Source organism: Acomys minous (assembly GCF_964271855.1).
Source record: "Acomys minous genome assembly, chromosome: 10".
Classification (NCBI taxonomy): Eukaryota; Metazoa; Chordata; class Mammalia; order Rodentia; family Muridae; genus Acomys; species Acomys minous.
The window spans coordinates 31232756-32286530 of record NC_140491.1 but is presented as its reverse complement, the minus strand read 5'-3'; the positions used below and the strand labels follow the sequence as shown (position 1 = coordinate 32286530).

The 1053775-nt window shown below is 50.2% G+C and overlaps 13 protein-coding genes and 8 long non-coding RNA genes across 43 annotated transcripts; 7 read left to right on the top strand and 14 right to left on the bottom strand.

The window, feature by feature from the left end:
• Positions 1 to 3282: 3282 nt before the first annotated feature.
• AFAP1 (actin filament associated protein 1) lies at positions 3283 to 118682 on the top strand. Of its 4 annotated transcripts, XM_084797468.1 has the most exons (18): positions 3298 to 3430; positions 15913 to 16042; positions 44796 to 44924; positions 45271 to 45365; positions 54958 to 55066; positions 57922 to 58133; positions 60612 to 60791; positions 73461 to 73562; positions 74246 to 74327; positions 79690 to 79839; positions 86105 to 86316; positions 91906 to 92051; positions 98748 to 98865; positions 104249 to 104363; positions 108141 to 108305; positions 109800 to 109990; positions 112077 to 112241; positions 114543 to 118682. In XM_084797468.1, exons 3-18 carry the CDS (start codon positions 44798 to 44800, stop codon positions 114567 to 114569), a joined length of 2196 nt encoding a protein of 731 aa, XP_084653594.1. In that variant the 5' UTR covers positions 3298 to 3430; positions 15913 to 16042; positions 44796 to 44797; the 3' UTR covers positions 114570 to 118682. The 4 variants fall into 4 exon arrangements, with proteins under 4 accessions (XP_084653593.1, XP_084653594.1, XP_084653592.1 ...); XM_084797467.1 differs by lacking the exon at positions 15913 to 16042 and having other exon boundaries at positions 3283 to 3430; XM_084797466.1 differs by lacking the exons at positions 3298 to 3430; positions 15913 to 16042 and adding an exon at positions 41568 to 41626.
• A 10500-nt stretch (positions 118683 to 129182) lies between these two features.
• On the bottom strand, positions 129183 to 567861 carry SORCS2 (sortilin related VPS10 domain containing receptor 2). Of its 4 annotated transcripts, none has more exons than XM_084797455.1 (27): positions 567619 to 567861; positions 347148 to 347215; positions 265285 to 265384; positions 191445 to 191609; positions 185202 to 185275; positions 182064 to 182128; positions 179426 to 179544; positions 175438 to 175527; positions 169473 to 169652; positions 164109 to 164255; positions 161517 to 161619; positions 160195 to 160271; positions 157088 to 157179; positions 156107 to 156214; positions 152000 to 152120; positions 150781 to 150914; positions 149865 to 149993; positions 148020 to 148191; positions 143747 to 143933; positions 141410 to 141543; positions 140198 to 140321; positions 138805 to 138917; positions 137786 to 137911; positions 136432 to 136531; positions 135839 to 135941; positions 133392 to 133498; positions 129183 to 131418 (listed from the first exon to the last, which is right to left on the bottom strand). In XM_084797455.1, exons 1-27 carry the CDS (start codon positions 567625 to 567627, stop codon positions 131354 to 131356), a joined length of 3012 nt encoding a protein of 1003 aa, XP_084653581.1. In that variant the 5' UTR covers positions 567628 to 567861; the 3' UTR covers positions 129183 to 131353. The 4 variants fall into 4 exon arrangements, with proteins under 4 accessions (XP_084653581.1, XP_084653582.1, XP_084653579.1 ...); XM_084797456.1 differs by having other exon boundaries at positions 567653 to 567860; XM_084797453.1 differs by lacking the exon at positions 567619 to 567861 and adding an exon at positions 504421 to 505178.
• LOC311606284 lies at positions 243240 to 244839 on the bottom strand. Its single transcript, XR_014782286.1, has 2 exons — positions 244694 to 244839; positions 243240 to 243519 (listed from the first exon to the last, which is right to left on the bottom strand). It is a non-coding gene; the product is annotated as an uncharacterized lncRNA (long non-coding RNA).
• Positions 244539 to 265275, top strand: LOC311606283. The gene is made up of 3 exons (XR_014782285.1): positions 244539 to 244750; positions 246796 to 246916; positions 264859 to 265275. It is a non-coding gene; the product is annotated as an uncharacterized lncRNA (long non-coding RNA).
• PSAPL1 (prosaposin like 1) lies at positions 325189 to 327833 on the top strand. The gene has a single exon (XM_084797416.1). The coding sequence runs from the start codon at positions 325248 to 325250 to the stop codon at positions 326820 to 326822; it is 1575 nt and encodes a 524-aa protein (XP_084653542.1). The 5' UTR covers positions 325189 to 325247; the 3' UTR covers positions 326823 to 327833.
• On the bottom strand, positions 516293 to 519210 carry LOC311606282. The gene is made up of 3 exons (XR_014782284.1): positions 519107 to 519210; positions 517015 to 517234; positions 516293 to 516428 (listed from the first exon to the last, which is right to left on the bottom strand). It is a non-coding gene; the product is annotated as an uncharacterized lncRNA (long non-coding RNA).
• A 3784-nt stretch (positions 567862 to 571645) lies between the features above and the next one.
• GRPEL1 (GrpE like 1, mitochondrial) lies at positions 571646 to 577805 on the top strand. Its single transcript, XM_084797482.1, has 4 exons — positions 571646 to 571768; positions 575553 to 575715; positions 576712 to 576793; positions 577155 to 577805. Exons 1-4 carry the CDS (start codon positions 571707 to 571709, stop codon positions 577499 to 577501), a joined length of 654 nt encoding a protein of 217 aa, XP_084653608.1. The 5' UTR covers positions 571646 to 571706; the 3' UTR covers positions 577502 to 577805.
• Positions 577806 to 579838: 2033 nt separating this feature from the next.
• Positions 579839 to 590004, bottom strand: TADA2B (transcriptional adaptor 2B). Its single transcript, XM_084797478.1, has 2 exons — positions 589560 to 590004; positions 579839 to 583117 (listed from the first exon to the last, which is right to left on the bottom strand). The coding sequence occupies exons 1-2, from the start codon at positions 589827 to 589829 to the stop codon at positions 582125 to 582127; spliced, it is 1263 nt and encodes a 420-aa protein (XP_084653604.1). The 5' UTR covers positions 589830 to 590004; the 3' UTR covers positions 579839 to 582124.
• Positions 590005 to 590208: 204 nt separating this feature from the next.
• CFAP184 (cilia and flagella associated protein 184) lies at positions 590209 to 593104 on the top strand. Its single transcript, XM_084797477.1, has one exon. The coding sequence runs from the start codon at positions 590333 to 590335 to the stop codon at positions 592337 to 592339; it is 2007 nt and encodes a 668-aa protein (XP_084653603.1). The 5' UTR covers positions 590209 to 590332; the 3' UTR covers positions 592340 to 593104.
• A 4231-nt stretch (positions 593105 to 597335) lies between these two features.
• On the bottom strand, positions 597336 to 698121 carry TBC1D14 (TBC1 domain family member 14). 6 transcript variants are annotated; one of them, XM_084797471.1, is made up of 15 exons: positions 697957 to 698121; positions 691454 to 691508; positions 676379 to 677117; positions 649896 to 650016; positions 630517 to 630635; positions 628153 to 628235; positions 625605 to 625722; positions 624317 to 624423; positions 619554 to 619634; positions 617716 to 617810; positions 613725 to 613796; positions 612946 to 613074; positions 610382 to 610491; positions 601565 to 601823; positions 597336 to 599790 (listed from the first exon to the last, which is right to left on the bottom strand). In XM_084797471.1, the coding sequence occupies exons 2-15, from the start codon at positions 691494 to 691496 to the stop codon at positions 599725 to 599727; spliced, it is 2142 nt and encodes a 713-aa protein (XP_084653597.1). In that variant the 5' UTR covers positions 691497 to 691508; positions 697957 to 698121; the 3' UTR covers positions 597336 to 599724. The 6 variants fall into 6 exon arrangements, with proteins under 6 accessions (XP_084653597.1, XP_084653599.1, XP_084653598.1 ...); XM_084797473.1 differs by lacking the exons at positions 691454 to 691508; positions 697957 to 698121 and adding an exon at positions 689199 to 689250; XM_084797472.1 differs by lacking the exons at positions 691454 to 691508; positions 697957 to 698121 and adding an exon at positions 688526 to 688652.
• A 10962-nt stretch (positions 698122 to 709083) lies between these two features.
• KIAA0232 lies at positions 709084 to 782827 on the bottom strand. Of its 7 annotated transcripts, none has more exons than XM_084797439.1 (10): positions 782678 to 782827; positions 754723 to 755218; positions 739620 to 739754; positions 728453 to 728519; positions 727551 to 727632; positions 722236 to 725527; positions 720956 to 721024; positions 716927 to 717035; positions 713073 to 713170; positions 709084 to 711363 (listed from the first exon to the last, which is right to left on the bottom strand). In XM_084797439.1, exons 2-10 carry the CDS (start codon positions 754951 to 754953, stop codon positions 711184 to 711186), a joined length of 4263 nt encoding a protein of 1420 aa, XP_084653565.1. In that variant the 5' UTR covers positions 754954 to 755218; positions 782678 to 782827; the 3' UTR covers positions 709084 to 711183. The 7 variants fall into 7 exon arrangements, with proteins under 7 accessions (XP_084653565.1, XP_084653566.1, XP_084653567.1 ...); XM_084797440.1 differs by lacking the exon at positions 782678 to 782827 and adding an exon at positions 782275 to 782369; XM_084797441.1 differs by lacking the exon at positions 782678 to 782827 and adding an exon at positions 781980 to 781999.
• A 5441-nt stretch (positions 782828 to 788268) lies between these two features.
• On the bottom strand, positions 788269 to 794061 carry LOC311606278. Its single transcript, XR_014782280.1, has 3 exons — positions 793964 to 794061; positions 790327 to 790563; positions 788269 to 789015 (listed from the first exon to the last, which is right to left on the bottom strand). It is a non-coding gene; the product is annotated as an uncharacterized lncRNA (long non-coding RNA).
• Positions 794062 to 796255: 2194 nt separating this feature from the next.
• Positions 796256 to 810810, bottom strand: LOC311606277. Of its 2 annotated transcripts, none has more exons than XR_014782278.1 (4): positions 810493 to 810810; positions 805946 to 806072; positions 800483 to 800635; positions 796256 to 799502 (listed from the first exon to the last, which is right to left on the bottom strand). It is a non-coding gene; the product is annotated as an uncharacterized lncRNA (long non-coding RNA). The 2 variants fall into 2 exon arrangements; XR_014782279.1 differs by having other exon boundaries at positions 796257 to 799668; positions 810493 to 810808.
• Positions 810811 to 811469: 659 nt separating this feature from the next.
• LOC311606279 lies at positions 811470 to 825231 on the bottom strand. Its single transcript, XR_014782281.1, has 3 exons — positions 824963 to 825231; positions 817495 to 817617; positions 811470 to 815179 (listed from the first exon to the last, which is right to left on the bottom strand). It is a non-coding gene; the product is annotated as an uncharacterized lncRNA (long non-coding RNA).
• A 5841-nt stretch (positions 825232 to 831072) lies between these two features.
• Positions 831073 to 832119, bottom strand: BLOC1S4 (biogenesis of lysosomal organelles complex 1 subunit 4). The gene has a single exon (XM_084799719.1). The coding sequence runs from the start codon at positions 832078 to 832080 to the stop codon at positions 831433 to 831435; it is 648 nt and encodes a 215-aa protein (XP_084655845.1). The 5' UTR covers positions 832081 to 832119; the 3' UTR covers positions 831073 to 831432.
• An 8196-nt stretch (positions 832120 to 840315) lies between these two features.
• LOC311606281 lies at positions 840316 to 850143 on the bottom strand. Its single transcript, XR_014782283.1, has 4 exons — positions 850050 to 850143; positions 847001 to 847082; positions 840621 to 840867; positions 840316 to 840444 (listed from the first exon to the last, which is right to left on the bottom strand). It is a non-coding gene; the product is annotated as an uncharacterized lncRNA (long non-coding RNA).
• Positions 850144 to 855841: 5698 nt separating this feature from the next.
• Positions 855842 to 857709, bottom strand: LOC311606197 (MORF4 family-associated protein 1-like). Its single transcript, XM_084797298.1, has 2 exons — positions 857150 to 857709; positions 855842 to 856889 (listed from the first exon to the last, which is right to left on the bottom strand). Exon 1 carries the CDS (start codon positions 857535 to 857537, stop codon positions 857160 to 857162), a length of 378 nt encoding a protein of 125 aa, XP_084653424.1. The 5' UTR covers positions 857538 to 857709; the 3' UTR covers positions 855842 to 856889; positions 857150 to 857159.
• Positions 857710 to 866619: 8910 nt separating this feature from the next.
• On the bottom strand, positions 866620 to 890656 carry MAN2B2 (mannosidase alpha class 2B member 2). Its single transcript, XM_084797297.1, has 19 exons — positions 890444 to 890656; positions 889661 to 889807; positions 887158 to 887263; positions 883536 to 883708; positions 882766 to 882881; positions 880120 to 880297; positions 879083 to 879281; positions 877233 to 877423; positions 876286 to 876427; positions 874837 to 874970; positions 874149 to 874423; positions 873179 to 873370; positions 872529 to 872781; positions 872090 to 872200; positions 871783 to 871996; positions 870029 to 870145; positions 868864 to 868976; positions 867743 to 867857; positions 866620 to 866894 (listed from the first exon to the last, which is right to left on the bottom strand). Exons 1-19 carry the CDS (start codon positions 890588 to 890590, stop codon positions 866800 to 866802), a joined length of 3018 nt encoding a protein of 1005 aa, XP_084653423.1. The 5' UTR covers positions 890591 to 890656; the 3' UTR covers positions 866620 to 866799.
• Positions 890657 to 893748: 3092 nt separating this feature from the next.
• On the top strand, positions 893749 to 904780 carry LOC311607997. 3 transcript variants are annotated; one of them, XR_014782810.1, is made up of 5 exons: positions 893749 to 894032; positions 894720 to 894799; positions 895296 to 895535; positions 903187 to 903672; positions 904718 to 904780. It is a non-coding gene; the product is annotated as an uncharacterized lncRNA (long non-coding RNA). The 3 variants fall into 3 exon arrangements; XR_014782812.1 differs by lacking the exon at positions 904718 to 904780 and having other exon boundaries at positions 903187 to 903800; XR_014782811.1 differs by lacking the exons at positions 894720 to 894799; positions 904718 to 904780 and having other exon boundaries at positions 893749 to 893868; positions 903187 to 903800.
• A 23934-nt stretch (positions 904781 to 928714) lies between these two features.
• Positions 928715 to 1014909, top strand: PPP2R2C (protein phosphatase 2 regulatory subunit Bgamma). Of its 2 annotated transcripts, none has more exons than XM_084797479.1 (9): positions 928715 to 929055; positions 983049 to 983146; positions 985953 to 986118; positions 988474 to 988586; positions 989942 to 990119; positions 998205 to 998369; positions 1005600 to 1005769; positions 1008107 to 1008198; positions 1012153 to 1014909. In XM_084797479.1, the coding sequence occupies exons 1-9, from the start codon at positions 928986 to 928988 to the stop codon at positions 1012442 to 1012444; spliced, it is 1344 nt and encodes a 447-aa protein (XP_084653605.1). In that variant the 5' UTR covers positions 928715 to 928985; the 3' UTR covers positions 1012445 to 1014909. The 2 variants fall into 2 exon arrangements, with proteins under 2 accessions (XP_084653605.1, XP_084653606.1); XM_084797480.1 differs by having other exon boundaries at positions 929000 to 929132.
• Positions 1014910 to 1024067: 9158 nt separating this feature from the next.
• On the bottom strand, positions 1024068 to 1049438 carry WFS1 (wolframin ER transmembrane glycoprotein). 2 transcript variants are annotated; one of them, XM_084799823.1, is made up of 8 exons: positions 1049301 to 1049438; positions 1042087 to 1042323; positions 1035084 to 1035166; positions 1033390 to 1033534; positions 1031980 to 1032150; positions 1031405 to 1031485; positions 1029733 to 1029884; positions 1024068 to 1026615 (listed from the first exon to the last, which is right to left on the bottom strand). In XM_084799823.1, the coding sequence occupies exons 2-8, from the start codon at positions 1042316 to 1042318 to the stop codon at positions 1024810 to 1024812; spliced, it is 2670 nt and encodes an 889-aa protein (XP_084655949.1). In that variant the 5' UTR covers positions 1042319 to 1042323; positions 1049301 to 1049438; the 3' UTR covers positions 1024068 to 1024809. The 2 variants fall into 2 exon arrangements, with proteins under 2 accessions (XP_084655949.1, XP_084655950.1); XM_084799824.1 differs by having other exon boundaries at positions 1042087 to 1042319; positions 1049301 to 1049423.
• Between the last annotated feature and the right edge of the window lie 4337 nt (positions 1049439 to 1053775).

Sequence of the window (1053775 nt, the reverse complement as noted above, 5' to 3'; positions counted from 1 at the left end):
CCTAACCACTGAGCCATCTCTCCAGCTCCTGGGGGAATCACTAAACTTAAAAAAAAAAAATCGGACTGTGTAAATGAACACAACACACATATTGCTTGAGTTAGACAAACAGCCATTTGTTCCTGGGAGCACTGAAGCATGATGTCATGGCTTTGCCAGTATTCACAGGAGCCCTGTTGGATTTGGAGGGGGTGTGTCATCTGAAATGTGTTAGATAATACGCACATTGCATTCAAATTTGAAAAGAATCAGAACCTACAAAGCTATCTTCAAGAAACTAAGCTAGGATGGCTCAGCAGTTAAGAGCACTGGCTGTTCTTCCAGAGGTCCCGAGTTCGATTCCCAGCAACCACATGGTGGCTCACAACCATCTGTAACGGAATCTGATGCCCTCTTCTGCCATGCAGGTGTACATGCAGATAGAGCACTCGTATACACAAAATAAATGAGTCCTGGGGCGGAAGTGGGAAAGAGAGAGAGAAACTAAGCTGGGCATGACAGCTCACACCTCTAGCATCTCTAATCCTGGCTCTCGGCAGGCTGGGGCAGGAAGATTGGGAGTTCAGGGTTATCCCTGATAAATACAGAGTTCAAAGCCAGTTTTAGGTACACTTGAGAAGCTGTTTCGAATACAAAACACACCACCACCACCAACAACAACAGAAATTGTGACCTAGCATACAAGAGGTTGAGATAGGAAGATTAGGAATTCCGTGCCAGTCATCATTCACACACCCCCTGTCTCTGTATGTGTATGTGTGTATATATATAAACACACACACACACACACACACACACACACACACACACAAACACACACACACACACCAAACAGCAGAAATAACAGTGTTGCAGCTTAGGGGAGTCATGAGGCTCCAGTTGGGACAGAGGCACTCTAAGCCCTGCCCTCCGTTCCTGGCACTCTCCTCTTCTCTTACCTTTCAGGCAGTGGTCAAAGTCAGCAACACAGACTGATGCTTATGGTGGCCATCGTTTGGGGTGGGTGGTGGGGACCAGCCATAAGTGAACCCCTAGTCATCACAAGTATCTGTGCATCTGTCAGGAAGCACAGCTCACCCGCCAAATGGATGTGAGACAGAGGTAGGACGGAGCGCTTAACTGAAATCATCGTGGTCCTCAGAGAAGCCATGGCACGTGCATGGGGTGGGCTGCAGAGGCCTCCTGGTCCCTTCCTCAGGTTCTGAAGGACGAAGGCTGAGCACGAAAGGGAGATGACCTGAGCCCAGAGCCAGGACAGAGATCAATGCCCTCCCTCTCCAGCTCAGTGCAGCAAAGACCCAGAGTCAGTGCAGAGGGCTCAAAATAAATAAGTAAAGGTACTTTGCACGAGTGGGCTGTGATTCACTTTAGAAGGAAATGGCTGTGGTTATGTTTGGAGCCTGGAGCTGCTGCCCACAGCTACATACTATTGCTGTGGAGCGAACTGGCCAGAAATCTATGCAGATGCCAACTCTATCTGTCATTTTTAGAAAAAGCCAACTCTAAAACTTGGGCTGCATTGCAGCGCATGACATTCTGGAGGACTCCTTTATAGCCAATCCCTTTCTGAACTCCAGCCTGAATTAGCCATTCTCCTGTCAGCTCACACAAAACAGGCCTGAGGCCACTGGAGGACACCTCTGGATGAAAGGGTGGATAGAGTGACGCAGGCTGGAGTGACTGGGCTTTAGACATTCCTGTTCTAAATGTTCCAGGCCGTATTAGCCTCCCCTCCCCTCTCCTCTTCCTTGACTCTTTTTTCTCCCTCTCTGGCTTTCCCCAAACACAGCTGCCCCTATTCTTGAGCATAGCAATTCAGCATTCTGCTTATTTATTCCAGCTCAGGCTTTTAGAGCAGGATGGTGTTCCCAAGGGTCTGGGTTATTTTTCTGTTGCTGTGATAAAATACCCACGCAAAAACAAATTTAGGAAAGAAAAGCTTATTTTCGCCCACAACTGGACTGCTCAGCCCATCACTATGAGGAAGTCCCAATGTCAGGAGCAGGAGACAGCTGGCCACATCACACCTACCATCAAGAAGCAGAGGCAATGGACACCTGTGCTCAGCAGACCAGGCCCCAGGCCCAGTGAATGATGCTACCCACTTTTAGTGTCTGTCTTCTCACCTCAACCAAATATAGGTAATTGCTCTGTACAGGCAGGCCCAGAGATGAGCTAATCCTTCATAGGCTGTCCCATCAAGTCAACACTTAGCACCACCACCAATCAAACCCACCTCCCAGGATAGCTTGTCTTCTTCTCTCATAAGGGGTCATATGGAAAGGCCTCAGTGCCTGGGCAAGCAGATCACTTGTTGGCTCCGGGAGTCGGACAGGAGGCCTGAAGCTCTCGGCGTGGACTCCAGTGTGCACAGAGGCCGCTCATCGAGAAGCGGCGGAAGTAAGCAAGCAGTTGTGATTTTTGAGCAGTCCAACTGGGGTCTGGTGTAGGCGGCTTCTGGGTGGACTGGATCCTCAAGTGATCATGTATATGGGTGGGGGCTCCTGGTGAAGGAATCTGTGCCAAGAGAAGGAAGCTGACTTCCAGCCCTGGTCTCTCTGCCTTGTGTCAGAGACAGAGGGGAAATCCTGGAGGGGAGGAGGGGGAAGGTTGCGAGGTAGAGGGAAATCTATGAATGTTATAGACATACCTTCCAGAAGAGTCCTCTAAGGCGTGGGCGGATTTTAAAATAATTGAGACGTGGATAATGAAGATCGAAGGTAGAGAGGGGTCATGCCTGGTGGGGATTGAAAACAGAACAAAACCAAAAAGGCAAAGCTCTAAGAAGGAAAGGGACGAGATCAATACTGGGCTCCTGAAGTGCGACAAAGAAACGGTCCTGCTTGGCACAGTTCCTAAAGGGAGCTTTTTCATTCTTTCCACTCTTCGCTGTGTTTGTTGAGTGACAAGCCAGACAAGGCTATGAGGACCGTAATTCAAATGGCAGGAGAGCTTGCTCCTTGAGACTCAGTTTCCCTTTCTGTCAAGCAGGCCTGTCTCTGGATCTCAGAGCTTTAGAAGCCAGTATTTTAGGTTTGGGATGATACTGAGCACAGCTGAGCAGAGTTCACTTGGGCGCTGACCCCGGAGGCGAAACCAGGTCAACGCAGGGTCCCGGACCCGCTGCCCCGCCCAGCCTCTCTTTGTTCCTCCCGGTCCCGCCCCCTCCACGCAGCTTCTTCGCTATTGGCTAGAGGGCGGGTTCTAGCTGCTCCAGGGGCGGAGTTCTGTCGACGGGCGGGGCCCTGGCGCGCCTGCGCAGAGTCCTCGGGCCACAGCTCCAACTGGCAGTGTCTCTGTGCCTGGCCCTGACTGCGAGAAGGCTGAGCAGCGCAGGGCCCCGCCCCGGGCTCCATTGTTGAGGTTGCGGGCGCTCCGCGGGCTGCGCTCCTCTCGGCCATCCTGCGGGCAAGAGCCATTGGATACTGAGGTGAGGCGGCTGCGGCGGCTGCGGCGGCTTGGAACCCGGGAGCGGGGGCCAGGTGTTCCACAGTGTCCCCCGGCAAGGTCCCTAGGCAGGGTGCCCTGGGCCAGGCAGGGTCCCCAGACAGAGGTGGCCAGGGTCTCCACGGCCGGCTAGGGTCCCTGAGGCCCTTTAGGGTGCTAGGCAGGGCTGACCAGGGACTCCTGGCAGGGCAGTGTCTCCGGACAGGGCAGGGTCCCTATTCAGGTCTGGACAGTGTCTCCAGGATTAAGTTGGATGCCTGGACAGGTCAGAGTCCCCAGGGCCAGGTAGGTTCCCCCGAGGCCCTGCAGGGTTCTCAGACAAGACTTGGCAGAGCCCAGAGCCGGAGGGCAGGGATGGGTTTGCAGGAACTGTACGAAAATCCCGGCATAGGTGACCCAAAGGGCAGACCACATCTTAGGACACACAGGACAGTCGTTAAGACTGAACTGTGGTCCCCCGCTCGCAGTCGGCGGAAGCCGGTCAGAGCGTGCGCTGCCGGGGTTAGTGCCCTCCGCCTTGTGCTTTGGAGGGACAGAAACCTCGAGGGGACCGGCACCGATGGACCGAACACTAACGAGTCCGTGCGCCCTTGGCATTGTCTCGCCGCCGGGTGGCACCCAGGGCTCTGCGCCTCCAGGTCCTGGTCACCCTACGGATGGGCTCTTTCTACACACACACACACACACACACACACACACACACACACACACACACACACACACACACACACACCCTTGGGTGTAGCTAGTTGACTGTCACTGAGAGGGACTTGGGGGATCCTTCTGGGAGGCCGCCTTCCTGGTCCCCTATGTGATGTGGATGGCTCCGGAGGTAACTACGTGGACCCAGTGTGTGGGGAAGCTTAAAGGTGGGAAGGCTGTTTCTGTCTCTGTATTGGTACGATTTTGTGTGCCACCAAGGGTGACAGCGTGGACACACACGCGTGGGATCCTGGCTCCCCTCGAGAGAGAGTGTGTGTGTGTGTGGGGGGTTCTGCCCTGTGCCCCATGGCTTGTCGACTTTAGGCTTTGCCCTCTTTGAGCCGGCCCCGCGACTTGGATGTACATTGAGCACGGGTCTTGTGGTTAAATGAGCGAAGCCCTGGGTGTGCTGGGGGCAGCTGGCCTAAGGTGGACCGAGTGCCACCGGCTCTTCGAAGTATTGGTATTGTCCTTGCTTAGTGAGCTGAAGCGCAGAGGGGGGTGGCGGGCTCTGGAATAGCCTGCCTACTGGTGTGCCCCTCACCCTGCGGGTCTTTGGGGAGAGTGGGGCTGTCATTGTCCTGGGAGCTTCGAGTCCCAGCCACCGACTCCAACCCTAGGCCTGGTGCTGATGGGAAGGAGTAGAGTCTTCTCTGCCCTCTGCTTCTTGATTTCTTCCGTTGGGAAGGAAAAAAAAATATCTGGAAAGACAGAGTTGACTTTGTAGCTCCCAGCCAGCGCCTGGCAAGTGAAGGAAACTCTCCCAAGAACTTGGCCGGCTGCAGAATGCGTTTGAATCAAGAAAATCCACACCCAGGGAATCAAGCCAAAGCAGTTAGAGTTGGAGATCAGATTTATGAAGGCGGCCCTGGGGTGAGGTCCAGTGAGGGGACCTGATGCTGCCCCTCAGGCTGGGCCCTCCTCGGCTGCTAAGTAAAGTGGAAGCCATTCATTCGTTACTGCTTCTTTGAGCATTTTAAAATTCACTTGTCATGTCTCAGGGATGGTGTGTGTGTGTGTGTGTGTGTGTGTGTGTGTGTGTGTGTGTGTGTGTATGTGCCATGTGTTGTAGGACAGGGGGGTTTTGTGTGTGTGTGTGTGTGTGTGTGTGTGTGTGTGTGTGTGTTGTATGAAATCAGGACAGGGGGGTTTTGTGTGTGGGTGGGGGGGAGGTCAGGCTGCAATTGGAGCAAGGAGTTTCAAAATGCAACCTACAGTTTGTCCTAAAAGAGAGCCTGCGTCTGACAGCAGGGATGCCCTACAGAACCAAGCTGGGAGCCATCCTCGTCCTGCTTTAAGATCCACATTTAATCTCTGCCCTTCCACCATCTCAGCTCTGGCAAGCCTCTGCCTTGTCTCTCTGAGTCTTCTTGTGTTAGTCCTATCCTTCAGGACTTACCTTATAAACTTCAGGGGCATAGTGAGTTTGGGCCCAAAGTAGTTCCCTATCATGGCTTGAAAAAATGCTCTGATAGACACAGAGCCAGTCCGTACCCAGAACAGGCAGGAGGTGGGGCCGAAGGAGAGGCCTTTGTCTACACCACGAACCCAGGTATTTCCGTGTTGTTTTAAAGCCTTGACTCTCCAAAGTCATTAATTTTCCCCCCTGTCTGAACGGGGTTTGTTTTATGGTGTAGAGCACTTGAACAGAGTTTATTGAGTCTAATTTTGGCCCTGAAGTTGATTTACTGTCTGTTCCTGGGTAGTTTCTTCTCTAGGTTTTAGCCTTCTCACCTTTGAGGGTCTTAAACTAGACAATTTTAAAGAACATTCTTGGCCCTAAACCCTTCATTCTTTTAACCAAATATAGCAAGGGAAGTTGGCCTACGGCAAAGGTATAAATGAAGATATTTGAAAAATGCAGTCTAAAGAGCAAGTTGCTTCCTTGCTTTTTGGTTTCTTTTCACAAAGGTTGCGCAAAGCCTGAGAGATGGTTCATCGAGGGTGCTGGCTGCTCTTGCAGGGAACCTGGGTTTGAGTCCCTACACCCACATGGCCCAGATCCAGGGCATCTGACGCCATCTCTGGCCTCAGTAGGCACCGCTTGCATGTGGGACACAGACACATGGAGGCAAAACCCAGAAACGTTAAGTAAAAATAAACAAAAGCAGTTAAATTTTTTAAAGTTTGGGTAGATAATCAGTGCGTAGGACAAATGTCTGTGGTAGAAGCTTGCACTTTTGGTGTCGTCTTGTACGCTTTTATAAAAATTAGAGTTAAAATTTGTTTTGGGAGCTTTTAAAAGATTTACTCTCTCTCTCTCTCTCTCTCTCTCTCTCTCTCTCTCTCTCTCTCTCTCTCTCTGTGTGTGTGTGTGTGTGTGTACATACACACATGATGGAATGATTTTGGAGATCAGAAAAGGGCATTGGAGCCCCTGGATCTGGAGTTGCAGGCAGATGCGAGCAAGCCCCTTGATGTAGGTGCTGAGACCCAAAGGGCCAGAGCAGCAAGCATCCTTGACCATGAGCTGTCTCTCTCAGCCCTTTGCAGCACTCTTACCCACAAAGCATCACTCCAGCCCTTCTCGAACCCTTTATAATTGTGCTCTGTTTGCATCTCCACTGTGTCACATTCCTTCCTTGATGAAGTCATTGGGTACAGATCTGTTTTCAAGAGCATCTGTCGGTCTGTTGTCACACGGAGCCTGCCAATTGTGTGCATTCCCCGGTCGCAGCCTATAGCCAGGATTTTATTTGGGAGACTGCGAAACGAATGGAATTTTGAGAGCCTCCTGAGTATGGTGTCCTGGGCTCTGTCTAAATATTGAAAGCCTCGTTTGAGCTTAGTGCGTGTAAAAAGGGATGTCACACATTAAGGGGTTGGTAGAGAAGTTCAGTCCCGAGGAGCAGAAATCGACCCTCTGGTGCTGGTCCGTGCGTCTTTGTGGTGAAGTGGGAATTCAGTGGGCAGAGTTTCTTCTGGCCGGGTGTCCGTCTGCAGAAAGGACACAGTTCTCTCTGCTATTTAGATAATGACAGGGATTGAAAATAGAGGGTGGAAATTCTGTCTAGGGGTGATGCTCCTCACTGCAACGTTTACTCAGGATATACCTCCCCCCTTTTAATTTGAATTTCTTTCCCTCTGTTCAGTACTCCACGTGATTTTCTGTGTTGGGGAAGTTTACTTTATGAGGCACCTTTAAAACTCTACTGGATTTTTCTCTGTGATTTTATTCCCTTTCTGTCTTTCTTTCCTTTCCTCTTTCTTTCTTTCTTTTGTTCTTTCTATATTTTACTTGAACTCCAGCTTGCTCAGGTTCATTGCAATGGGTATTTTTCATTTGTAGCTGCCTTGATTTCAGTCCAGATGAAGCAACAGGGGTCTCTGTGGTAAGACTGCCCAGGGACAGGGGTAGATCTCAACAGTTTCGGTATTGTCCCCTTTCCCGTGTTCACCCACCACTGCACAAGTCAGGTTGGTTAGGTGCCATCTGTCTGCACAGTGTCTTGGAGATTACTGTGGCCACCATGAGAGTTTTCAGCCATGATGTCACTTTCCTTATTCTGGAGTTTGATACCTCTGTAAGTCACCATGTGGTCCTCACATAACAGCGAAGGGGTGATTTTTCACAGACTGTCTGTCTACGTCTATGGTGTCACTACCATCCAGGGTTTCCCAGGACGCCTTTTCCACTCTCAGGTTCCTATGTCTGTTATTGCAATTGGGCGCAGAACCTTCCTGTGTGTTGACAGGATGGAGCTATCAGTGGCGTTAAAGGTTGCTTCCTATAGTTCCCCAGGAGGGGACTTGACTTAGGGTTTGGCTTTTTAAGTCAGGTTCTCTCAGCTTAAGAGCTGTGATATCTGCACAGATGCATTAGTTCTCAGTAATATGATGATGATGGTGGTGGTGGTGGTGATGATGCAATTACAAATATAAAGGCTTTACTTTAAAGTTAAAAAATACTATATTGCCGAAGTTATAAAACAATGCTGCATTAAGGATTGAGTTTCTTTGCTTTTCTATGCACATGCAGTGTCCTGCATGTGGTTTCAGGGCACTTAACTTAGCATTGTTTTACATCCTGAATGATCAGTATAGTTTGATGGGCATTTTGGGGGGAATCAACACATGTGAATTCCAGTTTTATATGGTTTATATGAAAACGAGTGTGACTGAGAGAGAGAGAGAGAGAGAGAGACAGAGACAGAGACAGAGAGACAGAGGTGGGGGGGGGGGCTGAGCTCCTGATGGTTTCTGTAACATTCAGAGCCACAAGCAACTCCCTTTAATAACTGGTTTCTTTCTTCATGGTTTGGCTCCTGAAGGCCCTGACTGGAGACTGGGGAAGGCAAAGGTCAGGGCAGTCAGAGATCAAGGCCAGGAAAGCAGCAACTCGTTGCAACTCAGTATCCCACTATGGGGGAACAAGTGTTGGGGAGAGCCCAGCTCTTGCAGCAGGAGGTTTCTTGGATCTTCTTGTCCCTCGCCATTTTGGAAGCTATGCGTGTCTCAGGCCCAGCTGTCAGTCCGGCCCCCATCCCCTCATTAACTCCTACTGAATATTTTGTTGCTCTAATGTTGCAACAGGAGAACACAGAGACTCATAAATTCAGCAGTGGGCCCCTCAAAGAATGTCTGTTTAAAACTACAAATATTAATATGCACCATCCTATGTGGCATTGTCAGACATACAGAATTCCTGTGGTGTGGGAAAGCGCAGTGCTGTGACCAGTGATTCAGCTAGGAAGAGCGAAGCTCAGTCCAGCAGGAGAGCAGACACAGCTTGAGTTCCCTATGGGGGTTTTGATGCTTGAATTTCCTGTAACGCTGCTATTGCTGGACTTAGAAGGTAAAGGAAAGGCAGTGCATTGTGGGAAACTTAAATTTTGTAGTGTTCTGGGAAAATTAGAAAATCTTGAAATCGGTGACTGTAATCAAACTGGCATCTGTTGTTATGGATGGGATATGGCCATCCCACTCTTCTTTTGTGGTGTGGTGTGTGTGTGTGTGTGTGTGTGTGTGTGTGTGTGTGTGTGTGTGTGACTGAACTCAGGACAGTGATGGTGTACACCTTAAATCCCAGCAACTAAGGACCACCATATACTCTGAAAGGTCCTTCTTTCCTTCTTTCCTTCCTTCCTTCCTTCCTTCCTTTCTTTTCTTTGCTGCCATGTGTGACCCTCAGACAAAGCTGTATGATATCCCATATGCATGTTGCTTCTCTACCAAGGGAAAGTTCCAAAGTCAATTTGAAGGCTGATGTGTAAAATTGACCACCAAGATTATTGAGGAAGAGCCAGTTTGCCATGTAATGTGACAGTCACAGTTTCCAGAGTTTGGGCCTGAGTGTTTCTGGCGGGTCAGTCATTCTACTCACCGAAGTCACCTGGTCCTCTTATTGCAACATCCTGTGAGGGTGCTTTATTACTCTTCATTCATGGACACCAACACTTGAAGCAAATTGTCAGGGATACGAAGGTTCCATTGTATTTGTATGTATGAGCGCATGTGTAGTATGTGTGTAGTGTGTGTTTGTATCTGAGTGTGTGTGTGTGTGTGTATCTGTGTGTGTGCATGAACGTGCACACAGAAGACAACTTTCAGGAATTCAGGAGTTGTTATGCCCTTTCCACATTGGGATGTAAGGACCAAATTCAGGATGTTGGCTCTTGTGGCAAACTCTTTACTTGGGAGGCAGAGGCAGGATGTCATGAGTTCCAGGCCAGCCTAGGCTACATTGGGAGTCTGAAGCCAGGTTGCATAGGGGAGACCCCACTTCAAAAACAAAGACATATTGTTCTGACTCTCTGTGGAAGTTTGCTGTGGGGGGGACAGGTCAGCTGCATGCAATTTGTTTTGGAGCACAGAAGTGGCCTGCTGAGATCAGAGTTTTGCCAAGAAGTCCTTAGAGATTCTGCTGGTGGAAGAAATACCCAGGTGGGGAATTTGAGACGTTGCCTTCTCGAGGTTTAGATGGAGGAGCCCTTGTTTCTCAGCTGAGTCAGCTCAGCTGTCAGTCACATACCAAGCGTTAGCACATCCACTGTTTCAAGGTCGAAGGGAAGCCCATAAATAAAGCCGGGGTCTCCTTAGTGGGAACCACTTTGTCTCTGGCCAAGGGAACACTTGGGAGGACCACCGAGTGTAAGACCAAGCACGGGCCTGCCTGTCATATGGGCACTTTTGATTGTTTCTCATTTAAGAACAGTTTTCTGTCCACTCCCATCCCCCTATGGCAAAGGACAGCTCTATTCTGAAAGGAATCAACCAGAACCCGGCCTGGGGTGTGGCTCAGCAGTGGAGTGCTTGCCAAGGGTGCAGGATGCCCTGGGTTTCACCCTCACCTTGTAAGAAAAAAAAAAAAAACAATAAAAAGAACCCAGAACCTCTCATTTTAAGATAGAACCCAAGCCTGCTGGACTTAGGAGTGCCCTGAACTCTGTGCGGACGTTTTGCGTGTGGGTGTGTGTTTCCTGGGAGAGGCTTTACAGCTTTCCACGTCTTCAAAGTGGCTGGGCTCCCTAAAGTTTAGGAATGCACACTTAGTACAGCCCTGTTTGTCAGTCAAGTCTCAGATTTTGTTTAAACATTAAAATACCCATTTTAAACACAGTTACACAAGCGCACAGTTTTAAGAGTCAAAAGTTCTTCAAAGCTTGAAACAAAAACATAGCAATCAACCCTATCCTTCTCCACTCCAGCTCTGCTCCCTGGGGGCCATCGCTCTGAATGTTTTACCAGAGAAAGGGAGAGAGGGAGGAGGGAGGAAGGGAGAGAGAGGGGGGGAGGGGAGAGGGAGAGAGAGAGAGGGAGGGAGGGAGGGAGAGAGGAAAGGAGACGAGGAAAAGAGGGGAGGAGTAAAAGTGGGAGAGCTGAAGGAGGAAAGCAGGAAGTGGGAACAGGGAGAGAGAGAGAGAGAGAGAGAGAGAGAGAGAGAGAGAGAGAGAGCTCTGAGAGAGTTTGACTGTGGAAGGGGAGGATTGGGGTCACCCACTCTGCCCCCAACTTCTTTGCCCTCCATCCTAAGAACAGTCTTGTGCTACTAGTTCTATGGAGTAAGACTTGGTTCTTGTCTTGGCTCTTGGTTCAGTATGCCTGAATCGTATGGTCCTCTAAACGATGGAAGTGATAGGAGCATCTTCCCTTCTAATATCCTGCCTCAGAGCCCAGACATCACCCAAGCAATAGGATTGTATAACAGTGAGATGAGCCATGGCTTCAGGCCAGGGCTGGCTGCCAGGAGCTTTGGGGGCAGGATGGGGGTGGAGACTCTCAGCCCCACCCCCAGCCTCTGGGGAGCATGGGGGCCAGAGATTGAGCTAATGAGCTATGGCTAGTGTTGTAAGCTGTCAAGCCTCCATGCTGGAAGCTTCAGGAGGCCACAAACAATGGGCTTACTGAGCTCACCTGATGGAGATGTCTGAGGTAACAGGGAGGCAGCTGTGCCCAGGGAGCCCTCGAAAACCATGTTCTCCTTTTGGGGGAGATTTTCTAACTTTTTCTCTAGATGCTTGTATGAAATTTGAGAGGGGAAGATATGTGATTATATCTATCTATATCTATCTATCTATCTATCTATCTATCTATCTATCTATCTATCATCTATCTATCTCATACATTTGCACACTCATATACTCTCACATACACAAATGCACACACAAATGCACACACAAATGCACACACACACACACACACACACACACACACACACACACACACACACACACCCCATCCTGGCTTCAAGGATGTAGTGAGATTTTTTTTAAAAAGCTACTTCATTTTCTAATTTGCATGTCAATGTATGAATTCTTAAATTTTTATGTGTCAGCCTTAGCATTGTCACCTCTTCAGTGTAGCTCCTTCTGTGACCTTTGTGGTTGGCACAAAGGTTTCTGTGAAGTTTATGACCTGGAAGGGATCTAGTTGATGTGTATGTAGAGAGATAGGGATTCAGAACTGCTTGAAAGAGAACATAGTGTTCTGTGGGGCTGGAGAGATGGTTCAACGCTTAAGAGCACTTGCTGCTCTTGCAGAGAACCTGGGTTCAGGTCTCTGCACCCCTATGGCGGCTCACAACCATCTCTAACTATAATATTTGGGGACCCGTTCTAGACTCTGCCAGCACCAGGCATGCACATGATGCACAGAAAAACGATGCAGGCAGTTTTAATACTTTTCTGCGGCTGTGCTAAGGCCCTTAACCAGGGCCACTTATAGAAGAAAGGCTTGTCTGGGCTCAAGGTTCCAGAAGGATAAAAGACCATTATAGTTGGGAAGCATGGCAGTAAGTGGCAGGCACGGTGGCCGGGGCAGCAGGCTGAGACCTCTTCCCCTCAACTGCAAGTAAAGCGTGAACTGGAAGTGGCATGAGGCTTTAATCTTAAAGCCCGACCTAGTGACATACTTCCTTCCACAAGGCTATTCAGGTTAATGCACGCAAACAGTGTCACCAACTGGGGACCAAATGTTCAAATGCCCAAGCCTATTGCAGGGGACATTTCTCACTCAAAATATTACACAGGCAAAACTCCCATACATATAATATTAAAAAAAATAATAAAAGAATATAGACACTATCACAGTGGGATTGTGAGAAGATGATTATGTAACTGAGAGTGACCTGGGTCTGCAACGGACTTTCTTTCTTTTTTCTTGAGCTGGCTCTTGTAAAGGCCAGGTTGGCCTCCAAGTCATTATGCAGCCCACGCTGGCTTTGATTCCTGGTATTCCTGGTGTCTCTACTTCCCAAGTGGGTGGGGGGGGGTGTTGTGGGTTGCACCACCTTGCCAGACTGACTTTTCATTTATTTCTGATTCCAACTTTTTTAAATCATAGACACTTATCGTAGATCAGCCTTTGTGTGTTATCGGATAATAAAAGGATTGGTGTGTTATTCACTTATGGGTACATTATTTTTAATCCTTTTGTTGTTGTTGTTGTTTTAGGCATTACTGAAAGGAGGGGACTGGGACTTGTGCCTTCCCTCATGCTCATGATGAATCTTGTCACAAGGGCGATGGTTTCACTTGTAGATGGTGCCTCAGCTAATGGAGGGTTAGATTGAGGTAGGGAGGGGTTTCTGATGAGGTCAGTTCCCTGACAGGAAGAGACACCAGAGGGCATTTTCTGCCTCTGTCCTCGACATATGAGAAAGGTGGCATCTGCAAGGGCAGAAAAGTGGCCTTGCCTGGAGTCAGGTCTTGGACATCCCAGCTTTCAGGCGACTGAGAAATATCTTTCTGTTGCTAAGCCACCCAGGGTGTGAGATTTTGCTGTGGCAGCTGGCAGATGAGTATAGACAGGGCTCTGGAATATTGATAGTGCCCTAAAAATAGATACAGCTCTACATTCCTTTGTCTATAAAGATGGCGGAGTGAAACCAGGCCGGCTGTGTCTGATGGCTTCTTCGTCTTCCGTTTTCCCATTGATGATCCACAGCCAAGTCATATGTGGCGTGATTTTTTTTTTTGTGCCTCTAGCATCCTCATCTTTTTCAATGTTAAGGTGCAGGGTGGAGTCTCTCACCTGCTTTATAATCTGGGTGCAGACTCCAAGTTAGCATTCAGCTTCTTAGTCACTGTCATCAACTTTGCAACCAAGCCAGTAGCTTCAGCCTGTTTCTCAAGCCCAGCCCGAGAGCAGCACTTAGTAGCTTGTTCTTTTCAGTGTCCCTGCCTTGGCATGTGCTGCTTCTGCCCTTTCATCCTCTTCCACTGTTCAAGCCCCTAAGAGTCATCTTTCAGCATTGCTCTCTGCTGTCCAAGTCAGAGCTGTCTCTGAGACACCCTTTCATCTTCAACCGTGCCTCTATTGACAGCACTTACCCCGGGCCTTGACCAGTGAGTGCAGCGCTTGGGCCTGTTAGGCGGTGTTAGGTTTTGAAGTTGTGATAAAGCATCGACTCTCATGTCAAATGCCTTGACGCTAAGCCATGCAGTAGCATTTGCAAGGGTGCTCCAGAACTCTTGCTGCCTCCTTTTGGATGCATCAGGAGGCTGGGGTCCACCGAGCATCATGGAGGAGCATGTTCATTCATAGTGTTAGCGTGGAGTCGTGCCGTCTCCCTGGCCCGTTCCTGGGAAGCTCATTCCTATTAGTCTGGAATGGCAAGCTGTGCTGTGCTGTTCCTAGTTCTCATGGGTTTCCATGGCTATGTTTGTGGACCAAGTTTCTAGGGACGAAACTGTTATATCAAAGGATGCACACAGGTGCAGTGTTGATTGGCGTGGCTGGCTTCCCCTTATCAAGTTCTATCTTATTCCTAGAATGTGTGATGGCCTGCTTTCTATTCCTTGGCCAGATGTTAGATTCTTTGCCACGTCACAGGCAGGTGGAAAAATTAGACGATGCAATAATTTGCTGCGTCTCCTAGTGTTAGATGAGGAATGACTTCAGAATTTGCCTGCCTCTTGCATGCTGTTGTGAAGTGGATGCATTGCTGTGCTGGGTCAGGAACGGTTGAGTTTAGTTCCTCTCCTAGAGTTTTTATTTATTTATTTACTTATTTATTTATTTATTTATTACATGTGCATGCGCGAGTGCGTGCGTGCGTGCGTGCGTGTGTGTGTGTGCGTGCGTGCATGTAGAGATCAGAGGTCAGCCCCAGATGTTTCTCAGGAGTCATCCAATTTGTTTTCCGAGACAAGGCCTCTCATTGAACCTGGAGCTCACTGTATTGGCCAGCCTGTCTGACCTTCAAGCCCCAGGGTCCTCCCGTTTCCACCCCCAAGCACTGGGATTGTAAGAACTGGGCATCACCTGGCCCTTTAAGTGGGTGCTGGGGATGGAGCTGTGTCCTCCTCTTTGCACAGCAAGCACTGTACTGACTGAACTGTTTCCCAGCTCCTCTTCTGGAGAACATTAAAAAAACAAACAAACAAACAAAACAAAACAAACATTAGGTACAGACCTGAAAATTCACTTTTGATGACTAGAGAGTGCGGTTGCAGGGGGAGCAGTGCCTGGGACTCCCACCTCTGACAAGCCTTTCTGAAACATGGGGTTTTGCCTGCACTGGTGTCCTGTGTGCTGCTTGCCCTGCTGGCTTCATGTGGCAGCCTTTGTATGAAAGGCATGACATCAGTTTTTGCCACTAAGTATTTTTAGCAGCCAGAGCCTCCTCCGTGGGTCACTTTTGTGCTGTGGTTTCTAGCGGAGGATATTGCCAGCAACTCTCCTGTCCAAACCACATGCCCACTTCAAGATGTTCCTGATTTTGTATATTGCCAAAGGTAGGTAAAGCTAGCTATGAGGAAGCTCTGCCGTAGGTAGGGTAGGTAGGACAGGTGATGCCAGTCAAGGGACCCAGGACTGGTATTGTGAAGGCTGCTGTCCCTCCAACCGTCTCTTTCCATGCTTAAGAAAAAAAATTAAAAAAAAAAACCTAAAAGTCAAACAAGCATTTGGCTGTTTTGTTTGCTATTCTCTGCTGATTGTGTGGACAGAAAATGAAGAAGCTTTTATGTCTCTAGTTTAGACCTTGGCTGCATACTCACTCTGCGTTGTTCTCGAGGCCAGTCCTCCAATCTACCTGAGGCAGGGGACATTTATCCTGATAGCAGCTGAGGCAGTGTACCCTTGTGGTTAAAGGAAGTCCCCAGCCCCGTGGTCAGCAAGTGACAGAGTAGACCAAACACAGAAGGGTAGAAGCGCATAGGTCCTGACCCCAGATGGACGCTCTCACCCTTTCAGGTGGAGCCTGGACTGGCTGTGGGGTAGCCCGCATTTGGAGGCAGGCTGGAGGGAAACATGCGCATCACCCTGAGCAGTTGATAATTGTGCGCTGTTCACTGCCTCCTTCTGACCTTTTCTTCTAAGACGTGGACACTGAGCCATTCTATCTTGAGAGAGCGCGAAGCACCTGAACGGTCAGGGTTCAGCTGGACACTGTGTGATGCAGAGATACGACCACCCTGCAGCAGCTTATAGTGATGACTTCTGTGGGAAGGTGAGCCCCAGAAAACAGACGTGCTTGGTAAGGGAATGCAAGGAAAGATACAGCCTCGAAGGAGAAAACGTGCCAATAACATACCGAATAGAGAGTTAGTTTGTACATTATATAAAGAACTTCCAAAATTCAACAGTGAAACAAACCAAAACCACAGAGAGGTGGTTCACCAGAGAGGATGTGCAGGTAACCAATAAGCACACAGGATGCCCCATTATGGGTTGGGGTTGTGTCTCAGTGGGAGAGTCCTTCTTTAGTATGTGTGAGGTGCCGGGTTTAAAACTACAGGAAAACCAAAACAACTACAATGATACAACAGCAACAAAGCCCTCCACAGTTAGAGAGCATTAAAATGAAAAAATAGTAACAGTAAATGCTGTGGGAAGTTGTGTGAATGGCGCAGGTGGGAAAGGAAAATGGAGCAGTCCTCCAGTCTCTTAGCTCTCGAAGGCAGGGGTTGTGTGAATGGGCAATTGCCCTTGAGGGCATTTATCCCAGAGAAAAGAAGGTATGGCTGTTCAAGACCTGTTCATGTACGTACACAGTAGTTTTATTCTGGAAGCATCCAGGATGACATTTAAGGGAGACGGTGCGACAAAGCAACCACGGTTTGTGTACATGGTAGATGGGAGATGAGTTGAGCTCTCCTGTCTTCCAAGTCAGGAGGCTCTCTAAAGATGATTTAGTTCGGTGTGTGTGTGTGTGTGTGTGTGTGTGTGTGTGTGTGTGTGTGTGTGTAGATGTTGTCTGAGGAGGCAGAGCTGTCCGATCCCCTGGATCTGGAGTTAGAGATGGTTGTGAGCTTCCTGACATGGGTACTGGGAACTGAACTCAGGTCCCCTGTCAGAGTGGCATGTACCGTTCCCCTTCAAGCCATCTCTCCAGCACCGGAAGCCGCAGCATTCCTTTCTCCATTTTTACGTCTGTGTTTGACTGGACTTTGTGTTACCTTCCCGTAAATACACCTTCTTAGGGACGCATGTGGCTGCTACAGTTGACATCACTGCCTCTCCATCTCAGCAAATAACTCCCACACTCCTCTCCTCACTGCCTTGGAACGATCTGTCCAAGATACAAATGAAGGAACCTTGGAAAATGGCCTGTGCACTTTCCCAAATACAGTTGGGAACTTATAAATTGCTTTCTGTTAGGAAGCTGGAAGATGTGAAAGGTTTCTGTTTGCAGCCCTAAGGTCAGGGAAGACTCCCAGCCCCGCAGGATCGTGTGGCACATGGCAAAAGTATTAGCTCCAGTGTGAAAAGAGCTTCATGTTCTGCTTCTACTAAAGGGGTGGGTATTGGAAAACTCACTGGATTTTTGTGAGTTCGATGTTTTTATTTTTAAGGTTATTTTATTTTTAAGCGTGTGTGTGTGTGTGTGTGTGTGTGTGTGTGTGTGTGTGTGTGTGTAGGAGCATTGCATGTGAGTGCAATGCCTTCAGAGGCAAGAAGAGGGTATCAGGTCCTCCTGGAGTTGGACTTCCAACCAGTTGTGTGGCATTGGATGTGGGTTCTGGGCATTGAACCTGGGAGGGTCTTCTACAAAAGCAGGAAGTGCTCTTAACTGTGAGCCATTTCTTCACCCCTTCTTTTCTTTTTTTCTCTTCTCTTCTTTCCTTCCTTCCTTTCTTCCTTCCTTCCTTTCCTCCTCCTCCCCTCCTCTTCCTCCTCCTTCTTCCATAAAACTGGAGCTAATGAAGCAGTGTGTCCTGGGAGGCCATAGGGAGAGCAGGTGAGCTACACTGTGGCACCGTAGCTATGCAGCCTGTAAGGCATTGCATCTATGGGGAATACAGCTGTGTAAACAACTTTTCTGGAACTTCAAGGAAGCACATCTGTAATTCTGCCCGAAGACCTGAAAGATACAACGTGGTCATAGCTGTGACCCCTGGGTAAGATCCAGCCTGAGATACCCCACTTAGTTTTTCATGGCAGGCTGCACTAACCTGGGGCGCCTGCCCAACTGTGGGAAGGAGGCACAGGCTCCTGCCTGCATGTGGTGGGGTGCCTCCAATGGGAAGGGACAAGAGTGCACATCATGCCCTGCAGAAAAAAGCCTTCGGATCTTCCTGCTCTCCAGATAGTCCACACTCCTAGGAGGGAGGGCAGGAGTGAGGAGTCAATTTCTGGTAACCTGCCAAATCTTTCCTCAGCCGGTCTGTTCACAGAGTGACCCGCATGACAAGTAGAAGACTATGAGACAGATGGACCGTGTCAGTTTAGTGCTTTATGGCTTCTGTGGCCTCAGAGCAGTCAGTGACAGGGCTGCCAGCTTGCTAGCTTTCCGGGGAATGCTGGGTCAGCTAAGAGGCTGACAGAGAAAGAAGCACAGGTCATTTCTCCTCACTATGCTGAGAGTGACTGCTGGCAGCAGGGGGTTGGGTGGGGTGGCATCCAGGGGGACACCAGAGCCCTCTCTTCTTATATTTAATACACATCTTGGCCAATTCAGGCCTCATCCATTACAGTCCCTGACAGCAAAGGGCTTCTAGAAAGATCAGTGATGCAGGAGAAATTGCAAGGTTTGCAAGAAATGAAAGCTTGAGTCACTATTTGTGTAATGCGTGTAGGTGTGAAACACCTTAAATGTTCCCTCAGCTGGCGTGTGTGTGTGTGTGTGTGTGTGTGTGTGTGTGTGTGTGTGTGTGTGTGTTTCCTCTTCCCTTTCCATCTTTTAAGAATGGAGAATGGGGCCCTTACTATTAGTTTACTGGTATTCTTTCAATAGCTTCTCCATCCTGAGGTGGATTCTACAGCTGCTGTACCCTCAGTGTTCCTCAGCTGTGCCCTCTCTTTTAGTCTCAAGGGCTCACACCTGAGCCAGTGGTGACACCAAGGGAGAAGAACTAGCTAGCAGAGCTGGCCTCTTGTGCCGCTGTGTCCTCCATCTCCACCCCTTCTAAAATGGAGTATCTGAACCGTTGGTGTGCTTTGAGGTGTGTGTGGGTAGGCAGTGTACTTTCACTATGGTTCAGACATGAATTTCCTCTCAGAATTCCCCGGGCTCAGGCTTCAAGTCCACAGGCTTCTGGCAGGGAGCAACAGAGGAAGTGTTTTGTGTAGAAGCCTACACCCAAATCTCTCTTCACCTGCGAGTTTATTTGGTTTGGACTAGAATAAATCAGAGATCCCTGTTTCTTTATCCTAAAGCAGAGAGCAAACGTTCTTCTGTACTGTAGTCCTGGGGTGGAGGCTGCCTTGTCTGAGCCCGTTTTCTAGTGCTTAGAATCCTCATGAGTATGTTGAGCTGAGCCAAGTGTGTGAGTGAGGGTGCTGAGGGCTTGCAAGCCTGGCTGCATCTGGGGGTTCTGAGGAACGCATCCAAAGCCCACTTCCTCCAACTAGGCCACACCCCCTAATATCTATCAAGTAAAGCCACTCCCTAATGACCAAGCATTCAGATCTATGAGCCCATGGGGGTCGCTCTTATTCAAACCACCATAGCCATGATTCCTGGAACCAAGGGAGTCAACTGACTGTGGCATCCTCAGCTACCTTGCGTATATGCGTCTCTGCACCCCGCAGACTGTGTTCTTTAGGTGCTGACCTGCACCAGTGCCTCTCAGGCAACTCCACCCTTGCAGTCTGTTAACTCTCTCATCAGCCTCTTTCTCTTTCTATTCCTCCTTAGCCTCCTGTTCTTGAACAGGGACTATTGTTCTTGTCACTGCTGAGTCCCCTGCACCTACCAATGGCCAGCATATGTTAGATGCTCGCTACACGTCTAGAGGGATATAGGAAAAGCCTCCAGTTGTGCTGTGAAATCTACAGTGACAGAATGTTACGGGATTTGGGAAGCATAGGCCTTTCCACAGGTGCCGTGTGACCTGCTCAATGCCTGTGGTGTGGGTGGGAAGGCCTGAGCCTGGCCTCTCCCTCCTTCATTAGAAGTAGTAAAGCATTGTGACACAGGCTCCAAGTCAGAGGCTGCTGCCTCACTTTTGGGTTTGGCTCTGTCTGGAAGCCAGGCTGTTCCTTTTATTACGTGGGCACGTATGCTCAGCAGGGAAGGGAGAGGCTGTGCATGTGATATTCAAGTCTCCTACGTGACAGTCAAGGCTCCTTTTGTTCTTTATTTTTTTTAAAGGTTTACTTCTATTTATATTTTGTGTATGAGTTTTTGCCTGCACGTATGTACACAACATGTGTCTGGTGCCTATGAAGGCTAGAGGAACTCTCTGGAACTGGAGTTATAGATGGTTGTGAGCCACCATGTAGGTGCTTAGAACCAACCAAAGTCCTCTGTATTAACAGCAAGTATGGGCTGGGTGTGGTGGCTCACACCTTTAATCCCATCACTCTGAGGCAGAGGCAGGCAGATCTTTGTGAGTTCGAGGTCAGCCTGGTCTACAAAGCAAGTCCAGGAGATCCAGTGCTACACAGAGAAACCCTGTAGTGAAATCAAATCAAAACAGAACAAGCAAAAAGAACAGCAAGTACTCTTAACTGCTGAGCCATCTTTCTAGCCCTCCCCCTACTCCTTTAAAAGATTTACTTATATTTCATGCGTATGAGTCTTTGCCTGCATGTATGTGCACTCACCATGTGTGTACCTGTTGCCTATGTATCCTGGCTAGTTGACCACAAGCTCAAGTCATTTGGGGAGAGAGCCTCCCTGTTGGAACAGTAGCTCTATAAGGTTTGTCTACACACAAGTCTGCAGTACATTTTCTTGATTGATGATTGATGTGGGTAGCCCCTGCTCACTGGGGGCAGTGCTATCTATCCCTGGCCTGGTAGGCTTGGGTGATGTAAGAAGGAAGGCTAAGCAAAGCCAACAAGCAGCACTCCTCCATGGCCTCTCTATCAGCTTCTGCCTCTAGGTTTCTGCCCTGACTTCCCCTGGATAACGGACCATAAGCTGTAAGATGAAATAAACCCTTCCACCACCAGCCCCCCACCCCCCAAGTTGATTTTGGCTATGGTGTTTTGTAATAGCAACAGAAATCCTAACTGAGACATAAACTGGTACCAGGAGTGGGGTATTGATGTGACAGACCTGATCATGTTTTGGGAGGATTGTGGAAGAGCTTGGGAATGTTCCAGAGCTAGAAAAGACACCAAACGTTAAGCTCAACAAGCTGTTGTGGGGGTGGGAAGATAAGAATGCTGGGAACCGCACAGACAATGGAGGCCTACCTACCTTGTGACGTTTCAGAGGGAAGCAAAGATGCTTTCACAAATTTCATGTAATAATTTGAATTAAGCAGCACTAAAGTGAAAACTCTGCTGGTCAGCCAGGGCTGAAGAACAGCTGTGGTCAAGAAGAAAGCGGCATCACCAAGGGAAAATCTTCTTTGGAGTGCTCCCTTAGAGTCAGCACACAGGAGCTGTGGCCCACTGGTTGTACCTCATGCTGGCAGCCAAGCCTGGCTGTGGAAAAGTCACCCCGATGGTTCTGGTCTTCAAGGCATGAAGAGGTTATGGGGAGCTGAGGCTTGGCGCTGTGGTAGGCTGCAGTCCATAAAGAGAGGCCAGGAGAGGCCGCTGGTGAAAGCACAAGCCAGCGAGCAGCACTGCTCTTGACCTCTGCTCTAGCTCTTGCCTCTAGGTTCTTGCCCTGACTTCCTGCTCTGACTTCCCTTTATGTTGGACTGTGATCAGGACATGTAAATGGAAATAATCCCTTTCTTTCCCAAGTTGCTTTTGGTCATTGTCACTCTGTTTTATCACAGCAGTAGAAATCCTAACTAAGACACTACGGAAGCCCGAGGAGGGTATCCGGTCTCCTGGAACTGGACTTACAGGTGGCTGTGAGTCCCCGATGTGGGTGCTGGGAACTGAACCTGGGTCCTCGGAAAGAGCAGCAAGTGTTCTTTAGCATTGAGCCATTTTTTTTTCCCAGCCCTTTCTCTCTTTTTGACCTGAGACTGCTGTCTGTCTCCCTCAGGAAAGGACAAAGGAAGGGCTAACCTGAGCTTTGCATTTTCTGCATTTTCTTCCTGGACTTGGCAGCCCACCTTAGGGCAAGGTCATCTTCAGCGAGCCAGAGGCAGGTGGTTGGCGGTCTGTTGAGCTGTTGTGGTATGCGCTTGAACTAAGGCACCTGGGGTCAGTTAAGAGCGGGTTTGGCGGGTACGGTTGAACAGCGTGTGATCTGGAAAAGAGGGACACACTGTTGCAGCTTACACCCAGTGCATCTGAAGTGAGGTCACTGAGTCTTTTCCTGGTAGATTTTTTTGAGGATGCCAGCCCTCTATTTCTCTGGGTTGCGCTAAGGAAATCGAACGCCACCTTGTGACGTTGGGATGCTCTTTGACCTTTGCTGGGAGCATGTGCACAGGCTAGCTGGAATCTTCCATGGCGTAAAGCCTCTTCTTGCTTCACAGTGCGACAAGTTTGGGTGACACTGGACACTGTGGGAAATACAACAATAACAACTTTAAGATACTTGTGAAAATTAATCAGCTTTTAATACACCATTCTGCAGAAAGAAATGCCAGCTGAGAGAAAAGGGCAAAAAATGGCCAGTGTGCTGATAAGGCGGAAGTACTGACTCTTCCCCCACAGGCAGGACTTGCTCCATCCCCAAATTCCACATCCTGTTGGCTTAGGATGCAGCCTGGTCTTATGAATAACGCAGGGCACAGGATTTCTCTCTTCTCCGAATCTGGGCTCAGCCAGTTGGCAGATGACCTGTAACTTTCCCATCTCACAGACCTGAGACATGCCCCTCTCACCAGCCAGGCTGGGAGGGAGCCAGCTCCTCCTGCTTGTCTGTGTTGGGGAGCTCTAAGCACACCCCACATTGAAAATGCACTGTATCTGTCTATTTCTTACCACATCAAAACCAGCAGAAAAAGATTCCTCTTTTACTGACAGCTCCTTTCTGAGTGCTGCTCGGAGGGTGAGGCAGTGGCTCGGAAGTGGGTGTTGGAGTCACTCAGGCCTCTCACGGACCCCCATGCCTGGCTACGTGCACGGTCGCATGCTGCTTTCCTTCGCCTGGGAGAATACCCTCATCTCATCTCACCCCGGTTGCTATTAATGGCAGTGGTGATTTCTTACAGGCTTTTAAAACCCAAGATTTTTATCTTCTGCCCTGAGGAAGTCCGTGAGAAGGGCAGCACAGGCCTCCTTCACCTCCTTTCTGCATGCTTTTCCCATGGCTCACAGCAGCTGCCAGAAGCTGTCCTGAGGGAGCTTGGAATAGGGCTTAACTTTGGCCTGAAGTCCTAGAGCCCCAGCTTTTGAGAGCCAAGTGTGGTATTGCTGTAAGCCGGTGGCTCTCAACCTTCCTAACGCTGCGACCATTAATATTGTTCTCCGTCTTGTGGTGACTCCCAACCAGAAAACTATTCTCATTGCTAGTTCATAACTGTAATTTTGCTACTGTTATGAACCGTAATATGAATATCTGATATGTAGGACATGTGATATGCAACCCTTGTGAATGGGTTGTTCAAGCTCCAAAAGGCTCTCGACCCACAGGTTGAGAACTGCTGCTGTAAGCAGTGATCCTGTGCGGTTGGGATTGTAGCTGAGGGATCCAACCCTCCTCAGCCCTCCCAGAGTGTGTGAGCCTCATAGAGGCAGGCTCTGTGCCATTTGCACTTGCTGTAGTGCCTGGCTTGGTCCCTCCAAGGTGAACGAGTCATCAGTGTGTGCTGTCTTAGGATCCAGCTGTTGCACTCACTCTAGAAAAAACAAAGACCACAACTGAGTTAAAGGAATTTTTACATGGGACTTGTTTTTGGGGGGCGTGGGCTCGGGGGCGGGGAGCCAACCTCTTTCAATAAGTTGACCTGTTTGTCCCTTGCAATTCAATTTCAGCCCAACAGAGCGGCTGTGTGCCCAGAGGGCTTTGGGACGTGAGCCTGTGACAGATGAACCTAATTTGTTGTTGTGTTGTGCGTGTGCTTCCCTTCTGTAGTTTTATTAGACCTTCTTTCCAAGTGGAGTAGACGGTTCTATAAAAGTCACACTGTCTTTTTGAAAAGTGTGACATGAATTTTATGGGATGATCTCTCAAAAGATGACCTGCCAGCAGCTGACCATGGTGTGTGCTCCAGGCTCCCGGCCTTGGATTCCTCCTGCCTTGGCAGTACATGGGATAGAAGGCTCTTAGGGCCGTGAATGAAGTGGTTCTGTTCTGTGGGCTGTGGTTCTAGGGCATTATTCTGAGTCTAGGTTTGCCGTTTCTTCCAACATTTAGGAGCAACACTGGCGTGCGGTGAGGGCGTGGAGGAAGGAGGTGGCTCTCCCTCTGCCGGGAAGCCGCTGGGTCTCCCGGGTCCTGTCTTTGTTGTGCTTTCTTAGGAGAGGTGTTCCAAGGGTCAAAAAGATAATGTCTGTGGCAGTGCTTTGTACTTTTCATTCTGGAAAATTCCAAACCTGCTTGTGCCTTTTGAAGCCTTTTTTAGGTGCAGCCAAGCCCCACACAGTGATGTTTGAAGTGGTTTAATGTCATTCTGTGCCGTGAGAACTTTTTCCTGCTGTGATTAGTTTTGCTGTCCAGGTAAAGGAGCCAGAGGACTGGGAGAGTTAAGCACCTTGCCCAAGGCCACAGAAAACAATTATGTATTCATTTATTTGACATTTTTGAGACAAGGTTTGGCCTCCAACTTGCTATGAAGCTAAGGCTGGTCTTGAACTCCTGATCTTCCTGCCTAACCATCTACCTCCCAAGCTCTGGGATTGCAGGCAGGTGCCACCACACCTGCCCTTCCATTTTATTTGTAATGGACCCATGGCAATTATAGGTGCAAGTGTAACAAAGTGACACTGCAGCACGTGTGTATAATAATCAGATCTGTGTGGCCAGCTAGTCTGTCACCAGGGACATACCATTTCTTTGTGTTGGGAACATTCAAATGCTAGGTTGATTGTTACAAATGCTGGAGTCCCAGAGCCTGCAAAGGGAAGTTCTGGGGTTCAGACCCATGTTTCTGGCCTCAGCTGCCTCAACCACTGAAACAGCCTCCTCCTCACCTACCCTCTTGGATGCTCTGAGCCACGGCAGGCCCTGGAGCCCCGGGACCCATTGGCTTCACCCACTCTCCAGTCTCCTGTGTCTCCAAGCTCTGACCTGGTAATTGGCACATAGTCAGCACCAATGAAAGGTTATGGGAGCGACTTCTCTTATTGACAACTCTTGTCCCTGAGCAGAATTCATACCTGTCCGTTTCTTCACTTGACCCTTGCAGCCATGAGACAGGCAGTGTTCCCCTCCCTCTCACGGAGAAGAAGATTATCTCTGAGCATGGATTCATGGCTGAAACTCTTGGGGCTTCCAGACTCCAGCGGCACCCACCTTTCCCCTGAACTTTAAGGCTTTCCTGTTTTCTCACTCAGGTCATCAGGAAGAAGTGCAGGTGAAAGGGGTTTGCGCCTTAGATGTAGTGAGGTGGGGAAGGAAGAAGAATCGTGCTGACAACGGGACTTGTTGTCGTGCCCACCCTAGGTCCCACCAGTGGAGGTCCCATCACTGAAGGTTCCTCCCCATGGCACCCTAGACTTTTTCCTCTGTGACAGTTCACTGGTCACCTCTGACTTTGTACCTCTTGTCTTCTGTCCCCCGCGACTCTTTGGCTTCTTTTCTGGAGTTCTTCTTTTGCCTTTTTCCTATCTGCATTTCTCTGATGTCTTTTTTTTTTTTAAATGTAAGGAGTTTAATCTTTTTCCTATACAAAAAGAAAAAAAAATCTAAGAATTGGCTTACCATTTCTGAGTTATTAAGGAAGATCATACATACGCAGGAAGGCTAAGAATAGATGAGGTAAGGAAGACAGGGCCCCTATGCACAAGCTGACATGATGCCAGGGGTCAAGCAGTATAGAGGCCTCACAGCAGCGGACCCCCCTCCAGGCCAGGCCTATGTGTGAGGTGCGCTGCTGGCTGTATCTGGAAACCTGGTCTGGGGATGGTGCCTGATCTGCCTGGAGGGAGGGGTTCCCAGGGCCTCTGCTGGCTGTGTAGACATGTAGTTTTTGCCCATACTTGCCTTCCTTTGGGAGTCTGAGGTTTTGGTGCATGTTGTGCAGAGGGCACCAGTGTGAACTGCACCCCATGATAACCCTGAGCTCTGAGTCACTGTGGGACCTGCTGAAATATCTTATGTGTGCTATCATAGCTCTTTGCTGGAGGGTCTTAAGTGTGTCTTGTATGATTCCCTTGGGAGAAGGTTCTAGAAGCTCACTCCTGGTTTCCTGAGCATATCCTGTTCCTACCCTCTGCTGATTTTGCATTGAGTCTCTTCATTGTAAAGAATTATAGCCTGGGTGATCTGAGCGTCTGTGTTCACTAGAGGTATATCTGTGGATCACTGTCCTGGGTGGCCTTAGGGACCCTGACAAAGACATTTCTCCCTCTGTGTACACCTGCTAACACATTTGCTCCTCACTGGGATGTTATGCTGTCTCCTCAGGATGTATTTACATTTTTTAAAAACTGAAATATACAAAGAGCCATCGAATCTTCCATAGTTACAGCTATGGCTCAGGAAATGGTAGTTGGGAGACAGAGATGCTTGAAGACTGTCAGGGCTGTTTCAAGGAGAGAAGCTACCGTAAGCGGAGTCTTTGGAGGCAGGGGATGAAGGGATCATCTCCAGGATGTGAAGGCAGGAGGAAGCAGCTGGGGCCAAGGTATCTGTGGTCCATGCCATGGGCCTGCCAGAGCCTGAGTGTGCATCTGTGTCTAGGAAACTGTTCTCAACAGTGTTCCCTGTGGACCAGCGTGGCTCAGCCTTGACCCCAGAGAACTGGTGGCTTTGGGAGAGTGTCACCATGCAGTGCTCAGCATGGCTCTTTGGGGCAGCCCGTCCTTCCTTGTGGAAGAGTCTGGATGGCACAGCCTTGCCAGCCACCAACAATAATTACTTCTGGAAACTGTAGGGAAATAGGACTGAGCATCTGCAGCCACGTGAGTGATGGTGGGAAGGGGTCCTGGCATGGAGCCTCATCTTTCTGCATTGTTCCAGGGCTGTAGGAAGTGTCCGGAGGATTGTGGAAGTCAGCAAGCAGAGAACAGGTCATGTTTGGATCTTCTTAACTTAGGTGTGTGTTGTTATCTCTAAATGCATAGAAAGGCTGCTGAGGAAAACCCAGCATGCTGTTCACATCGGCTGCCTCTGAGGAGTGGATAGAGTATAGGGAATGGCAGTTTCACTGTATGCTTTCACATTTTTATTATTGCTATGGTATTTCATATTCATTACTTTTAAATTTTATTTTTTTATTTGTGCCTTATTTTATGCATATGGGTGTGTTGGAGGAGAAAGTTTATTTTAGAGAAAAGGGAGAGTGGAATCAGAGGTAGAGCTACCTGGGATGGTCCAGAGTGAACATGGCCAGACTGAGCTGGGCCATGTGAGGAGATGGGGGAGGGGAGAAGAGAGGGGACCTGTTGACCAAGAAGGCTGACCTGGGCTGAGAGGCTGGCCAAGAGACCGGCAGGGTTAAAGGTGAGACAAAGGGCCAGGTAACCAAAATGGCTGGATTATATAGGGAAGGGAAGGGCAGCTGGAGGAAGGGCTAGAAAGTTCAGGGTAGGGGGCATATGCTAGCTATACCATGTAGCACATAGAGACTGAAGGATGCTGGGAGAACCTGGTGCCCAGCACCCACTTTGATATGTTAAACCTCAGCAGTTTGTCTCAGGTTTGAATTCTAACAATGGGAGTTTTTCCTGTGGGTATGTTGGTGTGTGCCTGGTGCCCTTATGGGCCAAAAGAAGATGTTGGATCCCCAGGAAATGGAGTTAAAGGGAATCTTGAACCATCATGTGGATGCTGGGAATTGAACCTTGGTCCTCTCGTAGAGAAATCATGTCTCTTATCATTGAGCCATCGCTCTAGCCCCTGGTGTTAGTTACTTTTCTATTTGGTTAACATCTGTAAGTAAAGGAATATTTGCATTTGAATGTTTTCCAGAAGTTCCTAACAGGTGTTCGTAGACGACTTCCTTTCTCTATGGGCCTCAGTTTTCTCATCCGTATATGGGGAGTGAAATGCAGCACGGTCACAGATCGCGGTGAGAATGAAGGAGGATGCGGTGCTGAGCCTGGCACCCCGAGGGCCAGCAGACACGATTATTTCAGTGTCATCAGCGGGACAGAGCGCTGGCTGGTCTCTGCAACTTCAAGACCCTGCTTCATGTAGTAGTGTGTCTGCAACGGCTAATCCTGGTGGTCATTTCTACACATTTGGGATGAGGGACCCTGTGGCCATTGTCTGTGAGGCATTTTCTGAATTGCTAATTGCTGTGGGAGGGTCCAGCCCACTGTGAGTGGTGCCCCGCTGGAGCTGGTGGGCCTGGGGTGTGTAAGAAAACAGGCTGAGTGAGCGCCAGGGCAAGTCAGTAAGCTGTGTTCCTCTGTGGTCTCTGCTCCAGTTTCTCTCTTGAGCTCCTGCTCTGGCCTCCCCCATGATGGCTTATGATCTGTGAGCTGAAGTGGACTCTTCCTCACCTAGTTTCATTTGGTCATGGTGTTTATCACAGCAACAAAAAGCAACTGGACAGTGTCCCTAGGCTTGCTTTTGGAAGGGACCTGAATCCCCCTACAGTGTGATGGGGTAGGTGTTTGGGGGGATTTGCCTTTGCTGTAGATTTGAGCCTCTTTTGGGCCTGACATCTTGGGCAGTGTATCAAATTCTCTGTTCCTTGTGTCCCCTGTCTGTAAGATGAGCTCGGTAGCACACTTACGATGCTGTGGCGGATTCTAGGATGCGAGACAACATAAGATCTTACTGGATGTGACAGGGCAGACCAAGCCAGACAGAGCCAGCAAGTGTCTATCTGCCAAACAAAGGGCCCGTCTGTCTTTGTGGGGAGCAAGTTGCTTCTGTCTCTTTGGCTGTCATAGGAATGAATGCAAGGCGGCTTTGTGGCATCCACTGCAGGCCTTGGCTCCCCTCTCCGGGATTTGGCAGTTGTCACGTACTGCCATCACAGCAGAGCCAAGTGTAGGCACAGCTTGCCTTGATTTACATTTTTGGGTGTTGGTGCTATTTATAAACAATTAAGAAAAGATGCGGAAGCGTGTTTATGGCAAGCTGGCAAAGTCAGCCAAACACGGAGAAATCTGTTAGTGCAGTCTGCTCGTGTGCAAGTACAAAGCACTTAAATAAACATGCACACTTGCCTGCATTTAAAGTTTCCTCCTTAAAAAAAAAAATGACATTCTGTCATTGGCCAGATGGTTTTCAGAGCCTTATCCAAAAAGGGCAGGAGCATGCCTATCAGACATTGGAAACCTGAGCTGTCTTAAAACAGTAACTGTGATCTCTCCCCAACCCTTCTGGCCACTTATGGGGGAGCACAAGATGGAGGGGAGAAAGGTGTCACCTTACAAAGACTTCAGGGAGTGATCTTCCCAATGTCTTTTCTCTGGACGTGCAGCAATGAGGGGGGCACTGTGCTGTGGGCCCCAGATGCAGAAAGGAAACCCACCAGCTAGAAATGAGCACGTGTCTTGGGTCTCAAGAAGGAAGTTATTTTCAGGGCCCTTCAGTCCCAATGTTCTTGTTCATTTTATCAAGAGATAAAACACAGAAGGAGTTTTGGAAATGACAATTTTAGAAAACAGGAAATTAATCAATAGAGAGTATCAGTGTGGCTGTTTATTCTCGGTCTAGCATGGAGGTGCGTTAGGCTTCCATCTTGGGCTCAACTTGAATGTATTCGCCACCACTGTATGGGCAACAGTTACTGGTGGCCTTAGAAAGGCGGATGCAGCCCTTGTTCTATCTCATGACAGGGTGCACCAATTTTAAATTTGCATGAGGGGGAAGCAGATGGTGTGGTGAGTAAGCAGTCAGATGTCGGACCATTGATAGCTCTTTGCTTCCATGCATCGCCCTGGGAATTGGGACCAAGAGCCCGCTGAGAACTGATTATCATCTGTCCCCAACCAGCTGGCTTGTCTTTCATGCCTGGCTCAGAAAGATTGGCCTTTTTACAGTCGGCAAAGATGTGTTGTTGATTATCTTGGAATCATGAGAATTTTGCTTATTCTACCGCACACTTTAGAATTAAGGCTGGTGGGTTTGTTTGTTTGTTTGTTTTGTTTTGTTGTTGTTGTTTTTTGTTTTTTGTTTTTTGTTTTTTCGAGACAGGGTCTCTCTGTGTTAGGCTTGGCTGTCCTGGACCTGGGCTTTCTTTTTATGTATATAAGTAAGTTGAGATATTATTTATGATCAGCCGAGTAGTTTGTTAGTTAAAAAATTTTGTGTTTGTGCACACGTGCGTATGTGCTCGCAGGTGCCTATGGAAGCCAGGAGGAGTACTAGATCCCCTGTATCTGCAGTTACAGGTACTTATGGGCCAGCTGATATGGGTGCTGGGAACTAAACTTGGGTCCCTCTGCAAGAGAAGCAGGTGCTCTTAACCACGGGGTTATGCCTCCATGCCCAGCCAAGTGGTTTTTGACTAGGACGAAAAGGTGGCTTCTGTTGCAGCATCTCCAGGATGCTCGGGCAAGAGAGGCAGGAGAAAGATGGTGCCTGCACGATTCTGAGCTCTATGGACATTAGTGTCTGTTTATGTTGAGAATTCAAAATGTGCATCTTTATAGGTGCAGCCTCTCTTGACTGAAAGTGCTTAGGGCCACAGTGCCTCAGATTGTAGTAGTTTGGTTTTGGATTTTGAAATATTTGCCTTGACTTCACTGGCCAATCTCCACAGTGGAGTTGCCCAAAGTTGGAACATTTAGGGCCTGGGAACATTTCCGATCTCAGAGTCCCAGCCTCCGTTGCCCCAGTTGTATCTAGGAAAATGACAGAACTTGGAGGAACATTCTTGCTCATCCAGTCCAGCCACCCAGGGGCTCATGGGGAGGCCACGCTTGAGACGCTGCCTGCCTGGAATGACTCAGCTCTCCCTGTGCCCAGAGTCTGTCCTGGCTGGCATGGTCTTCTCACCTCTTTCCCACCTCTGTCACACACCGGCGGCATCCTGGCACATGGCTCCAGAAAGGAGCTTTTCTGCAGCCCTGAGACTGCGGGTGACACAGAGAGGCACCGCCTGTGGGTGAACAAAGGAGAGCTGGAAGTCATGGTTCCAGTGGTGACCAGGTCTGAGTGTTCTGGTGGAGAGTACAGGTGCTGGTACCCACGAGTTGATACCAACAGGCATTTAGAGAATGTGGCGTGGTGGAAGGCCTCCTAGCTTTATTATTAAGTTTTACTTTACACCCCACTGGGCTCACTCTGCACGGGCATCCTTACTGGTCAGTCAGAGTACCTTGTGAGCTGGCTTCCAGCATGCTTCCTCAGCAGTGGGAGGCAAACTGCATTCCTCTCAGAAACTATTCCTGGTTTAAAGAGAATACTTTCACTATCAAGGGGGAGGGCATTGCTAAGGTCCGGGATGGAGTCCCAGCTAGGGAGCTGACTGCCGCAAGGCTTAATAACCAGGCAGAGCTGTCCATGGATGAAAGCATTAGGGAGCAGAGACTCGAACTCCTCACAGTGCTGCTCTTGGCTTTTGATCCAAGCTGCCCCATAGTCCTTCTCTCTGCCTGGGACTCCTGCTTCTCCTGGCTTGCTGTACCACAGGCCCCCTCAGCCGTTCCTTTGCTTCAGCGACTCCTTGCACCAATGCCAGGCTACGGCAGCTGGAAGGGAAACCACAGCTCCCCTGTTCCCCAGATTTTCAGTTGTTCTCAGAGGCTGGGCTCTGGCCCTTGTTGGTTGAAGGTCTTGTTTCAGAAGCCATTTGTGTGGGATATGTACACTTGGTGCTTTTTAGGCTGGCACGGTTAGGGTCAAGTATAGGGGCCAGTGGCAGTTGGCGACAGCTGTCTTCTCCATGTGGAGACTGCCTCTGTGTTGCAGTCCTCACCACCCCCTCTCCAGCCTGGTCGTTTCCTCGCATCTGCACATTCCATCTTTATTTGGTGTCCTTGACCATTTTAACATTCAGCCTCAGGCTCCGAAAAAGAATGGCCATTTTGGGCAGAAAAGACTATTTGCCAACAAACACTTTCTATGGTGGGCAAGATGGGTGCATTCTGGGCGTGTGACTGACTTATCTCACGCCTCTGTGGGACTTCAGGTTTTTGTGGCTTAGTGATAATGGGTGTCGCTGAGAATGTTATTCTCGTAGGATTTTTTTTTTCCAGTGTCACTTTGTTAGAGACAGCCAAGCTTCCAGCCGAATAGGTCTGTGGGGCTCTGGCTACTGGCTGGTCTAAGGGAGGCATGTGAGCGTGAAGACCATTCCAACCTTTGGAAGTGAAAACACATCTGGGCTTTTTGCCGTGCTAGGAGGCAATCACGGGGGTAATGATGAATTTTTGAGCTCGGCTCCCCCAAGCACACATCTTTTGCTTTCCCTGAAGAGCCCAGCCTCTCAGTTGGCCACTACCAATCCGCTAATGTTTCAGGCTATTTGAAATCTACCCACCTTGCTTCAAGGCTGTCTCACCCACCCACCACCCCAGCTACCTGCTCCTTAGCCCACCTTCTGCTGCCTGTTCTTGGATCCTATGAGGTTCCAGATGGGTGAAATTCAGAAGAGGCAGAGGCTGATAAAGATTAAGTCTTGGGCTATAGGACGAAGACCTTTTTTGATGTCTGCCCTCCTTGGAGAAAGATAATCTCTGTTCTCATCCTGTTTCCAGCAGGAAAATTCCTGCTTGCTGTAGTGCATTTTCTGTGACTGCTTGACTAGTGAGGTGCCATTCCCCATTCAGACGCAAGTTATCAGGCGCTGTGGGTGAGCCTGTTGCAGTGGGATCTTGCTCAGCTCTGCGTTGACCCTCATGGACTGCGGGGTCCAGGGAAGGCACATACACACACTGTGGAAATCCTGTGAGGGCGTTAGGGAGGGGCCTCCCAGCAGCAAAGCTGGACTCATGCCTTCCAGGGCTGATAGGCTCACATCTTCTCAGCATGCTCCCCCCTCCATCCCAGCATTAGAGTACTCTACAGGTATCATTGAAAGTCTCCATTTATGTGTATTTTAGTGTCTTGAAATTGAGACCATATGAGGGACACACTGGGGGGGGGGAGGATATATCCTTAAACAACTCTCTCTCTCTCTCTCTCTCTCTCTCTCTCTCTCTCTCTCTCTCTCTCTCTCTCTCTCCTCTGTCCTCATATCGCTAACACTGTCAGTGTTATCCTCTGTGGAGTTTTTCTTAGCTCACATTATTGTGGCTCAAAGTTGGTGATCAGGTGGCCTCAAATTCCTAGCAAATGCCATCATAAGAATGTGGAGGATAATTTGGGTGAGACAGGAAGCCAGGGAAAGACCAGGGAGAGGTCAGAAATGACCTTCTACTGCGTTCCGCTTCATACAGGTCCCAGCTCCTCTTTACACAGCCATGCAGGGGATAGATAGAGCTCCCAACACACGGACCCCTGGGGCCACCCTTAGAGCAGAAGGTAGAGCCTCCTTAGGGTTTCATGGGCCGGGGGAAAAGGATGAGCTTCATGCGGATCACCCCTGGCCAGGAGAATAAGATGGCACATGAAGAGGGCTGGTGGGTTCCCCTCTTTGTTTATTTTGAAAAAACCCAGACATTTGGAAAGGTCTCAAAGGAGTACAAAGGGTCTCTGTGTGCCCTTCATGCAGTGTCCCCAAACAGTGTCCCCTTTCTCTGTGTGTGTATTTTCTTAGCTGTTTGAGTGTGGAGCCACAGTGCAGAGGTGGGAGGAAAAGAGGACATTTTCAAGAGTGATGAGAGAGAGAGAGAGAGAGAGAGAGAGAGAGAGAGAGAGAGAGAGAGAGAGAGAGAATATGATGGACAGCTTAGGGCAGTGGTGAGGGAGTCAGGAACACCTAGGGACAGCTGTTTCTGGGTAGATAATGGTCATTATAATGTCTGCTTTGCCTGCTTTGCCTCTGTCACTTCCACCTTCCTGCTCTGAGTAACCAGGAGCTATCTCACTTGAAGGCCCTGTTTTTCCTACAGTTTCTAATCCCTTTCAAGTCTTATTTCTGTAGTTCTTAATCACTGCTGGAGGCTGCCCAGCTTGTCTTGGCCCTGTGGTTAATCATTGCCACCAGCATTTCACAGAGTTTTGCCCAGGTCCTCCACAGAAGGCCGTTGGAAACAGAAGCTGAATCCATGGCAGGGCTCCAAACATCTGGGAAGTACCATGGTGTAGATGGTATTGAACATGTGTGTGTTGCGCATACACACACACACACACACACACACACACACACACACACACACACACATATATCAGGAACATATATATTAGGATATATTAGGTATATATATGTATATATACGCATATATATATTTCTGATATTTCTAACACTGTCGAGCCTGGATGCTTTATGACGTTTCCTTACTGTCTTGACAGCCATTGTCCTTCTCAACACAATTCATTACTGTTATTTGCTTGGAGGAACAGCTCCTGTGAAAATCACACGGGAGGTTCGGAGGGGCAGCAAAAACAATGATTTGCTGAGCACTGACTGGCAGCCATGGAGCAGGGAGGGTCCATGTTATCTGCCATGTTATCTTTCCAACCACTTTTTGGGGTGGAGAGAGACCCTTGATAAACTTCTTTTGTGTAGAAGATTATACTGTGTGTGTGTTTGTGTGTGTGTGTGTATTGTGTATATATATACTGATTATACTGATAATGAAGTTAGTAGTTGCCAGGATTTGTTGAGGGCTTATTTGTGTCCAAGACTGTAGCAAGCTCTCCACATAGGACATTAAAAATAAAAACAATAACATTTGCAGTCAAGCGTCTGTCCACCCTGGCTTTGCAGAGCACACTCAAGGCCAAATCCGAAGAGCTGTAAGCCGAACTTCCAGGGCCCTGGGTTTCACATCCCAGAGGAACCGGGCTCTTACCCATCCTGCGAGTGCGGCAGCTCCAGTCGCTGAAGCGCAGCCTGTGAGACAAGCCTCGCCTCTAATTTGCTTCCATTAACACCCTGGCATATGTTACCAAGAGCAAGGTGCCCACCGCCCTGCCTCCTGTTCCCACATGCTCGGGGGGGGGGGGGCGGGAGGGGGGAACCATCTGCTTGGGGATCCAGGAGGAGAGACAGATGCCAGCCTTTCAGCCTCTGCTCCCGGGAGAGCCATGGCCCTTCCTCCTTGGAGCTTCAAGGCTGCCTCAGGCCTGGTGCCTGGAGCCCCTGGGCTTTTCATTCTAGCTGACAGAAGAGACTTAGTGACACAGTCCCTGGCCTCAGTGCCTTCTCATAACCGGATGAGAGGAGCCAGGAGCCAGAAGCCCAGCTGCAGGCTCTGTGGACAGCTGGACTTCAGGAGTCAGTGAGGAGAAGGCCGCTGACGTTTATAAGGGATGGACTTCCTGTAAAGGCCTTGGTGCCAGCTCTCTGAGAAAGCCACCATACTCAGCGCTGGCCAGGCTCCCCAGTACCACCTGGGCTGTGTTTCCCTTTGCTTCTGTGCTACCTTCCCAGTGCTTCCACAGTGTTAGAAAAGTGTGCTGTGTCTCGGGTTTCAGGCTCTCTTTTTTTGGAGTTTATTTCTCTGAACTCAGAGCACATGCAGGAAAACTTTGATGTTATGTCGGCTCTTTCCCTGGTTTGCAACTAACCCAGCTGTCCTGGGGCTGGTGGAATATTCCATTGGGTGGGCGTGGACTGAAAAGGGAAGTGGCCCTCTCTGTAAGGCCCCTTCTCTCCCGGCAACAGGTCTGCCCCTCTTAAGCGCCATGCTGCCTGCCCCTCCTTGGCCCTTCCTACAGTGGAAGTGTGACTGAGCCTGCACAGAGCTCCTAAGGCAGCTGGTGTCTTCCCAACAGGATCTGACATTATTTTCCTGATAGAAAGGGGGCTGCCAGGGCCACTGTGCTCACCCGCCCTGTCCCGACCGGGATATAGAGTGTGAGTGGTCTTTTATGCCTTTGTTGACCTTTGTACCCTTAAACATGCCTCAGACGATCATGGGACAGTGCAAAGAGGTGCGAAGAAGTGCGGACTCGGCTGGGGTGCTAGAGAAAGCCCATGTGTCCTGCCGTCTCTTGTGGTGTGACTGGCAGACCATGCTTCCCTTTCGTGTGTGTTATGGAAGGGGTCTGTGACATGATGCTGAGGCCTTTGTGGGTCACAATTGTGCCTTCTTTCCCTCCGCCATTTGGGGAGTGTGTGACCTTTACCCACCTATTCTGTGACTGCCAGGCTATGCTTTCATCCTGTCTGGCTAGGGTGAGTGCAGTATAGAATGTGTCAGAAAATAGTTGGGGGAGTTTCAGGTGACAAAGGCTTGTTCAGCCGGAATCCTTCTGTCTCAGGATTCTAGAAGGTTCTGCTTCCACTGTTTCCCTCAGATCCTAGGTTGTAGTTTTTGTATATTTTGATTTTTTGAGACAGGGTTTCTCTGTACAGCCTTGGCTGTCCTGGGTAAATTATATTTTTATTCATTTATTTTATGGTATGTGAGTGGGAGGGTTGTGTGTGTCACGTATGTATGTGGAAGTCAACACAACTTTCAGGAGTTAGTTTTCTCCCTCTGCATTTGGGTCCTGGGTGTGGAACCTAGGTTATTAAGCTTGGTGACAGATGCCGTTATTCACTGAGCCAATTCACCAGTCCCCAAAATTGTAGCTCTAAGAACTTAATTAGGGCAGGCTCTTTATTTAATAAAGCAGTGGAGAGTCACATGATCAGGTTGGAACTAGCTAGCTGTCTGGATGTCCCCCTTGGAGGTGGCAGAGGGTCTGTGGAAACTGCCAGCCAGGGTCCCTCCAGCATAGAGCCTGCTGTCCCAGTGGTCAGGTGGCACCAGCTGTAGTGTGGGTTTAGTGCAAGGGCTGTAGCACCATCTGACAGGGTGCACGATTGTTCAGTTGAGTCTCCCGAGTGGCTTTTTGGGTGATTGTTCCTCTCTTTAGAGGTGGTCCTGGGGCCATTGTGCCCATCTGCCCTGGGCCTGCAGGAATATAGAGTGGCAGTAGTTCTTTATGCCGCTGTTGAGCCTTGTGCCCTTGAAACATGTCTTTTACCTAGGCTTTTGTGTCTGCATGGTTACAACCACAGCGTGGTAGAGTGGTGCATACCTCCTGGTCGTCCCAGTGCCTTAGAAGCCTCATCACCGTGACAGACGCCTGTCTATGGGATTTGAGAGGATCACGAAGGATGCACCTGACCTCTGTGGCACACACCATGCCCAAGGCTAGACAAGTTACTCCCCTCTCCAGATGCTGTGCCCTGTGGGCCAATGCTTTGTGCATCCATCCCTGACAGCATCCCTGCCCTGGCCAGCTGCACTTCATCAGGCTCTTGGAATCTTTGGATGAAGACAGAACTGGTTTGACCTGATGGCCCCTGTTCTAGCTGTGTGAGCTGTTCGCCCTTCTAAACTTCATTTTCCTCACCAACAAGATGAGGATGTAAGCTTACTGTTGTTTTATTTGGCTCCATCCACTTCTTTGTGTTTGGGTGTTTTCTCACTCCCTTGGCTCGGAAGAACCCCAGTCCCGAATCCATGCGCTGAATGGTGGCAGGTAGGGGCCCTTGCTTCCTTGGAAGCCACCCAAGCTCCCCATCCTTGCTCCCGTTTATTTATTGCTGCCAGCCAGTAGACTTCCCTTTAAAACTATATGTAGGCAGGTCTCTTATTGCCAGATAAAATAATAGTGTTTCCTGTTTAACCTGATCACCCTGACCTGTTGGGTTTCTCCAGAACTCTACTACCATAGCTCACAGAGCCCCAGTTTGTGAATTCAGCTCTACCCCCAGCAGTGGTGTCCCCTGGCCAACCTCCCTGAGCCCTGATCTGGACCAGTCCTGATTGGCTTTGTGGCTGGGTGCAATTGCTGGCTCAGGATTTTGTTTGAGTATGGATGGGTGATCCCTTCATATAGCTCTTTTTATATAGCAGGGCTTTATGCATGCGTGCTTTATTTCTTTTTATTGCTGAGTGTTATTTCAGACTGAACAGAGTGTAACATATTTATCCCTGGCCTTGTTAATGGTCCTTTAGTTTGGGCTTAGGTTTTTGGGTATTTTGAATAAAGTAACCAACATTGTTGTGTGAGCATGTACAGTAATGTGTCTTGTGTAAATCCTTGGGCACTAGTTTCTGGGCACGTAGTAGGGTCGTCTTTAACTTTAGGATGCTGTCACACTGTCCGATGAGGGTTAAGGGTGGGATAAAGTTCCATGTCCCCTCTCGCTGGGGAAATGTGTTTCTGCCATGACAGTTTGGTTTGTGCATCTGTGATGAACAAATGCAGAATCTCCCTGCACATTCAGTGGCCATTTTTTACCTTTCATGGCGAAATGTCCTAACTCTTGGCCTGCTCGTTACCAGGCTATTTGCTCCGTTCTTGCTGCTCAGTGTTCTGGCGGAAACACCTTGTCAGACACATCTATTCTGCGTATTCTCTCATTTTTAAAAGTAATCTCTTTCCAAAATTCTGTTTTTTAAACATATAATGGTACGTTTGGTGTTCTTGGAAACCTGAGGCTACTACTATGACATCTTTTCCTAGGTGTTTTATGCTTCCCTCTTTAGTCTTTGCTGAGTTTGTGTTTTAGTGTGCTCACTTGTGGAGGCTTTGCTACAGTTGACAGGGGTCATTAGAGGAGAGCTGGACTCCCCGACATGCTATGGTCCACGCTGCCTGTTACCTCTGGCCAGTCTTTCCGGGATTCTGCCTCATGAGCTTGTAACTGATGCACCCCCATCTAGCCCAGGCTCACTGCCTGGTCTGTTATGTTCTGTCGTTGCTAAGACTGGAAAGATGGGGGCTCAGGACCCACTAGCTAGCATCTATGCTAGATCAGACGGGGCCTGATTTCACATAGAAGTAGGAATGAGGCTGCCTGGGAGCCTTGGCTGATTTGGGGGGATTTGATGATAGGAAGTTCTTGGTGCATTTAGGTGACCCACAGTGTAAACCCTTTATGGTAAACAACTTAATTCTTGGTTTTTTTTTTTGTTTTTTTGGTTTGTTTGTTTGTTTGTTTGTTTGTTTCCCAAGACTGGGTTTCTCTGTGTAGCCTTGGCTGTCCTGGAATCACTTTGTAGACCAGGCTGGCCTTGAACTCACAGCTATCCGCCTGCCTCTTTCTCCTGAGTGCTGGGATTAAAGGCGTGCGCCTCCATACCCGGCTAACAACTTAATTCTTATGATGATCATAACTTCATTTTTTTCTGAGTTCAAAGTTTTTTCATTAAAGTGGAGTTTTCCTGAAAGTAATAACTACGTTTTATTTGCATAAACAAATAGTGTAACGATGAATCCAACTGTAACAATGCTAGCCAAAGATGACACAAGCCGCTCTGTGTCTAAAAAGCCAGGGAAACTGGGCTGTTGCCAGGGTGCGCACACGCTGCTATCCCCAATAACTGCAGGGCTCGCAGCCATAGCCCTTGAAGTAGACTGTCCTGCTATGTGCATCTGGGTTTGATTAACAGACCCTGGTGAAATGAATATGGTAGAGAACGATCAAGGTTGAGACTGAACCTCAACCTCCATGTGCTCATAAACCCACACGTATGTGCCCACACACGTGTGCCACATATATGCAAACATATAGACACATGAAAATGGAAAAAGAAAAAAACAGCAAAGCACCCACCTCCCCACCCCGACCCTCAGGTTACTGTCAGTAGCCATCTCTTCCCCTCACGGGGCTGTGCCTACCGCCATCCCAACCTTTTACCACCCCAGCTCAGCCTCAGTGCTCCTTCTGGAATTACCTTTTCAAAATGGGGAGAAATCAAGACCATTTTCCCAAAACCATTTGCCACTCCTGCTCCTGGTGCTACGGTTCCCTGTGTTATGCACGGCTCTGGATTGTGGGAGCCTGGACATCCAGGATTGGGTCTTATTGGTCTTTAAATTTTGAATACAACCTCATGAACATAGCGTTTGACAGCTAGTTAATTAAATTGACATGAATTAAACTGGACAGCCGTAAGCGAGGTGGGGTTACCAGGAGGGGAGACCCAGCCAATTGTTAGAGGATCTGTTCACACAGTGGCTTGCTAAGGAGAGACTCAGGTTGGGTTCCCACTTGTGTCTGGGCTGAGGGTCTTATCTACAGTCTCTGGACTCTTCCTAGCAAGCAGCTGGGCGGCTGACTATCCAGATTCCAACATCATAAAGTCACCCAGCCTCTCAGATGGCCATCTCAGTCATTAAAGGCCATCAGGTGCTGTCCTGCTGAGGGAAAGCTCGGCTGCTGTTCCCCGGAAGTCAGGGGCCAACAGTTAAGCAGCCTCCTTAGATTATCTGCTGAGGCCTGGGGGAAATGTTTGGAAGAATCTGCTGGAGGAGTCTGAACAGTAACCCTATAAGGGAAAATATGCATGGCCGCACTTGGGTGGCGGCTGCTTGGCTTTCCTGCTGCTGGAGTTGCTGGGTCCCTTCAGCCCACGCCTGAGAGTGCACTCCAGCAGATGAGGCCCTTGCCAGGTGTGGGAACTGCCCAAGGGGCCCTGTCTGAGCTGGCCTCCTGCTGGCCTCCTCTTCAGTTCTAAAGATGTCACAGAAGACGCCGTTACTATTCAGGGACAACATTTTCCCCCCTCTGGAGTCTTCTCTTTAAGACACACCTCAGGGATCCTACCTGTAATGGAGACCAGGAATTCACTGGTGCATTGACTTCGCGCCACACAGAGCGGAGGTCTATCAGGGGTCATGCTAGAAATTCCTGCAGAGATGCATGCTGGGTGGTTCCGGGTGAGGGGAAGAGACAGGCCGAGAGCCCTTTGGCACAGTGTCAAGTAGAATGGAGTGAGGGTATTCTGGGGGGATTTTTTGTGGGGAGTTTAGTAATTCTTGTGTCCTTGACCCCAGCCCGTGTTCCGTGATTCTATCCAGCAGAGAGTGTTGGGTGGCAGGGCTGGCAGGGCGGACAGATGAGGGGCGCCCTGTGCAGAGATTTCCTCCTTGGCCTGATGCCAGTTTGTAATCTCACTTCTGCCACCTGTTGATAGGATGCTACCATCACGAAGGTCCAGTGAGAAAAGAGCATGAAAACTGCTCAGGCAGTAATTATGGGGCTGTTGGTTAGTGTGTGGCCGGTCCTCAGACCAGGGTCCAGCAGGGAGAGTGAGCTGCAGCCTTGAGCCATGTTTGCTTTCCGTCGTTTAAGAGAAACACTCTCTCACTGGGCGTGGTGGCGCACGCCTTTAATTCCAGAACTGGGGAGGCAGAGGCAGATGGGTCTCTGTGAGTTTGAGGCCAACCTGGTTTACAAAGGAAGTCCAGGACAGCCAGGGCTACACAAAGAAACCCTGTCTTTAAAACCCCAAAATCCAAAGCCGAGAGAGAGAGAGAGAGAGAGAGAGAGAGAGAGAGAGAGAGAGAGAGAGAACAAAACAAAACACCCTCAGCTGAAGAGTTAGTTGCCCTGATCAGATTGGCCCTTGGCAGTGTCCATGAGGCATTTCCTTAATTGCTAACTGAGGTGGGAGGGCCCAGCTTACTGTGGGAGGTGCCATATCTAAGAAGGTGCCCCCTGGCTCTGTAAGGAAGGTAGCTGGGTAAGCTAAAGAGAGTGAGCCAGTAAGCAACATTTCTCCATGGTCTCTGCTTCAGGTCTTGCCTTGGCTTCCCTTGGTGATGGGCTAGAAGGATGAATACGAACAAGATGAAATAAGCCCCCCCCCTCCCCAACTTCCTTATGGTCGTGTGTTTATCACAACAGCAGAAAGCAAGCTAGGACTGGAGCAAAGCTCATGGCAGGTTGGTCTTGAAGGGTTTGATTGTGCTAGCCCTCCTGTGTTGTGGCCATGGTGTGTGTGTGTGTGGGGGGTCCTAGAATGCTATCGCCAAGGAGTCCGTGCCTCTTACACGGAGAGCTGAATCTAGGGTCACAGTATGAAGGGAGGATTGGAAGGGCACCTCCTCAGCCTGCTGTGACTCCTGGTTGGGCTCCTATCTCTACCTCAGTGGCTTTGGCCAGGACTCTCTCCCACTCATAGATGCTGAGGCAGAGCCTGTCTCAGGGCTGAAGCGTGGTGGCTGCAGCAAGCACAGGCGCTCCCACTCCCCTGTCCCTCCAGAGCCATTCCCTTTCCCTGAGCACCAGGCAGGCCTTGTGGTCTGCAGGCATGCCGGTGTTTGTGTTCTGAGAGAGGCCTTCTCCAAGTTTGCCCAGCAATCACCTCAGTTACTCTCCCTTCCCACTGCCATGCATAGGTGGCTTCTCCAGGTGACTGTGGGATGCTTGCTTCACCAGCCCTGTCTCCCTTCACGCTAAGCCCTGACTTTTGCCCCTGTAAAGTGCTGTGCCCCCTACGCCCTGGTGTCTTATAGACAACTCAGACATAGCAAGTACTTACTATGAACCAAGCAAGATGCCAGGTGCCCTCATAGTGACGTTGGTAGCACGAGTTGCCTTTTCTGTAAGAGCTGTCAGTAATGTCCTATGCCATTCCTCCAGTGACATTCCAGGGCTTTCCGTGTGGTCTGTCCTTCAGGTTTCCAGAGGCAAGCAAAGAGCAAGCCTTTTCTCATCAGTTGATGAGGCTTTACCAGCTCTGCCATGTACTGGCCTATAGCTAGCAGTTTGAAGATATTTGATAATTTACTAAATAACAGTCAACATTACACATTAACACATATTAGAAAGGCTTATGAAAAATATTTTTTATATAATTTATTTACTTTTTACTTTGTGTGCATTATTGTGAAGGTGTCAGATCCCTTGGAACTGGAGTTACAGACAGTTGTGAACTGCCATGTGGGCACTGGGAATTGAACCCGGGTCCTTTGAAAGAGCAGGCAGTGCTCTTAACCACTGAGCCATTCCTCTAGCCCCTGAAAAATATTTTCATTACCAAAACAACACAAGTAGAAGGAGACATTACTTGCTTCTTTTACTGGCATGTTTGATATCAGGCCCAGTGAAGACAGCTGGGTTCTCTTCTACATTCAGACTAAGGAGAAAATGTCTTTTTTTTCCCCCCTCTAGACAAGGTTTTTCTGTGTAGCCTTGACTGTCCTGAACTCGCTTTGTAGACCAGGCTGGCCTCAAACTCAGTGATCTGCCTGCCTCTGCCTCCCAAGTGCTGGGATTAAAGGCATGTGCCACCATTGCCTGGCTAGGGGAAAATGTCTTTTTTTTTTTTTTAATGTACATTGGTGTTTTGCTGTCATGTATTTCTGTGTAAGGGTGTCAGATCTTGGAGTTACAGACAGTTGTGAGCTGCCATGTGGTTGCTGGGAATTGAACCCGGGTTCTTTGGAAGAGCAGTCAGTGCTCTTAACCACTGAGCCATCTCTCCAGCCCATAGGAGAAGGTGTCTTAATGGTGACCATGCCCTCACTTGCATAGATAGCTGAAAAGGAGGGGTTTCTAGTGGCTTTTACAGAAAATGGTGACCACTCTCTTTGCACTGTAAGTTTGGCGACTGGTATTGATGACGCTGTCTGGCTCCAGAGCCCAGGAGACAATGTTAGGTCTATTACCACCTGAGTTGTACAGGTCTTTCACTGTGGACAGGTGACATCGTGTGGCACCCCAAAGCAATGTTTTTCAGAGTTGCCTTGGACACTATTGGGCTCACAGTGGCTGACACAGACTCCAAAGTTCTTAATGGAACCTCAAAAAAGTCACTGGGGGAGAAAACCCTATCAGCTATTTCCTTAGAAGTGATGAGTCCACTTAGCTTATTTGTGAGAGGTGGCTGTGAAATGCTGACTATGCAGGCCTGGGGTGTGGCTCTGTGCATGCCTAGCACACAGGAAGCTCCAGCTAGTGGCTGAGACAAAAATAAAGCATGAATGAATAGTTGTAGCTGGCCCATTGTTCATTCAAGTCAGGCAACACAGGTGGCCCAGGTTCTGGGACTCAAATGCTGCCCTCTGCAGAAGGGCTTCCAGAGGTACAGCATGGGAAAGAGCCAGTCTCAAGGGTTGAGACATTGATAAAAACAGTGATTTTTACTACCTGAGTAATGTCAAGGATGTATCAAGGGCACTCTTCAGGGAGAGTGGCTCTCAGCTATGAAGAACACCATGCTACCTGTGAGGCTAGGTGCCAGTGCTTGAGGCTAGGTGCCAATACTTGAGGCTAGGTGCCAGTGCTTGAGGCTAGGTGCCAATACTTGAGGCTAGGTGCCAGTGCTTGAGGTTAGGTGCCAGTGCTGGAGGCTAGGTGTCAGTGCTTGAGGCTAAGTCCCAGTACTTAAGACTAAGTGCCAATACTTGTGGCTTGGTGCTAGTCCTTGACATGGGCATGCATGGAGTTTCACCCTTGGATTTATTTGCCCCATCGTGGCAGCAGCAGGAAGATAGGGGCTCACTGTTGTGAAACTACTGTAAACTTGCCAACCTTGCAAAGGGTTTTGGACTGCCCTAGAGCCCACATCATCAGTTAAAAGTTGCAGATACAACCCTGTGTTCCAGCATTCTGTAAAATGTCAAAGTCTGCCATCATTTTAGCAGGAAAGACATGAGGGGAGGTCACCACCTGTGCCCAAATCTCTGCTGCCCTGACACCTAGCATCCTTGCTGTAGTATGTTTGGTACCCCTGTCATCCCGGTGATAGACACAGAGGAGCAGGTTGGGGCTGAGCTTTGGAACCCGTGTGCTGATGGTTATTTGGAAACTGGTCTCTTTCTGGACACTGAACTCAGCATCACGCACTGGCATGGAGTGATGTCTACTTTGGGGCCTCTCCAGTTGTTGCTGGCTTTGGCTCTGACTCTTCTCCAGTTGAGCTCTGGCTGCCTCAAAGTAAAGTGTGTTGGGAAGATCTCGAATCTGCAGTGGGCCAGAGTAGCAAGCTCGCTTCTCGTGTTAGAGTGTAGGATACTTCATCCAAGGACCAGACCGAGCCTCTGGAGTGAAGCTCACACTCAAACCCTCAGCCTGACATCCCCTTCCTCCTCTCTCCTTTCTTTGCAGCAATGGAAGAGTTAATAGTTGAACTCCGCCTCTTTCTGGAGCTCCTGGACCATGAGTACCTCACATCAACTGTCAGAGAGAAAAAGGCAGTGCTCACCAACATCCTGCTGCGGATGCAGTCATCCAAGGGTGAGTCTCACTGGCCACTGGGCATCCTTGGTCCAGATTCCTAGGCTTCCAAACCCTCTTTAATTCCACCTTGTTTCTAAACTGTATTCATTCGTTCTCTTCCCATATATCCTCTGACACTATCCACTCCATGATTTCTTCCCTCAGCTCTCCCAACCCTTCCTCGCTGTTTGGCCTCACTACCTTCACAGTTAAGTGGAGAGCCATGATGACCCCTACCCCCATTCAGGATTCCTGTAAAGGATCAGAGAGAATAGATGTTTGCACTATTGTCTAGAGGGCTCAAGAAAGGCCACTTGCTGGTCTCCTCCGCACCCAGATCTGTGCTTTCGGTTGATCCCTACAGGCTTTGAAGTGAAGGACCATGCTCAGAAGACAGAGGCCAACAGCCTGCCGGCACCTCCCCAGATGCCTCTGCCGGAGATCCCTCAGCCATGGCTGGTGAGTTGACATCCACCCGCTATCCGCAGCGCTGCCACTGGAGGAGGCCTGGGCAGCTCATGTGTCTGTCAGGCCTGTGATGGAAGCCAGAAGCTCGGCTGGCAGGAGGTGCTCCTTGCAGTGTGTTCCTGGGGCCTGAGGTGGCTGCTAACACAAGGAGCTCCTGTTTCTGTGTGGTACCCTGGAAACACAGGTTCTTGGCAATCTGTTAAGCCAGGTGAAGGGAAATCAGAAGACTCAGCAGGCGGCATCATGTCCAAGGAGCTTGAGGACTCGACTCTCTTTCTGGGTGACCTCTGATGTTCATTGCTGTGTTCCAGGGCAATATTTTTTTTTCTCAATAGAGAAAAATGTACACGTTCCAAAAATGTACATTTCAGTTGAATTCATGCATGTCAATGTGTTCAGGGCTCTCTTTTCGCTATATTTCCCAAACTGGAGGTGCCCTCCTGCGCCTCTGCCATCTCCCTTCAGGTCTTTCTTTATCTCCACATTCCACAGCTTGCTTAATCAGGAGAATTTGGCTTTCATTAAAATGAGGGCGAAGTGACTACTTCGCTGCGCTCTTTCTGCATTTGCGCTGTCAGATATGCGGTCATCGGATTCTTTCTGCCGGGGTCTGAGCCGGAAGAGGCAGGATTGTGCCTTATCTGTCTCCACAGCCCTGCTTCTTCCTCACGGTGTGGCTCTTGCCCACGGGGTCCCTTGCCCAGCACTGTACCTTTCTCTGGCCTTGCTTTCTTCTGTTTGTGCAGACATCAGAAAAGCTTAATTTATGATTGTGCAGAGTGAGATGTTAAAGGCAATAATGAATACTAGTAATAAGACAGTAGTCATAGCAACGTGCTGTTGGTTGGTTGTTTATAGCACTTTCCACATAATGCTTTTGATTGACCATAGACAACTAAGACTATACAGAATATGGTAACCACAGATTGGGGAGGGGGGCAGCTGTTATTTTATGTAGTCCTCAGGGTGTGTTTTTAAAAAAGATTTATTTATTAATTATTTATACAGTATTCTGCCCACATGTATGCCTGCCCCCACCACAAGAAGGCACCAGATCTTATTACAGATGGTTGTGAGCCACCATATGGTTGCTGGGAATTGAACTTGGGACCTTTGGAAGAGCAGACAGTGCTCTTAACCTCTGAGCCATCTCTCCAGGCCATGGTGTGGTTTTAAAATAACGGTAAACATTTTGTAGCAGTGGTTCTCAAGCTGTGGGTCAGGACCGTCAGAAAACACAGATAATTACATTACAATTCATACCACTCGCAAAATTTCAGTTACGAAGCAAAGGCAACAATGTTATGGTTGAGGATCACCGCAACACAAGGAGCTGCATTAGGAGGCTGAGAACCACTGCTTTACAGCACGTGAGGATGTGGCTACCAATCTTTGGAAAAAGGTCTTGAGGATGTGTGGTTTACTGAAGGTTACTTGATAAGCAGGGAAAGTGGAAATTGTTGTCTGGCATGGCCTACAGGTGGTGGGAGCCTGACAGGCTTGGACCTGTTCTTAGACTCCTGCACAGACTTGTGCCATGGGGAGGGTGTGGAGGTCAGAGGACAACACACAGGAGTCAGTTTTCTCCTTCCAGGATGTGGGACTCACGTCATCAGGCTTGAGGGCATTGTTTTCATCTGGAAGCCATCTTACCAACCAGAAGCTTTTTTTTTTTTTTTTTTTTGAGACAAGGTTTCTCTATGTTATCTTGCCTATCCTGGACTCGCTTTGTAGACCAGGCTGGCCTCGAACTCACAGTGATCCACCTGCCTCTGCCTCCCAAGTGCTGGGATTAAACGTGTGTGCCACCACTGCCCGGCCAGAAGCTTATTTTTGATTATTGCTTTCTTTTCCCTCCTGTTGTAGAAAAGTTTCATTATTATTGTTGCTGTTGCTGTTGTTATTTTGTTTGGTATTTTTAGCTACATGAAAGTATATTCTAAAAGTATTTCATCCAACAATGTCAGTACTTTTTTACTGGTAAATTGTTTTTCCTGAAATATGAGCTGGATGAAAATCAGTGTTCCACTATTTCCTGGTTTAAATCTTTTGCTCTAGACTAGTCTTGAACCTGTGATGTTCTGTGGCAGACGAACGTGCGGTGCTTTCTATTCCATTGTCACATGTTGTGTCTTGGGAGTGTCTCAGGATCAACGTGGAGAAATGAACACCTAGAAACAGGCAGGAGAGTGGCAGTGGTTCTAGGGGTTGTGCGGCTTTCCTGTGCAGCCTCCAGCTGGTCTCTCCTGGACTGCACGTCCTGCTGGGCCACCCTGAGGAGTCCTTGGGATGTCAGTTTCAAAATTATTCCTCACTGATGGGTTAACACTTGGTACCATTGCATTTCTGTGGACTTCCCCTCTAATCCAGTTCACCCTGTGACAGGTTGGTCGGCACTTTTAAAGAACAGTCTGCAGGCCGTGAGCGTTTAACATTGTGTGGTCACCAGTCTGGTCATTTTGCAGAGGGATTAGAGGATATCTGTGCCAACACATGGCAGTTCAGCACTGGCCAAGGCACTCTAGTATGTTTTTATGAGAGTTTTGGGGGGTTAGTGGGGAGACAGCTCTCTGTCTCTGTTCCTCTGTCTCTGTCTCTGTCTGTCTCTGTTTCTCTGTCTCTCTGTCTGTCTCTGACTGTCTCTGTCTATATCTGTCTGTCTCTGTCTCTCTGTCTGTCTCTGTCTCTGTCTCTGTCTCTGTCTCTGTCTCTCTCTCTCTGTCTGTCTGTCTGTCTCTCTCTCTCTCTCTCTCTCTCTCTCTCTCTCTCTCTCTCTCTCTCTCTCTCCCAGGCTGACTTGGAATTAATTGTATATGCCAGGCTGGGCTGCTATTTCTAATCCTCCTGCCTCCTCCCAGTGCTGGCATCACAAACATACTCCACCATGCCTGTCTTTCTTAGGGTTGTCAGTGAAAACTGAGTTTGTCAAATGAGCTAGCCAGTCAGTAAACTCAACTCAGTCTGCCCTTGGGCTGGCTTTTTGGCCAGGCACCATTGATCCTGACAGACTGACTTTGTGCTGAGTTTGCTTCTTGTAAGGAGGGAATGGGAAGACCATAGTAGGCAGAGGGGCTCCCAGATGAAGGCACAAACCCACAGAACGAGCCAGACGTGCCCAGAACCATGCAGTACCCGTGAGTGGTAGATCCTGAGATTTGGGTGGGTAATGCCCAGAGGAGACCACAGTAATGGGCGGGCGGGCTGACGGCGGGAGCTGTGAGTTTATTATGAGAAAATATGGTGTCTGTCCTAGTTTGCTTTCTGTTGTGGTGATAAACACCATGGCCAACTTAGTGGGGGGCGGGTTTCTCTGGCTTATGTGTCCTGCTCACTGAGGGGAAAAACACAAAAATCACAGCACAGCGTCTGTGACTTACACCAGCTGCAATTATTTCCCATGTTCACAAACTGATATTGTGTTCTGGTTTTTGCCTTTTTGTGGCTTGTAACACCAAATACCGCCTTCTGTCTGTTGCTATAAATACTTGCTGCTGTGATAAAATGACCACGTTGCTTTTCGTGAAGACTCTGGAAGACTTTGGAATTTTTGGCTGGAAAGCCATTGGATGCTCAGAGCGTAATGGGCTATTCTTGCAGGGGTGGTGGTGGAGGTGGGCGGGTGCGGGGCCTAGAAGGTGGGAGAGTTAGGAGGACAGTGTTCCAGCTGTGTTTCAGAGACAAGCAAGGACTTGATCAGGAATTGGGCCAGGGGCACGGGGAGTGATATGGTGACTTAGAATTTGTGTGTGCCAGTCCTGCTGGAGCTGAAGAAGGCACATGGGTGACCTTGACTCTATCGTGACTGACTGAAATCCGGAAGTGAAGTCAAATGAAAACCCTTTCTTCTTGATGTTGTTGTTTTTCATGATATTTTACTCCAGCAACAGAAATGAAACTTACTACTACTTAAGAAGATTATTATTTTTTAAATTGTTTGTTCCCTTTGGCATACCCTAAATACATCAGCTTTCTGCAGTTGGTATCTCTTGTCAGTTTTTAAGTAACTTAAAATTAAAGCATTTGAAGATGGCTTATGTTTCCTTCCTTCCTTCCTTCCTTCCTTCCTTCCTTCCTTCCTTCCTTCCTTCCTTTTCAGACAGCCTCACACCAGGCTGGCCTCAAACTTACAGAAATCTGCCTGCCTCTGCCTCCCCCATGCGGGGATTAAAAGTGTGTGCTGCCACTGCTTACTACTGCCAGCCAAGGCTCAGCTTTGTTACATAGATGCTGCTCTCAGAAACCAAGGGAATGTCCGCTGGCTCTCAAATTATCTCCAAGTAAACATGCCTGTCGCCCAGGGCGGGCTGTGTGAACTGGACACTCCACTGTGGGTGCTCACCAACAGCTGGTGTAGGTGCTCCTGGGAGATTGGGGGGTGTGGCCTGAGGATAGGGCCCCCCCATGCCCTCAGGGGGACTACAGACCCAAGCAAGCATATGTGTAATACAACCAGTTCTGTGAAGAGCTGGGCTTTCTGTGCAGCTCTTGAGCTAGTTGTACTTGGTTTGCAGTGAGTGCTGAGCAGTTGGAAGGGCAGGCACTCCGCTAGACATGGATTCCCCACATGCTGGGGTGTGCCACCCACACCCTGCTTTCTTAGCCATCCCTAAGTGTGCACTTGGTTGCCATTAGTGACATCCACGCTTTGTGACCTTCCCTCCATCTGTTTCATCTTCCCAGATCGCCTCTGTCCCCACTAAGCACCACCCATCCTCGGCTCCTCACCCATCTATTGACAGCCACCATTCTGTGCCCTGTAAAATAACAAAGCTTTGAATCAGTCTTTCTGACTGAGCCTGGGGCCTTTCACATTACCCTCCCCAAACTGCCCCCTCAATCCTTGTGGCACCCTTATATTATCTGACAGATGGTATTATGGGATGCTTTGTGTTGATGTGTTGAACTTAGGCACTGGAAGTCACAGAGTCAGACCCAGAGCTACTGACTCTCTGTGTAGCTACATGAGACCATTTAGTGGATATGAACCCCATGCTCCCTTTCATCTCTTCTCTTCCAAGAATCCCAGCATGTTGTCTCCATGTTGCCTAGTGTTTCTCTTGCTTTTACTCCAGAATTCTAGGCATGCAGCTGGATTCCACTCCTGCAGTCCCCTCTGCTTTCCCACACAGGTGTTGGCCCAAGGGCTCTGCTTCTTCACTGTTGCAGGTTAAGGCTGAGGAAGCATAAGAAAATGTGTGCTGGCTCTTGCTGGAGTCACTGTTGCGTGGGAAGCTGATCGGAGAGCAGTTGGGTGGAATGGTCAACTCTAAGGACTGTCTCACAAGACTGGGTGCTCACTTGGAAGTCTTGGTGTTAGGATGGAAACATACATTGATTGATTGATTGATTGATTGTTGGGGACAATAGGCCATATGGCCAATGTTCAGCCATCTTGTCAGAGCCTACACCTTTAAGTTTCTGTTTTTCCCAGAGGTTGCCGTTCACCAGAAACTAGCTGACCCTGTTATGGTTCAGCAGTTAGACTAGACAAAGTTAGAGCGAGATATTCTGTGTGGCAAAACATCATGACCCTGCCTGGAATTCCTTGTGTTTTGGGATAGCCTACAGCTGGGTTGCTATAGCAATGTGCTTCCCTGCCTTCTGCCTTATAAACACTGCTGTCTGATTAATAAAATTTGAGAGCTTGATCAACGTTTAGACTTGCTCTCTTTCTTTGTGTCTTGTATTTTATCTTATCATACACATGAATCTCCTCCCAAGCTTTAGTCGAACCCCAGCAGGTCGGGACAAGTCCGTCCAGTGGTCTGAGTCATGCTCTACTGACTGAGATCAATTGACTGATTGCAATTTTTTAGGATGGAAACATACACTTATTGGTTGATTGATTGTACTTTTCTAACTGTTTAAAATTTTTTTAGTGTTATGTACATTGGTTTTTGGTTTTTGTTATTTTTGTCTGCAAGTATTTCTGTGTGAGGGTGTCAGATCCCCTGGAACAGGAGTTACAGACAGTTGTGACCTGCTGTGTGGTTGCTGGGAATTGAACCCAAGTCCTCTGGAAGAGTAGTTAGTGTTCTTAATCACTGAGCCATCCCTCCAGCCCTTTCTAACCCATTTTTAAAATCCCTACATTCTAATCCCCTTGGCCAGGGAAACTCAGATTATGACATGCACTCTGTGCTGCCAAGCATATGCATTGCTGGTGTGGGGCAGCTCTAGGGAGAACTCTGACTTGATTTTATTTGATTTTCTGGGACCAGGAAAGCAACATGGATGCATCCCTGCAATGTGTGGAATTGGGGTCAGAACATGTTTTCTCAGCTACAGTCTGTTTTGGGGCTTCTCTGGTGTTTCTCATAAGAAGACCCACCTGATGTATGAGCTTATGTTATAGGCAGGGGAGCAGTGGTGGTGGGGTGAGCAGAGCTCCAGCTCCGAGGTGAGTGTGTGGGGGTAATGGTGTTAGGTAAGATGGGGGGTAAGTCTCCTTGGGAAGCTGGGGTCTGGATGTGGTGGTATGGACTCTGAAGTCTCAGTCTGATTACTCAGTGTCCCCCACTCCCCAGCCCTTCTCCACTCAATATCACAACGATGATAGTGAGACTCATACCCACCTGTAACTCCAGCTAGAAGGGCCCATTGCCCTGGTCTGCCCGCTGCAGGCACTGGCATTTATGGCATATATAGGTGGACACACACACACACACACACACACACACACACACACACACACACACGGAATAAAAAATGAAATATATATTTTTTGAAGTGATAAGTATTAAAAATGTACTCTATTCAGACACACGTAAGAAAGACAACTTTGTGTTAACAGTTTTGGTGAGCAGCTATCTTAAGCAGAGACACTCAGGCCTGCCATGGTCTTTCATTGATCGGTGCTGACTGGGGGTTTTCAAGTCAGTGATGCCAGGCTGCACTGCTGTTTAAACTTCTTGTTTAAAATTGATTGATTTCTTTCTTTCTTGTTTTTTTTTTTTTTCAAGACAGGGTCTCTGTGTAGCCTTGCCTGTCCTGGACTCACTTTGTAGACCAGGCTGGCCTCCAACTCACAGTGATCCACCTGCCTCTGCCTCTCAAGTGCTGGGATTAAAGGCGTGCGCCACCATGCCCAGCTGTTTCTACTTATCATTATTGTTGGTGTGTGAGTGCCACAGTGTGCATGGGGAGACCAGAGGACAGATTCTCCCCTGCCTCTGAGGCTTCTGGGGAATCATACTCAGGCTGTCAGACTTACACAGTGTACTGGTTAGGTTGTTGTTGTTGTTGTTACCTTGGCACAGCTGTGGTCATCTGGGAAGAGGGAACCTCCATTGAGAAAATGCCTCCATAAGATCAGCCTATAGGCAAGTCTGTAAGGGCATTTTCTTTATTGATTGATGTGGAAGGTTCTGGCCCACTGTTGTGTTACCCCTGTGCAAGCAGTTCTGGGAAGTATAAGACAGCAAACTGAGCAAGGCCTGAGGAGTAAGCCAGGAAGCAGCTTTCCTCCAGGGCCTGTGCATCAGCTGCTGCCTCCAGGTTCCGGCTCTGACTTTTCTTCCTGGTGAACTGTAGGCTGCCAGTTGAAGTAAGCAACCCCGCTAAGCGGCTGCTGGCCATGGTGTTTATCTTGCTACAGCAGGCAAACCGAGAAGTGCTTTCACCTGCCGGGCCACCGTACTAGCCAGCGTTCTTCTTCTGATGGTTGTTTATGTTTTTCCAGAAACTTGCTGAACTTATTGAGCTTGTTTTTTTCTCACTGGCCCAAAGAACCTTCCTGTGTGTTTCTAGAGGTAGAATTGTGAGGTCTAAAGTGTGTCTCTGAAGGCTGTGTCCTTGACTGTGTCTGTTCACCACCCTCCCCCTCTCCCCGCCCTCCTTGCCCTCCCTACCCCAGCCAGTATCCGCTGGTCTTTTTCACCTCTTCCCTATGCACACTCCCTGGAGGGAGGCCTGACCTGAATACATACAGACATCAGTTTGACTCAGCTCTTTGGAACAATTCAAGGTATGAGCAGCCAGTTTCACCACACTCAGAGGAAGGTGGAATGAATCCCCGTCTTCTCGTGCACAAAACACAGTGACTCAAACACCTCCCCAAGGCAGCCCCCGGATTCCAGGCTGGATGGCTAGCTTCTCCCAGTGCCAAGCCCAGTATGACAGGTCCCTTCTTAGGACAGTCCCCTAAAGAGGCCAGGACGGCCTTAGATGAGCCAGCCTGGGCCCTGGGACAGCTCTGGAGTATATCCCCTCCAGCGAGTGACAGCTGCCTACAAAGGTGGTCCTTTACCTTGCAGATAGATGGCAGGGTGGTGGCCCTCCAGGGAACAAAGTAGGGGCAGGAGGGAATGGAAGCTGTGTTCTGCAGGGAACAGGCCTGGGCAGTTGGGTAATAGCATCAGCTAGCTGATCTGGGACTCAATCCTCCCACCAGCTGCAGGAGGAGGAAGTAGGGTGGGTGTACAGTGGCCATTAGTCATTCACAGAGGACTTTTTGGACTCAGAGTTAGTGGAAAGTGATGGAGTCACATTCTGGAGGGGTTGCATAAGAATAAAAACAAAGCCCACGATGTTGGAGCTGGATGGAGCTTGTCACTTCTACTCTGTCTCTTCCGCTTATTTACAGAACATAGAGTGTGAATTAGCTGCACATAGGAGGAGGGGATTTTAAAAGCGGTTTTTAGTAGATTCCAGGGTGTCTGAAAACCCAACCATGGCAGGAGCAAGTCTGATTCTGAGCAGCTTGCTTTAGATTCTGGGCCTTGTTCTCTGCATCTGTGCAGTGTGAGGCTACCTGCTCGCCACCCTGCCGGGTTCCCATCCAGGCTCACTGCTGGGACCTGTGAGCATTGAAGCTGTGATGCATTGCCAGGCAGGGAGGGAGCAGGGGCCCTGGTACATCACACCTCCTTCCACTTGTCCTTTTCTCGTGCCAGAAGAGCCAGGAAGGGCAAGGACCACCAGGGTCCCACGGATGTCAGAGAAGAGGCTGGCATGGATTAGTCTTGAGGAAAGTTTGGGAAGAGGGGATCTGAGCTGCATCCTGCAGGCTGGTAGGATCTGGTTTGGGCTGAGTCTAAGGGACCCCTGTGACTCTGGTGGTTGTAGCGCAGATGGTGGCACAGCCTGTGTTGGTAGGGAATTGTGATGGATGGCCTAAGTAAAGAGCAGACACGGCCTCCAAAGAGTGGTGGGCCAGGAGCAGTTCTTGGAGCTGCACTGCTTTATCCCCATTGCCCAGGACTGCAAGGATACCTGGGAATGGGTACACACTTCCTCTATTCTTCAGCCATAGAGTGTCCAGGGGGCATAATGAGGATGATGAGGACCATCCAGGCTCTGCCTCAGCAGGAGGGGGGCTCAGAGGGCAGGTATGAGTCATCCCCAGATGGATCTGGGGACAGGCTTTTGATGGCTCGCAGTGCACGCCAATAGTAGGACATCAGGTAGGATGTCCTCATGGGAAGGTGGGACTCCCCTTAGGTACTGGGAAGAGTTGAGTGTTCTATGACCAGGAAGGCTGAGGCTGGGGCTTGGACATGAGCAGGGAAAGTGGTGTAGGCCCTGGTGACCTTGAATCTCCAGTGGCCACTCTAATCCAGCATGGTTTTCCTTCTACCCTCAGCCTCCTGACAGTGGGCCTCCACCCTTACCCACGTCCTCTCTTCCGGAGGGTTACTATGAGGAAGCCGTGCCACTGAGTCCTGGAAAAGCTCCGGAGTACATCACCTCAAGTGAGTGGCAACAGACTGTCCGGGTGGTCCCTTCATTCACAGGAGTGGTGGCTTGCCAAGGCACTGGGCGTGGAGGAGGCAGGGCCCGAACACCACCACAGAAATGTAGGGGCAATGGCTCTGGGACCTAAGGAAGGACATGAATACGGGGAGGGGGGGGCGGCGCTGGGGAAAGGAAGACCCTCAGGGTCCCTTCTTCCAGCTTCCGGTGAGTCCGGTCAGAGGTGTCTTGTGCCAGACCTGGGTGTGGGCAGATGAAGTGGGTCCCTGAGGTCGGGAGAGAAGTGGTTGTGGGCCCATCCATATGTGCCCCATCCTGTTTCTTCTTGGTCTTCACCGAGCACACCACCCTGCAGGTCGAGGTTTCTGCCAGGCGGTCTGTTGGGTGTAGGCTTTTCCTCTGTGGTGGAGAGGGCAGATTTTACTGGACAATTTCTGCCGAAGTCATGGTCCTCCAGCTCCTGGTGCTGACCTCAGTAATCGTCCTTTTAAACCCGATGCACACTGATACCTTCTCTAACTACCCCCTGGGATTCAGAGTTCATTACTGATGCTGTCCTGTCCTCCCTCCGAGTGTCAGGCACTGTGGCCTCTCAGCAGGATGCTGCTTTAAGCTGTGGTATCCTGTGTTTCTGTGCTCAGCTCTAAAACTCTTTTCATTGAGAGTATAAAAGGTGTCAATGTGGGGCACCTGCCATCAAATCTGATGACCCTTGAGTGTGATCCCCACGACCCATGTGGTGGAAAGAGAGGATGAACTCCCCAAGTTGTCCTCTGCCTCCACATGTGTACCATAGCACATTGTTTCTCTGCAAAATACTTGGTTAAGACTTTTAAGCACTCTGTCCTAGTGCAAGGTGCCTTTGTAACAGGCTCCAAGGGCAGAGTAGAGCCCAGGCTAACGGCGTTGTCTTCCACCGCCTGCCCTGTGCTGCTCGCTGGCTTTCACACCGTTGCCAACACCAAGTGGCCACACGCTCTGGAAACTGTGGTGTTTCCCAGATGCATTTGTTTCCAGCACCCTTCTTAGACTTCTGGCTGGCTGCCTGCGGCTTCTCCAGGGGCTGGATGTCAATCTCGTTCTCCCAGGGTCTGGCACAGCTGGCTCTTAGGTCCCTGTCTGTGACTGTGTGAGCCTCTGTGGTGTGCTCCCGCCATCATGTTCGGGTCAGAGGCCATGTCATCTCTGCCTTGCCCTGTGGTGTCCTCCACACGGTCACTGGGGCTTTGGGGCCCTTGAAGTGAATGTGAAAATGGGGCAATTCAAGGCTTAGTTCCTTAAAAAAAAATTTTTTTTTTTTTAATAAAAATGAAGGTTGAATTGTTCAGACATTGGGAGCAGTCACATGCTGGTGTGTAGGAGGGGAGAGGGGAAAGAGAGGCTGCTGGTCTGGGGAGCCAGGTGGAGCCTGGCCTGTCAGTTATTCTCTCTCCGTAGTGTGTAACTCAAACCCTCATTTCTGCATCCTCAGCACTTGTCAGAGCATCTGGTCTCTCACCCTCAGCATAGTCTCAGCCCTCCACTCTCAGGCCTGATACTGCTCCCTCAGGTGCAGTGTCTGTCACCTCCGCTCCCCGGTGCCCCAGGCCTGAATGTGCCACCATCCCTCTGAAGGATCTCTCTGCGCCTGTGGTTGAATCCGTGTGACCACTCTTGCTTCTCTTGACTGTGCACCTGCCACATACCTCCCACCCCTTGTTAGGTGCTGGGGTTAAGCTGTCACATGCAACAAGATGGTCTCCCCTCCCCAGGCTCACAGTTTGAAATGAAAAGCTGGCCTTTGTGCATGGTGAGGAGTCTGTTAGGCCCTGCGTGGCGTCACAAGGGCCTTTGACCCAGTGTGCTGTGTTGTCCTGCTCAGGCTGCTGCCACAAATCACCCTTAGGCCCCAAAGCTCGAATGCTGAAATGCTTGGGAAATGCTGGAATTTTCGGCTCATCTTGCCAGTGGTTTATCTTACAGGTGGCCTAACTCAGAGGTGTTCCCTCTGGTCATGCCCTCAGTCCTGTCTTGACAGTGAGCTTTCTCTCTTTCTCCCTTCTTCCCCTGTCTTTTCCTTTTGTCTTTCCCTCTCACCACTCCCATTTGGGTTAGGATGCTACACTTAAAAAATGGTCCTAGCCATATTGGTAACAGATTTCATCAGATGCAGCCATGTTAGCTGGAGGACCTCGGCACATGAGTACCAGGGAATCACTCTTGAGCCCATGACACTGTCCAGAGGAAGTCATACTCCTACTGCTAAAACATGAGCACACGTTACCACAGCAGCAAGGAAGAAGATGGGGGCCACTTGTGGTATGTGCAGAGAGCCCCGGGGAAGAAAGAGCAGGGTATGTGTGGAGAAACTGTAACCTGAGAGCTCTTGTGTCTTTGAGTGAGATTTGTTCTGTCAGAAAGATGGGACAAATCCTGCTACGGATCCAAGGTGACCCAGTGGGGAGAGGTGGCCTCTAGTGGATTCCAAGCATTCTAAAGGGTCTGTGGCAGTGTCGGCAGGAAGATTGGGGGTGGGGTATTTAATCAAGGCCAGATAAAGAGGTACATGGGACTCTGAGTGGACAAGGTTCCTGAGTGGCCAATCTAGGCGGAGTGCAGCTAATGCTGCCATGGGGGTGACGTCATGCTGTCTATGTGAAAGACTCTAGAGATTTTTAAAATAAATCTCAGTGTTTTAGTTGTTGCATTTGAAACATTTTGTTGAGTTCCCACTGCCCAAGTCTTGTTGTTTTCATCCTCAGGGACAGGGCGGGAAGACGTTCCTCACTGAAGCCCACTGTGGTTGGAAATGCGGCCAGGTGAAATGACTTGGGAGGTCGGCGGCCTCTCATGTCTGCCCTTTTCTCCTTCACAGATTATGACTCCGAGGCCATGAGCAGTTCCTATGAGTCATATGATGAAGAAGAGGAGGATGGAAAAGGGAAGAAAACCAGGCACCAGTGGCCCTCAGAGGAGGCCTCCATGGACCTGGTGAAAGACGCCAAGATCTGTGCCTTCCTGCTGCGCAAGAAACGCTTTGGCCAGTGGACCAAGCTGCTCTGCGTCATCAAGGACACCAAGCTGCTGGTAAGAGGCCCTGTGGGGCTGCACCACCCTTGGCAGTCTGAAGTACAGGATGGCAGCTGGTACATGCAGATGCTACCAGGACCTTGTTGAGAGCCAGGGTCCCTGCCCGGCCCAGCCAGGCTGGCACGATTTCAGGGATGGCTCACGGCTCCCCACACCCAAATCCTTCTACCCCGCTGGGCCTGTGGCTTGTGTCAGTGGAAACGAGCAGTGTTGAAACTTGCCAGAAACTGCAAGATAGACTTTCTCATTTGTAGTGAGTCAGTAAATTCCTCCCAGCCAGGTCACTGCGGAGGCCTGGAGCCTGTGGGGGGCCCTAGGGGAGGGGAGAGGGTAAGGACATTCTTTTGGGAAGCCAGAAGCTTTCCAAGTGTTTTTTTGTTTTGTTTTGTTTTGTTTTGTTTTGTTTTGTTGTTTAGGTAGAACAGGAAGGTGGGTTCAGTCCAGTAGCAGTGTGTAGAGGAGTCTGAGCTCGGGGCCACACATGCTGTCCCCTTGGAGGCTCTAAGAAGGAGAAGCAGCCTTGGCGACTGCATTCTTGCCCCACCCCCTCTTCCGTTAGAAACCATGGCTGGTCACTGGGTCAGGAGCTTTACTGTATGTTTTTTGCCTTTTGTCTTCCAAATTAACCCCAGGAAACAATTACTCAAAAGTGAGTCAGTAAAGCAGAAAATCTGAGTTTCTGTTTCCTCACATTTAGTGGAGCAGATAACACTGTGAGAGAGGCCGTGGTCCCCAGTGAATTATGGGTATCTTACTTGCGTAGGCTCTTAGGACATTGGATGTACTTCATTTTTTGTTCAGCCTTTTAAAACAAAGTGCATATTTTTTCCACATGTGTGGCCTGAATTTCTTCCAAATACAGAATATGCCAAAAATGATGCCATTGGGGATTTTAAAGCATGAAAAATATTAACATAGCCCTTATTTATAATCTGATGCAATAGCTGCAAGATGGCAATATGCTATATAAAATGTTTTTTAAAATGCATTTGAGTCTCCTGTAAAAGAGCAGCTTGTTTCCCAATGCAGGCAGCCTTGGGGCTGATACAGAGTCAGCAGTTTGGGGCCCAGGTCCCTCGTCCCTTTCCCACACCCATTTGTTCTCTCCCCTGCTTTTTTTTCTGCAGTTTAACCTCTGAGATCCCTCTCTCTGTCCTATGATGGTAATGGCTTCCATAGAGACGAGCTTAATTGTTGAAAAATAAATAGAAAATGAGGGTAACACTATGCAAGGCAAAATGCAAGATGAAACTTGGTAGCTCAGGTTAGCCTCAGACTCTTGATGTAGTTCAGGCTAGATTTGAGCTCTCAATCCTCCCTCGTCCATCTCCTGAATGACGGCATTATAGGTAAGAGCTACCACATTTGGCTCAAAGTAGTGGCTTTGTTGTTGCTGCTGATGCCAGGCATGGTGGTGGTGCTGCTGGTGCTGGTGGTGCTGGTGGCAGTAGTGTGTGTGTGTGTGTGTGTGTGTGTGTGTCTGTGTATGTGTGTATTACTTTCCTTCAGAAATAACCCATGAGTCAACTACTCAGATGAGAAAATGCATGCTTTTTCTTCTTTGAGCATCTTGCCTGGCCTCCCGTGGTTATCAGTGCTACCTACTTTATTGACCCCATACCTAGGCCTTTATTTCCATGCCGAGGCAATTCTGCACCCACCCAGACACTGCCTCCCCCCACCCCCACCCCCGACTGAGAGTACCACTTCTCTAGCTGATGGGTAGCACTGGGAGAATTGCCTTCATTGAAGGAACCCTGAAGTCAACTCACCTTTCTTCCCCAGGGTGCCTGAATCTAGTGCTGAGAGAGTCAAGGTCAGTCAGTCAGCCTCATGGGCAGATCCAGGGGGCCTTCCAGCTCCAGAGCCTGTGGGCTCCCTATGTTTTTCACTTAAGCTGAGTTCTGCCTGCTCTCCCTTTCTCCGGCTCTTAGTGCCAGTCTTGGAAGAGTCCTGTTTGGAGGCAGCCCAGCCTTGCCTCTCCCAGGATCTCCAGACAGTACGGGAGTCACAGATGGTTGTGAACCAACTGAGGTGGGTGCTGAGGACGGTTCTCTACAAGAGCGGTGTGCGTTCTTAAGTGCTGAGCCATCTCTCCAGCTCCAAGCATCTTCATTAGTACACTGTCTGCCCACAGTAGGTCTACACACTTCCATCAGATCTAATTGTCCTTTTATATATCTCATATTCACATAAAGGTAGGTGTAATTTTATGAAGATGCTCCAGTGGAACACAGGCTTGATTAGTGTCTTCTCAGTCATGTCCTGGGCACTCCATAGACTTCAGCTGAACACACCTGTGTGTGCCAGATGTAGGAGAGTGAATAGGCAGCAGACTCTGGAATCGTCACATCTGTTAGCTGGCTGCTAAGCCATCCCCTCTGTCCCAACACCTCCTGAAGCCTGGCCAGCACTGCAGGCTGTTTCTGGTGGCATGTCCTCAAGGCATTAATTAGTCTGTTGTGTTCCATGCAGTGCTATAAAAGTTCCAAGGACCAGCAGCCTCAGATGGAGCTGCCCCTGCAAGGCTGCAGCATCACGTACATCCCGAGGGACAGCAAGAAGAAGAAACACGAGCTGAAGATCACCCAGCAAGGCACAGACCCTCTGGTTCTCGCAGTCCAGAGCAAGGAGCAGGCTGAGCAGTGGCTGAAGGTAGGCCATCTGCCTTGGCTCCGAGCCGCCTTCACTTCCAGACCTCTTCCTGGTGCCCTCGTTCATTTGACTCATAATTCATCGAAAGCCTGGATAGATAGATTAATCCAGCAGTTTTGTCTTTTTTAATAAATTAAGTTACATTTTAATTTTGCCCCCCCATACATACATGCACCTGCGCGCGCGCGCGCGCGCGCACACACACACACACACACACACATGCATACACACCTGGCATGGCAGGCATGTGGAGATCAGAGGACAACTTGTGAAAACTGATTTTTTAAAAATGTGTTTACCTTCATGTGATGTGCATTGGCATTTTTGTTTTGTTTGCCTGCATACATGTCTGTGTGAGTGTCAAATCTCTCATGTGTGAGCTGCCGTTGGAGTGCTGAGATTTGAACTCAGGTCCCCTAGAAGAGCAGTCAAGGACCTTAACTGCTAAGGCATCTCCAGCAGAAAACTGATTCTTTATCCCCCACCCACTGTGCGGCTCTCCAGGATCAAACCTAAGTAGTTAGGCTTGGTAGTGAATGCTTTTTTCCCACTGAGCCTTCCCTTTGTTAGTGCTGCTTGTTTGGAAGGTTGGTTGTGAGTCTCAGCCTTGAACAGGAAACTCTCCCTCCAGCCTTGTCTTATTTTTGACAGTGAACACTCATTGGTAGAATCTCCACTCACCTAACTCCCCTGTGCAGGAAGCTGTCTGTCCCAAGAGGCTGTCCATCTGTCTTCTTGTTTTTTTTTTTTTTTTTTTTTTCAATATTGCTTTGACCCAACCTCCATCCCCGGAAACACTATTTCAATGGGAGGTCTTCTACTTCGTCTGCGGGCAGGGTGTGTGGGGGGGGCAGGGGGGTACTCTGCCACTGTCTTGTAATTTTGCTTTTTCCGCTCAGGCGGCCCTGCTGAGATGCCCCAACTGGGGTGGCTTAAACAGCAGCAATTACTTCTGAGCTCTGGAGGCTGGAAAGTGTAGTCAAGGTGCCTGCGCATTTGGTCTCTGGTGAGAATGTGCTCATGTGGTATCTGTGATGCAGGCGCCAATGGGCATTAATTTCAACCACGAGGCCTCCACTCCATCACCCACCACAGCCCAAACGCTGTGCCTCAATAGTGATGCTGTATTGGCGCTTAGGGGTCCAGAGTTTTAAGCCCTAGAATTTCTACTGTTTCTTTTTCAATCTAGAAATGTCTCGTTTACAGTTTTAGATTTCTCTTAAAATGCTGGTCTGGCTTTTACCTCTGGATGACATGGGCATGGTGGCTCTGACCCTGGTTTTTGCTGGAGCTTGGAACCCCCTTATCTGTTGTGTCTGTTCTATCCCCTTGCTGGTCATGGTGTTTGGAAAGGAAATACATTGAGATAACTCTTATAGCAATATTGGGCATAGATCACATAACCCTAACCCTCTCCTTTACAACAAATACAATCCCATGGTTCCTTTGGGTTTGCACGCTCCATGGCCCTTGGAAGAGATTCCGTAACCACAGCTGCTCCTCCTGCCTTTAGGAAGAAGCTGTGCGCATCTAATTATCTTCCCAAGGTTTGAGTTCTTCACGGCCTGTGGTGAGGACAGGGCTGCAAGGCGGTGCTCTCTTCTTGGGCATCTATGATCGTGTTGCTTGTGACATGCAGTTTATGGGCCACTTTTTCTCACCATTGTAACCAAATAACCTGATGAAAGTGACCTAAGGAAGGAAAGAAGGGCTCACAGTTTGAAGTTACCATCCGTCACATCATGGTGGCGAAAGCGTGGTGACAGGCGTCCGGTGTGTCCGTAGGCAGGAAGCAGAGCCAAGTGTGGGTGTTCAACTTTCTTTCTCCTGTGTATTCAGCCAGGCCTTCAGCCCACTCTAGAGGGTGAGTCTTCCCTCTTCAGCTAACCCTCTCTGGAAAAATCCCCAAGCACACATGCCCAAACCAGGCAAGGGGACAGCAAAGATGCACTATCTCACACCGTAACCCAGGAACAGTGCACCTCCACTCCCTGTGGCTCCCAGGAGCACACAGTCAGACTCCAGGCCCATGATGAGGCTTTGTCAGCTGTCCTGGGAATCACACAGAGGTGGCCTGTTTCACTCTGTCAGCAGTGCCTGTGGCTTGCCTGAAATTTGTGACACTGAGGTTGAGGAGAGCTCCTCCCCCCCCCCCCCCAGGTTTCCCCTTTTGCAAGCCTCAGGCTCAGGAATGTCTCTTGAGAGTTTGTGTAGCCTTCCAGGCCGAGAGCTTCACAATGCTGCAGGCCAGGAGCGCCAGAGCCTTCAGGGTTTACAGAGGCTCCTCCATCTCATTGACTCATGTTGCATCTGCATGCGTGCATGCATGTGTACGCATGTGTGTGTGCACATGTGTGTGTATGAGAGAGAGACAGAGACAGAGACCAGAGAGAGACAGAGACAGAGACAGAGACAGAGACAGAGACAGAGACAGAGACAGAGACAGAGACGCTTGCAACATGTGCACGTGGAGGCCGCAGAGGACAAGCCCAGACCCCATTCCCCAGGCACCCTCCGCTTTTCTTTTCTGCGACAGGGCCTCCCACTTGTAACTGGCCCGGAACTCACAGAGCCGGTTAGCCTGGCTGGCCAGTGAGCCCCAGGGATTCACTTCACTGCCTCCCCAGCTCTGGAGTCATAAGCACACAGTGCTGCACCCAGCTTTTGTTAATGTGGGTCCTCACACTCCTCACCACAGGTGCTCATGGTCTCCTAATCTCCTGCCACTACAGCGGTTTCATCTGAGGTCACGTGCTGCAAGGACCTTCAGGGACCCATCAGGGTCGGCTTTCTGCTTTGACTGGAGCTTTGCTCTTGTTTGAATGATGGGCAGCTGGCACTTTTCTCTTATCCTCCATCCTGTGATTTTTTTTGTAACTTTCTTTTTTTTTTTAATTTGATTTTTGAGACAAGGTGTCTACGTGCAGCCCTGGCTGTCTTGGACTCACCTTGTAGACCAAACTGGCCTCAAATTCACAGAATTGCCTGTCTCTGCCTCCCTAGTGCTGGGATTAAAGGCATATGCCACCATTCCCGGCAACTAAAGTGTTTTTTTTAATTTTTATTTTTAAAAAAACTTTTAATTGATTTTTTTTGTGAATTTCACATCATGCACCCTAATTCTGCTCATCTCCCACTCCCTCCCCTCCTACAATCTTAGCTGGTCCATCCCCTAAAGGAGAAAGAACAGTTGTGGAGTAAGCAACTTCCCTGGTGACTGTTTCTTTCTCTGGGTTCCTCTCCTGGCTGGCTGGATACTTTCCATGATGGGTGCCCTCTGTTCCCTAAGGAAAGCCGGGTGAGATGCCCTGGTCCTTGTTTGGTCCCGCTCGCCCTCTGTTCTGCAGTGTTAGGTCCTCAGCACGCCAAGCGCTAACTGCTTCACATCTGACATGACATCACCCTGAGTCCTCGAGCATCTGGCTAACAGACCAGCGAAGCAATGTGCTTCCAAGATGCTGATGGAGTGAAATAACCTCACATCCAACTTACAAACTGAGCTACTTACAAACTGAGGCACTTAGCTAATTATAGCGTGATGACTCCACTCATGAATGGCAGTTAATTGGAAGAATTTTAATTTTAGTGTATTTCTTACAAGGGAAATAAATAATACAAGGCGGAAAATCTTTTTTTTTTCTGAGGAGTTTGAATTGATTACTCTATTTAATGTTTGCGTTGTTATTTCTTCAGTACCAGCACACAAGAAGCCCTAGAAATGAGAATCGAATGATTGAGTGTCACTCAGGCCTAGTGAGGTGTCTGTATTACCTCCTCAAATGCAGGGAACATTGTGGAAGAGGGGTGAGGAGACTGCAAGATGGAGAGGGAGGATGGAGGGGCTCACAAAGCTGTGTGGCTCCTAGAGGATTTGTAGTTAAGATCTCCCAGGGGGGAGGCTGCGATGCCCCATGCATTTTCTGAGGATCTATGGGCAGTTAATGGTTACCCAAGGAGAAAGGGGCATTTTTCTCTAGTGGTGTACCACTGATACCACGCCTGTGCTCTTGTATTACTTATGTTTCTGGTGCCAACTCGGATGAAAATCATTAGGTCTCAAGAAAAAACAGACATGGAAGTAGAAGGGGCAAGTTAGGAAATGAGTGGGCAGCAGGAGAGGGAGAGAGGCAGCAGGGGGAGAGAGGGAGAGGAGGCTGCAGGGGGAGAGAGGGAGAGGAGGCAGCAGGGGGAGAGAGGGAGAGGAGGCAGCAGGGGGAGAGAGGGAGAGGAGGCAGCAGGGGGAGAGAGGGAGAGGAGGCAGCAGGGGGAGAGAGGGAGAGGAGGCAGCAGGGGGAGAGAGGGAGAGGAGGCAGCAGGGGGAGAGAGGGAGAGGAGGCTGCAGGGGGAGAGAGGGAGAGGAGGCAGCAGGGGGAGAGAGGGAGAGGAGGCAGCAGGGGGAGAGAGGGAGAGGAGGCAGCAGGGGGAGAGAGGGAGAGGAGGCAGCAGGGGGAGAGAGGGAGAGGAGGCAGCAGGGGGAGAGAGGGAGAGGAGGCTGCAGGGGGAGAGAGTGAGAGGAGGCAGCAGGGGGAGAGGAGGCAGCAGGGTGAGTATGGCAAAAATTAGATGCATGAGTGACAGCTCACTAAGAAATCTATTGTGCATAATTAACATTAACATATGCTAATAAAACAATGAAAGCTGGTTACAAAAGGGTTTCAGTCATAGGTTCATAGCTGCCATAGCCTAGCAGAGCCCAAGATAGTTTAGTTTCTTCCGAGTCCACAGCTGGATCAGTTACCTTATCAGATGTTGGGGGGATGGTCTGATGTATTTTGGTGCTAATTAGTGCTTACTGTCTCTGAGACCAACCTTTTACTTAATAAAAAGCCATCCCACCTTGGGCAGGACAAAGGAGATAGGTGGGGTTAGGAGAGAGAGGGATTCTGGGAAGAAGAAGAACCGCCACCAGGAGAGAGGAGAGAGAGCTGAGGGGAAGAGAGGAAGGCCGCCATGGGTTAGCTGGAGGAGAAGCACATGGCCGGCGTGGGTGGAGAATCCAGCCCAGGTGAAGAACATGAACAAATATATGGGATTATGGACGGGAGGTAGCTTGATTAAAGGGATTAGAAGCAGATGGCATGGGATTGAGGCAGGGATCCCATGCCTGCCCCACTGTGGGAGGTAGATTAGAAGATTGAGATCTGCCTGCCCCAGGTTAACTAAGGCTATTTTAAAATATAACAAGTGTCTGTGTCTTGACTGATTACTAGCCGGGCCTACAGATAATACAGATGATTTTAAAAAACAATAATCAGAACCATGATTTTAATGATGGTGGTTATGGTGGTGGTGGTGGTGGTGGTGGTGGTGCGCGTGCGTGCGTGCGTGCGTGCGTGCGTGCGTGCGTGCGTGTGTGTGTGTGTGTGTGTGTTCATATGCTGTGGTGTTCATGTGGAAGGTCAGAGGACAGCAGTCATTTCTGTTCTTCCACGATGGGATTCTGGGATTAAACCCAGCTTGTCAGACTTGTGCAGCGTGTCCCTTTACCTGCTGATCCACGGAGCTGGTGGAAGTTTCCATGGGATTCTGGGATTAAACCAAGTTTGTCAGGCTTGTGCAGCGGGTCCCTTTTACCTGCTGAACCACGGAGCTGGTGGAAGTTTTAAAAAACAAGATTCTGAAAAATTCAGAATGGTTGGGAACCTAAAGGTCTGTATAGTTTTTTGTTTGTTTGCAGTTTTCTCTTTTTCTAAGGTCCCAAATGCTGCCCTATGCCGATAGGAGCGGCATGCCTCCCTGCTTAGCTTGCTCTTCTCAGGGAACTTCTGTTTTAGTGTCTAGAACTCCTTCCTGATTCTCCTGCCAAGAAGGAGATGACGGGAAGCAGAGTTGGGTCTGTACCGGGTCTCTTCATCCGTGCTCAGATGTGAGCCTCCGTCCTGCGTCATTTCCTCTTACGTCAAAGACGTCTGTGTTTTGGGTCTCTTCATTCACGCTCAGATGTGAGCCTCCATCCTGTGACACTTCCTCTTACATCAGAGAAGTTGGTGTTTTGTCTTGTTTATATGGGAGGGGCTGGAACGATGGCTCAGTGGTTAAGCACACATGCTGCTCTTGCGAGTTCAGATGGAGGCACTTATGCGAGAGGACGCACCGCTGCCTGTAACTCCAGCTCCAGGGGGATACGACACCTGTGGCCTCCACGGCCATCTGCCCTCCTGTGCATGCACACACACTGCATACACAATGCACACAATTAAACATAAAGTAAGGGTTTTTTTAGTCAAGCAGGAACAATTTGAAATTCCACTTCCTATAGTGCAGGCCTTCTGGAAATGGGCTTCCAGGTAGTGTGTATGCCACCATCTTCCTCTGCTCCCTGAGAAGCCAGCCCTGTCCACAGCCGTTGTTCCCAGGTTTGGTGTCACTGTCACTGCAAAGCCTAAAGCGGCTTTCTTCTTAGGCTTTCAGCAGGTGACCCTGTGGTATTGGTGTGAAGGGAAGCCTTCCTGGTCTTTGTCTATCCTCTGTGTTTCATTGGCTTGGAAGCAGTTGGGCCAGCTCGTCACCTCTGGCTGCGGCTCCTCAGTGCCTGCCTCCCGTGTCGGAAGCGTCTGGCCCAGCGTGCCATCATACTCACTTCCATCTTGGACTCGAGTTTCCGTTCTGTCACTTTCCCATTTTTCTCTATTATCATGTCTGTCTGAAACTCCATCTGGCTGTGTCACCCTCCACTGCATTGGCTGTTTCAGCATAGCTGTCATAGCTGATTTAGTGTCTGGTCATTCCGGTACTAGGGTCATCTCTAGATTTGTTTCTGATGTTGCCCCAGGAGTCTGCATAGGCTTTGGAATATGTGGAAGGAAACCGCAGAGAGGTCCTCTGTCATTTCTCCAGAGCCAGATGTGTCCCTGACAGCTCCCCTTTTTTGGGCACTATAGACTTGTGGCCATGTTGCTTTGTTTCACACTGCTCTTGCCTTCAGAACGAGTGCTGGGTTTTCGCAGGGGCACGGCAGGGGACTGGAGAGCTGGCAGCAGGCCTGAGGTCTCTCATGCGCTTTGGACAAGTGGCCAGCTTTCTGGAGCAGCCTGCAGGTCTTTTTAGATCTAGCCTGCCAGACTCTCTGCCTTAGGCTCAGCCTCAGCTTGTGACTTTGGTGTTCCTTTGATCCTGGAAGCCGGAACCTTCCTGATGCTCACTGGCGTCTGAACTTCCTTGGCAAAGCAGATAGCTTCACTGAATGATGTGCCCTACATCTCAGGACTCTGGCTACTTCCTTCCGGCCTGCCTTTCCTCTTTATCCTCTCAGGAGAGATGGGAGGCCTGAGGGTGAGAACTGGCTCCTGCAAGCCCTTGGTCACCTACATTTGGTTGGGCCACCATCACCACCACCACCTATTCCAGCCAGGAGGAGCCATTTTCCTCCAAGGCCCCTTCATCTGTAGGGTTTCCTTCACTGTGGCTTCTCAGCATGCCCATGCTCAGATGACTTTGAAAAGTGCTATGACTGTGTTTTTGGTTTGAGGTTTTTCGGTTTCTCTAGCTTGTTTTGTGTTGTCAGGGCAAGGGTGGTGGTTGGTTTTATATGCTGTTCTGTGTGGTACTGATGAAATACTGTGTGTCCTCTTCATTGTCTCGGCAGAATTTCTTGGTTTTTGTCAGTTATGTAATAAATAAACTTTTGGATCAGCTGATTTCTTTTTACAATATGACTTACTTTCCATTTTATTTGTTTATTATTTTAGTTTTTAAAATTATTCCTCTTCCTCCTCCTCCTCTTCCTTCTTCTTCTTCTTCTTCTTCTTCTTCTTCTTCTTCTTCTTCTTCTTCTTCTTCTTCTTCTTCTTCAAATACAATGTCTTAGCAAGTAACCCTGGGGCCCCAGGAACATACCTTAGGATCCAAGGCTTCTTTCTACCTGGGCATTGAGTCCATGGCCTCCCAGTGGGTAGGGGCACTCGCCCACTGAGTGAGCTTGTCACTGTGAGTTCCTATGGAAATGCTTTTCCATTGTCATTTTATAAACCAAGGCAAGTATCTCACCACCCAAGCCTGCTGTTATCAAGGCTCGTTCAAGGTTTATGACCCAGGCGTAGACATTTAGAAATAGTTAACAGGACAATTATAAATCCTTCAGTCAGAACTGACTTGCCTTTGCAAAGTAGGATAAGCACACGGCAGCATTTGAGCAGCATGCGACACTGTTCACCCTTCTGCAGGAAGCCTGAGCAGACCATGTGTCCTGTCTGCCTGTTGCAGCCATCATCCACAGCCCTTGCCAGAAGTGTGTGTGTGTGTGTGTGTGTGTGTCTGTGTGTGTATGTACGTGCATGTGCATGTCTATCCACATGAATGTCCATGTGTGTACAGAAGTTGCAGACACGAGCTTCTGTGCAGAGGTCAAACACAAGACATGAGCCAGCGTTCCCAGAAGCTGAATGATCAGGTTTCCATAAAAATGTGCAGAGCCTGTGTTTTTGGGGTGGAGGGCTTGAGTTAAAAGCAAACAAAAATACCACAGAGTATTTTGCTGTGTGGAGGAGTTGTGCTTTTCCAATTCAAGTCCCATTCTTATAAGTACACTTTGACCTTCTCATACCACCCTTTACCTGGACATATACTTAAAAGGTCACCAAGCACCTTGAATGGCAGGGCCTTCGTTTTTCATTTTGCAATGGACCTTGCAGGGGCTTTTGGGAGATGCCCAAAGGACAGTGAAGCAGTGAAGCAGCCTCACTGGTGGGAACCCCATGAGAAAAAGACCAGCTGTGTTCACCTTCCCTTAGGGTGCTTTCTCTGTGGCCTGACCAGGTTGGTCTTGAGACTAGGTAAAGACAGTCTTACAAGGCCAAGCTGCCTCCTGTGCACTTGGGCTGGCCCAGGGGGATGTCTAGGTCTCTCTGGGTTGCTGCATGCCCATCCCTGCACTGAGAGACACGTGGTTCGGTTCCCCGGGGGACCTGAGTTCTAGGTGAGAGAGAAATGAGTCATGGGAGAAGCAGGTATGACATTGAATATTGTGAGTGTGTGAGGTGGACCCATGGGAGCCTGGGAAGAGTTGTCACAAGCCAGCTCTGGTGGCCAAGTAGCATCTTCCTCCTCCAGAAAGCATGGCCTGGTCTGGAAAAAAGAGGTTGAGGTGTGAAGATGCCAGTTGTCTTCTTTCTCTATACTTTTGTTATTTTTGACATCAGGGTAAAGGACTAGTGGACTTTTCCATATGGCTTTTACTTAATGCAGTCTCTTTTATTTTTTTATTTTTTAAAAAATTTATTTATTGCATACACAATGTTCTGCCTCCATATACACCTGCACATCAGAAGAGGGCATCAGATCACATTATAGATGGTTGTGAGCCACCATGTGGTTGCTGGGAATTGAACTCAGGACCCCTGGAAGAGCAGACAGTGCTCTTAACCGCTAAGCCATCTCTCCAGCCCCCAGTGCAGTCTCTTTTCTTTCCATGTTTTTTTTTTTAATTGGTTCAATTAAAAAAATTATAGAAAATATCAGGTCCAGTTTGTATTAATTTCATGTTTTCCCTTTTAATAAGACCTTCAGATGTTCTCACTGCTGGCCATAGGCACGCATACCTTTAATGGCACACACCTCTGCACTTAGAAGGCAGAGGCAAGTGCGTCTCTGTGAGTTCGAGGCCAGCTTGGTCTACATAGTAAGTTTGGGGACAGCCAGAGCTACATAGTGAGGCCCTGTCTCAAAACAAAACAGAAAATTGTTGCTATGAGCGACAGATGCTGTGAGCTTGTTCTCATGCACCAATACCTGGTTGCCTCTGGGCAGATGTTAAAGTATCCAGACCTTAGGGGGCGTGTCAGCTACTGTGACAAAGTTCCTGTTTGAAACACTTTGAAGGAGGGCAAGTTTGCCATGGTTCATTCCATGGTTAGGTGGCCCCATTGCTCTCAGGCTTATGGCAGGGTCAAAGGTCACAGCAGAAGCCAGTGGTGGAAGAAGCTCCTTTTGCTTTGGTACAGTTAGGAAGAGAGTAGTGGGTAGAGGGAAGGGTCACAACAGCCCCTTCAAGTTAGTGACCCAGTTTCCTCCTACTAGGCGCCACCTCCTAAGGTTTCACCATTCCCTAATCAAGTCCTAGGTGATGACCAAGCTTCAGCAGATGGCCTCTGGAGACATTTAAGACTCAGCCTGTATGGAGCAGGTGGCTGGAGCAGGATGCCTGGAAGAGGGAGATGAGGCTGCTTTCTGGAGGATGAGCTGTGCTGAGTCAAGAGAATGCATGTGTCCTGAGGGGACAGCACACAGAGTGACACAGGCACATAAACTTACACAGACAGACACACATACGTAGACAGGAAAACACAGAGTCAGAGCAGCACACTTACAAAGACAGACAGACAGACAGACAGACAGACAGACACACACACACACACACAGACAGAGAGAGAGAGAGAGAGAGAGAGAGAGAGAGAGAGAGAGAGAGGAGAGAGCCTTACAGACAGACAGAAACACATATGTGTACAAAGACAGGCAGACACACACATAGCCATCCATCCATCCAGACACACATACACATGCATACACAGATAGGCAGACACATATGCATATGTACAGCACCTGCCTCCGCCAGGGCTGGCAGGAATAGGTGAAACCATGCTACCACAAGGTTCTCCCATGGGCAGGGAAAAACAAAGACAACGGAGGACAATAAAGCTTTTCCAGACCACACCTTTGCAGCCACTGTCTGGAGGGCAGGCTTTGGTGAGAATGAAAAACTCATCAAATTCAGGGGTTGTTTGTGTAATTGTAGCCAAACTTCCTTAGTTAAAGCTACAATTACAGGCTGAGGTTACTGGGGGTCTGGTACAGGAGAAGTGCTGGCTGGGATGCTTCTCGGAGGCTGCCCACCACAGGGGTGCCCACCACAGCCTTTCCCAGTACCATTGGGTGCTGCTTTGTGGGAGTTAGCTAAAGAGAGTAAGGCTTTGTAAGAGGTTCAGCATTGCTCAGATGGTGAGTGGAGGAGCAGGACTTGAACAAGGGAGCTCAGAACTTTCCCCTTCCAGTCTATTCCTTCCCCAGAGAAAGGACAGTCTTGTCCATAGTGCAAATGCTCTTGTTACTTGAAGATTTAGTTAGTGCCTGCGGCAGGAGAAGAAAGGAGAACCTGAGGACTTAGCATTAGTAGGAGTGAGGGAGGTTGATCTTTCTCCCTCTTGCTGTCTGGGGAAGGCAAGGTTTCAGGGTGTGGAGTGTCCCCCTCACACAGGCTTTTACCTCAGAATTTGTGGAAGGAATGCCTTGCAGCAAGGTTTTCGAGCCTTGTAGGCTCTTCCCATCTCTGTGTGCATTGTTATTTTCCCTTGGGAAAGCTGAGTGGCAAAGTGGCTGGAACAGGCCCAAGTTCTGCTGAGCCTTGGGTCAAATCTGGTTCATAGATTCTTAGCTGCTGTGTCCTATACACAAAGGGCATGGATGCTCTTCTCTGAGGTCTGCGCTCCCCTGATCCTGCTGCCTTTCCAAACCTCCCCATGCCGAAGCTGCTTTTCAGCACAAATTTGGAAGACCAGAAACATCTAGAACATAACATTTGTGTTCTTTGGAGAAGGAGGTGGTGGCTCAGGCTCAAAACGGTTCATTATTCTGCCAAGGTGAAAGGCAGGCAGCAGAGGCCTGGCTGTGGAGTCCCTCTCTCCTCGTGCTGCAGTCCTTCCATCTCTCCTTTAAAAATTTTATTTATTTATTTATTATGTATACAGTGTTCTGTCTGCCTGTGTTTCTGGACACCAGAAGAGGGCACCAGATCTCATTACAGGTGGTTGTGAGCCACCATGTGGTTGCTGGGAATTGAACTTGGGACCTTTGGAAGATCAGCCAGTGCTCTTAACCTCTGAGCCATCTCTCCAGCCCCCATCTCTCCTTTCACTGACCAAGTTTAGTCTCCTTCCCAGACCCGAGGGGGTCATGCAACTGAGCTCCTACACCTGCCATCCATACCCTATGGTTGTCCTCTCCTCTTCAGACACTCAGCACTCTGGGGTTTCCTTAAACACTTGCCACCTACTGCAGGGCCTTTGAATACCTGTCCCCTCTGCCTAGAAGCCTTTCTGTCAGTTGCCATGGCCAGATTTGTGTGGCACTCAGCTCACAGCCTGGGACAGCACCCACTCCTCTTGTTCTACTGTAGCTGACACCTTTCTGTGAAAGGACCATGCTTTATTCTTGTAGCTCTTCCATTTGTCAGCCATCATCTTTCTAAAAAAAATATTTTGATTTTTAATTATGTGTATGTGTATTTGGATGCAAGCACTTGAGGAGGCCAAAAGAGGGAGCCAAATCCCCTGCAGCTGTAATTACAGGTCATTGTGAGCCACCGTCCTGGTGCAGGGAACCAAACTAAGGTCCTCTTCAGGAGCAGTACATATTCCTTAACTGCCGAGAACCTCTCCAGTCCCTCGGTCTTTTGATAACCGTTATTGCTTCTGATGACGTCTCAGTGATGTGGGAGAGAACCTCAGAGAGAACCTGGAGTGCTCTGCTTTTCCTGGTTAGTGCCAGGACTGTACAGACGATTTGGAGAGCAAATGAGTGAATCAACAAACAAGCTCACACCCATGCGATTTAAGCACTGGATACTGTTGATCCCTCTAGTTTCCCCTCCACACTGTAGGCCCCCTGTCTGTAGGACTCAACCCAGCACCTGGGAACCCCTGCCTCTGGGCAGGCTCAGACTGTGTCTCACTCCCACAGGTGATCAAAGAGGCCTACAGTGGCTGCAGTGGCCCTGTGGATCCGGAGTCTTCTCCACCACCCAGTGCCAGTGCCCCCGTGAACAAGACAGAACTGGAGAAGGTAAGGGATGCCAGCTTTCATGCAGCTCTTTTCTTTGTTAGTGTTTTTTAAAAATTTTCTGTGCATACAGTTAATTGTATATGTTTATGGGAACTTGGTGAGACATTTCATTTCAATACTTGTATGCAATGTATTGGTTAGCCAGGGTATCCTTCATGTCTGCCACCTCAAAGCCTGATCTTTTCATTTGTGAGCCACCATGTGGTTGCTGCAACTTGAACTCAGGACCTCTAGGAGAGCAGGCAGTACTCTTAACCACTGAGCCATCTCTCCAGCCCTCCCATCCTTTCATTTATAATTGCTAGTTTTAATAACATTTTATGGCATGCTGTGAGAGCTACAGCACTTCAGTGGGCACACCTGTCCATTTTCGGTGCCTGCTTTGGGCTGAGCTCCAAGGAGTCATCTCATAGACTCCGTGGCCTGTTTTATTGCCAGCAGTGGATGAAGATGTGGACCCAAAGGAGTGAATGGCTTGGTCCACTTGTGGCTGTTGAGTGCTGTCTGAATGCGGTGTGCCCTCTTGCAGCACTCAGCAGCTCTGTGCCGGCGTGCTGCCTGCAGAGTGCTGAGAACGCTGTCCAGGTGTCCTTTGACTTTTGAGATGACATTTCACTTTCCACCATGCCTCCCCAGGCCTGTATGAGCACTGTGGAAATAACGTGATCCTTGTGTCCTTATAGAAACTATCTTCAGAAAGGCCCAGCTCTGATGGAGAAGGTGCCGTGGAAAATGGAGTCACTACGTGTAATGGAAAAGAACAAGGTGAGAGTCTAACACACATGCCAAGACGACCTGAGCTCAAAGAGCCGGTTGCAGTGAGAGGTGGGGCTGTGTGTGAAGCCTCTGTGCTTCAGCCGTGCAGGTGCCACCACCCCCTGTTCTCCGGGAACACAAGGAAGGTCACTTGATTTGCACCAGCCCAGAACCTTCCTCTCCTCCCACCTGAATTAAATTATTGTTAAACCATAAAAGATACATATGCCACAGAATTTATAATTTTCAACCACTTTAAAGTGTTCTGTAGACATCATACACACACACACAGACATGCACACACACACACAGACACGCATGCACACACACAGACACACACACAGCACTGTGTAGCCATCACCTGCATCCATGTGGAAATTTCTGTCTTCACAAATCAAAACCTTGTTTCCATAAAACTCAACTCCGTCACCCCTTCCTTAGCCATGGCAATCAGCAATCTACTCTCTATCATGTGGACTCCACACACTGAGGGCCTTTATGTGAATGGAACCCTGTGGCACTTGCTCGTTTGCCACTGGCTTACTTCACCCAGTCTGATGTCTTCAAGGTTCGTCCATGTTGTGGTCTGTGTCAGCCTTTCCCTCCTTTTTAAGACTGAATAATACTCCATCGTATGGAATGCTGACCATTCATCTACCACTGGTACTTGTGTTGCTTCTGACCTTTGGCCATTGAGAGCAGAACTGCTGTGAACACGGATATGCAGGGATTTAATCTCTTGTTTTTAAGCTTGACTTTATAGCAAAACAGATGACGTTCAGTAACACCCACCAACTTTGACTTAACAGTTCTGTGAACTTTAATGTATACCTACAGCAAGTAGCCATCAGCACAATCATGAGAGAGAGAGAGAGAGAGAGAGAGAGAGAGAGAGAGAGAGAGAGAGAGAGAGAGAGAGAGAGAGAGAGAGAGAGAGGAGAGAGGAGAGAGGAGAGAGAAAGGAGAGTATGAGAGCTCATTTCTGTCACCCCAGTGTTCCTTCACACTCTTCTCTGTCACCTTTGTCCCATGTGACTCCATGTCCCCCAGGGAACCTATCCAGAATGGGCTTGCAAGATCATGCATTCTCATGGGACCGCTGTCCCTGTCTGGCGTGCAGTCTTCACCTGGTATTGCACAGATGTGTGGTGGTAGGCAGCTGTGGCCTCTCCAGTGGGTGAGCAGTTTAACACGCCCATTGTCTGTTCATCTCCCTGGTAGGATGTCACCTCAGATCCTGTGGCCATGTTGCTATGGGGTTGTTATTGACCTTTTGGAGGCTCTGCATACTCTTCCTGTGAGTTGTTTGTAAAATGTCTGCTTCCCATAGACTGTCCCCCATTGTGTGCCTGGCCATTTTATTCCTGAGTGTGTACTGTAGTGAGGAGTGTGGCTTGAGGGCATGTGGAGAGAGCTAGGGCTCTGTGGACCCCAGACCTTGCTCAGGGTGCCTGGGCCCTCATCTGTGTGGCTCACGTGGAATGAGTGCTCCTACCTGGGAATGAACCATGCGCCGCGCCCGCAGTTGTCCCAGGGCTGAGAATCCAGGAACCCAGACACCGCGGCAGTTCACGCCGGAAGGTCACACCGTCTGTTTCTTCTCTGTGGTTTTCCAACACAGTCTGGTCTGACTGTAATTTTTGTCCTGCCCTTTGGAAGCTACCACCAGTCTGCATGTTATATATAGTGAAGACCTCAGAGCCGGAAGCTGTCTTTAACGTCTGCTCTGAGGTGGGACACCCTGCAGTTTCCAGGCTCCTGCTCCACTATTGCTTTAGCTCCTTCCTTTCTTTTTGACTGTTTGTGTTTTTATTTTTTTTGCTGCAAAATGGTCCCTTCATCCAGGCTGACCTCAACTTCATGGACTCAAGCTGTTGTCCAGCCTCAGCCACCTGAGCTGGGGACCTCAGTGGTGCCACAAGCCAGGTTCCTGTTTCAATGACGAGGTGCAACAGACATGATTGACAGCTCAGCTTTCTTGCTGTATGTCCCCCAGCCCCCATGAGCCTGCATGACTAGGGTCCATGGAATAATGTGCCTGTTGGATGATCATGTAGGCTTTGTATCTGTCCCTAGGACTCTCCTGTTTATTATTTATGTGTGAGTGTATACACACATGTGTGCAGGTACCCATGGAAGCCAGAAAATGGTGTTGGATTTCTGGAGTTAGAGGTACATGCTGATGTCAGTGAGTGATGACGTCAGTGCTGGGATCTGAACTCAGATCCTCCATAGGCGAAGTACATGTTCTTAACCGCCAGGCTGTCTCTGCGGCTCCTCCTGTTCTGTTTGACAAGAACAGCCTTGTGTGTTTGGGGAGGAGCAGGAGACCTTGCTCACACATTTTCCTTTTGTCAGACATGGTGCTTTACGTATTATAGTTGCTCATCAAAGATCACAAAGTAGCTCCATGGTCCAGATGCACCATGAGCTCCTCTTACCCTTGTTCTCCATCCTTACTGTTCTCTACTTGCGATGGAGAGATGTGAGCTGAGCTCTCTTTAGCTTGACCCTCTGTGATGGGCTTGTGGTGGACACAGAGGAACTCTGAGCGTCTCCATTCTGCCTGCATGCTGTGGCCTCACCGGAGAAGGCAGTAATCAAAGCTCTGCTCTGAGACACTCGTTTCTTCTTTCAAGATGAACCCCCGTGTAGACATTGGGAAGTCAGTGACCATCCTATAGCAGATGTGGGGAAAGATGACGGACGTCCTAGACTGTGCTGTGTGCCTTTGAGACATCGTCCTCAATGTGAGGTGCCTGTGGGTGGACTTGTTGAGCCAGAGGTCTGATGACATCACCTCTCCCACCCCTACTTCCCCTAGACTAGACAGAAAACCATTTCATTTCCATCCCTGTAGGAGAAAGCGGGCAGCCTAGGTTTGTGACGTTCATACACTGAACTATGTTACATTCCTTTTCTGCATCTGACACCAGGGCATTGGTCTTGGCCATCTATGCTCTCTGAACCCTTCCATTGTTCTGCCTGTAACCTCACTGACTTGAGAGTTCTCTATTGACTTTTGAACTTGATACTGTGCTAAATCCTGCTCCTTTCCCACTGAATAGACTCCAAATGTCCTTGATCGCTTTTCTGTCATGTCCCTACATAGGGACCTTTCTTCCAAGGATGGCCTAGGGTATGGTTACTCTTTGCCTTAGGGGTTGGAGTCCAGCAAGCCCTTTGCTGGCAGGAGCTGGTCCCCATTAGGCTGAGTCTGAATGCCACCCTCACTGAGTCCTGCTGCCAGAGTTTATGTGGTGGTGTTACCTCATGGCAGAGCCTTGAGGAGAGTGTCTCCAGTCACTGCCCTTCCAGCTCACCTGGGAATGGGGGCAATGATGCTCACTCTGCAGGTGCCTGATAAGCCTCTGACAGAGTCAGACACTGTCACTTCCACCCACTGTGTCTGGTTTGGTAGAAATGACCCAGCTCTCTGGCCCTGGGCTTTTATCTGGTGGAGGGGGAAGAGCTGGTTCTTTCCTGCAAGGCTTTGGATGGGTTCTCACTACTCAATAAGTAGATGTGTGTCTAGGAGCATGGAAAAGGGGGTGCACAGCCGTTCCCAGGGGTATTTTCCCCAAGATCTCAGTAGGCCTTAATCTTATTTAACTAAAAATAAGTCAAAATGTCTGTGTTGTAAAGACACGTGTTACAGGCTGGGATGTAAACGGCAGAGGCTCAAGATCAAGGCCATAGGCATGGCTGGTCCCTGGGGGCCTTTCTTCCTGGCTTGTGTCCTCACATGTTCTGTGCACACACAGTCCATAAAAAGGCATCACTTTTTAGATCGATCATTCCCACCATGTGGCCCCATTTAACCTTTATTAGGACGCCTGTCTCCAAATGCAGTCACTCCTGGGGTCAGAATCGCGAGGCCAGGCCAGGCCCGTTCAGTACAGAATGCTATGTTTGCCCTCAAGTTCTCCATGGCCTCATCTTCTAGTTACAGAATCACAGCTCCTTCCTCAGATGCTGCTCCTTCTTTTACGCCAGAGCAGAGGCAGGAATTCCCCAGATCTTATCGGGGTAGGCAGGGTGGAAGTAGGAACAGGGATTGTTTCCGCCTCTTCACCAGAGAGGATGAGAGAGGGGGGTGCTTGTCTCTGAAATGCTTCCATGTGGTGTGCTGGGCCTCAGTTGTCCCCGCGAAAGGAGAAAGGAGCCTGGATGCTCACTGCATTCTAAAAGGGGTTGTGTTGCCTGAACAGTCAACACAAAAAGAGCTGGGCTAGCGGTATGTAGCCAGTGGGGTGATGCTGAGGCAGAACCTGCACCTCAGTGGGGCCGTGTCCCAGCGGAGGAGAGCCTTGGGAGAGGGCTTTGGCCTCTGGCTCTAGCACATGGCTCTCTCACAGGACTGAGATGGCTGGCCAGCCCTCGCCCAGAGCTGCTCTTGAGTGGAAGGGTCAGGTCCCTCAGCTCCCAGTGTGTCCTTACACATCCATCCTGGCTTCTCTGAGTCCCAGCCCAAGCCTGAGTAGGAGCAGATACAGGACACCAGTTGTCAGTCAACTCCCTTCCCGACCCCCACCCCATGACACGGTGTGGAGAGATGAGGACAGCCCTATGTCAGAACTTGGAACCATTTCCACCCTGCGTGGGCTTGATACCAAGAGGTTGTACGGGGTGAGTTCAGGATCTCCAGGATCTTCTGGTTTTTCAGGGGAAGTAAAAACTTCTTTTTGTAGAAAATGTTCCTAGATTTATATGTTGATAGTTCATTCCTAGCCATCACTGTCCTGGCCAAATGGGAGACGACGGCTTGAAAAGTATTGGCTGCTGTTCTGAGAGCTCTGCGCAGCAAAGCTCAGAGTAGTGTCCAAAATGGACAAGACAGACCCCTACTGAGGACCCATTTTTTTCCCTTCCTTCCTTGTCAGTCTGTCAGATGTGGCAGTGGCACGAGCTGCCCTTGTTCCTTGGGCCCCTCTATCTTGCCCACATTGGTGATATGTGCCAACTTATCTTCCTGCCTGGGAGTTGCCCCCTCTGAGACAGACAGAGCTCGTTCTTTATGTATGAGCAGTCAGCAAAAGCCCACCCTGGGCAGGCTCCGTCAGACCACTCCACTGTTCTCCTAGTGACTTATATCTCCGTAGGGTTCTGGCCATCATATGCCATCCTTTGTTGCCGAGAGCATGTCATGTATGTCTGGTAATGCACACGTGCCTGTATGCACATGTGTACATTACCTGATCCTCCCTGGAGTGCATGCTTCTGCCACCCCAACATCTGGACCCCCAGCTAGCTCATCATAGGTGCTTCCTGTGAACGGTAACAGTTTGGGGAGGAAGAAATGGCCTGATGATTAATGCTGTGATTTTTCCCCTTTGACATGAATGATTAAGACACACTTTTGTGTTGACAGTGAAGAGGAAGAAAACCCCCAAGTCAGAGGCCAAGGGAACTGTGTCCAAGGTCACCGGGAAGAAAATCACCAAGATCATTGGTCTGGGAAAGAAGAAGCCATCCACAGATGAGCAGACATCATCAGCGGAGGAGGACGTGCCCACCTGTGGTAAGACCCTCTGTGTGCTAGCAGATGGTCCCTGGATGCGCTCTGGGGCCATCTGAGTTGTGGAAAGTGGTTTCTGCTTTAGTCTAGAAGAGTCTTCAGGGCCTTGTGATGTTCTCCATGGCTCATTCAAGATAGAAACCAATGCTGTCTGTTGGATGACAACACCTTGCCCAGGTCCACTCCAGTGTTTCCAGACTAGAACACAGGCACAAGACAGGCCAAAGCTCTAGAACTGAGTCTCCTTCAAGCCATACCTTGGATTTAAATTGCAGATCCAGAGACAGCTGGACATCTCACAGTCACAGTGTTGTCTTCTGGTGTGTGTGTGTGTGTGTGTGTGTGTGTGTGTGTGTGTGTGTGTGTAGCTGTTTTGTCAGCGATTGGGTAAAGCATGTGGTCTGTAGCAGCCACCAAGCCAGCCTTGTACACCGTGGTGTCTGGCCTAGGGGGCTAAATAGAGGAACCAAACAAGGAAATGAAGCAGAGGAATCATGTGTATCAGTCAGCTACGACCTGAAGCAAAGCGGCGGAGGGTGCTAGCATAGCATCTAAGTCAGGCTGTGGTCAGGCTGATGGGTACAGCCTCCATGAGAGTGGAAGTGACATCATACTGTCATGATCCCAGTAGCCACACTTAGGAGAACTGTGTCGCTCTTTCACTTCATAAGTGGAAAGAAGTGTTGGCCTTTTGACTTTGTTTCATTTTGTAGCCCTGGAGATGTCCTAGGCTAGTTAGTGTTCTACCACCTGACCCTTTCCTTCCTTAAAAAAAAAAACCTCAAGATTGGAGCCTGGCATGGGGGTACATGCCTGCAATCCTAGTACTGGGGAGGCAGAAACATAGAAGTTTGCTGCCAATGAGGCCAGCCTGGGCTATGTGGTGAGTACTAACCAGCCGGGGCTACATAGCAAGACCCTGTATCAGAACAAAACAAAAGCAGGAATGGGCTGTAGTTGTCCTTGCGTATTGCTGTTACAAGGCCTGCTTCCTGTCAGTGTGAACGCATGATTCCTTCACTCAAAGGTATTCTGTTTACAATCCCCTCTGACCCCTTGAGCACCCTTCCTTGGGGGCTGAATCAAGAAAGAATCCTAGCCTCTGTAGGTACCAGGAGCCAGGTGCACCCCAGATCCTTGGACAGTCTCCCATCAAGTGGCTGTTGGGGACAGGAGGACAGAATCCGGCCAGCTGGCAATGCTGGTTTCCCTATCATGGTCCTTTCCATGAGGAGAGAACTTGGCTGCATAACAGCCAGAGACAAAGTGGGGGAGGGCTTGGGGACAGTGCCACACTGCTCCTGTCCAGCCTTTATCTTCCTGGAGCTCTTGGGGACATTGTCTTTTTCCCTGCTTTTGTCATCAGCCCTTGTCCTTCTTCTTGCTTCTGTCCTTGCCCCCTCCCTTCCCAACTGCTGTAGGTCAATGGGGCAAATAGAAATAGAAATTACTTTTTTTTGTTGTTTTTAAGACAAGGTCTCACCGTGTAGACCAGGCTAACCTTGAACTCACAGAGATCTGCCTGCCTCTGTCTCAGAGTGCTGGGATTAAAGGGCTAGTGAGAGATAGAGATGCTTTTTAGGAGGAATGGCTGTGCATTCACAAGGCAGGCGAGTCAGAGGCCTACTCTCTTGGCACTGTTGCTGTCACACAGTGGCTTGTCTCCATGCTGCTCATTTTCCTGAGAGTGTGGGTGACCCTGAGAGCAGGAGCCTGAGGCATCTGCCACACACAGCTCTGCCCTCTGTCCACACAACTCTAAAAGTGCCACCACAGCTCTTCGCCAGGGATGAGGAGAACCGTCTCTAGGGGGACAGGGAACAATGGCCATTTCAACCCCTCAGTGCAGCTGCAGGGATCTCGGCAGAGGAAAGGAGCTGGATTCAGGCCCGAGGGACTGACCCCCCCCTCCCCGCCCCCTTCCCTCTCCACGCCAAGCTGAGCTCCTGCAGCTGCCGGGAGACTGCGCTGAGCAAATGGGCCAGAAGGGCAGAGCAGCTGAGCAGGCAGAAAAGGTCTCCCTGGAGGTACTGAGCTGAGCTTGGTGCCTGTCTGTGCATTGCAGTCTGATTATGCTGGATGGGGTGCTGTGGTTTCCTGGGGGTGCTCTTGCAGGGCTTTCAGGGCTGGGGAGCAGACCTGCAGAGGCAGCTAGGCTGTTTCACGTGCTGTCTCCATCTTCCTGAGAGGCCTTTGAGGGATGCATTAGTGTTGGGCTAGGCAGCTTTTTCTGCAGCCCTCCAGGTAATATACTCAAGAGACGTACCCAGACTCCACAGCCATGGTGGCTTTCATCTGGCCTTCCGAGGACTGACAAAGCCCCAGGGCTCTTGTTACTCTATAAGCGAAGCTGTGCACCCTGGAAACGCACCCTCCGTCCAGCTCTCCTCCTTTCTGTCCTCTCGCCCATCCGCCCTACACAGACACCTTACACTAGTCACGCCATCCTGGGCACAAGCATAAAGACCTCCTCTTGCTCCCCACCTGGGAGCTCAGGCTTGTCCAAACCTCCCATGGCATTACTAGATTATGGCGCTGCGCTGCTGTGTCCCCATCACCCAGCACATTATGGCAAAGCCACTCATTGCTTTGGGGATTCAGGCTGCTTGTCTGGGACGTGGGCTCCAGCACAGTTCCTTGGTTTCTGTGAGAGTGGGAGGTGAACTGAGCTGGGTTGCTGTCACTATCCATTGCTCGTCTGCCATGCTGTAAAGTCAACAAAACACACCCACACATCAGCCCTGCCCAGGCTCTTCGGGTGAAAAACATACAATCTCAGGCCTGTAAACTTAACTTTGCAATTCTAACAAAACTTCATTTATTCTTGCCTTTCTGTAGCATTTGGAGTGGAAAGAATCTTAAAATATTAACTGATATTACCCAGTTTTTAAAAGATGTGTTAGCACATTACTGTAAGTGAGATAAAAAAAAAAACACAAAATACAAAACAAAACAAAACAAAAAAACAAGCTGGGCAGTGGTGGCACACACTTTTAATCCCAGCACTTGGAAGGCAGAGGCAGGCGGATCTCTGTGAGTTAAAGGCCAGCCTGGTCTACAAAGCGAGCTCCAGGACAGCCAATGCTGTTACGTAGAGAAACCCTGTCTCAAAACAAAACAAAACAAAAACAGAAAAATCAAAGAACAAAACCCTCATATAACTGTTCCCTGAAGACCCCAGTCTCTGCACCAGTCTGGAGTCCAGGCCTTCAGGTCCTGGCTGCACTTTGGTGCCCTCTGGTGGCGGATGGCTGCTTCAGCTCAGAAAGCTGGCTGATCCCCCTCAGCAAGGCAAAGGGTCTTGGTGTTGGTACCAAGAGTGGGACTCACCCTTTGAATCTAGGTCCCTGCCTGGGCTGCTCTGCCTTCCTGCCTGGCCTCGCTCATCTCAGTATTTCCTCCCCCAAGAAGATGAAAACTTAGGAACCCCCTTCTTGAGAAAGTGGGGAACCATGGAGGCCAGGGGACAAACAGAACCATGGACATGTCTGTGGGCTTCGTGTTGTTTATATGAGCAGGAAACTCTCTCTCTCCCTCTCTCTCTCTGAAACTTAAATCTCAAGAATGTATTAAAATATGGTAATGCCCCATGAAGTCATGCTCTAAATTAAGGGAGGACCTGTCTCATGCAATCACTCATCTGTGGCTGAAATGTTGGGAAAGCTACAGCATCTGGTGACTGTGGCCAGACTCCATCTGGAGAGAGAGCACTGCAGAGCCGGGGTGCTATTGGTGGACGGTGTCCTGAGACAGCTGTGTGCATGTGGTGAAGCAGCTCCCCACTGTGAGCCCTAAATCAGAGTCATGGGCAATTCAGGGGTATTGCTGCTAGGCTCCCCAGACCTGTGTTAGTCTCTCGCTGTTCTCACTACTGACATAATGCCTGCTAGCTGAAGCTGCCTGCCTGCCTTAGTGTCTGAAGCTATCTGCCTGGCCTGGTGTCTGAGGCTATCTGCCTGGCCTGGTGTCTGAGGCTATCTTCCTGGCCTGGTGTCTGAGGCTGTCTTCCTGGTCTGGTGTCTGAGATTATCTGCTGGCTTTAGTGTCTGAGGCTATCTGTCCAGGATGGTGACTGAGACTATCTGCCTGGCTCTAGCCCCTGGGTTATTGTTTCAGGCCGGTGTCTGAGGCTCTCCACAGTGTGGTCACTGGAGGTCCTGTGATACCTTCTAATTCTTGCCCAGGCCCAGCCCAGGGTAGTTCAGCAGCTGGCTTTGCAGACGTGCATGGGACGTGTTCTTTCCCTGTCTGGTAGGTCCGTGAAGCCCCTGATGTTCAGTGGTTGGTTCTTTTTTTTTCAAGGCAGGGTCTCATGTGTCATGCAGGCTCATCTTGGACACTTACACTCCGTTCCCAGTCCCAAGAACTGAAAATATATGTGTGTGCTACCACACTGGTTAGTTTCTTTGTTTCTGTTTTATTGTTACTGCTGAGACAGGATCTTGAACTCATGATTCCCTTGCCCCTCCTTGCTGCATGCTGGGATCACAGGCGTGTGCATCCACTCCCTATCGAGGGTGGCTCTTTAACAGCAGTTAGACAGTCCGTGTATGTGTGAGCCCGGCCTATGGAGTATATCAAGTTACTCGAGGGCTTCCTGCCATCCTGTTTGTGCACTTGTGCTCAGAAAACACTTAGGCTCTGTTGACACAGGTGACGTCTACCCAGAGGTCCAGCATTGGAGTCTTTGGCGTGATTGATTGCTGTAGATGGCGTTCAGGATAGAGTGAACGGTTCCAGTAAGATGTTCATCTGACCGCAGCTTAAAGCAGCACTTTCCCTTTTCTTTTAAAGTAATACTAAATCAGAACGGTTTCATCTGCACATTAAAAGCCTTTTGAAAAGAACGACATCACTTAACTGCAGTGTTCTAGAGGGTGAAGAGCAGGCGCGGCCTGTAGCTCTCCTGGGAATATTCTTCCTTACCTGTCTCTGATTTTGGCCTTTTGTGGGACACCCCACATCTGAGAGTGCTTTCTCCTTCCTAGGTGGCCCTTGGAGAAAAAAAAAAGTTTAAAAGCTGCCTGAACACAAGAGAGGGGGTGAGTCCCCTGCTCTGGAGCCCACAGGCTTCTGTCTTTGTGTCTGTAGCTTCAAAGATTCCTTACCTAGTGTGGCCAGTGGCAGTCTGTGTTTGGCAAGAGATGCACTTTAGGGTGTGGGGGTCCAGGAGACCTCCATCCAGATGAGGACTCACATTTTGCTGAGGGTAGTCATTGAGACTATCTTGAAAATATGCATCAGAGACGTATGAAACTTCATCCGGGCACTGAACGTGTGAGCGTGCATGTGCAGGAATTGGCCGAGGCTGAGTAACACCCAGCATCTTCATCACCGTTCTTTTCACCTGCTGCTCACCCTTCCCCACCATCTCATCCTTTCTTAATCTCTGCGTGCTAGTGTCTGTAGTGTGGGACAGTTGGAGGCCATAGTGGCCACAGCTGTCACAGTCACCGCGTCACCACGGAACCTCCTGCCTTGGTACTTCTAGAAAAACGCACTTTGTGTTTACGACAGCCCCAAATTGTCATTTTCCTGTGCTTGATGATTCCTTTCTCCCTTAGGGAATAATTCTCCCTGTAATTCTGTCACATGTGACATCACAGCTCTATATGACACACCAGGAACAACCCCCTTCCCCCCCCCCACCCCCAGGCCCTGAGCTAGGCAGTCAGGGTTCATCTGGGTTAGTCTCCCCATGAGATGAAGTCCTGGCTTCCACATGCGGGGATGGAACATAGAGACCAGGAGGCGGCCCTGGGCCTGTGGGTGGGGAGCTCATACCAGCCACGTTCCGTCACTGCTGGAACACATCCGGCTGGGAGCTTACCACTCCCCAGCCCTCCCACTTCCTGGAGAATTTTCATCTTCAGATACGTTTATTTCTCTGTCTTCACAGGGTTTGCAGCTAGATCTTTCTGCATGCGATTTCTCATCCGTTACATGCAGGCAGTTGGTTGTCTGTCCCTGCTAGCCATCCCACATCCACTGTCACCGTCTTGGGGTGCTTTCCACGTTCCCACATAAACACTACACTGCTGACACTGGTTCTTACACCAGGAAATGGGTTCTGCACCCATGAAGAGCCTCCAGGGCCTGCTGAAGGCTAACTGCGTAATAGTGACTCTTCTCTCCTTATGAGCATTTGAAACCTGGACGTGAGCACATGTTTCATGCATGGCACTTCCCAAGGGACAAGGACATGGGTAGGTCCCACTGGCACCTTGGTTTCCTCAGCAGGCTGAGCTGTGGCATCCTCTCCTTGTAGGTTACCTAAATGTGCTCTCCAACAGCCGCTGGCGAGAGCGCTGGTGTAGAGTGAAGGACAGCAAGCTCGTTCTGCACAAGGACAGGGCTGACCTGAAGACACACATCGTCTCCATCCCTCTCCGTGGCTGCGAGGTGATCCCGGGCTTGGATTCCAAGCATCCGCTGACTTTCCGGCTACTTCGAAACGGACAGGAGGTGGCTGTGCTAGAGGTATGGGGATCCCTGGGGCCACTGTCTGGAGGGATGGGCACAGGATCTGTCAACACCATGATCAGGTCCTCTACAGAAGACCCAAGCTCCCCGCGGAGTCTGATTTTGATCTGGCCCCTTCCTTCTCTTGGCAGACTCTGTTTTGTGTTGTCTTCTGGGTTTCTCTTTTGGACAGTCGGGAACTGCACAGGCTTCCTAGAGCATCATGCGTGACAACTTTGCTTGCCACAGTTAAATGCCCAGCTCCAAACAAGGGGTCACTTTCTCAAAGTGCCCAGGCAAGAACTTGTTGAAAAATCTCCATTAAAATACTCTTCTAAGCATAGGCTACTGGGGCACGTGGGAACTGTTTCCTTTGCTTGTCCATTGGAAAGCTCTCTACCCATTTTCCAATTGAAAAGGCATTTTAGAGCCCCTGGCACCCTGTGGCAGGGTCAGTGAGCTGGACCACATGGGAACCAGGAACATTTTGGGCTTTGTGTGTGCTATGTGTCTCTTATTGTCTACTGGGCTGCTTTATAGGATAATTCACCAATCTTCCATCTTGTTCTTTTTTACCTGCCATTAATCCAGACTTAGTTTCTCTCTCTCTCTCTCTCTCTCTCTCTCTCTCTCTCTCTCTCTCTCTCTCTCTCTCTCTCTCTCTCTCTCTCTCTCTCTCTCTCTCTCTCTCTCTCTCTCTGTCCCTTTTATCCTTATTATGATTAAGGCACACATGCACACCATACATTCCCCGATGTGAAAGCTGTGTTTTCCAGGGTACATGCCAGTGACTTCATGCCATGAGGTTAGCAGAAGTGAGGCTATGTTAGGCATGGTACAGTGGGCTGACATGTATGCTGCCTGCCAGATGCAGAGTCAAATCTTCAATGGCTGTAGTGTGGGTGTGGGGCTCTGAGCAGGGCCAAGGTGTCCAGGCCAGCAGTCAATGAGATCTTGAATTTCAATATGTGAGTGCTTATTTCCAGAGTTGTTTTCACAGTAGGGTTTAGTTTAGTTTAGTTTTAGTTTGACAAGGAAGGACCTTACCTTCTCCCTACAGGGTTCACTGGCCCAGGTAGTCTCAGGGACGAGGAAGATGACTGCGCCCCCTTGTGGCTGCTGTGCAATAACACATGGCCCAGAAGATCTGGCTTAGTCCAGTTCTGGGATGTTGTGTCCACCCTTAGCTCACCACTACTATAACCTGACAGCAGCCAAGTCTATTTTTTTTTCTCTTGGCCTCTTACCTGCCTGTAAAAGCCAGCGGTAAGTGGAGTCAGTGTCCTTTGCAAATCTTGGTGTGGATGATAGTTAAAACCTTGCAGGAAGCTGTCCTGGCAGCAGATAGATCCAGGGCTTAAGGAGAGCTTTGGCAGCAGATGCCACAGGCCCCAGGGAAGAGGCAGCAGGGGCAGGCACACCACGATAAAAGCTGGACATGGCCAGGAGCCCAGGGTCGGGTAGGTGGAAGCTACTTGTGTGGGCGTGTTTAGTACTGAGTCCATGAAGAACAGAAAGTTCCACAGCGTCAAGAACAGCCACAGCCCTAGCAGGTGTTCAGTCCTCCACCCTGGGGGGAAGTGGCCTCATCCTCCTGAAGGATAGCAAGGGTTTGAAGTTGAACTGGCATCTTCCCAAATCATCGACTGTTTCTACAGAACTGAAGTGACTTAGAGCTCACACTCAGGGCTGAAGTGACTTAGAGCTCACACTCAGGGCTGAAGTGACTTAGAGCTCACATTCAGGGCTGAAGTGACTGAGAGCTCACACTCAGGGCTGAAGTGACTTAGAGCTCACACTCAGGGCTGAAGTGACTGAGAGCTCACACTCAGGGCTGAAGTGACTTAGAGCTCACACTCAGGGCTGAAGTGACTGAGAGCTCACACTCAGGGCTGAAGTGACTGAGAGCTCACACACAGGGCTGAAGTGACTGAGAGCTCACACTCAGGGCTGAAGTGACTTAGAGCTCACACTCAGGGCTGAAGTGGCTTAGAGTTCACACACAGGGCTGAAGTGGCTTTAGAGCTCACACTCAGGGCTGAAGTGACTGAGAGCTCACACACAGGGCTGAAGTGACTGAGAGCTCACACTCAGGGCTGAAGTGACTGAGAGCTCACACACAGGGCTGAAGTGACTTAGAGCTCACACACAGGGCTGAAGTGACTGAGAGCTCACACACAGGGCTGAAGTGACTGAGAGCTCACACACAGGGCTGAAGTGGCTTAGAGTTCACACTCAGGGCTGAAGTGGCTTAGAGTTCACACTCAGGGCTGAAGTGACTTAGAGCTCACACTCAGGGCTGAAGTGACTTAGAGCTCACACACAGGGCTGAAGTGGCTTAGAGCTCACACTCAGGGCTGAAGTGACTTAGAGCTCACACTCAGGGCTGAAGTGACTTAGAGCTCACACTCAGGGCTGAAGTGACTTAGAGCCCACACACAGGGCTGAAGTGACTTATAGCTCACACTCAGGGCTGAAGTGACTTAGAGCTCACACTCAGGGCTGAAGTGACTTAGAGCTCACACTCAGGGCTGAAGTGACTTAGAGCTCACACTCAGGGCTGAAGTGACTTAGAGCTCACACTCAGGGCTGAAGTGACTTAGAGCTCACACACAGGGCTGAAGTGACTTAGAGCTCACACTCAGGGCTGAAGTGACTTAGAGCTCACACTCAGGGTTGAAGTGACTTAGAGCTCACACTCAGGGCTGAAGTGACTTAGAGCTCACACACAGGGCTGAAGTGACTTAGAGCCCACACACAGGGCTGAAGTGACTTATAGCTCACACTCAGGGCTGAAGTGACTGAGAGCTCACACTCAGGGCTGAAGTGACTTAGAGCTCACACTCAGGGCTGAAGTGACTTAGAGCTCACACTCAGGGCTGAAGTGACTTAGAGCTCACACTCAGGGCTGAAGTGACTTAGAGCTCACACACAGGGCTGAAGTGACTTAGAGCTCACACTCAGGGCTGAAGTAGCTTAGAGCCCACACACAGGGCTGATGTGGCTTAGAGCTCACACACAGGGAATGGGAGTTAATGCCATGCTCTCTCATGAGGCCTAGGTCTCAATCTGAATTGTCCAACTATGCCAGCACGGCCCCCGTGCCTGGCGCATCTCTGAAAGCCTGTTCCCATTTATCCTCCAAGCCTCTCAGCCCCTCCATCCATTCATGCTGCTCACACTTCCTGGAGCTCAGGCCTTTTTAGAAAACCGTCCGTCTGGGGTGTACCGTCCCTCCTGACACCCTTAGCAGGAGCTGGATGGAAGTGATGTCACTGTCTGGTGTGTCCTGAGGGGAGGGGCTTGCTATTGTTGTGTCTCACTCACTCGACAGTGTGTTAGTTACTTTTCTATTGCCATGATAAAATACCACGACCAACACAACTTATAGAAGAAAGAGGTTGTTTGGCCTGAGGGTTCCAAAGTGACAAAGGCCATCATGTGGGGGAGGGATGGCAGCAAGCAGCAGACATAGCCGCCAGAGCAGAAAACTGTCCTGTACTCTGTCTGCATGAGGCAGAGAAAGCAAACCGGAAGTTTGTGAGGCTCTTTCCACGCCCCCCCCCCCCAAAGCCTATCCCCAGTGACATTCTTCCTCCAGTCAGGCTCCACCACTAACTCCTTCCCCCTGCCCCCCACCCCCACCCCTGCACAACACCAACAGGGGGTAAAGTGCTCAAGTGCCTGAGACTACGGAGGGGGGGCACAGGGGGGAGCACTTCTCGTTTAAATCACCACAGATACCTTGGGCCTCTTCCCAGTTGAAGGTCACTACATGCCCCCCGCCCCCTGCCTCCCACCTCATCATGTGGACAGACCCTTTGAGACTGTCGATGCTAGCATTGGAGACTGGCCCGCAGCAGTCTGTGGTGATGCTGGTGCCCGCAGCAGTCTGTGGTGATGCTGGTGCCCGCAGCAGTCTGTGGTGATGCTGGTGCCCGCAGCAGTCTGTGGTGATGCTGGTGCCCGCAGCAGTCTGTGGTGATGCTGGTGCCCGCAGCAGTCTGTGGTGATGCTGGTGCCCGCAGCAGTCTGTGGTGATGCTGGTGCCTGCAGCAGTCTGTGGTGATGCCGCTGGCTGAGTGGTGACTCTCATTCCTTGATTCTGTCTACTGGAATTAGCCCCTACATTTCAGCAATTATCCAGTTACCTGTGTATGTAGGATTTCTGGGGGCCTTAGCCCGCCTGTAAACCTTTACTTGCTGTGTGCCACCAGTGTTTGAACACTCTGGTTTGATTCTCAGCACCCACATTTCAGCTAACAACCACCTGTAACTGCATTCCCAGTCTCCTTGGGCACGAGGGACACATATGGTTTGTGTGCATGCTCGCAGTCGGAACATCCAAACACATAAAAGACATAAAATCAGGGGAGGGGAATAGGGTGAAAGTGGGAGGGAGAGAGGAACGGGAGGATACAAGTGATAGGATAACAATTGAGTTGTAATCTGAATATATTAATAAAATAAAATAAAATTTAAAATACATAAAATCTAAAAAAGAAAAGGCAGTAAATGCTTCCGTAAAGTAGCTGTAGAGACACAGGTTAGACTTCACTGTGAAGCTGGTGGCTCGTTTCATGTGTCTGTGCTGCTGAGGATGGACCCACAACCCATAATAGGCCTGCACGCTGAGCCACATCCCCAGCTCCAGTGGAACATTGTTTGGGGTTAAGACAACAGACCCAGAAGAGAATTTCTATTCTTAACCTAAATGCTCACAACAGTTCACTTTAATGGGGCACACCTGGGTTGTGCCTCCAGTGAGAGGTGCCATGGTCCCTATGCTGTGCTCCCTGAGCCCCCACAGAGACCCAGACTTCCACACAGGCAGCCGCTGCTTCCTGCCAAGGGGTCTTCCTCTGCCTGGGCCAAACGACCACCAACCCATTTATGCACCCTCTGAAAAGTTCCCAGAATTCCGAAGGTCACACAAATCGCAGAAACCATCTGCAGCTGACAAAACCACGCCTCTGCTAGAGCACGAGGCAAATCATGGCCAGCTGCCGTGCACCGTCCAAAGCAGCCCCACATCCCCACACCTGGGACTAAAATGAACGCGCATTCTTATAACATTTCTGTGTTTTTTAAAGAAACCAAAATTCCAGAATTCTCAAGAATGTCACTACACAGTGGGCTCGACGACAAGTTGCCTTTTTGCTTTTCAAAGTAGTGTCTGAATTAGAGAAACAAGCTCACCGTCACACACCACACCAGTGAAGGACGCGCTGAGCCAGGGCACCTGGGGGCCCTGGGGTAGAGCGCCCAGGTGCTCTCCAAGCCAGCCCCTCAGCACCGTATGTGAACAACTTGCTTTGGCTCAGATTTAATCACTCTTGTGAATACCTATGTCTTCCGCTCTGGAGCCCTCTCCCAGATAAAGGGGAGGCATCTCGGTGGCTCAGATTTTAAGTTCCTTTGCATATTTTTCCTGTAGCCCCTGGCTCTCCAGCCTGCCATGAACACAAAGCTAATCCTCTCCCCCAGGCAGCGAGCGTGGCTCCTTTCTCATGCCACACTCGGGGCTCTACGTTTTCTTTTTCCCTTCTCATCACGCGTCTTTGTCTTTGGCTGAGTGAGTCACGCTTTCTTCTTCCCCACGGGCAGGCTTCGTCCTCTGAAGACATGGGCAGATGGATTGGCATCTTACTGGCTGAGACGGGGTCATCCACAGACCCGGGAGCCCTGCACTACGACTACATAGATGTGGAGATGTCCGCAAATGTCATTCAGGCGGCCAAACAGACCTTCTGGTGAGACTCGCACGCGGTCTGGGGAAAGCCGGAACTCGGCCACGGTCTTCTTCTTCTACTGTTGGGCAGCAGGTGCTGGGTGAACACGCAGGCCAGAAGCACACCCAAGGACTTTTCCTTGGTGGGGTGCTGGGCCCCGATGACCCTGATGTTGGTCATTTCAGCTGTCTGGGGTTTCTGCTAGGGTGGGCTGGGCAAACTTTTCTGAAGATGGTTGTACTGGCTCGTGGGCAGCTACAGCTGCCTAGCTCTCTGCCCTTGCAGCCAGAGACAGTAAGGGATCGCGGCCTGTTTTATTTGCACCAACAGGTAGTGTTCCTGACTTTGTTCTGTGGGCAGCTGTCGCCAGCACCTCCCTCCCCCCCCCCTTATGACAGGGACTTTCTGGAAAGCAGAAAAGATTCCGTATGTTGCCGAAACAAGGCCTGAAATCTCAAAGCTGGCAGTGCAGTGCTTTCTAAATTTAAGTCATGACAAATAATCTTTCTTTGGGCAAAAGCATATTTTGAGCCAGAATGCTTCCTGAACAGCGTCATAAGGAGGGGGTGGCTGCAGCAGTTCCTGTGGGGTGCACAGCCCCTGGGGGCCACTCAGCACTATCAGCTGTCCCACAAGGTGAAGGGTTTTTCCCACAGTCGTGGCACTGTTGTTCAGGCTGTGGTGGTGAGCAGGCCTCTCCACGGCACCGTGTCCCGGCGTGCGTTCCCCTCACACACAGAGGAAGCAGGGAATGCTGCATGGCCTTGGACTCTGGTGTTTCAAGTGCTACAGTGAGCCCCACATGGCCCAGGGGTGCAGAGCCATGGGGCAGGCAGAAGGAGGACTTCCAGGCTGTGGGTTGCCAATGGACCTGGCTGCCAGTCCAGACCTCCTTTTTTTTTTTTTTTTTAACCTTGGAAGACAACCAGTGGGCTAAGGATGTAGCTGAGTTGGTACAGTACTCGCCTCAATGTATGCAAGGCCCGGGGTTCAACCCCCAGCACCGCATAAACTGGTGCATGTTTCTAATCCAAGCATATGGGAGGTGGAGCAGGAGGATCACAAGTTCAGGGTCATCTTTGTTGTCTTACATAGTGAGTTCAAGACTATCCTGGATTATATGAGACCACATCTCAAAAAAAAAAAAAAAATAGGACAATTGGTAGACTTTGGTCCTTTCAGATATACATTATTTTAGAATGGGCACATTGCCCCTGTTACTCTAGGAGAGCAATTAGCAAATTCCGAGCTGGTAAAGGAGGCTCACACAGAAGGTGCTTCCCACATTTGTACCAGCATTGTGAGGTCAATGGCTCCCCAGCTGACTGGGCCCACTCTGATGTGCACAGTGGCGATGATGACAGTATGAGGCCCATCCTTCGGGCAGTGTCAGCCTGTGGCCTCCGAGTCAGGACACAGGGAGTCCAATAAGCAGTCGCTAAGAGACTGCCACTCATTGAATTTTGGTGTAGCATCGGAGACTGTGCACCTGGGAAGTTGTGGGCATGTTCTCCCTCCTCCCAGCCTCACATCCCTGTAAGGCTTCTTTTTCCCTTATTTGTCACCCAAGTAGCAGAGTGTGGCCAGTGGGCACACAAGCAAGAGTAGAAGTCCAGTTACCAATCTCAGAGAGACATTTACAGACCTGAAAATTGATCAATAATGCCTTCTTTGTTTACTTATGTTAGAAAAGCTTCATAAACACACACACACACACATACAAGCACACACACAGACATATGTGTATATGTATATATACACATAAATACATATATACACAAATATGTTGACTGTGGTAAAAGTCTGATAGACTCATGGTTATTGTTTTTAAATTACTTTTTTGTTTGTTTTTAAATGAGTACATTTCTCACATTTTAAATTTAGTGGGCAGGAGCTCTTGACAGGAGAGCTGGAACCAGTCATGTGTCCCTAACACTAGTATGTCTGAACAGTGCATCCTGGCCCAGTAGTGGCATGCCAACATGCACCCAGCCACTTGGGGCAATCCCTGTGGTGGACCTCTTTGGTTTTTACATTTAAAAAATATTTTTCATGCAATATATTTTGATTGTTTTCGTTCCTCTTCCCCTACTCTTCCCAGATCCTCCCCACTTACTTACTTTCTCTTTCCCTCAAAACAAACAAACAAACAAACAAACCCAAATGCCCTCCAAAACAAAAACAAAGAGACTCCAACCCAAAACAACAACAAAAAACAAAACACCAAACCATAACCAAAAAGCACACATGGGAAAAACAACAACAACACTGGGATCTTTTTTTTTTTTTTCTCTTTTTTTTCTTTTTTGTTGACAGCTACTCCTTGGCATGGGCCCAAGTCTAAAGTGTGGTTCATATGCCTGGTGACATTCATTTGGAGAAAATGAATTTTCCCTTTCCCAGCAGGTGTCAGTTGCAAATAGATTCTTTGGCGGGGGTGTATTGTGGTTGAGATGGGTTCTCTCTGTTTCTCTCTGGCTGCCCTGGAACTCATTGTGTAGACCAGGATGGTGAGATCCACCTGCCTCCATCTCCCGCGTGTTGAAATGAAAGGCATCACCACACCTGACACGAACAGCTCCCCTTCTCCATGCTGGGAGTTTGTCTGTTTTGAGCCTGTGCAGGTCTTGTCGTGCATGCTGCCACAGTCTCTGTGAGCTCTTATGTGTATCAGTTCTGTTGTGTCGGGAAAACACAGGTTTCCTCGGAGCCACCAACCACCTCTGGCTCTTACAGTCTTTCTGCCTTTTCTTCCCCAGAAATTCCTGAACCATTTAGGACTGAGTACTCCAAAGTCTCTTGCTCTCTACACATTTGTCCAGGTGCAGATCTCTGTGTTACTGCTTACCAACTGCTGTAAGCAGCAGCCTCTCTAAGAAGGTTGAGCAATGCTCTGATCTGTGGGTCTAACAGTATGCCATTAGGAATCATTTTATTGCTCTTGTCTAGTAGTAGGTTTTCCTTTAGGGCCTATTTAGTCTCAAGTTTTAACCACTTTAGAAGTGTTATGTATGAATTCCATCTCATGGAGTGAGCCTTAACACTAGGTAAAGAATGGTTGGTTACTATCAGAACAGTTGCGCCACAGGAGCACCAGCACACCTTGCAGAAAGATTGCTGTTGCAGGTTAATAGGGTTTATAGCTGGGTTATATTAATGATTATTTTTCTCCTCCTGTGCTGTGTATAATACCTTCCAGCACTATGAACACTAATCAATAGCAGTAAAACTTCTCCTCAGGCACTGGCTCTTACTATTAGGTTGTGTAGGTAACCAATAACACTGGCAATAGCCTGTAGTATTGGGGTGGCTCTAGGACCCCTTTGGTCAATGACTCAATAAGATGTAACCCATTCCTGAACTGGGGATTTTACTTTGTGGTATAAAAGCCTTCATACTGTGACGTCCCCACGGCTTGATATATTGACAGTTGCTAGCTCTACTTATGTGGAAGTTACTAAAATCCCCCAAACAAAATACACTCAATGTTGACTATAACCAGCACACAGATTACCACATTCAGGAGAAACCCTGAATGAAGCTATTTGCCTCCACACACAGCTCAGCTGTTCCTTTATAGCCGAGCAGAATTTTAATCTAAACCAAATGTGGGGTGGTCACATCTTGGAGAAAGGAATGCAGGTCACTGTATCAAACACTCTTCATTTTAAAAAAGCACATGCCATAAACAGCCTCGGAATCTTTTTTTTTTTTAACTCATTAAAATCTTTTTAGGGATGTCAGCTAGCAGTAAAGTTAATTTTCATGTTTTAGCTTTCTAGCCAAACATTCCCATAAAACTTAACAGAGAGGAGACTGAGCAAGGAAACAGCTTTCAAAATATGGTAGCTTGCCAAGTGATTGATAGCCTGGGATTAAGTTAATTTTTCGCTTTTTATAACTTGGCGGCTGCATGGCGAATCTTTGCCAAATGATTATGAGAATTATCAGCAACTGTGTCTGACTGAAGGAAAGAAGGTAATACAGTTCTGAAGAGACAGGAAACAGAAAGAAAAAAATAGAAACTACGGGGCTCTCCCTGGAGATGGGCACGCAGCAGTGTGTGTGGTGCTGGACACTGGGGCATGTCCTGAGGCTGACCGAAGACTGTGGGTCACATGACAGAAGGACAGTGCCCTGTCACTTCCTGTGGACCCCACACAAGGGTTGCCTGTTGTAGGCCCAGCAGAGAGTGGTGGTGGAAATGATGCTTCTTCCGCCTGACTAGAGAAGGACAGAGTCGGGAGAGCCACCTTCCAGCCACCACCTTTAGGTCCCTGCATTTATACGTAGTGATTCCTGGGATGTCCTTATGTTTTTAGATCCAGACTCATTTCCACTTACACACGTGGCTGAAAAAGGGCACTAGAGGGCAGTGGGGGGCCCCTGCTTACTTTTGGCTCTTTACTGGCCTGTGCCCCTCTCTGTAAATGTGTTGGGGTGTTCTGGACAGTGGAGAAGGCCTCTGCCAACAAGGACATGTGTGTGTCATGTTTCTTTGAGCATCCCCATTGAAGGAATCAGAAATGTACCCAGCTCTGTTGACTGTCCTTGACTCTTCCTGCGGTCTGTGCGTAAGTGTGAGTACTGGGCAGGGAGCCAGAACCCGATGCTGCAAAGTAAGTATGAGGCCCCTGCTGTGAGGAGGAGAAAGGGCTGTGTGTGCACGCACGCCGTGCTGAGTGTTCAGCCGTGGCTGTGCTCAGCACCAGCAGGTGCAGGCACACGTGGCGTCCTGCCATTCTTCCATTTATTATGTCACATAACCTTTCCCCAGACAGTCTTCAACTGAGTCTTTTAGTCAGTGCCTTAAACGTGCGTGTGGAACATGCAGGAACTCCTAAGGGGCTAGCGAATATTTTCTTCTTGCATTTTATTCTTCCTGTGCACGTAACTTTCTTACACTTGGTTTGACGTAGATTAAGTAACAAGAAGTTGTTGCATCTGCCAGAGGAGCTGTGCTTGCCAGCTTCTTCCAGCAGGGGGCAGCAGTGCACCGCAAAACTGTGGCCATTAGCCTGTGCAGAGCCACACAGGTATTGCCCCAAGCTACTTTATCCAGAGAAACAAAGTTGGGGGTGGAGCGTGGTGGGGGGAGTGGGGAAAAGTGTATTTGTTGATTAACTTTAGATGATTTTAGTTTCCCCAGGTAGGAGCAAATGCTATCTTGGTTATTTCTTCCTGGGTTTTCACAGTTGTTCCTCAAACAAGCGCCACTTCCTGAGACACCAGCCCATCATCTTTCCTCATTGTGCTCTGGAGAATGGGGTGGCAGAACACTCCAGAAGCTTGTGCTCTAGTGGGGAGAGGCAGATGAGGAGTGGGTGCAGAATAGGCTGGGAGAACCCACCGGCGTGGAGCTCTTGGATAGGAGTGGCAGAAGGCGAGCTATGGGAGACAGGGGCTGCCACTTCCTCCCTGAGAGCAGTGCTCTCCCCGGATCTAGCACCTTCCTTGGGCATATGCCTTCTCTAGGTACAATGACCTCCTTGGATGCAACACTTTTCCTGGCTATAGTGCGCTCCCAGGGTGAACTCCTTCCAGACTATGATCAGGTAGCTGTTTCTTAGCCACTAGCACCCCCATCCTCAAATCTGTCAGGCTTTCCAGAGACTCTGGGCAGCTCATTGTGATGGGCAAAGGTGGCCTGTCTCTCATCATTGGGAAATTCCAAGGTTTTAGAGGCTCTGGCCGAGGACAGGAACCAAGACTCAAGCGTGTATCTCATGCCTACCACAGCAGCACAGGCTTCTAAAGGCTTAGCATGGCTACCCATGGGGCCATCAGAGACCTGGGACCAGCTGAAGGTGTGTATGTGACTGCCCCGGTTCAGTGAGTGCTTGTTGGACAGCCAGTGACATTCGGAAGAAGGCCAAGTAGCAGTGTAGGCCATGCTGTCCCCTGCCTTTGGAAGTGGTCAGCTCTAAAGACAGAATGAAACTGGCTTGTGGTCATCAGGAAGCAGTGGGGAAACGGGGTGAATGGTGATGGAGCCCGTGCAGAACCCAGGGAATCAGACTCTGGAGACTAGACTCACAGGTGCAGATCTAACTTTATTGTTCACCGTAAAGACTTTTAAATAATGAAGGGCCAATCAAACCATCCCATGCTGGCCTCAAGCACCAATAGCAACCAATTAGGTTGGTGTAGCTATGAGGAAATGGGGCGGGGGGGGGGGGGCAAGGTCACCTTAGGAGACGTCCATAAAGAAGGAAGTCACCACCCTAGCCTTGGATCCATTTTGAGACTTCACTCATGCTAGGAGTCCCTAGTAGATCAACGCTGTGTGCAGCAGATCAGGACCATTCGAGGAGTCTTAGGAGCCGCGGATGCTTCACTTGTCATTGTCTGTGGGCTTCCAAAAGGCCGATCTCGACACTCCTCACACTGGCTGACAGCTGTGAGAGGCCCAGCCCCTCAGAAAGAGCTACTGTGCCTTCCCTGGGTATATGCTCCCCAGGCCATGGTGAAAATAGTGGTTGTTGTCCGGCCCCTCCATTTGTTGGTGTTTCTGTGCGTTCCCACATATGGTGTCCATCGTCTATGCTGGGGCCTGTCTTTGCTCTGGGTGAAGACTGGCCTTAGCCTCTTGAAGATGACATGTGGGACAGCCTAAGGGTCCTAAGGGTTTGGCCCCTGAGCCTCACAGGCCTTTGGTTGCATCAAGGTTCACAAGGCTCTGCTGATGAACTGATGTGTTCATGTCTTTTGTCTCAGCTTTATGAACAGGCGGGCAGTGTCTACCAGCCCTTACCTCGGGAGCATCTCCAATGGCTATGCCCACCCCAGCGGGACAGCACTACACTACGATGATGTTCCCTGTGTCAACGGCTCGGTGAGTGTCCTTCGACAGCCAATGGTCAATTTTGTTAGGAGACAAATCGCTAGTAAAGTGTGTCCCTGGGGTGCCTAGCTTCCATCCTGGTGAGACTGAGAATTATACCACTGCTCCCTCAAACCCTGGTCTCTGACATGAACTAGGGGTCACGTGACCCCCTAGTAGACAGCCTGTGTACTCCTGTCACCAACATCACATACATCTCAGCACCCAGGATACTGGCTAGAAGGTAGTGGATTAAGTTAGAAAAACTAGATCGAGCCGAAAGAATATTCAGTCTTACAAGTTGAGTAACTCAGACAACACCATGTAAATCACCCTGACTAGTTATGCCCAATACCACTACAGCCACCATCAGTAGGAAACAGCGCCATGGAGTGGCTGCCTTGTTGCACACTCGGATGGCTCCTGGCATGGCCAGGGTGGAACATTCAGGTGTGAACGTGGGACACTTTGTGGTAGCTTTATTGCCAAGCAGCCTCTAGGTGTGTGGGTCTGACCTTCGTTTTTAGTTTTTCTCTTTCGTCCAGTATTTCCAGATCATTGGGCTCTGCTGAGGTCTCTCTTATTTGGCTGATGGCTGTGCCCATGCACCTTCTGTGGCCAGGCCTGTGCCTGCCTATGCAGGGAGCAGGTGTGGGAGAGCAGGTGTGGGAGGCCTTGTGCTTCTTAAGAGCTCTGCAACCTTGGTTGATGTTTTAGACTTTTGTCCTTGTCGTTCCTGTCTTCCTTCTTTGGCCGATATTCTGATGTCAGGAGCCAACCTCTTTCATGCATTGGAAGGCCTCCCCGTGTGGTGCCCTCTGTCCTTTGCCCTGTAGCCCTGTGGACAGATCTAGGAACTATGTCTGGTGAGAGCTGAGGGCAGGGCTCTCAGCCCAGCCTTTGTGTTGTTGTGCTCCCCATCCCCCCTGTACACCTCCCCAGTTCTGGCCATTACACCATTTTCAAGGTGAGGTGTGGTCTCCCTGTGCTGTACAGCCACCAGCATCACTGCACCGGGCCTGCTTCTGTGCTCCAGCAGCTAGGTTCCTCTCGAGGCTGAGCATCCTCTTGCAGCCTGTGGCCTCAGCAGTCTACACAAACACACACACACACACACACACACACACACACACACACACACACACACACACACACACACACACACACACACACACACCCCAAACACACAAGTAGGAGGTAAACAAGATGCTGCAGGCACTTGATGAGTCATAGCATGCTCACATGTGCCAGTCACCTGAACAGTCCATACACCATGCTGGTCAGATTTCCTCACTACCTGCCTCTCCCCTGGTTCACCATGGTTTGATGTGTGTTTGGAAATAAACAGCTCTGCGCTGAAGGAACCTCCCTACGTGCATGCTTGGGGGCCTTAGGAGCAGAGACATAACGCTCTGCGTGCATGTGTCCTGCCCTTTCGTTTATTTGGAGCTTCTTGCGCAGGCTTCCAGAGCCTCTTTCCTGTGTGCAGGCCTCTGTTAGTTACCACGTGACCACCTTTTGGAGGCTTCATTTCCAGGTTCCATAAAGTCTACACTTTTAATGCCCAGAGTGTCAGAACTGTTTTTCCCTACAGAAGTTCAGTTCATTCTGCACCCCCTTTGATTTTTTTTACAAGAGAGGGCTCTGCATACACATGCTTTTATTCTAGAAACTTCTGTGGGATGTCTGTCGCTGTTTACTAAGTATTCCACGTAACTTGGTCCTTGCTATTTTCGGAAAACGAGAGTCAAATATAGACCATTGTATATGTGGGTGGCTGTCACTGTGAAGCGCTCCACTCTGGCTTTTCTATGTTGTTTTATGGTTGCCCGTTTGTCCCCAGCCTCACAAAAATAGACAACACCGATGTGGCTGCCGAAGATAACAGCCATCCCCGCCCCCCCCCCCCCCCCCCGCACCGCACCCCACCCTGGGATTTTTAGGCCGTTCCTATTTTTATAACAAAGGGCTGTAATTATAGTCTGGCAGGAAAGGAGTGCTGCAAAGAGAACATAATGAACAGGCTGAAATGGGCAGAATATATGAATTAATATTTCCTTTTATAATGCAGGGCAATTTGCAAAGACCTTTAAAGCCTGCAGGCAGTGGTTAATAGTTTGAGGTTTCTTTATACTTTCCTGACAGTGCACTGGAACTCCGTGTCTCGTGACGTGGCCTTGAACTGTTAACTCTTTGCTCAGGTTGTCCGCTAGCGCAAAGCCATTATTCCACTCGAGGCTGAGGCGCCCTGCATTCTGTGATGACTTGGCTTTTGTCTTCAGCAGACTCTTTGGGCTGTGGCACTCTCTTCAGGTGCTCAAGTGTGGAACTTAGGCTGTGTTGACCTTGAAGGTGAATTTGTCGGCCACAGGGGCAGCATACGATGAGCCCAGGGTGTCCCTGAGCCCACTGGTATTCCTCTATCAGAGCCCGAAGCTCTCTGACAGCACAGTGTGTGGTCATGAGCTCAACTTTGTCCAGCTCTGCCGCTCCCTTGTTGTGTGAACTGCCTTTGCCTCAGTTTCCCCTGCTTGCTAAGCAGACTCTATGATAAGGAAGCCAGCGTGTCCAGAGCTCAGCAGATGCCATGGCCCTTGGTCATGATCTCATAGACCTTCCTGTGCAACGCAGAGCTCTAGGCTCTACCAAGCTCCCCTGACCTCACTTCCTGTTCACCAAGGAACTTCCAAACTCCAGGTCTCTGGAGTTAGTAATGCCAGTTCAGCACTCTTCCTTATGAACACAACTGTCATAATCCAATGACTCTGGGAACAACTTAAGGACAGAGAGACCTTTCTATGACTCCAGAGGCAAAGGGCCTCTTATGGAGTCAGCCCACGGCTGAGATGCACCTGCCGTGTGTGTGTGTGTGTGTGTGTGTGTGTGTGTGTGTGTGTGTGTGTGTGTGTCATGCAGAGTGTTGGGGCCTGCTAACATCTCACTATGCTGATCTTCTCTGTCCTCATCCGGCCACTAACGACCAGGCTGTATGTGTTGCAGTGGGACGTGGATGGCGGCTTTCCTGGCTGTGGGAACAGAGGCCTGGCGGAGGAGGTGCTTTATGATAACGCGGGCCTCTACGATAACTTGCCATCGCCGACAATCTTTGCTCGCTCCTCTCCTGCCGACCGGAGGGCGTCCCGGCCACCCGCCGACAGGCTGTCCTCTAACCACTACAAATCCCCCACCTCCTGCAGCCCGCCCTGCTCCCCATCTCTCACTAACACCTCTTCTGTGGGGAGGGCGTCTCTCGGGCTACACTCCCAGGTACAGATCGCGTTCCCAAACTCCCTGCGGACATTACCAGTGGACCTGTAGCAACTGTGTGCTCACCACCTAACACATGCCAAAGTCAGGCCATCTTAAGCCATAGTCTAGTTCACAGTTAGCCATGGAGGCATAGGAGAGACTTTTGTGACAAGCTTCCAGGCTGACTTGCCTCCCCCGACCCCCAACTCCTGGGGAATTCTCCAGTACATTTTGACAAATATGTCAAAGATTATGAAAAGAGTCCATGCCACTTTCCAGAAGATTCTGGAATGGCAGGTTTCTCTAGTATATTCTGCCATGGGTTTAAGAGAGCAAGGATCGTCCCCAGGGAGTGATTCTTTCTTATCTATAAACATGGCCAACACCATGTTAAGAGCCAGAGTGTTGTCAGGGAGAGAGTGGCATGTGTCTTGCACCCGTGTGACAGGAGGGCTCTGAATCTGCGTGGCAGATAGGCTTGAGGCTGAGCTCTTGTTTGACCACTCCCTGTGGCATGCATCAACATTTCAGAGCAGACACAAGCAGCCTTTATGAGTTTTAACCTAAGCATTCATGTGCTCTGCCTGGAGTCCTGGTAATTTAAGACCACTCTGAGAGCCAGGTCTGGTGGCGCATTCCTTTAATCCCAGCACTTGGGAGGCAGAGGCAGGCAGATCACTATGAGTTCAAGGCTAGCCTGGTCTACAAAATGAGTCCAGGACAGCCAAGGCTACACAGAGAAACCCTGTCTCTAAAAACAAAAACAAAAACAAAAAGACCATTCTGAGAGCGTAAAGCAAGAGGCCTGGCTTTTTGCATTCTGCTCCATTCTTTGGGAAGTTTTGAGAAAATAACGGATCCCAGGCAAGGTCCTAGGCTTCCAAGTAGTGGTGCCTCGCTGCTGCACCTTGGGACGCAGAAGGCATGCTGGCAAGTATTAGGTACAGTTATTCAGCTGCCATCCCTGGAGAGTCTGAGGGGTATGGACTGCTTGCAGGGTGACCAGGGTGAGCACAGTGACCTCTACCAGTTTCACGAGGATCCCCGCCCAGATCTGGCCAGCGTGTCCTACCTGTGTAGTTATCCATTTGCTGATAGCATAGTATCATTGGTTAGCTTAGTAACCCTGCCACCTGCGCATTTGGACGGTCCCTTTGCTGGTGAGGAATGACGTGGTGCACAGTTCAGTGCTGCCACTGTTACTCACGCTAGTTTCTATTTCAAACAGGAAACAGCCCCAGGCTAAATTCATGTCACATCCTCATATGCCTATTCTTTTGGGAGCCTGCTGGTTGCCATCTTGTACATGGCCATGCAGTGTCATTTAGGAGTCCTGTGGGAAGTGCCAGCAGCTTTACATTTTTAAGGGACTGAACAGAGGTTCAGAAACTTGAACTGCTGGCTCAGGGTCTGCTAAATGACAAGCCAGAATTGCAGCTAGGTCCATATGCAGTCCCACACTGGGCCCCCAACAGGAGAGGCAGGCAGTGGGAGGTGTATGGGGGAGAATTACAGGGCCTGGGTGTCAAGTCCCCTTTATATCATGCTTACTGCCTGGTATGCAGTGTTACCTGTCAGATATAAAGCTTTGGCTTGCAAAAGCCGGGTGAGCAAGGGCCTGTTGAATTTTTTTTTTTAAGCCTATAGCTGGTCAAGGCTTGTTTTCCATATGTTTATGCTATTCCTATATATGTGTCTTTTGCATCCTTCCTTGGGCCCATCTGATCTGAAAGGCGGTTATTTACCTCCTTATTGTATCGTTCACTTAAGGGCAGGGACCTTCCCCTAGAAGCAGCCCAGTGAGGGGAAAGTGACGACCTACACAGGTTCACAGGTTCTCAGAGGTTGTTGCTGCATGCGTGCGTGGCCACTCAGAGCTACTTTCTTATCAGCACGGTGGGAACATAGCATCCCTCACATTGCAGACTTCCTGACTGTCCTGGCTGTCCAGCCTTCAGTTCTGGAAGCTTCCCAGCTGTCAAAGGGATGTCACAGAAGCCCAGTGGCTAGAAACCAAGTTTGTTTCCTTGGCCCTCTGAGTGTGGCAGGAGGCTGTACTTAAGGGGCAAAGACTAAAAGAAATAACTTTAGGCAAAAGGGTGCTTTTATTTGATTATTTTTTAACTTTCTCTGCGTGTTTCAACAGTTGAAGAGCAAAAAGTCTCCGGTGTCATCAAATGGGGTTCCCATAAAGGGGAAGGCTCCCAGCGGCCAGCAAAAAAAAGCCGATTCTGCAGGTGGTGTGAAACGGACAGCATCAAGTGAGTTTCCCTCCGACCCCTTGCTCTCTGCTTTGGTGCAGTTTGCTGACTTCAGGCTGGCTGAGCCACTCCTGCTAGCAGATGCTGGCCTTGGGGGAGGGGGCAATGTGCTGGGAGGTGGGACAGTGTGCATCCTTGTTCCCTGGCCCCCTCCCGACTTCACCGGCCAGCATCTCTAACCCAGCCTCTGTGACTGTTGCTTAGCTTCTTGGTGTGGCATCCTACCGTGTGACACTGGGCCTTTGGTCCAGGAGTCTCCAGTTTGTGTCCCTAGAACACCGTCAACAGGTCGTGTACACTCTGAATGCAGGCCCTTCCTCTGTCAGATGTGTGGATGGCCGGTGCTATGGTTGATGCACTAGAAAGGGTGATGGTGTTGGACACCCAGAGCAAAGCCCCCAAATGCTCAAGGGTTCAGGAGGCCCTTGCTACTGGTGTGCAAGTCACAGTCTACAGCCAGCGCCTTCCACTCCTGCTGGTCTCCGACAGCTATGTTGTCAGTGTGGGCACCCGTGCACCCCGTTATGCAAATGAAGAATGAGCCCCAAGGTAGTGGCGGAGAGCCAGAGGTCTCACAGCAGGCTGGCCACTGAGCTAGAGCCTGGGCCGGGCCTTCAGACTGCAGAGCCAGCTGTATAGAGCAGGCAGAGAGAGACACAGCCTGCCTGGGAGCTCAGCAGCTCTCTTCCATCTGCAGCTAGGTCTGCGTGTGCTGCGTGTGCTGGCTTCTTGAACTTGTGCTTGCTTGCCCTGCCCTCACTGCATGGGATCATCCAGCATTCAGCCTGCCTGCCCATGGGGCTGTTCACTCAGGACACTCACTTGTTGCTAGGGATGCAGTGACAAGGTCTTGCCGGCTTAGAAAAGCAGGCATCAGGACTGCATGGAGCTCTGTAGGCTCTGCAGCTCCTCCATCAGTCCCAGTTGAGCAGGCCAGTGTCCGTGACAAACCATAACAAGCTGCTTCTTCTTGGGATTCCTACCTGAGCATGCAAATCTGCCGCTGTGCGGTTGGTGGACCAGCCTCCATTGGCAGTGTAGATAAGGCTAGCTCCCTTCACCTGGGAGAAAAGGCCTTGAACCTACATGCGACTGTAACCCGTTTTAGAGTCGGAGTAGACAAGGGCACAGAAAGGCTGTTTTTTGTTTTGTTTTCCCATGATCAAAGCATGGATGAGCCTTGGGACTTCTGCAACACTTGGCTGCTTCAGCCCTGGGAGCTCTGTCTATGCCTCTGCTTTCAAACCTGCGTTTCAAATAAGGAGGCAGGTCAGGAGCCTGTCAGGCCGAGGCTCCTCATTGTCACCGGCTTCCCCTGGCCCCCTGATGCCTTGGGTGTGCTTCCACTCTTGTTCTTCATGTTGCTCATTCAGGGAGATGCAGGAGCCAGAGGGACGAGACAGCCTAAAATGCCTTGTTAAGCAAGATCTGGATCCCACGCGGGCTCCTTCAGTCTGGCGTGTCTCGCGGCCCTCTGCCCGCTTTATTTTATGGATGATTTATCCCAGTATCTGGCGGGACCTTCTGTAGGGAATCTTTTATTAACTTTGGTGACATCTAATGGAAACAAAAGAGAAAAATAATTGCATCCCATGCTTTCCCGGAGTTCAGCTGATCGCATTACAGTTGTATAGAGTTTATTGCATGGGGACCAAATGGCGGGGGAAATTTATGAGCTGTCATTTGTAGGTTTTTGGGGGGACATATTGGTGTAGACAGTAGAGTTCACACAGTTTGGCATGGAATTTTCTGGAAGTACCTTGGTTTCACGAGGTGGGGTGCTTGGTTATTCTTGGGGCTGAGGATCAGCCAGTGTCATTCTGTGGGGGTCTTTTTGGTGAGGGAGAGAATGCTGACATCTCCACGAATATGCTACACTATTGAAGAAATGCCAGCAGAGCCAGTTCAGGTCAGGGGCTGCATGAGCAAGCCTCTGACGGGCCAGTCATCTGTGATTGTCATGGGGGCTGCCTGTGCGTGTCCACTCCATCCCAGGCATCTTAACACATAGTTAGCTGTGTCAGCAACGTGCATCTATCTACTTTTAAACACTCACACAAAAGTCCTCGCCCCCTCCACGGCTTCTACTCTGAAACAGGCTGATGTGCAGAGGGGCAGGCAGGATGCAGCCAGCCACTTGTGGAGCTGGCAGGTGGTGCAGTGACCAGAGGTGATGTGAGAAGCCTCACAGCAGTGAGCCTTGGCCAGTCTTGCCAGCATCTCCAGTCCCTCAGCATCTTTTCCAGAGAGGCTTTTCCAAAATGCCTATCTGGCTGCTTTAAGTTCCTGCCTTGACTTCTCCATAAGAACACACTGTAGCCCAAAACCATAAGCCAGGCTGAAGAGACTGGTTCAGTACTGTGTGGCCTGCTGGAGAGACTGTGGGGCCTGGTTCAATACTGTGTGACCTGCTGTGCACTGGTGGCCTGGACTCTGGGTTTCTGCCAAAGCATCTACTTATTCACTCACTCACTGTTCATTTGTTCATTCATTAAATTTAACAACTACTTATATAGGACTCATTTGAGGAGTGCTTTGTAAATATTAACTGAATTTGTATAGCTCCCTGTGAATGACCTCTTCTTATGCCCATTTCACAGAAGGGGAAACTGAGGCACTGGTCTGTTCTAGGCCACAGACCTCCAAGACTGTCCTCTAAACAGTGGGTCTCCAAGCACCATGTGCTGCCTTTCTGTCTTTCCATTCACCAGAGAAGCCCTCCCTGTCTGCTTCTTCCAGGCCAGGAGACACACCTCCCTCTAGGCAGGGCAAGGCTAAGAACAGAAGTGGGAGTGAGGAGAGGCGTTGTACATAGAGAGGACTGCATAGCCCTAGGGGTTTATTTTCTGTGTGTAAGTGTTCTGCTTGCATGTACAGCTGGGCACCATGTGTGTGCTTGGTAGCCAAGCAGGGCAGAAGAGGGTATTGGATCCCCTGGAACTGAAGTGACAGATGACTGAGCTGCTATACGAGTGCTGGGACTCGAACTCCAGTTCTAGAAGAGCAGACAGTGCTCTTAACCACTGAGCCATCCCACCAGCCTCGCTGTTTTGACAGTAACAGATTGCTGTTCTAGTTTCATTTCTTTTGCTGTAACAAATACCCCGACCATAGCCATTCAGGGAAGAGCGTTTCTTTAGCTTACAGCTACAGGTTCCAGTGTGCTGTTTGGGGGAAAGTCAAGGCAGGAGTGGAAAGCAGCCGGTCACTGCACATGCACTGCTAAGAGCAGAGAGCAGCGACCCGTGGTTAGCTTCGTGAAGTCTAGTACTCAGCCAGATGTCTCCTCTTGGACACATTCCAGGGCCCAGCTCGTGATATGGCACCACTCACATTTAGGGTGGAAAAACTCACGGTGTAATTAATAATCAAGATGCTCCCTTGAGGACATGGCCACAGGCCAAGCTGATGCAGATAATTCCCCCATTAAGGCCCTTCCCAGAAGGTTCTAGATTGTATCAAGTCAGCAGTTAAAACTGTCCGGTCCACTGCCTTGCTAGGCTCCAGAATATTCATCAGCCATATTGACCGTTATTTGAAAGCTGATGCCTTGAAGGGAGGAACATGGACTGGACTCTGCAGTGTTCTGTCTCCACTTACAAACATGCAGATCAAAATATTAAGAGGACTGGAGGCTAGCGAGTCCCTGCTCCCATCCTCCCCTTCCTCTTACGACTAGCCGGGGAGCAGCTCTGTGGTACCCAGCAGAGCGCAGAGCCACAGGCACTGGCAGCCCCACCCCTCTGGTTGAGCTAACTCCTGGTGCTCCTTATTCAGATGCTGACCAGTACAAATACGGTAAGAACCGGGTGGAAGCAGATGCCAAGCGGTTACAATCCAAAGAGGAGGAGCTGCTGAAGAGGAAAGAGGCCCTGAGGAACAGGCTGGCACAGCTCCGGAAAGAGAGGAAGGACCTGAGGGCCGCCATCGAAGTGAATGCAGGTAGGGGGATTGGCTCTGACGGGCCGTGCACCTGTGTACTTTGGAGTTCTAGGTGCCATTCAGACCCGTGAGTCATGGCTGCCTCTTTAGCCTTGTCTTTTGGGGTGCCGGCCTTGGGAGGGGAGTCCAGAGCAGTGCAGGGTTGCACATTGAGTGGTGCCACTATAGGCAGAAGCTGTGACCTGACCCCCCAGTTGCACAGTGAGACTCCAGCAATTTCAGCCTCAGTTGCTGACAGCCAAGGAGGTTGGCAGATTTTCTTCCTTGCCTGAGGTGACTCAGTGGGGCTTCTGTGGAGGAAGGCTGCCAACGGAGCTCGGAGGCTTCGTCCTAGGTCAAAGCAGCTCTCTATTTGCCAAGGGCCTAGGGAGATCAAGGATGTACCCAGGTTTGGGGAATCAGAGGAAAGGACTATATTAGTGACCCCAAAAGAGGGGCAGTGAGCAAAGACAGCAGTCTGGGTAGTGGTGTCTAGAGACTGGTGGTACCCAGGCACAGGCTGGTGCCTTCCTCCTGCCAGACCTCCTGATCTGGGATGGAAACGAACACCTCCCTCCGATCCTAGCTAGCACCTCCACTGAGGCAAGGATGGCCGACTTTTCAGATTTATCTTCTGTTAGCTGAGGAGAAGAGGAGCTGTACAGCAGCAGATGGGGGAGCCCAGAGGAGACATGGCTTCCAAAAGGCTTCAGTGCATGCTGAGGCTGGTGTGCATGTCCATCACAGTTAACCAGAACTGAACTGTCTGAATTATGGGAAGTGATGGGGCAGTTGGGTGGAGGGGTGGGGAGGTGGGGGGTGAGGGGGGTGGTGGTCAGAGAGCAAGGAGGAAGGTGAAGGTGGGCCCATTAGCATAACCTGTGGGAGTGCAGTCAATATCAAGCTTCCTGGGAGGGATGGAAAGCCGAGCCTATGACACAGAGGGAGCATGGTGCATAATGAATAGCCTGTCTACCCTACCTGTGTCAAGTCACAGGGCAGAGATGCAGAAAGGCCCAGCTCTGTCCCTCAGAGTCCAGGCTCCCTGTGTCTGTGGTTTGCCTTACCTCATTGACTCGTTTTCCTTCTTGTCTATCTCTGTGCATTTCCTGCCCGTGTTAGTCATCACACCAAATTTCAAAGAAATGACTTAACTGGCAAGCCTTGGAGAAAGATGCCAAGTCCTACAAAGATACTGGCAATGTCTTTTGACCATGGCAGCATCCACAGGAGTCCACAAGTAACTGGTAGAATTTGAGACCTCTCCTTATTTAACTTCCTAGTCAGTGTTCCCTTTGGACACGGTGCCCATTAAGTGAGTGTCATGAGGCTCTTGAGCTTGTGAGTAGGACCAGCCTTGACTCCTGGCCCTGATCTCACATAGCAGCAGGTGTTAGGAAAGGGCCTGCCTGGGCTTTGGGGGACCAGCTGGGCTGAAGCACTGTGGACAAGACCTGGCAGAGGTCAGCTAGGTTGGCCCCCTCTGTGAGGTGACCACGTGTCCCGGGATTTTAGGCAGGAAGACCCAGGCGGCCCTGGAGGACAAGCTGAAGAGGCTGGAGGAAGAGTGCAAGCAGAGGGAGGCGGAGCGAGTCAGCCTGGAGCTGGAGCTGACTGAGGTCAAGGAGAGCCTGAAGAAGGCCTTGGCTGGTGGCGTCACCCTGGGACTGGCCATTGAGCCCAAGTCAGGGACATCAAGCCCACAGGTAAGTGTCCTGAAGGCACAACACAGAGAAGTGCCCCATATTTTCTCAGGTAGCTCGCTCACAAACATGGGTGGTTTCAGACTAATGTCCCCACTGCTCTCTCTAATGTTCACTGGGATAGTTAAAGGCCATGGTTGAGCCCGTGTCTCTCCTCTGTGTGGTCAGGTGACAGAAGGCCAGCTCTTCTACCTTTTCACCTGAGCTGACTTGATATCAGTTTGCTAGGCAGGAACTTGCTCTCATGGCACACTTGACAGTGCCACTAGCTATCTGTAGTGACTGTAACATGATCTATGCCCCAAATCAGGCATGATGGAGTCACCCGTCAAGTCTGAGCTCTTACTTTTAGCCATGGCTCCTCCTCATCATCTGACTCAGCCATTGAAACTTGTTATTGGCCCCATCTGTCCCCTGGCCAGGAGTAAGCATGGCCTTCAGAGGCTCAGGACTGCGTGGCCATGCTCTACTGCCTCCTGTGTCTCCTGAGTGACCTCTCTATGCACTGTGGTTGTCATCACCCCCTGGCATTGGTGGCAGCACTGTATAATTGTAGCCAGACCATGTCCTCAGAAGTGTGGCTTGTTAGGCGGCCCTTCTGCAGCAGATAGCTCTTGCCTGGCCACCCCCAAAGACATGGGTCTTTATTCTGGCTTTGCAGTAGTGACCACACCCACCCAGAGTTGATGCTGCCTCTAAAGATGCCCAGGGGAAAGATCAATGCTGTCAAAACACTGAGCTGTTTGCACCCCAGCCAGGAACCCTCACAGGGGTTCTGGGACAGATGTGCTAAAACAACATGCTGTGCGTCCAAGTGTGTTTCTGGTGTTCTGTGTTATGTGATGGCAGTGGGGTCTCCACGGTGCCATGCTTTCTCAAAGGACTGTTCATAGTCCTATGTAGGAGAGCCAGCAAGCCAAACCAGGCCCAAGGCAGCTGAGGAGATAAGTTTGTTCATTTTAAGCTTTCCAGAAATTTCTCTCCAGCATCTGCAAAGTGAGAGTGGTCAAAGACCTAGTGTCACTTGGGGCCACTCATCCTCCCTGGACCACCAAGCTAATGTTGCCTGGTATGGGCAGCTTCTGCTACCAGGCCTGGCCCTTTCAGTAGCAGGCAGCTCCAGGAAACATTTGCAAACTTTAGGAAGCACCATGCTGGTGGACAGGCGGGAGGTAGCGTAGGAGTGTGTGGACTCTCAGTCCCACCTCCTGGTTTTCCATTCCTTGGCCTCAGCTTTTCTTTCTTAAGTACATTGCCTGAAAGTGCTCCGAGGATCAGGACCTACCTGTGGTTTTGCCCATTTCCAAACCTATTTCTTTTTTGTTGTTGTTGTTGTTTTTAATAATTTATTCAGATTATATCCCGACTGTTATCCCCTCACTTGTATCTTCCCATTCCCCTTCCCTCCCTCTTTTACCCTATTTCCCTCCCGTAGGCCTGTGACACAAGGGGACCTCCTCCCCCACCATATGATCACAGCCTATCAGGTCTCATCCAGATAGCCCCTTCCTCTGAGTGCCACCAGGCCTCCCCACCACGGGAAAGTGGTCAAACAGGGGCACCAGAGTTCATGTCAGAGGCAGTCTCCACTCTCTACACAACTGTGGAGAACGCGCTGTCCATTGGCTAGATCTGAATAGGGGTTCTAGGTTTATTGCTTGCATTGTCCTTGGTTGGTACGGCAGTTTGTGCAGGCCCCCCTGGGTCCAGATCCACCAGCCTTGATGGTCTTGTAGGGTTCCAGGACCCCCTCATCCTTCTGCCTCCCCATTTTCCCCTACCTCTCTCACCTCTCTTACTAGCAAGTCCCAGAACCTGTCCCAATCCCCTGCTGAGTAAAGACTCTCAGAAGACATCCATGTTGGGCTAGTGTGCAATTATAAGTGAGTATACACCATGTGTGGCTTTCTGGGTCTGTGTTAACTCACTCAGGATGATCTTTTCTAGTTCCATCCATTTGCCTGCAAATTTCAGGATTTCTTTGTTTTTAATAGCTGAGTAGTACTTCTTCTTTACGAAACTATTTCTCCCTGAGAAATGCCAGTCGCTGATAACCTCCGCTCACACGGGGCTTAACTCTTGTTAACAGTCTCCTGTGTTTCGGCATCGGACTCTGGAAAACTCTCCCATCTCCAGCTGTGATACAAGCGATGCTGAGGGGCCCCTGCCCGTGAACAGCGCAGCCGTCCTGAAGAAGAGCCAGCCGTCCTCGGGCAGCTCCCCTTGCCGTGGCCACGTGCTGCAGAAGGCCAAGGTGAGCCTCCCAGCTGGGCCAGATTCGGGGTTTCTGAGCTCAGAGTGAACCCCACTGCACTTGGCACTCGGCTTCCTGCCAGAGGCTCTGAGGAAGCTCTCTTCCAGCTCCTCCATACACCCTCAGGGACTGGGGTTCAAAGACAGCCATTAAACCTCAACTCTCAGAGCTCCAGGTAACTTCAGAGGTGGGCCAGACCCCATGGCCTGGGCTTGCCCTCCTTTGGGCAGCACAAACTGGCCTGAGTGACCCAGTGTCCTTTCTAACACTTACGGGCTGTGATTCTTCAAAGAAGAAAGAATGAAAAAAGCCAGAAAAGCATTTTTTCCCCCAGACTGTCCCTAACACCCTGGCCATCAACCCAGGGTCCCTCCCCTCCATGCAGTGAGGAAGAGGAGCCACCAACAACTTTTGCCATAATTAAATCCTAGGGATTCTCAAAGCATAACTTCCAGATAATCTCTCCCATGGCAATGGAAGCACCTGTAGGTGGAACTGAGCTGGCCTGGGGATGGGGCGTGAGTCCAGGTGGTGTCTCTCAGTTCTGAAGATGAAGTGCACTGAGGCTGCACCCTGCATGCCAGCGCTGTCTCAAGGCCTCCTAGCGCTGAATGTTTCCTTCAGCAGCACAAGGCCCCTTCCTCAGGAGCTAGAAGCACATTGCTTTCAGCGGGACAGACTGGCTGCAGGGCAAGGACTCTGCTGTGCTCTTAAGGTGTCGGGTGTGGTGCTAGGGGTTGTGTTTGCCCAGCCTCTCGGTGCGTGTGCTTCCCTAGCCAGCATAAGTGTGCTCGCTTATGCACTGCAAGGCTTCATGAGAGTTGGGGATGAAGGTTACTGAGTTGGCATCCCAGTGGCTTTCCTGCCCACCCCTCAGGCTTTTTTTATTTTTCTTTCTTGAGACAGGGTTTCTCTGTGTAGCCTTTACTGTCCTAGACTCACTTTGTAGACCAGGCTGGCCTCGAACTCACAGTGATCCTCCTGTCTCTGCCTCCCGAGTGCTGGGATTAAAAGTGTGCACCACCACCGCCCGGCTCCCTTAGGCCTTCCTAGTCTATAGTCAACCTCTCCTTTGTAGAGGATCCATTTTGCCCTAGCCAATGTTAGAATGGAGCTGTGCGATTCCCTTCCTGTGTCAGAGAAGAGGGGTGAGACACCAAGTCATGCCATGAGAGAAAAGCTCCCTTGTCCTCTTCTGATAGTGAACAAGAGGGCTGTGACTGCCGGTGTGAGACAGCCACTGTCAGATGGTTCCCATACAGCTCAGGAAGGCTTCTGGTCCCAATTGCAGCTGGTACACAGACAGGGGGTTTACAGGGGTTCTTGTCACTGTAGCTGATCTCTGACACAGCCTCAACAGTGGACTTGTGCAGGATGGTCCTAGTGTCAAAGGGGCCCCCACTGGACATGAGGTTGGGGACATATTGACTAGGCTAAAAATTTGCTCGACATTTCTAGAATCAGACATTCAAGTGTACTTAATAGCTGATGGCACAGCCCTGGCAGAAATAAGACCCCAATGGAACAGTTGGTGGGAACACTTGATGGGGGTGGGAGTGGTGTCAGGAGGGTGGCATGCCACAGCCCTAGGTTGGTGGCTTGGCTCTGCAGAGGAGAATGCCTGGCCGGGTTCCCCAGGCACCTTCCTGATGGCTGAGAGGAGCACAGCTGAGGGCAGTGTACACACAGGGCCTGCTGCCACCGCTGGCAACTGCTGTGTCCACTCCACCCACGCAACCACCACACTCTCCAACATTCACTCTCTTAGTGGTAACATAAGCAAAACCAACCTGATCTATCGGCCATTTCCACACATGTATCTTGTCAGCATCCCCCTCCGGAACTTCATCGTCCTAGGCTCTGTCCCCAAAACACCAACATCACCCCTTCTTTCCTTTCCCCGGGTACCCACCATGATACTTTTTGTCTCCATGATCTTGACTGCCTTGGGCTTCCACCAGAATAGACTCAGACGATGCGTGGTCCTTATACGATATCCTGGAGACCCATGATGCACCAGGAGCCAGCTCTTTCCCTTCCTCGTTCAGCCTGATGAGTGTCCTGTGTCTGGGGAGGGGGGGGGGCACATTTACCTACTTGCTCCTGTTGGGTATCTCTGGCTGGCTACATGGAAGTGGAGGTGCTTGACAATTCTTTTATTCAGGGACCCCCTGCATTCTGTTGCCCGTGGCTGAGCCCTGACACTGTGTGGGTCCCAAATGCTCCTGGGCCATAGAGGCTTGTGGCAGCTTATGATAGCCAGGACCAAAGTGCCTGCATTCACACACCTCTCTTTCCCAGGAGTGGGAGCTGAAGAACGGAACATAGAGGGAGCCCAGCCACGCCCAGCCACGCCCAGACAGAGACTGCGCACTGCCACCAGCCTCACGTGCTACACGTGCGCCTCCCCAAGTGGCCTGAGCATGACTCTTCAGAAGTTTGGACTGAGTCTGACGCTGACCCTCGGCCGGCTTACGTGCACGCTTTCTACTGTATGACGGTGCCCTTTAGGAAAGTTTACGTTAAAACTTTGGTGTCCAAATCTCCTTGTTCAAAAGCAGAAACAGAAGGGGGTGAAGGGTTGTTCCGAAGCACCCTCTGACAGATGGGGCAGTCACAGTTCTGAGGACCTCAGCTCAACCCCAGCCTGCAGCCCACGGACATGTGCCCCTGTGAGACAGGGTGGCCCGAGCCTTCCCTATGTCCGGCCAGAGCTGCGTACCTCGCCCTGTTTGCCAGAGGGTCCTACACTGTAGCAGCAGCATGGACTCCTTGTGTCTCTGCAGCCCTCCCCCTGCCCTACCCCCACCCCTGCCTGTCCCCTTGTCACTGGAGGTAAAGCCATGAGGAATAGTGCTGTGAAGCAATTTTTAAGGTTTGGTTTTGGTTTTGGATAGACATTTTGTCACCAGGATGGAAAAGTTGTCATTCTTTTTACCAATGTTTTTCATTTGTTGGCTTTTAAAGAAAATGTCCCATTTTATTGTGTGCTATGCTTGGATCTTAGGGACTTTCCAGAGGCCCTGTTTCCCATTTTATGCTGTATTTTGAGAGGCGGGACAGAGCTTCAGTCCTTGGCTTGCATGTGCAGCTTTGCCCTGACCTGAGACCCCAGCCTCGCCCACTGCCGAGCAGGAGCTCCTCAGCTGAGGAAACACACTGGCCACCATGTGCCTGTGGATCTAACAGCTGGCTCTAGACCCTGTAGTCTAACCTGGACCATCTTTGAATAGAGACACTCCTTCCAGGGCACCCCCCTCCAGTTTACAGTCGAAGCCACAGATCATGGATCCTGATTGTGTGGGCCTCCTCACTGCTCTCCTGTTTGCCTCTACGCATTCTCATATAGTTCAGATGTTCAGAATGTGATGCCTACAGCTCTTGGGTGGGGCTTGCCTCTGCCCTAGGGGTCTGAGAGTCAAACTGGCTTTTTGGGCTTCCGGGGTACTGCCCAGACCTTTCCACTATGGGAGATGCGGGCAGTGAAGAGGACGTTGGCCATTTCTGTGGACTTCTGCAGGGCCCGTTATACACGGGCAATGGGCATGGTCCCCAGACTGAGAACGTGGTGATGCTGTGCCAAAGGCAAGCCTTCTCATCACAGCCCAGAATGTTCTTAGCATACACAGGAGGAAAGTCTCCTAAGCTTTAGGGCCTACTTTGGGCAGCCTTCATGGTCAGAGTCAATACTGTGTGCTTTCAGCCCTGTAGCAGCTGCCTCAGAGTCACCAAAGAGCAGCAAGGTGCTCACCAGTGTACAGGGACATCACATCAGATATGGGAAGCTTCTCCGCTGGAGGCCGCTCACCCCTAAGCTAGCTCAGTGTAGGCCACTTGCCAGCTGTTTTATGGTGCTTCTCTCTAGTGCCTTCCTCTTCACACCAGCATCTGTGTGAGCTAGTTTCTGCAAGAAAACTGTGTAGGACCGGGAAGAGGGATGTAGCATCCACACACACCAGCAGAAATTGAGGGAGCTCCTTGGGTCATCACGGGGAGCTGTGACTGTTTCATATCACATGACATTAGTGCTTTGAAAAAGGATTGAGTTTAATGTGCCATAGACTTTTGCTGCCTTTGGTCTCAGAGCATCACTTTTGGCCACTCTGATGGTAGCCTGCTTTGCCAGAAAAGCTGTTCCAGGCTTTAACTGTTACCAAAACAAGGAGAAAAATGTTGAACTTAACAGCCAGTCCTGGCCAGTATGGAGGGACGTCTGTAATGGAGCAGGGATATTAGTGAGGCATCGTGGCCAGCAAATAAGCCTCAGATAAGTTTGTCCTGGTGAAGACACAGCAGGCTCCCGGCTCCTGGTGTTCATATTTCGTGCTGAGAAACCTAGGCTTCTAATCTATTCAGCCATGACAGAGCCCATACGTTCCACAGAGCCATGTAAAGCAGGTCCCAGGGAAGGCAAGGCTCCCGACACAGGGCTCTGCTGTTCTGTGCTCCCACTAATATTCTTAGATTTGGTCAGAAAGTTAGTTTAAAGATTTGTTTCAAAAATAAGTTATTTATTTGTATATGTTCAATAAATATAGTTTTAATTTATATATGTACATATTGGATACCCATGAGATATCCTGTCAGGATTCTCAGTGTTCTAATTCTATGGCCCTCCCAAAGACACAGCATGTCCCCAGCCATCAACGACACAGGTTTGCAGAGGGTCAAGCCAGCTCCTTTTTGTGATCGTTTGGGACCTCTGGACCATGAGAGGTGCCCACTTTTTAGGGCCTCTCTTTATCTGAGACCACAGTGTTTCTCGGGGTCTACTTTTGTTACATTTTGGCAAGATGTCATCAGCTTTCACAATCCCCTCTACTCTTCTGTTGGTTCACTAACTAACCCTATGCATACAAATATCATGCTTGTCTTGCAGGGGTGGGGGAGCTTGCTGTGCTCCCTGGTTTGGGCATAAGTGTGGACTCTCACGTCACACAATCTCATGTCCCAGTGGACTTTCAGGGGTGAATTGGGTCAATCAGGTCCTCCCAGGGGCCAGAATGACCTGTCAGCTGGCTGTGGGCCCATTGCACACAGAATCTTCCAGAGTGCTTGCTGCTTTCCTGCCTCACACGTCAGCGTCCTGTCTCCTGCCTGCACATGCCTTGATACTGCCTCACCAGCTGTCCACTCATCTGTCCATTTGCCTGATTCGCTTTTGGCTGTTTGCCACCAAGCCCATGATGATGGGCCAGAGAATTGGCACTTGTAGAAAATCTGCTTTGAAAAGTAATGTCCCATGGCCCGAGGCTATCAAGGACAGCTTCCACTGCGTGGAGCCTGCGTTCCTCCAGTTAGAATTCAAACAGCAGCAGGGGTGTCCCTGGCCTCTCCTCCCAAAGACAAGGGACAAGACTCCTCTGTAGTTGACATTCACCCCGAGCTCTGCGTTCTTGAGCCAAGCGACTCCCCCATTTACACTCACCCTCACCAGCAGACAGGACGCCCCCAAGGTCCACTCTATGGATATGGCAACATCAAAATGATTGACTGTTGTCTTTCTCTTCATCTTTTTTCTCCTAAAGTAATTTTAAACCAGAAGCATTTCAAATCCTTGACATAGTTTTTAAAGTAATTGAATGTCTGGGTCCTGTTCCCACTGACTTACCACTAACCACACCAGAGAGCTGGGTTTCTACTGTGAAATAAACTGACAATAACAAGGAAACACCTGGTGCCTTCTGCACACAGCTCAGCCCCAGGAAGAGGCAGAAGCAGCGTGTGGCTGTGTCACTGGCGTGGAAAGCCCACCTATCAGTTTTGAGGGACACCCTTTGCCAGGAGCTGGGGACACACCACTGTGGTATTTGGAAACCTGGGCTTCCCACACACCAGTTTGGATTATCCTTTCAAAATGGTGTCTTCAGTTCATAATTCTTAGGGACCAAAGGTGTTTTTAATATGATAACGTTTTAATTGATTTTCTAACAAAGGTTTACTTTACATTTCAACACCAATTTTTACACTTTAGATATTCCAAATGAATTGCTCGTGGCTCTAAGTTGTAAAATGTTTTCACGTTATGAATGTAATTATTTCCTTATTGTATTTTTTAGAGAAACTAAAGTCATATTTAAAATAATCTTGGAAAGACACAGGCAAATAAAAAGTTTTTTTTAATTAACTATGTTAGTAGCCCATTTGAAATGACTGTAAATATATTTTGATTGTGCAGCTCAATGTATTTAATTCAGAAAGTAAAAATTTTTATGCAGAGACTTGCAATTAAAAAAAATCTTAGTTTTCAGCCCATTCCCCCCATTTTGTAGTCATTTCACCTGACTTTTCTGCTTTACAAACTGATTTTTCTACTGTTGTAACTGTGTACCCATCGACTGGCGCCCATTGGCGGAACTTGTTTGTGTATTAATAAAACTGTGCTGTGTGGCCCAGCCTCATGTCCTCCTGACAGTGGCTCACCGTGCAGGCCAAGACGTCCATAGTTGCCTGAGTCATCACTTCCTCTTACTGGACAGGTGGGAAGGGCTGGACTTCATCTGTGCACAGGGAGGACCGCTTGCAAGAAACATCCTTCGAGGAGTCTTGGAGAAATTTTTGAGTGGTTTTGTTCTGTGGGCCTGAGTATTTAACTCAGTAGACACAGTCACGGCCTCCTCACCTCCTGGCTCCGTGCTAAGTGCTGGAAAAAGAATGAGGCTCCTGGATGCCCGCTCTCAGGGGGTCTTCAGGGCACAGATGCACTCTTCCAGTGGGCGATGCACAGAGGTTTGGGGTATCTTAGCTGAGACAACTAGCTTTGAAGCCGTTGGTAGAGTTTTGAGAGGTGTGGGGGTTATTTGAGCTAGGCAGTGGCATTCAGTAGAGATGCTGGCTGCTTGCAGCTGATCGTGGGACAAGGAGACAGGCAGTGAAGAGCACTGAGGTGGGCTGTGACAGATACTGTCAAGCAGAGAGGACGCTTCAAGGCATCTCAGGGCTTCCACGGGTGCATGCCAGCTGATGGCTGGCTGGTGGAACAGGCAGCAGAGCAGATGTGAGAGCCCGCCCAGGGAGGGCCTGCCTGCTTGGGGGGTAGGGGGTGGGGTGGAGGACAGACGCCATGGTGGAGATGCCCAGGGGAAAGTACCATGATGCTCACAGGCAGGATCTGAGTCTGACAAAGGGATCAAGAGTCACTGGGTCCGTACCTGGGGACTGTGGTGAGGGATGTGGTGGGTGTTCAGAGACATGGGTGATCCCAGAGGCCCAACAACCGTGGCTTGGGTGTTGGGCCATGGGTAAAGCCCAGCCATTTATCACAGGTGAGGGAGAGTCGCACTGAATTGGATCTGGAGATGGGACCCCAGGCTCCTGGGCATCTATGAGGACACAGAGCTTACTCTTCAGGGTAATTCAGTTTTGGGGTAGGAGGAGGGCTGGAGCTATTCATGCCAGCTCTGAGATGGAAGGGCCCCCCCTCCCTTGTCCAGGGTTGGCCCCTGAGTCAAATATCACTGAGCCAGTTTTAAGTGGTGCGTCTGGTTTTGGAGTCCTGGTGAGCTGCCAGGCAATGAAGGGTCTCTTCACTGTCATTTAAACAGGGAGAGGATGACCGAGTGCTTGGCCACAGAGACCCCCAGGGGGCTCATGCTTTGGGTTATGGTCTGTAACACAATGGAATGGAGCCTATTAGAAGCACAGCAGGAGCCTCCATGGGAAGTGGGGTGGGGGGAGGAGAGGCCATTATCTGACGTCTGTGACTCAACTCGGGATATATGTGTGACAGAGACATCAATTTTATGAGGCTGTTAAAAAAAAAACAACAAAAAAAACCAACCTCTCTCTCCTCATGGGAAGGGACCAGGTAGTCAAAAGCTCAGGTGGGAGGCACAGCTGGGATAAAGATTTAGTATGAGGGGACAAGCGTGCATTCCTCCTGAGCTGGAGGTGGGAGTCTAAGCTGTTCAGGAGCACAGAGAGTGCCCCACAAGAACCCTTCAACCCCCCCCCCCAAGAAGTACCAGGCGGAGCAGAGCTGGCTGCCTCTTTGCTGGGGTGCCAGCCTCCCCTCTAGAAGTCTGGCTGGCCTCTCTTCAGGACCATCCTGTCTCTAGAAATTCAGAGTAAATGTTCATGTGCTGACTAACCAGTCCAGGACCTGTGCCCTACTGCTGCTAGGGGATGTTTGTCTCAGCATTCTGCCAGATGTGATGCTGACTGCTACACACAAGACATACTGCTGGTCGAGCCTCTGAGGAGCAATTTGGGCAGCTAGTAAGACAGATATGCCCAATCCCAGTGCTGTGTCAGGAAACCCCACAAAGGGAGATTAAAGGCACATGAAGCTACCAGAGTAGCTGACAGAGTTCAGCTCAGGAAACCACCCCAAATCTGCCCATAGACGAGGCTCCTATCCCCTTTGCTACCAACCTTTGGCTTGCCTTAAGAGTGTCTCCGGGCCAAGTTCAGATCACACCCTGCAGGAGTCCTGCTATACCTGTTATATACCTCCCCACCAGCCTCAAGATGGCAGCCTGTCCCTGCAGGGAGTTTACAGAGTGCACAGTGGTTGCAGATGAGACCTGGTCCTGCAGTGCAGGGGCCACAATGGGACTTGAAGGCTCAGCCTCTGGCCTCAGTTGCTTAAGAGACCTCTGCAGGGGGCATTGTCATGCTGAGATGACAACCCTGTGAGGCTGAGGAACCAACAAGCCCCAGCAGGTTGCCACAGAGCCTTGAAGGCAGAGCCTTGAAGGTGGCCTCTCTCCCCTAAGCCCCTGCAAATGTTTCCTTATGTGCCTTGGCTTCCTTCCTGTGCTCATGCAGATAGCTCACAGAGTAGCATGGTGCTCCCACAACCCTCCCTGCTCCCTGCTCCCCACCAGTGGCTCTTGAGTTGCTCTTAGCTGGCAAGAGGGCCCCTGAGGGTGCTCACTTACTTGTTTTCTCAACAGTGCTATAGTCATATTTTCTATCTTTAAAAAACCAGGAGTTTTTTAAAGCTTTTTCCTTTATAAGCATGTCACCCTGGACAGAAACCTTCCCATCGGCACTCCACAGAGCTTTTGTCCCAGCATCCCCGCTGCTCTGTTCTCAGTCACATCTATGTGATGGAGCAGAAACAGGGGAATCTTGGGAGTCAGGAGGATGAGGAATTGGGGTAGAGATTATGTTAGATAATTGAAGATTGTACCTTCCTAAGGAACTTAGCTAATGAAGAACTCAGGGGTCAGGGGAATGTGATTAGAAACATAAAAAACACATTTTTTTTTGCATTAAATCTGTGCACTAGCCATCCTCCCTTTTTCTCTAGGCTGACCCACAACTTTGCAAGGTCATAAAATTAACCGCACCACTTTCACAACTCGGAGTCTCCAGAGCTCTTACTATGAAGTGAGGATTTGTTTCTCACGCTGGTCCCTGCCGTGACCATGCCAAACAGGCACCTGCTGTGGTCATGGGTGGCCATGAGCATTCTCAGATCTGGCTGGCACTGCAGCTCAGGGTCCCCCTTCCATTGTGGAGTGGCTTGAACATCTGCTTCAGGGCTCCTGCCCAGAATGGCCTACAGGGCTGTGAGATGTACCATGTGCTGGAAATGATGCATGGCCAAGTCTGAAGCTGTCATTATGGCTAGGCTGTTCATTGCCTCATCACTGCCCTCCTGGCAGGCACAACTCAATACTCCCTCCTGGGCTCAACACTGCCAAAAATCTGGGGAAGTCATTATCAGGGCTGAACGTGTGGACCATAGTGACACCAGCTGCAGGCTGCCTGTGCTGCTGTTAGCCCAGTGGTGAGCCAGCAAGTCCTGGACTGGGACAAGTGCCATGGGCATGCTGGGTCTGGGCACGCTAGGCCTGGGATGCCTGTGACAAACAGTCTCACCCATACTGTGACAGGGAACATCACCACCAAGTTTCACTGAGCATAAGCATGCTTGGCTGATGCTCCTGCACCCTGGGCTACCTCCATGGTTAATAATCCTGGTATGAGGCAGAGGAACCATAGGTGCCTCTCAGAGGGGAGGAGCAACCTCCCAGCTCTCACATTTGGGGCTTGGCTGGCACAGTCAGCCATGTGATGCCCCACTGAGTGCCTACAGATGCCCCCACACAGAATCTCCTTTCCCTGTGAATCCTGTCTCTCAGCAAGTCACCAGGTACTCACTGCTGGTGGCCCATCCAAGAGCCAGGAGTGCAGTTAGAGGCAGGAAGGAGGCCTTGGGCACCTGAGCCCTGGGTACCACCTGGGTTAGAAGTGCAAGGGTCTAAGCAAGGGTGGCCATGAGGGAGCTGGAAGGGTTGTGAGAGGCCAAGTGGAGAAGGGGTGTGCTGTTGGGAGGTGGTCACCTGTGATAATAGAGGGGAGGAAGGTTGGGGACAGGAGACTGGACTAGGTTGTCCAGTGGGTTTAAATACTGATCACGACTGGTGTGTTATGTTTCTACCTGCCCCGCTCATACAGTGACTTGGTCCTGTGCACTTGACTGTTTTCTGTGACAGTCAGGCACCATAGCCCAGGTGTCTAGAGACACTGTTCTCTCATCCTGGAAGAAGGACCATTGTGCCTGGCTTTCCTACAGTCCCCTTGGGAGCAGATGCTGGTATCGCCCCCCTCACAAGCGGTGTCCATAATAAGCATGCTTGCCGTCACACCTCCAGATCTGGCATCTTCTGGAGGCCACACAGCATAAGCTGTAGAAACAATGGCCCTGGGACCAAGACCAGGCACTTCTTGGGTATCTGAGAAGCTTTTAAATAGTCTTGCAGCCTTCCTGACAGGCCCTGCTGGCCCTGCTGGTCAAGTCACCTGCTAGATGCTCAGCCCTCAGCTCCCATCCAGCTCAAACAGAAACACAGACTTTGATCTAGAAAAAAAAAAAACCCTACTGTACTGTACCAAAGGGAATGTCTACAGTGTGGAGAATGTGACAGAGAGCAGTGTTCGCTGGGAATTGAACTCAGGTCCTCTGGAAGAACAGTCAGGGCTCTTAACCACTGAGCCATCTCTCTGGCTTCTGACAGGTGTAGTGTGTGCATCTGAGCATGTGCCAGGCCTCCACATATCTTATTTCTACTGAAGTACCCATTATGGGGACACATTGTGGTGGGCCAAATTTTTTGAGCTGTTTGTGGTGTGTGTGTGTGTGTGTGTGTGTGTGTGTGTGTGTGTGTGTGTGTGTGTGTGATGTTGTGTGGTGTGTAGTGTGGTTGGTGTGGTGTGGGTGGTGGTGTATGTATAGTGTGGTATGTGTCTTGTGGTGTATGTAGTATGCCTGTTGTTTGGTATGTGGAAGTTTTGGGATGGTGTGGACGTGTTGCAGTATATGTGTGTGTTGTACGTTGATATGTGATATTTGTTACGGTGTGTATGTTGTGATATGGTGTGAGTATTGCAGTATGTGTGTGTGTGTTATATTGTATTCTGGTGTGTGGTGTTTGGTATAGTGTGTATGGTTGTGTGTTGTATTCTGGTGTGTGGTATTTGCTACTGTGTATACGGTGTGTGTGTAGGATGCCTGTGGTGTGATGCAAGGACAGATCAGTTTGCTGATGTCAAGGGCTGGTCTTAATGCCTTTCTCTCTCTGAGGGCCCAGCATCTCCAGGTCTGTTTTTCTCTATTCTCTCTTCCTTGCTACTTGCTTTGGTTTCTGCCCCATTGTGCCCTGGGCACCTACTTAGGTTTTCACTTTCCCTAGCATAAACATGACATAAAGTTTCCATGACATAAACAGGCTGAGGAAAAGGAATATTTTATATTCTCTAGATTATGGGCAAATCATTCACTATGAGTGCTTATTATGCTTGCTCATAGATTATAAATTTGAGAAAGAGGTTAAACACTCCAAAATATTTTAAAGGCTCTTATACAGACAAGATAAGATTAATAATTCTTTAGGGTCATAGGCTATTAAAGAGGCCTATCCATGAGGACAAACAGTCTGAACATGGCCATTAATAAGGAAGAAGAGAATACAGGTACCCATGGCCATGTTGGTAATATCTCCTGAGAACATCCTGGAGAGGTCTCATGAAATTCTTGGTTCTTTTTTAAACATAAAAATGTTATGTGAATATGTCTTGTTTTAATCCCAGGTATGGGACATGGGGCTGCTTGAGATTGGCCACAGCAGCTGACTATGATTTGTCTCATGCTCTGGCAGGGGCATGATTTTTCCAGCTAAGGCATTTAAATGGAGAACCCAGAGAGCTGAAGCTGCTGATGCTCCTCCGGCTGTTGCTCCTGTTGCTGGCTGCTATTTTCTCCTGCTGCTGTCACTGTTTGCTGTTTGTTATTTGCTGGATTGCTGGTTGGAGATATCCTGACGTGAAGATCTAACTTTCCCCAAGGAGCTCCATGCCCCTAACCAGCAGGAAGTAGTCTGAAGAAATCAACACCCCCTCTCCCCTCTATCCTTCTTTCTCTCCTACGTAATATGGGGGGGGTTGGAAGGGTTTGGGGTACAGAAAGGTGGAAGGAAAAAGAACCCAATAAAGTAGCCAAAGCCCGGCTGCAGAGGAGGAGGCAAAGATCTGGGAGATGCTCTGATATATCCCCCTCTGCCTACAGACAGATCATCAGTAGCTCTTCATCCCGTGGGCCTAAAGAAAAGAACACCTGATATGTTTCTGCACACAGTCCTGGTCTAGATATAAACCAGAGGATAAAACAGTGGGAAATGTCAACCACAGGTAGGAAATCCCCAGAGCTGTTAGTGGGTCCTGCCATGGATCGAGAGGTAGACGGACCAGTTTCTTACTGGGTGAAGCCAGATAGGCAGTGATGAGTCCCTGTGTTTCCTAAGTACTTGCATTTCCTTCAGGAAAGCCTCTAGAGGCAGCAGAGGGGTGCAGATACAGCAGGGGTGTTGGGGGGGGGTCAAGAGTACAAGAAGAAGTTAGGGCTCTGGGGATCTCAAGTCAAGCTGCTGAGCTCTGAGCATCTGGGGGTGAGTCTAGGTCCTATGGTTAAGCAGAGTACAGTATCTAGTTCCACTACTGCAATGCTGCTTTCTTACCTCAGATACCATGTGCTTGGCCTGGTCCATACAGCCAGGGCATCTGTGGAGGTCCAAGGATATTGTTATCCTGGTGGTAAAGCATGTCCTTTCAGATGTCCACTCGTACTGTGGATCCTGATGATCCTTGGGACTATGATTACTTTTCCGCCCAATTAGATAACCTCTGCCCCACCAAGGGTGGCTTTAGGTCTCTCCTTGTTGATGACCCACCCTCACTTTGGTGATGTAATAGGGAAGGTGGACGCCAGTAGCCAGCTTCTGTTGGGAAATGGACAGAGTAGATGGCAAGGTGCAATGGCCCAGCCAGACGCAGCACAGATCTGAAACCTTGCTGGCTGAGTTTGAAGGGACGCATGAGCTGCATGTAAGCTGTTTCAGCTGGGTGATACTAGACTCCAGACCATGTTTCAGGGCTGAAATTTGCATACCCAGGCATTATCTCCCCCAAGGCCTCCAGCTTGCTCACCTGGGGACCAGATATAAATGTCATGGGCTCCAGAAGTAAGCCTGGATGGGAGTGTCAACCCTGCCTGTCAGCTTTGGCTGACATTAGGTTCAGCTGGTAGAAGTTCAGAAGGAAGCCCAGGCTATCAGGGCTATCTGTTTCTATGATAGTGAGTTTTTCTGGTTGCAACTGTGCTGCGGCTCGTGCTTCTCAAGATCAGAACGTATGTGATGCTAATGGTTCCCCAGGGGTTTCTGCAAATGGCTGACACTTGAGGAATTTTCTGAATTCATAGATGGGTGGGTCTTAGAATGAAGCATACAAATCTTGGCTTCTAGAAGACTTCTCATGGCATCAATCCTTGACCATTTGTACCATGGGCCGAGGACCCCCCCCCCCTGTCTCCTTTTGCATTTGGCTCTGTCTCCAGTCCTGTGAATGTAGCTGAGTTATGGACCACTGGAAATGTCTTCACCTTGGGTAACAGGATCAGCAGAACAGCAGCTCAGAGGGTGTTGTAGGTGGGGCTTCTGAGTCCCTTGCAACTTGTGTGATTTATGGCAAATCAAGTGTCTTGAGAACTGGTGACATCAAATGTCTTGGATACCTATAAGGCTACAGGGACCTGGGCCCAAGTCCCTGTGGTCAGGGACAGAATGGCAGTCTGACCCTGTTGAAGACTAAAAGAGGAAAGCAGGAGATGGCACGTACTGAGCCTTGAGCAGGTGTGGAGTACTGAGTCCAGCCTCCTCCTGAGGCTAACCGGACTGTACTAGCTGCTCCCTGGTGACAGACTGGACCTGCCCATCCAGGTGGACTAGGGTCTAGGGTAAGGAGAGGGCAACCCTAACCCCAAACTTCTCTCTCTTCCATCAAACGGCACATGGGATAAACTGGTTCCAAGATTACCCCACAATTGCCACTTGGCTGCCTTCTCAAATACTGGACCGAGTTAGAATCTAAGATACTCAAACAAGAAAACCCGACTTTATTTTGTCAGGAGGCATGGCCCCAATATTCCCTGAGGTTTTTCCTTTGCAGGAAATGGTGGGAGAATTTGGACCCATTTACACACACACACACACACACACACACACACACACACACACAACCTTCTTGTTAGCACAGCCTGAAGATAAGAGAATGGTACTGGTCTCTAAGCAGTTGGTCACCCCAAGTCTAGCCACGGACTTAAGTTACACACTGGTAATAGCAGATATTTTTATCAGCTTGATCTTTCTTGATCATAGGTGCTCAGTGTCACTAATCTATAAGCATATGCAATTTAAAGGGCTCTAAACTTTAGAATCTAAAGAAAACCTTGTCAAACCCTGCTCCCAATGCATGACCCAATGGGTAAAACTCACCTGGACAAATCTATACCGGCTATAAGGAAGACAGGTGCTTTGAGTCGAAAACAGTTGCCTCTGTATTCTACAGTGAGTCTTCTGTGCAGGGTAAACTGATGGGTTTGGTTTTGTAGAGGGAAAATGGCCTTTGTGTCTCCATTAAATTGCCATAGACTGTTGGGGCTCACTGGAAACTGCCTCTGGAAATGGAATCTTGATTTCCTACTTCAGACCCAAGCATGTTTTGGTTCAGTGTCCTTCAAAACCACATTTTCTGGATCAGGATGGCCCTCCAGAGATAAAGACAGGGATAAAGAACCATAAACAGGGGGCTGGAGTGGTGGCTCAGAGGTTAAGAGCACTGACTGCCCTTCCAGAGGTCCTGAGTTCAATTCCCAGAAACCACATGGTGGCTCACGGCCATTTATAATGAGGATCTGGTGCCCTCTTCTGGTGTGCAGGCATACATGCAGACAGCACTGTATACATAATAATAAATAAATCTTAAAAAAAAAAAACCATAAACAGCCAAGGAGTAGAGTCATTGTAAATATTATTTATCTCATGGGATAAAACCCTATCTGTATCTGCTACTTACACTCCCTCCAAACCAGAAGCACAGTTACGGCAGATCACCTAGGTACTGCATGAAGATTGTCTTGTGTTTTAGATAGGATTGACCTGGGAACTTGCGATGCTTCATGGTTGTTTAATATGATTTTATTACATATGCAGTTTGGATTCTACCACGTTTTTACTAAGAGCAAGTTGTTAGCCATCTTCTAAGCCAGATAACTGACAGGACACTGGCTGTGTCAACTTGCAAAAGATTGTCACAGATGGGCTTGTTGAGTGCTAATCTGTTAATGCTATTGCATTTCAAAAGATGGCTGGTATTTTTCCCCCCCAGAGTAGAAAAAAAGGCTGGAAGGCTTAAGCAATAAAGGTCTGAGAATGGTATATAATGTATGTAGAATGACAAAGCTCAAGGCTCTGCTTAAATCAATCAAGTTATTGGGCTACATTCTGTAACAATTACAAGGACTGGCTTTAAAAAACAAAAACAGATGTCTAACCCAGGCTTATTTAAAATTTTGGGTTTTGCTCAAGTTTTATCCAAGTATTTCACAGCAATAGGCTGGTGTAACCGATAACCATCCTTGGAGCCTATAGTAATGCTGTGGTCATAGGGACTAAAAGGGGGAATGTCCCCCCTCACCTCCTCTGTCCAAGGTCAGCTAGGTCTCAGGGGACATTGAGGCATATCTGCGGGGAGCCAGTCACCTGTTCTCTTGTTCAGGGAGGACATGGAATCCTCTCTCTTGGGCTGACACCTGCCTAGGCGCTGCCTCCTGAACCGAGCAGTCATTGCTCTCTGATCACGACAACATTTGATGTGCATCTCTGAGAGGTGAGGAGTGACAAGAGTTAGAGGGACACAGACAAACAAGTGAATCAAAAGCAGGCAGGCTGTTGGGGAAGGCAGCTTCTGGCTCCCAGAATCCATTGTGAGAAGAAACAGTGGGAAAACCTGAGAGACAGGTTTCTGAACAAGACCAATAAGGAAAGAGGAGTACCAAGGGGCCCTAGAAAACACCCAAGTCAGTGTCTGTTTAGGGACTCCCAGCCTTAGCCCTCCCCTCACAAGGGAATATATTTCCTTTCTCCACAGTCACAAGGGAATGTACTTCCTCTCTCCACAGCATGCTCTTGTGTCTTTCCCAGGTGCTCAGCTCTCTGTCTGGGCTAGGGGATGAACTCAGAAATCCCCCAGACGGACACTATCCCTGGTGCATGGTGTGTGGTATGGTATACGTGCAGTGAGAGCTGTGCTACATGTGGTGCAGAGTATATACAGATAGGCGCTAACCACGCCTTCACACTAAGGTAGATGTGGACCGTGTTTGTTTGGTATGTGTTGTGTTGTGTTGTGGTATGTGGGGTGGCGTGTATGTGATAAGGTGTGTGAGGGGGTGGTGTGTGTGTGTGGCGTGGTATGTGTGGTTTGTGTATGCACAGGTAAGCATGAATGATATCTTAACACTGAGGTAGGACAGGGCCTATTGGTTTGGTATATGTCGGGTGTGTGTTTTAATATGTGTGGTGTGAGGTGTGTGTACACTTAAAACATAAAGCAGATCTTCACACTAAGGCACAGACAGACCGTGCTGACTTAATCTTTGTTAAAAGCATCACAAATGATTTATTGTTTGTTTGTTTGTTTTTTAAAGAAAGGAAAAACAAAGAATTCATCACCTCTGCTATGCCCACATGCCAGGTACGCACAAGGTCGGGTGGAGGGTGGCGTGAGCCCCTGAGTTGGCAGCATCTGGGCTCTTACCCCTGGCTGTACAACACATGGCACCTCAGCTGGAAAGCAGGGAAACCCTGTGCCTGCATAGCTGCCTGCAGTTCTGGAGATGAGACAGGGGAGGCTCTTGGGTCTATGCACTCCAAACGTTCTAAATAGAAATAGTAACATCAAATCCAAATCGCTAGGGAAAGCCTACCCGAGTGTCCTTGAGAGCGACACGGAGTGCTCACAGAAGGCTAAGACCTACAGCTGGTACCCCAGGCACTGGTGAGCTAAAGTGGAGGGCGGTGTCCAGGGGTTCCGTGCTAACCTTGGACCTGGTGGGGACTGTGTGGTGTGTAAGCATCTCCTTCTGTGTGACGCTGGGAAACAGTGGTGTGGGACACTAACGGGGAAAGGTCCCTGCTTAGGTTTCTTTTGAGAAAGCAAGAAGGTGTGAAGGGCAAAAGTCTTAGAGTGTCATGGCCTTCACTGACACTAGGTTCCCGTTTGCAGCCCCTCACAAGGAGGACGGCCTGCAGTCACCTCTGGAGGGACCCCTGAGCCCCAGAGAGTGGCAGGAAGTGAGAGATGTTGGGGTGCAGTTGGGACAAGCCCACAGATCAGTTTTGTGCCCCCACACAGCTGCCTTGGTCTGTGCGGTCCTGTCTGTGATATAAGCGCCTGGACACCCAGCCCATGCCCTAACAGGGACGGAGGGCTGGAGCCGTCCTGCGTGAGGCTCTGTCCTAGACCTCTTCTCCTACACAAGCCACATTTCTACCCCAGGGAGAACTGGTGGGTGCACCAAGTAGCAGCAGTGGGTGTGTAGATACCCAGGCCTGGCTCCAAACGAGCCTGGGCTCTGGTGGGGCAGCAAGAGTCTAGAGATGGGAGGAGGGAAGAGGAGGGGGGCGGGGAAGGGAAGGGAGTAGTGACTTCGGTTTCAAGGCAAAAGGTGAATTGTGCCAGCTCACAGTGTCGACCTGTGCTGGGTCCCTGACTCGGCAGTGGAACAGCGACAGGTGACTGCAGGGGGGCCCACCTCTGCTGCTTTCTTTCTAAGACCCTGAAAAGGTCACCAGTCTCTGGGTCCTCTACTTTATTTTACCAGGTAATTCTGCCCTCCCACACCTCTTCTGGTTGGTTCTATATAGGTCCCTCAAATCATGAGGCTTCAGAGCCTGATGTATCAGAGCCTGATGTTCCTTTCTGGGGCCTGTAGACTCTTGTAGAGTCCAAACCTGGCCAGAGGCAGAGTCATCCACCTAGAAGCCGTGGAAGAGCGCATCCTGCTGGTTGTAGCAGGAACTGCATGTAAGGGTCCCTTCCTTTCTTGCCCCCTACGCCATAGCCCTGACAGAAAACCAGAGAGATCTTTGCTCTTCTAGGCCCAGCTCTGGGAATCCTGGAAAAAAAAAGGGGGGGGGGGCTTCTGAGAGTGGGATTCTGACAGAACTTACATGGCTTCTATTGCCTGGCCTTGAAAACAGAAAGCCAAAAGAAGGAGCCCCTAACTCACATAGCTCTACCTGGGCAAGTATTTATACTTCAGTGGAGAGAGTGGCTGCCTGGAAGGTAACGCTGGGTAGGTAGGGCCTATTGAATTCCTGGCTCTGGGGTCCTCTACCCGGACAGGGACTGTGGTGCTGGGGCCGAGCAGATCTACAAGTCTTGAGTTGGGAGTGGCTGCAGGCTTACCCCAGGAACAAGCTAGTCTAGCCCCAGGCAGGAGAAGCCAGGCCTGGACTGCAGTGGCAAGTTGGAGTGGCCAGGGCAGCGCGTTCAGATCTAAGGACTGTGATGCCTCAGAGTCAAGGATGTGGACTTCGTGTGGCACCACAGGCCTGTGTCCAAGTGGGTCATGAGTCGGCTGCCCCAGGATCCCATGGGCCAGCTGGGGCTGTCAGGGAGAGGTGTCTGTCCTCTGAGTGGGGACAGCTAGAGGAGATGGCCTTTCCACAGGTCTCAGAGGGGGACATCATTCCAGCTGCGCTTGTGGTCCTGCGCCCTCTATGGAGGAAGCAGGAGGAGAGTGTCCTGGCCAGCTGGTGCCATCAGCCCACCAGGTAGCTATGCATCTCACGAGAGTTGATGCTCAGGACCACACCTGAGTGGTTGCCTAGGGAACAGAAGAGTGCAGCCCATTAGTGAGGGTGGTGGGAAACAGACCACACAGGAACACAGGTGGCCTTAGCAGCACATGGGGACAACATGCAATGGGCATCGTGAGGTCCCCTCAGCCAGTGCTAGGTGCAGGATGGGGGTGGGGTCTCGAGTGTCCTAGGTGGTGACAGGAGGGAAGTGCCTGGTGTCACCACAAGCAGTGGTCCAGGGGACGGTGTAGTTAGGCACTCACTGACCTGCGTGAGGGCTACCCCTGGCATCGGCAGCAGGGGGGTATAGGAAAGGTTAAGGCTCTGCCCCGTCTTGTCAAAGAACACTGTGGTGTGAAATACAGACCAGGAGGCAAGAAAGGAGATAGGGGGGCGAGAGGAGGAGAAAGGGAACACAATGTTTGTCAGAGACAGGTTAATAGATGTCCCTCTGTAGGCTGCATGCTAAGAACAGGGGATGTTTTCCTCAGAGTCTGTCTCCCTGTCTTACTGTGTGAACAAAACAAATGGCGCTAGCCAGGCAGTGGGAGCCAGCATTTGACTACTGGGCCTGTATCTAACTATTCATGTGACTCTCCATAAGGGCTTCTACCTCACTGGCCCTAGCTAATCTGTGACATCAGTCACCAGGGCACCACAGAGAAGGACTGCCATAAGTAATGCCTGGTGCATGCCAAGGTCCCCATGAACAGTGTTCTGATACTGTTGCTAGGAACTTCACAGCATGTTGCTGTGGGATAGCGTGCCCCTGTTGTCCTGAGACCCCATGCACTCCTGGAGAAGGCTATGATTTCATTGCATGAGAGCAGCGCCTGGCTATCTGGGCAGTGCTCAGCGCTGCAAGGCACAGGGCTATGTGCACAGGACTGGCTCCCTCCAGCTCTTTCTTGTCATGAGTAATTCAAAGGCTGAGTTCCAGCTTCCCGTCAGCAAGCACGGCAGCACCAGCGGCTCCCCGTGACCCAAGTTCTGAGGTCTGTGAGGACCTTCCACGTGCTTAGTAAGTCGCTGGTGGTGGTTCAGTCCCAGAGGCTGCAGATATGTCCTCTGATAAATGCTTCTTGGTTGGCAGATGTGAGAAGCTACTGGAAGGGGTCGGGGAAGCTACCCATAGCCTGGAGGATACAGGCTTTGGGGTCACACTGACTTGGTTGTGATCCGAGGTCAGGCACCAACAAGTAGTTGTGTCACCCTGGGTGATGCAAGACCTTGCTGGTTCACTAATTCTCAAGGTGGGAGCCATCACAGCTCTGAGGAGCAACAGACTGGCATACATGTGGTATTTAAGGAGATGGCTGTACCATCACAGCTAAACTGACAAAGCCTTGCTGTGTGCCATACTCCTGTTAGACATCCCAGCAGAATGCTCACAGCCACTGAGGGTGAGTAGACTGTGGTGCCCACTACCACCAAAGGGGTATGAGTAGGGCCTGTGTGGGACGGAGATTCAGGGCAGTAGGGCTCTGGTTAAGCCTAGACACTCTTCCAGCTAAGGAGCCACGGAGTGAAGAGAATGACATACGGATATTGCTGGGGGTGAGGAGGGCCACCACAGCCAAGGTGGCAGGCATGGCCCTCTCCTTGTGCGCATGGCAGGAACGAAACCTCACCTTAGTGAAAATCCTGCATAAACTGTGAAGAGCCATTCTGGAGGTCCATGCACATGATGCTTACGAATTCTGCACTTGCAATAAACAGCTAACGGGGACTGTGAGGGAGGGTGGGAAGCTCCCCTCGTGTGAGGGAGCTTTCTGCCTCTCTGTAGGCTGTGCAAGTTGACAAACCATTTCAAGGAGCAGTGCCTTCAGCCTGCAGCCTCTGACGTCATCCAGTACAGACCTGCGGCCTTATCTTTGCTGTGCCAGGACTCATGGCCCAGAGAGACTGTCTTGTAGGGCTGGGCTGGTCCGTGTCCCCTGGGCTCTGATGGAAACTTCTGTGGTGAAGACAGACAGGGTCACCACGCCCTGGTTCTTACCTTGCATGGCGTTCTGGGCGTCCTCACTGTGGCTCACGGGACTTGTCATCTCCTGTTCCTTCTCATTGTGCATCTGGGCGTACACTGTCCTGCCTGGGCGTTTCCTGCTGGCCGGAGATACGGCTGAGCTCTGAATGAGCCCTTGGTCCCAAGTCACTTGTGGGGGCAAGGTGTAGACAGTACCATGCCCCAGGGAGTCCACCCTTTAACATGTTCCCTCCACCCTCCATTCTGTGACTTGGCTTTCTAGTCCAGGCCCCAGGGGAAGCAGAGAGGGAGACAGAGTACAGTCTGCCCTCTAGGACTAGGCACATTGCACATAGCCCTTTGTGTTGAGAATAGCCCCCGCTAACTCTAACTAAAGCCAGAAAGGTCCTAGGCCCATTCAGAGACAAGGCTTCAGAGACACCCCCTGGGGGTCTCCACCAGGAGGGGATACTCAAGTGATGGACTTAGATGTTGGGGGTGGCCCTACCTATCATTATAGAGTCCTGAGTGACCAGTGGCCATCTTGCCAGCCCTGCAAGGGGCACAGAGTCAGGGAGAAGTAGACCTTTTGCTAGTAGTGAGACGGAGAACATTTGTTTGTTTGTTGTTTTTGGAGACAGGGTTTCTCTCTGCAGCCTTGGCTATCCTGGACTCGCTTTGTAGACCAGGCTGGCCTTGAACTCACAGCGATCCGCCTGCCTCTGCCTCCCTAGTGCTGGGATTACAGAGATGCTCCACCCCCACCTGGCTGCTGAGGCAGATCTTAAAGCCCAGAAGGATGAAAGGACAGATGAACAGAGTCAGGGCACTCTGTAGTCTCCCTCCCTCTACTGACTGCTCAGGATTCCTCTGCCATGCTCAGCCTTCCTCCCACCTCACCACCCCCTCCAGGGGTGGCTTGGATCTTGTGGGAGGGGCATTTGGCCCCTGTCTGAGCTCTCTGTTTCTATAGCAACATATCCCTCCCCTCCAACCTCAAAGCCTGGGCTGGTTCAGAAAGATGGCTTTGGCCCTGGGGATGTTGGGTCAGCCTCACACTGGCCTCTACCCCTCTTGGCACGTGGCAGGCAGTGTCCTGTCTTTTGGGCCACCTGTACCACATGCGGCATGCTGGGGTCAGGGTGTGGAAGCACCACTGGACCCTTGGGAAGTCGAGGGTGGGGCTGACACATCATCCACAGGCACCAGCTTCATCTACCCTAGGCGAGCATGCTGCCCTCTAACTAATCACCCACAGCCCTGTATGTCCCACAGGATGGGACCAAGTCCAGAGGAGCACCCACACTCATACTGACATCCACCCATGCAGATATCCGGAAGTCTCCCTCTGCTTGACCATGGGTGTCACTCCTGGACCCAGGGCTTTGTCCTGTCACTTACCCCTCCACCCAGGGCTCATGTGGCACCATCCTGGAGCTAAGCAAGGCAGGAATACTGCCTAGCTGGCTTCTTTTTCTTCCTCCCCCTCCTCAGTCTCCTCTCTTGCATCCCCTCTTATAGAACAATGACACTATGTCTCTGAGGGAGAAACACCTTCATCTGAGGTGGGCCCATGGCAAGGCAGCATCTGGCGAGATCTCTGAGGTATGTTCAGCACTAGGCCACCTGAAGGCCTGCTTGCCACATAGACAGGTCCCGGCCGTGCGGTCTGAAGGATGCTAGGGGGCAGAAGTGACTGGGGTCTTGTTACACTGGCTAATAGTGAAAGTGTTCCAAGGGTGTCCCTGCTGGAAAGTTACAAATAGCAGGCATGGGACCTTGAATCCAGGTGGGTTTCACAGTGGGGTTTGCTAGTTGTCTGCCTCCAGGCAGCACCACCATGTTTATCGCCAGCCTCCTTGTAGTTGTGTCTGTAGAATGGCCTGTGCCTTTCCATAGCCACCACCCCAGAGCTGCCTCCGAGTGGAGCCTATAAACAGGGCTCTGAGCTCTGCCAGCACTCAGCCCCACTCCGCACACTGACATAGCAGATGAGGGACATAGCTGTCTCCATCACTCCTGGAGCTATCCCATGATCACTGTGAGGACAGGCCACTGAGGGAAGAGAGCATTGAAGCTCTGTATAGGAGGTACATGGTCTACCAGCATGCTCTACCCTCCATAGTCGCTGGTGCTGTTAGGTCACTGGGAGCCCCTGGGGCAGCCACAGTTGCGGTGTGAGAAGCCACGAGGCAGAGATACAAGTCAATCCTGCCCCACCAGCCTTGGACTTGGTACTGTGTCTCCCTGGGCCTCGCATCCTTATCTGTAGGGCAAACAGAATCCCCCTCTGGGGAGGGGGAGTGAAGAAGATGCTCTGAGCCTGTGCAGAAGACCAGGCTGAGCAGAAGGGAGCCTGCGAATTTCCTGGTCACCAGTACAGGGAACACTCACACCACTTGCTCCCGTGGCCTGTGGAAGCCACCACCTCTGAGGCCATGAGCTGCTTGCCACATGTCAAGGCTGCCAGGAGGCCTTACCTTTTGAACTTGTAGAGGATGAATGCTCCCACTGCAAAGAGCCCGATGACAAAGAGGACCACCACAGCCCAGTAGCCACCACTGCCAGCTGGCCTCTGAGGACCTACAAGGTAGAGGCGCAAGAGGAGAAGCTGCAGGCTGGTTGTCCCCAGACTGGGCCTGGATGAGCCTACTTCATGTTGTCCATCAGGCCTGGCCCATGTGGTTGATTATACAGCAGGTTGTGAAGGTTAAGAACATGGCACATGGCCTTGGAGGATTGGCCTCCCATCCTGACAAAGTCCTACTATAAGTAGGGTTCATTTTGGCTGGCTTTCCTTCAGAGGGGAACAGCATCCCTCTTCTGTACTCATTTTGAGTGCCTTGGAAGGTTCCTGATGGTTGTTGTGGCTGTTTCCATACAGGCCATGCCAGATGGTGAGACTCGGGGCTGGCTGTGTAGGGGTTGGTGCATCTATCCAGAGATGCCCCAGCCAGAAGGGCCACTGGCAGTTAAATAAAGGCCTGCTCGAATCCTATAGTCACGTTCAATATCCATTGGCCTGTGCCCATGCCCACCCTGCCCCAGGGAGGACCCAAGCCATGTCCGTCACCTGCATCCGTGTCTCTCAGGTCCACCAGGATACGCAGCCCTCCTCGAAGGATAAAACTGATCCTATGAGAACTCAGTGCCTGCTGCACAGCTGCCAGTCTCTGAAAGCAAAGAAGGCAGGAGAGTCCTGGGGCCAGGAGTCCTGGAGAGTCCCTTGGTGCTGAGAAGGGATACTGTCTGATGCTCCGTGTTCTCATCAGGGAAAGGCCTGAGAGCCCAGCAGCTGGCTTCACTAGGAGTCACTGACGGCGCAGGCAGCCCTGCCATCTGCAAGCTCTCGTTCCAGTGCAGAACAGACAGAAGACCCAGGTTTCCGTGTGTGGGGGTGGAAGGCTTGGAGTACTCCAGGAGCCCCCACCCTGACCACGGTCAGTGAGGCTTCCCAGAAGTGAAAGGTCACAAAAATGAGGCAGGGCAGGGTACCCCACCTATGAGGGGAGTCCTGGGGTACGGGTGCTGGATTAGGGGATTCTGTGGGGGAGCACAATGCCATGCTCAAGATCTTTGTAACATGGCCAACAGGTGAGGCTCACAGTACACCTCAGAGCCCGCCCAGGCCTCATCATCCTTATGTCATCCCTACAGTCACTTGTCCAGAGTCCAGTATGGGGACTCAGTTGTTCCCTCTGACATGCATTTCCACGTGGCTATGTCTCTGGGATTCTGACCTTAGCTAAGTCCACTGGGTCAGAGCCAGAAGCTATGACAGACAGAACCCCAGCCTTTGGAGGAGAGAAGGCTTTGCCTCCATTTGCACTCTGGATACTCATATAGGTGCAGAGTAAACAGGCTCCTATACATGGGGGGTGGTCAGCCTGTGACCTCTTGATGCCTGGCTAGCTAAACCGCTGTCCCTATGAACTTATCTTCACCTTCAGAGTGAAGCCTGTTGTTCCAAAGACTACTTGATACTCGGCATTTGGGGGCCTCTCAGATGACAGTCTCCAAGGTGGCCACTGTCAAGGCACCTCATGGAGGATGTACTAGGATTCCTAAGATGAATTCTGGTTTTCCCTGTAGCCTGAGGCTCCGGGGTTTCCCACTGTGTGTACCAGTACTCCTGGTAGTGAGGCTGAGGTCACATGGCAACTCCAGACAATGCTGTGAGAGAGTGGAGACCATCCACACAAGCTGGTCTGGCCTCCTCCTGCTAGAAGCTGCCTATCTCACTAACCTTGGATGCTGTCTAGTGTGGAGTCACAGGCAGATGGTGGTACCTTGGGTCAGACAGCATTACAGTAAGAAGTAAACCTTTAAGTCATGTTCCACAGAGATGTGGTTGTCAGGAGTGACCCCACCTGGGCCCTCAGCCACCCAGACCTATTGTGCATGGAGGAAAGGGCCAGTGGACATACCTTGTCACTTGTGAGGCTCCTCTTCCTTGTGGGCCTGGGAGGAGGCAGAAGTACATACAGGTCTGCTATGGTGGGCAGTCCTGGCTTTACCACAGTCACTAGCAGCTCCTCTGGGATGCTGGTCTCCTGTGAGGACAGGTAGAACACTTGGGTCCTTTTCTTTTCCCCACCCTTTGCCACAGGCTAAATTCCCAGCAAGATCTGCTCTCCCTTCCTGGCCTAGGTATGTCCTGGTCCCCTGTTCTGATCTACATGCCTAACCCTTAGCACCTTGTGGGTTCTGGATATGACCTTAATGCCACTCCATCTGCCCAGGCCTGTCTTTGCAAGCATTTCCTCATCCTGAGCCTAGAGCAGTCTATTGTGCCCTGTTCTTGAGGTGGCATGAGGCCATGCTGACTCCTTCTGTCTGCTCCTTCCTGCTCCCCAGCTCTAACCATACACCTGTACAGCCCCTAGCTTGCCAAGTGCAGATCCTAGGCAGCTCCCTGCCTCCTGAGAGTCCTACACCATATACTGGGAGCTAAACTCCTGCCCATCCTTTAATACTCATAGTTTCATCAGCACATTCACAGGATGAAGAAAGTGTGGTTAGAGTAGGTTTCTGTCTGTGGTAGTTTTAGATGGAGCTAGAGGGCTAGCCTTTGTCTTTCTGGGGGTATGGGGACTTAGGTATCCCATTGCCCACTACAATGCATGGCCTTTGTGATCATCCATGTTTCCTTCTCTTTCTCAGGAGAAAGATAGAGTATAGAACATACACACACACACACACACACACACACACACACACACACACACACACACACGGGAACTGGTGGTGGCCTTAAAAGCTCTCACCCACCAGAGGAAGGGAACTTACAGTGTTTTGGCTGTTTATAAAAGTGTCCATCCCTTTGAGATGTCTAGCAATAACCCACCACTTCCCAAGCAGCCCCCAGCCTTGTCCTACCCTCATTCCTCAGCCCACAAACCACACCATGGTTCAGGATAGAATTGAAGCCCAAGCCACAGGGTACCTTGGAGAGAAGCCGAGTGACAACCAGCCCCACATCCTCTCTCCATTCAGGTGTGTTGGGGTTAAAGGTATCCAGGTCCCTGGAGAACTGCAGAGGCACCACCTGGAACTGATCTGAAAGAGGAGAGAGTGGATCCTGTGAGGTCTAGAGTATGGCTGAGACCCTGTTCAAGGCAGCACATGCCAGAAGGTCCAGATAGCCCCACCTCTATCCCTATGGCCCTGGTTCTGTGTTTGGAAGATAAGAACCCTCCTCTTGTGTACCTCAGAGCCTGACATATGCTGATGACAACAGTGGCCATCAAGTTGTGAGGGGGCATAGCACTGTATGCATCCACTCCATGAGATCTGCTCCTCAAAACACAGGAGTGCATGTCCTCTGATGTCATCTACTTCCTCAAGGACCCATGGACTTCAACTCAAATGGTCACCCCATCAGATTAAGAGTCCTCATGAGGGGGCTGGAGAGATGGCACAGTGGTTAAGAGCACTGACTGCTCTTACAGAGGACCTGGGCTCAATTCCCAGCACCCACAAGGCAGCTCACAACTGTCTATAACTCCAACTGACACCCTCACAAAGACACATATGCAGGCAAAACACCAATGCATAAAATAAAAATAAATTATATTTAAAAAAAAGAGTCCTCATAAGATCAGAGGCCACATCTCATTCCATTCCTCAGGGCCTTCAGCTCTGTTCTAGAGACACAGGAGCCCTAGCACCAAACTCTCACCCTCACTGGCTTCCCCTTTCTCTCTTACAGAGTGGGAAACAGCTCTGTTGGGCAGAGGGATGAGGGGGATGGTGTTTTGTGAACTGTGACCCAACATCCTATGATGTGGGCAGTCCCAGGTCCACAGTGAAGGGAGGACCAGCTCAAGGCAGCCTCATCCCTCAGCCTGCAGGCCCCTAACGCGATTGATGGCTATGGTTCACGGTAGAGGACATTCCTAAGATGAATGAGCTTCAGGTGTGTTGAAGGGGTAACGTGCACTGGGAGAACCCCTCCTCCTCCAGACGCATGTACTAAGTAAGGTCTGACAGTCTCAGAGAGCTCAGATAAGTGATCACCATCCCCAGGTCCTCTTATGGACCATCCTTAGAGTAGTGGATGTGAGCAGAGAGGGCCATAGAGGTGGCAACACAGAAGCTCACTTGCTCTTGTTAAATCTCTGAGCAATAGGCTCACTAGTCTCATGAGGCACTTCACTTTATAGAGGGAGGAAACTGGGGCCAGAGAGTATGGGACACTTCAGTAAGGCCACATAGCCAGTCACAGAACCAGAATTCACCTGGACTCCTCTCTGCAACCTAGGGCCGCCCAGGAGTGAAGGGGCCTTCCACAGCTGTGCACTCGTGCTGGCCTGTGTAGGGAGCCGGGGACAACTCACCCAGCACACGGACGACCTTGGAGTCCTGCAGCACTGAGTTCCCACAAGCAGCCTGCACTGTCACACGCACGTCTCCAGCGTCCGTAAACCTCGTTGTCACTGAGTTGTCCAAGGAAAGGAGAGGCTGTGGGCACAAGCAGGGTCAGGTCTCTCTGGCAGGATGGAGCATGATAGGCCCTTGGTCTACTGTCAGGGGCACACTGGGGTCCTGGTTCTCATCAACAAGTGGGTAGCTGCAGGCATGTGCACTGGAAGTGTCCAGGGGGTGTAGGGGGAGGGACTAGAATGCTCTGGCTCTAAGCTGGACTGGGAACATGCCCTGCCTCCATAGCATGGCACATCCTTCTAGACTCTAGAATTTAGAGGCTGCCTGTGGCCTCCTATAGAGCCTTTTGGTTGTCTGCTAGGCAGCCACAGGCCAGACTTTGTGTCCCATCTCAGCTCTGTTCACTGTCCTGACCACAGTTACGCCCCAGCAGGAGCTTAGACTCCACCCAGTGGCAGGAGGAAGCCACCCTCATCACGGATGGGTGGTGACATCACCTGGGCTACAGGTCAGGCCATGCCATATATATATAAATGGTGAGATGGGGCTTGGGGGCATACAGGTGGCAAGGCTACAACAGAACCTCAAACCCAGAGTCCTGATTTTTCTAGAAGCCTCCCATCCGAAGCGGCATGACCCTGTACTTGAAGCCCCTCCCTTCTCTTAGCCCTCTGTATCAGGGCTCCTGTGGAGGCACAGGGCTACTGCATCCTGAGTGAGTAAAGAATGGCCCTCCATAGGTCTCAGGGATGGACAGTCTTGACCCCTCATCACATGCTTTGCTACTTTATCATGTCTCCAGTTCAAGAACTGCTCATGGCTTTCCATGGACCACAGTGTATAACACAGCTCACAGAGTGAGCCCAAGTTCAATACCACTCCTCTGAAGAAAGCCTCCCCCAAGCCCTCCTTTGACACATGTCACACCCAAACTTCCCGTCCACTACTCTATCCCATGTCTTTCACAGGACTGTCCAGGAGCTTTTCAGATGGACCCCACACAGATGCTCAGGGTGGGCATTGAGTGAAGGAAACCTAGGGCTAGTCCCTTTCAATGGTCCTACACTGTATCTTGATGGCGGGTTCCAGGGACAAAGCACTGCCCCACCTGACACACCAGATAGCAACCTATGGGAGCGGGGGCTGAGAAGGGGTGTAGGGCGCACCTGCAAGCTGTGGCCGATCCACCAGTAGAAGACAGTGAGGTTGGGGTTCAGTGGTAACAGTACGGCTGTGAGGTTCACCTCCTGGTTGATGCCAATGACAGGGACTACCTCAAGGTAGAGGGCCTGCAAGGGAGCTGAAGAGTCCCCAAAAGTTCAGGGTTAAGGGACAGAAAGGCACAGGACTTTTCAGTGGCTACTTGTTAGTCTCTGCCCCCATCAAATTCATTGATACCATCACCGCCATCACATCACTACCGTCACCACCATGGTCATCACCACCACCACAACCATCATCACCACCACTACCAAACCATCACTACTCAGTACATCCCATCATCACCATCACCACCACAATCACCATCAGCATCCCTATATCCATCCACCCCCACATCCATTACCACCACCACTATCATCATCATCATCATCATCATCATCATCATCATCATCATCAATCACTATGACCACTCACCACGACCTATCATAGTTATCACTACTCACCCTCCCCATCCTCACCAACAATGCTAAGGTTTGGATCTAAACTGTCTCTGCAGGTTCATATTCGAAATGCTTGTTCCCTGGATAATAGTCGTGTCTGTCCCCTAACAGAAATCCCTGTTTCACTATGGTATACTCCCTCGCCATGAACTCCATTGTGCTGCCCCACCGTCATGCAACCCCCTGTAATTCTCAAACAAAGTAAACCTCTCCCCACTCGCTCACGTTCTTCCTGTCAGGTATTGTGGTCCCAGAGAAGCAAAGGTCACAAACACAGTAAACCGGTAGCAGGTACGTGGGGTTGCTTCTTTCACTAAATCTGGCTGTGCAGGTTGAAGTCATTGGTACTGTTTTATGGAAAGCATCTGGGAAAGCAGTACTGGCTTTTCAGGCATGCAGGAGGCAAGAATTATAGGGTCACAGACGCTTGCACTCAGATTATAAAGGAAGTTTGTTAAGCCAGGCAATGTGTGCACGGTGGGGTCAAATTCCCTGCAGGGAGACCTTGACAGGCCAATTCATGAAGCCTCCAGGGTGAGGCCTAGGATTGATGGGAGACCCCAGCATAGGATGCAGGAACATGGGGTGTCTGCAGGCAGTGAATGGAGCCTGTGTGAGAGAATGCTGACATGGGAAGGATGTGGGCACGGCCGTCCAAGCCCACGATGCCCCCACATGCTGCGGGTTCTACACAGAGCTATGGGACTCCATGCTGCGCTTCAGGCTTGTTTTGATCAAATCTTTTCTTGCTGTTCCCCTTTCTTCTGTTTTTAGGGGGGGGGAATGCTCACTGTAGAGAGGAAGGACCACTAAGAGGTTTCTGTGGGGTCTGAATGGAGCCTCTGGGCTTAGACTTTTAAACAGCATTGGAACTTTTAAGACCATGGTGATCCATAAAGTGATACTGAATGCATTTTACATTAGAGATGTACACTGTGAGCTTCTGGGGGCCAGAGCTAGAATATTATGGGTCAAATCTAAGATGTCCCACCCCTTAGGTTCGTGGTTTTAGTTTGGTTTCCTATCTGGAGACATTCTTTAGGGAGGCTGTGGAACCTGTGTAGAGGTGGGACTAGCTACTGGAAGCAGACCACCAGAAGCCGACCTTCCAGGGTTAACACACATTCTCTGCTTCCTGAACTACTGTGACGTGAGGAGCCCCTGAGCCCTATATGCTGCTATTGCTATGAATGATGTCACGCCTTCCTCCCTTTGGTAGACACAAGCCCCATGACACCGAGAGCCAAAATAAATCGTTCTCTCTTAAGGAGCTTCTGTCAGGCATTACAATCACAGCGGCTCAAAAATAGCTAATTCAGTCACCACCAGTATTACTACCATCGTCACTATCATCACCACACTCATTACCACTATGGCTCCCATCATCATCACCACCATCGCCGTTATCACCACCACCATCATCATCATTACAATCATCCCCAACATCATTGCCACCGCTGCTGTAACCACTACCATCATCAACACAACTGTAACATCACCACCACCAATATTACAACCATTATCACCACCATTACCATCACCATCATTGCCAGCACCACTTTCATTACCTCCATCACTGCCATCATCATCCCCACCTACGGCGTCACCTCCACCATTACTAGCATCGTTAACTATCCCTTGCATCACCATGACTGCAGCCACTATCACCACCCTCACCATTACTTCTGTGAAGACCATTGGGACCAGGTCTGAGGTCAGCCCACCTACCTTTCTGTTCATGGCCTCAGTGTCCCGAGGACCTGTAGCAACCCTACAAGACTCCCTGTGCTTCCCCCAAAGCCCTGGCTCTCTGTTTCACAAGAGAAGGAGTAGCGGACTTACAGTTGACCTGGACAAAGAGCACAGCCTCGTCATGGCCTGCCATGTTCTCGGCCCTGACAGATACTCGGTAGATGCCAGGGTTCTCATAGTGGTGTCGGATGGGCTCGCCCGTCAGCGTGAGGTTCACGTACATGGCCTTGAAGCCATCCCCAAGATCCACCTGATATTTAGTGGTCAGGACATCACCCTGTAGGGAGATACCACAGGGTCACTCAGGAGTGCCTCTCGGGCACGCCTCTCTTTCCCTCAGATGGAGGCTCCGTGAAGACACAGAGAGTAGGTTGTCTCTGCTGTTAGGGCTTCAGCCTGCAGTGGGCTGAGCTGGGAGACAGCTCATGGGACCAAAGCCGGGGTCTCCTTTAGAACAGAACACCCATGGGTGATTTCAGAGAGGTACTTTAAAGGCTGTGTGGGGTCCAGGGGGAACCCCGAGCCTGAGGCAGGCCATGGAACTGGGAAGGAAAGTGGAGTGTCACATGCAGGTGGAGGATGTTTAGCATGAGGTCTCTTCAGGGAAACATAACAAAGAAAACCCAGTCTCTCAACATGCCAGGAATGAGGCTCAGCTGCGTGGAGCGGGCAAGGAGGAGCACAAGCTGCTGGCTGACTCTGAGCTGGAGTTCCTGCATCCCTATCCAAGTTTCTCTCCCCTGTCTGCCTGTGTTCCCAGCCCTCTTCCCCTCCAGCCTGGTCACCCCAAACTTGCCATCAGCAGTTTTCCTAGCCCATACCCTCCAGACCTCAAAAGCCAAGGGCACTTGTATGTAAATGATGTTCATTTAATTTTCTTTGTTTGTTTTTGAGACAGGGCTTCTCTGTCTGTCCTGGCTGTCCTGGCATTCACTCTGTGGACCAGGCTGGCCTCGAATTCACAAAGACCTGCCTGCCTCTGCCTCCCTTCCAAGAGCTGGGATTAAAGATACATGTCACCCATAGGTAGTCTTCATGTGGGTCCCCTAGTAAGGGGAGTGGGGGCTGTTTCTGACAAAGACTTTCTTGTATGTTTTTTGACCACCTCCCCCTGGGGCTGCCTTGCCAGGCCATTGTGGTACAGGATGCGCTCAGTCCTAATGAGACTTAATGTGCTGGGATGGGTAGGTGGGAGGGAGCTCCCCTTTTCTGAGAGGGAGGGGGGAGTTTATGGGGACCAGAGATGGAGGGTGGGACCAGGAAGAGAGGACTATAGGGGATATGATTGGGATATGAAGTGAATAAACAAATTTAAATTTAAAAAAAGATCTGTGCCATGACTGCCTGGGTTTATTTAATTTTCTCTATGGATATGCTATGCTGGCCTGAATGGAGTCACCCAAAATCCATGTCTGTAGGGACCCTCTGAAATGGACATTTAAAATAAGCCTTCAGATTCAGGTCATTGAGAGGGGGTCACATGGGGCACGGAGTGCAAGAAACCACAGGGTAGGAGACTTGAAGAGAAAACCATGGTGATTTGGGCACCAGGAGCGGGCTGTGGGGACACAGAGGTAGGCCCTGGAAAGTGTGTTCTTGAGCCAAGGGGCTCCCAGAATGCCCGGAAGCTGCCTGAGGCTTTTATAAGGCAGTCCCAGAACCCCGCATAGATGGTGCTTCGTGTGTCCATTTTACAGGTTGCAAGACTGAGGCTTTCCGGCACCCAGGCTCTGAAGGTGGGCTCTCTGCCCATGGCTCTCCTGGCAGGGCTAGGTGAGGAGCAAGGGGAACGTCCACACCCAATTCAACCCTATGAAGGGAAGAGTTCTGGGTAGCACTTAGAAGTAGGTGTCTGGCTCTGGGTTTAAAGCCCCCATCCTTCAGAGCGCATGCGCTCCTGTACATCTCCCTGTGAGCTTATGTGCAGCCCGCTATGTCCACTGTCTCCTCATGTTTCTTTCCCATTTAAAAAACTGCAGAGCCTGGGGGTTCTTGCACAGCTGCCTTCCTGTCTGTAGCTGCCTTCATCTTCTCAGCAGTTTTCCTGGCTCCAAATCTAGATGTCATTGACATATCAAGGTGTCATCTTGTGGCCTGGAGCCTCATTTGTGCTGAGGATCCCCAGCCTCTGCTTCTGGGCTAGCTTTGATGTGGGTTCTAAAAGTTTACACTGTTCCATTCCTAACGCAGGTGTGTGGTCTATTTTGGGTTGTCTGAAGTCTGTGGCGGTGGGGGGAGGGCAGTTGCTGGATGGAGAGACAGCATCCCCACCAGTCTGTTCTGCACCTGTCAAGCACAGGCAGGTGTCTATGGGTCTGTCCCTGGCCTCCCTCCCCCAATGCTGTGAATTCTTAGATACTCAGAAAACCCAGGCTCCTCGCAGCCAGCCCTGTTTTCACATCCAGTGATGTGTAAGAGTAGGATGTATGTAGTGAAGGAGTGCACATGGTGCCTATAAGTATGTATGAGTGTGTACGGGAGCCAGTGTCACAATGTAAGTGTGTAGACGCCCACCCTCAGTCCCATGTTCTTACCCCCTTCCCTCCCAGGCGCAGGTTGCCCAGTAACCTCTATGTCAAGGCCTCTTTGTGTTGCTCCCCTCAACTCTGCCCATTCCAGCCTGAGCCTGACAAACAGCCCAGCAAGGGTCCCAAAGATGCTCTGTGTCCTCTTGTCCTCCAGACCCAGCAGAGGCTCCTACCTGCAGATGTGCTGTAGTTTCTAGTATCAAACTCTAGGGGGCAGCATATGGCCATCTTTCCAAGATATCTAGCCAGGAATTTGAGAGCCTTTCCCTGAGTCTGTCTGAGAGTCCAGGGAGGCCCCAGGCTGACCAGGGCCTCTGTCCTCCCATTGTCCCAACACAGACAGAGATACACAGCCCTGAGGCAGGGCTGTCTGATGGCTCAAATTCTTAGGGCTGTATCAGTCAGCAAGAGGACCTGGGAGGGAGGGGTGTGTGTGTGTTTGTGTGTGTGTGTGTGTGTGTGTGTGTGTGTGTGTGTGTGTGTGTGTGTGAGTGATTGGAGGGCTGGGGGCCACAGACTTGTTTGCTTGAGAGTCCAGAGGTCTCCAGAGGACACAAGGACATCTATGACTCTTTTTATCACATAGCATTGAGAGAGTGACTTCACTGCCCATGCCTCAGTTTCTGCATCTATAATATAAGCTGCTTGGGTGCACAGTGCAAGATTGCAATTCCAACAGGAAGTGCCTGTCACGATGCCTGATGCGCAGGTGCTTAGTGTGGCTGGTCTGAGCCCTCCATAGCCTCAGTTTCCCTGTTTTCAGGGGACCAGGTCTGTACTTCTAAAGCCAGACACCTTTTAAAGGATGCTGAGTACAGCATGCACGGTCATGTTAGCTGAGGATCTGAACTCCTGTTGACATGTGAATGGAGACTGCCATAAATCCTGGGGGAGAACGGGCTCTCCCACTGCCTTTAAGTTTTCGGAATGTTTTCTCAATGGCCATTTTTAAGTATCTTGCAGGGACCATCGGCTGCTTTCTGTCAAGAGAGACACAGGGATGTGTCTCATAAACTATTAAGTTTACAGGAACCAAAGGGAGACAGAGAAGTTAACAGTTCCCTTGGGGAAAAGGATTTTGGGTGATATTTGTGTCCATGGTGTTTATATATATAAATGTGTTTCCTAAGTATACTACAATGAGCATATATTATTTTTAAAATCAGAAGAAAATGTAACACTTGTTCTGAAGTAAAAATAGAATGAGTGGGAGACTGGGTGGAGAAAAATATATATTTGTGTGTGCATATATATAAACTTGTATTTATATCTATCCCCATATACGCACAGAAAGAGTTCTCTCCGGATTGTGATTATAAGCTGTTAAAAAAAAAACTTCATGCTTTTGTTTGGATTCCAGATCAACTAAATCAATAACATAATTAGAGGTTCAAAGTTGCTCTAGTATTGGCCTGGGGGTGTGGCTCAGTAGAAAAATGCTTCTCTGGTTTGCCCAAGGCCCTGGGTTCGATCCTCAGCATTAGGAGAAAGAAATCAATAAAATAAGTTTAGTGCCACCTATGGGGGTGAATTAGTTTTATATCAATGTGTGATAAACACAAGATCACACATACACGCGCATTCATACACGCGTGCACTCACATATTCATACACGTGTGATGTGGAGTGCATTTCCTGCTGACTTCTGACACAGACTTGTTCTTGTTCTGTTTCATCTCAAATGCTCGTCTGAACCAAGAGGCCAACTTTGGTCCTGTGGTCCCACCCTCAGGGGCAGGCTGGCCTCTGTGGCCATACTCCAATCCATCCGGAGTCTCACCCTCGGGTGCCTGGCTGGAACTGCCCTTCCAGTGATAGTCCGGGGTGATGCTCACCTGTTCCTGTCGCACCATAAAAAGCACATCTTCTCTTGGCCGTACAGCCACTGCCTCTCCACGGATGCTCACCTGCAGACCCCGGGGTGCTGTGAGGGGGCACTGCAGCTGCACTGGGCTCTGCTGCAGGTCCACACCACCTTCACACACATTGGACACCACCTTCCGGTACCTGGGTGGATGAGGGAGGTTCAGATCCAGAGCAGACAGTGGTTTGGTGGGTAGGGACGGTCTCCTCTCCCGAGGTAACTCACGGCTCCAACCTCTACAGCCCCACTTACTGCCTGTGCCCCATGATTCCTCATAGTTGCTTCTGCCCGTTTTATAGCTGAGAGCAGTAATAATAAATGTTGCTGTTTGTTTGTTTTGATTTGTTTTTTGGCTAAGGGGCGATAGAAGGAGACAGTCTAGATTCAAGGTCTTGCTGAGAGCTTGCTGGAGGACAGAGTGGTTGAGATGGGCCTGGGCCATGGCTTCTGGGTGGCCATAAGCATGTTACTCTTCTTGAGATGGAGTCACCCATCCACTACCCATATGTCCATCCACTCATCCAACAGGGGCACAGGGGTCACTTTGGCAGCCCTACCAGGGTTTGGCAGGCAGCGATTCTTATCTGAAGTGTCAGCCAGAACCTGTATCAAATGACTATAGCTGGGCGGTGGTGGCGCACACCTTTAATTCCAGCACTTGGGAGGCAGAGGCAGGTGGATCCTTGTGAGTTCAAGGCCAGCCTGGTCTACAATGCGAGTCCAGGACAGCCAAGGCTACACAGAGAAACCCTGTCTTGGAAAACAAAACAAAACTCCAAACAAACAAACAAACAAACAAAAAAGAGTAGATGACTATACAAAGATGGGTTTTTGTGGGGACAGAAGAATGGGTAGATAGATTGATGAAGGATGGGTGGATGAAAGGGTGGGTGGATATATGGATGGATGGATGCATGGGTAAATGGGTAGGGGTTGGATAACTGATAGATGTCAGGCTACATACTGCCAAGGCTAAAGCGTTCAGTTCCTGGCCCTCTGGTTCTTCCAGCTTTCCATGGTAAGTAATAAGGAATCCCTTACAAAGAATTAGGGAATGCACCCATTGCACAGAGCCTGTCAGCTCACAGACGCTATGTGTTTGCTATTTCTACATGAAGTCCATACATTATTAGCAGTGTGTTCAGCCCCACCCCCTTGCAGGAGGGAGAAGGGTCTGCCTGCTACTCTCCTCCTCCCCCCCCCCCCCCCCCCCGGTCTAGTGACCAGAACAGCAGATTGTAGGGAGACCCACAGCGTATCATGAACTAAGGCCCAGAATATGCTGGTGGCTGAGATTTCAGCTACAGAGGAGGAAAGACTGGGGGTAGTAGATGGGAGAGTGATCTCCCGACACTTCCACTTGGAAGTTTGGTTTAAGCAGAGCCCCCCCCCCCTCAGGCTTCAGCAACCTCTGCTACCAAGCCAGCATGGCTGTGGAAGGCTCGAGAGGACCAGAGAAGGATGAGGCTGCTCTAGGGACTCAGTCCCACAGAAGTTGGAAACCTTGGAACCTTTTCTGGCCCCTCTGTTCTCTATGCTGTGCCAACACAAGGTAGCTATCTCCGGACACTACCCTCAAGAGCTCAATGGGACCTGTGGGCCACTGTGTCATTCTGGTGCCTTGTTGTGGCCTGAGCACCAGGACCATGGCCTTCCCGTCTAAGCTGTGGGCTGCCAAGAAACACAACATAGGGTGTGCTGGGGCTCTGCTCCTGGAGCTGTGGGTGAGGGATGGATGGATGTGGGGGGGGGCGGAGGAGGGGGCGGTGGACAGGTAGATGGATGGGTCCCTGGCTGCCTGGCTGGGTGTACTCACCCAAGGCTACTGGTATAGGTCTGGCCCAGGACACAGTCTTCAGGAGGGGACAAGGGGTTGAACCAGAAGTTGGCGGAGCACTTGCTGGCAGTGGACTCTGAGGAATATGAGCGCTCAAAGCCGTAGTCACTAGGAAGGGAAAGCTGCGTTAAAAGGGGAGATTAGAGGGGCTGGCGAGATGACTCAGTGGTTAAGAGCACTGTCTGCTCTTCCGGAGGACCTGGGTTCAATTCCCAGCACACACATGGAGGCTCACAACTGTTTGTAGCTCCAAGAGCTAACACCCTCACACAGACATACATGCAGGCTAAACACCAATGCACATAAAATAAAAATAAATAAATTATTATTTTTTTAAACGTGAGATTGGAGGTGACAGCTATGGTGGAGAAGCTTACACCACAGGTCTGGATGTGGCCACCTGTGGGGACATGGCAAATCCATAAGTTTGTTCCAGAGGAGAACAGGTGGAACATACTAGCTCTATTTCAGAACGAGGAGGATGAAAATGAAGTGGAGCCTGGAAGCCTTCCCGTGGGGAGTAAGTGACTCTCAAAGGAAGCCAGGGATGGAGAGAGAAGCAAGGAGTGGCCGTGCCGCCAGGGTCAGCTGCCCTGGGAAGGGCACAGCAGGCCTGAATGTGGGGCACAGGGTAGAGAGGGTGAGGCAGATTGAGGGTGGAGGCTTTGCAAACTACATTGTCATAGGACAGTGAGCTTTTGAGTGGAATAAATTCCTAGAGGGAAGAGAGGGCGTAGGTGAGTGTAGCTTGCTCCCATGATGCCCTAAGGCAGAGGAGGCAGTGTGTGTCTGGAGAATAGGACTTGAAAGACACTGTGGTCTCCACCCTGGCTCTGGGACAAGGCCATCATGATATAGAGATACTGGAGCAGCCATGGGGAGGGGTAGTACCGACCAGAGGAAGTCAGAGTCCCGGCACTTGCACACACGTGATGTGAGTGCCGATGTGAAGCTCTTCCCCTTGACACACCAGGACGTAGGTTTTCTCTTCCGGAAACTTCTCTGCTGGCCCATGATGCAGCGATCACCCTGTAGCAAGAACACCAGGGTAAGGAACCAACGGAGGGTGGTGACAGCTGTCACTGGCTTGTCCTGGTGCTTCTGCCCTGGTGGCGGCTAGGGAGGGGGCATTTGTCTCTTTGACAAACAGGGAAATTGTGGTCCAAAAGAACTTGACATGACAGTCAACTGGCCCAGCTTCCCTCATCTTAAGCATTATGACTGGCCTTTGATGGTCATGGAACAGCTGGGCCAACAGGGGCCAGATCTGTGAAGATCTGGGGATCCTCATGGGGTCCATGTGGACACACAGTACATTTCTCAGGCTGTGTTTGGAGCCAACACTGTCCTGATCCCAATAACAGGGCCACCTGGTAGTGATGGGGCAGGACTGGCAGGGACTCTGTGTAGCCATACTGAGTTGAGTTCTAGAACCTTCTCTTGACCCATCTGAGCACTTTTTTGCAAACGAATTTCTGCAGAGGGGGTACTGAGTCACTAGCCAGATCATCTTCCGTGTGCAAAATTTCAGTGTCAGGTCAGATTTTCACTTACAGAGATATCTGGCCCCTGGCTGACTTCGGCTACTGTTCCAGCTGTGTCAGAGTCCCTGACCCCAGGTGTATCCTCTTAGGAATTTCCATCTTCCTTGGCTACAAATCTCTACTTGCAATTCTGTCTCCCCTGGTCTCTAGTAACACCCTCCCGGCTGACCATGGCTTCAGCAGGTGCCACCAAACCACACCAGCGGTCCACTCACAGTCCCCAGGTACCTACTGAAGTGCCAGCTTCTCTTGTACCACCCTTCAGGAGCTCATGTTCAGCCCAAGGTGTGAGGGTTAGACATTGATGATGAATTATGGCGTAGGATGGTCCTAGACCCTGAGGTCATCTAGTCTTTGCCCATTTCCCTACAAGCAGAACCGTCTCAGATCTTATCATGGAGACCTGGCTGAGGGTGGGGCTCAGGCCCTGCAGGCTCTAGGGTCATTAAGAGCTGCAGATCAGAGCAGCTACAGGCACAAGGAAGGCCCACAAAATCGTTGGTTGGGAAGAGGCCTGGAGGCAGGCATCTGTGAGACTTCCTGGAGGAAAGGGACTTGTGCCTGGCCTACCTGGAGGTCAGTGAGGTCCCAGGAGCTATAGTCATCCTCACCACACTGCCTGGGGAAGGAGGGACGGAAGTCCACCTTGACCAGCTCCCAGTCGGAGCGGAAGCTGATGTGACCAAAGACCCTGATGGGAGAAAGAAGGAAAGCCATTTTAAATTGACATTTCCCTGATAATGCAGACATGTCCCCCACTAAGGTTCTCGGTACCATCAACTGTGATGCCTCTCCTGCCCCTCAGGATCCAATGATGTGGCATGCCCTCTTCTGGCACTTGGCCCGATGTTATCACCCTCAGAATGATGGCTGTCTGTGGCTTACTGATTGCACTAACGTAGGGCATCCATCTGACCCATGCAATCCCCTTCCTGCCAGGAGCAGGCTCTCAGGCGGGCAGGCTCCCTGCCTTCTTGGCTTCCACAGAACCTTCTATAGTCTGCACACTAGGCCTTGCACTTGCCCTATGTGGGCAGGAGCCATGTCCAGTGTTAGCTGGCATCTCACTGCCTTTCTGCTGGCCTCCCACTGCCTGCCATGTGGGATTGGGTCCAGGTTGTTTACCCCAGGCAGGGCTGGCACTCCAGAGAGATAACAAGTCATTGTAAGGCTTGGACAGTGGGATGAAAGGGTCAGCATCACAGTGAAGTGCATCCTGCTGAACAGAGGGAGGGATGGAGGGAGGCCAAACACACAGGAAACACAGTGATGCATGGAGGCTAAGCACGCTCAGCTCGGTGACCTGAGACCAGCATCCCTGGCTTCTACTCCTGCCATCCAACTGCTCTGCACGCCATGAGTGTCCTTGTCTCAGGGAACCTGCCACTCCTCTTGTCATGGTCCCATTGTCACCTTGGCAGACAGCTGAAGAGGGGGTTCCCACATCGCTGTTCTCTTTAGGGCTCAGCACATCCTGTGAGGAATGAATGCTGATCATCTTAGATTTCAGAAGGGAAACAGACTAAGGAAGGGACCCACCCTGGATGGTACCCTGTACCTGGGGCTGGCAGCTCACACTTGTGAGGCTTGGCCTGGGACACATAATAAATTAGCCTGAGTGTTGACAGCCCAGCAACATCTTATATGGGAACATCCCAAACTCTGCATTCTGAGCTCAAAGCAGAGGAGCAGGCTGGTCCTGCTATTCTCCTCTGTATATGTCAGTTCTGGTCTGTAAAAAAAAAAGCCCAGACCTCAGCTCCCACTGTGAGCATCTCTCGTCTAGTTGAGTGGTCCTAACAGAAGAGGCCAAAGGGTCACCAGCTGCTTGGTAAAGAGCAGGAAACGTGGGCCGTGCCATGGACTGGACTGCTGGCTCCGCCCTAGCCCCAGGTACAGCCTGCAGCCCTGCTAGGCTGAGCTCCTCATAGTACAGCCCAGGCCTGGGACCCTCTGCCCTGTGCTATGCTGAGGGAGGCAACTACGGGCAGTGTTGTGAACAATGTCCCGACAAGGTGACTGCAGATGTGACCTTTGGGTGGATGAAGATAAAGGTGCCATATGGGCGGGGCCCTGTTGTAGGCTTGGACAGAAAAGCTTCTCATTCTGGCAGCCCATGTCCCCTCCGAGGCACGTGAATGATCTCTGTGTCCACTGAAATTGGAAGCTGTTTGAAGACGCAGCTTTGTGAAAGGCACCGTAGGAACCTTATGGAGCTGCTTAAAAACTTAAAACGTGAAACGTGCCTGCCTGTGAACTTTGCCGCTCTCCCTGGATGAAATGCCATCTGCAGGGATGAAAGCTGCATCTGGGACCATACCGGGATCTGAAGATCTTGGCTGCACAAAGCACTAATGTCCCAAAGCAGCTACAAAAAAGCAGACTACCAGATGAAGTGAGGGAAACGGAGGAGACGGAAGGGGCTCAGGGCGGAAGGTGCCCCCTTGGTGGGGCCTGGCTGGGGAAGCTGAGGCTTGGGAACCATGCCAGCTTGCTAGAGCTCTGAGAGGGCTCTGTCAGGGATGTCGCCTTTGTTGCCAGGCCCTCTTGTTGCTTTGCAGGCACAGCCCTGCAAACAGTTCAACCTCCTTGCAAAGAGGCCAAGGGACCAGGCTGCAGTCAGGCCAGGGGAGCCAGACTTCTTCACCTGCTTCTTTTGACAAATACAAAGCGCCACACCCCTGACCGTCCCTCTTGTCTTAAAGCACAGCCTGAGCCTCCCGAGGGCCTAGGCAGGTCACAGCATCATGGAGGACCTGACCCCGAACAACCTGCCTGCTACTTCTCAGGCAGCCAGGTAGAGGGAGGTATGGACTGGCTCAGCCTGCCATGCCTGGTGCTTGGCTCTTCCAGGATGTACACAGTGCCTGTGTACTGCAATAGAGTCTACCTTGGCTTTTCAATGGCCATGCAGGAAGTAGGCTAGGAGGCCAGAGCCACAGTGGGCTTTCTTACTGCAGCCTGACTCAGGTGAGCAACTCCAACTGCTCCTGGGAGGTCATGGACATTCTGTAGAGATTTCAGGGGGGTGCTCTGGACTCTCCATGGAACACTGGAGTGTCCTGTGGGGTTCCATAGGAGTCATGGATGCTCCATGGGGCTCCGTGGACACTTCATGACTTTATGAATGCCCCCTGAGGCCCTGGATTGGGAGAAGCATGCAGGCCATGTCATCTCCCCAGCTTTCTTCCTGGTAGTCACTGACCAGCATGGGCAGCAGATGCACCTGGACCAACAGTCTCTGGTCCCTGGTAGGAGTCACCTAGCCTGGCCACCTCTGACAGTCCCCCTTAGCATGTGGGAGGTTGCCACCGCATCCTTGTCACCTGTAGGTCTGCCGTGGCTTCACTGAAATCTTGTTTACTGAACTTCAACCACTCATCAGGTGCTACCCATCCAGGCACATTAGTTGACACAGACTGAGGGCACCCCCTCCTTGTGGGGGAGGCCTCAGGAGGGTCTAGCAAGCAAAGGCACACATGTGCAGAGCCCAGACAGACACAAGGCTCTTGAAGGGGTGAGGAGCAAGGCCACCTTCCTGGGAGGCAGGAGGAATGCATAGCTTTGTGACCCCCTCACTTCACAAGCCTGAGGGTGCAAAGCTTGTTTTCGGTCCTCCCTTCCCACCCCACCTTCCATTCACTCCCAGGAGGCTGCCCCCACCCCTGGGCCTAACAGGAGCTCATCTTCAGGTGTCCTGAAAGCCGCTCAATCTGACGGCCTGTGCAGTCCTCATCCACCCTGGCAGGGAGCTGAGAGATACAAAGGCAGACTCTCTCCTAGCTCACCTTCAGAGGCCCCTAAAGCCAGTCCACGCTTTACAGCTAGCTCTCCTGAGGCCTCAGTGTCAGCATACAATAGGTGCTCAATAAGTGCACTTTAAGCACAAAATAGGGTAGAAGCTTTCTGGAAGGGGCCCTCTCCACACCCCGGTGGCCTGGCCTCATATCTCTGCTGTGCTCAGTTGCTACCTGCTCTGTGGGGACAGGCTGGCACACACGGCTGTGACCTCACTGGACTTGGGGAGACTCATGATTCTCCAGTAGGGGTGAATATCAAGTAGGGATGGTGATAGTCGCGTTCTCTCAGGGCTTCTCCACATGGACACCTGTGAGAGCATCCAGTGAGCTCACAGAAGACACAGGTGGGGATATCCAACTGCTAAGAGCTTCCCCTGGCCCTTCATGCCCACACCACAGACAGCAAGATTACACCTGCCAGGATGCCAGGGCCCACTCTAGGTTGAGTGTTGTGAGGTCACCTTGTCTGACCAGTTTTTGAGATAGGAGCAGCCTACCTGCCTTATGGGACCCGCATCAAACATGGCTCCCACTGCACAACCCTGTCAGGCCTCAGGACCTCAGCTGAGCCACATGACCAAGTACTATCCTCACTACCAGGTGGAAAGGGAACAGTGTGCACTGGCAAGGGGCCTGGCCTATGAAGCTTTGTTCCACTCCTAGCCAGTCAGTACCCTGGGTAAGGATGGAGTGTCCCCACCTGCTGGCCTGGGCTAAAGGAGGAGTCACTGGCCCGAGACAAGCATCAGGAGGCAGCAGGGGCCCAGTCAATGTGAGGCCACCTCAGAGCTCAGAGACCACGGCCAGCCAGCCTGGGGGCGGCTCTGACCTTTGTCCTCCTCCCACCTTCCCGTCCCATGCCCCACTACACACTCACGTCATAACCAGCGTCTCGTCCCCTGGTTCACTCAGTAGACCATCCACGAACACTGAGGTGCTGGTGAAGTTGTGTGTACTCCAAGTGTGGCCCTCATCCACGCTGAACCTACAAAAGATCACCAGTGTCCACAGGGCGGCATGACCTTAGTCCTTTTTATGACTCACTATGCCCAGGCCTGACTCCTATCCAACAGAGGTGATCCCTGGGACCACCTCAACACCTAGGCCACAGCTGGACCACAGCTTCCTTTTTTCAGACGAGACCACAGCAGATACCTACTAGCACCAGTAGGCATCCTCGACTAATTAGTAATGTGATGGACTGGTGCCTTAGACATATTGCTGGGAGATCACACAGGCACTGCTCCCTAGGAGCAGCAGGGGCATCTGAGCCTTAGAAACATCCAGTAATAGCATGATGCGGGGCATGAGCCTTAGCTTAGGGTTCCTCTGTCAGTGTGGCATGTCCAATATCACAGTGATGTTACCTCCCTGGATATGCATCTCTTTTTCAGACTAAAGTAACACTGGCTCCCTGGCAGTTTCCTAGCTCTGCCTCCTAAATGCCAACGTTACCCTGCCCTCAATTTGTCAATGGGTCCTTTAGCTATCTGAAGCTTTGGTTGAGCTAACTCTTACCTGGGCACTCATTGGCTTCCTTGTCTGTACAGCCTGGCCACATTCCTCTACAAACATGTTTTTTCCCCTGATACTTAGGATGTCTCCCTGGATTCTTCAACCCTAAGCCCCTCTTGTTGGCATCTTCACTGTTCTTGTGCTACAGGCTGATGGCAGCCTCTAACCTTGACTAGGCTACGTCTTCTTTGTCCATCCTGAGGGTAATATGGTCCATCTCTGGGGGCACCTCAGGGAGGAGGATTGGGAGGAGTGGGTCACCCAGTGTTAGGCTCCCAGGGAACTGCTCTGGTGTGCTCTGTGCCCTCTGCCCACATGCCCAGTCTCTGGTCCATGATCTCACTTGAGGATCTTCAGAGGGATGGAGGTGTCCTTAATCGCAGCGATGACACCACCATGGTCCAGGTATAGTACATGGTGCTCTTCCTCGAAGACCTGTGAGGTGACACACACACTCGGGTGAGACCCCCCCACCCCACAAGGCCAGCGAAGCCTGATCAGGGAGAGATGCCAGCTCTCTAACAGCCTCATATACACCCCTGAATTCGCATATGAGGGATGAGTGGGGCTTGAGGGATGGTAGCAATTTCTCTATGCTGAGGGAGAGAGGAAACTATGGTGTGTACTCTCACTATCCTGCCCAGCAAATGGCCCAGCAACAAGGAAAGCCCAGTGTATTCAGAGCTGAGTTCAGGATAAGCCCCAGGCCTATGTGGGGTGCAGTGACAGAGCCTGGATCTTTGATACCTCTAACACCAGGTAGATGTGGCCACCACCTCTGGCTTCCTGTAGTCCCAGCCTTACTGATATATCATCTTCCCTTCCAGCCGGGGGGCTGCTAGGAGGCAGATGATTTTGAGCCCTCTGAGACCATATCAGTGAACGAATGGCTACCGTTAGATGAATTAATGAATGGATGCTTTGAGGATAAACGAATGAATGAATGCCCACTGAAGGTTTGGGGGAGGGGCAAGGTATCTTGATAGGGTCCACCTAGGAAGGACAACTCTGTTGGTCACAGCCATATGCCAATATCCTGGAGCAAGTGCCATCTTAACAGACAGGAAGCTGGGCTTACAGCGGTAAGATTTGCCAAGGCCTCACAGCTAGGAGCGGTGGAGCCAGATGTGGCCCTCACTCACTCCAGGATACGTCAGCGGACTGGCACACATGTGGTACAGAGCATGTCTCCAGACACTGTGAGAGAGGGCCCTGGCCCCAGGGCCACATCATCCCTCTTCTTCCAGCTAGTGGCTGCCATCCTTTCTGCTATGGGTACTGGAGGTGCCTGGGCTCAGGAGACTAGAGAAGAGCCCTGGGTCCTAATTGTTAGCTAATTGTCACCCAAGACCTCAGTGGGCTGGCCCCTGTGAACCCTTCCATCTGCAGCAAGGTGACCTGGGCCACAGAAGAAGGGAGGAGCTCTGTGGAGCATGCTCGAGCCCTGCCATGGTCCAAGCTAGATAAGGCAAGAGAAAGGGCTGAGCTATTGTTTCCGGATGGGTGTGACTCCTCCTCCCCCACCAGCCCCTGGCTGGAGTGGAAAAGGTCCTGCCTGACTCCAGGAAACTAGGCCCAACAGAAAGCTGGTTGGAGAGAAGGTCAGGGAAATTGCCAAGGAAGCTTCTGACAGTTTCCACACTGTGGCTCTCTGCACCTTCAGCAGCCCCTGATGTGCAGGGCTGGAAGGAGACCCAGACCTATCCCTGGCTTAGCCTTTTCTCTGCTCCCCTCAGAGTCCTAGCAGGGGCTTAGAATGCTGTTGGTGAGATCGCCGGTCACTCCAGGAAGCTCGGGGCCTTTTGCTATCTAGGTTTTGGGACATCTTGCTCTGCAGACGAGGCTGGCTTTGAACCTGCAGCAGAAACTCCTTCCCCTGCTTCCCAGATGCTGTGGTTACAGGTGAGCATCACCAGGCCTGGCTGGGGGCTTCCTGGCTTACAGCTTGTGGAGCTTCACAGGAGAGCTTATGCCACTTGGCCCTCTGGCCCATCTCTATCCGTCAATGCCTCTCTGGTCAGGGAGGAGGCACCGCAGCAGCCCCAAGTGCCCTACTGGTCTGGAGCTATTGATAGCTCGGTCTTCCAGCAACACAGTTTTCCTCCCCAACCACAGCTGCCTACAACCACTATATGTATCTACTTCTCCCTGACACACACATGCATGTGCGTGCACACACGTATGCACATAGGTGCTGCCCCATCAGGTGCCTCACCTGTGAGCCCTGCTGTCCTCTGGCAGGAAACCTTACCCTGTAACACTGGTCCCGAGGATTCCAAGTTAAACCTAAGCAAACTGCTTCACAAAAGTGGCCCCTCAAATGTCTATAAAGTGAGGAAGCCCTCCGGCGCTACCATAAATGAAGGTGGACGGACGGCGACCTTTAAGAACCTCAGAGCGGCTTCGCTGGCTTCAGTGAAATAGAAATATTTAATGCAATAAATCTCTTCTGCCCTTTGCAGATGCCTTGCTTGTTGCATCTTATTAAAAAAGCAGCAGCCTTACACCTTGATGCAGGTGAGCTCTGTAGGCGGGATGGGTGTTTGATGCCTCTGGGGGGGTGTGGGGGGGATGTGACTAGGATGGCCAGGCATGGGGGAGATGACCTGGGAACAATGCAGGTGACTGTCTGCAAGCAGTTGGACACTGATGCTCTCTAGCGCTTGTAGCCGGATCACCCCTCTATAAAGCTGACAGACCAACTCAGCTAGAACCCCACCCACCTAAGAGAGGCAGCCTGTGTCTGTTTCACAGGGCCCTCCTGAGAGATGTGTGGGGTGGAAACCTGCAGCTTCCATGTGTCATGGGCTCTGTGGGGCCTGCCAGCCCTCCTCTTGGTATCCTCACTGTTCATGTGCTACAGGCTGATGGCAGCCTCTAACCAGTGGCTCTGACATGCATGTGCAGCTGTGAGTGGGAGCTACACGGAGTCTTGCTGTTGGAGGGATGGGACCCAAAGGCGAGCTTTCCTCATTTCCTTTCCTTCCTTTGTCATCTTGGGCCACACACCTTTGTCATAGCAATACACGAGATCCTAAATTTGCCCTTCTCTCGTCATCTTCATTCATTTACGTATCTACTGTCTCTACCTCTTGCCCTGAAGGAGCTCAAAGCTGAGGAGGAGGTGGCCATGTGGTCTTCTGTCCTCTTTCTTAGGGACACGCCTGCCTGTGCAGTACTTTTAGGATCTATAATCCCCAGCAGAAGCCACAAAGCACTGAGCAGATGGTCGTCCCCACCATCCCCACCTGGCCCCCTCCTGCCCTGCCTGGCCCCTCTCCCTGGACAGGTGCTAGTCCTCAGCAGAGGCCTCAGGCTGCTCCTGAAGTTGTGAGGCGGGTAGTCAGGTGTACACACCTGGCTCCGGAGTCTAGAGTGTCTCAGCAAAAGAAGGGATACAGAATAGAGTCCTGAGGGATTGAAGAATACCAGGAACCTTTGTCACCTTACCTGCCGCCAGGTGTGCCCGCAGTCAGATGTGATGTACATTTCTTCTTTATACTCCACCAGCTGTGAGCCCAGGTTACCTGACCCAATTAAAAAAAAAAAGCCGAGATGCTCTAAGACCCAGCAGAGCCCCTGATCAAAGTCTGAAAGTCCCCAGAAAAGGAAAGTGTGCCAAGGCCTATATTTCTACCATGGCCATCTACAGCAGGCCCCTGTCTGCTTTGCTTTTCAGACAGTGGCCCTGGTGACTATAAGGCTTGAGCTGGTCCCCTCTGGGCAGAAAGAGCTCAACCCAGATCCGAGATGGACAGGCTCAAGTGCTTCCATGTGCCCATGGGTGCTACTTGAGGGTAGAATGTGTGATGCTGGTCAGGGTCAGGCAGAAGGACAAGAGCCAGCTGGGGCAGTATGGGCTTGTGGTCCCTGAGAGATGAGAGGGCTGCATATGTGTTTGGGGACAGTGCCTTGGAGGCTGAGTGAAGGGAGAGGCCAGAGTGAATCTGGGCAAAAGGCAAACATAGAGCAGATGCACATTCGGTTGCTGTGGAAGGCACAGTTGTGATGTGGGGGAGATGAAGCAGGCAGCAGGGCCTGAGCCCTAGCCTGGGTCATCTCCAAGTAGACAGCATCCCATCCAAGATGTAGGCTAGCCCAGCCCAGAGCAGCTATCCTATGTGGGCTGCTGCAGAAGGGATGGGGACTTCCAGTGAGGACCATAGCCCTGTAGGCTCACAGCACAGGATACATATGGGTTTGCTAACTGGATCTAGTTTCCCCAGAATCTCACCATGACCTGAGCAAGGAATGTCCTGATAAGCCAGCTGGTTGCATCAGGATAGACCGTTATCCACCTGCCTGCCCACCTCTCCACCACCTATCCATTCAACTCCCACTCTATCTACAAATCTATCTATCTATCTATCTATCTATCTATCTATCTATCTATCTATCCATCCATCCACTCATCCACCCACCATTTTACCTGTCATCCACTCAGTCACCCAGTCATCCATTCATTCACCCATCCACTTACCTATCCACCCACCCGACCACCCACTCATCTATCCATCCATCCAGTTATTTATCTTCTCATTTATCCATCCACCCATCCATTTGCCCATCTATCCATGAACTTACCCACCCATCTAGCCCTCCCTCCACCGATCCCACATTCATTCTTAGGATTTCCAGGGGGAGTCAAGTCTCCTTAGAGGAGATGACACTACCTCTAATGGACAGGGCATGGCCCCAGGCTCATGGCCTCCAGTTCCCATCCATGAGACAGGGCTCCCCTGAGGCTGCAAAGGCCTGCTGTAGCCACCCACCTGCACCCATGATGAGGCCAGGGGCAGTGTCCTTGGTGTGCACTGTGCCTGACACGTAGGGGTTGTCTGCCCATCGCAGGTGCAGGTGCAGGTGGCAGTCCGGCTGGGGAGGAAAGAAGGAAGAATGGTCAGCACGTAGGAAAACCAGTCTGCGGCCAGAGCTGTGCTGTAGCCTTTGTCAGCGGAAGCTGGGTAGGGGTTTCTTGAAAGCATGGTGGGGCAGCTGTGCTCAACTGGCTGCTGGGTGATGGGTGCACAGTATGAAGATGGCTTGAACAGGAGCTTCCTGGAGCCTAGTGAACCAAGGGATGGAGTAGGGACCAGCCAGGCAAACTGCTGGAGAACAGAGACTTGAGGTCTGAGAGAGAGAGGGCCTCCCAAGTGGCTGTATCTTCTTCAAGGCAGGGGCCATGTGGCTTGGAGTCCCTTCAGGATTGTCCTCCTTACATGGCCACCACATGGATAGCTGGGGCAAAGAAGGAGTGTGATTCTTGGGATCTGGGCAACCCCAGCTTTTGTTCATTTAGTCATCCACCCACCCATCCATCCATCCATGCATGCATGCATGCATTCCTCTATCCAAATCCTTTACTGAGCGCTTAAGCTTGAGGCCCAATTTCTTGGCTTCCAACAGGCTTTTCCTAGCCTGACATGCCAGCCAGTCAGAGATGTAAGCCCTCTGAAGCTGCCTAGAGTCAGATCAGGCCATAGAGGCAAGCAGGACCCCTAAGGAGCTTATACAGCAAGCCCAAGTATCTGAGGGTAAGGTGGCTGGCAGGCGAATTATCCATTCTACCCTTCCCATATGCAGGAGCTGGCAGATCTTCTGCAGAATGGTCCAGCAAATCAAATCCTGGATTCCTAGATGGATGGAGAACAGCATCGCCCCAGCCTCAGCTCTAGCCTAGAAGAGTTTCTGACATACTGGTCCTTCTGGATGCATATGTTTTTGTGGGCTTCCATTAAAAACCCCAGGCATCAACAGATTCAAACCCATTTCCCAATTGAGATTCCTCTATCGACCAGGGTTAGGGAGATTGATCCAGCGGGTAAAGGTGTGTGCTGTGCAAGCATGGGGACCTGAGTTCGATCCCTGGTGTGTCCATCAAAGCTAGGCACAGCTGCGTGTATCTGAAGCCCTAGGGCAAGGGGTTAGTGGTGGAGACAGGCTGATCTTTGGGCTTTACTGGCCAGCCAGTCTAACTAGTTGCTGACCTCCATGTTTAGTGGAGGGACCCTGTCTCAAAAAATAAGTCCGGGAACAATAGAGGGGGACATCTCAATTAACCTCTGGTTTTGGCATGTGCTCACATGAATGTGCGCTCATATGCTAACACACACACACACACACACACACACACACACACAGAGATCTGATCAACTACTCCACTATATACATGCGTCTATTTCCTCATGGCTGGAAGGAGACATCCCCAGCCAAGCCAGTCAGAGAACTGGGAGCCAACGCATGACCAAAAGTAAGAGAATAAAGTTAGCAGAGAAATCCCGCCAGCCTGTCCCAGGCTCAGGGACAGTGTCAACACATGCGCTAAGACCGTGACTGAGACTCCAAGTGCTCCTGGGTGGTATGAATTTCCAGGACATTTGGCACTGCTGTTTGAACCTTGAGCCACATGTGGCTGAGAGAACAGCACTGTCAGGCATGAGGGCCTGGATTTGGTCACCTGTCAATCTGTGTCGTTCCACTCTGGATGGAGGCCACAGCCACTCAGGTAGGAACAAGGGCTTCAGACTGTTACTTGGTGTACCTATAGCCCATTGGCTCCCAGGCGCTTTGCTTTAGTCTCCAGAGCACTCTATGCCTGCCTGGGCCACTTGGCCACTTTCTCCTCCTCCCATCATCCTTGGGTCCCCTGGACACAAATCTCACAGAGGCTGCCTCCTCACTGAGCTGCGTAATTGCAGACAAGACCCTTCTCTTAGCTGAAAGTTGCTTTGGCAGATTAATGTGGCTTAGCTTCCCCAAAGATGACACAATAATTAGCCTTTCATAGCAGCTCTGGACCTAAGAGGGTTTTTTAATAAACGGCAGGTGATTCATTCCTCACGCAGTTGGGCAGGGATTGCAGGCCTTCCACATCTACAGTGGGGCCCGAAGAGGAGGCCTGAGAATGGAATGGAACAGAGATTCAGGACAGAGAGCACCCATCCCTGCCCAGGCAAAGCTGCTCCTTAGGGCAGCTCATAGTTGGCAGCTGCCTGGTGACTGGAAAAATGCTCTCTTCTGTGGCACCTGTCACTCTATATACTTCCCCTGTCATTCCCCAACTCTCAATAACATTCAGTAACACGCAGAAGCAGGCTTGGAAGACACTGTTCCTACTGTCCCTTGGACCTCTGCTAGCACAACAGGGTCACACCAGCACTATTCTGGTAGGGAACATGGGTATGGACAGCAGATGCTAACCTAAGCCAGTGACTCCCTAGCTTGGGACACGAGTGATGTCCATGTTTCCCTCTGTGTGTATCCCCAGGCCAAGCAGAAACGGGTGGCTCGTGTGTCTCGAGTATATCCCAGCAGTGGCATCTATGCCACTATCTTGGTGGCATGTGACAGGGTAGAGTACCTACCGGCTGGCAGTTGGTGGGCTTCCCATTCATATCAGTGCTGGGTGGTCTCAGGTAGTCCCAGTCTCGGCCCTTGTTGTAGGTTATGACCGTTGTCACCTTGCCATCCACTTTCTGGTTTGCTAAAAAGACTCCCTTCACTCCTCTGACCTGAGGAGACACAAGAAGGACCATAAAGCTCCACACAGATTACCCAGAGTGACAGCGACCAACCATCACACCCTACTGAGAATGCTGCATGTGGCTTTGCCTCCCTCTGGTTGCAGCCTGACACATGGAGACTGGTCCCAGGCTTAAATGGGAAAAGCTCTGGCTGCTTCAGGGTCTGGCTGATCTGTAGGATGCCATCAAATGCCAGAGAGGGCCCTGGTCCCCTGACCAGTACCTGATGAAGGGATTCCCCTCTCACCAGGCCCACTCTGGAGCTCAGGATCCCCTCACTCACTGTAACTATTGACCTTCAGGGTAGGTCCTGTGCCACAACAGATGCTTCTGGCTTTTCTTAGGGCCCCACAGCTCAATCCCCCAACAGTCCACCTGATGGTAATGAGAAGGAAGGACCCTGCTATCCTAGCACGCATTGAGAGGGCTCTACTCTACCTTCATGTCTCTCTTTCTCAAGGGGTCTTGTCTTACAAGGTTCCCAGGTGAGGTTTCAGCAGAGCTGGCCACAGAGTTGATTTGTAAGAAAGCCCAGAACCAGTCGTTCCATCACATTAAACCCAGTGGTGCCCTCACAGGAACAGCCTATTCTTCAAACCTCTTATTGACAAAGACTTAGAATGACATTCACTGGGCGTTTCTAGGGTGCTGAGACAGGGACAGGAATGCTCTCAAGCATTCCTTTTATCTAAGACTCACAGCAGAGCTATGCCTGCTTCTCCTTGTTTAGTATGGTGTTGCTGCTCAGTAAGCTCCTCAAGGGAGTAGGGCTCAGACAACTGTGACTTTTACTCAGAATTCTAGAGCCAGCGATTATAATTAGGCTGTAACAGTCAACAAGGTCATCGGTGCTTTCTTCACACAGGCACTGAGCTTAGCTTACATCATCTCATTTGAGCCTGAAAAGTTAGGGCAGTTAATTCTCAGTGTGCATGTCTGCCGTGTAGGTGGACAGTCCACCAGAGATGTGCTGCCACGGATGTAGGAATGGAGGGAGGAATAGGTGGACAGATGAGTGGATGGGCTGGATGGAGCACAGATGGAAAGATCTACGTGGGTGAATGGATAGGTGGATGGAAGGGTGGATCAATGGATAAATAAGTGGATAGTTGGATTGATGGAGAGGTGAGTGGGTTGGTGGGTGGCTGGGTAGGGGGATGGAAGACACTGTTGGATGGTTGGATGGATGGTTGGGTAGACAGGTAGATGAGCGGGTGGATGGGTTGATGTGTAGATGGGTGGTTGGATCATAGATGAATGGATGAGCAGATGGGATGAATGAGGATGGATGGGTGAGTGGATTATGGATAAATGGATAGATGGGTAAGTGGATGGTGGATGGGGTGGATACGTAGATGAATGGATGGAGAGATAGATGAATGAATGGGTGGGTTAGTAAGTAGGAGGGTGGTGTATCTACTTCCTGTAGATGCTGCAACATCACAGACATTGCTCCAAGCAACACACTTCCCATCTACTGCTGGGGTGGTCAGAGCTCTGGCCTGAGTCTCTGGTCTATTGTCGGAGTGTGCTCCTGTCTGGAGGCTTTAAGGAGAAATCTGTTCCTTCAGCACGGGCTTTGGTTCCTGTATCTCTTCCTTCATCTTCAAAGCCAGCAATGCAGAGATAGTTCCTGGCCACTGTCATAGCTGTCCTTTGTGGGACCATTCCTGCCTCTCTGTTCCACTTTCAAGGACCCCATACCTACCAGGGCTCTGTGGAGATGGTGTATAACACTGTCTATGGAGTAGGAGCCTCAAGCCTGCCTGGTGCCTTGACTTCCCTTTGCTAGGTGGTTCTGGGGATCACGAAGGGGCTGGCTGGCTGGGTGAGCACCATTCTGTTTAGCAAGTGCACTCTCTGACATCCACAGACACACATGGGGTTTTCACGTGAAATGTACTCACCCATCGAAAGGTCTCTGAGGCTCCCCTCTCATCACAACATCAGTATAAGTTAAAAAAAAATTTCTATCTGAATTTCATCAAGTCAAAGGCTGCAAATCGTATTGAATAGGTATAATATACAAATGGGCCTATGAAATGAGAGAGTGACCTACTTGCTTCCGAACCACAAAGTGGGGCCAAGCGTAGGGTGTTTGTGAAGGACACTCCAGTTTAAAAAAAAAAAAAAAGGAAGCCCCACTGTCAAGTGACTTGGCCACCCCACAAAGATCACTCCCTGGTGCCACAGATAGAAACAGCTGCTTGTGGCCAGGGATCAGCTCTTTGACTGTCTCCCCACCCCAGCTCTGCAGTTTTCTGAGTCTGTAGACCCTGGGTCCACGCCCTTCTGCTATGCTTCCCTCTGTCCCTGCAGTGGAGGCTACTGTGTTTCTGCTGTTTTGGGATCTCGGTGAAGGGAACAGTATTTGCCACAAGATACCCCAAGACCAAGTTCTCAGCACAAAGGACATGTATTTGCTTCCAAGGAAGAGAATAAGAGATTAAGACAGGAGATAGAGGATGAGGGAGAAGGGGAAAGGAACAGGGGAGGGGAGGAAAGGGACGTTTGCCCCAGAGGAATCTGGAGCAAGGAGATGGGTGTGGTCCATAGGCAAATGGCAGTTTATAAAGGTAAAAGGGGGAGCCCCATGTGGGGATGAGGTATTTAATTTTAACTGGATGTGTTAATCACGTGAACCGAAAGGGGTTTTTGGTTGCTGGGCTTCAATAATTTGACAAGCCAGACCTTGGCGGTCAGCCTCAGGAGGAAGAAGTGGCCAAATAAGAGAATAGGCCTTGGGGGCCAGCTTTAGGAATGTGATCTAATGGTCTGAAGCAAGGCAGAGGGAGTAGGGAAGGGCAAGGTGTGCCAGAGCCATCTTTGCCGTGCTGTGGCTGGCTAGCGTCCCTTTGTTCGGGGTCTCTCCTGCCCCTGTCATCAGAAGTTGCTGCAATGGACACTGTGCTCCTCCACAGAGTCAGCCTGGTGGGCACATCTCCAAAAGCGCTTCAGAGCATCTCGTGCGACATGCTGCGTGACCACATGGTCACCAAAGCCATGTGATTTGGCCTGTGATACTCTGTGACACCCTGAGGCCTCTCCCTAACTCTAACACAGCAACTCAGAAAAGTCCTGTCAAAAATTCAGTAGCCTCAGGGGTCCTCACAGACCAAGTGGATATGTTGCTGACTTCCTAGTGACCATGACAGTGACAGTGCTGGCCACATGCAGGAGATTCATATGCTAGATGCAAAGCCAAGCCCTTCTCACCCAATCATCCCTAGTCCCAGAGAGGTGGGCACTGGGAACACGGAGTTTTGCTGGACTGGGCCTTGTTCTTTTGTAAGAAAGATATCTTTGAATTCTTGCAGTGGCCCTAAAAGAGGGCGCTGTTACGGGCGCTGCTTCAGAAACCAAGCCCAGGGAGGTTAAGTAACCTGCCCCAGGACGACACAACACAGCACAGCAGACCCATACAGAACCTAGAGAGCAGCCCAATTGATGCAGCCCAGAGCTGAGCCGATCACTACTTCCTATGATCCCCACTTGATGAGGTCAGAGAAGATAAAACACTTTGGAGGCACCAGCTGGTAGGCAGTGGATGCCCTTTGCCCTTGGCTGTGAGAACCTCCTTCATGTCCTCCCGGCTCTCCCTGGTGGTCTCTGTCTGTGCATGGCTCACTGCTTCCTCACCTAGCTGACTCCTGCTCAGCCTCATCTCAACGCTGCACTCCTCCTCCAGAAGGCCCACCCTGACTCTGACATAGATTTGTCAAAAATCGGGCATTGCACTGTGTCCCAGTGACAGCGTGGGCTTAAGGACGCTGCTGGGAGTCATTGTCTTCATAGAGGACTGGAGGTGGACAGCATGTTGGGGAATCCTTGCCAGCGAGGGAGGGTGAAGCCCCAAGTGTGGCAGGCAGTATGTGTGTGGTGGGTATCTGTGGAAAGGATAGACAGCACCTCCCCATGTCAGAACAGTCCATGGGGGCCTTCCCATCCATCACTGATCAGCCTGGCTTGGGGCAACAGCCCTGTGTCCGAGGGCGCCAGTGCTCAAATGCTGCAGAAACATCCCGAGGACTAGGGAAGGGCTGCGGGATAGCACTGTCCCTCTGCAGCCCCAGATGGGAGGTAGCACTGACAAATGGGCTCTCCTCACAAGCAAACGATTACATTCATCATTTTGCTGGCGATAATGGTTCCACACTGCTGCTGACAGCTGGAGACACATTGAGGCTGCCTCCACCTGGGAGGTCCCCTCCCACTCACAGGGACAAAGCCCATTGTCTGCCGAGGGCTACCCTCTGAGCCAGACTCACCACCCAACAGAAGCACCAGTAGGTCTCCTGTGGCTGCCCCCACTGGCCTGGGCATCCCAAGGGCAGATGTGAGGGAAGAGTGTCTTAGAAGGTTGTTGGTAGTTGGGGAGTGGGCAGGTGTGTGTGTGTGTGTGTGTGTGTGTGTGTGTGTGTGTGTGTGTCCTGCCGAGCCTCAATGCCCTGACCTGCATATGGGCTAAGTCACTGCCCCTGACCATAGTGTCCACAAGAGAAAAGAGAGGATTGTGAACGGCCTGTCCAGGCCAGACCCATGTCAGGTGTCTAATGGACATTTTGTGGATTGGACCCGAGGCCCAGTGCACTCTCACCAGTGGAGAGCATGGTGTGAACCCCAGAAGCTTGGGTCAGTGCCTTGGCATGGGTGGGAGCCCCTGGAAACTTGTGTGGAGCCAGGTAAGGCCCAGATCCCTGCAGGGGTGAGGCAGGGTCTGTCATCTCAGGCAGGTAGGGGAAGAGGTCACATCGCAGCAGGTCAGGATGGACAGTGTATGTGGAGGGCTGAGCACTGGTAAAGAGGTGGTATGGATGTGACAAACTCCAGCTCTCAGGACAGAGAGAGGAAAGAGGAGTCGTGGGGCGGGAAAGGAACAGAGTAGAGAGCCCCTCCCAGCTTCAGGATAGCTGCTCAGACCACACGTGGCCGTGGCTGCCTTTGCACGGGGAAAGCCTTGCATGCTAAAAGACCGATCCCAATTCTGCAAGATGTCGGCCGCCAAGAATCTCCTGCTCGTTAGCAAACACTGTCTCAAGGAGCCTCATTAATAACCAGCCTTTCTCTCTGTCTTTAACCCCCTGTGCCCTTCAGCCTCAGGCTCTAAAGCCTGGAACATCTGGTGCTTTGCAGGTATCTGTAGCCCCTGAGCAAGTAGGGAAGGGGAAATACAAGGCAGCTGTTCCTACCCTGCCTGGTGCCTACCTCGAGGATGTCGATGACCACGTTTTCCTCAGCCTGCCTTGAGCTGCGCACGTTCTCCAGCACCAGTGAGTAGTGTACTCCGCGGAGGTCTGACTGGTACAGGTTGTAGGTGTCCACCTGGTTCCACTCCTGTACGGCCACGAACACCTGCTGCTCATCCGTGCTGATGATCTGCAGGTCCTGGAGACCGGAGAGCTGTCAGAGATGGTAGCCTGGGACATGGGCCCCACCTCCCCACTGTCCTGGACACAGGCTGATTGAGGTTGGCATCCTGGTGAGCCATGCTTAGCCCTGTGGTCTTGGACAAGTGGCTTCACCTCCATGGACCTCCATGCCACACCTCTAAAGTGGGAGTAATGTTTGGACCCCTCACAACAGGTTGAGGGGGTTGCCTAGGGATGCCTCCTTTTTCCTACCCTCACTGGACATTGTCTATCTCCCTACGATGATGAAGGGCTCCCCCAAGTACCCCATATGGTCAGAATGAGTGGCAGGTGCAGAGCTGGGCTCCCCACATCCTGGGAGTCAAGTGTCCCTTCATTTGTCAAGTACCTATTTATGAAACATTTGCCTGCTGCCTGAAACAGAGGACCCGCTGCCAGCCCTACCTCTGCCCTGAACTTCAGAAAGGAAGAACTTGTTTTAACTGTCAGAGTGTGGTGCCCCAGACAGCACCCTACAGACATGCTCCACTTGTCCACCGTCCTCTGCACCCAGCCTTCAGCCCCATGGGACAAAAAGTACTGGGAGAACAGCAGCCCAGGCAGTGGCTCCAGGCCTCAGTTTCCCCTTGTGCATCAGGCAGCTCTGTGGGAATCAGCACAGGCCTCCAGAATCTAAAAACAACTGTACAATTCAGAAAAAGAGCCCCGGCGTCTGAAAAGCAAAGCCGGGCTGACCTTGGCTCTGTGTTATCCCTTTGTCCAGGCCTGTGTGGACCACCAGGAATGTTGCGATCAGGGAAGCTGTGGCTAGGTATCAGTACATCACCGCCCCTCCCCCCCAGCTCACACCTAACAGGCTTCGCTCTGGATCCTCCCTGCCTTTGCCTTTCATTCCCTGAAGTTCCTCTCTCCAGTCCTCTGACAAGGGCTGCCAGGCTATAGGGACTGAAGATGGAGGCAGGTGTGTGCATCACATGAAGATATCCCCTTCTCCCTCCTGCCCTTTGGGGTGTGCTCACTTTGGGGAAGTGACTTTTATATGTGTCCTTTTGATAGGGGACCCACTGGACTCCTGAGTGCTGACACGTGGCTCTTCCCCCTCATTGCCAGACTGTTCCCTCTGCCATGTGCCCCAAAAGGGGCATTTCTGAGCTGGGCATGGACGGATGTTTCTGGAACCCAGCAGCCAGGAGGTCGCGTTAGGAGAATCATGAGTTCGAGGCCAGTCTGGGATATATCATATCGCACACTCTTCTTGAAAAAAATTTCAGAGGTGAGGTTTCACAGAAAAGGGGTTCAGTGTGTGAAGCACCTATCATGTACCCCACAGCTAGAAAACTCCACAGGCAAAGGATCTGGGCTCAGTGTCTACAGACGTAAGCCAGACACACAGAAATGCGTAAGTAAGAGAGGTGTGAAGTACACGGGACTGAGTGAGTCTTTTATGTGAAATGGGACTGCAGGCTGATGGAGATCTATGGTGTGCCAGGTCTATGGGAACCTACTGGTCAACACCCATGTGCCCACCTCAAGTCTCTGAGTGGTAGGCAGGAGGCAGGATGTGTTGCTTTGGGCCGGTGGCCATTTTGCAGTCCACCAGGGAGGTCATGCCCATCAGCTTGGCCATGGTAGATAAGCAGACCCAACAGGGCTGGGTGGAAAGTGAGGATCCTTCCCACAAGGCTTGGCAGGGCCAAGCTTCTGGGGGAGTAAGCACAGAGAGGCTGCACCGTGGGGTGCAGTAATTCAGGTGACAGACAGTCCTGATCGAACACCACTTCCATAAGCTGGTTAGATGCCCTGGGCAAATGCTTTCTATAAGCTATGAAGCAGCTTGGGACCATGCACAGCACCCCTCTAGAGAGACCTGGAATTAACACTTCACCGTGTTTATGTTCAGGCTCTCTCCTAAGCATGATTCACACACTCCCCGCGTCTGCTTTATAGCTTGCTCTGCACACTGCGTGGGTGTCTCTTCCTCTGCCATGAACATTATTTATAAACACCGCCTTTAATGACTGCATGATACGCATTTGTGGCCCAGCTGTATTTCACTGAGCCATGCCCCTGCTCCAGAGGACCAGAGGGGATATTTCCAAGCCTGGGACCCTCCCTACCTCTCTGTTTATTTCCTTCCCATAAATTCTAAGAAGGGAAATTGCCACATCAGAGACACAGGATGTTTCTAGAATCCTTCCTTGTTGGGTACTGTTAGCCTGCTGTCATGAAGTTCAGATTGGTTTCTTCCCCAGCAGGTTGCTTATGTCCCCTCCTGTGGGCATGTATTAAAAAGGGTCACACAAAAGCCTTGCTGACTAGTATGACAAATACTTTGCACCTTCATTAAATTCCATTTATGTTCCTCACTCTTTTCATTTTTAGAGAAGCAAGCAAAACCATCTCTTAACTACATTGTCAATAGATGCACAATGTAAACCTTCGCATGTGTTGGCATACGAGGCCTAGAAAGATCTGCAGAAGGAAAACACTAGTTTGTTAATATTTCTTATCAAGTGGGATTAGGAGTCTTCAAAAGATAGGTGCTTGTCCCTCTTGACTGCGAGAGGACCCCAATGATGGGCAGGCTAGCGTGGAAGCCCTAGAAAGTCAGCAGGGGCAGGGGCTCCTTCTGGTTCACCGTTTTACTGTCCCAAGACACGGTGCTTGTCTTCAGGGCTCAAGATGGGTGTTGGAGTTCCAGCATCACAGTAAATGTGAAGCAGCAGGAAGTGGGAAGTGGGGGAGAAGGCGCACAGGAAAATTTCATTAATTTCTCATCGGCAACCACAAAGGTGTATCCACATGTAGCTGCAGAGGAAGATGGGGAAGGCGGCCTTTTCCCTGGGAAGTTGGTCACGCAGCTAGACTAAAATGAAGGCCAGCATGTATACTGAAGATGCTCCGAGAACTTCTCCAGATCGTTGCCTTGAGACGAAGAGATGGAAGGAAGGAATGGGCAAGCAGGTAGATGTGGTATGTGTGTGAGTCATAGAGCTTACATGTTTGTGCATATGCTCACATACAAATGAAAATCTGCAAGTTATCATCATAAATGATGTTTAAATTATAACCTACTATGCATGTATGAAAAAGGTTTTTTTGAACATATTAATAACCATGATGGCAGAAATTTCTCATGGGCCTTCCCATGAAACCCCAGCAGAAATTTTACATAGATTTTTAAAGATGTTTACGTGTTTGTATGAATGTATGTCATGCTCATAAGTGCCCACGGGAGGCCAAAAGAGATCATCAGATCCCCTGGAGCCAGAGTTACAGGAGGCTGTGGGCTGCCTAACATAGGGCTGGGACTCCAACTCCAGCCCTCTGCAAAAGCAAGGAGTGCTCTTCATTGCTGAGCCCTCATCTCTCCACCTCCAGCACATGCTTTTATATGAAATTCACAAGGCACTCCCAAGAGCCAGCGCCTGCCTCCTGTTTTTCTAGTGCCTTGGCTACTCTGGCTCCCTGCCTTCTGGTAAGAAAGCTGCAGACTATCTAAGCAGGGAATCCCTCGTCTATGACAAGTTACATCTCTTATGCTCCTTTCCAAACTGCCTCTTCGTCTTTCTGACTTTATCATTTCATCAAAATGCATGTTTGCGTGTGCCTTTGTGTTTTTCACACTAGGGATTGGCTAACCTTTGAGATGTTCACATTCGTGTGTTCTGTGATTCTGGGGGGTAGGAAGCTACTATTTCTTAAACCAATCTCTCTGCCCCTTGCTCTCTTGTTCCTTTAGGATTCTCATAGTTTATGTGCTGCTTTGATGATGGTGTCAAAAGGTCATAATACTTGGTTACTTCCGCTGTCTTGTCCTCAAGTGCTCTGATTCTTCCTCTGCCTGCCTAAATCTGCTTCAGAGTCCTTCTGGTGGACTTTCCTTGCTTATTATTTTTCTTATTTCTTTCTAATTATGGTTCCAGGATTTCCTTTGGGGTATCCTTAACATTTCTTGTCTCTTTGCGGACATTTCTTTTGCGCATAGCGTCCTCCTGCAGTTCTCTGAGCATCTTGAGACAATCCTAGTAATGTTTGTCCAGCCGCCTGACCAGTTAGCCTTTCTTAGGCCTGGGTTCTACTCTGAGCAGATCGTGTTTTCTTATTTCTCTGTGTGCCTTGTGATTTTTGATGACTAAAACTTGGAAGTGTGTGTGTGTGTGTGTGTGTGTGTGTGTGTGTGTGTTTTGGATTTTTTTAAGGTCTTATTATTCATCCCATGCTGGCCTCAAATTCATGATCCCCCTGCCTCAGCCTCCTAATCCAACTGTTAGGATTATAGGCATGTCCCATCATGCCCACTTAATACTGGATATTAGAATGTATGACACAGTAACTGCAAATTCAACTGTTTTCTGCAGAAATGGCCCTGTGGCTTTTGCCTCCAATCACCAAAGGCTTTGTCTCCACTGAGAACCAGAATGACGTGTGAGGCATGGTGAGTTTATACCCCTCTCCCATATCTAAGTATGTTATGGCCTTTAAAAGACTACTTTTGGGCTGGAGAGATGGCTCAGAGGTTAAAAGCACTGACTGCTCTTCCAGAGGTCCTGAGTTCAATTCCCAGCAACCACATAGTGGCTCACAACCATCTATAATGTGATCTGATGTGCATTGTATACATAATAAATAAGCAAATCTTAAAAAAAAAAAAAAGACTACTTTCCAAAGAATAAAGGAGACAAAGAAAAGGAAGGCAGACATAGCCTGGCCCTTCTTCCACTGACCATGACCACTGACATCAGAGCACAGGCCACTGTGACTGGAGGAATAGGTCCATAGTGCCCACTCCGGCCACACAGGCTACCTGCCAGCTGCTCCAGGAAAGTGCACACATTTGCCTGCTGTGAGGCAAGGGCAGACATGGATACTGTTCCTAGGTCAAAAGCTTAAGCTGTCAAACTGGTCTTGCTGTAACATTTGATGCCTGGATGCTAGAACCTTATAACAGACCACAGAGTCCCAGTGGGTTGCTGACGGCACGCTCTTCTGTGCTCTGCCGAGCTGGGTGAGTAGGGGGTCATGGGCATCTGGTAGAGGGCTCAGGTGCTGGGAGGTCCTAGAGTTGTGCTCAACGCCACAGAAACTATGACTTCTGGCCATGGGCTCCTTGTTATCATCCCCGTGTGTAGTGGATGTAAACATGTTTTTGTTTTGATCCCAAGTGTGGGATGGGGAACAGACTTGTGAGAGAACAGGTGATGTTTATCCACTAGAAGACAAACCACCTCATGTGGGGGCTTGGTTTTTGCCAGCTGAAAGACATCTTAGCACAGACTCTGAGAGGATATATATATGAGCCCAAAATAGGAGGTGGGGCTTTTGGGATCTTGGTATCGTTTGGTTGTTCATCACTCCACTTTGGGTCATCCTGTGTTTTTGAAGAGATGTTGAAGAAAGACCTAATGGGTTTTCCCCCTTGGTTCAGAAGTGTCTAAGGTGCCTAGGTCCATAGCTCTCAAATAAGGATGTTCTGAGATGCTGTCCCTCTGCCACTCTACACACCCTTGGCTGTGCCCTCTGCCCCAGGTCCTTTGCACATGCTCTGTCTTCTGCCCTAACTGCTTCTTCTTGATCTCCCCAAAGTTGATTTATTCTTGTTCAGATTTTGTGTGTCCAGAGGACAGAGCTGGCACATCTGAGGCCTGGCTGGCTAGAACAGTGGATGGGCAGGCAGGGGCTGAGGAAGTGTGGCCACATCCATTCTTGGTTCCTGTCCCACTTGACCTTGAGACCCCGAACCCCAGTGTGTGAGGCCCCGCAGTCTGCACTGGGCACAGGGTGTGAATGGGTCACCTCACCTTAGGCAGGGCATACTTGGGCAGCTTCATCAGAACAAAGTCACTTCGGCGGTAGGAGACATAGTATTTGGTTCGGTTTGTTGCTGTTGCCTAAGGGAGAAATACAGCATCAAGTGACAGAACCGTCAGTAAAACCCCACTCTCAGTTTGAAAGCAGACTACTTAGACATGGTCAAAGGCCATGCCTTTTGCTTATAGCCATGGTGGTTCCTCTTGACTGGCAGCTTTACTGAACCCAGAGTCACCCAGGGGACAGGGCTGGTCTCAGAGTCATGTAGGGGATGATGCTGGACTGAGTCACCTAGGAGATTGTGAGGCCCACCTCACTTCTTGTCTGTGAAAGCATCTCCAGAAAAGACAAATGGAGCATGAAAGATCCACCCTGAATGTGTGACAAGAGTGGGTAGCAAGCCAGCTAGCACAGGTGTCTCTCTCTGAATCCTGGCTGCCATGGGGTGAGCTGCTTGGCCTTGCCAGGTCCTCCTCACCAGGATACACGACAATGTCTAAGACTGTGAGCAAAGCAACTCTACCTTCCTTCCAGTTATATCTGTCAGGTTCTCTGTCACAAACACAAGAAATTTAGTATGTCTTGTTCTACCTGAAAATGCCCCCTGTAGAGTGTTCTAACTCTGGGGAGTGTTTGCATGTCTCCCAGCAGCTAGAACCAGTCTCTCACCCCATCTCTCAGCATCCTGTCTCCTTGCAGCCTAGTTATGGGACAAGGTGGAGAAAGTTCCACTTGCCAGAACACTCTCTGAGAGAGCACTTCAGTGAGTCCATGGGTGGAGGCACAGACAGGCCAAAGACGAGTATGAATCTCCAAAAGTAACCATCCAGCCTTGTAGGCATGGAAACCAAAATAAGCCACATTCCCCAGGGCCCATCTACATGACCAACACCACCCCTGGTACTCCACCAGGGCAGCGCCTTGACCACAAAGCACTGTGGACATTTGTACCATACAGATGAGGAAACAGAGGTCCAGAGATTTCACTTTTTATCTCCTGCATTGAAGAGGAGACAGGAGGAAAGGCCTCTGCTCCCTTGGGTGGTCAAGGCTGAGATCACGAGAGATGAGAAGAACTTAGTGGTGGTAGCTTCTCATAGATGGCTCCCTGTTCTCTGTGTGTGCACACAGATAGGTATGAAGCCTCACGAATCTCCATGATGTGGGGGGGTCTGTCTGTCTGTCTGTCTTTCTGCCTCTCTCTCTCTCTCTCTCTCTCTCTCTCTCTCTCTCTCTCTCTCTCTCTCTCTCTCTCTCTCTGTGTGTGTGTGTGTGTGTGTGTATGTATGTGTAAGTGTGCACTGTGTGTATGGGGGTTGACTGTGTATGTGAGCATGTATGTATTTAGGTATGTTTGTAACAATGTGCGAGAGCATGTATGCATATGAGTGTGTTTGTGTGAGAGCATGTGTAAGTGCACTGTGTGTGGGTGTGTCTGTGTGTCCCACATGAGGCATTTATGGGGTTTCCACGTGAGTACATGTGTGTGAGAGCATGAGTCATGTGTGAGCCCACGTATACAGGTTTCTGTGCTTATACAGGCTGTCTGGTGTGACGATGGCTCACGGGCACTTCAAAATCCAGCTCTGAGAAAAGCTCAGAGCCCCCCGCCCCCCGAAGAGTGACACCAGCTTTCTGTGTCACCCCTGTAGAACTGATGTGACCTGGACACACAGGGGTCCTGAGAACTTGAAGAAAGGGCCTCATGTGGCCGGAAGACCTGGCACTCTTTCCCCTCAGCAGCAGGTACCCATTTGGACAGAAGACCTCTGTCAGGTGAGGGATGCTGTACCTGACAGAGTGTCCTGAAGAAGTCGATGGGACCATTCCCACAGCCCGGCTGATAGATGAGCTCAGGGCCAGAAGCAGAGGCAGACTTCACCTCTTCGCTTTCCCTGGGGAGGCCACTGGGGTGCCTTGGTGCAGGCTTAGTGTATGAAATCATGGCCACCCCCATTCCTGCTAGGAACTTATTGTGAAGGCCGCAGGGTCTTCCATGAGGCATGGGGGGGGGGGGGGAAACCCTTGTCTCCAAGGTCCTTCCTACCTGTGGGTGCTGGGAGCAGGGCCATGCACAGAGGTTTTGAGAGAAAGAGCTCTACCTTAGCCTCGTGAATGGATTAGGGACAGGTGCATCACATTGCACTGTCCTGATCAGCAAAATTGGGAGATATCAATAGCCCATGTAGCCCGTTTCATGCTATTCATTCCTCCCAGAGTAACCAGACTGTGGAGAGACTGACAGGCTAGAGAAGGTTGGGAAGGCTGGAGTCGCAGTGTCACCTGTGGGCCCAGAAGGGGCTGCCTGTCCATGTGAATGCTGTGGGTTCTGGGGAGAGACCATCAGCCTGTGACATCGAGCAAGCAGAGGCTCATGTGAAGCCAAGGAGTAGCATCTTCGCATCTGGTACCAGCATGGTCTGGTGGTAGGCTGCACTCCACAGCCATCTTCCTCTGTCATCTTCCATCACCTTCTCAAGGTGCAGCTTCGGAATGGTGGGGCCACCAGCATCCCAGCCCAGCCCCAGCTCTGTGGCCTTTCCTGCTCCAGGTAAATCCAGGAAAAGCTGCCATCCTTAGGCGTGTCATCCTGTGGGCCTCCCACCTATTCTTTATGGGGGTAATCTTGCATTTACTGTACCCAGACTGGCAAGGCTCTGGGTGTGCCCCAAGTATGGCTTGTCAGAGAGGTTCTGGAGTCTTCTGTTGACTCCTGAGTTAGCACCATTCTTCCTGAGCAGATCAAAGATATGGTGGTGGGACAAGGACATGCCAGATGCCAGACGTCCTTGTTGGATATGATGGTGTGTCACTTGGTCTGATGTGAACAAAGCAGGGAGAAGCATCTGGGCCCCACCTGACTACTTCTGCCCCAACAGGAGAACACCCAGTGAAGCGGGCAGGGTGCTACCTCCTCAGTGTGATGTTTGATAAGGCTATTGTGTTTTCTGAGGCTTGGATTTCTCTTCAGCAACAAAAACTACTGCAGAGAAGGCATGGGAACTGGTGGCTACCAAAAGGGACAGATGCAGGATCTCATAGGAACAAGTGCAGAGCAGGGACGACTTGGTGGTTGTGGTCATTAGTGATACAGCCCGGGCCAGTGGGGCTCAGGGCCTCCTTGCCAGGCTGGGAGAGGGGTCAGCACTACTGTGATGGCTCATGCCGAGGAAAGAGTGTCACAGAGACTGGGCCAGGAAGCAGTATGGGAACCTGGGGGATCTTCTAGAAACAGGAAACTGGAAGGTGGTGATGGTCAGTTGCCAACCTGCGTAAGGTTTATCTGGGTTGGTTGGGGCGGGAACACCAGCCTAAATGTAGGCAGCGCCGTTCTAAGGGCTGGAATCAAGGACTGAATTCAGAGGAGAAAGCGAGCTGGCTTCACTCACTGCTCTCAGACTGTGCGACTGAACGGCTGCATCACACACTTGCTGCCGTACCTTCCCTGATGTTATGGGCTGTATTCCTGGGATCGTAAAGCAGAAGAAACCTTTCACCTTTAGGGTGCTCTTGTCAGGTGCTTTGTCACAGCTTAGGAAAAATAAATAAGACAATGCACTCTACATTGTACAGAAGGCGAGGTAGCGTAGCAAGGGCCAGGGTTCCCACTCTAGAACTGGTCAAGAAACTTCCCAGCCAGTGTTCACTAGCATTTCCCAATTGGCCAGAGATGTATATTATGGGTACCACAGTGGTGTCCTGGTTACAGGGGTTCAATAGCTAGAGCAGCCAGGATAAGACCCAAAGCATGAAGGGAACACACACACACACACACACACACACACACACACACACACACACACAGAGATTTGTGTTTGTGGGCCCCAGATGGGGACCTATGAAGTTGCTGCAGCCACCACACAGATGCAGAGACATTGTACCCTGCTAAGTGGCATTTGGAAGTGAAGTGCTGTTTTATTGCCTCTTCGGATGGCAAAGGCTTATGTCCTGTCACCTTCCAGCACCTGGAGCGCTCACCTTCAGAAAGATGTACTCATCCTGCACGGTCAGGGAGCCACGGTCGATGGGGCCAGCGAAGGGTGCTGTGTGGGGCTGAGTCGAGCAGTTATGGATCAGGCAGGTGAAGTAGCGATAGCCTGCAGGAGAGAAGCAGCCAGGACGTACAGACTCCACAGAGGGCAGCAGAGACCCAGGAGCAGCGAGGCCTTCTGGGCTCTCACCACTTGGTAGCACCAGCACCTTGGCTTGGCCTAGAGCCTTACTTTTCAAAGGGCTTTACCCGCCATGATACCAGCCCAGTGGGGCTAGGGACCACTCAAGATTTCTTTAGTGCCCAGGGAGAAATTGCTGGCATGTTGGAGAGCCATTATCTAAAGGAAGGGATTACCAGACAGCTCTGGAACCTCCTGGGCCCCACTCAGGCCAAGCCCCACCCTCTTATAGACCTGGGCACCTTACTGGGCAGGAGTAGATGGCTCTAGGCACTCTTTCCCCTAACTCAAAGGCAAAGCTCCCATATTTCCTCCCATGCTCCAGTACAGCACACGGAACTTGGGTTTGGCCAGGAAGCTGCTGTCTCCAGCCTGAGCGGTGTTTCCAGCATCAGTGGAAACAGCCACACTGCGGACATTTCATTCTCTCAAGGCCTGCATCGCTCACTCACGTATTACTCAGTTATCTTCTCACTTACTCGGCCATTCATTCCCTCATCCACCCCCTCTTTTATACACTTGCTCATTCACTCTCTCTTTCCCTCATTCACTCATTAATTTCCTCATCCATTCTTCACTTGCTCATCTACTCAGTCACTCAGTCATTCGCTCATCCGCCCACTCATTTACATGCTTCCTCATTCATTCGCTCTTTCACTCACTCATTCATTCATTCATTCATTAACTTACTCATTCATTCATTCACCCACTCATCCACTCTTCACTCATTCATCTACTCATTCTTTACTCACTTGCTCATTCACCCACACCCTGTCTCGCTCATTCATTCACTTGCTCATTCATTCATTCATTCATTCACTTGCTCACTCGCTCGCTCTCACTCTCATTCTTGTACTGTTCACGAGGAAACTGCCTGAGGAAGGTCCTGAGCAGCGAATGACTGTCATGGAGGACAGGCTTTTGGGAACAGTCCTTGAGAACTGCTGCGCTGGAGAGAGGCAGATAGACAGATGAGCCCACTACAGTATGCTGAGGGCAGTGAGCACCCTTCTTTCCATCACATAGGCAGACCGCCTACAGAAGGGTGTACTCGGGGTGCCTGGCTTCATTTAACAGCTCTGCTGGGGACACTGAGAGCCAGTCAGCACTCAGCTTCAAGGAGCTCTCAGAGCAGGGGGAGTACACAGGAAAGCTGGGTGGTAGGGTGCTCTGCAGTCCTAAGGAGGGGCTGGTGGTGATAGGGAAAATCCCATGATGGATAAATGGGCACAGGCTGTCCCAGCTAGGTAATGGGAGTGTGGTGATCTTGGAGCACGGTCCTCTGGAGGATAGTGGGGACAGCAGGTCCCAATGGGGCCTCAGGACTTTGAATGGTCTGCAGCCAGGCTCTGCAGACTGTCTGAGCAGGGCTCTAGGCTCAGGGATGGTGAGTGAGGAAGTGAGGTCTTCAGGAGCTGAGGAGGGCCCCATTCATGATCCGAGTTGGTTCAGGGGCTCTTGACAAAGAGTTCAGGGTTCTGCACACAGGTCCTGCTCCCTCCAAGATGGAGGCTAAGTGAAGAAACCAAGCAGCCCTGACCCAGCCTGTGTCCTGACTCAGCCTATCTTTCCTCTGGGCATGGTGTGTCCTGACTCCCAGCCCGCCCCGCTGCCGCGTGGAGCCTGCTGGGAGTCACCTCTGTACATCCCTGCATGGGATGTGTGTCCTAAGACTTGGTGACCCAATGGCCCTCCTCTCTGACTTCTGCTCACTGCCTACCAAAACAGCAGCTGTGGTGACACTTGGTCCCACCCTTTGAGATATGGAGCCCGGGCTGAGAACCTGGAAATGGCACGCGCATCATTACCTGGCAGCAGCTGCCTGCACAGACAACTAACCTGTGCGGACCCATTGTTGGCCACATGCATCAACCCACTACCTTTCCCCCTTCCTGCTTTGCAGGTAGGAGGACCAAATTTTTCAGCCCAGGTCCCCCAGGGCCCCACCTGGCTGGTGCCTATGGACTGCGTAGGACTGCCAGGACACCGACCTCTGTCACTTTTACAACACAAGAGACTAATGTGCATATATAAGTGGGTGGACTTGCTCCATGTCAAGGCCTTGTGCTGTAAGTGGCAGGAAGTGAGTGGCTGGGGTGACCCAGCCCTGCCTGTGGGAGTGGAGCCACAGAGGCCTAGAACCATGTGTCAGCCCTCAGCCAGGCTGGGTGGGGCCATGAAGTAGAAAATACTCAATGCTCAGGCACTGGAACAAATTGCCCTTCTAATAGACTTTCCACAGAGCAGGGTTTCTCCACTTCAATTCATCCCCAGCGGGAAACAAGTGCGCTTCAAATTATGACACATCAGAACACTGTGAGGTCGGTGCACAGGGCTGGCCACTGAGGACGTACCAATAAACAAGGGTCAGGCTGAGCAGCGCCACTGGACAAGGAAGCTCAGAGACACCCACCCCTGCCCCTGCTCCCCCCCGCCACACTTACCTCCATTGAGGTCCTGTGCTTCCATATGGACCAAGTTGGGGTCAGTGTCCACCCCAGACACAGCCCTGGAAAAGAATTGCCCGAGGGTGGTATCAGCAAAGGGGTTTCTCAACCCTTCCCTGGGGCTTCCACTAACTACAAGGCCTCTCTGCCTCTGAGGCCAATCTTGTTCTGTGAGTTCAGAAGACATAGCCCTCTCCCACTAAACCTACAAGCTCCAACAGAAGCCTGGATGAAGCTGGATAAATCTGGATCAAGCTTGGTGAAGCTGGCACCCGCTTGTTGAGAGGACTGCTTATACGGTTCACTTCTTCCCCAGGGTCTCCCACCCCAGCTGAGGCACAGGCTGGGACCACTAGCCCAAATCTGAACAGAGGGAATCTCAGAGGAGAATGGAGACACACCTATGGTCACACAGCCCTAAAAGGCTCACTGGGATTCTGACTAGGATCCAGATCTGAGTGATGCCCTCTCCTTCATCTGGTGGCTATTTGGTCAAGTTGCCCACCACAGCGGGTCCAGGGAAAACCTCCTTCCACATTTGTCCCAAGCCCTCTATGTTGGCAGAGGGTCTGTGAGAGCAGTGTTCCTCCATATCACCCTTGCCAACCTGCATTGGACTCCTGAGATAACAGGCCAGAGACTGTGTGACTTGCCCCAGGACACAGGTGCTGGCCAGGGTGGCCTGAGGCTCCCAATAGGTCCACCCGACCCGGAAGTCATGCTTTTCCCAATGGCCATTCTCTCCTTCTGGTGAGGTCTGTGTCCTAGGACCCTAGTGAGAAGCCTGTGCTGTGGCTCTGGAAGGCAGCCAGGCACAGGACGTCCGGAGAGGTACCACAGCATCTCCAGGAGCCAGTGGGACCTATTCTGCCGGCACCATCCCAAGCCTTGAAGATGGAGATCGATAAGACATGGGCTGAGGGCTATGGGATCAGGGAGTTCAGGCTGGGACTATTCCAGGGGGCACATCCTCCTCTTCCAAACTCCAAGATGGGCTCATTTATATAGGAGAGAGAGAGAGAGAGAGAGAGAGAGAGAGAGAGAAGAAAGGAGGGAGCTGGAGACGATGGAGATAGAGATGGAGAGGGAAAGGGGAGAGAAGGCAAAAGAACACGTGTGTGCACGCACACGAGAAAGACAGATGTGGGGGGTGGCGGGGAGAGAGACCAAGACAGACAGAGACACAGAGACACAGAGACAGAGAGAACGCACATGGGCAGGAAGCACCTTTGCTGGTGCAGAAGCCATAGGGACCCAGGTAATAGCTGCATTCACTGATACACTGACAGGTCCTAGGAGCAGAGAGCATTCTAGGTGCCTTTTATATGGCCATTCACTTGCACTCACTCACCTATTCATTCATTTACTCGTTCACTCACTCCCTCATTTGCTCACTCCTAACAAGGCATCAGCAGCCAGTGTCTGCTTCTGTGGTTTTACTCCAAGGCTGCTGACTGCTGAGGGGAGGGGGGCAGGCGGCGGCGACAGTCCCAGAAACAGGCGCCTCACTGCACACCCCTCAGGGTCTCCTTAATGAGCTAGTGCTTTATGTAGCTTCAGCACTGCTAATGAGTCAGGCCTGAGATAAAGCAGAGGTCCTGGTGCTTTGTGCTGCAGATCCAAGGACAAAGCTGTCAAAACAGCATTATCTATTGCTCACAACAGGGGCCGTCCCTTGTCTGTCACCAGAAGGGATCCAACCAGCTGCACTGCCAAGCATCCCGTGAATCTCTCGCCTATCGGGCACATCCCGAGCCACAGGAGAAGCTTTTGGGCAGAGCCAGTCCGGTTTGTCCAATGTAATAGCAGCTTGAATGCTAGTTTTTTCTTCCCCACATGCCAGGGCTGGCTTCTCTCTAGCTAGAGTCTCCATGAGCCAGGCTGAGACACCCCTTAGCCTAACCTGGGACAGGTGGCAATGCTACAGTCTCCGTGAGGTCTTCATGTCCACGGAGCTCAGAAACCACACTTCCTGACCTTAGTCCCCACCGCCTGAGAGTGACTCAATGAGCAGTTTCTGCTCCCAGCAGAGGACATTAGTGTTGGGCCTGTGACTGACAGCAGCCTTCTGGTCTCAGGGAGGGTATCTGGTGTGTTGCTGTGGAGGGACAATCACTGCTTCCTCACAGGAGCGGAGGGCACAGATGTCAGGAACCAATGTCCACAATCAACAGGGAACAGACTTTTTGTAAGGACAGCATGGAGCCACAAGTGGGTGGGTAGGAAGAGCCTGTTTGTTTTTACCATGCATCCCACTGGTGACGGGACTGTGGCTTGTCTGGGAAAGCCAGTACAAAGTTTTACATCCATTTGCATTAAGGCTGATAGGACATGCAATTACATGGATGTGTGCGCAATACACACATGTCCAGAAAGGGAGTTGTGGTCACAGCCAGGTACAGTGTGGCCTCTGAGCCAGCTTCTCTGGTTTCCTGCTCCCTTTTACTGCACAGGACCCTAGGCAGACGCCTGTCCTCAATGGTCTTGCTCAAACAGTCAGCATGTGCTCCCCGAGCCTCAGAGATGCTTGACTGGGGTGGAAGGGGCTGGAATGTTGACTAAGTCCCTGAGGGACCCCCCAGAAGGTCATGCAAATGGGGATCCAGCACCCTCTGGCCTTTGTCTGGGACCTGAGGCCCATTCACCTTCATTCACCCTCTCCCCTGCTTCAGCCCACAAAGGCTGCTGGGCACGATGGGTTTTTGGATCCTAGCTGGACTGATCGTTGTGACATCATGGGCTAGAAGAATGAGACCCAGGGTACTGGTGGGGCAGGGAAGTGGCCCAAGCAGGCAGAGCCTGGGCAGCTGTGGAACAAGGAAGGCTGTGCATAGGGCACCTCTCAGGAGCAGGTGGGGGCTGGGTTGGGAAGGGGAAGTTGGGAGGAGGGCAGCCAGGAGCATTGAGCCACCCCAAGTGGTACTGTACCAGCATCTCTGTGTTTCCCAGTAGATACAGAGGACACAGCGAGGCTTGAACGACACAAAGCCACAGAGCCTGTCCACTAGGGAACAAGGCCCAAGGAGTGCTGAGCCCTGGACACCTCCAGGAACTCACAGAAGACCCTAGTGGTCCCCTGGGAGTAAGGAAGGGGTAAGGCTTGTGATAAAGGCTCCCAAGGGGCAGGGCTCTCACCAGAACACGTGGTCCTTGGTCACCCATTCCTGCAGAAGTGTCCACTTCTTCCCCAGGTCAGATGACACATACAGCTGCAGGGCAAACAAAAGAGAGACAGAGCTTTGGCAAGGAGGTCTCAGGAACAGTGGCGGGCACCAAGGCTCCCCCCAAGGATAGCACTCTGGTCCTGCAGGCACAAGGAAGGGAGCTGCAGGCCAACCACCAAGGGCTGAAGCCAAAGAGAGGCCTCCACACGTAGGTCTTCTCACACAGGCAGGCTGGCAGGTGAATTCTTGGGGGCACTCCAGCTGGACAAACAACAAAATCCAGAGGGTCCCCCAGGGGTAGGTTCCCTCTTCCTTTCTAGCCTGGGGTGGTGCATTTGGCCTGGCAGATTCTTTTCTTCCCCAGTCCTTCTCGGGATTTCCCTGAGTCCAGCTCTCTCTGTGGGACACTTCTGCACAGGCCCTTGTGACTTCATTGGACAAGGACTGCTGCTGTCTACAAGCAGCCAAGGAAGAGGTTATTGGTTGTGGGTGACAGCATAGCCACTGTGGGCCAAGACTTCAGTTTTGAGTAGAGTGGCTTCCTGTTGGGCAGGCCCTCTGTTATGGTGGGGTTGGGCAGTAGGAAGGCCCTGATAAAGGCAGACTGACTTCCTGTCTCCAGACAGTCCAATTTACAGCTGGCCAGCCTCAGAGGCCAGCCTTAGAATTGATAACCTAGGCATGCATTTGCTACATGACAGACACAGCGAATCCCAACACACACCTCCCTCGCTCTCCTATGTCCCTGGCCCTGCATTCTCATGTCTTCCTTGAATGGTTTTCATGCCAACCCGTCACAACTGAGAGAGCATGGATATGGCAAGAGTCTGTCACTACTGTCCTTGGGGCATCTTTCACTTGCATTATTTTATGGTTTTATGGGTGTCATCTCCAGGGCTGGCTTACTGTGGCAACTGTGCCTGTCTTCTCTTTCTGGAGACATGTGGGTACCGGAAACCCCTTTGGACCCACATGGTTCTCCACACTGAAGCCTTCATCTGACGTAAGTTCAGAGCTGTGTGGCACGCAGTTACTTGCAGCTGACTGCGGAAGGTGGACAGGAAGAGAATTCCTGTCTGTGCTCTGCCTCTGCCTTTCAGACAGCCAGTTTCCTCATTCACCAAGCACCAGCCTTGGCAGTGACATTCTGAAGGGGGAGCCTGTGATGCCAGCAGGCGTGGCTTCTGTCAGAGCCCTTTATTCATAGCTGTGCGACCATGTGTGTGCTCCAGGTCCTTTTAATCCTCAATTTCCCACGTTAAAACCCAGGACTCCACATTCCTGTATTAAAGGGGTGTGTGGTGGGATATCTCACAGCCCACAAAGTGCTAGTCTCCTGGGTAACATGCAATGGAAGCCCCTCAGCTCGGAAGAATGCACTGGAAATTGGGCCTGGGTTTGGGGCCCTTAGCTTCAGACTCAATTCCTTCCACTCCATTTCCGATCTCTGTATATACCCTTGGCTGCCTGGGGCACTCACCGGCCTGGCTCACCTTCTGCACCATTGCTGAATGGATCCTTGGCTGCCAGGTGTGCCCACGAGTTTTCTGAATGAATGAGCACGTTTGGCCGTGGGGCAAGGGCTAGCCAGAAAGGGCAGGAGAGTAAGTATGTCTGGCTTGTTGGGCTGAGTGGTCTCCATGGGATCCCTCACCTCTGCCTTCTGAGCAGAAGCTGAGGGAGTCAAGAGTCCAGGTTAGATGCATCGGCATGGCTGGATGCCAAAACAAGTTAACAGGTAGCTGGACACCTACTCTGGATCGCATGACAGGAAAGCACTGCCTTCCATTTGTATAAGAGATTTATACAAGGAAGGATACCTCCATAGGATGACTGCCAGTGAGGCATAGTGCTCCTGTGCCCTGTGAATTCCCTGGACTCGTGCCTGGCTTGACCTAAGGCTCAATAACTATCAAGGCACTTGGCTATCCATGGCTGTGATCTATATCAAATGCGGTCTCACTGAAAGCCCACACAGAAACACACACTCAGGCCTACACAGACACACACACACATACACACACATACACACATACACACAAACGCACACACACATATACACTCACAGATGCATCCATTAGATGGATCGTTTTTTCTATCTTTACAAGATGAGAGAGCTAAGGTAACGGCATCTCGCAGTGTGACACAGCATTTGCACATAGCGTCAATTCTCACTCCATAGGCCGGGGTTCACAGTATCATGTCAGTGGTAAAACAGTGCCCCTAGGGCAGGTGGGTGATCATCTCTGGCCCTCTCTCTGGGTCATATGAATGATGGGAGCCTGCCCCTTGCCACCTCATGACTCAGTTTATCCATCTGCAAATTGGTAGAGCAATGCTCACACCCATAGCCAGTCAGTCAAGAAGGCAAGTGTTTAGGGGCTCGGTGACAAAGTTTCCACATTAGTAGGTGGCATTATCGCTCTTACCACCATCAATGTGCTTGTGTTTATGATGCCCATCCCTGAGCTTTATGGAGCCTTACCAATTTATTCTCGTGGGAGGGGAGGGGGCTGTGATTTTACTATCTGCCGTAAATTGCTGCAGAAACAGAACACTTCTGCTTAATAAAAGATAAACATAGAAATAAACAAGAATGAACATCGGAGGGATGCCCTAGTTCTGGGAGCTAAAATCTGCATAGAGTGTGGAGGGTGGAGGGTGATAGATCAGCTTCAGAGGGTGTGTCTCAGGAGAGTGCTGGAATGTGCTTTAAAGCTTTGGTTACCCGAGAAAAGGAAAGGGGAGAAAGTACAGTCAAGGCAAGGCAAAGGTGACATCAACCAAAGGTGTACCCTAGGAGTGCACATCAGTGACCTTCATATGGGATCAGAAGGACAGCAGCTCTGCCCAGAGCTGTGGTGCAATCACTGTTGAAGGGTCCTCAGCTTTTCACTCTCCAGAATGCTCAGAATGCCTGAGCATGTTGTCCTCATAGGTGGGGACACTAATGCCTGCCATTGCGCTGACTCCCTTGCAGCTAGACTGCCAGGTCAGAGGAGGAATGAATTCATAGGGTTTGGAAAGCCAAAGCAAGGTGAGCTGTTTCCCTTCCCTCCTTGGAGGCACTGTTGTGAGCATGTCAGGCATGCTCAGCCCTGAGGTGCAGAGGCAAATGTACACTGCTTTTTACATAGGTGCTGGGATTTGAACTTAGATCCTCATGCTTGTGCAAAAATCACTTTTGCAGATTGAGACCTCTCAGCCCCAGAAGAGGTTCTTAACTGGAGGGGGTGGTAGGGGAGAGAAGCAATACAAAACAAAATGAATCTGACCTTATCTTAGGAGTAAGTGGCAACAGATCTGCCCGCCATAGCTCAAGCCCAGGGAGATGAGGCTGTGGGTGATGACAAAGCAGTCTCAAGAGAGCTTGGTAGCTAATGCCCTCTGGTCCCAGGAGCTTCAGGAGCTTGCTAAGACTTAGGAGGAATATATGTTGGGTGTCACACAGGAGCCAGGCCAGACTGCAGTAAGGTACCTCAGAGTGTGTCCCAGATCATGACATAAGGAGGAAGGAAAAGGGGGAGTCAGGATCCCCAAGTGAGTCAGAGCCTCTGTTAGAGCAAAGGCAGGCACCTGGGAAGAGGAAAGAGGTAGGAGAAGGATGCAGGAGAGGTGGAGAGCAGGGAGAAGGAGTCTAGGTCTGAGTGAAAAACTCAATCCTCTTCATACGTATTTGTGCCTACCCTGGTGGCTCTGGACTTGGTGTATGACTCTGTTTCGTCAAAGCTGAAACCAGTGACGTTTCTGCGTTTTGTCCCATCCATGTGGTGAGAAGAGTGTGCTTCCCAGATGACAGTCATGTGGAATCCTGCACCCTTGTAGCCAGGAACCACACCCAGGGATTCCAGCTAAGCTTGGCAGAGTCCCAGCTACCTGAAGACCCAGGTCCAATTCCCAGTGCACTGCTCTGAGCCAGAGGGCTTTGTAGTGTGTGCCTCTCAGCAGTGTCCAGACACCTGGCTGACAGCAGGCTTGTAGAGTCAGAGCTGGCCTGATCCCAATACACACCCGGCTTCTTGGGCATCCGAAAGCATTGACAGACCACCGAGCCCCCACAAAACTCAAGCCGCCAATCACTTACTAATTTCCCCCAAATCTCTCATTTCTTTTATAACAGCAATTAAACCTTTTCTCTCCCCTTTCTTTCCTTGTCATCACAGAAAAGAGCCAAGGAAAATAACCGAGGTTTCAGCTCCATTAATTTTTCAGGGCACCATAAATTAAAGAGCAATTGCAACACAGTCAATTTCTTCGGGAAAATAACTCGCCGTAGCCGCGCCTTGGTCTAATTACATGGAAGGCTAAGTAGTGCTATTAATACCCAGAAGGGTGTGCAGCCCTGAGGGAAAGGGATAGCAACAGACAGGCATCCATAAGCCAGGGACACTGGACAATATGTGCTAGACCCTGGCAAGGAGGCTGGGCTCTGGGGAAAGCGGGGCTTGGCCACCACCAGGGGTTCTACTCGGGGTTCTCTTACCTAGTTGATCCCTGTTAGTTGGAATTTGTCATTGATCTCCATGTTCATTCATCTAACCAACTGTTATCCATTCATATTATTATTATCCTTATTATCATCATCATCATCATCATCATATTATTATTATTATTATTATTATTATTATTATTATTATTATTATTATTATTATTAGCTTTTGGAGACAGGATTTCTCTGTGTAGCCTTGGTTGTCATGGAATAGCTTTGTAGACCAGGCTGGCCTCGAACTCACAGAGATTGACCTGCCTCTGCCTCCCCAAGTGCTGGGATTACAGGTGTGTGCCACTGCACCCAGCTTATCCATCCATTCTTTCATCTGTCTATCCATTTATTCTTTTCTATATTCACCCATGATCATGTCTAATCATCTACTTTTCCATCCATCCATCCATCCATCCATCCATCCATCCATCATCCATCTTTCCTATGTTTATATTCAATCCACTCAGCATATATTTTCAGAAAACATTTGAGACTAAAATGGTAAAATATAAATCCAACACAGCTACCTCCTTCCCAGAGCTCAGCCCTAGTGTGTATGGGCTGAAGACTGTGATCAAATACTAGCAAAACCACACGGCTGCACGTTAGCATCAAGATCGAGGTACAGGACCCTGGAAGAACATGAAAGGTGGGTCCACGCTGGTTGCTCTTCAGGTGCAGAGGTCTGAGAGGATGGACGTGCACCGGCCCTCACACCTGCTCCTGTCCCCGGGGATGATGAATAGCAGTTCCCATTGGTTACTGTTCTAGCCTCTGACTGGGTACAGCCAAAGCGGTAGGAGCAGAGACTGGCTGGCAGGAGGAAAGGGGTTGCTGCTCTTCTTCCTGTTCCTCTCCTTGATAGCCACAGTGTGACAGGCACTGCCTAGCTGTCACCAGGGCCAGAGTCCCTTTCCTGGGCCCTTTCTTTTGCCTGCTATATGGTATGGTGGCAGCACAGCCTTCCACTCCAAGGTAGGTATACGCTGATGCTTAGAGATAGTGACCATGCTGTTATATAGCCCCAAAGGGCTTTACAGGGGTGCTTTTCAGGATATGAGGAGTATCCAGGGGCCTGGAGTATAGTTACCTCTGTTTTCATGAAATACAGGGACGGAGGGAGGGTGCAGATCTGTACATTCATGGACATAGGTACAGCAAGAATACACATGTGTGTACACAGTGCGCGTTCTAAGGATGAGCAGAGACTTCACTAGGCTGTGCTGGAACATAGAGCAATGCAACTTCAACCCAAAGCACACCGTGGCCACCAGATCTCCCCAGAGTCTCAGGGACACTTGACTTCAGCCCAGAGATGCTAATTTTACACTTCTGGCCTTGAGGGCTGTGACAAGACACATTTCTGTCATTTAAGCCCTTCAGTTTGTGGTCACTGGCCACCATGGCTATAGGAAACTAACTTGTACCCTTCCACCTCAGCATCCACTAGCCTAAGGCAGAGGAGGAGAGGCAGAAGGAAAGGACCCAGAATGATGTAAGATCTCCTTACCTGGCTCACAGGCCTCTGTGTGCAAAGGGCTGCTCACTGCCACCTCCATACATTGTAACACACACCATTGATGGCCATGTGTGTGTCAATAAGGGCAATGCTGAAATTTATGCCTCCCAGTTCCACCAAGGCTCTGCCTCATCAGTTGGGGATTTGGAGTCCCCTGACAGGAGACACTCATCTCCTTGGGTCATGTGGCCTCACATCCCATGTCCTCTTACCTTGCTGTCCTTGGTGTAGGCAAGAACCTTGTCCTCTTCCTTCGGGTGGAAGAGGAGAGTCTCCACAAGGAAGGGGACAGGATACTTCTGGAAGGTGGTGCCCTCGTCAGTGCTGAGGAACAGGCTCTGTTCCCGGTCACCCAGGGACGAGCTCACCAGGATGATCTGGAAAAAAAAAAACCAAATGTGAGACTGAAATCGGGATCACTGCTAGGAAGAGCGTGCTCCCTCACTGCCAGCCCCACCCCACTCCTCTTTCATGCAGGTCTCTGGCAGGCACTGTGGCAGAGGTGAGCCTTGGCCAGGTCTCTGTTGGTTGCTGTTAAGGACAACGTAAAGGAGAGTAGGCTCTGAGGAGAGCTGAGACAGGTGTGGGTATCACCAAGGACGTCTGAATGAGGACCTCAGGGAGGCAACGTAGCACAGGTGGTGTATGGGATGTGGGTGACGGGAGTGGAGGTGTCTGCCTGCAGAAGAGGATGCTGACCTAGCTGGGTGGTAGCCTACAGCTCAGAAGGAGATGAGTGGGTGATGGAGGTGGAGGGCTACTGCAAGGTCACCGCAGCTGGCTGCCTAGTGCCTCCTGAAACGATGTAACCACACACTAATCCCCTGGGGAAAGCGTGTGTTGAGAGTGAACTATGCCCTAAGACCTACCTGGACATCATAAAGAAGAAGTCATCTCACCAAGAGAGCACCGCCCACAGGACCAACTAAGCAGAGCTCATAGGGACTCACAGAGACTGAAGCAACAATCATAAATCCTGCATGGCTCTGAGCAAGGGTCTCTGCATATACATTATGGTTCCATAGATGGTGCACTTTTGGGACTCCATAACAACAGGAGTAGGGGTACTTTTGACTCTTTTGCTTATGCTTGTGACCCTTTTCCTCCTAATGTGTCACTTCATCCAGCCTTGAAATGAGGGTTTGTGTCTAGTCGTACTATAATTTGTTATGCTATGTTCATTTAACTTCCCTGGGATGGATATATATACACATATATATTTTTTGAAAGGAAACAGAGAAGGAGTAGACCTAGGGAGGGAAGGGAGAACTGGGAGGAGAGAGGGAAGGGAAACCATGGTCAGGATGTAATGCATGTAAAGAATAAAAACTAAAATTAAAAAACAAACAAAGAAGAAGAAGAAAAAGAAGAAGAGGTCACCTGACACTGTGGTGGTGACCTGTCTGTCATCTGACTCATCTGTGCATGCAGGGACGTGAAGCAGAGAACTCCCAGCTGGCCCAAAGGCTTCAGCTTAGCTCGGTTCCCACGACTGATCCAGCCTACTCTGACTGCAGTCATCCTCTCTGCCCACCTGTTTACCCATATCCACCTGACATCCATTCATCCACCTGGCTGTGCCTCTGTATCTGGGCCTGCCCTTCACCTGACAGGCTCCACGGTGCTGCACTTCATTCTCGGAGTTTGACTGACCCTGAAGTTCAGATCAACTCTGACCCTGTGAGCTGACTTTCTCCATGGAGGAGTGCTTCTCACTAGCTTGCTCACCCTGGTTTCTTACAGCACCCAAGGCCACCTGCTCAGAGTTGGCACCACCCACGGAGACCTGAGATCTCCATCATCATATGTCAACAAAGGAAATTTCCCACAGGCCAATCTGGTGTGGGCATTTTCTCGATTGTGGTTCTTTCTTCTCAAATTGTAAACAAAACAAAACAAAATAAACAAAAAGCCAGGACATCTACATACAGAGATAGGCAGGATGATATATAGACAAAAACATGTCTACACACACACACACACACACACACACACACACACACACACACACACCCCTATATGCTATGCAACTGTTATCTGAGAGCTAATACTGATAAATAAGATTGGAATAAGGAACCAGTATTCACCTTGGGCAGGCAGCTCTCAAGGGAATCAGAACTAGTTGGCAATTGCAGCCAGCAGATTGAGGCCACTTGTGAATTAATACCATTCCGCCATGTAGGAAGATAGAAATGTGTTCGTCTGTCTTCCTGACATAGCACACTCAAAACAAGGACCTTACTTGGGAACATGGTCATTGGTGACAGGTGCGAGGACCTCAAGAGGAGGCCAACCTAGATTTAGGATAAGTCCAGCAGTAGTGTCCCAGTAAGAAGGAACAAGGTCACAGAGATGGTGACATTGGCTGCTGCACACGAGGCAGAGAAAGATGGCCCCCTGGACCTCCAGGAGTGGAATCCAGCACGCCCTCCCTTGGATGCCCAGCCCCCATGTCTCACTGCGAGGCATCTGAGGTGGCAGGAGGCCCACAGGCTGCCCGAGCACCCCGGGTCCTATGCAGCTCTGAAACTAGAGGATGAAGCCCCACAACTGCAGTGCTCTGTGTCTCCACACCGTGCTCAGCCTCATCAAGGCTTCCCAAGGAGAAGCCACCACAGTACCCAGCTGTGTGGTGGCGAGGACTCTCAGGGAGGCCTGCTGAGAGGCCTTCCCTGCGCCCTGGGAGGCTACTTGACATCCATCTTTCTAACTTCCCTTTATGCTGGCAAGTCCCCATGGACTCCAGCTCCTTTGAGCTGTTTGGACTTCCCTCTACTTCACGGAATAGTCAAGAAAGGTGACCAAGACCCTGATGCCATACTGTTGGTTACAGGAGGGCAACAGAGGTGAAAGGGGAAGTTGAGGAGCTCCTCACAAGCCAGCCCTTATTAGGGTCAGTGGGCCTGGGTCGGCTGGGATGCCACAGCCACTTTGCTCTGCAACCACTGAGGCAAAGCAGGGACGGCAGAGTGAGGACTGGCTTCTTGCCATGAACTCTCCAGTCCCAGTCCACTGTCTGCTTCTTAGTGGGAAGCTGGGACCACTGGCATCAACGAAGCCCTCAGTTCCAGTTTTCCATAGTCCCAGGAAGCAGTCCACCCTCATCGGCAGTGCCTTAAGTCCTCCTGGGTCTGGCCTTCCTGCCTTTCGTCTGTGCTGTGGCCTCTGGTGTAGTCCTGGTTGAGATGTAATCGCTCTCCTCATGTGTGTAGACTCAAGTCTTCAGGGGGGCCTCCCTCACCCGGTGCCAGCTGCACTCCATGGTGCAACTATGTTGCATTCAGCTCTAAAGGGACTCTAAAAGTGAATTCTCATCCTATCATCTCTGCTTGCTAGGCGTGGAAACTGAGGCCCGAGGAAGGGAAACAGACCTCAGGTTCACACCGGAGGGAGTCAAGGTCAAAGTCGAAGCAGATGACAGGCTCTGTGGGGTGTTATGGTGGGAGGGACACTCTCCTGGGCCTGAAGCTGGAGTGGGCTGACTGGGGACCAGCGTAGTAGGGGAGCATACAGCTTCCAGCAGGGTGTGGGACACTGGGACCAGCCTCTGTGTGGATGCTTCCTCGATGGCCTTTTAGACAAAGGTCAAGCTAATCTCAAGAAGATAATGATGGGCCCACAGGGACCAGTGGGCTGCACAGCGTGATTGTTCTGCCCACCATAATCCCATGCGCTTTCTTCCCAAGGAAACTTAATGAGCTCCCGGGGAACATTAATTAGTCTCCTCCAACACAAAGCCTGCTATCTCTGTTCAGGAAGGCCTAAGAAGGACTGTCTGTAACACGGACAAAGATATATCTTCTGAGATGAGCATGAAGGGGCGAAGGAGCAGGGTTAACCCAGGGAAAGGCTGCTGAGTGGCATGAAGAGAAAAGAGTAGGAAATCCTGTTGATGGATACTGTTCCCGGTGGGTGTCACAGTGACTGAGCTATCAGAAGCATGTGGCACTCTGCAATGGCTGGTGATGCACAAGTAAGCGTGAACGCATTACAGTAAAGAACACCCCAGGACATGGTAGAAGCCAGCTCGGCGGCCAGGTTTAAGTGGCGGTTTGCGATTTCACATTTTACTTAAATAAACTTATTTGTAGCGGTTCCAGATGGAAGACCGGAGACCGGCTGATTGCCACAATTAGGGCAATGTCAGCCATTTAGTATTATCCAAACACCACACCGGGCTCAAATGTCACTGGCTTCCTGGTTCTGTCCCAGGACCTCATAGCAGACACATGTGATCAGTCAGGTCTTCTGGTTTTCACTGGGGACAGTTTTAGGCTTCCACTGTTTAGATGACGTGGGAGTAGCGGGACATGCAGATTAGTTCCTGCAGAGGTCCCTCCTGGGAGTCCACCCAACCCCCACTGGTGAGTTTCCCACAGTTTGCCACTGCAGTGGCATTTGCTAGCAGATCACAGAAGGAGGCGCTGGCATCAGGACACTGTGGTGCCTGTGCCTTGGCTGGTGGGTGGCATTTGTCAGGCCCCTCAGCCATGGCTTGCTCTTCTGTCCTCTTTGGAGCAGGAGGAGTGCATCCTGCCTTCCTGAAAGCGAAGCAGCTGAGTAGCGACTAGAATTCTGCACTAAAACTGGCCTCTCCTCCCCTGCTATTTACTTAATCATTCAGTTATATCACCAGGGGACCATGAATATTTATTTTATACTTTGCATTGTAATTCATAAACTGTTTTGCTCAACGCATCCAGCTGTATGTAGCGCTTAGGGACTTTCAGCCCTTCCCTGCTTCCCCTTTCGCATATCCTTCGGTCCTTCCTTAGCTAGCCCAAACTATGTGTAGACACCTGGACAAGAAGAAAAAGACACAAGCCAAACAGACATCTTATGTTTGGCGCATCAAACACCTACTTGACATCCCTTTCTTCACCCAAATCCCAGATGCACACCTACTTTGGCCAATCCTTTCCCCTCATTAAGGCTCTTTCCCACGATGCATTCTGACACTGCAACTGCTTGCTAGGGGCCTCCTGGTTGAACTGGGGGCTCTGAGGCACTCCTATTGGGTACCTCTGGTGACCACTGGCACAGGTGTGGATGGGCTCGGCAATTGGGACAGAATGCATGCATGACTGAGGGGTGGCTGGCCCCACCTCCACCTGGACTCCCATGGGACCTTGAGTTTGTTTTTCTCTTAGGGAGAATAGTCTTATGAATATTCAAGAAGCCTGGGGGCCAACAGCCAGAAAGTCTCGTTCACTCCTTCTTCCTCACTGCTCCCAGAAACACATTAGTAAAGGTTCGTTCATTCATTCATTCATTCATTCATTTATTCATTCTTCAATGGCTGCTGAGCCATAAGCAAGATGGAGGCTTTTTGCAAGGAGGGGCACACGAGTGGGCTTGGCTGGATAGATTTGACTGGCAGACCAGGATAGTGAGGTGATGGGACAGGGCTCCGAAGACTGGGGTTCCCTCTCCAGCCTAGGCTCCTGTATCAGCCACCCCTACTCTGTGTTTCTGCAATAGGCTGAGACAGTAGGCACCTTGACTTTCTGGGCACATGCTGTTCCCTGCACAGATGCAGAAGAAGACGGAGATAGCCCAACTCTGCCACCAGTGACAGAGACACTGGCCTTGAGCTCTCACGGGATTCAGGACCATGTATGATCAAACCAAAATAGCTCCCTTCGAATGTTCTGAGTGCAAACTCCCAGGTAACAGAACCTCACCTGCAGGTGACCCCACATTAGCCAACCTATGGGTGGGGGGCAGGACCTTCCCCTGACATCTGTGGGGAGCTTCCTGTCCACAGAGGCTCTCTCCAGTGGCTGCCTCTTCCAGGAGACTTTCCTTGATTCAGAGTCAGTGGGGCTCTCTGACCCTTATCCAGAATCTCCCGCACTATGAGCCTTGTGCTCTCTCTAGGGAAGTCCTGCCCCCAGGCCCCACAGCCTGGCAAAGCAGGGTCTGTCTGCTATAGCCATATCCCAGCCTAGACAACTCCAACTGGCACTGAGTAGGTGCTGTGACTTCATTATTGAGTACAAGCTCTGGGCTTGGGCCACCACACCCTCAGGTGGGTCCAGTGCTCTGCCTAGGTGAGCACTGCCTGAGGTGAGTGCCAAGGACCCAGCAACATCACTGAGGTCTATTTTCAGCCTTAGGACTGGGAGAGTGAGCCAGGAAAGAAGGAGAGAGAGAAAGAGTGCTGACAAGCATGATAGTACCGGGGCAAAAAGCAAATCAATTAGCAGCTCGCGGGTGGAGGCAGATTGCACTTCCAAATTGAGAGGCAGACTCTATTTCCAATGGTGTATTTTTACTACTTACTATTCTGGGGGAGACATATGGTACCTGAGCTAGGTCCTGGGGGGCCGTGAGGCTGGGGTTCCTGAAATAAGAGGCAACGTGTTCAAACATGCTGTGGAAATATCTGACTCATTCATTTGACTGATGGCTGAGCGATTTAAAGCCCGAGCCCAAGGAAAAGCTAGTAAACTGCAGGGCCTGGCACAGGGTCAGGGCTATGGTACTGGGACTGGTATATGGAGCATTCACGGCATACCTGCCAAAAAAAAAAACCTGCAATTGCCCTCATTTCTCAGAGGGGATGCAGAGGCCAGAGAGGCCAAGGGCCTGGTGCGTGGAGCTCCACCCAACTAATGCTAACACCCATGCCCAAAGGCATGGTTGCACCTATAGGAGGGCAACTAGCAAGCATCAGGGGTCTTGACACAATAGATTCTGTCTGCTATGGTCCATGGGATACCAGTTTGAACCTCCTAGTCTGATGTTACCCTGTGACTGCTTCCCTTGGAGGCTTCCTGTGTCTTCCCTGCCCACCTGGCGCTGGATGTCACCTCCCTGGTCACTTTCTGCCATAAAGCTTTCAGTCCATCTCTTCCAAAAGACAATGCTAACACCCACCCTGCCCCAGTGACACACATCAGATTGCAAACTTACGCGGGGTTTACAGGAAACAAAAGAAAGTAAATGTCATCCTTGCTTGCCAGAGCCCTGCCTAGAAACCCCACAGACCTTCCTCTCTCTCCATTATGTATATATGTGTGATTGCATGCGTGTGTGTGTGTGTGTGTGTGTGTGTGTGTGTGTGTGTGTGTGTGTGTAGGGAGGTGGTCCTACCAGTCCAAGCCTCAAGACTGGTATGGGCTCTCAACTGAGCTCCCCACCCCCACCTGTAACTAGCCATCCAGATGGACGCAGCTGGAAATTCAGGAAACTTGCTTTTGATGGCTGGAGAGGCAGACAGTGGAGACAAACGCAGAGGCACCCTCCTCCCAGATCTCAAATTAGAACCTGCTGAGTCTCATCTGGACCCGAGTGAACTGTGAGTAATAAGAACCCTCCAGCCCAGCACCTTCTCTAGTTATCCAAGACATTCAGATGGAGACTGGCACCCTCGGGTAGGCTCTCTGGAATGGCAGGAGTGGTCACCTGGTTGGTCACCTCTGGGACTCAGTTTGCCTGAGATGCGGCCTTAGGTACACCAGAGGATGGGGCCGGTAGAAGTCAGGTGGGTTAGCTAAATGAGACCTCAGACAAAGGCAGCACCCTGGAGAGGGTGGGTGGGTGCTAATGTCTTGCAGTTGGGGTTCAGGGGCTTGGGTAGGGGACGAGTGACACGGGCCGCACATGTTCTGCCCATCTGGCAGGTACAGATGGTGTCGTTGTTCACAGAAGTATGGACACGAGACAGGATGCCTGCTTTGGGAAGATGTTCGGGGATCCCCTCAAGCCACTAAGCTTCCCGAGACATACCCCAGGAGAGGGAGATCCTGGGGGTAAGACTGGTAGGAAGCGGGCCTGGAGGCAGGCATCTGGGGACTACATGCCCACATTGCACCCCATCCCCTACCATCATGACACACTAGGCTAAACAGCCTTCACATGAGGTTAAGAGAAGGGTAATTGGTCTCCCATAGATCCTCTGGGTTGCCCAGGGTCTCAACAGTATCCCCAACATCGTTCCCAGGACCATCCAGCGCAGGGTGAAAAGACAGCTTGGAAAATGGATAGCAGTTTCCAACTGTCTATACTCTGGCCTATGACCTTTACTCCATCCTGTAACTAGTCATCCTAACGTGACCTTCACATTAGCCCATGACCTTCACTCAAGCCATCCTGTCTAATATGTACAGAAGCCACTGGGTCCCAATTATTAAACTCCTTTCCCATGCCTGCTGTGGTTTGGGATCAAGATCTGATGATGGAAAGATCTAGAACTGTATTACCAGTCAAATGCCAGAATCTGGTCCATTCCTTTCTTACTTTCTGAACAACGCACACTTCATCCAGACCTTCCCCTGTACACAGCCCTCCCAGTCTTTGGTCCTGATGTCTCTGACTTCTCATCTTTGCCCTACAAGATCCAGGATGTGGCTGTCCTGTGACAATCAGCTCTTCCAGCAGCGTGAGCCTGTTGTGAGGTAGGGAACTCATTCCTGTGTCAAGGTGACAAAATGGAAATATCTATTGGAGCAGGATGCAGATGACCCTGTTCACAGCAGGATTCCCAAGGGATTTGCGCTCCCATTGTGCAGAAAACAAGACAGCAGGATCAGAGCGCCCTCGACTCCCAGCTGTGAGCTGCTGTACTTTCTTAAACATTTACTAGGAACGCTGTAAAATGAGAATGCTTGGAGCAAAAAAGTACTTAGTGTTGGGGCTGGAGAGATGGCTCAGTGGTTAAGAACACTGATTGTTCTTCCAGAGGTCCTGAGTTCATTTCCCAGCAACCACATGGTGGCTCACAACCATCTATGATGTGATCTGATGCCCTCTTTTGCAGGTGTACATGCAGGTAGAGCACTGTATACATAATAATAAATAAACAAATCTTTAAAAAAAAATACTTGGTGAAAAAACCTGATGACCTGAGTTCTATCCCTGGGACTACAGTAAAAGCAAATAATGAACCAAGTTGTCCTGTGAGCTCTACATGTGCACTGTGGCACATATGTGCTCATCACCCTCTATAATAAACAAATTTATTAGGAACTCGCAGACTATAGTAAGACTGGATGGGTGGTTCTGCCTGTCCATCTAGAAGCAGGGACACAGTTGGTTCTTGGCAGGGCACCCCAAATGTCCTTATCTGGTATAATAGTTACATCTCTCTTGCTATAATAAATACCATAACCAAGGCAACTTTGAGAAGAAAGAGTTTATTTGGATTTATGGTCCCAGAGGGTTAGAGTCCATGATGGCAGAGTTAAGGTATGGCTGCAGGCACAGGAAGCTGAGGGCTCTCATCTTGAACCAGAAGCACAAAGCAGAGAAAGTGAACTAGAAATGCCACCAGTCTTTAAGCTCTCAGAGCCCTCCTCCAGGGACACACTTCCTCCAACAAGGTCACACCTCCTAAGCCTTCTCAAAGAGTGCCACCAATGGAGGACAAAGTATTCAAATGCCTGAGACTATGGGGTGGGGGTGGGGGGCTGGGGGGAGAAATCTCATTCAAGCCAGCAAACTTAGAGAGGGGTTCCTTCAGAACTTATGAATGGGGAAGGGGGAGAACCGGGCCCAGTGGTAATGATTGACAGGATGCAAGGCACTGGGTTTGTGGAGACACCACACACAGGACTACTGCTATTTATCTACACCAAGCCTGCATGGAGTGTTGAGATCACCATGGTGACCAGGAAAGCACAGCCCCATCCCCATGCCTGTCCTAGTTCTGTGCAGGATGCACTCATAAACACAAGCCCTAGTGTTTCATAGCAGTCCGGGTGGGAGACGCCCTTGTCTCTCTTCCAGATAAAGAAGCAGGAACCTGGAGGGGGAAGTGACTTGCCCAGGGCCACACAGCTATATGCTCCCAAATAGATGCACACAGAGATGGCTACGCTTGCTGTGACAGCCACCCTGCCTCTGTGTGAACACTTGCGCTGATGAGCACTCAGCGTTGATTTAGTAAAACAGCCACTCAAACACAATCACAGAATTGATTGTCAGCTAAGGGCTGGTTCAGCTTTAATTACTGACTTGACAATTGGTGAAATGCAAAAAAAAAAAAAAAAAAAAGTCCCTGCCCACATTTGTAAATTGAAAGGAAGAGGCACGCCTTTCCCTTGGCTAGCGGCTGCCTTGAAATCTGGCACCTGATCGATACCCATCGAAGAAGGCAGGCATATTTCAGGAGACATAAAAACGATGCACCGCCCACATTCCACATCCTTGATTTATGGGCGATCTTGTCAATAACATGACACTGGAGGCTGGGCCATTGTTGGGACCTCTTTTCTCCGAGGGGCTGTGCATGGAAGCCCTGGAGGGAATGTGGTTTAATTGCGTTTGTTTGCCTGTCTGAAGGCATTTCGCAGACAATGCAAAGAAGCCCATTCGCCTGGGCAGAGCGCGGAGGATGGGGAATTCTCTGGAGTGACTGTGTTTTGCAAGATTGTCTTTTATCAGGACAGTTGTGTTAACTGTGTAAGATTAGATCAGTGAACAATTTGTTCATTCATCTGCCCTAATTGAACAGCGGAAGGCAAGGGGATGCATGGCAGCACTGTCAGTGTTCTGGCTTTGCAGGGCTGGCTGCATCTAGCACTGGGGAAATGACAGGGGTCCCTAAGACTTTCTTGTCAAATATTTGCAATCAGAGGCTAAGATGTCATTGTCACTATTAGTCCAGGAGGCTAACGTGCTGCCTCAGCTCAAGCTAGAGGCCATTCTCGCCATTGTCCCTGGAGGTGGATGACAGAGGCCTCAGAGCCAATTGGCCTGCACATCCACTTAGGGACTGTTGATCCTCTGGTCAGAGAACCCAGTGAGGACAAAGCAGAATAGCCAACACTGCAGCTTCCTGTTGGCCCTCACTGCAGCTTCCTGTTGGCATTCACTACAGATTCCTGTTGGCCCTCACTCCAGCTTCCTGTTTGACCAACATTCCAGCTTCCTGTTGGCCCCCACTTCAGCTTCCTGTTTGGCCCCACTCCAGCTTCCTGTTGGCCCCCACTGCAGCTTTGTTTGGCCCCACTCCAGCTTCCTGTTGGCCCCCACTTCAGCTTCCTGTTTGGCCCACACTCCAGCTTCCTGTTGGCCCTCATTGCAGTTTCCTGTTTGGCCGATATTCTAGATTCCTATTTGGCCCTTACCTTGGTTTCTTCTTAGGCCCTGACTTCAGCTTCCTGTTAGCTCCTTACCACTCTGTTAGGCCCTTACCTCAGCTTCCTGGTTGACTCTTACTGCACCACAGAAAGCTTAAGCATGACGAGAATGGAAGGTTTAACTGACTTTCTGTATGTACCACTCTGCCCAGGCCTCATCAAGTGGGTGGGGTGTGGCCTCTCTGAGGCCCCTTATCAGTGGCTGGGTGTGATGTCTCTGAGTCCACTGAATATCAACAGTAGGCTATTGATGTCTCAAGGTACTAGATCAGCAGTGGCACATTCATGTCTGTATATTAATACCCAGTGGTGGGGTTTTAGTAACTATCAATCATGGGATGTTGGTGTCTGATTTCCAGAAATTGTGGTACTGGTGAGTACTGGTGTTTGTAGAAGAGATGGTATGACTTTTAATGTTATCATGTAGTCCTTGAACACGGCAGTGGTGGTGGCCGTGTGTTTTATCAGTTCTTCTTATTGGGAAGGGAATGGTGACATCATCGACATTCTCAAGGTGAGGGATTTTTCCAGGGCACTCAGGAGGGAGACCCCACAAGACAGGGGATCTGATCAAATAGTGGTGTGTCCTGATAGAAAGGGTACATCTTGTGCTGTACACAGACCCCTCCCAGTGTTAGCTTGGCCATGACCTCTCCCACAGGCATAAAACAGAGAGCGATGCAGGGCTTGGGTGAGAAGCAGAGAAGATAAGATAGGTCTTGCCCCTCCCAAACTCAGTAACATCTGGAGCTAGGTCACGCCTGCACTGGAGCTGACTGAGTGCAAGCTGGACCATGTGTTGGATGATGCTGAAATCATCATCTGTATCCCTGAGCTTTGATTGAACCTTAGTGATGGGAAGCTCCTTACCCTGCCTGAAAGTTTTTCTCCATCACAGTCTCATGCCAGCAGAGAACAAGCTCTGTGGCCAGCAGGCCTGAGCTGAACTCTAGCCATGTGCACATGGAATCAGTTCAGTGACCTCTGGGAGCCTCAACCCAACCCTAGGAAATCAAGATGACACTGGACAACAGCCTCTCTCTCATCTCTTCCTCTGTCTTGTTTCTTTTATCCCCTGAGCTTCAGAGGCTGTGGGAGGGAGGAGGTTTGCAGCCTGGAAAGGAACACACTGGCCCTTCTTTAATTCAGGCTGCTGTGGTCACCTCTCCCTTTGGGGGACCCCAGGGAAGAAGGCTTCAAGGCAGGGTGTACTACTCTTGACCAGACTATCATTTAAATCGATCCCAAACAGGCTAATTACAACTCCACAGGATTGCTATGACATCGGGAAGATAGGGTGCGTGGTGCTCAGGGCCAGCAGCCACACTAATGCACTGATGGCGAGGTGACAGGTGTAATTCACTGTCAGCACATGTCTGACCGAGTCACCAAGTCCACTCTAGGTCCCTCCTGAGAGGCAGCACCTCATGCTCCCCATCTTTTAGAGAAGTCAGTACCCTTCCTCGAGGGTGCCCAACTCTGTGACAGAAATGCCCAGAAAAAGCCTTGTCCCTGCCACACTCTTTGCCTTTGATCTGATTGATATTGATTGTGTGCCTCTGTAAGATTTTGTTCAGCAAAAGAGCTTTGCAATTTAGGAAAAACATGTTCTGCACGTTTGGATTAATCGTTGCTGCCCTAGTGCACATGTACACACACACACACACACACACACACACACACACACACGAGAGAGAGAGAGAGAGAGAGAGAGAGAGAGAGAGAGAGAGAGAGAGAGAGGATGGTGTCACAGATGACTGGAACAGATTCATGTCTCTGATTTACCACATGGATGCCAGTTCTTGCCTATGGTGGGTTTGGGTGGTAGACTGACTTCAAGGGCAACAGGAAGGGGAACTGGGAGGCCTGGAATCATCCAACACAAGGTTGACCTGGCTGCCTGGCCAGTTGGGCGATAAGAATGTATATGCTGAGAGAGACAGACCCCGCCATAGGCAAGGCAAGACCCCTGACTCTTCATTTGCAAACTCCCAGTTCTGGCCTCAGCTTAGGTTTTAAGCAAGGAAAAGAACTTCAATTGTTGCTTCATAGGCCTGCAGCAGGAGCCACATATTCCAGGGTATTCACAGGGCCATGCCAATGTTTGTAACTACACACAGGCCCAGGTGATAAATGCCACCTGCCACCTGATGAGGTGAATGGGGTCATAACATGGCACACTTGATGCGGGGTGCAGGGACAAGAAGAAGAGCAACACCAGCCTTTGCATGAGGGCACATGGCACAGCTTTCTGAGTTGCCTTTGGGGAGGTGGTTGCAGGAGCAGACAATAATGTCAGAAGATGGAGACCCCAAGATGTCAGAGAGCCACCAAGTAAAGATGTCATGAGGCAGCTTGGAATGTGAGGGGGCATTGGGGTTGGGCAGCCATGGGGGGTTAGGTGGTATCTGAAGTGGTAGAGAAATCACAATAGAGAGACAGAAGTCTGGGGAGGCAGGAGTTCCCCAGAAATACCTGGGGAGGGGTGGTGAGCGAGAAGGTGAGGCACAGCTGAGGGCGATGGTGACACCACTGAGGAAGCCCAGTCCCCTAGCCTTCAAAGATGAGGAAACTTCCAAAGACACAGAAACCAGCTTGGAGGAGCTGAAATCTGAGTTTAGTTTCAGAGCAAATGTCCTTCACTTCTCGCACACATTCAACTCCTATACATCCATCAGTGGCCAAGTGGAATGGACCTCCTTCATGGAACACCTCGCGCTCTTTGTTTATGTCCAGTTCCTGTCATGGCTCCCCATCAGTTCTCATGCCTCCACCTCAGAACTCTCTCCTCTTCTGGACATTAGTTTCAGAGCCTCCCTGGTGGGACGGTCCTCAGGGGCTGGATGGTACTCATTCCACTCCTGCTTGCCTAGAAGCTAGATACAGGAAGAGTTGTCTAAAGGCTAAAGGCCTGCTGCATGATTGTGAATGAGGGGGTGAGCATGTATGTGTGGGTGGAAGGAAATATCTAGCTAGCTAGCTATGTCTATACATATGAATAATCAATGAGTAGTGAATATACTGACAAGTGACACATAGATGATGGATGGACTGATTGATGAATATATACATTCATATATAAGTATTGTGTGTGTGTGTACAAGTAAATATTCATATGGGTTGAATAGGAATACAAATAGACAAGATAGGCAACTGGCTTTGATTTGATGGATCAATAGCAGAGGTAAATGATGAGTAGATGGACAGGTGGATGGTTAGATTGGATGGGTAGATAAATGGACAGTGAGTAGATGGATGGTGGATGGGTGCGTAGGTAAACACCTATGTGTTTGGGTGGGTGCATAGAAGGGTGGGTGGATAGAAACATGGGTGGGTAAGTGAATAAATGAGTGGATGGGTAAAGAGTGAATGGGGAGATGGATGGGTAGGTGGGGGAGTAAAGGGTGGATACTTGGGTGGATGGATACATGGCTGAGTGGAAAGGTGGGTAGGTGTATGAGCGGATGATGAATAGATGAGTAAATGGGTTTGGCGGGTGGAAGAATAGATGAGTGGATGAGTAAATGAATGAACAGACGGGTGAAAAGATGAATGGATACATGGTTGTATGGATGGGCAGAGGAGCAGAAGGACAAATGAGCGGATAAGCGGGTGGATAAGTGTGTGGGAGCGTAGATAGCAGAAGGGTGGGCGGATGGGTTGGAGAATGAGCAGTGGAAGAAGACAAGGTTTAGCATCAAAGAGTCCACGTTCTGCTGTGCCTCCTGCTCTAGCCACCATTGCAGGCGCTACTAGTCCTTGTCAGTGGACCTTGGTTTCTCACCTTTGCTGAGAGGTTCAGTGAGTTATACGAGGGCCTCAGGGAAAGCACGGGGAGTCTGCTTTGGGGAGCCTGGAGTGTTGTGAACCACCATGGAGTTTGCTTGCCAGAAATCGCATCCAAAGTGCACATTGAAGAAACATAATTTCCACATGGCTGGTTTTAAAACCAAGTAATTAAATGGTTTTACAGTCGGTTTTTAAAACAAGCTCTCTGAGTTATGAGCATAAAGCATGTCTCCATCACGTCCAGGATACTCTGACTTGAGATTTCTAGCACAGTGGGTTTTATAATTAGGTTGCATGGCAGCTCCATTGTGGCTACGGCCACTTTGCAGAACTCATTTTGTGGCCTGATGTGACATAATTAGCCCTAAAAGTTCCCAGGGAGGGGTTTACCTGGGGTTGTCTCATATGGAAGCTGGAGGGGAGCCAGAGCTGGGGCTGTGAGGAGGGCATCTGGGGAGACACTGCTCTCGACGTGGAGGAAGAAGGCCTGGGATGCTTCCAGATGGAAGCCAGTCTCTTTGTATGTGACTGGGGTGATGTGTCACCACCTCAGCCACTGAGCTCAGAGGCCATTGGTAGGCTGGACTCCATCCCCAAAGCATGTCTTCAGAGGGGAAGCAGGGCTCCCAGCCAATAGGACAGCCAGCTGGATGAAAATTTCCAGCAAATGAACAAAACTTAGAATAAATATATGCATGGTATTTGAGACACAGTAAGAATAGCCCATTGCTTGTGTGAAATTCAGTTTTAACTCTCAGTTCTTTCTAAACTTTTTTTTTTGTCATATCCATCAGATGCACACTGCACTTGAGTCTCTGAAACAGGTTCAGAACCCACAGGTCTCTTGTGGCCAGTGTGAGGCCAACCATGGCTCCTCATTACTTACGATAAGAGGCAGACATTGTGATAGGAGAGGTGTCAAGGGACTTGCCAGTCTCCAGGGAAAGAGAAGGGGGGTGGTTTCATGCCGACATCACTGTACATAGAGAGCCAGTTGGGAAAGTCGCTTTAACAGAAAGTGATTCTAGAGCGCGGACAAAGGGACACTGAGTGGGGATAGCAGGCTGTAGGACACATGTCACCCCCTCCCTCTCAGACATCCCAGGATGCAACAGCAGCCTGTAGTCTGGGGAGCAGTGATGACTTGGGCGTGGGTCAGGGCAGGGGCCTGGCCAGGGTCTCACTTGGCTTCAAGAATAGCTTCTCCCCAGGGCCCTTCCTTCTCACCTTCCAAAGCTGGAGCTGGGAACTTCAGGGACCTAGCGTCAGGACACTGTCCCAGCCTTGGCTTGTTTTGTGCCTCTCATCTGTGACTAGAGCAGACTGGTATGAGGAACGCACTTGACAGAACCTGGAAGCGTGGCCATACCGTGACCATGGGTGGTCACCCTGCCACACACACCGTGGCCATACCGTGGCCATGGGTGGTCACCCTGCTACACACACTGTGGCCATGGGTGGTCACCCTGCCACACACACCTCCTTTAGGCCAGGCTGGACTCCTAGTAAAGCTCTGATGGAAGCCGTGAGTGCACTGAGGACAAGGACCCTTGGTCCCATGTGTGCATCCTCCATACACATGAGGACACTGACAGCTTAGGCAGAGGCCTGTCCTGAAGGCAGCAGTGGGAGCTCACCTGGACATCGGGTGGAGATTTGGAGGCAAGGCATGCTGCCCTTCTCTGATGTCCCCATGTCCCCTCTCCATCCTCCCACACCCAAGCTTCCTTCCTTCCACTCTGTGGCCAACCACCATAAAGCCATCTTGGATTCCTGTCACATCCTGCCTGGGTGATCTCACCATTTCATGATTAAAACAACAACAACAAAAACCCACCAGTGTCCCTGTCTGTGGTGCTCATCTTGACCTCCTGCTCCTCCTCCTGTGTGATGAACAGGTCACCCATCATCCCTCAGCTTTCCATGCCATGCCCCATGGCAAAGCCAGGAGAGTCACTTTATGTGGCCTTAAGTTGAACTTCCTAAACACACCAAGCAATAGGCCCATGAATAGAGGCCAGGCAGGATCAAAGACAGGTCCAAAGTCCTTCCTCCTGCCACAGGGGTCTCCTGGAGCACAGATGTCCACTATGGGCTCAGGAAGCTGCTCCTAGAAGGTGCAGGGCACTATGTTTCAGTCCAAGGGCCACAGAGATTCCCTGACTTTAGCTCCACTTCTACTCGCAATTGCAGCCAGAGGTCACAAGGGATGTAGTGGACACAGCCATGTCAAATACAGGTGCTAAACTGACCTTTGCCCTGCCATCCTGTGCCATGGAAGACTGTGAATGGTTTTATTTTCTCCATAAATCCATTCAAACCATTTTTAGCTCTTGGCCACAGGGACATAGGGCCCGAAGAGCTGGACAGTAAGCAAAACCTTGGTGTGTCCCACGCCCAGGCCACTTCCAGAGGGGACTCTGGTGGTGGGTCCTGAGCTCACAGGACAAAGAGTCATGATGGGGCTTGAAGGAGAGTGTGCTCCACCATGTGACTCCTGCAGCCAACTCTATGGGGGGGGGGGTCAGCTTGAGGGCTGTTCAGTTCTATTGCTTGTAGTAGATGGCTCTGTGTTTCTCCTCTCTCTTCCCTACAGGCACGTGTGGTTGATGGCTGGCTATCCTTATGCACTTCTGGGAACTCAGGGAGTGAGGGAAGTCTCAGGGCCCAGTCTTGTGCTTTGTGGGAGTTGCCACTTGCTACCACTTTTCCTGTATTCCTTCTTCCCCACGTAAGGAGCTGCTACCCAACACGTCCCCATGGCTTCAGCTGCCAGGCTTGGAAGCAGGGCTGCCACACCCTTGCCTGGCAGTCCCTTAGATTCAGTCATTCCGGCTTCCTGGGTTTTAAGTCCTTTGAGAGGCTGACAGAAATGGATCTACTGACTGTGGCAGTAATCAGTAGACAGCCCTGCTACCGGGCTATTGTTTTTGAGGAGCCTGTGCACACTCTGCCCCCAGATGAAAAGATATGGGACCACAGCGAGAACAAAGGACTGAAGAGTATAGTCCTGTGCCCTCATCCTTTATCCCTTGCTGATGTCCTTTAATCGGCAATATGATGCAATGCACCTTGGGAAGGTATACACAGGGATGGGTGGCATGGAGGATGTGGCGTCTAAAAGTCACTAATCCACAGTTTCCCAGTCTAGTCCTCAGCTACCTTCCCTGAAAGAGAGTTGTCTCGGCACTGGTAAGAGTTCAAAACAAACAAAAAACAAAACCAGAAAACAAAGCAAAGCAAAGCAAAACAACAAAAACCTGCCTCTGACATCATGAGCTCTACTTAGCGTGTTTTTGTAATTAGCCTGGGCTGGAGGAGTTGGTCCAGAACAGGGGTTGGAGAGCTAATCACCATCTCACAACTACAAAACAGCAGCCTGCAGGTCACTGTGGTCAGGGACTCACCAGCATGCCAAGGAAGGAAGGGAAGGCCAGTGTGGGCTGCAGCAACACAATGCCAGAAACAGAGGCCAGGGTTCACTGGTGGCACTGGTTCACAGGACTGGAAGGACTCCATGTGACAGGGTGGGACGCTGAACTTAGATACACAGACATGGCTGCTATGAGGAGGATAAGCCACAAAGCCCATTCTGACCTCACCCGCCTCGTTTCCCACAGCATGTCTTGGGCTGCTTCTGTTCCTGCTCCTAAGAGCGCTCAACCACTGTTGCCGCCACTCTGCCCAATCCTGCCATGCTGTTATTTATACGCCAGGCTGTAGGCAAGGACACAGAGCAGGATGTGGTCCCTGTCATTCAGGAAGCTCAGCCTGGAAAGCTACAAAGACCAGGGAAGGCCATGAGGGAAGATGCTCCAGAGGTTAGGGGCATGGGAAGAGTTGGAGAGGGGAAGTCTGAATTGCAAGCCATCAGGGATGCTGCCTGGAGGAGATGACAGCGGATCTGAAACGCAGCCAAGACGGAGACCTTTCCCAGAGCAGAGGAGTGTGGCAGGCTGGGGTCCTGGCAGTGTGAAGGGAGGATCTCTGATGGTTCCAGACTTTCTCTCTGTCTCTTTCCTGCTTGTTATTCTTAAGAATTCAGAACGTGCTGAACTGCACTATCCCAAGCTAAGGGTACCAGGAAACCAAGCTTCCTCTATTCCAGCTGGCCAAGCACATCTCATAGGCCAGAGTGGGAACCCAGGCTTCCTGGGGTACTTGATAAGAGGCAGGGCAGTGAGGGTCACCATTTGGGACTCTATTTGCCCTGGGTAGCTTTCTATACCTGGGACCTGGCTGTAGTAGTAGTAACAATAATAATAATAATAATAATAATAATAATAATAATAATAATAATAATAATAATAATAATAATAATAATCAGCCTTGTGGAGGACTGGGGATGTAACTCAGTTGGTGGAGCACTTGTCTTGTTTGCACTAAGCCCTGGCTAGATCCCCAGTGATGCATAAACTAGGCATGGCGAGTCCTCCGCTCCTCAAGGCTAGTTTGGGCTACATAAGATCTTGTCTCAAAGCAAAAACACGCAAAATGTTTCGTGAGTTCAGGGCCATTTGGGCCTCTGAGCTGGAACATGGAGCCTATTCCAGGCAGAAATGTAAGTGTGGGGTCTTCATTACTTCCAATGAAGAAAAGGAAGATTCCATGTCTTTAGCCACAGAATCATAAGAGAAGGACATGCAAATATTCCCAGAGCAAGGAGTTTCAACAAGAGAGCGAGGGGGGGAGGGGTGGCTTCTAGAAAAGGCCATTGAAAAGGCACCTGTTGAGAGGCTTCACTTGGGAGGTACTGGGGCTGAGGTGGGGGAGGGGTGGGGAGATGTTGGGGGCGGAGCTGAGGAGGGTGTGAAAGGGGCAAAGCCAGTGGATTCTGGGTAGGGCAGGGACCTGGGTGACAGTTAGCTCAGGTCCTGGAGCAGGGCTGACTCCTAGTGGCTGACTCCTAGGACAGGACTTTTACCTGAGGGCACAAGGAGCTCCCACCTCTGCTTAGTTCCTGCCCTGTCCCTGCCCAGCCACTTCTAGGAGTGGATGGGGAAGTCCTACCTCAAGGTCCTGCAAACCAAGTCGCTGAGGTGACCCCCGCTGTCCTCAGGTTTGGACCATAGTCTCCTGAGGGGTAGATCTGTAATCCCTCACAGAATTCCATTGCTAGGGATTCCCCTTTCCCTGCCCCTGCCCCTAACTAAAAAGGAAGCACATGGCAAGGGGCTTCCCCAGGACTCACTTCACAGCTCCATGCCTCAGTTTCCCCCACTGGATATGAGTGTGAGAGCTGCTTTCCATCGGGTTAAGGGAGGGAACACTGTAGGCTCCGCAGTTTCTGACAGTCACAGTGGCTGCGCCGGGTCCATTCACTGGCCTCCCTCCTCTCTGTGCCCAGAATTCCCATGAGCGCTGTTCCTTACAGCACACCAGCTCTTGACCCCTCAGATGGAGGTCATTCAATGACTATGATTTGAGAAAACAAGACGCTGAGATCCACTTACACCCTCACTGCTCATTCCTGCAACTGGCAACAGCTCCCACAGGGTCTCCACAGCGCTTGCAGCAGGGGAGCGTACTTGTGGAGTGGTGGAGGAGGCCCGAGGCAGGAGAGAGAAGCAGGAGGGGTGGGGCAGCTGGGTGGTAGCAGGGAAGGTAAAGTAGGAGGGCTGGGGTGGGTGGATGTGTTTAAGAACATTGGGGCACTGGGATGGAGAGATGGCTCAGGGGTTAAGAGCACAGACTGCTCTTCCAAAGGTCATGAGTTCAATTCCCAGCAACCACATGTCGGCTCACAACCATCTATAACGAGATCTGAGATCTGTATACATAATAAATAAACAAATCTTTAAAAAAAACATTGGGGCAGGAGAGCTGGTACAGGAGGGCAGGCAGGTAAATGGCAGGAGGCTGGGGGCAGGTGGGCAGGAGCACTCTGCCTGCCTCACACAGGCTCCCAGGGTTTCATAGCAAATTAAGCATGTGGCCATCCTCAGACCCTCTGTAGACCTCTTTCCCTTGTTTGTCCTAGGTCCTTCTCCCATGGCACCTCTGGAGCTACTTATTAAACAGCTGCTTGCCCACAAATCTTGTCTTAGTTCTCGTTCTCCAGGACCCCATGCCAACCACAGGGAGCCCACACTAGTTAGAGCCAAGCTCACATGGCAAGCTTGAGGGCATGGCTAAGAACCGCTCCCTTACCCCGGGTAGGCAGACAGCAAGAAGGACTGAGTCCTGGGCTGAGGGTCAGGAACCCGGTTCTGATGGGCCACTTCTTTACCATGGGATCTGGGGAACTCGGGTTCCCCTTGGAGCCCGCCCCTAATCATGAGAGTGAATAAGGGTGTGCACTGGGGAGGTCCCAGCTGCCTAACCCCACCCCCACTCCACCCCCCACAGTCTAGACTCAGAGCCCTGGCGGGATCTCACATCCACCACAACCGGGTGTGACTGTTGGAGTGACTCTGCTCCCCTCCGAGCCCTGATTTGTCTCTGAGTGGGATGTTGATACTGGGGATACAGCGACTGTGGGGATTACCTTGGAACATCAAGTTCCAGGACACAAGACAATTTCCAAAGACCATCTGAATACAAGAAGGGACAGAGAGAAAAAGCTGTCAGCAATATGTGCGTTATCTAGATCAAAGCTTCAAATGCAGGTCATGACCCCATTTGGGGCTGAATAATTGAACATGATTTGTAAAGACTTGGCAACACCATGAGACTTCTGAACCAGGCCACAGCCAAAGACTAACTTCACAGTCAAATGTGTCACAAACTCCCTGTGTCCCTGGCAGCGCTGGCCCATGTGCTATCATGTGTCTTCACTGCAGCCTTGGTTCTGAACACACAACATACACACTTTGCACTATGTGTGCCTACACACCACACGATGCCAGTAGAGCCTCCTGAAGCACCTGGCTTGCACTCAAGATCATCACTGCAGAAAAAGAGTTTAACTGCAGAAAAAGAGACTTCTAGCATTTTCCCATCACCATTGCTCAGCAGGTATCACCAGGTATCTTTGGATTGTATCTTGTTATCATGTCAGACAAGCAAGCACCATCATGCCAGTGTGTGAGCTTGCTTTATTCTTTAACATGGTAAAACTGTGTGTGTGTGTGTTTGTGAATTGTTTTAAAATTAATTTCCTTATGACTCATCACCATTGAGTGTTTATTTTAAGTACCTAGCTACCCTCATATCAGGCTCAGAGCAACAGAAGTGACTGACCAAGGACTGAAAACTTCCAGACCACAAGAACCAGTCAACCTTTCTTCCTTATAAGTTGTATATATCAGGTATTTTGTTATAGTACTAAAATGCTGACCAACAACAAGGAAGGAAATAGGTAAATAGAAAATGTGAACACAGACATAAAAAATAAGATATTAACATAAAACCTATACATTACCAGTCATCAGCAACATGCTTGAAGATTCTAACCTCCTGGTAAGCTACAAAGACCGCTAGACTCCTTTTTAAGAATCCTTCTATAAGGGGCTGGAGAGATGGCTTAGAGGTTGAGAGCACTGGCTGATCTTCCAGAGGACCTCAGGCTTAGTTCCCAGCACCCACATGGCTGTACACAACCATGTGTAACTCCAGTTCCAGAGACTCTGACACTGTCATACGACCTCCACGGGCACTGCATGCATGTGGCACACATACATACATGCAGGCAAAACACCCATATGCACAAAATACAAATAAGTCTTTAAAAAAAACTAGCTATACACACTTAGAAAAGAACTTAAAGTATAAGGACAAATGAATTTAAAGCAATAAAGAAATTTCTAACTGGCACAAATGGATGAAAGCAAGCCACTGTGTCTATGTAAGTGTCAGATTTTAAAGGTGAGCTCATTGCTGGGCAAAGGCATGTATAGAAGTTTCACAGGAAAGTGTAGCTGTGTAGTTGAGTGCTCTGGTCTCTTTCTTCTTTGTGTATGCATATGTGTATGAGGGTGCACATGTGTGCATGTATATGTGTATGCATGGGGGTGTTATGTGTGTATGAGGTGTTATGTATATGTGTGGATGTGCAAGCCAAGGAGCAACCTCAGGAACTATTCCTTATCCAGACTTTTTATATAAATGAACTCCCTCACTGGCATGCAACTTGTTAATCAGTCTAGGTTGGCTGGCTAGCAAGCACTAGGACCTGTCTCTGCCTCTCCAGCACTGGCATTACAAGTAAGTGGGTAAGGCTTCACAGCCTTTTTTTTTTTTTTTAATTTGGGTTCTGAGGAAATGGATTAAGTCAGTGAACAAATGGAACCATCTCTACACCCTTAAGATTCAAAAGCTTGTGGTGGTTACTGTTAATTATCTATTTGAGAGAACCTAGAGTTGACCTTAAATTGGACTGCAGAGCATGCTGGGAGTGGGAGAATACCTTGATTATACTAATAGAAGTGTGAAGACCCTCCCCTTCCCCTGGCTATGGGCCTGGACACTGTGTGTGTGTGTGTGTGTGTGTGTGTGTGTGTGTGTGTGTGTAAAGGGAGCTGAGCAGCAGCACTCTCAGCTCCCTGACTGCAGATATGATGTGATAAGCTACCTTGAGCTCCTGCCGCTATGACTTCCCAGCACAATGTGGGCCGAAATAAACACTTTGTCTCTTCAGTGGCTTTTATCAGGTTGCTCTGTCACAGTGACAGGAAAAGAAACTAAGGCAATGTTTCCAAAATATGTCAGGCCTGACACAGTGCCTCAGCAGGTAAAGGTACTCACATTATCATGTGCACTCACGCGCACATGTGCACACATACACACACACACACAAATATCATAAAATAAAATATAATTAAAGACATTAAAAGTTGGCAGAACTACCTGTTTAAAAAAATTGGAGAATCTACAACTGACTATAGAAATGTTACTTCTCTCAGAAATCCACAGTCAGTCAGATAGAAATCTCTAAAGGTGTGAATGACTATTAAGATTCCCAACACTGTGATAAAATACCATGACCAAAAGCAACTTGGGGAGGAAAGGGCTCATTTCATCATACACCATACAGTCCCTCAAAATGAAAGGCAGAGCAGGAACTCAGAGCAGAAACTGTAGGCAGGGCACAGAATCAGAGACCATGGAGGAGAGCGGCTTGCTGGATCACCACCTTGGATGGTCACCCACAGTAAGCTGAACCGTCCTCCCACAGCCATCGCCAATCAAGAAAATGCCTCACAGGCCAGTCTGGTGTAGCTTCCCAAATGGCTGTAGCTTATGTCAAGTTAAACCTAGTGGGGAGAGGAGGCGGTCTTCCATAGACCAGACCACTGGAAAAATATTCTGGACAGAATTCTAAGCACCATGTCACAAACTAGGTTCTATTGGTGTCCAAGGGCACGTGCCAGCCCCTTGTCTGATCACTTGTGCCGCAGTCTGAATAGCAGATTCTAAAGGTGTGCACGTCTCCCTCTCAACTGCTGGAGCCCATGCACATGTGACCTCTCACAGTCCAAGGGCCTTGGCAGATGGGACTGAGTTAGGGATTGTGATGGCAGTCGATTTGGATCATCTCAGGAGGCCCAGGGTCATCAAAGGTCCTTAAGAGAAGGATCAGAGAGAGGGACTTCAGAGACTGGAAAGGGTGCAGGATGGACTTTCCACTGTGGCCTCAGATGGGAGTGTGCCATGTGGACACCTTGGCTTTGGCCAGTGAAACCGTTTTGGATGCTGTGATGGCTAATCCTGGTTGTCAGCTTGACTACATCTGGAATTAACTAAAAGGCAAAAATGGACGGCATGCCTGTAAGGATTTTCCTAATTAGTGATGGATGTGGGAGAGCCCAGCCCATCATGGGTGGTGCCTACCTCTGGACTGGTGGTCCTGGGCTCTATAAGAAAGCAAGCTGAGCAAGCCATGAGTAGCAAGGCAGTCAGTGGCACCACTCCATAGCCTCTGCCATCAGCTCTTGCCCCCAGGTTCCTGCCTTGTTTGAGCTCCTGTCCTGATTTCCTTTGATGATAAACAGTGTTGTGGAAGTGTAAGCCCAATAAACCCTTTTTTCCTACGTTTCTTTGGTCATGGTGTTACACCACAGCAAGAGACATCCTGACGAAGGCAGACACCTAATTTCCAGGGCTGTGTTGTCCCAAGGCCCTAGTCTGCAGCCAGTGGTTAATGCAGCTGTATAAGTTAGTACAGCCCTCACATAGAGAAACATTGAGCATTTGGGCAGTTAGAAAACCCACGACTTATCCCTCAGTGTGGCGAGGAAGCCCCGGCTACCTTGATCAGCCTACGTCCCCCATCACATCGCATCTTATAGTCCCTTTGTTATAGAACTCGGGCAGGCATCCCTGCCTCAGGCTGTACCACTCACCAAGGAAGATGTCAGAATGGACCTGGATGTGCAGGAGAGGCAAGCAATTTAAAAGGCAGCCCAGACACAGAGGGCAGGGGCAGCAAAGGAGCAGGATGCTCAGGCTGAGCTGGCCTTAGGGCTGGGTGAGCCAGTGCTCTGAAGGCTCTGGCTCAACTCTCACACCTAGTGCTTCTGCAAACATCCATCTCCCCAATACTAGCATTCAGAGCAGGGTGACTGCTAGGGTGTAGGGCGGTTCCTTCTGCCCCACCTGGAGCGGTGAACAGAGGGGCAGAGACATGCCCTGCACTCAAGCGGACCATGGCCACTGAGTGGACCCTGGGCCAACCAGGGTTCTCAACCTCTTGGGGTGACCATGAGGACTGCTCTAGGGGAGATAAGGCTGAGTTGTTTTCTGCCTGGTCAGCCTTTGGCCTCTGAGGAAGGATGCCGAGAAGCTTCATTCATGCACCTTGACCTGTCTCTCCTGTTGCTTTCCTCGGTGTGTGTGTGGGGGGGGGCACCATTTCCCTCTCACCCCTTCCAGAAGCTTTGGTACTGTAGCTTTAAAACCAGCACAAAAGCCAAGGCAAAGAAAGTCCCTCCTCACTCACAGAGGCTCCTAGCTAACACGGGAGCTCATATTAACGTCTCCAGAGGATATGGCCATTTTCTGCTCCTTACTCCTCAGCATGTCTCCACATCACTGCCCTCTGACTCTGTCCCCGTGTCCCCATAGACACTGCCATGTTGAATGCGGATTTCCCACTCTACTTGTGGAAGTCTGAGGACGTCAGATATACTAGGGGCCTGAAACCACCCATTCCATGAAAAAATGAGAGCAACACTGGCGAGGAGGAAGACCTGCATGCCGGGGTGCAGCCGCATTGGGAGGCAAAGTGTTTGCTGGCCTCTTTTGCCACGCTCTCCTCTGCCCAGCCCCACTCCCGCCCCCCAACAATGGCCTGCTTGAGCCTGTACCTACCCAGCCATCCAGAGCTGCCACACGTGGAGTAAAAACATGGTCACAATATATAGGCAAGAGGGAACTGACTGTTTCCTCAGTGGCTTGGGTGCAGAACTCCCTATCGCCACCTTGATTAGGCTACTTTAGTTGAGTAGGAAGCCAGCCTGAGCCCTTTGGGGCCCTTTCTGTTCAGGAGCACACAGGTCTCTGAGGATGTGGCCAGCAGTGCAGGGCAACCCTGAGCCACCCCCCCAACCCCCTGCCAGAGCCACAGCATAACCCACTGGCCACAGACTACAGCAGCAATTCCTACAGCCTTGTTTGAATGACAGCCCAGCTCTTCCCTGAGCTTTGTGTACCTAGAAAAGCAGCAGTTCAGTCCCCATCCATACTCCAGAACCATCTCCCCTGTGCAATGCAGTCCATGGTGCACTCTGTCTACCTGCATCACAGCCAGCCCCACCATCAAGCCTTATTCTATCCCATTGACGTCGAATGGGATAGACGTCACATTATCTGAGCAGGATGCTCAGGCTGAGCTGGCCTTAGGGCTGGGTGAGCCAGTGCTCTGAAGGCTGAAGCATTATCACACCGGCCTGTCTGGATCCACCCCCTCCCACCTGACCAAGCTTGGCTTAGGGCCCCCTGCTCTATAGGTCAGACACACATGGGAACAGGAGGAGCGCCATGACGAGGTGTTACCCCTCGGAGGAGGTGGGTAACAGCAGAACAGCAGGGCGCCAATGTGTTTCAGCTCCCGTGCCTGCATCTGTGCACATCACCCCCATAAAGAGAGACTCTTTCTGCCTGGTCCCTCAGCCACTAAGGGAACCGACAGCTCCACCCTATGGCGATGGCTCCTTTGCGTGGCCACGGCCCCACCCGTGCCCATCACAGCAGCCTTTCCCCATCTCAACAGCTTCTTCCCGTTACAATAGTCCCTCCAACCACAGCAGCTACTTCTCCTCCTACTGCAATAGCCCCACCCCTCCCCTCCTTCTTGGAGCAGCCCTGTCCTGTACTACAGTAGTATCTGTATGCAGCCTCTCTTTAGACATGGATTTATGCTTTTGTTGGAGGAAGCCAGCAGTCCCCAGACACCACCTCACAGTTGACTTGGTCAGAACGCCACTTAGCTATTTCCAGATTCAAAGCTCAGAACTTTACAGCCTCAACGTCCCCTGGGCTTCCAGGAAACCCTGCCAACCTGACATGATAGCTCCCTGGGTGTCTGGGGGGACGGTCTTCTCAGGGGGGACTTTGCTTGGGTCAATTATCCGGCCCCAAACTCTACTTCCAGCAAAGCTAAGTGGCGTAGGTGCAAGAGCTTCTGCTACCTGCTCTGTAAACCTCAAGACTCCATGATGTCCCCAGGGAGAGACATAATCCTTGTCCGGCATCCTGCCCAGCTGTGAGGCACGTTCCCAAAGAATGCAGACTCCTGCACTGTCTTTGAAAAAAAAAATGGCATTAAGAGAAATTAACAAGCCTGTGCAAAGGGGGTGGAAATGGGCATCATCACAATGGAAGAGGAGATTTGAAAGAACAGTTTCTTCCAGCCCAATTTAACTGGTAATTGGGTATCTTTTGGAGCCTGCTAATTAAACAGCATTTTCCCTGAGTCAAAGAACCGAGTTCTGGCACCCGAAGGGCACTTTGCAGACACAATCTGACACGCAGGTCTAGCAAGTCCCTATAAAAAGCAACATGAGTCAAAAACGCTGTCTGCGCTCCAACTGGGGGTGAAGTCGTCTCTGCAGAGGAGAGGAGCCGCGTCCCTCTGCGGACCACCTTGCCTCCGCAACCCATCGACAAGCATTGTTATGTCTCTCCCAGAATGCCTGGCCGGTTTCTGAGCTGTCTTTATTGTAGACCTCCACACAAGGCTCACAATGTGGCTGTTCTTTACGTCTTTGGAGACGAGCAGACACGGGATCAAAGATACGACATGCAAGAGGGATTCTGCTTCACGCCAATTAAAACGCTCGCTCGCTCGTTCACAGGGATACAGACAACTACCCACCACATTCCTGCCGTGAGGAGGCAGAGGGGAGAGGTGGAGCTGATGCTGGGTCATAAAGCTCACCAAAGGCAGACATTCCCCACCCCCCTGCTCCACTCCCCCCACATGTTGTCTACTGTAGGTCACCTGTTGCCAGATGCCTGCTTGCTAAAGCTTCATTTACTGTTGCATCAATGATGGGTCAAACAGAACCTACACTCCACTGTGAGATGATGGCGTCATAGAAGCATGGCAGTATGTCAGTGTTGGATACAGGGGACTGCCAGGCTGCGAGAGGGCTATGCGTGGCCTCGGGAGATGCATTTTCAATACTGGCCCTGTTCCTGGTGCAGAGGTCCTAGGCCTCTTAGTGCCTCTGGTATGCTAACGGGATGACTGGGGCCCCAGAGAGAAACTAGCCCAGAAAGACCAGGCAGGTGGGACAGTGAGGATTTTTAGCCCTACGCATCCACAGAATGGAGACGAGACTAATGACTACCTTCCCAATAGCCAGTGGTTTATGCAGCTGGGTTTCCCCTCAACTTCCTCCACCACAGGTCTCTGAGAGCATTGGGGTTGGGGAACTCACAGGGGCCTGGGAGCCTAGGGCCTGCTTCTAGGCCACTAGACTCACATTTGGCCTCTGCATAGCCACATTCATGTTGCTGAGCAGTGTCCCAGTGTCACACACTCACACACCCAGTGTGTGTGTGTGTGTGTGTGTGTGTGTGTGTGTGTGTGTGTGTGTGAGTGATACGTTTCCCTGAGAAGCAAACTCTCCTGTAGTTTATGCCAAGTAGTGGACCCTCAGGACTCCAGCTCCATCAGCCCTTAGCACAAGTGAGGTCCTTGGTCTGCTCCTGGTCCATGGGGTGAGGTTTTCTGGTCTCGCCAGCCTGAGCCTTCCGCTCTGTGCTGGGACCTTAACCCTAGGCAGTGTTTTCACAGCTAGTGTGGGTATTGGGGGATGGTCTAATGTATTTTGATACTAATTAGTACTTGCTGTCTGACACTTAATAAAAAGTCATCCCACCTGGTCAGGGCAAAAAAGATAGGCGGGCCTAGGAGAGAGAGAAGAATTTGGGAAAGAAAAAAGACCACCCTGAGAAAGAGAGAGACCTGAGGGGAAGAGAGGAAGGCCACCATGGGTTAGCTGGAGGAGAAGCACATGGCAGCGTGGATGGAGAATCCGGCCCAGATGAAGAACATTAGCAAGTATTTGGGATTATGGATGGGAGGTAGCTTGATAGAAGTTATTAGAAGCAGATGGCATGGGATTGAGGCAGGGATCCCATGCCTGCCCCACAATGGGAGGTAGTTTAGAGGATTGATATCTGCCCTGCCCCAGGTTGACTAAGGCTATTTTAAAATACAACAAGTGTCTGTGTCTTAATTGATCGCTAGCCGGACCTACAGGTAATACAGATAATTTTAAAAACAATAGTGGCAGTGTTGGGAGACACTTTGGATGTCAGAGCACTATGAGTAAGACCAGAGTGTGCCGCGTGGAGTCCCCTGTAGTCCTCAAGGTGCTCAGGGAGGTTGCCATGATGGTTGTGCTGATTTTTTTTTCAGATGCAGGAAACAAGGCTGCTATGAAGCAGGTGTTGGCTCAGGACACACACTCGGATGCTTGAGCCTCTGTCTGTGGGGGCTGAGTGCAGAGGAAAGCCCTTTGATACCCTATACCGGGGGTCTCGTCAATATCATGGGCCTAGTTCCTAGCATTTACCTCTGCAGCAGCAGCACCCAACTTGGCCCTGGGGAAGGGTCCTTCATGGGGACACGGCATTGTTTAGAGCCCAGACTGAAGGACACGGGGACTCCAGAGGTTCCATGGACTGTCATGGTCCTGAGAAGGCTGCGGGCCACCTCCACCCAGGTATATCCTAGACCAAATGTAGCATGGCCTCACAGCCTCATGGCTCTGCCCTGGGGTTCTGTGATCAGAGTGTCCCCCTATTCTCTTTGGAATCTATTTTTCCCTGGTGAGCAGAGAAGTTTTCTATTAATGGAGGCTAAACAAAGGAAGGAGGGAGGGAGGGGCACAGGAGCCACAGCTTATTCAGAGTCTATGACTTTGGTCATAGATGCAGAGACCGCCCAGGTAGCTGTTCCCTGGAGAGGGCATATCTTGTTGATATTTAATTTCAGCGTCTTCTCCAAAGCCGGTGAGCAAGGTCAGGTGAGGGGAAGAGTCCACTGAGGACTTCAAGAAACATCATGCAAAGTCCTCCCTCAGCCGGACTGGCTACCCGTGGGTTGGCGCATGCGGACTCTGGGCTCTGGGAAAAGAATCTCCCCTTGCCCTGAAAAATGTACCTCACTTGTTCCACCCCAACCCAAGGCCATATGCAGATGTGGTGAGCAATGGGGCTTTGACGATGGTGTGCCGGAACACAGCAAGATGCATAACGACTCTCCTCACGTCAGAGCTGCAGCCGCTTAGAGGCACACAGCTGGGGTCTGCACTTGGCTCTTCACGACCCATTGCCTCTACCCCCTGGCTCTGCTGAACTGGAGACCGGGGACGTTTCAGTGCAGGACACAGGGGCCTTCATTTCTGAGTCACCAGACCTAGCCCAGGTCCTAGCAGACAGGCAGCTGGAGAAATACTGAGCAGAACCAGCTTCACGAGGCCCCAAGTCGAGCGTGCCAACACATCCCTGCATGCTCACTTGGCCTCCGTTCGTCAGAACAGCAACCCTTATGAGCAGGGGCTTCCCCCACAGGCACCTTTGGCAACAGAGCTTCACCGAGACGGGCAGAGAGAGGGATTGCTGGGGTTGACAAGTCACACCATAATGACAGTATGATTCATTTAAAATTGAGCAATTCCCTGTGAAATAAGTTCCAGCTGCTCAGCTGCCATGCGCCTCAGCTAATTGGCAAATGGAACCTTTGCCGATAACTGCCAACATCTGTCCCAGCTGCTCATTGCCCACCTGGGGCCAGCCCTGTCACACAGGCATGGCCAGCACTTGATCCACTTGTGGCTGTGCTGTGATCAGCAGCCATGTCACTGGGAGCTGAGTCCTGGTGTGACGATAGCAAAACCCCTGGGAGGAAGGGTCCCAGGAGATCAGAACATCTGGGTTCTTCTAGTTCTGTCTGGACAGAGTCCACGTGCTCTGACTCCTATAAGTTGTGGTGCATGAAGCTTCCAGGCCCTGCAGAAGACTGTTTTTGTTTGTTTGTTTTTTTAATGAGGGTGCCATGTCTCCCACTATACCTGTTCTTCTGCAGTTAACTTCCAATCCTGGCTTCGGGGCTGATCTTATTAACCTATTTTGCAGCAGGGAGGAGGTCCTGAGGCTCCTAGGGCCAGTCATAGGAGGCTTACCTCCCACCTGAGTCCTGAGTGTGTGTGTTCAGAAATCTTCCGCGATGAGCCCCACCACTGTGTTGGAAGACACCTAAGTCTCATGTAGAGGCTACCAATGGCCTGTCACTGTCTCAGGGGAGCCACAATAAACCTTTGCCATGGGCCAGTGTCACTGCCAACCGCATGGGTGTCCAGCTTGGAGTGGCCACCCCGGAGGAACCTCCATGTGTTGGCAACTCCAGCTGGCATCTGACAGTGACCGTTCGAGAGATGGCAACCGAGGGCCCAGCCATGGAGTCTCAGTCCCCACGTGGCTTGAAGCATGGCTGGCAGCTGGCGATCTGGTGACGTGGCAGCAAACTGCACGAGCAGCCCCCCGTGGGTCTGGATCTTCAAGTCTGGTGACCGTCAGAATTTACTCCCACCGTGGACCAGGTTCAGCTCAGTCAGTGGTGTGTGTCATTTGCTCATGCCATTGGCCAGGCCTCCCTAAGTGAGGACACTCTACAGAGAGCGGGCTGGTTTTGCTGAAAGTTGACCCTGCACCTCCCTCCCACCTCCCGTTACAGACTGTGTCCTCAGTGGGCAGCAAAGACAACACCAGGATCCAGGCTGTCCAGCCCTCTGCTCTCGGTACCACCCAAACCCCTCTGTTGTTGAATAGGAAACTGCAGATAAGCTGCTGTGGTCCTGGTCTCTACCATGCCGCCACCCCCACCCCTCCATATTAGCAGCCAGAGTGGGGAACCCCTGAGGAGAGGCAGGAAGCACTCACCTTTTTCCCTTTCCTAGATGCCAGGCTCAGGTACCTAAGGTCCTGCTCTCAGATCCCACGCTATGGGGCTAGTTCAAGCCCTACTTGGCCTCTGACTGCAGATATACCAAGGCATGCTGGTACTACCCGCACTTTTTTTTTTTTTAATTTAGAATAATTATGAGAGTGGCAGATGAAGGGTAAGGGTAACTAGTCTGTGAGACCTTCAGAAATAAAGACCAGGATGTGAACAATGGGCCCAGGAAAAGGGTAAAGGTGAGATTCTGAAAGAGGCTTGTCTCTCTGTTGTCAGCGCAGGGGTAGGGATACAGGCGGCGGTGGGGATGGGGGGGGGGGCAGTGAGGGTGTCAGAGGTTGGGAGTTTCCAGCTCAGGCTGGGAAGCTGCTTTTTTTCCAGACTGTTCTGCCAGTTGAAAGGGGGATTTTTTTTTTTCTCTTTCTTATCTGCTGCCTGCTGGGATGTCGTGTTGGTCGACTGAAACGGCCTGGCATAGTATGATGCTTTGAGCAGGTCCTGAAATAGTGGCGTTCATGAGAGCACCGGGACTCATAATCCCGGATAAACACAGACAGGGCAGAGTTGGGCAACAGCGTGTCCATGAAAAACCCATTCAGCTGAGGGGGGGGGGGGCAGGGCTACCGGGTCAGAGCGCTGAGATATTCACTTGTGCAGCTTTAGAAAGTTCTCCAGACAGCCACAGCGGGGTTGTGCGTGTGGGAGGGATGACACACTGGGGAAGGACTGGGTTTCCTTCAAAGCTCCCTTGACCATCTTTAATCCTCCTGGCCTAAATTCCAAAGAACGGGAGAGGCTCCCTAGGGCCCAAGTCAGGATAACCAGCCTAGCAGAACCCAAGGTAGGGTTCCTTCTACCCTTCCAGACCCAGAACTCAGGTCTCCCAGTCAGTCGGCCCCAAGTCAGGGCTGGGTGGGGACCTTGCCTGTGAGGCTCGAGTCTACAAGGACAGTGCCATGGGCAGTGGTGGGTGGTGGAGGTGGGGCATGAAATGTGGATGAAGGAGCGGGAGTGAGGTTTGGACCCAACTCCAGTTTCTTCCTATGTGAAGTGGCCCCGTGATCTCCCTTCTCAGCTGAGCTCACATATGAGGAGCCCAATATGCACCGAGCCTCCTGTGGGGGGGGGGCGGTTCCCCTAACAACACCACAGTGCTTCCTGCGGAACCACAGCCATGGCCTGGCTTAAAGCTGCCGGCAACTGGCTAAGAAAACTGGTCCTCACTCGAGCACAGAGCGTATGGGTTTTCTATGGCTTCTAGAGCAGACACAGCAAACCGGGCCTCACGCAGAAGCTTATCATGTCAGGACTTTGGATGGCAGAGGCCGACTCAGGCAAAAGCTATGACTGGAGACTCTAAAGAGAGGATTCCTTAGTGTAGTTAGGATTTCTATTGCTGTGATGAAATACCGTGACCAGAAGCAACTTGGGAGGAGCAGGCTTATTTTAACTTATACTTCGACATCACAGACCATCCTCAAGGGAAGTCAGGACAGGAACTCAAAGGCGGTAGGAACCCAGAGGCAGGAACTGAAGCAGGGCCCATAGAGAAATGTTGCTTACTGGCTTGCTCTCATGGCTTGCTAAGCTTTTTCTTTCTTTCTTTCTTTCTCTTTCTTTCTTAAGATTTATTTATTTACTATGTATATAGTGGTCTGCCTGCATGTAATCCTGAAGGCCAGAAGAGGGCATTAGATCACATTATAGATGGTTGTGAGCCACCATGTGGTTGCTGAGAATTGAACTCAGGACCTCAAGAAGGGGAGACAGTGTTCTTAACCTCTGAGCCATCTTTCCAGTCCCAGTGTTTTATTTTTTTTTAAAACACAATCTAGGACCACCTACCCAGGTGTGGCACTACCCACAATAGACTGGACCCTCCCACATCAATCATCAATTAAGAAAATGTCCCCACAGACTTGACTACAGGACAATCTCAGAGGCATTTTCTGTTTAGATTTCCTCTTCCTAGATACATCTACATTTGTGTCAAGCTGACAAGAACTAGCCAGCATACCCTTGAGCCTGGTGCTCCAGCTCCTGGCAATCCTTGAGTCTGAGCCTCTCGCCACCCAAAAAAACAAAAACAAACAAACAAAAAAAAAAGCAGGGGCTCAAAGCCATATTCATATTCTCTCTCTCTCTCTCTCTCTCTCTCTCTCTCTCTCTCTCTCTCTCTCTTCCTCTCTCCCTCCCCCCTCTCTCTTCCTATCTCTCTACCCCCTTATCTCTCAGTAGCCAGGAGCCTGTGATTAGAGTGACATGGGGTGACCCAGGACTGTCTTGCTGCATGGGACACATGTACAGCTTCCAGGGATGAAGACCACAGACTCCTGGGAGGGCCATGCTGCTGCCTACCACCACAGGCGCCTCTGTAGATACCACATAAGCATGAAATAAAATGCACCGGTGACTAGTGGCCAGTCTGAGGCTCTCCATCAGCTCCTAGACACATGGTGAGGAGGCACACAAGCAGTGGCATGGGCTGCCTTTCCCTGTGGACAGAATGAGGCAAAGAACTCAACTAAGAGCTGGGCCATGGCAGCAGGAGGATTGCACTTGCAATAGGGGATATTGCAGTGCAAAGCACCCACACCTGCAAGCGCATGCAATGAGCCAGCTGTGCTGGAGGACAGGGCATCCTGCACAGGACACTTAGAATGGTGGATCAGGGAGGTCTCTGGGAGACCTCAGGACTGGGGTCCCTTCCCCATCAACCATGTGTCTGTGTTGCTTGCACATAGGCCTCGGTTTTCACATCACCAAGATGTGGCCTTTCCCTCCCTTGTACCGCATGCATATCATAAAGATCAGCCTGACCGAGCCAGCAAAGACATCTCAGACACCCATGCCCGCCCCAGCTCTGGGAAGACCTCAGGCCATAGCTTGATCTCCTCCTGGAGGCCTTTCTGTCCCGTGTGTCCCTAGGAGAGGACCTTTTCTTCCCTAGCTCTCTGTCACATGCTGTTCTTTCTTAGTTAGCAAATAGGAGCCTGAATAGGTTCTATGGAAGTGGGTCATGAATATGCATGACCCTGCTAGTAATCAAACACCCTTCCTCCCAGAGAGTGGAGCCCTGTGCAGCTTTCTGCCTCATATTTAAATTCAAATTAGTCATTATTTAATGTTGGGACAAATCGAAGAAGAAGGTCATGTTTTCTGTGGTACGCTTCTTAATCGCCGAGGCCTAAGCTGGGCAGGGTAGATGAACCCGGTCACACACTGTCTGCCTCTTCTATTCTGGCCAGCTTTTTCATGTAGGCACTTAGAAACGGCCACGAACAGCCAGCACATTTTATTGTACAATGCCTTCCCCCTCTTCTTTTCCTGTCTCCATCCTTCCACAAGCAGAAGCCCATGCTTTCCAATCAGTCACACACACACACACACACACACACACACACACACACACACACACACACACACCCCTCTCTCTCTCTCTCTCCCTCTCCCCCAGATTTGTGCTCTAGATACCTGACAGATGCAGATGCCTGCCACTGCCCAGCTGTGTTACCTTCCACAAATCACTCAGCCTCTCTGAGCTCTAGTCTCTTCCTTAGTAAACCTGAGACAATAATGGTTGCCACTGCACGTGGCATCAGAATAGCACCTTGTAGTAGGCACCTGACTAACCTCAGTGACTGTAACCACCATGGATCCTGCCACCAGAAGTACTGATGCAGCTGACCACCCAGCACTCCCTGTCACCCGAAGCAGAACTCTGCACTCCACCCTCACAGCCCTTTAGTGACACAGTTCTCCCATGGGCCATGGGTGATGGCTTAACAGGTACCATGTGCCAACTTCTGTCATGGGGCACAGCTATCCCTGATGGGCCTTCACCCTACCGCTCTGTCCCCTGGATCCATGCTGCTTGTCTACAGTGACGGCCATGCACCCTCAAGGATCACTGGATGCCCACGTCCTCTGAGGACCCAGCAGGGCTCTGAGCAGGAATGCTATGGGCCAGGAGAGGAACGCAACACAAGCAAACAGACCCAAAGAGTTGCGCCCACCCACACGAGTGCCAAGAATAGTAATTGTGCTGCACTGAGCCTTTGAGAGAGTGACAGAGGAACCTATTCTCTGGTCCCTCCTCTCCTCCACCAGCCCCTTCCTCCGTCTTGGCCACCTTGCTCTGTGACAGCCAGGCCCAGCTTCCAAGGAGGATGCAGGATACCCTGACAATACTTTGTGACCCAGTGGCTCTGTGTGCACATCAGTGGTAAAGGTCACGGTGCCCATGCCTTAACTGCAGCCCCCAGAATCAATGCACCACACCAACGGGGAAGGGCAGCCCTCTGCACTGCAGTCTGTAGGTTCCAGCAGCAGGCACCACGGGGCGACCTTGCTCGATACATGTTCTTCAGGTCGGCACCGGTTTCTAGTCTAAGCCCCTCAGCTTCAAATTCACTTTATATGGTCTGTAAGAAAGGCTCTAGGAGCCAGGAGTGGTGGCGCACGCCTTTAATCCCAGCACTCGGGAGGCAGAGGCAGGCGGATCACTCTGAGTTCGAGGCCAGCCTGGTCTACAGAGCAATTCCAGGACAGCAAGACTACACAGAGAGATCCTGCCTGGAAAAAACAAAACAAAAAACCAAAAAAGAAAGCCCCTAGGGTCTTCCTGAAACATGCAAGGGAGGAAGGGACCTTGCTTTGGCATAGGTACCAAGACGTGGTGTATTTCTACTTAAGAGGAAGGGGTTACCGGCTAGGATCCACATTAAGATGTAGCCTCCCTCTCACAAGTAACAGAGCTGCAGCCTTTCAGACACTGAGGCCAGGGGCCCAAAGGTATTCCAGCTGGAGGCATTCTAGTGTGGCACTGGGGACATGGGCCTTGCTGTGTCCTGACCCCAGAGGCCTCGCCAACAGGTTCTCTCATGCAGAGGTGCTGTAATATCACCAACCTCTCCCTGGGAAGCAGGGACAAAGGACACTGGCTGTCAGACAGATGGGAAAACTTCAGAGGCCCCAAATCCCCCAGGACTCTTCTTCACGGTTAGAGAAATGAGCTTTAAGGCACAATAAAGTGTGCCCAGCATTAAGGAGAGCAATTTATCTTTTGTTGTTCAGTGCTACTAGGATGACAAATAAGCTTCAGAAAACCCTCCCTGAGGCGGGTTAGAGCAGGTGTGGGATGCTCTAAAATGATGTTTAAGCCTCAGCTCGTGGGTAGGGTGGTTTTCCTTGATGTGGTGGCTCACCCCGTGCGTAGCCTTGGCTGCCTCCCACCCAGAAGTCCCCCTCCACCCAGAAGCCCACTCTGTCCCACCCTCTACCCTCTGTAGTGACAGGGCTGAGCCTGGTGAAGGCCACTGTCGCTGGCAGCAGGATGGGAAAAACAGCGGCTGGACAGAGCTTCCCAAAGGGCCAGCTCATGTTGTCAAAATGACAGAAGACGGAGGTGCTCCTGGGAGCCCGGCCTACAGCTGAGCCCATCCTCCTTGAGAGGGAGGCAAGATGCTATAGGCCTAGAAGGGAGACTTTAGGTAGTTGGGTCTCCATGGAAACTGTGGGCCATGCTGCAGCTGCACCTGGGACCACCTTGGCCCGCTGGATGCTCCTCTCTAAAACCAAGCATCTGCCTGTATCAGTTGCTGGCCAGATGCTTCCCAGCCAGGAGAGCCAAGTCCTATAGCTCACAAACCCCTTATATTAGGTCTCTGGTTTGTGTTGTCTCACTGTGTGCCCAGAATGGAGTTGGCAGATGGGTGGGTATCATGCCCCCCCCCAAGTATCAGAAGAGGGGATCCAGGCCCGGCTAAGAACACAGCATCACTTAGCAGACAGCCGGTGAGACTATGTCCCAGTGCCAGGTCTGGGAAGGCAAGTATCTCCTAAAGGTGCCCCTTCCCCTCTCAATAAAGATGGTAGCAGGCTAGAAGCTCTATGCCCAAGGGTGGCAGTGTTAGGAACAAGTGAGTTTGAACCCAACATGCCAGAGGGGCTCAGGTCCTGGGACAGGCACCCTTCCTGCTTGAAGGTGGTTGCTTCTCATTGTGATCCCGCTCATGACAGCAAGCAAGCTGTGTCCCTCTTATTTGGACATTAATCCCACCCATCAAGGCCTGGCCCCGGCTTCATTCACTGCCAATCAGCTTCTTCAAGTGCCAATGTTCAAATGTATCACAGGAGAATTCCACAGTGAGGACACAGTTCAGTCCATAACAACACTCCAAAGTGCCAACCAGGACTCAGACTGACATACACACACCCGGCAGCATCACTCACAGTGACCCATGGATGGAAAACACCCAAAGAGCCACCTAGAAACTCAAAACAACTGTACTTCAAAATGTGGCTTTCCCCCACAATGGAATATTAACCAGTTATGAAAAGGAAGACCATCCTGACACTTGCTGTGATGGGGGTAACCCTCAAAGCATCGTCTATAAAATTCACTCCTTGTCTGGCCTCACTTATGTGGCCTATGCAGAATCAGCCAATCCAAAGAATACAGCCTGGGGTTGATTTCTAGGTGGCAACTCTAAGCTGACAGTAGGTGCCTGTGGGGTGACACCAATATTCTGAACTACCTCAAGATGAACCAAGACTGTGACAGTACTGATGTTGAACAGTGCATGGTCGTGTTGACCCTACACTAACTGAGCATGGCCACTTTCTTTCCACCAAGAAGAAATGCATGCTGACTAATGACATCACAGGGAAGAGTCCAGGAAGGAATGGTGCTGCCCTTGGCCATTTTTCTTTGGGTTTGTGTTTTGTTGTAAGGGATTAGGAGACTGCCATGAGTGTGTGCCTGCCTGTTGTTGTAACAAATCTCTCAGTAAGTCCACCATCGTTAGCATTTGCATGGCTCTGTACAGTGAATGAATGCTTTACCTGCCTCTGAGAACCATCCTGGCACTGACCATTTTCTCCCAGCCACCTGTGGACAGGACTGACCACTATATCTCAAACAGATGTAGACAGGACTGACCACTGTGAATTCTCACTCCTTTACTTCTGGTGTTTTGGGGGATGTTTCGTCAGTGTAGGGTACTGACATGGGAGAAATGACTGGTTGTGGGTAGGAGAAGGGCAGGCCCCTCCTCACACAGTAGACAAAGCTCATGATAACTTTCTTATCTGAGTTATTATCGGTGTGTTCTTCCCCCACACACCCCAAGGTTTAGTTAGGAAAGTTTTGAGGTGCAGAAGTATGCACTATCCCAGGGCCAAAAGTAATGCCCCTTGCCATGGCTGCTGAAGGCCTTAAGTCTCCACCATGCACCTCTACAGCCAAGAGCACATAAGCCCAAGGGAAATATCCCCCCAGAGCCATATGGAATGTTATGGGCTCCCCCCTAAACCCGTATCATCACAGCAAAACAATGTCCCAGCCATTTCTATTCATTCACGCAGAGCCAGGACACACACAGCCCTTTCTCCTTGTGGTACTCGCATCCCAACTCACAGACCACACACCAGTTGAACAGCGTCGCCCCTGGTGCTGCAGCCACTTGCTTAGTTTGCAGCGCCGGAGGCAGCACTATGAGGCTGGTGCCACCTGTCGTCTGTGCTCAGCTGGGCAGTGGGCGGACTTGTGTCGCTTTGGAGGGCTCACAAGCGGAAGGGGCATAGTGACCAGTACAGTGCAAAGACTATCTGAGTGGGATTCCTTCCGGCTGAGGCCTGGGTTGGGAGGGGGAACAGAACCCAGATCTCACACATGCAGCACAGGGGCAGCCTGGCCTCTTACAGCCAGGGTGGCAGAGACACAACTCACCACCCAGGAATCCCTGGGCTTGGTTCTGTTTCTGTCAGAGACTGACTTTAGGTTTATCTATCCCCTCCACTCTCCAGACCACAGATTTCCCTCCTATCAGAGAAAAAGTTCTTGCTGGAGGCTGTCAGGACCCTGTCTGAACCTGTGCCCACAGAGGGGCTAAGTACAGACTTCATACACAGAAGTACCATCTTACTCCTCTGGTTCCCAAGCATGCCCAGTGGCAGGCAGGACCTGCATGTAGACTCCTATAATGGACCCTATGAGTTTTCATTCTTCCGGTGTCTCCTCTCTCCCTTCCTCATGCCAATCGCTACACTCCCAGCCTCTTTACTCCCCTCCCATATTAACCCTTTTACTTTGATGAAACTGCTATTGAGTAATGGATGCTGCTAGGCAGCTCAGCACCCATTCTGGCCTTACATCCCCACTACTCTGTCCTAGACCTTGGAGCACATCTCAGCCACCCACCGTATGGGCTAAATTTAGGTATAAGGTGGAGTTCATGAAGGACCCATTCGCCACCTACTGGAATGCACAGGCTCTGGATGCCCAGCTGTGTTAAGGGCACACACTTCATGACATGTCCAAGACTTGCATCATCACATCACAAGAAGGAGACCATGGCCTTTGTCATCAGATATCCATCTTTGCATGACTGTGCTGTGTGACCTTGGGTAGCATGCACACCCACTCTGAGCTCCACTTTCAACATCTGTACAATGGGGCTAGTACCTACACTCAAGCTTCTTTGAGACACTGAAATTAAGATCTATGAACAGACCAGTGTGTTCAGAACTGTGTATATCCTGGAAAACAGCAGGCAACTACAAAAATGACCAAGTCCTCATTATCTCATTCAGTGATTATGTTTTTTCATTCTGTGTTATGTGTGGGCATTTTACTTGCATGTATGTCTGTGCACCAAGTGCATGCAGTGCCCACAGAGTTCAGAAGAGAGCACCTGATCTCCCTAGAACTGAAGTTACAGATGGTGGTGAGAGCTGGGTGCTAGGAATTGAACCTAGGTTCACTAAAAGAGCAACCAGTGTTCTTAACTGCGGAGCCAACCCTCTGGCCCCTCAAAGACCATTTGAAGTCATTAAAATGATGCATACCAAGCATTCACACTGAGGTGGGGAAATGAGGGAAATTCTACTAAACACCCCACAAACACAGGAAAGAAATGAACACACGGAGCTGTTAAGAGGTGGTGCATTTGCAGCTGACTAATGCTACCTCCTAGCTTTCATGTCAAATACAAAGAACAAACATTGCAGAAGTGGGCTTAGGACTCCATCCCAGGCAGTTCTGAGCAGCAGGCGTAGAGGCCCCCATGCCCTCTCCCCACTCCCCACCCCACCAGCCTGATACTGCTCTTACACAGCCAGCAGCTGCCAGCAGCTTTCCAGGAAATGCCCCAGAGAGCTCCAGTGAGAGTCCTTCCTCCTCTCTGCCCTCCTGCTCTCTGCTCGTACAGTACCCTGGACAGCACCCAGACTACAGTCCCCCAGGGAGCTTGCAGGCTCTCCAGGCTATGGACACATTGTTGCTCTTGCAACAGGGAGCCCTCCACTCAGATGCCACACTAGCCACATTGATGAAGGACATCTCACTTTTCCTTCAGGGTGGACCTACTGTGGAGCATAATCTAAAAGGGATGGCGATGGCGAATCCTACCGTCAACAGGACTGTATCTGGAGACACTAAGGAGATCTACCTATGGGCATATCTGAGAGGGTGTTTGCATGGAGGCGTCAGCAAGTGGAAAAGCCCATCCTGACCGTGGGTGGCAGCATTCCATGGCTTAGTCCCAGACTGAATAAAAAGAAGAAATTGATTTAAGGACCGGTGTTCATCTGTCTGCTTCCCGATTCCACAGAGAGGTGAGCCAGCAGCCTCATTCTTCTGCTGCTGCAGCTCTAAGAGGCTCCTGTCATGAGGTATTCCCTACCATGGTTGCCTGCACCCTCAATCTGTGAGCTTACATGACCCCTCCCTTCCTTCAGTCACTTCCTGTCAGGTGTTTGGTCACAGCAATGAGAAAGGTGACCGATACTGATATCAGTATTTTGTCTCAGCACTCAGTTCTAAAAATAGCTGTGACGTGTGTAATAAGAGGACCAGAAACCCACCTGGGTGTGTCCCTTCATCCTCTCCAACCTGTTGTCATCACTGCTGCCACTGTCACCTTCATGTTTGCCAGTGTGCAAAGTAAAAAGCACATCTGGTTGTTTGATTTGCCTCCCCAGCCCATTCCCGCCCCTGAAACCCTCCCCCAAGCCCTGTGAGAAACTCTGAGATTAAATCTTCCACTGGTTCTATCTTACAGATGGGGAGAGTATTGTGTCTGGCTAATGCCATGAGGCTAGGTAGAGCTGGGGCCTGGCCCAGGCCTAGAGCAGAACCCAAGGACCCAGCCTGTGTTCCAACACCGGACACTGACTGCCCTCAGCTCTGACGACCACAGTCACAAGGAAGCTTAGTCGGGTGACAGAAACAAACAGACAGCAAGATGGATGAACTGAGAGTGACTGAGCTGTGGGCAAGCCAGCCACAGCTCACAGCACAGCCAGCAGCTGCTAGCAGCTTTCCAGGAAACGCCCCCGGAGAGCTACGGTTGAGAGCCCTTCCCCTCTCTGCCCTCCTGCCCTCCTGCCCTCTGCCTGACCACTTGAGCGCTAATGCTGGCAGTGGTGTGGCTATGAGGCCCCCTGTCCTCGCTCCCTTCTGCTGTCCCTGCTCACGCCTTTCTGCTCTGACCGATGTTAGGGTTTCAGTTCCCTCTCCACCTCCCCAGCCACCTTTGTGCCGACACGGACCCCTGAGAACAGAAAACAGACTCAGTGAGGCTGCTGGGAGTCTGGACCTCTTCCAGGCCACACAACTGTGGAAGCTTAAAGCCTATCTTCATTTCCAGTTCCCTGGAAATCCCAGAGGACTCTGCTCCCAGATGGTGAGCTGTGCAAGAGCTGAAGGCTGTTATCCTGTCACACACACACACACACACACACACACACACACACTCTCTCTCTCTCTCTCTCTCTCTCTCTCTCTCTCTCTCTCTCTCACCCATGCATACATCCTGAGGCCATGCAGCTCTGTTAAACATCTTTCCAGCTAGGCTCTGCAGCACTTACTTGGGTAGCTCCTTGCCCTTCCTGTAGCTCTTCTGATACTAGCTCTGGACCCATGTGCCCCACTGCCTCATCACAGCTCTTCTCCATACCTCACACATGTGTCCCTTCTCACATAAACCTATCTGTAAACACAAGGCCTTGGGGTTTTTTTTCTCCCCAACTCTTGTTCTTCCCTCAACACCCGGCACAAATGCCCCCCTTTTTGTAATAAGATGCCTCCAGGGGTGAACTGACTGTGTTTTAGTCACACAGGGTGTGCCTGGCAGGCTTCCGGAGGTGGCTGCCATCTGACTTCCCTCTCATGGCTTCCCCTTGCAAAATGCAGGCAGCACAGGGCACTGTCTTACACATTCAAGTGCATTTTATGGGGTCGTCCATGGTGAAGGCTGTCAGCAAGCCCGTGCTTTCTGAATGAAGCTGCTGATTGTTTGAGCCTATTTTGGACTTTCTTGTGGTGACTATCTATCCCTCCTGCCGCTCACGGGCCAGGAAATGCGGCTTTTATTTGATGGGATGCCATTTGAGCTGAGCCAGCGACTGGAGTTGAAAGAGGAAACCACAGGTACCGACCCCAGCTCTGGCACCTTCACCCCTGTGTTTGACAAGGAGCACCCAGACCCTACAGCCCCACGCCTTCGTCACACACAGCTGTGCTCAGCCACTCGAATCTCGCTTACTCTCCGAGATGTGGTTTCCCCACCCCCAAACACGGGACAGCCAGTCATCAATCCACAAACCAACAGAGCTTTCCAAAACACTAATTTCTTAATTATGAACTCGGATTGTTCATTTGTCAAATTACTGAAGGGAGAAAGACGCTTCCTCAGCTCACTGTGAACATGTGATAGCCAGACCCGAACCTCTGACTGAGGACCCACTGGTTTTTCTGCACCCAGCGTCACTTCTAATGTGTCTGTGTAGAACAGGGATTGCCCAGCCACACGTCACCATAAACGTGGGAGTGTGGCCAAGGAGCTAAATCTCTTAATCTAGAAACCAGGGAGATAGCTTAACGCATACAAGTGCTTGCCACCAAGCCCAACGAGTTGAGTTTGAATTCCCAGAACCCAGGTAAACGCCAGTAATGGCAGCACATGCCTGTAATTGGAGTGCTCTTATGAGGAGATAGGAGATGGAGACAGGACCATGCCCAGAAGGCCACAGGCCAGCTGGCCTTGACAGAACAGCGGCGATACAGCCAAGAGACCCTGACTTGAAGACAGAAGGCAAGGACTCACACCTGAAGTTATCCTCTGACCGCCAAGCACTTTTGGAACAACTTGGACACGGGCACCTACTTTTTTCATGGGTGATGGAATCTCAACACAGGCCGAGCAATTTTCAACGAAACCCGATCAGCTACAAGGACACGCACACAAATGTAAAATACACTGTGGATTTCAAAGGCAGCTTAGGAAAAGAGTGGAGACAGATGCAATAGTTTTCACAGCTGTGTGCTGACATGGCTGTTTTAGACATTGCAGGATACACAGAATACACCACACAGACGGCCGCTCCTGTGGCTATTTATACTGTACCCATGGCAGACAGGACATGTGGACTGACCACGCTTGCCTGCTCTGTCCAGGGAACTGTACTGGTGTCATGCACGATGGGCAAGGTGGATGGACGAACATCTCCCAGAAACTCCGTTGGGGAGAGGCTGGGCCGGGGCTGGGCTCACATGTCAGGTCCCACTTCCAGCCCTTGGACTTCGCCATGCATCCTCAAGTAGAGACTGTTCCCGGGCTCTAAATACATCCTGCTATCCCTTCGTTGATGTCAAGGCCTCAGGGCGGGATGCCTAGGAGTCCAGGAAGGCAATGTCCCCATGGGAGAAGAGGACAGTGTGAAGAGGGGTGGAACCTCATAGACAGGAAACTTCTTCTGAGATAAGGCATCTTGGGAGCACCTCACGTTTCAAATGGTTAGGGCTCCTTTATGGGACTCCCAAAAGCCCCTATGGGATTTTACAGATTTCTACACTGCCACCTTTTGTTTTTCCTTCTCCTATTTTCCTTCCTTTTCCCCCTCCGTCCCTTCTTCTCCTTTCCTTATTACTCTCTCTCCCCCCTAAGTCATGATGCTACCACTGTCCTGCCCTGATCTTCAAACACCTCCTTGCACCCAAGATGACAGGCACTATCATGACATCAAGGCAAGCATGGGGGAGCAAAGCTGGACTCATTAACCTACGATGTGGCTATACACACACCGCTACCATCCAGGGGACAAGGAAATGCTGGACTCTGGTTCCTGGGCAACTGCCTTCCAGTCAGTTCTCTGAGATGGGACAGATAGTCATCACTATCCTCTGGCACCATTCACTAGGAAGAGCCCCTGGGACATCGAAGGAGCATAGAATAGTGGCCACATGGGGCCACTTCAGGAGCCAGTGATCATGTGCAGATGGTTTCCCAAGTGACAGTGTCACTGGGGAGAATAAAGCAACACAGAAAGGACCAGGAAGGAGAGCTGACACCATGTACAGAGACGCATTCTGTGACGATGGCATTGTGCAACAGAAAGAGGCCACACAGGGGTCCCAGTAGAGATGGGACCCAGGCCTGGGCAGGAACAGATCTGATGGGAAAATCTGCTCTGGTCCAGGGAGAACAAGGAACCTGTAGAGTAGCTGCAGAGAATGCTGGGCCAAGGTGGAGGAACGCTGTCAATCCTGTGGGTGAAGCAACCGGGGCTCAGATAGTGCTCAGGGGTTCGGTGGTCAGGGTCAGATGACACCCACCAGCGCTGGGTTTACCTGGAGGAGGCTGAGCTGAGCAGCCAGTCAAGGGTGCTGATATCTGCTTCTCTTTGGTTCCTAGTAGGAAGGCTGACCTTGCCCTTCCTCCATCTAAATTCCTTAATGTTGATGATTAACAGATCCCTGAACTCTACTTTGGCCCCTATTTGACCTGAATGTCAGGGAGAGGTTGACTCTTCTTCTACTGAGGAACCCAGGGGCACTGAACGTGCTCTGCTTGTCACATGACATCCGAGGGGCTGGTCGCTATGACCTGTCTACCCGTTCAAGGGAAGGGACATACTTGGAAAAGTTAACTTGCTAAGGACCGCAGCTTTCAGTGGCAGGCTCCTGAAGCGTGGGGATACAGGTGAAGAGCTCCCGATCTCGTGAGGGCAGGTGGGGCCTCAGAAACCAGGGCTGTTGAAGATGACAGGCTCTCAATGCAGACCCAAGGTGGCTGCTGTCACTCTAGCATGCTATTCACACATGCCTTGGAAGGATGAGCATCATCTCTCGGAGGGATGTGGGCTAGGGAGGGAGCGACTGAATGTGGCTGCCGGGAGCCATTTCTGATGCCAAGATCAGCGCTGCTCAGCCAGGCTCTCCTCGAGGCAGGGCTTCAAATCTCGGAAACAAGAAATTCTTGGCTTCTTTAAAAATCTTCCCAACAAAGAGACTCGGTGTGTTTACGGTTTGTTATTCATTGGGAACGTTTAAAGCATACGAGTTAATCAGTGCGGGGCTCGGTAAAGCCACTGGCCTGGCATTGATAATGGGGAGCCAGGATTTAGAAGGTGATGTCAGCAGCCCGCTCCATCCCCCGAGAGGCTGCGGGTCTGTGTGCAGGACACGTTTCATCTTCAAGGCCATTATCATCAAACATGCAAAAAGCCAACACAGACCCAGACTCGTTCCCGAGGGTGAGAAGACAAAGGCGGTGAAAATCTTCATCTCGCTCATCTCAAGCAAGTACTATTTACATTACATTTTCAACGGCAAACATGAGGTTTCACATGAGAACGTTTGGGTTAACATGCTTTACTACATGTTCTGTGCCTCCTTTTATACATTTGCAAGGAGCAGTTTGTGTGACTAGACCGTGGACGTCACACATATGTAGGAGTGGAGGCAGGGATAAGCCTTCTGCAACTTCCAGCAATGGGCAAGTGACAAAATGGACTTTCCAAGCCCCCCACCCCCACCTCTCTGAGCATTGCCTATTTTCCCAGGCCTGCCTACCAAGGCCTCCCTGTACTCAGGAAAAGTATAGATCATTTCCAGGCTGTGGTTATGTAGGGATCTCCTACTATTAGGATATGGCTGGCCTGCATAAGAAAGTACCACTGGTGGTCATCCCTGTTGATGAGTGGACTTCGACATAGCCCTCCAGCCCTGGAGGTTGGTGGCCAGTTGAGCAGGAACCTGTGATGACAAGACTTACTAGCCCAGAGGTGTGAGATATGACCGAGCTACCTATGTGCCCCACCCCCGCTCCCTCAGCTCCCGTTCTCCCAGTCCCTGCTTTAATGGGCCCATAAGTTAAGGCTTCTAAAGTGTATAGACAGCAGGCAGCTTTGCCCCCAGCTTCCTTGACATTCTCCCAGTCACTAGAAACCCAAGAGAAGGGAGTTCCTTGCATGTTCTATCAATAACAACTTCAACCAAGCAGTCAGCCCCAGTGGCAGTGCCTGTCTGCAGGGACAGGTGCCCGTGCCGTCTCCTGCAGCTGTGGTTGAGCCTTCTCCTGTTGGGAGTGGCTTGGAGCTCCTGACCCTGTCTTAAAGCAGAGATGGAGAAGCAAATGCCTACTCTCTGGCCAGCCACTTGCAGATGGACCACTCTGTCTCTAAAAGATGCACCCACAAGCACATAGAAAGGAGGCTCCCAGCTGCTGAAAGGACTGTCTGGACTGAGTTGACAGTGTTTCTCTGCCTTAACACACTCATCTTCTGTAATCACATGGCACCTAGTCCACTGGCCCAAGCAGCAATCTACAAAGAGAGTAGGGGTCTTAAGAAAAGCAAAACGACCCTTAGAGAGCCATTAATATTGTCCACAGAGGGGAGAAAAGTGTTCTGTGTGGCACACATATATCTCAGTTAGTGTTATACACATAGAGTGCATGTGTGTATTTGTGTATACAGCACCTCCACATATGTGTGCACAGACACATAGTGTGAGTGTGGCTCGGAGCATGAAGCACAGGAAATCCTGTAGAGCTGAGCCATGTAACACTGGCTCCTCAGGTGAAGTGGAGTATCCCATCTCACCCTGAGGCCTTCCCCCTGTGGCAGTGGCAGCCACCATCGCTGTCCCCCAGAATCTGCTTCCTAGAATGCCGCCTCTCCTCACCAGCAACCACTACTCCCATGAGTTCCTGAGGTCAAGACATGTTAATGCCTGATGGCACACACATGCTCCTGTTTCAGTGTTATACACTGAGGCACAGGGACTGTGTGTTCATCCTGACTTGGGTGATGCTGGTAAGAATTTTGAGCCTGCGCTGCACCCTTATTCATAGCCACCCAGGCCCAACCATAAGCATGGGGCGGGGGGAAGGGAGAAGCATGGGGCAGGACCCACATTACATTTTCTTCACAGACATTTCATGCTTTTGCTGTCCCTGAGCTCAATACATCATATATCAGAGACCTCTCTCGGTGGCAAGGAGACCAGCGAGGCCATGGTCTAGGGGAGTGGGTGGGTGTTACAGTACATTCAAGGTCCTCTCCCTGACACCTGGTGGCAGCAGAGTGGGCTTAGGGGACACCGAGGAGTAGCTCTGCAGCAGGGACTCTGCTGAGAGCAGCACCCACGTGACAGAGATAGAGGAGGAGACAGAGTTCCCTAGAGAGGAGCAGGAGCCTGAGGAGCAATGGCGAGCAGGTAGAAAGGGTGAGTCTGAGCAAGCCGCAGGCACAGTGGGTGACTGGGGCCAGGAGGGTGCAGGCAAGAGGGCTCGGGTGGTCAGCTCACAGGCCCCTGGCTACATTCTTCAGGGCAGTGGTTCTCAACTTGTGGATTGTGACCTTTATTGGGGGGTCAAACAACCCTTACACAGAAGTCCCATACCAGCTATCCTGCATATCAGCTATTTACATAACGATTCATAAGTAGCAAAATTACAGTTAAAAAGTAACAATGGAAATAATTTTATGGTTGGGAAGATCACCATAACATGAGGAACTATATTAAAGGGCCGCAGCATTAGGAAGATTGAGAAGCACTTTTCTAGGGGTTTATATACTCCAGGAAGCCTAAATGCCATAGCTCTCAATGCCAAGCTGGCAGTTACCCCTTCTTGCACAGCAGACCCTTGGGGGGAGCCATCTGACATGAGGCAGATGTGATGAAGTGGCTCCTTCTTGGTGATTCTTGGACACAGTCACTCTTTCTTCCAGATGCTGACAGATTTAGAAAGGCAGCTGGATCCAGCTGGCACCCTGGTCACATCATGTCATCACAACAGGAAAAATGGAGTGAGGAATACATCATCCCTGTATCCCAGCCCAGTCCTTGTTGGGCAAGGAACTAAGGCATCCATGAAGAAGAGCAGTCAAGACACACCACACACACACACACACACACACACACACACACACACACACACACACACACAGGACCATGCCTTCTGACCTGGGATTTCCCTGTAGGACCATAAGGACACTCTAGAAACGTGAGCAGCATTACAGGACCCTTTGGCTGAGCAGCCAAGGCTATGGATACCAGGACATCACAGATGTGGGCCTCATCAAGAAACATGAGGCCCGTGGGACAGTGGGGCCTGCCGGATTCACAGCCTGTGAGGCAAGCTCTGAGCCACAGCGGCTTCCTGCCTCCAAGAACTACTCCCTCACAGCTCTCTAGATCATTCTGCAGATTCCAGGAATGCTCACAGCACCTGGAAGTTCTGTTGTTTTTTTCTTTTTCTTTTGTTTTGTTTTGTTTGGATCCGGGGCACTGAGATGCTTAGAGCACTGTGAGTGGGCAAGTTGCCCCCACTCCGACATGGTGTGAAGTTAAGCACGTCATCACACATGTGGATCTTGGGTTCTAACTCTATTTTCCTGTAACCGGAACTGAAGCACTTTAGAGGAACGGCGGATTCTGGACTTGGCAGGCAGTTGACACAGTGAGCCTGGAGCATGGTGTGGTGCCAGCGAGTGCAGAAGTGCTCAAAGCCAGAATAAGGCTCATAACGACAGGCATCTGTTCACAGGGACCCGGAGCCAGCTGACAGAGCTCCCTGCAACAAGCGCCGGGATGATTTAAACAATAAAATAAATAAAGCATTATTGGATTACAGCTGAGGATGAAATAAATATTCATGAACCCGCCCTCATGTAAACAGCTGATTGAAAGAGTAAATAATCAAGGAAGAGAGATGAGGCTGTCTCCATATAGGCTGTACAGGCCATGTCCCACCGAGAGAGCCTTCCCTATGCCCCTACACAGGGGCTGTGCACGGTGACTTCCTTACAGGGGTCCCTTCATACGTGGTAGCCAAAGAAGTTACAAGGGAGACATTTACAGTGGAGAAACATGGCAGACACCTGCTTAGGCAGGAGATGAAGGTCAGAATCATCAGAGATACACCCTGAAGACAGTGGCATTTAAGCTACCAAGAGACCTCAGTGAGGGACACTGGAAGACACCCCTGACCCACACTCTAGAGGGTCAGGCATCAAGAAGGGAAAGTTAAAACCTGCAGTGCCCTAGGAGAGCCTCAAAAGACAGAGCGTGGACACAGTGCAGTGTCCAAGAGTGAAGAGGGGCACCCCAGCAAAGCCAGGGCATCTAATTGAAGCTTAGCCTCAGGGGGCCCCTTTCTGTACTGCTGTCATTATTATTCTATAAACGTAAAACTGATGGCAAGAGTTAAACCTCTGAAAGAGGCCCATGGCAGAGTGGGAAGATGGCTCAGTGGTTAACAGCACTTGCTGTGCAAGCATGAAGACCTGACTTTGAATCCCTAGCATCCATATAGAAAGTTGCGAGTGGCCACATGCCTGTAATCCCAGCACTGGTTTGGGGGTCAGAGAGATGAGTATCATGGGGCCCTGCTGGTCACTAGCATAGGAAAAAAATAGTGAGCACCAGGTTCAGCGAGACACCTTCTCTTAAGGAAATAATGTAGGAGAACACCCATCATTCTCCTGGTCCCCATAGACACCCATGCATATGTGCACCTGCACATACACACACATACACACAACACACACACACAGAGAGGGGGGCACACACGCATATCACATCACATACAACAGACACAAAATGAACCAAACAATATGTATGAGAAACAATATGGGTGATGGAGTCAGCGTACCCGAGCCTGACTCTCAGTCCAGGCCCTTTTCAGCTGGGATGAGGAGGAAGCCCCCTTGAAGCAGCCACTTATCCCCTGACAATCCCACGCCACAGCAGAGGCAAGGCAGGCCACAGGACCACCTCCAGCCAGATCCACTGAGTGAGAACAACATATGCTGCATGCTGACCAGTGAGGTGAGGACTGAAGCGCTTCTTGCAAGTTGGGCGGTGTATGTCCCACTCCACCCCCAAGAGGTACAGTGATGTGTGGAAATATTGAGCCACGTGAGTCACTCCAGATCTGACCTGTTGGGGGTACCACTGTCATCTTCTTCCCTTATCAGCAGGGTGATTGCAGAGAGAAGAATGATATGTGTCTCCCCGTAAAAGCTCAGCTCTAGCAGTAAAGACCTCCACTGTCCTGGACACATCATCTCTACTGCCACTATCTTCACCACTACCTCCTCATTAGATCCTCCAAAGTCACCTTACTGTCTCATCAGGACCACTGTACCAGCATCCTTATAGCATCCTGTCTCCTTCAGCATCTCCATCTTGATATCATCCTGTTCTACTCTCCCCTCCCCTCCCCTCTACTTCCCCCTTCTCCTCTCCCATCCTATCCTCTTTCTCTTCCTCTCTTCTCTTCAGAACAGGCTTTTGCTATGTGGCACGGGCTTGCCTTGAACTTGTAAACTTCCAGACTTAGTCCCGTGAGGGTTACCTTCTTCTGATGACAGTGGCAAAGAAGCCTGGGGCCTTTGTTCCTCTCCCCTCAGTACATCCAGGAAGTCAGGGATTCAAGCCTTAAGGGTGGGCTGGGAAACAGTCTGAAAACAGTTGTTTATTTAAAAAAAAAAATCTTGTCACATTGATCCACCATCAGAGGAGCAATTCAACTTGAGCCAGCAGAGTCTCCACCTCATACAAAAACACCAGAGGCTGTTCGGCTCCCTTGAGCACTTGGGGGAGGGTGAGTTCATCTACAAATCCTGTTGCCTCTGTGGGCGGGAGCCAAGAACTGTTCCAAGGGTCATGGAGAATAGAAAGATGTGAGCTATTAATGCAGGTAACTGGGTCTGTTGATCCCCAAGGGAAGTAAGCCACAGGCCAGAAGCTGGGAGCCTGTTTCATGTCTGGAATAAAATGAATGCTCATAAGAGCCTTTGTACCAGAGGCCACTATGCAGGTCCTCCCGCTGCGAAGGGGGATCTGAGAACATGCCTGTTACCAGGGAAAGCGTGCAAATGGGCTGGGTTCAAATGCAGCCAACAGCCCCTTCCTAGGCTATCAGTTCAGACAAGCCCTGCCCATGCTGAGCCTAGCTTCCCACCCAACACGTGTGTGAGATGCTGCCTCCTAGGACTTCTGGCACACTGTCAGCAAACAGTGCATCCAGTCCTCTAGAACACGATCCTTGTGTAGATAGAGCTCTATGTAAAAATGATGTCATGAGGATGGACCCCAGCCCATTGCATAAGAAAGAGATTTGGATATGACATATACAAGACAGTGCCTTATGTACATGGAGTCATAGAGTGGTCAGCAGGGGACAGGGAGGAGCTGGGGACTGGCCAGGTGGGCTCCTCCTGTGCACCACAGGGTTATGGGTCAAGAAGCAGGCAGGATAAGATTCACTGCAGAATGACCTCAGGGTGTGACCGTGAATGATAGCTAAAGGCAGGTCTGCAACCTCACAGCCCTCAGCAAAGCCGCCTTTCCAGGAAGCAGGTGGATGCTGTGATTGGCTGGGATCCCCCAGCCAGTTACTCCCAGTTTGGTTTTCAAACATCCAAGGCGAGGAGGCAAAGGAGAAACTGTCATCAAATAAATTAGTCTGACATTTTCTGTTACAGAGTAATTTCTAGCAAGTACCATTTCCCCCGGAATTAGGTTGTTTACATTCTTTGCCAAATTGTTCCCACTTAGGTTGCTTAGTGATAGCAGGGCCCTCCCTATTCATAACAGTTAAGTGAGTGGCTCGACCTGCTCAGATTCTAGAACAGAATGCGCATCAGACAAACAAGCACAATGCTCAGCTTCCAGGTTGGGGGTGGGGGTGGGGCAGCTCTGTGCAACACCCTCCGCATCCCCATCAATGGGGATATGTAAATGCTCTCAGGAGTGGGGTTGGGTGGGACTTTCTGCTCTCTACCTCAGAGTTCTGCTATCTTTTCTTTTCATTCAGCCCTGGTGACCCTTCTCCAACCAAGGGATGAGAAGACCCACATAGCCAAGCATCACCCAGCTGACTCCTGTCTAGGGGAGACAATAGGATGAATGGAGGGAGAGTAGGGCCCATGAGCCTACCCCCAGCCACCATCATTGTGGAGGGAAAGACATTCCCTATGGCGTGCTGTTCCTAAGGTCAGGGCCAGGAGATTCTTGATCCGAGTGGGTTTTTGTGTGGCTGGAGTTCACTCATATTTCCAGAGCGGTTGTATATGTAGTAGATAGTAACCCACACCTCAGGTTTCTGTCTGCCCAGAGTCTCAGAACATGACCTCATTTGAGAACAGAACCTTTGCAGCTGTGGTCACAGAAGATGACGTCACCCTGGCATGGGCTGGGGCCTAACCCCAGGAACCGCATCCTGCAGCAGACAGGAGATGTCAGCACAGACACATAGATGAAGATGGGGCGAGCTCACAGAGCTGTAGCCATAATCCGGAGACCATGGCCTGGGACAGCCTAGGGTCACTGGTGGAGGCAAGAGGCTCCTCTCAGAGCCAGGGATGTGACTTGCTTCTCTTCTCAGACTTTGGGCCTCCTTGAGAGTGGCAGTCAGTGGTCGGCATTTAGGGACCCGTAGGTCTGGTTTTGCTATAGCAGGCGAGAACACGAATGTAGACTAGATGATTAAACACCACAATATGAAACAGCACAAAACAAAACAGAATGGGAGGCAGAGAGCAAGCAACCCACTCAGTCTGGAGTGTGTGCTATCAGTCTCTCTATAGAAGGAGCTTGCCAGTCCCTACTGCCATGTGAACCCAACCCCTAACAACACTACAACCTTCAAAGCCGGCTACCTAGGCTCACCTCAAGCTATTCTCTTACTCACCTGCCAAGCTGCCACCATAGTCACCTCAAGCCATAGTCTGGATATCTGTTTCCTGCCCCACTTCCTATTCATAGCTTATCCTCCACTCTCAGAGGAACTTTCTCTCCTGACTCCCCACACCCTGGATCAGGACCATTGCTAGTCTGTTCAGGAGCCTCTTGACTGTTTTTTTTCCCAACATTATACTAGGAGCAATTTGCTATAGATAGTAGTGATGACTACTTAAAATCATTAGTTAATTGTAACTATTAATTATTCCGATATTTCTAATGCCTCGCCACAGTAAGTTGTCAAGTCTATGGGGTAGGGGCCCCACCAGCATCCACCATGGGTATCTCATTCAAATCAACATGATCTCCAGAGATAATACTAGATTGATGGATGGAAGACTGTTAGAAGGATAAAAGAATAAATAGATGAATGGATGGATAGATGGATGGATGGATGAACAGATAAACAAATGGATGAATACACAGATGGTCAAAGAGATGAAAGAATAAGGAATGGATAGACAGATGGATGGACAGATGAGTAGATGGATGAATTCCCAAGATGGCTTGGTCTCTAATCACTACCCCATGTCTGCACTTGCTCCATGAGGGTCTGCACTTTAGATCCAATAGTCCCCTGGTGTATCTGCTCATAGCAGCCTTGTGTGCTGACAGGGTAAACAAAGTCATGAGGCCTCCTGGGCTTGAGATTGGGACATGTAGATGGATGAGACCCAGTTGCTGGCTTCAGTGTCCTGAGGTTTTGGCCTAGAGACAATAGTCAAGGATGTAGAGCAACAAGGCTTGGGCTCAAGGCTAGCCCATCACTCATGAACTATTTTATGCTCATGTAGAAGTCCCTGCTCTGATTTCTCACAGTCAGCATCCAGAGGCCCATATCTCCACCTCGTGTGGTATTCCTCAGCTGTGCAACTCCTAGGGCCTCTGCTCATCTTGACTACAGCCACATTAAGGGTTTCATTATGCCACCAAAACAGATGCAAACCCAAGAAAGGGAAATGTTACATTAAAATGGCTCTCTTTCCATGTGGGCTTACAGATGACCTTGTGAGAGTGCGCGCACTGGCAACTGAGCTGCCCTGCTTTGGTCGTCTTGGCCAAGAAGCAAACAAGGTCTCGGGCACAGAGAACAGCCTCCCCTCAGAGGGACACTGTTACCTCTTCCATAGGGGTCGAGTCCGGGGGTGGGGGGCGGATCTCAGACCCTGAGAGAGGAAAGATGTAGCCCTGCTCCCAACCCCCACCTTCCCTCTTTTCACCTAGCACTCGTCTCCAGCAAACAGCTACTCATCACCCGCTTCCGGGTAGAAATCAATTCTCCTCCCCTTCCCCCACAGTGTGTCACTCTTCCGAGGAACTGAGTAAATAAGGAGCAGCTTCAGGAAGCCTGCACACAGCCTCCCTGCCTGCTGCCAAGAGGATGGGGATGAGTGAGACAGAGCAAACAGATCGATAGAGGTAATTACCAGCCGCTTCCCGGGCTCAGCCACCCACATTTTTCCTAGGCTCCTAAGCCACAAGGACTAGAGCATATATTCTGCTTATTGCTTGTCCCAGAATTCCCACCATGGCCTCTGCAGCACCCTCTGGGCCTCACCGATGGAATACATAAAGGGCAGTTTAGGGTGGTGGGGAGTGAATTTCGAGCTCCATACTGTCTGTACCTTGCCCTGTGCAGCACGGCTCAGGGTGTGACATCACATCCCACCAGCGGTGGCTGGGATAGTACTGGTACGTGGTCACTGTGCTGGGCTATGTCTCTCGGGGAACCTGTGGTGCTCTTGTTACCCAAGCTACTGGCAGGAGAAAGGCACTGGGTGGGACGGGCCCTCACTAGGTCTTACAGTGGGGAGGGGCATTCAAACCAAGGCCTCTTCATACTCAAGTCACCTCTGCAACTGGTTTCTTAACTACAGCCAGGCTGTGGCTTATGGGTCCAGAAGACTCTGATAGGGCCTGTGATTGTCCAACCAGGATCCTTTCTGGTCCTCTCTTCTCCAAGCCTTCTATGTATCCTGATGGGCTCCCATCTGTCTAAGGCAGCCCTAGGGAGGTCCTCCTGATCTCTCAGCTGGGAGGCCTGTGCCCTGACTCTAGGTATATCCTGTCCCTGTCAACCCTCAAGAGGCCCATCAGTCCCCTACTGTAGCTCGGAATGGTTGGGAAAGAGGTGGTAACTGGCTTTTCACAGCCTCATTACAGCTCTGGTCTCTGCCTGAGTCAGGGCCTGGTACATTGGGTTTGGGGACCCATGAGTCTTAGAGGGTCATAGCCTGGGATTCAAGGCCCAGGTATATCTCAGTGGGAGGCAATGCGGTGCTGGAACATCAGTGACACTGTGAGCAATGCTGCGGCTGCTTGGGACCCAGGTGCACAGCTCCCCCATCAGTGTGTTGAAGTTTCTTACAGAGGAGCAGGGGGTTCAATGTGAGCAAAGGGGCCCAGGGGCACTGGGACATGATTCTGGGGGAGTGAGTGTCAGGTCAAATGCAGAGAACAGGGCAGCACAAAGGCCAGAAAAAGCCTGCAACTGGGCAACTCAGAGGGGCTTGGGAAGCTGAGCCATGGGCCTGAGTGGCCATCTACAGGGGTAAGCTAAGCCCTGCTTTACCCCCATAGCAATCCCAGTGAGCGGCCTAGGGCCAGAAAGATGGAGTATGAGGGCAGGTATATGAATCTCCTGGACCAGATGAGAGGTCTATTGAGGAAGGCTCTGCATCATTATAGTCACAGCAGTTAGCGTTAAAATGGGTTGCAGGACCTGGGCTCCAAGTGCTCAAGTCAAGCAAATTTGAGTGGAGGTTCTATCACAAAAAGACACCGGCTCACCTCTCTCCCACGGAAGTGCTTGTGATCAAGGTGGGCAGCTGGCAAGTGTGTGGGGGGTGATAGAAGACAGGACCCCAAAGTGGCTTTGGGGATATGATGAGCTCCTTCTTGCAAAACATACCCCTCTGTCCTGTTTATGGGTCCAACTGGTCTCAGTCCATTTCCTGTCTTCTCTATGTCTTTAGAAAGTCACCCCATCACTCTGGGTCTGATCATCCTCATTTGAAAATAGAGTTGGAACATGAGGATTATTCATGAGCTCAGAGAACTCACAGACACTAAACATGAGATGCGAAGAACTCACAGGCCTGGAACATTCACAGGAACAGGCTCCTCACACGTGTGGAGCACTCACAGGTGTGGACCATTAGCAGTCAAAGACTACTTTGCAGATACGGAGTACTCATGGGCACAGAACTCTCACAGGGATGGAGGACTTCATATGCAGAACATGCACAGACATAGAACACACCCAAGAATGGAGCACTAAGGACCACAGAGCATTTAGGGGCAAGGAGTAGTCACAGACTTCTTACAGCGCTCACAGGCATGGGACACTAATGGGCAGAGTATAGAGCATTCAGACCACGTTTGCAGGACTCCTCCACACGCTGTGCTCCAATACCCATTCACCAATAATACAACACCTAGGGGCTCATTCACCCCTCTCCATGGACCTTGTGCATCCCAATCTGGTATTGTTTCTACGGCTTTTAAATTTATTTATTTTTATTTTATGTGCATTGGTGTTTTACCTGCATGTATGTCTGTGTGAGAGTGTCAGATCTTGGAATTACAGACAATTGTGAGCTGTCATGTGGGTGCTGGGAACTGAAGCTAGGTCCTCTGGGAAAGTAGTCAGTGCTCTTTAACCACTGAGCCATCTCCCCAGTCCCTCCTTAAAGCAGAAGGCTCCACGTGGTTCATATGCAGGAAGGAGAGTTTTTCTTTCCTGAGACAGGGTTTCTGCATAGCCTTGGCTGTCCTGAGCTCACTTTGTAGCCCAGGCTGGCCTCAAAACTCACAGCAATCTACCTGCCTCTGCTTCCCTGAGTGCTGGGAGTAAAGGTGTGTACCACCACGCCCAGCGGAAGACTTTTCAAAAGTGCTTGATTGTACAAGGCAGTTGGCCAATATTCACTGGATGAGCACATGATGATCATTATGATAATAAAATCTAGCCCACGGCCGTTAATTCAATTCTCAGTCTCCATGTTCTGTTATTAATCTCCGGCTACTTAATAAGTGTGATAAAGAGAATGAGTCTCTGCGTTGCTAGGACACTTCACAGTTCGCAAAGCACATGGCAGCTATCATGGTCCTTTCTTATTGTTACATCATTTGGATATCACAAGATCCAGAAGTGAGGGTTGTGACCCCACCCCCGGTTTAGAGACAGAGTAAGCAAGGCTCAGGTATAAGGAGTCATTTGACACCTCACTGCTCAGTTGATGGATTTAAGATCTTTGTAAGGGAAGGGAAGAGGCGAGGAGGTCACTTTCTAGTCCTCTGTTCTGTGTCCCCATGGGAAGCCTCTGTAGCTTTCCTACAGCTGCCTTGGACTGCTGTGTAATTTTAGCATATCTGTCTCCCCACTAAACAGGCAGTGGGTCAGTGGTACCCTGGTGTAGTGAATGAGTGGATGGATGGATGGATGGATGGATGGACGGACGGATGGGTTGATGTATGTATGAGGGCTTGACAGATAAACAGATGAATGGATGGGTAATGGATACATGGACAATTGGACGGCTGTCTGTCTGTCTGTATGTATGTATAAATGGATAGATGGACACACCACTAAACGTTTGGGCAAATCTCTTGCATCCCAAGGCCCGGGCATCAGAGTCCCTCATCTTTTCATAGCATCTTGGCCATTCCTGACTTTCACATCAATGCCCACTTCCCTCACAGAATGAGGACATGGGCTGGGTTCCCAAGCCTGGATACCTGCATGGGTGGATGAGGAAAAAGAAGCATCTCTCAATTGGGTGCACAGATAAGCAACTGGCTGGTGTCTTTCCTGCTCATAGGGCTGGTGTGGGGCATCCAGGCATTCCACTCTTGGTCCCTGTAGGTTCCTGTCAGAGCTAAGGTTTGAGTGTCATTGGAAAAGGCCCTTCTAGGAAGTTCTATCTGAATTTTGCCCGCTCTAAGTCATCCACAGGCAATTTCAGAGAGATTGCACCTAACCTCTCCCTGGGAAAGTGGCCATTAAAATGAGACAGTTTAACAGCGCCACGTGCTCAGGGCTGCGGGTTCTCGAATGGTCCGTCTCGTGCAATCACCATCACTTTCAAATGGCGAGCGCTCAGCCTGAAGGGAGCTTTTGGAGGTCATTCATTTATTTCAGATCTGAACCCACTTTCCACGATTGGCCAGAGCAATGACACCTCAAAGAAGATTGTTGCACTTTTCTTCTGTGCCAAGTGGAGGCCTGGCCTGAGCTGCAGATCCAGACCCAGACCATGCCTTCAAGGATGGCTGCACACTCACACCTGAATAGTAGCACTCCGTCCCATCCACTGGCAGCCTTAGCTTCTAGAGCATCCAGAGCAATGTCCCTTCCCACCACTCACCTTGAGCCGCAGCATTTACTGGCATGGTCTGGCTAGGCAGCTGTTTTCCACTCCCCTCTGCGTAGCTGGCTCTCAGGAGCTGGCTCACGCAGCGGCTGTGTCGGGGAAATAGCCTTGCTTTGGGCTCCTGCACTCTGAGAGTTTCAAAGCTAGCATTTATGTTATTTTGCACAAGCCTGAACATCTTGCCAGGCCCCAAAAGTATCTTGAGCATGAGGATATCTTTTCATCTCTCTCCCTTCAAATACTCTGAACATCTGACCTCAACCACTTCAAACGTGGCTGCTGTGGGCAGTGAGATGGCTCAAGGGATAAAGGCACTTACTGCATAAGCCTGGCAGCCTGGGTTGGACCTGGAACCCAAGCAAAAATAGGAGAAGAGAACTGACTTCCAGAGTTAGTCTCTGATCTCCACATACATGACATATAGCACATATGGCCAGAAACATTTAATGCATGTGTGTATGTGTGCACATGTATGCACACACACTTTTTTAAAAAACTAAGTAGTTTCTGAGGGCTGGGGACTGAATATCTTAATAGTTCATTAGCTAGCACCAGTGCCAGCTCATGGGGAAAGTGTTCTTGATTAGGATAGAAGCTGAGAGAGAGCCAAAGGGGAGTCACCATGGAGAGGACACAGTGGGGTCCTAATCATAACTCCTGCACTGAAACCACAAGGCCACCCATCAGTTGACAAACAACTTCTTTACTTTATAAGCTTATCAGGCCCACAATAGTCAACTTCCAGCCACTGGGCGTGTCTGAAGGAGATGTTGTTTTCTCCCTCATCCCATCTTCCCTTGGCCCTTCCTTCTCCAGGATGCTGCTCTTTTGCAAAGTCAAGGCCAAGATCTACAATTACAGTATGGTCACCTGGTCATGTGTAATCCTCCAATCATGTCACCGAGCTTACACATGCTTTTCAAGCTATGACTTTCCCAGGGGCTAATACAAAGATGGCAGTGGTACCTTTTGGCGTCCCTGGCCTGGGATTCCCCTCTCCATCTGTCTCTTTGTTCTCCACTCCCAAACATTACAGTCTTATTTATACAATCTAGGATTTTCCTTCCCAGGAAGGAAACAGATACCAGTTTCCCATTCATCCAGTTGCATGTGGGATCCATCTAGCCCTTATCCCAGCTGTAAATGCTGCTGCCTTGCTGACATGAAGCCTCACTTGTCCCTCTGAAGCAAACATTTTCAAGATATCTTCCCTTAAAAAACCATCCCTGGGCAAGTAATTTATAATATTCTGCTATTTATGGATGAATTTAGTCTAACATACTAGGAAAGTTTAGTTGGGTATAAAATCCTGAGCTCAGCCCTTTCTGTGTCTATCTGCTAGTGCTCAAGTGCATTTTATTATTTTCAAGTTCAATACTGAAAATATATTTTTGTCTTTGATAGATAACTATGTCTTTTTTAGTTTTTTTAAGAAAGAAAAACCACAAGTTATTTGTTCCTCATAATTAAAGGAAAACATCAGAACACAAAGAGCAACCTGACAAGGGCAATGTCTCCTGCCCGCCCCCCCCAAATGCTGCATCCAACACTCCATCCAGAGATATAGGGGCTCCCAGGTTGGTGCTTGGTCATCTTTCTATCCAGCACCTGCATCCTCACTATCGTCCTGTCCTCAAGAGATCCGCCCAGGACCTCCCTCAACTCATCCTCCACATCTCACCACTTTCCTCACATGTCCTGCTCCCAAGCATCCAGTGACTCAATGTGGTCTTTCAATTTTCCCTGTTGTAGGAAGGCTCCTGAGCCCATGCCTCCCCCTCAGCTGTTTTATATCTCTATCCCATTCCCACCCAACCCCTCTTTCTGCCCCTGATCCCATAACTCCAGAATTCCTGCCTTTGAGATTGTATAAACAATGGCTTTAGGGAGGGAGAGAGAGAGGGAGGAAGAGAGAGAGGGAGGGAGGGAGGGAGGGAGAGAGGGAGGGAGGGAGGGAGAGGGGGGAGGGAGGCAGTCTAGCAAGTGTATCTGAGACAGAACTTCCAAGTGCCCTGAAGCAGGTGCACCAAAGGGAGAGGCCACTGCTGGGTGGCACTGTGGAGCCCCTCAGGTGGACAGAATGTCTCTTCACATAGGGAGTGGAGGGAGCAACAGGGGTGTGCTTTTGTTTCCTGCAGCTATCTGGTGGGTATTTTGGACTCACAATCAATGTGGTGTGTGTGTGTGTGTGTGTGTGTGTGTGTGTGTGTGTGTGTGTGTATGTGTGTGAACATGTGCACAAGTATGTGTGTGAAGGAGCTAGGGAGCAGCAGCTGGTGCAAATACATAAGAGAAACCAGGATTCTCCCTGGGAAGAGCCCAGGTATAATAGGGTCACAGAGCAGCTAGCATTGCCATTTAGCTCACTAAATGTGCCAGACACACCATCCTATGGTATCTACCTTCTAGGCCATGGCCAGAAAACTCGCTTGTCAGCGCTGAGGTAAAAAACCCCAGAGACCTGTGGCAAGGAGCCCCGGGGACTCACCCACCCTATATACAGTTTGTGTCCCCCAAGCTAGAGGTATTTACCTTTCTGTCAGTAAGGGAGACACTGCACCTTATTAAAAGTACAGCAGGACACAGAGGATGGCTAATGGCTAATTTATATGGGACAAATAGCTATTTAATTGCTGTCTAATTACGTGACAATTAGAATTCATGCTGTAGCCGTGTCCTTGAGTTCCTATTTATGACCCACATGGAGAGCAGTTTTTCTGTGCCTGTAGCCATTACAGACACCACAATGTACAGAGCCAGAGGCACAGTGACGAGGCATAATTAGCCGTGTAACTGCTCTCTTATAACCCAGTAATTACGTGGTGGTATTATCTGTGTATTATAATTTATTCATACACCCAATCCTTCGTGAACCAGTCTCCTTTCATGAACAGGTCTGGTCCAGCCGATGCCGATCAATTATTTAGAGTAACAAAAGACCGTGTAATGGGGAGCCAGGCCAACAGGCTGTTGTTACTGTTCAGGTACAAAGGCCCTGAGGTGAGGCAGCTGTGAGCATTGAACACCAAGTTCCTGACAGCTGAGCAGACCCAGCTCTGCAGCAGGCAACAAGCAAGCATAGCTTGCGCAGAACCATTTCCCCTGGACTGCAGGGGTCAAGGCTCCTATGCATGTTTGAGCGCTGAGTGGCCCTCTCTCCAGCACTCAGGCACAAGCCTATGTGAAGACTGCATGTTCTCTATTTTCCTTCCAGGCTGGGACTGTTTTCAGTACCAGGACCTTTGACTGGGCCTGTCCAACATGTCCAGTAACACAAAGGCATGCAGAAGTTCATTGGACCAAACTGGAAGAAAAATTCCAGGCAAATACAAGATTCCTCAGGGAGAACTGGAGGCAGATGCCCTGTGACCCAAAGAGGCAACAGCAAAGCCGTCTTGCTCAATTGCTTCAGACATATTCTGTTCAGCAGTTCTAGCATATTCTTCCACGGAGGGCAGCAAATGGCCAAGGTACCAAGTGAAAAGTCTAGGAGCATAGAGGCCCTCCCTAGACAAACACTGGCCAGGAAGGACCAAGGCAAGCCACCGAGCCCACCTTAGAGCTGAAACTGTCTAAACAGAAAGCAGAGTTTGCAGCCAGTTCACAGCCCTGCAACAGGTAGGGAGAAAGTGACTCCGGCCTGCAGCAGCCATGGCCCCTGTTATAGGAACACAGAAGACACACTTGAAACTTCATTCTGTAGATGCACGGGGTAATGAACTCATGCTGACTTAAGTCCACCAGGGCTATGGCGATTTAGTAGGGCAACAGGTCCTTTCCCACAGCACTTTGTCACCAGTGTTGTCTCTTGTTACCCCCACTTTCTAGAGAAACCAGCTTTCTTCAGCTGCACACCCTTCCTCCATTTTCAGAGCCACAGCAGCATCTAAAGTCTCTAAACCCCTAACCCCTTCCCCTTTAAGGATTCCATGGTAACACCGGGGTGCTTGGACGATCCAGGGGAGGTAGCATCCTTGTCTCATGGTCCTCTACTTGATCTCATCCTAAGAGTCTAGGCTAGCACATAAGGTGACAATCAGGGGCTCTGGGGATCAGGCATCAGGGACATCACCCAGGCTCTCCAGTGTATAGAAATATCACCAAGATGAGCTTCCTAGTGGTCTGTGTCATCCATCCACAGCATACACAGTCCTGGAGGCCCAGGAGCCCAAGAGTATGGCTATTAGACAAGAAAGGTAGTCAGATGGCTTCAACTCTGCCTTTATCTTCTACAGCCCCATCAGACTGATAGACAGGGACATGGGGTCACTGAGTGCTCACTCACTATGTATCTGGTGACACCATCCCATCCTTTAACCAGGGATTCTGATCACAGATTACCTGTAGGGAAAGAATTCCCTTTGTTTCAGAAAAGAATGGGACAATTGTTATATTCTGGATGGAGGAGGCACGGGATGAACTGATGCCCACAGCAGAAGCCCAAACACTGGCCTGAAATAAACAGCCACAAGTGGGTGCTGCACTCTTACATTAAATCTCACTGGGGACTTTTTAAAACCTGTTTGTTCGCTGCACATTTACTTGTTCAAGGCATCTTATGGGCGCAGAGCTGGGTGCTAGAGGAAATGAATGGCAAAAGAGACTTAGCTCCTATTGTGAGTGCTTCCCCTGGGCACCAGAGAGGGGCACAGCTCTGACGCTAGGCTGTGTACACGGAAAGGCAGAAGGGTCCATGTTGAGGTCTTGAACTTTTGTGGTGTTAGGGGAGAGAGGTGAGTTTGAGAGAGCAGCTAGAGAGCGGGGTTGAAGGGGTATGGGGACAGGGACAGGCTGGGGGGGGGGGTAGAGGGACCTGAGCAAGGGCTCTGTTAGCGGGCTGACTTCTGCAGTGGGCACAACTGGCAGTCCCACAGGCTGAGAAGGGAGGGTGAACAGGCCCAACCTGGAAAACATGGACCTCAAAGCCAGACCAAGAGCTCTGAGCCTGTGGCAGAGATGAGGAATGTTCCAGGCCGGGCTGGGATGTGCAAGCAGAGGGAGTGCCAGGGTGACCCAGAGAAGGCAGCTGAGGTCATGGGGGCAGGGAGGGGCAGGATGTGGGATGCTGGGAGCCACAGACCCTTTGCCTCTGTGTGGACGTGGTTTCATATAACAAAGGCCTGGCCTTGACAGACAGACAGGGGTCAGATTTGGCTTAGCATCCATGGGGTGGAGTGGCTGGGAAAGCAGACAGGAGGTGATAAACAGTGGAGGCTGGAACCCCTCCCCCAACTATCCAGGGTGCTCTCACCTGCCTGGGGATTCCCGGTGTAGAACCCATTTGCAAATGTGAGCTATTTTTAACCAAGTAGAAATCCTTTAAGCTTCATAAGAGGCCCCAATGCACAAGGGATAAAAACATTATTTGCCACTGTTTTCTATAGATGTGGAAAAGGATGAAATTGGGACTGCAGCAAACACGGCTTATCAGATGATATGTCGTCAAGTCCTGCTTCTGGTTTAACAGAAGCTGAGCAGATGTCTTATGGGATTAGGTATCAGCCATGAAAACGAGGATCAGCAGAGGGAGCAGGGATCAGCACAGGATTAGGGATCAGCATGGAATAAGGATCAGCATGGGAATGAAGATCAGCAGAGGGAACGGGGATCAGTGTGGGAATAATGATTGTCATAGGGAACAGGGATCAGCATGGGAATGAGGACCAGCTGAGGGATAGGCAATGGGAGCAAGGATCAGCATAGGGAATAAGGATCAGCTGTAGGATTATAGATCACCCATGAGAGTGAGGATTAGCATGGGGAGCAAGGATGAGCTGTGCAAATAGGGATCAGCCCTGGCAATGAAGATATCCCACGGGCTCTTTCAGGAATCTTCATCTTCACTGAGGCAAGGTGGAAAAATGCCCCCAGTCGTGGCTATGCAGGCTAAAGCTGCTGGTCTTCCAGGCTGTGCATGGTCACTTTGCACACATAGGTCCTCTCAGCTGCCTCTCGCCACAAGAGAAGTAACCCTGTCACCTCCTCTTTTCCCAAAAGGACAGAGCTGGTTTTTATTTACTGGATGCCAAGTCAGCAGGGACTCCCATGATAGAGATACGTAGGATTAAAGTGAGGAAGGGGTAGGAGGTAAGGATGCTCACCTGAGGACCAGGGAGCCACCCTGGGCTAGGGCCCCCTCTTTGAGCACCCAGAGTGACACTCAGGCCTGGAAGAAATGGCTGGAAAGGAGAGAGGCTGCCATGCTACTCAAGACTGCTTTGATTTCCCTCAGCCTGGTGGCGAAGGCCAAGTTCTGAGCCACTACTAAACCGGTGACCTCCTATCCCTATTGTCACGATGGAGAGGGAGACAGGGATGGGGAGGGAGGAGGACCTAGCAGGCCGCAGTGCACTGAAAGCATGTTCCTTCCTGGCCCTGTCACATGCTGAACCCCGACCCCAGATCATGGCATCTGGAGAGTGAGCCTTTGCAAAGCAACTTGGCCATGGGAGTCCAGCCACCATCAAGGGGACCAGAGTTCTTCCTTATCAGAAGAGGACTAAAGCTGGACATCCATTTTCCTATGTGAAGGCACAAAAGATGGGCTCTAAACCCTGAGAGGGCTGTCCCCAGAAACTACCCATGACGGTACAGGATTTTGGATGTGTAGTCTCTAGGACAGGAAGAAACAGGCATTGCCGTTTAATTCAGTGAACCTATGGTACTCAACAGCTCAAGTTAACCTCTGTCCCTGATGACAGTGTCACAAGGTCTTCAGTATACAGGGTGATGTGAAAGTGGCCAGGCTCCAAACATAGAGCATCCCTGGCTTACAATGCCAAGCCATCTGAGGCTATGGAGAAAGAAAGGTTTGGGCTCCCGAGACACTTGAATGCAGATCCACTCCACTCCTAACCCTTGCTGGCCAGGAACCTTCATGGCTATCAGTCCTCCATGAGCCTGACAGCATCCTTGAGATGCTGATTTGCCTGTAGGTGACCCTCTGTCTTTCCTGTATCCTCCTCTTACTCCATGTAGTCCCGAGAAACACAAATACAAGTTAAAAAACAAAAAACCAAACACTTCACTCACCTGAGCCCCCACCACACAGGAGGTTCTCTTAGCCTTGGGGTACTCGGAAAAGAGGAGCAGGCTACACTGCACATGGGTGGCTGTCCTGACACCTGGGGCCTCTTGCATTCCCTTTTCATTCCGGTCACCTTTGCTTTGGGGCATGAGATTCTACGAATCTTCAGAGAAGATGAAATCGACTCTTATCTGCCTTGAATCAGCTTCAGAGATGAAAAGCCATAGAGGCATCTCTGAGAAGCATGGGCCCTTGGCCTCTCTCCTTCTATCCCTCCCTCCTTCTCTTTCCCTTTATCCCCCCTCCCTCCCTCCCTCTCCCCCCCCCCTCTGGTGGTATCCTAATGGCTTCTAGGGGGAATAATTTCCTATGCATTAGGCTGGCATTGCAAAGGGCTCACACTATTTTTAAAACAAAATCTTTGCATATAGTCAGGCCCCATTGAGTCAGTGTTCCCTGAGAAGTGACTGGCCACAGGGGGCACACTGGGCCTTGCCATTTGGCAGGGGAGACTGATGGAGTCCTCTACGGGGCCTTGTGCTTCTGTCACCAGCCTCCTACCATTCAAGCTTGCAGAAAGAATCTGCAAGCTTATACTTTCTTATGAAGCATTGGCCAGGGGCCAATAGGATGATCCAGTTTTGTTTGGAGAGTTGGGATGCTCAGATCCATGCTAGCCCTGTTCCCTACAGCAGGGGATTTACACTGGGGTTCCTGTTTCCTTTTTGGTTCTGATGCTGGGCAGAACTCGGGATCAAATGGGGAAGAGGCTAAAGAGGCTTGTCCCAGACTGATACCCCCAGGGAACACATGCTGAAAACAGGCCCAGCAGCGAGCATACACACGTCCTCCATCTCCCAGACACAGTAAGTGGTGGACTCTCTAAGCCCAATCCTGGGGCCTACAAGTTCCTCCAAGGTACCCCATTTCAGGGATTGGCAATCTCCTTTGAGAGGGCATCACTTGAACAGGGGACAACTTAACTATGTCCCTGCCCACTGAGGTCAGACGCACAGTTGGTAATGGATGGACTTTGGCTGAGTGAGTGGATGGACAGATGGATAGACAAAAGGATGGATGAATGGACTGATGGGTGGATAGATGCCTCTTGCTGCCTCTTGTTGTCCCTGTAGTCCTACACTCTTAACCAAAGGGCTTTTATAAAAACCACATCAAGTGCAAGATCTGTTCATTCTGCCACGCAGAAGTTTCCAGAGTCTGTGATGGTGCTTGTTTTTGAGCTTGAACTCCAAGGTTCTCAAACTCTGACTGTACAAGATAAGGCACTGTGAGACCCTCAGTTTCTATGGTCTTGCTGGAGATGTTCCCATAGAGAGGGGTCCAGTCCCCCACCCCATGATTGGGACAGTCCTGGACCCATGGGATGAGGAGTGGTGGGAAGTCCATGCATGGCTCAGGAACGGTAACAAAAGAGTTGGCAGAGAGGCGCCTGCGTGGGCTGACCAGGGAGCCCTGGAGACAGAGATCTGCTCCATCTGCTCCCCCCATGGGACTATCTCAGTCATGGTGGGATGGCTTATGGTAAGTGTGAGAGGAGAGAGCTGTCATGACAGCAATGGTCGGGGAGCCCCAGAGAAGATTCTGCCAAATCTGAGAAATCCCCCAAACAAAAGGAGTACTTGACTTTTCTAATTTTTTGGGGGGACTAGTGGGAAGTTTTACAGTATGTGATTTAGTTGGGGCTAGCCTGTGTGACAGAGGAGCATGGAGGAGCCGGGTACTGGGTAGAACCACTAATTAACAGCTGTTAACACTACAGCATTGCATGGCCTTTTAATTTTCTGTCAGAGGGGGTGGGGAGCAGGAGAAGGCGTGGCCTGATTTCTTCAGGATATGACTTCTGGCCTCATAGAGATGCCAGCGCCTAAAAGAGCCAGGCCCACGGTCTGCAGGGCTTATGACAGCCTCAGGTGCAGACAAAGCTGGACACCTTGGTCCTCGGAACAATGGTCAGTATTGCTGTTGCTCAGATCTGCAGCCAGCAGACTGAGGCTCACAGAGTTCAGTGATAAAGGTTGCCAGCTGGGGTCCCCCCCTTGCACATGGCAATGCCCGTCTTCTCTCACACTCCTCCTCCTCCAGCCTAGGGCGGATTGAAGCAGGCACTGCCAGATCATCAGACCCACTCCCCCTATGAGCAGATCTTGGCGGAGAGCATCACTAAGAATGACCTTGATTTGCCGATGTGCAGTAACACTGAGGCCTGGGAGCACTCCCAGGCACCCATGCCGCCATAGCAGAAATGGAAGCTGCCAGGGCCTGCCCATCTCCTGCCCCAGAGAATATTATTCCACCTGCTCTTTATGTCCGGTTCTCCCCCAGTGAATGAAGCACACAACTTGAGGGCTGCTCCAGACCCACCTTTCAACACACACACACACACACACACACACACACACACACACACACACACACACACAAACACAGCTTCTCATGCTCCCGGGATATGGCGAGGCATACTGGGTATGAGTAGTTGTGGCTGCCACGCTATGTGCAAGTCTGCTGTGACAGAGGCTGTCCTCTATACCAAGAAAGGACCCTGGTACCATGTGCCAGCTCTGCCAAAGCCCAGTCTAACCCTGAGTATGAAGTTAAATGTTCATCTCAAATCATCTCTGGTCCACAGGGAGTCACTGGCCCTGCTGGTGGGAAATAGAGAGAATGGGTGAAGTTTCAGCCTGGTGTCAGCCCTAGTGAGACTCTGAAAAGATGCACAGTCACGTCCCGCCCCCCCCCCCCAGTCCCTTCTGAGTTACACACACTGACTCAGAGGATTAAAGCAACCTGGGGGCCCATGGGTGTCCACTAGCTGCTGTCAGTGCCCATAGTACTGAGGCCTTCAGCTGCCAGTCCCAGGCACTGCACTACAAAGCCATACACCATCCTGTATGATACACAGCAGATGCAAGGAGGAGAGATAGTCTTGTGAACCACACGCAACATCCATAAGCCAAAGCTGAGGGCTAGGAAGCACAGACTATGGGATCCAAGTCCCTGCAAAGTCCTTGTTGTCCCCATCCCTCAGGCCTTTTTTCCTCGTGGCACATTCTTGATCAGACGTTAAGCCCAGGGCAGAAAGTAGAACCCTCAGGCGGGACAACCTCAAAGCAGCCATCACAGACACCGTAGCTAGGCATGTACAGCCTGGGAAGGATGAAGGACACACTTCCGGGACATCTGGGCGGGATTGGAGCGGCTGGAGGAGCTGAGCTGCCTCAGGTATTCTCCAAGGACAGAAGTGGGCCTGCACTGTCACAGTGATGGAGCATGAGCCCATTGTAGTGCACACACACACACACACAGAGAGAGAGAGAGAGAGAGAGAGAGAGAGAGAGAGAGAGAGAGAGAGAGAGAGAGAGAGAGCGAACTCTGGTCCACACTGGAGCAGAGAGGCTGGGAGAACCTGAATTACCATGATGGGCTTCGTGAACTGGGCAGGGAAGGGGCCTGTGCTGAGGTGGAGCAGAACCAAGGCCAGGGAGGGGCTCAGCATAGAAGACAGCCTGGCAAAGAAGACAGCAGCCTGGGGAAGGGCAGCAGGCAGCTAGCTCCATATACCTGGTCCAGCAAGAGCCGGGGCCAACAGCAGGACACAGTCCAAAAGGCTCCAGAGGAGTTTAGAGGCAGGGGCCGAGGGCAGTGGCAGAGCTGATGATTAAGAGAGCCAGAGACTTCCTTGTGACGTGGTCCCAGGGGACCCACAGAGCCGGGATTCACAGTAGCTGCCAGTGGCTAATGTAGAGTTGTGGGTCTGGACCTTTGCACAGGTCACCTCCTGCTGTTTGGGTTCCTATGGGGATAAGGTCTGATGGGGCACCTGAGGCGGAGGTAGTCTTGACCAACTTGTGTGGAAGGTTTTTTTTTGTTTGTTTGTTTTTTTAATAACCCATCTGAGCCTCTCCATTCCCCCTGTAAATCCTAAGACTGCAGGAGCCCTCACCCTGGGGGTCTGCCAGGACATGTGTGCAAGGTTTCACACAATGGCCTGCTTGGCGATGGAGTTCTATGGGACACGTACCTCCCCTGCCACCACTGGCTGTCCTGCAAAATACACGTGCTGGCTCTTGGCGATATGGGCAGCTTCCCAGATGCAGGGCTGCGGTTTGAGCCATTTCTCCCTAACCTTGCAAGACAGGCAGGTGGCTTCTCGTGAGCCTTGGGGGAGGCAGGGGCATGAGTGGAGAAAGATGGATGTGCTCTGGCCCCAAGCCACAGGGAGGGCCCTCAGTCGGGTGGGCAGAAAGGCAGGAATCAGGATTCTCCTGGACCATCTATTCAACAGGCATTTTCTTGGTGACAGTGTATATGTGAGACTAATTTAGCATTCAATCCAACACAGATACTTTGTATAAGATGACAATCCATATAAATGTTTAATACAAAACATGATACTTAAAAGCAGTTTCTCACTAGGCAACCCCTCCAGATCAGACCTTCACACCTCTCCATAGTGTAGCACTCTTGGGGCCCGTTCAGAAATGTGTTTGCCACCTAAAGCCAGTGTGGGAACCACAGCAGATTGGAGGGGAAAGGCACAGGCCAGAGTTACGTCTGAAGTGGCAGAACGCCATGCCTGGGGCCCACTCTGATTATACTGCAGGCAAGACAAAAATCAAAGCGAGCTCATTCCAAAGATGGCTCACAAAGCCATCTTCTAAGAAACCATAAAGAGCTGCACAGCCTGTAATTGTTACTAAATGGTCTCCTAATCGGATTCCCACTTACCAGCAAAGCTACCCATTACCCAACAACTGGGAGTGGCTCACACAGGTGTCCTGCAGGAGAAGGCCTTACCATCCCACATCACAGTTACCTCCCCCCCGGGTGGGGGGGGGCCAGATCCCCTCTTTTTAATCCTCTTACAAGCATGTTGCATGGGCTCCAGGTTCTCAGGCCCCACTGGACTGCCAAAGGTTCTAGAAGGTTATACTTATCCTTGCAGCTTCCTAGACCCAGCAGAGGATGGGGTCACAGTAGGTCATCCTTGGGCAAAGCATTCTGTCCCCAGCACGAGGCTTCAGCCCAGGGTATAATCAGACCTTCGCCTAGGTCCATGAGCAGACCACCTGGAGGCTGAGAAGGAGGAGCATGGAGACTCAGCTGCCTCCTGCAGAGGACACAGATGGCTGAGGTGTGCCTACCAAGTTGGGATTGCCTATGTGAGGCATCAGGGAGGGTTCTAGGAAGAGGCAGGGAAAGCTAAAACCAACCCACCCTCCTCCTCCTCTCTACCTACCAAAGTCCTGAGGCCTTGGTGCCCTGGTCCTCCGCAGTAGCCCTCCCGCCTCTGTTCCCATTCTGTCCAGAAGGAAGCTTCACAGTAGCAGAAGAAAGAGAGAGGGAAATACAAAGCCAGATGAGGATGACCTGCTTTAAGCAGGCAAGATAGCATCCTTTCAAGAGCGGGGGTGGGGTGGGGGTGGGGTTGGAGTTAAGAGCACTGGCTGCTCTTGCAGAAGACCTGAGTTCAGTTGTAAGCACTCATGTGGTTGCTCCAAACCATCTATAGCTCCGGTTCCAAAGGATCTGATGTCCTCTGCTGGCCTCCATGGGTACCAGGCATATACACATGGTACACACACATACACACAGGCAAAATCTCATACATATAGACAATAAAAACAAAAACAAAACCCCTAAATTAAAAGAAAGAGCAAGCAGTGGCGTTCCACTGCAGCTCAGTGAGGGCTCTGCAGCTCCTGTCCCACCTGCCTGACCTGCAGTGGGACCTGCTTCGTCTGGCTCCACTTTCCCTCTGAAGCCCTGGACCTATGCCTGTACTACAGCCACCAGAATGCATCGTGCCCTCAGCAGGAATATCATCCTGTGTTTCCATGCCCTCTGTGGGCTGATTGAACACAGGCCCCAGGCTCTAACAGGGCTGCCCCTCTGGGGCTGGCCCTCAGCACAATTGCTGCTTCCCCTCCCCTTGCCCATCAAACAACAAAGCCACAGCTATGTGATTACCAGGTTACCTTCTAAATGATATTTCTTTAGATTTTTTTTTAGAACCTGAAACATCCAGTGGCCTGCAGGTAGCAACAGGAGTATGAACTCCTTACTCCTTGATCCTGTGAGTCTGCTAACACGAAGCTCACAAGCACTAGGCTTAACCTAGAGAGAAAGAATGTTTGTGACTAGCCCCAGGAGGCCAGAGTTGACAACAAAGTGTGTGTGTGTGTGTGTGTGTGTGTGTGTGTGTGTGTGTGCATGTATGTGTGTATGTGTGTGTGTATGTATGTGTATGTATATGTGTGTGTATGTGTGTGTATGTATGTGTGTATGTGTGTATGTGTGTATGTATGTGTATATATGTGTGTGTGTATGTGTGTGTGTGTGTGTGTATGTGTGTATGTGTGTATGTGTGTGTGTTGGGGTGGGGACAGCATGGCAGGGATGGGATGGGGAAGGCACCACCCTGCATGTAGTCTTCATGCCCCTCCCCCTCTCCCTGTAAAAGCTAGCTCACCTATGTGCTTCCCAACATGAGGAGCTGAGCATGAGAACACCCTTGTCTCCTCAAGGCAAGACCTCAAATACACTCCATTTCTGTGTCACCTCGGCTTGCGAGCACTGGCCTTCAAGCTGTGAGCAGCTGGGCCTGTGCCCAGTAATAAGCTGCTGGGATTTCTCTTTGCCACCATCCAAGAACCTCTGGGGCCTGGGTGCTGCTCTTGTGGGGAGCTTATACAGGGCTCACTCAAGTCTGTGTGAAATGGGGGTGACACCCTGTTTTCCTGCGGAGAAACCAAGGCCCAGAGAAGTGAACCAGGATTTGAACTCTCCTCTGTCTGAGTCCCCTCCTGTGCATGCTCTCTGAACTGCTTCTCTAGATCGAGTCTAGCATGCAGACTCCTCTCCCAACTTCATGCTGGGGTCTCCAGCTGCACCAAGGTAGAGCCACACATCTACAGGGGTCTTCCCTCTTTTACACCTAGACAGGGAGCAAGAACGGGACACACAGACCAAGACGCAGCAAGCAACGCTCTGACACGGTGCCAAATCAGCCCCAGGGAGATGATGCCCTCGAGATGGGCCTGCGAGCCGCCTCCAGGACTCTGAGCCAGATGGACCGGTTTCAGCCCCTAGCCCTGCTGATGCTCCTCCATGCCTGCCTGCTGGATGCTGCCTCCAGGACAGGAGAAAACGGATGTGCCCTAGATAAGCACATAGGCCCTCCTCCAAGGGCCCAGCTGATGGCTTCAAATACACTCATTAAAATTAACCACAGCAACAAGAGCTCAGCGGCAAAGACCTCACACCAGACCACCGTCCCGAAGCAGGAGGGGACCAGTGGTGCAGGCAGCCATGGAGAGCCAGAGGCCCAAGGGCTGGCCACCCTGGCCTGGCATGCACACACGTACCTTTCTCTTGTTGGCCGGACAGATATAGAAGTTGTCTATGACAGTGGTGACACCAGGCTGGAGAGTAAGCTTGGTGTAGGTTGTCCCAAAATCTGAGGACCTATGGGAACAGAGAGAGACAACTGTCAGCACATTCTCCAGGGGTCGGCTTCCCAGCACCATGCTGTGCCAGCATTGGCAGAGATGATATTTTTTAAGATGCTGTCCTTTTCATCCTTCCAGGGGGAGTATGCTCCCCCTAAGTACAGGTAGGAGGCCACGTTCTCTTGCAGCAGGTTTGCTAAGGTCTAAGCCCAGGTCAGAAGTGAGGACTAGTTGAGGACAGAATTTGTTTCAAGACAAGTTCCTCAGTATAGCCCTGGCTGTCCTGGAGCTCACTCTGCAGACCAGGCTGGCCTTGAACTCAAGAGTGCCATCTGCCTCTGCCTCTGCCTCCGAAGTGCTGGGGTTAAAGGCATGCACCACCACTGGCCCTCTCGGAAGTCAGGATGTCTTGATCCTTCCATCTCTATAATGCTTCACAAAATCCTAAAGATCAATCCCGTTTTGATGATCTCAAGATGAGCAGTAGGCACCAGGAAGACAGCACCCTGCATGAGGGACCACTCAACGGACAAGCAGCAGACGTAGGGATCAAATGCTGGTCCATCTGATGGATCAGCATGGCCCCTGGCTGAGCTGAGGCCTCTTTGCTCTCATCTCCTCAGCCACTGCTTTCTCTGAATGCTCGGCTCCTCCAGGAGCATTCAGGCTCAGGCCGACCCCTGCTGTGAGCATAGGACCACAGGATCTGTGCCACCGGGAGCTGGCCCAGTGAGCTCACCATGGAGGAACAAGTCACCACAACTCTACATCACCTCCATTAAGTCTGTCCTGGCCCCTTTCCTCATTCTTAAAATGAAGAGATTCAGGTGGAAAGTCCCAATATTTCCTGGAGCACTGAAGCCCTCAGGACACCAAAAACAAGAGGGAGAGACATGCTAAGGTCTGTGCTGTGATCTATTGCAACAACAGACCATGGAACTACAGTGCACGGAAGTGTAAGTCACAATGGCTTCCTATGGTGACTCAGTAAAACACATCAAAACTTGGGCTGGAGAGATGGCTCGGCAGGTAGGAGCACTGGTTGCTCCCCTAGAAGACCTGCATTTGGTTCCTAGCTCCCATATGTAACAATAGCTCCAGGGGATCCAAAGCCTCAGCCCTCCTTGGGCACCTGTACTCATGTGCACACACCCACATACAGATACACACATGAAAACAAGTTTAAAATAATAAAAATAGGGGCTGGAGAGATGGCTCAGTGGTCAAGATCACTGGCTGCTCTTCCAAAATACCTGGGTTCAATTCACAGCGCCCACAGGGCAGCTCACAACTGTCTGTAATTCCAGTTCCAGGGGATCTGACACCCTCACACAGACATACATGGAATCAGATTACCAACACACATACATTTTTTTAAATAATAAAAATACATGTGCAGGAATGAAAACTATGCCAAGCACACTTGGGGAGTCTGGCTGTGGTCAATGTTTCTGCCTAAGACCTCAGCAGCACGTGGAGCCTGGGTTTGAACACTGGCTGTGATGCTGCCTGCCATCTGTACCTGCTGTGTGGCCTCAGCAGCATCTTCCCATCTCTGGGCCTGCAGAGGGGCTTGGGGAAGCCAAAGCCTCTTACTCTAGGGCTGGAGTGAGGCCATGAAACCTTAGTGTAAACACTTCACCACAGGAGAGTTTGCCCCTTCCTCAGTCCCTGTGAGCAGACTGTTCCTGCAGAGCTAGCTCCTTCCTGGAGCTTCCGGTGAAGCAGTTCCAGGAACATGGCCATGTTTATTATCACTGGGCTTGGTGGCCATAGGCCCTCAAGGTCCTTTGTAAACCTCAGGGCCACAAGGTCCCTCAGACCAAGACAAGAGACAGCCCACTCCCCGCCTTCTGATTCTCAGGAATGCTGGGCAGGGGTAGGGTCCCTGGGGACCGTGTCAGTCTGGCTTCTTCAGGCCTCCCTGGAAGGACTGGAGCAAGAGAACAAAGATGACACCATGAGCCCGCCGTCTAATCAGGACACATTTGCTCTCCAAACCGCAGAGAATTGATTTTCATTGCTAAGGGGGAAGTGAGAGGCCCCATTAGCAGAAATCGATCCTCACTGCTTAGAGCCCCGTAGAAACAATGGTTGTTTATAAGCTCAGTGCCCCGTAGCCTAATGCCACTGGATCTTCCCCGGCTGCCCTCTCCAAGACCTGATCCAGTGCCCCGGCTCCTCACCCCACCCCCTCCCTCCTGATAGCCACTGCCTCAGACCCCATCCAATCACCCCCAAATCTTCCCCATCCTCTTCACTGTAGGAGCTGTTTCCAGCGTGAATTCAAGGGCACCTGTGGGTGTGGGATAGCCATGGGGAGCAGTACCTAATGACTACCCCTGCAGGCCAGGATACCTGTCAATGGAGGGAGATAGGAAGATGGTAAGGAAGGTAGCAAAACACAACCACATCAGAAGAGGAATAGCAGTGCCGGGACCCGGGGGGACCCAGGGGTAGTGGAATTATTGGGTCATAGACATGTGTGGACAAAGTGACACATGCACAGAGACCTGAAAGAAGAGGGGAAAGGTTGTGCCTTTGAGGGAAAGGCACCTGCCCCTGGTTGACCAGTATCTTTGAAAATACATCAGCCAAGAACATGAGAGAAATGTAAATCTCACAGATGTCATCAGAATAAGATGAGGTCACATTGGATACAGAGGTAACTGCTGGAGGGCTGCAGCCCCCAGGAGCTGTAGGGAATGGAAACAGATTCTCCACCAGTCCTGTCCCCAAATGATTTAGTCCCAAGATCCACCTTTTCTCCAGGATGGGACTTCCAGAACAGTAGAGGGATCAGTTTCAGTTTCTTAACATCATACAGCAGCCAGAAGACACAGATGTGGCATTCCAAAGTGAGAGGGGAGTACAGACAGACACACACACATAGGGCAGAGAAAAAGAGGGGGGGTGGGGACAGACAGACAAATGGGGAGGCAATGGGGGAGAGACAGAAACAAACTGAGACAGGCAGACACAGAGACAGACAGACAGACAAATGAGGAAGCAATGGGAGTGAGACAGAAAGGCACAGAGAGACAGAAAGACACACAGATGGCAATGAAGGAGAGACAAAGACAGAAACAGACTTGAGACAGAAAGAGAAGACACCGGTTGAGACAGATAGAGGAGGGGACAGACAGACAGAAAAGGCAGAGACATACAGGTACACTGAGACACAGAGGTAGAGGAGGGAGTAGAAGAGTCAGACAAAAAAAAAAAAAAAAAAAGAGGTAGGTGAGGGGGATACGAGGAGGCAGCACAGCACCTGAAGGTCCAAGGGACCCTGGAAAATGCTGAGGGAATGTTAACAAGGACACCCACAGTATCCGGGCGCCCCTCAGACCTTGCACTTCACCTTACCCAGTCTGAACTGTTGACTCTCCCAATCCTCACATTCCATCCACCTTCTCCCTGCCCCTGGCCAGGCCCTTTCCTGTCCACGTGCCTTGAGGTGTTCCTGGGCTGGGTAAAGGCTTAGAGTGCAGCAGGCAGCCTTCCTCCAGAGGATGTGGGTCTCCTGAGGCTGATGTCACAAACTCTCATGGCACATGGTAGACTCAGAAAGTGCAGAGAAGTCAGAAATGGGGATCCTGGGACTTAAACAGAGGGGTTGGTCTCCTCTGGAAGCTGAGAGACAGCCTATTGGCTTTGCCTGGTCCACCCTCTAGGGCAGTGGTTCTCAATCTGTGGGTCGCGACCCCGTTGGGGGCTGAACGACCTTTTTGCAGGGGTCGCGTAAGATCATTAGAAGATACATATATTTACATTATGATTCATAACAGTAGAAAAAGTATAGGGATGAAGTAGCAACAAAATAACTTTATGGCTGGGGGTCACTACAACATGAACAACTGTATGTATTACAGGGCTGCAGCACTGCCCTAAAGGTTCCTTGCAATGTTAGGCTGTGGCCATCTTTCAAGCCCATTCGTCAAGCCTATGCGTCTTTCCTGATATCAACCTCCTCTGGACAAAATTCCTCCTCTCCTGGTCCCCATGATTACAAGGCCAAGAGTCACCCTCAGGAGTGCTCACCCCCACATGTCACGTCCCTTCCACAAGCAAGGGAACATTTGTACAGGTTCCAGGATTAGGATGTGACAGTATGAGCAACACCATCCTGTTGTCACAAGGTGAGCATCTGAGCTGGGGAATGTGTAGGAGTCTGACGGGACCAGGACACGGAGTCTGATGGGCTGGAGTGGGCTCTGGGGAACCGCTGGGTCTGGGGCAACAAGAGTGCGACAGAGGAGGGGTACAGAGGGCTGGACCTGCTTTACAAGGCAACGCTGGCCACTGGAGCCCACAGCACTTGGAATGCCTGGTCCATCTGGCTGACAGGCAGAAAAAAAAATTGTAAAACGCTGACTTCAAAGGCTCAGGGCCCAGAAAGAATGTAAAATACCTCATTGTCAGTTTTATGTAGATTACATATTGACATACTAATATTCTGGATATATTGAGTTAATTAAAATCATTACTAAAATTAATATCACCTGCTCCTAGTTTTAGTTAATAGACTTCGTTTTATTGCAGTTTCCAGATAACTATGGAACCATGTGGTAAGCTCGGTTTGCCCACCCCCCTGGCTCCACACACAGGCCCTCTCTGCCACTACCCTAAGAGGATAGATATGTTTGTCCCAAGGATGAGCCAACACACACATCATCGTCACAGGGCCGGGCCCATAGTTCTGATGAGGACCTGCTGGCCTAACAGCTGTGACATGACAGGCATCCAGCACTGTGGCATCAAGCAGAATGGGGTCCCCCCCACATTGCCCTAAGTACTCTCTAGGCTCTAGCCATGGTGGCACTGATTTTTTCATTGTTGCCAGTTTTGCATCTTCTAGAATGAGGTGTGGCTACAGTCCCTCAGCAGGAGCCTTCCTTTTTCTCTCACCCAGATGCTTAGGTTTCCTCCACATTGTTGTCACTCTTGTCCTTCTTCTTTGTACTGGGACCACCAGAGCCTTGCACAACTCTCATGGCCACTACTCATGACATGCTTGGTCTGGACTTCAGGCCTGGACATAAGTAAGGTCAGGAGTGCCTTTGAGGGAGGGGCAGAGTCTGTAAGAGCAGAGGCCTCACCTGGAAAGCTCTGTCCCAGTGGGCCAGCTGAGTGGCCATATGACATCTACTTGCAAGGTGCCTGGTTGCAGCACGCACTACACAAGGTTTGTCATTGCCACTATGTTGTGTCAGGAGGATTGCTGTGGCTACAGTTGGAATCGGGAGTTCAGACTGTGGCGGGCAGGGCCAGTCCTCAGGAGAGACAGTTGGAGGGTGACTTGAACTGGACAAGAGATTGGGGTATGGGAAGAGACTGGGGCAACACAGGTGACCTGGAAACCAAGTGACACTACTCAGGAAGGTGCCTCTCAGGCAGGCCAAGGTTGAGCTGGGAGTCAGAACAGCCCTTGCTGGGGTCAGGGCCTAGATGGAGGTGGGATCCAGTTGAGAGTGACACCAGGCTCTGTGCCACCTCCTTCTGTCCCTTCTCTCACCTTCTTCTCACCAATCCTGGGAAGGAATCCCACCCTGGGCTCAGCTGCTGGGGCTCCAGGCTGCTGACTCAGCAGATGGTATCACGCTCCTTTTCTGAGACACACAGGCCTGGAGTCAGCAGCCTTTGTGGTTCCCATCATTGCAAAAGTTGTGACCTTAACCAGCAGGTACCCCACACCTTTCAGTCACTGTCATCTGGTCCTAGCCCTGGGCCCCTAGCAAAGGCACAAGTTGAATGAGTCTTCATAAAGTGGGTTAAGGGGGAACTGGGCCTGGATGTGCCTTCCCAGTGGGCAGTTCTATGCATGGTCATCTTTGTCAATCCCGTGGGCACCTGCTTATCAAGCAAACAGACACACCCAACAATGGTGACACATGTACCAGGGAAATTCACTCCAAGGAGCTCAAGGGGCCAATGGTGGTGACTCGGGCCGGGTGGCCCCGACTTCTTTCACTGTCTCAGAAGACAAGGCATGAGCACCTGTTCTTTGGGACACTCTAGGCACAGGGCTGCTGGAGTAGGGGTCACCTAAGAGATGAGGACCCTGACCCTCTAAAGGGCAGGAGGCGTCACCCCAGAAAAAGCTGGCCTGGCCCAGGCTTGGCCCATGCGGGACCACTTTGTCAGTTGGTCCTTAGTGTCAGGAAGTGGAGAAAAAGAGACTGGAAGGAGACAGGGATTGTCATGTTTTCCCAGGAAGAGAACACAGCAGCTTCACTTGGTCTCTCACCACAGTAGCTTTAAGCCTCCCCAAACACCAAAACATCTAAACCAAACCCCAACAGAGTCTGTGAAGCCCAAGGTGACTTCAGATTTACTGTGTAGCAGAGGCTGGCCTTGAACTCTTGACCCTAAACCTAACCCTAACGCCGTATTTTTCAAAGCTACACAAATTGCAGGATTCAAGAAACCCAGGCCATTCTAGCTCTGGGAAGGGGGTGGGGGTGGGGCCCACGCGAAGCAAGTGGGTATGAGGAAGAATGAGGGTGGGCGGGCGAGTGGGAAGATGGGTTAGGCTCTCCTGGCAGCCTCAGAACCACCTTGGACTGGGGGCTTCAACATCAGCAATCAAACTTTCGCAGCTCCAGATTCCAAGTCCAGGCCTCGAGGCCTCTAGGAAGACATGTTCTGCTCCCAGCCCAGCTCCTGGGGGCTCCAGGCTGCCTTGTTTTGTGGCTGTATCATCCTCATACCTACCTATCTGTCTTCACATGAGATCTGAGCCCTAAGTCCAGAGCTACATAAAGATTCTGAGTTGGTAAGGAGATAGGTAGGTAGGTAGATGATAGATAGATAGATAGATAGATAGATAGATAGATAGATACATAGATAGATAGATAGATAGATAGATAGATGATAGATAGATAGATACATAGATAGATAGATAGATAGATAGATGATAGATAGATAGATAGATAGATAGATAGATAGATAGATAGATACATAGATAGATAGATACATAGATAGATAGATAGATAGATAGATAGATAGATAGATAGAGGGGTTCCAGGCAGACATGGGGTTTGGGGTGTATTTATTCAACTCACATAGGCAATTGTAGTTATTGAGCACTGACTGTTTACACAGGTGATTCCCATGGTACCTGACTCTTGTATATAGCTTTCACTTTTCACTGATGACACAGGGGCAGGCAGAAAGTGGGTAGCAAGGGAATTCCTAACAGGTCTGAGGTTTCCCTAACACCCAGGCAGCCATTGATGCTGGAGGGAAATGTACAAGTCACAGGAAATCCCAGGTGCTGAGGAATGGGGAGCCCCTTGCTGGGACCACTGAAGGGCCCAGGGCACATGCAGGTGCAGGGTAGTGTTGCCTCTGAGAGGACAGCTGTTGAGGAACACTTGGAGACAGCCCAGGGCTGGGGTGACTGGAGCTCTTCCAATCCCTTCCCCATGCTGGCTGGAAGCAGTCAGGGGTCAGCAATGTACAGAATGCTTTAGCTGCCATCCGGGCAGAGACACTTAGCATGGGCACAAAGGGCACAGCAAGAGTGGCACCGGGCTGGGCTCGGCCTCTGCTTCAGACCAGAGTGGGCTGGATAAAGGGAGGAGAGGGATGCCACAGCCCGTCCATTTGGAGCCCAACTTATCTGCTTGCTGGAACTGGGACCCTGAATGCAGGCAAAGAGAGGGAGTGACATTTATGGCCTCAGACAAGCCCGGGAACTAGAGGACAGCTTGGCCCAGTGTCTAGCAAGCAGTCTGGGCAGGTCAGTGGCGGAGCATGCTACCCAGCACTGGGTCTAAGACTATCTCCTCCCAAAGGCTGCCAGGTCCAGTCACAGTGAAGTCACCAAGATTATCTAAAGGTCTACCAGCCAAGCACACAGCTGACAACCAATGTTTGTCAGATACCTTTGGTGGGGCTTTGAGTGCCAGGCCTAGAGGCTATGTGACCTTAGGCTAGCAGGTTTCCCTCTCTGGGTAAGCTTGCCGTGCAAAAGTGGGTTTATGTCCATGTACCAACCTTGACACTACGTGGGTCTGGTTCCTAAGGAAGGGTGGGCAGCAGGAAAGAGAGAGCAGGGAGGGGACACTAGTACTCACAAAATATCTCCCTCTCCACAACAAGGCCCGCCCTTGGGTGATTTCCTTGCTTTCAGTAGCCAAACTGACCAACTGTTTTTTTTCTCTTTTTTCCTGCAGTGCTGAGTGAGACCATTCTAATCTTCTTTCATTCAAATTAAAAATTAAAAACCCAGAGTCTAAAACCGGGCAAGTAGACACACGGAAGGCAAGCACAGTTGGAAAATTGCTATTTGCGAATCGGCTGCTTAATTGCTGAGTGTTTGCACACATTCTCTTTTTACAAATGATTTCATTAAGCCATTTTCATATTCTATAATTATTTCACTGGTGGGGCGCATTCTCCCCCTCCTCCCATCATGAGCCCCTGTGTTCACACTCCGCTCCCATCGCTAACCTGGAAAGCATGCACAGGTAGGAGAAAGACACTCTTCCACCAGGCAGGTGTCCCTTGGCCCTCCCAATGAGGCCACCTGAAAGTTCTGTCCCAGGGCAGGGCCTGCACTTGTGTGGGACACAGAGTCTTCGTGTGTGGGCAGGACAGACACTCACATCAGCCCAGAAGCAGCATCCGAGGGAAGCCAATGCTGCCCAGGGTCATCTCATTGCCACCCAACAGACTGCCCTCCGCCTGTCGCTGCAGACCCTATGACTGCGTGCACTTCAGGCCCCATGAAAATCAGGATTCTGCACTTGACAGCCTGCAGGACACCTCCAGTTGACCCCTAAACACTCTGGAGACAAGCACCAACACTCGCACTTTGTATATTAGGGAAACTGAGGCCAAGTAAGGGAGCTATGAGGACCTGCCACCAAGACTGAAACCTGGTCTCAAGCAGAGGTGATGTGTGTTGGAAACATGGGTCTCAGAGAAGCCTGTTCTGAGATTTAGTCATAGTCCAGGGGACAGGAAGTCTCCTGTGACATTAGGAACAGGTGCTATGCTGACTGTCACACAGACCGGGCTGCTCTAGGGCCTGGAAGTTCTACAGGACCTGACAAGAGGGAGCTTTGATTCCCACTACCCTGATTTCCTACTCGCCTCTCCCAGGATTGGTCAGGGACAGGGAGTCATCACTATACGGGACATCTAAAGAGCAATGGTGTCGTTCAGGAAAATTCTGGAATGTGGCTTGAGAGTTTGAGTGTGAAACAAGGAGCAAGGTGTCGACCAATAAGGTAGGCTGCAGGAAGGGATGAAGGAAGGATGTGGTCAGCAAGGTCACCAAACAGATGTTTGTTTGTTTGTTTGTTTGTTTGTTTGTTTTTCTGCTCACGATTGACCTATGGCCCCACAGACCCAATCCTAAAATGAAAATATTGTAAGTATAAATTCACGCATACTCCAGCCTGCTGAATACCTGGACATATGAGTAAGAGACTGAGCCCAGTCTATTTCCAGTGTGCTCATCACACTCCCATTAACTTTCAGTGGCAAAATCATCTACATAGCTCACGCTACAAGGAACCATTGGCTATTTTTTTTTTATAACTCACTGAGTACATGGATTCAGAAAATACTGGCAGCCCAGCCCTACAGCCTGGATGTTTTCCTCTCCGTGCTGCCCAGCGTTGTCAGAGAGGCTCCTACATATGGCCAGCCTGAAAAAGATCAAAGCTTGCAGTGTGGTTTCTACTGAATGCCTCTGGCTTTTGCGAGATCATGAAATAAAAACAAAACCAAAACAACAGCAACAAAAAAAAGTCCACTGGACTCTACTGATGTGAAGGGCATTTGTAACTCGAGGGACAGAACAGAGCTTCTCTACCTGACCCCCATGCCTGCTGTACAGACTGAAGGTAACTACAGAGGCATCCGATGATGTTGGAACATGGCTGTGGCTGGCCATGAGCAGATGAGGAAACTGAGGCATGGGGAGACTGATGGCTCAAAATATAGCAACCTCAGGACTCTTAACTTGAGACTGAGACATGGCGTGGCTTCCCTAGACACCCCTTCCAGAACCTTCCCGATGCCATTTCTCACTCCAGAAGTATCTGCTGAGCCATCCTGGTAGCTGTTCATGTACCAGCAACTGATGAGTGACCACCTTGCCATCGGGGCAACACGCCATTGCCTGGGAGAGTTGCAGCGGGCTCAAGGCTCCTCCTTACCCAACATAGACCCTAAGGCAGCTCAGTTAGAACTGATATGGGCTAGAGAGAGGATGTAGGGGACCCTAGAGGCTTCCGTGTTCTTAGGTCAGAATTCCCAAGGGATACATTCCATCTGACTAGACTTTCTACATAAGGCGTTGGCCTCTGCCACATCTGCAATGGCCCTGAGTGCTGAATGCTGTGAGATTTTCTGGCAGACAGTTCTGGAATGAGGTGGGCTGTGCTGACCAACCCCACAGCCTCCTCTAAACCCCTGCCTGTAATCCAACCAGCAACCTGGAATAGAAATGTGGTCTTGAACTTGGCCCAGACAATCTGGCTCCAGGCCCTGGCACCTCCTTTACTCTGCAAATTCAATCCTTTGTATGAAACCCTTCCACAGACTTCCTGAGCATGCCTATGGTGAGGCTTTGTGTTGGAGCAGTGGCCAAAAAGGTATTCGGTGTCCATGGGTATGACTTCACATTGTGGGAAAAATCTCAGTGCCTGGCACCACCCAGGCCCCTCCTCCTCCATGCAGCCCCCAGGCCTCCTCACAGACAGTTACAAAAGGGGTTAAACTTGTCTGGGAAGGAGCCTAGAGGACCCTCTCCTCTGTATAGTGAAGTCAACTGCCATTCTGCCAGACATGTGGTTGCCTACATGGCCACACATGCACAAGGCTGAGAGAACAATGAAATAGTGTCAAAGAGTGGGTCCCCAGGGTCTCAAGGAAGGTGGGGGTTGGGTCTCAATGAAGCAGGGAAGCCTAGGGGAAATGCAAGGGTCTCTCAATCACTCCAGGAAGGAATTACAGGCTTGCCAGGACCTAGAGAAAGTGTGGGTATTTCCTTGGGCCCAAGGAAGGTATTACCTGAGTGAACAGAAAAGCCTCAGGTGTATGGGGGACCTGGGACTTGGGGACCTGGCAGAAGAGCCACAGAAGCGGGGAGAAAGGGGATGCATCAGGAATATGGGTGGCCATTTCTCAGGGGTTCCAATGAGGATGATACTAGGGCCTTAGAAGGCAAGCTAGCTGCTGCAGGAAAGCAGGCAGGACAGGCTGCAAGGACACATGAAAGCACAGTAGGTGGAGCTTCAAAGGCACCCACATGCTGAGACCTTTCAGACAGCGGTCCCCCTCCCTGACCCCCCTTCTGTGTCTGAGGACTGACAGGGTGCTCTTCTTATGCAGAAGAGGAGGCAAATCAGAGGTGACATCTCTTGTTTGGTCACCAAGGATGAAGTTCGACTCTGGGGAAAAGGAGTCCTGAGCTCCACCCCCATGGTGCCCCACAGGTTTTAAATGGCATGGGTGGGACTTTTCCACAGGCTCTGTCCCACCTGAAAGCCCTCAAGGCCCCTGTGCCTGGCACAGACACTACCACTGCTGCTCACTGGGCACACAGGCTGTCATCCTGCAGTGGTGTTCCCACTTCCACAGATGCCTTTGCCAACCTCAGCTGGGCAGGCCTCCAGGAACCCAGGCTGTGCCCGAGCCACCTTCCAGGCCACGGAAGTAGGCAAAGCCTCTAATACCAAAGCGTCTAATACCAAATACTAGCTGTTGTAGATTCTCAAATGAGGGGTGGGGGGTGGGGGGGTGAGGGGAGGCAGTCAGTGACCCTAATAATGACCTCAGCAGCTCTTGTGGCTAGGTATGGACGACCTCCATTGATCCTGACCTGGTAGGCTGGGAAATATACAGCACTTATCCCTCCAAGTTTGACAGGGAGGGCCACACCAGGGCATCCTAGGAATGGCCAGGCTTACCTGACAAAGGCCAGCAAGCAATCACCTTTCTGAAGAGGAAGGCAACATGAAAGAGACAAGTGGGCCTGTTCCCTGGGCTCTATAGAAAGCTAGTTAAGCCTGGGCCTATGGGCAAACCAGAAGACAAGCCGGCAAGCACCGTTGCCCTGTGGTTTCTGCTTCAAGTTCCTGCCTTGACTTTCCTTGGTGTTGAACTGTGAGCTGTAAGCTGAAATAACCCCTTTTCTCCCCTAAGCTGCTTTTGGTCATGGTGTTTGTCACAGCAACAGAGTAAAACTCAAACAGCTCTTCCCAGGGAGGAACCACAGAGCAGAAACTGGATCGCACAGAGGGTTGGCGGGTCCCTGTGGGTGTCCAGGTAGATGGTCACCACTTGTAAAGGCCCGAGGTGGGATTACACACTCAAGTTGCCTCTTCTGGGCACACGCCCCTGGCAGCATCACCCTCTGGGTTCTGGGCAGCTACACTAGGTATACTCCGTGTTTTAACGTCAGCTGGTCTGCTAAGAATAGGAGGCCACATGTCCTTCTAGGAGAGGTCAGTCAGGAAGACACTAAACAGCAGGCCTGTGGGCAGCTAGGCAGGGCATGGTAGATGTCCGTCCTAAGGTGAACAGTAGGGCTGCCCTCAGACAGGGTGCTGAATACGCAACAGAGGCAGCTTTGCCTATCCTCTGGGCCCCAAAGGAAGGGAAGAGCCTGGGTGGCAATGCCTTTAAAAAGAAACAAACCGCCATGGAAACCCACTTCCTGGGCCAGCAGCAGACTGTCCTCCAACATGGAACCCACACTAGCTCGGAGAATAAACAGCCTTCAGAGATCAGAGGCGGCACAGTTACAGTTCATTATGATAAATCCACCGTCAAGGGTAGACAGAGATAAGCAGGATTATGCCCGTCATGGCAATTAAAATTTTAAAAAGGGAGCGTTCTGAGAGATGTAATTCCATGGTCCCTGAAGCCACAGTGGTGTTGCCTGCCAGGGCTTGTGGCTTGGAAGGGCAGCATTGCAGTTAGGGGCTACACGCATTCCCCCATGAAAGCGGCTCTGAGCTGCTCTCCTGCCAGGGCCTGCCTGAGATCAAAACCAGAGTGTGTTCCACTGTAACCCTGGGCCAGTCATAGGGTGGGAGGCTCGGTTGTGCCACCCTTCATCCTGGAGCCATGTAGACCGCATCCTACAATACCACCCTCTCTTACGGTCACTGCCAGGCTGCCTCACCGTCACTCTGGGAGCGTCATGTTTTCCCATGTGGAAAATGGCATCAGTGTCCAAGACCCCTGGGAGCATTGGCCAAGAGTAGACTTGAAGGCTGAGGTCCCGCTTGAGGGAGAATGCTGGCCTCGCATCTGTCCAGAGCCCAACAACAGCAACAAAAGAGTAAGCCCGCAAGTGTTCTGTGAACACAGCATGCTCACCCCGACTGCACAGTAATTCTACTCCTGCCTCTTTCTCTCATTCCTGCCCTGCGCAGAGCCTGTTGGCAACTTGGATATGGGGAACTGAACTTAGCTTTTTCTGGAAGAGCAGTGCACACCCTCTTAACCACCAAGCTGCCTCTCCAGCCCCAGTTGTCTTATTTTAAACATAAAGTCAAGCAGAAGTTTTTCCAGCAAACAGACTAGGAGATGAAGGAGTAGCCAGATTACTTCAAAGAAAGGGAAACCATGCTTGAGTCAGCCCCACTTCTCTGGGTCGCTGACCTCCTAATGGTTTTATGATACTCTTCTCTCCTTGGACGACTGCCACAGAAGAAATGGAGGTGGCACGCATCAGTGGCACTGCTGCTGAGCGCCAGGCTGGCTGCCCTTCTTCCTAGCTGCTTTCTGAGCACCAGGACCCCCAACTCTGTGTGGAGAAGCAGGAGACTTGGCTATGAGTCTGAACTTCTGCTTCCGGTCCTGGTTTTGCAAACACATCTTCCCAAATCAGCCCGTCTGGCTCCCCACCAGGTACATCGAGAGCCTCGGACGCAGCCTAGGGGCCATCTGCTTACTTCTGACGGTCCTGTCCAGAAAGACCACCGCCTTAACCACTTCAGAATGCCTCAAGACCACAGCCCCACTGACTCCCTGCCTGGGCCCATGTGACGTTAGTAGGGCAGAGCTGAGAGACAGCGCGGCCTAGGACAGGCCAGGAACTTGCTTTGTGTCTGCTGTGAGTAGAAGGTTCCCCCACCCCACCCCACCCCACCCCACCCCACCCTACCCCCTGCAAGTGCACAGCCCCAGCCAGGTTCAGACCAAACATCATGCTCGCTGCACAGCCCACACCCGCCGGGGGAGACCAGGGTGACTGCTCCTGCCATGTAATTACAGTGGGAATTAGGAAACCACCAATCCTGCTGCCGGGTGCATAATTAATTTGGGAAATTTAATTGTGCCTTAGTGGGGGAGGATTTCCCCAGTGGAGACAGACTTAGAAAGGGGAACAGAGATGGTAAAAACACCTACACCCGCCTTCAGTCTGGAGACGCACAGAGGCCGAGCACTTGGTGCTAGACGGCTTTTCCCCACCTTATCCATGGGGAAACTGAGGACACATGAGCTTCTGCTGCCTTGCTTACAGCCCGGTTTGAAAATATCAGGCCAGAAGCAAAGTGGCCCCAGGCAGGACACACGAGGAGGCTTGATTTTCATTCTGGCTGTCAGCAGCAGCCTGTCGTCATTGTCATCATCGTCCTCGTCTTCATCGTCGTCGTCATCCTGGCGTGGGTCACCTCAGCTCAGAAGCACCCTCTTTCAGGTGCTTCTTTCTACCTAGGCTGATGCCCCAGGGAAGCCTTGGTGCCCATGGAGGTACAGGTACTAGAGTTCTTGTGTTTCCTACGAATATTCCTTTCTCCTTCCCAGTGTCACTTCAAGTTGGAGGCAAGCCCCGAGCCCAGTGTCTCAGAAGGCTCTCCCGGGATACACGCTGTGGAAGCCAGGTGTCCTCTCAGTGCATTTCTCCCCAGCTTCTGTGTGGCATCCACCACCATCCATCTCAAGTTTGGGCTCCAGAAAAAGGAGACGACTTGTATGTGTCAGAAGGTGGGAGAGAGGAGGGGTGAGTTAGCCGGAGGAACAGACGCAGGTAGGTGGGGCTCAAGGCTGCTGGGGCCTTTCCTAAGGGGTACAGAATACACCCCGGGGGTCAGGGATGTTTGGGCTTCCAGCCTTCCCTCCAACTCTAGGGTCTGCAGACTTGAGATGATGTGACTGAGAAAGGCCCACATAGGCTTGTATATCTGCATAGTTTGGGAAGGATTAGGCGGTGTGGCCTTGTTGGAGGAGGTGTGTCTCTCAGGGTGGCCCTTGAGGTTTCAAAAGCCCACGCCATTCCATTCCCAGAGTGTTCTCTCTATCCGCCCCCCAATCTTCCTCCCTCCCTCTCCATTTCTGCCCCCTCTCCATCTCCATCTCCCCCTCTCTCCACTCCTTCTCCCTCCCCACCTCTCTCTCTCCCTCTCCCCTTCTCTCTGCCTCTTTTCCTCCCCTCCCTCTCCCTCTCCCCACCTCTCTCTCTCTCTCTCTCTCTCTCTCTCTCTCTCTCTCTCTCTCTCTGCCTCCCGCTTATGGATCAGGATGTAAGAGCTGAGCTACTGCTCCAGGGCCATGCCTGCCTGCCTGCTGCCATCTCTCCCACCATGATGACCGTGACTCTAAACCGGAATTGTTAAGACTTACTCCCACCCTACTCTGTCCCCCCTTTCCTGCCTCTGCATCCCCTCCTGAGTGCTCTGCCCTGGCCTCAGCTTCGGAACCCTCTGGGAGAGCCACCCACACATAGAAAGCCACCTGAACTTAACTGCACAAGGTCTCTTCTGGCTCCTCTCAGCATCTGTACCTCTAGGGCATCACATTAACTTGTAAGAACATGGCTTGAGGGAACCCAGGGCTCTCTACCACCCCCAGTTCCTGGCAGACCCTACACCAGGTGGTGTCTTGCAGGGTGTAACTCTGCTATGTCTCTGGCTCTACACTTGGCCCACAGCAGTTTCCTCATGTGACCCCAAAGCTCAGTGGCTCACCCATGCAGTGGCCCAGCCACCAACGAGTGGTGATGGGGTATGTTCTATGCACATCTTGGAGCTGGGGGCCTGGCAGTTCTGTACATTGGTCCCCAGCCTTGTGACAGTAGGTTACTTCCCAAAAGTCCCTCAAGCCCTGGCCACAGCAGAGGGTGTAGCCAACCCCAATTTATCCAAGTAGTATTGTTTATCATCTTAATATTCAAAGCCCTTTCTCTGAGCCTCCCTCTCATTTTCTAAAGAGGAGAATGGTAACACAGCAGCCAAGGCAAAAGCCATACACACACACACACACACACACACACACACACACACACACACACGTTCTGCATGTCACCGCTATCCCCAGCCTTCATGGGTAAAAGGGCTGGGAGGAAGCCCCAGTCTTCCCCTTGATGACTCCATTTTGTTTGGCTCTCCAGCTAGGCCAGTTCCTGGAGCAAGACAGTCACACTAGTGTGTGCTCAGTACCCAGCTCTGTACAGTGGGGATGTGATAGCGCCTGCCCTTTGAACTTGGGAAAAGATGAAAACTGCAGTATGTGTGGCAGTGTGTGACAAGACAGGCGCTTGGCATGAGTCAGGGACAGGGCTTTGAGCTGATGAAGGAATCCCTTGGGAGTGACAGTACAATTCATCAGACCCCTGTCTCAGGTCCTGGCTGTCACTTCATCTCTGCTGGCCCATCTGAGGAGCTGAGATGCTCCTGGGAGGAGACTGACCTAAAGAGGACAGGACTATCAGTGCAGCTTTTCTGGAGAAGTGTGTAAGGCTGGTGTGGTGGTTTCAATGAAAAAATGGCCCCCAAAGGCTCATAAGGAGGGGCACTATTAGGAGGTGTGGCCTTGTTGGAGAAAGTGTGTCCCTGGGGGTGGGCTTTGAGGCTTCAAATGCTTAAGCCAGGCCCAGCGGTTCGTTCTCTCTCTCTCTCTCTCTCTCTCTCTCTCTCTCTCTCTGTCTCTCTCTCTTTTGTTTCTTGCTGTTTGACCAGATGTAGAACTCTCAGCTCCTTCTCCAGCACCATATCTACCTGTGGGTCACATGATTCCCAGCATGCTGACAATAGACTAAACATCTGAGCTGTAAGCCAGCCCCAATCAAATGCTTTCCTTTTTAAGAATTTCTGCGGTCATGGTCTCTGCATTGGAAATGGAACATTGACTAAGACAGAAGTGTACCCAGGCAAGCATCCATCCTTACCCAAGATGCAGTTCACTTGGTCAGAACTTGTACTGCTCTGGGTAAGTTCCCAGACCTCCAAGAGCCTCCTACAAGGCCATAGCACCAAACCCTCTGGGGCTGTTAGAGGACAGAACAAGACCCTTCTTAGGACAGCACACGTCTCACAGGGGACACACAATATGGCTTCCACATTCTCTGTGTCCTTACATTTTCCAACAGCCTGAACATGGAAATGGGAAAATCAGAGGAAGATAGGATAGAGGAAAGATGGATGTGGTCCTGTCTTCATGCCCAAAGCCTCGGCTACTGATAATAACCACAGACAGTGGCCATCTCTCTACCACACTGACCCTGTGTCCTGGTAACTTGACATAGGCCAGGGTCATCTAGGAAAATGGAACTGCAGTTAAGAAAATGTCTCCATCAGCCTGGCCTGTAGACAAGTCTGTAAGCTATTATCTTGATTACTGTTAGATGTGAAAAGGTCCAGCTCACCTTGTGCCATGCCACCCCTGGACAGGTTGGTGGTCCTGGGCATGAGACTGGGCAAGCCATGGGGACCAAGCCAGTAAGCAACACTCTGCCCTGGCCTCTACTTCAGTTCCTGCCTCCAGGTTCCTGCCTGAATTCCCACCGTGACTTCCCTTCATGATGGGCTACAACCGTAAACTGAAAACAAACCCTTTCCTCCCTGGTTGCTCTTGGCCATGGTGTTTTTCACAGCAACACAAAAGCAGACAAATCTACTCAGTTTCCTCTGCTGCTGTGCTGTTGTCACTGTAAGCCCGTATCCCTCTGCTTCTTCTGCCATGCCAGGCAACTGTACACATTCTAAATCGCAGAGGGAACACTGGCTCTGTATGCAAAGCCTGCGGCCATCCCCCTGCGGAGCCGCTCTTTCCCCACTGATGGAGCTGAGCCATGCTCAAAGCCACGTGCCACCCACAGCCTGCAGGGGATCCTATCGTGCCCCCTGCTCCCTGCTCCACAGGGAAGGCTCATGGGATCCGGTGTGGACCCTCCCTACTCAACCCAGCTGCTTTCCGGAGCTGTGGCCTTTTCAGGTCCGGCCCATGAATAATGAATCTGTTATAAATTTAGCAAGCGTCCTTTCTCCCTGGGACTCGGCCTTTCTCTTTATTTTTATCATGCTGGGCTTGTAAGAAAATGAGCCCCTGGAAACACATATTTCCCTCTCTGATGTCCTGACAACCAGAATTAAGTTGCTAATTTTCTAGCTTCCGTGCAGAGAGCCACTGGCCGGCTGCCCTGAGCCAGGGACAGGGATGCAATGGGAGCCTTTTGGAAGCTTTCCGGAAAGTTCTATTCCTGGTGGGCTGGGGGCAGTGTGGAGAGAAAGGCTAAGCCTTGGCATAAACCCCACATGTCAGTCCTAGCTTCTCTACCTCGGGACGCATGGACACTGTGTGAAGCTGGAAGGGCATGGCCCTCCAGGTAAACTAAGGAAGGAGGTGACAACCTGGGCAGAAGCCCCATGGCAAACATCATCAGGACTTCACCTCCTCATCTTAGTTTGCAGGGAGGACAGGGTGCACAGAGAGGCAGCCACATTGGTACTATGTGGAAATGGCTTCAGTGACCTCCTTTCCCTTCTTGGGATACCGTTCACACAGTACCAAGAGAACCTTCTGGAAGCAAGATATGCATGCTCTCATGACAGCTCCATAGTCTCACCCCACCCTTGCCCGGTCTCCTTTGCAAGGCTTCAGAGTCGATCATTCGCCTGGGACTTCTGGGCCTCTCTGAATCTGGCTGCACCCTGTATGGCCAGCCTCACCCCTCCTTCACCTACGGGTCTCACTCTGGTCCTTACTTCTTGCACTGATGCCCACACACCGGCTCAGCCAGGCTCAGGCAGGTGCTATCTGGTGTTCTGGATAAGCTCACTGCCCTGAACTAGTTCACACCAGCTGTTGTGTCCCATACTGTGGCACTTACTTTAGGACTGAATTGTGGTGTTGGATGGCTGATGGCTCTCAGGAGCCCGGGGTCATCTTAATTGACTACCGTAGCCAGCTTGAGCCAGCAGCCTGGGGACTAGACCAGCACAGTGACATGAGTATGACTCAGTTCTGCCACTTGGCGGCTGCGAGACCTTGGGTATGCTATGCACCCTCTCTGAGCCTGGTGAGAGTGCTTAGGGCTGATGGAGAAGAGTGTGGTACTGGAAGGCTTAGTATTTTCACTGACTGTCAGCAAATGAGTTTCCTTCTCTATGGGAAAACGAAGGCCAGCCTAAGAGTTCCTACTTTATAGACCCACGGCTCTAAGAAGACCAGAGCCTTGCCTGTACTGCTGGCCCAAGCCAAGGAAAGGTATGGTCTTGGGCATGGGGAACGCCATTCACCTTAGCTAGCTAGGTCAGAAATCACACTCCAATGACTGGATGGGGAAGGAAGAAACAAAAGAGGGGGTAACGGCAGGGTCCTTTGTGGGGGCAGTATGGTGTAGGAGAACCCTGGAGGAAGTGATGACAAGCCCTGGACAGATCAGGAAGTGGAGAACATTAGCCTTCCCACCCACCTCTGAGCAGAATATGACTGTCCCCACGTGACCACTGAGGATATAGCCCCAAAGCAGTAAGAATGCGTATGCAGGGCCACACAGCCCTGCATGGAAGTGGGAACCATTTGCACCTGGCCTGCCTGATCCCAGAGTCCTCACTTTCTCACCTAGATCCCCCTGGTGGCAGGGAGGGTGTTTCCTCAGGAAAAGGGACAACACTGAACCCATGACCCGCTTTAGAAAAGGTCGTGGTGGGACCTGGAGTCACAGCTAGAGAGCCGACAGCTACAGGAAACAAAGGAGAAGTGGCTTTGCTGGCTCCATCCTGTCTATTTCCAGCATCACACAGCACAGGGCAGCTCTGCTTCAGAGTGTGGGGAGAAGCTGGCCTGAACCCAGGCCCCGTTGCAGATGTGAGAAATCACGGGTATGCCTTGCCCCAAGGGCACACACAAGAGAGGCAAGAGATGGAAGATGGTGACGCCTGAAGCCCAGTCATTTTGCTTCCATCAGTTAAATCCTTATGTCTGTGGGTATGTGCTGGAGCCTCTTCCCCAGTGTGGTGGTGGTGGTAGGAGACAGCCTCTGGCACAGCAACGGTGCACCCTTGCTCTGGGCTGCACGACTGGATGAATTTTTTTTTCTTTCTAAATTCCACGGAACTTGAGTCCTGGGACTCAGTGGGTCCCTCTTAGCAGCATACTGTCAGAAATGGCATGTGCACACTGCTTCCAGGTCAGGCCCCAAGTGTTCCCAGCTGGGATTCTCACCTTCTTTCCCCATACCTGTCTCCGGCAGGTGGCAATGACCATGGAAGGCTGTGCCCCAGATGGAAGGAACCTTGGTCCTTAAGTTCCTGGCTGCAGACAGATCCCAAAGGGAGCCTCACCCAGACCATGCAAGCGAAGAGGGAGCGTTCACAGCCTCTGAGCCAATGGAGCCTAGGCATATTTTCAACAGCAGCGTGGAGACCTTTCCCAAGGGCAGAGAGGTGGTGAACAGGCCTCCCTGGGCTCGGGCACTCAGTGCACAGTACTCAGTCCTTTCTATACCCTACCTCCTGCAAGTCTGGTTGTATGAAGAGAGCTTTTAAAAATAAAACATCCAGGTACATTACTGAGGCCAGGTTCCTTTGGGTTGCTTGTCAGGCCATGGTCCCCACAGCTGGGGAGGGGCTTGCTGGTTAATTATTTACAGAGCCACTGCCATTATGAAAAACAATACAGAGAGTCCCCGAAACATTAAAAATAGAACCACCAGTGATCAGCCATCCTATGAGCAGGAGGAAAAAGGAGCTGAAAGCCACATGCCGAAGAGCCCTCCTCACTGCAGTGCTGGTCACAGGGGTCAGGCACAGAACCTATGAAAGTGCCCACCAGGAATGAGTCGGTGAAAAAGAGGGAGATGCTTCTACAAGAGAGCACCACCCTGCCACAGAAAATAAGGAAACCCCATCATTTACAACAATATGGACGTACCTTGCTGACTTGGCTCTGAGGGCTAAACCATCACGCACAGAAAGCCAAGAGCCTTGGACCTTCACTGTAGTGCAGGATCTAAACAGCCAAGCCCAGAGAAACAAATATAACATGGCCACAGGGTTGAGTGGGGTCAGAGAGGCTGGCAGCAATTGATTCCTAGACCCTGGAAGCTGCAGGTTGTCATAAACTACTGGCCACCTGTTATGGTACTGTGCCCTCCCCGCTTCCCCTCTCTGAGTGGTCCATGCCTGCTGGAGTTTCCCCTAGAAGCATATGGGGGTTTCATATGCTGAATAGGAGAAGGCAGGGGAATGAGGCTTTGGCTCTTCCAAAAAATGGGAGCCAAACTCCTGGCTCTCCATGCCCTGTCTCAGTGCCCCCACAATGTGGGTGTGTCTATGTTCCCAAGAGGCCAGAGGCTGGAAAGGAATGGCTAGAGCTGCACTCAGCATGCCCTGCCCAAGTCAGGCACCATGCCTCTCTGCCCCTAGAATCCCACCCTTTCAATCTTCCTACAGCAAGAGAGCCACAGGGGAAGTGGTCTTGGTTTATATCCCAGGGAGATTGGAGAGAAAGAGGAAGAGAAAGAGGATGGGGAAGGACAGACAGCCAGGGCAGACGGACAGTCAGCTGGGGCAGAGGGACAGGAGAGACTGCTGGACTGAGGAAGGAACCGGGGCCCATGCCTATCAACAGGTGGGAATTAGGGCCAATCTGGGTGCTGCAGTACTCGCAGAGCACTCTGCCTGGCTGTCCCTCACCCCTGCCGGTCCTCTCCACTTCCTCCTTCCTGAAAGAGCTTTTCTGAGCTCTGATGCTGTTTCCTCCAGTGTTGATTCTGGGATGCCAGCACCAAATCTAGGAAGATGCTTTTTAAAGACAGTGGCCTGAGACAGGAGTATTGCTGAGAGGAACGCCATGATCTTGGGAACCCCATCAACTCCATCTTCCACAGAGAAAGAAGGCTGTCCACAAAGGCCTCTCCTTTAACCACACCCACAGCCCAGCAGAGAGACATCTGTCAGAACCCCCCTCCATCATTGGCCCACCAAGAATCACAGGTTTGGTCTTTCTCTCTTCCTATTTCTCTGAACAGTTATTTTATTAGTGCATGATTTCCCTAGCTAGAAGGCCAGGCCCTAGGACAACCCTAGCCTAGCATGGTACCATCCATGGGGGTAATGTTCATTAAATGATGAAGGGAAAGATGGATGGACGTAGGTATATGGATGGGTGTTTAATGGGTGGTGAGGTGAACAGACGTACGTGAAGATGGGTAGATGGACAGGTAGGTGAAGATGGGCGAGTGGGTGAGTGGATAGGTGTGTGCATGGTTGAATAATGGATGTGTGGGGTAGGTGGGTGGATGGGTATGTGCATGAGGAGGCAAATGACAGGTGGATAGATACATAAGTATGTGGCTGGCTGGCTGGCTGGAAGGATGGATGGATGGATGGATGGATCGATGGATGGGAATATGAATAGATGTTGCATGGACGGATACGTACATAGGTGGGTGATTAGGTAGGCCAATAAGTCCACAGGTGAATAGTAGAGATGTAGGTGGATAGACGGGTGTGTGAATGAATAGGTGGACAGATGGATGAACATGTGAATGGATGGATGAATGGACAGGTGGATGGATGAGTGGATGAGTAGATATTGGGTAGATGGGTGGATGGATGGATGGTTGGTGGATAGAGAAGAGGACGGGTAGAAAACCATGAATATGTGGATGAAGCTAGTGACCCTTTCCATAGCAAAATCAAGCAGGCCTCTCATGTGGCAATCAGTGGACTTACACACGTTGGCTCATTTACAGAGCAGCTTTCTAAGAGACAAGATTCAGCCCAGCAGTGGTGGCTCATACCTTTAATCCCAGCACTGGGAAGGCAGAGGTAGGCATATATCTTGAGTGTGAGGCCAGCATGGTCTACATAGCAAGTTCCTAGCCATGGCTACACAGAGAAACCCATCGCAAAAAACAAAAAATTAAAAATTAAACAAACAAACATGTAAATCAGTGCAAGGATGACATCTACATAACTCAGTAAGCAGGAATCCCAGGAAGCCATTGGGATTGCATGTGTTCATGAGGCAGAGACACTGTGTGTTTAGGGAGCAGTTGACTGCTATGTACCCCTGCCACTAACTATTCCTACCACCCCACAGAGCCTCAGTCTCTGAAGATGTAAATGAAGAAGGTTACAAGCAGCTGTTCCTGGAAGCTGGTTCTGGGCCTACAGGAGTAGTGTGGGTAAAGCAGCTACACCAGATGTGGCTCAAGGCAGGCACATGAGGCCACTTGCTTCTTCTCCCTCCCAGCCTGAGCTCTTCATTGCTGAGCCTAAGCCTGATACACAGGATTCCATCCATGCCTCAAGGCTGGGTTCTGATTCTCCTTGCTAGGTGGGCCTGGCCAGCAGGCGCACAGCTGTGGTACCTCTGGAGTCTCACTGAGCTTGTTTGGGCTGGAAATGAGTGATCCCTTAAGTGACAGAACTGAAGGACCTGGCAGGGATAGCAAACAGATCCATGAGCCTATCCTGGGACCACGGTAGACATCACTAAATGATTACTGTACACACTGCTATAAGATTATTTTAATTTTAACACACCTCTCATCATAGAGTTTAGACGGTAGAAGGGCCAAATTTTCTTGACCACAAAAACCTACCAACCACTTCCAGGCTACACCACCTGAGGCAGTGAGAAGGAAGAAAGCCTACAGCTCCCCCAGGAGCCAGCAGCTCTGTCTGGAATCCTGTTTCCTTTGTCCCTGAGTAGACTAGGGTAAGGCCTGATGTCTACAAAGGGAGGTTTTAATAGACTCACAGCAAAGCCAGCCTGGGAAATAACACCATTCACAGTGACCCCTAATTAAAACGCAGAGCGCACACAGCTGGAGCGCCTCAGCTCCTAGCTGCTGGGGCTTAATTGAGAGAAAGATGCAGAGAAGTATATGGCCGGGAAGCAGGGGTGCTGAGGGTGGGTTGGCGGGGGACCACAGAGGGCTTCTGAGCTCCACAGAGCAGGGCCACTCTAACACACTCTGTGGCTGATGGAAGCTGTTCTGCACGCCATATCCCTGGAGGGTGGTGGTCCCCAGGCGGAAGCCCATGGAAGCAAGTTGTAGAGTTTAGTTTCTACCAAGGAGACAAAGAAGAGAGACACTTTGAGGTTCAACCTTGGATTTCTCCATAGGTGGCAAACAGATGGGCGTCTACCATTATGTAGGAGGTGAGCCCCAGGGAGTGGAAGCCTGCTCATGAGATCTAGATCATTCCCTGCCAATCCCTGGAGGATTCCTGTGTGCCCTAGCCCCATCTAGGCTCTATTCTTTCCTGTGTGCAGTGTAGGCAGCCCCCCCAAACCCCTCTGCTCATTGTGGATGGAGTGAGAGAAATAGGCAAGGGAGGCAGAGGTTCACCTTATCTTACTGGTGGGCTCCACAGTGAGTGTAGTGAACTTTGGGCCTTATGTCCCCAAATGGGACACGCAGTAGCTCCCTGTGAAGACAAAGAAGGCATCTCAAGACCATGAACCAAGGGAGGAGGGCAGTGCATAGGCTTTAAGGCTCTGGAGCTGGTCCTCAAGGAAGCAGGAGTGAGGGGAGCTCTAAGGCCAAGGGAGAAGAGAGACTGCAGCATCAGCCCTTACCAGGGCTTAGCATGTGTCAGATAATGACTCCCACCCTCAATGTATTCACGCCCCAACTCACAGCTTCAGCTTGGACTTGTGCTTCATAGACTTGTGACTATGACAGAATACGTAAGGAAGCAACTAAAGGGAGGAGGGGCTTACTTTGGCTCACAGACTCAGAGGGCTCCATACTTGGCTGGCTCCACCTCTGATGAGGCAGACAGAACGTCGGGAGAGTGGAGGAGCATGAGGGAACAAAGATGCTCAGTTCAAAGCCAGGCGCTGTGCCGCACGCCTGTAATCCCAGTGCTCAGGGGCACAGGCAGGCGATCTCTGTGAGTTCCAGGCCAGCCTGGTCTACAAAGCAAATCCAGGACAGCCAGGGCTACACAGAGAAACCCTGTCTAGAAAAAGAAAATGCTCAGTTCATGGCAGTCAGGAAACAGAGAGAAGGGTAAGACAGGAAGAGGTTGGGTCAAGACATACCCTTCCAACACAGTGCCCATTAGTGGTTGACTCTTCCAGGCCGCACTCCTAAGAACCCATTCAGCTGTGAGCTGGTCAGTAGACTAGCCTACTGATAAAGACAGCACCCCCAGATCCAATCACCTCTCAGCAGTGCCACTGGCTGGGACCAGGTCTTCAGCACGTGAGCATTTGAAGAGACACTTCATGCACAACCTATTTAGAAAAGCCATGAAGTCAAGAGCTACAAATGTGAGACCATACTGACTATCTGAGTGACTCTACAGCCAATGATCAGTGTCCTTGAAACAAAAAAAAGGAGGAACCACAAAGGAATGGCCAGAGGAGACAGAGGAAAGGTAGGAGTGAGGGGACCGTAAGCCAAAAAGGTCTAGAGCCACCAAGATCCAGGGAGACAGAAACATCTTCCCTTATTATTATCAGAGGAGCCCATCCCAACCCACTTTTATTTCTAACTGCTTTTCTCTCTTTAGAAAGGAGAAAGAACGTGATTCTGACTTGACGCTTTCAAGTTAATGAACCTTTGTTCCGGTGGCCACAGGCTGGCAGTGGCAAGCTGAGCTCCACGTTCACCTAAGGGGAAAGGTCCTTGCTTCCATGCCAGTTCTGCATGGCAGCCCACACGCCTGTGTGAGCTCAAACAGCAGCCTCTGCCATCCCTCCTCCCTCCCTGATCCCTGCAGGTTAGACACAAGGGGCAGTGAGAGCAGGGCCACCTGGGAACCTGGAGTTCCTCCAGATGGGTGGGGCTTGCCTATGGCAGAGCATCCGAGAGCTGCATTGGTGCTGGGCTCCTCTAGCAGGGTGCTAGACAGTTCCATGGGAGAGCAAAGATTGTCTCAGAGACAATCCTAGGGCTGGGCTGAGAGCAGTGTTGATGAGCAGCATGGGATTGGTGCCCAGAGAAGGCTGCAGAGGGATCCCCAATGGGGTAAGGGCCACTAATGACTCAGGAAGTGACAGGGGAGACCTCTCCAGTCCAGGGACTTCAGGTTTGCGAAATTGGTCCTAGCACCTGTCTGTGTAGCTTCAATTTCCTTTCAATCCAGTGCTGCTACCCCCATCTCCATTTCTACCCCTGGCCTGATGGCACCAGGCTTACTCTGGACACTTTTCTCTTCTTTTCTTCTTCTTCTTTCTTTTTTCTTCTTTCTTCTTCTTCTTCTTCTTCCTCTTTTTTATTTAAATAATTTATTCAGATTACATCTCAATTGTTAGCCCCTCACTTGTATCTTCCTGTTCCCCTTCCCTAGGCCTATGACAGAATGGGACCTCCTCCCCTACCATATGATCACAGCCTATCAGGTCTCATCTGAGTAGCATTTTTCTCTTCTTAACCTGCGCTGCTGCCCTGATGTAGAAGCCACCTCTCATTGGGACTAGCCATGCCGTCAGCTAGCCATATGCACCACATGCATACAGGTGCACACAAAGCCAGAAATGGACATTGGAATCCCTTGAACTGGAATTACATGTGATTGTGAACCACCCAATGCCCACAGTTCCCAATGCTGGGAACTGAACCTGGGTCCTCTATAAGAACAGCAAGCACCTTTAACCCCTGAGCCATCTCCCCAGCCCTTCCCTCTGCTCTTGGCTGTGGGTGCAATTATATGCTTGACTTCCTGTCTTGACTTCCACACACCTATCAGCCAAGCAAATCCTTCTGCTTTAAAGATGCTCTTGTTAGGTACTTTACCACAGCAGCAGAAATGAAAGCAAGGCACCCTGTAAGAGGGTGAGAAGAGTGGGTGTGTCATCACACTCCACCACACACCTAGCCATTTAACACACATCCCTGTGTGAGCAGGTGCTGTGTTTTGTGGGCCTCAGCTATCTAAGGGCCTGGCCCTGGGGTGAAGGGCTCCCTACAACACAGCCTCCAGGAGATAAAAGAACTGGGAAAAACGGAGGTCATGGTGACGGGCTGGGGTGGTGACACAGATCATTTTTACAAGTCATAGAGAGATGAATGCAGTTTATTGTGCACACATCAGGACAAAGGAAACAACTCATGAATGAACAAATCCCATAGCCTAACAGTCTATCGCTAAGTGATGTCACAATCATCAGGAGACAAGACTCACCACAGTGGGGAGAGATGACACAAACAGGTGAAGTCTGAAGGTGCACAGCAAGCCACCGTGTCTTTGTCCACTGGTAGGGAAAGGACAGTGGATGCTGGCTCTGCAATAGTTGGTCCTCAACAGCGACAGAGGCTAACTGATTACAGCCTCAGTTGTGCTTAGCTATGCCAACCAGTGTGCCAGACACACAGAGGCCACCAGGCCAGAGACAGAAGACCCTGGCCCCTGGAAAGTCCTTTGTAGCTCGTGTAGCAAGTGTATGTAGCTTGTGTATGTTAGAATTCTGTTTCAGTCTGCCTATTTGTGATGTCACTGCCTACCTGCCATGGGGGTGTGGCACTGTCCAGTATATAAAAGGACAGACCTACCTCGCCCCTCTCTCACCTCTTCCACTCTCTTCCTCTTCCTCCAGAGAACCTCCCCCCCTTCTCTGGAGGTACCCCCTTCCCCTCCCCTTCTCCCCCATGCTCATTTAATGAACCTCATATAAGCTAATATCTGGTATCTGGTATCTGATTATCTGGCATCTTCTTATCATTTTCTTATATTAAACATAAAATTGGTGCCGTGACTCGGATATAAAATCCAAAGGGCCAAATTCCTTTCCCTAAGTACTTTTGCTGCTCTTCCACTTCCCACTGCCACCGGCTAACCTAGCCGTGCTTGCCCAGAGCCACCTGTGAGGAAGCCTTCCCGACCAGCTTTTCAAGACTGCCGCTCAAACTGTGATTCTAAGCTGAGGTAAATTTCTTTTGCTACACTTTAAAACTGGCTCTCCCTGTATGCACCATTCCATCTAAGGCTAGGTAAACTACCTGTAAATCTCAACCCCTACCCTACCCTACCCCTACCCTTCCTTTTCGGGCACGGGCTCCTCTTCTCGGGGTACCACACACAGCTCTTCCCCTGCTTGGGCTAGGTTTACCAAACGCTCCAAAACGCTTGTGCTGGTGGCCTACAGCTGCCACCGGTGATTTACCTTGATTCCCAGAAAGGGCCAATCACAGATCAATCCTGCCTAGGGTCAACTGCTGGGCCTCTAGGGGTTCCTGCGGATCCCCACCCGCCACCTTCAGTGGCCCAGATCACTGGGCTGGCCTTTCCGCTAGCCCAGCGCAGGTACACTCTCCATTGCTACTGCTATGGGGCACCAGCCAGCTGCTCAACCCCCCTACCCCACCTCCAGGCACATCTTGGGGAATCCTCTGGGTTTGGGTTACTCCTGGAACACTGCGCCCAGCCACCCTGAGTCACGGCAGCTTGATAACATTTTTAAATCTGCCCGCCACTGGTTGCTCACGCAATCCTTAAGGGCAAGCATGCAGCTAGCCGCCATCTTTAAGGACAACCACGTGACCATCGCAACCCTGGCCCCTTCCCCTTCCCCACAGTCTGCCAGAGACTCACTAGAGATGCATGTGAGCAGCCACTTCTCCCTAAGCCCCACACCTGCCCAAAGGTGGACCAGGGAAGGCCAGGGACTAAGTCAAATTCCTCCACTTGGTGACCAGCAACTGGCAGCTGTGCTAGCTCAGTAAACTGTGGGCTGACAGAGTCAAATAGGCCTGGTTCTCAGCTAAAAATAAAAATTGTCTCTGATTTCTTTTTCTGCTCTAACAAAAAAAAAAAATCATACGATTGTTTATTGGGTGTGATATTTGGACCATATATAAAACTTAACCTCTGTTTATTTCCTTTTAGATAAAGAAACCATTTTATTATACCCTGGTTTCAAGTGTTTCTTATTTCAAGATTATGTTTTTACCTTGATCCAAAATGTTTTTGTCTTTAATTTATGTCCTTACTAATTCCTAGGCAAGTAAATAAATGCTGTTCCTCCTGTCACCACATAACCTGGATTCAACTACAGGCTTTCCGCTAATGGGTTTGATATGGTTTTTTAAATTATGCTATAATGTTCTGCAGTATTAATATTCATTTGTTTACACTGTTAAAATTTAAATCACCATCTTAAAATGTTTAGCCTAGAATTCTAAATGTGATGTTATTGATCATACAAAAAAACTGTTCTGCTCTCTTTTTATGGACTGTGTTTATGTTTTTAATGCTCCAGCCGAACAGGGTTAAAGCCTAAAGTTTTAATAGTAAAATAAACTATAAACACAATTGTCTATCTAAATATTCTTAAGATGGACAAGAGTGTGGTCTCGCTGCCGTCTTAACTAAAAGGCTGAGGACGTTTCCTGAACCCCCATATAGGAGCTGTTTCTTCTCGCTAACCCACAACTAGGACTTTTTTCCCCCACCGGGTGAAACCACCATCACAGCTCTTTCTCTGCCTCCACTGCCGCCACTGCCACAAAATACTAGGACTGGGTAGGTAGGCTGTGACCCTGGGCCAGCCCTGCCACGGAGCTGCCCTCCTTTGGTCACTGATGAGTGCAGACAAGATGCTGTACAATCTGTGCCTGCTCTCTTTGAGCCACTATCCATTTTCGGGGACACCCTAACGGATTACCGGCTTCACTGCCCCATGAGAAACAGTCCACCTGCTGCTTCTCCAGGCTCCTCTGGGATGCCTTCTGAGAATTTCAAATTCCTGTGCCCACATTAAGGGCTTCTAAGCTTACACACCTCTGCAACCAATCTTAGATCCAAAACTAAGCTGTTTTAATTATTGCCAGCAATCAGGTAAAATGGAAGGAAGCTCCCAATATCCAAACTTTTTCTTCGTTCTCCCATGTTCAAGCCTCTCCTAGGGCAAAATGGAAGGAAGTTCTTCATGTTCAAAACTTTTCTTTGCTCTCCCAAGATTTTCAAGCATTGTCAGCACTGTCTCCTTTCCTTCTTTTTAAGCCTTTTCTCTTTGCTCTCCCAAGAGTTTCAAATGTATATCTAAAGGGAATTTTCTCTCTAACCTACTAACTTTGTCTTCTGCCCACATATATGTTCCAGTATCCTGCTAGACTTCCTACATCTAGGACATCATCAAAGCAGCTACCTACAAGTGCTCCAGTGCAACCTCAGAAATCGTCCAGCTGGACCTGCACTGTTCCTCCTAGCTGGACCTGCATTGCCCCTCCCAGGCACAGATGTTCTCAGACCCGGGACAACAAATACAACAGCCTTTTGACCCACTGTCCACCCTACTGCCAGCAGGAAGTAGTTAAGACGATTGTTTTGCTCTTATCCATTTACAAAAGGATGAAATGCTCCAGGCCTAGGACAAACAGCTCCAGGCTCTTCCAGCACTCCTCGCTCCCTATCTGCTGCAGGGCGTTGCTGACATGCCCTACCCTCCACTTTGAACTTTCAGGGCAGAGCTTTCCTTTCCCCTTCCCTATATAATCTGGACATTTTGTTGCTATTGCTTTTTCTCTCTTTCTCTCTACATGGCAGCCAAAAGCTGCTTCCAATGAACCTACATTTATATATTTTAACTTAGCTATATAAAAACAAACCAACGTTCCTCATTTTTTAAATTATAGGTAAAGGGAGGAATGTTAGAATTCTGCAAAAGTCTACCTACCTGTGATGTCATTGCCTACCTGCCATGGGGGCGTGGCCCTGCCCAGAGCCATATAAAAGGACAGACCTACCTCGCCCCTCCCTTTCTTACCTCTTATCTCCTCTCTCTCTCTCTCTCTCTCTCTCTCTCTCTCTCTCACACACACACACACACACACACACACACACACACACACACACCTCTTCCCCTCTCTTCCTCTCTCTGTCTCTGTGTTTCTCTGTCTATCTCTCTGTCTTGCTGTCTGTCTGTCTGTCTGTCTCTCTCTCTCTGTCTCTCTCCTTCTCCCCTTGCTCATTTAATAAACTTCATATCATCTGATATCTGGTATCTTATTATCTGATATCTTATCATTTTTTTATATTAAACATAAAAGTGTGCACTGAAGATTTTGGAGGCCAGTGTCTGCTAATGTGCCTGGTGCCTGGATTTTTATGGCCTTTCAGAGGTTTATCTCATCCTTGAAGATATTTTGGTCCCTGATTCCAATTGGTGTGGGCCACAAGCTCCTGGGGCCTTGCAGGTTACACTCAGGTGCTCAATTCTGATGTCAGCTCATTCTGAAGTTGGGGTGTTAAACAGGAGTGCTTCTGCCCTCCCCCCACCCCTTTTTAAAATTTTGTGTTGTGGTGTTCACTACAGTAGTGCCTTCCAGCTCAGGAGTCTCCCATCATCCCATAAAGAGTTCCGGAGAGACAGAGGCCTTCAGAGTGCGTGCCTTTGAGGTCTTTCCCTGTTTCTGTTTTTTCATCAGCCCTCCACACTGATGCAGCTCTTCCCACCTTCCCTTTACACTGTTGTCACTGCTGTCCCAATTGCAAAGAAACACAACCCATGGCGGGGATTTATTTGTTTTGTTTTGTGCTTTTCCTCACACCATGTTTTCTAGGGAGCAGCAGGAAAAACATACAAGTGCTTGGGAAGGTTGGGAGAATAACACTTGTAGACAGGGCAGAGGACTTTTAAGGCCACATGAGTTTGAATTCTGTTGCCTCCCAGCTATGGCTCTGACTCAATTGGGTTTCTGGGAAAAGTTCAAGAACTCACTCACCTCCAGGGGTGTGGCACTCCCCTAAAAAGGAAGCTGTATGGACAATGTTGCTAGCCTGAGACTCTTGGTTGGTACTAGCAAGGACGACGGTAGGCTGGAGGCTTGGATGCGACAGCACCTACTCTCCCACATGGAGGGACGAAGGTCCCAGACTACAGCAAAGCTGTTGACGGTGCCTTCCCATGTCTCCCAGCATCTGTCCTGTGGTGGTAGCAGAGTTGTTACTCCTGTGGCCCCACCACCCTTATCTCTGCCTTGATCGTCACACACTCTCCACTCTGTATGTCTCGGTGTCTCTTCTCTTCTAAGGGCATGAGTCATGGGGCCTCAGACTTCCAGTGAAGTGCATTTCAACTGCAAAGGCCTTGCTTTCCATGAGGCCAGGTCCTGCCAGCCTAGTGGCTATGACCTTGAAGGAGCTTTTTCAGCCCCCTCCACATGGCAATGAGGCAAGCTCTCATCGGAAGACAGAGCCTGGGTGGTAACTAGTGAACGAGGGAGAAGGCCCAATACAATACCCGGCTGTGACCATGAGACATGGCCGCTTGTGAGAACCACTCTTATCGGAACTCGATAGTCACTTGCTCTGGAATCTTCCTCTGGCCCACAATGACTCAAGACTTGTCCGTGTCACAGCTGAGACATTCCTGACCCCTGCTAGAGTGTGAGGGTGGGAGGAGCAGGAAAGACACTTTAGCTCACAGGCTTCCATGGGGACCAATGGGGACACCCATCCATGGGAGATGAGTGAGTCCCTAAGCCTCAAAGAAAGGGGCCTGGTCCTAGGACTGGGGACATGGACATCTAGTCTTGCTCTGCAGGCCTCTCCTGCCTCAACTCACCCCCCCCCCATTAACACACATGACACTGGGTGACCAAGAAGGGGACATTTGTTTATCATTGAGGCATCAAAGCTGTACTCTACAAAGTAAGTAACACTTGGGGTGGGGGAACCTTGTACTCCTCCTGATAACAGACTTGGCTTGGGGGACACGGGCTGGCAGCCATGGCAACAAAAATGCTCCTGAATGCCACCCACACCATTCCCACAATCCTGTTGCCATGTGCCGGTTCCAAGTGTTTTCCTTTCTTCTGACAGGGAGGCTACGGTTTGGCAGTGCGCAGCAGGCTTGGGCCAATTAAGGCCTGGATCACGCCCTATCACCCTGCATCAGGCACAATGGCTAAATGGCTGGCACATAGCCCTACATAGCTTGGTATCCTCAATTGGGGGGGGGGCATCCTGGGGTTCCTGCCCTGGTCCTTACAAGCCCCATGCTTTGAGTGTGGTCATCTGGCTCTGTGGTAGTGGAAGCCAGGGCCAGCTAGCAGGGTTTAGAATTTAATATGTCTGTGTCCAAACCCATTTTCAATGCCATCCCCAGGCCTGCCTGAGCCACTGTTATCATTGTCACCCTTTCTGCACAATGAGCCAGGAGCTGCTGACATCTGATCCCAAACTCTAGAACTGTATGACAGGTGACCCCATGTGGTAGAGCCAGCCCAAGGCACTGCCACACAAAGCCACAGTGAGTGCTGCCTTTCTTACCAGGACTTCCTGCCATAAATGGATGTGTCTGCCTCCCCCTCAGACAGCTCATTTAGGACCCTAGAACCCTCAGGCATGGCCCTGTTCCTCAGCCTGCCATTTGGCCCCGCCCCACCCCTCCACCCCCACCCCCGCCCCTGCTGAGTGGCTCACCTGCCCAGCCTTCGTGCTAGGATGCCCTCTGCCGTACTCCAATGTCCACTTGATTTCTCAAAAGAACACTGTGGGAAGAACTGGGTCCCCTGATCACATCTTCAATCCTGACCTCTGTACTTCTTCACCAAATAATGGTATGTCCCAATAATTGGACAGTGGGGTCCTATTTACAAACTTGATATTTACAAGTAGGATGCCCATCAGCACACAACGGGGGGCGGAGAAAGAAAGAACAGGAGCCACATGTGGCCTAGAGCCAGTCAGTTTCCACACAACATCCCATCCATTGTCAAGCCTACCCCTTTCCCATTCATTCCATCACTCAGTCATTCATCCAGTACTGGGTACCAAGCACTCGCTAGGACACATGCCTACTGAGCACAGCACAGGCTCTCTCAGGACCTATAGGCTTGGGAATGTGCAGGGACCACATAGAAGTTCCAGCCTCCCAGGGACAGCCATCAACCAACCAAAGTACATCAGCACCATGGCTGTGGAGAGCCCTAAGTAAGGCCAAGTTCCCAGGGATGGCAGAGGAGGCTTTGCTTCTTTAGTTGCTTGTTCTGAGACAGCTCTCTGTAGTCTGGGCCACCCTAGAAAACACTATGTAATCCTGAATTGCCTCAAACTGGTGGTGATCCTCCTGCATCAGGTTCTGGAATACAGGGATGACAGAGATAAGCTGCTATATGTGATTTTAAATTAAAGCAGTGGTAGAGCCATGCGCTGCTGTACTGGAAGCATCTGGGGCAGCCGCAGCAGGTGTGGTGACTTACCCACTATCCCAGACCAACACCAAACCCAGGAGCCCAACCTCCATCTGTCCCTAGTGTCCTCAAGCAGAATCTTCCCCTTCCCATCCCACCACAGAATGGCCTGCCACCAAGCAGTCTCAGAGTGTTGTTCATACCAGATGCACTGTCACTCCCTCTAGGGTGACAGTTCAGGGCCCTGGTGATCTGTCTTCTAACTACCTTGGGTTTTCAATGTCTTCCAGTGTTATTCCTCAGGATCCCCACAGTACAATGCTTAGGCTTCTGTCAGCTCTGAATGTTTGAACATGTTATTCTCTCCCTCATTGGACACTATGGGCTAAGCTGATGGTCAGGAGTGCCCCAGGTTGGCTCTCCCCAGCATGTAGCCCTTGATGCCCCCTCCTGTGTTGGTGCTATTCCTTCGGGCATCACGCTCCTCTCTAGGCTGGGTCTCTGTGGGACACACACCCTATTTCCCCACTCATCTCTTGACCAGCTGTGGACTCTTAGCCATGGCACCTGGCTATGACCCCACTTCTTACATTCCCTTAGTAGAATTTGTATTTTTAGTCATTGTGTGCATGTCACTAAGGGTAACCTTTCTTTCCATATCTTAATACCATGACAATTAATTCATAACTATTGTCCAGGCTGACAGCTGGTCGACCTCAAGGCTGGAGGAACACTCTTGCCAAGCTGTCCATCAAGGCTAGAGTGAAAACCATTCACACCACATGCCAGGGGCTCAGCACTGTGTTTGGTAAAGGGATCAAGGGCATTAATCTATAGTTGACAGAAGTGCTGGAATGTTTTCATGAGCATGTTGGCCCTACCCCCAGTGGGGGAATGGAGTGTGTGATGGAGCTACGGAAGTTTGACTTGACTTGGCCAAGCCTAGCCAGTTCCCATCAAAGCTGGCTCGGGAGTGTGGTGGCCTCACTGTGGGAGGCTAATGTTGACAGTAATGAGGTTCCCACACAGAACCAGTCTGCGCACAGCCCTGTTTAATGGTATGGCTTAATGGACCAGGCCACTACCCTAACACAAATTGGGCTGGGTAGGAAAGAACTCCTTTTCTCTTGGGTGAGTTCTCCTCCCTGCCCAGCCCTTCCTGAAGGATTATTCCAGAACGGGCTTGGTTTTAGCATGAGGCCAAGGTCCCTCGGTTCAGCTTCCTCTTGCCCTACCACACTTCCTCTCAGCAGCTGGGAGGACTATAGGTGCCCCAGCGCCCTCATAACCAGAGAAGACATGCCACCAGCTGTGTGGCCTCTCCTACTTTATGTTTTCCTGACCAGGTCACTAGGCTGCCACTTCCTTCTGGAAGCCTGGCCTGAGTCTCCCCACCCTGTAGGTGGGAAGGTGCTCCTTTTAGTCACCTCTTGTCTTGAAACACGCCCCAGAGGCCTGCTGTTCCCTGTGCTCTGTGACTGTAGCAGTGAGCCCAAGGTGCTGGGGAACAGGAGCCAGAGAGCCAGCAGCTACAGCCTGCCTGGCCCACTCCAGGTCAGCAACAACCACCATTTTAATTAAGCATGTTAGGGCCAAGAGGACAGTGGTGGCCCTCATGAGTTCATCAGCGGAGTTCTACCAGTGCTGGGACTTGATTGTAAAGATGAAAACTGGGGAACGCAGAGGCCCTAACCCCTCACTGCAAAACACTGCACCCTCACAAAAAGGGGAAAGTTGTGGAAATGCCTTTTGTGACAGGAAGTATGCTGCCTGTACTGTGGCCATGAAGTAGAGGGGAAAAACAGATAGAAAGACTCTACCTGATGCAGGGAATGGCCACCTGCCTCTTGCACCAAGCTCGTCACTCCCTGCCTCACTGCTCCCTCTCTGGGATAGAGTTTCACTTTGATTCTGTGCCTTACCAGCGTCCCTGCCCAAGATGCCTATAGCACCCACCTAGCTGAGGCTAAGGGAGGAGCAGTGAATGCTGGGAAGGCACTGAGTCCATATGATTTCACCACAAAGCATATGAGTGGATGAGAGCACGGACAGGTACATGGGTAGGTAAATGGGCATGTGGACAAATGGAAAATGAATAAATGGTGTGTGGACGATTGGGTAATTGAGTGGATTATGAGGAGCGAGGAGATGGATGGACAGACTGATGGGTGGTAAACAGACAGACGGATAGATAGGTAATATGTTGATGGTGGAAGACACGCGGATGAGTAGAAAATAAGATGGACAGTTGAATGGATGGATAAGTGAATGGATGAGTAAGTGGGTGGATGAATGGAAAGACAAACAGGAAGGTGGATGAATAAATGTCTGGGGGACAAGTGAATGATTAGAAGATTGACAGATGGCTAATATACAGGCTTATGGACGTAGGGCGGAGGGTGACTGGCTTGACGGGTGGATGAGTGTGTGAGGAAGGGATAAGTGAATGTATTTGCAGAACGGGAAGCGGAGGCTGGGTGAGGGCGGATGGATAGACAGCTGGGAGGGTAGATGAGTGGATGACGTGGGCAGTGTCAACTTGCTGTGTGACCCTGCTGTGGTGGTTTGAATTAGAATGTCCCCTATAGGAGCATATGTTTGGATTCTTAGTCACCAAAGAGTGGCACTATTTGAAGAGGTGTGGCTTTGGTGGACTAGGTGTGGCCATGTTGGAGGAAGTTTATCACCGAGGGTGGGCTTTGAGGCTTCAAGAGCCCATGCCAGGCCCAGTCTAGTGTTCTCTCTCTCTCTCTCTCTCTCTCTCTCTCTCTCTCTCTCTCTCTCTCTCTCTCTTTCTTTCTCTCTCTCTCCTCTCTCTTCTCTCTCCTCCTCTCTCTCTCCTCTCTCCCCCCCTCTCTCTGCCTGTGGAATAGAACTCTCCATTACCTCCCCAGCACCACGCCTGACTGCACGCACCACGCTCCCTGCAATGATGATAATGAATGAAACCCTGAAGCTGCAGGCGCACTCCCAAGTAAATGCTTTCTCTTGTAAGAACTGCCTTGGTCACGGTGTGTCTTCACAGCAATGGAACGGTGACTAAGACACCTTGCAATCCCACTGGGCCTATTTCCTCATTTAACTTAAGAGGAGTCATCCCTCCCTTGCTCACCTGGCTATGAAGGTGGGACCTATTTGCTCTATGACCTCAGTACATCTTGGTAACCTCTGACCCTCACTCCTTTTTCAAATGGCTGAATACCATGACCCACCAATAACAGTTGCCCCTCCCTTGTGACAGGCTCCCAGGGGACCCCTGGCTGTGCCTGTATCTTCCAGCAGACATGGGGTTGGGGGAAGGGTGCAGTGCCAGGAGGTCCTGTGGTGGGAAGGAGCTGAGTGCTTTGCAGGAATCTCAAGTCTCCGCTGAGACCTGGGGTACTTTGCAGACAGACAGGGACCCCACTGCAACCTGACACTGTTGGAATCTCTGGGTAGGCTTAAATCTCATTCATATCAGATCTCTTAAAGAGACAGTGTCAAGCCAGGACTGCGGAGACATGTGTGACTCACCAGTCTTGAGGCTGGAGGAGTGCGACGGAACACAGGTCTGAAAGCTGAATGGGTCTTGTTCAGTGGATCTAACACATCACTTCCCATTCTCCTGAACCCTCAGCTCAGAATCAGGCTATTCACTGAGGTCTCTCCCAGCAGCAAGCCCTGAGAGCGCCATTGCTGTGAGATTCACTCCTGAGCTTTGTGCCTACCATGCAGACCCTGGGTCTGACTCTCATTACCACCATCATCACCATCGCCCCCATCATTCTCTTCATCACTAACATCACCAGCATCACTTTCATCACCAGCATCAGCATCATCCACTGCCGCCACCACCACTTCATCACTATAATCGTCAACACCACCATTATTGTCACCATCATTGCCCTGCATGTAACACTCACTGTTGGACTCTACCCTTCTTCTCATTTACAGGCAACGCTCAATATACTGTCACAGCAACTCTTCAAAGGAGTGTTGGTTACTTCTTATCTCATGAATAAGTACATTGTAGTTCAGAGAAGTTGACTGACTTCTCCCAGGTCACACAGCGACTCTGTGGAAGAGCAAGGATTCCAACAGAGACAGCCGCAATATCATAGACGGGGCATTGAATTGGAAAGGTGACGTGCAGCGTACAGGCTCCAGCCCTGGCTGTCAGCGAACAGCCTGAGCTTTCTGCAATCCACTTACCTTACAACCCTGACTTGAGCTGCTGTCCCTGTGTGAGAGGCAGGGCTCAGGAGGACTGAGAACCTTAGCCCGTGATGGACACAGATGTTGGGGCATAGCTGTGTGTCCACACTGGTGAATCTACAGATCTAGGGGGGTCTGGGGACTGGGACAACCATGGGAAAGCTAGACTTAAAACTAGTCTTGTCCCACCTGCTGTGCTGGGGCCATCTCTGGACCCACAGAACAAACACCTGCATGGTGGGAGGCACCAGGGACAAGCCCCTGATGCCACAGCAGCACAGGACTTAAGAGAATGTGAGGCAAAGCCTCTACTTCAACAGTTGAGGTCACAGCTGGTGCTCTGTCCCCAGAGCATAGTCCTGGGTCCCGAACTTGGGTCATGGGGTACTCTGTCCCAGGCAGCCATGACAGATCCCATCTAGGTGGGGCAGCTCCAGAGGATTCTCCAAAGAGGGTTCTGGAGTTGGACAGCATTGACCTTTCTGTTCTTTAGAGGCCTCATCTGAGGGTGGCAGGAGCCCCAGTTGCCTTCCTGAGACATGGCCAGAGGACACAGCTGGGGACTCACCAGCCCCTGCAGCTGACAACCATGCTTCAATATGACTGCCTCCACCAGGTCTGCAGAGAGCATGCTAATGTCATTTCAAGTGCATGGCTGCTGCAAGGAGCTCGTTGCATTACCCTCTGTGAGTGGGACTGCGTACACTTTCTCCCCTTTCAGTGTTTCCTGTATCTTCTACAGTGAAGATGTGTGTTTATAGATGAACAAAATACAAACTTGAGAAGCACTTGCTCGTCTCGAGCACAGGGCCCCTGGGATGGCAGCCGCATTGAAATCAGCGGAAATGAGAAGACTCTAACTCCGAGCTCCCTGAGGATGCTGCCACCCCTCCCTCAGACAGGATGGCAGAGGGAAGTCTGTGTGCTGGTGCCTGGGGAGACGTCACACCTTTCCCTGGCATCCTGGGGGAGCCAGAATGCCGCCAACTTTACACTGCGCAAGGGAAGGCGAGACTGGCATCACTCTGCTGCTTAAAAAGAGAGAAATCCTGGGCGAATAGAGAGACTGAGCTTTGAAGGTAAATACTGAGATCCTGGTGATGGAAAGGCTATGAGTGGAAGAAAAGCCAAGTTCTACCTCTGGCCTTGCCCTGACACGAAGACACCCAAGCCCATTTACCAGGCCTCAGAGACCATAGTTGGGGTCCCATGGACCTGACACACATCGAGAAGCTAATGACGGCCACTTCCCTGGTACTGACCCAGGGCTGTGTGCCTTTCCCACTCTGTTTCTGTAGAGAGTGAGTAGCATGGTCGGACCTGACCTGGAACACTGGTCAGTCATGTGCCTGGCCCTCAGCCAGAAGTAAAGCTGCACGTGAGGCTGGACCACTGCCATCCCTCCACCTCCCACTTCCCTGTCCCAGGCTAGCTCACTGGCTAGCCTCTCTGTCTCTCTCAGCTTTTGCTTAGCTTTTAACCTCTCACCAACCTCAGAGAACATGGTCAGAGTACAATTTCAGGTACTCCTAAGAAAATGACACCCCACAGAGTGTGCCCCTCACTCCAGAGTAGCCCACACCACCCATCACACTGCTGGATTACCAATCCACCTGCATGACCCTCCTCTGACTCAAATCCTCCAACGGCTCCCTTGAGCTAAGACTCAAGCCACCTTGAGCCCTACCACCCCAAATCAATGGGTGTGCCCACCATCTTTCCAAACAGCCCCACTCCCTCAGAACATAAGCGTTTTGGTTGTAGCTTCTCTGATAGGGGGCGTTTCCTTCTAGGGAACATCCCAAGATGACTGTCATGAAGTTCCCACCTATCCCAGCCCACAGAGGCTTCTCCAACTTCCTCAGCCATGATGACTTCTCCATGGAGATTGGTCACCTTACAGAATTCTGATGCCAGTGGACAGTGAAGCTGTCTGCATCCATTTTTCTCATCTAGTCTGAAAAGTTCCAAACTGGGCAAACTTTTCCAGTTCACTGTGTCATCCCCAGTTCACTGAAATTCCCAAGCCTTGCTGATGAATGAGTTAACATTGGCTCAAAAACACTGAATAAGACATTAGACCCTCAGCCATGGCCCCATCCAGGCTCCCAGGTCTCCTGGGGGTGGGGATGCCTGCTGGAAGGTACCTCCTGCCTGTCTCCAGCCAGCACAGCATGGCTCCCCACGCTGCAGATTTCATGGCAGGCTGGTGAGCACGAGGCCCCCACAGAAAGATTAATCAGGCCATTTGTATGCACGCAGCGGTGCTCCAGGGCAGTGAATGAGAACAAGAGCATCTCCCCAGATCTGCCAAACTTTCCTTCTCACCATTTCTCAATTCAAGAAGCACAAATCACTGGCCTCATCCCCCAAAGTTAAACAACAAATTGCTTTGCCAATCTCCAACATGGGGCTCCAGCCGGGTCAAAGTCTAAGTCCAGCCCATGGAGCTCATCCCTGAAACCCTTGGTTCCAAGAGCTCCCCAGAGATCCCAACATACACATACACACACACACACACACACATGCACGCACACATACACACACACACACACACACACATGCATGCACACAACTCACACAGGAAGCACCTACTGTGTGTTGGTGCTTCTTCTGTCAATCCCTGCTCAAAATACATGATTTGAGCTCTAAAAGCCAAGTAACTGGTCCTTTACCCAACATCAGCTGCAGCCTACGTCCTGCATTCAAATCTCCATTCCTCCTATAAGCCTAATTCCTTTGAATGACCAGGCTGTGTGGTCCTTCCTAATGACCAAGGGACCAGGGCTTCGTGGCCCATGTTCCTACAATCTTTCATTCAGAAAGATGCTCAGCCATCATGTCAAGACTGAGTCATGAGGCTAGCTTCCTTGGCCAGCTGCTTGGCCACTATCTCTCAGTCCTGGGACATGTTCTGCCAATGATTCTGTTTCCTTATCTGTTTACTGGGTCACTGTCCCATTGCTATCCTCTAAGAACCACAGACCAACCTGGGCATGGTGGTGTACACCTTTAGTCGCAGCACTCGGGAGGCAGAGGCAGGAGGATCACTGTGAGTTCGAGGCCAGCCTGGTCTACAAAGTGAGTCCAGGACAGTCAAGGCTACACAGAGAAACCTTGTCTCAAAAAACCAACCAAACCAACCAATCAAGAGAACAGACCAAAAGCCAGCACTCTCAGCCCCATACCACTCAGAAACCCCCATCTTTCAATAATGATGCTTGTCTTCTGCCCATACTGTATGGGAAGCAAGAGGTCCTGGAATGTAGGTCATTTACTCAGGACATCTCTGAGGGGTTGTCATAAAGATGGTGTGATGGGCAGTTAGACCCAGTGAGTGCCCACCACTGCACTAATGACCCATTCTACTCAACGGCTGCTCCAGGCAGACACAGGCATCCACCATGGCCTTTAACCACTGAGTGCCCCTCCATATCAGATCTGACACTGGATACAAAGTCCCCAAGACCCACAAGAAGTGGATCTGAGAAGGTGGCAAAAGCAGGCGTATGGGTTTCAGGGACCTCTATAGTGCACAGGAAGACAGGATGCCAGAGTGTCATTGCCAACCCACTGCCCTCCAGGAAGAACGTAAGACAAAGGCTGGCACTCTTAGCCCCATACACAACCACTGAAGCCAGACTCTAGGTTACAACAGGTTTCGGCCCATTCTACAGGGGAAGAAACTGAGGCCAAAGAGTCATGGCCCAGGCCCCAGGTAAGTAGCTGAATGTAGGCTTGCCATTGGCTGCTCCATGCCGCCACCCACCCCCACCTGCAATGGCTGTTTTGCATTGGTGGCCTGGCTGGATTTCCAAACACCCTAGAAGACAGGCCTCTGGGGGTGTCTCTGAGTGTGTATCCAGAGAGGTTTAACTGAGGAGAGTCCAATTCTGAATGTGGGTGTGGGTAGTACCTTTCCATAGGCTGACATCCTATACTGACCAAAAAGGAGAAAGCACGCTAAGCACCAGCTAAGACCACCCTGTCTCTTGACTGCTGACACAGGGTGACCAGCTGTGTCACATTCCTGCCACCATGCCTTTGGACTGTATGTAGCCTCAGACTGTAGAGTCAAATCAACCCTTTTGTCCTCATTGCTTGTTAGGCATCTGACCACAGCAAAGAGAGAAGTCTGATGACGTCCTTCCATCTTAGTTCCTGGAGCCCAGAGGGTGCAGAGACAGATGCAAATGCTCTCCATGGGTGCCCCTGGCATCTATCTGTTTGTGTTCTGCCCTTCCTAGAAAGCTAACTTTTATTCCCCAGAGCTATGTTACCTGGATAGGTGAGTGTGCTGGGAACCCATCAGATTCCAGCTGTGTCCAACTGTCACAAGAGACAGGAAAAAAGGAGGCAGGCAGAGCAGCACTCCCAGAGGTTTCTCTGTTGTCCTGGGTGTGGGGAGCCCAGCCAGAACACATGGGCATGGTGCTCGATGCTGAGGCTATCAGAAGTCACAACACAGATTCAGAGGCACTGGACCTAAACACCCTGCCTGGGTTGGGGGTGGGGTTCGGGGCGGAACCCTTGGAGGATGGCCACCGGCCATGAGAACAGAGGACAGGCACCATGCCATGAGTGTGCTCCACAGCATCCCCAGCGAGGCCACGGTACGCAGTCACACTAGCATCCCATTTCCTCTTCCATCTCACCCTGTCACCACCATTCCTACTTTGAGACACCATGGCAGCCCCTAAGTTCCTGGGATATTGACCAAAGCCATTCAACCTTTCTCCTGCTAATCATATAGCATTTGCAGACATCACAAAGGGAAGGGTCTCTGCGACCAGTCTGGCAGCCGGAAAGTCAGCTGTGCTTTTGGCCACTATGAGGCGATGGGGGTGGGTCTGCATGAAGGAGCTGGAAAGGAAGGAGCCGGCTGTGGCGGAGGGGGTCAGTGGCCTCCTGGTCCTCCCCCAGGGACTCCTCCCTAGCCCTTTTCACATTCTGATAGGAAGCGAGTCCCTCTTGAAGGGAGGGCAAACTCGAGGCAGTAATTATTTTATTAAGACTGGGAAACGATGAATAATTCAATTTGGGGAGAGAATGGTGCCACTGATTGAATGTTGCTTCCTTGAGCCTGACATCGCCTCTTGCTAATTTCCTTTGACATTTCTGGCAGGGCATCCTGAGGATGGTCCTGGAATACTTGAGATGTGCCTTCATCTTGGGCATTTCTGACCCCTCCAGGCTGGAGGAGGCGGGGGAGGGGGGGGAGATCAAAGCCCTCGATGACAACGAGGTGCCTTCGCCAGCTTGCAACATGAAAAATTCAAACCTCAGGCTTGGCCGTGTGTGTTAAACACGCTGTTGTGGGGGTCGGAAGGCCACTGCAAGTTCATAGCAGAGTCGCAGAAGCATATGTGAAAATGCGAAGTGTTTCCCGGGTGACTATGGAAAACTGATCCCACGGGAAGGCAGTGTGTTACCAGCTCTGAACTTCCAAGACCCAGTGCACACAAGGCACCACCTAACTACTCTACAGATGAAAGGCCAGCAGCCCACAACTCCTCCCACAACGCTGGACACCACAAGAGGCCGGAGGTTGTGCATGGGAAGAGGTACCAGGGAGCCCGCCCAAGCGTCTTTCCACATATTAGAGGCATAGCAGGATCGTGGCCGCCAATAGGGGAAATGTCATGTGTCACTGCAAGTCTTTCAGATACCTAGGCTTCAGGTGGCACCCCAAGATTGGGAGGGAGATGGCACTCTCATGTCTGGACCTCAGATGTTTACTCCCAAGGGTACACTGGTCACCACTGGGATGGGTTCCCATAAATCTTGTCCCTTACGCTGGGGCTGGGGCCTAGCACGAGCACTGTGAGTCCCACCGAGTCCCGCTTCACAGTGGCTTAGCTTGGGGTGTGACCACCACGGGACAAGGGAAACACGGACTGGGTTGGAAGTCATTTAAGTGCGGTTCACTCTTTTCCTTGCTGTGTCAGTCAGCTCTGGGTTTCTCTAAGAGGTGCCTCGTGAGCAGCCTTATAGAGAGAAAGGGGTTGTGTAGCTCAGGTTTGGAGGCGTTGGTCCACGATCCGGGCTTCACTTCAAGGCCTCTCAAGGGAGTATGGTGAGAGGGAGAATGCCTCATGGTGGGAACAGGTGCCACAGTGAAGCAATTTACTGCTTGTTACAACAAAGAGATGAGGAAGAAGGGCCAGAAGCCCTTTCAGGGGTCCCTTTGACCTGAGGTCTTTCACTGGCCCCTGACACCTCGCACTGATTCATGGTTGAGAACCCAACCTATAACATAGCCTGAGTGGGGCTGCCAAAATCCCAGATATAGTCCCAGCCAGCAGTGTCTGTAAAGCCATCTCTATGATGCTGGTCAGCCACAGAGGCCACAGGTACCAGTCAGCCCATGCTGTGATGGACCCACCCAAGTCTAGCTGCAGGAGGACTTCCCTGAGTTTGAAGCTATACTAGACGGCGGGGATACTACTAGGCCATTCAGGGCTGTGTAAAAAAAGATGACTGAATAAATAAGTAATACATAAATAGAATTATAGGTGTTTGTCCAGTTTCTGCTCATTTCTGCTTCCCCTGACAGCCTTTCTCGGGGACCTAGCTGGGAGACATGGATGCTCCTGGTCCAGGTCGGGAGCAGTGGCTTGGTAAAGCCATCCGGAAGGTTGCAGATTCTTGGAAACCTGAATGACACAGACTTTAGGGCATGACCTAGGTCACATGACCAATCCCCCTATGGCCTTTGGGGCTACACAGGAAGAGGATATGGACATGACTGTAGCATGGAGCTAGGCTACCCACAGCCAGCTGTGGAAGGTCACTACAGACACTTTAGGGTCCATGGACCCCAGGGCATGGCAGTCATCATGGCCCACATGACCATATCCTTCCCCAAGGACATGCATGCCCACATGAACCCTGGCCACTGCCTCCAAGAAGTGGGAACAATAGGCAGATTTGGGCCCAGGGGTCCCGCTCAAACTATGGCACCAGCCAAGGACAAACTTCAAACCCCTACTCAGATCTAGCCAATGGACAAGACATCCTCCACAGTTGAGTGGAGAGTGGGGTATGACTTTCACATGTACTCTGGTGCCTCATATTTGACCATGTCCCCTGGAGGGGGAGACCTGGTGGCACCAGAGGAAGGATAGCAGGCTACCAAGAAGAGACTTGATACCCTATGAACATATACAGGGGGAGGAAGTCCCCCTCAGGCACAGTCAAAGGGGAGGGGAATAAGGAGAAAATGGGAGGGAGGGAAGAATGGGAGGATACAAGGGATGGGATAACCATTGAGATGTAACAAGAATAAATTAATTTTAAAAAAAAAAGAAAAAAGAAAAAGACGGTGGATTTGAAAGAGAATGCAGGAATCATGACAAGGGAGGGGTTGAAGGGAGGAAAGGGAAGAGGAAAATGTAAAATATACTCTAATCTCAAAAAATAAAAGTAATTTAAAAAAAAAAAAAGAAGAAGAAGTGGGGACAGGCAAGGGGAGGGGACAGGTAAAGGAGGGGGCAGGCCTGCTTCACAGGTAGAGGCAGACACTAAGCCTCTGGCAGCTGGCCCCCGTTCCCCTTGTGAATAGGAGGTTAACTGTATGCCACTGCGCTAAGCTTCTGAAGGGTGCGGAGCCAGGGAAGGAGAGAAGAGAGAGAGGAAGGAGGTAAAAAGGAAGAAGGGAGGAGAAAATCTCCCTGCTGTTACACAAGGGTGACCAGGTAGCTCAGGACTCAGAGGAGGAAGCCTTATGTGGGGCTCAGATACTTCAGGAAGGTTCCCTGAGGTGCAGTCCATCGGTAGTTCCCACACACTAACGCTTCCAGCTGGACGTGGAATGACCTGACTGCAACAGCAGAAAGCTGGGGTGTGGAGGACTGGCTCCCTCAGAAAGGAAGCCGTGAGGCCACCTGCGAGCAGGTCCTACAAGCCTGGGCAGCAGGGGGCAGTCTAAACACTTTAGAAACAGGCCACAGAGGCAGCAGAATTTGAGTACATGGGTCCAGAGACAGAGAGTAACAGTGTAAGGGGTGGGGGTAGACATAGCTGGCTTCGTGATGTTTCTCTTTCCAAGAATCTACAACACATGTGCGGGAACACACACATCTGTCTAAACTCAGGGGAGGTGGGGCTCCATGTGTTAGTTGAGTGTCTTTTTTTTTTTTTTTTTTTTTGGTTTTTCGACACAGAGTCTCTCTGTGTTAGCCTTGACTGTCCTGGACTTGCTTTGTAGACCAGGCTGGCCTCCAACTCACAGAGATCTGCCTGCCTCTGCCTCCCAAATGCTGGGATTAAAGGCATGCACCATCATGCCCCGGTAGTTGAGTGTCTTTCTAATCACAGGATTTTGCTGGTACAACTGCACCTCCCACCTCCAGTCAAAAGCCAACAAGAGCGGGTTCCTGTCCTCAGCCCACTTCAGACAGCCCCTGAGTATCTGAAGACCCCGATACTGAGATGTTCATGCTTTGAAGGCCATGTTGCCAATGTGTGAATGGGCTTTTCCATCTACGAAATGGGTCAACAGAGGCAATGCCTCAGGGCTCATCTAGAGCTGAGTGATCTCCAAAAAAAAAAAAAGAGTGATGAGAAAGCACAGGCTTATGCGAGCTGTATCTTGCCAACATGATGAATAAAGAAGAGGGTGAACCACAGTAAGGTTGGGTCCCATGGCCTGGAGCTTGGTGACATCCACCCCCAGCTAGGTGCACTGCCCTGCATGGGACTACCCTTTTGTCAGGCCTCATGGGGGCCTCAGAAGGGGCTCCCCCGGCAAAAGCCTCTGTCCTGCACCCTCCCCCACCCCAGGGCTGTCCAGCTGTTTCAGGCTCCCCTGCCAGTCTTCCAAAACAAAAACAGATCTCCTGGGAAGCATAGGAGAGAATGGAATGTTCCTGGCTTTTCTAAAAAGTTCTGTAGGCCCCAGGTGGAGGGAACAGCGGAGCCAATCCAGGCCCTCTACCCTGTCATCTGACTGCAATTATTGATCTTTGAGCTGGGAAAACCTGCATCCCAGGTCCCACAGATGCACTGACGGCCTGGCGGGCCAGGTTTATGGCTCTGTCCCACAGCAACTACAGAGAGCAGGGAGGGATTCTTGGAGGCTGCATGTCACTAAGCTCCTGCCAGTAGACCCTGGGCAAAGGTGACTCTGTCATCCCTCTGGGTACATTACCCTGGGACCTCAAGCCATGGCTACAGGAGTAGAAACTGGGGTATCTAGCAGACAGAAATCCAAGGTCTGAAAGCAGGCCAGCTAGCTTCAGAGTCTGAGTTCCTTCTGCCCTGACTAGGTACCACAGCCATGACTACTGCTGTGGCTCAAAGTCAGACTCTCAGCTTGCCGGAGGGAACCAGAGTGAGGGTAGAAGGCCCTGTCCTTTGCCAGTGATGGATGGGATGCGACTTGGGGTATGGGAACAACAACTCCTCCTCCTTCAGGTGGAACACCCACACTGTCTCCTAGGGTCCACAAAGTCACTGAGCTCTCCCCACAGTGATGACTGTCACACCTGTGTTTAGGATGTCTCCTCAGAGGTCACTTTCTGCTCCCAAACTCAGCACCTTGTCTTAGGACTTTGAGGGCATCCCTCAAATAAGGGGTACATGTGGACAGAGTGTCCAACGTGAGTCTGTTCAGGGACAGAGATGGTACCCATCATCTCCAGCCGATGAGGAAAGCTCCCTCACCCCTGTGACTGGGGTGTGTCCTCTCCAGCCTGGTTCTACCTCCCAGCTAAACCCTGCGTGCCAGGTCAGCACGTTTGTACCAGCCCCAGTGACTTCTTAGTACCCTTGAAGAAAGTCCTTGCTCTTCCAGACCCTGCTGGATGAAGAACGGAGAGTGTGGTTAGGGCAGTGAGGTTTGGGCTTGCTTCCTTAGGACTAGGCCTGCGGTCATTTGATTGCCCATTGGTGGACCCCAGGCAGAGGGGGATGCTTTCCTTGTCCCCTAGACTGTCCTGGAGAGCCAAGGCAACTTGACATACAGAGACCTTGAAGAGATCCCTTTGGGGATTCCCTTTGGGTAGGGTCTTCCTAGGTCTCAGTCCCATCATCACCCAACTACCACCAGCTCTGCCCTCAGTGCTCTACTCTCATCCTGGGCTAGACCATGTACCTGCCTTACAGCCTGCATAAGCAATCTCGAGGCGTCCTTTGGTGGTCTCAGGGGTCGTTTGCTGTGACAGCCAGAGGAGGCTCTTAAAAAGAAGGCTAAAGACGAGGCTGCAGCCATGGGTAGCAGAGAATGGAGATGCTGCTGGGGTTGGAGGCCCTCTGTACACTGGAGCCCATTGCTCACCTCAGCCTGGCTCACTGCACCAGATCCTCCCTATACCACCTGAAAGGGTGGAGCCACAGGCAGCCATACATCTCACCTCATGGGCAGCATGCTGGGGAGTTTGGATGCAGAAGCTCAGAAAGGACACCTTGGAAGAGCAGTGGGAGAGCTCTGAATGAATGGGGCATCCATAACAGCAAGCATCAGGGCTGTTCCCAGAGCCGGGGCAGATGCCCCCTTCCCAACATCCCTGTGTCACCTTGATCAGGGACACTTAGTTTCAGAATGAGGGGATTGGCCAGCTCCTCATGTGGGAGCTGTGTGTGGACTTTGGCTGACCCAGGAGAAGGCACAGGCTCTAAAGGAAGGCAGGGGACACAGGGCTAGCAGGAGGCTGGGATTAGCGTGGCCCGTGGTTGGCCAGCCTTGCCCAATAATTTGGATATTCAGGGTCCTCTCCACTGTCCCTTCTCTGCCTCTGCCCTCCATCCATCCATTCTTCAATCTGCTACCCACTCTCACTTCCTGTAAGGAAAATATAGCTGCACACCAAAACACACAGGGGAGGACGAAAGAAGAGAAGGAAAGCACGACAGAGAAAGACAGGGGGGGAAAGAGGAAAGGGCAAACAGAGGGCACAAGAGAAAGACAAGAAGGAAAGAGCTGTGAGGCAGGCAGGCTTCGGCTCTTGGTCTAGGAGTGTGCTCCAGACACCTGGCAAGCCAGTCTCACCCCTTGCCCTGCCCCAGGCCAGGGTGGAAGTTTAAATGGCCCATCTGGCCCATCCAGGGTGCTGTGCTTCCCAGGGAATTAAAACCTCAGCATTTCAAGGTGTGACCCTGACTAAAAGGTATGTGAGAAGAGTAAGGCACATGTGAGGGGCTGACTGAGGTCACATTCCAACTGAGAGAAAGGCTCCCAGCACCCCTGGCCCACTGCCTCCCTTGTTTCTGTCTCCCAGATAGCTTCTATAGCAAGGCCAAGGTGCCCAGTCATGGCTGTTCACAGACCTCTTCCAAGGCCAATACACGCACTCCACTTCCTTACCCCTCTATATTATAGCCTCATGTTTCTCCAGAGCTCCCAGCCATCTCTGGCTCCTCCCCACACCACCCCTAGACATCCCTGACCTCAGATCTCAACTGTCAACAGAGAGTGGGATCCCACACTTGTTCCTGGACCCAGCTCTCTGCTGAGGCCTTACAATGTGGGGGGAGGGCAGGGTCCAGGCTGTTGTCCGCATCATGCTAGTGTCCTGTCCTCACTTGCTGCCCTAGCCAGTGTGCTTCTTCTGTGGCGAGAGAAAGCTACCCTATGGTGCAAACCTGTGCTTACCCCTCCTTCCTTCCCACTGCCCACAGCGTGGCCCCATTCTCTGCTCCCCCATCCTCCTCCACACCACACCCTGAGCAGACACCTGCTCTTCCTTGGGTGATGCAATGACACCCAGGACATGTGTGCCTGCCTAGGTTCCTCCTCCTGACAGTCTTCTCCATAGCGCGGGTTAAACGTTTGGTGCTGTCTCAAATGCTTTCTCTCCTGTCCCAAATTTAAACCATCAATCAGCAAATCCAACTGCCAGCAGATTTGGAATTCAAGGTCACCACCCAGTCCTACTGCTGGCTGGCTGTTCCAGCTGCCACCCTTGCCTGGGGCCGATCCCCACACATGTCTTCTCAGATCATATCGCTGCTCTGCTCTCTGCAATGCCTGCCCTCCGACTCACTTTCCTCAAAGGTTCAGCCAGAGTCCTTAGTATGTTGTCTTTCTAATTCCAGTTCCCCCTGCTCCTTCCCCCACACACTCTGCTTCCTTGCCATGCCTGCATCGCCTGCCTCAGGACCTTTGTACATGTCAGCCTCCCTGCTTAGTACATAATCAGATTTCCTCCTGGCTTTCTCCCACGCCTTCTCCGGAGTCCTCACCCAAAAACTGCCAAGTCACCAAGGCCATTTCCGACCATACACAGGACTCTCCTGATCCCCTTGCAAAGTGTAGGATTTCTCTCTGCTCCCTTCCCACTCGCCTCCCCCCATCCACTATCACACTTACTAGGTTTGTTGCTTAATTTTCACTCCTTTCCCCTGGAGTAAAGTCTCAGGAGTTTGGATTGCCCTCTATCTAGTTAACTCAAGTATCCACAGCACCCAGAATAGCACTCGGTGCAGAATCGATACCCAGTAAATAACAGCTGAATGCACATAGGAGAACAGCCAAACACCACAAGGCCCAGCTTCAGCTCTAGGACCTGCATGGGAAGAGGGACCCTGCCCACTGGCTCAGCTCCTCCCTCCACCTGGGAGGTGCTGACCTACTTATCCTGGGGGAGATCTTTCTGTTTCCCCCAGTTCTTAGGGGCAAGGTGGGCCTGAAGGCTCCTCAGATCTGAGAGATCTGGAGCTGCCCAGAGGTAGCCTCTAAACACTGCAGAAGTCTGTGGGCGTGCTGGGAGGACTAGAGCTCCGAGGAAGACAGCATGGCTAGTACATAAAGATAATTCATCAGTATAATCAGTATTTGGAACCTGGGCTTGTCCCAGCCACATGGAAGGACAGAGAAAGACAGACAGACAGACAGACAGACAGACAGACAGACAGACAGACAGACAGACAGAGACATATAAGGGCTTGGGCTCCAGCCACCATGGGGCCACAAAGTCCTCCAGGTCCTAAGTCAGAGGCTGCTATAACCCCTACACTTTAACAGTCATGACAGCCTTCTGGGCCTTCAGAGTCTATGTGTGGCTCACAGGGCTGCCAATAGCAGAGGCTCAGGCCTGAAGTCTCTTTGTCTGTGCAGCCTAGGGAGCCACAGCACCAAATGTTCAGGAGGACCTGCAGGTAAAGAAGAGGCTTCTAAACACCCAGGCATTGTGATCCCGGGGGTGGGTGGGGTGGGTCTCAGCAACTTAGGGGCCTCTGAACAAGCTTTCTACCACAGTGCCTTGTCCCCAGGCTTCTCGGAACCAGGAGCAATCCAAGCCATAGCACATGACTAGGAGCAAGGAAAACCAAGGAAAACCAGAGCCCAGAACACAGCTGTCATGGGTTGATGTATGGCCCCAGAGTCCCCAAAGTATGCTGAAGTACACCCCCTGGCATCTGTGGCGTGGTCTCTTTGGACCTTAGGTCTTTACAGAAGAACATAGCTGAGGTTATTCTCCACTGGGGCTCTAAATCTATGACTTTTTGAGAAGGGGGAAACAAACACAGGAATAAAGATGAAAGCCTGTTTCTGACAGGTGCAAAGATGGGGTGGCCAGTCACAAGTTCAGCCAACATCTACAGAGGTCCCCCCGAGAGCCTGGACAGCTCCGACTCTGGCCTTGGAACTGGGAGGACGAGTTGTTCTTTTCTTAACCAAACCATACTTGGCTTCAGGTTGCAGTAACCAGCCAGGCAGCTGCAGGAACTCCTGTACCTTCCACTCCTGCTCCTGGCCCAGCAGCCCCTGATGGAGCCAGGTGTGCAAGGCTTTGGCTGGTGGGTTCCAGCCTCTGCTCTGTGGTTGGAAAGCCAGGAGGGGCGCAGAATCCAAGAGCCCTTAGTCTGGTGGTTCCAGTGGAGGGGTCAGAAGCCAGAGACAAAGCAAGACTCCAGAAGGAAAGAGGCTCATCATCTGCTGCTCTCACCAGTGACGAAGCCAGAACCAACTTGACCCTCAGCATGCTTCCCTTGCCCTTTATCCCTCAGGACCCAAGGGACCTACCTATGGGGGAGGGGCAAGGATCCTGTATGCTGGCCACCTTTGAGTAGGTAGACAGTAAGTAAGGCTCTGTAGAAACACAGGTCCAGCTCTGCCTGGGCTGAGAAGTAATGAGACTCCAACTGACTTGCTCACTAGAGGCTCTCAAAGGCCAAGGTCCCTCTGCTCCATTCAGCCTGCCCTTTGCTTGCCCAACTCCACTCCAGGTTCCTTGTCCTCCCCAACCCCACCTCACCACATCCCACAGGCTAAGTCATGGATGGGCACTTACAAAGGAAATCGGATGGTGGTCTCAGCCTCCCCTGACCCCCTACCTGGTGCTCTCTTCCAGACACCCCATGCTCCAGAGACATGCTAAAGAGTCTCACCCCTGCATTTGACTCCTCTGAGTCAGACTGACAGCTTGATGGTGAGCCAGCCTCTCTGTCCCCTCCTTGCTGCTCATAGGAATAGCATGTGACCCCCACCCCATCCCATACCCTATATCCCTACTACAGAACATATAGTGTCCCTCCTGAAGGCTTTCTCCAGGAAGTCCTATCTACCACTGACCCCTACATGGCCTCCTGCCATGTCCCCACTTTCACCCCCCACTTTCACAGGGCAGAGCCTGTTGTGTTTGCCCATCAGTACCCTGAGTCCAAGCATGCCGTCCCTGCTTCCTCCATCTTCCTCCCATTTAAGGCCTGCGAAATACATGTGAAATGAGTGACTGGTGAGTCTCTTCCTCCTGGCCCACCCATGGCTAGACAGTGGTGACCGAGTCTTGGGAAGGGGACAGGAGAGTCACCCAGACAGACCCAAGAAGAACAGAAGTGAGCAGAGAAGACAGCAGAGTACCACGATGCGTGACAGAGGTAGAGTGGGGCAGGGGGACCATGTGGTCTGGGACTCACATTGCGGAAGAAGATAGGCTGCACTAGGCAGGTAGCAGCACCATATACCCCCAGAGCAGAGTGGGAGTGCCAGGTGAGCAAGCTGCACAGGCCTTCTCCCTCCTTACCTCACTGCATGGAGGCCGATGGTGATGACACCAGGCAGTAAGAGGCTGAACAGAGCACACAGAGTGTGAGAGTCAGTGTATCTTGCCACATATGTAGCCACACTCAGCTTAGCTTGTCCTAGGATGCTCTTTACTCATCAAATGACAAGAAAGTTCCCACCTCCTCCCATGGAGATGAAGCAGTCAAGCCCCCTTCTGCTTCCTCCCTGGCCCAGCTTCCAGGTCGGGGAGTCATCCACAACATGGTCCCCAGCCACCTGCCTACATGCATCCACAACCAAACGAGAAAAATCTTTACTTGGGAACAAATGCTGCTCTAATAGCTCTGGGATTTCTAAAACCCTAAACAACAGCAACAGAGTGTTAAACTGCAGGGGGTAAGTGAGCATTTGTTCATCATCTCTGAAGGGCTGAAATCAGAGACACAAGGAGTGACAGGCACCAGCAGTGATGGGCGGTGACAGCAGGTGCAGCCATTTCAGAACAGCTCAGGAGGACTGGCACTCCGCAGAGAGGAGCCTTGGCACACACCCTATAGAAACCTGCAAGGCCCACATCCTGCTACCAAGAATGCTCAGAGTGCCAGGGGACCAGCAACCCCACGGCTGAAGTCAGAAATGTCAGCCCACAGTGGATAGACAGATTATGATAGGACCACACTGTGGGCATGACCCTGCAAGGGAACTAATGCAGACAGTGGTGAAGGCAGCCCAGACAGATATTATAATGTGGAGGGAAGAACATAGTGATATGTTTGGATGCATGGACATAGCACTGGAAATGAGTCCATGGTAGAAAACATTGACAAAGCTGAGCAACTGATGCAAGCAAGGCTCGTGCATCCTGACTTACAGAGGCATGTGTGTTGGCTGGCACTCAATGACCTGTCCACTTAAGATATGTGCACTTCCTGTGTATAAATTCCTCCTCAGAAGAATAAAGCCCACCGTCAACAGATACAGAATTCTAGGTAGTAGACTTTGCGTTTCACAGTGGAGTGGGCTAGTGCATCTGTAAATTTTAAAATGTATTTGGATTCAAAAATGAGAGTGAATAGATACATTAAAAATAATAAGAGCTAGGCTTCTCACGGTTAGGCAAGGGAGGACAGCTGGATTGCAGTCTGCTGCATGCAAGGAGGCATATGAGCAAATAGGATAAAAAATGGGTGCATGTGCAGGTGGATGGATGAATGGATAGATGGGTGGATAGATGGGTGGATGGATGGGTGGATGGATGGGTGGATGGATGGGTGGATGGATGGATGGGTGGATGGATGGGTGGATGGATGGGTGGATGGATGGGTGGATGGATGGATGGGTGGATGGATGGGTGAATGGATGGGTGGGTGGATGGGTGGGTGGATGGATGGGTGGGTGGATGGGTGGATGGATGGGTGGGTGGATGGATGGGTGGATGGATGGGTGAATGGATGGGTGGATGGGTGAATGGATGGGTGGATGGATGGATGGATGGGTGGATGGGTGGATGGATGGATGGATGAATAGATGGATGGATGGACGGGTGGGTGGATGGACAAATGGATGGATGGATGAGTGGATGGATGGATGGATGGATGGATGGATGGGTGGGTGGGTGGATGGACAGATGGATGGGTGGATGGACGGATGGGTGGATGGACGGATGGATGGATGGATGGATGGATGGATGGATGGATGGACGGATGGACGGATGGATGGATGGACGGATGGATGGATGGATGGATGGATGGATGAACACATGAGTGTTTGAGTGGGTAGATGGGATAATACATGGCTAGATGGGTTGGTGTATTAGGTGGATGGATGGATGAATGGAGATATAGGAGGATGGATGAATATGTCACATACGTTCACATGCACACAAGCACTTACTACTTTATGATCTCTGATTCCACAAGCACATATTTCCCCCTCCACCTTCATCCTTTTTCCTCACCAATAAGAAGTAGAATGTTGTTATTTTGTGTCATTGGGGGCTGGAAATGACAGTGGCATAGCAGGCTTACCTGGATTCCAGATATGGGTTCTAAACATTTTCCTTGAAGGAAAAGCAGAATTTAGGGCTGGCTGAGGAAAGAAAAAACCAAACTGAGCCTGTAGTGGTGTCATGGCTAGATATGAGGGGCTCAAGTGGACATGAGGACAAGTGGAAGAGACACAGGACAGCTCCATGTGCAGCACATGTCAAGACTGGAGCCACCTGGGCATCAAACCAACCAGCAATGGCAGTGAATTAATACTCACAAATAGTTCAAAAATCACAATAAACCAGATTTATGGACAGCAAAAATAAAATCAAAAGCCACAAGGAAAAAAGAAAAGATGGAGAAAGCAGAAGGGGTTGAGGAGAGGGGAGGAAGCTTTTCTTGTACATAAAAACACCAACCAGTTTCAAGTGCCTCTGGGTCTGATGCCCTAGAGGACCCAGGGCCGTGCAAAAGGATGCCACTCTAGGACCTTGCTGGACCAGTCAAGAAGTATCACCTTGCCTGACAAGGTAACCAACCTATGCCCCAGTGTGACAAAAAAACAAGGCCAGGCTACTAGGGCTCCAGGCAGACATGAGCAAGGCAGCGTGCACAGTGCATGTACTATGTGACTGGGGTAGGCCTGGGAGATAAGCTGCCTGAACAGGGCATCTCTGGCACCTGGAACGCCTGGACTTGGGTGTAGGGTGGATAACAGTGCTGTGTCAACACTGCAGCTCTTGGTTTTGATAAATGCACTGCGGTCATGAGAGAGAATGCCCTCATTCTTAGGAATGAGACACGGAAGAAATGGGCAAAAGGACACAATGCCTTCGCCCACAGCCTCCCACAGCAGTTGTGACACACTGCATGCAATTATTTATGTGCATGGACAGACAGGCATATAGATAGCATACAGATGATAGATGGGACAGATGGACAGATGGATGGATGGATGGATGTTTAGAAAAGACATACTGAAAACTGGATGAGCAAATGGATAGACAGATGGTACATGTGTGGATAACTGGATGGACAAATAGATACATAATTGGATGGATGGATGGATAGATGGAAAATGGGTAGGTAACTGGATGAATATATGAGTGGACAAGTAGATAAACAGGTAAACAGAGAATTGGCTAAATGGATAGAAGGATGGATGGATAGATGAATGCACAAGTGAATCAAGAGACAGATAATTGGATAGACGCATGAATGGACAGATGTATGCATGTATGTATGTATGATATATGTACATATGCATGCATTAATGTATCTGTGTAGAAAAATGGGTGTGTGGGTAGATGACAGATGAATAGAAAGATAATTAGGCAGATGAATGGATAGGTGGACAGATGGATAGATGAACAGGTGGATAGATGAGTGGATAGGTGGACAGATGGATAGATGAACAGGTGGATAGATGAGCGGATGGGTGGGCAGATGGATAGATGAACAGGTGGATAGATGAGTGGATAGATGGGCAGATGGATAGATGAACAGGTGGATAGATGAGTGGATGGGTGGACAGATGGATAGATGAACAGGTGGATAGATGAGTGGATGGGTGGACAGATGGATAGATGAACAGGTGGATAGATGAGTGGATAGATGGGCAGATGGATAGATGAACAGGTGGATAGATGAGTGGATAGATGGGCAGATGGATAGATGAACAGGTGGATAGATGAGTGGATAGATGGGCAGATGGATAGATGAACAGGTGGATAGATGAGTGGATGGGTGGACAGATGGATAGATGAACAGGTGGATAGATGAGTGGATGGGTGGGCAGATGGATAGATGAACAGGTGGATAGTTGAGTGGATGGGTGGGCAGATGGATAGATGAACAGGTGGATAGATGAGTGGATGGGTGGGCAGATGGATAGATGAACAGGTGGATAGATGAGTGGATGGGTGGGCAGATGGATAGATGAACAGGTGGATAGTTGAGTGGATGGGTGGGCAGATGGATAGATGAACAGGTGGATAGATGAGTGGATGGGTGGGCAGATGGATAGATGAACAGGTGGATAGATGAGTGGATGGGTGGACAGATGGATAGATGAACAGGTGGATAGATGAGTGGATGGGTGGACAGATGGATAGATGAACAGGTGGATAGATGAGTGGATGGGTGGACAGATGGATAGATGAACAGGTGGATAGATGAGTGGATGGGTGGACAGATGGATAGATGAACAGGTGGATAGATGAGTGGATGGGTGGACAGATGGATAGATGAACAGGTGGATAGATGAGTGGATGGGTGGACAGATGGATAGATGAACAGGTGGATAGATGAGTGGATGGGTGGGCAGATGGATGGGTGGGTGGATGGATGGATGGATGGATACATGGATGCATGGATGAATGGATGGATAAGAAGAAAATAAGGTATAGATAGAATAAACAGTATTCCTGGGAAGGCATGGGCATTCTCTGAACTATTTTTGCCACTGTCTTCTAAATCAGAGAGTGTATTAAAACCAAATATAACAGAGGCCTTAAGGCTAGAGTATTTCCTGAGCCCGCACTTACACTAGTGAGGTGATTTGAGTTGGTGTCCTTGACAGCCTGTGGATAGTGCTGCCCACCAGAGACCCTGAAGTACTGAGACTTTCAGCTAGTCCTCACCCATGACTCTGGGCAAGGGACAGTGCTCTGGTAAAACTCTTACATGAGACTTGCCAATTCTTGGCTGGAGAACCCACAGATGGGCTGGAGGCCTACACTCCCAGATAGAGCACAGAGATTCCATGCCCCACCCTTCTCTTCTTGTTGGCACCTTCTCCTGCTGATTCCTGAGCTGGGTCCTGAAGGATACACTGGTCATCACCAGCACAGAGCCTTCCTGGGTTCTGTGAACCTCCCTGAGAGCAACTGAGCTTGAAGAGGCCTATAAGAACTCCCAATACAGAGCTGGAGAGATGGCTCAGAGGTTAAGAGCACTGTCTGCTCTTCCAAAGGTCCTGAGTTCAATTCCCAGCAGCCACATGGTGGCTCACAACCATCTGTAATGAGATCTGGTGCCCTTTTCTGGTGTGCATGCATGCAAAAGCACTATGTATATATGAAAAATAAATTAATTTTTTTTTAAAAAAGAACTCCCGATACAGAGATGCAGGTGGAGAGGACTTAGCCAGTGTATAGTCTGAACCCCTAAGGCAGGATCTCATGGACCCTCAGGGGGTTGGCATCAAAACTGAGTCAAATGGTAGGTCACACATTTGGCAAACAGAGTTGATTGTAGGCTTAAAAAAAAATGCCTGAGCACCAAAAACAAAGTGAGTAGGTGTTCCATAAACAGCAACGGGGTAAGGTGCTGAGGGTGAGTCAGCCAGGCTTGCCCAGGCAGATCTAGATAAGAGCACTTTGTCTTGAGCCCCACCTCTGTGTACAGCTGGTCCTGCAGCTAAGAGAACCCAGCCTCCTCACTTCACCAAGCCTGTTTCCTCCCCTGGCCCAAAGGAAGCAGAGAGCTAAGCAGTCATTTAAAGGGCCCAGGGAACCTCATTCCACATTCTCTCTGTAGCTCAGCCCCCTAGAAGGAGGGCAACAGGAGGCACCATCTGCATTCTTTGCAAAGCTGTTGCAAAGGCAGCTGGGATACCTGCCCCACATAACTGGGAAGTGGATTCCCCTGGTCACCCAGAGCCCGAGAGTCTGAGGCACAGATACCCATGTATGGGACTCACACTGCTAAGGCATGCAGGGTTTCCACAGAGCCTCCAGGGTCCCTGCTCTGACCACTCCTGTGGGAGCAGTGAGCTGTGTGTCAACTATAACACGTGAGTCTGGTTCCAGAATCCTCCACCGAATCAACAGGATGAGGCTCTGGCCACCTGTGTGTTTGCCTGGCGCCAATGCTCTTGCCTAATGTCTATTTCCAAAACTACGGAAGATAACAAATGACCTAACAGCGAAACAGAACCCTTTTGTATATGCGAGCCTCAGCAAACATCATGTGCATCTGCCATGTGGCCTCTTCTATAGACGTCTCCAGAGGGAAAGGCTCTGAGTGCCAGCAGCCTTCACACAGGCATTGTGGGGTCAACAGCCCACTCAGCCCCTGAACAGTAGGCCTTAGGATCAGAGCCTGTACCAGGCACATAGCCATGAGGACCAGTTAGAAATAAGTCACAAGTCACCCTATATATTCAGTTCTTCCAACTCTGGTGTGACACAGAATAGAAAGCTTCATCCCCAAAGAAGCTAGACTTTGAAAATAGTCATTATTCTGGGGTGGGAGAGAAGGAGGTATTCCCTAAAGGTAGAAAGGCCAAGAGGGTAGAAGCTAGAGAGGACGGTGCCAGCACCCAGGCAGGTGGAGCTCTGAGTCAGGCTGAGGAGGAGCAGGAGGCGGGCACCTTGCTGAGCAGGCCAGGCAGGCCAGCAAGTTTTATAGCAACAGCCAAACAGAGGCAGCAGCCAGTGGAACTACAGGCATTATGCTGTGTGCTCTGATTCTCTTGTCTGGTCTCCTTGGGGCCACCACGGCCAGCCCCATCTCGGGCCCCCAGGAGTGTGCCAAGGGCTCAGGAGTATGGTGTCAGGACCTACAGGCAGCTACAAGGTGTCAGGCCGTGAGATACTGCCAGAGTGCTGTCTGGAACAAGCCCACAGCCAGGTCCCTGGCCTGCGGTGTGTGCCAGGATGTGGCTGCCGCTGCTGGTAATGGGATGAATCCAGATGCTACAGAGTCGGACATTTTGGCAACAGTCATGAAGACCTGTGAGTGGCTTCCGAGCCAGGAGTCTTCAGCTAAGTGCAAGTGGATGGTGAATAACTACAGCTCAGATGTCCTAGGAATGCTCAGCAGAACCTCAGGCACTGCCCTGGCTCCGGTGTGCACTGCGCTCACCCTCTGTGAGACACTACAGAGGCACCTAGCCACAGCCACTCCTGAGAGTCCGCTAACTCCAGAGGATGCAACTGAGGTGATAGCTCCATTCTTAGCCAACGGGGCCCTGAGTTTCCACCCACCACAGATGCCCGGGGGTGCCGTGTGCCACGACTGTGTCCAGCTGATCTCCCGGCTCCAGGACACTCTAGAGTCTAACTTGACCTTGGCAGAGGTAACTGTCCAGAATCAGTGTGAATCCCTGGGGTCTGGCCTGGCTGACCTCTGCAAGAACTACCTCCACCAGCAATTTGTCCCTGCTAAGCAAGCGCTGCAGGCTCTGCCCCCACAGGAGGTCTGCAGGAAGGGGGGCTTCTGTGAGGAACAGAGAGAGCCTGCCCACCGGCTGGCTCAAGTGGCCGCTGTGGACGGAGTCCCCTCTCTGGAGCTGGAATTGCCACGGAAGAACGAGATGCAGATGCAGTTGGGCCTGACCTGTGATGTGTGCTTGAATGTAATCCAGGAGATGGACAAGTGGCTCAAGACCAACAGCACAGAAGCCCTCATCACTCACACCCTGGAGCGAGTGTGCTCCATAATGCCCAGTTCTCTGGTCCAGCAGTGCGTCACCCTGGTGGACTCCTATAGCCCCAGCTTGGTGGAGCTTGTGAGCAGAGTCACCCCAGAGAAAGTGTGCGACACCATCAGGCTGTGTCATAACAAAAGGCAGGCAAGGTCCCTCTCCAAGGCTGAGGCAACCACGCCATCCCTGATGATGGATGAGGAAAACCAGGGCACCTTCTGCCAGGGATGCAAAAGGCTACTGGACGTGTCTTCCCAGAATCTGGACCGCAAGAGCACCAAGAGGGACATCCTGAATGCCTTCAAAGGTGGCTGCCGAATCCTGCCATTGACTTACCTGCTGCAGTGCCACCGTTTTGTCGCAGAGTATGAACCCGTGCTCCTAGATAGTCTCAAGTTCATGATGGACCCCACAGACCTGTGCAAGAAGATAGGAGCCTGTCACGGCCCCAAGGATCCACTGATAGGCACGGATCAGTGCGTCATGGGCCCCAGCTTTTGGTGCAAGAGCCAGGAGGCCGCCGAGATGTGCGATGCCTTGGAGCACTGCCAGCGCCTAGTGTGGAAAAAGCCAGGCAACAAAAACAACAAGCAGCCATGACTGTGGCCAACAGAACCCAAAGCCTGCCAGGACTGACCCCCACCCACCTGCAGGCTTCGGCCTCGCAAGAGGACCCTATGAGGTGGGTACTATCCTGTCCCCATGTCATAGATGGAAAAAAACTGAGGCTCTGATTAGGGAATTGCAGCAGAGCAGAGCTGACATCCAAAGCCATGCTCTCCTGATGCTCGGCAGCTTTCTCCCTGACTCTGCCCTTATCAAAGTCTTTTACAAGCAGAAGGTCCCTCTCCACCCCTGCCACAAGCGGGAAGTCCTCCTCACCCCTGCCCTAGTAAGCCACCCTCTCCTGCCATGCTGTGACGCTGATGGCCTGGAGAAATCTGTCCGTGGCCTCCCATGCAGGGTGAGCACCCAGCTCTGAGCCAAAGCAGTTGCAGGAGGGTCAGGTAGGTAAGGGTAGGGTAGAGGGGACTGTCATTAGTCAGGCCAATGGCCCTTATCAATAGTGATAGGTGGAGGTTGGGGATCCCAGTGGTTCAGCTGGGACATGAGTGGCTCTGGACTTCTCTGGGGGAGGGGCGGCCGGGTCATTGGCCACCATCCACAAGAGACATTGGGACTTTATAGGACTCCTGTCCATGTCTTGTCCCACCAAGAAGATTCTGTCTTCTCACACAGACTCCAGGCGCCCTCGTGCTAAGCGTTCTGAGGTGTACTTAAAATCAGGAGAATAAGGCCCATTGGGTGAGCCCTGGGGAAGGCCCCGAGGGGTGAAGAATGGCTGTAACAGGAGCAGCAGCTAGAGCTCCACCGTAGTGAGCAGGCCCTTTTATCGGCTGAGCCTCAGTTTTCCAATCTGTAGACTGGGAGGATCGTGCCTGCCTCATAGGGACGTTGAGACAATTCTAGCAGATAGCCTCAAGTTCCTTCACTTAGAGACTGGCACCCACTGACCTACCAGGATCAGGAAAACCTTTCTCGGGAATCGACAGAGTCTCTGGGGGAGTCTGACCAAGCAAGTGTTATATAAATCATGAAGCTTTCTGCAAATGATGTTTGCTGTTCTTATTCTAAGGGAAAAAGCATGGCCTCTGGGGCTGCAAAATCCCCCCCCCCCCTCGCAGCCTCCCATGGCCGTTCCTCCAGTGAGAAGCTTCCCTTGGTGGAACCGGCCTGTCTTAGGTACCCATGGTCTGCCTTTCATGTGTGCCCCTTTATTGACAACCCGTGGGAGTTATATCTGCCTAGGCCTCAAGTCCAGCATAAGATCTGCATGCAGTAGGTGCTCAAACATCTGTGACATGTGTCCCTGAGTTCCTGTGCAGAGTTCAGCATTGCCTCGGTGAGGGGTGAGACTGGCTTGGCCTGATTGGCCAGCAGTGTGAGTGGGTGCTCTCTCCCAAGGGCCACACCTGGGTTCTTAGGCAACTGTTTTGAGATGGGCCATCATCCAGGGACATGGATGCAATTAGCCAGAATTTTCTGAGTCCTGCCTGTGTGCTGGCACTGTCAGCTGAACAGGCCTGGGCCCACACCAGTTAGCCCTGAGCAAGATGGGGAAAGAGGGAGGTACAAACTGCCCACTGCGACCCATGCTCACACAGATGGGGCCTTGTGGATCAAGCTATACGTCAGGCCCCACAGCACAGCTTGAGGTCATTAGAGTCACCACTTGAAGCCCAAATATCTCCCCAGGAGCTCTGAGCAGAGTGGAGGCCCCTCCTCTGTCCTAGCAGTGAGCCCAAGGGACACTTGCTAACACTTGTATGTGACGTGCCACAGCTTTCCTGCCCTGACATATCCATAGAGACATCATCAGCTGTATAAGTCTGGCCTACCAGAGGTGGTAAGTGCCATGTCTTCTGTCTACAAACCCATTTCACTGTCTCCAACCCAGAGCTACAGTGGCGACAGGCAGAGTGGGGCCTCTCCTTATCCCTGACAACCCCCAGGCCTGGAACCAGCTGCTTCCTCAGACCCCTGATTGAATATGTCCCCATACAGCCATGGTCCATAGAACACACCTGACAAGAGCCCTATAGGCCCACTGCCCACTGTGGCTGGCAGGGCACAGGTTCCCCGTGCCCAGTCACAAGGACTCCACTTGACCCACACTCTCGAATCTTTACCCATCCTGCACCTTGTGGCTGATAGCAGAGGGCCAAGAGGAGGGGTGGGCACTAGGGGTCACAGCAGAAACTTCCATCAGACCCATGAATTCACCCAGTGGCTAGGAACGGCAGCTCAGCAGAGGTACAAGGACCAACAGGACAGTCTTGGATGCTGCTTGCTTCACAAGGTACCTTGAGAGGGCAGCTGTCCTCAGCATACCAACGGGTGGGACAGATTCTGCCTGTGAGTGTGGAAAGCAGGACGTGAAGCACACGACGGAGAAAGGAGGGGGGCAGGGCATGGCCTGCTTAAGATGGGAGCAGGGGCTCTGTCAGGCTGCTCAGGTAGACAGGTGCCAGAAACTTCTACCACACATGGGGGTCCATCAGATGCCACCGCCAGACCGAATCTAGGCAGGTAGCTCAGCTTGCAAACATTCAAGCTGTGCTTTGGGATCTGACTGGGACTCTGCTCGGGGCCGGGGGGGGGGGGGGGGTGGTCCACGGCTTCCAAATTTCCTGCATCGGAGTTTGAAAGGTCTAGGGTTAAAGGATTTGGCAACTGGCTCATTTGCTTAAAAACATCCCTCGGAACGGCAGGGACAGTAGCAAATATGGACCCAATGGAGATAGTTTTCTCCCATGCCACAACCCAAGAGGGATGTCCTTGTGAGAACAATGCACTGAGCCACTGCCAACCCCTTCATTGTCCCCCCACTGGAGCTGGACCATCAGGCTGTACCTGGGAGATCTTCACATGCCCCTATGCTAACGGCTCCAAAATGCAAGTCTAAAGTCCTTCCTTTTTCTTTGCAAGTAACTGAACCAGACTCCAGGCACTTCTAGAAAATCCAGAGAGCAGCCTGTGTGGCAAGTCCCTTCCAAAGCAGGGACAAGAGACAAGGGAACGCCCCACTGTTGCCTGCTTCCTCTACTCCTTGCTTTAGCTCATTTTCTACAATGGCATTATTCATATTTTCCTGCCAGAAAGTGGCATCTACATGCTTTGAAGACATGGAGCCCAAGGACACACACCTGACAGTCACGCTCCGGAAGGCTATTTGGGCAAAAAGGTCCCTTCCAGATCTGGGTGGGTAGGCACCCTGGACAACAAGGCCGCAGAGTCATTCCAGGCTCTGACCTATCTGTTCACCCACTTCCCGGTGCTAGCCAGCTCCCAGATTCCACTGTGTATACCCTAAGTCGGGGCGGGGGGGGGGGGGGAACCAGCAGGCCCTCACCTCAGGAGCCCCTTCAAGGATGGCATAGCGGAGGCAGCAGCCTTCTCGGCAGCCAGTGCTGAATGGCAACCAAACCACCATGCAGGGGCTCAGAGTGGGCAGTGAGACAGGCTCTCTGGAAACCACAGCACACCCTACTCCTCCTATGCCCCAGGGGAAGGACCCTTCTGTCCTTCCAAAGGACTGGAACCATGATTTGGGGGTTTCCTGTCCATCATTGAAAAGGTGGGAGCAAGCGGACTCATGTGGGAGCAAATGGGAGCAGTGTCAAATTTGGTTCTTTGGTGTGCCACAACCCAGCCCAAAAGGGATGTACTTGTGAGAACCCTGAGCCACTGCTGATCCTTCCAATGTCACCAACGGAGCTGGCACCTCAGGCGGCACCTGTGACAGTCTCATATGCCTCTCTGCTGAAGGCGCCATAAAGCCAGCCTAAAGTCGTCTACTGGCAGGAGCAAACATGCTCGTAGGTTGAGCTAGGCCCCTCCGCCAGCTCTTAACGAAGGGACATGGCCTGGGCATCTCAACACCCACATGCAACTGGGAAGCCTGTGAGGCCTCCACCAAAGTGGGAGGGACTAGACACACTTGCGCTTCTCACCTGGGAGGGTGGCGGACTCACAACTTAAGCCGCTTATATAGGACAATGGGCACAGTTTCAGAAACCAGGGGAAAGTCACATCACTTCTAAACCAGTTTCTCAGGGTGGCAATCCCTAGGCCAGAAGAGAGAAAGAGAGAGAGAGAGAGAGAGAGAGAGAGAGAGAGAGAGGGAGGGAGGGAGGGAGGGAGGGAGGGAGGGAGGGAAGGAGAGAGAGAGAGAGAGAGAGAGAGGGAGGGAAGGAGAGAGAGAGAGAGAGAGAGAGAGAGAGAGAGAGAGAGAGAGAGAGAGAGAAAACCAACAAGCGCAGAAAGAGAGAGTGGCCTTGTGATAGGCACCTGGACCTAGGGATTCCCATCACAAGAGGGAAGTCACTTGGAACACTACCTAAGACTACCCGGGCCAACCCGCCCCTTGGGGTTCTGGAGGCTGCTGTCATGTCATAGTAATCTAGGGTCAGGGGTTCGGGGGACACAGCCAACCTGAACACCTATTGGAGGCTAAGCTGGCCAAATGTAATGCTGGCATCTGAAGGGATGAAGCAAGCCCCGGGGAAGGGCCCACGCAGGCCTGGATTCCAGAAGCCACACCTAAACCAGAACATCTGGGTTCCCCAGTTCCCTGGGTGGGACCCAATGGGTGGAACAGGGTTCTTAAAGCTGCCTCCACACGGGACAGCTCCCATGCCGGATTCCCAGAAGCTTCTACAGAGATCTCATGGCCTTCATTCCCTCCAGCCCAGTACTGGTCTCAACACACGCCAAATGGGTGGCCCTCCACAGGTAACTGGGGGGTGTGCCCACAGTGACAATATGGCAGGAAGGCTCACAGGATCTTGAGAGTGGACTGCCTATCTCAGCGCCTGTGTGTGACAGCTATGTCCCCTGCCCTGTTGACCCCTGCTAAGACTCTTCTAGGTAAAGCCACACAATTACAGGAGTCCGGCGTGAGCTGCCATAGGTACCATGCCCAAGAGTTGCATACCAGCAAAGATAGCCACTCTTGTCACCAGCAGTGGTTGTAGCGAACACAGTGGGAGAGTTTAAGCAAGCCACTAGGTCTTTCCTAATGGCCCTGTCCTCTTTTGGCACAGAGGACTGTGCACATCCAGGCTCCATAGCTCTGAGATCAGGATTAACATCCAGGAAGGGCAAAGGCATGAAGTCAACAGAGCTCAGAGGACTTCTGGGGACAATGACTCCCAGGCCCAGATAAATGAGGCAGAGAAAGAACCCCGTAAGTCTCCCTGGCCAGACACTCCACTTCTTGGGGCTTTCTGCAGGGGACTGGGGAGCCAGAGACTCAGACTAACAGAATATTCCAAAGCCAGGCACCCAGAGAGAACAATGCCATTTCCCAGTTCAGTACCTCGGTGTCCATCACCACTCATGCGTGGCTGCTAAGGGACATACAAGGGTTAGGGAGGGTGGCAAGCCAGGAGATCAGAGCTCTGGAGAAAAGCTGGAAATGGTCCGTTTGCTCTGTGGGGACAGCCTTCCAACCACTGCGCACAGATCCGGAAGCTCCTATGAAATTCCAGGACTCCAGAGCCCTAAACAGCAGAGCACCACTGCACTCACAGAGCTGTGGAGGCAGGATGAAGGCAACACTTCTAACCCGTTCTGTATCTGGGAGCAGGCCTTGAGAGCTTGAAGCTGGCCACGGAAAGGGGATCCAGTGTTGACACTGGCCAATACTACACACTAAGGGTTCAGTTGGAGGATACTACTTTTCTAGGCAGCCTGGCTCTCATATGCTCACAAACACCCTACTGCTCCTAAGGCCCTGAGACATGAGAAAGCACCACACTCTGAGGGAATCATGGGATGGCCAGGCTTCCTGAGTGTTGTTGTCCCAAGCCAGGTGCTGAGTGAACGTGAAGACCAGGCCATCCAAACAGAATAGGCCACATCAGCATCTCGGATTGAAGATGAAACAAGTGTTCCAATGCTCTGCTCTCAACCAGTGGGGGGCTGGGAGGGGGAATCTCTATACATCTAGGAAAGAGTGGCACAGTCCCACAGGCTATACTGGGCCAGCAGTCCTGAAAGCACAGGGGTAGTAATGAGGGCTTGGGGTTCACTCAAGCATGCCACTTAACATGCAAGGCAGATGAACCACACACAAAGAAATAATGCCAACAATGGCATTTAAAAAGGAAAATGACATTAAAGCAATGTCAAAATAGTACAAAAATCTTAAGTATTGTACATAAATCCCAGGAGACCGTAAGAAACTCAGTGTAGAGAAAACAACATGGGTGACAGCATCTCACGAGAGAGATGCTTCAGGCAGTCTGTGAGCAGCTCTGGGGAGTCCGCTCTGCTGGATGCTGACGTGTTAGACAGGTTGGAGGGCTCAGGCCAAGAGCTGGGCTGGGGGCATGGATGGGGTTTGGAGGGGCAGGGGAGGCGGGCTGGCTAGCGTGAGAGAGGACCTGGCTTTGGATGACTAGCCAGAACAGGAGGTTGAGGGTCCTAGGGGATGTGTCCAAGAGCCACGTGGACCTTTGAGTGTGATGGAAGCCAGGGGTCAGTTCCAAGCTGGGCAGAATGAAGGGTTCTCCCTTTCTTTGGAAGGTGGCCTTAGGGATAAGATGGGATCATGGGGCTTTTGTCATGGCCGGGGCAGGTGTCCAGGTGGGACTTCCTGGGGCTGGACAGGAAGGTCCAAGCTCCAGAACAGAGAGCCACCAGCACAGGCTGATGGCCGAGATGTGGGACAGATGGGAATCTGCACATGCCAGAGGAAATGTGACCCAGCCCCAGATGTCAGAAGTGGAACCCAACAGAGAAGTGGCTATTGCTGACCCCAGTGCAGGTGGGGAGTCTCAGCACCAATGGGCGAAGACTTCCACGGGTCCCACAGCCAGTCCACACGGCACCCTGCTTTTCACATGGGTGAGCATACAGGGGCACCAGACTTGATCTCCTCCTCCAGCTCTTCACAAACATGTGTGCAGACTTCAGTCCACACAGGCTGGCTGGGTTCCCATGTCCCTCCCCTACAGGCAGCCATCCCTAGACAAATGATTGATGAAAGCATATAGAGAGGGGGTTTCCAGACCAAGGCAGGATTCCCAGCTTCACAGCGAATGTGTCACTTTACAGCCCAACATGGCACACAGGAAGGAAAAGGTCCAGGTCACTAGGTCTTCCTAGAGGGATGAAGGGGGTGCCAGTTCTAAGGCAAGTAGAGGGATAGAGAACAATGGGGAGACTGGTTCCCCAAGCCTGACAAAGGCCCACCTTGAATAGATGGACAACGCACTGTACACACAGTGGCGGGAAGGGGGGCAGGAGTAGCAGAAAGTGACATGGGTTTGACTGGACCTAACTACTATTTTGTGATGTGTCCTCTAAAATACATGTGTTGAGGGCATGATAGAGACCCCTGAGGGCATCAGTGGCTTTGTATGAAGAGCAACCCATTCATGCAGCTGTTCTGCCTTGACATGGAAGGCTGGTGTCAGGAGCCATTGTAGTACATGGCTCTTATTGGAGGAGCATGTGTTGGCCCTTCAGCCTCCAGAGCTCTGAGCTAAATAAACCTTTGTGCTTTGTAACTTACATAGTGTCAGGTACTTTGTTATAGCAGCAGAAAACATGCTGAGATGCTGCTGGTCAGTCTCGTCCTGCTCGCTACTTGACCAAAAAGGAGTAAGGGGTCAGGAGGGCAGCCAGAGATCAAGGTGTTCTCTGCTGCCTTCCTCTCCAACAAGTGACCTTCTGGATCCTGCTCTCTGGGTATAGGAAATAACTATGATTCCCTCAGTCTAGGGGGGAGGTCAAAGGGCAGGAAGGACAGGACATAGCAGCTATTTCCACAGGGGTTGGGAACATGGTGACAGGAAACGGTAGCAGAGGTTCTGGATCCCTTAGGGACCAAGACTGTGGCCCAGTCACTTGTAAGCCCCAGCACCTAGTGGAAAGCAATGTTTGGCTTGTCATTTTGGAGGTACATGCCACCTTACAGAGGGGTCCACAAGACCTGGAAACCTGATGCCTGGGCCCCATCACTGTAAGGAGCAGGTGTTTCTCAGAGAAAGATGAGGAATGGTGTCAGGAGCATTGAAGCCAGGCACAGGCCTATCCATTCTACATCCATTAACTGGACCCCAAACCAAGGCCAAAGAGCCATCCTCCTTCCATTGACTTGGGCTCAAGAGACAACTAACAGCTCCCCCAAGGGCACACAGCTAATAAGAAGTAGAGTCAGGACTCGGCCTCAAATCTTCAGTCTGAGAGCCCGGGCTCTGGCTGCCTAGAGGAGATGGAGAAGCCATGGGTGGACTCCCCGAAACATGTGTGATAAACTGGGCAGGTGGTATGAGGTGAGACTGTTCCCTCCGATTCCACAAGCCTACCGCTTTCCACAGGCCTCTAGCCAGCAGTCCCACTGGGGACCCAAGTAGAATTTTAAATCAAAATGCAGCACGGGTGAGGAAGGCGCTCAGCGGCGGACTCAGCCTGTGTAAGAGAGAACCAGGAACGGGGCCAGAGAAGACTCCTCCACAGAGGGAAACAAAGCCAAACAGGAGTGATGGCGGCCATCTGCTGGTGAAACATTTCAAAGTGCCATGTAGCCCCCTGCCGTCCTCGGGATGGTGGGCGCAGAGGCAGCAGGTGGCCTGTGAACTACTTAAGCTTCATGTGGCACCACACATACCACGCAGGCCTGGCAGGTGGTGAATCCTGAATTCCAACACCTTCCCTGTGGCGCCTCTGCTGGGAGTTTATCTGGTGAGCGGGTTCTAAGCTACAAGGCAATGAATGGGCTTAGCAGAGCGAGGAAGGGCGTGGGGGACGGGTCTACAGAAGATCAGAGCCGCTGTCCGAGGCATCTGCTGAGCTGAGCATCTGCTGCTTCCTGTGATCCATGACACCTGTCTCTGGTTAGCCAAGGGAGAACTTGAATTTCTCCAAGCCATTGACCTGTTTCATCAACAAAATCACAGCCTGGGGCACTTTTTCTAAGTTGATCTTGGGTATTAGGGTCAGAGCTTAGCCAGGCCTTGTGCATCAGAGGTCATGGGACCCTAAGAGACGGGGACTGTAACTGTGGCTCTGTGCAGACAGGAATGGTGGGCACTGAGGGAGAGATCTTTCTAGTGTTCTACAATCAGTCCATGGAGCATCCTACTGTATACCTGGGTCTACTGACCCTAATGTGCACAGTGCCGTTACGGCCAGGTTCTATCAGGGATAGCCGGGTGCTCACAGCAAGTCCATCCTGAGGTGCACAGTTTCTGATCCTCCCTTGTATTAAAGCAGACATGTGGCCAAGGCTGGGGCAAAGGAGCAAGGCCTCCCATGAGTTGTCCTTCCTGTGTTCTGCATGGTGGGATGAATGCTTTTCACCCTGCCAAGCAAGCCTGCCTTCAGCCAAGAGGCAGCCATGCCAGGAAGGAGGCAGGACCTGCAGTCATCTTCTTGTCTAACTGGCTCTTCAGTTTCCCCAGATCCCCAGATGCATCAACAACAGCCTTGACAAACCCACCACATGCTCAGGCACACCGTTATCCCAGCACCCCAAACCCCACCATGCAGAACATCCACACTCGGGCACATATCCTAAGCATACTCCAAGATGCAGGGTGATGTATGCTCGGGGGCGGGTGCCACAACCCTTTACATTTCACATCTTCACCTTAGTGAAAACTGAAAGGGACTCAGACGTCTAAAATCGAGAACTTGGTTAAATAAATAATGCCTTCTTTAGATCAGGGTATATTATACGGCCATTAAAAATAGCGGCTGTGAAAACACGCCGGAGCATAAGAAAATGTTTAATACATCATCCCTTCGGGATTCAACATTTATAAAACATGTATATATTTGCATCTTAAAAAGCCCAGAGAGAATATTCATCTCAGATATTAATAGTTTTAATCTCATGGGGTGGGACTAACATAGGGATTGGTTTTACGCCTCATCTATTTTATAGTTTTCAAAAGTTCTGTGATGATCATGAGTTATATTTAGCAGGGATTTTTTTTTTTGATGGAGAGTTTTCTAGAGAGAAATCTGTCAACACCCAAGCCAAGGTCATCCTAAATGATCATAGCCCAACCTGATGTCCTGTGCAAAGGAGCAGAGAGGCCTGGGTGCTGAAAGCCAGGTGACACCTCATAAGTGTTATTCAGCTCAGCAGATCCACTTCTGGTCTGAGATTCTGATGAAATAGGGAACACAGGAAGACCAGATCCTAGGAGGCAGAGGATCACGACCCAGGGAACATGTGGCAGGCTGTCACCCGGGCTGTGGAGAGCTAGAGGAAGCACGTGACCACTCAGAGTAAGATGTGGGACTGGGAAGGGCTTCTGGGGAGGAAACAGGCTGCAAGGAGGCCGCCCAGCCTAGCGGTAGGCGATGATAGTGGCAGAGCAACTCCAGACAGGAGGTCTCAATGTTCAAGGAGGGTTAGGGCTCAACACAGGCCCAAGACTCAGATCACCAGAACCCTCTCCACCAGGACTGTCTTCTAGTCCCAAAAGAGCATCTGTGATAGTCATTGTCATGTTACACTAGAAGGCGGGGCTTGTCTTCCTGGGTCAGTTGCTACACAGTAGGAGAGAAGCCATGGCCCTTGCAAACATCCAGGAAGGCAACTCCAAGCAAACATCGCCATGGCGTGTTTTTGACCTGCAGGCCAGCTTGCTCCTGAGAGCTTCTTTCAATACATGGAATGGCCACACCACAGGCTGATCACCTTTCTATGGTGGCCATTCCAGCCCACCAGACCTTGGTCAAATATTGAGATTCTGGAAGATGAGGGATGGAGGAAAGATAGGCAGTCCCAAGGCCAAGATGAAGCCCATGAAAATAAGTGAGGGGTCAGGTCCTACTAAGAGGCTATGCCACAGGCCTGGCCATCACCCGCAAGAGCCAGGGCTGCCCTCAGTATTTCACAGCAACGTAGTTTAGGGTAACTGAAGAATTGGGGGCTACATAGACTTGACAGAGGATGGCAGGAGGGCCATCAGGGAGGATAAGGAGGAACTGGGCTGGCCACTGCACAAGTAGAGTCATCCTTGGGGAGAAGACTGTTTTCTTCCAGGATGTCCTTCATGATGGCCACTCTCTCCAGTGGAGTGGTATGTCTGGAGCTTCCCTGCTTTTCTAAGTCTCATGACAGTGAGGACTATACCACACTGTCATGGGTGGTTTCTTCATCTGTATCCCTCTACACTTAAGAGTCTGGGGTGCCACTTACAGTTTACTCTAACTGAAGTCTAGATGAATAGAGGGCAGATAGTAGATGAATGGATGAATGATGAAGGGATGGGTGGGTGGCTGGGTGGATGATGGATGGATTCATGGATAGTTATATGTAGGTATATATGATGATGAAAAATTATAAATAGATTAGCTTAATGATGGATGAAGGATGAATAAATGATGAATGTAACGGATGATGGGTGGACGGATGGTGGATAGACTGTAGATATTGGGTAGTGAATAAACAGGTGGACAGATGGACAAGTGAAGTGTGTATGTATAGGCAGATGGATGGTTAGATGAATGGAAGATGATGAATAGATTAGACTAGTGATGTCTAGTCTACCTACCTAGCGGGTAGGTGGATGGATGGATGGATGACGGAGAATGAAAGATGAGTTAATGGTGAATGAAATGGATGATGGATGGATGGATGGATGGATGGTGGGTGAACTGGTAGATATCAGATGATGAATGAATAAGTAGAGTAAGCATGCATAGGTGGATGGATGGTTGGATAGATGGTGAGTGGGTAATGATAGATTAATGATGGGTGGGTACAGAACTAATAAATGATGGCTGAATGGGTAATGGGAATAGGTGGGTGAGGATGGAGGGGTAGATGGATATTTGATGATAATGAGTGGATGAATGGATAGACAAGTCAATGAATGATGGCTGAGTGAATGGATAGGCACATTGACAGAGAGTGGATAATGAATTGAGACTGTCATAGTGACTTCCTTGTTGCTGTGATGAAACACACTTAAAAAGCAACTTAAGGGAGAAAGGGCTTATTTTGGCTTACATTCCAGAGGGGCAGTGTCTCATAATGGTGGAGACGGCATTGCAACAGGCGAGGAAGGGCAGAAAACATGCAGGCCAATGGGGGGGGGGCATTTCACATTCAAACCACAGCAGATGGACGAATAGAGAACGACGGGTGATCCAACAGTTTGGTAATGGACGCATGGGTGATGGACAGCTAAACAAGCACGTGGGTGGATGGATAGCCGTATGGAAGGATGAATGAGGAAATAGATGGGCGAATGGGTGATAGATGGGTAGAGATATGAGAGAGGAGACGAATGGAGAGGTAAGAGGGATGGAGAAACAAAGGTAGAGGAAGAGGACAGATGGAAGGGAGGGAAGGAGGGAGGGAGGGAGGGAGGGAGGGAGGGAGGGAGGGAGGGGAGAGGCTTGTTTGAGTTTAACTCAGCTCCCTGTAGGAGCTGATGAGAAGCCATGTGCTGAGGCCACGAGGGAGACAGAAGGGATCTCTGACCCCTGGACAATTCACACGTGTTACAGACACTATCAGAACGTCGGTGCTTTAAGACCTAACTGCAGTGAGGTAAAAACACTCTTAGGAGAGGTAGCTTTGCAGGTATTGAGCATAGGGCCTGGGCCAGTGATGAGGAGACATTTTTAGAGGAGATGCATCTTGACAGTTGGGGTCCTGGGGATGGCTTGGTCCCCTCTCAAGGAGAGGATAGGGTTAGGAAAGACTTAAGCAATTTGGCAGTAGCAGAGGGATACACAAGTACATACGTAGGAAAGCCCCATAGAGGAAGGAGGCTTGCCTATGACCATGGGGAGGTACATGCCATCTGAGGAAGGCACTGAGTCACAGCCCTGAATATAAACACGCAAAGTCTAATGATGTCAAGGATATGCAGGGGAAAGCCACCCCACTGACAAGCTGGCAAGAGGAAGAGAAAAGACACCAGTCGGCCCTGCCCCCTGCCCTACACCTGCCTGGAGAGATAGCCACCCACCCCACCCCCACCCCTCTGAACGTGCCTCCCAGGCCTGCTGCTGCCCTGACTGGAATAGCAAACCCTCTAGGCATCCGAACCACCGTCCCATGATGGAGAGTGCACACACCAGAGAGGATCCACGGGAACCATGGGAAAACTACCAGAACGTAAATCAAATACCCAAAGCAGGATGATGCCGTTCATATCAATTTTTAAAACAAGCTCAGTCTTTGGATGTCTGATTACAGAGAGACACACACATTGTCTTGAACCAATATAAACTGTGATTTATATGTTGTTGCGTGTGTTTAAATTTCTGCTTTATAGGTAAGCTATAAAACAAACTGGAATGGTCCACCCCAAGCTCAAGATGGAGATTTCTTCCAGTAGACAGTGGGGGGGGGGGGCGGTGCGCAGCAGAAGGGCAAAGGGTGAGATTTAGCTGAATCTGTTGCTTTAAGGAAGCATTTTACAGCTACAGCTACATAGAGGCTGAGCTCGGTGAGGCTCTGCCAAGAGGAATAATGACACCCTGGATCCCACTACTTACCTGTGGTATACCTGCCCCCCAACCCCTGGCTCCAGGAATCACGGGGCATCAGACTAAGTACAATGGAGGCGGACTGGGAAGAGCTGATGGGGCATTTAGTGTGCACTAGCCCGCCTCTGCCGTCAGTCCCAGGGCTGGTGTCTTACCGTATTCTGCACTTTTCTCTATATGTCAAAGATTCCATAATTAAAGAGAAGCCAGGAGAAAGGGACTCCTCTCCACCCCCTAACAAAAAGGACAGATTCCAACCAAGCCATTCTGAGAGGCAGCCTGGATCGCCGCACTCCAAAGCTGCAGGGGCTGCTCCTGGCTGTCCCTTTGGCAGCCACCAAGGTCAGATATGCCTGCGGGATGATGCCACGGAGGTGGCCCTGGTACAGAGTCCTCTGGATGGTGGAAGTGTGCCCCTAATTCTAACTCACCTTGCTCAACAGCCATCCTCAGTGTAGCCTCCTGGAGGCTGTAACCCAGGGTGGAGGACAGGAGTCAGAAGGTATGTTGTGGTCAGCTTTCTCTCGGCTTAGAACGTGCCCGGCTTCCTTTCCTTGGTTGACAGCATCAGAACCCACTGTGCTCTCGGCTTCTCCTATTGTGACTTCATAAGCACAAGGAATCTCCGATGTCTCAGCAGTGTTCTCCTAAAATCACGCTCTCGCTATCAGCCATCCACTCAGCCACACACATGCATCTGCCCTTCTGTCTGCCCCTCTATCCACTCATCAATCCCCCTACACAGCTGTCATTTCATCCAGCGAGCCACGTACATACACGCACATGCACACACACACACGCATCTACATGCCATCTATTCACACGCCCCCTTCATTAGTTCACCCATCTGTCCACTGACCCGTGCATTCAAGCCCAACATGCATCATACATCCCAACCATGTGGACTTGACAGGTCTCTGTGCTCACAACTTGTGGTCTAGTAGTGGCGAAAGCAATATAAGCAAGAACACACAGAAACTTCAATGAGAGAGGTGACAACGAACCTTAATGGGGGTGGGGGGTGCGCTATACACTGAGTGGCAGGGGAGCTCCTTAGGGAAAGCTGTGTGCCGAACTGCATGAGGATAGAGTCAGAAGTGAGGGGCAGTGCTAAGTGCATGCCAGACAGGACACAGCACACACACAGACACCGAGATGGACAGAGTCCAGAGTGACCAGATACTACCAATGGGCTGCTTAGCATTGCAGAGGCTTCCAGGGGTGGGGCAGGGGGGAGGCTCAGAACCATCAGGAGGGTTTCCTATGGACAGGAGGCATCCGTGTGTTTCTAGCACTTGTTTAGAATGCAGCCTAAGATCCCACCTCAGAACTTGGCATCCAGATCTGCGTTTCACCTGGATTCTGAGTCCTGGACAGAGAAGCAAGGCTTAGCTAGGTTCTCTACTCCGGGCACATTCACTGGGGTAAAACAGCGCCCCCAGGTGGCCAACATTGGTTCTTGAAGGACCTGAGAGATATGAGTGCCAAGTATAAAGACCCGCAGTTATGTGGGAAGCCACTAGGAAAGCAAGGTTTAAAGGGCAGGAGACAAAAGGCTAAGAACATGAACCCCAGGCACAGAGACTGTGCAGGGCCTCCTGAAAGACTGGTCTTCAGTGTGTTTCAGGGGACAGATTTGTCCATAGGGCTGGCCCAATTTTAACACTCAGAACCACGAATCCTGAGACCCATTCCTGTTCCGACAGTCACTCACTGCTGACTGCCCCTGTGTCTTGCCTCTGGGTGGGGATGGGCATGAGGGGCTCTGGAAGCTAGGATCGCCCTAGCAACACTCTCTCAGAGGGTAGGGCAGGGTAAGGCAGGGTAGGGCAGGTGGCTGTCACAAAGCACTTCTCTATGAATTTCTCTTTATCTCACGTTACTGCTCTATTGCAGAGTAGATGCAAATATCACACAAACCCTCCAGAGACCAGGAGCACCAGTGTGGGCACAGGCGTGCGGGCAGAGGGTTGGTATGACAGGTGTGGGCCACGAGGAGGGACTGCGTCCATCAACAGCACCACAGTGTGTTTTTCAAGTCCCTGGGCTTTTCTGGGCAAGGGTGGGTGGTGGTACAATAGCCAGCTGGGGAAGGCAGCAGGGATCTGGTTGTGGATGAAGAGGGACAGAAAGAGTGTGTCTGGGGGACCAGTGGCCACTTAAGAAACCCAATACAGATGGCACCTCAGAGCTTAATAATGGGCCGTGCCATGGGCTGAGTGGTAGCTCTCTCAAAGAAATGTCCGTCCATGGCCTGAACCCCATGAATTGTGAGGGGTCTTTACAGAGATAGCTCAGTTAAGATACAAAATCCCACAGCATCTTCCCAGGCCCTAAGTCCAGCAGCCATCGCCTGAAAAAGGAGCACACAGCTAGACAGTCATGTGAAAAGAGGCAGGAAACAGAAGCAATAACTCAGTCAGAAAAGTGGCTGCTGCGCAAGCTGGAGAACGTGAATTCAATGCCCAGAACCCACACTTTAAAAAAAGCAGGCACTGGGGCTACACACTTCTAATCCTAGAGCTGGGGAGGTGAAGACAGGAGGTTCCCGGGGCTTGCTGATCTGCCAGCTTAGCCCACGCGGCCAGCTCCAGGCCAGGGAAGAGATCCTGCCTTAACACAATACAGCAACACTAAGCATGATGGTGGCACATGCCTTTAATCCTAGCACTTGGGAGGCCGAGGCAGGCAGATCACTGTGAGTTTGAAGCCAGCCTGGTCTACAAATCGAGTCCAGGACAGCCAAGGCTACATGGAGAAACCTTGTCTCAAAACAAACAAACAAACAAATAAAAACTATAGTAGCAGCAACAAAAGTGAATGGCTCCAAAAGAGCAGCATCGAAGGCTGATCTCTGGCTTCCAAGGGCATATGCGCATAGGTGCATATACACCTGCACAGTGCATACCTTTATGCATATGTACCTGTGCAGTGTGTACCCACATATATACATATGAACACACAGAGGCAAAGACTCAATGACTCAGCCACCAGGGGCTGGCAGGAACATGCTGGGCCTCTCAGTCTTCAGAGGAAGCACTGCCTTGCGGCACCATGGCCTGAGCCTTTGACTTCCAGGGCTATGAGAGTTCCTGGCTGTTGTTGTAAGTGCCCCAGCTGTGGTCATTTGTTCCAGTAGCACAGTAGCCACTATGCCCAGAGTTTTAAGGATGGACAGAGTGTACCAACAATGCCTTGAGTGAGGAGGTCTTGGCCAGACCCTGTGAGCCAAAGGAAAAAGAAAACAGGTGGCTTCGATTCCCTAGTGCTGGCCAGCACATCCTGTGGTGGGGGAGTCTCTCTCAACCTATTTTACTGTTCAAAGGACCCAAGACTGGCAGAGGATGCAGACAGAAGTTGCTGGTGACGGTCAAGGAAGCCGTGAGGGAGAGGCAGCTGACGTGAGGGCCATTAAACACAGAACAATTAAAAATGCATTCAGCTTCGATTTCCCAGAGCCATTTCCAGAATGTAAATACCAGACCTGTCATTAAAAATGTATTTATTGTGATTACACAAGAGAGTTCTTGGGAGGATCGGCACGTGTTCAATAAGTGTCTCTCTAATAACCCCATTTAATCTGTGTCCCCCAGACGTTGGCACCCGAACCGTCCATTCCATGGGCCTCAAATGCAGACAGCATGTAGGCACACCCAGGGAAGACCTCACACATGACCTCTCAGTGTCCCTTGGCCTGTCCCAGTGTGGGAGGAGCAGGACAAGAACATTCCAAAAGGAAAATGTGATCGGAACAACATGAAAACAGCTCCTCACCGGGAATCACGTGGACGCCGGTTTACTGACAAATTGGCCAAGTTTAGATAAACTGTCATGCTGGTGATGTGAGTACTAGACCCTCCCTCAGTGGGAGCTGCAGCGGCTCATCACCCCACTCACTCTCAGGCCACCAGAGCCATCCCAAGGAAGAATGAGAAGGGAAAGAGCAGGCCCCAAATTAGTTTGTTTTTCTTCTACAGCGCCATCACACGGACATGGCTCAGGCCTCCATGAATCAGCTCAAAGGCTCATAAGCAGACAGGAAAGCAATGGCTGTACCGTGCAGGCGGGACTTAGAGCAGTGTGCAAAATGGAAGCCTGGCTCGTGAGCAAAAGAGAAAGGAATGCGAAACTTCAGCTCAAGCCTCCTCAGACTGCTAAGTCTGTGCAAGCGCATCAGCACAGACGCCTAATGTAAACACGAAAGACACCGCGCTAGCAGAGGAGAGGGGAAGTTTCTGGGGATGACTAATGCTTGTGAATGCATTTTTAATCAAGCCGAGGAAACGTCTGGGTGGAGAGACAGTGATGAGAAAAGGGACGGGAGAAATTAAACTCCGTTGCTTCACTTTGGGGGGAAAAAATCCAAATTTAGACAACATACTGTTCTCGGGATGTTTTCTAAGCCACCTCCCTCTGTCTGGCTCACCACCTCCCTCTACTCCATTTTGCACCCCCTGTGACAGATTAGGAAACTGAGGCTCTGCGAAGGAAGTTTACCTGGCCCACAGCTCTAAGCGGGATGGGGGCGGGGTGGTTTGGCCTCTGGGGTTCCCCATCTGCTTCTGAAGAATCTAGAGCTTCTCCTTCAGGAGTCCTGACCCAGGTAGCCTTTCTCTGTCCCACACACCTCAGGAGATCCCTGTTAGGTTTCAGACCTGGGACTGAGGTGCCTAGTTAACATATCAAAGTGGACACTGGCCTTTAGGTTCTCCTGCAGCCCTCAGTGTCTTTGTACCTCTGGGCCTCTGGCACCTGGTCCCCTCTCTCCCTTGCCTGTCCTTCCCTTCTTCCCACACCTCAGAGCCCACTCTGGAATCTCCCAGATGCTCCTGTCTCTAACTACACTCTCTTTTATCTACAATAAACTTCCTCATCTACCATACCTGGGAAAAAATCATCTTTCCTTTCTTTTCTTTCTTTCTTTCTTTCTTTTCATTCAGTCCCAGAGTAAGACCTATACCCAGCAAGCACCTTGCAAATGCCAGACTGCTCCAGGGGAGCAGCTCGCTACCCAAACAGCAAATACCATTCCCAATAGCCCCACTATGGACTCCTTTAGCCAGGCCGAGATGCAACTGTAAGTGGAGGAAGCTATCATTCTGGACATTTCTAGGGAAGGTATCTGAGAGGGTAGGGTACAGAGCAGCCCGGTCGCTGGCGTCCAGAGTCTGGGGTAGCTGAGGATTTTTTTTTTTTTTTTTTTTTTTAGTGTACAAGAAGAATGTCAACTTCTTCCATTCGTGCGGCAGCAAAAGCAGACCATCCTCCTAGCAGGAAGGTGTCTGCCTCTTCATACTTTTGCCCTCCCAAGGTTGCTAGAATTTTTATGTTTATTCATCTGTGCATTTTTATATGTGTAGACATGTGCTATGGGGCATGTGTGGAAGTCAGGAAAATTTGCAGGATTCAGTTCTCTCCTTCTAATATGTAGGCTCCAGGGACTGAACCCAGGTTGCCAGGTTTGATAGCAAATGCGTTACCCACTGGGCCACCCCACTGGTCCTACCGCTGGAATTTAATGCCTGCTTTAATTCTGCAGCAGTGTTCTCTCTCTTCAAGTACTAGGGCAGCAAGATACATCAAGGGCTGATCTTCCACACAGGAACCCCTTTTCTCAGTATTGTCAGGAGATCATCAGTTCCTGGCTGAGGGAGCTGGCCCAGAAAGGCTGGGGAGGCAGAGACAAAAACCCAAGGGGCTCTAGTACTACAGTGACCTGGGCAGTTGGCCCCAGTTAACACCATCAAAACACACACACACACACACACACACACACACACACATACCTCCAGGCACCATCAGAACACATTCCCAATATGCACAGAGATATGACGAGTGAAGTGCCAAATCCCTCTGATATGAGCAAATCCAAAGCTAAAGAGACTCCCCACAGCAGGCAGGTGCAAGTGGCTTATCCTGCAAGTCATTGTGATAAAGCCAGGCACGGGGATGCAGGCCTGGTCCAGCACTCTGGAGACAGAGGCAGGAAATTGCATGATGAGTTTCCAGGCTAGCCTGGGATACAGACTGAGGCCCCTATCTCAAACAAACAAATGGTCCCAACTGGCAGGTGTTTTTCAAACCCAGATTGAAATGAATTAATCACTACTGGAAGAAAAAAAAAAAAAAAAGCACAGAGAAGGCAAAATGATCCCACACCAAAAATGACAAGACTGGGAAAATTCCCGTGGGAGGAAAGATACCACCCCAAAGCCGGAGAGGCCCTTATGCTCCAAGAAGAATTGAAGATGATAATGGCCAAAGTGGTCTCTGCAGCCTCCTCCTCCCTCCTCTCCTCTCTCCTCTCACACATCAAAGACGGGCTGATGTCCTTGGGCCCAATTCATGTTTCACATATAAAGAGATATCCCGCCTGGGTGGGTTATTTATTTACAGTTCTTTGGCTAAGCCGGAAAGAAAGCAAAATACCCCAACAATGAGGCCAGCCTGAGCTTTGGGGGGCTTGGGAGCAGCCTATAGAGCCCAGAGCAGAACCAGGGATATTGTGCAGTGACCTGGATTCACGCTGCCAGCCCTCCTCCTCCTCCGGGGAGGAGGCAAAAAGAGCCGGGAGAAAACAACAGACAGAAAAGAGGAGTGAGGAAAGAAGCCTTCCAAACAGTTGTCCATCTGCCAGCGCCCTTTGTCTCCCCTCCCTGGCCCTCTCATCTGCCCCCCCCCCCCCCCCCCCCGCCGACGCCACCCCCATGGACGTCCTAATCCGTTTTCAACATCTCCATTATGCTTTTCTAGCCATTGAAAATTGGTGGGGCCCACTAGTGGGCGGGGGCCGAGCCATGGGAGCACTCTTGGGACTCTGGCCCCAGCCAGGAGACTGCGAGATGCTGACACACAGGTATATGAAGAGAAAAGCCCAGCAAGCAGACTTACCGCCACAGAGAACTTTCCAGAACCTTCCCCATGTCGGCATGGTAGTACTTTGTCAGGATCAAGATGACCTGCAGTGTCAAGAGAAAGGAAAACATGGATATCAGCTCATCTCAAGGTTCTGAGAGAGGAAGACAGTGACGCTGTCCATCCCTGCGCTTGAGGGCCTCTCAAACCCCATTGCCTGATGACAGTGTATCACAGCACTCACTGAGTCTCGGGCCTTGCTTCTGCTTTGGAAACTCACTCCCTCTTTAGAAAGACCCTGGAGATGTTTCAACCCATGTGAGCCGCCAAGTAGCTGCCACTCTGTGGGAATCACTAAACCCAGTCTCAGATAATCCCAAACCGGGGCCAAATACTCAGCAAGGCTCTGGTCCCGGTATGCACACTGTGATGGTCAGCACTGTCTACTGGACAGGATGTAGAATCGCTTCGGAGATGAGCCTCTGGGCCTGTCTATCGGAGATTTTCTAGCTTGAGCTAACTGAGGTAGGAAGACTATGGAGTTGGTGGTACCATGCCACGGGCTGGGCCCTGGGCTAAATAAAAAGAAGAAGCTGAACCTAGCACCAGCAGTGCTCTCTCTCTCTCTCTCTCTCTCTCTCTCTCTCTCTCTCTCTCTCTCTCTCTCTCTCTCTGTTTTCTTACTGTGGATGCTAGGCCACCTGGCTGCCTCACGCTCCTACCAACATGACTTTCCCACCATGATTGGCTCTCAACCTTTGTGCTTCTTTTGTCAAGTATTTTGTCATGGCAGTGAAGAAAGTAAACAAAATAAGCTCCAAGTGTATCTGGCAAGCCTCTGAAGCCGGGGCCGTACAGCAGTGTGCCGGCACATCCCCTGCCACCCGTGGAAGTAGCTGCCCGCCCAGGCTGACCTAGAGAGAAGCCAGCCCCTGAGGCTGTGCTGTCATTCCTCGTCCTGGACTGCAGAGTGATGACAGGGGTTGGGAGGTGAGGGTGACAGCCAGAGGGGTCTATAAATCACCAGCCGACACTTTTATTTGTTAAACTACTCAACACACAGGGGGCCCATGACAAAGCAGCCGTGAAGAAAATACAACTGCTCAGAAAATACAAAGTAATGTGTTTTTAAAATCACTCAAATGATCTTCAAAACCCATGCATATAAGGAAAAGAGGAAGAAAGAAAGAAAGAAAGAAAGAAAGAAAGAAAGAAAGAAAGAAAGTCGGTCGGACAGCCCTCGGGAGACAGAGATTGATCTGCAATTACTATCCTAGCGGCTGGATTCTCATGTACATCAAATTCCATTTCATTCACTGCCAGTCCATATTACCAGCACCTAACAGTCCCGTTGTCATGGGAACCCTGGGAGGCGAACCTGGACACATTTGGTTCTGGTAGAAACCCTTAGCCTCCTTAATTTGGGGTTACCACACTGACCGTGTCCACCCTTCTGCTCCTCTCTCATCAAGAGCAGAAGTTTCCAGGCACCTGGTCCCAGGAAGCTGACTGATCAAGTATCTGTTTTTCCCTGATGATTAAAGCAGGGAGATGGAAGGAGAGGATGTCGGTGAGCTCGGACGACGGCATATAGCCGAGAGGCAGTGATGATTAAAGAGAAAAAGCAGAGCCTTGTCAATGAGTCCAGACTGGCTCTACCTCTCTCTGCACAAAGCGATTTTCTCCCGGTCAGCGCACGGCCTGCCCAAGTCAGAGATGATCCTCCAAACACAGAGGAGGCAGGCAGAGTGACAGGGCCTCGCTGGGCAGGAGACAAGTGTGGTCTTAACCTATTGATTTATATTTCATATAGTCTGCTATCCCACGGGGCTTCCGAGGAACTGGAGTGTGACAGCTGGAAGGGACCTCAAAGTCAGTTTTACCCACTTGTCCAGCATGAAATCATCACCCTGACCTGGTCCAGGAACCAGGCCACCAGGTGGGGCTCACCGTCCACCCTGGGATCCGGTCCTCTGAGGCTAAGAAGCTGAGAGATAGGCAGTCCCAGAGGAGCTCAAGCCTGAACACCTAGATCCTATTTCTGTGGATGGTGCCCCCACCCCCACCCCCAAGCACAACCTCCTCTCTGGGCCGCACCATACCCGGGCCAACCTGACCTCGGCAAAGCTCGTGCCTTGCCTGGCACACTGGGCCCCTATGTTACCAGTGGTGGCTTGAATGAGAACGGCCTTAATAGGCTCACGTATTTGAATGATGGTTCCCAGTAGGTGGGCTATTTAAGAAGGATTAGGAGGCGTGGCCTTGTTGGAGGAGGTATGTCACTGGAGGTGGGCTTTGAGGTCCCAAAAGCCCTGCCAGGGCCACACTTGTGCTTGCACACTCTCTGTTTCTGCATCCAGCCTGCAGATGGGGATGGGAGCTCTCAGCCTTTGCTCCAGGACCACGGCTGCCTCCCTGCTGTTACATTCCTGGCTATGATGGCCATGGATTAACCCCTCTGAAACTGCTTCCTCTTAGAAGTTGTCTTTGCTATGGTTTCTCTCCCCTGCAATAACTAAGAGAATGCCGCATGTCTTCGTCATTCCATTAGCCTTCTGACCTCTGTCTACCCCATGCTGCCCCAAGAAGGTTTCCAGACCCCTCTATTTTGTTCGAGGATCCTCATGTCTCCCCATACCACAAAGCTCATAGCTCAGTCCCATGTGTAAGTGTGAGACCTGGACAGTACTGGGCATAGTGCATGCCACGCAACAAACACACTGCTAGGGCCTAAGTAACAACAACAACAACAGCAGCAGCAACAGCAATAACAACAACAACAACAACAACAAAAAGCCAATACAATGATGCCAGACAGGGGTCTTCCTGACTCTGAATGTACACTCACAAGTCACCCCACATTCATGAAGAGGACACACCATTCAGTCCTTGTTTAGGGGGGACAGAGTCCCTGAGACAACATCCCCTTAACCCCCAATTGGAAGCTTGGGCTTCTCAGTCAGAGGCCTGGGTTATCTTGCTAGGGACCGCATCAAGGAGGCCACTGAGATGCTCTGGGGCTCGGGAAGCCAGACAGCAAGGAAGTCACCACCTAAGATCCCAACCCATCCCATGTCCCTGGTCTCCTAATCTATGATGACAAAGCAGTGGAGGGGACTCAGAGCCACAGGCATGGCTACACCCTGACAGGGGTGTAACCATGTTGCAGAGCTCACTCAACCCTTCACATGCAGAGGTCCTGAGATGGTCTGAATGGTTTGCCAAACCATACATGCTATGGGCCAAACTGGGCCTCCGTTCTGGGTCTTCTCAAGCGAGCGGGCTCCTTCCTGTCGTGCCAAAAGCTGTTTCACTAGCTTCTATCAGAAGTGGTTTCAAGGAGCTCAGAATTGCAACATGCTCTTCGCGGGTCCTGGCTACAGCTGAAACCTCCCAGGAACACGCTACAGCATGGGTGGGGTCCCCACAATTTTTGGACACTTTGATCTGCACAGAAAGAAGACAGGGATTTTGAAGCTTTCTTGCTTGAGGCTATCCACACCCCTGACCCACAGGAGCTTTGCCCACAGGGCAGGTATCACCAAGCAGGAAATAAAAGAAAGTCCCCAAAGCAGCAGTGGTCACTAGTCATCCTTTACTGTCAGGCTGTATCTTGTCTCGCTTCTGGTCTTCCTCTTAGGGATCGGCACCTATTTTGTGATTGACCCAAAGGTGTTGGGCTCCTATTCTGTTGCCTGCAAGCCAGGAAGAGGCCATCTGACCTTGACTGACACATCGCAGGAAGAGGCCACTACAACTGTTCCCTTTTTAATGCTGAGAACACCGAGGTACCAATCTAAGAGACCCACCCGGCATCCTACACAGCACAGATTTCATGCCTAAGCCTAAGGCTTTCCTGGGTCCACTGTTTATCACTATACCCAATTCTGATGACCTCACTTTCCCAGCACAGGACATAAAGATTCTAGTGGTCCTCCAAGGCACTGTCACTCTGAGGGCCAACGATGACATCCAGTTATGGAGGGCCCTGAGGCCACTGGACTGGACTGTGAACCCCATGAAGAACAGGGCCTGGCCAACATTACTAAGCTTGAGGGCATAAACCCACAGTAAACCCTTTGCACCTATCTTCTTACCTTCAGTGATGCTCGTTTGTGACTAACCTGACACTGGGACTCTGGGGCTTGCCAAGTGTGACTGTCACAGGTCAGCAAGTCCACGGAGACCTTGCTCACACTCTGCTAGCACCTGCTTGCCAGGCCAGCTATTCTCAGGATGTTGTGGGGGAGGAGCAACAGGCCATGGTGCTCATGGGAGCGTCTCAGTGTCCTGTGATGCTGATCCTGTCTTTGCTGGGCTCCAGGGTTTTGTCCCACCACAGTGCGAGTCAAGAAACCAGCACTTTGCAGAGCAGCCCTGAGATCTTAAGAGTGGCACATGGCCTCAGGTCTAGAAACCAGGGTAGCTCCTGCCTCTCACCAAGGTGCATGCTATCAGAACAGCCAGGAGAGAAGGGTTCAGAAGCAGTTCGCCTTCCCTTCCAGGAGCCAAGCATAATCAGAAAGGGTGGGGGGCGGGGAAGCCAACAAATTCTGAGGCTCAGTTCACTGTCAATCAACAGACACCACGTGGTAGCAGGAAGGCAGAGTCCCACAGGAAGAGAGGAAGACTAGGAAGGTCTTGCGGCTCTGGCCACCAAAATCAAGTGAGGAAAGTGAGAGGCCAGGGTCAGTATCCATTTACCATGGAGGCCCCAGCATTATCAGATCTCCCTACTCAAGCAGGATGGCCCATCCTCAGTGTGGTCTAGCCTGGGGCCTCATTACCCCTAGTCAGACCTTTCACCAGGCTTCTCAGATCTACTCGCCCGCGCAGGTGAAGGCCACACCTCTGACACTCACTTTTAGACGCTAGCCTGGTGTTCATGTTGCAGTCACCCACATGGGAGATCAGAGCTCTGTCTCCCTGGACGCCTGGTCCTCCCCCATCCTCATTGTCACTGCTTGGTCCCTGGTGGGCCTGTACTGTGATGCATTGACCCTCCTAGGAGGTACCAGAGGGGGAAGATGCTGGTTGGGGGATACAGGTCACGGGAAAACTTTTTCAAAGGCAGAAAGTAAGCAAATCCTTGTCACCTCTGCCCATGGGTGACGTGAACCCCACATAGCCCCATGAGCAGGTTGGGGGTAGCTGTTCTCACTACACAGATAGACAAAGTGGGAGAACAGTGATGAAACCACGTCCCTGAGGTCACACAGCAAGAACACTGCTGGGATTTGAGTGAGGAATGAGTGAAAGAGATGCTGGTGTTAACAGTGAAGGTAGAACCCCTTCAAGTAGTCACACAGCAAATATGCCTTCACACACCAGGCACAGGGACTCTGAAGGGAACAGCAGCTAGAGTCCACATCTGTGGTGCCTGCATTCCCAGGCCTCGGAATGACAACCCTGTCTCTGCATTTGGCTTCAAGATTCTAAGCAGGGAGCTGGTCACCACAACAGAGAGGAACAGTGGCCACACCCACAGGTCCTGATGCACAATATTCTGGAGAGGCTGTGGAACCCATTCCAAAAGGATGCTCTTGCAGCAAGTCATAAGCTCCTGGCTCCTGGGAAAGCAGGTGCTTCTGCAGGGCCGCCCGAGTCTCCATTCCCTCCACCATGTTCTAGAAAGGCCTTTGGCAGAGAGTTGCCTGGGGTTCCCCAAGGCTAATGCCTACTTCTTCTGTTCAGGCTACACAAGGCCTTCACTCAAGTCTCTAAAATTGGATAGGAATTCCTGCTCCATCAGGATGTCATCAAAAGGTTGCTGCCCTTCAGAGAGAATGGTTATGCAGAGATGTGACTCTTGTGACCTGCTGTCCCTGGGGAAGGGGCTGGAGATGGAAACACTACAGGAGATGACTTTGATTGAGCTAACCAGAAAGAGCACTCGCCCCCAAATCCCTAGCAAATCAGAAGCTCTGGGGCTACTAGGCTCTCAGGAGGCTCCTCAGGGCCAGAGGGAATTAGATATGGCCTCATTAAGCTTGCAGAGGACCTCAACCATGCTCTGCAGATGGCAGCATGTCGACTGTGCCAATAATAGCCACATCCGGGGACAAGGGAGCAAGAGCCTTAGCCCTAGAATGACCCCTTCCCTCCAGCATAAAGCAAGCTAGCCATCACTCTGGAGGCCCAAGGGTTGGAGGCCTCAGGGCAGCTCACATCTGTGAGGCAGCAGTGTGCCACTGACTCAGGTATCTGTAGAGACATGGACAGTGGTCTATCCTAAGTCAAAGACGCCCATCCCTGGTGCAGGCCATATACTTAGCTTCTCTGAGCCTCAGTGTCCCCATCCACCCAGGTGCGGCAGGAGAGCCCTCACCAGGAATGCCATTCTCAGCCAAGGAGACTATTCTTACAGCCGAATGGGCCTCTTGGGAGTATCTCACCTGCCACCCAGATGCAGAAGAAAACCTTGGATGAGCCACAGGCAGGATGAGTAGGACAGGCCCATTTACCAATAAGGTTCTTTTAAGGACCGTCCTCCATGCTATAGTGGGGACATTAGCACCCCCTGCTGCTGCACAGGGAACAACCAGAAGAGCTAAAGAAATCACAAACGGCGCTGGAGAGAATGGCTCAGAGGTTAAGAGCACTGACTGCTCTTCCAAAGGTCCTGAGTTCAATTCCCAGCAACCACACGGTGGCTCACAACTATCTATTATGAGATCTGGTGCCCTCTTCTGGCATGCAGGCACATATGCAGACAGAATACTATATAAATAATAAACAAATCTTTAAAAAAAAAAAGAAAAAAGAAATCACAAACCCATTTGTCTTCTGACCTGGCAACTCCACAGATGTCCCCCAACCTGAAACACAGATGACCTCGGCAACCCAGCCAAGGACTGGAAGGGGCCCACCCCTAGCCCTGGGCTTGGAGAAAGCAATCAAGGGGCACCCTGAGGGGGACTCACAGGTTGGGTGAGATAGGCATGAGTGGGAAGCCCCTGAAAACCATAGCACACTCTTCCAAGAAGCTCCTGAGGGCTGTGTGTGTTTCAGCCAGTCACTTCCAGAACTCATGGTGTTTTGAATGAGGGCTTCCCATCTTCCAAAGGAAGAAAATTAAATAAAACCACCAGGATGCCTCCTTCCAAGACGCCCCCATTTCTCCATCCTTGAGGCAGGCAAGCTTCAGATATAGGAGTTATTCTTTGCCTGGCCTAAGACTACCTGGTAACAATCTTGCTGCATGATTCTCGTGTGTGTGTGTGTGTGTGTGTGTGTGTGTGTGTGTGTGTGTTCGTGTGCTATAGATCACAGACAGAATCCCCCAGTGTATGGCCCTCCCACAGATGAGGCCAGCATTACCCTGCCCTCTGTTCTAAACATGACCTGTCTCTTTGGCCTACAAAACATGATTGACTCGACATTCTTTCCCACTAGCGGCACTCAGAGCCACAGCAGGGGAGACCGAGTCTGGATCAGTTGATACTCAATAAATGTTAGCTTCCTTTCTGCCCCGATGGCAGCCACATGAGAACTCAAATCCTGATGGTACAGCTGTGAAGCACACATCCGGGGAAGGAATAGAGGTCAGTCTAGCGAGGGTACACGGGGGAGTGGGGGGTGGGGGGTAGGAGCCCTGATGGTGGTGTTTGTCCTTCTTCGTGGCCCAAGAGGCTCAGCCGGGAACCTCTGGAAGAACCAGGCTTTCTGAACCTGAGCCTGCGGTGTGGGATGGACACATATTCTTTCTTTCTTTTTTTTTTTTTTTAATTCTCTCGTATATTGCACCCTGACTGCAGTTTCCCTTCTCTACCCTCCCCCAGCCTCTCTCCCCAAGCTCCCGTCTTCCCTAGATACACCCCACTCGTCCTCACCTCAGAAAAGAACAGGCCTCCCAGGGACATCAACCAAACACTGCATAGCAAGCTACAATAATACCAAGCACAGACCATCCATCATATTAAGGCTGGATGAGGCAGCACAGTAGGAGGAAAAGGTCCTTCAAGTAGGCAAAAGAGTCAGGACAGCGTCTGTTCCCACTGTTAGGATTCCCACAAGAACACCAAGACACTCAGCCATAACATACACGCAGAGGATCTAAGTCAGGCCCCTGATAGGCTCCCTGATCTCCACCAGCGCCCCTGAGACTCAGTCAGTTGATTCTGTGGGCCATGTTCTTGTGTTCTCGTGGTGGACACACTCTTAAGGCACACGACCAGCCCGTGGGTCAGTCTCATCATCACCACTTCCCAGGCTGGAAGCCAAGGCATCAGTGCAGGCTCCACCCCAGGCCCATCTGGAGACCACAGAGCTAGAGTCAGACCATGGTAACCAAGGACCATTGTCCTGGATTACGTGTGTGCACTCTTCCAGCCTGCCAAAAACTCTAGCCCATTTGAAACCCTCTCCTGTGTTCCCGAAGCTCAGACCCTCTCCTCCAAAAGGCAGGCACAAGCCTTTCTACCTACCTGCCCAAGATTCCTCCTTCCTCCTCTATGAGGAAATCAATTCCATGCAAGAGAAATCGACTGAACTTTCTTTTACCAGGGAGAAGGACCATGCTTAAGAGGGCGGGGGTCCAGCCACATTAGAAGGCCAGGCAGAGTGCTGGCTCACCACTCAGGAAACCTTGGTCAGGTCAACACAACACCTATGCCACCTATGCCACCTATGCCCAGGGTCTCGGTCTCTGGTGTTGTCTCCATCTGTTAGACTCTCCTTCTCATTATCACCCATGTCCCCCCGCTCAAAGCCCTGTGCCACGGTGCTTGTCTGAACCCTGGCTGGCAGCACCCACTGTGTGCTCCTGAGAAAAACACTCTGCTACCCAGCGGCGCAGCGAAGACAAAGAGAGTTCAGGATGTAGCACTGCATAGAGGGTACGTCACCGAGGCGGAGATGTTTAAGGTCGGCCTTGGGGTTAGGTCTAAGGGCTTGTGCCAGAACCAAGGCCAAAGTTAGGTTTGGTTCTGGGTTAAGCAGAGGCAAAAGTTAAAGCTAGAGTTAGGACAAGGGTAGGAATGAAGTTTCACATCTCGTTAGACTGCTTAGGACCAGAGCTCTGGTTAGAGATAGAGATAGGGTTAGGGTTAGGGTTAGGGTTAGGGTTAGGGTTAGGGTTAGGGTTAGGGTTAGGGTTAGGGTTAGGGTTAGGGTTGGGGGGGGGAGGAGAAAGAAGAGAAAGAGAAGAGACTGGAGAAGAGGAGAGGGGATGAAGTGGAGGGATCAGGGATCGTGAGGGAGGAGATGAGGAAGGAAGAAAGATGTGGGAGAGGTTGTCAGAGGCCTGCAAGCTCCTGCCCCTCTTCCTGTTGGAGGAATGGTGAGAAAAGAAAAAAAAAAAAAAAGCCTGTGGCCCCTCAGAGGCAGGCTCTCGCTGGCTGCCAAGGCCCAGAGGCAGCTCTCTGTGAAGGGCTTGAGTGAGGCTCCAGATAGCCCTAGGCTGAATAAAGCGCCATCACTGGGGACAGCCACAGAGGAGAGCACAGGCATTCTGCAGGGCTATTTTTGCAACTTGTTACTGTTTTCTTATTCTTCCAAAGTAACAGTTTTTAAGAGAGGACTTAAAAGATACACCAGTCAGGTAGAAAAATGAAAATGGCTTGAACACAGGACAGCCTTGTCTTCAAATGTCTTTTGCCTGCTAGGCGCCAGGAAACACCCTCCAATAGCTCCCCCCCCATCCCTCCCTCTTGAAGACCAAGCCCCATAGCTTATGTCTCCAGGAATCCAGAGCCCAGTGTCCCCTGGATGACAGGATGGGAGATGAAAAGAGGAAGGGAGGAGCAGGAAAAACAATGACCCCTGTGACCCCACGTGCTGGTGCCCACAGCCTTTCCTCTCTCAGAGAAGCCAGGAGCTGGTAGGAAGCAAGGGCCTTCGCCACCCCCTGCCCCTAGGTCTTAGGGGGCGCCGGATGCACAACTGAGCCAGGGATATGTCTGGCCCAGAATGGACATTTTGTATTTGTCATAACTTGCCTTGTGGATGCTTGACCTCTAGAGGAGTCGAAGGAGAGATGTTGAAGAGGCCCCTGCACCCTCTGCATAGCTGGCTGGGCCTCCAGGCAGGTGGTGCGGCCCAGACACCAGGTCCTAGCTCTGCTCGCTAACTGGACAGAACGTGGACATCGGGGGTGCATCTTCTTGCCACAAAGCCACGCAAGTCTCCTCACGCCTCCTCCTCATTGATGTCCTACTGAGGCTCCCTGCAGGGGCCGTCACCTCTCTTAAACCTCCCCAGCTTTCAACCCTGAGACATGTTGCCCCCATCTGTGTGAAGCCTCAGCATCCTACAATAACGTGACTTTATGTGCCCAAAATCACACAGCTCAAAGGTGGAGGTCCCGGCTTCTAGGCCAGACATCTCATCGACATGCAGCCTCTTTTGGCTGTCCTAAGAATTGCTGGGGGGGAAAGTACCCTTCGTCAGTTTAGAAAGTGGTGCTAGGCCAAGTGGCAACAATTTGAGTCCCTGCTCTGACCAGATTCATATCCTTGAAGTTCAGTCTCTGCAGAGTCACCTCCTCACACACACTGCACCATGAACCCTCACCCCCCAACCCCTGCACTAGACAGCAGCCTGTATGGGCAGGCAGCACTGGAGGCCCCACTCCTCAGTGGCCTTTGCCCGGAAGCTAGGCTAGGCTAGGCATCTGGGCCACACTGTCCCCTGGGCTCCTGTCATACTCTGTGATAATGCTCCGCCCCAGAGGTGGACCCAGCTGGGCCTCCGTCATCTTTGCAGAGATGGGTGCTAGCTCTGTTTTGAGAGGGTAGTGGGGCTGCGTTGCTGAGATGCAAGACCCGAGTCACTGTCAACATGGTTCAGAAAAGCAGGCCAGTATGACAAAAGTCACCCACATAGGTAAGGGTTATCCTGTCCAGCTGCTCAGGGTACAACAGCCCATGGCTAGGCTCCTGGGGACAGGGTCTCCCATCCCCGTATTTGTCACATGTATGATAAAGGTTTGGGGACTGGACAAGTGAGTGCTCACAAGCACCGCCCCCCAAGCGCAGGCACACAAACAATGCAACGGACAGATGCAGGCTCACCTGAATATGCGTACCTTTCCAAGTCTGAGATTCTTTTCTATCAAAACTTAAGCCTGCTCCCTCTGCCCAGCACCTCGCTATAGGCCAGGGCTCACTTCAGGACTCCTGTCTGGGATGACTTTGGGGACCTGTCCCTAGTCTGGCCAGGCCAAGTTAGTACAATATCCGCAGTCCTGCAGTTCCTAGGTGGGGCCGACAGAGTAGAGCCCCACACGGTCTATCGGCCCAGAACTTGAGCGTGCCCTTGGGTCTTTGTGTATGTCGCTTAAGACCTCAAGGTGAGATGGCCCTACATTGCCAGACAGGCATCCTTATCCAAGACAAAACGGTGGGTACATCCTAAGACAGGCAGAGGGAGTGATGTGTACAGCCGAGGAATACAGGAGTTGCTGTCATCGCTGTGTTCTCCAGCTTCCAGGCCCAAGCATGGAGGTGAGGCCAGAAGCTACACCCCTGCTGTTGTGCCACATCTGGAATCTCTGTTATGTCAGCCCAAGCAACTGACAGGGACTCCTCCTGCCTCTTCCACAGATGGGGACACCAAGGCTCAGCTTGCCAACCTGATGCTCCCAGAAACTCCTTCCGCCTGGCGGCTGATAACTCCAAATCTGGGTTCCCTTTCCACTGTCCCCAACCGCTACTCACAAGAACTGACCCCGGATGAAAGGGGAAGTGAGAGACCCTGCTTGTTTCTTCCACAGGCTCTGGGGGGTGCAGACAATGCTGGAGTCCAGCAGAGGCCACAGAGCTCAGCTAACTCAGAGCCTGGCCCTCTATCAGTCACCCACCTTTCACAGGCACAAAACCAGCACTTTAAAAAAAAAAAGAGCTGAGAATGAGCTGGGAAAGGGCCCCATAAATCAAAATCAGCCGGCAGAAAATAAATGTATGAGCGTTACTGATCTGTAGAAAATTGCATTTCTACATTGACTCTGTTTAAGGGATAATGTGTGTTTTAATGGGCGGGTCTCTGCAGGCTTTCCCATCCCAGCCATCCTTTGCAAATATTATTTACTCTCCATTTTTCATAACCTGATTGAATTTTAATTCACCCATCACTCTTTCTTAATAGTCACTGTAAGTAAAATTATTAATGAAATTACACGGTTCCTTTTTTTTTTCTCTCTCCCCTCCTTCTTTTTTTTTCTTTTGCCACTGCTGTTCAACATGACGCTCATGGACTCCTTACCTGAAAGAGCTGGTGTTTCTCAGATCTATTTCTGGCAGTGAGAGGTAATTGGACAAGCTGCGCTGCCATTTCTGCTCAGACGCTTCAGTGCTGGAAGTGCCTAGGGTATCTCCCACAGGTGGATGAGAGTTCCTGAGCCTACTTTGAAACCAGAAATTCCTTAACTGACTCTTAGGACACCTCCCCCCCACCCAAGATCCCACCAGACAGCCATATGCTCATTGCCTCTGAAATTCTCAATAGGAAACAAGCTGTCATGTCAGAACGGAGGTGCCTGGCACCAGGCGGCGGCGGCAGGCTGCGTTTGCTGGAGGAGGAAGTGGTAAGCAGCGAAGAAGGCTGGGAGAAATGTACGTTCGGTGAGATGAGATTTGGATACCAGCTGAAGCAGACGTCCCATTGCCCAGTCCAGGCTGAGCCTGCAAGGGCTGGGGAAGGAAGGGCTTCCGTTCCATTCTTTGGGCTGTTCTATGACTTCTTTGATAGTTCTTAGTTGCAGTCTTTCCTCTGGAGCCTAGGGACAACATTGCTATCCCAGATACCCATGCTGCGTGTAGCTGCAGGTCAGAGGCTATGCAGCACAGTGGTACGGGAAGCCCCGGGCAATGACTGTGCCTCTCCCAGTGATGTCTGGGAGAGGGAGGTAGAGGTGTCTGCTCCCGGGAAAAGCCTTCAAGGAGAAGGTTTAAATGGTGCTTCGATGGGTGGTGGGCTAGCTGTCCCTTGCGGCAGGGAACAGGGGAGTATGGGCACACAGAATTCCTGCAGGAAGGAATATTTCAGCTGTACTTATGCAAGGGGCCTGACTTCCTGGGAAAGGCTGGCCTCCGAGGCCTACAGGCTCAGGCACAGCCTACTTCTCTTGGGCCTCCTCCTCCTCCTGCTCTGTGTCCCTGTGTGTAACTAGCTGCCCTGGCAGTGGGATGCTCACACAGCTGGACAGTGAGTCAAAGTAGCCATCTGAAATACCTGCGGCAGAAGCGCCCACTATGGGTATCTTTGCGAGACTTTGACTGCAGTCTGGCCCTTGAAGGCCTCCCCTAGGCCCGCGTATTAAAGGCTTTGTCCCCAAGGTGGGCCTGTGGGAGGTAGAGGCTCCCTTAGGAAGAGGGGTCTTGAAGGGAATTATGGGAGCTTGGCCTTTTGCTCTTTGGCTTTTAATTCCTCCCATGAGGTGATCAGTTGTGCTCTCTCCCACCAAGACACCTCCACAGGTCAAAGCAACAGAGCCAACTGGCCGTAGACTGCAACTGCCAAAACCCTGAGCCAAAAATCAAGCTTTGCTGTTAGAAGTTGGCTCCTGGGTATAGTAGAATAGCAGAAAGGTGACTGCCGGGTTTTCTTCTTGGTTAAGCTGCTTGTATCTCTTAAATAAGAAAAACTCACATCATCACAAGAAAGGAAAAAGGGTGTGACTAGCCAGTCCACCAAAGAGATCAGCAAGACTCAACACTCGCAGTTGAAGCACCTTCAGAAAGCTCGATACCCCAAAAGCCCATTCACAGGGTACAGTACTCAATACTATCAGCTTAAGGGGGTCTAGAATCAGCCAGAAGACAAGCCTCTGGAAGTGCCTGTGAAGATTATTCCAAAGAGGTGTAACCAAGGAGGGAAGACCCAACCAATATGGGCAGCTACCATCCCACGGGATGAGATCCTGCATTGAATAAAAAGGAGAAAGCAAGCTGGCCACCAGCACTCATCTCTTTTCCTGCTTCCTCACTGTGGGCACTAGGTGACCAGCTACCTCAAGTCCTTGTCACCATGCTTTCCCAGGCACAACAAGCTGTACCCTCAAACCGTGAGCCCAAATAAACCCTTCCTTCTTTAGCTTTCGGGTACTTTGCCACAGCAGCAACAATAACAAAATAGCTCATACGCTGGAGAATGGCATCATTTAAACTAAACATCTTGAGCCGGAGGCAGGGCCCACAAACTCAGACAGCTGACCTCAGAGAAGCCAGGCCTGCACGGATGCACACCCTGCCTAGTACTGAGTATGTGAGGACAGACACCTGGTCCTTGCACAGCTGTGATTTCTGCAATCCCTGCAAGCTCACTTCCATCATGAGGATCGTCAGTGAGAAGGTCTTGAGTTCAGCTAATGCTCATGTTGCTTCCGGAAGACACTGTTGCCGAGAACCTTGGAGGTCTAAGAATCTTCCAGTGTTTCCTCAGTCGGGGCTTGGGGCAGCCGGATAGACAGAAGGGGCCGGCATATGGGCAGTGGAAGAAGACGCATCACGTTTGTGCTCTGAAGGCCTGAGACTTGATATTTTAAGGCGTTTTTTTTTTTTTAAAACAACATTTGGTGATTTCTAGAGCAGGTCTCTGCAGCTGTCTGCAATGTGTTTTCTAAGCATAGCGTGGCCTAGAGGAATGTAGCACTTGAGAGGGTTTTGGTGAAAATCCAACATATTTCTAGTGAGTCCCTTGCCTCTGCTTAGAAAAGGAATCCAGAGGCTTGGAAGGTTCTGCTTCCCCTGGCTACGTGGCTGTAGGCACAGGGCCAATCTCCCAGAGCCTTTGAGCAGTGTGCCTGTGAAGTAAGCAGCCGGGACATCCTTCCGCCCACGGTAGGAGGAGGGTTGAGAAGGTCGCTAATACCGCTTGCAACTTTCCTATGGATGGAGAAACTGCTGCTATACATCACAGCGTCACCAAGCAACCTTTTGGGTTGCTTAGCTTGGAAGCCAGTTTAGCTGGACCTGTATGTTTCTACCCATCAGCCCCTGTTGGGCCACATAGGCTGTATCTGCATCTTCTTCCGCACTAAACACACCTGCAATACCCCTGACCTCCCTCTGGGCTGCTCCAGTTCTTGATGAACATGTCATAAACTAATAAACCAGAAAGTAAATGACAGATGTGCCTCAAGAATACTGCATTTGTTTGTGCATTACTGGGTGTAAGACCTGGGGGCGTCGGCTCTACCACTGAGGCCCTGATCCCCAAAGCAGCAGTGCAGGAGATTCTTCTCCCAGCAAGGCTGAACCCTCAGCCTTCCCAGAACAGGACCCAGAAGCCAGCAGGACCTCATGACAACCACACATTTGGACTCAGGTGTTGAGAAATACGTAGTACGTACAAAACAAAGGAGCACGGGGTACAGAAATAGAGGGGTTCTGACCCAAAGCCTTTCTTAGTGACTGTCTCAAGCTGGTTCACTTGGGACTTGTTGGGGCTGTTCATGGTGGGCTGCACAGAGGTGGAGTGAGATCCCCTCTAACAGCCATAGGATGGGTACGACGGTCGGGATCTGGCTCCCAGCTGCTTGAGCAGCCAGATTGAGATGCGAGTACTAGCCTCAGGGAGTGGCTGAGATTGGTGAGGATGCTCTGGAAGACTTCATGAGAAGCCTGTGCCTGACGCAGGGAGGCGGGGACACCCAGAAAGGTGCACTCAACTCCCCAGAAGAACACAACGGCGATGGGCACCAGCCAGGGAGCAGAAGTCAAGGGGGACAATAGGTGGCTTTAAGTGGCCACATCCACCTCCTTTTCGTGGCCATGGTGAGCCACTTCCTTTGTCGTTTGTGCACTTCATGGAAGCACATCTGCAATGGACAATGATGACCCTGGCTACTGCAAGCCATTCATATCAATCTAGTTATAGCTAAAGCCCAGAGAAAATAGGCCCTTACGTTCTTAGTGAACACTGGACACGTGACAACTCCTGTAGGGAGGATGGAGGTTTCTGGGCAAAAAAACATTTTCTTTTCTGAAATCCACTTTACAAGCTCTCCCCGGGGGTGTACACAGTGCCTCTTTCTCCAAAGGAAGGTCTGCTGATGGTTCTGCAGGGGCCAAGCATGTGGCTGAATTGCATCTTAAGACTATCAACCCGAAGGCTCCCTGGATGGAGTAAGCTGTTTTATGGCAGGCACATCACATCAAAATCCCTGGCAAGCTTCTGGCTGTTGAGCCCCATTGCCAGCTGTAGAAGAGAGCCTTCCTCCAAGGGGGTGAGGGAGGGCCCCATCACCATCCCCTGGGGCTATAAACAGAGCCCTCTCCATCACTGTGACAAAAACAAAAACAAAAACAAACAAAAACTTGAATTAAGAGCCTTGTCTAAAATGACGACGATTGAAAGTTAATGACGGTGCAAATGTGGCAAAATTATTTCCACGTGCGTCATGATGTGGTAACGGCATTCGTCCTGGAACCAGTGATGGGCATCTCCTGAGATCTTGTGGTACACAGCGCCATGTGGCTTCCTTAGCATCAGAACCCTTGGCAGAGATCTGAGCTGTCACCACCATCATATCGCAGCTGGGGGGCTGCGAGGACACATCTGCTTGTCAGCATCCCAGGCTGGAGTCCGTGCTCACTGCACTGTTTATAATAGCAAGCCAGAGACCAGCCCAGTTGAAACACTTAACCACCACACAGTGTGTTGGGAGGTGTACATGGCACGCCTTCTCTTTTTCCATACGGACTCTAAGATGTCTGTTTACTTGTCTACTTCCTGATCTTTGCAGACACAGACCATGTTCCTTCCCACCCCTAGTGCAGAGCCAGTGTCCAGCAGACATCTGTAAGTACTTACTGAACTGGAATGTGGCACATGATCTCTTTATGGTAATTTTTAAAAAGTGAACTTGCATGGCTCCATAGAAACCAATACAGACATATGTATGTACACATCTCCATAGAGACCCCCTACAGAGGTGTGTGTGTACACACCTCCACAGGGACCCACAGAAGTGTACGTACATGCACACCTTCACAACCTCCATAGGAAACAACAGAGGTGTGTGTGTGTCTGTCTGTGTGCATGTGCATACCTCCACAGGGACCCACAGACACATGTGCATGCACACATCTGCAGGAGCCCAAAGAAGTATGTGTAAGTATGTGTGTGTGTTTATGTGTGTGTGTTTGTGTGTGTGTGTGTGTGTGTGTGTGTGTGTGTGTGTGTGTGTGCATACCTCCACAGGGACCCACAGACACATGTGCATGCACACATCTGCAGGAGCCCAAAGAAGTGTGTGTGTGTGTGTGTGTGTGTGTGTGTGTGTGTGTGTGTGTGTGTGTGTGTGTCCGTGTGCCCACAGACATTCGTGAGAAAAACACACAGGCAAGAATGGCATCTACATCTGCACGGTGAGCAACAGCTTCTGGCTGTTATGAGTCAGTTTCTCACTTGTCTGCGTATTTTTCCTTTTCTCCAACAAGCAAGCTATTTGCAACCTGGGCAAACATTGGGCAGCAGAAGAGGTCATGCCTGTGACAGCTGCGTGAAGATGCACCCCTGCTTTACACCAAGCACTGCTTCCTGGCCTTCCGGAGTCACCTGGCTTATGTGTTTATGTCACATGAGCTGACTAGAACCTTCTAAACTGTAAGCCTTCCACTAGTCTAATCTGTGGACCAGCCTTCTGTTTAGGATTATGAGCAGGGGCTACTTGCAGAGGCAGAAGCTGCCCACAGATGACAGGAGAGAGGCTGACAGGTCAGACGGCGGAGCTGTGGCCGGAACACACCTTCCTCTGCTCCATGGATGGTCCTGATAGCCTCCCCTCTCATATGCATGTCTGTGGAATTGTGGGCGGCCCTCCATATTTGAGGGTCTTGTTTGTTGTGTTTCCCCAGTTCTACTGGGTAGGCCCAGGCAGATTTTGGCAGCCAGCCCTGAATCCGAGGATTTTGCCTTCCACACTAGCTGCTCACAGCAGAGGCTGCCCTTGCAAGCTGGGTTTGTGTAAAAAGTGGCCTTGCTGTCCAGTGTTGGCAAGAGCAGGCTTTACTTCTTAAACTGCATAGCAGCACTCATCCCAGCTTAATGTAGTGAGATTTAGAGGCCATAATCTTTCACCCCACACAATGGGCAAAAATTGTGGAAGTTTCCTTGCTGGAGACAGAACAGAGCCCCCATAGAGTTGGCCTTAGTGCTTCTGGAACTTTCCATGTATCATACCAGATACTATTAGAGACACCAAAACCCCTAAGGCAATAGTTCTGCATCTTCACCTTCGGCCTCTGAGTGCAAAAGACCAAAAAGGCTCATTTAAATCTACTTTGCTTTGCACAGAACAGAGACTGGCACATCCTTGTGAACAGTGGGGCAGGCAGACCTCCCCTAACCCTGGGGACCTGACCAGGGTGGCAGGGAACCTCAGACATGCAGGGGTTGAGCAGATCACCTTGTGTGTCCTTCTGCTCTGGTCTCCATGGCATATCCTGCACATTCTGTCCCTGTCACTATACCGGAAGTTCCAGGGACACAGGCTGTACATTTCTCTGTGAAGAGCCAGGTGAAGACTTACATGGGACTAAGTCCCACTAAGAAGGTAAGCTCTTCTCCTACAGAGTCTGCCCAGCCCTGTAGTTACCTTGGGCCTGCAGGAGGTCCCCACTGTGTCTAGACTGGCCAATGCAGGCAGAGGCAGGATAATCGTGTGGCTGGGTAAACCTTCGGGAACCTGTGCCCATATCAGAGGAGTAACAGAGTCAAAAGCTACAAGGCTGTTCGGGGGAATGCCCAGCCCTCAGAGGCATGGCCTCAGAACAGGGAGGGGTAAAGTCTGGCTGTGGGACCCACAGAGGTGGTTTGGCCAAACATTTGTAACTGAGACATCACCCTAACCCATCTCAGACACCAGGGCCCCAGTGGCAGTCTACTACTGCAGTGGATAGCCACTATGGGAAGATGCAGACAGCCATGCTGAGCTGGCCTCATCCAGGAAGGGGTAGTGTTACTCAGATCTTCCCTCCATCCTACCCACCCACCCACCGTCTGGATAAGCCTGGAACACACCATGAGCCTTGTTGAGTGCACACTGCTCTTCTGCCATGTCTCATCTTGTGATGCTACCTGACAGTGTCTAAACAAATGACCAAATACTCCACTCTGTACAAGACTCCAAGTCCCTGCCCCACATCCCAGACAACTAGGAACTCAGAATGGACCCCAGAGTCAGGGATAAACTGGAACCAGCAAGCTTCTTGAGTCTGATGGACAGGAAATCGGCAACTTTGAGTTAGTCAAGATTCGCAGATGAGACATCAAATCATACAACACAATTTTAAAAATGAATAGAGTAGACCTACCACCACTGAAAACGTAGGTACTTGTCCCGAGTTTCTTTTGGACATGACAAGTAGCACTTAAGAGATTTGGGGCAGGGTGGGGGTGGGGGGTGGGGCACTGGGTGTGGCTCGCTGTGAAGAACCTGCATAGTGCCTCAGAGTCCTGGGCTGCATCTGCAGCACCACAAAAAGAAGAGGGGAAAAGGGAGGAGAGAAGGAGAGGGGAAGGGAAGAGAGGGGTAGGGAAGGGAAATATTTTAGTTCTCTTCTCTTCTGTCATGATAAAATACTGACCAAAAGCAACTTGGGGAGAAATGGTTTTACTTGGCTGCAGATTACGGTCCATTACTCCATCATCAAGGGATGTCAACACAGGAACTGAAGCAGAGACCACTGAGGAGCCCTGCTTACTGGCTTGCTCTCTCCAGCTTGCTCCGCTGACTTTCTTACACATCACAGGCCCACATGTCCAGGGTGCTAGTGCCTTCATCAATTGGGCCCTCCTTCATCAATTGTCAAGCAAGAGGATGCCCCACAGACAAACCTACAGGCCAGTCTAATTGGGGGGGGGGGAGAATAACAAGGCAATAAAAGGACCCCGTATTTGAGCACGACCGTTGCCAAAGAAAGCCTACAGTTGGCAAATGAGGCCAGGAAGATGTGCTCAGCGCTATCAGTCACTGGGGAAACGTGCATTGAACCACAATACAAACAATATGCTTACAAAAGTGCCTCAAATGTAAAAGTTGACAATACAGGGAGCTGACAAGGTTTGGGGAACCAGACCTCTCCTGACCCAGTGTTGGGAGCAAATGGTCCTAGAACCAATTTGGCATTCTTTTATGAAGATAAGCACATCCTTTCATACATGAGCGATCAACCTGGCTACTCATCCAAAAGAAACAGCAGTGGATGTCAACACAAAGACCAGTACAGAGTTCATGGCAGCTTGCACATGACAGGAAGGGATATAGAAACTTGCAAGGTCTCCTTCAGTCAGGGACAGGATGGAGAAACTGCACACGGGTGTGTCAGGAGACCACGCAATACCACAAAGGAGCAAACTCCTGCTATACACCATAGACTGCCTATGGGCAGCAGTCCTTAACCTATGGGTCAGGACCCTTTTGAGAGGGTCCAATGACCCTTTCACTGGGGTTGCATGTCAGATATCCTGCACATCAGATATTTCCACCACAGTTCATAATGGTAGCAAAATTAAAGTTATGAAGTAGCAACGAAAATAATTTTATGGTTTAAGGGTCACCACATGAGGAGCGGTATTAAAGTGTCACAGCATTAACAAGTTTGAGAATCACTGATCTATGGGTATCACAAGTTGAATATGAAGTGTCCTGCAGGTTCATGTGTTAAAGGTTCGCTTTCATCTGGTGGAGCTGTTTGAGGAGGATGCCTTAAGAGTTGTGACTTAGTTGGAGGAAGTGAAGTCATTAAAGGGTATGCGCTTAAACAAAATTCTAGGTCTCCAAGCCTTCCCTTGTATTTCTACTGTCTGGCCACCATGAGATGAGCACCTCTGCTTTAGCATGCCCTCTCACCATGATGCACGCGCTCCCACCATGACATATGCCCTCTCACCATGATGCACGCCCTCCCATCATGATGCATGCCCTCTCACCATGACATATGCCCTCCCACCATGATGCACTCCCTTTCATCATGATGCATGTCCCCTACCATAATGCATGTCCTCCCACCATGATGCATGTCCTCCCACCATGACGCATGTCCCCCCACCATGATGCATGCCCTTCCACCATGACACATGTCCCCCCACCATGATGCATGCCCTTCCACCATGATGCATGTCCCCTACCATAATGCATGCCCTCCCACCATGATGCACGTCCCCCCACCATGATGCATGCCCTCTCACCATGATGCACATTCTCCCACCATGATGCACATTCTTCCACCATGTTGTATGCCCTCCCATCATGATACTGTGCCTCCATGGGCTAAGCTCTGCTGAAGCCATGAGCCAGCTAAGATCTTTTCTCTTTAAAGGAGCATTTGCCACAGAAATAAAATGCAGACTAACATGCAGGACTGCAGTAAGTATGGAAGAAGCCTGGCTCATAAGAAGGCACACTGCATATCAGTCCCCACAACAGCATTCTGGGAAACGCAGCATGGTTGAATGATACAGAGCCAGAGGTTCCAGGAAGAGCAAGGTTCTGGGCTACTGTGGATGTTCTGGGGGGAGAATTGTACTGGCACTCATATTGCATCATCAAAACTTACCAAGAAATATAGTTTAAAAGGCATTTTTTAAAGCATATGCCAGTTATACCTCAGCAAACCTACACCAAGTAACAAGTACTTTTGTTGCACCAACCACTGATGTACAAACTTGTACATCAGCTTGACCCAATCTGGGAAAGCGTTGGCTTATACCCCCCAGCTCTCAGAGTGTTGCCATGGGGGAAAGAGGAGGCTGCAATGTGTCTTACAGGGCCCAGCTTGTCAACACCAGATCCACCCGTCCTCTGCACATCTGGCTTCTGGAGTATCTAGAGCAGAAGCAAACTGGCCTTGTCATACAACCAAGGTCTTCAACAACAGGTATCAATGTAGCCTTCATATCCAGGCCAGAGATCCCAATCTCTGTCTCCTCTGATGCCCTCTTAGCACAGGTTTCCCATAGTGCCCTCCTTCTGCCCTGTGCCACGTGCCAGCACTGGGCAGCTCAGTCCCCCACAAGCTCCACAGCCTACAGCCAGAGCTGAATCTGCCCTTCCAGGGTTCCCCAGCGTGCAGGCGCCCTATTTCTGTCATCCCGCCCAACCATCATGACAACTAAGCAAGGAGCTGTCAGGAGCACCAAGACACGTGGAAACTGACGCTTGATGAGGTGAAAACAACACAGCTTCCTCCGCAGGGCACAAGGCCCCGAAGTGATGACGCTCCATGTCGCATGCTCCCAGTCGCTGTGTAGGCGGCTACATGGCGGCTCGGTTCAACTGCAAATCATTAAAAATTCCCATCTCCGGAGCCCCAGGCATGCCATGGGGATCCACACCACAGACCATCTGTGAGCCCACACACAAGAGAAAGGACAATCTGGGCTCCGTCTCACCCCATGCTTTTCTTCATCTGATGATAAATGGATAAAGTGCCCGGCAAGACATCAGAATCTGAAGCACACGAGGAGGCGGAGTGCAAGACCTACATGTGAAATAATGAATTTATTATAATCCCTCCAAAGACAGTTGGCATGGGAAACTGACATCACCATGGAAACCAGGCAAGCGTGGTAAGTCCCCAGGAGGGCAAGGCAGAGCCACCTTAGCTCTGGGCTGCAGAGACTGACAAAGCTCCATGCTAGGTATGGCAACCCTTGGAGAACATGCCCTTGAATCCAAATGGCCAGAAGGGACATCACCTACCCAATATACGACCCAATCTGGGAAAGCGTTGGCTTATACCCCCCAGCTCTCAGAGTGTTGCCATGGGGGAAAGAGGAGGCTGCAATGTGTCTTACAGGGCCCAAAGATGGCAGCTTCCTGGATGTGCAGCCCTGAGGTTGGTGAGGTGGGATAAGCCATGGTTCCCTGGAAGACAAGAGGACACCTACTGACTGGGAAGCCAAGGAAGAAAACAGCCAAAGACAGCAGGGAGGCTTGAAGGGCTGGGATGTGTGAAGGAGGAACTAGCTGGAGAACAGAGGGGAGACATGGCAGTGTCCAGCCAGAAGAACCTGGTAAAGCAAACAGTCAGCCCACCTGAGAAACAGTTCCGAGCTGAAGGAGGACCAAGGGGAGCACCACAGCATGGTGTGGGAACAAAATGAAGGGTGCTGTGGTACCAGTACCCAGACACAGGCAGACAGATGCTCTTTCTCTGTCTCTCTGTCTCTCTGTCTCTGTGTGTCTCTCTCTCTGTGTCTCTCTTTCTCTGTCTCTCTCTCCTTCTCCCTCTCCCTCTCCCTCTAAGCTCAGGCAACATCTGCATATTGTTTTTCAGTAAGAATTTGGCTGCTGACAACCCTAATTGTAAATAAGTCTTCTGGAGTTAATTCTGCTCCTACCTTCTCTACTGTTCATTATTGAGAATTGTAATGACGAGGTTCCCAAGCAACCCAGCTGTCCCCCTGAATACACTTCTCCCCTACCCCCCAAGCAGAGCCATCTTGGCTCAAAGCAGGTCCCTGGGCCTAGTGTTGGAGGCCCCTGCTTGGGCTCCATTGGAGCCCAGGGGATGCCGCAGAGCGGAGCTGAGACCTGAGGTCAGGCTGCAGGTCAGAAAGACTTGAAAACATGGCTGAGCTGCTGTCAGAGCTGGTGACCTGTGACCTCTGAGGCTTGTCTACTTTGCACACAACCCTGGGAAGAGCCCAGGGACTGGGCCCCCTCAGTCAGATTGGAGGTCCTTGCTGGGACATCGGGAAGGCTGGCAAGAGGTGGGACATAGCAGGCTTGCCATAGGAGCACAGCTGGCAGTGCTGGCCCTGGGTGTGCTGAGCTTCTCTAAACTACAACACACACACACACACACACACACACACACACACACACACACACACACACGTGCACAGTTTACTGGAGGTTGTAGGGGGAAAGTGAGAAAGGCACAAAGAGGAAGGTCACTGCCCAAGCTCACACAGCTCCCATGTTCTCTGCTGCTGGAAGACAGGGACAAAGAACGGCAGGACAAGGAGCTGAGTCCTAGAGTAAGAGCCAGTGTGGAATTGTGGAGGCTTCTTTGTGGAGAGCATGAGGAGCAGGGGAAGAGGCAAAGGAGGAACCACTCTTCAAGGCAAAGCAGAGGGGTGGAGGCTGAGCAAGGGGCCGAAAGAGGGGGGGCTCCCAAGCCCTCCACGAGGTGAGGCTAGAGCCAGCTTACTCCCACCCACCTCTCCTACCTTGGGAAATTGTTAATGTGATCGCTGGTGCAGAAACAGCCCCTGGGGAGGTGCGTGAGCAGTATCTTGTGGTCTAGCTAGCCAATACCATTTTCAGTACTCTGGTTTCCTTGCCTAGGCAAACAGGCAGCTGTGAGGGGCAAGAGCTGACAGTCCCGGGCAGACCTGGCTCCTGTAATACTCTCCTGTCAACACATTTGTGCCTTTCAGACATAGTGGCTGCTTCCAGAGACAAGCTGGCCCTCAGGTGCAGCCTTTCTGGAGCCTGTACCCTCGGACCATGACCAGACTCAGGCTCTGTGTGCCCACCCCATCATCCTCATCACCACGGGGACCAGAGGACACAGATATTAAGCATTGGAGGGAGGGTCACAAACCCTGAGGGGAAGAAATGATCCAGGACTCTGTGCAGTGTGCCTCCTGGGCCTAGAGCCTAAGCCTGGGGCCTGGAAAGTTCCACACACAGGGGCAGGAGTGGGAAATCCACTGATGGGGAGCACAAGGCAGAGCAGGAGGGGCTGTTATGGGATGGATCTCCTGAGCTGGGACTTGGGGTCAGGGTTTGGGACCTTGCCAATGTCTCTATTATGCCTAGAGGTCTTTTTTTTTTAACCATCTCTTTTTGTTTTCCCACTCCCCCAAACTTATTCAAAAATAAACTGTGGATGCGAAGCATGCTTTCACCACTACTATAATGAGCAATTTCCCAGCGAGACTTAGCCAACACCAGCTCAGGAGCAGGCTGGCAGTGTTCCCTGTGCCAGTAGACACCGTTACTGCAAATGATCAGTCTTGGGGGAGGGGGTGAGGGGGAGCGCTCTGGGGACACACCCAGCACCACCGTCCTCTGCTGCACCCATGCACTGGGACTGCGGGTGTCCCTTGGGAAAGTTGCCACATGAGGCTTTCAACAACACAGAAGCCTAAACAAGAGTGTTCACAGAGGGATGTGAAGGCCAGAGAGGTCAAGCAACTTGCCCAAGGCTAAACCCTGGGAACTCACACCCAGGCTGTTAGGTCCATGCGCTATGCTTCTCTGTTATTAAGTTGCCTGGTCCTCTTATCTCTGAACAACGTCAAGGTTGTGGTGTCCCTCTAATGATGGCTTCACCTCAAGTCAGGTCGATGTCAAGTTCAACGGGATTGAGCCTTCCTTGCAGAAAAACTTGTACTTCCATTAACACAGCTGGGGTGATATCATTGCCATCGCCTGCCCCCCCCCCTTGGAGCCTGGCCTCTGAGAAGACGCTGGGCTGGCCTCACGCTGTTTCTTAAGTCCTGGTGAGGAAGCTCAACACACTGAAGTACTCCTGTCTCTGAATATGCGTCCGTGCCTCTGGCCAGGACAGGCCCCCATCAACCTCATGGACGCCCATGAACTTGCCCACATCCTCTCTCAGCAGAGGCTCGGCTGAAGGGTTGCCCGATAGGATGCTGAGAAGAAAGATAGTGAGACAATGGGGGAAAGAAACTCTGCCATATGACCAACTCCTGAACCCTTCCAGTGCACCTAGTCTGCCAGAAACACAGGAAAGGACAAACAGACAGGCCTCTGATGCAAGGGCTGCCTGATTCTTTTCAGGACAGACAACACATGAACACACACACACACACACACACACACACACACACACACACCTCTCTTGGTAAGGCATATTAATTGTACCAGGTAGGGGGCCTGGCTCTGCATGGGATGCACTTCCCATTTGCCTTACATCCTCAGAGGTCTGACTAGACTTTAATCACCAGGTGAAGCCTAGAAGGGGTTAATGCTGTCCACAAAGAGAAAATATGAGGTGAAAGTTAAGACATACGAGGCCAGGAAAACAAGGGGGGAAAGTCCCAGAAGGTTTCTGATTTTTCCTTTCCCATCTACAGATAACTGAAATCCAAGGAGGAGAAGGAGGGGCAGGGAGGGGTCCTGGGAACCTGCCTTCTCTCCCTGACCAGCTTCTGTGACTCTGACATAGAACTGTGTAGCTATGCTGCTGCTGCTTCTCCCACTGCCACCATGACAACCAGAACAAGGACAGAGAGTCCACATTCTGTACCTGGAGATGCCAAGCCACACTGACCAGCTTCTGGGCTTATTATACTGATGTTCAGTCTCAATGGTGGGGGGGGGTTGGAACCAGTTCTAGCAATGGTGACCCTGGTCTCTGCCCGGTGAGCCAGAAGCAAGGGTTGACTGACTTGATTTGACACTCTGCCTAAGGTGACTGGTCTCTTTTCCTGGGGTGTCTGAAATGTGTTGCTTTTCTCATTAGGGCAGCTCTGGTGGAAGGCACAACCACAAACCCAGGTGCTGGGCACAGCAGCCTGCCGCCTGCCACATGCAGGTTCTGGTAATGGCAGATGCACATGTGCCCAGCGCTGCAGGGTATGCAGGCAACTATTTCCCACATATTCCACATCTTGCCTTACACGCCAGTGCTGTCCAAGACACTTGTGTGAAATTTCTATGACTGGAGAGTCACTGACCCACCACACCAAAAATGGTATGTCTAATGGGACCTGGCCCAAAACACTGCCATGGACTAAGCATCCACCTCAGCCTGTAGCCCACCTATCTCAGTCTCCCAAGAACCCCTTGATCCCCCTTGACATGCCCCTCCCCCAGCTCCTTGCTGGGGTTCCCTCAGTCCTGTACAGTCTCTTGCTCCCATGCACATTGCATTCTACTCCAGCAGGGCCCCTCCCTCTCACGGGGACCACAACAGCCACTTGGTATGGTCATCGGGGACATCTGGGCTTCCCTTCTGCCTGCCATACTGCCCCAGAGCCATGGTTCCAAAAGATAAATCAAGCCAACCCTCTACCATGACCCAATGGTGCAATTACAGCTGGCAGAGCTCTAACCCTGGCTCCCACTGTACTCTGACCTTTGCTAGAACATGGGTCACAACTGTTTTAATGAATAATCACAGTGTAGCAATGGTAGTAATGGTAATAGAAGTTCTCTGATGGTAATGGGGATGGAGATGGTGGTGGGTGACAATGTTGATGGTAATGATGGTGATAGTGGCAATACTGATGGTGTTGATGGACTGGTACTGGTCATGATGTTGACAATGGTGTTATTGGTGGTGTTGGTATTGGTGATGGAGATGATGGTATTAGTGGTGGAAATGGTTGTGGTGACTGTAGAGGTGGTAATGATGGTAACAATGGTATTCATGGTCAAGTGGTAGTGCTGTTGACAATGGTATTGATGATAGCAGTGGTGATGGTGGTAATGATGGTGGTTAAAATGATGGGAAGGATAGGATGGGATTGCCGTTGATGGTAATGGTGGTCATAATGATAATGATGGTCATAATGTCTATAATGGTGTTAATGCTATTGATGGTGATGAATGGTGGTATGGATGGTTAATGGTGGTGGAGGTAGCAGAGGCGGTTATGGTGTTTATGGTGATGGCAGTGGTAGGTAATATTAATGGTGGTGGTGACAATGATAGTGTTGATGGTGATGTTAGTGGTGATGGTATTGATGGTGGTAGTGGTATTGACTGTAGTGGTAATTGTGTTGATAGTGGTGATGATGATGTTGATGGCACGGTGGTGACGGTGATCGAGTTTATAATGATATTGGTGGTGATGCTAATAATTGTGGTGATAGTATTGATGGTGGTGGCAATGGTGGTGTTAGTGATGCTATTTCGGGTGGTGGGATGGCAGAGGTGGTTAGCATTACAACAGCTCACCCTCTACTCTGGAAGAGGTCAGCCTCTGAGGTGAGGCCATGCTAGGAACTGTGGCTCCTCAGAGACATACCCTCTAGGACCCTATATCCAGGCTCCAGCCCAGAAATTGGTCAGTGGCTAGATATGTTGAGCCATTGTTCAGGAAATCCTATCAACAGATCAGCATTTTTGCATGAAAAGTTAAATTTGTCAGAGAAGGCTAGTGGTGACTTTTCTAAGACCTGAAACTGGAATGCCAGCTCCTCCTCTAGGGCAGTGAAATCTGCTTGGAAGAGGTCTAAAGAAATGGGAAAATGCGGAGTGAGGGTGCTAGACGGGGGCACTGTTTCCTAGCAAGCATCACAGCTCACCCATTATGATGCCACACTCTTAGTTTCCAGGCTGAGCTGGGCAATCAGAGGTGCTGTGGCTGCAGATGGACATTAGAGATACTGGCATCTTTGTCATGGTCCTGCCTTTGCACGCATGGCTCCCTCTGTCCCTCCATATTCCGTCCTCTTCGCTGAACCTATTTGTTACTTCTCTTTTCACTATGACCAAATATCTGACAAGAAGTATCTGAAGGGAAAGGGGTTGATTCTGTCTCCTGGCTCAGGAGGTACACTCCCCCACGGTGCGGAAGCAATAGCTGTGGGACCAGCTCCTATCTCTGGCAGCATGAGGCTGCGGACTCACATCTGGGCAGATATAGAAGCTTGAAGGGGGCAGGTACTGGCAGTCAGCTGTCTTCCTCCTTCTGGGTCCCAAGCCCAAGAGCTAGGGCCACCCACATTTAATCCTCTCTGGACACACACTCACAGGCATACCCAAAGATGCACCTCATGAATACCCTAGGTGATTCTTTTTTTTTTTTTTTTTTTTTTTTTTGAGACAGGGTTTCTCTGTGTAGCCTTGGCTGTCCTCGAACTCACAGAGATCCACCTGCTTCTGCCTCCTGAGTGCTGGGATTAAAGGCGTGCGCCACCACGCCCAGCACCCCTAAATGATTCTTAATCTATTCCTGGATAAGGAAAGGTGAGAGTAGCCCAGGTACCTGACTGCAGGTCCAAGTTCCTTTGGCACTGACACATCAGACAGATAAGAATGGGCCATGGGTTTCCCAAAACTGTCTCACCACCATGAAAAGATGCAGAGATCACTTCTGGCGAATCATGCAGGCCTCGCTCTCTTGCAGACTCTGTGACCCAGCATCTGCTTCGGTCCAGCACAGAAGCTAGCACTGTGGCACCAGCCTCCACCCATAAGGGTCTCTGCACATGGTCTTTGCACTCTGGTCCCTCAGCCACCGAGTGAAGCCCAGGCTGGTTAGAGCCCTACAGCTGCTGACTGGTGACAACGAGTCTCCCGTGGTGCTTTAGCCAGGCAAACGGGCTTGTGGGTTTTTACTTTATAAATAATTTCATTCGTAAAACAGGTGCCCAAGGATTATAATGACTGAAGCAGGAGCCACCACTCTTCCATCGTCCAGCCCATGTCAGGCAGTGGGACGGGAGGTGTGCGCCCTCCTTCAGCATGGCAGCAGGCCTGTCTACCATGCGTGCTCCGGAAGAGGCACTGCTAATTTGGGTAACAGCTGTAGGCGTTCACTTTGTAACAAGAGCATCTCTCTCCTGCTTGACAAGGGGTGACATTAATGGGGGCAGCAGTCACTGGAGACACGGACGCATTTTCAAAGCCATTATGCTGATGATACTTCCATGAGGAAACTTATAATCGATCATCGTTTTTAAAATCCACTTGGCATCCGTGTAGTACAATTAAGCCTAATGAAGTTACCTCCAAATTATGTATTTTGTTCACTAAATTATGAAGCTGCTGATGGAGAATGTGTGGGGAGGGCTGGGGGAGGGGCTGTGATAAGAGTTGGATTAAAAACTCTCAGGGCTGGGGGCTGCGGGGAGGAAGGCCTCCTAACTAGTATGCTCCCAGGGAGCTAGAATTGCAGAAGGACCCAGAATCTGAGAACAGAAGTCATGGAAATGAGACAGATCAAAAGCAAAACTGGCCAAGAATTGTGATCTCATCTTCCAGAGTCAGAAAGATTCAGGGAAGGTGTCAGAAGCAGACCAAAGGAGCCAGGAGGGTCCAGAGAGTCAGTACCCCCACCCTGAGTCAGCAAAACCCCCACATTCAGCCTCTACCAGCCAAGCACCCAGCTATCTAGGCAGGGAGCAGAAGAGGAGGCCATAGGCTTGACTTCTGAGTTGTTTAGGACTCACAGCTCATGAGTATATTAGGGCACGAGTGAACTCGCTCCGGGAACACAACGGGGAGACGTGCCTGACACTTGCAACTTCCAACCTCTACAGACACACATGAAGTCACAGGAAGGTCAAAACTGAGTGTCTTTGATGTTGTCCTGAAGACGTATGGATCATGAAGGTGACCCAGGATGGTATGGGCCTAACCAAATCTTGAGACAAGACCCACCAGAATGCAGTTCAGGACCAGTCGGGCGTCATGTCAGAAAGCATCAGACCTCCTCCCCACTGCTGTCCCTCTGCGATACCTTTCTGAGTCATCTGTGAGATCTACAAGATGGCCTGGGAGGCCTGTGAAGAAAGCCTGAACTGTCATTGTCAGGGTGGCCTTGTCTCCTGCCAGGCTTACAGCAGGCAGATCAGCGACACTTAATAGTCAATTAATGGTGAGAATATTAAAAAGATAATTACACACCTCACGATGAGTGTAGGGTGAAATAAAACACTGTGAGGAGTCATTAAAATGGCATGCCCACTGGAGCGGTGCCGTGGCTGTCGCAGGGCATGCTCTTACAACTGCAGCCACAATTGTATTCCACTACGGCTACTGTTAGTATTGCCCGGCCCCTCTCTAGGCAACATGCGCAGGAGCAGGTGTCTCTCTGCCCCAGATGGGAGCATCTTACCTACCACAGTACAAGCCTCTGGGGATGCCATCCTGACATGAGAGGAGTGGTCTCAGTAGAGGTTGCCCATTGGGGCCCATCTGTCTCCCTCAGGTTAAAGAGCTATTTATTTTTCATCCTGTCGACCTGATTTCTATCCCAGTTACATTAATATTTGCAGCCATAAATGGGGTATGCTCAGCAAGTAAATCCATTCCCGCAGAAAGAGGCTCCCACAGTGGCTGGCAGAGGTCAAAGCCAGAGGTGTTTCTGCCAGCCATAGGAATCCTCTGGCTCAGGCCTTTAGAAATACCACACAGCCTTCTAACATGGGAACACAGACAAGGAAGTGGACTGGGTATTTTTAGATCCCGTGACAGCCTCTGCTTCCACAAAGGCAATTAAACAAGCCAGGCAGCCTGAGCCTACGTCCTGAGTGGCTTGTCCTAAAAATAAATTACCATCTGTAGAGCTTGGAGTTTGTGGGTGTTGGAGACCTGCAGACACAGCTCACTGGACAAGCATCAAGAGACTCTTATGTGGGGCACCTGGAAGCTGAGCTGTATGCTCTTGACCTTTATTCTACCCCGAGGCCTGAACATGCTGTCATTGTTAATAACAATGGCCTTCTGGGTGCTCGCTATGCACCAGGCCCAGGTCTAGCTCAGCCAGTAGAGGCTCAGGGTGGGGTGGGAGGCTGCCATAACTTGAGGAGTGCATAAGCAATGGTGATGCTGCAATGCAGCCTTACAGAGGCCTGCAGTATGTGGATGGTCTCCCACCACATCATAGAGCATCTTGAATGACTATAGTCTTCAGGCCAAATGCTATCTCAATGGAAACCAGCCACAGGTCATTGGGAGCAAGAAGGCCTTTAGCACAGTGGGCAAGATGTAGGTGATATCATGTCCTATGCGACTGTACCTTCCAGGCCCTCTTCTCTTAGGACCCCCTCCCCATATTATGGCCAGGATCTGAGGAAGAATACTGTCTGTGTTCTTGAGACTGGTGTGTTCCTGGAAACCAGAGCCCCCATCCCATTCTGGAGAACAGAGTACACAGTGCTGTCTCAGGGGTGCAGGGAGAATTAAGGGAGGCTCTGTGGGCCTAGAAGACCCAAACCAGAGGAAGCTGTTGCAGGTTCAGATCTCCACTTGGTGCCTGCAGAAGAGCCATCTACCCAGGGGTGTCAGGGGACAAAAGCCTGGGACCATCTGGATTTTACACAATTGCACCATTCTCCAGCCATTGCTGGGGTACAAGTGAGAGGCTGAACCACACTGAAAAGAAAGCCCTGATTGAAACCCAAAAAGGGGGAATTAGAGTTGCTTCAAGTTATTATTTCTCCCCAGAGCTCAGATGTTTTCACAGAATCTTCTAAACAGCATAGGTCTTGTATAGGCTAAACCACCTTGAAAGAATGAAGCCATTGTTCTATCGCACCATCATCCCACCGTCATCCCACCGTCATCCCACTGTCATCCCACCATCATCCCACCGTCATCCCACCATCATCCTACCATCATCAGTGCACCAATCCATTATCATTCCATCACTGCACCAGCACACATCACTCCATCACTGCATCATCACTCTATCATGCCATCACCACTGCTATCGCTTTATTACTCCAACATCACTGTACATCACTCCATCGCTCATCATCACTCTGTCATCCTTGTGTCAGCACTGCATCAGCACTCCATCATCACTGATCACCACTGCGTTTTACCTCACCATCAGAGCATCATCATTCCATCACTCTACCATTATTTCATCATCCCTACATAATCACTCCATCACCGTTCCTTCACATCCTCACTCCATTGCTGCATCATCACCCTATTACACCATCATTCTATCATACCATCATCACTCCATGACTGCATCTGTACCCCATCACCACTCCAACATCACTCTATCATCACCCCATCATCACTCCATAACTTCTTCATAATTGCATCATCACTCCATCATCTCTGAATCCCCAATATATTGTTATTCTATCACTGTATCATAACTCTACCAAGCACTGTATCATCACACTATCATGCCATCATCACTCTATCACCACTGCATCATTACTCCATCACTGCATCATCACTCCATCACCACTGCATCATCATTCCATCACCACTGCATCATCACTCCATCACCACTGCATCATCACTCCATCACCACTGCATCATCACTCCATCACTGCATCATCACTCCATCACCACTGCATCATCACTCCATCACCACTGCATCATCACTCCATCACTGCATCATCACTCCATCACCACTGCATCATCACTCCATCATCACTGCATCATCACTCCATCACTGCATCATTACTCCATCACCATTGCATCATCACTCCATCACTGCATCATCACTCCATCACCACTGCATCACTAATCATCACTCCATCATCATTACATCATCACATCACTCTATTATCATTGCATTACCACTGCATTTTACTTCATCATCACTGCACCATCATCATCTTCACCACCACCACTGCATCTTTACCACATCACCCCATCATCACTGCATCACTCAATACATCAGGTAGCAGAAGCATTAGTGAGCAGCGTGTGTTAGGTTCCTCCTCAGAGCCAGGCATACTCCATCCCTTGGCAGGAATCTCAGCTCTGTGCTACTTGCTCAGTAGCCCAGGCTCACCAACATGTATTCCATTAGCTGAGGCGGTTTCTGTTAAACTCTGAGGACCAGGGAGCATGGTCCCTCTGCTCTCCCTTTATGAGGAAGAGCCTACTTTCCACCAAGGGCTCAGAAGCTAAAATCTGCCAATCTAGTTAGAGCTTATGTTAAGTGGGGTTTTGAAGTCCTGCTTGCTTCAAGTCACAGACATAGGAGACACACTGGGCTCCATGAGCTTCCCTACGGCCAGCCCTCCTTGCCACACCCATTCCTTGTCTGCCCACACACTGGTGCTTTAACATTGTTCAATACATTGGAAAGATGAGAAATAAAACGTGTGGCAAGGTGCTTGGCACATGTTGCACAGGGAGCAGCTGACCGGCAGTTGTTGCAGGATGAGCCTGGGCTGTGGGCAGGCTGGGGCTTCTGTAGAGATTCCAGATTATTCTCCATCAATACACTCACTCAGCAAAGCATTGTTATGTACTTGATCACTGTTAATCCCCAAAGACACAGCTTTGCAGGGGACACGTGGGCTCGCTGCCCTGTGACCTGGAGTTCTTCCAGGCCCAGAGAAGCCACTGTACACAAAGGTTTGCCCCATCCCTATGTGTAAGCCCTCAGTCTCAAAGTAGTAGCATCTGAAGGTGGGGCCTCTGAAAGGTAATTAAGTTTAGCTGTGGCCATGAGGACATAACCCACAGAGGAAGAGGAGAGGAGAGCTCTCTCTATGCCCACACCATGGGAAACCATGGGAGAATGCAGCAGGAATATGGTGGCCAGCAAGCTTGACAGCCCTCACCAACCCAGGAAGTCAGCCACCACCTTGAGCTTGAACATCCACCCTCCACAACTACGAAAGAGAATTTTCTGTTGTTTAAGCTGCCCGGTCTCTCATATTTTGATACAGTGGCCCAAGCCAGAAGGCGTAGAGACCAAGATGAAACTCAAAGCAACCAGTCAGCAAAGCACACACTGATATAGCAGAGAATGCCATGCTGTGGGGGAGGGGCGATTCGACGGAGCATGGGTCTCTTGGGTGAGTTTCCCCAAGGGCCATGGACAGGTCTTTTTTCAGGCTATCAGACGAGAAAGGTCCTCTCTGAAGAGGAACAAGACCTGAAGGATAGGAAGAAGCCAGTCCTGTCAGGATTGGAGACAGTGGTCCAGGCAGCAAGCGAAAAAGCAAAGCTCTGACTGAGGCAGCACACTTGAGATGCAAAGGCCAGAATGGGCTGGATCCAGCACTGGAGTGGGGGTGGGGCAGAAAGCAGGGTCCGGCAGGGGTGGAGCCTGCCTTCCCAATCCCAGTCAGACAGGAACGATAGATAGGAGTCAACAAACACTTGGTGTTCTGCTAAGGCTGTCTCCTGACCTCTTGGGCTGGCAGCAGGTGGCATTTCCCAGTCTCCCAAAGTTCAGTTTGATGGTCTACTGCTCTGTCCTTTCTGAGGCCTAGTGCCCAAGGTTACCATTCACTCCATCTTCCACTTCCTTGCTAACCTCCCGCTCTGACCACCCACTTGTGCGAATGATTGTCTCCAGAGTCCCAGGAATGTCAGCATCTCAAGGTAAAGGCAGCTGGGTCTCAGCCTCACCGCTGCAGTGGCCCCACCCATCAGTCCCAGGTCCCGGTTGGAGCAGGGATAACTGGGACTAGTATTCAGATTCAGGCTTGAGGCCTTTTGGTGAGCAGCCTCCTCTGGCGTGTATGAAATGTGTAAGTTTTGTCTCAAAGGGCTCTCTAAGATGGCCTCAAACTAGTGGATACAGAGCCAGGAGTGGGGCTGAGGACACCCGGGCACCAGAACCTGCAAATCACATGGGGTGGAAAGGCAGCTGGGGAGCGCATCAGTATGGGGACCTGCCTTAAGTTTCTCCCCTAAGTCCAGAATGCTTTCCGAGTCCAGAATTCTGCTAACAGAAAGAAACACCATTTCCAGGACCTGCCTACGGACTGGATCCTTCCTGTGCTGTCGGCAAAAATGTAGACTTTTTAAACCTCTAAGTGTTTTTTCTATCACTTTCTATTATTTGGGAACAAATAATGAGATTGAGATCCAGAAAGCATTGCTAAGAGCTGCGTCATTAAGGGATGCAAGAGGTGCCTGGCAACGCCCCTAGCACACAGGAAAAGGAATCAGTAGCTTGGCATGGACGAGGGCGAGCCTGGGCCGCACGCAACTGTAGAGTTGGGATTTCAGCCTGAGGTGCCAGCTGCTGCCCGCAGGGTTTTTCCTCCTCCTTCCCTCACCCTGCTGCTTTCTCAACTGGTACTGGGCAAGATCTGCCCTTTAATCTGTGCATGCTCCTTTCTGCTCTGGCTTGTAAAGCTCCTGAACACCCTCTGAGATCTTTATGGAGGTCACAGAACAGAGTCGGGTCTCCTTGCCCTTAATAGGCCAACGTGGCAAATGCATGCCGTACCTCGCTGCCGCTGCCATTGGGGCCTCAGTTGCTGCCTGTCCACCTGCTGAGTCAGGGCAGGGCAGCCTCTGTCTCCTGCTCTTGTGGGACTGTGAGGCTCCTCCCAAGAGCACCCTAATGCATCAGGGCACAAGGAGAGGAGAGCCGTGGTGAGAATACAATGAAACAGGGCTTCAATCATGCTAGGGATCAGGCAAAAAACTGGTGCCAGACATGGCTCCCCTGAGATAGTGGGGCTGGGGGTTGGGCGGGGGGGGGGGCCGCTATGGACCCTGGAAGCCACAGATCCCAGGAGTAAAATGAGCATAGCATGCTGGGTGGTATAGAGTGGGGTTGCATGAAGGAAGCAGAGGTTACTGTCACAGGCAAGCTGCAAGTGGCTTCACAGACTTTAAATATTTATCTGGGGAGAGGTTCAGGAAGGAGACCTTCCAGAAGAGGCTCACTGCCAATGAGACGCTCCATGCCCAACATCCTGACAAGGACATTTGGACTTGTGTCAGCCTCCCCAGAGCATGAGTAAGCCCATCCTGCTGGGCTCCACCTCCTCATCCCTTGCCAGGCTCCAGAGGTTCTGCCATCCCCAGGTCCTCCTGTACGCCCTTTCAGTAGCTCTGAGTAGGAGCCACTGTGGTAGTCCTGGAGGCACATGGCTATGTCCCTCTGTCCTTGAGATAGCTCAGCCTTGTGCCGGACCAGAGGTTGACATCCCGAGCCCCTGTAAATGCTCCTCTGGGAATGCTCATGCTGTCGAGGCTGTGAAACACATGATCCTCATAGCCAACCAGGGTCCTGCCTGCAGTTCTGCCAGGTCCCCAAGTTCCAGTTCACACTGTGGCTGCCAGGTAAGGTGCCATGGATACAACCTAGCACCCTGGCCCTGCTCAACTACACCTGTGGACACGCTATTTTGAAGGCCAGGCCTTTACAAGTCGGCAGCTACGTCCTTAGGTCCCTTGCTATTGGCCGATGTCCTCTCCATCCCCTTCCCAATAGGGCTACCATAGCAAGCGGCATTCTTCCGTGTTGGCAATGGCCTCTGCAATGGAGGAGAGTGACCACAGACTCAACAGACTAACCAACAGGCTGAGTGTGCTAGGCACTTTCTAAAACAGAAAAGGAGGTCACGTGGTGACCCTCATACTTGTCTTAGCCCACACAGGATCCAAGGAGCCACAGTCCTGAAGCTGAGAACCCACAGACTGTAAGTGTCCTGCACATTGGGATGATAAGGGCTTCCACTGTGCCCTAGTTTTATTTGTGTAATGAAACATGTCAGGCCCTGGACTAAAGAAGCTTGCCCTGCTGTTTCCACCCACAGCTCACCAAGACAGCCCCTCCTGCCATTCCCACTGAGGCAGCTGTGAGTCTCTGAAATGGCTCTAAGAATGTGCCATACTCACCTGGCCCTGCCTCACTGACGGACGCAACACTGAGCTCAAACCGGTCTGGAGTTAGCACAGACTTTCAGGGCCTCAGGCACACACTGCAAGACTCACCCTGTCTTCTCCCCCTGAATCTGGGCCCAGAAGAGCTCCCTGAAGCTCATGTCACATCCTAGCTCACAGCTGACGACCAACAGCAAGCTGCACAGGATAACATCAGAAGAGGAGCCAGGAGACTGAGGCAGTCCCAGCCCCATGTTTGGACCCATACTGTAGATCCAGCTATAGCCCCATATCATCTCCAAGGTCACGTAAAAACTGAACAGCTAAGTTACGGCACCATGTCATCCATGCACTCAAACTAGGATACCTCAGTAATGGGATGAGGAGAGAAAGGCCTGGGCCAGCTTTAGGAGGTACCCCACATCTGATGAGGCAGACAGAGTGGCACACACACTGAACATTGAAAACAACCATTGCTGAGAATCCAGAAAAAGGAGCAATGACCCCACCCCAGACACCATCACTGAATCCACAGCACCTTGCACATGACAAGTGTTCAGGCAGTATTAGGTGGATGGAAAGTTGTGTGGCTGGGTAGGCGGATGAGGAAGTGGCTAGCTATGGGGCTGTGGGGATGACTGGGGGTGGATGGAACAGTGGTTGAATAGGGCAGACGTGGATGCAGGGGATGGTGGGTGGAAGGGTGGGTTAGGGGGAGGATGACTGTGCATGGTAGAGGTGGGAAAGGAAAGAAGGGCTGCGGGAGAGTGGGTAGCTAGATAGATGGATTCATGGATGCATAGATGGGTGGATGAATAGATGGCTGTGTGGATGGGCTGGCAGATGGTGGGTGGATGGAGGATGGATGGATGACGCACGGGGGCGGGGATAAACGTGTGGGTAGTTAAGCAATGAGTGGATAAATGATTGGTTAAGTTAGCAGATGCTGTCAGGTAGATAAGGAACAGGTAAGTAGATAGGTAGACAGAAGACAGGTGACTAGGTAAGTAGGTAGGGAAGGATAGATGGGCCTTTCCGGCTGTTTGAGTTTCCTTTCTGTTGCTATGGTAACTTTAGGGGGGTTAAAAGGGTTTATTTCAACTTATGCTTCCAGGTCACAATCCATCCTTGGGGAAAGGCAGGGCAGGAACTCAACCAGAAACTTGAAGAACCGTGGAAGAACACTGCCTGCTTACTGACTCATTCTTGGGTTTGTGCTTAGCCACCTGCCCAAGGAATGCTTCTCACAGTGCTTAAACCCTTCTACGTCAACTAGTAAGGCAATGCCTCCCAGAATACCCCACACAGTCTGATCTGGGAAATTCCTCAACCGAGACTCCATTCTCAGGTGACCCTAGATGTGTCAAGTGACAGTTAAAGCTAAATCAGGACGTTGGCTCTTCAGAGAAACATGGACTGTCCCTCTCTGTGTGTCCCACAGATACTTACACAGTAAGTCCTGGTCAGAGTACTGTGACACAGAACCTATTTAAGAAGAGAGTCGGGGGACTGGAGAGATGGCTCAGAGGTTAAGAGCACTTGGCTGCTCTTCCAAAGATCCTGAATTCAATTCCCAGCAACCACATGGTGGCTCACAACCATCTATAGTGAGATCTGGTGCCCTCTTCTGGTGGGCAGGCACACATGCAGACAGAGCACTGTATACATAATAAATAATCTTGAAGCAGAGAGGAGGAGGAGGAGAGTCAGGTAGGCAGAAATGAAGGGAAAGGGATAATCAAGCCAGTCCGAAAGAATTGGGAGGGATGGGCAGAGAAAGGGCCGGGAACAGGGAGACAACAGAAGGAGCAAACCTGGGGAAGAAGAGGAAGGAGAGCCGAGAGAGAGGTGGTGCCAGCTCTAAGGGTCATGCTCAGGCGATGGATGATGGTCACCCCCAAGGCTGGCTTAGTACAGGCTCCATTTTGAGAATGCCTCTGAAGTGCAACATCTGGAGGATGTGTCAGCGAACCACAAACGAGCTGTTCTGTGCTCGCACAGGGTGGGGGAGGGGCAACTCAGCAGCAGAGCATTAGGGGCTTGGCTACGCAATGGGTCAGACACCATGAGGAGCTAAGAGCAGTGGGTACAATGTAATTCCAACAGGGCCAGGGGTCGGTCTGCATGTGGCTTAGAGTCACTTGCTCTTGGAGGAAGCCTGAGCACAGCGACACAGAACCCTGATTTGTAAACATCAGGTACGAACACACACATATATACATGCATATATGTACACATACACACATGCGTGCGCACACACAGGCGCATACTAGGAGATCACTCTAGCACCTCCCTAACCATGGTGCCAAAGACAGCATATCAAGGGTAGACATGTGCAGGGCACATGTTTGCAGCTTGCACAGAACACGCGGATAAGTGTGGTTGAAGGGGCCACGCCTGGGGTATGTTCCAAAGTGAGCCTGACTCTGCCAGGGAGCTCAGCCATTACAGCAGCAATTAATAGTCGGGAGTTATTCATAGCCTATTTAAAAGAGCAATTATGACTGGTGGTATTTTATTAGAAAGGCTGCCAAGAGGCCTTAGTAAAAGTCCTTTAATGCCTGCTCCTGGCTGTCCCTGCCACTGCCATGCAGGAAACCGTCACTCCCACACACCTGCTGCTTCCCTGCAGCATCCCAGCCTGCAGCAGAACCACACCCGAGCACCTCACCCGGAAACAGCCACCCAGCAGTCTCTGCACCTGGCCCTGGGCTGGGCACAGAACCTAACACAAAAGGTCAGATCTCCTGAGTGTGGCAGCTGATACTCCCGCCTACCCAGCCCAAGGGGGAGGAGTCAGTTTTCCGCCCAGAGTTACTCAATCTTCGTGTTAGTGTTAAAATGGTAGCCAGGCGGTGGTGGTGTGCACCTTTGATCCCAGCACTCAGGAGGCAGAGGCAGGTGGATTGCTGTCAGTTCGAGACCAGCCTGGTCTACAAAGCGAGTCCAGGACAGGATAGGCTAACACAGAGAAACCCTGTCTTGAAAAACCAAAAAATGAAAAAAATAAAATGGTGACCTTCAGCCCACTTGTGGTGCACATTTGTAGTTCCAGCAAGGAACGGTCATGATGGATCATACTGCAAACATGTTCTGTCCAGGAGAGGGCTTTCCCACAGCGGGGCAGCAGAAAAACACCTGTGCTAGAGACCTACTCAGGAACCCTTGCCAACAAGCCATACGGGTTTATTATTCGGACCTCAGTTTTCCCATCCACAGAGTGGAGGTGGCACAAGGTCGCGCTACAGAAGGAGCAGAATAAATGAACACACAAAGAAGATCGCCAGTAAAGGGCACAAAGCACCTTGTGAGAGAACACAATAAACAGACGCTAAGCATTCTTATTCTTCAAATGAGCTCTGTCTGAACATCAACTTCCTAATGCTTGCTAGAAAACATCAACTTCCTAATGCTTGCAGGAAAACCAGCAGGGAAGGAAGAATAAAGAATGGACAGAGTGACGGACAGGAGTCTGTGGAAAGCCATTGCCCCCAGGAAGCTCAGGAATTCCGACAGGCAGGCGGGTGACCCACCACACGCTCACATCAGCTTTCCCACTTCCTGGCTCCACCAAGGGACCATTCTTAATTAACTCCCTCTTCACTGCTAATCTTGGGAAATCATTAGATGTTTCAGGAAGCATCCCCCACCAGGCGTCACAGGCCCGGCTGGTGCTACTGCTCACTCGGAGCCATTCACGGGAAGCTGTCCTTTTGAACCAGCATGGTTTGAGGGTGTTAATCGCAAATCTATTAGCACAGACACTGTAATCATGAATTGAAATTTACATCATGTGTAATCTCGTTAATTGTGCAATCATACTAGATTTGACAGTTTTAATGCATTACTAAGGGAAATAGTCTAATGCATGACACTGAAGATCTTATCAAGGTTAATTTGCCTCAAAATATAGTTACTACAGAGTTTCTCCTCATTAAGATACCAGGGTTTAAAGCCAGACATCTCTAATCTAGAAGGCAACACACACACACACACACACACACACACACACACACACACACACTGGAAGTGGCACCCTCAGCCCTCAGGGGAATGAAGAAGCTGAACTAAAGGTAGTCTCTAGAAGACTTTCTAGAACTTTCTATTCTAGAAATCTAGGAACTTTCCAGCTCTGTTACATGAGTGTTATATGGTCTTGGGCACATATGCCATGCTCCCTGGACCTCAGGCCCCTTGTTTGCCAAGGGATATGAAAATCTCACTGGATAGAGAAAGACTGGCATGGGTTTACAGAAGGCCCACCAGAGTGCCTGGCAGGTGGGAGGTAGTTTTTATTCCAGTCTTATTCAGTTCTATTTGCAACAATGGGTGCAAATCAAACTTAGGGATTCCATCACAAACAGAACAAAGTGACCATGTGGAAAAGCAGGCGGGCCATGCTGACAAATCAAATCCAAACAGAAAGCAGAACTGGGACAGTCACAGGCACCTGTTTCACAGGATCTCACCTCCTACAGGGGCTCTACCTCAGACAAGTGATCTACTTCAGATAGGATCCACCTCAGATAGGATCCACCTCAGATAGGACCCACCCCAGACAGGACCCACCCCAGACAGGACCCACCCCAGACAGGACCCACCCCAGACAGGACCCACCCCAGACAGGACCCACCCCAGACAGGACCCACCCCAGACAGGACCCACCCCAGACAGGACCCACCCCAGACAGGACCCACCCCAGACAGGACCCACCTCAGACAGGACTCACCTCAAACAGGTGACCCACTTCAGACAAGTGACCCATTTCAGACAAGTGATCCACTTCAGACAAGTGATCCACCTCCTACAGATTCCCCACCTCAGACAGATGACTCCGAGGTTCCAAACATGGAGACCTGGAGGAACTGTTCTGATAACACCCCAGTGGGAAAGTCTGCGCCCCACTGGATGTGCACTTAGCTTTAAAATAATCAATGCTGGGCTGGTGCGATGTCTCAGCAGATAAAAGTGAGCGCTTCCAAGCTTGACAACCTAAGACCTACATGGTGACTTGAATTGACTCCAGAAAGTTGACCTCTGGCTTCCACGTGTGAGCAGAGTACAATAAACAACAAACAAACAAATAAAATCATCACAATTAATATATTATCTCTCATGACAGTTAGATCACATTTGACCACAAGACTCACTACATGGAAGAGAGGAGTTGTTCTGGCTGCTGGCCAGGAAAAAACTAAGTGGTTTTCACATGACCTCATGACAAGGGAAGGAGAGAATCCTTGGAAAGTCATAGCTGGTCTGGAAAGTCCAGCCTTGAGAGGATATGTCCAAGAAAAGAACATACCTTAAAACATAAAAGAAGAACAGAAAGATACAGTAAGTGCGAAAGCATGTGCACCTCATAGCACGGTCTCCAAATACAAAAAGTGAGTGAACAGAAGCCAAAGGGGAGGGGGGAACCTTGTCGACTAGCAGCTAACAACAATGACCAGAACAGCGAGACAGAAGATCAGTAAGAAAATAAAGCTGAGTGAGAGTATCAACCAACGAGACCTAACAGACACACAGAGTACTCTCCCAACAGCAGAACACTTTCTCCAAGTGCCCGTGGAACGTTCTCCCGGGCAGATCACGTGGTCTCAGACAATCTCAGAGTTAAATCACACACTCTGTGCTCTTGAGCCATGACAGAACTAAATTAGGAAATGGCAACAAAAGAAAATTAAGGAAACCCTCAAGCATTTCTAAATAACCCAGATATCAAGGAGGGGACACCAAAGAGCGAAATTATCTGCAGCTGGCCCAGTGTTGTTCGGGATGCAGCCGCAGCAGCCCTGAGAGGAGGATGTGCAACTTCACCGTGTGTGGAGGTCAGAGGACGATTTGAACTGGAGTCAGTTCAATCCACCACGGTGGCTCCTAGGGGTGGATCTTAGGGATGAACTTTAGCCACGAAGGCCTACCTCATGAAGCCACAGAAGAGGAGAAAACCCCAGAGTAGGAGGAGATAAATATCAAAGACGAGAAAGGAGATGAACAAAGACAAATCAATGAAACCAACAGCTGAGTATTGGAGATTATCAACCAACTCAGTGGCTTTTCCACTGTCTGGACAGAACTGAGGGAGAAAAAAAGCACCATATGTGGAGGGTGCAAGAGAGGGAAAGCCAGAGGTAAGAGAGGATGGATGGATGGATGGATGGGTGGGTGGATGGATGGATGGATGGGTGGGGAGATGCCCCAACTGAAGCCTGGGTGGGAAGAGTGCTGGAGAGCAGGCTGGGACTGTTGAATAGGGCCACTGGGGATCTTATGGGTTTGCTGACATTCCTAGAGAGCACCAAGCCACACTCTTAAGATTTTAAGAAGAAAAGGAACATCATGGTCATCCATTTTTAAGGTCACTGTAAGTCATGGATGGGAAACTGTGGACTCGTCTAAGATAAGCCTGCTAGCCAACAGCATTGATGGGGCTCTGCAGAGCATTGGAAGGGATGCCAGGAGACCCTGAGGCCCCCTTGCTGTGTGGTGTCAATCCCCCCCCAACCTCCAACCCCCGCCAACCGATGCAGCTTCTGGCCAAGCTCCGGCAGGCTCTCCCAACAGCACTCATAATTCTGTGTAAGGAGGCAGGCTGGCGCTCTCCCACTGCCCTGAAATCATGTCTAATCCATGTTTTCTGCGCTCAGTGTGGGTCTGTGAGCTCCACGCCACTCCATCTTCCTGTGCCACAACATTGTGAAGCTGTAAGTTCTCACATCAGGCACCGAGAAGCAATAAATACAGTGCTGTCAACCCTCAGGAGCCAGCTTCCACAGCCCCAGGGACTTGCTTTGAAAGCCAATCCCCAGTTGCAATATGGTGACATATATTTTTTTATTATTATTATTACAGTGAAAAATTCCTACCTATCCCTTTCCAATCCAAATCCCTGGAAGGAAACACACCGCAAACAACCAGAAACAAGGGCACAAAAAAGGCAGGTTCGCTCCACCCCCAACCTCAATGGGGAAGCTGACAGCTGCTTGGAGGGACCAAAAGAACTAGACCCGGGCTGTCATGACATCTACTTCCCTTGGTATCAGTGAGCCGTGGGTCTGGATGGCCCCCAGCACAAGCTTCCAAATTCTCCTCTGCGCCTGCCTGTTTCCTGAGCAGACCATATGTTGGCTGTGAGGATAAGCAATGAGGCTGTCTGCGGTGGTAGATGGAAACAGACTCCGAAAGTTTCTATTAGCTTTGCCAACTAGGCCTCATTTCCAAAATTAAACCTGCCCCCTCCATCCTGGCTTTTCCTCCTGATCTCCTGCCCCAGTTTGGAATGGGTTCAGTGGGTCAAAGTCACACAGAGTTCCACTCTCAAGTGCCCTTTCCTCTTCTAACCACTGAGATTTCCCCTGGTGCATGTATCTGCTTGGAACCCTCAGCTGCCAAAGGAAGGCCCTGTGGTGACTCTGCTCTGAAGACCCAGGTAACAAAAGCACAGGCCGGCTACTGGGACAGCCCATGGTCCCTGATTCTGTCAATCCTCCCTTCTACCAGTGGCCAACAACAGTCAAAGCCTGGGAAAGTTGGCTTGTTTTCTTTCATTTCTGGAAGGTTCCGTAGGGTAGCTGGGCAGGCCTGTTGGGGAGCCATGGCCCTTCATGTCTAAATGACTGCTTGGCATCTGAAAGGCGGCTGACGACCAGACTCTGCAGATGTTCATGTAGACTCAAATCCCATCTTTGTTCTGGGGGCAAGGAGGAAGGAGCAAAGGCCTGATTGTAAGTTTAGTCAAAATGACTAGGGACAAGTGTCCCTGCATTCATGTAGTCAGGCCAGGTAGGAAGTTCCAGAGTTCACAGCTGAGCTGCATCCATGCCCCATGTCCACATTCACATTAGGGTCTGGGAGTAAAACTCTGGATGCCTGTGACAGCATTAGGCTGCAAAGAATTGTTATATCCTCCTAACCACCAGCCCAGGACATGCCAGCACAGGACCTAGCGACTGCACACAGGGATCTCAGAATCTCAGTGAGGCTGGCGTGTCCGCCACACAAGCACTTCATAAGTTGGGAGACCTGAGTTCTGAGTACACATGCTATGTGTTTGCTCCATCCTTTCAAAGGTCCAGTGAGGGGTCACCTCCCCATTTGGCACAGCGCTTCCTCTTGACACCCCCCTCACCCCCCAAGGAGCCTCATTTCCAGACGGGGAAGCTGACGCAGGCTGGTTAAGAATCACATGAACAAGATAACTCAGGTGGAAAGTGACCTTAGCAATGCTGGGTTCTGAAATCTGGCACCTGCCCCACACAGTCTCCGCCTCAGTGGCTGTCCTATGCAGGCAGAAAAGCTAGGAACTAGTGGAAGAACCACACAGAGGCCCAAGTACACACTCGCTAGCTCCATGTGGGGAATACATACGCCACCTTGACATAGAGGAACTTGAGGCTCAGGTGTGTCACTTGCTTCAACTCAGCAACGTGACTCTCAGGCCGGAAGTGATCCCTCAGAGGCCTTTACAAAGGCCTAAGTGCCTCCTCCACCACCAGAGACTGACCCTGCAGCACACAGCTACATGTGCCCCAGGCTCTGTGTGCCTGAAGAAAGCCCTGGATGTAGAGGCCAGAGACCTGTCCATCCCAATCCAAAGGCAACAGAACAGCCTGTATGCCAAGGTGCAGCCAGGCAGGCTGAGCCTTGTCTCACGTCTCCTCAAGGGCATGACATGCACAGGCCCAGGACTATAGTGATAGAGTAGGGAACTGTCACTCTCTTCCCTTCCCCACAGCTCCCTTTTCAGACCCACATCCACCTGACATCCCTTGATCTGTGCATGCTGTTGGATGCTCAACAAAGGCAGAGACTTCACAGGCACCAAGGAAACGGGAGTCACCACCTCCAAGGTCCTCATTTCTTCCTTCATCCTTGGTAACTGTGATTTACAATGTGAGGCATCCAATTAGTATGTCTCCTGCCCGCAGCTGGAAAGGTTGACAATGGTTATAATTGACGTTCACATGAGCAGCCAGTTAGCCACTTGGACACTCTTTAAGGCAGATGGCTGTATACAACACTTCAGAGGGGATAACTCATTACCAGGGCTACAGAAACCCCATGGGAGAACCTCACTGCTTTCTTGGGCTTAGCAATAGGAGTACACAGCAGGCTGGGACCCAGGGTTCCTGCCAGGGGCACCCCTAATTTTCCTTTCAGACCTACTGTCTCCAAGGCCCTGCACATCAGCTCCTGGGCTCCCACCATCAAGGAATGAAAGAGGGCAGCTTCCTGCTGGGTGGACCAGGATTGCGTGCAGAGTATGCAAGCCATGTGGAAAATAGAGCATGGGTCCTGCTCCAAAGACCCCAAATGCAAAGACAGGAACATGGCTGCAAATCCACATGGTCACGGGGGCAGCAGAAGCCCACCCTCACTGAGGAGAAGGAAGCAGCTCCTGGAGGCTGGAACCCCAGGTTTTGGGCACAAGACACTTTAGAAAGATGACAACTTGGGGAAAGTCTTAGGAGATGGCTCCATCTCTAAAGTGCTTGCCTCACAAGCATAAGGACCTGAATTCAATCCCCAAAATCCATACTAAAAGGCCTGGCACAATGGCACATGCTTATAATCCCAGAAGGGAGAGATTGTGACAGGAGGACCCCTGGATCAGCCAGTTTAGCCTACCTCATGAGCTCTGAGTCAGTGAGAGGCTGTCTCTAAAACCAAAGTGGGTGGCACCTGAGGAATCTCTCTCTCTCTCTCTCTCTCTCTCTCTCTCTCTCTCTCTCTCTCTCTCTCTCTCTCTCTCTCTCACACACACACACACACACACACACACACAAATCATGCATACACATGCATGCAGTGTGTACATGTGCATGCACACACACAAGTAACCATTTGGCCCCACCCAGCTCCAGTCCCAATGCAAGTTTCTAGAGATTGTTATGAGTCTTCAAACCCACCTAGCCAGGCTCCGACTCCTTTCTAAGGTGACACAAAATGAGGCGCCACTTGCACAACCTCCGGTCAGCCCCTAAGAGCTGAATTTCCTCATTCCTAGGCCTAGCTTAGGACATGAGGGAGGTACTCTGTCCACAAAGGGATGGAGACAGCATGCCTTGTCTAACTGTAGAACCCCACTGTGCCCCACCAGGAGGAAGGAAGGGTTTGACCAATGGGGTATAGGCCCTTGAATAACAAACATGGCAATTTACTCAGAGAGACACTCCTGTAACACGAGGGGAGCAGAGCTTCCCAGAGTCTCCCCCTGCTTCGTAAAGTAGGACATGGACACAAGTTTGTCGCAGGTCAGGTGTGTGTAAAGCCACCTCCCTCCTGTGCCCTGAACGGCTGGAAGTGGCACTTGTTCTTCTGAAGGCTCAAGCCATCTGTGTACTCAGCCCAGAAAATCCCCAAGAAGCACTCAGTGTCAGGCCCACCTGGTACCCGTTTCCAAGTGAGCCCGCAGCACATGCTACCTGACCAGGTGACAGCTGGCTGTCCAGGATGATGATCCTTACAGCAGGTGACAGTTACCAGACATGCCCCCTGCCTGGGCCCTTGAAAGTTGACACTGCTGTATAATCCTCTCTCTACCCTGAAAGATAATCCTGTGTTTAGACCCTTCCTGCAGTGGAGGACACTGAGGCTCTGGGAGGTGCCACTGGCTTGTGAGTGACAGTTCCCAGAATCCCCACATGATACAGAATCTGGCTACAGAGCTCCCAGCCTCCCCACATGACACTGTCTCTGGTAGAGCTGTCTTCATTCTGGCCCACACAAGATAAAGCTTAGTGTGGTCAAAGAAGTGAAGGTTGAGCAAGCCTGGACTTGGGTCCTGGTCCCATTTTTTACTAGCAGTGCAGGCCTCCGGCATTATTACTGCCTCTTTCTTCCTGACTCAGTTTCCACATGCTCAAAAAGAGACACTGTCGTCTGAGTCTTGCAGGTAAAGCCTGGCAGAGCTGACAGAGTGAGCAGGAGCCCACGGGCCTAGATGGGGCATGCCATTGTGAGAAATAGCCATGACACTTGGCAGTCTTGGTTTGAGGCTGCCTCTTGGGTTTTACCGTTGCCTTCAGGAGACCCTCTCCAAGATGTCAACCAGCTCTGAAATGGTAAATATGTAAAGGTCTCAGCTGGTTCTTAACTCTGTCTCTTAGGTGTTGGGTGTTCCTGTGGTAGTGTGAATAGAAATGGCCCGCCTATGTTCATAGGGAGTGGCACTATTAGGAGGTGTGGCCTTGTTAATGGAAGTGTGGCACTGGGGCGGGGCGGGGCGGGGGGGGGGGGGGGGGAGAGGGGGGTTCGAGAATGGGTTTTGCAGTTTCAGAAGCTCAAGCCAGGTTCCGTGGCTCACTCTCTTCCTGCTGTGTATCCAGATGGATAACTCTCAGCTCCTCTTGCAGGACCATGTCTGCCTGCATAGCGCCATGTTTCCTGCCATGCTGATAATGGACACTAAACCTCTGAGCTCTAAGCCAAGCCCAACTAAATCCTTTGCTTTATAAGAGTTGCGATGCTCATGGCCTCTGTTTATAGCAATAAAACCCTAAGACAGTCCCCAAATCATGTGCTGAGCGGGATCCTTATCCCAGCATCTCAGAACATGGCTGTGCTTGGCGACAGGCTAGTTACAGAAGCGCTTAGGTCAAAAAGAGTCATTAGAACAGACCACATATGGCAGAGACATGGGAAGATGAGGGAAAATGTTGATGCTATTTACAAGCCAAGTACGCCAAGATGGCCAGCAACCACAGGAATGGGGAGGTGGGGACAGAGCCTCCCTGGGGCCTCAGGAAGAGCAGCCCTGTCATGCCTTCATCTTACGCTTTGGCTTGGGAAGTGTTAGAGAGCAAATTTAGTTGAAACCCCACACCTGGTGCTATAGCACAGCCATGGATAAATGCCACAGTCTCCTTTGAGGACATACTTGGGTCAGGAGTCTGTGTTCTTGCTTACATGCTTGGATATATGCAATGACCAGGCCAACCACCCCATGCTTCCCTCCCCTGGGAGACACCTGCCAACCATTCCATGTCTCCCTCACCCGGAGTGTACCTGCCAATTACACCTTAGCTCTCTCCAATTGATGGTACCTGTCTTCTCCCTCCCCTGGAGGACACCTGCCAATCATCCCATGCCTTCCTCCCTTGGAGGACACCTGCCAATCATCCCATGCCTTCCTCCCTTGGAGGACACCTGCCAATCATCCCATGCCTCCCTCCCCTGGAAGATACCTGAAAGTCACATTTTTTTGCTCCCTCTGCTGCAGGACCAGGTTGCCAACCCCCCACAGCCATACTTGAGGTATACCACAGCTGCATACGTTGTAACTCCATTGGAAGGCCCTCGAGAAGCAGAGGGAAGCCCAGGAGGCAGACATACAAGTGAGCCAGTGGAAGGGACAGGTGCCACCCCCCCAACTCTTGCAGAAATACCTATCAGGCTGGGAACCGTAGCTTCAAAATAGGCCGTGCGGGCCAGAGGAATTGTAACCAATTAAGGCGGCTGTCTGGTGTCCCACCACTTGGGATTAATTAAATAGTTCCCAACTGTGATCGAGACACTGCATAAAATATTTTTAGATTAATTTTTAAAGGATAAATGGGAACATTACCATTTTATGTGCTGGCTGGGGGATGGGGACAGGCGCCAGCAGAGGGAGCAGGAAGCACACTAAGTGAGCACTGGAGGGGGAGTCAGAGGCTCTCTTCTCACCCCCTCCAAGGCCTTATTCTGTTTCCCTACCCTTACAGAGGGACTTGGAACAGAATAATCTAGGAGCTCGGTTCATCATGGGGTATCTAGCCCAGGATGCCATTCATTCATTCATTCATTCATTCACCGGTCCATTCATTCATTCACTAGTGTCTTTCAGGTGCTGAGCCCTGTACTCTAACTGCACTCTACAGCTGTGGGGACCCAGTTCCCCAGAACCACCACCCAATGCCTCAGAGGCTGTAAGTCAGGTGAGCCCTGAGGTCAAAGGTCAGGGAAGGTCCTAGATAGGGCACAAGTGTGCAGAGATACAGGAACCTCCAGGGAGATGTGAGGAAACCCCAGAGCTGCTCATAGTGACTTTATGACCCCTAAGAAGGAGTGGGATCTTCCCTATACATGTTGGCTGAGGGTAGCTGGGCTTTCTGGGCTTCCTGGGCTTCCTGGGGACTTCACACTCCTGTGTGATCACAGCCTATGGCTTGCCCACCTCCCCAGCACTTGATCTCCCAGAGCTCTTCCAACAAAACAGGTCCCCTGTGCCTCGGGGCCTTTGCACAGCAGCCCTGCATCTGGCTGCTCCGTTCCCAGAAGCACCCAAGGTCTGCCAGCATAAGTCAAAAGGTCACTGTCTTGGGAATAACTCCCCTGACCGCCTTTGCATGTCCCTCACAACACTGACCATCCTAGCCACCAGAAAACCCCCTGCTGTCTCCCTGTACCACTGAACCACACTTCTCAGACTGGGGAACCATAATTCCTACCAGTGCCGTCGCCGGCTCTTACCCTCAGCCTAGCACAGAGCATGCATGCTCAGCGGTGAAGAGGCACAAGGGCCTGCTGGGTAACCAGGAAGCCCCTGGTTGTGGTTGGGGTCGGGTGAGGTGAGGTGAGGTGCCTCACCTCCCTTCGGGAGCTTCGGTGATTTTGCCCTCTGGGCCTTCAGGCTGGAGGAGGCATGATAGACTTCTAATGCTGAGAGCTGTATGGTGTCTCTGCTAAACCAGGGTTACTCACTAAACCCCCAGTGTATACGAGGTACTTGGATCCACGTCAGCTCTGCCAAGTCCGAGTGTCGCTACTGGATGGTGAAAGTGCCCAGTTTTCACATGAGAATGGAGATGGGGACGTCTGTGCCACTCATGATAACTCTGGGGTCACATGAGAACTGCACTCAGGCCCAGGTCTATTTGGCAGTCCCCGGCCCTCTGAGCCCTGAGCCCAACCTCACTAGCTCAGCTTTCAGAGCAACCTCAGGGCCCAGCCCACAACACTGCTCTTGGCCTTTCCACAAAGATCCCAGATTCTGGGAGGAAGAAGACAACTGCCTGCTCACTTGTCTTCTTTGACCTGGGTGGTGGAAGCCTTGCGTCTGGTGCCCGGGAAATGCCTAGAAGATGATGGGAGCTTGGAGGAAGGAGAACAGAATCTTGGCTCCCATGGAGCCTATGTCACCAAGACACCAGCATGCACTGTCACCTCCCAACAATAAAGACTGCATTCCCTGTATCTGTCAGGGACGCTGCCTGAGCATACAGGTCAGGAAATAGCCAGGCTAGAGGTAGAGGGCCTTCCTGTCCAGATTGGAGTTACTGTGCTTTCACCTAGTCCCCTCAGATGACTGGGAGATGGAGCCATGTAGTTACCTGGGACGTCGGGTGAAAAAGCGAGGCTGCCCTGGCCAGACCTACAGGTCACAGATCAGACATGAGTGTGTTGGCCAAGCCCCACCAGGAGGGGGCAGAGCTGAGTCATAAACAGTTAACATCCGAGTGCCCTGGCCTCTCAAAATATCCCACAGTGAGTCAGGTGCTCCTCCCAGGAGTTGAGGAGCTTTGGGGGGGCCTGGACTCCAGCCCCCACTTCCTTCTGGGATGCCTTAGGTGACAAGGCCAGAGGCAGGCTTCTCAGGAAGCCAGAGATGCTTGGGGCCCAGAGCTAAGGGTGACTGGGAACTACTGAAAGGCTGGGCCTCGGGGAGTGTCCAGGGAAAGCAGGAAGATCCAAGGCAAGAGGAAAGCATGGGGCAAGCCACAGAACAAAACAGAGGCAGCCCTCGAAGGCAGTGTTCTGCATTTGGGTCTGAAAGATCCTGAGTCAGTCCACTGGCATGTTTGTGTTCTCTGCAAAATGCTTAAGGTTTCAAAGCTCCCTTCCCCTAAAGATTCCCCTGAGTCCCAGACCACCTTCCCGTTTTCCTACACAAGTAGAAACCCAAAAAGAGACTGTCACAGTAAAGACCTTCAGGGCCTACAACCAGAGGAGCAAAAAGATGACAACCGTGGGCTGTGCCTGGACAAAAGGTACATGGCACGTCATGGAGTATAAAGTGCATCCGGCCACGGCCGTCTTGCTACTGTGGAAGCACGGATTTGAGGGGAGAGCTGGGTGCTTTCTGTGTGACTCTGTGGCTCCCCGCTGCCACCGAGACCAAGTTGAAAGCTTGGCTTGGCCCACTCTGTCCACCTCCTGAGCCTCTTCCCACCCCACCCCCGCATCCCTGCCTCGTCTCTGAGGCCCATGTGACCCAGGGAACAGGGCACACTGCTCTCTGCTGCCATCAAATCCCCAGCCCTCCAACGTGCCGCACCACTCTTCCTGCCAAGAACGTCCCTGGCCAACTCCTCCTCATCCTGCAAGGCCTGGCCAAATGTCGAATGTTGCCTCCTCCACAAAGCCTCCCCAGGACAGCCGTAAAATGAGTCCCTTCCTCCCTGGGCCCTGGGCACTTCCACCACCACGCCAGCATCACCCGGGCTGAAGCCAGAGCACTGCCCTCCTCCTCCTCCCCGTGTCTCCCAGGGCTACCTCCTCCTCTTCTCCATGTCCCCCAGGGCTCGTTCTCTCCCTCTCTGTAGCCCTTCCTGAACCAAGTACATCCAAATGTGCTATTCAAGTGTCCTGCGCATCCGAGAGCTGAGTCTAAACCTCAGCTGAAGGCTCCGCTGTGATACTTAGTCACCAACCCCCAGCTGCAGGTATTGACTTTGTAACATCTTAAGTACTAGCTGATTTAAAAAAAAAAAAAAACACAGTCATGGCTGGTCCTCAGAGTTCATGGCCACAATAGCTGGGAAGACTCTGGATGTGGGGCATGAGAGGTGACAGGGACCATAGAATGTGCTGGAACCTAGGGAAGCAGGAGAGAGGACTAGCCAGGGCCAAAGGCTAGAGACAAGACTATTAAGATGCTTCATGTTCTGTATCAGGGATGGAGGGAGGGATGGAGGGAGGGAGGGAGGAAGGGAGGGAGGGAGGGAGGGAGGGAGGAAGGGAAGAAAGCAGAGCTCAAACAAGGGAGCACAGATCCCCACTTAGGCCCACTTCTAGAAGATTAGCACCCCAAGAGAGTTTCCTGAAGCTGCCCCAGCTCCAAAGGTGAGGGGGTCTAAGGAGGCTTAGGAGCCAGTCCAAGCTCAGCCGCTCTGGTCTGAGAAAGGCACCCAGCTATGCATGGAGTCTGGCCAAAGGAGCAGAGGTGGAGGAGGGAGGTCAGGGGACACTCCTGTGAGCTGCCTGCCTTCGGAGGCTGCAGCTGGCTGCTCCCTGTGAGGTCCTGGCAGGGACCTGCAGCTCCTTTGGCCCTTCCCCCACCAGCTCCGCACTGAGAAGTGTTCTTCTGACCAAAAGAAACACAAACCACAAGATAAAACTTCATGTTTAAGGTATTTCATCCCTCAGTTCGCCCTGATTACTTTCAGATGGTTGAAAATGGCCAGTGTGGAGACTGCTTTTAGGAGACCTGGGTGCTGAGCTCCAGATGAGTGACAAGCCACCCAGAGCCAGGCCCTGGCCAGTCCCGTAGGTCAGGTAGAGGCCCTCTCTGCAAGACAAGTCTCCTCTTCATGAAACAGGTAGAACTTAGTCTCTCAGGCAAGTGCCTCTCACCCAAACACTACCAGGAAAAGAGTCTACGCCCCAGACCCTGAAGGACCTGGGCTACTCAGCGACCTCCCCCCCCCACCCTGGTCTTTAGAACCCAGTGTAATCTGTGCCAAAGTAACAACCACCTCAGAAGCTCTTCAGACCACAGGGCCAGGCAGGCATGGCCAGCTTCTTTCGGCTTCAGATGAAAGAAAGGCCGTGGGGCAGGAAGAACCCAGCTACCGAATTAATGCCATCCCCGAAGACAGACGTGGGCTCCCAGGTCTTGACTCAGATTCCCCTCCAAAACCCCCAACAAAAGCCAACTAGAGACAGGAGCCCTGCTGGAAAGGGATGTGGGCACAGCAGGACAGCTGTCCTGACCGCCAGCTTCATCCTCTTCCAACCGCCCTCTTCTAACACCCAAGTGTCTGTCCCCTGCCAGCAGCTGCATGTTAACTCAAAGCCTCAGCCAACAGGAGCACATTCCCCATTTTACTGATGGAAAACCAGAATCTGGTCCAAGGACTAATGTTAAAACGCAAGGCTGGGGCCTGGAGAGATGGCTCAGAGGTTAGGAGTGCCGCCTGCTCTTCCAAAGGTACTGACTTCAATTCCCAGCAACCACACGGTGGCTCACAACCATCTATAATGAGGTCTGATCCCTTCTTCTGACCTGCAGGTGTACATGGAGGCAGAGCACTGTATAATAATAATAATAAATAATAAATCTTAAAATAAAAACCTGAAAAGCTGGGGCTTGATTGAGTGTGAAGGTGAACCCTTCTGCCTCTCCAGCAGCTCTGTCCCTCTAGGCAACAATCCCTGAGCCACACCTAGCACAGGGCAGATGGCGTCATCTGAAGGCGACCTTGGGAGGTGGGCGTTGCGGTTGTACAAGTTGGGACATTTCTCCATCAACCTCTGTCTAGTTGAGACTGGTGATGTGCATTTTGCAGTACTACAGATGGGCTCTGTGGGGCTTGTATCTGTCCTTGGCATACACGTGGTGTGTGTAAGCCTTGCACCACTGCCTCCCCCACACTCTGTAGACCAGCCTTCTTGGTCACCTGGGACCTCGTTAGAAACGGTCTCTGGCTTCACCCTGACCCGCTGCATCAAAGCCAGAATTTTAACAAGGTCCCCAGAGGCTGTGGGTGGACTACCATGAGAACAAGTTACTGTGAGGGCTCACGGAGGCCCCTCTGCTCAACGCTTGGGTTAACTCCCACTTGCTCTCCTTTTCTCTCAGCCTGTGTCTGGGTTCCGCTGTCCCCTCAGCCAGGTTCTCCGAGAAGCACCCCCACCTCACCTGTTAGTCCTACCGGTCCCTACCTGTGTAAAGATCCATGCTGTGTGTTCAAACTAGCCTCTCATCTGCAGACACCTCCACCTTGCGGTGTCCCAGATCTAAGCTTCCCTGGTCCCCAGCCTCTGGAGTCTAAGAAATCAGGTCCCATCAAACCCTACCTAAAAAGCCATCTCTAGCCATGGCCAGGGACAGGACAGACTAGGTCACCTTCCTGTTTGAAAATCAAATCCAAAGAAAATAAGGCTCAGGCTCCCCCCGCAACATGGGCTCTGGCTGTCTTCCCATGTCATCCCCCAACCCTGCTCCCTACAGCCTGCACAGGCTCTCCCCTCCACAGATGCCTGAGTTTGCCTCTGTTACACTCCCCTGCCTGGAACCGGCCTCTGCATCTCCTTGCCCTCTGAGACTTGACCTTATCCTACTTCAGTCTGTCTCCCTCCCAGGAGCCTGAACCCAGGGGACAGAGACAGAACACCTTCAGGATCATCTCCTCCCCCCCCCCACCCACTGACCAAGAATGGCCCAGTGAATAAACATGGTGGGAGACACCTGGGGCTCCACCATTTGCTATGGACTTCTGGGAAGCCTCTAGAATGTTCTTTCCCTCTGTGTATCTGTTCCCTGGGCCAAACGAAACCTCCATAAAGGCAAACAGGGTTACCCATGATAGCAATCATCTGTGCCTCCAGTTTTGGCTTTACTGCTAAATTCTGATGTCATTTCTAGATTTGGGGCCAAGCAGGAGGAATGAGAAAACTAGGGACACGTCTTGGCTGTGGCTGCCATGATGTTTTCATTAGATAAAGATGTCTCTCTCTGCTGCTCCCTGAGTATTATGTGTGGTGTGCACAGCTCAGCCACACACCCTGCCTCTGGGAAAAATGTAGAGTCTCTAGGCCCAAAGTGCCCCCAGACTGCATACTGGACCACAAAGACAGAAGCACTAACTCGGTGACACTGTTTAGTCACTTCATACAGCAAAGCGGCTATGAAGACCTGCTCATGTTTAAAGGGCCAAGCTGGGCAGATGACTCCAAACTCTTCTCAGAGGCGGAAAGACCATCACCAGAGATAAAGAGAAAGCGAGTGCAGAGGAGAGAGGACAACATGGCCTCCAAAGCCAGAGGCTACAGTGATGTGTGGACAGGGCTAGAGTAAAAGTGGCCCTTGGATGCTGGAAAAGGCACGTGACTGCGCTATCTCCCAGAGCTGCATTGTGCACTAGCACGGGAGTTCCAACACTGGGTCTGGGGCTACTTGTTACAGCAGCCAGGCAGCACTCATACCATCAGTCTTCCACGGCAGGTGCTCTGACCTGGAAGTCTTTACAAAGGAAAACCCAACATCACCTAGGCCTCCAGGAAGGCTGTACTCCCAGGGGCTGTGGCATGGCTGGGCAGGACATGTGTACCTTTGTGGATAGGAAGTTTTTTCTGCCCTTTAGCTCTTGCCTGAAGCCACTACAAGCTCCTCTGACCTTAGGGTCTTCCCAGGTAGACTAATTGCTTCATCACCACCTGTGCAGGCAGGCTGATTGCTAGCCTTCTGAGCCCCAGGCCACCTGCAAAAGAGGGCAGAACTCCAGGCCCTCCGGGAACCCCTGTGCAGAAGCCGAACCTATGCCCCATGCTTTGACAGGGAGAGGACCCTGGGCTTCCTCACACAAGAAGTGACAGCCTATACTAGCCTTCCTTCCTGTATGCAATGTCCCTGTCTACCTGAGCCTGCGGCAACACACCTTACTGACCAGCTGCTATCAGGAAGAATAGTCTGTCCCCGGCCTCTCGGGCTCAGAACCTCAGCCGGCTAATGAGCCAAGGCCAGGGTGAGCCAAGCGCCTGCAGCTGCTAGTTGTGACTGCTCCATGTGACAACCAAGGAACACCTACCATGGGGACCTGAGCTGATCTGAGAACCCAGATCTGAGCTCCAGCTACACAAGAGTCCTGGGTGATGGCTTTAGCTCTCAGAGTCTCTGCCCTCTTCTGTGAGATCAGAGTGATGAGAGGGCCACCTCCCGGAGTGGCCAAGAGGGTGCAGTGGTGACACATGGCACCTCACACTCTGCAGTAGGGAAGAGAGCTGGCCGAGACATGGAACAGAGAGTTCCCGACCTCCAAGGGAACAACTGAAGCTACCGAGTGTCATCAACAGCTGCAGACATGTCACAGTGAGGACTCTACTCGCTGGAGCCCTCTTGGAAGGCTTCAAGAAAGAAGGCATGCAAGAGCAGAGCTGGGAGGAGCAGGCAGGCAGAGTGAGGAGAGATCTCAGGAACCGGAACTGCCAAGACACAGGCCTGGAAAGACACTGGATGGTCCCAGAACAAAGCAGCGAGCATAGGGCAGCGGGGGAGGGGGGAGGCGGGGGGGGGGGCGTGCGCTGCGGTGCATAAGAGAAGCAACTGTAAAAGGAAGAGGTCAAATGGGGCCTGACATGGATGTCAATCCTATACCTGGGTGGGGCGTGTCCCTGACATATATACCCCCAGTGCTCCAGAGTGCAAAGTTGCTTGGAAATAGAGTGGCAAGGTAGGATGAGACTGTACTCTACTGGACAGGCTTAAGTGGGAGCGACACAGATTTGCAACAAGAAGGTCACATGCCCTGGGAGCTGAAGTGGAGAAGAGCTGCCCCAAAACCTCATGGAAACTGGCCCGCCTACTCTTTAATCTCACACTTCTCCAGGGGCCACTGTGGGGCTGCTCTGTCCAGAGGACACAGGGAGCCGGGAAATAGAGGACAGCAGCAAAGCCCTTCACCCAGCTCAGAGCCACTGCCCATCAATAGGCCCTTCACGAGCAAGCGGAGGGTGTGCTGGCCTCATGCCAGACCCGCCCACACCAGCGACCCTGCCCTTCAACTTCCAGTGGACAGCACTTCCTGTCCAACACTGGGCCCACAGAAGCTCAGCTGGCCATTGGCCAGGGCCAGTATCCAGCCCCTCCAGGCCCTCTGGCGTCCCAGATTTGGAGGGTCATGTAAAGGTGACCAGGACATCATCCTGTTTTGAGGAGGCTGGCCCTATTGTAGGTTTTAGACCTCTGGTGGCCCCTGTACTGCCTGGCTATGAGGGCCTCAGAGCACTTGCCAGGGAAAATGAAGGTGGGTGGATATGGTTTAGTATAAATAAAACACACTAGATGAGGGTCCAGCAGTGGGGCCTGGATGGCCCTCACTGTTCTGTCAGCAGAAAGATGTCTTCTGAATACAAAGAGGCAGAGGGCGTCCACACAGAGGCCTTCTTGCTCTGCTGTCCTTGGGACTTCCATTATGCATCACCTGAGCAGAGGGCATGGTCTCTGTATGCTTTTGGTTCCAAAGACCCAGATTCTGCCTCCAGAGAGTCCCCACCACTGTCCTGGAAGCCAGAGCCCACCCTGACAGCAATGATTTCTGATGAGGACAAGAAATGGGGACAGAATCATCCACCATGAAGCCCAGGTCACCTAGAACACATAGACACTAATTTGGGGCCCGTCTTTGTGTCCCACAAAAATCTTATGCCTCATTTGCCGAGGAGAATGCCCATGGTGACCAGAGGGACCAGCAGGGCATGAGCGGCCCCAAGATGTCAGGTGCGGAAACATCGTTGAAGGATGAAACAGAGGTGGAGATGCACACCATCCCCAGGCGCCCCCCCCCCCCCCCCGACCATCAACCTGCACTCAGTCCTGGCACATCTAGGGGGACCCACTGGCCTGAATGGCCTGTCTATGTCCCCTCAGCACAGTCTGTGGGCCCCTGATGAGCCTCACTGCAAAAAAAGCTCATTTTACAGATGGGGACATTGAGGCAAAAGGAGGCGGAGGTATGCAGTTCTGCCCGCAGGTGTCAAATCCACCCACTTCTAAAGGGCCAGTGGCTAGAGGAGGAGGCAAAGATGACTCCTCCCCCACCTCCATTCCTCTACCTCCTGCACCTGCTCATCTTAAATGGGCTCAACACCTATGTCCACTCCAGAGTGGCTGGGAAGACCCAAGGGGAGGTCACACCAGCCTGTACTTGCCCTCTGCAGCTGGACGACAGTCCAGCCCTTTGCTCTGGCCACAGGACTCACTTTCCTGAGAGACTGTAGGATGGCTCTCCGTGGTCCTATTTCTAGAAAACAGCCTCTCTCCAAAGCAGCATCAAACCTGTAGGAGGGTGCCAGCCTCTGAGGACTTATGCCATGGCACTGCCACCCATAGGGAGACCTGGTACACTCTAAGAGAGTGACAGGCGTGCCCTTGCTTGATGACAAGGTGCTGCCCAGAATTTATTGTTCTCTTGTTTTAAAATTTTATGTATATATTTATTTATTATGTATACAGTACTCTGCCTGCATGTAGACCTCCAGGCCTTCAGAGCATCAGATCACATCATAGATGGTTGTGAGCCACCATGTGGTTGCTGGGAATTGAACTCAGGACCTCTGGAGGAACAGTCAATGCCCTGAACCTCTGAGCCACCTCTCCAGCCCCCCTATTGTTCTATGTTTTAACCTCAGTCTTGCTCCCCTCACTTTGAGTCTCCTAGAAACCAAACATAACTAGATACTTGAAGTAGGTGCTCACCTGCCCTGATGACCTGGGCGTGCATTCCAGCATTCCTACCAGACAGACTTGGGGCAGCCCCAGCCCCAAGGACCCACTCTTTCCTGCTTTCTACTGTAATGAAAACACACAGGAAACTGAGCACCAGGAGGAGAACCGCTTCCTTCTCAACAAGAGCTCCCAGGCACGGTGACTCAGAGCAACAGTCCCTCCTGACAGCTGGGCCTGTGGGGGTGGAGAGCAGTGGACGGCCCCTCCTCCTCCTCCTCCTGTTTTGTCTCATTTGAGCTACAGGAGAACCCGCTGAGAAAGGAGCTTTGGTGAGTGTTGAGCGGCTGCCCTCAAGGTTCAGCGTTTCCAATGCAGCCCCACCAGGCACCCTCCATCCACCGGACCGTCACTGAGAGGCACGGGTTAGGAAAAGAACAGAGCCCGGCACCAGCACCAGGGACTACACCGAGGCAGCCTGGCTTAGTGGAAAAGGAACAGGCTTTAGAGCCAGACTGCCTGGGTTTGAATCCCAGCCTGTCACCTGAGCTTCCGAGCATCGGGAACCTGCAACAACTAGGCGGCCCCTACTGGATATCCGCCATACAAGCGTGAGGGCATAGGTGGCAGAACCAGGTAGCCCAGGTGGTGCCCATGGAATCCTCAGTGTTATTCCCTGGCTCCCACCATGGACCATGTGGTGTACACTATGTCAGTACAGTCCTTTAAACAACAGCTGCGGCCAGAATGGTAGCCTAGCCTTGGTCTTAGAATGTGTTTTCCCACAGTCCCCAGTGATCCTGGGAGGCAAGAAAGACAGATTCTGGGGTGATGGGATGGCAGCGGGGGGTGGGGGTGGGTGGGTAGGGGTTAGGGGGAGGGGGCAAGGAAGGAAAAACAGCTGAGCGCCAGCAATCATCATCTCTCTCCTGACACAGCCTGACTGATGGACTGTGACCCACCCACCCCCAAGCTCCTGCCACTGCTGCAACCACTGAGCCACCACAGCCTCCTAACCCTGATGGGCCACACACTCAGACGGTGAGCCAGAACAAGCCCTTCTGTAAGTATGAGAAAAGTAACAAATACAGTCTTACGCTGTAGCTCAGGCTAGCCTCAGACTTGTGAAAGTCCTCCTCCCTTAGCCTCTTGGGTGGGATTGTAGGTGTGCACTACCATGCCTGCTGGCCTTTGGTTCTTTCTACCACAATGTGCACTGTATTAACTCCCTCACAACTCTTTATTTTAGTAATATATATGGAGATACGTATATATATGTGTGTGTGTGTGTGTATATATATATATATATATATATATATATATATATATATATATATCCATCTAAAGCCGTTTGTGAAGTAGGCAGTTATGAATACATAAGTGATAATCCACTTCACCACTAAGTGACATTTGCACAATAACACCGTTTATAAAAAGCCTTTCAGTGTTATAACACTGAAAGCAAGTCAGCTCAAGAGAGAACAGTAAAGGCAGGTAGTCCTTAAGGTCACAGCAGAGATAAAAAAAACAACAACAACATCTGTGGCCTCTGGGGGAGGCTTCAGGAGGCTGGCTGTCCTGATGGCCTTGTCTGGTCTGTGGCCTCCATGCTTCTGGCCTGCACTTCAGCCCTTCCTCTCAGCACATCCTGTGAGAGTCTCAACAGGTCCTGCCCATTGGAACTCAGGGCACCAGGATTCCCCAGGAGGGAAAAAATCAGAGACTGGGCTTAGAGGAGGTTGTACAGACCAGAAGGGTAGTGAACATGGACCAAAGGAAGTGTGGCAGGTCACTATCCCCCCAGGGGTCCCTGTCCCTGTTCTTGCTGTCCCGGAATCCTTTTTCTAAGTCAATCAGCAACATTCACCCAGTGGTCCCTGAAGAGCACTGGTGGAAGTGAGCGGTAGCCATCTCAAGCAGCTAAGGCCTGGTCAGGAAAGGGGAGTTCACCTCAGAGACAGCATCTCACTGGGATCCAGAGAAAGGGAAGGAACACAGGAAGGAGTGGGCCATATTGCACTGTTCTCATAAGGGAGGAGGAAGGGAAGGGAGGGAAGGAAGGATGGAGAGAGGGAGAGAGGGAGGGAGGAAGGGAAGGAGGGAAGGTGGGGAGGGAGGGAGGGAGGGGGAAGGAAGGAAGGTGGGAGGGAGAACGGAAGGAAAGATGGGAGTGAGGGAGGGAAGGAGGGAAAATGTGAGGGAGGGAGGGAGAGAAGGAGAGAGGGAGGGAAAGAAGGAAGGAGGGAAAGAAGGAGGGAGGGAGACAGGAAGGGAGGGAGGGAACTCTCTAGGTACAGTTGAAGAATAGAGTACTAGGCCAGTTCCTCTGTGTCTTCATAATCATCCCACTCTCAGGCCTAGGTGTCTGTCTGTCTGTCTATCTCCACTTCTAAGAACAGCACTGGATTTCCAAGAATTGGGCAGCTGGTTCTAGCCCAGCCCTTCTGATGGCTCTGTATGGCTCACAGCTTAAGAGTACTAGGCCTGCTTCAAGTAGAGTCAGAGCAAGCTGGTGGGCCTAACTTCTTTAGCTTTCCCAGACATCATACCAGGCCACCAGCCCTAGAGCCCCACAGCTGAAAACCCAGCAGTCCCTGCTGGCCCTGGCTTCAGGTCCATCTGCCATCATCACTCATGCTAGACTTTCTAGGGCGTGTAAATGTCCGCACCTTAGCCTTTGCTGAGCTCCTGTATTCCTCCATCATGTGGCGTGACAACAGTGTGTCCCCCCCCCACGCCTCCCTCCCTCCTTCCCTTCCTCTCTCTTTCCCCCACAGGACACATTCCTCACAAAGCTCCTACTTGGCCTCCAGATCTTAATGCCCATGAGAAGGTACCCACAGACCTTAGTGACCCCGGTGAGCTAAGTCACGCATGGCCTGGCCCGCCAATCAGAGTTCCTTCTACCCTGCCTCCTCCCAGCTTCCACCAACACCTGATGGTGACCCAGGGCCCAACCCTCGGGGGTCAGCAAAGCTTTGACCAATTCAATCAGTTGTGGCCCATCCACCTACTCACCCAACCACGTGAAAACAGTGGCGTGTGCAAAAGTGTGGATGTTTGTATTTCTCAGTCCCTGAGCGGCAGTCTGGTGAATGTCAGCTGTTGCTCCAGCCATCTGGCAACAGACTCGGAAAAGCTTCAGCCTCAAAATAAAATGTCAAATGTGACTCTTCCCAGGAGGTAGTATCAGAGGCCCCTCATCGTCCATCCATCCTACACAGCAGTAAAACGCCTTCTCTCCGAGGAGATTCATGGTCCATCTTTAAAACTACGCCTCTGCCTGGTGGCAGGCACACCCACCTTCTGTGCTGAGCCATGGTTTAGTGGGAACAAGAAAAGCCCCCCCTTATTAGAGCCACCACTATGTGTTGGAAAGTGCTCCCTGAAACTGAGTCTCCTGCAACCTCCAGAAAAACTCATTATTGGCTTAATTCTCACAGCTATGGCAGCAATCTATTTTTAACAAACGTATACATTTCCCCCATGACAACTGAGTGGCCAGATGCTGCCGCTCAACCATCTGAAGGGACAGGGACATTCAAGGGCTTAGCAAATCCTGTGGCACAGCAAGCATCTAGACCAAGAGTGGGCAGCCAGATACTGCACAAACTGACCACTGACCTCTTGTGCAAGGCCAGGCCACCATCTCTCTCCACACTTTTGTTTCCAAGAGAAGCTAGCCGGGCATGGTGGCGCACGCCTTTAATCCCAGCACCCGGGAGGCAGAGGCAGGCGGATTGCTGTGATTTCGAGGCCAGCCTGGTCTACAAAGCTAGTCTAGGACAGCCAGGGCTACACAGAGAAAACTTGCCTCGAAAAACCAGAGAGAGAGAGAGGAAAGAGAGAGAGAGAGAGAGAGAGAGAGAGAGAGAGAGAGAGAGAGAGAGAGAGAAGCTAGACTTAGGGCTGGGAAGACAGCTCAATGGGTAAAAGCATTTGAGATGCAAGCCTGACTACATGAGTTCAGTTCTCAGCATCCATGTAAAAAAAACTCTGTGTGCCTATAACTGCCTATAACCCCAACCCTGGGGAGGGAGCACAGAGGCTTATTGGCCATTAGTCTAGCTGAAAAAAAAAAAGCAAGCTCCAGGTTCACTGAGATACTGCTCATGGGGACAGATGGAGACTGATAGAGGACAGCACCCAACACCTTCCTCTGGCCTCCTCACATTCATAGGAGTGTGTACACCACACACAGGAGAGAATACCATCAGAGCTGCTTTGTAAATTCTGGAGCATGCCATGTAAGTCTGATGACACAAATCAGAGGGCCCAACCTGATCCTTAGGCTATAAAACCCCAAGCTAGCTCCACTTAGAAGAGACCTTGCCAGTGAAATGGGAGGAGTGTGGTCATTCCCAAGTGTGACACCACCCTTATCTAACTCTCCTGCACACAGCCAGTCAGCCAACAGCTCCAATGCACCTCTAACCAGCCAACCAGCAATGGGAACAGCCAGGTGACAAGCGTCGGAAACAACCTGTGGCTTTTCCACACATAACCAAGGAGCCAGCAAGGGAGGCAGAGACTACAGCAAGTGCACAGAGACACTGAATGCACAATCAAAGAAGTCTCCGGTGATGCACACTGTGCCAACATATTCCACAAAGGGGCAAGCCCCAAGTCACGAGTTGTTGGGCTCACACAGAGATATGGGGGGACAACAGAGCTGATCTGAGTTTCACTATAGTGGTGCTGGTATGACTATACACACTTGCTTTTATCAGCTGTCAGGGCCCTGTACCCCTAAAACTGCACACCTGCCAGGAGGTGCTGTGTTCGGTAGACGTGCTGGGAAAGAAGAGCGGTCCAGCCCTGAGAAGGGGCTCTTTTGGCAACAGCTTAGATCAGTGGTTCTCAACCTTCCTAGTGCTGCCATCTTCTATTACAGTTCTTCATGTGGTGATGAAGCCCCCAACCACAAAATTATTTTGTTGCTATTTCATAACTGTAATTTTTCCCACTGTTATGAGTCATAATATAAATACCTGATATGCAGGATGGTCTTAGGTGATCCCCATGAAAGGGTCACTTGATGCCTAAAGGGGTCGCGACCCATAGGTTGAGAATATCCCACTGCTAAGCAAGGCTTCATGATGTGCTGGACACTAGACTCAGGGTCGGTTCCTTTAACTCTCCTCACAACTCTAGCGGCATCTTCCTGGCAAAACAGGAGCCAAAGAGGGAAAGTGCATTCCCAATCTCAGCAGCAGCGAGCAGAAAGCCCAACGTGTCTGACTGCACGCACGCGCTCAGTGGACTCTAGCAGTCCTGAGGCAGACAGCCCTGTGCCCTGCAAAGGGCAGTACACCTGCAACCCACTAAGGTGGGGCATCAGAAGCATACTGCCAAGTGACCAGAGAGAGCCCTGCAGGGTCATGACCCCAGTCTCGTAGGCAGCAGCTCCTGTCCCCCCACTCCAGAGGTGGAGGACTACTCTCTTCTGTGTCCTTCCAACTAAAGAGTGTCCAGCACAGGTAGGAGGAGGACTCAGTGGGTGCTCGCATTCTGAAGCATGGCCCCCAGCGGTGTGCCTGGAACCCTTGGTGGTTTAGGCTAGCCTGGGCTCCAGGGCTCCATGCAGACTGAAGCTCAGCATGCTGAAACGTTAAGGATGGAGACAGAAAGGTCAGTTTCCTGTAAGCACTGAACCACGAGCAGATTCATGGCAGGAAGCCGGAGTGTTTTGTCTCTGGAAAGCAGGAATCATCCCAGACGGCCATGACCTTTCTTCAACAACAACACTGACTTAAATCCCCCCTGGGACAGCCGTGTGTGTGTGTGTGTGTGTGTGTGTGTGTGTGTGTGTGTGTGTGTGTGCGTGCGCGCGCGCCTTAAATTGGCTACAGGGCAGAGAAATTCTCTTTCACCCAAGTCATTTCTCAGATGTTCACATAGAGGGGATTTCCAGACACGTAGCCCACTCCATGAGCGTTCACCTATCACAGTTAAGAATTAAGAATCAGGTCTTCCTCTGACATGAACTCTGGTGTCCCATATATTTGACCACCTCCCCTTGGTGGGGAGGCCTGATGGCACTCAAAGAAAGAATAAGCAGCCTACCAAGATGAGACTTGATAGCCTATGACCATATAGTGAGGGAGGAAGTCCCCTTGGTCATAGACCAAGGGGAGGGGAATAGGGTGAAAGCAGGAGGGAGGGAAGAATGGGAGGATACAAATGATGGGATAACAATTGAGATATAATCTGAATAAATTAATTAAAAAGAAAAAGAAAAACAAGAACAAGGTCCTCTCCACAGCACACCTTCCCAAGAACCCCTTGGCATGACCACACATTGTCAGTGGGCTGAGCAACTCCGCTTCCTAGACACTCCACACTAAGTAGGGTTGCCCCATCCACCCAAAAGTGTTGGCTGTCTGGGAACACAGTTGAGAGTGGGGTGGGAAGGCAGGGAAAAGTTTGCAATAGTGAACTCTAACATCTGATTTGAGGGAGAGACCTAGCCCCTCTGTGCTTGTTTCTTCACTGCAAGTTGAAAGAATCATGATTTTTTTTTTCCCCTCATACAGGGTTGTGATGAATAGGAATACTTATCTGGGGAAACTTCTGGAGAAACTATTGTGCAGACAGGATGTCTAACAGCTGCTGTAATCAAGTCTCACTTCAGCTCTTCCCCGCCCCCCTGCCCCACAGCTGTGCGTCAGACAGCCCTGGTGCAACAGCAGGCAGTGCTGTGTAACAAAACATTTCAGAGGGCGGATCCCACAGCACACATCTACAGCCCCTCAGCTAGAGAGCCTGGGTGGAGTCCTGGATCTGCCAGGCCTGCTTCCTCCTGAGGCCTCTCACCTCGGCTTGTAGATGACATCATTTCGTGTTCTTTTCACATGACCTCTCCCTGTGTCTATAGCTTATTCTTCTTTTTATAAGGACACAAGTCATTTGGATTTGGGATCACACCAGTGACTTTATTCCAGTTAATCAACTTCCAGTTAATCAACTCCTCTCCAAACACAAGTTAAAGAGGGGCCACAGGTCACAGGGAGAAGAGGGACAAATTTTTAAGAGAGTAGAGGCTTTGAGGCCTAAGGAGGATGTGACTGACCAGGTTTGGGAGCAGAAGTTATGAGGTCTCTAGGGTGCTAGGCACAGGATGCTGGGAGCCATCACTGTGGACATCTCTAGAACATCACTCAGCAGCCACATTCCTCACACACCAGGGCATCCTCACCAAGCCCTGAGCAAGACTCGAGTCTGCGCTAAAACTCTTGTCACATTGATGTGGCCCACGCATAGCCAGCCTTCTATGTGCCTGCCTTATCCCCAGGTCTTTGTTTAGAAGTGTCTCCATGCCCCCTGCCCGGGAAGTGATGCCACAGACCTCAGGCATCTGGCACCCGATACTATCACTATTGCCTCTGGCAGCTCTGTCATGGTTGGGCTCCCAGCCCCTTCTCTCCCAGGCATATCCAGCCAGGTGATGTCTTTTTAATTTGTCTTTTGAGGGAAACAAAAGTCAGAGCAAAACTTGCAGGAGTTGGTTCTCGACTTCCTCCATGGATGTGAGTCCCAGGAATCAAACTCAGCTCTTCCAGTGCCTTTACCCACTCTGCCATCTTGCTGGTCCTGTGTCTTGAATAAGCAACTCGTGAGCTCCAGAGGCTCAGCTCAGGGCATGGGGACTCTCCAGCTCTCCTCTGGTTTCCTGGGAGCCTCAGGGGAAAGTGACAACCCCTGTAACATCCTGACCCTGTGAGCTAGGGGCTGGCACCTGCACCAAAAATGACTGAGAGCTGAGCAAGAACTCCGCCTCCTGGGCCACACTTGTCCCTTCTGTGTGAGAGGATATGCAGGCACCATCCTTTCCTGTCAGCCCTCAAAGCCAATAATAAGAGTTGACATTTGCTAAGACAAGTGCCTCATATTCCTCTTCTCATCTAATCCACACAAAGACGCTGGCAGGCTAGCTGCCTTGCTCGGGGCCACACTGCCAGTACTCTCAAGGACTCAGGAGCCAGCTCCCCTGAGCACGCACCAAGACTGCTCTAAGCCTTTGGCTCATGTCTGCGGGAGTATCCCATCCACACTGGCACTCGGGTACCCATCCAAAGCAACTCAGGTCTTTTGTGTCTTCCTGTAGCACAATGTCAGGGATACTAGAGATACTAGACAAGTATGTGCTATCCGGAGGGATGGATAAATGGATGGATGGATGGATGGATGAGGGATTAAAAGGAGGGAGAGAGGAGGGAAAAGAGAAGGAAGAATGGGGATGGAAGAGGGAGGAAAGGAAGGAAGGAAAGAGGGAAGGTGAATAGAAGACAGGAAGGGACAAAATGATGCATGGGACGATGGACGGGAATATGACTGGATGGAGGGATGTGCATGCAGGTGGATGGTGGCAATGGAGGGATGTCCTGTACTGATACTGGGTATCAGCTGCCCCTTTCCCACACTGGAGGGAACAAATATGCAAACACAGAGCATGCAGCAAGCCCATGGTGAGAGACACTGAACATTAAGAACTACAACAGGGGTAGACAGTGCGAAGGCATGCTCACCAACAGAAAGGACCACTTCTCCACAGAGATGGGCTGTAGGAGACATGGGGAGTCCGAGAAAGGGGCAAATCCAGCACCTCCTTGGCTTCCCCACCCTGAGCTCCTCTGGGTCAAGGACCCTTATAGCTCTGTCTGAGAGACAGACTGATGGGCAGAGGGCCAGCTCTCCTCAGGAAAGTCAAGCAGAGCCCAGAACTGGAGCACTAGAACACAGGCAGAACACCTACTGCGCCCCAGGCACCCTCAGACCGCCTGCAGTGGCCTTTACCATGGTCAGGCCTGGTGCTGTCCCTTGACAACCTCCTGCCATCACTGGGGCTGACGGAGGCTGCCCTGAACCCCAGCAGCTTACTCAAAGCCCTGGACCTCCCCCAATGGGGAGGAGGGCAAAGAATTGGAGCCATGGCGACAGCCACCCCTCCAACCCCATCCCCAGTTCCGGCTCCTGCTTCTCAGCCTGGCCTAGGTGCGGCCTCAGCAAGACCGATTCACACGTTCCCCCAGGGCCCTCTGTATGGAACGTATTTTCTTGTTCTTGTTTGTGAGTCAGGGCCTTACTCTGTAGCCCACGCTGGCGTCAAACTCATGACAATGCTCCTGCCTCCATCACTCTAGTGCTAGGATTATGGATGCATGCCATCATGTGTGTGCAGTCATGCAAGGATTTACCCTTTCATAAAAATTCATTAAGCGCTCACTCCTGCGTCTCGAAGCCTTCTAGCTTGTTCTCCAACTGCACAATGCTGCAGAGGTCGCCCTCCCCTCTTCTGGTCAAACCCAGCAAGACAAGGCCAGGGAGGGACTGGGACTCCCATTGCTGTGGACAATGTAGAGTTCTAAGTTTGCTTGATTTTGAGAAATATGAAATGGGTTTGGTTTCTAACTTGGTTGATCCATCTCTCCTGGTTATTTACCCAAAGGAATGAAGACCCATGACCCCATGAGACACACACAGGAAGGCTCATGGCAGCTGTATTTGTAACAGCCCAGGCCTGGCATTGGTGCAAATGCCTACTATGAGCACATGGGAAGACAGTTTTCCAAATGGAGAAATACAGGGGACACACGTTTATGTTTTCATATGATGGTGTACAGGAATAACAAGAGTGGCGCTTGGTGGCACAATCCAGACAAGGAGTGTGTGCTACACAGTCCTCCCAGGAGAGGTCAACAGGAAGTGGATTCCTGGGAGGATGAGGGGATGAGTGACAGGGAAAGAGGGGTTATGGAGTGTCACACGTGTTCTGTCGCAGTGACAGCTACGGGGCATGTGCTTTCGCCAACACCCAGCCCGCTGTATGCTGTATGAGCATGTGTAACCTATTGTATTTCCCAATACTTAAAGCAAACAAACAAACAACCTGCTCTTTTTCAAAGCTGCTTAAGGCAGTATGTTGCCCTGGAGGATGCAGGTGTGACCCTGAAATTCAACGAGCCGCACCCTGTTCACAGCAAGAAGCAGTTTACATTTCCCTCTGGGGTGACTGGCCAAGATTTCTTGATAAAAATCTCTTTGCAGCTTAATATCTCTCAAAACCACAGAGGGCAAACCCAGACACAAGGTCATGGCTCTGGAAAAGCTTCGGGCTCGGCTCCAGCTCTGCCTTGGGGCCTGACCTGGAGGACTGCACAGCAAGCTGAGCTGGTGTAGGGTTGTGGGGCAGGGGTGAGTACAGACCAAGCTGAGCTGGCGTAGGGTTGCGGGGCAGGGGTGAGTACAGCCCAGGGATTTCCAAGCCATCCTTACAGTAGAACCTTTTGCAAAAGCCAACTGATAAAATACATACAAACCCTGCTTCCCCATGTGTAAAGTGATCTAATCTCGATCTCTGTGTGTGAGGGCGTGTGGAACCTGAGACCTCATGCCTGCTAGGAATGCTCTCCACCATGTGAGCCAGTCCCCAAGCCTGTTCCCACTGTGTATAGACCAGAAATCCACTGCTAAAGTCAAGGCTGTGTGGATGGGAGGAGCGTGCATCCTGGGTCTGAGGGAGCATCTGAGTTTCCACCTTTGGTTCCCCCTTTTTGTCTGTGTGTGTTTTTTGTTTTTTGAGACAGGGTTTCTCTATGTAGCCTTGACTGTCCTGGACTCGCTTTGTAAACCAGGCTGGCCTCGAACTCACAGCGATCTGCCTGCCTCTGCCTCCCAAATGCTGGGATTAAAGGCATGAGCCACCACCCGCCCGGCATGTTCCCCAACTCTAAATTCCTTCTAAAGAAGACAGCCACAGGCTTGGGAGTTGAATCTGCCCCTCCCACCAAAACATTTCCTAATGCCACGATCCTCTGTAAGCCAGAGCATCCATAACCCCCCAAGTAATAGTTCCTGGTGCCGGTGATTGGGAGAGACTGGTTGTGTTTTGCAGGACCACAGCCTCCGTTGCTCTGTGAAAGTTTTCTCTCTTGCGTATGATCCTCGGCTCATCCAAAAGGATAGCCTCGTAGTTACTGCCTAGATGGACCAAAATGGACCAGGACAACACAGGGGGTCAGGCTGCCTCTGTCAGTCCTAGCAGTGTGCTGTACAAGGGCACAGACATGCCAAATCTGTTTTCCCAAAGCCTAGGAAATGACAGTGGTGCAACCACTGAGGGTCCCAATTCCTGGAGGGGGCCTCAGCCACAGGCTAGAGTCACAGGACTGTGGCAGGCTTGGCCACACTCACTGCTGCCTCCGCTGTCCTGAGACCCATGTGAAGCTAGGTCCCCCACCCATGCCCCACTAGCTTCCTACCAGGACACACTAGGAGGGGACCACGAGTCATTAGCCCCCTGTGAAGACATACTCTGCTACAGGGAGGACCACAGCTCCTGTGTGGTTAGCAGGTGCCCCAAAAGTTCTGCGTTGCTAAGAAACAAGACCAAAGTTATGAGTTCAATACTCCACTGCCACCACCCACACGTCCCCCAAGGCAGGGTGACCTGAGCGAACCATTTCACCTCTTGTGGGGATGTTTCTACACTCACATCCAAGAGTGAAAACATCTACAGAGCAGGGTCGATCACAGCGCTACCAAACATGACCCAGCCTCTCCCAAGCAATAGCATCAGAGACCATCCCAGGGCTGGGTTAGACACAGAAGCGCTAGGCTGCTAAGAAGGCTGGAGCTGTGAGGAGAAAGCCTGGGAGGGATCCCGCCACCATGAGGTCTGTAAGCACCAGCCTGTTCATGTGGGGTACAGACACATCAGGGGATCTGGCAGGGACTCAGGAAGATCCTGAGGACATAGATGAAAGGGCTTGGGGAAAGACCATAGCCCTGAACAGAACAGGACCCCATGCCATGGTTGCACCCACAGCATGCAGAAGTACTTACTCCAGGAAGGCAAAGATAGTTTCCAAACAAAGACAAGGTAAAAGACACCTCCCACTCACAACACCCCCCCACCCCCACCCCCACACACACACAGGCCCATGTACATATACACATGCTCTCATCCACACCAGCAGGCGTACATAATACTCCCACACACACGCGTACGAGTGCTGACACGCATACACTCTCATAAGCCCATACTGACACATTCACAGACACTGCCACGTACACTCCCTCACACACAGTCAGGCTGGCATGCACACACAAGCACACTCTCTCCTGCTCTCAGCTTCGTGGCTGCCCCGCCAAGCTGTCCTCCCTAGCTGTTTACAGAACAGTTGTCAGCACCCACCCTCAGCTGCTTCCCTCAGAGGGAAAGTGCCAGGAGAGGGCTAGAGGGCCGAGTCCAAGAAGTCCTTCCTGCAAAGCCTAGAAGGCATGGGGCTGAGCCTTGCTTCCCCATAGCCGAGGCAGGCCCATCAACCCCAGGCCTCAGTCTCCCAGTGCACTCAGGAGGAGAGACACTCCCGGGCATGGGTCCATGGGGGATGGCACGAGAGCCAGGCCGGAAACTGAGCGCAGCCACGGGCTGTCACTCCTTTTCTGGATGAATTTGTTATGGAATGAACTTCCAGACTGCTGGAAGTGAGAGAGAAGGGTCAAGCATGGGTCTTCCGGAATGCGCCCGCGGGACCATGAGCCGGCCTTCCCAAGCACAGCGCTGCCTTTGTCTAGCTCTGAAAGGCTCTGGAGAAGGGGAGGGGAAGGGAATGCTGGCGCTGTACGGCATATGTCTTCTTCAGAGAAGTCCAGCCCCTGCATCTCACCCAGGCCTGGAGGGTCCTTAGTCTTCATCAGCCTCAGTTTCCCCTCTACACAGAGAAAGCTCCAAGAACCAGATGTCTCAGGAAACAGAACCAAGCAGAGTCTTTTCAGGTCCACACACTGGAACACCGATGCTGTCTCGTCAAAGGTTGGTCCTGCTGCCCAGCACCAAGAGCATGGCTCCTATCGACAGCCCGCCTCAGAAGTCCCTGCGGTTCCTCCTGCAGTGTTTCCTGAGCCAGGGACGGTACCACCAGAAGGTCCACAGATGATGCCCTGGGAGAGAGCCCTGGGAAAGCACAGGGAACACCCAGCCCCACAGTGGTCGCCCTTTGTGAATGTAGAGCCACATGTCCCCAGTGTTTCCGTCCACGTTTCCTATCTACCTCCCAGGCACCATGTCCTGAGCCTGCTCTGTCTGACATCTGCAGTTGCAGTCCTTCACTGGGCCCTGACCTCTTGACCTCTGCCTAGGAAAGGCCACGTGACAGCCTCCAGGATCTTTTTGCCTGCTCTGTGCCTCCTCACGGGTCTTCCAGCCTTGTTCTCTCAGCTGCACCTATCTGAGGAGGAAGAAAAGCTCAGAGGGAAACTGCTGTCTGCGGAGCATAGCAGGATGTGTCCCGTTCCCACTCCTAGCCCAGCAGGTTGGGGATGAGGCCTGTCTTACATCCAGCACCCAGTGAGTGTCTGGGCTCTGACTACCGATAGGCGCTGCTGGCTGGGCTGAGACAAAAACAGGTTCTCTACCTGCAGCCTCCCTACTGTGTCTGGGGGTGGGGGGTGGGATTCTAAGATGAATGATGTCTGAAGTAGAAAGCAGATAAGGGACACAGAGAGACAGAGGGAAGGACAGAACCAGGAAAGATCCCTCTCCCCACACATCCACTGTGACCTTGACATCCGTGTCACAAGAGCACTGGAGGCTTTCCTGGCTATTTCTCAGTCGCTGCTTATGTTTTATTGTAGTTTGGTTTGGGGTGTGTGTGTGTGTGTGTGTGTGTGTGTGTGTGTGTGTGTGTGTGTGTGTGCACATACACACGTATGCATGAGTGCCTGTGTGTGTGTATGTGTGTCTGATATTAGTGTCTCTATGTGTGTGTTATGTGTATATAAGCATTTACCCATGAGTAAATTTGCAGAGGTCAAAAAAGGTCAGGGGTGCTGTTCAGTCACTTTTTGCCGTATTCCCTCAAGATGGGGCGATCTCTTGCTGAACCTGGAATTCACCTTTTGTCAGCTAGGCTGGCAGTCAACAAACGGCAGCAATCCTCCTGTCTCCACACAACACCCCCCCCACCTCACACTCGACAATGGGGTTATAGCTTTCTATACAGCCACACCTGCATTTTTTTAAAAATGTGTGTGCTTGGGATTTAAACTCAAGTAGACATAACAGGCCAGCAGCAAATGATCTTACCCCAAGCCATCTCCCCAGTCCTGACGCTTGGTTTTTAACAATCCTGTTCTGACACGGATGAGAACATAAAGGCAAAGAGAAAAACAAAATCAAAAACAGAAAATCGAGCTCTGCTTTGGCCGGTTGTCTCCAGCACTGAGACCTCACAGGTTCTCTCGGACACATGAGGAAAAAGGAGAACACATGAGTAGATGTATGGTGTGTCACCCTGGCATCAAGCTTTACTTATATTGGAATGGGGGCTGATGATACCCCAAGGCACACAGGTCTTGGAAGGGCTGGCTTTGGGGGTACCCAGCTATGGACTTTCCCCCCTTCTGCCTCTCAGGACGGATCTCAGGAATTTCACCGCCACTCCCTCAGCAGTGAGCTCTGGCCCAGCCTGAGCTCTGTCTGCTTTGAAAGGTATTTTCTCTCCTAGATTCGACACACCTTAAAGTGAGCACAGCCTGAATTCCGCTTCTCCAGGCCGGGGCGCTGCCTTGACCGCTGACAGAGCCCCTAAAATGCAGCACTATGAGCACACTCTTCCCAAAGGGGCTTGAGGAGTACTGAGGTCACCACCAGTGTCAGAAATTAATTCCATTCCAAAAGTCACATCAAAAGGGAGGTGGAGGTGGGGTGAAGATAGTGGCTAGCTTGAGAGCCTGTTTTTTTTTTTTAAAAAAAAAAAAAAAAGAAAGAAAGAAAGAAAAAAAATCTTTTTGTTTGTTTGTTTGTTTGTTTTTTGAGACAGGGTTTCTCTGTGTAGCCCTGGCTGTCCTGGACTCGCTTTGTAGACCAGGCTGACCTCGAACTCACAGTGATCTGCCTGCCTCTTCCTCCTGAGTGCTGGGATTAAAGATGTACGCCACCACGCCCGGCAAGAAGTTTTTTTTTAAGGCAAGTTGCTTGAGCTTGGCAGTGCACTGGGTCACATAGTGTAGACTAAAACAGAACAGGGAAGACAGGACAAGCACTGGCTGAGGGAATGGGGTGGGGCAGCATCTATGCTGATGGACACTCACCACTTACAGGTCAGGAAGCAACAGAGGGTGTAAGGGGGACGAGGAAGCGGCAGATTTCCAGGATTGCATCCTTTCCAGAAAAGGCGAGGCTGAGAGATGCTCAGACAGTACAGGGCTTGTGGTCCAAGCATGCTGAACCTTAGGGAGACCGTGGACAGCCGCAGCATGTACCTGCGATCCTGGTGTCAGGGCGGAGGAGGGAGGGTCCCTGGGACCACCCAGCCAGGGTGGCCAAACCAGTAAGTTTCAGATTTAGTGAGTGACTTTCCTTAAAACTTAAAGTGGAGAGTAATTAACAAAGGTATGTGAGGTCAACTCTGGCTTCCATATACACAGGCTTAGTTACAGACACAAAGAAGAAAGAGAAGAGCGGGGGGAGAAAAGGAGAAGTCACAGGCATGCAAATATGAGGACCTAAATTTGGATCATGAAACCCACCTAAAGCTAGACACAGTAGCCTGCATGTATCTATAACCCTGGCACACCAACAGGGAGATAGGACGCAGGCAGGGGAATCCCCGGGAGTACACAGTGGCAAACGACAAGAAACCCTGCCTCAAACAAAGCAGAAGGCAAAGACTGACCACACACACACACACACACACACACACAGGAAAAAGGGAAAACCAGAGAGCCAGAGAAAGCAGAGAACCCTTGGCTATCGCCATCCATTCATCACCACTGTCACCAGCAGGGGACAACCATGAGTCAAGCCAAGACCCCCAGTTCCTGACAAGGTTAAGAAGTCACCATCTTTCACTTAATGAAGCTGGGACTCCCTCGTTGCTGGGAATATTGGATTTCCCTCTGGAACCGACAATCCCTGCAGGGGCTGTCTTTCCCTGACCTTATGCCAGCTCCATTTTTAAAAGTCCTCTGGGGACACTCGTTTTGGAAAATCAAATTAGCTTTGCTGTTTATCACCCTGTCTGAGCTCTGGTGTGTTTGTGTGTCGTGGAACAGCCAGGAGCACCGGCCACGGTACAGCCAAAAGCACCTGCCACAGTAACACCCTTACCACCAACGGCACTGCAGGCACTTCACCACCACAGTAGCCCAGGGGCATGGAGACCCTCCCCAAGCAAAGAGAAGGCCCACAGAGATGATGTCTGTGCTACAATGGGGCCCTCCTGCAGCAGGAGGCACAAGCCGGGATTAGTCATGCCTGATCAGGGAGTTCGGAGGTGACGGTCAGATGGAACTGTTTCCTGACACTACGAAATGCTGTACAATATTCCTATTATAGCCCATCAAAGGAAACGGGGGGTGGGGGGGGAGACGAGGGACATAGTTATTGATCGCCCACTATGTGCTGGCATGGTTCTAGGAGCTGAGTATACAACAGAGAACAAAACTAGCAATATGAGCTTACATTGCTGGAGAAGGGAGACCAAAAAAAAAAAAAAAAATCAATCAGTAAGATACACAGCCCAATCCAGCTGTGAACATCACATAGGAAAAACAGAAGGAAACTGGGCCACAGAGCAGCCATGGTGGGCCTGGGTTGGCCGCCTTAAAAAGGAAGCTGATGGGGTGGAGAGAAAGCCAGGCAGACAATCTGACTGCTAAAAGAGCATTGATGAAATGGCAGGTGCCAAGACCTGTGGCAGAAATGCACGCGGCAAGCCCATGCCACAGAGCCTTGGTGATGATCCTGCTGGTTCTTAAGGGGTAGGTGACCACACACAGATTGGCTGTGTTTTCTCAGTATCTGCATCTGGCATCCTTGCAGGTGATGACCCACAAATAGGGTTACAAGACAGTGCCTGCTGTGCAGAGATCACAGGCGGGTGATGGAGATGCAGCCAGGCACGAGAAGCAGAGACTAGAACCGTGTCTCAAACTGAAAGGCTGAATGCAGTGTAGACAGTGCAGTGTCTACTGTGTCAACACAGTCAGGCTGCCTGCGGACCTTTTCACACAACTCAAGATCTATCTCTTAGGTGGCTAGGATCCTCCTTGTGGGTATCAGGAGCCCAGGAGGAAAGAGACTGGGGTAAACAGAACAGGCCTGGAGTCCTGCAAGGAAACCTTTTCCTTTCCTTTCCAGGTTTATCAGTGGGAACCCCATCCTCTGGGGTGTTTGCAAGCAGCCAGGCAGTCAGGAGCCAGTGACACTACTATAAATATGGGAGAGGATGCTCCATTCCACTTCCTCTTGTGGAAACACACACACACACACACACACACACACACACACACACACACACACACACAACACACATACACACACACACACACACACACACACACACACACACGGATCCTTCAGTGCTGAGAAGGAATCTCAGGATTCCACAAGCCCTGGGGAGGAGGTCCAGAGAACTCTTCTTACCATGTTCAGCAGGCGCCAGCCCTGCCCCCTAGATCTGGACTGTGGAGTATAAGAATTGGTTCCTAAGAACTGTGAATGACATTAACCCAGCTCACTCATTCCTCCACGCGCCCTCCCAGATACCCTGGCAGCCCTGTGCCCGTAACACTCCTCTCACCCTGAGAGCGTCTCAACACGTACTCCAGGACACAGGGGCTCTCCTCCTGTGACAGCTGTTGTGTTTCTGGCGCCTGGCACAGTTGCTACTGTATGGTGTAAACAAGTAGCCTGAGTGATGGGCACTGAATGCCAGCTCCGGGCTGTGTGATGGAATTGAGGAAAAGACCCAGTGACCCCTGACTCAGAGAGAAAAGGACTTAGTCCCACAGGTCACCTGACCCTTCAGGCAGGGGAGAGGCCAACTCAAGAGGGAAGCTGGAGTGAAGGAATAGAAGTCACCAAGGGTACAGGAAGGGTGTGGGGGAAGAGAGTCCCCACCTTGCATGGTGATCTTGCAGAAACCTCAGCTAAAGTCGACAATCTCGCTGCTGCAAAGTGAGATTGAACTAGCCTGGCAACAGGCTGGCTAGGGCATGAGATGCCCCACTGACCACAGTGATATTAATATTGACGATGTCAGGGAATGGACACCCAGAGCCTGGCACTGTACATCAATAGCCTGTGCCTGTTGCTTCATCTGCAAAGTGGACGTAGTACATCAATGCCAAAACATGCCCTGTGAGTCGGTGTGCGCACTGAGCTAGGATGGTGCTAATGATCCTCAAAGCTTCCAGGGCAGGGCCAGTGCTGCTTCCTGAAAGGCTTATCAGGGCACTAGGAAGCGTCGAGATACTGGAACAAAGAGCTCCCACAGCACAGGGCAAAATTCTCAGACTCTCAGCTACTTAGCCCTGTGTTCTCTAGAAGGATCCAGAGGGTCCTAGAAACCTACAAGAAGAACATTATGATGGGTGGATCTGGGCCCCAGGGTCCTGCTCAAACTATGGTACCAGCCAAGGACAATATGTGCAGTAAACTTCAAATCCCTACTCAGATCTAGCCAATGGATAGGACATTCTCCACAGTTGAGTAGAGAGTGGGGACTGACTTTCACACGAACTCTGGTGCCCCATATTTGACCACATCCCCTGGATGGGGAGGCCTGGTGGCACTCAGAGGAAGGATAGCAGGCTACCAAGAAGAGACTTGATACCCTATGAGCATGTACATACAGGGGGAGGAGGTCCCCCTCAGTTACAGTCACAGGGGAGGAGAGTAGGGGGAAAGCAGGAGGGGGGAATGGGAGGATACAAGGGATGTGATAACAATTTAGATGTAATATGAATAAATTAATAAAATATATATTTTTAAAACCTACTACCACCCACTTCTCCCTTCCTAGCCCCTCCTCCTCCTCCTCCTGTGGTAACATTTCCCTGGGTGGTCCCAAGACCCAATCAGTGCCCACTGATGGCTATCTTCCATTTTGTCTCCTAGTCCTTCCTTGGCCAGTGGAGGGCAGCCCATCCCCTCTGTCTTGACTCAGCAGCCCCCAACAAGAAAAACCTGTCTCACCAGGTCTGTCTCCAAACTTAGTGGGCCTATAACAGGCACTGGCCTCCCCCTACACACACACACACACACACACACACACACACACACACACACACACACACAAGCACCAGGCTGGAGGGAGATGGAGGTACCCAGCCTAGAGTTAGGGGGAGTATAAATGCTATAAGAGAGGTCCTGGTCTGTGTGAGCCCCGGAGTGAGGAGCATAGCAAGAACACACGCTGCCTGACAGACCCCATCCACCAGGATTGCACTGTGTTGGGATGGAGAAAGCACCAGGGTGGATGCAATTTTCACACCCAAGACCTGAGCAACTTCCACACACAGCTTCAAGAAGGAAAAACAGCAGGAGGCAGCCAGGTCAGACCCCAAGAACCCAAGCTGCATTACTTCTAGACTGGGCACCAAGATAGAACGTGTTGCCATCCTTGGTGTTAGAAGGAAGAAAAGGAGAAAAGGTGCCAGGCTGGATGGTTTCTTGGGTCAGTTTATGCCGGCCAATCTCTTGAGGCAGGACGCTTTGGAGGGGGGCTTTGTGAAGGCATCGCGAGCAGATAGGGGTCCAGCCCTTGGTCAATAGGTCACCAGTGCTCACAGTTTTCTCATGAGGACCCAGCTGAGGCTACTCGGAGACCCTCCTCAGAGCTCCAGTAGTGGCTTCTCCCATCTGCAGGCTAACAAGGTGGCTACCGCCAAGGACAACAGACAGTAAGAACAACTGTAAAGGCCTGTCTCGGCCCCCTGCTTTGTTAATTCCTGCACACTGTCTGCTTCTCTCCCCTACCTGTCCCAGCCACTCCAGGCTTTCTGTGCCCAGGCTGCCCCCCCCACACACACACACACACTGACTTCTAACTGGGCTCAGGCCTGGGTTAACGTGGCCTGAGCCAGGTTGTGACATTCAGTGGGCTCAAGGCCTTCTCCATCCTCTGTGATGGGGCCAGCTTGAGGCTAGAACCAGGGCAGCCAGTGCTCTCCCCTCATCCTTGTCCTGTCTTGGCTTTTGGGTCTGGCTCAAATCTAGGCTGCTAATGTGGTAGAGGGGGAAAAAAGCACCCAACATCTTCCAGAAACGTTCGCCCCTGCCCTCAATTTTAAAATGATCCTGACCCCTAAAATCATTCCAGAGTCCAGAGTAAGATCCCGGGAGAGACCAGGCCAACTCTCCCAAACATCCCACTCCCTCCTCCACTGGCCCAGCCCTCTTCATTCATGCCTCCTGGTCAGACACAGTGGGAGCTCTCACGCTGGCCCTCTCAGCACTACCGTTCCATCCTGAATGCCAAGGCCTTGCATGCTTACACACGGACGCCAGCCTGCACAAGCAGGAGCCATCCCCCTTGCCTCCTAGCCTGTGATACCCCTGAGCCCACTCTGGCCACACAACCTGAGAAGATGTATCTTGGCCCTGGGAGCCAGCTTAGGCCACAGGACCCAGAATTCCAGAGTTCTTAGAATTTACAAGGGCGATGTCAGCACCGAGTGGCTTGGTTTCTTGGCCCCACAAACTTTCTGGCCTTTAGAGAGGGTCATGACCAGAGGAAGAACGGAGGGAGGCCTCTGAAGTGGGGGAAGGGCAGGGTGTGACAGAATGAACACAAAGTAGCATTCAGACTGGGGACAAGGCTATGTTCTGCTGACAGACTGGCAGAGGGCTGGCTGCATGGGTCCCTTCTAGTTTGGCTCGGTGGCGAAGGTGACACACTGTGTGTAGAATCTTTGCTGTCACCACCTACCACAGAGCAGGGGCCTGCCAGAAGATGTGATCATCACAAGAAAATGGTGATGGTCCCCAGGCATGAGGTCAGCTAGTTGTAAGACAGGACAATGAGCATTAGCATCTCAAGAACTCAAGGACATGAGCAAATCCCCCGGGTGGGTGGGGGGGGGGCAGATGTTGGCTCCTGGACAAGGATGGTTGTGAGTCCCCTTCCTGAACCTCAGAGGCCAGACTAGGCAGGTGGACCTTACCTGGGAGACAATGGGAAGTAGAGACAACCAGGCCCCTCCTACCGCCAACAGTCAGAGATCATGAAGTTATGGAGAACCCCCTCCCATCACAGAGGGTCCCCAACCTCCTGGGGAGTTCTTTATGCATTCCCTTGGTGGCAGGGATTGGGGGTGGGTCAGTGTTTATAGTCCTTATCCCATGATTCTCAGGGGCTTGAGGAACTACAATTCCCATTTGATGGGAGGTGTCACTGGGGCTTAGAGAGATTTAGTCGCTGACCAAAGTCTATGTCTGTGGCTGTGCACTGGTCCTCCAGTGACATCAGCCACCACTGAGCCAGGTGTTCCTGATGAGGAGAGGCAGTAGAAAGAGAAGCGGGAGCCTTACAGAGTTCCAGGATTCTCTTGAGCCTAATGGGTCCCATTACAAGGGCCTTTGGAATAAAGCACAGCCTGTCACGCAGTTGCCCACTCTTGGCTCACGAGCCTCAGTCAAGAGTGAGCCGACCGGATAGAAGGCTCATCACTGAGATGCTGTTAGAGAAAAAGCCATTATCCACACCAAGGCTCATCTCTGATACACCATTAGAAAGAGAGAGAGAGAAAGAGAGAGAGACCATCGTCCAGATGAGGTTCATCACTGGCAAGTCATTAGAGAGGAAGAACATTGTCTGTTCAAGGGACAGGAGACTCTGGCTCCTAGGAGATGCCAGTGTGAGGATTTAAACAGATATTCTCCTGGGTAGCAAGAAGGCAGGACCTGGGAGAACCACTCCACAAGCCATAGGATCAGGGCCAGCCTGGCCACCAGCAGGTGTCACTGCAGCCAGGAAGAAGAGGCAGAACCTACAGGGCTGACACTGTGTCTCAACCTCAATGCTGGAAAGGGCATTTCTGCGGGCTCCCACATAAACCTGCAGAGGGCAGGGCCACACCAACCCCAGAGAAGCCCCTGGACACCGCCTCATCAGTGCTGGTCTGTCATTTTGAAAACTGTTCAAGTTGACTACCGTATGTTGTATGCCTTGTGTGTCCCCTTCTGACCAACCTGCACTATCCCCAGGCAGAGCAGGGCTGAGATGCCCATGATACAGGTAAGAAAACCAAAGCAATAGTCACTAATTGAGTCCTTTAGATGATAAAGATGCCGTCTCCAAGGCTCGCCATGCTCCCCCATGCTGGCACTGTGTTTACAGTGGTTCCAGATCCTTCTGTCCACTGTGGGAATGTTGGGAGTGGCATGTAGTGGGTTTGTGGCCCATGAGGCCAGCCTGACCCTTCCGACCCATAGAATCTGACCAGGGTCCCAACCCCTGGGTCACCCTGCACTGAGTGGCTCATGGCTCTGGGGCCCAGCTGACCCAGCCTGCCCTACAGGCCCCAACAGCCATCCCAGTCCCTCCTTCTCCACTGCCAAGGCAACATGGCTGCTGGCCAGGGGTTCTTCATTCCCAGACAAAGCCCTGAAGCAAACCACCCGGCTGGCTGCCTGAGCTCAGGTTGCTGCCTGCAGTGGGCCGGGCTGGGCATCTGATCATTCATGAAAATCAGGCCTCCGCCATGTTCCCGGCCTTCAGTGGGACTCCAGCTCACAATTGCCTCATTGTGTGGGTGGCCATGAGGATTGCTCTGTGGAAGAGAGGAGGGGAGGGGGAGAAGAGGGAAGGAGGGGGAGAAGAGGGAAGGAGGGGGAGAAGAAGGAGAAGGGGTGGGAGGAGCTGGGGTTAGAGGCAAACAGAAAAGAAAGAAGTGGGGGGAGAGAAGAGAAAGCAGGAGAGCAAGAGAGAAGGAAGAGGGAGATAGGAGGAGAGGGCAGGACAGAAGTGGAAGATGCAGAGGAGGAGGGTCATAGAGCAGGTACTGATGGGCTACTCCCGGGACTAGGGAGGGTACTCAGACAAAGATGCTCTGCGCTCAGTGCTAAGGCTACAGTGATGACCTGGAAACTTCCATCTCCCCTTCTCCCCAAAGGTGGGCTATGAGGATCACCCTCTCCATAGGAGGACAAAGTTCACAGGCACAGAGCATGGGGGCCAGCCTCTATCTCCCCATCTGAGAAGTGGGCATTGTCTATGCTCCTTAGAGAGATCAGCACAGTATCCTCAGACTCGGGCCTACCATCTTCAGATTCTGGCCACAGTTTTCATTCACTGATGTCTCAGTTTCCCTGCCTGAAAGTCAAAGGTGCTACCCATCCCTTCCTTCACGGTGGAAGAAGTGAGAAGCAGCTGACACACAGCAGGTATTTGAGCCATCTCCCATAGCCTCTCCCTTGCCTTTGACCCAATGAAGCCGTGTCCACCCAGGGCTAGCCTAATCCCAGGTGGGCTGAGCGCCAGGTCATGGCACCCAGCTGCTGTGGCAGATACTGACGTTCGCTCTTCTCAACAGCAGGCAGTGTTGACTGCTTTCTAGTCACACCCAGCAGAGAAATGAACAGACCAACCAACCACCAAAAACCAGCAAAGGAAGTAGTCCCAGGTACAGAAACAAAAAGGAGGGTAACAGGGCCCCCCTGGCCCCCCTTCCCCGAGGAAAGCTTCTGTGATGCTGTGACGCCCAGGCCCCACCCATGTATGTCACAGAATAAAACGCTCGCATACAGAGAACTGCAAAAACATCTGGCAGACCTGAGGACTTGGCCAGGAAGCAACAGGAGCCCAGGGACTCCACAGGACATTAGGACCACCATGGCCCACTTCCTATTACACAGGGACAGACAGGCTTACACTGTGCAAACAAGCACCACTTTCTGGGGTTTCCACCTAGAGGGCTGCAGATGGTGCAAGACAATAGACGATGAGGCAAGAACAAGCATCTCAGGATGGCTGGGCTATCACGTATCAGCACCCTGCTAACCCACCCAGACAGCTCCGCGCCTACAGGACAAATGCCTTAGCCTTGGCCCTTGTGTCTCATCTCAGCTATCTCTTGCGCCATGCTTCCTCCTTCCCTCCAGCTCCTGGCCATTATCCTGTTACCCAAGAGACACTGGGTACTCCCATCTGTCCCTCAACAGTCCTTTGCTCCAGGCATTTTTTTGTTTGCTTGTTTTGTTTTGTTTTTCAAGACAGGGTCTCTCTATGTAGTCTTGACTGTCCTGGACTGACTTTGTAGACCAGGCTGGCCTCGAACTCACAGTGATCTGCTTGCCTCTGCCTCCCGAGTGCTGGGATTAAAGGCATGCGCCACCACGCCCGGCCAGACTTCTTGTATAACAGTTCACCTCCTGCCAACAAAAGTTCTCCCTGCCCTCGTGAACCTCTCCTACCACAGCATAATACCATCCTTGGCTCCTGTTTCAACCCCAAATATTAGAGGGGTGTGTGTGTGTGTGTGTATGTGTGTGTGTGTGTGTGTGTGTGTGTGTGTGTGTGTGTGTGTCACATGCACATATATGTGCATCCAGAGCTTCTCAGCCACCTGGGAGAAGGTAGGGCACTGCACACACACACACACACACACACACACACACACACCACACACACACCTCAAGACAACAGGAATAGAAAGAAGAGCCAAGCCACAGTAACTGGGCTGTGCTGATGCACCTTTAGTAAATGGGAAAATCCCAGTGGGGCCATATTCCAAGAGTTGCCTGCTGGATGAGGAGTCAGCACTGTACAAGAAGCTAATGCTATAAGCTGTGGAAATGAGCCCATGTGAGTGAGCCCTGGTGCGTGCAAGGCCAGCTGTGCACCACCATGTGCTGCACACTGGCCACAACCTCCTGCCAAGAGGCTGCCTGATCCAGAATCCAAAGTGTTGGCCCATGCTTAGCATTTTCGGGGAGATATCTGCTGTCCCAGCCAAGTCAGCTGTCGACCAGGCCTACAGAAAGCAAGTGGTGTGTCTCATCTGGCTCCCTAATTTTCATCCCTCTGTCTGGGGCTCTCTTTGGGGCCACCTGCTGAGGACACTATCATCTCAGCTCACCTGGAGCTAAGGATAACTTCAGCAAAGCCAACACATTCTAGAGCAGCCATTGGGTGGGAATCCAGGCCACCACGACCAAGAGCTGCTTCTCCAGCGACTGTGGAAAGGCAAAGGCAATGCCTGTGACATCAAAGCCTAGAAAGGAATCAGTAGGGAAACAAAGGTGTGTGGTCAGAGAAAAACTTAAGTCACCACCGCGCAGGTCCCTGATTCCAGAAGAGTCAGAGCCAGAGAAGAAACTGAGCAGAGAACCCAGCTGTGGCTATCTGGGTAGAGCAGCTTCCTCCTTCCTCAGCACTGTTTTCCATTTTTAATTAATAAGTGTCTCTGAAAAGCTACGCAGCATGCTGCCAGACTTCATAGCAGGGCATGGGCTCCGTGCCAGAGTCATCTCCATCACCTTGGGAAAGGAAGAAGTTACAGATCCTACCTGCCACAGATGCGGGCCCTCACCCAGCTCTTCCAGCTCCAACAAGGCAGCTGGGTGTGACCTAGCAGCCTGCAGACATCAACAAAGACCCCCAACCCTGGCTTTGCTAGTTCCCAATGCCGCCTGGGCCCCGCTCTCCCTGCATGATGCTCAGATATCAGAGAGCAAACAGCCAGAGAGCTGCAAACTGCCTAAACCAGCGCCACCTTCTCCTTGTGTCCTGCTGGTGAGAGGTGGATGCCCCCTCCCCAGCCAGCCAGACCCTCTGGGAGCACATTGACTATGGGCGAGCCTGCCGCTTCGCTTTGGTAAGCAAGTCTGCATGGCATCCCTGTCTCAAGTCCTCTGATCTCCACAGGGCTCAGGCGGTGCCCTGACAGCAGCCTCGGGAGGGAAGATTCAAGCATGAAAGGGGGTGTCAGCTCACTTCTCTCCCCAAGGATTGGAATGGTTCCAGCGCACACCTCAATGCCAAGAGCCGAGATCAGGCCCCGCTTCACCCCAGCAAGGCAGAACTGTTCCTCAAGTTCTCCCCTGAGGAACGTCTCCTGTCCCCCAACCTTCAACCCCCAGATCTCAGGCAACCTGTACATCTGAGGGCTGCTTTCCCCACCCACACTGTGGAGGCAGCCAGGGTGATTGGCACGAATCTCTCAAGCGGGAACAAGCTGTGCTGTTCATATGTGGTGACCTTGAACAGCCTGTATGACTTTCCTCTGCACCTTCCTCCGGACTTTCTATCCTCCAAGACAGAATTCATTGCTGGGCTCCAGGGAAAGAGGACATAAGAACATGGGGCAGCCACAGGCAAGACTTTTTGACAGTCCTTGCCTGCCCTGCTCCGCTTACCTCCTTCAGAGACTCATTGGGCTGAGAGCCTCAGCACCTGGCTCTCAGTCAGTCCACAGGCCTCAGCTTACTGACCATGCTCACAGAGACACCACCACAGGATAGCCACAGGCCTAATCTCCACATGGAGACCAGGTGCTGACGCACAAGCAGGATGGGTCACCATTCCAGACATCCCACACAGAAACCAGGGATTTTCCAGTGAGGACAGACAGGCTGGCTTCACCTCTTGCTGTCAGCGTGGGTTCTCCTGGTGGCTTTCTGTCCTCTCTTACCCTGTCCTGACTCCTGAGCCAGGCTTCCGTATCAGCGCACGGAACAGCTGGCTTCACAACAGGCTCTTCAGCCACAGGCCTCCTACAGAAAGAGAACCTAGCCTCTGGTGCTGGATTTTAGTGAAGTCCTCTCACTGGCTGCGCAGGCTTCCCAGCCCATCTCCTACCTCACTTTCACTCGGCTCCACCACTCCTTGTGTCTCATTTGCCTCTGCACTGAGTGGCCAAGGTCTCTCTCAAGACCTTTGCATATGCTACATATTGGGGGGGGGAATACTTCTTCAAGTACCTCACCTCCTTAGCCTTCTCTGATTGGCCCCTTGGACCTCTTTTTCCCCTCTTCAGAGAAGCCTCCTCCAATCCCATTCAGGGTCTGCTCCTGTCCCTGTGGAATCTTTAATTACCTCTTAGAATAGTTAAATAGCCCATTAGTTCTCTTCCTGTCATGGTGCTCAGGCTCCTTCCTGGATCCTCAGTCTCTCCAGTTCTGCTTGGAGCCCAGTCAGGCCCTGCCTGCATCTGTGCAATGACTGAACAAACTGCCCCACGCAGTCAGCACAGCAACTTAGAGGGCAGCCCTGCCATCCACGCTTATGTCACATGTCTGCATAAACACATTTGCATGCACACACACACACACTGTGCATGTGTGCACGAGTCCATGAGTGCATGTGGTGTGGTGTAGTATGTGTGTGTGTGTGAGAGAGAGAAAGAGAGAGAGAGAGAGAGAGAGAGAGAGAGAGAGAGAGAGAGAGAGAGAGAGAGAGAGAGAGACTGGTGAGGGGCATGGAGTCCTATCACTGATCTGCTATGAATTAGTTAGTCCCTTCCCTCAGCAGGCCACGATTTCCCATCTGGCCAGTGGATAGATGAATGAGGCAGGGAGCCCTGTGGACACAGTGCCAGGGCAGCTCCCCACCTCCTACCTCACCCTGACAGGAGAGGCACTGCTCTGCAGGAGCTGCAGCCCAACAGACAGCAGAAGTGGATCCGGGGTGGGGGGGGGGGGGGATGACTACAGTGGCACTGGGCACAGCAGGGATGCGAGCAGCTGCCTACAAAGCCGCCAGCTTCCAGGCCCCCCAGCATCTCTTCACTTACCACAGCTATGCATTACGTGGTCCTTCTTGTCACCTCGGTTTACAGGCGACGATGCTCAGACCTTGCCCCCAATATTGTCTGTGTGCTTCTCCTCTGTCTACCCTAGTGGGGAGCAGGGGATGCAAGACATGGGGGTCTCCAACAAAGGGAAGTCACTGCTCGGATGAGCCTGACCTTGCCGTGTTACAGCCATCACCAACATTGGCTCTCATAACAGTAGTGCACAGTGAAGACAACAGGAGAAACCGGGCCTCACAGCAGGGGGATGTCTCCCCAAGGTCACATACTGGGCATGCACCATTCTCCTGAGCCCAGTCCCCCCACAACCTGGATATTCTGCAAGATCATGTTCAGAACATCAAATAAAGCATGGTGTTGTGGTCAGTTTTGTGTCAATTTGACACAAGCTGGAGTCATTGGACAGCAGGGAGCCTTGGTTGAGAAAAGTGCCTCCGTAAGATTGGGCTGTAGGCGAGGCTATAAGGCATTTTCTTAGTTTGTGATTGATGTGGGAGGGCCCAGGCCATTGCGGGTGGGCCCACTCCTGGCCTGGGGATCCTGAGTTCCATAAGAAAGCAGGCTGAGTGAGGCTGAGCAAACCACGAGAAGCAAGCCAGTAAGCAGCATCCCTCCATGGCCTCTGCATCAGCTCCTGCCTCCAGGTTCCAGCTCTATTTGAGTTCCTGCCCTGACTTCCCTCAGTGATGGAGTACAATAAGGAAGTGTAAACTAAATAAGCCCTTTCTTTCACAGCTTGTTTTTGGTCTTGGTGTTTCACTGTAGCAATAGTAACCCTAAGACACTTCAGTATTTCACAGAGTGGAGGTTCAGGCTCTTACAAAAACATTATGACTCAAAAAACCTGGAGATGGCATTGACTTTCTTGCTGTCTACCAGTGGGCTACCCAGGTTCTTGAGGACTACCCATGGTCTTTCAAAGCAGCCAGCAGCATACCACTAACATCCAGTGACCAAGCACCTACCCACTGTACCTAAGACCACTCGCATGCCACCAAGGCCCACCAAGTAGGTACAGGGACAAATGTGAGCACAGCCAGGCTCCAAGCTTGAAAGAGCAGCCCAAGACTGGGTGCAAAGCTCATTTGACTTCGAAATGTGTTCTCCATCAGTGTTCCCTAGCAGCACAAGGCTAACATTGCCACGGTGAGAGCCCTCTACACAGTGGGAGGAGAAGATGCTGTTTGCTTCTGTCTGCACACTGCCCTTCGCAGATGCCCATAGGAAAAGTAGCATTGTCCCTATGGAAGGACATCAGGCATTAGAAAGATTATTTCTGAGGGGCTAGGAGATGGTTAAACACACTTGCTGAGCAAGAAAAAGGACCCGAGTTCAAATCCTCAGTACCCATGTTTTTTTAAAAAGCGTGGCCATGCCCCCTGAAGCCCCAACACTGTGGGGGACATAGGAAGGGGAATCATCAGGGTTTGGTGGCCTCCAGTTTAGCTCTGGGTTCAGTGAGAAACCGTGTCTCAAGATAGAGTGATAGAGCAGGGCAGCTTCCCTCAGCATATGCACACCCCAGCACGCACGTGCACATGCACGCACACACACATATGTGTACATGCACAAAGTCCCAGCCCTCAGAAGAGACTCTGTCCTCCTTTTAAGCGGCGGTGTTGCCTAGGTGAAGCAGGTAAAGACCCAGCCCCACTGCCCTCTCTATTTGGGATGCGCAAATAGCTCTTGTTTGTTCTCCCAGGCTGCCTTCTGCAGCTCCGGCTTTTATCCTTGAAGTGCTGCTGATAAGAGAGTCTGAAAAATGCTAATACTGGAGGAACGTCCCTGCAGAGTTATAATGAAAAGCTTTACATAAATTGTGATATTTCACTCATGTCCCAGGTCTGTGAGGGCTTTATTAACTGCCGCCCCGTCTCTCTGGCAGTGGCTGCCGATCCACATTGCTGACTTCAACGCATCCAATTCATCAGACATTTATCACGTGCCCACTTGGTGTCCGGCACCGTTCCAGGCAGCGGGAGGCTTCATTCTGTCAATGAATATTTACTGAGCTTCCACTCGGTGCCAGGGAGACTGGCAGGTACATGAAACAGTGGGGTGAGCAGCAGGCCAGGTTTGGCCTGCGACGAACCAGGACAGGGTGTGGCGAGGTCAGAGCTATGTACACTGGGCATCAGGCTCCTTCCTAGAGAGGAGGAGGAGCAGGCCTTGCCAGTGAGGGGCTGCCCCATGTGAAGACCCAGGCAGGGGGTCCCTAATTGCACTCTTTCCACCACCACCAGCACCACCGTGCTTCCCTAATTGTGTGTTTTCCTTAGGAGAGAGACCTCTACATGTTACCCATATCTGAACAAACTGGATAGGTGTTTTTTTTTTTAAACCATCGTCCCTGCCCCTACTGTCTCCCAATCTAACCTCAATGGCACCCCCCAGAGGGGAGGAATGAGTTGGTTGGTGACTCCTTGGATATTACAACAACATGAAGGCCAAAGAGGGGAAAAAAAAAGATTCCAGAAGTAAGGAGGGCAACTATCTAGGCAACAGGATCTCAAGAAGGCCTCATACTGAGCACCCCATCCCTGTCCCCAACTCCTGTGGGACTGTAAAGAGATGGCGGCTTTAAAGGGGCCGTGAAGATTTAACGAGGTAGTGACAGGAGGGCCCAATCTGAGAGGACCATGATCTCAGAAGAAAGGAGCAGCATAGGTGGGCAGAGGACAGTCCCCCGACTCCAGCTCTGCCACCACCAGCCTTGCAGAAGCGGCGAGCATCTGCGGCACCGTGCATGTCAGTTGGGAGTGTGCATGCAGCCCACAGCCCTCACTCCCCTCTGTCGCTAAATGAAAGCAGGAGGCCACGTCCCAGCAGGGTGTCCCACTGTGAGCGCCCAGCATCCACAGAAGGTTCGAGTTCTCACGGCCCAGCTGGCCTCCTCTTTGGAGCTCATCTTGAGGACGTGGCAGACAAATTCGAGCCAATCCCTAGGGATTTCCACAAATTAGCCACTCATTAGCCCCAAGCTTTTGAGCCTTTCAGCACTGTAGAACCCCCAAGACTCTCTCTGAAACCATCAGATGAGGCCCCACCACAGGGACTGTTTTGCATAAAGGCCCCCTGCCGTCACGGTCCAGATTTGTGCCCCTGACAACCTGGCCTCCTTGCCACCAGATCCACCGAGGTGAGGTAAACTGTGAGAAGAGGCTGGAGATGCTTTTCTCCAAACAAGAAAACACCTTTTAAACTATCTTTTTAATTTCATTTATTTTTATTTTATATGCATTGGTGTTTTGCCTACATGTATGTCTGTGTGGTGTTGGATCCCCTGGAACTGCAGTTACAGATGGTTCTAAGCTACCATGTAGATGCTGGCCAGTGCTCTTAACCATTGAGCCATCTCTCCAGCCACCCCCGCCCCCAAAAAAACTATTTTTAAGCCAGCAGAAGGAGCAACCATACTGTCAGAGAACAAATCCCTTGTGCCCTCTGTTCTTTGAATCAGTCAGCAAAGTCCACAAATCCAGGCCCAAATCTTCCCTCTCGGTCAAATGTCACATTAAAGATTGTCAAAATAAGTATCAAAGTGTCTTTTTTTGGGGGGGGGGGAGCTGTGTGTGTACATGTATGTGCAAGTGTGTGTGCATGCATGTGGAGGTCAAAGGTTAACTTTGGGCTTTCATTCCTCAGAAGCTGCTTATCTTGGGGTTTTTTTTTTTGTTTTTTGTTTTTTGTTTTTTGTTTTTTGTTTTTTTGAGGCAGGCTCTCTGATTGGTTTGGAACTCACTAATTAGGCTAGGCTGGCTGGCTGGCCAGGGATCCCCCAGGGATCCCCCTGCCTCTGTCCCTCCAGTAGTGAGATTACACACACACACACAACACCACACCCAGGGTCAATCTCAGGTCAGTCCTCACACTTTCAAAACAATCACTTTACCTACCAAGGACAGTCACTGTAGTATCTTCTCTAAAAGATATTTTTAAGACAAAGTATTGGCAATAAACTTTTAAGACTGGGTTATCTTTCCAGAGGCATGAATGTGGGACATACACACCTACCCACTGCTGAATGACAAGGCCATGACCTAGAGTTCTGTATCTGCTATCCTTTCCCAGACTGCTGGAAACGGAATGGAGCAAAACAAAGGTCACTGCCTCTGGCCTGCTCCTGGAGTATGCAGCTCCAAGCTTCGGAGCCTGTCACTCAGACAGTGGGACTCAGGGGTAATGGCCTCCAAAGTGGTCTCAGCAGTGGCTGCAGCCTGAGCAGCGACTGTGCAGGAGGGCCAGGACTCAGCCCCTGGAAGCCTTGGACCCACTCAGATGCTCACCAGTCAGCAAGCTCTGGTGGTCCTGGCCTCAGATCTGCAACCAGAGATGTTACCTCTGCCCAGCAAGCCCGATTTATCCTCATCTGAATGAAGGCTCTTCTCTTCCATAAGCTTGCTCCAAGGGGAGCCTGAGTTCACTGACAAGCAAGCAGCAAGGCCACACCCCCACCCCAAGGCACCCAAGTCCTGCACTTAGCATAGGCAAAAAAGCCAACATAGCGCAGGAGCCAGAGACCCAGAAAAGAACGAGGAAGGCTCCTGGAGCCACAGCTGGAGAGTGTTGACCTGAGTGGCTCTTAGGCCTAGCCCCAGAATTCCCGTTGCTCCCAGCAAGTGCAACAAGGTCCCCATCACTCGTGTCAATTTCCTGTGGAGAGCAGTCCTTCCCGTCTCACCCATGAGGACACTGAGGGTCTCCTGGAGACCCATTGGGGAGTCTGGGACACTATATAAAATCACAGTGAGCGTTCCTGGTTGCCTACCAAAATCTGATGATGAGACCCTTGTAGCTGAGCGCGTGTGCACACACACACACTGATCTTAGGACATGGAGAAACCAGGTTGGTTCTGGCCAGGAAGTTGCTTCCTGGCCGCTAGCTAGCTTTCATTGTATAGGAAGGTGGTAGGACGAGCACACAGGCATATCCCAACAGGCAGGCAAGAGGGCAGAGGAAGAGAGGACCAGGTACCGTGACTCCAGAACCCCTAGGCCCACACCTGGCTGCCATCCACGTAAGACTAGTCCCTCACTCCCCTGTTAAGCAGCTCAGCATAGGGGTAAAAATGTCCCAGGTTTGTAAGAAGGAGAGGCCAGGAAACAAATGTGCCTGGTGGCCTGGTGTGGCTGACAGAGGCAGGAAAGGGCCTATTGAGGGCAAGTGAGCTCAGACCAAGAGGTGAGTGCTGGAAGCAGCAGCCACCGGACTCTCAAAGGCAGGGCGGGCATCGGGGCTCCCCGAAGAACTGCACGCTTGCCACACACTCACAGAGACTGAGAATGTTTACCAAAAGATTATGGCTTCCCATGGCAACAGCAGCCAGATGGTAGGAATGGGCTGTGCTATCACGAGAGTGACCTGGAGCCCTGATTCCACCCTAGGAGCTGACAGAAAAGCTTCGAGAAGGCACATCCGGCTTGTTCCGGGGTTGTTATCAGCGTGCCTTCTTTTATGTGGCTGGGCTTCAAAACTGCGGAGGTTCTGAACAGTTTGCATTTTGCCCAGTGATCTGCACGGCAAGGCTGTTATGCACTTCGCTAATGAAGCTCCGGGAGCAGCCTCCTGGGAAACGGAAGAGCGGCTTTAATTATTATTCCATCCTTAACATCATATATAGGGCCCTGGTCAGACACCTGCAGGGCAGACGGGGCCCACAGAGTCTGGGTGTCAGGCTTAAGGCTTCACACTGGCCTGCAGAGCACAGCTATAGAAGCTGGGCCCAGTCCATTTGAGAAAGAAAGGCAGGAAGTTTCAGCTGTGGGTGGGATCTAGCTGCGATGGTCTCCCGGTTGGAGAGTGCATGGTGAGCTGAAGGTCTTGATACCACAATGCAATGTGGAAAGTTAACAGGTTGGAATGTGCAGAAACAGACATTTCTTTCCAGTTTTTGTTTTCATCTTGTCCTATTAACTAACTGTGGATACAAATGTCACTCACAGGTTTTCAAAATGTTTCCTGTTCTCGGAATAAGCCAGCTCCGTGGGTGGTCTCTTTCAGCACCCGCCCCCTCCCATGTGCCTCTCTGGCTTCTAAGACCTGCACAGACGGGGCCCTTGGGAGTGGAGAAAACCATGACCTTAAACTGAAGTCTTGATTTCTGTAGACACCACCTACCAAGCAGGACTAGACCCCCAAACTGCATCTGAGACACTGTAACAGCTGAATTGAAACAGACTGTGTCTATTACCAGGATAGCTGATGCCCCCCCCCCCCGCCCCCTCCCCCCTTACCCTCTCCCACCTTGCACCACTCTCCCTCCCACCCCCACCCCCCACCCCCCCCACCCCCCCCACCCACCCCACCCCACCCCCCCCCACCCCCCACCCCCCGCTGCAGCCCTCAATTACCACTGGGGATCAGGGAGCTCTCCTGAGCAACTGCTCACCATTGTCTGTGCATATTTCTCTTTTTGCTTTAGCTGCTAGGAAGCTCTCCTATCTATGACTGGCCTTCAACATGACATGCACCAAGCCTGTCCCTACCAGTGTTCTCTGAATATTCTTCCTCCCACCCTTGCTTTATCTATACAGTTTCACATTTTTTTAAAAGCTTTCTTGATTCTTTTTTTTTAATTTGGTGAGGGAAAGCTTCGTTCACAGAACACACAGGGCCCTTGTAGCATCAGGATAGCATCTGCATCAGCATCAGCATCAGCATCCGCATCCGCATCCGCATGAGGATCACAGCTGGGAGTTCAGCCCTGTCTGAAGATGTGTGCAAGCATCACTAGGAGAACCAAGGAGGGAAAAGAAGAGGAGGGAGAGAGTGGGGGGAGAGAGGCGGGCACTGAGTGAGAACGAGACGTCTAGTCTTCAGGAGAGTGAAGGGCTGGTAAGGAAGCAATGCCTGGGTTGGGAAGAAACTGTAGAGATTGTAAAGACAGTCACCCTTGGCTGGGTCTGGGATAACAGCTCTCCCAGTCTGTGGCTGAGGAGGCATCAAGGGATGAGGGCCTAGCCACTCCCCACAAAATCAAGAGATGCAGAAGTAACCTTTTCCCAGCTCGGGACATCCCAGCAGCACTCCAGAGGTGGGCCACGCACTATGTGGCAAAGGGAGACTTATATGGCACAGTTCCATAGCAGCCAGAGAGCTGAGAGTCCCAGGATGAAAGGAGCTCAGACAAGAATCCGATTGGCTCACATAGAGCTAAGTGCCTTCCAATAACAGGCACGACCCTCTTATGCATGCTGCTCCTCCTCCCGGAACCAGGGTGTTGCCTGGCACTCCACATGTTCCAAACCTAGGGGCAGAAAACTACCTGGACACGCTTGATCTTGCCTTCCCCTAGCATGGGTTATGAAACCCAGACTTTTGACATGAAGTGTTTGCTCCACTGAAAGGGAGGGAGGGAGGGAGGGAGGGAGGACAGACATAGGTGTCAGCTCCTAACCAGAAGCACAACAAACGTCACAATGTCCCACACAAAGCTCCCTAGATTCACCATTGGAAAGAGTTTGCCATTGCTGGCTCAGAGAGCACGACACCCTACTTTGGCCCTGGTCACTCAGCAGTGTAGATTTCTAGGCTATGGGAGTCCAGAAGAAAGTCAAAGCCACACACAAGCAAGCAGGAGGAAGTGACAACAAGAAGTATGGCCACATCACCTTACAGGAAAGAAGGGCTCTCAACAGCACCCATGGTGACTCCAGGTAGCCTGGGACCCCTGGCACTGGCTAAGTAGCCCCTGACAACCAGATAATTCCAGCTACTGGCCGGAATCCAGCACGTGCCTGGCCTGTGACAGGCATTGGGCAACTGAGCAAATGGTTGACTGCTAGGTTTTATTTGTACGCATTTGGTGGGAAAGCACGCCAGGATCCAACCCATCTGCAGCATCCCTCCTCCTTATGGCTCCGCCCTCATGCATCTAATGATGACTCCAAGTTACCGAGAGATTAGTGATCTTATCCACTGCTATCTGTTTCTAGGACACCTGCTGAATCCCAGGGACACTGCCAGTCAAATGCTTACAAACCGCTGGTTCCCCTCCCCCTTCCAGCTGAAGAGACAGACTCCTGAGGGAAAAATCTCTAGGTTATAGAGTCCAGAACATATTGGCCTTGACAAAGCTCTTCCCTTGTCCCCAGAAACTTATACGATCCATTTTGGGAAGGTTCTCATTTTTTAAAAAATGAGAATTAAATGCAATATGCCTGCATTTGTAGATATGAGTGCACCACCACACCTGAGATCCCAGCAGCTAGGAGGCTGGGAGACAGGGAGATTGTTGTAAGTTTGAGGCCAACCTATGCTTAAAAAATGAAATCTTCAGGCAGTGGAGACGATGTGACCGTAAGGCAGGAAAGGGTGACAGTCCACATGAGGAAACAAGGTTAAGGAAATCCAGATCAATGGGAGGCAAGGAAGAGGCACTTCTAGTCAGAAATTGAGTGTGTGATGCCTCACACGGTCTGCTGTACCCAGAGCAGCTATGTGGAGGGCACCGGCCAGATCTTGGCTCCATGTCAGATACCCGGACACCATCCCCTTGGTAACCTCCTTTACTATAACAAGCTCACTCCCAAGACAAGTGCTCAGAGCACTACCGCATCTTATCTTTCTGAGCAGCTGGGGGATCGAGGCCCACCCCCTGAGCTCACTGGGCAGGGGGATGTGTGAGGTTCAGAGAGACAGGGACCCTGCCAGCCCAGGCACATAGTTTTCAAAGGAAGGAGTCGGCTTCACTCAGAGTAACGTCAAAGCCACAACCTTGAGCCTTTTGATAAACAGCCAGCTGTCTGTTCCCTGCCCGGCCCATGTAGAAAATCCTGAGTGACCCAGGGGCATCAGGATCAGCTAATAAGAAGGGACAGCTTACTGGGCTTACTGGGAGAACGGTCTACCCCAAGTCCAACATCCTCTCATGTGCTGGTTTCTGAGCTTCCTGGCACCGTGGCTTTGCTGCCCAACTAGCCACATGTCTCTGGTTCTGCCATGGGCACCCTGGCACGTGATAAGGAAAAGGGGAAGGGAGCTTTAGTGGAGAGCAAAACACCCCCTTCTCCGTGTGCGTAGACCCCAATCCCAGGGCTCCAGTCTAAAGACCATGGAAGCAGAGTGTGGTATTCGTAAAGAGCATCCCACTTCTAAGTCTCTCAGGGCCATCTACTCAGAGCTATGGAGGGCAATCTCATCAGGCTGCAGGTGACACTCCCAGAGGAAGGTTGGGGCTGTGGACAATGACAAACAGAGGAACAAACAGTTTAGACCGCCCGCTTGGGGCTCCTAGACTCTGACTCTTTTGACAAGGAAGTTTTATTATCAAAATAGCAACAATTGTGACAGAAATGGGGGTAGAAATGAGATAAATGAGCCTAAGACAAAATCTCATCCCCTCTCAGGGGAGCCTCTGTTCTTTCCTTCTGGTACTTTCCCTACACATGAACACACCACAGACAAAATCACAACTGGACAGAATGGGTGGGTCCTCATCGCCTGTTAAAATTAACATTCGTTGTGAGGGACAGCAGCTACAGGGCTGTCATCTCAGTACTAGGAAGATGGAAGCAAGGAAAGTGTTAGTTCAAGGGCTGCCTGAGAAAGGGGCTGGCGACCATTCACTGTTAGTGTTCCCTCGTGTGCTCTGCTGGCTTGCACAAGCACATGAATTCACCACCCTCCACTCACACTGGATTGACAAGAGCACTCAGCTTCCCCATGTGGGCCCTGGGACAGGAAGGCTGGCCTGCAGCTCTATATGCTATCTCTGTGCCAACACCTCCTTCCCTGCCAGCTTAACCACCCCACCCCACCCCCGCCGTGCAGTTTAGGCACTTTCAGATGAGAGATACCCACAGGTCCTTGCCATTGGTGTGAAGTCACTCATTTTGAATTCCTCTTATCCCCTCCTAGTTGCTGGGGGCGGGAGAGGAGGGCGCAGTCTCTGCAACCTCCCACTACTGCTCTCCAGTCAGAGGGCCACACACTCTTGAACCCGTGCAGGACACCCTTATGGCTGCCTCAACCAAGGTCACTGGCCTCCTTCCTGACCCCAAAAGTCCTTCCCCCCCCCCCCCCCGCAACCACCTCAAAAAAAAAAAAGCCCTGGCCCCAGCACCCCTGCCGTGCCTTGAACACTGCCACACCATCCCATCCTCTGCCTCTTCCTCTTCCTCCATCGTTAGTGGAGCATCATCTAAGTGGGCTCAAGTGCATGGTACTCAAGAAGTATCCAGCCCTCCTCTCCATCTACTTTCAAACGCTCAGCAGGTAGCCACCCCACACCACAATGCTTCCTTCTGGACAGAGCAGGTACCAGCCAGCATACCTGGCTCTCTGATCCCAGAGTGTTAAAGACCCCGATCATGCCCCACTTCCTTTTGGAAGCTTCTGGCTCTATATAGACCCTCACTCCACATGCTGGCCTTGAGTGTCCACGTCTGAATCTCTCCTCTTCTACTGCCAGACTCAGCCCTCCTGGGCAGCACCCATGTGCCGGAGGGAAGCAGTCCTCCAGCAGCAACGCTGACAACGAAGGCAGACGGGTAAGCAACCCAAGCTTCCTCACTCTCCAGGTAAAACATCACCAGTGACTGTCCCTTCCCCATGCTCTCCCTGAGTCTCCACAGGACCCGAATTCCAGCTGCCTGCTGGCTGAACACTGGGCTAGGTGGCCATCTACCTCTCTCCTACATTCAAATCCATGTCTTATCCCAGGGTCTGCTCTGGGGAAACAAGACCACCATAGGACTGGAGACAAGACCTCAGAAAGGATTCTTTTATGGGAATCCTGAGGTGGGGATGGGGGTGGGGGTGGGGGGGTGAGGGGGTGGGGGGGTGGGGGGGTGGGGGGAGGCTGAGTAGAGGAAAGCAGCCTCCTGTGTGGTGCTCTCCTCAACTGTTCACTGACAGTCCGGCCATGTCAGCTAAGGTATGGTTTCACAGTATACATTTACATCTGCTTTGCATGCTCTTAAATATTCATAAGGGATGCTGGGAATCTCATCAGAAGCTGGCAGCCAGATGTGATTTAAAACACAAAGCTCCCTCCACACCCTGAAAGTATGTGTCCTAGCAGCCAGTTAGGGCAAGTGGGTAGGGGTACAGATCACCTCGATCCTGGAGAAGGAAGTTCTGAGACTCCGAGCCCCATCTATGGCTCTCCACACACAGCAAGCTCCTGCCAACCCAGCTGCATTAGTCCAGGGCTCCCTGGGTGGGAAATTCCAGCCCTCGGGGTGAGCAGAAATGATTAGAGAGAAGGGTCTTGGAGAGCCCTGGCCTCGGTGGAAAACTGGAGCGGAAGCACTCTGGGAAGACTCTGGAAACTTTTGCAAGCTTCTACTTGAGGGTGCATTCCTCCCTGCCTCTGCGGGAGTTCGGCTTACGCCCTGAAGCACAAGATCTGATTGCCATTATCCCAAGCTGGGGGCCCCAGATGGCACGGCTTCTCTAAACGTCTATCAGCTGTAAGTCCCGAGCTCCATCTCAGGGCCAGCTCTCTACAAACATACAGAGGCTGGGCCTCCACGGTGGCCCCTGTGCATACGAGCCGAGGTGCCCCAGGCACTCCAGAACGTAAACTACAACTGCACACACTTACGCCAGGCCCTGTCTGCATGGCCCATTATTCTCACAGACAATTGATTCTGGGACCTGCGTTATTATCTCCTTTTATCGTGTCTGAAGTGAGACTGTGGCTTTTAATCAATGCCAGTCCTCAGTGGTAGTCAAATAATGGTGGCCTCAGGGCACATCTGAGAGTTTCAGTGAGGATGAAATCCAGTCTTTGCCGCAAGGCGAAACCATACACATCTTTTATTGCTGGCCTCCTTCCTCGCCTAGCTGGGACACCGTTGTCACTATGGCTGGTAATGAGATCAGAGGCCTTTCAACTGCACTTCAGAGGCCAGAATGAAGGGTCCATCTAAGTGACCTAGGACAACAGGGCCCATTTAAAGTTACCTAGTATGACTTCCATGATCCTCAAAGGCCTCTGACTCCCACAGCCTGTGTACATGTGCTCACGCACACTGCCACATGTTATGCATATTTTACAAGGCTTAAAAGGCCAGAGGGACAGACTCCCTCTGGCAGACACACACACACACACACACACACACACACACACACGCACGCACGCACACACACAAACACACACACACACACACACACACATTAATTAATTAACATACTTTTTATAAGTTGAAAGAAGACCAGAGACCTCCTTGCTGCCTCTGGACCAGGTTGAACCTTGACTGAACAACACCCAGAGCCACTCCCACCCCTGGACCTGTGCTGCAACCTCAGCCTCACCCAGGGTCCTCCCTTCCCTGGTCCTACAACACAAGCCCCTCCCTCCCCATTCTTTGCACATAGTCTCTTCTTAGCTCCTTCCACCCAAGTAGAAAAGCTCTTTCACTTCAAAGACCTCAGGCCACTCACTTGATGTAGCGGTCACCTATTCAGCTCCCATCACTTGCCAAAGCCTGTGCCCAGTCAGGGGAGACCATAGCCAAACCAGGCAGGCAGAGCCTTGCACTCAGAGGCATGAGCTCCAGAGAGGAGCCACAGACAGAGGCTGGATTAGGTACCTAGTGTCCCATTGGGAGTAACTGGCATGTGCAAACACCATTAGAAAGATGCATGAGAAGATGTCCTGGATGTCAACACACTAGAGTTGCCAGAGGACATCCTTGAGCAGGTGACATCACAGATGTGAAATGATGGGCGGAGAGAAGGCATTGGGGGTGTTTAAAAAAGGACATTTCCAGGCCTAGGAAACAGCAGGTGACCAGGCCAAGACTAGATGATGCCCCATCCACTCATGAAGCAGTGGAGAAGGGATGCCAAAGAGGCTAGGAGAGAAAAAGGAAAGATGTGATCAAAAGGCACGGGGACTCAATTCTCAAAGCCTTGTAAGTGGCTAAGACTCCCGACTTTCCTCTGAGAGCAGAGAAGCAATATCCCCAAAGCAGAAGGGGTTGGAGGAACAGCGTAGATGGAAAGATGTCCAGAAACCACCAGTTGAAGTCATGGAAATGTCCCATCCCTTCAGAAATGTCCTTTGCTTCTCTATGTATGAGCCAACCATCTAGCATGGACGGATAGATGGATAGACAGACAGACGGACAGATGGATGGACGGATGCTGGAGAGCACAAAGTTACTGCTACCCCTTTGGTGCATCCTGTGTCTAGAAAGGAGGCTGCTGAGACTTTAGACTTCCTTCTCCAGGGGCTCTGGGCTAAAACTCAGAAACAGAACCTCTCCTTCCCTGACGTCCTCCTAGTCGGGAGGCCCCGCTGCTCCTGTTACATCTGGTAGGCTCCTAGCTGAAAACGAGAGAACTATTTTGGTCCTCACCTCCTTGACAGTGGTTTCAAGGGAACTGCGGCTTTAGGAAGATTCCTTTGCCAGTAAAACGGCACATTTTAATTTTAGGTTAAGTGTTCTAAGCCACAATTTTCTCAGCAACCATTAGTTGCCAGACGTGTCTTTAAAAATACCCAACTCCTGGAGATGGAGGCAGAACCCTAGCTGAGGGGGTGGACCACCCCCATTCTGAGCAGGGCAGAGTCCTGCCCACACTTGAGAGGACCGTAGGCCTGCCTGTGCTGACATGTTTCTGGCATGCACACGCATGCTCAAAGGCCCTGCAGCCCGCACTTTTGGCCCTGCTGGTGGGTGGAGTCCTTGAGTGTGGCAGAAGTCTGAGTGTGATAAAGGCACCCTAGTCCCAAGGGCTGAGGACGGGGCAGCAGTGCACACAAGGCCTGAGAACCGCAGACTTGTCTTTCCCTCACAGCTCTGGAGCCTAGAGTCTCCACTCAGGATCTCTGGTAGAAGCCAAGGAGGAACACACCTGTGGGGAGGTGGAGGCAGGGGAATCACGATCTGACCTTCATGAGATTCTTCCTCAGAGGAGGAGGAGGAGGAGGAAGAGATAAATCAAGGGACCAGCACAGTAGTCTGTAGAACAAAGGCGTCAGGCCTTCGTGGCTTCAAACCTATCCTCAGCCTTTGGTTCGCTTTGGACTAGAGACCTGTGCTCTGGTCTATGCCTCACCCTAGCCTGTTCTGTCTTAGATCTCCCATCCCTCCTTCTCAGGTGACATCACTGAAAAGGTCTTTTAACTTAATTCCATCTGTAAAGATCACATATCTGGTCTTTTGGTTTGGTTTTGGTTTTTCAAGACAGGGTTTCTCTGTGGAGCCTTGACTGCCCTGGAACTCGCTCTGTAGACCAAGAGGGCCTCGAACTCGCAAAAATCCACCTGCCTCTGCTTCCCAACTGCTGAGATTAAAGGTGTGTGCCATCATCACCTGGCTTAAAGACCACATCTCAAACTTTCTCACACATAGGGGCACTCTGGCTCAGCAAGTCACTGCATCCCTAACCAAGATGATACCCAGCCCTGGCCTGCCTCATGGATGGGTGCCCGGCTGGTCCTCACACAGATAAACAGAAGCCTGTCTTCCTTCTTTCTGTCCAGACACTTGACTTCAGCCAACTCCCCTGTGACTCACAACTAAGTTCAGATCATCAAGGATAGGAATGAATTCCACTGTAGGCATCACCACTCCCTAGTCACAGGATGTTGAACTGTATCAAAGTGGAGAAATCAAATTGAGAGCCAGCGAGCAAGTGTCTGTACCCTCTGTTCTTTACTGGGTATGTGTTGTGACTCACTGTTTGAAGTTCCTGCCTTGATTTCCAAAGATGATGGTGGTTTATAATCTGGATTTGCAAACTGAAATAAATTCTATTTTCTACTATTAAAAAAAGACAAAGATAAATAGATGTCATTGCCCTAAGGATGGATAATGAGCCGGGTGTGGTGGCGCACGCCTTTACTCCCAGCACTCAGGAGGTAGAGGCAGGCAGATAGCTGTGGGTTTGAGGCTAGCCTGGTCTACAAAGCAAGTCTAGGACAGCTAAGATAACACAGAGAAACCCTGTCTCAGAAAAAAAAAAGAATGGGTAACAAAAAAAAAAAAATACACAAAATAGACTTTTTGGTCAGCCACAGCAAGGTAAGACAGTATGTCGTTTGCAGGAAAATACATTATTCCATTTGGTGGAATGAGAGGTCACCATGTTAAATGAAATAAGCCAGACTCAGACAGAAAGCACTACAAGTTTTTCTCTCACATGGAGAGCCTAGGTACTATATACACACATGTGCACATGTGTGTATACACACAAGGTATGTACAAGAGACACGGAAGGAGACTGGTGTGGGGTAGGAGAGGGTGATGAGGTGACTGTGGTCAAACTACACCATATAGTTGAGCAGAATGCCACGAGGAAACCCACCACTTTATGAAGGAATACACACTGACAAAGAAATGTGAGCTTTAAAAAGAAAGAAAAGAAAAAGCCCTTTAAACCACGAGCCAGGATCTACAGAGGGGCTTGCCGAGGGCTTAACCCAGCATCTATTTTTTCCTGTTTGCTTTCCCCATGGGTGCTTGGGGGACCCAATGGACCCAGTGCAATGGAATGACTACCAACCCCAGTCCTTGGGGCTCTGAGCTGTACCTAAGAAGAAGAAGGTAAGAGGAAGCTCCTTGTGGGGGCTCCATGGGTCTGCTTTAGTTAAGGCAAGGGTGGGGTGGGGGTTGGGGGACTCCAACTATAGCTGGCTCTCAGAATGGAGGCGGCTTCCCCCATGAAGGTTTCTCCAAAGACCCAAACAGGTGCTTTATACCAAAAACAAACAAAAAACCTGAAAACAAGCATCCGTAAATTTAGCACCCTGCTTCTAAGAATAAAGGGAGGGTGGACTGGTACCAAAGGAGGCAGCAGCCCAATAATAGCAACGGCTTTTGACGGCATCAGGAAGGGAAAACCCTCCCTGCTTCTCACAGACCCTGACTTTTCTCCTGGATAGACACTTCCCAGCTGAAGCAAGGCACCCACTCACAGCTTCTGTAAATATTTGGCGAGAACCCATCATCTCCTCTGTGGGACAGCAGAGTCCGTCAGGCCCTTCGGTGGCACTGAACCGGCCCCTGATCCACAACTGCAAACCTGCCTCTTGGGCCTCCTTCCCTCAGATCTCTGGAACACCCTTCAGCTGGCCACACTGCACAGGGGAAGTCTCAGCCTCAAGGCTGGTGACCAGGCTTGGAGTGAAGGACATGGGCAGCCTCGAAAGCTGGACTCTCCCCTTCTTTCCCTGCAGCAAGGGATGTCTGCTCACTTGTATTAGCTAACAACCTGGGAGACCCAAGATGGTTTCTACAGAGAAGAGCCTGATGTCTCCATGCCTGAACCCCACAGCTTCCCTGGCTTCCTTCAATCTTGAAATGTGACTCATACAGTTATATTCCTCTGTTTGTCTGTCCCCAACTGCCTGGGAGCTCCTAAGGGGCAGGGACATGGTGACCTTAGGACCATGCTAGACCTAGAATATACTAGTTCTTCAGGTTGTGGAAGGAGAATTATTCAGTGAATGAATGAATGAGTGAATGAATGAATGAGTGAGTGAAAGAGCAAGTGGATGTATGAGTGGGTGACTGAATGGGTGAAAGGCACTCTGTCAGCTTGATGACACCCTGGTCAACAGCAGGAAGGACCCAGGCCCAGATGGCCCCAGCAGGCTCCATGATAGACTGGCACCAGCATCTAGTGAGGTCCTGAGCACAGCCTTCATCTCAGTGACTCACAGTATATACGGTGGAGTCTCACCAGCCCCACAACTCCACCACAGAAGGGGCCTGTAGCCCTCATAGGAGCCACAGGCACCTGGAAGGCCAGGTTGGCAGAGCCTACAGGTTTAGGGGAAAACAGGGACCAGAAGAGACTCTCCAGCTGGACAGGACCTCGAGTCAGGAAGGCAACTGTGAACTCAGAACTGGAAAGATGGCTAGGGCCATGCCACAGTCACACACAGACTCTGAGCAGACCAGACAGTAGCTTCTTCACGGAGGTGAGTAATGCCCAGGCTGACAGCATCCTGGCTTCATGCCAGGGCCCAGCACCAGCACCCCAGAAGCTCTGGGACAAGGTCCTACCTACTCCTCCAGGCCAGCATGCTCCCAGGTGAGGACATGGGAAACAGGCGTGGGAAATGCTTTCCCCAGGCCCTGCCCCCAGTCATGAGCCATTTATTCCCTAGTACAGCACCCTGCAGGACGCCCAGCCAGCAGCAGTAGTCTCCAAAGAAGTGGGTCCATATGCTCTCTCTCTCTCTCTCCCTCTCTCTCTCTCTCTCTCTCTCTCTCTCTCTCTCTCTCTCTCTCTTTTCTCTCCCTCCCTCCCTCTCTCAACCTGTTATTTCGCCCAATTTCCCAAACAAGGAAACCACTGCTTGGTGAGTGCCACATGTCATCCCAGGTGTCTGGTGGTACTAAGCAGCCTCCTAAGAGTAGCAGGGAAATGACAAGCTTTGGGGTGAACTTCTGAGACCAAGCCAGATCTAGACCTCAGTGGAAGAAGGCAAAACTCACTGGACACGAGCAAGTTTCATGCTAGCTGCCTACAACTACTGGGAGTTCCCAGGAAGTTCCTGTTGGGGCCTAAGGCCAAAAAACCACCTTGTTCAGGCATGATTGGGTAAAGATAAGCAAATACTCCAAACCCTGGTTGAATGGTTCATAAAACTCAAAACACAGAGCCATTAAATCTTCATTAAGGAGTGTCACAGAAGTCACTACCCCAGTGGATGGAAGACTCAATGGTTGATGATGGGTGGGTGGATAAATGATGGATAGATGTATGGATGGACGATGGATAGATGGATTGGTGGATGGATGGTTGGATGACAGATGGATCAATGGATGGATGGATGGATGGATGGGTGGGTGGATGGGTGGATGGATGGGTGGGTGGATGGGTGGATGGATGGGTGGGTGGGTGGATGGGTGGGTGGATGGATGGGTGGATGGATGGATGGATGGATGGATGGATGGATGGGTGGATGGATGGGTAGATGGGTAGGTGGATGGGTGGATGGGTGGGTGGATGGGTGGATGGGTGGGTGGATGGGTGGGTGGGTGGATGGGTGGGTGGGTGGATGGGTGGGTGGGTGGATGGGTGGGTGGGTGGATGGGTGGGTGGATGGATGGGTGGGTGGATGGATGGGTGGGTGGATGGATGGATGGATGGATGGATGGATGGATGGATGGATGGGTGGGTGGATGGATGGGTAGATGGGTAGGTGGATGGGTGAATGGGTGGGTGGATGGGTGGATGGGTGGGTGGGTGGATGGGTGGGTGGGTGGATGGGTGGGTGGATGGATGGGTGGGTGGATGGATGGGTGGGTGGATGGATGGATGGATGGATGGATGGATGGGTGGGTGGATGGATGGGTAGATGGGTAGGTGGATGGGTGGATGGGTGGGTGGATGGGTGGGTGGATGGGTGGGTAGGTGAGTGGGTGGGTGGGTGGGTGGATGGATGGATGGATGGATGGATGGATGGATGGATGGGTGGATGGATGGGTAGATGGGTAGGTGGATGGGTGGATGGGTGGGTGGATGGGTAGGTGAGTGGGTGAGTGGGTGGGTGGTTAGATGAGAATAGGTTAATGGATGAGTGACTAGGTAGATAAAGGAATGAAACAGTGGACATAGGTGTATAAATAAAAATGAATGGATGAATGGATGGATGGGCGAATAGCTGGGGAGATATGTGGATAGAAGGATGAAAGGATGGATGATAGGTGAGTGGGTGAATGGACAGGTACACTGCTTCCATCTAGAACGAATCAGAAGATAGATGACAGATGAGGTAGTGACTTCCCTGACACTCTCAATGATGATTTCATGGCTGTGTGTTCTGAGTTTTATGTGTCAGCCAGCCAGGGTTTAGGGTATTGCTTGTTCTTGCCCAACTATGCCTGGAGAAGGTGAGGTTTTTGCCTTAGGCTGCAGAAGGTAGGTAGGTAGGTAGTAGGTAGGTAGATGATACATACATATATACAAACACACATACATACATATATACATACATACACATATAGATACAAAGATGTATAAATACATAGATAGATGACTAATGGATGACTCACTGATAGGTGGGGAGGTAGGTAGATGATGGATGGTACACAGCCAGATAGAAGAGATGATTGATAGATACCTAGATGACAGATGATGGATTGATTCACAGATAAATAAATAGATAGGTGATTGGTAGATAAATTGATAGATGACTGATTGACTATAGATAGACATATTGATAAATGATTGGCAGATGGATAGATGACTGGATGATTAGCAGGAGAGGGAAAGGAGGGAGAGCAGACAGCACCACAGCTCCCGCTGCAACTCTTTGCCCAGAAAGCTGCATGGATTCAAAAGCAAGATGAGACTCTAGAGTGCTTCCTGAAGGAAGCACCCTGTGAGATGCTCCCAGAAGGCTGTGCAAAGGCTGGCTTGGTGGAGCCGATAGAGCTGCCCAATCCTGCATTTCTGCTGGTTCTCTTAAAGTTTGCATCACCTGTTTCTGCTTTGCCTACACCATTTCTATAAAGCTAATTTCCCTGCATGCACCTCCTTCCCAAGGACCCCCATATCTTGCCCAAATCTATTTTGTATACACATAAAATGTATTTATCAATGTTGTTCTTTTTGCTGGAATGAAATGCAAATTGCGTTTCATACATAATGCAAATCCGCCAAATCCGCACAAATCAGATGGAAGCATCCTCGGCCTGTGCTCATAGCCAGCTTTACAAAACCAGAGACAGAGATGGGTACCCAAAGACCCTGAAAGAACCTTGGGACCTTTGCTGGGCCTTCTGGCACCTTCTCTGCCTCCAGGGAATGCATCAACACCAAGGCCAGTTCAAGGGTGTTCTCCCTTCTTTATTAATGCTCAGTCCTGGGCCCAGCAGTGTTCTGTGGAGCCTTGCTCCTCATCCACTGTAATTGAATAAGCAATTGCCTCTTCTTTAATAACTGAGTTTATTAAATGCAGAATATATACAGCTGATCACTCAAGGAACTAATTTGCAAGTCAGAGCTTTTGAGGGATGGTTTAAAGAAGGATCCATATGTTTCATAAACCCGGGGTGAGGTGGGGTGCAAGGAGAGGAAATAAATTTCCATGGCGTGATTTGCTCTGCATGAGTGCAACCCCAGTGTCTCAGCCATGCGGGCCATCCCTGGCAAAAATAAACATTTATTCAAGAAGCCACACAGCCTGCCCGGCCCAACAGCTAAGTATGACAGTCGTGGTGCCCCATGGGAGCTGCCTGAGACCCATTCTCCTCCTAAGCTCACCACAGAGGTGTCGCCAGCTCTCCCGGCCCCTGCAGATTGAATGAATGCTATAAAAAACTAGCATTCAAAAACAGAGTAGATACCTGCCAGCTGCATAAGACCGAAAGGGACAGAGCACAGAGGCTCCGCCCAGCCCAGCCCATCACAGCACCTGGCAATGGTAGAGGGATCCAGGCAGATGTAGTAAGACAGTGTCCCATATGTGATGGGGAGCCTGTGATCAAGTGATTTGGGGGATACTGTGTTAATGTCATTGAATCTATTCGATCGCAGGACCCATTGGAGCCTTTGAAGGTTGCTGTGCAAACTGAGGCACTCCCTAGCCTTGCTCACCACCTCTTTTCTCCAAATCCATCAAGAGAGTGCCAATCTGCTTCCAGAGACAGGCCTCTGAAAGGCTAGAAGGGGGATCCCTCAGGCTTAGGGGGAGCAGAAGCAAAGCCCGGTGTGGGATAGTAAACACTAGAATGTGACAGGAAGGATCTGGATTTTGACTCTGAACTCTGGGTTCTTTGCAAGCTGGTCCACTCCACAGACCATCTACTGGGGCTGAATACAGCCAGGGAGTCCATACCCCTGCAGCAGCTGGCACGCCCAGCGTCACCCTGAATCGGAAAGGGCACTCGGAAACCTAGGTGGACATGAGGTAGTGAATAACTGCCTTCCAGGCTTCCCTGCTGGAGGACCCTGCACACACTGAGCCACCCTCAGCACTACAAGATGGCCACCTCCACACCCACCTGGGGTCATAGCATATGGGGCAATAGGCTCAGGGATCAGCACCATGGAGCGCTCATCAGGGCTAAGTGAGGGAGAAAGAGCTGCCGAGTTCAGATGTGCATCAGTCTTGGGGGCTTTTGGGGTTGCACCCAGAGAAGGCAGGCATGGGAGGTCTAGGCCACCAGGTGCTCATAGCCCTGTTAGGAGTACATGACAGGAGAGTATCAGTCTTGAGGAAGTCCAGGCTGCTGTCCTTAAGGTGTTCGACAGACAAGTGACCTCTGCTGCTACCCAAGACGTGTGGAATCTGAGGCTGGATAGTTCTGTCCCCAGGAAGAGACTTCAGACCTCAGTGGGTTTAGCATCTCAGTATATCTACAGGTGGCACCACACCTCCCTGATTAATTGAGAGCACCATGTTGGTGGCAGAAGGACCCACCAGCATCTGGGAGGGTATTTATCAAAGCTCCCATCCACGTACTGTTTCATCTACCCACCCATCCAGGCATCCTTCAATCATTCTTCCACAAACACCTGCTCAAATCCACTGTGTGGGGCAGAGGGAGAAGCAAGGAGGTTTCCATCCTCTTCAGAGCTCTCCCCAGGTCACCCGTTCATCATTGAGATGCAAATTACTAACAATGCTGCAGCCCAAGTCTTGTCCATAGGGTTCCACTGATACCCCACAACATATCTGATGCTGGGAAGCAGTGGCTAGGGATGGCACCCTCGCTCGGCCAGTGAACACCCAAGGCCCATGTGGAGCATGGGCCACAAGTTGCCAGTGGTGATCAGAAAGATGAAGGAGACCCAACCAGGTGAGCCACAGCTGGAACAGAGCCAGTATGAGGAATCATCTGACAGGCTGCTCCAAGGGAGCCCTTTGCCGGCTCACCTACATCTCTGTGGTCATGTCAAGGCCTTGTCTGCTTTCAGGAAAGGTGCAGGCCACACCGGTGGCTACTATGACCTCCAGAAGGAAGTAGTTTCCTGGGCTCAGAGTTGGCTCAGCCACTGTTAGTTGGGTCACCCATGGCAAACTGCTTAACCTTTCTGTGCCTCAGTTTACCTACTCTTCAGGGAGTATGAGGGGCCAGTAAGTCAGTCTTTGCCTCTTTCCTTGAGCCCCTTATGACAACAGGCAAGAAAGAAGTCTCTAGAAGGGGTTGGCACCTGAATCTGTACTTGACTATAGAAGGTCAGCCTAAGGGAAGCTAGGGACTCAACAGTAGAATCACTTGCACCCCAAGAGGAAGACCCCAATCTCTCAACCTGGCTTCCCACATACCCCCCGCCCCTGCCACCGCCATAGTCGGGCTCTCAGCCTCATATTCTTCCCACAGATAGACCCTAAACTTCCCCATCATGGTGTTTGTCCTGAGGCCTCCAACTCCTGTACTCTTTCCAGACATCTCTGCAACTTCATTCCCTGTGATGCAAGATGCATGGGGTAAGGGAGCATCCCGCCCCCACATCCCCAGGAAGCCTCTCATCCTCCGAGATCCTAGGGGCTGACTCTTCCCCTGTCCGTGAATAACCCCACTATGTCTGAAGAAGAAGTTTGGGGTACCCATGCCTTATTCCCACCTCACCCTCAATTCCACACTAGAGGGCATACTCCATATCCAATTCAGCTTGAAGCCCTGTCTTAGAGAAACAGTACCACAGGATGGCGGAACAGTGAGGGAAGGGCTCCCAGCTCCAGCCCAGGGCTCAAGCAGAATGGCCACAGATGGATTTGATGTCGTACGTTCCCTCTGGGGGTTTTATTGACTTCAATGTGTTGTCAATATCCACCACAAAATAGCCCCATAAAATGCCTTCCAGAATCTCCCACAAATTCAAAAACAGGGAAACCCTGCCCCAGGTCCATGGTCCTCTGGAGCAGCCCTGGCTAAAACCAGAGGCCAGCACTTTAGCTGCCAGGCTTGCACACATCGCTCACTACCCCGCATCACACACCATCCAACAGGAACACAGCCTCCACTCTGTCATCCTGGGGCTGGTCCTTAGGACACATATCCATCCACACATAACATTGGCCACTTCCTCACTCCAACTGTAACCTGCCTAGAACCCAAATGAGCGAGTCGGCAGTTCGTGGTCTGCTGCCCAAAGCTCCTCACCACTGTCCCACATACAGGAGCACTGTGTCTTTATCATGTCATTGCTCGGCCAGGCCTGCAGGAGGCCGGGCTGCTGCATGACAGGCACAGGATGAAACGCTGACAGGAAGCAAAGAACGCTTTATTATTGGGGATGGCTGGCCTGTGGCCTTGATCTAGGGATGGCCATGTGTCGTGGGCTATATCACTCATAAGCTGACTAGCATCTCCTTGGTCCCCCCCCAAGGCCTCAAGGCCTGGGAAACCAGCCAGGTCTTAGCCTAGAGGGCTGACTCATGGCTGAGGCCTCTAAGGTCTGTGTCCAGAATGCTGACAGAGTGAGGTCCCATCACCAGTGAGGCTGAAACCCAGTGCTACCAAGGGGATTTTCCACACACCTGTTTCAAAATCTTCTGGCAGAGTGCTGCCTGTAAGCTGTGGACTTGCGTCTCTGATTTATAGAAGCCTCCTCTATGCAGGACACAGGTGAGGAAAGACATAGTACACCTGCAGTGGCCCTGGCTTGCACTTGGCATGTCACCAGCCATACCCATCTTGCCTTAGGTATCCCAACTAAAAAATGGTTCAGTCACTTGGGATGTCATGGACACACGGGATCTGCCTAGTACTTGGTCATCTGGGAAAATATTTACTGTCCAAAGTAAAAAAAAAAAAAAAATGTTCCATTCCTTCCTTGTTGTTATAAAAATATATAGTCTATGAAAAAGTTCATTCACGTGGCTCTTCAGAACCAGGGCTGGGGAGACAGCCCAGCGGGGAAAGTGCTTGCCACACAAGAATGAAGACCTGAGATTGACTATCAAGAAACTGGGTAAAAAGTCAGGCATGATGACAGTATGTAAACACAGTCCTGAGGGTGGACACAGATGGGTCCCTGGGCTCACTCACTAGCCAGCCTAACATAACTCATGAGCTTCAGGCTAGTGAGAGACCATGTCTCAAACAAGATGGACAGCTCCTGAGGAGCAACAGCTGGGGCTGACTTCCAGCCTCCGTGTACACACATGGCACCCACATTTCAAAAATCAGAAGGGGTGAGAAGCACACTCTTGACACGGGCCCTTGAATCAAAAGGTTGCTCTGAGCATATAAACCTGCAGCCCCTGGGCCCTGCCCTGTTCCATCCAGGCCTGTCACCCCACCTCTGTCTCCATGACTACCTAGTTTCTGCCCACACAGCTCCTCCCCAGGGTTTCATGCTCAGGGCCTTTGTTCCCTCAGCCAGGAAGGCTGCAGCCTTGCCCACTCTGGGCCTCCACCTCAGCTGTCCAGTTCCCTTACCTCCAGGAGAGCCAGCCTCCCATGCTGGAGGTGCCTCAGGGTGAAAAGGACAGGCTTCCTGCAGAGGATGCTGCTGCAAGGAAGATGGTACCTCAAAGCCTTACTGGTCCCCTCCATCTCATGAATAAAATGACTAGCATACTATACTAGCAAGGGCCAGGCCATAACATGTCAGAAAACACTGTTGGTACGGTAAGCCTTCTGTCACAGAGTGTGGCTGCCAACTGCCCACATCATGTCCTTCAGCCTTCAAACCTTTGTCCTTCTGCAACACCGCTCTAGGGTGACCATGTAACCAGTTCCGACCAATGATACATGAGCAAGCCACTGGGTAGAGACGTTGTTTCAAAGGCTTAGGCTCTCTGGAAGGGCTTATCCCTTCTTATTCTCCCCTACTTTCAGGGTGGAATGTAGGCATGGTGCCAGGAGGTATGGCAGCCATCTTGTAAGCATAAGGATATGAGCCACATGTTGGGAGAAGCACAGCAGAAGGTGTGTGGAACAGAAGCCGCCATGCTGCAGCCAAGTGAGCTGGTCCCAGATAACTTTCGGTGATAGGCAAGCACACCCCTGACACTCTTGTCCTGCTCACCACCAACCAGGTTAACAAGAGGCAGCCGGAAGCCAACAGGAAGCACAGGACCAAGGAACACACACTGACACAGAAGCAACAGAGAGAGTGACAGGGTTGCTCACCACATCCCAGGACTGTTTCTTCCAGTGTTACCAGATGTTGATTAAGGCATCCAGTGGACATCCAAGGTGAAGAGGGGGTCTCCCTCCCACACCACCATCGGCTCTGGTCTTCAGCCCAAATGATCTTCCCAAGCACACTGGTATAGCATTTAGTTCACAAGAAATATCTACATTCCCTGAAGCAGAACCCCATAACAGGTGCATGAGGCAACACACACACACATACACACACACACACACACACACACACACACACACACACACACACACACAGTATACGTGTGTGTTTAAATTTTGCCTAATTCCCAATAAGCTATTATGAGAATGCCTTACTGCCTTCAGAATTAAAGCTTTTCACATAGCAGAGGCCAAAGACTGAGCAAGCAAGAGACAGTGCTCTAAAGAAATCACTGGGGCCCCCTGGATCAGGCTGCACCTGACGCCACACACCCACCCCTGGAAACTCTGGCATCGCTTGGTCTCATGCTAGTGTGAGCCAGCAGTGGAAGTCTATCACATTAATGGGCCCTCCCTTCCCCCTTCCCCTCCCCCTCTCTTTCTCTCCTTTATTTAAGCTTTTAATTCAGCACTTGTTTACATTTTTAGACGAGATGATCATTTCAAGTAACAAATACCCATAGTTATAGGAAGCGAATGAATATGTAATGATCCTCATTATTCGTCTCCATTCACAGAAAGGTTTCTCTCTCAGATTTTAATTCCTCAGGAACTTGCCCTGTGTCTAGGCAATATATTTCCATTGTTGTGTTTGTTCGTCTGCCACTTGCATGTGTAACAGTTTAGCTGCCATGTGACACCCAGCCCCCCACCCCCTTCCCCCCCCACCTCCCCTACCCCCCCACCCCCCCCCACCCCCGCTAAATGGTGACTCTTCCCACCAGTGGCCACCATTGCTCTTGCTGACTTTGTTGCCTCTCTATCCTCTGGTCCCATTGAGAAGACAGGCAAGCTGTGACTAAGGTGTTAGTAGCCTTTGCTTTGTGAGGTTTCAAGAATGTTTTTTGTTTGTTTGAGGGGTTTTCATTTTGTTTTTTATTTGTTTGTTTGTTTTGTCTTGTTCTTGCCTACTCCTCCAGCTTCTGCCCATAGATTGATCCTGAACACTGGTGATCACTAACTCACAAGTGGCCTGTGGCTCCTTAGCCATCTTTCCAGGCATGCCCCCACCTAGCACGCAAAGGGAGCATCCCTTACATGTCTAAGCTTCCGTGGAGTTTCATAAATTGATTTACGTGACGTTTCCCCTTTAGAATTCCTGTTTATTTTTTTCTACGTTGTCCTATCGCAGGTTTTTCTACTCTTCGTCTCCCTTCCTCTCTTGTTAGAAAGCCTTTTCCTACCGCTCATCAGCAAAACGATATTCCCACCCAAGCCCACCTTGTGCGTTCTTGCTTACTTCAGTGCCTGTGAGCTTCACTGGGTTGGCCATTTGGCCATTCCCCATTCACTAGGTTGAAAACATTCTTCCTAAGAGTCTACCCCTCTCCACCCAAGGCTGTAGACAAGAGGAATCCTGTTTCACTTTTACTTCTGACCTTTTACTTTTCATCATCTTTTTATTCCTAGTTGCCTAGAATTTTATCTCATTTTGCAGATGAAGTAACTGAGGTCCAATGAGCTCTGTATTTCTCCAACCACTTAGCCTTCAGCTGTAGTGACAAGAGCTCTGTGCTTGCTCCTGCCCCAGCACGCGCTGGCTTTCCTGCAGGCCAAGCTAATCTGGTGTCCTGGTATTTGTCTGTCCTGAGTGGAAGCCTGGGTTTCCACCATTCCCCAGCAAAGCAGAGGGAACCCGCTATTCCCACTGTCTATGGCTCTGGACACTTGGAACCCTCACCATGAGCATCCTGGTACCCACTAAAACCATCCTTTCTTCCACTGATACAAACATGTACCATGTCTGCCTTTCAGCCCAGGAGACCTGCAGACTATCAAAGGACATCCGGAAGATGTCATTCCACAGAATCCAAGACACATTGCAGGGACATAAATCCTGGGAGGTCTCTATAGAAACAAGCAAGCATACCACTGTGTTTATTAAGACTCTCAATGCATTCCCTAGAATTAGCTAGCTCTTGAAACCCCACCAGGAGAGCTGAGAGTTCCTACTGTGAAGGACCAAGGATTCATAGGGTTTGGATCGAGAATACCACAGCCTACAGAGTGGTACAGAGACATGAAGCCCAGGTGACCAAATGCTCGCAGCCCTGTTTTGTAGAAGATGCATTCCATCTCACCTGCAGAGAGCACAGGCCTGTGTGCCCTGAGCCATGTGCAGAAGTTGATTTTTTTTAAAGCTGCTCTCACTAGAGAAGAGAAATCAGGGTCTCAGCATCTTTTATGTGTGGAACACACGCATCTCTATGGCAGCAGAGGAAACAACTCTCAGTTGTTTGGTCTTGTCACACATTCTGCTGCTCCTTCATTTCCTCAACTGTAAAGTGGGACCCATCTCCCAGCATATGTGTGTGAGACTTCAAGGTGATGATATGGCCAGCTCACAACAGCGGTTGACTCTGTAAAAGGTCACATGTGACAGCTGTAGCAGATAAGAAGGCTGCATCCCTTCCTTTGAGTACCGGCAACTCTGTGACCTGCCATAAGGTGGCATGGCAGTTTCTGTTTCCAGTGGGCCACCATGATGTTATATGGGCAGAGTTTCATGAAAAAAATGCTGCATAGGGACAGTAGACCCAGAAACTACAAGCTATTCAAGTCTTTAGAGGACTCAGCCCTAGCCACTGACCCCAACCAAGAAAAAGCCATGAAGGCAGGATAGCCAACCCACAGTTCCATGAATCATAATAGCAAATAGTTTCTTACATCATTGAGAATTGGGAATGTTTGTTACTGCAGGTGCCCTGACTGATACACACTACATACTCCCACACAGTGTGGCCAAAATGGAATGCAACACATGTGAAGGGCCCTTGATGCTTCCAGAGGCAACTGAGGACCACCCACTGTATCATGACTACTCCGGCCCCAAGTACCATCTCCCAGTGCTCTACCTCTGAACTGCCTTCATGTCTGGCCTAAGAGAAGCTGCCTCACTCACAAGGCCATGATAGGGGGATGTTCCTCTGCCACAGCTGCTACTCAAGGCTGCATGGTGTCTGACCAGAGCACAATTTGTATCATTATAATATTACAAGTCCCATGGAAATGTGCCTGGAGGAAGAAAAGTACAGATGGAGGGGGTGAGGGGAGGAGAGAGAGAGACAGACAGACAGAGACTAGCCTAGAGGCCAACCCAGTTCACATGATCAGTGAGCAACTACTTTTCCCATGCCGGATTCTTTTGAACATGGCTTCCTATCCTTGTGAGGAGTCATCAGGGAGAGGCCACTACCCTCTTTCTACAGATAAAGAATTAGAGGCCCAGAGAGGTTAAGAAACTTGCACAAACAGAGTACATAGCTGTCTTGTGTTGCTGTTTTGGAATCTGCATCTCCCTACTGTCTCACATCTCCCTGGACATCACCAGAACAGGGACCTAACCTGTCACTCCAGCTCACAGGTGGAGAGCACTCTCTCACTGGCCAGGGTCCACCCTGAACCATCCCCCGAGAACTTGAACAATCAGAAATGCCGCAGTTTATAGAGATGCTCTCTAGCTTGGGGAAGCTCTTTGGTGGGCGGCCACAGCAGGCTGACAAACTGGCCATGGCCAAACCTTGAGAATCTTTCCTGGTGCTCAGGCCTCCATGTCTGTGAGGGACGGAGCTCAGTCTCAGACAGGTGAGCCATCCTTGTTTCCGACATCCTTCCCAGGGAGCGCTTTCAATGGAAGAGCTAGCTTTCCCAGCATTTCAGGTGGGCTCCGGGTATCCAGACAGAGTCTCACCCTCCTAGGTAACAGTGGTTGGTGTGGCCTCAGTCTCAGGAAGTGGTGCCCCACCACCATCCAGTACTCCCACAATGGCCCTCCAGGGTCAAAGTCCACAGCCCAGCTCCTCCAGAGTAGCACAGCCAAACTGCCCCTGACTCCAGACTCAGCCTCCCTCTGCAGCCTCAGTCACACTTAGAACAGAGCCACCCACCAGCTCTCCCAACACCGTGCTCGTCACAAATGTGCCGAGAAAAGCACACATAGGAAGTGCCTGCTGAAGACTCACAAGTCTGTGTCTCTTAGCCTTGTTTTACAGGCCATACACAGTCCCCGAATTCACAGAGCAAGTGTGGAGATGAGTTTTGTGACGTTCAAAAGGAACGTTTGTGGCCATATAGCATATAGCATATAGATTTGTTTATTCATCTGATAATCTGCCCAAGGGTTGCACTGAAGACCGTAATGATTTCGTTCCTCAGGAACATTAGCGCCACGGGTAAATACGTCTGCTCTATGTGTGCATTTGGGTGTCCTTAACAGCCACAGCAAGCGTTACCGGGCAAAATCGAAACAGGGAGGCCATGGCACCTCCACTGTGACACGGCATGACCTCCGCTCAATTCGGCTACAGGATAAGTAGCACTGACAACAGGAACTTAGCAAGCAGGGCACCCCCTCCCCGTACCCCAACACTTCATCAGAGTCATCCCTGCACTGCCACAGGCTGACATCGGCCTAGCTTTGCAGATGGCTCTGCCCTAGGTGGGTCTAATGACCCCCTGAGCATCTATTTGGTGTAGGGCAAGTGCCAGGCTTCTGGGGTGCTGGGGAAAGAGGCATCTCCACTGGGGCAGAGCCTAGAAGGAGGAAGTATGCCTGTGGGGTGGGCAGCACCGGAGACAAAGAGTCCCGACCCTCACTACGACATCCTCTGGGCCCTCTGAGTGCTAGGTGTCCCAGCCTCAGGGACATGAGGACCCGGCCCTCAAAGGTCAGAGGAGGCACTTTTGAGGTTACCAGAGTATAGGCTGTGTCTGCCCTGCCCAGAGCCCACAGGTGCCTCCATGTCCACCAGCCTTCTGATGGGGACTGCAAGGCCTGACTCTCACACACAGTTTGGAGCCACTGGCAAGATTAGCTGTCATCGAAGCTACCAGTGAGGTGACACATGAAAAAAAAGGGCATGTCTTCTCAGAGTATGAAGGAGGGAGAGAGCCCAACAGTGGCACATGACAGTGGCCCCTGGATCCTGGCATCTATGGGATAGAGGCAGGAATGCAGGTTGCACCAAGGAAAGAGAGAGGTGTGGTAGAGAAGCATCCTGACTGATGAGGCTGAGCCTGAGAGTCCTATGCTGGGTCACTGAGTGCCTGGCTGTTGAAGGAGCTGGCACTTCCTCCTGGCGTCTATGCCCAGCTGTAGTTTCTGTCAGTATTTACCAAGGATGACAACCATATGGTGTGAAGTTACCGGTGAGCCGCAGAGCCTTTGAAATGCAGTCTCAGAAACTGTTACCTAGCCAGGAGTTTGGAACCAAACACAAACACACACAGACACAGACACACACACACCATCACTTCAACAGAACTCAGGTCACTGCTGTGACTCTGTTTACTTCACAGAAAGGAGACCCTGATGGGAAACTCTGGGGGCAAGGGTCAAACGGCAAACCAGAAGGGGGTTGTACCTCCAGGTCCCTGTAGGTTTCCAAGTGGGGTGAGGAAAAAGCCCAGCCTCCATGCCCTCCTCACAGTGGATAGACCTTATCAGGTTCTCCAGGGGACAGGACCCAGATCTCTGTGGCCATCTGCACCTGCCCACAGCTAGCTGCTGAGATCACAGGGCCCAAGCAGGCAGCCACCTGGGTTCCCATGGCTGCTTCCTCCCCTCCACTGGCTTCCCACCCAGTTGGCCAAGGAGGGGCAGAAAGCCGGCTGGCAGCCTGGCCCTAGCATCCTAGCTGTTCTGCCTCGCATCTTAAAGTGCCCAGTTCCCTTACCAACACTGCCACCCCCCCCACACACACACCCCACACCACTGCTGCTAAGAATAAAGCCTGCTGGGGCAGCCTGTGTTGAATCCACACGTCCCTAATTGCTCCAAAGGATTTCCTTGAGTGTTTAACAAGAGGGTGGGTAGTGGGTGGGCAGAGGAGGGAGGTGGTCCCAGTAACATCTCAGAGGGGGCCTGTAGAGCTCACAGCTCCCCAGTGGCTCAATGGGGCCCCTGAGGCTCAGAGCCAGGGATCTGAGGCCAGGCCCAACACCCACGGTGCCTTCTCCCTACTCTCCATCAGCCCTGGGAATGCGAGGCCCTGAAAGGACCTGGCAGGCCTCCTGTGCCACAATTAATTAACATGCAGTATGGCGGCCAGGAGAAAGGAGGGGGCTAAAGCCTCTATCAAGCATGGACAGTTAGTCCTGGAGAAGCACAGCACCACAGAAAGGAGCAGGCTGTCCTTGGGGAGCACGGGGCCTCTCTCTACTTTGGAGAGAGAATCAACACTCACCCCCAACTCCTTGATCACAAGGGCCTCCACGGCAGGGGCTTTAGGAGGCGAGCTGGAATGCCACAGGCCCCAAGTTGGGAAAGCGCCCACTCTGGATGCCAAGAGGAGGACCCAGCTCTCACAAGGCCCCTACCCATGTGTTTCGGTCGTCCAAGCTCTCGTTCCTGCTACAGGGACTCAAGTGGGAACAAGGGCAGGAGCAGGCAGCTCAGCACAGTAGGGAGCGTCAATTCCACGCTGCAAAGGATACATGTTTGCCTCCTAACCATGGACCTCAGCACACATCGGTTCCCACTAGAACCCCGCCCCCCTTTTTGGTCAGCCCTCCTTCAGTTCCAGAAAGGAGCATGGATCTGGCAATGGGATAGCAAGGTTCATGAGTGGGCTCTGCGGCCTTGCAGACACAGCAAGTGTCCTTTCCCCCATAGGAAGGCCTGGTGCTTAGCAGGCAATAAGAACCTGGACTCGGGACAGTGGCTGCCCCAGCAGGTAGGAGGGGCTCCCGGTGCCCCTGCTTGCTCCCGCTTTCCTTCTGGGAGCCTGGGACAAGCCATACCCCTTTCACTAAACCCCAGCCTCCCAGTATGCACCAAATCCAATTGTTGCCATTTCCCACCCCAGACAGACACTAATTCCACATTGGCAGGATGGACTCCATGTAGTGATGGAGCACACCGAGAGGGTACCACAGACTTCAAACAGCAGAAGATGCTAAGAGACACAGAAGATGCTTTTGAGGCCAAATACAAAAGGCAAACCACTGCCAGCGTAGCTCCGAGGATCCCATGGTGGCATCTTCAGAATCTCAGATACCCTGGGCTTCAGGGTGTCCCCTGTCCTACCAATGTTATCAGGTGCCAGCTCAGCCAAGTGTCTGTAACATGATTTGGGTCTGATGGAGCATGGACCTGCCTGCTGGGGTGACAAGAAAAAGTGTAGACATACACATGGCTAACTCTGATACAAGACCAACAGAACATCAGCTGGGGGCCTGGGAGAAGTAAAGATGGAAGAGGGGAGCACTCTACCAGAGCGAGTGGGGGGGGTGGTGCTTTATCCGCGTGCTGACTGGGTCAGAGCTAGGTCTCAAGAGTGAACAGACTCTAGAAACAGAACAGAGAACAGATATCTGTCTATAAAGACAGAAGCAGACAGGGAAGAGATGGAGGAGGGATGAACAGGACAGAAGGGCAGTCCGGCTGAAAACGCAGGGGTGGTTCAAGGTCTAGAGAGGAGCACCCAGTCAACCTTCCCCTAAGACCCAGCCACAGAAGTTAGATGGAACCAACATGGAAACTATAGTTAGGGTTGGGGTGCTCAAAAAAAAACCATTACCCCAAGATGGCAATGTGCTCGTCAAATAGAACAGCACTCCTGGGGCCCCGGACAGTGTCTCTGCACTCACGGGAGCCAGAGGCGCCATCAGTCCTCATCTGTCCCGCTGTGGCTGAGTATCGGGGTTCGGCACTGAGTAGAGCATCTACCTACAGCACAATGAGGGGGCATCTTTGAGCTTACGTGGCCATTGTCCACCTCATCCACTCCTCGTGTTGAAGAGGCATTTGGAATAAGAGCACGGCCAGCGTGCCCAGGAAACCCTGAAGCTCACAGTAGAACAGATGGCCAGTCTTGAGTCCACAGGGGACATACAGAACATCAAAGCCTGAGCAGATGCAGAAGCTGGGACCCTACAAAGCTGGGCATGCTCAGATTACCAGGCCCTGGTCCCTCCAACCTGAGGCAAGCTACCCACCTGCATGACTCAGGCAACAGTAAGGAGGAGACCTGGCACTGGCCCCCTAAGCCAGGGATTGTGGGTTCGAGTCCCACCCGGGGTAGTAGTGTTTTAGGCCCCTTTGAATACTTGAAAAATGAAATTAAGACCCCTGGGTTTGGAGGGTTTTATATCAAATTAAAAAAAAAAATTAGAAGGAGGAGGAGGAGGAGAAGGAGGAGGAGGAGGAAAAGGAGGAAGAAGAGGAGGAGGAGACCTGGGGTAGTCTGCTCTTACTGGCAAAGGAGAGCAGGGCAGGTATATGGGCTGAGCTGGGCCTCCCCAGCTACTGAGGCAAGCAAGCCATGATGTCTTGAGGCTTCTAGCTACCCTGGGACATCCTTTCAGGGGAGCATCAAGTCTGATGGATCCACCCCACCCAGGAAGGATGGAGCCCAGGGGCAGCAACAGAGGGAGCCATGGGACCATGCTGCTAAGTACCAGGCTTCAGGAAAAGCCAGTAAAAACAGCGGGTGCAGGTAAAGCTGGATTTCAAACAAGCAACCGATCCTTAAGAGTGGTTTTTGGGTAATGGTGTCCCATGCGATACTTGAATTTGAATTTCAAGTAAACAAGGAACCATTTTTTTTTTAACATCTAGCCCATGTGATATTTGAATTTTAAGTTCAAACAAGCAGAATAATTTCTTAGTTTAAGTCTGTCCCCAAGGCAATATCTATGATGTTTTTATTCCAAAAATTGCCCATTGTTTATCTGAAACCGAAGTCAGGGAAGCCTCCTGGACCGTATCTGGCAACTGTGTATCAAGGTGGGTATAAAATACCTTCCCCGTCAGCAACGACCCACAGAGACACTGCACACAGCAGCCCCGCCCAGGAACCCTGTGGCTGAGGTCACCGCTGCTCCTCCAGGGGGACATTTACAAGTTACACCTTCAAAACTCTAAGTAAACCACAAGTGAGAGGTGAAGGGCACATTAGAACCTTACCCTTCACTCAAACGTTTTCAGAACAGTCAGAATTCCACCTTCCAAAATAATAAATAAAATGTTTATGTACCAAAGAAAAAAAGAGGGGACAAAAAGGGTGGCCCTCAGGCTGCAGAATCAGCTGACCGGGACTAGGGAAGACAGCTTGGAGTGGCCAGACCTGTAGGCAGCATCCCGATTTCCAGCCATCACTGGTTCCGACCTCCATGATGATGAGGAGGAGGGGGGCGATGTCACAACATCAGGAGAGGAAAATCACTCTAATTACCCTCACTCCAGCGGCACTGAGCTCCCAGCAAATTAGAGTTTATCTTTCATTCCGACTGACACCGCGTTACGTATCAAACAAATTATGAGTCCCCAGGAAAGACTCGTCAAGGTAATTTGCGGGTGAAATATTTCTTGGAGAAGTGAAACCTGATTGGGGTGAGGGTGTTGGTGGGCTTCTTGCTCTCCTTCCTCCAGAGTTAGTGAAGCCTGGTACGGCCAGGGCCCAGGCCTGGGACTGCCACACCCTGGCTCCTTGAACGCAGGAAACTCTGTGGTACCTGAGGTGCACACAGATGCTTGGGCCTGCTGCTGCTGCTGCTGCTGCTGCTGCTGCTGCTATTGTTGATGGTGGTAGTTTATATGTTTTCTTTTTTAAACAAGGTCTCGTGTGGCCTCAAACTAGCTATGTAGCTAAGGATGACTTTGAATTTCCGACCCTCCTGCCTCCCCCCTTCCTATTTGCTGGCATTACGGGCACGCTCTGTCTGACCTGGTTTTATGTGGTACTGGGAATTGAACCCAGAGCCTCACAGATGCCAGACAAGTACTCTACTGGATGAAGTACATCCCACACGTTTACACTGTAGCTTTGGGGTAAGTATCCCACTACGGGAATAGAACCTTTACCACAGCCCAGAATGCAAGTTGGCCCCCCACAGCTAGAAGGCCACAGCTGAATGTGAAGCTCGTACCTATTGGGACGCTGGGTCCCTTCTTGTAGCACCAAAGCCCCCTGTCCTGCCCATACTGTGGAGGCCGCTTTGTGCCTGGCCCCACAGTGCCCACCTTCACCAAAGCAGTTTCGGGGAGTTGGGACTGGTAAGGCGGCTGCCACACCCTCAAGGATGAATCTGAGCTTTTCACTTCAAAAGACAAAGACATCAAAGGGCAGTCTCCCTGCTCCTTTGTCCTCCTCCTACCATGGGAACGGGCAAATGTTCTTTTGAGAGACTTCTCAGCGGAGGCTCTGATTTCTATCTCACAAGTGGCACGTGATTGCTCCCAGGGCCAAGGGCAGGTCTGCCCCAAGACCAACTCCCGGGAGACTCTCTCTACCCTGTACTATCTTCATGAAGCCCCTTGGGTATCTCAGGCTCTGCAGCCTAGGGATAGTGACTTTGACCCAGGGGAGGGGCAAAAGGTCTAGAAGACTGAGAGAGAACAGAACTCCTCCCAGAAGAAAAAGAAAAACAGGAAGAGATGCACAGGTCTCTAGGACGGCCATTGGCCAGGAGCCTGGGCAGTTCTGGGCAGGTAGGTGAGCATCACAGGCAAGGGACCTTGCAACCACTGTCTTGTCATGGGTCCCTCAGTGCTGGGCTCTGGCCTTTCTCTAGAGGTCAGAGCTACTACTGTGTCCTGTGCAGAGCCCCTGACAGTGAGGGCGAGCCACTGTGTGACTGTTCACCTTCACTGTCAACTTGGCAGGGTTTAGAGTCACCTAGGAGACAGGCTCTGGGGATGTCTGTGAGGGTGTGTCCAGAGCTTTAACTGAGGGAAGACCCACCCTGAATGTGGTGACACCATCCAATGGACTGGTGTCCTGGACTGAATCAAGAGGAGAAAGGGAGCCAGCACCAGCAGTCCTCTCTCTCTCTCTCTCTCTCTCTCTCTCTCTCTCTCTCTCTCTCTCTCTCTCTCTCTCTCTCTCTCTCTGCTTCCTACAGAGGAGCAGGGTTCAGGGCATGAGAACAAGAGAGAAGGGAGGGAGGGGGGAGGAGGGAGGGAGGGAGGGAAAGCAAGTTGGCTGGGCAAACACCACAGATCCTCAGTGAGCAAGAGAAGAACCCACAGATGGCAAGACGGTGATGGTGGTGACTAAGGATAGGGGCGCCTGTGTCCTGAACCTCCAAACAGCCTGCCAGAGAGGAGTGCCTTAGTACAGGGCCTCAGGTCAAGTCATATGGAGTATGGAGTCTCAGAGGGAAGCCAAGCAGGCTAGTGCCGAAAGTCACTCCCTGAAGCCTAGTTCTGAACAGAGGGAGAAGGGGTCAAATCCAGCCAGGCTCAGGAGGCAGCCCTCACACCTAGTTTAGCTATTTAATGACACAGACATGGACGAGGCTAGCACAAGCCCAGCTACTATGTCACCTGCCCCACTCCATGTGTGCACACACACACCCCATGGTACATCCCGCTGACGCCCAAGTACAACCCAGCTGCTCCATGCCAATGGCACCCCTCAGTGGCCACTACTGGCTCTGGCTCTTCCCTGACTTATCTCCTTGGCCAGGGCCTTGGCTTCCTGAGAGAATCATGGACAACACACCTGTGACTTTCCCTGGGTACACACAAACTGGGATCTAGGAAGGCAGCAGACGGTATCCAGGGCCCTTGTGTGGGCTCCATAGCAAGTCCCCTCTGCCACAACAGTTTCAGTCTCAGTCTCAGTCTCAGTGTCTCTCTCTCTCTCTCTCTCTCTCTCTCTTGTTTTGTTTTTTGAAACAGGGTCTCTCTGTGTAGCCTTGACTGTCCTGAACTCATTTTGTAGACCAGGCTGGCCTCAAACTCACAGAGATCCACCTGCCTCTGCCTCCCGAGTGCTGGGATTAAAGGCGTGCACCACCACCTGGCTCAACAGTCTCTTCTAATTATAGCTAATTGAGCCTTCTTAGGTCCCAGCACCCAAAACTTAATTAAAAAAAAAAACACTGCTTTTTCTTTCCTTCTTGGTTCATCTTGCTTATGGAAGAACAACACGACAACAGTTTCATCTTGCCCCTGCAAACAGGCTCGTCATTCCTTGTCCTTTTCTGCAGAGCCTGAGAAACGACGCTAAGTCTAGGAGGCCCCACCAGGATTTTAGTCTTGGCCCTGTAGGCTCAATTTTCTTAATCAATATATTTTATTACAACTTATTAACCAAGCGTACGTCACTTATAACCCGACTAACCAAACCAATAGGAAAAGAGGATTAAGGAACACAATAACAAAACCTTAAATTCCGAAGAGCGATTCTCCTGGCGTAACTCAGCAGGATTTCTTCTGCTGGAACCTGGAGTAACCAGAACACAGAACCTCAGCAGGAACCAGAGTCCCGAAGCCGTCCCTCGAGTGGGTCTCCCTAGGTGTGCCTCGAAGTGCAGCAATGAGCAGCCAAAACTATCCGAAGTCTCCAAAAAGCCCCGCCTTCAGTTTTCGGCTCATTTATATATCTCCTCCCAGAGTCTGTTCACGGGATCTTTTCAGCTGGCAACAATCAAGCTCCCGCATGAGGTAGTTGGTCTTCTAGTGGATTAACCTCACCTGTTCTCTCACATGACCGTTCCGATCCCACACTTGGGATCCTAAAAAAACAGGTTTATCTCTCCTTCATGGTCCCACTGCTCTCACTGGCTGGGTCTCTAGTGATGACAGAAACATATTGTTAAGCAAGGTGTGCCTGCAATCCCAGCCTAGGAAGACAGAGACGGTGTGGGGGATGGGGGTGGGGTGGGGGTGGGGAGGGAGGGTGAGGAAGAAAGCAAGGCCAGCCTGGGCTACAGAGGAGAGGTACATATTGTGAAAAGATGAGTCCAGCCTACAAGATGATATGAGTGCCTGCCTCTTGCGGTACATCCACCTGTGGTCCCATGGGGCAGTCTACACAGGATCTCAGCATCCTGAGGTCAGTCCCACTCTACAGATGGGAAAAGAGAGGTTCAAACAGTGAGCCATGGAGTCACACCCTCAACCGTCACTAGTGGCTTCCCCTAAGGTCAGTCCCACTCTACAGATGGGAAAAGAGAGGTTCAAACAGTGAGCCATGGAGTCACACCCTCAACCGTCACTAGTGGCTTCCCCTAGGGATGGTGATGAGCACAGCAAGGTTTGCCCATGCAGCCTGGGAATGGCTCTGCAGCACACACCTGCGGGCAGGTGTACGTGAAAACTAGCTAGCTAGGTAGATGAAACAGTAATGGTGCTGGTGCTGAGATTGGAACCAGGCCATGGGGAGCAGGGCCTTGGGCTCGTTGTTCCTGCCCTGACTGTGAGGTCAGGAACAGCTGCGGTCCTCCTGAGAGGAACAGCTATGGTGGGCAGAGGCCAGAAGCCTAGGGTGCCTCTTATAGAGAGATTTGCCATTGGCCCACAGGGCTGCTGGAAGAAAAAGCCCTTTTCCCAATCATAAAGGAAAACTGTTTGAAGCAGGAATCCCTTTGGACGGGAGGCCCTCTCCAGCATCGTGAAAGGCCATCTATTTTTATTGCAATCAATTCTGTTAAAGTTGGATTTACTAAAGAGAACGGTGGAAATCATCTTGTTATCTGCAGCTCAGCAGAAACTTCGCTTTCTATTTCTGTTCCCGGCTGGACTCGAAGCCCTGGACTCTTCTGTTGCCTCTGCCAGGAACTAAATATAGCCATCTGCAACTGTGTGTCACAGAGGCACAGGTCGTGATCTTACTGAGCCAGGCACACACACACTCTCTTGCCCTTCACAGATGAATCTGGCCCCCAGCCGAACTGAGCAAGTTCCCCAAGGCTAGGTCTCCGTCTAAAACACACTAGAAGCATCTTAGCCATGAGGAAAGTCAGCCTGGATTTTAGAGACTAAACCACAGTGACTGTTGGGCAGTAGTGGAAGCCAGGGGGAGGCCTGTCTGCTCACACCAGTACCCCTCACCTGAGCCATCTGTAGGGGGACACTCTCCCCAGCTCACAGCCCTGTTGCTAACAGACACTCCGTTAGCACCCATACCCGTCAACGCATGACCACCTCAGAATCTCTTCTGTACCTGATGGTTATCTGGAACGCTGGGCCCCAGGCCCTCTCTTTCCTCCCAGAATTCCCTGGTCTCTTTAGAGTAAGACCTTCTCTGGCCTCCTTATTGAAAATACTAACTTGATCCATGTCTACAAACTCCCAGCAAATGCAACTCTATCTGTGTCCACAAACTCCCTCCCTGGTTCATCTCCGTTGCACACGCGTGTGTGCACACTGACATGTAGATACACAAGTGTACGCGTGTGGCTGCACACATACGGCAGTGCACAGGTGCATGTGTGTGTTTACTGCCGCGTCTTGTTTAGAGCCTGCTTAGGGCAGGACCTTACCGGTTTTGCTTGCTGCCCCACCCTCAGGCCCTGGAGGGATGCCTCACACAGACAGGAGCCCAGGAAAGAATTCCGGATGTGTGATCACTCCTGTGGGCTCAGCAGTGCCTACGCCTGTCTGTAAACTCAATTATGGCAGTGACAACACAGCCTGTCACAAACTGTGGCTGTGGCATCCAGCCAGGGGCCTCTCAGCTCGGCAAGGCTCTGTTAAAGGCATAACAATTCCTCCTGAGAGCCCCAGGCCTGCCACTGAGGGCTCCTCGCCGCAGGTGCCACAGACACAGGTGGTAAAACCCACTCAATTTGCAACAGAAGCCAGGCCCTGAGGGCTGCCCACCTATCCCATGTTCATGGCATCCAGAGATGTCTTGGCAGGCACAGAGACCTCGGGGCTGGAAGGACCGGGCCTGGCCTTTGAGTGACATTAGTAAGAGCTGCACCTCTCCGAGTCTTCGATGCCTATTCTGGAAGCAAGCAAGGTCTTCACAGCTCCAGATTCAAGGTCTGTTCTGCAGGTTATATCAGAGCCTGGCCTCTCAGCAGGTCCATTTGTGCCCACCCACTGACTGCACACTAGACACACTTGAGCACTGCATCAAGAGCAATGGCCACAGAGGTGACTGTACAGAGCACTTCCCAGAGGCCAGCACAGGGCCACCATCCACGGAGTGAGTGACTCCCTCTTGCTCTGGATCTGGATCCCAAAGTGGCACTGAGGCTCAGAGAAGAGGGGTCACTGGAGGCCAGGAGGAGGCCAGCAGGACCTATATCTGTCTCACCACAGAGCCCAGCTCTCAGCCCTCAGGATTCACAGCCTGCTTTCCAGTCTAACCACCCCTGTCATGTCCCCACCACCTGCCTGGCCCAGAACAGCCACTTCCTCCACTGAGTGCATCCCTGACCTGGGACCACACAGGCTTACTTCAAGGACAGATCCCAGGGAACCCTTCATCAAGTGGTTAAAGGAGGTAGAAAGGGCCTGAACAAAGAGACTTCAGCCAACACTGCAGTGTCTGTGTGTACCAGCACAGGAGGCTGCCCAGACCAAAGGCTACCTGGACCTGCCCCAGCTCCAGCAGGCTCGCCTCACCACGGTTCTGCCACACCATTCCTACTGCCTCAGTGCTGGGTCTCCTCGCACCTGAAAGCATCACTCACTGCCTGGGGTAAGTGGACCATACCTGTTCCTAGCTGGGACAATGGTCAGGGAAGCCATGATTGCACAGATAAGCACTAAAGCCACGTTCCTGGGTGCAGCTAACCTACACTAGAGGATGCAAAGAGGTTCTGACACAGGATGGTCTCAGTGGTGGCCCCATAAGCAGGGGTCACCAGGACCCTGTCCATCCTGCACCATGGCCTTGGCTCTGCTGATGCCTATCAGTCTTCTGGGTGGATGTGAATTCAGCTGCTGGTGCACCCACCGCACCCGCAGCCCTCAGATGGAGTTCATGGTGGCTCACAGTGGCTCAGAACAGGAGGAGGAAGAGCAGGCAGTCAGCTCACAGCAGGGTACTCTCCCAGCAGAGGCACGGCAGCTGGTGCAGGCTGGGGGGTGAGGGGGGGAGTGTTACACATTATGCAAAGCCCCAGCACAGATCCAGATCCAAGCAAGCGGCTAAGTCTAAAGGTCATGGACCGTGATGCTTGGCAGAGAAGCAAATTAAGAGCTTGGATGGGAACCCTGGGGGGCTGTAGAGATGATGAAAAGAATGAATGGGCATCCTGGACTGCCCAGGCTGTGCCATAATGAGGCCACCTGCCACTCACTAACTAGACCACCAGGGCTTGGCCCCCCTAGAACCAGTAGCACCCAGAGAGGAGCCCAGAGGGACAGCCTTGCACTGGCTCAGACCACTGCAGCCTCCTCATGCTAAGGTAGCAGTGTCACCAGGGCATGCTCCCTCCCTCGCCCCACCTCCCTGCCATCACATGGCTCTCCCTGCCCCTTCTTCCCCATTAGTCTTTACTAGAGGCCAGACCTCACCCCCACAACCCACTATAAGTCATCTTAAAGGTACCCCAAGGCCCACATACTAGGACCCTCCAGCCTTCCTCTATGCTGAACCCCAGGACATGCGGGGTAATGACTCCGTTGATGCCTTCTCAAGCTACCATTGTGCCCTCAGCACCTGACTTAGTTTGAGCCCCTATTGCCGTTTGATGAAACACCATAACCAAAAGCAACTTGGGGAGGAAAAGGTTTATTTCAGTTCACATCTCTCAGGTTGTAGTCCATCAAAGGAAGTCAGAGCACAGACTCAAGGCAGGAACTGAAAGAGGCCATGGAGGAGTGCTGCTTACTGGCTTGCACTTCCTGGGTTACTCAGCCTTTCTCATACAACCCCAAGGACCACCTGCCTGGGGATGGCACCACCCACCGATGAGCTGAGCCCTCCCACACTAATCACTGATTAAGAAAACCACTACAGGGGGGCTGGAGAGATGGCTCAGAGGTTAAGAGCACTGACTGCTCTTCCAAAGGTCATGAGTTCAATTCCCAGCAACCACATGGTTGCTCACAACCATCTGTAATGGGATCTGATGCCCTCTTCTGGCCTACTGGTAAACATGCAGATAGGGCACTCATATAATAAATAAATATTAAAAGAAAGAAAGAAAGAAAGAAAGAAAGAAAGAAAGAAAGAAAGAAAGAAAGAAAGAAAGAAAACCACTACAGACTTGCCTGCAGGCCAATCATATAGAGGCATTGTCTCAGTTGAAAGTAGCTCTTCCCAAATGACTCTAGCTTGTGTGCCAAGTTGACATGAAACTAGCCAATGAAGACTCTAAAACCTGAGCGACCTTATGACTGAAGTCCTTGTTAGAAGACGGGACGGGGCACAGGCACCTCTAACAGCACTTGGGTTGTAGTGATGACGTAGATCCATAGGCCCTGTGAACTTGGCCTGGGCCAATGGCTCAGTTGCTAAAGCGCTGGCCTTGCAAGTGCGAGGGCCTGAGTTCCATCCCCAGAATAGAAGTAACAAAATGCCAAGCAGCAGTGTGGCACATGCTTGTAACCTTGGTGCTGGGGAAATGCAGATGGGAGGATGCCCGGGAGCCTTGTTATACACCCTGGTAACACCTGCAAGGATGACAAAAGTTTTCTACGCACAAATATAAAAAATATAAAAAAAAATAAAAAAAAATATAAAAAGTAAGGGTGTTGGGGCCAGAGGGATGGCTCAGCAGATGAGAGCACTGGCTGCTCCTTCAGAGGACTGCTTTGATTCCCAGCACCCACGAGGTGGCTCACAAGCATTAGTAACTCTAGCTCCAGGGGACCTTAACACTCTCTCAGGCCTCCTAAGGCACTGCACTCACATGGTATATAGACGTACATGTAGGCAAAACACTCATATGCATAAAAAGTTTAATGTAGACGTTATGTCTACCTACTCATCTATCTCCTAGCGGTCTCACTGAGATGCTGGGGTCTGTCTTATAGAAGCATGCAGACAACTGTTCCCACCTGAGTGACACAAGCATGACCATGAGACAGCATCTCGCACCACATCACAGTCAACCTTGTCCGTAGCTCTCAGACTATGCACCTGAATGATCAGCCATGCTCTGTACCCTCGAAGTAAGCAAAGAACTCCAGCCTAGTGGCCAGTGGGAGTCCAGGCTCCCAGCACCTGGAGAACCAGTCCCCTTCAACAGGGCTTTCTGGGCTGGAGGACAATCTTCCATTAAGTTCCTCCTGGAAATGCTCCTGGCCCTACACAGGAGATGGGGGCCGGGGGGAGGGAGGGAGGCTCCTTCTTCACCTGGAGGGGAGACTGGCACTTTGAACTTCCCAGGTGAGGGGTCCCTATCAGTGGAAGTAGCCACTTGTTGCCACATCCTGGACGGAGGTAACAGGGGAAACAGGAGAGGATCCCCTGCCTTCTCAGCCCAGAGAGCAGAAGGGAAATTCCCATGGGCAGACCTGAGCTAGGATCCAGGGAGGACACAAGGGACAAAACCATCGAAGAAACAGAGGCCAAGGACCTCAGAAGCAGACAAAGTATGAGACAGGGTGGACCTCCCACCGAGCATCCCAGAGCATTCTGTGCCTGTTTGGCCCTGACCTGAGCAGCAGGTAAATGTCCAGGCAGTGGCGGGGTGCTTCTCATTTTGAGAGGTATCCATAGGCCTTCTTGACTGGGTGGTAGGCCTGGGTCACACTGGCAATGTCCCTAGTGAGCAATCCTTGGCCCCAACTTTAGTGAATCTGTAACCACCACAGAAGTAGTGTGGCTAAAATGTAGCTAGCCCAAATCCCTGACCACAGAGCTACCACACAACCTGTGGCCAGCTTCCTGGCCCAAATGGTATAAGAGGTTCTCTAGAACTGGCTCAAGCCCATGTCCCTGCTTTCACTGTGACCTCTTACTGCTGACTCATGTGGGCAGTGTCACCACCCTGACACCTGGGTAGAAGCTTGGGATGGGAAGGGACTGATGGTCCCAGAATCAGCATGCTGTGGGGAGAAGGGAAGTGTGAGGCTCCAAGCCCCCACCCACACCCCCCTCATAGGCTCATATATTTAAATCTTTGGTCCCCAGTTGGCAGAACTGTTTTGGGAAGGATTAGGAGGTGTGGCCTTGTCGCGGGAGATGCCTCCAGCTTGTGAATTAGATGTGAGCCCTCAGCTACCAGCTCCAGCACCATGCCTGCGTGCCTCCTGCCATGTTTACCACCATGACAGTGTTGAGTCCAACCCTGGAAACTGTAAGCAAGCCTCCAATTCAATGCCTTCTAAGTTGCCTTGGTGATGGTGTCTCTTCACAGCAATAGAAAAGAAAGATGACAGGGAACTGTTGGGGGCTTGGCTTTCTCCCCCATATCCACAGACTGAAGCTAACTAACCCCAGGACTCCTGAGCAGAGGCCTTACAGGGGCCTTGAGGTAGTAGGTCACTGCGTAGGCCTATGTCCAGAGACTGGCATCTTCATAAGAGCTTAGGACACAGAACCAGAAAGGACCATGCTTTGAGGACCCAGCGAGACAATGTCATCTGGAAATCAAGCAGAGAGGCCTTGAGAGGAGCTACATCTGCCTCATCTTTATCTTGGACTTCAGCCTCAGTCTATCAACACAGAAAGGTGACAGTGAGGAAGGACAGGGCACATGAGGTTTGTTCCCAGACCCACAGCCTCCCTCCAGAGAAGGGTCCCAAGGCTTATCCTCCCTGACCATGTAGAAGACCCAAAATGCCCCTGCCACCACCCACTAAAATTGGCCCATCCCTTGCCCTTGTACCATCCCACCATGCAGTGTGAAGGGCACTTTTCCAGATATTCTGCAGGGGGGGGGGGGGAATTTGATACCTCTCACCTCTGTCCACACAGTAGGGTGCACAGCCACGGAGCATATAAGCACCAGGTCCTGGACATGCACAGAGGGTCTTTAGGACATCTTCAGTCTGAAGGTGGGGAGGGTGGGGGCAGGGGTGGACTCAGAGTTGGACCCAATCATGAAAGGGCCAAACATACAGCTAAGATCTGGTCGCCTCCAGGTGCTCAACTTCCTGAGCAAGTGTGGGCATGTGCAGAGTGAAGGCGATGCCCTTCACCTCAACCCAAGACCATGAACCGCCCCCTAGTTAGATCTCCGCTATCAGTGACAGGGCCAGCTGCGGGGGCAGGGGTGGGGATGAAACAGAAAAGAGCCACACCCAGACGTTTCTGGACGGCCTCCAAGCCATGGCCTGGAGAGTGGAGGTGCCCCTCTCCCCAAACGGAGGAACCCGGAACTCGGGGTCAGTGTGGCCAGTGGCAGCTCCACACTGCAACCTGCAGTGGTTCTGAGTCTCAAATAGAACAATGACTCGTGAGGACAGATGGCCCCTGGATTAGTGGGTCTCAGGGGAATGGGCCGCCACTGCATAAGGCATCTAGCAGGCTGTCTCTGGGTCTCCAGAAATGCCCGCGCCCTCCACCTGTTAGTAATAAATCCCCTTCATAAATTTCCACACCAGGCGACCCTCAGCGAGACTTAACCCTCGAGCGAACAGGCTGCTCTGGCTGGCGCCTGGGGAATGCTGCATGGCCCCATCATATCCTGCTCTGGTGCCGAGGGCAGGAACGATATGCAGAAGGCAAGGGGGGGGGGGTCAGGCCTGGGGCAGACTCTGGCTGTGACCTCAGGCTGGCCACAGGGCCCTGGGTCACACAGAGGTCAGGGATGCTGTCCTTTCCGAAGCCTTGAGCTAAGGAGGCTGTTTGTGGTTCAGACTCACCATAGCCACGCTTTCTCACTATGGCAGTGTTCAGGTGAAGCCCCAAAGCCTCTGGAGAGAGGACAGCACCGCCTCCTCCCCCCCCCCCCCCGAAGCTGGACAAGCATCTGATAATCAAAGTGACTCTTAATGGCTTCTAAGACTGGGGCCTAGGAGGTGTGCTTCTGTCACCCATCCACGGTTACAGCCCACGGTTTTGAGAACATCTGCAGAGCACCCCCCCCCCTGACAACACTGACTTCAGAGCACTTCATTGCCTCAGCCTTAGCTACTGACCCCCAACTTTCTTCAGGCTAAAGCAACCACCAATCAATTTCCTGTCTCCACAGGTTTCCCCACTGAAGTCATTTCATAAGGAGGAAACCAAAGAACATATGGCCTTCTGTGACTGACTCAGCATAAGGCTTCCGGGGTGCAGCCCCGTATAAGTACTAAGTGCTTATACGTTGTTCCTTCCCATGACAAAATAATAGTCTGCTGTGCAGATACACCACGTTTAGTTTATCCACACGTCCACAGCTGGACATTAGGGGTGCTGCCAGCTTTGGGCTATTAAAATATGGCAGAGAATTCATGTGCAAGTTCCAATGTAGGCATGAGCTTCATGCTCTGCTTCGGGGTGGGGGGGGCATTGCTAGATCATGGCACTGTCATGTTTTGTCTCCCCCAACGGGACACACTCCTTCCCACCTCTGGCTCTGAAATGCCCCCTCCCCAGACTGCTCAGGATCCTTTGGCTTGTTACTGCTAGCTTTTCTTCACACAGCGGTGACCGGGTTTATGTCCACTGTCTGTAGATCTGTGGTGGTGCTACCCAGAAAGATCCAGGCTTCCCTGAGGCAGGACAGGGCCTGGTCTGAGCAACCACCCCTTTGCCAGATGTTCAGAAGAGACTTGGGAAATGGAAGCTTAATGTCACTCACCCCCCGCCACCCCCCCACCCCCCCCACCCCCCGGTCCATGAGGTCTCCCCTTCCAAGAAGCCACTGGCCCTCTTCTGGACGATGCTGTCCTTCCTTGATGCATCTGCTTTTCCAAATTCAGCAAACTGTGGTACGTCTTCCTGTGTCCCTTAAGCCCACACCAGCTAAGCACAAACCCCTGGCATCTTTCAGCCACACACAGCACCCCTCATATTGCTAAGTCTGCTCGATGGCCAATGATTACTGGTCACTCTCCCATAACCCCAGCTACACTTTTTTTTTTTTTTTTGGTCTGTTTATATGTTCTGTTTTGTTTTGCTTTTTCAAGACAGGGCTCCTCTGCATAGCTCTGGCTGTCCCGAAACTCTCTCTCTGTAGACCAGACTGGCCTGGAACTCAAAATGCCACCTGCTCTGCCTCCCAAGTGCTGGGATTAAAGGTAGGGCACACCTTTAATTCACCTGGCCACCCAGCTACACTTGATCATCACAGACCTGGGATAAGAAGGCACCAAGCAAGGCAAGGTTAGCCACACAGAATGTCACTTGGGAATCCTGGTGCCTCTGGCCATGCTGCCAGGGGTGGAGGTTACATGCCCCACCCCTTTCCAGAGCTAAAGTGGTTCCCACGGAGTCCTTGGAGCAAGCCCCGCCCCCCACCCCCCCCAGGGGAGGGGGCGTGGCCAGCTCAGTCAACACAATTAGATGCTTAATCAAGTGCCTCCTCTGCCTGACACATCTGCCCACGTGAGTAACTGTGATTTATTAAGACCATTAAAGCTTTCTCTCCCCCCTCTCCCCTCCCCCATCCCTGACAAGCCACTGGAGCATTTCTTTGTTCAAAAAAAAAAAAAATTCTTGAAACAAAAAATTCTGTGTGGGTGCCACTTAATTAATCAGTTAGTTTCTACAGCAGTTTGGAAACAAGAAGAGCAACAAGGGTGTGCAGGAAGTGTCACTGGATCTCGATCTAGATCCCGCCACTGCTCAGAGGCCAGGCTTGTGGTGGGAAGGAACAGACATCAGAATGTCCGCGGCAGCCGCGCCATGCCACGCCAGGCAAAAACACCACCTGGCCCAAAGCTCCACACACAGAACTTTCCAGAACTGGGGAACCAGAAAGCAGCCCATCTACTTGCCTGAACCGCCCTACTCATTGAAATGAATGATGAGTAGGTATTTCCAGAGAAGTGGTTTGGAAACCCACCCTGCCTGCGGCACCACCCTGAGCCTGCTCAGGCCCCTCCCCGACTGACGCTCTGCCTCACACTCACTTTCTTATCTTCAGTCATTCCCCGAGGCCCTAATGGGTACCGGGCCTTGAATTAGGCACCGTGGTACAGAGCAGAACAGGGTGATGGGCAGATGTAGTGTTATATATAACTAACACGTGTCCTGCACAGGGAGAGCATGGGCTGTCACCCGCCATCCCTAAGCTTTGGTTTCCGCTTCAGGACTGCTCTTAGCACCAAGGTTGTGTCCTCAGCAGCGGGCATCTCCACAGCAGAGCTCCCTCCACCAACCAGGACATGATAAGCTGCAGGGCCTCCAACCCGCAGCCTCAACCCAGTTCAGACTGAGCCCCTCAGCAGTGGCAAGAGACAAGGGGCGAGACCAAGAACCAGTGACACTTCCCGCACACTCCTCCTATTTCCGAACTGCCATAGAAACGAAACAATTAATTAAGTGGCACCCACACAGATTTCTTTTCTCAAGAATGCTTTGCTGGAGGGAGCTCTGGCTGATCTCTAAACATTGCTGGAGAATTTGCTCTGAAGCCATCAGATGAGTCTCCAGTGGCTTACAGGGCCCGAGACACGCATTCTTTTTTGGTTGGTTGGTTGGTTGGTTGGTTGGTTGGTTTTGGTTTTTGTTTTTTGAGACAGGGTTTCTCTGTGTAGCCTTGGCTGGACTCAAACTCACAGCGATCTGCTTGCCTCTGCCTCCCCAAGTGCTGGGATTACAATTACAGGCATGAGCCACCACGTGACCTCATCGCCATGAGCAATCAGTCATCTCCTAAGGGCATGGACAAGAGCGATGCTGAAGAGCTTCAGGACCAGTAGAAGGGTTTGGGATGGTGGAGTCAGGGACAGGTCTACCATCCCCTTAGACAGTCCTCAATTCCTCAGGCCCACATGCCCACCCCACACAGGGTGAGAGTTGCGGGGATTCAACAGGGAACTGTCTTTAAATGCCTTTAGTCTCTGGAGAGACGAACTATTTTTGCTGGGCTGGAGTCAATATCTATAATTAATGTCTACGGAAAGTTAAACGCAAGGAAGGAAAAACTTCTCAGCCCACTAAACCTCAGGAGATTTTGTTGTGACAGAGACAGATGAACACATGTGTCCTTCCACAATTTTAGAATTTGTTAAATAACAATAAATTCACATTTGTGCAACATGGAATGACTTAGGGTAGGGCGTGGCGAGGCCTGACCAACAGCTTTCTGGGTAGTTTGGTCTCCTAACAGTGAAAGCAGGCTTGCCTCTGACACGAATTTCCTTTTCTGCTCTGAGGAAGAGGCAAGGAGAACCATTAAGGTCCACCCTCAGCACACAGATGGGGAACACCTGGCCACAGCAGGGCAGCTGGCCAGGCCCCTGTTAGGAGCATGAACACCCCCTCACCAGGGTTTCTGCAGCTGTCTAATACAATTCTTCGCTTAGCCAAGTCCTTGGGAATACAAACATCCAGGGCAAGACCTTGGCTTCTGGAGGCCGCTGGGTGGCTCACACACAGCCAAGGGCCTAATTTACACTCATGGAAGCCAGGCCTTGGAGGCTACCAGCAGCCTTACTTCCCTCTTCTATCTGTGGCAAAAGACGGCTTGACCCCTGTCCCTGTAATCTCAGCCAGATGTCCCCACTCCTATGCTCTCAACTGCACACCCCAAAGTACATTCATCCATAGAAAAATATCCCATTGTGTTTGGTGGCCCTTTGGGTCACAGTGCCCCTACCCAAGATGGGTTCTCTTCTGACTCACATTTAACAACTGGGTTCCTTCTCGTCCCTTTGTTTCTATGTTTGTCACCGAGTAACCCAAGCACACTAACAACAGACTCTGAACTGTTTGTGGCAGGTGCAGAGGCCACTCCCCTCCACAGCCCAGGAGCCACCTGCCATCCTAGATGCCACAGCAGCCCAAAGGCCTCAGTGGTGACAAGTAGGTGACACTGAGCCTCCAGCTGTACTTTGTGTTCTGTGAAGGCAGAGCATAGCCACAGGGGGAGGCTGCACAGAGAGGTGTCAAGGAGGCAGCCTAACCAATAGCTTTATCTCTTAGATGGGTCTAGAAAGAAGGCCCAGTGCATCCTGCTCTTCTACAGGGCTTGGCCTTGGCTCCTAGGGCCCACATTGCCTGCAACCCTAGCTTCAGAGGTTCTCACGCCCTCTTCTGGCCTCCATGGGCACACACACATATGGACACATACATGTATACAGGCACACACACATATGTAAATTAAAAATATAATCATTTTAAGCCCCTCTTCTCTGGTTCACCTTCCGTTTCTCCTCTATTGCCCTTACAGAGCCCTGTCCCCAGCCACGTGCTGAGTACCACAAAGCCCATGGCCGTGGTAGGACCTGGTCCTTACTTCTTGTGGTGGACACAGAATACAAAAGACAGCAAGGGTGCACCGTGCTGTCTCTAGAGCAGAGGACCTAACAATGGCAAGAGCAGTCAGGCCAGGGACTAGAAAAATGGAAGAAACAGCCGGTAGGTAGGGCATGGGCTTGCCAGAGGCAGGCAGTAGGAGGCTGCAGAAGGGTGAAGGTGGCATGGCCTTAGTGTGAAGGGTAGGCCCAGTCCTGAGTGAGCAGGACAGAAAGCCACTGGAGGATCTTGGGCTAACACGTGACATCAGAAACAAGGCCTCGGAGGGCAGCGACAGTGCTGATGGTGGGTCTCCTGAGCTGTATGAGGTGCCCACCCCCTTTGTCTTTGTACTGGAGGAGGATGACAGAGCCCCCCCAAACCCACACAGCCAAGTTGCAGAGCCAGGCATGAGTTCTCTAAGGAGGGGTCCTCAGGCACTGAGGATCTTGGCATGGGAGGCAGGATTGTCCACTGTCATCACAGGTCCGCTCTGAGGGATTGGAAGGTTATTGTGAGAAAAACTCCTGGGATGTTAGGAGCAGAGAGGTAACCAATGAAAGGAGAAGTCATAGGGTCAGAAACAGGGAACATACAGCAGCCAAGCAGATCCTACACACACATCGACACACACACACACACACATGAGTACATACACACACAAGTACACACACAGAAACACACAGCCACACATATACACACAAGTACACATGCATACACACAAACACATACAAGTACACACACAACCACACATACACACATACAAACACACATATACAAACACACATAAGTACATACACACACAGGTATACACACAAATACACACAAGTACATACACACACAACCACACATATACAAGCACACACACACATACACACAAACACATACAAGTACACACACACACCACACATATACACACAAGTACATACACACACAACCACACATATACAAACACACCCAAGCACACACACATACAAGTACACACACACACAAGTACACACACAGAAACAAGCACACATATACAAACACACACAAGCACACATGCATACACACAAACACATACAAGTACACACACAACCACACAGGTACACACACGGATACACACAAGCACATATATACAAAAACACACAAAAACACACACATACACACAAGCACACATATACAAACACACACACATACACCTACCTCTAGAAGAGCCAGCCCTGCCAACCACTGGCTCTGGCTCAATCTGGGTAACTTCTGGTGTCCCGGACTAGACAAGCACAAACAAGCCTGCACTGTTTTAACAGCCATTTTGTGTGGCCCATTGCAGCAGCCTCAAGCCACAGAGTTCACTCACACCCAAGCTTCAGGTGGACCCGCCGTGACCTGGGTGTTCCATGCGGTGGGAAGTGCCCCCCTCCAAAGCTGAGGAAACAACTCTCTTTAACCCCTGCTTTCTTCCATTTGCCAGCAGCCAAGGCCACTCGGCAGAGCTCGGCACCCACACCACCCTCCTGAGCTTCCTACGTAGACATGTCCACAGGCAGGGAGCCTGCCAGCTCCAGGCGTCCTCAAGTCCCCTACACAGGCAGCCATACCACAGCCTCCTCATCCTGCACAAGCCCAACCCCGTGCTGACCTCACCTTTTCTCAGGAAAGACCAGACACACTGGAATGTGCTGACTCAGCAAAGGGTGAGCCGTCCATGTCTAGGGTATCCCAGCAGGCACCCTGCAACCTCCAGGCACCTTGAAAACTCTTCAGGGCCTGTGAGTGTCCTGGTATTACTCCTTAGAGACCAACACACACACACACACACGGCAAGTGCCCACATGGCATTTGCTGAATGAATCTGTCTTCTGGCTGTCGCTGGCAGGCGGAGCCGTGGGCAGAGGCTGGCTCCCTTCTTGGCTTTCCACAAGGATCCCCATCTGGGGTTCACCTCCACTCCGACTTCCTATCAGCACTTCAGCAATCAGTAATGCCAGGCTGGAGGCTGGAGGCGCCCAAACAAAACCTCCCAGCTGGTTTCCTGGCGTAGGAAGCAACCCCACCTCCAGGCCTTGCTGAGGTGCACTCACTCACCCGCTCACCACTCGCCAAGGAAACCTCACAGCTCTGCTGGGGACTAGGAAGGAAATCCACCGGAGGGCTGCTGGGCAGTCCTGTCTCCTGAGACCCTGAACCATTGTTCCCAGGGGTAGCACAGCTTCTCTAGGTCCTTCTAGAAAGGTGCTGGCCTGGGAAGACCAGACCTGGTTGAGAGCATGTTCAATCTCAGAAGCTAAACCCTGCTAAGGCCTCCAACCTCCTAATGGGCCTTTCTCAGCTCTTCAATGGGCGCTCTGGCCAGGCTCCAGGACACCTTACAGCCTGTGCTCTCTAACCCTACATAGGGAGTCACAGCTTCTGTGGGTTCTGGGATGTTTTGGGGGTGTACCCAAAGCTGCTGAAATACATCACATTGTCACCGTTAAACAGAGGTGATGTCAAGGTCCTTGTCTCCAGCAACTGTCCCATGTCCCCAACACCTCCTGATAGGGCTGCCTTGCGTGACCAGGAAACAGAATTCGCTGCTGGCATGCATGTCATCTCAGTCACCTTCTGACCTGTCACCACAGAGAATCCACAGTGTATGCTGATCCAAAAGACAGGCTTCTTTTGTGTGTTAGTGGCCTCCACCTGGGCCAAGTGACTCCCGGATACTAGATTTGGGAACCACAAAGATCACACTGTAAAATACAGGTGTGAGGTGGTACTGCGGGGCCCCATGAGCCACCACTCCCAGCAGCAGCCACAGTCCAGGGCTGACACCTCTTGGCCCAGGGTGGTTGGGATGGGATGGTGTTGTCCTACATCAGTGATGACCTGCAGTGAAGAAGCCAGTAGCGGAGTAGGAGGTGGTTGCTGAGCCAGTTCTGACTCCTCCCCCTATCCACAAAACATCCAGCCCAGAGAGACCCTCTTGCTCCACTAGAGATGCCTGAGCACCCCCAGAATCCATGCTTGTGCTTTCAGGGTGGGTCTGTGAGTCCAGACTGCTCACCCAATATTTCAGCCTCCAGCCAACAAGAGGGACTCAAGGAAGGCCAGAGCTGCAGTTGTAGACTTCTTGACAAGCTTGGGAGATAGAGCCATCTTTAGCCTGACTCTCACAGAGTGACCTAGGAGAGCTCTGAGAAGGAGGTAAAACAGAGAGAGAGAGGCCAGACAGCTCAAAGGACCCGCACTAGTGCCTACATCAGTCTCCAGAGCCAGACGGGCCTGAAGCCAACACAGACGTGATTTAGTTCTGAGTGTCTGAGTGGACTCCAGTCCCTCACTTCAGCTAGCTGAGGCTGGGCTTCTGTGACCTGTGACCAAGAGTCCTGCTTTTGTGAACAACTTTACAGGGCACACAAGCAGAAAAGGAAGTGGGAGCACACACCCAACCCTCATGTAACTTGAAACCTAACTGGGAAGAATTGACCTGTCTGGGAGAAGAGGAAGACAGTACAGCATCCTCAGCAGCCACCGGCCACCCTGTACTTTGAACCCATCTTCAGTTTCCATAAGAATCACACACACCAGCCGGGCGTGGTGGCGCACGCCTTTAATCCCAGCACTCAGGAGGCAGAGGCAGGTGGATTGCTGTGAGTTCGAGGACAGCCTGGTCTACAAAGCAAGTCCAGGACAGCCAAGGCTACACAGAGAGACCCTGTCTCAAAAAAAAAAAAAAAAAAAAAAGACACACACATACACACACGGGTACACACATGCACCACCATGTGCACTGGGAACTCAGGTCACAGAAGGGGATCTACCCACCCAGATAACAGGACACTCTTGATAGAATTATGCAGACCAACACCAGAGAGCAATCTTTATCTACTTCCACTACCATAAAAAATTCCCTTTTCAATTTCTTCCAGAGGAGAGAGAATAAAGGGGATTAAAGATTAGGGGATTAGAGATGGAGTCTTAGCCACACATGGCCCCTTCTGGAAGTGGCCCCCACCCCAGCACACCTGCTGCCTTCTTAATGGCCACTGGGATGTGTCCATACTTGGTGGAATTTCACAAGAATAAACTGCGTCCTTTAAAGAGCAGCTTCAGCGAGTGTCAGGGGATGACCACAGGCCACATGTCCCTGCCTGGCCTGAAGATACGCCCTAGGTCCCTCCCTCTTTGCTCCCACCACTTTTAGAAGCTTCCAGCTTCCCCCAGGCAAAAGATTTGGAGATATTTTTCCTGCAGTAGAATAGGGGTTCAGTGTCAGAAATGTGAGATTTCTTGAACAGAGTCTGTGGCCATGACTCAACCCTGTTATTAGCCAGAAGAGTTCTGAGAAGTGCAGCTGGCCCCAGTCCAGTCAGGGTCCTGTGGTCACCACAGAGTTTGGACTCATTAAAGCCCCAGTAAAAGGCTCCATGGCCCTGGGCTCCTGAATGGAGGCCAACAGGTAAAGGAATAGGATGCAGCTCCGACCTTCTTCTTCTTCTTCTTCTTCTTCTTCTTCTTCTTCTTCTTCTTCTTCTTCTTCTTCTTTTAAGATTTATTTATTATTATTATGTATACAGTGTTTCACCTATAGGTCAGAAGAGGGCATCAGATCTCATTATAGATGGCTGTGAGCCACCATGTGGTTGCTGGGAATTGAACTCAGGACCTTTGGAAGAGCAGCCAGTGCTCTTAACCTCTGAGCCATCTCTCCAGCCCCTCCCCACCCCCACCGTCTTCGAAGGGAAACACTTCATATGCCTGTTTTACAAGGGGGGCATGGTCAGGGAGGCCAAGCACCATCTGCCTCATGCAAACATGCGTCATGGTCACAGGGGTCATCTGTGAGCCAGCATCAAGCCACCAACTGGGATATGGACCCCAGCAGACAGAAGGCATGTGGGTAAGTAGGGTGAGTGGGGCCTAGCCTGACACTGCTCCCGAAGGTCCTGTACCTTACCACAGTTCTATCTTGTCATCCTCTGAGGATTCCCCCACTCCCCTAGAATTCCTTACACTGTCACTGGGTGTCTTCCTCAGAGCCTCCTCCCTACAGCTCCTGCCCACCTGTGCCTAGGTCACCATGGGCCCCCTCCCACTGGGCAGTAACATCAGGCAGGCAGATACCAACCCAGCCATGTCAACCCCTCGCACGGGACATCCCTCACAGCTTCACAGATGAATCAGCTACTCAAAACACATGGCTAGCTCTGAAACACTGACTGTCTGGGTTGAAGTCAAATTAGGCTAAGCCCAGGCTTAGCAAAGGCTGGCAGACTGGCAGGCTCGGAGGGCTCACCTGGCACTCCCTGGTCATGCCCAACCGTGTGACCCCACAGGTTGAAGGGGAGCTCGGGAGACAAGAAAAACCAGATTGGGACCATCTCAGGACTCACAGACCAGCTCTGGAGGGGTGAGGCAGCCACCACACCTGGGGAGCCAGCCCTCCTTGGCTCCAGCATGAAGTGTCCATTCCACCACAGAGGCTCTTTCAGCAGAATAGGGTGGGTGGGCCAGTTGGCCTCCAGCGAATAGCAGAAGAGGTCCCAGCTTCCCAAAAAGAAAGGACCACAGGAGTCTAAGGACCCCAGCATGGGCCACACAGACAGTGGGACAGTCAGGAGCTCGGAGAAAGCCGAGAGGAGCAAGACGGACACGAGACCAAGTCCTCACAGACTGGAGGCCGGCGTGACAGGGTGGGTGAATAGGCAGCATGTGAATGCGTAGTGGTCGCTCAGCCCACCAGCTCTGGTCAGTCACACTGCCTGGGGGATAGGACAACGCTCCTGAGGTCAGCAGCTTTGCAGAGGCTGCACGGAGGACAGAGTGTGGTCTCAGGCAAAGGTTAGCAGCAGAGCCGCTGGGGCAGACAGGGTGCACTGTCCTTGCAAGGGTAGGTGTCCCCACGTGTCACCCTCTCCTGGCCCACAGACTGTGCACCTTGCTGCTGGCCAGTCTCAGAACCCTCTCCTGCTCCGTAGCGTCTCAGCCAGCACAGGCTCTCCAGCAGGCCCCACGACAAGACCAAGCAGGGAGGCTGCCAATGGGAGGAGACAGAGGCAAGTCCTGCAAGCGCCAGAGTGAAGGGAAATCCCCGGGAGGTGAAACCAGGCTCCCAGGGTGGAGGCAGAACACAGTCGTCACCCAGTCACCTGCTTCACAGCTACTGGGATACAGGTATCAACACGCATACAACACTGTTATGCTTAGCAGATGTCCTAGGCACAGAGCCACTTGGTGTCCATCAAACCCCATCCTGTTAGCAGCACTGAAGGAAGAACCTGCGTCATGGAGAACACGGGCAGCAGGGCTGAGGTGGGGACCAAGTGACCAGTGTTAGAGCTCACACACTAGGAGCTAAGAAGCCACATCCAAGTGGAAGCCTATGACTTCCTGCATACTAGTGAGTTCATTGCAGAGCCCTTGACCAACTTCCTATGTCCTCATGGGTGGCATCCCAGCTCATCTCTCTCTCTCTCTCTCTCTCTCACACACACACACACACACACACACACACACACACACACACACACACACACACGGTGAGACTGAATCAAGCCAGGCAGGATGCTTTGCTTCTCTGAGCTCAGTGAGGCCTTGAACCAAGTCTGACACAGGAGGAAAGAGTGGATCAGCCTTACCACTGCCCTTCCTGTCTGTCCACATTCAAAAGTCTCTTGGCAAACAGTAATCCCCACCACCCATAGGCCTCTGGAAACATGGCAGGAAGTGGGGCTTTCCCTTGCCCTGGAAAAGGGGGACAATGGGTCTACCTTGTCATGTCACATGGACAGACAGCATCAGGTCCCCACCAACACCAGCTCACTAGTCCAGGTGGCCAGGACCAAATGCTAAGCTGGAGCAGCCAGTCCAGACAGAGGCCACCTCAATGCCACAACTTCTCCTATACCAATGGCTGCCACCCAGTGCCTCGCCCAAGGAAGGAGCTGGCTGAGCCAGCACTAATCTTGAAGCTCAAGGGTTCTGCCCCTTATACCAGTCCTCCTCCACTGAGTGTAGGGTATCAGGTTCCCTGGTCACTGTCCCCCACCTCCAACAACAGGGAGAGAAATTCTGCCCTGCTCTTGAGAGGTAGCATTCCAGCAATAACTCAGATCAGGAAACTTGTGAAAACCTAGATGTCAATGAGGAAGGCTCTCTTCAGTAGCAGGCCCTAGAGATGAGTGCTTCCTGAGCAACCGAGGGCCTTTGTTTCACTTAAGTGGGCAAACTCCAGAACTGGGAAGAAAAAGAAACCACGTGGAACCCTGTTTTTTTGTTTGTTGTTGTTATTTTTGTTTGGTTTGGTTTGATTGGGTTTTTTTGTTTGTTTTAGTTTTTCGAGACAGGGTTTCTCGAGACAGGGTTTCTCTGTGTAGACTTGACTGTCCTGGATTCACTTTGTAGACCAGGCTGACCTCGAACTCACAGAGATCCTCCCGCCTCTGCCTCCTAAAAGCTAGGATTAAAGGCGTGCACCACCACTGCCCGGCTGGAACCCCGTTTTAAGAAGCCAGAAAAGTATGATTTCTGGCAACTGTATGGCCAGCCCTTTCCCTCATGGTCCAGGAGCAACAGTACCTTAGTGGATGGGGAAACTGAGGCACAGTGGTGTAGGGGAGAGAGCCCTTCCCCAGAGGTGGGTGCACAAGACACCCCCATCAAGGAGGCCACCGGGAACATCACAGCCCATCACATCAGCACATGTACATGGAGAGCGCCCCCTAACCCAGGCTACATGGTGGGGAAGGGTGACACACAGGACAGGGGGCAGCAAGAGAGGACAGCAAGCAGGAGGGGCCCAGCCACTACCTCCAAGAAGGGCAACTCTTCAGCCTTTTTACAAGTAGCTTATCAATGCCTGGACACAGATTGAAGCCAAGGTCCCGGACACATACAAAGGTCATCTGAGGGGCTCCTACCCAGAGGGGTCCCCAGATTTCTAAAGCTGGTGCCCCCTGAAGGCTGGCCTCCAAGGCTACATTCTGGAAGGGACTGAGGGTGACTGAGTAGGTAGGTAGGCAGTGGGATAGATAAGTGACTTAGCAAAGTGCTCTGGTGTGGAAGGTCTCCCTCTCCCCTGCTAACCCTGAGCCCCTGATCCTGCCACTTGCTCTTTCCAGAAAATTCTCCAGTGACTCCACATGCCCACAGTCTCTGGTTCCTGTCAACCCTCTTTGCCAAAGGCTAGGCAGCAGTGTCCCCTGGGTTTTCTGCTTGGCTCTGGAACAAGGGCTCTATTTAAAAGGCCCGACTTCCTTTGGAAGCAAGTGCTTTCTCCCCACTGAGTACCCTGGCTCCTGGCTGACCCAGTCAGGCAGGAAGGCCGAGGCTGGCCCAGCAATGGGTGCAGCCTGTGCTGTAGCCTGGCAGCACAGCCTCCAGCAGGAGTCGGGGAACTGCTGCCCCGTCAGCATGGCTTCTCTTGGGCAGGCGCATACAGCTCTCTTTCTTACTTGTTCTCCTTGCAGAGGTGTACCCTGGGCCTTGGAGCATAAGATAGAGATCCCTTTGTGCTTACAGGAGCTCAGTAGCTGGGCCTCTGAGTTGGGTCAGTGGTCTCTTGTCATATTGCACCATAAAGGCACCCAATGTTAACTAAGCATCTACCACGCACATGGACAGCCTCCACGGAGGCTCAGTTCTCCTTGACTCCCCTCCTTGGCCCAGCACCACACCAATCCAGTTTTCCACGACTCCCACCACTGACCCACAGCACACCAGCCCATTTTCTCTGCGTGTGTCTCTCTGACAGACCTTCCAGAGCCAAGACCCAGGCCCAGGAAACAGCTTCTTTATTTTCAGACTACAAAAACGGAGCAGCTCCTTCCAGTAGAAACAGGATGCAGGTCACAGCAGCAACATTAGGACCAGGGCCCCATCACCAGTGAGGACCGTAGGGGTTGTCCTACATCTCAAAACGGCGTTTACGCTGATCACAGCTTCAAAATCACGACAGCTCTCGTGCCTCTTGTCAGATGTTTTCAAACAGATTAGTCGTGTTTTGATAACTTCACAAAGAGTTGGCTTCCTTCATGCCTATCCATTTAAAAACAACTATAAAATCCACATTCCAGAAGAGTGTACACACACACACACACACACACTTTTCCAGAGGTGAAGTGGGTGGAGTCTATGGCACAGAGAGGCAGGAATATCCCCATGTCAGGATGAGGGGTCCAGCAAGCCAGGAAACTCCACACTGTGAGTGCTGGGCCTCCCCTCAGGGCCTGACTCTGAGGAGGGTAGGTACCCAGCAGCTAACTCAAATCATAGAGAGAAAGATTTGGAGTGCAGGACTCAAACACCCAGAAGCCCCTCTTGGCCATCAAATCAGACAACAAACTCCAACAGGGTTAAGCGGTATTGATGAGAATAAATTGAGAAAAACATAGGGATTTTTATTGAGTGCTTTATTTTTACGGAGTGAAAATTGAATTACTAAGCTGGTCAATGAGGAAGTCAATAGGGAAAAATGCCTAAAAGCTAGAAGAAAGAGAAGAGGACGTGAACTTGAAATGTAGCCGACAGCTTACATGATACTTGGAGAACACCATCACCTCAGGATGGCGATACCCACCCTTGGCTCAGCACCAATCCAGCCCAGTTCTCTGTCACACAGGTTATGGATGTGGGCTTGTTGGGGCTCACCAGAAGCCTCTGTCTTGAATCACAGAAGCACACTGGCTCCAGCAACAACCACACCATCCCTCTTTCTGATCACAGCCAGGCTATGGCGCTCTCAAGGTTCTCTGGGGATTGCGGCTGTACATCAACAGGTGTCAAAAGTCAAGACAGCACAGAAGGGACTTTGCTACCATTCAAATTTGTGCTCAGTCCAGGAATTAAACAGACTCATGGGCCTATTCTATTCTATTCTGTTCCCAAGCAAATACCCAAAGGCTCTGAAGCCAGGTCTAAGCAGGTTACTGTGGGTGTGCACTCATAGCTTCCATCACTACGGCCAAAGGTGGAAACAATTCAAACACCCACCGTCCAATAAATGGGAACAGAATGTGGGCCATCCATACAATGGAGTATTATATGGCCCCCAAAAGAGGACACTATTCCACATGCCACAACATGGGACAATTGTGGTGGACAGGAGGCCAACAAACCAATCAGAGAAGGCCGGATCCTGCAGCTAGCATCCCAGAACGGTGGGGACGGTTGCACAGCAACACAAATACCCTAACGCTGCTGAGCTGAGCATTTAAAAATAGGTACAGTGAAAATGTTATATAACCGCAACTCAAATCACAGTAAAGAAAAGCAAAAATATTTATTTTAAAAACTGTTTTACGCTTTTTACTTATGCTGCATATACGGGCGCATTTGCATGCATTCGCCCATGCTGTGGCGCGTGTGTGGGGGTCAGAGGTCAACTTGCAGGAATCAGTTCTCGCCTTCCACCACGTAGGTTCCATGGGTCACACTCAGATCGTTAGGCTTGGCAAGCGAGCACCCCTACCTGCTGAGCCATCTCACTGAACCCAAAATATTTCTTGCATTTTTTTTTAAAAGAGAGCGAGAGCTTGTGTTCAAGACTAATGAAATTCAAATCATGCCCGGGTCCTTAACAGCTGTGCCCTGCAAGCCTTGAAGACAACTGCACGCATATTGGTCCATAGCTGTAAATGATACGGTAGTATCATCTCTACAATGAGAGGACACGGGCCGCTTGAGTTGGCGGATACTAAGGGGCTGCAGTTACACATCTTATTGTTCCTAATTCAGAGCTCTAGGAAAACGGCTGAGTGCTATGGTAAGGTCAAATTGCATCAGAGGCGGGAGGCCACCTCTCCCTGAGCCCAGGCGATGGTATCTATACTGGCACTTCACAAAATAGGCAAGGGCAAGAAAACTCAAAAAGAACTCTTGGACTTAAGATTGACCTACACGGGAGCCCGTACTTGGCCTGGCTCTTTTATCTATGAGCATTAGGAAATGGCGTCCACGCCAGAGATGTGAGCTGCGCTCAAGTTGAGGCCAGCTCAACGTTGGAGCAAATCATCCGCTTCTGCAAGAAAATTAGTAAGGAAGGCGAGTGCTGTTATTTTAAGACCTTCATGCTGGTGTGAGGAGAAACTAATTAAATGATTGTAATTTTCTGTGCAAATAAGCAACCAACGGCTACAGACGTGCAAACTAGGAAGGGGCTTTTCCACCTTCAAAGGAAGAGGGCGCCTTTTATTTCTGATTTCTAACTTTGCAGGGCCTGCTCTCCCTCCGGTAGTCATAGCCAACGCTCAAATGATGAAAGGGCTTGATGACAATGAGGAGCAGTCTACGGACTGCAAAGCATCAGCGATCCCAGGGTGTCATGGAAAAGGCTAGTGTCTGCCGTCGCCATCACCAGCACCAGCACCAGCACCAGCACCAGCACCAGCACTCAGCACCCACGCAGGTTGGGAGCCAGGTTGCCTGCGTCTTCAGTTTCCAGCCCTGAGAAGCAGGTCCAGGAAGGCTGGCAATTGCGTGGGCCTGCTCTGCAGGGCATGTGCGTCCTCACCGTTGCGTGGCTTCTTTCACACCAGGAATCCAGATCACGCTCACACAAGACCCCGAGAGGGTTTCCCGGAGCCAAAGCAGCTATGAAAGGATCCAATACGATACAAGTATGGACCCTGATGAAGCCCACAGTGGCCAGGCCCAAAACCCACCTCACACACATAAATCGCTATCCAGATTTTACAAACTGCAAGTCCTGAGGGTCAGAGCATGGCCCTAGTCCCTGCACCTGCAGAAGGATTGGCCCAGAGTAGCAGTTTCAGCGACATCATTACATCTTCAATGCTCAAGCCTTCCTTGGTGGCCCACAGAGCACCCAAAGCCAGTGAGCAGAAGTGGGCTCCTGGCAAGGGCCAGTAAAGACCTCCCTTTGAAAGTGTGGATCCAGGAGGGCCCCAGCTAGAAGGCAGCCTGTAAGCTCGGGCACCCACGAAGGCACCCAGCTGGTTTTCCAGGAGCTCCTTCGCTCCTTTACCTCACCCCTGGCAAGTCCTAACCTGACTGGAAATCCATCGTGGTGGAGTAACGGCAACTCTGGAGAGGCCTGTGCAAGCCACAGACTGCACTCTAACCCTGCGGGCGTGCACAGACGAGCTAATTTATGACCTCTTTAGAATGCGCTCTGGAACCTTCCGCAGCTACAGACTAAAGAGCCCCTTCATTAAAGCAGGAGTGGGAGTGTGAAGTGTGTCAGGAACTTTGCTAAAGAGCTGTCCTGGCACCTTCGAGCCAGGCTTCCTGATGGCAAACGTCTCCCTCCTCTGCCCATGAGCTCTCCAGGCCCCTTAGCTCCTCTTTGGCCTCGATATCCTCGCTTTCCCAGTCTCCGCCTCAGACTGGCTGAGGCTCTTCTCCTTGTCCTTCAGACTGGCTCTATCTGCACCTCCTCCAGGAAGTCTCCCCAGACCCCCCCCCACCCCACCCACATGTTCACACAGCCCTGAAGATGCTCTGGGGCAGAATTCAGTTCCTACTCAGCATGTTACCAGGCAAGGTCTTTGCTTCGCTGGGCTCCATGCTGCAGCCCTGGCAGTTAACCCTGCCAGGTACACAAGAAACGCTCAGCAAATATTAGCTGAGTCCACAGCTCCTGGGGGGGGGGGGGGCTGGGGCCTGCACTGTTGCTAGAAAAGAAAGAACAAAGAAGTGACGTCCAAGGGCTTGGAAAACCACAGAGTGGAAGGAGGCATTGACAACAGGCTGGCCTGGCCCCACCCATGCTGGCCAGGCCCCACGCGGGTGCCCAAGCCGGACAACCAGCCTGATACAAGAGTTGTTATCCTTGCTTTACCGACTAAAAGCAGGCTCAGAGAGGTTCTGTCCTCACGCAAGTAGAAGAGCAGCGGCAAGGGAAGCCTGGCAGTGCCTAATGCTGGAACCCACACTGAAGCCATGGAGTGTTAAGGCCTCCACTGCATTATCGTTAAGAAGAGGGAGCTGTGGGTACCAGCACTGGACCTTGGCAAGCCCTCCCCAGTCCTGCTCACCGTATCTATAAATAAAGTATGAACAAATGAAATGTATGCACAAAGTCCATAGCAGGGTCTGTAGTGACTTGGAAATCATCTGGCACTGCTGCTCATGCTACAGACGGGGAAACTGAGACCCAAGAAAGCACGGGTACATGGGTAAACACTTGCAGCGGGGGCAGGCACTGGAGGGGTGGGTTTCTGACTGAGGGTGGAGAGGAGTGAAAGACCGGGGTTAACGGGGAGACAGGTGGACAGGGCAAGGTCTATGAAGTGAGAGGGTCAGCCTGGGACTCACCATGTGAGACTCACACTAGTGACTGTGTACTCTCAGCCTCCCACCCATGCAGATATTTGGTATGGATCCCACCACACCTAGCATCCCCTCCCCAGCTCTGCACACCTAGCCTCCCCTCCCCAGCTCTGCACACCTAGCCTCCCCCTCCCCAGCTCTGCACACCTAGCCTCCCCTACCCAGCTCTGCACACCTAGCCTCCCCTACCCAGCTCTGCACACCTAGCCTCCCCTCCCCAGCCCTGCACACCTAGCCTCCCCTCCCCAGCTCTGCACACCTAGCCTCCCCTACCCAGCTCTGCACACCTAGCCTCCCCTCCCCAGCTCTGCACACCTAGCCTCCCCTCCCCAGCCCTGCACACCTAGCCTCCCCTCCCCAGCTCTGCACACCTAGCCTCCCCTCCCCAGCCCTGCACACCTAGCCTCCCCTCCCCAGCTCTGCACACCTAGCCTCCCCTCCCCAGCCCTGCACACCTAGCCTCCCCTCCCCAGCTCTGCACACCTAGCCTCCCCTCCCCAGCCCTGCACACCTAGCCTCCCCTCCCCAGCTCTGCACACCTAGCCTCCCCTCCCCAGCCCTGCACACCTAGCCTCCCTCTCCCCAGCCCTGCACACCTAGCCTCCCTCTCCCCAGCCCTGCACACCTAGCCTCCCCTCCCCAGCCCTGCACACCTAGCCTCCCCCTCCCCAGCTCTGCACACCTAGCCTCCCCCTCCCCAGCCCTGCACACCTAGCCTCCCTCTCCCCAGCTCTGCACACCTAGCCTCCCCCTCCCCAGCCCTGCACACCTAGCCTCCCTCTCCCCAGCTCTGCACACCTAGCCTCCCCCTCCCCAGCTCTGCACACCTAGCCTCCCCCTCCCCAGCTCTGCACACCTAGCCTCCCCCTCCCCAGCCCTGCACACCTAGCCTCCCTCTCCCCAGCCCTGCACACCTAGCCTCCCCTCCCCAGCCCTGCACACCTAGCCTCCCTCTCCCCAGCTCTGCACACCTAGCCTCCCCCTCCCCAGCCCTGCACACCTAGCCTCCCTCTCCCCAGCCCTGCACACCTAGCCTCCCTCTCCCCAGCTCTGCACACCTAGCCTCCCCTCCCCAGCTCTGCACACCTAGCCTCCCCCTCCCCAGCTCTGCACACCTAGCCTCCCCCTCCCCAGCCCTGCACACCTAGCCTCCCCCTCCCTAGCTCTGCACACCTAGCCTCCCCCTACCCAGCTCTGCACACCTAGCCTCCCCCTGCACGGTGCTGACAGTCCTCAGCAAGGCCTGGAGAGACATTATCATCCATTCTCAAACAATTCTAACTCTCGGGGCTCAGTGTCCCTAGAAGTGCACCAGAGGCTCCCAAGCACAGCTCCTGTGGCCCTGCTGGCCACACACACAGAAGCTAAAGGCAAGAGCCTTCCATTCAGCCCAGTCTACCCTAGAGATTGTGAGCAAGCAACATGCACGCAGACACACACACACACACACACACACACACACACACACACACACGGCAGGTCTTCTGGATTCTTGGTTGCCTGGTAGAGAATTCAGCAGGCCAAGACCTTAGGGTCTATTGGAGGGCCTGAGAGAGTGGGGCTGGGGCCCATCCAGGATCCTGAGAAGCTTCAAGAACAGATCAGACCTGAGGTGCCCAGAGAAGGTCACACAATCTCAATCCATAGCGACATTGCACCTGTTGACCTTGGAAGGCTGTTCACCTCCAGCCAAAGGAGATGTCCGACAGGGAAGGTGGAATTTGGTGGTGCCATCAGAGCCAAGAGTTCCCCTCAGATCCCAGCCAGGAAAGAGCTCCTGGCTCAGGTGGCATGCGCTATAGGGGAAGGAGCCTGCAATCCCTTCAGCCCCAGATGCCCCGCCCATGCCTCGGCTGCATCCCACGCCTAGCTCTCTGACCTGGTCAATTGACTTCATTTTCCTCAGAATCCTGTAGAGTTGAAACGAGCTGCCCCATTCCCCTCCCAAACCCCACCTGTGCCTCTTCATCGTCCCCAGTTCAGTCTCCATGAACTGCAGCCAGTGGGGGTTCTCGGGGTGCTCCCACTGGACTTCAAGCGTTTGCGTGGGAGGATGCCATCCCATGGGCTGCAAAGCCTTCTCACTGGCCTGAATGTCAGCCTGAGCCCAAGTGAAATGAAGCATGTCTCCCCTGGCCTCAAGCGTGGCCCTCAGCCACCAGAGCCCCACCCCCACCCCACCCCACCCCCAGAAGAAAGTTATGCAGGATATAAATTGTCAGCCTCACACACAGATTCTGGAATGATCCCTCAGCACTTGTGATCCTTCCATATACACTCTACACAGCACAGGGCCCTGAGGTACCCTCAGCACAAAACAGGAGACACCCCCCCCCCCGCAGAGTATGCAACTGTGGTGTGCTCCCATAGACCATGTGTCACATTACACTGCACTTTGACTGTCACCTGTCCCATGGCACAGGCATCTCTGTCTTTCTCCTCACTCTTCATCCAGACAACAGACGTGAGGTCCTGACAGGCTTGCAGGCCAGTGGCAAGCTCCTGACAGCCCGTGTGACAGACACTCAGGATGAGCCACAGCATCCTTGGTCTCTGTCTCACTTGGGTGGCCGCTGGACACCTTGCTAGTGGCTGCAAGGACAATTGCTCGGTGCCTACAGGCTGCCAGTCTCAGCTCCCACGGGAAGCCAGACCTCTCTCTTCCAGCACCAGAACAAAGGGAGCCTGCCTCCCCGGAGCCCTGAGCTCAGGAACCTGCAATGCCAGGACCTACTGAGATACTTCTAACACCAGGGCATAAAACCTTTAACACCACAAAAGCTCGGCTGTAGGACACAGGGCCCTGAGTCAGCTTTGTGCCATCCACTTCAGATCTCAGAAGGTCTCGGTAGGTAGGAACTGAGCAGGAGCCTAGGAGCCAAGCACTAAAGAAAGTGAGAGGCTGGCACAGCAGGGGGCACCATTCCTCCTTACCCGGACACCTCCCTTACACCCACTCTCTCCAATACAGCCCAGGCACAACCTCCTAGACCAGGAGCCTCTTCCAAAAGAAGTACAGAGTGCCCCTAGCCCCACCTTTGTACTCCTTCTGTGGCCTTTCTGGCCACACCCAAGGCCAATGCCATGTTAACCTCTCCCTACACACCATGCTCTCATCTATGTAAGCATTTCATGTGGAAAATCTGATCCTTGTACAACCAACCAATGAACCAACCAGTCCCTCCCTCCCTCCGCCACCAGGCCCCCCACCCCACCCCCACCCCCGCGTCATGGTAAGTTCAGAGGCCCAGAGCATCTTCCCCATCTGTCCTAGGATCCAAGGCCAGAGGGCTGAGCCTGAGACAAACCCAGCAGGCTCCGAGGCCTAAACGTTCACCATCCCAGCTCTGCCGCCGGCTCTTCAGCCACACATTTGGAGACCACGGGCAAAGTTTACTCTTCTCCTCCCACCTCCTTTCTCTGGCTTCTCCTTGGTGTCTTCCTGTGGCACCTGTGACCTTCAAATTCCTACCTCAAAGGTCTCTCTCTCAGACTGTCCCTCCGGCTTGAACATTTCCACCTCTCCTCTACTCCTCCTGCTCCTCCTTTGATCCAGCCCTGCGGCCACCTCTTCCAGGCTGCCCTCCTGGATGACGCCCTTCTCATATGGGCTTGTTTATACCCGTCTCATCTCTCCCACCTGAGCTCCAGGTTTGCTATGCTCAGAGGATGACAAGTGAGACCTACCCCCTGCTTTTGGGGGGTGGAGGGGCAGAATTATGTCATCCCCTCCCCCCCCCCAAGATCCATAAATTGAAGTCCTAATCCAGGACCTCCAAACTTGAGTGGGCCTGGAGTAGGACTTCTAACAGTGGTTGTCAAGGTGGCCTTAACCCAAGGACACTGGTGTCCCAGTAGGAAGAGGCCCAGGTAGACCATGCTTCAAATAAGCCCAATCAACGTGCAACTTCCCGCCCCCCCCCCCACCAAAACCAGTACCTCACATTCCTACCAGGCCAACAAGAAACCGCCACCCTCAGGAGGGGCTCAGCACTGTGGTCTATTTCCCACCTTCGTATAATCTCTCTCCCTCTAAGGGCAGCGTCGGAGACGCAGAGGCCCTGTGTGCATAGCCCAATCCGGGTCCATCAAAGGGCAGCCCTGGTTGGTTTCCACGAAGCACTCATCTCACTTATAACAATGTGTTGCCACAGCTTAGACGTCAGCTGGAGAGGCCCTGTTTGAACTTCCAAGCAAGTCCCCTTGCCTATCTCCATGGGAGCAGGAAGAATCGAGCCTTTGCAGGGAAAACTCACATGTGTTCCCAGAGCTGCAGTGACTGAGACTGTCTGGGAACCAGCTTGAGCCCCGCCCACCCCTCACCCCATCCTTTAGCAGGATTCTGCTTTCCAATGCCGTTTCTGAGAGGCTGCGCCCCTCTGCCCGCTCCCCCCTCCTGCCCCCCCCCCCCCAGTGCTCTTATTTTGAAAAGCACCTGACATGATAAAGCAAATGCTCTAGTGTGGACCATATCTTCAAGAGGGCAGGGACAAGCAGCAGAAAGGCAACTTCACAAAGGCAGCACTGGCAGCATCCCTCAGAGTGCTCCTCTCTCTCACCCAAGCTTGCAGAGCTAGATGGTGCTTCGGGCAGGAGGTACAGCCAACTGCCAAGTGCTGGCTCTCATCTTTGTCCCCGTGGCTGCACCCTAAGCAGCGCGACCAAGACGCTTCGTGTGCCAAGAATGTGCTGTGCATAACCAGATCTGAGAGAACCGTGCTTAAAGGGACTGGTTTGCTGAGGCAGCTCTCGGTGACAGGCCTCACCCATATCTTTCCATTCCTGGGTTTTCTCAGGCAAGGGAAGCCTACGAGCACACCCCAAGCCATGGGGGATCAGGTTTTCTGGAGACAATCCCATCTTCCTTATGGTCCGGGCCCGAATGCAGTTAAGTAGGAAGGAGGGAGAAGGCTCAAGTCAGATTCCCGGGTAGTGATTCCATGCTGTCTCACACACATTCATCCTAAACTAGGTGTCAGCTAAGTGCCAGGCTGTGCCCTGGTGCCCCCACGCTACACCTGCCCCCATGTCATCCTGGCTGCAGAAGAGGCTCCCTCAGAGCTCCTTTCCAATTCTTTGGCCAGCCATTCTCCATCCTCAGGTCTTCAAGGAGGCTACTCTGGGGTTGAGCTGGACACCAGCCCATCCTAGAGGCAGCTGGCCCCCCTTCCTGTGTTCTTCCACGCTCATCTGGTGTCTCACCCCCTTCTCTCATACTCTCCTCCCATGAAGCTAAGTGACAAAGTGACAAGAGTAGGCTAGTTGGATTAACAACCTAAGCACTCCAGATCGATGGAGCTTATTCTCAGTGTGCCTCTGTCCCTTTCAGTTCTTGGTGCCTGGGCTGCCTTTCAGCCTATGGCATGGGGGACCCAGTTATCTTCAGGTACTAGCCAGCACCGGAAGACTGGGACCAGCGGCATACCTAGAGTCCAGGACTTGCTCAAGGTGCAGGTGAGAAGAGCAGAGGGCACCTCCACACCCTTCTTGGGAGGAGCCCCCCAAGGCACTCCGGTTAGCACCCTGACTGCCCCCTGCTGGCCAGTTGATTCACAGCACCAGCTCTGCCCTCTGAGGGCAGCTAGTCTCCCAGGAGATGCCTTTAACTTAGGGACCAGTGAAGTCACCTGCTTCGTGGATTGGGGGGGGAGGGGGGGCGGGGGCGCAGAGCGGTAGGACTGGGCTTTGGGCCAGCCAAGGCCACTTGGCTGTCCCTTCTCTGGCACAAATGGAAGCCTCTTAGCAGCCACGAAGAGTGCTAGGAGAGGAGACAGGGGTAAAAGTGTCTGCAGCCCCATTACCTCCACCTGACAAGCAAAAGAGGAGACCCGCCCACTCCACTCCCAGTGCATGCTGGGACTCTGACCCTATGTAGTCTCCTCAAAAGTTGGAAGACAAGGAGAAGAGGTGGAGTCGCCTACTGGGGGGGCGGGGAGGGGAAAGTGTGAGTGGACAGTGGTGCAGGTAGTGAGGAGGACTTCCTAGCTCCCTCTGCATGAAAACATACTTCCCTGGATAGCACAGACTTGCAAACCTGGAGCGCACACACCTGGGACTGCTCAGAGGAGACTGACTCTATCTAGCCTTTAGTCAGGAAGAACAAAGCCCCTGGGGTGCACTACCAAAAAAGGAACGGGGCTGGATCCTAGCTCTAGGAAGGTGAAAGATGCTGGAGGTCGCCAGCCAAAGGGAGAGGTATGGGAGAAAGGCAGAGAGTTGGCACTCTGCACTAAAGACCTAACAACGTTAAATAACGTTAAACACCCCGAGGTCCAGGCGGACCAAAGACAGCTGTGGGACACATGAGGAGAAGCAATTCTAGAATTAAGAGTCTTCGAACAGGACATGGAACCGACAGGGCTCCCCTGGACCTTAAAACCAATGTAGACCTGGTAGTAAAGGCTCCAGAGCCGGCAAGTCCAGAGGTGCACTCTGGAGCTGCAGGGTGCAGTGCGGTGTGTGGGCGACCCACCATCCGCACGGTACAGAACTGGGTGGACCTCAAAGACCTGGAGTTATCCCATGCTGCCCAGATCCTGAAGAATCTAGGGACCTCTCTGTAGCCCAGATCTCGAGGCCAGGTACGCTTGAGGTACCCAGATCTTCGTGAGTGTCCTCTGAGTGAGACCGAATCTCACAAATTAAAAGACCCTTCCAAAAGTAACCCATAGACAGAAGCCAGTAGGGGCGCCGCCGAGGTGACCCGCGTACCCCAAGTCACCAAGAATGCACAGCAGGAGTGACCGCCGGTAGTCCGGAAGCAGGGGGCTGTGGTGGTCTCCCTGGGTATCCCGAGGTGTCCGGGCAGGGACGGGGGTGGGGGTCGCGGAGGTCACTTACGCTGCTGTTCTCTCCTGTCCAGTGCACCATCGCCTGGTTGTGCGTCGCATCCCCCTTGAGCACGAACGACGTACTGATGAGAGAGACCTGCGCGCGCGAAGCCGCACCGGCCACCGGCGCCGCCCGCGCCCTGCGCCCCTTGCCCGGAGATGGGACGCCATCTGCGCTGGGACCCGGAGCAAGACCCGGACCGTGTCCCGGGGCGCCGAGCTCCGATCCTCGTGCCTGCGGATCCTTGCGATCGCGGGACTCCGGTCGTCCCGCAGACAGCAGCCGGGTGACCTGCACACCGGGACCCCGGCGCCCGGGCTGGGGGGAGCGCCCCACCGCCCCGCAGGCAGCCACCAGCACCAGCAGCAGCAGCAGCGGCGGCCACGAGCGTGGCCAGCACAGCGGCGGTGGAGCCCGGGAGCTCGAGGCCGGTGTAGTAGGGCCAGGACGCTTCGGGGCGGTAGGGGGTCCCCGGTGCGCCATGGTCGCCGGTAGGCTGCGGCGGGGCGGTGCAGGCGACACCGCGGCCGGGAGAGCGGGAGGGCGCTGGGAGCTCGAGCAGGAGCTCAGAGAAAGGAGCCGGGAGGGAGGGAGCGCGGGAGGAGGGGACTCAGAGCTGCCACGCAGCCAAGGGAGTACCGCCACCTGCCGGCTGCACGCGAGAGCCACGGCAGCTCTGGGCCCGGCCAGCCGGGCCAGGATGTCCCGAGCGCAGTCACACCTCCAAGACCCTTTCCTTCCCTCACAGTGACTCCCAGCCTCACCCTCAATCCTCCTCTTCCACCCTCTTTCCATCCTCCGTGCCTTTCTAGCGGCGTTTATAGAGCATCTATACTTGGCCAGCCGGAGTTCCAGGCACTTGGGGCACAACGGGGTGCAACAAAGGGAAACTGGCCACACCCAACTAGCCTGGTTAGAGGCCAAACAACTCCAGAGCAGCCTGTCTACAGAGGTGGGAAGAGCGCCTCCTCTGGGCAGGAAAGGGTCAAGGGGACGCCTGAGAGTCACGAAAACCAGAGAGACAGCTGAAGAAAATGCAGAAGCCTTGGGGTATCACCCCAAGACCAACTAAGTGCCCTAGACACTGATTTGGTCTCCCACCCCCAGGGGGAGCCGCTAAACTTAAGATTACACCTGTGTAGGGGTAACAAGGAGAGGACAGAGACGAGAGGTTGCAGCCAGACAGAGTAGGCCAGCACAGGATGAGACCCAGAACCCATTGAGATTTTGATTGAATGTCTATAAAAAGCAACCATTATTACCAGCACCTCTGCCATCCAGGGCACAAAGCTAGAGCCTCCCCCCCCCCCAAAAAAAAGGCCAGGAGTGCAGGTGAGCCTCGCCCTATCTGTCAGACCAAGGCCAGTCCTCTCAGGCTCAGGGGACAGATAGACATTAAAAGGCCCCACTGCCTGCTGGGCTCTTCACTCCCAAGAACCAAATAGTGCCGCCGAGATCAAAGTATCCGGCAAAGTCTGAACTTGGCTACCAAGGCTGAACTCCAGTGCCCTCTCCAGGAGTTCCTGTTCAGCACAGGCCACTTTGCCAGGGCTCCCCTATGCCGAGCTCTGAGCAGGACAGAGCTCCTGCCCTGTGTCTGAGAAGGCCTCCTGTGGAGTGGGGGTGGGTGGGGGGCTGCATCCTGATGTCAACAGTCCAACCTGAAAATTTTAAGAGCTAAATGAAGTCCAAAGCCAGGCAAGAAGGGAAGGTGCCCGGTTGTGGCAACATTTCGGTCTAGCAAAGAAAGGCTAAGGAAGCCTGCCAGTGTGGGGCTGAGGTGGGTGGGGAAGGAAGAGAGAGAATGCCACTTACTCCCATGATGCCTTTCCCAGCTTGAGGGGTAGGGGTGGGGGTGGGGGGTCAGTGCTCCAAGTCACAACTGTAAACCATCACTGCTGTCGTCTCCTCCAGTTTTGGGTAGGCTTGGCTTTGTTGTACTTTAATTATGTTGTTTTGGTTTGTTTGTTTGTTTTTGTTTTTTGAGACAGGGTTTCTCTGTGTAACAGCCCTGACTGTCCTGGACTCACTTTGCAGACTGGGCTGGCCTCCAGCTCACAGAGATCTGCCTGCCTCTGGCTCCCCAAGTGCTGGGACACAGGCCTCTGTGTCACCGCATCCGGCTATGCTTTAATTTTTCTTTAAAGCTTCTAAGTAATAAGAGAAAGTGTAAAACCACGACAGACTATTGAACGCCTACTATGTGTTGGGCATTTTCCTAGGGGCCTCTGTGCCTGGCAGGTTGCCATTGCAGGTTATCACGTGCCACCTCGTAGCCAGGATAGGTAGTGGGTAGAACTGTCCCCTTCCACAAATGAGGAAACACACTCAGAAGTTCAGTTATAGCCTGAAGATACCCACACTCCAACTCAGGTACTCTGATGTGAGATGGCATCCTTTTTACCACCACACCTCTTATCATCTGGGAATGGGGCTCTGGAACACTATACCACTCAGGCACTCGCCAGCCAGCCAGGGTGGAGATGGGAGCCGCCACTGGCCATCCCAGCCTGAGACTCAGGTCACAGAGACTTGGCCAAAGTCCCCTCCCCCAACCCCCAATGAATAGAAGAGACAGTCCAGGTCTGGCATACGGGTGTGATGCCCTGCCGGGGCTCTTTCTAGAACAGTCTACTGCCTCTGCTCCAGCGAGGCTACAGGGATTTGGAAGAGCATGCCTGGCTCATCTCTTCCATGATGAACCACTATTGAGAGCACTCCGTTTGCAGCCATGGCTGAACCCAGGGACCCTGATGAAGGAGAGGAGGCTCCCGCCCAGCAGGACGGACAGATGCTTAAAAAGCCCTATCTCAGCTACTAGCTGGCACCCGGAAGAAAGAAAAGTTGCTATGTGATAAAGGGCGAAGGAAGGGGGGGGGATGCCCCACTTACTTTGGGGCAGCATGGAACTGCCAACCGAAGAAGCAAGTGTCAAGAAGGAGCCAGCCACAGCCACCACAGGTGCTGTCCTGGCAGAGGGAAGAGCCCTTGAGTGGCGAGATCCCTCTGCTGTGGCCAGGAGTAGCTCAATTGGTATTCAGAGGCTGATGGAGTGCGGCTGGAGTGTCTGAAGCAGGGGAGCGAGATTATTGGCTTTTTTATGGCTGCCATCCTGGCCATGAGGACAGGCATGGAGGCCACTTAGGAGGCAACTCCTCCAAAGAGCTAGAGAGAGAGAGAGGATGTGGAGGCTGAACTGGAGGAAAACTGCCAGGATCTGTCACCTCATTTCCTGTCACATCCAACTTCCTTGCATTCACCTTCCTCAGAGACCTGCAGCAAAGGCTTGAGGGCACACAGATACAAAAGAGAGAGATGTAGGAAAGTGGAGGACATCCCAGAGAGCTGCCTGGCCATCTCTAGGCATCACATCTGATGTATCCAGCTAGAGGAAAGAGGAAGCAATGTATGCCAGGGTTAGCAGATGGTAGGGATGTGAGAAACTGATGAGGGTGCCGTTCACTAAGCCTTGCAGGAGCCTGGGGATCCAGGGACAGGTGACCACCCAAGGGAATCAGAGGAACACAATCCTCTTCAGGGCTATAATAAAGCTCCTGTTATTCAAAATACAGACATCCTCTCTGCCAGCTCTGCTTCCTGCTCCACACCCCAGAGAGGATCAAAGGTCAATCCTGCTCCTGGGACCTTACAGCCTCAACGTCGACACTAAGCATGTGCTCCAAAGGAAAAGTCTGGGCGCCAGTCCAGTGATGAGCTCAGGCTCTGATCCTGAATGTCCACAGTAAGCCAGCGGGGTTCCAGGTGGACTCACAAACCTCACATACCCTAGACGTCATAGAAAATGTGTCCCCTCAGGAAGCTCACATGGGACACAACAAGGGAGCCTGCTCAGGAAGCTCACACAGGACACAGCAAGGGAGCCTGATTATCCAGTGTCCTGCTTCCTTGGGTCTCGCACCTGCTCCTCTGATGCCTCACCTGTCAAACAGGCCCAGCCTGCCTTGACCTTGAGCTTCTCAAAGTGTGGTGCCTGGACCAGCATGTGCAGTGTTTTCAGGGAACTGGTGAGAATGTTGGCTCCTGGCCCCAGCCAGACCTAAAAAACCAAGAGATCCTTGGGGTGACCCAGGGCTTAAGATTTATCACATCCTCTAGTAGATCTCATACACCTCAAACTTGGAAGCCAGCCCTATTCCAGTGCCCCAGTTGGCATTTTAGACTGGCCTGGGGGAAAAAAAAAATCCAACACCTAGGTCGCTCCTAGCCTCGTGTTTTCTGAGATGAAAGCTCAGCATTTAGTCCTCTTAAGCTCCCAGGGTCCTTTGACTGTGCATCTGGTATAGACCACTGTCCTCATGATCACTTCCCCTCCCAGTCAGGGCTTTGCACATGCCAGGCAAGTCCCACCCCAACCCTGCATGATGGCATGGCTTTTGGTTTCTTTCTTTCTTTTCCTTTTAAAAAGTTTCATTTATCTATCTATCTATCTATCTATCTATCTATCTATCTATCTATCTATCTTGAGACAGAGTCTCACTATATAACCCTATCTGCCTGGAGCTCACTATGTAGGATGGCCTCAAGCTCACAGAGATCCACCTCGCTCTGATGCCAGAGGGCTAGAATCAAAAACATCTGGTCCCAGTGATGACTTTTCATAAACATCAGGGGAGGTGGGGGTGACAGTGTAGGCCTGATGTTCCACCTCCCTTCACTCGGAGTCCTGTCTGGTTAGAGGGTGGCCTCTTCAGTCTCCATGACCCCCCCATTGGGGGTCTCAGCTAGAGTCACCCCCTTATCCCCCCTGGAACTTAAGCTGTTGCAAGTGTCCGGCTTTTCTGAGACATACCGCTGCCCACAGTTTCTCTTCTCTCTACAAACCCTCTGTCCTCCTGCCCTGCTCTCCGCTCTCCCCACACCTGCTCCCCACCCTTGTTTCCCTCCATATTCCCTCTCCCATCCTGTTCTGTCTCTTCAACCACTTCCGGTGCCTGTCCTACTGCTCCTTCTGAGTGATAGCCAAGCATCCTCCCTTACGCCCTCCTTGTTACTTAGCGTCTTTGGGTCTGTGACTTGTAGTGTGGTTACCCTGTACTATATGGATCTGGAAAAGACCATCCCGAATGAGGTAACCCAGACCCAGAAAGACACACATGGTTTGTACTCACTTATAAACAGATATTTAGCCATACAATGTAGGCCTGGAACTCCAGCACTTAGGAATCTGGATAAGAGGTTCAAGGTCAACCAGGGCTCCATACACAATCACCCACAACCCCCTACACCCACAAAAAAAAGTAAAAAAGGAAGAGAAAGGAGGGAGAAAGAGGGAAGGAGGGAGGGAGGGAGGGAGTGATGGAGGGAGGGAGGGGAAAAGACAAATACAACAAAATTTTAAGGTAAAAATAAAGAACTTAGTAAGGCTAAAGGACTCAGGAGCTAGTAAGTATTAAAGGCCCAGAACACAGCATGACCCTAACTGAGAGGTAAGTAAGACCTAGCTGTGCCCTGACTTTCTGGTTACAAACCCTGTTCTTAGCCAGTCCTGTGATAACACTGTGTCACAGGGAGAGGAGGGGCACTGCCTTTTGTGCACTTAATCATTGCACTTGCCCATTACAAGTCACAGTTTTCTTAAATTGTCAAAGGTCCCTAGAGGTGATGTTTTAATCTTTATACATGTGACAAAGCTAAAACTGTGCATTGCCCAAAGCGGGGCCTTTCTCAGAGACAGGCAAGGAGCCAGGAGTATGTGGCACCTGAAACAAGAGATTCAACCGAGCAGAGGCCCCTAGGGCCCGCCCCCCATCTTCCGGCTGTCTCTGGAGCTAGGGAGTAGCAGAGGCATCTCCCAAGGACTCCTAAGGATAAAAGGCAATAGCTCTGAGCCAGGAAGATCAAGTGCGACATCTCCTTGTAAGGTTGTCAAGGGCAACAGAGCAAGGCAGCAGGGACAGTGGGTCAGATCCTTAACTGGGACCAGGAGCTAGCGTCTGATGCAGAACAGGCACCTCAGTGAGCCAAGAAAGAGAGGGGAGAGGGAAGAGAGGCAGAGTCTGCAGTTCTGTGGTTTGGTGCATTTTAAAGGGCTTGCTTTGTGGTGGAGACAGGGGCTCCCTGACTCTTGGGCCACTCCTCTCTGGACTAGCCAGCCCCAGGTGCTAAAGAGAGGCATGGTCCATGAACTGCAAAAAGAATGGGTTCGTTTCTTCCATCTGTTCATCAAGTGTTTACTGAGTACCTTGACTCCCTGAGTTGACATGGTGATAGCCAGTCAGGCCAGGAAGGATAAGAAGGCACAATCACAGTTGGAGCCTGGAAACAGGGAAAGGAGAGTACACACACACACACACACACACACACACACACACACACACACACACACCATTGTTTATCAGGGCATACCCCAGGTTGCCTAAGAAATGCCTACCAAGACAGCCTCTTAAACGGGTCCAGCCTCCAATCACTTACCAGGCAGATAACCGAGCCTCTGCACCAGTCTCCAAAGGCCATTTAGAAAATGGCAACTGCCATGTGTGCTGCTGAAATGGCCTCTCTAGAATAGTGAGATAGCCTTAGGGGTGTCCCACTGGCAGTCCTGTGAGGTGAAAACCAGGACAGTCCATTCTGATACCTGCCCTGCAGTCAGAGTGCACACTCATTTACAAGGTAAGCATTTACTGGGCCCCACTCCCTACCCATACCCCACACCCACATCCTGCCAACCTCTGAGGCTACCACCACCCTACCCTACCACCTCTCCCCTACCACGCCCTGTAAGCATCCTTCATCCCTCCCGTGCCTCCTCCAGTTCTCTCCAACTGTATTCTTTGGGTCTCTGTCTCCCCATCTTTCAGAAGAGAAGGTGGCTTCCCTTAGCCCCTGGGGCCCTCTCCAGACAGAAATTGCCGCTGACTCTCTGCCCCTCTGAAGAAGTCATGTGACTTTGCACACTAAGGACTGCAAGGTGCTGCAACTTAAAACCCTATTTGACTTTGCTTAATTCCATTGTTTTCTCCAACTTTTTGACCCTATAGCTCTTTATGTCTGTTTAACAGCTACAAGCACCCTGGAGAACACAGGCCATTATGGAAATATGTGCTGAATGTGGCGGGAGGAAGAGCAAGAATTTATTCTGCCTGAAGTGCTGGCACACCAGAAAAATACAAGTGTGCAGGTCTTAAGTGATGGATCGGGACCCAGTGGAAGCAAGACAACACACACACACACACACACACACACACACACACACAGGACTGGAGAGGGAAGCTCCAGGCTGTCCAGGAAGCAAAGCAGGTCCCTTGGTAGAGACCAGCCTCTGGGAAGACAGGCCCAGAGGCTTCAGATCTCCATACTAAGGTACCTACGCTTTATGCTGAAGCCAAGGAGAACTTTTTAGTGTTTTTAAGAGTAGCAATCACAGGCTGGAGAGATAGCTCAGCGGTTAAGAGCACTGACTTGTCTTCCAAAGGACCTGGGTTCAATTCCCAGTACCCACATGGCAGCTCACAACAGTCTGTAACTCCAAGACTCCAAGAGATGGCACCCTCACACAGACATATATACAGGTAGTGATCCCGTGGTCAGAGCTATTATTTGGAAAGTGAGCTCTGGCGCCCTCTAAAGCAGCAGTGCAGCTAGGTTAGGAGCAATGAGATGTGAGCTGGAGAAGAGGTACAGAGGGAATGGGAGGAAGAAGCCCCTGGACCCAAACCGTACAGCTGGGAGACCCTGTGGTGTTCGGGTGCATGACGCCCTTCCCTCTGGAGGGGGACCATGGGAAGGAGGTGCCAGTGTATCTCTGTCTGTGTAGCTTCTGAATGTCTGTGAGTCGTTCTGGAGGCATGATCCAGGAGCAGCCAGGTGGGGCTATCGTGCCAAACTAGCCTCGAACTTCAGTGTGTCTCCCAAGAGAGGTTCAATTTTGTCATTTCCGAAAGTCTGGTTTCAATGAAAAAATCAAGGGTCCCGCCTCTGTCTTTAGCTTTACCTTCTAGAACTCGTAGCTTTGAGGTTACCTATGACAGAAAAGAGAGAGCCGGCGAACTCCAAGATGTTCCAGAAGCTTGGGACCTGGGTGGGAGTCCCTCCCATCACAGAAGCCAGGGCCAGCATTGGGCGGGGGCTGAGACACAGAAGCAAGGGAGGCTGTGTAGGCACTGGTGTCACTGTGCCCAAGGGGGACCTTGGGAGCCCTTCAGGAACAGCCACAGGAGACTCATGACTGCCAGAAGTCAATGGGAGGACTAAGCTGGCAGTGCCCTAAGTTCCCCATGTGTCTAGGGACTCATGAGTGCTGGAAGTCAGTGGGAAGGCTAACAGGGAGCACTCAGAGGCCATCTGGGCACTTTGAGAGATGACTCAGGTTTAGTTCAAAGCTACTGTTTCCTGTGATCCAATTACCAGCCATTTAGAGAGAGCGCCCCCATCCTCCACTGAGCCTCTGCGTTCCCACACTGGCAGCCAGGAGCAGTTGGCAAGGTCCGAGCACACTGCAGCCTTGGCGCTCAGCACAAAGCTTACCCATCTAGATCTCTCTAGAGGACTCTTCCAGAGCCTCCACTTTCATAGGCATTTGGACAGCAGCCTCACGATGCTCTTGTTTGTAAGATTCATTTCAGAAATACCAGGTTTTGCTATCAATGTACTCAGCATGAAACTGATGTTGACTTAAACTGTTTTCAGGTTTAAGAGTTCTCATCATAAAATTTTGGTGGAAAATCATGGCTTGAACAGTTTCAGCTTGAGGTTGACTAAAACTCAGTTTTCTGCACAACTTTTTTTTAATGAAAACTAGTGGGCATGCACAAGCCTATGAGGCTAGGTAAGGCACCCCCAGTTCTGACACCCAGTTTTTGTTCACCACAACAGATACTTGGAGTTTGAGATGGATGGATGGATGGATGGATGGATGGATGGATGGATGGATAAGTAAGGAGTAAATGGGAAGGTGAGTGGGTAGATGGAGAACAAATGAGTAGAGCATCCATATGGATAGATAGCTGGACAAATGTATAGATAGATGCATAGAACAAGTATGTAAATGGGCAGATGGATAGCTATGGGGTAAGTGGATGGATGGCTAGGAGGATAGATGAGTATGTGGGCAGGTATATGGATGGATGGATGGATGGATGGATGGATGGATGGATGGATGGGTACGTGGGCAGGTATATGGATAGATGGATGGATGGGTACGTGGGCAGGTATATGGATGGATGGATGGATGGGTACGTGGGCAGGTATATGGATAGATGGATGGATGGGTACGTGGGCAGGTATATGGATGGATGGATGGATGGGTACGTGGGCAGGTATATGGATAGATGGATGGATGGGTACGTGGGCAGGTATATGGATAGATGGATGGATGGGTACGTGGGCAGGTATATGGATGGATGGATGGACGGGTACGTGGGCAGGTATATGGATGGATGGATGGACGGGTATGTGGGCAGGTATATGGATGGATGGATGGATGGATGGATGGATGGATGGATGGGTACGTGGGCAGGTATATGGATGGATGGATGGATGGGTACGTGGGCAGGTATATGGATAGATGGATGGATGGGTACGTGGGCAGGTATATGGATAGATGGATGGATGGGTACGTGGGCAGGTATATGGATGGATGGACGGGTGGGTACATGGGCAGGTATATGGATGGATGGATGGACGGGTACGTGGGCAGGTATATGGATGGATGGATGGATGGATGGATGGATGGATGGGTACGGTGGGCAGGTATATGGATGGATGGATGGATGAGTACGTGGGCAGGTTTATGGATGATGGATGGATGGATGGATGGATGGATGGATGGGTATGTGGGCAGGTATATGGATGGATGGATGGATGGGTACGTGGGCAGGTTTATGGATGGATGGATGGATGGATGGATGGATGGATGGATGGATGGGTATGTGGGCAGGTATATGGATGGATGGATGGATGGGTACGTGGGCAGGTATATGGATGGATGGATGCATGGATTATGAGTGAATAGGTGAATGGGTAGATAGATGAATAATGGGTAGGCAGAAGTGTGGAAGAATGAATAATAGATAGGTGGGTGGCTGGGTGGATGAGCAAGCGGGTAAGGATGAAAAGATGATGGGGGAATCAACAAGTAGGTAGCTATGCCACTGCTTCCTACTTCATCCTTCCTAAGGCCTCTCCTCCCTGCTCAGAACACTTCCTACTCAGAAACACGCCTCCGGGATGCAGCGCTCATACTTATGATCAACCTGAGGTTGGCGCGCATCCATCCTCCCAAGCTGCAGAGGATTGACGGAGACACTACCTCCATGCTCCAGAATCACAGGGCAGTGTTCCATGCTGAGAAGGCTTGCCTCCAAGAGCCTCAGTGCTTCGGGGAGCGCTCAGACCCACAGCGCTGAAGATGCACGCCAAGATCTAGAGCCGAGAGCAGCATGCCTGTGAAGTGGCACTGATGCTGGAAGTGATGGCCTGGGAGCTGAAATAGCATGGCCACTCACTGTTGTAGTGGAGCCTGCGGAGGACCCCAGCCAGCTCTGGGTTCTGGCTGACGCTATGGCTGAATAAGACACACAGCAAGCATGAAAGTTCCAGCATGAGGAACCAGCCAGGCAGACTGTGCGTGTCTATGTTCTGAATGTCCCCTCTGCATGCAAAACCCTTGGGAACTAGAGAAGGCCAACTGGGCTAGCCTGGTCTCTGAGCTACGCAGACACAGGGTACAAGGGCCAGCCTTAAAAATTAAGCATAGATAAGAAAAGACCCCAAGCACCACCGGCAACAGAGCAAAGAGAGAATGCCACAGTTAGCACAGACATCCATGAAGAGAGTCACCATGCATGGATGCCATGAGCCACCAAACCATGAGAAACGCAAAGGAACAGGGAATCTCCGTGGGGATGGGGTAGTTATCTGAAGGGCTCCATGTATTGGGCTTGGCAAGAGACAAGCCAACAAAAACACACATTGGTGTTGACAACCATAAATCAATACACTGAGTCTCAATAAAAACAGGAAAAACAACATTAAGTAATGAAACATAAATTTCCAAAATTGAGAAATAGAGTAATATGGAAAATTCACTGAAGTGCTTCAACAACAGATCTGAGAACAGAAAATCAGTGAAAATGAAGCAATAAAGACCAAGAACACAGCAGGGAAGACTGATCGTCCTCTGCTGCCTATGAAGCAGCATTCACACACGGACGCATAAGCAAGAGGAGTCCCAGACAGAGGGAGAGGAAGGTGCTAAAGGAATATTTAAAGGAAACATAGAAAAAATTTTCTAAAGCTGATGTAAACTTTTAAATATCTAAGAATTCTTACTACCCCCACACAGATAAAAGACATGAGTACTTAGGTACAACACAATCAAAGATGTGAAAGACACAGAAGACCATGAAAGAAGCAAGAAAAAAAAAACCCAGTTCATCATATGTTGAGGAACAATAATATAATTAACAGCCTCTCACGGAGATGAGGTGGTGGTGGAGACATGACGGAAAGACGTAGAATAGCTACTTAAAATGCCAAAACACCATTCCTATCAAATGAATGAAAGTGAGATCAAAAAAAGAAAAGAAAAGAAAGAAAAACAAAGTGTATTAAAGACACAATAAAAAACATTAATACAATCCCTTGCTGCTGTACATTCCTTGTTCCTTGTCTAAACAAACAAACAAACAAACAAACAAACGCTAAAAGCCACCAGACAGTAAGTGCAGTCCACAGGAAGAGACAGGAAGCACTAGCTGTAGTAAATGTGAATGTTGATGTGAAATACTCTCAAGTGCAGACTTCTCTAGAATTATTTTAAAGATATAGCACAGAGATGGGGGAGAAGAGAGCCACAACTTAAAAGTGCTTTTAGTTCACAATTTATTCAAGAAAATAACTCAGATATATAGTGTTCTAGTGAGAGTTGCTATTGCTGCAATGAAACACTATGACCAAAGCAGCCTGGGGAGTAAAGGGTTTATTTGGCTTACACTTCTATCCACATCACTGTTCATCATGTAAAGAGGCCAGGACAGGAACTCAAACAGAACAGGAACCTGGAGGCAGGAACAGATGCAGTTAGATGCAGTTAGAAAGAACAGAAAGCAGTTAGAAAGGAATAGGAAGAAAAGAGAGATATATACAAGGCCAGAAAAAAATGGTGACTATAAATACAGCATGATACAAACTGCATGCTAAATGTCAGTGGCCTAAAAAAAAAAAATCAAAAGCAGAGATTGTAGGACTAGAAAAATTAAGATATGAATAGGTACTATTTTTAAAAAGTCATGTCTTGTGTTCAAAGACACAAGTCTCTCAGAAGCAGCAGGCTAGAACTATAGTATGCCATGAAAGCAATCACCACAATAATTCTAATATTTAACAAAGTAAACTTTAAGACAAGAATATTACTAACTACAAAGAGGGTCATTTCCAGTAATCAATGGTTCAAACCATTAAGAAAATAGAAAAATTATGAACACATTTACTCCTAATACAACAACCTCAAGATATGTAAAGCAAAAACTAATGTAATTAGAAGGCACAGACCATTTTACAGAAATAGATCAGACTATCCTTCAATAACTCATTAGGCAATTAAGTAAGAAAAAACTCAGAAAGAAAACCAGAAGATTGACGCACCTTATCACTCAGCCCACACTAAGTGACCCATGGCTGCAGATACATTCTCCTCAAGCACACATGGGCCATCCTCTAGGAATATGAAGGTGTGAGAGCCTTGATGAATGTAAAAAGACTGAACTCATGAGAACCGTGGCCTCGGACAATGCTGCAGCTAGAATACACATGAAGGGTGAAAGGCTACAATTCCAAAGTCCAATGCCAGGCTTCTAAATAACTCCTAAGTCAAAAAAGAGAAGAAATTATAAGTGATTGTAAAATACTCACAATATATGAAAATTTACAGAGTTCTTAGGAAGAAATCCATACCTTTAAACACCTGCGTCAGACACAGAAAGCAGAAACACAGAGAAACCAATAAAACAAAAGGGAGTGTTTAAAAATATCATAAAATCGATAAACTTTTAGCCAGAGGAGAGAGAAAATTTTTAAATTCTATAACAGGAATAAAAGGGGAGACATCACTACCAGTCAAACAGAAATTAGGTGGATCATAAATGTTATAAAGAGAGGCAAGGGCAAGAGGGCAAGCTAGCAGTAGTATAACCAAGAGGCTGAGGCAGGAGGATTGAGGGTTTGAGATTAGTCTGAGCTGCATAGCAAGACACTAGAAAGATAATGGGGAGAAAAAGAAAGACACTTCTATAAATAATTTAATGTTCATGGACTAAACAACCTAAGACAAACAAGTGCATTTCTGGAGATAGTCAAGGTGTCCAAGTTGACAATTAAGAAAGAAGTTGGGGCTGGAAAGATGGCTCAGCAGTTAAGAGCACTGGGTGCTTTTCCAGGGGTCCTGAGTTCAATTCCCAGCAACCACATGGTGGCTCACAACCATCTGTAATATGATATGGTGCCCTCTTCTGGCCTGCAAGAGTATATGCAGGCAGAGTGTTGTATACATAATAATAAATAAATAAATTTTAAAAAAAGAAGTTGACAATTTTAAACCTTTCCACGATGGCAAGGCAGACTCACATGGCTTCCTTGACAGATTCTGGTAAACATCCAAGGAAGGACGAAAACCAACATCTGCAACTACTCAGGAAATAATGAAGAAAGTGTTCCCATCACCGCCTGATGGCAAAACCAAATGAACACATGGCAGGAAACCCAAAGAAGAAAACCCTTTGCTACATGAATGCAAAAATCCTTGAAAAAAATTACTGCAAACCCCATCAGAGTCCTTCCTCAGAAGGATTCTGTTGCCCAGTGAGAGTTAACCTGGAATACAGCTGTTCAGCTTTGGGCCATCAACCAATGAAGATGTTTGGGAAATCCAGTACCACTGATGACAAATATCTTTTCATTTAATCTACAAAGGTAACTTCCTCAGCCTGGTAAAGGGTGGCTGTAAAAACCTGCAGCTGGTAGCAAACTCAGTAGTGAAAAGAAAAAGTAGTATTAGCCCCTTGGATCAGAAACAGACACATGTGTCGTGTTCACAGACTAATCTATAAATTCAACCCAATCTCTACCAAAAAGTTTCGTTAGACTTTTTCATAGAAATCGGTTAGCTGGTCTTGAATTTGAAATGGGAAAACCCAAAACCTAGACTTGGAAAAACAAATCTTGAAAAGGAAGGCTGGAAGGCCAATGTAGGCTGGCTTCAGGGAATGCTCCCTCTCAAAGATCAGGACAGCAGGCTACCTGAAGGAGGGGTCTGAGGAAACCGATTTCTGGCAAAGGCCAAAACAACTCATTGGAGAAAGGACCAAATTGTATCTGACTCTACAGAAAACTCCTAAAACTTAAAATGATTAAAAAGGAAGAAGGAAGCTGAGCGGTGATTTCACACGCCTTTAGTCCCAACACTTGGGAGGCAGAGGCAGGTGGATGGCTGTGAGTTCGAGGCCAGCTTGGTCTAAAAACTGAGTCCAGACAGCCAGGGCTACACAGAGAAACCCTGTCTCGGGGGGGAGGGGGGGGAGGGAAGAAGGAGGAGGAGGAAGAGGGTACATAAAGAAAGGGGGAAGAGGGGGGAGGGAAGAGAGAAGAGAGGAAGGAGGAACAGTGTCTTAGGGTTTCGTTGCTGTGAAGAGACACCATGACCATGGCAACTCTCATAAAGGCAATTAATGGGGCTGCTTACAGTTTCCGAGGTCTAGTCCATTATCATCATGGTGGGAAGCAGGCAGACATGGTGCTGGAGAAGGAGCTGAGAGTTCTACATCTTGATCAGCAGGCAGCAGAAAGGGACTGTGTCACACTGGGTGTAGCCTGAGCATATAAGAAACCTCAAAGCCCTCCCTTAGTGACACACTTCTTCCAACAGGGCCACACCTCCTAATAGGGCCACTCCCTATGGGCCAAGCATTCACACACATGAGGCCATGGGTCATACCTATTCAAACCACCGCAGGAGGGAAGTGATTAATTAATTTCAGGCCGGCAAGATGGCCCGGTGAGCAAAGAAGCCACCCATTAAGCCTGACAACCTGAGTTCAATCCTTGGGGCCTATATGGTAGAAAAATAGAAACAACTTCTGCAAACACACACACACACACACACACACACACACACACAAAGACAGAAACACAGGCAAGTGTTGGCAACAGAACAAAGATGCTAACTTCCTTAGTCACTGCAAAATTCCCATATTCATCAAAGTAACTAGTAAAGACAGGACCTCAAGTCTGGGGCGCAGCTCAGTGATAAAGCACTCCTTTAAAGCACAAGGCCCTGGCTTTAAGGCCCAGCCCTGAGAAAACTAAATAAGGAAGATGTCATACATGGCCAATGCAATGTGTGGTGTGCAAGGGCACAACCACTTTGGGAACCACGTAGTTTCTAGAAAGTTCACATGGACGTCTCACAACACAGTCTGGTGGACCCTATTTAACTATCTGTAAAGTGGGGAGACATTAAAAGTACCTGATTAGAGGGATGTGATAAATTAGCCAGGCACAGTAGTACCATAGGTGAGGGTCCTAGCAGTCTTTCTGGAAGACAGGAAGTGCTATCAAACACACCTGAGGGTGGTTGCAGCCCAGCTCGACACAGTGAAGTACCGGGTAGCACCTAAAGGACCGCCGCCACAGCAGGAGCACACCTCACAAATATTTTTTTTTCCAAGTGAAAGCAAACCAGACAGAAAAATCACCACAGTGTATGATTCCATTTATTTGAGATTTACAGACATCGCAAGTAAAGCTGTATTGCCCAGGGCCGGAGTAGGAACAGTGGCTGCTTGCAAATGAGATAGGGGTAGGATGCCAGGTCGTCTAAAGATGGACTGCAGTGTGGCTGCACACAGTTATAACTGGCCAAAAAACCACCGAAGGGCATGCTTTAAATGGATGGGTTTTATGGTGTGTAAGTTATACCTCAATAAAGGTCTTTTTTTAAAAGACGGAAATGTGATTCTAGTGCTCACCATTTGTTTAGCTGCCATTCCTTGTGGCCTCCCCCCTGTTGGACAGAGCAGAAAGCCAGTAGCTGCTGGTGGCTGAAAGGACAGCATGTCTCTGTCTTCTTGCAGCCCTCACCTCTTGTTGCCATCCCGTTCTACAGATCAGAAGAGTGAGGCTCTGAGACATTACCTGTGCCAGGTCCTGTAACCCATCAACTGTCGAAGTTTCACCTTGAACTCCACCGCTTTCAACCACCCCTCCCTCACCTTGGATGTGCCAACCATCGGATCTAAGGACCTCAGCTTCTCCAGGTCAGAGCCAGCTTATCACTGGAGACTCAGCCGGGACCTCTCTGTTATACTCTTGCCCTGCTCTTCGGATCCCTGGACTGGTCCTCAGTCCCCTTATCCCACAATATCTCTTCTCTGACTTCAGCTTCTCCGGCTCCCGCCTATGACGTGTGCCCCAGCCCTGAACTTCCTGGTCCCTTGGTCAGAGGCACCTACCCTCTGAGCCTCAGCTCATTAGCTATTGAAACACCTGCCTTACACATGCACTTCAACCTTAAGAGACAGTCCAAGCAATTGTGTCCTATGATTGGCGTGTGCCCATCACAAAGACGTGTTCCCCACTTTGACCCTAAAAAGCTGTGAATATGCCATTATCTGGAAGCAGAGTCCTTGTAAGTAGGATATGCTAGGGATCTCAGGGTTAAATTCAGGCAGTCTGGTTCAGGGTGGTTCCTAAACCCGTGACGTGGCATAGCCTTATAAAGCATAGGAAAGAGAGCTAAGAAGATGGCTCAGTGGGTTAACGCGCTTGTCCCACAAGCTTGGAAGACCTGAGTTTGACTCCCCAGAACCTTCGTGAAGCCCAACATGGAAACAAGTATTTAGCATTTATTCTGTTTCTGTGCAGAAACACCATGGCCGAGCAACCCTTATAAAGGAAAACATTTAACAGGGTCTGGCTTACAGTCTCAGAGGTGTAGTTCATTACCAGCATGGTGGGAAGCCTGGCAGTGTGCAGGCGGACATGGTGCTGGAGAAGGAGCTGACAGGTCTACATCCAGATCAGCAAGCAGCAGGAAAAAGCAGCAAGCCTATGGGGCCTGGCCTGAGCTTCTGAAAACCTCAAAGCCCACCCGCCACCCCCCCAGGGACACACTTCTTCTGACCAAGCCACACCTAAAATCCTTCTCCAATAGTGCCATTCCCTGGTGACTAAACATTGAAATACCCGAGCCTATGGGGGCCATCCCTATCCAAGCAAGATGAGTACACATCCTCATACAGCCCTGAAGATGCTGATGCAAGCAGCAAAGAGATGAGCGCCAAGGAGCACCACCTGGCTTGCCCTCAAACCTCTGCGTATGTTCTTCCACAAACAAATGCATATGCCCCGTAAGTCATATATGCAGAAAGAGAAGGAGGGAAGACAGGAGCGGGCAGCCTTGAAGGGAAGGCTGTTCGGAGCAGAAGGGAGAGGCTGGAGGGGCACGCCCACAGTCTGAAGGACACAGGCCTCAGTAGCGTGGCTGCAGGAGTCAGACAGAGCCCTCTCAGACTCCCTCACGGCTGCCGAAAGAGCCGGCCTGCCCACACTCTGACCTTGTACTTGTAGCTTTCTCTACTGGGACAGAACACTGTGGTCATTTGTCATGGCAGCCACAGGACAGGAAGGGAGGGCCCCACATCCCAGCCCCGTGCTGACTCAGCATCAGCCGGTTCTATTCAAAGGAACCAGATTAGTTTGGGCCCAAGCCTCAGCAAGCCTGCCAGTTGTCACCTAGAGGACCCTCCCTGAGACCATCAGGTATACATGGCGAATGATTTTATCTTCTCTGGAGACTCAGATGTGGCATAGTGGCCCGAGAGCCACCCCTCCCAGGTCCCTGCCATCATTTCCTCATGGAAAGCTCTTTGCTGTTTTTGCTTTCAAGAGGCTCTTGTCACCACAACCAGCAGAGGTCACTTGCATGAATCGGCTCGCAGAAATTAGAATGGCAGGAAACACAGGGAAGGTGGCGTGCTCTCACACAAGGTGGCTCATGATGGATAGAAACTGCCACTTGATTCCTGTTCCCCCGTGGTGTGTGCACAGTCTCTGGAAAGGCACAGAGGACCCATGGAGGCTGCTGTTCACCTTCATCCAAAGAAGGAGCTGAGAAATGTGGGCATAAACCTGCTTCCCTCCATATCCAGGAAGTCCACCCACAGCGAGGAGGAAGCATATTTTTTAGGGCCAGCCAAATAGGAGGCCAAGTTCAAGGCAGGGGGTCTCCTGGTGGGACTTCCTAACAGAGTTCCATGATAGCATGACATAACAACTTCATCACAGCACTGTTATGATGGGTGACGCCATGCCCATGCCCATGTGACACAGACTGAAATGCATGCCGCTGGTTCAGCATGCTTCCTGAGGCACCTGTGGTAGTGTTTCTGGTGGAGAATCATATGCAAAAGGGTAAGACTGGTCACAGCTACACACGCTGCAGGGTGGAGGAGAGCATCCCAGGAACAGGGCTCTAGATAGAGTGGGTAGGAGCAGGAAGGGAAGATCACCCATGCCACCTGCTAGGCTAGGATGTGACCTTCTCCTGCCCTTGGCACATCATAGGGCTACCCAGCCTCTGTACTTGCATGAGCAGATTTCTGTCCTGAATATCATTCTTGAATTGATAGGTAGGAAGATAGATGATTGACAGGTAGATAAATGATAGATGATAGATAGATGATAGATAATTGATGATCAATAATTATGTGATAGATAAATGATATATAGATGATAGGTAGATAAATTGATAGACAAAAGATGAGGATGGTGATTAAGATGATAGTGATGATGATGATAATGAATTTGATGATGATGATGGACGGACAGACAGACATAAAGAAATGATCAGGTGAGTGATGGTATATGGATTGGCTTGTAGATGGATGGATGGAGGGAGGGAGGGAGGGAGGGAAGGAGGGACAGATTCTATCTGTTTGCTGCTCTGGTGGATATTGTCTCTCACAGCTACAACTGGGAACTCCCCACTTAGATTATTCTTAGGGAAATGCAGGCTCCTGCCACGGGAGCGACTAGAGGAGCAGCGCGGAGCAGGCCAGAAGCAGCTGTCCCTGGTCCCCCATTGCTCAGTGGCATCAAAGCCCACTGTCCTTACTCCTCACACTGCTCAAACAGTGTATGGGACTGGAATATTGCCACAGTCCAGCATGGTTCACAACCCAAAGGAGGACGTGTGGAACCGGTGAAAGAAGACTTGGACCCAGAGGTGCAGTTGACACACTCCGGCCCCGAGGCAACTCAGGCCACCTCTGTACATCTATTTCTTCACAGCTGAAAAGCCTTTACATTCGTTTTCTCATTTTCTCACGTGCAATCTCTTTTAAGAGCTTCCTATGCTTAACAATAGCGTGCACACTGTATTCACCCCCCCACCTCCTTCTCCTCCTCAATCCCCGTGGCTCCTGCCAAGCCATGAACTGTATCAAGAAGGAGGAAACAGCTTCAGCCAGCAGTTCATATCTCACCCAGCACATTGGTACATAACCAAGTGACGGTGGCTGCCAGCAATTGCGGTTACTCTAGAGAGAGGTGATAGACTACACACCCAGGAAATTCTGATTTAATTATTGGCACGTAGCATTTCTCCACATCCCAATCAGGAGATCTAATTCCTCTAAGGCCCAGGGCTCTCAGCAAATTAGCAACCTGAATCAGTTCCTCGTCCGTGCTCAGCTCACCTCTGTATGCTCTATTAAGTCTTAGAACCAATGATCCAGCAAGACTTTCCTAACCTTTATCATCATCTGGCTGTTGTTTAGGACAGGTCAGTGGGCAAACTGTTGCCGGAACTTAGCTCCCATTGGGACAGAAGATCCGGACATTAGCTGATGTATCCAGACCAGACCCTAGTGTTGACTCAACCTCATCATCATTACTAACAAACAGAGGAATAAGTGATCGATTTTGCTCCCACATTCCTCAGAGACAAACAAGAATGAATCACGGCCTGGCCTTTCTTTTTCTGATTCTGGGGAAACGTCTATCACAGATAAAGCGAATGTAAAAACTGCCAATAGCAAAGCCAAAAATGCCAACGCAAGGCAAAAGCGAGCCCAGCATTCCCGCAGGAAAAGGCCAGGAGATTCTGCACGGATATCCTCACAGGTCTTACAGGTCCTTGCCATGTGGGGACCCGACTCCCCAGGCCTTGCCATAAGGAGAGCAGTCTGCGTTGCACTCGGGCGCCTTTCCCATAAGAGGTTTGGCCACAGCCACAACAGGAAGGGCTTTGGTGGGGACAAAGAATATAGAGCAATTAACTGCCTGCCAACAGGTGACTGTGGCCCAGAATGTGCCCACACCCACCGCGGAATGTCACCAGCTTTGCAAAGGAAGGAGAATCTGGCTCAAGTTGTGCATGGGCGAAGCTTGGGGACCGTACGCTCTGCAGCATGGGCCGGTCACCAGAGGATAACTTCTGTAAGATTCCCCTCGCAGGAGACAAAATCAGACACAGAGAAGAAAATGGTGGGTGCCAGGAGAGGGGCTCCGGAGCTGCTGTCGTGCCGACCTTAGGAGTTCCTGAGACGGAAGGTGGTGATGATCACACAGCAGTGTGCCTACGCCTGATGACACGGACCACTTGCTGGAAAACGGTTGGATGGGAGGTTTTGTGTTGTGTACATTTTAATAATAGTTTTTTGTTTGTGTGAGACAGTCTCAGTGTGTAGTTCCAGGCTGGCCTGGGACTCCCCATCCTTCTAACTTGGCATGCCAGCTGCTACTCACCCAGCTTTCCTTCCCATGCCTTTTTTTTTTTTTTTTTTTTTTAATGTATGAGTGTTCTGTCTGCATGTACACCTGCAGGCCAGAAGAGGGCATCAGATCCAAGTATAGATGGTTGTGAGCCACCATGTGGTTGCTGGGAACTGAACTCAGGACCTTTGGAAGAGCAGACAGTGCTCTTAACCCTTGAGCCATCTCTCCAGCCCCTCCCTGTGCCTTTTAAAGCCTGTGGATTGTTCTTACCGACTTCACAACTCTTCCTCGCCAGTTCCCACATGTCTCCAGGCTGGGAGAGTGTGTGATGCAGCATTTCCCATGAGCAACAACTCAGCAGAAGATGATTTTGTTCCACCTCTTGGTTTCAGAGGTCTCAGATGTTGGTCCCTGATATCATTTGGGCCTGAGGTGAAAAAGGACATCCAGCTGGAAGAAACATCAGAGCAGAGAAGCTCTGATACTTTGTAGCATCAGGAGACTGGGAAATAACAGGAAGGGGCCAAGTCGAGACACACCCACAAAGACATGTTCCCCGGTACCCACTTCCTCCAACAAGCCTCCATCTTCCCCAGTTCTGCCTTCTCCAACAACCCACTCAGATGTTGAAGTCATCAATGTAGATCAGAAACATCTTTTTTTTTTCTTTCTTTCTCTTCTTTGTTTGTTTGGTTTTGGTTCTTGGTTTTTATTGAAACAAAGTATCATTATGTATCTTTTGCTGTCCTGGAACTCACTATGTAGACAAGGTTGGCTTCCAGCTCACAAAGACATGCTTGCCTCTGACTCCTGAGTGTGGGGATTAGAGGTTGTTTCTGCCTGGCTCCCACACATCTTTACAGAAGTGCCCAGAAATGTACTTCAGCACTCCCCGCAGGTGTCTCACACTCACAATCCAATCAAGTTGACAACTAAGATCAACTATTTGAAGGGTTGATTTGTCAGGAAAATCTACCAGGAGCTCTCAGTTAGAGACCAAGGCTTAGTGGGAAATTGGTTTGCTAGCAATATCTGTCCTGGGCTTAGGAACATCAGCAGCCATGTGGCATGGTCATCCACCATGACGTAAGGGGCTCAGCCTTCAATAGAAGGCTAGAAGGGGCATGCTGGATGCTGGAGCTTCTGTGGAGTCCCCAACCGATAATACCAGAACAATTTCCAACTTCAGGTTGAAGTCAGCCCTACCACAGTGCCCTCTGCCACTCGCAGAGCAACCAATTTGCCAAAAGCAGGTAATTTCCATTCCTCCTTTGCAGATCAATGAGATCAAATACGGCGTGAAGAGAAGGAAGGATCACAGAACTCCACAGCCAGCCAGTTTCTCTCTTCCCAGGAGTCCCCTGTTCAGTAACCATGCTAAGAGGTGACTGACCGGGTGATTGAAATACATTTGTACTAAAAATATTTTAAAAGCCCTTCTCTTGATTTATACCCAAAGAAAATATCACCAAGGAGAATGAGTTTTCAACTCAAGTAGCTCTTATTCCTGATCTAACTAAATTAGCTCTTTTGAACCAGTGGTTTTGCTCTGATGCCTGTAATAAAAATAACAATAATGTGCATTTAGAGGGCGGTTTATCCTCTCCAAAGCACAGGTCTTTTGTGCCGTACACTTCCCTTCATCCATGCTGGTGAGCAGGGTGACAGGACCAGGGGAGGGGGAGCTGGGGTCCTGGGTTTCCCAGAGGCTGCTTGCAGCCAGCAAAAATCAGCACATTTTTCAAATGTGAAAGGAGGCTGGTTTCATACGCTTCAGAGGAGGAGAGAGAAGCAGGCCAGAAGGGTCTTCCTCTGCTGCAGACTGAACAGATGTCAGCCGACTCACACCCAGAGCTCTAACCTACAAAATGATGGCATTTGGAGGTAGGGCTGTCAGGAAGTGAACAGACTTAGATGAGCTCAGAGGGTGGGGCTCTGTAAGGGAATTAGCTCCCATATAAGGAGAGACACCAGGCTGGAGAGATAGCTCAGCCATTAAGAGCACACACTGCTCCTCCAGAAGACCAGAGTCCAATCCCCAGCACGCACACTGGGGCGGCTCACAACTTCCTGTAACTCTAGCTCTGTCTCTTGCCTCTGTGGACATCTGCACTCACATGCAGAGACACAGACACACATACAAACACATAAATAAAAATAAAGTGAAGGGGGCTGAAGAGATGGATAAGAGCATTGACTGCTCTTCTAGAGGTCCTGAGTTCAATCCCCAGCAACCACATGGTGGCTCACAACCATCTATGATGAGATTTGGTGCCATCTTCTGGCCTACAGGTGTATTGCAGATGGAGCGCTCATACATAAAATAAATCTTAAAAAATAAAATAAAAATAAAAAATAAAGTTAAAAAATTTTAAGAAAGACCAAACAATATCTCCTCTATCTCACTTTCTCTCTCTCTCTCCTTCCTCTTTCTTCCCTCCCTACTTACTCTTTCTCCCTCTCCTCTCTTTGTCACTCTCTGAAGGCTCAAGAGAAAGCCTTCACCAGTTCCATCCACTTCGTACCCTGGTCTCAGCCTGCAGATTCCCAGAGTGCTGGGAAATACATGGTACTGCCCAATCCCCCACTGACAGTAATAAACTACCCCATAGGCCAGCTATGCAGACGCAGCATCCAGGTTCAGCTCTGCCCAAGGATCGCTGTCTTCCTCGGGACGCTGTTGCTCAATGAGAGAACACTGCCCTTTCTCTGGACTCATCACCAGTAAGTCCTGTGGGGGTGGGGGAGATCTCTCAGACCACCATGTATCCCTCCCTGGTTTTTGGGCAATTCTCATGTTTGTTCTCCTTGAGCCCTGGCTAGCTTCTTATCTCTTAAAACCGATGTTCACCCTCTCAGGAAGTCCTCTCCGGCATCTACTGTCTCATAAGTGGTGTTCCCCACTCCCACTGTGGCCTGCCACAGGTCGTGTCCCTCCTGTGTCCCTTCATGCATAATTTTCCATTTCTGCAAACTGCTGATGCTCCACAGAGTCTGAATGCCGCTTCCACTTTGTGGCCACACAGACAGTGTGGCAGGTGCTTATAGAAATAAGTTCAGAGTGTTCTCGCTCATTCCCACCTGCAAGTTCTGTATCACGGCAGACTCCAGGAGCAGATGGGAACAGACCATCTCCAGATGGTTGAGGTTTTTTTTAGGGTGCTGGGATTTGGGGAGCCCATACTTGTTCATCAGTTCCCAGCCTCTACTACCTCATGGCCTGCCCAAAGACAGCGTTACCCCTGAACACTGTCCTACATAGTGAGGGAGTGTATACTGCGCATGTCTGTGTATTATGTTAATGATATTAATTGATGTGGGAAAGCCGAGCCCACTGTGGGTGGCACCATTCCCTAGGCATGAGATTCTGAGCTGTGTAAGAGCATATATAAGGTGCTGAACACCACATGCATGCATTCTCTGTTCTTGACTGAAGATATGACCTGATGCTTCATGGTGTTGCCACCTTGACTTCCATAAAATGACGGAATGTGACCTGGGACCGTGAGCTCCTTCTCTGCTGAGTTGCACTTTTGGATCCCTAGTCATGCGTCAGACCTGAGGCTGGAACTTGGCCTTATGCAACACTGGGTGCAGCGCTCACATTTACATGAGTTCCAAACACATACGCAAAGTGGTGCTAGAGTGAGGGTGTCTTCATCCATACTGGTGATCAGTGTGACAGGGCCAGGGGAGGGGGAGCTGGGGTCTTGGGTTTCCCAGAGGCTGCTTGCAGTCAGAAAAAATCAGTACATTTTTCAAATATGAAAGGAGGCAGGTTTCATACACTTCAGAGGCAGAGAGACAAGCAAGCCAGAGGGGTCTTCCTCTACTGTGGACTGAGTGGAGGTTTCTATTGCTCTAAAGAGACACCATGACTGTGGCAACTCTTACAAAAGAAAACATTTAGTCAAGACTGGCTTACTGCTCAGAGGTTTAGTCCGTTATCGTCATAGCAGAAAGCACGGTGGCAGGCAGACACAGTCCTGGAGAGGTAACTAAGAGTTCTACCTCTGTATCCACAGGCGCAGGAAGAGAGAGCGACACCGGGCCTGGCTTGAACTTCTGAGACCTCAAACCTCACCCCGCAGTGACACATTTCCTCCAACAAGGCCACACCAACTCCGATACCGGGGCCACTCCTGGTGAGCCTAGGAGGCTGTTTCTATTCAAACCGCCTCAGAGGGTTTTCATGCCCAACTTGGCCCGAAACCAAGAAGGAAATGCCGGAAGGAGAGGTGCTGAAAGGACTCTCTGTATATCTGGACTCTCAGTATGCCAGCTCTTCCAGACCAAACCCCTTTCCATTGTTAGCATGACACATTAGGGTCATCCGTCCTTTCCAGCAGCTATATCACAGCCTCAGACCACTCCCACATGTTTGGTTCATGGGTTAAAAGGGCTATAGATGTGGCCTGAGCAGGCGGCCACACACTGCATGGGCACAGAGGAGCCACAAGAGCCACCCTCTCATCTACTTGGCAAGAGAGCTGTGCCTCCCCAGAATGTTGCAGGACCCCCAAAGGAATGCATTCTTGGGGTAAACCTGGACCTCCCTGCCCTGCCTGGCTGCTGTTTCTTACATCAGACAAGTGAACTTGGCTCTATTTGATGGGAAACAAGACACCCTGGAACCACATTTCAGCTCCAGTCCCCACCCCTGGTAAAATCATGAACTTCAACCAGGCTAGCTTCATGACACTGACCTCCCTCCCCTTGCCCCGACTTGGCTCTCCCCCAACGTTCCAGTTGCTTGCAGTCTAGAGTGCAGTCCTCTGTAGGGGAAGGGTTCCCACTGCCTGCTCCGGTTTCCTGTTTAGACCTTTGCAACTTCCTTGTGCATCTTATGGTGAAGCAGTGTGGTGAGATACTGCATCCCAGGAAGATGCAGCATCCTTGCCAGAGCAGCAGGAAAGGGGGAAGCTGAATAGGTGTATGCATCAGAAGCATCCCAAGACTCCAGAAGCACTGTCTCTCTCCTCATATGACTGAAAATGGTACCCATAGGCTCATAGGGAGCGGTACTATTAGGAACTGTGGCCTTGTTAAAGTGGATGTGGCCTCACTGGAGAAAGTGTGTCACTGGAGGTGGGCTTTGAGATCTCAAAAGCTCAAGCCAGGCCCAGTGTCACTCTCTCTTCCTGCTGCCTGCCAATCCAGATATACAACTCCAGCACCACATCTGCCTGACTGCCGCCATGCTTCCCACCATGACAATAATGGACTAAGCCATCCCCGATTAAATGTTTTCCATTATAAGAGTTGCCATGGTCACAGTGTCTTCACAGCAATAGAAACCCTGGTGCCACCCTAGGAAGACGAAGGCAGATCTTGGTGTGAGGTTTTCCTCGAGCACAGAAATGCCAAGGGCAACCACCACCACCCCAGAAACTGGAGCGAGACCTGAGGCAGGCTCCCCTGGACCAAACCTCTGCCAGGCTCCTCTGAGCTGTGTCTCCATCTTGCTACAGAGAATTCACAAACACCAACAGAACTTCTGATAGCTGAATGACCCCAGGCCTTCTACATGCCTACCCAAGAGGCTAGAACAGCCTGAAGAACAGGTTACTTTCCCAGCAATCCCTGCATCCCAGTCCCAGTGTTCCTCCTACCCATCTGGAGCACAGAAGCCTGGCCCTCACTGCACCACCATTAAGCCCAGATGAGCTGCATGCAGACTACCTTGTGGTAACTTAAAGGAGAAATGTTCCCATAGGCTCAAGTACACTTGGTCCCCAGTTGGTGGCGCTGTTGGAGAGGTTTAGGTGGTGCAGCCTTGCCGGAGGAAGTGGGCTTTGAGACTAAAACCTTGGGCCACTTGCAGTTTGTTCTCTCTGCTTCCTGCTTGTAGTTCAAGATGTAGGCACTCAGATCCTGCTCCACCCAGCATGCTAACTCTGCTGCCATGCCTCTCTACCGTGAGGGAATCTATCCCTTTGGAACTGTAAGCCCAAATAAAACTCTCTTCTTTAATCTGCCTCAGCCATGCTTTTCCTCATTTCTGTAACCTTCCTGGGCTCCGCCTGCTCACCCCTCCTACCCCACCTACCTCATTCTCCTTTCTTTTTTTTTAATTTTTTCCTTTATTAATTTATTCTTGTTACATCTCAATGGTTATCCCATCCCTTGTATCCTCCCATTCTTCCCTCCCTCCCATTTTCCCCTTATTCCCCTCCCCTATGACTGTTCCTGAGGGGGATTACCTCCACCTCTATATGATCATAGGGTATCAAGTCTCTTCTTGGTAACCTGCTGTCCTTCCTCTGAGTGCCACCAGGTCTCCCCCTCCAGGAGACATGGTCAAAGGTGAGGCACCAGAGTATGTGAGAAAGTAATATCCCACTCTCCACTCTACTGTGGAGAATGTTCTGTCCATTGGCTAGATCTGGGTAGGGGTTTAAGGTTTACTGCCTGTATTGTCCTTGGCTGGTGCCTTAGTTTGAGCGGGACCCCTGGGCCCAAATGGAAACAGCCTGAGTGTCCATCAGTAGAAGAATGGATAAAGAAACTGTGGTACATATACACTATGGAATACTACTCAGCTATTAAAAACAAGGAATTCCCGAAATTTGTGGATAAATGGATTGAGCTAGAAATGATCATAATGAGTGAGTTAACCCAGAAGCAGAAAGACTCAAATGGTATATACTCACTTATATCTGCATATTAGCCCAAAGGGCATGTCCCATGAAAGCCTTCACTTACCAGGAAACTGAGACAGAGGGGAGGACATTCTATTGGGCATTCTCCTTTCAAAGCACCTATAAATCGAGTGAGTCAGTTCCAGCTGGAGGCTTGCTGTTTCAATAGTCACTACTGACTAAGTCTGCCGTCATGGGGAGCTCTGCTCTGTTCATTCTGCAGCCTTGACCCCAGAGACTATAAGGTCATGCTGTGGTTTAAATGTGTCCTAAAGGTGTATGCATTAGAAGCATCCCAAGACTCCAGTACCAAAAGTAGGACCTTGAAGAGACGGGAAGGCTGTGGGCTCTGCCTGCAGGATGGATTTGTTACAGAACCGAGGTGAACCCTCTTGCTCTCATGCATGAACATTTTTGCCCAGTGTGCCCTCTACCACGAGTGAAGCTACGTTCAAGGCTTCGCCAGATGTCTGCCTCTTACCAGATGTTGTCAATTCCTTGACCTCAGGCTGCTTAGCCTCCAGAACAGTAAGAAATGCAGTTGTTCTTTATAACTCATCCTGCCTCAGGTATTATGTCCAATAGACCCACTAGTGACATACTTAGGGTTTTTTTTTTTAAGATTTATTTATTTTATGTATATGAGTGCTTTAGCTGGATGTATACCTGTATGTTAGAAGAGGGCATCAGATCACATTATAGATGGTTGTGAGCCACCATGTGGCTGCTGGGAATTGAACTCAGGACCTCTGGAAGAGCAGACAGTGCCCTTAACCGCTGAGCCATCTCTCCAGGCCGACATACTCAGTTTATGTTCAGCCTTGGTGTGGCTGTGTCCTTCTGTGACCTGATACCCCCAGTACTCACCTGAGTCTCAGGAAGCATGCTTGGCAGCTTCACCCACCCCCACTTACCATTCCTCTCCCCACGTTGATCCTGCACTTGCTACACATCCTGACAACCTGAGTTTGGTCCCTGGCACCCACATGATGGAGGGAGAGAACCGACTTCCCCAACAACACTGTGGTATGTGCCCTGGGAAACCCCAGCTTCTAGGAAACAGAAGTGCTCACCACCACCACCACCCCAACTTTGTGAAGACTGAGGTTACCTTCTAGGAAACAGAAGTCCCTCATCACCCTGTGCAGAATGAGGTCAGTCCTAAGGGTCCCTGGTGGCTGAACTGGGCCTTTCTGTAATAGCTGTGGGAAAGCTGAGAAGACCTCCTGTAAGCACCACCCCGCTTCTGTCAGCTGCTAACAATGGGCCCAGTGGCCAAGCACTTGGGATTTCATCATTTTATCTGATACAACTCACAGCCACTGTTAATTTTCCACAAAGCACATAGCAGATTCCAGCCAGCTTTTTCCCGCTCATCACTTAACTGACACTAGGCCTGAAGGCTGGGACAGGCACTGTCACCAGGAACCAGGAAACCAGGCTCCAGGCCCTCCAAATGGCTTTCTCCTCCAGAGCAACACAGCCAGTGAGCAGAAAAGGAAAGCTTGCCTGCTAGGGCCTGATCCCTCCTTCTGCTACCCTGGAGCTCACACCCAGCAAAGAGCACATAAGCAGGGCTGTGCAGTCAGAGCACCCTGGGCGTCCTCCTCCTAGGCATCCCTTCCAGGTGCCTTTCTTCCCTGTTCAAATGCCGCTTCTGCCCCAAGTAAATCAGGTGGAGTTCTGGAACTTGGAAACAAGGCCAGATTAATGGGGGGGGGGGGGCGGTCATGGGGAGGTTGTCCTTCCACAAGCATCCTCCCCACCAGCAGGAGGCGGCTGTTGTTCTCAGGCCAGTCTCTGTGATGGGGACCACAACTAAGCTCCCAGATGCCAAGACCCTAGACCCCAAGCCACCTCTACCAAAGAAAGCCAAGCCTGAAACCTAGCAGATGTGACTGAGTGGATCCAGAGCACTGCACTGTACAGTGAGAGTGATTAATAATGGCAAGGAGTGATTTTAAAATGGCAAGGATGTCTGGTGGGAGAGGCCCCCCATAATCATAAATATAAAGAAAGGACAATCGCAATGGCAGATTACCACGCCCTGGGAGTAAGGGGAAAGAATCCAGCATCAGGGCTGGTGAGGGGCTGACCTGGACTACCTGCGGAGCATGGCTATGCTTAAAGTAGACAAAATAAAGCTCTTCTAAGGTCACTTGACCCAGCCTGCAGCTCACTGAACCATCACAGAGGGAAAGTACCTTAGCCCCAGGACAAGCTGAGGAAACCAGCCAGCCACTACTGTAACCAACCAAGCCACAGCTACAAACTGACCTCCTCCTCCTCCTCCGCAGAGCCCTGTGCTCCAAGAAGTCAGGGTAATGGTCACCAGGATCTTTTCACCGGAAACAGCCAGTGAATCCAAAGCAGGGATATTCTGTGACCAGCCAGTGTCAAAGGGTTTTTATGAGGGGGAGGAGGCTGGGGAGGTGACTCTGCTGCAAAGGTATGACAACTACAGGTCAGTTCCCAGGACCCACGTCAGTGCCAGAGCCTGTGGCAGCCCACTTGGAATCCTAGTGCTAGGAAGATGGAGACAGAAATACTTGGAGCAAGCTGGCTAGCTGAACAGTGGCCAGTCCTACTCAGTGCACTCTGGCTTCCTGTGGAAGTCCTGGGGTTTTAGTACGTTTCTATTGCATGATAAGACACCATGGCCAAGGCAACCTATAAAAGAAAGCATATAAGCTCACGGCTTCAGAGGGCGAAAGTCCATCACGACCATCATGGCAGAGAGCAGGGGAGCAGGCAGGCAGGCAGGCTCTGGAGCAGAAGCTGGGAGCTCACATCTTGAGATACAACCACAAAGCAGAGAGAGAGAGAGAGAGAGAGAGAGAGAGAGAGAGAGAGAGAGAGAGAGACTGGGAATGGCAAGTCTTCCTCAAAGCCCACTCCCAATGACAGACCTACTCCAACAAGGCCACACCTCTTAGTTCTTCTTAAACGTTCCACCAACTGGGGACCAAGCATTTAAACATATGAGCCTATGAGGAACATTTTCAACCAAACTGCCACACCCTCCCTTAAAGAATAAGGTGGAGAAAAAATAATAAAAATAAAAATATAATAATAATAATAATAATAATAATAATAATAATAATAATAATAATGGTCCAGGTGAGGTGGCACACACCTTTAATCCCAGCACTTGGGAGGCAGAGGCAGGTAGATTGCTGTGAGTTCAAAGCCAACCTAGCCTACAAAGCAAGTCTAGGATAGCCAAGGCTACACAGAGAAACTCTGTCTCGAAAACCAAAAGAAAAAAAAAAGGTGGAGAATGGTTGAAGATGACTTCAGAAGTCAGCCTCAGGCTTACACACGTACAAGCACCCACACACTACGCACACACATACATGAAAAGGAGGGAGCTATTCTAGATTAAGGGAGACCGTCTTTGCTTAGATATTGGTACACTAGGGAAATCTGCTCCCTCAGCTCTGTCCATCTCGGGTATAGGCTCATAGCTCCATCCCTGCGGGAGTCAGCACCTTCTAATAGCTCTCCCCCACATGTCTGCACATCCAAGGTTCTCTCCATCTGCAGATCGCTGCCTGATATGACTGGCCATGTGGACATCACCCTAGGAGGGGTTGCAGCTAAGCATTTAGGAGAGAGTCACCAGATGCCTTTGCCTGACTCAGAAGCAAGCAAGACTGTGTGTGTGTCTGTCTGTCTGTCTGTCATGTGCACCTATAGATTCACCACATATGGTATTCTACTTGTGCCACAGGACTCTCTACCCCCAGGTTTGATTTTTGCTAGTTCAGTTACTCATACTCAATTGGCTTTGAAAATATCAAGTGGAAAATTCAAAAAATAGACACAATGTTTTCTGATAGACCACATTCACATAACTATTATTGTAATATGATACAGTTATAATGAGTTGTTATTTCCCAACTGTGCCAAACACATAAACTAAACTTCATCACAGGAAGGTTTGTATAAAAAAACATTAAGTGTATCTGTACACACATGTAATGTACATGCACATCAACCTCATGTGAGACTGCAAGCAAAAAGTCCACGTGTCACTGAGAGTCTTGAGGGTGTGCCTGCGATAAGGAACCTCTGTGCATCTGTGGTGTGTGAGCGCTATATCCTCTATAAATATACATGAGCATATGTGCATACATACATGCTAATAATCTCCAGATCAGTAGAGACACACGGGTTTATGCTGGTGTGTGTGTGTGTGTGTGTGTGTGTGTGTGTGTGTGTAAGAGAGGTAGGGAAGGGGCATGAGGCAAAGCATGCATGTGGAGGTTGGAGGATGGCTTCACGGAGTCAGTTCTGTCCTCCCTCCACCTTTGTAGGCACTGAACTCACCACCTCACCAGCAGCACACTGCTCTAGTCTTTCAACCTGTCTGTAGGTTTTGGGTTTGTTTGTTTGCTTGTTTGTTTGTTTGTTTTTTGATGTGTTGCCATAAATATAAACACTTCGGTGGGAAGGCTTTTTGTTTGTTTGTTTTGGGACAGGGTCTCACTGTGTAGCTCTGACTATCCCCAAACTTACTGTGTATACAAGGATGGCCCCTAAATCACTATGTAGACCAGGTTGGCCTTGAACTCATCTGTCTCAGTCTGTACTGTGTTGGGATTAAAGGCATGCTCCACCATATCTGGCTGGGGACCTTTTTTGATACCCCCTTTCTATGACCTTTGTGATCAGGTCCAGACTCACAGCCTGTTCTGTGAGCTGTTGTGTGCTGAGGGACCATTAAGCCGAACCCCACAACCATACCCTGATTCTGGACCAGTTGAGACCTGAGATAAGAAGTTGCTATCCTCTAGTGTGTGGCAGTGCATGGAAGGATGGCCCCAAATGACAACCATTGGCACGTGATCACTAGGTGCAGAGATGGCCCTGAATGACAGCTGTTGGTACATGGCCACTGGGTAGAGGGATGGCCCCGAATGACAACATCTAAGGAAAGCCTGAGTCAACCAACTCTATTGTCCTCCTTGTCACTGATGCAGAGAGTGGGAAAGAGAATGGCCCAGATTACCCCAAGTCCAACCTTGGTAGCGGGATGCAAGAAGCAAGGGGAGTCAGCCAGCCAGCAGGTTAGCCTCTGCAGAGGAGTAGGGGACAATGCAGGGGACCAGAGACAGAGCAAGAGCCCCAAGTACAGTCAAAGCTCCTCCAAACCACATCAACAACGCCTCCTGAGCTCTCCTCTCAGGCTTCCAGGACCTCATAAGCTGCAGGACCCGGCACCATTTTGGCCACTCACTCACGAGAATGAGTAAACAGAAGAGCAAACGCCTCTCATACAGCAAGAGGAAAGAGATGGTGAAAAATACCAGGTCATGCTCATCCTTTATGGGAGACATAGGATGGCATATATTGTAGTCTGCTTTACACACACACACACACACACACACACACACACACACACACCACACAAAACCTCAAGACCCCAAGGTCCAGGGGCAGATACTGCTGAGCGGAACTGGGTGTACTGGGTTCTCTTTCCTCCCACCCTGGGTCCCTAGGAAAGCACGCACACTCCAGGTTAACTTTTAACACACTGGGCATGACAGGAGCTGATGTCCTGCAGGCTGGCTCAGGTAAATGGGTTCCTTATCACAACAGGTGACACAAGGGGGGAGGGTGTTCTCGGTGGCCCTGCTGAGCCCATGTTCTTGAAGTGTACCTGTGACTGCAGCACATCTGGATGTGACTGCTCTCTCCATTTCTCTATTTCCCTTCTTCACACATGCTCCACAGCTGTGGCTGCAGGATCCACGGTCTGCTCACACACACCCCAAACACTGCAGACATCACTGGGCTATGACGTTAGGTGTGGGAGCTTAGGGATCACAGCATAGTATGTGGTAGGTGTGGCTGAGGGAAAGGGAAAAGAAGACAGCTGGGCTCCTGCATACACTAGGTAAGAAGACAGACCCTAGGCTTCGTCAGGTCTGGTTTAATCCCCAGTTCCAGGCCAGGAATGGTGGCACACACCTGTAATCCCAGTACTTGGCAGAATTGTGAGTTCAAATCCAGCCTTGGCTTCATAATGAGGCACAACATTCAACAGACAAGTAAACTTGAGCTCCCGCTGGTACCAGCTATAAGACCTCAGACCCTCTGTACCTCTGAGTTCCCATCTAAAAAGGGAGGCCAAGCTGGCAGTGGTGGTGCACATCTTTAATCCCAGTACTCAGGAGGCAGAGGTAGACGAATCTCTGTAAGTTCAAGGCCAGCCTGATCTACAAAGTGAATCCAGGACAGCCAAGGCTACACAGAGAAACCCTGTCTCGAAAAAAACAAAACAAACAAACAATCAAAACCAAAAATAATAATAATTTTTTAAAAATTAAAAGGTTGGCCAAAAGCCACAAAGATCCTCAGAGGTTATAGAGAGGGTCAAAAAGATGGTGACGGGTGACAAGTGTATACTTAACTCAGTGCCAGACTGACAGGAAGAGGCAAAGCAGCGACAGACTGTCGTCATCATTGCTGACGCCTGTTTTAGGCTTGAACTGAGACCTGGGGAGGGGGGGAGGGGGGAGGGGGGAAACGGTCCTAGGGCTAGACCTGACTGGGGCAAGAGTGTAAACAAAGGAGGCCAGGCAGTCCCCCAGAGCCAGGCTGAGCGGTTGGGCTCTCCCTCTTCAACACTGACCAGGCAGGTCAGATTGGCCTTAGACAGGATTGCTCCCACTGAAATGTGAAAGATAAAAGTGTGGGTGAGGCCAGAAAGGAAGCCGATGAGCCTAGGTCGTGAGCCCAGGTACCAGACTGAAGGTAAGGGCTGACAGGACCGCCTCTCCTGCCCGTATCCCGGGTGTAGCTGTGCCTGCACAGGGCTGTGAGTGGCTCAGAGCTGTGCATGGAAGGCTGCTAGAGAGACTTCCTGCCCCACCCTGGATGAGCTCTGGACTCGGCCACTCCACACACACCGCCGGTGGAGAATCTATCCCCATTTGGGGGCAGGAAGGGGGATCTGCGTTGTTACCCACAGGAGGAGGCAGGGAGATTGCTCTGAGAGACAAGGTGATTAATGGCTGGGCTATGGTTTATGATCAGAGATTAGGAAAAGTAGATCTGAGCAGCCAGAGGGGCAGTGTCCGCTAGGAACCGAGTGAAGTGAGAGGGCGGGGCGAGGAGGGGCGGGGCGCAGGGCAGGAAAGCCAGAGGAAGCGGGGAGGGAGTCGGAGCCGGGGAACCAGGCCGAAACGCGCGGGGGATGGGGGGGGGGGGGAGGAAGGAGGGAGAGAGAAATCGAAGAAATTCCAGGATGGGTCTGAATTATAGGGCAAAGCGGGAGAGACGCTCATGAATGAGCACGTGGCTGGAATGGAAGATGCAGCTTTCCAGCTTCAGAATGGGTTTTCCTGCAGTAACCCTAACCCTAACCCTGAGCAGGGGACGCCAGACCCTTGAATCCAGAGGGAACTTGCCAAGAGAGTCAGGACTCAGTGCCGCGGTGCACTTAACATTGCTTCAGGTTCGTGTCATCTGGAGATGACCTCACACCTGTGGGAAGGGTGCATATCTCTGTGCAAATGCCACACCATCTGCCATAAAGAAGTCAAGCACCCATACTGTCCTGGCATCCTTAGGGCCTGGGTTTCCCTGTGGATACCCTAGGGGATGGCATGCAGAGACGGGGAGATGAACTACAGAGAGTCCCTGTAAGGAGCTGGCCCACAGGTCCTGAATGCTGCAGCCCTGACATGTGCAGAGTGGTTGGAGGCCAGGGAGGAGCTGCGCTGTGAGCTGTGATCCAGATTCCAGCCTCTGCCCCGCCCCCGCCCCACCCCCATCCCCAGCCAGCAGAGCTCCCTCCTCCTAGAGCAGTCAGTCTGTCCTCTCTTCAGGCTGTTGACTGAGCTCCACACTGGGTGGGATTGCTTGTACTCCAGTGAGGCCTCAGGAGAGTCAGGGTGTGAGAAGGCGCTGCCTGGAGTTGGGCCCTGCAGGACTGTTCTCCCTGAGTGACAGCAGGGTTGGCTGCCAAGGCCTGCCCCATCCCCTGCAAAGCATGGTCAAAGGAGGGTTCTCTGTCTGTCTCTGTCTTGTCTCTTGTTTACCCCTCTGCAAAACAGACCCTAAAGCACTATAGCAGGTGCACATTGCTTGCCAGAACCTTGCAACAATCTGCAAGTCTTTTCAGACACTCAAAGCCCATTTTACAGATAGGTAAACCAGGGTAGGGAAGCGAAGCAAGTGGCCAGCAGATACAGGTGTCAGGTGCTCACTCTGACCCTCTGTTGGCTTTTCACAGAGAAAGACACCTCTTTCCCCCTGCCCCCAAAATGACATTCTCTTTTCCCAGATTCACTACCTGGGACTCACACCTGCCCAACAGGGATGTGAAGGGAGCTGGGGAGAAAGTGGCATCTTGTCATCGACCTCGGCCACCTCTCTTGAATGAGACACAAATACTAGCTATGGAAACATTTCAGCTGTCCCCACCACAGCTGAGAGCTGATAACAGCTTTGTCAACTTTTCCTGGAGGCTTCTTATTTGAATTATTTTTGCACCTGTATAGTACAACCACGTGTACATTTCTTTCTTTTGTGTTTTTACCATAATTATCTCCCTAAATTAAGAGTTTTCATCACCACCATTTTTATGAAAACAAAGCCTCTTCCAGCTTGTAGCTATGAGACTAGACTCACCACACCCACCCTGGTAACTATCCTTCCAGCTCTCTTTTCTTCCCCCAGCTCCCAAGAGTAACTGTTCAAGCCAAACAGGAAAGTTCTGGAGACAACAACGTCTCCCCTCTGAAAGCTCTGGAATACAGCTGCAGGGACTCTGGCCAGCTTGAACACTGCAAACACGGCTCTGGCCCGCCTTGCCCTTCTCCCCCATTCCCTCTGCCTTGCTAAAAAACATTAGATCGCATTCCTAACGCTAGCCCTAAGGTCCGTTCCCTTATTGGAACACTTTCTCTTCCTAAGGCTGACTACCAAATCCAGCAATCGAAGTATTGAAGTCCTCCCCTTGGCTCACCTAATTCACATATCCAACTAAATTAAACACCTCATCCTAACATGGAGTTCCCCCCTCTACCTTCATAAACTGCCTTTTGCTTATGTGCCCATCTAATCCAACTAGGGTCTGAGCATCTGTCTCCACAGGACCTCTAAAGACAAGCTAGAAGAAACAAAAACTCACTAGAGAGGACCTAAGAGCCTCCAAGGCTCCCCATCCCAGCATGAGGCAGGCTTATGCTAAGGCAGAGTATGACAGTGAAGGTAAATTTGGTCCAGCCTAGTCCTCAAGGAGCCTACACCGGTGAGGGGCAGACAAGTGCCAGATGAGGTGATGCTTTTCCCCAGGAGTGACTTTGCTGATAAAATGGTTGAGTCAATATTCAAGCCCACAGCCCATGCTCACCATAGGATGCCATCTTGTCTCTCCAGCAATAGAGAGCCACTGACGGTTACTTAGTATGTGTCTGGGATGTTCTGAAAGGGGCTAAGTGGAGAGGAGACGGTAGACTAGACAAGAAGTGAACACCCGGGCGTGACCTTGTCCCATGTGGGTAAGGAGTGGGGTAACAGAGCATGCACCAATGAGGATTGTCACCTACGACAGGAAGGAAGTTCCTGCCTTCTGCAGTGGACTCCTCAGCTCTGCTCTCAGGCCTGGTCTGGATTTCCCAGCCTCCCCTCTGCCCGCAGAGCACACCTGCTCAGCACTTCCGGGGCCCCACGGCAGGCTGCTCTAAATCTCAGGCTTCTTGCTAAGCAAACATGCCTCTAAGGTCCTCTACGTTCCCTTTCTCTGCATTCTGTGAGTGAGTTGTCTGTGTTGGGGTTCTAGGCTGAGGTTGTCTGTGTTGGGGTTCTAGGTTGGGGTTCTGGTTTGAGATTGTCTATGTTGATTCTGGGTCAACGTTGTCTGTGCTGGGATTCTGGGTTGAGGTTGACTGGGTTGGGGTTCTGAGTTTGAGTTCTGAATTCTTACTTACGGAACGAGAAACACAGATCTTTTCTCCTCGCTTAGCAGAAATTGTGAGTGGATGGGGCCTGTGCTGGGGGCAACAGGACTGCCAAGCAGGCTGCCATGCAGGCTCACAGAGGCTCAGCTAGGCCGGAGAAAAGAAAACATGAGATTCATATTAATTTTCTGTTTAGCAGAATTTGAATTTCAAATTAGGTCCCGAGTTGGTTCAGACTGACTGCAGCCTGTCTCCTAGGGCTGTCAATCAATGCCAGCCTCATGGGCCCTCAGGGGATTGTTTTCAAGAGCCAGTGCATAAAGACAGCTGTGGGCTTTGTACTGAGGTGGGAAGGCAGGTGTACCCTAGGCCCTGTATTTGGGGTTGGGAGGTCTCAAACCCCTCCCTGTGTTCCTGCACCAGCCTTCTCCCCAAATGGCTGCCTGTGGGCCCCTCCGGTTGAGGAGTGCCCATTGATTTTGCTCAACTCCTCGGGCCGCTCTTGGTCGTGTGAAAACTAAGGTAAGACCATACTCTCAAGCAGCCCTGGCGTCACATGCCCACCCAGGGTCTGTCCCGGGCCCCCGAAGCCTGGCATTGAACCCAGCTAGAGAAAACCCACTACGCTACCTGTGATGCCCAGTCCTTGAGTGCTACCAAGCCAATGATGTAATGTGGGGCCCTCCAAGGAGGCCAAAGGGCGTTCTCCACACCAGCCTAGTAGGCTGAGCCAAGCCCACATGGCTCTGACTTTGCAGGCACCTGCAGAGAAAGATCCCAAGTTCGTTGGGAGGCAGAAAAGGCCAGGCATTGGTGAGCGAGTGCTGCTCTGAGCACTGGACATCTGGAAAAGTGAAACCCAGGAACACCGGCCTCACTCCAACCCCTGCAGCTGGCAGAGTCTAGACTTGGATCCAAACCCTGGCTATCTGGTTCTTCTCCAAGCCACAAGCTGCCCCCCTACACACACACACACACACACACACACACACACCAAGGAAGCAGAGAGAAGAGCTGCGGTGACTGGGGTGGCTCTCATGTCCCTCAGCCACAGTATTTTAAAACATCATCTACAAGGCCTGTCTGCAGCAATCCATAAATGCTGGTTAAAAAGAATCCTGGGCAGGGCATGGGGGGCATTCAGGGTGCAGCCAGTGGAGAGGCAGGGTCAGCAGGCAGTAGGCACATGATCCTGAGGACAGCTTCTAACAATTACACATCAATATAGGGCCGCCAGTGTAACAAGGAGAGCGTGCTGAGAGAATATGATGGTGCTGGGGGATGGGGGTGGGGGGGCAGGAGGGGGTACACACAGAGCACATGTGGGCTCCCGTGCTTGCTGCTCCATTTTGCCATGAACCGAATGCCACTCTGAAGAATAGAGTCTGTTAAGAAACTAGCAAGTAGGCCGGCCATGACGGTGCACACCTTTAATCCCAGAACTTGGGAGGCAGAGGCAGGCAGATCACAGTGAGTTCAAGGCCAGCCTGGTCTACAGAGCAAGTTCCAGGGCAGCCAGGGCTACACAGAGAAACCCTGTCTGGAAAAAAAGAAGGGAAGGAAGGAAGGAAGAAAGAAAAAAGAAAGAAAGAAAGAAACTAGAAAGTAAAGTAAATAGAGCTAGGCACGGTGGTGCACACCTTCTGTTTAGTCTAGCACACTGGCCAGACGGAGGCAGATGGATCACTGCAAGTCTGAGGCTAGCCTAAGCGAAAGTGTGAGCTCCTATTCAAAACCAACGAACTAACACGCTGCAGATGCACGGCTTCATCTCTGTACCGCGTCTCAGGGGGAAAGGAGCACAGAGGAGCCAAGGGAGGCTTCCGCTGACTGACTCTCTTGGAAAAAAGAACTCTCAAGTTTTTAGGATTCTTTTTCTTGAAAAACACATCTCTGGTTTCGAGTCTGCATTTTTGGCAGCCTTGCCCCTACCCTCTGCTCATAGTTTCCTGCCACTGGTGGGGTGGGGATGACACTCTTGAAGAAAGGCAGAGCATGGGGAAGAACTGGGGAGATGGGCCAAGGCAGAGGAAGATGCTGCAAGCCAAGAAGAAACATTAAGTACCTAACGTGTGCAAGCTCCACCTGAGCACTTCTGGCTTGGTAGCCCATATCCAACACTCCTTCAAGTTAATAATGCTTCAAATCCCACTTCCCCTTTTAGCCATCCAGAAATATAAAGCTCCCACTGTGTGCTGGCACTATACAGGCCCCCTTAGTGGCCTGAGTTGGAAGGCACTTACATCGAGAGATGGATGGTTCAAATGACAGCTTCAACTTTTACCTGGCCAACATCACTAAAGCTTCTACTGCGTGCCAACACCACCCAAACACTTTTGCACATACCCATCTGGTAGCCCGCATGCGAAACTGCTGAAATTAATTGTGCTGGATAGTGTTATGTCAACTTGACACAGGCTAAAGTCATCTGGGAGGAAGAAAAATGCCTCCATAAGATCTAACCTGTAGGCAGGCCTGTAGGGCATTTTATTAACTGGTGATTGATGACAGAGGGCCCAGTCCATTGTGGGTAGTGCCATCCCTGGGCTGTGGTTCTAGGTTCTATAAGACAGCAGGCTGAGCAAGCCATGAAGGGCAAGCCAGTAAGCAGCATCCCTCTATGGCCTCTGCATCAGCTCCTGCCTCCAAGTTCCTGCTATGTTTAAGTTCCTGCCTTGACTTCCCTTGTTGATGGAATGGTAAACTGAAACAAACCCTTTCTTCTTCCAGTTCTCTTCGTCATGGTGTTTCATCACAGCAACAGAAACCCTAACTACGACACTAATTGATTTCAAATCCCTAAGGGTTGTAGGGGCTGGGAAAATGGCGGCTCAGCAGTTAAGAGCACTTACTGCTCTTGCAAAGGACCCAGGTTCAGTTCCCAGCACCCACGGGGAGACCACAAGCATGTGTAGCTCCAGGTTCAGGGGACTGATCTCCTCTTCTGGCCTCTTTAAACATGCAGTGCACATAAATTCATGCAGGCACACATGCATACAAATAAAATATATTCAATCCTTGCTCTGCCTTGCAACCAGCCAACAATGATAAGGCAAAAAAGGTGCCTACTATGTGTGGGGTGCCTCTGTGCATCCCAGACTGAGCATCCACTTCTGTGATTTATTTCGCCATTAAGAGGGGTGGTTTGCTTCTTGTACTGAGTAGTGGTTAGTTCTAAGGGACTAACACTGAACAATAAGAAGAGTTGCTGAGATGAAACATAATTAAAGGCATCCCTGATGGAGAAGGCCCTGTGTGGGTAGATCCAGCTGCCTTGAGAGAAAGGGGTGGTGAAATGCTTCAAAGGCCCGAGCCCCACTCCTTCCCCAGCTACACAAGGAACTTGGATCAGCCCAGAGAAGCTGTGGATGGAGGCATGGGTCCTTCCTTGCTTGCTCTTGGCTTGCTCTCTTCACTGTTACAGTTTAGGGAGCAGTCCACGAAATGTCATAACCCACATTCAGGATGGGTGTTCCCATCTCGGCTGAGGCAATCAAGATAGTCCCACAGACGTGCCACAGGCCAGCCTAATGCAGGCACTCACTCCATTCAGACACCCTCCCGCACCACTGTAGGCTATGGCAAGTTGATACTTCAACTATCACAGTCCCAACTTTGCAAATGGCTCAAATCCTCTGTCTCCACAGTGGTGCAAAAGCGGTGCATGCTGAGTACCAATCGCACTTGGAACTCGGAACCGGGACCGTAACTTATGGCGCCACGCTCCTGAGACACTGCAGGGTCCCAGAAGCCATGAGATCCTAAGGGGAAGTGGCCAGTGCTCTACAGCCCTGAGCTTCAAAGCCAGGGCATTCTGTGCATAGGATGGGGTAAAGGTCCTTCTAGGTTACATTTTTGGCCTGATGATGCTCAGCCTTGGTGGCTGGCTCTCAAAAGTCTTATATACAACATTTGGTCCTCCAGGATAAGGGCATTGGGAGGTACTGAGGACACTCAGGAGGAAGGACCTGGTAGGAAGGCCTCATGGCATCAGATAATATGGGATACCTTGCCTCTCGTTCTCTTTATTTCCTGGCTTGACCTATGAGCACTCACTCTACACACGCTGTGCTGACTCACAACATGCTCAAACCAATGGGGCCACATAGACGTGACCCTCTGGAAGCAAGTGCCAACATGAACACCTCTTTGTTTCACACATAGCCCATAGCTGGCCATGTAGACATGATCACCAGGACACGACCTCATCAGATCAAGGAATTCCTGTGCCGAAAGACACTGCATGCTGTGGAACTCAGCTCTGCCTGGTGAGCTGCCAAGAGTATGGAAACCTTATGAGCTGAGAGGCACTGGGCAGGTGACAGTATGATTACATGGGACCCTAAGCTAGCCACAGGTATCTGCAGAGAAGAGGTCTTGATGGCCGGGGACAGGCTAAGAAGGAGACCGGCCACTCACAGTTCTCCTCTGCTTATTTCAAACTTTAGATTATGCACAGGCATTAGCTATTCAATCCTTAAGTAACTCTTCTAAAACGAGGCTCACTCAGCACAAGCATCAGGGGAAACTGGTGCACAGCTCTTCTAAAATGGCTATGACATGAAAATGGAATCAAAGGCACAGCTTTCCAACCCACCTAGCCTGCCAGGGCTGCCTTTCTTTTCCTTTCCTCTGCGATCCTCCCTCCACCCACTATGCCGTCAATCTCCTGTTCCTCCTCACCACAGCATCGGGAGTATTAGGATGAGAGACGTGAGCCAGCCATAGAAAACGCTGAAGCCTAACACCTGCCACAGGGTGGACTGACCGTGACAACATGATGCTCAGGGGAGGCAGTCACAAAAAAGAAATTACTCCAGGAAGCGACGCCCCATGACGTGCCCAGGAAAAGACTACACTGTATTATGTGCCCAGGAGAAGACCACAGTCTGTGTGACGTGCCCAGGAGAAGACCACAGTCTATATGACATGCCCAGGAGAAGACCACGGTCTGTGTGACATGCCCAGGAGAAGACCACAGTCTATGTGACGTGCCCAGGAGAAGACCACAGTCTGTGTGACATGCCCAGGAGAAGATCACAGTCTATATGACATGCCCAGGAGAAGACCACGGTCTGTGTGACATGCCCAGGAGAAGACCACAGTCTGTGTGACATGCCTAGGAGAAGACCACAGTCTGTGTGACATGCCCAGGAGAAGACCACAGTCTATGTGACGTGCCCAGGAGAAGACCACAGTCTGTGTGACGTGCCCAGGAGAAGATCACAGTCTATATGACATGCCCAGGAGAAGACCACGGTCTGTGTGACATGCCCAGGAGAAGACCACGGTCTGTGTGACATGCCCAGGAGAAGACCACAGTCTGTGTGACATGCCCAGGAGAAGACCACAGTCTATGTGACATGCCCAGGAGAAGACCACAGTCTGTGTGACGTGCCCAGGAGAAGACCACAGTCTGTGTGACATGCCCAGGAGAAGACCACAGTCTATGTGACATGCCCAGGAGAAGACCACAGTCTGTGTGACATGCCCAGGAGAAGACCACACTCTATAATGAGGCCAGAGCAGGCAAACCTATAGACAGATTTGTAGTTGCTATGGACTGGAACTCAAAACTATAGGCGGAGAACCAATTTCTTCACAAAGTAATAAAAGGTATGACCGCGAACACACTGCCGTCCCCTGAGCTGCACATGCTCAGTGGGTGAGGCACACTGCAAGAGAAATACATATCAATAAAAAGACTAAAATTAAAAATCCATAAGACATTATGGTTGGTCTTGCTTCTAGAGGGGCAGACCTCTCGAAGCCCGGCGTGTCCAATGCCAGCCTGTATCTTCCCAGCTCTGTCTGCTGCCTGGTACTGCTTTGCCTGTCACCCTGCTGGGGCAGCCATATCCCCTCCTCTGTACTGGGTCCCCTATCTTCACTCACCTCAGCACAGGTGCTGCCAGCTCAAGAGATCCCTGCGTATTGCCAGCCTCCCCTCTCTGGCTCACAAACATGGAAGCCACTACAATCCTGACACCCATCTCCAAATAAAGCTGCCCTCTGTCAGAGCTGCCACCACCCCATCCACCTGGTCCACTTGGTCCCACCTGGTTTGCTTAGTCCTGAGTGTCCCATAGGCTCAGAATTTTACAGAAACCAGATAAGGTCCCAAGAGGCTGTGGAGGAGTGTCAGAGTCCTGACATGCCGGGAAAAGTAAGTTATATGAGATGAAAGATGAGGGACAACCTGCCCCCCAATCCAACCTGTAACATGTTCTGTAGATATTTTGACTCAAGTCTTTCTGCAACAAACTATTTTTATTATTTTTATTGTTGTTATGATGATGATGATGATTTTTTTTTCCCAAACAGACTTGTCTGTATAGCCCTGGCTGCCCTGGAACTCACTCTGTAGACCGGCCTCGAACTCAGAGACCCACCTGCCTCAGCCTCCCAAGTGCTAGGATTAAATGCCTGTGCCACTGCCATCTGGCAATAACAAACTATTTATAACACTCCCATGTACATCCCCAGCTGTGAAGGCCACTTACAAACCATGAGCCAGCAGCTGGCACAGAACAGAACCCCAGCCAGGCCTCTCTGGCATTGGGCCGTGTGCACACCCCAGACCCTACAACTGCTGGGACAGGTGTAGCATTTAGCCTATGGAAGACATAGAGTTAAGGCCCAGGAGGCCCCATGTGCTAAGAAGCGGGCAGAAGGTCATCTGTGTGTGCTGTGAAACCCAGGATAAACTACCTTACTATGGACACCTGAGGCCTCCCTCCAAGAAAGCCCTTCAGTGATAGACTTCCCAGTGTTCTTCAATGGGGGGCTGTTTTTACTCCAATCGGTTAGCAGATGAAACATGTTTGAGGCCTCTGCCATCCTCAACAGCTCCAGACCTGTGCCCCACCCTCTTCCAAGCCTCTGCCCTCCCCAGACTGCTTCTCTGACTTCATGTGGGTCCCCTTGGCTGCCAACCCCAGTATAACCACCTCCACCCTGGTTGTATGACTGCTCTTAGCACCAAACCACCTCCCCACTTCCGTGCGTGGAGCACAAGGGTAGGGGATACCTCCCAGCTCTGAGATCTGAGTTCCTGGAATCTCAGAGCCTGGCCTGCCAGAAGTTGCCATGCGCAGCTAAGCTGGGAAGCCATCAACACTGATCTGCAAGAGACAACAGACCCAAGGCCTGTCTAACAGAGCCCAGTGCCAGCCCTGAATCTCCCTGTGACATGAGCCATCCACTTCCAGCGTGTGCCTCCTTCCTGGTGTAGGAAGTCACTGCCAAGGCAGTTGTCAAAAGCTGATCAGTAACCCGGGGCTCCAGATGCCTGAATTCCAAGCTAATTCCATGAGGAATGGTGTGACCTCCCATGACTCAATTTCCCTATCTAGAAAGACCAGCCTGTATTCATAGCTGCTCCTCAGCACCCTGCACAATCTGCTCACAGCTCAGAGGGCACATCTGGGTCAGAGTCACATTTCAGTGGGATGAGGGTGACAAGTGACAGAACCACAAAAGGAGATAGATGGGAGTCTCACAGTCTCGTAGTTTGTCCTACGGGAGTCAGTGAGGTAAACTGCACTGAAGAAAGAGACGCGAAAAATATTCAGAGGTTCAAGGTCACCCTCAGCTATATACTGAGTTTGAGGCCAAACTAGGCTATATGAGACCTCACAAAAGAAAAGAGATGGGGGAGGGGGCAAAGAAAAAAATTTAAAGTTCTGGGGACAGATTGGGTAATGATCACACAGCAATATGAGTATAATTAATGCCACTGAACTGACATTAAAAAAAAAACATTGCAATGGAAATTTTTATGCTATGTGTATTTTATTACAGTTTTAAAAGTCTCTGGACAGATGACTTGAAATGCACAGAATGGATCACATTAAGTGCCTTCAGCAAACCAAGCGGGAAGCCCCAAAATACAGCTTATTTGCTGTGAAAACTGCCCCCCTAGAATCCCGACAGGAGCCTCTTAGCCTTTGCAAAATGCTAGCTGTGACCAGAGCTAGCTCGGCAGACCATCTCCTCTCCGCTGTGAAAACCCCAAGTGAGGCAGCCTGGGGTCACCCTACCCAGCAGTGCAGAATGGGGAGAGAGGGCAGCCCTGTGGGGGAGGGGAGAAGCCCAGCCATGAACCAGGAGAACCAAGCATGGAGGGCTGCAGGACTTGCCCAGAACACACAACTGCGAGCATGCGGAGCCAAGAAGAGCCCAGCTTTCCTGACCTGAAACTCCCCCTCTTTGTGGCGGTCTCTATAGCTGATTTCATGCAAGTGGCAATAGCCCTTAAGACTCACTGAGAGATTTCGCATTTTATAGATTTGTGTGCATTTTACCTTTTCTCAGTGCGTAGGTTTTAGTTTAGTGCTTTGTTTTTTTTTGTTTTTTGTTTTTGTTTTTTTAATGTTTAAACAAGAACATTTTGTTTGCGTGAGAAGCATTCAATAAAGCAGAAATCCAAAGAGCTCTGTGCTATTTCCAAAGATCTCCGGCAGCCATAGCTGCATTTGTTCTTCAACAGAGCTGTAAAGAGCATGTGAGCCCAGTTCAGAGGAGAGCAGGTGCGGGCGAAATGCCTCCTCGATCCAACTAGAAAAACAAGGAACTGAGAGGCCCTCGGGGCCTCTTCCTGACTGTGAGTTGCCTCCTCCCATCAGCTCTCCTCTGCCTGCTCCCTCCACATGTGAACACCATGGAACAGCCTTGGTCTCCATCCCTGTGAGAGACCATGAGACCACAGTAGGGACAGGTGTGGGCAGATCTCACACCAGGGGCTTGGATGGCTGTTGGGGGTGGGGCCTCAAGGAAAGAGAGCAGGGAACAAAGAAAGAAGAAGGGAGGACCAGATGGTGACTGACACACAGCAGAGCAGCCTGGGTGGACACTCCCTTGGTATAATGATAACCACCAGGACTCCCTAGTCCCCAGCAGCCCAGGGGACCAAGCTGAGGAGCATCCCCATTCAACAGAGCAGGAGCCAGGATGCTGCAGTCTATCACTTAGCCAGGATGTGCATCCCAAGCCCTGGCTGCAGCCCAGACCATGGGCACAGTAGGAATAAGGTAGGAGCTAGGCTTCTGAGGCACTCCTGTAGGACAAACTACAAGGCTGAGAAATCATGAGGGGCCCCAATGGACAGGTCAGCCCTGGCTCTGCTTACACAGAGGGAATATGTGTGGACCCACTTGCTCAGACACTGAGCCACTCTGTGCATCACTGTCTTGCTCTATCCCATAGGCTTTCCATTGGACCATAGGGGTAACGGGGAGCCTTTTATATAGAAGCCAAAGCTGGGTACCCTGCTGTGGCAGAGGCAAGGCTCGAACTAGGCATCCCAGGTCCCAAGCCTCCTATGCCGCAGCCCTGTACTCAGAAGTCATGTACACAGAGGACTATGCCGAAGCCTGGGCAGAGGGGCAATACTTTAGTTGTTGTTGTTGTTGTTTTTCTTTTCTTTTCTTTTCTTTTCTTTCCTGCTGTTGTGACAAAACACGATGACAAAAGCAAACCAAGGGAAAGAGGCTTATTTCAGCTCACAGTTCAAGGCACAGTTCATCATGGCATCTTGTACCATCAAGGTCCAAGTCAGGGCAACAGGAGCTTGAAGCAGCTTCCACCATCACATCTGCAGTCAGGAAGCTGAGAGTGCTGCTGCTGCTGCTGCCGCCACCGCTGCCGCCCAGCTCCCTTTTTCCATGTACACAGTCCAGGTCCCTAGCCAGGGAATTGGTGTCACTCACTTTGTGCAATCAAGAAATCCCCCACAGATACACCCAGAGGGCCATCTCCCTAGTGATTCAAGAGTCTGTCAAATTGCCCATTAGCACTAACCAAACCATCACAACTTTACCCCTGTCAATTTGACTCTCAAACACATCACCTCTATGCCATAAACTTCCACCCTTCACAACTGCAGGTACAGGACACACGTGTATGTGATGCCATACATGCGCATACATATGAATACCTTCATGCATGTGCCTGCACAGAGCATACATAGGGACTTCTTCACTCCAGGGGCCACAGAGCACATGTGTGCATGCCCTTGCACATGCGCACATAGAATACACACACACACACATGCTCTCACATGCATGCATACAAACACAGGCATGCAGAAGGTGCCTGCACACTTGAACAGCATGGAGTGGGGGGAGGGGACATTAGCTCACTCAGTACAGGGCATTGCCTAAGTTCAGGAAGTTGAGGTTAGCTGGGCGTGGTGGCACATGCCTTTAATCCTAGCACTCGGGAGGCAGAGGCAGGTGGATCACTGTGAGTTCGAGGCCAGCCTGGTCTACAAAAGCGTCAAGGACAGCCAAGGCTAACACAGAGAGACCCTGTCTAGAAAAACCAAAACAAAAAACAAAAACAAAAACAAAAAGAAAGTTGAGGTTGCCTTATCCAGTGCCCCCCCCAAAAGAAACTCAGTTAAGGTGTCTCAGAGGAAGACAACAGGGACCTCAGAGGAGCAGCTGGGACAACTAGAGAAGAGTGTGCAGTGGCCAGGAATCCCTAACCCTCACCTTCCCATGCAGCCCCCTTGGCTAGTCATCCTTAGGTCTACAGACCACATATGGTCCTGATCAATGCCTTCAACAGCCTTGGGCTTCCCTGCAGAGCAGCAGGAAAGGGCTGGGTGGATTCTCCTTTAGCTGGCACCATGTTGGCAGGGTCTCCAGCAGCTCAGCTCAGTGCCAGCCCCAGAAAGCCCCATATTGAGCCATGTTAGTCACTCAGAATACTCAGGAGCGAGGACACCAGACTCCCCCACCCCCACCCCCCCAGTGACACAGAGCAGCATGGTACAAGGCTGCTCCTGAGCCCTGAGAGGCCACATGCCACACCACGCCATGGTCACCTCCAAATGGGTATTTGTCTTCTGGAAGGAATACAAACCTAGGGACCAAAAGAGTCTCATCTTTGCAGCGAAAGAGCACATAGAATACAATTTGTTGCATTGACTTCTCAAAAGATAAATAATATGTGAGGGGAGCTCCAGGAACAAAGAAAAATCAGGGCTGGGGCCGGGGGTTGATTTTTAAATGCTTTCTTGGCTGAAGTCTGCAGCAGGAGCAGAGGCAGCGGGGCTGCATCATTTACACCCGCTGGCTCCGAGCTGAGCCACACTGCACCCCCGTTTATCACCTCGAGGCAAACCACTTGTTTCCAGACAGGGCCAGACACCTGGCAAATAGGCCCAGTAAGTCCAGTAAATCAGGTTGGCTTGGAGGAACCGAAGGCAAAACCGGGGGTGGGGAGGCAGGGGAGGTGGAAGGAGGCTGGACTCAACAGGGCATCAGGCTCTGCCAGTCGTCTGCCAGCTCTGCAATTATCCCAGCGTGGGGGAATCAGCAAAGCTATCGGGGTGGATGCGCCCAGCAAGGAAGCAGGAATGAAGAAGGACAGGAGGGAAAGCAGAGCCCTGGGGCAGCTGCCTGCTGCCCAGGTGAAAGCAAAGATCTCCTAGCAGGCTCGAGCCAGGAGCGAGTGGTGCACAGAGGGGCCATGGAGAAACTGGAGTGGGCAATCCTGGATTGCTGATCAAAGGAGATGACCGCCAGATTAGGAACTGAATAGAAAGATGGCTCTTAGCCAGGCTAAGGGAGACTGGAGCAGGATCTCCAGACCCAATAAAGGAGTGGTCCAGGGGATTAGCACTCCCAGAGGCTTTCGGCTGGGCAGAGACTCTTTGGATCTTTGATTATAATCTGACTACTAGGGCCCCTCCCAATGTACACAAGCCCTTCCCTGTGCAGAGGCTGGGGTGGGGGTGAGATGGTTCTGACTCCAACTCTGAGAGTTCCTGCCTAGCCTCCCTGAGAGGTAAGACAGGAAACCTCCCTCCTTAAGACCCTTCCTGCCTATTCCCATCCTGTCTCAGGCCTTAACAGGGGGCACCCATGGCTGGTCTTTCAGCTGTCCTTTGAAGCTTCCAGGTTGCTAGAATTGGCCTAGGCTCTGCTCATCACTGACCCAGCTCTATCCTAGGGCCTGTGACAGCTCTGCAAGTTGCAGTAGGGATGGACCTTCCCTCTGATCCACACTGAACTGTCTCCTCCCAGGGGATCAGATGGCTGCCTGGAAGAACACAAAATCCCTCACCCTTAGGAGACAGAGTGGGCACTGGGGAGGTGGCTCAATCTGTGAAGTGCTCCCTGCATATATATGAGGACCTAAGCCGGATCCCTAGAACCAACGTGGAAAAAGCCAGGAGGCACATGTTTATGGTATCAACACCCAAGAGGCAGAGACCGGCACATGCACAGCAGCAAGAATAACAACAAGATGATGGGCACGGGAGATTCATCAAATCCAGAACACTACTTATCTAAGGACACGCTCCAGGAGCAGAAAGGCTATGAGAAAACACTTCAAACCACACATCTGCTAAGAGGTTGTATCAGAACGCTCTGTAAAGCAGTCCTGCAACGAATCATAAAGAGGCAACGATCTTAGCCAGTGTTATGCAGAAGCCTATGAAGAGGTGCTGGGCTCATTAGCCAGCAGAGAACTACAGATCAAAACTGAAAGGTGGTAGTGACACGAGTCCACAAGGACAGGGCAAATAAGGGCGTGGGTGTTGTTGATGAGGACGTGAAGCCTGCAACCGCGCTGGAAGCCAATCTGCCCCTTTCTCCAGTGGAATTCCATGAGGCCCAACATGCCAATTCTGGGTACACACCTGTACCCAGCACCTGCGGTGGTGAATCTTCATCAGCCTGACTAGATTCCAGGTCACTTAGGAGATGCCCAGGGCCTGTCTGTAAGAGCGGCCTCATCCCATGGGCTGTAGTCAACAAGCCACGTATAAAAAGTATAAAAAGCAGCAAGTGAGCTATGCCTCAGCTTCCAGACTGAGGCCACAATGTAACAAGCTGCCTCCTACCCACCGTGGACACAGTGTAACCCATTACCTCCTCCAACAGTGGACACAATGTAACAAGCTGCCTCCTACCCACAGTGGACCCAGTGTAACCCACTACCTCCTGCCTCCTGCTTTCCCACCAAGAAGGTACATGAACTGTGCCCTCAAACCATGGGCCCAAACATCACGACCTCTTCAGTTTCTTCCGTCCAGCATTTGTAGCAGTAAGAAAAGTGACTAATATAATAGCTAAAAGAAATGAAAATCAATGTCCATGCAAAGATGCACACACAGGTGTTCGCGGAAGCCAACAAGGGAGGATAGCTCAAACTCCAGTCAAATGTCAAGTGAACAAAATGTGCTCTGGCCATACCATGAGACAGCAAGGAATATTATTTAGCCACAGAAAAGGAATGATGTTCTGAAATAGGGCACAGCACAAGTGTACCTTTAAAATCTGTCTGATGTCAAGCCAAAAAGGCCATTTACAACAGGCCAGGGACTGCAAGACCCTATTTACATGGAGTTCCCAGCACAGGGAAAGAAACAAGTGAGTGTGCTGGGCGGGAGGGGAGAAGGGGTTGTCAGACAGTAAGGACGGTGTGTCCGTGCTTACCTCTCACGACAGCTCTGCCTGCCTGTGAGTACAGTAGAAACCCCTGGGTTGTATTTTCAGTTTTTTACCTTACTTATTTGGGTAGGTGGGATTTTTTTTTTTTTTTGAGACATGGTTTCTCTGTGTAGCCTTGGCTGTCCTAGACTCACTTTGTAAACCAGGCTGGCCTCGAACTCACAGAGATCCACCTGCCTTTGCCTCCCAAGTGCTAGGATTAAAGGCTTGCACCACCATGCCCGGCGGTAGGTGGGAATTTTGCATGCCATGCACGCAGAGGTCAAAGGACAATTTGCAGGGCTCTGTGAAAGGCCCAACCTCAGAAAAGGTAGAGACCTGGGACTCAGAATTAATGGTGTGAGATTCTGACCCAGAGGCAATACTGGAATTTGCGGGGCTTTGGGAATGTTGGGGGTGAAGGCATTTTGCATGTGGGAAGGGTGGGGGAGGGCAGCAGATGGGCTGTTACAGGGTAACTAATGTCACTAACCTCTGTGGTCAGCGCAAGTGACTGTGGGAATGGAGTGCCACGTGACTGAGATGACTTTACACTAGAGCCTGGTGGGAGCCACCTCCACAGACATGCCCGATGTCAGATGAGAAGAAACGGTCTAGGTTCAAAATGTTGGCAGAGCTGTCCCATCCTGAACAGTGACGGGAGCCTTCCTGCAGCCTCCAGCCCAGCTTCTGGTGCCTGCTGACCAACCCTGGTGCCCACTGGCTGTGGAGGCATTGGAACCATTTCTGCCTTCACTGGCCCTTTTCTCTCTGGATGTCATCTCTGCCCCAAATCCTCTTCACAAGGATGCCAAAACTCTCCTAATGATTTTATCTTAACTGGATTTCCCCCAGAAAATCAGGTCACATTCATAGGACTGGGGTGGGGCCATCCACACACAGGAATTTGAGGCACCGCTCACCCAGAGCACTTGCTCAGCCTTTGAAATCAGACTCCATCTTAACCGAACTCAACAGTATGGATTGGGCAAACACTTGATCAGCCTGGTGGACCCAGCACTTCACTCATTTGAACTGTGCCTGGGGTAGACTTGCTTACCAAAAATAGGGAAATGGTCTTGACTTCGGTCTTTAGCACAAAGCCTTGACTGTCACCTGACAAGTGGTAGGGGGCAGCACTGGAGTAGGGGTCAGGGGATGCATTTATTAGTCCCTGTTGATGTCCAACCGGCCCCTGGAGATACAGACCTGTTCCCTGGAGTGTGCACCCTTGCCACCTGTGTGGTCCTGGGGCAGACAGCAGTAACCATGAGAGATGACTCTAAATCAGCCACCAAGCAGCAGCCCTACCATCCAGCTGGTAGACCACAGAAGGCCCCGATCAATCCTCTGAACAAGGGCTAATCTCATTTGGTTAAAAAAAAAATCAGCAGGAGGGTGGGGTGGCAGGTCAGGGAGCTGAAACAATAGCTCGGTGATTCCACACAGCATAAGGACATAGGTTTGATCCCCAGCATTCACTTGAAAAAGGTGAGTGACAGGGCAGAGACAGGAGGATACCTGGAGCTCACTGGCCAGGCTAACCAAAATCAAAGAGCTCCAGGTTCAATGATAGACCTAGTCTCAAGAGATAACATGAAGGAGGGTAACTGAGACCTTTGACCTCTGGCCTCTTCACTTGCAGGCATGCACACACCAAGTCAGCAAAGGTCAAGCATAAGAGTCAAAAATGTGGAGAGAAGAAGATGTGGTTTGTATTTAATTTTTTTTATCATGTAAGATACACACAGTAAGCACATGGGGGTAGGGGGCACATGTACACACACAGAAAAGGGACCGTGTGATGCAAGAGCCCCAGAATGAAGGTAAGCAGCCAAGTCTCAGAGTTGTGTATGAAAGATACCAGAGCCCTTTTGTGGCTGGTAAAGGGTGAACGGGTGGAGACAGAGACAGGAAATGGAAATGGGGCTGGGGAGGTAAAGGGAAGCATCAAAAGTGGCCTATGACCCTGGGCTCCCCAAGCATCAAGGAGGCGACAGTCCTGGCACTCTTGTTCTCTGTCTTTCTCTCTGTCTCTGTCTCTGTCTCTCTGTGTCTCTGTCTCTCTCTCTGTCTCTCTCTCTCTCTGTCTCTGTCTCTCTCTCTCTCTCTCTCTCTCTCTCTCTCTCTCTCTCTCTCTCTCTCTCACACACACACACACACACACACACACACACTGTTAACCCCTGCTGATTGCATACAGGTGTCCAACTGCACTGCCATAGCAGCCACTCTCTGCTAACAGGAGCCTGGCATGTAGCTCTGGTGACTCCATGGATGTAGACCTCCTCCATGACTGGGTGTGGCCAGTCTCCTTCTGAGGAATCTTCCTCCTCTTAGAGGTCACCTGTTCCCAAAGTAGATCCTCTATCCACCGGGACTCCTGTGTGACCTGGAAGCAGCACCTCGACTTCACACACAGAAGTGGATGCTCTCTGGTCACGAGCCAGGAAGCCCTCTGGCTTGGTCTGAAGTGGCAGTGAGCAGGAAGTGTCCTCTCCAGCAGGCTGAGAAGAGTGGTCAATGCATGGGACACCTTCTGTTTTAAATGCAACCTGGTCCTGGTCCTGCCAGGCTGTGGGGACCACAAAGGTAGTCATGGTGGCTGTTATGTGGCAGGCATGTGCCACAGCGCTTCCCTCTGCCCAAGGCCTTCTAATGTCATACACTTCAGAAGCCATGATCCTTCTCCTGGGGGGGACTGCTGCAAGCTCCCCTGAGCCTGGATGGCTGTCACAGCAGAGGGTTCCCGCTCTTTAAAACAGTGCACAGCTAAGGAACAGCCTGGCAAGCTGACCTGTCAAAAGGTTAATGCAAGAATCAGTTCCTGCCTCTGTTGCTGGGTCCCATCAAGGACAGACTCGCCATCTGTGACCTAGAGTGTAGATACAAATAGGGTCCCAGGTAGAAGGCTCCAGGGACACAGCACGGTTTGGTCACACAAAGACCAGAACATCAGATGAACCAGCTGGTGTGCTTCCCGATGCTCGTGCAGGGCGCCCCATAGGTAGCAGCTCATAGTTTAGCTGGGTGCATCCGTGCAGATCATTGTTTTTAAAGGTCAGCCCCCATCTCTGTGACACGCTTGTGTGTGTTTGCTTGCGAGCATTTTCTTGCATGAATTGTCTTTCCTCCTCAGCATCAAGCACAGGGCACAGAAGCCCCAGTGAGGCACTGACCCAGTGTGGCCAGGGCTCGTCAGGGCTGGAGAGGAATCTGCAGCTCTGAGTCAGTCCCAGGCAAGGAAAGTGGGGATCGGAGCCATAAAGAAATTCAATTTAAAAAAACACACACAAAAAAATCAATGTTTTCAATGCTTTTGGTTTTTTTTTGGGGGGGGGGTTGTTTTGTTTTGTTTTTCTTTGGTTTCTTTCAAAACAGGGTTTCTCTGTGCAGCTGTCCTTGGATCACTTCATAGACCAGGCTGGCCTAAACACATGTCTCACTCACAATGTAGCTCAGGCTGACCTCAATTTCCTGCCTAGCCTCCTAGTACTGGGATTACAGTATGCCCTGCCTTGCCTGGCTTTGCACTGCACCTGAATAGAAAATATCAGTCAGCTCTAAAATTCTTGAGTCCCAGAGGGCTGGGGAGATGTTTTGATGCTTAAGAGAACATATTGCTCTTGCAGAAGACTCAAATTCAGTTCCTAGCACCCACATCAGATAATTCACAGCCCTCTGTAACTCCAACTCCAAGGGGTCTGATGCCCTCTGGAGTTCTCCTGTGCCCACGCTCATTGCAGACCCCTACACACACACACACACACACACACACACACACACACACACACACACAATTTTAAAATAAGTCTTTAAAAACCTGACTCCCAAAGGAACCCCTTCCACCCTCTGAACTATTTCTAAAACCCTTTCCAAATGACAGTGCATTAGCTAGCTACAGCTGCATAACAAATAGCCCCCCCAACCCAATAGCTGAAGATGATACCCTACGTAATACTGCTTTCTAATTTCATTTTTTGGTGAGTGGGTGTGGCTTCACATTGTGGTTTTATTTGTATCCCATTCATGGCTGATGAAATGCAGCATTCTTCCATGTTCTTTGCCAATAGATTCGTCTGTCAACTTGATGAGCTTTAGATTCAACATGGAAACAAAGCACTGGCTGTTTGCCAGGGAGTTTCAAGATTGGTCTAATTGAGGTGGGAAGACCCACTCTGAGTGTGGGTAGTACCATCCACGGACTGGGGTCCTAGACTGAATAGAAAGGGGAAAGCGAGCTGGGCACCAGCATCCATGGCTCTGTTTCCTGACTATAGGAACATGTTTTCTCACCACAATGAGATGAACCCTTGAACTGAGCCCCAGAATAAACTGTTTTTTAAGTTGTGCTGTCAGGTAACAGGGAAAATAACTGGCGAGCATTCTGTGGAGTTGCACCATCTCTCTGTGGGACTGTCTTTTCTGTGACCTATGCTTCTATTCCTGGACACAAGTCCTCACATAGACCAGAGCTAGAGGCAACCTCTAAGCATTTCTTTAACCTTCTTTGACGACAGAAGTTCTTACTTTCGATTCAGCCCGGTTGATATTGGGTCTCTTGATTGTCAGCCCGTTAAAGCTGAGGAGCTTTCGTTTTCACCTCCCACTCAGATTTGCGGCTGTGTGGAGGGCACTTTCTGAGCTGCTCTGAGCCGGGGTGGGGTGGGGGTGGGGTGGGGGTGGGGTGGGGGGTGGGGGTGTCACAGCCAGTCTCTCCTATGTCGATATCTGGTTCACTTGGAAGCATTCTTGGCAAGGGCCATTTTATTTTTTTCCTCAAAGGGCTTCCTTTAGGTTTTGCTTTCTATATTCTGCATGTCCAGAAGTCTTGACAGCAATTCCATATAACCTCTGTAATTTAAATGTGTTGATGTATGTTCAGAAGGATTGGAAACTTTTTGTTTTGTTGAGACAGGGTCTCACTATGTAGCTCCGGCTGTTCTGGAACTCACTCGGTAGACCAGGCTGGCCTTGAACTCACGGCGATTCAAGTGCCTCTGCCTCCCAAAGTGCTGGGACTAAAGGCTAAAGGCATGTGTCATTATTCCCAGCTGGTAAGAATTGGAAGCATTTTAAATGGCACTGGATGGGAGTAAGATGAATTGACTCAGCATTCAAGGAGATAACAGGACAACATAGGGCACCTTGCAGACCCAGACACCTCTGAGGGGTTTCAGTTAGAAGGAAAGTGCAGTGTGGGTAAAACTTAGTTTCTGTGAGGAACATGCATTGTCCCAGAACTGTGATTTGGGCAGCTCTGCAGGTGTTTCCAGGAAATCAGGTTGCGGGTGTCCTGGAAGGGGCCTGTATAGAGACAGCCTGGAGCTCCACAAGCTGCAGTTTTATAAGGTTGTAGCTCATGACCACCACCATGCCTTTACTTTATGCAGGGATTGTGAGTTAATACAACCTTTAATTTGAAAATAATGCATGTAGCCAGCCCAGTGGTACACACTTATAATCCCAGCACATGGAGAGGCAGAGGCAGTTGGATCTCTGTGAGTTCGAGGCCAGCCTGGTCTACAAAGTGAGTCCAGGACAGCCAGGGTTACACAAAGAAACTCTGTCTCAGAAAAATATATATATAACAATGTGTGTGCATCTTTTAAAATTGGATATAGCAAAGTCCAAAGAAAAGAAAACTTGTCACTACCCACAGATCACCTCAAGGTGGCGCCCCACCCCACCCTGGGATGTCACGACTTGAAAAGCGTTGTCTGGAAGGGAGAGTCCACCAGGTCGACGCTAATGGCTCTTTTCTGAACAGGCTGTTTTCCTCAGTTTCCCACTGCGGTGACAAACACAGAAGAACACCTTAGCGGGACTATTGCATTTGCCTCCCAGTTCCTGGAGTGCAGGCCTTGGCTCTGATGTGAGGTAGGACATCTTGGTGGCTGGAGCAGGAAATAGTCTGCTTACCTCAAGGAAGCCTGGAGAGAGGCCAGCAGCAGAGAGGGAGGGAGGGAGGGAGGGAAAATGAGAGGGGTGCGAAGAGGGAAGGGGGAGAGGGAGAAAAAGGGGGGAGGGGAAGGAAGAGGAGGAGAAAGAGGGGTAGAAAAGGGAAGGATCAGGGAGAAAGGAAAAGAGGGAGGGAGGGAAGGAGAGTGGTGAAGAAAACAAGAGAGTGACAGAGGGAGAGGGAGGAAGGGAGGGAGGGAAGGAGGGAGGGAGATGCAAAGAAAGGCTGCCTGACTGACTTCCCCTCTTCATTCAGTCCAAGCTCCCCAGTCTTTGGGATGACGTCATCGGTTGTGTGACAAAACTTTTTTTGGGGGGGGAGGGGGGGAGATGCAACACACATGTCCATAGGGAACCCATGACAGACCCAAGTACAGATAGCACCAAAGTCAAATTTGGTGAACCAGTGAGTTTTCCTGGGCTTGCTCACCAGAACACGGGTGAGGGGTTACTTACAGGAGCAGCACCAAAGCCCAGCCCAGCATGGGTCACAGCTCACACAGCTGGAAACCTAAAGCCCACTGCACAGCCCACACTGTCCTCCCCAGGTGCCTCAGTTCTAGGCAGCTTGGCTGGTTTCTGCTTCTTGCAGGCAGCTGGTCTGGTCTCAGAATCTTCATTGCAGCTTTTCTCCTCTGAGAGCCTCTGCTGCAGCTCTGAGAATACTCTTCGTAGCTCATCTTCCTTGCAGCTCAATTTCTTCTCTCTCTCTCTCTCTCTCTCTCTCTCTCTCTCTCTCTCTCTCTCTCTCTTTCTCTCTCTTTTGCGCTTTTATGCAACCCCAACCATGGAATCTTTCTTCCTTAGCTGGTTTCTCTCTGGAGCACCTACGTCCCCTCCCCCTCCCTCCCCTCCCTCCCTCCCCTCCCTACTGGCACACTGTACTCACCCCTAGTGGTTCTCAAACACACCCAGTCAAACTACCCCTTACACACACATTGCTTGGCTGGCTGTTGCCCTGCTGTGCTGAGGCGAAGAGTCTTCTACATGCCGCTAGAGAGAGTTGCTGGGGCCAGAAAGCTGAGAGAGAAATACTTTAAGGGTGAAAAGGGAAAGAAAAGTCAAAGTGCTCCAGAGCCTTGCAGTCAGTGTGTGGAAGGACTGTCCACAAAGCGCTACCACCTCAACCACTCCTCGCTCTGAGGAGTGCAGTTTGAGGCAGCAGGTCTCAGACAGGTCAGGAGAGGACAGACAGTGGGACAGAAGCAGCAGCATATGGCCTCACAAGTAACAGAATCCCCAACTGGCATGGTGCACTGTCCCATGTCTTTCATGAGAGAAACACAGTGGGATGTCTTGTGAGGCTGAGACACAGGGCAGCAATGGGATACATCTTCCCACTGCAGGACCCTGAGGCGTGGTTAAATGACAGCCAAGAATGTAAGGATATGTGTGTGTGTGTGTATTCAAAAGCAGGGAAGAAAGTCTCCAGGGTCCAGAAATGAAGCCAAGGTGCCAAGTGTCAGCAGAGAATTTGGACTAACAGAGTAGCCCCAGAGAAGGCTGGACCCTGGACTGAACAGCTGACGAAAAAAAAAAAAAAAAAGAACAAGTAAAAATCTGGGTGTAAACATATTTTAAAAATTAAAGCCACCACAGCACAAGCCTAGATCAGAGGCAGCAGGATATGGCTTGCTCGCATGGCTTGCCTGTTCATCCGCCATCACCTGCTTTGTAAACAGTGTCATTGGAACTTGTAAGAGGGCCATGTGCAGCTTTGTGTCACAGAGCTATGATGAAGAGCATGAGGCCTGCAGGGAGCATAGTGATTGCCTCTGCTCCTCAGCAAAAGCTTGAGAGTTACCTGTAGCTAAGTTCACACTCAGGGCAAAGGGGGTTCAAAGGGTGCTACACCCATGGGTCTCTTTGAAGAAGGTGCCGCTGCCCTCTGAAGGCCAAGACGGAGTCCTGGAGACAGCAAAGGGTGAAGGAGTGGAAGCCTAGAAATGCCTGGCAGCTAGCCCTGCCTATCCCCCTCAAAGCACCAGGTCTGGGGAAGACCGATGGTGCAGGATATGTGATCACACTGTGAACCCCCGAGATTGTGTTATTTGCTGGAAAAAAAAAACTGTCTCTAGTTGTGGTGTGGTCTAGCACATATCTTTAATCCAAGAGCTTTCTGCCTGAGTATTGTAAACAGGATTAAATAAAGTCAACCATAGGTCAAGAGGTAGAGCAAGCAACCAAGTGACAAGAGGTGAACGTAGGATTATTAAGAAAAAAACCATAGAGAGTAATAGGAAGTCAGGAGGAGAAATAGGCACACAGGAAACAGAAGGGAGGGACATGCCATTTGACGGGTTTTGGAAAGGGAGATTTCTTCTGGGACTTCAGCTGAGGAGGAAGGTCAGCTGGGTGCTTTCTCTGCCTCTCTGAGCTAGCAGGCTTTCACCCAAGCATCTGGTTCCTGAGTCTTCATTGGTAAAATTGGATGATTCAGATTTTGTCAAAAACAACAGATCAAAGTGGGGAATGGGCCCATCTGTTGGTTGCCTTGATGTCCTATTCCAGGCTGCCTAGGTCACCCAAGTCACTCCTTTGCCCAAACTTGTGTGACCCTCCTTTTACAGTAGCCGTTCTTGCAACAGCTCACATACCCATCCACTTCAGCTTCTCCACAAAGCCCACCTCAGCCCTCCATCTCAGCCTCTCCACAGAACCCGCCTCACCCCTCCACCTCAGCCTCTCCACAGAACCCGCCTCACCCCTCCATCTCAGCCTCTCCACAGAACCCGCCTCACCCCTCCACCTCAGCCTCTCCACAGAACCCACCTCAGCCCTCCATCTCAGCCTCTCCACAGAACCCGCCTCAGCCTCTCCACAGAGCCCACCTCAGCCCTCCACCTCAGCCTCTCCACAGAACCCACCTCAGCCCTCCACCTCAGCCTCTCCACAGAGCCCACCTCAGCCCTCCACCTCAGCCTCTCCACAGAGCCCACCTCAGCCCTCTACCTCAGCCTCTCCACAGAGTCCACCTCAGCCTCTCCACAGAACCCACCTCACCCCTCTACCTCAGCCTCTCCACAGAGCCCTTGCTGAGGTCCTGGGCACCATGCAAAGTCAACAGCAGGTTGTGAGTGAAAGAGCCATGAGCTGACTTGTGATTCTGTGAGGCAACTGAAGCTGTTTGCTGGGAAGACCTGGGAGGGGGTTGTAAAGTGTTAACGCAAGGGAAGGTAAGCACTTGGTGAATTCATCCCAAAAGAGGGTGGCTGGCCTAAAGAAAGGTGACTGATGTGACAGGAAGGTGTCTTGGGCATGTTTGAACAGAGTGCCCCTTAATACTAGGAGGTGACAGCAGGGCTATATTAGCAAGCTTTCAAACCAACCTCACTGAAGTCAGAGACAAGACGGAGTGAACACCATCATAGCTACAATTCAACATAAATTGTAGAGGAAGGATGGGAAGAGACGGACAATAGGCACCGAGTTACAATGTGAAACAATTGTCACCCCACAAGGTGACTAGACAGTGATAATATACTGTTGAAAGGCTCTAACAGGCCCAAGCATGGCAAACATGGCACTGACGGGTTTTGCCCTTTGCCCCTCTCTCCCCCTTGCTAAAAACCATTCGATCATGTTCATAAAGCTAGCCCCCAAGGCCTATTCCCTTAGTTGGCCACAGACTCACTCCTGAGACACAAACACCAAAGTCCAACAATCAACTCCATTACTTGGCTAACATATCCAATCAGGATTTACCAACTCACCCTGGTCTACACTCCCCCTTTTTCTCCTTAAAGACCCACGCCTGCAGAAAGCCTGCCCTTGCTTGCTTGCACTTGGTGCTCCTTCTTCTTACTGTCTGCTTTTGCAGCACCCACCCCACTCCCTGCTTGCCCCTCTAGGGTAATAAATCTCCTTTGTGCTAAGAATTTGGTGTCTGGGTATGTCCTGTACTGACTCTGAGGGGAACAACCTCCCTTACAACTGAATTGCCAAAAAGTCTTAGAAGAAGAGGTTTTAAGTTTCCCCAGCAAAGAATTGATAAACATCAGAGACAATAGACAGCCTTACCAAGATGTAATGTCATACAATGTGTGTGTGTGTGTGTGTGTGTGTGTGTGTGTGTGTGTGTGAGACAGAGAGAGTCAGTGTCACAAACACCCCACAAATAAGCAAACAAACAAATAAACAAAAGACTTCCTAAATTAAGCTTGAAGGGAGACAAGATCTTGGCCAGCCTGGGCTATATGGCATATCCTTCAAATATGGCAAAATAATAAAGACTTCAAATTTAAAAAAAATAACATTTAATCAAGGCAAATGCAATAAGATAAGAAAATGAAATGAGATGTAAGTAGTGGAAGGCGCGCCATGGAGGCCAAGCAGCTGCTTCAAATTTAGTATTAATGGGGGCTGGGGAGGTGGCTCAGTAGAGGAAGCGCTGGCTGCAGCAGAAGGAGAACCTGAGCTCAATCCCAGAACCCACAAAAAAGATGGAATTAATGACTGAAAACAATTTTAAGTGATGACGAATAGTCATCATAGGATTGGAGACTGGTAAAACAAATGGAATAAAGGTGTGGCCACAAGGTGGCAGTAGCACTCAGGAGCTACCTTAGGCTGAGTTTAGCAGGTGCAGGAAGCAAAGGCACATGAAATTAACCACAAAGAGATATACTTCTCTATTAAATATAGAGAGATTAATATTTATATTTATTTTAGACGTATTGGCATTGTGTGAGCATGTGTGGAAGTGAGAGGACAACTTTCAGGACTTGGTTCCATCCTCCCACAGCAGGATGCACAAACTCAGATGGCCAGGTTTACTCTGTAAACGCTGATTCCATTGGTGTGGGGGTGTACCGCTTTAATCCCAGCATTCCGGAGGCAGAGGCAGGCTGAGCTCTATGAGTTAGTTCCAGGTGAGTCATGGAAAGCCTGTCTCACACAAGGGGAGTAAAAAAAGATTTTACTTTTGTCAGGCTTCCTGTCCATAGTGCATTCAGGACAAAGGAGCACTTGGAGCAGAGGTCGCAAATGCAGGAGGGGTGACACCGCAGGAAGCAGAGAGCTCAAAGATCCATCCCCTGCAGCCAGGGGTTGGTCCAGCAACCCTCCGGCCACACACCCCTGCTTTCCTAGCCCCGGGCAGGTAGAAACCCTGCTCCCCACATTACCTCCTTTGAAGTATGCCTTCTAACCCCCTGAGGAGTAGGGTTCCTTGGTGAGTTCTGCTGGAGAACCTCTGTGTTTTCAGCTTCCCATAGCTGTGACAAAACACCCAAGACAAGCAACTGGGAAGGGGAAAAGGGTCTATTCTGGCACATTATTTCACTGGTTTCACCTCTGGCCCCTCGGCTCCATTGACTCTGGCCTGCGGCGAGGCAAAAATCTGTGGCAGAGGGCATGTGGTTAAACAGCTGCTCGCCCAGTGGCCTTCAGGAAGCCTAGAGAAGGCCAGCTTTCATAACAAAGTCCCAGCTCACACTGACGTCAGAACCCTCATGATGCATGCAGTCACCTTCCACAGGCCCACCTCTGTGTACCGCTGCGCTGGGAACCAAGGTTCCAAGACATACACTTCTTGAGAGACAGCAGATTCAAACTCTGTCCCCCGTCTTGCCTCAGAGTTAAACCGACAGCAACCAAACGAACGTGCCCCTCTCCTAAGCCCTTGGCCTGTGGACACAGAACTGTGCCGCCACGGTGCTTAAATTAAGGAGATGAAGCTGAGGGCTCCGCTGCGGCGTAATCACAGAGGCCCTGTGAGAGGACTCCGCGAGGGGCTGGAGGCAGCCGTAGAGGAAAAGGGCAGGGAGGTAGAGGTGGGACGGAGAAAACCCCGTGCGCCCCCACCCTGCGGCCCCAAGCTCAGGGAAGCTGACGCTATAGACTTGTGCTTCCCAAGGGCGGCTTTTTCATTGGGCTGTGTGAAGTAATTGTCTACGTAGGCATCTCCCTCACAATGGGTGAAGTGGGATGGCAGGCATGGAAGAGCCGGGGACCAAGAGAAAGGGGACCTATCATTCTTAAACGGTCCCTCCGAGTCAGTTCCCAGCACTCCCGGGGTAAGCACTCGCTATTGTATAGCACGCTTCCAGCGCCGCCCCCCCCCCCAACGCCCCTCACTTCTCTGTGCCCTTGGCGCTTTCCCAATTCTGACATATTTCTGCCTGACTGATCTGATGAACACACTGCTGGGCTTCAGGGGGACAAAGTAACCAGTTTTATTGTCAAACCCTCTCTCACACCCACCAGCTTCCTAACGTGCGGTCACCAGGGTCCTGGGACTTCAGCACCTCCAACTCTCCTACAGACTAGCTAAAGCCACTTGACACCCACCCCTGTGACTACTCTGGAGGTGTCTGGGAACCCAGATGCCACCATCGCAAAAAAACAGTCCCAGGGAAACAGAGGCTAGTTCTGTGTTTGCTCATCTCCCATGTGCCTGCCCGCCCAAATAAAAGGCCTCACACGAAGTCTCTGCGTCGTCTCTGCGTCAGATGACTTCAACCTGACCATCCACAGCCTTGCTCCCCTCCCCGACAGTGGTGTTTTTCCTACCAAGAGCATGTGTTTCCGTCTGTAGCCCAAGTACCTGGGAATGGGGTGGAGGAAGCCAAGTTTCTACGAGTCAGGGGTCCTCCGGGGGAATCTCGGAACCGTGGTTAAAGACACATTTCCACTCTATGCATCAAAGTCCACAGCACGGGTACAACAAAGCAGGGAGATGGCAGTCATGTGGCCCTCAAGGGCAGTGCTGTGGCTTCTGTGAGAGATACCAGCTCTCCACTCCCAAGCGCACCAGGCTCTGGCAGGACGGGGGAGGGCTCTCTTTCAGGCCCCGCCCAGCGGCTGGTTATTTCCACTCCTCCTGGCTACAGTCTGAAGTGCTCTTATTCTGACTGGCTTCAGCTGGGGGCTGCCTCTCTGCTCCCAGCACCCTTCCACCTTCCAGCCATCGATGGAGATTATAGGCTTTCTCCTGACTTCACCTGGACTTCGCTTTCTGTTGCTTTTAAAAAGCTCAAACCGCCCGGCGGTGGTGGCAAACGCCTTTAATCCCAGCACTTGGGAGGCAGAGGCAGGCGGATCGCTGTGAGTTTGAGGCCAGCCTGGTCTATGAAGCAAGTCCAGGATAGTCAAGGCTACACAGAGAAACCCTGTCTCAAAAAAACCAAACCAAACCAAAAACAAAAACAAAAACAAAACAACAACAACAACAACAAAAAACCTCAAACCTCAAGCGTATTAGTTAATCTCTACCTCGAGGACAACGGACTTGGGACATGGACACCAAGTGCTGAGTGTCTGACGAGTGATGGGTTAGGTGTGGGCTGCTCCTCGGAGTCCATCTTTAGAATTGCCTGCTACACCTATCGTTCTGAGTTACCTTTTCCATGGCTCTGACAAAACACCTGGCAAGTAGCCTCTTGAGGGAAGATGGGCTCATCTGGGTTCAAGACGGCTACAGTCCATCCTGGTGAGGAAGGCACACAGCAGGAGCGAGAGGCTGCCTTCTCACATTTCCATGGGCCAGGAAGGAGAGAGAGAGAGAGAGAGAGAGAGAGAGAGAGAGAGAGAGAGAGAGAGAGAGAGAGGCAGGCAGCTGGTGCTCCTCGGGCTTTCTCCTTCTCTTTCATCCAGCCTTGGCTTCGGTCCATGGGATGATGCCACTCAGATTTAGAGTGATCTTCCCTTTAATTAAACCCCTCTGGAGACACTTATTGCAGACACACCCTGAGGTGTCTTCCCTAGCCCATTCTGAATCCAGTCAGGTTCATAATGAAGATGAAGCCCACATCCCTCAGTTCCGGGCATTTCCAAACTGACCAACCTCCCTCCGTGTGGCACGATGGGATGAGGAGCCACCCCCTAACAGAGGGAGGTGCCTCCATGCAGCGGAATGCAGCAACGGACACCACTAGGAGACAGGTGCTAGTTCTGTTTTCCACCCCGGTGCATGCTGGGTCAGTATGAAGATATATTCAAGAGCTCTGTCTTCTTCCAGCTGTGTGAGTCACCTAGCCTGGCCAACCTTCCCTCTCCCTAGCAAGTCTTGGGGCTGGTCCACAAGAGGACATATTAAAACGCCTGGCACATGGCAGGCGTTCTGCTGGCATGCATATCACGCCCACGGTCGTGCTGTTGAGCCAACTGTACAGCCTTCTGAGGACTGTTTTTCTTTGCAAACACCACTCCATCCTCTTTGGGGCCACCCCACGTTTTCATTTGACCTTCCTGCATCCCTGTCCCTGATGGGCTGCCCATGACCACTGCTGAGAGTGAAGTCAGCTGCCCAAAGTGTTTTCTCCAGGAAGTTTCCTCTCCTCCTCGTGCAGATTATTAGCCAGGTGTGGGTGGTGATGTTCTGGACCTCAGGGCCCAGGTGGGAGTGGGGTGGGGGGAGTGGACACTGACCCAGGACTGGACCGGTACCGGGGACTGGAACCAGACCTGGACTGCAGAACTGCCCAAGATCCTAGCTTCTGGGGGTGGCTCCTACTCAAGTAGTTCTTGAGTGGGTCACAAGGTGGCAGCACAGGCAGGTAGGCCTCCTAGCAGTAGAACCCTGGAAAGCCCCCAGGGGCCTCCCCCCCAGGAAGAGCCTTGCTTACCTGTCTCCACACACAGCAGCTATAACTCTCTTCGTCTGTCTCTGCAGACACTGTCATTTCTCTGAAGCCTCATGACAAATGGGAAGACCCAAGATGTAAGAGTAGCCATGTTCAGGACAGGAGCAATTTGGTGACCTGGTTGCTGCCAGGGAAAGCCACAGGAGGTTTAAGTCTTATAGAAAATCTCAAATTAAGTTGTGTAGCCCCACCCCTCCCCCCAGAATTCATCTCCAGCTTCAGCACTGCCAACATTTCCCACAGTTTTACAAGAAACCTCATTTAAAAAAAAAAAAAAACTAGAGTATTTAAAAAGCCATTCTCAAACAATATGACAATTTACTATAAATATTTCCATTTAGGCCAGGCGCGGTGGCACATGCCTGTAAGCACTCAAGAGGCAGAGGCAGGCAAATTGCTGTGAGTTCAAGGCCAGCCCAGTCTACAAAGTGAGTCCAGGACAACCAAGGCTACACAGAGAAACCCTGTCTAGAAAAAAAAAAATTCCATTCAAAGCCCTGACCATTGGGCCATATGACTCCCTAGCAAAAGGGCCAGTGGCGTCCTATCAAGTCCCCTGCCCTTTCCACAGCTGGTCTGTTCCAGCACAACTAAGTGTCATAGACTCGAACCAATTACATCTTTTAATTTCAGTGGTGCTCTAACAGCATGCCTGCTCTGTCCCGCTTTCTCCCTCCCTCTTGTGTTCAGGCTATTTGTCTTATAAAACACCAGGGAACCAGGATTCCTGGAAAGAAACTGTCCACAACAGCTAACTGATGGATTAAAGCCTTGGTAACTGTGGAAGGGCTGGATTGCTGCAGGTCCAGAGCCTAATTAGAATTTATCTTGGGCTATCCTTAGCTCACTAAATAGCCAGTCCTTGCCCCACTCTGTGTCAAAACTAATATCCCAATAAACGTTTTAAAATGTTGGTAATGTAGTGACAAAACCCTATTCTCCATCAATCAAAGGGCTAAGAATGCTATCAGATAGCATCTGATAGCCTACAAGTGAGATTCCTCTGTTTGCTGTAATCCTATTTAATGTTTCCACCAATGCATCTTGTGTCTCGGATTGTTCTTTCTTTGTTCTGCTACTATGCGAACGTCCTGTCCTTGCCTTCACGTTGGAACATAGAGTTTGGGGTGTCCTAAAACTGTGTTTCTGGCTCCAGAATAAACGTAATCCCTTTGAGGTAAGAACTGTGCTTCTGTGTGGGCATGCTTCACCCCTGGCAAACAGTAGCATATGTTGGGCAAATGGTTTTAGTAGGAGCGAAGCTAAATAATAAAGAGTTTTGGTCTTTTCGAGTGCACACGCAAGCTGTAGTCCACGGACGCGGCGTTCTGTCTAGTGACTTGAGGGAGCCAGGGGAGGGAGGAAGCAGCTGCAGATACCAAACAGGACAGGAGGCGTCTGCCAACCACTCTTATCTGTGACCTACCCTAGAACACTGACCAAACATTTGCACCCGTATACTCTAAGCACTTCTGCACACACTGCTTTTAGTTAAGTTTCTTGTGTTGCATTCTGAGAAAACTAAAGGTGACAGAGGTACAAAACCAAGCCACGTTCATCGGGTCGTCCACAGGCAGCCTGCTGACACAACACGCTTGCGGCACTCATAGTAGAGATGGAGCCAGCCCCTTCCCGGACCCGCCACGATCCACATGCAGAAGGCAGTAGCAACCTTGCTCCAGCACTAATTCCTAGGTCCCCGCCCCGCTCCGCCTCCTCCCGCCCCGCCTCTGAGCTCTTCCTCTTCATTGGCTATTCACCACTGCGGCCCGCCCACAGAAGCTCCGTCACCTTCTTACTTCACCTTTCACCTCCTCACCTTCCGGGGCTCCCGACGCCTAAGTCCCCGCCCACCGGAGAAGAGGGAATGATTCTCAATTATTGGTGGACGTGATCTGTCCATCACAGCAATGGCAGTCACGCATTAGCTAGGAAGCAGCAGTGGGTGGGGAAGCAGGCGTAGGGACTTCCGCGCATGCTCAGTGTGGGCGCAGTGACGCAACCGTGGGGGCAGTCATGGCGGCTCGGTGCGTGAGGCTGGCTCGGCGCAGCCTCCCGGCGTTGGCGCTGTCGCTCAGGTAAGAGAGCGTCGTTCCTCCGCGTCGGCCCCACTCTCAGCCGAGAGCTCTGGCGGCGACTCCAGCAGCGGGTCTAGTTCCCACAGCCGGTTCCTGTACGCCCTGGAGCCAGTCCTCACCGCAGGCTTCCCGTGCCTGGCCTCAACACGCGGGCCTCCCGGGGGTTTGCTGTGCCGCGCTGCAAGAACTGGGCTCGAGAGCTGAGGAGCGGAGGCCACTGGGGCGTAAACGTGGGGATCTGGGGTATGCGTCAGGTGGAAGGTTCCGCCATTTGCTTGTCCGGCGACACACGGCACTCTCACGGGCATAAGGGGCACCACCCCTCTAGGGATTGCAAAAGACAACCCCAGAAGCCGGGGACTTGCCCAAGGTCAGGCAGCCAGGCAGAAGCCAGCCTGCGCAGGGGCTGGGGTGGCTAATCCCGGGAGCCGATATACGCAGTTCAGGGCCAGGGCCAACTCAGGCAAGTTCTAGGCTAGGATGTTTGCCGCCTGGTTTATGGGCTTTTTCCACTGCCCCTCACATTCCTTTTCCCCTTTTGTCTTCCGGGGAATGTGAGGTCCAAGGAGCAACAAAGTCAGAATGTGCGCAGTTTATTTAGACAAATGAACACTTTTGTTGGTTTGTTTTGGTGTTTGTTTTTCGAGACAGGGTTTCTCTGTGTAGCCTTGGCCATCCTGGACTCACTTTGTAGACCAGGCCAGCCTCGAACTCACAGTGATCCACCTGCCTCTGCCTCCGGAGAGCTGTGATTAAAGGCGTGCGCCACCATGCCCGGCTCAAAATGAACATTCTTTGCCATCTTTACCTTAAACCTTGGCTTCAGGTTTTTGAGTCACACCACCTAAGTTAGGCAGATGGTATCTTTACTTGTTCTCTGTTAGGACCAAACTATTGGTTAATAAAAAACGACTTTGCCTGAATCTTGTGGAAACTGCGCAGCATGGGAGCTGGGTTTTTTGTTTTGTTTTGTTTTCACTTGGTGAGAGCTGGCAGGTGGATGGTCTTTTATAGGTGAGGAGATGAACATGGGCTCATGTTATGTAAAAAGCTGGGAGCAAGGCTGGGAGCCTCCAGGAATATTCCAGCGGGAGCATTTTTTATTTGTGGTGCTGTATTCGAAGTTGACAGGAAAACAGCTCCTCCAACCCCCAGGTTGGTTCATGTCTGTCCCTGGAATTGTGGGTTTGAAGAAAGATCCTCTAGTAGGGAGGCCAGAGAGCTGTATGGCAGCTAGTCATAACTCCCATAGGATCCCTAAGCTTGGCTTCCCCTGTTCTGTGCAGGATGTATCCCTAGGAATGCTGTACGTGAAAGGGTCTGTTCAGCCAAGTTGACCTGCTGAAAGGCTGTGATTGTCACTCCCAGGAGTAGAAAAAAATTCATAATGAAGGCAGGCTTCACTATGTTTTTTCAAATTTAACTGAATTTTTTTAAAATTTATGTGTACAGGTGCTTTGCCTGCATGTATGTCCGTGCACCATGTGCATGCCTGCTGCCTTCAGGGGTCCAAAGAGAGCGTCAGATTTCTCTAGAACTGGCGTTAAAGTTAGCTGGCTGTTGGCCGCTGTGTGGGTGCTGCCTGTCAAACTCAGATCCCCTACAAGACTTACATGAGCTCTCAACCGCTGAGCCAACTCTGCAGCCCATATTCTTAGTCTTTTTAAAAGCATGAAGGTAAAAATAAAGCTAAAAGGTCACTGCCGGGGCCAGAGAGGGCTCAGTGCTTCCGAGCACTGGCTGCTTCTGTGCAGGGCCTGGGTTCAATTCCCAGCACCCACGATGGTTGAGTCACGGCCACCTGTAACTGAAGGGCCAGGAGGCCCCACACCTCTTCTGCCTCACTCCCAGAATTCATTTGGACTCCCATTTCCATTCCTCTGTCCAAATGAATCTCCCTTATCCACCTACTCCTCTGTAACTCACCTGCCCTGCAGAGCCTTCTGTGGACCTGCACACAAGGCCGCACACTGCAAGCCCAACACTTGGGAGACTGAGACTAGAGGATCGCAAGTTTACTGCCAGACACAGTCTCTGAATAAATATACTATATCAAAAAGAAAACCAAGGGCTGGAGAGAAGTCTCAGTGGCTAAGAGTGGTTGCTGTTTTTGTAGAGAACCAAAGTTTAGTTCCTAGCTCCAAAGTATCCGGTGGCTTTGGCTTTCATGGGCACCCACACTCCTGTGGCATGTGGCATGTGGCATATGCTTACTTATCCAGACAGACAGCTTTGGCTTTTGTGGGCGTCGCGCGCGCACACACACACACACACACACACACACACACGGCCAGACAAACATGCACATAATATCATTACATCTTTTTTTCTTTTTTGTTAAATCAGCTTGCTGGGCATTGCGGTCCACATCTTCAACCCCAGCACTTGGGAGGCAGAGGCAGGCAGAGCTCTGTTGAGTTTGGGGGCCGATCTGTTCTACATAGCGAATTCCAAGCCAGCCAGGCTTACCTAGTGAGGTCCTGGTTCAGAAAAGAAAAACAGCCTCCTGGAGCCATAGGCCACTGTGTTTTGGGGCTTTACTTTTTCTGTCTGATGACAGGATTTCTGCTCAGGCCACTGTCATCAGCAGGATGTGGATGTGCAGTGGGCCTTGTTTCATGAAAGGGGTCTGGGTGCTTGGACTCAAGGAGACACCTTGGGATATATGAGGAGGTGGTTAGGGGACACAACTAGGCCAAGCGTAGATTGCAGATTCCTTGATGACAGGGCTTTTTCTGAACTCTTCTGTCAGGTGATCCTGTTAGCTAGTGGATATCAGAGTGCATTAACAGACCCTAATGGGACAGCCACAGCCACCTATGCCATGTGCTGTTAAAGACTTAGGATTGGGGCAGAGGTAGAAAGATGGCTCAGTGGTTGAGTGCTTGCTTCTGTTCCGTGGAACCAAAGTTCAGTTCCTAGCACTCACGTTGGGCAGTTCACAACCACCTGTAACTCCAGCTCCTAGGACAATCCACGAATGAGCGTACGCTTCTACAGACACACATGAGAAGGCACCCACATTCTTTGTGTGGTGAGTTACAGTGTGAGCACGTGGGGAAGGCCCAAGGTCACCGTCAGGTGTCTTCCCTCTATCCCATCCTCATTTATTTATTTGCCAGGGCTCACTGCCGTGGCACATATGTGGAGGTCAGAGGACAACTTGCAGAAATTAGTTCCCTCCTTCCACCATATAGGTCCTGGAGACTGGCTCTCCAAGTCATGACTGGCTTGGTGGCAGGCACCTGTGAGCCAGCTTGAAGCTCATGATCATCACTAAGGTGGCTGGCCAGTGGCTTCAGGAATCTCCATCTCTGCCATCCCAAGACTAGGGCTGCAGGCGTCCGTCCCTCCGTGTTCAGCTTTCATGTGCAGGTTCTGGGGGTGCAAACTCTTTGTGCTTACACTGTGGGGACTTTAGCTACTGAGCCACCAGCCCCACAGCACATACTTTATGTGTCATAATTGCCCTTGTCAAGTCTGAGATAAGTCTTTTCCAGCAGATAGTTTGAAATTACCCAAATTTCTAAGTTTTGTCTTAAGCATTTAGTTTGTTAGGGGAAGAGGGTCATACATTGCACAGTGTCCGTGTGTGGAGAGTGGGACAGCTTGTGGAGAACTGGCTCTTTCTGTCATGTGGGTCCCTGGGAATAGAACTCTGGTTACAAGGCTTGGTAACCAGTGCCTTTACCCACTGAGTCATCTCAAAGGCCCACATTTCTAAGCTCTGCTGTCTTTAGCATGCCAAAAGGCTGTCTTCACTTATGTGTGGGCTTTTCCTTAGGCCTTCTCCTCGCTTGTTGTGCACAGCTACAAAGCAGAAAAATAATGGCCAGAACCTGGAAGAGGACCTGGGTCACTGTGAGCCAAAGACAGATCCACCCTCTGCAGACAAGAGCCTCCTGGAAGACAAGGCGAAGCTGGAGGAGCAGCTGAGGGAGGCCACGGTAAGGCCCCTCAGGGTGGCGCACGGCTGAACCGCTGCCCGCAAGGTCCGCGTGGCAGATTCAATGAAGCCAAAGACTCTTAAGACTTGTCTACTGCCTGCTACGGAGCCAGGTGGCACACTAGCTGCCAATGTGGCCTAGAACCCAAACCCTCTGTGGTCTGCTTCTGCCCTGGAGAGTCCTGATGTCTGTCGCATGAGGGGAGTTTGGTGTGATCGAGCTGCGGCTTCAGAAGGGAATTAGGAAACTCTAGGTGTAGGAGTTGAGTGCTGGAGTCGGTGGTAGCAATTACCACTCTTGTCGGAAAGCAGGCACTAGTCAAGCTCCTTAAGTGTGTGGGCAGTTGGTGGCTGGCACTGTGCTGAACTCCCGTACTCCTCACCACGGTCCCTTCCTAGATGAGGAAACTGAGGCACAAAAAAGGTAGCAGAATTTCCTAAGTCAAAGCTAGACCAGGACAAGATGTCTTAGAGCTCAGTGAAAAACTGAGATCAAAGGTGTAGTAGAGACCTCTGGAGTCCGTGAGTGGACATCCAGCTGGAGATGGTCAGAAATGGGTGGCCACAGGGACAGTGGACAGAGGCAAGGCCCATCTCTGACCACAGTAATTATCTGGCTAGGCAGGTGAGCTCAGTCTCCTTCAGAAGATCTCCCAGGTGATCTTCCTCTCCTGGTGGGCAGAGAACTGAGGTGGGTGGCCCCAGTGATGTGCTTTAACACCCTCAAGTTGGACAGGAAGGTAGCATTCTTCCCCACACGGTGACAAGCATTAGCACAGAAGGGCCCTCTGGCTCTCCCCACTGTGCCCTGTGGCAAAAGTCTGCTCACATTCCCCGATTCCTGGAGACACCAGCACAGGTGTAAATTGCTCTTAAACTATCCTGGTTTTGACCAAAATCTCAGTTAATAACAGGTTTTATTTATGTTCTGATTTGGAGTTTGCTAAATCATTTCAAAAATGTAAATGTAATTAACCCCCCCCCCCCTTCCCCTTAGGAAAAATACAAACGAGCTTTGGCAGATACTGAGAATCTGCGGCAGAGAAGCCAGAAGCTGGTGGAGGAGGCCAAGTTATATGGTGAGCAGATACTGTGGTCTCTGAGGGGAATGGGCAGGGTTGCCGCTGTGACTAGCGGTGGGAGGCGATGGGGCTCCCGCTGCCTTCACCGGTTACTCACTTTCTGTGGCCTGCCTCCTTGGTTTGGGAACTGCAAGGGCATATTAAGCCAATTTCCCTTTCTACTTCAAGTATTCCTTTCCTCCTCATTTTATTGCCAAATTATTATTGTACTATAATATACTGTATTGTACTATAACTATCAGTTATTAAAGTCCTATGGTTTTATGGCATATGATTTGACCAGGCATCATGAACAGCCTTATGTGAGGAGCACACCCATTGATACCAAGTGCAGACCATCTTCTCTTCCTCAATGCAGGCATCCAGGGCTTCTGCAAGGACTTGCTGGAGGTTGCAGACATCCTGGAGAAGGCAACCCAGAGTGTTCCAAAGGAGGAGATCAGCAACAACAACCCTCACCTGAAGAGCCTGTATGAAGGGCTCGTGATGACCGAAGTCCAGATTCAGAAGGTGTTCACAAAACATGGCTTGCTCAGGCTTGACCCCATTGGGGCTAAGTTTGATCCTTACGAACATGAGGCCTTGTTCCACACCCCTGTGGAGGGGAAAGAACCAGGCACTGTGGCCCTAGTTAGTAAGGTGGGCTACAAGCTGCACGGACGCACCCTGAGGCCAGCTCTGGTGGGGGTGGTGAAGGAAGCTTAGCTGCCTCCCTTGGGGCTCTGGACTTTGTAGGTCACTTGCTAGAACTCAAAGGGCAGGCTTGTAATTTCTCATTTGTGAATTCATCTGACCCTTGCCCAGCCTTGTTGGAAATCTTAAGTAAGCTAAGCAGAACATGAAGCTGCTTGCACACTGTGTCTGGGACTTTGGGAGCCTGGTCACTGAGTTTAGCGCCACCTACTTCAGAAGAGGGCCAAGCAGGGCCTCAGGAGTAGTGTGACTAACATTGTATCTGTTCCACCTGGTGATTGATAAATGCTTTACACAAATAAAAGGTCTTTGGCTACTCCTGCGCTGCAGTCTACCTCTGCGTGCCAAGGCGCTGGTGTCACTCAGCGTGGTGGTGGTCCCTGGAATGGAAGGGCCGGAGTAGACATTTGTTTCCAGCAAAGCTAAGACCTTCACAAGAGGGATCTAGCTGCTGTGAATGGTAGTCTCTGAACTGGAAACTGAGGACATGAACTTGAGCGTGCTTAGCCTTTTCCTTGAAACTAAGTTGACAGACCCTTCTGAGTGTAAGGCTTCCTGACTGGTGTGCTTCAGACGTGTCTCCTATGTAGGTTGTGGTTAAGGGGATTAAAAGGCTCGTCTTTTATCTTCTATTTTATGGTATTGGATTTTATCATCTACTGGAGATCTGGTGAGCACCTGAGAAGAAAGCCTGGCTTCCTCAGCTCACAGCTCTTCAAGCCTGGAGCAGCAGGCATACAGCACAGAAGCTACGTAGGCCTGGGCTGTACACCTTGGCCTTACATATAGTTATACTACAGACCATAGGAGAAAGCCAAGGAGCCAAAGCCAGAACATGGAGGAAGCTGACTTCAGGCTCCCACCAGCCAAAGACCCATTTCCCATTTTTTTTTTTGTTTGTTTTTTTGTTTGTTTTGTTTTTTTTCGAGACAGGGTTTCTCTGTGTAACCTTGGCTGTCCTGGACTCACTTTGTAGACCAGGCTGGCCTCGAACTCACAGTGATTCGCCTGCCTCTGCCTCCCGAGTGCTGGGATTAAAGGTGTGCGCCACCACACCCAGCTTCCATTTCCCATTTCTATAGAGAGCTCAGGGAAAAGGTGAGGAAATGGTGACCTAAAGGAAGCTGTGCAAGGGTGAGTCAGGGATTGCACTGTGCAGGGGAGCCAGCACACATCAGGTAAACCGAGGTGGGATAGTCAGTTTTGTTATTAAATTTGAAAGATAACAGTAATCATCCCAAAATTCAAGGTTCCATCGTCACTAAGTTTTCCTCCTTTAAGCTGCCTTGAACTATTTAGACAAAAAGAGAGGCAGCCTGTCGCAGCAGAGGCAGTGAGCCTTTATGCTTCATAACTGCACGCACCATCAGACTCCTATGGATACAGTCAGCCCTCTCCAGCTAAAGCTACTGAGCAGCACAAAGCTCAGCAAGGTCTAGTCAGTCTTGTTCACAGGTTCCATGTCAGACAGAAGAAAAACTGTCAGAGGCCAGCAAGATTACTCAGCCGGTAAAAGTGCCTATTGCCAGGGCTGGAGAGATGGCTCAGAGTAGCACTGGCTGCTCTTCCAAAGGTCCTGAGTTCAATTCCCAGCAACCACATGGTGGCTCACAACCATCCATAATGAGATCTGGTGCCCTCTTCTGGCATGCAGGAGTTATATGCAGGTAGAACACTGTTACGTAAAAATAAAATTGTTTTTTTAAAAAAATGCCTGCTGCCAACCAAGCCTGACAACCTGAGTTCAGGCTCTAGAACCTCATAATCCTCCTACCTCCACCTGCACTCAAACACAACAATGAAGTCTAAGGATAGTTGACAGCGAACATGAGCAGGACTTTTCTTAAGTCTCCAAGTGCACTGTCTGTGCACAGCTTTATGGAGACTACATAGATGATGTGTAGACAGTGCCTGCTGTTTTATATAAGCCCATTTGCATACCCTGGTTTTGGCATCCTGGAAGGGAGAGTCCTAGAGCTAGCCAGGAGTGACTATAGCCTATGTGCTGGTTGCAGATGCAGCAGTCAGCACTAACAGGAGTTATGTGCACATTTCCCCTAGAAATTCAAGTCTTGCTCAGCCACATGAAAGTCCAGTGACGAAGCTGCAAGGTAGTAGCTAAGCTGTGTAAGTGTGGGTAACCAGAACTTTAGAGGCAGCTGGAAATGGGTCCTGCTCCATGGAAATCATCTTTGACCTTTTCAAGATCAGGGTCACCGAGGATGCGTAGTGCACAGGCCACAGGGCCTTTTGTTTGCTGACAGCAGCTTTCCACCTTGGGTCAGAAGCCGGCTTGACAGCACAGTGCCTGCCGTGAAGCTGGAGGGTCAAGAAGCAAACATACACGACTCTGTTCTCAACAATTTAATGTAAAAGAATAATAAAAATGGTAGGATTTCAGTTCTTAATACATTCTTGGAATGTTGGCCTCCCAGAGAGCATCATTTCAAACAGTTGAAGAGTTATCTAACTTCTCGGACTCAAAGACAGTTTGCTTAAATTTGAAAAGACTTGGTTCCATTGGGTTGTGGTAGCTAATTTATCGTGAGAATTAAATACAAACATGTCAAAGTCTGAGCTAACAGAGTAATGTGACAAAATAGCTGGGGGCAGACAGGAGAGCAAACAATCCTAATATTACTTTTCCCTTGTAACAATATTAATACTTGAACATAAATTAATTATACATTCATTATGGTGTTTTAAAACAGTCACGCCCAAATAAATTTCATATCATCAAAAGATGTACACACACTATACGCCTGCTTAAGCACGGCGTTTTGTCCGACAGCCCTTGGCCACACGTTGACAGGATCCTCTGCTTCTCAAGCTAATGTAGGTCAGGCTGTCACTTTGTAGAAGACACCCTGAAGCTTCAAACCTCACCAAGACAAGGCCAGTGGTTCTCAAACTTGAGCTTGCATCCCAGCCACCTGGAGGGTTTGAAAAACACCCTGCTAGTCCCTGTTAATGAAACCCCAAATCTCTGCCTCAAGAGAATTAGTTACATTGGGGTATGACTGTATTTCTGACAAGTGCCCAGGAACCCCACTTTGAGAACCACCGGCTTAACTAGGCACTGAACACCACCCCACTGCTGTTCTGTGACACCAGCTACTGTCCACTAGTCACCTGCAGCGGGGCAGTGTGGAGCTGGTCCTTTGATACCATTGCTCAGCATCTAATGGTATCAAGAGAAATCTGGGCCTGGCTCACAGGGCACTTCCCTGCTAGCCCACAATGCACTTTATAACTAAAGCCATATATAGTATATTTGAAATGTTTTTATTTAATGCTGAAAAACTTACCCTAGGGGACAGAGGATGTAAAATGGAAAGGCACGTCATCAAGTCGTCCTTGGAAATGAGTTGTTTTTCTTCAAAATAACTTCACTTTCACTTCCGAGCCCAAACACTCTATGAGGTAAACAGGCTCTTGTACCTCAGGGACAAGGGGCAGGGGCTGTGGTCACTCCAGGACTCTAAAGCAGGGTCTGGGCGTGAGAACCCTGAGCAGCGGGAAGACAAACGCCTTCCTCAAGTTTAGAGGGAAGGTACCATATGAATCCTTTAAGGAGGCCCCAGAAGCAAGCTTTTTAGTAGGGCTGGGAAGGAGCCATTTCTGAGTTTGTTTCAAGATCACAAACAAAAGCAGCGCACAGGCTCCAAGGCACAGGCAGGATGCTCTGCACTCCCCAGGGCCACTGCCATACCCTAATCAGCTCACTGAGCCAGGCTAGCTAGCATGCCCTACATTTAGTGAGAGGGACTCTGCAATGGGGGGTGGTGGAAGGCCTGAGCAGCTACTGCCCCAACTCAGCACTGCATACTCTGCCTTGAACTTAAACGGGTCTTGGTTCCAAGTCAGGTGTCCTATAAGGGTTCACAGCAGCGAAAGGCAGCCCCCACCTGACCCTGTGGTCCTTCCATTAACTGCTTTCCCAATCACAGGGGACAAGAATGTGCCAAGTGAGCCTGCCCAGGCAGCCCAGGCTGGGCCGGGCTAAGATGAAGTAAGCACTGTTGAGGGCCTGGGATGGCTGTTGTCAGGTAAGTGGAAGCTCAGGTGGTCACTGTGTGCAAATGGGGGGGGGGGCTCATCTTAAGTGGCTCAGTGGGGAGCGGGCCTGGCGGTGGTCTCTGGCCTCCACAGCAGAGGGTTCTGTGCACAGCCTGCCTCCTGGTAAAGTGCGGTGTGCCAGCACTGTGCTTGGGGTGTCAGCTGGGGGGCAGCAGTGGGCTCAGTGAAGGGGTACCAACAACAGCCCACCTGAGTAAAGCTTGTGTCACCAGGGAGAAGCTGATGGCAGCTCCTGGCTCCCACAGCATAACAGCTTCTGAACCCAAACAGGGAAAGGCTCATGAAAACTAGGGGACTCGTCCAAGGTGGGGACAGTCTTCAGAGGAACACAAAGGCAAGCTGTCTTCTGAAAGGATTACCTTAGGACTAAGTTAAAAAGACACACGCTTATCTCCCCCATGAGTCAATTTAAGATTGCTACTATTGCTTCTTCCAGAGGATCATGAAAAAAAAATTTAAGCCTTGAAAAAAGAATTCAATTTGTTTAAAAGAGCAACAATGCTGGGGGAGACCCCAGGTCATTTGGCTCACAAGCTGCTTTAGCATCATCTGGCCTCAGGAAGCATCCCTGGATATCCACCCACTTTCTGTGAGGAAATTTAAAATCCTTTTCTTTAGGACCTTGTCCAGATAACTGGGAAGGCGACTTTTAGAGGGGATCCCTTGTCGCTTCTGGAGGTGATCTTTAATTATAATAGTCTTCACAGTCACATAGCGTGCAGGACTCAAGTTCAAGGAGCTACAGAGAACCTTCTCCCGATCTGACAGCAGCTCAAACCCAGGAAGGTTCTCGATGGCTGCAAACTCGCCGTCTTTGCCTTCCTCCTTCCCCCTTTTGGAGCTGGCCAGGTTTTTGTTCTCCTTCCTCCTCTCCCGTTTGTGTCTGGCAGCCTCGTACTCTGCCGACTCCTCCATCTTTGTAATGCCATTGCGCCGGTACCGCTGCAGCTCTCTGATCTTGGCGCGTAGCATCTTCTCTTTGTGCATGTTTTCAAACAAATCATCAAACTCCTTGCAGGACATGAACTGGTAAAGTGGCCGCAGTTTCAGCCGCAGCTCCTTCTCCTCCTTGGTGATCTTTCGCTTCAGTGTCTTCTCCTTCTCCTTCTTGTCCTTGCCCAGGAAGGCTGGCACCAGGTTATAGTCTCGGGCAATGTTCTTTCGGCGCTGCCTCTCCTTCAGCTTCCGCACATACATGTCTACGTGGGCACGCTTAAGCTCAATCTCTACATCGTCATCATCATAGTTCACGGAAAGCCCACTGATGAGCGTCTCAGCATCCTGGTCATACTCGATCTCATAGTCATCCCTCAGTGGCATGTAGCCCAGCTGCTGCTGCTCAGCCACGGAGATGTCCAGTGGGGGCAGAGGTGTGGTGAGGCTGGGGGAGAGAGGACCCCCACTGGGGCAGGTATGATCTGTTACTCGGTTAGGGATGGTGTCAGGGATGCAGGCTTTGCCTAAGTTGCCATGGATGTACATGCTAACGTAGTGCTCCATCACTTCCTGAGGAGTCCGTGAAGCACCAACATGCGCAGCCATGTCTTCCTAGAACGACAAAAGCCAGGCCATCAGACCACTTCTCTCAAGCTCCTCTCACCATCTCACAAAGCTTTACTTGGGCTACTTCCTACTAACGCTCTTACTTGTTACACACACACCCATTATCCCCCCAAAAGATGTTCAGATATGCATCTCACTTAGATCTGAAGAAACCTACACAGATGTACCTGAGAGGCAGAGACTTGTGCAAGGAGCTGGTGACAGAGCTGGGATGAGAACTCTTAAGTCATTCTTTGTTCTCTGCCTCCTTAGAGAAGCCCAAGCAAGTGCTATTGGCCATTTTACCCATTGCAAATCCTGAAGACCATCTGAAGACGGTCTGGTGTTGGGGACACACTTCTCACTCAGACTAGAAAGCACACTTGCCAGCTGGCCCACAGGGCAAATCAAGTCCATGCAACACGACTACAAAGAGGGCTGTTTCTTTCTGCAGCTGTAGGACAAGAAGGGCCAGGAGAGCTTTAGCATTGTCCCAGCCTTGGGTTCTGGACCCGTAGCTGGTTCCTCTCTTCGTGGCTGTGAATGGTGGGTATGCAGAGGCTAGCTGCAGTGCCACCACTGCTGAAAGCCTTCTCCACTCCTGCACGAGAGGAAACTGAATGGCTCCCTCAATCTTTTCCTTTTGCCAAGAGGCCTCTTCCTTAAAGTCAACCACTAAAGCCACTTCAGAAAGTAATTGCTCAAAATGCACACTCATTTCCCGGCTGCTATTCTCAACACCAGTCCCAGAACCAGTAATACCTCTTTCAGCTACAGGCTATACACAGCTTAGAGAGGGTCAAGTTGCTTTGGGCCCCAAATGGTCATGCCCTTGAAGGCCAGTTGGACCTGATGGCTGTCCTGATCATAAGCTAGGTGTTGCTGGCGGTAAAGAGGCCCACCTCAGTTAAGCAGCCCTCTGGGCATTTTCTGTGACACCTGAAGCATAGATCAGGGACTATTCCCACTGGCCTGAGATACTGTAGGACTCTCACTTGTAAAGATTTGCACACACATGTGCATATGTACATGTGATGCAGAGGCCAGAGGGTGACATCAGGTCTATTCTTTAATCCCTCTCCACTTCCTTTGGTCACCTATGGAACCTAGAGGTCACCGATTCAGCTGGATTAGCTGACCACTTAGCCCAAGGATCTGGGATCCTCCTGCACACAGTGGTGGGAGGCCAGATACATTGGGAAGCACCAAGCACAGCAGCCAGGGCCAGCAGTCTGTGATCTGCAACACCACTCCTGCTACTCAGAACTACCGGGTTCATTCAAAGCTGTGCATGTATGTACATATGTGTTCTACGCCCACAGTCTCCCAAAGCCTCCCTTCTGGGGCCACCTCTTCTGTTCCTCACTCTTGCTGCTTCCCTGCCCATGATCCCTCCTCTTAGGGATTTGTTGGAGTCCAGTTAACACTAACAGGCAAGTGCTCCTACCTTTGTCATCTCACTGAGACCTCACAGCTGCACCCAGGAGAGCAGTGCTCTCTCACTACCCACAGTTCCAGGTCAATAACCTTGGGTGAGCTACCATAAGGCACATGGCCAGTCAACACTGTATAGCTCAAATTCAGCAGTCTGGCTAGAAGCACTGCCTGTCACTGTGTGCTTATCAGCCCAGGCCTCTCCTGATGGTCAGTGCAGTACATGCTGAGGAGTCTTTGCCTCATACAATTTCTGGTACTATGAGCAGACATCAAGGCCAGACTACTGGCCACTGCTTCTTCCTGGTTCAACCAACTCTCAAAGAGCTCCACAGGATGACAGGTCCTGACTCTGACTGGTAGAAGGGGCACTATACACACAGCTTCTGATGCCTCCAGCACCTTGACTGAGGCAGGCAACCTTGACTGGGGCGGGCCTCACAATTTCCTTCCTGTCTTTCCTCTTCAGCAGACAACCCCAGCCACAACCCAGCTGACACTTAACTCCATTGTCCTTATTCTCTCAGCAACTGACTGTGAAGCATAAATCAGGCTGCAGGCCATGACAGGGGGCTGGGCTTTCTTTCCTAAAAGGCTTGGGGCTGGTCTTTGGGGTAGGAGCATGTGCCCTGTGTCTAGAAGGAGCCTGGCTCCTCCCCCCTCCCCTTCCTTTTCTTTTCTTTTTTCCTTCAGAAAAGGAAGCTCTAAAGGGGCAGAAGCTAAAGGCAGCCCCTTTCCTGGGGAGGTGCGGTAAGGGGCAGCTAGGAAGCAGGCAGCAGGGCCAGGAGGAAACAGGAAACATAATCCACCTGAAAGAATTCTGAAGCCACCCAGGGGAAGGGCAGGTAAAGCACTGACCACAAAGTACCCTACAAAGTGCTCCCAGGCAGTTCTACCTCATTCTCCTCATCCCCAGAGGATGAGAGCTGGACAAAGCTGCTGTCAGCCTCTGCCGGCCAATGTGAGCTCACAGCTAAGTCACTGCTGCACCTGCTACCCCATCATGGCTCCGTGCACCCTCAGATAAGAGTCTTGAGACTCTGCAGGCAGGCTAGCTCAGCCCATTATGTGAAGGGACATCTAGTCATGACTTTTCTTCCTGCGTCACAGAGCACAACTGGCCCTTCAGGTGGACGACTCACGCTACTACTCTTCTGGGGTATTGGACAAACATGAGACTTCATTTTCTTGGGTACTGCTCCCAGCCTCTTCTGTGTTTAGTGCACAGAAGAGATTGTTCTGATTCAGCTAACATTTGGGAGCCAGTGTTCAACATGACCTTTTAACTTTCTCTACCCAGGACCTTTTCTACTCTGGTCTGTCCTTATCGTGTCTAGCAATCCTGTCAGATGCATAGGCTTGGCTCCTTCTACTAACCCTGAAAGCCTTCTGCTGTGGTGAAAAGGAGGCTAGTCCTACAGCCTGGGAATTCCCACAAGTCAGTGTCTGAGCTGGTACCTGGCACTAGCGGGCCTGTGCTATGCTGTCAGTGGTCCTATGAGGCATGGACCATAAAGACCTGGGCCCAGATTCTAGCTGGCCTCGTCCTTCAGTATAGCTGCTTCTCACAGTAAGTGGGGAAGATCTGCCTCAGAGTATGGGGCAATCGGAAGTGTGAGGGAACAGTACAACACACCTGCCTTGAGGCCTGGCACCGGGGAATGGACATCAGCCTTAACACCCTCATCACAACCCTGTCCAGTGCCTGGCACATGGTTCAGCCTGTGGGTGTCAGCTGTCATCTACAGAGGGAAAACGTGCTATCCAGGCTACTCCACCTGCCCTAGGGACAAGAACCTTCTCTGTTGGTTCCTCTTACTACATTCAAAACCACAAAAGCTGGCGTGAGCCCCACTTCCCCCTGATGGATGCCCCCTGAGGAGCTGGTCTTCTCAAACTGCCTCTTCTGTGACAGTCTGATATCTTTAGAGCCAAGTGGCAAAATCGATGGCTTGTCTACTAAAGCACGAATCATCCCGAAGCTCTGAATGTCTGCATGTTTGTGTTCCTGTGTCCCAGAGGTCACACCTCATTCAGCCAGCAGAAGCCACCACAGCTGTCTGGAGGCTGTTAGCACCCTAGCAGGCCTGGCCTGTGTGTGTGGCTGAGGGCCACCTCTTCCCTCTGTCAACCTCCCTACTATGGTATTATTCTTTCTGTGACCTCTCTGTGGTACAGCTCCCAGCTAGGCCCTGTGCAAAGCCTTCTGGTAGTACTACACCTACCACTGCACCAGGAAGCTTCTGGTCTCCAACCACATTACTTAATGCTCTTAGTGCTATAGTGGAGGCCCAGGCTATAATCACACCTAGTTGTCATGGGCAAAGCTATGCAATTCTTGGCAAGTAGCTTATATTCTCATAGGTGCCGTCTTTCAAATGCAAACTAAGAACATAAGTTCACCCCCCCCACACACACACAGTGCTGCTTACACAAGTCACGTGACATGTACATAAGGGTACAGTATAGAGCTGGCACATGCTCTATACAGGTCCAAACAGACATACTTGAGTGTCAAGGTCAGAAAAGAACCCCGCATCTAAGCTGTGGTGTCTCTGGTGAAGAAAAACAAGGCTCAGAGGAGTAAAGCAACTAGATTAAGAGAGCACAGGTAGAGAGAGTGGTCACAGAGCCTCCTGTTCCTGTGAGGAGCAGTGGTTGCGTATCTCAGCGTGGCCCTAAGACTCCTGCTGCGTCAGCACGGAGCAGTCCATGCACTACACAGGGCAGCCAAGCCCCAAAGATCTTCTCTTTGGCTTTCCTTCTTCCAAACCTGGGCTGGGCCTTATGGGAGCCTGCAGCTTAACTCCAGCTCCTCTGGCCTGAAAGCCTGAAAGCACTGCTTCAGATGAGGTCATCCCAGCCCAGCCTGTTTATTCATCTACATTTTACACGCTGTAGCTCCTGGGTGCTAAGTGCCTCTGCCTGTGCTTCATGAATGTAGCACAAACACTGGCTGAGGTGCAGACTCTACAGCCCAAGACTTCTTTTCTTTTTAACAAAATAAAATATAACAAGATAGAACGAAACCCATCACGTTGAAGTTGGAAAAGAGGCAAACCAACAGAAGCAAAAGAGAAGGCACAAGAATTGGAGAGCCACTCGTTCATACACTTGGGAGGCCATGAAATTACTGAACTGAAAACTGAAATATCTATGGCAGAGGACCCGGTGCAGACCAGTGTCAGCCCTGTGCTTGCTGCTTCCATCTCTGTGAGTTCATATGAGCTTTGCTTGAAGGTTCTCCTGGTGTCCTCCTTCCCCTCTGGCCTGTACTCTTTCTGCCTCCTCTTTCTGTAAGGTTCCCAAGGTTTCAAGAGATAAAGCAAGCTCCATGCTGGAGTCCCTAGAACTAAGGCTTTCGCTCTTTCCAGTGGCTACTCTGCAGAGAAGCCCTGGGGGAATGATGGAAGGAAGGAAGGAAGAAAGGAAGGAAGGAAGGCTCTCTGAAGCAGTGTGGTGTGAGGACAAAGATCAGTCAGTAGTCTTGACTGCGGGTGAGAGCAGGGCAGGCAGAAGAAAGGAAAACTGATCAAGGGAGTATGAGGAGCTCACAGGGAACCAGACAGGCCTGCAGGCATTGGAGTGTAATCTAAGCAGAATGGAAAGCCGCTGAGGGCCAGAGAGACGAGGCTTGTGTTTCAAAAGCCCTCTATGCTGGTGTGTGAGAAGGGCTACAGAGCACAAAAGGAGGAAGCAGGTAAACCGTGGGACTTGATTACAACAAGAGGTAAGCGCCAGCATGGTACAGGCAGAACTAGCAGCGACATTCTGCACACTTTTTAACTCGATGACCACTGACCAACTGGACGTGTGGATGAAGGCTTGAGGCTGGCTCTGCGTGTAGCTGAGGACAAGTGAGACACCGCGGGCAATCAGGTAAGAGAGGAGCATCAAGCACACAACAAGCTCCAGACACAGAGCAAATGAATGCAACACTCTCAGCTCTGAGGCTCTTCTTCAGGGTCCTTCACGCTGCCTGACCTGGACAAAGCAGATGCTCAACACACACCCAGGAACACCACTTATAGACAAGGTAACACACTGTTTTTGTAGAGCAGGAGTCACGTTGCTGGCCACCAGGAAGGCATTGTAGTGGAGAATCTTTCCCTAAGCGGGGGAGATGGGTCCAGAAGGTCACCCACTGCACGCTGACCTGGAACAGGAGGGCAGGAGGCTAGAGCGGGGCAAGCTCAGAGAAGCAGGACCCTAACATACTGGGAGAAAGTCTGGACAGGACAGGGTCATGCTTAGCTCCCTGCATCTCTGAAAGCTTGAAGGTGTTACATAGGCGGGGAAAGGGTGGAAAGGGTGACAGTGCAGCCATAGCTCTTCCCTAACATGGGTGAGGAGTAGAAGGAGAGCTCCTTAGACAGCATCCAGGAGCCCAGCACACTATCTGGCTGGCACACGCGAAGGCTCTTGTCACCAGCAAGCCACCTATTACAGAAACCTGACAGCTAGAAAGCCGACCTCAGGATGATTGCCTCCTCACGAGGACGCCTTTGTTCAATCGTTACTGACCACCTTTCACACCATGTCCTGGGAGCTATGGAGACCACGAATTAAGCAAGATGCTGGCAGAGAACCCTAGCACCGGTCACATACTGACACCCACATAAAACACACGAAGCCCTGAATGTGGACTAAGTGCATGAGAGATGGACAGGCCAGGCTTCTGGCCTTCCCCACCACTGTGCCCAGAAGAACCCAAGCCTTACCAGAGAGAACTCAGCCGGGATGGTGGGATCTAGCTTGTTGCCATCTCACTCAAGGAGAAGCCTGGCAAGGAAAAGGGCCTGCCCTGCACCCGCGTTCAATGCACACCTCTTGAGGACGGGTGTGAAGGGCAGACTGCTCCGTGTCGGGGCCACGGGTCAAGGCCCAGCTCTACCAGCTGTGTACCCGCGGGCGCCCAACACTCTTCGAGCAGTCCCGCCCGGCCACCTGCGGCCCTCCGCAGCATGCACAGAGCCAGCCAGCCATGCCCTCCCTCTAGCCGCCCGCCGCTCACCCAGTTGCCGAAACCGAACTGCTCGATGGCGTCCAGCAGCAGCTGCTCCTCGCGGCTGGTCCAGCCGCCCTCCGCCTCAGGACCCCAGAGTGTGAATCGTCCGCCGTCTACCAGCTGGTAGCCGTGGTAGCGCCTGTGGTGGCCGATCTCCGCGCCGGCCGAGAAGCACTCGGGGCACAGCTCAATGTCTTGGCACTCGGTGCAGCGGAAGCGCAGCGGGCTCACCTCGGCCAAGCAGTACACGCAGTACTTCTTACCCAGCTCCGCCATCTTCCCCCGCTCGTTCGCCGCCCGGCCCGCAGCCACCGCGCCCCCGGCCGTCAGCGCCCCGCCGCCCGCCGGGCCCGCCACGCCCGCCGCGCCCGCGCCGCCGCCGGCCGCTGCCACGGCCGCCCCCGCCCAGGCGCCGCCGGAGCCGGCCAGGCGGGCCGCGTCCCGCCTCAGCACGCAGGCGCCCTCCGGCCCGGCCCGGCCGCCGCAGCCGCTGCCGCCGCTGCCGCCGCCGCTGTCTCCCCGACGCATCGCGCAGGCGCCCCGCGCGCGCCCCCTTGCGGACAGCTGCGCCACCGCTCTGCGCCTGCGCGCCACCGCCTCCCGCTGCCTCATGGGCTCCAGCAGCCACAAGGCCCCGCCCCAAGCCTGACAGCTGGCGGGGCGCGGACCGGAAGTCAGTCGTGTGCGCCACGCCTTTCTCGAGCCAGTGTCCAATTAGCGCCTCCCTTCACCTGTTCGCGGCCCTTCATTGGCCTAGTATTGCCGGGAGGCGGAGAGAAATGGAAGACGGGCGACCAATCGCAGGGCCCACCGCGAGCGCCCTGGTTGCCCCGGGAAACCTAACAGCCGGCAGCGGCGGTCCTCAGACCCTGGACAGCAGGTCGAGTATGGACGGTCACAGCCAGGACAGGGACACCGAGGGCGAAGGCGGAGCCGAGGAAGGCCTGACCAAGCAGCCGTCCGAGACCAAGGTCAGCTCGGAACCTCAGACCCCGGCCGACCCTGCGGAGCCGAAGCCGGAGCCGGAGCCGGAGCCGGAGCCAGAGCCGGAGACGGGACCGGAGCCGGAGCCGGAGAGGGAGCCGGAGCCAGTGCCAGAGCCCGAGACCCAGCCGGTGGCGGATGGCCCAAAAGCAGAGGCTTCTGAGGAGAGTGATGACACGCATGTCGTGGTCGTGGAAGGTCCGGAGGCCGCTGAGTCAGCGGGCGAAGCAGCAGAAGCCACGAGTGAGGCCGTGTCCCGAGAGCCAGAGAGTCTGCCGGAGACCGAGCCGGAGCCCGAGGAGCCGGAGCCCAAGGAGCCGGAGCCCAAGGAGCCGGAGCCCAAGGAACCGGAGCCCAAGGAGCCGGAGCCCAAGGAGCCAGAGCCCAAGGAGCCGAAGCCCAAGGAGCCGAAGCCCAAGGAGCCGGAGGAAGACGAAGACGAAGACGAAGACGAAGACGAAGACGAGGATGATGACGAGGACGAGGACGAGGAACTCGACAGGTCGGAGAAGCACAAGGACAAGGTGAAGAGGGAGAAGAGCAAGGAATCAAGGTTCCGGCCTCCTCAGCCGCTGACCACGATCGTAGAGGAGGCGGCTGCTCAAGCCCCACGGGCTGAGAAAGCAAAGGAGTCAGTGCAGAAGAGAGGCAGCAAGGTGATCGAGGTGATAGATCGGGAACGACGCAAGAAAAGCAAAGAAGAGCTTCACCGTGGGGAGGAGGAAGAGGAAGAGGAGGAGGAGGAAGAGAAGGAAGAGGACTTTGAGTGGTCGGCGGATGTGCAGAAGCTGCAAGAGCAGCAGCTGCGGGGTGAGCTCGTGGACCAGTACCGCACCCTGCTGGTAGAGAGGGACCGGTATCAGCGCTACAACACCTACCTGCAGCAGAAGATCTACGAGACTCTACGCAAGAAGGGCCTGGAAGCAGCAGCCGAACCTGTCGACCAGAGCGCAGAACCAGAGTCTCCGGAAAAAGAGCAAGCATACTTGCGCTACCTGGCCATGCTGGAGGAACTGAAGAAACTAGAGGCAGACGACCTGGAGTGGTACCGAGAGGAGGTGCGTGAGCTGAAGCGTCAGTGCCTGGAGAAGCAGGCCAAGGTGGACAAAGAGTGGCGGCGCTTCCAGGCCCTCAAGAAGCAGGTGGTGATGCAGCTCATGGGCAGCTGCCGCATGCGCGGTGGGCGCCAGGCCGCTCTGAGAGAGGTGGAACAGATTCAGGCTCTGGAGGATAAAAAGGAGAAGGAGATGAGCGCAGTACGTCTGGAGAACGTGCAGCTGAAGCAGAGCCTGGTACACTTTGAAACCAGAATGAAGGCCCAGGAGGACTTGGCTGAGGGGCTGCTCCTCATCGACTTTGAACAGCTCAAAATTGAGAACCAGACCTTCAACGAGAAAGTCGAGGAACGAAACGTGGAACTTTTAAAACTGCGCACTAAGGTGACCAGCAACGTGCAGATTATAACCCACGTGAAGGAAAAGCTGTCTTTCATAGACAAGGAGAACGCATGCAAAAAAGCACAACTTTTGGAAATCGAGAGCCAGGTGGCCCTAGGAAGAGACCTATTGACAAAAACGAAACAAGCCCGGGACAGCCTGCGAATTGACAACATCAAGCTGACTCAGAAATGTGGGCTTCTGGGTAAGGAATCACTCCTCCAAGACTTGGAAGAAAAGGTGGAAAAGACAGAACAGCTCAACAGACATCTGGAATCCCTGAAGCGCCATCACGCCGGGCTCACCCTGTCCTGCAAAGGGGTGAAGCAGAAGATCAGGGAAGCCAAAGCGTTTCTCCCCTCTTGACAGTTCTTGGCAGGGCAGTCGGCAAAACCATCTGCAATTCCAGAAATTGTCCTTCACTCTCTCCTGCCTTCTATTATTCTGTGGGACTTGATTTTTGTCTGTTTTCAGCTTCCAAATTCCTGCTGAACACATCCAGATAGCAGTAGTTCCGAATGATGTTAAGTAAAATATATCCAGAGAGAGGGTGGGGTGATTAAATTGACTTCTGATAGTCTTTATAGCCAAGCAGTTCTATTGTTTAAAGGACTGTTAGAATGGTTCCTTGCCCATATATAAGGATGGCTTAAAGGTTCAACCAGTGGGTAAGGTACAGAAAATCTGTGTGCATTGGTCTGATCACTCAGTCATCTTTGTGTTAATTAAACTGTAGTCTTGAATCAGTGCCTCAGCTCAAATTTCCATTTCTGTGTGTGGGCTAAAGAACAGATCAGGCATCTCTTGCTTCCCACCTTGATTTTTTGAGACAGGATCTCTCTTACTCAACTGGGAGCTTGTGGTTTGGGCTAGACTGGCCAGCTAGCATGATGATCCTGGGATCTGCTGTCTCTGTTCCTCAACACTGGGGTTACAGGCACGCAAGGCCAAGTCTGGCTTTTTGTTTTTGTTTTTGTTTTTTGTTTGTTTGTTTTTTTGAGACAGGGTTTCTCTGTATTCTTGGACTCGCTTTGTAGATCAGGCTGCCTTGAACTCACAGTGATCCACCTGCCTCTACCTCCCAAGTGCTGGGATTAAAGGCATATGCCACCATGCCCGGCTCAAGTCTGGCTTTTTTTTTTTTTTTTTTTGGTTTTTTTTTTTTTTTGGTTTTTCGAGACAGGGTCTCTCTGTGTTAGCCTTGGCTGTCCTGGACTCACTTTGTAGACCAGGCTGGCTCAAGTCTGGCTTTTTAATGTGGGTGCTGGGGATTTGAATTCAAATCACCATGCTTCCAAACAAGCACTCTTACCTCTCAGCCATAACCTGCACCAGCAATCTGGCTGTTGGCACTCATAACCCTGTTTTTTTTTTAAAGATTTATTATTATTCTGTATATGGTGCTCTGCCTGCATATACACCCACAGGCCAGAATAGGGCATCATATCACATTATAGATGGTTGTGAGCCACCATGTGGTTGATGGGAATTGAACTCAGGACTTCTGGAAGAGCAGTCAGTGCTTTGAATCGCTGAGCCATCTCACCAGCCCAACCCTGCTTTCTTAAGATAACACAATTTGTTTGCTGAAGTATATTGGCTTTGAAGTAAATGAAAATTAAAACCCCCTTTCTGACTTTCATGGCTTCAAACACTTTATATGGCACCATAAAAATGCATTACTGATAATTCAAAAAGCTGACTTCTTCCAACCCCACTTCCTTTAGTTGCTACAGTTTTGGTTTTCCCTCTTCCCTGTCCTTGGGGTAAATCGGTCAATTACTGCACCTGGAAATGTCTTTGTTGCTCCAACTAAGAGATGGGACCCACAACGTGCTGCAGTTAGAAGGCTCCCAAGGGAAACTGGCAGTGGTACCAGAAGTGACAAGTTGAGAGACATTTTCATTGTGGTGTCCTTCAGTGTTTTGATTCCTTCAGCTCATTTCTACCCACTAGCTACCCAACTGAATGCTCACTTGTGACCCTTGAACACAGTGAGCAGTGGGTCATGCAGGGCACCAAGCTTAGTGAGTCTTAAGGAACGATTACATAGTAAGTCCCCAGTGGGCCCCTCGTCCACAGCCCCTCATGCTGGGGCATTGCAATTACATGACACTTCATTTGGTTACCTCCCCATGTGGTTCTAATTAGATCTAGGATGAGTGCTTGATCATGAGATCTGATCAAGCAGTTCAGGGCCTGGAAAAAGTGTAGGCACTACATACATTCTGCCTGATATTTTAAGTCAGTATGAATGAGAAATGTCCCCTTCAATACTAAAGGAGGGTCTACAGCCTCCTACTCAGGGACAGCCCAAAATATTGGAAAAGGAAACTTTATTTTGGTGACTTGCCACAATTAAGATTCTTAAATTATGTAAGTAGAAATAGGTTGAGTGTAAGTTCATCTGCAGATATAATTTAGGGTTTTGCCACTGGTATGAGCTACCTGTCCATAAAGTATCAGAGTTAATGTATTCCAGCTCAGCACTGCTCATGTATTTAGCCTCAGAAGGTTCCAGAGTGCAAGTGACATAGATTCCATGAAAGGAAAGCACCTCAGAGCAAATCAGCTGTCTCCCTCTCAAATTATCCTTATTTTAATTTAATGACAAAATATGTACATATTTTAACAAAATTGCACTCCCTAGTTTTTCAATTTTTATTTCTGTTTTCTTTTTTCAAGACAAGGTCTCCCTATGTAGCCCTGGCTGTTTTGAAACTAGCTCTGTAGACCAGGCTGAATGAACCCTGGCTCAGAGGCCTGCCTGCCTCTATCTTTGTGCCTCCTAGGTGCTGGGATTAAAGGTGTGCACCACCATCCTAGATTAATAAAATGACAAGTATATTTAGAAGACACAAATGCCCAACTGTGAACTGGCTAAAGGATGGACACCTGTCTAAGTCCTATGAAATGGAGAAGCATTTAAAAGCGAAAGAAAAAGGGTGGGAGGGAGGGAAGGAGGAAGAAAGACCTTTTTTTGAGTGGTAAAAAGAGGAATTTTCCCTTTGTGCTTTTCTGTACCCTGATCTTACACAAAGGAACATTTTTTTTTGTGTTTTTGTTGTTGTTTGATTTTTTTTTCAAGACAGAGTTTCTCTGTGTAGCCTTGGCTGTCCTAGACTCACTTTGTAGACCAGCCTCGAACTCCCAGCAATCCACCTGCCTCTTCCTGCCAAGTGCTGGGATTAAAGGCGTGCGCCACCACGCCTGGCTAGGAACACTTTCGTTTTTAAAGATTTTATTTTATGTATATGAGTGCTGTGTCTGCATGTACACCTGTCTACCGGAAGAAGGCTTTAGAGGGTATAGATGGTTGTGAGCCACCATGTGGTTGCTGGGGATTGAATTCAGGACCTCTGGAAGAGCAGACAGTGCTCTTAACCGCTGAGCCATCTCTCCAGCCCTAGGAACACTTTTTAATTCATAAATTCACAAGCAGAAAATACTAAAAGTCTTGGGAATACAGCCCAGGGGCAGAGTCTTAGTGTATCATGAACAAGGCCTTGAGTTGGCTTCCCAGCACTGAACTGGAAAATGTACAGCCATATACCAGTTTAAGTTGGGCTTGTAATTCCAGTATCATGAGTTACAAAGACCGTCTTTCCCCTCCCCATCCTCTCACATACACAAGACACTAAAAGGTAATAGACTAAGGGCACTAACATAGCTGCCTGGAGAATGTTCATGGATTTAGGGGGCAGTTCAGTCTCTTACTAATTCTCCATAAGCCAGAGGAAAGGAGCTAGGTCTCTAAACCTTGAGTTACAAGGGGAGAAAAAGGTTTAGAGAATTTCAGTGAATTCTCCAAGATCACAGAGCTTGTAAATGCCGATGGCTAACCACTGACCATGAGATCCAGTTCCAGCACTCTGCTCTTGCTCTGCCAAACTCCCTGCAGCCTAGGCGTATGTCTGGTTAGGAGTAGTGTCTACTGGAACTCTAGAGCAGGGACAAGAAGCTATTTGGAGAGAAGGTAGTTCCCTCGGGCCACACAAAACTCCCTGCAAGGCACAGGAATTCTAGGGTGAGAGGGCACTGTTAGCTGATTTAAGGCAACCAGGGAGCAGCACATCAATGAGCTAGCTGTGTGTGTGTGTGGGGGGGGGGGTTGTGGGCACTTCTGACAGAAGAGATATACAGACATTCTATGTCATGGCCATGTCCCTTGGGTAGCAGGCCTGAATAACACCAAATATTTCACAGCATATTTAGTCCCCCACAAAGTGTATCTACTCATTTCCGTTCAAGTCCAAGCACTTCTAGGTCTTGATGAGGTCCCATCTAAGAGCTGGTTTTAGACTGTAAGGCTGCCCTCTGCTGGGCAGGCCCTCAGCCTTGTCCACTTGAAAGCTCTGTTCAAGGTTCAGTAATGTCACTTTACTCCTGCTGCTGACCACTAGCGCAGCAGCTCCCGCTCTTCAGACAGGCTCATGACAAGGTTTCTGAACAGCTGGCTGCATACTGAAGGCATCCAGCAACGCACACAGTTAATACTGGAAGGCATGAGAAATCTAGACCACACCCAGCCCTGTGCTTGGGCTCCAGAAGGCCCAAAGCAAGCACGGCATCTCCAGAAAGCATTCTGGAGCCAGTATTTCTCTCAGGAGTGCTATGGATGCCAGCTCTGCTACGCATCTGCTGTAGGAGCATAAACAAGCATTTGGTATCATTTTCATCAAATGGGGCTGCTGTGGAGATTAATAATCCATGTAGAACACTTGGCCCAGAGCCTGGTATGGCTAAAGCAGCCCAGCCCTCAGTAACCCCACGTGCTATCACCTCACCTTACCACCTGAAAAGATGAGTGGCTTAGAGAATGACACAATTGGTTTAGCAGGGAAGGTGGGCCTTGTGTCTGCCCCTGCCGGAGGCTATACCACATTAGGCAATCTCCCAGCAGCCTCAGGAGGCTTGGAGGTGATGGCAGTGGGGGTCTGAAAGGAGAGTGACATATACAAGCGTCTGTCCTGCCTGGCTCTAAGTAGCCTGTGGACCGTACTACACACATAGCTACTTTCCTAAGTGGCTCACAGGAAGGAGCTCACCCCCTCTGTCCCCAGCTTTAAAAGCTTCAGAGTGTGAAGAGTCTTGGCTCAGCAGCTGGTGTGGAATAAATAAATGTGGTTGCTTGTTCTCATGGGAACACAGACTTACAGTGGGAGGTCAAGGCAGCAGGCTTCAGGAAGTGCAGCACAGCTGGGATCTCCACAACTTGGAGAGGACATGCTGAACTGTGGAGTCCCCTGAGGAGAGGAACTACCCTGTTTTGTGTTTCACAAACCCTGAGTACATTTTAAAATACTTTCTGCTACACTTCAAAGCAAGGACGTCAGCTTTAAACCAGAGTACCCAGTGAACATAAGTAACAATTTTACATGACTTTATTTTAATAAAACCACATATTTACAATTCAAAAAGTCCTAGTTTGATACACTTTACTAAACAAAATTAAAGGTTAACTGTACAAGCAATTAAAACATGATATGTAGCAAGTGTTATCAGGAGTTTCCTATTGGCAAACTGTTTAAAAATAGTCACAAACTGAGCAGTTACCTTTGAAGTGAGCACTGCTCCCAAGGTGACAGGAAGCCTCTCCTGCAAGCTCCCTCTGGAGCGCCAGCTGCCCAGCACCCTCTAGTTTGGGACTGAAAGTCAATGGCAAGTGAGGTGGGAGGTGCAGACCTCTGCAGGGTCAGTTTCCAGTTTGCCAAAACAGGAGTATGAGAGAAGCCCTCAAAGTAGAGGAACTTGGAACTGTATAACCTCTAAGGAGGGCCCATCAGGCTCCCAGGAGCCCCAAACAGGGTATGAAAAACCTTGCTTGGACTAGAGTTGCAGTCAGTGCTTGGCTAGCATGGAGTCTTATTTAAGAACTTCATGCATGTCCACAGATTTATGTCAAAGTTAAGAACTGGGTTGTGAACACACAGAGAATTCCACAGTGGCATTCACAACAAGATGCCCAAGTCCCCTTGTACAACACTTTATGTATGAAGTAAGGAATGTCTTTATGTACAGTAAGAAAATATATACATCTTGAGAGAACAGATGCCCATGTTACAGAAGAAAGTAAGTACATACGCAGAGAAGGACAGCAGACAGGGCTGGGTAGTCTGCTTCTCATAGCCAGCTGGGCCTGGGCTACATTCAGTATCTGATGTCAAGAATGGCTGGGTCTGGAGGCTACTGGACGATGGGTGAAGACATCCTCCTCCAAGAGGTCAGACATCAGCCTTTCACAATAAGGCAGAGAGCTACATGGAGGGTGCGCTATAGCGTCCCAGGAGAAGCCACAAGACTACAAAGGAGACTCCAGAAAAAAGAAAAATAGTGCCATGGGGTGAACAGCATGAATATGACAGCCTGCTGATGCACTGGACTATTACCAACAGGCACAGCAGATGAAGGGAGCCCATGCAAACACAGCGCCATGAGGCTGGTCCACATCTCCCTGCCACATGGGAACAGTCCCAAGTGGCTGTCAGAAACTAGGACAATGGGAAGGGTGACTTCTGGGAGTGGTAGGAATGGCTGCAGAGGGCTATGGACAATAGACCACACAGGCATGTGCTGGAAAGTAAGTTCTCAACCCTGGGCACCCTCAGGAACCAACATGCCAGTGGATTATCAGGAGGGAACCAGTTTCCACAGATACTATTTTACGCAAAAACTGTTCATTTCTGTGAATTTGGATAATCAAATTTCTTACACAAAGTTCTTAAGTCAAGGAAAATCTAGAACATCAACCTCACCAGCAAGCTGAGATAAATCAGATGGACCAGGGAAAAGCTCATGACACTGAGAAGCTGGAAGACTGCCTTACTCTTTGGTGCTCACACCAGTGTATGACACTTATTTTCTAAAGCCAGGTGGGGACAGGAGAGAATCACTGGCATTTAGAAGGGATCCAGATACTCAGGTGACAAAGGCAAAAAGGGACATTCAGCTAAAGCAAGGAAACCATCTCCTACCCAGTAGTGTTTCCGAGGCTGCCACGCCCAGGTAAGGGCAAACTTTGCAGGCTCTTCCTACCCCTTTCTCTGCAGAACTTGTCTCTATCCCTTCTCATTGTGAGGCTCCCCTGCTCCAACCTCCGTGGCTACCAAGATGCAAGAAGTGCTGCTTTGGAGAGTGGAATCCTAATGCGAACTCTCAGCCTCCTTGCTATCAATTGTCAAGGCAACAGGGTCAAATGTCAACACAAAGGTCAGGTGGATTTTCCGGAGCCTATGAACACTCACCAGCAACTACTCTACAAGGGTCCAGCTTCCTTACACCGTCCTTGGTAGGGAGATTTAAAACACACCCTTCATCTCTTGGTAACTAAATAAGGAATCCCTTTCTTATCCAACATATGAGCCAATAACATCTCTGAGGTTTCCTAATAACATTTCTCATGCATCTTGGCTAAGAAAGATTGTAATGTACCTTCCAGTAGTTGGCATAATAGCATCACAATTTAATTAACTGCTGCTGGAATCAAGGACCAAGGAGACAGCCTGCCCTTTCTTGAGCCCGCATGGAAAATGAAGTGGCTAGCCATGACCAATGCCAGTGCATGGGTCGACTGAGCTGCTTAAGGCTAAGCCTGGATGTAATTCTTTAAGAGCTGTTTTGTTTTAAGGCCAACTCCAGCATCAAAAATCCAACATGAAAAGAGCCCCTGATCTTCCCAGGCTTCAGTCTGAAAGCACACAGGTGCCATGTGGAGCTCTGCTTCAGTGACAAGTGGGAGTTACCCATGAGCCTCAGTGTCTGAGGGATGGGCTTCCTTTCTCCATTTCCCGGCTGTCTTTCTGCAGCGCAGACAGCACCTAGAATCAGAGAAGACAGCTATTGTCAGGTTCATAGGCCACACTGACCTGAGAATCTCATAGGAACAGTAGAAAAACAGCAGCCACGCAACAACTCGCACCCCCACAAGCCTGCCTCATAGCCCCTGAACACAGCACTGAGGCCCAGGCTTCCCTGCAGGACACTAACAGGACCCTGTGCTCTATGTTGCATATACAGCCAGTCCCTTTCACCAAGAAGTTGGCCAGAGATGTGACAGTCTTGAGGTGACTGCTCTTTCCTCTGCTCTCCCAGCTCTCGGCTGACACCTTTAAACAGCATCCCACAGCCAAAGGCTCTGTGCTGAACACCCACTGCATGCCAAGCACAGCACTCTGTGAGGCAGGGTTGCCATCGCCTTCAACCCAACATCTCATCTACAGTCAGGAAGCCAGTGGCCCCTGTCAAACACACCTAAAGGCTCTCCATCTTCAAAACCACGGGATCTCAATAGCACAGGCACAGGACTTACCTTGTAGCCCAAGTTATCAGGACTTACTAAGAGGGTTTCAAGTAAACTGCATTAAAGGAGCAATAGCAGACAAAATACCCTTAACCTTCAAAAGAACAGGATTGCCAACCAAGCCCAAACATTCTCTTGTTTTGAAAACTTGCTCTACCATAAACTCAAAGACAGTTGAAAAGAATGTGCAGGTCCCTGTGAGAACTGAGCTGTATGTGTTCATTAGTAAGAAAATGTTTCACGTGAATAGTCCATGATCTAGTTTTAACCTAGTGCCTAGAACACAAGAAGCAAAGGCTGGACTGAATCCTTCCTTCTGCATGCTGTTCATGTGCAGCAGCAGGGTGAGGAGTGAGGCATGTGCCCTTCTAGCTCTGGAAACAACACAGAGGAGCAGCAGCTTCCTGTGTGAGCAGGAAGTCAGGGAAGGGCAGTGCTGCCTCTGAGGAAAGGCCTGCCTTTCCACGGATTCAAAAAGCCACTATAGGCAATAGGCTGGGAAGATGCTAAAAACCCTTACATAGGCCCCACACAGCTTTCAAAGGGACTCTCCTTAGCTTCAGGTCTGTTTCCACCATCTTGAACTTCTTAATAACTTTAGGGCCATGACCCCATGTTGCTATTCACACTGTTCTTTATCAGTCAAAGAGAGGCTCCCTTCTGCCCCTGGATCGCTGATGGCAGCACAGTCAGTCCTGCTCCTACATGAACTGAGCACACCTCTTTAATTGCTTTGCTAGACTATAATTCATAGGCAATTCATCCACATAAAGCATGCAAGTCCGTGTTTTCAGGTATGTGCAAACCTCACCAAAAGTCAACTTTAAAGCATTCAAGAAATGTCTATGCCTTGGGCCGGACATACCTTTAATCTCACCACGCAGGGTGGCAGAGGCAGGAGGATCTCTGTGAGTTCCAGGAAAGCCAGGGCTACACAGAGAAACCCTGTCTCTAAACACAAAACAAACCAACCAACCAAACAACAATAAAACCTGAGTTCAATCCTGGGACTCACACACTGGAAGGAGAGAACCAATTCCCCTTAGTTGTCTGCTGACCTGCACATGCTCACTGTGGCATATGCACTGTCCTACAGATGTGCCTAGAAGTGCTGATGCTACAGAATGGGTGCAGTCTTCCTACGCACACCCCTCCAGCTGTCAGAAACCCAGACATGAGCCAGGCCACATACCTCCAGCCTGAGCACCATGTCCAAAGACAGCCCTCTTTTAAAACGAATCACTGAGTAGCACATTGCTTCAGTATCCTGGCTGTGCCACATACTTGCTTACCTGTGCCCATTTCTTGTTCCGGCTCTGCATCTGGACTGTGGAGATGGCTGCGAACACTTCATCTGCTGGAAGGTCCTCAGGCAGCCTGGTCAGAAACTGGGCACTGTGGATGAAGTCCATCCTGGTTAGGATATCCTCGAATAGCTTCAGGATGCCCAGAGCTGTGCGAAAGAGAAATTCCTCCCCGTCTCGACAGAACACATCCCAGATGCGGCAGGCCAGGTCCAAGGGCAGGGACTTACTATACAAGGTGAAGATCCTGGGGAGAGAGGGAGCTCTCAGGTTTGGGATGCATAAAGCATGTGCAACACCATGCCTTTTACAAAGTGTGGAGGACACTGGCCTGCAATCACTTTGAATGCGAATTTACATTTTACACAAAACAGCACTGGCAGCATCCATGTGTTATCAAACACCACACAGCCTCTGTATCATGGATACTGGATAAGCTCTACTTGTAGCAGATGTCTACCAATCACCTAGCATGTGCTTGCTGAAACAGGTGCTGCATACTGAGGTATATACCTCAGTAGAGCTTGGACCAGGGAATGAGAACAGGGAGAAGGAGAAGAGAGTAGTCCTTCTAGTAGGAGTCAGCAAAGCAGCAAGGTGTCAATTTTCCTGTTGTTATTGTTTGGTTTCTTTAGACAGAATCTAGTTACACAGCAGACTAGATTCTGCTTAATTCTGTTTAAAATTCGTGATTCTCCTGTTACAACCTCTGTGTGATGGGATAACAGTTGTATGTCACTATGCCTGGCTTTCTCAATAAAACTGACCTTATACTTTAATAATAGAAACCATCAAATGAAAGGTGCTCTCAGTGGAGAAGTGAGGACCTGAGTTTGATGGCAGCACCCAGGCGCACTAGCACGCACCTGAAATCTCAAGTGGCAAAGACAAGCAGATCCCTGGGGCTCGCTGACTAACCTGACCAGTCTAGCTGATGAACTCCAGGCCAGTGAGAAACCCTGTCTTTAAAAGCAAGTTGAGGCTGGGAGTGGTGGCGCACGCCTTTAATCCCAGCACTTGGGAGGCAGAGGCAGGTGGATCGCTGTGAGTTCGAGGCCAGCCTGGTCTACAAAGTGCATCCAGGACAACAGCCAGGGCTATTACACAGAGAAACTCTGTCTCAAAAAACAAAAAGCAAAACAAAACAAAAATAAACAAACAAACAAACAAAAAAGGCTTCTGAGGAATGGCCCCTAGAGTTGACCTCTGGCCCACACAGTGTATGCACTCATACACAAATGATAATCACAATCCAAACTACCTAATAACTGTGCTAGAGTACAACTGTGCCCCAGGATCAAGCACTTCTAACCTAGATTGTGCCTATGTCACTAGGTGGGTCCAGAGCAGGTGCTCTGTTAGTTATAAAGTGAGAAACCTGGGTATGGTGGTATATATGCGTAATCCTAACCCTCAGGAGGCTCAGGCAGGAAGACGGCAAGTCTAGGTCATCCTGAGTTATAAAGTAGTACTCTGTATAAAAACAACTAAACATGAGAATGCAGAAACTAACCCACACCTCCCACACACAGGGACCAGATCACAGGTGGGAACCATGTCTCCTGCCTCCTTAAAAATTGATGGGGCTAAAAAGAGCAACATATTTTCCCACAAAATCCACAAGGTAAACTTGATTCTTTCTTTTCTCATATAGCATAAAACATTTATATTTACATGTGGATGTCATCAACTCCTTTAAGCAGTTATGAGTCAGCACTGGAAACAGCAAGGCCATGTCTTCCTGAGAATGGCTGTGAACCCATGCCTTCTGATTCAAAATAGCTCGTCAGGCATCATTCCCTTCCCTCAAGATTTGTTTCTAATATTTTAAATTATGTGTGTGGGTATGTGCACATGAGTATAGGTGGAAGCCAGAGGCGCTGGGTCTCCTTGGAGCTAAAGTTACAAGTGGCTGTGAACCATGTGATGTGGGTGCTAGGAACCAAACTTGGGTCCTCTGGAAGAGTAGTATGTGCTCTTAACCACTAAGCCATCTCTCCAGAACCCTGGGCACATCTTTAAAAAGAAAAAAGTAGACTAAGATGGCCCCAAACTTGCCATTGTCCTGTGTCAGGGGTCAAAGTCCTAGGTCATACACACCTTCTTGAAACCTGCTGTATGCTAGTTGCTGCTCGTCGGCGATGAAGATAGAAAACACTGAACAGATAGACAACTCAGGAGCAGAAGGGACAAACACACACAGAAGGGTTTAAGGATAGGAAAGGATTGTCAGAGGTTTTGGACTATGCATGCTATTCTACATTAGGTCATAAGGAAAGAACACACTGCTGAGGAGAGGCATCTCCATCCACCTGAAGAGGAAGCAGGTGCCCAGGAGAGGAGCTCCAGGGATGCTCCCACACCTGAGGCAGAGTTCATGACAACTGCCTATGAGGGCAGCACGCTGATGAATTATGCCAGTGGATGAGGCAAACCAGGAACTAGAGAACGGCTGTCTGGGCAAGAACATGGGCCCAGAATGAGCAGGGCCTGCTAGGCTGTTCTACAGGCTTTGGACTTTATCCTGAGTGAACTGGGAGGGACCGGAGGAGCAGCATGCTGACAGCTCCTGGAGAGGATGCAGATTGGACAAATGACCCAGACAGCTGTTGTCATGATTTTGGGCACAGAGCAAAGAGAGAGCAGGAGAGCTGGCCCAAATCAGGTATGACCTGGGCAGCTGTGGGGAAGCAAAGGAGAAACCCAAGATAGAAGGTCACCAGCTGAGCCAGCCCAAGAATGAAACTGTTATACTCTAAGTTTGAGATGTGTTATGTGCTGAAAGTTGGACATTCAAGTGATACGCGTATTGACCGGCAGCTCAAAGGAAAGTGCTGTGCCAGTCACACAGTTGTGTGAATAGTCTGTGTAGAAAGCCCCAAGTCAAGAAAAGACCACCAGGATCAGAAAGTGAAGCCATCAAACTGCTCCCAGTCTGCACTGCACATAGAAAAGTCTTCCTGACCTCACAGTTAGCTTTACCATTTGTTCTGTAAGACAGTGCAATGATTACAGCTTAGAGTATTATTTTACCTTTATATTTGTCTTTTAAATAAAATCTTTCTTGTCTCATACCTCCTCATCCAAGTCTCAGCCCTGGTGACTTCCCTCAGGGTCAGAAAAGGATAGGTGAGTCGGCCTGCTTGTTTGTCTTTTTGTTTGGGGGCATTTTGTTTTGTCTTGTTTGTGTTTAAATAAGGACATCTATTTCCACACAAGTTGGTGTCTTCCTAAGATTAAGGTGTGAGCAGGGTTGCACAGCTTCTTCTGAGGCCTGTCCCCTGGCTTGTGGAAGGCCTGCTCTTCCATGTGTTTTCACATGGTCATAACTGAGTGTTTCCTGTCAATGTTCACAGTGTACCTCACACATCCCTTCCCTATCTGTCATGCAGAGCAGCCATAGTTCTCAGAGACAGTAAAGTGCTGGCAAGGAGGGACTCTGAGATTATTAATACTGAGTGATTTCTCTGTGCCTGGCAAACCTTCACATCTTCAGCCTGTGGACTCCGGCAGACATCTCAGTAACATGCTTCCCAAAGCCCCTGTGTTTAGGTCAGAGGCCAGCTATTGCCATCAACGCACAGCTCCCTCTCCTGTCGTCTGCTCTTGGCTGCACGCGCCTCTAACGCTCAGACCTTCAGTTCTCAGCAGTCCCTTTATGCTCTCTTCTCCCAGCTCAGGTGCCTGGAGGCGGTGCCTCCCCTCTCTTCTCTCTCCTTTTTTGCCCAGAATTTGTAAACGCTTAGCTAGATTTCAAGCCACATTCAGAGTCAAGTCATTGAAAAGGAGCTGGACGGCACTTCCATGGGATGCTGAGCCATTTGGCTCAGCCACAGTCAGGGGTTGATGCCAAGTTGGCCCTGGTCCTGCAGAACTGGATGGAAAAGGAGGGCTGATGTATGCAGATAGCCCTCCCCTGTTCTTTGGGCCCAAACACACATCCTCTCTATGACTTAAGGCTCCATCTTGCTCCCAGCCAGTGACTATGTACAGAAGTAAGGCATACAGTGAAGTCCCTTGGTTTTCCCAGAACCTTCTGGTGCTCTTACCATAGTGAGAAGACAGACTCCAAAAAGAAATGTTTCTGTGCTCCCTCCACCAGGCCACTACAAATGCTGAACTGCACAAGCAAGACTCTTTCAGGGCTGAGGCCAACTATTGCATAGCAATGCATTTCTGTGCTGCTGTACCAGTGCCATGGGTTTTCAAGATAATAACCCCAGAGCTGTGAGCATCTATTTCTTCGTAACACATGTGCACAGAAGGGATAATCCTTCCTGTTCAGACTTCACAACTTCCGCAGATATTTCTGTATAGTCATGTTTATCTGAGTTTGTATAAGGTTAGATATGAAAAGAACGGAAGCTCCAGGGAGATGTGTGGAGGAGTGCAGGCCCTTTCCACAATAGCGGGTGCTTCAGGACAAACCCACAAGGGTCCTTACAGAGACACAGGGGTACATGTGAAGCTGCAGAGTGACCCAGGGGCACCCTTGCTCTTCCATGAGGCCTACCTCCTTACTACAACCCCAAGAGGAGACAGTCTCACCTCTACTTTGCAAATAATGATACTGACAAGAAAGGGCATGGTAGGAAATCAGATCACAGCTTAGGGTAGGGGAACTGTCACCTAACAGCCATGCCTATTGAACCTATGGCTGAAGACTTAGACCTTCAGGCCTTGGCACCAATTTTTAGCTGTGTCCAACTTCCTCAACCTGACTGATTCCTAGAAATGAGCCTCTCACCCAACACTGGCTCAGGAGCACCCTCAACTGATACCCAGGTTCCTTGTGTTTCTAAGAAAGTTAGGAACAGGTAGAACAGGGGTGCTAGTTAAGAACTCCTGGGCTGAGGCAGGCAACTTCCAGTGTAGAACTGCATGCAGTCAAAGCCAAGGAGGCCACCTAAACTCAGTTCAAATTCAGGCACTGAGTCCACTCCTGGTCTTAAGAGTACTCAGAAAAGCATTCTGCTGTCTGCAGCCCTACCTGAGTCAGCAGCATCCTCTCTGGTCCAGCACCTAAGAGGTAATGTGATGGTAAGCCCTGTATCAAACAGGTTGTATGTCAGGACTGCCTCAGTTTCCACTCCTTTCTACCATACTCGAAGCCCCAGTTAAGCCAACACATTTCCAGAGGGTGCTGGAGGGTTCACTCTCTCTCTCTCTAGAGAACCCTGACTACAATGTGCCATTTACCCTCAAGGTGTCCTGGGGCAGATCCCCAGCCCAGAAGCGGAGACACATGGGTAAACTTTGTACAGAATGCAATGGAAAACCAAAATTACTGACAGTCACTTCCTTGAACCTGCCCCGTAAGGAGCCCCAGAGTGACAGCTCTTATCTCAAGGAGTAATCATATATAGAGTATTTTCCTAGGTCTTTTGATTAGCTTAAGATTATTGTTACAAAACCCACTCACATCCCCAAATAACTCTGCCACTGGATATGAGAAAGAAATCGTTTAGAAAGTCGAACTACCTCTCACCAGCTCCACCATAGCATCTGGATACTTGATAGTCAGAACACTCAAAACTCCACAGGGTGGTTGTGGTGCACCTTTAATCCCAGCATTTGGGAACCAGAGGCAGGAGGATCTTATAATTTCTAGGCCAGCTTGGTCTACACAGTTCCAGGACAGCCAAAGCTACACAGAGAAATCCTGTCTTGGGGGGCGGAGGAGGGGGGAAGAGCCCACAATTCCACAGGAAGCAAAGACAGTTGATAGGCCCTTGCTCTGATCTCACATCTACAGCAGAGAGGCAGACAGTCTACCTTAAGCTAAGCAAGGGCCCTTGCCAGCTTCCTTCATGAAGCTCTGTCTTGTAGGACTAGAAGGGGCGGAACCTGTGCAGCGGAACAAGTGGACAAGTGGCTTTAAGCCACTGGCACCCGAAGGGACCCTTGGAAACAAAAATGTCCTTGTCCTGCCCAGGACTTGAGCCAAGGATGGGGCCAGGCCTTGAGAATATAGAAGTGACCCATGAGGTTCTGAGAGAAACTGCAAAAAATAAGATGCCTTCAGAGTATGGGTAGTGCTGGAGGAGGACGGAGAGCAGAGCAGCCAGGTGTCTGCTCACCCCGTGCAGCCATCCCTGAGCACTCATGAGCCACACAGAACAGGAGGAAGCTTACACAGTCTCTTAACCCCTGGAGCCAGATACTTCTCACATACTGTGTGCACTGTGCAGGGCACAGCGACATGAAGGCAGGCCCAGTAATTTTGAATGTCGATGTGGTTTAAGGAGGTGGCAGAACACAATAGGAGTGAGGTTCTGGAGTCACATTAAGCAGCACACACACCAGAGAGTGACAATGGGTGAGAAAGATTCAGGGATAAAGCAATGTGTGTTTTTCGCATGGCCACCTCTAGTGACTAGAACCTCCCCTGACCATCAGCACCCATCAAGAGCCAGCCAGGCTTACTGCAGACCATTAGTGAACAGAGCAAGGATCATCAGGAGAAGGCACTCCTTGGACTTGGTTCAACTGTAGCACAGCACTTCCAGAGCCTTCTTGTGGGCCAGGATTGGACACACAGCTGGTATCCTACTTGGCCTTTATTCCAGAAAGCAGGAGCATCCTGTCAGGAACAGGGCACACTGCAGGCCGTCAGGGGAGCACAGCACTCAGGTCTCAGGCATCAACCACGCCATGGCAAGAAAGTCTCAGAAGCAAAGCCTAGCAGAGCATTCCTTCCTTGTGGACACCCTGGACTCACAGCCCTCCAGGCTGGGACAGGAATAAACAAAGCTGCCCTCTGGGCCATGGCTTTCAGGTTCTCAGTCAGCAAGAGTAGACCATCATCCACAGAACAGAACCTTCTAGAACACTCTCCACATTGTCATAATGGTTCTGCTTCATGGAGCCTCTGTCCCAGTACACACATGGTAACATTCTACTGGGTTAACACATAACATAGTGTTTTATAAGCCAATGTTAAAAAAAGACTTGAACCCCCAGCCTAGAATCTAAGATTTCTGTGGAAAGCCTCAATAAGACCAGATAGATGCCTGCTTTCCAATGACCTTTTTTTCTAGGCTCCAAGTCAGGGAAATCCAAGGGTTCAGTGTTGACAGTCAAATATAGATACAGAAATTAGCATCGTAGGAGCCACCTGTGCACTCACAATGTTTGTAGACGAGGGGGGAAAATCATGTTAAACAAAGGTACCTTTAAAAGGGTATCCCAAACATTTATATGTAGGACAGGTATACAAAGAGCTGAGCATCACTGGTGGTGGCCATCAGCTCCAGTGGCTTCTGCTACAAGTCCAACCACCAAACCTTCACACATGCAGTCAGTCAGCAGCACTCAGAACATTCAGGTTAAGAGAGAAGCAACACAACAGATATCTGATGAGACCTATTCCCAAAGATGCAGACAGGTCTGCTCTACCAAGCAGTTTGGCCTGGGCTTGGACCGTACTTAGATTTATCTTCTTAGTTTTCTTGCCTCCTGAAGAAAGTGAGGGGAAACCCAAACCAGCCAGCTGTCTGTCCAGACTGGCTGAGTGCTTACTTTACTGTTCCAAGTTAGTGCTGCTGTCCAGAAGGGCCTCTTGGCCAAGTGACATCTCTCCCCCAAAGAGCCCCTTTTCCAAGACAGAGTAGTTATCCTGAAATACCCTGAGTAGCCAATGATCACGTCTCTGCAGGAGCACAATTAGAGCGGCTCCCTGGTCCTTGAAGACCACAATGCAGGATGTCACATCTGGCCAGGACACAGGGTTCTTAATGCACACTATTCCACCACATGGCAACTATTTCCTACAGCACTCAGGTCTCCAGGCTCCTCACCTGGCCCTCAACCTTACACACTTGAGGGTGTCTGCCACCCTCTCCTCATGACCACAACTACTTCTATACGAAGATATAATTGATCTACTTACTGCCCCAGTTCTGAAGGCTCCTACTTACAGGTCTCAGGACACTTCTTCTTAGATCTCCAGTAAGCCCCTCCAAATTCTCATGCTCAAAGTCAAGTCTGGCCCCTCTATGTTTTACACATCAACTGCTGACACCATCCATCCCTCTTTCAGCACCATCACTAACACCATGATCCCCTGGCAAGTCCACAACACAGTCCTAGGACCTGCCACTGATTCCTCTCCCTCATCTTCACCAACCCCTGCTTTCCTTCCCTGAGCTTTCACTCAGGAGCCCCTGCTGCTTTAGGTTGACTTTTCCAACAAGCACAAGCTGTCAACTATCTCTAATGGCCCACAGCTCGACCTCTGAGACCCAGATGTTCTGACTTCCCAAACACCCCACCCTTGTCCTTGTCCTTTTCCAATGGCCCCCAGTACCACCAGCCCAGCTGCTGTGTTCTGGCTTATTCTGAGGGCCCCACAGGCTATACCCCCATCACCATAGGCTGGGGTCCACCACCTCCTCTTTCCCTTCTATCTCAGTACCTGCTGCTGGGCAGTGCAGTGTCCAAAGCTCTGAGGCCCAAATGCTGCTTCTCCCTGACACGCTTACTCAAACCCCCATAGTACATTAGTGAACTAGTAAAAAGTCCGGCACAGACCTGCTGCCCAGAGACATCTCCTTTAACGGATTGGCGATAGCACTTTATCAACAGATAGGTCTAAGACACTGTCTACTAAAGGAGTCTAAAGGCCAGGCAAGTCACAGACTATGACAAAGAGCCTGGAGAATAAACAACAGGCCTTCATACCAGAGGGGAACTGAGAAGCAGGACAAGGGAACTCAGCTGAGTCCCCCAAGAAGTTAACAGTGACAACAGGAAAATGGTCAAAGGATGAGAAGCACTCTGAAAACCAGGAAAACTGAGTCTTACCAATCGATTAGGTAGATGTCTGCAGTTAAGTTGTTTTTCTTGAAATGCGCAAACAATTTCGGCAAGTTTTCTTCAAAGAATACCTCAAATGCAGCAAAGTAAGTCAACATCTAGGAGACAATGTTAAATACACTAGTAAACTAGGCGTCAGCATGACTTTCCAATCCACGAGAGTCAAGAGCTTTGCACACTTAGAATATAATAATTATTATCCAGGTAACATGCATATAAGTATAAGACTGTCTCTAAGCTTCCCATGGCAACTCTGTTCATAGCCTATCATTTCTTCAACTTACAGGGGAAGACACTGAAACCAGAGGATGTGTTTAACTTGCCACCCAGGGGCAAAGTGCCGGTACATGGCAGAGCTGGGACTTGAACCATGGCCTGTAATGCTATGAAGGTTGTAGGTGCATTGTGTGAGATGCCTGGGAAAGCAAGGCTGCCTGCTGTCCAGGCTCTGAGGAAAGGTCAACACAGCTCCAGCTTAAACATGTAGGCCTTGACCACAACGGATGAAGACATCACAAGAAGGAAGCAGTAACAGGCCAAGTTCTTACAAGCTTTGTAAGAAAAGAAAGAAAGCAGTGTCGGGGAGAGACAGCATGAAGCAAGCACTACTAAGGAAGAAGAGCTCCTGCTGGACGGAAGCCACCATGCCTGGGGGGGGGGTGAGTCTGCTCTACTGACTGTTGATCAGTTACAGAAGCAGAACACACCCTGATGTCTTTTACTCATTTTCATGAAGGGACTACATTGTAGACCACGGGGACAGGAGGCAACGTATAAAGACACTTGTATGAAGGGGTGACATTAGTGTGTAGAGACCACCAATGAACAGGAACCCACACAACAGTCATCTGGCCTAAATGTCACCAGTGCTGCCCAAAGCAAAGGTCCCACTCGACACTATAATGCTGCTTCTACCGTTCCTCAATTCCATATTCAGGGGACAAAGCTGGGGCCTTCAAAATTAGCAGAAATGGGTACCATCTTACTATATATAAAATGGGAAAGTTAAAGCTTGGCATGGTGGCACACACCGAAAACCCTAGCAGTCAGGAGACTGAGACAATAAGCTTATGCTTTCAAGGCTACCTCGGTTATTAGGGCCTTGCTCCAAAACAAACAAAAGAATTAAACTGATATGCAGGACTACTTTCTAGGATTAAATGCATAGGCAACATAAAGTCAGCATGTTAGCAGCAATAAGCTGTTCGAGGGTGAGAGTCTCTCCTAAAGATTTCACTCTCTTTCTTGGCGAGGAACGTTCTTATCTGCATTAGAAAGAAATCCCCATAACTGCTCCATAAAGAGAACGTAGGCAGCACAGAAGCACTAACACGCCAGGCCTGTGATGCACTCTGTATCCCAGCAGCTGGGAGACTATGGCAGGGGATCAGGAGTTTGAGGAGTAAGATCTGGCCTCAAAATACTTAGCAAAACAATAACAAAATACTAATTTATGAAGTGCCTCATTTTGAGGTAAATTCCCTACTATACAGGGAATGACTGCTGTACTAGATCTACTTCATATTCCTTACACAACAGTATAACACTGTTGCACTGGGGGGTCTTGGAAGATCTCATTTACCATCCCATTTCCCCTTTTTAAACCCTTCTAATATTTACAATTATAAATAATTATTTAATAACAATCTATGTACAATGCTTTATTCACAATTATGACTTTCTCAGAACCAATTCTTACAAAAACTTTGTATGAGAGTCACTCTTTGCTACAGAAATGGGATACCAAATAATCTTCCTGCAAGACCATAGCTGACACTCTCCTAACAGTGAGCAGCAGCTTCAGAACAAAGACCTTTGGGACCCTGAAGACATTTAAGGAAGAAGTGCCCAGCTGACATATGTCATCAGATATTTGAGGTCTTGACAGATGAGTGGTAATAACCAGGAAATCAAAGCAATGACAACTCAAAAGCTGATGGGTTAGTAAGTTTTCGTCCAGTAAGAACAAGGTTTAGGACCCAGAAGAGATTCAAACCTCAGCTCTCCCACGTACCAGATATGTCTTGAACAAGCCATTTCCCTCCTTAGTCTGTTCCCACATCTGGACTATGCAGGGTACTCAGCTGTGAAGTGTGTGGGGATCTCTTAAAGGCCATCTACACAGCACACTAAACCACTGTCCTGCTGAAGCAAGGGAGCACGGCCTGGAGCACAACTCCTTTCTCCTGTGTACATGGTGCACAGAGCAGAGGCCTGCTGTGACGGTGAGCAGCAGCATACATCAGCCCCAGGTACTCTACTCAACAGAGTTGCAGACACTGCTGTTACATCTCCCTCACCCAAAGAGCATATGCTTGCACAGAAATCACCTTCTACCCTTACTTTAAAAGTACACTGTTTCAGATGGACTGTCCCTCTAGGAGAATGCATTAATCGTTCACACAAGGGATGATGGCTCATATGCTTCCACACTTAAGTTCAAGTGTTCCTCATTATAAACAGCCCACTATAAAGGGAATATGCATTTCCTGCTTTGAAAGGTTCTTGCTGCATAAAGACATGGTACTGGGAAATATACAGAGCATACTCACAAGGCCATGGTCCACGCGGAAAAACGCCATTTGACAGGGTTTATTCAAAAGATTAGAAAAAGCAATAAAGGCATCTGCAGTATCTAGGTTCAAGATCAACACTGCAGCTATAAAGGACATGCCCTGAACCTAAGGAGGGAGAGAAAGGTTATGTTAACTAACGTGGCCACAAAGGTCAGAGTAGCCTTATTTATTAAGAGAAACCAAAACACCTTCCCACTAAAGAGGCCCACACAGCCACCCATTCACCACCTAAATAAACCCTGTCAGACCAGACCCCTGCCCCTCAGAGCCACAGCTCTGCCCATCAGCCACCTGCTCTCCCCTCCATCCCCTACCCTTTTCTAGTGGAGAACCTAAGTCAACCCCACCTTAGGCCTTTGGCACTGAAATATCAGCCTCCGGTATGTGCCATGCTGTCATGTGGTGCTGTGGTCACACATATGAACTTAGCAGGATTAAATAAGACCATGCACACACATACATATACCTGTTAAGCCACAGCAACAGTGGCAGTACATTTTTAAAAATGGTTAATGGTAAGGCCTTTTCTATTTAATTTCAGCAGTAAATCACATGCAAAAAGTCAACATCACATCTAATTAAAATGTGATGAGTGCTACAAAGCAGCCATGTTAGCCCAATTTGTCCAAGGAAACTAAATCAACTTATTTATCTCAAGATTTTTCACATTTCTCAAAAAGCTACAATGGCTTTTAAAAAATAAAAGACTTTCTTTATAGACAATAACATATAAAAAGCTGGAAAGCATCACTTACATAACCCACATCTGGCCGGTAACAAGTATAAGCGCCCAAAATACTGTGCAACATGTCATGATATGGACCACCCTGAAAGGATTGACATACCAAAATCAACACATGCATAATAAGTACTGTTAGTCTTACAAAAGCGTCTAATACCATTGCTGCTACTTTTGCTACAGTTACTTTGCTGGTCACACAGGAGGGACGTCGCCCAGCACTATGCTGGCAGCTCTAGATGTTTTATGGAATTAATGAATGAGCTAATAACTTGCTCTTAATGAGGAAGTCTGCAATTCTGTCTATGAAGCTGCCCTGGAAAGGCTGAAGGGTCAGCCATGAGCAGGACCTTCGTGAAATGGCCTTCCTTTGGCTCCTGTTATAGTCATGTTCCAGTCCAAGCTCGGTAGGTAAGCCAGGTGGCCAGGACTCCTTGGAACAAGTGACAAGGCTATTAAGACTCAGCCTTGTGCCCACAACAAGTTTGGCCTTTCCTGCCTCCCTCTTGCCTGTCACTCTGTTTCCTCTGCTTCTTTCTGAACAGCAGAGCAGGTTTGGAAAACATGCTCTAAGTCTTAGCTCCTAATAAACTACATTTCATTTCAAGCACTCTCCCAACCCTCCCACTTGTTAAGATTTCCATTTGCTTTTGTAATTGTTTCCAAAAATATTAGCTTTCCCCCTTAATTGACCAAGGAGATAAGTCTAGAGCTGCTGCACTCTATTGTTAGTGCCAGAGACACTCTAAAGGGACTAGCTGGACCTCTATGGAGTTCCTACTACCTACATCTGCCACATACCCTCAGTTAACACAGGAATAAATATGGCATATTCTTTCTGGGTGGCTTACAAAGGAATGACAAGAACCAAATGCTCACATAGCCAAAGCCCTGCCTCAGCCTCTCTAGTGCAGGAATTACAATTCCCAGCATGGAGCATTACAATCTCCCCTAGTTTAAAACAAAAACAAAAACTGTATCAGAAAAAAAGAAAGAAAGAAAGAAAGAAAATACAGTGGGGGTTGGGGGGAGATGCAACATACAGAGCTGGGGACAATGGTGGAAGATCCGCAAGCTGACCTGAGAAGTACAATGACTACAAAGAGGTTCTATTCGATCTGAGACTGAGAAAAGCAATACTGATCTTTCCTTAAAGGATTTTCCACCCTGTCATTCCATCCCTATTGTTGGTGCCAACTCCTTTTCCTGAGTGCCCTTCGCTTGTGCTAGACTCTCAGGTTCCCTCCCCAGCCTTTGCATTTACTGTTATCTATTCCTAAGACTAAAAACCTTGGGGCCCACTGACTAAGAAAGTCTCACTTAAAGGAAGCCTGAGAGAACAACCCACCTAGAAGTACCGCAGAGCTCCCCTCTTTTGAGCTCAATCTCTGCTCCTAGGTAAACACCAAGAGACTGCCCATTTCAACATTTCTGAAGCAGAATTCAGGGGCCATGTTTCAGGAGAAATCCCCTCAGACCCAGTAATGCAAAGCTGGGCATCTGCCTCTGCAGAGCCTTCCCAGGCTCTTAGGGCTCCCTGACACTGAGGTGTGGCCCACAGCACAGCAGGGCCTTCAGGAACATGCTGAGGAGCCTGCCCTGCCCTGCTTTGAGTCCTACTTGCTTCCTTGTCTCAAATCTCTGCTTTTACTTCTGTTAATAAGAAAGGATACAAAGCTTCTCTCTGGCAGGCGAGAGACCAGGAACCACAAGCTCCCCGTAAAGACGCCATGTCCCACTTCTGGGCTGCCTCTGGTGGATCTCACTGTCACTTGGGTTCAAATATACTCAAAGATAATAGCAGAGCACTGATGGCTTCCCTCTGTGAGTCAAGTACTGTGAACAACCCTGTAAGGCTGCAGAGATCATCTCTAGTCACAGATGGAACAGACTAAGGGGTAACAGATGTTTTACTTGAGGCCAAACTACCAAGAAGGCAACTAACTGGAGTCAAACCCGACTCTGAGAGATTTGGTCAATCCCCTTCATAGAGCAGCACTGCCTAGGCCCATTTCAGAGCTGGAGTCACAGAAGTCCCCACTGAGCTGGGACTGCCCAAATGTTCAAGAAGGCCTCCAAGGAGATGACCAGGAAGTGGGCTACAAGGTATGGTATGGACTGAAGCCTCTAGAAGTAAGCAGGGAGGTGAAATGCAATCCTTCAGAAAGAGAAAGGAATATTCTAAAGATGGCTGCCCAGCTGAGCCCACACCTGCCACCATGCTGGGGCAGTACTTCCAGGAGTTGTGGGCAAGACACCAGACCAAACTTCTGGATAGCTATATAGAGACTGTTTCCCTTGCCTTGACTACAAGAGTCCTGAAGACTCAATGCAGCTGAATTAATTCAGGAAACCAAGAGAGAATAAAGGCCCACCAGGGTCCTCATCTTACCCCTAGTCTATCCAGGATACCTCAGCAACACCACTGCCCCAATCCAGAGGCACAGAGGCCAGAAGAAACAGTGAGAGAAGGGGGAGAGCAAGGCAGACATGGAAGGCTATGCTCACTGACAGGTCAAAGTACCCAATGTCTTCAGCTCCCTCACAACTAGACATTGGGCCCCTGCTTTGTGGAATCAGTGAGACAGCAATAACCCTGTCACTGGAAAGCAAACACTGCTCTTGGCCATCCCCTACCCAAGTACCCACACTACTCAGACTACGCTGCCCTTGAAGCTGGCTAGTCCTTGATGCCGAGGCCAGTCATGCTCTCTGCCTGATTCTCAGCCACAAACCAGAGTCTTAGAACTCTACCCTCAACATACTCTGCTCTAGCTGAGGAGCACTCCTTGCCAGTTCTGCACACACCAGACCAGAGAACTGCTCTAGAGAGGCTAAAGGGACCACTGTGCCATCCACATTCATTCTTGCACAGGAACACTTCTGCCCCAGCTGTGCTTCCAGCTGGCACGCGCTCTCTGCCCGACTACATTAATTAAACCTAGTGCATGCACAGACAAGACTGGCCCCCTCCCCCTAGAGGTAACCTCTGATTCTCCACCCTCCAGAAGAAGACAGTGCCTCTCCTGTGCTGTCAGACTGTCCGGCCCAACCACATTCCTCCCGAGGCCACCCAAACGCAACGCTCTGGATCTGTTCATTCTGCAGCCACTTAGCCAACTCCTTCCAATCTGTTACACCACCCTTTCCCAGTAAGCCATTGCGTATAAGGTATGATAACAAACTGGGAACCATGATCAACAACTGGAGATTCCAATATGATCAGCAGGCAAGATGAGTGGAAGGAGGCAAGGCATCCAGGAGAGGTGAGGGAGGCTGCTGTGGTGACCTACAATGCCTAGGCTCTCAAATAAAGCAGTGAGCACAGAGAAGGCAAAGATGTAGACATATTTTGAAGGAGAGCTGCTGATACTGCTAGTTTATAGGAGAGAGGACTCAAAGGAGACCTCTGGGTGTACGTCTCCTGGCTCAAAGAACATAAGGCCTTGAGAGAGGACTCTAAGCTTCCGGCCTCTAAGATCTACTGACACCCAAACTCCACAGTGCCCATGTGACTGAGGGGAGGGCTTTCTTGCTCCTCTAACATCCAAAGACAAGAGTCCATCCCCATACTTCCTGGCTCATCGTCTCAGAAATCCTACCACCTCTGCTCTGCCATTCATCCTGGCTACACCAAGGCTACAGTCCTTTCAGCAGGTCCCTGAAATCACATGGAGGCTCCTATCAAGGGGGCACAGCTACCTATAGTCCTAAAAACAGAAGAGCACCGAGACACACTCTGGCAACACAACAATCCATGAGCTCTTCTGTACTGCCTACCAAGGCTCTGGCATGCACACTTTACAGAAAGAAATCACCTTTAAGGCAGAAGTATGATCAGTAAAAATCAGTTACACACATTTTAAGCATCTAAATGCACTGCTAGTGACACCCAACTTATTCCCCCCAAAACTCTAACTAACCTTTTAAATACGACTGAGAAGCATGCAGCTCAGCATTCACAAAACTTAAACAGTGCACACTAATGACAAACCCCCATCACTTACTTGCTGGAAAATGCAGAGATTAGGAAATGTTCTAGAAATGTCCAGTTTAATAAGCTCCAGACTGGCCTCTCTGTCTGCTGCTGAAAACCCAGCATCTGTTAAAAAAGCAAAAGTCATTGCACTCTTCAGCACAGACATGGGTCATTACGAGGATCTGACGCTGTATAATGTGAGGCAGAGAGAAGCTTTTCTTAAGTACAGATCAATTGCACCTTGCCTACACATCGTCCACCTTCATGAAGATAGCACGGCAAGTGCATAATCTCTCACTCCAGGCAACAAAATGCCTCACAGCACAAGCCAGAACATCATCAGATTACTTTCTAGAGTCTAAAAGCACAAGTTGAGAAATACATACAATGAGCCCAGGCATGTGAAATCATGATGGATCGTTCCACCTAAAGAATCTCTGTTGAAGAAGTTGTTATGTGTTACCTCAAAAACTTGAAAGTAAAACTACTTATGACCCAGCAATCCCACCTCTGGGTGTGCAGCTAAAGGAAATGAGAGTGATATCTGAAGAGATCACTGGATGTCCAATTCACTACAGCACTACACATGGCGGTCAAGAAGCTCACCAACCTGCTTGGCTGTCTGCAGGTAAACAGATGACGAGAACGTAGCAGACATGGACAACAGATGTGCTGAGGCACATTGTGCCAAACGAATAAATCAGCCACAGAAAGACAAGGACTGTGCCATATCATTTGTGCACTCAATCTAAAAGTGTTGAACTCAGAGTAGCAAAAATCAGAATGGGTTTACCAGAGGCAAGGGAGGATGAGGCAGGAAAGAACAGGGTGATACTAATCAAAAGATACAACATTTCAGATAAGATGATCCCACCACAAGATGACTGACTACAGCTAATTATACATTGTAGCCTTGAAATAGGCCAAGAGAACAGAGGTAAAGCATTTTCCCCATTAAAAGAAAAGGAAAGAAAAAAGAAAACCCTAAAGACTAGGGACATAAAGCCGGGCGGTGGTGGCGCATGTCTTTAATCCCAGCACTTGGGAGGCAGAGGCAGGCGGATCGCTGTGAGTTCGAGGCCAGCTTGGTCTACAAAGTGAGTCCAGGACAGCCAAGGCTACACAGAGAAACCTTGTCTCTAAAAACCAAAAAAAGACTAGGAACAAAGACCAGTAACAGAAAGATGGCCTAGCATGTGTAAATGCTGAGTCCCATCCCAGTGCTAAGATAGAGAGAGCCCAATCTGTGTGAGGTAAAGTGTATTACCTAATATAAACCTAGATTTATACTTTAAATCCTAAATGTTGAAATCTCTAAAGTGTAAAATCCTGGAAATATAATTCTGAATTTTTAAAAACATATTTGAAGGCATTTACTTACATTTCTATCATAATGTTATAACTGCTTCAAAACATACTATACATGATAGGCACATAAAATTTCATCAATTTAAAAAATAAAAGTAGGAAAAGCTTATGTTCAAATACTCAGAAATAATTTTTATGTGTTTTTAAATTCCAATACCATATACAATAGCATGAAAAGTCACACCGCCTAGCCACCAGAGGCATTGTTCTTGGGTGAAAAAGTGGATCATTCTTCCAATCTCAAAGATGCACACTGCTGGTGCCTGTAGAAGCCAACAATACTCGATGAAACAGGCCACCAGCCAACTTACATTAGAAGCAACTGGTTGGGAGTGGGAAACAAACCCTTTTAAGAAGTGTGGGTTTCTATTTCTTCTAAGTTATTTCCTTTCCTTTTTTTTTTTTTAAGCAGTCCCTTTGCCGTAAAGGCACACTGGAGTGAGTACTCTCTGGTGAGGAGTACTACGTAGTGACCACTTAGTGAGGGAAGAGCTGTACCTTCGTTCTCCACTTCTGAGCCTCCAGTGCTGAGGGACCGCCACCGCTCCTTGGCCCGAGCAAGACAGATGTCAAAGAGCTCTGAAAGAAAAGCCTCTGGTAAGTCTTACATGTTCCCTCACAACACCAGAGAACACACAGCCATATCCTTCCCCAAAGAGAGGAAGGCACTCTTCCAATAATTGCCCCAGCTTAACCTAAAAGCACCCGCCTAGAGACAACCACTTACAAAGGAAGCCCACACACAGTCACGCGGCTTCGTGCCTTCCTCCTCTGCTACACAGCTACCTATTCGTATCTGGCTCTGAGTTTTTGTAACTGACCCACAAATGGGTTGGATGGTCACAGTCTCTTGTTTACCTCTGTTATCCAGACTAAATGGCCTGGGATGGAAAAGGTCAGTGGCTCATCTATGGACTAAGGGATGGGTAGACAGAGTCCATCTGGTTTCTAACAAGTTTGAATCATAATCTCAAAAAAGAAAAAAAAAAAAGCTTTAATCCTAATTGTTGAAATCCTTAATGTCTAAAATCCTGAAAACACAATCCTTAAAAAAAAAAAAAAAAAAAAAGACATTTACTTACATCTTAAGAGGGAGATTTGAGAAATATAAAAACAACAGAATACCATCTGTGCTGTTTTGTGAAGAAAAAAAAAGGCATCAATGCTACTGTAGCATCATAGTGGATGAAGGACATTATATGCTTAAGTCACAAAAAGATGGCCTAAATACACAGAAATATGCTGAAAAGCAAGACATATGAATAGCTATCATTATGGTCCATAATCATGCATCAGGCTTCCTAACTGTGGCCATGTAACACAATGGTCCAGGAGACCTAAATCTTTGATCAAAACTGAGACAGGTTACCATTGAATACACAGTCACCCAAAGAGCCCAGACTTCCAAAGAATGTTCACAAATGCAGATGTCCAAAAGGATATCTCCTGGACGGAGGAGATTCCTATCTTAATGCACACACAATCTCATACACAATCAACACTGTAGTAATACACTTTCACACAGTTAAATCTGCAAGAAATATGTAAAATGAATTATAGCAATCTCAAGCTTATATACAATTTCTACTTTGAATACTGAAAATGGCATTAAGATAATGCATAGACCACAGGGGCTAGAGAGATGGCTAAGCAGATAAGAGCACTGACTGACCTCCTAGAGGACCTGGGTTCAATTCTCAGCACCCACACTGTGGCTCACAATCACCTGTAACTCCAGTTCTAGCAGATCTAACATCCTCTTCTGGCCTTTGCAGGCACTGCATACATGTGGTGCAAAGATATATATGCAAGCAAAACACTCATACCCATAAAACAAAAAATAATAAAATTTTAACATGCACATAGCACAGCACAACAAACTGCAAAATATAGTGACAATTTGGGGGTACTTAAGAACAAACAGAGTAAAGGACATTTTATACAGGAAAGCATTTTACAGGGCTGGAAGTATCCCACAGAAGCTGCTCTCTCCTTTAGGCTGTGGCTCTCCTTGGAGACACGCCCATGCTCCTTCTCAAACTCTTCTAGGATTCGCCATACGCAGTCGTGACTGTTCCTTGTGGCACGCGCTGCCGGGCCTCCTGTATGTACTTCCTGCACCTATCCCACCTGCACTCAGCAGACCACAGAAGCAGAAGCAGTGCCAGTGATCGGCCAATAACACTGCTGCCAGCTTCTAGAAGCACGCAAGCAACCAGTAACTGCTGACCTCTTCAGGCAAATGCCGCTGACTTCCTTTAAAGCTACTGAATGCCATTAGCTTGGAGAAACACCACTGCTGACAAATGCTTTAAAAAACCAAAACAGGCATTTTAGACCCTGCTGCTTCGCATGACCAATCCTTCCAGAGAATTTGGGTTTCTACCCTTCTCATGTAGCCTTTTCAACTGCTTCCAGGATTTCAATATTCAGAATTAAAAATGTTCAGAACTAAGATTTCTGGAGTTAAGATGCAGACCTTGCTACCCATATGGCACAGGATTCCTCATCTTGTTCTTGGGGCGCAGCAGGAGGTGGGGGCAGGGTAGAAATTGGTGCTCTGAACAGGCAGAGCTCTCAAAGAACAAGGGTTCTTGCTGTCAGAGAACTGTTGCAATAGTCTCTGAATCTCTTCCATATTCAGAACCTGTGCTTTCAGAAGCCCTGCTCCTCAGGCAGCTTGCTAATAGTGAGATAACTTCAGCATCCAATAACTACTGCAGGCTGACAGACAACAAGCCATGCTCAGACTCAACACCACACACAGACCTCCCAGGTACACCCACCCATGTCCTGTGCACTAGGTTTGACTCTCAGCACCCCAGCTCTTCCGTCACCCCCACTCCCTGTACTTCTGGCTTGCATGATTCCCAGCTCTTATCTCTGAGGACTTCTGACCAATCACTATGAGTGTTTGCTACTTTACATTTCTCATCATTTATTCTGCAAGGCAGAGCCAAATATAGCTGTCTTCATATGTTTTACTAAATGTCATCCTAGTGACATTGTTATAATCCAACAAGTTAAGTCTTGACTAATGATCCCCATTCTGGCCTTGTGACAGCTCTAACACCAACCTATGCTGGTGTGCTATGGCAAAAGGGACCAGTTATGCCACACAACCTTATACTGTTGTAATCCAAAGGAGAAACACAGACGTGTCCAGGTCTGGGATCTAGAGCATGCTTTGGGACCTCTACCCACCCAGCTTCCAGGTAGACTGGCCGATTTGGAAGCATGTGTTCTGATTTGGGAAGCCCCAGCTTTGTTCTTCTTTAATTTTAATTTATTCACTTTACATCCCTATAATAGGCACCTCCCTTCTCTCCTCCCTGTCCTGCCCTCCCACCTTTTTCTCCCTTTTCCCTCTCCCATTCCTCTGGATTTTGTTGTTGTCAAGGCCCACCCAGCACCCCCAGTGCTGACTTACAGATACGAGCACCAAGAACGCTCAAGGATGAAGTTTGGCAGTGCTATTGGACACTGGGTCTTCCCAAGTAAGAACCAGCCAGAAGTGGACTGAGAACCTTGATCCCTCCCCCACACACTGGCCACAGAGAAGGGCCACAGAGCCTAACCTTTTTCAAAGGGGAAAAAAAAAAGAGGCCCCCAAGTCCTGCCTGAGACCATCACAGCTCACATTAAGTAAGCCATGAGGTAGCGAACAACAGCTGGTGCTTGGCACCGAACAGACCAAGATCACTGTCTCAGACAGGCTGGGAGAAACAGTAAGGTGGTGTCAGAAAGGTGCACTCATTCACTTCCTGGATGCCTGCCACATGCAGAAGTTTAGAATGGGCACAAATGACAGAGCAGACAGCAGTGCAGTGAGGCCAGCTGATGGGATGCAGCATTCACAGACATAAGCTATACAGAGTGAGCCAGGACTGAGGTACAGGTAGATGGGCAAGATGTGTAGTTGCTTAGCCCCATCTGTCATCATCTAGTCCATCATGGGTTTTAATTTAAGTAAATTAAACACAGGCATCCGTGAGAGCCAAAAATTAAATACACAAGCACTACATGTTGTATCCAATTAGCCACAGGACTGTTGGTAGACATTAGAAGACTCTGAAGCACACAGAGCTTTGCATGCTTAGCAACTTCTCACCTCTTCTTCTGAGAGGCTAACATCTACTTCCGGTCACACATTACACATCTTCTCACATAAAGACCTTACAGTGAAATTCTGGCAGGAACAGTTTAGTCAGAAAAAGAATTTGGAGAAGGTTCCTTGCCCTGCCATTCTCCTTGAAGCCAGTCACCACCTGACAGTTCTGCAATTCAAGGTGGTGACACTGCTTGGAACAAAGCTACCACCATAGGAGAAACTACACTGTCAAGATGAGCACAGCAATCTAAATAAAGGAGCCAGGCACAACAATCTGCCTTAAACCTCAGAGTCCCTACCAGAGTAAAAGAAGCCTGACCGTAACCCACAGGCAGGCATGGGACCGTAAGAGGAAGGAGGAAGGCCTGCCTGCCAGAGCAGCTTACTTTCAATAGAAGGAAACGGGGCTCCCAGAACTCTAACACCCAGAGCCCCGCTGGGCACTGGAGATACATGAGTAAATCCAGGCTAGAGTAGCAGAGTACACAAAAGCTGAGCACTTGAGAGATTTGGAGATTTGTTTTGTTTTTGAGACAGTAGCCCAGGCTGTCCTTGATCTCTCAACACCCTTTGCTTCAGCGTCTCAAGAGCTGTGATAACAGGTGTGCATCCCCATGCCCACTTATTTTTCCCTTAAAGTTCTAATACTGGAGATTGACCCCAGAGCTTCACACATGCTAGTCAAGCACTCTCCCATGGAGCCAGGTACTTGAGAAGCATGACACACTGCTTAAAAACTGTGAGGAGGGCTCTCACTTCTTCCCTCACATGCCAGCTCCACATGCCAGCTATCCACGGATAGTAGCCCCAGCCTCTCTAGAGCTGAAAACAACAATAATAAAAGAGAACCCCTGAAGGGTACCCTAAGTACCCAACCACCTTTACTCTCCTGTCTGACTCTGAGACTTGAGAGCAACCCCTATGTGTCTGCTATCCTTTTAGGAAACCCGCTCTGACCTCCAGGAAACTGGAGCAGCCAGCAGGGGACCCACTATCCAGACACCCTCTCAGAGAAGACAGATTTACCTGGCCTTTCCACCACAGCTTCATGGCAGTGGTTACCATACTCCCTAATGTGTCAAAAGGGACCGAAGGAAATCCCAGAACCCCATTGTGAACCTTAATGCCTAGGAGCACCCAAGCCACTCACCGTGGGTGATGTTCAACTCGTTGCCAATGGCCAAGCTCCAAACTTTGCCTCTCACACTCGGAGGGATTCCCTGCCACCACAAGTCTCGAACCTTCTTAGAGCACCACCTGAACAGAATGGAAGCATTAGTTTCTGAGTTTGCTCTCAATGGAAAAAGGCTCATCTGCATGTAAGCCTCACCCACCTACCCTGTCCCTCATGTAGCTCACCCTCCGGGCTCTGCTGAAGTCCAGACAACACTTCCACTGCTGTGAGTGGTACTGAAGGCACAGCGGGGAACACCACAGATAAAAGAAACCAAGAAACCTCCAGAACCAGGTTCTGAGTCATCAGTAGAAGTTTATACACATGAAGGATTGAAAGGACTTTCTGAGAAAACACGGACAGGGGAAATAGAGTGGCCTCCTACAGGACTGCATAGAGCTGTGCAGAGGTAAGGGGCGCAGGGAATAGAGGAGGCATGCTGGGCACTGGGGAGACACGCAGGCAGCTCTCCTCTACAGGAGTACAGTGGGAAGGGGCTCCACAGGGTAGCCACACGCTAGACAGGATGCTGTTTGGGAACATCTGAACAACACAGTCATTCAAGACTGTTGGTCACAATGACCCCGCCCATACTGGCCACAAAGAAAAAACCAAACAAACAAAAAAACAGTAGGTACAGCAGATCCTCAGAAGTGAGGATGCCACAGCTGCCAGGCACTGTGGGGTGCCGTTCTGTACTGACACTACAGGTTGACATCAAAGACTATGGTTTCCACCCTCAGAGAGAGACAGATGCTCTCAAGCAGACAGTGCCAGGATCAAGGGAGTCTTCTACAAGGTGGAGCCAGGAAAGGCTTCCCTTTTAATACTGAGCCAGAGAAAAACAGGATTTAGAAGGAAGAAGAGGTTCAGGACACTGTAGACAGAAAAAGGGCAGGCAAAGGTCCAGAGGTTATAGATTAGCGGTTCCTACTGGTGTAGTCCTAAAACAGTCTATAGAGACAGGGCACCCATCTCACACAGATGTCTATCCATTGAGGTACACAGTTCAAATTTCATATAGAGACCCACAAGAAGTTACCAACATTTTAAGTATGGAGTGACACAGGCATAAGATTTACAAATATGTCTCAGGTTCTCAAAAGATAAGCTAGAAGAAGCTGTCACCATGTCCAGCAAGGAACAACAGGGCTAGACCAAGGCAAAAAAATAACTTTATCAGAGGCTTTATAATGACAGCTGCTGCCCACAGACCCAAGAAAGGAGTGGTTACACTCAGCAGCACCAGCAAGGCAATGCTTACATGGTTTCCCAGTTAGGCAAGATCTCATTGTTCCAGGTGAGGACGGCGTTTCCAATGCTTTCTTCAACCTTGCACCTTTCCTCCAGCTGCTTCTTCCGCCGCTGGGCTTCTTTAAGCTCTATAAACCATAATTAAAATAAAGAAGACAACACTGAACAGCCAGTACTCACGAGTCTTCTCAGAGAATCATGTTGCAAAAATACCAGAAAAACAAGAGTGAAGTAGGAGTTGGAGATGTGCCTTAGTAGCTAACTACTGCAAAAGCATGGCCCGTGGTTCAGATCTCAGGACCCACTAACAGCTGAATATAAGTGCATGCCTGCAACCCCAGCACTGAGGAGAGTAGAGACGGGAGAACTGCTAGGGCTTGCTGGCTGCCAGTCTAGCAAAAAGCATGAGCTTCAAGTTCAGCAAGAGATCTTGCTTCAAAGACTAAGAGACAGTGATTGGACAGCCGATGCCCTCCTCCAGCCTGTGTGCATGCTTGTGATATACACACAGAGAGGGCGGTCATGTCTGCGCACACAAAAGTGAAAGAAAGGAGACGACAAACAGCAAATGTCTGCTCTTGAAACTCACATTATAGCCCATGGGTTGATTTTGTGAACTCAGGGTCTTGCTGTATAGCCCAGGTTGGCCTCAAACTCAGTATTTTCCTCTTACTCCAGGGGACTGTGATTACAGGCATATGCTACAATACCCTACTTCTCTTGGACTATAGAACCTTCTGTCCATTCTTCAGCATCCATTAACACTATCCATCCTTCAGTAAATACTTTAAGTATAACTTGCTATTTTAGAAACGTACACAGTCACAAATATAATTCAATGAATACAAAACACACAAGCCTATGAAACCATGCAATCAAATCGACAGAATGTATCACATTACGCTAAAAGCCCATTCCATTCCCCAGCCATTCTTTTCTAATGTGAACCCTAAAGTCACTCCTAACAGCTTGTGCAGTGCTTTTTAATCTTTCTTTCTTTCCTTTTTTTTTTTTTTAATTTTTTACATTTTATGTGTATGGGTGTTTTGCCTGCATGCATATATACCATGTACATGCCTGATACCCTCAGAGGTGTAAAGAAGGTATCATAGCCCTGAAACTGGAATTACAGATGGTTATGAATTACCAGGTGTGAGCTGGGAGCCAAGCTTGGGTCCTCTGCAAGAGCAACAAGTAGCCTCAACCACTGAGCCATGGCTCCAGCCCATGGCTTTATGTTTGCTTTACTCCTGATTTATGACACCAGTTCTGAGGAAGACCAAGCACACAATTTCCTTAGTTTACTCCACGGTAACTTCTACACCCATGGGTTCTCCAGCCTTAGACTCAGCCAACCAAACCATACCTGTACCAAACATGTACAGACTGTTTTCTTGTCATTATTTCTGGAACAATCGTGGGATATATATCTACATAGTGTAAAACTATTGTGGGTAATCTACAGATGACATATACACAGTTTATATGCACATAGTATACTGCCATTTTACAAACAAGCCTTGAGCGTCTTTACATTCTGGAGTAGCAAGAGGCTCACTCATGGATACTTGGGGACAGTAATAGTTTTTAATTATGAAGATACATAACACAGAATTTACTATTTTAATCACTATAACTTTGTAGCATTTATTCAGACTGCGATGCACCCCCATCACTTCTCATCTTATCCTTGACTGAACTTGTCTTCATTAACCACTAACTAACTCCCAGGTAGACACCCTTCTGCTGAAAACAATCTCAGTACACTACCTCTTGGCACCCCAGAGAAATGGAATCATGGTATTTATCATTTGTTTCTTGGCTTGTTTCACTTTGGACCAATCAGGTTCAATCATTTTGTAATGTATCAGAATTTCCTTCTTAAAGGGTGAATGATATTCCATTACTTATTGTATGTATTTTAAAGCACTCTAGAGTCACAGCACTCTCTAGCTTTTTCGGTGTTGTAAAGAACTTATCAATCCACTCAACTCTTGTAAAGCGAAGAGCCCAAGGAGGGGAAAAAGCTGCACATACTTTTTTTTTCCTTTTTTCTTTTTCTTTTTCTTTTTCTTTCTTTCTTTCTTTCTTTCTTTATTTGGTTTTTGAAGACAGGGTTTCTTTGTGTAGCCCTGGCTGTCCTGGACTTACTTTGTAGACCAGGCTGGCCTAGAACTCACGGAGATCCACCTGCCTCTGCCTCCTGAGTGTTGGGATTACAGGTGTGCGCCACCACGCCCAGCTTAGCACACACTTCTTATCCTACAGTCTCTTTTCTCATGCAAGTCTATGTGTTCTTTGTGACAGGGTCTTGTTAGATAGTAAAGATTGACTTTGAAGTCTCCTGCCTCAGCTTCCCCAGTGCTGGATTAACAGGTATGTTAACACCTCACTCTCATGTATAATTATTATGCTTCCAGGAATGGTGAGAAGCAGCCTTTTGTGTCTGCTTAATGGAAAAATCATACATTTCCAGGTAAGAAAGTCTTCATCAAGGCTAAAGTTAAAGAATTTCGAAAGATATAAAGAAAACAGAGCTTCACTCGGTTTCACAGTACCTCGTTTCTTGGCCTGCACCACCATCTCTTCATATTGCTGCCTGTGCTTTTGGGCTTCTTCAGCTGGTTTTGCTGGGAGATTTCTTGATAGAAAATAAACAGTTTGCACTGTTACAACTAGATAAAAGTCTGAGGGGAAAAAATCACCTGAAGCATTATTGCATAAAAGTTGTAAAACCCGAAGTTCAAAAAATCCATTTTTTAAAACTACAGTTCTTAGGCTGGGCACGGTGGCACACGCCTTTAATCCCAGCACTCTGGAGGCAGAAGAAGGTGTATCTCTGAGTTCGAGGCCAGCCTGGTCTACAAAGCAGAGTCCAGGACAGCCAAGGCTAACACAGAGAAACGCTGTCTCGAAAACAAAAAACAAAAAAAATTACAGTTCTTTCATAAACTAAAACTATATTTGTTTTGTTGAGGCTTACATAGCCCAGGAGATTCTATCATTTTAGCCTCCCAAGGGCTGGGACTACAGCCATGTGCTACTGTGCCCAGGTGGGGACTACAGCCATGTGCTACTGTGCCCAGGTGGGGACTACAGCCATGTGCTACTGTGCCCAGGTGGGGACTACAGACATGTGCTACTGTGCCCAGGTGGGGACTACAGACATGTGCTACTGTGCCCAGGTGGGGACTATAGACATGTGCTACTGTGCCCAGGTAGGGACTACAGACATGTGCTACTGTGCCCAGGTGGGGACTGGGCTTGGAGCCTTACACACATTAGTAAAGGGCTCCACCACTGAGCTATCTCTCCATAAAGACATTTTTTGCAAAGCAACATACTCACTGTGAAACACTGGGTTATAAAGACACAGAAAAAGAACTCGCCCTATTCTCCAAAGACACTGATTTGACCGCAAAGCAGTAGTGTCAGCAGCTGATCCCTGCATCAGGGTGACAGTATATATTCCATGGTGGTTTAAGTGCTTAGTCAGGTCAGCTCCAGGGATGGTTAATCACAGTGTCTGCTACAGCCCCTTGAGAAACGTTCCTCTGGGTATGTCTGTGAGGGCACTTCCAGATGGTTTAAAGAAGGAATGTGGGTGACACCATTCCAAAGGCTGGGAGCTCTGCTTCTTCCTGCCTGATAATGCAATGTGAGCAGCACCCCACAGACCTGCTACCATGCCTTCACCACTATGATGGACTACACCCTCAAACTGTTGAGCCAAGATGGGCCTTTGCTTCCTTGAGCTTCCCCCCCAACCCCCCCCCCCCCGGGTATTTGCCACAGCAACGACAGCAATAACTTTCATGGTTCTGTATGTAGTTCCTTTGCTGTGTTTTATACAAATTCACACGGAAGCTATATGCATCTAATAAGAAATACCAGTGGACTCTGGCAGCTGACTTAATGAGATGTGGTGGTACCTGGCCTGTACTATGACCACCTACATTCCCTGGGCGATCACAACCACTGCCGCTGGCCAGAGGTGGCAAGCCAGTCTACCTCTCAGCACACTAAAAGAGCTGGTCTCCTCACCCCAAAGTTCCAGCCTCCTCTTCAGGATTTCCCTGCAGGATAACACTCCTCATTAGAGTTCAATTAGACTTAATTGTTTTTTAATTACATTTTCTCTTTCTTCTCTCCTTCTCCCCACCTTTCTTCTCTTCTGTGTGTACCTGTGTATGTATGTGCGTGTGCGTGTGTCAGAGAATAACTTACAGAAGTCAGTTGTCTCTTTCTACCATTCAGGTGCTAGGAATGAGGTTGGGCAGCAAGTGTCTTTCTTTACCTACTGACTTCACAGTTATAAATATCAGGGCTGGCAGGAGCCTGGGATTGACTAGCCCAGGGCCAGACAACCTATAGCTGTTCTTGTTCTTCCTCAAGCAGCAAACCTTCTCCCCATACTGTGCTCTATGTAAATTCAGTAATTAGAGTAGGTATAACTTCCTCCTCCAGGAAGATCCCCAAGCATGATCTCCTCATCACACTATGGGGATACCAAGTCCCAGAAAGAGAGGAATCCTGACTCAAAGCACCCAAGAAACTCCACAGGCCACTCTAGGAGGTATCCTGATTTAAAAAAAAAAAAAAAGGTACCCCAAAGCAGCACTCTGAAGCATGCTTGTGGGGTTCCTTGCACTCCCAAACTAGTCTTGCATTTACAGCAGCCACACAACATAAACTGGCATAATAAACTATAAGCAATACTGCCTAAAAGGAAAAGCCTTGTTAAATTTCCATGACACAGGACAGTTTCCCAAATCCCCATGTGATGCCACATTAAGTGAAGGCTGACACAGCCCCAGCTGCTCTTCTCCCGTTTCCTGCCTCTGGACAATGAGTGGCCAAGGTACCCTCACCCCGACAGCAGATAGCACAAAAAAAGCACAGAAGCTATTCCTCAGACTCACGCGGGTCTGTCCTCGAGGATGAGTGCGGTGGTGGACAGTGGCTCAAAATCCAGGTTCTTTCTCACATTCTGCTTTGGAGAGGGCGGTCTGCTAGGTCTTCCAGCCTTGTCTTCATATTCCTAGGAGAAAGACATCAAGGTGACCCTGGGCCCGGCTAGTTTCTTATCATCAAAAAGGAGCTGCTTATAGCTGAGTTCACTGTAAGGGTGAGTGCACTCAAGTCTTCCCTGTTGTTCAGAAGGAAAGCCTCGGGCTGAAGGGGTCCAAGAGCCTCTGCTGTGGTGATGCCCTAGGACGAGGCTGCACACTTCCCCTGCAGGTGGTTACAGAGTTACAAGGGCCTGCAGCACCTTAACCAGGATTCCCACATAGTGACAGGTCTTCTGTACTTCTGGGTAAGGGATGAATGGATGTTGTAGTGGCCATTGCTACGGCATCAGTGCACATTGTCCTGTCAATAATTCTACTGAGCCCTGGAAATCTAAAGGTGACCTCCATATACACTGAGTCACTAATTTGATCTACAGACTACAGCCACAAAGGCTTAGTCACACCTGGTGACCCACATTCTAAACACCCAGTAAAAGGGTTTAAGAGAGTTGGTTTCTGAAATAATGTATGATTTGGGCTCACTACAAAATCAAAACATGTTATTTTCTGATTCCCTTCCCTAAGGGAGATGATCCGGTTAGGAAGAAAATGTGGAGCTTCCAGAGATTCACGCTATGCTGGATGACAAGAGTACACTATCCTGTGAAGATTTATTGAAACTAGCTTGGAAAATTATTTCACAAGCAATTATTCTCTCACCCAGAAAAACCTGCTAGCATTCTAAAAAAGTGCAACAGCTCCTATACACTGGGTGTGCAGGGTTAGGATTCTACCCTGCCTACCCTGAACTAGTCCCACTGAAGAGAGAAATCCCTTCCAGTTACCCCGCTATATAGAGCTGAGGACATACGCTGGCTCACGGACCCTATCGAGGGTTAGTGGTGACAATCCAGTGCTAGCGTAGCAGCAGGATGCTCCAAGTGGGTAAGTAAGTGTCAACATCTTCAGCTCTAGGAAATCCACCCAGAGTTTTGTGCTGACAGTGATTCTAATGCATGTGGCATTCCGGCAAGAATGAGTAACACCCACACTACTGGGTACTGCCTGTCTGCTGAGCATGGTCTAGTGCAATTTATGCTAAGGTTAGCAATCTCAGAGAACAAGTCAGAGGCCCCAGAGTCTGTATGCTTCTCTCCATTTGCTGTGGCTTGAGACACTGTCTGACTGGACTTCTCTATCAATCAGTATGGCAAGTGTCACCCCACCTTACAGACAGGAGGATGGAAGTTCAAGGTGCAAGGCTGGGGCTGCAGTTCCCTCTGCACTGCCACCCTAAGGAGGTCCTCCATCGGTTAGGGAGGCTTCTGAAACCAGGTGGAACTTGAACAAAACACAGATCCACTACCCAGCAGTTTGGATTCAGGCAAAGTACGTACTTAGAATTCTCAAGCCTGGTTCCCACAGTACCAGGTGGACATGAACACCATCGGGGCAGGCTGCTGCCAGCATTAGGGAGACAGGCAGCACAGGGATAGGGTTGCGTGCACTATTACATTTCCCCCTTAGACCTGAAATGCAGGGGAAGATCACCAATCAAGAGTCCAGCAAAGTTTCCAAGCCAAAGATATGGGACACAGAAGCAAAAGGAAGGGAATGCCTTGATTCAAGGCCAAAACATCAGATCTTGTCAACAAGCACTTCTTACTAACTCCAGTAACAATGGCGGGCAGTGACAGCTGATCAGGCTACTGTACCAAGGGCTTTCCAGGGGCCTCCCAACCAGAGCTGATTTAACCTGCATACCAATCCTTGGAGGTAAAAGATGCCACCACCACCACCCCAATCCTAATGAATACTGGGGGCCCACTGATATCACAGATTTGTTCTGCAGAGAATGGGGAAGCTGATCAGACTCTGAACACTGGGTTCTTTAGGGACATTTCTCAACAACTCACGTGAGCTGCTCACAAGCAGGACTCAGAGGAAGCAATCTCATTGTGTTCAGCCTCAACAAAGCTTTCAACCCTGACAGAAACCTATAATCCTGAGTCAGTTAGTGCCAAACGGGGTCAAATAGCATGGTTCATCGCACAGTGATGCATGATTAAAATGAGAGAGCCTGGCCTGCCCAAACCTGAAATCTCAGGTAAATCCTTTTCAAAACCCAAATGATACTTGTAAATACAAATGAAACGGCACTGGAATGGTCACAAGTCCTGGCCCAAACCTAGTTCTTCTCCAGCTGCCTAGAGATAATCCACAGTAGGCTCTGTTTGCGACCAGACAAACCAGCTGCAGATACAAGAGGACAATACTCACTCTGAGGCCTGAGAAGAGCACTTGTTACTGACTCATCAGCACAAGGGCCAATGCACAATGCAGCAGGAGCAAAGCCTCAAAAGACCAGGATCTCTGTCCTGTCTTTCACCTTAGGCAAGTCTGGACTGTCTCACGCCTCTACTCCCTCATTATAAACAGAACCAACTGCTATGGCCACTGTGAGCATTAAACAGGGTACTATACTGCGATGGCTGCCTGCTCTCTTGATGCACTTTCTGTATGCCAGCAAATCTGAGACGTCTCTATCTACCTAACTTGGCATCCACATGGGACCAATCTAGGGAGTCCTTTTGCCTTAAGTCAAGTGACACTTCTCTGTACCACTGTGCTTATCAAAAGTCTTGCAGACCAATGAGGAAAACAAATTGCCCATACAATCAACTGTGGCCTCACCTACCCTGATCATCACAGCAGAGAGGAATTTAGAACAGTAGTCTTCAAAGTTCTGCTTCAACTCAGCTTAACTGGTTAAGAAAGACTAAAAACTTTTGCAAGCCACTGACTTAGAAGTACCTGGATGAAATCCCTGACCTGAGTGAGCAGTTGGTATTAAATCTCACTGAGGAGGATGAGGCGGGGCCAATGCAGCTGCTAACCATGGCAGAAGCTGTAGGGTGTGGTCTAATAAATGAGTAAATTCAGAGAAAAAGTATCAAGAAGCCTAAGCAAGGGCTTAGCTCCAGACAAGGACCATGAGCAAAGCAAATTTAGCAAGGAAAGAAGGAAGATGAGCACACCAAGAAAGAAGAAGGTGACTTGTGGAGAGATCTCGAGGATCTACTCTTTAGTAAAGAGACCCTCACCTCCAGACTTGCAGGGAGCACTCTGCAGGGAAAGTAGGTACAGACAAAAGCTGTCGCACAGAGCAGTCCATGAGAAACGCGTAGGGGTACTCAACAACAAGTAAAAGGCCAGAAGGAACAAGACACAAAATCTCACTACTTGTACCATTTAAACAAAGATCGATAAAGTCTAAGCCAGAGCCCATAAGTGAGAGAGACCTTCTGACAAGACAAGCAGTCGCCAACGGGACCCCCTCTGCTGTTGATGATGGCCCTTCCTGGACACTACCAGTGTTCTTGGCAAACCCACCTCATATTATCACTTAGATCATGCTAGCCCAAGCCTCTGCTTCATGTGATGGTCTATTTCAGACATAGATCCGGGTCAGTGGGTTAGCAAGAGCATTTTACACAGGGTTGATACGGAGTCAAAATTGTTCTGCTTAGCCACAATGGTCTCAACACACAGCTACCCACAGCTGGTGGAACAATTCCAAGGAGGAGAAGAGTGGAGTGTGAATGTGGGTTAGACCTCATCTGCAGACTACTTAGGGCTAGAACCAGAAGAAAATCAGCAGACAACAAAATTTGTTTTTAAAAGAGAGAACACACCTATGTGCATGCACGCATGCACTTGTGCGCGCACACACACGCGCGCGTGTGCGCACACACACACACACACACACACACACACACACACACACACACATCCGGCAACAGATAAGTCTGTATTAAAGTGGAGAGAAGGAGGTCAGGTCTGAAGCAATGGAAGAATGTCTCCCTGGAGGAAGACAAGAGAGATGGCCCATCAAGAACACCCTAGAACAGGAGTCATGCTAAAATCAACAAAAAAGACAGCCAAGGACGCCTGCCATGACCTGATCAGATCCCCACTAGCTTCCTGGATTAGTCCACCAAGAAGAAAGGGCCATCGGTCAGGCCTGTGCCCGCACCTGACTCAGCCATCTACAGCAGCAGGATCTGTCTGCTAATTTAAGTGCAGGGTTCAGAACCTATGTCAGGAATAGGCTATCCCAGGGGGACTCGGGCTAGCATAAACTAACCTAAGAGGCAGCATGGAGTGGGTCTGCTAACAAGGCAGTGTGCAGGGAGGCGCTGCAGGATGGGCCATCCGTACCAGCACTGCCTCCCTAGCACGGTCTTCCCTTCCATGTCTGTCTGTCTGTCTGTCTGTCTGTTAAGGATGAAGACTATCTGAGAACAAGTAGGCATGACACATGTACCTAAAGGAGATGCCAGCAATGTCAGGTACATGGTTGTCACTGTATTACCAGAAGATAATTTCCTGCAACAGTTCTCTACAAAGCATACGTGATGTGGTTGTGAAAAGACAAAGGAGGCTCAAGTGTGGCATGGCAGGCTGGCTGCACTCCTCCATGTTTGCAACAGCAAGAGTTGGGAAAAGACTTCTATCTAGGACATGGAGCTGTTTTGCCATCTGAAGAGGGAGTGTGACCCACTCAGGTTTTACAGGTGACAGTGCCTTGGCCACAGAGTAGGTAAGCAAAGACCCTGAACATCCAGGAAGGCTCCTTCCTCCCTGGGCTCTGTTCTCAAGCCCAGCACAGTATCCTCCCAGAAGAGCATTCTCTTAAGTTCCCAGGAATGCCGGCACCTGGACCGGCAGCTCTCAAGAGACCTTCTCTAGTGGTCAAATTACTTACAAACATCAAGAACACAAAAGTTAACATAGGCACCGGGAACTAAAATGTAGCAAAACTGCTCTGAGGTCTGAGAAAGCCAACTGTGGTCTTGTCCTGAGTCCCCTCCAATCCCCTCAACCAGGACCATTCCATCTCTAGGTGGCCCGGCCTAAACTGCCCTGACTGTGGAAAGGAGCAGTAGCTCCAGAAGTAAGAACGGAGCTGGAAAGGCGAGCTCTCTGTACCAACACTGTACCCTGAAAGAAAATCCAGCAAGCACAAAGGCAGCCATGGGAGGAGGTGTCTCACCGGTCTCCCGAGCAAGCTCCGAAATAGGAAAGATTAGGCAGCTAGTGGGTAAAATCGACGCCTGTGATGTGCGCACACCTGCACTCAGGATTAGATGCACACACCGGCGGCACATAACCGCGCACCCGACCAAGCAGGCCAGGAAGGGCAGGCCGAGCCAGTGGAAGCCAGGCCGGGACCGCAGATCCGCATAAGACTCACCATGAACGCCAGGCCTCAGAGGCGCGTGGCCGGCGGCTCCATGCCAGTGAGTGGAGGCCGGCCTCCCTCCTGCCTCTGGACCACGGATCTACACGCAGCTCCACACAGGGCGGGTGGGGCAGGCAGGCGCAGGAACGGCAGGACACTAAATCGCTCACAGATAGAGCGATTCCTGGATCCCTGCTCAGTGTTCCTGAGAAGGGCTGGTCTAGCAGGCAAGGACCGCCTCCACAGGAGACAGGGCGGGGCTGGCTGAGTCAAGGCTCCGTGGCCTCCCTGCCAATTTTGCTGTGGCTAGCCCCAGATGGGAACCTCAGGTACTAACTGCAAGGAGGGGAGTTAGCAAAAGGGAGCAGGCTGAATGAAGAGAATATCTACTTTGTAAGGTTATAGGGGAAAAAAGTCAGAAACATGTGTCACTAAAAGAAACTACTCCGTAAACATAACTAACACTGGTACCTTCTCAGAAGTTAGCTGGTTATAAGCATAAAGCACATACTGACAGGGTTCATGATAGAGCTTGCTTCTGGAAAGCTACCTGGAGAGACATCTGGCACTTGCCAGTGTGACAGAATTGTTGTCTCTCTCAACATGCATTCATTAAAACCAATCGGAGGATTCCATTGTACATTACACCTTATAAAGCTTTGTATAAATCTGCATAAGGGTCAAAATATTTTCTAGTGAGTAGTACACTGGAACAAACTCGGTAAGAGCACCACAGAGTTCTCTGTCCTTGCTAGACACACAGACACACACACACACACACACACACACACACACACACACACACACACGCACGAGAGTGTCCTGGGCTCGGAATTACAAGGCACCTCACCTACCACTGGTTTTCTGAAAACTCAGTACTAATTATTCGTTCACCAACAGAAACCTCACAAAAGAGGGGGCCCTGGAGGTACACCAGAAAAAGAGGCACTGTTGTGGCACACAGTGGCACCCATGCTGTAGGGCCACTTTGGAAGCCAAGTTTCCCAGTTTCTTAACAGTGCAGCACACACCAGCCACACACCCAAGAAGCTCTCCAAGAGAAACCACCTACAAAATGCCCTGCTTGCAAAACTTCACAGCATCAGTGTACCAATCAAATGCTAAAACAATCCAGAGCGCACCAGCTGAGGAATGCATACACAGCTCTGAACCAGCAGCAAGAGGACACTACTGACCTGTGCTGCTTGTGAAGGTACCTCAGAAGCACTGTGGTAAGCAAAGCTGCCAGAAGACAAACCAGGGTGGGGCTATATATACAAAGTATCTTCAAAAGGCAACTCTAGAGAGAACACAATTAGTATGTGTCTGAGGAAGGAATGGAGACTAGATGCAAACGTTGGGTAATGGAAATCTTCCAAAATTAGATGCAATGGCAGATGGGTAAACTGTACCTTAGGAGTCACTAAGTATTTATAGTGAGTGGATTTCACGGTGCATTGGTTCATGGGTAGCATGTATGCCCATTGTGGGAGGCACGGATCAATCTTAGTTCTTCAAAAAAAGAGGGACATTTTTCAAATCTGTGGAAGTAATCAATAAATGATTTAATGAGCACATACATACACATGCTCGACCCAGATCATAATAAAGTGAAAATGTTACAATATTCATCTTACTTAGTTTTAAAACATTTACACTTTGAAAGAAATTGCAGATGTCATGACTTCTCCTAAATACTACAACATCCAGCTCCTAAGAGTAAAGAGGAATATAGTTGTAAGGAGGCTGGGGAGCTGTCTTTCAGGTCTCAACTTCACTGCACATCCTCACAGAAATACTCCCTAATACCTTAACTCAGTAAGGTCCTGTATCCTGGTTTAGTGGCTTGTACAACTTGCCATTTCTGACTCACTTTCTCTCACTGAGCTGGTAAGGGCGCAGTGAAGCACCTGGAGGAAGGGCACGCAGCACCTGTGCAATCAGTACACCATCACCAGAAGCCGTCTGTCCTGCCGGCTTGCCTACCTGCCTGCCGTCCAGCAAGTACGATAAGTGCTTGACTCTAACAGTGACGAGGAACAAGGTCTTTGCCTTAAGTCACTCACAGACAAGCCAACAGTTCATACCAGTGCTTGGAGATATGACAGAAAACTGAGGTGGAACACTCCCACCAATGAACACTAATGAAGTTTCCAGGGGAGGCAGTTAATAGCACCTTTCTGGAAACAATGCTTTTGGATTAACCCTCCAGTTAAGCTCAGATCTCAAGGACAAGAGCAAGTTCTTAGCTTCTCTGGTTGTTACCATCATCTGGACTCTCAATGCCTAGAGCCTCCCCTCCCCCCAACATTTTACAAGTTAGCCAACTGGGGCCAGAATTGAGTCCACAGAGTCACTTCTGTTAAATCTGGTCAAGATGGCCATAAGCATGCACTAAAATGTGTTAGCATGTGCAATTTCTGTATTGTATTTTGGAAATGAATACCATTTACAAAGTTTTGACTACATATTATACCATGAGATAGCAAGCAGGGTGACTCTTACTAATGTGTGCAAGGTAAAGGACCAATCTCAAGATTTTTTTCCATCAAACAATGGCATTGAATATTACATGTCTTAACCCATAAAACCAGTTTTTCTCCTTAAGTTTCGAGAGTTAACCAGAGCTCACTCCCAGGCTTCGCGCCTCTCTGTTAGTGTCTTTAGTCTGTGGATCTCTGCCCTTTGAAGTCAGGGAGGCAAGTCACTTCCTAGCACATCAGAAACAGGCCACTGACCATCACAAGAATAACATGATGATTTTAAGAACAAGTGTCCAGTCTAGGGTGTTGGTCAGTAATCATGAAATAGCAACTTCAAAGACCACTAAATAAAAATGAAATCATGCAACAATATGCAAAGCTATAGAGAAATATATATGTTGTCAGAAAGTAACAGTAAAGCTGAGCATAATCCCAAGCCATCAACAAGCAGATGCAGTCTGACCCCTGCTCTCCTCAACACACGCTGCTGCTGCCTGAGAGACACACAATAAAGCCATCAACAAATGAATGAGGATTTCCATGAAGAAAAATGTTGTACAGGAAATAGCCCTCAGAAGCCTAAAGAAATCCCTTTAGACTAGGTAGTTAAGAGAAACCTGAGAAGACAGCATCTGAGCTGTGATCATCCTTTGAAAAACCATACTGAAGGAAGGGTAAAAGCAAAGGCATAGGGCAGACAAATAATCAAGGAATAGCTTAATGCGCACATGCACATGACCCACCCAGATCATAATAAAGTGGAAATGTTATAGTATTCACATTACTTAGTTTTGAAACATTTATACTTTGGAAGAAATTGCAGATGTCATGACCCAGAATGGGGGAGGGGAAATGTGTGATGGAGTACACTGGACAGAGGTGGTCCTTCCAAGTACACAGCAAAGAATATATCTTCATCCCAAATGTGATCAGCAGCCATGAGAAGGTCTGCACTGAGCCTGTATCAGGAGTTTGCATCAGCATGGACTTTAACTTCCTTATAGTACATATCTATGAGGGAACTGGGAAGCTAATTTTAAGAACAGTCGATCTGCAGAGTCTACACTCAGATTCAACCAAGTGCAGATCAAAAGCAGTTCTCAAAAAAAGCAAAACACCACCACCAACAAAAACAAAATACCAAAGTTGTCTGGACAGACTATTGTAACTCCCTAAACAACATAATACTCACACAGCAGTTACACTGTATTAGGAAGTAATTTAAGTACATGACAATGTTAGGTAACCATTTTATAAGAGTGACTTCAGTATCTGAAAGTTTCAAGATACATAGAAGGTTCTGGAACAAATCTCCCACACAACACTAAGAGACAACTACTTAGGTCTCACACTGTTAAAAAAAACTCCACCAGGAACACAGTCCTTCTCAGCTGCTATAGCTGTCTTTGTAGCATCCTCTGCCAGCTGAAAAGTTTTGTTTCTATTTGTTGAGTTTTTATCAGAAATGAAAAACTGAATGTTGTCAAATCCTTTTTCTGACTCAATAGGACCCTGTGGTTTTCTTTAGGTTACTAGTGCAGTTGATGGCAGTGACTGTTTTCATACATTATGCCAGCCTTGCTTCCTAGGATAAATGTCACTTAGTCCTGTGTATTGGCTTTTCAAAATGTCTTGGGTTCAATTTGCTAATAGCATGCTGAAGATCATGGACACTAGGCTAGGGTTCAGTGTCGGTAGCACTAGCATCAAGGATTAAGTTGGGAAATGTCTTCTTCCTTCAAAACTTGGCAGTGTCTTTAGACAGGCAGTAGATTTCATCAGTGGAAGCATGTGGGCCTGGGGTTAGCTTTTCTGCAGTGTCTGTCTTACTTTTCTCCTTGCTGTGGTCAAGTATCCTGATGAAGGCAACTTAAGGAGAAAGGTTTTATTCTGGCTCACAGTTGCAGAGGGATCGGGTCCACCATGGTGAGGAAAGCATGAAACAAGAGCAGATCAGCTAATCACACTGCATCAGCACACAGGAAGCACAAAGTGAACAAGATCGGAACCCTAGCACCTCAAGGCCCACCCAGTGATCCACATTCTCTACTGAGGCTCCACTTCCTGCAGGTTGCACAACCTTCCCAACAGCTCCAGCAGCTGGAGTCCAAGTCTTCAAACATGTGAGCCTGTGGGGAACACTGCACACTCAAAGCACCAGAGTACTTAGCTAATTTTCTTGCCTTAAAATAAAACAAAACTACAGGATGAATCACAGTTTATCTTTTACCTTAGATGAGTTTAGTAATTTCTAATTTCCAAAGAAATAGACTATCTCATCTAAGATGACAAATTCCTATAGAGGGTTGTTCAAATTCCATTTTCCTTCTTAGTTCTGCAGGGTCCACAGTGCAACCCCGTTCATTCATTCCTTTTATTGAAACCTATTTCTCTTTGGCAGTTCAGCTAAAGTGGATTAGGGCACAGATCAAAGAACTGACCCTGGTCCCACTCACTACCCTTTACAGTACTAATTTCATTTCTGTGTTTCTGTATTATTTGTTTCCTTCTGCTTTTTTTTTTTTATAGTCTTAAGATAGAAACTTGGATTACTGATGTGAGACCTTCTTTCTTTCGTTTTAATGATATCTATTTCCTATCCAAACTGTATCTTCCAAGTTTTGGTATGTTGTATTTTTGTTGCGTCAAAATATTTTCTAATTTTCCTGTGGCTTCCTCAGAAGTTTGCTACTTATTTAATATCCACATTTAGGGAGATGTTCTTAATATTTGTTACACTATAATTAGTAACATTTTACTTAACTTTAATCCTTTCTAATCTTTACAGTTTCTTTTATGATCCACACATGATCTGCCTGGCGCATGCTTCCCAGGCACCTGGGTGGCTACTATTGGAGGGTGGAATGTTCTGGACAGGTTACTCGGCTGCTGGACAGGAGTGTTCACCTTCTCAACGTCCTGGCTTGCTCTGTCTGCAGCTGCTCCTTCTCATGTGTCTTAAAGGTGCCGAAATATTCAGAGATATATGGTCTTCATTAGGCAACCGCCCACTTTAACTATGGTTACTGTCTTTGAAGACCAATTTTTACTTTTTATGACATTAATACCTACCTTAAGGAAGATGCTGAAAACTGAACTTAGGGCTTGATGTACACCAAGCACAAACTCTACCATTAAACTCCACCCTTCGGACTGGAGAGATGGCTCAGTGGTTAAGAGCGCTGCCCGTTCTTCCAAAGGTCCTGAGTTCAATTCCCAGCAACCACATGGTGGCTCACAACCATCTACAGTGAGGTCTGGTGCCCTCTTCTGGTAGACAGGCATACATGAAGGTGAAACACTGTATACTTAAATAAATAAATCTTTAAAAATTAAAAAATAAAAAAATAAACTCCACCATCAGCCCCATCTTTTCCTGTCTCTTAAGCATTATCTTACATGCTTTATATTTGAAGAGTTTCTTGTAGATAATAGAATTGAGTCTCTCTTTTCAAACCTCTTTGATAACATTGGTATGTGTAGGCTATCTGTATGTAACGTAATTTGGTATGTCTGAATTTAAGGGGTATCTTTAATGTTCTTTCTTTGTTCTTCCCCATTTCCTCCTCTCTCCCTTCATTTTGAGTTTTCCGAATTTTGTAATTCCATTTTAATTTATCTATCATGCTTTTGGTCATCTTTCTGTATAGTTCAATGGTTGGCCTAGGAGCTGAAAAATAATAAATATGTAATTTTCTATGACCTAATTGGAATCAGTATTTTATCACTTCAAGTGGGAACCCATCACCCTTCTCCTGGTACATGATTGTCTTATATGTTACTTCTACATACAGTTAAAGACCCAAACAACACTACTTTTGCAGTCAAGCAAACACATTTTTTTTTTTTGGTTTGGTTTGGTTTGATTTGTTTGTTTTTTGTTTTTTGTTTTTTGTTTTGTTTTGTTTTGTTTTTGAGACAGGGTCTCTCTGTTATAGCCTTGGCTGTCCTGGACTCCTTTTATAGACCAGACTAGCCTCGAACTCACAGCGATACACCTGCCTCTGTCTTCCATGTGCACTGAGAATTGCCTACATACAACTAAACCTGCTCATATGCTTACCATTTATGTTCTTCTTTCTTTCTGTGTTCCAAGGTTCTTTCTAGTACAATGATTCTGCAGTGACCAACTCTCTTTTGAACTACAGAAATGACCCCTGAAAGTATAGTCTTTGGCCAACTCTCTTACAATAAGGCTTCTGAAAACAAACATTCTTGTCTCCATCTAAGAACACTTTACTTTCACCTTGTTCTTGATACAACATTCTGGGTTGACAGGTCTTTTCTCTCAAGAATTTAAAAGTAGGGTTGGAGACATGGCTCAGAGGTTAAAAGCACTGACTGCTCTTCTGGAGGTCCTGAGTTCAATTCCCAGCAGGCACATGGTAGCCCTCTTCTGGCCTGCAGGTGTACATGCAAGCAGAGTGCTATATACATAATAATAAATAAATAAATAATTTTTAAAAAAATTTTTTTAAAAAGAATTTAAAAATACTGACTCCCTCAGTGAGTTTTAAAAAAGATTTTTATTGTATTTTTAATTATAGTGTAGTAGGGGCCTATGGGTGCTCAAAAGGTGGCATTGGGTCTCTTGGAGCTTGAGTTGGAGGTGGCTGAGCTGCCCAACCTGGATGTTGGGAACTTAACTCTGGTCCTTTGCAAGTACAATAGCTGTTCTGGCTGCTGAGTCATCATACCTCCAGCCTCTTCTGTGGTTCTGATGAGAAAGCCACAGACAGACATTCAAATTATTATTCCCCAATAAGTAATACACTGTTTTTCTCTGGATGCTTGTAGCCTTTTGTGCCTTTACTTCCAGCAGTTTGTTTATAACTTGTCACGCCATGGACTTCTTAGAACTCATCCTGTTTATGGGGTCACTGACTTGACTTCAGTCTATAGGTTTGTGTCTTTTGCCAAATTTGGGATATACTTCTTTACTGATCCTAATAATTTTTCTGGTAACAAATTCTTCCTCCTGAGACTTCAGTGACACAAATTCAAACTTTAGCGATTCTGGCTTCTACTTTTTAATTTCTGTTTTATTTATTGTGTATGTGACTGTGTGTGATACAGGCATGTATGTCCAACAGAATATGTGTGGAAGCCAGAAGAAAATCCTCACAAGCTGGTTCTTTCCTGAAACAATATGGAATCTAGGAATTCAACTCAGATTGTGAGACCTGGACCTGCTGGACCATCTCCATCTTTCTGGATTTTAAAACATTGTAGTGGAATCTGCTATGTTCAAAATTATGTTACTTTATTGACTTTATTTTGATCTGTACTGTTAGACTACATTCAGATGTATTTTTCTGTTATAAGTGTCCATTTATTTCTTCTATTTTCTATTTCTCAACTAATTTTTCTATCTTCCACTGTCAAGAGTGTCCACCCTACTTGCTGGAGCATTCCTCTGATGGCTTCTTTAAGGTCTTACACAATCCTAGCATGTGCTGATTTTAGGATCAGTGTCTATTGATCATCAAAAAGCAGTCTGGCCTTAAGCCCAATAATTCTGAACTATAATCTAGGCTTTTCTTTCTTTTTAATAGTTTTAAGATTTGCTGAGCATGGTGGCACATGCCTTTAATCCTAGCACTAGAGAGGCAGAGGCAGGTGGATCGCTGTGAGTTTGAGGCCAGCCTGATCTACAAAGTGAGTCCAGGACAGCCAAGGCTGCATAGAGAGTCCCTGTCTAGAAAAAAAAAGTTTTATTTTATTTTTTGTGTCTATATGTTTTGCTTGCATGTATGTTTGTGCACCACACACATGCCTGGTGCCAGGAAGTGGTGAACCTCCATGTGGGTGCTGGCAATCAACCCAGGTCCTTTGCAAGAGCAACAAGTGTTCCTAACCACTGAGCCAACTCTCCAGCTCACATACTTGTCAAACATTATGCTCCAAGACCCAACCTTGTGTAAATGTTGATGCTTTTGTAACCTATTTGGATTCCAGGCATAAAGATCAAGTTCCAGCCAGCTTTTCTGTTAAACTGCGATTCCAAACTCAGTTTTCAGCCCTTTGACTCTGTCCTTCATGTGCACCACCCAGTGGCCAGTCAGAGATTTGCATGTGCTATCCATTCGGTTCTACTTCAGTTACTTAGGGTGAGACCCATGTACCCAGTCAGACAGCGGCAGGAAATCCAGGAACAATCTTAAAGGAGTCACTTTCTTGCGTGCCTCTTTGCAATCCCCAAGTGCCTTCTAGTTCCCTGAATCTCCCTGCTGTGGTTAGGTAGCCACACTCTTCCCACAGCTGTGCTGGTGAGGGAGGTACAATCTAAGATTCTCATCTGCGTCCCCTCCTGAGAGTGTCAGGCTCCCCTCAGACACCATGAGCGCTGCCATCAAACTGTATAAGGGCTGGAGAGCAAAAGAGCAGAGAGGAGGGCTTCAGAGTTGGCTCAGCTGAGAGTACCCAGGTTCAAGCTCCCGCACCCACACGCATGGTGGCTCAATACTCTGCTACTCCAGTCTTGGACGTTCTACTAACATCTTCTGACCTCCTTGGGCACTAGGCACTCATGTGGTGCATTTACATATACCACATATAATACATATAGTGCAAAATACATATAAAATAATAAAATAAATATTTTTTAAGAACAGAGGGGAAAACAATGCAAAGGAAGGTCTCTGCCTATCTCTAAGTATTGGGCCCACCCCTCTCCCAGCCACAGAGCTCCTTCTGGTGCTCTCTGTTATGTTATCACTTATGTTTGGGTTTGGTCTGCCTGAGTTGAGGCTAAAAATGTCAGGGGAGGGGATCCATAAATCCAATTTCAATTCAGCAGCACTCTGAATTACGGTCTTCTTGCACAGCCCTGCTACGATGTGCCTTCCAGCACTCTGTCCACACAGTGTGTCTACTGCATATGGAGAATGGCATATGCTTACTCTACTGTATCTAGAACTGGGGCCTTGTCTACTATTTCTCTTTCAAATTTTTTATGCCATTGTGTGTGTGTACACAGATAAGCACGTGCCATAGCACAAGTGGAAGTCAGAAGCCAACTTGTAGGAGTCGGTTCTCTCCTTCCACAATGTAGATCCTGGAGTTAGAATTTAGACTTGGAAGTGCCTTTACTTACTGGGCAGTGTTGATCTGAGCAGGGTGTTGATGAAAAATGAAGGTTGTTTTCTTATTGTTTTAAAATTTGTCTGTAGGTTTTCAGCTACCTCTGCTGGCCACCCAAACATATCCTTTCTATAATGTGTGATCTTTTGTACCCCAGACCTCCCAGAAAGCAGCGCTCAGGACAGTGAATGTGTCTCTAGGCTGGCCTGGATAGACCACTTTCTGGGGTTCTCTAATGTCTAAAAGCTAACGGTTCAGGAGACCATTCAAGACGTTCCTGGATATGCAAAGCTAACACCGAACCTGTAAGCCTAGGATCGCCATAACCAGCAGCTGCCTCAGCAAGAACCAGCACTTCGGCCTTCTGCTCAGCCTTACTTCCTGACAACTATATTAATTCCTTAACAAAGAGCAAATAGCACAGATAGAGCAAGATTTCATTCCAGGAGATAGGGCTGCACTTCTGAAATAATACCACCACTCCTGCTAAGTGGCCAGAGCCCAATTCATTCCAGCCCAGTGGGTAGAGAACTGAACTTTACTCTCTAGCCCAGTGGCCCAGGGTAGCCAGCCACAGTGATGATCCTGCCGAGAGTCAAGCCTGCACACAGCTCCCTGCACAGCCATCGTCCTTGGATTATCTCACGTTACTAAAACATGGCTCTGGGTTCCAAGTCCCAGGTTTACTTTGTGTACTGGAGGCACGAGGCCTGCAGACTTGCACTTCTTACATATGCAAGTAATACAGACATGCCTCATCTCACTTCAAGAACCCTGGCTTCAGATTCATTCTCTTATCCTGGGCTATTATTTATTCCCCTAAGAAAGTGTCTCTGAAGCCATCATGTAAGCTGATGGAAAGCACGACAATTTTCAAGGTTTTTATGAAATGTGAAAACAACCCTGAAAAGTAACATTTTAACATTCCCCACATACCTCCAAAGAAACTTTAGTCTTTTTGAGGTCAAGTGCCTTGGGCAAAGCACACAGTGCACTTCTGCTACAACAACGTGGGCCTGATTATTACCTGGGAGTCTCAACAGCATCCTGTGACCAACTGCATACACTATCTCTTAAGTTACAGCAACATTGTATTCTATGCCAAGTCCACAGCTTAGGAAACCCAAAGCAGACAACTGCTCCGAGGTCACACAAGTGAAAGGAATGCAGAGCTGGTGTGCAAACCTGTCCCATTTCTCTACAACGAACTCTGCAGCCATATCAGCACACATGCTTTCATGCCCCTGGTGTCTGGGACACAACCTGATGCAGCATGGAGCAACGCTTGCTGAGCGAGCAAATGAATGGGGTCTGCTCAGTGGCTCAAGCTCATTCTCACAGTGTGCTCAATTTCCTGTGGCTCAGGGTTAGCTTGCCAAAAGAAAGAAACAATGATAACAGCAAACACTTTTGCAACACTTACTGTGCTCAATACCAAGTGTACAGTATGATTCACTTATTTAACCCTCACCACCCGGAGGATAAGCACATTTCCTCCAAACTGTAGAGACGACAAAATGAAGCTCAGAAAGGTTGAGTAGCCTGTCCAAAGTAACACAGCTAGATTGTGACAGCTGAAACACAAGCCCAGGCAGTCTATCTCAGAAGTTCGTGTTCTTTTTCTTTAACACTTATGTGTGTACGTGTGGACATATACCAACAATACCTGTGTGCAGAGGTCATAACACAACTTGCAAGAGTCAATTCTCTCCTTTCACATATGTTGCACTCAGGGAATTAGGCTTGGCAAGCAAATCGTTTTTTTGCTTGTTTGGGGTTTTTTTCTGTTTTTTCTTGTTGTTGTTGTTTTTGGTTTTTTTTTGAGACAGAGCTTCTCTGTGTAGCCTTGGCTATCCTAGACTTGTTCTGTAGACCAGGCTGTCCTCAAGATCAGAAGTCTCCTGAGTGCTGGGAGTAAAGGCATGCCCAGCTTAAGGTTATGTTCTTTTTTTTTTTTTTTTTTTTTTGCATTGGTGTTTTGCCTACATGTATGCCTATGAGAGGGTGTCGGATCCTCTAGAACTGGAGTTCTAGACAGTTGTGAGCTGCCATGTGGTTGCTGGGACTTGAACTCAGCACCTCTGGAAAAGCAGCCAGGGCTCTTAACTGCTGAGCCATCTCTCCAGCTCCCAAGGTTATGTTCTTAAAGCACCATTTGATGACGCTTCTCCAAGGAAGAAAATAATTCCAAAAATAAGAATATGAAATTCTAAGGATCCAGGGCACTTGATTATGTTTTAGCTCTAAACAAAGTTACTGTCTCAAATCACAAGTATAGAAAGTCAAGGATCCAACTCTGGCCTCTGTAAAGTCAAGAGTTATACCATTAGTGACAGAAGCCAGCTCAAGCCAGTGGTACCCAGAAGTCCTGACTCTGACTCCTTCCCTCTCTGGCTTTGCCAATTTGGGGTCAGACCTGAGATATGAGAGGGCCAGAGACACAAAGCATATACAAACAGGCAGGATTGTGTGACTCATGCATAGGGGTACAATTACTTTCTTCATTATTGATGGCTAAAGGCAAAGATCTTCTCAACATAACCATGTTCATGCACAGCCAGCTGGCCTCCACATTCCAGCTCACCAATAAGATTCCAAGGCAGATAAGACATGAAATGAAGCAAGTCATCTCAAGAGCGATAAGGATGCCTATTAACAAAATTGTCACTCCTCCTGAAGTGTAGATGAAATAACCTTATTTCATCTCCTAGGAAAATGGCAGCCAAGTTTCCCATACAAACTCATATTTAATTGTTTGTTCGCTAAATAAGCCGCCACAATGACTCAAAATCAAAATGTAATTTACAAAGATAAGACCCAACATGGTGGCACACACCTTTAATCCCAACACTCAGGAGGCAGAGTTAGGCGTGTCTATGAGTTAAGAGGCCAGCCTGGGCTACAGAGTGAGTTCCAGGACAGACAGGGCTACACAGAGAAACCCTGCCCTGAAAAATAAAAAAAGTATTTTTTCCAACACTGATCACTTTAGTGAGTTTCCCAGGGAAAAAAACAACATTCTAAGAAATTTAATTTGCAAAGACATGAAAACGCACTGTGTGGAAAGCCACCTCAGCCTTGCATACCCTATATCCAACAGTCATCAGTGCCTGTCCTTGGCACTCATGACCTCAGCCAGACTAGGTCCCTCTTCTCCAACACAGACTTGCAAATGAGCTTATCACACTCAGCTAAGGAAAGCCTTCCAGCCAGAGAGGAGCACCAGCACACCACTCAGGGCACAGCCTCCCCTCTGACCCTGAGGCTCAGCTCTCAGAGCTCACATTATGCACCACCTTCCCAGGCCTGGTTCCTGACTGCCTGGAATGGCACTGCAGCCCTGCCACTCTCTAACTACTAAGACACTGTACAAGTCGCTCAGCCTTGGCACCTCCATGCCTCCTCAGTAAGCTGAAGAAGACAATGACTGCATGTTCCTCATAAAGTGGGGCAGCTTTTTAGGTTTTGAGAATTCCATATATGAATGCTGTATTTACACCCTTCCCCACTTTCTCCCCTTCCAATTGATTCCTGTGTCCTCCCAACTCCCTCTCAGACTCATGTCGGGGAACATCATGGGTCGTTGTTTAAAATACACTAGAATCACAAATGCTACAGTTTAAAACTAGTAACCCCTCAGCACGTAATCCCCATGCCAACTGCGCCATCTTATGTCCACTTTCCATGCCCTGCCATGTGGGCCTTGCCCTCCTGACCTGGGCCATGTCCTTTCTCAATCCCAGTGTCAGTCATGAGGACTAGCACCTGGCTAGTCAGGAACATAAATCAGTGAACATAAATCTAAAGTGGGAAGAAGGCTACTGAGGACAACTACTTGGGCAACAGGTTCAGGGCCATAGCACTTGGCCAAGAGCTGACCTTCAAGTTAAACAGGCTCAGGGCCTCAGAGAAGGTCCTAGTGCTAATAGTCAGGGTTGCCTAAAAGCTGTCACCATGTGGCATGGGCTCCTCCTTGAGAAGATAAGCAGGTGTTCCCACTGCAGACTTGAGGAGCAAGGAAGTCAGTGGGATGTTGGTACAGGCCTGGCCTGGCCTAGCCTTGCATCCCAACCCCCAAAGCAGCTACGTAAGCAAGAGACAAGGTCGTCCCAGAGCTTGGGAGCATGATGGCCTAGCCTGCATTCTCCAGAGCAACATTTAAGTATTTAAGCTCCAAGAGGACTGCATTAGGATCAAGCACATTAAAGCCTGATTATAAACATATCTGCAACTGTTACTGGAAAGACTGACCAAACTTTATCAAGTTTAAGCACCTAAAGCCCAGCTGAACTTCCCTGTGTGCATGTCACAAGCTGTAAAGAGGTGAAGGGAGCCCAATCCCAGCACACACTGTATGCAGATTGAAGTTTAAGAACCCAGGCACCCAACAAACTCAAAGAGCTTCAACTTCAAGCCCCGGTGAGAATCACCTATGTGGCTCATGAGCACACACCTGCACCCAGCAGTGGCTTGCTTACCTTTTGTGTTTTCTTTGAATCTTTTTGGGCAGTCTCTCGAAGTGGGGCTTTTCCAAACAGCTTCCATCCCAAGTCTCTCTGTCTATCAAGTCTTGTATTTTGTTTTCTAGCAAGCAAATTCCTATAGAAAGAAAAGAAAAGGGCTAGCCCATTTCTGGGTGTTTATAGGGGCACTAGGACGGCCAAGGCAGGCTGACAGGAACAAATCAAACTTTGCATTGAGAGGGATGATGTGCAGCTGGCACATGTTAACCCCTCAGACTTGGTTTGCACACACACACACACACACACATACACACACACACACACACAGAACTACACAGACACAGGTCTTAGACACAAGCTTGCTATAGTCAACTATTATATGAAAAAATTTGACAATTTAGAACAAGAAAATGTCAAGGCCCCACAAGTGTGGTAGCGCATGACTAAAGTCCAGCACTCCAGAGAGGCAGAGACAGGCAGATCTCTGTCAGTGTGAGGCTAGCTTGGTCTAAAGAACAAGCCCAGAGTATCCAAGGTAACACAGAGGAACCCTGTCTCAAAAAACCAAAAAAGAAAATGTGTTCAGTGATAAAGTAAATCAGCAAAAGTCAGCCAGCTTGAGCTGAACTCCTGGTCAGCCATTCACCAGCGTTGACTAGTCTGGACCAGGAAAGTAATCGAGTCTCGGGTTCCTATGAGTGACAGAGAGACCCCACTTGTGATCCCCAAGTTCATTACAAACTGACATTTCAAGGACAGCCAGTCTTTCAGACCAGAGTTGCTTTAGTAGCTAACCTGTAGCTTAAATTATCTACAAGGTGACCTATTCAGTCTCAATGATCAGAAAAAAAATTACTCCAGAGATGGTCACAAGACCTTCTCTACCAACAACAGGTAAACAAAAGCTCCTACAGCAGTATAAACCTGGTTCTCAGATATACGATACTGCAGTTGGGTGCAGTCATTGACACAAATGGCTTCCAGTAGGCCCCACAAAGCAGACGTGCCTGACACTTTGCAGTAAGTTTAAAAACATATCAAAACACTACAGACTGGAAAAGATCTTCACCAGCCCTACATCTGACAAAGGTCTACTATCCAAACTATATAAAGAACTCAAGAAATTAAACACCACCAAACCAAATAACCCAATTGAGAAATGGAGCTTGGAACTAAACAGAGAATTCTCAACAGAGGAATATCGAATGCCTGAGAAACAAAGAAATGCTCAAAGTCTTTAGCCATCAGAGAAATGCCAATCAAAACAACTCTGAGATTCCATCTTACATGAATCAGAATGGCTAAGATAAAAAATTCAAGTGACAACACATGCTGGCGAGGATGTGGAGAAAGAGGAACACTCTTTTATTGCTGGTGGGAATGCAAACTTGTACAACCACTTTGGAAATTATCTGGTGCTTTCTCAGAAAATTGGGAATAGGGCTTCCTCAAGACCCAGCTATTCCACTCCTTGGAATATACCCAGAAAATGCTCCACCACACAACAAGGACATATGTTCAACCATGTTCATAGCAGCCTTATTCATATTAGCCAGAACCTGGAAACAGCCTAAGTGTCCCTCAGTTGAAGAATGGATAAAGAAACTGTGGTACATTTACACTATGGAATACTACTCAGCTATTAAAAACAAGGAATTCCCGAAATTTATGGACAAATGGATGGAACTAGAAATGATCATAATGAGTGAGTTAACCCAGAAGCAGAAAGACTCACATGGTATATACTCACTTATAATTGGGCACTAGCCCAAAAGGCATGTCCCACAAAAGTTTTCACTTACTAGGAGATTGGGATAGATGTGAGGACATCCTACTGAGATTCTAGGTAAGAAAAATACAGGAGATGGGGAAATAGAAGGACCCAGAGGGTCCTAGAAACCTACCATAAGAGTATCTTGATGAGTGGATCAGGGCCCAGGGGGGTCTGCTCAAACAATTGCACCAACCAAGAACAATACAAGTAGTAAACATACAACCCTACTCTGATCTACCCAATGGATCGGACATTCTCCACAGTTACGTGGAGAGCGGGGACTGACTCTCACACGAACTCTGGTGCCCCATATTTGACCACCTCCCCTTGGTGGGGAGGCCTGATGGCACTCAAAGAAAGAATAAGCAGCCTACCAAGATGAGACTTGATAGCCTATGGCCATATAGTGGGGAAGGAGGTCCTCCTCGGTCTTAGACCTAGGGGAGGGGAATAGGGTGAAAGCGGGGGAGGGGGGGGGAACGGGAGGATACAAGTGATGGGATAACAACTGAGTTGTAATCTGAATAAATTAATAAAATTAAAATTAAAAAAACATATCAAAACAAAGTCAGAACAACTTCAAAAAAGAACAAATGACCAGATGTGGTACTGCACACCTATAATCCCTGAATTCTGGATGTTGAGGCAGGAGGATTGCTACAAGTTCAAGGCAAGCATGAGCTTTGTGGTCAGTCTGAGGCCAGCTTGGCTTCATTAGAGCAAGATCCTGTCAAAACAGAGGAAAGGGAAAGGGGAGGGAAGGGAGGTCAGGACTATAAGAATGAATTGGTTTCACTGTTTTCTTGCCATGTTTCTGTTGTGGTTAGTTGTAATTGATGGGTTATCTCCACTGATGAAATAAGCGAATCGAAGCCAGATTAAAAGTATAAAAAGGCAGGTTTATTTGCAAACAATAATGGAATCCATTTCAGAAATGCTTTCACAGCCCAACACAATTCCTTGTTGTATTTGTATAAACAGACAAACTTTGGGCACTCTAGAGCTTCAACTCATTCACCATCTAAGAAAGACTTATGCAATTTAAACCAAGTAAAGCCCTAGGCACCCACAGATACTAAGAAGATGGGATACCCAGAACCTGAGTTTCTGGAAGGGTTACATCTGGCTGAAGAGGAACTGCCCTCTCAGGGGAAGAGAGCTGGCAAGCCACAGGGGAGGGAAGGCCATGCAGTGGCAGTGGCAGGAAGGACAGTGCTGCATGTCCAGAGAAAGACTCTGAGACCTTACAGAGCAACCAAGGATGTGTAAGGGAATGGGCACCTGGCTCTTGCATTTGTGTCTTGGGAGGCTGAGCACAAACGGTGCTATTCACTGCAACAACAGGACCAGAAGATGATGAAAAGGAGCACTTGAATGCATACTGTCTGATACTGCACAATGAAGTACAGACAAACTAAAGAGCATCCAAATTCAAAGCTGCTTGGTGTCAGCCTAACATCTTAAGCTTACAAACAAACCAAACTTGACAGACTCAGGGAAAGCACCTTGAATATATTGGATTTTTATAGTTAACCCCTTGAGAACTCTAAGTCACAGTACTACATATAAAATGGTACTACTGCACACAAGTGCTCTGAACACACAAGAGTGCCCTTCAGACCAGTGTGCATCACATGACCAAAGCTAACTCAGCCAGGCACTGTGAGCACATAAGAAACAGGCAGGCACAAGCCAGACCCCTGTAACCTCTGTGCAATCCTCCTGCCAGGGGTCTGGCAGCACCTTCGGGACACCTTTTAGAACCCATGCACGTGGTACCATTCTTGCCTAGTATTCAGCAGCTCCTTTCTAAGGCTATGTGACCCCATGAGCCACCACCTGCCCACACTGCCCAGGGGACAGAGAACTCGGAGAGGCTGTATTCAAGTTTCCTCTTTTGAGAGTTTAGAATGTCTGTCTCCGCCCAGCATTAGACCCTCATACTTGTCCAAGGCTCTCAGCACTGTTTCCACAGCACTCACTACTTCACGCTGTGTCTTCACCACAGGCTCTATTCCCTCCCCGTCGGCTTTTTGTCCCTAGCAGGAGGGGAAGGAAATCACCTCTATACTCCCATAGTCTATCCAGCAAGTAGTAGATGCTCAGCACGTTTACTGCCAACTGGAGTGGCCACCATGTGTGTCTACAAGGAGACAAAGACAGGGAGATGAAAAAGCATCTCTGCCTGAGCTTAATATAAAGTGTCCTCCGAAAGCTTCATGTGTGGAAGGCCTGGTCCCTAGGCCTCAACTGTATTCAGTGACAGAAAAGTCCCAGGGGAAGGAAGGCCTCCTTCTAGTAGCCACCTTGTCTAGGATTCAGGAAGAGGCACAACTCCTCGCCCTTTCTTCAGTTATGCTTCAGGCACTGTTCTGTCCTGGACCCAAGGCCCCAAATATATCTACAAACACCACACCCTGAAGGCAGGAATGCCTCACACTAGCTCTGTCCTCAAGTCTTGCCAGTGACTTGACTCTGTTTTGAGGGGACATGTGGTCTGGCTCCACCTCCACCCCTATTCCACAGGCTGCTCCCCAGGTCCATCAGTGTTTGCAAATAGGTGACCGGAGTGTTAAATGAGGTGGAGGTCAGAGCTCAGCACAGCCATATTCTTAGCCTGCAGGAGAGCTGTCCCCACCCATTACATTAGGTGTTTCCATGGTTCTCCACTGAGTGAGCACTGAAGAGCAGGGACTCCTCATACCACCACCACCACATCAGTGCTCAGCACCCCCACAACACAGACATTTGCCGAGAATGAGCTAGCTCATAAGAACAGGAAGTTCCCAAAGAAGGTGGTATATTGGGGGTTGGTAGGTGTTCTGTGCTGAATTCTGGGCCCTGAGATCTGGTTGCAGTCCAGACAAGGACATTTTTATGTACATTGACCAATATTGTGTAAACTTTGCTCCCCAATTCTCTCTGATTGGTTAATAAAGAAGCTGGACAGCTAATCCTGGGCTGACGAGATAGGTAGAAGGGACTTCCATTTTCAGTCTTCCAATCTTAGAGACCATGAAGGAGGGAGAGAGAAGGAAGAAAGGAGAAAAGGGGGGAGGAGGGGAGGAGGAAGAAAAAAGAAGAGGAAGAGGAGGAGGGGGAAAGAGAGGAAAGGGGAGGGAGGGGGAGGGAGGATGTTGCTATGAGGAATTGACCTGATGGAGCAGAAACAACCCAGACAGAATCAATATGGCACGTAACTTGGAGCGCATGGCTGGGAGATAGCAAGACTAGCATAGAGGATTAGTATAAATACATATCTGCCCAGTTATTGAGCTTAAATCTTATTAATAAATTTATTAAGTCTCTGTGTCATTTATTTGGGATCTAGAATAGGTAAATAGAAAAGCCCCCCCCAAAGTATAAATATTGGTACAGTTGTCTCAGAAGCAGTAAGCTGAGCACTTCTAGCAGCCCCAGAAGCTGCCTGCACCAAGGCAATTCCAGAATCCCAGGGATACTGTCTCAAGCTCTCCGACACTAAGATTAGGAGGACAGTGGAGGAAGTATCAATGGTGAAGCCACAACCAAGTACAAGGGACTAAGTAGGGTTCTAACAGCTTGAAGTGAGGGCTAAAAAACCATGAACAGGCAAAGTTGAGCTGTAGCTGTTCCCAGCAGTGGCTGGGAAGTCATTATTTTCATCTCAGTGCATAATTAATGACTCAGGAAAAGATACAGAGACCCAAGACAAAGTAATGCTCAAAATAGTAGTATGTCAGTTTCTGTAAAGCCAGAAAAAAAGCTCATAAGTACAATGTGGTGTGTGAGACACAGGGCATCACTAGAATTGGGAGCAAGACAGTTGCTGACACATTTACCTGGGGCCTACTAGAGTTCCAGCATGAAGATGGAGGACCAGCATGCACAGCCTCCTCCAATTCCTAGAAGGCTTTATGCCTTTTTGTTTTTTCAAGACAGGGTTTCTCTGTGTAGCCTTGGCTGTCCTGGATTCGCTTTGTAGACCAGGCTGGCCTCCAGCTCACAACCATCTGCCTGTCTCTGCCTCCCTAAGTGCTGTAATTAAAGGTGTATACCACCATACCCAGCTAAGGCTTTACTCTTAGGGCCACTTGGGGTACCTGTATAGCAGGAAATAGATATAACATAGACACCTGCAAAAAGACAAGGAGACTAGGAGTCACGTGTCAAGAAGAGCACCAAATATGAGATAGAAACACTCCTTTATTTGCAGCTAAAGGGTTTGGGCCTGCCCTGTACAACAATGGGGCCACTACCCACTGTTCCTACTAATACTTGAAGACACTGCAGTGAAAAGTGTTGACTACACACAATGTTATTTTTTTAAATGTCAAAAAGAGTGAAAACCATATAAAAGCTATTTATAAATGGCTTTAAGAAAGACAAGGGACATTTTCTTAGAGACTGAGAATTATTGTTGTCACAGACAAAAGCCAAAGTCCTAATAGTGTCAAGTAAACCATATGGTCAGGTGTCAGCCTCTGCCTGGATGGGCATGGACACCCTGCTAACAGCCACTCCTCTGGGACAAGTCACCAGATAGGATAAACAACTTCCCACCACAAACTCCATGGTATTTTTTGAATTGTGAGCCATGCAAATATATCACCTGTTTTGAAGTTTATAAACAAGAAATGGCTGCTACAATGCCAAGTATTTCTGTCATTAGAAAACAAAACATTTTTTCATCCCTTCTCCACAGCATCACTCCCCCCACTGCATCTCTCCCCCACACACACACTGCATTTCTCTCCCACAACACCTCTCTCCACTGCATCACTCCCCACACTTCATTAATCCCCCACTGCATCACCCACACACAATGCATAACTCCCACAAGCAATCACGCCCCAATGGAGCACTTGAGTTTTCAGCAGACCCTGCAACAAACCCCAGTGAGTATAAACGAGTCCTTGGTGCTCAGCAGAAGTGGCCTTAAGCAAGGGAAAAAGGCAAAATGAAATTACTCAGTGACACTCCACTGGCACCACAAGCCAAAGCCTTTTGAAAGAGGAACTAAACAAGTTTGCTCAGCTGTTGACATATAAGCTTTGACTCAAATCATTGCGCTCGGATATAAACCTCTGCTGTGCCTCATGGGCAGTGTGAGCAAAATGGAGAAGAGGCTTGATGAAGAATGGCATCCACACACCCTATGTGGTTAATATACCTCAGGAAGTCTTTACTTAGCCTGTCATGTTGTACTTCCAGGAGGCTGAGCTCCTACCCCAATTTAAAAACAGCAGTAGCAGAGAGAAGGACCCCAGCTTTCATACCCACCCTACAGGGAGGTGGCAAGGAGCAAAAGTAAAGCATTCAGTGGAGCAGATCCAAGCAGGCCAAGGGCACTTGGGAGGCAAAACTGGACCTGTACCCTAGTCTAACCTTGGCAGCCGACTCTTCTGAGCCTCTTTTCCATCGTCCACAATTCCACATGCTACCCTACTAAAGTAAAGAAGCATGGTGCTAACTGCAGAGTCCAGCACCCAGCATGTTCTAGTCAGTCCCAGGCACACTTGGTAAGTAACTACTATGCTCAAAGCCCAGACCATAGGGACAAGACAGAGGTCAAGACACCTGTTAAACTACCAATCAGCTCTCATTTCTCTCACTCTCCATCCTCCCTCAATGTGCATGGGTTTTTTGTTTGTTTTGTTTTTTGTTTTGTGTGGGAGGGGGTAGGTAAAGCCCATCTGTTAACCTCTACACACACCTCCCAGCGCCACTAAAGTCAGGATGCTCAAGAGATACAACCTACCCAGATCCAGCTACCAATATAAAGCAGGTAATGCTGTGCTGGGAATGCAGCTGCCAGGGTGACTGCAGGTCCAGCTTAAAGTACAGGCCCCGTGGAGGCCATCTGCAGCAGCTATCTGGATAGCAACACATCTCAACCAGATATATATCAGACACTGAGCTCAGCTGCTGAGGGGACATAGCACAGGAAGCAGTATTTACCTAGCCAGAAGCCATTCATAGGAACAGGAAAGAGGAACACACACACACACGCGCGCGCGCGGCCAATACCAGCATTTCCATCATCTGTTTTCAGGGAGGAGCTGACCCAGATTTTAGGGACTCTCTACAGGAGCTCCTTTAAGAAAAAAATTATGGCCGAGCATGATAGCGCATGCCTTTAATCCCAGCACTCAGGAGGCAGAGGCAGGCGGATCACTGTGAGTTCAAGGCCAGCCTGGACTACAAAGTGCGTCCAGGACAGCTAAGGCTACACAGAGAAACCCTGTCTCAAGGGAAAAAAAAAGATGAACCCAAAATTAGAGATAAATGAGAGTTTCTGGAGGCCAAGAATCATTAACATTGTCCCACATTCAGTCCCAGCACTCTGGCATGTGAAACACAGAGGCATGTCAACACAGAGGAGACTCCTACAAGCACTTAAAGCCAAAGTCCATGCCCTGTTATTAAGCATGAGCTGAGTAGCCTCTGGCCTCGTAAGTACTGTCACACTTGCCCCCTGCCCCATTAACTTCTGGGATGTACTGAAAACAAAAGATGACTTCAGAGGCTATATGAAATGCTCACTGACAAGAGACTATGCAGGGCTGCACCTGGCACCTGTCCTCAGAAGGCAGTCACAGAGAACACAGGGACAATGTCAACCTATTGTCTGATGTGTTTCTTCACCAGGATGTAAATATCCCAAGGCTGCCCAGTGCCTCTGATAGTTGCTGCTTCATCTCTAGCAATCCAAGCAGGTCCTGGATACATACAGCATGCTTTTTTAAGGCACTGAGGACACAGTTCAGTGGGCAGAGTCCTTGTATGACGTATATAAAGCCCTAGGCTCTGATCTCAACACAGCACAAAGCAGTGCTCTGGTGCATGCCTGTTAATTCCAGCCCTCAGAAGGCAGAAACAGAAGGACCAGAAATCTAAGTCATGCTTGGCTACATGGTAAATTTGGGGCCAGCCTGGGCTACATAAGACTGTCTTAAAAATAAATAAATAAAATTCTTGACCAAGTTATTTTTACAGAAGGACTGCTACTATACACTTGCTATAGGGAAAGTTAGGATCTAGAACAGTCCAAGAGACATTGAGCCCCATGGAACTAAAATCAGTTGTTGGAAGAGGAGGTTGGCTGTGTGGGTGGATGACAGTCCCTGCCCTGGTGGAGCAGGTTCAACCAGCCAGACACTCCTGAGGGATTTCTAAACCTCTGCGGAGGTGTCAAGGAAGTGAGGCTTTATAAAGGCCTCCACCTCAGGGTACTGCACGTCTGAAGGGCATGTAGCTTGCTATTGGATTCAGCAATCACTCCTTTTTCCTTCTCTCCTTTGGCTCATGACATCAAAATCCAAAGGTGAACTGCAGCCCTCATATCCAGGAGAGCTGCTGGCCCTCCCTGTCACAGCTACCCGCTACCGGTCACCATCACTTTCCTGCAGCCTGGAACTGAACAAGGCACTTCTCACACATTTTACATTCCCCTCCCAGCACCCAGCCACCAAATAAACATGAAGAGGCCAAGGAGGAACCAGAGAGGCAAAAAGAAGGAAAAACATGGCCGATCCTCTCCAGCCCATCATAGTGTATTTCTACCCTCAAAATCTGACATGTATGTGTAGCTAAGGTTGTCTCTAGCTTTGCTTTAAGAAAGCAAGGAAACAAAGATAGCCCGATTCAACTGGCTGCTACACAAAGACACCTTTTCCTCAGCAATCCTACAACTATACAGTAACAAAGTAAGAACAGGAGGTGAGCACTAAGCATGTCTGTACATTAAAACTGCCCCCAAAGAGCTACATCCCCAGCATACTCCCTAAGCACAGGGAGCATGTCCATTTTTAACAGGGACATCCAAGAAAACCTCCCTACCATATGAAGGGCATCAAGGTACCTCACACCAAATCCACCGCCACAGGGGGAAAGACCATGCTCTGGTTGTCCCCAGTTACACCGCTAGAGAGGCATAACAGCCACTCACCTGTCCATAAACAGGAGCACAGGAGAAACAGCCATGTTTCTACTGTGACCACATAGTTCTCAGGAAGCAGTTGAGATGCTCTGAATCTCCTGGTGCCACACACCTGGCAAGCCACAGTGTCAGGACCACACCAGTGTCCTCCTTCTACATGTCCTGAAAGGTGAAGGCTTGCAGGATGGAGCAGATCAGCTGGAAGGGCAGGGGTGGGGCACCTCACAAGTCACAGGAGGGTGGAGGCAGAGAAGGCAGGCAAAGCAGAGCAGCAAAGCCTTACTGTATAGGTCCCCAGGCCAGGACACAGCCCCAGCACAGTCAAGTAAGACAGGACAGGCAACCTTCTGATCTCAAGCCCCACTGTCACTTCACACTTAGTAGTACAGCACTGGACAAACTGCCATCCAGCAACACCTCTGACCAGCTGCTGTACTGGCTGGACATTGCGTGCATGGAAAAGTCATGTAAGTGTTAAGTATGTAAGTGAACTATGTCATGTGGCTTATTGTCCAAATACCCATTTGAAAACCACCCCTGGGAGAATTCTCTCTCATTCACATCTGCAGATACTGTTCTAGAAAACAAACCAGAAGCCTGGTTGTAGTGGTGCATGCCTTTAATCCCAGCATTCTGTGGAAGAGTGGATCTCTGTGAGTTTCAGGACAGCCAAGACTACACAAAGAAACCCTGTCTTTAAAATACAAAACAAAATAAAGCAGAAGCTAGAAATGACTCAGTGGTTAAAAGCACTTCCTGCTCTTCTACAGGGCTTGACTTTGGTTCCTCAACTCCAGCCCCAGGAAATCTGACATCTTGTCTCCCTGGCTGAAGAAGTTCAAGGTCAGCCTTGGCTACATATAAGTCTAACAGCCTGGACTACTGGGACCCTGTCTTAAAAAACAAAACCCCCTAGGTATGATGATTCATAAACTCAGCACTCCAGAAGCTGAGGCAGGAGGGTCAAGCATATGAGATCAGCCTAAACTATACAGAGAGTTCAAGATACATAGTGACTCTGCCTCAAAAACAAACAAACAAAGAAAGATGTAACAATTTCAAGTTCAACAAGAGATTAATTCTAAACCCACCAGCAGTTACTATAGGTTGGTTCTTTTAGGGGCTGTCATCAACCTACATGCCAACCATCAGTTCTGTAAATGGCCCCTCCACAGGCAATTATCAGAGAAAGCCTATGTTTCTAAATGTACAAGGAACATTTTGCTCAATAGCCAGTGACCTTGTCTGGGACTAGGAGGTGATAACTCCAAGCAAAGCAATGTCACTTGATACATTGTAGAAAGGAAAAGGGGAAGTGAGTTTATATCATATAGTACAATTAAAAGAATAACTATAATTCTTTAAAAATCACAAAGACAACTCTAGGTTTAGATGGCCTCACTGGTCTTCCAAACATGGAAAGAAGAAATATACACACTTAAAGAACAAGTTTCTTAGTCTTCCTCCTTTCCAGGGCTCATGCCAAGAATTTATTAGGTCATTCAGAAAACCTATTCACTGGCATCATTTACAAGATTATCAACTCAGTGACATAACACTTGCTTAGATTACACAAAGTCCAGGGCTCAATCTGTAGTGAAGGAGGAGGGGATAGGTGAAAGTAAAGTATGAACACATGTTGAAAAGTCTCTACACAACACTGAAGTATTTTTATGGATTCAGGAACAGTAAAGCAGACATTGGTGTCATACAGGTCAATGAATTTTAGCATACCCATAGCCCCAACCACCAAAGAGCTTTTATATTACATTTTTTGTTTATTCTGTGTGTGTAGAGGTATATGTACCACAGCATGCTGTGGACATCAGAGAACAACTTACAGAAGTCAGCTCTCTCATTACCTTGAGGTTTCTAGGGACTGGACTCAGGTTGTCATATTTAGCAGCAACCACCCATCACCTAAGCACCCAACTAGCCCCAGAGAAAATTATAGAAACTAATTAAGAATACAGAAAAAAAACACATATCATATTAGGTTCTTGATACCAAAGCTAAAAGGGAGATTATAGCCCATAGTCTTATGAATACAGAAAAATTCAAAAGAAAATATTGTCAAATATAAAGCATAACACTACCTAGAGAGCCACAACTATATATTATATTAAAAACTACAGAAAAATATATCTTAGAATAATCTTTAAATTTTAATTACATTTTTAAAAGTTTATTATGGGGAACAAATGCCACAGCATGTATGTGAAGGTCAGAGAACAATCTGGAAGTCAGTGGGTCCTGGGGACTGAATTCAGGTCCTCAGGCTTGGCAGCATGTACCTTTATCTCCTAAGCCTCTCATTCCCATCCTATTTTCTTCTTTTTTTTTTTTTAATTTGGTTTTTGCTTGTTTTCAATTGCACAGGGAGATCAAAGGACCACTATGTGAGTCCAGATCATTAGACGTGGCAGGTGACAAGTGCCTTAACTTGCTGAGACATCTTACAGGCACAGGATTCTATTTTCTGACAGGCCTACCTCCCACTACATGGTGAGGGCCTACCTACTTGATCTCCGTATCCCAAGGCCTGGCATGAAACCCGCTGGGTAACTCATTAATCTAACCCTGCAATGACTCTGCTTTAAGTCTCCACAGAAAGTCACAGAGTCCACAAGGCCCGTATTTTCCGTATCCACAGCCTCCCAAGTCTTCTGAACACTCCTTACCACGTAAATACAGGAAGGAAAAACTAAGCAGGGACTGCATTCTCTAATATCAACTTAGATTTTATGAAGAGAGAAAAAAAGCAGAGCAAAGGGGGCTAGAGACATGGATCAACCATTAAGAACACCTACTGCTCTCCCAGAGGACCCACATTTAGTTCTCAGAACACACATAATGCAGTTTATAACCTTCTGTAACTCTGCTCCAGGGGATCAAATGCTTCTGGCCTGTGGCCTCCACAGGAACCTAAACTCATGTGCACAAATTCACATGCAGACATGCACATCTACATGTAGTAAAAATTATCAAACTAAATCTAAAAAACAAAGCAGCAAGAATGTGGCTGTGTAAATTAATATAAAATGTACTTTGCTAAGAAAATGCAATCTATTCCTAATCTCCAACTGAATACTAAGAAAAAGAGGGAAAAGAAAGGTCAATGGTGAACAGTCGGTCCACATAGTAATCATCGGTAATCTTGGAATTGCAACAATCTCGGGAGAGCCATGAGAGAACTATGTCCTTCAGCACTAGGAAGAAGGAGAGTCTGACTGAAGGCAGGAGGTGTACTCGTGGAATATGGGCTCCAGCAGAATGTGGCTCAAATCCCAGCTGCCCAGCCTGCCTGATTCTGGGCAGAAATGCGCCCCCAAGAGCCTTCACTTATAGAATAATATCACCACTCAGTTCCCAGAACTGTATTTGTCAATGTGCTTATTAACCAAATAGCAACTGGTAATTACATAAGGCCAAACATCTCATCTCATTTAACATGAACCATATTGATACGAGTTATTTTTCATTCAACAAATGCATATTGAATCAACTTATATCCTCGGCACTATGCCAACCACTGGAAGCGATCACTGATGACCACAAGTCTAGGTGCCGTTCTCCAGGCGGCTTGTCACTAGGAGGCAGACCATTTATACCATAATGGATGACCTTCGCCAAAGAGGACACAGTGTGGAAACCACCTGCCTGTCACGTGCAGCAGAGGGAAGAGCTCTCCAAGCACACTCCATACTTGAGAGCTGGCCTTGCTTACACTCCATGCCAGAATTGCCCAAGGACTGTTTACAAGTTCTGATGCATGCGTCTCACCCTAAACTAGTTAAGACTAACCTCTGAGAGTAGGGATTGGATGCTTTTTCCCAAAAAGTAGAGTTTTCGTAATTATTATGTTTTCAGTGCTAAGGATGAATCTAGGGCCTCCACATACTAGACACATGTTCAATCACTGAGCTCTATCTTTCGCTGATCATTTTGTTAGTGTGTTCCTGACACTTCTATTGTGCTAAGAACTTTGCTCTTTAACCAATAAATGCTTCCTACTTCTTTAATTGATGTTTTACTCTGTATGTACTTAAGATAACTTACTGTTTGTGGAAACTGCTGGGAAATGTTATCTTTAGACTTTGTTTTAAATCTGTGCTTCATTTCTACTCACTAAAGCAAAGTCAAAGTGCAAGCCCTGCCCAGAGGCACATGAGCTGTCTAGTAGTATATTAAGAGTCTTCTGCCCGGCGTGTGGTAGCGCACTTCTTTAATCCCAGCACTCAGGAGGCAGAGGAAGGCAGATCTCTCTGAGTTTGAAGTCAGCCTGGTCTACAAAATGAGTTTAGGAAAGCCAAGGATACACACAGAAACCCTGTCTCAAAAAAAATAATAATAATAATAATAAAATAAAATAAAAAATAAAAATAAAGATTCCTCTATATCCTTGATTCAAGATGAATTCTTAACCCAATGGGCTTCTAAAACCCAATGTGCCACTCCCTATACCCCAGCAAATCTGGGCCACTTTCCCCATAAGCCAGCAAATCCTTTAGTTTTCTCTCATATAGCAAACATCAAGCCATAGAATATCGCTTATACTGGCTCAAAAAACATGAGTCTATATGGGATGGGTGAAAAGAACTAAGCCACTACATGCTATTGATGTTAAGAGACTGAGGAACATCAGCAAGGAAGAGCTGAGTTCAGGAATGACTAAGACCCAGGGCAAAGCCACATGGCAATACTAGACTACAGGGGGCCTGCAGGAGACAGGGCAGAATGACAAGAGTGACAATTCCAGTCTCTAGTGACCTGTAGGAGACAGGAAAGAGTACTGAGTTCTGGTAGGAGCCACCTCTGGACTGGAGAAGCTTCAGGAAAGGGTGTCTGCTGTGCTGGCCCTTATGAGTGCTGCAACTGGGCAGAGACAGGTGGAGTAGAAGGGAGGGAGCACCTTGGGCATAGGCAGGAAGTGTGAAGCAGAGCACGGGAGCCAGAATCCATAAGGAAAAGAGAAAGAAGGCTAAAGAGAGAAGTCCTCTTCAAATCCATGTCAGCCACTGCCCGTTGCTAGGAGGACGATTATTCATAAAACAGAGTCTGGGTGTTCATTGTTCAGAAGCTTCCTCCAAGGAGAAAGAAAAAAAAACAAAGGCTTCTGGCATATAGCACTGTGACATCAGTGGGGAGCATGGGGAATGGAGAGGGACAGCCAGAGCTGACCAGTAGTCAGGGACAATGTTCATGAAGTAGCAATTCTGGGAAACAATCACCTAGTTCATTATCTAAAATACAGACCAAGGGTTGGAAAGATGGCTCAGAGGTTAGGAGCACTTACTGACTGCTCTTCCAAAGCTCCTGAGTTCAATTCCCAGCAACCACATGATGGCTCACAACCATCTATAATGAGATCTGATACCCTCTTCTCACACGCAGGTGTACATGCAGGCAGAGCACTGTATATATAATAAATAAATCTTTAAAAAATAAAATAGTAAAATAAAATACAGACCAAGCAGGCTGTAGTACACACAATGGAAGCAAGCCCATTTCCTTATTGTTGGGCAAGTAAGTGATTCATAGGGAGGAAGACCACAGACAGTGTTAGTAAGTATATGAACAACTTTTAATTATGTAGGAACAGTTTTCTCTTAGTTAAAACGTAGGACACTAAACCATAGAAATAGCCTATGGGTATTTGTTGCCGATACTATTGTTTTTTGTTGTTGTTTTGGTTTTGGGTTTGTTTGAAACAGGGCTTCTCTATGTAGCCTTGGCTGTCCTGGATTCGCTTTGTTGAACAGGCTGGCCTCGAACTCATCTGCCTGCTTCTGCCTCCCTGAGTGCTGGGATTACAAGTGTGTGCCCCCGCACCTGGCTGTTTTTTTTTTTTCACAGTGCTGTGCATAGAACCCAGGACCCCCACATATACTAAGCATGTGTTCTACCTCTGAGGCAGATCCCAGTAGCACTAGTCTATTTCATTTTTTTTTTAACATTTAAAACTCATTAACGGTCTGTAAGGAAATAAAGAAAAACCATAGTAGGTATGAAAGTACAATGATGCCCAGAGCCCTGCTGCATATTTTTAAACAAAGAGATGCTTTAATCATAAATCCAGGGGTTAGGAGATGGTTCAGTGGTCACCAGCAACAACAGCATGCTCCCAGCCCTGTGCATGGTGCTTTCTGCAGGCTTCTCTTGGCTTCATTAATTTATCCCCTCTATTATGATGTGCTGGTTAAACAGTCACTCTGTGTTGCTTTTATACATCAAAGGGACAAATTTAAAAATAAAGTCACAGGCTGTCCTCTAAACTAGGCTGGCAAAAGAACTTCCCACTGCAATGGAAATGTACCCATCTGAGCCATTCAATACAGCAGCCGCTGACTCCCACGTGGCTACTAAGTGCCTGAATGTGACTAGTAAGGCTGAGGATCTCAACTTTCCATTTTAGGTTATTTTAATTGGCTTTAATTCATGGCTAACACACTGAGCAGCACAGATCCAGACTCTGCAAAGTAGACTCCAAACAACCAAAAGGACTGAACTTGCTAAGTGAGCACAAACTGCCATGAGGGCCTGGAACCAGGAGCTGGTGAGCTGCTTCGGGCACTCAGTCCTGAACAGATGCAAGGCAGACATGGAATAAACAAGGCAAGTCCCACCTGCCTTAGAAACTCTGTCCCAGCTGGGCAGTGGTGGCACACGCCTTTAATCCCAGCACTTGGGAGGCAGAGGCAGGTGGATCTCTGTGAGTTCGAGGCCAGCCTGGTCTACAAAGTGAATTCAGGACAGTCAAGGCTACACAGAGAAATCCTGTCTCAAAAAACCAAAAAGAAAAAAGAAAAAAAGAAAGAAAGACTGTCCCTGCAATGATGTCCTTGGAGAACTCTCTGTCCTACCCACACTCAAGTCTTTACTTGAATGTCACCTGTTCAGCCAGCCCCAGCTCCAACCACCCTGTCTAAACACAATCTTTCCTACTTTCTAACCTCTACCCTTCCTGACACCCTGCTTTCTCTCTCCACGGCACCTACAGTCTGGCAGCAAGTGTATCACCACTCTGCAGATTCACTCAGACTACACAGACAAAATGGGATCTTAAGTGTAGCCAGCAAGTCCTGGCCACTATAGAGCTGGGTCCTGGAGTGATGATTCTCTGTGGAAATGTGCGGTGTCTAAATTCAGATCCTTTGCTTGGGTAAGTGCTTCCCTGGTGAACACTGCTCAATGCCCATGCCCTAGCAATAACACACAAGTGAGGAGTGCAAAACACCATGGAGGGAGCTCTCTCATCCCAGAGGTTTTCTTGTTAAAGTATGCAAAGCAGTAAGAGGTAGAGGAACCCACTGCAGGAGGAGTCTCTAGACCTGCAGAAAGACAGGGGCTGTGTGCTGAGATGTGACTCAGGCAAGCTCTTAGTGATGAGTGACTCTGAAGTGAGTTGGGCCAAATCTCTACTTAACACAGGAAAACCATGTTTACAAAGCAACTTCTCCATATATCATAGGAAGGGCTGGCATGGCCAGGTAGCTACTGCTACTAAAAACGAGTCTGCCATTAGCCACCTGAAGGGCTTCACTGTGTCCCTTCAGTCCTCACTCCAGGTAAGTCCGCAGAAGGTCAGGAGTGTAGCCATCCTAAGTCACTCCCAAGGCATCCCTCTTGCAGGCCCCATGCTGTCTGTGATGGGTTCCAACCAGCACAGATAGTCTTCTGAGTGTTGCTACAGGGAATACCCAAGGAACTAAACACAGGGTCTGCCAGAGCAGCCAAAGCAGCAGCAGAGCTGCTTCTGATGGCATGTACTCCCCAGGGGCTAGTCTATTAAGGATATGAACTACTTGGGGCACACAAAAGACCTTCAAAGCTGAAAGAACATGCTGGCTGGACTAAAGCATTTGCATACAAGACTCTGGGATATCGCCTCTCAAGAGAAACACAGAAACAGTGTCACTGAGTAAGTCCTCTGCAGGCTGGTCCTAGGGAAGGGTAGCTGTTATAGGCTTTTACCTAGTGGGAACATCAAGTATAGAGAACCAGCTGGGAGTAAGAGTGGGGTTCAGAAGAGGACAAGGATTACAGAAGAGGAAGTAGCACCTCATACCCACATGATGATGGTCCATGTTCTTCCTGGGCATTTCCTCCTGCTCCTGCCATAGTAACCAGGACTTGCTTGGCTATGTCCACCAAAGAGCAGAGTACCCTAAACCTTGTGGCCCACATCCCTCCTGAGTACTTCAGACACCAGTGGGCCCTTAAGAAGGGGCATCTGCATGGCCTACATTCAAGGCTATCAGAGTTCTCCCCCAGCCCAGACATAAGAACCAAAGTCCATCCTCCAGCCTCAGCCAACCTCTCCCTGAAAGATGGGTGCTATTCATAAATGGAATCTTCTTTTTTCATTTTTTTGGTTTTTCGAGACAAGTTTTCTCTGTGTATCCTTGGCTATCCTGGACTCAATTTGTAGACCAGGCTGGCCTCGAACTCACAGCAATCCGCCAGCCCCAGAGTGCTGGGATTAAAGGTGTGAGCCACCACACCCAGCTAATGGAATCTTCTTAAACCATGGGAAGGTCTCTTTCATCAAGGCCTGCCCACCAAAGTAGTAGCCATTAGAAGAAGGAATGACTGCCAACCTGATGGGATTTAGGATCACCACAGAAACGCACCCTTAGAATATCTGTATGGGTATTTTCAGAAAGGCTTAATAAAGGAAGAAGACCCACTCTAAACATGAGTAGCACTATCCCACAGGCTCACCTGCCTCTGCTTCCTGACTTCAGATGCAATGTGACCAGCTGCCTCCCCGTCCCTTCCCTGCCATGATGGACTGTACCTACAGGCTGTCAAGCAAAGAAAACCCTTCCTTCCTTAACTTGCTCTTTGCCACAGCAATAAGAAGAGTAACTAATACACTGTCCATCAAAACAAGCTTAGTGCGTCAGTGGACACCAAATCCGCTGGCACCTCTATCTTGAACCTCCCAGCCTCCAGAATTGGTGCTTCCACACCATCCACTCAATGGTATTTTGTTGTAACAACTTATATCAGAACTGTCAGCTGAGGACCCAGCTTCCTACTTGACCAACAAAACCAGAGCAATATAAGAAGTGACAACAGCAAACACTGGTGAGAGCAACAGGAAGTATCATTCATTACTGGTGGGAAGATAAAATAGTGAAGCCACTTTGGAAAACAGGCAGTTTCTTCAACACTGAGCATGCTTATCATACAGTATAGTATTTGCATTCCTTGGCATGTACCCAAAAGATCTGAAAACCTACACCCACATGGATCTTTAAAAACAGCAGCTGTTCATATATGCCGAAACTTAGAAGCAACTAAGATAAGATGCCCTTCGGTGAGCAAACAAATAAACTATACCAAATCCAGACAGAGAAAGATCATGCACTTAAAAATGAGCTATGCCCTCTAAAGCAACAGGATTGAAGATGTGGACGCACAAGGTCTGAGGCAACATGCACTGGGGCTGCACGGGGGTCTGGACCAGATGGAGTCATAAGAGCTGAAAGTAGTAGACACCTGACCCCATCCCTAACCCAGAACCTCTCTGCATTTGACAACCACTATGAAAATTTAGTTTTCTCCAAAGGACTCTCACTGAAGAAACAAGTTACTCTTAAGGGTAGACTGCATACCCAGCACTAGATGGCCAACAGAAAATGAACTCAACAGCATCATTAGAGGTTCCTTTTCTCATAATTTGTCAGGGCATTTTTAACAATTATAATTTTAGCCAGGCAGTGGTGGCGCACGCCTTTAATCCCAGCACTCGGGAGGCAGAGGCAGGCGGATCACTCAGAGTTCAAGGCCAGTCTGGTCTACAAAGTGAGTCCAGGACAGCCAAGGCTACACAGAGAAACCCTGTCTCAAAAAAAAAAATTATAAGTTTTATTTGTACTTGTATTTTATTTATATACAATTTTCCTCTCTTTTTATCCTACAGGTCCTTTGCAAAAATCTTATAGCTCCCAGTTTAGAGTTTTCATGCGATTCCTGTGTGTGTAAATAAGTAGTTTCTGCATATATATCTGTGCCTTTTCTTTTTTCTTTTTTTTTTTAAGATTTATTTATCATATATATACAGTGTTTTGCCTGCCTATACACCAAAAGAGGGCACCAGTTCTCATTATAGATGGTTGTGAGCCACCATATAGTTGCTGGGAACTGAACTCAGGACCTTGGGAAAAGCAGCCAGTGCTCTTAAACTCTGAGCCATCCCTCCAGCCCATGTGCCTTTTCTTGAACTTTTTCCCTTCTGTTTTGTCCTACTTCAATCTATTAGTTTTTGTCTTATCTTATTCTGTCTTTTTTCTCATCCTTATCCCACAGCAGAGATTTAACGTAGTGGCCTCTGTAGCAACCTGCCCATCTTGAAATCATCTCCCTTTCCTTCTGCCTGGCTCTTGGAGCTCAGTGTGCTGATTATATGGGATGGCTCCTTTCATTCTCACAGACCTGTAAGTAGGTACACCTCAGCTTATTTCACAGACAAGCGTACAAAGACTAAGCCTGAGTATCTGCCTTAATCCAGACCGCAGGACAGCACACCAGCACACAGCTAGGTCAGGAAACCATTGCCCAGCCCTCTTTCCTAGGTACCTCAGCAAAGCACAAGCAGGTGCACACACCAGCAGCAGCTCCAAGACACAGTAGGTCTCAGTCAAAGACATAAGACAACTAGCAAACAGATTTTTGTAAGAAAGTCATAATTATAAATACCATCTCTCATTTCACTGGTGCTAATTCTAAAATGGTCATAGCATTAGAAAGTAAGTCAAGTAACATAAAACTGAATCAGTATTACTATGCAGGCCACACATCTATTCCATATCCAGGTATACCCCTTCCCATTTCACCCAACTACACGTAAGTCTTGCAGATCATAGACGTAAAGGTCAGAGGCCCAAGCCCTGAATCACCTCTGAATCCCCCAGCAAGTTAATCAGCTTCTGCCATGGTTTCTACACATATATGCAGAATTACAAACATGTTCCTGAATCAGTAAGTTCCCAGTACAAGATTAAAAAAAAAAAATTCTAGGGAGCCAGGCACAATGGCACACACGTGATCCCAGAACTCAGGAGGCAGAGGCAGGCAGATCGCCGAGTTCAAGATCAGCCTGGTCTACAAAGCTAGTCCAGGACAGCCAAGGCTACACAGAGAAACCCTGTTTAAACAAACAAACAAACAAACAAAACATTTTAGTGATTTAAAGAAGAAATCAGAAATAGATTTAACACAAAGAATAAGATGATTTCAAGATCATATGAAGAAGTTGATTCTGAATGATCCCCTGGCCCCTAGGAATAGGTCACTGAGCAACAGGAAACTCATGTCCCTAAGATGCAAATGAGAGCTGCTACTCGAATTGTTGAACTCCAGAACCCAGCAGGAAATCAACATCCCCATATCTGGAAGGGAACACAGAGCTCTCCTGCAACTGCTCTCAACATCCAGGAAGCTGAAAACAGATACTGTCAACACTATAGGAAAGCCTCTCACCTCTACAACATCAGTAGGCACCAGAGAGAAGCAAAGAGGAAAATAAATAAATAAAAAAGCCTGCACCTCATTTCTGCCTCAAACCTCCCACAATGGGAGAACTGGATGGTCCTAATTCATGTCCAAAACTCTAGCAGCAAGAGACTAGAAACAGACCTCTGCTCTGCAACTAATAAAGTCCAGGAAAGCAACTTGAAGGAGAGCAGCCCAGAGAATAAACTGGCAGCCCAGAGCCCCGTCTCATGCTACTCCCCATTACTATGCATCCTGACAATGACAGCCATGCAAGCAAAGCATGGCACCATGCACACGACTCCCTCCTCAGTAATAAGCTGCCTCAGGTCCCTGAATTTCCTCCCTATCATACTCTATGTCCACCAGCCAGTGGGTCAGATCCCAAAGGCCGTGCTCTGCACAGGAACTAAAACATCTTTACACACAAGAATTTTTAAAAAATAACACTGAAAGCCTGGCACGGTGGCACACGCCTTTAATCCCAACACTTGGGAGGCAGAGGCAGGTGGATCTCTATGAGTTCGAGGCCAGCCTGGTCTACAAAGCAAGTCCAGGACAGCCAAGGCCACACAGAGAGACCCTGTCTCGAAAAACAAAAACAAAACAAAATAAATAAATAAATATATAACACTGAAATATCATTTGAAACTCCATAGGCCAGAAACTGCCTATGTATCAAGCATGCTCCATCTAGAGAGTTAACTTCTATTTCCTCATTTAACCGTTGCATTATTAGTTCTTCGCTTGAGTGGTTTTTGTATTTTTTTTTCAGGGCTAAGGATGGAACCCAGCACCTCACACACACTAGGCAAATGCTATAATGCTGAGCTATGGCTCTATCTCTCTCATAATAGCTCTTTATCAAAGGAGCAATTAGTCTCAGGTCACCCAAGTACACACTAGAGGCTGCAGAAGTTACATGACTTCCTCAGGGTCACACAACACAAAATGACAGAGCTGGTGGGGCTCCGCAGCCCCAGTTCTCAAACTACCATGGTCTTCCCACTCTGTATTTGAATTACAAAGAGAAGCAGGGCTAACTAGACACAGACTGTGCCCCCAAAGGGCTCTCTTGACAGGTCAGGAAGCAGACTAGAAAAATCCATCATTCCAGACCTGCAGGGAAGCACAGACCCCGATGGTTGTCTCTACCCCATACCTTCCTATAGCAAGGTCTGCTTTGCCTTCAAATGGACATTTAACACCTCTTTAACAAAGGACCCTCTGATCACCTCCTCTGAGAGCTTAATAAAAGGCCAGATGACAGAAGATGGAAGCAGGAAAAGCTAATTACTACTTCCCTGGCCCATTTGGATTAGCAGATTAAACCTTTGGCTTCATGGAAACCAACTCCATCTCTGGAGGCAAACAGCCACACCACAAGCACGTACTGCATTCCTCTCCCACTGCTCTCTGGGTTCTACTATGCTGGATTCATGGGCTCCCTTAACACAGCTCTCTTCCATGTAAGATGAGGGTGCTGCTCAAATTACACTATGAAGGACTTTTGAGGAAGCTAGTCAATACCAACAGCTGTAATCCGTTAGCCCAGCGCATCTGAAAGGCTTCGTCCACCTCCATCCTACAACATGTGGCAATGTCTAGAAACATTTTGGTCTTCATAGTTGGACGATGGTGCCAGTAACTAGGGGGCAGAGGTCAGGACTGTTACAACACACAGGACAGCTGCCCACAGAAGTATCCATCTCAAACATTAACAGAGCCTGGTACAGAAGTCCTGCTCTAAGTTACTGGGCAGTGGGTTCAACTGAACAATGTAGGGTGTGGGGCCAAAAGCTCACAAGAACAGTAAGAAACAAGATATATTCTGTTCAAACCAAAGAAAGCTACTACTTAAGTAATACCAGGAAGCTAGGTGCCTTAGCTATTTGATCTTACTTGAGTCATTTCCCCCATTAAAGACGCAGTCACACAGTTATTAAGGAGGAGAGCTAACAATAAACCTAGCTCACCTAAGCCTTGACCCAGTGTTCCCAACTGCAGTGCCCACTCTCCCAAGATATCCACCATGCCTAGGAGGTAGGAACCAGTTTACAGCTCAGGGTAATCTGATACACAGGTATGTTATAGCAAGTAAAGGAAGAACAGACAGCAGCTACGCCTACAGCTTCCATGGAGAAACAGTCAGGTCCAGCTGCCATATTATTGCTCTACTGTTCCTGTCTCACGTATGCACCTCATCAAGAAGTCAGGTTCAGAGCTGGGCACAGTGGTACACCCCTGTAATCCCAGCACTCTGGGAAGCAGAGGCAGGCAGATCTCTGTGAGTTCAAGGCCAGCCTGGTCTACAAAGTGAGTCCAGGACAGCCAAGGCTACACAATAAACCCTGTCTTGAAAAACCGAACACCAAAAAAAAAAAAAGAAAAAAAAAAAGGAAGCAATAGAGCAGGGAATAGCCATGATCACCCCAAACAGATGATATGTAAAGTCATCTATGCTGGTTTTATGTCAACTTGACATAAGCTAAAGTCATCTGAGAGGAGAGAGCCTCAACTAAGAAAATGCCTCTCCATAATATGCATCTGTAAGCATTTTCTTAACTAAAGACTGATGGGGAAGGGCAAGCCCATTGTGGTACTACACCTGGGCTGGTGGTCCTGGGTTCTAGAAGAACACAGGCTGAGCAAGCCAATAAGCAGCACCCCTCTATGGCCTCTGCATCAGGCTCCTGCCCTGTCTGAGTTCCTGTCCTGACTTCCTTCAATAATAAACAGTGCTGTGGTAGTGTAAGCTAAATAAACCCTATCCTCTCCCCCGCAACTACCACCAGCCAAAAAAAAGTAAAAACCCTTTCCTTGCCAAGTTGCTTTTGGTGTTTTACCAGAGCAATAGTAAACCTAACAAACACATAGTTCGTGTGTCGAGATCCGTACTAAATCTTCAACATAATAACCCCCCTAATTCCACAACCACAACAGGGGCTTTTCACTCCAATTCTGGGGGAAATGAGCTGAGGCAGCAAACACCCTGATGATGGGGACAACAGAGGTGAACGAAGCAGTGGCTGTGGCACACCAGACACCCAGCACCCTTCTCAGTACTTTTCTGCTAGGGATTTGGAAATTTCAGTGAAGGGAAGCGATGTTGAAGGTCGCATAGCTAGGATGTGACCTGTAAACCAAGCTGTTCCCACTATGCTACTTCTCAGGCACTTCTGTTTTTAAAAAAGAGTTTCCAGCTGGGTGTGGTGGCACAGCCTGTAATCCCAGCACTCGGGAGGCAGAGGCAAGTGGATCACTGTGAGTTTGAGGCCAGCCTGGTCTACAAAGCGAGTCCAGGACAGCCAGGGCTACACAGAGAGACCTTGTCTTAAAAACCAAAATTAAATAAATAAATAAATAAATAAATAAACAAGTTTCCAAGTTTGCTAAGAATCCCTGTCACCTAGGCAGGCTCCTCCACTCTGAGATTGATCTGAGGAGTCACATGTAAGGCACTCTGGTACTCAGCAACATGGAAAACTGCAAACATTCGTCCAAGTAACAGGGACAAGCCAGCTACACAGATAGTAGCTGCATGGAAGGCCTCAGAAGGACTCTGACACACAAGGTCTCCAGAAGGTAATCACTGAATAACAAATTCTGTGATCAAGATTCCCACTGGAGGTGCAGGGTACCCACCAGTTGGCACATCAAGAACAAAAGCTGTCCCAGAAGACTGCATGCCATGTAAAGACCATCTCACTCAGAGCTGGCCTTAGGCTGACTGGGGACATTCCACATTTGCCTGACGAAGCAACTGGGAAACCATAAGCTACCACATGTACCCAGACCCAGATGTCTTTGGCTGAGTCTAGGCAGCACATCACATAAGTACTACAAAGTCCAACACTGACTTGCTAAAACAAGTGCCAAGTGTTTCCACCTGCCAAGTTCATAGCCCAGAAGCCTCCAAAGAACAAATATGGGCAGATTACAATCCTGAATATGTAATTCATAGCTCCACACCCTTCTGCAGAGCACCTCAGCTTCAGTGACTGATTAGTGGGGATATCCCAACCCCAGATTATAAACTCACCTTCCGTTGTGACCTAAAATCATGTCTATCACCCTATGACTCCCACTTGGCCTGCCTAGAACAGAGCCTTCGACAGACTCTTGCTGAACAACAGCATAAAACACAAACAAGAGGAAGAAATGGAAGCAACTCTCCTCACGGGGCTCGAGGACACACAGGAAGCCCAGTAGGCTTGTTGGGGACCTAGGTGACAAGACACCAAAGAAAGGGTATACATGGCAAGATCAACACAAGAATTGTGTGACTGCAAGGCAGCCGTGTATTGTTTTTTAAAATTATCTGTATTACCTGTAGGCCCAGCTAGTAATCAATCAAGACACAGACACTTGTTATATTTTAAAATAGCTTTAGTTAACCTAGGGCAGGCAGATATCAATCTTCTAAACTACCTCCCATAGTGGGGCAGGCATAGAATCCCTGCCTCAATCTCATGCCATCTGTTTGCAATAACTTTTATCAAGCTACCTCTCATCCATAATCTCAAATACTTGCTAATGTTTTTTATCTGGGCCGGAATTCTCCATCCACACCGGCCATGTGCTTCTCCTCCATCTAACCCGTGGCGGCCTTCCTCTCCTCTCCTCAGATCACTCTCCTTTCTCCTCGTGGCCGTCTTTCTTCTTCCCAGAATCCCTCTCTCTCCTAGCCCCACCTATCTCCTTTGCCCTGCCCAGGTGGGATGGCTTTTTAATTAACCAAAAGGTGGGTCACAGAGACAACAAGCAGTAATTAGCAACAAAATACATTAGACTATCCCCCAATAGCCATGGCACATGCCTCAACAGCAGGGCCAGGGCCAGAACACATGATAAGGACCATACAGGTACTGGCAGCATTACTGGAGCATTTGGAAATGCCAGCCCCAGCGTCTGCCACTGGGAGCAGTGTTAGAAAGAGAGTTGCTAATGCCGGTACTAATCTCAACAGCATCCTTTTGCCTGACCCAAGAAACCCAAGTGATTAGCGAATGACAAAGTAAAGGTAATAACCATCTCTGGGTGACCCCACCCACAAAAGGCAGGAGGCCAAGAAGCAACGAAGACTATTCAAGTGAGCCAAGAACAGAGAAGCAGGAGACGGGAGTGGGAAGCCAAACAGCCGAGTCAGCAGCAAACCTGGCCACACACTACTCCACAATACTCTAAGGCACAGGGAAAAGGCACGAATGTCTGTAGGACACAGACAGTCAGACAAGGAGGCACAAAACAACAGTCTACATCTGTTGCCCTGGCTGCTCCAAATAGCAAAGGTGTTGTTACCTTGTAAAGAAGTGACTGAATGGTTGCAATAGTTTCAATTTCCTCCCCTCCTCAGTCTCAGCAACACAATCCAGCTGATGTACATCACTGGTTTCCTTGATGGAGCTCAGGGTGACATCAGTGAACTGTGGGTCATCATCATTCTCTAGGGTCACAATGGCGCTGGAACTGCTCGTGACCATGAGGTCCAAGATGTCCTCATTGCTGACTGACAACGTCGTCGACAGCTCTGTGCCAAGACTAGAAACACTGCAGACAGAGACATCGTCACTTCGGTTCAAGGCTTTGGAGGTGGGGCTGTAGAGTTTCACTGAGTCATAGCCTGTCCTGGGAAATGTGGAAGACTTCCGCACAACCTGCTCCTGCTCGCTGCAGGTGGGGGCTGTGGGTGCACAGGATGGCAGGGGGCATGCGCTCTGGAAGGCCCGCTCGGGGATGATCTCTGACTCAGACTGCTTTCTCTTCACATGGACCACACTGCAGGGAACAGGCTCTGGATTGCCAATCTCCAGGGTAGGAATGCCCGAGTCCACTGACTGAAGGCTGTGTCGATCTTCCAAAGCACCAAGTTTTAGTGTGGGTCCATAGTCAGGCACTGACAGGGATCTGGGAGCCTTGACACTCAGGTGTTGCAGGTCCTGAAGGGAGTCTCCTGGCCGACCATCTAGAATGCCCATCAATGCTACACCATTCATAGAGGTGGAAAGGTTTCCATCAGTCATCTTGGTCCAAGAGGAAACTAGAGAAACACAGACATGGGAATTTAAAATGTATATATAAATCCAAAGATGTCACTCCTCAGGCATCTCCGGACACACAGCTCCAAAGGCTGGATTACCCGCTTAAACAGGCACCTTTGAAAGAGTCCTATGAGTTGGGCATGGTGGCACACACTTATGAAACCAGCACTGGGAGACTGAGGCAAGAAGTTTGTGAATCTGAGACCATCCTGTCTGATACCCAAGCCAAAAGAATAAATAAATAAATAAATAAATAAATAAGATGTCCTATACACTCAAGTTCTAATTGAGGCCCAGAGCAAAAGCTTAAACGCCCTCTCATGACATGAGCTAGCAAGACGATAACCCACAGAGATCATCTACAGGAAGCAATGAGTTTCATCATCAGCTCCTTCACCCCAGTCACATCTCCAGCAACCAGGCCAGCCCTGGAGGTAAAAGATCTGTGCCAGGAGGGAAGAAAAGTTTCTTGTGGGAATAGCCTACATTCTGGATCTTGTATGCCCGCATGTTGAAGGCTGGGTCCCAAGACTGCTGTGCACCTAGAGGATGGTGGAGCCTTTAAGGGGTTGAATGAAGTTATATTACCTTGTTTGCTGGATGCAATGAGGTAATCAGGATTCTTTTGTCACCTGCTCCTATCAAGACATTCTGTGCTTCCCTGGGCCCAAAGCAACAAGGCTGAAATACCATGGACTTAAGGAATCTTTGAAATATGGCACACGCCTTTAATCCCAGCACTTGGGAGGCAGAGGGAGGCAGATTGCTATGAGTTCAAGGCCAGCCTGGTCTACAGAGAGTCCAGGACAGCCAAGGCTACCCAGAGAAACCCTGTCTTGAAGAAAAAGAAAAGAAATCTTTGAAATAATGAGCTGAAATAAGCCTTTCATTCTTACAAACTGTTTATCTCAGGCCTTCTGTAACAGTGGTACAGAGATAACACAGATTAGGGGCTGGGACTACTGCTCAGTATAGGTACTTGGCTAGAATGAGCAAAGCCATGGGTTCAATCCTAGTCATTGTGAAACAGCATAAAAACCAAGCTACCTTCATTAAGACAGAAAAACAGCAAAGTAAATTACACACTCACAAGCACTCCACTCTGCCCAAGCATACCCCAAGTGGCCACACCTTCCCACAGCACTACCATACTCACTCAAGTCCAAGACAAGGCATGCTTTTCCTTCACAACAGGAGCCAAGCACTCAGAATAGTCAAGATCAGACTTATCTAGAGAGGTAAGATTTGGGGTCAGAGGGAAGGCTGTGCCTAGTTTTAAATGGCTTGGAAGAGGCTCCCTAAACCCAGGACAGGAAGCAATTTCAGTGGAGATATGTTAATCATAGAAGAACAAAGGCCAGAACTTGAGAGAAGATTCTAAAGCACTGGCCATACACACCTCAAAGGCCATGCCCAGAATTCTCTGATCAAAGAGGCAGGCACAAGCCAAGAGAAAGTTCCAGTCTGAGAAACACAGTCACCAGCACACTGTCAAGCCTTACCTGAAAGGTTACTTCTTGTTTTATTTTGAAATGTCAAACTAAAGAGACCAGATGGTATACCATAACCTAACCACAGAGTAGAACGTAAGTACCAGAACTCCAGCCATCCCTGGACTGTAACCCAGCTCCACTACAGACAGCCCTGGGGAAATTAAGAACCAAGGAAAAGTGACGAATGGGCACCTGGCCCAGGAGGAGCAGCTGCTATCATCAAACAAAAAGTAGCTGAAGGCTCCCAGGCACAGCAGGCACAGCAGTTCACCTGCTAGGGGTTAGCCTAGCTTTTACAAGAAGCCTCCTGCAGCTCTCAGGAAGCCAGTCTCCTTCAGTGCAGCAGAAACAAACTGATTAAAAGCAAAAAAGAGGAAGGGCAGTAATCTCCCCCTCCCAGAAACTGAAGGAACCAGTCAGACACTGCAGCAAAGAGCAAAAATAGAAACAGGAGGGAGGGAATGGAACGGCAGAATTCAGAAATAGACCGAGCCACAGAAAACTATATTCACGAAAGTAAGGTTCATTTAACCCCAGAGTTGTATTCACTGATAACCTATTTTTCTTATAAGTTAGAACCACAGTGTACCACACCAAAGAAAAACACAGGTAAATTTAGTTTTTGTTTTTGTTTTTGTTTTTTACAGAAAAAAAAATTATATAAGGGCTGAAAAAAAGTTTTAAATTTACAGACAACAGCTGGGCGTGGTGTCCCAGCACTCTGGGAGCAGAGGCAGGTGATCTCTGTGAGTTCAAGGCCAACCTGGTCTACAAAGTGAGTCCAGGGCAGCCAAGGCTACACAAAGAAGCCCTGTCTCAAAAAAAAAAAAAACAAGAAACAAACAAAACACCTTACAGACAAAAACTCAGTTCTTCTCAAGGATCTCGGCATCCCTTCAGCAGGTGTGGAACACATTTTAATTTTCATGGCTCACACCACCCTGATGTCTACTCTGAGTCCAGCAGCCATGTACCCCTCAAAGATACCACACACCACCTCTGTTCCCTCTGTGGAAAAATCTAACCAATTGCTATGTTAAGAAACAACAGTCATTGGGCTGGAGAGACGGCTCAGTGGTTAAGACTGTCTCCTCTTCCAGAGGTCCTGAGTTCAAGTCCCAGCAACCACATGGTGGCTCACAACCATCTGTAATGGAATCTGATGCCCTCTTCTGATGTGCATGAAGACAGAGCACTCATACATAAAAATAAAACTTAAAAAAATAATAATAAAAAAGAAACAACAGTCACAAAAAGATACAAGTAGATTCAAATACACACAAATGTGAAGGTTTTACTCTTTTTAATTAAAGGATAACAGTAAGAAACATTTTATCACATAGCTAAGAGCTAATCTTTGACAAAGGCAAAGGTTACTGTATATCTAAACACCATCAGCCTCAGACAGATCAAACTGGCACAAGGTCTTGGTCAGAAATCTTTACAGGTGAAGCAGAAATTCTGGCTCTGCCACTTAGCAGCTAGGGTGACATCAGGAGAGGTGCTTAACCTTTCTGAGCCTCAACTTCCTGCCTCCCCAGCAATGAACCATAAAAATACTATCCTACAGGCTGGTCTAAAGACAAAAGAAAGGAGGAGGTGTGGTGAAAGCCAACACCTGACCTCACAGGTGCTCCACAGACACAGCTCCTTGTTTTCAAGCCACATCTGGCCACAGTGCGTGCAGGAGACGCAGTTCAACTGTGTTGCTGTTGTTGTTGTTTGGGATTTTTAAAATATTTATTTATATGAGTGTTCTATTTGCAAGTATAACACAAGAGGGCATCAAATCCCATTACAGATGGTTGTGAGCCATCATGTGGTTGCTGGGAATTGAACTCAGGACCTCTGGAAGAACAGACAGTGCTCTTAACCACTGAGCCATCTCTCCAGCCCTGTTTTGGTTTGGTTTGGTTTTGGGGTTTGTTTTGGTTTTGTTTTGTTTTGTTTTGTTTTGTTTTGTTTGAGACAGGGTTTCTCTGTGTAGCCTTGGCTGTCCTGGACTCCCTTTGTAGACCAGGCTGGCCTCAAACTCACAGCAATCTGCCTGCCTCTGCCTCTTGAGTGCTGGGATTAAAGGCATGCGCCACCACACCTGGCGCAATTCAACTGTTAGCAAGATATTCTGCACTAGAATGCACTAGGCAAACAAGGTGCCTAGTGCTGCCTGTAGGGTGAGAAACCATCTCATTCATAGAGTTAATGCCAAGGACCTTCCTCCAAACTTAATCAAGAATTGGGGAAGAACGTAAGGCTGTGAGCCCAGAGCCATGGTGTTCTCTGTCCCTGGGGCCTCTTCCAGGGAAAAGCCAAAAGAACTCTGAGGCCTCTGATGATTCATTAAGCCTCAGGAAGAGTGTCAGTCTTTGAGGAAATAAGCCTAAAAGGGAAAGAGTGCTCTGGCTTGCAACATAGTTGTGCTGGCTAGTCTTATGTCAACTTGACATACAAACTAAAAATCTGAAAGGTGGGACTCTTTTTTTTTTTTTTTGGTTTTTTGAGACAGGGTTCCTCTGTGTAGCCGTGGCCGTCCTAGACTCACTTTGTAGACCAAGCTAGCCTCGAACTCACAGTGATTCGCCTGCCTCTGCCTCCTGAGTGCTGGAATTAAAGGCCTGCGCACCACACCTGGCAGGAGGGACTCTTAATTTTAAAAAATGCCTCTATAAGATCTAGCTGTAAGGCATTTTCTTAATTAGTCATTGACAGGGGAGGGCCCAACCCATTGTGGGTGGGTCAATCCCAGTGCTTGTGGTCCTGGGTTTATAAGAAAGCAGACTGAGCAGGGCAGTGGTGGTGCACACCTTTAACTGAGTTCAAGGCCAGCCTGGTCTACAGAGCAAGTTTCAGGACAGCTAGAGCTATACAGAGACACCCTGTCCAAGAGAGAGACAGAGAGATGGAGAGACAGAGACAGAGAGACAGAGCGCAAGCAAAATAAACCCTTTCCTCCTTGACTTGTTTTTTTGATCATGGTGTTTTTGTCTCAGCAGTAGTGATCCTAATAAACCAATACTCTAGAACCAACTTCTTCTGCAAAGGGCTAACGCCACCTGGTCCTCAAGCACTTCCACACGGTGCTACCAGTGCCATAAAACCAGAGGCCACGCTCCAGGCCCTCCGCCTTCTGCCAGTGCCCCAGTAAGGGGGAGGTTGCACAAACAGGCGCGTGCTTTTGAGACAAGGCTGTAGGGTGAACTTTGGAAGCTGGCCTAAAGTAGGTGGCCTGCCTCCAAGTCACATGCTTTCTAAGCACAGACTGAGCCCGAATTCTCCACACTAAGCAGACACAAAGGCCCTCCCATCATCTCTACCTTCCCCACCTTTCAACAGGCAGCTCAACTGGAGCCACTGTAAGGAGCAAGGAGCTCCTGCCCAGCTAGGTCATCAGGGGCTTTGGGCTCCAGCAATTTGCAGCATGGGGAGCTCCAGCCAGCCACCTCCTTCCTCTGCACAGTGACCCCTTCCCAGCTCCTTCAGGAAGCTTTACAGCTCTCTCTATGTTCTTCTACCATACCCCACCTAAAACGATGGGATTCTACAACTGTTCTCCTGTTTCTTCCTACCAGATCCCAAACTTTAGGACAGGAACAGTTCTACTCATTTCTGGATTTCAGCATCTGGCCAAATGCCTACCAAGGATTAAGGATTTTTAAAAGTATGTGCTGAATTAATTACTAACAGCCAAGTCCTCCAGTGGGCAACTTTCCCAGACAGTCCCATCCATGCACTTTCAACTGAAATCTAGGTTATATTCTAAGAACAAGGGCAGCACTAACAGAGCCAATACAAGTAGGAAAATCCCACTGAGTCCTGGAAACGTGTACACATACCAGACCCCAGCGACTGGGCAATCCACTCAATACAGCAGGTTAGGTGCAGACCTGACAGTGGGATCCACCACCTACAATGACAGTCAGGAAAGGGAAACATCATCCCTCTCTCTACACTCATTTTCTGACATCTATTTGAGTAACATCAGAGCAATACAATCTGCCCGCAGCAGGCACTATAACCTCGGCAGACTCAGGCACTGGCTGAGTCCCTCTAAGGAGGAAGGAGTGTGATGCCATGGGAGGCACGAAATGCAGGGTGAACGGTAATTAGTCATCACTTTCCGGACTAGAGAAAAGCACACACGATACGAAGCAGGCATAAGAGGAAGGCTGTTTTTAACCCTCATAGCAAGACCACAAGAGTTTCATGTGTTCTGTGGGAAGCAAAGAGGAAACTGCCTGAGGGTCTGGAACAGCCCAAATGCCACCCCATAGGGCTGTTCTTTGTGTAAGACCAGTGACAAAGAAAAGAGACCCAGGCTCTGCCAGTGATATGGACAGGGCTATGTGAGACAGTCTAATCTAGATGCAATCACTTGATTTCCTCCTCCCCAAAATCCAAGACCTAGGACATGGCCAGAATCTTCACAAAAGAAACCATTTTTGAAACACAGAGCAAATGTTTAGTTTTGTCTTTAGAAAGGGAAATCCCCTCCCTGGTGGCTGCAGAAGAACAAACAGCCCTCAGCACCATTCCTGGGGACTGCTTCCCCTACCCCGAAAAGGATATGGGCCCAACCAGCCTTTCCTGACCCAGCTTCTCTCTGGATGTCCCTGGGAAAAGGGGATTCCTGACACCATGGGCAAGGGGACACTGCTGTTCTAGCTGACCATCAAAGGACAGGGCAGTGCACTCACCTTAGCTGCCATGCCTCCCTTCAGCCCAGCTCTACCTGACTTCTAGGTCCTTACTCCGAGGGCAAAGCACCCATAGCTTGTTTCTACTCAGCCACGCCTGAGGGCACATACATGAGAATCAGCATCAGGAGAGCAGGGTCACACCTGTAACACCTTCCACCTGTCAGCACCATAAACTACCATGTAATACAGACCAGGCTCTGTTCTAAACTGAACAGGCCCCACAAGTCTTCAGTACCCAGCACCCACAACATTCTTGAGAAAGCCTCCTGCAGTCCCCACGTTTCATAGTGAGGGTTCTGATGAGGCCTTCGGATTCCTCACAGAAGCAGCGGATCGATCCACCAGGCTGCATCTCAGCCCAGAACACAGGGTGTTCAGGATAAACTTTAGCTCAGGAGAGGCTAGCAATAAGGTCTAACCCCAAGGAGACCCACAAATACATTACACTTATGTGACCCCCCCCCTACTGCAGAGCACACCACAAGAACCAACCAGGAGGACAGTCTCTAAGTCCTGACTGGCAGGAAGGCAAAGAGCTCGGGATAGTCCTGTGTCTCAGGTGCCAGCATTACTGGTTCACAGGAGCAGCCACCTACCAGGAACAAAGCGCCTGCCAGGTGCTCAACCTTCACACCCATCTACTTAGAGGAGCACTAGCAAACCTCCGCTCAACACTAAGGGCCAGGAAAAAAAAAATTACTAAGGGCCAGGGCTAAGAAAGCAGCCGTGCTGGGCTAACCTGGATCTGACTCAAGAGTGGGAGCAGCCCGATGATCACTCTTTGTACTGCCACTGCGCAGAATGGAAGTTGATTTTAGAAGTCTTTCTTTTTAGATGCGGTTGTTATTGTTGTTCTTTTGTTTTTTGTTTTGGCAAAACCAGTCCTGAAACAATTTCCTAAGCTCATACATTCCTCTGGAGTGGGAATGGCAACTTACCTGAAGTTCCCACATTCTGAGCGAACCATTTCACCCATGCATATTTCAGCACACCAGGTTTCAAAGCTCATTGCATTAAACTGTTGAGGGTTTCAAAGGCTCCCTCAAAGCTCTAAAGAACACACACTTAACTTCCACCAGCCATAGGTGTTATGATTAAAAGGCCTAAAGGAGACGCTTTAAATTGAGGACACAGAATCCTTCCCCTCCAAATGTTTCAGTTACATTTAATGACTAAGCAGACACTTGTGAACAGGGAGATATGCAGACCATTTCACAAAGGCAAGATAATTTAAATTTTTTAATCTTTGTTTATTTGGGAGAAATGGTGTTTCTACTATGTAGCCCTAGCTGGCCTAGAGCTAAGCAGACAAGCTGGCCTCAAACTCAAGAGATCTGCCTGCCTCTACTACCAGAGCAGTGGGAATACTTCTTTTTAATTCTTAACAGAACAAACAGAGCACTTCTGTTTAATTCTTAACAGAAGAGACCACTCACCACGTGCTGTACATGTGAGGGGCCACATGACCTAGTCACAAATATGCTAAGTATACTGTAGACACTGAGATGTAGAGAAACAAAGCAATTTGCTCAAAGTTGCACAAAGGAAGGTATGGATTCAAGCCAGGTATGACATCAGAGCCCGACACACAGCCTGCTGGAATACCGTATTTTTCAGACTATAAGACGCACCTGACCATAAGACACACCCAGTTTTTAGAGCAGTAAAACAAGAAAAATAGTAAAAACAACAATGGGACCACAAAGCACACCCTAACCCCCACACACACCTAGGTGGAGGGGGGTGGGAAGGTGCATCTTATGGTCTGAAAAATATAGTACTTAAAGATACAGATCCTCAATTTTGTGATAACTAGTAAACTGAACACTTAACAATATTTACTAATCTATATGTTAGATTTTAATAGAGATGGTTTTTTTTTTTAATTATTGTAACTGTATGCGTATTTTGCCTCCATGTATGTCTGTGCACCAGGTGTGCAACTGGTGCCCACTGAGGTCAGATGAGGGCACCAGATATCCTGGAACTGAAGTTACACAGTTGGGCTGCCATGTGGGTGTGGAGAACTGAACTTGGGCACTCTGGAAGAGCAGCAAGTGCTCATAAAAGCTGAGCCATCTCTCCAGCCCTGAAAACTTTTTAAAATAGAGCCAATAAGACGGTTCAGTGAGTAGAGGCACTTGTGGCACATACCTGGCAACCTAAATCCCATCCCTAGAACCCTCATAAAAGTAGAAAGAGAACTGACTCCAAAAGTTGTCCCCCAACCTCCACACACGCAGCATGGGCATGCTCAACCACATGCACATCACATAGACATGGATCGGTTGGTAAAGGTGCTTGCTGCCAAGCCTAATGATCTGAGTTTGATTCATAGGACCCACAAGTAAAAGGAGAAAACTGACTAACAGTTGTCCTCTGACACACACACAAATTTTTTTTTAAAAATGTCATTTTACAGGGTTGGTTTTGAAGAAAGTAGGATGGGAGGAGCTACAGACTCTGGAATAGACTACCTGGATATTGAAATCCCAGCTCCTCCACTAGCCAATTGTGTGACCTTGGATTGGTTTATCTTCATGTGCCTCTGTTTCACTGCACAATGAAGTCAATAGGAGCCTCTACTTCATCAGGCAATTAGCAAGACTGGGGAGGAAAGCCACATGGTGCCTTTAGAGCCATGCCTGGCAATGAGGTAAGCCTTAGATCTAGGTTAGTGTTCTCTTCTTGGCAGGAGATGGACAGCCAACTCAGGCCCACTAGTTTAACACCTTTGCATTACAAAGCCACTCTGTGTACACAAGTCTTCTTCCTGCTGTTAGCATCTCTCCTCACACATGCTGTGTGGCACTGACTGAACTTGGGCCTCAATTTTCCCAAGGTAAAAATGAAATTACTCAAACTTACCTACTCCTGAGAGCTTTCCAGCTCAACTGTTAAAAAGTTTCAATACTCCTGGCCCAAGCCACTTTCTTTATATCTAGTCCTAAAGCAAATGTCAGGAGACAGTACATACACAATTCCTAAACTCTTTTATATGTAAATGACTACTGACAAATCTTCTCCAAGGTCTCAAGACCCCACATCATGTGGCAAAGATGCTCAGCTCTGAGGCTGGGAACGTGAAGCTATGGATCCCCAACCCATTGGGAGTCAGACTCTAAGGCAAAGCTCCCTGAAGCCATGTTAGAGAGGCTCACACAAGGAGGGAACTGGTCCTGGTATAGTAGGGGAAGCAGACATGAGAAATAGGAACTCTCTGGCATAACAGGAGTCTAACTGAAGATGCTAAAGAGACAGGAGCCCCCCAGGAGCCAAGATGCTGAATGTGAGGAGATGGGCTGAGGGCAGAGTTTAAAAAAAAAAAAGCCAGGCGTGGTGGCGCACGCCTTTAATCCCAGCAGAGGCAGGCGGATCGCTGTGAGTTCGAGGCCAGCCTGGTCTACAGAGCGAGTCCAGGACAGCCAAGTCTACACAGAGAAACCCTGTCTCAAAAAGACCAAAAAAAAAAAAAAAAAAAAAAAAAAAAAAAAAAAAAAGCAAGCCCAACTCATGCCAAGTAAAGTGCTAAGTAAACACACCCTAGGGCCTGCTGGGGCCAAGGAGGACATCAAAATGAGCAGAGCTTTTCTTTTGAGACACCAGCCTCAGTCAGCATCCCACCTCCCCTCTCTCTCTCCTCCTCTCCTTTAGTCACGCCTCCTTCTCTTAGTGTTCCAGAAGAGTGCACCCAATAACCCTAAGCAGCAGGTGCCTGCCAGGTTCTCATTACAGCTGGGTCTCATCAGGATCATGGAGCTCAGATCTCAATGCGTCAAACCCATACAACAAAGCAAGCAGTGAAAGAGCTGGAGGAGGGGAGTAACCGTACCAAACTTGAAAGCTTGGCACTGACACAGAAGTACGCCAAGACTTATACAAAGCCTAGCCCAGCCCCTTTAGCAGAGCTGCTAGCAGCCACAGGCAATCCATCCTCCAAAAAAGCTGCCAAGGTGTTGGGGTGCTGAGGAGAGTTACACTGCTATCCCCAAACACAAGGACTCCCTCCTCGGCCAGCCAACATGAAATAATCATACACTAGCTAAGGCCTCCAGAAGTGACAAGCTGCAGTAGTGCACACAGAATCTTCCAGTTCCACCTGGGAGATAAAGTCCCACGTATGCCACTTTTAAGACAGAGGCAGTTTCAGGTTTCACTAGGCCTGGTCAGGAGTTATCTCTGACATACCCAGCCTCACTTGGGGGAGCTGCATCAGCCATTCTGGAAAGCCAGCCAAGTCCCTGCAAGGCTGACAAGATCCTGAGCAGGAGTTAGGGGCAGAGGTCAGGTTGTTCCTCTAGCCTACCAATCTGCCCAATACTGAGGGTCTCTAGAGATAAAATGGATTCTACACCCAGAGAGTAAAAGATCTGAGGAGGATCTGAGGCCCAGGAATAGGAGTCTGAGGGGAGTGGGGTCTAGGGTCCCTAATCGCGAGACTTTCTGCAGCCTAGGGAACAGAGTAAGGAGCCCAAGATGGGAGAGGACCCGGTGGGCCAAAAGGGTTAAGGAAGACTCCTGGCAGTCTGAGAAGAACTGGGTATGAGGAGGAAGAAGATACGAACACACCACAAGGGGCTGAGGAGGGAGGACTAAGGAGGACAGAGGTCTGAACAGGTCAGGGATCCGACAAGGATTCGTGTTGTGACCCTCTGAGCTGACTCAGTTCAACAGGCCACACTCCTGCGCAAGTCAGATGAGCCAGTCGCAGCCTTGGGTCTAAGAAAACTTGACTAAGTTCTGGAAATGGGGTCTTAGGAGGATAGAGATTCAAGACACACCAAGGGTCTGAGGACCGAATCTGTAGGGTCTGAGGAGGCCTGAAGAACACTAAGATCTGAACAGGAAAGAGGTTTGGGGAGGCCAGAGATCTGAATACCACAGGGGTCTGAAAAGGACTAAGGGCAGAGACCTGACCAGGACACGGGTCTGAGGAGGACGCTGGCTCGGGACACACAAGGCAGACTCCTCTACGGCTCACAGCACTGCATCTGAGGAGAAAACTTTTCACCAAGTTCTGGAAAAGCCTCAAGCCAGGACAAGCTCTGACCCAGGGCAGTGGCTCGTCAGCAGGACACCAACCCTCCTACCCGCCCTCTCAGGAGCCCGGGGCCGCTCCAAGCCGACCCACTTAGCCCGACACAGCAGCAGGTGGCATCGGCAAGCGCCAGCCCTCCTCGACCTCCCCCAGCCTGACCCCATAGAGCCCTTCAGTACCCGAGCTACCGCAGCTCCAACGCCATCTCTGAGGCCGTGGCCCGCAGTCCAGGCCCCGTGGGGGCCCGCAACTCGCTGGGCGCGGAGGCCTTGACACCGCTGACGCCCGGCCGCAGCAGGTGCCTGCCAGTCGCCTGCAGCTAAAAGCGGCTTGCGCCAGGCCCCGCCCCAGCACGCCCAGCGCTCCATAGCCACGCCCCCACAAGTCCGCCGCTCTTCCGCCGAGCCTCCACAACCCAACACCCGCTCTCCCGGCCTCAGGCGTACCGCCACGCCCCGCGCTCCGCAGACACGCCCCCCTGAGGGCTCCTTAGCCACGCCCTCCGCTCGTCTCGTACCGGCTATCCACCCGGACTAGCCACACTCCCGGAGATAGGGACCTACTGCCACGCCCCACGCTCCCTAACCACGCCCTCACGCTCCCTAACCACGCCCTGCCGGTCCACCACCGCTCTTCCGCCAGGGCTCTCGACCCCCCGCCGAGCCTCTGTTAAGCTTGGAGCCTGCAGCTCATTGGCGCTGCTCCTCAGATCTGCTCAAGCGTCCGCCCTAGGTTTCAGAAGTTGCGTCCCGGGCCTTTTTCTTCCCAGGCCCTAGCGGAGCTGTGAGGAAAGCCTTGAGAGAGTCAGAGTGTCCACACTGTCACCACTGTCGCCCGGGAGGGGCCCCTTACCTGGTCAGCTTCGCCCGCGGCCATCTTGGAAGTGGGAAGCAGAGGGAGGAGAAAGATGCGCGCAAAGTGCTGGGCCAGACATGAGGAGCCGAGCGGCTGAGCGCATCGATGGGGCACCCCTGTCCCCAGCTGGGGGAGCCTTCAGAGGCCCACGGAGTGTGTAGGGGGGGTCATCTGACTGCTGCGTACGGATCTTTGACCACTGAACGCTCTCCCGGCATAGCCTTAGCCTCTTCAGGTGTGGAACGGGCTTTTCTGATTACTGACTCATTGCGCTTAGTTCCTAGCGCTCTAGTTACCAAACTTTGGTCTTCACCTTAGTATTTTAGTACCCAAAGCCCAGCAGGCCGCCTCGGGAGGTGATGTACAGGGTTTATCAGGGTGTTTTAAAGGTTATGTGATGGACTCGCTCATCCACCTGCTTCTGCCTCTGGGATGCTAGAATTAAAGGTGTGTGCCACCACACCCGGCTTTATTTACATGTTTGATTTTGTTTGTCGGTGGGGTGGGCTGGGGTGTCTGTGTGTTTTGTTTGTTTGTTTGTTTGTTTGTTTGTTTTTTAAGTAGGAAAAAAACTACAGAGATTGGGTTCACACTAAGGGTACCCAGAATGATACGGGTTTATTCTAGGAAGTGTCAGACCCTGAGGATTTAGGGTCGGGGAGCCTCTTTAAAGCCTGCCTCTATCTCGGTCTGCTGGAAGGCTGGAACCTTCACAGTCCTACGGGAAGAGTGATCTCCCTGCCCTGGCAGACACCTGGAGGCACACGGGAGGAGATTCATTTGTCTTGGTTACAGTTCTTAGTTCATGCTAGCCTCAAGGTTGTAACCTTTAGATGATCTTCTGACCCTCCTGCCTCTACCTCCCCAGTGCTGAAGTTACAGAAATGTCCCACGATTCCTGCTTTAATCGCACGTTCATTTCAAAACATTAGGTGATGGTTCAGCCTCCGAACGACTCTCTCAGATGCTCCTAAGTATTTTCACAAATACAGTGCAGAGGGAGGGCTTACAAGACTGAGGCTGACTGCCATCAAAGGCTGTGAAGTGCACACCATCCCTACGGATGAAAGGCCACAGAGAGGCTGTGGATAGCTCAGTGGCTGGAGTTCAGTTCCAAGCATGAGTGAGGAGGAGACTGAGTGCCTGGCCTTATCTAAGTGTCCTGGGGTCTCTTACATGTGTTGTAACTTTTAAACTTCCCCCATGACATGTGCAGTTTCACAAGGAAGCAGTGTCTGTGTATCTCTCAGCCACCCGAGGCCGTGGGATCAATGTTCTCAGCCCATCACGCCTTGAGCTAAGCAAGCCCAGCCCTGTGTCTGTTAGATGAACAGAATGACGTCTCCCCAGGAAGCTTTCAGCCCCTCTAGTCTAACAACACCGGCTTCCATTGGGAATGAGGACCAACCAAGCAGGGTGACCTCTGGGCTGGAGGATTCCAGACTCTAGCCATCCTAGGAGCCCAGTCCTGCCCGCAGGCTACTTGAAAGCCTTGCTAAACCCTAGCTTCACTTTCCTCCCTGGATCATGACTGTAATTACGCTTAGCCTCCACTTAGGATGGGAGGAGGCAATGCAGAGAGCTGAGAGACTTCCAGGGCATAATAGAAATTTTATTTTATTTTATTTTGGTTTGGTTTGGTTTTTGTTTTGTTTTTTTTGGGGGGGGGGTTGGCTTTTGGTTTTTGGTTTTTGGTTTTTCAAGACAGGGTTTCTCTGTGTAGCCTTGGCTGTCCTGGACTTACTTTGTAGACCAGGCTGGCCTCAAACTTACAGAGGTCCATCTGCCTCCTAAGTGCTGGGATTAAAAGCGTGTGCCACCACTGCCCGGCGTATAATAGAAATTTTAAAGGTGCTTAAGTTGCTGGCAGTTTTAAGTGAAAACAACGCCAGGTTTCCATCACACCTGCTGCTGCCCTCACAGCTGGATTTAAACACTGACAGGAAAGCAGAGACTTGTCTCAGTGCCATCTCACACTATTAACACATTGGATCAGTATTATCTATTTTCACAGGCGCCCTCATGACTCTGCACTTCCCAGCCCTGATGCTGAGTCTCTCGGTGTTTAAAAACCTTGCAATGACAAGAGACCATTGTCCTGTTTCCAGAGTCAAATACTCTGTGGTGCACAGGTTTGCAGCTGGCACCCTCTGTCTGATTTTGCCTGATCCTCACCAGCCTGGTGCCAGAACTAATGTCTCCCTGGGAAGTCATCATCCCTCTCCACGCCTCTGATTTGACCTGTGTCTTACCTTTTGTCATGAGTGCCCAGAAGTGGTCTAGATAAAGCCACATTGTAACTTGAGTCTGAAATAAAAGCAGAACAGACAGCATTGCGGTGTGTGGTCACTTCCAGCCACTTACCCCCTCACAACCCGACATGTCTAGTTCCAAGACACAGAGAACACCACCCTGTCCAGTTGACAGGTCCTCCGTGCAACTGCTACAGAACCACACCGGGGAAGCCACTCCACCTCTCCTACAGGCTCTGCTGGAGGTTTCCAGAAGGACTGCCCCTAGGTGCAGTTTCTCTGACTTCTCACTTGTCAGAGACGCTGGCTGGCTACCTCCTCAGATTCTGGCCCCAATCCCCTCCCCACCTCCATCTCTGAAACACACAGCCCCTCCCTTCCCAGCATTGTTTCAAGGATTGAACAGGTCAGAATAGATGAAGCAATGCTCATAGATGAAGAGAAATTGTTCCCATTGGTTGGTTTCCAGCATTGTTGGAGCCTGCCTAGAACCACCTGACCCACCCCTAACTGTATAATGTGGACAAAGAATGCCAGGCAACAGGCCTTGGTGGAGGGAGACTTGCCAGGGATGACCTTCATGTGCCCTGTTGAGTATCTCCTTAGAGGAGCAGGAATGCCTCAGGATGCCCAGTATCCATAGAAACCATCACTATGTACCTGCTGTACACTCAGGACACAAGTCCACAGCTCCTGCTTTCATGGAGGCTCCTGAGACAGACAGATGCAGCCCTCTGCAATTTGTGGCCATGACCTTCTATAAGGAAAATGCTCCAGAAGGGTCCTCACTGGGACACCAGGCCAGCCCTCTGCCTTATCGGGGAGAAAACAAGCAGAGAGAGAAGGGTGGAGGATCCTCAGGCAGATGATGGGTGGTAGACACAAAACAGGTGTTCCATTAAGACCCTCTAACCATCCTTCCAGAGATACAGGGATCTCGTCTCCTGAACATAGATTTCCTCCAACCTCCATGAATGCCATCGATGCAGGAGCTGCATGAGCAAGTCACATCCACACCTGCCTTTACCTGGAGTCAGCCCTGGCATTAGCTAGCACAGCTCACCTCTGTGACTGAGGTTGATCTCCACAACCTGGCAAGGCCACTTAGCCTAGGTGTCACCTCTCTATCCCATTGTCCCCAAGTCAGATTCTGCCCAGCCCCATCCAGCCTCCCATGCCACTAGCTCCTGGCCTAGCATGGTTTGGTTACAGTAACAGCAGGCCCACATGCCACCCTGGGACTCTGCTGACTCTGCCTAGTGTCTTCAGTCAGAGGGCCCTCAGAGCTCTTCCAAAACCCAATCCATTCCCTCTCCATTCTGTTGGAGTGTTACCTCCTTTTCCATGGCGACCACAGTTTTTAGACACAATGCTTGGAATTTGGATTTCTCTGTTCCCCCCCCCGCCCCCAACAGGGTTTCTCTGTGTAGCTTTGGCTGTCCTGGATTTGCTTTGTAGACCAGGCTGGCCTCAAACTCACAGAGACCCACCTGCCTCTAGAAACAGAAACTGCTAGTGGACTGGTGCTCAGCAACCTGAGGCAGACAGAGGGTGACAGCAGAACAGCATTAGGCCACCAGAGGAGCCACTGCAACCTATCATACCTTACTGCACTGGGACTCTTACACCAAGGCCTATCAACTAGAATTTTCCCTGTGTGTGTGTGTGTGTGTGTGTGTGTGTGTGTGTGTGTGTGTGTATCTGTATAGTCCTGGCTGTCCTCAAATTTATTCTGTAGACCAGACTGGCCTTGAACTCAGGAATCTGTCTGCCTCTCAAGTCTTGGGATTTAAGGTATGCACCTGGCTGTCCTGGACTTTGTAGAGCAGGCTGGCCTCAAACTCACAGCCATCTGCCTCCCTGTGCCTCTGGAGTGCTGGGATTAAAGGTAAGTACTACCACAGCCTGATCCTCATCTTTTCTTTAACCAGTGTGGTTACCAGTTTCCCGGCCTACAAGAGATTTGAAGCAGCAAGATTTAGAGGCAGAACTCCAGCACAGCCCCATCAAAGGACACAACTGGGCGTTTGTTTAGGTCTCAGAATCCCTTCAGTTTGATGACATGTTTAAAGGAGGAATCTTGACAATATTCAATATCACCTGCAAACTCCCGCTCTTTTGTAACAAAACATCATCACAGTGTCATTTACAGCAAAGAGGGACAGTGTAGATGCTGCACAATACAATGACATACACAACAATCCAGAAAATGTTTAGGGGTGCAGCTGATGAGGCATAATCTCAAATGGTCTGTGATACTACAGTAGGGTCACTGTGGCTGATAACATTGTGCTTTTTTTGTTTCAAGTGTTTTGTTTTGTTTTTTAATGACAGGATCTCATGGAGCTCAGCCCTGGCCTCAAAGTTGCTACCTAGACAAAGATGACTTTTAACTCCTGATACCCCTGCCTCTACCTCCCCAGTGCTGGGATTAGAGGAATGTGCTGCCACTTCGGCTTTAATCGTGTATATCTAAACAGTTGACTGAGAGGCCTTAGCCACCAATACAGAGGAATGAGGAGTGTGAGGTGATGGTTCAACGCCGGGACAACTCTGTCAAATGCTTGTCAATGTACTTTGAGAACTCTCAGTGCCCCTGGGTAACAATATAACAGAGGAGTGCTGCCCAGATCTTTTCACAAATCTGAATACAGTGTGGAGGAAGGGTTCACAACACGAAGGCTGACTATGATCAAAGGCTATGAAATGTGCACCATCCCTACAGATAGATGAACCAACAAGAGGGGCTGGGTTGGGGAGAGCTCAGTGGCCTGAGTTCAGTTCCAAGCATGAGGCGGTGAGGAGATGAAGAAACAGAAGGCCGATGCCTGGCCATATCTGAGTGTTTTGGGTCTGTCTGTCTGTCTGTCTGTCTGTCTGTCTCTCTCTCTCTCTCTCTTTAATTTATGTATTTATTATATAGTATTCTGCCCACACATGAGCCAACAGGCCAGAAGAGGACACTAGATCTCATTATAGATGGTTGTGAGCCACCATGTGGTTGCTGGGAATTGAACTGAGAACCTTTGAAAGAACAGACAGTGCTCTTAACCTCTGAGCCATCTCTCCAGTCCTGTCCTGGGTCTCTTATATGTGTTGTAACTTTTAAACTTCCCCATGGCCTATTAGATGAACAGGAGAACATCTCCCCACGAAGCTTTCAGCCTTACAAGCCTAACGACACTGGCTTCCCCTGTGAGTGAGGACTATCTAAGCAAGGTGACTGCTGGCCTGTGGGACTCCAGACTCTAGCCATTCGAAGAGTTTGGTGGTACCCACAGGCCACCTGACAGCCTCAATCCAGACAGGGTTGCTTCACAACCCAAGGTCACCATATCCTGTGCACCACAAGTAACTGACAGAAAGACTCCATCGTAACAGAAGGAATGAGTTCTCCCTACTAAGCCTTGCCTCATTGGCTGGGGCAGGTCAGAGATGTGGGGAGCAAGGGAGGTACAGACTGTTTGTGGCCAAGCTCAATGTTCACTAGGAAGTGACCATACTAGAAGCCTGCAAGCTAAGAAAGGGGGGAGGGGTGCTCAGTGTCACAGCACACCAAAGTGGAATTGTCAGAACACCTTTGTTCTTTTTTTTTTTTTTTTAACTTTTATTGAATGTCTATGGTTTACACATCATGCACCAAAATCCCTCTCCTCCCTCCAGTAAAATAAAAAAATAAAAAAAAATCTTGTCACAGAAGCTGTAGTAGCGTATCTCACAGTATAGCGTTTTGTTCACATATGTTTGCTTTCAGATGTTCATTGCTACAAGTGATGGGTCTGGTTTCAGGCCTGCACTATCATTACTGGATCCTCACTGGGACTGCTGTTGGATATCCCATTGTTGCCATGTGTCAAGGAGATTCTTAATCTTTGAATCTGCAGGTCTGGCCCCTTCATGTGTTCCAGCAGGTCATACATGGGGTAGATATTGGGGTAAGGTCCACTCAGAGACCTGGATCAGGGCCTGCTCCCATGTCCGTGGGACAGGGCCTGCTCTCCCACTCCCACGTCATCAGGGAAGGACCCGCTCTCCTGCTCCCATGTCGTCATGGCAGGGCCAGCTGTTATCATGGCAGGGCTGGCTCTCCTGCCCCTGCAGCTTTGTTCCTAAAAGCATCACCCAGCTGCCTCTGAGGCTTTGTTCACCGGGCCAAACCACCCTCCACACCCTCACAGGGATACAATGGGTCTCCTCAGAAGTGACAAGAAACCCCTCCTGGGCATACCCTCGCACCAGCTATGCCCTCCACCTGCTCACAGCTCCCCAACCTCCCTCTTCACCTGAGTCCTCTGTCCTTAAATGATTCGTGCATTGTGTAACCAGGTGCCGACACCTTCAGAAAATCAGCCCTGACTCCCACCACCTGCATCCCCTCCAGAAGGGTGGGTACCCCTCCAAAGACCCTCTGCCTGCTCTATCTGGCACGTGATGCTCAGCCTCCTTTATTGTCACAGACAAGAAACGTAAGCTCTCTGGGGAGCTTTCCCACACAAGGATGCCTGAAACCAGAATCCAGGGACTTGCAGAGAGCCAGCAGGCTGTGGTACTGTTAGCATAGTACCTGGCTGACCAGGTGGCTGCTGTGTCCTAAGCTGGAATCCCAGCTCTGGTATTTTGTGTGTGACGTTGGGCAAGTTATTCAGACTTTCTATACTTCAGAAGGGGTGCACCGCCTGTTTCAGTTTAGGGGTGTTGCTCAATTCACTCAGAGGAGGTGGGGAGTGGATGCTGCCATTCTTCACGACCCCCTCCTACCTGTCTCATTCCAACCTCTCCCGTTTCTCACCCTCAAGCCTCTCCTTCAACACACTGCACATTACTTTTCCTGCCAATATCCCACATCCACCCTGCCCATGCACACCCATAGCTGGTGCCACCCGATGGAAATAGAGGCTGGGGTGCAAGTATTCTTGGGGTTCTTCGTGTCTCCTCTCTCGATAGATGCTGACCCTTTTCTGTGGGAGGAAAAAGCAGACCTCAGCGTATCCAATCCTTGGGTCTAAATCCTGAGCCACCTAAAGTCATCCGACCCTGACCACTCCCCGTGACCACTCCCCCCTGACTCCGCCTTGCCTGACCACTCCCCCTGACTCCTCCCCTAACCACTCCCCCTGACTCCTCCCTCCCTGACCACTCCTCCCTGATTCCTGCCACCCTGACCACTCCCCCGTGACTCCCACCACTGCTTTCCTCCCTCTCCTCCACCTTTGTGCCAGACACTGTTAACACCAGAGATGGGAAAATGAGCAAAGGCCCGGGGCCCCTGTTCACTCTTCAGTCTCTCGGAACCTCTAGGGCTACACTCTCCTCAGGGTTACGTGCTTATTTGGAGCACAAGAAAAGGGGGAGTGACCTTTGTGTTTTGAGACAGATTCTCCCTTATGTAACCCAGGCTGGACTGAACTTGCCACCTTCCTGCTTTAAGCCTCCTGAATGCTGTTTATACGTGTGTGTCACTGTGCTCTACTTTGGCCTCGTTTTAACGGAAAATGGAGATCCAGAGACGAGGCTTTGCAAGGGTGAAGAACAAGCAGCCTGAGGAAGAAGGCCCGAGAGGAGTGGGGGGAGGGGGGCGGTTTGCCAGTGTCTGGAAGGCTCCCAATAGTATCAAGGAGTAGGGCAGGGCAGACCATAGGGACAGCCCATCGCCAAGAAGCTGCTGCTGTAATCCCAGCCACCCCATTGCCTCTACAATGTTTCCAGGGCTCCCAGCTATGGCCTTCCCTATAATTCTAGATAACCAAGGTTCACTGTAGCCCTAAAGCAGCCCCCAGCCTCCGCCAGTTCTGTTCCCACAGCCTGGGCCATCTCCTCACCAGCCCTGCCCTGTGGTACCCCTGGGTTGAGGGAGAGGGGGCTTACACCTGGAAAATCCGGTTATTCCTATGCAGTTTGTGGCCCAGTGCACCCTGTGCCCACCCCTCCCCCAACTGGCTCAATCAGAAACACCCACCAAATGACCACATCCTCCTCCTTTAAAACAGGTGTCAGGTGGATGTGGTACATGTGTTTAGTTTCAACACTCTGGAGGAAGAGGCAGGAAGATCTCTGTGAGTTCGAGGCCAGCCTGGTCTACAAAGAGAGTTCAAGACAGCCAGGGCTCTGTTACACAGAGAAACGCCATCTCAAAAAACACAAGCAACAAACCAAAAGAAAAAAAAAATCTCAAAAACATGGAAAGGTACCCAAAAGCCACACCCAGCCAGCCCTCTGGCTTTCTCCCTAGGCTGCCTCTTTCCTGTTCTCCAACCTGTATTAGCTGTCCCAGGTCCTAATCAGTAGCCTTTGGAATTGTGTATCCTTGGAAAGAGGAAAATAATGACCGCTTCCTTCAGCTCTGAAGTCTCACTTCCAGACACCCCAAAGCCAGCCCTTTTGAGTTCCAAGCATCACTCAACAAACAGAAGCTAAGTTTACCCTAAGGGGAACCAGAGGAGGTAGACCTGATGCCAACCACAGCTTGGTCTGGGTGCAGGAAGGTAAGAGAACGAGTCACTTACCTGGCCTCCTAAGAGGCTGCCAGCCCTTGGGAATGGCACAGTCTGGAACCTCCTGGCTGGTACCTGGGTTACTGCTCAATGCCAGCCTCTGCTGTTCAGCCTGCAGATGGGCTCTGCTGTCACATCCACTCCAGGAGAGAAACACACCGAGGCTCCCTCCCAACACCCTCTCCTGGCCCTCAGCCCAGCTTCTAGCCTTCCAGAAAGAGCCCTTGGCAGCACGTGTGCCGACTGGATGCTACCCAGCTTCCCACGGCAGTGGTTATGGAAGGGCCTGGCTTTCCTCTGCAGGGCCTGGAGACACCTGAAAGCTTTTTTTGGCTTGGCTTTTCCCCTTTCCCCCTCCACCAGCAGGTGTCAGCACAGCTCTATTAAAAAGGCTGTTGTTAGCATCAGATGTGGTGTCGCACACCTGTAAACCCAGAGGAAGAGGCAGGCGGATCACTGTGAGTTCAAGGCCAGCGTGGTCTACAAAGAGTCCAGGACAGCCAAGACTACACAGAGTAGCCCTGTCTCGAAAAACTTAAAGAAATAAAGTTTTTTAGTTTGGTTTTTGTTTGTTTGTTTTTGTTTTTCAAAACAGTTTCTCTGTGTTAGCCTTGGCTGTCTTGGACTCACTTTGTAGACCAGGCTGGCCTTGAACTCACAGCGATCTGCCTGCCTCTGCCTCCTGAGTGCAGAGATTAAAGGTGTGCGCCACCACGTCTGGCAAATAAATTTTTTAAAAGGCTGTTGTTTCACAAAGATACACCACCTTGTGCAAGGTCATGGCCTGAGGAGCAACTCCATGCTGAGTCCAGGGCCAATTTGTGGGACCTTCACAGATGCTGGGACCCTTTCAGTTAGGGAAGATGAGTGAGACAAAGGTCATCCCGAGGCCCAGGGCCTCCTTGTTCACAAGCTGGTTCTTTTCAGGGCTGACATAACGGCTCAGTGGGTAGAAGTGCTTGCTGCTAAGCCAGATGACCCATGCCTTTCTCACTGCTGCATCTTCTTATCCTCACATTGGAGGGAGGGCTCAGCATGTAAATTTGGAAGGAGGAACACAGATAGAAAAGCTATCAATAAGAATACAATTGCTGGGCTGGAGAGATGGCTCAGAGGTTAAGAGCACCATCTGCTCTTCCAAAGGTCCTGAGTTCAATTCCCAGCAACCACATGGTGGCTTACAACCATCTATAATGAGATCTGGTGCCCTCTCCTGGTGTACATGCAGGCAAAACACTGTATACATAATAAATAAATAAATCTTAAAAAAAAAAAAAAAAGAATACAATTGCTGCTGGGCGTGGTGGCACACGCCTTTAATCCCAGCACTTGGGAGTCAGAGGCAGGCAGATCACTGTGAGTTCGAGGTCAGCCTGGTATACAAAGCAAGTCCAGGACAGCCAAGGCTAACACAGAGAGACCCTATGTCGAAAAACAAACAAAAACAAACAAACAAACAAACAAAAGAATACAGTTGTTTTGTCAATACTGAGGGAATCAAGTCAGGAGGTTGTGAGGTAGGCAGCCTTATCCACCATGTAGAAGAAGAACTAGATTGTTCAGTTAGGCAGACAAGCCTTAGTCCACAGGGAGCGCAGTGCAGAGCGGCTGCTGGCAACCTTGCAGGTAGGTGCACCTGGCCCATAGAGACCTGTCCACCCTGGGATAGGGCTTCCCTGGCTATGCATCCTGTGCCAAGTGTTAGTGTCCCAAGTGCGTACTCCTCCTCTTGTCCACCTCCCCAATCCCCTCCTGGCCTCAGTGCCTTTGAATCCCCCTTAGATTCCTATGCTGTGCAAGGTCCCATGGCAGTGACTGGCCAGCTCAGGCACACGGTGAGATTCTTTGAGAAGCCTATCACTTAAGTTGACAGAGCCACAGCTCCTGGGAGCAGCGATGGGAGGACCTATGCATAGAGCCGAATCAAGGCAGTGGGTCAGATTTGCAAGAGATGGCCCCATCCTCCCATGCAGATAAAGGCAGGGACCAGCTTCCACCTGCCCAGCGCTCTGAAGGGGCAGCTTCGATGGGCTGTTCTTATTCTTGTATCTACTATTGGTTTTGCCATTGCAGAGAGACAAAAGACCTAGGGATTTCTTCTCTTGAAGTCTTTTCCTTGCCACGGTATTCCAGAGCACTCCTGGGGCAGGTACCCTCTTTCCTGTGCAGACAATAAACAGTGCTGTGCTTAATATAGGTCACCCCGTCCCTGCTGCAGGAGCCAGAAAGCTGCTTGGAACTCATTTTCAGGCCCCACCTGTGAACACACTGAGACGCACGTCCCCAGGGTACGCAGACAGGTGTCCAGCCTGAGATGCCAAGCAGCTGGAGGAAGCACACTCGCTCACGCTGTGGCCCTAAATGTGTCTCAGCAGCTGGAGGCAGAGAACAGAAGGGAGCCTGGGTTCAGTTCAGTGAGGCGCAGGGCGCCTCGGAGGGACATAGACACTGATTCACCCTCCCAGAAGCACAGCACCCTAAATCTGGAGGTGGGTGTGGCAAATGGCCTCCGTCTTTGGGAAAGGCTGACTGGGAGGCCGGTTGCTGCAGCAGCCTGAGAACTGGGGGTGGAGGTGGGGTGGGGTGGGGTGGGACTCCCTGGAAGGGGCCGCCTTTGCAAGGGCCTGGTATCCCCTCCCCTGGAGCCCAGGGGCTGGCGCTAGTCTGTGAGGGAAGAGCTGAGAGTGAGGCCCGGATAGAACTCCTCCTGCTTCCGCGGGATGCTTCAGAACGCTGTTCTGCGGCAGGTCCAAACCTGCAGGCCCAGGCGGACACCTTAAAGTATGTCTCAGGACGCACTGCTACGGAGGACATCAAATACACTTAAAGTAGAGAGCAGAACGTTCACGCTCATGCTATGGAACACACAGAGCTCTGCTCACCTTTCGAGGGTACACATTTTTTTCTTTGCCTAAATTCTTCTAGGGCTCCCCTCAGGAGTTACCAGTCCACAGGAAACACCTCCGCTTTCCCCACAGGATCCCGAAGGAGGCAGATTTCCTAAACACAGCCCCAACACTGCCAGCATACCCAAAGACATGGGACAGTCCTCTGCATCTTCTAAGATCCCAGTCACCTGCTTCTCCTCCCATCTGCCCCTCCCCCTGCTCCTCTGCCCTCCTTCTCCCCTCCCCCCTCCCCTCCTAGCCCTCTTAATCCTGCTCCCTCTATCTTCCTCCTCCTCCTCACTCCTCTTCCTCCCTCCTGTTTTTTCTTCTCACCCTTCTCTTCCTTGTTCCCCTGTTCTTTTTCCTTCTTTTTCTGGTATTGGAGAATAAGCCCAAATCCTTCTTGTTTATTATTTTTATTTTTAAAGATTTCTGTATTTTAAAAACTTTTTATTATTTTTTAAAGATTTATTTATTTATTTATTATGTATACAGTGCTCTGCCTGCATGTACACCTGCAGGCCAGAAGAGGGCACCAGATCATATCATAGAGAGTTGTGAGCCACCATGTGGTTGCTGGGAATTGAACTCAGGACCTTTGGAAGAGGAGTCAGTGCTCTTAACCTCTGAGCCATCTCTCCAGCCCTATGTTTATTATTTTTAATTGTGTGTGGTTTTATGTATGTGAGTGAAGGTGTCCTCAGAAAGCTAGGGGTGTCAGATCCCCTGGAGCTGGAGTAAAGATGTGGGAGCTGGGAACAGAACTTGGGTGTTCTAAAGAGCAGCAAATACTTTTGACCACTGAGCCATCTCTCTGGCCTCAAGATTTTTTCATTTTTATGAGCTTGTTTTTATTTCTTTCTCTCTTTCTAGAAAGAAACCAACAAGAAGAACACTATGACAGCCTGATCTGGGCCCAGGGGTTCTGCTCAAACTAAGGCACCAGCCAAGGACAATATGTGCAGTGAGCATCAAACCCCTACCAAGATCTAGCCACGGGACAGGACATTCTCCATAGTTTAGTGGAGAGTGGGGACTGACTTTCACATGAACTCTGGTGCCCCATATTTGACCATGTCCCCTGGATGGGGAGGCCTGGTGGCACTCAGAGGAAGGATAGCAGGCTACAAAGAGACTTGATACCCTATGAGCATATACAGGTCTCCCCCAGTCACAGTCAAAGGGGAGGGGAATAGGGTGAAAGTGGGAGGGAGGAATGGGAGGATGCAAAGGATGGGATAACAAGTGAGATGTCATATTAATGAATTAATAAAAAATATAATGTAAAAAAATACAGGAAAAAAAAAAAGGTTTCCTGGCTGGGTTGGTGCCCCATCCCTCTGATGGAAGCCTTGCATTATTAACAGAAAATTGGCAGTTCAAGATCCATATATCACATTGTTAGGAGTCTTAGCTAGGGTCACCCTTGTAGATACCTAGGAGTTTCCATTGCACTAGATTTCTACCTTTTGAATAGGAATAGTAGTTAGAACAAGCAATTGAAAAGTGTCCTCTTGCCTATTTTTCCACCTTAGTATTTTTTTGTTGTCCCATAATACCTTCAAATTTTCACTCAAAGCAAAAATGATTAATGGAGGTACAGACCTTGCGTACCAATATTTCACAGATCACCCAAGCCAAGTAGGGGATAAATCTCTATGTGTTTTTTAGTGGTCCTGTGCTATACTTCCAAGTAGGTTAAATAAGATATTTGAAAGAATATTATGAATGTATATGAAATATAAGATAATTTGCTTCCAATTTCTATGAAGAATTGGTTTTGAACATTGATGGTGATTATGTTTAGTAAGAAGGTTGCTTTTGGTGCTGGTAAGGATCATTTTCATAACATCAATACATGAGCATAGGAGGTCACTCCATCGTCTAGTATCTTTTTAAAATTTCCCTTTTCAGTTTTCAGTGCATTAGTCCTTCACTGGCTTCATTAGACCTATTAAAATGTGTTTTATTTTTGAGACTATTGTGAATAGAATTGTTTCTCATAGTTCTATCTTCATATGCTTACCATTTGTATATAAAATGGTTGCTGATTTTTGTGTAATTTTGTAGCAGGTAATTTTGTAACCTGCTACTGTGCTTAATGTGTTTACCAACTGTAGGAGTTCTCTAGTGGAATCTAGGGTTTTTAACGCATAGGAAAATATTTGAAAATAAGAATACATTGACATGGGGCTGGAGAAATGGCTCAGAGGTTAAGAGCTCTGACTGCTATTCCGGAGCTCCTGAGTTCAATTCCCAGCAACCACGTGGTGGATCAGAGCCACCTATAATGGTGCCCTCTACTGGCCTGCAGGTGTACATGCAGACAGAACATTGTATACATAATAAATAAATAAATAAATAAATCTTTTAAAAAAGAATACATTGACTTCCTATTTTTCTATTTGTATTCATTTCTCTCCTTCACATATATTATTGTTCTAGGTAAAATTTCAAGTACTATATTGATCAGAATGTCAGGGAGTGGGCATCCATAGCTTGTGGCTGATTTGGTGGAAATGCTTTGAGATTGTCTCAGTATATCCAGATATTAGCTGTATATCCTTGTTGAACATTGTCTTTCATATGTTAAGCTATGCTCCCTGTATCCCTAGGTCCTCTAAAACTTTTATGATTTTAAGAGATGTTGAATGTTATCAAAACTCTATTCTGAATCTAATGAAATGATCAAGTGGTTCCTGTCTTTAAGTCCTTTTATGTGGTGGATTACATATATTTCTTTTTTTTGCGCATGTTGAATCACCTCTGTATCTTTAGGATGAAGCCAGCTTTATCATAGTGAATGATCTTTTGTTTATGCTCCTGAATTTGGTTTTCAAGTATTTTATTGAGAATTTGGTGTTCATATTCATCACATACCTACTGGCATATGATTATTCTTCGGTTTTTGGTTCCTTAGTTTTTATATACTTGCTTCATTAAAAGTATTTGGAACTGTTCTTTCATTTACAAATGTGTGGAATAATTTAAAGAGTATTTCTATTTGTTCTTTACTGGTAGTCTTGTAGAATTCTGCAATAAATCTATCTTGGTTGGGGAAAAAAAGATTTATTTATTTTACATATGCGTACTACTTTATCTGCATGTACACGTACCTGCCAGAAGAGGGCACCAGATCTCATTATGGATGATTGTGAGCCACCATGTATTTGGGGGACGGGAATTGAACTCAGGACCTCTGGAAGAACAGACAGTGCTCTTAACCACTGAGCCATCTCTCCAGCCCTTGCAGGAGTTTGTGTTGCTAAGTTGCCTAAGCAGGTTTAAGCACAGTATCCTCTTGCCATTCAGCTCTCAGCTGTCTCCTTCCCTTCCTCTCTCCCTCTCCTCTCTCTCTGGAGACAGGGTCTGCATCAGTTACTTTTCCATTGTTGTTATAAACACCACCACCAGAAGCAATTTAGGAAAGAGTTCAGCTTAAGGTTCTAGGAGTCCATAATGGGGTGGAGAGGGGGCGGTTTAAGGGGTGGCATGTCAGCAGGAGCAGAAAGCTGAGAGATTGCTCTCAACCACTCAACCACTCAGGAAGCAGACAAAAGCAAACCGCAAGTATGGAGAGGCTCTAAGCCCCTATAGCTAGTCTCTCAGCCAGCAGCTGGGGTGCAGGGTACAGAATGCTGGCCCTGCCTTGCCTGGAAACTAGCTGGCTGAATCCTGTGGACCTGAATGGGTGGGGTACATTCCCTTCACTCCCGTCCCCCCAATGGATCCCCTCACATCCCCGACAAATGAGAGGGATACAAAAGCATCCCAGCCACTGCCTACACAAGTCCTAGGGATGTCGCTGGTGCACAGCAGTGGTCCTCAACCTGTCTGTCCTGGCTCCTTTAGGGGTTGCACATTGGATATTTATATTATTATGATTCATAATGGTAGCAAAATTACAGTTATGAAGTAGCAATGAAGTGATTTTATGGTTGGGGGCGGTCACCACAACATGAGGAACTGTATTAAAGGGTCACAGATTTAGGAAGGTTGAGAACCACTGCTTTAGAAGCCTGTGGGGATGTAATGGGCCAAGATAAATGGAGAAAGAGTGAAGGAGAGTTTCAGCCCAGAACACCTCAATACAAGAACTGCAGGTGTTGGCGCCCTCCCCGCTCCCAACCTGGCACCAGGAAGTTGGCTGTCCTACTACCAACCCAGGTGAGAATTAACTACCCTGACAGTTATCAGGCCTCACTCCTTGTTTGCCCGTGTAAGCAAACCTTGTCCCAGAGATCCTGCCCATCACCCCAGGGGCATAAATGCCCCCTGCACCCCTAAAACCAAACCAGTTCTCTGAAGCTGTTCCTGTGTGTGTGTGTGTGTGTGTGTGTGTGTGTGTGTGTGTGTGTGTGTGTTTTCACTGCTGACCAAGACCTTGCATTGCATCCACCCTGGCGACACTTCCCTCCTTCCAGCCCAGCCTGGTGCACAATGGGCTGGCTATCCCGAGGCACAGAAGTGGACAGGGAAGGGCAGAAGACTACCAGGACATTTTCTTCCTCTCTCCACCTGAGCTAAGATCCTTACCCAACCCAGGAGGCCTGTGAAAGCACGCAAAAGCATCTCAGCAGCCGGGGACACTCCAACTCTCTTGCTGTTTCTCCTCCCTACCCCACCTCCACCTGACTGAAGCCAGGCACATGTAGAATTTAAAGATTCTGAGGATTCCCAGCTTCCCAAGGAAGCATAGTGATAAGGCAGAAGAGCACTGCCAGCAGGTAAAGGCTCCTGGGGGGGGGGGGTTGGGGAGGGATGCCACTGAGATCAGCTCCAGAGTGTGCCCGCTGCATCATTCCCATACAACTGGCAGAGCCCGTCCCTTTCCAGCCGTTGCAACTCTACGCACTGTCCTCCTGTAGTTAAACTTGGGCAGAGTGAACATGACCAGACCTGGCCTTGGGTCCGAGTGCACAAAGGCCTGATGGGTATGGTTGGTTTGCAGTGGGATGACATCAGTGACCAAATGGAAGCAGACCGCAAGCACAGCCACACAGAGAGTCATCAGAGCCAGCTACTCACTCCACAGTAGCTTCCCCTCTACTGGCCTTTCAGCCTGGGGTTGTGGTAGGTTCTTTCAACACCATGTCCTCAGCAGACAAATGATGCCCCTCGTCTGTCTATGAAGGCAGCGGGCCCTGCCCTTTCTGCATTTTCTCAGCAAACAGGAGTCCAGCGCTGCTGCCTTTCAGTTCCCAACTTGTGGTGTCCTGGAGGTGCACACACAGTAAAGTTCCTTGGGCCCTTGAGGGATGCCTACACCCCAGTTCCCTGCCAGCACTGGTGGGATGCTTTCCAGCTTGGAGGTCATCACCACCGCAGCTCCTCACAGTCTCAGAACCTGCTGGGGACAAGGGTGGGCATACAAGTCGGATCTGCCTTTGTGCACCTGGTTAGAGCAGAGCACTGGTGGGAAGATGGGGTGCAGGACAGGAGCATTACTGGCCCCCTTGGATAAGGAGTATAGGAAGGGCAAGGAGTGCTTGGGGGGAGGGGAAGAGAGCTAGTAGGGCAGGGCTCTTCCCACTATGCCATTCCAGGGCCAGAGCACCCCTATGACATGAGCTCCTGGTCTTTGGCTTGTCCTGAAAACCAACATCCTTGGCTTTTCTTTTCTTTTTTGGTTTTTCTGAGATAGGGTTTCTCCATGTAGCCTTGGCTGTCCTGGACTTGCTTTGTAGACCAGGCTGGCCTGGAACTCACATTGATCCACCTGCTTCTGCCTCCTGAGTGCTGGGATTTAAGGCGTGAGCCACAGTGCCCAGCTTTGGTAAGGGCTTTTCAACTAACCTTCAAGACAGTCTAGAAGGGGACATTGCCTCCATCTGTGACAAGACCTATAGGGATAAAAGGCCTTCCCCACCCCTGGGGCTCCAAGTGGTACTTGGATTGTGGTACAAGTACCACCAGGCTGTGCCACTCTCCACAATGGCATGGGGTTCTGAGCTCCTCTGCCTTCCAGCACGCTACCAATCAGGGACAACCAGAGGAGCCACTGAATATGGCCTGTCAGGGCCTGAACTGACCAAATCATTACTACATGACCTCTGTGGGGCCTGACCCCTGTCAGCTCTGAGTTCTACGGAGACGGAGGGCATGGCTCTGCAGATGGTCTGGAGTTACAGATCTCAAAAATACCCTTGAAAGGCTGTTACCACAGAAAGTGAGACAGGCCAGTAGCCGATGAGTCTCTCCTGCTGTCCACTCATGTGGCAATTTGCCCTCTGCAGTCTTGTCATGACCAGTTTCCCCTCAAGGAACCAGCAGACCACAAGAACTTGGTACAGCTCTCTGGGGCAGCAATGTCTTGGTAACCTTTGTGTTTTACTGTGAAATGTGGCTGGACTCTTCTGACAAGGGACTCCCATAAGACCTGTGGATACAATGCTGGGCTCCACTTGGGGTGATGGGGCCGGGACTCCTGGGCACAATATCCTTGCAAATAGGCAGGCAGGAGACACTAACAGGAACCAGAAGTGGGCTGCCTGGCAGAGAAACTGGCCAACTCCCTCACACATGCATGAACTGGGACGAGGCAGTTTTGGCTTGTCAAATACACCGGAGCTGCAGCAGAGGCTAGTCTTGAACTCACCAGTCACAAGATCTTAAGCAAGCATCTAGTAGCCTCACCACATCTCAGTCTTCTTGGCCACATGGTATGTTTACGCTAGAACACCGAGCCCCAGCACAAGCTGGTGCAGTTAGTGCCACTGGAGCAGTCAGTGACTGCTGGTATTACCATGTGAGGTAACTATTTTGAAAATGCTCAAGAGCCTGCAGTGCAAGGCAGTGCTGGGCCAGCAGAGCTTCCTGGTCTTGGTGCTTTCAACAGTTGCCAAACTGGGTACACACCTGATGAACAGCTTTCAGGGGCCTGGCCATACTTTGTTCCTAAGTCCCTGGATAGAAGCAGGTTGTGGGGAGCTTTAATTGGCCACTTACCACGGGTCTAGAACCCAGCATGTGATGCTCACAGTGTCAGAGACAACAGCACGGGTGACCACAGAAGTGGTCAGTTGCTTAGACAAAAGAGGCGGAGACCGTTATGCTCTCCGAACACTAGGCTGGGCTGGTCACACTCCCATGGATGGTGCAGGGGGAGGCTGCCTAACTGCTGTGCACGTAGGGAACATCTGTGAAGCACCTGAGCTGACGATCTGTGCAAAACCCCACAGAAAACAGAAGGGGCAGTCAGCATAGCCTTTGGGCACATCTGTGCTCAGGGCAAGCCAACAGGGAAAGGAGCTTAGTGACATCACGGAGTGTGCCTATTGGGTGTCCAGGAAGGACGTCATGCTCTCAGTCCCCCACTGAGCACCCGGAGCACTCTTGAGGAAGACACAGTTGCAACGACTCTAAGCTTGGCCAGAGCTACAGTCCTGAGAGGGAGTTTAGTAGGAATCCTTCCCACCTAAGCCCAGGGAGGAAAAAAGCAGTGGGGCAGCTTGTTTCAGTCCCCAAAGGCATCCACAAGGCGTCACTGCAAAACCAGGGGCTTTATATAACTGTATCATAGTGGCTGAGGATGAGCTGTGAAAAACTGAAGCTGAATCATTACTCAGTGGTAGAGGCAGGAGAATCAGTAGCTAGGAAGTTCAAGATCAGTGTGGGTTACAGGAGACACTGTCAACAAAGAAACACAAAAGAGCGTTGTACATCAGTCAGTGAGGATCCTGGTCAATCTGTGGTGGGTAATATGCTGTGATGCTGCAGTTCTGACACACAGGGACTCTCAAGTGGCAGGGCAGGCTAGGCAGTCATGTGTGCATGCAGACCTAGAGATGGGTACCTACAGGAACATGCATGGTCACAGTGAGTTTTCCTTCATATTTTTTCAAACACTAACTTTCTGTTTACTGCTATTGTACATATACATATATGTGTATGTATTATTGTATATACATACATACATAAATACATGTGTGAGTACAGTGTATAGTATGCATTCAGAGGTCAGAGGACAGCTCTGTAGGGTCGTCATCTCCTTCCATCTTTCCATGGACTCTGGTGAATAAACTCCACTCTGAGGCTGGCACAGTAAGCAGCTTTCCTACCGAGCCCTCCTCAGCTAGTTGCCTAGCAGGCCCCACCTACTACTTGCTTTCCCAGCTCTGGGGAGTTGGCTAGGGGAGGCTAAGTGGCCTCAGGAGGGGGGGGGGTATCTAGCTTTCTCTTATTCTTCTCAGTTAAGAGGAGGCTGTGTCTTCATTTTTAAATTTTTCTGTGATAAATAAAAAACAACAAACATTTTTCAAATTTTTATTTGGTGTTAACTCCACAAGAAAACAAAACAAAACAAAACAAAAAAATCAGTTACTCTGGTGTACGTGAAATCAGAACAATACAACCACGGAAAAAAACCTCAGCCCAGGAATGGAGCTGATACTTCAGTGCTACGGATATGCAACACGCTTCATACCACAGTGCGTTTCAGCGTTTGCCAACTTTTTTTTTTTTAATGCTTTTTTGTGATCATCCATTCATGAAACTAAAACCACACTTCAATCCTGTGCCAGAGCTCTGGGCTTCAGGCACTTAACTACAAAAAGAAACCAAACACAGACTGTAGTCATCTCTTTGCCTTTGATGACCCACCGCATCCCCTGTGGGGGGCCTCTCCCCACAGCTGAGGAGGGAGGTGTCTTTGCTACCTGGAACCCTTTCCTGGTGAACATTGGCTGTCCAGGTCACCCAAGCTCATGGCTGAGTATAAAAATCCATTTGGTCATAGCAACAATTTCTAGGGTAATCGTGACTGCATTGATTTTAGGAATTTAAAACTTCCGATCCTTTTTGCCTTTGATGATAGATTATACTTCAGTGCAGATGTTAATCAAATTTTAGGAAGCTCCAGAAGAAAAAAAGTACATAAAACTTATCTGATGTCTGTAAATAAATTAAGAGCAACATGAAACCTTCCACATGCACACACACACACACAAGCCACCATAAAGTATCAGAGGATGTGCTGTGTGAAAACAAGCTTAAGGTGGCAAGACGCCCCAGGCAGCAAGCCAGGCTCCCCATGATGAGGCCGCGCAGAACTGCAGAGACTGCACAGCCTTCATGATGTTTCCTGTGTTCCTGAGAAACAGGCAACAGACTCAAGTACTACCAGCAGGGCCTGAGGGGCAGCTCCACTACTTCAGACCTCTCAGCCGTTCCTGATGTTCTGGACATGCTGAACTCATGTCACAGACAAGGTGTTTTTTAAAAACAAGTTGGTTGAAAGAGAAAAATAATTTTGGATGTTCAGGCTTTACACAATTGACCCTCTTAGCACCCGTGGCAGTGCTGCAAGAGAGAGCTTAGATGCAACTGTGTGAGGCGTGCTGCCAGCCTGCTTTACCAAGTCACATGAGAAGATGGTCAGAACAGCAGTCACACAGGTGTGTGGGAAATTCCTCTATCCACCCCAGCCCACCGCAAGCAGAACTTGCCCACAACATTCTCTCAAACACAAAATGAGATACAAGCTATTCTACATCACAGCCACAAGAGCAGCTAGCTGCAGCAGCCAAAGATTTCTTTGGGGGTAATGAGGTGACCTCACTGCATGTCAACTATTTTTAAGTTCATTTGGAGACTTCAGTTCAATGTAGTCACCAGAAAGTAATTTGCAGGTAAGGTCCTCAAACTATGTGCTGGAAAGGCAGCTCAGAGAGCCCTGCTTCAGCTGCTATGGATGCACTGCAGTAGCAGGACTCACCCATCCACCAACCACCCCACGCCTCAAATCCTTGGCTTCTTCAGCTAGCAAGAAAGTCACAAGCCACAGTATCTTCCATGGTACTGTAGGGGATCCTAAAAGAGAGCACAGTATTCTGTAAGTCTCTAAAGCACACCCTTGTGTTCCTACAGCAGTGTCCACGGGATCTTCTGAATGGGCCTGCAGATGAGTCACCATGCTCCCCTCCGCCTTCAGCAAGGCCCTGACCCACTGCAGGGGAGGACTGATCTCTGGGCTCAGAGAACAGAGCTAGAGTCTCTGGACGGTGGCGGTTGTTGCCACAGTGCTGACAAGGTGATGGCGACACAGCCGCCAGAGGGAGGCCTGCAGCTGCGATGCAGAAGCGGGACGCGCTAGGACAAGCACATGCACACCCATTCCTCACTGGACAGCACAGTCTAGTCTACTTCAGAGAGCAAGAACTTAACAGCTTGGAAACAAATCTTCAACAGGACAGCTGTCCTCAACGCTAAAAGAAGCAAGAAGAGAAAGGTAACCACTGATGCAGATCAGTTAATCGAAGAAGAAACCTAAGTTGCTGCTTTAGACTAACAGGCCTCCCAGAAGGCAATTTCCCATGAAAGCGGTTTCAGTGACCGGCACTACTCTGCAGGGTCAGAGATGTGTTCGGGAGAAGAGCTGCTCTCTCCTGGGGCCCACCCACTCTCCGCCGGCTTCGGAGCCTGTGTCGCCCGTGTCAGAGCTGGTGCTGGAACACATCTTCCTGTGGAGGCCATTTGATTTTGCCTCAGAACCTCTCTCTCCTGTGCATCTTGCTTCATAAACAGAAGACACCTACAATTTAAGAAACAATTTTCAATACACCAAAAATCAAACAATCCACCCCAAAGCCAAATCTATTCATTGACAGGGATGAAGACACAATCACTAATATCTCCTATGGAGAGCTACAAAGTTGTGAAGTCGCACTATTCCAAAGGGAACTGCTTATCTTTTGTCCTTGAAGGGTCCAATCCCAATTCTGCACCTCTAGTCACAAGAATCTGTGTGACTATGCTAGGGTAGGACAAAAGGACTTCTTAACTTTCAACAAGTCTTTGAGTATCTTGTTCAGGGTGACCCATAAAGCCTTGCACAGGCTCCCGTGGGAAGAAAGACATGGTCATGCCCATGGGGTTCACAGTTCCAGCAGACAAAAAAAACCAAAGGACATAGCTTCAGACTGTAGACATGAGGATAACTGGTTGAGGGGCACTCTGGACAGGAGCAGAGCACTCCAGAAGGTGGCACTCCTGAGCAAAGACTGGAGCCCTGCACTGCAGTTTCAGCACCACCTAGTGTGTGTGGTGTTTACAGAAAGGCTGGCATCTGGGGACAATAGTAGCCCTTTCACCAGTTACAGCAACCAGCCACACTTCCCAGTGTATCACGACATCCACCACCAGCACTGCTCCATCACCGTCCCAGTTTCTGAGCCCAAGGCAGAAGCACAGAAAAGCCATGTGAGAGCAAAGCACAGACAGGCTTCCAGGCAAGAAGGGGGTCTGCATTTCTTCCAAGTGCACAGCGTAGGAGTATGGGTCCTACAGCCAGACTGTAGGGGCAAGCACCCATGTCTGTGTTCCATCTCCGGATGCCTCCACGTTGTACTCTGCAGTGGGTATGCCAAGAATACTTAGTGCAAAGGGGTTTTTCGAGGTCACTGTCTTGCTGAATGGAGATGATCGTCAAGGACAAGCAGAAGCAAGGACGAGAAAGGCTGTGGCTGCTGTTGAGGAGTGGCAGTGGTCTGAACCACGTGGAAAGGATGGCTCATGTGGAGAAAAGAGGTGGATGGAAAGTGGAGGTGAGGTGCATTAACAAGCTGGCAGACACACTGCATGTAGAGGTGAGAGGAAGAGCCAGGTGGTGGGGTAGCTATTCCCTGAGGGTGGGAGGCTACAGGGAGGCCTTGCATGTGGGCCTGCACACATTAACCCACCTGATAGGTCAGTGGGACTAGCGCCACATGGTGCTTTAGTAAATTCTTACAGAGCTTGAGCTAACATTGATAACTGAGAAGAAAATACGTTTCCTTCAATTTACTGGTCTTAACCTGACTAACAGTGGAAGGCCTGAGACTGAGCTAAGAGTATAGGTCATGGTCTTGAATGTGCCTTCATGGTGCTCACAGGCTTGTTGGGGAGACAGAAGTATCTGAGATGGTGGGACTCCACCCAGAGAGTGCATAAGAGCACAGAAAGTGCAGGGCCTGTCTCACACAGGCTGGGAAAGTACACTGGGAGGAAGATGCTGCTCTGGGATTGAACAAGGAGCAACAGATTTGGCACAGCACTTAAACCCCTTGTGCCAGCAGCTGGAGGGACATCAGGGGCTCTTCATGAAGGTCTGGCCAGGGGCTGGGGGTGGGGCGAGGCAGACCCAAAGGAAGGGCCAAGAGGAGAAAGGCAGCACCCAAGGGTCTGGGGAATGTGGGCCAGGGGTGGGTTATAGAACTCCCAAGTTTGTGACTAGAGTGGCGGGGAGGAGGACAGTCCACTTACCCTATTAAAATCTAACAGACGCTCTTCACGACTGGGTGTCTCTTTAGCATCTGGATACTCTTCTATACCATTCTCTCCCTTGGCATTTGTATAACATTCTTATCATTTTGAATGAGAAGGGAAAAGAGGGAAAGGGGGAAATTCAATTAAGACAGTTGAAACACACACCCTCGCTTCACTCACTGAAAAGCTAGGCCTCCCCACCCTCTGGAGGTTTAGGTTGTCACTGAAAGCACAGCCAGCCTGGAGTGTATGAGAAAACATGATGCCAACTGAAAACTTTCAGCCACAAGTATGTAATGAATAATAATAAAAAAGCAGGTCAGCATAAGCATATTCTACTGTAAAAATTATCTCAACAATTCAACAAATATATGCACAGACCTACGATGTGATGGTCCTGGGACACAGGGGAAAGAACTGCAAGGCCCATGCTCTCGAGTTGAGTGTCAAGGGGAGGGAGATGAACGATGCACCACAGATATGCTCATGGGACAGGAGCAGAGCTTCCAAACAGGCAGCCCATTGGGAAAGCAAAGCAGGTCAACAGCTGGCTCGTTCTAACTCAACATCATGCCACCACAGTCTGTAACACTTGTGCACTGGGCAAAGGTGGCGCATGGTCCAGTTGGCCAAGGCCCACGGAATGAGAAAGCAACGTAGACTAGAGTTAGAGGATTTCATCCACCAGCACGTTCAGCTGTGCTTCACCCATGCTGAATTTTATTCAGCCACCTGGGGGAACTCGAAAAAGCCCAGGCTCCAGCAGACTGACCATCAGTCCTTCTGAGAAGCTTCCAGGTAGTCCCTAAGCACAGCCCTATACCGAGCCCAGCCAGTAACTGGAGTCACAGAGGATGGGGACTCCAGGCAGGCTAGTTTGGACCTGGCTCTGCTTTCTAGGGTTACAGCACAGGTATCAATGGGATGCTATGGCTTCTCTGGCCATAGCCAGAGACATAAAGGACAAGGCCAGCCGAAATGAATGCCACAACTCCTGGGCACCAAGTAGAGACTTTGCTTGCCATGTGGGTATTCTCCATACCTACCAGCCCTGGCTATTATTTCAATAACCCTGGCTGTGAGTGACAAAGGCCATGGTAGATACCAGGTTCTGTTCCTTATCTATGACATGACTTTCCAAGCCACACACCCCACCACACACCATTCTCTTAAAAGAGGTGCTACATGAGAATGGGCAGATATACCAACACCTTCCATAGCCACTAAGCCAGAACACAGGCTCTGGGAGGGCTGGGAGGCCACTGCACTGTGATGGAGAGGGCCTCCTCTCATCCCACTCATTCTACACACGTACACACAGCAGGGCCAGCAGAGGGGCTGTGGCAGGGAAGGAATGCTACTGGATAAAAGCATGTCCCTCGTCATACCTTCATGCAGAGGTTTGGCAAAGAAATATGCTGAGCTCATCCCATGTTTCTTGTAATGCTCCTGATGACAGCTACTGTTTATTGAGCAATCACTGCATCAGGGTTAGAAAGAGGCACCTTGCCTGCTGAAGAGGCATCTTTATTCCTCACAATAATCCCAATAGGGATGGCCTCCTTTTTATAAATACAAACACCAGAGCACAGGAAGGCCTGGCAGCTATGCACAGAGGCACTAGGGTCCAGCTTAGCCTTGCTCTGCCAGACTGGGCCCTCATCGCAGTCTGTGCTGCTCCCCAAGGGTCTCACTCCATACAGCCTGGACAACACATGTCAATAACCAACTGGCCTTCAAAGCACAGAAGTCCTGGGGAATGCCACCAGCCCCTCTGTAGTCTCTACCTCAGGCTGGCCTTGTCCCTACCACACTCCTGTACCAAGTCATCTTTGCCAGCCAAATTTCTGCCCACTCAGCAGCCAATGTTTCTGCCCCACATTGCCCCTACAGCCCCAGATGCTGTGCTGGCCTGTACCCTACCCCCATTCCCACTCAAGGGACACTCATCCTGGGCAGGCAGTTGTCTGTACTTCCCCAGAACAGCACTCTGCTCAGAGATACACACACAGCACCAGTGCTTGGGTACGGCTCTCAGCAGAACATACCATTTCCTCACCAGACTCAACAAGGGGATGCACAGAGTTCTAGTTAGCCAGTGTCCAGAGCAGCATACACTGACTACTAACCATTTCTAATACTACAAGCTTCAGGGATGCCTTGTTCCTTTGAGGGGGTGGGTAGCGGTTGTCTTCTTGCATAACCTCCATGTGAGGATACGGACAACTGGCAGAACAAAAGAATGCTTCACACTGTCACTGCAAGGGAACTTCACGGGGATCAGACTCACAGCTGTCATTCAGAAGACTGGCTACCATTCTTTCCCCACCAATCTTCTCTGTGCACCGTTTCACATACATATACAAAAGCGTTACATACAGCCATTCACTGACACCTGCCAACAGATTGGACGTCCAAGAATCAGAGCTGAGCTAAGAGTTGGAACTGGGTTCCTACTAATGAACAACAAAATGAACCAAGCGAAGAAGTATGAACTTAGGATTTTTAAAAATCATCCCCAAAGCTGTGGCACATGCCTCTAATCCCAGCACTCGGGAGGAGGCAGTGGCAGGCAGATCTCTGTGAATTCGAGGCCAGCCTGGTCTACAAAGCAAGTCCAGGACAGCCAAGGCTACACGGAGAAACCCTGTCTCAAAAAAAAGAAACATAAAAAAACCATCCCTGGCCAGGCATGGTGACATACGCCTTTAATCCCAGCACTTTGGAGGCAGAGGCAGATGGATTGCTGTGAGTTCGAGGCCGGCCTGGTCTACAAAGTGAGTCCAGGACAGCCAAGGCGAGACAGGGAAATTCTGTCTCGAAAAACTGAAAAACAAAAACAAAACAAACAAACAAAAAAAAATCATGCCCAAAGAAGTAGCTTTTTACTACATGGTTATATTCCTCTTCCTCCTCTAGCTTTTTTGGAGGAGGGGCTTCTGAGGCACATCTCTGAGAATTTCTGACCTGTACTGTTGGCTGTACCTGTCTTAAACTAATGCAGCTCACAGACTGGTCACTCAGAAGGTTGTATTATACTCCTATGGTCCTGGCATTCTCCTTGGTAAACTAGAACTATACTCAACACCCTTCTCTCTAGGTCAGTGGTTCTCAACCTTCCTAACGCTGCAACCCTTTAATACAGTTCCTCATGTTGTGGTGACCCCAACCATGACATCAGTTCATTGCTACTTCACAACTCACAGCTTGAGAACCACTGCTCTAGAGGCTCCCCTAACTCCCTCCTGTTGGTCACGCCTCAGCTTCAGGGCAGGTACAATTACTACAGAATCTCCCCATGCTGTCCCCATTTCCTAACGCTCCAGTACAATTTCATCTCTGTTGCTGCTGCAAGTCTTCAGCACACATCTGACCTGAACACCCTTCAGTCAAGTCCTTTCCACAGTCAGCCCTCAGTGCACACATCAAACTCAAGGCAGCAGCGAGGCTCTCGTCCTGTAGGCTCCTTCCCATCAGACTCTCTGGCTCTTCTCCCAGTCAGCTGAGCCCAATGGGACCCTGCTCTTTCAAGTTGCCTCACACTCTGTGGCCTTCTTTGCACAGAGATGGCCCGAGAACTCTCTTCTCTGTGATCAGGGTGGTCATACATATCTCATCAAAAGTCCATACCATTTATGCTTCTAATGAGTTTCCAACCTTCCACCAGCCTATGGCTAGGTTTAAGAGCAGGGTTCATTGAATTCACCTCTGTTCTGTGTCCCTAGGGTGTAACAAAATGCTGGTCACAGGAAATTTTTTTGTTGTTTTCTGGACTGTATCCACAGCCAAAGAACCCATTGCTCTGGGTGAATTAGAAATTTGAACAGTCTGATGACACACAGTCTCCTTACCTTCACACTCTGACATGGGAAAAAGGGGAGAGTACAAGGCTTTTTCCCACCAGCTCTGCTTTTCTTGACTTCTCGTCACTTCTTGCACATCAGTGTTCAGTACAGGAAACTGTTTAGATGAAGCCAAACACAGAGCATGTTTATAAACCTTCAGGACAGACAGAAAAATGTAAGCATTACTGAAGGACTATATATCTAGCAATTTGAGGTTGGTGAGTTAAAATAAAAATTCTATTTCAAGTTTTTTATTGTTCAGGATAAGGCAAAGGAAAAAGGCCCATATGCTCATTGTAAATAAAGGAAACTTTCTTAAGAAGCACTTCAACTCTCCAAGTGGAACAAAAAAAATCTTGACAAAAACCTCTTCTTACAAGATCTAACTCAACAGTCAAGAAGTTCTCCTAGACTGACAGTGACAGTGCCTGAGCCTCAGGTGCTGTGGAGAGAAGGGTTCTGCCCTCTCCAAGTGGAATGTTCAGAGCTGCTCAGACTCTGAGCTCCCTCCTGGGCAGTGGGAACAGGCTAACAGAAGCTGTCACCGGTGACCAACAAGTCCTTGGATTGGTCATGACCCTCACAGGCAACTTTTGTAGACACATGCATACTGGTATGCTGGTGGTGGCCCCTTCTTCACTGAGCCTGAGGCCTCCACCAGCTCCCCAAGGCAAAGCCTAGGCTTTCCATCTTTGTACCTCCAGAGTCCTAATGTTGGCCCTTACCAGAATGCCTGTGAACTGTGAACAATTTCATGACATCATTTGTTCAGGTTCAAAACCTGAACTGTTTCAGAAGTTAACAACCATTTATTTTCTAAAGGGGTTTTGTTATGCTTTGAACTGTAATTTATTTTATGGGTTCAAAACTGTTACCTAATTAGTTTCAAAACTTAGATTATGAAATGGGAAATATATTTTAAACCTTTATTTTCCTTTGACATAACTTTTCAGAAATAGTTCTAAATTAGGAACTGAAGGAAAATTGTACTGTTGGCCGAGAGTAGTCAATCAGCCTTTCTGATTCCCTCTATGGTCTATTCTAATAACATGAGTACTGCTCATGGGCCTGACAAGGCTGAGCTAAACTTAAATGAAGCCAGCGGTGTACAAGCAGTCTACAGTAAAAGTGGGCACCAGCAGCCAATACCAATTGGCAACATATGAAGGCCTTCTCTATTCTGGGAGATGACCTGGTGCTTGTTAGGGCATCCAGGAAGAGTGGCCAGAATTATCTCCATCATCTCACAGTACTACTGAAGAGAGAAGAGGTAACAGGTTGTCGAGGTCCTATCTGTGAGGTTAGCGGTGCTACTTACTATCTTCTAATCCTCATGAAAGGGAAGAGGCACAGAGTTAATCAAGGAGGATAGGCGAGGTAAGGGAAACAGTCTTGACCAGTCAAGACACCACCTAGGAACTGGGGCACACACCAAGAAGTGGTCAGATGTGAGAGCCCGAGAAGCTTAAGAACAAGACTGTTATCTTGGTCGTCTGTGCACTTCTGGGCAGAGCACTCTGCCTATAGACTACAGAATCTGGCCCCCAGGCATCTCTGATTCCGGGGCACTTAAAGCCCTCTCTTCACACTGCTGTGGCTCTTGCCAGCGTCTGTCATTATTTGAGGAGTCTTTATGAATCCTCCGTTTGGGTGTCAATTCCTATGGCTAAGACTCACTGTCTTCTCTTTTATGCTGCAGCAGCCAGCCAGCCATATTCAACATACACGCACCCCTTCATGATACCTTGCCACACTCAGTTATTCCCAGTTTTTGGGGGGCACAAAACTCCACAACAGTTTTCTCATCTGAGGTCTATTTAGTGTTTTAACTCAGAGAATGCAGAGAATACAGAGAGCAAGAGGCAGGAGGATCACAAACTCAAGGTCGCCCATTAGTTACATAGTGAGTTCAAGGCCAGCCTGAGATGGGGCCAGGGGACGGGACACAAGAGAAGAGAAGAAACTGAAAAAGGGTAGAAGAGAGCAGTAATACCCATAGGAGCTGCCCTCCCACCTCCAGGTACTACTGAAAGGGAGCTCTGGGAGAAAGCCTGTCTGGCTCCTTAACACAGCAAGCTGCTTCCAGCACTCCAGATTCACCCACTATCTCATCCACTGCTCTGCCTCCCTTCAAACGATGCGCATATCCTCACACAGCATGAACCTAGCGTGCTTGCTGTTAGCACCCACCCTGCAGGGAGATTCCATACAGGCTCTTAGCGAATGATTCCGGCACCCACAACAGCACCAGGCAGAGGGCACTGCAAACATGCCATGAACAGGATGATGAAAAGGGAGGGAAGGCACAGACTTCACCCAAAGAGACTGAGCACACATGCTTTAGCTACTCTCAGAGCTTCTTCAGAAGCTGGCAGTCAAGGAATGAACTCCACAGCGCACACTCTCACTAACAGTCTATTTCTGCTGTTGCAGAGAAAGGTGCTGAGGTTTTCTTTCCTGGGGGTCCAGTGCCCCTTTCCTGCTGGTTGGTCATTTTTCATGTCTGGGTCACAAATGGCAGAGTAAGCTTTCTGTGGGCCTCTTTTAAAGAAACCTCATGCAAACAAGAGGGCATCCATTGGAGACTGGAAGGGCCTGCTCTTGCTCTCTGCTTTTGGAGGTACTGAGCCAGGAGACAGCTGTCTGACCCTCACTGTGGGACGGGGTGGGTCTTTTTTTGAAGCCTAAACATTGCCAGCTACCACATGGGAAACTAAGTCTCTGTGGCTGTCTAGCAGGAGAATACTGACAAAGCTGGTACAGGAAGGGTATGTACCATAAGCCAGGATAACCTCTGCTACCTCTTCAACCTCCAGGCTCACTGACCTTACAGTGTAATGTTGCTGGGATAAATGAGCTCACCTCCTGAACAGGACTGGCAAGGGACTGACTCTGGCTTCTTTTCTATGTTCTAAGTGCTGGCATTAAGCAGACAATGAGGAGGCCACCCATGCTGCTTCTGTGCAAGAGACACCTGGGATGCGCTCTCTGTGTTAGTTCTTGTCTTTTGCTGACTAGATGAGCTGTTTTAAGTACCAACCAACACACCTCTGCAGCCCAGGTTCTCTACTTGGCCTTCTGCTCACAGGGCCTGTGTCCCTCTGATCCGACACACCCAAATATATTCAAAACAGCTGCAGTGTCCACTCCCTGGGATGGTTCTGGTGAGATTCCCACAACCTCCAGGACTCAGTCTCACTGTTCCACCTACCACATAACCCACAACTACAATTACCTTGATGTCCTAAAGGATAAGGAACTGGTCAAGTAAAGTGTGGTGAAACCACATATGGAACAGTATACGAGAAATAAAAAGGAAGCGTGGTTACAATAAAGGCCACTTCAGTTAAAAGGGAAATATACTATATAGAAAATACTCTTGGTGGGGTTTACCACAACTAGCACTAATGAGGGCTGGTGGAAGGAGCCTTTTCACTGTGTGTGTGCCCTCCTGTACGTTCATATGAACAGCCACCTGAGTTAAGATATATGATTTACAAACTGGGCTTCTTGCCTAGACTAAAGTTCTCACAGACAAGGATGGCACGTCACTCTTTAAGGCTCTTCCCTTAGTAACAGGCACATAATAGGTATCAAAATCATGTCTGCCCAGTTTGACTCAACATTTAAGTCAACCCTATTTGTTCCATGGTCTTAAATGCTAATTCTAATGGAAGTCCTCTGCTTTCATCCTCTTGCACTGAAACAGAAGGAGTCTTAATGACCTTTGCATGGTTATCCATGCCCTCCAGAGACTAGCTCCACTCAGGCAAAAGCGTCTTTAGAAACTCCTCCTAACTGACCTAGTGACTGCGATGAGGTAGAGTCCTAGCCTCAGCCTGGTCTCAAACTGTCCCTTCAAGCCACTCTCAACTCTGTTCCTCAAGTCAGCCTAGGAAGTGAACTCCAATCTGCAGTGATGCTGACAGCATGACAGCACCCACACTCTCAAGATGTCCCCCAAAAGTCCGCTGCAAGCTAAGACCTCTCAGAGACACCCCAGAATTCTGAGAACACGGAAATACATCAACATACTAGAAAGCGAAGGAATATGGTAGTAGTAGGTGGAATCTTGCTTCTTTCCTCATTTTCTTTCTTCCCAATCTGGAACCAGGTGAAATACAAAGTACATAAAGGAACATTTAAGGAGGAAAATGGGGGCAACACAACAACACATAAAGGCTAGCAACATTTCTGGGTTTTCCTTAACAGTTCAGATTTCAGGGACATGAGGGCATCAAACTCGGCCCTTTATAGACCAAGGAACACAATCCTCGGGTTCCCGAGGCTTTTGCAACCACCCAAAGGCAAGCAGTTGCACACACAGGTGCTCTGACTCAGAAGAGTTAGTGCACAGCGCCCAGCCATAGAAGCCAGTAATCAAGCACACCTTCCGCCCCCACCCCCAAAAGGTGAGGAACTCACAAGACATAGAAAATGTAGTTAAAAAAGAGGCAGAGTGCAGGTAAATGAGGTGGGATGAGGACTGAACAGGATTTAGGGAGGAAACCGTGAAGGAGGTAGATGTGAAGGCCTCACAGGAGGAGTGGGAGCCAGTGAGTGGGGCAGATGAGAGGAAGGGCAACACATATCTGTCTGCATCAGGTGGCTAGGACTTGAGACTGCCTCCAACACTGCTTAACAACCTGCTCCTGGAAAAACACCAGGCACTGTTATGTCAAGTAATCGTCATATAAAGTGGGCAGGAAGCTCTGCTTCTGTGGAACAGCTTATTGCTGCGTCAGTTCTGGTGCAGTCAATTTAACTTCAAGGTACTTCCTAGAAATATACCCAAGGGGGTATGATGACTCCATTAACAGAACTGCTGACACTAACATCACTAGCAGTTCCGCAGGCAACTCCCTGCTCCACAGCCCCTTCTCACTGAGCACCGGAGAAGACATTCAATTCCTTTGGTCCATTCATAACACGAACCACAACACACTTTAGAGAGCAGTGTCCAGATGTAAGGTATTTTACAGGGAATACACAGCTGTAATAAAACTGATCAGCACTCTTTGCTTGCAGCTGCATTCTGGCTCCCTGACTTGAAGGCTAGAATGCTCACACACAGGCACCCACACTGCACGCATATCACATGAGAACTTTACATCCTGTGAGGTATTATGCCTTTTCCATGCAGAGTCAACTATTTACTTAAAATCTGTAAACAGCAAATGCATTTTAAGTCCTTTAATGTAAACTAAGAATTATAAGTTCTAAAATATTTTAACTTCCTAGTAATTCAGCCCCACCTTTCTTGTCTACTCTTCATTAGTGTCTGGCCAAATCCCTTATTCAACACAGACACATACCTCTTCCAGCTGTCCTGAAGACACTGGGTTATCTTCACAAGCAGGGAACTGACAACCTGCTTTGCAACTGCAAAAATCATTCATTTCCTCTTCACATTGTGTCATTATTTTAAAGTTTGCTGCTGAGCTTTCTAAATTTATTTCCAGAGATTCATTAAAGTTACATTCCAAACACTGATTTTGTTTTCCTCCTGGCAGAATCCCAGTTGCCTCCTCCTGGGAATCCAATGATGTCTGAGCACTCTTCTCCATTCCGGATTTTTTTAACCTGGGCAGGAACTTCCCAGACTCCAGCTCTGACTTCCCATAGTAGTGGCCTTCTTTCTCTGCATCTTCTTCTAAAGGTTTGAGATCTGCTTGTGGGTCTTCAAATACATCGACTTGAGAAGGAATGGGAATATTTGCCTCATCTTTTTCAGATTCAAATTCTGACTCACTTCCTCCTCCAGGGGATAGTTCAGATGCAGAAATTGGGCGAAAGTGAGTCCGCGGAGAGATTCGAATAGCCCTGTACTGTGTCCTGTCGACACCACATATTCTGGGGTGAAAAACCTCACTGTCTGAGTCAGAGCAGAGGATTGATTTCGGCTTAAAACTGGGGCTAAAAGATGCAATCCCTTCTGGCTCAAACGAACACTCTACATGGAGAACTTGGGAGAGTGGATTGCTTATGTCAAAGGAAGAGAATGAATAGTCAAGCCCAGGATCTTCAACCTGAAAGTTACTACAGGCTCCCAGCAAGTCTTCATGGAAGATAAAAGAAAATCCCTTGTTTAATCCATTCTCCCCACTCTTCGGCATATCATTCTGTTCAAATGACACAAAGGGCTTCCATAGCTGCCTGTGACCAGGAGCAAAGCTGTTTCCAGGGGTCATAAAGACATCTGTACCAGCTATGGTCACTACATCAGAGGCTGCACATTGTAACAAGCTCCCTTTTGTGTGACCAGGTGGTACAACTGCCCACTCCCCATCGCTATTGAATGTTTTCAGTTCTCCATAAACTCCTCCAAGAATAAATGTGTTCTCTTTATCTTGGGCCACATCCCAAGGCTTTGAGGGTGTGGTGTAGTCACCGCCATCCACCTTGGACAGCTCACTACAGACAAATGCTCTTTTCTCCAGATTCTCCTTCTGTCCCTCCCAGAGATGATACTCTGACCTCTGTACAGCCCTGCTAGGCTCTTGAAGGGCTTCAATCTTAGCATCAGTGTCCAAACAGCAGCAGTAGTTATTTACATCTGTGGAAAACAACTCTTCCCCAGTTCTTTCTGTCTCTACTGCAGCCACAGAATTCCTACCTACCATCTTTGTCCAAATGTCTTTAATAACCCCTGAGCTGTAGCCATCTCCATGTGGACTGCTTTCACTACATGCTTGTGTAGTTTCAAAGTTCTTGTTTTCTGCCTTTTGTTCTAGCTGAATACCACACACAGATTCTAGCTTAGATCTTTTTTTGAAAACTAATGTAGGAATTTCTCCTAAAGTTCTACTGTTTTGCTGGCAAGTTTCATCCTGCAAAAAATCTAGAAGTTCGTCATCTACATAATCTGACGAGACTCTGGGAACCACATAATTAATATCTTCTGCAGTAAAATGTGTCGATTCTTCAAACTGAATGTTTAGTGTCTCGTTGTCCGAGCGTGCTTCTTCTGAATGGGACCACGGACTACAAGTTCTTGTTGAAAGATTAGAACAGTGTTCGTTTTCTTCAAAGGCACTATTTTTGGTCCATATTAGCAATCTAGACTGTGTTTTCCCCAGCATATTAGCACTAGAATCTGTATGTTCACTTCCCAAGTTGAGTGTTTCAAAAGAAAATGGTAAAACAGAATTACTGCATTGCACTTCAAATACTGAAAAACAAGAGTTTATACCAGATCCTTCATTAATATTGGAAAAGGGCTCTTGATTGCCAGCAAGCACGTGTGAACTGAGTATCGTGCTGTCCAAGATAGGAGAGAGTCTAACTGGAGAGTCTCCTCCAAAACTCTCTCCATCAGCATCACCAGAACTGGAAGAACAACACTCCCAAAACTGAGCCAGATTGCCAAGGTCTTGCAGGAAGAAGCCCTCAGCACCCACAGAGCTGGTAGAATCTGTCCATATTGCACGTTCCCCTTGCAACTCCATACCATCTAACACTATGCAACATTCTGCCTCAAAATCTGTATTCTCCTTGCTTTTTTGTCGAATCATATTCAAAATCCGACTTTCTCCTTGCATTGTTTCTGAGGCACCAGGATCCAACATGGATTGATCAATATCCACTTCATAGAAGTGTGTTAGTTCTGACAGATGAATATCATCCAGGTATTTATTGTCCTCTGGTAGAGAACATAATGAGGTCCCAGTGAGGTCAATATCCTCATTTAAAACTGCAGGCATTTCTACAAAATGACCATCGATGAAAGTACCTGCTGCGAGGTATGTTCTATGGATACTACTGTTGCTGATACACAGACCGCGCACAGAGTCAGACAAGTCTTCCACGGCCTCTGCTGTCAGAGCACTTGCATCTTCCCTGTTTCGGTATGTGGTCTCTAGTTTGCTTTTTCTACTCAAAGGAACAAAATATTCAGCAATGGGTTCTGTGTACCACAGTGGCTCCTCCTTATACTCTTTGTTGTTCCTGCTCTCCACATACAGGTCTTTCCCCGCAGTGTTCCCTGGGTCGTTCCTCCCCGTCTCCTTTGCTGGTCTCTTACCCCGCTTGCACAGCTGCCTGACAGACCCACTGCTGCTGCTGCTGCTGCTGCTGCCACCTGCGTGGACTCCTCTCTCTGCCTTCTCACAATGCTTCAGTGACAGCCTGCTTTGCCCATTCCGCCCTTTTTTGTTTCGAATTTCTCGTGCCTTGTGTCTGACTTTAACATATTTCATGGATGCTTTTAATTCTCCCTGATTACCACTTGAACTTGAGCCTGCCTCACTAGAGCCGGAAGACCATGAGCGAGGACGAGTCTTCCCTTCAGGTTTGTGTCGGATCTGCTTTTTGTACAAGGCAGGCTTTTCTTCGATGGCGCCATTGCTCAACTTGTTCTCCTTCTCATGTCTGCTCCTGCTCTGGGCATTCTCATGCGTGGGGATGGAGGCGGCACTGCTTCTTTCTCTGATGGCTTCACTCTCGCTGTTGCAGTCCTTTGGAGAAGATGTCTCTGTGCTTGCTGGTGGCGCTGTGGATGATGAAGAGGAGCTAGAGTAAGAACAGGGTTTGGACTTGTTCCACACGGTCATCATCTCTTGCAGGCAAACTGGTTTCTCAGAAAGCGGTGGAAATGCTTCATAGTACCTGCAAAACAGAAGAAGAACTCAAAAGCAAGCCACTTTTTACAGACACCATCTACACAAAGACAGCAATGCCAACCTGAGAGGCAGCACTGCAGCTTACTCGTGTCAGCACTCACACCATGAAGAAACCATTAATTTTAACAGAATTAGCAAACAGTAAACTGATGTACATTCAAGTCAATCCTACAAATCAAACGCTTTTGCACTGTCTGGACTGTCAGAGGCACTATGCAAATATTAGGAAAATAAGTAAGACAGTGGATCTGTCCTCAACGCTTCAATTTCAACTAGGAAGAAACGACAAAAATGATGTAATAGGAAGAATGTGCTGTGCTAATGAAAAATGTCTGGACTTGAACCTCATCTTGGTCACTTACAATGATTGTGACAAGAAGCTCATTATGTGATATTTTAGTCTATTTCCTCCCTCTAAAATAGTGAGCATATAACTAGCCTCACGAAGCTGTGAGTAGTGGAAATAAGTGGTACTGCAAGCTGCTTAGCAAATGAGTCAGGAATAGAAGCTTGGTGGCCACGCCCCCTGGGAGTGAACCTAGCTCTGCTGCTTACCTGTTATGCTCCCTCAGCCCCATACACAATCTCTCAGTGACTCAAAGCAGGAGTAAGAAGAGCATCCACCTCATGTAAAGGATTACTACAAGAAATGAGTCAGAACATCATCTATCCCATGTCCTCACTCCTGCTGTGTTATCAGAGCCACAGCATAGAGCTTGCACTGAAGCAGGCTCTCAGAATGGTAGGTATCACCATATTCGAGTGCTCATGAATGAGGATGCTGGTGCAGTCAGAGACAGCGATCACAGCTGGGCTTAGTGAGCGCTGTGAGCTGTGAGAGCTGATAACACACACATGCTGTGTTCCAGGATGGAAGCTTGATTGGACTATAACCCCTGGACATGCTCAGAAGACCATGGAAAAGAGAAAAACTTTTGTTGAAGATTTGAGAGCAGAACAGATCCCCAAAGGGTGTCTAAAGCTATGCTGGCTCTTGATGGCATTGTTCTTCCAGAGACAATTCTAAGGCCACACCAGGTGGCAAAGGCCATGTTTACAAAAGTGCTGAATGGAGTGTCTGTATTAAAGCTGTATGATACATATTATTATAAGCTGTATGTGTGTGTCTGTGTAATAGCATGTCACATGTGTAGAATTACCCAAAGAGGCTGGGAGAAAACATTGGATTCTCTGGAGTTAGAGTGATAAATAGCTGTAAGCCACTTGACATGGGTGCTGGGAACTGAACTCAGGTCCTCTGGAAGAGCAGCAAGTACTCTTAACTGCTATATCATCTCTCGAATGCCATATATATTTTTCAAAATAATTTTCTAAGTAGAAACTGGTAAAGTTAATTCTAATAACTTATTAAATTATATTATCACTTCAACATGTAATTGATATTAAACTGATTAATGTACTGTTTTGTACTTTTTAAATACTGTTCCTGATCTCTACTGAAAATGTTACACTTATAACACAACCAAATGAATGTAATTTTTTTCCTCATTAGAGATTGAAAAGATTAAAATAAAATGTATGGCAAAGAAGCCTTCTTATTTATTAATATTAATAATATTATTGATATTAAAATACAGATTATTTTAATATTAATCACTTACAATAGATGAGCTAAAGATACAGAAAACACATCTGGTTAGGTCCTGTGTGGGAGATAATGGAAACCCAGTTTTCTTGTCTATGCACAGGGATGATCATGCTTTCTTATAGCTGTCTCAAAGACTTTATGGTAGTTTCATATGTGCTGCCACAAGTGGCTTCAGTAAACAGCAGCCATCTCTGTTCCCTTTTCTTCATAAATACTGAGTACATACACATTATAAAACTCAACCATCATATTCACTTCTGTACCCTCAGTACGAGCACCTGAGTGCTCACTGTGCTTTCTAAATTAAGAATCCATACAGATGACAGACAGGGAAGACATGCAGCAGTAACGAGTCTGGTTTTAACAACGCATACTTCATACTGAACACAGTCTTACATACATTTCCACTTGATCCTTTGCTGTAGGGGACAATTCTGCCTCTGGAGAGGGAGACCCCTCTAACTTTTTGTGAATCTTCTCTTCTGTTATAAAACAAAAATTCAGAAAAAGTTATTACATATCCAGTTAATAAACACTACACTTTAAAACATTTCTCAAGTAATTTTAATCAGATATGATTCAGGCTTTTGTTGCTTACAGAGAGAACTCCATGCCAGTGTGTGTCTCTTTAACAAACAGTGACTGACTGAGTGTGCAGAAGGCACTCTTTGGTTAACTCACCTAAGCACCCGGCTGCAGGCTGAGTGACAGTCCTGTACCTCATCACCAGAGCCATGTGGAGGCTCTTAACTGAGAGCCTGACATTCCCGTGTACTTATTAATTAGACCAGAAGGAGTGAACATCTGTTCAGATTCCAGAAATATTTTCTCACAAAATTCTGACTCATGGACTTTGTATTGACTCATTTGATTAATACCGATCTCTAAAGAAAGCTCCTCATTACAGTTAGATCTGTGACTTAATATGTAGGCAAGCACGTTCTGTGCTTCAGTGCCAACAGAAACAAAGGCTATTCACTGAGCTTGGCCAGGGCATTGCCTTAAATTAAAAACAAGCTGTGCCCTTAACAGAGCCTTCAAGGGTATATGCTACACAATGACCTCGACAAGGTCAGGAACAAGGTTCCTAAGTATGTAACCACTTCCTGGAACCCAAATGACCAAATGAGGCTGGCGAGCTGGCCTACTCAAAATACTCAAGTGAAGACAGAGCTTCTTTGTGTCTGAGAGAGTACCCGTATTACAGCCCTCCTTAAGGACCCCACCGAAGGCTCTTGCAGAACTGAGGGTGACGAAGACTGCTAGACCCTGCAGGGCTGTGGTGGCTGCCCCAGCGCTCACCTTGCTCACTCTGTAGGTCCTTCAGTTTGCAGCAGAGCTCCTCCACTAAAGTCTCAATTCCAGAGCTCTGTGTGAGACAGAGAGTCAGCTTACCACCAGTTGCAGAGAAGACAGGCATTTTATGTTACTACCAAGGACAACAAGTCTTCCATGTTCCAAAAGGGAATTCACTATCAATTCTTAAATGAATCCCAGAGTTGAAAAGAGCTAACCTAGTGTAAGCATCTTACTAATGCAGGACATTTAAGTGGGACTTATTGATAAAAAGTGACAATGTGAGGAGCCAGGCGTGGTGGTGCGTGCCTTTAATCCCAGCACTCAGGAGGCAGAAGCAGGTGGATCGCTGTGAGTTCAAGGCCAGCCTGGTCTACAAAGTGAGTCCAGAACAGCCAAGGCTACACAGAGAAACCTATCTCGGGGGGGGGGGGGGGGGGGAGAAAGAAAGAAGGAAAAAGGAAGAAAGAAGAAGGAGGAGGAGGAGGAAGAGGAGAATTGACGATGTGAATGCACCTCCCAGAACAGCTTCTCTCTTGTTCAGTAAAGGCAGATCAAGGATCTAAGTGTCCATTATTGGACAAAAGTCAGTCCCCCACAAAAACAGCATCAAGAGGCTTTGTAATCATGGTTTTATACAAACTCAACACAAAGGTTACAAAATCTCCTTAGTCCTCCAGGAGATTATAATCTAAAGGAAACAAAGTAGATATTCCTCCTCCTCTTTCCCTTCTTTGTCTTCTCCCCTTTTATTTTTTAAAGTGAACTCTCACAGAACACAGCTCAATGCTGAAAACACATGGGAGCTCTAGATTATTTAAAGAGACAGACACCGGTAAAGTGCTATAAAGAAATGCAAGAGGGCTGGTGTGGTGGTTCGGCTGGTGGTAAATTTAGGCACTTGCCAGCAAGCCTGACAAGCTGAGTTCAAGACCTAGGACCGACATGATGCAAGGAGAATAGGCTCCCACAAGTTCCACAGGCATGTGCATACAGAGAGGGGCCTGGAACTGAGGGTAAGATGAGTCAACCTTCAAAGAAAACGTGCACTGGAAACAGGCACACACTCGTAATCTTCCACTCATTCCAAACTCTCAGGTTTTTTTTTGCAAGAAAGAGAAAAATATCTTGTACAATGGACAGAAGAGTGACAGTGTTTCTTAGAAATTTTGGATTACTCAGTGACAAGCTATGTCTTATCTCTTTGAAAGGAAACAGCTGGCCAGATGCACAGACAACAGCCACGCAAGTCCTTGTGCCTCCGCTCTGCTCTATGCCTCCAGGAGCTAAAAATAAACTCTACCGATTCACTGAACTCAAAATGACTCAGCAAAGTATGGCAGATATCATTAAAGAAAGAAAGAAAGAAAGAAAAGAAAAGAAAAGAAAAGAAAAAAAGTGCCCCCTTACAGAGTTCTAGCTACAAGAAACAGATTACAATTAGGAAGGTAAATTGTAAATATCCACAGTTACTTTCTATCTATAAAATGTCCCAGTCTCTAAGAGGGAAAGAAGAAAACAGGTCAGAGGACAGCTGCCTCTTACAGTTCTGACAGCAGGCAGACAAATCGGTCTATGGTGGTAGACTGCACAATCCCATCACTGAGGTCTGCTTACCATAATGGTCAAGGTGTGAGGAGGCCGGAAATTATAGTCAATTTCTCCTGGATCCTGAAACTAACACGGGTGTCAGCTGACACGCTGCACACTGTCTCGTACAACAAGCCTGTGTCACTGCTGCAAACCTGGGGCTATCTCCAGAACATGGGACCTCTGGGGACTGCTTACCAACTTCTTACAGTCTCTAAAACAGGCTACCATAACCCACAACTGCACAAAGGTTATGACAACCTGTGAGCAGGGTATTCATGCCATTTTATAGTTAATATAACCTACATAAACATACAACTAGTTACACATGAAAGTAATATACATACAAGCAATATAGGATATATCATTCATTCATAGAGTGTATGTCTATTATATGTTATGCTTTTATATAAAAAAAAAAAAACCAAAAAAACAACAACAACAACCAAACAAAAACTCTAGGTTTTCAAATACATGCTGCATAAGAAACAGTGCCTTTCTCCTTCCTATATGTAAATCAACCTTTACTGACCAGGTTTCTGTTTTCTTTCCTTAGCTGTCCTACATGTGTGCATACACAAACACGCATGCACACACACACACACACACACACACACACACACACAAACACACGGTTTTATTTTTTAATAGTACTAGGGATTATGTATGACGGGTGGATCTGGGACCAGGAGTCCTGCTCAAACTATGGCACCAGCCAAAGACAATACCTGCAGTAAACTTCAAACCCCTACCTAGATCTAGCCAATGGACAGAACATTCTCCACAGTTGAGTGGAGAGTAGGGACTGACTTTTCACATGAACTCTAGTGCCCCATATTTGACCACATCTCCTGGTGGGGGAGGCCTAGTGGCACTCAGAGGAAGGATAGCAGGCTACCAAGAAGAGACTTGATACCCTATGAGCATATACAGGGGGAGGAGGTCCCCCTCAGTTACAGTCATAGGGGAGGGGAGTAGGGTGAAAGCGGGAGGGAGGGAGGGAGGAATGAGGATACAAGGGATGGCATAAAAATTGAGATGTAATATGAACAAATTAATAAAATATATATTAAAAAGAAAAAATAGTACTAGGGATTGAACCAACTCTAGTTATTATTTTTTAATAATCGTTATGTCACCATGGTATCCTAATAGCAAAATGAAACTCCAAAGCTGCCATCATACTATCATATGCTGGCAAGAATCCTAAAGAGTTTATTTAAAACTGTTACTAAGGTGCATGCCTTTAATCCCAGCACTTGGAAGGCAGAGGTAAGTAGATCTTTGTGAGTTCAAGGCCAGCCTGGTCTACAGAGCGAGTTCCAGGACAGCCAAGGCTACACAGAGAAACTCTGACTCGAAAAACCAAAATAAATAAATAAATAAAGTTGTTAATAAGAAATTCATTTCCATTTTTGCCTGATACATACTATTAAATTTTTTAATAATTATATTTTAGTAGCCTATCATATCCATAGGAGTGCTGAAAAATGCATAGCTTGCATAGCTAAAAGCATCTTAAGAAGGGACTAAGGTTAGTGTGTACCTGTGTTCTAGAAACCCTGCAGGAGCACCTGTGCAGAGAAGATGCTACGGCTCTGCAATGGCACTCTGCTTGGCTCTGCTCACTGTGACTGTACTCACCTACCAAATGTCCGAGCATGTGAGAAGTACTCTGCAGAGCAAGAACACTCTCAAGTGCACAGGGGAGAGCCATGTGCAGGACGTGCATGTTTCAGGAGCTACTTAGAAGGCAGCCCCTGGAAGCATGGCTGGACGCTCACTGGACAATCATGAACTCTCACCCAGTAAACAAGTGATACAGGCAGCCCATATGGCAGGCAGGTCACATGGGGAAGAACCTGTCCTCCTGGAATTCACATGGCAGTATCTCTTACTTCTCAGGAACAGAGTTAAGTGGGGTGGATTTGGGATTGGGGTCTCCACGCCTGGCTCTGAATTTCTGCCCTGCTGCACGTGCACGCACACACACACACACGAATCAAAGGATATGCTTATTGCTCTAGCTCTCTAAACCCAAGAATACCGCCAGTTCTCTTGCAAAGCTTACCTAGTTAAGTACACAGGTGACACACCTGTCAAGAGCCCATTATTACCCACGTTACTTAAGTATCAGTGTCATTTCTAAATTGTGTATGCTTACTCCTTCAAAACTGCCTTCAGTGTCTGATAACCTGAATTTGGAGCCAGACTTGAGACGCTGAGCTGGGACACTGTCAGTGTCAGCCTGTTCAACACCAAGGCTGCTGCTAGCAGACAAAGTATCCTGTGGGCTGCTCTCCACAGCCTCCTTGGCCTGATCTGGGCCCCTCCTCCGCTGGTAGCTGCAGGACAAGGTTAGATCTGTTACTCAATGATGCAAACTGATTCTGCTCACAGCTTACAGCTCCTGTTTTGTTGCTTTAGGAGGCTTGCTTTGCCCCTTGCTTCTGTGTGTGTGTGTGTGGGGGGGGTTGGGTTGTTTGTTTGTTTGTTTTTGAGACAGGGTTCCTCTGTGTAGCTTTGACTGTACTAGACCCACTTTGTAGACCAGGCTGGCCTCGAACTCACATCGATCTGCCTACCTCTGCCTCCCAAGTGGTGGGATTAAAGGTGTGCACCACCACACTTGGCTTTGCCCCTTGCTTCTAATCCCACAGCATTCTCAGACATTACCCACTCTCTCCATTGCTTCCTGGGCTTCTCAGTTTGAAGCTGTATAAGTCAAGAAGAAGTTACTGGCCTGGTCTCCTCATCGCCTGCCTTCTCCATACCCAAAGACTTAATAACTGCATCTAGAATTTTTTAAAAAAGATTTTATGTATGTATGTAAGTATTTATTTATTATTTATACAGTATTCTGTACTGCATGTGAGCCAGCAGACCAGAACGATGGTCATGAGCCACCATGTGCTTGCTGGGAACTGAACTCAGGACCTCTGCAAGAGGTATGCTTAACCTCTGAGCCATCTCTCCAGCCCTGAAAGCACAGTTTTAACTTCCATTTGAACATGGCACAGTGAACTAACTCAGAGAGATCTTGGTCTAGAGCTATGTTAAACTATGTAACCTCATGTAAGCCACTTACCTATCCCAGCCTCATTTTCTGTATCTGAAAAAAAATCACTTGCAGGGGCCTGGAGAGATGGCTCAGAGGTTAAGAGCACGGTCTGCTCTTCCAAGGTCCTGAGTTCAATTCCCAGCAACCACATGGTGGCTCACAGGTGATCTGATGGCCTCTTCTGGCCCGCAGGTGTACATGCAGGCAGAACACTGTATACATAATAATAAATAAATATATCTTTTTAAAAAACCAAAAAACCCCACTTGCAGTAGCTGATTATTGGACTTCCGATACTGGGTGGCCCCTCACCTCTTTGTTCCTCTGTTCTTCCTACTGCCATAGCTGCATACACCAAGCCTTCCACTATGTTTCATATTTACTGTCATGCTTAGAATGTAAGAGAGTGCCTTGTCTCTTGTTTACTGTTTTTCTGCTGCTGGATCACCCTCCTGTGTGCCAGTGTCTGGCAGATAAGTACCAACACGGGGCAGGGGGGTCTCCTGCTTTTTCTCAGTGGAACCCAATACCTCACAGCCCAGACTGTCTTCATTCTCTCCAGAACATCAGTGTCAGAGGGCAGCCCCTCACTCCAGTACTACAGTGAATCACGTTGTCAAGCACTCGCTCCTTAGTATGGGGCCCCCAGGTGAAAAAACATTAGTAACAGGGCGCATGTGCTTTCAGAATGCCAACTCCAGGCTCCACAGACTATGCCTGCTAAAGCAACAGTGAATTTTTGCTACCCCATTGCAGCTACAGGAAAACACAAGAAAGACCAACAGAACTTCCCAGAGAATTCTGCTAACATACAGAGTGGAATCAAATACAGTCAATTCAGCCCTACATTGCACAGTGTTCTCTTTTAGTTTTCATGGATTAGAATCTGTAATTTCTACAGGAGAGCTGGGAGGAGAATGGAAAGAAACTCAAGTAAGGTATGCAAAGGATGGCTACCAGGGACAGTTCACTAGAGAGCCAAGGATCAGCTTCATACTTTAATGTGAGTGCTAAGCTAATAAGCACAAGACAACTGACTGAGAAGACTGTGCACAGAGCAGGGCCAAGAAGCAGTACAAGAATTTTATTTTATTTTATTTTATTTTGGTTTTTCAAGACAGAGTTTCTCTGTGTAGCCTTGGCTGTCCTGAACTTGCTTTGTAGATCAGGTTAGCCTCGAATTCAGAGATCTGCCTGTCTCTGCCTCCCAAGCACTGGGATTATAGGCATGCACCACCGTGCCTGTCTTAGTACAAGATTTTAAAAATACCCAAACCAAAAGGCTCTTTGCTCTTAGGATGACAGTTCCCATCTTTGAACACAAGAGGACCCCCAGAGTGCCTCCAGCTCTTACATCATCTGCTGAATGAACACGTGGCATATGCAGGGAGGACAGAGGTCTAGGGCATAGACTGCATACTGTTAGGGTGGTGCAGAGAGACATATGATGAGGAGAGGTTCAATCTGGGGCAGCACACAACTCAGTGGTAGAGTACCTGCCTAGTAACATGTGTGTCCTAGTTTTCCAGTCCAGCACAGCCTTTAACACCCCCTCAAAAAAGAGGTTACCATCATATGTTATAAGTGGTGATAAAATAACACCATTTGCCAAGGATGGTGACACATGTTTGAAATACCAGCCTCCAGGAGGATGACATAGGAGAATGCCCAGTTTGAGGGCAGCCTGGTCTATACAATGAGATTCTTTCAATAGATGATAGATAGATAGATAGATAGATAGATAGCTACCTGGCTGGAGCAGACATTTTCATCTATGCAGGGTGACTAGGGAAGGTTACTAATGTGTATAAAAATCACTGCACAGGCTGGGCGTGGTGGCGCACGCCTTTAATCCCAGCACTCGGGAGGCAGAGGTGGGCGGATCGCTGTGAGTTCGAGGCCAGCCTGGTCTACACAGTGAGTCCAGGACGGCCAAGGCTACACAGAGAGACCCTGTCTCAAAAAACAAAAAACAAAACAAACAAACAAACAAACAAATCATTGCACAGAGAAAGCTTATGTTTCCTCCTGGCCAAGTCCACAGCTTTTCTGCTAAATACCGGAGCCTAAGAGCTTACTTTAGTGACTCAGTGCCTCAGCATGTAGCCTGGAAAAGGTACTGCAAAGAATATACAAGAGCCTATTGGTGGGGTGACATACACCTTTAATCCCAGCACTTGAAAGGCAGAAACAGGTGAGCTAGAAACATAGTGAGGTACTATCTCAACAACACACACACACACACACACACACACACACACACACACACACACACACAGAATATACAGGATATACAATGACAGGAAATGTTGAAAGACACATTAGTAAAAGAATAAATATCCCAAAGCTGACAATTACTAATAACTATTTAAGAATGAAAAAAACAGAATGACTAAAACCAAAACTTTAAATGTTTAAAACGAAGTTGCAATACAAATACAGTATGGTGCCATTTATATGGGATTGAAGAACATGCAAAGTAATCCTAAGTAATGCATAGGAAAGGGAGAAGAGGACAAGAGGCTCAAGCTCTGAGAGTGCCAAGTAACTGCCCCTCCTCCTGCTCCCCACACTGTCACCCTACACAGGCCTGTTTTTATGATTTTGTTTACAAACCTTGCATGGTTTTAGAACGGCTTCTCCCACTTGCTTCTTTTCTTAGGTCCTCACTTTTCAACATCTGAAAGACCAGGAATTTCTGCAGAAACCTCAGCTTCCCACCTTTTCTGGAGAGAGCCACTCTAGGGCTGAAGCCCATAAGCCACTCAGCCAATCAAACCTGGACATGAGTCACCTGCACCCCGGGCTCTGGGGAGGCTCCTACACTCTACTAGTTCTGCACCCCCACCCACTCAGATGGGTGTCTTCCTATGGTTCCTTTCCCCAGACACTCCTGAAGGTGCTCAGACCACAGACCTTTGTCTTCCTTCCTGGACTGTCTTCTTCCTTGTTTGCGTTTTCCCTGCCCTCATCCAATCTGGGCAGCTGTGCCTTCAATAGAGTCCAACTGGTGCATCTGTCACAGGGCCACTGCAAGAGCTGCTGCTTTGCCTTGCTTTCTCAGACAGTCACACTGTAGTGCAGGATACTCTCCAACCCACGATCTCCCGCCTCTACTCAGGTTCTTCCCTGATTTCACCTAGTCTGTTCTTTGCCCAGCTAGCCAGCCTCTTCACCATCTAGGCAGCAGCCGTAAGCTATAATTGTTTAAGTCAGGCCACATCATCCTCTTCTCCAAAACCTCCAATACTTCAGAGCTTCTCAGAAGAAAGCCAAAGACTCTTAGAAAGACTATCCATGTATCAGTTCCATCTGTGCACCCAGAAGGACAAGGCTAGGCTCCCAGGCAGGGCTGGCTGGGACAACACTACAGCTATGAGTTGCCTCAGCTCCTGGACTTCCTGGCTGTTGTCTCACTTCTTATAATGTGAAAAAAGTATCCACACAGGTACTTCACATTTTGACATGCTCAACAGTTCCTTTAGAAGCTCCATGTCACCTTATCAATCACTTCTGAGACGTTCTAATCACACCACTTTTCTCGGCTGTCTGCCCATCACAGTTCATCAGAGTAGGGGTGGACACACGCACAGCCTATCGGATTCTGCTTGTGACCAGCACTAGATACTCCAGAAGTCATGCTGAGCTGGGCTCGAATGGCCATCTTCACCACATGTGTGCTAACACAGAGAGATGGGATTCACAAGAAAAGGAATGGCCCCCAAGTGGAGAGAAAGGCAGTGGGAGACAGGTCACTCGGTACAATGACTTTATCTGTTGTTCACAGTTCTTACTAAAGGGCCCTCTTGGGGCTTTATTCTTCCAGCCCACAGCTTCAGAGAGATATTCCTATATCTTACCCCTATATAAATTCTATTTTTTTTTTAACTAGATGGAGGATGTTCTTGCATTGAGTAATGCAATGCTGCCTATAACAGAGAGCCATATATTATGGTGTGAATCTGGAAAGTGCCTCAGGGGCTCATGTGTGTGAGGACGTCCCCCTGGCTAAAAGCACTGTTTTACAAAGTTAATGGAGCCTTTGGAACATGGTGCTTAGAAGCAGGCCTTTGAAAGCAGAAGCCTGGCCAAGCTTCTGTCTCCTGGTCCTCCAAAAGCTAACAAAGCAGGCATCACGTTCTCCAGGCCCCAGAGGATCTGCTCCACACCATGCCTGTGCCACCATGATAGACTGCAATACCCAAAACAAACACTTCCTCCAGGAAGTTACCTCTGCCAGAGTCCTGACTACAGGCAAAAAGTGACTAGCATTACCCACAGAAGCTGCAGCTTTTGAATTCCTGTCCCCAGAGGATGTGGTGTATAAGCAGCAGCCTCAGGCAATTTAGAATGCAAAAAGTCCAAAGGGAGGAGGAGAGAAAAAGAGCTGGGAAGAGAATTCCCATAACAGGAGGGGTTCTTAATAAGTATTCAATTTAGTTCTAGAGAAATTCAGTAGCATCTGTATTCAGGAATGCAACCTGCTATGAGAAAAAAGAAGGGAGGGAAGGAGGGAGAAAGAAAGGGAGGGGAAGGGCGTGAAGGAGAGGAGAGACACAACCCTTGCCTCCAAGAGGACAGTCAAATTAACAATCAAAATCTAAGGTTAGAGGTTGTAACATAGAGTGATGCACAGTGTGGAGGATACCCAGGCAGGAATGCAGGTTTTTACAGACAATTGTGAGCTGGCTGAGAACACAGGGGAGGTGGGCGTGAGAGGACAGGATAGACTGGGCAAGGACTAACAAGGAGCAAGTAAGTATTAAAAGGCAAGTGCAACAACAGATGCAGCAAAACGAGTGAACTCAAGAGGACATCAGAGGAGCAGCTGCCTCTCACAGCATCAGGCACACAGGACACCTCGGTTCAGGAAGAAAGTATGGAGGTTAGAACCCTCTCAATTCAACCTTCCGGTATAATGATACTGTTCCATCTCATTACAAAACCATTTCAAGTAGTTATATTTCAGAGATTTCATCTTAAGAGTGGTCACAAAAGAAGAATTGATAGTCTGTTTAAACAGACTATCACATTTTAGAGCAAATTTAGCAAAATATATTTTATATAAAGAGCTTAAAAAAAACTAAGCTCATTTTCTTAAAAAAAAGAATGAAAAGAAAAAAATTGGAATTATATACAAATATGTTATTCAGGGCATAAGAAGTTCTATCCCACTTCTAGGAATATATCCAAAATAAGAACATGTACAACAGAAGGCACTACACACAGAGTTCCAGACGGCACGGCGAAAATCAACTATCTAGCAGTGACCACTGTTATAATGCTGTTGGAATATTATTTGATGAAATGCAATTTAAAAATAACAACAGAATGAATTTTTTTTCTTTTTTAAAGACACAGGGCTGGGTATATAGTTCAGAAGCAGAGCCATCACCCAGTACACTCAAGGACCTGAGTTTAAAACAATGGTATGGGGCTGGAGATGGTTCAGTGGTTGAGAGCACTGACTGTTCTTCCAGAGGACCTGGGATCAGCTGCCAGCACCCGCGTGGCAGCTCACACCTGTCTGTAACTCCAGTTCTAGGAGACCTGACACCCGCATACTGACATATATACAGGCAAAACATCATGCATGTGAAATGAAAATTAATGATTAAAAAATAGTGTTTATTTACTAATTATAGAGTGCTACATACAAAAATATTTATATATTTTTTGGTTTGGTTTTGGTTTTTTGTTTTGTTTTGTTTTGTTTTTCAAGACAAGGTTTCTCTGTTTAGCCCTAGCTGTTCTGGAACTCACTCTGGCCTTGAACTCAGAGAACCACCTACCTCTGCCTCCTGAGTGCTGGGATTAAAGGTGTATGCCACCACCACCCAACCCAAAATTATATTTTATTTTTGGTTTTTTGAGACAGGGTTTCTCTATGTAGCCTTGGCTGTCCTGGACTCGCTTTGTAGACTAGGCTGGCCTCAAACTCACAGCGATCCGCCTGCCTCTGCCTCCCGAGTGCTGGGATTAAAGGCGTGCGCCACCACGCCTGGCCCAAAATTATATTTTATAAAACAAAAATGTAAGGCCATGCATGGCAGGCATGCCTTTAATTCTAGCACTCAGAAAGCAGGGACAAGTGGATGTCTGTGAGCTGAGGTCAGCCTGGACTACATATTGAGTTCCAGGCCAGCCAAGGATCCATAGTGGAACCCTGTCTCAAAAACAAAACAAAAGCCAGGCATGGTGGTGCACGCCTTTAATCCCAGCGCTCAGAAGGCAGAGGCAGGTGCATCCTTTTGAGTTCAAGGACAGCCTGGTCTACAAAGGGAATCCAGGACAGCCAGGGCTACACAGAGAAACCCTGTCTTGAAAAACCAAACCAAACCAAACCAAAAAAAAAAAATAAAATTTCAAGGTTATAAAGTAAAGATGTTTGCCTCTCAATGGTGAGATAAGCAGTTTATTTCAAGGTTATTTTTTTTCAAGGTTATTTTTGAAAAGTAATTGTATATATAAACTTCTAAGAGTACTTCACTCCCCTTAAAGCATTATAAAATATAAACTTACTTCATCAGAAGCAGAGCGCAGGCATTGGACAGCAGCCTGCTTTTTCATCTCCTCCAGCGTTAGATCGGAACACTTCTTCTTACTCCTTCCCCATTTCTTATAAGCTCCTTTCTCCCAGCCCAAGATGTCATTCTCCTGAAAAGAGATTGCACCAGGTTAGATGTAAGACTGGAGAACCAGTTTAAGAAGCCCTACAAACAACTGCTTACACATACACTTTCTACTAAATACTCACAAGATGAGTCTTAGAACCCAGTACTCACTGGGAATCTGTTTAGATTACTCATCACCTCAATAACTTTACTCTTTGCAGTGGTAAGAAATGTCCAATGGCAAACAAGTCAACTCATGCTTGTGCATAAACAAAAATGTAGCTAAAACCCAATATAAATTCTATGCTATACATTAAATTCTGTAATTTATACTTTTCAGTAACTGAATATTCAGGTCATGGTAATGTTTTACAGCTTAACAGTTAAATGGCCAAATTCCTATGTCTCTACCTTACCATCAAAAATCACCCAACAGATGTAAAGCATTTTTATAGGAAATGCCAGGTTTTTTTTGTTTTTGTTTTTGTTTCTGGTTTGTTTGTTTTTTTTAATTCTCCCTGGCTTATAAATGCCAGCATAAAAATCTAAAGACAATTTCAAAAGTAAGAAGGCAGAAGGGGACAGCAGCCATGCCACTGCCACTCAGCATAAACAAGAAAAACTGAGTGTGCTTCAGTTTGTTTTCCATGTGCCTTAAAAGGATATCCCTATGAATTCATAGTAGTACTTGCATAATTTTGTATCCAAGTTATTCATGATACAAATTCTTTGGCTATACAACATCCCAATGTAAGTTTACTTAGCTCTTTTCTTAAAGTGGAAATTTGTGAAATTATTTGCTATCACTTTGCTAGTCTGTTTTGGTTGCAAGGTCTTTCATTTGATAAAGTGATTAAAACAGTAAAAAGACAAGATGTGGAAAAAAAAAAAGAAGACTAGACAGGGCAGAAAGTAAGTGACTGACTGGCTGAAGTTACTCTTCAGAAGCACACTAATCTCAAGAAACAGACAACAGCAGATGAAGGAAATGAGACGCAGAAGAAAAAGAACCACAACTATAAATTCAAACCATCTTTTTAAGATCAAAATGCAAACCATCAACTGCCAACCCAGTTTTCACCTTGGTCCAAAACATAAAAATGACTCTTATGGTGCTAATCGAGTGGGAGCAGACCACCCTTTTGTGCCTCTCACACTCAGAACCTATAATAGTCACTTGCTGGCCACGTTTTTAGATCTCATTTTTGGGGTGAATGATGTTATTTCCATTTTCCAATGAAACAATGCTGTTGGCCACATGAGAATGATCACTGTTTTCATTAATCAACTGTGTTTGTCTGGACTACATCTGAGACCCAGTACATCCTATCTATGATATCTTCTGGAGTCAGAGTGTCTTCTATAACAAGAACGCAGGCCAGAGTTTTAACAGTGTTGACTCAAATCTTCTCCAAGAAAGACAGAGAGAAAATGCTCTAAGCCCCCATGGCTTACACTATTTCAAAACAAAACAAAAACCAGTGTGGCTGGTAAGATGACTCATGAGTTAAGAACATTGGTTGTTCTTCTGGAGGACCTGGGTTTGATTCCCAGCACCCACATAACAGCTCACAACTGTCTGTGCCTCCAGTTCCAGGCAATCCAATACTGTCTAGCTTCTGTGGTTACCAGGCATGCAAGTGGTACTAACACATACATGCAGGAAAACATCCATACACACACAATAAAAAATGAGAGAGAGAGAGAGAGAGAGAGAGAGAGAGAGAGAGAGAGAGAGAGAGAGAGTGTGTGTGTGTGTGTGTGTGTGTGTGTGTGCATGCAAGAGGGTCACTTGCAAATTACTGGAAATGGGTGGAGTTTAGTTCTGCCTGGACTAAGATTAGCTTTCCTCTTACTGAGCACCCAGATCCTGACATCTATTGCAGCTCAGCAAAGGTGACAAGCACTCAGCAGTATAAACAACTGCAAACTCACAGGGACATGCGGTCTTTCTGAAGCACAACTTGACAGCATGTGTCAAACATCTTTAGCATGTACTTGATCCACTAAGTCTACTTCTAGGAATTCCTAAGGAAATAATCACTAATGTAAAAAAAATCAGCAAAGCTATGTTGACTGTATCATTGTCAATAACGGCAAACAAGGAGAGACAACCTAAATGTCAAATAGGAGAGCATACTAAATAAGTCATGATTCATTCAGACAGTGGGACAGGACAGCTACTAAAGGGATTTGGAGTGAACTGACATGGAAAGTTATGGTAATAGTAGTTTAGTACAGTGTGATGTTATTTTAGTCACTCAATCTCACACCTACACACACACACACACACACACACACACCTAAGAAAAATGTTAGAAATATGTTCCCAAGGAACAGAACAAGACTTGTATCATTTATACTGTCTTATGTTCATAAGCTTTACATTCAAACCTTCTAAGTGGACAGAAATAAGAAGAGGCCTGAGCCTCATCTGGTACCTGCCCAGCCTTAGGTGTCCTGTCTGGCAGGCCTTTGTATGTGGAGAAAGAGCCATCCTCTTACCAGCAGGCCTCCCCTCGGCGTTAACCTGCAACACTGAATGCAACATAATTTCCCCTGCTGGAGAGGTGCAGTGTAGAAGGAAGAAGTGAGCCATTCTGAGACGGCAATCATTACGGAAACGCTAAAGAGGCATGTTCTCTTCTTGGTCTGGGAGATAAACAAAGGTTTCCAAGGAGGAATGGTCATCAATGCACACCATTAAACACTGACTAGACGTCTAGCCAGGTGAGGAGGCAAATTGTGTAGAAGAAACAGTATACTAACACAAGGCACAGCAAACATGCTCTGTACAGAGTTTGACTAAAAATATTTGAAGGTTAAAAGAATAGATAATTTAAGAAAAAAAGAGATATTTCTAAAATGTTTACTGATGAAAACTTAAATCTAAATCTAACTCAGGAGTGACTGTGTGTACTAATAAGAGTGTGCTTTGCAGGCTGGGGCCATAGCACAGAGGCCCAGGACTCAATCCCTATGCTAAAGGATGACATATTCCTTGGGAGGGAGAAAACATTTGACGGACGAAACTGCAAAGTAAGCATTTCCTATCCATGAAAAACAAAAACCTGGAGGCTGGAGAGACGGCTCGGTGGTTAAGAGCACTGACTGTACTTCCAGAGGTCATGAGTTCAATTCCCAGCAACCACATGGTGGCTCACAACCATCTATAATGTGATCTGATACCCTCCTTTGGCCTGCACATGTACATGCAGGCAGAGCTCTGTATACATAATAATAAATAATAAATCTTAAAAAAAAAAAAAAAAACAAAGAAAAAGAAAAAGCCAAGCCAGGCACAATTATGAAGGCCGGTGGTTCCAGATACCGGATATGCGAAGGCTGAGGTGGGAGGATGACCTGAACCCAGGAGTTTAAGATTACTGCAAGAAAACAAATCAAAACCAACCACAAATATTCAGTTGTAGAAGTGATTTTTCCCCCTTTCCAGAAAGATACAAACCTGGCAAGACATACATAAAGTATATCACCTTAAAAGCCAGGTATCAGGGCACATAATCAGCAATCTCAGCACTTAGGAAGCTGCAGCAGGAGATTCGTGAGCTTCAGGCCAGCTTGGACTATATGGTGAGACAGATGGCTCATCAGGTAAAGGAGGCTGCTGCTAACCCTGACAGGCTGAGTTAGACTCCTGGAACCCACCATGTGGAAGGAGCATACCATGAGTTTCCCATATAAACTTTAGGATTAGCAAATTGCCTCTGCAACATAGAGGTGGACAGGGCTCGGATAGTAACTGGTAGATCTGCAGATTGGTCTAGGGAGTACTGCCATCTTAATGATACCGCATTTGTTGATCAGAATTACATTTTCCCATTTATTCAGGTTTGAAGTCTTTGCACATTGGATGCTTTTAAACTGATGGCTCATCCTTCTAAATATATTCCTCATGTTTTGTTTTCAGAACTACTGTAAATGGAACTGCCTTCATTCCCTAGGGTACCTCTCACTCTTCTCCCCCCATTTCTTGCTTTGTTTTTGTAGTACTGGGGATGAGCCCAAGGCCTCCACAAACTAGGCAAATGCTCTACCATTGAAATGTAACCCTAGAGCCAACTGTTTCCAGTGATCTGGATAATTATCCCTTAACAGGCATCTGTTTCCAATGAAACTATGTCATATTTCACCAGAGGTAGCTTGACTTCTTCCCAATCTGGAGGTCATTCTTAACTGTCCTGATCATGGTCACTCATAAAAGATTCTATGTATTTTGTCTTCGATAATGTCCTCTCACAGATACTATCAAATTCTGGCATTAACTAGCAAGCCCAAGTTTACTTAGAAGGTATTTATGAAGCCAAATGTTTTCTTTTCTTTCTTTTGGTTTTTTGAGACAGGGTTTCTCAGCGTAGCCTTGGCTGTCTTGGACTCGCTTTGTAGACAAGCCTGGCCTCCAACTCATAGCGATCCACCTGCCTCTGACTCCCGAGTGCTGGGATTAAAGGTGTGCACCGTTATCGCCCGGCTTCCCCCCACCGCCAAATCTTTTCTTGATACCTGCCTGTTAATACACTGGTGTACTGTTGAAGCACAGAAGCTGTTTGGTATGATTTATGATGAACATCTGTTAAAATATTCACTGTATTACAGGTACACAGAGTTGTTTAGCCTCTGAGTTTTAGGTTGAATTCACTGGGAAACATAAAACCTGTAACAAAAGCTACATAAAAAATGTAGCACATTGGGCTGGAGAGATGGCTCGGAGGTTAAGAGCACTGCCTGCTCTTCCAAAGGTCCTGAGTTCAATTCCCTCCAACTACATGGTGGCTCACAACCATCTATAATGAGATCTGGTGCCCTCTGCTGGCATGTAGTTGTATATGCAGACACAACATTGTATACATTATATATATATATCAAGCTGGGCATGGTGGCGCACGCCTTTAATCCTAGCACTCAGGAGGCAGAGGCAGGTGGATTGCTTTGAGTTCGAGGAAAGCCTGGTCTACAAAGTCCAGGACAGCAAAGGCTAACACAGAGAGACCCTGTCTCAAAAAACAAAAAAAAAATATGTGTGTGTGTGTGTGTGTGTGTGTGTGTGTGTGTATACATACATACATACACATACATACACATATACATACACATCATATCACAATATACCTTTTGCATTCTGTTCTTTCCACTTTATTTCAAGAGCACTGTCCCACTCCACATTTTTCTGTTGTGTATTATATGTGTTATAAGTTATTAAACATTTATTTAAATATCAATTAAATTTATTAAAATGAACTAATATTTTTAAAACAGTATAGTATAAAAAAGACGAAAATACTTCTATTTTATACTGAATATAAATGTCTCCTACTGCTGAGCTCATGCTGACCTGGCTTGAGGGGAGTCACTGGCTGCACATGAACCATGGAGTGCTGCTTTCTGACGGCTCTTGTGCCTCTGCAGCAGACCTTGAAGGCAGGCCCTGCTTTGCTTTTAGCCACGTAGGGCCTGGAGTGGGGCCAGGGTGTGAAGAAGCAGAACTACTTTGAGAATGGTGCCCCACTGCCCTTACTCTACTTCCTTCTCGGCTTCCCGGACACTAGGAGGTGAGAAGCTCTGCTATGTTCTTCTACCATGGTTTCTACTTCACCACACAGTGTAAAAACAATGAAACCAGCCCACTATGGACTGAAATCTCTCAAACTGTGTGCCAAAACACAAGATAATCTTTCCCTATTCAGGTTTTTCCTGTGTGTGTGCGTGTGTGTGTGCGTGTGTGTGTATGTGTGTGTGTGTGTGTGTGTGTGTGTGTATGCTGTGTGTATTATTTACTTTCTCCCAGCAACAGAAAGCTCACTGATGGATACCTGTTATCTTTTTATCTTCTATGCTCCATTAAAGGTAGACTAGTTGATAAACATCAATCAGTAGACACATACCAAAGAGTTTACTCAAAAACACTGAATAAGTTCGAGCATTTTTTCAAAGCCCTAATCTGGAAGGCAGAACACAATTATAAAGTACCAAAAGCAGAGGAGGCAGAAGAGCTCCCCAGGAGCCTTCTATTTATTAGCAGCTGCTTTTCTAGATACGCTGGTGAGGTGACATAAGGTTAAGGCTTTGACTGACTTCCTCATGCTGTCTTCTATCAAAAAGGAGGTTGGGAACTGGAGGAAGAAAAAGAACATGGCATTCTAAGCTACAGCTGGTGTCGCTGCCGTCTGCTGCTGACAGCCCACCCCTGCCTCCCACATCTTCCTGTTAACAGCCTCATGAGGAACAGAGCCCAGCGAGTTTGAATGAGACTGTGTCCCCATCCCCCAGCACACATACTATCACCCACTCCAGGCCCTAGGTGGGTGAAAGCAAAGCAGCAGGGCCTCCTTCAAGGTCTGCTCCAGAGGCACGAGGGCCGTCAGAAAGGAGCACTCCATGGTCTGGATGGTGTGTGAGAACGTGGTGCCCAGTGTCACCACTCTATGCCCCTACACAGAGCTAGGTCAAAGCCAAGCTGACAGGAGGAGGCAGCCAGAGAGGAGAGCAGAAGCCCAGGGACACTGAAGATGGTAAGCAAACCAAGCCAGGGCCAGCCCTACGTCTGCACGTGCAGCCAGGTGACTCCCCTCAAGCCAGGTCAGGTGGGACCTTTCAGCTGCTTGTAAATGGAAACTATGACCAGAAACTAAGATGTCTGTTAATCTACTAACTTCTCATCCCACTGCTTAGAAGAACTGATACCTGCTGCTAAAAGAAACAAAGCTCCAAACAAATGGATTTTCAGGGCAGCTAGATCCATTTCTACACTCTGATGTCCCCAAAGAGAAGTTGTCTCCTCAGTGGCCCCAACTTCAGTTGCCCAGAGTTTGCATCCCCAGTACCAGGTAGCTCTGCACTGCTGGCAGAAGGAATGCTGGCCTCTTCTCTATATTACTGAACTACAAATCCACACCAGAGCCGGTTCTTCAGCATCTTCTCCTGCCCGCTCTCAGCTCACAGGCTCCATCACTCATTCACCACAGTTCTTGGTCCATGCATGGACACCTGCCCAACCCAGTGCTCTATTGCTCTACAAACTTATCAAATGCCTTTTAAGGATCCACCTTTAGTTGTCTCTGTGTCCAATACTGTGTTAGGTGTGTATAATGCTATAACATTTAAGTAAAAGTAAACACTGAATCTTCAAAATGTAATATTTATCATCAAGATTTCTTTGTTCCACAAAGACATTTTTTGTTTTGTTTTGTTTTGTTTTTCACAAAAACATTTTTAAATACACACACAATATAAACAGGCTTGAAAAATGGCTTAGTGAAATTAAAAGCCCGTTATCACTCTTCCAGAAGACAGGAGTTCTATTCCTAGCACCCACATCAGATGGCTCACAACTACATGGAACTCCAATTCCAGAGGATCTGATGCCTCTAACTTCCTCAGGTATCCACATTCACAATGCAAACACAAACACAGACACACAGACACACACACACACGACTGAAAACAACTTTTTAAAATGTAAACAAAGGCACTATATGTGGTTCAGTTGGTTGAGTGCTTGCCTAGCATGCAGGACATCCTGGATACAGTTAGCAGCATCACATGACCTGGGCAGGGTGATGCACAACTATAATCCCAGGACTTGTAAGGTAGAGGCTGGAGAATAGAAGTTCATGGTCATCCTTGTTTACACAGTGAGCTCAAGGCCAGCCTGGGTTAAAGAAACCCTTGTCTCAAAAACAGATAGATAGATGGATGGATGGATGGATAGATAGATGGATAGATAGATAGATAGATAGATAGATAGATAGTCAGTCAGTCAGTCAGTCAGTCCTGGGCAGAATATGGACTCACGCTCATGCCATCAGCACTAGTACTGATGTCGTTCTGACTTGCACATTCTCACATACATTCCTTCGCTCTACACATTTTCCATTAACAGTACATGCTCCTACAAAGTAACTCTATACCTAAAGGATAGTTTTAATTTCAAACACACATTTGTTCTGCCACCTTTATAAGGGGTTGACAACAGCAGGAGTTGCAAGCACTGGCTGCTCCTAAAGAGGATCTCAGTTTGGTTTCCATTATCCACATTGAGTGGCTCACAAACTGCGTGCATCTCTAGCTCAGAGGATCTAAAGGGCCCTCTTGGGTCTCCAAGGGCACCTGCACACACACCTCTATACACATAAATAAAACACAATAAAAATACATGTAACAAGAATCGTTTTTTATTTGACCTCCCTGAAAGCTATGGTATTCTCTGCCTTACCAGGGCTAAGCAGAGAAGTATTTTTGGTAGCTGCGGAGATGCTCAGTGATAAAGCAGAATTGGGATCTCCACAGCCTATGTAAAAAGTTGGGCAGGCATGGCAGCCAATCTTAGCACTTGGGAGGCAGAGACAAATAATCCCAGAGTCACACTTGCTAGGTAAGCTAGAATTGGCGTAGTCCAGGTTCAGTAGCCCTGTCCCAATAAAGTAGAGAGTAGTTGAAGAAGTTAATCTGATACCATAGGCCTCTGCTTGCACCCACACACATTTAAACATACACACATAACACCTGCCCTCAAATAGTACTTTAGAGCTGTTTGTGTATAGGCCCAGACATAGTGTGTTTTCCCAGCTTCTGTCTGTCCGTCTGTAGGCAATGAATCAGAACTTGGGAACTCACTCTACCCAACTTGCTGTAAGGAATAAGAAACTAGAGAACACTTGACCAAGCCTGTTGGTGCCACGTACTTACACTTCCTTTCATGACATCTACCCTTTACCCTCCACATTTCACAGCACATGGATAAACACCTTGTCTTGAGAAATGTATTGCTGTTGATCAAATCTTCTAGACTGAAACTCCTAACAAACAACCCTTAAGAAATGAGAAGTTAAAGTCTTACTAAAAACAACCTACTCACCATGAACTGGAGTATCTATGAGAAACTTCCTCATTTCTGGAAAGAGCATTCTTCCATTCTTATGGAGATAACTAACAACTTACTTGCCTCTCTCTATTTTACATTTTCTAGAAAGACAGGAATAAATGAAAAGGCTGATTCCAAAATAACACATCTGCTGATTATGAAATTTTCAGTCCCTTCAGAACCTTACTTGAGCTGAGTGTGTTGGCACATGTATTCCTAACACTTGGATGACTGGGGCAGGAGTATCAGTTCAGTTCAACGCCAGCAGGCGATATCAAAGTAAAACAAAAGATAAAAGTAAATGAACAAAAAACACAAGACAAAACTTTATTTGACCTAGTTCCTAGCCAGAGCAGTAAGCAACCTATAAGCTGGGAAAGTACAGATGTGCCTAGCCCAAGGATGCCCACACCAGCTACAAGAAAATGGGCTCTGGGCAAGTGATGTGTGAAAATATTAGGAGCCTCAGAGAAAGCCTCTGTATTACTTATTGTACTCTAGGGCTCTGTGCGTAAGAGAGAGAGAGGGTGGGGGTGGGGGGGAGGGAGGCAGAGAGAAAGAGGGGGGGGAGGCGCGGGTGCAGGCACAGAGAGAGACAGAGACAGAGAGAGACAGAGAGAAGAAAGGTAAAGCTGGATTCTTGTCAATAAAAGTTCCTCCTGCCCTGAGAGGTGGTTGCAGGTGTGGCTGCTGTGTCACAGGTGCATCAGTAGGTGGCAGAGGGGACAGAGGTTATGTTTATGCTCAGTGTTCTGACCTGTAAACATCTGAATGATTAGCAGCCTAATATTCCCTGAATAAAGCAAGCCTGAGGCAGCCTCCAGTCCAGTGCCACGAGGCCCCAGACAAGCAACTGGCCTAAGATAACCACCAGTCTGGCGCCATGCAGGCCTGAGGGGGCAAATCATGTCTGAAATGACCTCTGCCCAGAGCCATAATACATGAGTGGGGCATAGCATGCCAGCGTCCACTCCTGAGACAAACCCAGACAGATACTCGAAGACTCCAGGCGCCATTGAGAGGTGCAAGTAAGTGGTGGAGAAATGAAAGAGAAAGAACGGAAGAAGGATGTGGACACAATGGAGAGAGGTAGAACTGGAGACTCCAGGGTAGTGAGAAACAGGCGGACATGAGTGATCCCACCTGGGACTATGGTGGGGTCCTGACTTATGGTACCAATGGGGGCCACATCTGAGTCTGTGGCCCTACAGCAGCAGGGGTCTGTTACCACCAAAGGCCAGGCAGACATCCCTGGTCTGGGCTGCCATCCAGGGACATGTTGATGTCTGCGGGCTGTGCAGTTGGCCCCACCCTTCATCTGAGCATCCTGAGAGAGCTAGCCCTGGAGGCATGAGGGAAGGAGAGCAGACCCCACCCCTAGCCAGCTGCACACTGAAGGAGTTGCTGGTAAGCTAGCCCTGAGGACATAAGCGTGGGAGAGATAGCCCTGGCACTCATCTCCCATGCAGTGGCAGGAACACTCCCCCTTCCTTCCCCCCCCCCCCCCCCCCCCCCCCCCCCCCCCGCCACAACAGGTGGGAGACCTGGCCCTGGAGTCACAAGAGCAGGAAATCTGTCCCTGCCTCTCACTAGCTGCAGCTCACAGGAGAACCACCACTGCACCTCACCTGGGCATCACAATAGAGCTGATCCTGGTGGCAAGGGTGCAGGCAAGACAGCCCCAGGACATGAGTATGGGAGAGCTGGCCCATCACTTTTCTATAGTTCAGTGACATAGGCAAGGTAGAGATGGTCCCCTTCACCCCTTGCTACATAAAGCAGACAGGTGAACTGGTCACAAGATCATTAGAGTGGGAGAGCTGGCCCTGCACCTCACTTGGGCAGCACAGTAAAGCTGGGCCTTGATGTCAGGGTTGCTGCTGAGCTGGCCCCAGGACATGAGAGTGTGAGAGCCAACCCTGGCTCTTGTTTGTTCTGTAGTGGCATGGGTGAGGGAGAGATGCCCTCCTCTCTATTTTGCCCTTGTCACCAGTGACAAGTGGGACAGCTGCCACCATGGGGTCATGAGAGCATAAGTGCTGGCCCTGCCCTTCACCTGGACAGCACAGTAGAGCTGATCCTGATGGCAGGGGGCATGGCTAAGCCAGCCTCAAGAGTATGAGAATGGGAGAACTGGTCCTGAAACTTGTCTGCCATGCAGCAGCATGGATGAGGGACAGATGCTGTCCTCCACCCTCACCCCTTGCCTCCTATAGCAGGTGGGAAAGCTGGCCCTGGGGTTATGAGAGGAGGGGAGCTGGCCATGCCCCTTACCTGCTGCAGCACTAGGGAAAGCAGGTCCTGTACCTCATCTGAATAGTACAGTAGAACTGGCCTTGAATGTTGGGGTTGCAGGTAAGCCAACCTAGCGACTGAGTGCAGGAGAGCTGGCTCTGTCTCTTGTCTGCTGTGTAGTGGTGCAGATGAGGGAGAGATGCGCTCTTCCCCTCCGTTGTCCCTTGCCATCTATAGCAGGCAGGAGGGCTAGCCCCAGGGCCTTGAGAGTGGGAAAATTGGCCATGTCCCTCACCTCCTGCAATACTCAGGAGAGTGGGGCCATGTTCCTTACCTGGGCAGCAGGGAATAGCTGATCTTGGTTGCAAGGGGGGAGGAAGGGTTGCTGGTGAGCTGGCCCTGAGGGCATGAGAATGGAACAACCACCTCAGATACCTCTCAGGCCCAGATCCAAGGCTTTGATTTAGCTCACCCCAACATCTACCCTATCGACAAACTGCTGGACTGCATGAAGGAGCCAGGGCTACAGACCCAAAACTACAGGATTCCGTGACACGGGGCAACAACAGGACATCCAAGAGGACTCCCAGTGAGGATTCAGTACTGATAGAGTAGCAGAAGCCAGAGGCCTCGTACCAGACCAAGGAGTCACTGCAACGAACATTTGCAAGCCAAGTGTGGACAAAAGGGTATACACTGTAGGACACACTGTGACACACTACAGCTTCCACAATGACATTATTTTTTTCCTGTTGAGAGGGGAGGTTACATGGTGAAGGGTGAGTATGAGGGGAGGGGGAGATGAGTGGAACTGGGGTGCATGATGTGACACTCACAAAGAACCAATAAAAAGTTTTTAAAAGTTTGTTCCTGCAGTTGATGCTAGTAGCAATGTTTTAAAACAAAACTACTCCCAAAGTACCAAAATACCCCTTTTCTTTGGACTAAGAGATTTTAAAAACTACAAGACTAAATGCAGAGTTTGCATCCAGGGTTTTTTGTTTTTGGGGTTTTGTTTGGTTGGTTTGTTTTTGGTTATTGGAAACAGGGTTTCTCTGTGTAGCCTTGGCTGTCCTGGACTCACTTTGTAGACCACGCTGGCCTAGAACTCACAGCGATCCACTTGCCTCTGCCTCCTGAGTGCTGGGATAAAAGGCGTACACCACCACACCTGGCTTGCATACAGGGTTATATACAGGCCACTTTTGCGCTTGGGTAGACTGCCCCTCTGGAGGAGACTGGCAGCAGTTCTTGGAGAGTAAGGCTGGGGATTGAGGGGTTTTTGTTTTTGTTTTTGAGAATCAGCATTTGACTGACCTCAACAGCCACATGAAATAAAACGTGTGATGACAGATTTAGAAGTGGCATACAGTGATATATGTCACTAGAAAAGTTATGGACTTGACAGGCCTTTTAAGAGTACTGATTTTTCCATCTTACACCCATCAGGATGGCTAAGATCAAAAATTCAAGCGACACCACATGCTGGCGAGGATGTGGGGAGAGAGGAACACTCCTTCATTGCTGGTGGGAATGCAAACTAGTACAACCACTTTGGAAATCTATCTGGTGCTATCTCAGAAAAATGGGAATAGGGCTTCCTCAAGACCCAGCTATTCCACTCCTTGGAATATACCCAGAAGATGCTCCAGCACACAGCAAGAAAATTTGCTCAACCATGTTCATAGCAGCCTTATTCATAATAGCCAGAACATGGAAACAGCCTAAGTGTCCCTCAATAGAAGAATGGATAAAGAAACTGTGGTACATATACACTATGGAATACTATTCAGCTATTAAAAACAAGGAATTCCCGAAATTTGTGGATAAATGGATTGAGCTAGAAATGATCATAATGAGTGAGTTAACCCAGAAGCAGAAAGACTCAAATGGTATATACTCACTTATATCTGCATATTAGCCCAAGGGGCATGTCCCACGAAAGCCTTCACTTACCAGGAAACTGAGACAGAGGGGAGGACATTCTAGTGGGACTTTAGATGAGAGAATCATGGGAGAAAGGCAAAGTAGAAGGACCCAGAGGGTCCTAGAAGCCTACAAGTAGAACATTATGATAGGCAGATTTGGGCCCAGGGGTCCCGCTCAAACTAAGGCACCAGCCAAGGACAATACAGGCGGTAAACCTTAAACCACTACCCAGATCTAGCCAATGGACAGAACACTCTCCACAGTAGAGTGGAGAGTGGGATATGACTTTCTCACATACTCTGGTGCCTCACCTTTGACCATGTCCCCTGGACGGGGAGACCTGGTGGCAATCAGAGGAAGGACAGCAAGTTACCAAGAAGAGACTTGATACCCTATGATCATATAGAGGGGGAGGTAATCCCCCTCAGGAACAGTCATAGGGGAGGGGAATAAGGGGAAATTGGGAGGGAGGGAAGAATGGGAGGATACAAGGGATGGGATAACCATTGAGATGTAACAAGAATAAATTAATAAAGGAGGAAAAAAAACTGAATCTACACATAAAAAAAAAAGAGTACTGATTTGTCTAATGTATTTTGATTAATACCATTCTTCCAGATAAATACAGTATTCACTGTGGAATGGAAGGAATAGAATACATGTGACTAGCTTTCCTAACAGTAGAAACCAACATTTGGGGCAGTGGTATGCAGGGCGGAAGGAAGGTCATCAATGTATTCCTAGTGCAGACGAAACACAAAGTCTGTTTCAGACTATAAGCAACAAGGAGAGAGTCTATGCGGTTAAGAACTGGACCAGACAGATATTCTACTACAATCCTGTTACTGACAGGATTTAAATAGAAAACCCCTCACACTACACAATGATGAGCTCTGATCTGAGGTACTTGAAGTCTTAAGCACGGACACATATGGGGCCGAAGAGATGGCTCATCAACTACGAGCACATGCTGCTCTTTCCAAGGATCCAGGTTCAGTTCCCAGAATCCACATGGTGGTTTACAACTGTTCATAACTCTAGCCAAAGGGATCCACCCTTCCGACCTCCATAGGCACTAGAAATGCTCATGGTACACATATATCCACACAAGCAAAACACTCATACACATAAAATATTTTTCAAATCTTTAAGAATGTACACATACAGGATTGATGAGATGGTTCAACAGGTAAAGGTAGCTGCTGTTAAGCCTGACAACCTGAGTTCAATGCCCGGAACCTACAAGGTAGAAAGGAGAATCAACTCCTACAAGTTGCCATCTCCAGATGCATGCTGTGGTACAAGTGCCCTTCCACTTCAAAAATAAATTTAAAAAAATAGACAAATACAGTTAATACTGTCAATTTGATACCTAGGAGGCAGGCCTAAAGGCACACTTGTGAGGGGTTTTCTAGATCAGCGGTTCTCAACTTGTGAGTTGTGCCCCCTTTGGGAGTCATATCCTGCATATCACATATTTACATTACGATTCTTAACAGTAACAACATTCCAGTTGTGAAGCAGCAGTGAAATAATGTTATGGTTGGGGTTACCATAACATGAGCAACTGTGTTAAAGGTCACAGCTTTAGGAAGATCGAGAACCACTGCACCTCTGGGAATGTGTGAAGGACTGTCTGAGTTGATGTTGGAGGACTCATCTTAACTGTGGATGGCGTCCTTCCCTGAACAGGGGATCCTAGACTATACAAAACGGAGAGGGTGAGCTGAGCACTAGCATGCATGCATCTGCTGCTCTCTGCTCCTGACTGGAGATAAGATGACCAGTTACCTCTAGATCCTGCCACTGTGACTTCCCTGCCATGTTGAACCATAATCTGGATTTCTGAGCCAAATAAGCTTTCTTTCTCCCTTAAGTTTCTGTTGGGGTATTTTATCACAAGAATAGGCTATAACTAGACACAGACACAGCCATCATCTGTCACAGAGCACGTAACACAAGTCAGTACCTGTTCCTGCAGGTCGTAGTCATAGCTGTCATGCAGCAGAAGACTGAGAATATACCGCGAATAGATCATGGCATCAATGCCACATTTCTCGAGCTCCTGTCCCAGCCAGGTTTGTACTGGGCCCAATGCATGAAGCAGAGACATGTCAGAGACAGACAGAGGGCCTGGATGAGAACTTGAGGCGCTTTCAGATGGCAAACCATCCACAGCAACTGTACAGACTGGGCGCATGAACTTAGGTTGCTGACATCCTTAAAACGCGAAGCATTTTCTACTGCAGACGTTCTGTTGGTATCTGGAGAGGATTTCACCCCAGCAGAACGGAGAGGAGCTGGACATGGAGGTTAGGCAGTGACCGCGCAGCAGTCAGCTCTCTACAGCACAATTTCCCTCTTCAGGCATGACCAGTGAATCAACACCAGGATAGCAACACACATGGAGATGCAATTTTCAACTTTCATTTCACATTGAGGCCGATGTCAGTCTCTGGCAGTACCTACAGGAATGAAACACAAAGGTGTGAAGATGATTTAATTTGTTTGTTTATTTATTTATTATTTATTTTGGTTTTTCAAGATAGGGTTTCTCTGCCTGTCCTGGCTATTCTGGAACTCACTCTGTAGACCAGGCTAGCTTCAAACTCAAGAGATCTGCTGGCCTCTGCCTCCAAAGTGCTGGGATTAAAGGTGTGAGCCATCACCACCTATTGGGGATGGTTTTTAAAAGGAAGGTGTTCCTTCTTTGTAAATGTATCTGGTGACTTGGAACAATGCCTTCTCTGTGTAGTATTTGGCATTTTAAACTGTGTGGCTCTGTAAACTTTAAAACCTGGTATCGTCTGGAATGAGAGGCAAGGAAGGGGACACTAACATCCATTCCCTATCTCAAGAGACTAGATTGGTAAAATGTTTATAGCAAATTGCTAGTTCACACTTAAATACAATGGAAACAACAACTAAACAGCAGTTGCATTAAGTCATTCATAAAAACAATCTTTAAATTTAAATTTACACCAGGCAGTGGTGACACATACCTTTTATCCTAGCACTCAGGAGGCAGAGGCAGGTGGATTTCTGAGTCCAAGAACAACCTGGTCTATAAAGCAAGTTTCACAACAGCCAGGGCTACACAAAGAAACCCTGTCTTGAAAAACAAAAAAATTAAATTCATAGGTCATTATTTTGTATGGCTAGAACTGAGACTGGTCATGAGAGGTCACAGCCGGAGCTGAAGCACCCCAGCCTTGCAGGCACAGGCTGCACTGCCAGGCCTGCTGTGGCCTCTCCTAGCTGGGCTTCTGACTCAGCAACACTGTTTCTTTAAACACACTTTCAGTATGCCCAATACTGGGTTTATTGAAGAGGAATTGTTCTTTATCCTTTGGGTTTGGGTTTTTAAACGCAGAGTCTAGCTATGTAGCCTACTAGGAAATGAAAACAGGGAAAGCAACACTGGTCAGCCCACTATGTTTGTGAACTTCCTCTGCCAAGCATGACTCAGAGCAGCATCTACAGTTAAAGGTGGACGCTCCACAATGATGTATGCCTGAGTTTCTGGGTCTCAGTAAAACTTACATTAAATACACAGAAAACAATTCTAAATTCACTGTACAACTAGACTAATAAGCGTTACTAAGTGCTTTGCTACTTACAAAAATCCTCATTACTCTGCCTTTATTAAATTGTGAAAGGCAGTTAAATTTAAGTGAAGATTTTCTACTTTTCTTTTCTCTCTCTCTCTCTCTTTTTTTTTTTTTTTTTTTTTTTTGGGGTTGTTGTTGTTGTTTTCAAGGCAGGTTTCTCTGTGTAGCTTGGCTGTCCTGGACTCACTTTGTAGACCAGGCTGGCCTCAAACTCACAGTGGTAAGCCTGCCTCTGCCTCTCAAGTGCTGGGATTAAAGGTGTGTGCCATGCTCGGCGGTTTTCTACTTTTCATTAGCTGATTATTTTCCAGCTAAAGCACTTTTATAAATCATTTAATAAATGTTTGGTTCCCAAGCAAGATATCAGACAGATCACCAATTAACAAATTCAATCCCAGCCCACTTGAAACAAGCCAACTCGTTACTTAGTGAAAGCCAGCCAGCCAGCCAGGAGTGATAGAGCATGCCTGTGATCCCAGCACTCAAGGAGGGAGAGGCAGGTGGATCTCTGTGAGTTCGAGCCTAACCTGGTCTGCAAAGCAAGTCCAAGAAAACCAAGGCTACATAGAGAAGCCTTGTCTCAAAAAACCAAAACCAAAATGACACCAGAGAGAGAGAGAGAGAGAGAGAGAGAGAGAGAGAGAGAGAGAGAGAGAGAAACAAAACAAAAACAAAAACCAGCTAAGACTGAGGGGACTTGAAACAGCAGGGGACTTGAAACAACTGAAGAAGAGTGAGAGAATCTCGACAGCTTGAACTCACAGGAAAACCTAGGGAGAGATTTGCACAAAGAAACATCAGAGAGTTGCAATGGGCTTTCCTGGAGTATTAAGCAGATTATTGATGGGTGTGAGCATGTAAGGAACTGAGGCAGAGTGTCAGAAGCACAAAGGTCTGATATGTGGGTCTGGTGACCCAGGGGTTGAGAAGTACTGGCCTTGGTAACCCCTGCACTGTCTCTAGGGCCAAGACATACCTGGTTCTCCAAGCTCCCACAGCGGGACCAGAGGTGGCTAAGAGTTTAGGTGATCTTTGCATTATCTATTTGGCCAGGACAGGAAGTCTAAATGACCTCTATGCTGTATGTCTGACTGAGACCACACCAGATCCTCCCCTAAGGCCTTAAGATAACACATGTGGCTTATCTCTAGAACCCATCTTCATGGAAAAAGTGCACTTTGAAAAGAGCTTCAGTGTAATTATGCCTTTTTGTGCACAGGAAATTGTGCACAAGGAAACTTTTTTCCAAATTGTACTGTACTTAAATATGCCTACAATAAACTGTCGGTGCTAGACTCTAGAAGTCTGAACCAACACCAGCTAGTTAGTCACGCTGAATCAGATTCCCTTCTTGTCTCACCCAGATCATTACCTCACAGGCTCTGATGGTCACAGAGGCCCCCAGAATACAGGATGAATCCCATTGTAGAATGAATCAGTACCTGATCCTCAACAACAGCAAGCAGCACCTCCAGCCAGGCCATGAAACTCACAACTCAGAAGTCTGGTCTTGCTATTTGGAAAAATTAGACATGTCTAAACACTGGTCTGGTCCTGCCTAACAAACCTTTTGCTGTTTTTTGTTTGTTTGTTTGTTTGTTTTCGTGGTGGTGGTTGTTGGTGGTGATGGTGGTGGGTGGTGAAGGTAGTGGTTGGTGGTGGTAATGGTGATTGGTGGTAGTGGTGGTGGTGGTTGTTGTTATTGGTGGTGGTGGTAGTTGGTGGTGGGTAGTGGTGGTGGTGGTGGTGGTGGTGGTGGTAATGATGTCTTGAACAGGATCTCATGTACATCATGATGACCTGACCTTTAACTGATCCTCTAGCCTCCATCTCCCTAACCTGGCACCAGAAACCATGCCTGTCCCCAAACAAATCTTACAAGACCCAAACAGCCAAACTGTTTTCAGTTAACTTTACTTTGGTTTCAGAATAAAACCCAACTATATTTACAGGAATTCAAAACCACTAGGACTTGAGAAGATAAAATTTATAATATCTGACAATTATTCACAATAGGAGACAAAAATAAGAAAACTCAATTCACTTAAACATACTTTAAAAAAAAAACTGATAGAAGGGTTGGAGAGATGGCTCAGCAGTTAAGAACACAGGCTGCTCTTCCAGGAGTTCTGAGTTCAACTCCCAGGATCCACATGGCAGCTCACAACTGTCTGGAACTCCAGTTTCAGAGGATGGGACACCCTCTCACAGACATACATGCAGGCAAAACACCAATGCAAGTAAAATTAATTTATTTTTTAAAAAACTGATAGAAATTAAATGAGCAAGAGAGCCAAGGACTCCAAGCAGATGAAACATGAAGAAAATGTCATAGCACAATAAAATCACTCAAACCTCTAACCAAAAGAAAAATCCTAAAACAGCCAGAGAAACAAAGGTAAGGAAAGCACCGTTTTTTGCTGGAAACAGTTAAGTAGGCAGGTTATGGGGCAAGGCCTAAAGCACCAAAGCACTCTGCCAACACAGTATTGCATATTTATAAAACTACCTTTGAATGCCAAGGTGAAACAGACTTTCAGACATGTGAAAACTATAGGAATTTATTCTCAACAAACATGCCCTACAAGAAATATGAAAAGTCCTTTAGTCAGAAGTAGAAGTATTCCAGCACTAAATGTGGATCCACTTGAAGAAACAAAAACAGGCATAGATGTAGCCATAGCTACATTTGTTTCATTAAATATCTTATCTTTTTTTTTTTTTTTTTTTTTGAGACAGGGTTTCACTGTGTAGCTTGGGCTGTCCTGGAACTTACTCTGTAGACCAGGCTGGCCTTGAACTCAGAGATCCACCTCCCTCTGCCTCCCCAGTGGTAGGATTAAAGGTGTATACCACCACTGCCTCATTAAATGTCTTTAGGGGCCAGTGAGATGGTTCAGTAGGTAAAGGCACTTATTGTGCAAGCCTAGAATCCTAAAGCTCCATCCCTGAAACCCACATGGTAAACATGGTAAAAATAGAGAAATGACTCTGTAAGTTGTCTCTGACCTTCACATGCATATGCACACATACATGCTCACACAAATAAACATGCAATAAAAAATTTAAATCTTTAAAAATTCATTATCTTAAAATAACTTAATAAAAATAAGCAAAAGGCCAAGTGTACTGGTGTACTCAGGGGGATGTCAATCAAGTTCTAGGCCAACTTACCACTATATCCTATGACCCTATCTCAGAACACCACCACCACATAAACCAGGTATGTTTGTGCATACTTGTAAGGCCAGCACTTAGGGAGATGGAGGCAAGAGAATCAAAAGTTCACAAGTCACCCTCAGGTATATAGCAAATTCAAGGCCAACCTGAGCTACCTTTCTCAATACATATATATTTTTTCTTTTCCCCTAAATTCCATCCCCAGTAGACACTACCTAAGTCAGTTTCTTCTGTATTACAATTCACTAAGCCCACTTAACTGAAATATGAAGTTATTTCCCTTGTTTGGAATACAGTATACTTTAGTGATCAACACATGAAAATTATTCCAAAATACAGTGTGTATATGCATAGACAGTGACAGTGTAGGGTATGCATGCACATGAGTGTAGAGGCCAGAGGAGAAGCTCAGCTGTTCCTCTCAGTGATATCCACCTGGCTTTTTTGAAACACTTGTATCTTACTGGCCTGGCTCAATAACTAACCTAGGCTGACTGGCTGTTAAGTACCAGGGACTCACCCACCCCCAGCACTATGGTAACAAGGTGTACCACCATATCCTTTCTTACTTCTTTTTCTTTAGACTTATGTGAATGAATGCTTTGCTTCCATGTATGACTGTGTACCACGTGCACGTCTAAGCCTATAGAGATCAGAAGGATGTCAAGTCCCTTAGAACTGGAATTACAGGAGGTTGTGAGCCACCAAATGAGTGTTGGGAACTAAACTCAAGTCCTCTGCAAGAACAAGTGCTCTACAGTGCTAACCTCTCTCCAGCTTCCACACTCAGGGTGTTTTGTTTTGTTTTTAATGTAAAGTCCTAGGAACCAAACTCTAGTCCTCCTGCTTGCATGGAAAATACTTTATGAATGGAGCCACCTCTCCGCCCACAGTATCTTTATGGCATGATAACACAAATGACGTCTGAACTGTTCCTAGACTCCCTTGTGTTCCAGTGCAGCCATTCACAGAGCAGCAGGGAGGAAACAGCTATGAGACCACGGCTAGTCTGGCAGACAGGACATTTACTTCTTTCTGCTCCTTTACCTTATATACTTTTTGTAAGTTTCAAAAAGTTTATTAAATAGGAGCACACATTCCAGTACCTGTAAGCTTAGCATCTCATTATGTCAGGTTAAACACAGCACGCACATGTTCCGTCTCCTTCCCAGCAGCACCGACACTACGCTGCACTACAGTGCCACTGCACTATGCAGGTTACAATCAGTTTCTTGAGCTGAGTATGACAGTATATGTTAGAATTCAAGTGTCCTGGAGGCTAGGCTGGAGAATCTTGAGTTTAAGGCCAACCTAGGCTGAGACACCGTCAAAAACAACAAAAAAGCCAGTCTTTCTGCCACACTAGCCACGCTTCAAGTGCCCAAATACATACAACTGATGATTACTGTAAGAATATGGGTATTCACACTGCACGAAGTTCTACTGGACACTGGCTTTCACTCATTCCTGCAAATAACCATGCTGAGCAGTTTATCAGCCCCTCCCATGAAGACAGGGTGCAAATCACGCTTCACGAGACTAAACTCCAGCAGGTCAAATTACACTCAAGTACTTGTAGAAGGTTCAACAGCAAGGTCAGACTGTAGGGGACAACAAGAACAAGCTCACTGACAATGTATGAAAAAGTCACGATGACCAGGGTAACCAGGAAGAAGGGTTCATTCAGTTGAAACAGGGAGGAACACAGTGCTGCAGAGACACAACCACCTAAATGTTAATAATGTCTTAATTCAAAAGAGCTTTGTAACTCCGTCATGCCACATATCCATCTAGCTTTGGCAAGGATGTCAAGGCCATCATTACCAAGCGTGATCTACCTGGGACACAGGTGACAAAATGGTCACCATCTGGAACCCAACTGACCCAGGGACTGAAGATATCAAATTCTGCACCAAAGTATTACCTGATGCTTTCAAAATTTCTTCCTGGATGTGAGCTGCTCAGTCAGCTAAAGCAAGCCTCACCTTAACACGGTGCGTCTCAACCTGGGGCTCTTGACTCCTTTGGGGGTTAACTAACTCTTTCACAGTGGTCACATATCAGACATCCTGCCTCTCAGATATTTATCTTAAGATTCACAACAGTAGCAAAACTACAGTTATGAAGTAACAACAGAAATAATATTATGGTTTGGGGGTCACCACAACATTAGAAACTGTATTAAAGGGTCATGGCATAGGAAGGTTGAGAACTACTGCTTTAATAGGAAAAGGTATCACTAGCCACAATGACTTCAAGTGGCAAAATAAGAAGATACTAGTAAAATGAAATAAGATTAAAAAAAGAAAGAAAAAACAACAACAAAAAACCCATTTAACAGGCCATCCACGGTGGTACATGCTTTTAATCCCCACACTTGGGAGGCAAAGGCAGGCGGATCTCTGTGAGCTCAATGCCAGCCTGGTCTACAAAGCAAGTCCAGCACAGCCAAGGCTACATAGAGAAACCCTGTCTCAAAAAACAAAAACAAAAGCAAAAAACAACAACAACAAACAAAAGCAAAAAACATTTAATACTGTTAAAGTTAGCATTCTAGTTAGATAGAGGAAATTTCAGTAGCACAAATGAATTGAAATTTTAAAAGGAAAGTGATTCATAAAAAAGAAAAGATAATTATTATTAGAAAGGTTTCAAACAGTATGAGTGCTATTGAAATGCTACTGCTTCCAACAGTGGGAGTCTACCCGCCTGCCTCCTCCTAACTCCTCCAGGCCATTGTCTCTGCCAGCACACAGGCAATCACCATCTTCAGCACTGAGCCTACTGCATCCTTTCAGACTGCTTCCGGCTTCTGGGGCGGTTTCTTCACAATTGAGGCTGCAAGGTTTTCTATCAAAACTGTGACATACTCCATGTCCTACTTAACAGAATGCTTAGGCCTTAACAGGTGATCAAAACTGTGTTGAACTAATGATTTCCTAGCCAAATACAATAGAATAAACTCTCAAAAAGAGAGGTTTGGGAAATAACAATGTAGCAGCATGTGGGGAAAGCAACTCTAGTCACACTGTGCGCCTAACAGTAGGGGTGTAAGTCTGTCACCCAGGATTCTAACTCATCTTTTACCACCCACACGTACCACAGGCTCCCTACAGCCAGGCACTGTGCACAGAGGTTTTCCCCTCAGTATATTCCAAGCTCACCTGTTGGGCTTTGGCTTCCCTTCTGGGCATGCCAACTTACACTTACAGTGAATCCCTCAGCTAGTCTCTTACATCTCACAGCGAGGAGGTCTTCTGCAGTACATGCCCCTAGTCTGTGTTTTAACTGGCCCTTCCTCACTACAAAAAATGCACTGCAGACTGCTGTGGTGGCACACACCTTTAGTCCCAGCACTCGGGATGCAGAGGCAGGCGATCTCATGAGTTCAAGGCCAGCCTGGTCTACAAAATAAGTCTAGGTCAGCCAAGGCTACACAGAGAAACCATCTTGAAAAACCAAAAACGTGTGCTGCTTGTTAACACACCTGGTGTTCAAGGATCTTCATTACTTGCAATTTTCTTTCCAAAATTATTTAACTTGGTTATCTATGGTACTTTCATCCAAATAGATGGATAGATGAATGGATGAAAAGAGAGATAGTTCAGCAGGTAAGGGCCACGCAGCCTTACGATGGATGACCTGAGTTCAATCCCCAGGATCCACATGATAAATGGAGAGAGCTGAGTCCTTAAGTTGTCCTCTCACCTCCACATGGATGCCTACACAAACACACACATATACAAATAAATGTACTTTTGAAATATAAATAAATGGAGATGAAGGAGAAAGAAGAGAAGGGAAAGAAACAGAAGAGAATGAAGACAAGGATATCTGAAATCCTATGCTTTCAGAAGCTCCTTTTGGGGGGGGGGCTATCTAGGAATTCTAAGCAGTGTCTGCCCAGCAACCATGACGTCCACAACATTATGCACTTGTAAAGAGCCTGATTTGCTATCCCTGACTGCAAGCATGAAGTGTGCCATACATGAAGCAGCACACACTTGTAAACAAGTCTTGCTTGCCATTCCTGACCTTGGCACACAATTTGAAGCAGACACTTCTCACTCTCTTTCCGAGGGCCCAGCCTCCAAAGGCGATATATAACCAAAAGACCCAATAGCACAGGAAACAGCAAAGAAGGGCTAAGGCTGATCCTGTCAACTTACTTCCTCTGTGTATCTGAAGAAACTAAATACAAATGGACAGTTCTCTAGACCTAGTTTTCTGCCCTAATCTAGAAATGTGTCAAGTCTTAGGAAATGAATAAAGCTTTTTTAAAAAGATAATATAATTTTTAAAAACTAGTATGGGACCACATATTTTATGCCAACAGGAAGAGCTGTATAAAGATTAAGCAGCTCCATTTTTACTAGCCAAGCAGCTGAAATAAACTGATGATCTATACTAGGAAGCACAAATTCTCCACTAGCAGGAATTAAAATTCTTTTTATACCACAAGTCTATATTCTTCGATTACTACCTGATACTAACTTAGTAAGTATCGTTATAAGATGGAAGCCTATAATAGGCCTGCTTAATCTTTATATGCAGGGTAAGGATGGTGGCTAGTGAAGCTTGCTCTGCACTGGGCAGTAGCTGATACAGAGACTCATAATGAGTCAAATTCCTGGGAGTAAGTGACTGCTAAATGCCTTCCTCAAGGCTCAAGGAATATCATGGAAGAGGGGGTGGAAAGAATGTAAGAGCTAGAGGATGAGAAGTGCTGTGACAGGACAAGGATAGTGCACTCATGAGCTCACTGTAGAGATAGTTTCCTTTGTAAGAGTAAGCCATTACAATGAGTCAACTTTCTAACAAGTAGCACTAATTGGATTCAGTGGAATAAAAAAATAAATAAGTAAAAGGAAAAGAGGGGAAGTGGGGGATGGACTGTTTTAGAGGTGTTGGGGAGGAGCAGGACAGGGAGTTGGGGTGGATATAATAAAAACACATTGTATATATGTGTGGAATTGTCAAAGAACAAATGAAAGGATTGTTTTTGTTTTGTTTTGAAATAGGGTTTCACCATGTAGGCCTAGGTATCTGGAACATTAATTGTGTAGATCAGGCTGGTCTCAAACTCACAGACATCTGCCCCACTCTGTAAGCACTGAGATTAAAGGTAAGTATGATCATGCCTGGCTAAAAGATGAAGGAAGGAAGGAAAGAGAAGAAGAAAGAAGGAGGAAGAAGGAAGGAGGAGGAGGAAGAGGAAAAATAGTAGCTTAGCAGTAGATCATGTGACCGGTAGGCATGAACCCTACGTTAGACTACAAGCAATGAAGAAAGGGAGAAAGGGACAAAGAATGAAGATGAAGACAAAAGGGAAGAACCAAGCTTTTATAAGGGTCAAGTGTAGCGAAAGCAGTAAGTTCTATATAGATTCAGAGTACTGACTAGATTTCCATTAAAGCAGAACAAGAGCTAGGTCATATGTGTGATGAGTCTATAAAAGGGAAGTTTCCCATCCAATCTGGACCAATTCTCTATTGCCCCTGCAACTGTCAAACATGGGTGTCTACTAATGTCTCTGGTTTGAAAACCAGAAGAAAACCTTGTGCACCTTCCCACTTTACAATAACCAATGTCGATAGATGCTCAGTTCATGTAGATGTGTTAGATACTGAGTAATTCAGTGGGGCTACAAAGTTACAGTTTAAATACCTTTAAAAAATGTTATTTTTCCCTAGCAGGGGCAAACTTCATATTCAACTGTTTACAAAATTAAAAACTTACATAAAACATGTGGGCCAAAGGGAAGAATAAATGCATACATAACTGAGATAGACAACTGTGCCAATGCAGTAAGTCACAGCTACCAAACAAAAGCCCAAGGCAAAAACAAAGTTCAGTGGGATGGAATCCTAAAAGTTTTGTTTGAAAAATAATGAATGAAAATGATATTAGTGCAGCTGAGATGGTTCAGCAGGTAAAGGTACATTCTGAACAAGCCTGGCTACCTGAGTTCAATCCTGGACTATAAAGGTAGAAAGGGAGAACCAACTCCAAAAAATTGTCCTCTGACCTTCATACACATACCAAGGCGCATGCACCAACGCGCACATGCACGCAAACACACACACACACAAGTGATAAAAAATAACTCTTTAATTTTAAAAACATGAAATTGATTAAAAATACTGGAAAATTAAATTAAATTTTATAAAATTAAAACTTTAATTAGGACAGATTAACTTTACTCTAAAACATGCAATTAAAAATGTCTAGTATTCCTGCCGCTAGAGGCACTGCAGGTGTGGCTGCTGTGTCATATGTGTATCATCAGTAGATGGCAGAGAGAAGAGAGGCTACATCTAAACTCAAAGTGTTCTGATCTATAAGCATTTGAAGGATTAGGAGCCTAACAGTCTCTGAAAAAAAAAAAATGAGCCTGAGACAACCACCAGACCAACAGGTGCCATGGGGCCCAGACAGGGAGCAAGTCTGAGATGATCACCAGTCTGGGGCCACACAGACCTTAGGGGGCAGATCATACCCAAGATGACCCTTGCCCAGAGCCATAATGCATGAGCAAGCAAGGCGTAGCACTCCTAAGATGACGCCAAGCACTCAGACACCCTGAGTGCCACTAAGGGGAGCAAGTAAGTGGTGGAAAAATGGAAGAGCAAAATAAACAGAAGGATGTGGGTACAATAAAGAGAGACAGAACTGCAGGGTAGTGAGGAACAGCCTGACGGAAGTAGCTGGTGATCCCACCTAGGGTCTGGGCCTGTGCTGCCACCAGGGGCCACTTCTTGGTCTGTGGCCCTGCAGCAGCAGAGGACACATCCCTGGTTTGGGCTGCTGTCCAGGGACATATTAATGTCTAAGATCTGTGCAGAACTGGCCCCACCTCTCACCTGGACATCCTGAGAGAGCCCTCACAAGCTACATCACTCAGGAGAGCATGCCCTTGGAAATGAGAGCTGCAGGTGAGCCAGCCCTGAAGGTGTGAGCACAGGAGAGTTGGCCTTGCTTCTTATCTGCTGGGTGGTGATACAGACAGATGGGCAAATAGATGGATGAGGGAGATGCCTTCCTCCCCTCTCTAGTCCCTAGCCATCTATAAGAACTAGGAGAAGTGGACCCTGCACTTTGTTGGCCTTCCTGATCAGGTAGGAAGGTGTCCAAGAAAGGGAAGGGTACCCTGAGACACGGGAGCCCAGGAATCACACAGCTCTGGAAGGAGGCCTCCTCAGCAGAGATGTTGCAGCTCCCAAGGGAGGGTTACTCCAACCCCTGGTGAGCTAAAGAGCTTAGAAGCCTGAGCCCCACTTTCTCCAGCAAATGCAGCTCCCAGAGGAGGGTTACCCCAACCCCTGGTGAGCTGAGAAGCCTTGGAACCTAAGCCCTACTCTTTCTTCGTTTCTTTTCTCGCTTCTTCTTCTGAGGGAGTCACACCAGGTAATAAATCTCTTAGAGATTTAGAGGAATCTAGGGGTGGCTGCCTCTGCTTCCAGGAGGAGACAGGGGAGAACTGGGCAAACACAGCCTTTATATAGGGCTTTCTAGGGGGTGGAGCTTTCTAGGGCAGAGATTTCCAGAGAATTGGTGGGATTTCAAGTCCTGGTCTTGGGGGAAGCTTAGGGATTGATGGGGTTTTGTTCAGCCTTTTCACATAAAATCAGCATAAATCTGGGAGGGGTCCTAATGAGGGGTTGAGGATGGCCATTATGACAGAGGCTAGAACTACCAGTTTGACTATTAACTCATGGCCTAAAAAGTTTACATAGACCTGAATTCTAAATGAAACAAAACAATTTTCCATAACTAAAGCTTGAACTTACACTAAGGGGTCAGATTTCTAGTTCTAGTGCCTGGCTGGCAGTTGTCATACCATGTAAAGCTCCCTGCCTCAGAGGAATGGCTAGTTCATACATTGTTGCCACAAAAATGACTGCCTGAGCTCACAGACTAGCTCCAGTTAAACATGCCTCCCTCCCTCTGAGTTCCCTGTCAACAGCAGCTGTAACTGAGGCCCCAGGTACTTCTGCTTTCTCTATGGCATCAGCTTCTCAGTTTCTCCAGGCCTCAGATCTCAGGTCCCAGCTCTGTGGAGATTTAACCTTAACCACTCTGGAGTCCTAAGGTGTTGCTGCCAGAGGCGTAGAGAGGCCAGCAACACAGCCTGAAGATCAGAGACCCCTTTTAGGGACCACAGGGTGTGGCCCCTGGGGGAGCTGAAGAGCTGAAAAGGAGTACCCAGGGAAAGATGTAGAGAGAGACCAGAGGCAAAATTTGAAGCTACCCAGCCTGGCTCTTGGAGCTCCTCAGCAGGGGCTCCAAACACTTTTCTGCAAAGTTTACAAAGTATGCAAAGTAAACAAAGGGAGGCTGGCAAGGAAGGCCAACACACCTCACCTGGGCAGCGGGGTAGAGCTGGCCCTGGGTGTGGGTAGCGAGGTGAGGTTGCTGGTGAGCCGGCCCCAAGGGCATGAGAGCAGGGGAGCAGGAGGGCTGACAAGTTCAGAGATATCTCTCAGGCCCAGATCTAAGGCTTTGAATTAGCCTACTCCAACTGCTGGAGTGCATGAAGGGGTCTGTCCTACACATCCCAAACTACAGGATTCCGTGACACAGGGCAACAACAGGACATCCAAGAGGACTCCTAGTGAGGATCCAGTACTGATAGAATAGCAGAAGCCAGAGGCCTCCTACCAGACCAAGGAGTCACTGCAACGAACATTTGCAAACCAAGTGTGAACAAAAGGGTATACTGTGGGACACACTGTGACACACTACAGCTTCCACAATGACATTTTTTTTTCCTGTTGAGGGGGGAGGTTGCAAGGGAAAGGGTGGGTATGAGGGGAAGGGGAGTTGAGTGGGACTGGGATGTAAGATGTGAAATTCACAAAGAATCAGTAAAAAGTTTTTTAAAAAATGTCTAATCCGGGAATGGCAGCATATGTCTTTAATCCCAGTACTCAGGAGGCAGAGACAGGCGGATCACTGTGAGTTCAAGGCTAGCCTGGTCTATATAGTGAGTTCCAAGCTAGCCAGTGCTACATAGACATACATTGTCTCAAAAAAAAATTTTTTTCCCTTACATAGAAACAAACAAAAGGTTTTTTGGAATGTTTGTAACTGTAAAACATGATGGAGAAAAGTGGCAAATGGGTGAAATAATTCACACCTCAGAGCAGAAAAGGACAACTGTCCAGTACACTGACAGTGCAGAACAAGAACAGGAACAGAACACCTACAAGACCTACCCCCAACCTGCCTGCTAAGGTCAGAATGGAGAGCTATCATCTTCTGGCAATTGGAGTGACCAGCCAAGCAATTCTTATCATGCAAATGAAGGCAGTTTTGATTGGTCAATGTTACAAAGCAGGGTTGTAGTTAACTGAAAGCTGTCAATCAAGTTAATTCATTTGGTTGTTCCTGGTCCACAGTAAAGGTACCACTATTTGCCCCCCAGGACACTTTCTGGATCAGTCTTGCATTATGCAAATTGCTACATAGGAACCTGTTATCTGTTTTCTCAGCTGTGGATGTTCTTCTATAAAACTTACTCTGTCAAAGTTGAAAAACATTTTATCATGTAAAAAATCAGCTCATAGTATGCGTATGATCTTTCTTTCTTTCTCTTCTTTCTTTTTTTAATTTTTTCTCAAGACAGGGTTTCTCTGTGTATAGCCCTGGCTGTCCTGGAATCATTCTGTGGACCAGGCTGGCCTCAAACTCACAAGATCTGCCTGCCTCTGCCTCCTGAGTGCTGGGATTAAAGGCATGCGCCACCACTACCCAGCTATGTATGAATTTTCAGTGTGAAATTGTAGCTTGTAAAGATGCCTAGGCATAAAACTTTCTACAGCTGTGAACTGCAAAATATACTAAGCCTACACACATGTAGGCAAAACACTCATTGGCATAAAATAATAAAATAAAATGAAAAATGAGATTTATTGGCTGGAGAGATGACTTAGTAGATAAGGTCTTCCAGAGGACTCCAGTCCAGTTCCTAGTACCAACATCAAACAGCTCACAACCACCTGTAATTCCAGCTCATGGGTTGGGAACTTGCACATGTATGGCAGACACACAGATGCACACATTCAAATAAAAATCAAATATTGTATCTTTTTAAAAAAGTTATAGCCAGGCGTGGTGGCACACGACTTTAATCCCAGAACTCAGGAGGCAGAGGCAGGCAGATCACTGTGAGTGCAAGGCCAGCCCGATCTACAAAGCAAGTCTAGGACAGCCAAGGCTACACAGAGAAACAAACAAACAAACAAACAAACAAAAACAAAAAAACAAAAAAAAAAGAAAGGAAGAAAAAAAGAAAGAAAAGAAAAAAGTTACATAGAGAAATCCTGTGCGAAAACAAACAACAACAAAAGAGTAAGTTTTCTAACAGCTACTTATACCCAAAACTACACTGCAGTGGAAACCTCAGTAAGGTGGTGGAGCCACCAGCCCTTTCCACCATAAGGCAATCTAGGGACCACTCTCATCAATGGGACTACCTGTCTTAATGGTAAGCCTCCAAAACCTGTGAGCTAAATAAATCTCTTTTCTTTGCAAACAGGCCACCTCAGATAATTCATTATAGCAATGAAAAAACTGGTGTGTACACACACACACATACACACACACTCACATACACACAAAATCCTTTAACAAACTCAATTTCAACTTTAAGCTTATCCTAACATTCTTTCTCAGAGTCCTAGCAAAGCACTGCAACAAAAACACAAGCAGGTGATGTGGCATGTCTGTCATGGGAAGACAAGGGAGGAAAAGCCCAATCTGGGGCTACATATGGAGAATCCCCTCATCATACCTCCCTCCAAAAGATACAGTCTGATTCAATTTTGAAATATTACTTCAAAGTGCTTTGGAAAACACAATTGAGTGAGAAACAGACTCCAGGGTGAAAGGAAAGCAAATCCCTCCCTACTCATAGCTTCATCCCAATTACAAGCCACTAACATGTTCATATACACAGATACACACGGACACACACACACCAATGTACCTCAAAGTGCACTGTGGCATAGTTCTTTATACTCATTTACTCTCGTGTGTTTTCCATTCCACAGAACCAACTGACTCATGTTAAATATTTGCTTGGCAACACCCCTTGCCATGCCCCCACACCTCACAGTCTTAGAACTCATTCATTCATACTCGGGCTAAAAACATGCACACACAGAGAAGATTCTCAGGTATTCCCTGCCCCAGTGCCTTTATTTGTAACACAGACACTAGCAATACAAGTAGTTCATCTGCCAGGACAATACTATCATTTCCAAATCTTTGGAAAGAAAATTGATAATCATAAAATAGCCAATACAAGAAATTCCCATTTGCCAGGCAGTGGTGGCACACGCCTTTAATCCCAGCACTTGGGAGGCAGAGGCAGGTGTGAGTTCAAGGCCAGTCTGGTCTACAAAAGGAGTCCAGGACAGCCAAGGCTACACAGAGAAACCCTGTCTCGAAAAAACAAAAACAAAAAAAGAAAGAAAGGAAAAAAGAAAGAAAGAAAGTCCCATTAATATGCTACTCCAGGGAAAGAGCTCCAAGTTATATTGGAATCAACAGGTACCATTCAGCCGGGCATAGTGGCACATGCCTTTAAAAGAAGAGACAAAATGGTGTACGGACAACACTTAACAACAGGGAAAAATTTTGGAGGTTTCAACAGCTACCGCAAATACATTTTGGAAGATTGGGGGGGTGGGGGACCAAACAAGTACTATCAAACAACTTTCATTTTTTTTCCCCACTAATCTTCCTAAACCATATGCAAAAACCTGTTTACCTACAGACAAGTTTCCTTATTTTCAACATAGTTTAGGATTCCATATTGAATCTTTGCAAAAGCCCTCTCCACTTCATCCCTAAGGCAAATAAGACATGTAGGTACAACTAGAGATGACTTCTACTTTATATACATGTGTTAGAATTAAAACTGTGGGCACGGTCATAACATAGTGGTATGATCATAGCCAGGTGGTGGTGGTGCACACCTTTAATCCCAGCACTCAGAAGGCAGAGGCAAATGGATCTTTGTGAGTTCAAGGCTAGCCTGGTCTACAGTTCCAAGATACCCAGAACAACATAGAGAGCGCTGTCTCAAAAAAAAAAAAAAAACAAAAAACAAAAGCACTGTAAACAACCAACTGACTTACTATTTCTGATTTGAACATGGCATATCCTCTGCAGACTCGTTTTAACTGCTTGGTTCACAGCATAATTTGGTAGGCTTTAGAACTTTTGGCAAGTGGAGCCTAGCTGGAAGAATAGGTCATAGGGGAAAAGGATCTACTTCCTTGAGGGTATGCTATCCCTGACCATCCTACCTCACCATCTACTTCATCATCCACCATGATAGGAACAGCCTCTGCTTCTATTGATACTCCCTGGCCATGTCTTCCTGACCTGACAGACTGAACCCATAAGCCAAAAATCACTTTTTCCTCCTGTAATTTGATTCTGTTGGGCATTTGGTCACAACCAGTGAAAAGCTAATACAGAAAATGATACCAAAAGAAGGGTCTGCTAAGACTGGCCTCTGGAAATGGTTGGTGTGAAAAATGTAAAAGCATGGGATAGAGAAACTACAGAATGCTAAAAGACCATCATATGTGATGATTATGGGTCCAGAATAGCTCTGGGGAAGGCTGAGTTTAAAACTCATTGACTAGCACAGGGAGAGTGCTATTGTGCACTGTGGCACACATCTCTAATCCCAGCACTCAGGGGAGGCAGAGGCAGACAGATCGCTGTGAGTTTGAGGCCAGCCTGGTCTACAAAGCAAGTTCAGGACAGCCAGGGCTACACAAAGAAACCCTGTCTCGAGGATTGGGGGGGGGGGGACTGACTAGAAGTTGAAGATATTCACTAGAAGTTGAAGAGACAGCTCAGTGGTTGCTCTTCCAAAGGACTCTAGTTCAATTCCCAGCACCATGGGTAGCTCACAACTCTCTGAAACTCCAGTCTCAGGAAATCAAGCATCTGCTTCTGGCTCACACCTGGTACTCAAACACATGCAGGCAAAATTATGTATCTACACACAAATAAAAATAAAGGTTGCAAAAGAAAAAAGTTAATGAGCTAATTACAGTAGCAGATGGGCATCTGGGCTGTGGCACTCTTGCTGCTGGCAGCTTCTAACCAGGTTTACAGTGATTTGACAAATGTGAAATCTGCCCAGAATAGGATTGAGTTGGAAGCTGTAGACTAAAAGTGTGTGGTTGTAGCCAGGCAGTGGAAGAGCACACCTGTAATCCCAGCACTTGGGAGGCAGAGGCAGGCAAGTCTCTGTGAGTTCGAGGCCAGCCTAGTCTACAAAGTGAGTCTAAGATAGCCAGGGCTACACAGAGAAAACCCTGTCTAGGGAGGAAAAATAGCTCTGAGTGTGATGCCTAAGTCACAAAAGAGACACCAAGATATTGGAGATGGCAGGAGCATGGAACATCTGCTGAAGAAAGATACCAAATGGAACCAGCGCAAAAGAGGGGTCACGTGGAGTGGGTGGCAAAGTCACAGAAGGAGCTGCTCGCCACTGACACCTGCCCTGAGAGCTAGAGGACTTACTGTCTGCCAACCTGGGTTTCAACTCTGCTTTTGTCCCCTTTTCCTTGCTATTCTTCCATTCGGTCTCCTCCCTTTTGGAACGGTAATGTCTACTATGTCAATGTACACAAAGATATGCAATTTCCTTTTTGATTTTTCAAGATGTTATTAAGTACTCTTTGTTATCCCTCTGACAAAGTATCTGACAAAAGCATCTTAAAGGATTTGTTTTGGCTCAATTTGAGGGTACATGTTTCCATCACGGCAGGGGAAGCATGGTCTCAGTATAAGGCAGTTGGTCACATAGTGTCTGCAGTCAAGAAGCTGAAAAATGAACGATGATGCTCAATTTGTTTTCTTTTTATCCAGCCTTAGACCTCAACCCATGGGATAGATAACCCACATTCAAGGTAGGTCTGTGAAAACACTCACTGACACACCCGTTTGCTTCCTAAATGACTCTAAATCTAGTCAGGTTAACAGTGAAGACTAACCATCACCAGAGGAAGGGCTAAAAGCTAAGAGACTATTTTGAATCTTAGAGAGACATCAGATTTTTTATAATAATTTTTTAATTTTTTGACAGTACAGTATAATTACATAATTTCCCCTTCACTTCCCTCCCTACAGACCTTCCCAGGCACTCCCTTGTTGTCTCTAAAACTCATGACTTTTTTTCTTTTCTTGTTTTACACATATACATATAAACAAATACATGCATGTTTTCTAAATATACAAATACAACCCGTTGAGTCTGTATAATGCTAACCGTGTGTATATGGTCTTAGGACTGACCAGCTGGCACCAGACTTTTGAACACTATCAAAACCGTTAAGAATTTGAATTTGAATTAAATAAGCTGTACATATGAGATGGCCATAGCCTTGGGGCATCAAAGGTCAGACATTAGAATCTGAATATGAACTATCCCCCACTAGCTGGTGTTCTGAATGTCTGGTCCCTAGCTAGCAGTGCTACTTGAGGACTGGACACTTCAGGAGGTCAGACTAACTGAAGGAAGAAGGTCATCTGGGCAAGAGTGACTCTGGGACTATGCTATCTCTGCTCATTTCCTTTCTTGCTTTCCGCTTGCTGGTTTGCTGTGATATGAACAGCCTCCACCATCTGCTCCTGCCACCATGAAGCAAAGTGTTCCCTCCCACATGCTGTCCGCAGAGGGGCTAAAATCCTATGAAACCATGAGCCCCAAATCACTGAAGTTGTTTCCGTCAGGTACTGTGGTAACAGCAACACCAAAGCCCTAGTGTTTTCCACATGTGCTCAAACAAGCTAAAAGCTGCCAATTACCTACACATCTGCTCTATATCAGGCCCTACACAAGTCGCAAAATTCTCCCAGAAAGCTACTTTGACCCAAGCCATTTCCTTGCAAAGTCATTGAGTTAATTCAAACATCTAATGAATAAGTACTGTACAAAAAGATGACACTGCACACTAGAAGGAATCATCAAATAAGAGTCTCCTCACTCACAGAAATTAAAATGCAGGAGATGCCTCCATGCAAATCGACAACAACGAAACAATAAAATGTCATAAGCAAACAACAATAATAAAACAAGTAGAGGGACTAGACTAGAGAAATGATTCATCAGTTAAGAGCACTTACTGCTCTTTTGTGGGGGGGCCGGGGGGGAAGCAGGGTTTCTCTGTGCAGTCTTGGCTGTCCTGAAACTGGCTTTGTAGATCAGGCTGGCCTCAAACTCACAGTGATCCTCCTGCCTCTGCCTCTTGAGTGCTGGGAGTAAAGGCATGTGCCACCACACTCAGCTCATGAGCACTTACTGCTCTTGTAGAGAACCCAGGTATAGGTCCCAGCACACATACTAAGCAGCTCAAAACTGCCTTAACTCCAGTTCCAGGGGATTTGATACCCTTTTTGGCCCCCATTGGTACCTGCACACATGTGATGCATACCAAATCAGACATACACATAAAGTAAATTATAATAATTAAATTGGGAAAAACTTGATGTACCAGGCAAACACTGTATGGGAGAGTAAAGAGTTAATGCTGAAAATCAGGTTACAGAAGCATAAAGAATATTTCAGAAAATTCTTCAAGATTCCAATAGCTTGATAGGAGGAAAGGACAAGTACAGAAACTGGACAATCATGAGGTAGCCATCAATTTCATACTAAGATATAAGGTGCTGTGGCTTGAATCTGAAATGTCCCGACAGGCTAACATACTGGTCCTCTGCAGGTTAGTGGCACTTTACTGGGAAGTGCTGGAGGAAGTAGGCCACTTTGATATATCTTAGGGATATGTTATCTGCCTATCTCTCATCGGCCATCTCCTCTCCCTCCTCTCCTACTCTGTTCCTCCCTGTCAGGAAGTGAGAAACATTGTTCCATCATATGGCCTTCCATCATGAGGGGACTGAAACCATAAACCAACACAAACCCTTCTCCCACTTAAGTTGTGTGTGTCAGATATTTTGTTACAAGGATGAAGATCTAACACAGAAAATTGGTCCCAGTAAAGTGAGGTCATTGATGACTGCTGCTGCTGTGGGTCAGAAGCCTTTGGACCAGGTCTTACAGGAGAAATAGGAATGACTTTAGAAAAAACGAGCCAAACCAAGATGGCTGTCAGAGCTTAATGTACAATTCTGGTGGGAGCTCAGAAGACCAGAAGCCACTACGAATGTGGACAATAAAGACAGGTTTCAGATGGAAACAAGACTGCTAGAAACTGGACTGGAGACTGCACATATTACATTATAACAAAGAATAATCCATTTCCCAAACTTCAAACTCCATTGACAGGCCAAGTTTACAAGTGACCCACTAGAAATCCCATGGTAGCGGAGCATTCTGACTGTGGAATGAGGCTTACTAACAGCTCTTTGCGTTTATAATGAGGAAAAAAGCAGCAAAAACTGGAAAACTTGCAACATGGTCAAAAAAGTAGCAAAGGTAAAGTTGGGGCCAAAGACAGTGTACCTACTGAAGAAATTAGGGACATTAAAAAGGAGCTTAGGATTATCGTCAGGACAGAAACGTGTTCTCCGGGGCATCTTGGGAGCTGGCCACACCCCACACATCACAGGTTCAAGGGGAGTAAAGCACAAACTGATTTGGAATACTTCTCCTTTGAGCAGAGAAGACACCATGAGTGGACAGGGACAAGGCCACCTGAGAAGCTATTTCCCCAGGATTTGTTTCACTATGCTCAGCCACCCACATACTCTTGAGGTTGCTGTAGCTATGGTCGCAGGAAACCTGACTACTACTGCAGCTGGCAGCAAATCCTGGCATTCCCAAGTGATGCTGGGTTAGCAGGCAAACAAATTACACTTACAGAGCCATGGAGGTTTCCACACAAATTTCAAAGAAAAGCCTGAGAGGTCAGGAAATATGTGATAAGATTAGGGTCCCTGCACTATGATAGCCCAAGATGGCACTGAGCAGAGCCAACCCAGGAGAAGTCATGTGGACTGCACACAACCAGCAAAGCCAAAGGGACAGGGCTGTCAAAGCCCATTGGCGCTTACCACACACTTCAGAAGACAGACATGGAGCAACAAGATTTAAACTTTGCCCTGCTGAGTTTTGATCTTGCTTTGGACTATCCAATCCCTACTGGCTATTCTGTTCTTCCTTTTAGAATGGAAATACTCTGTGCCCTTGCATAACTTTCTTTTTTATTTTACAGGGACTCATAGCTGAGAGACTGACTCAAAACTCAGAAGAGACTTTGGACTTGGGACTTTTGAGCAGTGTTGAAATATAATGTAAATGCACTGGGGACTCCTCAGAAAGAGTAAATACATAAATATGTGCTGGGTACTGAGTTGAATGTTATGAATCTTAAATGTGCCCCTCAGACTCATTTGAGCATTTGGGCTCCAGCTAAGGGCACTATTTTGAAGGTGCTAAAAACATCACAAGGTGAGACTTGGCAGAAGGAAGTGGGTCACTGGAGGCAGGTCCTTGGGGTACCTGTCTTTGGCCCCTATCTGTCTTTCTCTGCCTCCTGGCTTCCATTAGGTTGAGATCTCTAAGCTACCATGCCCTTCTGTATTAAGAACTGAAATCTTAGAAACCATGGGCCCAAAAAACAAAAAGAAAAGCAAAAACAAAAAACAAAAAGAACCCAGAGCTTCCCTCTGAGAGGTTATTTATGTCAGTCTGGGAGCTGCTTGGCATATGAAGTACAAGAAGATATAGCAGTTTCAGACCTAACTAAAAGAATAAACACAGGTGGCAATGCTTTTAGATGCATTTTTAACCCTTTCAACACTACCTCTTAATCAAGGAAAGAGGCTGTTCATTCTTTCCCAGAGACCAGTGATACAGCTTCAAAGAGTGGGACAGGAGAACCAGGGAGGAAAGAGATAAGGAAGAAGATAAAAAGTGTATAAAGGAGCAGGGTGTGGCACCACACGCCTTTAATCCCAGCATTCAGGAGGCAGAGGCCGGCTGACTGCTGTGAGTTCGAGGCCAGCCTGGTTTACAAAGTGAGTCTAGGACAGCCAAGGCTACAGGAAAAAAGAAAAAAGAAATAAATAAAAGAAGTGCACAGAGGGGCAAGAGATGTAACTGAGTTGGCAGAGAGTTTGTCTAGAATATGTGATGCCCTGGGTTTAATCCTAAGGACTCAAGAAAAAGAAAAATAGAAGGGAACATGAGCATGAATACAAAGCTGGTAAAAAATCTGGTACCTGGGGGCTAGAAAGATGGCTCAGAAGTTAAGGGCACTGACTGCTCCTCCAGAGGTCCTGCATTCAACTCCCAGCAACCATATGGTAGCTCATAACCAGCTATAATATGATCTGATGCCCTCTTCTGGCCTGCAGGTATATGTGCCGGCAGAGCATTGTATACATACTAATAAATAAATCTTTAAAAAAAATCTGGTACCTGGGGCTAGAGAGATGGTTCAATAGTTAAGTATACTTACTATTCTTCCAGAGGACTGGAGTTCAGTTTCCAGCTCCCAAGTCAGGCAGTTCATAACTGCCTGTAACTGGGGCTCCAAAGAAATCCAACACCACCATCTGGCCTCCAAGGGAAGCATGTACACACATATACATGTAAATAAAAATAAATATTTCTTTTTAAAAATCTGGTCATCAAAAAAGCAGCTCCCAGGGCCAGCATGATGGCTCAGTGGATAAAGGCACTTGCCGAGCAAGCCTGGAAACCTGAGTTCAATCCCTAGAGTCCAGTTCACTACAAAACAAAAGGCATAGGATGAAACTTCTTGTTTCACAGAAAAGACTGAAGGTCAAGAGATATCATAAGCTTGCCCATAGTGACCCAAGAAGCAAGAGAGGGGCAGCATGTAACTGGTCTTTCCAATCCAGTACTAACAGGATAATGAGTAAGTCTTCTTGGAAGCAATAGTATTTTATATTTAATTTCCACAAAAGAAACTTTTTTTTTTAAAGAAACATGTCATCAGGCATGGTGGCACATGCCTGTAATCCTAGCACTCGAGAAGGCAGTGAGTTTGAGGCCAGCCTGGTCTACAAAGTGAGTCCATGACAGCCAAGGCTACACAGAGAAACCCTGCCTTGAAAAACAAAAAAGAAGGGGGATGGGAGTGAGCGCATGTCATCCACCAAGAGAGGAATTACCTTTCGTACACGGGCTACCCATGACATGGGGCAGAATACAGTCAGACTCTGACAGTTCAGAAACAGATGGTGGAGTAACAGCTTCACTTGGGACATAATTATGTGAGAAGCCAAAAGCAACTGCAAATAAATCTTTTAAATAGTAACTACCTTCAACATGATAAAACTGCATTTCAAATGCTTAAATTAATATTCAAGATTTTTTGGTTTGGGGTTTTTTGTTGTTTGTTTGTTGGGTTTGGATGTGTGTGTGTGTGTGTGTGTGTGTGTGTGTGTGTGTGTGTGTGTGTGTGTCTGTCTGTCTGTCTGTCTGTCTGTCCTGGAACCTGCTCTGTAATCCAGGTTAGCCTTGAAATCACAGAGATCCACCTGCCTCTGCCTCCCAAGTGCTGTGATTAAAGGCGTGTGCGACTACCACCTGGCAATATTAAAGTTTTATTAAAATTCCTTATACTATTAATATGCTCAATACTGAATGCAAATTTTATTTAGCAAACATCGGCACATCTCCATATGTTTAAAGGTCCCAGCAAGATATTATGGGTAAAACAACAGCAGGATTGGGTTTAATAGCCAGAGTTTAATGTAATCATTTATAGTACACGGGCAATAATGTAAGGAGAACTAGAAGACAAAGCTCTAGAGAGGATACTGTATCTTATAAGAAATTTTAAAACTAGAGAAAGTGGAAGTGAGGGGGGCACTCAGATCAGAAGAATATAAATCAAGAAAGCCTGAAACTGTTTGGCATGGTCAGAGGAGCCACAGTCTTACTTAGCAAGTTAATATGGGAAGGAAGTGGCCAGCACAGGATGACTAGGGCTATACTGCAAGGAGCCTCCAAACACTGTGTTGGTACAGCTGCATTCTAAGCTCCAATCACAAGTACTTAGATGCTGGCAGGGCCAGAGGCTGACATGTGTTTGGAAAAGATAATCTGGAAGCCAGGTAAAGAGGACGCAATAGTGGCCTAAAAACAACTGACGGCTTTCAGCCAGCAGGGGAGTCTGAGGACTTCGAAAGATCAGCACTAACCCAGCATTTTAAGAGCTTTGAGTGTGGCTGGAATTACTTCACATTATCCCTCTCTGCCTAACCATCCTGCAAGACAGGTATCACCATTCTTCCCATTTCACAGATGACAAAACTGGCTCAGAGGTCATTAACTGCGCCAAGTCAAATGATACAAAACAGGAGCAAAGCTCAAGCTTGGTGCATTTCCACACAAATGCAAGCTCACCACTTTTAAAGAGCCCTGGGATAAATCAAGCAAAGAGGGAGCTACACGACTACTGGGAACAAGCTAAAACCCTTTTCTCTCCCTTTTTCTCTCTCTCTTTCTCTCTCTTTTTAAAGTTTTTTTTTTTGAGGGGGTTTTTCTGTGTAGCTTTGGCTGTCCTGAACTCAGTTTGTAGACCAAGAACTCTAAAGATATGCCTGATTCTGATTTTGAAATGCTGGGATTAACCCATCACCTTCAACCTTCAGCTCCACCTTAATTTTTGAGACAGGGTCTCTCACTGAATCTGGATCTCTCCAATTCAGCTAGACTAGTTGGTCAGCAACCTTCAGCCATCTTCTCCAGAGCTGGGATTCCAAGCACCTGGGGATCCGATCTTAAAGCCTTGAGCTTGAGTGGCATGCACTCTTTTGGCCACAAATATTTAATCATTTAAAAAGTAGTTAGGGCTGGAGATGTAGCCCAGGTGAAACCTAGGATAAATTTCAGAACCTAAAATAAGGCTTCAAGTTTGAGTATAACTGGTTTTTCATGAGTTTATTTTCACTAAGAAAGTGCCACCCGGGTCAGTGAAATACGAGGATAAGGGTTTTGCTCTTACTTAGTGTCCTGGAGATACATCTATTGTTCTTTGAATAAAAGGATACAGATTTTAGGCCCGGGGAGGTGGCGCATGCCTTTAATCCCAGCACTCAGGAGGCAGAGGCAGGCAGATCACTGAGTTCAAGGCCAGCCTGGTCTACAAAGCCAGTCCAGGACAGCCAAGGCTACACAGAGAAACCCTGTCTCGAAAACCCAAAAAAACAAAAACAAAAAACAAAAAACAGATTTTAGGCCGGTGGTGGTGGAACACACCTTTAATCCCAGCACTTGGGAGACAGAGGCAGTAGGATCTCTGTGAGTTCCAGGCCACCCTGGTCTACAGAGTGACTTGCAAGACAGCTAGAGCTGTTACACAGAGAAACTCTATCTCAGGGGGCAAAAAAGATGCAGAAGATACAGATTTTATCATGGCAACATAATAAGACAAATCTGTTTAGAGGATGATCAGTTTGACATACAAATTATGAACACTAAAAAAAAAAAGAAAGAAACTTGCCGGGTGTGGTGGCGCACGCAGAGGCAGAGGCAGGTGGATCGCTGTGAGTTCAAGGCCAGCCTGGTCTACAAAGCAAGTTCATGACAGCCAAGGCTAACACAGAAAGACCCTGTCTCAAAAAAACATAGAAAAGGAAAAGAAACTTAAGCCTGGCACAGTGGTGCACATCTACAATCCCAACACTAGGGAAGAAGAGGCTGGCAGATGTCTGTGAGATCGAGGCCAGCCTGGTCTACCTAGTGAGACTCTGTCTCAAAAATAAAAATAAAAATAAAAATAAAATAACAACTGAGGGCTGGAAAGATGGTTCAGCTGTTAAGAGCATTAACAGCCATCTGCCGACAGCCCGAGTTCCCTTCCTAGCACCTATACGGCAGCTCACAACTGTCTGTAACTCCAGTTCCAAGGGATCTAACACCATCACATAGACAAACATGCAGGCAAACACCAATGCACATTAAATAAATAAATCTAAAAAAATTAAAAATAACACCTGATATGGATCACTAGCTTCTACACATACACACCATGAATATATACACAATTACAATTCAATATTTGGATGAGAAGATAATGGTGAACTATGATAAAAGTACATTATATATACACATGCACGAACTTGTGAAAGAATAAATTTTAAAAGCACATTATTTGGCAAGAACAGCAATTGAATCTACGATAATAAGAATTAACTGCAAGGAGCCTCCATTGGTATTTCAAAGGCACAGTTCCAGAATGGTTTTTGTCATAAAGATCCTGAGACCTAGTTAAGAATGGTTCAGCCCAAAATATCTGCGGGCGAATATTTGACCTTCAAAATGCAGAGTGACAGATTTTTTTTTTTCCTTCCTCTAAACCTGAAATCTCTGAAACCGACCAAGTGTCGTGCACCGGGTCCTATACTGATGGCAGAAATCTTGTGTGGGGTTTTCATTGCATAGCCTTTTCCATGGCATCACCTGTTATCCAAACTGCTCGTCCCCAGCTCCTCAGCAATCCTCTCCTACCGTTTCTTTAAGCAAGCCAAGACCCAGAAATGCAAAATGCATTGTCAGTTACTTGGGCAGCGAGGCAAAGTCTACGATGCAGGTGACGAGAACCACGAAACCCATTTAGTAAATGACTCCAGAGTCGCCTGTCCCCCTACCCAGCTTATCTCCATCCTACTTTTCTTTAAGGTTTGTCTAGCGAAGGGCAAACACTGAAGGGAGGGGCTGCCAGGTCCGGGAGTCTGCTCTCCAGAGCTCGTCCTACCCTGGCCTCTGTGCAGCGCGCTCAGACAGCCAGATTCAGGGCCAGCGGCAGACTCCCGGAGCTCCGGGGACGCCGGCCGGAAGCCGGGCCGCGAGGGTCCGGGCGGCGGCGCGCACAGGCCGGCGACTCCCGGGCCTGTCACTTGTGCCCTGGGCCGTCACCTTCGCCAACCCCGCGCCATAGGCCCGCGCGCCCGCCACTCACCGCGCCGCGCCCGCCCCCGGCCGCCGAAGGACAAAGCTGAGGGCGCGGGGCGAGGCTCGGCCGCTGTCCCTCAGGCCGGGCCGCCACAGCCCGCCGCGGCCCATTGTGCGCACTCATGGCCCACCGCCCACCGGGTTCTCGGGCCCGACATCCCTCGGGCCGGTCGCCCGCATGGGTCCCGCTCCCGGCCCCCGCCTACCTGCCAAGGCTACCGGTGGGCGCCTCTCCTTGCGCTCTGAGGGCTGCAGGCGGCTGCCGAGCGCCGGGCGGCCCTGGCCTGCGCCTTACGTAAAGCGGCAGCGGCCCCAGCGCCTGGCGGCGGAGGGCGGGAGGCGGCGCGCAGCAGCCGCTCCGCTGCGTTACCTGGCAACGGCCTCAGCGCCCGGCCAGCCAGCGCCGCGTTCCATATCCTTCCGCCCAGGCGCCGGGATTACATCAGCACGCCGGGGCGCCGCCCTCCTGCTGTGGGTGGGGGGAGCAAGAGGCACACCGAGGGTACGAGGCCGTCCTGGGGATTGGAGACTTTGATGTTTCACCACGTCCAGAGAGTGGGAGCCACGGTCAATGACCCCCGCTGGGGCGCGCAGACCCGGCTTTGCACACCGCCCACACACACACACACTCCCGCTTTCCCGCGCGCTTCACCTGTCCACACCCTCTCTTCGCCGTGTCCTGGGATGGCTGGAGTGGGCGGCTTAACATAAAGACTTAAAAAAAAAAATAAAGTGACATGGCTTTTTATGTTATTATTAAGTAGGCAAAAAATAAAAGACCTTCTGGAAGATTCGGAAGTGGGAGCCAAAAATGTGCACTAACCTTTTAGTCAGTCTCTTCCCACCTACTCACCTTCCCTAAATGTGACTCCTAGGCTCTTCTAGAAAAACAGATGTAGATGTCAGAAGTACCAGGAAGGAAAGCCTGAGATGTACCTACTATACAAAGGCAAGAGCAGGTCCAGAAAGGGGGTGACCTGTTTGTGTACAGTCGCGTGTTCCCATTGAACTCTGAGCACCCCTAGGCAGCAGGCCCTGCCTCTTGGGTTCAGAGCTTGAGGCCCAAAGTTCCCAAGCTCAGCTCTGGCTTGTGGGAGGAGCAGAGAACTGAAAGTACTTTTCTGCTGAGGTAGGCTGACTCTGTATGCAAGCCAGGGACAGAAACCTACAAGAACTGCCCTTTCATAGACTCCATACTGTTTCTGCAAACACCTTTTCACTCTCCGAGAACCTCAGGAGAAAGCCTTGCTGAAATCACTGGTAAGAAGTGAGACTCAGACCAGGCTGGCAGTGAGTGGATGGGGCCTCTGCGTAGAAGGCAGGATTTGAGGCCAGGCCCTTGACTCTGTTATCGGGGATCCTTTCCTTCACCTAATTCTTACCCTTCATCGCACTGCTCCCACTTTTGTTGCCTCGAGGTTCATTTCAGGTGAGTCACAAACCACAGTCTATTTATTTAGCTCACGTCTTTTGGTTACCTGGTCTACGCTGAGCAGCCTGGCGAACTCCATTCACATGGGAGAGAATGGAAAATCCAGAGCCATCTGGGAGCCAAGATGAGGATAAATGGGGTCAGGATCTACAGGACCCCACAAGCCAGGATTGCACGGACCCGTGAAACGTTTCTCCAAATAGGGAGGATTTGCACATGTTTTTTGTTTTGTTTTGTTTTTTTGTTTTTTTGGGGTTTTTTTTTTTTTTTGGTACATTTATAACATTACTGTCACCTAGTCTGTCCTTACGTAAAGGAATAGTGATAGGATAGTAGTTTCAAAAGAGTAACAATGTATCTCCAATATCAGAAAGGAAAGAAAACACAGCCACTTTGTAGCTACACCATTTACTGACTATTTTCTCTGTGTATCTGTTCCTGGGGTGTTTGTGGACAAGCACAGGTGGAGGTCAGAGGGTAACATCAACTATCTTCAATCACTCTCCACTTTTTTTTTTTTAAGACTGATTTATTGATATGGACGCATGTGTCACAGCTGGAGTGTGGAGTGAGAAGACAACCCACAGGAATCAATTTCTCAGGCTTGGCAGCAAGTTCTTTTACCGACTAAGACTCTCTCGTGGGCCCTCTTTCTTTTTGTTTGGTTTTGTTTTTTACTCTGTGAGACATGGCCTCTCACTAAACCTGGAGCTCATAGGTTCCGCTAGCCTGGCTAGCCAGCCAGCTGCAGGGGTCCTCCTATGCTTACTCACTAGCACTATACTTTAAGGTGTGCACTCCTTAGACCAGATATGGTGACACGTGTCCTTAGGCCCAGCACCCGGCACCTAGCACCTAGCACCCAGCACTCTGTGAGTTCAAGGCCAACCTGGTCTACAAAGTGAGTTCTGGGACACTTAGAACTACATAGTGAGACCCTATCTCAAAACAAAAAACAAAAAGGTGTTTGTTCCTGATCCCACTTATAATGTGGGTGCTAGGGATCCAAACTCATGCAGATGCTTTTGCTAGCTGGGCTGTCTCCCCAACTTTATTTTTGTTACTGAATCACAAGCCAGTCTTTCATAAACCACTGAGTGCTAGAACCTGAAGAATTTCCTGAGAGAAACAGTCTGTAATGAGTAGGAATTGACTTGGATGAGGAAGACTTGGAGGCAGAAAGGAAGTCCCCAGAAGACTGACAGTGGTTTCCTGACTTTATCTTAATGAACTAGCCCCTGTGATTCAGATTGTATTGATCAAAAGCGTGAGAAGGCATGTGGACTCCAGCCTCTTGACCTTTGCCCCTGCTGATCATTTGTACCGGCTCAGGAAATCTTTGCCTAGCTAGCTCCTTCTTGTTCCAGGGTCAGGTACAGTATCAGCTATCCAGAGAGACTTTCCCTGATGCCCAGTTTATAGCAATCTACCTTCCTAGGCCTGTACTGTTTCCTGACTCCCAGTTCTTAGCAATACTTGAGAGTGTCTTATTTGTGTGTTTCTTTCCTCATCAAGATCCTTTTCCCAGGAGAGCAGTGCCCTGGTCCATGGGGTTCATTTCTGCACTTTGGTCTTCTGTGGCCACTTGGAAAGAGAGTTCTGAGGCTGGGTTGGATCCTGTGTCCTTCCATTTGCCACTCTGCAGCCCGTCGTCTCCCTTAAAGTTGCTGAGTACAGATCAGCAGAGGTAAACTCAGGGTAACTGCAGCTCTGGTGCCATAGCTGTGATCCCCAGGGATCACAAAGGAGGCCAGAGGCCTCTGGCTGAAACAGAGTGGCAAAGGAAGAGACAGTGGTAGAGTCTCCCTAGTCTTCATGTTTAAAAACAAAACCATCATAGTTTCTCTCCCTCTCCTTCTCTCTCTCTCTCTCTCTCTCTCTCTCTCTCTCTCTCTCTCTGTGTGTGTGTGTGTGTGTGTGTGTGTGTGTGTGTGTGTGTGTGTAAGAGACAGGCAGGCAGGCAGCAGGCAGGCAACAGGCAGGCAGACAGACAGAGCTAGATTCAGGAGCACATACCCTGCGTCTGATCCCTGTACTAGGACACATCAGTGATGGGTGAAGATGACAGCCCCACCCCACCCCCCATTTGACCCAGATATTCTCAGCCCTAGTAGGGACCCTGGAGGGCACCAGGTGAGGCAGAATCTGTCACATATATACCTGGATAATGACAGGCTGGAGTCGGAGAGTGTTTTGTGGCATGCAGTAACACTCTGGTGGATTGAGGGCAGGCCAAGCTTCCTAGGATCAAGGAGCTTCTGAACGTAATTTTCATGACTGAGCTTCAGTTTCCACATCTGTTCACAAGGCACTCTGGGAGGAAGATTTCAAAAGTCCACCTTGCCCTTCTTTAACTTTGTCTGTGAACTTTAGAAATAAAGTTTTAGCAGGGCGTGGTGGCACATGCCTTTGATTCCCAGCAGTCTGGGAAGCAGAGGCAGGTGGATCGCTGTGAGTTCCAGGCCAGGCTGGTCTATGAAGCGAGTCCAGGACAGCCAAGGCAGGGGAATTGTGGGCCTATCCTGGAACCAAAACGAGCCAAAGGTATGCCATGCTCTGAAGACATTAAGTTGTAAGTGCCAAGTCCCCTTATTATGCTCCCAAACTTCTCCCAAGGACTTTCTAGTTCCTATCCCTCCACCCCACTCAACAGAGAGCTCAGCAACCATCCATCCTAGAGGAACACTAGCATGGACTGGGTTCCTGGGTAGAAGCCAAGCCCCACTTGTCTTAGCTCACAGCCATGGGGAAGCTACCATCCTCATCCTTAAAATGTTCACAATGAGCATGAGCCATCAAGTCTAAACTGCACCCTGTTCAAAGTGAGCTAAGCACCAATGTCAGCCCCCAGGCTCCCAGAGCTCTGAGCCACCTTGCCGACAATGCTTCCTCTTCCCCTGTCCCTTCCTCCTCCACTGTTTAACTCCATCCCTACATGACCCTGGGGCTGATGAAAGTAGTCTCAGAAGCCAGGCACTAGGGAGACAGAGGCAAGTGGATTGCTGTGAGTTCGAGGCCAGCCTGGTCTACAAAGCGAGTCCAGGACAGCCAAGGCTTCATAGAGAAAACCTGTCTCATCAAACCAAAAAAAGAAAAAAGAAAGTAGCCTCAGAACCTGCAGCCTGCTACAGCAGCCAGGCCTCCAAGCCTCTGCAGAGGAGGCTGCTCCTGTAGGGCCACTGAGTGACCTCACTGGAAAAGGCAGATCAGCCACCCCCGCTCCACAGAACTCCTTTCATGTCCTAGGGAACCAAAGACCCCAAACTCAGTAAAGTGGGGAGAAGATTGTACAAAGAAGCAGGTCCCAGCACCAGAGCTGGCCTGGACCCAGACCCCTCTCACTGACCTCTGACCCTGGAGCTAGACATGTTAGTGGCATCTTCTTCCCAGGATACTGGGTAGGGTGGTGCTACACACATCAGGATGGCACCATCACAACCCATTTTTTTCCTTCCAACCACAGCTGCCTATATGTGACTCCTGAACCTCACCACTCCTACCAGCCCCTCTGCAGACCCAGCATCCAGTGGCCCAGAGGCAGACTCTTTGAGGCCTGTCCTCATCCTCATCATTGGCATCTACAAAGACCTGCTTTCCAAATTGTGGGGCGGGGGGGGGGGGGCTCTCACGCAGATATCCTAGGGGTGAGGCTTCAATGTATCTGTCTGAAGGGACAGTTCTACTCTTGACACATGATATTCCTAGCTCTTCACGTTGCCCAACCCGATCTCATTCAATTCTGCCAGAAAAGAAGGGACTACTGCCATCTTTGTTTTTCGGGTTAGGAAGCTGAGGCTTAGAGAATTTACGGTTTCCCCGCCTAGTCCCAACTCAGCTATTATGCTCCAGGACTGGTAAACAAAAGTCAAGCCCCAACCCTAACATCTCTCTGTTCTAAGTGTGGGGCACTAAGGGTTAGGCTCGTAGGAGGTAACTGATAAACGCAGCAACAGTGTTTCCACTGACTCTTCGTCTTAGCCAAGGAGGATGATTCAAAGTTAAGATATAATGCTACTAACCGTGAGAAACGCTATAAGAAAGAAAGAAAGAAAGAAAGAAAGAAAGAAAGAAAGAAAGAGGGAATCTCTTTAGTGGTGGTGTCCGCAGAAAGCCTCATTAGGGCATGGCATTTGGTTCAGGCTAGAAGGGAAAAGATCCTCCTTGTCCTGGGCCTGGGGAGACAGATAGCAGCATGCTTGTCATGCAAGAGGACTTGAGTTTCACAAACACACACACACACACACACACACACACACACACACACACACACACACACCCTGCCCTAGGATCCAAAGCTTCTGAGGAACTACATCCTTCTATCACCTTAGTCTTATACACACACACACACACACACACACACACACACACACACACACACACGTGCATATACACATACACAAGAAGTAAAGAGGAAGGGAAGGAGGAAGGAAGAGACCCAACTCCTTCCAATCAGGAAGGGATGACAGGGGAATCAATCTATCGGACTCCAGGAAAAGCAAGGACAGGGCTCTGAGGTAGGACAGGGCACAGTGCACAGTGAAACACGAAAAGCAATCGGGCACATCTGAGGAGTCCAGGTGACTTTGACAGGGCTCAATGTCTGCCCACATACAGAGCACAGATCAGCCAAGCCTTCTGTTCTGGGGCACGGATTTGGAGTTTGCTAAGAATACTGATGAGAAGTGTGTGTAAGTGCACTGTGGACCTTTTTTTGTTTTTGTTTTTTGTTTTTCGAGACAGGATTTCTCTGTGCAGCCTTGGCTGTCCTGGACTTGCTTTGTAGACTAGGCTGGCGTCAGACTCACAGCGATCCACCTGCCTCTGCCTCTTGAGCGCTAGGATTAAAGGCGTGCACCACCACGGCCCAGCTCCATTCCTCTTTCTAGTCTTTAGTTTCCATTGTGCTTAAACTGAGATCAGATCACACTGAGACTGTTCTTGACTTTACTTGGTGTAAAGATGTTCTTAGGCAAGGCTAAGGGTCAGCAGTGAGCTCCAGCTGTTTGAAGAATTGTCCACAGGAAGAGGAATTAACTTCTTGCAGAGAGATTCCAGGTCAACTGTGCCCCTTTTGGGATTTCTGCCTTCACCGTGGTGTGCTTCCAGAATTATCTGAAAGTAGATGAGAACAGTCCTCTCATGACCTGACCTTCATCCCTGAGAAGGCCTGGAACATGTGAAGTTCATTTGTATAGTGCCAGGAGCCACATCTGGGTGTCCAGAGAACACCGAGAACACCCTGAAGATTGGTGAGATATTATCATGATATTATAGGTAAGACCTGGGTAGCACATCCCTACAGACACTGCAGCACCAGATACGGTTTAGACAAGAGGCTATCTGAAGGTCGCTACCACTGTGCAATCTTTTCTCTATAGGCTTGAAGGATGACTTGGGCATGTTCTTGATGCCAGATCCTAGGGGACGCAAGGAAGGTGGTGGTTACTCAGGGAGTGCCATGGGTTTATAGCCCTGCTTGGGCTGTAAAGAGTTGATACTAACAGCTAATGATGCTCTGGTCTTTATAGCGGAAGTGCATGTAATTGATGTTTGTTAAAAACTGGGCATAATATTTATGCTTGCATGCCATAATTATTTCAGTCTAACAACAGAAGTAGTCTCTTCCAGGAAGAATGACTCTCCCCTCCAGACCCAGGAAGACCGTCTGGCACAAGGCCTGGCCAGAGCAAACCCTTAGTCAAAAGCAGCTGATTACACTTCTCAGGGGGAGTTAGGCAGGGTGACTGACCCTTCAGAGTCCCTCAGTAAACACTGGAAGATCTCAGTACTGAAGACACCCACTCCCCTGCCTCCCCTGACTGAATCAGAGGCACCTTTCCCAACTCACAAAGGCTTCCCCAGCCTCCTCCTCGTCAACGTCCCCTCAGGGGCCAGAGCCTTGAACAGGAAGTCTGTACACAGCAGACCCCTGATGTGCTCTGGATGTGGCTGCCTCTGGTGGTTCACACGCTGAAATCCTGGTCTCCGGTGTGGTGATGTGGAACCGACAACCCCACCCCCACCCCCCCACCCCTGTCACCCTCCCCCTGGGGAGGTCCGCAGGGAGGTGATTAGGTCACTGCAGCAAGACAAAGACACCCATTCCATGTTTTCTCCGTGCACTCCCCCTCATCCCAGCCTGGCCTGGGAGGATTTATCTCCTGTCCTTGTCCTCAGAATGGGCCTGGGGATCCGGCTCCAGGACTCCTGTTGCAGTGCCTTCCCACCTGCCGGGAGCTTCCACCCTGTTCACTCCCACCTGCCTCCATCTCCGTGCCTGTGTCTTCCTTCATCTAATCTGCTCCTGTCTGTTCAGTTGTCCATCTCTTGCCCTCCCAAATAGGATGCAGCCCCAGGACAGGGCTGGGTATACAGTAGATCCTCGGCAAACGTTTTCTGAATTCAGTTTTGTTTGTAACTTACTTCTGCTCCTTTGCCAGTGAGGTCTCCAGATGTCCGTCCCAGCATCTGGGCAGGCATAGTCTATTTGGAAGGGCTTCTTTCATGCGGCCTGCTATCCTTGCAGTTCATCCATGTGTTTCAGACCTCCCTCTCCCCTCTCAGCTGACTTCATGTCCTGATGGAGTTAACCTGTAGTTCACACTTCATTTATCCAATCAGTTGTCTCTCTATGGGCTCTTGGGAGACTTCTGTTTTGGGCTATTTGGGAAGAATGCTACTGGAGTTTGTTTGTTTGTTTTGGTTTTGGAGGGTGTTTGTTTTTGTTTTTTGAGATAGGGTTTCTCTGTGCAGCCTTGGCTGTCCTGGACTCACTCTAGACCAGGCTGGCCTCGAACTCACAGTGATCTGCCTGCCTCCTCCTCCCAAGTGCTGGGATTAAAGGTATGCGCCACCACGACTGGCTGGTTCTTCTCTTCTTAGCCTCATCCCTTATTCACAAAACAGCGTTTCTGTCTCCTGTACTTAGACTTGTCCTGCTGTCTGCTTCCCCAGCCACAGGGCCCTCAAGACGAGCTGCTGCTGCACACCACAAGGACTCACAGTTCCTCAGGCACAGGACCCTCTGGGCCTGTGCTCCTTGATTTGAGTACACAGAGTGACCTTGGCCAAGGTTGTACAGCCAGGAAGTGGTAGATCTGGGGAAAAGGCTCACCATGCAGCTGTTCAACATTGTTTTGTCCACATGATGGGGGCTTCTCTCCTCCTCAGGGCTTTTTTTACTCAGACTCTCTACCCTCTGTGAACCTTCTCTCAACAAGAATCCTCCCAGCCAGGTGTGGTGGCACAGGCTTTTAATGCCAGAACTCGGGAGGCAGAGGCAGGCAAATGGCTGTGAGTTCGAGGCCAGCCTGGTCTACAAAGGGAGTCCAGGACAGCTAGGGCTGCTACACAGAAACCCTGTCTCGAAAAACCAAAAAAAAAAAAAAAAAAAAAAAAAGAATCCTCCCATCTGGAGAGCTCCTTCCTCCATAGCGTCTCTCTCCTTTACAGGGCCTCTGCCTACACAGGCTCTCCCCTCACAGGGTCTCTCCCCTCCGAGGGGCCTCTCCCTTCCACAGGCCTTCCCCCATCCACAGGGCCTCTCCTCTCTATAGGGCCTTTCTCCTCCACAGAGCCTCTCTCCTCACTTGGCCCCTCTCCACAGGGCTTCTCCACAGGGCCTCTCTCCTCAGAGGGTATCTCTCCTCCACAGGGCTTCTTCCTTCACGGGGCCTCTCTCCTCCACAGGGCTTTTCCCATCCAGAAGGCAATGTACTCGTGAACTCACAGAGAGCATTGTCAAGGCTTACACCACGGAGCCTGTACTACTGGCTTGTCCCAAGTGTTTCCAGTGGTGAGAAATGGGCCGCAGCAGAGACCCATCCTACGTTCCCAGGGGAGAAAATGAAGAAGGCACTGCTGTTCCTCTTGGTGACTAAATAGCACCCAGCCCCTGAGGAGTGGGTGTTCCTTAGTTGCTCTCTTGGAAAACAAAAGCAAACCAGGAGCTAAACTCATGCAAGAATTATGTAAAAGCTCTACTTCTCATCTCTTTTGAAGACACGGATAAAAAAGAATAGCTCTGGAGCGCTTGGCTTGGCTCAGCAGGTGAAGGCTCTCACTGCCTGGCCTGACAACACAAGTTTGATCCTTTGAACTCCTAGAGTGGAGACACAGAACCGGCTCCTGTAGGTTGTCCTCTGATACCCACTCTCCAACTGTGCCATGTGTCCCCAACAAATACGTAATATGTAATAAAATTATTCTTAAAATGCATGATCAAGAAGAGGAGGACGAAGCATTATTCACAGGAAGTCCACTCGATTTAAGGTCAAAACCACCAGCATCTATTACCTCATCCATTTCCAGAGTCAAATGGAACAAAGACTGGCAGTGACACGAGGTGGCCTGGCCTTGAGAAAGAATCTGCCTCTCGTGCTGAGTGTAGTGGCACACATGACTTTAATCCCAACACTCTGGAGGCAGAGGCAGGTGGATCTCTGTGAGTTCGAGGCTAGCCTGGTCTACAGAACAAGTTTCAGAACAGCCAAGGATACACTGAGAAACCCTGTCTCAACTCCCCCCGCCCGCCCTCCCCAACTCCCGCCGCAAAATCTGCCTTTAGTTGCCATGGCCACACCCAGTGATAGCTTAATTCATAGCATCCCAGGGACCATCTCTTTCTGCCTGGAAACCTTCTGGCCTTACTACCTCTCTGGGGCTGTGCTTTCCCCTCATTTTGAGGTGGTCAGAAAAACCCTTTCCCAAATTTCAGTCTCCTAGACAGCACTAGTGTTACCAGAAGTGAGCCTGCCAGGAGCAAGCCAGGCTTGGAGAAAGCAATCGGCTGACATGTTGCATCCAGGAAACAAAACAAGCTTCTTTTGTCCCTTGGAGGGCTGACAGCTCAGGGGACAGCAAAGCCTGAGCTTTCTGCGCTGGGGAAGGCAGAAGAGCCAAGGCTAATGGCAGCTCATTGGGCAATGTGACACTCCTATTTCGTGAGTACCTACTGTGTGCAAGGGGATTTACATCGGCCAACTCCCCGGCCTGCTTTAGATCCCTAAAGCCCTTACCTCTTATGAGATGAGGAAAGAGACCTGCAAGTTGCTCAAAGGCATAAAACAAGAGAGTACAAGAGAAACCCTGTCTTGAAAAACAGAACAAAACAAATTCATCCTGAACTTTCTTAATGCCTTTAATAGGCAATCTATTACCCTCACGTGTATATGACAACATTTTGTGACCAAAGCTCAAACATTAAAGTTAAAGAGGTTTAACTTTAAAGAGACCTACAACAGCCTTATTAAAACCTATACTTAGTATAGGAAAGATGCCTTTCCTATGACCTCTAGAGGAAAAGATTTCAACATCATAGACATACCTTCCCCTGCTCTGCCATCAACCCTGCTGTTTATTCTCTATCCCCTCAGAGCTCCTGCCCGTCTGCTTACGCTTGTGCCGGCCCCCACCCTCCTCTTTTCCTTTTTTCTCCCTAACCGCACATTATACTGAGGTTCTGGGGCCCCCTCTGGGTGTAGTCCTACTGAGGGGATTCTCTGACCTTTAGCCTTCCTGCTCATATATTTTCTGATAATTCAGTTCTTAACTCCATTGCTTCATAAGGGTCTAACAACTCAGACTAAAGCCATGCGAAACACCACTGTCCCATTAATGAGCCGTTCTAAACCTGACTCTTCATAGTAAACATAGGTTTAACCTGCTATAACCTAGTAGTGATCTCTTAGCCTCTGGGCCTCCTGCATTCAACTCCTGTCTTGATTTTGTCTGTTCTTGTTTACAGCCCGTTGACACTCAGATAGTCCAACAGCAATCTAACGCCATCTGTCTGAGTCCTATTGGTCACGTTCCGATCCCTGAAAATCAGCAAGAGCGGAGACCTTAAAGCTGTCAGCCAGGAGCCAGACTGACTGGACAGCCATCTCCTACATGATTTCAGGAGGTCAGCTCTCCAGGGGAGAGCGTTAGGCAGCTAGACAGATGTTAGCAGGCTTGGAAGCCGTGGAGAAGGGCCCCTCCCTCTCACAGCTTCCGCCTTCAAATTTCCATTAGTGAGCTGTCCCAGGAGCCTCCTGAGGAGGTTGCTGGCCTCACCCACCAAGGAAGGAACCGCGTGGACGTCTACTGCCCTCCTTCTCTGCCTCTCTGTGGAAACGAGAGTCAGGAATGTTCGCCGGTTGAAAAGTTCTTCCATTTTGGTTGTTTAGTGACAAAACATCTTAGAAACACAGTAATTGACATTCCAGAACTAGAGCCTAGATTCCTGCCACACGCGCCCTGCACATTCTTGCTGACTGGGGGGCCATGGGAGCTACTTACTCATCACCTGAGGTTGTGCTCTCATTCACTATTCACGACTATTTGTTCCTTAACAGCAACCAAACACCAACCCAGGGCCAAAAAATGAAGCTTTTCAGCCTTCTTCCCGACATCCCTTCTGCCCTGCAAGTACCTCATTTGTAAGAGGATGGCAGGTCCTTAGTGTTTTTGTTTTGGAGACCCCTTCTCTGCTCTTCTGCTCTGTCTTTTTTTTTTTTTTTTTTTTCGAGACAGGGTTTCTCTGTGTAGTCTTGGCTGTCCTAGACTCACTTTGTAGACCAGGCTGGCCTCGAACTCACAGCGATCCACCTGCTTCTGCCTTACAAGCGCTGGGATTAAAAGCGAGAGTAGCTCATTTCCTTGTCTGTCTTTCAGTCTTGCTAACTAACCCTTCACCGACCTGCAGAGACCTGTGGAGCCCAGACCCTGCCAAGGATGTGGAGACCCGCGTGTGACCAGGACCAAGGAAGAGTATCTTAGCTTGAGGCCCCAGAAACTGACCACAGAATAAGGGTTGAAGCGCATGAGGAGAAGGAGGGAGGCACAACATATACAAGTTTCTAGAATAGTGCCGCCCCTCCCAAAGATGTGAAAAAGTGACCTCCTCTCCAGGAGGCAAAAGCGAGGAGGTATCTTATGGAGGTTATGGTAATTGGATTTTGTGATGTTGTGATCTCGTTACATCGCCTGCTCCTTAATCTCCCTTGACTCCCCCACTGCCCCATAGTCCAGAAGCTCTTGGCTCCCAACCAGGATGCATCCTGCTACTGGCTGGCCCCACGTGCCCCTGGCCATTTGCTTTTCTCTCCAGGGCCTTGTTTATCACTCTGCTCAGCCTTTGCCACTTGCCGGAAGGCCCCGGCACTTCTGTTTAACTACCCTTTTCTCCAGCGTGACTCTCTGGAAGCTTTCACGTTGGGAGGAGGGAGCGAAGCGGGTAAGAGGTCTCACACAAATTTCTCTGCGGTCCAGGAGCTTCTGTCTCTCCCTGTAGGCGGGGCTCTGCCTGCCTAGGGCCCGGCGCCCAGGACCTCTCAGGACAGGCCGAAGAGAGTCATGCGAAAGGCATGCGCGCTGTCTACAGCCTAGCCGCTGGCCTCTCTCCCGGGCTATTTTTATTTCTTCCCCCCCTGCAGAGCTGAGGCCCATGGGGCCAGGTTCTCTGACGCAGCCAGTGAAACCTGCTAGGCAGATCCAGGACACTCGCTTGGGGTCACGCCTCCCTGAGGCTAGTAGGCGTGGCCCGGAGGCTCCTCCTCTCCAGCCTGGACTGACACTTTAGCCAGGGATCTTTCAGCTGCAGAGTCACCACGGACAGAGTCATCAGGGAGCCCTCAGGATCCAAATCCCGACTTGGCATCCCTATTTTGTTACCCCAAACAAGTCGTGTCACTTTTCTCTGTGAAGTGCATGGAGACCAAGCTCCCTAGCAGGTCATGTCAAGGGTTAAATGACACATCACTAGAGCTAATATTTACTTGTTTATTTTTGTGTGAGTATATATACAGTGTATGTGTGTGGTATATGTACTTGGGGGGTGCACAGAGAGGTCAGAGGAGGATGTCAGGTGCCCTGCTCTACCATTCCCTGTCTAATTTCCTTGAAATATTGTCTCATCAAACCTGGGGCTAGGCTGGAGGACTGCAGGCCCTTGGGATCCTCCTTGACCCCGCCACCTACAGTGATGTGTTGGCAAGCATGTCAAATGACTTTTTACATGGGTACTGAGGTCCTGAAGTCAGATCTTTTATGTTTGCCCAGCAAGCATTCTTAACGGCTGAGCCATCTCTCTAGCCCCCCACTGAGGCCAATCTTAATGTAAGTGTTAGATCTAGAACAGAGAAACCACAGAGTCATGTGATGCAAAATTCAAAATACAACAACAGGCCTTTGCTCAGTACCAACCTTGATCGGACCCGCAGGGTCTCAGGTGGCTGTCCTTCTGGAAGTCAATGTTCCCTTTAGTGAGATGTAGGTGTACACACAGATTTATATATGTTACCCTTGTGGAACACCTGAGCTGTGCTACGCCCTTCTGCACATAGTAGGTATTCAGAGATGGTTATGTTTATGTGGAGCCTGTCACCATTGGTTTCATAATTAGAAGATTCAAAGACCTTTCCAGAATCAGCAGCCAAAGAGCATTGTTTTCATTTTCCTGAAATTTACCCCATTTTATTGATAAGACAAACAAGCTCAGAGAGGCTGGGCAACTTGACTCAGTTCACACAGCACTGTGGTCTTCCCCGGCTTTGGACTCCAAAATTGGCCTCAAAGCCACTTGCCTCTATTCCTGTGCTCTGGTAGAGGACCTCATCCCAGGATGTGTGTGGCAACCATCTCTACAATCACTCCTGAGCACCCCGAGCCATCCCAGTGGGGGACGGATCCCCTCAACCTATGAACAAGCACAGGAAGGAATGTGAGTGCCCAGACGTCAACTTACCAGTGAGGCTGCCTTCCTCCTGGATGCACCCAGCACCCAGCCCGGGCTAGAAGGAACCTCCACTAAGCAGAGGCAGTCCACCTCTCACAATGCCCCAGGTCCAGAGAGGGACCTTGTCCTGTGTCACACAGTGAAAAACACAGATTGCCATGCCCTTCCCTGCCCCCAGGAAAGGGTGGCACCTCGGAGCATTGCTGGGGTCCTGTCCCTGGGACTGGCAGCCAAGCATGCTCATGAGAGATGGTGTAACTCACCCAGGAGCTGGGAAGGGAGGCACCCTTCTCTCCCACTTTATAGATGAAGAAACAAAGGACTAGGAATGTGGAGGTGGCTTGCCTTAGAGCCAGAACCCCAGACTTCAAAGCCCAGCTCCATAGGTCACTAGCTCTGTGACCTAAGAGTTACTTAAGCTCTTGGTCCTTGTTTTGCTCATTGTAAAAAGGCAGTGGTTGGGAGTTGTCCCTGGAGGTTGCTTGGAAAATAATGAACTTCCAAGAAAAAGTCCTTGCGTGCGTGGCTGGCTACTGCCAGCGGGCTGGCTCCGGTCTCTGCTCACCACCCTGTGCGAGCTGAACCAGATGCACTGAAACAGCATTGCTCAGGGGGAGCCAGCCTGCCTGAGGGTGTCCAAAACAGTGCTCTGTTCTAAAGAGATCAAACCAGGGGCTCTGTCATCAGTAGTACATTTGGCTGCTGGAAATGAAATATCTACTGGGCTGTATTGATACACAATTCCATTTGCCCAGGCTGGGTGCAAGCTAAGGAGGCCGGAGGAGAGGGGAGCACACTGTGGATATTGAGGACAGTGACCTCCCTGCCCAGCCAGCCACCCTCAGGCATGACCATATCCTGTGAGAAGGTGGAGCTCCCAGAGAGTACGTCTACTTACTGTGAGGGGCCAATGCCTTTGCCCAGGACACACTGGCTATTCTGGGTGGTTTATTTGCAAAGAGCCAGGGTCTGCCCAGCAGGGAATATGATTCATGGTCACTTCCTCAGGGCAGATCCAAACTTCTGTTATGAGCTTGGGGTAGGCGCCTATCTCCCTATGAGTTAAGATCTCCTTTAAAGAGTTTGGCTAGCTTTCTGCAAAGAAGCTGAGGCATGGCTCAAAGGGTGAGGCATGCAGTGCCACAAAGACCTATCTCTGCCTCTTATCACCTGTGGCAGTCTCAGCAGTTGACGAGTCAGACATAACAAGTGGAGACATAGGAAAAGGGGCAGCAGTGCTGGACAGTGGCTGCTCCATGGGTCACATGCATAAGGTGCTGTGTTCAGCCCTCAATACTACAAGAAAAGAAGAGAGAGAGAGAGAAAGGGAGGGAGAGAGAGAGAGAGAGAGAGAGAGAGGAGATGAGCTAGGTTTGGTGGTTCATGCTTGTAATCCCAGCATTCAGGAGGCTGAGGCTGGAAGACCACCATGAGTTCCAGGCCAGCTTGGATTATATAGTGAGTAAGCTTCTGGTCAGCCACAGCTACAGAGTAACATCCTTTTAAAGGGACTGCGGGGGCGGGGGGGCATCAGATCAGAAGCTGTGACTATGTTTCTTCTTAGAGGTGGTCTCGTACTGTCTTCCCACTAAGTACATCCGGCTACTTATTTCTCCCTCAGTGACAGAGACTTCCTAGGAAGCCAGAGCATCAGCAGTACTTCAAATGATCAGCAGCTGCTTATGGTAGCCCGGCTCTTCACCTTGGGGCAGTACGCAGTGGCAGTGAACAGCAAGCCTCCTTGGTAGCATGTGCAGTCTGTTGCTTGTGTGAAATGCCTGAGGTGATCTTGGAGACCGGCTTTTCTGGTAGATGACCATGTTTCTCATCTCGCCCTGTCTTAAACTAGACAGGGATGTGGGTTGCCTTTGGGAAGCCACGGGGCACGTTGGCTAGAGTTCACATTAGCCAGATAGTTATGCTTATCTGCACCAAGCTGCAGGGCTAGGTAGGTCCAAGTTCCCAGGTCGTGTCATCAGGAGGTTCTCATTACAATGAAGGGGTGGGGCGTGGGGGCTTCACCAGGTTTAGTGCTGATGAGTTAAAGGCATGGAACTGAGAAGAAGCTCATCCCTGTGAGGCAAATATACCCCAGCTGTGGCTCCCTGGACACATGTCGGCCCCATGCTCCTGAAAAATACCCTCTATGACGAATTCCCCACCCCACCAACCATGGTCACTAGTAAATCTATTTTTTGTTTTTGTTTTTGTTTTTGTTTTTTGTTGTTGTTGTTGTTGTTGTTTTTTGAGACAGGGTTTCTCTCTGTAGCCTTGGTTGTCCTGGACTTACTTTGTAGACCAGGCTGGCCTCGAACTCACAGTTATCTGCCTGCTTCTGCCTCCCTGAGTGCTAGGATTAAAGACTGTGCCACTGAGCCTGGCTGGTCACTACTAAATTTTACATCTGGTTAAACAAACAAACAAAACACCAACTTTGAATGAAGAATGGAACTTTCATATGGACATGGGACCTCCCAAACCGAGGCTCTGGGTGGCTTCCCTGGATGACTGGGCACACTGGCTGTGTGGAGTTGAGTCCAATGTGGTCACTTAAGGCATTGTGGATCAGGCCCAGCAGGATTGACAGGTATTCAGCAGGTGGCCTGGGAGACAGAACTAGCTCACTGTGCCTGTGGGTGGTGTGATGTCTTTCCCAGAGCTCTTATCCTTGGAAAGTGATTTTCCTCATCCCACTGGAAGAGACAGTTAAGCTGTTCAATAGAGTCTCAGTGTCTTTTCCAGTATCTTTCATAAGACGCTCCCCCTCCCCCCCAATATGGGTTCCAAGACTCCAGAAACAGCCAAGACAGAAGTTCCATAGCTGGGGAAGGGTCCACAGAGGTGGCCAAGCATCTGGAAGGTGGGTGCCATCTGGAAGCATCTGGAAACAAGGGTGCCTTTAAAATATGAACTGAGCCGGGCGTGGTGGTGCCCGCCTTTAAACCCGGCACTCAGGAGGCAGAGGCAGATGGGTCGCTGTGAGTTCAAGGCCAGCCTTGTCTATAAAGCAAGTCCAGGACAGCCAAGGCTACACAGAGAAATCCTGTCTTGAAAAACAAAAAATAAACTAATTAAATAAAATACAAACTGAGAGAGCATTGGGAGACCCATGACCTGAGTCTGTGGTCCTCATCCATTTATGGACAGCTGGCTTCTTCAAGGACAGAACTTCAAGGAAAAGCCTGAAGCCAGCAGTGCACCCAGGGTCATGTAGGAGAGTGGGCCACAAGGAGGCCAGCCTGAACCTTGAGCTGTGTTCACATTTGTCCCCAAGTGATTGTGCCTGTATCCTTTCAGAATGGGCAAATCAGGTATCTTTGGGGCTAGGAAGGGAGAGATAGCTACAGGCAAGCAGGAAAAAGGAGTCCTGTGGGGGAGGGGGGGCAGGGGAGTAGGTGGGAGTGGAGGAGAGGAAGTGGGTGCAGTTGCCTGTGGGAGGGAAGAGAGCGCACAGGCACAGGGCCGAGACAGCGCTAGCTCTGAACAGCTGTCAGGTCCCTATGGGCACCCAATGACATCATACAGGCCTCCAGCTCTAAGGCTATGAACAAGAGTCATCTGGACACCTCTGGGACGGGGTTCCCAGCTAGGCTCTGTGCCCAGGCTGGAGTTCTAAAGCCTGAATAAACTACTCCTTCCCAGCAGATGAGGAGAGAATGGCCCCCCAACCTTTGTGTCCTGATCGATTCCAGGACTTGGGGAGGCAGTTGGGTACCCCAGACACCCGCTAAGCAGGCAAAGGAAATAGTGCCCTTGGGGAAATTGTTCTAGCAGGGACATCAAAGACAGAGGGAGAAAGCCCCTTCCAGAAGGGGCAGGCTAGTCTATGTGTTAACCTGGCCAGGCTCCAGTCCTACTTACTCAGCCATTACTGTAGGCATTGCTTGATGGTGGTATTCTGCCGCTGCGGTTAGTAGCCATTATCCATAATGGAGCAAAGAAGATTGCCCTTGTAGGCAGTACTCAAACGGTTGAAGGCCCGAGGAGTGCAGTAGATGCTTCCTCAAGATTTACCTAAGGAAGAAAGAATCCTGCCTCAGAGTCTGCAGCTTGCTAGCCTGCTCCACAGATTCCAGGATAGCCCATCCAGCCATGGTCCTGAAAGCCTGTTCCTCCGCATACACTTCCCTCTGCCTGGAAGGAGCCTGGATGGGACCAGGAGAAAATGCATCATGGTGACTCCACCGCCCTCTGCTCGCTTATTACTTGCTAGAACTGCACGTGGACCCAGAGATTGTAAATAACATTTACAATATGGTTCAGCGCATTCTTATACGCGACCCCCTGCTCTAGCACATGGATGCAGTCAGAGAGGACCCTGAGAGATGCTGGAGGAAAGGGAGTCAGGCTTCCTGGGACAGAAGAGCTGGGCGAGAGACAGAAGCGGACATAGGTCTACACAGTGGACTAGAATGCTGTGTGAGCTTTAGATAGCGTTGTACACAAATATGTTTTGAAGATTGGCCGGAGGCGTTGGGAGACTGCTCAGGTGGTAAAGTGAGTGCTGTACACGTGTGAAGACCAGCATGTAAAACCCAGGAGTACCCGTATGTCCCTGTAATCCCAGCCCCAGAGAGGAGGGAACAAGAAGACCCCTTAGGCTCTCTGGCCGGACAGTCTAGCTGAATCAGGGAACTCTGGGTTTGGTGAGAGACCCTATCTCAAAAAAAAAAAAAAAAAAAAGTAAGGTAGAGAGCAATTGAAGAGAAATAACCTCTGGCCTACACATGTATAAACATATGAATGCATGTCCAAACACATGTGTACACCCACATACACATTAGCGCACATGTGCATGCACGCGCACACACAAAATTAAATGAAAAAAAAAAAAAACACACAGTGTATGTGCCTGACAGTTTATGTGCCAACCAAGGTACAGTGTCATCACCTGAAATACTCCTTGAAGTCCCTCCCCCCCCCCACCATCCTTTGCTTTGTTTCTTTGTTTCTTTGTTTCTTTCCTTCTTTCTTTCTCTTTTTGTTTTGTTGTTGTTTGGTTTTTGTTTTGTTTGATTTTTCGGAGACAGGGTTGCTGCTCTGTATAGCCTTTACTGTCCTGTAGTTTGCTCTGTAGCCCAGGCTGGCCTCAACTCAAGGCGATCCGCTTGCCTCTGCCTCCCAAGTGCTGGGATTAAAGGCAGAGCCACCACTGCCAGGCTTCCCCTCAATCCTTTCAGACCAAGTGTCACTCCGGTCCTGACCCCATAGATTGAATTTGCTTTGACCTGTTTAGAATCTCATACACGTAGACGCAGGTCGGCTTTTTGTGTTTCTTCTTCACTCATTTGTTTTGCTTTAATTGTAAGATAGTGACAGAATAGAAGTGCAAAAGAGGAGCGCCTGTGGCCAGGCTCTGCTGCTGGCTGTGGGTACAGCTTTTCTGTACCACATGTCCCTCCACGTGCTCTCCATGTCGTCCTCACTCGGCCCGGCCACCCATTTCCTCACAGCACACTGACCCAATTTTCCCTGTGGAGCTGGCTGCCACGTGCTCCCCTTGCCTGTGATTTCACTTCACTGCCCTCGGCACACTTAGCGAAATCAAAGTCCCTAGCACACCGAGCTGCCTTCAACACCTGTGGCCCCTCGGGCCAATGGTTTTAGGCAATGGTAGGTGAGTTGGGTTCACATTGTGCTCCCAGGAGAGCTTGCTTATCAGTCGCCCATGCTCGGCACACATATTGAACGAGGAGCTGTAGCAGAGCGTGTACAGGGTCTGAAGGAGGGGAAAGGTGGGACTGTGGGGGCCCGCGGTGGGAGCAGACAGGCAGGGAAGAAAAAGGACCCCATCAGGGCCCTGGGGATGGCCTGGTAGATATTGCCTGACTCCAAACCTTCTGTGTGTGAACCCTTGAGCTCTTCACAGGAGTGTCTTGAGCAAGCATTGCCACAGCCGTGGTTTGATACGGGCTGGAGCTCTGTCCCAGTTATCCATCCGCCTCTCACGGAAATGGCGCCAGTGAAAAATTCAAAGTCCTGTCTTCTGATGCAGAAGGCACCTTCTCCTTGTGTCCGTTTGTGGTTGGAAGGATCATGCAGCTCTCTGAGATCTTACTTATTTATTTGTTTATTTGAAGACAAGATATCAAATATCCAGGCCAACTTTAATTCCTGTATAATTGAGGATGGCCTTGAACACCTGGTCCTCCTGCTCCATCTCCCTAGTGCTGGGATTAGAGGGGCATGTGCCATCACACCAGTTTTTATTTTTTATTTTTGAATTTATTTATTTATTTAGAGTGTGTGTGTGTGTGTGTGTGTGTGTGTGTGTGTGTGTGATATGAGCATGGGAAGATCAGAGGACAACTTGAAGAAGTCAACTCTTTCCTTCTGCTATGTGGGCTCAAGAATTCAAACTTCGGTTGCCAGGCTTTGAGGAAAGCACCCGTATGTGCTGAGCCATCTTGTCAGTGGTATGCTATGCAGTGGGAATGCAGCCTGGGGCTTTGTGAGTGCTAGGCAAGCAGTCTACCAACTGAGTTCCTTCCTGAGGCCTGGGATCTCCTTCATCAAGATCGCTAAACCTGGCCAGGCGTGGTGCACATGCCTTTAATCCCAGCACTCGGGAGGCAGAGGCAGGCAGATTGCTGTGAGTTTGAGGCCAGCCTAATCTACAAAGTGAGTCCATGACAGCCAAGGCTACACAGAGAAACCCTGTCTCAAAAAACCAAAAAAAAAAAAAAATCGCTAAACCCACTCATGAACTTCATGACTTAGTCATCTCTGAACCCACTCCCACACACCTGCTATGTCACCTTGAGAGTGAAGAGCCAACATGTGAGTTTGGGGGTGACAGTCAGCTGTATAGCTCACAGGACAGGTCCCCTCTGTTTTCTGTATTGCCAATGTAAGCCACCACTACCAGAGTCAGGGACCCCAGACTCAACTCAATGCAAGATGCACCAAGGAAATCGGGACCATGATTTCAAACCACCACAGGTTCATCAGCAGAGTGCTACCTACTATGCACAAGGCTCTAGGTGTGATCCCCAGTGCCACAAAAAATAAAATGACCACAGGACACAATTATATCTGTGAAGTGACTATCTCCAGTTCAGCGAGGGCTGCCATGGAGCCCGGCACTGCTGAGGCCACATGGATAGATAATTTGATATAAAAAAAATTATATTGTCATAGAAATGTAAAGAGAGATAATTTCATATAAAAATTACATTGTCATAGAAATGTAAAAGAGGGCCACGCAAGCAGAAGGCCCAAGGCTGCGCTTGTGGTTGGAGGCCCTGGGTCTTTCAAAGCACCACCCTCCAAATGCTGAGCATTGCCTAGGCCTGATGGCATACACCCTCAGCTGCTCTGGACCAGCTGTGCTACCTCTGCAAACTGGAGCCTGAGCATCACGGGGCTGCACCTGCATTCCTCCTCATGAATGCCAGGCTTGGCTTCCACACAGCTCTCTGGCCAGCAGCATATTTCTGTGAGGAGACAGGGCCTGTGTGAGCCTCTTGTGCTCTGCTCCTCTCCAAGGTGTGACATGAGCAGCACCAAGCATGGAGACAGAATTGTTTCTGCCCTCAGCTTTCCAGGAGTCACCCTTCCTCCTCAGAGGCTGACAACAATGTCCCTTTAGAGTTGCAGGCCAGAAACCGGCAGGTTCTCTGCTCTGAGGTGTGCGCAGGATGGTAATAATGGGAGAAGAGCTGCGTGTGGGGTACAGAGCCCCATCCGTGGCGTGCTGGATACTTATACGGAGCTGGCACTCTGTGGGAAGGGACATGGAAGGAGACCATACCTAGGAACACAGGGTGACAACGGTCAATAATCCTGGCTTCTCATTTTGTAGCTGGAACATTGGAGTCTGGAGATAGAAAGGCTTCTTTGGAGGTTACAATACCTTATGAGCTCTGCTGCCCCAAACCTGCCCAGATCTATTCCCAGGGCCTTGCCCTGGAGTCAGCTGCCCTTCCACTCCGTGAGCGCAGCTCATGATGGCCCAGAGCAAGGGCTGAAATTTCAGGGTGGGAACTACTCTTGCTGGTAGGAGGGTGAGACATAAACACAGACCACACACTGGACGCCTCCTCTGGGACACAGCATTCTAGACCTCGTTTAATTCTAACAGCGCCCGAGGATAAGGCAGATGCAGAGTGGATACTTGGACTCCCTCACCTGCCAGTGTGTGGTATGAGGCAGGAGAGTTGGGATGGGAGGAAATAAGGCTGGAGGCCCAGGCAGGGCCAGATAACCCCAGGCCCTGGCTCAAAGGGCCTGACTTGGGGAAAGACTTCATCCCTAGGTTGTGTGCCATCCCTGGGGTATTAAGCAGAGAGACCTGAGGTCAGACTTTGGAGGGAGAGGAAGAAGAAAATGAAATAGGAAAAGCAGGTAGAAGGCTGGTACGATGATCTGAGAGACAGGGTGAGGGTCTCAGGCAGACAGGTATAACTTATGAAGGCTCTCAAAACTTGGTGTCCATGTGAGTCAAAGAGCAGGACATCAGTGAAAAATCAAGAGCCTTTCTTCCCCAAGTCGCTTCATTTTAGGAGCAAAATTTGAGCTTACTGGTTCTTGGTCAGGGGTGAGGTGTGCTGCTGGAAGAATGTTTGCAGAAAACAACCAGCTAAGTGCAGTTGGAAAGCTGAGGTCAGCATGCTCCAGACAGCCCAGGCTTCTAGAGGGTTCTGGACATCCATCAGCTGGCCTCACATCTTCCAGTGGGACTACAGGCTACAGAACCGGATTGAGTGCCACCCCCGGGGGTCAGGAGGGTTCACAGAGGCCACACTCCAACCCCGGGTAAGATTGGAGCCTAGGCAGGGTGCTGGTGGCCCATCCCTTTAACCCCAGCACTGCAGAGGCAGAGGCAAGTGGATCTCTGAGTTCAAGACCAGCATGGTCTACAGAGTGAGTACCTGGACAGCCAGGTACTCTACACGAAGAAATCCTGTCTTGAAGAACAACAACAAAGTTGGAGCCTCTTCTCAATTCTTGCTGCCTAGTTTGTGTGTTTGGAGGGGCACTGAAGGCTCCAGAGGGGTGATGACACTGCGTTGGTAAGGCACCAAAGAGGGACACCCTATCCATCCATGGGAGGGTATCATTAGCCACAAACAGAGAGATCTGGGGTATCTATTGGTGCCGGCCACAGGCTTAAAGTATTTCTGTACACTTAGATACTTTATCTTCGTGAGGCCCTGGGAATTCAGAGCCGTCGTTGAGCCAGGCAGGCAGACTCAAAGCCATGTCACTGTGCACACAGGCTTCGGGCTCCAAAGGCCTGACTTGAGACCCCGTGCTAGTGCTGACAGCCCCGAGATCTAAGGTAAAGGTGTTCCCTGTCTCTGAGCCCTCGGTTTTTCTCACCTGCGGGATTGGTTTGAAGAACTGCTTTACTAGGCCTGTGTGGTAGCTGCAGCTGCATTTCACCTGGGAGATCCCGGCAGCATCGAACGAAATGATGCTATCTGGTCTGGGGAGCCCAAGATCTGAGCTTTGGAGAGACAGATAAGAAAGCATAAGAGGGCAGCCCACATGTCTTTTGTGGTTTTTCTGGTTAGCTCTGCTTAGGGCGCTACTTAGAACCCTTATACACCCAGCTGGCGCGTCCAGCTGCCACTTGAGGTCAGAGGGATCTTTCTTCCCCATTCCTAAGTGACACAGCACCTGTCTGACTGGAGGCCATCTGGACAGTATCCAGGTAGGCCTTTTGGAGACATTTTTGGAGAGTGGGAGGGCCCTACTCTAAAGGAGTCCGGGGTGTGGTGTGACCAGAGCTCAGCGACTAGCCACTAGCCAAACTGCCTACTCAGTGATCTCAGGAGGTGAGCTAACCCTCTCTCACCCTCATTCCTTCAGTCAGTGGAGATCCAGGATGAATCAGAGGCCCTTTTCTGGAGCTCTCCTAGTCCGGAGCGGTGTTTGTTTGCTTGCTTTGTTTGTTTGTTTGAGACAGGGTTTCTCTGGGTAGCCTTGCTGGCTGTCCTGGAACTCACTCTGTAGACCAGACTGGGCTGGAACTCACAGAGATCCTCCTGCCTCTGCCTACTGAGTGCTGGGATAAAGGCGTGCACCGCTACTGCCCAGCCCTTGGTTCTGAGTTTTATGAGAGAAACGGACAGGGAGATAGTGACAGGTAGCGTAGACTCTAAGCTGGAAGAGATATGCACCTGGGGGTCCAGGGAGGCTGGAGGAGAGGAGAATAAGAGGCACTGTTCTGTTCCACTGGCAACTCACAGAATCTTTTTGTTGTTGTTTCAGGGGTTAGTTGATTTTAAATTACGACTCTGTTCGAAGAGAAGTACACGCGCGTGGTGAGAGTACTCAGAAAACTGAACAGTTTCCAGTGAAAACCCTCTTTCCCTGCCATTCTCAGCCTCTCAGTGGGAGCTTCTGGAAGTACCTGTGAGTGTGGAAGTGCATGTGTGCAATCAAAAGTTGGAATAAGGGGCTGGAGAGATGGCTCAGTGGTTAAGAGCGCCGCCTGCTCTTCCAGAGGTCCTGAGTTCAATTCCCAGCAACCGCATGGTGGCTCATAACCATCTAATGTAATCTGATACCCTCTTCTGCAGATAAAGCACTCATATGCACTAAATAAAATAAATAAATCTTAAAAAAAAAAAAAGAGTTGGAGTAAGAGCTAATAGCGGCTGCCTGCTGAGTGGTCACATACTGTGCATCCCCCTGAGCTGTGACCTCAGCCATATCTCTAGTTTAGGTGACCTCTGAAGATATCTGGGAGCTGTCAAGGAAGAGGGAGCTGAACCCTGGACCCTTTTCTCAACATGCCCAGCTCCACACCACTCCAAGTTCCTTGGGCCTTTCAGAGCTTCCTGTCATGTTGCAGTTGTTTTTAGCTATGGAAACAGGCTCTGAGGAGCAGAGCTGGCTTTGGATGCTATGTGGCCATGCAAGGCCATTTTGTGTTGTGTCCACAGGACTCTGGAGCCTGAAGGAGGCTGTGCTGTATCCTAGTTTCTGGAGGTGTGCAGGCAGGATGGACTATAACTCAGGCAGGCAGGAGCCAGGCATGGAAATCACAGGCCAAAGAACCACCCACCCTTTGCCCTTGGGACTCTCTGGCAGCGACTCTCTGCCCACACAGGTGGTGATATGGGTGGCCATGTAGGCACCTTTGCCCTGGTGATCTTTAACTTGATGACTCAGCCTGGGAGCTGGGGCACCATGATGACACACTCTGACAGATGAAAGGCTGTGTCTGTGGCAAGTCCTTTCTTTTCTCGTTTTATAAATTGAAATTAAGCTGAGTAGGGCAGTGCACAAGTGTAATCTCAGCACTCAAGAGGTAGAGGCAGGAGGATCACTGTGAGTTCAATACTAGCCTGGGCTATGTATGGAATTTTCTCGTTGTTGTTTAAATTGAGGTAAAATTTACCATACATAGCTATTGGAACTGTCAGTTCTGTGACATTTATCCACCTACATCATTGTGTGGTTGTCACCTCTATGTAACTCTAAAACACGTCCTGCTTTCCAAAGGAGACGTCACAACTACTTATTTACTTTTGTTTTTCTTTTCTTTTTGAAGATTATTTATTATGCATATAATGTTCTGCCTGCATGTGTCTGCCCACCAGAAGAGGGCGCCAGATCTCACTATAGATGGTTGTGAGCCACATGTGGTTGCTGGGAATTGAACTCAGGACCTCTAGAAGAGCAGCCCCTGCGCTTAACCTCTGAGTTATCTCTCCAACCCCTACTTTTATTTTTCAAGCTCTGGGGATGAGACCTGGGCCTCATCCATGCCTAGCAAGCACTCTACAACTAAACCCCTATTCTAGCTACATCTACCACACGACCACGCCTGATCCTCCCCTCTGTCGTACCCCTGGCAACTGCTGAGCTGCTCTTCCGGTTCCTGCAGGAGTCATAGGGTGCAGGATTCGGCCTCTGGTGACTGGCTTTTCTCCTTGAACCTGTTTTGAAGGCCAGCAGGCTTTGTAACATGTGCCTGCGCTTTACTTCCTTCCTTGGCTGCTATGGGAACAGTATGCTGACTAGAGACCTCTCTCAGTGCCCTCTGGTACCGTCAAAGTCTCCCCACATCTGTCATCTGAGGCTCACACACAGAAAGCCCCTTTCTAGTGTGTGCTTCTCACCCTTGTTTCCATGAGGTGTTGACCACACAATGCAGCATGTATTGAGCGCTTACTGCATACCATTCTGAATGTTTCGTCTATTTTCACTCACGGTGGGGCTTTTTGTACATTCTTGTTCCCTCCGGTAGCTGGGGGCGGGCCTCCCAGGATCAGTTCCAAGGACAGGAAAGAAGGTCAGCTGAGGAGTTATCTATAAAGGAGAACTTAAAGCCAGGCCAGCCTGAGCCTGATTCGTGTTCCACACGGCCCTGGTCTGCATCCGGCCCTGGCTAGAGACTTTCAGTTTCCTTTTTCCCCAGGGCTTTCTCTGCTTCGCCTTTTAGTCACTGATTTGCTTTTACAATGACCAATCGAAACAGGAAACATAATTCTCCAGACAGAAGTGAAATGAAAAGTGCTGAAGGTGAATTCCATGGAAAGCTGGACTTGAACCAGTTCACGTGGCAAAACCACCCAGAGGGCCGCCCACCACGAGGGTGGCGGGGGACATCTAGTACCTTCTCATATCTTATCACCTTGTCTTACTGCCTTTAATTATTAAATATAACACTCTCCTGGTAGGTAGACAACAGTATATACATTTGATAGAGTTTTAGCTTTTTTCCACTTCGACTCGTCTTTGGTCTTTTTGTTTGTTTGTTTGTTTTTGAGACAGGGTTTCACTGCGTAGCCCTAGCTGGCCTGCAACTCTATGTAGACCAAATTTTGCTTCCATCCTCCTGCCTCTGCCCCTCCGGTGCTGGGATTACAGGCGTGAACCTTCATACTTCACTTTTAGGTTTACTCCTCAGGTGAACCTTTTGTGCATTCATACAGGAAGTTCAACTTCCTAGCTCACTCTCTGCCTCAGACCCAGCTGGCGTGTGAACCTGAACCTCACGCAAGTCAGGAACTCAGGAACTCACACTGAAACTGTCTCGTAAGATTTTCTTTCACCTTAGGGCCTTCCTAGCATCGCCAGGTGTCACCCCACCGCACCCCAGTGACCCTTGGAGCCATGAAAGAGAAAGTAAAACGGTACCTGGTCCAGAGTCTACAGCACAAAGTCTACAAATGAAATCAAGTCAGACCTCCCGACCTCAGACCTTAGTAGGCTCCGGTGCAGGGGCATCCCAGCCTGGGCCCCACAGCTCTCCTGGTACCAGCCACCTGCTCCCCCAACTCTTGGCTTATGCTCGGCCTTCTCCCCAGAGCTCTGTCACCCCCAAATGTCCATCATCCTTCAGGTACAACCAGCAGTTCCCAGGAGAGCAGTCTCAGGAGGCAGCAGCAGGCGCAGTGTGCTGCTGGCTGTGGCTGTGGTGTGGCAGGTGTTTCTATGGCCTTGTTTGGAGTAGTCCTCACTGCCTCTCTGTGAGCTAGGAAGTGTCTTCCTCGTTTTTGCCTGCATCCCTCAGTTATACGGAGGGTTAGGAAACCTCCAAGGAAATGGTTACTGCTGCTATCTGTCCCTATGCTAGAAGGGGACTCGGAGAGGTTAGGCCATTTCTCTAAGGATATGCACCCAGTGGGAGGCCTGGCCTGAGCAGTCTGTCCCCATGCTAGCCCTCCACACTCTGGTCCTGGTTCCCAGTGGGAGTGAATCCTCAAGGACATGCAGAGGGCTCCTTGTGAAGGAGCCATCTGTGCATGGTGAGCTGGCTGTGGGGCCAGATGGCCAGTGTTCTAACCCGGGTCTGCCGGGTACTCTCAGTGTGATCTTGGGTACGTTCCCTGACCCCTCTGTGCCCAACTTCCTTGCATGACTATCAAGAAGAGACAGTGAGCCATACCCCTCCACAGCCCACCTGATACCTGTTGCCAAAGTAAATCCAGAGCTCCTTGGGTCTCTGCTGAGCTGCTGGGGAGAGCCAGCTGCCAATAGCCCATCTTGGGAGAGGCTGTGACTTCCGGGGCGGTTAGTGGCAGTTGGCTATCCTCTCACTTTAGGGGTGGCTGTGGGACACTCTGATTGGCCCCATTCCCATTCTATTGCAAACATCTTGAGTCCCAGGGCCCACGCCACCAAATGCCCTGAAAGTGACCAGGTGGTGTTCAAATTTCCTCCCTGGGGGAAGTATAAAGCAACAGTCTACCCCTCCTCCTAGGTCCCAACAATAAATTGAGGCACAATTCTGCCAAACTTCACTCCAGGGAACCAATGACTGTATTGGGCTTCCTTATAAAGGGTTGCTTACAGGGTGTGGGCGCTCCTCCCCCAACCTGCTGCACCTGAAACATGTTTGTTGTTCAACTCAGATGAGGGCTTCCGCATACCGGTGTAGATGGAGCCGTCATTCTAAGCTACCCTGGCCTCTACACACACACACACACACACACACACACACACACACACAGCTACCTACAGCAGTGCCAGCTGATAGGAAGTAGCTGGAAAATCAGGGAGACCCTCAGCCTTACCCTGCCCCTCTCTGTGGGGGTGTACATGTCTACATAGGCCAGCTGGGGTAACCTTTTGTGGTATGTATGTGGGGGGGTGCAGCTGAACTCCCCAAACGGCCATTGTTTGCCTCAAAGGGCATTTACTCATGACACTGGGCAAAACTGGAAAGGTCCCTGAGGATCTCTGAGTAGTCGGATTGTATGAGGAGGAGGGAAAGGGCCAGGTGGTGGTGACATACGCTTTTAATCCCAGCACTCGGGAGGCAGAGGCAGGCAGATCTCTGTGAGTTCGAGACCAGCCTGGTCTACAAAGCAAGTCCAGGAAACACTGTCTCAAAAAACTAAAAAAAAAAAAGAAAAAAGAAAAAAGGGGGGGGGGGGACAAGCACAGCGGAGGTGTGGCAGGGGTGGGGGGAACTGCCTGTTTAGGCACTTTGGGGCTAGTTTGCAGAGATGCCACTCAGCAGTGTGTGACAGGGTCTCCTCACAGTGGAGCAACAGCAGGAGCAAAGGCAGGGAGGAGGGAAGCCAGAGGATGCTGCATCTGACCCCACAGCCACCTCGGCTTTGGCAGGACACCCAGGGCTGAAGCGACCCACCCTGAGCCACAGATGCCAGGAAAACAGGTCAGGGTGGGCGGGCCCTGGCAGGATGACCCTTAGAGTCCTCCTTGGTGGTTCCAGAAGGGTGGTGAGAGGGAGCCCGCTGGGCTGCACCCTGCCCTTCCTAGAGCTGTCACTTAACCCTGAGGACCAGGCCACCCAACATGTTTGTAGGTCAGTTCCAGAACTGCAGTGTCAATGGCTGATGGCAGCCCTGTCCCAGCTCAGCTGCCCTGCCAGGAAGCAGGCCCAGCCTCATTCCCTCAGTGTGAGGTAGACTGGCTCTGAGGCTCAGTTTCTCACTTGATAGGAACTCTTGCCTCACTGAGCCCCTGGAAGCTGGCTGGAGAATGTGCGTTTCAACAGCTCAGGCTGGGGAGGTCGGCCGCCATGCCCATTCTTAATCTACTATCAGGGTTGATGGAGGGTGACTGCCAGAGTCAGGAGGCGGAGCCAGAGACTTGGATTCTCAGTTCTGCTTCTAGGAGCTGGAATCTGTGGCAAACCCTTTGTTGAACCTTAGTTTCCCCACCTGTAAATTTCTGGAGCTGGGGAGTCTTTGGGCCCTAGAGTGGCCAGGCCTTGGGGAAAGGTCACCCCAAAAGAGGTTAGCACCACGTGAGGTTTTCTTGGCAGAGTGAACGGCACCCTCAAAGACCAAGGCCAGACTACTCCGTGGTTTCCTAAGGTCACCCTGCCTTGGCTGATCTCCTGAGAGCCCACTGGCTGAAGGCAGCCTCAAGGCCCTCTTACAGCCCTACTCCCAGCGCACGGGTACCACAGCTTGATGAGATAACTTGCTGGCCACTCTGGATGCCGTGGCCAGCCTCAGAAGAAACATGCCAGCGGAGGTTGGTGACCAACATATCAAGTGCAACCAAGATGGGCAGAAAGGCAAGCATGGGGCCAGGGCTCAGGGCCAGGGGTTCAGACAGAGCTACCCTAAGGAAGCAGCTATCCTAAGGCTGGGCCACGGAGGGAGCCTTGGCTTGCTTCTGGCCCTTGTACCACTTCCTACATTCTCATTCTTCTTTGACCCCTCCTCCTGGCCCCCCCCCCATCCAGCACAAGGTGTTGATGGGTGCTATGGCTGAGGTAAATGAGGGTACACATGAGGAGACAAGACGGAGAGGCTCATGCTATCCTGTCAGTCTCCAGATGGTTTTCAGTGGGGGGAAAAAAAACTTGACTATAGAAAATGACAAATTGCAGATTTTTTTTTTGGAATAAGGAAGAGTGTGGGGAAATTTGATGTCCCTCTGGTGAAAAGCTCCCTTGGCTTCCTGGTGGCTCAGCTACCTGCCCCTCCCTAGCCAGAACAGCCTGAGGACAGGGCAATCATCACAAAGACTATAGTGTAGTGTGACCTTGGCTCCCAGGAGCCTGAGAGTGGCAGCCTTAGCCAGCATCGAGAGCCCAGCTCCTCAGGCATCACTCCGAGACCCAAAAGGCCACACCTCAGGGCCTATGACGAGGCTCCCTTTTCATTTATGCCTGAGCGCCAACGGTGCCAGCCATGCTGGCTACTGGCACCCTCTCTAATTATTGTGTCTGTCCCCACACCCTGCTGCAGCTCCATCTGCCTGAATGGACTCATTAAAGCAAGCCCTATAAAAAGGAAGTGACAGGGAGCTACGTCACCAAGAAGGGAGTAGCTTCCCAGAACCCTCCCTTCTCCAACAGACATGAGGACAGAGAGGCTGCTTCTGCCAGGAAGAGGCCTGACAAGGCTGCAGCCAGCACCTCCTGGGAGGAGACAGAGAGCAGGGAGAGATGGAAGGAGTGAGAAACACAGAAGCAGTGACAGGGACAGGGAGATGGGACACTTAGGAGGGTTGGGGAACGTTTTACAGGGAGGGGTGAGCCTTCAGAAAGCACCTTAGCAGAGCAGCTTGGCCTGAGTACCAGAGGCCCAGGCTCTGGGCCTGGCCAGAGAGGGCGTGCCCTGGCAGGATGACCTTAGAGACCTCCTTGGTGGCTCCAGAAGAGTGGTGAGAGGGAACTGGCTGGTCTGCATCCTGCCCTTCCTGGAGCTGTCACAGGACTTTGCCAGCCCTGCCAAAGTCAAATGCCTGGGCAGCTGGTGTCCCCATCAGCGTTTCCACTGGAAGCCCACGTGTAAAATCCCCTCTCACAGGTAAACACACACAGCTCTGCCACACAGCATTCCTTCCCACTCGTGTGTACCTTCATGAGCATACAGTATGGCTGATGTGCACCCTACACACACCACAGGGAACACAGATATGGGGAACTGAGTTCCTCTGCTCAGCTGTGTACATGGACGTTGGCACGACAAGGTCGTGACAAGGTCATCCTGTGGGAAGCAAGCACAGAGCCAGGACACAGGGCAGCCATGGTTAGCACTCTGCTCCCTCAGGGTGTTATCAGTCCAGGTCTAAAGTACAAGTGTGGCCTTGGAACATTCTAGATCTTCAGCAAGGCAAACTCCCCCAAGGGAGCCTGAACTCCCTAGCTGATCTCTCCTACCTCCACTCAGTTCATCACCCAAGCATAGGCAAGAAGCTGTCCCTTCACAAACACCCAAGTCCCTTGTCTGAGAAAGATCCAACCTCCCCGAGGTGTCCTCTCATGCGGGGCTTCTGGGTCCATGGGCTCCTAGGGCCCTGTGTTGTGCTGTGGGTCCCCATTGGCCCTAGCCTGGTGATGCTCAGTTTTAGCTTATATTGCAGATGGACCATTGCCTCCCTGTCAATCTGGGGAGCAGGGCAGGATGGAAGGTGCCAGAGCTCTGGCAGGAGAGACAGACGCCTGATGCCCACTCTGAACAGGGCCCTCTGAGCAGATGGTATTGAACTCTTCCTCAGGCCTTACAGTGCTTGGGGGCTTCCTCAGAGTTCAGGGTAGACTGGAAAGGCCAGGGCTCTACACAGAGAGTGACAGCTCAGACATCATATTCTTCCCCAGGTAGATGCCTGAGCCCCCTTCCTTCAGTATTGTCATGAAGTTGATGAGCTGTGGCGTTGTGGCGTTTCCAGCAAGATGTTTTCAGAAGCCTAACCAGCACTCTTTTTTTTTTTTTTGAGATAAAGTTTCTCTGTGTAGCCTTGGGTGTCCTCAACTCACTTTGTAGACCAGGTTGGCCTCAAACTCAGAGATCCTCCTGCCTCTGCCTCCCAGAGTACTGGGATTACAAGGTGTGTGCCACTGTGCCTGGCTCCAACCAGCATTCTTTGTGTCCATCTTTCAGCTCCACCCCTGAGGTGGCCCTGTGCAGGGAAAGATAAAGGAGGAGGCACCAGCCAGCCAGAGGACCTGAGCTCCTGGAGTGAGGTTCACAGCACCACCCAGGCAGCTCACTGATCGTCACCTGCATCTGAAGTGGAGCCTATCTGTCACTAGGGCAGTGGCCAGGTGGCAAAGAAAATGCTTAGCTCAACGGGTAGTCGGTTAAAGTCAGGAGAGAGATGTGCTGGGGCGTTCCCGTGCAGGACAGTGCTCACAGATACACAGTCACACACTGTGTGTTTCAGACTCTGCAAGAAAATAAAAGGTGAGGAGAAATAAATGTTTGAGGAGCTGAGGTGGTCCATCTGATTTGGAGATTGCACGGTATTTACATATCAAACGCTCCATGACCATTAATGGTGTGGTGCCCTTGGGCCTTATAAGAGCAAATAGTACTTGAATTTTTCCTTTCTTTTCTTTTCTTTTCTTTTCTTTCTTTTTTTGTTTTTTGTTTTTTTTTTTTGTTTTGTTTTGTTTTTTTGTTTTTCAAGACAGGGTTTCTCTGTGTAGCCTTGGCTGTCCTGGACTCACTTTGTAGACCAGGCTGGCCTCGTACTCACAGCGATCCGTCTGCCTCTGCCTCCTGAGTGCTGGGATTAAACGCGTACTTGAAAATTTTCAAGCACATAGTATTATTCAAACGCAAACCAAAATTTCAAAAAATAGGAAGCCAGATGTGGTTGCTCACACCTTTAATCTTAGCTCTGTGAAGGCAGAGGCAGGGGCTCTGTGAGTTTCAGACCAGCTTGCTCTAGACAGCAAGTTCTAGGATAGTCAAGACTAAAAAGAAAAAAACAAGAAAAGACACAGGAAAAGGCAAGCAACCTTGTTTCATATTTTGACGAGCTTTCTTTTTGCATATGCTAAGAGACTACTGTCTTCTTGCAGGTGCTACCCTGAGCAGGTCATCTACAGCAAACATCCCAAGGTTCAGGGGATACTGTGGAAGAGGGGGGCGGGGGCGGGAGGTGAGAACTGGAGGATGGGGAGGAGTGCTGTGAAAGGCTGTCATCCAGATGTGGCATGGTCTCCGTGCTCATGAACTCACAGCATCCTCGGTCACCCACACAAGACCTATACACAATCAAGCCAACATCAGCAAACACTGGAGCAGGGATCGCTCATTGGCCTTGGTGAGTTACAAACATTAAAAAACAAAAAGCAGAGAGACAGAGAGAGGTGGGGACACATTGGGGGTTATTAGAGGAATGGGGATACATTGACCATACTGTATACATGTATGAAATTATCAAAGAAAAAAATACAAGTTTTCTATATAAAAGGGTTGCACAACCTCATTGCTGCAAAGATGTAAAGGAAAAAAAAAAAGATAAAGGGGGAAAAGGAAAGTGACTCATTGTATCACAGCTGAAAGAGCCTGTGAACATGTTGTGTGTCTGCTCAGTCTGTTTGTAATTCTATCCTGCACAATGTTATGGCGAGTTACAGACCCACTTTCACAGCATCTTCCATTAAAAACCCCAGGAGGGGTTTTCCTGCTGTCGGATCATTTGGAGACACTTGCTGCGCCTCTTTAATAGAGATTGGATGTACTGTGCGAATCATTTCATATCCTGGGCTTTCCACCTTTGTCCCTTGCATCCTCTGCATTACTCTGCGTCCACTCGTGCTACCTGACATGTGGTAAAGCAGTCTTAAGGGAGCGAGTCCGAGGCCTGCAGCTGAGTGAGTGAGCTCTTGCTGTGTTTGCCATACTGTGACATGCCTTTTGGCAGGGTTACATCTTTACTTTTGTGAGATGTCTACAAATGTGTTTTCCCAGTAAATGAGGGGATAAAGGGGAGATGGTTCAGTGGGTAAAATGTCTGCTGTACAGCATGAGGATCAGAGCATGTATATGCTGCACAACAGCAGGAAGGCCAGAAGAGAATGTCAGCTCTCCTAAAGCTGGAGTTAATGGTAGTTGTGAGCAGCCTGAGGGCCTCTGCAAGACTGGCCAGTACCCATAACTGTCAAGTCACCTCTCCACCCCAATTTAAACAACTTAAACCATATCTATCTGTCTGTCTATCTATCTATCTATCTATCTATCATCTATCTATCATCTATCTATCTATCTATCTATCTATCTATCTATTTTCTACTGCATGTATCCACAAACCATCAATTCCTCCATCCATCCACCCATCCACTAACTTACCCATCTATTTATCCATCTCCCACCCACCCACTAAGCCATCTGTATGTGTGTCTATGCAGTTGGGTTTGTTTGTTTGTTTGTTTTTTGAGAAAAAGTTTCACTGTGTAGCCTTGACTGTCTTGGACTCGCTTTGTAGACCAGGCTGGCCTCGAACTCACAGCAATCTGCCTGCCTCTGCCTGCCGAGTACTGGGATTAAAGGCATGTGCTACCATATCCAGCTACAGTTGTTTATTTTCATGTGTGTATGTTTGTGCATGTGAAATTGTGAAAGAGTAAATCAAAATGTTTTTAAAAGAAAAGGTTTTTGGGGGTCTTTTTTCTTTTACCCAGTGTTTTTTGTCTTGTTTTTAAATAAACTCCTTTCTCTGAGGAGCCCAACTTGTGCTCTCAAAAGGTGTACCTTTTCTTCTTCTCTGGGTGTACCTTTCTTTCTGGTTTTGTTGTTGTTGTTGTTGTTGTTTGTTTTTGTTTTTTTAATCAAACTTCAGTTTTGATTCTTGCCAGCTTGTCCTGAAATTCTTTCCTATGTTGAAGACAAGAAACCTGTGTTTACCTGAGAGAGTAGGGGAACTCTTCAGTCAGCGTAGGTGAGAGAGTAGGGGAACTCTTCAGTCAGCGTAGGGTGACCATGAGGAGCCGTGTCCGCATTTCTGCTGCTACTGACAAGAGCACATGGTGGGAAGGAGGCAGAGCTAGGGTTAGAAGCAAGCTCTAGGCTAGAGCCAGGCCTTGGGTTAGTAGTAGGCTTTGGGTTAATATCAGGCCTTGGGTAAGAACCAGGCCCTCTCCCTGACCTTCTCAATCCTTGAAACTTGGAGCTTTCTGATTGTGAGTGGTGACGTTTGTATGTGTCTCTGTGACGTAGGACACCAGAGGGCATGGGATGCTGGAAGCAGTCTTGAGCAGAAAAGGAAGAAAAGAAAAGTCCTGTTTGCTTCTGTCATGCTCAGGCCATGTGGCTGATCTCAAGACAAGAAGCAGAGTCTGTCCCTCAGCCAGTGGGCATCTGGGTGTGAGTGCACACAGTAGGTATGTTGTACCCCAATGCCAGAGTCTCAATGCAAGTGGCAGTCAGTGACACAGCACTGTTTCATAGGACAGTGATTTGGGGGTCCTGTCTCCTGTTCTTTCTCCATCCGCAAGGACTGGAAACAGGTAGAGTGTTCTGGGATGCTTGGAAGACTGTGCTTCCCCCACCATAGCTGAGCTCCCATCTTTCCATCCACAAGCCCATCCATCCATCCATCCATCCATCCATCCATCCACCACCTATCCATCAACAGATTCATTATCCATCCACAGATACGTCCCATTGAGATGTGCAGATTCATGCTGTCACTAGAAAATCTTCTAGCAAATGCCCTGCCTGCCCCACACTCAAGAGTCCTTCCCTCCAGCCCATCTTAGTGTCTCTGCAGACTCCACACCCTTCTCACTGAATGGGTGGTAGTGAGAGATTCTGGGGAAGCAGGGTCAGATTAGAATAATCTGTAGCAGTCGCTGCAGAACCTTTGCGTAGCACCCTTCTCCACCTGGAGACTGGGGAGCGCAGTGTCTACCCACCCCAGGTGGGCTCTAAGTCCCACAATGAGTCATGGCAAGGGGTAGTCCATCTGGCCTTGCACATGCCCAATAGTAACCAGGAAGTCCTCTACTTCCGTGCAAGATGAATGATCATAATGACTGGTAGTTTTGATACCAGCCCAGCCTAGAGGCTCAGGCCCCGCCATTGTCTAAGGAGAACAGTGGCGCACCAGTTCACAGCCTCGGGCAATTTCAAAGAGGTTGTTCTGTCTGTCCCTTCCCCAACTCTGAAAGGGATTGCTTGTTCTGGGAGCTAAATTCAAAGGCGGATGCTTCACGGCAGAGACTCTGTTATCTATAGCAGCAGAGAGAAGTAGACCGGGGAAGGGCACCGTGGCGACGCTTGGGAGCCCAGATAAGGGCGGAGCCTGTGTCCTGAGCCAATTACGGAAGCCATCTTGGAGGGCGGGGCTGGTGGCGGCAGGCTGGCCCTGGAGAAAATGATTTTTTTCCCCAAACAAGCTGGGTTGCTGTGGCTGCAGCAGCTGCAGGCAGATGCTGGACAGTGCTCAGATGGGCTGCCACGGGGCAGTTCTGCTTTTAAACCCACTCTTTGAGCTCGGCAAAGTTTTGGTTTTGATCACCCTAGCATTCATTTGTCCTTAACACTTTTCACAAAATGGAAAACAGAAAACAAGAGAGGACCTGGTTAGCTTTGATTCCTTTAGCTGGAAACAGTCTGCTTTTTTAATGCGGTTTTTTTTTTTTAAGAGGCTACAGGGAAGAGAGCAAGCACATCTGTATCATGAACATTTGGGTAGTTTCTTTTCTTTTTTCTTTTTTTAATTTTTTAATTTTTTGAAACAGAGTTTCTCTGTGTAGCCTTGGCTGTCCTGTACTAACTTTGTAGACCAAGCTGGCCTCGAACTCACAGCGATCTGCCTGCCTCTGCCTCCCGAGTGCTGGGATTAAAGGCGTGCACCATCACCGCCCAGCTCATTTGGGTAGTTTCTAAGCTTCCTCTGTGACTGACATGGGAGTGATGTCAGTGCAGGGATACTGACCAATTGGATGACTTTCTGAAAGTAAAAACGCTGCCATGATTATCACTGCACATATTTGTAGTAATAGTAAGGCAGGCCAATCTTTCTAGCTAAACACCCTGGGCCTGTCTGAGGCAGTTTTCAGTCACAGACCTCTGTATTCTCTGGGTCAAATAGATTTGTCAGGCTCCTTCTCCTGGCAAGCCCCTCATCTCTTCCCACAGCTTGGCTAACACACACCGAGGAATGAGAGGCTCCTTCCTGGCTCTGAACTTCTCAGATCTTGTGGCCCTGCCTCTGGAAAATGCGCCCTTTGAGTGAACTAAAGCATACACCCCTGTCTTCATTGCTGACCCTGGTTATTGACTCAGCAGAACAAAGCCAGATCCCATATGCCTGGGGCCCCTCCATAGTCTGTCACCCATACTGTTTAGTGCCCCTGCTTACTGAGTCACAGTACCTCTCTTGCTGTCCTAGCCACTCTGTTCAGGGATCAGGCACTGTTGTCCTCCCTCTGTCCCAGCTGATCAAGCGATACTTGCTCTATCCCCCCCCCCAACACCCCCCACCCTCCACCACTACTGGTGGCAGGCTTGAGGTACCAGAGCCATCTCTGTTACCCAGAAGTTCCTGGGGCGCAGCTCAGCGGAGGAGCACTTTCCTAAGACACAGAATACCCAAGTTTGATCCCCAACACTAAAACGACCGAAGCACCAACCAAGGACCATGCATGGACTGGACCTGGGTCCCCTACACAGATGCAGCCGATGGCAGCTCAGGCTTCCTGTGGGTCCTCTAGTAAGAAGAGTGGGAGCTGTCTCTGACATGGATCCTCTTGCCTGCTTTTTGATCACTTCCCCTTGGCAGGACTGCCTTGCTAGGCCACAGGAGGAGAGGACGGGTTCAGTCCTGATGCGACTTGATGAGCCGGGGTAGATGGGAAGGGGGGCTCCCCTTATCTGAGGAATAGAGGAGGGGGTGGGGGAGAGAGAAAGAGGGTGGGGCTGGGAGGAGATGAAGGATGGCGACTACAACCAGGATGTAAAATGAATAAAAAAAAAAAAACCAAAAACCAAAAAACAATAACAACAACAACAACAAAAAGAAAACCATAAAACCAATCTTGTTGCCTAAAACACTTGGTGTTGTATAGCATTCTAACCCAGCCAGCATAAGAATGAACTTCTGCGGATAGCAGTTTCATTGTTTACTTCACAAGAAATGGTCACTAAGTAGGTACCATGAGCCACTTTTACCGCATGCCTGGGACAGAGGATGGACAAGCCAGGACAGGCCTGGTCTAGCCGAAGCCCTCTGTAACAAAACCAGGTAGAATTACTGTTTCCTGGAGAAGGGCAGGAACTGGACAGCGAGAAGAGGAGAGCAGTGGAGAAAGGTAAATGTCCTTCTAGGGCTGTCCACCTTAGAAGGAGGGGCTTCTGTTGAGGCAGGCCCCCTTGCATGGAGGCTGACAGAGTTCCAGGCCCAGTGAGTAGCACGCACAGAGATTCTGAGATCCTGCGCACCACCTTGATGCACGGTGCAGTGTTGTGTGTCAGGCATAGGACTGGCATCAGCTCCAGGAATCTGGCCTGCCTCTGGCCTGATTAGATGGTGAAAACTCCATCATAGGCCAGGATTCCTGCTGGAGGAGGACTCGGGCCCTCTCCTGCCTGTGTCTCTGGTCTCATCAATTAAGCAGTTGACTGCATTGAATTGCAGCTTGGTGGGTTTATAGACTGACTTCTGCTCAGCTAGCTAATTCGTTCCTCTGCCTCGCCAGTCTTGACCATGGCTTTCTCTGAGCCTGCCACTATGCTGGGTCCTGGGGAGGGACATGACCTAGGTAGGTCCTTCTTCTTTTGAGGCCTATTCTTTGCAGGGGTGGCCAGCCTTTGGACGCTGACTTGATGTTGTGGTTTACAGACATGTTGGAATGTGTAGCTGGTTCACCTGGGGGGTGCAAACAGCCCTTGGGCCTCAGGTTGGGCACGCATGAGAGTATAGACATAAAACAGAAAATATGCACAGGGAAAGCCAACAGGGCAAGATGACAAAGAGAGGCCTTCAGCTTTGTATACACATTAAGCAAGGAACAGGATGACTTCCGCTTAGTCTTGAAGACGGATGAAGTTGTTGTATAAGGCCCCTGTAGCTTTGGTATCTTGGAGCTTAGTGGGAAGGCTGCTTTCCCTGCCTGTTAAAAATGCCTTTTGCCCCATAACAAATTGACCCTAATTTGAAGGGGTTGCCAATGGAGAGGTGTCTCCATCTCTGGCCACACACAGCGCTTGTGTCTTCCTGGAAACCAGCTTGCTGCAGCTGGCACAGCCTCCTCCCCAGGCAGGCTCGGAGCAACGGATCGCTGTGTGGCCAGGAGAACAAGACTACATTATGAGAGTTTCACAAGCTGGCCGTGGGCAAACAGAAGGCCTGAGTGTGCCCAGGGACAGCAGACTGCTTAGATTAGATCACTGAGCTTGGCTCTGGGAGGGGGCAGGAGAGCCACCAACAAGAACCAGGTCTTTATGAAGGGGAGGCCCAACTTAGCATGAGAAGAGAGTATGTACACCTGCCATCTCTCTGCAGCCTTCTACAGGCCTCCGGCTCTGGATGGCCCTGCAGGCACATATACATGCAGCAAACAAGGTTTATAGGTAGACTCTCTGCTGAGGGATGCAGCTCCCAGCTTCCTTCTCTCTCCAGGGCATAGACCAATGAAACTGCTGGCCAATGAAAACAGCCTGTGAGGCTCTGTGCACAGGACAGGAAGAGGACAGCTCCTCCAAGAGCCCAGGAGGTGAGCTTTTGAGCCCCTGCCCCCTTTACATAGATGGAAACTGGTGGTTAGAAAACAGGAGTCATGTGGCCAGTTTCATAGCTGGCAAACAGCAGAAAGGCCATGGATCCCTGCCCAGGCCTGGTTCACACCGTGAGGTGTGTGATGCGTCTCTCTCTGGCGAGTGGCAGTACTCTTATTACTTTGGCTATGGAGAAAATCACTCAAGATTGTGTGTCCAAACAGCTGTTAATGACGATTCTGGGCCTCAGGAGTTGGGTGGGACACAGAGGAGATGGCTAGCCTCCCTGGGTGTTGGAGTTTCTGCTGGAAAAACGTTCTGATGGAGGACTACAGCACTGGGGCCGGAGAAGCTGAGCCTCCATCAGTCCTTATTGCAATGACCAGACTCTCTGTCTGGGGGCCTCAACTCCTGCCCTGGCAGCCCTTCACAACCCTTTCAGCAGCTTAAGACCACTTTGCTGGACAAATGCAACACCACACTGCTCCCTGGCGGCCACGGGTAGCATGTCCTGAGCACAAGGCCTGGGTTTCTAAGGTTTTTGGGACCAGGTCCTCTTGGGGCTAGAGGATAACCTGAAGCCTTGGCATGGTCCTGCGTGATGCATGTCATTGGTGCTAGTGAGGGGTGGGGCTTTGCACACCAGATAAGCTCCATGACTCCTCATCTGGTTCTCCCTGCCAGAATCCCCACACAGACTACAGACAGAAGGCTGATAGGCCTGAACACAGGTGCTTTGAATCCATCCACACCTGACCTTTGCTTACCTTCCTCTCTTCCGTTCCAGAAAACCCAGCAACCTCCTCTTGAGCCCATGATGCCCTCTGGACTGTATCACTACACAAGGGGGCACATACATCTCATGTCTCTTATCTGGAATAAGAAGACTTTCTGAATTCCCCTTCCCCTGGCTCTCTTTCTCTCTCTCTCTCTTATTTTTATTTTATCTGCATTGATGTTTTGTCATGTCCCCTGGAACTGGACTTAGAGACAGTTATAAGCTCCCATGTGGGTGCTAGGAATTAAATCCACGTCCTTTAGAAGAGCAGCCAATGCCCTTAGCCGCTGAGCCATCTCTTCAGCCCCAAGCCTCTCTTTCAATCTTTGGGTCTTTTTTAAGACAGTATCTCACTATGTACACCAGGTTGGCCTCCATCTCACAATCCCCCTGCCTCCTCCCCTGAGTGCTAGATTACACCATGTCCCATTACACTGGCCCTGATCTTTCTCATTATGTGGATGTCACCCTATGAGTTCCACTGTCACCTTTCCAGAGACACCCAGTTCCAGTCAGGACAAATGACTGGGATGTTGGATTCCCATATACAAACTGTTTCAGCCCCAGAGCCTGAGTCCTTCTGTCCTCGTTGAAAAACCTGATAGCCAGCTAGAAATGGGCACGGTGGTACATGCTTATAATCCCAGCACTCACCAACAATGTAGAGGATCGGGCCATTCCTGACTGCAAAGAATGTTTTTGAGGCCAACCTGGGCTACAAGAGACCCTGTCTCCAAAAGAAAGAAGAGAAGGAAAATGAGGAAGGAGAAAGAAGGAGAAGAAGGAAGAGAGGGAGAAGGACGAGGAGGAAGAGGAGGGGAAGGAGAAGAAAAAGGAGGAGGGGCAGGAGGAGGAGGAGGAGGAGAAGAAGATGATCATGATCATGATGATGAAAAAAATCTAACGGAGAGGCAGGTGTCACTCTTGTGGCCGTCTCAGGGCCTTTCGATGTGCTGCTTCTTGGGCTCTGCCTATTGCCGCGTTCTGGGTTCTTTGAGGTGACATCATTTGCCAATGGCCTTGTCCATCTTTGACCACCCTAGAGCAACCCTGGGCACCCTGCTCCTGCCAGATAAGATGTCCCCTTCCCTAGGCCTTTATAGAGACAGCTTCTCCAAGCCTATCCATCTTCTGCTGCCCTGTTGCACTGGACTTGGGCAAAGCCACTCTCAGCCTGCAGATGCTCTGCTGGGGCCTTCTCAGCTCCTGCAACCACCAGAGTCACTTCCTCAATAACTCCTCCCATAGAGACGTGCGCACATGCTCTTGGTTCAGCCTCTCTGGAGAACCCTGAGCGATACAGTGGAGCAGAGAGGAGGAGCAAAGGAACTGGGGTGACAGGAGATATAAGGGGGTACGTGCTCCTTTAAGAAATTCACACATCAGGCTGGATGAGACATGGCTACAACCCAAAGGAGGAGGTTGGAAGGAGATGCCTCGACACACACTGGGGACCAAGAGTCTTGCAGGTACCAGGCACCCTCCACCTCCCTGTCAGCTGCCTCCTTGTCCCTATTTTATCCCCTTCCATTCATTCCGGGCACACTGATAGTGCCCGCTCTAGTCAGCTCGGCCACTGGTTCAGAGTGGACAAGAAACGAGTAAATAAATGACCACACTTCTCTTGGAAGAAGGTCAGAGTATGAATACAGTGCAGGGTGACGGGGGGGGGGGGGGGGGGGCGGGGGGGGAGGTAGGGGGGGTGGCAACCGTGGTGCTTACCAGATGCATGGGTATTCCCAAATATTTGCAGCCTCCTCCTCATAACCCACTCCACACAAGAGAAACAGATATTGTGCCTTGGCTTCAGTTCACTCCGAGTTTGTGCTCTGTGCTCCTGTCATGGAGGTCCGGAGTACAGTGGCTGAGTCCGATTGCGAATCTTGGGCAATGGAGTTTGAATTCCTCAGGCTGTGGCTAGATTTGATGTTTTCGAGCCTTCCCTGCGCCTGTAGCGCCCCCTGGTGGGAAGGAGCTGTCCTGCAGCCAGATGGTCCTGAGATGCCTTATTTACATAATCACCTTTAAAAAATTATTTATTTATTCATTTTACATTCCAATCATAGCACCCTCCCTCCCTCTTCCTCCTACTTACCCTCCCCTACCCCTCAGAAAAGGGGAGTCCCGTGTCCGTCCGTCCAGCTTCCCCCCCCCCCCGCCCGTCCCCCCCCCCCCCCCCCCCCCCCCCCGCTCCCCCAACCCATCCCATCATATCAAGTTGCATCCTCTTCCACAGTGGCTTGGCAAGGTAGCCCTGCCAGGGAGAAGTGATTGAAAAGCAGGCAACAGCCGGGCGTGGTGGTGCACGCCTTAATCCCAGCACTCAGGAGGCAGAGGCAGGCGGATCGCTGTGAGTTTGAGGTCAGCTTGGTCTAGGACAGCCAAGGCTACACAGAGAAACCCTGTCTGAGGCAGAAAAAGAAAGAAAGAAAGAAAGAAAGAAAGAAAGAAAGAAAGAAAGAAAGAAAGGAGAAAAGCAGGCAACAGATTTTGTGTCAGAGACAGCCCTTGCTTCCCTTATTAGGGGACCCATACCAAGACCAAGCTGCCCATCGAGTACACACACACACACATACACACACACACACACATATGTATGTATACATATGTATGTATACATATATATATACATATATATGTAGGGGGTCTAGGTCCAGTCCACGCAAGGTGCTTCAGTCTCCACATCCCCTGCCTGGGCCCAGGTTTGTTGGCTCCGTTGGTCTTCTTCTGAAGCTCTTATCCCCTCTGAGTCTTTCTATCCTTTCCCCCACTCTTCCACAAGGCTCCCCCTCACACACCCCGTTTGGCTGTGAGTCTCAACATCTCTTTCAATCTGCTCCCGGGTGAGCCTCTCAAAGAACAGCTATGCCAGACTCCGGTGTGCAAGCATAACAGAGTGTCATTAATAGTGTCAGGGGTTGGCTTTCTCCGATGAGGTGGGATTCAGGTAGGCCATAACCACCCTTTTAATCTTACTTCCCCCAGCAGCATCACCGCACAGGAAAAATCCCCTGGGCCCCCCTCCCCCCACCCTCCCTCTACCCCACCCCCACCCCCACCCCACCTCTCCTTTGGTCAATGAAGATCCTAACAGGAATGTTCTCACTCTCCACTGATGGAACTAATATGTTAAACCACTCTGGAAAATGTTCTTGATGTTTCAGCCTCTTGGTGTTTTAGAGCTCTTAAAACAGGATTCTACAAGTGCTCTGTCCTTATGCCTGATGCCATTAGGAAAAAGCCCCCAGTCCCCTAGGAATGCGTGGGCTGTATTTAACCAATGTGGTCTTGGAGCCATGGTTTGGACTAAGTTGGCATCCGATCTCAGCTGCTAGTCTGCCATGTTCTTGGGCTAGGAATAGCACATTTTCTCTCTGTGTCCTTGGCCCTCTCATGGTGTTGGTTTCCTAACAAACATATGGCTTTATTTTCTCTTCTATTTTGATAGGGTACCCAGCTATGGTGTAGCTCACTCACTGGGCCAGTCTGACTGTCAGTACATATGGCTTTATTTTCTCTTCTATTTTGATAGGGTACCCAGCTATGGTGTAGCTCACTCACTGGGCCAGTCTGACTGTCAGTTATTTGACAGACATCTGAATATTCCTAGCACATTGCTACTGGTGAGGATCCAGGCAAGGCAAGCAGGACCCAGGGAGCATCATTAGTCATGCTTGCAGGTTGTGAGGCAGGCTCATTGGATAATGCCACAGCCATTATTACATAGGACACCCTGGGCTGCTTCCAGGCCAGGCTCAAACAGGAAGAAGGTTGTCTCGGTATTGTGCTGTTGGGAGTGAGTCCTGTGGCAACGGTAGCCCACGGAACAGATTTCTGGTTTTATTCTAGAGTCTACATGAACTAATTGGAGCATTAGCTAAAGGCCATTTCATCTACCTGGGAATTTTTATTTTCCAGGGGAGGGGTTAGGGATGATGATGATGATGATGATGATGTGTGTGTGTGTGTGTGTGTGTGTGTGTGTGCATATATGTGTGTGGATGCATGTGCTTGTGTGTACCTACACATGGAGAGGACAGAAGACAATTGGTGCCATTCCTCAAGAGACACTGTTCACCTTGTTTTTGTTTTGAAATAACCTTTCAAAGCTCATGTAATAGGCTAGGCTGGCCGGCCAGCAAGCTCCAGGAATTCTCCTGCCTCTGTCTTCCTGGTATTGGGATTACAAGTGCACAACGTTGTGCCTGGTTTTTCCTATGTGGAATCCAACTCAGGTCCTAGTGTGTACAGTGCAAGCACTTTATAAACAGAGCCATCTCCCTGGCCTGGCTCAGGGTTCCTAACGCCCCCTTGCCTGTGTGTAAAATGTGGAGGGCAAGGAAGAAACAAGAGACAGCCCCCCCCCCCCCCTCACACCCCCCCGACAGGGCTACTGAGTGGATTGACACATTGTCTGGTGTGGGCAGAGTGATGGCGTAGTGGGATAATGGGAGTGCGTTGGAGGGCATTCCAGTGACAACTTGGATGCCACCTTTTGTTATCAGAAGGCCATTCTAAGTCACAGAACTCAGGAGATATCACCATGGGCAAGTTCAGAAAGTCACTCATTAGTCAGATGAGACCCCGAAGTAGGATTCCACTTTTCTGTGACTCGCTCTCATATGACCTGAACTCCCTGCCAGACATCCTGAGCCCCTTTCATCTTGTTCACTTTGAACAGCAAGAAAAACATCCTTAGGAATTGGCTCTGCACCTTTCCGTGAGGCCCCTTCTGAAGGTTATGTAGCCAAGCTAGTTACAAGCTTCAAATTCCAGACCATTCTTAGCATTTTCCTGTTGTGTGATTTTAACCCCCACCCTGTGTGTGTGTGTGTGTGTGTGTGTGTGTGTGTGTGTGTGTGTTCAAATGCACACGTGTGCACCTGCACACAGGTTCACCCATGTGGGAAGTTGCCTAGGTGGAAGCCAGAGTGTCTTCCTCACCACCACCACCCCTTTTTGAGAAAGGGTCTTTGACTAAGCCCGGAGCTGTTTTGGTGGAAACGGCTGGCTAGAGAGACTCCTAGGATTCACCTGTCTCTGCCCCTCAGTGCTGGGTTACAGCCGCATAGCACCATGCCCAGATTTTATGCCAATCTGGAGAAGCAAACTGAGGTCGCCATGCTTGCATAGCAAGCACGCTACCCACTGTCACCTCTCCAGCTCTTTTGTGTCTCTTATGTCTCAAGAACAACTGTTCCATTGGCACACAGCCATGCACAGTGGTTTACACATGGTCTCCAGCTGCGTCAGCACTATAAGGGCTGGTGAGTCGTCACGAGACCATATGCCTATGGTTTTAAAATCTTGGCCAACTGGCCTTTCAGGAGTGCTGACTGCTCCCTTTTGGCCATCAGGTTCACACCAGGCACTAGGAACAGTTTGAAGACTGACCCCCTGAAAAGTCCAGGCTTGGCAAAGTCACAGGCTGCTTGCTGGCCCCTTGGTACCCAGTATTTAATATGTGTAAGTCCAGTCCAGGTCGCCAAAGGCTGGTATCAGCTGAGAAACATCCTGTATTTTGGTGATCTTACCAGGTGTGCTTTTGCAAGCAAAATAGACTTATCCAGGGGTGACTAGTGGGTTGCCCAGCCCAAGCTTTGTCAGTCCCATCCATTTACAATAAGTGGGGGTGCTCTAGACCCCAGCAACAGAGATGGCTTATATTTAGTCTTCCTAATTCTTAATTTTATGTGCACGAGTGTTGTATGTCTGTTCTGTATGTATGTGCAACATCTGGTGCCCTCAAAACTGGAATTAGAGATAGTTGTGGGCCTCCACATGGTTGCTGGGAATTGAACTGGTGTCCTCTGGAAGAGCAGCCAGGGTCCCTAATCACTGAGCCATCTCTCTCGGCCCTGGCCTATATTAAATGAATGGGCTAGGAAGCCCTTCTCTACGTGTTGCTAACTTGAAAGAGGAAGAAGAAACAGTTTTCAGAGATCCAGAGGCTCCTGGGGCATCAAACAGATCAGAGTTGGAAGAGGGAGCCAATTGGCCTGAAGGTGGCATTGCCAGGCAGGATAGGAGCACCTACATTCCTCCAAACCGGAGACCCTCTTGTTCTGCTTCCTGAATGCTGGGATTACAGGTAAGAGTAATTTCTGATAGGCTGTGATCTGTTACAGACCTAGGGGAGGGGAATAGGATGGAGGAGGAAAAGAGGGGGAAACGGGAAGATACAAGTGAGGGGATTAACAACTGAGATGTACTCTGAATAAATTAAATAAGAATTAAAAAAAGAAAAAGTCACATCTGGTTGCAACCTCCATTTTTGAGGCAGACAGTAACTCTGATCTAAGGTACTGTTGTGTGGAAGCCAGCAACTCCTCATACCAAGCAAGAAGGCCACAAATCTCTACTTGGAAAACCCCAGAGGCGCCTACTAACTGGAACTCCAGGCACCTTCCGGGACACTTTAGAAATAAGACTCACAGGCATCAGATCCTCTGGAGCTGGAGCTGAAGCTACAGGCAAAGATGAAGTGGGTTAGCCAGGCAGACCTCCTTAATCCCAGAGGTCAGGAGGAAGAGGTAGGCAGAGCTCTGAGTTCGAGGCCAGCCTGGTCAACAGACTAAGTTCCAGAACAGCCAAAGCTCCTCAGAGAAACTGTGTTTTGGAAAAACAAAAATTCAAAAACCAGTGGAGGAACTAGTCATGTTCTTAACTGGTGAGCCATCTTTCCCACCCCTTATAATTAGCAATCTTTGGTGTTTTTGAGACAAGGTGCTACTCTTTAGCACAGGTTGGCCTGGAACTCTATTTTTACATTCAGTGACTGTCACAGAAATACAGTAATAATTTGTAGTAGCACCCACTAGATTCTGAACAGTGGGTGTAGGTCACTTGTTGCCTCGGTTTTTAAACTCAGGAGTTCCTTGCTTTGAACCACAAACCAAATGAATAAATGTCACCATACAAGACCGATGTCCCAATAGAAGCCAAAGAAGAGATTACATTATCAAATTTATTGAGGCAGGGTTTCTTTATGCAACCTGGCTGTCCTCTAATTCACTATGTAAGCCAGGCTGGCCTCAAACTTAAGAGATCTGCCTGCCTCTGCCTCCTGAGTGCTCAGATTACAGGTGTGCGCTATCACACCTGAAAATCACTTATTTTCTGATGAATGTCTTTTCAGCTGACTAAGCTGGCCTAGAACTTACTCTATAGCCCAGCCTATCCTGGTACTTGTGATCTTCCTGCCTCCAACTTCCGAGTGCTGGGATTGCAAATGGGTGCCATTACATGTGGCTCCATTACCGATTTTACCCTGACAGACAGCAGTACACTCTGCTGAGCATGTACTTGGGGCTACTACTACTACTAAGTTGGGAGAACCAACTTAGGGAATCGAGTTGTTGGTAAAGGACCTTCAAGCATGCTGTGTGCCCCAAAGTGAAAGAACAAAACCCTCCTACCTCTCCATGGGACTCAGTGGGAAGAAGCAAAGAGCAGTAAAAACTGTAAGGTTGGTTTTTCACACAAGACATTTCTTACTCCACTACTAAAAACATGACAGGCTTCTTTCCAATCAAACTATGTTAAGTAATTTCCAGAAGGAAATCTCTTCCAATGAAATTTAACATTTTAATTAATGTGTTATAAATAGAACACTGACAACCCCATACATTAATATGCTTGCTATGATAAACTAAGCCTTCGGATCATACTGTCAAATACAACTTCAGAACTCACTGCAACAAAATGCCCAGTTTGCCATCTTGGGAAACTGTCTTATTGCCGCTGGCTTAAAATCCATGTTATGGAAATTTGATTATAATTCGAAATAATCTACCATCTATCCCAGAAGGCTACAGAAAACTAAACCACTGTTAGGATTTAAGAATACAGCTTTAATTTCTTGGTCGCTTTTGATCATATAAATATATAAATCTTAACAAGGTAACACTGTTAACTGTAATAAAGGTCATAAAAATAACAGCTCTTGCCATATTGCACAAATTAGTTAATTCAGTTGGCTTCCACAGGCCCCCACCAAACAGCTTTCGAACCAGAACTGGAAGACACAGGGATCTACACTCTTGACACTGAATAATGACGGTATCAAGTCGTTTGCAGAAAATAAACTTTTAACATTTCGCATCCCGACATCACATAACGCCGGTTAGCAGGATCTCTTAACACTCAGAACAAAAGTCTCACTGGAGTCCTCCTGCGGTAGAGATGCAGGCTCAGAGCTGTGGTCTGTCACCGCAGCCAGGGAAGTGGTCCTCTGTCCGAAACAGGACAGGCGGCTCGTAAACGGCGCTCTGGGGTCCGGTGGGCGTCGATTTGAAGAGAGCGGGAACGCTGATGGTGTGCAGCAGCCTTCGGAAGGCCCGGGGAAAAGTCCCCAGCTCGGCCTCGGCCCTGGTAACCTGCTCCTCCATCCTGGCCACGCTGCTGCTGATCATCCTCACGAAGGCCTCGAGCTTGTCGATCCTGCCGTAGATGCGCCTCATCTCGGCGGCTTTGGCGTGGATCTGCGGCACGCCCTCGCTCACCACGTGGGAGGAGTCTCCGCGAATCATGTCCAGCATGCCCACGAACTCGTCCACCCTGGCCAGCAGGTCCTCCAGGCTGGCGTCCAGCGCCTCCACCTCGGGCCGCGGCCCCGCAGCAGGCAGCAAGCTGGAGGCGTAGCCCAAGGCGGCGCGGCGCAGCAGCGGCAGGTCGCGGCCAGGCGCGTCCTCGGCGCCGTCATCCTCCCACGGCCCCGACGCGCTGCTGTGGCTCTGCGATACGTGGCCGCTGTCCCCGCTCCACGCGGCGCCCAGCGGCTCGGCCTCCTCAGTGGAGACCTCTCGCAACAAGGTCCGGCCCACGGGTCCTTCTTCCATGGCCCGCTTGGCCGCTTCCGGCGCTGAGAGATTACGTCACATTCTACTATCCCTACTTCCGGCACCTCCTAAATGCGTCATGTTTTTTAATCAGCAAGCTGATCCTGCTTCCCAGATACCCGGAGTGCCCAATTGGCTTCAGTCCACCGTGCCTGTTTGTTCCTAGTGTGTGCCAGTACTGTTTGCACATGTTAATAATCCAAAAAAGATGAGGATTAGAGGATAGATAGAAAGATGGGTAGATGACAGATAGATAATGGACATATGATAAATAGATTAGGCCAGTCATGGCACAAACTTTAATCTCAGCACTTAGGAGACAGAGATAGACAGATCTCCTGAGTCAAATAAAGGCCAGCCTGGCCAGTTTCAGTCCAGCCAGGGCCCTGTTGTGAGACCCTGTCTCAAACAAATCAGACAGACCAATGGATGATTGATAGGTAGGTAGATGGTAGATTGAGAGATGAGAGTGTAAAAGGAGTGCAATACAGTGGATGTAAAGATGTCCATGAAGTCCTTTTTGCATATCTTCAAAGCCAGGTTACCTCTGTTTGTCCAACTGCCCTGTGGCCAGCGAGGCTAAATCTCCGCAGATGGAAGCATCTTCCAAAGACCTGCCTGGGAATCAGGGCACTCCAGGCGGCTGAGCTCAAGAGTAGTGCAAACAAAGCACTTCTCATTTTTATTATTAAAGCAAGAAAAACATGAGATGACATTTACAATGTAAGCAAATACAAGTACAGCAAGGAAATATACCTGGTGTTCTGATCATCTTTGATCTTGGGAGCAGAGCCAAGAATATTCCTCCTAGGCCTTTGCCTTTCCCACAGAGATAATATTCTACTGGGACCTGATGGCACCGCTGTCCTCTCTTACTCTTCCTACTTTTCTTACAATATTTACAATGCCATTTTTAAAACTACCAGACTTTTCTCTGTAGATTATCAGCCGCTGCAGAGGGACTTTTGTCATTGATGAATTCCCAGAACGTAGATCAGTGTGAGGCTGGGACATGGTGTGTGTGTGTGTGTGTGTGTGTGTGTGTGTAAAACACGTGTGTGCAGTCACATGTAGGTATGTGTGCATATTGGTGCCTATGAACATTGGTGCAGTGTGTGGCAGACAGAGATTAACATTAGGCATCTTCCTCTATCACTTTCCATCTTATTTTTTAAAAATTAATTCCATATTTACTTATTTTTGTGTGTGTATATATGTATGCATGCATGCATGTATGTGTGTGTATGTATATATGCTTTTGTATGTCAAGGCACATGTGTAGATGTCAATGGACAAATTTTCCGATTAGTTCTGTCTATGATGTGGGTTCCCGGCTCTAACTCAGGTCATCAGGCTTGGAGGCAGGTGCCTTTGCCCTCTAAGTCACCTAATTAGCATCACCTTACTTTTTGAGAGTGTGTTCCTGAACCTGAACCCAGAGCTTACTGATTGGCTAGACTGGATGGCTAGTAAGCTCCAGGGATTTGCTTGTTTCCATACCTACAGCAGCAGTGTCACACATATGTGACACTATGCCCAGCTTTTAAAAATTAAATTTAACTGTCTGCTATCAATACAAAGATTTCTTTTTAAAAAACATTTATTTATTTATATTTATACAGTATTCTGCCTGCATGTGAGCCAGCAGGCCAGAAAAGGGCACCAGATCTCATTATAAATGGTTATGAGCCACCATATAATTGCTGGGAATCGAACTCAGGACCTTTGAAAGAACAGCCAGTGCTCTTAACCCCTAAGCCATCTCTCTAGCCCCCTAAGAAATTGTTTTTGTTTTAGTTTGTTTGTCTGCTTTTAGTTTTAGAGACAGGGTTTCTCTGTGTAGCCTTGACTGTCCTGGACTTGATTTGTAGACCAGGCTGTCCTTGAACTCACATCGATCCGCCTGCCTCTGCCTCCCAAGTGCTGGAATTAAAGGTGTGCACCACCAAGCCTGGCTTCAATGCAAAGATTTTAACTGAGGTTCCTGAGCCAGACACTCTGGGTCATTCTTGACAATTCTGCCTAGCACCTCCCTGCTCCAGTCTGTCACCGAGGCACGTGGAGTCGGCCTGCGCCTTGAGCTCATCGATGTGTTTTCAGCTATCCCAAGCTTCTAGCATTTAACCATCTAACAGTCTCTAGAAACAAACAAACAAACAAACAAATAAACAAAATCCTAGAGCAGGGTGTTCAGTAGGAGTCCATCCTGTGGAGGAAGCAGAAAGATCGATGGGGTAGCTCAGTTGAGTGCCGGCCTGACATGCACAAAGCCTGGGTTTTATACCCAGTGTCACATAAAGTAGGTGTGGTAGAGCACACCTGTCACCACAGGACTCTGGGTAGAGGCCAGAGGATCAGAAGTTCAAGGTTGTCCTCAGATACATAATGAGTTTAAGGCCAGCCAAGTTTACATACGACCCTATCTCAAGAAGAGGAGGGAGAGAAGGAGACTAAGGGAGGACGGCCCTGTGTCTTGACAAGGAGAAGGTAGGAGTTACCAGGTCCAGTCAGAGAAGCAAGAGAAGGATGCTTGCAGAGGTGACACTCTGCGGTTTCCATGCTGTAGGCTTAGTTGGAAAGCACTGAAGTCTGCCCTCAGTGACCCAGTTCCGGAAGACTTCTTCTGAGAGCCTCTGAGAGCTTCCGGGCTTGAAGCCTCCCACAGCCTGCTACAAAACCCGCGCAACCTTTGCATGGCCTGACTCTCTGCATCAATTGCTGGAGCTCATACCTAGGGTGAGGGCAGAGTCTCTTGGGGGGGGACCAGGTGAGGTGTTCGCACCTCAGATCTGAGAAAGGCTAGGCAATGAGAGAAGGGCCCTGAGGCTTGCAGCACTTTCTCAAGGCGCCACCTCCTTCCAAAATTAACAAATTAACTGAGAGATTATCACCCAGAACCTGGTGGCTGATTTGCATGGAAAAGAGAAAGCAATCTCTGCTGTGGTGCATCCTTTAGGTCCCAGTGTGTCTGTGTTAGCATCACCTGCCACCCACCTGGAGATGTGCGACCTCACCTGGGTCACTGTTTGCTTCCCAAAGGCAGTGGTTTCGAGACACTGACCTGAGTGAAGACAGTGGCCCATTGACAGTTCTCGTTCTCAGTCGGCCACCGGGTGGGCTTGGCCTTTCCCATAACCGATTACTATGGGCAGCATTAATTACAAACATTTCAGCTGGGCGTGGTGGCTCATGACTTTAATCCCAGCACTCAGGAGGCAGAGGCAGGCAGATCGTTGTGAGTTCAAGGCCAGCCTGGTCTACAAAGCAAGTCCAGGACAGCCAAGGCTACACAGAGAGACCCTGTCTCGAAAAACAAAACAAAACAAACATTTCAAGTGGCTATGGGGCCAGCATGGGGCCAGCGCATAATGCCTACCCATCTTAATAACTGCAGCGCTTGGGTTGTGAGCCAGAACCATGTGTGAGCCAGCAAAATGTGATTATGATGCAGATGGCTACGGGTATGTCCTGCTGGGGTCTCTCAGGGAGATGGCTCTTTGATGGGCAAAAATTTCAAGGCTTAAAGAAAACGTCTAGGTTTTGTGGTCCCATGAGTAATTCATAAGCATTTATTAACCAAAGAGATACTGACCAGCTCAGCCCAAGGAAGTGACTGCCAGCAAATGGTTTCTGGAAGCTGGAGGTCCACTGCTAGGCCCTCTTGGAGACTCTGTCAGGACTCCTGCCTCTTGAGCATTATGCTGTATCCTCCCTCAGGAAGTGTCAGTGACAGGCAGAAGTGAGAGCAGCCGCAAACACCAACTCCCTGAAGCCCACCCCGGGCATCTCAGTTGGTGTCTAGTTCCTTACACTGTTTGTTCAGACCTTCTATGTCATCTCTGGTCTAGAGGAGGTGGGGGCCGGAGTCAGCAACAGGGATGCAGAGCAGGGCCTGGATCTCAATTAGCTGCAGCCCCAGTGTCAGAGGGGAAAGGAAAGGCACCCAGGAGTGGGCCACATGCTAGTCCAGTTGTGGAGCCAGCCATGCTTTGGCCACACAAAGACACACAGGTGTATGCAGGATGTGAGATGCCTGCCCTTGGGTGGCTTGACAGGACATCAACTAACTTTAACTGTTGGTCCATCTCCCAGGCCCTTATGTAGATACTGGGGATCTCAAATCCACATACCTGGATAGCAAGCTCTTTACCCACTGAGCCATCTCCCCAGGCCCTCTACTGCACTTTCAACTGGACTATCTGCCTTACACGAACCTGCAGGCCTCACAGGTATAAGGTAAGGGGGCTGCCTCACCTATGTTTGTTAATGATGAAGACTAACATATCAGAAGGTCCAGGGGACCTGCACAGAGGCCTTGCTCTTCTCTGTTCCATCACTGCTCAGGTCTCAGATATTTTTGGAGAGGACAAATCTGGTGCAGTCTCTAAAAGTCTGATCATGTGACAGTTATGGCGAACACACCATCCTCGCTGAGAGATGAACAGAGGGCAGGCCTGAGCATCAGCATCAGGGAGCTAGCAACTCAGCTGAGCTCTGGAACATTCATGTTCCTGTGATTGTTTCAGAAAGTGTGAGTCCACACCACCCACTAAGCCATGGCTGTGTGTGGGAAGGTAGGTGGTAATTACAGCAGCTTGGAATGGCAAAGCAAGGGGAGTCTGCAGAGCCAACAGTCAAAGAGAAGTGGGACCCGCCCACCAACCCAGAGACCCCACGAATGTGAGAATACCTGCACCAGGGTGGAAGAGAAGGCTCAGTTCACAAAGCACTTGCAGGATCTGGGATTGATCCCCAGAGCCCACATAAGAAATTTGAAGACAGTAGTATGTGCTTGTAATCCCAGCAGCAGGAAGGTGGGTCAGAGGAATCCTTGTGGCTTGCTGGACAGCCAGCCTAGTTGGTGAGTTCCAGGTCAATGACCTTATCTTGAAGAAGAAGAGGAGGAGGAAGAGGAAGAAGAAGAAGAAGAAGAAGAAGAAGAAGAAGAAGAAGAAGAAGAAGAAGAAGAAGAAAAAGAAGAAGAAGAAGAAGAAAAGAAAGAAAGAAAGAAAGAAAGAAAGAAAGAAAAAAATGGCTGGCTGTGGTGGCGCATGCCTTTAATCCCAGCACTCGGGAGGCAGAGGCAGGCGGATTTCTGAGTTCAAGGCCAGTCTGGTCTACAAAGTGAGTCCAGGACAGCCAAGGCTACACAGAGAAACCTTGTCTCGGAAAAAAAAAAAAAGAAAAAGAAAAGAAAAGAAAGGAAAAGAGAAAGGGAGTCCAGAGGAGCCAACCGTCAGGCTAATGAATGTGCCCTTAGCCTTGGTCAGAGAAGCTTTTGTCGGGAGTGGCAAAGGTCAAATCGGAGACACACAGGTGGCCTATGCACCGAGGGTAAGCGGCTGTTGAATGCTCAGCCCTAACGGGACGTCTATACAAGGTTCAGGTGCTATCACAGAATAGGGCGTGGAAGGAGTGTGAGAGCCAGAGGATGAGAAGGGTGCTGTTAAAAGCTGACACTTATGAACTTACAGGGGAGGTGGTTACTTGTATGAAGACAAGATGGGGCCTGTCAGCATTCCATCACGGATCGGACAGAGGCTCATGAGGCCCACCCTGTCTGAGCGCTGGCTGGAGGGAGGGGAGGCCAGTCCTTCCGCTAGGTCACTCTTTTCCAGTACACAAGCTCCCTCTGACCATTGTGCAAACAATCCTACTTAAACTCATGAGGACACACGTGCACTACAGAAAAGACATGGAAGCAGGGATAGTTGGAAGAAGTAGTGGGGAGGAAGTAAGAAGGGGCAATGTGGGCCTGAAAATGACCAAAATACATGTATGGTATTGTCAAAGAACAGAAATAAGTAAACATTCAAAAAAGAACTCCGGGCTGGAGAGATGGCTCAGCGGTTAAGAGCAATGGCTGCTCTTCCAGAGGTCATGAGTTCAATTCCCAGCAACCACATGGTGGCTCACAACCATCTATATTGTGATCTGATGTCCTCTTCAGCACTGTATACATAATAAATAAATAAATCTTAAAAAACAAAACAAAAAAGAACTCCAGGTGGGAGCTCCTGAGGAAGTATGCCTGAGGTTGACCTCTGACCGCCACATGCATGTACACCCATGTACATACACATGTGTACATATGTACTATACATCACACAGACATAGACACATAGACATGCATAGAGAGAAACAAACATGCACACACTGATTATTAATTTCTCAAACTTTGATGATCACCATAACATCCCATACCCCTTGAACAAATCAGCAATGCGGTGGCTGTCTTTAGAAAGCCCCCAACTTAGCCAGTCACTGGTGGCGCATGCCTTTAATCCCAGCACTGGGGAGGCAAAGGCAGGCAGATCTCTGAGTTCGAGGCCAGCTTGGTCTACAGAGTGAGTTCCAGGACATCCAAGGCTACACACACAAGAAAGAAAGAAAGAAAGAAAGAAAGGAAGGAAGGAAGGAAGGAAGGAAAATCAAACCCTACATTTAAAGAAGTCACACTATTATGTTAATTCTCAAACAATAGTAACTTTCATATTAATCAGAATTTTGCTCACAACAATGTTTGCTTGGGGAAAAGAAAAGAAAAAAATCTGTATTAAAGATGTCTCATTTCTTCTCTTCACACTTCTGTATTTTTCTGTCATTTACAAACATATTTTTAATAAAACAAAACAGATGTATTTTATTGTAAAAATATGTCATCGTGCCATTCCCAATGTGCTGTGGTGCTGTGTGCCTATTCGGTGACATTTAAGACTGAGCAATCCGACTTTCATCTTCAGCTGCCAGCATCTGTTGAAGACCCCTTAGATGGCAGGAGGGCAGCAGAGGGGGTGGTGAACGAGGGGATGAGAGAAGGCAAGCGGGGGGGGGGGTGTAGGGAAGGTCAAAGAGAGGGAGGGGAGGCTGTTTCGACCCTCCACGGGCCACCCAGAGCAGAAGCAGACTGGCTGCTGGCCGCTTGGGAGGCTCCGGGCCCTGGGGTCCTGCCTGAACTCGAGGAAGGCTGCTGGCTGGGGGTGGGTGTGGGTAGAGCAGCCAGGGACAGGCCTCCCCTGAGCCTATTTGTGTTGGTTCCACTGCTCCCAGGACACAGGAGATCTAGGATGGGACAGGGACCACTTTATAAGGATGAAGTCCTGGAGACAGATGGCTCTGAGGGTCCAGCAGACAACCTCACGGACTCTGACTTACTCTGGAATCCTACTCTCCTGTCCCTTACCAGGGAAAGACTCCTAGTGACAAATGCTTTAGGGCTCTACTGTATGTTCCTGGGCTCCCTCTGAAGATGCTCTCTGGACTCAGGTGCTCCAGTGTCCCCTCCATAGGGGTCATAGGGCCATTCCTTGCCTGAGCTTACTTATACCTTCAGGGTCTGCCTACTCCTCCTCCTGGCACTTATGGGTCACTATGACTGATGGGTTTGACCCTTGTCCTTTCTGTCTACCAGGTTCTCATCTTACTGCCTGCCTGGCCTCACCTTCAGGAGACCTGGGAACTCCCTTTCTATCAGCGTTTTCAGCTTCCCTCTTCCTCAGCCTCCAATTGCTGCCCTCGTTGACTGCATACCTGCTGAAGACTTTGATGATTGGACCGATGGCTATTCCCAGCTCAGACATGGTGCTGATGTGGGTCTGCCTTCCTCTCGGGTCTCTGTCTCTGTCTTTCTCTGTATCTCTGTGTCTGTGTGTCTGTGTCTGTGTCTCTGTCTGTCTGTCTGTCTGTCTGTCTGTCTGTCTCTCTCTCTCTCTCTCTCTCTCTCTCTCTCTCTAGCCAAAGATAAATGCTCTAGGCAGAGACTCTTTTATAAGGTCAGCCTCACGCTAACACAGGGTGGGATGGTCAACAGCCCTGTCCCTCCCCATTTGGTCAGGCTGATCCAATGGAAGGCATGGCTGTGACCCTTTCTGCAGCCTGCCCCTGGGAAGGCCACAGTGTGCTAGGTGGTCCCTTGGAGTCATCACTGAATCATAGCAGGGACCTCCCCACACGATGTTAGGAGGTGTTAGCATTTAGGTCAAGTTGAGAAGTGTCTGGCAGGGAACAGTGCGCAGGTAAAGAACTGGATGTCCAATTGACTCAGAGGAGAGGTTTAGCCCTCGACCCTATACCCAGCAGCCTCTGCCCTGCTCGACATAGCGGTGACTCTCAGAAGCACATCCGCACGGGGAAGCTGGGAAGCAGGGCTTGGAGGGCTCACAGGGTAGGGGTCCGGCTTGTGCAGCTTTTCAATGTAACAGGACAGGGTCCAGCCCAAGAAGGGCTATTTTTTTATGGGGCCTTGAGCAGTTGGAGCAGAACTGGCAATGGTAAAGGTGAAGTGCATTGGTGTCCTGGTCACTCTGCTGCCTGAACGGTCAAGAGAAACCTCTGTGGTTCGATGTGAAGGAATGTGGCCTCTGTCTGTACAGAGAAGAGGCCCTTGTCAAGCCTCCAGCTTCACTGGTTCTTAATTAGCGTAAAGGTCACTAATTTTGGCAGTCTTCCAGCTAGCCAGGACAATGAGGCCCTGCCCCCCGCCCCCAGGTCTGTGACAGATGGCACTTCTCTGATGCAAGGATAACTGTTGCCTAGGTTACCTCTGCTTTTGCTGCTTTGCTGAGCCACAGGCATCTGCTACGACTGCAGTGGTGAAAGGTCAGCACCTCTACCTATGCTGTCTCAGCCTTTGGGTCAGATCCTGGTCAGCTCTGCACGTAGACACATTGGTCACTGAGAAGTTGTTTTTTGTTGTTGTTGTTTTTGTTTTTGTTTTTGTTTTGTCCAGAACTGCAATAAATGGACTTGACCAGTCTCTCTCTTCTTCTTCAAGGCTAAAGACACCTACTGAGAAACCCAGGTCATGAAAGAAATGAAAAGAAGACACACTGAGATCTTCACAGGTCTACACTCACTCCCAGACAGGGCATAGATACCTCACACCTCCATTAGTGCTCCCCCTCTCTGTCTCTCTCTCTCTCTCTCTCCTGATTCCTATCCTGTATCTGTGGCCCTCAACTGCCAGGGAGCCAGGATGTTGTATTGGTTTGGGAGCAGTGCTCCAGCCATTGAAAGAGACAGTTCTTCCTCCTTTCTCCCTTCTCTCTCTCTCTCTCTCTCTCTCTCTCTCTCTCTCTCTCTCCCTCCCTCCTTCCCTTTCTTTCTTAAACTTTTATTCTTTTCTCATACATCACACCCAGACTGCAGTTCCCCCCTCTGATCCTCCAAGTCCCTCCTCCCCACCTCCTGTCTCCCCCAGATCAATTCTAAAGAGGCCTTTCTGTCCCTCCAGCTCACAAATGCTGGCTTCTCCATAGGATGAGCTTTCAGGCCCGAGTTTGATGAGCTCTTCACAACTAAGACCACAACTAAGATACATGGGAGCAAAAGTTCAAAGCCAGCCTTTGCTGTGTCCATTGTCCCACCATTTCCGCCGTGTCCAGCCCCAGGTTGCTTTGACACACATCCTGTTTCTCATCCTCTAGATGGAGGGGATGTTGGCTAGGTGGGAACTTCTATCTTCCCAGTGCATGTGTGGCTTCATAAACAACAACACACAAACACACACACACACACACACACACACCACACTTATACACACATACCACACCCACATACACATCACACTACACAAACACACACACACCCCACACATACATACCACACCACACACACACCACATTCACACTCGCACACATACACTACACAATACACACCATTCCTCATGCCAGCACTCACATACACATCACACCACACACACTACATTCACACATACCACATACACCACACATACACACACTGCACACTCACATATACACACACACATGACACCACACTCATACACACACACACCACACAAATACATACACACACATACACACCACACACAGACACAGACACAGACAGACAGACAGACAGACAGACAGACACACACACACACACACACACACACACGCACACACCACACTCATGCACACACACACACATGCCACATATATGCACCACGCAGATTGCCTGGGATGTTTTCCCTGGAGCTAAGCCCTGAATTTTTTCTCTACTCCTTCAAATGGGGGTAACGACAGGAATGTGCTTCCCAAGGCTGCAAAGCTGGGATAGAGCTCATAAAACATCTGCTGTCCAGATCCCTACAGGACATCTTTTTCTTTTTCTTTTCTTTTTTTTTTCTTTTGGTTTTTTTGAGACAGGATCTCTCTGCATAGCCTTGACTGTTTTGGACTCGCTTTGTAGACCAGGCTGGCCTTGAACTCTCAGCGATCGGCCTGCCTCTGCCTCCCAAGTGCTGGGATTAAAGGTGCGCGCCACCACCGCCTGGCTCAAGGACATCTTTTTCTTAACTGACAGCAGTTTTCCCAGCAGCCTGGAGACACAGGTGGGGACTATCTGGCCATGTTATGGATGCCGCAGGGTGTTCTGGCTAGTTTTATGTCAGCTTGACACAAGCTAGAGTTTTCTAAGAAGAGGGACCCACAATTGAGAAAATGCCTCCATAACATTGGCATGGCTATGCAGACAGTTTATAAACCTATCAAACCCGCTGGGTGACCTCTGAGAACTCTCTGGAAAGGCTTTCTCTACTTTGGAATTCTTTGGTCATAGCCCATGGTTGGTGACTGGCTGATCTTCAGATGCTGGAAACTTCCAGGAGAGGAGGGGTCGTCTCGCTCTGAGCTCTGTGCCTCCCCCTTCAGCCCCACTGCAGATCAAAGCTTCTTCGTTCTCCAGGCCCATAACCTACTCCTGAAGCAGTTGCAAAGATCACAAACAAGGAAGCCTTTTGTTTTTGGGGAAAAAAAAATATGTACTTGCTCTCCTGGCAACGGCTTTGATCATGTGTGTGGCGATTCTGAAAGCTGCTTGTTATTAGCTCCTCAAGCAAAAGAACATCACTGGGACACATCAGAGGGCTCTGCCCTCAATCCTGGTAAGGCCTGTTCCAACGACCTAGCCTAGGAAAATGCCTCCTGAATGACCATCCCCACGGAGCCTGGCTCCAGCCTTCCCCCCCTAGCCCACCATGTGTTCTATCAGGGAAGTTTAGCCTAAAGCCAGCAGTCCGTGTGCCTGTGATGTGGGCCTCTCATGGCTCTTGTCCTCTCAAAGGAAAGAATTCAGCTGAGTGAAGCAAACCAAATATTCCAAAGACAGATGGCAGTAGGCTTTCCCAGGTTGGGTAGCAGCTCAGTGGGTTCTTCATTTTGGATTTGAAAGAATATTTTAGGTGGTCTCAAAAAACCAAAAAAATATTTTTTTAACATGGGTGCCATAGGTAAGGTGATCTTTTCGTCCCTCCCAAATCATAGTGGACCATATTTTCCTTTTAGAGTATTTTTCCCCCTCATGATTGTTAGCTCATCTGCTAGTCTGCTAGCCTATCTGATCTGCCTCTGGGTTACTTAGCAGCCTGACATCATCACAGGCTGCCTGCCACCAGGTGTGTGCTAGGGGCCCAGGGTATGAAAGGACAAAACCCACCGCCAGCCCGTATCTCACTCTTGCACTTCCTCTAAGGGTGCCCCCTTTATTCTCTCTCTGTCTCTACCCTCATGGCCCTAACTCCTCTCCCCTTCCCTTCCCCCCAGATAAATCTCTCCATATTCATATCAGTTGCGTGGCATCCCACTTTAATGATAACGGTGCCCTAGAAAAGCTCTCACGGGGGCGGGGGTGGGGTGGGGAGGGGAGGGTAAAAACCACACAGCAAATGATATTACAATGACGCTGAGTTCATCTGAGGTTGCAGTTCCCTGCGTTAGTGCCTGTGTGGGAAAACGTCCCCACAGCCTTTACTTTCTGATCCGGAGGGAACAAGCTGTCTGCAGCCTCAAGGATGATTAAGCAGGAAAGGACATTCTGACCATGGGAGGCACAGTGACCACTGACACAGTGACAGTTTTCTTGCTTATCTCATCTCTGACTCCCTGGAGACAGCAGGTCCTGCGTTGAGCTCATTGCTGTCTGTCAGTTAAAACCTTCCGCCCTAAGGTTAAGGCATTCTGTGTCGTTTTGTTTTGTTTTTTAACGGAGCCCTATTGTAAAAACAGGAGCAGAGGTTTGACAATAGCTTGCCTGGCTGTTCAAACAGGACCAGGCTTGAGCTGTATTTTAGGACCCCTTTCTCCCAGTCCCAACCTTCTGTCTACCTTCTAAACTCCTACACCTCTCCATGCCAGGTAAGTCCCCCGGTAGGCCACATGTGTGTGCCACCTAACATGCTAACAACATTTTATTTATGGAAAATGGAATAAACCAAGACCCTGCTTCATTCCTTTGTATTCGTGCAGAGTCTCACAGCCCATAGCCCACTCCTCTCCAAGCCCAAGAACCTCCTAGCTCTTCTCCATCTTTTCTCAAGTAGCTACATCTGTATCTGTGATGAGTTCCATCTTCTCACCCGCTGCAGCTGAAAACAAATCAGGGGCTGGTGAGATGGGGCCCCTGGGGAAAGGCCTGAGGCCAAGTCTGATGGTCTGAGATACATGCATGGTACCCACGTAGTGGAAGGCAAGAGCTGATTTCTAGAAGGTGTCCTTTAATTTCTACAGGCATGCCAATGCACTCTCACACCTCTTCGCACACACAGGATAAATGTAAATAAATAAAGATCCAAGCACAAGGCTGGATTTTCAAATTTTGAAAATACAGTGAAGTGGGGCCCGAGAAGGTGGCTCAGTTGATAGAGTGCTGCTTGTGCAAGTGCGGGGACCTGAGTTCAGATCCCAGTGTTAGGTCCGAAGGAAATTCCAAAAGGCAGTCCAAATATCCAGAAATGAGCTCAGCTTGGACTATAGGATTTCTTGGGTGACATAAAATCTAGTATTCCTCAGGAACATGTGAAACTGGTTCCCTTCTGCCAAAAAGGATCACTTCCCTTATCGATGGCAGGAGGGACCTGCGATGCCTGTCAGTATATCAAAGCGCATGCTGGCATCCAGGCTCCCTCAGTATCACAAGTACCTGTCTGTCACACATTTCAAAGTTCATGCTAGCAGCCTGCCATTCCTACCTCCTCCCCTCCCCTAACTTCCCCCCCAGCTAACGGGATCCACCCCACCCCCACCCCCACCCTCTGCTTCTCATCCTCCTGTGTTCTCTCCCTGTATGCTCTGCTCCTGCTTCCCTCGCTTTGTTTCTTCTATTCTCTATCCCTGCTGTTCTCCCTTCTCTCACAGATAGCGCTGGCCATGTCCAGTCTACTTCTTTCTCTCTCTGCTCTGGACTCTCCCAGATGCTTCTGGCTGCTCTCTCACACACATCAACAGTAAAAGCCTTCCACTTAACCATACCACCAATCAGCCATGCCATCAGTTTATACACCTAGCATCCATGTAAAAAGCCGGTTGCGTCCGGGTGTGGTGGTGCTAGCCTTTAATCCCAGCACTCGGGAGGCAGAGGCAGGCGGATCGCTGTGAGTTCGAGGCCAGCCTGGTCTACAAAGTGAGTCCAGGACAGCCAAGGCTACACAGAGAAACCCTGTCTTAAAAAACAAAACAACAACAACAACAAAAAAAAAGCCGGTTGCAGCGGCATCACACACCTGTAATTCCAGTGCTGGGAGGAGACAAGAGTATTACTGGCTGGCCTGCCTAATCAGATAGATGAAGTCCAGGTTCAGGGAGAGACCTGGTCTAAGAAAATAAGGAAAGGCTAAGGAGATAGATTTGGCAAGGGAATGTGAGTTCAAATCCCCAGGGCCCATTTTGCACATAGTCACTGGTGCCTGTAATAGCACAAATGTCTCCCCCCCCATCCCCCTCCCCCCAATAGGACAAAACCAAGCAGATCATAGAAGCTCACTGGCCAACTCTGGGTTCAGGGAGAGACCCTATCTCAAAATGAATAAGGTGTCAACCAAGAGAGGAAGGCACGGGATGGCCTCCTTTGGCTTCCACATGTGTGTATTGAGCACAAGCATCCCTATAGTCACAGGCATGCACCACATGCTACACACACAGACATACACACAAACACAGACACACACAGACACAGACACACACACACACACACACACACACACACACACACACACACACACACACGAAGTAGCTCTCACACATGGGACAAACCACTAACTGAGATGCCTATTTAACAAATCGAAGTGGGAGCCAGGTATGGTGGCACACACTTCTAATCCCAGTACTTGGAAGGCAGAGGCAGTTGGATCACTGTGAGTTCAAGGCCAGCCTGGTCTACAAAGTGACTTCAGGACAGCCAAGGCTAACACAGAGAGACTCTGTCTTGGGGGAAAAAAGAAAGAAAGAAAGAAAAAACCAAATCTAAGTGGATGTGGCTGCCAGGATTTTCCAGGATCCTTCAGTCCCTACATGTTACAGAGTATAGCTGGCTTCGGCACCTACCCTGAACTTTCTAGCCCAGGGACCAGGCTGCCAGCCTCCTGCAGCACTTCCTTATGTAATCCAGTCCTTTCTACCCATTACCCTCCTGGCCTCTTGGTCTCCCGACTCTCCCCTCTGCCTTTCCTCCTTTCCTCACATGGCCCCGCTATGTGTTTACCCTCCCAGATGCCTTTACTTCTGGCTATGCTCTCCCTCCCATCTACAGTAAACCTTCTCGGCCACCATTCCTAGGAACAGTCACCTTCCTTTTCAATTTCTTTTTTTCATTCAGCAAGGTGAGCAATCTCGAGGAGCGCAGCCAATGCTGACTTCTGGCCTCCATGTTCATCCACGCTCATCTGTGTACACGTACACACACACACACACACACACACACACACACACACACACACACACACTCCTACAATGAAGTCACAGTAATACATATGACCATAAAGTAGCTTACACTCAGGGCCACATTCTTTGTGTACTCCCAGCCGTTTGGGAGGCTGAAGCAGGTGGAGTACAGGTTCAAGGCCAGCATGGGCAACTTCAGGAATACCCTGTCTTCATAATTAAAAACAACGAGCATGATTGGGCATATAGCTCAGTGGTCGGGTGCTTACCTGGCATGTACATGCACACATGCTATCCAACCCAAACTGAGCGCAATGGAAATCTCAGATTCGAGTCACACCAGGGAGGTTTCTGGGAAAGAGAGGGTTTAATGCAGATAGGAAAATGGGCAAAGCAGACAGAAAAGATGGCTTCTGCCAAGTGTGGAGGCCTCTTTCCAAATGACCAGAGTCTACATGTGGGCAACTTGGAATCCTGTTCAAGTCAGTAAGTTGCCTCCCCCACCCCAGCCCCACCCCTGATTTCTTCTTCTGTCCCCCTTTAGCCCAGGCTGCCCTTGCACAGCCTTTAGTGGTTCCGGGGATCAAACCTAGAGGGTATGCTTGCCAAGCACTCTACTGAGGGGACAGCCCAGCCTGACTGCCATCTTTATAAGGCCTTGCCTACTGCACTCCTCAATTTGGTGGCTCTGACCCTTACCTTGCTGCTCAGAAAGACCCCCCGCGATCATGTGACCATGATCATGTGCTTCAAGGACACGCCCAAACCCCACCCACTTGACCATGCCCCCACAGCCACAGATCTTCACGGTCCTGCCCCTGGGCCACACTCTGTGGGTCCTTCAGATTGAGTTCATTTTGTCATGTGTGGGAGCAGGAACCTTTACCCGCTGATCTGTCTCACTGGCCCCTACTCGTGTGTGGGTGAGACATGTCATCAACTCTTTTTAAAAGATTTATGTATGAATGCTCTGCCTGTGTGTATGTATGTGCAATGCCTGTGTGTGCGTAAGTCAGGAGAGGGTACTGGGTTCCCTGGAGCTGGAGTAACAAGTGTTATGAACAGCCTTTTGGGTTCTGGAATCTAAACCTCAGCCCTCTTAGAGAGCAGTAAGTGCTCTTAGCCACTGAGCTCCAGCCCCCCCACCCCACCCCGACCTTTTTTTTAATTTTTATTTTTAAAGACAAGAGCTCTCATTGGCCTAAGCTAGGCTGGCTGACCACGGGGCCAAAAGGATATGCCAGTCTTTACCTGCCCAGTGCTGGGATTAAGTGTGTACCTGTTAGAAATAACATCTGCTGGTTCACACTTTGAAGTGCCAGGAGTCAGTTTAGGCCCAGCTACAAATGAACAGAAAACACCCTTGCTAACGCCTGCTGGTCTAATTATGCCCCCTCCAATACCTGCTAATGCTTGCTGGTCTAACTATCCCCCCCCCAACCCCTTTGCTAATGCTTGCTGCTTTAACCCCTCCCCCCAACTCTACTAAGCTACCCCTCCCTGCCAAACTATAAGTTTAGAATAGAATATTACGGGCAAGCTTGGTCTTGTGTCTGATAAGCTTTAGAAGAAACAGGAAGTGAAATGTAGAGATGAACCCTGTGAGCAAGAACTCCTGAAAAGAGCTGCAGCTGGCTGTGAAGGAAACAGAAAGGAATCTGTCTGCAGACCGACTGGGCTGATTTCAGTACAGTGGACAGACTGGAATGCTGCAGGCCCAGAGGCTAATGACCTTATCTCGGGCTGAGTTCTGGCCCTCTGGAACAGTTATTCCTTACCACCCTATGTCAAAACTAACATCTTGTGACAATAGATTAAAACCCTTTTAGAAACTACTGACTTATAGGCAGCCAGCTTCTATCAATGCAAAAACTAAGGATGCCTGCAGAGAGCAGCTAAGGATGCCAGGATGGCAGCTAAGGATGCTAGCAGAGAGCAGCTAAGGATGCCAGGGTAGCAGCTAAGGATGCTGACAGAGAGCAGTAAGGATGCCAGGATAGCAGCTAGGGATGCCATCAGATAGTGTCTTGAATTATAGACACTTTCGCCATCTTGATGAACCTATCTCTCTGATTTAGTCACCAAATGTATTGCAAACTTGCATTGATTTATGCAAGTTTCTCTGCTCTATAAAACTATAAAAATTCCAGGAAACTGCTTTCAAGATAGAATAACTAGTAGAATAAACTATCTCTGATTCTCTTTATGATAAGAGCTTTGGTTTTTGCGTCAACAGCCCACATATGATTTTTGTTGAAAGTGGACCAACAAACAACAGAGGGAAAACAAGACCCAGGTGATGTGTAATATTGCTCCCTCCCAATTATTCATAAAGGGAAGGGTCACACATTAGAGTTTTATTATTATTTTATGTGTACGGGAATTTTGTCTGCATGTATGTCTGCACACCATGCTAGGTGCCCACAGAGGCCAGAAGTGAGGCATAGGATCAGCTGGAATTTAAGTTACAGAGAAGTGTAAGTCACTATGTGGGTACTGGGAACTGAATCTGGGGAATTGGACCCAGGTCCTCTTAAAGAGCACTCAGTGCTTGACCTCTGAGCCATCTCTCCAGCCCACGTTAGCGTTTATAAGGCTTGTTCTCGGCTTCAGCCAGGCTTATCTACTATCCTAACTTGCAAGTCATGAAATGAACTGCCCCAGTACTCTGAGTGTATGGTGTTCTTATTATGAAATGAGCCTGCTCTTAATATAAAATAGGGACAATGTCACTGTGTAGGGCTGGCCTGAAATGTCTGTTTCAGTCTCCAGCAGGCAAGGATTGCCATATCTAGTCCATAAAAAATGATTATGGTTTAATTAAAAAACACATTATTTTACTTTAAAATTTTCTGGTAAAATGAATACAACCAGCAGGGCCTGCTGTTCAGTAGCTTTAAGCACACACATCCTGTGCTGTCTGTGCATCCATGCCCAGAATATTCATCCTCCCCAGAGTGGAACTGTTCCCATTAAATTCTAGCCACCCAGTACCGCCTCAGCTCTGGCACACTCCACTCCCCTCACTGATTGATTAAAGCAGAATGAGCTAATGGCGACAAAGCTGTATTATATATAAATGCAGGTTTGTTGGAGCAGCGCGGGATGGAGAGGGGAAGGAAAGAGAGGGGCACGCGCTAGAGAGGGGGGAAGGGAAGAAGGAAGGAGAGCAGGAAAGGGCAGGAAGCGGGAAAAGGGGCAGGCGGAACCAAAAGGACTGGATTCTAAAGTGAAGGGTCTCTGGGAGAAGGGAAGCCCCGCCCCTAGGTAGAGGGCAGGGTACGGCAGCCACGCCCTGCAGCGGGACCTAACACTCACCACCTCTATGAACTGACTGCTCCTGCTTCTGGGAAACCTGAGGCGACACTCACATGGTGCACACGACACTGTGGATGTGTAAACTCTGAGCTTGTGAGTGCACTGACAGACACCGGCTCTCTCTAGTTTGAGAACTTTTGAGTCACCCAGGAAAAAGTAAGCGGCATCCATTCATGTCACATTCCGTCTCTTCTGGCAACCACAAAACTACTGTCTGTCTCTAAGATGACCAGGCGCCATCACAGAAGACCACAGACTGGGCTCTTGAAGCAACTGGCATGTTTCTCACAGTCAGAGATCAAAGCGCTGGCAGGGCTGGTTTGGTTTCTCCAGACGCCTCTCTTCTTGGAGAGTTGGGAGTCCTTCCTGGTGCCTCATTTCCCCTTCTCCCTCAACATCAATTTCATCTTTAGAGTGGCATATTTTCACATTTAATCCGAGTTTCTATGTATGATTTTGGGAGAGGGACATGATACAGGCCACCACTTTAAAGCCGTGTGACGCTGGATTTGAGCTTAGTAGCAGAGCACTCAGCCAGCAAGGGCCAGGCCCTGGCTAGCTTGCAGCACTCCCACAGTGTGGCCTTCTGTGTCTGGCTGCTTTAATTCTGCTCAGCGTGCTTGTAAGGCTCATCCGGTCCTGTGGAGCGCGAGCTCCTTCATTCCTTTCTATAGCTGGGTGCTGTCTTGTTCCGAGATGTGCCCATCCGCTTGGCCGCCCGCTGAGTGCCATCTGGGTTGTTTCCTCCCTCGGGTTGTTATGAAAACTGTTGCCATAAACATTTATGTGTATGTTTTTTGCTTTTGAAGAAGACAAACATCAAGCGTTTCTTTTATGCTTCCTCCTTTTTGTTTGAAGACATTCTTGCCTGCCCTGAGCTGACAAAAATTTTCCCTTTATATTCTCAAAACTATTTACTGCTTCCGTTTCCCTAGCCATCTGGAAGAGGCTTCAGTGTGTCTGAGGCAGGGATCTAACAGCAGCTTACCCTGTGTGTATGTGGCCCACTCTCCGCTCTGCATACTGGACTTGTCCCCATGCCTCTGGTCAGCAGTGTCACCTCTCACAATCATCTCCATGTCTACCCTCTTGGGTACTCACTCTGCTTTGTTGGCCACTGTCCTGAGTCAATACTACAAACTGCCTTACCCAGGAAGGCCCCAAGTCAGGCCCCATGCTTCCCTGGCTCCTAGATGGCTTAAAGGTCACTGATTTGGAGGTCATGTGGCTGGACAACACAGAGGCGCATCTCCTCCCAGCTCCGCTGCAGACCGCACCTCTGCCGTGTGGTTGAGGTAACTCCTGTTTCTGCTCCTAGCTCTGACTCTTCACTTGGCCACAGGCATAGGCAATGATCTCTCTCTCTCTCTCTCTCTCTCTCTCTCTCTCTCTCTCTCTCTCTCTCTCACACACACACACACACACACACACACACACACACTCACACACACCTGCATCTCTGTTGTCAGGCTGTATCTGTCTGTCCCCTTTGCTGTCTTAGCCTTTGGATCAGACCTTGCTCAGCTCTGCACAGAAAATGCTGACCACTAAGAAATATTGTCTAAACTGTAATACGTGGTTAACCTGACCCAGACCTGACCAGTCTTTCTCTTTCCCCTTCTAAAGACTAAAGACACCTACTAGTCAGCATGACTGGAAACACCAGACCACCCTAATGGGAGTGAACAGAGGTGTTGCGAAGTCCATGGAAGATATTCTCCCCCCTCCCCCTCTCTGAAACAGGGTCTCATGTGTCCAGGCTGCCTGAGGACTTGACTATGTAGCCCCAAGAATGTCCTTGAATTTCTGATCTTCCTGCTTCTATCTCTTTAGTAGCTCCTACGGCGCTGGGAGTGGAACCCGACCTTCATGCACGCTAGATAAACACTGCTAACTGAGCCACATCCCCAGCCAAGGTCCTGGGATTCCTGAAGAGATTTTTATTGCCTCTTTTGACTCACTGGGCCAGTTTGGACCATTACAATACCAATTCTTGTTTTAAAATGCATTTTGATGTGACTTTATGCAAACTTTTCATAGCTGGGCATGGTGGCATACACCTTTAATCCTAGTACTTAGAGGCTGGGATGCAACTCACAGACTGGCAGATCTCTGAGTTTAAGGCCAACCTGACCTATGTATAGAAGTTTAGGTCAGCCATGGCTACATAGTAAGGCTGTATCTCAAAAACAAAACTGTAGCTGTGTAACAATTTTTAGGCTACAGAGATAGGTCGGCAGTTAAGAGCACTTCTCTTACAAACTTGACCCTGAGTTTGGTACTGGGCAGCTCACAACTTTCTGTGACTCCAGCTCTAGAAAATCCGATACTTACTCTGTGGGGACACAGTGTGCATAGACACACACACACACACACAAAGATAACTCTTCAAAAAAAAGTTACTATTTGTGCAGGAGCGCCCCTTCAAAATTCATGTTTACCCAAAGCTCAGGATGTAACCTTTTTGAAAATAGGGTCCTTACAACTCAATCCGTTGAGGTACTGGGTTAAGCACCAATGAGTGGTGTCCTTTGTTGATGCCATGTGAAGACAGAGACTGACGCTGAAGGCAGACAGAACTGACGATTTAACAAAAGTGAGGCCAAGGACAACCTGTGCCGGGAGAAGAGGGACAGGGAACTTCTCTGCACCCTTCAGAGGGGGTGGCCCTACTCACACTTGATTCAGGACAGCCTCCACAACAGAATTTGTGTTGTTTTAAGCAAGTAAGTTTGTAGCAGTTTGTTACTACCTTGCAAGGAAACAAACACACCGCTAATCTGTTGGTTCTTATCATACTTTGTAGATCTCTCCCCTTTGCCTCTGGCTAGAAGCGCCTCACATTTTAATGTACTGATTTGGCCTCTCCAAAACCCAGAAACTATTGTGACTATTGGAAACTCTGATGATTTGGGTCTGTGATATTTTAGATATCCTGGGTGGGTATGTCATGATGCTGACTGTGGTGGGTTTAGTGGCTCACAGCCCCCACCCCAGCCCACCCCTACACAGGTTTCTCTGTGTAGCCTAGCTGTCCTGGACTCATTTTGTAGACCAGCCTGGCCTCGAATTCAGAGATCCACCTGCCTCTGCATCCCAAGTGCTAGGATTATAGGCATGCCTGACTAGTGGCTTAATTTTTTTTTTAAAGATTAACTTATTTTATGTGTATGGATATTTGTTTGCATGTATATCTGAACATTGTGTGCGCTTCATGCTGGAGAGGAACAGAGGAGGGCATTGGATTCCCTGGAGCTGGAGTGACAGGTGGTGGTGAGCCTGGGTTCTCTGCAAGAGCAACAAATACTCTTAATCGCTGAGCCCATCTCTCCAGCTTTAGCTGTGGTAGTTTTAAAACCATGTCCATGGGTCTTCGGCACTCGTCTCCCCGTGCCTGTTGGAGTGTTGGCTACACTCTTAACAGACAGCGCACACGGAAGTGACATGCCACCTGGAGCACACCTGATTCTCTGGGTCTCATCATTTGATGAGTTGCCTGGCGAGCTCTCTAAGCAAAGTGCTGTGTGCTGTGATCGGTTGCACCAAGCACTCTTCACTCCGACAGCGCAAAAAGAGAAGCCCACAGTATCCTCAGTTCAGAGACACCACCAAAGGCTCAGCAGAAAGCAGCGACTCCCGGTGGGCTCACTGCTCACTGCTCCTGCTCTGCTACTGCCTCGTTCTCATAGGAACCCCTTTGGTAAGCGCCCCCATGACCTTCTGCTGCTTCTGAAGCCGGCTTCTTCCCGGAGTCAGGCCTTAGACCTGCCTTTAGGGGTTGAACAACTTCAGGCTTTAGTGGCCTGGCTTGCCAAGCGCCTCCTGTCTGCTGTGTGACTCCAGCTGACCACCCAGGCAAGACTTGATCTATTTGTTTCTACCCCATCCTTCACTGTCCCCTTGTCTATGGTGTCCACATGAAGAAGCTTCTTTGGCAAGAAGGCAACACTATACTCTGGACTTTGCCTGGGGAAGGCGGCCAGAAGCCTAGGGCCATCTCCTGAGGCAGCTTCCACTTCCCTATCACTTATCTGTAAGGGTATGGGAGGAAGAGCTCCCTGCCATTGTCAGTGTGAGGCCTGAAGGGACAGAGCCACCATTGGCAGGAAGCTTGGTTGAGTGACACTTTTGCCTGCTACATCTTTGGCTCTTCCAAGTGGTTGTCACCCAAGGAGCTAAATTCAGAACTAAGTTTACCATACGCTCACCACTGTTGAGTTGAACTCAGCCTATGACACTGTTCGGCTGGTGCTCCTCAGTCCTCCTATCCCTAAAGCCCTTGGGCCAGTGGGGCTGAGTTAGCCTTGGCTAGCACAACCTGGCTTGGAGCAGCCCCCGCCTTCGACCCCACTTCACTTTGCTTGGTGGCTCCAATAGCATAGCGCCACTTGGTCCCAAGGTCCCAGGCTGATGAAAGGACAGCCACTCTTAGCTCCATATCCTTCAAACAAACATCAGCCAGGAGTTTGGTTCAAGTACACCCATTCCCTGCCCTAGCCCCTCTGCACCCCGACTTGCCACAACATTCCTACTGCCTGCTGCAGACTCTGACACCTGAGTCATGACCACCCCATCACTCTACAAGTCCTGAAGTCTCTCTAGGTGAATAACATGCTCACATGGCTGTCCGTTCAACATCTGGCCTCTGTATAGCCCGCAGCTTTTGCCCTCCCCAGGGCTACTCATTCCCAGGGACCTGGGGCTGGTGATTGCTGCAATCCCGCCAATCTTCCAGGCCCTCAATTCCACAGCTACCTTTCTCTGCTCATTTCCTCATGCATGTTTGTACTTCATGGCCCAGTGTGTGGCAATGTCTCTTCCCTCCTAACTCCTCTGGCTGAAGCAGCCCTAATGAATCCGGCAGTGGCATCCTCTGTCTGCACAGGCGTGGCTGAGTGCTGCTGGAGTCGCTCACCAGCGGGGTGATAGCAGCCTGGACAGTAGGGGCCTTAGCTGGAAGAGCCGTTAGAGAAAACTGCTTTGAACAAAGAATAGGGACTCATAGAACACTACGGGGTGTCTTGGTAAAGTTGCACGGATCTGGGACAGTGACTAAAGCAAGCCCTGCCTGGTTTATCCAGCTGCAGTGTGAGTGGGATGATAGATCCTACTGATGTTTAGATGGCAGTGCAAACCACAGTGCTCGGGGTTTATCTGCTCTCAGGGGAGGGGAGGGGAGTCAGGGCTTCAGTTTGAATTCTGGCTTCATGTTGTTTTGGAGTCCTTAAGAAGGTAGAGCAAAGGGAAACAGATATGATGTACCTGGCAAGGCCTCTGGGCAGGGGGAGAAACGTACTCACAGGTGAAAACACTGTCTCTGATGGGATGAACAACCCTTCTTGCAAAACAGTAAAGGAGAAAGCATTTACACTGGTCACCATCAGCACCTGGTCCCATCTCAGGGGCATTTCCTTCATTTGTGTAGTATGTTGACTAGAGTGGCAATAAACTATGCTTGTCAAAAAAACAAGCTGACTACCAACCACCACCTCAAATGTTGCTGTCCCTCTGCCAGACTGGAGAATGTACTTTGGAGGATGTCACATTGGAGACTCTACCTGGATTGACAGGTGTCATCTTCCCTCATAGCTCATAGGCTCTAGAACCATCTCTTGAAAAACAAATCCTTTCCTGCTTAGGAGCCAAGAATGTCCTGTTCTCACCCAGGTCCCACAGTAGCCAAAGTGGAAACTCCCTTCTGTTGCTAACCCAGAGCTCCCAAAGTTGTAGGATGTTCATCAAACTAAGGAGAGGACACTTATGTTTCTTAATAACTTTCTGGGTATATACTCTTTTCAAGCAAACGAATACTTTTATTAACATGTAAGATTTTGTTTTTCAAACATGGTAGGGGTTTGACCTCAAATGCTTATCAGGTCTGCTACTCAATAAATTTATAGCTTGACTACAGATGAACCTTGACGATGCCTCTTCCTCGAAGTCTCGGGTCCATTGCAGACAATTCCAGGTTTTCCTTCCCAGTCCACAAAAGGCATTTCCCTTTCATTTTATGCTCAGGATCTCCTCAAATATATGGGGATATAATACCAACTTGTACAGACTAACAAGACCTCATCTCCCATTCTGGGTTCCATTTCATTTAGAAATGAATTAGGCTGTCCAAACAAACTCACCAGACAGGTTACAATAGATAGTGTAGCACATAAAATTTAAAATTTGCACAAAATACATCTCTCCTCCTTTGGTCTCACACAGAAATTAAAGTCCCCCAATAGAAACAATACTATCCTCCGACCCTTCTCCCAGGCCATCAGTCCTAGCCATGTAAGGCCCATTGAAGTCCCAGATGAAGTCTGGTCCCATCTTCTGCCGTTGCTGCATGGAGTCCTCTTCTAGAAGTAAAGCAGCTCCTTCAGAACTTCCAGAGCCGGTGAGCTCCAACTTGGAGTCTCAAGTGTCACAGGGACGCAAAGTTCCAGGGAGCTATCAGGTCACCCAAGAAAGAGCAAAGCACCTCAAAATTCAGAAACAACAACCAAAGCCCAGGAACGAACGTCATTCGACTGCCACAAGGGCTTACAATCTAGGCCCTAATTCCCGTATGTGAGCACATTTTCCAAATCAAAGTTATTTCCCCTAAACAAACAAACAAAAAGGAACCACTGAATAATCAAAAACTCATATCGAGGTCGTCAACCGCAGACTGTAGCAGGAACGTAGTGTCAGTGAGAACTGAGTGAACATTGAGGAAAAAAAAAAGAAAAAAGGAAAAATAAAAAATAAAAAGAAAGGAAAACAAAAGGCTCTCTGGTTTCAGCTTCTCCAGGGTGTCATGTCAGCCAATCGCCATCACGCAACCAGAATCCATTGGCTGGAAACCTAAAGCACGGGCGGGAAAGATTCATCACCGAGAGGTTAATCCCGCCGGAGAGCAGAGCAAAACACTGGCCTCTCCTGGAGGCTGTCTCACTCAGGGCCTCATGCCTTCCAGCACAATCTGGAATCTTCCACTGTCTCCCTACCGACAACTTGCTACAGCCCTTCCCCCCCTCCCCCCAGAGGGGCCTAGTTTACTCTCGAGGCGACAAGCCAGCCTCCTCCCCGCAGTCGCCCACGCCCCGCCAGGCTCCCGCCCTTACCGCGGCCCGCTCACGACGATTCGCTCTTCTCTATCCGCCGCACAAGCTGCACCAGCATCTCGGCCATCTTCGCCATCTCCTGCGCCTTCTCCTCGGCCTTCTCCGCCCTGGGGCCACAGGGCTCGGCACCGCCCGCGCCCTGCAGGTGGTTGAGTGCGCTCTCCTCAGAGGCCTCCACCTGCGTCTTGATCTGGATCAGCATATTGTCCATCTCCCACAGCTTGCCCCGGTTGCGCACAGGCGCGCGCCCGCGCGCGCGCGTCAGCGACGCGATGTCCTCGCGCATCTCGTGGATGACGGGCAGCAGAAACTGCTCGAAGTCCTCCTCGGGCTCCAGCACCTCCACCTCCTCGGGCTCCGCCAGATCCACCGCGTCCAGGGGCCGCATCTCTGCCGCTCTGCTTGTCTGCGGGACACTCTGTGACCGAGCTCGGGCCGAGTCCTCAAAACTTCCGCCGCGGCTCAACTTTACACCGCGGAGAAGCCACGGAGACGAGTGACTGCCGAGCAGACGGGCGGCGAACAAAATGGAGTTCTAACCGTCAACCAGCGCTCTGCGCCTTGCGACCCATTTCACGACACCGCCGCGCCCCTCTTTACGGTCGCGCTGCGAGGTGCGGGCACGCGCACGTCCATGAAAGGGGCGGGGCGAGTGCCTCCGCGGCCACGCGCGGACATCAGTTCTCCATCCTCCCTCCTAAGCTCTTGGAGCTGTTTGAGGTGTTGCCAGATTCACACTTCACTGTATCTTATTCTGATTTAATGCACGTACTTTTTGAAACAAGGTATCATGCTGTAGCCAAGGTTATCTTGGAACTCATTTGTATGGCTTAAACTGGTCCTGAACTCTCAGCAATCCTCTTGCCTCAGCTTCCCGGGTTGCAGGTATGAGCCACCACGCTGGACACGTTTCCTTACTAGTAAAAAAGGAGAGAGAGAGAGAGAGAGAGAGAGAGAGAGAGAGAGAGAGAGAGAGAGAGAGAGAGAGAGAGAGAGAGAGAGAGAGAGAGAGAGAGAGAGAGAAAGAAGAGAAGAGAAGAGAAGAGAAGAGAAGAGAAGAGAAGAGAAGAAGGGAGGGAGAGAGAGAGAGAGAGAGAGCGCGCGAGCGCCAGCACCCGGATGACAGAGGCAGGAGGATTTCTGAGTTCGAGGTCACCCTGGTCTATATGGTGAGTTTCAGTACAGCCAGGGCTATACAGAGAAACCTTGTTTCTAAACAGCAACAACAAACGAAAACCAGCTTTCCAAAACTGGGGAAAGAGGAATCTGGGAAATCCATAGTGAGGGCTCATAGCCCCTCCTCTTTGGCTATGGCTGAGCTAGTTTAAGGTGTAATTATCTTACCTTGATTGAAAGTGCCTGGGTGTCTTTTAACCAGACAGAGCTCCTGGTTTCCTGAGGTGAAACTTCTGTCTGATGCCTTCTGAGGCCCCAGCTTACCAAAGTTCAGTTGGTGATGAGTTGGTGTGGAAAGGACAGAAGTTGGTGCACACAACTAAATTTGCTTAACAGCCACTCAACATTGATCTTTATGGAAAGATGTAGAATTCTTAGAATTCTTAGTCTACTGATCAGACAGCACTTTCTCGAGAATCTGAACTAGATATTTGGTTAGTTTCCCAGCCATGAATCATGAAACCACTTTGTAAATACCAAACAGAGGCACATATAAAGTACACATCTTTTTAATTGGGCTCTTAGATACTTTACACTCCGTGGCTTTTACTTAAAAAAAAAAAAATCCAGCCTTTCAGGTTTTCCTGACACCAGAAGAAGCTGTGCCATTTAAAACATGACTAAGAGTAAATGGCTCAAAGGACAATGAGGCTCTGTTGCACACGTTTAGGATAGTCAGTTTGCAGAACCTTGACATGGGGAAAGGCTGGTAAGTGTGGATCCTGGGAAATTCACAAATAAATTCTTTGTTTATTTTTCTTTTTTCTTTTTGAGATAAGGTTTCTCTTTGTAGCACTGACTGTCCTCAAACTCACAGAGATCTGCCTGCCTCTGTCTCCCAAGTGCTGGGATTAAAGGCCACGCCCACCCCTTTTTTAACTGGTGGGGATGTGATCTCTATTGCCAAGACAGCTTCCACTGTACAACCCAGAAAATGAGTTGAACCCACATATCTACACAAAACCCTGTGCGTGGAATCTACTCATTAGAGATCAACTCTGAGTCACCAATAACGCATCAGTGTCACACTGAGGAAGAAACAGAAACATTTCCCTTGGAGCTATTTAACTAAGAGTGAGTCCAGACTCAAAGTGCCTACTTCGTGCTCTCTGTGTTTTCTGTCCTGTCTGTCTGTCTCATGAGTCTGTAGCTATGCCTGCCTGAAGGCTGTCTTGTTAATCTGTTTGTCCCTGTGTCTCTGTCTGTCGGTTTCTGTCTGTGGGGGTTTCTGTGTCTGTTGTGTACCATGTCTCTTCTGTGAGTGGTGTGTCTGTCCCTAACAAAGGCTTCACTCTATTTGTACTGAATGACATAGAAAGCACCAGGTGAGGAAGTGGTGGGACACTTTACAGAGCTCTCCAGCAGAGGTGCACAGGGATTAAGTCACTGGCTCCAACTGGCCCAGCTAACAAGGGTCATTATTCCTCACCCAGCAACAGTAAATGGTTGCTTCCAACCTTTATAGTAGATGTTAGGAAGTGGCTTTCAATTTTTGTATTCGCTGCCTTGTTTGGGTCAGGGACATGGAATAGTATATTAATTAACATTGTAATCTAAGATTATAGCTATACATTAGTTTAGGTTGTAAAAGTTGATTACATGGGGGAATTCAAGGCAAGTAAGAAAGACTGGTTGTTACATTGTTCCCTTAACAGGGAGTTAAAGCAACAGTTTAAGTACACAGTAGCCTAGCAGTGGACTTTCCCACCCCAGCCCCCGCCACTAGACAGGCTATGTAGCCTTGGCTGTCCTAAACTTGCTTTGTAGACCAGGCTGGCCTCAAACTCACAGCAATCTGCCTGCCTCTGCCTCCCTGAGTGCCGGGATTAAAGGCATACGCTACCATGCCCCGTGTAGGCTAGCAGTCTTAAGTGACTTCAGGGTGTATCATTAACTTTGGCTGTTCAGCCAAAGTTCCATTCTCTTAGAATGTAAGAGATTTGCATTGCCACCACCAGGCCACATAATGTTTACAGCCCCTTTCTTTGTTACTGCCCAAAGTCAGAAGCAAACAGCCTTCAGCACATGAATGAATAATGGAAAGAAGCAACCAAACAACGAGAAAACCAGGTCTTTTTTTTTTTTTTTTAAATAGACAAGGTTTCTCTGTGTAGCCTTGATTGTCCTGGACTCACTTTTGTAGACCAGGCTGGCCTAGAACTCACAGCAATCTGCCTGCCCTTGCCTCCCAAGTGCTGGGATTAAAGGCGTGCGCCACCATGTCTTAAGTGTTACTAAATGGAGGAAGTCCACTTACATGCACGTCAACCACATGGTTCTAACTACTCAACCTTCCAGAAAGGGCAGAACAGGGACACAGAAAGATGGGCGGTTGGTTCAAGTCGGAGGGACAAGCAGACAGAGCATGGAGGCTTTTCAGGACAGTGAAGCTGCTCTGAGAGGCACAATAATGGTGCGCACATGCCTTCGCTCATTTGTCTGATTCCACAGTTTCCGAAGTGTGAACCCTGACAGAAGCGGAGGCTGCGGATAGCACTCTGCACTGCAGGCTCATTGATGCTGACAGTGAGCCACTGGTGTTGGGTTGTTGGTGGGGGAAGTTGGGGCCCATGTGGGAACTCTGTGATTTTTGCTCACTTTTCCTGGGAGCCTGAAAGCCCTGTGGGGAAAAAAAATGATGTGAAAAGGGATGGGACAGGCTGCGGAGATAATGTACTTGCTGTGCAAATGTGAAGACCCGAGTGCAGACCCTCGTTGTCCATGTGGTGAAGAGGGCACAGTGAGTGGCTCATGTACCATTTATGTAAGTGTGAAGAGCAGGTCTATCCAGGGGTCTTCCTCTATTGCTCCCCACCTTGTTCTTTTTGGGACAGGCTTTTCCCCTGACCTTCTGACCCTGGAGCTCCCCAATATAGCTAGACTGGTTGGCTGGGAAGCTTGGGATCCAGCTGTCTACACACACATACACACACACACACACACACACACACACACACACACACACACACACTGGTCAGGAAGAAATGACTCTTGCTTTTCCAAGGGCAAGTCACAAAGCATACCTGTGTGGAGAGCTTGGTCATCACCTTGTTTTCTGTTTGTAGTTTCTGTTCTGTCTTCTTTTAGTTATGTGGGTTTTGTGTTTATTTTACGAAGAGTGGGATGGGAAGGAGATACCCTTGCTCTTGTGGGCTCATGGAAAGTAGACGGTAACTTGCAGGAGTCAGTTCATTTTTTCCTTCCACACGTGGGCCCAAGGGATCAAACTCAGGTTTTAGGCTTGACAGAAAGTGCCCTTACCTGGTGAGCCATCACACGGTCCCTCTGTTCTCTCTCTGTGTCTGTCTCTCTGTCTCCCTCCCTCCTTCCCTTCCTCTTCCCCACCTCTCTCTCTCTGTGTAGGAGTATGGGGGGGGGCAGAGGAGTATAGAGGGCAAAGTCAGGAGGATTGTTGGGGCTTGCTGGCTACCAGCTCAGCTCCGGGCTCAGGAGAGATCCTGTCTCAAAGGAATAAAGTGGAGAATTATAGAGTAGAGCAGGCCATCAGGGGTCTTCTTCTGGCCTCTTCATGCACCCACAGATGTGTGTGCCCCCTTTACTTGGGAATACACCACACAATATATACAAACGCACAAAACAAAATTAATAAAAATGAAAACAAAGGGGCTGGGCATAGTGGCACATGCCTTTAATCCCAGCACTTGGGAGGCAGAGGCAGGCGGATCGCTGTGAGTTTGAGGCCAGCCTGGTCTACAAAGTGAGACCAGGACATCCAAGGCTAACACAGAGAGACCCTGTCTTGAAAAACCGAAAGAAAAAGAAAAAAGAAAGAAAGAGAGAGAGAAAGAAAGAAAGAAAGAAAGAAAGAAAGAAAGAAAGAAAGAAAACAAAAAACCTGGTGTGGTGGCCCACGCCTTTAAACCTAGGACTCAAGCAGCAGTAGCAGGCAGGTCTCCATGAGTTCAAGGCTGGCCTCATGTACATGGTGAGTCCCAGGACAGCCAGGGTGGCATAGTAAGACCTTGTCTCAATATAAAGACTGTTGAGGGTTCAGCAGCTACTAGAAAATAAACACGGGTGCAGGATTTTCAGCTGACCAACAGTGGTAAGCAACCTACTGATGTGGAGCCTCCTTTCCCCAAGCTGAAGACTTGAGAACAGTTTGTCCTACAAGTGGCAAGGCAGGCTGTGTGGGGATGAACTGCAACTCCAGGCCCTGGGGCTCAGGTCTAGATCCGCAGGGGGAGAGGTGGCAAATTCTGTTCACTCTTAATTGTCCTCAGGAGGAGTGATCATGTACACACCGTGCTTAGAAGCTTGGAGCATAGAGCTACCATAAATGACTCCCAGAGATAGCATGGGCCTGGAGACCTGAGTGGAAGCTCTTTGCAGGATTGTGGTCCTTGAGCTGCTGCTGACTCTCAGAGCAGATAGTCCAGGCCTGAGATGCTGCGTTGTCAAGGCTAGAAGGATTTGGAACCTTGGACTAAATGTGACCCTCTACTCACATCCTAACTATTACTAGGATATGGGTCCCTTCAGAGACACTACCACCTAGATTCAGTCTTGGGTATGAGATCCTCATGATAAGTTTAATGTCCTTGGCCAGGCGTGGTGGCACACACCTTTAATCCCAGCCTCAGGAGGCAGAGGCAGGGAAGTCTCTGTGAGTCCAAGGCCTGCCTGATCTACAGAAGAGTTCCAGCACAGCCAGGGCTACACAGAAAAACCTGTCTTGAAAAAACAAAAGCCACAGGGCTGGAGAGATGGCTCAGTGGTTAAGAGCATTGCTTGCTCTTCCAAAGGACCTGGGTTCAATTCCCAGCACGCACACGGCAGCCTATAACTGTCTGTAACTCCTGTTCTAAGGGATCTGACACTCTCACACCAATGCACATAAAATTAAATAAATTGTTTTTTAAAAGGCAAAAAAACCCAAAATAAAATAAATGTCCTTACTAGAAGAGAGACAACAGGTCATCTTGCTCTCTGCTACCTGCCATTGTGAGGACATACTGGGAAGGCAGCCCCAAACAGGTATCTGTTGACACCTTGCTCTTGAACTTGAAGCCTCTAGAATGCAGGAAATAAATGCCAATCCTGTGGTAGTTTGTTATAGCTGCCCCAGTTGGCTAGACAGCTGGTCTGCCCCTAAGCATGATGGGAACTCACAGGTTCCATCCCACCTACCCACCTGCACCTCTGTCTCTGTCTGCAGTCAGTCTTCACACCAAAATCTTAGGATCCAAAACAAGCAAATGAAGCCAAGTAAAGCAATTCAGGTGGCCAGAAAGTGGTTACTAGAAAGATTGAGCAGAAGAGTAGGTCTTTCAAACTCCTGGGGGAGAAGGCAAACATGGAGGTACACGTGTGATCTCAACACTCGAGTGGAGATAGAAGTGTGTTTCGCGGAAACGCAAGTGTGTGATCAAAGTGCGGATGAGATGGGAAGGCCTTACTGAAGTCAGGTTTATGCAGATTGAAATCGGCTCTGTGCCCCGCCCCCCAAGGGAATCTGGGCCAGTAAAGTGGTGAAGATGTTGCTAAGATGTGACAAAATGTCCCAGAAATGTGTTAATACCCACAAGGGTCACTTTGCAAGGACTTGTAGACTTCCTCCATTAGAAGAAATTAGGGGAGAAATATTTTCTGAAAATGACTTTTTCCCTTTTGTCTACCGTCTTCCCTTCTTTCTGGGGTTAGTGGAGGAAGCCAAAGCCTGGCACATATTAGCCAAGTGTTCCACCTCAGAGCCCCAGGAAGTGAACCTCGGAATGACACCTGGAGTCTCATACAGTGGCAGAAGACACTTTATGGGCACAAGCCATGTGTGGAGGGCATTTCTGTGTGGTGTGCTTTCCTGGATGCTGTACTCAGTGATGATCGTGGTGGACGCTTCTTAAAGCACTCAGGTTTTTGAGACATGAAGTGCCATGTCTTTTAAAAGCAGAAGCAGGAACAGAACACGTTTTGTAGATGTGACTTTGTTAAAATTCTAGTGAAATGTTATGGGGGGATGGCTAAACCCCCTCTTACGGGGAACACACTGTGATTTGCACATAGGTTTGGGTGGGGGTGGTGTAGAGTGCTTTTGGTGGGCTTTCAATGAGGCAAGAACAAGAGTGACTGTGCTATGTCCCTTGTCACTGAGTGGTGCCTTCCTGTTCCCAGCACACACTAAATGTAATAATGGACAGTCAGTATCTTGTTTCCCAGGTGCTAGAGACTGCCATAGTCACCAGCGTGGCTAAGGGAGCATTTTGTGTTAATATCCACAAAATCATCAGTGGCCACAAGAGCCCATAAATATTACAGGTGTGTGCATGTCCCTGGGTGGGCAGGAGAGATGGAATGGCTCCTCCAGTAGCCCATGCCTAGAAGCCCCTTGTAGCTTGCAGCCATTATTAGCTATGTGCAGTTTATTCAGCCCTACTGTGCGCACAGTAGGAAACCAGTCTTTACTGGCATCTACGGAGCAGCAGAAGCTACAGCAAGCCTGGTGGCTTTATGATTCCAAGACAGTTGCTCTTTGGGACAAGTTGTTAATGCCTGACCGCTGGGGTGTTGATTGCTCCCTGGGTGACAGGGGCAACAGGAGGAAGAGTCCTGGCTGCAGATGTACTGTGCTCAACTCCCCTATGCCAGCTGTGTACTAAAGGGTAAGCAGGCCATCCTGCTAGTCCTTAGGAGGGACTTCTGTGAGTGTGGAGACACAGTGGGCTGTGCTGGGTGCTGGAATGGGGAAGGGAGGCAGTGGTGGGGGTGTGGCAGGAAGGGCTCCTTGCCAGCACTTCTGATGTACACTGTTCTAGAGTGGGTCTCTACTTTTAGATAAAGCACCTGTGTTCAGTGTAGCAGTTGACTCTATTTTCAAACACCCAGGCTTTATGAGGGAGGTCCCCAAGGTGACATGTGAGGGGGAGGTGGGGGTTAGTTGATATTCAAGCATCTTTTTCTGTCTGTCTTTCCTTTCTTCCTCCCCTCCCTTCCCTTCCCTTCCCTCCTCCTTTTTAGTTTGTGAGAGGACTTCTCTGTGTAGTCCTGGCTGTCTTGGAACTCTAGAACTCTCTCTGTAGAACAGGCTGACCTGAAACTCAGAGATCCCCCTGCCTCTGCCTCCCAAGTGTTGGGATTAAAGGCGTGTGCCACCATAGCCTTGCCCAGGCATCTGTTTCTGATTAAGAGAACAGACACATGTTGAACTTGGTACAGTGCTACCAGACATCACACCAGAAGACAGAACAGAGTATGCAGGATGGGCTTGGGTGGACTGTTTTGAAGGTATGGGCAGTGCTACGGTTAAGCCTAGGACCTCACACAGGTCAGCACTGATGAGCAACTCAAACCAAGCCCTACCCACCACTCTTGGCTGCACCTTGGTGATGTCTGAGATTTTGGTGTAACACACCTTCTCACTAGTGTTAATCACAATATATGTGCACGCATGTGCATACTGAGGCCAGTCATGTGAGTCCCAGGCTGGCTTGACACTTGCTATGTAGCTCAGATGACTTCACCTTCCTATCCTCCTACCTCCATCTCCAAGCGCTAGGATCACAGGGGTGCACAGGCAGACCCAGCTTATCCAGCACTGGGGATTAAACTCAGGGCCTGTGTACACTAGGCAAACACTCTGCCAACTGTCATCCTCAGCCCTGCTTTTTTTTTTTTTTTTTTTTTTAAACAGAGAGACTTTCACTGTGTAGCTCAGGCCAGCCTGGAACTCACAATCCTGTGTCAACCTCTCCTCAGCAGCAGTTGACAGTATGGACACGACCCTGGACACTCTTGACAATGTCACGCTGTGTACTCTGTCTAAGCAGGCATGAGGTTAGCACACAGTACAGCATTTCGTGCCTTTGGTGCCACAGAAAGTCTGAGGCCAGATTTTTTTTTTCCTATGAAATAGTCAGGTTTAGCAAAGTGTATTCTTGGTCATCAAAATATCCACACAACGGGAGCTTGGACCAGTAAACATGTGGGAAGTGTGACAGACACAGGCTGTACATCTTAGGCACATACTGAGGCATGCCATGTTCACACATAGGACCCAAAGGTTTGTTGTGAGCCATGTAGTGTGTGTGACCCTCCTGCTGCTATTTAATTTTCTATAGTTCATTCACACTAACTTTTGAAAAGCAGAGGCTCTTTTTAAAAACTGAGAGTGGGTGGGAGGGAGTGGAGATGGGTAGGGGGGAGAGGGAGGGGAGGGGGGAGGAGGAAGGGAGGGGGAGGGGAGAAGGGAGGGAGGGGAGAGGGGAAGAAGGGAAAGAGGGAAGGAGGGGAGAAGGGAGGGAGGAGGCACTCCTGTGAGAAGAGAGAAGAGGGCTGGCTTGAACTTCAGAAGAAGAGCCCAGACCGTTCTTTTTTATTTAAATAAAAAAGAGAGCCCCGCCCACATGGAAGTCCTGCTACACAGATGAGCAGCTCGCTCCTCACTCTGGGTCCATCTTCACTGTTTTCATTAGGGGCTGCGGGTGGATTCATGTGCCCTGAGGCCGACTGTATTGATGTCATTGATGGAAGTGAATGAAGAAAGTCCGGATTTCCTTGGGGTATACAGTGATGATGGAGCTTCCTGCTGACCTTGGTGGTGAGGAGGGGTGGCCTGTGGGGGAGGGAGAAGGAGGCTGTCTGCTTGGCTCTTCCTCCTGGACACCCCTCATGGCAGCAGCTTTCTACAGTGTGCTATGGCTCCCTTGTGTTGATGGCCCTTGGCTGTCCTCCTCCTGGGACTCTTGATAAAGTGGGTCTGACCATTTAGCTTCCCCTGGGCCTACACTGAAGGGCACTGTGTTGCCCACCAGTCTGAGGTCCCTGTGGAGCCTGTACTGAACACCTAAGGTGGGACCAATGGAAAAACCTACCCATACCTCATTTGCTCCAGTCCCGTTCTGCTGCTAGGGGCTGGAGCTCCAGCCTTATCAGAAGCCTCTTTTATTGGCCAGTTCCCTCCCTGCATGGCTGAAATACTCCCCCACACAGACACACAGACATATACAGACACACACATACACACACACCTATCTGGGCGGAGCCCTTGTGAACACACATAGACACACACACACACACACACACACACACACACACAGGCGCACACACAGACACACACACAGGCGCACACACAGACACACAGACATACAGACACATACAAACACAGACAGACACACACATACACACACACAGACACACATGACAGACAGACACACACAAACAGACAGACAGACAGACAGACAGACAGACAGACACACACACACACACACACACACACACACACACACACACACACCATATAAGCCCTGGCAGGAGGGGACTGGTCCAAAGCTGTTGTTAACCTAATCTGGTAATTAACAATGGTTGTGGATTCAGAGGTGGAAAGTAGCTACACAAGGCCACCCAGCACAGGGTAGACCTGTGTTCTTTCCCAGCCTGCCAGGGATCTCCAGGGTCCCAAACCTCTTAGGTGGCCTTTTGTCTTCCAGTGCCACCGCTGCAGCATCTGCACGTCCCAGGTCCCTGTGAGTGAGCGTTCCTCCACGGTTATCACAGACCCTAGTCCTCGAAGTGCAATCTGCAGGGGCAGGAGCAAAGGGTGGGGTGGGCTATATTGATGCCCCAGAAGTTCATTAAACCACAACAGACCGGTGGCCACTCGCTGTGCCTGGAGTCCTCCTGCCTCAGTGCCTAATACACCTGCCTCCCTTCATCTGCAAGGGCAGACTGTCAGCCTGTTCCAGGTAAGGAAACTAAAACGGGGGTGCGTGCCTCCCTAGATGGTCTGCCAGATGAGCAAGGCCCTGTGGGGACAGGCTGATAGATGGGGAGCTGCCCGGAAGCCTGCAGGGATGGCAGGCACTGTGCCCACACGATTGCCCTCCCCAGCTTAGCAGGTAGGGAGGCTGAGGGGCCTGACCCCCTCGCGTAACTGGACACAGACCTCAGATTCTCTGACTCTAAGTCAGCTTTCCCAGAAAGCCCGGGGAGAAGTGTTTGGTTTTCTGATGATACTAATGATTGTCCATGTTGTAGGAAAGGTTTTGCAGTGGACTGAGGAGGTGGCTCAGCCAGCAAAATGCTTGCTTTGTCTGTAACTGTGGTGCTGGGCATGAGGGGCAGAGACGGGAGGTTCCCTGGAGCTCAGTGGTCAGTCTAGCCACCCAAATGAGCTCCAGGTTCAGTGGGAGACCCTGTCTCAAAAAAATTAGGTAGAGAGCTGAGAGGGTGGCATCCTGACACTGTGCTCTAGCCCATGTGCACACATATATGTGCATAGCATGTACATGTGTACACAGCCATACAAACATGCATGTATGCCACATACCCCCCTCTCCCCCGCCAAGGTACAAAATAAAACATGAAAGAACCAGATGTGGTCTTTGATGCTAACTGGGAAATCTCATCCACCCTGAAGGGAGGGTGTATATTGGGAGCTCAGCATACCACATCTGTGAGCATGCCCAGTGGTCCTCTGACTAAGGTGTGGCTCAAGACAGGACTGCAGACGGGGTTGCCTCCACTAGGTAGAGCATTCTTGGAGGCCTGACTGGTCTGGAATGGGGTAAGCATTGTTGGTTTACCTTGAGATCCAACGTCACAGGCTGAGACAGCACCGGGTCCTCCCCGGCTTCATACAGGTGGTGCAGGCGCAGCAGCACACGGTGCAGGTTGGCCTGAGGCTTCTCTGGGTGGCCTGTGGGTGTGGACATGGCAAAAAATGGCCCCCCTCCAGTCTTGACCTGGCACTTTGCATTCTGGATGCCATTCCAGATCTCAGCCTCCCTGCAGGACAGCAGCATGGCCTTCACCTGCAGCTGTCACTCAGAGGGACAGTCATTTGCTCATGGTCACATGGCTCACGGGCAGCAGAGGTATGATCCCAGACAGGGCTGTGCCAACATTGGACCTCTAGCACATCACACGGGGCTGATGCCAGTGTCCTCTTTCCTACAGTGGCCATGCTTGGGCCTGTCCTCAAACCCTCTAGCCTGTTCCTTTCTGTCCCCTCTGGAGTTGGGTGTGGGCACAGGCTGCTCTGGTCATGTGCCTCAACACAGAGTGAGCACAAGAGGTGTGCTGCTTCCTGGCAGGTGTCACCTCCCTGCTGCTTGCTTCCCTTCTCATCGTCATCACTGTCTAGTGGGCTCAGAAACCAGGGACCCTGGCACCGTGACCCCCTCAAGGGGCATCTGCTAAATGCAGCAGTGAAACTGCTGACAGCCAGGCTGTCCCAACCCTGAGGGTGAGTGAGAACTGAGGTACTTGGGGGCTGCAAGAGGACTGTCTGGAAAAAGCATGTGATGGCTGATCCTGATTGACAGCGTGGTTGGATTGAGAGACGCTGAGAAGACTGCCACAGCACAGTCTCAGTGTCCTCCAAGAGGATCAACCTAAATGGGAGGACCGACCCTGGTGCCCTCTTCTGGTGTGCAAGTGAACACGCAGTCAGAACACAATAAACATAGTAAATAAATAACTCTTTAAAAAACAGTTGACTAACATAGATAATAACACAGGGCAGCCTGAGCACTGGGCAGCATGTGGACTATCTGGGGACTGTGTGAGATTCATCTGCAGGGCCTGTGACTGGTCTTTGGCTGAGGGCCCAGCTTGCTGACTGCTCATTTTCCAACCCTCTCCAGGCCTTGGTCTCTTACGTGACAGATGAGGGGACAGGGGCCTGGCAGAGCTGTGAGGACTGCCTGGGGGACAAGGGGACAGAGCCACCCTGGTGGGCCGCCTCACCTCTCTGAAGATTCTTCAAGTGTTGGGCATGGTTCGTGCTGTAGTTCCAGCCAGGTATGCTGAGGATCTGCAGGTGCAGGTTGGGGGGCAGTGTCACACTGGGGTGATTGTGGGGTCCTGCAAGGCAGACAGATGGTGAGGAGCTGACTCCTTCAGGCACGCAGCTTTCCACATGGCCCTCTGACCCCCCTCCTTCCACTCTGACTTTCAACAGGTGCTGCCACCTTCTTATCAAATTTAAGTCACATGACTGGCCTAGGCATGGGTCACCTGACTTAGGTAGAACCAACAGGATCTGTCCCTAGGTCTGCTTCAGTCCGGTCTAGAAAGTTAGAGTCTCAGCCCCTTTTACATGGCATGAGGTTTGGGTCTTCTATGGTTTTCATGTGCTGAAAGCCTTGTCCCCAGCCTGTGGGCTGTTGTAGGGGGTGAGGTCTAGGGGAGGAAGTTACATCACTAGGCCGCACCCTTGTAAAGGTTACTGGGACTCCAGCCCCTTCTCTCCCCTTTTGCTTTTCAGGAGCCATGAGATGAGCAGTTCTCTGCCTTGTGTTTCCTACCATGATGGACTCTTGTCACCAAAAAGCAACAGAGCAAGACAAGCGAGCACAGACTGAAGCCCACAAAACTGTGAGCTAAGATGAACCCCGCTTGCTTTTAAGTTGATTGTCTCAGGTGTTCTGTAACAGAGGCAGGCATCTGATTCACAGGATGGGGCAGCTGTTCTCTGAGAGAAGCCAAGGAGTTGTGCAGTTCTGTCCCAAAGGGAGGAGGAAAAGGAGGAAGAGAGGAAGGCAGACAACTGAGGTGAGATGAGGGACAGAGAGAAGAGAGGGAGGGAGGGAGGGAGGGAGGGAGGGAGGGAGGGAGAGAAGGAGGGCTACAGATGCAGCCATCATAAGTTCATAAGCTTACTCAAGACACTGAACTTATTCAGTGATTTTTGTGGTTGCTCATTTTTGAAACTGACTGCAGTTCTCATGTGTAAGTGTTACAGATGGCTGTTGCTTTGCAACGCCACATGAAATAAATACATATGCTTTCACAAGCCATGGGCCACAGGTGGCATAACCCTGGACTTAATGTGTGTCCACATCAATTCCTTGTCTAATGCTGCCAGAAGAAGCAAAAGGCTAGATTAGGAGCACTCTCACGTATTGACAGCATACCCTGATTTGGAAAGTTTTTGTTTGTTTGTTTGTTTGTTTGTTTCCAAGACAGGGTTTCTCTGTGTAGTCCTGGACTCGTTTTGTAGACCAGGCTGGCCTTGAATTCAGAGAGATCCTATTGCCCCTGCCTCCTGCTGGGATTACAGGCATGTGCCATCACACCGGCTCAGACAGCCAGTCTTTTAAGTGATGTACTTCCAACACTGGAAGTACTATGGTGTTGCAGGGCCATGTTAAGAAAGAAAAAGACAGAAACTCTGTCTCAAAAGACCAAAAACCAAACCAAACCAAACTAAACCCAAAACACCACCAACAACAAAAAGAACCCCAAAAAGCTCAAAAAGAAAGAAATGACAAACAACCAGCCAGGAAGGAGATGGAGAAGACTGAGGGGAGAGGAGCGGGGAACAGGTTATATGTAGGCCTCAGCTCTGTACTGACTAGCTGAGTAAGGCTGAGGGAGCCACTGACAGCACCCAGACCTTGAGGTCCCTTCCTGCTCTAAGGCTGCACAGCATGCTAAGGCAGGAGCCTCTTACAGCCACTTTCCCTGGTGGGCACATCGTAGGCCATGGTGATGCTCACTCTTAATGGGGGTGTCTTCGTCGGTTAGCTCTCTGAACAACACGACAGGCCTGTGCTGCAGTGCCACCCCACTCCTCGGGCGCAGGGCAGCGGTGAGGGATTTAGGCCCCAACAGAAGCCAGATCACCGAGTGGACGACGGAGGTGTCATTTAGCGTGAGGTTGTAATTCAGGTTCCAGGGCAGGTTGTTCCACAAACGCCGATGGAGCATCACCTGCAGCAGAAATCACCTGAGGGCCTTCCTTGCCCTTGGCCATGCTGTGGATGGCCATGAGGGCCCACGGGAGGACAGCCAGGCCTCTCTTACCTCCACCTGCCCGTTCTCTTGGCTGGAGACACCGTGTGCTTGCTCTGCCAGCAGCACCAGCTGGCTCTTGTCATCCTCCATGAAGGCCGACTGTACCATGGGGTAGTAATTCTGCAAACACAAGTGCCACCCAGTGGCAGCTTCAGGACAGGGTCAGGCAGACACCAGCTGTCCCCCAGACAAAGCGGCACAGCTTCTAGCCTGGTGCTTCCTAGCCATGTAGCCTGACTGATGGGATTTGAGGCCTCTGCTAAGTGCTTAACACGTGGCATCAAGAACCACCCCTGACAAAGCCAAGAGGGAACAGGGAAATAGTCAGGTCTCGGAAGTGGCACTGCCAGCATGCAGAGCCCACAGGGCTTCGAAACAGCTATAAGTAAGTGCTCAACAGGCCAGGAGAAACATGCTTGGGTGCAGTGTGGAACTGCAGCTGACATACCCGGGCAATAGTGTTGCTCTCGAAGGCTTTGTAGGGCCTCTGCTGCATCTGGTAGCCATTGTTATCAGAGTAGAGGACTTTCTGGTTGTTTAGGTCACTGCTAGTCCTCAGGATGGCTTCACGGTTCAGGTCCAGTGGGCCCACTTGGTATTGCTGCTCTATCCGTTGGCAGAGCAATTCCCCATCAGGGCTCGGATGCACGTGGGCCAGACGAGAGTGGAGAGCATAGATGTAATCCTGGTCTGCTATGTTCCTAGGAAGGGGGCATAGAAGAGAGTGCTGTGGGGGCTGCCTGAAGGCTCCTTCCTTCATATAGGAAGCTGGGTGCCAAGAGGCAGCTATCTGCAGGTGGCTACCGGCAACCCAGTGGGAGGACTATGGTGGACCCTGTGGAGATTCGTGCAAGCCCTGGACCACTCATGGAGTAACATGGACCCCTCTCCCATGTTCTGACTCAGCTACTGACTCAGCTCTGGTTCAGGCATACACAAAAACACAGGCAGAGGAGAGCAGTTCTCTCATCCATCGATCAGCAATCAGTCACGTGCCAGGCCCATGCGCAAGAACGGGCTGGAGAAAGACACTGACTGGCTCATTGACCCACCCACCCCTATGCCTTGCAGGGGCTGCAGACCCATCCAGGGACACACCTGTAGAAATACTGCCTGATGTCCGTCGCCAGCGTACCCACCACCATCTCCATCCCCACCGCTTCCCAGGCAGGCTTAGCGGTGTCGTTGGGCGCGAACATGTAGTTGTCCGAAATGGGGCCCTGCTTCGTGTCCCCGTTGGCATGGTACTCCAGGAACTCTTGCCTCGTGAGCACTGTGCGGTTGCTCTGTCTGCAGGGGTGAGGAAGGAGAACGGTTGGTGTCGCCCTCAATGAGATCTCTCATCTGTAGCGGGGCTGTGGCTGGGGATCAGGAGCGAAGAAAATGCCCTGGAAGGGCCTGAGGAAGCTACCAGAAGCCTGAGGGTGGGGGGTTGGGGAATATAACTTCTTTCTGGTCCTACACTAGCCAAGGGCTGTCAGGTGAAGTCACAAGAGGGAGGCCACACACAGGCTGCTGTCAGAGCGCCCTATCCCCAGACTGCTGTTCAGCATCCCACCGGCGCTCCAGCAGCCACACTAGCACAAGAGCGGTGTCTCATCATGCTGACCCGAGCCATCCTGGCATTGCATCCCAGTGACCTTCACGCCCTTGGAGTCGCTTGACTCCCAGGGATGTGGGTGAGGAGTAGATGACTGGCTCGGTGCGCAGATGGGCAAGTGAGGGGCGGTGGTGGTTGGAGTAGAGTAATTAAAGACCCTTTCTGTTTTTAAACAGTGTAAGTACTTCCTGAACAGCAACTCCATTTCCGTAGTTGGAGAAGCAGAGCACATGAGCATCATTCTCTGGGGCCCCTTCGAGCCCCCTTTGTCTATTGGTCAGGGCTCAGAATGACACAGCTGAAGCAACCTTTTTGCAGTGGCCCAGGCTCCCTCTCCTGGGAGCATGAAGGGGTTTTGCTATCACCTGGTCCTTCCCTCAGGAAGGCAAGCACAAAAGGGGTCACAGGACGCTGCCCATGTGTCCAGGCCCCAGGCACACTTCAGAGGCAGTGCTGACCTCACCTTACCTCTCCTGAATGCTATGTAGCATGTTGGTGTCCTGGTCGAACAATAAAGTGTAGCAGTCGTTTGTCACAGGCACCAGGAGCTTGCCTCCCTGGCTGGTCTGGTTCCTCAGCTTGCGACTAAACTTGAGGGTTCTGGCCATAGGGATGACCGGTTTCCCAGTGCCTGCCTGGTCCCCACTAGTGCGTCTGACTTTGTAGCGCCGGTAGCTGAGGCCGGGGATGGTGGTCAGGATAAGCAGGTCATAGGCAGAAGGGGCCTTTGTAGAGTTCTGGATCTGTAAGGCACAACATGGAAAGGAAGTTTCCTCAGTCACCTCATCACTCTTACCTCACACTCCTGCAACGGGTGCCCACGTCCACTCAGGCAGTGGTGTCCCTCCACCTCCTGTACAGATTCCCATGACATCTTCACAAGCTTTGGTTTTGCTCTCTGAGACACTCCCCAGCTCTGAACACACCACGCCTGGGACCTTTCCTTCCACTCACTTCTCCCTATGTCTTGTCTTCCACCATCTTAGCAAGGGGGGGTAGGGCTGAGTGTAGACGGGGCAGCCTGTATCCCACCCAACCTTGGTTCCTCAGCTACAGTGCCTCTTTAAGATGTTTAGGGCCTTTGCCCAGATACAGTGGAACAAGGTTGCCGAGTGGCAGACAGCAAACGTCCTCCAGCAGGACTTCTCGCCCATACCTGTGCTGACACCGGGTGGCCCAACTCATCCGTGACAGTGACGCTGGGGAAAGCGACAGTCAGGGTGATAATGGTGGTGATCTTCCAGGCCAGCGGGTTGTACACGGAGACAGAGTATCCCACAGGCCCTGTGTCTACAGAGAGAACGGACATCACCTGAGCCCACCCCACCCCTATGCGAGACCCAGCTTTCCAGAGCCCCTAGGACAGATGTGAAGAAGAAGAGGTGAGGCCTGGCTTTGATCCAAGGCTTTGGGTGACCGGACCAGCACAAGAGAGAGGCTCCTGTGATGCGTGGCTGGTGCCCTTTCCTTCTGTTAGGCCTTGCTCCTTGAACATTGCTCACTCTTCAACCTTGCTCCTCAGGCCTTGCTGTCCTCTCTACCCAGGTCACTTTTTGGTTCTTTTCTACCTACTCCCTGCTGGGAGAAGCCTACCTGTGTGCTCATGGGAAGGCACAGCCCACCTCACTGCCCTGCTCAGCACTGGTATCACAAGCCAGGCTCTTCTTTTCCTGCATCCTTAGCTTCCATCAGACTTGTGTCCCCAGGGCAAGAATTGGTCTGTGCCAGCCCTGGGCAGATCCTACGGCTGGATTGGGTCCCACAGAGAGAGATGGAAGGGCAGAGCAGGTGGGAGGCGGGGCCCAGCCTCTGTCAGGGAAGCGAAGAAGACCAGAGAAGCTAGAAAGGGCCAGCAAACAATACAAGATGACCAAGGTGGGGCACGGGGACCTGGGGCCTTGTCAAACCTGGGTGCTCATGATTTGCTTAGTTTCAAACATCCCAGTTGTACAATAGGTACACGTGGTGTGACACTTGATGGACAAAGAGGCTGGGCCACAACTGCCTGGAGGGGACCTGCAGTCCACCTGGGCTGGAGAGGGAAAGCAGGGACTAGGAGGGGCAGGGCCAGAGAGCAGAGCAGGGAGCATGGGGTGGCGGGTTCAAACCCCAGCTCTTGCTCTCTTTAGCTGATGAGCTGGAGCTGAGCCGCAATCTCTCTGTCTCAGGTTCCGAGGTTTAAGCTTTCCCCTTGTGGACAATGCAGGGCATTAAATACACACGGGGGCATTCTAGACTCAGGAAACACTCAGAGAAGAGATCACCAGCTGTTCTTGCTCAATCCAACTGTACCGCCAGTCCACCCTGGACTCCACCAAACAGGCTGACAAGATCATATTACAGTACAGAGGTCACAGGGCCTCAGGCTCACGTGAAGTTCTGGTCTGTCTGTCTCTGTCTCTCTGTCTCTCTGTCTCTCTTTGTCTCTCTGCCCCCCTCCCCCCCATAGCTCTGACTGTCCTGGAACTTGCTATGGAGACCAAGATAGCTTCAAACTTACAGAGATCCTGCCTCTGCCTCCCTAGTGCTGGGGTGATAAGCATGTGCTACCACTTCTGCCCTAGACTCTTTTCAAAGCAAAGCCTTCCTGCAGGGGCTGGCTTACCTGTCGCAGACACTGGGGACTTGTCCAGGGCAATGGAGGCCATCAGCTTGTGCACGCCCAGCATCCCCATTCTTAGGTGTTCCACGTACATGTTGGTCACCTTGGGGGACTCAGTGCCTGTGATGCCATCGTGGTGCTGGACCTGCCACCGCCAGAGTCAAGGAAGAAGGTTGTCAAACTTGGTTCCGGGATGCACCTGCTCTCCAGAACGCCAGGGGAGAAGGCAAGCATCCCACCCATCTTACAGAAGGGAAACTGAGGCAGGAGGCTAAAGCTCTTCCTGGCCTCACAGCTCTTCCTGGCCTTACAGGAATGCCCTGCCTGAGTCCTCCTTCCGGTAGGCACCCAGCTCCCGCTCCATCATCACTTCCCTGTTCCTCCTGCTGCACCGCGTAGGGTGTGATGTTTCCACTGGGCCGGCGAGAGGTGGACTGTCTCTTTTTGCAGAGCAGGAGACTAAGGTTCCCTGGCTGAAGCCACATGGCCCGCTGCTCTCATCCACATAAAAAGCCCATCCACCCCATCCCAACACCTCGCCTGGAGATTTACCCCCAGGCACCTGTACGAAGGCCTGCCTGACCCAGCCACTTTCTGAAGGGGCGGCAAACTACAAAACTTGTGTCTCCATTACCACACCACGCTGTGGGGTCAATGTACAGGAAAGGAAATGGGCCCAGAGAGGAAATGCCATGAGGCAAAAGGCCATCCGCTGAGCTCAGATTTGGATCGAGGCAGGGCACTAATACCATTCTATTCTCTGTTCTTTGTAAAATCAGGTGTGAAGTTTATGGAAGCCACCCACTGGGTGGGTGCCTTGAGACCTAGGGGGCCAGCTGCGGTCCAGTGTCACATGGCACCAGCCTTGTGACCAAAGGGGACCTCAGTTTTCTCTTCTATGCGGGGGAGCCTCTAATCATGGGGAAACACACACCATATAGGGACTTTACCTCAGACACAGCCCAGCGAAGCTGTTGGAGCTGCTGCAGGGCCCAAGTAGGGTCCAGAGCCCCACGGGGGGCTGGCCACATGTAACGTGTGAACATGGACTCCCCAGCATAGAGCATGGCACTGGCTTGTCTCGCCAGCCCCTTCAGGTTGCTACGGGATGTGTAGAAGCCAGTCCAGGCCTGCTGTGGTTCTGAAAGGTAAGTACATGTGGTGAGGCTGAGGGCCCAGGCCCTGGTACTGAGTGCGGATCTGGGAACGGCTAAGGGACCTAGCTCTGCCTAGCCACCCAGGGAAGGACTCAGGCCTGGCGGTGACATCAGGACCACTGGTTCATACAGAGAGACCAGGCCCTGGGTCTTCTGGACAGAGTCTGATGATTGATGGGAAGATCAGGCTAGGCTGGGCACACTGGGACGAAGCAGGCACCAGTGTCACATTAGGAGAGGAGACAGCCCACAGCACACATAAGAAACACGCAGCCTCCGCATACACAAAGGGCGGGGATAGCCGGGGAAAGGGGGGAGACATGGCGCTCGAGTGGGCAGCATGCAGTGAAGAGCCTTGAATAGCCAGATCCTTTTTGTGTATGACTGCCGGCTTGAAAACGTGCAGGGCTCCTCCCAAGGCTCACAGAAAGAGGTAGAGACGGAGGAGGGAGCTGAGAGACACCAGGTAGGTTGCTTAGGGACTCACGACAGAGGTGGAGCGTGGGAACAGGGTGGGAGGCAGCCACCTGATTCAGAAGGTAGGTCTTAGGGCTCTTGTGATTTTTTTTTTTTTTTTTTTGGCTTTCTTGCCTTTTCCAGTTCTAGCTTCTGCCTCTTTTTCTCAGTCTTTCCCCCACAGGACTGGCAGAGCCAGACTCTAGTGAGTGGTCACATAGCTCCAAGGAAAGGCCACAGTAGGGTGGTCAAATAGCACCAGCAAACTGAGTAGGTAGGAGGCTAGGACTTCAGTGTAACTCTGCCGCCCAAGCGGGAAGCCTGGCACCACCCACACCCCAGGTCTTGGACTGACCAGCAGGTGCATGAGTATCTGTGCGGGCAAAGCTCACCGGGAGGCACAGCTATGTTCTGGTCTCTGAACTGCCCTGCTCAAGTGTGTCAGTCAGCATCCTACCCACGTTGCCGGGGCTTCTCCCTCTGGGCAAAGGCATAAGCAGGGCTGTAGGGCCCTTCACAGGCTGTGGCAGAGGCAGCAAAGAGGTTTGTCTTTTGTTTCTGGCATCGGGGATCGGAGTCCAGGCCTTCTATGTGCTAGATAATTACTTTTATCGCTGAGCTGTCCCCCCGCCCTCAGCCCCACAACAAAGAAACAGCCATCATTTTGTGATGCTCTGAGGCAGGGCCTGGGCATGGAGTGGGGAGGGCGCTTTCTACTTGCCCTGGCTCTGCTGGAAACTAGGCAGAGGAGGGGGCCTGCTGTACCACCAGCAAGGGGTGCACACCAGCCTTGGAAGGGTTGAAGTTGGGTGCTTTCCCTGTATCTTGGAGCATTGAGAGCAGGGACTGGATGGGTCATGGTCACTGCCTGACACAATGGCACCATCAGTATCCTTATTGTGAGGCTGGGTGGGTCCCAACCTCCCCAGGCTGGGAACAGAGGCTCAGGCCTGAGGACACAGGTAGGAAATAGATGATGTCCCTCACAATGACAGTGACAGAGAAGAAAGGCCCCATGACTGCACAGGTGTGTGGCAGTGGGAAATAGCTATCTAGGTGGGAAGGGCAGGTGGGGACCAGCCTGGTACTGCCCCCCCCCACCCCCCCACCCCCCGCCCGCCACCTGAGTCTACACTGAGATGGGAGGTAGGCCTGCACCCCATGATACTAAATCCTGAGCCTCATACCTGAAGAATAGGGAATGAAGTCATGGTGGTCCTGGATATCCCAGGTCATGTTGAAGGCGTGCAGGGCTCGGAAGTAATCGCTCAGTGTGGCGTACTGCACTGAGATGCCAAACTGGGCAGTGCGGTTGTTGATGTACTCCAGCAGGGGGTCCATGTTGTTAAACTGCACGGAGGCATTGAAGAACTGCTTGTCACATCCCTGCGGGACACAGAGCAGTGGTCTGGACCTCTAGGAACCTTCGGAGCCCTCACCCAGGCAAGAGGGCTTTATCCTTACCACCCCAAGCAGCACACCCACTCTCCTTGGCCAACAAGGGCACCAGAAAGATTCCTGTAGCTGTGAGGTTTCTCTTAAGCAACCACCACTAGGACTAATTGTGATAATATGATAATTATTATATAGTCCTGACTTGCACATCTTGACCACAAGCAGCCACGGGCTAGGGCGGCAGGCTGTGGGCCACCAGCCCGGGTCCAGACAGAATGCGACCCCTTTCTACTTGCTTGCTAAGTAACTGTGTGGCCTCAGGGTAGTTCCTTAGCATCTTTGAGCCTCGGATCACTGCTGCGAAATGGATTCCAGAAATACCGTCCTCCCTGGTTTAGTGGTGCCTGTTAGATGAGTAAGACAAATACCCCGCAGAGTGGTCAGTTTAATAATAGTGGTAGTGACAAGGTATGGGGCTGGCCCCTCTTATGAGCCTCACGGCAGGTAGCACTGTAAATCCACTGCATGGATGAGGAACCTGATGTGTGTAGAGCCAAGCAGGCCAGTCTGGCTTTCAGCCCCAAACAATGTGAGTGGAGGCTGTTATGGTTGGGAGGTTATCCATCAGCCTTGGGGGGCAGGTGGGCAGGGGGCAGGGGAGCAAGGTGGAATAGTGGGCGAGGCCCAGGGTCTGCAGGGAAGGACAGGGCATTGAGAACTGGGTAGAGATGGGCTAGATTAGAGATTGCCTCATGTACAGGCTGGTCCTGCCGTAGGCTGCATGGAAGGCCCGGGCAGTGTTGAGGACACCAGGTGAAGCATGCCATACCCAGGGCCAGAGGACGTGGGGAGTCCGGAACCATGCAGCTCTCTGTTTAACGTTGGCCACCAGAGCCTCAGCGTAGAGGTGGATGTTAGTTGTGGTGACAGGCTCACTCATGTTGGGATACACGCCATCTGGGGGAGGCTCCGGGAAGACAGCCACACCATTCCAGTAAAATCCAGACCTGAAGAGGGACAGAAGCTAAGCAAAAGAGAGTGCTACAGAGGCTTTAGGTTGAGCATGGTTGGCCATGGGATCATGAGAAAGCTGCCTCAGGACCGCATGGAGCTGGATGCCTTGGCTTCCCCGCCACAGTGGCCCAGTGGGGATTGACCGGATGATGGTCACCTGTGCCTTGGCTCCTGTAAGGCACCTCCTTGCTTGGCTGAGGCCAGAGTGAAGATTCATCTTGGGTATAAAACTGCCCCAAATATCAGTAGTTAGTCAAGATGGGCGTGGTGGTGCACGCCTTTAATCCCAGCACTCAGGAGGCAGAGGCAGGTGGATTGCTGTGAGTTCAAGGCCAGCCTGGCCTACAAAGCAAGTCTAGGACAGCCAAGGCTACACCGAGAGACCTTGTCTAAAAAAACAAAACAAAACAAACAAACAAAAGAAAAAAGAAAGGAGTAAAAGTCAAAGCTTAGAGTGATGGCTCACATCCATGACCCTAGCACTCACCACTGTGAAACAAGAAGTCTCACACAAGTTCAAGGCCAGCCTGGGCTACAGAGGGAAATTGCGTCAGAAAAACCAAAACCAGGGGCTGAAGACACGGCTTCATAGTCCCGAGCCATCTCCTGCAGAGGACCTTAGATCGATTCCCATTACTTACACAGAGACTAACAAAAGCCTGTAAGCCCAATTCCAGGGGATCCAATGTCCTCTTCTGGCCTCTGCAGCCATTAGTGCACACATGTACATACAGGAAAATCATGTGTATACATTAAAAAAAAGAAATCTGAAAATCCCCCAAAGCCCAAACCAAACCAGAACCAGCCAAACAATTAAAAAAAAATTCCTCTTTCAAGGCCTACCCTCAAATCTGTGGTGAGCAAACATCACATGTTTCTATAGCAACAGGGTCACCCCTAACAGATTCTCCTAATCTGGAAGGGTCATCCCTGTTCACGCCATGCAGCACTGGGTGGCAGTCATGATCCTGGGCCACCTGCTGACATGGCCAGGCCACCTTTGCTAAGCCCTGCCTCTCCTTTGGTGAACAATGAGACAATGGGAAGAGTAACAGAAACAATTTGTGGTATAGACGCTAGACACTGGGCCAGAGAGATAACCTAGCCATTAAAGGCTAGGCTCACAATCGAAAATATGCAAGTTAGGCATCGTGCCTGGCAGAGTAGCCTGGCAAATGACAACAACACCCTTAAGTTCCTATGTCTTATTGGCTCGCATCCCACTCCCAGGGCCTGAGTACCTCACACGCAGACTCTGAAATCTGGCAGGCCTGGACTCAAACCCTAGGTCTGTCCTGTGTATCCATGAGTCTGCGTGTGAGGTGCTCAGGCCAGGCCACAGTACAGAAGTGCCACAAGGCACCACGGCAGCTGGTTCTGTGAAATGGTGTGGCACTTCTGCACTGTGACCCAGCCTCTTTCTGCCCCTGATACCTGTGCATGGTGATCTTTGACAGGGGTGAAGACCTTGGGTTACAGGGTTAGCTAGCATCTGACTTTCCAGTTGACTCTACAGCAAAGCCAGGCCAGGCATGCGCATGTGGAGCCAAATGTCCTCACACCTGAGAAAGCCATGACTATCCCTGGCCCAGTGCCTTTCCCTATAACTCAGCTTTTCAGGCCAGGAAGACAGAGGCAGGGAGCCAACTGGTTACTGTGGCAAGGGACAACCACACTGAAGCAGGAAGGAGAGCTGTGTGTGTGTGTGTGTGTGTGTGTGTGTGTGTGTGTGTGTGTGTGTGTGTGTGAAAAAGGAGGTACAATGCTAGGGTTCCTGGATATCAGCTGGCTCAGTTTTGTCACCTGGCAGATGAGGACGGGTGGGGCCTGGAACAGGCAAGGGTCCCATCAAAGTCAGAGTGCAATGTCCCTGTCAGTGCTATATCAAAACCTCATCCTTGGGGCAGGAGAAGGGGCTCAGTAGCTGAGCACCTGCTGCCCTTGCAGAAGACCCAGGTTTGGTCCCCAGCACTCACAATGCGAAGCTCACAACTGCCTCCTAACTCCAGTTCCAGAGGGGACCCAACGCCATCTTCTGGCCTCTGTGGGCACTGCATACACATGGTGCACATAATCTCATGCAAAAAAAAAAATCAATAAATAATTAAAAAACCCCACTCCATCCTGTGTTGTGTGTGTAGGCATGTGTATGTGTGTGCATGTGTGTGCATGCACCTGTGTGTATATGCATATGGAAGTAGAGGACAATGTTGGGTACAACGCCTCAGGAGCTATCTCTGTTTTCTGAGATGTCAACACCCCTGGCTTTTGGAGCAGTACAATATGGTGTACTGCTCCGCATGCTCAGTAGGCTTGGGCATGGGAAACCTCATGTGTGAGCATGGGGAGCTACTGATTAAAAAGCTGCTTCTGAGTTTCAGCTTCTAGGACCTGCACAGCTGTTCCCAGGAGTAGACAACATCCACAGACAGGCAGGGCATCTGCAGACAGGGGCGCCTACCTGTTAGAGAAGGGGATGTATGAAGGGGTGCAGTAGCCATACTGGTCCATTACGTGAGTGAAGATTTCCTGCTGCTCTGACAGGGACGGGGACCCACGCCACACGAACTGCAGCCCCTGTGAACCAGGACAGGGGAAGGGCCAGGACAATGCTTGCTGGTACCCCAGGTCTCCTCCTTCAGCCCCCTTGTACCTCGATGGCATGGCCACACCTTCAGCTTCTCTCAAAGGCTCAGAGACAAGGCCTCCTTCACCTCTGTAAGATTCCCCCATGCCAGATGCTATCAGGGCCACAGGTAGCTGTGAGACCAGCCTTCTGGAGCTACACGTGTCCCCGCGACCTCACCCACACCCACAAGCCCCACCTGGCCTCAGAGAAGCTCCTTCTGCCCTACCTCAATACCCACAGCCATGGAGAGGTCCCAACTGCGCAGTCTAGTCTCAGGCAGCCTAAGAAAGGCTTGGAGTTCTAGAGCCGCCAGAGCACAGCTCTCCTCCACCCCTCTTGCCCTTCCAGACTGTCCTTGCACAAGCTCCTGGACCCAACTACCATCTGGTTTCTGAGTGGAAAACATGGAGAAGCCACACTCAGTACCCTAGGGCCACCCACAGATGAAATTAGCAGTGTGTGTGAGCTTAGGTTCAGGGGCAGGAGGCCACCCTTGGAATCAGGCCAGGGTTAGGCAGGTGCCACAAAGCCCAGCGGAGGGCAGGACGGCAGGACGGCAGGACGGCAGGAGGAGGTAACCGCAGACATTGTGTGGGACACACCTGGGCTTCCTGCATGGCATCCTTGAGGTTGTAGTCGATCCGGGAGATGAGATGGGCATTGAAGCCTGCCAGGGAGAACACGGTGGGGGTCGTCGCTGATGCACCAAAGGGGTCCACATGCCAGGAGAACTGTGGCCGGATCCCAAATGTTTCATAGAGAAAGCCATGTCCTTCTGCAAAGACAGTGGTCACCTGGCTGAGCTGGGCAGGGTGGCCTCTTCCATCACCTCACCCCGGCTCTCTGCGTACCCTGTGATGCCTCAGTGTCAGCTACCAGGCTGGGCAGGTCATGAGGACTGGGGAGATGGGTTTCCATATTAACTCTAGATGTACAGTTCTTGGGGCTAACGACACTCACACATACCACCATTCTGGTCCAGGACTTTCAATCTTGCAAAGCTGAAGCATGACTTTCCAGCCCCCCGCAACATCATTCTACATGTCTCTGGATCTGGTGGTTCTAAGGACCCCGTGTAAGAGGAACCCCAGGGCACTGGTCCTTATGTGTCTGGTTCATTTCCCTCAGGACTAGGTGAGTGGTCCTGGGGGTGGATATTCCTGCCTCAAATTATACAGCCAGGCCTGAGACCCTGAATTCCTCATCCAGAAAGTGGGCACACTGAAGATGTCCTGTTGGGTGTTGCTAAGTTTGAGGATAGTTTGTTACAGAGCAAAGCACTCTGGGTCGGACTCATCCAGCCATTCGTCTACTTGAGTATCTTTCAGAAGAAGCCATGGCAATGGAACAGTCGGCGGGTTCAGGGTGACAGGAGAAAGAAACTCCATGTGCTGAATGAACTAGCTCCCCCAAACCTTGCCCCAAGCACTGTCTTCACACCACCCAGTGGGCTTGTAGTCTGCATAGCAAGAATGTGATACAATGACCCAGTGACACTCTAGGCCTGGGGACTTTGACTGAGACCCAGGCGATGGCAGGACTTGGAAGCAGAGCAGCAAGCCATAAGCAAGATCGAGGCAGAGAGAGCAAGGACAGTGTGGAAGGGCAAGAGGGATGGCGGAGGGCTGTCATCTGGTGGGTCAGGTGTGCAGGGAGGGTAAGGGTCAGGCAGGGGGCATAGACTAGCATCCTCCTGCCAGCAGGGCAGGCTGGGCTGTGCAGGAAGCAGGGACGAAACAGCAAGAGGCTGCATGGGCAACATCAGCATGTTGAGGGCAGGTGAGTCCCCGAGGCCACTTCCAGGCTGGCAGAGGCCTCACTGCTCAAGGCACAGTGCCAGCCCACAGTGACAGATGTCTCTGTGAGTCTCAGTCAAAGCGTGCTAGCTGCCTTCCTTAAGACTTTTGATCTTGTAGTTGGCAGGGCCATGGAGAAAGCCCTGTGAATGATTGATAAGTCATGAGGCCATGACTTCTTCACAGGCCCGGGGAGTGGGGAGTATGCTAACCAAAGCTCAGCTCAGTGCAAACAGTGAGCTCACGCAGTCAGCAACCAAGAAGGAGTCCATTTGATGTTCCCTTTAACCCCATCAACGTGTCCCTAGATTGCTTGCAGTTTGGTGTTGCCTGTTCAAAACAACTCCACAGTTTTGTTTGTTCATTTGTTTTATTTGCTTGTTTGTTTTTGTTCTGTTTTGTTTTGTTTTTGAGACAGGATTTCCTCTGGGTAGCCTTGGCTGTCCTGGAACTTGCTCTGTAGACCAGGTTGGCCCCAGACTCATAGAGATTCACCTGCCTCTGCCTCCCCAGTGTTGGTATTAAAGGTGTGCGCCACCACTGCCTGGCAACTGCATAGTTTTAGTATGCCTAAATTTATTTTTCCACAGCTTGGGTTATGGAGGCAGCCAATACTATGTGTGGATTAACAAGCCTGATGGGTTTCATGGGAAGATGTCCTCTCGCATTCCTAATAAGAGTCAGGAAAGGTGCTAATATCCCTTACAGTGTGCTGTGTTATGCCTCTGTGCTTTTCCAGGAAGCTGGGCCAATGCCAGATTGCAGAGATCATGGGACTTGTTGCTTAATCAAGTCTGCTGGGTCTTGGTTTTCACATGTACAAGAGGAGACTAAGAATCCCAGGGCATCCTCAGCCTCCATAAGGACAGGGTGAGCAAAGTACATCACTGTAACAGGAAGTGATGGCAGGGAGAGGGGACATAGCAGTGCAGTAGCAGTGATGGGATGGCAATGAAGGTGAGGATTAATAGTGGTGATGGTGATGACAGTGGTGATGGTGCTGATGGTGATGACAGTGATGGTGGTGCTGATGGTGATGACAGTGATGGTGGTAGTAGTGATGGTGATGACAGTGATGGTGGTGGTGATGACGATGACAGTGATAGTGGTAGTGATGGTGATGACAGTGATGGTGGTGGTGATGGTGATGACAGTGATGGTGGTAGTGGTGATGACAGTGATGGTGGTGGTGATGACGATGACAGTGATAGTGGTAGTGATGGTGATGACAGTGATGGTGGTGGTGGTGATGACAGTGATGGTGGTGCTGATGGTGATGACAGTGATGGTGGTGCTGATGGCGATGACAGTGATGGTGGTGGTGGTGGTGCTGATGGTGATGACAGTGATGGTGGTAGTAGTGATGGTGATGACAGTGATAGTGGTAGTGATGGTGATGACAGTGATGGTGGTAGTGGTGGTGATGACAGTGATGGTGGTAGTGGTGGTGATGACAGTGATGGTGGTAGTGATGGCGATGACAGTGATGGTGGTAGTGATGGCAATGACAGTGATGGTGGTGGTGGTGGTGATGACAGTGATGGTGGTGGTGATGGCAATACTGGAGATAGTGGTGATGATAATAATGGTGATGGTGATAATGGTGATGTAGTACCGATGGAGATAATGGTGGCAGTGATGGTGCTGATAATGGCAGTGATGACGGTGATGGAGGGGGAGTAGTACTGACGATGGTGGTCATAATGGTGATGGTGGTGGTGAAGGCAGATAACGTCTACCAGGCATGTATTAAGGAACCATACATTCTACTTAAAGTACTTCATATGAATTATCCCAACTTAAGTCTCTCAAGAATATCAAATTAATCTCCCAACAAAGAAGCCAGAGTTTGAAGGTTCATCTCTTGCCTGAGGCCACAAGTCCATGGGGGCCAAGACGGTCCAACGACACCTGACTCTGGACCCCTGGCTCTTAACCCCTCTACTCAAATCCCTGTAGACCTAGAAGATCACTGTTTCCCATAGTCATAGTGCCCTGCTAAGCGGAGGAGGCAGAACTGGGGACCCGGAGGCCAGGCATAGGCATACACTTTTACCCACCCCAGGCCTCTGCGTGCTGGGCAGAGTGGCTGTTATGGCTCGAATGGGAAGTATCCCCCGCAACTCATGTACTGGGAGCTTGGTTCCCATGTAGGAGGTACTGGAAGTTTCAGACTGTAGTGCCTACTGGAGGATGTGGGTCCCTAGGGCAGGTCCCCTTTGTCTCTGGTTCCTTCCCATCCACCATGAAATCAGCAGCGTCCTCAGTCCATGGTCCTGCTGCCATTCGGCCTCACCACGGGCCCACAGTGAACAGAGCCAGGGACTGTAGGTCGACGCCTCAGCAGCTGTAGGCCAAGCCAACCGTTTGCCTGGTTTCCTCAGCTACTAATGGGCAATGATAAAGAAGTTAGGTGCAGCAGCCAAACCTGTGAGTTGTAGGATCTGGTCATCCACGTGGGTCACAGCCTCATCATGCATGACCTGGCCTCCAAGAACAAACTCCAGGCGTCCTTCCTCCAGGAGCTGGCGGACCTGGGCACACAGGTAGGCAGAAGAAGACAGCCAGGTCATAGGTCCCAAAAGCCTACTTTCCCAGAGACCTTCAAGAAACGCCCCGCCCTGGCTCACTCCACAAAAGCAGAACACTGTCCTGGTGCATATCATGTCCTCAGCACCCAGAAGCACACCGCCCATGCCAGCTACTGGAGGCCTGGATCCATGCCTGTCTCTGCAAATGTGGTTTTAACTTTCAAATAACTTAAAACCTTAAAAGAGCTGCAAGAGCTGAACAAAGTGTTTCCTCATAGCCCTCCCCAGATCTACTGGTCAGTTAATGTTTTTGGACTCTTTTTGCCTAAATACTTCCATGCGTAAACCCTCACTCTATTTTCTCTAAAGCACTTATGATGAACCAGCGGTAGCTGACGCCTGCTTCACCCTGAGCGCTTTTGTGTGTGCCTCAGAGGAGCTAACTAGCTAACTAACTAACTAGCTAACTCTAGTATTATCATTGTGATTAGAAAAGAGAATGCAGCCGGGCAGTGGTGGCGCATGCCTTTAACCCCAGCACTCAGGAGGCAGAGGCAGGCGGACCAAAGTGAGTTCGAGGCCAGCCTGGCCTACAAAGCGAGTCCAGGACAGACAAGGCTACCCAGAGAGACCTTGTCTCGGAAAAAAAAAAAGCAAAACCAAAAACCCAGAAAACAGAATGCTAAGATCTACTGTGTAACCCCCAGGCTTTCTGAGAGCCTCCCTGAGTGTCTCACAGCAAACTACCATCTTTCATTCACGTCCTTTAATTCAGGGTACAGCTCCTCAGTCTTGTCTTTTTTGGGGGACCAGACAGGCCTGCTATGTGGGTCTTGCTAGTGAATGCATATTAGACAAATGGATGCAGGGACAGGTTGGAAAAAATGATGGGCGTGAGGGTGGGCGGCAGGCCGGCTGTCTGTTTGTAGGCTGCTCTTGGCTTGTGTGCTGAGGATGGAATCTACAAGTGGCTCACCCCAAAGCACCTGCTACATATGGGGAGCCATCTAGCTCCTGGGGAGTCCACAGCGGACACAGCAGACAAAACACTGGCCTCCAGGGACCTGCACTAGCACATCACTAGGGCTCTACACAGAAGCCACGCCTCTCAGAGGGTTAGAGACAGACCCCATGGAAGGGCAGGCTCTAAAGTCAGACAGGCCTGTTTAATTCATACACTGTAAACCCTTGAAGTACTCCCCAGACCACCTGTAGAAGTCTAGGTACCAATGCCCATAACGGGTACATGCATGGGGCCTCAAGCATGAGGTAATGCAGATGAGATTTCCTCCCCCACCCCAAATGCAGCCTCAGTAAGACCCAGTAGATTCCTGCTAAGTCTGCTTAGTTTGCTACTTCAAGTTACGTAAGTTCTCTGAAGCTCATGTGCAGTGGCTGTTCAGGAAGGTGAATCAGCCAGGCGACAGCAGTGGCACCTTTAGTTCCAGCTCTAGGGAGGCAGAGGCAGGTGAATCTCTGTGAGTTTGAGGTCAGCCTGGTCTACAGAGAGAGTCCAGGACAGCCAGAGGTATACAGAGAATCCATCGTGGGGAAGAAGGTGGGGGCAGGGGCTGCAGGGTAGCATGAAAGAGAGAGAGGGCGGGGGGGGGGGGCAGGCGTGGTGGCGGCAGCGCACGCCTTTAATCCCAGCACTTGGAAGGCAGAGGCAGGTGGATCACTGAGTTTGAGGCTAACCTGGTCTACAAAGCAAGTCCAAGACAGCCAAAGCTACACAGAGAAACCCTGTCTCAAAAAAAAAACAAAAAACCAACAAAAACAAAAACAAAACAACACACAAAAAAAAAAGAAAAAAGAAAAAAGAAAGAAATGTGAAAGCTGGAAAGAAAACAGAGTGCTAAGTATTCCAGGCGTTTCCTCAGAATGCTTGGCATGAGCTGTCTGAAGGGGCAGCAGCTTATCTTGTTTTATAGAAGAGAAAGCCACGGCTTACAGATGCCAGTGACAGGATCAGGCACCAACCTGTTCACATTTTCTGTACTGTGTGACACCAGCTGCCACATAGCCACAGAGATCCCAAACTTGGCCAGCTGGGGGCAGGAGAGAGTCAGTGTGCACAGACTGTGTGTGTGTATGTGTGTGTGTGTGTGTGTGTGTGTGTGTGTGAAAGTTCACTTGGGTGTTAATTAAGCACCAACTCCTGAAGTGTCTTGGGAAGGAGTACTGACTTGTGGGGGGATGTTTCCCCCACCAAGATCAAGCAGAAAAGATGACATCACCCTGTCTCTGGGCAGTGGCCCTGACCACAACTTTTGTTTTGTTTTACAGCTGGCATGTCCCTGAGCACATCTGGAACTCCCTACCTAGTCTCATGTTGGGACTTTCATATAACACCTGGGATACCTGGGGACCCATGTCCTGCCACACCTGTCCTTGCCTTACCTGGTGTTTCTGCTGTTCAGAGGCCACACCGTCCCACCACAGCCGGAAGAACTCTTGCTCCACAGCGATAAAGCGATGTTGCTGCCCACGGACCAGTTCCGCCACCACGGTGGTGTAGACATTGGCTGCATAGGCCCGCATGCTTTCCTGGGGAGGCAGATGCCATCACAGCCCCACAGAGGTTGGGGTTGGTGGTGAACCCAAAGGACCAAACTAAAGAACCAGAGACCAAGTGCTGTGGTGCCTAAGACCTCCACGTACATTCAGGCCTAGGGGGTATGTGGTAGGGATTGCCACGCTCACATTACAGATGGGGAAACTGAAGCAGTGGACAGAAAGTCCCCCAACCCACACCCCTGCCCCGACCATCCAAGGTCCTGAACAGAAAGAACCATGAGGTTATAGGCCCAATACCAAGCTTATCTGGCCGAGTGGGTGGGGGTGTGTCGAGGAAGCTGAATTGGCTACCCCCTGCGTCAGCAGCACAGAAGGCCAGCCCACTTCCCAGCAGTCAGCTGACATCCACCTGCTTGGAAGCCAGCCCCACTACGTGCTTACTCCAGGCTTACTCCCGAGATTGGTTATCTATCAAAGCCCCCACTTTGGGGACACACTTCCCTGCCTTGACTCCGAGGCAGGAAGTGGCCAGCCCGAAGCTACGGCTCAGAGAGCAGGGTCAGGGTGAGGACTGCAGCCCAGGCTGCTCCTCTTCCCGGCTGGGCCGAGAGCACCCCGCAGGAGGCAGCCGCTGTGCAAGGTGGCCCAGCAACGCCTGCCACTTACCTGGACCGTGTAGACCCAGCCCACGTCCATGTGACTGTGAGGGACCACGAAGGCCTGGATGGGGCCGGCGGGCTGGGCTGCCGGTAGCCGCAGCAGCAGCAGCAGCAGCAGATGGCCAAGCAGCGGCAGCCAGCTTAGCGGCCCCATTGCTGGGCGGGCTGGGCGCTGCCCGGGTGGCGGGTCCGAGAGAAGCGGCCCACTTCCGGGTCCGGGGGCGCGTCGCCCCCTGTCGGCGGGAGTGCGTGAGCGCAGCCAGCCGATGGGTAAGGCACGAGCTTGGCGTGGTGCTGCGCCCCCTGTCGGCTGGAGTGCATGGTGCAGCCTTACAGCCCGAGGCCTCCAGATTGGGAGACAGCAGTGTCCACTCAGGGGGAAGCTTTCCCGGATAAAACGCACTCCCAGCAACCACATGGTGGCTCACAGCCATCTATAATGAGATCTGGTGCCCTCTTCTGGCATGTGGGCCGAACACTGTATACATAATAAATAAATAAATCTTTAAAAAACAACAAAAACGCTCCCGCGCGCAGACCTCTAGCCTCAGGGTGGCTTGACTTGAAACCTTTGAGTTCATTTTAAGGGAGTAAGACTGGCCTTTACAGACAGTTATGGAGGAGTCAAGGTTGGCAGGTTCAGAATCAAATCTGGGGTCCTGGGTGGTGAGGGGGCCAGGTGTTTAATCTTTTTGCTTTCCATAGAACGGAATGTGACAATAAAGGAGGCACGAGTTGCGTTGGAAATGAGATCTAAACGAATGAAGTGCCTATTTCCCAGCCCGTCACAACTGGTAGGAGAACAGTTCCCTGAGCCACTTCTGTGGGCTCTCCATGTCGAGCAGGAGGGTGTATGATTTGGGGGTTCCTGGGCTGTGGTGGGGCTAGAGGCGTGACTCTGATTGGCCTGTTCTGTCACTTGTCCCTCAACAAATGCGACCTGAAAACAGGTTCCCTGAGCAAGCATGGAACCCTTTGCATCCTATCCACCGGCCTGAGTCCTCTATATATCCCACAATAGGTTCAGACCCTTCCACGAAGATGTGGGTAGCCCTTTACTAATTTGTGCGGCTTCTCCTTCAGGACTCACAGCGGGACTACATTTCCCAGCTTCCTTTGCATAACAAATGTTGGCCAATGGGATGGGAGCAGCAGGAATGGCACCTGGGTTCAACTGCTATGCCATCTCTCTAGCCCGACCATAGCTCCTTAAATTGCATGTCATGACCACACATGTGGGGCTGCAAAAATTTTGCTAACAGTAAAGGTTTTCTGGTGTAGTACCACACTCAAACCTGTAAAGAATCTGAGGTGCTCCCTCAGGTAGCTCCAGATGACATCACTGTAGCCTTGCATCTGAATACAGAGCACTAGCACTTTACACTGTGCAGGCTGACACGCCACGCAGCAAACACCACCCCTGCAGCATCTTGGTTCAGACCTGCTGTGAGTTGCATTGTTTTTGACTGAATAGACAACATTTATGCTCTCACAGAAACATAATGGTTTACTCTCAGAAACAAATATTCAATGTTTCCCTTCCATAATTTGTCAGCAAATAAGCATCAAGTTAGCATATGTTTGAATTGTAGTAAGTCAGAAGGTTGTATTTTATTTGGGGGTGTGGTGCATGCTCATGTCTTGTGCATGTGTGTATGCATGCATGTGGGGGCCAGAGGTCAACGGTGAGTGTCTTCCTGTGTCACGTTCCTCCTTATGTTTTGAGATTGGGGCTCTCTCTGAACCTGGAGCTCTCTGATTGGCTAAGGTGGCTGGCAAGTCACCCCAGGGAGCCTCCAGTGTCTCCCTCCCATTGTTGGGGTTACAGATTCTCACTCGCCACTGTACCCAGCTTTTACATGGATCTGAACTCATTTCCTCATTCCTCATCTCTGGGAATCCCAACACGCTTCACTGGCCCCCTAAACCACTGTCCACAAACTTCAGGGATAGCTCAGCAGATATGTACCCGAGGAATGAGCGCGGCCTAACCTGAGCCTGTCTCTTTTCTCTGCTACTCTGGTGACATCAGGGGCTAGGGAAGGGACTCCAGCCAACTCGAGAGTGGCAAGCATGGCAGGCTTTGTCCTTCTTTCTTATTCCTCTGCCTTGCTAAAATCCACTCCATTGCATTCCTAAAGCTAGCCACCGAGGTCTATTCTCTTGTTTGGATACTTCCAATGTATTGAGGTCTGGCAATCAAAAGGCCCCTTTGGCTCACCTAATTAACATGCCCAATTAAAGTTAAACATCTCATCCTCACCCAGGGTTTCCCCTAGTACCTTTATAAACTGCAGTTTTCATTTTCCTATGTGCCACGCCTGTCCCCTTTCTATTCAGAGGCAGTCCTTTATCCCCCTGAGACAAATGCCCCTGCCCTCTTTCCCTTTTTTCCTTCCCTCTTCTCTCTTGTCCTCTACTTCCTGTGTTTGTCTCTTATTCCATGTCTTTTGTTTCTCTGGGGCAAACAAATCACCTTTGTGCTGAGAACTTGGTCTTGGGGTGCAGGGTCCTGAGCCAATACTTTTCCCAACAATTTGCACTTCCAAGGGCCCCAGGGTTCAGAAAGGACAATAAAATCCAGTTTCGAAGGATGCCGATGCGTTTCTGCTACCATTTGAATGAGAAATATCACCACAGGCTGAAGGAGAGATAAACCTGTCTTTTAGGATCCCAAGTGTGGGATTGGAACGGTCTTGTGAGAGAACAGGTGAGTTAATCCACTAGAAGACCTGACCACCTCGCGCGGGAGCTTGATTATTGCCAGCTGAAAAGATCCTGTGAACAGACCCTGGGAGGAGATATATAAATGAGCCCAGAACTAGAGGAGGGGCATTTTGGAGACTTGGGATAGTTTTGGCTGTTCATCGCTGCACTTCGAGGTGCTCCTAGAGAGAACCGCTCGAGGGAAGGCTTCGGGGCTCCAGCTCCTGCTGAGGTTCTGGGTTCTGGTTACTCTAAGTTCCAGTAGAAGAAATCCTGCAGTTTTTGCCAGGAGAATCGTTCCTCGGAACTGATATCCTTACGGTTTTGTTATTGTGTTCATTAATCCTCATTTCCTATTGTTTTGGTTAGTCGGGTTATAAGTGACATATGCTCGGTCACTAAGTTGTTAATAAAATATAATGGTTAAGAAAATTGAGCCTACAACAGGCTCATGTGTTTGACCCCTTGGTCCCCATTGGTGGTGCTGCTTGGGAGGTTACGGACCCTTTAGGAGGGGGAGCCTTGTTGGAGGAAGTGCATCACCAGGGGAGGACTTTGAGGTTTATAGTCTGACCTCCCTTTCTACTGCCCCACCCCCACCTGGTCTCTCTCTGCTTCATGAAAGTGGGTGAAGTGTGACCACTCTGCTTCCTGCTAGGTCAGCCTCCCACTCCCGCTGCCACACCATCTCAGCTATGAGAAACGCTCTGCCCTCTGGAACTGTGTGTGAGTCAAAGCAAACCCTTTCTTCCTCAAATTGCTTTTTGTCAAGACATTTTATTTCAGCCACAGTGAAGTAACCGCCATGAGTAAGAGAGGAAGGAAGAGTCTCCAGAAGTCTTAACAAGCCATTGCTGGCTTCAGGTGGTTGGGGAGGAGCCAAAGCCATGGTAAGCTGGCAGCCCGGAGTAGCTGGAAGGTGAGAGAACCAGCTCCACATGACCCCTACAGGGATGGCCTGGCACATACCACACCAGGATCTGGGACTATGAAGAGCCAGCCTGCCTCCAGTCTTCCTTCATCTTAGGCTTGAAAGCTGTCTTAGAGTAAAGGCAAACTAGGCCCATTCCTGTTTATGATTAAACCTCTCTTTCTCAAAGATTGGACTCTGCCCCACCTGTAACCTTAACTACAAATGTTTCTATAGTGCCTGTTCTCGGAATGGCAAACATGTTCTTGTTTCAAAAAGTTATTTATAACTATCTTGCAACCCTATGTCTGTTGCCAAAGATTATGTGACCACCTGTGACTACTTTGTTATGCCCAACTTGCAACCATTTTTGCTCTTGTTGTTTCAGGAGGAAGTAGTTCCTTATTGCTTATGTTTTGAACCCATAACCCTACCTATTTTGCCTGCCGAACTCCCATTTGGAAACCTCTTACCTCTGAGCTATAAAAGCCTTGTCTTCCTCATATCCAATGATGACCTTGCTTTAATTGATTGTTTGCTTTCACTAATTTGGCCATAATGATTTGGGTTGGTGTTCTTTCTCCTCCAGCCTTTGGGAGGAGATTTCTGACTCCCAGAACTATTGGGTAATGTGTTTCTACTATCCAGAGCCATTGTGTTTGTGCAGATTTGTTACAGTGGCTACAGGAAGCACACACAATGAAGATTTGAGAAAACACAGGCAGCCGAGCCCCTGGGCCTTACACTGTGAGCCAGAGTCCTTTGCCCTCCCTTTCTCCCTTCAGTTAGTTTTTGTCAGAGTATCTTTTTGTTTGTTTGTTTGGTTTTTTTGTTTTTTGTTTTTTTGTTTTTCGAGACACGGTCTCTCTGTGTTAGTCTTGGCTGTCCTGGACTCACTTTGTAGACCAGGCTGGCCTCGAACAAGCTCACAGCAATCTATCTGCCTCTGCCTCCCAAGTGATGGGATTAAAAACATGCGCCACCATGCCCGGCCCTTGTCAGAGTATCTTATCAAAGTGACAGGGGAAGAAACCTAGGCAGGGGCCCTGCACACACACTCATGCATGCCGGGGTACCCAAATGCTTCCAGGTATCACTCAAGTACCCATTTCCCTGTGTGTCTTGTTCCTGGCTGGGTCGGAGGGTAAACTGAGGTACAAGGGGACAAAGCTTACTCGAGACACTAAGCTCATGTGTGAGATGTCTGGGCTTTGAACTGTGGGCCCTCCTGCCTAACCAACAGGCTGCAGACCATAGACATGGAGAAGCCAGGAAGTGGGAAGGGAAGAGAGAGAAAGCCGAGCAGAAGAGCTCTCCCTGGGGCCTGGAGAACTCCTGGTCCCTGGCAGCCCAGAGCCTGCCACAGGGAGTGAAGAGTAACCAGGTCTATCCAGTGCAGAGGAGCCCTTCCGGAGGAGACCTATGAAGCTGGCCCGAGAGGAAGAAGCAGCGGACCCTGGTGGAGGACATCCCTGGCAGAGAGGTCAGTAGCAGTTTAGGTTTAAGCCCTGGGAGTGCTGGTGTTTGCTGAAGGGCATGGGTTGGGGGCAGCCAGGGTAAGGTTGGTGGGAGAGACAGTGGGAGGTGTGGATGGAGTGGGCAATGGGCCATCCAGGGAGGGCTTCATGTAGCCCTGAGAGGCTGGAGGTCACCTGAGGGCACTGGATGGAGTTGTGGAATGGCAAATGGGAAAGTAAGCTGATCTCAGCTGTTATTCTACATGCCATCTGGGGCGCCATGGGGACCAGAGAGGACATAAGCAGGTATTCAGTCTTACTTTGCCAATGGGGACAAGGTTTACAGAGGCAGAATAACTTGTCCAAGTTCACACAGGCGGAGTGTAAAGAGACACTGAGACCCTGGTCTGTAGGATTAGGCCCTGCCCCCCACCTCCGAGATCTCAGCTGCACCTTGCACTGCAACAGCGAAGTGACAAGTTGCAAACGGAATGCTGGGCAGTGGCACCCAATGGGAGCTGGCTTTGTCCCTTTAAGAAATATTCAGCTCTGCAATATCACCGTAGCGTGTTTCTCCCAACATCTGCTTCGGATGTGAAAGTTACAGGTGCCAGGGCCAGGCCAGACATGAACCAGCGCCTGCTGATTGGTGTGTCCTGAGTGGGAAAGCACATCAGCCTCAAGGCTGAAGGCCACAATACTACTCTAGTTCCACTTAGTGGAGGACACACAGGACCTCCTATTGTCCCCTTAGATGCCACCCCGGTAGTTTCTACTGTGACCCTAATTTACTCTCTCCCCAAGATTAGAAATGCCGAATCATAGTTATTGGTTTACATTTAGGCTCTTCGCACAACTCTCTCTGTGAGACGAGAGGGATGCAGGTGGCTTTGTGTCTCTCTCTATCGGCCTCTATCGGCCTGCGGTGGTTTCTGCATCACAGTGAGTGCAGTGAATCATTGCGGACGCTAAGTCCTCAGGCGCAGAGGGGCTTCCTGGCTTCCGCAGAGCTTTCTTGCAGTAGCACAGGCATGCCCCTCGGTCTTCTCTGCCTTCTATGATGTGGAGTCTGATGGGACATTTGTTACAACGAGGCTCAGTCCCTGTTCTTCGGGCAGGAGTATTTGTATAGATGAGGTGAGTGTCCCAAACTGTCCCATGCTGGCTCGTCCACTAGAGGCCAGTGACTGGTGGGTGAGAACAAGGAGCTAGCACTGCTTACCAGAGTGCTAGTGTTGTAGTTATGTGCAAAGAGATGCTTGCTGAAGTGCAGGAGCCTGAGGAGAAATAGGCAGGAGGGGGATGGGACAGGTGAAGCAAGTGTGGCAGGGACACCATAGTGATCTGTGTACTTGAAGGATGTCATAGTTTTGCTTCTGTTGCTATGATACACACACACAAACACACACACACACACACACATATAGTTGCTGTGAGATATATATATATATATATATATATATATATATATATATATATATATATATATATATATATCAGATACAAAGCCACTTAGGGAAAATGGGTTTAGCCAATCACTGCATGGGGAGTGTGAGAGAGCTGGTTACCTGACACCCACAGTCAAGATCAGAGAGTGAATGTTTGCATGTGTGCTTGCTTGCTTGTGCTGTGCTCCATTTTTTTCTACTCTTAATACATTTTAGGGCCCCCTGCCTAGGGAATGCTGCTGTCCATAGTGGGTCTTCCATCTCAACTAAATTAATTGTGGCAATCTCTACAGTGCAACTCAATGTAGACCGTTCCTCACTGGGACTCTGTCCAGGTGATTCTGGGTTGTGTGGAATCAACAATTAAAGCTGGCCAGCCTGGAGGACCAATGGTGTATGCCCAAGTCTGGTTTGTGCAAGAGCCTCCCCACCAGGGTCTCTGATGAATGTGAGCCTTTGCTTACTTTGGAGCTCTCTATGCTTGTGCCTAGCACCACTGTCTGTTCTTTGCCCATCTCTCTTCTCTTTCCCATCTCCTCTTCCTACCTTGAGCCTGTTCTGTTCTCTTTTCTTGAACAGCCCCAAGTCACATCCTGTTCTTTCCTATGTCTGCCACCAGAGGGCGCTGCGACCTAGACAGCTGCTGTTCTTGGTGCTGAAATCCTGACCACTCGTGGAGAGCCTTACAGGTCCATGAGCTCTTGGGGCGTTGATGCTCATTTTTCCCTCCTCTTGAAAACACGTTTAAGCCCAACAAATACAGCATCTTAGATCATCAAGTATCTGAGGTCCTTGACTTTTGCACTACTGAGTTTAGGAGGGACACTGAAATGCTTAGTGACAGGTGCATACCTTGGGAGTCTTGGCTGGAACCTGCGCTCACCAGCTGTGTGGCTCTAGACTAGTTACAGTACCTTTCTGATCCTTGATTTTACACTTTGTAAGATGGGGATGACAGTCATATGTTTTTTAAAATTATTTTTAGTTGTGTGTGTGTGTGTGCGCGTGTGTGTGTGCGCGCACACACACCTTGCATTTGAGTGCTGTGCCTGTAGAGAACAGAGGAACTGGATCTTTCTAGAGATGGAGTTACAGGTGGTTGTGAGATGGTTGGGTCCTGAGAGATTGAATTCTGGTCTTTTGGAAGAACAGTATATGCTCTTGACCTTTGCGCCATCTCTTCAGCTCGCAGGATAACTGCTTTTCAGCAATTCTTGTGAGCCTCAAATCACCCAATCTGGTCATTTGTGTCTCTGTGGCCATGACTGGTGCATACTGAGTGTGTCCTCTTTGTTAAGAGTCTTCCAGGGATATCCTCTCACTGGTAAGTTCAGAAGAGGTGATGCCTGCCAACCCCTTCTCACCTGTGACCTCCCATTGACTGTGAGTGAAGTGGGACCACTTTCTTGATCTCTGCTTCTGCATGGATGGGCCTTGCAGGATTGATTTGCCTGGTTGCATCTGCATAGCTCTGAGCATTGGGGCCTGCAGACTTATTTGATGCTAAGTCGGCAACTGCAGCTAATCTCTCCTCCAGGGGCCTTACTCTTTAGTCACCAGTTGAGTCTGTGCTGCTGAGGCTCCAGTCTGAGCCTCAGTCCTGAGAAAACACCCACTATTGGGTGCTGCAGTGGCCTCTGGTGGGTGTGTGACCAGCCAGGTGGACTGTATTACGTTACCTTGTGGAATCCATATGGCGATCTCCAGATGGAAGCACATCTGGGCTCACAGTGTTCAGTTTTCAATGGAAGAAACCAAGGCTCTGAAAAATGAGGTAACTTTTGCAGCGGCCCCAGCTGGCACACAACAGAAACCAGGAGCATGAGGTGCACAGCCTGGTCTGGAATCAATGAGGGAGCATCATCTGGGATGAGATACAAGGCCCCTGCCCCACCTGTAGCCTCTTCCGTGGGCCCTTGCTCTCTGCTTGAGCCTCGTGCTCTCATAAAAAGATAGGCCTATGTCAAAGAATCCTGCTTGGATTTATTAAGATTTGCTACAGTGATTTTTTTTCTTTTTCTTTCTTTTAAAAAATATTTATTCTCCAGGCGTGGTGGCACATGCCTTTAATCCCAACACTGGAGAGGCAGAAGCAGGTGAATCTCTGTGAGTTCAAGGCCAGCCTGGTCTACAGAGCGAGTTCAGGACAGCCAAGGCTACACAGAGAATCCCTGTCTCAAAAACAAAAAATTATTCTATTTTTGTTTGCATTGGGGTTTTGCCGGCACATATGTCTGTGTGAGGGTGTCGGTACCCTAGAGCTACCAGGTGGGTGCTAGGAATTGGACCAGGTTCTCTGAAAGAACAGTCAGTGCTCTTAAACACTGAGCCATTTCTTCAGCCCCTGTATATTTCATTTAGGTGTGTGTGTGTGTGTGTGTGTGTGTGTGTGTGTGTGTGTGTGTGTGTGTTGTGTCTGTCTGTCTGTCTGTGCTCATGCATACACCACAGTATGCATGTGGAGGTCAGAAGATAACTTGCAGAAGTCTGTCCTCTCCTTCTACTATATGAGTCCCAGGAATCAAACTTAGGCCATCAGGCTTGGTGGCAAACACCTTTTCCCACTGAGCCATCTCACTAGCTATAGGCAGTAATTTAAAAAATAATATTTTTATTAATTCTTTGGGATTTTGTACAATGAGTTTTGATCATGCTTACCTCCCTCAATTCCTCTCATAACCATTCTCCCCACCCTCACCTCCCTACTCATCTATCTTTGAGCGAGTTCAAGCCAGAGAAATATCCCAGCATGCAGTGTGGTTGGGAAGATGGGTATGGCATCCCACCACTAGCTGAGGAGTTATTGGTATTTGATAGTTGCCGGGATAGAGACTTCACAGCCAGGCACGGTGGCGCACGCCTTTAATCCCAGCATTAAGGAGGCAGAGGCAGAAGGATCCCTGTGAGTTCGATGCCAACCTGGTCTACAAAGGGAGTCCAGGACAGCCTAGGCTATCACAGAGAAACTTTGTCTTGAAAAACAAACAAACAAACAAAAACAACAACAAAAAAGGAAACTCCAGCCAGGCATGCTGGCACTTACCTTTAATCCCAGCACTAAGGAGGCAGAGGCAGGTGGATTGCTGTGAGTTCAAGGTCAGCCTGATCTACAAAGTGAGCCTAGGACAGCCAAGGATATGCAGAGAAACCCTGTCTCGAAAAAACAAAATAAAACAACAACAAAAGACTTGTCAGCAACCACTTTAAAGACAGGAGGACACCATAGGAGGCAATCTGCCTGAAGTTTTAGCATCCATATCCTTTGATAGATGAATCTTGCCATGGTGCAGGCCATCTAGAAAGGCTCATGGGTAAAGGGGGTCCCATCTGAGGGACTGCCTCCATCAGATTGGTTGGTGGGACATTTTCTTCCTTGCTAATTGATGTGGGGAGTGTCTAGCCCAAGTCAGGGGTTCCATCTCCAGGCAGATGCTGTTGGGCTGTAGAGGGGAAGTACCTGGGCAGGCCAGAGGCGGTGAGTCAGTGAGCAGCATCCCTCTTTGGTTATTGGTTCAAACTGCCATGAATTTTCTGCCTTGGCTTCCTTTGATGATGAACTACGTGTTAATATTCTGCTTCAGCCCGCCTACCTGTGATGTCATTGCTTACCTGCTATGGGGGCGTGGCCCTGTCCAGGGTCATATAAAAGGACAAACCATCCACGTGGCCCTCCCTTTACTCTTCCTCTGGCCCCCTCTCTCCCTTCTCTGTAGCCCCCCTACCCGCCTCTACTTCCTTTCTCTCTTCCTCTTCCTCTCTCCCTCTTCCCCCCCCCTCTGGGGTACCTCTCCACACTTTCCTTCTCCCCCCATGCTCATTTAATAAACTCCATATAACATAATATCTGGTACCTTGTATCTATCACTATCATTATCTTAATTTTAAATATAACACTATGACCCGTAAGCCAAATAAGCTCTTTCCTACTCAAACTGGTCTTCCCCCCCCCCAAAAAAAAAGTTTTATTATAGAAATAGAAAGCAACCTAGGATATACAGCATGTGCCTCCCAGTGAGACTTCCTAGAGCTGAGGTCTGGGGTATTACTCACACCTGGATAGACATGTGGCTGGTAGGTTGGGCTGGAGGCTGGACTGGGCTGGGTCCCATACATGGCAGGGATAAAGGCCCGACTCTGAGATACAGCCAACTTATCTACAAGTGGGGCAGCCACCTCCACCTGCCTGGGGTGCTGAGGGCTGGAAGAGGCACAGTAGGAATTTGTGGTGTGCTCAGCCGTCTGACAAGATGTCCTTGCAATTATCCTCCTCACAGACCACAGAGTCAAAAGACAATCCCAGAATCCTGGGTCCCTGGGCGACAGGACTCTGAGGGGATGTGCTGGGACAATGAAGCACCTGGGTTACCTGCCAAAAAAATGTCCCCAGTACTTGTGGGGCCGGGGTACGGTGAAACAGGGGATCTTGTCTTGAGGTAGGAGAAGGGAACACTCCCTCTCTTGCCTTAAGCCTGCATGTTTCCGGTGCACACAGTCCTGTGCTATGCACCCCCCACACCTTTGTCCACACCAGAGGAGGTTACATAGTCATAGCCAGTTTAAACTCTCCCTCTCTTTATAAGGTCATGTCCAGCAAGCACCTGGAATTCCTTTTCATGCAAATAAGGCATTCCCAACACCTTAATCACACTCACCCCCACCGCCATCTCTTCTTGTTACACTCACCCACTGCCTGAGGTCTCCATCCCCCATGGGAGGTTCCTGCCTCTCACTTCCTCCTCTTAGGTTCCAAAGACAGTGCAGGGTGGGGGGAGGGGACAGGGTGGTGCACCGAGGCCACATGGCAAGTACTGATATAATATGAATTCTAAATGTACTTTGTCATAGTCCTTGATCCCCAGGCCTCAGAGTTTTGAGCTTGTTTTGAGGTGAGTCACCGAAGGTGTGATTAGTAAAGATGAAGTCAAGAGAGTGAGCCATGGCTGAGGGAGGACCTTAGAAAAAAAGAGACACAGAGAAAAGCCACAGGGCCACAGGGCTAGACGGTTGTGCTGTGGCTACAGGCCAGAGAGGGCGGAGGACTGGTTGCCCTCACTTGCCAGAAAGACCCAGGGCAAGGCAGGCCACTCCCCTCAGACATGGTCATAAGCACCAGCGGCTCTGTGACAGGCAGCAGGCTTGACAAGTGTTAGGTGAGAGGGGTCCCAGCAAGCTTTCCTGGCAGAATCCACTCTGTTTCCCACACCTTGCAGGCACACCTGTGAGTTCCCTAGAAGCACTGTCTCTAACTCATAGCCAGTGACTGGGGGTGAGTTCCGCTGTGGTTCCTGGAGAAAACCAACAGGAAGAGCTGGCTTTCTTGCCCCGAGACATTGCCAAGTAGTTGAATTAAGATCACCTGCACTCAGCTCCACTCTGATCTCACACATTCTCTCTCTCTCTCTTCTCTCTCTCTCTCTCTCTCTCTCTCTCTCTCTCTCTCTCTCTCTCTCTCTCTCTCTCATTTAGAAATTTCTCCTTGCCTAACACTACCAAACCCCTCCCCCAAACTGTGACAGACTACCTTCCTCAAGTTTTCCGGAGCCCACTGTCCCCTTTCACCCCTCACCCCCGCCCTCAAGTCTTTCAGCCCAGAGTACCTAACTCTATCACCACTCCCAAGATCGATGCAGCCCTTAAGCAGCAGTGGGCCACTAAAATTTAAAGTGGCTCATTGCCAGTCCTCCTCCCCTCAGGGCAGTCACCCCCTCCTTCCTGCTCTAGGACTGTGGAGACAGGAGCCAAAATGGCCGCCATTCCTGTCAGTGCCTCAGCTAGAGCTGTCCATGGTGCTTTAGTGTACTGCTCAATGAAAACCCTGACACCTTTCCTGCTGCTGCCGCCACCATGGGAGCTGTCAATAATAACAACCGGTCCTGCTTCAGCCAACTGCCTTCACAAAGGACTCTTGTAACTCATTACCCCTCAAGGCAGAAAATTGGCCTAACCTCTGCCTGAGAGAGCTCCAGCAGCCCAACCGCCACCCCCCCACCCCCAGCACCAGACCTCTGTAACTGCCATCTCCAGGCCCTCAGTAGGACTCATAACCAGATTATGCTAATTTGGAATGAGAAGTCTCGACAAAAAAACCCACCAATCCCAAATGTCCTCCAACCTAGGCTTGAAATCCCACCAATCCACACTCAGGAAATCCCTGCCCCAGAAAGCTCCGCCCCCTTAGAAACCCTATTTAAAGTCTGTGTCTGCCCACTTATCTGCTGTCTCCTCCCAGGATCAGAGGCAGCCACTCCAGGATTTGTCCATCCTCTCCTGGGTTCATCCTTCCACCAGAAGAAGAAAAGGAGAAAAGAAGAAGAGAAGAAGAGGAGGAGGAGGAGGAGGAAGAGAAGAAGGAGAAGGAAAAACAAAGAAACAAAGAAATGCGGGCCTCAGGCTCCAAAACCCCTCAGGTCCTCAGGATTTGGGGCAACCCTTCCCTGGGAGCTGTGTATCTCTGTTGAGGAGGCCTCCTCTTGGAGCTATGAGGTTCCTGGGCTCCCATGCTTCAGGGTACCCCTTGGGACACTGTCCCACCTCAGGGCTGGAGTGCCTTCCCAGCTCTTGGAGTTGTGCATACCTTCCTCCAGAGTCCTGGAAGGCAGGCCACATCATCCACACAACACACAACACACCCGAAACAACAATCAGCAACAGCATAGACACAGTCAGATCTTTCCAGCCTTTACTTTTTGAGACATGATCTCACTAAGTTGTCCAGGTGAGCCTTGAACTAACTTTCAATTCTCCTGCCTCAGCTCTTGAAATAGTTGAGTTGCAGGCCAGGCCACCATGATGTCTGATAAACGCTTCTGTTTTTCTTTAGTAAAGATTTATTTTTATCTATTATTTATGTGTCTGTATGTCATGTGAGTATATGCCACGTGTATATAGTATCTGCAGAAGCCAAAAGAGGCGTCGCAGCCTTTGGAGCTGGGGTTACATGCAAGTGGTTGTGAGCTGCCTGATGTGGACGCTGGGACTGAAGTTGTCTTCTTCAAGAACAGCAAGTGCTCTTAAGTGCTGAGCTATCTCTCCAATCCGTGATAAATACCTCTTTAATTAAATAGAATGCCAAGCCTTCCACTTGGTTCATTCAGCAAATGAAATTAAAATCTTTCTTACAATCATGGGTTCAGAGAATTGAAAAGATTAATTGCAGGATATTTTCCACCTGCTACTTAGATAAATAGGACAAGAATAATTCAATTATAACAGGCTTTGTATTTCCTGAAAAGACAAAAAAGAATGTGAAAAGGAGGAAAATGAGCTTTTCCTTACATAAAGCAAATCTGGGGCTTGCTCACTTGGCTGCTTTTGTATTCCTAAGCTGCCTAGTCTAAGAGGCCTGGTTTCTACACCCCATCTGTATTTGAATATTTTTAGCATGCCTCAGAATTAGTGTTGATTTAATTTACTGTCACCAGGGATTTGCAAAATATTTTTCTAAGTTGTTTTGAATCAAGGCAATTTATTCCAGTGACTTCAGGGAGGGTGCGTGCGTCCTCTATGGAGCCCCCTCCCCCAATCAAAGTGTGTCCACTATGGAGGACCCCTCCTCAATCAAGGTAGGGAGAAGAGGGGTTGGGATGCCCTCCTGGCCCTCCTGCCTGCCTGGCACCCACTCCAGGCCTCCTGGGGCTACTCTGTATTCCTCTTGTCTGAGGCTGCATCACTAACAGGATGGAGCTGGGAGCCCTGGTATGGCAAGATTCTCTGGTAAGTGGGTTCTGAACGGCCACCCTCAGGTCTGACTTCTCTTTCAGGTGCACCCAGCCCTCGGGAAGGAAGTGCCCAGTTGGGTCTAGCTGCTCTACTCAGCTTCTCTCTTGAGGCCAGAAACCAGCCTACTCACAGTTTTATCAGACTCATCTCCCAGGAGGATGGCCTGGTGCTCACTTCCTGCCCTCTTCTCCAGGCTTCAGGCCCATCATGGCTAGTTTTTAATTGCTCGACTTGCCACAGCCTATCGTCACCTGGAAATAGAGTCTGAGTGAATTGTCTAGATCAGGTTGGCTTGTGGGCATGACCTTACGAGACCCGTATGGGAAGATCCAGCCTACTGAGAGTGACATCATTCCCTGGGCTTGCTGTCCTAGACGGTCACCACTATGCACCATGGTCATCTTGTCTCTGGATTTGTTGGAGGGGGCATGTCGCTGGAGATGGGTTTTCAAAAATGGTTTCAAAAGCCCATGCCAGGCTGAGTGTCTGTCTGTCTGTCTGTCTGTCTGTCTGTCTGTCTGTCTGTCTCTGCCTTCTGCTTGGGGATCAGATGTAAGCTCTCCATTACTGCTCCAGTGCTGTGATTGTCTTCAGCCATGCTTTCTACCATGATGGTCATGGACTAACTCTCTGAAACTATAGGCAAGCCCTCAGTTAAATGCTTTTATTTATAAGGTCATAGTGCCTTCTCACAGCAATGGACATACAATATAAAACAAGAAGACAGCAATACATAACAGTAGCTAAGACAGCTGGTTTCCACTCACCACTGTGCACCATGGTCCCTGGCAACAAGGTGCCTGGGCTCCCCAACAAGGAGCACTGCTTATTTTAGACCTGAGTACCTGTGACTGCAGTAGTACTCCTTAAATAAATTCATGGTGATCACTTCCTAGAGCCACCCTCTTGGTGTTCTTGTCTCTGAACTTCTCTGTTCATCAGGCCATTCCTGATCCATTTTGTGCCAGGCCCTGTGCTGAGCTCTGGAGCCCCCAAACACTCATCTTTCCAGTCACATCAGTCATGGCTTGATGATGACCTGGGCCTCATGTGTCCTCTACTCTAGAGCCCGACATTTCCCACGGTTCATGGTGTGTCAGGGGACCAAGGGAGTGAGACACCAGATGACTCTTCAGTGTCCCATGCCACCTGGGCCTTGACTTCCCCAATGGGAGTTCCTTCCTCCTGGGGATGAATACACCACCTTTTCTCCTCCACTGTGGATCTGTAGTACGTAGGCCGGTGTCAGCAATATCTGGGAAAGGACACATGACTGAGTGTCATAGGGTTAGCGGCAGGAGCATTCATAAGCCCTAAGTGTTCAGGGGGTAGATCGTGGTTCCCAGGCCAAACCCGAGGACAGGGCTGGAGCACTCTTGGGGGGAGGGCGCTTTGTAAGGGAGAGATGGGGACTTCTTAGCTTCACTCCCACTTTGCCAGCCTGGTGTCCCCGGGTCACATGGGGGTCATGTGCTTGTGTAGGGCATCTTGTTCATCCACCATATCACTTTCGGAGAAGCTCCCAGGCCCCATGGTAATTACTCCCTCTGTTCCCCGGACCAGCCAATTACATTTTATGGCAGCCCCTGGGCAGCCAAGGCACAGTCCAAGCCTAGCATTCTGGGTCCTGTGCAAGGGAGGTGCAGAGTCTGAGCGTTTGTCAGAAAATAGCATCCAGAGCGCTGAATAATTTATAGCTCACAATCCCAGCTTTAAAAAGCCTCTTTCGCAATGATTATTCCTCCTCCAGAGTTGCATAGACACGTCCTGCTCATCTGGGAGGTAGCAGGGAAGAGCACCATCATCTTTCTTACTGACTCCTGCCCCCAACACGAAAGGATGTGCACGTGTGCCTGTGGTTGACTGTTGCTAATGTGGCCATTCAGCCAGCATCCGCTTTTGTCACCATTAAACGCAGCTCCCCCAGGGCCCCACGGAATTAGAGATGATCTCCTAAATTAGAGCAATTTATCCTATGTCTGGGATTTTGAAGCTTTCACCCTGGGGTGTCCGGAGAATGTGTGCTGTGTGGGGCCCTTAGGCTATTTGTCACTGGTGGGTGGGTGCAGAGGCTTCCAGCGCTCAGTTTAAACACATCTTGTTTTAGCTGGAGTTTCTATAGCTGTGACAAAATGCCAAAACCTGAAGCAACTTTTGGGGAGAAAGGGTTAATGTGCTTATGGCTCCACATTATGGTCCATCGTCAAAGAAAGTCAGGGCAGAACTCAACACGAGCAGGGCAGGAGCTGATGCAGAGGCCATGGAGGCATGTTGTTTATTAGCTTGTTCTGCTTGCTTTTTTATAGCATTCAGGACCTCCAGCCCATAAGGGGCACTACCCATAGTGAGCTGGACCCTCCCACATCAATTATCAACCAGGAAGAGGCACCACAGGCTTGCACATAGGCTAATCTGGTGGGGGCATTGCCTCCTTTGAGGCTCCTCCTTCCAAACTGACGGGAGTGTGTGTCAAGCTGACATGAATTTAGCCAGCACATACTTCCCTTCTTCCTGGTCATATGTTTGTGAAATAGCAGCCTCTAGGAAGACAATTGGTGTCCCTTTTGGGGTGATGGGGGGCAGGTAGGGTCCTATGGGGGCAGGGTCCCTTCCAGATCATGCTGTTTAAGCCCACAGAACTAGAGAGATGTGGTGTACCGGCCTGGATGACCCCTGTCTTCCCTCTGTCCTTTTGAGGAATGTGTATAAAAACACCTTGTATAAAAAACCAGCACCTGAGCCAGGCGTGGTGGCGCACGCCTTTAATCCTAGCACTCGGGAGGCAGAGGCAGGCGGATCGCTGTGAGTTCGAGGCCAGCCTGGCCTATAAAGTGAGTCCAGGACAGCCAAGGCTACACAGAGAGACGCCGTCTCGAAAAACCAACAAAACAAAACAACAAACAACAGCCACCCAGCACCTGTTCCTTCAGCATTTACAACTCTAGTCTGGAGGTGCACTGAGGCGATCCGTAAGTGTCCTTCTCAGAAGCTCCCTCCTGTGGGGGGAGAGGCAACTTCATGTGTCATTCCTGGGAGAACTGTGGAGGAGAAGAAGGCTGGTGGTGGCTCATGCTTGAGCCCGGGACTACACTGAAGGCGTGCCTGCAGGTATCTGGGTGTGGCGGTGATGTCAAGGGACAGTTTTTAGGTTACACAAAGGAGCAGTGCCTAGGAACCGAGGGGAGCATCCCTTTGAGTGTGTCTAGAGCAGGCTAGAGCAATGCATGAGTCTACTGGAGGGACTCGGGAAGATCTGTGCCAGGCTAGGCAGGTGCTACCTAATGCCCCAGGAAACTGGGACAAAGTCAGCACACAGCACATGGGGAGGAGATTCTCACGCAGAAGCGAGATGTGTGTGAAGGCCTTAGGCTGTGATGGGGCTGGAACCATGAAGGCTGGTGGAGGGACCACAGAGGAGGAGGGAGGGGCACGAGGGGAGAGGGGATGGGCATCTGCAAGGAAGCTGGGCGTGTTGGATATTTTTATGTCAACTTGACGCAAGCTAAAGTCATCTGAGAGAAGTGAACCTCGATTTAAAAAAATGTTTCTAGGTGACCATAGCCTGTATAGCCTAGGGACCTAGGGTAAAGCAAAAATACTACTGGTCATAAAAAAAAAAAAGTAGTGCTAACATGACTCCTAAAAATATTCTGCTATATCCATAGATCTGTGCCTTGTTCAACCATCACTAAAGAAGCTTCCTCAGGCAGCATATGGGAGCGAATACAGAGCCCCACAGCCAGATGTTATGCAGAGAGTGAGAGACCTTGGGACACTCAGGAACACTCAGTCCTGAGTGAGATGTCTCCATCAAGCCCCTCCCCTAAGAACTCAGGGAAACCAGCAGAAGAGGAGGAGGAAAGAGTGTAAGAGCCAGAGGGGGTGGAGGGCACCAGGAGAGCAAGGCCCTTCAAATCAGCAATGAGCAAAGCTCATATGAACTCACAGAGACTGAACTCTGTGTAGCCTTGGCTGTCCTAGACTCACTTTGTAGACCAGGCTGGCCTCGAACTCACAGAGATCCACCTGCCTCTGCCTCCCATAGTGCTGGGACTAAAGGCGTGCGCCACCACACCCGGCCCCAAGTTGTTTTTGATCATGGTGTTTCACCACAGCAATAGAAACCCTAAGACACTGGGGAAGCCTAATTGCTCTTCATACGTATCTCATTCTTTTTAGGCCAGGTCTTTCGTAGGACCCACATATGGCTGAGTTCATCCACCTTCCAAACATCAAGGCTGTTTTCCAGTCAGCCAGCTATTTCAGGTCATGGAGCCTAAGTGCTGGCCTAAGAGGATGTGAAGGGTATGGTTCCTGAGGCCTCAGATTGTTTGGAAAGCCTGTTACCTCCCCTGCCCCCTTCCCTTTGCTCTTGGCCACTACTTCCTACTGCTCCCCCCACCCCCACCCCCTGTCTGGCTGATTAGCAGAATCCACTTTGTTCTGAGATGTCCAACTGGTTTGCCTGTGCACTGTCCCCTTAGCGACTGCCCCAGCATGGGTCCACTCTCTCCTCATGGCTGGTGGCCTGGCCTTACATGTTTCTAATGATGCCTTGAGGTGGTTATCCCATCTTCCAAGCTGTGGGGCCTGGGGCCGGCTCTATAGGGACTAGAGAGAAACTGCTGGATTTGGGGTGGTAAGCCAACTTTTCTGTTTTGACAACAAGCATCCCACAGGCCATTCAGCCATTGCCAGCCATGTGTAAGCATGCCCTGGAGACTTGCCAGCTCATCACCTTTGCTGGGGGAAAAGGGACTCTTCTGTTAGTGTTTGTTTATTTTTTTAGTACTGAGGATTGAACCTAGGGTCTTGCACAAGCTGCCCAAGTGCTTTCCCAGTGAGCTAAAGCCCCAGTCCTGGCCAGTTCTTCTGCTCTTACAGGTCTGGGCATGCTGATGACCTCTCCTGGCACTATAGTTTCCAGTTCTTGGCGTCCTTTCCCTCTGTTTCTAGGTGTTTCTCTCTGACTTCATGTGCAGCGCTATGCTCTAGTTCCTGTAAATGTTTTGGTTGGTTCCTTAGATTTCTTGACTCGCCACCAGAATTCCTCACATAATTCTTTCAGTCAGTCAGCTGCTTGGTTGGGGAAGGGGGTGGGAGAAGGGGGGAACTGTGTTCTTCAACCTGTTTATTGAGACTTTGCTAGAGCCTAAAGCATTGGTCTTTGGCCATGTGTGTTTTGGACTTGTTTGCAATATCCTGTTATACCCCAGGGTCATGGCAGTAGTTTTCTGTAATGTCTTCCAAAAGCTATTTGATTTTCCAGTCTGCTTTTTTAAAAAAAGATTTATTTATACGGCATTCTGTCCCCATGTGTGCCTGCACACCAGAAAGAGGGCACCAGATCTCATTATAGATGGTTGTGAGCCACCATGTGCTTGCTGGGAATTGAACTCAGGACCTTTGGAAGAACAGCCAGTGCTCTTAACCGCTGAGCCATCTCTCTAGCCCCCTCCAGTCTGCTTTAGTTAGCTATAATTTATTTTTGTGTAGCGCTTGAGGTGGGACGAGACTTTCTTTTCTTCCAAAGAGAAAGCAGTACTCCATCACCATCTGGTGGGTGTCCCGTGCTCCTACCTTGAGGATGCTTCCAACGAGGTTTATCTGAAGAGAGCGCCCGTGGGCCACCATCTTCCCATTGGCTGAGATCCAAGACTGAATACAAAGCATAGTGAGCTGAGCACCAGCCTTCTTCTCCCTCTGCTTCTCCACTGTGGACACATGTGACCGGCTGCCTCACATTCCTGCTGCCAGTCATGATGGACTGTGCCCTCAAACGGAGCCAAAGGAAACCCATTTTCCCTGTAGTTGCTCTTGTCAGGTATGTTGCTGCTGCAAGGAGAAAAGTGGCTAATACAGTCCTCCTTCTCCCCTGCCACTTTGTCTGGGGGGTGGGGGTGGGGCCCAGCCTGTGTCCCATCCTCTAGTTAGCTAGTGTGGCATGTGTAGTGGTGAGGCCAACTTACAGGGGGTGGGGGTGCTCAGGAGTGGCAGATGTGGATGGCAGGGAGTGGGTGGGCATGGACTCTAGCCCTGAGTACTCAGAGCTGTGAGCTGCCTTTGCCCAGGTGTTATGGCTGTGCTGGGCAAGGGCAGGCTAAGCAGGCAGAGATTAAAGGGCAGGGAGAGAGACATGGCTTTCTGGTTAAGTCTGTACCCCACCTTCCTAGCCACCACCATGATGGGGGCTGCATCCTTCCTATATTGTCTATTTCCATCTGTTGTACCTAGAATACCCACCCACCTGCTGGTTTCCGGTAGGAAGGCCTCTCTGTCCACTCTGTTCCCACACACGGCCTTGCCTCCTGCTGTCCCAGGTACCTACCTGTACTGTTAAGCATCTTGGGAGCTTTGCCAGCCATGGTGTGGGCTGCTGGCTGCTCAAGCAAGGACTGAGATAGTTTTGTTCCCTGTAGCTGGGGCATCGGGCACTGAGGCTGGCCTGCATGACCCCTACTTAGGGGACCAGTGTTGTTTTGGTCCCCAAGAGGGATCCAAGCTCTCCAAAGGGTCCTGGGTACAAGAAGTGCTCTTTAGACTATTAACTGAACGATTGTTGAGTGAATGAGTGAGTAAAGCAGGATGGATTAATGTGAGGAATTCTTGGATACTCGAGGAAGCATATCACACCTGTATGGGGGACCCAGGGCACTACGGGGCTGATGGGCTATTTGGTGCCCTGCGGTAAGAAGACAACATCCCCCTCTGTGCCCACACAGTTGCAGAGTGACCCTGGCTAGGAGTAAAGCAAAAATAGTGGCCTCCAGTTTGGGTAGGCATATCCTTTCCATTCCATAGCAGAGAGCTTGCGTTTGTCCCATCCGTGGGTGCTGGGCAGAATGCCAGGAAAGCACTAAAGACTTGTGGTGAAAAAAAATCCAGCAGACCAGAGATGGTTTGGGAAGGCACCTACCAGGAGCCCTATTAATCCAGGAGCCTAAGAGTTGGGTGCAGCTGAGAGGTGGGGCAGATGACATGCTTGGATTTTAAAAAGCCAAAGCATCTAGCAGCCAGGCGGGGTTGCCTGCACAATCCAGCATGTTCTGTTGATTTATGGCTGTTGCTAAGCAACAGAGTACACTGAGGTGGGTGTGATTTTAAAGCTATAGCTCTTGACCAAAGAGAAAATCATTAATGGGGGTAGTGGTGGGAGTAGGGGCAGGGGAGGACTCAGCAAAGCCTGGAGCACTTCAGATGTTAGGAGCAATTGGAACAGACACAGGGTCTCTGTGCCTCCAGTCCTCCAAGCCACCAAGGGCAAATTCAACTCTAGGCACCCAGAACTAGCTGCTGACACACCCTGAGGAAGCCCAGTGTGGATGTATCTTCTGTTTTGCAGTGAATCCATGCAACATGTGTCAGGTTTCTGATGTCACTCCCCAGAGTGCTGACTGCAACATGTCCCTCTGATGGTCAGATTGGTGACCGCTTTGTCATCACTTGCAGCTCCCACCCCACAGCACAATTCACTGGGCAAGACAGATGCTAATGATGAGGGACTAGCCTGGGGACAATAAAGAAAAATATGGAAGTCACATGCACAAACACAAAGCTGGCATTCAGGTTGGGGGTGGCAGCCAATAAGGCAGCGCTCCTCAACCTTCCGAATGCCCCAAACCTTTGATAAAGTTCCTCATGTTGCAGTGACACCCTCCCCAAACATAAAATTATTTTGTTGCTACTTCAAAACTGTAATTTCGCTACTGTTATGAATCATAATATAAATATCTATGTGACCACCCCCCAAAGGGGTTGTGACCCACAGGTTGAGAACCACTGCAATAAGGAACGGCTAAGACTAAAGGGCAAATAGTATCTTATGAGGTTTGCTTTCTTGTGGTGTTGGGGCCTCAGGGATGCTAGGCAAGCATTTTATCACAGAGCCACATCCCCAGCCCTCTTATGTTGTTAAAAAGAGATAAACACTAAATAGGAAAACCTGGCTAACCTCACTTAGGTGACATCTGAGGAGATGGGGGGGGGGGCTTGCAGAGACTTAAGGAATAACAACAGGAGTCGGGGTAGCATGGGGCAGCAGGTACAAAGGGCCGAGGTAGGGCATGCACGCTCTGTTGGCAGAATAACAGAGGAAGCAGTGTGGTAGGGATTGGGGGACAATCCTATAGGATCCCCAGGCCACTGGAGGCCATTCTCACCATGACAGGTCAAAACTGCAATTCCTGAATCTAGTCCCCTGGGGCTGGAGAGATGGCTCAGTGGCTAAGGGCACCAACCAACCTCAGTGACCCATTCCTAGCACCCACTTGGAGGCTCACAGCATCTTCTAACACCAGTTCCAGGGGATCTTGTACCCTCTACTGGCCTCCTCAGGTACTGCATGCACGTGGATGCAGGCAAAACACCCGTACACATAAAATAAAAAAACAAATACATCTCAAAATCTAGTACTCCAGCTGGGACCCAGGTCCTGCAGCCAGAGACCCCCTGCCTGTGAAGAGCAGCTGCCTCTCTCCATGGTGTGCCACAGTTTAATTTTCCCAGAAACTTGGGGGTGCAAGTTGTTAATTTATAATCCCAGAGCATATCCGTATGTCTTTGATATAGAGAAAGGGGTTACCTGGCTCACCGAGAAATTTGCAGGAGGCTCTAGAAGTGACCCACAAAGGGCAGGTGGACAGGAACAATTCTGAATCGCCTGGTTTCAGGCTGGTGGCAGGTTGCCTTGGAGGCCCTGGCTTTTCCGTGGTCTACCGTGCACGTGCTCGGGACCCAGTGATCTCGGAAAACACCTGGGAGCTGGATGTGGGAAGACACCAGGTGTTCTGAGCAGGGTCTGGTCTCCAGGCTGGGTGAATCCTCTGGCCTTTCTGTAGCCTGTGTTCCCTTTGGCTAAGCTAGCTCAGACTGTTTTTCTGTCTCTGGCAGAGTCCAAGCAAGCTTTTTCACTGGTGCTGCCAAGCACTGCAACAAAGCCAGCAGGTGAAGATGACCTTGGCTCTTCCCAGACCCTGCTCCCCGAAGGCTGCCTGAAGCAAGGCAGGCTGCTGAATGAAAAAGGAAATAAAAAGAAAACGACACGACTGCTTCTAGGTATGGTGGAGATGGTTTATTGTAGATCAAAGGGAGAGCATAGCCAGAGGCTGACACATCTGGGAGAAGCCAGAGTGGACTTGACCAGACTGAGCTAGACCACGTGAGGAGGTGGAGGAGGATGGAGAAGGAAGAGAGGGAAACGCGAAATGTGGTACAGCAGCCAGGAGGCCAAAGGTACAGAAGAGGCAGATCACCAAAATATCTGGGTTATGTAAGGAAAAAACTCTGAGGGGAGGGCAGCCCAGCCCCTGGGCTGGAGTTTAGGGTATGGGGAAGGGTATGCCAACCATATCCTCTAACAGGTATGGACTGAGGGATGCTGGGAGAACCTGGTGGCCAGGTCTGCTTTGATATGTTAAATAGGCACCTCAGCCCTGGTTTGACACTTAACAGCAGCTGATGCACAGTGCTATGGTGGGGCTGAAAGTATAGACAGGTCCTGCCCATTTGTCACCTGCTCTAGAGATTGGCGCCTGGCCTCAGGACTGGTATCTGTTCACATGTGACAGAGATTAACTAATGTCTTTAGGCTGCAATTTCCCATAAGTGACATGGAGATCCCCTGTCCACCCTGTGGTGGTCTGGAAGGGGAGGGAGATGTGGACATTTGCATATTCATAGAGTGGGCATGGTCCTTCAGCCTGGGCCACTTGTCAAACACTGTTCTCTTTTTCCTGGGATGCTGATCTGGGGTGGGGCATACCTTGTTCTTGGGGATGTATGATCTGTAATGTTCCTGCCCTTCTGGATTCCCAGCCATCTCCCTTGGGACGATGTTATTTTTTCCATTTATTTATTATTTATTTAGTACGTGCTTGTGTTTGTGTGTGGGGTGCATGTGCCATTATGTACGTGTTGAGGGGTGTCAAAGGACAACTCGTGTAATCAGTTCTCTTCGCATTGTAGGATGTGGGAATTGATCCCAGGTCACTAGGTTAACACTGTAAGCACGTTAACCCACTGAACCAGTCATCTTTCTAGCCATGACTAATCATTTTTAAATTAAATGAATGAACTAATTCAGTAAGGACATAGCAATGCCTTTAAGCACCATGGGACTGAAGGAAGACTAAGAGGAGGCAGTGTCTCTCCATGGATGCAGCTGTACAGAGCCACCACTTCATTAACGGAAAGAGTGTGGTCACAGATGACAGGATGGCCCCTGGGCCATTGTACCAAGTTCCCGGGAGCCCACCCTGAGAACCTGTCTTGTCTTCCTGACATCACCAGGTTCAGATGATAAGTACGGTCAGCATAGACCTACAGTGTCGCTCATGAGGCCGGGGCTGATGGGGCGGCTCCAGGCTTGCTGGGCCAGCAAGTGCTGTGAATTATTGATCACTAGACAGGCACACAGAGATGGACATCACATATCTTCTAGACCAAACTGCTCGATCATGCTTAATGGCCAGTTCCCCAAATTTCCCCAGGGCTGGCCTCAGGGAGGGACTAGCTATGTGCCCATTATTTTTCTTGACCTCAGTGTCTGCAGGAGGAGGGGACACCTTGCACTTTAAGTTTGGAGGACTGGAGGAGGCTATATTACACCTCCTGGTGTGGCAAAGCCAGGCACTCATCATCTGCTGCATAAACCCCAAATCTTCTTTCCTTCTCAAACAGTCAAATCAATTAACTGTGATACATTCAGGGGAAGAAATCAGATTCCCAAAGAAAACTGGCCAAGCTGGGGCTAGTGGCAAGGATCCTCCTACCTACAATGGACAACGAAGGAGATTTGGAGGGGGTGTCACTTGGAGGGGCAATGCTGGAATCCCACCTAAGAGGGGTAGGAACCAGAGCGCCTGCTTTCCCCACACTCAAAGCTGAATGTGGCTTCTGGCCAAGAAGGACTGACTAACAGGAGCCAAGTTTAGGGCCCAACATGGAACCTTCCATCGTTCTTCCATGGCTGAACACCAGGCAGACGTCACCTACCTCAGCCGGGTGCAGCCTCGGAGCAGAGAGCTAGCCTGAGTTCTCTAGGGCCTGAGCTGGAGGAAGAACCAGAAAGACCCAGGGAATGGTGTGTGTGGCTCCCCTGACTGGGACAGCACCTGTTCCCGTCACCCAGCAGGTGTAAAATCAGTCCTGAATCACGGAGAGTGAGAGCATTACTGATGACGCACGTGTGAGAGCGATACCATCAAGACTGTGAGACACTGATGGTAGAAATTCATCTTAAGAAGATCTGAGTAAATGAAGAGAAATTATATAAGTGGAGCGGAAGACTGGCTACTGCTAATATGTCAAGTGTCTCCAAGTCAATCCATAAATTAGCATCCAAATGAAATCAGAACAGTATAGATGTGGGGGGGTTTTGTTTTTGTTTTTGTTTAATTTATTTTTAGAAAATGACAGCTGATTCTAGAAGTCATTTACATACACAAAGGTCCTGGCCGATCTAATGATGAAATAAAGAGACAAAGCCAGAGGATGAACTGATTTAAATGCTGTAAGTGCTTACCCACTGACCCAGGGGTGGGGGGCTGGGGGGCTGGGGGGAGTGTTCTAGTACCAGGACAGAGAAATAGGTCAGTGGGAGAGAACTGAGACCAGAAATAGAATCACATGCTATAGTGCCTCACACACCTGATTCTAGGTAAGGTAACTGGAGACATGCAAGTGTGAGGCCCTCAGTGCCAGAAACCATGTGAAAGCTAGGCGTTCAATGCAGGCTCCAACTTTTCCAAACCTACTTTATTTGGGGTTCTTTAAATGCTTATACCTCTCTTCCAACCCACCCTACTCTAGATAGGAGAGAAAGGAGGTTAACGGGACCAGGGGAAGTAGACCTTGTTGGATTCAGTTCCTGGGAAGGATTCCCAGTCTCAAGTCTTGAAGCCAAGCAATGAACAGCCAAACAATACCAAGACCCAAGAAGCCCAGCCTCCTTTTTTGGTCTCATATATATCTCTCCCCTCAGAGTCTGTACTAGGATGTTTTTCAGCTGACAGAACCCAGCCCCCCCCCCCCCCAACGAAGTGGTTCGACTTCTAAGTGGATAAATATCACCTGTTCTCTCACAAGTCTGTTCCCCATCCCACACTTGGGATCAAAACAAAAACATGTTTACATCCACTACAGTCCAATGTGTCTGTCTGAACTCCAGCATGGTAAGAACTGAGACAGGGGGCATCCTTGGGACCCACTGGCCAGCCAGTCAAGGTGAAACAAAGAACTCCAAGTTTACTGAGAGATTCTGTCTCAAAAAAGAAAAAAAAGGGGGGGGGAGGGGAAGAAAAATGATAGAAGAGACACTCAGCATTGACCTCTGTCCCGAGACACACTCCTGTGCATACATACACACACACACACACTACTGTGCATACACACATACATACACACACATACACTTGCACACCCACACCCACATTAGAAAACGATTGTAGATAATATAAGAAGAGCATCAATCCATACTGTGCATTAAATAAAAATGAAATCAAAATGAATCACAGCTCTTAAATACCAACTGTAAGTCTATGAACGTTCTCAGGGGGCCCTTCTTCTTAAAGGAGTAGAGTATTTTAGGACCGTGTGTCTTATGGTTGCTGGTGAATTTCTACAAGTCTGTCACAGTGCTGTGAAAGAAGCTGTAAGAAATGCATAAATGACCGGGGACAGCTGTGTTCCTCTGACACTCCACAGCTCAAAATAGGCAGCTGGTCCCTAGGCAGCAGCTTGCCAATCTCTGCAGCAGAAGAAAAAAATGACACACACCTTTGTGACCTTGAATTAGCCAAATAGTACTTAGATTTGGCATTCAAAGCAGGATTCAGACAAGAAGAAAAATCCTGATAATTTGGGCTTCATAAAAATGAAAAATACTTCTTCTTTGAAAGCCATATTAAGAAAACAAGAGACAAGTGCTAGACTGGGAGAAAAATCTCTGCAAAATCTTTCAAAAGTCAAGAATAAGAAAGCAAAGAATTAATTATCAAGTGGGCAAAATGCCAGAACTGACACTTCCCAAAGCTGTTGCACGGATGACACAGAGCAAGGCAGTAAAGCTACAGTGAGCTGCTTCCATGTCCCCCACATAGTGGCCAACAGTAAGGAGCCCAGAAATGACACAGATACAGAGAAACTGGAGTCCCTCACCCTGCTGAGGAGAGGACAAAATAGTACAGGCGTAGTCTGGAAAGTGACCTCTGTCTCACAGGACCTAAAAACATACAAAGAAAGTTCTTCAACTGATTGTGATCTGAGGATTAGACTGCTAGGAAAAACAGCAGGGAAAAACTCCCTAGGCAGCACAACTTCTACACCTAGATGCAAAACTCAAAAATAATACCAAAACCGATCTGAACATGCGTTTGCTTACTCCTGTTTGACCGCTTCGGGTTCCCTAGGACTGTGAGGCTGGATGAAGACAAAGCTCTCTCTAACTCTCTGTCACCGCGGACTAATGGTAAAAGGCACGTGATCACAGACACAGCAAAAATCCAGCAACCAGGGTCTCAGAAAACCAGGAAGAGAGTTCTCAACCAGACAAAAAGACAGCAATCAAACATCAAAGCCGTGACCCGGGGTGGGGTGCGGTTGGGAGTGCTCGGGGAGTAACTCAGCCAACACGGAGCCCTGAGTTTGATCCCAGCATCACACGGAAGCAGACATGGTGCTGCATGTATGGTTACCAGCACTTTGGGGATGAATGGAGAAGGACTGAGCCATCCTCACTGAGTTTGAGTCTAGCCTAGACTGTAGGAGGCTCTGTATCAAAACCAAACAGAAAGACAACAAAGGAAAAAAAAAACACCTGTGCTGGTTATTTATTTACTTATTTAGTCAACTCAACACGTCTTTTTCTTAAAGGAGTGGAGTGTTTTAGAATCGTGGGTCTTATTGGTCGCTGGTCAATCTCTACGAGTCCAACTCTAGAGTCATTTGGGAAGAGGAAACCTCAATTGAGAAAACACACCCACCAGACTGGCCTACGGCAAGTGTTGGTGTATTGATGTGGGAGGGCTCAGCTCGCTGTGGGCGGGGCCACCCTGGGCTGCGGGCCTAAGTAGCCTAAAGCAGGCTGAGTAACCCATGAGGAGCAAGCCAATAAGCAGTGTCCTTCCACAGCCCCTGCTTCAGTTCTGGCCTTGAGTTCCTGCCCTGATTTTTCTTCGTGGTAGACTGTAAGCTGTAAGATGGAATAAACACTTTCTATCCCCAAGTTGCTTCGGGTCATCATATTTATTCACAGCAATCGAAACCTAACTAAGATAAAATCCCAAACTAAGACTCAACAGCTAATATCATTTCTCATGGCAAGACATTAAAAGTATTTCTAAACACAAGACAAAGGTTCCTCTGTCACCAGCACTGCTCAGTACTTTGTCGTCTTGAAACTTACTAGAACAGAGGCTAAGTGCTGAAGGATGGCAGAGCAAAGCCAAATTGTCTTTGGTTTCAGATAATATGATCGTGTAGAAAACCGAAGAGAGATTTATTTGTATTTATTCGTATGTGTGTTTACCTCCATGTATGTCTGCATAGTGTGTGTGTGTGTGTGTGTGTGTGTGTGTGTGTGTGTAGTGCCCTCAGAAGCCAAAAGAGGGTGCTGAATCTATGATGTGGGTACTGAGACTGGAGCTGAGTCCTCTCTAAAAGTAAAAAGTACTCTAAACTTCTGAGACATTTTTCTATTTCCCCATGATTGCTACTTTTGCTATGAAGAAAATTATAAGATTTAACTGAAAGGTATAAAAGAAAATCTAATAAATATACAGACAGACCATTGCATTATGTTCTTTTCTCATCACGTTGACCAAATTCCTGATGAGAAGCAGCTCGTGGGAGGCAGGCTTCATTTTGGCTCACAGTTTGAGGGTGCAACCTTCATGGCAGGGAAAGCAGTGGGAATGTGGGGTGGCTGGCCACATTGCATAGAGTCAGGAAGCATAGAGCAGACAGGAAAGGACTGAACTGTAAAATCTCAAGAGCCACTTCCTCCAGTATGGCTCCACCTTTTAAAGGTGTCATAGCCTTCTAAAACAGTGCCACCTATTAGAGACATATGAAGATACATCAGTTAGGCTACAAAAGCCATAGTCCATGGGGAAGGTGATATACAAAGAGTCACTTCCTCTTGGCTAATTATAAATTCATACTTATTTCAGTGAAAATAACAAAAAAATTTAAGCTTTTTTTTTTTTTTTTTTAGTTTCTCTGTGTAGCCTTGGCTGTCCTAGACTCACTTTGTAGACCAGGCTGGCCTTGAACTTCACAGAGATCCACCTGCCTTTCCTCCCAAGTGCTGGGATTAAAGGCATGTGCCATTTATTTATTTATTTATTTATGGTTCCTCTGTGTAGCCTTGGTTGTCCTGGAGCTCATTCTGTAGACCAGGCTGGCCTCGAACTCAGAGATCCACCTGCCTCTGCTTCCCACATGCTGGGACTAAAGGCATGCACAACCATGGCCCAGCTATAACTTAGTTTATTTTTAATCATGTGCATGTGCGTGTGCGTGTGCGTGTGCGTGTGTGTGTGTGTGTGTGTATTATACGCATATGAGTGAAGTACCCGCAGAGGCCAGTAGAGGGAATCAGATCTTCTGGAGCTGGAGTCATAGGCAGTTATGAGCCACCTGATGTCGGTGCTGGAACTGAAGGAACTTGGGTCCTCTGCAAAAGCAGTATGTGCTTGCAACTGCTGAGCCATCTTTCTAGCCCCTCAAAAGTACTTATAACAGGATCTGAATGGTTAGGAATCTATGTAGAAGAGTAAAATCCCAGGAGTAGCTAAGGCAGTTCTGAAGAAAAGCCAAGATGCAGCCTCTGGTCTATTAGACATTGAACTACTATATTATATAGCTATGTACCTACTATAAAGCTATGCTACCTAAGCAGGATGGTACTGTGATATGAATGAGACAAAAAATATTAATGAAACAGAGCAGAGTCCAGAAGTAGTCTCACATCTATACAGGGACCTGGTGCATAAGATAAGTGATATCTTTGGTGAGTAGGGGAAGGGATGCACTGTTCAATGGATGGTCTGGACAGTAGGTTCTTCATATGGGGAAACAGGAAGTGGGGGCCCTCCTCAACTGCAGAACAGCATGCTTTATATGGATCAGCCCTCCAATACATACATGTCTTCACCTGTGAACATGGACAGAACACATTTTGTAGACACCCGTCACAGCTCAATGTATGGAGAATACTGACCCACCAGGAGACAGAAGGTGACATACAGAAAATACAGTGATAAATTTCACTGCGTGAAGATTAGCATCTTCCATGAGTTCCTGTGGCAGAGACTCATGTCCTGCAATAGGAAGGCATTGTTTCTCTCAGTTTGGCAACAAGCAGATGTTGAATATGTTCTCCTACGTCACCCAGAGACCCCTTCACATCTCCAGAAGCCTTTACCTTTGGGTGTGGGAACCTGTGTGAGAGGCTGGCACTACAGTGCTGTTTGCAGCCCTGATGGTTTGGAGACAAGCTAAGTAAGTGTCCATCAGAGTGAGTGGAAGCCGGGCTGGAGAAATGATAGCCCACTGTGGTCACAGAAAAAACATTTAATAACCTTCCATCTGCAGAGAAAAGCTGAAACTTGTAGCTTTTTGCTAGGATGTAAATTCTTCACTGGGGCTGATTTCTTGCTAATCCCATGACGTCACTGAACACAGACTCAGCCAAAATGCACACAACCAGTCCTGTTAGGAAGGTTCTTAAAACAAGTGCAGCATACCATCGATCGCTTCCTTCCTGCACTCAAGATCAATGGGAAATCTACATAGAGTTGAAAGAAAAAATGCTCAGAAGAGGGGGGAAAAGCAACTTGCAACACAGGGCAGTCGAAGTGATGTTTATATAAAATTTAAAATTAACACAAAAGGATTTGTATGTGTGCACATATGTTAAAGTGTAGAATAAAGAGTGTAGGGGCTAGCTTGGGAAGAAGGGAAGAAAAGGGACAAAACCAGGAGGCATGCAAAATCTGTCTGTCTGTCTGTCTGTCTGTCTGTCTGATCTCTCTCTGGGTCTCTCCCTCCCCCGCCCCAGTGTGCATAAGGACATGAGAGTGTGTGGTGTGTGTATGTGATATGTGCATACATGTGTGTGCAGTTGTGCATGCCTGCATATACACAGAGTCCCAAGGAGACACTGGATCAGAACTTTATTCCCTTGAGACAGCATCTCTCATTGAACCCGGACCGAGCCTGGCAGCTACAAACCCCAGTGAGCCTCCTGTCTCTGACCCATATAGTGCTAGGGTTACAGATTGGGGAACACCACACCTAGTTTTTCTTTTTTTAAACATGGTTCCTGGGAGTTTGAAGTCAGGTCTTCGTGTTTTCACTGTAAGCACTCTTACCCTCTTAGCCATCTCCCAAGCCCTGGTTTTATGTCTTAAATAAAAGGATCTGCAACAAATATTAACCCACTAGCCTAGGTCCTGGATGAAGATGGCAAGGGTCAGACTGGCAGCCAACTAACTCCTTTTGTTTTGTTTCTTACTATGTTGAGGACCTTGCACATTGCTAGGGAAGCTCCCACTAAATTACGTCCTTTGTCCTTGCAACCAACACCTCTTGGTTGGTCCTGTAGCACGTCTAAAAGATACTTGCGAACTACTTTTCCTGGTACAGTGTAACTTGGCCCATTCTAGAGACGGGGAAAAAAGGCCTGTGGGGAAGCTTTGCCTCTACCTGCTGCACAAGGATATACAGCAATCAGGACAGGTAAAGGTGTGCTGCCAAAACAAACAGCTCTCAAGACTTAGAGACTCCACGCAACACTGGGTCGTACTTGCTAACTCTATACATGTGATGGGTGCCCGGTGTTTGGAAAGAGTATAAAGAGTATACTACAGACAGTGGGAGGTCACTTTTTGCAATGCTATGTCATGGAACGCTTCACTGGACTTTGCTTCTCAGAGAGAAACATTGCAGAGAACTTTGCATTGTATTTTGGCTGATTCTGGCTGCTTCCACTGACTCAGGACAATTTGGCAGAGCCTTGCTGTTTCTGCTGGATCATGCCACCTCTACGGATTCATGTGCTGTTCGGTGTTGGCTATTGGACTGAACTGCTGGTATCCTGACAAGGCAGGGTGGAACTGGCCCAAGGAACTACATCTAAACAGGTCCACAACCCTTTTTTCCTATTAACATTCTTTCTTCCCTTCCTCTGGTTGGTGGGTTAGAATTGAGGTTGAAATGTTTAAGAACCCTAAATAAAGTAGGTTTTGAAAAGTCTAAACCTACAGGTGGTGCCCCCTACATTGGGCACCAGTTCTTATGGTTATTTTTTTTAAAGATTTATTTATTATGTATACAATATTTTGCCTGCTTGTACAACTGCAGGCCAGAAAAAGGTACCATATCTCATTATAGATGGTTGTGAGCCACCGTGTGGTTGCTGGGAATTGAACTCAGGACCTTTGATAGAGCAGCCAGTACTCTTAACCTCTGAGCCATCTCACCAGTCCCTTATGGTTATTTTTATATAACTGTTTTTCTTTGTTTATTTCTTAACCTAGCTATTACACAAATAATTGAGACTCATATATTTTTTATAAAGCTTTACAACACAATCTTGAGCAGTTTAAGTCTATTTTTAATCTTCTATGCTATTCTGACTCCATCTTTGCCAAACTCCCCGAGTTACTTAATTTGCTCCAACTGAATCTTCTTCATCTCTCCTGCACCTCTGCCTATGGCTGAATCCCCTACTTCCTCTTCTAACTCCTTCCATCAGGAAGTCCAGCCCTATTCTCTTTCCTGCTCAGTGATTGGCTGTAAGCTGCAATAAAGCATACAAGGGGGCAGTTGGGGAGCAGAGTTTATACAACACTGAGATGGGAGAGTCTCAGGGCAAGGCTTGCAACCAGATGTGGGGGAATAGAGAAATCAGTATCTGAATTATCCAGTAATCTTATGCCAACAGGGGCACTGACATCTGTAATCGCTAGAGGTCTAATGGAAGCTTTACCTGGATGAGTACAATTCTCTATGATTCCTAGACATGAAAAAAGAAGACTATAAAGGCACACACAGGGTACAGAGTGCCAGCTCAGAGCAAACTCTGAATGCTTCCCATCCCTTGGCCCAAAGCATGCCTAACAGTCACACCTAACATAAGAAGTGACCAGCTCTGTACTTGTGCAGGAGGCAAGAAGCATGATGTGAGCTTCAGGGAGAGTCAAGGACCTTTCTGAGGCTCACTGGCTGCCACTGGAACAGTCGCTCACCCTGTTGATTCCAGATGGAGGAGACAGGAGGGGATTTGGGAATAGCAGCCTAGGCAGTGACTAGATTGTGAAAATTCAGAGTTTGAGGGGTTTTACCAGTGTCTAGTAGAGAAGCAAATGAGGGACAGAGGGAGGGGCGGTTGGGTTGTACACTGTTAAGACTCCAGAATTTAGGCCTCGCATTTGGAAGCTGGGAGCCTGGAGTACGGGAAGTGGGGAGGAGAACCATGGAGTCTGAAGGACTGTGAGGCTGTCTAGAGGAGGTTGAGGGAAGGCTCAAAAGGGATGGGGTGCAGAGTCATCCCCTCAGGGCATCCTCCCTGGTGTGAGGGCCAGGCCAGGTGAATACCGAGGGTGGCTGACCCCACAAGCCAGGGCAACAGCTCTCTGAAGGAGGCTGGGTAGTAGGAACATACTTCTCAGGAAAGTACTAAGCATCCGCAACTGAGCTAAACACCCACGAACCATGCAAGTTGCTGGACCGGGACATACTGATTTTAAACGTCAGTCACCTGCACACCCATTAAAACTGGGCAGAGGGCAGCAAGGCTTTGCAATGGAAAACCACACAGCAGTAAACAGGGAACAAATTACAGCTACATGCCCGAGAGCCTGAATGAGTCTCAGAAACATAACATCCAGCAAAGGAGACAGATCCCATACGTCTACTTATAGAAAATTCCCAAACTAGTAAAAGTGATCAGAAGTCACCACCTTAGGGCATTCTCTGTGGCACTATGACAAAGGCACCTGTCATAGTCAGCTTCAGTCATCTACTCAACAGAATGTAGAGTCACCAGGGAAGAGAGAATCTCAAATGAAGAACTGTTCCGACTAGATTAGCCTGTGACCTTATCTAATTGATGTAAGAGGGACAGTCCCACTATTGGCGGTGCCATTCCCTAGTCAGGTACTTCTGGGTTGTATAAGGAACTAAACTGAAAACAAGCCATAGGGAGCAAGCCAGTAAGCACCACTCCTCTGTGGTCTCTGCAAGATTTTGACCTCCAGGTTGTAAGCTGAAATAAGTCCTCCCATGAGTTGCTTTTGCCCAGAATGTTTTATCACAGCAACAGAGGAGCAAACTAACACAGCATTATCACAAAGCTCGGGGAGAGCTCAGTGGCAGTGCAGTCTGGGAATTAAGACCCGGTGTGTGAAAACACACACACACACATACACACACACACACACACACACACACACAGAGAGAGAGAGAGAGAGGGGGGGGGAGAGCAATCATGACTGAATCACTTAAACAGCACATACACTTTCTTGACCTTCTGGAGATTGTTTGTCATGAGAACAAAGTATCAGTAGACCCGGTGTCCCTTGAGGGCTGCTTCCTGTCCCTGGCTAGCTGTCTTCTAGCTGTGTCCCCACTCAACAGGAAAGAAGCCACATGCTCTCTCTTGAGGGCACTAATCCTGTCACAAGGGATCTCTCTTCCCTCCCTCCCTCATCATTTCCTTTAAAAAAAAAAAGATATTTACATGTGTGTGTGTAAGCCCCCTCTCTGTAAGTGCAGCATGTCCTTGCAGGCGTCTGTGGAGACCAGAAGAGGGCAGATGGCCAGGAACTGGAGTCACAGGTGGGTGTAAGCTGCCATGCTGGTGCCGGGAATGAAATCTGCGTCTGCCTGGAGAGACGCTAACGCTCTTAACCAACAATCCACTTCTCCAGCCCCAGTCTTGTCATTTCTCAAAAACCCTCTCCCTAATACAGTCAGCCCCTTGATTTCAACAGGTGACTTAAGAGAGACACTCCCATTCAGGGGAGAGGAGAATGTGGCAGGCCCAGAGAGGGTCTGTTTACAGAAGGGAGGACACAGCAAGACTAGCCACTTTGTGACAGTCCACTGAGGAAATGTGACCTTTGTTCACATTTGTCAACTTGCGTCACTAACGAAATGCCATATCCTGGATGCCTTAAGCAGCAGAAATGTATTTTCTCACAGCTATGGAGGTCGCAGTCCAAGATGGAGATTCCAGTCAAGATGATTCTGTGCAGAGAGCTTTCTTCCCGGTTTAGAGGTAGCCCGCACCTCTCACCTGGTGCCCTGTGACCTAAAAGGTCATAGGTCAGGGGAACCGAGAAAGCTTTCTGTCTCTTATTGTAAAGCTACTATCCATATCACTAGCCCTAACCCCTCCTGGAGGCCTGTCTCTGGGATTCAGGCCTCAGGATAGGGACACAGCCTGGTCTCAGTGCATGTTCTGGATGTCAGAAGGACCACAGAAGAAACACTCACTGGACAGTGACACACACACACCAGACACTTTCTTAGGAGAAGCCACATAGGAGAGCCGTGGCAGTGAGTAAGAGGCACTTGTGTAGATCCTTCTAGCATCAGCAATGAAGAGGCTGCTCTGGGCCACTCATGCCCTACCATGTCACTATGGGGACATGGCAGCCCAGTAGGGGCACAAGGACATTCATCATGAATGCAGAAAGGCAGAAGTCTGTGGAGAGAGTACGCGGGGCCCATGCCAGGGGCAGTGATAGTCGGGCACAGGAGAAGAAAGGCAGTAGGTTCTGTGGCTGAGGGGTGCAGGTGTTGGGCAGGAGGCCAAAGGGGAAGCCTGGCTTTGCCCGGGGGTCAGAGAGTGTTGTCCAAGATGATCCTTCAAGCCAAACTCACTACCATCAGGGGGCCAGCTGGCCTTCTTTCCTGCTGATGTTTCCTTCTAGAAGGAGGGGAGGGAGGGTTACGGGACCCTTACCTGCATATCTAGCTGCCCCTCTCAATCCTCGGTATGCAACTGTGCTCTAGATTCATGTGGCCTTAGGGTGGAGGTCTTCAGGGAGGGGCTAGAGTATACAGGTAGGTAAGGTCTATGGAAGGGGTCTCCAACCTCCCTGCTGGGTGGTGCAGCTTTAAGGTCACCCCCCCCCCACTCATTGCTCCATAAGCAAGCCTAATACATTCGATTATGCCCAGGGTGAACTTCGGTGGACTCCACCGTTTTGTCATTGGGACCTTGGGAGGGGGGATGTGGATGCTACCTAGTCCCCCCCACCCCCACAGCAAAAATTCTGACAACATTGAGGCAGCACAGGTGAGCCCTGAGAAAACCAGGATATTGCAGGTGCAGAGGAGTTGATAAGAGCTTGGGACCCATGGGGTCTGGAATCCTCAGCATGACTCAGAGCCACGACTATGGCATGAGGTCATGGCAGGCTGTTTTCTGTGTGGTCTGGGCCATCCAGGCAAGTAGAGCTGGACACAGAGGCAAGAGGGTGGATGTGTGGATCCCTTTGACCAGAGGACACGGATAGGACTCATGATGCTAAGAAGAGGCCAGATGCTGAGTGAGGATGTGGAGTGGGCATCTAAGCACAGCAGGTGTTGGGGAGGGGAGAGCATGCCAGGGCAGGGTGAGACCAGGTATTTGCTAGTCACCTTCCTGTGGGGAGTGAGCTTGTCTCGGTACTTTGGTCCTGATTCTGCACCCAGGCCAGGAGGCCGGCAGTGAGTGCAGATTGAGGCCTCCACAGTGGAAAAGCCCAGGCAGATCATGCAGCAAGCAGGTGCTGGCCAAGTCCCAAGCCTCTGGAGGAGTCTAGCCATCGCCCCCACCCTCACCCCTATACCCTGCAGAACTCTTGGGCACTTGTTCCTAATTGCAGGCCCTCAGCCCGTGTGCCCTTCTTCTCCAGCAGGAAATCAGAGTTCCTCCAACTCACCCTCTCCCTTCCAAGACCCTCCGGACTGCACTGGGGAGGTGCCTGGCACCCTAAAGGCCAGCTGAAACAGCACCATGAAAGGACTGTAGGCCACTCTCCCTAGTTACCCAAGTGCCTAGCCTCTCCCAAGGGAGGCTGAAGGTGCTCAGAGCCTCGGAGCTCACTGAGAACCCAGGAAGGCTAAGGATCAACACTCTCAAGGTCCATGCATCCCCCCCCCGCCCCCCCCCCCGACAGAGGACTCCAGATTCCTCAGGGTAGGAGTCAGTTGGAGGGAGTGGCAGCTTGGTAAAAGTGAGCATCCCGCTGGCTGCCCCAACTGGTCCCTCCTCTCCCTGGCCCTGTATATGCCTGGCTCATGTAGGATGCTGGAAATACCTGGATGACTAAGGAAGGGAAAGTAGGCAAGGGGGGACGGAACGAAGGAAGGAGGTAAGGAAGTAAGCACTGAAAAGGAAGGAGAAGGAGGGGTATGAAGGAAGTACTGATAGGTGAGGGAGGGAAGGAAGAAGAGCAAGGGCGAGAGGGATGATAAAGGGAGGAGAGGAAGGAAGGAAAGCAGAGAGGGCAGGAGCCCTCTTTTGGCAGGGAGACTCCAGGGAGGAAGCACAGCCAACCTGCCTCTGAGTGCTCCCATGCAGGTGTCTGAGTAGAAACGTGAATCGGACCTGGAGCAACTCACACCAACCGAATTATCCAGCTCTGCTTTATGAGGTGCTGATCTTCTGCCCCCATAGACATGCTGGGCAGGGCGCTTCCCCATCCCCATCCCGCAATTGTCAGAATCCCCATCTTCTGCTAAACTAAGGGCCGCGACATCTTCGCGCTCACGACCCTCCTAAATCACTCCTCCTGCTGCTCTGTCCGTAATTGGAACACCTGGCCACAAAGGTAGCCTCCACTCAAGATAGGTGTACCCTGTTCCAGAGGTGACCGCTGTGGCGCGGGTTCTGCGAGTCAGCTCCACCTGCGCGGTGGCTGCGCGGCCGGGGGCGGAGAGGCGCGCAGCGGAGGGAGGGGCCTGCGACACGGCCCCGCCACGGCGCAGCCCGGCTCAGCGCCGCGCGCGTCCCCTAGCCGCCGCTGCCGCCACCGCCAGGCGCCCGGACGCAGCGCGAACGGAGCGGCCGGGATGCGCGCCCGGGCCCCGGCCCGCCCCACGCTGCGGCCGCTGCCTGCCCGCCGCACGCTCGCCTGAGCGCGGCGCCCGCCCATTCCTGGCCACTCGGCCGCGATGCCCGCCCTCCCGGGCCCCGGCGGCCCGAGACCCTGCTAGGCTGCGGCGGCATGGCCCGCGCGCCCGGCGCGACCTCTGCGGATTGCATCGGTGTGCGGCGGCGGGGCATGCCCAGGGCACCGGGCGCGGCCTTCAATGGGCGAGGACACGGACACGCGGAAAATTAACCACAGCTTCCTGCGGGACCACAGCTATGTGACAGAAGGTAACGTACGTGTTGTCTGAGACCCCTTCCGGCCGGCCGCGGCGTGGGGATGCCGTCGCACCGAATGCCCTCCGAAGGTTTGGACCGCGCGCTGTGTGTCGTGTCCCCCCAACCCCACCCCGGGCCGGGAGGGAGGGAACCTGGGGGGCTTCGGCGGCCGCTGTCCAGCGCCCTTCTCTGTGCCGCCCTCGGGAACACAGCTGTCCTTCCCCCGCCGGGTGGCACTGGATCGGGCCCTGACTATCATTTACAAAGCCTAAGGCTGCAGTAGATCTGGTGTGGAAATCTCCAGGTTGTGGAAAGGCATAAAAATCCTTCATTTGCCCTTTCAGCCTGGCCAAATCCCGCAGAAATTTCTAGATTGCCCACTCCCTGGAGAGGGACCCACGGGGGAAAATTCCATTGACAGATCCTCCAGGGTTCAGCTGCCCTGGCACCTCCCTGGTCTCCAGAGGCGGGTCCCCTGCGTGGGAGGGGGAAAGAAGCTCGTGGGGGCTACTGTTTTATTCTTGGGTAGTGTTTCTGAGACTAGAGCTGGACCTGACCTTCATGGTTTTCCGAAAAAGTGGGGCATGCTACCCCCAAACAGTCCCTGCGTTTAAAATCCCCTAAGTTGGCCCTGTGCGTCAGCCCCCACCAAAGGCTGCTAGGATGCAAAGGATCGGTGTCCTTTGCTAATGTGATGGTAACTTCCGGGGTCCCCGGGCCCTGCCTGGTTGCAGAAACGGTAGGGACAGCTCGAGCGGGCAGCCAGGGGCCAGAGAAGTAAATTGGCTGCAGAAGGAGAGCCATCCCGGCCACTTCAGCGGGCGAGCACCCTAGGGTAGAGACCTCCCGGGGCAGTGTAGGCGTCTCCTTCCCGGGGGCTGCGGGCCTAGCCCGGAGGTGTCTAGGGTTTAATAAGGTGGCTGACCAGGTGGGAGGGGCCCTGGCATGGAGTCTGGGGGAACGGCACGCGTGGGTGCCTACTCCTAGGAACCTGCGTGGGCCCGTCCTCCCGGGTGTCGAGCTCCGCCGGAAATGAGGCGGGCGCGGCGACTCCCGGCGGGTGCGCAGACCCGGGAGGCAGAGGCTAGGTGTGCAACCAGGGCGCGTGGATGCTGAGGGCGGCGCTCAGCGCTCGGGGGAGAACCGCTGAGTCACGCGTTGCCGCGGGGTGTGCGGGGAGAGAGGCAGAGCTGCCAGGTCCGGGATGGGTGGCGGCACTGCCCTAATGGGTTTGGGAAGGCTCCTGGCTCAGAACTCAGCCTTTTGTCGCCCGCTGGGTGATGCGGAGGAGGGTCGCGGTTCGTGAAGAAGATCTGCTCACAGCTTGCCTAGAGGCAGAAGGCAGCCTGCTTGCCTGGTCCGCTTCGGGGCTTCTTGGCAGGAAGTGTGTACACAGGGCCAGTGTTGCTCTAGGGGAACGGCCTCAGTTTCCTCATCTGCACAACGGGCCTCAGCGCTTATGTGTAACAAACACAAAATGCATGATGTCTCCCTTACAGGGGGGCAGTTCAGAGTGTTGCTCCCATCCGCATCCTACTTCCTTTTCCTTAATAAACCCACCTGGGCAAGGTCTGCAGGAGGAGGAAGGACCTTCATGGCTCAGTGGCTGCTGCTGCTGCTGCTGCTGCTGTGATCCCCTGAACCTTTAGATTCCAGCACTGCGGTTGGATGGAGGTCCTCTTCCCCCCCTCCCCCGTCCTGTGTTCTAGCAAGGAGCCCTGTGACCTTGGGGGAGTCTTTTTCTCATGTGCCTCAGTTTCCCCATTTGAACAATAGCAGGGAACAAGGTCTCTCTTCCCCTTCAGGCTATGAAAATCGGGTAAGATGGTGAGGAGGGGCCACCTTCGACCTGTAGATGCTGATTGGCAGATGAAATGTGTTGAGCATCTGCTGTGTCCTGGGGCTTCATGTAGGGCCTGGTGGGAGTCTTATCATGAGCAATGGGCAGTGTGTATAGGGCACAGGGTTCCGGCAAGTAGGGATACAGTCAGACACTCCCACCCTCCAGGGATGTAGAAGAGTAACATTATAAAGAGTGAAACAACTTTAGAATATAACTTGAAGGAGATGAGAATTCTGGTCTCCCTAAGTGAAGACAGGAATCCATACACACAGCCCAGTCAAACTATAGTGTCCTGACTTAGGCTCTTGAGTTCAAGGTCACAGATTTGTCAGCTCGGCCACTGAGTTGTGTTCAGGTTCTGCTTATGGCTCTCCACCTGGCTGAACTTGCCCGGATGAGTCACTAACGCCCCCTGGACTTCATTTGGCTGCTCTGTAAGCAAGGGAAGAAGTCACAGTGACCTCTGTCTCAGGATCGTTGAGATGACAGTGACCCCAAGAGTGTAAAGTGCCCACAGGTAGAACTGTGCTCCCTGGAGGCATTTGATAAATGATGCCAGTGTCGGTTAGATGCTTTCTCTTATAAGAGCTGCTGCGGCAATAGAACAGTGACTGGGTCAGAGGGTGGGACCAGGGAGCAGAGTGTTGCTGTGGCAGGCTTCACCATGCTGTTTGTTGGAGGAATGTGGAAGCATTTGGCACTTTGGACTGGAAAAAGTGAACAATTTAAGCAGGGCTAAACTGGCCTTCCTAGTAGGAGCATGGAAAGACAATGCTAAGGGCAATTTGAACTGTGGGGTGTCAGCTCAAGAAGTTTCAGAGGGAAAAGACGACTTTTGGTAAAGTAGCCTCAAAGACCCTTCTTGTGATAGTTTGGCAAAGAATGTGGCAGCCTTTTGCTCTTGTCCTAAAAAATCTGCCTGAAGCTAAACTGAAGAGTTTTTAGATGAGGTGTTGGCAGAGGAGATTTCAAGACAGCCTAGTATTGAGTCTGTCCTGTGGTTATTAATAATCACTCTCATGAAGAACTGTCATAAAAAGGAGCAAGCTGGACAAAGATGAATAAAAAAATGTACAGTTTGAGGAGGAAAGGAGCACTAGGAGTGTAATGGACCTAAGCCTAGTGCTCAGGGAGATTAAAAAAAAAAGTTAAAGAAAAGTGATGCTAAAGGGAATTAAAGGGGGTGGTGACCTCAAGACAAGACCCCACTTAGCTAAGGTTTCAACTTGTGAAAAAGGAGTTAAAGAGAAGCTTAAGCTCGGAAGGAAGCCATCTACAACAGAAAACTGAGGCAGATGTAATTGAACAAGGGGACCACATTCGAGGCCCATCAAACTGCGGAACTTAGCAGCTTCAAGCCACAGGTTTTGGCTTTAGAGTCAAGGATGCAAGAAGAGGGTTGTAGAATCTCCCTCCATGGCCAAGGGAACCTACCGAGGCCAGGCGTGTCCCCGAGTGGAGCCCAGAGAGGCCATTGTGTGAAGCTGTGAGTGTGAAACCCCAAGATGTCGGAGATGCCAGATTCGTGGGATACTTGCAGACCAGGTATGGAGCCATCCCAAGAGAAGTGGGTTGCGGTCAGCAAAGGTGGAAGGAGTTGAATTTCCGAAGAGATGCAGAATGAGGAGTTTGCCTTCCTTTGGTCTAGCATTTCTTCACTGTGCCATCTTTCCTCCCTTCTGGAATGGATCAGCTGCCCTCATAGAGACACCTCACTCCATTGTACCAGCAGTTTATCAGCTCTTTTCCTACCCTAACGTGTGTCTGTTGCCCAAAGGACATTGGATTCTCTGGAGCTGGAATTAAACACGGTTCTGAGCCACTACGTGGGTTCTGGAAACTGACCTGGAGCCCCTGGGAGAACTGCAAGTACTATTAACAGATGAACTATCGCTCCAGCTCTATATTTACTTATTAGAGGGGGAGGATAGGCTCTTCCACTGAACTCGAAGCTTATTGTTAGGTCTGGCTGACTTGCCAGCGAGCGCCAGGGATCCGCGCATCTCTGCCTCCCTAGTGTGTACGCTGCTGTGTGCACTGAGCTTTTATGTACACGCTAGAGACTGGACTTAGGCCCTCATGTTCATATGGCAGGCCCTTTACTGACCGAATCATCTTCCTATCTCCTATATTCAGTTTTTTTTTCTAATTCTGGAGATCCCTCTACATAGTACCTGGGTCCTAGATCCCATCCTCATCCTCACTCAGGGTCCCTCGAATGGAGACCCCCCCCCTCAGAGGACTTGGTGCCGTGACTTCTCTTATTTTCTTTGCGTCAGCTTGACTCAAGTTGCTGAGATGAAAACTCATAGTTTCCTGTTGACTTGGAGAACTCAGCTGTTCTGAGGAGAAGAAGGGCTGCAACAGCCACATGGCTACTGTTGCTAATTAGCCACCAGAGTGGAGGAGTCTTAAGTCCATCTTCTCATCTAGCAAAGGGAAGGCAAATCCAACGACTTATAGTTTCCTTCTCATTCAGTGTCCTCTGAGTCTAAAGTCAGAACCACATGGTCTATCTCTTTTCCCCCGGGCATATGCCTTTTATCCTTTAATGTACATACCGGGCTAGCCTCAGAGCCACACAACGGCCATCTTGTGGCCTTCTGCTGTGCCCACTTGCAAAAGATCACCCCGGATGGGCTTGTTCACTGTTTGTATCCCCCATAAGGGAACAGGGGGAGGGTCACAAGACCCTCATCTGAGTACCCAGCTGCTCCGTACCACCCCAGCCTTGATGTGAGTTAGAACAGGCAGGTGGGCTTTTTGGTGCATGCTCTTGACTGAACTCAGCAGCGTCATGCTCCTTGGCTGTGGGTGCAGCGCGCAGAGAGCTCGGGAAATGGGGAAAGGAAGTGAAATGGAAGCTGTTAGGGTAGTGGGGGGACTTTGAGCCTAAGAAAGGGGGCTCTGAAATGGGGGTGCTGGGAAGTGGGGATAAGTAATAGGTAGACGCTATTAGGGCAGCAGAGTGATCTGAGCCCAAGAAAGGGGGTACTCTAGCGTGGGGTGTTGGCGAGTGCCTATCAGACCCTTTCAAGAACTACATAGATCTCCCAATGGATGGTGCTTGGCTCTGTTTTAAGACAGGCGTGAGACTCAGCTCCAGATTGACTGAGACAGACATGTCCGGGCTTGACTAGACCCACTGCACCCACCCATCCTTCTCTTAGTGTCCAGCGTGTCCTCTGGGCTGTCCACGGCATGTGACTGTGGTTTTGTGACTGGAGCTCAGCTTAGGGGCCATCCCAGCAGTGACCCCGTTAGCCATCACTCCAAGATATTGGTGTTTCTTTACCTGTACCCGTGTGTCCCTGTGTGGTTAGAGCTGTCTTGCAGCCTTACAGGACTGGGCTGCTTTATAGTTGAAGGAATAGAGGGCTCAGGTAAGCAGGGTCCTGGCTTGTGGGAGGCTAGCACATCCGTCAGATGTCCAGTGTCTAGGCTGATTCCCTCCACCGTCCAGCCTCCCCTTCCTAACCTGTGCACCTGTGCTTCCTGGAAAGAGACCTGAGGCAGTGGCTGCTCTGATTGGTTCAAGAGTAATTTCATCCCCCAGAAGCAGGGATTAGTTTTAGAGAACAAGCTGCTTGTTTGGCAAGCCGTCTCATGTCTCTTATGCCACTCAAATCAGGACTGCCTGGCCCTGGAATTGCTCCCCCCCCCCCACGCTCCATGGTCCTGGCTGCTACTTAGATCCTTAGCCACGAGGAGTGGGCTGCTGTCGATGTTTCTGTCTCTGTGAGCTCCCCATATGCCGCTCGGAAAGTTGTTCTCAGCTCACTAGGGACTGCAAATGAGATATGGCCGAATCTAGGGTTGTTCTCAGAACTTTCTCATCAGACCGGCCAAGCCAATGCCACACCCCCACCTATGGGGAAACTGAGTTTAGGTGAGGGGTGGTCCTGACAAGTAGTGCAGGAAGAGTGAGTGTTTGCTAGATTGTTGTTGCTCTTGCTTCTATAGGCGAGGCTTAGCGAGCCTCCCTAGGCGCCTCTCTCATTGGCAGGGGAGCAGGCAGGGGTCTGGTCCTCAGTTTCCCTGTGTTGCCTGGTGTCTTGGGTGTCACAATGTTCGATGATCAGATTACTGTGTGGCTACTACAATTAAATGTGGGGAAGACAGTCACCACTCAAGGGTCCCTAAACCCTTGTCGCAACCTCATGTAGCCCAGGCTGGCCTCCTAGTCATGATGTGGAGTGGAGGCTGACTTTGAATTCAAAATCTTGGCCTTCCTGCCCGCATCCCTGGGGGTACCATCGCACTCAGCTCCCGAGTCTTCTTTACACAGCTGGAGCTGAGCGAGCACAGCTGGTAGCTTTGTGCCTTTCCTTTCCTGAGAGGAGTTCTAGTGTATTCCCACACTAGTGCCTGGCTGTTTTTTGTTTTTTGTTTTTTTTCTTTTTCTTTCCCTTCTAGCTTTTGGGTTTTGTCCTTAAAGCTCCAGGAGCTAAGGGTCGTTTTGGTGAGGTGCTCCGGGCCTTGGCAGGTGAGCAGTGTGGCCAGGTGAAGAACTGGGTTCCGTGGAGAGAGGGTAGCAGGTGTGGGGGGTGGGAACTGGCAGGTGAAAGGGGCAAAGAGGCCGCCCATGGTGGCAGCCTGCCATCCTTCATTCGGCCTGTCCTTATGCCTGGGTCTGTTTTTAATAACAACAGTAATGCCATTATAGAAACAGAGCTGAAGCTGCTCTTCTGACTTAGCATGAGGTCATGGGGCTTGGCTGCGGGGCTGGTCTCGTGGTGCAGAGCCTGGGCACTCTGCAGGACTCTGCACTAAGTATGTGTGGGGCTGAGCTGGCTGTGCTGTCCTGTCTTGAAACTTCAGAGCGTTTCTCTTGGAGCTGATGTTCAGGGAGGGACGTCTGAGGAGGTGTGGCTCGGAGCAGGCTCCATCCCTTCACTGTCTAGTGTTGGGGACCTCACATGATCACTCTTCCTCCTACACCGTCCCCACAGCATGTCTGGATTGAAGGAGCCAGCTCTGCTCCTCACTGTCTCTAGATACTGTGTTCAAACAGTGGCATCCAGAGACCTTCAAAATAACAGTGTTTGAGAAACCAAGGTGGGGAGGGCGTGGGACAGGGACAAGAGATACCCACTTTCCCCCCCCCCCCCTACATATGCTAGGCAAGTGCTCTGCTATTGAGCCACACTGGACTGTTCTTGTTTTTATTTTGAGACAGTTTTACTAAGTTGCCCAGGCAGGCCTTGGACTTATTCTGTAACCTAGACAGGCCTTTGGACTCATCCTGTAGCCCGGGCAGGCCCTTGGACTTCTGCTCCTCCTGCCTCAGCCTGAAAGCAGGTGGCAGAATGGGCCCTGGCTTCAGTTTTCTCTTCAGGTTTACCCTGTTCTATAAGGATGTACTCTGCCCTCAGCAGCCTCAGGCTTGTAGCTGAGGACCCTATCCCTGGTGAGAGGCAATCCACACTACCCAGGCCGAGCCTGTGGGCAGCCTTTGTTCTGCCTCAGTGGGGCCATTCAGCTCATGCCCTGGAAGACAATGGCCCTGCTGTGTCAGGGTCAGGGCCACCAAGGCTCTTTGGGTGTGACCTGCTCCCTAGGCAGCAGGCAACTGCCTTCTGGGCTCAGGAGAGGAACCCAGACACTGCCAGGCACAAACACTGACTGTGTACCAGCTGTCCTGCCTGAAGGGCACTAAAGTCCCACAGCCTACTACATCACTGTCCCAGACCTGGGGAAAGATGCTTACATTTGCAGCTCCTGGAGCTACCAGGCTGCTGTAGACCCGCCCCCCCCCACCTCTTTCCCTCCCCTCCTCACTGCAGGGGCCTTTTTTTCCAAGGAACCCAGAACTGCCAAGTTGCACACATAGCCCAAACTCTACCTCCTAAGGCATAGCGTGTAATCAGAAGTGAGCAGGCCAGCTGTCCCCGCCCTGGTGGTCCCAGTTACTAAATGTGGTGGCCAAGCCTGTGGCCAGATGGCTTGTCTGCATTTAAACTCCAGTTTTGCTCCTCATGAGACTCAAGATGCTAGGCAAGTGCCCACACCTCCGTCTCCCCCCTCAGTAAAATGAGGAGGGTACATGAGTATCTAGTGAGGCACATGGCACCCTGTCCGCTCAGTGTGGCCACTCAGAATACTGGCTTTGGTGGCGCTCTGCTGCCCTTGAATTTTAAAGACACTTTCCATATTTTCCAAGCATTGCCTTCCAACCACTAGGGCTTCGGCTTGGGATCTGTGAAATGTGCAGAGGCCACACAGTTGTGACCAAAGCTTCTCCTCTCGTGGACTGATGTGGACGAGCGGGTTGTGAGTGAGGCTCGTGCCAGCAGCTGGCTGGGCCTCTCTCTCTTCTGTTTCATGATCCAGCCTGGGCAGCTCCCCATTTTCAAACTGTTGACCCGCTGCATCTGCAGCGTGGTCCTGTAAGGATCACACTGTCACCTGCACTGGCCACAGTCCATGCCCAGGGGCCGGAAGGCTGGCCCTTCACTGGGAGCTTCTAGTACCCCAGCTGGTTCAAACCTGCTCAGTAGCCAAAGGGGGATCCTGCTAGGCCACACCTGGTGACCCTATGGAAGCTGAGGAACAATGGGTGTGGCTGACTTCTCTTTGAGGTCTGGGGTGGCACTCAGGATGGGTCTCCAGGGCCTGGCACAGTGGGGATGAGCCATCTTTCTCCCTGGGGTGGGGGCAGCACAGAGACTAATGCATGCCCACCCATATGTGCTCCTTCTGCTGCTGAGAGGCCTTTGAGCCAGAACTAGTCACTGTGTGGGGAGCCAGCATTTTCTGAGGGCAGAGGGTGGGCTCCGTAAGGTCTGGATGCCGAGGACTCCTCATTCTAAAACATAGTTAACACCAGATCCACAGAAGCCCCAGACCTGGCGGCTGAAGGCCGAGGTCGCGCGTGCCCTGATCAAGTCCTTCACTGACTCTCCTTTTGCTGTGGTTTAAACATTCTCACAGCAACTCAAGGGAGATAGGGTTTATTTTTGCTCACACTTCAAAGTCCCATCCACCATGGTGGGGGAGAGCAGGGCTGCAGGAGCTTGCAGTAGCTGGTTACAGCACGTCTGCTGTCAGGAGAAGAGAGGCGAGTGCTGGTGCACAGTCAGCCTGGCCATGAAGTCATCCCACCCATGGTCACGGTGCGTCCTCCTTCCTTCCTTAACCCACTTATGAAACCCTCCCCTCCCCCGCCCACCCCCAGGATTATGCAGAGACCGGGACACAAGGTGATTCTAGATCTGCTAATCATTACAACTGTGGCTGGCCCATTGGTGGGCAGCGTAATGGGATGCTAGCGCATGGTGAGGTAGCCCAGGGATGGTGCTAGCAATGGAAAAGAGTGTATCTTGGAGCTGGGCATAGTGGCGCAGGCCTTTAATCGCAGCACTTGGGAGGCAGAGGCAGGTGGATCACTGAGAGTTCGAGGCCAGCCTGGTCTACAAAGTGAGTCCAGGACAGCCAAGGCTACACAGAGAAACCCTGTCTTGAAAAACCAAAACCAAACCAAAACAAAACGAAAGCGCATTTTGGTGCATCTTTGAGACTTGACCAAACAAAACCTCGTGCTTTCAGTCCAAAAGGTCCCACTGAGATTTCCATACCTCTGGGTGTGTTGACACACGCCCTTTAACCCCAGTACCCTGGAGGCAGAGGCAAGTGGATCTCTGTTGAGTTTGTGGCCAGCCTATTCTACATAGTTCCAGGGCAGACAGGGCTACAGAGAGAGACTAACCCTGACCCTTCAAAAGAATCCCCTGCCAGATAATGTCACCCAAACCCTGCTGATCTCAGAGTCCCATGCATACGGTGTGAGGGACCAGAGTAGAGAGGCAGAAATTACCTTGGGAGATCAGGGACACCTTTCCAGGGGATGGCCCTGGAGCTGAGGGCCGCAAAGTTGAGCCCACATGGATACAGGCATTAGCCTCATGGGAGTAAAGGCTGGGAGGGGGCCATCTTTGCAGGAGCAGCTTGTCGGGTTTTGAGGTATAGGAGATGCGTGAGGTGGGGGGGGCCCAGTGTACGAGGGAGACCTGTAAATGGCTTTAAATGTCCCAATAAAGAGTTTGTATTTCAAACTGTCAACCCCGAGGAATTCACGTAGAGGTAGCTCCTTCTTTGCTTGAAAGCATTTTAATTTCTGTTGTACTGTTACAAAATACATGCAACACTCACACACACACACACACACACACACACACACACACACACACACACAAAGGTCAGAAATAAAAAAGAAAAGGACAACCCTATTACTGAAAGAAACTGAGGATATTTTTTTTTGTCCTGGCCTGCGGGGTTCGACTAAAACTCAGGAGGAAGTTCACCTGTTGAAAATGCAAGACACAAAGAAGGAGAGCAAGTCTGATTGATCAAACTCTCAAACTTTATTAGTCAGGCAGCAGCTTTTATAAGTCAGAAGTCAGGGAAGCATATTGCTATAGCAACCCAATTGCAGGCTTTTCTCAAAACACAAGGAATTCCAGGCCAGGGTCATAATGTCCTGCCACACAGGGCATCTGGCTCCCTCTTTGTCTAGTCTAACTGCTAAACCATAACAAGGTTGCTCCATCTCTATCTGTCTTTTGTCTAACTGCCGACCCACAACAGGGTCAGCTAGTTTCTGGTGAAAGGCAAGCTCTGGGAAAAACAGAGACTTAAAGGTGCAGGCTCTGACAAGATGTCTGAACATTGGCCATATGGCCTGTTGTCCCCAACATTTTTTTATATAGGCATATATATATAGGCATTTATCCTATCTATCTATCACCCCATATCTGTCCATTTGTCTCTCTGTCCATCCATCACCTGTCTGTTATAGTTAGCAAACCACATTCTCTCTGGCTATCCGTTCCTATATTGACTCCTTAACTGAAACAAGCATTCTGGGTCATTTATCAAATGCTTGTTCTGGGTTGAGCTCCTTAAGATCTCCCTTAATAATATACACTGGCAGCTTTCAGGCTAGAAAGGGACACAGCCTTCTGTCTGGGCCTGCACATGCAGCCATAGCAAAGTGCTGTGAACAAGGCAGCTTAAACAATTGGAATGTATCAGTCAGCCCACGGTTCTGCACATAACAAGTCCAAGGCTAAGGTGTAGGCAGGGTTGGGCTTGTGGGCAGTATCTTCTCCCTATTCCTCGTGTGGCCCCTCCCCTCTCTCTCCTGTGTCCTTGGAAGGACACCAGGCCCATTGGATTAGGATAAGAGCATATTTTACCGTAGCCATCTCTGTAAAGAATCTGTCTTCAAGTACAAGCCCATTGGGAGGTTCTGAGGTAGTACATAAGGCTTCAACAAACGGATTCTGAGGACACCACACCATTGCTGCTAGTAGTATCTGTCAAGGGCTCTTCCTAGGAATTTTAATAAGTTGCATGCTGGTGGGTTTGTGGGAGCGCCATCTGCTAGGGGTCATACAGGCCACTATGAAGGGCATCTTTACCAGACACTTTGTGCATCTTCGCTTATTTCTCTGGGAAGCCAGTCAGCTTCTTTGGAATGTCTTCATGGACTCCTTGCTCTCCCCAAGGATCTCGCTCAGCAGTGCCCCAGCGCCTGCTGCAGTCAAACCTCCTACTCTCGCCAACGCAACAGCAGAGAGATGTGGGGGTCTGAAGTGGTGTGTGGTGGGCCGAGGCTCCCTTGCAGGTGCTTCCTGACTGTGGTGTGCGTTTAGCTGTGGGATTGCGTACACCCTCCTTGCCTGTCCTTCTGATCGCCTGTCACCTTTGCAGCAACCACGGATCCTCGTAGTGGTTAATTTTATGTGGTTGCCTGTCAGCTCTTGCCCTCGACCATTCATGTTGCTGTCATCTTCCGAGAAGGACCAATAGAACGTGGAGGAGGTGACAGCGTGGGGCTTTGGAGGCTGGCCAACAACAGGCTGTGCACTAGCCCAGGCCCTGCTCTGTCAGGGTGTTTGGTTCTGGAAGCAGCCATTTTGTAAGGAAGCCCAAGCAGTCTGTGGAGGTTCATGTAGAAAAGGAGCCAGGGATTCTGGCAAAGCTAACATCCGGGGTCACTGTAACTGTGGGTGAGTGGCTGTCACACTGAGGAGTGAAGACCCTGCAGGTAAAATACTCAAGCTGAGTCAGATCAACTGTATGGAGAGAGAAGAGTGCCCCGCCCCCCGACCCCCGAGACCTGCCTAGATGACCGATAGATTCAGAGCAATAGATACCTCACTAGTCATGAGTTCTCATACTGAGTTCCCATCCCGCTCCTCTGTCTCCTCCCACTTGTGTGGTCTTCCTATGGCTCTGCCTCCCCAATCCCATCCCATCACCTGTGTTAGACTGTCTCAGTTTCTGTTGCTGATGACAGCAAAGCTTGGACAAAATGCCCCGCTCCCCTAAGGAAAAGCAAGCCACCTGAGATACTGGGACAGGAAGCCAACGACTTTTCTACAACAGCTGGGTATGTGTGCCGCCACTTCGCCCAGCTCAGCGCATGCGATCTCTTGGGGTCCCAGAAAAGCGTGTCTGAATGAGGAAGTGAGTGACCTGGCCTCGGCAGTGCAGGTGAGCTAATCACCAGGTGTCTGTCACACTTCCCCCTGGATTAATCCCCCAGGACCAGTAGTTGTCCATTTATACTTAGAAGCTGCAGTAAGTGAGGATTTCTGGTTTTGCAGCTTAAATGCCACAGCCCAGGATGATATAGTTCATATCTCTCAGCAGTGTGGGAACTGAACCATCTCCATAGAATACCAGCTTTGGAGGGTTTCTTGTGCCCTAGACATACACTGTGAAATGTCACCACGTCCCACTTTTAGTCTGTGTTGATGGGCACAGTCACCTGTCAGCTCAGGCACAGACAACTTAATTGGACCACTGTGCCGCCTCCATGCTCCACGTGGAATGTTTGTGCCCTCTGCAAGTTCATGTTAGGTCCAAACCTCTCTGTAAAGGCCTTTGGAAGGCGTTTCCATCACTAGGATGGGGTCCTGGTAAGTGGTTAAATCCACAGAGAGCTTCTGTGCACCCTTGACTTGAGAACACAGTGAAGAGGTTCTTTGAATCCAGAAGGCTTCACCAGATGGAGAACTGGACTTTCAGACCTCAGACCTGTGAAAAATAAATACCCCGCCCCCCCCACCCCCAGGCTGTGGCATTTTCTTATAGCCTGCCCGAGTGGACTGTTAGACTCCCCTGTGACAACCTCACTTGATGCTTTGCACATAAGGATAATTCCAAGCTGGTATGTTCCCACTGAGCCCCACCACACCTAGCTTTAGCAACTTGCTGGTATCCCATGAAGTGGAAAGCCAAGGAAATGGCCTCACATTGTTCTAGGTGTTGAAAGAGTTGTCCAAGTCATAGAAGGTCTTTTCCTCAGCTTCAACTGCCCAGACTCCAGCAAGCAGAAGCTGGTGTGTCTTGGACCACTGTCAGAGTGAAGACAAGAAAATACTCCTTAAAATTCCTGGTGATTTCAGTTCTAGAGTCCTGAGCCAGGCATGGGGGTTAGGATAGCAATTGATATTGTCAGTTTGATGGAGTCTAGAACCACCTGTGAGAAGGACCTCTGGGCATGCCTGTGGGAGAGTACTATGAGTGTGTTAACTGCTACAGGAAGATCCTCTTAACCGTGGGGCTGTTTCCAGAGCAGGGCATCCTGGACTGTAAGAGATGGAGAAAGTGGGCCTGCCCTGGTGAGCGAGCGTTCATTGCTATTTCTTGGGTGTGTCTGTGATGTGACCAGCCACTTGGAGTTCTTACTGTTCTGACTTGGATCACACCTTTAATGGTGAAACTGAATAAACCCTTAAGCTGTGTTTTATCAGAGTGTTTTATCTTAAGAACAGAAAAAGAAACTACCATGGTGGTTCACACCTGCCATCTTAGCACTCCAGAGGCTGAGGCAGGAGGATTGCTGTGAGCACAAGGCCAGCCCAGGTTACATAGGCCTTTCTGTGTCTCCATTCCATCTGCCCCTATGACAGTGTCCTTAATGAATAGCAGCTTACTTATTAATTTCCCTGTACATTTGTAACAGTCGGGAGGAGAGCTTGTAATGTCTTGTTTAAAGGTCACAGGGTGATTGTAAACTGCCTCCTTGGCTGTTGAAATGACTTTGAGCTGAGTTAGCCTGGGCCACCACTGGTCCTTCCACATCCTGCTGTGTGAAGGGAAGACACTGGTGTTGGAGCCGCAGCAAGTGCCCGTCCATGGTAAGACCTCAGTGGTGTTTTGTATCCCACATGAAGGCAGTGACTCCTCTCCTCACCAAAGGCTGCAGTTCGAGAAGGTCCTTGCTGTGAACGGATGTGGCCCACAGCCCGGGCTCTGACAGAGACTCTGCTGTCCCTCCTTGATGCTCTGGTGGGCACATCCCCCACCAGCCTGTGTGTGCACTTTGGGCCCATCTGGTGTGGAGTGACCTCGGTGGGGTGAACTGAGCGGTAGCCATTCCTATGCCAGCTCTCCGCCAGGAAGATGGTAAAAGCACCGTAAATATTTCATAGCCCTGAGGAGAGGTTAGGCACTTTATGGAAGCCATGAGAGCCCAGTCCATCACCCTACGCCCCACACTGTCAGGCTGGGCATGGCAGTGGCTGGTAAGGTGCTCCGGAGGAAGGTTTAAATGCACTTCTCTGTATTTTATCTTACTGCAGAAAGGCTTGAGGATGCAGAAAGTAGAAAAATGTATGTGTTGGGGTAGACATAATATCCTTTATTTCACTGACACTAGAAACATCGTCACCTGCATTTTGTGTATTTTCCTTTTAAGCCCCCTTCAGATCATAACATACAGTTTTGTTTCTTTTAAAATATTAAACACACTGTAAATAGTCCCCTATTATCATGCGCTCATAGTAAACAATTTTATTGGCTATATAATATTTCATCAAGTAGAGGTGATTATGCGTTCAGTAGTTACACATGAACTCACCCATCGCATTAATGTTGCCTATGGTGGGTGTATGGGGGAGACAGCACAGAGGGAAGGAATATTGTGCGGTGCTGTCCCACAGAACCCTTGGCAACAAAGAGATGAAGCAGATAGTCTCCATCTACTATGTTGGGAGTGTGGTGGGCTAGGCTGCAGCCTGGAACCGAGTCTTCAGAGGCAATTAGGCTTTGCGACGGCCTTGAAGCAGCTGTGTGGCACAGCAGAGGGGAAGTGGCCATGTTAGATGCTCAGGCAGGAGTGTAGTGGCACAGTTGCGGGTGAGGCGCATTGGTCAGAATCAGCTGGTATATTCTGTGTGGTGGAGATACTGCTTGTGGGGATTGGAGGGTTTGGGTTGGCATGTCGGACTCTGGAGGGCTGGGATAGGTGCTTCTTGCAAGAGGCCAGAAAAGTCTCAGTGAGGTGGCCAGAGCTGGTGGTGTGGAATGCAGAGCTGTCCCAGTCGATGGGAGCCCTGAGTATAAGAGAGAAGGGATGAGCTGCCTGGTGCCTGGTCTTTGCCAAGCAGGAGGTGGGGAGGGGGGTAGGGGTGGAAGAGGGGGGCTGGGAGGGGTGGGTGCTGCAGAGGAGGGTGGTGTAGTCGTTGCTTTTGGCCATGACAAAATATCTGACAAGAAGAACCGAAGGAAGGGTTTCTTTGGGCTTGCAGTTAGAGGTTTATAGAGAGGCCGCTGGTCAGGGTGTGTTTAATGTCGGGAAGCAGAGAGAGAGGGGAAGGCTGGTGCTCAGTTTACTTTCTCTTCTTTATTCAGCCCAGGACCCCAGCTTGTGGGATGGTGCCGCCCACATTCAGGGTAGAGCTTCCCTGATCTGCTAGACCTCTCTGGAAATGCCATTGTAGATACACACGGACACATCCAGGGGTGTTTCCATGGTGATTCTGAATCCCATCAGTCTGACAAGACTTAACTGACACTGACGCAGAGAGCTTCTCCTCTGCTGTCGACGCCCACTATCCAGCTTGTGCTGCCTTAGATTAATATCTGCTGAGCATTATGGGACATGCTGAGCATCATGGGAAGGTCAGTTGGCCAGCATCTCAGGCTATTGTAATGTTGCCTCTAGGAATGTTGAGTCTTCATTAAAAGTATTGCGTATTTTTGTTTTGTTTTGTTTTTGCTTTTAAAGAGCTTGAATAAAATTGGACATCATGTTGCCTACCAAGCTAAACCTCACTGGCCACAAGATTTTCTTGTGAGTGTTTTTCAGAGAGGCAGCCCCTTTAAACCACTACTGCAGGAGTTATCTAGAGAATGCAGCTGCCCACCTGTTCCTCTGCTTTATCAAAAGGATCAGCTATGGCTCTGCCACATGGGTGCTCTGGCCATGCTCGCTGTCACTAGATGGAGTCTTTTGAGGTGGGGCTGGGTGGGGCTGTGCCCTTGGTGAAATGGGGTGTAACTTGCCTGTACATAGAGGAGCTAGTTTGTCCTTGTAGCAAATTAGTTACGAGTAAACACAGCCAAGGGTGTCCCTGTTTGCCACTCTCTGCTGTGGAAGGCCATGCCTGTGGTCCAGGCAGAACTTTGTGAGCCCCGTGGGAGCTGCAGGGGTGGCCCTACTGACACTCAGAGGTCTGAGGGAGGCTTTGCTGTACACGCCTCTCTCGTCATGAGCTCTGGTTATTAGGGCCACGTGACAGGTCGATGCCACTTAGTGTGGCACGCAGGCAGCAACCGATTTCTTCTGCCTCCCGGTTCTGAGGGTCTGGGGTTGGGCAAGGTGAGGCTAAAGCAGTGGTTCTCAACCTTCCTAATGCTGTGACCCCTTTAAAGCAGTTCCTCATGTTGTGGTCACCCCCAACCATGAAATCATTTTTGTTGCTACTTCATAACTATAATATACAGGATATCTGATATTTGACTCCCAAAGGGGCCGAGACCCACAGGTTGAGAACTGCCGCTCTGAAGGGTACCTGCTGTGTGGGTGGGTAGTCACATGGTGGTGGGATGATGGTGATGATGATGATGATGATGTCGTCTGTAAGGTCAGGCTCTCATCTCTAGCATGTAGCTTTAGGGAGGTTGGATTCTTAAGGTGGTAGCTGGCTTTCCCAGGTTAAGGCCACAGGGCCTTCCCAACTATCATTTACCTGGCGCAAGTTGCTGGTTAGCCGTGGTTGAAGGGCACTTAGACGTGAGTCGTGGGGTGGAGGCCTGCTTGTGTATGAGAGCAAGAATAGGTGGGGTCAGGGATGGTGCTAATGCCTCGTGGTGCATACAGTCTGCCCCACGTAGCCTGAGTGGTGGTGCTTAGTCTTGTCTGACCTTGGACAGCTTCCTGACCACTGCACATTCATCTTAACTGCCCAGGCAGAAGATAGGATCCTCCCCATCCAGTTCAAGGATACTGACTGCATCCTTTACCCACTCGTTAAAATGCAGAATAAAGCAGATGATCGGAGGCTTTCTTAAGAGGGCAGAATTGACCGAAGACAGCCTGACTCCTGTGGGTCTTTCAGATACAGAGCTCCTGTTCCTATGCCCTCCACCCCTTGCATGTTTGCTGGTCCTCAGACTACAGTGGACAAGGTGAGGCTGGGCTGGCCCTGCCTGGCCACCTTGTGGGGAGAATACAGAGCGGGAACAGGTGAGCCAGGCTGGTCTTTCTGTCTGGCTGATTTGATGCCAGGAAGGACACAGTGACCTTCCCAGCAGTGAGTTTGCTCAGCATCTTAGAAGCAGGTTTATTGGAAACTGCTCCAGCCCTTGTGGTCCTGGCCTTGGCATGATGCATGAGGCTCCTTCCAAGGAGCTGCAGGGGCCATTCTGTGGACCTGCCCTGGTCTCTCTAAAAGCCAAGAGGGGAAGCTGCGACAGGCTTGGGTGTGGTTGGTTTCCCAGTCTCAGATTCTGTGCCCTCTACTTGTTCTTCCACTCACACTTGTACCTGGTGTTTGTGACTGTGCATCTGGGAGGGGCTCAGGCCCCCCTGGGTCTCCCTTTGCTCAGTGCTCCAGGCCAGTGCACATGTGACCTGTCTTGGCCCCTCCCAGCAGACCCATGCTATCTTTGGGTCTAAATCAGTGACTAGAGTATCCTTTTGGGGTCACTCTAAGGTCATGCAGAAGTTGCATGCAGGTGCTGAGAAAATTCTTACCTCACTCTGGTTATTACGGTGGGTAGGTATTGGGACCATGACATGGCAGAGGGGCCGCATTTAGTTCATCCGTGCTCTGCAGCATGTCAAGGAAAGATATGCCTCGGTTGCACCTGCCTGCCTCTGCAGCCAGCCAGGATGTTGCTATGGAAAGTGAAGCTATGCAGAGTGTCAGGGGCAGCAGACTCAGTGCTCCCAGTGTGGCCAGCTACCCTCAAAAGCATGGACTCCAGTCAGTAGCTCATCTGCTCTAATACGCATATCTTGCCTCCTCCCCAAGGGAGTTGTCAAACTCAGGCAGGAACTGGTGACATCAGGGTGACATCCATAGACTCCCAAACCACCCTTTTCCTTTGTCATTCTGCCTCCCTGGCCACCCCAGCCTGGGATTAATTATGTGTTGTCTCTGTAAGCAAGCGGCTATAAAAACCTATCTGCAGGCCAGCACCTTCCACACACAGCATCCAGGCTTGGCTGGATTTATTACCCTAGCCTCCTCCGGACCCCTCAGGGAGGCCAAGAAGAGCCTGCCTGCTGCCTGTGCCCTGCCCTGCCCCCACCATGACAGAAGGATCCACACACAAAAAATGGAAGCCACAGAAGAGAATGAGCGTACAGTGGCAGAGTGCCTCTTGGAACTGGTCCCTATAAAAGGGTGGCATTATCTGGGACTGTGGTTGTCTAGGGGTGAGCAGAAAGGGACAGTTTAGGAGCAGTGTCTCCAAGGTATCTGAAGGCCAGCTGTTACAGGCAGGACGTGCATTTGTCCTGATGGTCAGCAGGGTCCTAGGTGCACACTACACATCAGGGGCTTGAAGGGAGAAAGACTGGTGACAGTTGTGGTTGACAAGGTCTGTGCCCTGAAAAGTCCTCAAACAGATCAGCTAGGTGAGTGGTCAGCTCTGGCTCGGTGGAGAGACGATCCTACAGGCCAGGCTGCCAGGAGGAGGCATCTCATCGGTCTGGGTGATGGGCAGTCCAGGACGGGAGGGTTTCCTAAAAGAGCGAATCCAGGCCTGCTGTTGGGTTAGAGAAAAGAAAGGAAAAGATCAGGGAGACCGGCTCCAAGAGAGTCCCAAAGTCACAGTGCCTTCTGGATGCGGGGGGTGGGGGGATGGGGGCGAAAAGAGGAGGGTAGAGGGAGGACACACATAGGATTTGGGTAAGTGAAGAGCCTGGCGTCATGGAGGGAGCCTGGCAGGGCCTGGACTGTCCACCACCAAGTGCAGAACTGTCATTACCAAGTGAAAGAAATGAGAGGGAAATGAGTCCTCGGCTCAGAAATGGATGGGCCTGAATTTGAACTCAGGCACAACAGGCTTTATTCCCCTGAGGCTCTAGGTGGCCTCCTTATGTGGGGGATATATCTGATCGTTCACAGGCTTTTTGAGGGGGGCTCCACCCTCTGTTATTTCCTTGGCAGATCTGGCTGTATTGCTGGCCATGGAAGGCCGGAATCCCCCAAGCTGACCTGCTGAGCGATCACCTGGCACTTCCTCCTAGCCCTTGGCTGGCTTTGACAGTGAGGGTTGAGCCACAGCCTTGTGTCTTTGTGACCCAGATGGAGGACGAGGTAGACATTTAATGCCGAGCGGAGTTAAGACCCTGTGTTTGGGTTAAGACTGGAAGTGCTGGGGGCAGGGGAGGGTAACCAGTGTCTCTGTGTTCCGTGAGGAGTTGCTTTTGGATGCTGGTCAGATCCTGACCTTACAGACACCCACTATTAATGCTCCTGCTCTCACCCAGAAGATAAGAGCTGATGATTCCACAGGGGTTCAGGCCTAGCTCAGGGCCGCACAGCCCATGGTGGTAGTGGTAAGGCTCGGAGCAGCTCGCCTGGATTGATAGCTCCACAGATGCAACTCTGACCATACTCAGCCGCTCTCAGTGCTAATTCCGTTATTTCTGGAAGCCGCAGTCCCCAAAGCTATCTAGGACAGGAGGGTGAATGAAAGAGAATTGGGGGGAATCCTGGGAACACGAATCTGGCTTGTGGCGAGGTGCGGGGAAGCCTTGCAGGGAAGTCCCTGGGTCTTGAGCCTGTAACAGGGCTCGTTTTATCTTCCTTTGCCTTAGTGAGTCACCGCCTCCTCACCTATGCCAGCCGCACATCTGGCCAGGGTTCTGGAAACCTTAACCCTCACCAGGTTTGGCTTCTACAGAACATTCTGGCCCTGCAGGGAGCTACTTTCTAGAAGTCCTGTGTTGGGTAGGAGAGGGTTAGGTTGCAGCCTGTGTATGGCCAAGGGACCTGTGTGTGGGACCTGGAAACCTGTTGAAAGTCAACTGCTTTTTGCAGTATACATGCGCTAACAGCTCCAGGCTGTACCCTCGGCATCTCATGGCAGCCCAGCCACACACTGGATGGGAAGGAACTCATTCTGTCAATGTAAAAGCTGTGTGTTCGGCTGGGACAGCAGGTGGAACTGAAGTGCATGTCACTCCAGGTCTCTGAACAGTTAGGGTCTCATGTGGGGCTGGGGCCACTGCTGGTTACCTGCTGACCGGCTTCATCAGTCTCTCAGCTTTCTTCTTGCTTCCTAAGATTCTCCTGCTTGGGTTGGAGTGGTGGATACGAGGTGACTGTAGGGGATACACACTACCCCTGCGCAAAGCCTTTCTTTCCGAAACATCCCCAAGGCCACCCTGTGACCACTGGGTGTGAGGTCACTGGGATGATGGTGACCTGGCCCTTGTTCTCCATGTACTCTAGACCTGGCTGGGGTTCTGGTTTTGTTTTGTTTTGTTTCGAGACAGGGTTTCTCTGTGAAACCTTGGCTGTCCTAGACTCTCTTTGTAAACCAGGCCGGCCTCGAACTCACATCGATCCGCCTGCCTCTGCCTCCCGAGTGATGGGATTAAAGGCGTGCGCCACCATGCCGCCCGACTTCTGCCTGGGGTTCTGAAGGAGCACAGTTCTAGGGCTTTCTAGGGGCATTCCTGCCACCTGCTGGGGTCAACAGCATCTTGTCCTGATTCGCACAGGTGCCCTTCTGCACCTGGCCTCTTGGGGGTGAAGGCCATTGGCTGTGATTCCTTTGCTTAGTTGTGGGGAGAGGACACCCAAGAACAGATGGGAGGGTCTTGGGAGATGACGCTTTTCTGATTCTTGGCCCAGGAATTCTCTTCCTGGAGTCTTTAGAGTACCATGTGCTATCCAAGCTGTGAGACTTGTGTGCCTGGACCCCATGCAGTGGGAGCACAAGTAGGCTCTGCGTCTCCAGGGAAGGGAAGGAGGCTGGCGTGAGGGGCTTCTCACCAGGGTCTCCCTGAGGTCCAGGCCTCAGCTCGATGGGTGCAGCTGGCCCTTGGCAGGGTGGGCAGTGCTCAGAGTAGCCCGTTTAGCGGGCAAGTCAGGACACTCGGGCTGTAGCCTGGTCCTGTAGTGGAAGTTTTGATGTTTTTTAAAACTCAGTTACGGAGCCAGGTGCAGTGGCGCACGCCTTTAATCCCAGCAGCCCTTGGGAGGCAGAGGCAGGCGGATCGATGTGAGTTCAAGACCAGCCTGATCTACAAAGGAAGACTAGGACATCCAAGGCTACACAGAAAAACCATGTCTCAACAAACAAACAAACAAACACAACAACAACAACAACAACAAAACCCAATCAACCAAATAAATAAAAAACTCAGTTATATTATGTAAACATGTTTTTGTTTTAATCCTAGGTGTGGCATAAGGGGCTGATTCAGAGTGTCCACAGCAGCAGAGTTTTTGTCTCCTGCTCAGAGAGGGGCATGGTCTTTGCCAGCTGCAGATAGTTTAATTCTGAGAACTCTGGAGAGGGATAAATTGGAGCAGGGGAGGGGTAGGTGGGGGAAGGGGGGCGCTTGGGTTCTGAGAAAGAAGGCTGCTGCTGCTCTCAGATGCAGTTTGATGAGAAGAAGTTGGAGATATCCTGAAACAAAGATTGCACTTGCCCCCGAGGAATCCAGTGACCCTAACCAGCAGGAAGTAGCTAAAGGGAACCACCCCCCTCTCCTCACTAACCTTCTTTTTCTCCTACCTGGTGTTGGGGTGTTGGAAGGTATTAGGATGAATGCCTGTTAGAAGGGAGAAAGAGAATCTCAAATAAAAGAGAGGTTTTTAAAAAGGGTGAGCCCGGTGCGGTGGCACATGCCTGTAATCCCAGTACTCGGGGAGGCAGAGGCAGGGTATATTCTCTGTGAGTTCAAGGCCACTCTGGTCTACAAAATGAGTCCAGAACAGCCAAGGCTACACAGAGACACTCTGTCTCAAAAAACCAAACTAGGAAAAAAAGGGGAGGGGGTGCCTACATGGCCCAGATCCTGTGACCTCTTAGTACCTTAATGTTCCATAATTCACTTTTGAAACCTAATAATGGGTGTGGGGGGTGTGGATGGAAGGGCTTTCCACAAAATCTCACTAAGTATTTTCCATTTTTCTGTAATGACCGTGGCTTTCTTCCTTAGTAACCTGGCACACGTGGAAGAGCCCTTATAGGCAGAGTAGCTCCTGTCTGCAGTCCCAGCACTTGGGAGGCTGAGGCAGGAAGGCTGGCATGAGTTTCAGGTTACTGTGGGCTTAGAGTTAAGATATTATTTTTTTAAGGGAAAAAAGGAAAGAAAGAGAAAGGAAAGAAGAAAGAAAGGAAAGGAAAGGAAAAAGGAGAAGCCAGGCCCTTCTCAGGAGGTGTCCTGAGCGTCTGGAGCTCTTAGCACTCTACAGGACGCGTTCAGGCAGCTGAACCTCTGTGATTCCCACCATGAGGAGCCTGTGATTCTGAGCTGCGGGCATGCAGCACCTGAGTTATTGGGCCTGATGCTAGACACCTGAAAACCACAGAGACTTGTCAAGGTTGCACTGTTCCTTGGAAGGGGACCTTGGCTGTGGCCCTACAAATAAGGCTTTGCTGGGCCTCATGAGCCCATCTCCCAGAAAAGAGTGGGGTTCCCCTGTGCGATTGCCAATGTCCTCTTTTCCATTAAATTGCCAAGGAGACCGTGTCCTTCACCCATAGGTGGGTAGAATAGGTGGGTTAGAGCTCCCTGAGACCTGATGCCACCCCCTTAGGGACCTTTGGGAGGTAAGTAGTGGTGAGACTCAAGTACCTGAGAGGGGGCGGCGTGGGGGAGTGGGGCTCAGTTTCCACAGTGTCCTGTGGGCCAGCGAGCTCTGCCTCTTCCCTTTCTGTTTCTCCCAGCTCTTCCTCTGCAGGGAAGAATAGCAGCCACTGCTTCGGGGTTATTTCAAGGGGATCCCCATGGAAACGGAGAGTGGGCGGCTCCTCTCAGCCACAGAGAGGGAGTTGGTTGCAGTGACAGCAGCCTGCCCAACCAGAGGGTGCGAGGGACCTGCTTTGACAGTGGGGTCTACAGAGGCCTGAGGGAGGGTGCTCCTACACTATACAGTTCTATCCAGGCTCTCCTGGCTTCCCAGGGAACCCCACCCCCAACCGCCAAGGCAGGATCCACCTGCCAATTGTTTATTTCTAAAGCCAGGCTTGGAGTGAGGCCATTGGAGGCTTCCAGCGTCCTCCTGCCTAGAACTCTGTATTTTGAGCCTTTGTTCCTCTCAAGATCTCTTCCCCACCACAGACTAGATAATTCCCAGAACCCCTTCTTCGTCTCCTCCTCTAGCAGCATGGAAAGGTTCTAGCTCATGGGAAAGTTTGCCCCAGGGAAGAACTGCAAAACTTCCACTTCTCCCATCGGATGAATGGGAGCCCAGTGTGGCCCCTGTCCCGCCTGGCTGCACTGTTGCTGTCTTTATTTCAAACCCAGCCCTGGGTGGACAGTGGCAGTTGAACAAGTCTAGAAGGCAGGCAGGGAAGCCACCCAGGAAGTGGAAGACACAGGGAAGTGCCTTCTGGGTAAGGGCTATATAGTGAGATCTTCCCATCCCTTTGTGAATAGTAAGCTTCCAGGCTCTGGGTGTCTGCTGCTTCTGCGTAGCCTGGGAGGCAAATGATGTTCCCCTTAAAGTTGAGGGGGCTTTAGGGTTCAGAGAGGTGCTGTGATCTTGGCTTATGCCTGGACATAAGCCCGGGGCTTGGCTGCACCATCCTTATTTCATGGCCTCCCTTGTTATGTTTCCAGTTGGAGAAACTGGGTGCATGGTTGCTCATGCATGTGTGTGTACTAGTGTTCTCAGCAGGTCCTGTCTTACCCACAACCATCCGGCGCATTCTTAGCTACTGCAGAGGGATGGCCAGGAGTCACCCTAGAGAGGTGTAGAGAGGGGTTTGGCGTGTACTGGATCCCAGTGGCAACGGATGTGAGGTTGTTCCCAGAAGTGACCTGCGATGGCCACTTCTTCATTTAGGGCATGGTTCTCACCCATCAAGGTAGTTCCAGCGAATCTGGATACACCACAGAAGGCAGGCAAGGCACCTGCAGGTGTGTGTGCTGGGAGAGGGGAGGGCTCTGCCTTCCTTGCACACACAGCCTCCTACAGTGTAAAGAAATGAAGAAAATGAGGATGGCTTTGTAGCTTCAAAATGCAGAAGTCTTGTGCTTGGCATAGCAAGGTACAGGAAAGGGGGTGGCGGTAATTCCCCCCAAACTCCTGAAACCTAGCATCTGGGCCTGTGTGGGACTCCTAAGAGTGCCAGGGGAAGCCATGTGACCTCCCTAACTGTCAGTCTTTCTGGTAACTGAGGGAGTCAAAAGCTCAGATGCTTTGGGGAGAGACCCAGTAAGACATGGTTACACACGTGGAAGGGTGTCTTCCCACAGACCCTGCTCTCCTGTCATGGGCCTCATTCTCCTGTGGAGATTGCCTCTGGCCTGGGGACCTGCTCACTTTTCCAGTCAGATCTTTGGGGCAGGCTGGGGGTCCCAGACACTGCCATTTGCTGAGGGCTGCTAGCAGTAAATGCATGACCAGGGCGAGTCGCCATGCTTGCTGCCTCAGCTGCGTGGGCTGAGTGAAGCGGGCCCAGTAAGCCTCACCAAGAGCCATCTGTTTGCAGCCCTTGGACCAGATGGTCTGTTAGGACTCCTGGGGGCAGGGTGGGGAGGGAAGACATTTGCTAAAACACCCAGCATCTTCTAGAGCCTCATCGCAGCCCATACTTAAACAGACCAGGAACAGAAGGCCCAGAATGGTTCAACCTCTAGTGAAGGTCACACAGCCAGGAGGTGGCAGAGGTGGCAATCAAGCGCAGAGCTTCCTGACTCCTGGGCTCCTGAGGTTCCAGCTGAGGACTGTGACCTTAGTCCCAAGGTATCTTTAGGCCTTGTCTGGAAGTCCAGACTATGCTTACTTTATTATGGTCAGACAGACAGGAAGGCTGGGTCTGCACAGCCCCATGTGCACCCATTGCCTCTAAAAACATGCAAAACCCTCCTGATAAAATTGGGGGGAGAAGTCGACTCAACATCAGAGAACAGGCAGATTGTTGGGAAGGCGGGTGAAAGCCTTGTGATAGTGAGGTACAAGAGAGTGAGCAGAGAATGTGGAGAAAAGAGAAAAAGGGGGGAGGAGAAGGAAGAGAGCAGGAGGAGGGAGGAAGGAGATGTTTCAGGACGTTAGAAACTGGGAGTCTCTTAGGGGACCCTGCTTTCTAGGATACTGAGTGGTGGGGAACAGGGGTCAAGTCCACTGTGTAGCATAGAGCAGGTTGGGTGCTCTTGGGGCCTAGATCTCCTCAGCTGTGATCCACCACAGGCATGACACTTTTCTTGGGTGGCACCTCCAGAACCCTCACACAGAGCACAGCCTCCTGGAAGCTGCAGCTACTGAGCACCAAGGCTCTGGAGTCAGGGTGCCTGCACTCCAAGGCCCCCACCTTATCCTAGCCACGTGGCCACAGTGAGTTGCCTAACCTCTCTGTGCCTGCTTGCTTTCTCTGCAGGATGTGAGGGTAGCAAAATCTTTAGGCCTGCTGGGAGAACAACAGGATTAATTCGCAGGAAGCATATAGTAGTCAGTGTCTCATGGTGCCTTGGTTGTCACCACAGACATTGTCATTGTCATCATCTTTGTTATCATTGTCACCATCTCCTCTTTCTACCCTAATAGACCATGTAGTACACAGTAGGACCTGAAAGCACTTGGACTAAGCTGAGCTGAATAGCCATGGCCCTCTGTGGTCATAGCTTGGTAGCCCCGGAGCTGGAGCAGTTACCTGAGGGCAGATACTCTTCCCTGTGGCTTTTGCCATTTCCAGATAGGCTGGTTTGGAAGCTGGTCTGTCCTTTGCTTAGGGTAGGAATAATGATGTTGCTCAGCCCCAGGCAGGAGGGCTGTCTGTACCCTCTGGGTGGGGAGGCCTTCTGCTAGGGGCAGATGGCCGGAGTATAGGCCAGGTGCCGGAGACCAGTGCAGGAGGTGGCATGTGAGACACAGTCTGGTAGCCTCCTTGGAGTGTAGTGTCCCCCAAGCTACTGGTAGTCTCAGTCACATCAGCATGTAGCAGACATGGCTGGGTGGTAAGAGAGACAGTGTGACCACAGCAGGCAGGTCACTTTGGCCCACTGACCCCTCTCCTCCCTTCTTCTTTCCTCTTCTGCCCTGTCCTCTCCTGTCTTCTCTTCTTCTCCAGACTCTGTCTCAAACTGTATTTGTTCTCATTTGTCCAGTAGTCACCTGTTTCCTTTGTAGCCTACAGGAGGTACACAGGCAGGACGAGAGCTTTGGTAGGCTGAGAGTTGCCAGACACCAGACATGTGATTCTGGTGCCAGCAGTACCAGGAGGATTTGTAACTGTGTCACGGATGGAGGCTGAGTAGTTCCTGCCCAGACATACACGTGGGTTGGACTTGCATGGGCATAGCTGTCTCCAGCTGCCTCCTTCCACAGTCCTGCCTATTTATTTATTTATTTATTTATTTATTTATTTATTTATTTTTACTTAATTACTTACTTATTTGCATCCCCTTTGATCCTCACTGGGGCAGTAATGAGTGAGAAGAGGCTTGGGGTGCAGAATGGGAGAAGGGGGCTAGATACAGGTAACTGCAGACTCCTGGGTATACTGAGGAAAAGGTGACCTTTGACCCATCAGTCAGGTGGCACACCAGGGAGGGTTACAGCATGAGCAAAGGTAAAGGAAAGAGGGAAAGCCTGTAAATATGTTAAGGTGAGGCTGTAAGCACAGCTGGAGTGGTGTGGGCTCCTGGGCATGCAGAGGTGTTCAGATCCCTGCAGTGGGGATCAGGGGGTACAAGGGATGGGGTCTTCCAGGACTTTGATCTGAGAAGCAAGAGATGGGGGTTAGGTGGAGAAAGTCTCTGATTGCAGTGTAGGGAAGGACTGACAGAGGAAAGCCATGGCGATAGCTGATGTCATCAGCCATTGTGCCGACACCCCCTTGGGTCCCATTGCTGCTTTCTCTTCCTGAGCCTGTACCAGTCACCTTGTAGGACTGACCTTGGGCTGCTGGAGCCCATGCTGCCTGTGTAGTTGACAGCCTGGAATCCTGGGAGTTCATATCCTCTGGTTGGCTGCCAGAAACAGTGTGGATACACCCGCCCCCCATGTCCCAGGGTTGCTCTGAGATGCTCCCACATGTCCTTCCTGGGACATGCTGTTGGTGCTCCACTTGGGTGTCTTCTTGCTCTGGTTCCACTTGTCCACAACTCTCCTCGTTTCCTAGTCTGCTATAGGGGAACCCAACCCAGATGCTGGGAGAGATATGCCCAGGTCTAGGAATAGGGGCCTTTGAGTACACAGCTCAGGAGAATGGGGCAGGCTGCTGGGAGTGTGAAGCCCCAGCCTGGCGTCAGCACCATGGACAGCCCCAGGATAGCACCACCTGGGTGGGGTCCTCCCAAGCTCACAGAGCTTGCATGCTATGTCCAGTCTGCCCCCACTGCTGACGGATCCTGGACTGTCATGGTGCTGGGAGGCTGTGGTCTCCCTGAGTGAGCCTTTGCTGAGCCCCCACATCCATCCTACAAGTTGTTGGCCATTAGGAACATTTGGGGTTTCACTCTCTTTCTTCCATGCCCTGGGACAGGGTACAAACTTGCTAGGACGCTCATGGAACACCTGCTCACTTGTCCTGTCCTTGTTTTATGAACCTCAGGAATAGATAGGTCTTTTGATCCATTGTGAATGCTCTAACAGTACCTTGGGCTGGGAAGTGACAAGAAGAAGGCATTTCTTTCCTCAAGGTTTGGGAGGCTTGGAAGTCTGGGATTGAGAGCCAGTGCCTGCAGAGGGCTCATGCCCTACTTCATCTCACAGCTGAAGGCAAAAGGGCTTGAGAGAGTGGCTTAGCCAGAGAGGCCAAGCTTTAACAGCAAGCTCATTCTTGCAAACTCATCCCAATGGTGACCATTCTTGAGGACTGAGCCCCTGGGCCAGTTCACCTCCCTGCACTGTTGCCCAGGAGAATATGTTTTCCCTGAGCAAACTTTAGAGATGCATTTAAACCATAGCAGCCCCAGGGCGTTCTCATTGAACTTGCTGTTGGAGGGCAGGCAGTTTCAGTGGATGAGGAGACGGTGGGGAGTTGTGTTATGGAGCCTTGGTGCGGTGCTGGAGCTGGGAGGCAGGGGGAGGAGGAGGACATCTGCGTGCTTCTTGGGAACTGGCCTTGAGTTGGGCTGTAGAAGCTATTCATTCTCCCACATGGGAAAGGGGGGATGAAGGGAGGGAGTGGAAGGATGGAACTTAAGGACTTGAGACGGTGACTTATGTGCAGAAGTTCCCAAAGGCATGGATTTGGCTAGCCCGGACTCCAGGCAGTTCTCTCAAGCCTTTAGACTCCATCCTGAGGGTACAACCTCCTCTTGGGACTGGAGAGTTAGTTCAGTCGGTAGAGTGCTCGCCTCCCATGTGTGGGGTGGGAGTGGGGGGGGGGGGAGCTGAGCCAGGCCCTTGGCACTGTATAAACTGGGCATAACAGGGCACACCTGTAATCCTAGCACCTGGGAGGTGGGGGCAGGAGAGCAAGAAACTCAAGGTCATCCTTGGCCAAGCTGGAATACATGACTCTATTTTGGAAAGTTAAAAATAAAACCAACCAGAATATGATGCCACATTTTCAGGTTAGAAAGATCTTTCCAGACATATGGGGTGAGGAGAGGGGATGAATCAAGGGGTCCCAGAGGCAGGAGGGCAACGGGACTCATGGACCATCCCAGATATGGGAGGAGATCTGTCCCAGGGCCTGGCCCTGAGCTGGTGAGCGAAGCCCCCCCCCCACCAGCCCCATCACCTCTCCCTAGGTCAGAAGAACATCAGAGGACAACCCATCTGCCTTGCCTCTCTGGGATGGAGATGAGCTTCTGAGCCATGCTGAGTAGGTTTCTAATTTATTTTAATCTGTGGCTCATTTGGAGCATTAGGAACTAAATTCACCACCGTCCAAATGTAGTGCTAGGAATCAGCTCCTCCCTGCCCCCCCCCCCCCCCGTTTCAGGTCAGTTCTACGGGTGCACTCACCTTGCGTTGGTAACTCTGATTCTTTATCTTCATGTGCCTCGGAGTAGAGTAATTAGTCATTTCTGCTGATCTTAGCAGAGCAGTGCCAGCAAGGTCAGGCAAAACATGTTTCTCGGGACTGCTTTTGCCATTCCTTAAAACTGCCTCTTCTGCCTGCGTCTCACAGAGAGAAATGTACTGTTTTTGCATTCTGGCCTTTTCTAGAAATGGGCAAGGAGAAATTGCAACAGGTGGCACTTTGGGGGCTCTTTCCACATCCCCCAAAGAAGGAGAAAATCCTTTGTCTGCACAGGATCTGTGCTGCCTGTTGGGAGGTCTGTACCCTCACCATCACAATTCTTACTCCTCCTAAACACTAGTCAGCCAAGGTGCCCACCTGTATACCATGTGTATATTAGTCACCTTCTGTTTACTTGACACACGACCCTTATAAGGGTACAAAAGATAATTCAGGTCTCTGTCTCTGTCTGTCTCCCTCCCTCCCTCCCTCCCTCCCTCCCTCCCTCCCTCTCTCCTTCCCTCCCTCCCTCCCTCCCTCCTTCCCTCCCTCTCTCTAGGTACAGGTTTTCTACAGCTTACAAGCAATTGGCCTGAGGGCCAAAGCACCAATTCTAAGGTTGGCTGAGAGACCTGGGAGCCTGAACCATGTTTCACCAGACAGGGACAAAAGCACAGGAGTCCTTTAGAAATCTGGCCACAGTTGATAAAAACCTGTTTACTTCCCAATAAGGAAATGGGGGCAGTAATTAGAGGGTTTAATCTTGAGGGGAAGAAAGGTTGCTGGATGGGAGGAGCTGTGGAGAAGGGAGCTGAGTGAGGCATGGCTCTGTTGTAAGCATTTTCCCTGACTGCTGCACGACATGGATGGCTAGAGAAAACTGTCTGACCCGACCCGGACTTCACATGGCACCGATTGTAGCCCCCACCCACCAATCACATGACAAGGTTGCTTTGCAGAGTTGGCCTTGCAGGGTCGTGTGGGCTGGCAAAAGCACTGTGACCTCCTTGCTCTCCAGGCAGTGCTGTGACCCAGGTCTGCTTCTGCAGTTGCTGGCAGGCATGAGGACAGGGGAGGAAGCCTGACAGAAACCTGTCAGGGCCCATGGAACTCGCTTTTGTTTTTGAGTCTCCAGACCTTGGAGGCAGGACAGACAAAGCAGGATGTGTCAGCAAGCAAAGGCACAAAGCAGCGCCTGAGTGTCCAGGACTTGGGGCCGCAGCACACTGCATGCACGGCCTGTGTCACTCATGCTGCCCTGAGCAGGGGGGCTGGAGAGGCAAAGAGCCATGAAAGCCTCATGTATGCATGAGAGCCACTTGGAGCACACATCAATACCACACCGGGAAATGTCAAAGGTGCCCAGGCCTGCAGCCCTCTGCATCTCCGTTCCATCACTAGGGAGACAGCGAGACAGAGAAGCTCTGACAGCCATGGTCTCTGATGAACTCGTTTGGCAGAGAAACCAACCTAAATTGAAGCAAGGCTATTTATGGTCTTTGTTTCTCACACGAGTGTGAATTGTATGCTTAAATGCTTGAGTGCTGTCCCAGATCTCCTGGGGCTGACAGATCCAGCAGGCGGTCACACACTGTATTAGGACTTATTCCCATCTGGAACATTCTTTGTTCTGAAGAGCTGGGTCCAGCCCAAGGGCTGTAGTGCTCTCCACCTGACCCTTGGCTCCCTATGATACTGAGCCCTAGAGCTACTTTGTTCACCCTGCTGGGAGCTGGGGGCGGGGAGGGTTGGCAGCTTAATATCAGCTTTGCCCAGGCCCTGGATGGTGGTTGGTGCAGAAGAGCAGAGGCCCTTGGCCTGGGTGAGAATCAGTTGTCCGTGGAAGCCTCTTGCAGGGCAGGAGACAGTGTTCCTTTGGAGTACCCTCTCCCTGGGTTTCTCCGAGGGGCACTTCCCTTGCTAATCAAACCCTGGTTTGCCTTTGGGCCTGTTCTGAGGGGGGGGTCCCAGCAGAATGCTTTGCTCCTCAAGATCTCTAGCCAGCTTTGGGCACATGGTCCAGAATCTCTGTGAATCTCTTCCCAGCCTCTAGCTCAGGCCTCCAGGGAGGCAGGTGGGCATGTGGCTGAGCCCCATTCAACCTGGTGGTTGAGTACCTAGCCCCAGGCTCTCTGGAGTTCTGGTCCTAGCTTCCATCACTCCATCCAGTACTTTATTCTCAGAGGCAGGCTTCTGCTAGCAGGAGTTTGTACTTGGCTCACTTGAGCTCCTGTGTGGTGCCTGTTTTCATTATGAGCCGGTGGGGTAGGTGTGTCTGTGGTTGACAATGTAATCAGTAGGGCAGGGGGATTTTTAGATGCTGGAGGCCAGTGGATGGTGAAGTTCAGAGACCCTACCCTTGGCCATGGTGTCCTGTTCTCGTCAAACATCTTCCCCTAGGCTTGGTACCCGTGCCAGGCAGTCCTGCTTGTTGGACTTGGAAACAGCCACCTCTGTCATCTGACACCCCCCCCAATACGTTTTCCCCAAGGCCTTGCTTCTTAAAGTGGGTGAACATCAGAGCACCTCGGGGCCACGGGAAAGCTCCCCAACCCTCCTCCTCTGCCGTGCTCTATGCAGGAGCAGGCAAGATCGCTTATCTGTAAAATCATTACTTGTGGAAAACAGGAGCTGGAGGCTCCCAGATTTGGCTTGATTTCTCTAAGTAGGCTTGTCAACCCATCAGCTCAGAGTGAGCTGGCAGCGGGCCACTATTGTCCCAGCCTGCCGGGGGCCAGGCTGCCTGTTCTGAGGGTCAGCACATCCCAGAAGGACATCTGGCCCTGGGCCTGTCTATCATCACATGAAGGGGATGGGGGTGTCACATAGGACCTCCCTCTTTTTCTGAGCCTGTGGCTCTCCTTTGGCCTTTCCTTGGTATAAGGCTATCAGTGGGACAGAACTTCCCTGTTGTCCCCAGGTGAGTGGCTGCCTGGTCCACCTGGCCCTTAAGTATACTCAGAGTTTTCTCCCAGCAATTCTTAGCCTTCCTAATGCTGTGACCCTTAAACACAGTTCCTCATGTAGTGACCTTCTAACAATAACATTGTTTCCCTTGCTGCTTCATCACCGTAATTTTGATACTGTGATGAATCATCATGTAAACATGCAGGCTATCTGGTATGCGACACCTGTGAAAGGGTCGTCCCACCCCTTAAGGGGTTGCAACCCGCAGGTTGAGAACCGCTGGTCTCTCCGCCCCAGTCTCTGACAGCCCCTTTCCAGGCAGAATCAGGTCATTATCTGTCCTACACTATGACCCTCAGCTGAATCTGCTGACCCCAATGGGACCACTATGTGTGGCCCTCTACTGAGGCCCCGTGTCTATTTGCTGAATTGGCCACTGACCAGAGAGTCTGGGCCTGCTCTGATATACTCCCTGGGGGGGGGGGGGCTATCAAAACACTCCTGCACACCTCTGCTTCCTCCCTAGTGAATTATTTAAAAGACTTTAGGAATCAGAGTTTAACCCAGGCTTTCGTCCTCACCCTGTGACACAGTCCACTGTCTTTCCAACTGTGTGTCCTCTCTCTTCCGACCCTTGTCCTGGGCCAGTTTGCTACACATTCTTCTGCCATTTCTTCCCAGAAGCCCTCCTTGGTGTTTCAAGCCTTCATGAATGTTCCCTCAGTGTCAGCCTGGGCCCTTAGCCTCCTAACAATTACTGCACTGCTCTGCTCCCTACAGGCCTTCTGCATTGTAGTTTCTTGCTGGGTTTCTTGCTTACCACCCAGCTGGCCAGGTGTCACGCAGCTCCACTGCGCCTGCCTGGGTCGAGATGAGCCATCTCCTGAGTTGTTCTGGGAGTAACAATAAAACCTGTCAAAAACCCAACAAGTAGAAGTTACTAGGTGTTTGATTGGTGCCAGTTGTTGAAGGTGTGGCATTTATTGGAAATCTCCAGTGTATAGGAAACTTTACACATTATTATGGTAGATAAATCGTGTACACGTGCGCAAGAGAGCGCATGCGTGTGCATGTGCAAGAGAGAGTGTGTGTGTGCGCGCGCACACACACACACACACACACACACACACACACACACACACCTACCTACATTCTGTTGAAGGCTAGAGACAGGGTCTTTAAAGAAGCAATCACAGAGAAATGAGGTCCCTAGGGGTCCTAGGGGTTCTGAGCTGCTGGTGTCCTTACAAGATGAGATCAGGACCCAGTGACCACAGGGAGAAGGTGCCATCTGCAAGCCTAGGACAGTGGCCTTGCAGAAGCCTAAGAAACTGGGTTGCTAACACCTCGCCCTCAGCTCCCGGCCTCATCTGCAGAAGACAAGTGTCTGCCTTTCTCTGTTAGAGCGGCCCTGTAATCCTAGCGCTCGAGAAACAGAGGCGGGAGGATCAGTTCCTGGCCAGCTTCTGCTACAAAACAAGTTCAAGATAAGCCAGGGCTATAGGAGATCCTGTCTCAAAGAAAGTGAAGATGCAGTCCTCAGCTGTACGCCCTCTCTCTTTCCCCTTAGCTCCCTCTGAAGTCATTCTGTTAGCTTGGTGGCATGTGGCTCACCTACCAGTGAACAACTCGAGCCAGGTCTGGGGATGTCGCCGCCACGGCTGTGTCCAACTGCCATCAGGACATCTGGTGCAAAGTGACTGGAGCTGTTTGTCACATAACCCATGGGCATTCGACACCTAGGTACCGTTAGGGTGCTTTGAAATGCCAGAAGTGGGGATACACCCTGGCTCCATCTGGGACTTGTAGTCTTGGGGAGGGCTGGAAAAGCAGTCTGTGAAAATGGTAGCCAGGAAGGCAAGAAGAAGACCTGTGGCTATTCCAGCAGCATAGACTCAATGTCTGACCCTGCCACGGCTTCCAGGACAAGCCACTGTGCCCCAGCCAGGTTCCCAGTCCTCAACCCTTTTTTGGAGGTTTTTGATCACAAGGCTGGGTGGGAGCATCTGACTGCCCCCCAAGTACTTCAGACAGCTAGTCATACCACAATCACAGTCAAGGGCAGACAGAAAGGAATACATGCATGCTCACTTGCCTGTGCTTGGTTTGATTTCTCCACTCATACAGCTCAGGATCCTCTGCTTGGGGAATGGTGCTGCCCATGGTGGGCTGGCTCCTCCCACGTCAATCAGCGTAATTAAGATAATCTCTCACAGATATGCCCATAGGCCAGCTCAGTGTAGGCAATCCCTACAGAGATTTGCTTCCCAGATGATTCTAAACCCTGTCAAGTTGATAATTAAAGCCAGCCATCCCATGTGTCAGTCCATTTTCTGTACTTTAACAGAACCCTTTAGTCTGAGTAACTTAATTAATTAATTTATTTATTTGTTGTTTTTTTGAGACAGAGTTTCTCTGTGTAGCCTTGGCTGTCCTAGACTCAACTTTGTAGACCAGACTGGTCTTGAACTCACAGCGTTCCACCTGCCTCTGCCTCCCAAGTGCTGGGATTATAGGTGTGTGCCACCACGCCTGGCAGTAACTTATAAAGCAAAGAAAGTCCTCAGCTCTGGAGACTCAGAAGCCAGCTTCCGGGGCTACCCTTGCTGAGGGTCTTCCTGCTTTCTGTGTTACAGCACAGCAGAAGGCCGCTTGTGGGTGACTGGGAAGGGCAGGTCTGGCTTTATAACAAACCTGTTGTCCTGGTCACTAGTGACATCATCTCTTCATGAAGGCAGAGCCTGGTGACCCAGCCATCCTGAGGCTCCCACCTGTCAGTGTCGTTGCTTTGGGAACTATGTTTTCAGTTGATGAGTTTTGAGGGACACCCTCAAACTGTCTAGTTGGCACTTTTGCAAAATGTATTGACCCGTCAGAAGGGGCCAGCTCTATCCTTTTCTTCACTGTGTCCTTCAGTAGAGGTAGTACATAGGAGACCCACAGATGACACTTGCCTTTCTAGACCCAAACAGATCAGATAGAAAGGGGACAACTAGGAGGGGACCTGCTTGGCAGGGGCAGGGCTGATGTTCTTCAGAAAAAGCGTCTTTGTCCCTTTGGAGCCAGGAGTTACACACAGGCTCTGACCCCTATCTCTGAACCCCAGCCCGGCTCTGTAATCTGCCGGCAGCTGGCCCCACAGCAGGCAGGGATGCTGATGGGCCACACACAGCCGAGATCTTATTCCTGCCTTCACCACCACTGGGACGGCTTGGTGCAAGGAGACATTGGCAGCAGTGGGTCTTGGCAGGAGACAAGTTGTTTGTCGTGGCTGCCTTCCAGCCTGCATGTTGTCCCACAGTCTGTCCTTGGGAAGTCTTGCCCACCTGTCATTTGGAGTGGTGTGTGTGTGTGTGTGTGTGTGTGTGTGTGTGTGTGTGCGTGCGCGTGTGTGTGTGTTGTAGTGATTAGAAGGAGGGGAACAGCAAGAGGGGGAGAGAATATAGTCGTGTAGAGGAGACAGAAAATAGAGGGTTCAAACTAGTGTGTGCACCCCCTTCTCCAAATCCCTGTCCCCCAGAACCTGAGAATGGGACTTGCTTTGCAATGGCTTCCTGTTGATATCTCTAGTTAGAACAAGACTACTGTGGACTAAGATGGGCCTCAGGGCTGGGGTCCTTATGAAAGAAGGGAAGGATAAAGGTCAGGGACGAGAAGGTGTGTGACCACAGAGGCAGAGGTTGGAGCAAAGAATCTTCTGATCAAGAAGTGACAGGATTGCTCCACCCCAGAAGCCTAGAGAGAGCTGGACTCGTGTGTCCAGGAGGACTGCCCTGTGCCACCCTGCATCTCTACTTCCAAAACTGTAGGAGAATTGGAGAACTGGTTACTGCTGTGTTGAGACACTGGGCTTGCAGCCCCCTGCCCCAGCACAGGGTGGTTATATGCAAGTCTTCCTGCTCATCACAGCTGATGCTGGTCTCCCAGCTGCAGGCTGGGGCTTGTCCTGAGTAGCGGTCATGTCACTGTGTCCGTAAAGAGGCTGGGGGACTTGGAGGGCTGGTGTCCCTCTTGCATACTTTTCATGATCCTTTAAAAAAAAATTACTCTTGGCTCTTGAGCCACACTTGGCCTGTGAACTCCTGGGTCTCTGGGTAGGAGTCATGAATTCAGCCTTTCCCCATGCTCCACCAGGATGGAGTGATCTGTGGCTGGGGTGTCAGCTCCTGCTGGGCCCTGATCAGAGAGTGCTGGTGGCTTGTATGCCCAGCAGGAGGCATTGGAACAGTGACCGTGGGGCGTGGCTGTAGACCTGGGTCCCCAGAGCCTCTGTGGGCCTCAGCAGGGGACCATGTTTACTCAGAACTAGTGCAGTGGCGTCCACAGGGAGCTGGGCCGGGGCGGGCTGGCCCTGGAAACGCACTAGTGGCTTCCCATTGGGACTCGTGGAGCCTGGCTCAGTCTCAGCATGGGGCAAGAAGAAGATGATTCCTTGGGAGAAAGCTAGAGCATGGTCACCACAGGGAAGAGACACAGGTCCCTCAGCCACGAGTGCTCAGTGGGAGAGTTCTAAGGGCGTGGAACTGGAGGCGATGGCCTCAGGGCACCAGGCTTTCCAGCCGCAGGGAGCCTATGGCCTGTACCAATCATCCAAGCCCCTAGGCTCTCTGGGTTCTCTGCAGTCCTAGCCTTGTCTGCTTCCTCTCTCTTCTCCCCACTTCCTCAGCAGGGTATGCTGGAATTCCTGGAAAATGGCTGACTCTCCACTTACGTTATGAGCAAGGGAGGCAGAAGCAGAGGAGCTTAGTCTTGCCCTTGTCACCATGTTGTTGCTGGTTTGGGGGATTTGGTGCGCTCGCTCTCTCTCTCTCTCTCTCTCTCCCTCTCTCTCTCTCTCTCTCACACACACACACACACACACACACACACACACACGAGATCTACATTAGTGCCCAGCACATCACTCTGCAGATCTGGACCATTTTCATCTGCACTTGGCCAGTGGAAAGTGACATTCCCTTGGCTGCCTGTGGAGCTCCAGAGGCATGCTGGTCCTGCGAAGGGACCTGAGAAGGGGCTGTAGGTGAATGTGGTGGTCTGGAAAGGATGTTGTCTCAGCTTGCCAGCCTTGGGGACCAAGCTAGAAGTCCCCATACTAGCCGTAGTATGGTTACCTACTTCCTAGGTCCCTAGCTTGTCCATCTGCCCACAGCAGGGCCTTTGGGGAATCCGTATATAAAAGTGTAGCTGCACCAGCCTGAGAGAGACATGGGTCTTGGTTTCTTAGTGGAATATTATAGCACTCTTGTAGCTTGAGAGACTGAAGGGAGAACTCTGATGAACACTCCTGAAATACACACACACACACACACACACACACACACACACACACACCCTTGACACATGTACCCCCAGGCTGAAACAAGTGTGTATGAGACACGGGTAGTATTCTAGGAGTACTTAAAGGAGGAGAGGGGTTTGGGGAATGCACACCGTTCAGCCCTCAACAGTCCTTACCCCCTATTTCTGGCACAGGCTTTAAGGAGGAAGCAGCCATTTCCTAAGAGGAGCCAGGACATGAATGGCAGGGCCTAGTAGCCTGAGGCTAGTAGTTCTCTGCATTTCCTGGCTCCATCCTCAGTGTGGATGGAGCCTTCATTTATTTGGGACTCACAGACAGCATGAGACAGCACCAGCTAGGTATCAGTACATGTCACTATCTGGGCAGGTGGCCTCATCTTCCTGAACTTCATCATCCCCCCGCCCTGTAAAGTGATGCCTGTCCCAATGGTACTGTGTGCCAGGGGTACTGTGCACCAGAAGTACTGGAGGGGAGGACAGTGGAATGGACAGTCTCCGCCTTCAGCACAGCATTCCAATCTCAACTGCATATATAGTCAGTCCCATCTTATCTCCTTCCCCTGGAGGAAGCACCATGGTGAGCCAAAGCCATCATCACCACAGGTCTCTCTCTCTTACAGACCCTCTAATGCCACCGTGAGGACCCCACCATCCTGATCACTTCTCCTGTATTCAGTAGTTACAGGGCCACAGCATTGCTGTGACCAAACACCTGGCAGGAAGCAGCATCAGAGAGGATGGGTCAATCCCTCATGGTGGGGACAGTACGGCAGAAGCCAGAGGAGGCTGGTCACGTTGTGTCCACACTCAGGAATCAGAGAGTTGCATGCTGGTACCCAGTTCACTTTCTCCTTTATATTCAGTCCAAGAACCCAAACCATGGGATACGTTGCCTCCTCTAGTTCCAGGTCTGGAAACGCCCTTCCAGACATGCTCAGAGCTGTGTCTCCTAATTATTTTTTTTTAAGTCTTTTTGTTTGTTTGTTTAGTTTGTTTGTCTGTTTGTCTTTTGTTTTGTTTTTCGAGACAGGATCTCTCTCTCTGTATTAGCCTTTACCTTTCTAACACTTTACCTCCCCTAGAAATGTGAGATCAAAGCCCATCCCCCACTAGCTGTCCACACTCCTGCCATAACAGCCAGCCCTCTCGAACATTTGCTCACCCCTTGCCTTGCTCCCCACTCCATCCCGCCCCCCCTCCCCCCCCGGTCAGTCATGGGGAGTCTGCTCCGTGAGTGGTGGGCGATGAGGGCAGAGGCAGAGCAGAGGGCTAATTAAATCATGGGGTAAAGCTTTGTAGAACACGGGATGCCTCATTAGGCCCTGAGTGAACAAAGCACGTGCGCCCGCCTGGGCCCTGAGCGCCTGTGAGCCCGGGTGTAATTACAGCTCAGTCTGAGCCTCGTTAGCTCCGTGCTCGGGGAGGACTTGGCCTGGGGGCTCCATGCACCCACTAGAATCCGCTTCAAAGTGGATGTGGCCTGCCGCTTGGTTGGGTGGCGCTGATCCCTGTGAGATTGAGGGCATCCAGGGGACTGTCCTGTAAACTTGACATCAGCCTGTCCCCCTACCCACCCCCCCCCCCATGACTTGTATTTACTTCCCAGGAAGTTTCCATAAACCTGCACACCAGACAAGACCTCAGGTGGGAGTGAAAATAGAACTTTGATTAAACAGACACAAGACAGATGGGCGGACGGGATCTTAGGAAGGGAACTAGGACAACGAAGCCTTGGGACATGAGGGAGGGGCCCAGTGTGGGGAAGCTGTATGCTCATGAAGGCCATAGGCCTGGTCCCCCGTTGTCTCTACCCTGCTCTATCCATGGGGGTACGTCCTGGGTCTCCTCACTTAGTGTCCCCAGAGTAAGGCGCTCAGTGCCAGCCTCTGACCAGTGGGTAGGCCTTGGCCGCAATGCCCCTGTGTCGCCTCATTTCTTTCCAGTGACAATGTTATTTCTTGTTTTTTCGGGGAGACCCTCTCTGACCTGGTCCCCACACCTCACATCCAGATTCCTAGGAGAGAAATGTAATTGGTTCAGATCTCTGGGAAGCCTTATGATTGGCTGTCTGTAGAAGCATGTGACTCTTGCTTCCAGTGTGAAAGAAGCAAGCGCAGGCTGGGCTGGCCCAGGGTCCCAAGGGAAACAACAAGCAGAAATTGCTCGTGTCTTCTTGTATGTCAGCATCTTTTTGGAGTCCCTTTCATTTGAAGTGTGTGTGTGCGCGCGCGCGCGCGTGCGTGTGTGCATGTGTGTGTGTGTGTGTGTGTGTGTGTGTGTGTGAGAGAGAGAGAGAGAGAGAGAGAGAGAGAGAGAGAGAGAGAGAGAGAACTAATCTAAGGTTACACAGCATCTAATTTATTTGTTTGTTTTTTGGTTTTTCCAGACAGGGTTTCTCTATGTAGCCGTGGCTGTCCTGGATTCAACTTTGTAGACCAGGCTGGCCTCAAACTCACAGTGATCCACCTGCCTCTGCCTCCCAAGTGCTGGGACTAAAGGTGTGCACCACCACTACCACAACCACCACCACCCGGCTCACAACATCTAATTTAAATTCCCGATATGGGCCTGCCAATCTCCAGCAGCCTGTACAAAAGCGCTAGGCAGTGGGAGTGAGCCGGGACCACGTGTGGAACTGAAGATCTGCCAGTCCAGTGGACATGGTGGCTCATACCCAGAATCTGAGCACTTGGGAGGCAGAGGCAGGAAGATCGTCTCTAGTTTGATTGTCAGACTTAACGTCCACCAATGGCTGGTGGGCCATCATGTGCACCCCACAGCTCTGAAGCATGACTTTGCTTCACACCCTTAAGGAGGCATCCTTTCTCACTCATCTCAGAATAAGTGAAGCAATCTTCAACGCGCTTGTCTGTTTGACCTTAAAGTACCAGGTTCCACATCCTCAGGGTCAGGGTGGGGGTGGCTTACAGGACAAAGGCTCTCCAATCGGGCTTGACGTATCCTGGCACTGTTGATGATTCTTTCTAAACTCTTATTTTATTTGGGATGTTGAAACCTCTACCTCCCTTCCACCAACCCTGGGTAAGAGAGCAAGGAGGTTAGTGGAGAGAGGGGGCACAGACCCCTTTACTTCTCCCAGATGTTTAGGGTCAATTGGATCCTTTCGGGGCAGTGCCAGTCTCTGTCAACAGCAAACGCAGCAAGCAGTCTCCTCCGAGCCACTGCACTGAAATGTTTCTCTCCGTCTATTTCCAAGCCACCACACCATCTGTCTCTGGTCTGTCCAAACTGCTATACCCACAGGCCACCACCACACGCTGCACTTTCTCTCTCTCTCTGGGCTCTTCTATTTATCACCCTCAGAGTCCTAGACCATGCCTCTCTCCAGGCTGCACATGTTACCAGCCGGCAGAGTCCATGCCCCCACCAAGCCCAAACTAAAATCCTACACTTGGGATTTAAAAAAAAAAAATTACATAATATAACTGAGTTTACAAAGAAACCAAAACTCCCATTACATGGCACTGGCACTGTTCGTTGTGCTGCTATTTAGCCCATTGCTCAACATTGGTTATGGTAACGCCATCACTCATAGAGTGACTTAAAACAGAAACTTCTCCCCAGTTCTGCAGGGAAGGCTATGTGAGGCTGCTAGCATCTCTTGACTTGCAGCCATGTTTTTCTAGTTTCCCATCACCTCCTCTGGTCTGTGTCTCCTGTAAGATGATTAGTCATTGGATGCCTTAAAGTCCACTGGGGTGACCCAGGGTGAATTCCTCGGATGGTCCTCTGCTCAATTACCTCTGCAAAGACCCCTTTTTAAATGAAGTCACATACTCAGGTTCTGGGGCTCAGCAGGCAGACTTGTCACCTTCCGTTTTGGGCAGAGATGCACAGAGTTAGCATTTTGTTCTTCTAAGCCAAGATATGTGCAAATGACCACAGGTCACCTATCTAGGGGGCACCACTTTTCCCTTTGGCTGGGGCTAGGCCACTTTTCCCAGGGTCAGCAAGGTGCAGGGGGTGGGGGAGGGGTAGTCATTTGATGAATGTTGAGGAAATTGAGAAAGCCTGTAACTGTCCAAAGCGGGCACTCTCCTGTTCACCACACGCATGTTTCTCAGGTACTCCACATCCCACTGGGCTGTGCCCAAAGGCTGAAGACATCTGGGTTCCATCCTGTAGTTAACTATTGTCTGTATATTCATCATCTCAATAATAGATGATAACAGATGAATAACAATAGACAGTAATAGATAAACTAAACTCAGAGTGCCCCTGCTGGAATACTTCACAGCCCGGTGGGGGTGTAAGTCAACAGCTGGGTCACCACCATGCTGGCAGCGTTCATGAGCTCTGCCTCTCCTCCCAATCCCGTCATCTACAGCCATATTTGTTCATGGCCCCAGTTATATGCGTATGATCACCAGGATGTCACTGATTTGTGTTCGCCAGTGAGGCTCTTGGGATGTTATGTCAGCGCCTGGATTGAAAGTGGCTGCTTCCTGGACCCTTTCCTTTCCTGCTCTGGGGGTGGGAGTCCCAGGCTCGGCCCCTCCCCCAGCTAATCAGTCCTGGGGAACCCCGGGATGTGCTAATGGACGGAGGAAGCTGTAAGCTGTAATGAAAGCGAGGGAGATGAGGCTCAGCATGGGGCTGCCTGCAGCTTCCTTCCTCATAATTAAATTGGGGATCCTCCTGCTTTGGGGTTGAAGGAAGGCTCGACTCCCCTGTGGCATTTGTTCTGTGTCAACCCCTACTCATTTATTCATTCATTTATTTGTTTACCAAAGCACAGCTGCTTAGCTGCCTGCTGAAAGCAGTGTGGACAGGGTAGGAGGAGCGGACAGGGGTGAGAGGAGAGAAAGGCTGTACTCAGGGACTCTGAATTTGGGGAGTCCCTTTAACCTTCTCATTTGATTTTCTTAATTGTATGATGATGATGATGATGATGCCTATGTGACAAGAGCTGCTATATAGCAGACTTCATGGGTTCCAGGTATGGATAGAAGTGACTCCTACACACAGTTTGCCGCTGGGTAGAAACACAGCAACAGAACTCTCTGCTCTCACGCTGAGCTTAGTTTATGTCCGCGCTCCTCTGAGCGCCTACCTCATCTGTCTCCTCTCTCAACCCTTCCAGCAGGCCTCTGCAGGATCTTGCAAGCATCCTTCACGTTGTGATGATGAGGCAGTTGGGGTCTGGAGAGGGCAGGGGCTTGCTCAAGACGGAGAATAGGAGTCCTGGATGCACTTTGCACTCCACTGCCTACTCGCAGCTCATATGGGACTCCTGCTCAGCCCGGCTGCCCACCCCAGACCAGACTCTCTACCAAAATCGTCCTGGCACATTAAATAACGCACTTGAGAAAGGTCGTCCACTGGTTAACATCAGAGAGCAGCAGAACATTGCTGTGGGGACCGCCACATCTGCAAGGGGGTTGAGGTGGGGCAGTTGTAAGTGTTGGTTGGCCTTACTTCCTTGCCCCAGATTTTTACCCACTTAAAGGCAAAGACTTATGTGAGGTATTTTGACACAGTGATCCTTGGCTGCAGACATCTTCCCTATGTACAGCTGAGGCTCCGAGGGGGTCTTTTTCTGGTTGCACCCGGGTCATCAACACCTCCCCATTGTGTTCACAAAGCTTTTATTAGGGCTTTACAGAATGGCTGCATTTTTATCCTGGCTACTTGCGCTTGGCTGCCCCTGGCTCTTGTGTACCTCTTTCACCTTGGTTTGTTGTAGGGTATGGCTCCCCACATGCACCCACCTCAAGAAAAACCCTTCCCAAAACAGTGAATTTACAGATTCCTGAGGTCTCCAGCCTACCCAACTGTAGATCTCAGATCCCTTAATTTACTGGCAGGCCCTGGGGTTCTTCTGATTTGCCTACAGGACAGAGAATTCTGTTTAGGCCACTTACGACTGTCCCTTCAAGTACTCAGGAGACTAAGCGTGTGTCTCTTAGCATGCACAAATACTGCATGGAGCTCAAGAAGTCAAAATGTCCATACTTGTGGATGCGTGGTGACCAGCAGGGTTAGAAGCAGCCTCAGTCCTCCTGGCTGGTGCCCTCTGCCACCAGGGAGGGCTCACGTTCTCATGCTCTGAGATGTAGCGTTCAGTTGAGGGGAAAGGTTGCTCCCTAGGTAAGGACAGTGGCAGGCGTGGCAGGACATCCATCCCTCTAGCCTGGGGACCCTATTGCAGCCTCGCTGCTGTCAAGGTTCTTCTTTGCCTCTACTTCTGGATGCAGAGCGGATACCTGAGAGTTATTTTGTCTTAGTTCATTTGCTCAGTCAAACACGCCTCTCGGAAAGCAACAGTCAGAGCCAAGGAAGAGCTTCTGAGACTCTTGCAGCTGAACTGTTTTCTGCGCATGCTCCCTGCTGCAGCGCTGAATGCCCCGCCCACCTCAGCTAGGAAGCCGCTCTCCGCTGGGCCGTGTTTAATTGCCCAGAGAGTGCCAGCCTGGTGGGCTTAATCTTCACCTGTGTGGGAGGCACCATCCTGCCAGGCCCCGTAATTGAAGTCCTTGGCTGCTTGGCTGTTCTCATTAGCTGAGAAGGCCCCTCCTGCTGCTTGGCTTTGCCAGCTGCCTAAAAGGAGGGCCTGGATATGCTCATAGGGTATCGAGTCTCTTAGTCTCTTCTTAGTGACCTATTATCCTTCCTCTGAGTGCCACCAGGCGTCCCCATCCAACGGACATGGTCAAATATGGGGCACCAGAGTTTGTGTGAAAGTTAGATCTCCTTCTCCACTTAACGGTAGAGAATGTCCTGTCCATCGGCACAGACATAGGGGAGGGGAGTTGGGGGGGGGAGCGGAAAGGAGGGAGGAATGGGAGGATACAAGGGATGAGCTAACAACTGAGATGTAATATGAATAAATTAATTAAATTTTAAAAAGTTAAAAAAAAAAAAAAAGGAGGGCCTGGAGCTAGGCTGTCTACTTAAGGGTGAAGTGGGCTTTCCTGGCCATCATTTGATTACTTGCAAAGAAGCTGGTACTTTGGGATCTAATAGGGACTCGGTTCCCTCTGGATTGGTTGTACATGTGCATACCCAACCCCAAACCCCATTTATGACTGGTGTTCCCAGGCCTCATTTCTTCCTTCATAGCAACTGCCTACACCCTTGACCCCCTCAGTGAAGCTGGACATTCGCTTCCAGGTAGGGGCACCACTTCATGCTTGTTCACACCCGATCCACACAAAAGCACCGCATGGCTGCTGAAGAAGAGGGAGCCTCCTGGAAGGCAGCGAGAGCAAGCAGTGCCTTGGCCGTGCTACAGCCAGGGACATGGGGGACACTGACAGCAAGCTGCAGGAACAGCAGCTACCAGGATCCCATGCTTTACCCTGCAATGTGAACAACAGCAAATTTGATCCACGGACACAGGGAGCAGTGTGAAGAGCCTCAGTAAGGCGGTTAGAGACCAGGGAGGTGTGTGCGGAACCTGCCTGCTGTACAGCCTTGACCAGCGCCTTCAGCTGGGCAGCCTTGACTTTCTCATCTCCTCAGGCTCCTCAGGCTGCTGGCAGGAAGGAGAGCAGCAAACACCACCCCCTCCCAGCTCCAGATCCTTCCTCTGTTGCCACAGCCTCACAGGACCCCGTGAAAGTTGTTACTCACCACGCCATGAACCCCAGCGTGAAGGGCCTGTGTCACCTTCTCCCTGGGAGATGGGAACAAATTGTCTGATAACCCCAGATGGCACAATGACTGTATACCAAAGAAACCTGCTCGTGGGTGACCTTAAGACAGCTGAATCACCTCAAATCTCTACCCCAGTGTAGGCGATGACCCCCGAAAAGCTGAATAAACAGAGTGCCCCTTCTCTTAGTCTTTCACCCTCTGTACACTCTGGTACCTTCAGAGACTCCCAGTGATCTTGTATAACCATGTATAATCTTGTAGATGGGGCGGGGTTACAGAGGGCTGGGAGTCAGAGACAAGAGTAAGTAGGTGGAATCTTAGGGGAGAGCCTCATAAGCCTCCACACCCTCTATCTGTGTGGACAGTCAAGCAGCCTGATCTTGTAGAGGGTCTTTTGTAGGAGATCACAGCTGCTCTAGTCATGGTGGTAACAGCCATGCCTAGGGGACACTGTTCTCTGACAGATGAGCATGTCAAGGTTCAGAGACGATCACTTACTGGCCCCAATCCACACAGCTAGTTAGGGGCAGTGTCTTGGTTAGGGTTACTCTTTCTGTGATGAAACACCGTGGATCAAAAAGCAGCTCGGGGAGGAAAAGGTTTAGTTGGCTTACATGACCACATTGTAAGCCATCATTGAAGGAAGCCAGGACAGGAACTCAAAACAGGGCAGGAACTTGGAGGCAGGAGCTGATGCAGAGGCCATGGAGGGGTGCTGCTTACTGGCTTGCTCTTCATGGCTTGCTCAGCTTACTTTCTTAGAAAATGCAGAAAGGAACACTGGCCTAAGGGTGGCGCCACTCACAATGGGCTAGACCCTCCCCTATCAATCGCTGTCCTCTTGTCTGTTCATTTAAACCACAGTAGCCTTGGAAAAGGAGATCTCTAAGGGATCTCTGACCCTACATCCTGCATCCTAGTCTGATATACCCACATGGCTGTGAACAGTACCTCAGATCTGTCTACACTGAGCAGTTGATCCCTGCACACAGCCAGACTCTGGCTATGGGTGAGCCCCGTTAGCCAGGTTTTTGACCATAGCAGGAGCATAGAGTGGGAGGTCTGACCGTCCTTCGGGCTCAGTTCCCTGGTTCTGGTGTCTGGTGTTGGCTGGTCCATGGGGCGTCACATGGGCCTGGTAACAGCCATGTGACAGCCACGTAGGGCTTCAGGGGGTTGTGCCTGGCTGTATGGGCATGGGGTGCTGACCATGGGTGCTGCCAATGCGGACTAGTATGGCTCGTTGTTCTGGGTGAAGTGGGCTGCTTGTTCTTGCTGTGGAAGCCACCTGTGTTGTTTCAGGAATTTTAAAAAGGCAATCGTTAAACCACAATGGCTTGGAATCGGTTTTAAAGGTTGGTCTTGGAGTTCCAGGCAGCAAGCCACAGATGAGGCTGTGGTCACGCTTGGGAAGGTGCAAGGCTGTGTTGTGGCAAAAGGCTTGGGGGCCTGCCTGCATGGTGGTGTTGAGGACACTGGCCCTGCTGGTTAGCAGGTGTTGAGTAGCCACCTGCTCCTGAGTCAACTGTAAATTTGACTCTTGGAAGGTGTTAAGTCCCTACACAGAAGACAGGTCCCTGCTAGCCCTCTGCTGCTGGGAGTGGGTTTAACTCCTAATGGATTTGCATTTGCGTAAGGCCCTCTGGTGTCTGGGGGAGGGACCTCTCCAAAGCCCAGACTGTGTCAGCAGGGGGCTGGGTGGGAGATCCCACAGGGTGTCAGCAAGGAAGGAGGAGGAACTGGGCAGAGGCCAACCTTGTTCTGTGACACGTGACAGCTCCTCACCTGTCGGACTCACATGATGGCACTCATTTGAATCCCTGATGTGTAGCATAAGGTCTGGCACTTAGTAGGAGAGCAATAGATGCTTAGTGGGTGAGCAGTAGAGGCCTGTCTCTTGCAGAGCACTAAGAAACACTTGGCTAGAGAGCAGAGCTAAGTGCATGAGAGGTGATGAAAGGGTGGGAACTGTATTTCATAGGCGATGGGCAGCCATAGAGGGCTATAGGGAGGGTCGGGATAGGATGATGTTGGCCATGGCCTGAAGAAGAGCTGAGGCAGGAGACGTGGGTAAAAGAGATGGGCTGGGTCTGCCGACTGTGACCTCGTGGTATCTGCTCAGGGACTCTGCCGCTCAGTGCCTGACCCACCCTAGAGTAGACAGGCCTTGGGAAGGTCTGGTGGACACGTTGATGGGATGAGACCTGATGGAGCCAGACCAGCATGGTCCCCACTTCCTGCCTGACAGCTGCAACCTGAGTAAGAGTGCAAGCCCTTGGGACCCCAAGTGCTGGGAGGCCTGAAGCCAGTCCCAGCCAGCCAGCATCAGGTATCTGAGCGGTCATTCCAAATTAGTGTCAGGCAGTTTGCCCCTCCTCTCACACAGCATAGGGCAGTGTCCTCATCCTGGACAACCATTGTTACCACTTCACAAATGGAGTAACTGAGACTGCAGAAACCGTACAACAGGGGCTAGGTTAGATTCAAACCCAGGTCCCCAGCAGAATGCCACATCAGACGTCATCTCTCTGTGTCTTTTTCGCTGTGGCCATGTGGTTGGGTTTATAACCCAGGACAATGGTGGCGATGCTGCTGTTGATTGTCTTAGTTAGCGTGATCGTTGCTATGATGAAACTCCTTGACCAAAAACCAAGCTGGGGAAGAAAGGGTTTATTCAGCTTATGCTTCCACATCGAAATCCATCACTGAACGAAGTCAGGGCAGGAGCTCAAGACCTGGAGGCAGAAGCTCATGCAGAGGCCAAGGAGGATGCTGCTTCCTGGCTCCTCACAGCTTGCTCAGCCTGCTTTCTTATAGAACCTGGGACCACTAGCCCAGGGATGATGGCACCACCCACAGTGGGCTGGGCCATCCCCCCCCATCAGTCACTAATAAAGAAAATGCCACACAGAAGGATCTTATGGAGGCATTTTCTCAGTTGATGTTCCCTCCTTTTAGGTAACTCTTAACTTGCGTCAGGCTGCCATAAAACCAGGCAGCCCAGGGATGATGAGGACGGCATGAGTGTATGTAATGATGTTTTCTGGCTGGGTAGTCCTTACGTGCATCGTGACCATGTCGGAGCCTGGGAAGCTGGGCGTCAGAAGCTGTAAGACTTCCCCACCTGCCAGTGCTTTGCCGGGGTCCCTCAAATCCCAACACACACGGGAGTTGTCTCTCTGCAGATTCCAGGTCCCAACAGACCTACCAGGTCAGGTCAGACTCTAGAACCTTCTTGGTAGAGAAACCTGGGTTAACCACGGAAGCCCTTCTGGAGCCTGTAGTTCAGGAAATGAGGCAGTGAGCATGGGGTCTTCTCTCCACCTCCTTCACTCTGATCTGGCCTCAGGCCACCTGGCCATCAGCCTAGAGCCAGAGCTGGGCATCCTCCTGCTTTCAGCATCGTCCAGCCTGGCCTGGCCTGGCCTTAACCACAGGGTGCTGACCACAGGCAAATCCACAGCTGCCTGTCTGCCTTCCAGGCCCATCTGCTGGTGGATCAGTCTGGCCAGCAGACATGCCATGGGGGGTGAGGGGGGGGTGTAAGGGGGTTGTTAGGCCTGTGTAGGAGGAGCTAGCTGTCTGGGTCCCAGCCACGCCCATCCTGTCCTTCTGGAGTGGTCTGGAAGGAGCAGTATTTTTCAGCTTCACCCTGGCTCCCTCAGCAGCCCCAGCCCTGGTCAAGGTATAGGGACTTTTAAAGGCACACTCCTTGGGCCTGGGTTTCTGCACAAAGAGCAAGGAAACCTGTCTTACAGCCACCTTGATGGCATAGAGCATTACAGCCTTGCAAGGCAACTGGGTGCCAATGAGTGCCATGTGTTCAGACCTCACAGACCTCGCACATCTTGAGATGCTATTTACGTAGAATGACAGTAGCCAGATCTCGCAGGGACAGATGCAGATTTGTCACTGCTGGGCTGGGCAGGAGGGAATATGATGCTGCTGGGGTCTGGAGCTTTTTTTTTCCTGGGAGATAGGAGTGTGGGTTAGAAGGCACTGTTGGTTTCCTCAGCACATGGAATCCACAGAGGGCTAGGGTCACTTCGAAATGCCGAGCTTTGAGTTAGGCACGTCATGGCATGCTCCAGCCTAGAAAATGCTGAACGCAGAACAAGACTACCATGCTTCTAAAAAACCCTTTCCTAGTGTCAGGATCCCACCATGAGGAAGAGGACCCCAGTAGGGAAGGAGGATGGGCCACACCCTTCCTGCAGGCACTTTGCTTGCTCAGGTCTTTCTGGAAGGTGGACACGGATGTCCGTGTCTGTTATGAAATCCCTCCCTGATGGTCTGCAAGCTTCTGATAGATCTGTCTAACAGTCCCTGCCTGGGAGGCACAGCTGTGTGTCCAGCGGCCAGTGGTGGCCTGTGGCTTTCCTTGCTGTATGCTTCCTTTGACTTCCCTGTCCTCTGTGCAGCCGGCACCCACACATGATGACCATGGGCTGCCTCTTTGCTATCCCTGTAGCTCATTAGGTCAAATCCCCATGCACAGCCGACTCCCATTCCAGACATCTGAATTGTTTATAAACCTTGGGCTCACAGTGGCTGGGCTAGGATGACAGTTGCCCCTTTTATTTTTGGGTGGTCTGGGCTCTGATGGGTTGAAACCCAGCGAGGAAGCGATGGAGCCGCAGCTGGGTTGCTGTCACCTTGATGAACCTCAGTGGGCATCTCAGCTTCACACAGCATGGTGTGAAAAGCCAGCCTAGGCACAGATGGCAATTCCCACATTTTCCGGGGTTCATGGCTACGTGGCCTCACCACAGCCTGATCGTGCTGAGTTCCTAGGGCCACCATCTCAAACTGTACAGCTTGAAACAAATGATAAACATTTTCCCAGCACTAGAGGCTGGAAGCTTGAGATGTAGGTGTCAGCAGGGTGGCCCTGGTGCTCCCTCTACGGGCCCCAGGATAGACTGAGCCTGGCCCCTCCTAGCCCTTTGGCTTGCAGACGGGGGTCTGCTGGCTGCTTCTCGTTATGTGGTCCTTTCCGCATGTTTCTGTGGCCCTGTGTCTGACTCCACCTTCATGTCAGGGCTTTGTGCAAGCAGCCCGGAGTTCGACATCTTTATCTTATCATCTGCCAAGAGCAGCCTCCTACTTGCGGGGATGAAGGTTTAAGCTTTTGTCATGTTCTCGGGGCATGCAGTTCAACCCATACCGCCATCTTGGCTCATCTTCGCCTGTCATTGCATGGCCACCAAAGATAGACAGGTGTACATCGGGCTGGCTCAGGGTGCTGGCTGGTGCCCCTGCGTGTCCACTGTCCCTGCGTAACAACCTCCCCTGCTTGCCTGCAACTCTGCAGAAGGCCCTAGGGCTAGTGGTATTCCAAGTGCCTGCAGCTGGCCACACTGCAAGGCAGCCCTCGCCCCCGAGGCTAGGCCTTGAGTGAAGAGGCACACACAGCTTGAACTTTCCTACTTTTGCTGATCCACAGGCTCCCTAGTGTTCGGTTCCTTTCCGGTAACCACAAATAGTTTAGTTTTGATCATGGGTTTAGACCCTGCAGTGGTCACCGTGAGAGCTCAGCTCCAGTAAAGGTTCCTGGCATAGACCAGCATTACCTGGAGACAGATGGCTCCCAGGCCAAGGGGATGAGACTGGCGGCAAGCCGCGATGCCCGTCGTGGTGAGAACTAGAGGCGGTGTGGAATAATAGACCATCAGGAAGAGCTTAGACCTTGTAAAGGGCACACATCAGTCCTGAGCCCACGGCAAGAGGAAAGGCCGTTCTGCTGGGATGGAATAAGGTAGGCAGGACAGAAACACTTCCTGAAGGAGATGGTACTGGGGCCGAAAGTGTCTTAATCCTACTGGGAGGAGAGGTGGCCTTTCTCCGCAGAGGGGCTGCCTGATGGCTGAGTTTGGCATTGGTGGATGGTGACTCCTGGTTCTCGGAGGTAGCTTTGCCTTGGGTGAACACCTGGGGGACCTGTGATGTAATGATAGTAGGTGTGACCCCGCTGCAGCCTTTGTTTGGAGAGTTTCACAGGGCCCTGGCCTGGGCAAAAGAATCTTGGGGGTAGAAGTGGCTCTGGACTAGACTGGAGGGGCTGGGCCATAGATCCATGACCTAGGATTTTGAGTACCACTATACTTTTCTAGAAGCCAGAGGTGGTGATGGCAGAAGGCTGTGGCTCTTTATACCGAGTACATCTCCCACCCCCCCATTATTCCTCAGAGTCCTGGATGGTCCTCCTTCCCTGGTCCTCCCGCTCCACTTCCTCACCATCCTTGGTTCCCAGAAAGACACATATCACAGACTTGGCACAGGTGGAGCCAGGGTTCAGAACAATTGTGATGTCCACCCTAGGCCACACTGCTGAGTGGCCCAAGGCAAGATGCTAACCTAGCCTAGACTTCTAACTGGTCCATGGAGAGCTTCCAGGCCTCTGCTTGCAGAGGGAACACTGTCTTCCCGCCACCAACTGAAAGTCATCTCTCCCCCAGGGGGGCTTTTGAGGCTCCAAGGAAGCCAGTGGACATGAAAATGACATACAAATTGTAAATTGCCCACAGACATTAGTGTCTGTTACTGTGGTAACCACGCAGCCTCAGTGGACCTCAATTGCCCTGGATAGCGAGGTTATGTCAGCACATTAATTTAATTGCGTTATTTCCCCATCATAAAAATAACGAGCGTTATGTATACACTCAAACTCATCAAAGTGTCTATGTTAAATATGCCGCTTTTGATGTATTGATTACATCCTAAGAAAGTTATTAAAATAATGTCGCTGCATCACAGAAAATCTACAAAAGTAGAAAGGGAAATTTATTTCGTTTCATCCATCCTGCATAAAGCTTTGTTACCACTCTGGAAAATTCCAACCCCCACCTCAGCCTGTTTGCTTATTTAACAAGGCTGTGATCACTGGTCTATATAATTAAGACATTTTATATACAATCCTATATTCTGCTCTTTCTGCCTTAGGGAGTTTTAATGTGAAACAGAAAGAGCCTCTACTTGGTCTGGGAGTCCAGCATGGCAGGCTTGAGGTGCCCAGGTGTTCCTATACCAGGGCAGATGCCACATGCAGGGATGGGGTCAGTGGCCAGGACAACTTTGTGTGTGTGTGTGTGTGTGTGTGTGTGTGTGTGTGTGTGTGTGTGTGTGTGTGACTTGCCTGGCCCACTCTATTTAATCATAAAGGTGTATGTGCCACTATGATCCTGCCCCAATTTGTTGTTACCACAGCTGGCATTTACTATAGCTCAGAGGCCCAGTAGGGCCAGGGGCTTTCTCTGGAGGGCACACTTTGGAGCTGGGGGTGCAGCTCAATGATGGGCTATAATATTCTGAGTCCTATCTCCAGCACCCCAAAAGAAAAACCACAAAGCAATTAGGAATTATATAAATGTTACATTCGTAATGATTTGGCTATTTGTATTTGGCAACCTTGAAGAAAACATCTTTCTGATTTTGGTGAGTCTAAAATTCTGATTGTAAATCAGTATCTATCCTATCTCATCTCTATCAACTTAAAACATCTATCTAGACCTAAAAACATCTTAACCCCTAACAACTAAGCTTAATTGTAAAACTAAACTATCTGGTCTTCAACTCCATCAGAGCCTTGAGAGAAATATGTTGAAATTAAGGCTGGGCAGTGGTGACGCATGCCTTTAATCCCAGCACTCAAGGGACAGAGGCAGGAGGATCTCTATGAGTTCAAGGCCAGCCTGGTCTACAGAGTGAATCTAGGACAGCCAGGGCTAACCAAAAAACAAAAACAAAAACAAAATCCACAACAACAACAAAAACAAACCCTTGTCTCAAACAAAGTAAAAAAAAAAAAAAAAAGAAACATGTTTACATTGAAAATAAAAAATCATGTTGGGGTTCCAATAAAGCCTGATGGTTTGGGGCCAGTTAACCCTACAGCTTTGCCTAGAAGGAACGACTTTTCTTCTGCCAGGCTAGGGGCTATCCTTCCTATGTGTAGCCCTAGCCCTGTGCCTGGCTGCCTGGGATGCTTAGGCCTGTTGTCACTGTGACTCGCAGAACCCAAGAAGGTTGGGGAGTAGACTTGATGCTGCCCTCTTTCCCATATGCGGAGACTGGAGTCTGGGTCTAGTACTGTGGACTCTCTCCAGGCACCTGCCAACACAGGCAGGCTGGGCACTGCAGTGACTGGGGCACCCCCACAAGGAAGGCCTCTGGGTGTTAAGCTCAGCTTAGCCTTCTAGAAATGCAGCTTGGGAGAAATCCCAGAGGCCTGCCGAGAGGTGAGACTCTGGGAGGGAGCTGAGAGTGTACTCCAACCACGATTAGGTACCGTCCTGGCATGGGGGTGACTTTTCCCCCCTGCCACAGGTTTTAGGAGCAAACATAGGGCCTGGTTCAAGAAAGGAAAGCAAGGCACATCCAGGTGGCTTTCAGTGCCACCTTCTGCCCTCAGTTTGCAGATAGTCTGTTAGCCATTGTGGCCCCCAGCTTTGCCTCCACTCCTCATCCATTACAGCACATTGGCTTTAGGCCTAGACCTTAGTTCCCACACAGGTGCCTACTAGAGACACAGGCAAGACACTGTATCTTGACCCTTGGTCCCTACTGTTCTCATAGACACTTGCCTTCCTTTGACTGCCTTCCGAGACTATACCAGCCTGGCCTGTGGAAGGCCCTGGTGGCATCCTGCCCTTTGGAGTGGTGCCTCCCTTCCCTGATGCCCAACAGGTTCCAGGCACTCCTCATGACCCCACACTGGTTCCAGGTGTATCTGCTGGGACTGAAGTTCGATGTAAATGTTAGATTTGTATCAGTGACCTGCTGAGCACAGGAGGGAGCCTGCCCGTGCTGTGTGAGGGCCAGGATGTAGGGAAGAGCCACACACTCCTGCCAGTGTGTTGGGGGTGGGGGACCCTCAGCATGCTCCATGCTCCTGCTCCAGGGCCCCCAGAGCCTGGCACTGTACTGGTGTCACTGTATGATGACACAGCAGGCTAATCAGTGTCTTCTGTCTTGCTTCCTCAAGCTGACGTCATCTCCACTGTCGAGTTCAACCACACTGGGGAGCTGCTCGCCACAGGTGACAAGGGTGGCCGAGTGGTTATCTTCCAGCGAGAACCAGAGGTAGGTGTGTGGAGGGGTCATAAGGGAGGCAGGAAGAAGATGGGCAGATAGATGGCTAAAGGGCAGGGGTGAGGGATGGGTTCTGGTGGATGTGTTCTGTCAGGGTATGGATGGTACTCTGAGCCGGGCTTGGCCCACCTAGCCTAGATGTCCTTCCTAGAGGTCTCTCACTGACTCCCTTCTGTTACGAGGTCCCTGGGGCTGGAGAGAGAGGGATTTGGAGACGGGCCAGGCAAGTGGACTGGGTAAGCTCCTAAAGCTAAAGTGTTGAGTGGCCCGCTCAGCAGAAGTTTGCTGATTGTTCACTGACATGCTGAAGTCCCAAACAAGGCAACAAGCCCCGTCCAACACAGAACCTTCTCTGCCTGTGTGGCCTATGGTTGCTGCTGGAGAAGGAGGGAGGACTCCTCCTCCCTCACCCTATCTAGCTCTCTGCTGGCCTGGCAGGTTTTGCTCAGAGTTCCACCCTACAACCCAGTCTTTTCTTCCTTCCTTCCTTGTTTTGTTTGTTTGTTTGTTTGTTTGCTTTGTCTTTTTTAGTGTGTGTGTGTGTGTGTATGTGTGTTGTTTTTGTTTGTTTGCTTTTGTCTTTTCAAGACAGGATTTGTCTGTATTGCCCTGGCTGTCCTGGAACTCACTCTGTAGACCAGGTTGGCCTCAAACTCAGAGATCCACCTGCTTCTGCCTCCCTAGCGCTGAGATTAAAGATTTGTGCCACCACTACCCAGCTTCAAGCCAGTCTTAATCTGCTCCTCTGCCCTGCCAGGTTGCTATGCCTATTCTGAATAAGACAAGAGCAGCTGGAGACCGTACACCCCGGAGGTCATTTCTGAAAACTTAAAAAGAGGCATGTGGTCCTAACCCCCTCCCCCACTCACTGACAACCCACTTTGTACAGGCACCGAGGGCTGAGCGTTCCATATTCCATATGGTTTCCTTGTTTGTTCCTTCTTGCTGCCCTCTGAGGGTGCAGATGCACACCTGTTTACAGACAGGCCAATCAGCAGCAAGCCCCATGGAAACCGGCTCTTGACTGTGTTCTGTCACAGGCCAGCAAGGGGCCTCTCCATCGCTGAATGTGTTGGGGATGAGAAACCAGGGAGGGGAGAAAAGAGAGGCTGAAGGGAGGCAGGACCAGGGGGAGGAGCTGAAGCCACCCTCCAGAGTGTGGTCCTTGTGCTGTTACCTCACGTGGCCCCCTCATCACCAGCCCACCAAGCAGAGAGCTGCTGTTACCCTTCACCTGGCAGGACCGCAGCCCAGAGCGCTTAAAATAGCTCACCAAGAGCAGGCCGGGGAGAGCCTGATGCCCACAGGTGTCACAAGACCAGACTGTCCCACCAGGGCACACCCGAGGCAGCCATCGTTCTGCCCACTGCAAAGAGAAATGAGCTCAGAGGTTTTGGCTTTTCTGCCTTAGTTTGTTTCTCTCTCTGGTCCTGATGACCTTTTTCACAACTGGTGCTCCTGGGAAGGGGAGAAAAAAAAAGTGGAAGGATTTTCAAACAGATCTTAATGCAAGACGGAGACGGGGACCTAAAAATAGATACTTTCCAAATGAACAGAAAAACCTGAGGCTGTGCTTGGCTGGCCGTCTTCACTTGCTCCCAGCTGTGATTTCGTGTTGTCATAGAAACCTGACTTGTCTGCTAGAAAAGCGGTCCTCGGTGTTTATGGCAGGTCTAGTACTTAGTATTGGGAGGTTTCCACCAAGAGGGGGTTCATAGCCAGGAACTCAGCTGCCCAAACTGGGATGGGAGCCACCATGGGAAGCAGGGTTAGGACCTGATGAGGGTAGCTTGAGCCTTGGCATTGGCATCTGGCCTCAGCGAGCTGAATAGTGGCCACTTTGTCGATCCATGGGGAGGCCCTGGCCGTACAAGCACAAGGACCCGAGTTCGATCCCTAGAGCCCACGTGAAAAATACAAGTGCCTGTGACCCCAGTTTTAGGGAGGGTGGAAGCATGCAGATCCCTGGGGCTTGTTGGCCTAATTGATGAGTGAGAAGTCCTGTCTCAAAAGAGTGGGTACTATTTCTGAGGATGACACCTAAAGGCATCCCATATCTCTCTATGCATGCTCACAAACGTGCATGCATTCCTGCACACACCCACGTCCTTGAACACACATATACACTTGCACATATACATCTCTCTACACATACACACCTGCACATACCCCTGCATATACTTCTGCACACACCCCTGCAAACCCCCTTGTGTATGCACACTCACACCCCTGCACACACACCCACATCCACCCTGTACACACACCTGTACACATACACAACCCTGTACAATACACTCTTGCACACATATACCTACACACACCTCTGTACACACACACACACACACACACACACACACACACACACACACACATATACACACCCCTGTATGCCCACACACACTTACTTTCATACCCTCTGTGCTTGTACACATATACCCCTGCATATACATACCCACGCCCACCCTGTACACACACACCTGTACACATACATACCCGTGTAAAATATACATACTTGTACATACACCTTTGTATGCACACACAATATTTTCACACCTTCTGTGCTTACACACATATATCCCTGTACACATTCACCTGCACACATTCATACCCATGTAAAACATACACACTTGCACACACAAACACTCACACCTGCACACACACTTACCCTCAAATTAGTAGCTTCCTTTGGTGGTGCTGACGGCACCCCCACTGCAAGGCGGCCTCAGCCCCTTCTCACATCTGCCTCCAGTCTGCCTGGCGCCACTGTGGCTTAGTTTACCTTTGGGTTTCCCTGCAGAGTAAGAACGCGCCTCACAGCCAGGGTGAGTACGATGTGTACAGTACCTTCCAGAGCCACGAGCCAGAGTTCGACTACCTGAAGAGCCTGGAGATAGAGGAGAAAATCAACAAGATCAAATGGCTCCCGCAGCAGAACGCCGCACACTCACTGCTGTCCACCAATGGTGAGGCCTGGAGGGCATGGCAGGCCTCACCTCACTTGTCCTTCCAGGTTGCTCTGTAGCTTTAGTGACTGACCAGACCCTTCTCTTCCGTTTCCCCTGGCTGATCACACATCTCCCACTGTTGTAATGACTATGGTTATGGGTATTCCCAAAGTGGGGAGGAGGTTGAATATTCCAAATCACAGGGACCAGGGCCAGAAACCAGGGACCACTAGACAACAGACTAAACCCTTAGCAAGAGTCACAAATCACCCAGAATGAGGCTGCCTTTGGCTCTGTGCTTCAGGACATGATGTGTGGCCTCAGAAAGCTATTACCACATGCCAGCTCTGTCTGTCACCCAAGGTGTTAGGTCTAGGCCTCCCAGCCTCTGTTGGCCTGGGGCAGCCACACAGTTTCTACAATTGTCCTGCTAGTCTTCCGCTCCTTAGCACACGAGGCAGGGCCAGGAGTCTGGTGGTACAGACTCAGGTCCAGGCCAGCTTTGTAGATAGACTGGGGCGTATGGTCTTGTTTTCCTTACTCTCAGTTTCTTCACTGCCCAGGGCCCGACTCAGCTCCCTTGTGGGTTTATGAGGAGATATGATATCCACCCAGTTCCCAGAGAACAGCAAATGCTGTGTAAACCTGAAGGAGGATGGGAAGATGGCATCTAACTGTGCCTTCCCTGAGGAAGTCCCGCTGTTGAAGGGGCCACAAAGGCTTCCTGATAGTGACTTGGTCTTTACCACCTGCCTGCCCTCACAGTCTCTCACATGGCCACTTCCCTCCTCATCCTCTCTTATCTACTGATTCCGCCCCAATGGCTCATCTTCTCCTATGACAGGACACTTTTTTTTTTCCGAGATGGGGTTTCTCTGTGTAGCCTTGGCTGTCCTGAACTCACTTTGGAAATAGGCTGGCCTCAAACTCACAGCGATTCACCAGCCTCTGCCTCCCGAATGCTGGGATTAAATGCTTGACAGGACACTTATTATTTTAATTCTGTGTCTCTGCCAGGCTTTGAAAGGACAGGATCTATCTGGCCTCCCATAGGCCTGGCTGCAATCTGCTCAGCATACCTGTACTCTGGGGTCTTTATCTGTGCAGGGATGGGGTGGATGGATAGTTATGTGGATTTAGGAGCATGTGAAGATGATACTGAGCCTGTGTGCGTGCATGCGTGCGTGTGTACATGCGCGCGCGTGTGTGCATGCATATACATATGGCTTTAAAATTCACTTCCTGGCATTCTGGAAGGAAGAACAGCCATAGAGGGGAGAAGGCACGGGTCACCTACTTCTTAGCCCTGCAAAACTTCTAGATCAGCTTTCCCGCCCAATTCTACACAGAAGGCTGAAGACCTCTGTTGAAGGCCCCGTTTGAAACCAAGTTTCCCTCTAGCTCCTTCCTGTGTTTACTATTGTTTCTTTTGACTGCGGAAGTTATCTGGGTCCTTAGGAGAAGCCAGACCTATAGGGAGGGACAGAGAGAGGAGCGGGAGGACGATGGAGATGGAAGGGGGCTTGCCCCTGTGAATGTGAGGCCAGAGGTGCACAGCTCAAGCCCGAGCGTGTCTGCTGGCCGAATCCCCTTTTCCCGGGGAGGTGGGCTTTGGTTCTGTCAGGGTCTTCAGCCAATTATATGAGACTCATCATCTCCTGAGGGCAGGCCATCCACTTAATGGATTTAAATTTTAATTTCATCTAAAAGATCTGTCATAGCAAGAGCCAAGGTGTTTTTGGAACAGTGTCTATGGCATAGCCAAGGTGAGCCATAAGATTACCATCATCGAGGCTGGAGAGATGGCTCAGTGGTTAAGACCACTGGCTGCTCTCCCAAAGGTCCTGAGTGCCGTTCCCTGCAACCACATGGTAGCTCACAACCATCTAGAATGACATTTGGTACCCTCCTCTGGCATGTAGGCCTACATGCAGGCAAAATACTGTACACATAATAAATAAATCTTTATATATATATATATATATATATATATATATATATATATATATATGACCATCATCTGTGCTTTCTCCTGTGACATCGGGGGCAAAGAGAAGAGAGGCCCCTGGAGCTGGATCCCGGGTGTCAGGGAGCCCTGAGTTAGGAATAGCAGAGAGGCCACCCTCCTCTCAAGAAGGCATAGTGTTCTACGTGCTCCTTGCTAGGGTCATGCATCCCCCAGCCAGTGGTTAGGAGAGATGGAGTAAGGACAGATTCCCTTATGCAGAGGTATTCTATGTAAGGCATGGTGAGGGGGAACGGGGGTGTGGGGTGACTCCCAGGGCATCACTGCTCCTCTGGTTAGAGCAGGCATTCTCTCCCTGGTCTGGCTGTTGACAGGCTGCCTTGTTCTGCCCTGTTCTGTCCTTAAAGATAAAACCATTAAATTATGGAAGATCACCGAACGAGACAAGAGGCCCGAGGGCTACAACCTGAAGGATGAGGAGGGGAAACTGAAAGACCTGTCCACGGTGACGTCACTGCAGGTGAGCTGCGCAAACGAGTGTTTGGCACTTGTGTTCTACTAAATCATGGGACCTTTTAGGACTCTTAGAGCTGGGGTCAGGGCCATGATATTGTGACACTGTCCCTGGGGCAATGAAGGAGCATCTACTCACCTGGATAGGAAACCGGTAACAGGCCAAAGTAATGCTGCGACCCTTTGGTACAGTACCTCGTGTTGTGGTGACCCTCAACCGTAAAATCATTTTTGTTGCTGCTTCATAATTTTGCTAGTTATGAATCATAATGTAAAAAATATGCAGGATATCTGACATGTGACCCGTGTGAAAAGGTCATTAGTTTCCCCCCAACAGGGGTTGCGACCCACGGGTTGAGAATTGTCACCTTAGAACATCTCGTTATTTCACCTCCTTGTAAACATCCTGTCTATCCTATTGTTTCACTTTCCTTTTACTTCATCTGTCTGCAGAATTTTCTCCCAAGACGGAAGTTTTAATCCATTACACAGCACACACAGTGTGTATGCTTCCTTACAGGCATGATGCCTGTGGGCTGTGTCTTTGAAGGGCTTTTCACCTGCAGGGGAACAATAAGTCAGAGAAACTGAGGCCCAGAGCACAGCCACACCTCCCCTGCAGTTACTGAGTTGGGCTCAGTGCACCCTGAGCCTTGGGCTCCTGGGCAGGAGGAGCTGGACTCGATCTTCTTTGGTACAATGAAGGCCAGAAGGTGGCGCTGTAGAGTTTGTGTCAGAGCCAACTGCTGTCCTGCTTAAAGAAAAGGCATAAGGACTTGCATCCTCCAGCAGAGTGTTAAAGAGTTCTGGGGGGAGGGGGACTGGAGAGATGGCTCAGTGGTTAGGAGCACTTGCTGTTCTTGCAGAGGACCCAGGTTCTGCTCCCAGCACCCTGGCAGCTTACAGCTATCTGTAACTCCAGTTCTGAGGGGTCTGAGGCCCTCCTCTGACCTCCCTGGGTACCAGGCACACAGATGCATGCATGCAGTTAAAATGCTCATACACATAAAATAAACTAAATAAAATCAAGAGAGAGAAAGAGGGGGAAGGAATGTGTGTGTGTGTGTGTGTGTGTGTGTGTGTGTGTGTGTGTGTGTGTGTGTGTTCTGGGCACTTCAGTTCACATGAAGTGGGTCAGGCTTAACCTCCTGGGCCCCTTGTACAGGTCAGGACACTTTTAAAACCTCATGGCTAAACATCCATGTCAGCATGCTTCATGAGTAGGGCAGGAGAGAGACATTTACCATCTACAGCCACTTACTTCACACCCCGCTTGAGTGTTGCAGCCTCCCATTAAGACTGTGTGTCCCGTGCCCGTCTCCCTCCCCTGCCCTTGCAGCTCTGGGTGTCTCTTCTCTGCAGGTGCCTGTGCTGAAGCCCATGGACCTGATGGTGGAGGTGAGCCCCAGGAGGATCTTTGCCAATGGCCACACCTACCACATCAACTCCATCTCTGTCAACAGCGACTGCGAGACGTACATGTCGGCGGATGACCTGCGCATCAACCTCTGGCATCTGGCCATCACCGATAGGAGCTTCAGTATCCTTGGCCTTGATCTGCAGGGGAGTAGCTTCACGGTCATGGGGTGGGAGGGTGGGGGGGTGGGGAGGTGGGGAGGTGGGGGTGGGGGGGTGGCTTCCGCTTCATCAGCTTCCTTACTGAAGAACTGTCTCTTCTAGGGTGTAAAGGAGCTGGGTGTGGGATTACAAGGTATCTATTTATGAACACTTTAAAGACAGCTGCTGAAGGCTCCATCACACCCCGTGCCTCCTTAGAGTGCCAGTGATCTCCATCACTTTAGGCTCATAGGGTCCATGAAGGAGCAAGAGAGCTAGAGGCAATGTGCTCTGGAGGCTGACTCTGCCCCCCCCCCCAGAACTGCTACCTAGACGTTGCATCTCCATGTGTTGGTCCAGTGTAGAGTGACAACTGGGGTGTCAGAGTAGGGATTTCAGAAGAAGCAGAAATGGGGTCCTGGTGTCAAAATAAGCTAAGGACTGAGCACTGCCCTTCCTCCAGCCTGCCAAAGAAGGGACCATTTATAGGACATATGAGCGTAGCCTGCACCAAGCTGGGGGAAGTCTGGCCTGACCCAGGGTAGGCAGGCTGCTACCGTGTCACTGTTGGGTAGACTATTAATGGCAGCCATACTGAGTGAAGTTTCATGTGCTGGGCTCTCACTCAGTGAGGTAGGTCCTGTCACCAGCCCCTTTCCAGGAAGGGGCCTGAGTCATAGAGCCTAAGTTCATAGGTGGCGGGTATCTACTGGGACAGGATGACAGGCAGGGAAGGGCACACCTGCGGTGGAATGAAGATGGTAAGAAATGTTGACTGTGTTGATTCGGGTTGTGTCATAACTGTCTTTGGTCCTAGGTGGACACAGGACGTTAGAACATGTTAGTAGGGAATAAGAAAGAGAGCTGGTCACCCCAACACTGAACCTTCTCCTTGGGTTACTGACTCCCTTGTCCCATCTGGAATTCAGGAATTATGCTCACTCGTGTTGAAGAGCAGAACACTCACCAGCGGGTGTTTATCAAGCACTCACGGTGCGCCAGCCCAGTGACATTCTTGATGCTGGCACACAGCACACATGCAAAGGCCCTGACATGCAGGAGTCTTTAGTGACCAGTGTTGGGGTCTTGGGGACAGGCCAGCATGTGCTGAGCACTTTCTTCATCCACCTCTTCTGTAGGCAGAGAGGAAGCCAAGGTGGGCCTTTGCCGAGTGAGTCTGTGGGCCTGGAGCAGCAGGTGTGTGTGTGAGCGTGAGCAGGATTATTGATGGGGGAACCTGCGCTGCTCTGAGGGAGAGTGGAAAGGAGAGCGTGTCAGTGGACTGGTGGGCCCCATCGGAACTGGGGCGCTAACATGGCTGTCGTGGATCGCTGTGTCCAACTTGTATGTGGCTCCAATTTTTTAAAATAATTTTTTATTTAATTAATTTATTCAGATTACATCTCAATTGTTGTCGCATCCCTTGTGTCCTCCCATTCCTCCCTCCCTCCCTCCCATTTTCCCCTTACTCCCCTCCCCTCTGTCTGTGACTGAGGGGGACCTCCTCCCCCTGTATATGGTCATAGGCTATCAAGTCTCATCTTGGTAGCCCGCTTATTCTTTCTCTGAGTGCCATCAGGCCTCCCCACCAAGGGGAGGTGGTCAAATATGGAGCATCAGAGTTCATGTCTGAGTCAGTCCCCACTCTCCATTCAACTGTGGAGAATGTCCTGAGCATTGGCTAGATCTGAGAAGTGGCTCCAATTTTGTGAAAGTGCCTGGTAAGCTGGTGACAAGAGATGCTTGGCTTGTTCGCTGGAGGGAGGGAGGGGCGTGTGTTACGGGCTGAAGACCCGGAGATGGCTTGGGGGAAAACTAGGACTTGAAGCAGCTTCTTGGGTAGGTTAATCAGGAAGCCAGGCTGCCTTGCTGTTACCTGCTGGTGCCCTGGGCCACAGTGATGAGATTCAGACACTGGAACAGAGCTCTGAGCTCATTCCCTAGAGGCGAGCCTCCCTTAGCAGAAAAGGAGCTGGATTCTGGGCCACAGATGTTTCCATGATCTGATGGCAGCTAAGTACATAGAAAAGTCTCACTTCTAGCATGGACAGGGCCAGAAGAGGGGTGTGTGTGTGTGTGTGTGTGTGTGTGTGTGAGAGAGAGAGAGAGAGAGAGAGAGACAGAGAGAGAGAGAGAGAGAGAGAGAGACAGAGAGAGAGAGACAGAGAGAGAGACAGAGAGAGAGACAGAGAGAGAGAGAGAGACAGAGAGAGAGAGACAGAGAGAGAGACAGAGAGACAGAGAGAGAGACAGAGAGACAGAGACAGACACACACACACACACACACACACACACACACACACACACACACACAGACACTTCATGCTGATCCGGGGATGACTCTGAGCTTATGGGATACTCTCTGAACAGGGGTCAGCGGGAAGTCATCCATCCTGAGGAGGGAGCTAAGGTCAGGGCTGGAGGCCATGATGAGTGCAGGGAGCTGGGCTGGGTCTGGCTGAGGATCCTGCATCCCTTTCTGTCTTGCTCTTGTCAGCCTCTGTAAAGTTTTCAATGGGGTCCCTTCAGCTTCTGAGACTCTGCTCTTTGTTCCTCAGTGGTGGCCTGTGACCCTTGCTAACACTCCCCTCATCTGCTCCCCCAACTCTCAGACTTGCCTGTCCTTCATAGACCCAGTGGGGTGTGCTCCACCCTCTGCAGATCCCCATCTTACTCTTGGCTCTATGACCCTTTTGCCCACAAGCCTCTGTCCACAGTCCCATGGCCGAGTCCGACCTCTCCTTGCCATGCCCCTCCTGGGCTGGCAGGACCTCTCTTGGGCCCCAGCTCCTCTGATCTCTGGCTACACAGAATTTTCTATGACCGACCCTCTGCCCACACACATTTTATAATTTAGAATGAGACATGTTCCCCTTCCCCAATGGCACTCCACAGCCTAGTGCAGAGGTACTGTGCGAGATACGCATGTAGAGGCGTAACAGACAAGTGACTTTAGAGTGCGGAAACTTGCATGTGCGTCTAGGACAGCCACTTTCCTGCCTGTTTGAGACCAGGATGATGCTAAGGAGCGGAGGGCAGCCTGTGTTCCAGGGTCTGGGAGCCCGGACTCCCTTTTGCTTTCACATGGGGTCATCAGCTTCTGGAAAGGCGGAAGGAGCAAAGCCAAGTTCTCATCAGGGGCCTGGAAGCAGGCCCAGCCAGTGTGCCCTGCCCCTGCTCCCTCCTGGAGGTTTTCCCTCAGCCTTGCTCGGCCCATGTAACCCCCACCTCCTGTCCCGCAGCACCAACACTTGAGGTGCAGGTGTGTGGTACAAGTGACTTTAAAGCTGGCTCTCTGTATCTTCAAAGTAATAGACAGCCCAGGAGTGTGGGGTCTCAGCTAAATTTTTAGCAATTGGAAGATTTTAAAGTTCAGTTGATTTTTCTCCTCCTGAGCGGTTTCTTGTGCTGGAAGCTAGTGTGACAGCAAGTGTTGGCCTTCTGCAGCCCATGTGTCATTTGTATCTCTGGAGCAGACCTACCAAGAGCTTGGAGTGGTGGTTGATGGGGTGGCTCAGGAGCAAGGTCAACGTCTGTCTCCTATTTACTCACTGAGCCACCCTGGCTGCTTCCTTCACTCGGGGCAGATGTACCTGTGCAGCGGGTGGTAAAAGTAGAGTGGCCACTGGGTGCAGCACCAGTGAGTAGATGCACCACCCTCACCAGCTCATGGCACTGAAGCCTCTCGTGGCTGCCCTTCCATCTCGCCTACAGTACCACCATGCAGGAGCAACAGGTGTGCCTGCTCACAAGTGCCACCCAGGGCGTACTGAGTAAGTGGAATTGAAGGTTTGAAGCAGAGGCCAAAAGTCTGTACCCCCGGGTCCTGGTTCGGCTCTGCTGTTCGCTGAAGCTCTGTGTTCATTCATTCAACAGTGTTAACTGGGACTGACTCTGCAGGGTATTTGATTAGGCGCTGGGGACGCAGGCAAGTGTTTGCCAGGGCTTCTAAGAGCAGCACATAGATTGTCCGCTGCACAAAGGAGGTGGTGAGTGGGGACAGAAATCCAAGTCCAGCACCCAGAGGACAGACTTTTAAAAATGCTTCACAGCAGAAGTCTTTTTATTAGTTGCACAAAGGCACCTCCCCAGTCGGTAAGATGCCCTGCACAGAGACACAAGAAGCTGCCAACATGGTGCTGTGACCCCTGTTCCTGTGCTTAAGCCCTGTCCAGGATCTCAGGATGAGGCTGGTTTGCAATCACTGTTGTTTAGGGGCTGTTAGCTTACAATCAAGCCACAAGGATGCAGTGTGTCTGGTGTCCTTGGCTGAAGATGATGACAGAAGGATGTGCCAGCCGAGACCAGATGAGGATACAGGGAGCAGAACAGGTGACCCCGTGGAAACACCAGCAGTAGGCCTTGGGGGGCTCCCACCTTGTCCTCACCTTAGCTTTGGACTTCTAGGTTCCCAAACTCGGAGAACTATGTACCCGAGGCTTCACCCACTCATCTTTGGCATTGTGCTATGGTAACCAGGAACTGTGTCTAGGATGTCACATGCTGTGTTTTGAGTGCCCCCGGCTCTCAATGAGTGACCGGTCGACCAGGTCATCTTCTGGAGAAAATTGAATTCCTTTTTTTTTTTTTTTTAATCATCTCTATGTACAGAAGGCCTTGAGGGCTCGCCACACAGGAGACCCTTCTGCAGGCTTCTGGCAGATCTGCCTCTTGCCTCACCCCAGCCACTACTTGGTTGCCATGACAACAGCTTCTGGTCTTGAGAGCAGGCTCCTGGGAAGACATGTGGATGAGCCTCATGCGTTGCCCAATGCAGTCTGTGGAGCCCAGGCCTTACACATTCTCTGCCATGAAACCTCCATTCGCACTTGACATCCATCTTGTTGAGTGACAAGCCGTAGTCACCCAACATCAGGGTCCTTGCGGTGCTGAGGCTGCTGGAAGGCCTGCCCTGCCCTGATGTTTGGAAGCCAGCTCCTCCCTCTGCAGCTCCACATGTGGCTTTGGGTGTGTTCCCTACTTACCCCGGTCTCCCCCACTTTCTTCAGGGATGGGTTCCATGCTGCCTTATGTGCAGGCTTTTGCTGTGTCTGGAGGCTCAGTTCATTGTTACATCTTTACAGCCTAGCTTGTCTCCTGGTATCTCCACAAATGCCTATGTGACAAGGAGTTCTCTGCCCTCTGTGCCTCTGTCCCCCTTGATGATGATGATGATGATGATGATGATGATGATGATGATGATTTATTTATTTATTTATTTTTGCTAAACTGAGCCAATGATTCTCCATCTCACAGTTGGACTGTGACACAGATGATGCTTAGCCGGGACTCCCTGGTGAAGGAGATGTGGCCCTCAGTCCCCACCATTGGACAGCGTGGGTGCCGAGACTCAGTGAATGGGAGCCATGGGACACACAGCTCCTCCTCTCCACAGCTCTCCAGTCAGAGGAGATAGCGTGACCCCAGCTGTCCTCAGGAGATCAGGCAATGCCCTTGGCTGCAGGGAGATGAAGGACAGTCTATAAAAGTCCCTACAGCCTGACGTTGCTGCAAGGGTCCATGCGGCTCATGTTTCCTGTGTCCTTGACAGGAAAGACCGCAGATGCCACTCTGGGGCCAAGCACAGCCTGGCTCTGTAGTAGCTTGGCAATCTCTCATCCGACCCACAGGCTGAGTGGCTCACACTGGGGTGTGGAGTGTAGAGCCCCACCTGCCTTTCAGGGCTCTACCTGGCAGTCTATCTCCTCCTCGTCTCTTCTGGTACCTGGTGGTGATTGCTGTCCTCATCACTGAGTCACTCTGCATATGTCTCCCACCTCCACCCCCTGCATCCGTGCCGCTCTTCTGTGTGCATCTAATAAGGACCCGTGTCGGACTCCAGGCCACCCGGGGAAGCCTGGGGAGTGCTGTCTCCACACCATCCCCTCTCAGTTACAGAATTGAGTTGCTGTCCCCATTCCCTAGTCTCTGAGGGTCACAGTCGTTGGGAAAGCATCTCACCTCATGGCCACCTGGTCAGTCTCTTGAAAGGAACCACTATTTTCCAATCACACCCAAACACACACACACACACACACACACACACACACACACACACACACACACACACACACATACACCCCGCCTGCCATTTTGCATATAGGGAAACTGAGGCTTGTGGGAGGGACGTGAGGATCCTGTGTGGGTTAGCATATTCCAGAGAGCTGAGACCTGACAGCTAGCCGAACTAACTTTTGACCCGATGTCCAAAACTAAAGCCACCTGGAGGGCTCCTAGTTGAGGGCATCTGGAAGCCCTCACTGGCACAGCATGCAGAGAGAGGTGTGCTCAGTGCGTTTGTGCTGTGAGTTCTGCCCACAGCCACCCATTGTCAGGCGTCTCCTTCAAGCCCCTGTTTTAGGATGGATTCAGTGAAACTTAGTGGACTAATTTGTGACGATGAATCTTGGGCTCGCCATGGAAAACAATCCCTGAGCGCGTCTTTGAAGGATTACCTAGCTCCCGTTGAGAAGGGAAGGGAGACCCATCCCAAATGTAGATGGTGCCATTCTATGGGCTGAGGTCCTGGAACGAATAAAAAGGGTAAAGTCAGAATCCCCCCGTGCCCCTCCCTGGCTATATGTCCATTGCGATAGCTGCCATCATACTTCCTGCCCTAGAATTGTGGGCTACAGTCACCCCCCCCCCCCATCTTTCCATCCTCTCTCCCTCCCCATCCCCCTCTAAGACACGGTCTCACTATGTATCCCTGGCTGTCCTGGAACTCACTATGGAGACCAAGCTGACCTCCAATGAACGGAACCTGCATCCGCCTCGTCAGTGCTGGGATTAAAGGGGTGCTCCACCAAGCTTAATCCTGCCCTTCCTCTCTTAAGATGCCTTTTGCCAGGCCTTTTGCTGAAGCAACGAGAGAAGGAATACACAGACCCTCTCTGTACTTAATCGCTTCCCAGTGGCACCTGACGACAGCCAGGCGGTGGCATTTGCTGGTCCTTGAGCCCTGTCCCCATGCACTTAGCTGGACACCCACAGCCTGTAGGCCACTTTGCTGCCCAGCAAGCACTAACCAGTCCCTAAGCTCCGGGACTATGTGCTTGGTTGGATGCCCTCAGCCTGTAGGATGCCCTTCTACTCTTGCAGGGGTGTGACTCCTGGCCCCAGAATCCTCTCCTGTTTCCATCCGGCCCAGGGAAGTCATAGCCCAGCAGTCCTGTATCCCTGATCCTGGAGTCTCCAAGGCATAGGTCAGAGCTGAGTGTGGGGCTGCCTCAGATCAGAGGACGCTTTCCCACTGGGGAGATGTGATACTGTGGGTAGAAGGGGGAGTGGGTGCTGGGGTAACAAACCCGTACACATGGTCCAGACAGTTCAGAAGGCAGAGATGTAAAATTACATGCCCATGGCCCAGCAAAAATGGGGTGTGGTGTATCCCTCACCTCCCGGGTCTCTCTGACTACATCTCCTGAGGGGAGGAAGAGTTTATTTTGGCTCACAGTTTGAGACCTCAGCAGGGAGCAGCAGAGTTCACGGCCGTGGGAGTGTATGCCGGAGCCTGTTTATGTTAGGGTGGCCCAGGAGATGGAGAGTAAGGCAGAAACCAGGAGCAGGTGTTACCTTCCAGGGCTTACCCCTAGATCCCACTCCTAAAAGGTCTGTGGCCTCTCAAAATAGCAGTGACTAAAGGACAAGCATCCGGTATAGGATCCTGTGGGGGACAGGTCACTGTCACAGTGCACAGTAAGCACCCCTTCTGCTTGGCTGCTTGTGAGGAAGGCGGGCTATGAGGAACGGTCCAGTCCGTGGTGGCTGCAGGGCTGGGCAACTGGCGGGCACTCTTGTAGGAGGCTGTGGGTTCAGCTTTGTGGGCCTCGTGGACAGGTACTGGGTGCCAGCAATGTTTCATGTGAATCTGTGGGTTGGGGGACTAGGGACTGGGGTGTGTGTGTGTGTGTGTGTGTGTGTGTGTGTGTGTGTGTGTGTGTGTGTGTTGGGGGTGGGGAGATTAAGACCTGAGAAGTCACTCAGACCCGGCTGGGTTTGTCATGGGCCTTACGGAAGGGAAAGAGCAAGCGCGCCGTCACTGTCGCCCTTGACCTTAGCGACCCAGATATCGTAGACATCAAGCCAGCCAACATGGAGGACCTCACGGAGGTGATCACAGCGTCCGAGTTCCATCCCCACCACTGCAACCTCTTCGTCTACAGCAGCAGCAAGGGCTCCCTGAGGCTCTGTGACATGCGGGCAGCTGCCCTGTGCGACAAGCACTCCAAACGTAAGTCTCTGCTCTAGGTATTTTGGGACAAGCAAGTGGGTGCACCAGCATGGTGTGTGTGTGGTGGGGGTGGGGGGTGGGGTGGGGGGGGCTGTTCTAGCCACCAGCTACCTCCCTTCTCCTAAGCACCCTATGAGTTCCTTGGTATGTAATGCTCACTTCCTGTTCCAAAGTCCACCAGGGGGCATCTGTGAGGCACAAATCTGCCATACTCTACCTGTCTCAAGTGACAGTCACATCGCTCTGAGTGAGCTACTGTAACCAGAGAGGAAACTGAGGCCCAAGGATGGGCCTAAAGTTTCAAACCACAGGGCCTTGAAAGACTACCTTCCACCATGATACCCAGGCAGGCCCCAGCCAGGAGGATAGGGCCGTATCCCTCTGGTCTGCCACCCACTTGTCCCTAGTGCCCGTGGCAAGATCTAGAAACAGTTAGGAACGAATGAATGGGTGGTCTCAGCAGGCCCTGGAGTGGCTTTAGAGAAGTGGATGTGCAGACAGCCCAGGCTACTGAGTGATGGAGTCTTGCTTCTCCATCCAGAAGCCAGGATGTCTGCTGGATAGTGGGGTCGGGCTGAGGCTGCAGTTGTTTTCCCCTTCCTTGACCAATTTCTGTCCCCGTGCCTAAGCCTGCAGCTCTCCAGGCTTGTCCCTACTCCATGTGTCAGGGGCATCTAGTAGGCATGGTAGCTTCCTGTCATGGGATAGGTAGAGCACCCCCACTCAGGGATAGGGGTATTAGAGGGACAGGGATGGTCTCATTCATATGTAACCCAGGAACAGACACTCTGAAGGGTGAGTTGTGGAGGGGACTACAGAGGCAGATGCTTCAGGATGGAAGCTTTACCAAAGATGACGTGGCCAGATGCAAAGGGCGGAAGGGGATCAAGGAGCAAGGCAGAGCAACTGCAGGGCCACCATGGCCAAGGGGAAGCCGAGTTTTATTCTAAGTATGGTGGGCGGTCCTGGGAGGATGGCAAGCAAGGACATGCTGGGAGGTGTGATGGTGTTGATCAGAATCAGGAGCAAGCATCACAGAGAGAAGGGGCACATGGGGAAGGGACCACGTAGCCCCACAAAGTGCACTCGAGAGGCGGGGCTGCTGGCTCTGCCCGTTGGTGCGGGTGGTCAGAGTGGCTGCTAGGTGCGAGTGTTGGGAGGGATTGGGTCACAGTCTAGATGGATGGAAGTGGGGTACGCAGACCTGGGGTGGTGGATTTGGGGCTCAGTGATGGGCTCTTCACTGGGCGCCATGGGGCAAAGAACAGTAGGTGAACAGATGTTGGTGTTCAGGGTCTTAATGGAGGTCGAAACTGTGGGGTTATTGGCATGGGATGGTGTCACCACTCTCGTGATGATGGGACCTGGGAGAATTGATCCGATAAACAAAGCAGACTAAAGTCTAGTACAATAGCCAACTTTATTCAGAGTCCCAGACAGTTTATATTCAGAGTGTTAAGAAAGGTCACCAGGATAAAGTTCTCATGAGTTTGAGTCGTATACAGTCACAAGGACAAGCCACGCTAGGCAAGATCCCAGTGCTCCTTGCTGTTCGGCTCTCAGGGGCCCCTCCTGCCACCTCCTTGACTCGCAGCCACTCCTTTCATCCTCAAAACCAGTTTGAGACTTGCCCTGAACTCAGTTCCTCACTCTCACAGAATGAGCCTTGCTGTCCCGCTGGGCCCACTGGAGTGATGGACCCTTCTCAAGATTCGCTGATAAATAAGTGTTCTTCATACTGCATTTGGCCTTAATTTTCCTTGTGCCCGTCTCTCTCTCTCTCTCTCTCTCTCTCTCTCTCTCTCTGTGTGTGTGTGTGTGTGTGTGTGTGTGTGTAGGAGAGAGACAGACAGACAGACAGACAGACAGGCATTTATAGGTTCCATGAATTAAGACAGACATAGTTGGGGCCATCTTTCTACCGCCATGGGGCATTCTCTCTCCAACACCCATGCCCACTCCCTCCTGGCCTAGATGGCATGAATTCCTGAACTCGGTTCATGTTCAGCTCTTTGTCAGACTGTGCAAGAAAAGATGGAGAGGAGAGAGGAGCCTGGGCCTATTCTGGGTTGTGTCCTGTCTGAGTCCTCTGGAGGGGAGTAGAGGCTCTCTCCATTCAGTGTGAGGGCAGAAGCCAGAGTCACCCCACTGACCCAGCTGAGTTGACGATGCATTGACAATGGGGACACCCATTTAAGAGACACTCTTCAGTCATCTCACATGTTGAGGAGATTTTTAGTGACGCAAGGAAGCTATTGCGGTTGACAGATTCAGTGGGGAAAACAAGAGACAGACAGGACAATGCTGCTTTGTTCCCAGAATGGAAGCAGGGAAAGTACCAGAAAGGAAAGCATCAAGAAAAGGCCTTGGAGTGGCACGCTATGAGGCAGTGGTTTCTTAGCATTTGTCTATGAATCTACATGTTAAAAATGAGAAGGTGTGTGTGTGTGTGTGTGTGTGTGTGTGTGTGTGTGTGTGTGTGTGTGTATTTCCAACAGGGAGAGACTTTTGGTACTGTCTGTGAGCTCTATACTAGTTCAAATTATATGTGTAGATACAGGTGGCAGGCAGAGCCATTTGGCCTGTGTAGTCTGTGACACCCAGATTCTTGGGGTGGCGCGGTTGGAGTGAGAAAGCAGGGCACCCCCCAGGGCAGATGCTGTGAGTCCCTTGTGCATTTCCTGAGCCCAGACCTAAGAATTCACCCAGTCATGTGACTGTCATTTGCCTGGTGCTGCTGGAGCCTCATGGGATCCAGGCATGGGAGAGGCAGAGCTTACTCTGGCTGCCACACTGTTTCTCCCACACCTGCCTCTCAGGGGTGCCGAGTGTCCGCAAGCTTATGTCTGTGGTGGTACTTGAAGGCTTCTGCAAGCTGCCACCACTGAGAGCTTTGTCCTGGGGGCCATGTCTCTTCTGAAGGATTCTCAGAGCCCATTGCCCGGCTGTCCAGTGACTCACCTGGGAACGTTGACCACATCGGCATGTCTGGGCCACTCTGCAGACCAGTGGTCCCGTGTGTACACAGAAGTGCGTGGTATCTGGCAGTCTGCAGGACTAAAGGCATTTGTATCTAGGTGCCTAGGTGACTCTGGCCTGCTGTTTTCTCTCCCTGTGCTCTCTTTGCACTGTTGTTACCATTGATCTACCCTCTTCCTTCCCAAGAGCTTGGCGGCCCTCCTTTTTCCTGAGGATAGCATAGTCACCTGCCACTCACGTTCCTGTGCAGGTTGTATGTCTGGGGTCCTTTTGAGGGAGAGACATGCTTTTCCTTTTTTTTTTTTTTAAACACAAGGCATTCTTTTATTTCTTTCAATAAGTCTGAATCTGTTGGTTGGCCGTCTGCATGTGAGTGAATTGCCCTCAGAGGCCAGAAGAGGGCATCATTCCTTGGAGCTGCACTTGCAGGCAGTTGTGAGTGACTTGATGTCTGGGAACCAACCTGAGATCTAACAGAAGTGCAGTACGTCCTCAACCGCTGAGCCATCATCTCTCTAGCCTCAAGGTTTTGTTTCTTTGTTTTTTGTCACTGAGTTCAGTTTCTTTTTCTTTTTCTTTTTCTTTCTTTCTTTCTTTTTTTTTTTAGTGCCTGCCTTTGTTTCTTTTCCTGTTGCTGTGATAAAATACCTTAGCAGAAGCAATAAGGTAGAAAAGGTTTATCCTGACACACGATTTGACGTCACTGCCCATTGTGGTGGCTGAATGAAAATGAGGGCGTGGCTGCTCTGTAGGTGCTATTTGTTAACTATTTTATTGGGGTTTCTAATACTTCTACCTCCCTTCCAACCCCCTATCCTAGGTAGGAGACAAAGAAGGTTAGAAGGCACAGGAGGTGTAGACCTTTTTAGACTTAGTTCCAGCTAGTTAGTTTCTTTGGTTTTTTGTTTGTTTGTTTGTTTGTTTGTTTTTGGTGTGTGTGTGTGTGTGTGTGTGTGTGTGTGTGTGTGTGTGTGTGTGTGTACACGTGAGCATCCACAGTCAGGAAGCAGAGGGAGGTAAATGTTGGTTCCCAGCACTGAAGCCAAGGGAATGGTGTTGTGTACTTTTAGGGCGGGGCTTCACAGCACTGTTAACTCTTGGTCAGGTGATCCGTCACAGGTGTCTAGAGGTGTGCCTCCTCGGTGGGTCTGGGTCCTGTCGAGTTGGCAGTCAGTATTGGCCATCACAGTTGTGCCTCTTGCTAACTTGGAAACCCCAACACCTTACTTTTAAGCCATACTTTTTTTTTAACCTCTCTTCTCCATAGGCTCATAGCCACCTCGTCATACAAACTGTGTTCAGCCCAGTTTCAAAAGTACCCATAGTCTTTGGTATTCCACCATAATTTAAAAGTCTAAAGCCCAAAGCTTATCTAAGATGTAAGGCAATCTCTTAATTATGAACCTGTAAATAAAAAAAAAGTCACACACTTCCAACATACAATAACTTGGGGTAATAAAGAGAAGAGTGAAGTCATAAAAAGGAATAGAGTAGCCATCAATTCTTTCAGCTCTGTGTCTAGTATCTGACCCTTGATGGACTCAACAGGGCAGCAGAGAGCTTAGGTAGCCCCACCTACCCAGCTCCGTTGCCCTCAGCACACATAGCCTCTCTCTTAGGCCTGGTTGACTTCATGCCTGCAGCTTTCTGTGGTAGATGTCCCATGGTCCTCGGATCTTCGTCGCAGCATAGTCTTTACCTTCTGAGCATCACACAGTGGCCTTCAGGGCCCCCTTGCAGGGAATGTTTTACTACCACACAATCTGGCTTTCGTGGCTTTCTGGAACCTTCCAGAAGCTTCTGGAAGCTTCCGTGCAAGCTTCCATGACTTCCTCACTCTTGAATATTTCATGCCTACCAAAGCCCGCACTGTGCAGACGACACTGCCGAATTCTGCTGCCAGTGTGAAGTGCAGCCTGGCCTGCCTTGGGCCACAGCTGTTATCAGCTTCTGTGCTCTGACCCTGGGGAAACCGATCCCTTGGCAGTGAGTAGGGAAACCCCTGTAGCTGCTCTCTTGGGCCAGGCTGTCTCCTTTCCAAGACTTTGTATTTTCACCAGTTAGAGCCTTTAATGGATGGCTCTTGCCCTCAGGGTTAGTTTGTTCTTAGTTCTCTTAAGAAATCAAGCCGCTGATTCCCAGTTGCCAGTTGGTTTCTAACCAGTTTCCCAGTTGCCAGTTGGTTTCTAAGCAGCCATGATCAGCATTCCCGCTGCATTTGTGTAAAAAGCCCAGAGCTTTGACTGGTTCTTTGCCTCCCATTCCTATGTTTGAAAGCCAAGGTGTGGCTGTCAGAGTCTCCCCCTAAGGGCCTCTGCCCACAGCATCCTCTCCTAAGGGGATGACACTGCAGTTTTCTTCTCACTGGTTGAGAAGCATTGTGGATCACTGTGTGTGCTCATGCCTGCCACTGCACACGTGAGGTCAAAGGAGCACAGTAGTTCCCGCAGACCCGGCTGAACCAGGCCAGGCTGGCGTGTACTGCCTATCCTGTATTCCCATCTAAGGCTTTGGCTCTCCCAGAAACACTGGAAACCCAGGTTGTTGTTGGCTAGGCATTGTGACAGCGTAACCATAGAAACAGGCATCCTCGAGCCCTCAAAATAGACAGTTATTTCTGCCTTTGACAGCAGAGTCTGCAGGAAGGAAAGGCTGAACACCCAGCAAGAGGTTGGCTCCGAATAGGCAGGCATGGTGGTTTGCCATCATGGGGACTCCAGCAACGTGAACATCCAGGTGCTCCGGACACCTGCAGCTAACAGTGGCTGAGCTGTTCAAGGATGGCATCCGGAGCTCAGAGCCTGCCAGGGTGGAGCCATGGCTGTCCCTTACCAACATTTGCTCTTCCTCAGCCTCCTCACGATATGCACTGGAGCCACGAGAGAGCTCTCTTCTCGGTGGCTTAAAACAACATATGTGTGTTTTGTACAGTTGGGGATCTAGTCAGGGTGTGGGCGGGGCTGGCTCTTCTGTAAGCTTTAGGAGCAGCTGTCCCCTTGTCTTTCCCAGCTGTTAAAGCCACCACACCTCGCCTCATGGCTGTCATTCCAGCCCCTAGACAGCCAGCAAAAAATCCCCATCCCATCCCAAGATTCTCAGTACAGTGGTCTTAACCAGCATGCTAGGAAGAGGCCTCTCTGACAGAGCGCTGGAGCTCTCCTAGGAGTGCCCTTAGCAGGCTTTTCACTATGAGGGATAGTGTGACAGGAGAAGGTGGGGCCAGTGGGACTCAGAGATGGAGGCCAGAGCACGTCAGTTCCTGAAGGGCCACATCTAGGGACATAACTCTTGTTGTCCCATGGGGATTGGTTTATGAGGCTGAGCAGGGAGTGAGCGGTTGTTAGACATTAATCCATGAGTATTATTGCAGCCAGGTTATCAGCGCTTCCATCCCAACAGGGACAGGCCACTATTGGGGGCTTCATGGGGCTGGAGAGCAAGGATCTGCCCTGAGCCTCTTGGGAGCTGTGGGCGGGCAGTGAGGCAGTGGGCGGGGCTGTCACTCGGGTTTCCTGAGGCTGGCTCTACAGGCTGGAGATGCTTAGGTGGTGACTGGTTGCCAACACCCCCCACTCCCACTCCCCTCCCCCCTCCCCACCTCCCACCCTTCCTACAGAGCTCAGGGAGTTAATGTCAGCCCCACAACAGTCCTGGTCTCTACCTGCTCTGCTGTCATGGCCACATCGGGATGTTATTGACCACAGGGTCCACATGCACATGCACAGAGGCAGCTCCTGGCCTGAAGACCCAGGACCAGTTAGTACCAGAAGCACATCAGGGTCTGGCCCAGAGGCAGAAATTGTCCAGCGCATCAGAGACTGCAGAGACTTTCAGTCTGGTGTTCTGAATGGCCAGTAGGGGGCAGCAGAGGGCATGCATCAAATATAGCTCTGGGTTCAATTATTCCACTTTCATCTACCTCTGAGATCTGTGTGAGGATTCACTCTCAGCCTGAGTTTTTTTGTTTTTTGTTTTTTTGTTTTTTTGGTTTTTTTTGGATACAAAATGGGAACAATTAGGCTACCACCCTGAGGTTTATATTTGGGTATTGGATGAAGTCGTTCCCAGCACAGTAAATACTCAATTAACACAGTTCCCACAAGGGAGCCCTTCCAGGGGCTGGGTGTTTCCTCTTTGGAGGGTCCTTAGAGCCAAGGATTTTGGTAGGTGTTCAGGGATGTTTGATGGATGAGTGAACGGTGGTACAGTGGGCAGGGCAGCCGATGACAGCTGCTAATTCTTTCTCCACAGTCTTTGAAGAGCCCGAGGACCCCAGCAACCGCTCCTTCTTCTCAGAGATCATCTCCTCGGTGTCCGACGTGAAGTTCAGCCACAGTGGGCGCTACATGCTCACCAGGGATTACCTCACGGTTAAGGTCTGGGACCTGAACATGGAGGCGAGGCCCATAGAGACCTACCAGGTGTGTGCAGAGGCCTGGCAGCCTCGCGGCCCTCCGTGTGCCAGGAGATCTCCCAGGATCCCCCTTCCTTCCTTGTGCTGACAACCCCACGGACCAGCCACGGGGGCTTTCTCGCTGTAGAGGAAGCTGCAGAGAAGCTTTTAGCGCAGCCCTTGGGGTGACTGAAGAGGTCCCTTCACGGAGCTCCCATGTGTATATAGAACCCCAGTTTCTGGGGAAGGAGGAGAGGAAGGAACAAAGAAAAGTATGGAATCAGGCCCCCAGCACACTCAGTTGTAGCAGTAAGTAGGTAAGACACACACACACACACACACACACACACACACACACACACACACACACGCCACAAACATCTATGTATGAATTGTGTTCAGTGGTAGCATGGAAGATGTTTCTAGACCCCCAGGGTGGCCTTTTGAGCCAGTGTGCAGGGTGGACCGCTGGGCACTTCTGGGGAAGCTTTACCCGTCATCCTGCCAGGTCTTGCTGGGGCACAGGACAAAGCTGGTTTGCTATTAAAATAACACATGTGCGCTGCAACTCGTTGGTGTCTGGCAAGGGCTTGGGGTAGGGAGGGCTTCCTGGTGCTGGACCTTGAAAGTGGTCTAGAAATTGGACATTTGGCATATTCTGGCTTCAAGCATGCCCGTGTCAGAAACCTCTGCCCCACCCACAGGGCTGTGCCTGTGCGTCCACATACATGCCCCATCACCTGTTTCATTCTGCTCCAGGAAAGAAGGTACTGGCTGTCTGTTCTGCAGACAGGGACACTGGGGAATTAGAGAGTGACAAAAGAGTCTCAGCTCAGTGGTGGCAGGCCCGAAGCTCAGCACTGCTTACTTTTCTGCCAAAGGCTGAGGTGTCATGTCCTGGAGGCAAAGCTTCTGGAAGGAGCTCCTAGAAGTCTCATCCCCTGCTGATCTGACCACCCCTTTGTTAGCAGTGGGCAGGGCCTGGGGCTCCCCAATTTTCCATATCCTACCCTCTGTACTCTGGACAGGGGCAGATCCTCTTGGGTCTCTCTGAAAGCATCAGCAGTTCAAGAGATTGAGGTGGAAGGCACCTTTGAAGTTATGAGGTGACTAAGCCGGCTCTTTTGCGCACACACACACACACACACACACACACACACACACACACACACACAGGGCCATCAGGGCACTATGGTCATCAAAAGCCTACATGTGTGGATTTTTTTTAGGGAGGGGTGAAGGTGGAGCCTCTGGGCTTCTCAAAGCCTGTGAGGCCCCAGTGAAGTGGCAACATTACTTTTTTGGGGTCCAAGGACTAAAAGTAGATGTGTGGCTTTCCGTACAGCTGACCTACAGATTCTAAAATAGCAATGATAATGACTACAATTGCTTTGAGGGGTGACCTTTATGTCCCTGAAATTGTATGTAGTGGGACTGTGCTTGGCCAGCTTGCAGTACTTGGCAAATGAGAGCTATTTCAGTCCATCAAAAGGAGTCTTGGAGGTGCTGGAGAGATGGCTCAGTGGTTAAGAGGGCCTGCTCTTTCAGAGGACCCAAGTTCAAGTCCCAGCATCCTCATGGTAGCTTACTGCTGTCTGTAACTGCAGCCCCAGGTGCTGACACCTTCACACAGACACATGCAGGCAAAACACCAAGGAACATAAAATATGGCCTTTCAGGATCCGATGGTCCCAAGACTTTTATCGTCCTCAGACTGTGGTTTTTGAAGACACCGGGTCCACAGACATAGAGCATCCTTCATGGCAGACCCAGCAAGCCTGGTGCTCACTCTTTCTCCGCAGCTGATGCATTTTCTTTTGCCACCAGGGAGTAGGCAAGGCTTGACACACAGGAGGAGAAGCTGCCACGCCTGTACTTAGCTCTGCTAAGGGCTGCTATGCACAAGGAGGCAGGAACATGACAGCCCCGCCTTCTGGCAGGGCTAGCAGTGCCATGAGGCCATTTCATTTTGGCCGCTGCATCCCATAGGGTGCTGGGTCCAGGGATCAGAGAGTGTTAGAGCTTTGGCTTCATCCTCTTGGGTCCCAGGTAGGTGGGACCATGGTGATGGTGACACAACATGGTAGGATTGTGAGCCAAAGTCTGGGACAGGAGGAGTGCCCCCCCCCTCGAGACTGTGGACAGCAGTGCCCACCATTTCCCACCTCACCAACGACAGTCTGTACGGTCCGAGCTGTGAATGCTCCCTTTTCCTCTGTGAATTCTGCTCCCTGGTGTTGTCCTCACAGCCCACCACTCTGGGTCAGCTGTGTGCGTAGGGCAGGCTATGCTAAGACTGTCCATCCTATGGAGGTGTTGGGGCTTTTTGGTGTCTGTTACTCAGCTTGTCCCTCCTTCTCACCAGGTCCACGACTACCTGCGGAGTAAGCTCTGCTCCCTGTATGAGAGTGACTGCATCTTTGACAAGTTTGAGTGTGCCTGGAATGGGAGTGACAGGTGAGCCTGCTGCAGGCATGCAGCCTCAGACACCCTGCCACGCCCCCTCGCCCTTCACCCCAGGGAACTTCCTGTAGTCTGCCACCACAACCCTAACCCTGTCCTCTATCCAGTCGAGGTGTGCGAGAGATTGGTCCAGGTGCGGGAAGTGTGCCTTTTCACCCCCGTAACTGATGCTCACACCCACTTTGAGCCCCTGTCCCAGGGTTCTGTGGGATTTTAGGTCAGCATCAGCCAAGTGCCTCCCACTCCCTGAGCCCTCAGATGAGGGCTGTACCCCAGCACCTCCATCCCCAGGAGACAGAAGGCATTGGGCCACCCACACTATCCTCCTGCCATCACAGTGGCAGCCCCATGCTGGTCCTCTGGGGCTCACATCTTGAACTGGTGACCTAGTTGTGATCCACTTTTCCCATCCCATGGCCTGAATCATAGTCCCTACTGCATGGCACAGGCTCCTGTCTTGTCACAGCCTGGGCCCAGCACAGCGAGTGATGGATGGGCCCATTGCATCCTTCAAGGGCCTGCCTCTCTGTGTGCCCTAACCTGCCACAGCTCAGAAGGTTTTCTGCTAGGAGGTAGGAAATTGCTTCTCTGTCCCCACCAGTTAGCATGTGCAGTGCAGGGCAGGATGCTGAGTGTGTGCAGGGCAGGGCAGGATGCTGAGCATGTGCAGTGCAGGGCAGGATGCTGAGCATGTGCAGTGCAGGGCAGGATGCTGAGTATGTGCAGGGCAGGGCAGGATGCTGAGTATGTGCAGTGCAGGGCAGGATGCTGAGCATGTGCAGTGCAGGGCAGGATGCTGAGCATGTGCAGTGCAGGGCAGGATGCTGAGTGTGCAGTGCAGGGCAGGATGCTGAGTATGTGCAGGGCAGGGCAGGATGCTGAGTATGTGCAGGGCAGGGCAGGATGCTGAGTGTGCAGTGCAGGGCAGGATGCTGAGTATGTGCAGGGCAGGGCAGGATGCTGAGCATGTGCAGTGCAGGGCAGTATGCTGAGCATGTGCAGTGCAGGGCAGGATGCTGAGTGTGTGCAGGGCAGGGCAGGATGCTGAGTATGTGCAGGGCAGGGCAGGATGCTGAGCATGTGCAGTGCAGGGCAGGATGCTGAGTGTGTGCAGGGCAGGGCAGGATGCTGAGCATGTGCAGTGCAGGGCAGTATGCTGAGCATGTGCAGTGCAGGGCAGGATGCTGAGTGTGTGCAGGGCAGGGCAGGATGCTGAGCATGTGCAGTGCAGGGCAGGATGCTGAGCATGTGCAGGGCAGGATGCTGAGTATGTGCAGGGCAGGATGCTGAGCATGTGCAGGGCAGGATGCTGAGTATGTGCAGGGCAGGATGCTGAGCATGTGCAGTGCAGGGCAGGATGCTGAGCATGTGCAGTGCAGGGCAGGATGCTGAGCATGTGCAGTGCAGGGCAGTATGCTGAGCATGTGCAGTGCAGGGCAGGATGCTGAGTGTGTGCAGGGCAGGGCAGGATGCTGAGCATGTGCAGTGCAGGGCAGGATGCTGAGCATGTGCAGGGCAGGATGCTGAGTATGTGCAGGGCAGGATGCTGAGCATGTGCAGGGCAGGATGCTGAGTATGTGCAGGGCAGGATGCTGAGCATGTGCAGTGCAGGGCAGGATGCTGAGCATGTGCAGGGCAGGATGCTGAGTATGTGCAGGGCAGGATGCTGAGCATGTGCAGTGCAGGGCAGGATGCTGAGCATGTGCAGTGCAGGGCAGGATGCTGATCGTAGACAGTGCAGTTACCTGTGACTTTTCAGTGTAGATGCTCATAAGTGACCTCTCAGGGTCTCCTATGGCTGGATAGCCACATAGCCTGTTGCCTAGATGAAGGAGAGAGGCATCAGGTGGACCAAGGGACATAGCATCAGGCACATTTTTGTACCAGAGCTTCTGTGGCATCGCCTCCCTCCCCACTGTCCCTGTCCCTCTGTTGCTGAGTGCAAAAGGGTGTCACGAGAGCCTCGGCCCAAATTCCAGGGTGTACATCCACACAGGTGGCATCTGCTTTGCCCTGTGACTGGATGGGTGGAACATTCCAGAATATCTGAGGTGGCCAATAAGAGTGGCTGTGCTCAAGGCTGAGACTTTGAGCAGGGGTGGCGATAACAGGGAAAGGTACACTCAGGGGGAATTATCATCCCAAGGAACCACCTGTTCTTCAGGGGCTCTGAACAGAACCATGCTGAGCAGAGGGGTCTGTGCGGTGGTCCATAGTGTCCACTGAAGGACAAGGAAAAGGCAGGATAGAGCCCTAGTCTGAGTCAGGGCAAGCAGCCAGTCTTCAGGGCTCCTATGGTTCTACACAGGCAGCCACACCCACCTAGAATCCCCCAGTGAACATCGGGAAAGGGTCTTGGTAGACTCTCAGGTGAGGGACTTGCCATAAAAAGGTGACTCCAACCTATTATCAAGGGACATTAGGGTAGGTGGCTGAAGGTTGCCACCCACTGCCTGAACTTTATTTTGCCACCAGGGGGCGCATGTAACCAGACAAGTGCCTGAGCCTAGCACAAAATCACCAACCCTCTGATGGAGCTCCCGCAGTGGGTCTTGGCATCCTACTTCTGCCAGACACTTCCAGTAGATGTGCCCCCACCCCTCCTTTTTTCCCTCCACGTCTGCTCTCTCTGACCCTGGATCCTGCCGAAGCACATTCCACCTAGCTTGCTCCGCTGTCTCCTCCTCCTCCAGGAAGCTGCCACCCCCTCTGACCCCCCTCCATCCTCTGCCTTGCCCCGCAGGCTCCCGGAGTTCTCCTCCTGTGTCTTGCTATATATGATATGATAAATTCTCATCGCCTCTGTACTGTTTCCCTCATCGCCAGTGGAAGCGATGTCTGGCAGGAGGGACCCCAGGAGTGTCCAGTCAATGTTTGACTCTATTCCTGGGCAGTACAAGCAATCTGTCCCTTCCTCCTGCCTCTGGCTTCTTCTTCTGAGCTTGGTCTGTCTATGGACAGGGACCTCAATTTTTGCATCCCAGGAGCCCAAGGCTAAGGGGAGAATCAAATTGCCCATCCCTGTCCCTGAGGTCTGTTCTTCTGGACTCCTGGGGAGTTTATGCCCCCTTGATAAATGGCCAGTCAAGGGCTGGTCACTCTGTGGTGTAACGGCCCTCAGTGGTACCTGCATTCCCCTCCAGCAGCCTTGAGTGGAGGAGGCACAGGGCTGAGTGTCCGCCCCTCCCCGTCACACACACACACACACACACACACACACACACACGGTCTTGGGCTTCTCTTGGCAATGGTGTTCCGTGTTTTGCACACACAAGGCTGCTGTAGGCCTATCTTCTTTCCTCATCACAAAACTGAAACGGTTTGCGTATTCCCTCCTCTGTGGCAACCGGCTTCTTCCTCCTCCTCTCCCCATAGCTTTTCCAGCCTTCCCTAGAATCAACCCCAAATCCTTTTCTGTAGACCCAGGCCTGATTCCTAAGTGCATCACGGAGATAACCTACTTCATGCATCACTAAGATGGAGTCCCTGGTCAGGTGGGGAGCAGCAGGGGTGGGGCAGAAGTCTGCTTCCAGGGTCTCCCATCCTGCTGTGGTCTTTGCCTCACCCCGTGCGATCCGTGGCCGAGAGCATTCGTTCACTTGTTTGGTTAGCTGGCCAGTCAGGTTGTGGATGTGGATGTAGGCCTGGCAGGGTCAGAGGTTCTGGCACAGTCACAGCTACTGCTCACTGTCAGCTCTACCACTATTGGGGCTCCAAGCAAGGACTGTCCCTCTTGGGCATGTATAAACAATGGGACGGTACCTTTAGTATTGCAGCATTGTGTAACGGTCCTAAAGTAGAAATAGCAGCTGACATGTAAGAGGGTTGCCAGGGCTGTGGCAGAGAAGCAGACCAAGTTCCCTGTGCGGGGAGTGACAGCCCATAGCTCTGGAGTGTCCCTGTCCCCTCTGTCCTTCCACACTGACGCCCCTCTCCTTCTCTCACCAGTGTCATCATGACAGGGGCCTACAACAATTTCTTCCGCATGTTCGACCGCAACACCAAGCGGGATGTGACGCTGGAGGCCTCCAGGGAGAGCAGCAAACCCAGGGCGGTGCTCAAGCCGAGGCGCGTGTGTGTGGGCGGCAAGCGGCGGCGGGATGACATCAGCGTGGACAGCTTGGACTTCACCAAGAAGATCCTGCACACAGCCTGGCACCCAGCCGAGAATATAATTGCCATTGCAGCCACCAACAACCTGTACATCTTCCAGGATAAGGTCAACTCTGACATGCACTAGCCGGCCTCAGTGGCCCTCCTCGGCCACCTCTGTATGGGGGCAGGATGAGCACGGTGGCCATGGTAGGGACGTGAGTCCCTAGGCTGAAGTCGCCTTGGATGGTAATTGCCGGTTTAAACAAAGGGAAGGAAGAAGCCTCTCAGTCACAGGTGATAACATGGATGTGCCTGGCAGGCCTTGGTCCCAGGCTCCTTTGTTTACGGCCCTCCTGTCTCAGGCTGGGCCTTTCATTAATATCAGGACTTTATTCATGTCCAAGGTGATTTTTACTGCAGTGGGTCAGTTCCTGTCAGGGAAAGTGAAGCTGGTCCCTGATGAGGCTCCAGAGAAAGAAGTGCAGTTCACACGCCAGCCAGGATCTGCGGATCCTTGACGGAGTCAGCCATGTGCCCTGGCTCGGTGCTGCTGGTTCATGTTGGATTTTAGACGGTTGGATTCTCACTGAGCGCTGGCAATGCCAGCTCCTCGCTTGGGTGTTTGGGATGTCTTTCCGTATCCTAGGTGCCAGGCCAGGGCAGGTTCTGAGAGGTGGAGCCAAAGTCCCACGGTTAATCGTGAGGCAGGGCTGGGTCCCATGTGTGGGTTTTCCAGGCTGGGGGTAAGTCCTGAGAAGCAGGGCTGGGGGACCCTGTGTGGCTGTAGCCCTCACCTCACTGCCATCCGTTTGTGAGTGCCCACTGCACGCTGGGCATGGTGCTCAGCCCATGGTGGCTGTGGTTGGATCCCCGCAGCCTGCTCTGTGGTGGCTTTGCTGTCACCCTTCCACGCTAGCCAGTCATCTTCCCACGGCTGATGGTGGGTCCTGTCCCTGATTGTAGAATCTTCATGCCCATGACACAAGTTTCCACTCATTTTCCGGAAGTCCCAGCTGAGAGCCAGGCTCTGCTGGAACTGGGGTGTGGTTACCGTCCCCTCTGTACACAGGAGGAAACCAGGGCTCTGAGCAGAGAAACAGAGTGCCTGAGGAATCATATTCTGAGGGTTGAGTTGCGGGTCCTATGCAGGTCTTTTTACAGGCTCTTTCTAACCCACCACATTGGTGACTGGTCCTCAAGCAGCATTCCAAGGGAAGGCTTTGGAAGGAAAGCATCCTTAAATGGTGCAGTCAGAGCAGGTGCACAAGAGAGAAGTTGGAAGAGCGTGGCATACGAGCTTGCCTCCCCAGATGCACTTCACCCACCTTGTACCTGCAGCTTTCTCCTCACCGTCCCGGCTGCTCCCCAAGGAGGTTGCATGAAGCCACAGGCAGCCCCAGAGGATGTTTACTTGGACCTCCCCAGGGCCACAGATCGGTGGCCATTCACATTGACCCCTGCTCCGTCCTCACTCCTGGAATCCCAAGTACCACAGGGCTTGGCATTTTGACTCTGGAAGCAGAGAACAGAGGGGCTTTAGTTTTTACAACATGGACTGCCACCCAGGAAACAGACGCAACAGAGCTTTTTTTTCTCAGTGGATCAAGGTATCCTTGTGTGTGTCAAAGCACAAACCGCATGCACACTCACTTCCGGCCATGTATTTACACAGAAACTGGGTCCATTACATTTTTTTTTTAAATCAACGTGAATGAAGAATGTTCGTTTATCTATCACTGTAAAATTCAGGCGCTCTGGACAGTATTATATGTACATATCGACCCTGATGCAAGTTAGCAATCAAAAGGTTGGGCGATTTTCCCCCTCTTGTAAAGGAGTTGAAGGATGTGGCCAGTTGTATATAAAATCCCGTTGAAGCCAAAATCCAGGTGAGAGGGCCTTACACACTGGCCTGGATCTCTGGCACACACATCTGCCTTTGTGGCTCAGCGTTAGAGAGGATACTTGCCTTGGGACCTGGATTCTGCTGCGAGATCACAGGTTTCACACATACCGTCTCCAAAGTCAAATCTTACATGATCTTCCAAAGGAGGGGGTCTTACACAAGCCTTGGTCTCTATGCTTCTGTTTTAAACATTGGGTACCAAAATAGAAGGGGAAAAGAGAGAGAAAGCTATTCTAAGAAAAAGCATGTCTTTGGGACCCCACGAAATCACCCAGGTCCAGAGCGGACTGCAAATAATAATGTGTGTTCTTGATTGAGAGAAAAAAAAAAAGGTGTGGAGGGGGGAGGGGCAGTGTGAGAAGAAATAGCAGAAGGACCAGAGCCTTGCAAGCCACACAGACTTGGCCACCGTACTCTGCTTAAGTTCTCTGGTCTTGAATATGTGGCATTTCCCATAGTCATTGCGACATTGTTGGGGTTTTGAGTTTGTTTTCTGCTTTGATTCCTCTCTGGGGGCGAAGCCCTGGGAGGGCATTGGGTATGTACGTGCTGGTAACATAGTCAGGCCCAATCGTTTGGGGTTCTGTGGCTCATAGGTGCATTCTTTCTTTCTTCGGTGTCTCACAAATTATCCAACTGTTGAATAAAATTATAAATATGTTAATACCAGCTTTTTCCAATAAAATAACAAATGTTACATCTAAGACGAGGCTCAGAAGGCTGCTAATTAGTGAGCTGACCTGGGAGGGGAGCCTTTGGGAGGCGGTGGGATGGGTGGGGCAGGGAGCCCATCAACCCTGGGCTGCATCTGGCAATGTCCGGTTGGCCCTGATCCTAACCCAGGTGTCAGCAGGGACACCAGTAGTCCTACAGATCTGGCGTGTGCCTTGGGGAGGGCTCCCCAGATGGTGCCTGCGGGTCCACCAACTGGCATGGGTTTCATGATGGGTGGCCTGTCTCCCTTTGTAGCAGGTGTGTATAACTCACCACAAACCTAGGTAAGGAAACTGAGGCTCAAAGGGAAGCATTGGCCTTGTATCCCCGTTGCTATCTGTGCTATCTGGGGCTGCCCTCAGCTCCGGTGCTTCTTGGTGGCCTCACCCTGCAGAGGTCCCCAGGGTTCTGGAGATGGACAGCTGGGTAGAGGAAGGCCCTCCATAGGCAGCTGGACCATTAGGAAGGCAGGGCTTCCATCCCCTTGTATTCCCTGCAGCCCAGACCTCAAGCTTTTATGATAAGGAGGGAGGCAGAGGCGGAGCTAAGGCTGCCATCTGTCAGCCTCAGGATGAGAAGGCCACTTCTTGGCTCTGTGTCATTTGGCTGACCTCTGACCCACATGTGTAAATAGAATGTGTCTCCTCAGGACCTCTGGGTGACTGATGAGATAAAATCTCCTTCATGGGCCCTCTGTGCCCTAAGCAGGCTGTAACACAGGATTGGCTAGCCTAGGCTCTATAGGATGCTTTTCATAGAGTGTGGATGGAAACACTGAGGCTCAGAGGTGACTAAGTATCAAGTCTGAGTTGGTAGAACTAGTAGATGGTGGGTCAGGATTCAAACCGTCACAGCCAAGGTGCCAGCACAGTGTGGATGCTCAGGTTGGTATCTGATGCTGCGACCTCAGCGCACCAAGTCTAACTTTAGCTATAGTGATGGAACACCATCACTGGGAGACAGTGGTTGTCCCCATAATCTTTGAGGTAGAGGGGCTATCCTGGATGACCCAGATGGTCCCATCCTGAGCTCGCCATAGTGGAGGCAGGAGGCTATCCTGACTGTATTAAAAGAAACATTTTGGAGGCATGGCCTGAAGATAGGACAGCCATGGCTGCCTGCAGAGGTGGAGGACAAGCCACAGCCACACTAGAAGGCCTGTAGCCTCTCCCTGGCCTGAGGCTTGCTGATGGTAGCTAGCCATTGAGCACTAGGCATCCTCTGGTCTCCTCCCTGCTGCCCAGACCACAAGCATAAGCTCTCATGGTCAGCTTTTTTTCCTGTGGATTCCAGGAATTGAACTCAGGACCTCACACTCGCCCCGGTAAGCATTACTGACTGAGCTGTGTCACTGTTGGAAGCTCTAGAGGACCTAGCTCTGTGCCAACCTTGACTTTTTCTACTGAGAGCCGCAATAGACCTAACGTCTCCAGACTGCAGCGATGAGTATGTGTTCTTCTAAAACACCGAGTCTGTGGCCATTTGTCACAGAAGCCCCCGGGGCCAGGACACTGGTACCTTCCCTCAGGTCACCTAGGACCTTTCTCACCTTTCCTCATGGACAGGCTGCTCAGGGAGGCCGCAGAACATGCCCAGGCTACAAGGGTAGCCACTGCCTCCACCCTGACCACACCTAGGCCTTCCTGAAGGGAGAACTTCAACAGCAGAGGGGCAGTCAGCCACACCCGCGCTGACACTGCACCCCAGACAGCAGGCAGGATCCCCTGCTGTCCCAGGGAGGAGCTTCGTGAAGCAGTGCTCCAGGTCAGGCTCCGGCTTTTCCAGAGCCAGCAGCTGCCATCTGCCCTTTGAAAACCAACTGGAGTGTAAATCTCTCCACAGCCCCGCGGGCTCTGGGTGATCGCTGCACCTGTCAGTCCCTTCACTCCGCGTCATGGGTAAGAATGGGGACCCCTCTGGGTTTGGGGCGATGGATCTGTCGGTAGTGTTAGCTGTGCAAGCATCAAGACCCGGAGCCTATAGGAAAAAAAGCAGATCGTGGAAGCAGGAGGATTCCTGGGACTGGCTCACTGGTCATCTGGCGAAACCACCAAGCCTGGGTCAATGAGAGAGGCCCTGTCTCAAAAAGCGTGGTGACAGCTCCCAGGAGCAATGTCCAAGGTTAACCTCTGACCTCCACGTGTACACGTACACACGCACGCGCGCGCGTGTGCGCGCGCACACACACACACACACACACACAGTGTGTATGGATGACTCAGAGCCACATGCTGTACTAAGGGTTGCATGCACACCTCGGCTACTAACATGTCATCCTATTGTTGTCAGAGGGTACTCAGTGCCATGCTGGTGGCAGAGGCAGCCCCTAGAGCCCCTAGTCAGAATGCCCATACTGTGCCTAGATGTTACAGCTGTGCCAACAGTGTGGGGCCTGCGGGCGTTGTACAGGCAAATATTTTTAGCTACTGTCCAAACTTTTGCCCCACCTAGAGCTATATAGTCGTGCCCACTGATGGAGACCCTAAGGTCCCTGCCACCCTACACTCCTTGTTTCTTATTATAATGAACCCACACTCAGTACTGTTAGTCCTCACATTGCAGAGATGAGAGACTTGAGGGTCAGAGAGGCCTGGGGGACTGCCCATGGCTGCACGGTAAAGGCAGAGGCCAGACTGGAGCCTGGGTTTCTGATACCTATGCAGGCACATGTTCTAGAGCTGAGATGAGCATAGGAGGGGAATTCTTCCTGTCCCCAGAACCTTGTTCTTCCTGATCTCACACTTGCTGGCCACAGGATGATGCTTAGACAGCAGCAGGAATCAAAGAGAGTGTTCCCAGTCCCCATATCTGTACACTGCAAAAGGCTGCTGCTCTCTGGCTGTAGCCATTCTGATGGAAACCACTATTGTGCTGGGTGTGGTGGCACACGCCTTTAATCCCAGTGTGCAGGAGGCAAAGGCAGGTGGATTGCTGTGAGTTCGAGGCCAGATTGGTCTACAAAGAGAGTCCAGGACAACCAGGGCTATAAGAGAAACCAAAAAAAAAAAAAAAAAAAAAAAAAAAAAAAAAAAAAGACTTCCCAGGCCTAAGCTTAACAGAGCACCTAGACAGAATCACTAAGATTGTGTGTGTGTGTGTGTGTGTGTGTGTGTGTGTGTGTGTGTGTGTGTGTTCGGAGATCAACCTTGAGTGCTCCAGATGCTCCTGTCTTTGCCTTCCCAGCACTAGGATTACATCTCCCCCCACCCCCCACTACACACACCCAGGTTGTTTGTTTTGCTGTGGTGCTGGGGATTGAACTCAGGCCCTCATGTTTACACCTACAAGCACTTTACCGACTGAACCCACCCCCTGGGCCCCCACAACCACCACGTTCTAATCAATCAACCTTGTAGAATCTTCAACATAGACTATTTTCTCCTGGAAACTTCAGTTCCCAGGGCACAGTGCTTTGTGGAGAAGGCCACATCAGGCCCCAGCAGATAAAGCCTCTCCTCTGTCCCCACCAAGGTGGGTGTCGGACCAAGAGGATAAGTGAGGGCCACACAGGTGGTGGTGTCCACGTCACTATACCATACCTTAGCCTCAGGATGTCTGAAAATGGCCAAGTCCCTGGCAGGCCAGAATATTACTTCTTTGAACTTCATTAAACAAACTGAGCCGGGAGTGATGGAAACATCCAGAAAACAAAATTTATTCAGGAAAAAGAGATGTCTTCACTTTGTTGACGGCTGTGGGGTCAAAGCATGCAGGCTCCTTGGGCTGCTGCTTCTTTCTTTTTTAGATTTATTAGTTTTTTTTTAATAGACTTTATTTTATGTGCATTAGTGTTTTGCCTGCATGTATGTCTGTGTGAGGGTGTCAGATCTTGGAGTTACAGACAGTTGTGAGCTGCCATGTGGGTGCTGGGAATTGAACCCAGGTCCTTTGGAAGAGCAGCCAGTGCTCTTGACCACTGAGCCATCTCTCCAGCCCCCATTTTAGGTATACCATTTGCTGCAGTACCCGTGGAGGCCACAAGGGGGCCATCATAGCACCCAGGAACTGGAGCCACCCACTGTGAGCCAGTGCTCTTACTGTCTCTCCAACCATTGTGGGGACTTTGATAGGGTGAGAAAGATCCCCCAGGACCGTGGGTGCTGCCCCGGGGGAGGGCTGGGGATTCTATCATTAGCTGCTGTGTAAAACAAAACAAACAAAATTGCCAAAGAGCTAGTTGTGGTAGTGCATGCCTGTAATCCCAGCACTCAGGGAGGCAGAGGCAGGGGATCTCTGTGAGTCTGAGGCCAGCCTGGTCTACAAAGTGAGTCCAGAACAGCCAAGGCAACACAGGAAAAAAAAAAGCCCTGTCTCAAAAAACCAAAACAAAAAGTGTCACCAATAAGCAGCATAAAGCTATGCCAGTCATCCCCTCCTGTCTCTGCAGTCAGGCTCCAGGAACAGACAGGCTCTGGTCAGGGTCTCAGAGGAGCTCACAGTCAGGCTGCACTTCTGGGGTCACACGGGTGAAGGCGGTCCCGTTTGCTCAGATGGCTGTTGGCTTGCACACAGGCCTGTCCGCAGAGTCACCCAGAGGCACTGCCCTGGGAGCAGCCTTGCCCAGGCCTGGCATCCCTTATAGAGGGTCTGCTCTCTTGACCACACTCTGCTGCTCGGCGACCAGCCTGCTGCACTAGAGCAGATACGGCAGGCATCTGGAGACCACGGGCCATGGAGAGGATCACCCCAGCACCTCAGCAAGAAGAGACAAATAATATGGCTTCAAGTTAACTCAACTCGGTATACGCCCTGGCGGCCACTCACCCTTCCTGGGCCAGTTATGCACCCAGGCATAGTGAAAAGCAGAGAAAGAGGGTTTATCCATCCACTGTGACGGCACTGGAAAGAGGAACAAAGCGGTCCAGTGACATCCCCCCAAGTCTGTTTTCAGGGTTCTGACGTGAGGCTGGGTGTCCTAGGCCACTTTCAGGTGGCACTGGTTCCATCCAGGTGGTCTCAAATCCCCTCCCTAACCCATACCCTCTTCCTGAGTTGCCACCACTCTCTGTAGCTGCTGTTGTTCTTAGGGTAGCCTCCAAGTCCCAGCATGCACTGCAGGTCAGCTCACTGTCATCTGGGACAGCCAGGAGCCAGTACCACTATGCAGTGGGATTACAGGGGACAAGAAATGGGGGTGAGGTGGGGGGGGGTGGGATGGGAATTTTCAGCCTTTCAAGATGAGGCCTGTGTCCTCCAGGTCTGCAGATAGGAATGACAAATGCTGGAAGTCAGCAGGTTAGGGTGACATCCCCCAGGCCCACAGAGGCCCAAGTTCCCTCCCCTTGTTGCACTCAGCAGGCCCTGAGGACACGTGTTGGGTGGACAGCTGGGTGATGCAGAGAAACACTGACTGTCGTTCATCCCTTCACAGTGTTTCAGGAAACATCATGAAAACTCACAGTTCTCACTACCCTGCCTGTTTCCCATGTTTGGACTTTAGGTATATGGAGCCTCCCACTGTCTACTCTTCCCTCCCCCCTCCCCCCAGGTTCCCCTCCCCTTCCCCCAACACCCCCCCCTCCCCGCCGCCGCCCAACTTCCGGACTCCCAGCATTCTCTCGGAGACTCATGGAGTCTCTGCGGCTGACTAATCCTAACAGTGACAGGTAAAGATAGCTAGGCTCTGTCTGTTCCAAGGAACGCATTGAAACAGTCACTCCCCACTCTGGTGATTATTTCCAGCGCTGAAAGCTGTCGTTGCTAGGAAACGGTGCTGGAAGCGTAGAAGCTCTGCTCCTGTCTGCGCACCTAGTGGTTGGACTTGAGCCCTGTCACTTTGATCACCTTGGAGGAGAGACTGGAGCGGAGGCAATGAGTGGGACCACCCCTTGGTCAGGGCTTTTGCGCAGATAGCTCTGTCCATCTATTTCAAATCTCGAGTGCCCAAAGGCGGTCAACCTTCCTAATGCTGCGACTCTTTAACACAGTTCCTTAAGTTGTGATCCCTAACCCTAATGTTATTTTCATTGCTTCTTCATAACTGTAATTTTGCTACTGTAAATTGGTTATGAACTGTAACATAAATATCTGTGTTTTCCATGGTTTTAGGTGGCCCCTGGGAAAGGGCTACTCAACTCCAAAGGGGTCACAACCCACAGGTTGAGAACCACTACCCTAGCAGGACTTGGAGTGTTACTAAACAGTGGAAACTAAACTCTTTCCAATGTGGCCACATAAAACAGCCTCCAATCTCTGCTTTCCACTATTCCTCGTGTGTTTAGTTGGCCTATTGAGGGAGGTGTCCAGCCCTGAGCTTGCAGGACCCAGGTTCTGCCCTTAGCAACTCTGATAATATCTGACCCTTGGGACAGAGCTTCTGGACCAAGAGCGAGTGAGTGAGCATCCTGATGCTGGCCCTCCAGAGACAGCTACACAGTGGATCTGGCCTGTGGGTGTGGTAGTTGGACTGCACACAGGGCAGCAGGACCAGGCCTGGGGAGGTCTGGACAAAGGAGGCTACACTCCCCCCAACCCCCGCCACCCCCAACGAAGACCTGCCTGGGACAGAGAGACTGCTGTGGCCGGAGGGCCTCAGGCTGCACACTGGGGTCAGGACCCTTAGGGATCAGGCCTCCCTCTCCCCAATATAAACCCACTTTCTTTTTTTTTTTTTTTTTTTTTTTTTTTGGTTTTTCGAGACAGGGTTTCTCTGTGTAGCCTTGGCTGTCCTGGACTCGCTTTGTAGACCAGGCTGGCCTCGAACTCACATTGATCCTCCTGCCTCTGCCTCCCGAGTGCTGGGATTAAAGGCGTGCGCCACCACGCCCGGCTTCCTAAACCCACTTTCAAGAATGGCAGGATGCCTCCAAAGGGAAGTTTTAGAAAGGGGAAGACAAGACGTGGGGATGGGGGACCCTGCCACCAGCCCCACCTTTTCTCAGGTCTCCCTCCTGGTTGTATGGAATGCACCTAGGCCGGCAGCTAATGTAGATAAGGAATATTTCAGACAGTGAGTCAGATACCGGCCAAATAGTTTCGGTCAGATGGCCAGGAGGAAGGAGGGCTGCTTGCGTGCTGGAGTGCTGTACAGACAGCCGGGGGACACCAGGCCCTCTGTTTGGATCCAGTGCTTTAGCTAAGCTCTGATATAAACATTGCTGTTTTCCATTTTAAATACTTTCAGAATCAGCAAGGACGTCACAGTGCCTCTGGCTCAAGATTCCACTGTTCAGGAATGTTCTTTTTTTAAAAAGGGCCTGTATTTATTTATCAATGTCTTATGACCACCTTCCCAGACAATCAACACTTCTCCCCTTGAAACAGCTGATGAGGCTGATGCTAGCAGGGCTTGTACCACTCGAAGGGGGCAAGCATAGGGCTCAGCAGCTGGAGAGCAATCTTCTAGCTACACCCCAGGGTATGTATGGCATTACCTTTCTGCACAGGGGTCATTGTAAGGAAGCTCTGAGAAGTGCTGTCCCAGATAGGGACATGGAGGCTGGGGATAGCTGCCATTGCAGGGCTCTTAAGCACACAGGGCTTTGATGTGAAGAAGTGGTACCCAGAATCCATGACCACCTGGGGTTCTCTCCCCGTGAGTCCACTCCACTCCCAGGGGAGATCACTCATGATGTGATGGTAGCAGTGTGGTGGCCTGGGGACAGGCCTATGTCAGTTCTATCCTGGCACTCTGAACCTAGTGTCTTCTGTAGATGAGGTTGTCACAGACACTCCCCACCCAACTAAGATGACTTGAAGTCATCTGTGCTTTTGTTCCAAGAACCCCACACACCCAGTGGCATGATGACTTCATGTTGCCGCTTTGTGGCTGGAGGCTGGGGAGGGGTAGTGCTAGACAGCTGGCCACACCCACTGCCAGGGAAGACACCCGAGAGCAAGCGCATGAACTAGTGGCTCCCGAACATCCCTTTAACATGTCAAGTCTGAGGCAGACCTATGGGGCAAAAAGATGAAGCTGCTACCACCCCCAGCATCCCGGATGACCCTGAGGCAGCCACATCCTTTAATGTCGACCCAGGTTAGGTGATGAAGACTCCATTCTGTGTTCTCTGACACCAGCAGGAAGGGCCTGTCTACAAGCACCAGATTTCTCTTTCTCATCTCTCTCACACACAGAGGCAGGTAGTCCTCACCACCTTCAGGATAGAAATCAAATGGCAGCTTGGTGGTCCACCCTTATAATCTCAGGACTGGAGAGGTTTGAGGTAACAAGATCACTGAGTTCAAGGCCAGCCTACTCTACACAGTAGAAACCAGGCCATCCTGAGCTACATACAGTGAGACCCTATTAAGTTAAATAAAACAAAACCCCAAAAAGGGGCACACAGGAGGCCTACATAGGGCCTATCCTAATCAGCTTTAACTATCAACTTAATACAAGCTCGAATCACCTGAGAACAGAGTCTCAATTGAGTGACTGAGATCAGATCAGAGTGCTCTGTGGGCATGCCTATGGGGTTTATCCTGTTAATAGAGGTAGGAGTGCACAGCCCATGGTGGGCAGTTCCATTCCCTATTCAAGTGGTGCTGGGCAGAGAGCCAGCCCCACCATGCACAATTTCTGGCCCCGTGGTTCCTGCTGTACATCCTTGGCTGTGAGGGAGGAAAACCAAACAGGCCTGCCTTGAGTTCCTGCCCTGCCCTTCCTCAGTGATGCCCTATGACATGCAAATACAAGCCAAGTCACCCCCTTCCTCCCCTAAGCTGCTTTTGGTTATGGTGTTTGCCACAGCAACAGGAATGGAACCAGGATAGCACCCTAACTCGTCCAGTCCCCTATGACAAACTCTGACTGTGTCCCTGTGGACCTGCCGTACGTGACTGAATACAGAAGTGCAGACACCAAACTGTGAGTCATACAGACGATCCTGTCAGTGAGCTGGGTTTCAATGGCCATCGCCACAAAGCACTTCTCACCCAAAAGCCAGAGTCAACAGCTGGGCTGACACCCACGCTCTGGTACTGGGTACCTGGGGTATGGGCTAAGACCTTGGACACCTTCACACCTGTGTGGTGCCAGCAGATGGGAGCGGGGGTCAGCTGTGTGGACATCAGTTCTCCCTCTGTGACCCAAGTGGCACCTTTTCACTCAATCTGGGTTCATATATTTTCTGATACACACACATAAACACACACAAACACCCCACTGGACAAAGCTCCCTGAAAAAAACACACAATAAGGAAGGGCTGTGGGTTTCAAAGCTTTTTATTTCGGCTGCCTTAGAACTTTGCTTTTGGCTCTGCCATACTGAACACAGCCTAGCTTACTTACCTGTGTGCTAAAAGACACTGTTTCCCAAGTCTTGGGGGTACTCAGAAAACATCCCCACAAGTCCCCTACCACCCACAGAGACAGTAGAGCTCCAAGGCAGGCTGTAGTGTTCAGAGCCCAGTTTGGACATGCTATACCCAGGCAGGGTGTGACTACTGGGGACTCCCAGGAAGGTGAACCACTTTCAAGGCTTAGCAGCAACCAAATAAATAAGAACCACTACCATGAAGTCTACAAAGACAAACAAGTCCAACACAAAGTAAGTGAGGGCAGGAAGGCATGAAGGGCTAGAGCGGGGATTCAGATCTGTAAAGTGCTCTTCGTGATGGAGGGTCTCTGGGGCCAGGCCCGGATCTCCGGCTTTGTGGGGAAAAGGTCAGCATTGTGAGTTGAAGCTAGCATGCAGTTTCTCGTGTGTGACACTCGGCATTCAGAGTGGGCAGTGCTAAAGAGAGCCCACCCTCCACGTGGGATCTGCAGTCTATAAGTGAGCATAGAGCCTGGCATCTCATGGGATCTACCCACATGAAAGCAGAGTAGACACACACACACACACAAACACACACACATGCTAGGCACAGTGCCACTCGGCTGGGTCCCCACATCGGGAGGCCTCACAGCAACATGCACCAAAGCCTCCTTCTGTGGGGGACACTCCTCAGGCGGCAGACAGGAATGGGAAGAAGAAGAAATCGAAGGCAAACTTGAGGGCCCCGTGCACTGTGGTACGCCAGTCCTGTTCGATTTTTACATGCCTCCGGGCCGGGGACATCTGCGCCATGCAATTGAGGCAGCTGATGGCCTTGAGCTCAAAGACGGGCCACTTGCTACCCAGGCGGCCCTCCAGGATGGTGCTGAACTCTATGAGGCTGCCCTGGCGCAGGTTCAGCAGCACATCCTTGAACTCGCTGCTGGCCCGCAGAACAATGTCCTTGGTGATGTCATCCTCTTCGTGGCCACGGTTGCCATTGGTGCCGAACGGCATGCCCACAGTGATCTCAAATTTGTAGCGGTCAAACTTCTTGATGTGGCAGGGGTGCTTGGCCAGCTGCTTGAGACGGCAGAGCTCCTCCTCGGCCGTGGACGTGTTGCCAGGGCTGCAGGATGGGTAGGCCTCGCCGTAAAGGCAGCGCATCCAGTCGCCCAGGAAGAATGGGAGCATGTTGATGGCCGACTCGGCACTGTTGTCGATCTCGGTCACTCGGACGTACTTGAACCGGCCCGTCCACGTGACCCTGTGGCCCTCCAGGTGGCTGCACAGGATCTGGGTCCGGGCCATGTTAGTCTCCTTCCAGGCCCGGGGCCCACACAGGAAGCCATACTGCTGCCAGGTGAGCGTGGAATTGTAGACCTTCATGCCTTCCGACCGGTACACGTAGAACCAGCAAAAGAGCAGGATGGCCGTGAGCCACACGAGAATGAGCTTCACCATGGAGCTCCGCGTCAGGGACTTGACCATCCCCACCAACGAAAAGTTGGCCTTGGTCCACCAGCGGAAAAGCAGGGGCACGCCGCAGATCGCCGTGGTGACCAGGATCTTGGTGAGGTCCTGCAACAGGAACCATCGGGCAAACTGCACCAGGCCCATAAGGGCAAGGCCAGCCACCAGGACGGGGAGGGCGAAGAGGAAGAGGAAGTAGCCGATGGAGGCGCGGACCAGGCCCAGGCCGGTGGACTGGAGCAGGATGACCACGGACAGCTCACACCACATGAAGCACACCAGGTAGGGCACCAGGTAGCAGTAGGTGCCCTTGAAGTTCCTCAGCTGGGCCATGCGGAAGAAGAGGTAGAAAAGGTAGACATAGAGCAGGCAGGGGAGGCTGACGTTGAGGATGACGAAGTGGCCGATGGGCACGGTGAAGAACGTCTGGCCAAGCACTTTCAGGAAGCGCCAGTCCGCGGTCACGGTGGGCAGAAGGGACAGCAAGCCAGCAGCTACCTCGGTGACCAGGGCCCGCCTGGTATAGGGCTCGGCAGAGCTGCTCAAGCTCATGTAGCTGGTCACTGTGAAGAAGGCGGAGATGACAGCCAGCTCCGAGCAGGGGATGCAGTCCTTGCTGGCCAGGGGGAAGGAGAAGATGACGAAGACGACCGACAGCAGGAAGTGGACGTAGGGCTCCAGGTGGTTCCAGCCGAAGTTGACTTCCGCTTGCTCCACGTCTAGGTTGGGCTCGAAGCGCAGCAGCAAGTCGGTGAGAGTGCGGAAGTTCTCCCAGGCCTTGCTGTCCTGGAACACCTTGAGGGTGCAGATGACCATGGACACGAAGGACAAGTAGAAGACCACCAGGGGGATGAAGAAGGCGAAGAAGTCGATGGTCAGGTTGCTGATGATGAAGAAGAAGATGAGAGCATTGATGTGATGTGTGGGCACGATGGTGGACAGCCAGTGCATGCCTGCCTTGGAGGCCATGTCAATCAGGTACTCTTTGATCTCCATGATGGCGTGTAAAGGGTACTTCACCACCTAGGGGGAGAGAGAGAGTTGAAATTAACTGGGACAAGAGACCCTTGCCATCCAACATGGACTCCTTCCCGTTCCCTGGTTCTGCACAAGGTGAATGCCTCACTCCATGTTTCCCCACCCATGGGCCTTGTCCTAACAGATCCATCTACCAGGAGCACCTCCCCCACTGAAATAGTCCCCATACTCCTAGAGACCTGCCTTCCTCTCGGCCTGTATTTCCATCCTGAGATTCCCACTGTGGTGGTTCGAATGAGAATGGCCCCCAGAGGCTCACATAGCTGAACGTTTGGATCCCAGTTGGTGGGAAGGATTAGGAGGTGTGGCGCTGTTGGAAGAGGTGTGTCACTGGGGGTGGGCTTGAAGGTTTCAAAAGCCCACACCAGGCCCAGTCTCGCTCTTTCTATGCCTGCAACTTGCAGACCAGGATGTGAGCTCTCAGCTAGTGGCTCCATGCCTGTCTGCCTGCCTGCCTGCTTGCCTGCCACCATAGTAGGAATGGTCTAACACTCTGAAGCTGTAAGCAAGGCCCCACTTAAATGCTTTCTGTTGTAAGTTGCCTTAGTCATGGTGTCCTTCACAGCAATAAGATGGTAACTAAGCCCCGTGCCTTCTGTTGGGGTGATCAGGGACTTGAGCATGCCTACTGTACCTAGGGGAAGCCACATGTGCTCCTGGTTCCCCATCCTCCCTCACGCATCCTGCTTCAAGGCACAACAGCACACTGGGCGGTAGTGGCACATGCTTTTAATCCTACCACTTGGGAGGCAGAGGCAGGGGGATCTCTGAGTTTAAGGCCAGCCTGGTCTACAGAGCTAGTTCCAGAACAGCCAGGGCTGTAGAGAGAAACTGGTTTAAAACAAAAACAAAAACATGATATACTAGCCCTGGGCTGCCCATCAGTGATTGTGTTGCTCTCCAGCATATGGATATCAGATCTCTAAGCCTCAGTTTCCTCAACTCCCAAAGGGACAGTAACCTTTACTTTACCAGGTCACACTACACACCACATACAGATGGCTGCATGAGCACCGAGGACGGATGGTGGGGCAGTTTCAGAGAGCTCAGTGCCCAGCCTTCCCACTGATACCAGAAACCAAGAGCAGGACACCACAACCCAAGCTGGCACAGACCATGGCCGCCTTTAGCCAGCACACCTGAGGTAAGTGGAGGGAGGCCAGCTTCTGCTGAGACCTGAGAGGAAATGTCCACGTCAGATTTTCCATGAGTTAATGTAAAACACATTAGGATTTTAAAACATTAAGGTTGTTTTTAAGAGGCCACCCTGCTTCCTCAAGCTTGAAGAAAACTGCTTGGCATCTAGAACATTCTTTGTGGAAGTCATGTCAGTCCATAGAGGCTCCTGTCATTCTCCCAGGAGTCTCTTGGTCCCCTTCATGTCCCCTGCAAGGCAAAGGCACTGAGGGCTGAGGCAGCCCGAGTGTGGAGCCACCTGTGAGGGCACGCTGAGTTTTTTCTGCACAAGACAGCTGTAATGACTGCGTGCAACTGAGATGGTTTCAAACACTGCAACGTGGGGCCTTGTTTATCTTGTCACAGACTTTAAATCTCTCTCTCCTTAGAAGGACTTCTAGACATCACAAAGCTCAGAGACATCCCCGCGGGTGACAGGACATAAACTCAGACCAGCGTGCTGTGGAAGGAGGCAACATAGAGCAAATTGGAAAGCTTGGGCCCAAGGGCCTTTTCCCACTTGTCTTTCAGCCTTGACCCTCACTAGCAAGAGTGTGCTATGGGGGTGGGGCTCCTCTTTGCCAAGAACCATCCGTACCACAGCTTCCTCCTCTCATGGTTGAAGCACCATCTGAGAACCCTGTCTGTGAACAAGCTCAGACTAGCCCAGTTCTAGATGGACCTTCTGTACAGCCACGAGCCTCTGTGCCACCCTGATGCTCGGGACTTTCAGAGTAACAGTCCGTTCTGCTCTGGACCACTACCTCTCTTCAGGGGCAAGTGATGCTTTACCTGTCAACAACTTGTAGGCATGGCTCACACATGGGCCCTGTCTCTATGGGCTGATGTGGTGAACTGCTCCCCACTTTCTCCCCATCCCCTGAGGTGACCTGCTCCATATCCCACATCCCTGTGGAGGCTTTCCAGCCACTTCACGCCAGCGGACCCAGCTAAGCCATCTCTTGTTGCTGGCCCCATTTTATCTTGTTTGGTTTGGTTTGGTTTTTCAAGACAGGGCTTCTCTGTGTAGCCCTGGCTGCGCAGGACTCCCTTTGTAGACCAAGCTGGCTTCGAACTCACAGAGATCCACCTGCATCTGCATCTTCTCAAGTGCTGGGATTAAAGGCATGTGCCTGGCTATGCTGGCCCCGTTTTGACCAGTTTGCCCCAATCTTTTTAGTGTGTGGTCCATCGCTTCTTAGTTACAAGCGTTGGAACCGAGGCATGCATGGCTATATGCTACATAACAATTCTCAGCTGATAGGTCCCTGTGTGGGCCTTGGCTTTGTGGCAACACTGCGCCGAAGCGCTTACCTGGGTCAAACTGTCCAATATCCCGCAGACTGAGATATAGACACATCTGACCCAGCCCCATACGCTGACCTGGCGCAGCTCTGCAATGGTCCTATGGCCACACCCTATGTTTGCACTGAGTCTCAACAGCACTGTGGGGACTTGCCAAAGCGAGGCACATTTCTATGTTCCTATTCTTGTCTCCCTCTAGTGTCTGCCCTCCCAGCTCACCCTTAGTGTCCCTGTATGGTAAATTCAGTGACCAGGCCCATGGCTCAGCTGGCCCACAGACCCTAGCACTGGGCTTGGGGGAAGGCTTATTAGAAAGTGGCCTCTGTCCTGGGCCACAGACCACATCACTACATAGTGAATCTAAATGAAAGTATAACTCCGACACTTCGGCCTGCTGCCCGTGCACGTCTGCACTGACGTGAAGGCTATGACTCCAGCACCCAGCACATTGGCGACCCTGCTTCTGTTTTCTAGGTCTCCTTCCAAGGACATCTCCTCGCACAGGAACCTCAGATGACCCAAGGGACTGTGACCCAGGTCCAGGTGTGCCTGGGAAGTCAAGGACCTCTGACCTGCAGCTCCTGGGAGAGGGCCCGGGTGCCAGGCAGGAGCCACAGTTACCTTCTGGCGAAGCGGCAGGTCCTCGGGGCTTTTCCCTGCCAGCTCATCCTCATCTTCGTCTTCATCCTGCAGGAACAGGTTGGTGGGGATGATGCCCTTGGCATACTTCTTGGTGAGCTCCACGAAGTCGTCCAGAGCAATGTAGTTCTTAGCTGAGGCACAAGGGAAAAAGTCAGCAGGGTCTCCAAACTGTACCCCCAGGGTGGCCCTGATACACAGATGATGCAGGATGGCAACGTGGGGGCCCAGCTGAGTCCAGGCACAGGACTATTCCTTGGACAAGGACATGGAGAAGAAGCTATTGGGCAGGGAGGAGGTGGTGGGTCTGCCAACTGTTATGCCCCACCTCTGCCTCTGACCTAGGTGACGTGCTACCTACGTGAAATGAGTTGCCCTTCTAGTCCTTAATGGCTGAAGTCCACCTGACCCCCATAAGCCAAGCCCTAGTGCCAGACCTTCAATCACCTGCATCCCTGGCGCCCTTTGATGTCCTTCTCTCCTTCCCACCTTGGAAGGCCTCAAGATGCTGGGGACTAGCTGCCCCAAGGCCAGCCACCACCCACCCCTCCATACAACCAGATCTGGGGGCCTGCTACTCTCTAACCCCTATCCATCATGACCCAAAAAAAGACCTACTACACCCTCAATAACTCCTCCATCCAACAAGACCTACCAAGTGCCCACCAAGCTCTCATCTCACAGGACTTATAGAGGGGCAACCTAAGTCTGCCTTTTGTCCCCACCCCTACCAGGATCCCCCGAGGGCTCACTGTGTGTCTGAAAACCTCTGTGTCCTACCTGCATCTGCCAAGAGCCTACTGTGCACTAGATGCTTTTCTAAGCCCTGGGAAACGCCAAGGACACATAAAAGAAATGCAGAATGTGTTGAAAGGCTAGGCTCCCAGCCTTCAGGGAAGACAAACGCTAGATACTGGCAGAGAGTCACCAAGAGCCATGGCCACCTTGGAAGCTGTCACTGGGCCAGCTTGGGGAGGCTGCACTCATGACTTAGCAACTACTGTGAACCCCGTCCCACACACTGGGCCTCACAAGAATGCTTTGGACTCAGCTCTCCTATCAGTACTGAGAAGCCCTAAGCCCTCTCCCCGACCTGCCCATCATCTCCAGGACAGGAGCCTGGATTCCACCCACCAAAACACACACACACACACACACACACACACACACACACACACACACACACACACGATGGTCTGGTGGACCCCAGTCATTCCAAGGCCCACCTCCAGCTCCTTGGGGCCCCAGCCTCTCTCCCGTCCCACAAGGATGCTGTAACACTCTACCTCTGCCTCAACACAAGTGTCTACACTGGAGCGCATCCCACACAACTCCCATGGTCCCCCTCTCCTTCCTGTTTATAGAGCCGTCTCCCTCATAGACCTTTTAGCTCACTCAGGCACCAGCCCTGCCTTTGGCCTTCACCTGGTGAGGTCTGTCACACTGTGGGTCTGTTTCCCACTGTAGTTTGAGCTCCCAGTGTACAAGGCTGAGGTCCCCAGGGACAAAAACACTGAACAAAAGTCCATTTAAGCACAAGACTCTGGTAGGGGACCCAAGCTGGGAGACACAGGAAAGAGTGGCTGCTGTGCTGTGCTGGGTGTACAGGAAGTGGATAGCAGGATGATGGAGCGGAGCGGGTGGACGTACTCACATTCACTGCTGACCAGACGTTCCAGCATGCGCCTCTGCTTCTGCAGGGACTTGGGGACCGGACCTGGCTGCGCCCCTCCATCTGCAGGATCAGAGAGGACTGTAAGCTAGGGCTGCTGCTTTGTCCCTTCGCACCCTGTGGCCTACTAAGCATAGTCCTGGCCTATCACTGTGCTCGGGGATCACAGGGCTTGGGGGGGGGTGTCTCATCATACACAGGAGCCACATCTTTGGGGAGCCGCCTGTGAACCCTCTCAAGGAGGACCAGCACACTCAATGCTGTTTCTACTCAGTGATAAACACCGCCCCCACACCAAGTCCTCTCCTCTTTGGCTGGTACTGTCTGCCGTTGACCACCTTTAGCCAATATCAGATACTAGTCAGCTCCATGAGGGTGAGGACCAGGCTTCTGTCACTCCCTATATCTCTGGTCCTGGACCCAGAAGCAGCTGAGCACACTGTGACCAATAAATGAATGATCAATGGCATTTATAGTCTTGCCAATATGCCAGTTACCTCCCAACCCCCACAGGGAAGGCAAAGGGAGGCCAATCACTGGTGACACGGCTGACCTACCCTGCTCGTTGACCTGTCCCACGTTCTCCAGCAGCTCGGACACAGCCACCTGCTTCTTCTTCTTGGGGTTGAGTTTCCAATACATGACCAGGGCAGCCTTGCGCACAGCCCTCTCCAGGTCAGTCTCCGAGGACAGCTGCTTCACCTCGGCCTCATTCTCAGAAGTAATACCTGACAGACAGAGGCATTAGGCAAACCAGTGCCTCACAGCGGCCCCTGGGAACACTCCCAGGAGGCTTGACACAAGGACAGGAGGGATAGCTGACTGGCTTCTTTGACTCAAGGTAGAGGGGACATCTGCTCCCAAAGTGCATCTGAGCCTATCCCTGACAGCACCTGACATGCTCCAGGCTGCTCTGGCAATGCCTGTGTGCCCATTGGAGTACAGGACTGCTCGCCCTTCCTGGCTTGTTCCTTCTCACACCTCATCCTTGGGGGACCCTCATCACCAGGTACTACAATAAAGACAAGGTACAAAGCAAGGTGCTGCAGGCCCAAGGCTTGGCTCTAAAGATTCGGAACAAGCCGCCGCCCGGAACGTGGGTCAGACTGCAATTACTAGTGATAGGAAGGGGGCATCTCTGTGCCCACAGTGTTTCCTGGGCTGAGGACCCTTCTCAGGGCAGCTGGGAACATGGGGTCTTCCATTCAGAATGAAGAAAGAATACCAGGTAGCCCAGGGGAATGAGGTGAACAGCAGCAGCAAAATGACATCACTCTCTCTGCAGGACTGGACTCTTTCTCTTCATCTGCCCAGGAATCTCGGGACAGGAATGCGGGGCAGGCGGGGTGAGCCTGTGCTACCTCCCTTCCCAGCCTCTAGGTCTGTGCCCTTGGATTCCACCTCCACCTCCCGCCCCCCCTACACACACACTCTCTGATCCCACGCAGTCTTGGGAACCACAGGCTCCAGATCACAGCCATGTGCGCCATTCCTCTACCCTGGCCAGCTCTAGGTTATTTTACTTGCTGTGGCCTGGGCTTTGGGTTATAAGTAATTTGTATCCTTATGGCTTCTATATATTGCAAGCACAAAAAATTTACAATTAAAATAAATATCAAAATACTCAAAAACAGCTAAAATTGTGTGAAGCACCCTATGTCATCTCTTCCTCTGACATGGAGTCTGCAGACACTCACCCTCTGGGACACTTGGGACAGCTGCTTCCCTCTGATTTTAAGATTTACTTCATGATTTAGACTAGAACCCGGAAGTGAGACCTAATTATTTACTACCTGAGGACACCAAGCAAAGGACAAAGGGTGTGACATGCGGACTAGCTGGCAGTTGTCTAAAAGCCCCTCAGGGCGAGGAGGTGACCAAAAAGAGTTCTCCCTTCCCAGTGGAGTGGCCAGTACGGCAAACCACATGCCCTGTGGGTAGCTGTTGGTGGCTCCACACAGCCTTACCTTTCCGGTCAGCCAGGCACCGCCTCAGCAGCTTCACGGCCTCCCGCCTGCCCTGTTTGGCTGCCAGGATTAGCCAGGCCACGGCTGAGCAGCTGTTGAGCTCTTCATCTGCGTCATTGGCAAGTCGTAAGTAGTGTTTGCCCACCTGAGAGCAGAGACATCCGTCACCCTCAGACTTCCGGGACCCTGTTCTTCTCACTATGGGGCAGGCGTGGAACCTTCTATAGTGACAGAATCGTGGGCTTTGCACCAGGCTTAGTGCCTCCCCTTGCTCCTGCCTACTGAGTGCTAGGACCTCATTATGGTCAGAAAACTAGAATGCTGCCATTCAAACAGTACACACTGAAAACAGGCAGCCAGGAGAAGCTCTGGTCTTAGTCTAGGCTGCTATTTATTGTTATAAAATAATTATTTTTAATAATGAACTATAGAAATGATCCCTGATTATTATTTTTAATAATTATTTTTAGAAAAAGTTATTACATTTGTTTTTTTCAGTGGACAACTTGCAGGACTTGGTTCTCTTTCAACCATATCGGTTCTGGGACTCGAACTCAGGTCACCAGGCTTGGCAGCAGGCACCTTTACCTGCTCAGCCATCTTGCCAGCTCTGCAGATGTACTGAAACACCACCTTGGCTGCTCGCTTACATACTGGCATGACAGGTTTTCTGTTTTCCACGGGAATTTTGATCAGTTTAGACAGATTGGTAGAGACCAAAATATTTACTATCTGGCCCTATGCAAAAATGCTCACTAACCCAGTCCAATCTTCCCACTCTACAGATGGGCAAAGTGAAGCCAAGAACATAGACAGGCCAGGAAAGAGCTGGGTATGCTCCTCAGCTTCAGGAGGCCTGGGCTATAGGCTGGGGAGGGCCTCATAGCCCAACACAGCCCCATGGATGACCCCTAGCTCCAGAGGCACAGGCACAGGCTGGGAATGACTTCACTGTTCAACCAGCCTCTAGATACAAACAGAACATCTGCCTGATATGCTTGAATAGATACTTTCTCCCCTTCTTTGAGGGTTGAAGAGTGGAAAGCTCCAGGAGTCACTCATTTGGGCCGCAAACCTGGGAGCCAGAAGTCACTCTAAGCCCCTTAACATCACACAGTGACCTCCCTATATAGGATGAGGTGAGGCTGGACGTAGCCTGGGGCCCTCTGACGTTCTAGGCCTTGGGATAGGAAATAGCAGGGAACTCGGTCTGGTGTGGCTGCCTGTATAGTACCAAAGGACAGATAGGAAGAGGTAAAACTTGGCCTCCATTGCAGCCAAAAAATGGGACTGCTCATTCACACCTGCCTGTGTACCTGGGTCTCTGACACCCAGCAAGCTTGTCCAGCTTGAGCTTCTCCACTCCTGCCTCTCTTGTCCCACAATGCCCTGGCAGGGTGGGCCGTTGGCTGAAACAGGCCCTCCTCAGGGACCAAGCCTGTTGTAGACAGCTGGAAGAGTGTGTGGGCAGGAAGGGGGGGGGGGTGTGCTCATGGCCAAGACAGGACGTGTACAGGAGCAGAGTGGTAACATGGGTGAACCAGGAAGGTACTAGAGGGAAAGAAACCCACCAAAGCCTAACCAGTGTGGAGGCCACGACAGCTGTGCTAGCTCCCTATCCCTGAAGAAGAGGCCAGACCCCTGCCAAGCCCATCGGTGCTGGGGTCATGCCCTAAGACTCCCCCGATCCTTACCTCTGTCTGTGCTTTGGGGTCTCCAGCCTTGGCTTTCTCCAGGATTTCTTCAAAGGGGATTTCCACATCTGCCTTAACAGGACCTTCAACATGAGGAGAAATCCGAACGTCACATAGCCAGACCTTATGTCCCGGCAGTGGGATGGAGGTTGGTGGGACCAGGCCTCAGGAGCCCTGCTACCACTCTCACTTTAACACTGAAGCAAGAGGCAGGAGGAGGATGAGGCTGTGACAGAGAGGGAGCCTGGGAGGCAGCAGGTTGCCTTCTGATGCTGCAAGCAAGCCACAACAGTGGCAGCCGGTTCTATACTGGAGGTGTTGTTCATTAGGAGCTCTGTGGGTGTGAGGACTCGGAGTGGGGCACAGACCTAAGTCCCACTGTCACATTTCAGCTCCAATCCACCCACAGGATGCCGCCTTCTAATCCTGAACAAGTGCATAGCTCAGGGGTGCGCACAGTCAAGCCAATGGAGTCTATGTCAGTCTGTGGAGATGGCCATCCTTTCGTGTCAGATTGGCTCTGTGGAGGGCAGAGACCACGAGAGAGAGAGAGAGAGAGAGAGAGAGAGAGAGAGAGAGAGAGAGAGAGAGAAGGAGAGAAAGAGAAAAGGAGAGAGCGAGAGAAAGGGAGAGAGAGGACAGCACAGGAAGGCAGAACAGAGTGGGGGGTGGAATGGAGGGGAGGGGGTACCTCCTGGTGGCAGCAGTGAACTCCTGGGTCCAACCACACCTGAAGCCAAAGCTACTCTGGAGTCTCTAAAGGCGTATGGTCCTGGGGGTGGGGTGATGGTTCAGTAAGTTCCGAGGACTTGCCCTGCAGGCATGAAGGCTTGAGTTTAAATCCTTAGCACCCACCCAGAAAAAGTCAATCATGGCTGTGAATGCCAGAAACCCCAGCACTAGGGATCAGAGGAAGATGGATCCCGGAGCCCTCTAGCCAGCCAGCCAGACTAGCCAAAACAGGAAGTTTCTAATTCAATGAGAGACCCTGCCTCAAGGGAATTAGAGCAACAGAGAAGATGCCCAACATTTTCCTCTCGTGCGTGCACCTGCATATGCACGTAAGACACACACACACACACACACACACACACACACACACACACACACACACACCACTTCACATACACAGGAATAAAGAGAAAGGAAGGAAAAAAGGAAGAGGTTTCCTTGTCATTGTGCCCCACTCTTGTTTCTCCCAGTGCATTCTGGGCTTCTGTCATTTGCAACTGAGAGGGGAGGTTCCTGAACTAACTCCAATCATTCAGATAGTCATAAGTAGGCCATATAACTTGGCCTGATCCATAACCTTGATCCTGACCTCTGTGAGCCCATCGACAGGGACCTGCCCATCTCTTCCGTTACTGCTGTCCCACAGGCCTCACGCACTCCCAAGAGAACATGTATGCTAACTTGGTATTTTTGCTGGCTGTCTGGGGGAGGAGAGCCACTGTGGTACATCATCCTTTCTGCTAGCACCAGCTCCTTTATCCATTCTGGCCCTTGGCAGTGCACGAGTGTGGTCGAACTGATGTCCATGCCCCAGCTTCCAGCAGAGCCAGTACAGCTCAGCAAACTCAGAACACGCAGGGATGAGTGCACTGGGCGATGAGTGCATCGGGCTGACAGGAAGCAGCTGTGAGCAGGTCCGCAGCTTTCCGCCCCCGCCTCCCTCCCCACCCCCAGCCCACCACTCACTCTGTCTGGCAACTGTGCTGGCTGGCTGGAGCTTGCTTCCCTAAAGCAGCAAAGGGTAGGAGAGGGCCATGCTCAGCCATACCAGGCAGCCTCTTGTAGCTTTCCCTACCAGCCCTGACTGCACACCAAGCCCTTCCAGAAGCGTCCTCCACAATACAGCAAGCTTCCTTCTGCTTTCACACCACCGAGCCATCTTCCACCTAATAGCTCCTCAAACTTCCTAATGTATGTTAAACACTCTTATAAAGAACACAGTTATAAACACATGGCCAGTAAATCTGACGTAGCATCCTGTCTCTAACATGCCATGCTCTCTCCACTTCCTCCTCCCCCTCATTAGTCCTAGGTCCTTAGCCTCTGGTGTTTCTCTGTTCCTCTCATGACATCCATCCTGATGGGTGGGAAGAGTGACAAAGGCACCAGGGCCACATCACCCCACAGTTGGAGCAGAGGATCGTGTGTACCAAGGGTTTTCCTACATGGTGTTGTCAAGGCTACCTGGCTGAGAGTTTCCACAATAAACAGGGTAGCTGGGGCCACCCTGGGCCAATGGGGTCTCCCATGTAGGAGAGCCAGGTTGAAGGGGTCTTCCACCGGTAGCTAGGGTTACTCACTCCTCCATACCGGGCAGTCAGCACTGAGAGAGTCCCCCACATGGGCAATCGGTACATGTGAGACAGTAGAGATCCCACCCTTCTGGCTAGCAGAGCCTTAGGGAAGGCACAAAGGTGGAAAACTACCCGAGTAGTTTAGTGGCCTGAAAAGGCTAAGGCCCCTAGTACCCACCCAGCAGACAGTCACTGGGCCCAGGAGTCGTAGGCACCAAGCTGATAAAGATCCCTGATCTTCATCACAGCCTACTCTGAGAGCCAGCGAGGGGCAGCCATGTTGTCAGCTCAGGTGACTGATGGCTGGAGACATCAGCCCTGTCTTGAGAGACTTCCTGGAAAGGCTGACATTAGAGGCTTGGAATGCAACCAGAGGTTGAAAGTAACAAACAGAGGCATGCTGCCAGCTTTCCAGAAGACTCAGAGAGCATCAGTGGGGCCTCACGACAGGGCAACTTACAGCACTGGGTCATGAGATGTACTCAAGAATGTGGGCCATGGCAAGAGGAAGAGCTTTTACTGCCTCCTACACTACAAACAATGTGACAACGTGACTCAGAGAGTTGCTTAGTTGTATGACCTAAGGTCAGCAGGGTAACATCATGCCCCAATACCCGCATCTACACTGGCCCCTCACACCTAAAGTAATACTTCTACCAGAAGCCCCGCGAGGCCCAGAGGCTCCCGAAAGGCCCAAAGGGATGAAGAGAAAGGGCTGTGTCCAGGCTGACATCAAGATGGCCCCTGTCTCAGAGGCCCATGCTTGACCCAAGATACACCTAGGTCAGGACTGCAGATCCACACAGCACAGCCTACATTCCCTCTTGTCACAGCAGGCCAGGGGGCCTGTGCAGCACTACGGCCCATAAGTCTCTGATTGGCCAGGGTAGCACTGCTTACCCAACCAGGCTGTGAGGGCTCAGCAGCTGAAGTCTACTCAGCCTTTCCACCAGAGGGCATAAGAACAGTGATACATACAGCATAAGGGAACCAGCTTGAGTCTCCCAACCCCATGTCCACTGTGTCACTAAGGCCACCTAGGCCGCCTAGGTCACTTGGAGCAGGCTCTGGCCTTCTGCTGAGCAGAGTGACAAGACCCCTTGGCCCTGAAGGCCAGGACACCTATGAAAAGGGGCCTGTGCTCCTCTGCTGACCGGCTGGGCACAGCTGGAGACGACTCACTGGTGACTCAGGACTACTGGATGCATTTCAGAATGGTCCCATCTCACAGTTCTGTTGTCCCCACTGCGCCACAAGAGCCTCATAGCTTCCTGTGGCCTCAGCAGCATCCAAGTCCAGCCATGACCACCATCAGCAGCAAACTTCTCATGTGGCAGGGGGCTTCCCAGGGCTAACAGCAGGGCCAGGAGTGGGAGTGTTCCAGAAAGTTCTATGGGCCAGGAGGAAGTCTGGGGGACAGCTGAAGAATGGGGACCCCTAAGCATCTCTGTTCCATGTCTCAGGTTTTGAAAAGCAATTCAGATGATAGTTTCTCCGGGCAGCCCTTCAGACACACTTCTGCTACGCTGAGGAGCACACAGACAATTCCAGGTTCCCTCAGGGGCTACAACCAAAGATACAATGGCTCATTTATCACCATACAGCACAGGCCTGGGGAGAGTCATGAACCTTGGACCCTCTGTCACCAAAGTTTAGCTGGCTCCACTCTATAAGGAGAGGTGACTGGCTTGATGAACTTCTGAGAATGTGCTGCAGGGAGGGTTTCCTGGGCACGATGGACTCAATTCAGCAGTCACACAGTATGTCCTCTGTCCTTGACCACCAAGCCCTTGGTGGCCCACTGGGTAAGCAAGCACAAGATCAAACTGCTCTTAATTCTTGCTTCTCCCACCCCAGCCAGGGACCCTGGGCCCGTACAGCCCTTCCCCCCCCCCCTCCAAATCTCCTTTCTCATCTGACAGGCAATGGTGCCCGCCCCCAGGCCTGGGATGGGGGAGTGGCTGTTGCTTTAAGATGCCTAAAGAGGAATTATGAAAAGACTATGTATCTTAATATATGCCCAGTAAACCTATGGACACCTTAGCTGAACTCTAGGCCCCACAGCTCCTGCCAGCAGGGTGGGGCCTGTTGTCCCACAGCAGTTCCCAGTGACAGGGCAGTTGAAGGTTGGAGTTGAAGGACTAGAACCCGCAGACTGCTGACCTGCGTGGTTGCCTCTTCCCGGCGCCTCTGCGGGCACAGCACACACGGCTGACACATGCTTCCTGGGGGTATCTGAAACCCACGGTCTAGGGCTTCCACTGAGTTACCCAGATTGATACCCAGCTTTCCGGCCACGGTCTCTGCCCCCACAGTCACACGATATCAGAAAGAGTGGTTGGCATTTGGCTTCTGGGCTTGGCTCTGGGGCCAGGCCTTGCCTGCCTTGGAGGCAAAGCTGAGGGACACAGTGATCTTTTAAGACTCATAAAGCAAAGGGTCCAAGGACAGGACAGTCCTGAAGGTGACACAGGCCAGGCAATGCTAGCTGCTCAGGAGCCTCAGGCCTGGCCAACCAGGCTGAAACCCCTTCAGCTCTGCCAGGAAGGCAGCCAGAAGAGGTGGTCCCTTAGGCCAGACACTGAAACTCCAGGCCTTGATCTGTGGACAGGATGGGAAGACAGTGGTAGACCCAGGGGGTGTGCACCATAAATCAAGGAACTCAGCAGGTGCCAGGTGGGGACACTGATGGGTTGGGGTAGTCATTGAGGGCTGCTGGCCTCTCTCAGGAGGGAACAGAAAATGCCAACAACTAAAGCAAGGTACAAACTAACCAGAGCTGGAGGCAGTACCCCAGCACTCATACCCACCGCCAGGGACCAAAAGGAGCCTCACACCAGCCCAGTCACATATAGCAAAGGGTAGCCTGGCAGCCGCAGAGGCCACATAGGCATTTGACACAAACCTTTACCCAAAGATGCAGCCCCTCTCTGTGACCAGTCATCCGGGAGGCAAAGGTCCAGTGGATGATGCCGCTCTGGTGCACCGTGTCAAATGAAACTGTGAAATGTGTACAAACGCCAGGGTGGCAAAACTGGCAGGGATGGGCCTAGTGTACAGGATCCAGGGAGCATTGTCCTCCCGCACCATGACAGGCCAAGTCCACCCTCCATACAAGGTCCTCAGTGCTCTTTCCTGACAGGCTCCTGTCCTCTGCTCCCGCCTCAGGTCCCCTGCAGGATCCACCCTCTCCTGTTCTGCTGACTCCAACCTCTGCTGATGGCATTCCCAGTGCCCTCAGTCATTTTATATGATGCTTACACACACACACACACACACACACACACACACACACACACACACACACACACACACAGAGTCTGGCATCTGACATAGGAGAGGGGCATGTGCTACCTGAAGGCACGAGAACCCGAGGTGGACAGAGGCTGACATGAAGCCCCGGTGTGATCGCACGGGCCAGCCCCTGCAGGACACAGAGTCCCACACTCAGTGCACAGCTATTAAACCACCCAGGACACTTCTAAGCCAGAGGCCTCCGTAGCAACTATTCCCAAGGCTCGGTTTTCACCCAGCAGAGGGCCATGAGGTCAATTTAAATGCTCCCCAAAAGATCTACCTTTTGTTTTAATTAAGTAACTGGGCTTGCCGGGCGGTGGTGGCACACACCTTTAATCCCGGCACTTGGGAGGCAGAGGCTGGTGGATTGCTATGAGTTCGAGGCCAGCCTGGCCTACAAATTGAGTCCAGGACAGCCAAGGCTACACAGAGAAACCCTGTCTCACCAAAACAAAACAAACAAACAAACAAATAAACAAAGAAACTGGGCTGGACAATGGTGGTGCACACCTTTAATCCTAGCACTTGGGAGGCAGAGGCAGGTAGATCTCTGTGAGTTCAAGGCCAGCCTGGTCTACAAAGCAAGTCCAGGACAGGAAAGGCTATACACAGAGAAACCCTGTCTCAAAAATCCAAGAAAAGAAAGAAAGACAGACAGAAACTGGGAAGAGAACATCAGACTGCAACACAGAATAAGGAGGATCCTTCTCTGGAAACTTCTATTCCCATAGCGTGTGTGTGTGTGTGTGTGTGTGTGTGTGTATTTGTGTGGTGTGTGTGTCTGTATGTGTGCGTGCGCACGCGGGCGAGTATGTGTACATGTATACATGTGCCCCACAGGTGCCAGGCTGCAATAGAATACGTAGTTCTTCGCATGGGCTAAGGCTGGAGAGAGCCAGAGGTAGGAGACTCATGAGCAAGTAGCACTGCAAAAGGTGAGGCGAACAGAACATTTTGGGGACAGAGGTTCTCAATGGGAAAAGGGGAGGGGGGAGACCATGAGGGCCAATCTGAAGGATGCAGAATGACCTCGAGGTGCAGGGAAGAACAGGTGACAACCCAGAGGTAAGACACAGGACAGGCAATAAACACTCAAGCTACTGTGAGGGCTGGGGGTCCAGGCAGGGCCACAGTCGGCAGGCTTGACTGTGAGCATCCCTGAGCCACGTGGTCCACCTATAAACGAGAAGGCTGCTGCATGGGAGAAAGGAGAAAGACACTGACCGAAGGGATGGGCATACAGTTGACACCCACACACATTTTGGATGCTGCAGGCATGGTACTGCACAACAGCCCCAACTTGAGGAGCTTCTGTAGGAACCTGGGCTATGTGCCCCCCCCTGCTTCCCCAAGCTGCTGCGAGCTGAGGGCTGCAGGACTTCCTGGCCCTGTCCTCTTACCAGCTCTATCCACTCCTTCTCGGCTGCTGGCATGAGGGGCTCTCGGCCCTGGAGTAGCGGCTTCCGCAGCACTCGGTCCCGCACTGGGGTCCGCCTGAGGTCTGGGAGCACGGGCTTCAGTCTTGTCTTGTTCCAGGGAGGCGGTGGCATTGAGCCGGGCACGGGCCTGGGGCTGTGGTGCAGGTGGAGGAGGTGGGCCCGAGGGGCTTGGAGGTGGGGTGCCAGAGGCCATCCTGCCTGCGAACAAAGAGGAGGATTAGACACACACAAAAGCTCCTAGACTAGTCTGATGGTAAAGCAAGGAACTGGGGGCCACTTGCTAAGCTCAGCAATCTCATTGAATTTGACAGCCCCACAGGGCAGCCTTGAGTTCCTACCCCGGTCAGATCAAGCCAGGTGGCCTGGGCTCTTGTGCCTTCATTTGAGAAATGGGGAGGATGCTGATGATACTGAGAGAAACAGGGGATGTGGTACACTGAACTTAAGGGTCTGAGCATGGGGGGCAAGGGGATGCATGGGGACCTACGTGTGACACCCAGCATCTGTGAAGTGACTTTATTGGAAAAACAGGTCTCTGCAGACATAATAGCTGAAGCTGTTGGAATGAGATCACATAGGCTTAGGCCAGTTCTAAATTAATGGGTGGATCCTTAGACAGAGACCCAGCACAGGGGCCGCATGGAGAGGGACCAGAGACTGAAGTAAGACAACTGCAAGAAAACAAGCACCAAGGCTGCCAGCCACCCCAGGAGATGGGGAGGCAAGAATGGCCGGGAGCCTCCAGAAGGACCAGGCCCGGACACACCTTGACGTCAGCCTTCTGATTCCACATCTGCAGACAACAAACTTCAGTAGATGCACCGATTTCTAATAGAAGCTTGAACAAATGAACACTGGGGCTGGAGAAATGGCTCGGTGGTTAAGAGCACTGGCTGCACTGGCTGCACTGGCTGCTCTTCCAGAGGACTTGGGTTCAATTCCCAGCACCCACGTGGCAGCTCACAACTGTCTATAACTCCTGTTCCAGGCGTGGTCCGATGCTCTCTTCCGGCCTCTGTGGGCATTGCATCATGCGCGTGGTACACATACATACATGTAGACAAAACTCTCATATACATAAAATAAAAACAAAGCTTAAAAAAGAAATAAGCAGCTGGGCCTTTCATCTCAGCAATCAGGAGGCGGAGGCAGGTGGATCACTGTGAACTCAAGGCCAGCTTGGTCTACAAAGCGAGTCCAGGACAGCCAAGGCTACACAGAGAGACCCTGTCTCAAGAAAAACAACAACAACAACAACAAAAAACCCAAAGCCAAATACATAAATAAACAAATAAATAAGCACCTTGGTGCACTAAACATATGTGACGAGGCTGAAGTAGGAGGCACAACTGGCAAATCAGGATCTGAAAGCAATCCTGGCAGAACCCTGGAGACCAGGTCCTCGCCTCAGGACCACACACCCTGGTTCCTAATGCATGTTATAAAAAACCAGAGTGACATGATAAGTGATACGCAGAATCGTGTAGAAAGCAGTCAGTACGTAACATGGGGGGCGGGGGGGAAGGAAGGGCTCGACCTGTAAGCAAAATAGCCTTGCATGCTGCTTAGCAAGTCGGAAGGTTAATAGGTCACTGTAATTGCAGCCATAAGCAGAGACCAGAGACTGTGGAACAGCAAGTACTGGAGGATCCCAAGCCTAGAAGGGCTTTCAGGGGACACAGACCCCTGAACTTTCTGGTCCTGTGCACACTAGGGTGTGGGGAGATTATTCCTCAGATTCCCTCCCCCAAAACCAAGGCCATACCTGTCCTCTTCACAATAAGAGGCTGCGGAGTCTGGTCATGAGGAAATAGGATTCTGATTCAAAGGACCCCTGATCTTTGGGCCTGGGGTACCAGCCATATAATCCTGAACAGCCATGTGCCTTCCCATGCACCAGTGTCCTTATCTAGAATCTAGGGCATAGTTCCCATGCTTAGGGTGACTGTGAAGTCAAGGGACCCAAGACTAAGTTGCAAGGGACCAGGTCTCAGCATCTAGCCCTGAGCCTGGCCAAGTAGCTCCCTGATGGATGGTTCTGTACACTGTGTCACTGGAAAAGCCAGGGATGGATGCAGGCCTACATGCTAGTCACAGACTCTTGCAGTTATGTTCCACCCCCAATACAATTGGGTCCCATTGATGGGAGCTGTGCCCAAAGAGCAAAGCAGATTTCAATCTAGCATTTTCCTGCACAGGGCAGAGTCCTTAATTCAATTTACTTTCTTATTTATGGGTTGTTTTTTTTTTTTTTTTTTTTTTTGATCCCTTATTTTAAAACATTCCCCCAGGGATATTTAAAACCAAAAGCATGGCCAAGCCTCATGAATCTGCTTGGAAATCAACGCAGGCCTCCGAGCTGTCTCCTGAGTGCAGGCTTCCGGGAATGGCAATGCTTGTAAATCTTGTCACTGACCACATGTGCACCCCCAAGGGGGCATGCAGATCCAAGGGGACATGCAGATCAGTGGGGGACAGACAGACCCATGAGGCACATCAACAAGGGCTTCAAACTCACAGAAGCCCACAGGCCCAAGGGGACCACAGTCAACAGTGCAACGGTCAAGGGGCTGGCCTCTCTACAGAGAGAGCCACCCCTCAGGTCACTAGACCACCTCAGACTACAGAAAGGTGACCCGCAAGCTGCCTCTTCCAGTGGTTGCCCTGCCACTTTCACTTAAGGTAGAGGTGGCTCCCCTACCTCACAGACACAAGACACAGCACCTGTCATTAAGCAAAAGGGCTAGTGGTCTCCTATGCACCTTCTGTGGGCTCCTCCAAGCCTAGCAGGAAGGAACACACCATCCCAGGTCACTTCAGACTTAGGTCTCATCCATCACCCAGACACAGACACGGAGGCGGGGAAGGAGGAGGGGCTGTTCAAACAGCTTGAGGTGCAGGGGCTGGGTTCAGACCCACTCCTGTAATTCCTCCACTCTCAGCAAATGCATTACTGAAAGAGGCTTTGCACCCCCTCTACCCGTCTCCCTGAGGCCCTTAACGCTAGCTTTCAGGCTTTCTGTCCAGCCTTCTCTCTGTGATGGAGAAGAGGGCACCTTCCTGGCAACAGGACATCATTTAATAACCACAAGTACCACGGGGACTGGCTGCTTGGCTTCCTTGCCTCAGTTTCCCTACCTATACATCAGGGTGCAAAGGGATACGGCAAAAGAGAAGGCCACCTGTAAATGCCGAGACACCTTAAAAACAAAGTAAGACAGAACAAAACAAAAGAAAATAAAAGCCCTAAATGGGGAACTGGGTAAAATGCTTGCTAGGCATAAGGCTCTGAGTTCAGTTCCGAATCCCAAATGTAGAAACAAACGGCTTATATGGTAACTCATGGCAGTGATGTAGAGGCAGAGACAGGCTGATCCACAGGGCTTTTGGACCAGCCAACCTAGCCTAGTTGGCAAGCTCTGGGTGAAGGATAGACCCTGTTTTGAAAAACCAAGGCGGACTGTGAGTGACTGAGGACCAACAGCTGAGCTTGACCTCTGACCTCCCACATGCACATGCATTCATGAGCGCGCGCGCGCACACACACACACACACACACACACACACACACACACACACACAGCCCTGTGTGTGCACGAAACTCTCCTTTGGGTGAAAACCATCTTTGGGTGAAATGTCACGGAAACAGGCTATGGCTGGCTGCTGCGCTCCTAGGTGATTTATCACGCACACACTGCAATCAAAGCAAAAGCACTCACGCTAAGAAATCTGGTAAGGCAGGGTGGACGCAAAGGAACTCCTTTTCAGGTTCTAAGCCCAAAGGCCAAGCCTAGTTTAGGTCAAAAAGCTTGTTAATTCAAAGCAACGTCCTGAAATTATTGGTCACAAGAGACAGAAGCATCGGCCCTGACACTGAGGGGAGGGGCCTGCCTAGTGCTGCAGTGAGTCCAGAAGACAGAGCTGCTGCGCCTCAGGCCGCACACTAGCGCTTCATGCACACTGTAACCCGAGGCAGCCAGGCTGCAGAACTCCAGGGACTCATAGGGCTGCAAGACCTTAGGCAAGTTCTTCCCTAGGGCTGGAAACCCCTGACTGTGGAACAGAAGCCTCATCACCCAGCTCCGGCTCCAGCCCCACGGTGGCCAGAGCAGTGGCTTAGAACCCATCATTGACTAAGATCCCAAAACACTAAGTGGCTGGCATTCTTTCCCTGTGAACACCAAGGCGTATTTTTATCCCATTGAAACCCAAATGCCAACGCCAAGGAGCTGAGCTGAGGAGTGGCTATCCTCAGAGGGCTGTATGACCATGGTCTACAACAGCTGGGGCTATAGAACAACATGGAGCCTTCTATCCAGAAGGTTCTAAACCCTCCCCAGCCAACTCCATTCTGACCTGCAGGGTGCAATGCCACTCTCTCAGTCCCTTGGTAACAGACCCTGGGAAGTCAAGATGGCCAGCATTTCCACTTCCACATGGCACTCATGAGGGACACTTGCAGACTCACACAAAGGAGCCCCTTCCCCCTAGCAATGCTTTAGTGCCCAGAGAGCCCAGTGATGAAGTCCTGAGCCCCCACAGCACAGCTACTAACCATGATCTTATGCATAAAGATCCAAAGACAGAAAACAGAATAGAACACTGTCAAGGAGTATTTAAAACAGATTGGGTAATCATCTTGGGTCTGTTTAGGATGAAGACAAAATTTATCTGTATAAAGAGATGGGAAGAAATCCCCCCCACCCCCCTCCACCCCCGTGGTAATACTTGCTATCCCTGGGTAAGGAACATAGGTGGTTTTATTTTAACTTAAAAAAATTTTTTTTCTTCTTTAATGAATGTGGAGCATTTGGGGAATAAAAATGAAGCATTATTTTTAAATCCACCACTGATCAAGCTCCTGGCCTGTGATGTCCACTCTGGCCTGGCTTGATCTAGTCCTCTGGCACAGGGCTGACCCTCAAGACAAGGTCATTAAGCCCTTGATGGCTCCCAGGTGCCTATTTTTGCCCAGAGTATTAAGTCCAAACCAAGGAACAGTCCAGCTCTCCCAATGTGACAAGTTCATGGGAACAGAGGGGAGTGAACTGCCCCCACCCCCCATCCTCCGGCATGTGCTGCAGTGGTGGATGACCAAGCTTATTGTGTCTGGCACCTACTCTGGGCTGGCTGTGTGGGTCAGCAGGCTGGACTGTGGATGGGGGGGAGGGGGAGAGTGTTTATCTTATGTCAAACACTGAGCCTCCAGCAGAAGATGCTCCAGAGCTAATCTCTGAGCATTTGTCTTAGAGGGAAGGTGATAGCTAGTTAGGCAGTCCAAGATGGAGAAGCCATAGAGACGGACTGGCGAGAAGCCCTCATCTATCCACGGGGAAAGGCCATGGTTTTAAAAAAGGCCTTTGCAGAGGCCTGGCTGAACCTTCAGGACAATCAAAAAAGAAAAGGAGATTTTCAGCATTAGATGTACTCAGGCCCCGGGGGAGGAGTGGGCAGATAGACGGACATCAGCTCCCTGGGGCCAGAAGGGATGCCAGGCAAGGAGATAAACTTGATCCCACAGACCAGAGGAATGTAAGTTTCTGGTCTGGTGCCTGGAGCCGTGGGAGACCAGGGAGGAAGGTGGGAGCCATCCAGAGTGAGGGGCCCGCAACATGCCAAGCATCAGGGTAGACAGGAAGCCAAGAAAGACAGGAGGCTGTAACTGGGCTAAGTAAGGGAAACTAATGCTGGAGAGGTGAGGGGAGGGGTGCCTTGTAGAGCACAATGCTCCCTACCCACTGTTGCTGTGTCACCAGCAGGGATAAGGATGTGTCTGGCATCTGTCAGACAGTGTTAAGTGTTTCTGGGGCTAAGACTGCAAGACTGAGCGAGGTCTTTCTCCTGTGTGACTTGGCCCAAACCTTCTGAAGGCAAGGGGAGGCCAGCACTGTGGTGCTCCCCGTATTCCTCCACCTGGGAAAGAAGGTGGCATGGGTCTCCACTCAATCCTGCCCATGTCTGAGGAGGTTCAAGGAGCATTCAGGAAGGAGCTGGAACATAAAAAGAACCTCTCTATAGATTCCCAGTCAGATGGGAAGTACCATGAGTGTCATCACCCCGCCTCAGAGACAGAGGTCAACAGGTGAGGAAAGTGGGAAGGTAGCCCCTGTGATGTCCCACGGTGAGGAAAGTGGGAAGGTAGCCCCTGTGATTATCCACGGTGAGGAAAGTGGGAAGGTAGCCCCTGTGATGCCCCACAGACTTGAAGAGCTGAAAACACAGCTCTGAGTGAGCAATGGCTCCTAGAGATAGGAAAGTCCCAGCTAAGCACCTGGAGTCATTGTCCAAGGTGAGGGACAAAGGGCTGCACCTGGGCAGAGGTTCATCAGCTCTGTCCACTAGGTGGGTGGTCCCGGCCAGGCCCCAAATCCACCGAGCTGCTGGTGTCAGATGAAAACTGTAAAGGTCCTACCCTGGGGCCTGGGGCCCATGAGCGCGGTGGAGGGTGGTAGAGGGAGGGAGGGAGTTCTAAAATAAACCCAAACGCTGGTTTATTGGACTCTCAACTAACATCAACTAACAAAATGCGGTGAAAGGACGCAGCCCCATCACACCCAAAAGGGCAGGGTCAGATTTTCCAGCAGGCTTCCAGTCATCTGACCAGAACCTAAGTTTTCCAAGGTGCGATACATACCAGAGCTGGGGTTACACCACCGCCAGCCGGTTCTTACTAGAGTGGGTCACTACAGGCGGGTTTCTTATTTTTATGCCTCCTTCACTGAGGACCCTATGAGGGAGAGGGACCGACAGCCACACGGATCTCGGGTGGGTTGAGCCCCCACTCTCTCTACGGATCAGCCCTGTGTAGCGGGGGGTGGGGGTGGTCAGGGAGGTAGGGCATGATGGAGCAGCTCTGGGGCGTGGGCAGCCTCTCCAACCCGCTGTCCCATCGGATGCGCGATATTGCGGGGAGATTTGCGGGCATTCTGGGACTCCGGAGCGAAGCGAGAGGCGCGCGGCTGGGGCACACCTGGTTGGGTTGGGGTATTGGAAGTCTCGGGCTCCGTGGAGCAGCGAGAGTCCTAGCCTCCAACTTCGGGCAACTTGGGAGTTGACTTGGGGCCCGGACACCCATCAGGGGAAACTGAGGCTGGTTCCTCCCAGCGCTCCGTAACCCTCCCTGTCGCTGAGGGCCCAGGGCCAAGACCATGGCAAAACAACCCTGAAACACTCACCGGCCGCACTGCTGGGCCTCCTAGCCCGCCGCAAAGTTGCTCAGGAATCGCAGAGATTGCAGCGACCAGCACAGAAGGCGGAGCGCGCGGCCCCGCATTCAGCGCGGCCCCGGGCAGGGGGCGGGGCTTGGGCGGGGCTTCTGCAGCCCTCCATTCCTGAAGCGGCCCCAGGAACTCGGCTCTCTGAGCGGCCGGCGCACCTGCCAATCATTATGTGCTCTCGCCAATCACAGTGCGCCTCGCCTCGCAGCGCCGGCTGTTTCGGGTCGCCGGGCGGACAGATGGCGCCGGGAGGGCGGGGCCGGCCGGCCCACAGCGAAAGTCTCCGAGTGGACTCGGTCCCCGCCCTGCCCCCTTGGCGCCCCGCCTCCAGGACGTCTCTTTCCTGACCCAAGCTTGTGAGCCTGCTGAGTAACAGGTGTTTGGACCCAGGAGTAAAACTCGCGCCACCTTTCCTCCGCCTGTGCACCTTGGACACCATCTTCAGACTTCAGACCAGCTATTGCAATGCTGACTGACGAGCGCGCCCGTTGTATCAGACTCCCTAATTCCCGCTCATGGAGATACACAGAGGACTCCTCAGTGTAGGCGCAAAGTACAAAAAAAGTGTGCGCCAGGTAAGTGTGCACGTGCCACTAAGCACTGCTTTGAGTGATCAAAACCAAATGCAGACTAGCACGTTTTAAAGATTAGCCGGGGCCGGGCGAGGTGGCGCACGTCTTTAATCCCAGCACTCGGGAGGCAGAGGCAAGCGGATCGCTGTGAGTTCGAGGCCACCTTGGTCTACAAAGCGAGTCCAGGACAGCCAAGGTTACACAGAGAGACCCAGTCTCAAAAAACCAAAAGAAAAACAATAATAAAGATTAACCGGACAATAATTCCAGGCTCAAGCAGTTGGAAGCCGCCCACCACTACCACCACCACCACCCTCTTTTTTTTTTCCTCCTGGGTATCTTGGGAAGTTTAGAAATCAGAGCTATGATCTAGTTCCTGCGTTCCTTCCTTCTCTGGACTGCACATCTGTCCTGGTGACTCATAGCAACTGTTCAGGCTGACAGAGTCGGCACTACCAGCAGGTCAGGAGGAAGTAGTCTAGGTGGCTTTGGAGATGCACTCTGCCCACTGAACCACTACAACCCGGAGGATCAGTCAAATGCCTGGGCTCACCAGTTACTTTGATTGTGCAGCTGCTCAGGGTCTAATTCTCTCTCATACCCCAGAAAGGCTCACAGAGGAGGTAGGAAGCTCATCTCAACAGAATGGCTTTGCCCTGCCTCCATCTTGGGCCTACTGAGGGTTCACCCCAGTGTGAAGGTGGCTGGGGGTGGGGAGGGGGGCGGCAAGTTCAGGAAACAGGAGCACCAGACCCCACCTATCTTTTTCAGGCCTATAATCACATCTTATCAAAACAAGTTTCTGGGAGGTGGGGAGGTGGGTTACATTAAGAAAGAAAAAAAAATTTTTTTTTCCCAGTATGGAAAAGGCAAAGTGGCCCTTGCAGTAGCAATTCACATTTCCATGGTAACTAATTGCTTTGATGCATTTTCTGTTGCTATGTCAGAATATCTGGGACTGGGTAATTTGCAAAGGAAAGAAGTTTATTTGGCTTATTGTTCTGGGAGTGGGAGAAACCAGGATGAGGCAGCAGCAGGTGGCAAGGACCTTGTCTTGCGTGCGTCAAGGGCAGGAAACCAGAAAGCAGGGTAGGTGGCATGGGAAGAGTGGAAAACACAAGGCGCCACACTTTGTAACCTGCTCAGTAGAAGCCAATTAAATGGCAGGATTTAATGCACCCCCTCAAAAGACTTCAACCCCCTTAGTGGCCTATTCACCCCTTAAAGGTCCCACTTCCTCTAAACTCTTCACAGTGGGAAACAAATGTTTGTGTCTGCTAGCGCTAATATAAATGTGCTTTAGCTGATACTTTAAAATTATACAGGTGTATGAGGTAGTATTTGAGGAACACACACACACACACACACACACACACACACACACACGAGAGAGAGAGAGAGAGAGGAGGGGGGAGGGGGGTGTTTAAATCATCTTTGTGATACCTTTCTTCTCTTTTTGAGATCCGCAGCACATCACCATCAGCACAGGGCCACTTTACTGTGTGGCAGCCACCAACACCCCTCTCTCCTCTGACTCAGTACCCACCTCCCACCTCTCCCCACCACACCTCCTGCAAACCACCATTAAACCACACACCTGTTTCCTCCTCCTGGTAATCACTTCCCTCCCAATTATCTCCTGAGCATTTAAAAGGTCTTTCTAAACCAATTTGGTGAGTTGTTTTTCTTTTTCTTTCTTTCTTTCTTTTTTTTTCTTTTCTCACACTTGGGCCACCTCCCCTCCATCTGGGAAGGCTGAGGCTTAGCCCACCTTGGAGATTAGCAGCTTGTTCACACTTGCAAAGCTCAGTATAGAGAGGCCTGCTCTCTGCTCCTGCTGCCGCTCATTGCCTATTCATCCTCTGTGCCCTCTCAGGGCACAGGCGGCCACTGTCCAGGAGATCACAGCAGCCTGGGTCTCAGGATGCTGCACAAGCTGCCACACAGGCCAGAGTAGGGCAAGCTCAAGGAGAAGAGACAGAACCCATCTTCCTGTGGCTAAGGGAAGAAAGATTTTTATAAAACTGCCTCTGCCTGCTCAGAGAGTCTGGAAGGGCAGCACCACGCTGGCTTCTCCATGGAGCTGAAAAAATGGACAAAGTCAGATGCGAATCCAAAAAGAACGGTGGACACACAATTTAACAAAGCAGAAGATAAGTTGAGGAGTGGACACCATATCATGAGGAGGAAAATACAAATCATACCAGACAAAAAGGGACTGGGCAGGTAGCTCGGTGGGTAAGAGCACTTATTGCATAGGCCTGAGGAGCTGAGCTTGAATCCCTAGCATCCATATGAAAAGCTGGGTGCAGCCACATGCTTGCCTGAAACCATAGCTCTGTCAGTGGTTAGAGACAGGAGGATCCCGAGAGGTCGCTAGCCAACCATTTAGCTCCAGGTTCTGCGGGGAAACCCTGTCGGGAATAAGTGTTTCAAGGCAGAAAGTGACAGAGCAAGATGTCCTGCCTCCTCTGGCTTCTGAACTCAGAAACAGAGGCACGTACCCATCCACATATACTACGCACATCACACACACACATCACATACACACATATCACACACACACACACATAGGCACACACATCACACACACACACATAGACACACAGACACACATACATAGACGCACAGACACACACACATCACATACACATATAGACACACACACATCACACACACATAGACACACACACATCACATACACATATAGACACACACACATCACACACACATAGACACACACACATCACATACACACACATCAGACACACACACACATAGACACACAGACACACATACATAGACGCACAGACACACACACATCACATACACATATAGACACACACACATCACACACACATAGACACACACACATCACATACACACACATCAGACACACACACACACCACATGCATGCTCATACATTCACACACCAAAAAACAAGATGAGCAGGAGGAGGAGGAGGAGGAAGGGAAGGGGTAGAGGAGTTCATGATCTCAAAGACACCCCAAGAGGAGTGCCTTGCACTAAACAGAAGCCCCATTGGGAACTGCAGGGAAAGTGAAGGTGAGAGGAGACATGGGCAGTTGCAGCTATAGTTGCAGCTATACTCCGTGGCCCAAGGAAACAGAGAAAGGAAGGGTCACATCCAAAGGGAGGAGAACCACATCCAAAGGGAGGAGAACTGGAGTGGGACCAAGCCCCTGGGGGACTTCGGAGCAAACTCTGGGCACTCTGGTCATACATGACCAAGGCTCTCCCCTATAGTGACCGGACTCATCCATTAGGCACAACAAAGAAAAGATGCAACGTGGGAAGCGGCCGTGCTGAACCATGTTAGAGGAAAATAGCCATGAAGTTCCACTCTGACTATCACATTCCAGACACTGGGAAGAGCACTAGACAGATCGCAGGCAGGAGGAGCAGGGAACAGTGGCCAGCAGTGGCTCTTAGCTCTGATTTGAACTGAGCCAGTAACTCCCTGCTGGGGCTGCCAAGTGGGGAAGGAAATCCACACCACAGGCACCAAGGAAAGCCCATGCTAACCCCCACCTACAAAAGACAATCCATGCTCTCTTGGAGAAGTCAGAACTTTCTAGGATCATATATGATTGGGGAGAGGAAGGAAGGAAGGCAGGAAGGAAGAAAGGAAGGCAAGAAGGAAGGAAGGAAGGAAGGAAGGAAGAAAAGAAAGAAGGAAGGAAGAATGTCTAGTTTGATACTTGGAAAGAAAGCAGGGATTGAACAGCTCCTCATGGGGTACCACTGACATTTATTTTTAATGCTTTAAAGGGCGGGGGGGAGCCATTTGTGGCTCGGGAATCAGAAACTTGTAGTTAGTGGGAAAGCAGTGAGACTCT

Excerpts from the sequence above, each read along its gene's own strand:
- KIAA0232 (XM_084797439.1), bottom strand. The coding sequence starts at position 754,953 with ATGCGCCCAGTCTGTACAGTTGCTGTGGATGGTTTGCCATCTGAAAGC. Across the intron at positions 727,633-728,452 it reads GGACCTACAGAGTGAGCAAG|AAGAGAAGATTCACAAAAAG; the intron begins GTGAGCGCTGGG and ends GTTTTATAACAG. Across the intron at positions 713,171-716,926 it reads TCCCATGTCAGAGTGTGAAG|AATGTTATACAAATGCCAAG; the intron begins GTAAGGAGACTG and ends CAAAATGATAAG.
- AFAP1 (XM_084797469.1), top strand. The coding sequence starts at position 44,798 with ATGGAAGAGTTAATAGTTGAACTCCGCCTCTTTCTGGAGCTCCTGGAC. Across the intron at positions 58,134-60,611 it reads TCAAGGACACCAAGCTGCTG|TGCTATAAAAGTTCCAAGGA; the intron begins GTAAGAGGCCCT and ends TGTTCCATGCAG. Across the intron at positions 112,242-114,542 it reads ACGTGCTGCAGAAGGCCAAG|GAGTGGGAGCTGAAGAACGG; the intron begins GTGAGCCTCCCA and ends TCTCTTTCCCAG.
- SORCS2 (XM_084797453.1), bottom strand. The coding sequence starts at position 504,894 with ATGGCGCACCGGGGACCCCCTACCGCCCCGAAGCGTCCTGGCCCTACT. Across the intron at positions 157,180-160,194 it reads GCGGGCACACCTGGCGGCAG|GTCTTCGAGGAAGAGCACCA; the intron begins GTAAGGTGACAA and ends GTCACCTCACAG. Across the intron at positions 136,532-137,785 it reads GGAGCCTCACAAGTGACAAG|AGACTGGCAGCTGTGCAGCA; the intron begins GTATGTCCACTG and ends CTTTGCTTTCAG.
- WFS1 (XM_084799823.1), bottom strand. The coding sequence starts at position 1,042,318 with ATGGCCTCTGGCACCCCACCTCCAAGCCCCTCGGGCCCACCTCCTCCA. Across the intron at positions 1,035,167-1,042,086 it reads AGAAGGAGTGGATAGAGCTG|GTCCTGTTAAGGCAGATGTG; the intron begins GTAAGAGGACAG and ends CTCATGTTGAAG. Across the intron at positions 1,032,151-1,033,389 it reads GTGCCTGGCTGACCGGAAAG|GTATTACTTCTGAGAATGAG; the intron begins GTAAGGCTGTGT and ends TCTGTCTGTCAG.
- TADA2B (XM_084797478.1), bottom strand. The coding sequence starts at position 589,829 with ATGGCGGAGCTGGGTAAGAAGTACTGCGTGTACTGCTTGGCCGAGGTG. Across the intron at positions 583,118-589,559 it reads AGTTCGGTTTCGGCAACTGG|GAAGACATGGCTGCGCATGT; the intron begins GTGAGCGGCGGG and ends TTGTCGTTCTAG.
- BLOC1S4 (XM_084799719.1), bottom strand. The coding sequence starts at position 832,080 with ATGGAAGAAGGACCCGTGGGCCGGACCTTGTTGCGAGAGGTCTCCACT.
- LOC311606197 (XM_084797298.1), bottom strand. The coding sequence starts at position 857,537 with ATGCGGCCCCTGGACGCGGTGGATCTGGCGGAGCCCGAGGAGGTGGAG.
- MAN2B2 (XM_084797297.1), bottom strand. The coding sequence starts at position 890,590 with ATGGGGCCGCTAAGCTGGCTGCCGCTGCTTGGCCATCTGCTGCTGCTG. Across the intron at positions 879,282-880,119 it reads CCCACGTCCTCTGGCCCTGG|GGATGTGACAAGCAGTTCTT; the intron begins GTATGGCATGCT and ends TGTGTCCCGCAG. Across the intron at positions 874,424-874,836 it reads GCCACCCGGTGTCAGCACAG|ATCCAGAACTCTACAAAGGC; the intron begins GTATGGGCGAGA and ends TGTGCCTTACAG.
- CFAP184 (XM_084797477.1), top strand. The coding sequence starts at position 590,333 with ATGGAAGACGGGCGACCAATCGCAGGGCCCACCGCGAGCGCCCTGGTT.
- PPP2R2C (XM_084797479.1), top strand. The coding sequence starts at position 928,986 with ATGGGCGAGGACACGGACACGCGGAAAATTAACCACAGCTTCCTGCGG. Across the intron at positions 983,147-985,952 it reads TCTTCCAGCGAGAACCAGAG|AGTAAGAACGCGCCTCACAG; the intron begins GTAGGTGTGTGG and ends GTTTCCCTGCAG. Across the intron at positions 986,119-988,473 it reads CTCACTGCTGTCCACCAATG|ATAAAACCATTAAATTATGG; the intron begins GTGAGGCCTGGA and ends CTGTCCTTAAAG.
- GRPEL1 (XM_084797482.1), top strand. The coding sequence starts at position 571,707 with ATGGCGGCTCGGTGCGTGAGGCTGGCTCGGCGCAGCCTCCCGGCGTTG. Across the intron at positions 571,769-575,552 it reads GCGTTGGCGCTGTCGCTCAG|GCCTTCTCCTCGCTTGTTGT; the intron begins GTAAGAGAGCGT and ends GCTTTTCCTTAG. Across the intron at positions 576,794-577,154 it reads GGAGGAGGCCAAGTTATATG|GCATCCAGGGCTTCTGCAAG; the intron begins GTGAGCAGATAC and ends TCCTCAATGCAG.
- PSAPL1 (XM_084797416.1), top strand. The coding sequence starts at position 325,248 with ATGCTGTGTGCTCTGATTCTCTTGTCTGGTCTCCTTGGGGCCACCACG.
- TBC1D14 (XM_084797471.1), bottom strand. The coding sequence starts at position 691,496 with ATGTGGCTTTATCTAGACCACTTCTGGGCACTCATGACAAAAG. Across the intron at positions 630,636-649,895 it reads ATTCAAAGAAAACACAAAAG|GAATATGAAGACAAGGCTGG; the intron begins GTAAGCAAGCCA and ends TCTTTCTCCTAG. Across the intron at positions 613,797-617,715 it reads ATCTCTGCATTTTCCAGCAA|GGTGGTCCATATCATGACAT; the intron begins GTAAGTGATGGG and ends CAATCCTTTCAG.